This window comes from Ambystoma mexicanum, chromosome 6p (assembly GCF_040938575.1).
Source record: "Ambystoma mexicanum isolate Mex_15411 chromosome 6p, UKY_AmexF1_1, whole genome shotgun sequence".
NCBI lineage: Eukaryota > Metazoa > Chordata > Amphibia > Caudata > Ambystomatidae > Ambystoma > Ambystoma mexicanum.
The window spans coordinates 1,152,688,040-1,153,665,901 of NC_090935.1; the positions used below are offsets into that span (position 1 = coordinate 1,152,688,040).

The window sequence follows — 977,862 nt, forward strand, 5'->3', positions numbered from 1 at the left end:
ACAACTCTCTTCATAAAGGAAACAGCAGTTAATAGCATTTTACATGCTGCAAGCAATCATCCAAGCCACATAACTAAAAATATACCATATGGGGAAATGTTAAGGATTAAACGCAACTGTACAAAGACACAAGATTTTGAAAAACATGTAAGAGAAAGCATTAGAAAATTCCAAAATAGAGGTTACAACTATAAACATCTAATTAAGAGTTACCAGAAAACCAACCTCAAAACAAGAACAGACCTTCTTAGAAACAATCCCAAGAAAACACAAACAGGAGAAACCATAAGATTCATCACAACATACAACAGTAAAAATAAAACTTTGAACAATATTCTCAAGAAGAATTGGAATATACTACAAACCGAAAAAAAACTTGGAAGAACTACTAGACCCGCAACCCAGTATTACTTATCAGAGGGCTAAAAATTTCAAAAACATACTCAGTCCATCTCACTTTGTTTCAGAGAAAACTTATATCATCCCATCACAACAAATGTGGCTAAGCAATCCAATGACAGGACATTACAAGTGTGGATCCTGCAACCAATGCCAATTTTCAGACAACAAGAAAACAGAAATCTCATTGCCCAATGGTCAAACTAAGAAAATAAAACAGTTCATCAACTGTAACAGTAAATTGGTAGTATATGCAATACAATGCATCTGCACAAAACTGTATATTGGAAGCACTAAACGCATGCTCAGGACCAGAATCAGAGAACACATTAGGTCAATAAGAAGTGAAATACCCGAAACACTTCTCGCATACCATTTTAAGCAATATCATTCATTAACTGACATTGGAAAGCTCAAATATTTTGGCATTGAAAAAATTGTAATTCCACCCAGAGGTGGAAATGTTAAAAAAATGCTAAGGAAAGGAGAGGCATTTTGGATTTGTCATCTTGATAAATGCCACACAGGACTCAACAAAGACCAGGAAATGCACCATTTCCTCTGAAGCAACATCAATGAATAAAGCATGCCATTGGGCTAATTAACAACACATATACAAGTATATGACAACATTAGAAGTCTGGCAAGCAAAAAAGACGAAATGTAAGAAAAGTAAGAATCTACTCAATAACATAGAAATAATTGCCTGTAAAAAAGAAAACATAACAGATACAACATTCGCAACAAGGAAATGCCTTTTTTCAAAATTCAAAATTCGAGGTACTAATGAAATGCAAAATTAGAAGGAAAACCACAAGTTCGAATAGAAATAAGGAAGCACTAACAAACGTAATTTCAAAATGTGTAAGATAAGAGAGAATAACATGCCCAAACCAAAATGGCGATCGTCACTAACAAACGTCACATGATCGCAAACCTGAGAGACACGTGATGCGGAACATCGGCATCAAAATGTAACTAACACAGCCGCGAGAATCGAATACGACAAACAGAAGAAACGAAGGCGGACCATCGCACACGGGGGAAGCACGGAGATCACACAAACAATGGTAAGGCAACAAGGATGTTAGAGACTCGGACAGATTAGGACCGCATGATTGTGCTTTATGTGAAAGTAGATGTTAAACATCTCTACGGAGTCAGTTACTACTAAGGGTTAAAACATTACTATTTTCACATTTCCCATGTAGACGTATCGTAAAAACATTGGAATCCAGCGAAGGAGCACATAAATGACGAACAAAACATTTGACATTCCGAAAGAAATAAGAAGGTAATAATAAGTTTGAATTTAAAAACGGATATACAATTGTTTAAACGCTTAATATGTAAATAAGAAAATCGGAGAGACAAAAAGGCTTTTTTCAGAAAACAAGGCATTTTTTAGAAACAGTGGAAACCGAAAATAATTATTTTCTCATATATATTGGATAATAACCATGTTTTCATTTTGGACTAAATGATCAGTATTAGTTTAAACAACAGAGCGACAGAAAGCAAATAAAACAGTGACGCAGGTTTTTCTTTTACAGGCAATTTGAAACACAGACGCAATAGAACAGTTACATATTTCAGTGATTTCCGAACCATCAATACAAGGATAAAAAACCACAGCAAACAAATATCAAACCTAACAAGGAACAAGGAAAGGCAACTGAGTAAAGTAAACTTGAAGCAAAGCAATTGTGTAGAACAGATAAACATAAAGATCCTCCTGAAGAACCGTCAGATAAGTAGACGGGGAAACACGTGTCGAGGACACAATATAAATCAAAAGAGGACAAGTATTAAGAGGACATAAGAGGAATAAGCAAAAAGCAAGCAGATAAAGGACTTAAACAAAGTGTAAATAATGAGCACATCAACAGACTGTAAGACATTTATTACAGTGACAAGAGGACACAAATAATTCAAAAGAAGACAAGTATAAAGAGGACACAAGAGGAACAAGCAAAAAGCAAGAGGATAAAAGACTTAAACAAAGAGAAAATAATGAGCACATCAACAGACTGTAAGACATTTATTACAGTGATAAATTAAGTGCACAACTGCAAGACACTTATTGCAGTAATTAGTAACATGAATGCTTAATAAAAAGGCGCCATTTCAATCAATACAGTACTGTTCTGTTGCCTTTTCCAATCAAAACTCAAGGACGGCTGGAGGTGATGTCCCCGGCCTTCGGCATCTGTCTCCCATGTGAGTCCACCATCCCCAAGTGCGTGGCAGCCGAAGGGGGTCCGGCAGGGTCCCCTCACGGAGTGAAATTGTATAATGCAGGTCAGCCCAGAGCTCCAGGATGGTCAGGGGTGCTGTCCCTGGCGTTGGGTGGCTGTCCCTCGTGTGGTGTGACTGTCCACAAACCCAGCAACGGTTCCAGGGAGCCTCGGCAGGGTCCACGTCCTTCCCAGATTGTGAAGCTGCAAGAAAACCCAGCCAGAGTTCCAGCACGGTTGGGGGTGCTGTTCCTGGTCTTGGGCATTCATTTCCCATTTGGGTCTACTATCCTCAAGCACAGCGGCTATCTCGGGGAGCCCTGGCAGGGTCCCTTTCCTTTCCCAGAGGGAGAAGCTGTAATGCAGGCCACCCAGAGCTCCAGGAAGGTGGGGGTGATGCCCCTGGCCTTGGGTGGCTGTCTCCCATGTGGGTTCACCGTCCCCCAGTCCAGCTGCAGTTCTGGGGAGCCCTGGCAGGGTCTCCATTCCTCCTCGGAGGCGAAGGGTCCCCATTCTTCCCCAGAGGTAAAATCTGTAACACAGCACAGCCAGAGGTGCAGCCTGGGCTTGCGGACAGTCAACCCACATGGGAGACAGCCGCTCCCAGGGAAACACCAATGTTTTGCTGTCATGGTGGGAATTTGTGGCCTGACCCTGCATTTGTGTCCCAGCCCACCAAAATACCTCCCCAGACTGTCCAATTCCATAGAATAAAAAAAACGACTTGCATAACGTTGCAGCTCCTTGCTTAAAGAAACCTGTAAACAAAACAAAAAACATTCATTAGCTATGTTCAGCCCAGCAAAAACAAATCATAACTATCACGCTCCGATCACCGCCCCCCATTCAAGCCATCAACTAGTTCAGGTTCAATTTGAACACATAGATCCATAATTATGCCAACGTCTAAGATATTTCACACGTTGGTCCAATTAAATGGTTATAATAAATCTTGAATATGATAAATATGTAAGAACCATGAACTGATAACTTGAGTAATATAATAAATGAAAATAAGGCCTACTTTAACAATATAAATACTTTCATGGAATATAAATGACTGAAAATATGAAACTGCCAATGAAAAGAATTACATATTGAGTACAACAATGAACTGAGTGACAGTATAAAAAAAGGAGAGAACTGTGACCATGTTTCTAGGTGGACATATGGGAATGGAGCTACAAGACCCTAGGGGTGCCTGTACCTTCAGAAAGATAATAGCCAGTATACAAGGTATTCCCAAGGCGTCTACCCTACCCACTTTATCCTTTGCCAGGTACCAGTCTGTAATTCAAGACCTGGTAGAGTTTTGAAGAATTAACAACTCTGCATTAGAAGGCCAAAAGATCTGTGGGTATCGTCTTTGATCCCACTAAAAGTACATTTGAATACACAGTCTGCAGGATGGACTGTGGGAAAGACCTACTTGAGCTTGGGTATGCAATGAAGTTGGCAGATGAGGAGGTTCAAGGTTGGCAGAGTTATTGTGCAGCTGCCTGCAGGAGGCACCATGGTGGGGTCAGGCAGCTACCATGAGAGCACTGCTTGACTTCAAGTTGGCAGCTGACAATTTATAACTGATACAAATCACTAGATCTGAAGATAGTGAGTTACTCAGAAGAGCCAATCACTTTGTCACGTACACACAAGGAGTTGGGCACATTAATTAACACCCTTCCTTTTCCAGTATCAAAAGGGGCAGGGCTATACAGGGAGGCTTTGGTAGAAGGCCTAGTATGGGAGTTTGGAAACAAGCGTTGCAGTAAAGAGCGGAGTAAAAGAGGAAGAAGGAAGGCAGAGGGAGTTGAAGGAGAGTAAGATTTGAGGTGGATGGGAGAGGAAGGTGAAGATGCATCAAAAGAAGGGAAACTAGCAAGGGGGAAAAGGAGAGATGGAAGGCATACATGCCAACCCCACCGATTTAGGCGTGGAGACTCCGATTTTTGAGTGAAAAATACTGCTATTTTTCACGGTCTCCTGCCTAAAATAATTATTTCCACAATGCATTCCAATGGTGAAATTATTGTCTCCCGATTTCGCTGTAGAAATCGCCCTCTCAGCCGCTTCAGAATGTTGGCATGTATGGGAGGGTGAGATACAAGAGAAAGGAGGAAATTTACTTGGAGAACAGTTTAAAAGGTACAGATAAAATTGCTGTAGGAAGATGAGGGCCAACGATGGAGGAACATTTTTGGAAAGGTACAGAGGAAGAAAAGGAAGGTGGAGGAAGGAAGAAGTGCAGAAGGTGGACCCTGAAAATAAGGTAAATGCTGTGGAAGAAGGCCTGTGTCCATTAAGAAGCATGGTGCCTGGTTGTACATCTTAACCTTATAACTAGCCCACCAAAAGTAAAGAGGGGTATTGGAATGACGAGGAGGAGTGCAGTACCCTGGGTAAACTAGCCCACTCACACTGAAGCAGCTATTTCCCATTAGAGAAACGGCCCACTGACCTGCAGAGGCAGAAAGGTCCTCTCGTCTAATGGGAACTAGCCCATTCACACTGAAGCAGCTATTTCCCATTAGAGAAACGGCCTTCTGACCTGCAGAGGCAGAAAGGTCCTCTCGTCTAATGAGAACTAGCCCACTCACACTGAAGCAGCTATTTCCCATTAGAGAAACGGCCCTCCAACCTGCAGAGACAGAAAGGTCCTCTCGTCTAATATGAACTAGCCCACTTACACTGAAGCAGCTATTTCCCATTAGAGAAATGGCCCTCCGACAGCTATTTCCCATTAGAGAAACGGCCCTCTGACCTGGAAAGGCAGAAAGGTCCTCTCGTCTAATGGGAACTAGCCACTCACACTGAAGCAGCTATTTCCTATTAGAGAAACGGCCCACCGACCTGCAGAGGCAGAAAGGTCCTCTCGTCTAATGGGAACTAGCCCATTCACACTGAAGCAGCTATTTCCCATTAGAGAAACGGCCTTCTGACCTGCAGAGGCAGAAAGGTCCTCTCGTCTAATGAGAACTAGCCCACTCACACTGAAGCAGCTATTTCCCATTAGAGAAACGGCCCTCCGACCCGCAGAGACAGAAAGGTCCTCTCGTCGAATGGGAACTAGCCCACTTATACTGAAGCAGCTATTTCCCATTAGAGAAACGGCCCTCCGACAGCTATTTCCCATTAGAGAAACGGCCCTCTGACCTGGAAAGGCAGAAAGGTCCTCTCGTCTAATGGGAACTAGCCCACTCACACTGAAGCAGCTATTTCCCATTAGAGAAACGGCCCACCGACCTGCAGAGGCAGAAAGGTCCTCTCGTCTAATGGGAACTAGCCCATTCACACTGAAGCAGCTATTTCCCATTAGAGAAACAGCCTTCTGACCTGCAGAGGCAGAAAGGTCCTCTCATCTAATGGGAACTAGCCCACTCACACTGAAGCAGCTATTTCCCATTAGAGAAACGGCCTTCTGACCTGGAAAGGCAGAAAGGTCATCTCGTCTAATGGGAACTAGCCCACTCACACTGAAGCAGCTATTTCCCATTAGAGAGCAAAAAGGGCAATTTTTCTAATGGGAACTAGCCTTCTCAGTTTTATTTTCAAATTTGTTTATTGGCATTTGTTATTTAGTACATTTACAGGACACCAGGCGTGTCCGCGTTTCTAGGATAATGAGCATTTCAGAATAAAACATTTAATATTTAACAAATTAACATTACAACATTCAACTATCTCCCAGTGTTTGCTGTTAAGGTGAAGTTGCTTGGTGGAGCAGGGGGGGGGATCCTGATGGTCTGGAGGGGGGAAAAAGGAGGGGGCCCATGCCTGTGAAAGCCCAGTGGGGTGACAGCATGGTGGTCACAGGCCTTGTTAATTCAGTTCATGGTTCTGTTTCAGTGGGTTCATACCAATTCATGGGGGCTTGTCATCTGAGGGGTAAAACAGGGAGTCTGTGAGTTCTTTCCAGGCCTCAAGGGTCATACTAGAGTCATCTGTGGATCTGGCCACACTGTCCTCCCAAGCCGTTGTTTCTGCTCGTACCCAGCATTTCAGTTCAGAGTGCCAGCTTTTCTGTTGGGGCCCAGTCATTTTCTTCCAAGACATTGCCATGGTCCTCTTTGCTAGTATACACATAATGTCCATTAATCTGGTGAGGTGCTTGAGTTTGGCCAGTCTGGTGTATGTGCCGAGCAGGCATTCCTCCGGGGTCCATTTGTATCTAGTCACCCCCAGATTGTCGTTTGTCTGCTGTATGGCGGTCCACAGGGATTGTGTCTTAATGCACTTCCAGAACACGTGGATCAAGTCCGCATTGCTCTGTCCACACCATGTGCAGTTAGAGGGCAACATATTATTGATTTTTGCCAGCCTGGATGGAGTTAGGTATGTTTGGTGTAGCAGGATGAGTTGTATTTGTCTGAATCTGTGGTTCCTGGAGACAGACTTGGGGAATGTCAAGGCCCTTTCCCATTCTCCATCTGACAGTTCCCGGCCCATGTCCGCTTCCCATTTGCCTCTCAAAGCGGGACCCCGTGGGTTGGGGACGTCGCTCAGGTGGGCATAGATCTGGGACACCGGCTTCCAGCCCTCGCCCAGAGCATAAAGTAGTGTGATCAGGGGGTTTGGTTCCGGTTCTTCCGGCCATGACGACCATTTGGTTCTTGCTGTGGTTCTCATCTTCTGATACCACAGGAACTGGCCCGTATGGACTCCATCTACTTCCTGAAGTGTTTCAAAGTCTTTAAAGGCCCCATCCGCAAACAGGTCCCCCCATGAGTATATCCCGTTCCTTTCCCAGTGCCTGAGGTGGTGCAAATCTGCGACGGAGCCACCTAGGTCCGAGAGTAGTGGTATGTCCGGGCAGTAGTGGGGCTTAGAGCAGGCGAGGGTTACTGTCCTGCGCCATACTTTTTGCCCCAGGATAGCCATGGAAGGGACATTTCGCATTAGGTGGGAGGGGGCCCAGATGAGTTCTTTCATATGCAACGGGGATACTAGGGTCTGCAGGAGGGGGGTCTCGGATGTGGCTTCATCTGCTAGCCATTTAGTGACAAAACTAAGCTGTGCTGCCAGGTAGTACTTTTCGAAGTTCGGGAGTTGGATTCCCCCTTGGGTGTACGGTAGCATCAGGGTGGAAAATGCTATTTTGCGTCTCCCTGACCCCCACAAGAAGTCCCGGGTTATCCTTTCTAGCAGGCGGAAAAAAGGCGCATTAATGTAAAAATGTATGTTCTGGAACCCGTACAAGAATCTGGGAAGGACAATCATTTTAATTATGGCAGCTCTTCCCATCATGGATAGGGGGAGTTTCGCCCAAAATTGCATGAATTTTCTCAAGGCTGGGATCGCAGTCTTCGTGTTGTGTTCATGCATTAATGTAGGGGTATGCATTATGTGTATACCTAAATACTTAAATGAGGTCAGCTCCCAGTGTATTCCTACCGCAGGAAGTTCTGCTATGTCTTTCCTCTTGAGGCCTGCCAGAGGGAAGAGGCAGGACTTTGCCCTACTAATTTGTATACCAGAGAACCTTGCAAAGTTGTCCAGGACGTCTAACATCATGGGCACGTTATTTTGTGGGTCTCTGACGTACAATAGTACGTCGTCTGCGTAAAGAGAAATAATATGGTCAATATCCCCCAGCCGTATCCCGGCATCAAAGAATTGTCTTCGGAAGTATATGGCAATGGGTTCCAGTCCCAGTATGTAAAGCATGGGGGAGAGCGGGCATCCCTGCCTAGTGCCCCTGCGTATGTCCCAGGCTTCTGATATGTGTTTTCCTGTTTTTACTATGGCCGTAGGTCTGTTATAAAGTATCTTGATCCATCTAATGAACCCTGGGCCAAAGCCGAAACCCAGAAGAACCTCCACTAGCCACTCCCAAAATATAGAATTGAACGCCTTAATAGCATCCAGGGACAGCAACGCATATGTCTCCGTATTGGCCTCTGTCTGGGCAATAACCTCTTGCACTCTACGTAGGTTCATGGTCGTGTTCCGGCTTGGCATGAAGCCACACTGATCCTCGTGTACCACGTCCCCTATAATTTTAGCCAGTCTGTCTGCTAATACCGTGGTCAATATTTTCACATCGCAGTTAAGCATGGCTATTGGGCGGTAGGAGTCACATTTGTCGGCGGGCTTATTTGGCTGAATGATTGGAATTAACAAGGTTTCCCTCATACTGTCAGGAAGTATCCCTCTCTCATGTGCCTCCATGTAACAAGGGTGTTAGGGAGGTCTCATATGCCTTATAAAACTCAGTGGGCAGTCCGTCACTCCCGGGGGTCTTAGCATTGGTCAGTGACTTGATTGCCTCTGCTATATCCTCCGCTGTGATATCTGCGTCAAGGGCTTCAGCCTGTTCAGGGGTCAATTTGGGGAGCCCTATTTCCTCCAGGGTGTCTATGATTTGCTCTCGGGGAACCTGATCCCTGTGAGAGTAAAGATGTTCGTAGAAGCCCTTAAAGGTTTCGTTTATATCTTGCTGTGTCTGTACTACCTTACCTTCTTCAGTCTGTATCATGGTGATCGTGTGCTTGGGGTGTTCTTTCCTACACAACCAGGCCAGCATTCTGCTAGGTCTATCGGCTTCTCTGTGTTTTCTGTTTGTTTTGGTGGCATAATCAAACTTGTGTAGTCTTTCCCAAGCCTGGGCACTTTTAACTCTAAGTTCCTTAAGGTTATCTTCTCTTTGGTGAGTATTCACCGGGGTAGATTCGAGCTGCTCAATCTGTCGTTCCCACTTATCTAATTCACCCCTCAATTGTTTCCTGATGCCCCCTGCTTTCGCGATGATTTTCCCCCTCGCCACTACTTTGAGAGTGTCCCACATCGTGCTCAGGCAGGCAACGCTTCCCGTATTCCTCTCAATAAAACTATCTATAAATTCATGCAGTTCTTCCCTGAACACCGGATCACTTAAGGCGTCTATCGGCATTCTCCACATAGGGATAGGGAGTCTGGGGCTAGTTTGATTCCATTCTATCAAGAGCGGTAAGTGGTCTGAAATGGTCCTTCCAAATATTGCGCTTCTTCTATTTGTGACAGGTGTTCTTTGCCTACGAAGATGTAGTCTAACCTCGTGTGAAGATCATGAGGGGAGGAGAAGTATGAGTACCCCTGAGAATCAGGATGGCGCTCTCTCCAGACGTCAGCTAGGTTCAACCTATCTGACAATAAGGACAAGGCTGTGGTTGCCGCTGAGGGCCCTTTCGGGTGGGGCTGGGAACTGTCAAGGCTCGCATCATGGACACAATTAAAGTCTCCCCCCCATAAGAAAATACCATGTCTGTAAGGTGCGATTTTAGCATACATGGAGTTCAAGTGTGCTGGAATGTTAGTATTGGGGAGGTAAGAGTTCACTATGCATATTTCATCCTGTTCCAAGCGGCCCCAGAGAATTACAAACCTGCCCTCAGGGTCTGTCTCAGACCTGGTTAGGTGGAAAGGGAGTTGGGGATGGATCCAAGTGTACACACCTCTTGCGTATTTGGAGTAGGTAGTGCCCACGCCCTGTCCCCCCCAATGTTCTCCCAGTCTAGCCAGGGAGTCCGCCGTGCAGTGCGTCTCCTGCAGCAGCGCTATCTGCACTCTTTTCCTGTTCAAGTAAGACCTGATTCTATTTCGGCGTAAGTAGGTTCCCAGGCCCCTCACATTCCAAGTCATTATCTTTATTTTAGTATTAGATGCCATGTTGAATCAATCGAGTTGTCAGTGAATCAGTCTGGCACCTACCAGTGACTTCCGCGGCATCCCCTGGTCCATGCCGTCTCCCCTCCCGTCCTCCTTCTCCAGCATCGCTCATTTCACTCGTAGGAGATTCAGTAACTTGAGTAACTCACATTGCCTTGAATGGGGAAAAACAAACAAAACAAGATGAACAGTCCCTAGCAGTTGCTCCCAACTTGCAATGCTCAGGGGGTCCCGAGCCTTCCAGGCCACTCCTGGCCTCCCGGATCAGGTTGTGTGTGGGCAGGCTGCTCACACAGTTTTCAGTGGGGTGTGTTGCCTAACTTCACTCGTTTGGTCCTTTGAGCTCTCGTCCGATATAGCTTACTTGTATGGCTTACTTTAACAAAGGCTTGCAATGGATGGTGCTTGGTTGGGGTCAGTCGTTATGTGGGGAGTACCCATTTCCTTCTCTTTCTGGCAGGTTCCCAATCAGCTCCGGTCCGACTTTGAAGGTCCTGTTCCATCATCTGCCAGGTTGTTATGTTCAAGCCACATGTTGGCCGCGGCCGGAGTCTCTAGAAATATCGCTTTTCCATTATAGAGAACCTTGAGGCGTGATGGGTAGAGCAGCATGTACTTTAAATTAAGATTCCTTAGGCGGGCTTTTATTGGGATAAAGGAGTTCCTTGCTCGTTGCACTGCAGGGGTATAGTCGGGGTATATAGCTATTGTTGCATCTTTCCTCTTTATCTCCCCTCCTTCTCTGGAGTATCTCAATATGGTTTCTCGATCTCGGAAATTTAAGATCTTAGCTATAATTGGGCGTGAATGGGATCCGGGTGGAGGACGTTTCTGGAGGGATCTGTGGGCCCTTTCCACGGAGAACCCTTGGGAGAGGTTACCCGGTCCAATTTCCTGTAGCAACAGTGTTTCGATGAAGTCTGTCGGGTCTGGGCCCTCCGAGTCCTCAGGGACCCCTAGTATGCGGATATTGTTTCGGCGGGCCCGCCCTTCGGCTTCCTCGGAGCGGGCCTCCAGCCTGATCACTTTCTGTTCCAGATCCTGGACCGTCCTCTTCAGGACTCGGGTGTCCTCTACGTTTTCCTGGAGGGTAGTCTCTGCTACTGTGACCCTTTCCGTTAGGTTGCGGGCGTCTTGACGCATAAGCTGAATGTCCGATTTCACCTCTTCCAGTCTTCCTTCGAGTGATGTGCGGAGGGCAGCTATTGCTTGGAGGACTTGCGCATGTTTGAAATCCTCTCCTTGTTGGGGCATTTCCTCGACAGGTTCTGGGTCTTGTTGCGACTGTCTCTGGGGTCTAACTGTCGTGAAGGAATCCATGGTGACCAGTTTCAGCTTGCCCTTGGGGGGAGACATTTTTGGGGGGCTGCGGGTTTGTTTCCGCGCACTGTGCAGATCGGCCTAGTAGCCCCCTCTTTCTGGCTGATGTGTTAAAGATATCGAGTAGCCCTTAGCAGCTCCGTATCTGGCGACCACGTTGCGGTTTCGCGAACACCCCTCTCTCGGTTCCAGGGCAGTTGGGTGGGGTGCTGTCGCTGTTCGGACCATCGATACGGCCGGGCGTAGGCCCCGGCTGCCCGCCGGTTTCAGGGTCTCGGGCCGGCTTTGCCACTGTGTCTAGCAAGGAGCTTCCCTAGGGCCGGTCTGCAGACTCTCGGCTCGTGAGTTTCGAATCCAAGATGGCGTTCTCTCAGAAGCTTATTTGGGATTTGGAGGGGCGGCAAGGGTCCACCATCTATGTCGTCGCTGGACTGCCTGCGGGGTTCGGTGTTTCCCGGCCCTCCGTTGCCAGGGGCTTATTGCCCGCTCCTTTTCTAGGAGCTTCGATGGAGGAACCACGGGTCTATCAGGCAGGGCCCGCTCCCTCCTACTCACCTGCTGTGCTCTTCCCGGCTCAGGGCGAATTTCTCTGCTTCTACTGCGATCTCTCCGTAGGCCCGGGGGGTGCAATCCCAGACTTCTCCGCTCTTCCACGCAGTCACCAGGGTAGAGGCGGAGCCGGAGCGCGATCAGTTAGCCCCGGTGGCCTCGGTACCAGCGTACGTCTCGCCCTGCAGTATGTCGCACTTGGTCGCAGCTCTTGTCTTGGCGCGCAACGGGCGCCGCCATCTTGCGGGCCCCAGGGGCTCAAGTTTGGGCTTCCCGTTTTCTGGCTTTGCTTCTCCGATTCGGGCCGGGAGTCAGGGAGAGTGTCGGGAAGTGGTTCTCCTTCCGTTCTGTCCGGTCCGGTCCTGGATTACCGACCCGTTACCACGATATTCTTGTCATATGGAAGGATCACGGACAGAGCTCGGCAGGAGCCTGTCTTCACAGCATGCGCGCAGGCCACGCCCCCGGGAACTAGCCTTCTCAGTGTGGGTTGATACTAGTTCCCATCCGAGAAACGGACCATCGGTTGTTAGGGCCATTTCTCAGATGGGAAATAGCTGCTTCTGTGTGAGTCGGCTAGTTCCCATTAGAGAAATGGCCCTTTTTTGTCCCCTAGTGGCCAAGTCCTGCATAATAATGGGAACTAGCCCACTCACACAGAGAAGGCTAGTTCCCATTAGAGAAATGGCCCTTTTTGCTCCCCTAGTGGCCAGGTCCTGCATAATAATGGGAACTAGCCCACTCATACTGAGAAGGCTAGTTCCAATTAGAGAAATGGCCCTTTTGCCCCTAGTGGCCAAGTCCTGCATAATAATGGGAACTAGCCTGCTCACACTGAGAAGGCTAGTTCCCATTAGAGAAATGGCCCTTTTTGCCCCTAGTGGCCAAGTCCTGCATAATAATGGGAACTAGCCCACTCACACTGAGAAGGCTAGTTCCCATTAGAGAAACTGCCCTCCGAACTGCAGAGGCTGGAAGATCCTCTCGTCTAATGGGAACTAGCCCACTCACACTGAAGCAGCTATTTCCCATTAGAGAAACGGCCCTCCGACCTGGAAAGGTAGAAAGGTCCTCTCATCTAATGGGAACTAGCCCACTCACACTGAAGCAGCTATTTCCCATTAGAGAAACAGCCCTCCGACCTGCAGAGGCAGAAAGGTCCTCTTGTCTAATGGGAACTAGCCCATTCACACTGAGGTAGCTATTTCCCATTAGAGAAACGGCCCTCTGACCTGCAGAAAGGTCCTCTCGTCTAATGGGAACTAGCCCACTCACACTGAAGCAGCTATTTCCCATTAGAGAAACGGCCCTCCGACCTGCTGAGGCAGAAAGGTCCTCTCGTCTAATGGGAACTAGCCCACTCACACTGAAGCAGCTATTTCCCATTAGAGAAACTGCCCTCTGACCTGCAGAGGCAGAAAGGTCCTCTCGTCTAATGGGAACTAGCCCACTTACACTGAAGCAGCTATTTCCCATTAGAGAAATGGCCCTCCGACCCACAGAGGCAGAAAGGTCCTCTCGTCTAATGGGAACTAGCCCACTCACACTGAAGCAGCTATTTCCCATTAGAGAAACGGCCCTCCGACATGGAAAGGCAGAAAGGTCCTCTCGTCTAATGGGAACTAGCCCACTCACACTGAAGCAGCTATTTCCCACTAGAGAAACGGCCCTCTGACCTGGAAAGGCAGAAAGGTCCTCTCGTCTAATGGGAACTAGCCCACTCACACTGAAGCAGCTATTTCCCATTAGAGAGCAAAAAAGGCCATTTGTCTAATGGGAACTAGCCTTCTCAGTGTGGTTTGATACTAGTTCCCATCCGAGAAACGGACCATCGGTTATTAGGGCCATTTCTCAGATGGGAAATAGCTGCTTCTGTGTGAGTCGGCTAGTTCCAATTAGAGAAAGGGCCCTTTTTTGTCCCCTAGTGGCCAAGTCCTGCATAATAATGGGAACTAGCCCAATCACACACAGAAGGCTAGTTCCCATTAGAGAAATGGCCCTTTTTGCTCCCCTAGTGGCCAGGTCCTGCATAATAATGGGAACTAGCCCACTCATACTGAGAAGGCTAGTTCCCATTAGAGAAATGGCCCTTTTGCCCCTAGTGGCCAAGTCCTGCATAATAATGGGAACTAGCCTACTCAACCTGAGAAGGCTAGTTCCCATTAGACAAATGACCATTTTGCTCCCATAGTGGCCAAGTCCTGCATAATAATGGGAACTATCCTGCTCACACTGAGAAGGCTAGTTCCCATTAGAGAAATGGCCCTTTTTGCCCCTAGTGGCCACGTCCTGCATAATAATGGGAACTAGCCCACTCACACTGAGAAGGCTAGTTCCCATTAGACAAATGGCCCTTTTTGCTCCCCTAGTGGCCAAGTCCTGCATAATAATGGGAACTAGCCTGCTCACACTTTGAAGGCTAGTTCCCATTACACAAATGGCCCTTTTTGCTCCCTTAGTGGCCAAGTCCTGCATAATAATGGGAACTAGCCCACTCACACTGAGAAGGCTAGTTCCCATTAGAGAAACGGCCCTCCGAACTGCAGAGGCTGAAAGATCCTCTCGTCTAATGGGAACTAGCCCACTCACACTGAAGCAGCTATTTCCCATTAGAGAAACGGCCCTCCGACCTGGAAAGGCAGAAAGGTCCTCTTGTCTAATGGGAACTAGCCCACTCACACTGAAGTAGCTATTTCCGATTAGAGAAACGGCCCTCTGACCTTCAGAAAGGTCCTCTCGTCTAATGGGAACTAGCCCACTCACACTGAAGCAGCTATTTCCCATTAGAGAAACGGCCCTCCGACCTGCAGAAGCAGAAAGGTCCTCTCGTCTAATGGGAACTAGCCCACTCACACTGAAGCAGCTATTTCCCATTAGAGAAACTGCCCTCCGACCTGCAGAGGCAGAAAGGTCCTCTCGTCTAATGGGAACTAGCCTTCTGAGTATGAGTGGGCTAGTTCCCATTATTATGCAGATCCTGGCCACTAGGGGAGCAAAAAGGGCCATTTCTCTAATGGGAACTAGCCTTCTATGTGTGAGTGGGCTAGTTCCCATTATTATGCAGGACTTGGCCACTAGGGGGCAAAAAAGGGCCATTTCTCTAATGGGAACTAGCCTTCTATGTGTGAGTGGGCTAGTTCCCATTATTACAAAAAGAAGTATCTATCAGAGCACACCTAATTACTCAAAAACGAAATAACTATTTAGAGAAATTTTATTACAATTCTGGGTGCTGGGGAGGAATACACGCCCTGACACTGGAGCATGTGTTAAACATAAAACAAAAAGTGTCTAAACTTAAAGACACTCCCGTCTCCTGCACACCTTACAAGCTGAAATAAATCAGTCAAATTTCATAACATTTGCACTTTTATATATAGAAAGAATTGTCAATTTAGAACATAGGTAACAAAATTGACAATTCTTTCTATATATAAAAGTGCAAATGTTATGAAATTTGACTGATTTGACTGATTTATTTCAGCTTGTAAGGTGTGCAGGGGACGGGAGTGTCTTTAAGTTTAGACACTTTTTGTTTTAGTTCCCATTATTATGCAGGATTTGGCCACTAGGGGGCAAAAAAGGGCCATTTCTCTAATGGGAACTACCCTTCTATGTGTGAGTGGGCTAGTTCCCATTATTATGCAGGACTTGGCCACTAGGGGGCAAAAAAGGGCAAGTTCTCTAATGGGAACTAGCCTTCTCAGTGTGAGTGGTCTAGTTCCCATTAGTATGCAGGACTTGGCCACTAGGGGGCAAAAAAGGGCCATTTCTCTAATGGGAACTAGCCTTCTATGTGTGAGTGGGCTAGTTCCCATTATTATGCAGGACTTGGCCACTAGGGGGCAAAAAAGGGCAAGTTCTCTAATGGGAACTAGCCTTCTCAGTGTGAGTGGGCTAATTCCCATTATTATGCAGGACTTGGCCACTAGGGGGCAAAAAAGGGCCATTTCTCTAATGGGAACTAGCCTTCTATGTGTGAGTGGGCTAGTTCCCATTATTATGCAGGACTTGGCCACTAGGGGGCAAAAAAGGGCCATTTCTCTAATGGGAACTAGCCGACTCACACAGAAGCAGCTATTTCCCATCTGAGAAATGGCCCTAACAACCGATGGTCCGTTTCTCGGATGGGAACTAGTATAAACCCTAGTATCAACCCTCCCACAACGCCTTGCCTTTCCTCTGGTGCAAAAAAGATGACGAAATGAACGTTTAAACCCACGTGATGCAGAGCAGCCCACGTGATGAAGTGGACGTTGAAACCCACGTGATGCAGAGCAGCCCAAATGATGAAGTGGAGGTGGGCTTTGCTTTGGTCAGTTTCTCGAATGGGAACTATAATAGTACCCTTTACGAAACGCGCATTTCCAGTTTCCAGGCAGCATCAGGTGAGTGCATGCGATCCAGCTCTTTTAGTGAATGTTATATGCATTTCTTTTAGCATCTATCAACTTAGACGTCCTCACCCCTTTGTTGTTATATTGTTAGGAGCCCTTTTGCAACCTCTAGGAATGCACGTTGAAGCTGTAATTCCTTGCATTGTACTTATCACGTCGTGTTGAAATTAAATATTGTAAGTACGTGATTTTCTGAACATCTGGTTTTGAAATTACACGGGGCAGCCTGTCGTTGGTATTATAGATGCAATAGCTGCTCCTAAGCTCATTTACGGTACGGTTCAGGCTCTGCAATGCTCGCAGACGCAGTAACTGCCGTGCAGCTACTACACAGACCCTGCTCTGGTGTAAGTTACTATATATATGAAGCTCGCAGACGCAGTAACTGCCGTGCAGCTACTACACAGACCCTGCTCTGGTGTAAGTTACTATATATATGAAGCTCGCAGACGCAGTAACTGCCGTGCAGCTACTACACAGACCCTGCTCTGGTGTAAGTTACTATATATATGAAGCTCGCAGACGCAGTAACTGCCGTGCAGCTACCACACAGACCCTGCTCTGGTGTAAGTGACTACACCAGAGTACAACACTATATAAAAATACCTGTACCGGATAATGGTCGCAGACGCAGTAACTGCTGTGCAGCTACTACACAGACCCTGCTTTGGTGTAAGTGACTACACCAGAGTACAACACTATATAAAAATACCTGTACCGGATAATGCTCGCAGACGCAGTAACTGCTGTGCAGCTACTACACAGACCCTGCTTTGGTGTAAGTGACTACACCAGAGTACAACACTATATAAAAATACCTGTGCCAGCTAATGCTTGCAGAGACAGTAACTGCTGTACAGCTGCTTCACAGACCCTGCTCTGGTGTATGTATATGTATGTATATATATATATATATATCTGTGCCAGCAAATGCTTGCAGAGACAGCAACTGCTGTACAGCTGCTTCACAGACCCTGCTCTGGTGTAAGTGACTACATATATAATTATACCTGTGCAGGATAAGGCCCGCAGAGGCAGTAACTGCTGTGCAGCTACTACACACACCTTGCTCTGGTGTGTCTGTCACAAAGTGTGAAGCAGTAAGAGAGTTCTTTCCGTGAATTGTTTGCCGATTCTTGTGGCGTAGTAGTTTTTTTATTATGAATATATTTTTGTTTGTAATTTTTTTGCTTTGAGGACTGTTGCTTTGTACAGTTTGAGTTATCTTTGGTATTTTATTTAGTCTTATCGGGTGTATTGTTTCCATTTAGTAGGTTTTTTTTATTTATTTTTTGGGGGGGCATTTTTTTCAGTTCTTCTGTGAACCATTTTGCTGCCAGTTTTTTTGGTGTTGCTTTGAATATTTTAGCTGGTGCTAATTGGTCAATGGCCTTGGTGATCCAATTGTTGAGTGTGTCTTCTGTTGTAACTATGTTTGTATCGGTGGGATCTCTTTCACCTATGTTGTCGTGGTGGGTTGATAGCATGGCGGCCTCATACGCTAGTTTTGTTGCAAAGTTGGGGTTGTAAGAAGATGGTTTGTAGATCAGTAGGAATACTATGTTGGATTGGTCGTTGAGTTCTATATTGATTTGGAGGGATTCATAGTCTTCCTTCCGCGTTGGTTGTGGTGATTCGAGATGCTCAGGCGTGTTTTTTTGTGTAGAATTGCGATTCCACCTCCTCTTCGGTTTTCTCTGTTGGCGTATATTAATTTATAATTGTCTGGTATTGCTTCGTTCGCGATGGCCTTATAGTTGTTTGATAACCAGGTTTCAGTAAGGAAGAGCACGTCTGTGCCTCTTTCGCTTAGGTCATTGATTTCTGTTGAGTGGTTTGCCATGGATCTAATGTTGAGGAGGCTGCAGTGTATTTTGCTGGATTTACCTTTTGTGTTGTTGTTAGTATTTTGTTTTGACCGGTGTGTTGTTGGTTGGGTTTCCGTTCCTGGTGGGTTTTTCCCGGTTGAGTCTTTTGGGTGGGGTGGTTCTTTGTTGGCCAGTCACTTTGTCGAGTAGACCGATAAAGGTTTATGGTGGGGTTGGTTCGTTTCCAGCTGGTAAATATACCCCTGTTGTTCCAGCCTTGGTGATATAGGGGGTGTAGAGTGAGTGTAATGGTTTCCAATTTGTTCCTTGTTCTGGTTGGGGTATTGTCCATGGTGGAGACCGCGTTGTGATGGTTTATTAGTTGTCATCCGTTTGTGTCCTGGTTGGGTCTGTATTCGTGAAGCTTGTTGGCTGTCGGTTCCTTGTTGCTGTGCTGTTTTTGTTTACCACATTGTTGTATGTGGACAGGTAGCGAGCATTGTAGTCTGTCTTTGCTCTGTTATTTGTCTCCTTGGTCCATCTCAGATGTTTGTCGAGTTTTTTGGGGTTGTGGGATCATGCTGGTCCGTGCCTTCCCGAGTGGTTTGGGATTTCTTATTTCTGTTGTCTTTTCTGACTTCTTTGTCTTTCTTGTGGCGAGGCATGATGCGTGGGTTGTGTTCCTTAGTGGGAGTCCTCTTTCGATTGGTGTTTTTCATGGTCTTTTGGGTTTAGTCTCTGCTGTTTGTGGTTTGATGTTGCTTGTATTTGGTAGGTTGTGGGTTGTTGAGACCTCGGTATGGGACTTTGTGGTTCCGTTTGTTTGTTGCTTCTTTCTTTTTTGGATCCTTTTCTTCCTTTTTTTAAATTTTTTATCCTGGAGGTACTTTTTGTTATGGTTGTTGATTATTGGATTTTGCGCAAAGCAAACATGAATAATGTGTTGAGTGCATGTGAATACTGCCATATATTGGTGCAGTCGTGTTGGGGAGAATTCTCATTTCTGTGCTAATTTCCTTCAACCTTAGAGACCCCCAGCTCTTTTGCTGGACTGTAGGACTTTTTAATTTTAACCCTGGAGTGAGTGAGACCCTTTTCCCACTGCCTCATGTGTTTTGACCTTTTGGATTATGTGTTTTCACTGTTTTGGGAGTCTGACAAACTCCATATGCCTCTACTACTTTTTGTATGGTGACACACTGCACCTTCAGTGCAGTGTCACTGAGAAATCCTTTAGATTTCTCATAGGTTTTAAAATACCTTGTGTAAACTACCGTTCCCAAGAATAGTAAAGTGAAATTGACTTTACTTACCTTTTCTCTTTGTGGCTCCAGCACACACCATCAAGTAGAGTGCTGGGGGGTTACCTAGTAGCCCCTTATCCTACATTCTCATGTAACATTTGTATGTTTCCCTCCCTACTTTTTAATGGCTAGTGGCAGTGGTTTAATCTTTCCTACCATTGTGTTTTTCTACAGCAGGCTGAACTCTCAGCTGCAGTATAGCACCCAGGGGTTACCATTTTATAAAAACGGCCACTGTCTTCTTTTTTTGCCATTTTCTGTTTGTGAGGTCTTTCTTGGGTTTTACTCTGTGCGTCAAACAGATTGGAGCCCTTTGTTTGTCTTGCCTTTGGCGCACTTCAACCCTGAGGCCCGCCTCTGTTTCCAGTGTGTCTGGAAGGACAGGATGTGAGGGAGGGTCCCGAAACTCCCCTTTCCTTTGTCTCTAGGAATGCCTGAATGCAACCAGTCCTGAATGGCTGGCTGGCTGGCTGTCCGTCCTTTCAGGACAGCGACCCTGATGTGTCATTGACAGCGTAGGCTGTGCATGAATGGGAGAAACCTGCTTAGAATAGCGAGGGTTTTGGGACTAGAGGCAGTCGACCACTGGGAGAAACACCCGATGAAGAAACCGTGAACGAAGCTTGCTGCATCCTCTTGGACCTTTGAGTTGCCTGGTGAAGCCCTGCTGCTGTTCTGAAAATCCCTTTTCAGACAGAGAAGCTTCGGAATGGACGACTTCTCCCCTTGGGTTAGTGGGACCAACTAACCCAGAGACTAACTCCACTGGACCATCTTCCCTGTCTGGCTGTACTTCTTCAGTGTTGCAAGAACCAAGTGCCAGGGGTCGAGTAATCCGTAGTCTAGTGAAACGTCTAAAATCCGGTTTGAAGCTCCAGGAGTCCCCTAAGGACCTTCCAGAAGCCAGACAACCAGAGCTAGAGTCCCCTCACCAGACCCAAGGAGTGAAGGAAGCCCAACCAGTACCAGAGATCCGCAAGTGCCACTGAACCGAAAAAAGCCCGTAGCTGCCAATGGTTACCAGTCATTTGGTCGAAAATAAATGGTCGAATGACAATTTGATCGATGTAAAATGGTCGGAAAACAAAAGTGTTTTTATTTTTTTTTTATTTATGGAGGGGGGTTCCCCTCCAACCCCCCTTTTTCTTCATTAAAAAATATTTTTTAAGCAACCAAACTAAAAAAAATATATATAAATAAATCCGACCTTTTTTTTTTTTTTCGACCATTTTGATTCGATCAAATGGTCATTCGACCATTTATTTTCGACCAAATGACCGGACACCGCTGCCAATGACCTCCGAAGTACTACCGCAGGAGCCCTACAGATGTCCACCCTCTTGTCCCCACAACTGAGGCTCAGGGACACAGGGTCTGTAACGCTGTAGCAGGACAGAAGCCAGCTGGACCACTCTTCTTCAGACCAGAGGTACTGTTTAGAATTGGGGTACTTACCTCACTGTCTTGTAGCCTTGCTTTTCTCAGTTGGCTATTGCAGTGGCTTACTTTTAGAGTTGATTCCAACTCTGTTTTCACAGGTTGTGACCCTACAAGTGATTTTCTAACAAACTCTCTAACTTTGTGCAAGCCTTTTGATTCTAAGAAGTACCTGTGCTCCAAAGACTGTTTCAAATTGACTTTGGCTGTACTTGCTCCCTGCAGACTCTTCTAGTCCGCTGACTTTGATATGGTTTGTCCCTCATAGGTAGTAACTTGTTTTAGACTGTTACTGCTGGGAAAGGCTTGTCTAGATTTCATTGGAAGATTTAGTTGTCCTCGTGTATACTGAGAACCTGTTTGAACTTTTTCCTTCCTTAAACCTTTCCTTTCTGCAGCCTAGTGTGATACATAAATGCCATTACTGTCCTAGTGATTGAAGTCACCCCAAGGTGTAGCAATTGTGTATGAAGCATATCCAAAGATTATCCACTAACTTGCTCTGATTCTGAAAAGTAATTTTAAAGTATATTTACATTGTTACATGAATTGCCTTTCTAAAGAACGCTTATTTAAAAATTGATGCTAATTAAATAAACAACTAGTTATAACTGAAACCTTGAGTGTAAGTGTTACTTGGCTACTTGTATTTACAGATTTCATTTGTATAGCTCTACAGCTCTGTTCTCCCTCTTGAGATAGGCCTGGCTGCTCAGTCACACTGCCAACCTATGAAGTTCAGACCTATACTAAAAGGTGAGCTTACCTAATACCAAGCAGATAAGTGTTGTGTAGTCTCACACAGTGGGACTAAATGTATTGATTGTGAGGTTGCTGGGTTCCTGCTTTTGACTGGGATGGCAAAGGATTGCAACCCAGTGGGTGCATGCTATGTTTAGGCCTCTTTCTTCCCCTTGGGCCCAACATAGTCTCAGGCTTTATCCATGCCACATTGGGGATTGTGAGGGTGATGGGTGCCTGCTTTTGACTGGGATGGCAAAGGATTCTCATGGGTGCATGCTATGTTTAGGCCTCTGGCTTCCACTTTGGCACAACATAGTCTCAAGCTTTACCCTTGCCACGGTGGGGGATCATTCAGCATAAGTGCAACTAAGCAAAAGCAGAATGACTATCTGTATTGGTCCGCATATCATCCTACAAACTCTGATGTTCTGAAGTAATCAGGTCATCCCCAAATCATCAGGGACAAACGTGCAATCTCTTGAAGTGATCAGTAGGTCATCCTCAAAGCATCAGGAACAAAGTGTTTTCTAAAATGGGGATGATGCTAGCATATTCATTAAGTCATCCTAAGCTCGTCCCCAAATCACCCACCATTCTGAGACATTTGCTGATGACTTTAACAGCGTGATGACCTCTGATGTGGGAATGACTTCTAGTGTAGTTTGATGATCATCAGATGACCCAGGATGGTCTCTAAAGTCATCCTTTCAGACCAGGGTGGGTGATCCCAGGGGGCTGCCCAGAGCAGTCTGAAGAGCATGTGTTGTGTGATGGCCCCATGTGGTGGACGGGGCCCTCCTGGAAGAACAGAAGGGGGCCAGGCCCCTTCTGTCATCTATGGGGCAAGGCCCAGTCATCAGTATGATTCCATCAGGGGCAGCCCTGCACCCATTCCTCCAGAGCCGGCCATTCCTCCAGCACCCAGGACCGATCTAGAGGCGTACTTGCCAACATTCCAATGCACCCGGCAGGGAGATTTCTTCAGAGAAATCAGGAGACAACAATTTCCACATCGGAATCAATTGAGAAAATAATTATTTTAGGTGGGAGAAGGTGAAAAATAGCAGTATTTTTCATGGAGTCTCCTGCCTAAATCGGGAGGGCTGGCATGTATGCTAGAGGTACTATGAAGGGGTGGCTCTCTGCAGCAGTCGCCTCATTGTGACATAGTGTTTTTGTGTTGGTATGTATGTATGTATGATATATGTGTGTGTATAGTTATGTATTGCTAAGTAGGTTAAATGTTAAGTTGGGGGGGTAATTAGGGGGAATGTTCAGTAGGGTAACTTTTAAGTAGGAATTGAAAGTTATATAGATGGCCATTAGTTTAAGAAGGGGATAGAGGGGAGGTACCTTGGCGTGGGGTACTGGGGATAAGTTGGCAGCCTGCCCAAGGCTGCCTTGCAAGACCGGACTACCCACAGAGACTATCCTCTGGCCTCACACTCCATGTGGGTGGTACCAGAATTTAGGAAGGGGATTGGTTGCGGCAAGCTCACTCTTAGGGTCTCGGGGACCCCGCTAAAGAAGGGTGAGCTGACATAGCCAGTCCCTGTTAGATGGAGCTCACGCCAGGGGAATCCTAGGGTTAAGGTTTAAAGGCGTTTAATAAAGAGGGGTCCCCGTTGGGATCTAGCGATTTTATTTGACAGGTGCAGCACCCCTCCCTATCCAGATGGAGTGTTGGGTGGGGGTGGTGGTATCCAGGGGAACTGTTCTTGCTTCGGTTAAGAGAAGACTACACCCTTGCACGGACCAGGGTCGGGGAAAAAGGGGCTACACTAGCCCCTAGCTCTCAACCATTTGTGTTGCAAAGGTGGTTGAAAACATCAGATTTTGTTTTTGGCGGGTGAGAGCCCATTAAAATGAATGGGAGTGCAGGAGGCTTGGCGGGTGACCCAGCTCTTTACAAGGCGGGTGACACCCGCCAAAAGCTTGCAACTTGAGAGCTACGACTAGCCCTGTGTTAGTTTTCACTTTGCATTCTGGGACTTGAATCCTGGCTTTATAATGGTGAAAATCCAGGACTACAAGCATAGCTCTCAAACATTTCTGTCCCTAGGATGGGTGAAAACAGAAGATATCCTTTTTGGCAGATGAGGGCCCATTGAATTATATGGGTGGGTTAGGAGGTGGGCAGTTGAGTGAACAAATTGAGAGGTCTGCTATAAGTCCCAGAATGCAAAGTTAAAACCAGGACTAGACTATTGTCTCCTGAATGGAATGGATAATGTTAGCATGACTAATAAAGCTCTGTCCCACTTCTCAAGCGGGAATCCTACAACGGCATATCACCACAGTGGTCTCCATGCCCGTTCTTCAGCCTGGTCTGCCGACCCATTAGATAGCAAGGTGCGACCACATAACAATATTAAGAGTAAATGCAAACATGTCAACCCTCCAGATTTAGGCGGGTGACACCCGGTTTTTATTTTTAAAAGTTGCTAATTTTAACTTTTTTACTTCCTAAATTTAATTCTAACCACAATGCAGTTCAATAGGAAAATGTAATTCTCCCTCTTTCGGTGAGAACATCTCCTTCCCAGGCGCAGCAAAATGGTGGCATGTATGTGAATGGTAAACAAACTGATGTATTTAAAAGTTTGACTTAGAACATTCTACAAAACCGAATACAGAGGCAGGATCTGGGACAATGCAGTGATAAATTATATAAATCTCACATCTGTGGTACTGGGAAAACATTTCAGAACTTCTAAGAATGTCCTCTCTATTACATTTTTTCTCGGCATCATACCCCACAACTTTTACACTTTTGGAGGATGTCATCAACAATTTAATTAATTTCACTCACTAGCCAAGCCACTTACCCGTCAATAGACATAAATGGGCTCCCACCACCAAAAACAAAATCTATTTTCACTCGGCCCTGGTGACTCAAAAGCCTGAGAGGTATGGAATGTGCGGTTATGACCTGTTTGTGAGCATTCGTTTTTCCGGTTCTCTGGGAGCCAATATGGGAGTGAACACAGAAAGCAATCCTACAGAAATGTGTGAAAATTGGGTCTGATGTTACATTTTAAAGGAGTTTATTCTAACTGTATTAGTAAACAGCTATGCACAACCTGTTGCAGCCGTGTGCACTAACGGTCGGCTCTCAAGACCTTTTGATATATGTAGGGGTACCAGGCACGGCTGTCCACTCTCGCCGCTCATATTCGCGATAGCTAAGGAGCCCATGGCTGATTTCCTCTGACAGAAGCACTCCCAAAAGGGAATACGAATATCCAGACCCCCCGAAATTATCTAATTATACATCGACGATGTGCTCCTATACATCAGAAATCTGGAACTTGACCTTGAACCCATCATGCAAGATATCTACTATTTCAGTCAGTTACCTGCCTCTGGGTCAATCGGGCAAAATCTGAACTCTTCCCCCTGACTGATGGTACACCAGTCCCTTCTGACCTCATGGGATTCACCTGGGCCACCACAGGAATAATATACCTCAGGGTCATGGTCACAAGGCACCAAGATCCTCTATACGAACAAAACTACGGTTCCTACTTAAACTTGGGCACAAGTTGCGCACATAGACTAAGTTGCCCATCACCTTAGCCGGTAAGGTGTCTCTGCTTAAGATGATCATATTGCCACAAATGCTATACAGATTTCTGAATGTCCCCTTATGGCCCGGGACTATGCTGTTCACAGAACTTCGATTAACGGTGAACAACGTCTTGTGGCACTCTGATGCTGTAAGACTTAAATGGTCAATACTGGCTAGACCATGTGTTCAGGAAGGCCTACTAGCCCCCGACTTTCAGAAGTACTGGCTCACTGCCCAAGCTCAGTATGCTGCATACTGGTTAGCTGAGGGCCCCCCATTACCGCATGTAAGAATCGAGCGGCATGCTGCGGGTTCCAGGGACCTCTGCTCGCTATAGCCTGGGACAAAATAAGGAGGCAGACCGGAAACTCCTTCTCATTCCACAGGGATTTACCACTGTGAAACACATATCAGGATTCCCCAAGGTGGATAAGACTACGGCTGCCCTGTGGGCCACAGGCGACTACTCTACTCTGGGCGATATGTACGGGATGGGCTCCTTTGTACCGAAGGCCGATCTGCGTGGGGGCCCGGGTGGACTCTCTCCACGTTGGCTACAATACACAGAGCTACGACAAGCGTTCAAACTGTCTTGGCCTTGGTTTCCCTCTCAACCCCCAGATGAGCCACTTATACCTTTTGTTATTGGAAGTACATTACCCTCAGGTGCGGTATCGGGCCTGTACAAGCTACTTCAAGAGAGTATTAATAAACCAGTTACTAAGCTCTGCGAGGCATGGGGTAGGGACCTTATGGTAGACCTAACCGATGAAAGATGGGAGGCCATGTGTATGCAGACCCGTTGGGTCTCAACGCACGATTCCGTTTGATCCCATTTAAGGTACTTCACAGGTTTCATTATACCCCCGCCAGACTCCATATCCTGTCCCATGACCTCTCTCCACAATGCCCCAGATGCCACACTGATTATGCAAACTACCTTCACATGCTCTGGGCCTGCCCCCGAATCACTGCATACTGGGTTAATGTTTGTGCTGCTATATCTGTTCGCTCTAGCATAACAATCGATCCAAATCACATGAATTGCTTATTCTACGAGCTCCCTTCGCTTGCTGGCAGTGCCCGTAAACCTGCCAGTCTGTTTACTCCTAGCAATACGTTGCCTATTACTGCTGTGGCTCAGACCCGCCAGCCCCACCATCAATCAATGGCTATGGGATGTCACTTGGGCATCGGACACGGTGGAACTCTGGATCAGGCTGCACCCAGAGGGCCCCCCTTCCGCGCATATTTACAAACTTTGAATGCTGATCCCGATTCTCCCTCTTCCCTAATATGATGGATAGTTCCTCAGCACTTTTTCATGTTCTCTGTAAGTCTGTCTGCGCCCTAAAGCCTAAGGGTCCATGCGAGCGCATTATATGTTTTTAAAGTAAAGTATAGATGTACCACCGGTGCTGTCTCCTCCTAGTCCCCCACGGCCTCATTAAAACATTAGTTTTAATGTCAGTCATGTTTTTTCGGACTTTTGCTGCACCCTATGAAGGGGCCCGTACTTATTATATAGTACCATGTTTCTGTGGTCTATGCTGCATTGTGTAAGGCCTGTTGGCTGTCTTGTTAACCTGTCAAGCAAACAATAAATAAAGTTTAAAAAAAAAAAATGTTGCCACTGTGCAAATGTCCTAGTTATCACAGTAACAAACCTGGTTACAAATACATTTATTCTCTTTCGAAAATCAATATTGTGGCTTTTCTTATCTATCGTCAGCCCGACAGGTAAGGGTTGTATCAGCCACTTTTACTCCCTAAAATAGGAACATACTTGAAAGACAATAGCAAGTAAAAATACCCCCAACAAAAAATAGGAAAGAGTTGCATAAACGCTGTCCCTGTGATTTCACCCACACAGCTCCATGGATATGTCTGGACCAGTAGTACACATAATACCACAGGAAGAAACTTCTGTTATCACTGCCTGTTCTGAAAAGGTAAAAATAGATATTTTAATGTGCATGGATATATAGGTGCAAATAAATATTTATTTCAAATATCTTACTGATGCATTTCATCAACAACAATATTTCAAGAATTCATTTTTGGGGAGACAGACTTTTCCCACAAGGAACAATGCCTGATCAGAAAGGCGCTGATGGTTGCTGATGGTTGCGAAAGGGGACCTGTTGGCGGGATAGGGTGGTCAGGCAAGCCCGACGATATCGACATGGCGAGAAGGAATGGATTATTGCTGTGAACTCGAATATAGAGTGTACAGAGATGGGGGTTGTCCCCAGAAACAGTCAAATATGGAGCAAATGGCAGGATGCGATCTGAGGGTCGGTCTGTTGGGGGGAGGGGTTAGAGTGATCTCACCGGTCTGGGTAGGGGTCCCGGAGATTGAGGGGTTGGATATGATGGGATATCTATTCAGTGAGTCTGAGGGAATAGTAAAAGAATATGTCAACTCTGCTGTCTGATCAATGTTGCAAGCTATCTCCAATGACTAATTGCAGAAACATCCAGCTGTGATGCAACCCTTTAAGCTGTGAGAAGCAATAGATTAGATGACAGAATTCTTGTATTGGCCATGGAGAGCATGCACAGGACAGAGAATCCATTAAAAATTGGCCTTGCCATAACTACAGATGTACTCCTACTGCGAGAAACGCAGATTGTTATCCCCAAAAAAACCGAGGCAACTGGTGCTGAATACTGCTCATGAGGCCAATCGAAGGATAGTCGCAACCAAAAGCCTCTTGCATAGTCAAGTATGGTTCCCTGACACTGCCAAGCTGGTGGAAGAAACAGTGAAGACATGCATGGCAAGTCACCCACGTGGCGGGTGCCTCCGTGTTGACAACCTCTGGGGACCCAGAGGCCACGTCAGACTTGCACAAGTGTGCATGGCAGAAGGGTTGCCCCTGGCTTTTATGGACCCAGGCAGGAAGGGAGATATCTCCTTGTTTTGATCGAAGAGCACTAGAGATTCCCTGTGGTCAGGGAAGTTGCCTCCACATCATAACTTGCCATTGCAGTCTAACAAGACTAAATCTTTCGGGCAGGGGTCTGCAACCTACGGCTCTATAGATTGTTTCGACTACAACTCCCATGATCCCTCACCATTTACTAAGCTAGTTGGAACTAATGAGAGTTGTAGTCCAAAACATCCGGAGAACCAAATGTTGCAGACCCCTGTTTTAGGGAATGGGGAATATGAGAAGAAGAAAAGTCCAGATATGAGCCCTCGTTCAAACGCCATGAGTTCAAAACATTTGCCCACTACCTCAGATTAAAACACAGATGGATCACGCCCCTTAGGGTGCAGGACAACAGAATGGCAGAGCGATTCATTCTCAATGCTCAAGAAAGCAGTCCAGCAGGCTGCTGCAGGGGAGATGCCAACAAAAATGGCCCTGTACCACGTTCTCAAACATTAGAGGAACACTGCACATAACTATGCAGATGATAACCCTGCAGCCCAGATAGTCGTATGCCAGCTCTGGTCATGACTTGCCAGGAGAGGCCCGGACATCCCAGACGGAGACAAAAGAATCAAGAAGGGAGACGTGGCAAGATCAGGAGGGGAAGCAAAAATGGTGGGACTGACGGCACAAGGCGCGTTGCCCCAAACTTGAGATAGACGTCCACGTCATTGTAAAACAGCGTCAAACAAAAAAGACGGAGCCTCCATTTGGGAAGAGTCCATTAACGACCAGAAAGGTAAAAGGGAAGATGTTAACCATCATCTGACACACCGGGCATGGTGCGGACATTGTAACGTGAAAAACATAATTAATGTGTATTTTTGCTATTTTCATTGTACCCTTTTGTTTGAAAATGTAATAAAAATAGATTATAAAAAAACATGTTTTTGCTGTGTGTATTTTACACCCCGCATCCTAATTTCACTGCATTTGTGCCCTCTCACTGAAAACCAAATTTGGCTGTGTATTTTACTCCCCGCATCCTAATTTCACTGCATTTGTGCCCTCTCACTGAAAACCGAATTTAGCTCTGTGTATTTTACATACCGCACCCTAATTTCACGGCATTTGTGCCTTCTCACTGAAAACCAAATTTGGCTGTGTGTATTTTACATCCTGCACCCTAATTGCACTGCATTGTGCCTCTTCCATCCTGCGTTCACATTTGCATTGCTTTTTGTTCTTCCATTGTTACTACTAAGCCACCTGTGAGATTAGGCCATAACTGTGCAGTGCAGTCCCCCTTCTCCTTTCAACTTCACTCTGCCACCCTAATGGCACTCACCATCTCCCCTCTAATGGCACACACCATCTCCCCTATCTTCTCTAATTGCTACTCTTATCTCCTATCCCCCTCGCTCACTAAGTCTGGAATGAAGAAGCACAAAAAAAGACATCCTGCGTGCAAACCCTGGCCTTCCCACCACAGACACCTATGTCAGCGCAACCTCCAGAGAGGTCTTCACAGATATACTTTTCTCTGTCCTCTCCAGATATTTGGACTCCTCATCTCTACTCTCTCTCCTTTCACTTCCTCTCTCATTAACGGTGGCACCAAGTGGGAAGTCCTCTTGGCTGGCTTCTCATCCTCACATTGCATCGTTAATATCTATCACACTGGCACTATGATATGATGTGGCATTGATAACGCGCCTGTACAGAAGTGTTTCTAGGCGCTACAAGACAAGGAGGGGGAAACAAAGGGAGGATAAAATGACGATTTTACTAGGCCTTGTGTCATTCAGATCGCGCAAGTGCGGGGAAGATGGAAGGGGAGAAGTGCCAGAGAGAGGGGAAGGGAGAAGTGCAGTTAACTCACAAGTGCAGCCAGTGGGTGGCTCATAAGTGCAGAGAGAAGCGACTGTAGGGTTGCAGATACAGACCCTTAAGTGCTGGGTAGCCCGGAGGCAGTGCAAGGGCAACTGGACATACAGGAGCCTTGGCCTGGGTTCAGAGAGTGACCAGCGCACGGAGCAGTCGGGTGTATCAGCAGGGGAGAGGAAGAGCAGCAAAAAGGAAGGTCTTCAGTTGCTTACCGAAGGTGGTTCTGCTCAAGTGTGAGAGAGGCAGGGAGGCTGTTACAGAGGAATGCCCCAGCGGCAGAGATAGATCTACCCCCAACTCTCTGCTTGGAGAAACGTCTGACCCTCAGCGTGTTGGAGGTGGATGAGCAGAGAGCTTGAAAAGGAAGATGTTTTGGAAGAGAACATTGGAGGTAGAGTGGTCCCAGGCCCCAGAAAAGCCTTCTGGACGATGCAGAGGGTCTTGAACTTGATCCTTGCAGTCACCGGTAGCCAATGAAGAGATTTCAGAGCTGGAGAGATACGAACCCTGAGCTTGAGTCTCAGTCCTGTTCTGGATAAGTTGTAAAGGTCGAATGGTAGAGGTAGGGAGATTTAGAAGGAGGCTGTTGCAATAGTCCAGCCTAGAGAGGACCAGAGCTCTGCAGACAGTGAGCTTCTGGGGGAAAGTGAGAAAAGAAAGAATACCTCTGAGGAGGTGCAGCTAATAGTTTCTCTTCTTAGAGATGTCAGAGATGTAAGGAGAGGGTGGAGGCGAAGATGACACTAAGGTTCTTAGTCTCACAGGAAGTGGGCCCAGAGTGGGCAGCGGGTGTCCCAATGAGGAGGATCTCAGTCTTACTGGCATTCAGGCAGAGATCATTGGCGACACACCATTCCTAAATTTGCAGCCAGACAGTCTAATATTAGAGAAGAAGCAGAGGTGGCTGAGGGCAGCCTGAAAGAGAGCTGAGTGTCATCTGCATAACAATGAAAATTGGGGCAGAAGGTAGCGATGCAGTGGGCAAGAGGTGCCAGGTAGTGGTTCAAGAGCCAGGGATAGAGTTTAGACCCCTGGGAAACACCACGAGTAGAAAGAGAGATAGAAGAGAGAAAAGACTCCAGTTGGACCTGAGAAGGTCAGTCTGTGAGAAAGGAGGTCAACCAGGCCAGCGCCTGATCAGTAATAGCAAGGTTGTTACAGAGGCAATTGAGCAGGATGGCATGGTTGACCATGTCAAAAGCAAAGAATAGATCGAGGAGAATGAGAACAGAAGGGAGATTAGAGTCAAGATTGGAGAGCAAGTCTTCACAGGTGTTCAGGAGAGCAGTTTCCGTGCTTCTGGTAGCTCTGAAGCCAGACTGGTGGTCATGGAGGCAACCAACAGATTCAGTATGTAGATTTAGCTGGGAGATTGCCAGCTTTTACAGAGTTTGCCCTGGAAAGGAGTGATGGAGATTGGGGGGATAGTTGGCCAGAGAGGAATGATTGGCTGAGGGCTTCTTTATTAGAATGGGGTGCATAAGGGAGTGCTTAAGCTGGAAGGGGAGTTCCAGTGGCAAAGGAGTGATTGCAGAAATCGGCCAAGGCTGAACCAAGGGTGTCGATGTGCTCCTTGATGGTTCTGGATGAGCAGGGGAGAACCTGCTTTCATAGATCACACTTGTCTAGAAACATTGCCAGGGGTGAACAGGGGAAAGGAGGAGGAGAGATGGCCTCAGACACACCAGGAGTGGTAGAGGAGGAGTTGGAGGATGAGGGAATGGATGTCCTGAGTTTTAGTGGTGAAATGAGAGGCCAAGGCCGTGCAGAGGGCCTTGGAGGGAACAGGAGAGTTAGAGACTGCAGCAGGATTGGCCATCTCCTTGCAGATTTTGAAAAGCTTCGCTGAGTTGTTAGATGCCACAGAGATGCGTTTGGATGTAGGCTCTTTTCTTAGAGAGGGCAGAGAGTCTGTACTGTCTTTGAAGCAGGCGGCAGGACAGTTTGTCAGGGGGTGTGCCCAATGCCCTCTACTTCTCTGCGCCGCCCTACACTTGCGTTTAAGGGCAGCATGGTTGGAATCGGGCAGCGTGGTTGGAATCGTACCAAGAGTTGCACTTGGATTTGGGCTACAAGCGGATCCTCATGGCAGGAGCAAGGACATCCAGAGTGTTAGAGATAGAGAGATGAAGGTTAGAGTGGGCTCTGTCAGGGTGTGAGTCAGCCTAAGATGCACAAGGAGGAGCGAAAGTAGCGGAAAAAGCCTCAACTGACACATGCTTCATGGGTCGGTTGACCGAGAAGGTAGGTGGCCGTGCTGGAGTTGGCTTGACCTGCGGGGAAGAAAGAGAGAGGTGGAAAGATAGGAGAAAGTGATCACTCCAAGGGAGAGGAGCAGTGAGAGGTTTAGAGAAGAGGGGGCCTGAGGAGATCAGAACATCCAGGGTGTGCCCTGCAGAGTGAGTCAGGCCAGAGGGAAGAATAGAGGGAGAGAATAGCAGGTGTTGCGAAAGAGTCCTGAAGGGCTGGTAGCATCCAGGTAGATGTTCTAGTCTCTGAGGAGGAGTAGTTGAGAGGTAGAGGCAAGGAGCGAGGAGGAGAGGTCAGCCCACTCGGAGGAAGAGGCCGCCCTGGCCAGGCGGCTTGTAGATAGTGGCCACAGTGAGAGGCCAGAAGGGATAGAGAGCCTGCAGACCAGGCATTCAAAGGAGGAGTAGTCCTGCATTGGAATGATAGAAGCAGGGATACTCTCCGGGAAAATCAAGGCTACACCCCCACCGGGACGGTTGGTTCTGGGTTCGGAGAGGATCTTGTAGCTATCGGAAAGGAGAGTGTCGAAACTCGTGACGGAGCTGGCCGTGAACCAAGTCTTTTGAGACTGAGTACATCCAAATCAAGCTCTTCCATGAGACGGCAGATGTCAGAGAGTGTTTGACAGCTGAACGAAAGATGAGAGTAGCATTGTGGAGCAGGTTGCCAGATTTGAAGGACTCCGGGGAGGTGCACAGGCCAAAGGTACACCTTGCGGAAGTGTTGGAGGTTCCTGAGGAGGAAGAGAAGGCAGGATAGTCGGAGAGTGCCAGAGGGGTGGCGGAGGAGGGAGGCGTCTGAGGAGCCAGAGATGGGTAAGAAGGGATAGGAGAGGGAACTAAGTTGATGAGGCACGGGAAGCACCTATCAAAGAGGAGGACATTGGCCTGAGGGCCCTGGACCAGGACGGTGCCATTTAAGTAGACATTAATGATGGTCTTAGAGGAATGGAAGGGTGCCAGGAGGGCCTACCACCGGGTGCCAAACTTAATGGGAGAAGAGGAAAAAGGAGAGAGAACAGAGACCATATGGGGCGTCCATAGGCCTGGAGAGGGAACGACAGAGTATGTTGGTAAGGGTCTGTCTGGAGGAAGCACTGGTATAGGTAGCAGCGATAGGGAGGCCTGGGTTGGAGACCAGATGTCACTTTTGAGCTTCTTCCTGTCAGACCTAGTGAGAGGGATAGGATAGTTGATAGAAAAGGAGTTAGAAAAGATAGGCGAGTCAGAGCACCACAGGGGGTGCAGGGAGGAAGGGGGGTAGGGAGAGGGGAGCTGAGGCAGGAGGGGGGGAATGGGAGGTCGCTCAGGGGATGGGGGGCATGCAGGAGGGAGGAACAGGGGTGACCCGAAAAGGAGGGGCACACAACAAAGAACAAGAAGAGACCTACAAATCAGATGCCGTACATAACCATCAGCAAAGAACAAAGCACAACAGGGAACCTAAAAGTAGAGAATCCAGATGTAGTACAGAACCAAAAGCAAAACAGAGGTCAGCAGGGAACCTAGAAGTGAAGAATTCAGGCAATTGCAATGTGATGCCAAGAACCGTAGAGAGCAAACATACAATCAACAAGGCACAGAACACAACAGGAACCTAGAAGAATGCAGGCAATGCAAAGTAATGCCAGAAAAATAGCAGCGCACAAGACAGTGTCATAATAGTACACAATAGATCGAAGAGGGAAAAGCTAAGATGCGAGAGGATGGAAGGGAAACGCAGGAGGGGGGATGGAACAGGATGTGGGGACCTACGATGCAAGGGAGCTCACGCGGCCAAGTTGCGCCGGAGCGCATGCACGCAAACAGGATGTGAGGGAGTGCACACAGCTAGGGAAACAAGGGAGAACACGCGGCCTGAAGTTGCGGGGGAACGCACGCGGCCTCAGTTGAAGGGAGCGTACGAAGAGGGGAGATGCAAGCGCGTGGGAGGATCGGTTGCAGGGGGAGCAACTCGTATGTAAGAGGGAAATGGACGCAAGGTCAGTGGGCTGCGTGGAGTGAAGCGAAGATAACACTCCCCGAACCTTCTTACCTGTGGCCGCAGACAGGAGGCTGAGGTCGTCCGCTCTCACACTCTGCACCACTACCCCATCACAGACAAACTCCTACGCCGCAGAACAACGTGGCCTTGTCCTGAGAGGGCTTTGCCACAGTGTGTGTGAAAACACCTAGATTCGACTTTCCCAGAAGGGGGGGAAAAGACGCGTTTTTGAGCACAGCACAATGCAACACACCCAGATTCGACTTTCCTAGGAGGAGGAAAAAAGCTACGTTTTTGAGCAAAGCCCAATACAACACACCCAGATTCGACTTACCTGATCAGTCGCAGCAGATCAACTGCTGCAGGCTACGTGCTACCACGGTGTACCCCTTCAGACACCAATGGAGCTGTCCTTAGCCTCTGGTCCTTGGCTGAAGGGGCAGCCACGGCAGGGGGTTCCTTGGTTGGCTGATTTAAAGGGCCCGGCAACCAATGGGAGCACGGTGAGAGGGAGGGCCAACAAACAAGAAAGCAACCGGGACAAAGGGAGGGGGGAGCAGGCACACATGCACTGCCGTGCGAGAATAACACTTTTACAAATGCACAACTTACTGTGCCACAAAGCACCTGTCCTCACCCCAGCACCAGAGAAGTTGACGCTGGAGTTGCCTGATGATGGTGGGGATGGGCTGTGAGGACAGAGGGAGAAAACACATGTTGGTTCATGCTTACCTGCTGTCTGAGCTGGGGATCGAGCCTTGGGTCTTCCTGGTCCGAACACGAATTCCCCTTTTCTTCTTCTGAACTTTGCTTCGGATGCCTGGGCAAGAGACTCCCTTGATATCAGAGTTCAGAGCAGAAAGAAAGAGGCAGGGCTAAGAAGGTGGGCGGGGCTTAGACCAGGTGACCTAGATCCACTTGTACCTGTTCACCAACTGCAAAGAAAAAGAGGCTGGAAGGCTGCTTAAGTAGGGGAAAAGAGCAGCAACCAGGAAGGCGCCAACAGTTTAAAGTGATTGACAGGTGGGCGGGGCTAAGGCCAGGTGACCTAGACCCACTTGCACTTGCTGACCAACTGCCTATCCTGGTTCAGGGTCCTCAACCCAACCTTTCTCTTTGACTGGATTTTGCCTTCCCTGATTAAAGGCAGAGACCTCCTCGATCTGACGACTCTTAACGCCTGCTCAGCCAACAAACACTCTACTGACATCTGTCTCCTTCTTCAAGACACTGACCTCCACATTCTCACTCTTACCGAGAATTGGTTGAATGCTTGCTCAGTCACTGCTTTTGACTCGCTTCAATATTATTTCCAAGCCTCGACCTCAATGTGCTGGCTGTGGGGTTGCCTTAATCTATCGTGAGTGGGTTCCTTCTTCCTTCGTACCCAACCAACTCTATTTTTTCTTTGAGAGCCTGGTTTGCAAATTGGACATCTTTTCCTCCTCCATTCTGATCATTGCTACTATCTACCGGCCTCCAGATGCTACCACCCTGTTCCTGTATGAAGGGGCTGTTCGAATGGATTGTGTCCTCCCACGTATTCCTCATCTTTGATATACGTATCTCGGCAGCTTTACTACTTCAGAAAAAAAAACTTCAAGCCAGAGGTCGCTGTGCACAGCGTTGTGGCATTGATGTCCCTCGAGGGCCGCCGCGGAGCGTAGACATCAGTAGTATAAATAGCTTGTGCCGCGCCCGTTGGCTTCAGTTCAGTTTTTCGCTTCGAGCACGAACGGCGCGCTTCAATTTTCTGTAGAAAAATGTCATCATCTTCAACACCTTCGACCACAAAGTTGGGATTTAAAAAATGTTAGTACTGCGAGTCAAAAATGTCAATAACCGACCCTCACTGCCTCTGTGTCTGGGCTCCGGGCACTGTACCGATGACTGCGGATCCTGTCAGTCCTTGACGGAAAAACCTCTCCGGGAGCACATAGGTAAACTGGCGGTGGGGAAGGAAGCTTCGAAATCTTCTTCGAAGAGGGAAAAGAAATCCGGGGAATCTAGAGGTTCCACTAGGCACAATCAGTCGAAGAGGTCTCGGTCGGGAAGCCGATCGAGGCAATCTTCGTCTTCAAAGAAGAAGAGACTTCATAGGTCTCCCTCTTCTTCCTCGGACTCCTCTACGGAGGTTATCGGGTGCCTGAGTAGGTCTGATTCTCCTAGTAAATGGGACGCTTTCAGAGTGGAAATGATGCAGATCTTTGAGAATGTGGCCTCAACTCCTCCCCTCCCCCCTCAAAAGAATCAGCAAGAGCCATGCCCCGGTCGCTCCTTGGGACGACTCTGGGAAGTTGAAGGCTACTTCGGCAAAGCCGAGTAAGCCGGCTATTCGTCGAGAAACTCGACCTGACAAAAAAGCGTCGAAGGTATCGACCCGGGAATAGAGTCCTTCCCCAGTACCATCAAAAAGTTTAAATTGCCGAGACCTTCGATTGTGTCGACGCCATTGGCGCCGAGTGCTTCGAAGTCGAGGGCGATTCCTGGCAAACCGACCCCTTTTTCAAAGCCATCTTCGACACTGTCGACGGAATCTTCCATTTCATCGAAGCCCATACCGGTTCAGGAAAAATTTTTTTAAGCCTGTACCAAATGAATGACTTTTTCAAGTCAATGTCCTCCATATATGAGGAAGAAAGTGCTTCTGATGAGGAGACTGTCATTTGGGGTGCAGTTTGGCACAATAAATGTACCTGAAGAGCTCATTGATTCACAATCAAGGATGAAAGATCTCTGTGACTCCCTGCAGTCTGCTAGCGGACTTGATACTTCTCCAGAATTGGAGTTTGCCAGTCCTGACCCATCAGAGCATGCCGACTCAAGCTACAGAAACCTGATGAACAGAGTCAGAGTATATGGGGTGAAGTAGAGCTTCCCCAGCATATGAGCAGGATGACATGATGGACATCCTGGCTCAGGGACCTCAGAAGGCCCCGATCATACCCTTCCACAAGGCCTTTCAGACAAAGTTTGTGGCCAATTGGGAAGCTCCAGAACATGGATGTGCTGTAAACTGGAACTTCTCTAGGAAGTATAGACCCTCTAGCAGCGATCCAGACTTTCTCACCAAACATCCCACGCCAGAGAGTTTAGTAGTACAGGCTGCTACTTCAACTAAGCAGTCTGCCTATCCTTCTGTTCCCCCCCCCCCACCCCCCGGATAGAGACGACAAAAGTTGATGCATGGGCTCGCAAGTTCTTCTCATCAGGCATCATGGCTTTGAAGAGTCTACTAACGTTACATGTACCTGCTAGATTTTCATATACCCTGTGGGACTGTTGCCATGGGGGCTCATCACATTCCACAAGGCGAGGAAAGGGACGGCTTCCTGAATTTAGTTGAGGATTGTAAGGAGGCTATGGGAGAATGTCTCCAATCGGGGTTGGATACGGCTGATGGCATCAGCAGATCATGGCTGCAAGCACCGTACTGCACAGGTTTGCCTGGTTGAGAAAGTCAGGGTTTGCACCGGATGTGCAGGCCAGACTGCTCAACCTGCTCTCCGACGGCTCGAGGTTGTTCGGCAGCAAGGCGGATGAGAGTCCGGAGAAGCTGCAGACCTCCAAGGTGGCGGCTAAGTCCCTTAGCGCCTCCGTTCGACAGCCTCAACACCCCTACTCGGGCTCATCTTCCTGCAGGGGTCATTCTTTTCACTTCTATTCCTCAGTTGGTAGAGGAAGAGGACAGGCCGGACAAAGGGGGCAAAGAAGATTCCCTCATGGTGGACTAGGAAGGGGTGCTAAATCAGCCCCAGCAGCGCCATCTTTACCCCCAGCTGCTGCTACAGCCGCCTTTAAGCCACTCTGAGGCCTTGACCCACAAGACCCCGGTGGGAGGCAGAATGTCTCAGCATCTGAACGAATGGCGGGCATTACTTCAGATGCTTGGGCACTGGAAACACTAGCCTAAGGTTACTGCCTTCCTTTTCAAAAAAGGCCTCAAGATCATCTACCGGGTACCAACTCTTTCAAAATTACAGATCCGCTCCATGTGCAGGAAATGTTAACCCTGCTAGAGAAAAGTGCAATAGAACATGTACCTGTAGCAGAGAGGAAGAAGGGTTGGTATTCCCCCCTACTTTCTCATTACCAAGCAGGGTGAAGGGTTGAGACCCATGTTGGAGTTAAGAAACTTTAACAATTTCCTCAGGAAGGACAAGTTCAAGACGGTTACCCTTTCTCAGATCCTTCAGGCTCTCCAACTCCAAGACTGGTTGGTATCATTGGACCTTCAGGGTGCTTACTTTCTGCGGTTGTCTGTTCTCATTATCAGTTTTGGGTTCTGCCATTCGAGCTGACCTCCGCCCGAGGGTTTTCACCAAGTTAATGGCGGTAGTGGCAGCGTGTCTCAGGAGATGGGGGCGGGGGATTTCATGTTTCGCCTTACCTGGACAATTGGCTGATCGGGGCTCATTCACCCGAACAAATCCAGGAACATCTTAGTATCACCTGCCACTTCCTCCACAGACTGGGCTTCTCCCTCAATTACAAGGAGTCCCATATCATACCAGTCCAAACGCTCCAATCCATCGGAGCGGTCTTGGATACTTCCTCAGGGAAAGCCTCCCTTCCCGAGGTGAGAGCTCAACACATTCAGCAGATGGTAGCAAAATTCCAGAATGTCCAGCATCTGTCAGCCTTTGATTTTCTGAGGTTGCTCGGCCTTATGGAATCCTGCATTTTTCTGGTGCCAGAGGCCAGATTGAGGATGAGATCCCTTCAATTGGCTCTCAGGACTCAGTGGTCCCAATTCTCAGGGAATATGGCAGACCAACTGCAAGTTCCGAGCAAGATTGCTAAAGGCCTTCTTTGGTGGGCTTGCAAGGACAACCTTCTCAAGGGAGAATCTTTTTGGCAACCATGGCCGGAGATAACGGTAGTGACGGACGCCTCACTCACGGGGTGGGGAGCCCACACCAACGAACTGACTATCGGCAGTCGTCTCCATTAGAGTCCAAACTACACATCAACCTTTTAGAGCTGAGGGCAATCGGATTAGCGCTGAAGGCCTTACTGCCCTCTGTACGGGGAAAGAATGTCCTGATAATGACGGACAACACAGTGGCCATGTACTACCTCAACAAGAGAGGAGGTGTAGGATCACTACCACTGTGAGGCAATGCAGCTCTGGTTCTGGGCAATACAAGAAGGAATCTGTCGGCAGTTCACCTAGCCGGAGAGCAGAACACGGCGGCGGACGCTCTAAGCAGGCAGAGCAAAGTCTCCCACGAGTGGGAACTAGCTCAGGAAGTCCTTCAAGAGATCTTCACCCTTTGGGGAAACCCTCAAGTGGATCTGTTCATGACTGGTGCCAACTGTAAGTGCGACCAGTACTGCTCAATTGAATCTCTTCCAAGAGGAGCTGTATGTGACGCGTTCGTAGTGGACTGGGAATTTTCACTCCTGTACGTGTTTCCTCCAGTCCCCGTGATTCGTTCTCTCCTCCAATATGTCTTCCACAAAGAAAGGTTTTTCTCTTGCAAGAGGAAGGTCGGGTTCTCCATCCAGAGGTCAAGACACTCTGCCTTCACGCATGGTTTCTGATAGGCTGAGATACAAGGATTGGGACCTTCTGGATGACGTAATGGAGATTTTGCTTTCGGCCAGAAGGCCAGCAACCACATCCTTGTACCGGTGTCGTTGGAATAAATTCAGTAACTGGTGCAAGGACAAGAGTGTGGACCCTTTTCAATGTGGCACTCCTATGATGCTTTCTTTCCTGTAACAGCTGGCTAATCTGGGGCTCCAGATTGGAACTATAAAAGGATACCAATGTCAGCGTTTTCCATTTTTAAGCGCTCCCCTGAACGAAGAGGTCTCCTATTTCAAGATATCTTTTAATTGTTCAATTTCTGAAAGGACTTACTAATGTGTGTCCTCCAGTCTCATTTAATGTCCCTGCTTGGAATTTAAATCTTGTGTTAAAGTTTCTAACTTGCTCCCCTTTTGAGTCTTTACATTCCTGCCCGTTAAGGCTCTTAACTCTGAAAAATGCACTACTTGTGGCATTAACATCAGCCCGCAGGGTAAGTGAGTTGCAGGTCCTTTCATGCAAGCCTCCTCATACAACATTTCATAAGTCCTTGGGGTAAAACCATCATTCCTGCCGAAAGTAGTCTCTGACTTCCATCTGTCGCAGAAGATAACACTTCCAACTTTCTATCCTCCCCCTCATTTAGGCAAGCAGGAGGAAAGGCTGCATAGGCTCGATCCAAAAAGAACTCAACTTTTATATTGCAAGAATGGCAGAATTTCACCATGCTGATCCACTATTTGTGGGACACACCGGGCCTAAATTGGGGTTTGCAGTAACTAAACAGACCATATCTGGTGGATTACACTGGCTATTGGTGAATGCTACAGGTTAGCGGGCAAAGACCCGCTTGAAGGGCTTCAAGCTCATTCCACGAGGGTCATGGCAACTTCTGTGGCTCTCCAAAGGGGAGTCCCGATAAGTGATATCTGCTCTGCGGCGACGTGGTCATCCGTACATACAACAAGGAGGTCTTTTTGCTAAGGCAGTTCTTCATTCCATTCATGATCAATTTAAATAGTACTCCCTCCTCCAAATTGTCACTGCTTTGGGAGTCTATCAAAGATGAGGAATACGTGGGAGGACACAATCCATCCGAAGAACAAGTTACTTACCCCTGGTAACATTCTTTCGACTGGATGTTCCTCACACACGTATTCCTCATCGCCCCTCCCAACCTGCCCTACCGTACAATTTACAGGCTTTATTTACACTCTGTGTTACCGGAGAGCTTGTGGTATGGGGTACGCCTGGTTAGTTCCTCGATTTAGGGAATGAAAAAACAGCAATCGACCTGAAGCCAACGGGTGCGGCACAAGCTATTTATACTACTGATGTTGACGCTCCACAGCGGCCCTCGAGGGACATCGACGCCACAACACTGTGCACAGCGCCCTCTGAAGAGATACGTATATCAAAGATGAGGAATATGTGGGAGGAACATCCAGTCAAAAGAACGTTACCCGCGGTAAGTAACATGCTCGTTTCTGCTCCTCCTTAGTTCCAACCTCCTCCTCTTGGGTGACTTCAACATCCAATTGGACTCCCCTTTCTCAGCATCCACTCTTTTCATTGACCTCTGCGCCTCTCGATTCTCTGCTCCGGTCCAACCCAATCGGCTGGACACACCCTGGATGCCATTATCCACTTGGACCGCTCTCTTGCTCCCCCTCTGGTTGGCCCTCTCTTGGTCAGGCCATTCTCTCCTCCCACCTGGGTCCCTTCGGCCCTCCTACCGCACCCTTAAAAGCCTTGCGAACCTCATTCTCGAACATCCGCCCGATGAAACGAGTATCAGCCGCTGCCTTTGCTTCTACCTTTATCCCTCTTTGCCCCACTCTACCACCGACTCTGCTCTCAGCAACCTTCACTCGGCCATCACCAATACTCTTGACATCCTTGTCCCAGTCATGAGGATCCACCTTAAACCCGCCTCTCGTATGACTCAGAACTTGCGGCCCTGAAACAAAAGTGCAGAGCAGCGGAATGGAAGTGGGTAACCTCAGGTTCACCATCTGACAAACTGGCTTGCCACCTGCTCCAAAGGCAATACAGACTCTCTATCCTTGCCAAGAAAAGGGCCCACATTCAGGCACGGGTATCGGGTGAATCGAATAACAGGGCTGAACTTTTTTCAAAATCTGCAGGGAGCTAGCCAACCCTTCCGCACTCTCCTCCTCCCCTCTTTCTTCCCAGGCCATCTGCAATGCACTGGCCAAACACTTTGCCATCAAAACTCAGGACATCCTGAACACCCTTGCTATTCACTTGCCAAACCCATCCCACACCCCCTTGCCTCCCTTGGCGACCACCCTCCTCCTTCCACCTTCTCCTCCTACACCCCTGTCACACCTGAAGAAGTTACCAAAGTTGTCTGCTCTATGAAGGCTTCTTCCAAACCGGTTCGCCCCTGCTCGTCCAGAACCATCAAGGACAACATTGGCTCTCTCGCCCCCGCACTCGCTAATTTCTGCAACCACTCTTTCTCTCCCCTCCTTCCTGAAGCACTCCATTGTGTGCCCGCTCCAGAAAAAACCTTTAGCAGACCCTACCTGTCCATCCAACTTCCGCCCTGTTTCAATCACCCCCTTCTTGGGGAAACTGCTGGAGAAGCTGGCCTTCCCCCAACTCCACTCACGCACTGAACTTATTGGTGGTCTCCATGATCATCAAACTGGTTTCAGAGCATCTAGAGGCACGGAAACTGCTCTTTGCACACATCCCTGACTCCCCAGCTGTCCTCATCCTAATTGATCTCTCCTCTCTCTTTGACACTGTCAACCATTCCATCCTCATACAAAGGTTCCACGATGCCCTTGGTATCTCGGAACGGGCACTGGAATGACTGACTTCTTTCCTAATTGACCGCTCTTCCCATGCCATCTTGGGCCCCTTCTCCTCTGCTACTTCCTTCTCCACCTGTGGTGTCCACCAAGGATCTATCCTCTCCCCCTGGCTCTTTAATATTACCTTCCTCGGCTGGCACTCCTCATCTCCTCCTTGTCCCCCAACTTCCAGTTTTACACAGACGACGCAACTCTTTTTCAGACTTCCTGCTGACTCACTCGCACCTTTCTTCCTCCCTGAATGCCTATGGTGCACTTCCAACGATCTCTGCCTCAATGCCAGAAAAACTGAGATCCTTCCGATTGGGACCCCTGCTCCCATTTTCTTCCCTTCTCTCTGGCCTCCCACTTTGTGCTCTCCCCCTGCTGCTCCTTCTGAAGCCAGAAATCTTGGAGTCCTCTTTGACTCCTCCTCTCTCCTTCCTCCCTCACACTCAGGGCATTACCGAGAAGTGCCACTTTCAACTCTTCCTTCTCAAGGAAATTCTCCCATTTCTCACTTTCCCCTAGATGCCCAATGTTTCCCAAGCCCTGGTTCTCTCAAGGCTTGACTATTGTAACAGCCTCCTCAGTCTACGTTCTTCCACTCTGCGACCCCTTCAGCTAATCCAGAATAGAGCAGCAAGACTTATGCTTGGCCTTAAGCCCTTGGGCATCTCTCCTGCCCAAAAAAGTCTCCACTAGCACCCGGTTGCTGCACGGATCAAATTCACGTATCATCCGCAAGGCTGTCTTGGGCCGGGGACCGCACTATCTGCAACTCTCTCTTACAAAATACTCTCCTTCTAGACCTCTACGTTCCTTTGGCACCAACTCCCTGTGTGTAAAGCGTTTCGCTAAACGGAGAGCAGGAGGTAGTTCACTTTCCTCAGCTGGATCCCTCCTTTGGAACAGCCTCCCCCTCCCTCTGCGTCTTGAGCAGGACCTTCTTAAATTCCGAAAGCACCTCAAGACTCTACTCTTTTCCCCCTCCTTCCCTTCTTCTCTCCTCTGCTATTCTCACAGTTGATGTGATTGGTGTGTTGGACCCTTATGCTTCCTCTGGGCCCTTGACCATGCACACCCAATCTCCCCAGCTTCTGTCTACCTTCAGCACTTGCCTCGGCACACCCTCTGCAATGGGGACTCGCACTTTTCCACCCAACGCGGCTCCTGGCCGCATAGCACTTACCATACCTTACACTTCATCTGTGGCTCACCCTCAAGCACGGACACCCCAGCACGCACACCACTGCCCTCTTCCTTGCTGCACTTGCACGTTCTGACTACTCGCAAGGCATAGTAGGTTCGACCGTCACTTCCCCCACTGTACTTTTGTAATTGTTAATTGTACTGCAATACCATGCTCCCTCCCTGTTGCCCGGTGGGTGCTTTGAAACAGAATGTATTTGCTGTATAAGCGCCTAACATGCAAACAAACAAACAAATACATGTTTGGCACCATTTGCATCATCGAAGCAGTATTTGATGTTCTTCTGATAAGAGAGCTGCTAGCGGCAGTGCTCCTCGTGAAGGAAGCTACTTCAATGATGCAAATGCACCAAACTTAATTCTTGAAATATTGAGCTGTTTGTGAGATTGACTAGAGGGAGGATGGAGAAAAGGGGAGGCGTTAAAAATACATGTGTGCGTTTGTTTGATCTACATAAACAAATTATGGGTGGAAGCCCAAACATGTCTGGCGCTGCTTGTGGTCTCATACAGAAGGGATATGACCAAGCAGTTCAGGCTGGACTGCCCCTTTTGGGGTGGGACCAAGCCTAATTTGCATATAGTATTTCCCCTTTTGTAATAGCTTGGCAGGTGAAGAACAATGGTCTGGAGGGTTGCCCTAGAGCAATGCCAGCGGTTGTGATTAATTCTAAACCTTCCAGCCATCACCTCTTTTGGTGGGAGACAGGAGTGTGGAGATGGAGTGGCAGAAACAGTGGTTAGGTTGTGGGGAGAGAGCTTTAAGAGGGAGAAAGTTAAAACCAGGAAGCAGAGTATAGGGAGAGACCAGTTAGAGAGTGGAGATAGGAGAGGGTAGAGAGATGAGTAAGATCATTGTCAAGAGTGTGGAAAAGGGGGCGGCAGAGATGAGACGGGAGACTCTGGAGTCAACCCCTGACAGAAAAGAGAGATCATCAAGGAAAACCTGTTGGGTCTTTTACAGTCCCCAGAGGGAGAGAGTTAGATAAGGCCACGCTTTAGCTCCCACTCCCTTTAGAGTAAGGGATAGCGCCATACAGTAGTCGTCACCTGGCAAAAGTTTAACAACATGCGAGAGTCAGTGTGGGGGATAGGGAATAATAAATAATAATAATTAGGCATTTATATAGTGCTACGAACCCTCAGGTATCTGAGCGCTGCTTATTATTACCCACGGTGTGTGGTGTGTGAAGCCTGGGGTGGGGAGGTGGGAACCCACTTGGAGGTCGAGCTAAGTTGGAGAGACCATGCCTAATCTGGGAACCCCCAATTGATTTAAAATACCTATTTTTTTTTCTTTTCAAATTAAAAGATACAATTTACGAACTGTCATGCGATTCCTTGCACTTTAAAAACACATTGGAAATAAGCAAACATAAAATATTACAATAATTGTACTTTTCTCTAATTTTACAAATCGAATAATCGTATATCTCCTAGACAACACCCAGGCCGTGTTTGTGTGTTTTATATCTTGTACTTGAGGAAACCAAAACCAACCATCACATAAGTGGGCTCATCAAGTTTCAATTCATGTGCCTTAGCATTAAAATGGTTCTATTTAGCATTACAACTTGTTGAAGGGAGGAAAATCTTGCCAGTAGGATGTGGTTATTTTGGCTCTGGCAGGTCCCTGGATATGTTCATGCACCTTGAGACAAGATGAGGTGGTAGTGTAGGTTTCAGGCTGGGGTAATTATCCCCTGACAGTGTCAAATAGTCAGTGCACATTTTGAGGCCTTTTTCAGGGGATTGAACCAATATTAAGAGGATTTGAAATAACCCACAAGTTATGTATTCATATGGGTTCCATCTATAATGTCGCCTGGGGAAAAAGTCGCCATGTAGGCAACTCTTTTCCTGCACCCATAGAAGCCCTCTCCCACACATTCTAGGACCTGTGTTTTTACTATTATAATACTCCCGTCCTAGAATATGTGGTGTGCTTGAATTTCTTGTTAGTGCACATTTGGGGAAAAGTCCTCCCCCCCCGCCCCCCCCCCTTGCGACCTTTTCCCAGGGAACTTTATCACTGAATACCTTAAATATGTTACATGCAATTGGAAGCTGTCATTTTGATGACATTTCTAACCTGGAAGTCCTTCTCTGCAAAGGAATGTGGTCGTTAGTGTTCTAAAATGGTTGGTGGAAGAGCAGAATCATTTTCATTGTTATGGAGTTTGTCTTAATGTGGAAGAGTTTCGCCAAATGACATGCCCACTGTAGTGTTTATGATGAGGTCGAGTGACTGCTTATGGATGACCAATGAATGCTGATGAATTCTTAGGAATTGAGAGAATGAAACAATCTGTTTTTAATGCATGATCCTTTTGGTATTCTTCAGGCAGTTCTCATACTAGTAATGCACGTGTTTCCATCCATTATAAAAAAGAGAAGTCTGACATGCACAGGGTGAATAAATGACCTTTATGATGCATCAAGGAAGTACATTTGCTAAGTACAGGAACAATGAGAGATTCTGATTTCGAAGTGTTTTCATAAACCTGTATTTAAAGCAATTTTCCCCTTTCAAATGTGGCTATCTATCTATGCACTATTAAGGGAATTGCCCTCGTGATACAACTTCTTTAGACAGTATTTATACATCACTGCAAAGTTAGGGAAAGACACACTTTGCTCCAATAACCGTTGATAATGGGATGCATTAGGCTAAAAGAAGATTCTAACTTCTTTACTGTTTTTATTAGGCTACATATGTTCAGAACGTAGAACAGCGTCCACATACACTACATGGACTTGGTCTCGGAAGAAGCTTGAGAAAAGCAGGAACTTTGAGTACCACAGGGTAAAGTATGCATTTAGAATATCTGAAAATTGTATTTGTTGGTGTTCAGGGATCAAAATGAAGATTCATTGTTGGGGATCTAAAAGCAACTCCTGTGTGTCGGGCTACTTCTGGGGAACGAGGAACTCGTACATATCATGCTGTCAAACTATAACTCTTTTCATATATACATATGACGCAATATGTTTTAAATGTTTTCTAAAGTCTCATGTGGTGATCTATTAACAGTGTCAGACAAAAGCTAAAACGTTTTATATTTCACAGTGGTCGTCAGACGTCCAGAACTGAAGGCTTTTTCTACTTGTTATCCACTGTGTTTGTTCTCTCCCTTTTGGTAATTATACATGATCTAGACTATAAATCCAAGCATGCAATAGTTCTCTATATCTTGTATTTGTATGGTTAGTGAGGAGTTCTTTCAAGTGCAACCTGTATCACTTATTTTCTGACTGGCAATGCCTGGAAGCTTCCAAGTTTCAGGATTCAGCCCTTCTCAGTTCTGTTTGCTTTTCAAGTTCCAGCAGGCAGTGCTTCTCTGGTGTTGGGGACCTTTCCTTCATGTTCCAGGATTCAGTGCTTCTCATTTCAGATTCCCGCACACCTTGTTTTAGGAACTTTACCTCCACGGTTCAGCACTTTGAGTTCTCACTCTTAGGTGGTGCTAGGAACTTTGTCCTCTCGTTACCGAATGCAGCACTTCCCAGGTTAGACTTATTCTCGTGTGTTACTATAAACTTTGCCCCCAAGCTTCAGGATTTAGCACTTCTCAGGTTAATATTCTCCCATTTGGCACTAAGAACGTTTTCTCCAAGTCCCAGGATTCGGCACTTCCCAGGTAAGATTTATTTTCAGATTCCACTCTTAATAGAATACCTGACTCCCTCTTCACTAGCCTCGTGTCAGTGCTGTTGCACTACTGGTTTGAGCTTTGGACTCCAGATCCCCATCCACCAGCCACTTTCTTTGTTTTCTTTCAACAGCTGGCATCTGCAAACCTCCCTGTTCGTGTGTTTGCTTGTCATTCTGTCCCTGACCAACCTTCTGGTTCTTGGCACTTGCTTCTCATTCTTAGTACTTTGTGGCTGCTCCACGTCAGCACTGTGTCTCTCTCTCTACCTCTCAGTGATTCCCCCTGTCAACTGACTTCCGCCTGTTGTGTGGCTCTTGTCCTGCTTGCTATTCCCCATTTCTCCTTGCCTCAGTCTGGCATCTCCTGTTAAAAGGGCTTTCTGGCGTTCTCCAGCACCTTAGCTTGCACAGGACGACTCCTCTCCTCCTGCCCAGTCATTCCTTTTTCTTATTTGTGATGCTGCGGTCTGCAGCTCCTGACAGTGGGAAGGACAAACAGATTGACAACTCAATACCTTTTTCAGTCTCTCTGGGGTCACTTTATCATAGTGCTAATTCCCCTTTATACAAAAAACAAGAGAATTAATGTCACATGGATATGTTTGTTTGGCATTCATTGACCTGAGGAGGTCAAGGTTGCTACTGGTATCTGCGGTTGTCAAGCAAATCAGCCTCTTCTGGGCTACGAGCAGGATGTAAATGGCTGCATCAGTTTAAATCCCTGTATATTTGATTACTCCTGCTTCCCGTCCCCTTTCCTCCATTCCTATGGTTATTTTTTTACAGGGACAGGATCATAGCGAGAAATGGACCCGCAGTTAGAAAATAATAGGTATGGCGTCAGTGCACATGTATCTGCGTGATAACCCCCTTGGCACATGCATCGACCCCAAGCATCAGTCCTTTTCTCAACACCAGAAGGGCTGAAGCTTTGTGGGCCCTCAATGATATGATTTGCTCTGCCATACCTTTTTTCGTCACTTTTTTTCCAGCTTCTGCCATATGAGAGGGTTTTTAGGAGATGCATGTTTTGACAGGCAATTTATTATTATTTTTTTTTAATTTTTTTTTTTCCCTGAATCTCACCAGCAACATCTTTGCCTTCAATGTGTCGGGCCTGACCTTTTTTCTCCCGACTGTGCCATACATGGCGCAATTTCATGGTGGGCACTTTTTGAGGCTGCAACGGTGGAAGGAATTCTTTCACAAGCCCGCACCTCAGGAATCATGGTCTTTACTTGTTTGGGCTTTTTCTTTACTTCCTTTTGATTCTGTTTAGGGAACATCCCAATGTCATGTCTCCATAGCAACTCACAAATCTGGGAGGAGCCTTCTGGGCTCTGTCTTATTCCATATGCTCCACACTCTGGCTCCTGTGGAGGGTTTCCACACCTATATATAGGAGGCTTCCCGATTTGCTGACTCCTCGGGTGAGCTATTCCATTATCTGAGTAATCATGGTCCTTTTGGGGTTTAGTCTGTCTTCAGATAAGCCTGGATGTCTGTTCTGTGGTGTCACAGTGAAGGCCCCCACTATAGGATGGTCCTTTCCACTACATCCTCTTCCCATATATAGATTTGTACGGCATAGGAGGGAGACTTATCTTGGGAGGCTTCAGTATGCTTCATGCCTTCCGTGTCCCCAGGATTTTGCTTTGCCATGACTGCTTGCATGGTGCGGTTGGGAGTGCAGAGTAATTTCAGAAGACCCTATTCTTAGCTCTGTCTCTCTCCTTTGCTCAGGTAGGACATCAAGAGTGGTTGTTTGACCACAAAAGCTGCCAGCATGTCAGACAAACGAAACCAGTCTGCTGATGAGGCCTCTGAGAGGGGAAAGAAGTGTCAGGCTTGCTCCAAGGGCCATTAAACTACATTCACATTGGTGGTTTTGTTAACGGGCACATCACAAGCAAAATCACTGCCGACCTCTCTGGCCCCATCTGGCCAGGCTACATCGATGGATTTGTCATTGACTGGTCTGTGCCTCAAGCACTTGACATTGATCTGCCCTCAGTTTATCATTCTACGTGTCGCAGGATTCCCCCTCCCACAATGTCTCATCCACGTTCTACAAGCATAAACGCTCAATCTTGGTCTCCAGTGCCAATTCCATCAGTGACGCCTCATTCTCCATAACAAGATGACACTCTCCTCCATAAACCCAGGCATGTGTGGATGACCACTGTCGTGAGATATTTGTATGGCTATTAAGGCAATTATGTTGCGACCAGTCTTCCTCATCCAGTGGTACCATTGGTATCGCCACCTGTACTGAGATCCCCTCCTCGGTTGGGACTATTATCGCCTCATCATTCGCTGCTACTGCTACACAGGCCCTCTCTCCTCCAGTGGCCCTAGCTCTGCCTTTGGTCCTAGCTCGGCCTGAGTATTGACACACTCTTCTGGACACTGCTATAGACAATGACCCTGCAGAAGGCGATCAGGAGGTGTCATTTGCAGCTAAGGCGTTCCACAAATGAGTTCTGGGGATTATGGAGTACGTGGACCTGCAAGTACCAGAGCCCTCTCTAGTTGAAACAAGTGTGCTCGCAGCAGTTTTATCCTCCATGCAATCCAAAGCCTGATGTTCCAAAGGAAGCTCGGAAATTAAGTCCCCCTACCAGTAACTCTCACTAATAAAAGATTAGATGCTAACTTACTTGCCTATGAAGAATGTTTGTTAATCATCTCACCTACCATCACAATCTTCGCTGGTCTCAGAGACATTACAGCCTCATCGGGGGACATCCGGCTTCTCCCCTACAAGTACTTCTTTGCCAGCTTGGAAGGCGCTAGACTCCATGGGTAGGAATATTTCCTTGAACGGTTCCTTCATCCTAGGCAGGCCAATGCAGATGTCATTTGCGTATTTCACCTCCTCCTTTTCAGAAAAGAAGAGGGACTAGTTAATATAAGGTGTAGGAGACGCTGGAAAAAGTAGCAGACCATGTGGACACAGCATCAAGGGGCATGGTCTTATGCCAGGCGACCTGCCCCATTCTACAAGGATCACGCTTCTTGCGTGTTGTTGGGCTGATCCATTCCTGCTATTGCGTCTGCCTAGCTACTTTGATTCTTGTTGTGTCCCATAGCACTGTATGCTGTTTAGAACATTGGTGTGTTTTATAACTGAGTAGTAATTAGTTGGCTATTTTTGCCACATTTTTACATATTCACCGAGACATGTAATGGTTTATCCCTTTCAGAGGTGGTATGAGTGATATATATATAATTTTTTTTTTCCCCTCCTCCCCACTTCCAAAACTATGAACAGAGGTCTCCTTGGCATACCAGCCATACCCGTTTTGACCCAACTAGTACCAACCACGGGCCTCCATACCCACAGGTAAACACTGCAACAATTAATTTGGGTCTGCAACACACAGCAATGCACTCAATCCTTTCTCTAACAGGCCAAATACTACTTTCTTTTGTAGGTAGTCCCAAGGGGGGCGGAAAGAGAAATACCGTAGTGGGTGGATGAGCATTTAGGCTAAGTAAGACAGAGCAACCACATAGCGATCAACTTCAAGGACTGCCTTGTGCTCCATTCCAGACACGACTCGACACTTGGGATTCTAGTACCGGCAGGTAAAATAAAGGCTGACTACTTAGAGTTTGAACTCATCCGGTCACTGCTAAATAAATATAGGCACTCATTGAGAGGTTCCTTTTATTGACTGCTCTTTATATATTTCCACACAGGGTCTCCAAACTAACGCCCTGATGAAGGCGGGCCAATTGAGTCTAGTGACTGCCGAAACGTGAAAAGTTTGGTTTGCCATCGAACACCACGTAGGCAAATATATCTTTTACCCAAAGACCCGGATATTGGCTATACATAGCCTTAGGACATAAGAGGAAAACTTGGGAAATCTTCACACGAATAGCGTATTTTTCATACATTGCAATAATCCTGTTTATTGGTTCAAATTCAGGATCCTGCGCTATTTACCTAACAAGAAATTCATTATTGTTGATACCTGTTACACTGAATGACATTTATACCAAATGTATACAATTAAAAACGGAAGTGTTACCTAACTGGTTTTCATTTTGTGTCACAACTTTGTGTATTATTGCATTTGATTTATGATTTAATCTTTTTTTTCATTTTTTGATATTTTTCAGACCTTTATTTTGTGATTCTGTATTGTCATGTCAAACAGTATTCTTTGTTTACAGCACATGTGAATTAAAATACTACACACGTTTTTATCATACATTTGGTCATTTGCCCCTTAGTTTAGGTACACCACAACTGAGTCAGTTTTATATTGAAAATGTTTTCCTCCACCAGCTTCAATTGTCCGTAGAATTTTACAAATAAGGAGTCTGGACCACTTTAGATCGAATTGGACACCCACAAAGAAATAGTGGGTCCGTCTCAGAATTAATTTCATCTCACTTTTGTTCTACGGTAGGGATACATCTATATTAACATATGTGTTTTATAACTGCACCTGGTGCAATTGAAATGATTTCAGGTTTATATTTTGCGCGCCTGCAGAGAGAAAAAGCACTCTCAGGTTAGTTTACTTACCTTGCTAGTAGCTTAGGTCTTTGCGGCCGCTGCCCGCTGGAAACTACAGTTCCCAGCAGCCTCCTCTGCCTCTTAACAAAACGTCAGACGTTTGAGCGCCAGCGCTTCAGAGACTAGTCGGGTCTTCGCCGGTCCACGCTGACCATCACCGCTGCCGCCGCCGTGATCTCTGCAGGATTTGATCCTGCGTTTATTGAGCAAGAACTAGTATCCCTATGGGTGACCCTACATGTGCGCATCACGACCAGTAAGCCTGTGCTGACGTTACCCATCTTTGTCATTCTTGGCCTACTAATGTTTTTCTTCTCGCCGACCACAAAGCGACCATGACTTTGATTGTATAATGCTCTTTGCTTGTGCTTTTTGCACGGACTGCGTCCTATCGCGCCTCTGAGATCTCGGGTCTGTGGATTTGTACGCCCATTCTCTCGGCAGAATGTGCCCCACAGCTCCACCGGTTCGCACCAGAGGACTCATTCATTCACATGATGAAGTAAACGCAATCAACAACACATTCACTCACTATGATCAGCACACTAACGACGCATCCAATCTCAACTTGTCTCTCTCTCTCTCCTCAACACAAGATCACTGCTCAAATATGGAATTATAGTGGCGGACCACCTGTCAAATCTGGCCCTCACTTATTTGTGATTTCTGAAACATGGCTGAACCCTTCCATACCCAGTAGTGCCACATTATCTATACCTACTAACTGTGATTTATTTTTCGAGATGATCGAGTAAACAGTAAAGGGGAGGGATAGCGATAATGTGCAAAAGGCACCTTGATTGTCATGCCATCACTCATACCACCCCCAACGACTGAAACTTTATTGATCAAGATTAAGACCTCAACTAACTCTCCCTTAATGTCCTGACCCTCTACAGGCCCCCAAGAGATATGCCGCATTTTCAGGAACAGCTCTCAGAGCTGCTCGCACATATTACTAAATCAAAAAACCCACTAATTATCATGGGTGACTTAAAACACTGGGCTAATGACCCTCTGGATAAACTGGGCTCCTCACCCACTGTTTCCTTGACATCTATAGGACTCCGACAATGGGTGGAGGAGGCAACACATAAAGGTGGACATACACTTGATTGGTTGGTATCCCAAAACCTTCTTCTCACCTCCCAGGTGTCTCCATGTGCATGGTCCGATCAGTTTCTGATTTTATGCCATGTTAAATCTTCCCACATCTCCATTAAAGGGGAACACTTTACCCGAATCAAAAAACGGACACGCAACCTTCAAAATGTTACTCTGCCAAACTTGCTGCCCTATTATCATCTAGCCTCTAGCCTCAAACACTAACCATCTTCTCTGAGTCCTTGCATCTTGTGGAACATATCACCATATCCATAAAACAGGCCATCTCAGACCTGGCACCACTGAATAGTAAAATAATGAAGCCCCCGGTACACCAGAATACATGGTTTTCAGATTACATCATTTCCACCAGACAGACGAATAGAGCACGAGAGAGATTCTGGCGTAAGAACCCTAATCCTATCACATTACAAGCAAGCGGTGAAGGAATTTAAAGTAGCGATAATCCACCTATTATGGGATCAACACCGCCCGCTCTAAAGTCAGTGAACATTTCAAGAACTTGGCTGATTTTCAAGACCCTTACTCCCTCTCCCCCCCCCCCCCCCTCCTGCCAAGACCTTATAAAGGATTCCATATGGTGCCAGGAAATCCACGATAGCTTGCTGGCAGAGATTGCAACCCATAGGCAGACCATTAGTAATATTCAGACCTCCTCCCAGGGATGCAATACTCATATGAACGTTCCCCCAAGACCCCATCTCCGGAATCCAAAAAATCCCATGCTTCAAATTTTCTCATTAGTCGGAGCAACAAGTCACCAAAATCATTTGCGACCTTAAACCCACCTCCTGCCCTGGTGATTGCTGTCCCACAAATATTTTTAAGAACTCGCACTGGCCCCCTGGATGACCAAACTCATCAATCTTTCTTTTGATGAGGGTGTGGTTCCTTCTTTCCTTAATGAAGCATGGATTACACCATTGCTCAAAAAAGCCAATCTCGACCCACGTGTTTTTGGTAACTATCGACCCATTATAAATTTGCCATTTGTCTTGAAAATCACAGACAAATTGGCATATTTACAATTGCAGAGGCACATCAAAGATCCATGGCCAACGCCAATCGGGCTTCAGAGCTCGGCATGGGACGGAAACCGCTATTCTATAGCTTAAATCCACCTTGGCTGGCATACTAGACAGAGGTCATCCCGCCCTGCTGATGCTCCTGGATCTCTACGCGGCTTTCGACCTAGAGGAGCACTCCCTACTGGTGATCAGGCTGGGGAGATCACATACTGCTCCGATCAAGCCTCCCAGTGGATATCCTCATTTCTCGGCCCTTGGACAGTCCGGGTATCGTTTGGTGAGGAAAGCTCCAATCCCATTCTTCAAACATGTCCCTCAGGGCTTGTGCCTGTCGCCCACGCTGTTCAATATATACATCAGGCCCCTACTGGACTTGTAAAACGTCCTGGGTGTACGGTATACAAATTATGCTGATGACACTCGGGTCGTCATCGAGCTGAGTGGGAAGTATGAGCAGGTCCTGATTGCTGTAAATAAAATGAGCTTCTGATTGTGGTATCCAGAGCCCGCCTCGGAAAACTAGTTCTGGCCTATGCCAACTTTTCCATTGCAGGCAACATCATCCCGTTATCGAAAAAAGTCAAGACCTTAGAGGAGGTTCTGGATGAGGAATTGTCTATGAGACCACATGTTTCTTACATTCAATCCTCCTGTGGCCTCATTACCAAGCAAATAAATTATATTGCCCCATTTCTGACTGCTAAAAACTGTGCGCTGCTCGCTTCTGCGCTAGTAAATTCCAGACTCCACTACTGCAATAGCCTCCTGGCAGGTACTACACAACTAAATACACAAGCTTTGCCGGGCGCACAGAATAATGCAGTTCAGGCCATTCATGGCCTGTCCAAATGTGCACGCGTCTCAGATGCCAGGAGGACATTCCACTGACTGCCCATCCAGCACAGGATCACCCACAAGATCCTGACTCTTTCTTTCAAATGTTGCTCTATTTCCTGCCCAACATATCTCAATGATCGAGTAAAGATCCATTTAGGAGGAAGGCAGCACCGCTCTTCTGCCCATCCCCCACTTACCCAAACTTCGGAGGGACCTCCTTCAATATTCTGGCTCCTATGCAATGGAACTTGCTTCTCGGGCATATTCGCCTGGCTGATAACCTGTCGCTCTTCGAGAAGGAAATAAAAACCTCACCTGTTCAACCTCAACCCAGGCTGAACTTGGTTCTCTTCTCCCGTCTCTTGCTGCCTGATCCTTGGCCCTGTTGTCCCTGTCTGTCCTTTTATGTCTGTCTGTCATTTGATGTCTGCTTTGAGGCCCAAGGGCGTGTGGCGCTTACAAAGATTTAAATAAAAAAAATGAATAAAATGTACGTTATTCAGCGTGGCTTAAGGGCACAAATCTCTTCGATTAAAAATGCTTATTGCACTGCACGTTAGCACCTGCGTACAGGGCCGGTTATCTGCACTGATTCAAAGTGCACACTGCTTGAAACAAGGTTGCCTTTTAGCCCCTCTTCTGTTTAATTTGTTTATTTTAGATATTTCTAGCGTCTTTATTAATACTCCTCCATCCCCGCAGGTCTGGACGGTATCCCCGTGAACTACTTGCTGTATATGGACAACATGGCCTTTATAGACCATACTTCTATAGGTCTGCAGAGGCAACTGGTGGATAAGGAAACTGAAACACAAGAGGGTGTTTCACTGCCCAGACCCCGGGGGTCCCTTACTCAGGTGGCCTGGGCACAGCCATCGCCTTTGGATCCAGACCCTGGGGGTGAACCAGTGTGGGAGGATCACCTGGGCGAGGGGTCCTCCGAGTAGTGGAGAGACCCCTTATGGTGCGATGCGATATCCCCCCTTTCCCAATATCCCTATCCAATCCTATTTTTATGGGATATTCCAACTTCCCAGATCGCCCCCCCTTTCCTACACAAACACTGAGCCGAGGAAGAGGAGGTCGTAGGCTGAAGGGATTACCACCCATGCAATACACTGAACATGTCTCTCTAACAAGATCAGGCAGGGGTCAGACACTTGACTTTAATCACGCACACCTAATACCTATTAGCTCTCCCCACATGGATAAAGGGTGGAACACTGAGACACACTTTGAGCAAGGCGGTGCACGAGAAGGAGTAGTTCCTCCAGGGCTATGGCGAACGACGCGGAGGAGAGCAACAAACCGAGGGGTTGAACCAGAGGGGCAGGAAGCCAGAGACCCCACCAGCGAGAGATCGTTCTTTTCGAAAGCCCGTGTGGATTGCGCACGACAGCCCAGCTGGAAGGGAGAAAGTCTTCTGACTGCTACAAGGTTATCAGCCACCCTCCCGGGTGAACGGTAGAGGTGGGGAGGCGCAGAAGCGGCAGTGGTAACAATCTTGACTTCTACATCAAAGGTGCAAAAAACGGAAAGCATCTTAACACGACTGGTGAGTTGAAGGAAGCAAAGCACAGTCTGTGTTGAAATTAAATGCTTGCAACAGTATCTGATGGATGAAGATTACCCGAGAGCCGATAAACTGCGAGAGAAAGTGAATCCATTGTTAAGTACTGTGAATACAAAATACAGATTAGCAGAGTGGTCCGGTGAAGTGAGATTGCCCAATCGAAAGTCTCTGTGAAATGTTTTAAAGCTGCAGAGGTAGTGGGAAGCGAGAGAAAGTAACCACAAAACCGCATGTAAGGAAAGTTTGAAAGACTTGATCTACGAGCAACAAGTCCTTCGGAGGTGAGAGCAAAAATCCTCCCAGTTTTGAAAGTCTTCGACTGCAAAGTCAAAACACAAATGGTGGCTCGAACCCGACGGAAGAAAACCCATGTGTGGAATGTGAAGGAAGCTTGGGGAATGGAACCCTGCCAAGGAGCAAAGGTTTGAGCCCAATTGAGGGGAACCTATAGTGAACTGCGACCAAATACTACACTTTTTGTTGAAACTTTGTAGAAGCTTGAAGGGTGACCTGAACCTAGGTGGTGGGAACCCGATCGGTTAAACCTGTGAACTTGTGACTCAGACTTGAATGGCCAAGAAGGCACTGAACGACTGAGCCAGCTGCCTAACTCTGCTTGCAAGGAAAAGTGTGTTCATCCATCAAGTGGTCCAGCTAACCCTGTGCTATACAACATGGGGGCGAGAATTAATACTCCCATAAACTGTTGAGTCTACTTTGAAGTCAGTTTCTGGCTTCAAGTCTCAATGGTGCGGGGGAGGCACCATCAATGCTTCAGCAAGTTCCTAAGCAAGGGAATAAAAATTGAAAATTAACAACAAAAAAAAGGGAGCCATGTGGATGCTGTTACTAAAGGGCTCCATTGTACCATTCCTTGCAAAGACCACCTCCGAGGAGGCAACTGAGGTGCATGGCGATTTATCGTTAACCGAGTAGGGTTCGAGTGTTATGGAGGATTGCTTCCAGTCTGAATTATCAGTAAATATGAATACCTCAGACCTTTTGGAGGAAGGCCTGAATATCACACTGTGATTACGGAATTCACCCCCTGGAAGCGGACCTCATGCACCCGGGGCATCACCCCTTCCAAGGTAGGACCCCAGGCTCACCCAGCCTCATTACAGCACTCTGCAGCCAAATCCGTAATTATTGCCTGAAAACAGCTGTTCTGCTGCTTAATTCACCTGGAAAGCGCCTGATGCCAAAAGCAGCTTTCATCTTGGCCAAGCCTGGGTTTTCCGCTACTGCATTGCCATTATCAGGCTGTCCCCCATTGCCTGCCACAAGGATCATGCATTCCAAAATGGCTGCCCAAGATCTTGCCTTCGTTTGGGCTGCCTAACTTCCTCCTTCTGAGAGGAATACAACGTGATTGGCCATCAACCACTACTTTCTAGCCTATCCTAAAGCACACCTCTAAGGCTAGTGCCCTGTCTGGAGCCTGTCAGGAGCTGAAAGAGCGAACGTGGCATGCCTTCACTAACGCTGCCCCCCCACCTCTTCCCCCCCCCCACCCTGCGATGCTGGATACCGGGTAAGACCCCACCATCGCTTGATTGATTACAGGGCACAGCCTTTGTCTACTATATCAATGCCGCACAGCACGCATGGAGGCTGCCACAGCGGTGCTGCCATCACATCTCTACCCTGCCTTTAACTAGGCAGTGGCTACACGAGTACCCCTCCCTATCTTAATGAAGCACCTATCTATGGCTGGCCTCAGCAGGTACTCAACCCTACCTTTTGTTGTTGACATTGTCTATAAAGCGATGCAGCTTAATTTGTGCTTGATGTCTGCTGAATGCCCCCTTAGGCCCTAGCATCTCCATGAGCACCATGTATCATGCGGCACCTCAATTGAACAATCTGCCTACCCCTTCCTGCCTGTATTGACTTACCCACTAGTGATATTAGCTGCCCCCACTGAATGGGCCCTCTATTTTGATCGCCTTTGCCTGATTGCTCCAATATCTATTCTAGATGTCACTACATGATTGTGCCTAACTGATTGGTCGCCTTTGCCTAATTGCACCAATAGTAATTTTAAATGCCTTATCTGAATGTGCCCTCTGTTTTGGTTGCCTTTGCCTGACTGCACCAATATCTATTCTAGATATCACTACGTGATTGTGCCTAACTGCTTGGTTGCCTTTGCCTGATTGAGCCAATATCTACCTCAGATGTCACTACATGATTGTGCCTAACTGCTTGGTTGTCTAAGCCTGATGGCGCCTTAGTAATTCCAGTTACCTCTACTTGAATGCGCCCAATTTACTCTTAGCTGTCTACATGACAACACTTATAGTTAACTCAGCTGCCCCCTCATGAATGCAGCCAATTGCATTCCCCTGACCATATAGGATTGCATGACTCTTTATACATACTGTGACACTGCAAATGTGATATAAATTCTATGTCCTCCTGAATGCATTAGATACCTTATGACGCTAGCCCACTAGCCACAGACTAGCCCTAAGATAAATGGGATTAGCCTAATCGCACGACCACATTTGCACTGTAACTACCAGCCTTGATTGTTCCTAGAACATTGTGACTTCAGCCCATCTGGCACTATTACACTCGTCTATTCGGCGATATTACAACGGCTTAGCCCCACAGAACGATGCACACCATAAAGAGTCAACTGTCTAACACACGACTGACACTCCTCTGTGCCCTTACTACAATGGCCCTCACCACCCTCCTACCTTGCACATTGCAAGAGAGAAACCTGAGACTCCGAGCTAGATTGCCACGGATATACGAACCTAAAACTAACAGTATCAGCTCTACAGACTCCCATATCAGGCCTACCACCCTCGCCACCAACCTTATCCTCACCAGACCAACTTCTCGACCCCCGCAAAAAACGCAGACTCGCATCTCTGCCCACTCTCCGCGCAACCACACCAGAACCAACCACCCTAAACTAAACCCCCCCCCCCCCCTTTGCCAAGGGCGGAATAAAACGACTATCTCAGGAGCCCTCATCAACGCTAGATCCCTTATGGCGCATACTACTGATATTGCAGACCTACTCTCTAGCGACGACTTAGACATTTTGGCTGTTAATGAATCCTGGCTACACGAGGCGACAGGGCCAGCCCTTATGCTAGCTATACCTGACAACTATCACATAATTAGGGTCGACAGGCCTAACTCCAAAGGTGGCGGCCTTGCTATCGTAGCCAAAACTAAACTAGCACTAAGACTAACCACACCTCCTGAAATCAAATCCAGCGAATTGCTCATAGCTAAATCCCTATCTCCAATAACTGTACTCCAACCATCCTTTTACTATACAGACCCCCTGGTCCAATAGGGACTTTTGAGGAAGACCTTTCCAGCCTCTTCTCTAATAACATCAAAAACACCTCATAGCTCCTATTGCTAGGAGACTTTAATTTGGGCTTCAATGACCCTGAGGATAAACAAGCCCATTCTATTGAAAACATCCTGACAGAACATGGCCTGACCCAAAAAGTCCTCGCCCCCACCCACACGAAAGGGCGGATATTAGAATGGGTAGCCAACCTAAATTGCTCTACCACCATTACCAAAATATCCCCTCAACGCTGGACTGATCACTACCTCATTGGTTTCTCGTCCTGTATAGAGCCCCAAAAACCAAAAAAAGTTGATATAGCACCACCATTACCAACCAGAAGTAAAAAAGATATTACCGCTGAAAAATCACTTCCCCACTCCCCCACCCCCTTCCTTGTACCTACCCTCTCTTCTATTACCAATAATTCTGACCCCAACAAATTGGTAGAGACCTTCAACAATACCATGACTAAGGCCCTTGACTCGATTTGTGCCAGTCAAACTACGTAAAAGCAAACCAGTCACACCTCAACACCTGGTTCACACCACAACTAAAAGAATTACGGCTTCAAAAGAGGAAACTCCAAGCCATTTGGTGACACTCCACCACGGTTGTGAACAGAACCTTACTAACCAATCTCGCAAATTTGTACAAGAAAGAAATAATCCTCACTAAAAGGAATACATTCAACGAAAGAATTACTAAGGCCAACTCCAACACTAAGGAGCTTTTCTCCATTTTGCATGAAATGGAAAATCCTATTCCACCCACAGATAATATTCCCAAAAGATAAACAATGGTGCACCAGCATCCAAAATGCTCTAGCTAACAAAATGGCCACCCTGCAGACTAAAATAGCTAACACAAAAGGCTCCATGCGCCCTACTGGGACGCATCCCACCCCACCCACTGCTACTCCAAATAGTGCTACACCTTTCAGATTCCCCAACATCTCCATACTGGAAACTGAAAAGGTTATATTATCACTGAAGCCCACCAACTGCCAGGGCGACAGTTGCCCAGCCCAAATAATTAAGGCTGCAGCTACAGATTTAGCACCCTTCATCTCCAAGCTCATTAATGCTTCCTTCAACTCGTGTACTGTCCCCATCAACCTCAAGGAATCTTGGGTGTTACCACTCCTTAAACAAACCCTAGATCCGGCCATCCCCAATAATTACAGACCCATCACAACGGTCCCATTTCTCCTCAAAATCATTGATAGGGTAGCCTGCGTCCAAATCCAAAGCTACCTTGAGGCCAATCTCCTACTAGGAACACGCCAATCCGGCTTTAGACCACAACACAGGACTGAAACGGCCTTAATTGAAGACTCAAATCGACAAGTTGAAGGACAAAGGTAAAACAGCTATGCTTCTCCTCCTCGACCTTTCAGCAGCCTTTGACTTGGTGGATCATGCAGTGTTATGCAAACACCTAAGGTCAGCGGCACATTTCTCGAGTGATGCCATAGCCTGGGTACAATCCTTCCTAGCTAACCGTACGATTGTGTTCTCAGCCTCAGCAGACCCAACCCAAATCACCTGTGGTGTCCCTCAAGGCTCTTGCGTCTCACCGACAATGTATAATATCTTTACCAAGCCAATCTTTGATAAACTTGACAGGCTGGGCGTCACATATACCAATTATGCCAATGACACCCAGATCATCATACCCTTATCGGGCAACTTTGTTGAAGACACGGCTTTGGTAAACAGGATTTACCTCCTCATTCGGGCATGGATGGCCACACATGGAGAGGCCTGAATGACGATAAAACTGAGTTTCTGATTCTGGGCTCTGACTATAATCTAAAGAAACTTAGCCCCAATTACGCAGCATTTAATATTGATGGCAATGATCTTAAAGTAGTCACTGAGGTAAAAACCCTAGGTTTTTACCTTGACTCTACACTAACACTAAAAAAACAAGTTGGTTCCATGGCCTCATCGACAGCTTACACCTGTAAACTGATTAGGGCCTGTAGACCCTTCCTAATTGAAGCCAGCTGCATTACGCTTGCCAATGCATTAATAATGTCTAAATTAGACTATTGTAATGCCCTTTACGTAGGTGCCAACAAAAAAAATCCTAAACCAAATACAAATACTACAAAATAACGCCCTGAGAGCAGCTCTTAACATACCCCGTAGAGAGCACATATCCAACTTCAGAAGAGACCAGCACTGGCTAAAAATTAGCGATAGGATACTCCTCAAAACGGTATCAGTCGCCTTCAAATGCCTGAACAACACCGCACCTCCCTATCTCTCTGCTAGACTAACCAGAAGAATCTCCTCTCACCAAACCAGATCATCTAACCACAGCTGCCTTGAAATTCCTAGATCTAGACTTGCTAAAGCTGGCGGAGGCAGCTTCCCTGTCAAAGCAGCTCTCTCCTGGAACACACTCCCCACCACCCTCAGAGTGGAACAGCCATATGTCCGATTTAGACGTAACTTACTGAATTGGCTTCGCTCCAAGGACATCTAGAAACTGCCCCACATCCAGGTCATCTAGTAATTGCTAGCCTACTATTCTCTGGCACATCTGACCCTAGGATCCTCCACTTGAATCCATGTGTACTACATTCCTGACTCCATTCGCTGCATTCTACCTGTACTACTCTACTACTACATGCTCAATAATTGTTTTTGCTCCGTACTTACATGCTATGTGGTAACTCAGCTTCAAATACCTTTGTGTAACTCCACGTGTATTACACCCCTGACTTCTTTCGTGCACCGTACTACAACTACCACCATACCGACATTATGCACTACTACTTTATGCACTGTACGCATTGTAATTGCATTCTAATTTGTATTTATCTTTCATGCTGTAAACAAGCTTACAATTGTAACTGTATTACTATACTGCTTTATGCACTACTACTGTATGCAATGTATGCACTGTAATTGCATTACAGTCTGTACTCATCTTTTATGCTGTAACTAAGCTTTGAATATTCTTGTATATGCTGGGCCCAGCTACCTAAGGGTTTGGTGCGCATTAACAAATAAATAAACAAAACAAACACACCAGTGCAAACCTTAAAGGATAGAGAATGGACAGGGCCTATAAAACCTCCTGGTACTCCTTTTAACATTTCTAACTGTCCTGATGGGGGTCTGTATATGACACAAATTCTTGCACAATCTTTCACCATACATGGAACCTTTTCTGATCAGGTTATGAGGCCTGTCCAAGATGTTACGACTCAAAGTCGTGCTCGGACCTCTTTTGATTTACCAACTTCTAAGGTTCCTAGGTGATTCAGTGTTGGAAGAGTTAAAGGGGTATATGGTGTGCTTATCCTAGAATATTTGCTACAGTGTGTTGAATCGGCACAATGTATTGTCCGTTTCATCATTTTCCTTTGCTTAGAAATCTATTTCAAGGGCCTGTCCCAAGTTTAATTTATTACGATCAACGCACCGATCCAGTCTGGATTGTATATCTGCCCTAAACTCATGCAAGAGCTTCTGCTTAATGAACGAGATGTTTTGCTCACTATAGGCTATGATTTATATCAGGTGGATTACTCCCAAAGTGGCACAGGCACCCTCAACTCAGCTGGGAGGGGGGGGGGGGGGGTTGTTGTTGGGTCTAAGGAGGGTAGATTGTATAATGGTGGTAAGAGATCCCTGCTTGCTTTTGGGCAGATCGTACAACCACCGGAATACGATTTGGGGCATAGGAATCAGTGCTAAGCTTGGTTTCATGGGATATGAGGGAGTATTCCCACCTGTTTAGGATGGGAGGGGCTGACCCCTTAGTGATGAGCGTTCAAATTATTAACCTGCAATAAACATGACTGAAAGACTCTCCTATACTCAATGGGTATACCACCTTTGTCCAACCAGCTAGGCAGGATTTAAGGTGAAGGGCCATGGGGGGGCTTTTCACTGCCATTAATAACGACCTGGTAGCAGTGAGCCGTGTGTGGGATAGGTCTCATTCAGGTGTTTTGGCAGTGGCTTTATCTAAAAATTCAGACTGTTTCTTTTGGAAGGCTGATCTTTTGATAATTAATGTATATTGGAATCCCAGCTGAGCACTCGAAGCAGGACCTTCTTAAGCACGTAACGCCTCTACTGGTGGAATGGACAGTGACAGCCGTTCTGGTGAGGTGGTTATAGTCTGAGATCTTAATTGTGACTGCTGACCCTTCTTAAATATACGTCGTGAGGCATTAAGATAGAGCTCTAAATCCAGGATGGCACATGGTCATCGATGGGTTAATTTGATGTCAACCTAAGATTTATATTGCTGAACCGTTTGCCTTCGGGTGGTACCAGCAATAGGATTGGATATACGTTTAAAAGAGGGGCTTCTACCGCAATCATTGATTATATTTTTGCTTCCCAATCCATCTTGGAGGATTACACTGCCTTAAAGATATTTCAATCGGAAGCAGCGACCATTTAATCATTCGGGGCACTTCTGATTCCAAGATGTTGGAAAGGGAAAGGACCTTGGAAAGGGGTGTTGGTCAATAGCACAGGTAATAGAATTAAATGGACCCCTTTTTCATTCAGAAGCATTTAGTTAACCGCTCTTGTGTGTTTGTGAGGATATGGGGTCTGATGAGTGTCTGCGATTTTTCTCCCTGCCTTACCTTGCAGAGTTTTTTCAGGATCTCATTCCCTGGACCGCGTGCTCTGTGGCGCAAAGATATTTTGTCCCTTTAGATAGTTTTGATAAAGGGATTGGTAACATGAAAAGGGAAATAAGAAGGAAGTTGCATGTGCTGAGAGAAATTCAGATGGTGGCGAGGCTATGGTCAAAGCGAAGGCTCTGAAACGGGGGTACCGTAATTCATTGAAACAGCAGAAAAATGTAATTTGTCAAAATGATGGGGAATCTATGTTCTTGACCCTGCCCGGTCTGGCATGGAACTGAATCCTCCCTGGTCTCTATCTGGGATGACCTGAAAAGAACAGACTGAGGGCTCCGCTGCTCTCATCCTCCTTGACCTCTCAGCAGCCTTCAACACGATTAACCACTCATCCTCAAGAAGACTCTTTGGCCTTGGCATAAGGGACCCCATCCTCAGTTGGATCTCCTCTTTTCTCTCCCAAATAGTCTCTCGCTCTCTCTCTCGCTCTCGCTCTCTCCATCCATTCCCCTCTGCCCACCGCCCACTCCCACATGGAGTCCCACAGGTAGCCTCACTCATTCCCCTCCTTTTGAACCTCTACGTTTCGGCCCCCCTCCCCGCCCCCCCGCTCATCCGTTCCCACAATCTCACCTGTTACAACTATGCTGATGACATCCAGATCATCCTCAGGATTCCCAACTCCTCCTCCTCCTCCTCCTCACCTCACCCTGACCTTGCATCCTGCCTCCCAGACATTGACCTCTGGATTACGAACAATCACCTGCTCCTCAACCCCAGAAAAAACAAAATTCTAATCTGTGGGAAAACGGCTCTCCTTCGCCAACCTATCGCTAGGCTGCATTCTTTAGGACCTGCCCCCTCTGCATCCCCCTCAGTCAAAAATCTAGGATGAACTTTTAGCTTCAACCTGACCCTGTCCAATCACATCAATGCAGTCTCCAGATTGTGCATCTTCCACCTCCGCATCCTCTAGCGGATCTCTTACCCCCATACAGTTTCCCCTTCATGGCCATCATCCTCTCGCTTATAGACTATGCTAACTCCCTCTACCTAGGTGCGCCTACATACCGACTGAGAAAGCTCCAACGGGCTCAAAACTCTGCAGCAAGGCTCTTCCTCTCACCATCCTCCAAAGAACACATCTCCCCCGCACTTAGGACACTCCACTGGCTGCCCATCAGCCAACAGGCCTCCATCAGAGCCATGTGCATTACCCACCGCGCAATCCACAGGAAAGACCCGGAATTCCTCCAAAACGAGCTCACTCGCTACCACCCCACCAGAATCCTCCAATCAAACTTTGCACACCTCCTGGTAGACCTTCCTTTCAAATTCTCCAGATTAGGAGATGCCTGTTTCTGTCCTCGCACCCACCTTCTGGTACTCCCTCCGCCTCACGCTTCGCCTCATAGAGGATCACCTGGCCTTCAGGAGATTCCTCAAAACCTGGCTGTCCACCCTCCCCACCACCCCACTTCATGACCCCATTTCCCCCCCCCCGCCTCCAGACCCTGCCTATCGCGAGCAAGTTTCATCCAGAAGTCCTGCCTCCCTTTACTTCGGCACACTAACCCCACCTGCCCATCTGTCAGCTACTAGCCTCTTCTTCTTTCCTTTCAACCGCTTTGCTCTGCCCTCCAACCTTCCTTGTGGGACATCAAGCACACATGGAGGACTCAGGTAGTCACTCCAGTAATTCGCACCTAGAATGAATACCGACAGTGGGCCAGGTGTTGCAACCTTATGGACTTGGAGAGGGACAATGCATTGCACGTAAAATGCAGCTTGGGAAAAACACGCTGATCATCCCGTAGGCGGGCATCCACACACCTCGCAACCCTCGCTCATGTTTTGCATGGCAGGTAACTCTAAAGAAAAGTTTAGGAAGGGGTGTTTTGTGCAGGTCAGGCAACTATGTACGTAAAAATTCCATAGTTTGGAGGGAAAAAGCAGGAAAATGACCAAAAAAAAGGTATGTGGTGGACATGGTTGGCCTGGTACGGCAATGGCTTCTATGGACTTTGAGAAAAACATTGCTCTGCTACATTCCCCTGACTCTTGCAGTTAGGAAATCACAATTTTTTTTTTGTAATGTTTCACAAAACAAGCAATACCACAAGCCAAAAATTGAGCCATGGTACACAGGTTTACGGCCTGAACAGGCGTACTTAGCATGTGTAAATAAGGAAAACAAATGCGGTGAGGAAGGGCAAGCATACATTTTTTGAAAGAGCACACGCAGACCTTTTGAAGGGTAGGTGACGTGTGCAGGTTACTAAAGTGTATATGGCCTAAAGCAGCAACTAACTGTAGGTCACATTTGGGAAATGCAGGGGTTGTGTGACAAAGAGCAGCAGCAAATGGGTCGAAACGTAATGAAAAGCATGCAAACGCAACAAATGCCATACCTTCCCGCATTCCCACAAGTGTCCCGACGAAAACGGTACCTCACATGTGTGGGTGCACCTACATGGGCGCAAAGGGAAAAGGCTAAAACACAGGTAACCCCAAGTCTTTCGGCACAGCATAATTTCAGGAATTTGGCTCATGCGCACAACCTGCAGATTTGGGCGTAGGGTGTTGAAGCCACCAAGGAAAACGGGGAACCCCATGCATTTCCAAAAAGAGGACACCCGAGGGAATCTGCAGAGTTCTGACTTACGCAAATAGGCCCGGAATGTATTACCTAGAACCCAAAGCAAATGTGGTGCAAAAAACACATTTTCTGCACATTTCACTCGGCTCACCCACCGAAACACGCAGCCAACAACACATGATCTACCTTCCCGTGTTCCCACATGTACCGAAAACGGTACCTCAGATGTGTGGGTGCACCTACCAGGGCACAAAGGGAAAAGGCTAAAACACGGGTAACTCCAAGTCTTTCGGCACAGCATATTTTCAGGAACCAATGAAGGTTGGTTAAACAATACTTTTACATTGTTAGCATACATTTTAGTGGGACCTGAGGGGCACCCTAAACCACCGGGGACATATGTAATGTAAAGGGGGGGTGACCATCTCATGCAGCCCTCCCTGGGGTCAGATGCCCCTTCCTAGGAGCAGATAACTGCCCCCAGGGAGGGCTGCATGACATGGCCCCCAGTCCATTTTGGGTGGGGGGGGACACACCCCTTTCCATGAAAAAAAAAAAAAAAAAATCCCTGGTGGTCTAGTGGGAGGGGCACTCCCACAAAACAAACCATGTTTTTTTTTTTGCAATTTTCCTTTTTATTTGGGCCCATCGCTAGGCGCAGATGGGGCCAGATGGGCACCCATCTGCACCAGGGGGCCCTAACCTGCAGGCCCTATCCTTTGGGATGCCTGCCCACACTTTCCTGGTGGCCCATCCCCCTCGTCCCCCCAAATGGATGGGGGGGCCACTTCATGTACTCCTGCATGGGTCCAGAAATCCGCTTCAAGGGAGGGATACAAGGGGTGCCCCCCCTTTCCACTTGGGGTGGGAGAGGGCCACCTGCTTTCATGTTAAAAAAAATAAAAAAATAAAAAACCTGGTGGCTAGCGGCCCCCCACCCACATCTATTTTTTTTATTTATTTTTTTGTGCCCCCTTCCCTGGGGGCAGATGATCACCCATCTGCCCCCAGGGTTCTCCATACATGTGCCCCCATGCTTTGGGGGGAGGGGGTGGTGGGGAGGCTGCTTACTGTAAGCAGCCCCCACTCCCCAAAGTCACAAATGGATCCCTGGTGGTCCAGTGGCATTGCTGGCTGCGGATCGAGCGCTCTACGCCTGATCCGCGACCAGCAATGCTTTAAAAAAAGGTGCTGTTGGAAAGGGGAGTGTCTCCCCTTTCCAGCGACACCTCCCTCGATCTCCGTCTTGAAATACAGCCGGAGGGAGAGGGAGAAGGGCGCTTACCTTCTCTCTTTATTGCGGCAGTCGAAAATGGCTGCCGCAGTGAAAATACTTTGTTATGCACGCCGACGTGAAACTGAAGGTAATCCAACACCCGGGCTGTAAGAGGGGACCTCCCCCTCACATAGCCGGGAGTTGGATTTGTAGGGATCACACACAACACAGTGCCTAAAAGGACAAGATATCTCGTCCTTGGCAACCTGGAGGGAATGCCAAGGACAAGATACCGCGCCCTTGGCACTTAAGAGTTTAAACACAATCCTCCTCCCCCTTTAGCCCATAGTATTCCTCTGCTGCGCCTATACACACTCCATTTTGGCATGGGTGACTACCAGGGTCTTGGCTACCCTCGGATAACTTTAATGGCTGAAATGCACACATGGATAATAGCACCTCCCGAACTCTCCCAAAATGTGGACTTCGGTGCTCCTGAGGGTGTTCAACCAAAAGCATGTTGGAATCATAATTAAAAATGAATGAATGAGGGGGGTGAAAGGGCTCTTGGAAAGGTTGCGATCAATTAACGTGACGAATTTGTTCTGAAACCGGTCCCGACCGAATTCAGCCCTGTTACACCTCTCACCCTTACAGCTGGAGATGTTGCGGTGCAGGAGCTCCGCTGAGCTTCGAGGTTCTGCATGAATGAGGACGTCATTCGTGCTGCAGATTGTTATGGCGAGAGAGAGAGTGTTCTTGTGTCAGTTCCTTTCTTTCCGTTTTATGATCAGCTCCTGTTCCACAGGAGCTCTATGGAGGAGGTCACCCAAGAACAAATAAACGTTTTGCGTAACGTGATGTTACAAGCCTGCGTGAGACAGATCGCTACGTGCTGCCTGCTTGGAGCATAGGTGTGGCGCAGATTCAAGCTGAGGCAGCATGGAGAGAGTTCTTGCTGTGCAGCACGCAAGACGTGCAGCACTTGCGGTGTCACAAAGAAGTGGCAATGACGGTAACGCTCAGTATGCAGGGACTCTGCGCAATTGTCTTGAAATACACCTGACGTGTGATGTTTTGATTGATCTCCATATTCCTGGATATGGGGAAGCTCTCCGAACTGCACATACGGTACAGTGAGTTTGTTGTAATTGATTATGTTCCCTTGCGCGTATCCCCGATTGGTGCGAGTTTCATGGAGAAGAGTAATTTGTCCTCCTACAGTGTGTCACATTCATAAGAAATCCATGGCTATGTAATGGGTTAATGTCTTCTGGTTTTTGGCTTGGCTGGGCAAGCACAGATATTGGGAAGATTCAACTGTTTTTGACATTGTGATGTTGTTTTGAGTGACTGGATCTGGACATTGTTTTATCTGTGGTTACTATTTGTTTGTACAACAGGGTGGTGACAAGTGAGGGAGATTGTTTGGCATATTGGAATGGTTGAGCAAGATCACATTAGTATGTAGGATCAATGTCATATTGACATATTGTAAAGTAATGTAGTGAAACCAGGGTACCAACACTATGATTACAGAATGCAGCCAGACACAAAATTAGGTGCATGAAGAATACATCAAGTGCTTCTAGGTACTTGTGTAATGTAGCCATTGCATATTATCAGGTGTTTGCGGATTGCAGAATGCAGCCAGGCTTGAATCTAGGTGAAGGACGAATACAGACACTGTATTGATTCTATGGACGCATGTAAAGTAGCGTGAGGGGGTCAGCAATGCAAGGCGGACAACTGTTGGATGATTGATTAACATGTCCATTTTATTAAAGAAAAAATTCAAGAGAAATGCCTCACTGTCCCTAATTTGCTGAGGATTTACCTGCCTAACCAAAGCTAAAGTGAAGCACTTTAACACAGCATGCCTAGCCCTCACATTAAACAATAAATGCACAAAGAAAATATATGGCAATTCAAATATCAACAATATTCAGTTTCTTGATAACCTTTCAATAGCGTAGGTGAATTCCCTTCCCAAGGATACAAAGTGAATTCTGCTACAATGTTCAAATAAGGAACTCCTTGAATGTTAGATCATTTCTTGAAGTTTCAATGTCAAAATAAAGTTGTGTTAACCACAGTCCCAACAATAGCACATCTTTTGTCCTTGGTGCAATATGGACTTCCAACTTCCTCAGAACAGCACCAATGGTATTCCCAGCCACAATGCTTTGTCGCCACTTCCAGCAATCCAAGAAGACTTGCCACTGTTCAAAATAAATACAACTTGCATGATTATCACTGAAACATAGTTCTTGGTTAAGTGTCATTTGTTACAAGATTAGGATTCACAGTATGTATATTTCGCGGGATGACTTTCACGGTGCTGCTGCATCTACTTCAACAACTTAACTCCAGTTTACCATGAGAACAATCTCCTTTGTCTCATAGTGCTCCACTTTGTTTAAGCGACTGACTGCTACCACAACTTCAATACCTTGGACTACACAAGACAGTTTTGACCAGATTCACTCTCGTATTTCAACACCTTCAAGTAGGCAAGGCACTCTTCCTCTGAATATCTCTCTTCAAAAGGGGCAGCCTCCTTGCCTCTATTGTCTGTCTGCCACAACAACAACTTCAAATAATGTTCATCAACAAGTTTCGCTTCCCAAACTTTACCTTCACCTCTCTGCCAACTGTTAGCCCAGTAATTACCCAGAAGCCTTAGTCCCACTCTCTTGGCTTTAGGTAATGTTTGCACATGTGTATCTTAGGCAATGTTGAACTGTTATTGGGTTCACAGTAATAGTTAGATTGCTTTACTCACAGTTTCAGCTCCTTCTGATTGCCTGCACCTGAGGGGGCCTTTTATGCATCGCAGGTTCCTTCAGGTATGGGCCATCCGGCTTAATCGCTTGACTACTGTTACTGCATGCTTCTTGAGCCCTCATTCTCGTCCCAGTACTTGTGGGATTATGGGACTCGTAGTGCCCAACAACAAAATTAGTTATTCTAAATCAATTCTGCTCTTTAAGGGTAGGTTGAATCCCCTTATAGTTGTTTAAAGATAAAAAATTTGAATGTGTAGTTACAGAGGAAGACCGTCTTTTTTAGGGCAATACTTTCCATTATACTTTTGGGAGTAAGAAGGGTGTTTATCTTGAAATACTTTAAGGGGTTTTCTGTGGGTAAGCCTTGTTCAGGTTTTATTATACAGATGCCCAGACCCACAGATGTTAAATGTGATTCAGGGACATCATAATGAATACTTGTTTGTTCAATTTGGAAAGATGTTTACAGGACACATACCACATCTCATCCCACGGGAGCACCTCATCACATTGGGCCTTGTGTCCTCCCAGGTGATCCTACCGAAGTACACCACCCCCAAGGTCAGGATCAGGAAGCGTCTGCCTTTCCATGGCCACCTTGGAGGAGACATTAAGCAGGTTTCAGTGAGGGATCCGTAGGATTCTTTACAGTAGCCATCCCTTCATTCCAGATCCTAGCGGAATGCAGCCACTCTATTACTTTCAGGTGAACTCAGAATATAGCCATTGCACTGAATTATTTGAACGCAGAATAGTCCATTATGGAATCTAAGGTCATTGTACCATCTAGCACAGATACAGAAACTAGCCGAAATGAAGAATGTTAGTTAAGCTTGGAATCTTAAAAAATGTGGAACATAGTCCGATATTGAATCTAGAAGAATGCTGATGGTAACCTTGCACTGATCATAGGGGCATGTAGAATTTAGCCTTATATTAAAGTTCTACTAATTCTGTGTCACTGCTTAGAACGTAGACCATGCATAGGGAAACTAGCCGAAGGCACGACCACAGACCTGCACGCATCTGCCACCATACATCACCCGAAGACACTTCGCACATCACCTCTGCCATAAGAATGCAGCTACCGTTCACAACAACAATTCGAAAAGTAGATGCACACAATTTCTATCCCGCTCTTGGCTACCCCCTCTAGACTACTTATCACCCCCCATTCACATTCCAGCTCGACATGGGTGGCTAGCAGGAACTTGGCCATCGCTCATATCTTAAGCATTGTCCATTATATGCACACTCATTTTAGCACCTCCTCGAATTTCATCCCATACCCGGACTCCTTTCCCCTGAGGGTGTTCAACCTACAGTGCGTTGTGACCATACTAATGGTAAAAGGCCCTATACAAATGACGAACTACTACTACCAGAGCATTTTGTAATGTATGCATTAATTAGCTAAAATATGCCTCTCATCAGGGACCAGCATTTTAATGGTTAATCATAACTTGCCAGACACCTGTTTTTAGAAGAGAATGTTTCAGTTTCGAATTGGGTGTTTACATGAATACACTTGGTTGCACATAAAGGTAATTTAGAAGAGAATATTAAAAACAAAGGGCCCAAGTAGCATATATTATTGTTACATTTTGTTTATAATGGGAAACGTGCATTTTTAGGGAATGGTTTTGAAACGGAGAAATGAAGGTGGTCTTTGAATTATTTTATACATGCTTACATGTGAAATGATTCAGTGATGAAGTAGAGAGAACATGCAGAAACCATATCATTTGTAGAACTATATATATATTTATCTGAATACACCATGAGTGTTAAAGGGAATTTGTTGAATACATGTTTTTTTACATAGGCATAATAAATGAATGCATGTGTGTCTCAAATTACACAATAAGTTTCATTTTCCTTAAAGATGGGGAGAATCCACAGGCCTGTAAAGAATACGTTGCTAAGCAAATCTATGCACAGAGAGACTTGCACCAAAATGGAGATAATTGAAATACAGCCAGCAATGCCCAAAGAGGAGTTACTTTGCATCTTTTCCACAGAATAAGACAATCTTACTGTCATATGGTCAACGCCATGAGCTCAGGTGGGCAGCCAGCCCACTTCTGGATCGGGGACTAGACCAGCTACAGTGTTCTGTCTAAAAAGAACATTTGCACCTCAAAATGTGACTCTCAGCCACATATAAAGAGACAGAGTGAGAGATTGCTACAACAGCGTATGATAAGAGTACAGCTTGTGTATGTGTGTGTATATATATATATATATATATATATATATATATATATATATATAAATATAATAGAAAAAACAAGGAAAGGTGCGCACTCCAATTCTCTGCATAACCTACCAGGCCACTGGTGTACTCCTCCGACCGGTTTCTGTGCCAATACACGTCGTCAGGGAGGCTGGGTGGACTTGCAGCTCACCGCAGGTGGTAAAAATCTGCTGCAAGGGCTACTGGTAGATGTAGTCATCTGGTCAGCAGAGAAAACGCTCACCCCCAGTGGCCTGGAAGGTCATGCAGAGAATTGGAGTGCGCACCTTTCCTTGTTTTTTCCATTTTTCGTAGGACCTTGAGGGGTGGAATCCTCAAGACCTGTCAAGGTGCCGCACCAGGGTTATATATGCCCGGCTTTGGAGTGCCTCACTTGAGGCAACACTAACCCCCCCCCCCCCCCTTTCTCCACTGTGGGATTGGGCGTGAGCGTTTTCTCTGCTGACCAGATGACTACATCTACCAGTAGCCCTTGCAGCAGATTCTTATCACCTGCACCTGCGGTGAGTTGCAAGTCCACCCAGCCTCCCTGATATGTATTGGCACAGAATTTTATGGTGAGCGATGTAAAAAATGAAATCGGCACCACGCCCAGTCTGCATTATATACCTAGAGATTTAAACATACCCTTTTATCACAGAAATATGTTCCAGTTCTAAACATCTGTGCTCATTTGTGTTCCCAAAATACTCTTTGATTTTATGTGAAGCAGCCATGAACCCTCATTGGTGCTACTTGTTCCCACCCACTTCCTCACAGGGGTATTTTGCAACACCCTATCACAGGAGTTTATCATACTGTCCATCTTGGAATTCTATCCTCTTTCACCTTCTATGAGAAGATAATTTATATGGCTATTCTAGGTTTTGATCTTGTGCTTTGCTCGTGGAGGCAAGTGTAACATTCTCATAATGTCTATAATGTATACTGAACGTGATCTTTGGAAATTAACATTGACATTTTATAAATAGCCAGTTTGCAATGTTAGAACAAGTTAATCATTGTTTTTATTGCTTCTTTTTGCCACAAATGTAGACCATTTTGTCTGTGTGTCCTTCCTTCTCAGAAAGGGTTGCGCTCAGATTAAAACTAATTATCTGTTTGTTCTGCAATCACCAACACAATGTTTCATGTGTTGCTCTGGCCACTGAGCCCATGCATTTATAACAGCATGAACACACACTAATGCACACTAGTCAAATTTGGGTGTATTTTGCATTTATCTTTGGACAGTGATTGTAGCCTGCTAGCCCAGTGACTTCCTTTCCGCTGTACTTGGATACTTCTCCCTCTGCCTCCTCTCTCCTCTCACCCATGGCCCTTTCTGTTTCTCCCATCTATTCCAACTGCTTCTCTATCAACTATCCTTCCCTTCTCACAAAGTCTGGAAAGAAGTTTAAAAAGCATATCTTGGCCTCCAACCCAGGTCTCCCTATCGCTGATACCTATTCCAGCACCTCTTCCAGACAGACCCTCACTGACATCCTCTCTGTTGTCCCTTCGCCAGATCTGTGGACCCTGCATATAATCACTCTACTCTGTCTTGTATCCTTCTCTCCCATTAATGTTGGCACTCGCTGGGAAGTCCTCATGGATTCCTTCGACTCCTCCAGAGTCATCCTTAAAGTCTACCTAAATGGCACTGTCATGCTCCAAGGTCCTCAGGCCAACATCCTCCTCTTCGATAGGCGGTTCCCCCGCCTCATCAACTTCCTATCATCTCCAACTGTCCCCTCCTCCCACACCTTGGCTACCTTGTCCACACTTCACTCCTCCTCTGCCCCATTTCAGGCTCCCTCCAAACCTCTGCAGAGTGTACCTCTGATTGATTTGTACCCATCCCCGGAAGGTCTTTAAGGCTGGCCACCTTCTTTATCTTGCCACTCTCAACTCTTGCTCTGCTATAAAACACTCCTCTGACATATGCCACTTCCTTGAAGAACTGGACCTTGATGTCCTTGGTCTTATAGAGACATGGTTAACAGCCAGCTCTGTCACAAGCTTTGACACTCTCCTCCCTGATGGCTACAAGATCCTCTCCGCACCCAGATCCACACAGCCCGGAGGGGGTGTAGCCCTGATCTATCCTGAGTGGATTACTGCCACTATCATTCCCACACAGATTTACTCCTCTTTCGAATGCCTCGTATGCAGGCTCTCCATATCTCCTAGCCACTCTCTATCTATTGATACTCTCTACCTGCCCCCTGGTGAATTCACCTCTTTCCTCTCCGAGTGTGCCGACCTTTCCTCCTCCCTCCTGGCCTCAACCACTCAACTCCTCCTCCTTGGTGACCTCAACATTCACCTTGACTCTCCCTGTCCCTAATCCTTGCTCTTTTGCAACCTTTGCGATTCCCTCTCTATCCTCCCCTATGGCCCAACACACTCTGCAGGGCACACACTTCATGTCTTGATCTTCTCTGTCCTCCCCCTCTCTTTCCTGGAGTGACCACTGCCTCCTCTCATCTCTTGCTCTCCCCCCCCCTCTTCCCCCCCCCCCCAAGACAGGCCTACCACTACACTGCTGCCACCTACCTTCTTGGACATCCGTCCCATGAAGCGTGTGTCAGTTGAGGCTTTCACTGCCACCTTCTCTCACAGTCCTGTCTCTATTTCTGATACTCTTGACACTCTTGCCCCGTCACGAGGTTCCTCTTGAAGTTCAAAGCCAAGTGCACTTCCTGGTATGACTCCGACCTAACTACACTTTTTTTTTTTTTAATTTCTTTTATTGATTTTATGCAAATAAAACAATGAAAACCAAACAAGCAGCATAATCATAGTTCAATTACACATCAAGTTATCGTAGTCACTGCTCCCATTATCCCTCCCTCCCCCCGTGAGCCTATTTGTCAATCTCTTTCAATGTTTGGCACATGCGGCCGGGTTTCGTTCTCTTCGGAGTCCGTTGGATTTAATATTACTCCAAACAATTCTGTTATTAGCGTTTTCCAGGCCAATAGGGTGCCCACCTCCCCCTCATCAGCCCGGCTACTCGCATCTTGACATGCCACCGTTTCAGCCTCCGCCCATTTCTGTAAGTCCTTCCACCATACATCCACCTTAGGTTTGTCATCGTGTCACTTTCCGCAATCGATTTGCTAGGACAGCTGTGAGAATCTTGCTGTCTTGATTTAGCATCGACCGAGGCCTGTAGGAACCAGATCTATGCTCCGGTTTATTGGGCTTGGGCAGCGGTATTATACTTGCCTCTCTGAGTGACTCAGGCAACCGTCCTATCTCAAACGCTTCATTCAGCATGTCCAGCATTGGGGGGAGGATTTCCTCTTTGTATACTTTATAAAATTCGCTGGGGAACCCATCTGCCCATGGGGACTTACAGGCAGGCAACTGCTTCACTACCTCTTCTAATTCCTCCAACGTGATTGGCTCATCTAACTCCTCCCTCTCTTCGTCGCTTATCTTGGGCAGCCCTATGTCTTCTAACGTTTCGGTTATCTTGCGCTGGTCGCCTATCTCATCATCACCATACAGCACTCTGTAATATTCCACAAATTCTTTGTTAACCCCCTCTTGCGTGGCCACCTCATCTCCGTCCTCCCTAATAATAGTCCTAATCGGAGGCTTAGGGGTCTCAATTTTGTATAGCCAGGCCAAAAGGCGGCCTGTCTTGTCTCCCCCCGCGTGCTGCCTCTCAACATATTTCTTATAATTGAGATTGCAGAGTCTTTCCCAATGCCCTGCACATTGTTGCTGTAGTTGGAGTACCAGCTCCGTGTCTACGTCATCACTCTTCAACGTTGTTTCTAGCTCATTTTCCGCCCTCTGTAGGTCAGCCAAGACCCCACCCTGTAACCCTCTTGACTTAGCAATGGCCACCCCCCGCATCACCACCTTGAAAGCTTCCCGTAATGTGCCCGCAGAGTCAACACTTCCAGTATTTTCCTCAAAAATGTTAGTAATCTCCTCTCTTATATCTTCTCTAAAGATCTTTGAGCGCCTCCGCTCGGAGGCGCCATGTAGGGATCTTCGCCCTCGGGGGGCAATATTGCCATCCGAGGATCAGGGGCGAATGATCCGAGAGGACCCTGGCCTTGTATTTGATTTGAGTAATCTCAGACATCACATCTGCTGTGACAAAGACTTAATCGAGTCTAGTGTGCAGTTGGTGCGGGGCTGAATAGTGCGAGTATTGCCTCTCAGTGGGATGTTTCATCCTCCACGCATCTGTAAAACCAAAATCAGTTAGCAGCATCCGCAACGCTCTCGCCGCTGGGCTAGGCTTACCCACCCTGTCATCTGACCTGTCCACCACAGGATCCAACACACAATTAAAGTCCCCGCCCCTGATCACCGCGCTCCCTATACACGTACTAAGATTGGTACACAGGGCTCTGAAATATGCTGCTGTGTTTTGGTTGGGGGCATACGTGTTTACTATGCATACCTCCCTGCTCTCCACCAGCCCCTGCAGTATAGCAATCCTTCCATCAGTTTCAACCACCTCTTGTATCAATTTGAACGGGACATGCGGTGCCACCCAGATTAACACCCCCCGGGCATATGCAGAGTATGGCGTGCCCACTACGGTCCCTTTCCACTTTCTCTTGACTAGGTCCAACTTCTCCCGCGTCAAGTACGTTTCCTGTAGTAATGCGATGTCCATTTTCTGCCTTTTCAGATACATCATGATTTTGTTTCTTTTCAGGTAGCTGTTAAGGCCCCTGACGTTCCACGTTATTATCCTGAGGTCCCCCATAGGTCGTTAATAAGCACCCTCCCGATTCTCCGTCGATTGCGCCCCTTCATGCACCGCAAGTATCACAAACTAATTCCTCCAAATAGGCTCGAAACAAGACTTAAACTCCCCATAACCACACACACACTCAACTCCCCATCCCCCAACCTTCTACTCACCCACCCCTCCCCCAACAATACCCTCCCCAACCGTTGCCCAGCTCCATTCCTGGATCTCAGGCACCCCCACATCTAGCCCTGCCTAGCGCAAGCTTCTACTCAGGGCTCAGTAGGATAAAGCCGCCCTAATGGCCGCTGAAACTAATAGAACTAATAGTCTATTGGGGTAGGTCGTCCGCGTTCTGTTGCTCCTTTCAAAAAACATTACGCATCCAATTGCCAAACCGTTACCAATTACAGTTACACTCACTATATTCCAGTCCAAATCGAGCACCAGGCTCAGATTGGGTACAAAGTTCAGTTAGTCACAGCTTCTCTATATAATCAGGGTCCTTCTCCTTACTAAATCTTCATTCGGTATGATCCTGCCGATCCCGATCCGCTTCTTGTTCCGGGCAGCCCTGCAGGTCCAGCCATGTGACAACATTCTCGGGGGTATCGAAAAATAGCGCTTTGTTCTTATGTAGCACTTTCAATCGTGCCGGATACAGAAGCATATATTTGATTCCTGCTGCCCTCAGCCTCCTTTTGACGGCTACGTAACTGTACCTCTGCCTCTGCACCAGTATCGTGTAGTCCGGATATGCTGTGATGTTGCTGGATGCTCTCTCTATCGTGCCGCCCTTACGAAAGTATTCGAGGATCTTTTCTCTATCGCTGTAATTCAGGATCCTCGCGATGATCGGTCTTGGCGGAGCCCCCGCCCGGGGTTTCCTCATCAGGGCGTGGTGCGCCCTCTCCACCGTAAATCCCTGCAAAAGATTACCGGCTCCGATCCCTTGTAGGATCATGTTTTCAACATAGTTTGTGGGATCTTGGCCGCCTTCTCCCTCCGGAAGGCCAACCACGCGAATGTTGTTTCTCCTCGCCCTTCCTTCCGCCTCTTCCACACGATTTTCCAAGTTAGAGACCTGTTTTAAGACATCTCCTTCGCATTGCTCGTGCTAACATCGGTGTTAATCTTCACCCCACTTTCCAGACCGCTGGTCCTTTCTGCAAGTGCCCTAACATCTTGACGTAGCAGGGTGAGTTCTGTACCCACAGCATCGATCTTATTCTCCAAAGCTGTGCGTAGATCCGCCATTGCCAAGTCCCATTTAGCACTAGCCCCGTTATAGCCTCTAGGATCTGGTGCTTATCCCCTTCGGGGGCGTCCTCCGCAGGGGTCTCGCTCGCGCTCTGTACCGATGTTGAGGGGGTCCGTTGCGTTCTCGTGAAGGTCTCCATCGTGGGTTGCTTGGTCTTGACTCTCAACCCTTTCGCCGACATGGCGCGTCCCACTGCTCCTGTACGCCTCCGCTTTAGTGCTGCTGTCGCACTGTCCTCGGTCCGACAATGGTCCGGCTTTCAGGTCACCTAACGCACATTCGAGATGGCACTTCGAATTGTCTTACGGATGGGCTATGGCCTCACACTCCCCATGCAACTTCCGTAGGCCTCGTCCCTCAAGCATCCAATGTCATCTCCTCCTGCGGTGAGATCGCCGAGGCTCCATTCGCGTATGTCAGGCCGGGCGCTCTCATGGATTCGACCACTCCGCCATATCACCCTATTGTATTACTTCTCCAGGCAATTTACCGCAGCCGTGTCCGGCAGGTCCGGGGAATCAGTTTTGTTTCTCCTCGGAGGCCTCTCCTTTGTTAGCCGCCATCTTGGTGTCGAAGCGGCCACACAGTCGCGCCGACAAAATCATGTATATCTCACGATTCTTGGGGACTATGAACTTCATTTAGCGTGCGGCTTCCGACACCTGATCCTCAAAGTTCTAGGTGCTCGTTGCAGTTTCAGCAGGTAAATTTGGCAAAAATAGAGTCGGATCATCAGGAGCTCCTCACGCAGCACGTCCTATTTCATGGCCAGTTAGCCACGCCCCCCGACCTAACAATACTTAAATGTAAGTGTAGGGCGACTGAGACAAAATGAAGGGATTCCTGTTCATCCTCTGACAAACTGGCCTGTCGCCTACTCCAAAGACAATACTGACTCTCTGTCCGTACCAAGATGAGAGTCCACATTCAAGCCGGTGTCTCTGCGGCATCTAACAACTCGGCCGAGCTCTTTAAAATCTGCAAGGAGCTGGCCAACCCTGCTGCACTCGCTACCCCTCCTCTTACCCCCCGGGCTCTTTGCAATGCCCTTCCCCCTCACTTTGTCAAAAACCCAGGACATCCTGTCCACCCTCTCCTCCACTCCCTCTTCCCTTCCCCTCTCCATCTGTACTTGGCGACCCTCCTTCAGCCACCCCCCCACCCTCCTTCTCATCCTTTCCTCTTTTCTCCTCCGATCTATGAAAGCCTCATCAAAACAGGTCCATCCCTGTGCCTCTAAAACTATCAAGGACCACATTGACAACCTCGCTCCAGCCCTTGCCGATTTCTGCAACTACTCCTTTGCCTCGGGATCCTTCCCCTCTCCTCTTAAGTACTCCCTTGTGCATCCTTTTCTCAAGAAACCCACAGCTGATCCTTCTTGTCCGGCAAATTATCGCCCTATTTCCATTACTCCCTTTCTGAGCAAACTCGTGGAAAAGCTGGCCATCTCTCAGCTAAACCTTCATTCCGATTCTGTTGGCTGTCTCCATGACCATCAATCTGGCTTCAGAGCTGGTAGAAGCATGGAAACTGCTCTCCTGAACATCCGTTAGGATTTGCTCTCCAATCTTGACTCTAGCATTCCCTCTGTTGTACTCCTACTCGACCTCTCCTGCTTTTTGACACGGTCAACCATACCATCCTGCTCAATCGTCTCTGTGATAACACTGGTATCACCGATCAGGCTCTGGCCTAGCTGAACTTTTTCCTCTTTGATCGACCTTCCCAGGTCCAACTTGGATCCTACCTCTCATCTATCTTCTCTACCTGTGGTGTTCCCCAGGGGTCTAACCTCTCGCCCTGGCTTTTCAACCACTACCTGACAACTCTTGCTCATTGTATTAGCATTTTCTGCTCAAACTTCCAGTGCTATGCGGACGACACTCAACTCATTTTCAGGCTGCCCTCGACCACTTCCTCTACCTCTCTCATCCCCGATTGCCTAACTGTCATTCAAGATTGGTGTGCCACCAACTCTTTGTCTGAATCCCAGCAAGACTGAGATCCTCCTCATCGCACACAATCACCATCCTTTCCCCTCACTCTCTGGCCGGCCTCCAGTGGCCCCCCTCCTATCCCCACCTCGGAGGCAAAGAACCTCTGGGTCACCTTCGATTCTACACTTTCCCTCTCTGCCCACATCGCTGATTTCTCTAAAAGGTCACACTTCCTACTGCACCACCTCAAAGGTACTCTGCCTTTCGTCTCCTTCCCCCAGAAGCTCACTGTCTCCCAGGCTCTGGTTCTCTCTAGGTTGGGCGATTGCAACAGCCTTTCTAAATCTACCTGCCTCTACTCTCCGCCCTTTGCAACTTATCCAGAACAGGACTGCGAGACTTGTCCTTGGCCTCAAGCCCTGTGATCATCTCTCCAGCTCTAAAATCTCTCCATTGGCTCCCTGTGGATGCAAGGATTAAATTCAAAACCCTCTGCATTGTCCACAAGGCTTTCTGGGGCCAACATACCTTCAGCTATCCCTCCACAAATACCTCCCCTCTCGAGCTCTCTGCTCCTCTACCTCCAACTCCCTCAGGGTCAGTCGTTTTTCAAAGAAACGTGCTGGGGGTAGATCTGTCTTCGGCTGGGGCCTCCCTCTGGATTAGTCTTCCTGCCACCCAAAAACTTGAGGAGAACCATCTCCGGTTCCGGAAGCACCTCAAGACCTTCCTCTTCGCTTCTGCCTTTGACCCCCCCCCACCCATCCACCCTGCTGATCTGTTCTTCCTGTGCACCGTGCACCTGGCCACCCTCTGCCCTCCGGGACCAGGTACCTGGTCACCCTACCACCCTCCCACACTGCCTCCGGGCCTCCCCTGGCACTGAGGTCTGTATCTGTACCCATACAGCCCCCCCCCTCACCTCATTTTTCTTCTTGCACTTATCAGACCTACCCAGTCTGCTACCTTAAACCCAGCACTTGCCACTTGCTGACTGCACTACCATTGTTTGTTGCCTTTATTATTTATTTATTTATTATTATTTATCTCTCTCCTTGCTCTGCACTTTCCTTTTTCTGCCCCCTTCCATGCACTTTTCCCCCTCCTCCTCTCCCATGCACTTGCGTGTTCTCAATGTCACTGGGCCTAGTAAGATTGTTATTTTGTTCTCCCCTGTTCCTCTTCCCTTGTCGTGCTCTGAAACACTTGTGTATGAGCGCGATAGAAATAAAATATGATCTGATATGACATTTATAACGCGCCTATACACAAGTGTTTCAAGGCACGACGAGGCAAGGGAGGGGAAACAGAGGAAAGACAGACAACAATCTTACTAGGTCAGGTGTCATTCAGATCGCGCAAGTGCAGGGGAAAAGAAAAGTGCGGGGGGGATATCAATATCCATAATAATTAACAAAAAATAGAAAATGACAAAAGCAATTGTACACCCTGCAGCCTGGTCCTCTAGTTCCTTGCAAGCTATTTCTGAATCCTGTGTTCCCCTCACATCCTCCTGTATGTACAATGTGCTCTGTTATGACGGCAGTCCTGCAGGACACACGCAATGACAATGTATGTTTCTGCTGTCATTCTACCATTGATCATAAAACACACAAACATATTGTCCTTCAACCTATATGTATTTTATTTTTGCTCACCTAGAATTTGAGGTGTCTCTCGCAAACATACACCCACAATGCACCTCTTGGACATAGAGAGTGGCAGGGATACAGAGGGTTACAGAGAAAGAGAGAGATTAAGTGAGGAGAGAGAGAGAGCAAGAGAGTGTGCTGGATCATCATATAATACACCGGATACAGCTAGAATATACATCTGCATATTGCATTTTAAGGTTTATAGTCATAAAGTCAAAGTCATAAAGTCGGAAAAAAAGTGAAAAAAAATAATTTCGAATTTCTTTTTTACTACGTTTTTTATTCGAAATTTTTTTTTTTGTTACCCCTTTTTGGACCCAAAAAAGACATAAATTAAAAAAAAAACGAAATTCGACTTTTTTTTTCCGACATTTTATTTTCGACATTTTTGTCATTCGACTTTATTGATTTGACTTTGACTGCACACCGCATTTTAAAATGAAGAATAATTACAGTAAGACGGAATTAAAATTTTAGGGGATTGTTGGGACATGTTTTAGGGCCCCTCAACTTTTTAAATGTGTCCCTTTATTCTTTCGGATCACTGACTTATTTTTGGTGACCAAATGAAATTCTCCTGAAGGACCCGGCCATTGCCACCCACTTTGCCTTGCTTAATGTATATGGAGTTGGGTCACCCGTAAGGCACCCAGTCCCAAGGGTGCTCTTAGGCACACCGATTCTGACCTAGAGTAATGATATCACCCTGCATTGGTTGTAGGAAGTAGGTTGGTGGCACTTGTATTTCAGGTTTAGCTTCACCAGGGGTTCAAGCCATTTTACTGCATTGGTAGCCCATTTTACTCTTTTGGTAGCTATTGAGGCACCAATATATTATGTGGAAGCCTGCTCTCCTACATTTAGATGTTTAGTGTTTCCTTTGTTCAGAGCAACCAGGAGGTAGGGTTGCTATGACTGTTCTGACCATGTGGGCACATGGCAGCCTCAATATTGGTTCTAACTAGTTTAGACCAGTGTAGGTACTGGGCTCTCCCTCTCACTTCCTCTGGGGATGGCCTATGCTGCGTGGCAGTCCTACTGAACAGCCACTGTGCTTGATCATCTGACCCTTTACCCCCACCTCCTCTAGTTATTGTTGGGCTGGCCCCTTTTCTGCATTGGCACATATGTCTCTGACCCGTCCCAGATCTCTCTCTTGTTCCCTTGTTATGCAATTTGGAAGAAGCAGGTCTGCTGACCTGCTGAAGCAGTGTTACTGCTGATTCGCATGACCCTACTGCCGAAGTGTAGTGATTTGAGCATATCCCGGTTTGGATTTCCTGCTCCTGCAAGTCCAGTCCAGAATTTGTGAATTCTCCTGCCTCCCTTTATGTGCTGGGTCATCCCTGAAACAATGTTTTGGGCTGTTTACCACTGTTTCTTGCCATTTACTGCATGGGTCTTCCGTCTTGGTGCTACAAGCTGGTGCCGTTGGGATACCAACACCTTGTCTCATCTGCTCCTTGGGATGTCCTAGGATGCCGTCAGCTGTTATCCCATGCTGGCATCACTTTCTGCCGGGCCACCATGCTTTCTGGTTCACCAAGCCAACGGAATTAATCTTCACTAGTTCCCTTGTCTTCCTTGCCATAATTCTTCACTCCTGGCTTGAAGGTCAGCATTGTGGTAAGGCCATGTGTTCTCCTTTTTTGTCCTGGTTTTTTTTTGTTGTCTCAGGATCCAAGACTCTGGATCCTTTAAACCGCTCCTAGGAAAGAAGCATGTACTTACCCTGGTTGCTGGAGTAGTTTTCACCAAAACTGCCACTGTATGTACTTACCTCTATATCCTGGGGGGTGTGATTTATTCAAGATACTGAAGCCTGTGGTTCCCTTTGTTCTGCGGTCCAGATTCCTTGGTGCTGATTCTCAATCACATTTCCCTTTGACTTACATTGGGGGCCCTCCTACCTTCGTACAACATCTTCTGGAGTTTCTGGCTCTGCAACCAACCTCTGGAACTCTTCATTGGGCGGGGGCTCTTCTGGTAATTCCTGGTTTTCTTTGCCACAGAATCACCTAGGAGTAAAAAAGTGTTACCTCTATTTTCCCGATAAAAGCGGATGGCCCATTGATTTGGTCCCATTGACTTCCATGGAAATTTCTACCTGTCATGGAACTCTCCCCAAGTTACTTTAGGGGTACTTAAATGCCCCAGAATATTTTTCCTGTGCCCACACGGGGTTCAGGCAGTTCTTTGCCACGAACTGGATTTTAAGTAGTTACCAGGGATTGTATATAACTATTTTTTTAAGTTATGCTCTACACTCCTCTCATTGTGAATGCATTATTTTTGTTTTTTAATCTCTACAGATTTTTTTACAAAGAAAAATTAGTCTTTGTGGCAAGTAGATTGAAAAAGAAAAAACTGAAAAACCGTAGAACAAACTAAAAGAAAAACAGTTTACTAACACCGAAGAAAAGTCCAGCCATAGTCAAAAAGAAGAAAGAAAGATGAGAAAGTTATGAGGAAATTTAGTTTATTGGTGTACTTGGAGCGATGTTTATGCTCTGAGCTGGAAGCATTACTTTGAAAATGTATTGAAAGGTGTTGACTGTCGCTAGGAGCCATTTCTGTTTGTCGCCTCCGATCGATTTATTCCAACTGTTTTCCTCATCTTGAAGTGTGAAGTTAGATAAACTGTCTTTCAAGTATAAAGATCGAATTTCTCGCGTCGCTGGGCAGTTAATGAGGAGGTGGCGGATTGTTTCCTTTACAGTTGTGGATTTGCAGATTCGGCAGCAGCTGGTTAAAGATAGTTGTCTTGTAGCCAAAACTTCATTCGTTTCCAATAAATTCAGTCGGATTTTTAAGAGGTAGTTACGCGCCGACCTACTTGGGAAAAGCTTTAGGTAGGATTGCAGAGAGTCCAACTTCTTGATAAACGGGGGGAGGTGACTGGAAATGTTGTAGTTGTTTGCAGTTTCAATTGTCTTAATCCAGTCGAGCTCTTTGATTTTTTTGATAACTTTTACTGGGTTGGTTATGAGCTCGTCTGTGTTACTTTCGACTGAATTTAGGACGGACAAGTTCTTGGGTTCCCATCTTGTCAACATTTGGCAAGTGCCAAGCCGGATTTCTTCATTTATCAGGCGGTAGGCGTAAGGCGAGTCTTTCTGAATACATTTCCTGTATAGTAGGACGCTATTGTAGTCTATTGTTGCCAAAGATGAGAGGCTCAGTTCGTGTCTAATCAATGTGATGGGTGTTGATTTTGGGAGACCAAGAATTGATCTCCAGAAAATTGCTTCTAGTTTTGGCCACAAATCTGCAGGAAGGTTCGGCATGGCATCCGCGCCGTAGACCAAGGATGGTATGACCTTCTTTTTATAGAAATCTCTGACTGGTATGATTGAGAATCGGCCAAATTTGATGTCGATGGCTTTCCCTTGGATTGCCAGTTTTGTGGTTTTAGCACGAAGCGCCTCTTGCATCGCTTTTTCTTTAGGTGAGCTGTCCAAAATAACACCAAGGTACTTGAAGTTGATGACTCTCTCGATTGTGGTCATACCTAAGTGGAGGGTGATCTTTTCCTTCTTTTTCGCTGTTTTTTCAATGACCATCATTTTTGTCTTTGCTTCATTAATTTCCAGGTTATTTTCCACCATATACTGCTGTAAGTTGGTGTTGTAAGCCTATTGGAGTGTGATCTAAAAGAATTGGGTCGTCAGCGTAAAGCAGGCGACTGATCTGGTCTCCTCCGAGTTTTGGTGGAAAGGCTCGCACTGATTTTTCGGGTTCCTGGAAATCACCCAGATATGTCCAAAACAAAGCAGGGGCCAATGGGCAACCCTGTTTAACTCCTCTGGCCGTAATTATTTCTCCAGAGAGGGTCCCTTTCTTATTCAATCGGACCCGCATGGACGTGTTGGAGTATAGGGCTTTAATTGGCGCGAGTAGGTCAGGTGGACATTTCCATTGGGTACGTTTCAGCCACAATCTTGAACGATCAACTTAATCGAACGCCTGGGTAAGGTCAACAAAAGTGATGAATAGTCGAGGTCGACCTTCCAGAATTTTGCTTTTAAGCGAGCTCAAGATGAGGATGTTCGCGTTTGTGCCCAAATTCTTTTTAAAGCCAGTTTGCAGTTTATCTTGGCAGGGAGCTTTATTGGCCCAAGAGGTGAAACGTTGTAAGAGAAGAGACCCAAAGAGTTTGCCTATAGGGTTTAGAAGGGCGATAGGGCGATAGTTGGCTGGATCTGCCCTGTTTCCTTTTTTGTAGATCGGCACTACGTTAGCGCATGTCCATGATGGAGGGATGGATTTGGTGGAGAAGCAACGACTAAAGATTAGGCTCAGGAATGATGACCAAGCTTCTGGATGCGATTTCAGGTCTAAATTGGTGATTCCGTCGGGGCCTGGGGTGCGTGATGGTTTGAATTTTTTGATCAGATCTTGAATGTCCTCAATGTTGTCCAAATGGGTCCAGGGAGTATCCTGGTTATCCGTAATCACTTGAGTAGTTTTTGGGCTCTGAAAGAGAGTTTCGAAGTATCCCAAGCTGATTGACCAATTCTGTTAAATTGGCACGGTTGAGCCCCTGGTGTTGAATGAATGAGACCAAAAGTCTCTGCCATGGTTGCCGTTTATAGCCTTAAGAATGTTTTCGGCATCTTGTTGATAGAGTATATGACGATGGCCTCTCAGCCATGATTTGTAGGTTTTTATGGCTGCTTTGATGATGCTTGAAGCCTGCTGGTAGTCAAGTTTTCGTGCTTGCCTTTTTGTTTTCCTGAGAGCTCTTTTTGTCAGTAATCGGTAAGAATGTTTTTGTTCAGTCGTAGATCTTTATAGGACGATGTTAAAGAGGTTATTGCCGTTTCTGTCATCCTGCGTCTGGTTCCTTGCGCTGTTACCTCAATGTTTGCGCTCATTAGTTGGTTGGTCGGAGGGCTCGAGGCCCAAGTTGTTGAGGTTGTGGTCACTTTCGGATGTTCTTACAACTGTGTATGAGGACTGTGTATGAGGTAATTTGCGGTGAAGAGGATCGTGACATGAAGATATGATCAATTGTTGATTTAGAGTTGGCTCTTTCCCAAGTTGGTAATCTGTTTGGGGTCAAAGAAAACTTGATCGAGGTTGGCGAATGATCTGGATTTCATCAGGTTTTGCCATTTGGCTGACCTCTGGTCCGTTGTTTTTTTTGTTGATTTGATCGCAATGTTGTCACTCGGGGGTTGGCTGTTGATGTTAAGATCCCCGCTTATGACTATATGGTCATGGTGGTTTGCTTGGGCCCAATCGATTTCCAGTTCAATCGTGCTGATGAATTTAGCACAGTCTATGGTGGCAGGGTTCCAATAAATTATAATGACATATCTTCGTTGTATGTGTTTTATTTGTTTTTGCAACCCTTGTTAGCCAGTTTAACTTCACCATCAGCATGAAGTGGTTCTCTTTCAGTTTTTGGATTTCAGTTAAACCTCGTCCACTTCGGATTGCAATAAGTAGGCCCGCTGTTGGGCGTCCTGTAGATCCTTATTTGGCCAGGACTGTATGCGTCTCGTAGCCGTCAAGGGAAGGAGGTTTGAGTAGCCATGTCTCTTGAAGGCAGATAATGTCATACTCGCTTAGGTTTATAGAGCCAGTAGTTGTTAGGTGAAGAAAGCCTTGTGTGTTCCATGAACACATTTTTATTTGATCTTGATAGTTTGATATCCAAGTGTCGCTCGAGTTGCTGTAGGTCTTGTTCTTGGATGGCTATTTTTGTCAATTTATCTTTAAGGCTTTCGGCAGCCACGACCACATGGATTGGAATGAGGAGCTTGGAGGAGGTGTAGCCTCGACAGAACAAAGCTCGTTTTGGATTTTTCTTTGGATCTTCTGGTCAACATTTGGATGTGTGGACCTAGGTTGAAAGCCTAGGGTTACTGAGGGGTCATGATGGCTTGGATTTTTGTGGGCCATTATTTACGGTTCGTTTTGAAGGTGTTAATGGTTCAGCTTTCCGATGGGCTTTATTCAGACTTGCCCCAGACCCTGGAGAAGTGCTAGTTTTCGTCAGTGCACTGCGATGTTTTTGGTGTAGTGATCTAGACCGCTCACTTTCTTTTTTTGACTCGTGAGTCTCTTTACATTCCCGGTTTTTACTTGATTTTATTTTTCTTGAGGATTCAGTTAAGTTGTAGCCCATTATTAGCAGGTCTTCTAATGCTGATCTTAGAAGGTTGTTGATGTACGGTGATGCTATGAATAGATGTGAGATCACCTTAGAATGGTAGTGACTTGGATCAACTATCTGAAGGTCAGCAGATGTTATCGAGCGTAGTTTCGGAATAAATCTGAATAGGTCAATGACTGCTCTTCTGTTTAGCGTTACTTCATCGTAGTTCCCAGGGATCTGCTCTAATTTTAGTATCCATCGGGTTTGGGGTTTCATTTGGTATTTATCCGTTTTGGATTTGTATGTGATCTTTGGAGCTGACTTTATATGATCTCTGATTGGAGTTTTTCCTCGTTGGGCATTTACTCTGTGGTCCCTAGAGCTTCTGCATAATTTGTCTTCATGTCCTGTCCTCCACCGATGGGTGTGGTTGTCTCGCTTGTTTCTCTCATGTTTTTGAAGGTTTGATCTGGGCTGAGAGGTTGGTGTAAGCTGCGTAGGTGGAGGCTTTTGTATGACGTTATGCTTCTTGATAACTCTGTCTTCGATTTTCGAGGGTCAAGAATGGAGATTCAGGATTCTCTGGTTCTTCGTTGGTTTTTAAGTATGAGTGGGGAGGCGTTGCGGCAGAATCGGGGTTACCTTGGGGCTCCAAGTGTGGACTTGTTGGTGAGACCATAATATGTTGGGTCATATTCATCATGTCCTCGTTGTTTAAGAAGGCTTCGACCCCTCTTGGGGATTGATTGTCTCAATTACTTGGTTGAGTGACTCTCGGACGTCTTTTACTTTAGTCTTCAATTTCAGAAGGGACTCTGGACGTTTTTGAGGGGGTATCTCTTTGTTCTTATCTGGCACTTGTTGTTGAAAAATAGGTTCAAGAGGAAGGTTTAATTTACGGTTGGGATTGACTTCTGTAGTTTCTTTGAGAGTCCTGCTCTTTTGGGTCGGAGAAGACATTAGGACTGTTAAGTCAATAAATGATGAAGTTTGTGTTCCTTCTGATTTTGTGGGAGGCATAACAGAACCCGTGGATCTCGTATTCCATGCTGTTTCTTGCAAGGAGAAAGTTGGAGGTGAATCTTGGAACAATGTGTTGTCCGCGGAAATTTTCTTTGCTTCTAAGGCCACTATGTAACCTTCGAGAAAAGTTGACATTGTAGCTTGGATAGATGTGTGGTCTTTCAAAGTGTCACCAGTTGTTTCATATAGTTTCATAAATGGAGTAAGTGCTATTGTTAATGCTGACATCAAAGTACACATGTCAGGTTTTTTTGATTGTGGTTCTTTTGGTGTTGTGGAGCTTTGAGAGGATGTTCTACCTCTAACTGGAGAAGGAGGGCGTTTAATTGGAATGCTAGCAGAATACAAGGTTCTAGTTGGTTGGTCCAAGGAGTATCTTCTTTGACTATTATAATTATCTAAGTTTGAGTAGAAAGAGTCTAAAGTTTTCTCAAACTGGAGTCTGTTTTTGGATTTCAAAGGGTACTTGTTTCCTACAAGCGATTTTAAAGCTACGTGGATCTTCTAGGGCTTGGAAAAGGGGATCAAGAACTTTATCTTTGTGATTTTCACTTTCCCCTGTAGAAAGCTTTAGGTCGCAGTTAGATGTCAAGTGTTGAGGCGGAAGAGGAGTTAGCCTGGTTGTATCATTACGTCTGCGTGTTGGTGTACTCAGGCTATTTGGCGGAGTTTGGAACTCCACCACCTCTGTTGCCGCTTGAGGCTGGTTCCGAATTTGCTGATCGGCTTTGGGCTCTTTGAAGTTAAGAGGTTTGTGGTTCTTCTTGGGTGGGTTCCGGAAATTTGGGCTTATCAGTTACTTCAATTGCATTATTACACCACAGTTAATTGGTATCAGGTAATATTATCCCCATAAATAATGTTGCCATACATATAGTTGCCAGGAAATGGCATAGGTGACATTATTTATGTGGACAATATCTGGGGTAAATTGGAGCGGGGGTTGTGGGTGGAGGCCCCCGCTCCATTGAAAAACAATTGGGGGCTGCAGGGGTGTCTCCCGCAGGTTCCATGTGATAATGTCGCCGCAAAAAAAGGCGCCATTCTTGCTTGCCGACATATTTTTGCATGGACATTATCACATGGAAAAAGTTAATTTTTGTGACTGTAAATATTTTTGCCTGACGTGTATTGCAAAGGTAATTGTTTCTAAAATGTATCCTAAATCCTTGGGGGTCCACCCTCTATCACTCTTTTATTGTGATGTGTGTATTCAGATTGTTTTAATATTATGCCCTACAGGATGAGAATTAATCTGGATTTTTGGTGTTGGCCACAGAGCTATTTTGCCTGTGGGTTAAAATGCCTGGTTTGCTTTTCTTTCTACCCCTTGCCTAAATGTGCTGGGTGCTGAACACCTGCTGTAGGACCTGCCATAAATAAAAGGGAAGTGTTTTTGTCTTTAGGGCACTGTACTTAATTGTTCATGTTTAGGCAAGTAGGGGATTTTACCTGCTTTATGTTGTATGGTACCCTTGTTCCGCCCAACACCCGTTAATGTTATATTGAGTGCCCATCTGAGATAATGGACCTCATTATAGGTATGCCGGTCTGGAATGAACATGCCAGTAATACCGCTTACCGGCACGTTTCCGGACAGAACTATTACAAGTTTGCCGGTAGGATGGCCTGAATTACCTCCAGCCAATAGCTTGAGGTAAGTAAGGCACCCCACTGGCAAAAAATAGCCAGTATTACCAGCACTGGTATTACCAGTGCCGGTAATACCAGCATTCCCCCCATGGAGTCCTATGAGACTCCATGGAATGGGTATTTACCTATCCTTACTGGCATCTGTAATCTGCCGATAATTCCGGCAGACCAGGTGCCAGTAACGGTAGGTACTTTTTGGTGGTATCCCACCAGATTTGCTGTCGGGATGCCACCAACCTTATAATGTGGCCAAATTTGTCCAAATAAAGACATTGGGCGAAGAAGAGCCTTAAAAGACATTTACAGTTTTTTTAATATGCTGTGTATTTTTAATACTTTGTACATACGTATTTGACCTGATAGAAATTAATATGTCTAACAAAGTATATATTTTTCAGTATATTGGTATGGTGTATTTTCTAGAGATCTGATATGAGAAGTAATTTATAACGAGCCTGTACATAAGTGTTTTGAGGCACGATAAGTGTGTGGTCTAATTGTGCCTTTGTGTCCACCTGCTACACCTATATGATAATTAAACATTGACACTATGGCCATGTTACCATCCTTTAAAACATGTTTGGCTGCCCTTTCTTGTCAGGTGTTACCTCCCCCCCACCCCCCATTAAGGTCATTTTTGACAGAAGGTTCTACAAACACCATCTTAACAGTAGTACATCAACTGAATGAAACATTTTGAGCCAGCTAGCTTCTCATCAACCTCCAACATTCCACAACATGCTTGTTACTCCCTGCTTCTCTCACACATCCTGTATGTTTGGGATGTGTTCCTCCCTCTCTAGTCTCTTTCAGCTTCTTGGCTCCTCTTCGGACACGTCTTCCTTTTTCATGTCTGCTCTTACTTTCACCTCAAACTTTATTCCAACTTCCTGCTCCTCTGCTCGCCATTTACCACCTCCCTTTCCTGCTTCACTGCTCTACCTTCCACCTGTGATGAATCAAGAGTATTTGCACATTCTCCCCATTGGGATGCCACCCCTTTGTGGCTAGTGAGGTGAGCCCGCTCTGCAAGAGCCTCCATAGGGGCCTGGGCAAATGGGACCTCACTGGGAGTGACTCCCCTCAGGGAACAAGCACTCTCATTCCCACAAGGAACTTCCTATGCAACTCACTTTATCTGCATATGTGAGACTACCGCCAGTAATGAATTACGTGCCCTCCTTTTTTTTGGCTCCAGGCAATGCTGGATCAACCACGACGCCAGAAGGACGAGTGCGATAGAAGAGAGGAGAGAGCCATAAACAGGGTAAGCCCTCTGACGTAGCAACGCCATGGAGCGGCAGACGGAGCAGAGCAGAGTGGAGCTGTGGTGCCCACAGCAATCTGAGAAGCAGAGAACATCAGAGCGAGACACCAGAGACCCGGCAACCCGGACAGCAGAAAAGCTGCTGTCAGGACGGAGCTTGGAGGACCGTTCGTGGTGGCGTGACCACAGAAGCACCATATTGGGCCTGGGGCCCGTCTAATGATGCTGACACCCACAGTAGTGGGAGAGCTGAAACCTCCTGTCGGCAAGCATTCGCGAAGCACTGCGAGCCAAAGAGATGACGAGAATGGAGTGGTTGTGAAGGCCGGAACGCAGAGACGACCAACCAAAGCAGCAGACCAGTGCGAGTGCCATGCCCTGAAATGCCACCCATGACGAACAAAGGTACCCCAGTGGAATGGAGAAGAGGGAGGCCACCAGGGGAACATGCCGTAAGTAAATAAACTTGTGAAAACTACAATATTGATGCTGGAACATTGAAAAAGCATAAATATATAGATCACAAGAAACCAAGTGAGTGGTGATATTAAGCATGAGGCTTTGAGAAAGCGGAAAGAGTATCCTTTGAAGGATGGCAGAAGTTGCCAAAGTTAAATGTTGAAGAGTGAATTCCTTAATGAAAAACTTTGAAAAGCAATCTGAGTCAAGATTACATGTTGCACTAAGGGCTCAGAAAAGAGGCTAATAGACCCCAGGAGTGGTGGTGCCTCACCCATGATAAAGAGATAGCATACCCCAGAAGGGTCAAGTGGAAAGAGAGTGTAATACTGATGGACTGTAAGATACTATCTTAAGAAAACCATTACGGAAAGTGCAGAGAATACTGATAAGCAGTGCACTATCTGAAAGACCAGACCTATGAGTAGTTGGCAGGAGCTCGTACATCAAACACTGAGTACCAGAAGAGACCATTGTAATGCACTTACTTCGAGAAGACATTTTCACATTTTATATATAATATATACCCACCCTGAAGTAAAGCCTTGAGACAAACAGTCGAAAGGAAGCAGCTGGGTGAGAGACATTCTTTTGGCAGACTTTATTAGTATTAGTGCTACAGTCAGGTAGATTAGGTTTTAGGACAGAGGACGTTTTTGAGTTGTACTTCCTGTCAGACAAGCGCCCTTAGCTAGTTTGGTTAGGTAGGAACATCCCATCTCTGTAGCAATAGGGTAACATGGGGCTTTTCTTTATTATTTTGAATAAACATTTTAGAAAGGTCCAATCTGTGCCGGACTCCTTCTTCCGACCCACCACACACCTTAGATCGTATTATCTCTTGTTTGTGCTTTGCTCTTCCTTTCACCTTCTTCTCCTTATGCTGCTTTTCTTGACTCTCGCCTTCTCCTTCATCTGCTCCTCATTTCACCTCTTCCTCCTTCTGCTAAGGTTTCTTTGTTTGTGTGGATGGTATCATGAGTGGCATTTCCTGTGTTCCTCCTGGTTCTCCTTGTAACTGTATGCCACAATCTAGGGATGTTAATGGTGATAAGAACCCGCAGGGCAGGTAATTCCGGTTGGTAACATTGCTAGACAGCCCTTGCTTGAGGGACTCTCATCCGCTTGGGTCTTAACTCGGGCAGCAGGCCGTTACTAATAGACTCATTACAAATAAAGAGGAATCCAAGCTCATAACCCCGTTTTCAAGCAACTCGGACCGACCATCAGATCGAAGGAGACATTTCAATCACTGCAGGTAACTCAAAAACACTCTTGGCTGACATCTCATTCTACTTGCATACAATAATGACTCTAATTGTTTTTACTTTTTGTAATTTTCAAAAACAATTTCAATTCATCAACATTTTACCACCTTATATATGAAAAATAAACTGCAAACAGTTTGTAACGTGACTGCTTATGTTTCACAAATTCATCTAATGTTCACCAAACAGCAGTACAAAAATATCTCATTTGCCAATACTGTACTAATTCAACAACCAGTTATTATACTTTTAATGTAACTCATTCCTGATATATACTTAATAATCGCTTCACACAAAAAAGCCAAGTGAAGTGGCAGAGGTGCATCTTTCGGGTTGATAAGAGATGAACGGTCACGCCTATTTGAGACAAAGGACGTATTACAATCTGGTGTAAATGGAAACCTGAGTGAATGGTGTTTCTCGTGACGCTAGACCAGTACCTCGTTCTGTGTTTGACATGGAGCATTACTGTATTCAAGACTGTTTGTGCGTTGAAAAGTCACTGCACATGTTTGTCCCTGCATCTGTTAAGAATGAAGAAATGGAAAGAGATCAATTTCTCATTAGAAGGTCTCTTCAAGAAAGTTTGGGCTCTCATCTATAAAGACAACCAGGGGAACAGAGCCACCCTGCGAAGGCTCTCAACCGGACACTCAATTTTGTTAAATTCATGTTTGCCAGTGAACCCAGACAACGGGTCCTTTAAGACGAGGTAACAGTACTCTGAGATGGATGGGGATGCAGATCTTACTCGAACATCAATAATCAGACCGACTGAAGAAGTTGGCAAAAGGGTACGCTGTTTTAATAATAAGTCTTTAAAACAGTGAGTACAACGGACGCCGCACAGACTTATCTCTAAGTATTTAATAAAAAAACAACACTTTTATAGTAAAAACTTGTCATGAGTGACGTCAGGATACGTGGCAAAATAAGAAAACTTACTAGGGGTTGTGCTTAGTCAAAGGGGAACATCTACATATACTTTCTATGGGCGACAAGGACGTGATTCGATCTCTAAGATCAGGTGGGCAACTAAGCCCATACCAAGTGCAAGTCATCTTCCGTGTCAGTCTAAAACTTGATTTACTATTGGTTTATCAAATTATAGGGATTCTTAATACATGGCCCTCTGATTGGTTGGCACGCTTGTACCCTTCTAGATGTTTCCACACGCTAGCAGCAAGCAACTGGAACTCCAGGTGCTGGGGGGGGGGGTTGGCTTTATCACACCTCCCCGCCCAATTAGCCCATCATCCATCATCTCTCCTAGGGTCTGCCAGTCAATGAATCCCTTTGAACTTGGCCTTGCAGAGGTTTACTACGCCTGGGAATAAAAGGGAGTGCAGCATGGCCTTCTCTTCTGGTCTCGTTGTAGCTCGACCCAAAGTCTATTCTCATTCGATCACATGACTGGAGACCATGTTTTTGAGCTCTTCGTTGTATTTGAATACCATTAAATGGAGAAATCTTGGCACCCTCCATGATTTGCATTACACCTCAAACAGAAGCTTTGCTTGCTTCTCACGTTTTTGTATCTTCTCAAGTACATGGCAAGGTTCTCGGCGGCCCCAACTCTTGACTCCAGGCCAGACAAGCCTGTCTCGAATCTTCCTAGCTATTATTCTGCTGCACCACACTTCCAATTCTTTCATTCACAGGGTCCAAGTTTTTCGAAGGTACTGTGGAACATCCAGATTCTATATACATTGGTGCATTGCTGCAATCTTTTCATTACATAGGCAGCCTTATGATTACTTTGTCTACTTGCGTTACTGCGTCCGTACGTTTTGACAATGGTTTTGCATTTTCTTTGGTGCTTGTCCGCACAAACAATCATAACTTCTGGGGCGAAATGGTACATACTTCAATACTTCGCCATCAGTTTCTATACGGTCTATATCCTTTCTACATTTATATTTTCTCTGTGCGTCACCTCTACTTCATGTAATTTCAACAGTGCTTTCCTCATTCATTTTCACACTTTTTCTGGAACTTCCTTCAGAAGATCGCCATTTCTTCGTGGATACATGTAGGGTTTTCTCAATGGATATCTTGTTTCGAGGACTTTTCGCGGTATTAGCACTCTTACTGGTATTGCACTCGTCGCAATCTCTGGCTGCCACCATATAGGCAAAATAGGGGCAGAACGTCCGGTAGAGGTACTTGGCTCCTCCTATACACTCCGCCCTCTGGGCGATTCATCGACCACTCTCTCATCAGTCTTCACATTTAGGCATCCTCGTCTGAAGAAATGCTTTTTTGGAGTCCATATCTTTACTACTCCTTTCAAGCATTCTGCTGACTTCACATTCTCATCTGTATTCCAGGTCATAAGGCTGCACTGTCCATTAGGACTGAAGTAAATCCATCTTCCCATATACTACTTGTGGTTTCTTGGATACAGGAATTGTTCCCTCAGGTGCATGAATACTGGCCTTTGCATAGTCTGTGATGTCTTCATCTGTCAGCTGTTTTAATTTAAACCCAGCTTCAACATCTGTCATGATCTTCATTCCTGTCTTTCTACGCAGTCTTTTTGCACTGTGTGATTATAATCCTAACCACACAGAATCCAAACATGATCATCACTAGCAGGGCTCCAAGAAACTTGAAAATGTTTGCGTTCCATTGTGGAACCCATGAGAAGATTGACGCAACCAGTCTTCATCAGTCTTTCCTTGACAATTGAGCTTTCTATTTATTTCCCATCGGATTCCTGCTCCTTTCATGCCTGGCTGTTCATATCTTATCACATGGTCTCTGGTATGTGGTCTCGTTCTTGTCTTTAAATCTTGAACATAGTCCTCTTCTTCTGGTGCTGTCCATTCAGTTGCCCATACCAAAGATGCTGTTCAAACCTGGATTGACCTCTTGTTTGACAGAGTGCAAGGTGAGTCAAACAATGAGTCGTTTGGACATATATCTATGAATATCTTAGACTTTCCCATAGCAGAAGGTAGGAGAGCACAAACATAGCTATCCTCCTCAGGGGTTCTCTTTCCTACCTCTTTCATGTGATGATACCACATGTTATTCCCCAAATGTGCTGTGCTGTCTAAATGATCATTCAACTCGTAACCGTCCTCTCTTGTGCTCCTCTTAGGCCTTTTTCTTGCAAGGTAAGCTCTTATAAGCATCTCATTAAATACAGCAGTATAGATTCTTCCTACAGGGGGAATCATAGGAACACTTGTCAGTGAAATAGGTGACCTTAAATCTGTCACTGGTGTAGGGATGATCACATATGGTCTTGGCTTCCTTGCAACCTCTAACTCTGCATAGGTCACTTGACTGGGGAGAATCAAAGAGACTTCTATCCTTTTAGAACCAACAAGGTATGCAGCATGTAGAAAAGCAATAACGGATGCTGTGCATATATAAATTATACACCAGTACATGAAGCCTCACCAATGATGTCTCTCCATACATCGTCGAGTTTGCTGACTTTCTGGAACCGCATCATGCTCAATAAATCTCATTGTGCCCGTGTATTTATTTCTTTAAGGGAGCAAAAAACCTTTTTAATCAGGCAGCCTTGTTAAGTGCTCTGGTAGCTGCCGAATCTGTTGCCAATAATCGTCTAATCGCCGGGCCATTTTTAAGATCTTGGATAAATGTACATACGTGCTGCGCCCAACAAGAGCAGGGTAAGCTCGGAGTATAAAAATGAAGACGGCGAGAAGTAGTGTGTGAACATCAACATCAGACAATACCGTTTGGGTGTCCAAAAAGAAACTCCATGAGAAACAAATCTGGGAACTGCTCCCTTTTCCAGTCGTCGAAAAGGAAGTCTAAATCGGGCATTTTTCATTTACTTTAGCACTTCCTAAGGTCCACTGTTAACAGATTCCTGTGGCTCAAGAAAAATAACTTTCTCACATCCTGCTAAAATATCTATAAGGAGTGTCCAGGGGAGCCACAGTCCAAATACACACTTGCATTTATTTATTCCACAATCTTTGCGTCCTTCTTCCTTGTCATCGATCGAGTCTGCACGTGCGGAACTACTTCTTGGCTTGCTTCCGAAACTGGTGGGGGTGTTCCAGTATCACCAGCATATGGCTTCACGTCACTCGGGTGAATCCAGGCACGCCTTCCTTGGACTTTCACTGCAGGTGGAGTAACTTTCTCAACTACAAACAGACCACTAAAAGAAGGCTCATGCCACCTCCTTGTAAAATTGCGGATCAATATTAAATCTCCACTAAATAGTTTAGGAACAGGTAGTTCTTGGTGTCCGGTTGTTGAATGGTCTTCATCTGTGTCCTGAGACCGACACCCCTTACGCCCGAGTTGATCTGAAATGAGAGATACTAGCGGTCATACATGTTAAGTACGCATGTAGCTCATTTCCTAACAATTCTGTAGTCATCTGGGTATCACTCCTAGTCCTCGATGGAGGAGTCGGAGGCGTTCTCATTTGCCTCCCTGTTACTAGCTCATGGGGTGTGAGATGGTGGTCTGACCCGGGCTGATTTCTCAATGCATATAATGCAAGGGACAAACAATATGGCCACCCTTTCTTTAGTGTCATTTTCAATTTGGAGATTCTCTCTTTGAGAAGGCTGTTGAGTATCTCACATATTCTTGTTCGCTTGCAGGTGACAAGCAGAAGAAAACTTATGCTTAATACTAAGTAATAGACTAATTTGCTTGAACACCTCATTGACAAAATGGGGTCCATTGTCGATTCTTAACACCTCACATATTCCCTATCTAGGAAATACTTCTCGGACTAAAAACTTCACAGCGCTAGTGGCATCAGGATGTGTGCATGGACCAGCTTCAATCCATCTCAAAAAGGGGCACACTACCATTATCATATACCTATATTCACTACATACCTGCAACATGTCAACATAGTCGTATGTAAAGGGTGAAAAGGACCATTCGGTCAATCATTCCTCTAATTGTTCGCAATGTGTGCCCAGCAGTAAAATTTTGACATATGATGCAGTTTACTACATAAAATGCAACATGTTCTAACAGGTTCGGCACAAACCAGTCCTCTGCAATAGTTGCAGCGAAACTCTCCCTAGTTACACGCGCTCGTTAGTTTATCTGTTCTAACGCTATCCTTAATAAGGCTACAGGCATCACTGCTTTACCAGTGCTGTCCTGTTGCCACAATCCCTCCAGAAGGGGATAAGGAACACCGCCTCTGTATCCACAGCTCCTTCTCTTCCTGTGGAGCACCACCTTGAACTTCCATCAATTGTGTTCTCGATAAATGGCTAAATCCTTCATTTACAATCATAATTAGAACCATGTTTTCTTTCACATCAGGAGTATCAAAACTAGAAATATCAGGAGAATATGCAGCCCTTTTAGCCTTTTCGTCTGCGGCTTGGTCTGCGCATGAAATAAAGTCAGTACTCTTAGTATGTGCCGCGCACTTAACTTTTGTGATGGCTACTGGAATTTGTAGTGCCTTAATAAGCCTGTCCAATAATGCTGCGTGTTGCACTGGAGTGCCGTCCGCTTGGAGGTAGCCCCTCCTTTTCCAACGTCCTAACCCTGCGTGTATGGTTGACGTCACATAGGCAGAGTCACTTTACACTGTCACTTCCTGCCCTGCATGATTCTGGAGTGCGACCATAAGCGCCACCAATTCTGCAGCCTGTGCTGAAAAATTAGACGGTAGCCTTGCACTTGCTACCTCTTCAAATTCCCTGTTAGCTCTGTGCGTTACTACAGCTGAACTGGAGTGTCTTTCTCCATCAATTTGATCCATTTTTTGAAGACCTGTCAATAAAGAGAACCTCTCCTGCTGCTAGAGCATTCTCCTTTACCCTCGGGATTTCATCATGGAACTCCTCATAATTCGAGCAATCATGCACTTGCTCATCCTCTCTCACAGGTTCGGCTACAAACGTGTCGGGGTTCACTATCTTCCACCTTACTATATTGACCGCTGGATTCGATATAACTACTTTGTATGCAGAAGCTCTCTGAGACATTAATGTTTCTCCAAAACAGTAACTAAAGCATGCTCAACAAATAAGGTCATAGAACACCCCATCATGATACTTGCAGACTTCTCAATGGTGAACGCGGCTGCTGCCAGCGATTGTTCGCAAGGGAAGTGTCCTCTCATTACTGGGTCTAAAATTCCACTATAATACAGCAAAGGTTTATACCCAAGTGTGGTTCTCTGAGCAAGCATTGTTGTCATAACTGTTCCATTAGTATGCGAGAATAAAAAGCACTCCTCAGAATAATTGGGAATTCCTAAAACTAGAGCTGTACACATTGCTTTTTTCAACTCCTTAACCCCTTCCTCCAGTTCCTCTGTCCATTCTATTCTCTCATGGTTCGCTTGGGCTTTCTTTAAAGCCTGCAAAAGAGGTTGCGTATGAACTATAATCAAATACCTATGCTCTAACATAGTTACACAATCCCAAAAACTGTTGCATGTGCGTGTGTGGTTTTGATGTTTTCATAATCGCCTCAGCTCTTTCAGGTGTAACCTTTTTTTTCGTCATGTGAAATCACCTGTCCTATGTACAACACCTCTTCCTGGCAATATTTTAGCTTCTTATCTACCTTATATCCTGTGTCTGCCAAAATAGTCATCAATCGAATTGAATCTGGCCTGCACTCATCTTCTGTTGTGCTACAAACTAAAATATCATCTACTTACTGCAGCACAACACTTGGCAAATCAATATTACTTGGGTCCATTTGCAGGACTCTGTTAAAGATCGATGTGGGACTCACAGTATCCCTGTGGTAAACGGGTACTTTTCAGTTTAGTCTGGTGGAAAGTAAATGGCGTGAGGTCTTGAGAATCCTTGTGCATCGGAATTGGGGGGAAAAACGCAATTTTCAAGTCAATTACTGTGAAATATCGTGCCTTTTTAGGAATGCTACATACACTTGTCGCGGGATTCAGAACTTAAGGAAACTCTGCCTCTACAATCTGGTTAATTGACCTCATGTCCCGAATTAAACGCAACAACCCCCTTTCGATTTTTTTCACAGGATACACTGCGTTATTACATGGTGACTCTGTCACCCAAATACCTTGTTCCATCATAGCCGATATAGTCTTAAAAATACCTTCATCTGCATCTCGAGACATTGGATACTGCCTTGCTCGGGGTACAATTGCTCCTGGTTTCAGCTTAATCTTAACTTCTCCCACCCCTTCAATAGGCCTAGGTCATAAGGGCCTGTAGCCCATAAAGAAGTCGGCACCTTTTCCATTTCCTCATCGAAAAATGCGGGGCGTTGCCGTTCAATCACCATTTGCTGGGGGATTTCCATTCTCTCTTTTCTAACACAATATGTAATACTCGTTTCGAATACTACTTCATCATTTGATGGATCATCCCGAAACATGTCCTCATCTGTGATGTGACATCAGTCAATCTATACCCTTCCCCAATGGCAATGACTGTTCGCCATGGCCTGCACTCGTCCTCAAATCCTTCAAGCATGGCTAATTGCCCTCGTACTATGGCTGCCTGAAACTGTAAGGGAGAAATCTGCCCCCCCCCTCTTCGTCCATCGGTATCTATGGCCTGAACAAAAATTCATCAGGTATTCTCATAATCTTGCCCACTAAGCCAGGTAACCATGTTAACAAAATATGTACCCCATATAGAAAAACCTCTGGCTCTAATGGCACCCCTCACAGAGCGATCTGTCCTGTAAATGCCGTGATAAATTCACTCACCTTTTAAATAGTGTATCCCTGGGGTGGAACACACTATTCCCTCATCAGTGAAGGAAGTTGTCATTTAATTTTGTCATTTAAATCTCTGCCCAGAATGTTAACTGGTGTCTGCCTTGAATACAATAAAGGCACAGACTTATCACACTCCCCTATGGAGACTGGTAATTCATCAGTGAAAGGAACGCTACTTGTAACTCCAGAGAAGCCTTGAGCATTCATGGCATTTCCTGATAATGAAAATGTTCCCTCTCGTATAGATAAGCGAGTTGCTCCAGTATCGACTAGAAAAGAAAAATATTTGCCTCCTATGGTAACATCGACTCTTGGTTCCTCTTGAGGATTTGGTGTACCGAACACATCAAGTCACCCTGTGAGCTGTCATATTGCAGGTATATACTTATTCCTGTGCCCGTAAAAAGCTTTCCTCCCGCAACAGTGACGCCCCCCCTACTCTTGGAGTCAATAACTGTCCCATGTTTGCACTCTGCTGTATCTGCATAGGTGCATGCTGTGACTGCCCTTGCACGGATTCCATGGTGCTTGCTGTGGCTGTAAAGCCTGTTGCATCTGCGCCACTTGTGCTTAATACAATGTCTGATCTTGGGCAAACCCGTTGCTACCTTGTGGGCTGTCTACTGGAGGATAAGCTGTCCCCCTTCTTGAGAATTGCCCATTCTGTACATACCCTTGGCTCCCACATGTTCGCCCAATGTGCCCTCTCATACCATAACGTATAGGAGGACATTTTCTCAGTTGCCCTCCCTACACATTTTGATTATCATTCTGCAGATTTTGAAACATGCCTTGGTTATTTTGAAAACCACCCTGATTATTCTGAAAACCCCCTCTTCCTCTAAAGCCTGTACCTCTGCCTCTCGGCACAAACCCATTTCCTCCTTGACCCAACTGGCGTTGATTAGTCGCCTGTTGCACATCTGCTATTTAATGCATGCCCAGCCCCTCTCTGCTTGTCAGTACTGCTCCTTCTATAGTGTACTTTGACAGCTTCTTCTGGACTAACTTAGCTTCTCCAAGTTTCCTAGCATCCTTCCTCCCTCTTATTTTTCTCTTTCAGCAATCGGCAATGATATGCGATAGTCACTGTCTCTCTGCCCATGGCTTTGCTTCCAATCTCACTAGCTTCTTGAGCTGTCTCTGTACCTGTTCTGGCAACCCCTGACACAGAATGTGGTAAAATGCTGGCACAGATTTCCCCCAAGGCTCTCAAGTTTCCAAAGTCCACCGTTCCTAAATTTTTTGAGTATAAGCAAGCGGATCTTCATTTTATTGCATTTTACGTGCCATACCTGCACCCATATCTGACGTGTCAGGATACTGTACTCGGAAGCGCTTTCCAAACAGCCGCCCCACAGTTATTAAACGGTGCTCTGTCATGAGCTGTTTTCTATGCTGCGACACTCGAATAACCTACTCTCGTCCATATTCTTTCCCCCAGAATGGCTGCCAGGAGACCTGTAATGCCCCCTATGGCCAATGTGTTTCCTCCTGTCATCTTTTCAAACTCATAAATCCATTTCCCTGCACCAGCTGTTAAACTGGGTAGTTTACATCTTAAATTGTCATTGTCCATTTGGGGCCAAGGAATATACTGCGGTCTGGCCCCTCCTTTCTCTAGTAGGGGGAATTGCATAAACCCAAGTCCGCAATCCGCTCCGATCGTCTGCCTACTTATGGTGGGAAAAATAGTTCCTGATTGCCTTGTACCGGGCAACGACCTCAACCTGCTCATATATGGTGGCGATTCTCCTCTCTCGCTTTGTCATCGCTCTTTAGGTCGCTCTGGGTACGCAATGGGATCTGGCGTCTATCTTTAGGTTGGTCTAAATCCGACCATCTTACTTCCTTATCCATTTGCAGACATCCCTCAGGACCACATGCAGTCTCCCTCTTCTCCATGGGAGGTTTCTCTTCGTTTGACATGTCTAATCCCCAACTAGTGTGGCTCTCATCCCTTTCATCTCTGTTTAACGTTAGCCTGTCCAAAGACAAGGCTCTGTGCTTGAGACTAAACAGGCTTTCTTCCTTGCCTCGTGACTTGGCACTTATGAGTCGATCTTCCTTTCCCTTACTTCGCAACAAATTTTTCATCCTCCTCTCTTGATAAGCCTTATTGATTCCATCTCCAATACTTCCTATCTCAAAATTCTCATCTAAGCTTACCCTACATGGTCCTGGCACTTCTCTTGCGACGGGAAAATCTCCTCTGTCGCCCCATGATATTACTGGACTCTGTTCCATCAGTCCTTTCTCAGTGCGATCAATATTGCGTGCTCTGTCTCCTTTTTCGTTCTATTTCTTTGTTTAACTCCCTTCGTTTCCTCACTTCCCATCTAACTTTATCTTCTTCCTTCCTTTTCTCTTCCCTTCTTTCGTTTGCTCTACGCACTTCGTCTCTTCGTCTTTGCATTCTTTTATCCCGAAATATATGTTCTTCCTCTCTTCTTTTCTAACCTGTCTCGTTCTTCAATTGCTCTCTGCCTGTTGTCATACTTTCTGTTCTGCCCTTTCTTCCTTTCTGAGTTGTTCCTCTTGCTACATTTGTTCTTATTTTTGTCTGTTCTTTCTTTTATGCTCATCTTCTTTCAATCTTTTCTGTTCCCTGTCTATTCTATCCTGTTCATTTTGATATTCCCCTTGCCTCACTTCCTCGATGCTCTTCCCATCGAGCTTGAGCAATATCTGACCTCCCATCCATTCGTTCTGCACAAGCGTAACCTCATAACTTCTGTATCTTTCTCCTTTCCATCTTTTAATCTCTGGTTCTGTGTCCAAGGATACACTTGGCCGTTCACTCTTCTCCTCTTTATCTTGCAGGACCTTAGCAGTCTCCTCCTTTCCTTTAGCCCTTTCTTTTTCTGGACTCTAATCACTGCTATAAGCGGGTGGTTCAGATATCCTATTACTATATCCTATTGCTGCTTTTAATTCCCTTAATGGGTACAACCAGTCATCTTTCGTACTATCGCAATTTACTTCAGGCACGCTGGGGAGCAGAAGGCTAACTACCCTCTCAATTCTTCAGGAGGCGGATCTTCCCATTCCTCCTGGTACATTTTCCAAGGCTTTATGCTAGCTAACCTTTTTTCCTATTTCTTTCCTGTGTACGCAGAATGCAAGTATGTGGTCATGTTTTGCAAAACCGCTTTTGACAGCGATTTTTATTTTATTTAATTTTTTGTTTTTTTGTTTCCCCTTGTGGCCATGGCATGAACATTTTGTCTGCAGTACCCATAACCCATTCCACACTGTACTGTTTAAGCTTAGGTGCATGCTTTGGCAGCTGCTTACATGTTTTAGTGGCGTATCATCTCCCATTGTGACCAGTCTCAATTGATTGTCACTACTTACCGTTATTTTCCACAAAATACGTTTCAGAAAAATAATAAAATATGAGCGTGCACCAACAATCGCCACTCAAAGCCTCTAGTTCACAATTTTATTCCAATCTACTTATTTCAACCCATGCTGATAATGACCAAAGCAAATATATTATAACATTTTAATCTCTGTCCAACACAACCTGTCCTTGTCGCTCCTCGACACTTCACTTCCTTTGCACATAAAATACACTGACAGACAAACTAGTCGACTCTTTAACACATACTTCCTCAGAGCTCTTGGCTGCTATAACTTGCCTCTAATTTACTCTGATAGGAGTGTGAGTCATCCCCTCTTATAGATCTATCTATATGCAGCCAGGTTTTAATCACTTGGGTTTTGAGATGACTCCTTCTAGACACTTCTTAAGTGTATGGCAGCGGGCTCTATTTCGGGCACTCTTCGTCTCTGACGTTCCTCGTCACATATTTTTAATCAACCCTGTTACTCTTCACTTATCATAATCCCCCATTCTCCCATTTTACTTTTTGCCACATCCTTCAATCCACTCTCCTTTCGGATCTTGACACTTGGGGTCGTCTCCTCCTCCTAACGGGCCACCTTCGCCTTCGGTCCGCTCAGCGCCTGTGGAAACCAGGAGGGATTTTGTAAAAGCGGGACTCGTCCCACCTGTATCTTCTTTACTTGCAAGTTTGTCTGTGTTCGGCAGTTTTCCACAGGAAACCTCGCGTTCTTCCAGCTAGATGGCAGAGGATGCCCGATATTCTGCAGTCTCTAAGGGCTTACTTCGGTCGATGGGTCTGAACCATCCTCTGTCTGCTACAGAGTGAACCTGGAGAACGGGTCCTTTAAGACGAGGTAAAAGTACTGAGATGGATAGGGATGCAGATCTTACTCAAACATCAATAATCGGACCGACTCGAGAAGTTGGCAAAAGGGTAAGCTGTTTTAATAACAAGTCTTTAAAACAGGGAGGACAACGGACGCCACACAGACTTATCTCAAAGTATTTCATAAAAAACAACGCACTCCTAATAAACTCATCATGAGTGATGTCATGATATGTGGCAAAATAAGTAAATTTACTAGGGGTTGTGATAAGTCAAAGGGGAACATCTACATATACTTTCTATGGGTGACAAGGACGTGATTGGATCAGGTGGGCAACTAAGCCCATCCCAAGTGCAAGTAATCTTCCGTGTCGGCCTAAAACTCGACATACTATTGGTTTATCAAACTATAGGGCTTCTTAATAAGTGGCCCTGTATAATTGGTTGGCACGCTTGTACCCTTCTAGAAGGTTCCACATGCTAGCAGTATGCAACTGGCACTCCAGGTGCTGGGGGGTTTGGCTTGATCACGCCTCCCCATCCAATTAGGCCAACAGCCATCATCACTCCTACGGTCTGCCATTCAATTAATCCCTTTGAACTTGGCCTTGCAAAGGCTTACTATGCCTGGGAATGAAAGGGAGTGAAGCATGGCCTTATCTTCTGGTCTCGGTGTAGCTCGACCCAAAGTCTATTCATCCGATCACATGACTGGAGACCATGTTTCTGAGCTCTTTGTTGTATTTTAATACCATTAAATAAAGAAATCTTGCCACCCTCAATGATTTTCATTACACCTCAAACGGAACCTGTGCTAGCTTCTCACGTTTTTTGCATCTTCTCTAGTACATGGCAAGGCTCTCGGCGGCCCCAACTCTTGACTCTGTCATGATGCCTACCCCCGGGCATCCAGACCAAGTCCATCAACCCCGGATGCAGGCATCATGTTACCTAGAGAAAGCCCAGCAACCCTTGTTAGGGGCTATATGGGTACAGTCCTGGCACCTATGGCGCGAGGCTCATATGGGGCATCGGTCCTGGCACCAAGCTCATATGTTAAAACTTACCTGATGCAGATCATGCTGCAAGGTATCCAAGCCCATGTGAGGCCTGGAAGGGACTACTTTACCTTGGGGACTATTTTGTTACTCGGGTGTGGTTGTGGAGGAATACTTACCTGGGACTACTTTGGAGGCTATTTAAACCACGCCCGAAGATCAGCACACTCTTCGCGTTCTTCTGCATCCTGCAGCGTAACGCTCACCGTGCCTGCAGTCAGCATCCAGCCTCCTGCCACGCCCGCCTCGAGTCCAGAGCGCCTAGAAAGAAGGGAAAGAAGAAAGGTTAGGACAAGAACATTACTGGATTTCTTACCTGATTCCGGATTCATCGTACCTTCAAACCAGAAACAGACTTTATTTTAAACGCGTCGCCAGCAGCACCGCCGCGCCATACTCACCGTTCCTCGCAGCATCTCTACGTTCCGGCGCTACGTTCCGGCGCTGTCGCCATCATTACGTTGCCGCATTCCAGCACCTAAGGGGGACAAGAAAACAACAAGGTGAGCCGAGGGAACAAACCAGGACAATCTCTTTGCCACCATATACTTAGCTGATTTTACCACCGGTATTATTCACCAGCACGCCAAATCTTCCTACGCCGCACCTGTAAGAAAAGAGAAAGCAGCGAGTTAAACCTTGGCATCATTTACCGGACAGTGTTGGATAACAGACTCTTACCTGAACGCTTTCAGCTGCCACAAGACTATCTTCTTTTGTGTCTAAGCTGCAAGATAAACAAAGGTTTTGGACAAGAGTGATTATTCAGACATTTTTGAACTCTTGAGAACTATATACTTGCGGTCCTTTGCCCCGGAGGTTTGGAGCCAAGATTTGTCTAGAACTCTTCCAATATCCTCAAGCCAGTGAAGTAACTGGCCATCAATGCGCCCCTGCGTTCCTCGCAGGATGGAGAGCTCATCATTCAAAACTATAAGGTGAGCTTTGTGAAAGGGAATATCAGAGGTGATAAATGGGGATGCAGTGAGGTGCTATTACTCAAATCCACGGGTGGCTAATTCCCTTTCTCCGCCTTTAGGAGACTACTTCTACGGGTCAAGCAGACGAAGCTAGGTGGGCCAGTCCAGTCAGTCATCTCTGCACTACGCATCACGTTGGTGGAGACCGTGGCTGTCCAGTTCCGCTCGACACCCCTGTGGGAACCAGGTGAGCGTAACAGGCTCTGGGCCAGACAAGCCTTTCTGGAATCTTCCCTTGCCGTCAGCTATTATTCTGCTGTGCCACACTTCCAATTCTATCATTCACGGGGTCCAAGTTTGCTAAAGTGCGTTGTAGAACATCCAGATTCAATATATTTTCTAAGTACATTGGCGCATCGCCGCAATCTATTCACTATATAGCCAGCCTTATGATTACTTTGTCTACTTGCGTTACTGCGTCTACATTTGTAAAATGGTTTTGCATTTCTTCTCCGCACAGAAAATCTTCACTTCGGGGCGAAATGGTGCATACTTCATTACTTCGCCATCGGGTTCTATATGGTCTATATCCTTTCTTCATTTATATTGCCTCTGTGTGCGTCACCTCTACTTCATGTGACATCACCAGTGCTTTCCTCATTAATGTTCACACTTTTTCTGGAACTTCCTTCAGAAGATCATTCCTTCGTGGATATATGTAGGGTTTTCTCAATGGATACCGTGTTTCGAGGACTTTTCACAGTATTGGCACTCTTACCGGTATTGCACTTGTTACCGGTATTGCACTTGTCACAATCTCTGGCTGTCAACATATAGGCAAAATAGGCGCAGAACTTCCGGTAGAGTTACTTGGCTCCTCCACGTGTTTCCTGTAACCAGCGCCTTGATGCCAACGGGTTTAGTGCACTTTACAAATGTAAAAATAAATAAATGGAGATTGTTTTATACTTTTTTATACAATGTTCTGACACCTTCACCTGCAATTTGGAAAACTCCATTGGTTTTTCTCAAACCTTGACCATGTAACTAGTAAGATACTCCTGGTGAATGTTCAATATTTAATATGCTAATGAACGGAAACATGTAGAGCAGATTTGTATGTATATTAAGTATGTATCATGAATGAGTTACAGTAGAAGTATGGTATATGGTTGTTGAATTAGTACACTGGGATAGGCAGTATTGGTGAGTGAGATTTTTTTACTGTTGTGAACGTTCAATGAATTGGTGAAACGCGAGGAGTCACGTTATGAACTTGCAGTTTAATATTTCATTTTTAATATATAAGGTTATGAAATAATACTCCCATATAGCTCAGTCTAAAATAATAGTTCATCTAAGAAGCAAAGAGAAAGTCCCCTTGCTACTCAAAAGCCATTAAATCCAATTTCAGAGGCTTTAAAAAGTCGGATGGAAAAAAGGAGGGATTTCACCATTCCCCTCTTGCATGAAAAGTGTGTTCCCATCTGCCTCCTGCTTCTGCTCTGTCTTCCGAAGTCAGCCCTTTTATACAATCTGAGCATAAGCTGTCAACTCCCCCTAATAGCATACTGTCTAACAGAAGCAAAAAGCTGTTTAGATCATCAGCCCATTATTCGTGCCCAGTATCTTTCACATAAGCAAAAAGATGGTTAGATCATCAGTCCATTATCAGTATTCAGCATCTTTCAGAGAAGCAAAAAGCTTGCTTATTATAAAAGCAAGACCAATGCAGATTGCCTAAATCCTTTCACCCATTTTTGCGAGCCGCTGTTTTATGCCCTGGCTACAAGCCTTGCATGAAGTGCTGTAGCAATTACTACTATTTAAGTTATGTTTACTATAACCGAGGCACTTGGAACACTTCTCAGAAAGTCTGAAATGCATCCTAGAAACATTGTTTCCGCAATTCGCTTGCAGTGTTTCATAACAAGATCAGGTCTGGTGTGAAGCCTGGAAATCCAAACCTAACATTATTTTATGCACTTAAATGTGAATCCTACTTATTACCTGAATATATCAAATGCATTGAGCTATGTGCCTATATTAAAGGCTACATGGCTGGGAATTATGCTCAGTCAGCATACCTCAAGCATGGTTAAAACTAAACATACATAACACAGCATGAAATTAAGTATGGCTAGTGAAGCTTCCGAGTGGTCGGTTCTGTGTGAGCTGCATGCTGTGACCCTACCTGATCTCCCACTGGGCAACTACTACCTACCTGATCCACGCTCGTAACTGTCTTGCTGTTTCCGCCCACTGATCCTGCATTCACTCCACACCTCCTTCTGATGTTTGAGGTCATGAGTTCATCCGATACAGTCCCAGACCTCCCTAGGTCCCTATCTCCATGTCGTGTGTTTTGTGGGCAATTGCCAAGAGCTGGAAGGATATGTTTCAGATCACAGGCCTACTCCTGGAGCTATCGTGGCACTCAACACCTCAGACTAGTTCTTACAATTGATCACCCGTGTGCGGTGACATGACCTGCCCTTGCACCTTGGTAATCCCAGGTGAGATCATCCTTGCAGGTATGCCGGCCCACTTATCGAATGTTTGATTCAGGGACAGTGTGCCCCTGGATAAGCACTCAAACTTCTTTTTTTTGGTGGCAGGCTGCTCCCCCAGTTCTATAAAATACACATGACCTCTGAGATCTGAACATTTAGTAACACATTTGACCTGCCAGGACTAAATGCTAACTATTCCATTATTCCTATATGTTTCTACTGTGATCAACAGGATGCAGAGTTACTGATAACGCTAATGATGTTTGGGATTATTTGACATGCGCAATAATCACTGCCTTTCTGCAGATCTTGTTGGTGCTAAAACAAATACTATCACGGTCTAGCCCCCCCTTGGGCATCATTCATCAGTTTTAGACAATCCTAGACAATCTCCTTGGGGGGGGTGTTCATCAATACCCCCCCCTACCCCGCTTTCGTAGCTCAGGGCCTTTGTGCACTGTTACTCCTAGATTACTCCTATTTTACTATCTTACTCATATGAACACAATAACATAAGACACAAAGAAAACACATGAATCGATTCAATTATAACAATAGAATACATTTATTTATGCACAGCAAGGCATGATGCAAACAATTATATATATCTTGCAAATATCGAATTTGCACCTTTTATGCTTTTGGTGCAAATCTACCATGCAATAACTATAAGCCTTACAGGCTTCTAATGCAAGCCTGTGATTCTGATGCAAGCGTCAGCATTCAACATTGCTCTCCAATCCACACCATACTTCACTCTCTCTAAGACAATCCTTGTCTGATTTCCCCTTCTATCATGTCAGCCAAAGCTCTGTTTGAGTGTGCCTGTTCTAATCAATCAGGTTTAGACCATAAACCATACTTCCCATTTTAGCTTTGTGCATCTTTCCCCTCTCCAGCTCTCTTTGCAACCAGCCAGTCAGTGTCAGGCCTCGCTCCCTCTGTCAGATCGATCTCATCAAGGCCTCATCAGAATGCTTTTCTCTCAAGCTCTCGATCTCCCAAAGCCATCGGATTCTGCTGCACCAAGACACCCTCTCTCTCATCGAACTCCATCAACATCCAGCACCATCTAGAACCAGCTCGAACAAACTCCATCAACCTCTCCATCTCCAACAACTAGAGCCAGCATCTCCCCTCTCCCCTGGTTATACTATGCAATGACGTACTCATTCCCCATGGTTACATGTCTCCCATTAAGCTAAAATGCTTCTGTCTGTCAGCAAATTCTAAATATGAACGTGCCTGAAAGTCTGTGTACTTTCACTCTGTGTTCTGTCATCACTGCATGTTCTGTGTCAGTGAAATTTGCCATCTATACCATGGCCTTCTGTCCGCCTGCAATACACCATCTATTCCTCTATTTCATACCACTGTTGGCTTCACAAAGTCCCTCTCTCTCGGAGAACAGGCCATCTCTCCTCGCAAAAGCACACTCTCCCTCTATCCATGTGGCACAGTCCCCACCTTTTCTGTCCCTGCGAACACCAAGCCATGCTGATAAGCCAGGCCCTCTCTCTACTAAGACAAAGGCGACCTCTTATCAACCAAACTGTTTAGGAATTCCTTCTTCACAGTGTACCGTGACAACTTCGCACTCAGCGGCGCAAACAACTTCTGTGTGTCTCCATTCAGTGGAATGGCTTTATAATGCCAGCTAAATGCTTTCTCTATTCTTGAATGTAGTGCCTAACACATTCATACAATACCAAGCACTATACTCCAAGCATAATGCAAATTCATTGCATATTCTACATGCATGTCTCTCTACATGCATACATAATACATAAGTCTCTATATTTCGCTACAAGTATAACAATGTGTCTCTAAAGCAATACATGGCTTTTCAAATATGACAGTGTGTCATTCTAAAGCAAATACACAGGTTACAAAGTGGCAGTTTAACAATGTAATGTGGATAGTATAATGATGCTACTTCAGAATGTACTAATCGGAACTAAACGGGATGCAATCATGGAATGATTCCTAAAGGGGTAATAATGATGCCAAAATGATAACAAATCAGGAGTCTCCAATTATCCGTTTGTACAATCTATGGAGCACCACCAGTGCACTCATTATCTTAATAACGTATTTGACCATGTGTACTCAGGTTTTTAGCACATGCTATTACGAGAGTAACCAACTAATGCAAGAGCGCCATTGGGTTAGCTATGAAGCATACAGGATGCCCGATAACAATAGAAAACGGACTAAATTGGGTTTATACACAAATAAGGTTTCACCCTCGCCTGCTGTCAAAGATCAAGTGAAACAACTGGAATTGAATGCAAAAATGCAACACGATAAAGCCTTGTTGTAAAGGTGGACCCTTCTCAGAACAAAACTGAATAACATTACAGCAGAGTAAGTGATGTTGTAAAATGGTTTAGGGAAACTGAAGCTGCCCTAAATAAACTATCCAGTGTGGTCTCAAATTTGAAAAAAGAACTTTGACAAGTCAAAGTGAAGAATGAAGACTTGGAATTTTGTTCAAGGAGAACTAAGCTGCAATACTAGATCTCCTGGAATTGGCTACTCCATGCTCAATAGAGCTTTTCTTTGAAAAACAGAAAAATTAATTCTGAAAATTTTAGGAAAAACGTGTTCTCTCCCACCAAATCTAAGTGGAACACGCACACTGCTATCTCGTCCAAGACCAGTCAGAGCCCGCTTATTCAATTACAAAGGCCGTGAACCTAGCAGCAAGAGAAAGGGTAGACCTAGACTTTGAGAACACCAAGCTTCTGATGTTTCCGACTTAAACCCTGCTTTCCATTTCGCTAGAAAAACCTTCCTGGAAGTAAAAAGTATACTCTCCGATATTGGCACACAATTCCAAATGCTTTTTCTTGAACAATTGAAAATCTTGCACGATAACAAGTCGTACTTCTTCATCGACCCCATTGAGGCACATGACTTTGTAACTACTAATATTTCTTACCATTGATTGTCTCCAAGTAATCGTAAAATGGGAAATTGCAGTTCCTCATTCTCATTTTATTTTCTAAGACATTTGAATAGCATGCTAGAATTGCAGTGTCTGGTGCAAGGCACCCAGCAAAAGGGTGTTAGTGCTCTGGGTTAATCCTTTGAACCACCCTTTGCGAGACTCATCCATTTGTTTATCTTGCTATTTTAACATATGCCTATAGTGGATGTCGCACTACCACTCTCTTAGTGAGGGGGGCGGGGGGCTGCTTCCTGGAAGCTCTATGGGTTGGGGGTTTTCAGGGCATGGTTGGGCTGATCTTTGCAAATTAAGGGAGGGAGTTGTAAAATGTTAAATTGCATGTGTATCGTGTGTTAAGTGTAGCATTTCCCTTAACTTACAAATGTATAATACCTGACTTTTACTTGTTGGTTACAAGTTTTATTCTATGCTCAATGGACGATGGATACCCTAGTGCAAACGTTTTCATGTGCAACTTGGAATATTAAGTGGTAAAAAAATTGGATAAAATTTAGACAGGTGCTAGCATAGCTTAGCACAGAAGGGGCGCAAATTGCCCTTTTTTACAAAGATTCACTTCATAGGTGATAAATACGTACTAAATAGACATGTTAACCTTGTCAAACTTTATGCACCTATGAAGCCCTAAAATCGTTAGAAATATATTTGAAATATGTACTGACTATATTCATATACATATGACAGTGGGAGATTATAATACTGGCCTAGATATTACCCACTATAGAACCACTCTTACCGATAGCACCCCTTACAGATCGGCAAGTAAATTCCACTTCTCAGATGTGCAAAATTGTGTCAGATTTTGTTCAGATCATTCCCTTGTGAGTCTTACTGTGAACATGCCCAATGTAGATTCAACTCAGAAACCTTACAGGACCCTAATGGACTCCCGCAACAATGACATTTTCACCTTCATTGAACTTTAATGTCAGGTATCCTTGTACTCTATCTGAAACCTTCAGGGGGTTAACAATAAAGATCTGCATCTATGAAGAATGTGGCATCTTGAAAACTGTAAGGCGAGAATTCTCTCTTGTGGAAAGTGTGCTGGAACATTTAGAATCCAAATTTAATATGATGATATTGCCATTTTTAGTATGGCCCAGGACAGAGTACGAGAATTTAAGTGATGAGCAAAGATGGAAGTCAGGTTAATTCCTGCCCGATGTTGGCATGCAGATATGAGGTAGCGGAAAGACCCAGGAGGTCCCTGTCCAGTTTATTAACCATACAACTCCCAGAAACCCTATAGATAACCTCACTGATTGCAAAGGGGCTGCACACACTGACAGTGACGCCATAATTAAGCTGGTGGTGATTATTAAAACAAGTCTACTATCTCATATTAATCCCACATTAACAGTTAAATACGTAGATTGGATAATATTTCACTTACATGGCCAGAGCACGGGCACAGGAACTGGCTTGGCTGACCATTACGGTGGCAGAAATAGAAAAATCAATTGGAGACATTGCTAACGGGTGGACCCCTAGCTCGATGGCCTAACTGCAATGTTTTTGAAATCATACTCTAAGAAACAAACCATTGAACTAGTGTTAGTTTATCAGGCTAGGCTACTTTAGAGGTGGGGTCCCCGACTGGCCACATTGATGAAAGCTATGCTGTTGGTCCTGCCTAAGCCAGGCAAAAATTACTCCTTTTTGGTCATCCTAAAAGCCCCTTTAACTTAATGCAGATTACACCTTTTGTGTCAAGATTCTTGCTAAGAGGCTTATTAACTTGATGCCCTCCATGGTCCAACCAGACAAAGTCGGATGTATTCCCGGTAGAGCCAACTTCCACAATATGAGGTCGTTTTTTGCCCTATATCAAAAGATGACTCTCAAACTTCCAGCAGCCGCTTTCTTCTCTTTGAGGCATTGATTAATGTGTAATATAAACTAGGTCTTGGAGAGTGATGTATATGCATGACTATACAACTTTATAACAGGGGTACCGGAAGAACATGCAGAAATAGGTTACTCTTTGCCCCTGAACCCTCTATCTTTGGTTACTAGGCTGGGGTGTCCTTTGTCCCCTTATTTTTTGGAGTGGTATTGGAACACCTGGATTGTAAATTTAGGGATGCACATGGTGATTACGGTCTGAAATGTTATACCATTGAGACTTTGCTTTCCTTGCATGCAGATGACATGCTGTTATTCATGTATGACACCCATTAGTGATGCAGGAAGTAATAACCTGGAATATTCTCTACAAGTAATGTTTGAACACCTCTAAATCTGAGATATTGCCCTTTACCCCATGCACCGGAGATCTCCAAGAAATGTCGGAGTTGTGATTGAGCCCATGATTTAAGTATGTTGGTGGTGCAACTGCAAACAATTCAAAAGACCTAATTTGCAGGAGTCCTAGCAAATTTCGGGAGTATAAGGAATAAGAAGTTCTTTATACGTGACAGGACAAGGAGGGGGGGGGGGAAAGGGAGGACTAAACAACAATCATACAAGGCCTAGTAAGATCGTTGTTTTGTCCTCCCTTTGTTTGGTTGTCCTTGTCTTGTCGCGCTTAGAAACACTTGTGTACAGGTGCGTCATAAATGCCTTATGTCATACCATATCAAGTTGAAATGTGGATAAAATTGCCAGTATCCATGATGTGTCGGATTTCCATAATTTGTATGGTAATTCTCCCTAACTGTTTATAGCTCTTTAAGCATGTCCTGATTTGTCTGCCTGCATCTTTCTTCTCCAAACTCTATACATTAACTGGAAGGCTGGTATGAGGCAGGTTCAGCACCTCAAATCAGATAGGACACTACGTGTAAACCAATAGGCAAAGAATACCATATTTGGAGCTTTATTACCTTTCTGCACAACACATTTTGTGGATTACTGGCTTTCACCTCAACTTTGCTTCCTTATTTATATTTTGAAACTGCACAGAGACATCCTCACTCCCTTTATGGGTTCACAGTAAGCCCTCTGCTCTGGGGTAGACACGTTGTACACACCTGTTTGGGCCTGTGAATGATTGATTGCACTAATCTTGGTCTCCCCAGGCATTACTGCTCTAATTGTGCCTGGCCAGGAAAGGTTTACCTCTTTTGATCAAACTGAAATGGTAGTCTTGCTAAATTAGAACTAATTAGAATGGAAGACATACTCCTGTAATAGGATTTAGTACCCGGTGAGGGTCAATCAGAATGTAACAAACAATCTGATAGGCCCTCGCCGGGGCATTACCTGACGCAGAATCCCTCGCCTTTGTATCCCCGGCGGGGAGGTGTGGCAGCCGCTCAGCCAATGAGGAGGCTCGGAACAGGGTAATCCCCGCTCTGAGCCACCGCACCTCCCCCCCCCCCCTTCCAAACAATCCCCTCCCCACTCCCCCAACCCCACTTACCTTCTTTGTGCTCCGTTTTTGAGAGCGAATGCGCTGAGAACACTTCTGTCCCAAGCGCGTCTGCTCCCGATGGCCGCCATGGACTCTGTTTTCCCTTCCCCGGCAGCCGTTTATTTTAAAATAATAAGCCCCTTGCCGTGGGGGCATTACTGAGTCCGGTAATTCCCCGGGGCCTTCGTAAAGGCCCTCTCTTCGCTCTGGCCTGTAACTTTGGGGCCGCTGGGCATTATCTGACTCGGTAATGCCCCTACAGCTCGGCTTATTGCTTAATTTCATGTTCTTGGCTAAATATGAAAAAGGGTGACACGTCTCTGGTGTAAATCTAAATTTACAAGAAATTACATAGCACTAATGAGGTCTATTAACCTGAATTGCAGAGCAAGCTCTCTGAGATCACTAGACTATGACCTCTCTATGCCCATAAAAACCACAGGTATATGTATAGTGCACTGCCTATCGGGTAACTGGTGCTAGGGAAAGGGAATTATGGCAAAATTCCCAAATATTTGTAAAAAAACACACAAGGGTGGAGAGTTGTAGCACTACAAAAAACTCCCCAACAACCTGTCAGACACAGTCCCTTGCACACATGACCATACCAGTATCTAGTGAAAAAGTAGTCTTTATTTGGTTTAAAAAGACATGTAACCAACAAAAAAAACAAGTTGGCATTATCAGGGTGGACACAAAGTTACGGGTCTCTCCCCATGGCATGCAGGTCTAAAAAAACTAACCCCCTTAAGGTGGAAGTTCTCCACGCGTTCCACTTGTTCACCAAGCTTCCTCAGGCTGATTAACATACATTCATATATATATAGAACATACCACTTCCCCCGACCTGGTTTTGTCCCCAGGCAACGGTGGGAAAACAATTCAAATTGGAGATCTAAGATGAAACATGTTCACTATTATTGCTACATGAAAAATATCTTCCTGAATTTTCAACACACACCTTTTACAAAACACATTTTAAATTCTGTTCTATTACACATCTCATAAAAATGCAAACTTTGCTCCAGATGCTGTTGACACCTGCTCGAGATGCAATGCGGATAAAGTGGACTTTCTCTACACAGCTTGGGAATGCCTTTCAAAAGCTGCTTTTTAGTATGCAGTCTGATCAAAGGTGCTGATAGTGTATGTCCTCTGCATGCCCAAAAAAACACAGCTATGTTTATTACCCATTTTGGAATCCATTCATAATCCAAGATGATTTGTAGGGATGGCATGCTTGGTGGCAAAGTTGTTAGTGCATAAGAGATGTCCAAAGGGCCCAGCCCCCACAGTTGAAAAGTGGTGTAAGCACTTGGGTGCAATGAGCAGACGACCTTATGGGAGTCGGTGAGATATCCAGCATCCAGACCCATAGATTATTGGTCTTGTTATCCTATACACCTAATTAATCAGACTACGATGATCACAGGGAATAATGATGCAGCCATAGAAGAATGTTTGCCAGTTGCCCATTACATGCTTGGAACCTTTTTTTCTTCATTACCTGTAAGTTATTGTATGATAGTTTTAATTGAATACTGTGATACCTATGTTACTGCTATAGTTTACTTATATGTAACACTATCGAAACATGTTGAAAATCATTTAGTAAAAATATCTTTAAATACATTCTGCTAACAAGTTGGGCACTGTTTGATATGACACCTCTTGCTCTCTTTCTCTCCTTCTCTCTTCTTCTGTCTCATACTCTTGGTCACTCCTTCTCGCTTTTTCTTTGTCTCCTTCACAACAGATCTTACTTACATTAGTCCAAAAAAGGAGGCAAGCTCATGTAACCCAAGATACTTTGGGGGACAATAAAAAAACAAACCAAGAAATTAGAAACCATGGGGTTCCTTCATACAAAATATCTTTGTTTATGTTGAAAAATAATCAATGTTAATAAATACAAGTGTCCTAAATACCTAGTGGGAACCTGCTAATGGAAAGAAATAATTGAAAAGTTTAAACATGGGGAAATTAAACAATTGGAAGAGAACAAAATGAATGAAAAAATAAATCGCAAGTGTTTTATCGTAAAAAAAATCATATATATTTTACACAATCAATCAACTAACATTTACCTAATGAAATGACAAGACCTTGAGTATATCAGACATAACATTCCTACACATGAACAAAGACATTGTCTAGAGAACAGCAACAGACCATTAGAGGCTTATAATCTATTTTTCATAATAACACAACCAACGCCAATTTGTTTCCAATGGCTACTTTTAACAAAGTCTCTATGGCTACACAAAACAATCAAAACTGTTTTGTTACAATAGAAGTAAGGATATGGTGGGCGTTTTTAAAAGTGATGTGTAATAATATCAATTTATAAAATTTTACGTATAAACATTTCAGGTTTCAAGCCATAAAAAGTCCTTTGCCACCTCAATTCTGCACATACGCACAGCACACTATTTCTTACTCTCAGTCTTATCAGTAGCCAATGGCTAGTGGCGAATGCACATTTTGACTTTTGACCTTTCACACCAGCAAACGCATGGTAGTCCCCTTTAATTCTGTGTTCCTACACGCGACTTAATGAACAAATCATTAAAACATTTGGAAGTATATTTAACTACAGGTGTCACCATGAAAGTGCCCTCAAATTTCAATACTTCCATTAGAATATGTGAACTTCAATCAACCCAGACTTAGAAAATATCAAGGATGAAAAGTGAATATGAAATCTAATTAAGAAACATTTTTAAAAAATGAGGACCGTACTAAAATATATCGCACAAAAAAGGAAAAACAGTAAGCTATGACTTACCCCCTGAAAGAGCAGGCAATCAGAAAGCCAAATAAATCCAGATAAAGGGAAGAAACCACAGGCCCTTGAATCTAAAAAAAAAAAAACACAAAAAGCAAACTAAATTGTAAAATCAGTCCTTTTGGAGGAACTAATCCTTCAAAGGTTTGACAAAGATTTAAGCAAATGTTTTACTTGGCTCAAAAGTTTGGTGCACCAAGAGAACATATGTCTGAGCATGCATCGAACAGTCAAAAGGTTGTCCATGCCAATGGCACTCCACTTAGATTCAAAGTAAACCAGGTAGAACTTCCGGTATAACTAGACAAAGCTCACTATTTGTTAAAAAAAACCAACTCAAAACCGTGGCCAAGTTGGAATAATAAACCGCTTGACTGCTGGTGTGGAGTAATTACCCTCCATCTTAAGAGTCCCATTGTTTGGTTTAACTTCCTGTTATTTACCAAATACACCACACACACACACACCATGTGTTACAGACTGTTCAAAATGGCAGCGATATTCGAATGATCAACAACTAGACCAATACATTGGAGAACCTTGCCTCCATCTTGGAAGTCCCAATTTCAAGGCTAAAATTCACTGGGGCCACCATTTATAAAATATAATCAAAACTTAAAGGCGCAACTGTAATACATAATTATGTTTTACTTTTACTGTTGAGCCAATATAAAGCACACAATCTAAAGTGAACCAAATAATGGCACAAATGTCAAGGAATACTGCCATGAAATAATTATATACTATGTTCATAAATCCTACACTGGCAACACTAATTCAAAATGTTTGCCCATTCCAGCTGTTTAATAAATCCTGAAATATATGATCCCAAAATGTAAATGCAGCTCTGCTCCTTACTTGACCACAATGGGCCTCAATACGGGTCCGGCGGTAACCCTGCCGGTACTACCCGCAGGTTGCCACCAGACCTGTAATAATTTACCAGCACCTGACCTCCCGTTGCCACCGGCTCGTTACGAGTCCGGCGGCTAGGAAGTCAGGCGCCGGTATATTTGTTAATCCCAATTCCCATAGAGGAGTGGGGACAAAGGAGCACCGAGGAAGAGTCTACCAACCGTGGCTGCTGCACCCAACATGGTCAGACCTTTCGGGCACTGCAGCCACGGCAGGCAGACTCTTAGTTTGCCGGTCCATAAACAGTGCTGGTGAGCTTACCAGCACCCTGGTTCCTGGACCGGCAAACTTATAATGAAGCTCAATGTCTGAATTGGATCTTTTCTGGTCCACTTAAACTTTCTCTATAACTCACCATTGCATACCATATGCAGAGTGTTTATTCTCCACGAAGTGATGTGCTAATGATGCTGCTAGATTCTCTACACAGTTTTGATTTTTGTTCATTCACTGAAATGCTTTCTGTCCTTTATATCTTACCCACATATACCTTCTGCTGTGAAAAAGAATGTGGAGAAAGTGCAAAAATGTTTCTTCCAACTTTATAATTATTCTCTTTTAATTTGTGTTTAACGTCAAATTTTCAAAAAGTGTTATTTTTTTCTGTTTGGAATAACAGCATGATCAAAATGGGGATTTAGGACACTTGACTTTAATAACCTTGATTGTGTTGATGCGTAAGGAAAACATTTTGTGACAGAATGTCAGTGTTGATTATTTCTTGTTTGGTCAGATAGCAAGATAAGATCCTGTAACCAATCTATTTAGTGGTCGCCCTGTATGATTCTGTACTTTGATTTAGATGGAATACACCATATCTTTAAATGCAGTTGTTTTAAAAGCACAATTCTGGCCACATGATTCAGTACTGGCTTGAATTACATACACCTTTGCTCTATTCACCCCCAAAGCAAGAACTGTTTGGTCTTGAACCCTTATGCACTATATTTTCTTTATACTTATACATTTCATGAATCAAGAAAATAACTGCTGCCACTGTGCTGCTTGGGACCAAGAAATATGCCAAGACCACAGATTCATATTTAAAGCCTTTATCAAGGGAAAGCAATTACAAAAGAGATTCAACTTAAATAGCAACAGCATCTTACCAAACAAAAATGTCAAGGTGGTTCTTGCCCTGGGTTTAACTGATATTCCTAACACCTAGGAGGCCCCCACAGTATCATCCCCAGTCACCCTGGGATCTTGATCTACCCGGCACCTCCAGTGTCCATCCCACTGCTTAGTGTATGAAAGTGCTTCAATGACCCCTCCTCAGTTCCCTAGGTTTTCTGAGCCTGAAGGTTTCCCAAATCAATATTTTGTTTAGTAACTATTGACAGGCTTTCCAGAGTCCTTCATCCGAAGGTGGGCTCCATCATGCATTCTTGCCAATAAGAGTCACCAGCAGTAGCTGACCGGCAGGGCTGGAGAGTTATTCTGTCAGTAATAGCAACTGAAGTTCCCACCACAGGTTCAACCTTTTAGTAACATTCACTTAACATATCAAGCACCCCACACATTTTATAGGCAGTAGTTATCCTTCCCAATTTAGAAACCCACCTGCACATTTTTTTTTAATATACATTTTTTAAAACCATAGATGTAGAACATTGAATTTGCTGCGTCTATTCAAATATAAACTTACATTTTTTACATAATCCTAATCTGAATATACCTAGAAAAACAACCACCAATAAACAAAATTATACAAACCAATAAATAGTGTGACGACTGTAAGGAATCGGGAGTAAGACACGGACACATGGGTGTCGTAGTGGTTGGCAAGACTTTTATTATCCAAAGTAAAAAGAGGGTTGGAGAAAATCCTATCTCGCCCTAATTCTAAGCGGGGTATCCTTGCCTCAACAAAGCTAAATGGTGTCTGTGTCAGAACGTCCAAAGTAAGGTTCTCTGTTCTGTGTCCAATTCCTAACCTGAACCTTAAACGCCAAACTCAATACAAAGTGAAAAGGGAAAGCTGGCCACTCGCAGCTCTTTTCCAAAGTTCCAACATTAAGTTCCAAAGAAAGGTGCTGAAAGCAAAACAAAGTTCCACAAGTCTCAGGATGTGGGCTTCCTTTGCCCCTGAATTTCATGAGTTTTCGTAAAGTTCACACTCTCGAGGGGTGTTGGGGAGAATTCTCTCTTTAGGCTGAATTTCCTAACCTAGTGAGTCCCCCAGCAGCTTTGCTGGATTTCTGGAGTTTTTTTTCTCCTGCCAAGAGTGAGACTCTTTTTCTCCCACTCTTGAACATGATTTATGGTGTTCCTTTGACTGTTTGTGTTTTATGGGCTATGGGGTCCTTTACTCCATAGGGCCTCATGTGTTTTTACTATGTGTTACACAGCACCCTCCGTGCAGTGACACAGGGGTGTCATAGTGACACCCCACCATAGACTTCATACCCTGGGACTGACTACTGTCTCCCAGGGCATGTAAAGTCACCATTGGCTTTACTAGTCCCAGATTATTAACTGAAACCGGTACAAACCATCATATTGTGGACGTACTGGTCGGGGCAATTCGATTGCCCCGGGGTCTGTTAGTCGAGGGGGCACGTCTCCGTCCCCACTGATCGAGTTTTGGCTGGTGGCAGTGGATACTACTTTTTATATTCGACCGCGAATATATCCCTATGGGATTTTCCCATTGTTCGAGGCTACCAACTTTAATTATTTAATTCTAATAGCCTCGAACATACTGCCGGTTTATTTAATATTAATTCGCTGGTTGGTATTTTTTGCCAGGACTCGATTCTAAAATGGCGTGTTTGTTCTCTTCTGTGACTCCAACCCAAATCGAGCCCTTTGTTCCACTTTTTGGCGGGCTTCTCCACAGAAGCCTCCAAACGTGGTGCCACTCTCTCTGGGTACCACAGGGGTTGTGGGAGGGGGGTTTAGGCACCCTGGACTGAGTTACCTTGGTAACTCAAGTCGCACTCTTGTGTGATTGGCCCAAGTGGTGAGCCGGCCTTCTGAATTCTAACTTCACGGTTTTACTTTCCCTTTCTCTCTTGTTGTGTTCTTGTGAAAGTGTTGGGAGCGGTTTCAAATTATACTCTTTTCTCTCCCTTTTTTAAAACGAATTATTAGAGTGACATCTGCGTTAAGCGCTCACCGCTGTCTGAAAATAAGTGGGGCTTTACTTAAGACTTGTCTAATATTCTTTTAAGGGAGTGTATATCTTTTAGTGACCGTGTTTCTGAACTGCTTAACATTAGTGCCTGTGTGTTTTACTAGATGTGGTTTTAAATAAATAATTATATCTCTTTTACACCAAGCTCTGGTCAGTGTTTACTTGTTCTACTATGTTCTTTTGACCTATTGTGAATACTCTGTATACTGCCTAACTCTTCTTGAGGGAAGTCTGACTGCTCAGCCACAGCTACCAAGTGAATCTGTGTGGTACAGACTGCTACCAAGTGGGTTTACTGCCAAACGCCTGTAGTCTTAAATCTTTTGCAGTGGTCCCAGAGGGAACTGCACAGGTTTCTGCCTAACAAGGGGTATGGATCTTCTCTTGACCTTTCCAGGTTTCTACAATTCACAATCTCTAGCAGTTTGACTCTTCCCTTGAGCTTTCCCAGATGTCCACGAGGTTAATAAGCAGCTCCACTTCTCTTAGCCTCATCACAGCACCAGAGGGAAATGATTTTCTGATCCCAATATGTTCCATTTCCAGGGGGATTGACTCTCTTACCCTATATTCCACAATTCAACAAGCGTGCAAGTGAGTCCCAGACCCTCCTCTGTCAGTCTGGCACACTACTGCTTTCAATAATTATGCTTTCAATGATTTGGATCAACGCAATTGGGTGCGGGTCCCAGACTCTAAATCCTTCTGCCTAGTATACTCTCCTGCCAGGACTTTCTTGACTTGCTTATGTGTTTGGTTGCGGGTCCCAGCATCGCAATCCTTATGGTTGGTATACTCTCCTGCCAGGACTTTCTATCTATGAACAGCACTTCTTCTTTTTCCAATGTTAAACAGTTCCAAGATTTGATATTTGCTTCTTATGCTTTTGGTCCTCGACCCGTTCATCTACCTTAGCTTCTCTCAACAAATGCCTCGGCGTCCCAGCTGCCCGTTAGGACTTGTCAAGTTCATAAAATTCTAATGGATTGTGTCCTCCAACATATTCCACATCTTTGACATGTAATATCCACAGCTGTGTACTTCAGAAACATTTTCGGCAGAGGGCGTCTAGTCGATGTCCCTCGACGGCCTCCATCGAGGGCGACATCACCAGATGTTATAAATGGCACAGAGCCCGTAGCCTCAGTTCTGTTTTTTCCACAAACGTGTTTGCTTCGGGCACTCGTCGCTCCTCGTGTATTCCTTGTGAATGCCTTCTTCAACCCCTCCGACTGCGCGGACTGGCTTCAAGACTTGCCAGGACTGCAAGTCGAATGTCAATTACCGACCCGCATCGCATTTGTTTATGGTGCTTGGGCGAGACTCACGACACCGACGACTGTTCCAAATGCCAGTCGCTGACTGCTAAGGCCTTGCGGGAGCGTAAAGGGAAGCTTCAGGTAGGTAGGGGTTCTAAACCCAGTACGTCCTGTAAGTCTAAGTCCAAGGAGATGTCCACCAAGGATTCGAGGGGCGACTCTCCGCGTCGGGACGAGTACCGGGGATCTCGGTCCCGGAGTGGTTCCCGCCATTCGTCCTCCTCGTCTAAGCATTCTAAGAAGTTCTGTCACCGGTCACCTTCCCCGTCCTCCTCGGAGGACGGAGCCGCAGGGAAAGTGGCTTGTCCAACTAAGTCCTCGACTCCGGAGGAATGGGCTGCCTTTAGAGAGCATATGTTGGTGATTTTTCAATCGCAGGGCACAGTTCCGTCCGCGCCTTCTGATGAAGCCGGCAAGGAACGGTCTTGTACCTTGGCTCACACGCCTTCGGGCTCGGGTCCTCGATGCGACTCCTCGGGAACCTTCGAGGACCGATCGGACAGGGCTCGGGATAGTCGCAAGAGACGTGCTTCCAGGTCTTGGTCCTCGTCTCCAGCGAGACCGCAGAACCGTAGTAAGGGCTCAAGGTCAGCGTTGAAGCTTTGCCTTCGTTCTAGACCTCGGCGCCGTTGGCAACATCATAGCCGTCAGCGCTCTTGACGCCGAAGCCTTCGGCGCCCTGGACACCTTTAGGGGCTTTTTGCCCGAAATTTACTGTTGGAGTTCCCTGATGCTGTGGATCCTCCAAGGAAGGCTACTTCTAAGTCTGTCAGGCCTGTGGTGGACTCCAGACCCTCTTCTGTCCCGAGGCAGGGCTCTTACCTCCCTCATGACATATATGAGGAGGAGAAAAGGTCGGACTTTGATATGGACCCTGTGAAGCCTGATGTGGCTCCTGTCTTTTCTGGAGACTGTCAATTGGAAGAGTTGAGGCAAACCAGTGGTTTGGACACTTCTCAGGAAGTGGAATTTGGCAGGCCGGAGCCTCGTGCTGAGTCGTCCTACAGGAGGCTCATGGCTAGGGTCGCAGAGTATCTGGGCTGGTCCAATCCTCCTGAAGCTTTTGTACAAGATGATCTAACCGGCATTTTAGATCAAGGTCCGTCCTCTGACCCGGTGTGACCTTTTCATCTGACATTACAGAAAAGGGTGGCGGCTGCTTGGCAGTCACCGGAATCGTTAACCAAAAAATACCGCCCTTCCGGTAGCGACCCCAGCTACCTATCCACTCACCCCACTCCCAAGAGTTTGGTGGTTCAGGCGGCTACGCCCACCTCGAGGCAGGCGGCGTACCCTACCATCCCTCCTGATAAGGACGTCAAACTGTTGGGCACGCAAGGTGTCTTCTGTGGGGAGTATGCCTTGGCATGATTTTCACACACTCTGTGGAACTGTTTCTCTTGCGGCTGAGCATATTCCGAAAGGGAAGAGAGGGATAGGTTCCTTGCTCTCATGCAAGATGGCAAGGATGCCATGTGTGAATCCCTTCAGTCGGGTTTGGACACGGCCGACAGTGTTAGCCAGTCCATGGCTGCGACCACCGTTATACGCAGATTTGTGTGGTTGCAGGAGTTTTGCCCCGGATGTGCAAGCCTGTCTTTTGAACATGCCCTTTGATGGCGAGCATTTGTTTGGCAGCAAGGCTGACGAGAGCCTTGAGAGGTTGCAGACCTCAAAAGCTTCAGCAAAATCTTTAAGCGCAGCTGTGCGTCAACCTCTCCCTTTTCGTCCTAGGGGACAGCAGTGGAGGGGGGGGGTTCTTTTTGTTACGACGACTCCTTTGGTAGAACGAGAGGAGCCGCCAGTCAAAGGGGTCAGCGTAAAAGTACCCATAGTGGTTGGGGAAATCGAGGTGCCAAAGCCGCTCAGGCAGCTGCCTCTTTGCCTTCAGGCGCTGCCTCAGTCGCTACAAAACAGTCATGAGGCCATGTCTCATGGTTCGCCGGTTGGGGCCAGACTGTCTCAGCATCTCGAAGAATGGCGAGCTATTACTTTGGATGCGTGGGTTCTGGATACCATAGCCCACGGCTACTGCCTTCCCTTCCTAAAGCGGCCACGCGACAATCCACTGGGGAATCTCTTTGAAGCTTCCAGATCCGCTCCTTGTGCAGGTAATCTTGACCCTGCCAGAGAAAGGCGGTATAGAACTGGTGCCTGTAGCGGAGAGGATCAAGGGATGGTATTCCCCTTATTTTATGATTTCAAAGGAAGACTGGGGATTGAGACCCATCCTGGACTTGCGTTGGTCTAACAAACTTCTAGGAAGGACAAGTTCAATATGGTCACTTTCTCAAGTAGTGTCTGAATTTCATTTAAGCCAGAAAGTGGTTCTTCCGTCTATCCTCCTCCTCCTCCTTCTCCTCCTCCTCCTCCTCCTCCTCATCATCCTGGTAAGGAAGAGGAATGACTCCATAGGTTGGATCCTAGGCGAGCTCTGAGCTTTTATATTTCTAGGATGTCCAGGGTCAGAGTGGACGATCAACTCTTTGTGGGATATACTGGACACCGATTGGGCCAGGCTGTTACCAAACAGACCTTGTCCAGGTGGATTATCCTCACCATTACTGAGTGTTACCGATTGGCAGTTAAGGACCCTCCTGAAGGGTTGCAAGCTCATTCCGCTAGGGGTGTGGCTACTTCCACAGCCCTATAACAGGGAGTTCCTATTAGGAATATTTGTGATGCAGTCACATGGGCTTCTATCCACACCTTTGTTAAACATTACTCCCTGGATACGATCCATGGTCAAGATATGGCCTTTGGTAAGGCGGTTCTTTATTCCACCATCTGATTAGGCACTCTAAATTATTTTCCCTCCTCCATTATCTGGTACTGCTTTGGAAGTCTGTCAAAGTTGTGGAATACGTTGGAGGACACAATCCATTCGAAGAACAAGTTACTTACCAACTGGTGACGTTCTTTCGATTGGATGTTCCTCCAACGTATTCCACATCGCCCTGCCAGCCTGCCCCTCTGGAGAATTTCCTATGCGATTGCAGCTTACGTTTCCGCAAGGCTATGTAAAGTCAAGCAGGCATTGGATTGGTGCCACAAGTTATGGTGGGGTGGGTGGGACATAAACTAAGGCTACGGGCGCTGTGTGTCCTATTTATAACATCCGGTGACGTTGCCCTCGATGGAGGCCTTCGAGGGACATCGACCCGACGCTATCGATGCAGGATGCCCTCTGCCGAAAGTTTCCGAAGTACACAGCTATGGACATTACATGTCAAAGATGTGGAATATGTTGGAGGAACATCCAATCGAAAGAACGTTACCAGTTGGTAAGTAACTTGTTCTTCTCTTCTAAGGGGGCGCGATACAGGCCACAAAGTGCCCTGGTGTCCGAGCTTCCCTCTATGGGCTCACCGGCTTCCCTCGGCAGCTTCTGCGTCCTTCGCGGCTCTCGGTTCTCCCAGCGGCTTGCTTCCTTGTCTGACAGGCGTCTTGTCAGCTCTCCCGTTCCCACAATGCCTCAGACTTCAATCGACAGCTTTGTCTGCTTACAGCATTTACATGGCGAACCTCCAACTTCAGAACCTCTTCTAACGGCGCCTCCAGGAGCTTCCTCGTTCCACGCAGCAGCTTGCTTCCATCAGATTTCCTGACTCACCTTGGGAGTAGTGAGACTCCTCTTTTCTGATGCTTGGTGCTTGTGAATTTCCCAGCACCTATGAAATTCTCCAACAAGTAGAGCGCGTCTCTTGCTTCTCAGCCTCAGCAATCTTCATCGCTCTAGTACTCCTCGTCTAAGTATTGTCCAACATTTTCAAATAAGGATATGGACGAACTTAGCAGTTAGTCATGACTGGATGTTCTTGTCTAACATTACAATATGCCATGAGAGATTGAGGAGTTACAATGGTGTTGTCACTTTCCAAGTGGGAAAGGGGGATACCATGTTCCACCTAGCGAGTCCACTCACTCCCATGAGGGTTGTCTTCCCTCATGGGGTCCTCCCTCAAATAGCCACCCCCACGGTAAGGATCAGGTAGCTTCTGCCTTTCACTGGCCGCATGAGGAGAGACTTTCTCCAGAGAGGCAGTGATGGCATACTAGATTAATCACACAACATACTGAAAAATCAGACAAGAGGACAGGAAATGACCTATAACTATCATAACTCATCTAGTCAGTCCAGCACCACACTTCAGTTTGATTGGTAACTCCATTATAAATATCTTTAAACAAATCAACTTACGTTTCTGCCTTAGAGGACCTTAATTATCAGGTAACCTTGTAGTACTGAAGAAGCTGTTCAGTATATTAAGTTACAGTCGAACTAAAATGCACTCCCTACAAAGAAAATTGAATGTCTCGGAATTCTGTTTCAGGTTGTTTGTAAAATATTTGTAAAGCTGAAATCAAGACACCATTTGAGATCAATTGTAGACCAATGATATTCAATGTATGCGTTATTTCAAAAGCGCATTCTGATTCTCATCTGTCTCAGGAATTAACTCACTCTGCGACTTAATAAAATAATGCAGTGGTTTAGTGAAAGTAGATATCCCCTATCCTAAAAACTTTTTGTCTGTCCAGGTAGATGAGGGCCTTACCCAAGATTTAGCAAGGAAAGAGGCTCAGTTCTTGTCATTGGAATGTAAGTAAGGTAACATTTAATTTTCATGGCAGCCACTATCACTTGATGGATGGTGGGAGGTAAATGGCGGGGACTGCTATGAGCAGCATGAAAGCTGCCTAGGTGTTGTCAAAGTTCACCATGCTCAGCAACATATTCGCAGTGAGCATCGATCTTACCTCTGTAGGGTGTCCTCTCTACTTGTTGAATTGATATCCTGCAAAGAATGTGTAGCATCGTTTCACAATCTTGTTGTAGAACGACTAGGCCGTGTTCCATGGTGGTATAAAACGAGCATTTCTCTGCTCCATCTTGAAAGTAAAGATGGTGCCTACTGAGACAAAAGTCGTAAATAGACCAGACCAGAGTATATTCAACATTTATACATACTAAACATTTCGAAATACCATCTTGAACTAAATCAAGTTTGGTGCATGATACCAGTCTTTCAACTCTTGCTATGTGTTTGCTGTTTGCAGTTAAGTGATTGCGGCCCGATAGTATCACGTGGATGCATTGCGGAAGTCAATGGAGAAAATTTGGAAGTATAGATTTTTACATTAGACAGGCAAAATTTGTTGCATATTTTTAATATTGGTTTTGTATTGCAGATCTCTAGATGAAACAGCCTATGAACGGCTGGCAGAACAGACGCTCGATTCTTTGGCAGAGTTTTTTGATGAACTTGCTGATCAGCCATTCACACCAGACGATTACGATGTAACATTTGGGGTAGGTTTTTGTCCAATATACTTTGTAGAAACTCTGTTGAAAATGTCTGTACCTTTGAAATGTGGGTAAAAGAAGAGTTGCAGAGAGTGTGCACAATAAAGTTATCAGGTAGCACACGAGGACATTCGCCAACAAGGTGGGAAATCCTCTCCTGAGAATCAACAAAGGGCAAAAGGCTATTTCTTTGGGCTGCAACCCACTCATAAGACCTCATTCACATTTTAGCTGCCCGTGCCAAATCAGAGGAGAACGTCTATTTGCATCTCAGCCTGGCCCCACCCATATAAAGGCAGTCCAGGCCGAATTGCCAGTTGTCTGAGCAAAAATAACCCAGATAAAATGTCTTGCCTTCTCGGGCCTCATCGGCGAGGTGCAGTTCACAGGGAGGTTATGTGAACTCCTCCAGTGGAGACGGAATAAGTAGGCACAAAAGAGCTGAGTGTTCATGTTCAGCAAAGAGTTGTGGTAAAGATAAGTGAGGTATATATTTTAAAGTGTTCAAGTCCAGTCACCAGGAGATCTCACGTGCAAGAAAACACTCCGGCAAGCATTCAGAAAAATCAGGAACCTAGGTAGAAGGAGACACCTTTTAAAAAGAATCCCTCAGAGTGATTTGGTTATGGAAGAACTAGAGAGACTAAGGTTTAACAATTCACAAAGCCCCATATACGAGCTTAAACCGTAAGAGGGTCCTTTTGTGGAAATTGGTAAATCCTTGTAGAGCTGTGGGTTTAGTGAATTGCTTAAGCTCGGAAAATAGGTGTAAAGATCTGGCCACAACACTGCACAGTCAAATGCGCCAACACAAACATTGGCACCGTTGATTTGTGTATATATATATATATATATATATCTTTTTGTGGCTTAAAACCTTATTTTTGATTGGTTCATCATTGTTTTGCAGAGTTTCCATTACAGCCTGTTATTTTGGACTGCACAATAACATGCCATTACATTTAATTAATACTCTTGTTGGTCTTGAAAATAATGCATCAATTGTGTAGATGTGCTGTGACCTGCGTGTTTGTAAGTCATGCTGTCTGGAACAACGCCCAAAGGCCAACCACATCAGCCAAACTGTTCTGGTCATCCACAAGTTGATTTGATGCTGCCTTTCATATATTCAAATGATTGCCTGGTCGATGGACTGCTCTGACCAGTTCTCCAGATAAGATTTTGAAGTAAAATTATTTTTTGGGAGTAAAAATGCAAGTCCATTTCCCAAAGAGTATTTTATAAGCAAGTAAAAATATGTTTTAACTGGAAAACGTAAATGTTTTGATAATTATTTCATTGCATATATTACACATGCACATCAAAACATACATGTTCACTTCTTTCAATCAGGCAGAATAGCAATTTCTTCCTGTGGTACTACTTACACTACTGGTCCAAACATATCTATGAAGCTTTTTGGGTGAAAGCAGGGGCACATGGTCTTGCGTGTCTGTTTCCTATTTTTTGTTGGGACTATTATTTTCCCTATTCTTTTTTTTTTTTGCGAGTATTTGCCTATTTTTAGGGAGTTAAAGTGGCCGCTACAGCCCTTATCTGTAGGGCTAGCTCTGACCCCTCCTGAGCACATTGGACCCAGGGCTTCTGCAAGGATTTAATCCCTCAAAAGCAGTGTGGCACTTTGGCAACCCTCTACCTTAGAGTAGTGCCACATTTCAAGTTTTTAGGACCAAAATTATATCCCCATTCCTTGATGGCTGTTTGAGGTGGTACCCTCGGCGGGTGCCTTCTTGTTACACTGGCTCTGTTTGGACTAATCACGTGTGAAATTCACTGAAGAAGTTAGTACATTACTAGGTTTACAAATCAGAGGCACTAACATTTTCCCAATGTGTAGTACACATCTGTAGCTGTAGCACTCGAACCACAGTGAGCTTTCCATGCGCCCTGGAAAGAAGGGAAAATGAAGATAAGATGCAGTTTGGAAAGTAGAGTTACTCTTACTCAGTAATCTTACTGCTTCCCTAAAATGTGAAATAGGTTTAGATTTCAATCCAGCTGAATTACTTGACCAAAGGAATTGACTGAGTTTATAATGTAATTAGCAGGTTTGAATTGAGCCCTACGAAAACTGAGGAACTGGGATCATGCAACACAAACTTGGCCTGATAGAGCTCATTATTTCTCCTTCATTTTCTTCCCTAACTCCTAACCTTCTCCCCATACTCTTTCCCCGTCTCTTCTTCCCGTGTTCCCCTTTCCCTGTCTTCCATCTCCGTCCAGTTTGTCGTTCGCCCCATCTCTCCGTTTCCCCCTTCGCTTGCTCTGTCCTCTCTCTCGCCCCTTCTCTCATTCTCTCGCCCCTTCTCTCATTCTCTCGCCCCTTCTCTCATTCTCTCGCCCCTTCTCTCATTCTCTCGCCCCTTCTCACATTCTCTCGCCCCTTCTCACATTCTCTCGCCCCCTTCTCTCATTCTCTCGCCCCCTTCTCTCATTCTCTCGCCCCCTTCTCTCATTCTCTCGCCATCTTCTCTCATTCTCTCGCCCCTTCTCTCATTCTCTCGCCCCCTTCTCTCATTCTCTCGCCCCCTTCTCTCATTCTCTCGCCCCCTTCTCTCATTCTCTCGCCCCCTTCTCTCATTCTCTCGCCCCCTTCTCTCATTCTCTCGCCCCCTTCTCTCATTCTCTCGCCCCCTTCTCTCATTCTCTCGCCCCCTTCTCTCATTCTCTCGCCCCCTTCTCTCTCTCTCTCTCAACAGACAAAACCCCTCATGCACCTCAGTATAAAAAAAATAGAAATAAACTCCTCTATTGTGCCATTCTCAGAAACGGAATTGGGTTAAACATGCTGCTGTTGCTTCCTCTTGATACGGAAACTATACGCGTTGCTGCTTGGTCAGAATGTGTGCCCAAGCCTCAACGGCTTAATGAGGGCCTGCACGTTGAGGGTAAATGCAGGTTGAAAAGTTGTCCCTCATTTTTCAGTCAGTGTAGAGGTGTGGGTGAGGGACAAGATGCCTAGAATAAGGTTAATAGACTATGGGCCTCATTACAAGTCTGGCGGTCTGGAAATAAGGGTGCCGGTAGCAACATATACTGCACCCTTTCTGGACCGCTAGACTGAGGATGCCTGAAGGGCCAGTGCTCCCAGCTGTTCTGACCTGCCGGGAGCACCCACACCTGCAGGCATGGTTTCCACTAAAGCACTGGCACCATTAGCAACGGTGCTGGTGCTTCTGTGTCACGGGAATGGGGACTTACAGTTTCTGCCGCCTGACATCCTGGGCCGACAGGACTTGTAATATCCCTGTGGCACTGGGATATCAGGCGGCGGAAACGTTATTACGAGGTCAGGAGCAGGTTACCAGCGGGTTACCACCAACCTCGTATCAATTAGTACTTTTATTTGCTGTCCAGACATTTGGTCGAAAGACATTTGGTCGAAAGCCAAATGGTCGATGGAATTTGGTTATTTATTTTTAGGTTTTCGTTTAGGAAAAAAAAGGTGTTTTAAGCAAAAAGGGGAAGGGGGGGGGCACCCTACAAAAACAAAAAAATTCGACCATTTGTCTTTCGACCAAATTGTGTTGACCATTTTGTCCTGTCGACTTTTTTTTTTTTTTTCGATCAAATGACTGGTAACCCTTTTATTTGTGTACAGACCCGTGTACACTGGCCAAAGTGAAGGGTTTCATTAACACAGTAGGACCACATTGGTGAATCCTAAGGCAACAGCTCCCTCTAGCCGTGACAACAGACGATGCTACTGCATTGGACAAGCATACATCTGGCCTTTTTATTATATTGTTAGATGCTTGTTGGCAGTGTAGCTGATTTTAGATACTGAATACTTTTATAAAAGTCTTCATTTTATGAATCTTATTACGCTATACATTGAAACGAAAGTAATAATTTCTTAAGCGCATTCTTCTTTTGTGTTTCACAAAGAGCTGAGACTCCAATATTAAAATGTGTGGCATCATCTTGTAGAAAGGGATATTTCTGAACACACTGTTTTGTCAGAAGGGTCGGTGAAATGTAACTAAGTAACAAGTTTGTCTTTGCTGACGTCGTGATTTTTTGTTATTTACATCCAACAGAGTGGCGTGTTGACTGTAAAACTAGGCGGAGATATGGGCACCTACGTCATCAACAGACAGACACCTAACAAACAAATTTGGCTGTCGTCCCCAACCAGGTATAAATATAAACCGTGCTGTATGCTTTTTATCTGCTGTAATAATTCAGAGTTGCCATTTATCTGAGCCAAACCACTGGCCTAGGTTGAAAAAAGAACCTTTCACCCAAAGAGTAGGCTAGGTTTTGGCACAAGCTGATCGGTAAACGCAACATTTCTGATACTGGTGCTTTCTCTAAAACACGAGAATGTGTCCACACATTAAAACTGCAAAGGCTGAAACTATTGTTTCATACTTGGTCACTACATACATTTCAACATGTTATGAACAGGAACCCAAATGTATCCTGTGACGTACTTTTATTTTCCCTTTCAAAAGGGTGCACTTACACTGGTTGATGAATCCTTCCTTTAGAGAAGCTGGTATGAGGTACTTCTCACATGCGTTGGATAATTTAAAAAATGTCAAACTATTTAAATGTAAGCCTTTAGTGATTTAAATGTTAGCTTGTTCAACATTTAAATCGAGTATTTGTTTTTTTCGGCAGTCTCTTACAAGAACAGTTGGCCTTTCGTGTGTGATATACCCGATTTATAATAACAGATAGCTTTATGGAGTTAATTCGTATAGAACAGTTGGCACACCTTTGCAGGCATTATTAAGACCTCAACTTTCACTCTTTTACACACCGAATATGAGGCCTCCTTCTATTTGCCCCCTCCGCCGGCCACATGTTCATGGGTCACCAGTACCTATATTTTATATACTATATAGGGTGATGACTCTCGCATACATTTTGTGTGTTATGGGCATCATCATAACTGTGCTGGTGCGGTAACAACGTGCCGATATTAAAGCACATCGGCATGTTACCACACCGGCAAAGAACACGTTTGTTGGTGGGATGGCCAGAAGAGCTGGAGGGAATTCCGCCACAGTACCAGCAAAAACAGCCTTTATTACCGGCACATTCCCTCACGGAGTCCTCTGGAATGGGGCTTTACCACCCTCACTGCCACTGGTCATCCGGTGGTAATTCTGCCAGACCAAGTGGCGGTACCAGTAATTCCGTTTGTCGGTATCATGACGGATTTACTGCCAGGATACCGGCAAATGTATGAGTCTCGGGGCTGTAATAAAATGAATGTTATTCCCCATGTCACTAGTACTCGTTGTATCGACCTTGGAAGCATGAAAAGCTGTCTTGTGCCAGGATTCAAAGCTGTGAGCTTCAAGGATTCAGTGATTTCTATGGAGGATGCGACAGCCCTCTCGGTCATCTTACTGGCTTTGCTGTTACTGCTAATGAGGATGCTTCGGCCTAGGATGTGCCATTCTTTCAAATAACTTTAAATTAAGAATGTTTTGGGTGCATCGTGAATGAGCACGCTGTCCTCTTTTGCACCGTGGCTCACTTCATCCGATCATCTTTCCACTCCAGCTTCACTTTAGGCTTCCCAAAACATGCCGGGAATAGAACACTGACAGGTTCGATGTTTAGAAGTACCCCGGGTCAGCAGCCTCTGCATTCTCCCTGCTGTCGGCACAGAGGAAACACTGGAGAAGGGATCGGCTTGTGAGCTGTAAAGGATGACTGCTGAGTCCTGGTTGCTGATTATCGGCACCCATCATTTGGCGTATTGGGCATACAGGTGTATGAAGAAGGTTCAGATCTTAAAGGGAGGTCCGTCCCCCAATGGGATGACCAGAGACTGCAGTGCTAGGAGGCCTGAGGAGAATGCACAATGTGCCAAGTCCTAGGATACGATGGCGGAGATGCAGGTTTGAGGCCTAAGGCTGGCATTGTGATGGTTTGATCTGTGGTGTTTCCATTGTGTGAACCCAAAGCTGTAACCACTCTGGTTAAGTTTTGTGTTTACGAGGAACCTGAAGCATGTGCTCTTCGTTGTATGCATAAAGCAGATGCTGGGAAAGTCCTCGTGTTCATGGCCAGCTCCGTTGAAAGCATAGCACAAAGACCTAACCATGGCATTGATGCTCTTCCCAAATCCCCTCACCCACCCTGGGCCACATGCCCGTGAACAGGTATAGAACAGACTGGTATGATTACTACTGCTGGCAGGTATCTACCAGGATGAAGTTCACTGTTAGTGGGCAGAAATAACGTCCCACACTGATCGCTGATTTTGCCACCTTTGCTGTAAGAATGATAAGCCCCGGTGAGCTGTTTTGTAAGGTTTCACGTGTGCATACTGCCTACATAATGTGTGTTGCACTACCCAGTTCCCCTTTCATGAGCATTACTCATCTTAAAGCATTATAGATTCTGGAAGCTTCCTAAAATTAATCCACTGTTGTGGCGGTCATCTACCTTTGCTTGTGAGGATGTTTTAGACCAGCGATTCACATGTTTGACTGAGGCTCCAAAAATACACTTAATAAAAACTGAACAACCAGGCGTGCAATTCTTTTCATAGATGCAGTCCATCCATCTTGCCAAAAATGACGAGCTTTACCACGGAGGGCAGGTGGGGTGGGGGGCGTCTGTCCCCTTTTGTTGGCCTCTGCAGCCAGGCCCTATGGGGGCCTGCTTGAATTAAACTCTTGATTAGTATGCACATTTACACTTTAATTAAAATACGGAAGGGGAAGCAACATTATTGAATACCTTTTAAAGGTAGCCTAGCACTGAATGGGAAAGGGGAATTGCAACCATCTGTTGACTGCTGACGCCCCTCTGTACCCATCTACTTGCTGCATAACGTTCAGTTCTGGCAATTGCCTGGTTTCTGTGGCATTAATGCTTTACCATGTCTTCTGCGTAGTGGTTTATTGCAGTATGTCTGTAGTGCTAAATTGGCACTGGAGCACTGCGCAGCACGTTTATTCCAACCATTAAAAAAACGATTTAACCATAAACTGCAGAAGAAAGAAAATCAGCCAGGATGTCAAAGGTGTCTTTATACAAATTAGCCCCCCTGTTGGAATGTTGCAGATGACTCAGCCAATCAGAATGGTGGAATTACGGCACTAAACTCTAATAGTGACCGGAATTTCACCCTGGCTACGGCAGAGACATTGTAAACATCCCCCGTGAGTGTCCCGGGCAAACTCTAGGACCTCCTGCTTCTCGTCTACATTCCCATGCTTCCTCTGCCTTCCCTGTGGACTGGTTGCACCACCTGTATCTCTTCTTCATATTGGGCTCAGCTACCTACACTGTTTCATCAATGCCCACACTTTCTGCCCTTACTCGTTTCGTCAAGGGTGCTGGGATACTATGTTAATGCTGCATACCTGGAAATACTATTAAGCTTGTCCTGCCCCAGCCCTAAACGCTTAGCACTCCTGCCTGGGGTGGGTATATGGACTGGCTTAGGTGCCATACGCCCTCGTTAACAGCCCTCTCTTCACCTGGGACCAATACAATAGATGTTCAGGCACCTACTACCCCCATTTTACCCCTCGCCAGGGGGCGCTAATGCTTATACATAATATATAACAGCCGCCATGATAATAGGAAAGGATGGATATTATAGCTTTATGGACCTGCAGTGAGGGACATACCGGGCGTTTTGGGCCCTGAAGACCAAGTTAATGGCCTGAGCGAAGTGACGGCCTTTAACGAGGTATGAGGGACCATAACACCCGGTACGGGCCGAGGTGCAGGTCTATAAAGCTAACACCTTCAGTTTTTAAAGTGGAATACATGAGACCTGTTCAATTGAAGTACAAAAAATTGCTAAATGGTAAATAAATGTTGCAGACATTATGGGCCTGATTCATGGAAGTGTTTTTATAATGGCGCAATCCCATAGGAAAACGTTCTACGAATCGGGCCCTAAGTATTTATTTGGAAAGGGGTTACAGGTTGGAAAGTGCAGTTTTCAAAAGAAACTTTTCTATTTAAGGTTTAAGTGTGTGGTGCCATAGAAATTAAGGGTGCAATTGATAAATTGCCCATGGGGAACAAGCACATCAGTTTATATTTGGGGTTGAGGTGGTAGACCGCAAATTATGCCCAGATGATGTGCTTTGTAGTACATCTGGAAACGTTTTTTCAGCCTCTACATTTGTTTTCTGGGACAGTTTAGGATATTTATTATTTTGTTGGCTGCAGGAGTACATATGGCACCACTTACAGTATTGGGCTTTGATGTGCTTGGACGTTCATCTGGTAAAGTTATTGCAGTTGGTTTTTCACAGCTTTCTATTACTGCAGGATATTGTCTTTTTCTGCTTGTTGTAGGTGTATCTGTGTCCGCTTTTGTGGTTAAATACGAAGTTGCTGTTTTGTCGTGTGGTTTTCCTACATTGTGTAGAAGTCCAGACCATTCCCTTCTCTGAGTACTGTGCTGTGGCTAGAGCACTGTGGTATCCTACAGGGGGAGAACATTTCAGATTTTAGTCCATTGGTGAAAGGACTGCACCAAATGGCGTGTTACCTAAATCAAAGATTTGTCTGCGGAAAGATCTTTGCTTCGTTTTGCAACTCGGCCCTTAACCATGACCATAAAAATAACGCTCTACCCGGGGATCAAACTTTTTCTCCTTTATGTTTTCATCTGAACCATTGAACATTGTCTGTGTTGCTATTTATGTTCTGTTTTCATTTTTTCCTATTTGCAATGCTCCTTGAAATTGATTGTTGGTTACTGTGAGCTTTATACATTTTGAGATATTAAATGGAATGCCCCTCATATAAATAGATGTATTGGATGCAAAATAGCATGGTTTTCCTAAGTTTAAAAACTAGTTTGGCATTATTTAAATCAAATTTGGACCTGCCACGTTAGCCGCTGCAGGTCTACTTGTACAAGGTGGAGTGTGATCAAATCTCCCCCTCGTTGTAGAAATAAACGGATTACATTGCATTGAATTCCATTATCTTTGTTTCAGGGTTTCTTTGGCAAATTTAGCATACAAAGGCAAATCTAGATGTATATTAGATTTTTTCATTTGATGGGTCTTCAGACACAGACAAGGATTTCAGGGATCTACTTCCCTAATATGGAAGAGTGCTCATGGATTCCGACTTGTCATGGCCAGCACACCATTTGATCCATTTGCAAGGCTCATATATGCAGCCTTACTACCATAATTAGACACTCACTCTTTAAGTCCCTTGTAACTGTGGTGACAAATCCAGGGAATTCGTTCCTTCTCCCAAGGGGCAGACCTCCCCTTTGGCACTACGGAGGTTAACCCTCTACGCTCAACACAACCTATTGGGAAAGTGCAAGCGGGATCCCACCAGGGGTGACTCACCATTAGAGGACAAGGAATCTACAAGCAGGGTTTTTACTCCATCGCCTTCACATACAGAATCCCATTTGTTTGTTTTCTATAGAAACATTGATCAGGGCAATGATATACAAGGCCCTTTAAGAATGGCTGATGTGGTTTCTGACCCTTTATTGGTGCCATCCTTGCCCGAAGCGCACAGCCAATAAGTCACCCCAACTTGTTGCAGGGAGAAACATAAAGATCCTGTGAAAGCAACATAAGGGGGAAGCAAGAGAGGGAAAGAGACACAGACCTGAGGAGTGATGCAGAGGAGAGAACCTCTCCCTTTGAGTCAGAGCCAGTAAGCAGCACCACGCCGTCGGCATGGGGAGCGGACAAGCGAGAAATCCTGTGGAACGCTACTGCCTTCACCAAGGGCAGGAGTCGGAGGAGCTCAAGCCCGCCGAACGGAGAAGAGGCGCTGCCTCCCCAGAAGTGTTAGACTGGCACCTACCAAGCAGAAGTCCTTTCGTGCACTGACAGGAGGAACTGACGGAAGCAAACCGACTAGAATGACCAGAGGGAAACCAGAGCTGTGGTTCCGCAGCACCTAAGAAGACGGCCTCCCCCATGAACGTCACCAAAGAGCACAGGGTACACAGAGGGCCCTGGAGCAGAGAGGAGGGTGGCAAGGCAAGACAATTACCCAAGAAAGGGTGAAAACCCCACCATCCCAAAAAGGGGTGAGATACAAGATAGTCCAAGAAGGGGTGAGAAACTTTATAGCCCTAGATGAGGTACGGTACTAGACAACCCAAGAAGGGGTGAGAAGCCCACCATCCCAAGAAGGGGTGTTATACAAGCCAACTCAGCAAGGAGTGATAAACCCACCAACCCAAGAAGGTGCAAGACACAAGACAACCCAAGAAGGGTTGAGAAACCTGACATCCCAAGAAGCATCGAGATAACAGATACCCCAAGGATGGGTGAGAAACCAGACCACTCAAATGGTTGGAATCCCAAGAAGGGGCAAGTCGCAAGGTACTCCAAGACGGGGCAAAAGGCAAGAGAGCCCAAGGCAAGGGGAGAGAGAGAGAAGAAACTCTAAAGCGACCTAAGAAGCGGAAGACAAGGGTGTGAGAGATAGAACTCATGGTGCGAGAAGTAGGACCCCAAGGCAAGGTGCAGACAACAATCCTTTCAAGCAGGGAGAAGGAAGGGAAACCCCAAAATGGTGTGGGAGACACCATAGTTCAGGACTGGGTAATTACAGGTTTACCCAAATTAACAAAGACTGTTACACAAGGCAGAAAGAAAGGTTTACTACAGTCATTAATTGAGTCTCAATTCACACTAGCAAATATTTTGTATAATTTAAGTAGAATATCTAACACACTCGGATGGTGCACAGGTCCTCACCCCCCCCCCCCCCTCAATTTAGGTTGTATATATTTGTCTGAAGGGAAAAATAGGATCACCTTATTAGGTCTTATATGTACATCCTAGAGGTAGTCAAATGGATTGTAGGTGAATATTTTACCTATATTTATTCATAAAATGTCTTTATTAAATCAAAAGGTTTAGGTGAAACAGTTTTTGTTAAAAAAAAAGTTTATTCCTTCTACCGTTTAAAGAGATACATAATTTTCATGAAAACTAATGAATGGTAAAACAAGCTGTTGATTTTGTATCACTAATATTAGGAAGTAGAAAGTATTGCCGGAGGGAAACATTAAAATGAATACAAATAAAATTCATGAAGGTCAATTAATGATTGCAGTAAGTAATGTTAAACCCTTTTACCATAAATAAACTTGATTCCAGAATTTACAAAATTATACATGTATTTTTTCTAGTTATAAAAATATTTAGAATGTATATTTCATTATATGTACTTTGAATAGTGGATCAACTTTGCCTAAGAATAGAACATTTGCTATTGTCTACTGTTAATAAAAGGTTTGACCAATACAATAGTACAAAAAAAAGAAACAATCACCAAATGACAGAAAAACACAAGTTGTGATGGCTAAGTGCTGTAAATGAGAGCTCAGAAATGCACGTCTGCTTCAGTGTTGTGTACTAGTTTCAACCTAATGCCCACCAATTCAAGGACCATGTCTTCTTCGGGACAATCTGGCTTGTGTGATATGTAAATATCTGTAACGCTCACCTGATTCCCGTAGAGGCGCCGGTCTTGACTGGGCGTATACCGTATCTTCAAAGGTGATGTGTAACACACGGCTGGCTCTTTGGGCTGGACCTCTGTGCACTGTATGTCTGACTCGAAGGGTAAGATGTCTGCAGATAGAAAATATGGGATTAAGGAACTGGGTTATTGAATGTCTCTCTCTTCTTCCCTTTCTCTTCTCCTGTAGAACCCCAAAGGTTAACGCTCTCACCTTAGGTAAGTGAACACCGTGCTCTCCATCTGCCTCGGGGCAGGTTGCTGTAACCAGTTTCTTCACTGGATAAGGGGAGCAGGCCTCTTGACTTCAGAGGACTGCTGTCTGTCGTTTACTGCACGAACGGGAAGTTTCGAGTAATCCTAATGTCTTTAAAGTCTTTAGTAATGATGTCTCTTGTTTTGCAGGGTTCCGGCGATGGCGGATGACGGGCTGAAGTGAGTTGAAGATAGAGCCCGTTTGATGAATAGAAGCGCCTGGAAGCACGTAAGTAAGCGCTTGTTGCCTGCTTCACGATGCGCTCTAACTGTCTTTTTATTTTGCAGGTACAAGTTCGGAGCGGCTGCAGGGTGCCGGAATACCCACTGGGTTAGATGTGGAAAGGAGTAATGGCACGTGAGTATTAAAGTTCCCCAATGTCTTTAAACGCACCTTGTTTTGTCTTTCAGATGCGGGATGCAGCGCCGAAGGCCTCCGGAGCGTGCGAAGAGTTGGTAAGCCTTTGTCTTTCAGATGCCGGAATGCAGCGCAAGGCGTTGGTGACAGCCGATGGACCAGGTAAGTGAAGAGCTGTCACTGAAGACCGTAATGCTAACCTGTTCTTTCTTGTCCTTATAGGTGTTGCTGAAGACTGGATTCAGGATGGTAAGCCTTTTTCCTTAGGCCCAGGATCAGATGCAGAAGACACGATGAGCGTTCTGCTGCAGAGGATGCAGAATAACGCAAAGCAAGATTCATCCATCGGGTGTGGTTTAAATGGCCTCCTGTAGTGCTTAGGTGTCTCCTTCCACAGCCACGCCTAGGTAAGAAAAGAGTTCCTGCTTTCCAGAAGAGTTCCAGTGTTCTGAATCTAGGGAGTGGCTCCTGCCCCACCCAACAGGAAAAGTAGTTCCAAACAGAAGAGGATCAGAGGCTCAACTGGCAGGCAAGTAAGCAGCATGGTCTGCTTCAGGTAAGTCCACCCAAGCATTATGAGCCCGGCGCTTCCAGCGCTGGGACTGGGCATATTTATGAGCCTGGTGCCACTGGCGCCAGGACTGGGTCCAAAAGGTCCCAATTGGGACTGGTTGGCACTCGGAACCTGGGTTATGGATCTGCTTCCAAGGGAGTTGGGAAAACCCTGACCTTTTGGAAGCAGAGATCATGACAGTACCCCCCCTCAAGGCCCCCTCCCAAACCAGGCTTCTCCGGGGGTTTTGGCTTGTCAGGAAATGTTCGGTGAAATCTTTTGATTAGGCGAGGAGCGTGGACATATTCAGCAGGTTCCCAGGATCTCTCTTGGGGGCCATAGCCTTTCCAGTCAATTAGGTAAAATAGTTTAGATTTGGAGATCTTGGAGTCCAGAATGCTTTTGACTTCAAACTCTAGTTCTCCATGAACTAGGATAGGTTTTGGAGATTTAGTTAGTCGGGTTTGAGGTTGCACGGGTTTTAATAGAGAGATGTGGAAGACCGGATGTATCTTCATGTGCGGGGGCAAGTCCAACTTGACCGCTACTGGGTTTACTATGGTAGTGATGGAATAGGGACCAAGGTATCTTGGGTTGAATGTGCATGGCCATTTTAGAGGTAGATATTTGGTGGATAACCAGACTTGATATTGAGGGGCTTCCTTCCGATGTTGATCTGTTCCTTTCTTGTATTGTTCTTTAGCCCTTTGAAGGTGAGAAACAGCTTCCTTAAAGGCTTGGGTGATTGTAGAATGCAGGTAGTCTACTGCTGGTGTTTCAAGATCTTGGAGGGGATCCAACTCCGAGGTTCGAGGGTGACTGCCGTACAAAAGAAAAAACGGGGTTTTCCCAGTTCCCGAATGGACAGAGTTATTGTAGGCATATTCGGCTATCCAAAGGATGTCTTTCCAAGTTTTTTCCGTTTGTTGCAGCATGCAGCGTAAATACTTTTCCAGAGTTTGATTGGTCCTCTCGGTTTGTCCGTCGGTCTGAGGGTGGTGACTGGTCGATAGTCTCACATCAATTTGAGCCGACCGACAGCAACTTCGCCAAAAATGAGAAATAAATTGACTACCTCGATCTGAAATTAGAACCGAAGGAAAACTGTGCAGTCGGACGATGTTTTCGAGAAATTCTCGGGCCAGAGTTGCTGCTGTTGGCAAGCCTTTGAGCGGAATGAAATGCGCCATCTTGGAGAATAAGTCCACGATTACTAGAATCGTATTGTATCCGGAGCATGGAGGTAGATCGGTGATGAAGTCCATAGAAAGCGTATGCCAAGGGCGAGGTGGGATGTCAATAGGGCGTAAGAGGCCTGCTGGTCTTTCCTTTTGACTCTTGTTTTGGGCTAATACTCCACAGGACATTATAAAGTCTCTGATATCTTTTTTCCAAGACGGCCACCAGAAGTAGCGCTTGATCTTTTCTGAGGTCTTGGACATACCGGGATGTCCTTCCATTAAAGAATCGCGATAACAAGAGATTACTTTTTTCTGTAAATCTGTGCTGGGTGTAGGTATAATCGTTCTTGGAAATACAATAAGTTGTCCTTTACTGCAAAGTCCTTTCCCTGCAGATGCCAATTCTGTATGTCTGCTGGAGTTACAAGTTGCCTGGCTTTATCCTTAACTTCCTCTATGGATTCTGTGGCGATTACACCCAGAATTCTTTGTTCGGGAATGATTGGTACAGGTTTAGGGTTGATCAAGTGTTCTTCCACTCCCATCCGAGAAAGGGCATCAGCTTTACCGTTCTTTGTACCAGGTCGATAGGTAATTATGAAGTCAAACTCGGCAAAGAATAATGCCCAACGGAGTTGTCTAGAGGATTGGGCTTTTGCGGTTTTCAAATATTGCAGGTTTCAGTGATCCGTAATCACAGTAACGGTGTGTCGGGCCCCCAGCAGATAATGCCGCCAAGCCTTAAAGGCAGACTTGATAGCCAGAAGTTCCTTGTCAGTAATCGTGTAATTGATTTCAGGAGGCGAGAATTTGCGGGACCAAAATGCCACGGGATGCAACTGATTGGTTACCGGGTCCTTTTGTGATAGAACTGCCCCCATGGCAAGGCTTGAAGCATCAGTTTCCACGATGTAGGGGAGTTCGGGGCGAGGGTGTTTTAAGATTGGTGCAGAGATAAATTTAGTCTTCAAATCCTGGAAAGCTTGTTCCGCCTCGGTAGACCATTCAAAACGTTTGTTTTTCTTTAACAAGGCAGTGATGGGCTGGACTATTCGAGAGAATTCGGGGATAAACCTGCGGTAAAAGTTAGCGAAGCCTAACATGCTTTGCACACCTTTTACGGAGGATGGTGATGGCCATTTGAGAACTGCATCGACCTTCTTTGAATCCATACGCACTCCGCCAGGTGATAATATGAATCCCAAGAATTCAACTTCAGTCACGTTGAAAACACATTTTCCAACTTAGCGAAAAGTTTGTGTTGACGCAATCTTTCGAGGACCATTTTCACGTGTTTCCGATGTTCAGATTCCGATGAAGAATAAACGAGGATGTCGTCAATGTAAACAACAACACACACATCTATGAGCTCTCTGAGGACATCGTTCATAAAATATTGAAAGGCGGCCGGGGCATTGCAAAGTCCGAAGGGCATGACCTGATATTCAAATAGCCCATACTTGGTGCGGAAGGCCGTCTTCCATTCATCGCCCTCTTTTACTCGTACCAAGTGGTAAGCTCCTCTAAGATCCAGCTTTGTATATATGCATGCTTTTCTGACTTGGTCCAGGAGTTCAGGGATCAAAGGTAACGGATATCTATTCTTAACGGTGATCTGGTTCAGGGAGCGATAATCTATACAAGTTCTAAGGTCTCCTTCCTTTTTTGGAACGAAGAACAAAGCTGAAGAAGCAGGGGACTTGGAAGGACGAATAAACCCATTTGCCAGGTATTGATCCAGGTATTGTCGAAGGTGAAGGTTCTCAGGCTCGGTGAGGGCATAAATTCTACTACAAGGAGGAGTAGATCCAGGTATCGGGTCTATCTGGCAGTCATAAGACCTATGAGGAGGTAGAGAGTTAGCCTGATCCTTCCGGAAAACATCTTGGTATTCTAGGTATTCGGGAGGTAACTGGGGAGTCTCTGAAGAAATTGCTGCCAGTGCAACACCAGGTGGAGGGTGACAAGTAGAGACACATTCTGGAAACTGGACCGTTCTTGCTCGCCAATCGATCAGAGGATTGTGTTTCTCTAACCAAGGTATTCCTAGAATAATCTGAAACTGAGGGGCCTTGATCACATCGAACACGATCTTCTCATGGTGTCCATCTTGACTTACTAGCGTCACCTCTTGAGTGGTATGCGTTACTGGCCCGGAGGCTATCTCCGTACCATCCACCGTAGTAATGACGTCCTTTACAGCCTTGGGACAAAGAGTTAGATTCATCCTCAAAACCATTTCATGATCCACATAATTTCCGATGGCACCGCTGTCGACGTAAGCTTCAATTGCATGTAATCGATCCGGATTATCAGGGCTAATGAGGACCATAGGTATCACGAAATGCGAGGTCACGGAACTGGTTTTCACGCTCGGCAAGAGGACCTCTATTCTTGTTGGGCGAGGTCGTTTCCCTGCTCAGAGTTTGTAACTTTGGTAACTGCAGCTCCTACTGCCTTCTTGGCAGGTTTCACCGGACAGTCTCGAAGAAAGTGCCCCGAGTTTCCGCAATAGAGGCATAATTGCAACTGTTTTCTCCTTTCCCACTCCTTTTGTGTTAGAGGACCTTTCAGACCCCCTATTTGCATGGGTTCCCCGGAGTCTACTCCTTTGGAAGGAGTTGGCGGTTTGGAAAATACTCGAGCATCAAACTTGGAACGATCGGCCTTCCTGTTCTGCAGTCTGTGATCTATTTGAACGACTAAGTCTATATAGTCCGAACAATCTTGTGGGGGATTCACTACTTGGGCTAACACATCTTTGAGCTTTCCATGTAGACCTCTATAAAACAGCGTAATCCTTTTGTCCTCAGGCCATTGAGTTTCCACTATCAGTCTGTTGAAAGACGCAATATAAGCCAAAAGGTCTTGATTACCTTGTCGCAACGAAAGAAGCTCATTGTCCAAGGCCTGCCCCTGTGAATGTCTTGCAAACAGTTTTTCCATACTGAGCTGAAAAGCTTGAAAATCATGGAGGACCGGATCATCTTGATTTACTAGAGGGATCGACCAGTCTGCCGCATTGCCACTAAGGTACGAAAGCACGAAAGCTACTTTAGCTTGATCAGTTGGAAAGGCTGCTGGCCGGCATAAGAAATGCAACCGGCACTGATTGATAAATACTGCAAACCTTTTTGGGTCACCAGAAAATCGTTCGGGCGGAGCCAGAGGTACATTCCCAGGTAGGTTGATCTGCACTGGATTCATAGAGGATGTAGAAGGAAGATTTCCCCCAGATGCGGGTAACGGGGTCTGTCCGGCTTGTGACTGTAGCAATTGTCTAGCGAGATCATCTGTTCGCTCCTTGGAAATAATCAGTTCCCTTCTTAGAGCGTTCGCACTTCTGCCCTTAGTTCCCCAAGTAACTGGGCTAGCTGGTCGGTATCCGAGGTTTCCATAGCACCTGGACCGGAGTTTTGTGGTAGGCTTTGCGTTCTGTAACGCTCACCTGATTCCCGTAGAGGCGCCGGTCTTGACTGGGCATATACCGTATCTTCAAAGGTGATGTGTAACACACGGCTGGCTCTTTGGGCTGGACCTCTGTGCACTGTATGTCTGACTCGAAGGGTAAGATGTCTGCAGATAGAAAATATGGGATTAAGGAACTGGGTTATTGAATGTCTCTCTCTTCTTCCCTTTCTCTTCTCCTGTAGAACCCCAAAGGTTAACGCTCTCACCTTAGGTAAGTGAACACCGTGCTCTCCATCTGCCTCGGGGCAGGGTGCTGTAACCAGTTTCTTCACTGGATAAGGGGAGCAGGCCTCTTGACTTCAGAGGACTGCTGTCTGTCGTTTACTGCACGAACGGGAAGTTTCGAGTAATCCTAATGTCTTTAAAGTCTTTAGTAATGATGTCTCTTGTTTTGCAGGGTTCCGGCGATGGCGGATGACGGGCTGAAGTGAGTTGAAGATGGAGCCCGTGTGATGAATAGAAGCGCCTGGAAGCACGTAAGTAAGCGCTTGTTGCCTGCTTCACGATGCGCTCTAACTGTCTTTTTATTTTGCAGGTACAAGTTCGGAGCGGCTGCAGGGTGCCGAAATACCCACTGGGTTAGATGTGGAAAGGAGTAATGGCACGTGAGTATTAAAGTTCCCCAATGTCTTTAAACGCACCTTGTTTTGTCTTTCAGATGCGGGATGCAGCGCCAAAGGCCTCCGGAGCGTGCGAAGAGTTGGTAAGCTTTTGTCTTTCAGATGCCGGAATGCTGTGTGAAGACCTCCGGAGCGCACGAAGAGTAGGTAAGCCTTTGTCTTTCAGATGCCGGAATGCAGCGCGAGGCGTTGGTGACAGCCGATGGACCAGGTAAGTGAAGAGCTGTCACTGAAGACCGTAATGCTAACCTGTTCTTTCTTGTCTTTATAGGTGTTGCTGAAGACTGGATTCAGGATGGTAAGCCTTTTTCCTTAGGCCCAGGATCAGATGCAGAAGACACGATGAGCGTTCTGCTGCAGAGGATGCAGAATAACGCAAAGCAAGATTCATCCATCGGGTGTGGTTTAAATAGCCTCCTGTAGTGCTTAGGTGTCTCCTTCCACAGCCACGCCTAGGTAAGAAAAGAGTTCCTGCTTTCCAGAAGAGTTCCAGTGTTCTGAATCTAGGGTGTGGCTCCTGCCCCACCCAACAGGAAAAGTAGTTCCAAACAGAAGAGGATCAGAGGCTCAACTGGCAGGCAAGTAAGCAGCATGGTCTGCTGCAGGTAAGTCCACCCAAGCATTATGAGCCCGGCGCTTCCAGCGCTGGGACTGGGCATATTTATGAGCCTGGTGCCACTGGCGCCAGGACGGGGTCCAAAAGGTCCCAATTGGGACTGGTTGGCACTCGGAACCTGGGTTATGGATCTGCTTCCAAGGGAGTTGGGAAAACCCTGACCTTTTGGAAGCGGAGATCATGACAATATCACACCAAACATGCAAATCAGACTGTAGGACTTAAGTCATGCTGATTATTTAAAAAAAATAAAATGTTGCCTATTTTAAAGGGAAAGGTTTCACAAAGAATTATGCAAGGAAACTGCAAATGTTTCTTTGGAGGATCAACGGTATCATTTTGATCAAATCTTTCCCAAAGCACCACAGTTTGTGCTTCATCTTACTTCATGCTGGCAAAAGGGATTTGTTTTACCTAAAGAGGAAGACTAGGATATATGGCAGAAGGAATACATCAACTGCTTATCAGCGCATAAAATACCCATATACACTACCAATTGCCTATATTTCATTTTATTTGGTAATATGTATGCCACTCGCCACCGAAAAAAAGATATCTGATTGCTCTTCCATCCAATGAAAAGGGAAAATAGCCTGATTAGAGATGGTGGGTTCTAGGATTAACTGAGGCCAGTATGAGGAAACCTAAAACAACCATGCCTCCAATTTTTGTCAAAATGATGAGGGTGGGGGGCGCTGTTGAGCAGCCTGCAAGATGGCTGCCTAGCTTTCAAGCTCCGTGCCCGACTGCTGTATATCCACCCGCATCAGCGGTTCCCTGCACCATCCGATGCTGGGAGTTAGTGCATCGTGTTTGCCGTACTCGGAGCGACATATTGATCCATGTCGGGGTGAAAAACGTAACTTTATCACCGAGCAGGACCCTTTTTTCTCCTGACCCTGCCCCCGCTCATTGAGGCCTACCGGGGCCGTGTGTCGTTGCTGCGGGCCTGGCCCCTGTATGCTGCTGTGATTTTGATTTTCTAAACCTAGCGGAGCGGCTGTCTGCCTCTGGTGCCCTGAGGAGCCGCACACTATCGCCGCAGGGTTGGCCCGCCAGAGGCCACTGGAGCGGCGGACTATATTTCCTCCTTGCCTGGCCGCCTGCGCACCTGACCCTCTGCGCGTCGCTCCTGGGATGACGAGGCGATACCACTGCCCCTGAGATAACACGGCCTCCCCCGCCTGTGCCCGGCCCGTCGTACGCCCCCCCCCCCCCCCGCGAGGCGCCTATGGTGCGATGCTGACTGCTGCCAGCAGGTGAGGAGGTGGGGGGGCTGCGGTTGGTGTGTTTAACCCGCGCTGGGCTGGCCTGCAACGTGAGTCCCACTGGATCTGGGGTCCCTATACTTATCAAACTGCTGCGGAACTGTAGGCCCGTGGCGATAAACTGGACTGTGTGGCCCCTCTGGCCTGCGACTTGGCACAACGCCACCCCCCCTCCCCCCCTGCATGACCCTCGACGCCACTGCGGATTCAGCCCTCCTCCTATGGACCCAACGCCCTTGGGGACTGGCCCTGGCCGCCCACACTCTGTGCCTGCCTTGCGGCCTCTGTCTACGCCCTCCTCCTGCCACTACTAACGAGGTCTGTGGTCCCGCTCTGGAACGTTGTTGCCCAGTGAGCAGCTCAGCCCTACCCCTACACCGAATTTGAATTCCTGGTAACGGGAGATTGAGGCACCCCTTCTTGTCTCGATACTACTGTACCCAAGGGGCCCAAGGACCACAGACCTAACACCCTGCAAGGGCTGCCCTGCGGTGCTCCAGTGCACTCCCGTAGCATGCCAAGTAAATCACGCGGGACCAATAAGGCGGGAGCAATGGACAAATACGCTAAGTCACTTCCCAGACAGGAGCGGGGGGAGGGTCACCACTGAACCAGGTCGATTCTGAGACACCCTCGTGCCCCCCCCCCTCCCCCGAGCCTGACCTCACCACCTTGATGGAAACCATGGCGAAAAACTGTGTCATTCCGTGAGAAGCTGGATGACATTAATGCAAGTGTTGCCTCTATGCGGGCCAAACTGGATCAACATGGTACCAGGCTGGTGGAGGCCAAGACATGAATCAGGGCCAATGAGGATGGAGTGCACACTCTCCAAAACACGGTTTCTGAACTGGTGCATGATATGAAGCAGGTTAAGGCAAAATGCGATGATTTGGAGTCCAGGTCCCGTCGGAATAATCTCCGCATCGTGGGGGTCCCGGAATCTGCCCTCAAGGGCAAGATGGAGCAGGCTGTTGAAAATCTGCTGAGAGACCTGGGTAATCCCCAACTCTGCCCGTTCTTCACAATTGAGCGCGCTCATCGAGCGCTGACCCCCGTCGCAAGCCGGGGGACTTCCCCAGGCCGATCATTGCCAAGGTTTTGAGTTTTAGGGACAGAGACCATATACTATGCTTGGCCCGGGAGAAGGGGGAACTGAAATTTGAATCTCAGACTATTATTTCCAGACTTTTCCACCAATGTGCAAATGGAGCACAGGCAATTCAATGGCGTGAAAAAGTTGCTCAGGGAGAGGAAAAGTGAGTATGCCATGCTGTTCCCGGCACGCCTGAAGCTTACTCATCGCAATAAGTTATACTTTTTCACGGTGCCAGAGGAAGCGGTGAAATTCATCGAAGCCCACATCCCGCTTCCCGACTCGGTCAAGGAGCCAATAGTTGATGGCTGAAGAGGCGAACGCTGACCCGCACAGGTAGTCCGCCGTGGGCGCTGCTAACACATGCGACGTCTATATTTCCCTTGTAGTACTTATGAACCTTGCATCCTCTCTCTCCTCTGCTAATTGTAACCTGTTGTTAAGGCTCCCTGTATTGTACTAATTGATACCGCTGCATGACACACGGTGCGCTACACCAATCTCACACTCAAGTTGGGTTAACGGCAACAGCGGCTGCAGCTGCAATGCCGAGTTTGGCATGTTATGACCGTTGTATGCGCCTCAGTTGGGCGTGCAGGCAGGTGTGCCCCTGTTCCGTTGGGCGCGCCTTTGTTGGGTCTTGGGGCGGGTTCTTGTGCACTGCTTTGTTGGGGAGGGCAGTGAGGGTGGGGGGTGGCAAGGTTGAGGGATGTTATCTGAAAAATGGCAAGAAGAGTGTGGCTTGGAGGGTGGAAGGGTGTGTCACTGCATTGATAATCACCACATGGTCAACAATCAAAGCTACGCGATGCTGGGATGTCCCATAAAGTCGTAACATGGCTATTAGGCTAATGTCATGGAATGTTCGGGGGCTCAGTAATTTCACTAAGGCCCGCAGGATGACGGCATACGCCCAGAGGCATGGGGCCAATATTCTCCTTCTACAAGAAACCCACACACTTGCGCATCTCTCCTCCTCTCTGGCGCTGGCATGGGGCGCCAATAAATTCTACACTGCATCTTCCTCTCAGTCCAGGGGCGTTCTAACCTTGATTCACAAATCAGTGGAATTTTCCTTGCGCACTAGCCACATAGATCGAGAGGGTAGATACGTGATCCTCCATTGTCTATTAGCTAACACTGAGTGCCTGCTGATCAACACATACGCCCCGAGCATAGACACCCCAGACTTCTTCGATGATATCAATATCCTACTTCTGAGATGCATCGGGATCCCAGTTATTTGGGGTGGGGGACATGAATCTCATACTAAACACTAAGCTTGACAGATCGGGCACTGCACACAGGACGATGTCCAGAGCCGCTCGTCGGCTCCAGGCACACATGGGCCCAGCTGGCCTAATTGACGCCTGGAGAGCACTCAACCCACTGGCTAGGGAGTACACGTTTTACTCTTCTGCACACGACAGTCATTCCAGAATCGATCTCTTCCTCCTGTCGGCTGGGCTGATGGGGTAGAACCTCAGCATGCAGATATTACCATGCACACTTTCAGACCACTCCCCAGTGACACTCGACATTACCCTGCAGCCGCACTATCTCGGCACTCCAACTGGCGCTTTAAATCTGAGGCACTACATGACCTAGTTTTTAAGGCCGACATCCTTGCAGATATCAATTAGGTTTTTGACAACCATAAACGTCATGACACAACTGATGGGGTCCGGTGGGAGGCTTTCAAGGTGTTCATCGGAGGGATGTGTATCTCTAGGGAAGCAGGGGTCCTGAAAGACATTAGGTACTCTTTACAATGCTCCGAGTCAAAGCTCAAGGAACTAGAGCGTGAATAGGCCTCTGCTCCCTCCCCGTCCAAGTTGGCACAGATACGTGCGGAATTGGAGATCTTTGAGGCGCATGCCCTCAGGGAGATACGATATTACGCATGACCCATTGTGGCTCGTAAGTATGGCGAGGGGGAAAGACCCAGTCGAACCCTGGCCAGGCTGGCCCGGATTGAGGGGGGCAGAACCCGTATTGACAGTATTGGGAGCAAGGACGGTGTCTGACATTGGGCTGACCAACTCATTCTTGAGACCTTTTCGGAATTCTATGCTGCCCTTTATGCCCCGCAGAGTGAGCATAGCCCTCCGGACCTGGATCGTCTCCTTGACAGTATCCCCATGTCCTATATATCCCACGCCACTAAAGAGCAGCTGGACGCTCCCATCTCTCTCAACGAAATCACTGAGGCTATTTCCGCCCTCCCCAAAGGCAAGGCCCCCGGTCCGGATGGCCTGTCCGCTGAATTTTTATCAAGAGCATGTTGCTCTACTGGCCCCGCGCTTGCATGAAGTGTGGGATGAGTCCCTGCGCCTTGGCCACTCTCCCCCAGTCCCTACGCAAGGTGATTATCACTGTACCCCCGAAGCCAGGCAAGCCCCCGGAGGAGTTTGGCTCCTACAGACCCCTTTCTCTTATGAATACAGACACCAACATTTTCGCCAAGATCGCTGCGAACAGGTTCCTCCCCATCATGATGTACCTAATCCACCCGGACCAAAGCGGCTTTGTCCCTGCCCGCTCCACTGCTTTAAATATCCGGCGCCTATTCAATGTCATCTCTAGAATCGACCCTAAAGCTAACGCGGTTGCTGTGACACTAGATGCCCGAAAGGCGTTCGATATGGTTTCATGGCAGTACTTGTGGGCGGTGCTGGAGAAGATGGGAATCGGCCCACGCATGCTCTCCTATATCAAACTGCTTTGCACAAACCCAGTGGCCAGAGTCCTGGTTAATTCTAATCTCTCAGCTCCCTTCACCCTCCACAGAGGGACGTGCCAGGGGTGCCCATTCTCCCCCCTACTATTTGCGATGGCTATCGAGCCAATTGCGGACAGTGTAAGAGACAAACATACTCGTAAGGGGATACGCCTGCGCGACACACTCGAAACTATATCATTGTATGCGGTCGACGTGCTTCTGTATATCAGGGACCCCTCGGTCCACTTAGACCCAATCATCCGTGAGATAATCAAAATAGGTACATTTTCGGCCTTCACTATAAATTAAACCAAATCAGATATCTTCCCTCACACCTGCAACCCCTCAACCATTATGCGAATTCCCACTCAGGTGGGCCCGAGAAGGCATCAAATATCTTGGGGTTCAGGTCTCTGTCTAGGGCCTCCCTATTGGATGACAACTATGGTGCTGCTGCGCAGTACGCGGAAGCTAGAATGAAGAGGTGGAGTAGTCTCCCCCTGTCCCTAGCCGGAAGACTGTCACTAATCAAAATGATTATAGTTCCAAAGCTCCTATACATATTCGCCAACGTCCCACTCTGGCCCAGGAAGCACTATTTCAGACTTACACGCGGGGTTTGCCAGGTTCCTGTGGCACGCCGGGGCCGTCCGCAGGAAATGGCAGCATATGACTTTACCATACGAGAAGGGGGGGGGGTCTCAACGCGCCGGATATAGCTCGATACTGGATTGCTGCACAAGCCCAACACGCAACTCACTGGTATAAACACCAAGACCCACCTCCTCATGTCAAACTCGAGATCCTGGCAACCGAGGAGATAAATGTTATGTCCCTGATCCTCTTCCACTCGTATCATTCTGACGCCCCGTCTGACCCAGTGTCCACCACAATCAGGGCATGGAAACAGATGCTGCAACCCCACTCTAACCTCCGTCCGTACTATAAATGGCTGCCCATATGGTCATTCCCAGCCGTCGCCCACGCAGGATAAACTCCTCATGCGACACTGGCTGGACCTGGGGTATCGGGCGCTTTCTGACCTATTCCCCGAAGGGAAATTCATCACACCGCAGACATGGAGGCCAGGACACTCTGGTTCACCACTGGAGTTACTGCAATACTTTAGACTCAGAGCGGCAGTGCAGGACATGTGGCTCTCATACCCGGACGAACCCCCAGAGTCCACCGAAATCTGCTACATTGCTAACTCTGCAGGGGCATAATATCCGTCCTTTACAAAATATTGATAGAACGTACTGCAGAACCATCCTGTAAGATTCGTGATGCATGGAGCCAGGAACTGGGGTTGGCAATCACTGATGAGATGTGGGCGAAATTTCACACAGACACTTTCCCTCAACTCTAGATTTAGATGTGTGCAATTCAAACTCCTTAATCGCCTGTATTATACTCCTCATGTGGTTGGGAAGTTCGCACGAAATCAACCCCACGTTTGCCAGAGATGCAAATCCAACGAGGCGGATCACGCACGCATGTTCTGGTCCTGTGGGGCGCTGGCCCCGTTCTGGGAGGCTGTGCTCGAGGCCCTCTCGGAGATGGTGGGGTTCCGGATTGATCCTGACCCCCTGGCTGTGGTGTTCGGGCGGTGGGAGGGAGAGGGGGCTAGACGGGTTGCTAAATTTTTGAACGTGGGAGCCATAGTGGCCAATATTATGCATTCTGCAGTGGTGGAAGTGGCGATTTTTTTTCCCCCCCCACGCTAGAAATGTGGCTTAAGGCTCTCACTTGGACACAGGTGTGTGAGGACTATATCAATACACTGCCTGTGAACGCTAGGATTTGAAACCGCTTTTTTAGAAACATTGGTAGCAACGTCAAATTGGTCTGAGTTCTTTTTTCCCTTTCAAAATCAGTCTTGTATGATTGACTCATAACTTTAAGCACATGGTTAACAGATGTCATGGGATTTTCTTCACCATTTTCTTTCTGGCAATCTAATTTGACATTTTAGACTTCTAGGGTGAAGAAAGTACGAAGCATCGCGTTTTTGGGTATTCTTTGCTAAGCATAAATCTTTATATTTTTGCAGGGTATGTTTTATATTTCTGTTTAAGTCCACGTACACAAGCATATGGCTCCTCAGATGGAAGTTGTGCTTCCTGATTCTTGGGACACACTTTCTGTGATGCATGTTCTTCTCCCCATTGTTAATGGTGAAGATGGTGTTTAAGCAGCAGACGGAAGACAGATCAGGTTCTCTAACTTAATGCATTGAATCATCGAATAATTGTTAAATCCCTATATATATATATATATATATATATATATATATATATATATATATATATATATATATATATATATATATATATATATATATATATATATATATATAACCATACTCACGGCCATACTCACAGTATCAAGGAGAGACTTCCTTTGGTGAGGACCAAGAATTTGGCATGGTAGAAGAGCAAACCGGGACGGGCTACTATCGGGATGATGAGGACCAGGAAGAGGAAGACCCTGAAACCTACAGAGTAGATTCCCCGGTAGAGAAGGAAGCCCCGGTTACCGACTCCCCTGTCGATAACCAACCCCTCCTGAAGGAGGTTCTCGCACGAGCAGCAGAACATTTCCATATTGACACCCACGGTGTCCAGGAGGAGAGGGACTTCGCCGAGGAGTTAGTGGGAGAAAGGAGGCCTGTTGCCCAGACCATCCCTATCCTTAAGTCTATTCAGCGAAGAATAGACCCGTCCCTGGTGAACCCGAACCTCACCAGAGCAGTCAATCCCAGAGTTGAAAAACTTTTCAGGGCAGCCCAGTCTGACCCTCTCTATATAAGAGGACATCTGAAGCCAGACTCCCTGGTTGTCACTAACACTCGTAAGAGGGCTGGAACACCCTTGTCGTCGTCCGAAGCTCCTCCAGACAAGGAGAGCAAAAAACTATATGGTTTCGGCAGGAAAGTAGCCTCAACGTCCACCTATCAGGCAAGGATTGCAAACTCCACCACCCTGTTGGCCAGCTACAACTGCCATCCGTGGGAAGAAGTCCCGGCACTCATAGCCTCTGCACCAGAACCCTTAAAGGGCCAGTTAGCACGAATTTCAGCAGAGGGTAGAGCCGTGTCTGGTTGCATTTTAAAAGCAACTTTTGACGCCGCGGACAACGCAGGCAGATTGATAGCAGAAGGTACTGTTATCAAGAGACATGCGTGGTTACGGCAGTCTGGTTTTAAGGCAGAAACCCAGGCATCATTGTTGGACAAACCGGTGGAAGCCGATCTGTTGTTTGGTAAGGCGGTCGAGGACATGCTGAAGAATGCCAAGGACGAATATGAGACACTCAAGTTCCTTGGCCGACTAACCAATAAACCCCCTAACCAGAGAGGGAATGGAAATTTTCGTCGCCCACGCGGCCAAAATTCCCAGAGGATCAAACTATTCCCAGGGGCAGGGTACACAGTGGAACAGCCAACAGTCTACCCAGGGTTACGGCAGGGGTAATAGGAGAGGACGTGGTAAAGGCAGAGGCAGCCCTAGTAGTGGAGGTGGCAAGCCTCCACCTAAACAGTGACGCTCGGTTCAGGGTCCCTTCTCACGCAACCCCAGTAGGGGGACGCATTTCCAACTTCACCCAGGCTTGGGAAGGGATCACATCAGACAGATGGGTGCTGTCAACAGTATCCGCAGGGTACTGTATAGAACTACTGCAGCGTCCCCGGAACCATCCTCCACGACAACAAGTACACTCTTTTTAGAACATCAGAAGATTCTCCTCGAGGAGATCGCCAATCTGCTAGCAAAGGACGCGATAGAACTCGTCCCGGGACACCAGGTAAACAAGGGTATTTATTCAACTTACTTGTGCCAAAAAAAGATTTAACAATGCGCCCAGTATTGGACTTACGGCCTGCCAACAAGTATGTCAAGCCCCAAAAGTTTCGAATGACTACGCTACAAGAGGTAATCCCCCTCCTAAAAAAGGGATTACATGGCAACCTTGGATATGAAAGATGCCTATTTTCATATTTCCATGTTCCCAGCGCACAGAAGGTACTTGCGCTTCAAGGTGGACAGTCGGCACTACCAATTCAAGGTACTGCCCTTCGAGATAGCTTCGGCACCAAGGGTATTCACCAAGGTACTGGCGGTGGCGGCTGCACACCTACGCAGGGAGGCAATCCCGGTGTACCCTTATCTGGACGACTGGCTCATAACGGTGGAAACCCCAGTAATTTGCAGGACAAACATTCAAAGGACTATCGACCTCCTCCACGAATTAGGCTTCTCCATCAACGAGAAAAAGTCGAGCCTGGTGCCAAGCAGCTCCAAACAGTTCCTAGGAGCAATCCTAGATACTCAAGAGGGGTTGACATTTCCTTCAGAGGAAAGAATTCGGAATATACTACTGCAAATTCCGCAATATCAGTCCGGTCACCAAATAACGGTACGCAAAGCAATGCATGATGGCGTCATGTATTTACCTGCCTGCGCATGCGTCCCATGCAGGAATGGTTGGCGAAACAGTGGTCTCAGGCAAGTGGTTAGTGGGACGATCTAGTGGTCGTTTCGCCAACACTGGTACAAAGCCTTCACTGGTGGACAAGAGAGAATCTTGCACAGGGGAAACCCTTTTACGATCCCGAAGTACAGGCAGTAGTCGCTACCGATGCATGCCTGACGGGGTGGGGAGCTCACCATCTCCACCACACAGCTCAGGGTCTCTGGTCTCCCTCAGTGGCCAATAACCACATCAACCTGCTAGAGCTTCTAGCAGTATTCAGAGCGCTTCAAGCGTTCGAGCCCTACCTACTAAACCTGTCAGTGCAAATCCGGACGGACAGCACGACAGCCATGTTCTACCTGAACAAGCAAGGAGGGACTCGTTCGCCAAATCTGTCCAAGCTTGCCCAGAAAATCTGGATATGGGCACTCAGACGGAACATCTTCCTGTCATCACAACATGTTCCAGGGGAGCTCAATTCCCTAGTGGATGCACTGAGAAGAGACTCCCTCCCAGAGGAACACAAATGGGTTCTACACAGGTTTCCCCGCTATAGACTTATTCGCCACAAGCGAAAACAGACAATGCCCAGGATTTGCATCCAGGTTCCCCCAACCAGACTCCCAGGGGAACGCCCTGTGGATGAACTGGTCAGGGATGTTTGCGTACGCTTTTCCACCAACTCCTCTTCAGGAAGGTAGTCAACAAGATGAACAGAGTCGATGACGCTCGTCCTAGTTGCTCCCATGTGGGCAAGACAACCGTGGTCCCACACTTACGCAGGATGGCGGTGTGCGAGCCCATCAAACTTCCGGCCTGGTACAACCTACTGTCCCAGCACCAATGTCGAACAGTGCATCAGCAACCCAACTCCATGAACCTGGCAGCATGGCTCCCGAGGTCATAGAGTTCAGACATCTCAATTTACCACAGAGGTGTATGGACATCCTAAAGGAATCCAGGAAACCAAACACAAGGCACTGCTACTTTGACAAGTGGAAGAGATTCGTTATCTGGTGCCAGAGTAAACAAATCAACCCAGTTGATTGCACTCCTTCCACTATTGTTACATACATGCTCCACCTGCTGGATGCAGGACTGGTTTTTAACTCGCTGAAAGTACACCTGGCAGCCCTGTCGGCATACACCACTTCCCATAACAAGGTCTCGTGGTGGAAAGTACCAGTAGTTAAAGCCTTCATGGAAGGAGTAAAGAGACTTCACCCTCCTATTTCAAACCCACCACCAGGGTGGGACCTTAATGTGGTGCTATCTAAGTTCATAGGCCCCCCTTTCGAACCCATGCATAAAAGCAGTCTCAAACACCTGACTTATAAAACGGCCTTCTTAGTAGCTATTACTTCTATAAGAAGGGTCAGTAAAATTCAGGCTCTGTCAGTGCAGGATCCCTTCTTTACTAAAGACAAACTGGTTTTACGCACACACCCTAGGTTCTCACCTAAGTTTATATCTAAATTCCATGTAAACCAGTCCATCAAGCTTCCGGCTTTCTTCTAGGACCCTCAAAGCTCGGCTGAGGTGATGTGCGTAGGGCGGTCCTCTACTATGTAAATAAAACCAAACCGCTAAAGACCGCTGTTTGTCTCCGTAGCTACAGGCAGAGATAGGGGTCCCGTCTCTAAAGGTGCCATCTCGAAATAGATTATTAACTGTATCCAGCTGTGTTACTCACTCTCTGAAAAGACTCTGCCTTTCACGCCAAGAGCCCACTCTACAAGAGGCATTGGGGCCACTCTGGCTTTCATTGCAAATGTACCCCTTGACACCATTTGCAAAGCAACTACTTGGAGCTCTATTCACACTTTTACTCAGCATTACTGCATTGACACCCATTCCAAGGCAGATACACAAGTGGGACAAGCGGTTCTAAGACACTTATTTGCTTATGACCCTTCTCACATCCCACCTCCTTCTTCAGGTACTGCTCGCTAATCTATGCACAGCATGTGATCTAAGCAGATTCCACAAGCCTCAGAAGGGATACATTACTCACCGTAATCGTATTTCTGATGCTTGTATCTGCTTAGATTCACATGCGACCCACCCTTCCTCCCCTCTGAGAGAAGGCGCATGGTTGCTTGTAGTCTTGGATTACCTGTACTCACGCTTCTCCTCATGCTACCTCATGTCAGAAAAAATACAATCTGAGGATCCTAGACGCGTGAGGGATCTTTGGTACAGTGGACGTCACACTAGGGATAGTATTACTGGCACGCCCTGTGTCGACGCCCATTTTCGAGTTTCGAAAAACAAACTATAATACTCTGCAGCTTCCACTAGATGTCGGCCTATGCACAGCATGTGATCTAAGCAGATTCCACAAGCTACAAAACCATTATATTAAAAAAAGACAGTCACAAGGGGGCATAGGCCGACATCTAGTGGAAGCTGCAGAGTATTATAGTTTGTTTTTCGAAAATGGCCATCGAGCTAGGGCGTGCCAATAATACTATCCCTAGTGTGACGTCCACTGTACCCATGATCCTGCACGCGTGTAGGACCCTCGGGTTGTTTTTCCGCCATACTGGTCGGAAGCATACTCTCGGAGTTCCCTGCCTTTCAGCCAGTTATAATTCATCAAAATGTCCCCGTTCTTTCACTTCCACGTCAAGATCGGAAGATCGACGCCGATCCGAAGAACGAAGAGCCGTCGAGACTGCACGACGGATTTGATTTTGATTTGAGCATTTATAGCACGCACCTGATGAATTTAATCGTATATGGGCGCAGATGTAATCTTTGTAGTTGGCAACGAGTTCAGTTCTAGGCTCTTAACAGAACAAGTAGGTCTTTAACACCCTAAGGAATACCGCGAGATTTGTAATCTCACGGATTTCTCTGGGTAATTCGTTCCATGCTCTTGGGCCGTAAACTCCAAACCTACGGTCCCCTTTACTCAAATACCTAGTACGTGGAATCTGGAGCAGATTGTCTGCTGAACACAGTTGTCGGGTACGGACATACTTCTTAATTTTGTCCGATGGGTATCCTGGGCCAATGCCGTTGACGCATTTAAAAATCAAGCAAAGAACCTTAAATTCAATTCTTTGCTTTATCGGCAGCCAATGTAGGGCTCTCCTTAAATCAGAAATTGGAGCTGATTTTTTTACCCTATATACTAGCCTTACTGCTGCATTTTGAGCCACCTGTAGTCTACGTAACTGATATGCTAGTATACCTGATAATGGTGCATTTCCGTAGTCTAATGTAGAATTGACCAAAGTACCAATGACAACTGCTCTGTCATCCTGTTGCGATGAAAGGTAGAATATGTTCCAGCAAACGAAGTGAATAGAAAGCTGCCTGTACCTTCGCGCTGACCTAAGCTCCACTTCCCATGTTATCCTCCCAAATACATCCTAGATTCTTGATTTTCTTAGAAAACTCAAGCTGTGTCCCCAGGAAGCATGGGGGGGGTATAATTGCTCTCTATATATGTGATGGTTAGATGCAAATAGAACTACTTCAGTTTTACTGGCATTCAGCAGTAGCTGATTGGCACACATCCAGGTCTGAATTTCCTGCAGGCACTGTTCCACTTTTTCATATGTCTCCTGTAAGTTATGTATCCTCATGAATACCTGGCTGTCATCTGCATACGAGTGGAACAGTATGCCATGCTTCCTGAGGATGTCCATAATTAATTTGACATATAAATTAAAAAGCGAAGGGGAGAGGGAGGATCCCTGCGGAACGCCACAGTTCAGTAACGCCGAGTCCTACAGGAAGTCTCCAAGGCGAACTCTGTTCTCTTTTAGAGAGAAACTATTCCAACCATCGCAGGGCTAGCTCCCCCACCCCACCTACTTCTCTCAGCCGTTTAAATAAAATCCCATGGTTCACCGTATCAAATGCGGCGGATAGATCCAACATAACCAGCAGCGACTTGCCCCCCTGGTCCGCCGTCTCCAATAGATCGTCCCAAACTGTTAGCCCAGGCCTCGGAAGGCCTCTGGCCTCGGCCCTACAAGTAGGGAGAGTGGGGGTGGACACACACACACTCACACTCGTTATTTCCTATACATACTCACCCGCTGCCATAAGACAACATATGGAGAGTACTCCTTTTAAATTCTGCCCTAAGTGCAAGCGCAAGTTTCCTTGGGTGGATAAACACAACACGTGTAACCTCTGTCTGCCTAGGGATCACCCCGAGGCTACTTGCAGAGCGTGTAAGCTCTTTAAAGCTAAAACTCTAAAGGACCGCTCCACTAAACGTTGGGCCCACTACGCCAGGCAGCTTGAGCCCATGGAGGCGGTGGGTTCCTTCAGTGACGGCAGCAACGCCGACGTTTCGGACGGCGAGGGCACAGGGGCGTCGAAAGACACCCAAGCGCAAGTCCCCAGCCTCGGAGGACTGTCCAGCGGGGCAGTTATGGGGACTACACCCGGCGACGCTAGTGCTACCCACAGTACTACACCTAAGCACACCAAACCCACCCGGGACTCGACACACATGTCGAATCACCGAAAAAAGGAGGCACGAAGAGTGCGGTCCACAGAATCTGTGTCCTCTGGTCGCTCGAGGTCTAGATCGCCGCATGACGCAAGGCAACTGACCACGATTGCCAAGAGTGCCTCACTCCCCAAAGTTACAGTCGGGAGACTAATCCGACCTCTATCCCCAAGCAGCTCGCCTACAGTCGACTCAGGTAGGCATTCCCTCGTCTACCTCAGAGTCTCGACGCACACATGCTAAGGCTTCAGAAACTAGCCATACCATCCCCCAAATCTCGACGCCAGGCGTCAAAAGATTCCGAGAAGGCCCAAAGATCAGGAAAACATACCTCTACTCAAGGGGAGGGGGGAAAACAGCAGAAAAAATCATCGGCTAAAACTTCTGCACCCCAAGACCAGAAGCATAAATCCTCAGACAAGGACCAATCTAAAACCCCTGACCCTGTCACCAGGCCCAAGATTGTCCCTCCCACTCCACAGGAGATGGCAATAGAGGATGAGCCTCAGCAGGAGGTCCTCATTCCCAGTTCCAGAGAGTGGAGTTCTGAGGACATTGACAGGGTGATGCGTAGAATGTCATTTATGGCAAATTTTTACGAGAAAAACAGACTATTTTCTGAGTTATCAAAATACCTCTGTCACCTCTACTCCTTCAGGATCCAAAGATCCTCAGCCTCCCAGTAAGAGACCTCGGAAAGAAGCTCCAGTTCAACCCTACCATCAGCATACTGAAGATCCAGACATACAAGTACTGGACGACTTAACAGGGGTCAAATATTACGAGGACCAGGATGAGGAAGAGAAGGATGAGGCAGAAGCCTATAACCTAGACTCTCCTATCCACACAGATCCACCGGTCAATGACTCTCCTGTGGATAATCAGCCACTTTTAAATGAGGTCTTGGCGAGGGCAGCAGAGCACTTTCACATAGACACTCAAGGGGCTCAGGAAGAGACTTTGCAGGTGAGATCATGGGGGACAAAAGGTCAGTGGCGCAAGCCATCCCAATTCTCAAGTCATTACCCCTCCCTTCTCACCCGGGCAGTCAACCCCAGAATTGAAAAACTATTCAGGGCCGCCCCCTCCGGCCCTCTTTATATAAGAGGTCAGCTTAAGCCTGACTCTTTGGTAGTTACTACCACCAGAAAGAGAGCTGGGACTCCTTTAGCATCATCTGAAGCTCCCCCAGACAAGGAGAGCAACAAGATATACAGTCTAGGAAGGAAAATGGCTTCCACTTCCGCTTACCAAGCAAGAATTGCAAATTCCACCACTCTGCTGGCAAGTTATAATTGCCACCAATAGGAGCAAGTAGCCGCCCTCATTGCCTCTGCACCAGAACCACTAAAGGGTCAATTAGCCCAGATTGCGTCTGAGGGTAGGTCGGTATCCGGTTGCATTCTGAAAGCGACTTTTGACGCTGCCGACAACGCAGGGCGGCTCATTGCAGAGAGCACTGTCCTAAAGACACACTTGGCTGAGACAGTCAGGGTTCAAACCCGAGACCCAGGCTACTCTTATCGACATGCCGGTTGAACCGAATGTCTTGTTTGGCAAAGCGGTTGAGGAGGCACTCAAAACTGCCAAGGAGGAATATGATAACCTAAAGTCCCTTGGGACAATTGACTAACAAACCCACGAACCAAAGAGGGAATAATTGTTGTTGCTCACACGGACAAAATTCCCAGAGGAGTTCCAATTGCTCACAGGGGCAAGGTACATCGTGGGGTGGCAACCAACAAGGTACCCAAAGTTAAAGTAGAAGTAACAAAAGCGGCTGTGGTAGAGGGAGAGGCAGCCCAGGCAGAGGCGGTACGCCTCCCACAAAACAATGACACTCAGCTCAGGGTCCCTTCCCATGCATCCCCAGTAGGGGGGGCGCGTTTCCAACTTCACCCAAGCATGGGAAGGGATCACCTCGGATAGATGGGTGCTGTCCACAGTGTCCGCGGGATACTGCATCCAACTGCTGGAGCGCCCCCGCAACCACCCTCGCAGACAAGAAATCCACTCCCTGGACCACCAAAGGATCCTCCTCGAGGAAATCGTCAATCCCTTGCAAAGGACGCGATGGAACTCGTCCCGGGCAACCAGGTAAACCAGGGTATTTATTCAACTTACTTCCTTGTGCCAAAAAAAGATTTGACAATGCGCCCAGTATTAGACATACACCCTGCAAACAAGTATGTCAAGCCCCAAAAATTTTGCATGACTACACTCCAAGAGGTAATCCCCCCCCCCCCTCCTAAAAAAGGGAGATTACATGGCAACATTGGACATGAAGGATGCCTATTTTCATATTTCCATGTTCCCAGCGCACAGAAGATTCTTGCGCTTCAAGGTGGACAGTCAGCACTACCAGTTTAAGGTGCTGCCATTCGGTATAGCTTCAGCTCCAAGGGTATTCACCAAGGTACTGGCAGTGGTGGCGGCATACCTACGCAGGGAGGCAATCCCAGTGTACCCTTACCTGGACGACTGGCTCATCACGGGGGAAACCCCAGTAATTTGCACTTCCAACATCCAAAGAACGATGGTCAACCTCTTCGAAATGGGTTTCTCGATCAATGAGAAAATCAAGCCTGGTGCCAAGCACCTCCACAGTTCCTAGGAGCTGTCCTAAACGCTCCAGAGGGGTTGACTTTTCCATCAGAGGAAAGAATTCAGAATCTACTACTGCAAATTCCTCAAGATCAGCCCGGTCGCCAGATAAGGGTGCGCAAAGCGATGTTTTTGCTAGGCATGATGGCGTCATGTATTTACCTGGTTCCCCACGCGCGCTTGCGCATGCGACCCATGCAGGAATGGTTAGCGAAACAGTGGTCTCAGGCAAGTGGTCAGTGGGACTATCTAGTGGTCGTTTCGCCAACAGTGGTACAAAGTCTTCGCTGGTGGACAAGAGAAAATCTCTCAAAGGTGAAGCCCTTTTACGATCCGGCGATACAGGCGGTATTCACTACAGACGCGTCCCTCTCAGGATGGGGAGCACACCTCCATCACACAGAGCAGGGCCTCTGGTCTCACTCAGTGGCCAAGAATCACATCAACCTGCTAGAACTCCTGGCAGTCTTCAGAGCGCTTCAAGCGTTCAAACCCCACCTATCAAACCTGTCAGTGCAGATCCTAACGGACAGCACGACAGCAATGTTTTACATAAACAAACAGGGGGCACTCGGTCGAAAAATCTGTCCAAGCTTGCCCAAAAAATTTGGATACGGGCACTCGGATGGAACATTTTCCTCTCATCTCAACATGTTCCAAGGGATCTCAATTCACTGGCAGATGCTTTGAGCAGAGACCAACTACTGGAAGAAAATGAATGCTGTTTACACGAAGAGGTCGTAGAAGACCTCTTCTCACGATTTGGGTTCCCCACTATAGACCTGTTCGCAACAAGCGACAACAGACAATGCCCAGACTTCGCGTCCAGGTTCCCCCAGCCAGGCTCCAAGGGGAATGCGCTATGGATGAACTGGTCAGGGATGTTTGCCTACGCTTTTCCACCAACTCCCCTGATGAGGAAGGTGGTCAACAAGATACACAGAGTCTATGACGCTCATCCTAGTTGCTCCCATGTGGGCGAGACAACCGTGGTTCCCGCACCTGCACAAACTGGCCGTGTACGAACCCATCAAACTCCGGTTCTGGCACTGTCCCAGCACCAAGGTCAAACAGTGCATCCTCAACCCAACTCAAAGAACTTGGCAGCATGGCTCCTGAAGTCATAGTTTGGACATCTCAATCTACCACAGAGATGCATGGCTAGCCTTAAATAATTAAGGAAACCCAACACAAGACAGTGTTACTTTGATAAATGGAAAAGATTCGTTATTTGGTGCCAGAATAAACAAATCAACCCAGTTGATTGCACTCCTTCCAATATTGTCACCTACATGCTCCACCTGCTGGACGCAGGGTTAGTATTTAATTCTTTCAAGGTACACCTGGCGGCGCTGTCTGCCTACACCACCTCCCCTAACAAGGTGTTGTGGTGGAAAGTACCAGTGGTTAAAGCTTTTATGGAAGGGGTAAAGAGACTCCACCCTCCAATTTCAAACCCTCCACCAGGTTGGGACCTCAATGTGGTGCTTGCTAAACTCATGGGGCCTCCTCTTTGTACCCATGCAAAAAGCTAGTCTCGAACACCTGACTTATAAAACGGCCTTCTTAGTAGCCATTACATCCATAAGAAGGGTCAGTGAAATTCAGGCTCTGTCAGTGCAGGATCCTTTCTTTACTGTTCATAAGGATAAACTGGTTTTACGAACTCACCCTAGGTTCTCACCTAGTTCATCTCTAAATTCCATGTTAACCAGTCCATTGAGCTACCAGCCTTCTTCCAAGAACCCAAAAGCTCTGCTGAGGTGAAACTACACACTTAGATGTGCGAAGAGCGGTCCTCTACTACATAGACGAGACCAGGCCGCTAATAAAGACAGATCAACTGTTCGTCTCCATAGCTACAGGCGGAGAAGGAAATCGCGTCTCTAAGGGTGCCATCTCAAAATGGATAGTCAAATTTATCCAACTGTGCTACTCTCTTTCAAGTATGTGCCTTTTACGCCAAGGGCCCACTCTACAAGAGGCACCGGGCCACTCTGGCTTTCATTGCAAATGTACCCCTTGACACCATTTGCAAAGCAGCTACATGGAGCTCTATTCACACCTTTACTCAGCACTACTGCATTGACACTCGTTCCGAGACAGATACTCAAATGGGACAAGCGGTTCTAAGACATTTGTTCGCTCATGACCCTTCTCACATCCCGCCTCCTTCTAAAACTGCTTGCTAATCTATGCACAGCATGTGATCTAAGCAGATTCAACAAGCCTCAGAAGGGATACATTACTCACTGTAATCGTATTTCTGATGCTTGTATCTGCTTAGATTCACATGCGCCCGCCCTTCCTCCCCTCTGAGAGAAGGCGCATGGATGCTTGTAGTCTTATCTATCTGCTTGGATACTCTGTACTCACGCTACCTCATGTAAAAAAAAAATACAATCTGAGGGTCCTACACGCGTGAGGGATCATGGGTACAGTGGACGTCACACTAGGGATGGTATTGCTGGCACGCCCTAGCTCGACACCCATTTTCGAGTTTCAAAAAACAAACTGTAATACTCTGCAGCTTCCACTAGATGTCGGCCTATGCACAGCATGTGAATCTAAGCAGATACAAGCATCAGAAATACGATTACGGTGAGTCATGTATTATATATATATATATATATATATCTATCACAATCTAATAGGATGCTGCACCGGGATGACACATGCCCTGCTTTGGAGTGCCTCACTGTGGGCCACTCCTCCCCCCACCCCCCCTTTCCCCACTGTGGGGCTGGGTGTGAGCTTGTTCCATGAAAACCTGATTACTACAGCTACCAGAAGTCCTTGTAGCAGAATCATCATCATTGATTGTGAACACCTGCACTTGCTGTGAGCTGCAAGCTAAGACTGCCTCCCTGATGATGTGAAGAGCACAGAAACCGGTAGGGGGAACACCAGCGGCTGAGTAGGTTAACTGTGCAGGGAAATAGAGTGCGCCCCTCTCTCCTGTTCATTATATATATAATTTCTGAGGCTTGTGGAATCTGCTTAGATCACATGCTGTGCATAGGCTGACATCTACTGGAAGCTGCAGAGTATGTTATTGTTTTCAAAACTCGAAAAGGAACGTTGACAGGGCGCGGCAGTAATACTATCCCTAGCGTGACATCCACTGTAACCATGGACCTTCACGCGTCGAGGTCCATCAGATTGTTTTTGTCCGCCATCATTGTCGGACGCTAAACGCAGAGTTCCTTTTCAGCTAACGCCATTTATTAACAAAGCAACTAGAGCTAGTTACGCTCTTCTGTCCTTTTTATATCCGTTCCTCGACAACAACTTCGACTATGGTTTTTGAGGACAAACTTTGTCGATTGCAGAACTTGCCTCGGTGAACCTCCAAACGGCCTTGGAAGGCCGCTCCAGGCCTCGGCCCAGACAATAGGGAGAGTGGGGTTTGGTACATATTTTAGGCTTCTAAGAGAATGCATATTTCACCTTCTTCCCTTTATAATAGTCATGCTGCCCTTCCAATTAAACATGGAAAATGCAACCTTTAAAATGTGTCCCAGTTGTAACAAAATATTTCCCTGGAAGGACTTGCACCAGGTGTGCAACGTCGGTCTTCCGAGGGATCACAACATGGGTCACTGTAAAGCTTGCAAGCTTTTTAAGCCCAAGACCCTAAAGAACCCCGAAAAACAAAGCGCTGGGCCCACCACGCCATGCAGGCCAAGACCACCATAGACGTGGAGGGTGCTTCTAGCGTCTTCTCTGACGCTAAAGGCAAAAGGTTATCTTCGAATTTAAATGTGCAAGCCCCCGACCCCACCATACACGCTGGCAGCGCTTTTATAGGGACGACACCCGGCGGTATCAGCACAGACAAGTCACCCCACACAAAACGCACAACCCAAGGCCACAAGTCGACGATTGCACCGTCTGCATGGCACACACAGCCTTGAGGGGAAAGTTTCACTTTTCTATGTCCTCTGGGCATTCGCATTCACCTCACGGCAGGCCCCCACAGTCGAGAGAGAAATCTGACTCTGATGCTGTGTCCAATACTGCCGCCGAAGACCGAACGTCGAGAGACGCGGCTCCGGATCGCCAAACTGTAAAAATTCGACAAGCTACAGTAAAGTCGAAATCCCCCAAACTACCTCAGACTTTGAAATTGGCCCATCTTGTAAAGAAATATGTCCCTGAAACACTGCTAAAAGAGCAGACTTCGAAACACCATACTTCGAAGAGCCACAAGTCCCATATGGAAAGAGTGTATCCCAGTGTTACCCAGGGGGAGGGTTCTATGTCTGCAACTAAGAAACACAAGAGACAGCCTACAGCTGACCTACCTCCCACCCCTGTAACTATCCCTAGCTTGTTGCAGTGGTCTGCTGATTTATATACAAATTAACAAGGGGGGGGGGGAGGTCCTGGGAGTCCCTCTGCCAGACATTAGTCCTGGTTACGAGAGACTTACCCAGAGTCTTTAGCTAAAGACTCTGGGTAAGTCTCTCGTAACCAGGACTAATGTCTGGCAAAGGGACTCCCAGGACCCCCCTTGTTAATCTGCTGATTACATAGACAGTCATGTCATAAGACGCATGTCCTTTTAAGGCCGATCATTTATTTTTTGGAGAAAACCCCTCAAGCTATAATCTTCAGATCACGCTGCAAGCTAGTGGGGTGACACTGTCTCAACCCCCAGCAAAAAGAGCCCGGCCAGACACCCTTCAAGACACCCCCCAGCAGTCCCTAGAACAGTTCAATCACTACGACCCCAATATGAATTCTGAGGATCAGGAGAACGTAAGGGAGGTAGACCATTATTACGATGACGAGGAAGAAGACGTTTGCGTCTTACCCTCGGCAGATCATGTAGACCCGCCTTGGCAGACTCACTGGTGGATAACCAACTACAATTCAACGACCTACTCCTAAAGGCAGCAGATCGTTTCCAAATTCAGACACAGGAAACAGAGATCGACAAGGATTTTGTCGAAGACCTATTCGGTGACAAAAAAGCTGTAACCCAATTTATCCCCTTATTAAAATCCGTACATAGGAGAATGCAACCGTCTCTAGAAACCACTAACCTTACTTGGTCAGTAAACCCCTGCATTCAGAAAATATTCCGTCATCCCCCTTCCCACCCCCTCTACATCAGGGGTCAATTAACGCCAGACTCCCTGGTCGTTACAACAGCAAGGAAAAGTGCAGGAACACCTCTTGCCTCCTCAGAGGCACCCCGAGATGAGGAGAGCAAAGAAATATACACTTTCGGAAGGAAAGTCACCACCTCTGCAGCATATTAAACATGAATTGCCAACAACACCACTCTGCTGGCCAGTTACAACTGCCACAAGTGGGAGGAAATAGCCACTTTAATGGCCTCGGTCCAAGAGCCATTAAAATCCCAACTGTCCCTCACAGTAGCGGAAGGGAAGGCTGTGTCTAACTGCATCTTAAAAAAATAACTTGCAGGTGATAATGCTGGAAGAATTATCGCAGAGGGCACACTTATAAAGCGACCTGCATGGCTGTGCCAGTCAGGCTTTAAATTCGAGACACAAGCAACCCTCCTGAATATGCCCATCGAACCTAATGTTCTATTCGGCAAGGTAGTAGAGGATGCATTTGAGAGTGCAAAGGAAGAGTATTATACTCTAAAGTCTCTGGGCCAGCTCCCCAACAAGCCATCGCGCCAAAGGGGTGGAAATAATTTTCGTCGCTTCAGGGGACAAAATTCTCAGAGGGGATCTGGATATAACCAGAGTCGGGGTTCAATTTGGGCTTCCATTCAAATACCATCCTCACAGGGCTTCCATGGAGGCCAGCAGAGATCTTGTGGCCATAGCAGATCCTGCTCTTCCAGAGGTGGATCCACTCCCCCAAAGCAATGGCCACCCGTTCCAGGTCCCCTCCCATGTCACTCTAGTAGTATAACGCACTTAACCCATGCATGGGAGGGAATCACCTTGGACAAGTGGGTACTTTCCACCGTGGCAGACGGTTATTGCATAGTTACTAGAGCGACCCTCCAACCATACCCAGCGTCAAAGAACCACCACAAAGGAGGAACCGCGCATACTTCTGGAAGAGGTTGCGGGGCTGCTGTTAAAGGACACTGTCGAAATCGTCCCGGCGAACCAGGTAAACAAGGGTATCTATTCATCGTACTTCCCTGTGCCCAAAAAAGATCTAACAATGCGCCCCGGATTAGATCTGCACCCTGCAAAGACCTATGTCAAGCCACAAAAGTTCTGCATGACAACGCTACAGGAAATAATCCCACTGCTAAAGCAGGGGGGACTACATGGCAACCTTGGATATGAAAGATGCCTATTTTCATATTTAAATGTTCCCAGAGCACAGAAAATTCTTGCGTTTCAGGATCGCAAACCAGCACTACCAATTCAAGGTGCTACCCTTCGTAATAGCATCCGCTCCAAGGGTATTCACCAAGGTACTGGCGGTGGTGGCAGCGCACCTGCACAGGGAGGCAATCCCAGTGTACCCCTACCTGGACGACTGGCTGATCAAGGGGGGAAACTCCCAAAATTTGCAAGCAGAATGCACAAAGAACAATCAACCTTCTTTTCCAATTGGGTTTCTCGATAAACGAGAAATAGTCAAGCCTTATACCAAACAAGACCAAGCAGTTCTTTGGAGCTGTCATAAAGACAGAGCCAAGGCCTAGTTGTTCCATCAAGGAAAGAATACAAAATATACTGCTGCAAATACCTCCGTATCAAGCCGGTCACCAGATAAGCGCACGCAAAGCTATGCGTTGGCTCGGCATGATGGTATCCTGCCTTTTACCTGGTCCCACCCACACGATTGTGCATGCGCCCGATGCAGGTGTGATTGGCGAAACAGTGGTGTCGGGCAAGCGGTCAGTGGAATGATGTAGTGGTTGTTTCGCCAACACATGTACCAGCTCTACGCTGGTGAACAAAGGAGAATCTGTTGAAGGGAAAACCCTTCCACGACCCGCCGGTGCAAGCAGTAGTCGCAACAGATGCATCACTATCCGGGTGGGGGGGCCCCATCACCTTCATCTCACAGCACATGGTCTGCGGACTCCCATCATGGCGCAGAACCACATCAACCTGCTTGAACTTCTACCGGTATTCAAACCTATCCAAGCCTTCGAAGCGCACCTAACAAATCAGTTGGCACAAATTCTCACAGACGGCACCACTGCAGTCTTCTATATCAACAAACAGGGGGGCACACATTCTCCAAATCTGTCCAGGCTAGCAGCAGAAAATATGGAAATGGGCACTCGTAATGGGGGTGTTCCTGACTTCACAACATGTTCCAGGGGAACTCCACACCCTAGTGGACTCGCTAAGCAGAGATCCTCTACCAGAAGGTCACGAGTGGCGCATCGACAAATGTTGTGTATCACATTTTCTCACAGTAGGGTTACCACACGCTAGACTTGTTCGCTACAAGAAAAAAACAATGCCCAGACTTTGCGTCCAGGTTTCCCCAACCAGACTCCAAGGATAGCGCCCTATGGATGAGTTGATCACGGAAATTTGCCTACGCTTTTCCCCCCACTCCGCTAATGAACAACAGGGTGGTGAACTAGATTCACAAAGAACAGATGGTGAAAATCCTAGTTGCTCCCATGTGGGCGAGACAACCTTGGTATCCACATCTTCGCAAACTGACGATGTGCGATCCAATCAAGCTCCCATACCAGACCGACGTGCTTTCCCAGCCTTCGAAGCGCACCTAACAAATCAGTTGGCACAAATTCTCACAGACAGCACCACTGCAGTCTTCTATATCAACAAACAGGGGGGCACACATTCTCCAAATCTGTCCAGGCTAGCAGCAGAAAATATGGAAATGGGCACTCGTAATGGGGGTGTTCCTGACTTCACAACATGTTCCAGGGGAACTCCACACCCTAGTGGACTCGCTAAGCAGAGATCCTCTACCAGAAGGTCACGAGTGGCGCATCGACAAATGTTGTGTCACATTTTCTCACAGTAGGGTTACCACACGCTAGACTTGTTCGCTACAAGAAAAAAACAATGCCCAGACTTTGCGTCCAGGTTTCCCCAACCAGACTCCAAGGAGAGCGCCCTATGGATGAGTTGATCACGGAAATTTGCCTACGCTTTTCCCCCCACTCCGCTAATGAACAACAGGGTGGTGAACTAGATTCACAAAGAACAGATGGCGAAAATCCTAGTTGCTCCCATGTGGGCGAGACAACCTTGGTATCCACATCTTCGCAAACTGACGATGTGCGATCCGATCAAGCTCCCATACCAGACCGACGTGCTTTCCCAGCACGGGGGGACAACATTACACCCTCAACCTGACTCGCTGAACTTGGCAACATGGCTCCTGAGGTCATAGTTTGGACATCATAATTTACCTCAAAGGTGTATGGATATCCTCAAGGAGGCATGTGAACCAAACACCAGACACTGTTATTTTGACAAGTGGAGAAGATTTGTAATTTGGTGCCAGTCATAGAATGTAGTCCATGCTATACTTATTAGACTTTGGTTTAGTCTTTAACGCTATAAAGGTTGACCTGGCGGCTCTGTCCGCATACACCACCTCTCACAGCAAGGCATCTTACTAGAAGGTTCTGGTCATTAAGGCGTTCATGGAGGGAGTAAAGAAACTCCACCCTCCTATTTCAAACCCACCGCCAGGCTGGGACCTCAATGAAGTATTTGCAAAACTCCTGGGAGCCCCCTTTGAGCCTATGCACAAGTCAAGCCTTAAACATCTCGCATATAAAATGGCTTTTTTGGTGGATATCACCTCCATAAGAAGAGTCGGTGAACTTCAAGCACTGTCAGTGCAGGACCCTTTCTTTGTCATCCACAAAGACAAATTGGTTTAAGAACGCACCGAAGGTTTTCACCTAAGTTCATTTCAAAATTCCATGTAAACCAATCCATCGAGCTACCGGCATTCTTTCAGAACCCAACCAGCTCGGCTGAGAAGAAACTCCATACACTAGATGTAAGGAGGGTGGTCCTTTACTATGTAAACAAAACCAGACAGCTCAGAAAGACAGACCAACTGTTTGTCTCCGTAGCAACAGGCAGAGAAAGAGACTGCATTTCCAAAAATGTCATCTCCAGATGGATAGTCGGATGCATACAGCTTTGCTACTCTTAATCAAGCAAAATACTGCCGTTCACACCAATAGCTCACTCCACAATGGGTGCAGGAGCAACTCTGGCCTTTATCGCAAACGTCCCGCTGGACGCCATTTGCAAAGCAGCTACATGGAGCTCAGTACACACTTTCACTCAGTACTACTGCATTGACACACACTCTGAAGTAGATACTCAGGTGGGACAAGCGGTTCTAAAACATCTATTTGCTGCTGGACCTTTTCACAACCCACCACCTTCTCCTAAGACTGCTTGCTAATCTATGCACAGCTTGTGATCTAAGCAGATTCCACAAGCCTCAGAAGGGATACATTACTCACTGTAATCGTATTTCTGATGCTTGTATCTGCTTAGATTCACATGCAAACACCCTTCGCCCACCTCCCCCCCCCTTGGAGTAGAAGGTGCCTAAATGATTTATCTGGGCTTTATCTGATACATATCTGATTTAATACACCTGTACCCATGCTACACTTCATGCAACCTCATGTCGGAAACAAAACAATCTGAGGGGCATCGACGTGTGACGGACCAAGGGTACAGTGGACATCCTACCAGGGATACTATTACTTGCATGCCCTGTCGACGTCTCTTTTCGAGTTTTGAAAACAATAACTGTAATACTCTGCAGCTTCCACTAGATGTCGGCCTATGCACAGCATATAAGCAGATACAAGCATCTGAAATACGATTTAGGTGAGTGATGTATCCCACATATCATTAACTACAGCTAAAATCCACTGAAGAGGAGCGTTTACGGACTTCACTGAGAAAAGGGATTTTTTTCTTCCGCTTAGACTACACTGAAAGCAATGCAATGAAGCGAATACATGATTTCCCTAATATGTTATGACTTCCGTGACTTGAAGTTGTTTCATCCCAGGTAAATTCTATTCCACTGGATAATCGTACTTTTGATAATGCCTTGCGTCAGGAGCATTAATAGATCAACATCTTGGAATAGTTCAACTCTTCTTAAGCCGTGATCTTAATTTTGGGTCTCACTCTGACTGCTCTCAGCAAACGAATAGCATGCCAGGAAATAATCCAGCACATTGATTTTGTTACTCGTTTTCTCATTTTACTCCCATTTGCCTTCAAACCGTGATCAATCTTAAGTTTATTCAGAGCCCACCTTTTGATCCAAGACCATTGCTATAAATTGCCTTAATCTTGGGCCTTACTGGTGATGTCTTGGGCAAAGCAGCTACTTTGAATATAGACAAACTATTCATCAAGCAGCATTTAAACATTGATTCTTACCTATTCGGCACACCACACCTGATCTTACAGACTCTACATCCTTTATATTTTCCCTGATTCCCAATAATATATAGTCCCACTCTGCCCATTGAGAGGTTAACACAAATCATAGGCAGTTGCCCATTTCATGTATAAACGTATTTAAAGAAAGTCATTTCAAAACACGTTATAATTTTCTTTCTTGATGCCTGATATTTCAACTTGCATTTTGGTAATAGTGTTTGTAACAGAAAGGGCAGACTCTGTAGAGTGCAGTGGAATCATTCTGTTTTTCTGGGTCCACCAGTAAGAAGGCTATAACTAACTCATGATCTCCTTGTTGTACAGCTTTGCAAGAAGTCATCCATTATTTTTTGTTGACTTCAAGACCTCAAGTGTGGTATGCAGAAATACTTTGCTTGTGCTCACATTGTGCATGTGCTCTGTTTTAGTGGCCCTAAACGATATGACTGGACTGGAAAGAACTGGATCTATTCTCACGATGGAGTTTCTCTTCATGAGCTGCTGGCTAAAGAACTTTCTAAAGCCTTGAAATGTGATTTGGACCTATCGTCTCTGGTGTATTCGGGTAAAGAGAATACTTGAAGACAGAACATTTTTCTTCATTAAAGAACTGAAAAGATCTTTGCCAATGTTCATTTGTCTAGGCTTCTTGGTGCGCAGCAACACAGCCTCCAACCTAAATAGTAAAATGGCATTGTCAGATTTTGCAATATGTATTTGAAAATGTTTTTCAGACATGACTGTAATCTTATTCTGTTACATAATTTCCACACAATGGCTGATTACTGTTTTTTGTTATTAAAATATTTTGTTTCATGTATGGCCAATGAGTAGCATGTTTATTTGTTGTACAACATATGACTACTAGTACTTCCTACCATAGAATCTTCACACTGTCTCCTTTTCATGTAACAAAGGCCAGTGACCTGTGTTCTGGATTGAATAGTACATAAATGCCTACTGAAACTGTAAATAGTTTTCCCTTGACCCAAGAAATATAGATCTACATCAAAAATGTGACAAATGTATTCATTGCAAACAATGCATATGAAGTGTAGTCTTTTTTTATGCATGTTATGTAAGACTGACATTTTGGCCCATAAACCTGTTTTTCTTTAATCAGCAAGAATAGCCTCTTCATTCTGATAGTCTGGATTTACTCACACATAGCGAGTACATGTTAGGGCACTGCATTTCTTCTCATACATTTCTTTTGGCTGTTAAAATCAGTTTAAATGTGGAGTCCTTTTGCTGAGCTCATTTATCTAAAACCTACTGTTGTGCCCATCCTAACACAAAAGGAATGTGCAGGCCCTCACAGCGATATCCCAAACTATAAACATTACACACAAGAGCACTGAATACATGCATAACGCTATCACAAAAATCGCCTGACTTCACATAATATCCATCCGTACCTCAGCGTCTTACTGCTTCAAGCAACAGCACAACAGACCCAGTCAAAGCCCCCATACAGTTTAAGGTTTTAAATATGGTTAATTTGGAATAGATTTGTCTGCATCATAAGTCATAAAACAGATCTCCCATCACATATTTTTCAGACACCACAGTGCTGAACTAAAATAACACTTCAAAATCCAACATGTAGGAAAGCCTTGATGACATGCAGACAATTTTCTACGACGGATGCTGCCCTGTGGCATGCTTTACACGATTCCTGATTTAACTAAGCAGCGGGACCACATCTTGAGCCCATTCTGCAGCCAAACACCTTTCAATCTGCCAGTTTGATTCCAAATAAGTTTGAATATACTTACCTTTCTGCAACCCTGACCCATTGTCCAACTTAATGTATCTGCATGCAATCAAGTTATCACAAGTGATGTTGCAAGGAATCCCTCCCAGGTTTGTCCATCTTCACGTGCACCTGCACACTAGGGGCATGCAAGAGGCTGAGGTTACCAGACTGTCAAAATCTCAGAGCTTCTAAAATGGAATCACTATTCTGACTCTTAACTAGCCTGTGTTTGCTAACTCCCTGTCCCATAGTCATAGCACTGTCCCTCAAATCCTAACCTCTTCTTCGACGATTTGCGACACTCATTTTAAGTGCGCCCCTCCTTCTCTACCTCCTTTTATTGGCTCTGTCTTCAGCCTCCCTGGTAACCATCCCAATCGCCTCCTGTCTCGTTATAGCTTCAATGTTATTTCCTAATACTTCTTTCATTGTGCTCCCTTCTGTCTGTACACTTGAAACCATCATTGGTGGTCTCTCCTCCCAATTCCTTCCAACTTCCTCTTCACACTTCCTACCAAAAAGTTAAGTCCACTGCGCGCCTCACAACTCCTTGCCACCCACTATCCAAGACTTTTTCCATAACCTTCCTCACAACTCCTGACAATCCTCCTTGTTGTTCCCTCCAACCTTCCTCCTGGTATTCTCCCCTCCTCCTCTCTGCCTCCAATTAGCCTTATTCCTGCACCTCCTTCCTGGTCTATCCCACAGATGCCTTTCTCTTGCGGACACTGAGCCTCTCACCAGCTCCTCAGTCACAATGAAGCCATCGGCTTGTGGCTTTCATTAAGTCTCAGCCCCTCCCCATTGGCAAGGTCACTCGCTAATAAGCTAAAGTGGAGGACACTGATCTTGCATGTCCCTGTTCAGACAAGCATGCCAGTTTATAATTACACAGCCCACAGTGTAACTTTAGCTTCATTTCAATGTAAACAAACCGGATAGTCAGTTGCAACTGATCGCAAAAATGACACTCATCTATTAGTATTGGATTGGCTGGCATGTAAATGGATGGAACAAACTAAGCTGAAGAGGAAGGACTTTTTTCATAGGGAGAATTACAAAATATTTCCCTACAGAACAAGACATACTAAACTGGTTTAGTATGCTTAGTCAGACCTCGATAAGCACCACCCATACACAGTTCAGTGACAAAGGTGAATAACCCGTTTATCTCCAGTACACTTACTAAAGTCAACGGCTATTCCAATCTTCTCCAAAATTATTCTACAATGCACTGATGTCCATTATTTCTTCCAATCTATAAAATCTAAATAAAATCCCAAATTAAACAAACCATACATCAATTCACCAAACTATTACAGTACATTCACTTATCAGAAAAAACTAAACAGTGGGCATAATTGATTGATTATTTTCTTATTTATTCTGTTCTATTTATTTCGACTTGTATAATGCTTTTTCGTTTTATTTGTAGTTTTATTGTTATCATAATTGTTGTTTTGGAATGATATCAATTTCTTTTGATAAATTTTTAAATAAAGTTGTCCAAAAAAAAAACCTAAAAAACACTCAACACTATCATAACTTATCTCCTTCCCTCCCTCAAAACGGAGCAAAAAGTCAACCGGGTCCCCTTAAATCCGTTCATATTCCAATGTAGCTTTTTAACAGCACAGATTACTAATCCAACATATCGCACATTTGTAGGGACTCTGTCGCAGAAATCGGCCCAATGCTCCCCCCACGACTCGTGGGATTTTTCTAATAAAATGTTTGATGTACAATCTTAATCGTGTAGTGACTTGTGCGAAGGGAACGAGTAGGCTCAAGTGTCAACTAGATTGATAACCTGTTCTTTTTTTAATCCCTATATGCTCTTACACCTCGCATCCATTACAAGATGCCGTTTCCATCTTCATAAAAAGAGAAATCACTTGGAGGCCTTAACACCTCCTTTATACAACACCTATTAGTCAAGGTTGAATAAACAAGTACTACTTCTCAAACAACATACAGCCTTAATCATATGGCATCCTGCACTAAAAAAGTGAAATCCATCAACCACTCAATGCTAACTTCCTATCATGTAATGCCTACATGTCCCGTTATGGTAAGGGACCATTCACTGGGACTGCTTATGCCTTTAACAGAAGAGATTACGCTACAGTTCTACCATGGGACACAATCCAACTATTAGCCATTCAATGCAGTTTATATCACTTTCCCATGGATTCCCCACCAACAAAACTGTCAACTTAATTTGATCTTTAAGCCCCTCCATTTTATTCACTTTCTCCTGCTCTCCACCCAGTGTGTTTTGTCCCTGGTTCTCTGCATTCCGTCTGCTTTCATCTGGATTATACCCCAAATGTGGGTTTGTGAATACCTGTTGCAGGTGCTCGCTCATTTCTAGCAATGAGCAACTTTGCCTTGTGTATTGTGGAGCTGTTGGCTAGTAGCCCACATGTATGCTAGTGTATACAATGAGGTGCGTATGGTCTCCTGATTACTTATGCACCTATATGGCTGATCCTGATCCCTGCCTTTTTTTGCAGCTGGAAGGCCTACAAGGATGGCTTTCTCATCTAAATAAAACCTACACTGTTCACCCAATGGGCAAAGCTTCGTATTGAACTTCCGCTAGTCTATGCTACCCTGATCTTGACTGAAGTTTGCGAGGGGAGGATGGAATTTGGAGGATACCCTATGTATGACCTTAAGCAATCCCATCTCATAACAGGTAGCTTCCCTGAGTGTCCCCGTCCTCCACAACAGTTCTATGCTATGTGACTTTGTCAGAAATATACCACGAAAACCAAATGCACAGTTGATGGCAGTCAATAAATTCACTTCACTTCACTTTGTATATGAGCATCGTCATATACAAATAATCAAATTCCAAATTATATTAGGTTTAGTTCCACACTTGTGAAAAAATCCAGGTGAAAGGAAGCAGTTGGAAATGCATATTTTTCATTAGCGTATGCAACCGCAATAGGAATGGTTTGTCAGAAGACCCGGGTCGGACTGGGACAAAAATTGGCCATGGCACCAAATAACATGGCTCATATTCACAACTGCAATGCCTGACCTTTGGCAACAGACTATTCAAGAAGCCCCCATGATGTTTTCTTTGGGAACATTTGTGGGAAAAAACAACCACCCGAGTGATGCGCTATGACCTCAAGCTGGCAAACACTGACAGTCAAGATGGCCCACTCTCACCTTTATGGCCGCCCCTTCGGACATTGTCCTATAGTCCAGTCTGAATCTGCTGGGGATAGGAAGAAAACATTTCACAACTTGCACACTGACCTGGAGCGTTCAGGTTCCTCAATTTCACTAGTTTCATCATAGGGATCTGAGAAGAGCATTGCTCTGGGAGGTTGTGGATTTTCATGAGAGTGGAGCAATATGAACTGTCAACCTATATCCCTTTTGGACTCCCTTTCTAAGCTGTATGCCAGAATCATATCAAGACTGAAGTAGAGGTGTGAAGAATGAAATGTTTTCTCTCCAGCACAGGCTGGATTCACCAAATCCTTTTCAACACTAGACCAGACCTTTAGATTGTCAAAGATGATATTGAAATATGATACCCTGAGGAGAGTTAATCTTAATGTTGCCTACTGTGACGAATCCTAGGATGACGTCACCTCTACCCAGGGGGGAGCCCTTCTTTGTGAGTCTAGAGAGATGGGGCTGCTAACCGATATTGCCCGCTAGAGGTGGTAAAATGCAGGTCCTCAAAGGGAGAGATTCACTTCTGGGGGTAAGGACTCCTGTTTCGTGCAGGAACTTCCTAACACTTTCTTCCGCAACCCACCAAGGTCCATGGCCAACTACTCTAATTTGCCAGAAAGTAATTCAAATTGGTTACCAATATCCTGTATTGTGATGTCCTTACCTGTACACCAGTAGGGTGTAATCACATCTAGGCTGTGAGCAGACAGGGTCACCTTTCAAACCCTCATCAAAGTACGAGAAGAGGAAACCCAGAGGGGGCGTAAAGATTACTCCAACCTCTGCCCAAAGTAATGAGCAGAGGAAGCCCTGAACAAGCATAAAGATTACTCCATGGAAACAAAAAACAGACCAAGACAATTTGAGGGGGCGGAGCCAGCTATCTGGTATAAACTCCAACAAAGGACTTGAATCGGAGACTCCAGCAAGGAAGCTGGAAATCCCGGGTTCAGACCTGGCAAGAGGTGAAGTCATAGTTGCAGGTCTCCAAGAAGCAGTTGGTGGAGCTGAACAGAGAAGCAGTTGTAGGGAGAGTGGCAGTGGCATGACCTCAGCGAGTTGGACCTGGTGGTCCAACAACCATGCCGAAACGGACAGCTCTCAGGCCTACTGGAAGCAGGGTGGAGTGGCGAAGAGCAAACAAAGGCAGCAGCCACTAACAATACCCCAGGAAGAACCAGAGACTGGGCTGCCTCCATGAGAAGGTAACAGAGGCCCCTGGGGACCTGGTAATGGGTTTGGGTTTATAGACAGGGAAACCCCTTTAGAAATAGGCATAGATGGGTTTTTCTTTTATAAAATAAATGTTGATGATCCAATACATGATCCCTCCTTGTCGGTTTCCTTCTTTGTTACCCAAACACTATCTAGATCTGCAGACAGCCTTTGACTTGGTCCCAAGGCACCAGCTCTGAGAAGTATTGTTTCAAGGAGCGGCAGGGGCACTCCTTACACAAAACAGAAACCACACAAATCTAACATGAAGCAGAACATTTCCTTCCCCCCACATTTGCCATATAGCCGAGTCTATACTTGCACTCCGTGGTTCACTGAAGCCACTTGGATTGGACACCGACTCTCCCAAGACTGCCACTCTGCTGTCTGTTCTGCTAGGCGTCCCATGTAAAGCATGCAGGAATTCCCGCCAAAGGCGGCTCTTAACGACATCTTCTCTTTTTCTCCACGTGTGAATTTAGGCGTCTGTTTCTGCTGGTTGCCGCGCAGCCCCTCCGGGCATGCAGCACCATGAGGCGGTTTAATGCCGAAAGGTCTTAGCGACCATCCCTCTGCTACCACTTGTCAAGGAGGCAGCAGGAGCTCTCTAGCAGTCACCCAGATTACCAGCAGAGAGACGCTCTGGCCCATCAAAACCTCCCCACTGCAAGAACTGAAGACACAGCCATAGGGCAAAGTTTACTGTCTTTATTATCCTCAAAAATGACAGTGATCACACCAGAAAAACATAAATTCTCCACAGCTCTCCTCTTCCAAACATGTGTCCCCCGGTTTTAACCGTAAGTGACGTCACAAAGCCAAGTTCCTTCCCCGAAACCTATCGGGTGTGCAGATTGGTCAGCTTAGGCAAACCATATACACATTCTATATGGGTTAATTCTACTATTGGGTGGCCATATCTGGTGGCTTCTCCTGAGACCACCTCTACAAATAACAATTGCAAAGTTGCAGGGCCATGGGGAAGCCATTGGCTCTTGCAACCTATTATGCCTTCACATGAAAGGTGACTGGATGGGACAGAATGTGCCCTCCCAGCCCTGGGACGTGCATTCAGTTGTTAATTTATGAGCAACATTTGTACCTTTCCACCTCTGGTCCGATGGAAACGGCTTCTCTCTGTCTACCTTGATTGAATGGGCATTGTCCTGCTCTGCTAGGTCACATGTGTTGGGACAACGAAATAGAGCTCTCCTGCTTGTAATTATGAGGATTTTAGCCTGAATTTCTTGCAAGTGGCTTATAGTCTTAGTAACTTGAACTTTCCATCTCCACTCGTCCTTGGCTGGGGTGCATCGTGTCTGCCTGCCTCAGGCTGCAGCGATCTTGTCAGCCCTTCCATGTTATTAGAAGCCTGTCTCTCATTCCTCATTCACCTCAGTGTGCCTATAGCTTCCATATTCATCCTCATGGCTTTCCATGTTGGTGGCAATGAAGCATGTACAAGATAGGTATACCTATACTTAGCGTCTTGAGGCTTGTGGAATCTGCTTAGATCACATGCTGTACATATGCCGACATCTAGTGGAAGCTGCAGATTATTACAGTTGTCCCTTTCAGTTTCGTAAATGTCGGCAGGGCCTGCCAGTAATACTATCCCGTGTGACGTCCACTGGACCCATGATTCCTCACGCGTCGAGGTCCCTCAGATTGTTTTTTTCCGCCATGCTAGATAGACGCGTATAGCAGAGTTCCTTTCTGCGCTAAGCCATTCACTTTTCACAATTAACAATAGTATTTTTTTCTATCCTTTCACCGACCTCCGAAACACCACGCCGGTGAAGACCGAAAGACTGCCTATCAGAGACCAATTCGATGGCCCGTTCGGCCTTGGAAGCCTGCCCCAGGCCTCGGCTCAGACAGTAGGGAGAGAGGGGGGAGGCCATTTTAGAATGCATATTCTCCCCTTCCTACACTCTGTTCGCCTAGCTGCCATAACCTGTAATTATGGAAAATACAGTTTAAATTTTGCCCCAAGTGTAACCGAAAATTCCCGTGGTTGAACAAACACTTAGTTTGTAATTTGTGTCTTGCAAGAGACCACGTCGAAACGTCTTGTCGAGTGTGCAGGCTCTTCAAGGCAAAAACGTTAAAGGACCACTCCACAAAACGCTGGACCAACTACACCAGGCAATTTGAGGCCATGGAGGTAGAGGGAACCTTTAGTGATGGCAGCGACAAAGTAGCTTCAGCTACTCAAGCGCAGACCTCCAACCCCGTAGGACAGGCCGGCGGGCCATGTTGTGGGAACTACACCCGGCGGCGGCAGAGCTACAAAAACACACACCACCAAGCATATAAGCCCTAGTCGAGACTCGACAACGTTCGCCACCCAGAGAAAGGTCTGCCGAGTACCGGTCCTCTGGGCAATCTCGATCAAGATAGCTGCACGACAGTCTTCAACTGTCGAAGGACGGCAAGGGTGTCGCTCGAAAAACTCCCTCCGAAGGTCGATGGTCCGCAGACGACGCCTCGGCACCCACATCCGAAATTCGACGCTTGACGTCTGATAAGGTTGCAGGCCCCAAAAAGTCTGTAGAACACTCCTCTGGGCCCCAGGGTGTGGGGAAACATCACAAAACGACCTCTAAGACCCCCCTCATGGGGACAAGAGCCCTCCTAGAGAGAAGACGCCACAAAAGGTAAAGCCTACATTGTCCAAGCCCATAAAAAAACCTAAGAATTCTAGGCCTAAAATAATGTTGCCACCTAGGCTGAGCAGGTGAGTGGAGCGCCACAAAGTTGTATTACTGCTGCCCTCTGGGGCTTTGATTCAGGTGCTGTGCGTTGTTTTGCCTTGTGTATTTGTTCAATCTGTCCTGTTTTCTCCTGACTCCCTTCTGCTCCTCCTTCCTGCCGGCCTCCCAACCCACCCACACTGCCTGATGATTGCCCCCCCTCCCTTATCACTGACCTTCCCTGAGCAGCCTCTGCCCGGCAGCCCCTAGGCAAAGGGCGGCTCCTACTGAGGCGGCTCCAACCAGTGTATGCAGGTGTCCGCAGGGGAAGCCAGTGGCCTGGCGTCTACCTGCAGCAGCTAAGGAGGGTAGGTGTTGGCCCCTTTTACTGAACCTTACTCTACCCTGCAACCTTACAGCAGACTCTTAAGAAAATAATACTGTTTTTTCTCCTCTACTCAAACTGCAGTGCGAAGGTAGTGCTGTCCTGTGGATTGCCTCCTAGCAAGAGCACTCATCCAGTGAATCTTCTGCCACTGTCTTGCGCCTGTCGTCCGGTCCTATTGTCATCCTGTCTCATCCCACGGTCTCGTCTGTGCGCACCCTGCCCTGTGTCCTTCCCTGGTGTTCTCCCCTACTCCCTACCACTCGCTCTCTTCACACCTCTCCCTTCCTTCTCTATGGTGCTCTCTCTCCTATCTTTTCTAATTGCTTCTATATCGATTATCCTGCTCTCCTCACTACATCTGGCAGGAAGATGTTTAAAAAGGACATCCTGGTCTCCAACCCAGGCCTCCCTATCGCTGACACCTATACCAGTGCCTCCTCCAGGCAAACTATCACCGACATCCTCTTTGTTGTTCCCTCGCCAGACCTATGGACTCTACATATGGTCTCTGTGCTCCCTTCGTCTCATCAATGGTAGCACCCGGTGGGAGGCCCTCTTGGCCTCCTTCCACTCCTCTAAGGGCATCATTAATGTCTACTTGAATGGTACAGTCTTGGTCCAAAGCCCTCAGGCCAACCTCCTCTTTGATAGATGCTTCCCGTGCCTCATCAAGTTCCTCTCCTCTCCTGCTGTCCCTTTTCCCTCCAGGGCATCCCCGCCTTCCCCTGCTGTCTCCTCCTCGACTACCTTTCCCTCTCCTTCCATTTCTGCCCCCTCAGGCTTACTCTACACCTCCGCAGGATGTACCTCTGATTTGTAACCCTCCCCGGAAGTCTTTCAAGGGCGGCAACCTTCTCCATATTGCCACTCTTAATTCTTGCTCAGCTGTCAAACACTCCTGACATCTGCCACCTTCTGGAGGAACTTGACCTCGACGTCCTCGGTCTCACCGAGACATGGTTCACAGCCAGCTCTGTCACGAGCTTTGACACTCTCCTCCCTGACGGCTACAAGATCCTCTCTGCGCCCAGACTCAACCTTTCCGGAGGGGGTGTAGCCCTGATCTTCCCAGAGTGGATTCCTGCCTCTGTCATTCCTACGCAGACCTACTCCTCCTTCGAATGCCTCGTCTGCAGGCTCTCTCTTCTAGCCAGTGCCTTACTGTGGCTACTATCTATCGGCCACCTGGTCCGATCTCCTCCTTCCTCTGAGTGGTCGGACCGTTCCTCTTCCCTCCTGGTCTCGACCACTCAACTCCTCCTCCTTGGAGATTTCAACATCTACCTGGATGCTTCCTGCCCTTCCTCTGGACTCTTTCGCGACCTTTGCGACTCTCTCACTCTCCATTCTCCCTTCTGGCCCGACTCACTCTGCAGGGCATACGCTGGATGTTCTCATCTCCTCAGACCTTTCTATCCCTCTAATCACTCCTCTCTCCTGGAGTGAACACTTTCTCCTTTCCTCCCAGGTCACCCTCTCTACCCCTCAGGCCAAGCCAACTCCATCATTGCCAACCACCTTCTCGGCCATCCGACCCATGAAGCGCGTGTCAGTTGAGGCTTTCGTCGCCACTTCCCCCACTCCCCCCTTTGGCTGATTCACACCCTGATTACTGCTCTCCTGTCCCTTCCCAGGCCCTCTGCACGGCACTGACTTCTCATTTCATCTCTAAACCTCAGGACATCCTGTCTTCTCTCTCCCTCTCCCCCTCCTCCCTCTACTCCCTGCTCTTCCTCTGGCCCTTCTGCAGCCACCTGTCCTCCCCCCTTCTCTGCCTTTCCCCTGTTCGCCCCAGATGAGGTTTCAAGACAAGTCCAATCTATGAAAGTCTCATCAAATCAGGTTCACCCCTGTTCCTCCAAAACCATCACGGAAAACATTGTCTCCCTGGCTCCTGCCCTGGCTGATTCCTGCAACCACTCCTTCGCCACCGGAGTCTTCCCCTTACCCCTGAAGTACTCCCTTGTGCACCCTCTTCTTAAGAAACCCACTGCCGACCCTTCCTGCCCGGCTAACTATCACCCAATCTCCATCGCTCCTTTCCTGGGCAAACTCCTGGAAAAGCTGGCCATCTCCCAATTTAATCTTCACACTAAATCTGTTGGTTGTCTCCATGACCATCAGTCTGGCTTCAAAGCTGCCAGAAGCACGGAAAGTGCTCTCCTGAACATCCGTAAAGACCTGCTCTCCAACCTTGATTCCAACACCCCCTGTGTCCTCATCTTACTTGATCCTCTTCTGCCTTCGACACAGTCAACCATGCCATCCTGCTCAACCGTCTCTGTGATAACCTGGGTATCACTGATCAGGCCCTGGCATGGCTGACTTCTTTTCTCTCTGAGCAACCCTCCCAGGTTCAACTCAGGTCCTTCCCCTCCTCCATCTTTAGCTCTACCTGTGGTATTCCCCAGGGGTCTAACTTCTCTCTCTGGCTGTTCACCCATTACCTGGCACTTCTTGCCACTGCATTGCCACGCTCTGCCTCAACTTCCAGTGCTATGCAGATGACACCCAGCTCATTTTCAGGCTACCCTCAGCCACCTCGTCTCCCTCTCTCATCTCTGACTGTCCGCCATCCAGGAGTGGTGTGCCGCCAATGATCTCTGCCTTAATGCCAGCAAGACCATAATTCTCCTCATTGGCACACCCACACCCTCCTTTCCTGTCACTGTCTGGACGGCCTCTCTTGGCCCGCTCCCTGCTCCCAGCTGTGATGCTAAAAACCTTGGGGTCATATTCGACTCCACACTCTCCTTCTCTCCTCACATCTGAGGTTTCTAAGAAATCACACTTCCAGCTGCACCTCTTTGAAGGTATTCTTCCTTTCCTCTCCTTCCCCCCGATGCTCACTGTCTCCAGAGCTCTGGTTCTCTCTAGGCTGGACTATTGCAACAGCCTCTTTCTAAATCTGCCTGCTTCTACTCTCTGCCCTCTGCAACTCATCCAGAACTGGACTGCAAGACTTGTCCTTGGCCTCAAGCTAAGGGATCATATCTCTCCAGGACTGAAATCTCTGCACTGGCTCCCAGTGGCTGCAAGGATTAAGTTCAAAACCCTCTGCATTGTCCACAGGGCCTTCTGGGGCCAGGGGCCTCTATACCTTCAACTCTCTCTTCCTAAATATCTTCCTTCTCCAGCTCTTCGTTCTTCTGCCTCCAACTCCCCCAGAGTCCGTTGCTTGTACAAGCAACGAGTTGGTGGTAGATCACTTTCTTTGGCCAGGGCCTCCCTGGAACAGCCTCCCTGCCCCCCCTGAAACTTGAGGAGAACCATCTCCGGTTCCGGAAGCACCTCAAAACCTTTCTCTTTGCTTCTGCTTTCTCTCCTCTCCCCTGCTGATTCCTGGCTGACATTGCACTGGTTTACCTGCCCACCCTCTGATCCCGTGCCCAGGTCCCCTTCTCCTCCAGTCGCACACCTGCTCTGCCCTCCTGGTTACCCCCGCACTTGGGACTGTTTCAGTATCCCTATAGTCCCACCACCAGCACGTGACACCTGATGCCTGCACTTACCCTTTTTACCGTTGCACTTGCCGCCTGCTGGTCATACTTTTCTATTGTTATTTATTCTATTATCCAATGTACTGCACTGTCCCCTCCCTCTTCCCCCTTGCACGTTCTCCCCTCCCCCTTCTCACACTTGCACGATCTGAATGACACCTGGCCTAGTAGGATCGTTGTCTGTCGTCCCTCTGTTCCCCCTCCCTTGCCTAGTTGCGTCTTGAAGCACTTGTTTATAGGCGCGTTATGAATGCCATATATCATACCTCCCACTAATGAGGACTTAGGACTTACCCCTCAATCTGTGGTGACCCCAAGTTCCAAGGAATGGTCTACCCAAGATATTGACAGAGTAATGTGAAGAATGACCTTTATGGCCAATTTTTATGAAAAAAACCCAGATTACTTTCAGTTTCCACTCCACTCCTCCCACCACAGCCCCTTCTGGCACTCAAGCCTCTGCCTTACCTACTAAACCCCCTTCTATGAGGTCTTGCTCTAATGTGTCCTTACAAACTACAGTTATAGATATCTATGACCCTGAATTAGACCAAGAAGATCTCTCCTTTGTGGAGCATCTGACCCTCAACTTATTGAGGAGGATACAGATGAACCTTATTATGGGGATGACGAGGACCCAGAGGCAGACCAAGAGGCTAACCTGTACTCAATAAACTCCCCTCTTAAACAAGACACTCCAGTTGTAGATTCCCCTGTGGATAATCAACCCCTCCTCAATGAAGTATTAGCCAAGGTGGCAGAACACTTCCAAATTGACACACAGGAGGATAGAGACTTCGCAGAACAAATCCTGTGGGACAAAAAGACAGTGGGCCAGTTTATCCCACTACTAAAATCAGTGCAACGCAGAATACAGCCATCCTTAGAAGCACCCAATCTCACACGGGCCGTTAACCCACGTGTGGAGAAATTATTCAGGCCTGCCCCCTCATACCCTTTATATATTAGAGGCCAACTAAAACCAGACTCCTTAGTTGTCACCACAACTAGAAAGAGAGCGGACACTCCCCTTGCTTCCTCCGAGGCTCCACCTGATAAAGAAAGCAAAAAGATCTATGCCATGGGCAGAAAGGTCGCCTCCTCTGCGGCCTATCAAACCAGGATATCCAACAACGTAACCCTCTTGGCTAGTTGTAATTGCCATAAGTGGGAAGACATTTCTGGTTTACTTTCATCTGCCCCAGAGCCACTCCGAACCTATCTAGCTCAGTTGGCAGCAGATGGAAGGGCCGTATCTACCAGTCTCCTTACTCAAATTTCGATGCGGCGGACAATGCCAGAAGAATCATTGCGGAGGGGACCGTTATAAAAAGGCATGCATGGCTACGCCAGTCAGGCTTTATGCCGGAAGCACAGGCCACTCTAATAAACATGCCAGTGGAAGCTAACATGCTCTTCGGTAAGGCCGTGGAAAATGCACTTAAAACAGCAAAGGACGAGTATGATACTTTAAAAACTTTAGGTCAACTCACTATCAAGCCTACTGGCCGGAGAGGTAACACATTTTTGCTGTTTTCGGGCCCAGAATTCTCAAGGAGTATCCAGCTACAATCGGGGTCAAGGCTCCTCCTAGGGAAGTAATCGAGGACAAGCCTTCCAAGGCTATCCCAGAGGACAACGCAGAGGTTGTGGTCGGGCAGAGGCCCGGCTCGAGGTGGCACTCCACCTCAAAGCAAGTGACATTCCACTCCAGGTGCCCTCCCATGCTTCTCCAGTAGGATGACTCATTTCCAACTTCACCCATGCATGGGAGGGAATCAACTCAGACAGATGGGTGCTGTCCACAGTAGCAGGGGGGTACTGTATAGAACTACTTCAGCGTCCTCCCAATCACTCGACATGACAGAAAACCCACTCAGAAGAACATCACCGGATCCTTCTAGAAGAGAGAACTACACTCCTATTAAAGGACGCCATAGACGTGGTCCCGGCCAACCAGGTAAACGGGGATATTTATTCAACTTACTTCTTTGTGCCAAAGAAAGATCTAACAATGTGCCCTGTATTAGATTTACACCCTGCAAACAAGTATGTCAAGCCACAAAAGTTCTGCATGACTACGCTACAAGAAGTAATCCTGCTACTAAAAAAGGGGAATTACATGGCAACACTGGATATGAAAGATACCTCTTTTCATATTTCAATGTTCCCAGCGCACAGAAGATTCTTGCGTTTCAAGATGGGAGAACAAGCACTACCAATTCAACGAGTTGCCCTTTGGAATAGCCTTGGCTCCAAGGGTATTCACAAAGGTACTGGCGGTGGTGGCAGCGCACCTGCGCAGGGAGGCAATCCCAGTGTACCCTTACCTGGACGACTGACTCATAACTGGGGAATCACCTCTGATTTGCAGACACATCATCCAAAGAACAATCAACCTCCTCTTTCAATTGGGCTTCTCCGTCGAGAAAAAATCAAGCCTAGTGCCAAGCACTTCAAAACAGTTCCTAGGAGCTGTCCTAAACACAGAGGAAGAATTGGTCTTTCCTTCACAGGAAAGAGTAAAAAATTTGTTACTGCAAATACCACATTATCAGGCCGGCCGCTAGATAAGGGTGCGCAAAGCAATGCGTTTAATAGGCATGATGGCATCTTGCATTTACCTGGTTCCTCACACGCACCTGCGCATGTGTCCCATACAAGAGTGGTTGGCGAAACAGTGGTCTCATACAAGCAGTCAGTGGGACGATCTAGTGGTCGTTTCGCCAACACTTGTACAAAATCTTTGCTGGTGGACAAGAGAAAACCTAACGAAAGGAAAACCTTTCTACAACCCAGAGATGCAGGCAATGGTCACAACAGACGCCTCACTGGCAGGGTGGGGGGCTCACTACCTTCACCAAACAGCTCAGGATCTGTGGTCTCACACTGGAGCGCGGAACCACATCAATGTGCTGGAACTTCTGGCAGTTTTCAAAGCCTTTCAGGTATTTGAACCCCATTTAACAAACCTGTCAGTGCAGATCCTAACAAACAGCAATGATTTATATCAACAAGCAGGGGGGTACACGTTCTTCAAATCTGTCCAGACTTGCACAAAAAATCTGGAGATGGGCACTCAGAAAATGTTCCTGTCATCACAACATGTTCCTGGGGAACTCTACGCTCTAGCAGACTCTTTGAGCAGAGATCCCCTACCAGAGGAACACAAGTGGCGTCTACACGAAGGAGTCGTAGAACACCTCTTCTCTCAATGGGGTTTCCCAACTATATACTTATTCGCCACAAGCGAAAACCGTCAAATGCCCAGACTTTGCGTCCAGGTTCCCCCATCCAGGTTCCAAGGGGAAAGCCCTATGGATGAGCTGGTCTGGGAAATTTGCTTACGCTTTTCCCCCAACTCCTCTCATGAGGAAGGTAGTGAACAAGTTACACAAGGAACCGATGACGCTTATCCTAGTTGCTCCTATGTGGGCAAGACAACCATGGTATCCACATCTGCGCAAACTGGCGATGTGCAATCCCATCAAACTCCTGCCAGTACAACCTACTCGCCCAGCACGAGGGATTACAGTGCACCCTCAGCCACACTCTATGACCTTGGCAGCATGGCTCCTGAGGTCATAGAGTTTGGGCATCTCAATCTACCTCAAAGATGCATGGATATCTTGAAAGAATCAAGAAAACCAAACACCAGGCACTGTTACTTTGACAAATGGTGAAGATTCGTAATTTGGTGCCAGACTAAGCAGATCAACCCCATAGAATGTACTCCATCTAACATTCTCACTTATATGCTCCACTTGCTAGATGCGGAGTTAGTGTTTAACTCCCTAAAAGTCCACCTGCTGGCCTTGTCAGCCTACACCACTTCCCATAATAAGGTTTCATGGTGGAAAGTGCCGGTCATGAAAGCATTTATGGAATTTAGGCCATTGGCCATGCACCCAAGACTCTGGGCCCTGGCCACAACCACCGCAGCATATCACACCCATAGATCACACCAATAGAATCAAACATCTATCAAATATTTGCAAAGCTACAGTTGGTGTTGTGTTTGATTTGTATAGTTTGTATGTGATGTTTTGGCTGCTTCATGTTATTAAGATTGTAGAGTTTGGTAACGAGCACTGCAGTATAACATCCATTGAAGTAAACATTTTGTATTGTGGTGTATGGTTAGATGTTTGCTTCAATGGTTGTGTTATGGAGCAGTATTTGAGTTGTATGTATTATACTTACTGTTGATTTTTTTGTGATTGGATATATTGTTTTCATGACGTGGGTAACTGGAGCAGATATTCTTTTTCAATTTATGTGATAAAAGAAAAGATCATGTTAGTGTAGGTAGTTTATAAAGATTTATATAGAATAATAGACATTTCTGCTTTATTTCGACCCTCATAGTACTTTAAAAAACAGTGTACTGTGCAATTTGCTCAGTTTCTGTGTTTGTTGCTTAAATAATTGGGTCTGTGGGGGAAAAAAGAAATCCTTGTTGGAATTAAAAAAAAAAAAACTTTTGTTTTGGTACAGTATATTTTTTTCTTAGTTTTTAGTGTTTACTTGTTGTTCCTGGCTGATTTTCTATCTGTTGGTTGTTGCAGATTGTTAGATACCTGTTGTCGATTGTAACTGATTATAGTTTTTTATTTATATTTTTAACTTGCTAATATACCTGTTGGGTTGTTGCAGATTCTTGGGGCAGTTGGATACCTGTTGGCGTATTCTAACTGTTTATTTTTTGTTATATTTTAGTGGTATTGATGTATCTGTTTGTTGCAAAGTCTTGGGGCAGTTACATACCTGGTGGCTTATTCTGTTTATTTCTTTTTGTAATTTAATGGTATTGATTTATCTGTTTGGTTGTTGCAAAATATTGTGGCAGTTAAATACCTGTTGGCGTATTCTAACTGTTTATTTCTTCTTATTATTTAGTGGTGTTGATTTATCTATTTGGTTGTTGCAGAATTTTGATACCTGTTGGCGTATTGTAACTGTTTATAGTTGTCTAATTGAAGTTTTATTAATGTTTATGCACAGATTAGTTATTAAATTTTGGTTTTAAGAATATTAAATAAGCGTTTATAAGATTTGCTGGTAATCTTTGCTTTAGAGGAATGGTATTATCATTACATTCGAACCATCCACAATTATTTTTTTTATATATGCAGTGTAGTGACCTGCATTGGTTGTGGCTCCTGCCTGGTAGATAATACCTATTGTTGTGAAGGTTTTCTTACCAAGTGATACTTAACCATGTGTGAATCCAGTCAGCTTGCAGTTGTTTTTGGTACCATCTGCATTGTAACGTAAAAGCATTAGTATTACGTATTTACTATGTTTTTATTTGTAAGGTGGAGCGATTATCTGAACTGCAGGTAGTACATAATCTGCCATGGTTTGCATTTTGTAAAAGTTGCTGAAATGGAACGGATTCACAGTTGGAAGATTTCATTTATAGGTATATTTTTGTTTTCCAGTACTTGTAGTAAGTACATTAGAAATTCTTGTGGATCTTCTTGTGAGTTTATAGTGAATTTTACCATTCCAGAACACTAGTGCAATTCTTGTCTTATTCCATAAACACTATATGTGTTGTCAGGATTGTTGGTTGCATTTCTATGAAGGACTAACATTTGCAAACACAGTTGGTCTGTATTGTGTAAGTAAATGTCAATAATTGGTGGCAATTGAAATAGAATATTGCTACATTTGTGTAGCAATTTACACCAGTTACATTTGAAAATGTGAATGGACCAGATAGTTCTGTGTGCTAGTCATTTCTTTGGAGTGTGTTGCTTCTTTGAAGAAGTACCTGATTAACTCTGAGTAGTACATTCTTCTTTGGTTGTAGTAATTGATTAAGGATTAGCTTCTTTTATTCTTTTTTGGAGGATTTGCAGTGAGATCATGTTGCATTTCTGTTTGAAGTAGTTTACTTTTACAACGTTTTGCTTTTTGTTGAACAGGATAGGTTTTTAGATGGGGGTATACAGTGAAAGTAGTCTATTGTATTATAAACTGTATGCAATATCAGCGTTTACTTTACTTGCATCAAAGTTGATTAGAAATATACCATCAAGTGTATGTAAGCGTGATAGTGCTACGTATCTCATGCCTTCTTTAAAGACTGTGTTCCCAATATCTATCAATGCTTTATCTAGGTTAAGACCTTGTGATTTGTGAATGGTGACTGCGTATGCTAGAGTTAGAGAAAATTGCTCTCTGCGTACAAACATGTCTTTGAAAAGAAGGAATCAAGCTGTTGAGCGTCCTATTCTTTTTACTTCTGATAGTTTGTCAAAGAGAATGTTGACAAACTGTGTTACGTGGGTATGTTTGAAAGCCAACAACAGTACCAAGTACTCCATTAACTAGTCCTTGTTCCACGTCAAGCTTACGTTTAAGCATTACTCTACAGTTTAAAGATAATTTTAATATTTTCTCCAAACCAGCTGTGTTTGAGAGAGTTTTCTAAGGTATTTAGTCTTGTTGTGGCTTGTTGACACATGGGTAGTGTCATACCATGTGCGTCCAGTTTGTCTGTGGAGCAAATTTCAATTGGTTGCATTTCTTTTTTTCAACATTGTTACATTGAACTTGGAACAGCTTGCAAGAGTTGGCATCAAGGACATACAAGTGACATTTTGTGTGCTAATTGTTCCATGACATCAGTAGCACATGAGTTATTGCCATAAAGTGCAATGATGTGCTGGGTTTTTAATATTGCTTGTGCTTCTTGAGATAGTACACCAACTCTAATACTTTTTAAAATGTTGGCGTAGGTGAGGTTTGCAGACTGGCGCATGTTTTCTGTTAATTCTCTGTATTGGAAATGTTGCCAAAGGTTAACAATTCCTATGCTGCCAGCAGTTTTACGGGAGAGTTTGTGTCCTAAGGTTTTAAAAATAGGTTCACCTTTCACTGGGATTGGTCAGTAAAGTTTAGTGGGTGTAAACAGATTACCTGGATTTTGGGAGACTCATGGATACATTGGTTGGAGATGCATGCAGAACGCTGTGGAGTATCTGCAGATCCTGGATTCCCTCATGTGGAAGTGCACTGGCATGGCGTGCGTGCAATGAAATGGCTGGACTTGGTACCTCTCTGTGCTAGTTTGGAGACAGAGCATCATACAGACATAATTATAATTCATTGTGGAGGGAACAGTTTAGGACATGTGTCTGGAATTTCATTGCAATTTGCAATGAAAGAAGGATTTGGGAAGGTTATGGATATGTTTCCAAATTCCCAAATAATTGTTTCTCGTATTGCGCAGAGACAAATGTGGCTGCGTTCTTCTTCGTTTGGTCCACAAATGGAGAAAGCGAGGCGCAATGTCAATGGCTTTTTGTGCCTTTCTAAGAGATGTTGGCATGTCGTCTTTTCACAATGAAAATATTATGTTTCGTAGCACATACATTTTTCGCAGAGATGTAGTCCATCTTACTTATGCTGGCAATCAGATTTTTCTGAGAAATGTACAAAATGCATTACGACCTTTTTTGGAATTACAGCCATCGATTTTGCAGTAGGTGTTGACCATTTCAAGTTTTTCAAAACACAAAAAAACACCACCAAAAGGCTATTTTCAGAGCCACCACTTCTTCCCATAGAAAAGTGCAATGGTTATGATAGGGCAGCACCCCAACATTTTATATGTTCGCTAACTGTCCGCGGACTTCTACAAATGCACAGGGCCCTGCTGCATTTATTTACCACTTCTATTTTTAGACTGTGAAAGGCGGCTCTAAAAAGAGCCTTTTTTGGGATTTTTGTTTTCTATTTTTTTTACACACGACACACTAGGAGAGGGCGGGAAAGGAGAGTAAGGAAGGGACACCTACCACGGGGATAAGAAAGGGCAGGTGGAGAGAGAAAGATGTAGGGTGGGCCTTATTTAGGTAGTGGGCAGACCTTCTCATGCTCCTTGACCATAGTCTCGAACGCACTCCGAAGAGACTCTCCCCCCCCCCCCCTGCAGAGTACAGTGCCACAGTACATACACAATATTGTGACCCTCGAAAGTTATGGGTCAACAGCATCGTGAATGGCTTGTGAGGCAGCTGGAGGGGATGCGCTGTCCAACAGGAGTGTCTCTTGTGGTGACAGGAGCGAAAACTGAGGATTTGGTAGAGGAACTCGACCTACTACGTTGATCACAAGGTAACAACCTTGCTAACAGCCCCACCGCGGAACGACCTTAGGTGTCGCTTCATAGATGTCGTACCAAAGCTGTACGAACCAGGCCTCCCACGACTCAGCACCATTTTGCTCTGGTTGCAGGTGACCTTGTTCGTACACGCTTGTGGCACTCCACCCTGAATCGTAAACAGCTGCCACACCCAAGACTCACGGTGAGTGCTGGTAGTAGGGATTTCCACTACCTCATACTCTTCATCCTCCTCTACATCCTCACGCCTGTTCCCCTCTGCAGGCCGTTTGGGAGGTGGAGGTGGTGGTGGAGGTGGAGGTGGAGGTGGAGGTGGTGGTGGTGGTGGTGGTGGTGGTGGCGCTGGCGCTGAGGCAGATGTAGCACCAGGTGGAACAGCAGCAGTCATGGATGCCATCAGGTTTCAGCAAAGGCAGCTAAAGCAGGTAGCCTTCAATAGTAGGAAGACAGAATAAAGATGAGCTCTGAGGTGTGGCCTTTTATAGGGGTGCGGGTGCACGCTCCGCGGACAGCGGTGCTGTCCACGGACAGATCGAACACCCCAAAAAGGCTCAAAAAGTTCCAGAAAGTATGTAGAAAGGCAGGGCCATTGTCTGGGACATGTGCAATGGTGAATAGTTACTGTAAAATACTTTGGATTGTCCAAAAAAGTACTTTTAAAATGTTTGCGGTCCCGAACAGTGTCCGGAATTCAGGACACACACTCAGCGAAGGTGTGGTCACATGACGTTGCGAACACGTCCGCGAAGGGAACGGGTGTCCGCAGGACACCAAATGCACATGAACGGTCGTGCACATGCACGCAGGTGTTCTACGGACAGTGTTCAGGTCCTCAAACTAATTAAAAGTGTGACACAAGTGAGACGGACAGGTGCGATGTTCGTAGGATTTATGGGTGTGGTGCGCATGTGCGTAGATGTTCAACAGACAGTACGGACAGGCAAAGTGTCCTTAGAACACCTCCATTTGGCTTAATTACAAACATTCCGGACACCGAATGTGTTCTAAGAACAGTTCCATGTTGCTGTCGAACAGTGCGGACGGGTATAGTGTCCTTAGGATACCTCCATTTTGGTTAATTCCGGACATTCCGGACACCCGCACTGTCTGCGGACACCCCAACTGCCTTTTTAAAAAAAATAAGACACAAAGGACTAAATTAAAACACACATTAATTTTTTTTATTTTATACAGATATAAAATGTATGAAAGAGACGGGGAAGCAGAAACTGACACAAACACAGGGGAATTAGGGGTTTGGAGATGATGGATGGATGGGAGGGGATGAAGGGATGGATGTCTCATCAAAATGGTTTTCTTGGCGTTGAGGGTTTGGGGATAGTTGAGTGTGACATGGAGAGTGGGAACAGGTGCATGTGGGACAAAGATATTTAATTTTTTCTTTTATGTGGTCCTCCACAAAATGTTTCAAAACATTGAAATTTTCCATAAGCATGTCCATTTTTTGTTCCATGCACTGCAGAGTATTTTCTAATGTCTCTTTTGGTGTATTAATTTCAATGTTTGTATGGTCTGTTAAAAAATATATATACATGTTAAGTACACAAAGTAATGGTTATTAATTTGCTTATATAGAGAAGTGTGTACCATTAGTATCACTGCCTTCAGACATTTCCTCACGTGGGAAATTTTCCTGAAGCCATTCCAAAGTACTGGACATTTCTGTGTAAAAAAAAAATATATTAGTTTTAGTGTACGAAATACAGTAAGTTTAGAAATATATAACAAAAATGAAGTTTACTTACTAGTTTCTGGTAAGTTGTGTTCTTACTGTTGTGTAGGTCTGCTGTTGCTCCTAGCTGTGCAGTTTCTGTCATGTAATTATGTTGGAGGCATAATTTTTTTGTTGTGGTATATTCCATTTTAGTACATATGGTATTTAAATGGATGGTTGATGTGTTCCATATATAGGTTCCATTTATTATTTAATATTACATATAATGTGTTTATGTGCTGCTTTTTGAACTTTTTCAGTGTTTAAATAGCATGATAGAACAGTCTAAGATGCCCCCTGAGTTTTTGGGTAGTATTGATGTTGGCCGCGTCCGTCCGCTGACATTCGCACAGTCCGCGGACATCAAAATCACTAGCAGGGGGTTCAGCATGTTATGTTATATGTATATAAGGTAAGGGAATCCTAGTAAACATCTATCAAATTCACACTATGTATATGTGTATTCAGTAAAAAAAAAACTTTGATAAAGGGACGTTATGGTTAAGTTGCATTACCAAAAAGCTATGAAATTCAGTAAAAAAACTTTGTTAATGGGACGTTATGGTTCCAAGTAAATCCCAAAAAAAACTGAAATTTGCCAGTTATGGTAAGCTAAGCAACCATAACTCGCGCCACCACCGTGCATTGCTAAGACTAACACCCAGGACATCAAAGGTGACATCACAAATGTCATTGATGACATCACATGTGCATTTACTTTTCATGAAAACTCTGTACAAGGGATTCTTATTATAATGTTGCCAGAATAAGTGTCAAGGATCATTGAATAGATATCTTGAGCTATGTAGTGCATTAGGCAATGCATTTATATAAATAGCATTCTATTATTTAGTTCTTTACAGTATACTAAGCTACACATGTATAAATATAAGCATTGTGTGCAGCATACATGATGGAGGTGCAATATTCATAATCTTACCATGTTGAATAGTGAAATGATAAATGCTTTCTTATTAGCGTTTTGTGTACTGTGCAACATGTAGTAAGTAGTTAATAAACCACTTACGACATAATTTCATTATTACATACAAAACAGACACAACAACACATACAAATATGAGTATATATAAAGAAAGTGAAGTACGCAAAAAAGCAGCAGTAGAAGCAGAAAGTGTTCACAACCTAACTGATTATCTTTATGCACAGAAAGGCTTGCTCTGCTTCAAACCTACTACTTCCCTATGTATACACATCACATGATGTGACTGCACCCTAAAGAAAGTAATGCAAATGCAAATATGAGCACATCCAGAGAAAGTACAGTAATAAAAAAAACCAGCAGAACAATAAGAAAGTGTTGGTAACCTTACTGATTGTCTTCATACACAGAAAGCATTGCTATCTTTTAAGTGTGTATACTTCCTATGTATATGTTTCATATGCTGTGAGTGGACCCTAAGTGAATTATTGTAAGAACATATTTGAAGTATAAGTCTGCAAATATAGTACTTTTTGATTTTTTTTTTTTGTTGTTCCTAACTATTGCTGTCTAAGATATATCACTAAAGGAAAAAACAGTGAGTCAGACATGTGATGTCATCAGTGATGTCATCAATGACATTTGTGAGGTCATCTTTGATGTCCTGGGTGTTAGTCTTAGCAATGCATGGTGGTAGCGCGAGTTATGGTTGCTCAGCTTACCATAACTGGCGAATTTCAGGGGGTTTTCGGTTTTACTTAGAACCCTAACGTCCCTTTTAACAACGTTTTTTACTGAATATATATATATATATATATATATATATGTGTGTCAGTCATCTGCCTACGTGAGCCATAAGCATGTGTTTCATGTCTATATGCATTAAACTAATGTATGTTTTTGTAGCTTCATGAGTGGATGCCTGTGTACTTCATGCTTAAGTGCGGCTATATCGTAATGTCTGTGATGACATAACTGATTTCTCGATTTGCAGTCAGTTGATTTGTTCGATTGGTGACATCTCCATCTCCTCCATATCACCGATTGGGTATGGTTTGATGGCTGCCTGAGAGAGTAATGTTTCTCACACCTGCGATACATCGACAATGGCAATGAAGGGCCTAGAAATGATGTGTATCTGTAATTTCCCTGTCTTCGGACTGAGAGTCGTGTGGGGGTCATGATGGCCATACTTGGACCCCCGTCTTGAATTGGCTGATCTGGAAGTCCCCATCAAGTTAATATAGGTCATTTGCCAATTGTTTACTGATAATTATGGTGTGGTTCACTGGGGACATGAAGGAGCAAGTACTTATCCTTTCAAAATCACCAGAGGTGTCATACAGGGATGTGTGATGGCCCTTCTCCTATTCCCTGTATTCATTAATGACCTTGCTGTAGTCTTGAACAGTGTGGAAACGGATGCTCTGACACTAGGGAAAAAGAAGTGTGGAGCCCTCTTCTTTGCCTATGATTCAGAACTATTATGCAACACTCCTACAGGGCTTCAGGCCCAACTAAATGCTTTTTCTAGCAGATTTAAGTAAAAGATTAATATTTCCAAAACCAACATTATGATTTTTAGCCAAAATAGAAGGGCAAAGAATCGTAAATGTTTTTTTACTTGCCTCAGGCATTGCTAGAGGAGGTAGAAATCTATGATTATTTAGGATTGCGAATGAAGAACATGATAAATCGGAAGTGAAATAAAAAAAAAGTGTAACCACTCTGGCCAGGAGAGGCATGACAGTAACCAATTTTTCTAACCATTGTGGAGCCTGGTCTGTCATGCATGCAATGGAGATATATAGGATGTAAGCCATACCAGCTCTATATGTATTAGGTTGAATTGTGGTAGCCCATAGACACTAGCCTACTAGTGAAAGAAGAAAATCGAATTCTGAAACGGCTCCTTAGTCGACCCAATAGTGCACTAAATATACTGATGAAATTAGAATTGGGCTGATATGGCGTTGCAAAATTAACACCGCTCCTCTATTGGCTAAAACTATGGAATGTACCTACGCTGCATGCATATAAAGTACTGCAGAATGTTCTAAAACAAACGGGGTCTGTGAAATTGCAGTGTTCTTATACATTAAAGAAATGTCTAGGAAGTTGATTATACCCCAATTATGGGATAACCCAGAAGAGCATGGCAATCACTACAAAAACGAGTTGAGAAATATATTTTTAACAATTTTATACAGAAGACATCTGGAAATCAAACGCAGATAAGAAATCAGTGATGCATTATCTTGTGGAAAACCCTATCACTGACTAAAAGAAATATTGAAATATACCATGCCACAAATCTGTCATTAATGGTCAAATTACGATTAGCTATTATGCCACTACTATGTTTTAATGCACGTTGGAAATGAGGGCCTTCTAGAAACTAGTAAGTAGTACATACAGCACAGTATGGGAGGAAAATATTGATCATTTTATCTGTATTTGTCCTTTTATACAGCTGTAGAGGCTCCAGATCTCTAACAGCCAATGGCCCGACTCTCCTTGCGCTGTACAGGTTCTCTCAGTGCTGGCCGGCATCATGGTTCCTCCAGTGATTCCCCCCCCACTGCTGCCCCCTTTGTAAAAGGGTCCCCTGCTGGTCTCTTCCCCACAGGTCTCGCTCTCTGTGCTGTCTTCTGGTCCTCTCTTTATACGCCTGCAAACACTTAACAGGTTGCATGTGTAAATCCTCAATTGGGCTTGCCTGACTATGATTGATGGGACATGCTTGACTCTCAGCCTACTCCGCAGGCATCTTTTTCGTCCCAGTACCAAAGTTGTAAAATGAAGGTTTAGCGTTCATTACTCTGTCTCCTCTTCCTTGTCTCAGTACTTTCAGAGTTTCAAGGTGGGGAAATGAGGGGAGAGGTTTTGCAGTAGCCCATAAAGGTTGGGGGAGGGGTAGGTTGGTCAAAAGGAAAGCGGGGCTACCAGGGCCTCATTACAAGTTTGCCGGTCCAGCAGCAACAACGCTGTTACTACCAGACCGGCAAACTACGAGTTCTGCTCGCGGGTGCCTTTGCGGCCGCCAGGTTGGACCTGGCGGCGGTACCAGCACCCGCGAGCAGAGCATGTTGCTTGCACCGGCACCATTTGCGAATGATGCCAGTGTGTCCGGCTTCCCCCTTCCCATTGAGCCCCTATTGGGCTCAATGGGAAGGGGGAAGAATATTTTCCGGCGCCCAGGAATGGGCAAGTAACGGGTCTGGCAAGGCCGCAATGACCCGGGAATTGCCCATTCCTGGGCACCGGAAAAAAGATTATACCGACAGCAGCCATGCCTGTATTACAGGCACGGCTACTGCATGTCTCATAATGAGGCCCCATGTCCAGCCTGTGGTCATCCCACTCCAAACCCCAAGGACCCTCCACCCAGGTGCAGCCACTCGGGACTTAAATTACTGAACTTTTTTGGTATTTCTTGTTTAAATTCATTTAATGATTTGCAATAAAGTTCTTTCTAGGGTCATGGGTTTGGCCCTATTAAGGAGGCACATGGAACTCAGAGATGGTGTAAGGGTATTCAGCGGGTCCTAGTCCCCGGTCTGAATTGAGCAGTGCAGCTCAGGGTTGTGTGTGTCAATTTTAGATCAAGCAAAGGGCCTCCTTGCCCCATAGCACCTTTCAAAACAGAAGAACAAATGTCTTTCTCAAGCACTTTATCTCAGTCTTCATCTGGTTTTCGTATTTTATTGGGAACTGCCTGGTTTCTAAGTCCACACCAGGTATTTTGGGATTTCCCCACCATTAAACTTTGTAATACTCTCTCCAGTGAATTATCCCATGGGTTTTACCCCTCCCTGGAGCCTCTGGTGTCACTCCCCACTTCGGGTTTTGGTTTCTTTTTTCCCCGACTTGGGGTCTCTGCCTCTCTGCCCACCTTGTGATTTCATTGTTCTTTCCTTATCCTGGGGTTCTTGGTTCTTTCCCCATGCAGGGAATTCTCTCTATTTTTCTCCCCACTCTGGCGCTTCTTGTTTTACTCCCCACACTGGGGCTTTTTTCTCTCTCTCTCTCCCCACGTCTTCAGTCTCAGTATGGCTGGGACTTTCCGCCCTCCTCCCAGCTCCCAGGAGTGATGATGTACCTTCTGTCTCTGGGTGGTGGTCCTCTGGGCTGGCCTTCCAGTAGGCCGGTGCAGGTTTTTCTTTGGTCTCCTTCCCAGCATTCTGCATTTTATGGGGCTCACGCTGCCTTTCCACCGTCTTCCGGCAGGGCTTCGGTATCGGTTCCTCATTACGCTGCTTGTTAGACACTTAGGCGTTCTCCACGACTTGGGGTTCTTGTGAATCGGGCTTCTCCGTTCGGTGTCACAGCAAGATTGCGGAGTGTTTCGCAGGCTTGACCACATTTCGATCTACCACATCGAACGTGCAACTGTCTTCTCCTTACCACATATCCCAGGAGGAGCACTCTACACCTCTGCAGGTTTCTTCCCTTTTTCAGTTTAATGTTCATTGGGTCTCTATCTGCCACACAATGAGGGGATGGGCTTGTTTCCCATTCTCCATTTCAAGTTGATGACGCAGCCTGAAGTAGGGTCAGAAACCATACCAGTCATTAGTGTATGACTGTATGTCATTGTACAAATGAACACCCATATAACCAGCAAAACTGTTAACTTTCTGAGACCAGGGAGGATAACAGATATTCCTGTTTAGGGATTGCTGTCCACTAACGGCGGGTGCCCCCCAGTGTGATCCCACTTGCCCTTTCCCCTAGGAGGTATTAAGCTTCGTGGGCTCACCACCAGAGTCCCAAAGGGGGTTGCTCCCCATTAGGGATGGGGTATGAATTCCATGGATTTGTCACAGCATGCACAGCCTCGGTAAATGAGCTGTGCCTGATTTTATCTGTCTTGTAACCTTTCATGAAGTGCAAACTCTATGCATCATTTAATCATAAATTCTGTTTTCCTTCTCTCCGATTATTGTTCGTGGAGTGCAAACAGTGTGATTTTAAACTTGTTCTTTCCTCACTTGGCATTGTTGCTGTGCGGGGTACTGACCACGTTGTGTGGGAGACTCCGCTCCTTCTCCTATGCAGATTTTCACCTAAAGGACCAATAGAAATTCGCATGCACAGGTGATGGTCCCCTACCCATGTGAGGGAGATAAGTGGAAGTGACCAGAGGGCCCCCATACCTCTCCCTGACCCATCGTCCCTCATTGGGCAGGCAGCTGACTGCCTGAGTCACCCATCTTGATTCTTTAGTTACCCATATAGATGTCCCCAAAAACATGCAGTGGATTTTATCACATATCTCCCAGTCTTCTTTTTGGGACCCTTTGGTCTTCCACTGGGTACCTGCTTAAATGCTCTACATGTCTGTAAAAGAGACAGGCTGAAGAGCCAAGAGTCACCTCATCACCGGGTTGGTATCTGCTAATCGGTATAATCAAGTTAGTGGGACATGGTCAGTGGTTAGAGTGAACCCGTGCTTGAGGGCTTCTATGTCGCACCTTATAGCCAGATTCTCAAGTTCAATAGTTAGTGGCCTAGTTCTCACATTGAAGGATCTTTCGGCTGATGAAGGGAATGGGTTTTCCTAACCCATGAGACTTGAGATAGTACTTGCTCTAAAACTACTTGTGATGCATTCATTTGGAGGATAGATGGTTCATTGATATTGGGGCATTCTCAAAAGAGGGTGCAAGGGGAGGTTTGAAACATCCTAAAGGCCTTTTCTGTATTCTTATTCCATTAGATATTACTACACTTTGATCCCTTTACCTGGTCTGTTTAGGGTCCTGCAATAGTTGACTAGTTTGTAATGAAGTGGCAATTGCACCTGAGGAGGCCCAGGAAAGTGTGTAAGTCCTTCTTTGTTTTAGAGGTTAAAGATTTCTGGATGTTCTCAACATTTGCTTCATGTGACTGCACTGATCCCTTTCAGGCTTGAAAACTCAGGTATTTAACAGACGGCAGGGCTAGGTGGCACTTATCTGGGTTGGACTAAAGATATACACCCCTGTGGCTTGTGTAACCAACATCATCCTGATAGGCTCCAGCAAATGCTTGATGGTATTGCATTATGGGATTCATTACTTGTTGGAAGGTTGCTGGGGCCAAATGCAGTCCCAAGCATAGTAGCATAAATTGGGAGCGTCCCATGGATGTTACTAAGGTGGTCTTTTATCTGTCTTCTGGGGCCAAAGGACTATGAAAATATTATCTGGTAAAGTTTATGATGCAAATATATTTTGCTGATCCTATCCTTTCAATCATCTTGGTAATTCTTGACATAGGGTATTCATCAATGTGATAGATTTCACTCATCCTGTGGCATCTGTGTAAAACCACCAACTCCCATTAGATTAAGGGATCAGCACGATCAGGTAGAACCAGCGGCTTTGTGAGTGCTCAATCACCCCCAGGTCCAGCATTTTATTTCCCTTGTCTGCTACTGCTATAGTTTTCCGCTGTGCCTTGGGTAGTTGAAAGGTTCCTAGCCACACTGACTTTCCTGGGGGTTTCATTGTGATGAACAAAGTTTTTAGCCTGTGGTGGGATATCCACAAAGATGTCAGTGAAGTGTAGCAAGTATGGTTGTAGATCTTAGAACTGGTCGGTTGATTATGACGAGATCTTATTCTTCGCTTCCACCTCGAGGTGTGCTAACAGGTGCAGCCCTTCAGATTAGATTCATCTCTCGAGACAGTTTTCTCTGTTATTGCCTACTTTGTAAACCATTTCTGTTCGGAGTGACATTCAGTCCCTGAATAAATACAAATGTGGTATATTTGTGAGTTCTTCTAACTGTCCTCGATAGTTGAGGTCACTGAGAAATTGAGTAGCTTTGTAAGGTGTGTGTCACTTGGTCACTGCGACATGGTCCTGTGGAAATGGTGAAACCTCCCAGACTGGGCTACGAGACTAAGGGTGTATGCCAGAGCCAGTCCGACCCCAGCTGTGGGTTAATGAGTTGGCAGGGCCCCAGTCCCTGAACCCCCTCTATGTGTTGTGGCGACAAGGAATGAAGGGACTGACCAAGTGGTGCTGTGGTGTTTGCCATAAACTTTTATTTGTTTATTAGGGTTGGCAGGATAGCTCAGGGGCAGCATGTTTGTCTTGGAAGCAAGACAATGCAGAGCAACACAGGTTCGAATCCTGGTCTTGTGCTTCTAAACCGTCCTGGTATTTAGCGCATTGTAACAGAAAAATTATAATAATTTATAATAAGATAATTCCAAAGAAAGATAAAGCTATTAACTCTAATAGGATTTACCTGCCTAAACTAAAGTAACTTGGGTGCTCGTCAGGAAGTTCGTGAAAGTCCAAATCAAAAGGCACAATCCCAGTCAAAAAGGCTCCTATGCTATCTCTGTCACTACAATAAACAATAATAAAGTTCAGGCTCTGCTCATGACCCAGGAGACTGGCTCCCTTCTTCTGGATGTAAAGTGTCCGAAAGAAGCCATGTTTTCTCAAAGTAAAAGTTCCATTAATGCTCAGAGCTTTTTGTAAACCACAAACAAAACTTTACAGTTCTACCGGATCCTTGTGGGATTAGAATAATGGCTCCTTTCTCTTAGCGGGTTCCGGAATGTTCCTTATTATTTTTAGCAAAACGTGTAACTCCTTTAAGGTGGTTTCCACACATTTAACTTTCTTTAAGATCTTTATCCTGCCCACTGGGACAACGAAGAAGCTCCCCGAGTCCCTCTCAACTCTCCAGCACCACAGTCTTTTAGAACTGTCCAGGAAATTGTGTTACCAAGTCACTTTCCAAAGGAAGGGCCTTCTTTCAGCTTTTCAAAAGAGAACACAAAAAGACAAAGGCAATGGGTTGTCCCCTTATTTCATAAGGAAGTACGGACACTGTGGATTGAAAGGGCAGGACTCTTGGCAGGAACTGGTGTCAACCAATCACAGGTTTAGAGCAACCTTTTGATAACTCCCCATCAAATAACATTCCTCTGACATCTGCCAACTCCTGGAAGATCTCGATTTGGATGTACTTGGCCTCACCGAGACTTGGTTCACGGCCAGCTCTGTCACGAGTTGTGACACTCTCCTTCCTGATGGCTACAAGATCCTCTCTGCTCCCAAAACAAACCGTCCTGGCGGGGGTATAGCCTTGATCTTCGCTGAGTGGATCTCTGCTTCTGTTATTCTAACACAGGACTACTCCTCCTTTGAATGGCTGGTCTGCAGGCTCCCTATCTCTCCTGGCCTCTCTCTCACTGTGGCCACTATTTATTTATTTTTATTTATTTGGATTTGTATAGCGCACAACAGCTCGGGAGCATTGTGGCACTTGTTACAGTGAGGGTGACAACTTAGTTACATAGATAGCATCACAGAGAGGTCACAACTTAGTTACATAGATAGCAAAAAACACAGCTTAGTTACATAGATGGCAAACAAGGCAAAAATAATGTACTCATTGAAAAACAGATAGTTTGTAGTGCCGCTTGAAAAGGGGAAGAGAGCTGACCCAGAGGGATAAGCAAGAGTTTAATTAAAAAGAGCAGTTTTCAGATTTTTACTAAATGCATGGAGGGAAGTTTCTGCTCTGAGTGCAGTGGGGAGCGCATTCCATAGCTTGGGGGCTAGATATGGGAAGCCTATTCCTCCAGCTTTAGCTCTGTAGATGCGCAGGATGGTGAGTTGGTTGGTGTAGCATGTTCTTGTAGGCCTAGTTGAGGTGGATCTAGATAGCATGTCTGAGAGGTAGGATGGTGCAGTGAGGTTGATGCATTTGTGTGTGGTGGTAAGAATTTTAAATGTGATGCAGTCTTTGACTGGGAGCGAGTGAGCAGATTTTCTTGCTTGAGAGATGTGATCTCTTTTTGGTATGCTTAGGGCTGCTCTTAGTGCGTTATTTTGAGTTGATTTATGTTTTTTGTGGAGGTACCGGCAAGCAGTGCATTACAATAATTAAGCTTTGCCCGTATGGTAGCTCTAGCTATAGACAGTTGTCCTTTGTTAAGAAGGGTTTGATGGTGTTGATGAGTTTGGTGCTTAGAGCGGAGGCCAAGACAGTAGCACTGACTTGCTTGTTCATGGACAGTGTGGCATCTATATGGACCCCTAATGTCTTAACAGATGAAAGCACTGAGATGATGTAGTTGTCGATATTGAAATTGGCGTAGAGATAGTCTAAATTGGCTAGAGTGGATTTTTGGCCAATAATAAGAATCTGTCTTGTCCCCGTTGAGACAGAGGTTATTGGTGGCCATCCAAACTTGTATAGTGGCATAGATTTGTCAAAGGGTAGTAGCATCTTGAGTGTATGAACCGGTTAGAGGAAGGAGCACTTGGGTGTCGGCAGCATAGTTAGTGTATGCAATCCCAAGTGCATCCAGTCTATCAAAAAGAGGCTTAGTGAAAAGATTATACAGCGTGGGAGCAGTACAAGATCCCTGAGGGACGCCACAGTGAATAATGGTGGAAGCTGCATTTGCTGTGTTGGAAGAGACTTTCATCACTCTCCCTTCTAAGAAAGAGGTGATCCAGGTAGCTGCATGCTCAGAGAAGTGTGCACCATGTGTGAGGTGTGTGGTGAGGGTTTTGTAATCCACGAGATGGAACGCTGCTGATAGGTCCAGAAGGAGGAGGAGGGCGGGCTTGCCATTGTCTAGGATTTGTGTTATTTGATTTTGTAGGTCTAACAGGGCGGTTTCTGTTTTGGCCCTTTGCGTAATCCTGACTGCCTTTTTCCTGGGATGGAATCAGTTTCTAGATAAAGTTCGATCTGGATGTAAGCGGCTTTGTCTAGTAGTTTGAGCAGAAATGGGACGGTTGTTATGGGCCGGTAGTTGTTGGGCTGTAAAGGGTCCAGTGTAGGCTTTTTTAAAAGGGGGCGCACCCATGCCTCCTTAAGGCTGTCAGGGACAATGCCTAATTTAAATGAAGAATTGATGAAAGTGGTAAGGAGAGGGGCCAGTGGCTCTGCACAATCCTTAATAATGTTGGGGGGGGGGGGGCATACATCGCCCTTAAATTGCGATGGTTTGAGATGTTTAAGAATGTCTATGACTTCTACTTCAGAGATGTCTTTAAATGCAAATTTGGGGAAGTTGATAGTTTTGCTGTTGGCCAGGGACAGTGCTGGCTGGCTTTTGTTCTGATTCAGAAGGGTTTGGTGATGTTTTAGAATTTTGTTTTGTAGCATGTCTATTTTGTTTAGCATAGCAGCTTGTATGCTGTTACACCATGCTTCATCCTTAATCATTTCGTCCGTGCAGATCGGAGGGTCTATTAGTTCATTAAAGATAGTGAAGCGTTTTTTAGATTGGGAGTTGGCTTGGGATATTCGGCTATTCTAGGCTTCAGATTTAGCCATAAAAATGGCTTCTTTGTACTTTTTGGCGATATTTTTGAAACTTTCTTTAGCTGTGTCACAGGTGTTAGCCTGCCAGCTTTTTAGCGCCTGGCGTTTGTTGTTACGTAGGTGTTGGCGCTCGTCCGTGAAGCAGGAGTTTGTGTAAAGACTTTTTTTCCTTCTTTTCTTCTAGTGGGGCAATGGTGTTGACTGCAAGAGTGATTGTGTCCTTGAAGATATCAGCTAGGACATTTGGGTCTTGCGAGAAGGGAGGTGCTAGGCAGGGGGTGTTGAGATAGGGGCAGAGGTTTTTTGCACTTCTTGCTAGAGTAGCAGGAGCATGCGTGGTGATTTTGGTATTAGGAGCTGTGAAGATGGTGAATTGTATGCAATTATGGTCTGTCCAATGGTAAGCAGTGTTAGAGGTGATGGTGGAGTCCCATTTGTGGTCAACCACCTAACTCTAAGACCAAACCCTACTCTAGCAAATCTCAAAAGTCCACACCTAAAGCTGCCAAACAATCTCAACTAAACAGAACTAATGATGCCCCACAATATTTATGGTGTTTTTAGGAGATAGTGTTTGTTTGGCTGATAGTTTGGCTGATAGTATGTCTGCATTACCCTCCCAGTTGTGGGGTATAAGCCTAAAGGCAAGTGCCTCTTTGAAAATCAGGGCAACCCCACCTCATATTTTAGTGAGTCTGTCCTGTCTAAGGATAGAATCACCTGGGGGGGTAAGGCTAGCGCGATAGTCAGGCCAGATGCCTCGTGTAGCCATGTTTTTGTGATGGCCAATATATCTAGGTCCTGGCTTAAGATAAGGTTGTTGACTTCAATGGCATGTGCGGTAAGAGAGCGGACATTAAGCAGGGCACATTTTATTGTGGGGCATCATTAGTTCTGTTTAGTTGAGATTGTTTGGCAGCTTTAGGTGTGGACTTCTGAGATTTGCTAGAGTAGGGTTTGGTCTTAGAGTTAGGTGGTGGCATAATTCTGAGAATAGTGTTGTGCACGTTTAAGTGGTGAGAGTAGAGTCTGCCAGTGGTGCAAGTTCCTAGTCCAAGGTTTCTAAGTGTAACATGGGTTGGGCTAGTGTTGGTGTGCACGGGTAAAGTGTGAGATCTGAGGAGTCTGGAGTGGCAGTTAGGAGTGTGCGTGAGGGAAGAAGTGGTGCAGTGAGTGGGAATGTTAGGCCTGTGGATGTTAGTCATGGTTTTGCTGTTTAAACTGAGGGGGTTGAAGCGGTTGAAGGGATCCATCAAGGCATAGAGCAGTATGGTGTTAAGGATGAGCAATGTACCTAGCATGCTATGGTAGTGGAGCATAGTATACATGCTAAGTATGGACTATACCGTGGACACTACTATGTCAGAGACAGGCTGCTTCAGGCAGGTGCACTGCAGCAGTCGGGCTGTGTCAAGATATACGTTTAACGTGCGACAATGACTTAGGTCAGACAGCAGGCTATAACAGGATAGGCTGTTTCACTGTGCTAGGAGATGGGCTATATCAAAGTACATTTAGCAAATTACATTGGGCTAGATCAAGCAGCACTCTAGGCTATTTCAGAAAACAATTAACAGAAGCAGTGGGCTAGAACAATCAGCAGGCTAATAAATGATAGGCTATTTCAGAGTACATTTAGAAGATGGCACTGGGCTAGCTCAGCAGCACGATAGGCAATTTCAGAGTACAGCAATTTAGCAAAGGCAGTGGGCTGTATCAAGCAGCACGATAGGCTATTTCAGAATAAAGCAATTTAGCAAAGGAAGTGAGCTAGAACAATCACCAGGTTCATCAATGAAGGCTATTTGCACAGTACATTTGGCTGAAAATTTTACCTGAACACACTAATCTGTATTATATATGCATGATGTAAATGCAAGATCGTTTTGTTACCTATATTTGCTACAAAGCGAATGGTCATACCAGGAAAAGTTAGACATTTGGTAGACGGGCAGGTAATGTGAGCAGTACATATATCGCAGTGAACTTAGAGTGTCTTGTGGATGTTGCAGGCAGTGAAAGTTCCTGTACCAGGATACGCATGTAGCAGACAAGTCCTTCAGCAATTAGCCAGAAGTGGTGGGACCGGGAGGTGCACTGATATGTATGTAATAGTGGGAGCGTGTGTCGGACTCACCAAGTGAAGAGGTGGACTGCAGCTTGGGTCGTGGGTAGGAGGGCTGGCTTGACTGGCGTCACAGCGTCGCCTGCACTCGGTCAGCTCAGTCAGCAGCCTGCCTTGTTGCGTGCCTTAGCGTGGACCGGTGTTCGCCTGCCGGCGATTCCTATTGGTTAAAGGGGAATATTGCAACCAATCAGGATAGCCCATCAATGTAGCTGCCTACAAGCAGATGTTGGAAATGAGGAGCAATGCTGCGGCGGCCATCTTGGCCACTGTGGGTCTAATGCTGGACAGAGGGAAATACAGCGGTGGCAGACCAAGGTGGGTCTGAATCTGGGCAAATCAGTGGAGGTTGATGCTTGCATCCTTCACAAGTGTTTTTTTACAAATAGAAACTGCATATGGGGATATTTTTCCGTCGAGTGCAGCGCTGCCAGTAGAGGCTGCAGGGCTCCTGCTCTGGTGGTCTAGAGTGACTATAAACTATCTATAGGCCACCTGGCCAGGCTGCCCTCTTCCTCTCTGAGTGGGCTGACCTCTCCTCCTCCCTCCCTCCCTGTCTTTACATCTCTACATCTCCTCAGAGACCTGAACATCCACCTGGATGCTACTAACCCCTCTGTGGGGCTCTCTCTCTCTTCTCTCCCTTTTCTCTCTCTCTCTCTCCCCCCCCCCCGATTCCCTCTGCAGGGCACGCCCTGGATGTTCTGTTGTCCTCAGACCTATGTCTCTCTAACCCTCCCACCACTCCTCTCTCTTGGAGTGACCACTTTCTCCTTTCCTCCCACCTCTTGCTTTGCCCCGCAGGCCAAGCCGATCCCGGCACTGCCACCTACCTTCTCGGTCATCCTGCCCATGAAGCGTGTGTCATTTGAGGCTTTTGCCGCTACCTTCTCTCCTCCCCCTACACCTTTGGCCGACTCACACTCTGACACAGCCCTCTCTAATCTTCATCTCTCTAAAACTCTTGACGTCCTTGCCCCTGTCATGAGGATCCGTTTGAAGCCCACAACCAAGTGCAACTCTTGGTTCGATTCCAACCTCGCCAACCTTAAAAGCAAGTGTAGGGTGGCTGAGAGGAAGTGGAGGGCATCAGCCGCACCCTCTGACAAAATGGCCTGCCGCCTGCTCCAAAGTCAGTACCGACTCTGTCCTCTCTAAGAAAAGAGCCTACGTCCAAGCCTGCATCTCTGTGGCATCTAACAACCCGGCCAAACCTTTCAAACTCTGCAAGCAGCTGGCCAATCCTGCTGCAGTCTCTACCTCTCCTGTTCCCTGCCAGGCCTCTGCATGGCCCTGGCTGCTCATTTCACCTCTAAAACTCAGGACATCCTGTGACCCTTTCTTTTTCTACCTCCTTTTCCTCCTCCTCTACCACTCCTTGCCTGTCTGCGGCCACTCCTCCTCCTCTTTTCTCCTCCTTATCCCTGTTCATCCCTGAGGAGGTTTCTAGACAAGTCTGATCTATGAAAATCTTGTCAAAGCAGGTACTCCCTGCTCATCCAGAACCATCCTGCTCATCCAGGACCACATCGACACCCTTGCTCCGGCCATGGCTGATTTCTGCTATCATTCCTTTGCGGCTGGAACCTTCCCCTCCCCCCCTTAAGCACTCACTTGTGCACCCCATCCTAAAGAAGCCATCTGCTGATTTTTCCTCTCCTGCTATCACCTGATATCCATCACCCCTTTCCTGGGCAAACTCTTGGAAAAGCTGGCCATCTCCCAGCTTAATCTGGATACTGAATCTGTTGGTTGTCTGCATGACCATGACCACCTTCAGAACCACCAGAATCACGGAAACTGCTCTCCTGAACACCTGTGAATATTTGCTCGCTATGATTCTAATCTTCCTTCTGTCCTCATTCTCCTCGATCTATCCTCTGCTTTTGACACAGTTAGCCATGCCATTCTGCTCAATTGCCTCCGTGACAACCTGGGTATCACTGGTCAGACCCTGGCCTGGTTGACCTTCTTTCTCACCGACCGACCCTGCCTGGTCCAACTCGGGCCTTTCCTCTCTTCTATCTCACTCTCTACTTGTGGTGTTCCCCAGAAGTCTAACCTTTCTGCCTGGCTTTTCAACCACTACCTGGCACCTCTTGCCCAGTGCATCGCTACATTCTGCTCTAACTTTCAGTGTTATGCGAATGACACCTAGCTCTCCTTCAGGCTCCCCTCAGCCACCTTTGCTCCTTCTCTCTTACCAGACTTTCTGGCTGCAATTCTGGAATGGTGTGCCGCCAGCAATCTCTGCCTTAATGCCAGTAAAATTGCAATCCTCCTCATCAGGACACCTTCTCCCTCCTTTCCTCTCTTTCTCGCTGCCATCCACCCTGGGCCCTCTTCCTACTCCTTCCTTTGAGGCCAAGAACCTTGGTGTCATCTTTGACTCCACTATCTCCTTCTCTCCTCCTTTTCTGACGTCTCTAAGAAGTCACACTCTCAGCTGCACCTCCTCAAAGGTATTCTGCCCTTTCTCACTTTCCTCCAGAAGCGCACTGTATCTAGAGCTCCGGTCCTTTCTAGGCTGGATTACTGCATCAGCCTCTTTCTAAATCTGCCTGTCTTCAGCCTTCGAGCTTTACAACTTACCCAGAACAGGACTGCAAGACTTGTCCTTGGCCTCAAGCCCAACGGATCATACCCTCCAGCTCTGAAATCTCTTCACTGGCTCCCAGTGGCTGCAAGGATTAAGGTCAAGACCCTTTGTATCGTCCATAAGGCTTTCTGGGGCCTGGGACCGCACTACCTCCAACTTTCTCTTCCTAAACATCTTCCTTCTCGAGCTCTCCACTCATCTACCTCCAACTCTCTGAGGGTCAGTCGCCTCTCCAAGCAGAACGTTTGGGGCAGATCTCTTTCCTCAGCTGGGGCCTCCCTCTGGAACAGCCTCCCTGCCTCTCTCAAACTTCAGCAGATCCACCTCTGGTTCTGGAAGCAACTCGCGACCTTCCTTTTCGCTTCTGCTTTCTCTCTTCCTTGCTGATGTCCCTGACTACTCAGTGCACTGGTCACCTGGCCTCCCAATGAACTCGGACCCAGGCTCCTGCATTTTCAGGTGCCCTCGCACTGCCTGAGGCTCCCCCAGCACTTAAGGGCCTGTATCTGTAACCCTACAGTCCCTTCTCTCTCTGCACTTACTTGCTACCCTCTGGCTGCACTTATTGAATACCTACCTGCACCCAACCCATGGCACTTATTGAGCTACCTGCACTTCTCCCTTTTTCACCCCCCCCCTCCTGGAACTTTCGCCCTCCGTTTCCCCTCCACTTGCGCAACCTGAATAACACAAGGACTAGTAAGATTGTCGTTTTGTCCTCCTTCTGCTACCCCCTCCTTGTCCTGTTGCACCTAGAAACACTTGTGTACAGGAGCCTTATGAATGACATATATCATATAGTAGGGGTGATTGGGTTTCGCTCTGAAGACTTGGCCTAGATAATTCTGGGGTGTGTGCATGAGGACTTCTATATCTGATGTGTTTTGGGGTGCTATGTCTTTGTCAATGATGGTTCTCAAAAGTCCCCTCAAGATCTCTGTTCTGACCAATGATGCTCCTGAAGACCCCTGGAGGGTTTCTGTTCCTTTGTCAGTGTTCGAGAAGATAACCCCTTGAATAACGTTTTGGGAAGTTGGCTTTGGAATTTTAAAGACAGTTTTAATTCACAACCGCTGATGTGAGTTTTATCTCTCTGTAAACTAACCTTTCTTTATCCTTCTTGGCTTAGTTCACAATGTTATATACTAGTTTGTTGGTGTCTGTTTTTCAAGGCACTCTTGGCTTTTTCCCAGCTCCCTCTGGGACGTTTAACACCTCCTGTTACCTGCTCTTGGAGTCAGTATGCTTCATGTCATGGCCACAGGCCCCAGGACACAAAAACCACACCATCTAGTGATGGGGGCAATGGGTCACCTGACTCACTTGTGTCCCTTTGGGACTCATAAACACAGGGGCCCTGGCTGAAGTCAGTCCTGGCACCTTTGGCGTCCGGCTCATATAGAGATGTGAACAGGAACACTTTATTTCAGTGCAGGAGTGCTTTCATTTACTTCAGTCCACACTTTATTTCAGTGCAGGCGTGCATTTATTTTACAAGAACTTTCCAGGTGCTGAAAGCCTTTATTCCAGAGAACATCCCCATGTGCTGACTCATCGGGCGTGGCTCCGTAGGCCTGTTCTTCAGGTGCTGACTCATCGGGTGTGGCAGGGCGTGGCAGCAGGCAGGCCAGAGCTACTGGGCGTGGCAAGGAAAAAGACTATATAAACCCACCGACCCCTCAGGCAAACGCTTCACGTTACTTGCACCTCCGTGCAACGTGACGCTCATCGCCGCCTGGACCAGCTACTTACCTTGGGATTCTGCAACAACAGCATCTTTAACTGGACCCTGGCTAGCATCTCACGGCAACGCTCCATCTTCTTGGCAGATCCCAAATCGACGCCGCAGCACCCGCGCTCTCTGTCCCACAAAGCAGAAATCCTGAAACGAGAAAAGAAGACAAGACAAGGTTAGAACTCTCAAACACCCAAGCCAGGGTCGCGCCGCATTTAATACCCAATGCGCACCCTTAAGCACCATTAAAGGTTACTTATCAGCTGTCGGACCATCTCAGCCCCGCTCCTCCATACCGCCGGCACCGCTACACCACCTGCAAGGGGAGAGAGCAGAGAAAAGAGACATTACATATAAAGGACAGAGAGCAAACTTTACAAATACAATTACAACAGTTGGAAGACAAGCAGGCAAGAGGAAACAAGGGAAACACTTACCTACAAGAGAAGTGGACTAGTCACAGCTGGCCTGGACTTCCATGACAAGGGACCAGTGAAGGAACTTGGTTCCCTTCGACAAGTGCCCCTGCCAGAAGCAGCAGGACGGAGAGACCAGGTGAGCGTAACAGAACGTGAAGCCTCCTGCGAATCTCTGCCTGGGCGTTATGGAAACTTCAGAAACTGATCAGTTGGCCTAGTTACTGGGAGAGTTATGGGCTGAAACTCATGCCTCAAGACAGGAAACCAATGCCTTAAGGAGGGACCTTATTGTGAATCGAGAACGCACGGACGATTTAGCAAGGCAGAAGCTCCAAGCACAGGCTGGCCAAGTCCCATTACTGGGGCTGGCCCACCCTATTCCGCCACCACAGTCAACACCAACGCCCGTACGCTTCACTGGTGATCCAAATAAGTATGCCATATTCATGATTCAATGCCGCCTTCATTTCCTGTGCAGACCTGGGGCCTTCCCCAATGATCAAGCTAGGGTGGCATTTGTATTTTCATATTTGGGAGGAAGTGCGGCGGACTGGTCTATATCCTTGGTGAATCAAGACGACCCCTTACTTCGGGACTTTTCAGCACAAAATGGATTAACTATTTGCACGGCATGCCCAAGGTCAGGCTCTGGACAACAAACTATTGTTGCTCGGGCAGGGTAACCAAGATTTATTAACCTACATCACCTCCTTCAACCGTCTTATAGTCCAAACAAATTGGCCAGAGGGAAAAGGAACTATGCTCTTTCACTGTGGATTACGGGGGGAGCTTATGGACCTTCGAGCCCAAGTAGTAAATCCCCTGGGGGGATGTGCTCAATATATTGACCTAACAATCCAACTTGATCATAGATTGCAGTATCGGAAAATGGATAGAGCAAGAGCTGAAGGGCGGTCATTCTATGTGTGACCCCGTGAGAATCAGGCCAAGCCGAATGCACGGTCGGAACCAATGCAGCTCTGGGGCTTGCAGAGCCCCTCTCACCAAGGCGGAAAGAGAAAAAATAGGACAGCAACAGCTCTGCTTATATTGTGGTAAAGCCAGACACTTTCTCAGAGAATGTCTGGTGAAACCACCCAGGAGAACAGTCGGAGCAACTGACAAGAGTGAAGAAGAAGAACTGGACTCAGGAAACTCCAGCGCCGGTAAGCGTAAGGGTCCGCTTGTCGAGCAGTGAAAAGGAACCAATACAGACCTCACACCTAGTCATCCTGGTGCTCTTGGTAGACCACAAACCCCCATCGAAAATGCATGCTTTAGAAGCATATATTGACAGTGGAGCTGTGGGGAATTACATTGACCAAGATTTGGCTAGCTATATAGGCCTTCCTCTCCGAAAGAAGCAGAGATCAGAAAAAGGTAAAGCGTTTGATGGATCTCAGTTATCATCTGGCCCAGTGACGCATTATACCGAAAAAGTTATGCTTCTGTGTCAGGGAGGTCACCAAGAGGACATCACCTTCGATCTCATTGGCGCTCCTCCGTTCCAGATGATATTAGGGATGCCTTGGCTGGAAACCCACAATCCCAAGATCGACTGGCGTAAAAGAGTTCTGATGTTTCCCCCAGACTGTGCTAACACCTGTTTCAACAAAGAATGCTTAGTGAAAGATCACACTAAACCAAGTTCAAAGAAAGGAATCATATTAGGTCTCACCAGTTCTTTACCCTCTGAATACATGGATTACCAAGATGTATTTCAAAAGGAGCAATCGAATACCTTACCCCCGCACAGAACGTACGACTGCCAAATTGATCTTGTACCCGGAGCCCAAATTCCTTTCAGTTGGATTTACGCCCTAACAGAGCAAGAAAACCAACATTTAAAAATATACGTACTCGTCTATATCGACGACATCCTCATTTACTCAACCACCAAGGAAGATCATGTCATACATGTCTGGGCCATTTTAGAAAGACTTCGACAACATCGGCTGTACGCCAAGTTGGAGAAATGCTTCTTTCACGTGATGGAGGTTGAATTCCTCAGGTTTATACTCGCACTGCGAGGGGTACACATGGACATGCACAAAGTAGATACCATCCTCCAATGGCCCTCACCAACTTCCACGAAAGGTGTACAAAGTATACTCGGTTTTGCCAATTTTTATCGTTGGTTCATCCCAGGATTCTCCCAGATTGTTCACCCCATCACATCCCTGCTGCGAAAGAACAAATGATTTCAGTGGACCACAGAAGCAGAAGAAGCCTTCCAGACCCTAAAATGAGTATTCACATCAGCACCCATTTTACGGCACCCCCGACCCGAATTGCCATACGTTGTCGAAACCGATGCTTACAACGTAGCAATGGGAGCGGTTTTGTTTCAGCGAGATCCCAAAACAGGACAATTGCATCCCGTGGCTTTCTGGTCTCGTAAGTTCTCTGCTCCCGAATTGAACTATGCAATCGCAGATAAAGAACTGTTAGCAAAAAAAAGCGTCATTCAAGGCATGGAGGCATTACCTTCTTGGAGCCAAGCCCACAGTCACCGTCATTACGGACCATCGTAACCTACAATATCTAAAAAATGCGAAAGCACAATCATCAAGCCAACTCCGCTGGGCTCTCTTTTTTGTGGAATATGACTTTGTCATTACCTACAGACCTGGAGTACGCAATGGAAAAGCAGACGCCCTATCATGAGTGAGTGAAGATGAAAAGGCTTTCACCACACCAGACCCCGTGGCAATCATTCCTGAAGAATGAATCCTGAACACGATTGCAGCCACTGCCACTTTGGACGATTCGAAAATTGACCTTCAACACTTGAACCAATCAGAACAGCACGAATGGCTGTCAAGAGAAGACCAATACACTATCATGAACAATCTACCGCACTTTCAAGGGAGACTGAAGAAGTTCCGGATAAAGACCTGCAAAACCAAATGAAAGCAAACTATCATGACTCTTTAATAGAAGGACATACAGGAATGGCTAAAACTCAAGCTAAAATAAAGAAAAATTACTGGTGGCCCACTTGGTGAAAGGCTATTGTCCAGTTCATCGCGACCTGTGGTGTTTGCGCTCAGCACAAGTCTCAAAAACAAAGTCCTGCAGGCCTTCTACGTCCTTTGATTGTGCCCCTGGCACCTTGGCATACGCTGTGTATGGGTTTTATGACTGATCTTCTGCTGTGCAACGGATACACCACCTTCCTGGTCATCGTAGATCTGTTTTCTAAGATGGCCCATTTCATTCCTCTAAAAGGGGTCCCTACAGCCTCTACTTTGGCCACCGTCTTTTTGGAACATATTGTCCGACTACACGGATTCCCATCAATATTGATATCGGACCGCAGAACTCAGTTTGTTTCAGCTCTCTGGAGGAGATGTTGCAGAATCACCAAAATCGACCTTTGATTGTCCACAAGTCATCATCGCCAAACTGATGGCCAGACCGAACGGACCAATCAAACTCTAGAGCAGTACTTAAGGTGCATGTTAAAACAAACTGAGGATACCTGGAAGGACATACTCCGGTTGGCCGAATATGCATACAACAATTCCATCCACACCAGTACAGGAAAAACTCAATTTTATACAGTATATGGTCGACATCCATGAACATCTGTCTTTGATTTGCTTGAAGCACTGGAGATGCCAGCGGTAACGACCTTACATGAAACCATCACTCGAGTCCTTAAGCAGGCAGCAGAACATTTGACCAGAGCCAAAGAAAAGCAGAAACAGTTTGCAGACCGACAATGAAAGGAGGCTCCAAATTATCAGGTCGGAGACCAGGTTTGGTTAGCTTCCAAAAACAGTTCTCTGAAGGGGCCACAAGCCTTCTGTCCCAGGTACCTAGGACCCTATTCTATCAAAGCCGTGATCAACCCTGCGGCCATGAAATTAGAATTACCGGCCCACATGCGGATCCACCCGGTGTTTCATGTCTGCCTTCTAAAACCATTGAAACCAGGTACACGGTTCGGTACTCCACCGGATCCCGAAATAGTTGAGGGAGAACCAGAATACGAAATTAAAAGGATCCTAGACTCTAAGATGGTCCAGTCCAAGCTATATTACCTTATAGACTGGAAAGGTTATGGACCCCAAGATCGGACCTGGGAAGCCAGTGAGCATGTCCACGCTCCACGATTAATCAGGCAGTTCCACCGCAATAACCCCACTAAACCAGGACCAGGGGGGAACCACCCTTGAGAGGGGCCTTGAGGGGGAGTGCTGTCATGGCCACAGGCCCCAGGACACAAAAACCACACCATCCTAGTGATGGGGCAATGGGTCACTTGACTCACTTGTGTCCCTTTGGGACTCATAAACACAGGGGCCCTGGCTGGACTCAGTCCTGGGGTATAGAGATGTGAACAGGAACACTTTATTTCAGTGCAGGAGTGCTTTTATTTACTTTAGTGCACACTTTTTCAGTGCAGGAGTGCTTTTATTTTACAAGAACTTTCCAGGTGCTGAAAGCCTTTATTCCAGAGAACATCCCCATGTGCTGACTCATCAGGCGTGGCTCCCTGGGCCTGGTCTTCAGGTGCTGACTCATTGGGTGTGGCAGGGCATGGCAGCAGGCAGGCCAGAGCTACTGGGCGTGGCCCGGAACAAGACTATATAAACCCACCGACCGCTCAGGCAAACGCTTTGCGTTACTTTGCACCTCCGTGCAACGTGACGTTCACCACTGCCTGGACCAGCTACTTACCTCGTGATCCTGCAACAACAGAATCTTTACCTGGACTCTGGCTAGCATCTCACGGCAACGCTCCATCTTCTTGGCAGATCCTGAATCGATGCTGCAGCACCCGCGCTCTCTGTCCCATGAAGCAGAAATCCTGAAACGGGAAAAGAAGACAAGGTTAGAACTCCCGATAACACCCAACCCACGGTTGCGCTGCATTTAAAACCCAACGTGCATCCTTAAGCACCATTAAAGGTTACTTACCAGCTGTCGGACCATCTCAGTCCCGCTCCTCCGTACCGCCGGCTCCGCTTCTTCTCCAACAGCTACCGCTGGCAGCGCTACACCGCCTGTAAGGGGAGAGAGCACAGAAAAAAGACATTACATACAAAGGACAGAGAACTAACTTAACAAATAAAATTACAACAGTCGGAAGACAATCGGGCAAGTGAAAACAAGGGAAACACTTACCTACAAGAGAAGTGGACTAGTTGCAGCTGGTCTGGACTTCCACAACAAGGGACCAGTGAAGGAACTCGGTTCCCTTCGGCAAGCACCCCTGCCAGAAGCGACAGGATGGAGAGCTCATCATCATCATTCAGCAGGAGCCGCACTGCTCATCACCGCAGTTCCCAACGACGACGCAGAGAGAAGAGCAGGCAAGAGGAGTTTAATCCCTGGGAGGGCTGCGACCATGCCCCAATGCCTACGCAGAGGCCAGGTGAGTGTAACACTTCACCCATTTTGCCTAGGATTTTGTGAGGATATATATTTTCTCTCTCGTTGGGCGCTTTATTCCTTGGATCTACACTGCTGGCTGTTCTAATGTTGGTATTGGACTCGACCGTCCCTTCCGTACGACTCGCTCAGCCACCATTACTCTGTATGCTTCTCGATTCTAAACAACAACCGCCAGAGGCATAGGGGAACAACAGTCACAAGCGATCCCTTAATCAGGTTAATAACCTTTAGTTTCCAAACAACCACACGCTTGTGGATAACAACCCCTGTTCATAGAGGAAGATTCATCTAGCAAATCAGGCCAGAAGGGTAAACCAGCCTGTACACAATAGATTCAAAACATTACATATTTTATTGTTATCACATTGTAATTGAAACACATCTTTGAATGGTTTTCTTCAATTCTTATAGTTATAACAGTGCAAAGAACAGATAGTGCATCAGAAGCAAGCAATAGTAAGCTCCAAGAACTCTCAACAAAGTGTCTGATGCTCTGCAAATTCACATAAAGATTGATTATCTCAAATGCTCTCGTCAAGCACACCATTCGTACTGATATCATCCCAATCATACCAATTCATAAAACATACTAAAAACCCAACATGTTTCTTTCCTATATTATTTGATCTTGCTAGTACCAGGAAATTCATCAGGGGCCATCTGTTTCAACACAGAACACTGTTCAACTTTCAATATATAACCCAAATGTCAATTTTGGTTAAGTAAACTGAATCAAACAATTATTATTCAACTCTTGATTCTTCGTTCATCAGTGTCATCTTTTCTTGGCCAGAATGACGAATCTTCCCCTACAACAAAGGGTCTGCCTATACCACTTTGCGAAAGGCTGGGTTCTGCGGTCTCAGCCTAGTTGCCGGAGCATACGGTCCACCCACTACAGGTCACTCCACCACAACCCAATCTTCCGCTTCTATTAGGCCGGTTCCTGGCTGAATGGTAAGAAGCTTTCTGGGCGTCTCACCAATTTCGCTGTGGCATTTTGCAGATTCTTCTCTTTCTCTGTCTTACTCTTACCCACTGGCCAGCAGCTTCTGCTTGTGTACCATTTGGCATTCTGCCTCCATGCGGGATGCCTGTTCCAGTTTCTGCTTCTGCTTCCACTACTACCAAAACCTAGTTGTCCTGCGAGACGTTCTTGTGCGTTCTTCTGAACCACACCCTCCACGTCTCCCCTGCGAGCCTGTCAAATCTTGGTTCGACTTCTACCCCCGCCTTGGCCTTGATACCGCTTTCCAACTCTCTCTCTCTGTCTCCATCTCTTGTTCACAGTTCGTTTGTTTCTGGTGTCTTTACATAGCAGGGTCCGCCCTGATGTAGCATCAGTTCCATTGACAACAGATGGTTGAGCGTTTTTCCCACTTAACTGTAGCATTCTCAGGTTGTTCCTCGTCCCTGTTCTTATCACGTTAACATTGTCTGACTCAGTACAATAATACTTGGTTTCAGATTTAATTCTAGGGAAAAGAGGTTTGGTTGATGTCACTATCTTATAGGGTAGGGAGTTAAAGGGGCTGTGTCCCTGACTCGCGTCCTTGGCTCCAGAAGGGGAGTTATTCTCCATTTGGTCCTCCCGCATGTTACCACCCTTAGGGGGACTATTGGTTAGCGGCTGCACCTCCCCACCCTCATGGAAAGGGTCTCCCCTGCGGAAAGCTGACGCTATCTAAGGGATTGTAACAGTGCCCTGAGTGTTGATCTTTGTATCACAGTCAATCACACAATTATGGCCAGAGTTCTGTTTGTTTAATTTCAAGATCACAAGCACTGTCATGATGTGCAGTGACAGAAACAAGCAGCAAACAGTGGAATAAAGTCCCTGACCTAGATATCAAGAAGGAATCCCCATGTAAACCTTCAGCAGCACAACTTACCACAGTGCCCAGGCAGCGGAAAGCCAAACAATCTCCATTTCAAGCAAACAGACTGAACAAATCGCTGTATGCGGAAAGGGAGCAGGGGTGGCAATGGTTTTTAAAGCTTCACCTTGTAAAGACCCAACCCCAGGGGAAAGTACATCTGTAGATTGTCCTGCCAATGGAAAGGAGAGGTAAGGATAGTTAAAGGAAACCTAGAGTATAAAAGGCTGTTGAAAGAGAGACAGAGGGAAAGGAGACTGGGTGAGGTCAGTAGGTGTGGAGGCAGACTGAGAGACCAGGAGGAGGACGGAAGGCAGAGCAGAGTGCTAAGAAGACTGTGGAGGCAGGTGAGTTATTGTGTGTGAGAGAGAGAAGCACCACCAAGTGGAAAAAATAAAGGTGTGATTATGAGAGCATTTGTGAGAGTTAGTAGTAGTGGTGTGGGTTGTAAGAGATATTAGCATATGGTAGAGACAGTAGAGAGTGTGAGAGCAGGAGAGAAAGAAAAAGCGATAGTAGAGAGAAGGGAGAGGGACTAGTGTGAAGGGGAAGGTTGCAGGTAGTATCAAATGTTGGGTGGTGGAGGGAAGTGGCAGTGATAGGTGGGAGAGGAGGAGTGGGAGACAACCGTATAAGGGGAGGAGGAGTAGAAGGGAAAGGGGTGGGAAGAGGGAGCATAGGGAGTAAGGAGATTGGAGGAAGTAGAGGGGATGAGAGGAGATGGTGGGAGAGACAGGAAGGGGAATAGGAGGAGAGGAGAAAATAAAGAGGTGTCAGCGCAGGGAGAGGAGAGAGAGGGAGCGATAGAAGAGAGAGAAATGAGCATGATTGATTCGAGGATCATCTTGAAAACCTTTGATACATCATTGTGGGAATAGGGAACCCTTAGGAAGTCCTAGGGTGTGTGAGATAGTAAAGGCATTGATCTTTAGGTCTTTCTGGATAGAGGCTAGATTGGATCGTATGAGTTACCAATTTCTAGTATTCCGCATGAACCTTGCATGGCCTGCATTAGGGTGGATGGAGCCCACTGGAGATCAAGGGATCAGTAAAAAAATAATACCGCAGCTTGCCACAACCACAGTCTCAACACCAAAATAAAAATCAAAACTTAAGATTCTGATAGCAAAAGCCCTTGAACCATCTATTGATCTTGGAGAGTTTATGTGAGGCCATCTGTGACACCACCAACCTCTTCTCTGAGTTCAGAGGTATGATCAGGACAAAGCCTCCTCAGTTTGGCTTCTCCTCTCATAATGCCTTCTGCTTCTCTTGTTCAGTTTGTAGATGATGGCCTGTCAGGTTGTGGATCAATAATAGTACCTCGTGGGTGGTTCTCAATTTTTCTGGGTTGACCCTTAAGTCCTCTCATCCTTCCCAACTCTCCTTCAGAAATTAAAAGACATCCCAGGGTTCTCTCAGATAGACCAGTTTGCATTGGAAGATGTCCGCAGAAGCTTGTGGAGTTTTCCATGCTGCAAAAAGGGTTTATCCCAGCTCCTCACATTCTCTGAAAGCAATTTCTGGAGAAGGTTTTGGAGTTGTTATCTGTAACACGATGTGAACATGAATGGGTGCCTCTGGTCTGTGAGAATTGCCTTTGGAAACACCACGTGTGTAAAGTATGGAGCTAAGTGTATTATTTGACCTCATAGGGAAGGCCTTGGGATAAGAGGTGGTGTAATACAACACAACTAGATACATTTTGGTTTACGGACACCATACCATTATGCATGTGGCAAGTGGACTGCATGTTTTTGAATTGAAGTTGTACAGTGAAGATTTTTGGGAAATGCTGTGAACATATTTAGGCCTGGACATTGACTTGACTTCATTATATTTTGAGGGTTGGTAAGCATTGAAATATTATTATATTTCTTTACTTTTTGCCACTCTGCCAAGTACAGATATCAATAACAAATGAACATGAACAATTAGTGGGATTAAGCAATGGGAAATTACAAAATGGGTACAAATTAAATTAAGGATTTGGGAATGCCTAGACAATGAAAAGACTAGTGTATGCTTTTCAAAATTTGATCTAATCGGAAATGTATGAAACATCCAAATAAGGTCATGGTATTACTAGACTTGAAGAACCCTGCGTTGTGCACTGTACCACTGCCTCATCAGTGTGACATTTGAGTCGGCCTAAGTCCAATAAATGTATATTGTCTAGTACGTGTTGGTTAAGTTATATATTCAAATTGTTATCCAGGGATCTGATGACCCTGTGAAATGTAGGTAACAATTCAGGATACATCTTTTGTAATTGTATGTGTTAACTACATTACAATTAATAGCATAGCATTCTGCCTTGTATCAGTTCCTTGATAGTTCTCAGGATTTAGCAAGTAATACAACTATCTATGTCCCCGCCCGGTTGTCTTAGATGGATTTAGGGGGCCTACTGCATCCATCCCATTCCTGGAGATAGGGACCTCTCTATTCACTGTTTGCGCAGCACAAACCTTGTGCGTACAAAGACAGACTTACCTCGCTCAGGGTTGTTGCAGCTTGGGGCACTGACCTTTGCTCGCAGATCTCTGTCCATTCTGACATGAAGATATCCTTAAAGGACCATTAGAAATGGGTGTGCAGAGGGGATGGTCACCACTTGCTCGAGCTAGATAGAGACGACCAGGGGTTCCTCACAATACCTCCCCCATGCCCCTTATTCACTCACTCAGTGACCCCTCTAGATGTGCCCAAAGCCAGGCAGGGCATGTTGTCACAAGGGGCACTTCTTCAAGTGGCAGCCCTTCTGGGTATGGCAAATCCACTTGCTTTGGATCTGGCACACAGGTAAGACAGGTCAGGCAGAAGCATTGTGGTTCATGCGGTTCCACACAGTATGCAAGGGAATCTGTTTGTTCTGAAATACTGACATGTGTGACCGTCCAGAGCAAGATTCAACCCACGCCTATGACGCCAATAACTCGGACATCACCACATGGTGCCTGACACTTTGGTTACTTGGACCAGCCTTAGGAACTATAGCTTGATGCTGTTATATACCATAGCCAGAATTGTTGGTGTTCTGGGAAAGAGGACACATGTAGCTTCTTTTGCTCTCTACAAAACACATGTGCAAAGAAAAGTCACTTATTCACAAATACTATCAAATCTAGAGGAGATGCACATAGCTGCAAACAAGGGGGCTTTTTGATTAATTGGAAGGTTTGTATCCACACCAAAGTGTGTACGTAATCTGGTCATTTCTGGGATTACATGGAGAACGTAGGTTGACTTGAGTTTCTAAGCACAGGGGATGCAATGAGGTCTACTGATTCTAGATAAACACCTTTTTAAAAGACCTTTTCAGTTTTACATCAAATGAAAGAAATCTCTCATAGAATATATACTGATCAGGAGAACAACAGAAGGAGAAAGTCAAGATGTGGACACGATTTCAACAAAGGAGAACGAGGACTACTGAGACCCAAATGCAAAATACAATTATCAAAATTATAATTCTAAACATTAAAATACAGCTACTATGCATAATGACTTTTTAACAAACTGAAGATGAATATACATTTTAGAAAACATGCTTCAAACATAAAAGACCACATGAATAGTTATCTTACAAATGTGCAATAAGAACGTCGCTATGGGATGAAGCACCCCGTTTGTCCGAGTTAGTGGATGGTGACATTGCAAAGCTGGCACTTCGTCATAAGGTAACCGTCACTTCATGCCCTTTTAAGAAAATCAAGGAGCTGCATTCACACGGGGACAGCAGCGCTGGTTCACCTGGCTCTGCTTGCACAGGGACTGAAGCTCCTCCACCATCCATTTAGAGAACCGGATGGAGTTGGGAATTCCAATATGGCGAACATGGTTCTTAAAGCTGCCGTCCAAATCCATCCACACCAACAGAACTACGATTCGCAAACTCCCCCCTACAAAACCGCTACACCTGATCCCCATTCTACCAGAGGGAGAGGCCTCAGTCCTATAAAACCTCAAGGGCTCAGTTAGTAGGTGGTCACAGAAGGAGGAAGGGCGTGTTCTATGCTGGCTGGAGAAAGGAAGAGCAGAAGCTGAGGAAGGAGCTTTAGGCTGAGACTGGGGGAGAGCAGGAGGAAGACGGCTCGAGGAGGCAGGAATCTGCATGGAGGACCTAGAAGGCTGAGTAAAGGCAGGCCCTGGAGGTGGAGGGTCAATAGACCCTGTGGGGTGGAAGGCGCAACACCCAGAAGGCTGGGGAGGAAAGGTCACGGGGTGGGGAAGAGATTGACCCAGGGGAGCAGGAGAAGGAAGTACCACAAGAGTGGAGGGAAGAAGGTACCCAAAGGGGTTTAGAAGAAGGGAGGGATAGTAGGGTACTGCATAATCTGACTTGGTCTAAGGGAGGGGCCTAAAGGAGCAAAGAAAGTACCCAACGGAGTGAAGGAGAAAGCTGTAACAAATTAAGAAAGCCTGGATTGTTCTAGGGAGGTGCTCAAAGGGATGAAGAAGGTGGGGGGGGGAATAGACTGATGATGCAAGAATATAGAGCTGAGAGTTGGACAAGGAAGGAACAGAAAATAGAGGAAAGTGAAGCAAAATGGGTAGAGGAAGTGTTGAAGGAGTGGATAAACTTCTGGAAGCAGAAGGAGGGTTGTCAGAAAGAGGTGAGAGATAAACATCTACAAGAAGGAAATGACGAGGGGAAAATGAAGACTAATGAAGGACTAGGGGAGGAGGAAGCACAGTGAGGTGTAGTGGGGATTTTTGGTGAGGAGAAAGTAGTAGACCTGAAGGCAAAAAGAGCTACCCCAGAAAGTCAGCGAATGAAGAAAACGGTTTTGTTGGAGCAAAGCCTGAGGAGGGACACCGGGAAGAGAAACAGATTGGAGCAAGTGGCTGGAGGAGCTGCACACCGACAGAGAGGAAAGAATGGGGAACATAGTAAGAACCCTGTACCAGCATTGGGGAAGCCTCTTGTCATTCTCTGGCTTCAATACATCCTAGAAGGCCTGCCTCTCTCAATCCCACGTATGGACTCCAACTACAGGCTCCACATAGGCCCCTGAGGGCCAAGGAGGAAAGACATTTAAGACGGTGGAAAGCAGGGTACGAGAACCCTCAAACTCGAGACTGAGAATTCATGGCAAGAGACCTCAAGAGTGGTGGTAAATATGGAGAAGGGACCCCAAGAACAGTGGAAAAAAAGAGTGTGGGAAACCCTTAAAACCAGGCACTGTGAGCTGAGAAGTATTGGGTGGTTTTGCTGGGAGACATCCAGCCCTTAGATGTACTGAGCACTGAAATAATCTTTGTTGCTATAGTTTAACTTTCACAAGAGAAACTTTTTTAGGCCTGGTTTTCATGCCCGCAGTGTGGTGCGTGGCTACTAGGGGGCCATGCCTGCCGAAACTTGGGTCTTAACCGCACCGCCGCAGCCCGGGCTGAAATCCTGCCACATGCACTGCTTATTACTAGGCCACGCTTGTGGATTGGATCACTGCCGTCACCCCGGGCTCATTCATCCATGCAGCCCGGCCTGATCAGCTGTGGCAGGCTGCGCATCCAGAACGCCGTCTCAGCGAGTATTTGGCCTGTTGGGACCACGCTGGATCCGAACCACCTTTGTCGCCAATGTTATGGAGGGAACTCACTCCTCTGTGGCGCAGGTACACTATTATCAGCGTGCCGCAAGGTCTGCAATAACGGGAGGCCCACACGAGGTCAACCGGTCTCAACTCCATCATTTATTAACTACCTCTTCCAGTCTCCCATCACACCCCCCCATCAACCTCCCCCACCCTAACTCCACCTTCCACATAACGATGTGGATTGAATTTAAACATGAACATGACAACCTTCCCCCTTTTTTAAATACTTAGTCAAGAGCTAGCCCATTTCTTCAGTGAGTTTAGTCTTTGCTCTGACTGCGCGGCCTTACCTAGTCGGCTCGGAGCTGCAATGATGGGATCTGTCTGACGCTCCCCTGCCATCATCTCCTGAGGTTTCCCCACCCGAGGCTTCCTCATCCCCCAGAATGAGTCCTCTGAGTCTTCCCTTACCCAGGTGTCATCAAGGTCCTCAGGGTCTTCCCACACGGCTTCCCAAGATGTCACATCACCATGACATTCTTTGAAGTGTGACACGTTTCTTGTGACTTCTCGACCTTCGTCATCTGGTGCAGTGATCATTGTGCCTTTCACTCTTGTTACAATGAGAGGACCAGGTGCAAATCGGGAGTCCTCTTTCCTTCTCTGACTCTGGCATAATATTACTCTGTCTCCTTCCTCAAAGCTGTTCTCTCGAGCTCCTCTCCGCTCATCCGCTGCCATCTTCATTTTGCGCTTTTCTTCATCTCTGGTTCTGATCTCCTCGTCCTCTGATATGGTGTTTCCCTCTGGGGGTCCCTGCGACAGTCGTGTCCGTAGATTGCGGGCGAACAAGAGACCAGCTGGGCACTTGTCAGTGGTGCTGTGGGGAGTGTGGCGGTAATCACGCAAAGGTTGGTGCAAAGTCTATTCGAAAGGTTTGTGGGACAGCTAAGCCACTTGTAGCGACCTTTTGAGATTACCCATGAATCGTTCAACCATGCATTTGGCTTGGGGCCAGAAGGGCGTGATTTTTCAATGTTTAAACTCCATTTATTGGGCAAAATTGACAAAGTCCACACTGGTGAATGGCGGTCCATTGTCGGACTTGATGACCTGGAGGACACCATAGGCCGTAAATATTCAGTCCAGGACCGGGATGACGGCAGTTGCTGCTGTGGACGGCACCATTGTACCTCTCGGTATCTTGAATATTCGATTACAACTAAAGTGTAGTTGCTGTCCCTAAGGGGCCCAAAGAAGTAAATTGCCAGTTCTTCCCATACCCCGCTTGGGAGTGGAGACATCACCAGCGGGTTTGGGTGACGGGGTGGGGCTATCACTCTGCAAATGGTGCACTTCTTTAGGGTTTCTTTTGCCTGTTTGTCCAAACCTGGGAACCAGATTTTCTGTTGCAGTAGCTTCTTCATTGAGACCACCCCCTGGTGTCCCTCATGGGTCCAATTGATGACTTGCTGGCGCAGTGACTTGAGCAGAACAATCCTGTAGCCCTTAATGATGATTTGATGCTCGGTGGTGGTGAGCTCGTCCTAAACTAGTGACATGGCTTTGATGTCGCCCTGCAGCATTTCGTCCAGATGCCTGGCCCTCTCTTTTGCATGTCTCATCTTTCCTTGGCTGATGCACTGCGTGACAATCGCCAGTACTGGGTCAGCCACTGACCCCTGTTGAAGCGTCTTCCACGCTATCGGGAACGGCTTAATTTGATGGATGATATATTGAAGGTATGCATCTGCGATTGAGTGCTCGGGTTGTGGGGGTCCTGTAGGGTGGCGCGAGAGATAATCCGGTTGGGTTTTTGTCCTTTACCAGTCTATAGCAGATGGTGAATTTGTAGTCTTGGAGACAAAGTCCCCATCTTTCAATTCGCGGTGGCATCCAAGCTTGTGGGTTACAATACATGGTGAGACGGGCTTGGTGGTCAGTGACCACTGTTTAGCCTTTCCCAAATAGGAACATGTGGAAATGTTTGCAAGCCCAGACGACCGATAGGCTATCCTTTTCCGCCTGCAAGTATTTCTGCTCGTTGGTGGTCAGACTCTGGCTTGTGTATGACACAACTTTCTTGATGTGTGGGGTCCTGGGTTCATATTGTGCGAGTATCGCACCTAGTCCCACCGGTCTCGCATCCACTGACACTTCTGTGTCTTTGGAAGAGCTGAATTGCACCATGTCAGTAGCTGAAGAAATGTGGGCACAGATCTATGCGAAGGCGGCCTTGCATTCAGTTGTCCAGACAAAGGGCCTCATCACGAGTTGGGCGGTAACGCTGGCGCTATTATCGCTGGTGCTATTAGCCCTATCGCCAACCCCCCAGCGCTATTAGCGCCGGATCACAGGTTTGGCGGAACGGTTAGGGCCCATTCCCCAATGGGCCCATTCGGGAATTCCTCATTTCCCATTGGGCCCAATGGGAAAATTCACGCTATTACCCCCGGCAGATTTCCCACTGGCGGTAATAGCGCCGAAAATCAGCAAATTTGCTGCAGATTTCCCCCCAGTTCAGAGCTGGGGGGAAATCCACCAAGGCCATGATCAGCGGACCCTTAAATGCTGCAGTAATAGCGCTACCGCCACATTTAAGGGTTACCGCCAGACTCATGATGAGGCCCAAAGTCTTGATTGTCTTTGGTCAGCCCTAGGAGCGGAACGCTCATTGTCGCAAAATATTCTAGATAGTAGGAGCAGTAACTTGTGAGTCCCAGGAATGACCTGGGGTCCGACACATTCACTGGTTGGCGGGCCTCTTATAAGGCTTTGACCTTGTCTGGGTCCGGACGCATTCCTTGATCTGAAAATATGGGTCTGTTTACCAAAATCACATTTGTCCTTGTTGAGCGTTACATGGGCCACTTTTAGGGCCATGCAGACCTTGTGTAGGGTGCCGTCATGTTCCTGGCCTGTCTTGCCAAATACTAGAATGTTGTCGCTGTAGTGAGACACCCCAGGATGCTCTTGATTACCTGGTGTATCTCTTCCTGGAAGGTCTTGGCCGCTGAAGATATGCCAAAGTTCAGGCGCTTGTAGCAAAAGAGCCCCATGTGGGTCACAAAGGTGGTGATATATCTAGACTCCAGGGCCAGCTCTAGCTGGTGTTAGCCTTTATTAAGGTCAAGTTTTGAGAAAACAGTTTCTCTATTGTGGAGATGGATCATGTCTGTTATTCTCAGGGCTTGGTGTCGCTGTCGCTGGATGTTCATGTTGGGACGGTGCACATCCACACAAAGACGGATAGATACTTCCGCTGATTTCTTAGGGACTGGTACAATCGGTGAGACACATGGGGTGGGTCCCACCACTGGCTCGATGATGTGTGCTTTTGTATATTTATGGGGATGCTCCTGTAAATGTGGGTGACAGGTTTAGCTTCTGGCTCAATATGAAGCCTTACTTTGCAGTTTTGTAATTTACCCAAACCTTCTAAGAGGTTCAGGAATGTTTTTGTGACTTCCCCTTCTGGGGCCTGGTATTTGTGAGCCATCATGTGGTACAGAATGTGATTGAGTCCCATGTCTATGGCCGTTTTAAAACTTAAGATACATCCACTATTGGCCTCTGTGGAGAGTATGTGTAGCTGGATGCGGGCCGTGTGTGATTTGTGCGAAGATACATCCACAATTGGTCTCTGTGGAGAGTACGTGTAGCTGGATGCGGCCTGTGTGTGATTTGTGCGCACAGATTGTTGTAAAGGTTCCCTTGCATGGCAAAGGTGGATTCGAGCCATAAGGGAAAATGTCCACCTGCGAGGAGAAAGTGTTCTCACTGAAACCATGGTGCCTCTAAGCAAATGAATCATTCCTGAGTAGAGGGGGTGTGTTAATAACCTCCTGATGATTTACATTTTTATTTGTTATGGTTTTAAAAGGCTCCAGCCAGCAAAACAGTTGCTTGCTGGGGACGGGATGGGGGGAAGCTGGGTGGGGACAGAGGGGTTCTGGAGCCTATCTAATCCTTCAAAACCTTGCAACCTCGAGAACAGTTAAATGCGACAGGAGGCGAGGAGGGCAGTACAAGAACAAGAATACTCGTGCCACACACAAACTATGTGCTGACAGCGAGGCTGTGCACCCATGCGCTAGATGCCAGAGTCTTCAGCCGTCCGCAAGAAAGTAAGTGGGTGTCCAGTATGGGAAGATTGATCCACAGACACACACACACAGCCAACTTCTCCTCAGACCAGCTGGTGAGAGAGGGGGAAGGAAGAAGCCGACCGGAGGACTCTGGATGGACAGTGTTTGCTGCTGATGGCAAGAAAATGTAGCTTCCATCAGAAGGGCGCATGCTAACGATTCGCCATCAACTACCGGTCGAATTCCATGCATTTGAGATGGTAATTCTATATATCGTTATTTTCCGCCCTTTTACCGAACTACTGTGTTTTCATTGGTGTCTTTCAGAAATCGTTTGCCTTGCGGAGGAAAGATGTAACTGGGAATGCAGATGAGAATGCATCCGTCAGTTAAATGTATGTTATTATGGGAAGTGTTATTCATTTGAAAGACTAGCCATCCAGTCAGTTGGAATATTTCAAACCATCTTAGCTAACATGTATTACCCATGAGTCCCGGAAGGATAGCTCAGTGGCAACGTGCTCGCCCTGGAAGCAAGACAACACGCAGAACAACAGGTTCGATGCATAGGTCCGCGCTCGCCTTGGAAGCAAGACGACACGAAGAACAACAGGTTCGATCCACAGGTCCGCGCTTAGAAACCGCTGGGTATTTAAGCGCGTTGCATCTAAGACAACAACAAAAAAACAAAAATTCTGTAACAGCGCGGGCTGTGTGAGCGCTTTAAAAAAACTGCAAATGACGAAATGAAAGACTATGAAAATATTTATTTATTTAGCATTCATAAGAGCGCACTTAGCCCTGAGGCATCTAGGTGCTAGTTACAGGCAAGATGCAAAGTACATATATATTTGTATTTTATTGTTTATATAGTGCTTTACTCCTACTACATCGCTGGTTTAGACAATTGATGCTTAATTGAGCAGGTGGGTCTTTAATTGTTTGTGGAAAAGTCTGTAGAAGGGTTCTGTTCTGATGGATGAGGGCAGAGCATTCCAAAGTGTGGCTTATGATACAGAGAAGCTGGAGCCTCCGGCTCTGGATCGTCTGAAACTGGGGCTGGGCAGGTGCCTGCAGCTGGCAGTGCGAGTGCGTTTCGTGGAGGTGGGTTTACAGATTCTTTGGGTCAGGGAGAGGCAGCTGTGTGAAATGGTGAGGATTTTGAACTTCATGCGTTCTCTGACGTGGAGCCGGTGTGTGCGCCTTTCTCCTTGCGGCAGAGATATGGCCATGCTTGTTGAGGCCGAGAGCGGCACGAGCGGCATTGTTCTGTACTGTTTGTAGTTTGTTGATATGTTTTTTCAGAGGTGCCCCTGAGGAGCACATAACAATGGTCCAATGTGGAGCCGATGAGGGATCAGGAATGTTGAGGCAGATCTCGGTGGTTAGGAAGGGTCTACTGGCCGTGCTAAACTTGATGCCGACACGGCATGACATACTCAAGGTGGCATCCAGGTGGAAGCCGAACATTTTAACGTAGGGAGAGATGGCGTGGTTATCAATGTTGAAAGACTGCTATTCTTGGCTTAGGTTTGCAAGGCGGGCTGGGTTGCTGACAAAAAGGAGCTTGGTTTTCTCCTCGTTGAGGCTTAAAAGGCGGGTGGTAATCCAGATTTTGATGGTGTCGTAAATGGAGTTGATTTTCAAGGCGTTATGTCTGTGATTACCAGTAAGTGGGATGAGGATTTGAGTGTCATCTGCATAGTTTGTATATGTGATGCCGAGGGAGTCGAGGTGGTCGAACGGAGGCTTGGCATACACGTTGTAGGAGCCTTGGGGGACACCACACGTGGAGGTGGTAGGGGTTGAAGAGTGGTTGCCAGCGAACACACAGGAAGTGCCGTCAATGAGGAAGGAGGCGATCCAGTTGGCAGTTGTTGATGAAAAGGCAGAGGGTGGTGTGGCCTACAAGGGAGAGAGCTGCAGAAAGAGCGAAGAGCATGGTGAGGGAGAGGTTTCCCGAATCTCGGGCTTCATCTGTCTGTTTTTTAGGTCAAGGAGAGCTGTCTCTGTGCCGTGTCTGGGGCAGTAGCAAGACTCGCGAGGGCTTAGAATGTGGCATAGTTCAGGGTGTTGCTGGATTTGGAGACGTGGCACGGTCAATGCTTTTAGTAGGAAGGGGACTGTGGTGATGAGCCGGTAATTGGTTTGCAGCACCTGTTCGAGAGAAGGCTTCTTGAGGAGAGGCGAGATCCAGGATTTTTTGAGGCAGGTGGGGACAGAGGAGGAAGCGAATGCCGTTTTAATGATGGCTGTGATTTGCAGTACTAGCAGGTTGGTGCATTCCTTGAGAAAGGGTGCAGTGCAGGTATCCCCTCTGCAGCTGGAGGGTTTGAGGCATTTCAGGATGTTAGTGGTATCCGTGTCAGTAAAGCGGTGGAAATGGAAGGTGCGATGTACAAAAGGTGGGGTGCGGAGGGTGAGTGGGGCTGATAGTGGATAGTTTGAGTTGAATTTTTCTTTGCAGCAGGTAGATTTTGCTTATGAGGGCATTCTGGATTTTGTTGCACCAGGAGTAATTTTTGGTTATAGTAGTGGATGGGGGGGAGCGTTGGAGATTCCAATTCTTGTAGTATTTTGAAGAGTTTGTGGGAGTTTGACTTGATTCATAATTTGTGATATGGGTATTATAGTTGGATGCCTTGGCAGCGTAAATGGTTTTCTTGGTTAATCTTAAGGCCTCTGCGAAACAGGATGTATAAGCTGCTGAGGGGTGTCTGCGCCAAGTGTCTTCACAGACGCATTGTTTAGAGCGCAAGGTGAGAAGCTCGGATGTGAACCAGGGGCTGGTGCACTTGGACCGTCTGGGCATGTGTTTTTTGAGAGGGGCAAGTGAGTTGATGGCTGATGCGAGTGAGGTGTTGTATTGGCTGACTAGGTGGTTGACGTTAGTGGTATAAGTGAGGAGGGCATGAGGTCTGCCAAAAGAGGCAGTAGGCGGTCATCTGTGAGGTTGCGCGTGCATCTGGAAATGGTGGGTGGGGAGTGCGCAGGGGTAGGCTCCTTGTGGTGAGGGGCAATGCTAAATGTAATTATGTGGTGGTCTGACCAAGTGCACGGGCGTTAGACAGGATAGCGATATCACAGTTGTGATCAAGTAGGCAGTCAAGCATGCACCCCGTGCACCCCTGTTTAGGGTTGAAAATGTTTTGGGTGTAACATATGGAGGAGGTGGCATTGGCGAGAGAGGAGGCTTCCTTGTTGAGGTGGTCGGCGTAGCCAAGTTTGAGGTCATCCAAGGTGATGACCTTCGAGTTGGGTTTGAGGTTGCGCATGAGGAGCTATGTGAAATGGTTCTCAAGGTGGTAATGGGACCGGGAGGGTGGTAGGTGACATATAATGTGATGGTGGAGGTGGTCGATAGTGCCAGCTTGGCTGAGACAGATTGGCATCTGGGGAAGGGCTTGGGGGTTGAGCTGTGTTTTTGTAGAGGATGGCGACTCCACACCTTTCTGTACGATAAGTCATTATGGAGGATGGTTGGGTGGAATGGCAATGGTGAGGGCTGGGGCGGAAGCATCATGGAGCCAAGTTTCTGTGATGGCTAGAATGTAGATATTGTTGGCTTCGATGAGGTTGAGGATGTCTGGGGCATGTGCGACAAGCGAACCAGCATTCATTAAGGTACATAGGATGGTAGGTGCTGAGAGCAGGGGACTGGAAGGGGCGTTCTTACTGGTGGTTGCATGGGGGTGCTGGACAGGGCTGGCGGTGGCATGGGCCGCTGGACATGGCTGGCGGTGGCATAGGGTGCTGAGCCATGCTGATGGATGGATGGAGGGAAGGGCATGGGGGTTTAGGGGAAGCAATGATGAGAGAGTACAGGCGGAGGTTGTGGGTTAGGTGGAAGGAGGGAGAGAGGGGAGAGGTGGGTGTGTCCATGGCATATGGGCAGAGAGTTGGGAAGTGCGGTTGGGCCTACTGTGGGGTTGAGTGCTTGCGGTGTGGATGTGGTCATGGTTGGTGCAGGTCCCGAGGTAGGAGGCATGTGTGTGGATTTTTAGGTGGTGTGGCTGGTCCAGCCGAGGGCTTTGAGGTGCTTTGGGTGTGGCGTAGTGCTGATAGGGCACAGCAAGGGGTGAATAGCTGGGGATAGCACCAATGCATAACAGGGCGGAGGGGGTGAGCTCCCCACACCCCTCTTGCCACCGTAAGAGCTACACGCAGAAAGTGAGGCCATAAAGATGGTCCCTATAAGTAGAGACCACGCAGGTGGAAGCAGCCTATTTGTTCGGCCGCTCCTCCGGCAGCAAGTACGTTTTTTCCGCCAGCAACACAAGTTCCAGCAAAGTAGTCCCACTGCAGGACAATATAACATTAAGAGGAGCTTTACGTTGGCCAGCGGGGGTCGGGAGCATTGCAGAGGAAGCAAGGATCATCTGGAAGCAGCTTTGACTCCTCCGACGTCCGTGCAAGCTTGCCTCAAGCAAGGGACGTGGGACATGCCTGTCGGGAGGCCTTGAAGGAGCAGCAATGCTGTATCAAACCGGAGTGCCTGTCCAGATCCTCTAAGCGGAACATTGCAGTGGATGGCCGGTGAATGCGCAGTAGGCAGGCGGTGCGAACGGCAACAGCAGAGGGAGCAGAAGCCAGAGGCCATGTGGGCAAGGCATCCATATGCAGGCGGAGTGGGCAGCGGTGAATGCGCATGCCGGGTGAGTGAAGGTGAGGCCCAGCAGGGAGACGGAGCATTGCAGCGAACTCTGGGTGACTAAGCTTGTAAAACATGTGGGTTTAGAGGAAAGGACCTAACACACAGCAGCCATTTTGGGGAAGTAAAAATCAAGGACGGACAAGATAAAACAAGGACACAGTACATGGCGGTCATTTTGGGGGGGGGGCTCGAAAGCAGACCCACCATACAAGGGCAGAAAAAAGAAAAGGACAGTAGTGGGCAGAGAATAAACGGTGTACATCTTGATTGAATAACAAGACAAAGGGATTATACAAGCACGTTCATCTTCCTCGTCACAGTGCTTTGGGGGAAAAGAAAAGATAAGCAATGGATAGAAGCACGATCACAGTCTGAGTAGGTCGATACAGGGGTGGCAGAAAAAAAAGCAGGAACATACATACAAGTTCAAAAAGAATTGCCTGTTAAAGGTTAAGACCGAAGAAAAAGAAAAAAAAGGAATGGAAACCCCAGAGGAGATGGCGGACCTTGTAAGAGAATCAGAGCAGCCACAAAGGACAGAGGGGTGAACTGGCTCATAGCGAAGGTAACGGCAAAGGAGGAGAACGAACAAGAGACATTGCTTTGTTTGTTTGTTTGTTTATTTTATTTATAACGCGCACCTGACCCGAAGGTAATTGGTGGTGTTGGAGGACATTGAGGGCGAGTATTATGTACCAGACACCCCCCCTGGAGAGAGGGCGTGCAGAGCCCAGGGAGACAAAGAGCAAGACAATGGAAGGGTATTCTGAAGCACCAGAGGGAATGGACGCAGTCCTTAAAAGGAAAGGCTTGGAAAAGGAGAATGAACCACCAGCAGCAAAAAGACCACAAAGAGCCAGGAAGGCATTGTGGAAGGTGGCAGAGGCTAGTGGGGAGATGGACGCGCTGAAGCAGAAGCCGCCAGCGAACACTAGGACTAAGACACCACTAGGGGCCTTAACAGCAGCTGCAGCAGACCAGGACCCATTGGGTGAGAGGATCACAAAAATGGTAGAGATGCATGTAGAGGGAGCGCTGAAAAGCTTGCATGACAGCAGGCGGGTCGAGAATGTGAATGCTTGGCAGTATAACTATGGGTTACATGCTGGGGCAAATGTGGGAGGAGGCACGAGTGTAGCGCTGGGGGAGAGTAGCAGGCCCACGGTAGGAGGAGACGATGGAGCCATTGCGGTTGGGGGAGCACGGGCGGGGGTGCACCAGTGCCTGGTTTGTCCATGCAGGTGAGGAGCCCAGCTCCCGAGCTAAGTGGAGGGAAGCTAACAGGAAGGGCAGGAGCAGGTCCCCTCCAAGTGGGTTTTCTGGGGGAAGCATGGGGGATTGAAAAAAGGGGCATCCAAGGATCCGGAAGAATAGCCGACATGGGCGCATCTGCGGTTGGGGGTTAGGACGGCACCAGGGTGTACACCATTGACCACCAGGACTGCAGGCTTAGTGTGGCATGTGCCTTTGGAAATCAAGGAAAAGATTTGAAGCAAGGTCTTCATAGACCTATTCACTCTGCTCGAGCTAGAGCAAGTGGGGCTGGACATAGTAAAGAAGGCCAAGAAAGAGGACGACAGGAGGGATAACAGGAAGAGAGTGAAGAAAGAAAGGAACATCATGAATTGGCTATATGCCTTCAGGAGGTACACCGCCATCATGGCGGAGAAGTTCTGAGGGGACACTGGAGTGCTCATCACATAAGAGCCGCGCATGCATGAGATTCATGAAGAGAATGGGGGTGACTCCTGGCTAGTGTATGATGAAGGGTTCAGGTTGAAGATGCAGATGTTTCCAAGCATGAACTGGGATGATGAGGACATGTCAGGGTACATCCATAAGATGATAGTGAGCAACAGGTGAAAGGTCCTGCCATTGGGAGAGCAGCAGCAACCATGGCTGAGGAAATACCAGAGCTGGCGGGGCAAGTCCTACCAAGGTAGCAATAGAGGAAGACGGCCCTTTCGGGCAGGGGTGGCGCTTGGTCCAAGGGCGGCGGATCGAGAAGGGACACCACCTGCTGGAAGTTTGAGAAAGGGAACTGCATGTGGGGGGCAAACTGCAAGTTCAGGCACACGTGCAGCAAATGCGTCAGAGACCACGCAGCTGCCCGATGCGGTATTAAGGAACAACAGGTCCCCAAGCAGAGAGAGCAGGGTAAGCAGAAGGGAGGGGGTACCTAGTGTGGGGGTAATAGCCCCTAACCCAATCAAGCTTGAGACTTTGCGGCTGGTGCTGAATTCCTATCACGACAGCGTAGACGTCCACCGCACTTTTGAGGGGTTTCTCAGAGGATTTCAGGATACCTAGTAGCAATGTGCACAGTGGAGTGGTCCCAAAAAACCTGAAGTCGGCAGCTATCAAGCCGGGGAGAGTGGAGCTGAAACTTAGCAAAGAGATAAAGTTATAGATGATAGAGGGGCCATTCACAGAGCCCCATTCAATGAATGTGTGGTGTCCCCTCTAGGGGTGGCCCCAAAGGAAGAAGAGGGGCAGTACAGGCTGATACACTATCTCTCCTACCCAAAGAGGGCATCAGTGAACAGTGGGCTTGATCCGGACCAGTGTTTGGTGGATTATACCTCCTTCGATGAGGCACTAGACCTGGTGATGGAGGCAGGCAGAGAGACGCAGCTGGCAAAGGCGGACGTTGAGTCAGCATTCCGGCTGCTGCCGGTCCACCCAGACAGCTTTAGGTTGCTGGGGTTCCAGTTCCAGGACGAGCTCTACTTTGACAAGTGCATGCCAGTGGGCTGCTTTATCTCGTGCCATTATTTTGAGCTTTTCAGCACGTTCCTCGAGTGGGCAGTTACAAATAGGGGCGGTGGGGCAAGAGTGGTGCACTACATGTCTGACTTCCTATTTGTCGGTAGGAGCGGCGAGGAAGGCTGTAGGTTGGAGCTAAGGGCTTTCGAGCAGCTGAGCAAGGAACTGGGGTCCCCCTAGCCGGGGAAACAACTATTAGGCCAATCACAAACCTGACATTCCTGGGTATTGAGATGGACACCCTCGAGGGACTCTGCAGGTTACCAGCAGCCAAAGTAGAGCAGTTCAGGAAGGCTGTCCGAGAATTGGGTAGGAACAACATGGCAACCCCAGTGGAATTGCAGAAGCTGATGGGCCAGCTCAACTTTGCATGCAGGGTGATACCAGCGGGCAAGGTTTTTCCAAGAAGGCTGGCCCTTAAGACTATAGGGCTGGCACAGGGCCACCACTGTGTGCGGCTGGGGGTGGGGTTGAAGAAAGACCTCAGAGTGTGGGAGAGCTTCCTGGATGCTTACAACGGGTTGTCAGTATGGAGGAAGCCATGGCGGCCCAGCCAAGAGATTGAGTTGTTCACAGACGCCTCAGGTGTAGTGGGGATTGGAGCATACTTGGCAGGGAGCTGGTGCGCGAGAGCATGGCCAGGGGCATGGATGGAGGAAGGGCTGACAGCGAACATAACGTTCCTAGAGCTGTTCCCTATCACAGTCGGCTTCCACATATGGCAGGAGAGGTTGGTCAATAAGGAGATCATTTTGTGGTGCGACAATCTGGCAGTGGTGCAGATGGTGAATAGCGGTGCAGCTAGCTGCCCGTTAGTGCTGGCCCTGCTTAGGTTTTTAACAATGACATGGCTGAGACTGAAAACAGAGGTGAGTGCGAGGCATATTCCAGGCGTGCATAACAGCATTGCTGATGCTTTGTCTCTTTTTCAGTGGAAGAGATTCAGACGGCTTGCGCCAGGTGTGGCTCTGGGAGGCAGCAATGAGGTTCTAAGGACACTTGTGGACAATTCGGTGGCCCCAGTTATGTTGCAACAGTACAAGGGGCATTGTAGGAGCTTTCTGGAAATAGCAAAGCCCAGCGGGTCTATTGGGGAGCAGGAGGTACTGAAGTTCATAACAGGTCAGCAGAAGCAGAGCATGGGCAGCCACCACACTAGCAGCAGTGGCTTTCTTTACCAGGACCAGAGGGGAGTCCGACCCCACTAAGAGTGAGGTCATAAATAAACAATTACAATTACATAAAGCAGCCATGAAGGGGTGGGGGAGGATAGAAGGTAGTGAGCCGCACCACAGACGGCCCATCACCTTCCTAGATTTGACGGCCATATGCACAGGATTTTATGAGCCCAGCCTCTTCAGAGCGGCTTTCAGCAAAGGTCAGGCAAAGTCAGGCAATGGACCAGAATCACACACACCTGACAGCCCTTTTCCTTCCCCACCGTGATAAAAGGTGGAGCACGAGAGCACACAAGGAGCAAGGCAGACCACGCAAAGTGACAGCTATCCAAACATGGCAGTTCAAGAGGAGGAAAAAGGTGGTGAGAATCGAAAGGGTGACAAGGAGAGAAGCGACCTTGCCCTTTCCAGCCCAGACCGTGAAGCCTCTGTGGAAGACCGTGAACAATAGCCAGGGTGTGTAGCAGCAGATGTCCTATGCTGATAAGCAGGACAGAGAGAGATGCCTACTACCGTGGTACCGACTTTGTTTTCAGATACAAGAAAAGCCAAGCAGTTCATCACAGCCAGTGAGTCGAGGGGAGAACCAATAGGAATCCGAACTGTGTTGAACGAAAGACGCAAGGTGGCAAGTAAGGAAAGTTCAAAGGGAAAACCAACTGGAGTGGGGTCCGGTACCACGTGGCTGCTCACCTGAGAGACTCTGGTTTATCCCACGTTTGTTAAAACTACTGATACCAGAAGGCCTTAGGAGACCTGCAAGGAAATGGTCAAAGTGGTCATACAGGGGTCCAGCAAAATTCTCGGTACAGTCGAATGCCTTTGACCGACAAACCATTGGAAAGCTAAGGGAGATGAATCCCTGAGAAAGCAAAAGGAGCATTGTGTTGACAGGAGTAAACTCAGCAGGGGGCGGTTCACAGTAAATTGTTTAAAAAGATCTTAACACTTGCGAATGCAACAGTTGAGATCGTTTGGAAAAAGATGTAGTGAACCCGACGGAGGGAGGCTAACGTTTGAGAGGGGTCTGAGCCCGGAAGAGCAGGATCCAGGGGTGGGAAGCCATCACCCAATGACTAGTGAATGCCGTAGTGTCACCGACGGAGGGAGGCAAACATATGAGAACGGTCTGAGCCCAGAAGAGGGGGACACAGGGCTGAAGTCATCACCCAACATACATTGGAAAGGGACTTTTTGTTTGTTATATTTGAACACATCAGGTCCTCGGAGGCAAGAGACTTTTTGTAGAAAAGAGACTTAAACCCCAAAGGTCCTGATACCCAATGTCGGGCATTGTCATGAATGTGCAGGGATTTTCTGGGGCTACAGATTTGGTTCCTTTCACTGACGAACTTCTGATCTCTATAGGAGAACATGACCTTACCACACCATTGTTGGATTCCCGACAGATACAAGTTAGCATAATGGCTAGGGACATGATGAGCCAACTAACCATGGCCATTTTATTCACTGAGCAGGGAATAGTGTACTCAAACCCAGGAATTCACTACATGAATGCAGAAGAGTTTATTCAGGCATTTTGCGGTCAGACTGTACAGAGGGGGTGTGCACTTAGACCCCAAGTTATTTCAATATGGAGTGGAAGTTATATTAGCATGGCTTCCAGGGATACAAAGCAAACTACTTTGTTTACCCAACAAATTTCTGTTTAGACCGGAGATCCCCTTAGATGAGAAGGAGGAACAAGTGTTCCCACTGGAACTAGAGATGGTCATAGTTAGAGACAACAGGATAGTACTGCATGGGACCGATGACATAGGACTGGCGTGTAGAACAGTAATTGCAGTAGGAGAAGGGCACAGACTGACTTGACAGACAAGGATTGTTCTAAGGTGACTATTCAGACCTCAAGACAGTGTTTTATTTTAAAAACAATTTTTATTGATTTTCAACATATAACCATACATAATTATGAACCATTGTTCGCTGTAAACTTACACATGCAGTTATATGCTTTTATTTCCCCCCCCCTCCATCCCCGGTCTACAGCTCTCTGCACCAATCTGTTTCCTCTCGCATCATGCCATATTCACACTCACTCACCATCTCTTGGACTAACTACTAGGCTTGGCCCAATATAGTCAGTGTAGCCACCGGTTGACTCCAAGCCTCCAGTCCCTCCTCCTCAGAATCCTCATTCCTGCCCGTGGCTTCCCGCCACACCACTGTTTCTGCATTCGCCCATCTGGTTAAGTCCTGCCACTATACTTGTGCAGACGGTCTCATTTGCGCTTTCCAGCTCATCGCAATTTGGCGTGTATCCAATATGTACGCTAGGTCCTTTAGCTTGTTTACTTGCTTCGCTCTGCAAGGTCTTGGGAACCCCCCCCAGAAGGCATGCCCAGGGGGTACTCACGTCTAAGTTAATCTCAACTTTAGCCATGATTTGGGCCAACTCTTCCCAGAATCTGCATGTCTTCTGAAAGGACCAGAACATATGCACCAGCCCAGCTTCCACTTCCCCACACGTCGGGCATTCGGGCATTCTTGCAATATTGAACTTTGCTATTTTCCCGCTCTGTGGGTCACATATGGTTGAATCTGTTGCAACCCTGCTTTTCTCGATACCTTTTTGTGATACCCTTGTACTCTGCTCCATAAACCATCCGACACTGGTTCCCCAACCTCCTCCTCCCACCTCAATCTCATTTGGACTATTCCCTTTCCTATCTTAGTCATCAGCAACTCATATATATGGGAAACCTCATGTCCCCCTTCTGATACAGCATAAAACATTTCTATTACTTTATCCGTCTGCAGGGCTAGTTCGGTTTCAGGCAACGTGTTTTTTATACTCTTCAGAAGATGAGAGTATGTGATGTATTGTCCGCGATGCAGTGCCGTATCTTCCACCAACCCTTCAAAATCCCTGGGTTTCCATCTACCCATACATCCCCCACCGTGGCTATCCCCACCGGTTCCCACATTCTCCTGACATTCAGCCTGACCTGTTCATCCACACCTTCCAGCGCCACCAGTAGTATCTCCGGGGAGCACGGGCAGGATTGCTTATAAATTGACACGCCCTATGCCAGATTACCCCTCCCAGTTCAACAACTGGCCCTTTACGGTTTCTCGTTTTTTAGGTAGCAATATTACCTCGTTTAGGAAGTATGGGTTGCTCTCGGCACTCAGCAGCCTAGATTCTGGTGTCTGCTCTTCTGATAGCCATTTCGCCACAAATTGTAGCTGGCTAGCTAAGTAATACACTTCAAAATTAGACAGTTTAATGCCTCCTTGTACTTTCGTGAAAAACCATTTGGGTATTGCGTGTGGGATATTTGCAAAATAGTGTAGCAGTCTGGGCAGCACCACCATCTTCAGCAATGCTGCACGATCCATCATAGACAGTGGTAGTTTGCTTCAGAATGCCACACTGTTTCTCGATTTAGGACAGTGCTTTTTCCATGTTTTGTCTATGTTCCACCTCAGTATCTATACCTAGGTATCTCAACATAGCCGTTTTCCAGTCTATTGGTAGTACTGGCATTCTATGCATGGGCGTCCCTTCGTACACCCCAGGGGGTATATACTTCATTTCTTCGGGTTAACAGTTATACCTGACAATATTGGATAACGTGCCATTACCTCTAGTATATATTGTATCTATATAAGGACTGATCTTCGCGTACAGAGTTCTGAAATAAACTACAGTGTCCTGGTTCGGGGCGTATCAAACCCCCATATTACTACCATCCTACCGTCCTGGTCTATAGTGGACTGCAGTGGTTTGAATGGAACATGAGGCGCTATCCATATCATGACTCCTCTAGCATACGCTGAGTAGGTAGCCCCTAAGGTAATCCCTTTCCATTGCCTGGTGATCATGTCTTGTTTCTCTTTGGTCAGGTGGGTCTCTTGTAGCAGTGCAATGTCTTTTTTTTATCGCCTTAAATGTGTCATCACTCTATTCCGCTTAATGTAGCTATTTAGCCCCCTCACATTCCAATATGCTATCCTGAGTTCGCCTGTTATTCCCGGTTTTCTTCCCCTCTGTCCCACCACAGTTTTGCTTCCCTAGTTTTGTAGTACGTATCTGTAAGCCACCCCCTTATAACTTCCCCATCTGTCCCTCCCTTCCCCCACCCCAAACAATCCCAACAATTGCCCAGCCCCATAACTGAATCTCAGGCATCCCGTTTCTCTCTTTTCCTGGCTTGTTGCCAGTACTATGAAAGCAGCAGGCAGATACTGTGCTACCAGTATCCCAACTAATTAGCCAAATGAGGGGTGAGAGTGATTCTTGCGCCACCCTTTCCTGTGTGGCACGCGTTACTCCTGCATTTCGCTAACATTAGTAGGATTCAAAATATAGTTACATAATAGTCAGAGTGTCTCTATCGCCATAACCCATGACATCTCCTCCCCCCCCTGGAATGAGTATAGTGTACCCGTGGTCGTGTCACTTATCACTTCCTTCTGCGGTCTGGTCACGCTACTCCAACGGCATGTTCTGCTGGTCCATCCATTTGTTCAAGTCTTTTGGGGTCTCGAAGAACAAAGCACAGTCTTTATGCAACACCTTCATCTTCGCTAGATACAGTAACATACACTTGAGGCTTTTCACTGGTCCATAGCTCATCCTTTGTTTCTGTACCAAGAAGGTATAGTCTAGGTATGCTGTGATAGATGCTGACGCTCGACTGATGGTTCCACCTTTACGGAAATGCTCCAAAATCTTCTCTCTATCCTTATAATTCAATATCTTGGCTGTTATCGGTCGTGGTGGGGCGCCGGGCTGCGGTCTTCTCGTCAGGGCTCTGTGCGTCCTCTCCACTGTGAACCCATAGGTAAGCAGTACAGCCCCTATTTTTTGTAGGAGCATGTCCTCGATATAGTTGGTTGGGTTTTGGCCTTCCTCGCCTAACAAATACCAGTAGGAACAAGAACAAGATCCAGGGCAATGGTAACAGATGCAGGGAGAAGGACGAAGACAGTCCGTGAAGCAGTCCGTGGTCGTAGTGCCTAAGTATCCAAGGAAAAACAAAATGCCAAACAGTCATTACAAGAAGCAGCTGAGAAGCACTGCTTTCGTGGCTTCCGATGCTTTTAACTGCTAACTACAGTCACATGATGCATATCAAGGAAGCGTGAGGAAAATCACGTTATAACAGATGATGAATGTGATTGGTAGTAATTCACCTCACGTGACGTGTGAATCTCCGTGTTCCTCGGCGGCGATGCAAAGTATGCAGAAGTTTCCATGGAAGTTCCCACGGCAATGAGGGTCGGAAAACTCCCGGAGTGCCAGTCAGCGCTCTCAATTGTCGGGCGGAATGCCGCTTCTTTGCGCCCTGATGAGAGATGACTGTTGTGCCAGGTAGGTACGGGCTGATCTGTGTAATTGTGGATTGTTTGACAGTGCGTAAACTGGGAGACGTGACGGAGCACCCCCCTAAAGGCCCACGACCCCGTGGGCAGGAAGGATTGTCCCGATGGAAACGAGCAACCAGGCTCGGAGCATGAACATCCCGGGAAGGGACCCACGAGCGCTCCTCATGACCGTAACCCAACCAGTCCACGATGTACTGTAGCCGGCCCCTACTAAAACGAGACCCCAGAATGGCACTGACCTCTAAGACATCAGGAGAGGAGACCGAGACAGGGGCAGGGGATGAGATGACACGAGCAGGGGCAAGGCAAGGCTTGAGCAGGGAGACATGGAAAACAGGGTGTATAAGCCATGCAGAGGGGATCGAGAGGCGTAAGGCCACAGGGTTCAGGACCTTGGCAACCCTGTAAGGGCCAATAAACCAAGGAAGCAACTTGCGGCAGCCAGGGATATGCAAATGGCGAGTCGATAACCAAATGCGGTCACCCACATGATAGTCAGGGGCTGCCACCCGTTTCCTGTCCACTTTCGCCTTCATAGACACTTGGGCCTCACGTAAATGGACAAGGGTTTGGGCATGACCCGAGACAAGGTCGCGGGTGCAGGCATTAGCAGCAGGAGCAGCACAGGAATCGAAATCAGGGAAAGGAAGGGTCCGGGGATGTTGTCCGTATAGTGAAAAGAAAGGGGAGAAGCCTGTGGAAGAATGTCGGGAGTTGTTGTATGCAAACTCAGCAAGATGGAGTAAATTCAGCCAGGTGTCTTGAAACGGAAAGGTCAGGCAACGTAAGTATTGTTCTAGGGCCTAGTTCACCCTCTCCGTCTGCCCATCGCTCTCTGGGTGGTATGCGGAGGAGAAGCGGGCGTCAATACGAAGGATCTTAGTAAGGGCTTGCCAAAAACGTGATGTGAATTGCGAGCCGCAATCTGATACTATGACCTGTGGTAGACCAAAAAGACAAAAAACTGACTTGAAGAACAACCGGGCCAGTGTAGGGGCAGAGGGTATACCCGTTCAGGGTATAAAACGGGCCATCTTGGTGTAAGAGTCAACGACTACCCAGATTGTGTCATAACCCTGTCTGAGGGGTAGATCCGTGACAAGATCCATAGAAACAGTATGCAAAGGTCTGGGAGGAATAGGCAAAGGCTGGAGTAGACCTAGTGGATGGCCCCGGCATGATTTGCACTGGGCACATATAGAGCATGTGTTTACGTAGCCCTCCACGTCGCGCCGCATCAATGGCCACCAGCACCAACGTTTCAATAGCTCCAAGGTGCGTAGCTGTCCAGGGTGTCCATTGATGGCAGCATCATGGGACCAAGCAAGCGCCTGATTGCGTACATCACTCGTGGGGAGAAAGAGTTTTCCTTGAATGAATGGTAGTCCCTCCTGAAGTACCAAGTCCCATTCTGCCAATGAGTGTGGATGTTGTGAAACCCACTGCCTGATGGTGGATAGCATGGGTAGGGATGGAGTGCATATACAAATGACATGGCCTTCACCTAGTAGTGTATCAGGAAACAAAGATAGGGATTCCCCCCCAGGAGAACGAGAAAGCGCATCCGCCTTGCCGTGGGTTGTACCCGGCCTATGCTTCACCACAAAATCATATGCTGCCAAGAAGAGGTGCCAGCGTACCTGTCTGCCATTCACGCATTTAAGGGAGGCCAAGTCTAGTAGGTTCTTGTTGTCTGTATACACCACGGTCTGATGTTTTGCCTCTATAAGATGGTGTCGCCAAGTCTGTAATGCATCTTTAATGGCCAGTAATTCTTTTTCGGTAACCGTGTAATGCGTTTCTGACGATGGGAATTTTCGCGAGTGATACGCTATGGATTGCAGTTGTCCCGTGGCTGAACAAGGTTGAGAAAGCACTGCCTCTAGTGCAAAGGAAGAAGCGTCTGCTTCCAGGACAAACGGGAGTTCCGGATCAGGGTGTTGAAGCACAGGGGCGGTGATGAATCTGGATTTAAGGGCTTCAAAGGCTTTTTGATGCTCCGACGTCCAACAAAATGGGACAAGAGGACTGGTCAGGGCGGTTAGTGGGGACACAAGAGAGGAAAAACCAGCGATAAAACGCTGGTAAAAATTAGCAAAACCAAGAAAAGATTGTAACTGCTTGAGGTTGGTCGGGGCAGGCCACTCTATGATAGCACAGACTTTTGACTGGTTCATGGATAGGCCTCCGGGTGTTATGTGGAAACCCAGAAAATCCACCTCCTTAGTGTGAAACAAGCATTTTTCAGGTTTAGCGAACGAGGCATTTTTCTTGAGGCTTGACAATACTTCTTTAGCATGGACGATATGTTCCTCCAAGGAGGAGGAGAATATCAGGATGTCGTCCAAGTAGACCACTACGTATATATCAAGAACGTCACTGAACGCTTCATTGATGAAGCATTGGAATGTAGCAGGGGCGTTGCATAAGCCGAAAGGCATCACAGTATACTCGAACAGGCCTTGTCTGGTACAGAATGCCATTTTCCACTCGTCTCCACGACGCATGCGGACCCGGTTGTACGCGCCCCGAAGGTGTAATTTGGTAAATATGGATGCAAGTGTCAATCTGTCTAGCAGTGTGGAGATTAGTGGAATGGGATACCTGTTCTTTATGGTAATAGCATTCAGCCGTCTGTAGTCCACACAAGGACGTAAATCTCCTTCTTTTTTCGGCACAAAAAAGATAGGACTAGCAGCCGGACAACAGGAGGGGCGTATATGGCCTAATCGTAAGGCTTGTTGGATGTAATCCTTTAAGGCCTGTTCCTCTGATTGGGATAAGGAATATATCCTGCCCTTGGGTATCACTGCATCAGGGACTAGATCGATGGGGCAGTCGTAGGGTCTATGCGGTGGTAAACCTTCTGCTGTGACCTTGTCAAAAACGGTTAGGAAGTCATGATACACAGTGGTGATACCGGCCATTACAGCCCCCACAGTATGAGTTGTGGTAACAGTTGGGACTGTTTCTTCCAAATGGGAAGAGGCCATGGCCCCAAGAATACTGGCAGGGGAGGAGAGTGTATCAGGTTCCGTCAGGCAGAAATGTTGGCACACCTCTGATTCAAAAGTGACCTGGCCAGTTCCCCAATTGATCAACGAATTATATTGTCTCAACCAAGGAATGCCCAGAATGATACCGAATTGTGGGGTGGTGATAAGATCAAACAACATTATTTCCTTATGGGTGTCCTGGATTACCACCTCCAAAGGAGCAGTTTGATGCATAATGGGGCCAGGAGCAAGGGAGGTGCCATCAACTGCCTGCACCGGTTCTGGGTGTTCCTTCTTAATCAGGGGTAAGTTGAGATTGTGGGCTAACGTAATGTCGATGAAGCAGCCAGTGGCTCCGGAATCAATCACTATGTGTACAGGGTGTGTAAGCTCCCTAGTAGGTCTCAAGGAGGCCTGGACCACAATAGGTCTGATGGGACCGAAGACTGGTTCTGTGGGGTCATGGAAGTGCTCGCCCGTACCCCCGGTCTCAAGGCCGAGCCTACTGAAAACCCGGATTCTTGTTTCTTGGGCGGCGGGGGCATTCTTTCACATAATGCCCATTGATAACACAGTAAAAACAGGCATTATCTGTTCTTCTGCGTTCCCATTCAGCCTCAGTGATGGGACTCCGAATCCCACCGATTTGCATGGGTTCAGGATTAGTGGTCGCCAAAGCTGGGGATAACTGATTGGAAAAACCGGACTCTGCCTTTCGCTCGGATCGGCGAGCATCTACCTGCAGTGTGAGGTCCACTAGATCTGAAAAAACAGAGGGAAGGGCCGGAACTACTGAGAGGGCATCTTTCATAGCATTACATAGACCTCTGTAAAACACAATGGCCTTTTTCTCCTCCGGCCATGAGGTCTCTGCAGCAAGTTGGTTGAAACGAGTTATATATTCGATAAGTGTTTGCCTGCCTTGTGTGAGATCTAATAGTTCCAGGTCTGGAGATTGTGCCTTATACCTAGTATCAAATACCTTAGCCATTTCTGTTGCTAGAAGGTCGAAGTCATATAAAGCCGGATGTTCATTTTCCAATAACGGGTTCGCCCAGATAGCTGCCACACCTGATAAATGGGAAAGAAGAAAAGCAGCCTTGGTGACAGAATCAGGGAAAGCCTGGGGGCGACACAAGAAGTGAAGTTTACACTGATTCAAGAATATGCGGTACTTTCTGGGATCACCCTGAAATCTTTCTGGGGCAGCAAGAGGAAATGAGGTTGGGAGTACCAAAGCAGTCATGGATGGAGCGGGAGGAGGCTGGGCTTGAGGAGTGGTGTCTCCGAACTCGGCATCAGCGGGTAAGGGGTGGCGTGAGCTTTGTAAGGCATCGAGATGGTGGTGGATAGCCGTTGTGGCTGCGGCCATGTCGGTCCTAAAGGCCGCAACTGCCTGCACTAAGGCGGTCACAGGGTCACCGGTAGAGGGATTCATAATCAGAACGACCAGGAAGGCTTCTCAGTCTGTTCTGATCTTGATGGTCGTGCAGATTAATGAATACCTCTGTCCCCAAGTACCACACAGGCAGAATGACCAATCACTGTCTGTGCAATCTTTGAGGCCACAGGTGTAGTGAGCCGTCAATCTGGAACCAGGAACGCCAGAAGGACCCCCTGACCACTGTAAGGAAATAGGTGGTTATCAAACAAGGTGCAATGTGGATAATGCAATATGAACACAAGTTGTAATAAGGCTTACCTAAGTGTAATGTAAACAAGGCTGCAAAGGATGGTATGTAAGCAATGGTAACAGATGCAGGGAGAAGGACGAAGACATTCCGTGAAGCAGGAAAAACAAAACGCCAAACAGTCCTTACAAGAAGCAGCTGGGAAGCACTGCTTTCGTGGCTTCCGATGCTTTTAACTGCTAACTACAGTCACATGATGTGCATCACCGAAGCGTGAGGAAAATCACGTGATAACAGATGATGAATGTGATTGGTAGTAATTCACCTCATGTGACGCGTGAAACTCCGTGTTCCTCAGCGGCGATGCAAAGTATGCGGAAGTTTCCATGGAAGTTGCCACAGCAATGAGGGTCGGAAAGCTCCCGGAGTGCTAGTCAACACTCTCAATTGTCAGGCGGAATGCCGGTTCTTTGCACCCTGATGAGAGGTGACTGTTGTGCCAGGTAAGTACGGGCTGATCTGTGTAATTGTGGATTGTTTGACAGTGTGTAAACTGGGAGACGTGACAGTATCTCCTTCACTGGCTTCCTGAGGTTGTGACTTGGCTCCTTCCAACGTTTGGGTAGGCCTGGCAAACGTGTCTAAGAACGACTGCTTCACTGTTGTTTGCTTGGGCCGCCATTGTTATTGTCGTTTCTCTGGAATTCTTTTTCCTTCCTGGCATTTGTGAGGGATGCACTCTTTCGCTTGTTTACTGGTGCATGTGTTGTGCCTTCCTTATGGTGTCTTCCCCCTCTCCCAGTGGCCGTCCTTCGAGAACTTTATTCTCTAACCGTTGTTTATACAGCTTGGGACTTGTTATTAGTGTCCAGCCCTTGTTATTCTCTCCACTGCGACGTCCTTGTCTTTTATATATATTCCTCCTGCCCAGTCCTGGTAAAGAGCTAAGTATTCTGCAGTGCGTGCAATAGCTCCGCTTATGTCGTTCTCGGTTGATGTTACGTGGCTCCTCCTCCTCAGCAGTCACACGTGCCACGCCGCCAGCACCTCTCACCGCGCTTATAATAGGCCCCCGTAAGTGTTCCTTTCCTGCGAGCTCGCCAAGTTCAAAATGCACAGACTCTCCTTAGTATTCAGCCTTACTGCTTCCTCAGTCATGCTGCATGAGCCATGTGCCCGTTCTCGTGCTCCCCAGTGTACGTGTACCCATGCAGCAGGGCTTCACAAGCTTCCATTTCTCAGGATTGCCACATCGGGGCCTCATATCTGCAGACAGTGCTACCTTGTTGTGTTTGGAGCACATCACGTCAGCACAGAAGTCCCCTTTCTTTGTCTGCCACATTATGGTTGTCCATATAGTAAATGAGCTGCCAGGGTCATTGTCTCTGTTCCTCTTTTTCTTGCCTTCTTATTTGCGTGGGTCCCCCAGTGCTTTAGGGTATTGCTAACCCTACGTGTCTGTTACTTCGCCTCTTTTACTGAAGAGGTCCATCCGACATGTACAAGATGTTTTCCAGGCGCCTGCAAACGGATGTGCCTTGGCACCAGGCCGCTGAGCTGCTCACACAGAGGGCTCCTTATCAGGTCTTCAGCTCTGTTCAGCCCCTGACCATCGTACTCTGTCCCCGCTGTTCAGCGCTGATCTTTGTTGTTTATTCCCGTGCCCTCCATAAAATTCTGTGCTCCTCACCTCCATGTGTGCTAGAGGCTTTCAGACTCTCATGTCTGCCTTCCTGTCCTTTTACACACAGACCATAGGACCCGTTGACGTTTCTCCCCAAATCTCGGTGCTCCCCTATTAGCTTGTGGCCGGCCCCCGTGGGTGTTCCTTGCTTGTGAATACGTCGGGCACTGGAGGTGAAATCCTCATTTAGTTTCTACTTTTATTTACTGACATTGCATACCAGGCTCCACCACCTGAATGTGTGCCCCTCGGCGGATGTGTGCCTCTTCTGCAAGGTTCCATGAGCTTCTGTTCTTCTCAAGTGCTAAAGCGGGGGTTCAGAGTCTGTGTCCCAGCAATGCTCAGTCCGTTTGGGGTCCGCTGTATGGATGCAGTGATCTCCTTCACTCGTCTGCCACGCAATGCTGTCCATGCAGTGCTACCAGCATCGGGGGCTCATGGTCTGTTCCAACGCTTTCTCTGCGCTACAGTGTGTCTCCCAGTTCCCTGCTCTCGTCATCTCAGCTGATCTCCCCCAGTAGACCACTTCCTTTCATAACGTTTCCAGTATTCTTTCGCTTTCACTCTGAGGCTTCAGTTCTGTCTGCGATGAAAGGTGGCACGTCGCTCCGGACCTACGTTGCCACAATGATGCGCCTTCTCTTTTGTTCTTAGTTGGGCGCCATCTTATGTTTGTTGTCTGATGACTCTCTTCAACTTCTACGAATCACAAGTTGCTTGCTTTTGTCCTTTTCACGTCGGATTCTTCACTACTGCAATCGGCCAGCATTCATACTGCAGTGGCTCCAGAGACGCTCTTTACAACCAGCTTAAAGCACTTATTACTATCAGGATCATTGTCGGATCAGCAGGAGCCCCTTGAATTCACGTCTCAGTCCATGGCTTTGTAGCCACACGTCACCCCCCCCCCCCCCCCTCAAGACAGAATGGCCCTATTGGAAAATGCGCCAGCACTATTCCTCGAAGAAGGCCTAACACAAGTGCTGAGTGCTTTATGGACCATCAGCCCGTATGACATGGGCTTGTTGAAGGGAGTAGCAGCAGTGAAAATCAAACTTAAGCCAAGGGCAATCTTACCAAGAGCAAAACAATATCACTTGTGCAGGGAAGCAGAAAAAAAGCATTAGAGACAATCTAGTACAGTAAGGGATTTTGGTACCATCAGAATCACAGTGTAACACTTTTGTATACCCGGTGAAGAAGGCAAGAGGGGGATCATGGCATTTTACTCAGGACTTGCGCCCTCTGAACAAGATTGTTGAAGCAGAATTCCCGCTAGTTCCCAATCTAGTGACAATACTATGTAGCATTCAGCCAGAAGCTACACACTTCACGGTAATAGATTTGAAGAACACTTGCTTCTCTATACCACTCCATGAGGAATCACAGGATCTGACATCCTTTTAATATAGAAATTAAAAGTGGAAGCACACAAGACTTCCACAAGCGTACTGCAAATCACCTTCTATATTCAATAGGGTCCTCCAAATGGACTTGGGGAACATAAATTTGGACAGTACAAGCATTCAGTGCGTAGATGACATTTTGGTTTGTAGCAGGTCGAAAAGAATTAGTACAGTTGTTGACTATGTTAGCAGAAAAGGGTTACAAGGTGGACAAGGCAAACATGCAATATTGCCAAGGTGAGGTTTTATACATTGGACAACTAATATCACAGACAGGTAGGAAGGTAACCCCAGAAAGAGCAGAAGCAATCCTCATAACGCCACTACCATGGAATGTAAGGGAATTACAGCAATTATTAGGCCTCCGTAACTATTGCAGGGCCTGGGTGTTCGATTACAGCACCTACACAAGACCCCTTTTAGGCAGGCAATGAGAGGCACAGAGGGGGGACGGTAACTTGACATGGACACAGGAGATGACTGAAGCCTTTGAGGAACTAAAAGGAGCAATATGCACGGCCCCAGTGTTAGGAATTCTCATTTACAGTGAAGAAGTTTATTTGTTTTCACACTCTGACAGAGCAGTGATGATGGTGGTGCTCACACAGAAAATGACTTTAGGGGATAAACCAATTGCTTACTGTAGTGGGCGTTTAGACCCGGTAATGAGAGGACACTACCCTTGTGAATAAGCACTGGCAGCTGCTGCTTTTGCAATGGAGAAGTCAGCACACAATGGGTTGTAGCACTACACTTTACGTGGAGAATGCCCTTTTAGCTATCCTCGAAAAGCTAAAGAGCACATTGACCCCGCAGAGAGCGTCGGGATACAAGGTGATTATCTCAAATCCAGCAATAAAAGTAGTAAGAAGCAGAATTGTAAGCCCAGCAACGTTTATAGCAGAACCAGTAGAGGAGAGAGACTATCTACATGACTGTACCATGTATACAGAACACTATGATGACAATCCCAGAGCAGGAGAAAAAGCCCTCGCAAGCGGAGTACTCTACATTGATGGATCTTCAATCATAGACCAGACGGCAGGGGAAAGGCATAATGGGATGGCAGTAGTAAAAATAAAACCGAGCAGAACAGTTGAAGTAGTAGTGAGCACAAGACTTTGTGAGAAACCTGATGGTATTCTCCCACCTATTCCTTTGGGATCTTCCATTCAGGTGGCCAGGGAAGGGCCATCACCTTTGGATCCCGACCCTGGGGGTGGAAAAGTGAGGGAGGATCACATGAGTGGAGTGTCATGAGGGATCGGAAGGAGGATGCCCAAGGGCAAGACATGGTGTTCCCCCATTCCCAATCATACACCAACCCACTCTCCCTCAGCTTTCATGGGGTATTTGTAATCTCATCCCATCTCCCCCTCCCCATTTCCAGCAAATACAGAGATGAGGAGGATGCAACTAGGATCAGTGAAGATTACCCATAGAAACAACATGGGGGGAAAAAGGGAAACCTACTATAGGGAAGAACACAAGTTGTCCCACTAATAGAGTCAGGCAGGATCAGGCAGTTGATAATGAACACTCACACCTGACTCCACCTGACTGTTTGTTCAACTATAAAAGGTGTGGTTTTTCACAGACGAACGAGCAAGCTGGGAATGTTGTCCAACCAGAGGGTCCAAGGAGCGGAGAGCAGCAGAACCTGAAACCTGGAGGAGAACGCCATGCTGAGATGCTGGCCCGGTGTTTGTGAGGGACTGCAATAAGCAGGAGCGAGGCATTGTGTGGTTGGTGTTTGGCAAAATGCTTGCTTTTGGGACTGGTGCCTGTCACAAGGGAGTCTGAGGGGCAGGTGGTGAGACCCTGTTCTCAACCCTGTGTATTCAGAGAGACCGCTCATCAACGCAGCACTGCCCAGTGAGTTTGATGTAAGTGAGAGATAAACTCGGGAGCGTGCAGTTGATGGGAGTGAAGCGAGAGAAAGACATTTTGTAAAGCGGCACAGCGAATGTTTATGAAGCAGCACAAAGCAGAAAGTGAGAGGAAGCTTAAGAAAGCTGTTTAAGGACAGCGGAAAGAAGGAGGAGGTGCTAGCATTGCAGAAGGAAAGTGAAAACATTTAAAGTGTGCACAGAAAGGAAAGTGTGTAAAGTATGCAGAGGCACGAGAAGAAAACAAATAGGTGCAAGTGTGCACGTTAAGGACAGGAAAGTGTGTAAAGTGTGCAGAGGTAGAAGAAGAAAATGAACAGATGCAAGTGTGCATGTTAAATAAAGGAAAGTGTGGAAAGTGTGCAAGAGGCACAATACCGATAGAACAAAGCAAAAGAAGGTGCAAGTGTGCACGAGAAAGTAAAAGAAACAAAGGAGAGCACGAAAGGGGTGCAGGAAGCACATGAAGCTGAGAGGTTAAAAAGGAAAGAGAAAGGAATAAAGAGGAATAAAGAGAGGGGATACAGATCAGAGTGGTCACGCCCATAAGCAGCAAAGAACCTGGCGGTTTTGAAAGTCTCTGATTGTACCCCACACAATCAATGTGTATGAAAGAACTGAATATAAGAGGAAAGGTACATCCTGGCAAGCTGAACTTGCCAGGTGTTTGAATCCAAGAGGGGCCTAAGCTTGGGGTCGGGGAAACCCTGAGAGGCCTAACAAAGTGGAACGCCTATTACTTTGTGTCACTGAAGAAATTAAAATTTGGGGAAGGGTACCCTGAGTGGCCTAACCAAGTTGAATACTTATTGGTTTTGATGATAAAGGAGTTAATTCTGGGGGAAGGGAACCATGGAGAGCTTGGAAAGGAACTGTGTATATTTATTTTCTGATTGTGTTTTGGAACTTGGAAGAGCTAAAATTTGAGGAAGGGAATCCCAAGGAACATAACACATTTGAAAGTGTAAGACTGCAACAAGAACTATGGAGAAGGTCTGATGAACAGCCCATTGTTGATTGAACTCATTTTTGTGAAGCTGACCACTCCACACCTGGTGAGAATGTCACCTGAAACCAACCTTGGTTTCCTATTTTCTGTTGAATAACAATGTTTTCCTTTTTAAAGATTTCCTAACACATTTTTGTAAAGATTGAGGGCAAGCATAGGTTTAGACACAGGTGGATTATTGCTTTGGACTCTTAGACATACACAGCCCTTAGAAACATCAGTTATCCCTTTAGAGTTAGGGCCAGCTAGGCATTACACCAACCCAGGAACCTTAATATATAAAGGTTTTTAAAACGAACATCTCTCAGTTAGTGTCTCTCTTGATACCATGCCTGTCTCATATATGGCGGTTAGAAGTGGGATACAACTCAACTGAAACATTTGAAGGGACCATGAAATATGAGAAATTAAGTGATAGAGCATCCAACCCCACAGTGGCTACTAAAGGGTCTGCTGGGTTTGATCTTTGCAGTAGCCGGGCAGAAACCATCCCACCAAAAGAAAGCTTCCTCATCCTTACTGATCTTCCTCTTATTCCACCTCTCAGAACCTGCATCAGGTTGGCATCCAAGTCAGGATTTCCGTGGAAGTTTGGCATCAATGTCCTGGCCGGGGTGATCAACCCTGATTTTAGTGGGGATGTGAAGGTACTACTACATAACCAAGGGGAAAAGGCCTATCAGATCTAGGCAGGGGATCAAATAGCCCAGTGGATACTTGAAAGAATGATGTTGCCGATCCTTAGAGAAGAGGTTGAAAACAAATGTCACTGAAAGAGGTGCTTCAGGCTTTGGGCAAGCTGATGCCCAACCTAGTTCTATTCAAACCCCACCCATCCATGACGAAAACTCTGACATACTTCCCAACTTGGCCTTTGCTCAGCAGACCAATCCATTACTCGCTGAAGCCTTCCTACAGGTTATGCCTGAGTCAGAGGGTCAGAAGGAAGGAGGGCCATTTTTCTTTTTTTTTCTATATAGAGGGGATGTTACTTCAGAAGGTATATCAAGAATAATGCTAGTGGTTCCCCGAAGTCACAAACAGATAATGCATAAGATCGCACACTCACATCTTACAAGAGGACATTTAGGTCAAGCCAAAACTCAGGCTCATGTGGCCAACAAATTCTACTGGCCAGGAATACATGTCGACATGAAACATTTCTTCCAGACTTGTGAAATATGTCAGCGGACCAGTACTCATTTACCACCAACAGTCCCCTTAAATCCATTACCCATCATTGAAGTACCATTTTTGAGGATTGGAATGGACATTTATGGACTACTTGAAAAATCTTAACTAGGGAACAAAGACATGTTAGTGATACTTGTCTATGCCATCCGATACCCAGAGGCATTTCCCCTGCGCAATAATACCACCCAGCAGATACTCAAGCATTTACGTCTCTCAGTGAGCTTCCCTAAGGAAATGTTAATGGACATCGGTGCCACCTTTATGAGTAAGCTCATGGGGGAAGTAAAACAGCTACTTCAAATAACTACCTCAAGGATGTCTGTTTACCATCCCCAAATGGACAGATAAGTTGAATTGTTTAACAAGACCCTTCAGACCATTCTTAAGAAGCTGGTTGACAAGGAATGAACCAACTGGGATCAGATGATTATGTGGGCTTTGTTTGACATAAGAAAAATACCTCAAGCCTCCACTGGTTTCTCACCCTTCGAATTATTGTATGGGCAAGAAGCCAGAGATGTTTTAGATATGCTTCGAGAAACATGGGATTAAAGGGAAGAAACTCCAATACCACTTTCCCAGATAGCCTCTCCATTCAAAGAACATGTGACAGTTGTTTGATCGCTGGTACAAGATCACCTTGGTAGAGCCCAAAGCCAAAAGAAAGCATTGTATTATAAGGTCATTTTCCATCTGGCAAAAAGTCCTTGTACTTCTCCCTACCTCAGATAACAAACTTATTTCTAAATGGCATGGGCCATATGAGGTATTGGACAAGACAGGACTGTGTAAATATAAGATCGCCCAACCAGACCGTTGCCAGAAGACGCAAATCTACCATATAAACATATTAAAAGAGTGGAAGGAGAACACCTCTGAATCGAATGCCACGGTGTTGTCTTGTATGATACTGGAAGAGGTGAATAATAATACTCTTATTCCCTTTTGTCTTGTATGATACTGGAAGAGGTGAATAATAATACTCTTATTCCCTCTGATATTACTGACACTCAACAACAAGGTTTCCTTGAATTGCTAGAACAATTCCCTGATGTGTTCCGTGACGAGCCTGACAGGGTGAAAGATAATGTACCATCACATCCGCACCCCTGCAGGTAAGCTAGTACACCTTAAACCGTATCGACTACCTGAGGCCTGAAGAAATATTGTCAACAAAGATGTAGAGCAAATGCTCCAGGCCAACATAATTGAACCATCTACCAGTCCCTGCTCCTCCCCCCATTGTGCTAGTAGAAAAGCCAGACAAAAGTTGGAGGTTCTGTATAGACTTTCCGAAAGGCCTTGGACGCCTACCCAATGCCTGACGTATTGACGATCTTATCGATAAATTGGGTAGTGCCATCTATTTGCCCCCCCTAGACTTAACCAAAGGGTATTGGCAAGTCCCACTACATGGACCAGATAAAGAAAAGACTGCCTTTGCCACCCTGATAGGTCTATACCAGTTTAAAGTCTTACCCTTCGGGTTGCATGGTGCCCCAGCAACTTTCCAAAGGTTGATGGATAAGATTCTCCAACCTTATTCGGAATTTTGTGGGGCATGAATTGACAACATTGTAATCCACAGTCCAACCTGGGAAGACCATGGACCTCATTACATGGTAGGCGGTAGCCATGGCACTATTAGCGCCATGGCTACCCCCTTACCGCATTCCGGGTCTGTGTTCCCGGAATAGGGACTTACAGGGTCATTCTGACCCTGGAGGAACCGGTAAGTCCCCATTCCGCGAACCATTCCCCATTCCCATTTGAGCCCCCACATTTGAGCCCCCATAGGGCTCAATGGGAATGGGGAAGGAGCTAATAACGGTACCGCAATTTGCGGTACCGTTATTAGCTCTGAAGTCCCTTAGCGGGTCCCTTCCATAACGCCTGGTAAAACCAGGCGTTGGGAGAGGGACTCGCTAAGGGAACTCGTAGTAGGGCGGTAAGGGATTACCGGCACCGGTGCCCTTACCAGTGCCTGTAATCCCTTACTGCCTACCGTGTAATCAGGCCCTATGTGTACTAACTATACACTGTAATAAGAGCCTTACGAAAAGTGGGGTTAACAGCCAACCCCAGAAAGTGCAAGTTAGCTCAATCTGCTGTAAAATACTTAGGGTTCTTTGTCCAAAATGGCAGTGTACAACCTCAAGGGGAAAACGTTAGAGCTGTGTTAGAGTCCCCTATGCCCAAAACTAAAAAGGATTTATGATCTTTCTCATGGTTGATTGGGTATTATCAGAGAATCATGCCTAATTCATACCTAAGTTTTCCGATAAAACTGCTAGGTTGACCGACAAATTACGAAACGCAGAACCCCAAAAACTCCAATGGGATGAGGAAGACGAAGTATGCCATCAGGCTCTCAAATAAATATTATGTTAAAGCTCTATTATCAAGGTAGCAGGCTTTTCTAAGGACTTACAAACTGACGTTTCTTTGACTGGTTTTGGTGCAGTATTATCTCAGAACCATAATGGGCTAGAACATCCCATTCTATATAGTAGTCGAAAACTGTTTCCTAGGCAAAATATCTATTCGGTGATCGAATAAGAAGCTTTAGTGATCAAGTGTGCCATAATACATCTCAAGTATTACTTGTTGGGCCGGAAATGTATAATTAATCACTGACCACTTCCCCCTAATATGGATCAATCAAACGAAATAATCCAACCAGAGGGTTTCGCTGTGGTTCTTGGACTTGCAACCCTATTGCTTCTCAGTGGAACATCGAAAGGGTAAAGAACGAGGAAATGTAAATTTCCTTCGGGATGCCCTTGTGAAGCAATTCAGTTCAAACCGCATAGGGGAAGGGTTTGTGAGAAACCTGATGGTATTCTCCCACCTGCTCCTTCGGGATCTTCCATTCAGGTGGCCAGGGAAGGTCCATCACTTTTGGATCCTGACCCTGGGGGTGGAAAAGCGAGGGAGGATCACCTGAGTGGGGGGTCAAAAGAGATTGGGAGCAGGATACCTAAGGGCAAGACATGGTATTCCCCCTTTCCCAATAATACCCCAACCTGCTCTCCCTCGGCCTACATGGGGTATTTTCAATCTCACCCCATCTCCCCCTCCCCATTTCCAGCAAATACTGAGACGAGGAGGATGCAACTAGGATCAGTGAATATTACCCATAGAAACAACATGGGGGAAATAAGGGAAATCTACTACAGAAAGAACACAAGTTGTCTCACTAATAGAGTCAGGCAGGGTCAGGCATTTGATAATGACCACTCACACCTGACTCCACTTGACTGTTTATTATAAAAGGTGTGGTTTTTCACAGAGGAGCGAGCGAGCTGGGGATGTTGTCCGGACCAGAGAGGCAAAGGAGCAGAGAGCAGCAGGACCTGAAGCCTGGAGGAGAATGGCGTGCCGAGACTCTGGCCTGGTGTTTGTGAGGGGCTGCAGCGTGGCTACGGAGCTGTGCCTCCAAGGAGCCGGAGCGAGACAGCCTGCATCCTGCTGTTGGTGTTCAGCCAAATGCTAATTTCCTTGAGACTGGTGCCTGTGTCAATGGTATCTGAGGGGCAGATGGTAAGACCCTATCCCTCAGCCCTGTGTATCCAAAGAGACTGATCATCGATGTGATGCTGCCCGGTGAGTTTCATGTCAGTGAGAGAGAAACTTGGGAGCGTGCGGTTGATTGGAGCAGAACGGGAGAAAGACACTGTTTGTATAGTGGCACAGCACTTAAAAGAGAGAGAAAGTTTATAAAGCGGTACAAAGTGGAAAGTGAGGGGAAGCTTAAGAAATCAGTTTAAGGAAAGCAGAAAGAAGGAACAGGCGCTAGCGGCGCAGAAGATAAGTAAAGACATTTAAAGTGTGTGCGCGGAAAGGAAAGTGTGTAAAGTATGCAGAGGCATGAGAAGAAAACGAACAGGTGCAAGTGTGCATGTTAAGGAACGGAAAGTGTGTAAAGTGTGCAGAGGCACGAGAAGAAAATGAGCAGGTGCAAGCCTGCATGGTAAAGAAAGGAAAGTGTGGAAAGTGTGCAAGAGGCACAATACACATAGAACAAAGTAAAGGATGGTGAAAGTGTGCATTAGAAGGTAAAAGAAAGAAAAGAGAGCAAGAAAGGGGTGCAGCAAGCACCTAAGGGTGAGAGGTTAAAAAGGAAAGAGCAAGGAAAAAAGAGAGGGGATACAGATCAGAGTGGTCATGCCTATGAGAAGCAAAGAACCTAGCAGTTTTCAAAAATCTCTGATTGCACTCCACACTGAAATGTGTATGAAAGAACTGAATATAAAAGGAAAGGTAGATCCTGACAAGCTGAACTTGTGTTTGAATCCAAGAGGGGCCTAAGCCTGGGGTAGGAAACCCCTGAGATGCCCAAGAAAGTGGAATGCCTATTATTTTGTGACAATGAAGAAATTGAAACTTGGTGAAAGGAACCCTGAGTGGCCTAATGAAGTTGAATACTTATTGGTGTTGATGCTAAAGGAGTTAAAGCTTGGCGAAGGGAATCCCGAGGAGCTTGGAAAGACACTTTGTATATATATTTTTTTTAATTGTGTTTTGGAACTAGGAGGAGCTAAAGCTTGGGGAAGGGAATCCCAAGGAACTTAAGACATTGAAAGTGTAAAACTGCAACAAGAACTATGGAGAAGGTCTGATGAACAGCCCATTTTTGTGAAGCTGACCACCCCACACCTGGTGAGAATGTCACCTGAAACCAACCTTGGTTTCCTATTTTCTGTTGAATAACAATTGTTTTCCTTTTTAAAGACTTCCTAACACATTTTTGTAAAGATTGAGGGGAAGCATAGGTTTAGACACAGATGGATTATTGTTTTGGACTCTTATACATCGACGACCCTTAGAAACATCAGTTAAGGGAACCATCCCTTTAGAGTTAGGGCCAGCTAAGCATTACACCAACCCAGTGACCTTAGTAAATAAAGGTTTTGAAACTAACATCTTTGAGTCTGTGTCTCTCTTGATACCATGCCTGCCTCACAACTGCCTTCACATTTTTCAGCCTAAGTGGCAGAATTAGTAGCTCTTTTAATGTCAGTAGAAGCACATTCGGATGAGGAGATCACTGTGTACTCTGACTCTGCCTATGTGACATCAACAGAACTTTCAGGACTGTCACGTTCGAAAAGGAGGGGCTTTCGACGTGCTGACGACACACCAGTGCAGCACACGCCCCTATTGGCCAGGCGCATAGACGCATTACAACTCCCAAAGGCCATCTTGGTCGTGAAGTGCCAAGCACACATGGGTGGTGCAATCTCCCGCAGCAATGAAGTCTCAGTCACAGAAGCGAAGAGAGCAGCATATCTCACTGAAATAAATTATTTTGACACTCCACCTTACAAACGCAAACACAAGCTTAGTATGATACTGAGAGAATGGGGTCCATTGCCCATTATCCAAATAGTAGAGTTTCAAGGGCAAGCACCAATAGAAGAAAAGGAGTTGTGGGCAAAGAGAGGGTGTTCAATATCCCCTACAGATGCACTGTGGTGACAGGAAAGTATAGGAAAGCTTGTGATTCCCACTGCATTATTGCAGATTGTGCTTACGCAGCTGCACTACCCTACTCACCTTAGTAAGGACGTTCTTGATGTACATATTGGGGAAGAATGGTTCTGTACCAACCTAGCATAGTATATCGCTACTTTTATGGACTCCTGTGTAGTATGTAAAAAATGTTATCCGGGTCCCATGTTGCGCATAGTGTGAGGAGAAATACCACGCCCAAATGGGCCCTTCCAATGCCTCCATGTAGATTATGTGGACATGATCCAAATCTGCCAATGGTATAAATACATGATTGTAGTGGTATGCCCTTTTTCTCAATGGATCAAACCTAGTCCATGTTCACACGCGGATGTCTTCAATATGGCGAAATTACTCATCAGAGAGGTGTTCCCACGATGAGGGGTGTGCGAAGTCTTCCATTCAGACAATGGACCTCACTCCGTAAATGAAGTTTTTGAGCACATCACAGCCCTGCTAGGGATTAAGCATAAGTTTCCCTGCGCTTATCACCCGCAAGCAGATGTGATTTGTGAACGCCTCAATGGCTTGCTCAAAGAAAATATTGCTAAAATAAATGAAACATTAAAGAAGGGTAGCTGCATTGCCTGCCCCTAGTATTGTTCGTATTACAAAATCAATCAGGCTCTGACCACCATTTAACCCCTCATGAGATGGTGACAGGGCGACGCATGCAACTGTCACTTGCTCCTCCCACTAGAGCGTTGACAGACACCCAAAGTACAGCCACTGTCTTAGGTGATGAAATGCGTGAATATCTCGCTTCAATTATGGCTAGTGCTTCTTTTATCTCTCGACAGCTTCAATCATCCCAGCAGGGGAATTTGAAGACGAATGAAGAAGACAACCCACCAGCAAAAGACTCTGAACTGCTTAAGCAACACCTCTTTATCCAGGAGCCAGAGTTCTTCTTTGTAACTGTGTCCTTTCCTGGTAAAGGCCCATGTTCGAAGGTCCCTATTTTGTGGAACAAACAACCAACAAAGCCATTAAGTTAGTGGGAAAAAAGGCATGGAACTATCTTGGAGACGTCAAGCCCTGCAGAGGTGAGACATCCTCTGCACAACACGTAGACGATTTGATGCAAGAAGAAGAACAAGAAGAGGAAACACTGCAGCAAATCCAAACTCGGTCAAGGACTAGAGCTAGGCAAGAGCAAAATAAAAAGTTAGATTAGGCACACTGTTATTTTCTAACACTAGGTAATCATTGTGAACGTTTGGACTGATTTTGGCTAATATTGTTATAACTGCACAAACTCTGTGTAGTCACATTTAGACAGATGGTACCACCTAAGGTGTTCTTTTATGCTTTCCTTCTTTACTTAGCACGTGTTCTTTTATGCTTTCCTTCTTAGCACACACTTACCCAATATAAGCACAAAGTTATACGCCTGTTATTGAATTGCTTAAGAGTGCCAAAGTATGGTTTGCGAGCAAATGTTTCCCAATTCACTGGCTCAGTATTATCGCAGAGGAGCTTGATTAACATAAAGTAATAACAATGCATTTTAAGGACCCTTTCCACCGGTCTCGCAAACTGTATGGACAATATAAAAGACATCCAGCATTACAGAAAACAGAAGCTGCAGCGAGCTCTACTGTGTTGATATTTTCTACTGTCTGTTGTCTCTATCTCTTTACCCTCTCTGCACTACAAAAGTAGTTTTGTCGCATGCACACGCTTTGGTACCAGTTAACACAACCCCTATTCCTGCTCTTACAAAAGCCATATATGGGCAGGTGACCAACACTGCACTATAAGTAGAAAGACTCAGGGGAAGCACATATATAGATTCTGAACATGTAAATGCATATTTGGCTGATTCGGCCCACGTATCTAACAACGTGTGGTATCAGCACATGACCAAGGTAGGGAGGGAGACAATGAGGGAGAGCTGCTATGTGTGCTCTCTCATCCCATATGTCATGAGTACCTCCAAAACATTCATAGCCACAGAAATACCAAAAGACCGGAGCACTGTGCCTTATGCACATGTCCCTCTGCACAACAAGACGCAGTTCCAAGGGAGAGGGGCTACACTAAGATGGATGTCACAGAAGACGTTCCTGTATGAAGATAGCTATATTAAAACTCAAGAAATGATAGATGACTATTGGAGCAAGATAATAGAATATATTCCTGATGGCCCAAACAAAAGAGAAACCAGAAAAGTGACACAAAAAGAGTTACAATGCTCACAGACAGGACAGAGAGAGATATGAGGGATGCCAGGATGCTGGGAAAGACCTCCACTATTAGTATATGGACAAATATTCACAGGAGTAGGATGGAAAGAAGGGATGGTAGGGTGCAGTGCACATGCACTCCTGACAGTAGAAGTGGTACAGAAGGAAAATGACGATTGCCTCAAGCAATGGGCAGCAAGTGCAAAACTGCTCAACTGGTTTGAGAAGGAAGCAGGTCCTATGTCAATCATTTTTATTTATTTATTTATTTATTTTTTTAAACTTTTCTTTATTGGCAAGAAGTAGCAGACAATACAGTGCATATTAAGACATTGACACACATTTCATATTGTAGCATGGATGATGAAGGATAGGTACTACAGAAGGTCAGATACAATCCCAACAGAGGTTTGATACATTAGAGGCGTGTATCACGTGGCGAGATCAGCCCCCAGATCAGGAGAAGGAGGGGATGATAGTAGTTCCAAGTCCACCTTACTGTTCAAGTAACTACAAAATTCTGTCCATATACGTTTAGGGCGAGCATTGCTAGGCAGCATGTTGACGTAGTCTTCTTCGCAGGATTGTGTCCAGGTGAGGGCCTTCAGCCACATCTCCAGGGAGGGGGGGGGACCTGCGCTTCCAGCATTGCAGGATGCATTTCTTGGCCACACTCGCCGCCACATTCAGAAACTTAGCTACCCGTTTCGCTTCAGTCCCCTCCCAGAGCCCAAACAGAAGAGACATGGGTTCAGGGTCTACGGAGAACCCAACAATTTCAGAGAGGGTTTCAAGCACAGCGTTCCAGAACGGGGCCAATGTCCCACAGGACTAGAACATGTGAGCGTGGTCCGCTTCGTTGGATCTGCATCTTTGGCAGGGGTGGGATTGATCCCGGGCAAATTTTCCAATCGCATAGGGGGTGTAATATAGGCGATTGAGCAGCTTGTATTGGATACATCTAATTCTAGAATTGAGAGAGACCTTGCGAGTATGTATGCACATCTTGGACCACATATCATCTGTGATGTCCAGTCCCAGGTCCCGGCTCCAGGCATCACGAGCAGTGTGGGGGGGTTCACTCGCATGAGCCATCAGCATTTTATACAGGGAGGATACAATACCCCTGGCACCAGCAGAATTGGCTATGTAGCAGACCTCGGGGGACTCAGGGGGTTCGTTCGGGTATGAGGGCCACATGTCCTGAACCGCCGCTCTAATGCAGAAGTATTGTAGCAGCTCGAGTGGGGATCTGGAGTGCCCAGGCCTCCACGTATCTGGGGCGATGAATTTCCGTCAGGGAACAGGTCGGAGAATGATCTATATCCCAGGTCCGACCAGTGGCGTATGAGGAGCTTGTCTTGTGTGGGGGTGAGGCCTGGGAAAGACCAGAGGGGAAGCCATTTGTAGTACGGGAGGGAGCGCGAGCCAGGCTGCAGAATCTGCCGCCACGCCTTAATCGTGGAGGCCACTGGGTCGGCTGGAGCTTGCGTTCGGTATGAGTGAAATAGAATCAAGGACATGACATTCACCTCCTCGGTCGCTAGTATTTCAAGTTTGACATGCGGGGGGCGCTCCTGGTGGTGGTACCAATATGTAGTGTGCGGGGCCTGGGCGGCCGTCCAGTACCGGGTGAGGTCAGGTGCACTGAAGCCACCCCTCTCGTAAGGAAGGGTCATGTGCTGCCACTTCCTACGCACCGCCCCCGAGTGCCAAAGAAAACCGGCAAACTCCGAGTGTAGGCCCGCAAAGTATTGTTTCCCGGGCCAAAGAGGAACGTTGGCGAATACGTACAGAAGTTTAGGGACGATAATCATCTTTATTAGGGACAGTCTCCCTGATAGTGAGAGGGGGAGGTTACGCCATCTTTCCATCTTGGTGTGGGCGTATTGTGCGGCAGCCCCGTAGTTACCAGACAATAAAGAGGATTTTGAGAGAGACACCTGAACCCCTAAGTATTTGATACCCTCGGGAGCCCATTTGAGAGGGAATTCACACGCTGGCTGGGAGGTTGCGGGAGTGAGGGGAAAGATTTCTGATTTAGAGTAATTTATGGTGAAGCCCGAGAATGTACCGATTTCGATAATTTCACGCATGATCGGGTCGAGGTGGACCGAGGGGTCTCTGATATATAAAAGCACGTCATCGGCGTACAGTGATATAATTTCGGGAGTATCCCGCAGGCGGATCCCTTTACGAGCGTGGTTGTTTCGCACACTATCAGCCATGGGCTCGATGGCCATAGCGAATAACAAGGGGGAGAAGGGGCACCCCTGTCGCGTCCCTCTGTGGAGGCAGAAGGGAGCCGACAGACGAGAATTAACCAGGACTCTGGCCACTGGGTCAGTGTATAGTAGTTTAATGCAGGACATCATATATGGGCCAACCCCCATCTTTCCCAAGACCGCCCACAGATATTGCCATGAGACCATGTCAAACGCTTTTTGGGCGTCTAATGTCACGGCCACCGCGTTGGCTTGGGGCTCAATTCTAGAGATGACGTTGAATAGCCGCCGGATGTTTAAGGCAGTGGAGCGGGCGGGAACAAATCCGCTCTGGTCCGGGTGAATCAAGTATTTCATGATAGGGAGGAACCTATTTGCTATGATTTTGGCGAAGATCTTGGTGTCGGTATTGATAAGGGATAGAGGTCTGTAAGAGCCGCACTCATCCGGGGGCTTGCCCGGTTTAGGAAGCACAGTGATGACAGCCTCGCGCAGGGACCGGGGGAGGGTGGATAGGCGCAGCGACTCCTCCCAAACCTCGTGAAGGCGCGGGGCAAGCAGAGCAACATGTTCCTGATAGAACTCGGCGGACAGGCCATCTGGGCCGGGGGCTTTCCCCTTAGGGAGGGCCGAAATGACGGCGGTGATCTCTTCAAGGGTGAAGGGAGCGTCTAGTTGTTCTTTAGTGGCCAGGGAAACAAGGGACATTGGGATGCGGTCCAGAAGGTCGTCCAACTTTCGCGGGCTGTGCTCTGGTTGGTGGGCATAGAGGGTTGCATAGAACCCTGCGAAGGTCTCGAGAATGGGCCGGTCAGACCAGTGTCGCACACCGTCGTTGTCGATGACACAATTAATTCGAGCCCTACCACCCTCGGCACGGGCGAGGCGGGCAAGAGTACGGCCCGGTCTCTCTCCCTCACCGTACTTCCGGGCCATAGTGGGGCGGGCAAGGTATCTTATCTCGCTGTGGGCGAAGGCCTCGAACGAGTCCAGTTCAGTTCTAATTAGTGCCAGTATGGACGGAGAGGGAGAGGCCGCATATTCGCGCTCTAGCTCCCCAAGCCTGGACTCAGAACGGCACAGAGAGTTTCTAATATCTTTCAGGACCCCGGCCTCTCTGGAGATGCACATGCCCCTGATGAAAACCTTAAAGGCCTCCCATCTCACCCCGTCTGTTGTGTCATGGCGTTTGTTGCTATCGAAAAACAAGGTGATGTCTGCGAGAATGTCAGCCTTGAAGACTATGTCGTGTAGTGCGTCAGATTTGAACCTCCAGTTAGAGTGCAGAGGGAGAGCCGGGTGTATGGAGATGTCCAACGTGATCGGGGAGTGATCGGAGAGTGTGCGAGGGAGAATCTGTGAGGCAAGTGTTTTGCCCATGAGCCCCGCAGAGAGAAGGAAAAGATCAATCCTGGAGTGACTGTCATGGACGGAGGAGTAAAATGTGAACTCTTTTGACATAGGGTGGAGTGCCCGCCAGGCGTCCGGCAGTGAGCATGTGTGCATGGAGGCGGCGAGCGGCCCTGGACAATGTTCTGGGTGCAACACCGGATCTGTCCAGGTCGGGGTCTAGGATCAGGTTCATGTCTCCCCCCCCATATGATGGGAACCCCAACATAGCCAAGGAGGATATCAAGGATGTGATCAAAAAAATCGGGTGCATCGATGCAAGGGGCGTATGTGTTGACCAGCAGGCACTCTGTATTAGCGAGGGAACAGTGTAGTATCACATATCTACCTTGGGTGTCAATGTGGCTGGTGCGAAGGGAGAACTCCAGGGACTTGTGAATCAAGGTGAGGACACCTCTGGATTGTGAGGAGAACGCAGTGTAATATTTGTTAGGGCCCCATGACGGGGCAAGAGAGGACGATAATTGTGCGAGGGCATGAGTTTCCTGTAAGAAAAGAATCTTGACCCCGTGCCTCTGGACGTAGGCGATGACCCTTCGTGCCTTCGTGTAGTTACTGAGCCCTCTGATATTCCAAGACATTAGCCTAATGGCCATTCCACAGCAGTTTAAGGGGGATCCGAGTAGTGCGTGTCGAACACTGTCGTACGAATGCCGGCCACATGTTCCGTGACCAGATGTATCATGCCCAAAGCCACCACTGTCTCACCATTTTTGTTAATATACCAACCCCCAACAAGACCTCCCCCCTCCCTCACTGCCATCCCCAACATAGCAGTGCCCAGGAACCCACCCAAAGTCTCATGGCTTTTGTGCCAAGCCCAACGGGGCTGGACCAATCCCCAAACCAAACAGGGGAACAGGCAGTGAACTAAACAGGCCAAACTCGGCGTTGCAACTGCAGCGGGGGAAGCTGCTACCGTGAGCCCGATTAAGATAGTTGGACGGTGAAGTACACCAAGTGGCGCACAGCGGTGATTAAGTTAAATTCTAAGAGGAGACAGCATAGTAAGGAGCGGTGAGCCAGGGCTGTAGGGATAGAGAGTCCAGGTATAAGTGCCATAAACCGTGTCCCATACAACTGTGACCCATGTTCTATTTCAGATTTCCACAATGAGTTACGGGAATAGGAGAGTTAACAAAAATGCAGATACATGAAATTACAAGCAAGTTACAAATAACAGGCGTGGTAGTAATACCACCATGATTCAAGTAACAGGTGCATGGTAGGCCGGCTCAATCCTCATCAGTGGGGTCACCCACAGGGCCAGGGACAGGGATATGGGACTCAATAAATTTCACCGCCTCCTCGGGGACAGTGAAAAAGTACAGTTTATTGCGGTGGGTGAGCTTCAGCCTAGCAGGGAATAACATGGCATATTCCACTCCCCTCTCCCTAAGCATTTTTTTCACCCCATTGAATTGCCTGCGCTCCATTTGAACATTGACAGAGAAGTCCGGAAAAATGCGATGACTTGGGACTCAAATCTCAGTTCCCCTTTTTCACGGGCCAGCCGTAGAATGTGGTCCCTGTCTCTGTAGCTGAGAACCTTGGCTATAATCGGTCTGGGGAAGTCGCCTGGCTTGGGGCGAGAGGCCAATGAGCGGTGGGCTTGCTCGATAGTAAAGAAGGGGGAGAGTTAGGGATCCCCCAGGAGGTCTCTCAAAAGGGCCTCGACTGCAACTTCCATTTTGCCCTTAAGGGCTGTCTCAGGAACCCCTACGATGCGGATGTTATTCCTGCGGGACCTGGATTCCAAATCATCGCACTTCGCCTTGACCTGCTTCATATCTCGTACCAAATCAGAGACCGTATTCTGGAGCACATGTACCTCGTCCTCAGTGGCCCCAATTCTGGTCTCGGCCTCACCCAGCCTAGTACCATGCTGATCCAGTTTGGTGCGTAGGGAGGCTACATTGGCATTAATATCATCTAATTTTTCGTGAAATGACGCAAAGTTTTTGGCCATGGTCTCCATAAGTGATGTAAGGTCCGGCTGAGGAGGGCATGAGGAAGCATCAGAGTCGTCATGAAGAGGGGCAGCCCCAGCTTGGTCTTGTTTGGCTAGGGCTTTGGCAAACTTGTCCATTGCTCCAGCCTTGTTGGCCCCCCGTGCCTTGCCGGACATCTTCGGGGGCACCTTGATAAGAACAGGGAATGTTTTCGTGGGCAGGCAACAATGGGGGCTAGGAGGATTAAAGAGGGACTGGGCCTGTAGTCAGCGACGGTACGGCAATTGCCGAGGAGGCAGAGGGAAGAAGCACCTCTGACTGTATCTTGCAGCGCAGGCCTCTGAGCCAGGGGGCCCCAAGCGAAGGAGGTCGGTGGTGGAGGGCGGCTCAGTCAGGAGGCACGGGGTGCGCCCAGGGCGAGGCGGGCAGGTGCTCAGACCAGAGAGAGGAGAATAAGGGACGTTCAGGATGGCACCAGCAACAGAAGATTGGACGCAGGGGAGCCTAGTATGCTTGGGGTAGCTTCCTCCCCGAGGTGGAACAGTCACAGCCCAGGGATGAGGAAAGAGGCAATGTGCAGCGACCAGTTCCCTCGCTCTCCTCACCTTGATACCCCGCAGGCCGCAGAGTGTGTGTCCAGCCGGGATGAAGCAGGCCTCAAGCCCGCAGTAGTGGGTCCAGGCAGAATCGGGTCCTTAATCTTCGGTAGGAACCCGTAGCAGGAAGAGCGAGCCCCAATGTAGCGGTGGACCGATGGTGTCTGTGCGGGGGCCGGTCCAGCAGCCCCCGCCGTATGACAGAGTATCTTGCCCGCAGAGGGCCTCGGGCTCCAGCGCACCACAGCAGGGGGGGGTAGGGTGCGGGTGTCAGCGAAGCCGGCGGCGGAGCCTCGATGTAGCGAGGACTGATGAAGTCTGTGCGGGGGCCGCTCCAGCAGCCCCCGCCATATCACAGAGTATCCTGCCCGCAGAGGGCCCCAGGCTCCGGCGCACCACAGCGGAGAGGGTAGGGTGCGGGTGTCAGCGAGGACCGATGGTGTCTGTGCAGGGGCCGCTCCAGCAGCCCCGCCGTATCCCGGAGTGTCCTAGGATTGTCACCGCTGCAGGAGCGGTCGGCGGGCCAGCCACCTCAGCAGGCCACGGGCCCCGGGGCACCACCGCAGTAGGAGCGGGGCGCGGATGGCAGTTCCGCCGCAGCCGGGAGGGCCAGGCGCCGCCAGCCGCCAAAGCCGTCCCAGGGGACAGGAGGTTTATGCGACGGAGTCGCGAAGCCGATGCGCCCAAGTGGTGTCCGCAGGGGGGCCAATGGCAGGAGCGGCAGCCTCTCGCCGGCAGGTCACGGGCTCCGACGCAACCCAGCCGGGGGAGCGAGGTGCGGATGTCAGCCCCGCTCAGGAGTGGCAGTCCATGCAGGCCAGGGAGGGAGGGCGGAGAGGGGGCAGCGCCTGTGCCCCAGACGGCTGCGCACCAAGCCGCAGGAGACGAACCCTCGCAGGGCAATGAAGGGGGGATGGGCAGAGTCACGCGGCCCAGAGGCCTTCGCCGGCAGAAGAGTGGCTCCGAAGGTCCGTTTTCGCCCAGAAACGGGGCAGGGTGTAGCGGAGGCGATGGGCAGCAGAATGCCTGAGGTCCCAGCTCGTATGTATCACCAGAACCGCTGATTATGGCGGATGTGTAGCTCACGGGCCACAGAGCTTAAACGCTAAGCGGCCATCTGGCTGGCCGCTCAACAGCGCCCCCCAGGTCCTATGTCAATCATAACACTTGAGAATGCTTCCTTGTGCTTCCAGAATGACGTTGCAGTAAAAGTTAGAGAAAATAAAGGATGCAAACTAATATCGAAGATATTGGGCATGAAGGTCAGTACTGCAGTGCTAATGGATCACTACTGGGCCTGCGGGTCAAAAGCATACTTGCAATTACTGCCAAACTGGGGAGGACTATGCTCTCTGGTGCAAATGAACACACCAGCCTTGGTATGTCCTCAAAAAGACATACAAGTAGATGGACTCCCCAAAATGGAAGCAAATCAGAGAAAGAAGAGATCAGTGGAGCTTGTAAGAGCAAAAAGAGGAAACTATGTGTCGACAAGAATGGAAGACGCATTAGATGCAATACCACCAGAGCATAGACTGTTCAGCAGAGCAGAAATGTTCTTTCTGTCAGTTATTCCAGGAGTTCAAGCCAACATGAACACCAAATGGCTCCAGATCACCGGATGCAAATTGTTGCAGACAATAAACTCGACCGTCACAGGGTTTACCACTATCAAGGAAGAGTTGAGAGCTGTCAGACTGATTACCCTGGAGAACAGATACATTCTGGATCTTCTCGAAGCTATGGATGAAGGCGTTTGCACCAGGATTGGGCCTAACTGCTATACATATGTGCCTTCCCATGATGGAGAGAATGGTACATAAACAAAGGCAATCATCCCATTATCATACCTGCATGCTAAAATGGAGGCAGTGACAAACCCAACAGAATAAGATGCAGATTGGATGACATACATTTTTTCCTGGATAGCATCATGGATGGCTAATGGACTGAAAGTGCTGATAGCATCCCCAGTGCTAGTATTATTTGCCTTCTGCATTATTAGAGTAGCTATAGTGCAATGTAAGAAGACTTCTGAAAAGACAATAGGGATGAAAATATTATTGGATGCAGAGACGAAAACGGATGGAGAGACCCAGGCTATTGCGGTATTGCTATCACACCTGAAGCAGTGTCCTTTGTTCCTGTCAAGCACAAGGTTCTTATTTCCCCCAAATCCACGCGACTATTGGGGAAAGTGGGTGTAGTGCAAACCTGATGGAGATTGCTGCTATATGACCTGGAGTTTAGATGAACAAGTGACATGTGTTCGACACTTAGGAGGAGTGCCAAAGGTATGGATCCCAAAGGTGTACTTGAACAGGGAGGATAGTGAAGGAAGTGTGGTCGATGTATCAACCAGAGGGGGATTGAAGAGGTAGACCTACCCATGGCCCTTGTTGCACCAATCCCGCTTTCTGCTCAGTGACAGAGAAATGAGAGATATACATCTTTCATGGGCCCCTCTTCTCCATCAATGATGTATCACAGATATGAGAAATGCTACTTACTCAGACAGCCATTCAGAGCTTACTTATCCTGATGATGTCATAGACGAGACTGGCAAACTATCAATCGAGCAAGTCGACTGACTGTAAACAAAGAGAGCAGATGATGTCATGACTGACATCATGACATAGATGTGTTAGACAAGAAGCACATAGTCATCCATGCACCAAGATACAGAGACATTTAGCTTTATTGCTTGTATACACAAAGAAAATGCTTATGACTAGCATAGAGGACTGACACACTTATACCTTTTGCTACATGGAAACCGTAAGATGCTCAAGAACACATATGCACTGCTTGCTGGCGCTTAAACGCAGCTAACATACGTAGCCATACAACTAAAGATGGAAGCCATAGGTACCCTGGAGCGAATGGGAGCAGCAGATTGAACTGGAGAACACAGAGAAGAGCTGACAGGCTGATTCTGCTGAAGCTTGAAGATCAGGTTTCCAGTGCGGCTATCTGGTACAGCCTTGCCAAGGACACAGAGAGGAAGGTTTCAAGTTAAAAAGATAGGACACCTGCAGGGAACACAAGCCAAGTATCCCCATAATTGCAAGCAAGAGAAGTCCATTCAGAGATGGTAACTTGTTGGGAACATGCAGCACATTCAGGGCCGTTCCCATAACCTTGAGTTGTTGCATTTGGCCTGGTAACTGGTCAAAGCTCTAAGGTCGAGAAGATCCTTTCTGTGCAATCCCTAATCACCATCCACGTTAAGCCTAGACTATGTTGCACTGATCAATCACCTTTCGCTAACCTGTAACTTTGTATTTGCTACATGGTCTCAGGAGGAGCAACCAGATATGGCTTACCCAATGGTTGCACTAATCCCCTATGGAATGTGTATATCTTTCACCTCACTAACCAATCCTTTCCCCGTTAGATTTTTGGATGTAACACCATTTTGTGACATCATACTTTCACAAAACCAGACGACAAGTGCCTGGAGATTGAGAGCGTGTGGAGAATATTGCATTGGTCATGCTGCAATCCCTGTCATTGAATTGCTAATAAAGACAGTGAACTTTGTCCTATGGATGGGTCTTCCATTCTTGTTGCAGGGGATTTCCAGGGCCCATTTCCTCTTGCATGTAGAAGGGGAGACTGATAATAGTTCCCCTGCCGTTCTATTACAAAAGCATGATACTTTGCTTCTGTGTCTCTAATAGAATCATGGCTTTCCTGTGGCATTAAGCACCCGTTTCAGGGGCTTGAACAGGTGTTGACGGCCCGGTGGCCCAAGAAGCCCGAGCAAAGCCTTTTCCAAAATAGCCACCATGGAAAGGGACTGCGGGGCTCTTTGGAGCCCCTCTTCCCTTTCCATACGGCCAGAGTAATGGGGAAGTGGCGGCGGCGGCCTGCGCCACCACAACAAACAGGTAAGTGGGAGTGGGAAAAGGGGAAAAAAGAAAGCAAATGGAGGGTGGGGTGAAGATGGTGGTGGGGGAGACGGACGTCAGGCGGCATGGAAAGCAGGCATGCATCGGCGGTTCAAGCCTGCATTCCTAGCCACCTGATTGGCTGGCTCGTCCCACCTGGGTGCTAATGCACCTTAGTATGGAAAATTTGAACTCTGCAATAATAAACGACCAGTCAGTACTGCAGTAGATACTGGGACTGTTGCCAGATGCAACCAGTAATGGGCATCAGTGACCTGTTCACATGCACCCCAAAGTGCTGATGTTTAAACTTGTGTTGTGACAAAGCATGCACTGCTGCTTTTCAGACCGTAACATTGTAGGCATATACACTTAAAATCCGTGTTATATTTAGCTCAGTAACTCAGTAATTGTTTACTATGACTTGTGAGAAAAATAAATGTAAAAGATATTAGTAATGCCATACAGATTCAACATTCTTGCTGCAACTTTAAGACTTTAATTACATCTAGTAAAACACTTCGGAACTGTGTGTTCCCGAATCCCAAAAAGCAGACCCGGTAGAATAATTTCAGGAATGCGCCACCGTGTTCCTCTTTCCCCAGCAGGCCTTTGATCTCGCTTCCTGAACCAGTTATGTCCAGATTGTCCGAGTCCCGAATTTTATTTTGCAATGTATTATCTAGTAAAGTCGATGGCTGCTGCGATAACGCAGAGGAAATTTAATTCACTTTATCTCATTCGACCTTTGGAGCTGGTAACAGTCGGTGTTCTGACTAAGAGCCGCGTCAGTACTGTAAATAAAGGCAGAGGGTGGGGGAGGGGCCGGCTGTACATTCCACCTGCACACCAGGAAGTGCAAGGCAGCTCCCTACGCCAGCACAGACATGTTTTGGAGATTAACGCAACAGGCTTTTTAACATTCTTTTCAACGTCCCGGCCTAAATGTATTTCAGGGATGTTTGTAAATCCAAGAAAACTGTATGCCAGCGCACATGCACACGTCCGCGTGGAAATTAAAAAGGAAAGGCTCTGACTCTCGACCTCGGTGCCCTGACACTGCTCAGATTACCGCGCGGTAAGGTGTGTCAAGTGAGATGTTATTGGCTGCCGCCTGAGCTTGGCTTCGGTGCCCTGGCTCTGTTTCGCCTAATTCGGCGGGTAGGTGACATTGGAGGACTTGCCCTTGTTTCTCAAAAGAAGCCCATTTCGCGTGGCTTTGCGAAGGAAGAGGAGGCAGGGAAGCCCGCCCTTTTCGGAAGTCTGTCAGGAGAGACAGAGAGAGAGAGAGAGAGGTGGGGCGCTGTCTTGGAGCCCAGGTGTCTGTCTGAGGGCTGGCGCAGCTGCAGCAGGGCTTACCGAGGGTGCCGCCTGTGAACCCCTGGCTACTGCGGGAGTCCCAAGATGGCCCTAAGAGCACAGAACCAGGTGAGAATAAACTGTTCGCCTCTTTTTACCGCTCTATGAGTAACTCCAATCGATTTGTATAATGTGCGGGGGCTGCAGTCAGCAAACCTGGCCACGGATTCTGTGCGGAATTGACAGGTAGAGAGATCGCAACAAACTTGCGGTCTCTTCGCCTCCGCGTGTCTTTGGTTGTACTGAGCATTCAAATAATTGATTTTTGGTAACTTACTTGCAGTGTTAACAACTTGGACTTTGAAGTTCGGGATATTGGAGGTCTCGAAGTGGTAAGGCGCTGTAAAAAGACTCCAAAGTGTGAACACTACACAAATGTTTACATTTTAACTTTTGGAGCTCCCACGCTTTCAGTGAAGCACATATTGAGTACTGCTCGGGGCTCACGTTTTTAATTGCTCTGAGTCTGAAATGTTTACTTTGTGGAAGGAGCACCCCCAGAAAGACGACATCACTCTTGAATGAAATCGTGTAGTTGGGTAACTATCTGAAAGAAAAAGACAGACTCGGAAAGAGCCTCAACGGATACACACCGGCTGAATGGGACGCAAGCTCTTCACGAGCGCGTGCCATGCATGTTCTTGTGTTTCTGGGAGAGGGGTAGGCGCATACATTGCCTGGCACTGTCTACTCGGTTTTGAAATATCACGGCTGACGAATGCATATTTAAAAAGTCTATTTTTCAGAATGCTGGACAGGTTCTGTCATCTATGTTTTATTGAAAGTAAGCCATTTTCTAAACTTCATTTTTACATGAATTAAAAAGGGGAAAGAAGAGTGCGGAATAAAAACACTTAAGATCAACAAAAATAGATACAACTAGGAATAATATATATACAAATAATATTATTGTCTAGTCAAGAATACGTGTTTTATCTGTTTCCACAGAATTATAAACACTTTTAATCATTTTGCAGCTCTAAACGCCGGTCCAAAACACTCGTAGTCGAGAGCCGGTTTAGGAGGAATCTCAATAGGGCAGCTTTTAAACTAGGTTAAGGGAATTTTTAAGTGCATAACGGTAACTCGCCTCTGTTCCTGTGGATGTGAAGAAAACCTTTTGGAGATGTATACTTTTCTGTCTCTGATTTGTTTAATGCCCAGTCATAATTAAATAGTTTCTTCTATGGAAGTTCTCTCTAATTTGAAGCAATTTTTTGAAGCCCTCATTCACGAAAGAGGATACCTCCAATTACTGTGTTGTGGACAAATAGCCCGTTCAGATCCTCATATGAGTTCTTCAAAGTATTCGGTATTTACTCACTAGTTGTAATTTCCTCACCAAGCATACTTTTTAAGTGAAGATAATCCCAAAGAGTTCCTACACAGGAGTAAAGGGGACACAATTTGGTAACCCCAGGGCCGCTTTCCATATGCAGCCTTAATTTCGGTTTAGTTAATTCTAATCCATGAGTTAAAGTTGGCACAACTTTTTATTTTATAAAAATGCATCAATAGGAGAATTTTCAGAAGTTTTTCTCAATTATGAGTTACATTTGTGCTTTTGATTGTTTGCCAATCTGTCCCAAAATATTTTGGCATTCTTTTTTTCACACACTGGGTAGCCTTAACAAGTCAATGTAGAAATGTGTTCCAGTAAACTTTCTCCTATAAACCAGGAGAAAGAAACATTTTGTTGGGCAGACTAGCATTCTTGACTGACAGGCATTTATTTGTAAGTTATTTCTCAGCCTGTATTAGTTTTCTTTGTAACGCAATCTGTATTGAGTCAAACAAGATTGTTATCAGCATATGTCAGATATGAAGTACAAAAAGACTCCAGTTTTGCCTGAAAAAATTGCAGACACCAAGAGCCTCTCTCTCCTAGATTGGATAGGTAAAGATTGAATAGCGTCGGGGGAAGAACACAGCCTTGTCTCAGGCCTATTGTATCTATATTTCTTGAAACCTGCCCCGCCCTTCAGACGTAACATGATCTTCGATTCCTTGTGCAGCAAAATTATCATTTTTAGTAGTACCTAATGGAATTTTCCATCACTTTAGTTTCTGCCAGAGGGTTGGTCTAAGTATGGTGGCAAAAGCCTTGATAAGGTCCAGACAGGCAAGGAACACGGGGGTGTTGTAACTCTTGACTACCCTTTCCTTCAGACTTGATAAAAAGAAGCCATTCCCTCGTTCCTCGTCTGAATCCAGTTAATTTTTAATTCTGTCTGTATCCTTAGCCCACTCTTACAAATGTTGCAAAACCAAAGCTGCCAGAATCTTACGTGACACGTCTAAAAGTGCTATTGAGCGATAGTTAGATGGAACCAGCTTGTAGCCCTTTATATAAACGGGAATTATTTATGCCACAAAGGTGGAATTTTCTGTCTTTATTACGTGCATGAAGAGGTGGTAAAAGATTTCTGACCACAATTTGGGGTTACTTTTCAGCAGGATGTTCGTCAAACCATCAGGCCCATCAGCTCTGGAGTTTGTAGACTTTAATTTATTTATTTTTTTTTTTTTAAATCAAAGCTTCTATATTCGACCTTGAAAATTTCTTATTCCATCTGCAAAATGTTCCTAATTGATATGGCAGTCTGTGTCAATGGTGTCTTCACATTTCCTGCTGAAATAGCCATACCACACTTTCTGTGGGATAGGGTTTAGCATGACTAGATTACTCAGTGTCTCATCATTTTCCACACAATTTCGTATAGTTTGGAGCATCATTTGGCTGTCTTTAATTGACATTTCAGAGTTATTTGTTGTTTTTGTGTACCTTTTTATTATTTTTTTTTGTTGTCAGCCAATTCTTATAGTTTGTTTTATTTATTTTTTTTGATCGACATTCCAGAGTTCACGAGGAGTGTTATCTAGTAATCTAATCTCAGCCCTAACGTTACACTTTTTATGCATTACTTAGCTGTCATAGGAATGAGTGTGGAGGATTTTACCAACCTGTGCTTTTTTCCTTTATAATTAATTTAGCATAAAACATTACATTTATAGAATTGTCAACTTGCCAATTGGGAAAAGGATGGTTGTGATTCTCCATAGCATACATTACCTACTGTTTCATTGATCGTTCTTCATTCATACGGTCCCAGCATTAACCTAATTTGCATGGTTGCTTAGTTCTGAGTACTGAACATTCAAAGACTTAACATCTTCCAAGATCTTCTCGGAGACAAAGATGTTGTATGTGTGCGAGTGTGAACATATATTCTTTGGGGCCATCCATTCAGAGCTTTCCAATGTGTATTGCTGCCATGTGCACTTGGGCTTTGTGGTACAACCTGTGGGATGCAATTTCAGTTGGGTCACACTGCACACTTGTTTTTGGTATTTTCTATGGCAGACATTGGTTGGGGGCACTTTGTCCCTATTTGGTCAATATGGCATGTTATCGTACAGTATTATGTTTATGCATGTCAGCATCCTAGCTAATGTGCTTCATGTATACATGCGTTTTGCAAGTTTACCATTCCAAAATGTCTGCCTGCTTGCTATGTATACCAGTATTGGTCTGTCATTGCCGGGGAATGGTTTGACAGCCCTCTATTTAGAGACTACTCGGCTAACAATTCCATTATGTGAATAAGCACTTTGAGGTGCAAACCATGTCATCTTGGACTGCCTTTCCCTTGTCACTGTACGTCTTTTTGAGAGTAAATTGTCTTGAGTTATCTTTACTTGGCATTTTGAAATTTTGTTCAGTAACTCGTCCACGGAGTGTGGTCCTGCGACTGTATTGTTTGATATATGTATATGTGTGTGTATTTAATTTCCAGTCCCCTCTCCTCCCACTAGGGGCGAGAGGGATTTTTCCCTAGTGTTAAAATGATATATATATTTTTTTTATTCCATTAATCCAGAAACATTGACCAGGTAACTCCCCTACTGCCATGTTTTGTTTCCTTTATACTCCTGATACTCGCACCCACCACCATTTGCAGATACAATATCTGGACAAAAACAATTGAGATCACCACCAATTTGTTTATTTATATAGCACACCTAACCCGCGGATATCTGGGCACATTTCATGGGGTTACAAAATGAGTTACGTAACAATGAAGATACATACAGTAGAGATACAGTATGGTGCATAAGTTAGATACAGATATATTACATACAAAGCAGAGGTATAGCAGTGAAGTCATACACTAATGGAAAAGAAGTGTAAACGGGGAAGCGGTGTGAAGCCTACATTTATCCAGCCTCCTGGGCAAAGAGCACGTGTTTTGAACATTTTTCCTGAAGCAACGGAAGGAGGGTTCTACTCTTAAAGCTGTTGGTAGGGAGTTCCATAGTTTTGTTGCTGAAAACGGGGAAGCTGCTGCCCCCTGATTTCTGTAGCTTGAATCTAGGCACCCTGAGGCAGTGTTATGCGGATCTAGAGGGTCGGACAGATTGGTTTCTAGTGAATTTTCTGGTCAGATATAAAGAGACAGAGTTAGAGAGGCATTTATGTGTGAGTGTTAGGGTTTTGAATGCTGGTCTCTTTGACAGACAACCATTGGGCATTACGTCTTACTGATGAAATGTGTTGATTTCTAAGTATGTTTAGGGCAGTTCTGAGCGCATTATTTTGCAGTGTTTGTAGTTTTGCTTGTTAGTTCCTAGATATAAGCCATTAAAATAAATCTAGTTTAGATAAAATAAGCGCTCTGACTGGGGTGATGCAGCTTGCTGTGGACAAGAAGGGTCTGCAAGCATTTTATTAATTTTCATGTATAAGCTGTGGCACAGGCTGTTGCGTTGACTTGTCTAGTGAGAGTCAAGGATGAGGTGTGATAAACTCCACGTTTTTGACTTCCTTAGACACGGATATGTTGATGCCATCAACGTCGACGGAATTAAACTGATTGTCTAATATATTTATTTTGGATTGGAGCCAATGAGACGTAATTCTGTCGAGGCAGAGGCCCTGTGTGGCCATCCAAGCCTGGATGATGAGATAGATTGTATTCAGTAATTTCATGTCAGTGTTGTAATTCCCGAGATGTTTATGAGAATTTGAGTGTCATCTGCATAGTTAGTGTAGGTGATACCCAAATGATCAAGGTAATTGAAGAGGGGCTTGGTAAAAATATTATGCAGTGTCGGTGACACACAAGATACCTGAGGTACTCCACAGGTGACTGGTGCTGGGTCTGCCGATGGTGCAAAGACTCATCGTTCTGTTGTCAAGGAAGGATTGTATCCAGGCCGTAGCTTCAGCTGAGAAATGAGCAGCTGAAGATAGGCGATTTCACAGAACTGAATGATTGACTAAATCAAATGCAGCTGATAAGTCTAGTAAAAGGAGGAGGTCTATATTGCTGCTGTCTCTTTTGTTGTCCATCTGCGTTTTCAAATCTAGTAGGGCAGTTTCGGTGCCACGTCTAGATCTAAAACCTAATTGACGTAGGCCGAGAACATTGTTCGTTTCCAGATGTGCCTGTATCAAGTAGGCTGCTCTGTCTATGATTTTCTGCAGGAATGGAACTGTGGTAATTGGTTTGTAATTCGTGGGAATGTCTGGCTCAAGACTGTGATTTTTAATAGCGGGAGGACCCAGGCAACTTTCAGGTTGGTTGGGACCGTGTAGGTTTCAAATGAGGAGTTTATACGTGTGGTGATGAAAGGTGCAAGGTCTTTAGCTGCTTCTTTAATAATGGATGCAGGGCAGATGTCCCCCTGGCATCTGGTTCTTTTGAGGCTGGTTATTATGTTTTCTAATTCATTGATGGAGAGGTGGGTGAATCTGAACTGGTTGTAGGGTTTTGCGTAGGAGGGCTGGGTCTCAGATGGATGTGAGTCGAGAGTAATGCTGAGGTGTGTTTTTAGTTAATTACATTTTTTATCCTCTTTAACTTTTAAGAACAGCATAACAACAAAATCATATTTCAGGATAATCGTTACAATGCAATTAGAACAATGAATAGGTAAGCAGCATGGAACTTAATAAAACAAAATTGATTGCATAAACAAAGAAAATATCCACAGGATTTTAGAATGTCAAACAGAACTTTGATAGGATATTGTGAAAGGTACCAATAACACCTAGACCAACACAGGACACAACACTAACCCCACCCCCTCCTCAAATCCCCCCCCCCACCCACTCTTAAAGAATTAAAACACAAGCAACCTAACTCCGGACAAATATTAAACATAAAATTCATTAAAAACACTCCATTGTTCATTATAAGCCTCGTCTCTACACAATTTACCAAATTTGATCTTCTCAAAATGTGAAAGGAGTTGCACATGTACTAGCCACTCTTCAACGCATGGCTTTTTCCTTGTTTTCCAGACACGCAAAATGTGTCTAGTGGCCACCAGAAGAGCTTTAGTGACCCAGCACAACATCACACAATCCAAATGTTGAACACAATTTGGGGATTTCAAAAGTACAGCCAAAGGTGTTCTTGGGAAAGAAATATTCCGCACCATGTCAACCCTATCTAGGACATCATTCCAAAAACCATTCACCTTTTGTACAATTCCACAACATGTAGCATGCTACCCTTTTCCTTCAAACAACCCCAACACTTATCACTATCACTTATGCCAAATCTATACAGTCTTTCTGGAGTCCAATAAAGACGCCCAAACATTCTCTGTTGAATGTAGCATAGATTCAAGTCCACTTTTGCTTTTATTGGGACTCTCATATGTTTTCCCATTCTTTCAAAGATAAATCTACTCCTAACTCATTAGACCATGCTCGTCTCAAGTGATCCCAGGAACCAACTGAATGACTCTCTATCGGAAAGAGTTTAAAAGAAATTTGACACTTTATGGGGAGCGGCCACAATAAAATCACACCTCTCTGGTCTTTGTATAAAAGGAGTGGTCATCATATTTCGTCTTTCAATTAACAATGTTTTTAACAAATTATACCTTCCTTGTTCCCGATTTTGCAGGCCAGACTTCCTTTGTAGGTACTCAAAAGATCGCATCCCCCCATCATCACACCAAATATCTTCCAGCACTAGTATGCCTCTGTTGATCCAACACCTTCAATACAAAATCCTATTATCAATTTGTAAGCCAGGATTCTGCCAGATGGAGGCCTCCCCATACATAAACAATCCCTGTCCACTACTCAATATCAATGAAGTGACGGCTTCCTTAGTGGTTAGTATCGTTTGTAAAGTCACAACTTGTTTGGGCACCCTACCAAAAGAATACAGACTTTTAAGGAGAAACAGTCTCCTTTAGTATTTTTCAATCCGAGCCCTAAGTGGGATCCCCAATTCATTTGTAGGGAAAAAAAAAAGCCAAATTCATTTTTTTTTTGTCAAACACCTTTATAGTAATTGTCAAGAAAAGGATAACTGAACTCCCCATCCTGAATACTTTGTATCATAAGACATCTTGGGATTTTAGGCCTTTTTCCAATACCCCACAAACAATTTTGAAAAACCTTATCTACTCGGCCCAAAACCTTTTTGGTGAATCTTAATGGAAGTGACTGGATTGTGTATAAGACTTTAGGTAAGAGAACCATTTTGATGGCATTAAATTTAGCCCAAATAGATAACAAGAGCCTTCCCTATTTACAGATATCCTGCCAAAGAGTATCTATGACTTCGTCCACATTAAACCTAGCCATGTCTCTTAAGTTTCTAGTGAGATATACTCCTAAATATTTCACACATTCGTTCTCCCATTTGCAGTTCCAGTCCATCAACTGGTTACGCACAGGGGTATTCCGAACTGGAAATACCACTGTTTTCTCCCAGTTTATTTTGTAACCTGAGAGACTACCGACCTCCTCAATCATATCTCTCAAAATAGTACCCCCCTCCTCAGGGTTGCCAAGTACAATTGTAACATCATCTGCATAGGCTAGCTAAATTTCGACCTCCCCCACTCTAAACCTTGAAAGACACAAATCAAAAAAGGCTCCAGAGCTAGATTGAAAAGAGTTTTTTTGCTTGTAGCAGCATGATTTTATCAAGTAGGACTTTTTGAATATTGGTGCACCCGGTCATCTTTGGTATATATTTCTGGTGGTGGTATGGGGGACTCTAACTCTCTGAGGATGGTGAAGAGTTCTTTGGTGCCCGATTTGGCATTGTTGATTCTGTTATTATAGGAGTCACTTTTGGTTTGGTGAATGGCAGATTTGGCTGTTAGGAATAATTATCTGTTTGAGGCTTAGGGGTGTTTTTTCCATGAAGTTTCAGCGCTTCTTTTGTTTCGTAAGGATGTGAGGCTAGGGATGAACCACAAATTGAGGTGAGTGCATGGCTTGGAATTGCGCATTTTCAGTGGTGCTACAGTGTCGATGGCTTTGCGCATCATTTGGTTTTATAATTCCACTAGTGATGAGGGGTCTGTGCTACTAGTGGTGTGGTTGAGGATAGGTTGTAATGGGGCCAGTAGTCTCTCTAGAGTGATATTCCGGCTGCTCTAGTGAGAGGGCATTGCGCAAGTTAGGACAAGTGCAATTCTGTAGGGTGAATGAAATTATGTGATGTGATGGTCTGACGAAGCACAAGGTGTGTTGGAGACGAATTCTCCCGTTGTTGTGTGTGGGCTTGGTAATGCAATGTGTGAAGCCTAGTTCTGTAATAGTGTTGGCTAATGCTGTGGCATTGTTGTCAGTTGGGTCGTGGAGGCCTAAACGTTACCAAGCAATATATGGGACCCTGGTTTATAATTGTCAGAGGAGTTGAGGGATATCTTCGTCGAAGGTGGATATTGGGCCTGTAGTTCTGTATACAAGGTGGAATTTTGCTGTTTGTGTTGCTGAGCGTTGGAGCTTAATGGATAGGAGTTTGCCTGAGGGAAGTGGAAGAAAGGTAGAGCTCTTAAGCGGGAAATGGAAGAGGGGGTAGAGCTCTTAAGCCAAGTTGGGTTTTGGATATAAAGGCGACTCCGCCGCCCCTAGAGGATTCTCTATCTAGTCTAATGATAGTGTAGTTATCTGGTATGGCTAGTGAGAGTGCTGGTCTTGCAGCGGCATGGAGCCAAGTCTTGGTTATGGCTAAGAAGCCAAGGTCATTTGAGATAATGAGGTCGGCGATATCTAGGGCGTGTGCTTTCAAGGATATTGCATTAATGAGTGCGCCCTTGATAGGTGCAGTGATGTTGTGGAGGCTACATGGTGGCAATGGAGCATTGGTTAGGACAGAAGAGTCGCTTTTTACAGTGTTGTTTGTTTATTTTATTTATAAAGCGCGCCTGACGCTTAGGTGAAGATAATGGTTACAGGAAACATATTTATTTATATATATATATATATATATATATATATATAATTTTTTTTTTCTGAGCTTGTGGAATCTGCTTAGATCACATGCTGTGCATAGGCTGACATCTAGTGGAAGCTGCAGAGTATTACAGTTTGTTTTTCGAAAATGGGCGTTGACACAGGGCGTGCCAGTAATACTATCCCTAGTGTGATGTCCACTGTACCCATGATCACTCGCGTGTGTAGGACCCTCAGATTGTTTTTTTCCACCATACTTGTCGGAAGCATTGCACCGAGTTCCCTGGCTTTCAGCCATTTTGCAAAAAAATCAATATTAATTTCCCCGTTCTTTCACTCCCACGTCGAGACATCGAAGATCGACGCCGGTCTGAAAAATAAACAACCGTCGAGAGCTGCACAACGGACTTTGGGCCTTGGAAGGCCTCTGGCCTCGGCCCGGGCCTTGGAAGGCCTCTGGCCTCGGCCCGGGCCTTGGAAGGCCTCTGGCCTCGGCCCTGCAAGTAGGGAGAGTGGGGGGTGGAAACATACTCTACACTCGTGTTATTTCATACACACATCAGCCCGCTGCCATAAGGTGCATATGGAGAGTACTCCATTTAAATTTTGCCCGAAGTGCAACCGCAAGTACCCTTGTGTTACAAACACGCCACCTGTAACCTCTGCTTGCCGAGGGATCACCCCGAGGCTAACTGCAGAGCGTGTAGCCTGTTTAAGGCAAAAACACTAAAGGACTGCTCCACCAAACGTTGGGCCCACCACGCCAGGCAACTCGAAGCCATGGAAGCGGTGGGTGCCTTCAGTGATGGCAGCGACGCCATACTTTTGGTTGGCGAGGGCACAGAGGTGTCGAAAGACGCCCAAGCGCTAGTCCCCAACCTCGGAGGATTATCCGGCAGGGCAGTTATGGGGAACGCACCCGGCAACACGAGCGCTACCCGCACTACTACTACACATAAACACTCTTAAGTCCAACCAATCGACACGCGTGTCGAGTTCTCGGAAAGAGGCACAAAGAGAGCGGTCCACGGAATCGGTGTCCTCTGGGTGTTCCAGGTCGAGATTGCCGCACGACACAAGGCAACCGTCCACAGTTGCCAAGAGTGCCTCGCTCCCCAAAGTCACGGAGGTACGTTTGTCAGAAGACTAATCCGACCTCAACCCCCAGGCTGCACACCTGGTGTCGGCTCCGGCAGCCCTTTCGGCGTCTGCCTCAGAGTCCCGACGTGCACACTCGAAAGAGAGAGTAGCCCCGAACCTCGACGCCAGGCGTCAAAAAGCTCAGAGAAGGTGAACACATCAGGGAAACACTGTTCTACTCAAGGGGAAGGGGGTAAATGCAGAAGAAGTCATCTCACTCTACTTCTGCACCACAGACACATAAGGAAAAAGAGAAGTCTTCAGATAAGTAAAAATCCAAGGCCCCTGTCCCTGAGTCCAAAATTATTCCACCCCCTCCTCACGATATGGGAATAGAAGGGGAAACTTCTCAGGAAGTTGTCATTCCCAGCTCCAGAGAATGGAGCAGTGAAGATATAGACAGGGTAATGAGAAGAATGTCTTCCCTGGCTGATTTCTACTCTAATAACCCAGAACATTTCCTCAGTTATACCACGGACAACGCTACTCCTTCCGGATACAGGGATCCTCAGCCCCCTAGTAAGAAACCTTGGTTTGAGACTACAACTCAGGGCCTGATTTCAGACCCCTTCTACATCCAACCTTACCAACAGTATGGTGAGGATCCACAACAGTATGATGAGGATCCAGACTAAGAAATGTTGGACGACCAAATGGGGGTAGATTATTATGGAGATGACGAGGGCCAGGATGGGGAGGAGGAAGATGTCGCAGAGGTCTACAGGATAGATTCTCCTGTTCGCAAAGATCCTCAGGCTGCCGACTCTCCAGTAGATAACCAGCCCCTTCTAAATGAAGTCTTTGGCTAGAGCTGCAGAGCACTTCCGCATAGACACTCAGGGGGCGCAGGAAGAGAGGGACTTTGCAGAGGAGCTAGTGGGAGACAAAAGACCCATTGCTCAAGCCATTCCAATTCTCAAGTCCATCCAACAGAGAATTGATCCTTCCCTTCACACCCCTAATCTCACCAGGGCTGTAAACCCCAGAATTGAGAAAATGTTCAGGGCCACCCAGTCAGACCCACTTTACATAAGGGGTCAACTTAAGCCCGACTCCTTGGTAATTACAAACACCAGAAAAAGAACGGGGACTCCTCTAACTTCATCTGAGGCTCCCCCAGACAAGGAGAGCAAGAGAATTTATGGGTTAGGAAGGAAGGTGGCCTCCACTTCCGCTTACCAGGCAAGGATCGCCAACACCACCACTCTGTCATTTGGCCCAGATCGTGTTGGAGGGTAGACCTGTGTCCAGTTGCATCCTGAAGACCACCTTTGAGGCCGCCGATAATGCAGGCCGGCTCATAGCAGAGAGCACTGTCATTAAAAGGCACGTTTGGCTAAGACAGTCCGGGTTTAAACCTGAGACGCAGGCAACCCTTATTGACATGCCCGTCTAACCGAATCTCTTGTTTGGCAAAGCAGTAGAGGACGCATTGAAAACTGCCAAAGACGAGTATGATACTCTAAAGTCCCTGGGACAATTGACGAATAAGCCCCCTAATGAAAGAGGGAATAGTAATTTTCGTCGCTCACGCAGCCAAAATTCACAGAGGGGCTCCAATTATGCACAGGGACAGGGTACATCATGGGGTGGCAACCAGCAGACTACCCAAGTTACGGCAGAGCTAACAAAAGGAGCCGTGGTAGAGGTAGGGGCAGCCCCGGCAGAGGCGGTATGCCTCCTGCAAAACAGTGACGTTCCACTCGGGGTCCCTTCCCACGCATCCCCAGCAGGGGGCCGCATTTCCAACTTCACCCAAGCATGGGAAGGGATCACATCAGACAGATGGGTGCTGTCCACAGTGTGCGCAAGATACTGCATCGAACTGTTAGAGCGCCCCCAAAACCACCCTCCACGACAGAAAATACATTCCCTGGACCACCAGAAGATCCTCCTTGAGGAAATCGTCAATCATCTCACAAAGGACGCAATAGAACTCGTCCTGGGCATCCAGGTAAACAAGGGTATCTATTCAACTTACTTCCTTGTGCCAAAAAAAGATTTGACAATGCGCCCAGTATTAGACTTACGCCCTGCAAACAGGTATGTCAAGCCCCAAAAATTTCGCTTGACTACTCTCCAAGAGGTAATCCCACTCCTAAAAAGAGGGGATTACATGGCAACATTGGACATGAAAGATGCCTATTTTCATATTTCCATGTTCCCAGCACACAGAAGATTCTTGCGCTTCAAGGTGGACAGTCAGCACTACCAGTTCAAGGTGTTGCCCTTCGGTATACCCTCGGCTCCAAGGGTATTCCATCAAAGTACTGGCGGTGGCGGGGGCACACCTGTGCAGGGAAGCAATCCCAGTGTACCCTTACCTGGACGACTGGCTCATCATGGGGGAGACCCCAGTAATTTGCAGATCCAACATCCAAAGAACGATCGACCTCCTCCTCGAATTGGGTTTCTCTATCAACGAGAAAAAATCAAGTCTGGTGCCGAGCACCTCCAAACAGTTCCTAGGAGCTGTCCTAAACACTCAAGAGGGGTTGGCCTTTCGATCAGAGGAAAGAATTCGGAATCTACTTCTGCAAATTTCTCAATACCAGTCCGGTCACCAGATAAGGGTGCGCAAAGCAATGCGTTTGCTAGGCATGATGGCGTCATTTATTTACCTGGTCCCCCACGCACGCCTGCGCTTGCGACCCATGCAGGAATGGTTGGCGAAACAATGGTCTCAGGCAAGTGGTCAGTGGGACGATCTAGTGGTCGTTTCGCCAACACTTGTACAAAGTCTTCACTGGTGGACAAGAGAGAACCTGTCAAAGGGGAAACCCTTTTACGATCTGGAGATACAAGCTGTAGTCACTACAGACGCATCCCTGTCGGGGTGGGGAGCACACCTCCTTCACCACACAGCTCAGGGTCTCTAGACTCTCACAGTGGCCAAGAATCATATCCTGCTTCTGGCAGTCTTCAGAGCGCTTTGAGCATTCAAACCCCACCTGTTGAACCTGTCAGTACAGATCTTAACAGACAGTACAACAGCGATGTTTTACATAAACAAACAGGGAGGGACTTGTTCGCCAAATCTGTCCAGACTTGCCCAGAAATTTTGCACATGGGCACTCAGACGGAACATTTACCTGTCATCTCAACATGTTCCAGGGGATCTCAATTCACTAGCAGACGCTTTCAACAGAGATCCCCTCCCAGAATAACACGAATGGTGTCTACACAGAGAAGTCATAGAAGACATCTTCTCACAGTGGGGTTTCCCCATTAAAGACCTATTTGCCACAAGCGAAAACGGGCAATGCCCAGGATTCGCATCCAGGTTCCCCCAGCCAGACTCCAGGAGGAACGCCCTATGGATGAACTGGTCAGGGATGTTTGCCTATGCTTTTCCACCAACCCCTCTCACGAGGAAGGTGGTCAACAAGATGCACCGGGAATCGATGACGCTCATCCTAGTTGCTCCCATGTGGGTGAGGCAACCGTGGTTCCCACACCTAGGCAGACTAGCAGTGTGCGAACCCATCAGACTTCCGTGCTGGCACAACCTACTATCCCAGCACCAAGGTCAAACAGTGCATCCTCAACCGAGCTCAATGAACTTGGCAGCATGGCTCCTGAAGTCATGGAGTTTGGACATCTCAACTTACCACAGAGGTGCATGGATATCCTAAAGGAATCTAGGAAACCAAACACGAGGCACTGTTATTTTGATAAATGGAAGAGATTCGTTATTTGGTGCCAGAATAAGCAAATCAGCCCGGTTGATTGCACTCCTTCCAATATTGTCACCCACATGCTCGACCTGCTGGATGCAGGGTTGGTATTTAATTCACTCGAAGTACACCTGGCGGCGCTGTCAGCCTACACCACCTCCCATAACAAAGTTTTGTGGTGGAAAGTACCAGTGGTTAAAGTCTTCATGGAAGGGGTAAAGAGACTCCACCCTTCAATTTCAAACCCACCACCTGGATGGAATCTTAATGTGGTGCTTGCTAAACTCATGGGCCCACCCTTTGAACCCATGCATAAAGCCAGTCTCAAACACCTGACCTATAAAACTGCCTTCTTAGTAGCCATTACATCCATAAGAAGGGTCAGTGAAATTCAGGCTCTGTCAGTGCAAGATCCTGTCTTTATTGTTTATAAATATAAGTTGGATCTACGTACACACCCTAGGTTCTCACCTAAGTTCAATTCCATGTTAACCAGTCCATTGAGTTTCCGGCCTTCTTCCAAGAACCCAAAAGCTCTGCTGAGGTGAAACTACACACTCTAGATGTGCGAAGAGCGGTCCTCTACTATGTAGACAAGAACAGGCCACTAAGGAAAACAGACCAACTGTTTGTCTCCGTAGCTACAGGCAGAGAGGGAGATTGTGTCTCTAAAGGTGCCATCTCCAAGTGGATAGTCAATTGTATCCAGCTATGTTACTCCCTTTCTGAAAAGACTCTGCCTTTTACGCCATGAGCCCACTCTACAAGAGGCATTGGGGCCACTCTGGCTTTCATTGCAAATGTACCCCTTGACACCATTTGCAAAGCAGCTACATGGAGCTCTATTCACACTTTTACTCAGCACTACTACATTCACACTCATTCCAAGACAGATACTCAGGTGGGACAAGTGGTTCTAAGACACCTGTTTGCTCATGACCCTTCTCACATCCCACATCCTTCTTCAGGTACTGCTCGCTAATCTATGCACAGCATGTGTTCTAAGCAGATTCCACAAGCCTCAGAAGGGATACATTACTCACCGTAATCGTATTTCTGATGCTTGTATCTACTTAGATTCACATGCGCCCGCCCTTCCTCCCCTCTGAGAGAAGGCGCATGGATGCTTGTAGTCTTCTCTATCTATCTGCTGGGATAATCTGTACTCTTGCTACTCCTCATGCTACCTCATGTCAGAAAAAATACAATCTGAGGGTCCTACACGCGTGAGGGATCATGGGTACAGTGGACGTCACACTAGGGATAGTATTACTGGCACACCCTGTTTCGACGCCCATTTTCGAAAAACAAACTGTAATACTCTGCAGCTTCCACTAGATGTCGGCCTATGCGCACAGCATGTGTAGCTAAGCAGATAGAAGCATCAGAAATACGATTACGGTGAGTAATGTGTGTGTGTGTGTGTGTGTGTGTGTGTGTGTATAGATATATCAGATAATAGGTACAAGTAAAATACAGTTTATAGATACATATTGCAAATTTATAGATTCAACAGAACAATAGGGTGCAGGGTAGGTGGGGAGACTATACAATTATGGGATGCAACAATGAGTGATTGTTGTTGACAATTCGTGTTTTTCTTCGGATGGATCAGGGTAAGTGGGCCTGTCGGAATCTAGATCCTAGTCTGAGGTTCCTGATTATAGTAGGACATGGTTGGATGGGTGTGGGCCGGGTGGCGTACCGCTGGATCCATTGGATAGGCGTGAGTGTGTGGGCATCATTTGCTGCTGTCGTAGCAAGTGGTTTTGCATAGTAGGCTGTGACATCCAAGGAGCCAAAAGTTGCGTAGGAGGTATTGTGGCATAGTGAGGGAATACTAAGGACATGGTTGGGGAGATGCTAAGTTTGCTTGGCCTGGAGTGGTGGCCAGCATTAGTAAGCTGCAGGGTGTCCTGCCTCTCATCTGTGGCCACTAGCCTGGTGGATAAGGCATGTGGTAGCATAATGCTCAGTAAGGTAACCCTAAGTGCAAGCAGAAGCAATGCTAACTGCTCAACCATGTGCGTTATTAGTTTGGCTGGTTTAAGCTATACAGTGGGTATAGTTTGGGTCCTTTTATGAATGGTTTGTCTAGAGGTGGTGTCAGGATTGGGGCATTCTGATATAGCAATAGTCAGTGTTGGGAGCAGTAATATAGTTGGGAGGATGTACTGAGCAGGTCTAGCTATGTCTATTCTGGCAGGATAAGATTCGTCATTGCAACAATGTGATAGGGTGCGCAGCATAAGACAGGTTTTGCCTACAATTTTAGCAATACATACAGTTACTATCCTGCAGTTTCTCCATATTTAAATGGTTGAGCTAATCAGCAATTTCGACATGCAGTTTTGGCATTACAGGTAAGTAGGCAATGCAGGTTCATGCAGTCATGTAGTTGAAGTCCAATAATTGAGGCAGACAATGGGCATGTCAGGATCATAACAGACATAAGTGAACAGTACATAATATTGTGGCAGCAGCCAAGGTGGTCATTCTTAGAGCATGTGGCAAGTGAGCGTAGTGTACACTACGACCGATCAATAGATGTGCTGTTATCGTGGCAAGGTGCGTATGCAGTCAGACTACGCGGTACCTGTGGGTAGTACCGAATGGTGTAGCACAGCTATGAATAGAGATTGGGGTATTGGACATGATATGTGGAGCAGTGTTGTCCTGTGAGGAGGGGTACTGGTGTAGTTTGCGCTGTGAGATAGGGGGAAGTGACAGTGGGAAATGCAGTCGGATGCACTGTATGGTGGGGGGGTAGTGATAAGATGCAGATGCAAGCGACGGAGAGGGCCTAGCGAGGGTATTATGAAATCTCCCGCCACATATAGATACAGCGTACTGCGGGCTAGCATTGTAGGAGGCAGCGATACTACGCGCTTACCAGAGTCCAGTGATTGCATTGTTCAAATGACCCTCCACGAACCAGTCTGATAACATATTGTTTAGTTCTTCCGAAATATTATCGTGGGCATACTTGGAAGGGTTCAAGTATACATTTCAGTCCTCACCAGTAGAACCATCAGGTTGATTTTATTTGTATTGCTAGCAAAGCATTTCAGCTGGTTTTAACTTCTGATGCCTGTACCTTCAATGTGTTGGCTAATGCCATTAGGTCACCTGAATGTCTACCTAAGGCACCTTGTGGCGCACGTTTAGTAAATGCTAAGAACCCTTCCATAGTAACTTCTTCAGTTACTCACGTTTTCAGTAATAATCACAATTGGTGAGATATGGAAATATTGTAGTGTGGTGTGCCATAGCATTTTTTAAAAATTCTATAGTTCCATGTTAAAACCTTCAAGCGATTTAGCTAATACGGCCTCGACAGTTGCATGCACCTAGATGCCTGTCCCAGCACCATCTGTAACCATGAACAATTATTTGGTGTTTGTTTTGAGTTTTTTTTTTTTCTTCTTTTAAAAAAAAAATCTGCTGTAGAGGAGATTAATTCGACTGAGCAGAAGTCTGGCTTCCCTTGTGCACAATTAATTATTAAGTGGGGTCTTCTTATTGCCCCACAAGAGTTTCTAGTGATATCTTGCATAGAGGCTGGGGCCAATGATTTGGGGGGGAACAAACACGTCAAAGCCTCTTGATCGATATGCATTTAGGATTACGGATGATACCAACTGTGAGTGTGATGTCCTATAACTGCATTGAGGCATGCCAAATTGAATTCAACCTGATTTGATTTGGGTATTTCTAATGCGCTCAGAACAAACTTCATCGTATAAAGGCACAGTGGATTTAAAAAACAATTACACAGACCAAGTGGAATAAAAGGCAGTGCACACATATACCTGATATAGGTAAAAATGCCCCCCCCCCACCATCTCTATTTAAAGAGGAAGATTAAGGGCTTTCTGAAACTGAAGAAGCGTCTCACATTCCCTGATATCTTTAGGAAGGCTATTGCGTAAAAGGTTTGCAGTCTTCGGCCTCAGACTATCTCGCCCGCACGTACATTTCGACCGAGGAATAATCAACAGCCGCTGGTCTTCAGACCGAAGCCTCTTAGCCGGTTGATATCGGCAGATATTTTCTCTCTGATAATGAGGAGCCAGCCCATTTAAACATTTTGAAAATTAGGCACGCCACTTTAAATGTAATTCTATCTTCCAGTGCAGTGTTCTCCGTGTTCATCCTGGGCTTTTTGAAGCCTAATCATTTGTTTGGCAGGAATGCCCATCAAGAGACTATTACAGTAGTCCAGGTGAGCATTTATAAAAGTCCCACCACCATTGCATGATCCTCATCGGGAACAAACGGTAGAACTTGTCAGAGCATTGGCAACAAATGGAAAACTGCCTGGACTTTAGCGCTAACCTCCGCCTCGCTACCAAGATTGTCTTGCCAATAACGACCCACATTTTTTATCTTCAGAGCGAACATTCATTTTTCACTCAGAATTCTTGGGGTAAAGTTTTCTTTAATAGCCGTGATAAGGTGTTGCGGCCCAAACGGTGCAAGTTCCGTCTTTGAGGCATTCAACTGGAGCTGGTTTTTAGCCATCCACTCCCTTGTATACGTCCTCCAAGCATTGTTGAAGATCTGCTGAGTGAATGAATTTCAAAGCAGGAATTGAAGAAAAGATGTCTAATCACTTCCTTCTGTTTAGTGGTATGATGTCTGCATCTCTGCAAACTGCGTCCAAGCAGAAACTGTTGTCTATAGCTCCAGGTAGCAGCTTTTTAGGAGAAACTGGTTGCTTTAAGTTTACTGATCATGAAGTTGGAGCAGAAAGCTTTATGCTAGATGGACTTGCAATCTGCATAGAGCGATATTGGGTGTTCATTTAGGGTTAAGGCCTTATCCACTTCTCTCGCCCCATTTCTCATTTTCCTGGGCTCCCTTAGGTGATTTCCTTTTTATCCATTTCCGTTAGTATGTTGCCCTCATGAACTGCACTGGAGGTATCAATTGCTTTGTAATTTCTCTTATTTTTCACCCTTTTACGGGATAAAGGCTTTGAGTCCTCGGTCGGAATTATTGCCTGAACCTTTTTTTATTCGATTTTTTTTAATGCATTTATAAAACATTTTTGGGGCTTTTAAAGCTTTTTTAAAAAAAAATACAAATTTCTCTTTGATGGTTTGGGTATTACAACACTAGATGTACTAACCCATTCATCCACTCTTGACAAATTAGTGGTGAAGCTCGGCCTCTCCTTTTGGGTCAGAAATGATCCAGAGAGACCTTGCCACCATGCTTCCACTGTCCATGTCGTTAATCATTAAATCATGCTCATCATTCTGAGATATTTCACTGACGCACAAGTTGTTAATTTTCCGTTCGTCAGATTCTTTTCACGAGCATGACTAATTGTGCATCCATATTTTTTAGGGTGATCGACTAATACCTTGGTCACCACTTTAGCTGGTCATAGAGGGTTTAAAGTGACTCCAAAACCAGTGTCAGCTGGGGAGGAGGTAATATTTAGATCAACACTCTGAGGGTCAACTCCTTGGCAGATTATAATTGGGGGAGCTAAATGGATTCAAATCCCTTCTCCTTTTCCCCCTCCCCACCCCCATCAATTTGCTGCACTCCGCCAAGCTGGGAAGTTTTCTCAGCCCGTTTGCTCCTTCCCAAGTTACAAGGCCTGTGATTTTATTTTCATTTTCTAGGGCATAACAAAAGTTCTAAACTACGAATTCACCATACCTTCTGGACAATTCAAACTTGTTGCAGCTGCTGGTTGTGGCATTTCAATTACAGCAGTGTTTGTAATGTGCAGTATCTGTTGTTGGTAGAGCCTCCTCTATTGCTGTGTCCTCCACGGCATTCTGTTTAGTGAAATAGTTAATTTATATCATGTAGTCATTGACCAGGGGTTTTTGTGAGTGGATTATTTAAACCCACTCCTCTTTCTTTGATTTGAGAGCTACGCGTAAATGGGGTACTTACTGCTCCACTGTTTAAGGGATCAAGTCCTGCAGCAATAATGGGGGTACAGGGAGTAAAGAGCACACACTAAAGAACGGGCCTGTCCAGAGGAGATGAGTGATTTTTGCAATTATATTACGTAGGTTATATACCATAGCCGGGTGCTTGACCGGGCAGTTGGCTGTAGCATAGTAAAGGTTGAGAGGCAATTCTCTACTTCAAAAGTCAGGGGTAAGAGAACAGCATACCTTTTTTTTCAGTTTGGAAACAAACCACCTTCACTGACCTCCTTAATGTGTTTTCTCTGCCATTGACTGCACCCCCACGCTGCAGGGGCATTTTGAACAGTCTTCATGCGCCACAATGAAATGGCTCCTCCAAGGAAAGGTACTGTGCAGTAGACTGCACTCTCGCCGCCACATTCTTTAAATGTGTGTTTGCAGTTGATGCTGTGCCTTGTGCCTTTACCACTATTGTGGCACGCATTGCTTCGAAATTGGTCTAGTCACACTTTAGTGGGAGTCAACTGCATGTGCACTGTGCATTTTACTCCACATGCATGGCATAACGTCTTTTGTAATCTCAGAAGGTTGTCGTTTGACTATTTTGTAAATTTTTGGTTGAATAAAAAAATTGTTTACAATAAACAATTGAAAAAACATTGTTATTGCTAGTTATCTTATACACTACACCTCTTGACCTGCTGCAATCGCACCATTGCTAATGGGTGAAGGTGTTCATAGCAGTGCACCAACATTTGTAATTGTGCTCCAAATTCCATGATGGACTGGCTGTTAATGCAGGTCTCGTTTCATCATAGTGGACCGGTGACGTGTGAGGGTGATCAAGAATGCAGCATGGCACATCTGCAATATCCCAGTTGCTGTCACTAACGGGATGCTCTTGCTTAGGCTTTCGCTGTTCAGGCAGTGGGTACAAGACCACCCCCATTGTTGACGGAATGGACCCCACCAGTTGGAGAACAGTGCAACGTTCCACCTCTTGGCATTTGCAAAATCGGACATAGGATGATAATGAAAATAGGGCTGGCTTTTATAAATATTCCTCCAAACTTCCTACCTTGATACCATCCCAAAGACTGACATGCAGTTCAAAGGATCAAGAAGGTGGCATGTAGCACACCGCAAAACACCCAAATCAATCCTTCATGTAAGCATCACTCTGGGCATCATCAAGAACATTCCCAAACTAGAACTGCAAATGTATGCTGGTGGGTAAAGACAAAACCTAAGATCACCCCAGTACCCTCCTTTTTAAAAAAAAAAAAAAAAAAAGGACAAGGTATCTGTGGCCCAGGTCGAGAAGGAGAGAAAAGGCTGTATCGTACAGATGACCTTCCAGAAGATTCCAGTCCTTGACTCAAATCCAGCCTATCGCGCCACTACAACCAGTGCTATAAACCTCTTAAGTCTGCAGGAACTTTTTTTTAGCATTGCTCCCAGAGGATCCACATAGCTCAAAACCCAACCTCTTTTAAGAATTCCCATAGTACAACCTAGCTTCCCTGCCTGTGGAGCCTGGTCATTTGTGGCTTGCAGAGGTGTTGCTAGGGGGGGGGGGCTAAGGGGGCTATAGCCCCTGGTCTTTTGGTTGTAGCCTCCGATAGAATCTCAGGAGCTACAACCAAAAGGCTAGCTAGCCCCCAGTCCCGGCAGTTCCGACATTAGCATAGCCCCGGGTATTTTCCAGACCTAGCAACACCCATGGTGGCTTGAGGGTAATGTAGAAGTGTTTATTTATAGGTTCTGCTAGGGCAACATACCCGATATCACCCCCCCCCCCCCCGGTATAATGTTCCACCCCACAATTCCAGACAGTAAACAGTGTTTTCTCAAAATTCGAAATTTATTTAAAGGGGATGACACTCCATTTTTTTTTATACAAAGGTGGTCTCCTGCTTTACCCAATGGAAATCGCTGTAATGTTATAGACACAAAAACAAATGGCAAAACGAATTTACTTGCCTACTTGAATTTCACTAATGATAGTCATGCAGGCGTTCACTCTTTTTTTTTTTTCTTCTTTTTTTTATATATATATATATTACTAGGCCTCTGAAGATTGCTTCTTCTAGACACCACAATTGACTTCAATGATAACATTTCAACAGAGGCAAGTAGTTATTACATTAGATTTTGTCCTTAATCAAAACAAGTATGATGGCTGAGAAAGATTCTTGAACACATCCTATTTAAAATACATGTACGCTCAACTTGGTTCCTCCTGAGTGGAGTTGTGAATGTGTTAGCTATGTGTATGTCATTTACATGCAGACAATGGCCATCTTAAATATGACTCGCGCAGGTTGGAATTCTGAAAATAATACTCTCTGGGATACTGACGCTCTGCTCTGAGCATGTGCTAGTCTTCTCAGAATATGCAAGTGCAGTTTTCAATGAATGTGTTTGTAAGTAGCACACTCCCGTTTGCTGAAAGTCAATCTATATACATGTGCAACTATTAATCTATGGAGGCATGAACAGTTTTTAATGTGCCTGCTTGTGTTTTTGGGATGGAGATACTTTTCCCCATTAGCATGTACAATGTTAACACCCCCCCCCCCCGTCCTTCCACATTACAAATGAGTCTGCCTATGCATTCAAAGGTAAGGGACTGAAGGGCTTTAACACTATGCACAATTCTTAGTATAGTAGACCCTATACTCCTTTCTGTTGCGCAAACCTCAAAATTATGGATAGTGTGAGGGGTCAGAAATGTGAGGCGGAGACATTTTAGAGTGTTTTTCAAACCAGGCCATTTTATTAAACTAAAATTATAAACCTATCTGGTCGTACTCTAATGGGGATTTCCTGCCTAAACAAACTAAGCCAAAACCCTCTAACATAACATTTATGTCCCTCACACATATACAACATAAACAAGAAAGTATATGGCATTTGAAAATTAAGCCTTTGTATGTGTAGCACCTTTTTGAATTGGATGGCCGTAACCTGAGTGAATTCCCCCTTCCCCAGGGTTCAACACAAAATAGTAAGTAAAGCCAAGTCTGAAACAAAGTTCCAACGCAGTTCTGGTAAAGTATTTTTGGATTGAATGGAACCTCCAACACTTCAGCCCAGAGAAGATCCCCCCCCCCCCCTCCAGGAAATATAGTTCAGGAAGTTCTTTAAACAAAACATTGTACGTGACGACAAAATAACTTTTTGCCTCAGTCTCACAGTACTTTGTCCTCCACACCATGAAGATCTCCAACCTCCTCAGAAAATGCCATAGTGGTTCCTGTTGGTACCATGCAACGCCACAGCTTACTAGGAATTTGTCTCGGTGCTTGCTTCCTTGCCACAATGAAACACAAGGTTTGCGTGTCAGAGCTTTCCTCTTGGCATCATGGAATAGAACGGTTGCTTCACTGTGAGGTCCTCTTAGCACCATGAAACATAAGACATTTCTCAAAGTGCTTTTCTCTTGGCACCATGAGACACCACAACTCCAGCCTCTTCTCTCAAAGTGCTATTCTCCTTGGCACTTTGAGACAAAGCTCTGTTAACAATGCTTCTCTCCTGGCACCATGAAATACAGCAGCTTCAACTTCCACCGGGGTGATGCTCACCCAGTCTTCTACCTCTGCTTCTGTCTGGTTTACTCTCCTGCCAGACCAAACTACTTCAAGTGTATACAACCCACTCTTCTGCGTTCGAACAAAGCAACTTCTCCCACTTAAAACCACTCTTAATATTTTTGTACAACGTTATACCGAAGACAAGAATTTCACCAATGCCCTTTTTTAGCTCTGCTGGACAAGCGATGTCATTGCCTCAACACCACCTTCCTTCTAGGGCAACTATTTAAACAGTCTTGTCTTTTGTTCAGCCAAAAACCAAGTATCTTCCAATTCGACCTTTCTTGCTTTTGACAATATAAGTCTCTGTCCAGAAGCTGGATCTCCCACACCATAGTCATTCATATAAAAGCTCTACCTTTATTGGTACACAGTGCATAACCAATCGAGAGGGGGGGTATAAAGTATGCTAGAGGTACTACATAACGCCAGAACATCTGAACAAATGCGATCCGGCTTTTCCCCCGGGCTGCTGGAGGGGATGTGTAGCCACTGGCACCCTGTTTCATCTGCTATGAGCCTGCCCAAAAGCAAGCAAATTCTGGCGGGATGTGTTGGAGCAAATTAAATCGATCACAGGATTAACCATCCCATGGGACCAGGGATAATACTGCTGGGGGACAATGGAGCCAGGGCTTATCCACTTGCAGGCCAAATAGCCCGCTTATGCACTCACCTTCTCACGGCAGCCAAAATCGTCATAGCCCGGCTATGGAAGAATCCAGATGGTCCTTCTATACCTATGTGGTGGACAAAATGTTGGGAGACTGTGGTCTCGGCAAAAATCACGGCGATCCGCTCAGGAAACCTTCATGCTTTCCGAAAATACCTGGGCCCCATTTTTGGACTACTCAGAGAAATTCCCAAGACTTCCCGTCATCCACCCATGACCCGCTGGCTCCAGTAATGGAACAATAGGGGACAAAGGGGTACCCAGCATTCAAGGCCTCTACAACAACTGGTGTCAGTAAAGGTCTCTACGGATCAGACTCACAATGAAAGGACTTTGGAACTCTCCTGTGTCTCTGAAATGTAGTATTATAAATGCACTGATGTGATGTTGATGTTATCCAAATTGAAATGCTTAATAAAATGTTGTATTGAGGAATAAAAAGTTATATCGGCCCCTTTTTTTCTGGTAGTAATGATTATTCCCAAAGGAACCATTATTGCAGTCTCTTTTGTCTCAGGGCAATACTTGTTCACTTGACTTAAGGTAATGCTTGTTTGTTCTTCCTAGTTCAGATTTATAGAGGTTTAAAACTTGGATAACAAGATACAACGTTGTCAAGTCTTTACTAAGGCTTGATATTCATTTTAAGCACCCTTATTTATTTACACATGCCTGCTCTTAACCTTGTTATAGCTGTTCTGAAAACATATCGGGTTTAAACTTCCTTCTACATCATATTTGCTTCTACCCGAGTGGTACATTTGTTGCACTTGATTGTCTGACGCTCTCCGGTCAGTTTTTGTTCAGTTTTACTCCTTCGTGAGTGAAAAGCAACTGGTTATATTTGCCCGTCTGCATTGCCTCAAGGCCCGAGAACGCACAGCAACACTCACCAGCTCCTCGGTGTCATCGGTTGCAGGGCTTCTACCACTGGTGTCTTCTTGACCGGGCACGCTCATTTTTGCAAGCTGTCTTCGGTTCCACCCCACAGGCATGGATTTCGGCTCACCCACGACCCCTGTGGAGCACGCCAGCCTCCAGGGACAGTCTGCTGCACGCTTCTCGCTGCAAAAACTCTGCAATTGGGTTCACCTGTGGAAAAGCTTTAAGACCTCACGCTTTCTGCTGCGCAACCTCTGCAATCCAGAGTTTTCAGGGTGGGGGGGAGGGAGCAAAGGACCTACTCGGGATTAGAAGCTGGAATAAGTGGATGGTAAAACCCGGTGTCACTTCTTTCCTCCCACTTCTGTGGATGTTGCCAGCAGTGTGTTTCTTCGGCCACCTCCTTCTGCCACAGCAAGTACTTTTGCTGCTACATCTGCTATTACTTCTCCAACCATGACTGCTTCTCTTGGCTTGCACCTGAGGGAACCTTTTTAAGCCTCCCTCCGGTGTGGGCTGTTAAGCCTAATTGCCTGACCTTCATGCCTGCACAGGTCTCTTCAGCCCTCTTCTTCGTCCCAGTACTCCTGTGATTATGGGATTTAGAGTCCCAATTAGCAAACTCGGTTCTAAGTAGTTTGTTACTAGTTTTCTTTTAAAAGATATTTGTAATTGTTTTGTACAATAAGAGCATGTACAGAAGCACAGTTGGATAACATTGCCAAATTTGCATAGACTGTCTACCACGGGGAAAAGCTAACATGACAACCATATATGAGCAGCAGTCAATGAAGAGTTCAAACCCCCCCCCCCCCCTCCCCTATCCACCCCCCTGTCCACTTCCCCCAGATCTTCTACCATTTGCGCGGGCAGCCCGTTGCATTATATATTGTTTTCTCCAAGGCCATACAGCAGTCCATTTTCCCAACCCACTTCGCCAATCGTGGGCAGTCTGCAGCTGTTGAAACGGGGACGCAGAAAGGCTATAACAGCAAACAGAGGATAACTTAACACAGACAAGTAGGAATAGTGATTACAGAATAGTGAGGAAAACCTAGGCATTCACACGGAGCTGGATACAACAGCACACTATATCTAACAGTCAATCTGGAACAAAGGGAGAAGTGCAAAGGAAAACCAGGAACAGACTCCAGCAGGGAAAAGAACATTACAAGTGCAAAATCTCCCTGCTGCACACCCATGGAAGGTAATTTGGACAAAATGGAACCATCTATAACTGAGAAGTCTAAAGGATCCAGGTTGCACTGCAGAAAAGGGCAACGTCAAAGGAATAAAGAACACAGACAGAATGGGCTGCACAGAAATGGGGAAGCACTAGGAAGTGCTTCTGCAAAACAGAAGAAGGCTCAAAGGGAATCCAGGAAGCAGAAAAAATACTAATCAACACACTAAATTCGAAATACAGGGAGAGTGTAACAAGAAATGAGAAGCTAGGAACTAGATACTAAGATAAGAACCAGGGACATGGGACCGTCACAAACAGGAAACACTGCATCAATGACAAGTGCTGGACTGAAGCAAACTGAGGTTTTTAAAGCTGGCTAACAAGCACATGCATCAGGTTTGCTCCTTGCTAGCACCTGCCAGCCACAGGTGCGGCTTATCCTCCACCCAACCTTGTCTTGCAAGTGTGGAGATGAAGCAGTGCTCCAGGCATTCTGGGAAACATAGTCTTTTGATTAAAACGGCATACTAACTGCCAAACACCTGGAATGGATCCTGAAGGTACCTGTCTTGGAAAATAAGGATTTAGCACTTCCAAATCACTGCAGCATTGTCTCATAAGGCTAGAAAGGAATGTCCAATCTGGAATAAACCCTGAATCGGGCCGCAAGTGGCAGGAAAGGGAGCGAATCGTGACCGTATGCAGCAGAATTTTCATACTACAGAATTTTTAATATTACAAACTCGACCGCCCAGACATACCCAATTATGCAGTAACATACCTATCGGTCACAAGAGCTGTGATGTTGCACTCTTACAATATATTAAAATCCACCTCCTGTGTAACTAGACGGTATCCATGAAACTCTTAATTTGGCCCTTAGTGACCCCTTCAGGGCTCACCATGCTGCCAGTTTTTAATCTAAGGAGTCAATAGCAGTGGAAGTGAGGTCTCAACTGAGAACTTATAAATCAGGGAATTGACAAACTGAGGTCCATTCTCACTTCAGGCTTACAAATGTAGTCTGATGTGGTCATGCCGGTGCTGCACTCCAGTTGCACCTGTCGCCTTTCCTTCCCCCGCTAAACCTGCTCTCCACATTCTGTTTTCTCGCGCAGTCACTTTGCACTTGGATGGATAGATGCCCCTCCCACCCCCACCACCATATCTCTTGGCGATCCCAGAATCGATATCTGGTTGGTGGATAGTAGAGCTTGATCACATCGAATTCAGCCAGACTCCAACTAAATTGGACTGCGGGAGCCCATCGTGCAACCTTTCGCACTCCCTCTAAATACACCTACATTAGGTGGTATTGGGTTACATTAGGTGGACCACCTCCTAGTTTACTATTGGAAGTGTTTTGCTTCGTATTGCATAACTAAAGAACAGGTCTTCTGCGTCTGCAAATGTAGCTTTTATAGCACATCGAACATAGCACAGTATGTTATGGTGGTTGCTTGTACGACGCTTTACACTGCCATTGGGGCATTTCAGAGTTTGAGAGGTGTAACACGAGGTGTGAGACATTGTATCCTTATGTGGATTGCTTGTGTAGCCCTTTACACTGCTGGAAGGCCCCCGGGGGCTGGGAGGGGAGACTAGAGAGGGGAGTGGTGGTGGACTCAGCTCAACAAAGTAGGTAAGCATTGGTGGAAATGTACAGACGCTAATCTAAATAAAACAAAAATCAGCAAGCTGAAATGAAATAAAAAAATGAGCAAGAATCCCATCTGACCTATTAATACATTGTTGCAGTGGATGGGAGTCAATCCCAGGGTAAAAGTCAGAAAAATTATGTGGAAGCACCGGCTTCCAGCAGGCAGTGTGAGTTAGGCTCTTGTTGCTGATCTCTGTGAGTTACTTGCTGGTCACATGATGAATGGAGTTCCATTATGTTGGGTTTAGCACACTAGTAATACTGGAGCAAGAAGCTCTTGATGGCAAACAGTTCGGTGCTTATTGTTGATTATCGTTGGTGTTATCGTTACTGCAATGGAGGTAACGAGACCAAACCTACCTTCACTCCAAATAAAGAACTTGGAAGCTGTCCTCATTTGCAATGGCTTATTGTGGCAAAAAGACCTGCAAGGTTTCATTAAAGAGAATAACCTGAAATTATATTATACAGCATGCTTAATTGAGTATTTCTGACGTTTGGGTGATCGTTTTCAATGAAGTGCAACAAAAGCATACAATCTTGGGGAACCCGTTTTTACATGCTACGCGGCTTGTACAGACGGCACGCGAGGAAACTCTAGGGGGTAGTCCTCCAAAATGTGCATCATCCACAGCAAGTTTGTTTCAACTAAATAACGTGAACTGGACTAATGATCCACATCCTAGTTCTCTGTGATGAGATCACGCACAGCAATTCAACAGAAAAACACCATTTATGAAAATGAGAAGGTGATCACTGCAAGGAAATTAAATGGGTTTACGTTGGAGGAAGGATAATGATATGTAATGGGGTGTCTACGTGACCATCTACCAATTTGAAACTAGCTCAAACATCTTTTGTAATTTTGAGCACTGGGGAAGAGCAAGAGCTCGTAACACGTGTTCGCTCCACAGTACAATTTTAATTTAGCACAGTGTGTTATTAATAAATTAGAACACCATTTAACTATACAGACCTGTGATATGAGAATGGGTTTATTTATTGATCTGAGAAGACACACAAGATGACATTATTTTACCTAGGTTTGGCACAATTTGAACCAAGGAGATGATTTCAAAAGGCTTCCGTTTTACATTAATTTCCGTGTGCTTCGTATTGTGAAGGAAACGCTAATGCCTCCCACCATTCCAATTTAAAATGGTTCACCAATACTACGGAAAGTAGTCGCCACCTAAGATAGATATCAAAATATTTGTTTATAATATAACAGTGATGTCTAGGAGCATCACAGTAATTCCTGGTGGCACACTATGTGAACAAAATATGAAGAAAAGGACGACTTCCTTGGTGCTATGTGTATGAATAACCATATGTCTTTTCATATAATGTCCTGCAAAATATTGACATTAAACTCCTTCATTTAACACATTTGTGGTCGGATATTTTAGTGTAATGATCTTGTGAAAACGTCAGGAAACAGACTGGAGATGTCGCCAATGCATGTCGGGCCAGCAGCCCATCATCTGGCCTTGCCTGGCTACCACAAATAAAGAACACCTGTGCCACTTGCTAAAATGCAGGGGGGGAAAAGATATCATCCAGCTCATATTCTAAGCATAAACGCGTTTACTTGACTCTGAATGCTGTAATGGTTTCCTCACATTTTCACAAGGAGATCACGTTCAAATATCTGACCACGAGTTCACATTACACGAACTAGGCTTGCAAAATCTACCAGCCCACTCACATTGGCAGGTAGATTTGATTTTATAAATGGTGAGGACCATTTCCATGGTACTGTACCTTGCTGGAGAGTGAGGATGTTTGGAACTTTTGACAATTACTGCAATCTAACTTTGTTTGCGATAAATGGCAAATACGTTTCACTGTGCATAGCTGGCCTTTCAGTGACAGCATTCCACCAAATATGAAGTGTGCTTATGGTGACATGCACCATTTTACCAGAAGCGCTGGTAAATATTTTGTCACTCGTCACCATGGGGCAAGTGCATTATCTTCGGTTGAGTATGCAAACTAAGGAACTCAGAACTCACCCTGCAGGTCTAGTGGGATGTTTAAGAATTTGCAAGGCCTGATGGAGTTTCATTTCAATATTTTCCAGGACATTATATGAAAGACTAATTGTTAGTCAGATGAAGCACACAGCACCAACGAAGTGGTGGTCCTTTTCTTCAGTTTAAAATTGATATGAATAGCGAAAAGCTGGCATATTCCTTGGAAATGTTATGGTTCATGCCAGCGTCAAAGTCCGATTCCGTTACTGCATATTTTTGGGCAGACAGCGTGCATGGAGCAGGAGGATAAGGGGAGGGAGGCAGGGAGGGAAGGAGGTAGGGAGTATTCAACACGAACTGCAAAGCAAAACCAGCATTGTTGGAACCTTCTCTTGCCCTTTTTTTCTTCATGATTCGTAATAGTGTTGTTTGGATACAGCTGTTGTAGGTGTGCGTGCATGTAGGTATGCTTGTATGTACGTAGTAAATTAATATTCGTTATCGTTTGGTGTGGAAAGTTGTAGTAAGATGGTATGTTTTTGCGAGTTACTTTGTGCAAGTATGGGTGTCTTTTTATTTTTTATTTATTTTTTGTTTATTTGATTTAATGTGTTTGAGAATTTAACTTTTTTAAATTATTTGAATTTTTTAGAATGTGTTTTATGTATGTTGGAGATTTAGTGCTTTTTGATTATTTGTGAGTAAGTTACGGTTCCAGAAATGTTGTTTGTTATGTTTAGTGTTTAATAATTGATTGAATCTTAATGTTAGTATTTCCAACATTTGAAGAGTTCAACATCTTATAGGTAGAAATGACTTTAATCTTTTCCCCACTGAATTTCCAGCTCTTGAGTCGCAGCCTTGAAAGTACATTATCCTCTGACAAGACAGTTACTTGCTCTGTATAAAGTTCCTTGCGGGTTCTCCTGCGACTCCTGTTCTCCCCCTTACATTATAATTGGTTATTTATGATATGATTGGTTATTTATAACGTGCTTAATACCCAGAAGTTTCTAAGCGCAGACCTGGAGATCGAACCTGTGTTGCTCCCAAGGCAAGCACGTTGCCCCTGAACTATCCTCCCAAGACCTTCAAGGATGCTGGAGAATGGTCTTGGGAGCCCTCTTTCTGGTCTCGTTTTGCCATTGGCAAGTCTCTGTTCTCTGCTTTGGGTTTCCTACCCCCTCACCCCCGTACGTTCTGAATACCTTGCTGAAATGTGCCCCGGGAGGTGTTTGTGAAGGTTTGTGGACCGGCTGTCCACCACATGGTCTGGCCACCACCTTTGATCGGGCTCCTGCCCTTTGGTTCCTCCCCTGTTTCGTTCTACAATGTGAAGCAAGTTTGAAACTTGTGCGCCTCCTGGCCTATGCGCTGCTGCTCTCTTGTTAGGCAAATTGGGGACCTTCCATGGCCTTCTCTTCAGGTGTCTCCCTGCGATTTACGTAGCTTGGGGTCTGCTCTCTCTCTCTCTCTCTCTCTCTCTCTCTCACTGGTCCCAGTGGATTGGATGTTTTGATTCAAAGAGACATGCTTTTCTTCATAACGTCTATTGAGTGTTTCTTCGTCCCTGCCTTGATCTTTAATAGTTTCTAGTATTGTAGGGCATCCTATGTAGAGCTTGGTCTGCACATCTGTAGGGAGTTTTTGACAGGAATGAGAGTCCTTGTCCCCCAGTGGGGCAGTCTGTCCTGATGAGGCTCTTTTTGCCTCGACCCCTAGGGAGGGTGTTGTGGAGATGGCTCGCCTCCCTACAGGTGGGGTGGAGTCCTCCTTGGGGAGAAGGGGCAAAGTCCCTTGATTAACTGCTGCTTATTTTAATGACTCATGAAAGATGGGAGCTACTTTCATGTTCTGCTCATAATGTATTTTGTATTTCAACCTTGTGGGACCCAAGGAGATTGGCAGAGTTGCATCAGAAATGTAATCTGTGGTTTCAGTGTGAAGTGGCTGCCCATCAAGATTCACAGGTTCTTGAATACATGTTATATCTGAGGACAGGTACCTATGTTCTATGTCAAAGGAAGTGCTGTTAGGGATTTTACCTTGGTGCAGCCGATTAGTAACTCAATGTAGGTGGGGGTGCATCAGAGCTTGCTCGTGGCTTGATGGAAGTCTTGGCATCCTGCTGAACTATCCCTTTTTGGAGGGTTGAGTTCCTTTTAATTTGCTGGCTGAGATTTGCCACATGAAAAATGAGTTTTGTATGTATCCAGTGGTTGTTGGACTGCTGATGAGCCTAAGCTTGTTGTTACCAGGGTTGGGCTGTCTACCCTTTTGGTCAAATGAATATGTTCAGTGATGCTGGCTTTGCTGGGAGCGTTTGGCATCCTTTCTTTGCTTAGTTTCCATGTTTTCTTTTGCAAATCGCTGCAGATCATGAAGATTTTGGAGTTCAGAATTGTGGTGATTCCAGCATTGCATAGGTTCTGAGATGGGCTTGGTATGTTTTTGCAAAATTAAATGTATTATATACTGACCACCTCCTTTCTTTGTTTGGGTTTGTTGTATGTAATGGTTTGTTTGCGGGCAGTGGGACTAACTTATGTTTTGGACTGGCCTGGATTTCCCTTTTTGGATCGTTTTGCTTCCTATTTGATTGTTTTTGCCTAGAATCCTTGTGGGACTTGGTCTCAACTTTCTGGTTACCTCTTTGACTACATATCAAGTATTTCTACTGGGCGATCTATTGAGATGGGGCTTAACTAGAACCCATAATCTTGTGGATTACCGGTTTTCCCTTTCTTTTGCTGCATGTGGGAACCACCTGATCTTCCATTCAATCCCATGACTACCTTTGTAGATTCTTTCTTGGGGGTTGTTCATTGCGAGGAAGGTCCCCACCCATGATTCCCAACATTATTAAAAAATATAATCTGACTCATTGTCTCTTTGTATATCTCTCCCCACCTCCCCCATGCCTAGTTTATTCTTATCTGATAATATTTTTAAACCCCACTTAAATTGGTTTGACCTAGCACTGGATTGTCATAATTTCTGAATGTGACTAATTGATGGCCTAAAAACTGCCCTATATTTGTGAAGCCTAGTTTCTAACTACTCATAACTGGACAGGGTTTTGAAACTACAGGGAGCCATTTGCCCCTGCTTGGAGCCTAGACGAGATTGGTAAGCTTAACACCAACAGCTGTTGGGAGCTACTTTTGACTCCCTTCCGCATTTGTTTCCCTAGAAAACTACCTATGCGAAAAAACAAAACTCTGTATTTGGCAATGTGCATATAGGAGCATTAGGACACTTAAAAGATATTTTAAAGCATAATGGGACATATGCTTTCTTACATTTGTATAGTGCCTCCTGCCATTTGTAATGTTGTCGAAGCACTGTAAGATGCATGGCCCTTCAGCCGACCGTAGTATGAAAAGACCAGAGAGGAGCAGCTGGATGCAGAAGAAATTGTAGTTTAGGCACTCGACGGAAAGCAGACTAGTCTAGTGTAGGGACTTAAGAAGCCGAAGAAAGAAAGGAGAAGCGGCAAGGAGTATATTAAAGATGGCCAACTATGCATCAGCTGGACCACATTTTATTCTGGACTTGGCTGTACGCTATGGGGCGCAGAGCTGTACGCTATGGGGTGCAGTGCTAAAAGAGGAATGAGCAGCGCATGAACCTCCAGGGCAACAGTACAGTTGAGGGATCTGCTATACTTTACATTCAGTGTACACGCATTTTGCAAAGATTGACCACTGGACCAAATTTGTGCTACATGCTGTGTGGTGCAGTGCTACATGCAGCGTATGTGCAAAGTCCTATGCAGTGACATGCCATTGAAAATGAGCAGATTTCTTACTCAGCACTGCTGTTGCATCACACCTTACATGGCAGCTATTTAAGGTAACATGCCTTCAAATAAAATGAGCTTCTGAGCTGCATATGAAACCTATATAATGGACAACAAGTTTTAATTTGCTTCTCCTGTGGACGTTAGATTCGCGGCATGGCCTACACCTTTCGGCGGCAGAGCTACTCATTCCCCAAGGCTGCTCCTGCTTACAGGGAAAGCCTGGTGCCCAAAAGATAATTTTAGCTCTAGTCCCGGGAGAGCAATTACTTCATAGACTCCCTGCACCTCTAATTGGCGATGAGCCTCCTTCCTTCGTCCAATTAAAACAATAAGGGAAGTGGTAATGTCCATTTTAATAAGCTCTCGCTCAGCCATTCCCACTGCCCCTTGAAAAAGATTGACGTTCTAGTTCTGTGGGAAGGAAAGATTATATGTATTTCATTTAATAATTAAACTGTGTTCCTAGGCATTGGGGTGTTTTGCTAAAACACGCATGGAATAAATAGCAAACCTTCAAAGTAGTCCTAATAATAAGCCTCTTCACGTATGAATTCAAAAAGGAAAATATGACCCTTTGGGGGTTACAGGCCAGATGGTTGGGCTAACTGCCTGTGGTGTATGACTAAGGGTACCTTTTGACTTGCTGCACAAAAACCCAGACTCGTTTAGAGTGGAAAAGGTCGCTTTAATGTGACCGGTCAAAGCTTACAAATAACCGCTTACCTGGCTCCCTGGCCTTACAAACTATTTTAAACAAACCAATTAATAATTAACACTTTCATTTCCCCAACAATTAAATAATTAAATAAATAACTCCACTTCCTCCCTAACCATCCCTTGGTCCCTACCGTCTCCTTACCAATTCTCAAGGCGTCCTGTTTTCTCCCCGCGGCCATGCCCCTTCAGGCTCAATACCTGTTCCCCCGGGGTAGCCTGTTTGTGCAAACAGCACCACCCCATCCTTTCCCGCGCCATTCCCCCATTGTGCTTCCCTACCCCCACATCTAAAGGGGCCATGCTCCCGGCAACTAAACTACTACCCAGACCCATAAAAAGCTCCCCTCTACACCAGTCTCCTCTTTCCTATGACCTGCAGCCAGTCTGACCTGCCACATCAGCAACAGATATTATACAACACAACCTCAAAACGAGTGCCCCAACCTGTCACACAAAACTACCGAACAATACAATCCTTCAACAGAGACTCAAAAAAACCCAGGAATATTTAAAAGAAAATATAGCCCAGAAGAAACCAAATTAGATGAGCCCCCCCCCCCATAAAATTAAAACCAAGTACCTGGAACAACCCAAAAAAGGGGGTGGGCGGGCGGGTCAATCTCAAGTCCCCAACCGTCGCCTGCTTCCCGAACCTTCCCTGACTCTTAAATACCCCAGAGAGAGGCGCTTTACGCGCAGGCCACCTTGCTGGCCTGTGCAGCGTCAACATAACCCCGGGGGAAACGCTTCGCTTCCCCCCCTCCAATTCCCCCCTTTTTGACTTACTGCACAAAAACCCAGACTCTTTTAGAGTGGAAAAGGTCGCTTTAATGTGACCGGTCAAAGCTTACAAATAACCGCTTACCTGGCTCCCTGGCCTTACACACTAACAAACTATTTTAAACAAACCAATTAATAATGAACACTTTCATTTCCCCAACAGTTAAATAAATAAATAACTCCACTTCCTCCCTAACCATCCCTTGGTTCCTACCGTCTCCTTACCAATTCTCAAGGCGTCCCGTTTTCTTCAATACCTGTTCCCCCGGGGTAGCCCGTTTGTGCAAATAGCACCACCCCCATCCTTTCCCACGCCATTCCACCATTGTGCTTCCCTCCCCCCGCATCTAAAGGGGCCATGCCCCCGGCAACAGAAAAACCCTCCCCCGAGGTGTTCTTTCTGCCCACCCCCCCACTCCTTTCTACTCCCAACTCTTTAACATATCTCACCATCCAGATCAATTCCAACAGATAATAAGTATTTCCCATTGCTGACAAATGGACACCATCCTCTCTAAATATCATGAGTCCTTCATAAACTGTCTTTGTGGTCCCAAACCTGTACTGCCGCAGAGACACAAAATGTTACCATCTCTGTTTATTCCCTTCCTTGCCCGTTATATCGCTCCCTCACTTCTTGCCCCCCTCCAAACTTTCTGTGGCAACAACTTAGTCCAAACTACAGATGCCTGAGGCCACATTTCTCTGACCCTTTTCATTTTCCTAAGAAGAGCCACATCCGTATCCCTTACCAGGTCATTTTCCCCAGCATGAATAATCACCACATCTGGAGGCCCATATCGTTCCCTCAACCCAGCCCACATAGGAAGCAACTGATCCCAGCGCAGTTTCCTCCCCCCCCCTAAACGGGACCATCTTACCAAACATCTTTATAGCTGCAACCCCAGTTGCCTGCCAACAACCCTTTTCTCAGCTTCCTTCCCCGCCCACTTAACCATAGAATGTCCCACAAACCAGATTTGTGACATCTGCCCTGGCCTCCGAGCAGCATCTGAAAAAGAAATTACAAAATCACTTACAAATCAACATCCTACTAAATGCAACACTCTTGCTGACTTCTGAAAAGTTCTTTCAAACAACCCGTTTGCCCAAGTCCCTGACATACCCTTTGTATCTCCCTGACTTCCAGTGCCCCAAACTTTTCACCTTCTCCTCTGAATAGCCCAGCCTGCTACCTTCAGATGCTGCACCCATCCTAAATGAATGAGTTCCAAACTCCTCCGCCTTTTCCCCTACTGCTACCAGAACCTTTCGAAGCTCTCCAGTAGGCCTCTCTAGATGCAGGAGCAAGAGAACCCTCCACCAATGCAAGCGCTCTCAGCTTCCTATTTTCCACAGCTCCTCCGGAATCCGCTGCCCCTCCTGATCTGCATCTCGAGCCAATCCACGGAATCTCTGCCATTGAAAACGAGAGAATGCATCAGCGATGCCATTATCCTTCCCTGGCACATGTGTTGCTTTGAAAACCACATTCCATTCCATGCAACGCAAAACTAACTCATCGGCCTCGCCACCCAGTGATCCCTTGCTGACTGCCGATTCACTTCATGAACCACGCATTTGTTGTAAATATTGAAGTTCACTTACTTGTTTTGCAACTTCTTCCCCCCACAACTCCAATGCAATCAACAAAGGAAAGAATTCCAGCAATGCAATGCTCCTTCCCTCCCTCAACCAAGTGCTGGGCACTTCTCGGTGCACCACTTTCCTCCCCAAAACACTCCAAAATCTCCTGCACCTGCTGCATCTGAAAACAATCTGAACTTCCCAAGACACCGGATCTCCCTGCAACCACATGGACACTCTGTAGAATTTGGCTGCGTTTTTTTGAGAGCTTTAACAATCTTCCCGCACTGCGCCTGTTACTCTTATCCGATGATGTGGGCTCTTTGCTCCTGCCATAGAGTGCGCCATGTTTCTGCAAAAAGTCCGCTCTGGGGCCACCACCTTGCATGCAAAATTCAAATTCCCCACCAAACTCTGCATTTCCACTAGCCTCAATTTCTTGGCCCCCACCGCTTTCTCCAGCAGTCCTACCAATTTGCTCACCTTGTCTTGCGGCAAGCGTGAGGTCATAGCCACTGAATCCAGTTCAATCCCTAGAAATGTCAATACCACTGCCAGCCCTTCTGTTTCGTCTTCCGCTAGAGGTACACCCAGACCCCCCATCAAAGCTTGGAACAACTTTAGCATCTCTTTGCACTCTTTTTTTCTCCTTGCGCCCCGCTAATAAACAGAAAATCATCTAGGTAATGCAGCACACTTTCACAACCGGAACTGTATGAAAAAACCCACTGTAAGAAGGAACTGAAATGCTCAAAGAAGATGCAAGAAATTGCACACCCCATTGGCAAAGCTTTGACGATGTATATCCTGTCCTCAAATTGCAAACCCAACAGCCAGAAATCCTCTGAGTGCACCGGCAACAATCCGAAAGCTGCCTTAATGTCACATTTGGCCATGAAGGCCCCACACCCCGCTTTCCTCACCAAATCCACTGCTTGGTCCACGCTTGCATATACTACCCCGCATTCCTCAGGGGCAATGAAATCATTAACAGACATGCCCTCGGGCCATGACAAATGGTGCATCAATCTGAATTCCCAAGGGGCTTTCTTAGGCACAACACCCAGCGGAGATAGAACTAAATCACCCGGCAGATCATCAAATGGCCCTACTATCCCCCTGCCGCCATTTCCTTGCCCAATTTTTGTCTTACCACCTCCACATTTTCTTCGGCTGACTTCAAATGTTTTGCCCACCGGCGCACCCTTGCTCCCTGATAACCCAGCCTGAAACATGACAAAAAACCCTCACTAAAAATCTTAGACCCTTCCCTGCCGGGATAAAATTCCAACCACTTCTCCAGCACATCCAACTTAACTGGCATAAAAGCCTTTCCCCACAACCCCTCTGCTGGCTCCTCTCCCTCTCCCCCTGTTGGAAACACTGGGTGAGAGAGTGTTTCCCTGCACATTTGCTACATTCATGTCTGAACCTAGAGAAATTCCTTGTGCAGCCGTCCTTGTTAAATGCCCAACATGCTGCTGAGGACTGCCCTCTGCCTCCTCCCCCGAACCCCTCCTGGGCAGGGCGACCAAGAAAGGGCCGGAAAGGCACAGGCAGCCCACCTGCTGTGTGCAACGTCGGGGCAGGCCTCGTTTGTGCCATCCATTGCAACCATAGATCCATGTCTATCTCCCCCCAAACAGCCTGACGGTCCTCAGCCATTCTTGCTCTGAATTCCTCATAACGCACCCACGCAAAGCCCCCGAAACTTGTAAACGCCTTCCTGATAACATTCATCTATTTTAGCAGAGCCACACACCGCTCCGGAAGTTTCTCACAATATACGCTGGCGTAAATAATAAACGCTGACGTCCAGTTTTCAATTGTCACCGGTACTCTTGGGCGTGAGGCCAACTCTCTCTCCTCTTCTTTAGAACCCTCCTTTGCTCTCACTTCCCTATGAAGCAGTTTAAACACCTCCACAAATTCCCCTGCCTGAATCTTATCCTTAGTCGCTGCCATCAAGTGTGCCCCCAAAGGTTTCGTGATGCCCATGTAAGGTAGCTTTTTCTCCTTTCCCTTCAGCTTCTTTCTCTTTTGAAAACTGTACCTCGAGCGCCAATGGCTCAACTACCTTGTCAGTTTGTACCTCCACCAAGCAATTTCCCTTGTCACTCACCATGGCTCCAATAGCCTTTACACCAATCTCTCTCCTTGCCCCTTGCATTTCCTCCCTCCGTTCTCGTGTCCCCCCTCTGCCATGCAGTTGACCAGTCCCTTTCTCGCTCGCCCCTTTCCGACCTGCCATCGCCTGTCTGTGGTCTGGCCTCCACTCCGATGCTCCTCATCTCTTTTCTTACTGGGCTCCTACTGCGGGGACAAAACATGTCAGTAGGCTCACCCAGCCAGTTGTTAACCTGACCTCTTGCCCCCTACTCCTGGCTTTCATGAACCCACCTAGAACCCCTTCTCTCATTCCCTCCTCTCCTTACTGTCCTATAACCTTCATCCTCCCACTGCCCCACATATTCCTCAATGCCAACTTCATCACCCCTGAAATACCATTGCTGATGCGAGCTCATGCTCGGGTCGTGTAGATCCTCTTCTTGTGAGCCCGGGGCCTCTGCCCCGCCACTCCTTTGGTGTCTTTGGCGGGGCTGCAGACACCCCTTCCTGGTCCTCTTCTCTCGGGTGAGGTGTACTCTCCTCCACCCTGTGATCTTCCTCGCTAGGGGCCGTGCTGCGCCCTCTAGACTGTCCTCGCTGCGATCGAGGAGGGGCCGTTCTAAACCCTCTCCATACTCACCCTCAATAAAAGCGGGAGCTGCGCAGCGCCCACCGCCCAACATCCTTTTAGCCGGGGGGGCCGTTCCGCGCCCCTCCCTAACCTCACTAATTGATGGGAACTCTCTCTCCTTCTCCCACCTGCACTCTTCCGCAGGTATTTTCCCCCTTTCTCCTCTGGCCTGATGCCCCACTTTGCACCCCCTCACCCCCACCATCCCGTCCTCCTTGCTGTACCCCTTTTTGGACACTCCTGTCATCCCCCACTTCCTCCCGTTCATTATGTAAACCATCCCTGTCTCCTACCCCACCCAAATGCACTTCTCCCTTAGATGCTCTCCTGTCAATCTCCCTCCTCAACCTCCTGCCTCTGGATTCCCAAACCTCCCCTCTACCAGCCGCTAGGGTGCAAGCCACCACAGCTGGGAGAGCCCCATCTGACGCTGCTCTACGCTGTGGCCTAAGCCCACCAACCTCCCCCTCTCCAATGGCCTCAACCACTGCCCCTTCCAATTGGGCCTTAGATGCCCTACTAATGATCTCTAGAGCTTCCCTCGAAGCCTTTGCATCTACCACAGTCTTCTTACTGGCTCCCCGACCAACCATAATGCGCTCAATAAATTGACAGCGCACTAAAATATATGCACTACTACCCACCTAGCTACCCTATGACTCCCGAGCCAGAACCTACCCAAGGGAACTACCAAAGATAAAAGCACTAAAAAGTTTGGAAGAAGCCCCCAGAATATAGCCCTGGCAGAATTACTATAAACCTAATATAAGCTTATTAAGGCTTATAAGAAGTTATTGAAATATTTTTGTTTAGTTTTTTTTTTTGTTTTTACAAAAAAAAAATTGTTTTTTTACCCTACTTAGTAACACATACAGTGTAGACAAACTAGCCCCAACAAACTCCTATTAGGACCACAAACATCCCTCCCTAAAACGTAGAGAAATCACAGTTCTAAAGAGGCCACTTCCCTCACAGAGCACAGAGAAAAACCCACGCAGCTGTAATATAATCAAAATAACAGTGCAGTCCCTTTAAGGGATCTGCACTGCCTCCTCTGACAGGCACCGGCTACCACGCTGAAGCACAGCGTCGTCGCCCACACAGGAAGGAAAACTCCCTCCCCAGAGACAGAAGGAGCTTCAACGGAGCGTATTAAAATGATGCTTGGCACCCCTACCGGCTAGCGAGTGGGCCCGTGTCCACACCCAACAAACGCACAAGAGCTCGCGCTGGGCAGCGGCTCATATAGCGCCCCCACAAATTACCCGAACGGCTGCACTAAAATTAAATTTAAACAATGTCGAAGCGGACCCGAAGACCCACAACAACAACATCCCTACAAGGCAGAGCCGCCCTGCACAAACGTAAGTGGGGGTACCTTATTTACGGTACCTCCCGACTACCGTTTTTTTTATATATACTATACTAACTTCTAACCCCTCCTCACCTTACGAACAAGAAATCCCCCAACCAGGCCTAAGTCAGGGAGGGCTCGGGAGCAGGCGACCAGGACTGATCAATCTCAAGTCCCCAACCGTCGCCTGCTTCCCGAACCTTCCTTGACCCTTAAATACCCCAGAGAGAGATGCTCTACGTGCAGGCCACCTTGCTGGCCTGTGCAGCGTCAAAATAACCCCAGGGGGAAATGCTTTGCGTTCCCCCCGGGAACCTCCATTTGATAGATTAGGTGGATGGTGGGTTGCGAATAGAATAACTGTCTATACTTTGGCCCCTTAAAGAAAATAGAGCAGCGGAGTTGGCGCAGGGCCGGCAGCGCTGGTTCACTCTGATCCTATCGTCCAGTTGCTGAAGCTGCTTCCGAATCCATGTAAGCCAATAGAGGGCCCTGGCTAGACTGAGATATATCAAAGACAGTCAACCAACTCCAGTAGGGCTGACATTGTTCTCAAAGATGTGGTCCAGATTCATCTAGCCCCACCAAACTACCATTCCCAAGTTCCTCATACAAAACCACCACATCTAATCCCTATTCTACCAGAGTGTGACTGGGAGGAGGGTCAAAGCCCTATATAACCCCTATGGCTCAGCAAGAGGAAGAGCTCCTTTTTACCTGGCTGGAGAGACAAAACAAAGAAGCTGGGAAGCAGCAGGAGACCGAGAAGAGCCTGTGGAGAGCAGAAAGCTCAGGTAAGGAGGAGACCGTAGTCTTCAGGGAGGGCCTAGGAGGCAGGCTAAAGGCAGACCCAAAAAACGGTGACTTAGGAGAGACCCAGTGAGCTGGGAGCCGCAGGATCCAGAATGCTAGGGAAAGGAAGGTTGAGAAAATGGCAGAGTAGGAAGGGATGGAGACCATGAAGTGGCAAACCATTGTGGTTAGGAGGAAACTGGCAAAAGGTGTGAAGTGGCTCATAGTGAGTAGTGAGGCGGGGAGGGCGGGAGAGTTGAAAGACTTGACGTTTCTTGCCTGTTGTGAGAGGGTTCAAAGGGGTACAGCAGAGGAAAATAAACAGCTATTTGTGACACCTCCAAAGTAGTAGCCTGATACCTTAAGGGGTTCTTTTTCAAAATCCCCAGATTGTAAAGCACGGCATAAACTATTTGCGCTTTGCTTTTATAATCTGGGGCTTTTCATGCTATTTGAATGCAGAGTGAAGGCACGGGACAGGAAATACATTTCCGTGGTGCATTCTTACTACGCCTTCAAATGGCACCATGTTTCTTATATGGAATCTGACTCACTGTACCCTGATAAAAGCAGGTGGAGTCTGTATCATGGCAAGGACCTTTTGCGCGTAAGTGCAGACGAACACAGCCCCCCCCCCCCCCTCCATTGCAATGTAGGTGTCTTATGAAATGACCCCCTTAATGTTTACATTCAATGCATATTGACTGTTCTAATAATCTACAGGAAAAAGACTGGATACTCCTCATTTTCCGAGTGGTCTATGACCAGTCCGTCCGCAGTTTTGCTGCAGCACAGTGGTGAGCCCTGCCTCTTGCGCAAACTTCATTAAAGCATTGCACAGAAAAGCAATGGTCTCTCTCTCCAGAGCTGCTGTGCTTTTCTCCCCATCCATTCATTTTTCGAATTCTTTGAACACCTGAAAACTCGCATTCGCCACCTGCTGTCACGTCATTCTCGTTTTATGAACATCTAACTGGGGGGGCACAATTCAATGGAGTTGAGCTGTAAATGGCAACAGTTGTGCTATTTTTCTACTCCTGAAGTGCATCATGCTAGTTTTGCGGATCATGGTTCCATAACCCCTTATATATTGTCTGGTTCATTCATGAGTTCCGATTGTTTCACAGAAAAGTAGAAAAAATATGGGCCGCAATGAAAGGTGGTTGGGTCTCTGAAAAAGATGTTGCATCCTGTCCGGAGGATAAATAATCAGTTAATGTCAATCATTTATTCTCTTCTCTCTTTCTCTTGCTTTCTCTCTTTCCCTCTTTCTCATATTCATATATGTTTAGGTAGAACGGAATCCTCCCATGCTTGCGTGTGATTGTCTCTCTCGTCAGGTGTTGTAGAGTCAGCTTTCTTCAACCTACTCGTCCCAGTGGATTGGACGTTTTCATTTAAAGGGACATGATCTTCTTGATAATGACGTCTTTTGAGCGTTTCTTCGGCCTTGTTTTGATCTTTCATAGTTTGTAGTATTCTAGTGCATCCTATGTAGGCCTTGGTATGCACATCTTTAGGGAATTTCTCACAAGAATGGCAGTCCTTGTCCTCAAAGGGACAGTCTCTCCTGACGAGACCTACACATGGGGGGGGGGGGAGGGGGTGGTTCTAGTCCTCCTTGGGGAGAGGGGACAAATTCCCTTGATTTGTTACATAACCTTCTTATTTTATTGACTCATGATAGACAGGAGCTACTTTTATGTTCTACTTGTAATATATTTTGTATTTCAACCTTGAGGGACCCAAGGAGATTGGCAGCTTTATTTGTAGGAACGTCAGAAAGGACATGTTCAACGTGATTGGTGGTAGAAGCATTCAGCAATGTAATCTGTGCTTTCAGTGTGAAGTGGCTGCCCATCAAGATTCACAGGCTCTTGAATATGTTTTATATCTGAGGACAGGTACCCATGTTCTACGTCAAAGGGAGTGCTGAGATGGATTCTCCACAGTACCAAAATTGTGGGATGCTGGGCAAATCGTTGCTCACTCTCTCACCAAAATTAGATGCGCATAAAACAGTGATCACGAGCCACTAGTTTTGGGCTTTGTGTATGGATTGCAAAGAATGTCTGAAGAATTGGGCAAGAGGCATCGAGGGAAAGGAAGAGGAGTGAGGGAAAGGGGTGGTGATAGCGAGGAAAAGAGTGGAGCTTTCATGATGCTTTTTGCAGATGTGTGGTCAGGGGGATTAAGGGTGGAGCATTGTGGCGAGTTCCCAGCCCCTCAGGCCTGAGGGCGTCACATGGTTTTACCCAGGAACCTCCTAGGGAGGGGGCTGGGCCCAATTCACTGAACATCCACAATGCAGATCCGGGTAAAGTCAGTAAACCAGGGGGAGTTTAGGAAAACGGTACATGCAGGGATTTTCAGTCTACGGGAGAGGTTCCAGCAAGAAGACTGCACATATTAGGAGACCCCCAAACAGTAAGGCTTTGTGTGAAAAGGGTCGCAAGGAGGAACCAGTGGAATAGGTACTGGTATTTATATGGTGAGGGGAGAGAAACATGTGTAAACTTTTAAGGTTTGCATATTAAAATTTATGGACAAGGAAAATAGTAAGTTGGAAGGAACAGGTTTAGATAATAAGGACACTAAAGGAAGTCTTGGAGGGTAGTTAAAGACAAGTATGGTTTATCAAACTCTGAGAGGAAATGAATAGGAGCCTGACTCGAGTGCAAAGAACAATACAGATTAGGAATTTGTTAAAGTTTCATTCAAGTTTATGGGGTGGAGGATTTTGGACAGACCGAATTGGTTAGAAAGATTTAGAGTTGAGATGGGGTAGACAGTTTGACGTGAGGACTTTGAAGCTGGGACAGGAGGGGTACTACCTGTGAGAGGTAAGGGGTTTCAACTGGGAAGAGGTTGAGACCGTTAACCAGGGGAGAGAACATTGTAAGGGAGGCAGGACATGGTTGTTGTGAAGATAAGGATAACAACTGGGGGAGAAACCTGGTTGAGTGTGGATATTATACTAGGGGGCAATGAAAGATAGAAGTGTAGAGACTGGAGACATGGAAACCATTTTGGGAAAGGAGGGGGAGGCTATTGGAGGAGAGTTGTGAGAAGAGGACAACCTGAAGTTGGCAGTTTGAAGACTGAAACGTCGAGGGGCACTGAAGGCTCAATACTCTAGACCGTGTATCGAGGTAATGCATCCCTTCTACCCAAAAGGGAACCCCCACCCCCGAGGCCAGGGAGGTAAGCCTGCTCAGCAACACCATCCATAGGGGTCTAGGCAAGTGGGACCTCACTGAAGGAGACTAAACCCCCCACAACCCCTCACCTTTGGGGACGAGGACCAACATTCCTGTGAGGAACTCCTTTCACCAGTAAGCCTCATGGCATACATTGGACTGTTTAGTCTTGTCGGACATAAAAACTGCGCCGAAGATGATGTTGGAGGATATTATTCATCACACGGAAAATAAAATATCTCTTTAATGATAACTGAACAATCCTAGTAGGAAGGGGAACAAGTATGAAAGGAGGGAGAGCAGTATGTCTCCACTGTGGGCTTTACTTTTATAATACCCGCCTGTGATTAATCCTATTTCCTTTATATGAATTCACCAGCACAGAATATTTTTCAAAAGGCACATAGTTTATCGCTGGCAGCAGAGCAGACGACAGCTGTGAGCTTTGTCTCTCTATGAAGTTCTTTTCAAAATACACATCTTTATAGACATTGCTACACAACTTCATGACGGGTCATTAATTTACAGGTTAAATTTGGGCGCAGGGGAGCATCTCAACTTTCGTTGATGCAGCTGCCAACTTACTATTTCCTACTCCCTGAAGCCTTTTCTAAGTATATATGTGTGCTATTAACCCACATAAGGGTTCTCGTTTTCCTTGCACTGGAAGCAGTTTTCAAACGTGCATACAGTCCGTTAATTAGAATCTATATTTTAAAAGAATACCTACAATATTTATAGACCATTTTCACACGACGCAGGGTAAGTACCCTTCTGACGTAAGCCCAGGAAGAGGCAGTGCCATTGTGGCTTGTGGAACACGTGAAATCCAAACTTGCTGTCAAGCAAATGAACCAACGCTGAACTGTCAGCATACTTGAAGCCTGGAAAGAAAATAAAATCGGTGGGGGCGTGACCCTGGAAGATTCAGGGTGGTCAGCGGCCTCGTGCAACAGCAGCAAGACCATCAGAGAGACACCGCAGCAGACAACGTGGTACCCTGGTGAGAAACTGACGAAAAAAGAAGTGCGCAGATCGCCGGCAGAGGACGCCAAGAACGCTGACTCGCAAGTACAACGAAGAACATTAACTGCTGCCAGACCCAGAAGAGTCCATGACCGTTTCCGAAGAAGAAAGGTTACTGGAAACCGGGGACACACAGGAAGAATGAGGAAAGTGAGACTGAACAAATGACTCGTCCCAGTACAAAAGAAGTTACTGTATGTGAATTGTTATAAAATAAGTGCAATATCCATACCATTCAATGAAGCCTAATGGGATACAAAAGAATTGCCATTGTTAGAAGTGAAGAGTGATAATTTATGTAAAGGAACAAGAGTATTCCCTGAAGGGCAGGAAAGTAAAAAATACAGCAGGTTTACTAAATGTGAACTTTGACAAAATTGAGAAGAAAAGAATAACGTTCCCAGAGTGAGACCCGTATTAAAGAGAAACATGATGCATGTGAACATAAGAGGAGACCAAGATCCTCAAATCGGAATTACTCATGGAATATAGTCTTTTTAAGAAGGCCCAAAAAGTCCCTAATAACCCAGAGGACCTGGAGTCAATCCAAACCGGACTCTTAAGACGAAGTTGATCAAATGCGAGGCAAAATCGCAAAATACAGTCAAATAAAGCAGGGACACCATACAAGCATTAAAATCTCTCCACTTTCAGTGCATCCATTACAAACAAGTAGTAAAACTTTGTCATAAATGACGGCATCACATTTTATCCGTTTATAAAAACCTATTGAGGATTGATTAGTGGTGGTGGCGACATACACTCTATAGGGTTCAAACTTCTAATTGGGGTTATACTTGTCTGATGGGTCCTCATGAGACCACCCCTATATTGATAAAGGTTGAACTATGTCATTTCTATGACAAGGTTGGTTGGCACATACCTTAATGGGCGGCATAACACCAGAGAATCTAATGGGTTGACTTTCTGCTAACCAGCCTTAGACAATTGACAGTTTGTCAAGACATGAGCCAGACGGGATGGTGGGCGGGGGGGGGTTGGGGGGGGGGGGGGGGTACGGGGGGAGGTCCATGGATTGTTTTACTTCCAATTAAAAAAGTTACCATTCCCCCTAGGCCATGAGCCAGCGTGATTTCTCTATGCTTGGCATTGTGTGAAGTCTCGTCTGTGTGTACATGTAGAGAGTACGGCAGGTGTCCTATCTGTATTCACTTGGTGCTCTCCAATGATGGGTCACGTGTGATGGAACCATGCTGGGAACAGATTTATGCTGTATTTATTTAGAATTTAGTTAATATTAATGTGTCAATTCTTTAGGTGGCCACTGGAGACTTTATTTTTCATGTTGTCTTTTGGCTTATAATTTGACTGCACCTGGCTAACACAGACTGGTTGTGCTCTTAATTAATCTGGGAGTATACTGCTTACATCCTGGGAATTGCTATCTCGTACCTCCTCTCTGCTGTTCTATCCTCCCTTATTTCACTGTAAACTTGGCTCAGGCTGTTAACTACTGTCTGAGCTCTGCACAGTCCTGTATTTCTGTGAATTTTGCATTTTGAGTTCTGTAAAAGTCTTGGAGCTTTCGGTTGTTGTAAAGCAGTCTACAGCTTTCATTTTCGAGAAGATGGCTGCCCCATGATACCTGTTTTTCTATGTTGGTGAGCAGTATTCGCTTGACTTTCATGTTGCATTCAGCTTGTACATCGATATTGGTGTTCTTCATGTCTAGTGGATTTTGTTAGTATTCTTAATGTTTAAATGCATATATTACCTATTGTACGTATTCTTTCATGTTGAGTGAAAATGTGTTTCTTGTCTAAATACATGCACATTCAAGATTATGATGTTAGTTTGACTACTTTTGCCATCTTCAGTTTAAATTGTCTCTGTCCTGCTGCACCTGCCTGGGATAAGTGTGGTACGGTTGTCTTACTGAGTAACATTTCTCACCTGTGCGTTATTGGGGGTGGGGGGGGGGGGCTGAGAAGCTATGGATGACCTATTCATCTGCCTCCCAACAGTCCTATTTAAGAAAGAAAGGAAAGCCTGTGAGATACTCGAAGCAGAAGGGTGTGAAATAAAGATAATGGACTATCAAAAGTTAAATGCATACATAGCCTATTACACGAAAGAAATTCAGGACTTGCCGAAGGTGGGATATGAACTCTCTAAAGTGAGAGAGGAGTCGACTTCACTCCTGTTGGCGGCTTCAAATGTTCCACAGAAGCAATTGGGGAGAGGGTCTACACTGGCCTTGGAAAACCATGTCTTTGCCCAATGGATGGGGCCTTTGGGCCACATTTACCCCAACAATTCTCCTGTGTGATCTTCTTCACGATGGTCCTTCACGATGGTCCTCCAAAGAGGATTCAGTTAGAGGGGTGGACTCAGCCACTTATACAGTTACTTTGCCACAGTGGGTTGGTGCATTCCAAGCTTTCTGTAAGGGGCCAGTCCTTGCTTCTGTAACAAGGGTTTTCCTTGTGATTTCTGCTCCCAGAATGCCTTGTCTGCAGGGAATGAAACGGGTGTCTCCGGAAGGAAAGATGTGCGTCGTAAATCTTGTAGTCTTTTATACCAAAAATACATCAGAGGAGATGTCCTACTACGTGACAATAATGAAAAACCTATCAAGGTTCGGGATTGGCTAAGGGGAACACCTAAGTATAGTTTTCTGTAGGGACTAGGATTTCTTGATTGGCTGTCCACTATCAGGCAGACAACTATGCCTACCACTAAAACATGTAATCTTCAGAAACATTAGAGACAGTTTCTCATTTGTCTTCAAACTATACGGCGCTTGTACTAATACAGTTGGTTGACACGCTTGTGCCACGTCTGGAACATTCAGTTCACTTAGCAGCACGTAAGCCCAGACCCCGGTGGAAGGAGATGGGGCATGACACTACCCCACCCCTAAATAGCCCAGCATCTCTCATCACCCATCCCTTCTGCTATGAAGGTTGTCTTTGAACTTGGCCTTGCAAAGTATCCTTGTCTTTTAGAATACACAGGAGTGAGAGTACTCACTATTGAGTTCTGGAACTCCAAGTTGGAACTCTATTTTCATCCTTGTCTCAAGTGACAGGAGACCACGATTTGGTCCATTTTGCAGGTTTTAAATGAATTAAACTTGCCACTCTTGGTGTTCTTTCTTTGCACCTTGACAAGGGATGATTCATTCTCTGCACGTTCGCTCATTTCCAGAATAGATAGCTGACCTTGGCTGCCTCAGTCTTGACTCCAGGCCAGGCAGCCTCGTCTTGCAGTTCCACGATTCTGCTTGTTCTTGGTGCGACCGTTTTCCCTTCCCACTTCATGGGTCCTGGCTTACTAAATTCATGATACAGATTTCCAGCTTCCATATAATGGCGGCGTTGCCTGCGTTCTATTCGCTACGTATAGCCAGCTTCTATGATGACTTGGTCTACCTTGCGTTTCAGCATCTGTACATTTATTGAACAGTTGAATTTCTTAAGCCCTTTGTGCATGTGCAATCATTTTCGTATTAAAAGTTCACTGGATTCTTTAATTCGTCATTTAGTTTCTTTAGGATCTATACATCCTCTTCAGTCAGCATCTCGGGATGTTGTGTATACCTTTTGTGATATCACTAGCTTCTTTTCTTTACTCTCTCATATTCCTTCAGGGAGTGCCTCCCATAGGTTGTCATCACTTTGGGGATACTTTTGGTAGGGTTGTCTCAATGGGTATCTTCTATTGAACATACATTGTGGTATTGGCACAACGGCTGGTGTCAAACACTGCACTGTCTCATGTCCCCAACATATGGGAGGAAGGTGGCAGGGTCTCCTGCAGAGGTATGAAGATGCTCCTCTACATTTCCCCCTCTGATGGAGTCCTCAACCAAATCCTCAAGTGTTTCTGCATCTTGGTATTTTCCAAATCTGCATCACCACCATCGAGGTGCCTACCGATTTGACAGGTGCATCTACATTCCAGGTCATGTTGTTACACTGTCCATTTGAGGTACAATAGACATATCATCCCACGTACCTGTTAGGATTCTTAGGATACAGAAACTTTGTTCCCTCAGGTGCTATGATGCTAGCCTTTATATATTCTCCGACAGCGTCATCAGTCAGCTCCTTGCTGTTTGTCCATCCTTGGCCTCAATCATGATCCTCATTCCTACTACCTTCTTGCTGTTTTCTTGCATTGGGCAATCGCCATCCTGACTATACAGAATCAAAACATTACTAGCACCAATATTACTCCAAGAACCTTAAATAGATTTGCCAACCACAGAGGAATACATGAGAACAAGGAGGTAAACCAACTGTCATCTGCCTCATCTTCCATCTTGGTATGCAGGTCTGTCAACATCGATATGGCCTCTGCCAAGGTCCTATTCTGGCCATCGTGAGAAGGTATAAATAAGCAACATAGTGACCCATTTTTGGCAAAAACTCCACCTCCCATCACAGTGATCCTATCATACATACCTATGATGGAGGGTTCTCTATCGTATGGCCCTCAGCAATTCTTTAATGTTGTTAAATCCCTTTATGGTAGCATTGATTGTCTGCAGAAGCTCCCATCTGGTGATATGCAACCATTTGGTGTTTACCACTGTTTGAATTCCAGGCATAAATATAGCAGTCATTATCATAGCAGTCTTACTTAACAACTTGTGCTCATCAGGAATGGTTTCCTACGCTGTTATTTATTTGGCAGAGAAATTATGTTCTCTTTTCACCCGCCAGAGTTCAAGCGATCTTCTTTTCCTCAAATGGTCATCTACTTTTGGAAAGTCATTTATGTTTGGGTTGCTCTGAGGAATCACTAATGCTGGAACATGGATGAGCACCAGGGAACACATTACACCCCAGTCCTTAGGCAACTTCGTATAGGCTCTAGATCCACAAGCCCAATATCGATCCGTAAAGACTGCTGTCCCTTCTCTCATTCCAGGAACGTCAATTGTGGTTTTACATCCTTTGTTATATCCCATGTGGTTCTTTCCATGGCTTCGGAAACATATTGTCACATTAACCAATGGGATTACAACTACTGGGCCTGATTCATCTTCTACCAATGTCAGTAACTTGGAAGTGCTTGACCCATGACTTTAAGCATCCATCATTCACTCTCTGCGCTTCTTGTACATATTTTGTTTTCAGCAGATGAGCTGCACAGGCCATCATTTCATCTTCCCATCCCTTCTTGGTATGTACTCGTCCATAAACCAATAGCTAGGATCGTTCCCCAACATCCAGGCAATCCCGCTATTTCTGTCACATCCGGACAGTTCATTCTTCAATGATCACCTCTTCCTGTCCTACAGCAGGATACACAAGCATTTTTTCTTTCCATTCAGGCTCCTTCTCCATTCGTATGGTCCTGATATAGCCATCCTGTTATGGAAACGACCATCTTCATCTCCATTGCAAGGTTGTCAGCTTCCTTGTAACTGTCCTCGAGTAGTACATGCTGCAAGATGGCAGAAGCATTTTGCATTGTATGCTCATACCTCCTTTGAAATGAAAGTCCTTAATATATTCATGGCATAGGGGATAAGAGAGCAGACATAGCAATTCTCATCAGATGCTCTTTCCCCCCACTTTTTTTCATGTGCTGATAGCACATGTTATTCCCCAGGTGAGCTTAACTATCTAGTCCCTTTGTTATCTTCCCCTGCGTCTTTTATGTCTCCTATCATACACATAGAGATCAAGAAAATTGTCGTCATGTGTACTCGTAGTGGGGAGAATCTAGGAGCTCTTTCTTCAGTAGAAGCATTAAGATGATCGAGACGGGGAATAAATAAGGAACAAAAAGACAGAACTATCATGCAAATATATACTATGCATAGAAATCTGGACAGCCATTTTTCATGCCATCCCACTGCTTACTGGACTTGTGATCTCTCTATAATCATGTTGTCTTGCTCATTAATCATTTTGAATACAATCATCAAGTTTTTTTTTACCTTTTGTAACTGTACAATTTGTTAAATTATAGCAATGAGTAGTCTTCTTAGTGGACCATTTTTAGTATCCTTTTTAAAAAAAAAAAAAGCGTGAATGTAATGTCTCTTCTAACAAGAGCAGGGTAAGATTGAAGTATGAACGCAAAGACAGCAACCACAAGCTGATGAATGTAACTATTTGTAGGTATCATGTATTTCTATCACCTAAAGCGTATACCACAAAATGAATCTGGATATTTATCTCTCTCAAAATTCCTGTTGGGGAACTGACGTTTAGACATAATTCTGATGCTTTAGTCACAGTTCAAAATATATCGGTTAATTTCGACCACTGGACATTCTCAGCAGGTCCTTGCACTTCCTGCTAAAATATGAAAAGTGTCTATTGAATTCCAGTCCAAATAAAGTATGTTAGTCACTCGTTTTATTGTCCTTCTTAGTCGGCGACCAAGTCTGCGTTTTGCTTCTAGATCAATCGGCAATGGTGGGAGGGAGGCACTCGCCTTCATAAATCACATAGTTCAGATGCAACCGTGCTAGTCTTCCCGAAACATTAACAGCAGAAGGGGAACCTCCACAACAGGGAAGGGGCCATTAAATAGAGGCTCATGCCACTTCTGGGGGAAGTTTGTTAATCAGAATCGGGTGCCCAACATATAACTTAGGTGGTGGTAATCGTTCACTTGGATTGGTTGCCAAATTATCTTCTTAAATGTTCCTAGACCTACTCCCCCTTCCCCCCCCACCCCCCCGATGCTTGACTTTATATGAAATGAATGTAATGCTGGTAGTCCTACATGTCAAATAATTATGCATCTCCTCACCTAGCGTTTTCGCTACAATCTCGGCATCCCACCTGATCCTAGACGGAGGTGTAAGGGGCATTCTCATTCAACGCCCTGTTACTAGCTTGTGCGGGGTGAGGTGGTGGTCCGGTCCTGGCTGATTTGATTACGAAAGGCATACAAAGCCTGGGGTAGGCAATACTGCCGCCCCTTTTTAAAAGTCAATTTAATCTTTGTGATCCTCCCTTTGAGGAGGCCGTTGAGTCTCACGTATCCCGTTCGCTTGTGGGTGATGCGTAGAAGAGAACTTGTGCTTTATACTAAATAAAAGCCCTATTTATTAGAATAGTTCATTAACAAAATATGGCCCGTTATCGGGTCTTGGTACTTCGCACACACCTCACCTCGGGAAAATTTGTGTACTAAAAACCTATCACGACCCTCGCCCAAAACCCCCTCTGGCAAACCCATTGGCCAGGTGGAGTCAGGACTCTGGCGTCTAGAGCCTGGCATCCTCTTCAAAAGCCCTCATGGGGCCACTTTATTATATTGTCAGCCAACATGGAGGCATCATAGCTTGGCTCATAAGAACCAAGCTATGCGGTCTAGTGTTTTGGGTGTGGTAGCCTAGGGACTACTTTACCTGGACTATTTTGTTGGGGCTATTTAAACCACACCCGAGCAAGACAACACGCCTCGCGTTACTTTGCAGCTTGCCACGTGACGCTCACCGTGTCCAGCTATTCCCTCGAACCTCGGAGAAGCAGAACCTGCAAGGAGACAAAAGGAACATCATTAGCAGCAGCATCTTACCTGCAGTCGTTCTTAAACACTCACAGCTAATGAGAACAGCTTCCTCGAACCTGCACGCTTCCCGGACAGAATGACCCGAAAAAGGAAGATGGAGGCAAGATTAAAGAAAGCAGTAGAGACATTTACAAATTACGAGCTGCTCAAAAGGCTTACCTGGCTGGTCGCCTCTCGGCTGGCACCACTCCGGACATTTCACTCGCGCTGAAGAACACCGCTGCCTACAAGGAAGCAAAACACAGGTTAGCAAAGGCAAGACTTCGAAGCGCTGCGCATAGCACTTACTTACCGCATCATAGAGCTCTTAATGCGCCATCATTTACCAGCGGGGCTCAACCAAGCCAGTTCGCCGCGCTGAAGCTCTGCATACCTAAGTGAGAAAAAAAGAGACATTTTAAACAAAGAAAGGCATGCAGGGTAGCAAAAAAACTAAAGAACAGCAATAAGACCTACCTGAACAATATCAAACGGGCCGGCGTCAGTGAAGTAACTGGACCGCACTCACCCATGAAAACAACGCGCCCCTGCAAAGAAGGTAGGACTGAGAGCATGCCTAATTCTACCACAAGGTGAGGAGAGGGCGCCAGAAGGACTGAAAGCATACGGGGTGGAGGGAGGATACTTACCCCAGTCGGTCAGGCTTGAACACAGTCGTCCTGTATTTTCGGGCAGAACCTTCCCCGCTGACCACATCAGGGCAAAGCTGAGAAGCATACCAGCGAGTAACCCGGCTGGGTGGCGTCCCTGTGGATACCAGGTGGGCGTAACAAAACCTTTGGCATCAGGGTGTGCACACAGACCTTCTTTGATCCACCTAGAGAAGGGGCACAGCACCACTAATGGATACCAATATCCATTACATGGTTATAGGTCAGTTTCGAAAACAAAAGGCACAAATGGCTTTTTTATGGGGGAATTCCCCCCCCCCCGACCCCCTGTTTTCTCTTTATAAACAAAGTTTTTTTATACATGCTAAACTTAAAAAATATATAAATAAACATTAAAAAATGTCGATCCTTTTTTTTCGGTTCTTTTGTTTTCGATCAAAAGGTCATTCAACCCTTTGCAGTCAAACCTTTGACCGGACACCCCATTACATGTATGCAGCATATCTACAGTTGATATGTAAATGCTGAAACGTACCATTCAGTTAAGATATTACTCTTCTAATTGTTCTCAGTGTATGCCCAGCAGGAAACGTTTGGCACACAATGCAATTCCCCATTACAGTGCAACGTGTTCCAACAAATTAGGAATGAACCAGTCTTCTGAAATATTGGCAGCACAACTTTCTTTAGTTGCATGTGACTGTTAAACCATAACTTTAAAAAAATTACAGGCATCACTGGCTTTCCAGTCACCATAAAGCTTACGTGGGGAATAAAGAACACCCCCTTCACTTCCACAGTTCTTGCTCTTCCTGTGGTGCGCTTCCCTGAATCTCTATTAATTGGGTTATTGACATGTTAAAACCCTCCTGTACTAACATGGTTGTAGTCGAATTTTCTTTAATGTCCTCCGTATCAAAACTCGAAATGTCTGGAGAATATGCAACACTTTTGGCTTCTATGTCTGCGGCTTCGTTCCCGTGAGAGATAGTCTACTTGTTAAGTATGCACTGCACATTTTATGACCCCTATGGCTACTGGGAGTTGTAGTGCCTTAATGAGCCTATCCAATAAAAATAATCTAACTACTTCTGCACACTACAAAAAGTATGTCTGGCAAAACGCAACTCCTATAATGAACGTATTGCCAAATCTAATTCTAGTATGAAGGAACTATTTACCATACTAAAAGAACTTGAGTCCACGATCTCCACACCTGACGCATGCAACAAAAATAAATCCTGGTGCTCAGATATCCAACAAGCTTTAGCTAATAAAATCAACACTCTCCAAAACAAAATAAATTTAAAGAAAGACTCTCGGAACTTATTACACTCCGCCAATACTATCCCACTTAGCGATACACCAACTGCCCAGACTAACAGGTTCATTTTCACCAAAACATCTGTTCTAGAGGTAGAAAAAACTATTTTATCCCTTAAGCCATCCAATTCTAAAGGAGATATCTGTCCAGCACAGATCATAAAAGACGCCGCTAGAGACCTCTGCCCGTTTATCTCTAAACTGGTCAACACTGCATTCTCCTCTGGCACCATCCCTGCCAACTTAAAACAAGCCTGGGTTCTCCCACTCCTAAAGAAGCAAACCTTAGACCCACTTATTGCAACCAACTACCGCCCTATTATGTCGGTACCATTTCTGCTAAAAATACTTGACAAAATTGCATATACACAGATTCAAAAATATCTTGTCACATAACCTCCTAGGGGTAAGACAATCTGGCTTCCGCCCCCTGCATGGGACAGAAACTGCCTTGATTGACTTGAAAACCCAGATCGATGAGTTGAGTGACAAAGGGAAGACAGCACTGCTCTTACTACTTGATCTCTCAGCTGTATTTGACCTGGTCGACCACAGGGTCCTTTCCAGGCACCTGTACTCAGCAGCCCACTTCTCCACTGAGGCTATCAAATGGATAGAATCCTTCTCGAGTGAGAGAACCATGAGGGTGTTCTCCCCATCAGCAGCGGCAGACCCCTGCCTGATCTTATGTGGTGTACCTCAGGGCTCCTGTGTATCCCCTACTCTATACAATATATTCACCAAACCGTTGTTTGATGATCTGGACCTTCTGGGTATCACCTATACTAACTATGCAGATGATACACAGATTCTCCTCCCGCTTTCTGGGGATTATTGAAAGGACTTTGTGCTGGTGAATAGGGTATACCTCATCGTTCAGGCATGGATGGCCACTCACAGTCTATGCCTGAACGATGACAAGACAGAGCTGATAATTCTAGGTACTCGCTCCAACATCAATAAATTAGGACACAAATATTCTTCATTTACCATTGATGGAAATTTTATTAAGGTATCCAAGGAGGTAAAAACCTTAGGCTTCTACCTGGATTCCACCATGTCCTTTGACAAACAATTGAAATCTCTGACCTCTACCACTGCCTACACCTGTAAGCTTATTAGTATTATCTTGGTTAGAGCATTAATCCTCTCTAGGTTGGATTACTGCAATGCTCTCTACAGTGAGGCCAACAAAGCCATTATTCAGAGACTACAAATTCTGCAAAATAATGCTCTAAGAGCGGCACTAGGCATGAACAAAAGGACTCCTATTAACTCAACTAGACGGCAACACAAGTGGCTCTCCACTCACAATAGAATTCAGTTAAAAATTGTGTCCTTGACTCACAAAGCCTTAAACAATGCTGCACCCAGTTACTTAACAGATAAACGGTTGAGAAGAACCTCTAGAAGGCCTACAAGAACCGGTAATTAACTGCCTGGTGATAAAGAGATTTAGACTTGCCAAGATTGACGGCAACAGCTTTCCTGTAAAGGCTGCCAAACTATGGAACTCCCTGCCACACGAGCTAAGAGCAGACCAACCTTACTCACATTTCAGAAAAAGATATATTACCCACCTCAACTTGACTGTAGGTTAGGTGGCCTTTCTTCACTGCCTAGATTTCACTTCACGTCATTGACGTTGCCTATCCTTGCTAATTGTACTGTATAGTTCTGACTTGTATATAAATTGAGCATTTTATATATCCTTGTGTGTAAATTACTGTATCTATACATGCTTGTCATATTGTGAATTACCTGTAAGCTTTTCATTTTCTTACTGTTGTGCCCTCTTCCCTCCGGGTTTGGTGCGCATTACAAATAAATAAACAAACAAACAATAAGGACGCATGCTGCACTGGAGAGCTGTCTGCACAGAGATGGCTGCTACTTTTCCAACATGCCAACCCTGAGTGTACGGTTGACGTCACAAAGGCAGAGTCACTGTACACCATCAATTCCTCTCCTTCATGTTTCTCAAGTGTGACAATCGGCGCTACTCATTCTGCTGCTTGCACAGAAAAGTGTGACCGTAGTCTTGCACTTGGCACTACTTCAAATTCACCATTTAGTCTGTCTTTCTACTGCAGTGCCTGAATGCCTTTCCCCCAGTAGTCGGATCAATTTTCGAAGAACCATCAATGAAAATTATTTCCACTCCCGCCAATGTATTCTTTCACACTGGGTATATCATATTTGTGAGACTTCACTTTTTTCTATCCTTATCCAGTATGTAATGCTCATGAAGAATGCCACTTTGTCATTGTGTCTGTCGTCCCTGAATATATCACCATCGGTTATATCGGTCAATCTGCATCCTTCCTCAAGAGCTATCGCTGTTCTCCATGATCTACCCTCATCGTCTATTCCTTTGAGCATTGCCATTTCTCTTCATACTATAGCTGCTTCCAACTCAATAGGAATAGTCTGTCCACATTCCTCATCCAAAGGTATTTGTGGTCTAAATAAAAACTCACTTGTCCTGTATTTGCATACTGCTGTGTCTGCATAAGGGCTTGTTGTGACTGCCCTTGTGGTGGAAGCTTTTGCGCTTGTCCCTGCTGTACTTGCGGAGCTTGTTGCATTTGATAAGATGTGGGATCTTGGGCAAAGCCCTCTCTGGCCTGTGTGTTGTATGGCGGAGGATAAGATGCCCCCCCCTCTGGAAAACTGGCCAATTGGAACGTTCCCTCATTTCTTGCATACCCACGCAATATGTCCTGTCATTCCACAATTCCAACATACTCGGGGGGGGGGGGGGGGGAAACCCTTCTGGTAAACCCTTCTGGTAAACCCTCCTTAGTTATATCCTTCCTGAGCACTCTGGTTCTCGTTCTGTGTTGTTAATCCCAACTTGGTTAGTCTGAAATCCACCTTCTCTTTCCCCTATAGCCCATACCTCTGCCTCCTGGCGTAAACCCATACCCACCTTGTCCATCAGGTGCGGCTTATTTGCCTGTAATGTACCCATTGCTTCCTGCATTCCCTTTGTTTCTCCACTTGTCAATACTTCTATGGCACATTTTGATAACTTTTTCTGAACTGACTTGGGTTCCTCAATTTTTCTGTTTTTCTTCTTTCTTTCTGTTTTCCTGTAATAACCGGCAATGGTGCACTATTGTCAACTGTATCTCAGCCTATGGCTTCGCTTCCAGACTTGTTCTGGCAAACCCTGACACAAAATATGGTAAAACAATGCCACTGTCTTTTCCCATGGCTCACAAGTCTCAAGCTGCCATTTCTCCTGAATATCATGAGTATAAGCAATAGAGTCTGCATCTTTCATTTTACGTGTCATAATTGCACTCCTATCCGATGTGTCAGGATATTGTACCCTGAGAGCCCTCCAAACATCTGCCCTACAATTATTGAATGGCGATCCATCATGCGCTGTTTTGTGCAGTCAGACTTGAATATTACGCTCTCCTCCATATGTCCACAGCCCTCTCTCCAAGAATGGCTGCCAGGAGACCTTTTATGTCTATGGCTAGTGTAGTTCCTCATGTCATGTTATCTAATTTGTATATCCATTTCCCAGCCCTCGAAGTCAAACTAGGTTCAATCTACTCAAAGACAATGCTTGATGTTCATCACTAGACAGGTTTCCTTCCTCACTTCGTGCTTAAGGTACTGGGGATCGATCATCGTTCCCTCGAGTTTCATAGTTGCTATCTCCTCTTAATTGCTGATAGACCTTATCGATCCTTTCTCCAATGCTTTCCACATAATCTTTCTTCTTCTAGCGCTACTCTAGATGTTGCTGACGTTACTGTTACTTCCTTTATCGGGAGAATCTCTTCCACTCTGTCCCATTGCATTTCTGGGCTCGGCCTCGTTTGTTCTTTGTGAATAAGACTGGTATCAGAACCTTGCTCTCTCCTTTTTCCTCTATTTTTTTCATCTACTTCACTTCATTTTCTCACATCTCTAAACATGCATCTTCATCCTGCCTTTGTTCTTCCCTCCTTACTCCTTCCCTTCTTTCCTCTTCTTCCTTTTGCCTTTGTAATCTTTTATCCCTCACCCTTTGTGCTTCTTCCACTTCTCCCTTTCCTTTCTGTCCCTCTCTTCTATCGTTCTTTGTCTATTGTCGTACTTTCTTTGTTCCTCTGCTAGTTTTCGTTTTTCTCTTGTTCCTCCCTGTATATCTGTTCTTGTCGGACCCTGCTTTTCCTTCTTTGCTCTTATTTCTTTAATCTTCTCATTCCTCGTCCTTCCTCTCAGGTTCATCCTTATCTTCTCTTTGGCTAACTTCTTTGATACTCTACCATCTATCTTAAGTAATACCTGTCCTCCCGTCCATTCATTCTGTACGAGTGCTACCTCGTTAGATATAGACAGAGAAATCAAGACCTGGAAAGGAGAAAAAGATAAGGCTGTCGATAAAAATTCGACTGCTCGCTTCTTTCTTCCTTGTATGAATTTACAAGTATCTTCCTTTCTTTTATTCTGTTCTGAACTATCATAACTACTATAAGTGGGGGGTTCATATATTAGATTACTATACCCTGTTGCTGAGCTTGATTCCTTTAGAGGATACACTCCTATTTCTTCCGTAGCAACACTCTTTGCTTCAGGCAAGGTAATGGAGCTGAGGGCTCAACACCTCCCCACCGCCCCCCTTTATACTGATTAAGCATCCACTCCTCAGGTGGCTGGTCCTCTTTTTTTTTTTTTACTCTTGATACATCTTCCAAAGTTCTAAAATTGCTCATCTTCGTGCAAATATGTGGTCATGTATTGCAGTACCGCTCTTGAAAGTGATTCCCCCTTGTGGCCATGGTATGAACAATTTATCTGATGTGCCTTTTACCCATTCTGCACTGTAGTGTTTTGAGCTTGGGCACGTGTTTTGGCAGTGTCTTGCATAGGTGCACGAGAGGAGTGTCCCCCATAATGACAAGTCTCAGTTGACTGTCAATACTTACCAGATCGTTAAATAAACGTTTTACCTTTTTATTTAAATCACCACAAAGTGTTAAAACCACAATTATGAGCAAGCGCCATCAACCGCTGCTCAAACCAAGGACTATCTATTCTTTTGATTGTCGCCAATCATTTTTCTACACTTTATCTTTAATCACTATTACTTTTCGAACTCTTCAGTTCTATCGCTCCTCGATACGTTATTCAACAAACAACATTTAGACTAGACACACATTACTCGTTTATATAACACTGTGATCACCTTCCCACTTATTTATTTCCAATGTATAAATATGGGGTACACTTCTCAACTTTATCCTATACAGAGTTTGAGAAATCACCTTGCACAGTCCTGACCTGTGTGTATGTTTTCTATTTCTACTCACATTGGAGTTTGAAATGTCTCCTTCTAATTCCCTTGAATTAGGACTCCTAGGCGGTCTCTTATCTTCACAATATTTCCTGTTACTCAAGATTATCACAATCGCGTCCCCTTTCTCCTTTGGCATCAACTCCTCCTGCCGTCCGACCACTTCACCTTCCGTCTGCAGAGCGCCCATGGAAACTGAGCAGGGATTTCTTCAAAGGGGGACCTGCCCACCGTCTCGGTTCTTCTTGCAAGTTTATTTCTATTCAGCCGCTCTCCACAGGAAACTCTGTGATCTTCCAACTAATGGCAGAGGATGCCTGATCGTCTGAAACAGAAATAGTTTGGATCTTTAAACCATCTGCACCGCTACCGCATGAGCTTTTAGGGCCCTTTAGGAACGTGCATATGTAATGGATGGGATCATAGAGAGTCCAAATAACTGAACCAACTCAGGAAGATGGTAAAGTACTTTTTTATTAACCATTATCTAAAACATGGAGTTCACAATGGACGTATGCTCGGTCTCTCTGCAATCTTTTCATGAAACATAGTCTTTTATACTAAAAATACATCTGAGGTGACGTCCCACTACGTGGCAATAATGAAAAACCTATCAAGGTTAGGGATTGGCTAAGGGGAACATCTAAGAATAGTTTTGTATAGGGACTAGGATTGTGATTGACTGTCCACTATCAAGTGGACAACCTATGCCTACCTCTAAAACATGTAATCTTCAGAAACATTAGTTTCTCATTGGTATTCAAACTATAAGGTCCTTCGTTATATGGATTAATACAATTGGTTGGTACACTTGTGCCAGTTCTGCAACATTTGGTTCCCTTAGCTTAAGCCCAGACCCAGGTGGAAGGAGATGGGGCATGACACTATGCCACCCCCAATTAGCCCAGCATCTCATTGCCAATGCCTTCTGCCATGAAGATTGTGTTGGAACTTGGCCTTGGAACGTATCCTTGTCTTTTAGAATACATAGGAGTGAGAGCACTCGGTATCATGTTCTGGAACTCCAAGTTCAAACTATTTTCATTCTTGGATCATGTGACAGGAGATAACAATTTGGTCCATTTTGCAGGATTTAAATACTCTAAATGCATTAAACTTGGCACTTTTGGTGTTCTTTCTTTGCACCTTGAACTGGGATGATTCATCCTCTGCACGTTCGCTCATTCCCAGAATAGATAGCTGACCTTGGCTGCTAGAGTCTTGACTCCAGGCCAGACAGCCTCGTCTTGCAACTCCACGATTCTGCTTATTCTTGCTGCAGCACAGTTTCCCCTTCCCGATTCATGGGTTCTGGCTTACTAAATGTATGATACAGCTTCTATATAATGGCAGCTTTGCCTGCTTTCTATTCACTATGTATAGCCAGCTTCTATGATGACTTGGTCTACCTTGCGTTTCAGCATATGTACATTTATTGAACGGTTGATTTTCTGCAGCACTTTGTGCACGTATAATCTTCTTTTTCGTATTTTAAAAGTTCACTTGATTCTTTACTTCATTAGTTTCTTTAGGATCTATACATCCTCTTCAGTCAGTATCTCGGGACATTGTGTATGCGTTTTGTGAGGTCACTAGCTTCTTTTCTTTACTCTTTCTCATATTCCTTCAGGGAGTTCCTCCCTTAGGTTGTCATCACTTTGGGGATACATTCGGTAGGGTTGTCTCAACGGGTATCTTGTCTTGAACACACGTTGCGGTATTGGCACAACTGCTAGTGTCAAACGCTGCACGGTCTCATGTCTCCAACATATGGGAGGAAGGGGGTTTGGGTCTCCTGCAGAGGTATGCAGCTGCTCCTCTACACTGTTCTCTTGGGATGGGTGTCCCCGCTTTCCAGCAGAGAACAAATGGCATCATAGGCAAGGCCCACCATACGTTGTGGGTATAATTTCCAGGCTAGACTCAATACACATATGGCCCTGCAATTACACACCCACTGGAAACGAGGTGAACATAATAGTGAGTGAAAACGTTACCAAACAAATTATCCAAAGAAATACTTTCAAGAAAAATACAAATGTTATTTGTGTCTGCTGCCGCCATTTTAAAAGAGAAAGCATTTATTCTGTGCTATTGCTACTAAATACTGCACTATATAACATCACTGTAGCCTAAAATGTGCCATTAAAGACGGCACGCGGACAACCTGTTCAATATCTGAAGCAAATCTAAAATGTACAATCAGTATTTGATCTACAATCAGTATTTGATTTTATCAGCTTAAGGCTCAGTTACTGGTGCAGAGTTTTTTTCATTTTCACATCAAAGAAACTGCTTAACAAGGTTACCATGCATGGAAAAACTCAAGTCAAACTTGAACCATAAAATTTAAGTTGCAATATGAAACGCAGGTCTTTAATATTTTAAGATGCTATACTTACTGACTTTTTCGCCAGTTGCAAATGTATCGGCGACGATTTGGGACTAAGACAGATCTGTCTATTTCTTTGGGGCAAAACCATTTTCAGATGGGCATGTCCATGATTTGCTGCAGTAAAATGCTCCTGTGCACTGTTGGACATCAAGTGTTCCCATATAGAATAAAACCCAGCAGCTTTTGTGACTGAATTACCTCTGCGAGGGTATGCACGCATGAGCATTTTCCTATGGTGTAAGTGGACTCTGCGGAGTGGGCCCTGCTTTCAAAATGCTCCATGCTGAAATATATAGTTCACAAAGTGGCGAAAGTGGAGTGCAAGTGGTGTTTGCCGGTGCTGGAACCTCCCTCTGCTGTCTAAATCAGGAGACTATTGCTTTAACTGCCTGGAGGCGGGACTTTGCTACAAGGAAATACCTCATAAACGCTTCCTGGAGCAAAGGCGAAGTGGGTGCCGGTGTTCACCGGGATTCGCGGGTTGAACAGCTGCTTCAACCCTCTTGGCCTGCGAGTCCTGAAAGATCAACTGGTACGACTGAACTCCGGTAAGACACTTTGTAAAACTGACTGTCCGCTACTAACGCTCCCCCTGCATTACACGATCACACTATAAACATCCACGATAATTGATAACATTCTTCAATGAATATGCGCAAGCTTTGCACAGTAATTCATCACACACCCTACGCTTCTGTTCCTGTACTTGTACGTAGTTGGTCCAAGCTGCTCTTTGAGAGATAATAAACGAGCTCATAACAAAGAAACGCATTCCTCATCGCGTTGTTCGGGTGGACCGCTTTCCTTAAGTACAGCCGTCAATACTGGTGTGGAGACTGTGGGTTTATCCTTTGATCCACCCAGACTCTGCGTTGGGACTGCGGATTATCCCATTGAACTACGGAACTTTAGACAATCAACAGAAACAATATCTCCGCCCTTAGGATAAATCGCTGATATCTGTGTTGAGACTGTGGGTCTAAACCTTTGATCTTCAAAGATATTTATGTAGGGACTGTGAGCTACATACTTGATACACGGACCTTCTTACTGCCGGATAATAGCGGATATCTGAACAAACCGCGGAAAACAGCACTACTTTTCCCAAATTGCAGCCACTGGTATCTGTGTGGAGACTATAGGCCTGCTCCCTTGATCCATACTGACATTTGCGTGCGAACTGCGAGCGAGTCCGGCGAGCCACGGAACTCCTTAGTTCTGCATAACCGTGTGCATAAGTGTACCTCAACAATGGAAACAATACAACATTCTCTACTGATGGGCCCACAAACGAGGTATCGGACGCAATTACAATCCTTAATGGAGACAATCACCCAAGGCGATAATAAAGATAATCCTATTACCGCGGTTATGCCAACAACGATAAGTACAGATTCTTCAGATAAAACTCAACAGTTAAGATCTACTTGTACTGATCGGACTGCAGCAGCACACACTCCATTAATCCATATAGCAGCTGAAGGTGTAGAACAAGAATCCACGCGGAAAGAGCGGGCGAAGGCTGCTAAACTAAAATGGAAAGCACTCCATGATCGCCGTCATAATCCGGAGGCACATCATGAACTTTCCCAACTAGTCTCGGAGGATAAACGCCTTCAGAGACTTTCACTTGATCTGACAGAAATAGAAGCACTAATGGAATTGCAAGAGGCAAAAAAGAAAAAGGTATTAAGAAATCCCACAGAGCATAGTCTAAAGCAGCAAGACCCTCTCATCCGCAATATAACCAAACGCTGAGTATCCTACAACAAGTGCACCTCCTGCTGATAGCTTCTATGATCTACCACCTAATTCTAGCACAGAAAATGGAAACCCTCTCCATAATGCAGCCAAATCCAACCCGCAAGAATCAGTTGCTACAACAATGGTTGACCTGCAGAACATGCTTATTGCCGTATGTACGCAAGCATTAATTCCATACATGAAGATCCAAGAAGCACAAATGGAAGTTGCTAAAGATCAAACTACTATTCTTGCCTCCATATTTTCAAAACAAAGGATACATGAAGTGCTAATGCTAAATCCTGAAACCAGATTGAAAGTAGAAGCTGAAGCAACCCTGATGTGGCAGCAACGCCTTGCAGACATAGCTCGGAAAGATAGGGCAGAAAAAATCCATCTTACAGACGCCCTGATCGACCTTGTGCGGGTAAATGTGAAGAATGCTGAGGGTTTTCAACAGTCTCATTATCCACAGCAAAATATAGAAACTCAATCCACTGTTCCACCAGTTAAAATACCGCCATTTCTGATAAGAAAATAACCACAACAAACAGAATCCGCCAGCGATAATCACAATGCCAACTATTGATCCCACTAGGGAGAGTTGTGCGCCCCATGGAGACCTTGTTCTAACTAATTGTTCCCTGAACGGAAAGACTACGGATCATACAAATTTGGGCCATAATAAACAGAGAAGGGACAAAAGACACATACAGTATATTTGACCCCAATCGCCCGCCACCCAACCCACTGAACCGAAGACAAAAAAAATAAAAAAACAACAAAGAGGCTCAAGAGCTTTTCTCCGAAATCTCACGCTTCCTCCAGCCAAACAGAACATACCACCTAACAAACCAGCTATCAAGAAACGCCTGCCTAATAACAACAACTTAGAAATCACAGAGATTTCTCAAGATGCTGAAACGGAAGCTATAACATTGGATCTGTTAATAAACCTTTCGACATATTCAAATCAAGAACAAAATATAAGTAATCACAAGGAACTTCAATTGAATGAATCTTGACAACTAATAGACTGCTATGACCAAACATGTTCTGAAATCCATCCTTCATCTTCTTTGAAGGAGCTATCCTCCAAAAATGCTGGTCTGGATCAGCATTCATGTGAGGTGATACATTTAGATGGTTCATCGATTTTAGAGACCTCCCTAACAGAAGAATTACTATCACAAAAAGAACTGACCTACCGGAATTCATAGACCCAAGGAAACCTGCTTATCTAAACATACTAAAGCTGGAAAGGTTTTGCGGAAATGAAGAAACACTGGTTCTTAACTGAACAAATGTACTTCGTCTTCTACATGCCATTCCTGGCCTAACTGCTGTAACAACAAAAGATATCGATCTGATTGAATTCATCAGCCCAGACAAGCTAGACTCCATATGGTTACACTGCTGTAGTAACAAGATCCTGCGCATAATTCGTCCGAAATAGACGCTTTACAAACTTTGGGATTCCGGCTTAGAACAATTGAAACTAATCAAAGAGCGCCAAGCCTTGAACACAACATACATGATGATCGATCAACGTATTCACAAATCACGATAACCACCGATTCATCAAACTCAAGTATATCGTTTAATCAAAGGACGTACGCTGACTCTCCAGTTTCTGAACATCGAAGCACGGTCCCTCAAGAACCTCCGACACATCGCTATCCGATTAGGAGGATACTAAATGACTCATATTCCTATGCAGAAACCACTCTCCAGCATCGGCATTAGCAATCAAGTTGCGACGCCAGCACTTTACTAACTGTATGCTCATGGAATACGAGAGGCCATCATAATCTATTTGGCCAAACCAGGCAGGAATTTAAAACAGCAGATGTGATTTGTCTCCAAGAGACATGGCTTGTCCACAAACCGGTATGCAATGGATTCAATATCTATATGAACCCAGCAATCTCCATTCACAAAGGACGACATTCATCCGGTCTATTGATCCTAATTAGTATGGATTCACAGCTAAAAGAAGTTCAACATGAAGTTATCAACTCCTGGATACACACCATAATTCTACAATCTACCCATGAACCTGAAACCATCAATAAATCCGAATGCTTAAATAATCAGAACCAATATAAATGTGTACTAAATACATACTGGAACCCCCAAAGCGTCTCTGATGTATACATAGACAAATTCTTTACCGCAATGGATGAAGCCTCACTCAACTAGCCTGGCATTGAATTTATAGTCTGTGGAGATTTGAATTTGCGTCTCTTTTCTAAAGTGGGCCTAGAACTTGATGCTCATAGTCTCGACTACCGTGCCAGAAGATGGACCAAAGAGATGACGCACAGAAGCATGACACGACTAGATGGGATTGACCAACAAAATAAGCTCCCCACTGCTACATGGGCGAGAGCCCAGAGTCGTGGGATTATTGATTACATATATCGATCTAACTCAATACAGTCCCCCATTCAACATGCGGAAAACCTCTATATTGAAGAAAGTGATCACTACATACTAATAAGAGCATGGCCGAATCCAAAATTCAACCCGACCTACTTAGATCTACCAGACATAGAAATAAACAATGCCAATAACCGACTAAGATTGACTAAAAAGCAAACTACTGGATATACTCCGAAGCACTCAAATGAAAGATTCAAAGAAATTGAATTACGAATGGATCCTACATACTTTTCACCAAAAACCTAATAAGAAAATCACACCTGCCCAGGATCATAAACATGCCTACTACCCCTTAATAGTGGCAAAGAAAAAGGAACTTAAAAAATTGATAAAACAACTCAAAAAAGGGTCAGATTCAACACAGTACCAACAAATTAAAAAAGCTAAACAAAAATTTAAAAATTGGGCCAAAAACAACAAGATGATCATCGAACAAAACGATGCAGAGAACATGTTGCGGTTACTAGGTCCGGGTAATACCCGTGACTTATGGAAGCTACTAAATAGCTCAAAACAGGGGAATAAGTTAATTTTCGAAGTTTCAGAGGCAAAATGGAAGTCACATTTTGAAAAACTATACCAGCAACGCTCTAATGGAAAGCCACCAGAACTAATTTCTCAAAACACCAATTGGATACTGGACTGGGTTCCTACAGACATCAGTGGAACAATCACCAAATTAAATGTATCACAAGCGCCAGGGACAGACGGCCTGCCAAATTACATCATCAAAAAAGATCCGGAGATATGGGCTGTAATGTTTGTACAAATTTTAGCCCTAATTAATAAAATTAAAACTATGCGGCTCATTCCGACCCATCGCGCACGAGCATTACGCCATGGCGGTAATGTCAAGAACGCGATGGCGTAAAAGACCCCAAAACGTCCCCTACCGGCATCGTACGCTGCTCCAGGTGCACTACCCCCACCCATTTTAGCGATCCCCAGAAATAAGCGGAAGTAGCGTCATCGCGGCGGAACGGGAAAGAGTACGGTGGCCATCTTTAAAAACACAATACATTGCCATCCTCCCCAACCATACCACATCGCACCCTGAGACCCATCCAAACCCATCACATACCCAAATACCTAGCTAAAAATGCCCAAAGTCGTTAAGGCATGCGATCGGCAGCGCCAGGAACGCTTCTCCCGTGAGGAACTAAGCATGCTGGCGGAGACACTCCAGGACAATGCGGCGGTGGTGTTGTCCACCGAAATGACCAGGGCAGTGATTGCCAAAAAAAAAAGCCATATGGGCCATGGTGGCACAGCGCGTCAGCGCAGTGGGGACCGTACCCCGCAACCCACAGCAGTACAGGAAGCGGTGGGATGACTTGAGGCTCCGTGTCCGAAGCATCATCTCTGCCAATCGCAACCTGGCCCATGCTACCGGGGGAGGAGCTGACTCCCCAATAAAACTCCAACCGTGGGAGGAAATATGTGCCAGCACAATAGGCATGGAAAGCATCGAAGGCGTAGGAGGGATGGAAAGAGGAGCGCCGACATCAGGCGATGAAGGTAGGTGCCCCAAATCAAGACATGCTATAGTCACTGACGTCCATTAATGTGTAGCACAATGTTGCAACACATCAGCTGGACACTGCCCACAGCCACATGCGACCTCCACCCTGTACACATGTAGCATGCACACCCTAACTGCAGACACCCACATACCTCCATCCATCATCCACACAGAAAGGAGACAACCTGCATGCCCCTGCCTCAAATGTGCTTCATCTAGTAACCAAAATCTGGTGAATCATTGCCATTCCAATGTCCGCAGACCCATCAATAACGCTATCCCTCCTTTGCCCCACCACAGGCTCTGAATCCAACCACGAGGATGAGGACACCCCTGCCTCAAAAGCAGCCAAGAGGGCCAGGACCACCATGCATAGACACTCCACCTCAGCTACAGTGAGGAAGACATCGCAGCAGGCAGAATCATCTGCCAGCACACAGGACGGCCCCCCAACAGGCACCCCAGCAGGCAGCATGCCAGCACGTGCAGCACCACACGTCCCCACAATCTTGGCTACTGAAGGCACCGTTTCTGCAGGGAGCAGCAGCATAGGGGAAACTGCTGCCATAGCAGCATGCTCAGACACTGACACCGATGAGCCCGATGTAGGACGCCCCACTGAGCAGCTTCATTCCCCCTGTCTGTACCGGGGCAGCCCCCATGAGGAGCCCACACAGGGGCAGCCAGGAGAAGGGGACTGGCCTCCCACCCCATGCCCTGCAGAAAGTCTGCAGGAGGTGAGCAGCCCCTTCGCCACACCATCTGGAATGGGCATGGCCCAGCAGAGTGAAATTTCCCTTGAGGAGATTGTTTTACGACAGCAACAACTGTCCACGCTCCTCAATGAGCATGCTTTGGAATGTGGGGGGGCTAGGGCAGCCATAGAACAATCTACGGAGACCCTAAGGGCCGAAATAGAGCGCAGTACGGAGACCCTGAGGGCTGCAATGGAGTCCACCTCAAGGGACATTTGCGGGGAACTTGCCGCCATGCGCCGTGTGCTCACAGAGCTGTCCCACACCCTTCAGGACATGTGTGCGCCCGTGAGCAGCCAGGGAGATCCTTCACTGCAAGTTCTGCCCAGAGCAGCCCTGTCCGACGATCAGGACGGAACCTGCGCTCCACAGGCAGGGGTGCCCCGGGGACCGGGAGAGGGGGCATGTAATAGCGTGTGCCCACTGTCACAGGCATCTTTAGCCACTCACAGGGTGTGTGTTGGGGTGTTCAGGGGAAAGGGGGTGTGTTGGGGTGTTCAGGGGGGAGGGGGGAGGTGGGAGGGAAGGAAGAGGGGATGTTGCACGACAATTTACTATTGAAATACACATTTTCCTTTTTCCCAAATCACGTGTGGACATTTTCATTGCGTATGTGTGCTTTATTGGTGTACAGTCCACAGTGTGCATGTACCAGAGAGACACAGTGCCCCAAATGCCGTCTCCATGTGATGCACACCAGCCGTGTGTGCTACAAGCATTGGTTGATGATATCTTGACGCATTTCACGCCCCTCCTGTGCATCGCCTCCTCCATGAGGTGCGGCCCCATCTGCACCCTCCTCATCCTCATCGTCAGGTGGTTGCATTTCTGCGTCAGGGGGCAGGGGCACATTTCGTCTGATGCACATATTGTGTAGCATGACACATGCCATGACCATCTTTGCCACCTTCTCATGGCGGTACAGGAGTGCACCACCAGACCTGCTGAGGCAGCGAAACCGTGCCTTCAATAGGCCGAATGCCTGCTCAATGACCACACGGGTACGTGTATGTGCACGGTTGAAGTCCTCCTCGTGCTGGTTCTGTGGGTTCCGGACTGGTGTAAGGAGCCACCTTTTCAGGGGATAGCCTGCATCACCTGTATGTGGGTGAGAATGCATGTGTCAGTCATGACGTCTAATTCAGAACATGATGTGCCACCATGGCTTGCATCCAAATGTTACTTTGAACCACTTCTAAATGCACTAATTGATTCACACTATGCGACCCGTATATGCTCATGGCTCTCATGGCCTGTTTTGCATGCCATCAACCAATGTATGCAGAGGGCTTGAGTGCCTTGTGAGTGCCCATCCACTGTGTTCGTTCATGCTGTTTGTTTTGGGGGCCTGGCACGTGTCCTGTGATGTCAATGCTCACATCATTGCAACATTGCTGTCGGCCTCATCATGACCCCAGTGAGCAATACTGATGTTGATGGGGACATTTTGGGCACCCTGCTGTCTGTGTAATGGTGTGTTGATGTTTCTGTCCGTCATGTGCCTACTTCGTGCGCAGTTATGGGGGACAGGCCTTTCGGTTGATGGTGTTTGTTGATGTGCATGTAGGTGCATTTCGTAGAAGCCAATGTGGTCTGAATTGGTACAATGCACTTGCAGATGGTTGTGTCATGGTTGGGACACAACCTCATTCACATGGAAGGGCTGCATACATCAGGTATTGGGTTTACTGGTGTTGGGTGTAGTTTGGGTTGCTTTAGGGTATGATCTGGCTCTGTTGTCTCTGCTACTCACAGGCAGGTGGAGTATGCATCATTTCCCCCCCCCCCCTTTCAGCCAGGTGGAGTATGCATCATTTCCCCTCCACCCCCTTTCAGCCAGGTGGAGCATGCATTATTCCCCCCCCTTTCAGCCAGGTGGAGTATGCATCATTTCCCCCCCCCTTTCAGCCAGGTGGAGTATGCATTGGTACGTCGTTCACCTACCCACTTCACATTCCCATGGTCATGACATTAGACTCACCGAGTAGCCAGGATCGTGGGCCTGCATGTTGCTCCATGTAGCGTGGTATTGTGGAGTTCCTCAGGACCATTGAATCATGGGTTGATCCGGGGAATCGGGCACAACAATGTGTGATGATCTTGTTGGGAGTCACAGACCATTTGCACGTTGATTGAGTGGAATTGTTTCCAGTTGCGGTACGGTACCTCCATGGCACGTGGAACCACCAATTCAACATGGGTGAAGTCGATGGCACCAATGCAACCAGGTATGCCGGCTAGTGCATGGAAACCCACTTTGGTGTTTGCAATCTCCTGGGCAGTCCGTGGTAATGAGATGTGGTCGTCTGTGTGCTTGAGGAGGGCATCGAGCACTTGGATAAGCGTACGTGAGAATAATTAAATGCCATGCAAGTGCCCCACTGTTTGCTGGTAGGTGCCTGTGGCCAGGAAGTGGAGTACAGACACTACCTTCAGTAGGGGTGGGATGGGGGTTGGTGTTTCTATCATGCTGACGATGTCGTTGTGTGTCATGTCTACTATGGCGGTGATGGGGTCCCGGTCCAAACGGTACAGGGTGTGGATCTGCTCAGCAGTGAGGTTGTATGGACTGGCTCTGATGCGTGGGATTGGTGGCTGCCTGCGTGGTGGCACTGGCTGTGCTGGTGGGGCTTGCTGGCCCTGCCTTGCCCTCCTTCTCCTCCTGCGTCTCCTCTGTGCTGCCTGTTGTTGTTGTTGTAGTAGCACTTGCATTGCTATCAGGTCCTCCAGCTCCAACATTGCTAGTCCTATTGGTATCATTGTGGAGTGTGACTGGGTGTGGGAAGAGGTGGGGTGTGCTCTTTTTGTACTACCTGAGTCTGTATTGCCTCCACCTGTGCTGTTCCTGTGCACCTGTGGCAGCTGGATTCACTTTACATGGCCATTTACGGTTGGTTCGCGATGGCGTAATTGGCGCCATGGCGGTAAGGAACTTAACGGGCTGGGTGATGGCGTTAGGTGCATGTCCGCTTGGGTCGGCATTCGCGTGCCTTCCACCATGCCGGTAATTACGGTGTGGGAGGTTGCGTGCACGCGTCCTTGGAGCAGTTAGCAGCAGCGTTAACTACGATGCCGCTAATGGCATCGTAGTTAACAGTCACGGGCCAGGGTCGTAATGAGGCCCAATACCTTGCCCGTGGCAAAAAGCAGTACTTGTCCCTATTTACAAACAAGGCCCTTCTGATGACCCTATAAACTACAGACCCATTGCCCTGTTAGATCCTTTGGGCAAGATTTTTGCAAATATACTACAACAACAACTTACCAGATGGGCAAAAGGGTCACAACGACTGGCAACAAGACAGATGGGCTTTACGAAATACCTTGGCACGACAACCAACTTATTCATTCTCAACTTGCTAAAACATGAATCGTATAGAGCAAAAACCCAGACGTATGCAGCATTCATTGACCTGCATTTAGCGTTCGATAAAATTAACCGAGACCTGCTATGGTTGAAGCTAACAAAATGGGGCTGCCCATCGAACATCTTTGAACCAATAAAACTTCTGTACCCGAACACCGAAATACGGATTAGACTTTCCAAAGGCGGCCTTGTTAACACAACCCATTAAAACCAGGCATGGGCTGAAACAAGGCTGCCCTTTAGCGGCAGCACTCTACAATCTCTTCACTTCAGACCTTGAAGACTCTATAGCTTCTCCTTTGACCAATCCACCAAAATTGAACTCCGCAGTGCTTCCCATAATGTTATACGCAGATGACATTGTGCTATTTCCCAAGACCTCTAAAGGACTGCAACAAGCTCTGAAGAATATTGATACCTATATGACAGCCAATGAACTATTTATTTTTATTTATTTATTCGCATTTGTTTAGCGCACAGGCAGCCCAGAGGGCATCGTGGCGCTTGTTACAGATATGAAAATGACTTGTTGTACATACAGTGAAGTCATTACTTAGTTGCAAGAGAAGAATAGTAGTTACAGGAGAGGAGGAGAAGAGAAGAGAGGAGAGGAGGAGGAGAGAGTAAACGACATGAAGGAAGAGGAGTTAGTTAAACAAGGTGGTTTTAAGTTTTTTTCGGAAGGCAGTTAGAGAGGTTTCTGCTCTGAGCGTGCTAGGTAGTGCGTTCCATAGCTTAGGGGCAATGTAGGGGAAGCTTATTCCACCTGCTCTAGCTCGTTTGATGCGAGGGACCCTAAGTTGGTTGGTGTGGCATTGCCTAGTTGGTCTGGTGGAGTGAGATCTGGCTAGCTTATCAGACAGGTATGAGGGTGCAGACAGGTTGATACATTTGTGTGCGGTGGTAAGTATTTTGAATGTAATGCACTCTTTGACAGGTAGCCAGTGTGCTGCCTTTCTGGCTTGCGCGATGTGGTCCCTTTTTGGTATATTGAGAGCTGCTCTTAGTGCATTATTCTGTGTTGTTTGGAGTTTGAGATTGGAGTTGGAGGTGCCAGCCAATAGCACATTACAATAGTCTAGTTTGGCTCCAATGGTGGCTCTGGCAATAGAAAGGCAATTATCTTTGGTTAGGAAAGGTTTGATGGCATTAATGAGCTTAGTGCTCAGGGCGGAGGCAGAAACAATGGAGTTGACTTGCTTGTCCATGGAGAGTGAGGCGTCAATGTGGACTCCTAGTGTTTTAACAGAAGGTAGAACTGGGATGACACAATTGTCTATGCAGAAGTTGGTGTAGAGTGGGTCGAGGTTCGTGAGAGTGGATTTTTGACCAAGGATGAGAATTTCGGTCTCATCTCCGTTAAGACATAGGCCGTTCGTGGCCATCCATGCCTGGATGGTGGCGTATATATTCTGGAGGGTGGCTGCGTCCTGATGGTAGAGTCCTGTGAGCGGGAGGAGTACTTGGGTATCATCAGCGTAGTTGGTGTATGTGATCCCAAGTGCGTCCAGTTTATCAAAGAGAGGTTTGGTAAAAAGATTATAGAGGGTAGGAGCTGTACATGAGCCCTGAGGGACTCCATACCTGATGGTAGAAGGCTCTGCGTTAGCTATATTGGAAAACACTTTCATCACTCTTCCTTCGAGGAAGGAGGTGATCCAGTTTGTGGCTTGTTTGGAGAAATGTGCGGCCTGAGTGAGATGGTTCGTGAGGATGGCATGATCGACTAAATCAAATGCCGCCGAGAGGTCTAGGAGGAGCAGAAGGGCCGACTTGCCTTTATCTAAAATTAGGGTAATTTGGTTCTTCAGATCTAGTAAAGTGGTTTCAGTGCCATGACCTTTGCGGAATCCGGACTGCCTTTTACCTAGGACAGCGTTGTTTTCCAGGTAGGACTGTATCTGCATGTGTGCAGCTTTATCTAAGATATTTAGAAGAAATGCAACCGTTGTAATGGGACGGTAGTTGTTGGGTTGGGCAGGGTCCAGGGTTGGTTTCTTTAAGAGCGGGCGCACCCACGCCACTTTAAGGCTGTCAGGGACTTTGCCCGTCTTGAATGAGGCATTGATGAATGCTGTGATGATCGGTGTGAGGGGTGCCGCACACTCTTTAATGATGTTGCGGGGGCATATATCGCCTTTACATTGAGATGGTTTGAGCTGTTTGAGGATGTGGAGAGCATCTGATTCGGTGATTGGAGAAAAATTGAATTTGGAGGTGTGCTTATCTTTAGCGGTATTGACGGAGAGGGTCTGTTGGGGGTGCAGAGCCTTGAAGTGTTCTGCTATTTTATTTTGAAGAAGGTCTATTTTGTTTAGCATCGCTGTTTGGTTGCTATTGCACCAGGCTTCATCCTTAACAATCTCATCTGTACAGATTGGGGGGACGGTGAGCTCTTTAAAGATGGTGAAAAGCTCTTTTGAGTGGGAGTTAGCTTCCAAGATACGTTTATTGTAGGTTTCTGACTTCGCCTTAAATATGGCACTTTTGTATTTTTTGGAAATACAAAGAAAGTCTACTTTGGTGGCATCACAGGGATTGGCCTGCCATGTTTTGTGGGCTTGGCGCTTGCATTGGCGTAGATTTAATAAGTCCTCCGTGAACCATGAGTTGGAGTGAAACAATTTTTTTTCTTTTTTGTTTTCAAGAGGATCTGCGGCGTTGATGGCATGGGTGAGGGTGTCTTTGAAGATCTCTGCTAGAATGTTGGGGTCCGAGGAGAAAGGAGGTGCTAGGCAGGGGTTGTTGAGAAAGGGACGTATATTGTCTGCTGTACGTTTTTTGGCACTTCTCGCTAGCTTGGCCGGTGCGGGTATAGGTGGTTTGGAGTATAAGGATATGGGGATGCAGAATTGAAGGCAGTTGTGATCAGACCATGGAAGGGCTATGTTAGAGTTGAGGGTGGAGTCACAGTTGTGATCTGCCACCCATCTAAGATACAGCCTTTATTATGGGTCGGGGCAGTAACTATCTGAGTGAATCCTAGATCTGTGAGGTTTCTGGCAAGAGTGGTAGCTGCTTTGTCGAGTTTATCATTGTATTCAAGGTTTCGGTCTCCTCGAAGCAGTGTTTTGGAAGTTTGTTTGATATTTTTTCCAAGGAGATGGTTGACTATGCCTGTGAAGTTATTGACAGGGCCTGGAAGTCTATATATGACATGAATGTTTACTGTATCTTTAGGGGAGAGGGTGAGTTTGGCTGAAAGGATGTCAGTGGTGTCTTCCCCGGTGGTGGGAGTCTGTCTGTTTTTAAAAATTAGTGCGACCCCCCCCACCTCCCGTTTTAGCTAATCTGTCCTGTCTTAAGATCGAGTAACCTGATGGTACAGCTAGGCTGATAGTAGGGACAGAGGCAGAATGCAACCATGTTTCTGTTATGGCTAACATATCTAAGTCTTGGCTGGTAATAATATCATTGACTTCTAAAGCGTGGGCGTTGAGTGAGCGAACATTTAATAGAGCACATTTAAGGTGTTGGAGCTTTTTTGATTGTGGTGGCTTGAGGTCGGTAATTGGAATGAGCTTTTTGGTAGTGTGAGTAGGCTTATTAGTCATGTGATGTCTGGAAGGAGCGAGCGTCGGAGCCCTGTTTAGGTGCTTGTGGGTAATAGTGTATGGCGGGCGGCAGGTCTTAGCGTGAGTGCGTGAACCTAGGCGTGAGTTCCTAAGTGTTACCTGCATGGGTGTGGAGAGGAATGCTAAAGGGAATGTGTGTGTTCTGAGTCTGTGCTGCCTGAGTATGATCTTTAGGGGGAGTAGCGTGTGTGGTGGTGTGCCTTAGTTCCATGATATGGCTGTTGGGTTGCCCTATGGGCACGAGGTAGGCAATACTACTAGTAAGTAAGATGTAGACTAAACCTATGAGGATGTACAGTGTGTGGGCGGTGTACATATTGAGATAGGACAGCGGGAGCTGGGATGCTATGTGGGTTAGACAACACAATAGCACAGTGGTCTCTAAGCGATCATAAGGCACAACACAATAGCACAGTGGTCTCTAAGCGACCAAAGGCACAACACATAGCGCGAGTAGTGTGGATATCAACTACACATACGGGCTAAATGCAGATATCAAATGGCCAGGCATATAGGTGTTAAATGCAGTTATGGGATGGCAAGGCACATATGGGCTGAATGCAGTTATCGGATGGCAAGGCACATATGGGCTAAATGCAGCTATCAAATGGTAAGGCACATATGGGCTAAATGCAGCTATCAAATGGCAAGGCGCATATGGGCTAAATGCAGTTATTAAATGGCAAGGCACATATGGGCTAAATGCAGTTATTAAATGGCAAGGCACATATGGGCTAAATGCAGTTATTAAATGGCAAGGCACATATGGGCTAAATGCAGTTATTAGATGGCTATGCACGTGTGGGCAAGATGCAATTATCTGGTGGCAAGGTACAGGCACATATATACAAGGGGCACATTAGGCAACTCAGGGCCTGCAAAATAGGCTGGTATACATATGCAGCTCAGGGCAGATACGATATAAGTCAGCTGGGTGGCCAGGCAGGATCAGGGTGAATGGCGCTGGGCAGAAGGTGCAAAGTTAGCAGGTTAGCCAGTACTGACGTACCTGTTGTGTTATGAGTACTTGCCAGGGTCCATACTGGGCTGATGATCCTACAGGCTGGGGAGAGTGCAGAGCTGCAAGGGTTTGATTAGGCAATAATGCTACCGGTGTTGGGGATTTGCGAGGCTCGACCTCGTTGTGCAGCACAATTTGCTACTTTCTTTCGTTGCCTTCTCCCGTGGGTCGGCGCTCACCTGGGCGTAGGCGGCCATCTTGGAGGGGACTGCGCTTCGTGTGTGATCGTTATAACGCAGAGGGGGTTCAACTTCACAGCTCTATTGGTGTAGGCAATCTCCAGTACTTGTGGGCAATAGTTGAATGTGAGCGAGTGAATAGTTAAGGGGATTCAACTCGTACGTATAGCCAGGAGCTTACCTTACAGGCCAGCATAGAGAAGGATGAAAGGATGTTGCTCCTGCTTCAATGGTTTGCTCTGTCGTAGCTACGGCCCCTCTTAGGTGCAGATCAGAGAGTAGAGAATGGAACTTGGCGAGTTTGGACCAGGTCGCGAACCCTACGTGGAACATGCGCTGAACAGGCCTTTGTATGCGCCGCCGGCGGATCCGCCTGCCGGCGGATCTTTTGGTCCAAAAATGCTGGATTTGCGAGGATCAGCTAGAAATCAATATAAAAAAAACAAAGTTATGGCACTTACAACTGGAATAAGCCCTACGAACAAGAGACCGACTTTCTATTTGAAGAATGAAAAACTCATCCAAGTTAAATCCTTCAAGTATCTAGGGATGTGGTTTAATCAGTCGACAAGTGAAGAACCTTGGGCAACTCGCCTTATAACAAAAGCAAAATCAATGGCACGTCAAGCACTAATTATTCACAGAAAATTTGGAAAGTTCTCAATCAAACAGATTATTCTATACTACAAAGAGAAAGCCGATTCTGACTTACGGTGGTGAAACCATGATCAACTTACACGACCACACATGGAATAAAATAGAACAAATCTTTTGGGCAAAGGTCCTCTCCTTACCCAATGTTGTCCCCGCGGCACGTATAAGGTTTGAACTAGGTCTGCAGTCTTTAAACTCTATCATAAAATGAAAGCAACTCTACCTACTAAGGAAAATTCAGAACACCGACTGCATTCCAGCATGGGATATAGTACGTGCAAATTCTACAAACATCAATGCTGCAGCTTTGAACAAGTGGAAAGATTTTGTCCAAACACAAAGGATTGCTAACAACATATCACTCGACACGCTTCTAAATCGACCACAAAAAGCAAAACTGCAGGTAGCAAGATTAGACTGGATGAAGAAATCAGTATAAGTTAACCCTGAACTGCACAAATGACATGAGAGCGCTTAATGAACTTCCACCTTACCTCCAAAATGTTTCCTGACCGGGTTATTAGAGACTTATACCTCCAATTAAGATTTTACCCACACAGGAAATTAACGGGCTCCTAAATCGAACTATCCACTGCGACCAGATATGTAGATTCTGCAAGGAAAAAGGCTCTATAGAATCTATACACCATTTGCCTATGATATGCACTGCACTCGCACCAAAACGTACCAGAATAGTTAGATTATATCTAAAATCTACAAGGATGCTAGACCCTGAAGAACGTTGGTCGTTAATATTAGCAGGAAACAGAAGGATGATTACAGCTGTTATACGATTTTGGCTAGACATACTATTATTGATTTAACTTGATTTTTTATTGAATATAACATGAATGTTTGAGCACTATTTTTACTTGTACTTTTCTCTGATGAAACCTAAATGTAAGGTTTAATTATATAAACCAATGACATTTTTAATAAAAATAAAAAAAAAATAGTTCATGTTTGGTGAGATCTGTCCGGGTGCCAACCTTCTTCTGCACGGTTCCGAATAGTACTTGGGTATTTTTGGCTCTTCTGGATACTTGGCATGTACAGGTCGATTCGGACCTGTTGCTGATCTACAGGTCGGCATTCAGGGCCCCTTCTCATATCCAAAGACCAGTGAGTGCTCGCATCCAGCTGGCCAATGAGGAGATCTGTCCCACTCATGCACGCCAGCAGTGGTCCAATCAGGGACCCTGTGGCTCTTATGTCCTTGTGCACACCAGACCTGGAACCAGTAGTGTGGATTGGGACCAGACAGTCCCAGCCAACTTCCTGGGTACCTACACACATGTCCTGCAGTGGCCAGTGAAAAGCTAGCAAATGCATGCCCAAATAAGAACTCCCCGGTTCACAAAGACCAACAGTAAGGCCAAAGGGGAAGACAAAATACCTTGTGGCACAGCCGTAATGGACACTAGCCACATACATGAGCCAAGCGCAGTATGGCTCGGTAAAGGTTCATAAAAACACATGAAAAAGCTTCTGCTGCCACCGGCCTACTTCTAGGCACATTGTCCAGTTACCAAAAAATCCTTAGTGGATGACTAGGGCTCGATAACACAAGGACCCCATTGCAAGCTAAAGTAATGTACTTTGCGCTATGAAATAGAGTTGCCAAAAGTGGCAACAAAGTCAAAAGACTAGGAGAAACAAAGTTTCTCATTAATGACCGTCTGAAGAAAATGCCAGTTTCCCCATAATCAGCAAAAGCCCAGTGGAGTGCAGCTGAAGGCTGTATTCCACTGACAAAAACAGGAGGCTGCAGCAAAAGGTTTGGGGATCCACAATTGTAGAGGTGAAATTTACCACAGCTGCCGCAGATAGTCCCCATGGCAGCAGAGCCACCCTGAGGTCTGAGGTGGCTGCGACAGCGAGTGTGGTGTCCCCTCAGCCCAAGGGGATACACAGAAGATGGAAAGAAGGGAGTGATGTGGGTGAGCCCCCCTCTTGGGCAAGGGCCCACCCAAGGGAAAAAAAACTAGTGCGGTCTGCGCGGTGAGTGTGGATGGCCCCACGTGGTGGATGGGGCCATCCTTAAGGAAGGGTAGTAGTGGGGACAGGCCCCCAGAGTCACCATGCAACAGGCCTTCATCCGGATCGGAGTGATTTGCCCGCGGCTGAAAGTGCTGCGGGCAAATCATTCGCATGAGAAAGGTGCGAACTACCAAATGTTTGCACCTTTCGACCTAAACCCTTCATCCAGCCTCTAGAGACAACCCTATTAAGATATTGAAGGGTGATATATGACTACAGCAGCACTGCAATTGTGTTTATAATGTTCTAATCCAGTGTTCGTGTTTATGTATATTTATGCACATATAGTCCAATATATATATATATATATATATATATATATATATATATATATATATATATATATATATATATATATATATATATATATATATATATATATATATATATATATATATATATATATATATATATATATATATATATTAAATAGTGCAGAATAGATCTATAAACAGCAGACTTATAATTTATGTTCTTTCTATAAACATTTTCAACAAATATAAGGTTCTCCAGCATGGGGTGTGGCATGGATTCACATGCTCATGAATATTCCCCCGTCGTCAGGCTGGGAATCCTCGGTAAAGAAAAAATCAGTATCAGTTTCGTTTCTGATCTGTCTTTCTTAGTAGTAACCAATCACTGAACTCTGGGTCATACTGCCCCCAGCCAATGACTGCCCTCTCCCTAAGCCCCGCCTATCGCAGCCATCCTCAGATTTCTACCGCACACTCAAGTGTTGGGAGTCCTCGTGCTTTCGCTCTTGAGTTTTTGCTGCGTTTTCATGCTTTTTCATGCTTTTTCAGGAGTTTTCTCATTTTTTCGGTTTAATCGAGCCTCAAGCTCCACCGTTTCTACTTCCAATAACGGGGACCCATTTGGGAATTCTTCTACGCCCCTCAAGGGTGAGGTTTTCGTCGAGTTTATGTTTCTTGGAGGATTCCGGAAGATCTGCGGCCTACCTCAACAGACATGGCCCAGGACAAGGGAAGCTTGACGCCCGGATCCAAACTGTTCAGGTGCTGCCCTGGATGCGGATTACAAAAAGTTTTCAAGGAGGACGAGCATTCGCGATGCTTCTACTGCCTTCATGAGTACAAGACGCACGTGGAGAAGGACTGTGCGTTCTGCAAGAACCTTTCGGAACGGACCAAACAAGATCGTCGTTCCCACCTCGCCGCCTGGCTGGTGAAGGGCACAGCAGGTGAGAAGGCGAAGAAAAAGTCTGAGCGTGCTTCTAAGTCCTGTGAAGGCGCCCCAGCGACGGGGGCCCAACAGAAGGCCAAGCACAGCGAGTCTGCGGGCACCGGGAGCGCCGAAAGGTCGGGCTCTTCGGCTGCCAAGCAGGGCGTGACTTCCCCGGCACGTTCCACCACGAGCCAGCGCTCTGGTTCGGGGAAGAGGAAGTCTGAGAACCCGGGTAAACTGCTTGAGCGGCCCCGGTCGAACTCGAAAGGGGAGCGAGGCGCCGACCCTCCCCCCCCAAGGCAAAGGCCCAGGACGCACCTAAGGTGGTGAGGGCCTTGATCCAGCCGGCAAAGGCCTCTATCGAAGTGGTCGCTGCAACCCTGGCAAAGCCGGCTGAGACTACGCCAGTGCAAACGGCCTCTGGGCCCAGAGTATCCCTGCCACCACGGAGGGAATCCTCTTTCCAGCCCATCGTTAAGACCCCTGTGAAGTTCCCGGCGGAAAAAGAGGTGGGGGGGGGCCGGTGGCCATTACAGACTCTGAATCAGCCTCTGAGGAGGAGCTGGTGGAAACAGAGAAGGGCCTCAACGAAAGGTTCATAGGCCTCAACGAGAGGTTCGAGAAGCTTCGATACCAGGGGGCGGTCCCCGCTGACGTGATCGACGAAGAGGGCCCAGTGGAGCGGCCATCCCGTCCGTTGCAGCCATTACCCGAGCCCCAGGATAGCTCGGCAGCCATTTTGTTGGCGATCCAATCCTTATGTACCGAGATAAGGACGAGATTACCACGGACCCCGATGGAGGATCCAGAACCAGGCCCGTCGGGAAACCCTCAGCCCCCTCGCCGGACCCTAGAGAGGATACGGCGACGGATACAGTAACGGGGACGGACGACGACGGTGGCGATGACGCAGCGGACATCCCGTACCCCCCCGGGCTTCTCCTACCGATGAAATTGGCTCCTTCCACGCCATGATAACCAGGCCATTCCAGCTCTGCCATGAAGAACAAAAAAAGGAAGGGTTTCTTTTCTTTACCAACGACGAGAGGCCAAGAGGAAGACGATCCTGGCAGTGCCTTTGCTCGATGACATCTGGGACGAGGGGCTAACTGTCCTCAAGAACCCTTCCACAACACCCGCCAAGAGGGACAGGTACGAGAAGAAGTACCGAGTCCCCGGTGCCGCCCCCTTGTGCCTCAGGGCCCAGCCCACGCCGGACTCTGTCGTCTCGGCAGCAGCTAAGAAGAAAGCAGCGGGTGCGGCGGCTTCAACTTCCACTTCCCCGCCGGACAGCGAGGGCAAGAAGCTGGACTCCATGGGACGACGAGTCATCTCGGCGGCGATGACGATTAAGGCGGCCAATGCCTTAGTGATCGTGGCCCGCTATGACGGGGAGCTCTGGTTCAATATAGCTCCCCTGCTAGACTTCCTACCTGATGACAAGAGGGCGGAGGCCCTAGAAATTCTGCAGGAAGGCGAGGTGGCGTCGGATCATGCCATAACGGTGGCAACTGGCGTTGCCGATACCGGATTTCACCAACTGGGCAACGACGAGGATGGCTCAAGGCGACAGACTTTCACCAGGACGTCCAGACCAGAGTGTTGGACATGCCGTTCGATGGCAACAACCTTTTTGGTAAGGTGGTGGACGAGTCTCTACAGGCCAAGGCGGCAAGGTCTCCTCCAAGCAAGACTGACCCGGCCGTGTCGTCGGGCCCCCACCGAAGCACCCCGGTGGGAGGCCGGCTGACTAAGTTCGTCAGCGTGTGGGAGTCCATCTCCACCGACCATTGGGTGTTGGGCACCCTGGCCAACGGGCACTCGCTGGAATTCCAAAAGAAGTGCCCTCGCATTCCTCCCGTGGCCAGGAAGGAGAATCGCATCCCTCAACTGCTGTTGGAGGTAAGGGCGATGCTCAAGAAAGGTGCCATCGAGCTTGTCCCCAGGAGGCTCCGGGGCTCTGGAGTGTACTCAAGGTACTTCCTCGTCAGAAAGAAGACAGGCGGTTGGCGCCCCATCCTGGACCTGCGTTGGTTAAACAAATACATCAAGGCACAGAAATTCAGGATGGTCACCCTCCAGCACGTGCTGGGACAGCTGGAGGAAGGCGACTTCCTATCGTCGTTGGACCTGGAGGATGCTTACTTCCACATCCCCATTCTAAAAGGGCACAGGAAGTTTCTCAGGTTCGTGGTTCAGGGACGCCACTACCAATTCAGAGCCCTACCATTCGGATTAAAGTCGGCACCCAGGGTATTCACCAAGTGCCTGGCACCAGTGGCGGCGCGGCTGCGCCTGCAGGGGATCCACGTCTACCCCTACCTGGACGACTGGCTAATCCAGGCAAGGACAAGGGAACTCGCCGTCAAACACACAGCGAGGACCGTCCGGTTGCTCACGGAACTGGGGTTCGCCATCACTACCCCAAATCCCACCTGGTTCCATCGCAAGTGGCACTGTTTCTGGGAGCGAAGCTCGATACAGTGGGGCAATTGGCCTCCCCGTTGGAGGAGAGGACCAAGACCATCCTGGGCAAGGTGCGGCGCCTGTTAGCCACGGACGTGGCCAGGGTGAGGTCCATCAAGTCCCTTCTCGGGATGATGTCCTCATGCATCTATCTTGTACTCCTTTGCAGACTTTGGATGCGTCTGCTACAGGAGTTCCTCGACACCCGCTGGTTTCAGGCGACTGGCTGCTTCGAGGAAAGGATCCCTCTCGACGAGGAGTTCCGTTGGGCGATCCTATGGTGGGGTACCCGTGCTCAACTCCCTACAGGCACGGACTTTCAAACCCCGGCGTTTCAGGAGACGGTGATGACGGACGCCTCTCTGGAGGGTTGGGGGGGCCCACACCAGAGATCTCCACGCAAGATGCCTTTGGCTCCCGGAGGGGAGGTCTCTCCACATCAACATTCTGGAGCTCCAAGCAGTGTTCTGGGCGCTCAAGTCGTTCCTTCCATCCCTCAAGGACAAAGTGGTGAGGATCTTCACTGACAACACCACCACGATGTTCTACATACGGAAGCAAGGGGGCACCAGATCCCCAGCCCTATCCAAGGAGGTCTAGGATCTGTGGCACTGGGCTGTTGCCCAGGGGATGTTTCTGGTTCCCTTTCACTTGGCAGGAATAAAAAACACCATCGCTGACGCACTCAGCACGGAGCTGCGCTCGTGCCACGAGTGGGAACTACACCAGGATCAAGTGGATCGGCTCTTCCAACGATGGGGCAAACCCCAGATCGACCTGTTTGCGACGGCGACGAACTCCAAGTGCCAGAGGTTCACCAGCAGGTTCCCGCAGCCGAGGAGCATGGCCGATGCTTTCTCGTTCCCCTGGGACAGCCTGTTTCTATACGTGTTCCCTCCGTTGCCGTTGCTGCTCCGCCTCATCAACCAACTCAAGAAGTCCAGGTGCAGGATGATCCTCGTCGCACCGGCGTGGCCGAGGCAGATCTGGTTCCCGGACCTTCCGGACTTGTCAACATCCCCACCAGTCAAGCTGCCGGCGGACGCGGATCTTCTCTCCAGAGAAGGAGGCGCCATTCTCCATCATGACCCACAGTCGCTGAACTTGCAGGCCGGGCTCCTGCAGCACTAGAGTTTGGAGGGTACGATATCCCGGCTGACTGCAGAGAGGTTCTTGCAAAAGCCAGGGCGTCCTCAACTCTCAAGTGTTACGATCATAAGTGGAAGAGGTTCTCTGTCTGGTGCCGTGCACAGAAAATTAACCCTCTGTGGATTACGGCCCCTCAAGTACTGCCGTACCTACTGTCGCTGGCCACTTGACTTTTCATGACACGAGGGTGGTGCTGAGGACGCACCCCTCCTTCATGCCCAAGGTGCCGTCGGACTACCACCTCAACGAGCCCTTGGTGTTACCAGTTTTCTTCCCGTCGACGCCAGCCGAGAGGACTTTGCACTCGCTGGATGTAGCTAGAGCGCTGAAGTTCTACGTGGACCGCACGAAGAGTTTTCGGAAGACGTCACAACTATTTGTGAACTTTGGGTCTGTGAATCAAGGGAAGGCTTTCTCGAAGACTTCCATCTCCAGATGGCTCTCCAGCTGCATCATGCACTGTCACCGGTTGGCAAACCGACCGCTGCCCGGCCGTCCGAGAGCCCATTCGACCAGAGCGATCGCTGCTACCACAGTGTTCCTGTCTGGTGTGCCCCTGCTGGACATCTGCAGGGCTGCTACGTGGAGGTCGACGCACACCTTCACAAGATTCTACTGCGTCGATCGGGACTCCAGGGAGGAGTCCAGGGTCGGCCAAGCAGTGCTGCGCAACCTGTTCTCCTAAGGTGAGCCTGGTGAGGAGATAAGAATTGCTTAATGTTGAGTTTTGGATGTCATGCTTAATGTTGAGCCTTTGCCACCTCCCGTGGTTGTGCATGTGTATACTGCTATGTATTCTCTTATTCATGAGCATGTGAATCCATGCCAGACCCCATGCTGGAGAAGGAATAAGTTACTTACCTGTAACTGTTCTCCAGCATGGGTCTGGCATGGATTCACATGCAAACCCTCCCACCTACCGCTCTGCGGCTCTTCACTTGGTCATACTGCCACTTTGCGTGCTACCAAATCTGAGGATGGCTGCCAGGGGCGGGGTTTAGGGAGAGGGCAGTCATTGGCTGGGGGCAGTATGACCCAGAGTTCAGAGATTGGTTACTACTAAGAAAGACAGATCAGAAACGAAACCGATATTGATGTTTTCTTTACTGAGGATTCCCAGCCTGACGACCGGGAATATTCATGAACATGTGAATCCATTCCAGACCCATGCTGGAGAACAACAGTTACAGGTAAGTAACTTGTTCCAACAACACCAAGCGGATACTCCGCAACATGCTGGCAGCTGTGCACGTCTTGAACAAAGACTAAGGGGGCAAATGATCAAGCCCCAAGGCCCACAGTGCCATGAATGTCTCTATGCAGAGTGCATCTGTTAGTCTCTTTCCTGTGTGCTTGTCTGACGTACCTTCCAGGTCAATTTAGACCTATGTTTACCCGCCTGCGTGCAGCCGAGCAGGCAACTACCCAAACTTCTGAACATTCAACCAACAAAACAAATGCATGACAAAACCTCCCACCGCCCCAGTCTTCTCGTTCCCCCGCCAGATCCCTAGTCCTTCATACAAACATACCCTTCAGACTCTCTACTTCAAAGCGCAAGCTTCACAGTGGCATCTCAAAGGGTGCAAACATCTGCTGCATTAGTGCATTCCATGCTGCAACATCAGTGCTGGTTTTCCTCAGGCCCACATACACCGCCTTGTGCCACACCACTGTTTCTGCCTCTGCCCACTTCCAAAGGTCACCCTTCCATGCCTCTATGTGGGCTGCCAACCGTGACTTCCAAGCCAGCGCTATCCTGCACTTTGTCAGGATACAGATAATGTCCTTTATCTTTGCTATATGCGCTTCTGCGGGCCGCCTCAGGAACAGCCCCAGCAAATATGCCTCCGGTGGCCACTTATGCATTGCTATTCTCCCCTTGGAGGCTTTATTTGCGATATCCTGCCAGAACACCCGGATTACTGGGCATGACCAAAACATAGTTAACATATCTGCTGATGTGCCCATGCATATTGGGCAGTTCTGCTCCTCCGGGAACCTTGAAATGGCTCTTGGGGTCAAGTAAGCCCTGTGTGTAATGAATAGCTGCAGCTCTTTGAATATAACATTCCTGTACATCCTACATGCATACAGAAATACCCTGGCCCATTTCCCATCTGTGAAGGTCCGGCCTATTTCTTCCTCCCATTTGGCCTGGCTTGTGAGCTCTGTCCCACAGAGTACGACTTGATAACTGACTCAAAGTCTAGAAATGACGTGGCCACCCTCCGCCAGGTCATATAGGGTGTCCAGCATATTATCCCCCGCTAATCCCTCTCTAATGTCCGGCCATCTAGTCACAATCGCCCTAGTCACCGTGTTGTATGTTAAGAATTGCCCTTGTGGTATACCATTAAGTCTCAGTCCGCTGAGGGAAGCCCCCCATGGCCCCCTCCTTGTATAGGTCCCCTAGAGTAATGACTCCATTCGGCTCCCAATACGTAATGTTGCGGACCACCTCTCGGCTCTCTCCACTGATTGCCGCCAAGACGTATGGGTCTTGCTTGCCTGCCAGTCTCCACAATCTGTCCCACAGTTTCCTGCCCAGCGAGACCAATGCCTACGTTCCCACCCGACCAGCCCCAGTCACCCAAAGCACCTCTCTAAGGAAAAACGGCATAACTTCCCTCCTGTAGCAGCTCAGCGTCCATTGAAACCTCATCAGCCAGCCAGGTTACCACGAAACTCAGTTGTCCGGCCAGGTGGTATGCCTCCAAAGTAAGGCAGCTTAATCCCCCCATCCTTATGGAACCTCCTGAGATCCTCCAACGATATCAGACACCTTATCCCTCCCCAGATAAATCACCTCACTGCTGAGTCAAGCTTGAATCTCAAACAGTATATTCACAAAGTAGTATAACAAACGCTGTAACACAACCATTTTGAGCAGCGCTGTGCGACCCATCGTGGATAATGGAAGCTTCCGCCAGAACCCCATCTATTTCTTGATGCCTCGGCGAGCCCTCAGTTTATTAGCTTTATGTTCCTTTCAAGTGTCCCGATCTATATCCACTCCTAGATATCGTAAAGAGTCCACTGCCAACTGGATCTCCAAGTTCGGTAAGTGCTGCCGATCCAACGTCTCTAGGCCTGTCGGCGGGAACAGCTGTGATTTTGTTCTGCTTATTGTTATGCCAGACAGCCGTGCAAAGCCGTCCAGTACTTCCAGCATGTAAGATGGGTTGGATTCCAGGTCCTGCATGTAGAGCAGCCCGTCATCTGCGTGCAAGGAAACCATGTGCGAATGCCCTTCAATCAGTATGCCTATGTCCCTAAAATCTGCTCTTTGAAAGGCTGCTAGCTGCTTCCAGTGCCATCATGAACAGCATGGGGGAGAGCGGGCACCACGGTCTGGTCCGCTTGCCCAGGTCTCATGCCTCCCAGTTTTTATTGTGCCAGTGGCTTCTCATACAAGAAGTGTACCCATCGCGCAAACCGTGGCCCCACCCCAAAGCACAGTAGCGCTGCATGCAGCCTGTTCCATCATACTGAGTCAAACGCCTTTATGGCTTTGAGCGAGGCCACAGCTTATTTCTCATTCTGCTCCTTAGTCTTATCTATTATGTGATCGTGCCAGTGCAGATCCTAGGACATGCTCCTCCTGGGGACATACCCAGTCTGGTCTGAGTGCATCAAGTTGCTAATTAAGCACCTCAGCCTGTTGGCCAACATAGCCGCCAGAAGTTTGCAATCCTGGTTGATCATTGAGCGCGGGCTGTACGAGCCGCACTCTAGTGGCAGTTTGCCTGGTTTCAATATTGGCACTATGATTCATGGAGGCTGGCTGACTACTGTTGCGTCTCGTATGCCTCCTCCAGCATCCTCAAGAGGGGCGGCGCAAGCTCACATGCAAACTCCCTGTAGAATTCTGCCGGGAGTTCGTCCACACCCGGCATCCTGCCCAAGTGCAGCGTGCGCATAGTGGCCTGCAGCTCCTCTACCGTGAACAGAGCATCCAGCATCTCTGCCTGTTCCTGCTCCAGATGAGGCAAGTCAATCTCCATCCGTACCTCGGTCAAGTCCATTGCATTGTCCCTCTACTCTGCAGTGTATAAGCACTGATAATACAGGCTAAAGACCTCGTTGATGTCACTTTGGGCTTTGCATTCTTCCCCACCCTCGTCTTTTATGGAACATATCATGTGCTTTTTCACCTCTGCACGACCAGCCAGGCACGCAGCCTTCCCGGTTTATCTCCGGTCTCATGGAGTCTCTCCACGTATCTGCCATATTCCTGCTTGCTCAAATGCTCCCAGGCCTCCATGCAGTCCTGCCGGGGTTCGAGCAACTTTTTCTTGCACCCAGCCGCTCGCTCCCCCTTCACCCCCCTCCCCAGCGCCTCCATTTGTTCCTCCACACTAGCAATATCCCGCAGCAGGCCTTTCCGTATTCCCCACCCCATCTTCACAATTGCTTCCCCTCTCACAACCACCTTGAAGGACTTCCACAGCGTACTCGCACTATTAACACTGCCTTCATTGAGAGTAAATAATTAATCTATCCGATTTACCATGTTGGTCCTAAAACTACTTGTCATGCAGTGCCTCTGCTCTAAGCCGCCATGTCAGGATTTGCGGCGTGCCTGCTATCTGCCTTCATGTCACCACAAGGGGTGCTTGGTCTGAAAAATTTTGCCCAGGGTGTCCGTACCCGTAGGCATATAATCGATGCGTGTATGCATCCCGTGCGGACTTGAGTAGAGAGAGTTGTCTTTCTTATCCCTGTGTAACTACCTCCATATATCGCCCACACCCAGCTCCTGCAACAATGCCCCCAGCGCCTTAGCCGGTGGGGCCTGCTTTCCGCGCCTGCCATCTGATCTGTCTAACACTGGGTCCAAGGCGCAGTTAAATCACCCTCCCCAGAGCTACAGGGCTCTGCTATATGGTGCCAGCCTAGGGCCTAAGGATCTAAAGAAACTGGCTGCGTTTTGATTAGGGGCATACGAGTTAATGATGCAGACATACCTTCCTTGGTTCCAAGAACCCCAAGAAGCCATGTACTATAATCAGCCTATCCTCACTGTCTCATTTGTTTATTTATATAGCACTCCAAACCTGGAGGTATCTGGGCGCGTTGCAGGTAATTTTCAGAATATAAGTTGCATATAGGATCATGTACCTAGTGGAATGGTTACAGCAAATTATTACATTACTTACACATGGAGTTTAAAAATGATATACATAATAATTACAAAAGCCAATTTACATAGTTAAAGCAGTATAGTATACTAACAGGTAGTGACCATATCATACTGGTGCTGGTCATGAATCCTTTGCAAGGAGCCAGCTTTTGGTATTTTTCCTAAAGCTAAAGGACTGGTCCGCTCTTAAGGTAGTAGGTAACTAGTTCCAGAGCTGGGAAGCCATAACAGGATCAACACTACCCCCCTGCTTTCTTCAGTTTATATCTGGGGACCTTCAAGCAGAAAGAGTGCACAGTCCTCGTGGGGCGTGTTGAAGTATTTTTTACATGTTTCTCACTTAGATATTTAGGGGCTGCATTAGTTAAGCATTTGAGTGAGGGAAATGGTTTTAAACTTGATCCTATCCTTAACTGAAAGCCAATTATTTTTCTGTCTTGCCTCCGAGATGTGTTGTCTTCTTGGAATACTTAAGGCAGTTCTAAGTGCCTTGTTCTGTAGTATTTGAAGTTTGTTGACAATATATTTGCTTGCGCCTAGGTAGAGTGCGTTGCAATAGTCAGTTTCGAGAGAATTAAAGCGCTCGCTAAGGTAATGCAACTGTCTGTAGATAAGAATGGTTTACAGGCGTGAATTTGCTTACTAGTATAAGCTGTCGCTGAAGCCTTAGCGTTGACTGGCTTGCATAAGTTCAGAACTGGGTCCAAGTAAAAACCAAAGGTTTTTACCTCCTTTGTCACTTTTATGTTAATACCGTCTATGTTAAATGATAGAAAGTGATTGCTGAGTTTGAGACTGGCAGGTGCTCCTAGGAGCAAGAGCTTGTTCTTCTCATCATTTCGACAGAGGCCGTGAGAGGCCATCCAGGCCTGAATGATGAGATAGATTGTGTTGACTAGGGCCAGGTAGGTATCGTAATCACCAGTCATTGGTATGAGGATCTGGGTTTCCTCTGCATAATTAGTTTGGGTACACCGAGATGGTCTAGGTCATCGAACGGTACCTCGGGCATACGACGAGTACGTTGACCTATGCACCCTCCCCCATTTATTGGCAAACATGGCTTGTTTAGCCGCCACAAGGTGCATTTCCTGCAAGAGGGCCACGTGCACCCTTTTGTTTAGCAGATGTGTGTACTATGTTCCGCTTGAAATCGCTATTAAGCCCTTGCACATTCCAGGAGGCAATCCTGATGTTACTCATCCCAGCACTGTCCCTCCCCAGACCCATATCCAGGCGTCCCATTCGCCCCCTCTTAACTCTCCCCACCATCAGCCTTCCATCCTGTATGTCTGATGCAACTCTAAGTCCACAGGTCTCGTCCGCCCACCATTGAGGCTACTGCCAATCCCACCCCCTCCCCAAGTCCCAACCTAGCCACTGTTTCCCCCTCTGTAGCGCGTGGTGCTCCAACATCAATTTACAGGGTGCAGGACAGATCAGCATTCAATTTAACCCAACACATAACCCACCCCCTCCACCCCATAACTCCCAACATTTTACTCAACAACTCCTGGGCCATTCAGGCTCAGCTGCCTTTCACGCTTAACCATTGTCACTCGCCCCTCCCCTCCCACTAGTCTCACATGCAACAGTAGCAGAGTACCCCTACCAGGCACCCCAAGAACAAAATAAGTCAGATGACCAGGGCTAAACACCTGCCCGTGGGACGCCCAGTAGTGACCCTCAGAGGCGGCGTGCAACGGTCCTTCTCTCCATCTGTCTCCTGCCAACTGTACATAATCATGCCTCCCGCTACTGGTACCTTGAGCCAGGCGTGTTCACACCAATGTGGTTCATCGCTGGTCCGCAGCGTGCCCAATCGTGTCCATCCACGCTTCTGCCCTTTCCGTGTTGTCGATGAAATGGGAGGTGTCGTTATGCAAAACCTTTAATTCGGCTGGGTAAATCAGCATATACTTCAGGCCCGCTTGCCGCAGTCTCGCCTTAGTTGGTCCGAAAGCTGCTCTCTACCGCTGCACCTTCAGGGTGTAGTCCAGGTACACTGTGATCTTGGCGGACCCCATTCCGATAAACCCTCCTTGCCTGCAGAAAAGCCAGTATTGCTTCTCTGTCCCTGTAGTTTAGGAGCTTCTCAATCAGTGGTCTCGGGTGGGGGCGGGTGCAGCCATCCATCGGGGTCTCTCTACTGCTCCTTTCATTGCTTGCATAGTTTGTTTAGATTTACCCTTACCGTGTCTTCTCAGGCATGTGTCCAACGTATCCCCCTTCAGGTCGCCTCTCTGGCTGACAAACTTGCGCCCTGTTTGTGTCCCAGGGTCCGGCTATATAGCGGCCCTGGTCCAGAGTTCTCCTTTCCTGGTCAGTCCGTGGAACTGGGGGCAGTGCTCTCTGGTGTGCTTCTCGGGGATAGGAGCGATGCACAGTTCACAGGGTCATCCACTCCACTCTGCGCTGCTCAGCCTCTGCCCTTTCAATCATTCCCTCATTTCAGAGGGGTCCCGGGGCTGCAGTGATACCCAGCAGACCGTGTATACAAGCACACCTAAGACTCCTCTACCCTTGGGGCTGGCTGCTACACCTCCCACCTCGCTCTGTGTGTCTTCCACTCTGGTGCCACCCCTTTTCTGGCTCTGCAACCCTGTGTGGCGAATCCCCAGCAGCTGATCCAGAAGTCAGCCAAAAGCGGATCCCATCCCCCTGCCGCACATGCTGTAAAGAGGGCATGCGGCCAGGTCTCGATACATCAAAGTTATTAATTTTACTACTGTTGTTTGGACTATTCGATCAAAACGCCATCAGCTTACTGTGTTCCAGCAATTGTTGTTTTGGGATGTGCTGAACACCATTGCTTACAAGCAGTGTAGAGCATAATAGGTAGCATGAAAGGATATCTGAACGAGTTGTGTGGTTGTTACACTTCAGGCTTCCCCGCGGGCATCCTTGCGGAATACAACTTCTTTACAGGCTCCTCTATGGTCCAGGTACAAGCTACCATGGCGTCTGTACAAACGTCGACGCACTCCAGGTCACCTGACACGTCTTATACGTGGAAGACGTACAGCAAGCCACGCCCCTCTTAAGACCTTAAAACCACTGTCTTCCAAGGGGCTCGTTGCTGCTAATTAACGTTACTAGCTACACGCGGTTTCGTCCGTTTCCTCTTCGTGTCTCCCTACATGAATCCTTATCTGAACTCCTGGTTTTGACCTTTTGCCTGACTTTTCGATTGCCTCGTCTCCTCCTTTTATTCCTGTCGTGCTCGTCTGGTTGTTGGACTCGGAACGCTACTGGATACGGCTCTCTTCTGTGTCTTGCGGTTCTTTCCTGGTTGCCGCTCTGCACATCAATTTGCTGTCTACTATCCGGATCATCTCAACAGCTACTCAACTATACTCGTGTACTCAGGTACATACCTATTGTCTTCCATGGATATTGTCTTATGTTGGATTCTGGGACATTGAGTGACTTTCCTGTGAGATTGCTCTTAAGTGCATATGAACGCCCTCCTGAACTGCACCAACCCGGCACTAGTGCGTCCCTCGTGCCGTTCGGGGTTACTTTCCTGTACTAACTTCCCTGTTTGTTATTTTCTCCTGTCGTTGTCTGCAGTATCCTGGACTCCTCTTACTCCATTATCTTTATTCAGGTCAGTTGTTATCAATTCTATAGTTATAGTGGGAACCGATACTGATTTAGTTCAATTCCACTCATTTGTGTTATTCTTTGTAGATCATCCTGGGGAAACTCAACTCCACTCCAATATCTATCTAGGTAGTTGTCCAATCATTTCAACTGTTCTAATCACTTGTATAATATCAACACTGTCTAATATTTTGGTATTCTTTTGCAGCATTGGTATTGGCGGTGTGTGTTCTCCCCGCTCTTTTACTCAATTGACATCTCTGTCTGTTCTAACTAAAACAGCAGAGAGGTACATTGTGGAAAAGAGCCCCTCTTTTAGGAAGCCTGAGTCTTATACTCAGGGGAGCTGGGATGGAAGGCTGAATTCGGAATCTTATACCACCAACATCTCCAAGGTCATTTTCTCTGCATCTTCGGCCTATTCGGAGTGGTGAGTAACAGTGGTGCGTCATAATAGTTAAGCAGCATCATTTGCTTTCATTGGCGCAGACACGGTAGATAAAGCTGCAAATATTGCATTAACGTCCTTCTCGCAGTGGTCACTGGTCCTGCACTAACAGCTCTTGAAGGAGCTTGTTATGTAGCAGCTCCAGCCAATGCCGGAGACTTGGACACTGTGTGGTGAGGCCTCCGCCAGCAGCAGTCCGCAATGGTAGCCAGGGTCCCCTCAGGGGTTTCTCAAGCAGAGGGTTGTCCCAAGCGCCTTCACAGTGATGCTCCGCTTCACTGGGGGTGAGGCCTGTGCGACCCACCCCTGTTGTTGGGATATTAACTGAAGTGTGCAAAGAGTACGTGCACACAGGGCAACGCCCTCTGGCGCGCTTAGCTGCCGGCACGCGTTCCCCTCAAACCTTCCTTTGGCCTCCACGCATCCCACAGGGTGCTCACAGGCTGATCTCGGCAGCGGAGTACGGCTCCCCTCGGCGCCGTGCCTGAAAAGCTGACAGACTGGCAGGCATACGTGAGGACCGCAGCCCCTGACAGGGCAATCTTTCCGCAGCCAACAATGCACGACATGTGTGTCCCTGCGCCTCACCAAAGGTTGTCGACTTGGCAGTGATGGTGTTCCCAAGGCATTTCGACGCCAGAATCTTGTCGGGGAATCAGTATAAAATAGCGAAAAACTAATCAATGGATGGATCAGACAGGAGCTCAGAGGTTGATTCCTCACTGCACAGCAGCTAGCCACACCGCCCAGTAATTAAGTAATGTTAAGTAGGTAATGTGTATAGCATATGTATAAGGGAGTAGAGGGGAGGTACTCTGGTGTGAGGTAATGGAAGCAAGCGGCAGCCTAGGAGGGTGGGAGCCCCCACGTAGGCCACCCTCTTGTGTCATGCATCAGTGGATGGTACCTGGAAAAGGGGGCGGGGGAGGGAGTTATTTCATCAGTCTCACCCTATGGCTGCCTGATACTACCCCTGACCTCAACGAAGGATGGGCTGACTGAGTCAGATCCCCATTTAGAGGGAACTCGCACTAAGGGGAATTTAGGAAGGGGATTTGAAATGTTTAAAGGTAAATACGTCTTTTTATAAATTGAGGCGTCACCATTGGGATCCCAATGAAACACACATTTGTGGCTGGAACCTAACGGAAGTGGGGCTAGCCCTATAATGGTCAAAGTGTGCTGGGTACTGATTAGAAAACTTGGGTTATTAGATTGGGAAACTGTTAGATGCAAGAAAGCTGCTGTCAAGGTCACAGTGATGCTATTCCCCCACCTCATGTATCAAAGAGTAGTATGTCTGTACCCGAATTGACTGCGCTAATCCTAGTATTGTTTCAGATTTAAAAAGCAGTCTGCATGAATTCAGTCTAGCTTACATTTTCAGAGTATTAATGTACAAAGTCCTTAAATGTAAATCAATGGTCACAGCCACTTCCAGAGAACAGCCAATGTTATTGTACACATTCCTTAATTGCTGAACAATGTTCACAACCAATTTGCAGCCACAACCAACATGTGTTTCGACCACTGGTCCTTATGAAGGCTCAAAAAGTGGCATAAAACCCAAATCTCTCTCAATCACCCCAGTGAAATAGTGAATCACACATATAATTACATCATTAGGTTGATGGAGGATTGATGAGACAAGAGAAAATTAAAAAGATAGAATAAAGAACACAGGAAAAATCAAAGAAAACAATGTACTTGTATAATAAAATAACTTACTGCACGTTTCTGCAGTGCTCAATTATCAAACGTTGATGGTCTTCAGAATCGCCCCACATTATTGTCTCATGCTTCCCATTAGGTGGGCCTCGAACATCATGCGCCAAGTGTACTGATTTTCATCATTTTAGGCAGATGCATGTTTCGCCTATGCATTTCGGACTGGTAAAGTCCTTCGTCAGGGCATATATTATCCTTTTAGTTAATTCCAAGTTACAACATCATTAGTCACAACATTAGGGCAATAACATTATTGCAAAACAAATGGAAAATGTGTCTTAGTACCATGTTTCGCAAGCCATAAGACATTAGACCAGACACACAATCAGTTGACCTGAAACAAAAAGAAGAGATAAAAAGCAAAATAATATAAATCTCTCCTTTGTAATGTCAGTTGCATTTATATACTTGGTTACATAAGTGTTTTCTTCCATTTGTTACATTCATGTGGTAATTTCATAATATACCTCAAGTGGACCAAATAAGTAGAACTACTAATGAAAATCCGTTAGAAGTCATTGCTATTGTATGATAGTATAGAATATTCTGACCAGTCGGTGGTCTCAATGTTGTGAAAGTAGACGATTGTGTATTAAAAAAGGGAAGTGAAGAGTATTTGTTTCTCTGTCCAAATTCTAACTGTGTCTATACGCTTCGATGTGGTGGTTCGAAGGTGTAATCATGCTTACCGTAAGAGCAACGGCTCTAATCCTCGCTGGTCTTTAATTTCTGACAGCGCCCGCGTGTGCGAGGAAAGCTGCTACAGTGTGTCGGGGAAGCTGATGCAATGAAGCCGACGCGTTCACTTTGGTATTTGTCTCGTGCTTCTGCCGTTGGTGTGTAAAACATACAGATCACAGTAAATGTTACTTCTGCCGTCACGTAAATCCTGAATGGATCAGATAGTGACGGGTCTTTAAAACCTTACCGTGGTTGGAGGGACAGAAATATCTGCTAACATCTGTGTCCATGCGCAAGTGTGTGAATGGGTCCTAACAAGGTAAAAAAACTGTTGCCTAGGTAACTGTAAGGTGCTTCCATTCTGGGAGCGGCCGTCTTTGAATGGCTATGATTTTAAGCTGAGTCTTTGGCTAAAGGTATGATATGTGTCGCATATATGAGCAAGTACTGGTAACACGCAAATAGACTTGGTAATTTCAAACTATAGTGATATCTGAAGCTAACCTAAGGAGAGCCATATGAAACTAACAAACATAACAATAAAGGTTCTGAACCATGTCGAGGTGTGTTTGTGATTGTTGCTATGTAAGAAGGAGGATATAGTTACATCATTTTACCGGGAATATGCTTACTGGCTGTCCCCCAAGGTATCAAGGTGAATCTCTCTACTGAATGTAAGTTTCTAGTATAGGTACAGTTATGTTGCTAAGAATAATGAATTGCATGAGTTAATGAGCCTCATATTGAATGTGTCAATGTGGTTTGGGAGGTAAGATTCAAAGAAAAGGCAAAAAACAAGATCAAAATCTAGATGATTATGGGACACTATGGTTGCAGAGAAATCATTGTTCAAAAAGAGTAACACAATAGTCTATAGTCTCGTATCCCATATGTCGACCTGATCATAAAAAGTAATTTAAGTCCCATTCCTCTTTTCATCCCAAAGGGGGTAAGTGAGTCAAGTCTGTCAATCAAAAAGGCTTCGCGTTGAGCCCTCCTTTTTCCATCTTCTTTTTGACCACTTTCCTGAACAATTTCAAGCACTTGAAATTTGACTTGTGAAACTAAATGACCTTTTTCCACGAAGTGTCTTGCTACAGCTGATGTTGGATTCTTATTCCTGATGCTGCAATTATGCACATTCATCCTGATTCTTACTTTTCTTGCAGTCTCTCCAACATAGTAGATTATGCAAGGGCATTTGTAGGAATAAATTGCATTCTCTGTGGAATGTGTAGGAAACTATGAGTTTCATTTTTTTTCGCCTGTTTTCGGATGGAACACTATTGGTCCTTTGATCACATTTTTGCAATTACTGCAATTTAAGCATGTGTGTGTTCCTTGGTATTTATTCAGACTGTTTTTCTTTGTCATACTTCTTGCGTTCCCTAGCATGTTCCTAAGGGTATTGCTTCCTTTCTGCAAGCAGTCAATGTCTCCCAATTAATTTGCTTGTGGGGAACCACTTGCTGGATAAGTGTTATTAGCAGTGCTGGAAGAGCGATTATTTCTTTGTATAATTCTCCAGTCTTCCCCCTTTTTAGTCGTGCTCTGTTGGTTCTTCCCACTTAGACAGGACCTGAACTGCTTTGCATTCTGCATTGGCGCCATATATCTGCAGGCAGAATGAATGAAAAATCTATACCTCCCAATGTAAGCAGACCTGTTTTTAAGTGCCCAATCTCTCTGGTTATACCACTGTTCTGGATTTTGTCTAATATCTGAATAATTTTTAGTAAAAGACAGTAATGTCATCCGGTTACAAGGGACATAAACCTGGTGCGTCAGATTATCAGTATAAAACCCAGGGACCTCCCTCATTGGAAATGCTTCAGTTACCATAGACTTTAACGGGGCATTTATTTTATGATCCACAATAAAAAAAATGTTCCAAATATTAAGTTGGAATCTAGCTTATACTCTTTGATTGCTTGGTCTATGTTCTCAGTCATTTGGCAGGGGATACACTTCATTGTTCTCATTCACCTTTTTATGTAAAAGCCACATTTGTTTAGCCTTTGTACTATTACAAGCGCATCTCATTGATGGGGAACGTACACTTTAGCCTGTTCTACTCCCTCCAACCCATTTTTGATGCAGGCCAACACTACCTTTTCTGCGGTTTCCATTTTGTGAGCTGTAATCCTGTAGGCATGCGGTGGCAAGAAGACCACCCCATCATTAGGTACCTGATGGGGGAAGAGGTGGTGGCCTTTTTACCATTAAACATTTGAACAATGGATCTGCTTCATCCCCGATCTTTTTTGATTTGGGTGTCGGGGCTGAGAGGTAAGCCTTGGCTACATAGACCACCTTAATCCTCGTATTTTCACGGTCTCCCTCATTCCAATCCTTTTTTTAAATCCCTTTCTGATCATATGCGTGCACTTCATCTCTCAGATTGTGGTTCACGTTTTTTAATCTGGTTTCCTTTCTAGGATAATCTTCCCATTGCAGGCATCTAATGACCTTATCCTTTTCACGCCTGATCTCCCTTAGCGACTAATTTCCCTTAAATATCCTATTTTTAAATATCCTATTTTTTCTAGGTCAAAAGACCCATGCACTGGGAATTGTAAATCGGGGTTGTCTGCAGTGTATTGGTGCCATTTTTGCAAAACCGATACTACACCCAAGCCCCTGATTATTAGTTCCCATCCTGGCGTACCTGCCAGCGGGGACGGGTACATTTTCTAATTCCGGTTGACTTGCAACATTGCAATCCCATTTCTGTCCTCCTTACTTCTGTTTCCTCCTTACTTTGTGATCACAAACCTGCTTTGATAATGTGACACTAAGTGCACTGCGCCCACAATCAATGCAATACATGCTTATGTCATGCTTCATCTCTACCATGGTTTCAACTTGTGTACACCAACTGTATTTCCCTATAATTCATTAACTGTATGATCCCTATAGAAAACACTAAATTACATATATCCAAGTGTGTTTCCTATGGCTCATTAACAATCTGCTTGCACAGGGAACACAGCATTATATAGTGAAGTGCATTTCTCTGTGGTTTGTTTATTATTTATATTGCGCTCCAGGTACCCAAAGGCATAAGGGTGCAGACAACAAGAAACAAACAATACATAACAAATATTACGTGAGACACAAATAGACAGGATATGTCAACAGCAATATACAAAACACACGGCTGCAAAACACAGAGAATAAGGAGACCTCCTTAAACCACAGGAATGATCAAATTACAGCTGGAGGATCCCCTCGGAATGTATCTGCACCGTCTTAGGAATGCAGGTAGGGTACTAGTCCCACTACAACACAATCCTGGTTGCCATGCGGGCTCCAGTCTTTCATATGAAGCCTACAGAGAATTCTAAGATCTGATAGTCTGACCACACCCGGCCCAGTTCTCTGTCTAAGCCAGGCTAAGACCTTAAACCGCAGGGCTTTTTTGGGTTCCTGACCATTAACCTTGCTGATATTCGTAATAATAAAGTTTCTTTGGTCCAAAACAAAATCCTGAGTGCTCATGTCTTCAATTTTGGCCATATAACACTTTCTTATACACAAGTTCTGGGAAGGTCTCGACTTGGGAAGGGCATTCATCTCTATGGAAGGTTGATAAGCCTCCTGGCCCAATCTCTGCACAGATATTGGAATAGGTGCAGATGGTTCCAGGATAGAACTGACATTGTTATACTTGGTGGTTATAATACTCTTGTTAACAGGGAGCCTGCCATATCCCGGAAATTCACTGCTACAATGATCAGATTGTGAGGCCTTGTCCAGCCGCTCTTCTTTTTTTAAAGTTAACTTGACAGGTTTTATCCAAGTTACCTGTCCGGATCCCATCGACTGGACTAAAGGATTTGTTTGTGAGGCCATATTCTTACTCGATGAGCATGGATCCACAACCAATTTCCTTAGTGAATCCACTAAAAGGCCCAGATCGAAAGGGCTTGTGCATAGCAGCAGCTCCTGAGCAATACTGGCCATAAGATTGGGCCATTGATCAAGAACTAGTTGATCTGAGGGGGATGGATAGGAGCTAGTCTCCTCTTGCGGGACACCTATAGATGACTTTGGATGCTCTATATTATTTCCTGTGGGATTCTCACCCCTCCCCCCCTCATAGGCAGTGGAAACGACGGGGTTGATTTAATGGCCTGCTCCATGGTAATGCAGTTACCCAATCCTGAGTCCCTCCCCGGGGCTATAGGGACTGTAGGCAATTCAAATTCAGATTGCACGTTCTGCAATCTTCGTCTTCTCCAGGTACTAAGAGTCGGGACCTCCAGTACCCCATCTCTTGCCGGTGAAGGAAACGAGGTTGCAGGGACTGCCTGTCTCATTTTCATTTCCATCTGACTTGTGGAGGCTTTATCGCCACACCCAGGGGTATACAAAAAACTGCTCCTACTCTCTTGAACGTAGATTGTAGGTACCCCCTTTTTTTTACTGGCCATGGTGGTGTACAGTGGCCATGGGGTGTACTATTCCTTACACTATTCCTTGCACAAATTGCAATTGAACAATGCGCAGGCCGTAAAGGGTCCGGCTAGGTGTGTATGCGGCCCCTCTCTCCAGGGAAAACTATGTCCATATGAGAGACCGCACACCACCACTCTAGCTGACCCGAGCCTTCCCAAGCTAAACAGCCAGAGAGAGGGATAGGCAAAAGAACGGACCACAACAGAAGTATAAAGGTGCTCTGTGTCTTTTCTCCCCCAGCAGCCTGAATATCGTGCCTTACAAGTACTCACCGGCTACCGGTTCAGGGCATTTAAAGGCAGCGCCTACGATATGGCACGGGCAGAGGGAGCTGCAGTGCTGGACACCTTAACCCAGTGCTGTCAATACTGGAGACCGCAATTGCCGCCGCGACCTCTGCAGAGGAGCTGCACAGGATTGAAGCCAACACACCAGCAGGATCATTAACCGTATGCTCCCATAGGAAATAGATTTCATTTTTATAACATCACACCATACAACATTATTCTGCAACAATCTCGCCGCTTTTTTCTGCAGCAGTCTGTGCCAGTGCTTCACAGGGAATTTAAATCCCTTTTCCTGTCACAGACTGGGATCCTCAGTTGCAGAGCTTAGCGTGTTGAAGAGTTCAGCTGGTGAGTGAAGGTGTGGCTGCTGGAAAACTCTTGTCAAAATAACTGCAGTGCGCCCCATGCCCGATTCCCAACCTTTGCCTGCTCTCTGACCCTGACACATTTAGTCCAACTGGAGCTCAACTGCAACGTGAAGTCCCATCTGGTGGGGCCAGTTGTGAGAGAATACTATATAGGGTGCTTGCCTATGTTCAGAAAATAACTTTAAAGCAAAATGAAACACCAGAACAAAATGTTGGTTTACCGAGAGACTGGTTTATTCTGCTGCAGGGTGCTTGGCATGGTTTACAAATGACTTTCTTCTCTTCTCTCTCTTCTCTCTCTTGTCTCTCTTCTCTCTCCTCTCTTTTCTCGTCTTTTTTCTTTTTTCTATTTTCTTGCCTTTTTTCTCTTTTTTTTCTTCTTTTTTTTTTCTCTCCTACCCCCATTGATAAGAGGCACATCTTTATACATTTACAACTCATATAGTATTACAACAGGCCATTGACTCAGGTTAAAATTAAACTGCTGCCATGGTTTCACCTTACTTCACACAGCTGCTCCTAGGCTAATATAACACACTGGGCCTGCTTCGAGTCGATGTGTCAACAGCTGCAGCCTAAAAAATGCATTCTATGTTTTTGCAGGCTAGGGGTTTCTTTAAAAAGAACATGTTTAGTTATCTGTTAAGTCTACAATTTTAATACATATTGCTAACAACGCCTACCAGGAAATCTCCCGAGTTCGCTGTAGGCTAGTCCACTCCTGCATATAAATGCTTTTATAAAGTTCATTGATTTGGTTCCAATGTTTTTGTTTGGAATCCTCATCAGTGTGCTTATAACTGATTTTAGATTAAAACATTTTTTTTTTAAAAAAAAAACATAAGCTATGTGATTTGTTGCAGAGGCAGTTCACAAATATCTGATTCTGCATTCTTTTTGCTTTGCCCTCATCCGGCCACCCGCCGTTTCTTGCTGCTGCTTCTGCCCATTTTGGGTCTGTTACTTCAACTCTCATCAGAAGAAAGATTATGTAGGATCTGTTGTAGGAGGGACATGCTAGAAACTCCTATGCATGTCCTCACTAAGTGTGCAAAGTTTACTGCCTTTATTAACAATTAAAAGGACCGGGATTGCAGCTTGAACAATGCATAATTCAAGAGCACTCGCTCTCCAGGCGCATGTCTTCCCATTTTATCGGCCAGTGACGTCACAAAACCGTTACATCCCAAAAACCTAAGTGGGATAGGGATTGGTTAATTAGGAGAAATATATATGCACTCTATGGGGTTAGTAGGATCATTGAAGCCATATCTGGTGGCTGCTCCTAAAACCACCTCTGTCCTGAATACAAAGTTACAGGTTAGTATAAGGATGATTGGCCGGTGCAACAGTGTACTTTACCGTGGAAGGTGGTTATGGATTGGACCGAGAGGGTCTTCTAAGCCTTGGGACTTTGGACAGTTACCAGACCAAGTGCAACTATTCAAGGTAGTGGGAGTGATTCCAAAGGTGCTGCGTGTTTCCAATAAGTTACCATCTCCTAAGATAAAACATTCGGCTTTGAACCTGTACAACTGTTGTCTTTCTATCTTTGGTTCGATGGGAACAGCTTTCCTCCACTTACCTCGAATGAATAAGCATGGCCGTTCATGTTAATAGCAATTAAGCATAGGCAAGCTGTTTGTACGTATTCTTAGTCTTGCAGTTTCCGTGTAGCAAGATATACATGTGTATCTGTCCTCAAAATATGTGAGTCATAAGCGTTTTCTTCTCGTCTATCGACAGTAAACTAACATCATGATGTCAGTCGTGATGTCATCAGCTTCTTCGCGGTTGCAGTCAGTCACTTGTTTGATCGATGACAGCTGTATCTCTACAATACTGTCATCCGGGTATGGACTGAATGGCTGTCTGAGTGAATAGTGCTTCTCACATCTGTGGCACATCAACGATGGTAAGGAAGGGCCTAGAAGTGCATCTCTCGTTTCTGTCTCCGAGCTGAGCGTGGGGTGGGTGTCACGAAGACCACACTTGGGTCTCCCCCTTCAGTCCTTTTTATATGAAGGAATTTGGGATGCAACTTCACAATTGTGATTCGATTAAAATCTAAATCATTATTATCTTGATTTGTTTTAGTTGTTAACATTACAAGAATTCAAATTAGGTACAGATATAAAACGTTTATTTTTTTAATCCTTGAAAAAATCCTTCAAAAATCTATAAAAACATTCACAAAATCACAAGAACCATGATAATCAATAAAATATTTCCATATGTTTTTCTCCAGTAGATATATTCTGGTCACAAAACATATATGACCAGGGTGAAACTTTCCATTATCCCTCTTCGATGTACAGAAAGTTTTAAGGAAATGTCCCCTTCTCAGATACCTGTTCTTGTCAAAAAAGATATAGACCAGAAATAAAATGTCCATTATCCTGCTTAAGTGTTCCAAATGTTTTAAGGGAATGTCCCATTCAATAAAGTTTAGATCAGCAGAATCGTCTGGGATGGAATTCCAGGTAGGTTAATGATAAACAAAGGGCCAAAGCGCAGTTTCCGAATACAATTTTTTTGATGTAAAATCTCTCTTTTTTTTGGGCTTATTGTTTGAATTCTGATTCTGTTACTGTACATCTAGCCTTATATCTGGTTTGGATAGAAGTAAAAAAAAGATTTTTTTTAACATTTTTCGAAGCTATGGACTGTAATATGAAGGTGATGTTTTATGTTTGTAATATATTGAACGTTTGTCAATTATACAGTATGTGAATGAATTACTGATGGATTTGTTTTACCTTCAGAATTTGAATTGAACACAAAGTGTATTTGTTTTTTTTTTAAAAGCACTTAGGTTTGCCCAGGGCTTCTGGATCCATGGCTAACCGATAACTATTTTAAATTGCACTGCTAGAAGGGGGCTAAAAGTAACAACGTGGCCAAGAAATGAGGCTCTCTGCAACTCTCCATTATTTAATCTAGGCAAGCAGTTACAGAAATGTATCAAGATTACAATAACCTCACAAAAATCATTTTACAGATGCCGTGCGCTCCTGTTCAAATCTTTTGTACGCAGTTAGTAGCCGTTGCTTAAAGCTGCTTCCTTGGCTCGTCTGGTTTTTCAAGCTTGACTGGCTAACACACGCCCAGTTGTTTAGAGTTTCAGGGCTCTGTTTAAAAGCATGACACGTCGCGCCTATATTGCTTTCCTGCAACATACTGTAAAGGGGTGGCTCGCCCTGCATGCGGCCTGCTCCTGGCTGTATCATGAACATTGCTGCCTGGTGCCTTTTTTGTTTGCGACAAAAGGAATAGTTGAAAACGTCATCGAGGTTGTGGGCGTTGGAGAACCCGAGTACTGAGACGCGCGGGCGTAGAGATTGAGGGGAATATTAGGTTATCTTGCATTTGTAGTCCATGGCGTCGACGCGCTTTTTCTTGTCAGATATGCAAAGGGGGAGTATGATTAAACATTCCGTAGTGAGAGGGAGAAGCAGAGGCGGGTAGCTAGTTTGGTTGAGTGCGAGGGATAGATGAGGTGCAATGGAATCGGGTGACGTATTAAAGAATCGGGATGATCTAGTCCTGGGGCGGTTTCACCGTCTTCGTTTCATCACTGTTTTGTTACGGAAGAATACTACGTTCACCAGGGCAAAAGTTCCCCCAAAAAATGTGTGGGTGAGACCGCTCATTAAAATGCGCGACTGGAAGTGACGTCATTAAATTATTGAGCTATTTTATTGTGAACTATGGAAAGTTCCTTTAGTTTGTCTTTCCAAATCGATGAAAGGACACGGGGCAAATGAACATTGCACTTTGAAGGGGGGGTGTTGCATGGCACCCCTGTAAGGGGCCATGGTATCTCCCAGAGTGTTTAGATGTGGTCACATGGTTACCCATGTGACCAACTTAATAAAAGTTCTGAGCCGCTTCCGACTCGGCAGTCTGACCATCACTAGGCTCCGGTGTCGTTCCTGGTGCACCATGCTGGTGCCTCACCCAGTGCTCTGGGCACAGGGACGGGACCCAGCTCTAGGACGGAGCCCCTGCCAGGCAATGCCGTCGGGACTGTGCCCCTGCCGGGCAACGCCAGTCCTGGGTGATCCCAATGCCATGTGACCATGGCTAATGTGGCGACCCCGGCCTGGGTGCCCCAGAGCTGGGGCCGCTGTGTGCCGGGTGCCCCCGGCCACGTGTGGCGCTCCGGTGATCCACCCATGAGTCCGCTGTGTGATCGCCGCACTAGTGTGCCCCGTCGGGTGACCCCGACATGAGTATGGGGGCTGCCCGGTGATCCCCCCCCCCCCACCCCCACAACAAGGGGGGCGGGAGAATCTCCACCTAAAAAATACTTGGATAGAGAAGATGTTCCTATATTTCTGGCAAAACGCATGCACTCGAGAATCTAAAATGAAAGCTCCCTGCAAATAAAACTCCCTATATTAGCCATTCACACGTGATGTGGCAACACTCTCATGTAGTCTCGTGGGTACGATTCGGCACCTTGCGATCTGGGCCCAAGTCGCATATTATATGGATTTTGAGTCACGGCATTAACACAGCCATCACTTGTATCCTTGACCTTTATAAAGACAGTAGCAGCTCTGCTGTTAAAGCCCAGCGAGCTGATATGTTGAGATGAGTGAAGCATGCATGAACTAAAAGGTTCTCCTTTGAAGAGTGGTGTTATATTGCTGCAGACACAACTATGTGTGGGTATTGAGCGGCGTGGATGCTGTTTAGCATGTCCCTTTAGACATGCGAGTGGTGAGCAACTAGAAACGGTAGGGGGAAGGGGGGAGGGGGGCATAAAGCTGCATTCTATCAGGAACAATGACAAAGTACTGGCGATCGATATGCAATTTCTGTCACTGTATTCCTTTCAGTCTTGATAGCTCAGTTGTAAAACGTTATTGTTGGGTGTGGCGTGGAGGAGAAGCAGAATGGCTGGTATGGGCTTTGTGTTGGGGGGGGGGGGGAGCTAGGAGTTTGGGGGATGTAGGGCGCTTTCAAACACATTTTCTTGATGCATACGCGCAGTACAAATGCCACAATAAAATACAATTTAAAAAACAGATTCAGCTGGGAGGGCAGCATAATTGCACTGCTTTTTTGTGTCCACTATTTTATTTATTTATTACATTTGTTATACGCCCAGACCCTGAGGTATCACTGGCGTAGTTGCAGACAGTTCAAGAATTACATTCTTAGCAATTGTGGGCATGGTGCGGCATCAGTTACAGACGGATCTAAACCAGTTGAGATGAAGAGAATTGTGAGCAGATGAAAAGCGCAGCATGGGTGAAGTGGAGATGGTGTCTGTGAAGCAGCAAATCTGGGTCAACCATCAAGTTCAGTGGCCTAACCACTCAATTTACTGCGGATGCCGTGGGAGTGGACCATGAGTTGATGACTCGTGCCTTCACTGTAGAAAAATGTCCCGGAATGTACTCCGCCTTGCTCGCTGTGTAGAGTGAGACTCACTCCGTATCGGGAGTGCATGTCCCAGAATGCAGCAGCTTACTTTTTTAAAGGTAGGTCCAAATGACTGCACTCTTCTTTGCTCTGTTTAGAGGACCCCTTGACACAGGATTACATGTGTTGGAATGCCTGCCGACTCGTCGAGCATAGCGTCACAGCAAGAATACTTCTCTCGGAATGTACTTTGCCACACTTAGAAAAGACCCCCCCCCCCCCCCAGCCTCCTACAAGACCTGCATGTCCCAAAGTGCATAACTCCTTCCTCACGAATCATGGATGTCCCGATGGAATTTGGTTTCACAGTGTGATGTGCCTCACTCCAGTTAGCCCCATCCTTCCCCCAACACTTAACTTCGCTTTTAAAATGCAGTTGCCCACAGAAAGGGATGTGAACCATTGCCACTGGTGTCTTCTCCTCAGCCCTGCTTCTGAATTTACTCCCATTGATGGTGATATTGAATGTAGAGTTCTTGGGGGCAAGATTGAAAATGCTGTGAAGCTGACTGCTCAGGGAAGCTGGGAGAAAGTTACCAATCGTGTATTGTAATGCACTAAAGGCTGCCTTTTGGCATATCCAAGGCACCTGTGGATTCAGGAGAGAAGGTGAAGGCTCAAGAGACTGCCATTCTCCATGCTGTGCTGGGCTTGCACAAGAACCAGCTTGGATCATCCATATGATGCGTGACGAATGTATGGTGAAGTTTGCGGTGGAACAGACACCATTTAGTCCACCCGCCCCCTTCTGGGGAGACAGTGGTCTGGTCCTAAGCGCCAGACTGATGTTCCATGTTAGATGGCTTTGGACGGTGCATCGTGGGACTGAAAAAGGGGCAGGTGGTCATGGTGAGCAAGTAAGCCCAAGGGCCACACACTAGACTTGACATCGGCAGTGCCATCTGGGGTGTATATTCTGTTAAATTGACTTACACAGCGCACTGCTACCGCCCAAGGGCAGTCTCCAGCCGCTCACGTGTCTCTGCAAGAAAGAGGATAGGGTTGGTTAGTGAAGGTAGTGGGATAGGATAGGATAGGGGTAGGATATGATGGGTCCAGAACCAGGAGAAACTGGCATCTGTGTGTGTTGGGTTGCAAATGGGTTGATTGCTTGCACTGACTTGTTGTATCTGTAAGGGTGAGGCCCAATGCTTTAGTTGATTGTTGAATGTGAATGTCTGTTATGTTGGGTGTGTGTTTTATGTGTAAATTAGATGGTGTTTAAGGTTATAGTTGTGCGCACTGGCTTGTTTAAGTAGGGGTAAGGTCCAGTGCCTGAGATTATTGTTGTATGTGAGTTAGTTATGTTAGGTTTTTGTGTAGTTTGGCTAGCCCATGGGTGTGTATAGTGCAAGAGCGGTGTGTAGGAGGGGCGCAAGAGCTGGGTGGTTAGTACATTGAGAGTACCCAATGTTATTCTAGGTGGCATTCTAGGTGGATTCTAGATAGAATCCACAATTCTATCTAAATGTGAGGCAAAGCTAATCTTCATATATCGATCCAAATGAGACGCATTGCTAATCTTCCCAAAATGTCTATTGTAACAGATTTCCTGCCCCCAAAATACAATTGGGGCGCAACACATTTAGTTTCCTGCAAAATGCATCTAAATCCTGCATGGCGTCCGACCCCCAGTGTACATGTAGGTGAAACGCATTTCCTTCCATAATTCAGTACAATGGCTAACTATGAAGCGCATCACAATGGCCGACTATGGAAGGTAGCACAATTCCACTCAGAGGCGAACTGTGTTTAGCAGCGTATAAATAGTAGTAGTAGTGTAAGAGTGGCTGGGTTTCTGGAGAACAGTAATGGTTCTGCTTCCCTCCCGTATCACCTTACGATGGCTAGTTATAGGGCGTGGCAACGTTCAACACAAATTGGCTATCGTGCGGAACACAATGGCTAACTATAGGGCGCAACAGAGTTATATCTCTGAGCATGGGCAGGGGAATATAACAAGGCTATACCAACTGTTCGGATGTGAAGTATGGCTACCATTCGTAATTTAAGCTCCATCTAGAGTATAGCTATATTACAAAACTGTATTAGTCAATGCTTCTTTTTAACAGGACTTGTGTCCAAGGAACCAATGTAAATCATGTGACTGGGCGCACTTGTGAAAGCATTTTATTTACAGCTGCAATTAAACCATGAACTATCAGAAGACTGCTTAGAAATAATATTGGCAGGCCAACGTCTGTCACTGCAGAGCTAGTTTAGAAATCCTGGGAGGGATGTTTTGTAAGGTACGGGACAAGTAGTGGATGGGAATGGCCATGGGGATTAGCATGGCCATGGACAGTCGGTGGGTGGGTGGGTAAATGACCAAACAGCCACAAGCTCTGTCCTTTTTCACATGTCATCTCCCTCCTAGCTGTATCCAATGAAGTAGTTTTGGCTTAAAGGTGGTAGCGTGGTGCTTAAGTGCCACCTAACGGCCAATACTAAAAAGGTCAAAGGTGTACCAGTGAAATGAGACCACGAAAGTAGCCTGAGATGAACTCCTAGAGTCCAGGAGAATGTCTCTGTACAGGAGAATACCATGAGCCACAGGTTACTGCTGGATGGAGGAGTTGCGCCACACTCAAAACCTAAGACTACAGGCAACAGACTAGTGTAGGCTGAGAAGACTACAGAACAGGTAAAACGATTTCAAGGTTGCAGGGTGAAACAAAAGTATATTACTGTAGCAAGGAACTACAGTCAAGGTGGACTGGAGAACTAACATCGAGAAGGGCACAGGCCCAACAGATGATGCCAGAAATAGGAGCACCGGAAATCGAGTGAAAAGGGAAGCAACTAGAGGAAAACTACAGTGAGGCAGAACTTAGAAGATGTGACTAATCAACTTCCCAGGCACCAGTGGTCCAGGGATGAATATCGGTTTCGAAACCATCAATTATCGCCACACCTCTAGTACACCAGAAGGGATCCGAACAGATTGGAAACACAAGCACATTTGAAACCTCCTTGTCCAATTTTGGTATCTTGGGCGGCACGGCAGGCTGATCTCTGAAAGGCCGTGGAATGTTGGTTAGTTGCAACACAGAAAAAATACAGTTCTAGCCAGTGATAGACTGTCCAGTCAAGGTTGCATAAAAATATCTACTTTATTATCATCGCAACAGACATTTCTGGCACATTACCAAACGCAGCCCACCCTGTAACTGAATGCAGAGGACAGACCGTTTCAAAGAAGGAAAAGGGATGCACTCTGGATACTGACAGGAGGGTGGTCTGTATAGTAATTAATTGCAACAGTTCATACATGTTTGCTACACAAAGGGAGCAATTGATCATAAAATGACACACTGGTACTTCGGAGAAGGACCAGGGGGACAGAATCACAATTTACCTTGTGCTGTAGAAGTTCTTGGTGCTTGACAGGGTCAAGTCGGTTTCAGAGAGCTTTGCAGCTTCTGCGACAGAGTTCAAGATGGGAGACGTCTGTGGGTATCGGGCGCCAGCCAGTTTGGCGAGCGAGGCTGGACGGACGGCTTCAGGCTGGCCTACATGGCGGCTGAGGGTCAGGAATCTTTGTCTCCGTGCTGGTCGATGTTTCTGAAGCACTGGCTGAGGCATCTCGGACAGCTTCAGAAACTGCGCTGTAACAAGTCAGTGTTGCAGTCGGTGGCAGCTCGAGGGGCTCGACTGTCTAAAAAAAATTTCCTTTAAAGCAGACGGAGCTAGATGCTAGTCAATGCACTGCTCCTAGCTTCTACGCTGGACTCATGTCGTCCTTTAATGCAGGGGGCGGAGAGTGTTGTAGGCAGCTGCCTTGTCCTTGGTGTGGTTCAGAGACTCTCTGGCACTTCCCACCTAGGAAGCCTGCTGCAGAGCCCTAGCAGGGCATGCTGTGTGCTGGCTGGGTACTGGTTCTGGGGATGCTGGAGGGTCCTCTGGATTTGGTATCTCCCTCTGCTCCCTGGGTGATGTTTAGAGGAGGGATCTTGCTTCCTCTTGGAAGTCGTGGCCTTCCTTCACTGGCGGAAGATCTAAGGCAGACTGTACCTTCAGCCAGGGTCCAATGGTGGGCTCTTCTTGTTACTCCTTGCAAAGTCTTTAGATGATCTGCCCAAAAGAGGGGCTCAGCCCTCTTTGAAAGCCAAATGGACCACAGGGATTGGTGTAGGCTAAGACTACCTTAATGAAGCAATCCTGGGTCCCCTCCAACAATCTCATGTCTACGTGAGGTCATAACCTGAGTGCTTTGCATCATAAAAGGTAAAGAGGTGAATACATGTATTACTAAGCCCCACCCATCTTCCTGTCTGTTGTGGATCAAAGGCTCTGATTATAGGAGCTCTCTGTGTTTCCTTATTTAAGTGGCAGGTCTCCCTTGTGGTTGCAGTGAGACCAGACACTGGCTCTGCCAAGCCACATTTTCATACCTTATGAATGGGATCTCCCTGTGGGAATGACTACTGTAAACGGGCAGTCCCAGACATAACATTTCACTGTCAATCAATACTGAGGGTGGGAGCTGGGTTCAGGATGACACGGTGCATATGAAAGGGTGTTTGGGATTTCCTGTCTCCTTTGTTTTCCTCTGCAGCCAGGCACCATGTGGTCCTGTTTGAATTAAACTCTGATTAGTATGCAAATGCTGCCACCAGCTACAGGGCTCAACAAAAGGTCAGGGCAAATACATAGAGCTTTTGTTAGTTACTTATGCTGCCCATGGTAGGGGGAAGGTTTGGCCCTCCCCCTTCTGGAAATGCATTGTGTGCTTCACCTGTCAGATCCCAACTAAATATGACCGGGGGACTGCGCCTGTAGGTTGTGTCCACCCAGAGTACACAGGTCTATGTGTATGTCATGCAGTGAGCATAGGAAAATGCGTGCAAATAAGCCCCACACATTTTCCGGTGGTTGATCTACCATCATTCAATTTCATTTAAAAATTTTAAAAAGCCCAGGCGAGTGCACCCCCCTCCCCCCATGTGGAAGGTCGATTTCCTCACAAAATGACAGAAACCTAAAGGGGTGCTGGGAGCAAGGGCAGGAGATTGCAGGAACACAGAACATGGATCAGGGCAACAATACTGTCTGAGGCAGTCGAAGAGGACTATAAACTGCATAAGAAAGGCTGGAGGATAATGCAACAAGTCTGCTGTAGAGGAGCAGTTAAATTCCTCTGGAGGAGATCCCGCCACCTACCTCCTATATGTTGGAAGCCTGAGATTGTGCGATGCTTGACACCAGCTGTTGTGACCATACCACAGCGAGTATTAAAAAGAAGGTACCCACTGAGACAACCCTATCGAATGTATACCTGAAGAAACGATAATCTTAGAGAAGAACTCTCTGAAGGAATATAAAAAGGAGCAAAAAGAGAAGCTTGTGACATCAAAAAAAGACTAGCGTGATGACCTGAGGACACTGGCTGAAGAGAATGTTTGGATCTTACAGAAACTGATGACCAAGTTAAGAATCGAGTAAACCTTTATGTGCGAAAAAAAGATTGCACGTATGCGAAGCACTGCAGAAAATGCAAGCCGTTCAATAGCTGTACATATGCTGTAACGCAAGTAGATTACTTAATCTTAGAAGCTGGCCATATGTAGTGAATAGACTGCAGGCAAAGCCACCATTGTATAGAAACTGGACATCAGTGTCATGAATTTTGTGGCTTTCTACATCAGGAATAGTCCCAGACTAGTAACTAATCTATCTACAACCTGCTGGACTTCCTGATTTGTGATCTCCCAACAAATAGATGGGAATTCCGTAAAAACCGTTTCAAACTGAATTCTGAAATAACAATGTTAAAAGATCAGAACAGAAGAAGAATATGGGAATCCGGAAATTTTTGAAGCAAAACCGGAAGAAACAATTGGACGCTACTTTTTCAAACGAAATGAATAGAAGTAGAGAATAGAAACACATCTATTAGCATTGTCCTCCTTTTTTAACATCCTGTGGATAGAGAAATCTAATAAAATCATCTTTTTTCATCTATGAAGCAGCTTTTTAAGAAATTCCAAGTACCTCACTCGAGGGCGAACTTTAAAAACAAAAAAACAATTTTTATTAAAATACTTTTACAGAATTGATCAACCTGAGTCTTCTATTGTGTTAATATATAAGGGTACACTCGGGCCAGAGACCCGTTTCCTGGTCCTTTTTGTGACTATTATGAATTTAATAAGCCAGGACCCATTCAGAGGAAAGGCCCAAACTGTGTTGCAGCAAAAATAAGCTGAGATCGTGGAAACGAATGGCGAGGCTGTCTGGCCTGGTGTCAAAGCCGAAGAAGCCATGGTCTGTTATCTATTCTTGAAGGTAGTGAATGTGAGAAGATGAATCATCCCTTGTTAAGGTGCAAAAAAAGAACACCAAGCGTGTCAAGTTGTATTCATTTAAGACATTTAAATGCTGCAAAATGGACCAAATTGTGGTCTCTTGTCACGTGAGCCAGGGGTGGAAATGGAGTGTGGAGTCCTAGAACAACGATGGTGCGTGCTTGCACTCCCATATATTCCCACATACAAGAATACTTTGCAAGGCCAAATTCAAAGACAAATCTTCATGGGCATGGGTTATGAGAGATGTTGGGCTAATTGTGTGGGGAGGTCAAGTCCACCTCCTGGCACCTGGGTATGAGCTTACGTGTTGCTAAGTGAACAGGATGTTCCAGACATGGCACGAGCGTGCCAACCAGTTATAGAGGGCCGTATAATGAAGGGCCTTATAGTTTTAGAGCCAATAATAAACTGTGTACTTAATAGTGTTGAAGATGACATGTTTTAGAGGTAGGCATAACTTGTCCACCTAACAGATGGCCAATCGCAATCCCAACCCCTATAGGACTGCATAGCACAAGGATGCAGAATTAGCAGCCAAGCAGAGGGGGAATGGTCACGAGTTCCCTCTGCTGGAGATTCGGCAAAAAAAGGCAACAACAAGGAGCTTTGGTTAGTGGTGAAGGCGTTCTCGTGGCAGTGAAATTCTACCTAGACTTCCTCTAGGCCATACGTCCGGTTTTTGCTGAGACTGTCCCGAGAGATTTTATTATATGAAAAACCTCATCCACTTTTTCGGGAGGGGGATGCGTGATCTTGGAGAATTGCGACTGATTTGTGGTGGCAGTTTCCCCCAACAGTTCAATAAAATAGTTATTCCTAATGAATGGAACAATAGACTCCTAATTTCAAATTAAGACTAAAGCCAGCTATCTTGCCATCCCGGGAGGGCCCTGCACCACAAACCTTTTTGTTTATCAGATTGTGCCACAGAGAGTGCGTTGGAAGGGTTTCATAGCCAAACCGGGATTAACAATCCGCGAGCAGGCTCCTTTTCTATCGAACCTGCTTCAGTCTCTGCCAAATGTTCACGATTTATAGCCAGGGAATATCCGGAATCCCTCACTTCCACCCGTTGTCACACTACGGAAGTGTAGTCCTAGCAGCCACTGTCAAATGACAGTCCTGCTTTTACGTTGGTGGCTTGTCCTAGTTTTTTAATTTGACAATCTGGTCACCCCAGATATACCCTCAGAGTAGGAGCATACTGTATGGCAATCAGTCATGAGGCAGGGCGGTGGAAGTGGCTTGCAATGCTGTGAATCCTTCTGGAGAGGAGTGTTTTTGTCAGCAGTGCAAGGCCTCTCGGCGAAGGTGTTCTGTACCCTATGCTAGTGCGTGACCGAATCTGCACCAGGAGATGTGTGTTATTGAAATGCTGCTAGCCTAAAAGCAGCATAAATGCAACTTTCAAAAGGAGGGATCCTGGCCGCATTTAAAACTGTTGACATTGTTTTTCTGAAAGGACATTATTAAAGAAGATCCTTCCAGCACAACATTCGAGCCTCCTTGGGGACATTATACTCCCTAAATATTTCTATATCCTGTCCTGACAGCTAGTCTTTGTATAAACAGTTGCTCTTAAACAAATGAGTTTACCAAGGAACTGGTGCGAGTTCTAGGTTGAACTTTGGGTACGCTGCACATAGGGTGATGAGATGCCTCGTATCGTTTGGGCTGAGACCTTTTCAAGGCTAGTTTTCTCTTCAGTGGTCTGAGATGGAAATATGCATTGGCAGAAACATCCAGGGATCTCCCTGCACAGAAGGGCAGTCATTTCATAAATGGCTCACGGTTTGGACCATCATCAATCGATGTTTAAGACCATCGCTTGTGACAAACCCCTTTTTGATATTTATATAAATGCTACTTTATTTTACTCCGTATAATTTGTATTAAGTTTGAAATATTGTGATGAATGTATGGACACATTATGCAAAAATAAACCTTGTAGACTGAGTAGTTTTGTTAGGAAAGCGTTTATCTTAGTTTAATGGTAGATGATGTGGATTTCCGTTCTTGCCCAGGATCCTGTTAAGGAATCTTCTCTGCAGGTTCCAGAATTCTGTAAGGAGTTTTCTTTTTCTCAATGCTAATTTTGCCACCGAATATAGCCTAGAAACATTCACTGCAGGTCCCAGAATGCAACAAAAAGTCCTTTTCTTCATTGTGCTCACTTACTTGTGTTGCCGACCTGTGAACCTTGAGGTTCCTAAATGCTGTGGCACTTCTTCTCTTTGTCACTGTGTTCGCTTGTTCCTGGGTTGGGCTAGGAGCCATCAGTCTAGGTTCCAGAATGCAGTGCAGGGTTCCTTTTTTGTTTACTTTTTTTTTTTACTGTGGCCAAGATGCCTGGGATCCTTCACTACATATTCCAGAATACAATGTGTTACTTTCCGTGTCTTAAATGATTAACTGTTCTAGGAATTCTTCATCATATTTTCCAGGGTGCAAGGCATTACTTTTCTTTGCTTTCAAGATCAAATGTTACTCGAACTCTGTCAAGTCCCAGGGTTCACAGCATGAATTTTATAGGGCCCTATTCTGGTGGCAGGGACATCTCACTCTTTGCTCTATCTGCTCCCCTCCTGCCAGGTGTTCTGTGGCAACATCAACCCTCCTGTGAGGCCTGTGCTTTTTGCTTCACTCGGGTGGCCTCTGTCAGGTGTTTCTGGTTCTGATAGGTCTCCCTTCCTTGCAGATGGCTCCTCCTTCTGGGCTTTCCTTCTTGTTCAGGTGCCCCTCTTTCCTCAGTGAACCTGGCTCTGTCACTCCTCCATAGGCTCACGCAGCCTGCAATAGACCGTGGCCTGCCTTATGCTTTTCCACCCTCTTGGTTCTCCATTAGCGGATCAGGGAATCTGTGTGATCCTCTCCAGTTGCTGCATCTCCCGTCATGTTCTGCTCCAGCAGTTTCACTCTATTGGTGTCCATTTTTAGTGTGGACTATTATGTGGTGATTAACCACCACCTATAAGCCATAACTATTGCACTGGAGTACCCATAGGCGATAGAGGACATGTGAAGAGGGGCCCACCACTTGTGGGGGCAGTTTTTTTTTTCTTTTTGTTTTTTTTTACCCATGCACTGACTGCCCATGGCCATGATAAACCCTGTGGCCATTCCACCCACTACCCGCCCCTCCCAAAATACATCCCCCTGCGATCCCTCAATCAAGCAGTAACATACATACATTGTTTTTTTCTAAGCAGTCTGTTGATAGCTAATGGCTTAATAGCAGATGCACTTGGCTACTACAGTAATACACATGTTTTAACCAAGTGTGCCTTCAGCCACTTGATTTATATCTCTTCCTTGCACAGTCCTTTTAAAAACAAGAAACACAAAGCCAGCAGTTTTGGCTTGAAGTATTAGATGAGCATTTCCCAGGTACGGTCATTATATGCCCTGGCAAAAAGGGGCCAGATTTAAATTTCTGCTCCTGGTTCACAAATCTATCCACGGAAAAGCACCACTGTCTATCCAACCCTACAAGCTTTGTCATAATCCACGCTCTCCCTCCTTGACTACTCTTGTGGCTCCTTGCCCTCCCTGTGCATCCTCTTGCTTCTGCTCTTTCATCTTGCTCCACTTGCATGGAATTCCCCCAGAAATCCGAGATACAGCCCACAATGATTTGTTCAAAACCAAGCTCAATGCCTACCTCCTCGCTTCTGAGTTACCCTCCTAGCCTACCTCTCATCTGCCTTATAGCTTACATTTTTCCTTCCCCTCTACCCTGTCCCTCACTTTCTACTGCCTGCACTATAGCCCATCATCCATCATGGTCACATCCCTAACACAGCTGGCCGTAACGCCTACCTGCACTTAAACATGTCTAATGTTGTCCTTAATCCATGCATGTTTGTCCACCCGTATATTGGCCCTGTTGACTGTTTTTATCCTCTGCCCCCAGACCTGGTCATATCACTCGAACTCCGCCCCTCCCCCCTTTATAAGAAGCTCACTGCTTCCCATCAAATCTGTATTCTTATCTATTGTTTGTTCTTTTGTGATCAAAAGAGCATTGTTCCTCCAAGTGTAAATAAATTTAATCACTCATTTGTCCAGCAGTTACAATCTTATGGCCAGTGTGAAGGGTCAGAAATGTGAGGCGGACAACTCTGTAAAGGTTTTTCATAAAATGCCATTTTATTAAATTAAAAGGGCTTGATAACGCCTCACTAGCCCTACCCTAAAGAGAATTTCCTTGCCTATCAAAATAAACGAAAGGAAACACTAACAAAAGGAATCTGTTCCTCACACTTATACATACAATAAACATAAGGACATATATGGCAATTCAAAATGGAACAAAATCAGTTACTTCAAACATATAGATTTGATAACCGTTTCTCCTTGTGACCTGGAAAATGTTCCCCTCCCCAGATTCAAAGCAGGAATTTATAGCAACAATGCAAAATAGGAAAGTTCTGTTTTTTTAACAATGTTCCTGCAATAAGAGCCTAAGGGTTGATCCATATTAAGCATAATGTTAAGGTGACCTAAATTGATGCATTGTATGGTTTGTTGTTACAAACGAAAACAATAAAGTGTAACATTTTTAAAAAATGATTCTTCTTGCTCAAACAAGTCTCTCAACGGGACTTTCAGACAGTTCCAAAAGGAATAACAAATCTTGTTTCCTTCACTTGACTTGCAATAAAGAGTTCAAAACAACTTCTTCTTAGGAACCAAAACAACTTTCATAGTTCCTTAATAGCAACAGAAATGGTTTGTCAGGAGGATTCCACAATGTTTCACTAAATCATGTAGTGGCTTTACCACTTCTCCTCAGTCTTTAACCACAACACAGTACTTCAATATATTTTACCTCGGCCACCCACCTGCCAGGTCTACCACTACAAGGTCCTTTGCCCTGGTATACCTGCCTGCCAGAACTAAAAGCTTCTAACTATACTGCAATAACTTCTCTGGTAAAGTTTGTTTCCAACAACTTAGTAAAGTCTTAATTTTAATAATAAACACTTATTCTGCCAAGTCATGAATCCCATTGGTGCTGTTAATGCCGATTATTCTTTTCTCCTCCTGAAGGTTGGCTATCGGGCGGGCAGCTCTTCTGCCTGACTTGCTTTCCCACTTCTACGTCAACCAAATGCTGATAATGGTTATTTATCACGCTTGCTCTTCTTTGGCTTGGGCAATGCTTGTTTGGGTCTTTATTAACTATTGTTTCTTCTCTGTGACAATAGGGTTTGTAATTGGTCTGCTTCTTAATTGCCCTTTTCAGGTTTTGCCAATATTGGTGAGGTCTTTTAATGTTGCCTTCTCTTGGCTTTGGCAATGGTGATTTCTCTTACATTTGCAATTATAATTGCCCCCAATGTTCTTAATATGCCATTTTAACTTAAAAGCATCAGTTTGATATGCAAAGTTATCTTTAGTCTGCTACTTTACATTAGTTCGGCATTCAATATTGCAACACAGGCTAGCGGTCGATTTACAGAGCGGTCTGGTGTCACATACAACTATTGAACTCACTGGGTGCTGCTTATGCACCTGCTCGCTCCACTTCCTTTGTGTCTGCTTCCTCTGCTCCCTGTTACAAGTTAAGAAACTGCTTTCTGGTTCTCGCAGTGCATGCCGGTCGGGAAAGGAGCATTCCTCGCTCCATGAGTAGTCCGATACTCGCCTGCCACCAGAGCACCTGTTTCTTTGGGGAAAGCTTTCCAAATACACTTCCCGCTTCTCAACTTCTGCATGCACAGTCTCGAAGGGCAGATACCCTCATGAAGCCGGCACCTGCTTCACAACCAGCGGTGGCCCAGCGTCTCGGCCTTCCTGCAACTTCTGCTGCCACTTCATGGAGTCTCGACCAGACCTCCACTCTCTGCTTAAACTTCTGCTACTCTCTATGGCCTGCACCTGAGTGAGTCGTTTATATCCACTAATTCCTCTCAGGTGAGGGTCATTAGAGCCACTAGACTGCACATTGCAGTCTAATGCCTCCAGAGAACTCCTCCTCGTCCCAGTACTTATGGCATTGTTGGACTTGTTACAATTAGCTTTTTCTTTCTACACCTTATGTAAATGGATTTATCTCACTTGCTTTATGAAGCATGCTTTCAGGAGGAGATTTAAAAGGAATCCATGATTGTTTTGAAATCAAACGAGTAGTAGCTTTATCAGAACTTAAAATGGTATAGTTGTGATGTCCACATTTAACTTCCCCTTGTTGATTTATAAGAGTTCATCATTATCGACTTGGGCAACTTTGAGGGGGAGCTCTGTCTGATAAATTATTGATTAGGACCAGTTTCACAATCCTGTGAATGAATAGTTTTAGAACTAAAAATCTCACTTTGCCAACAAGCCATTACATATTCTGGCATCACTGGCCAGTCTTTCTCTGAGGAAGACAAATGCTGTGTTTGACCCAACAGAATTCTCGCACTCGCCTGGGGCCCTTCTCCTCCAAAGTGATACTCCCGGCTAACACCACCCCAGGGTTAGGATCAGCTAGCGGCTGCCTTCCATATGCCACCTGGAAGGAGACTTTATGTAGGGTGTTGGTGAGGATTCCGCCGTACCTTGACACCAGTGCCTAGTAAATGCTTATCCCGTAGCTAAACTGTTGGCTTTGCCAATGCTTTTTATATCTACCGCTGTGCCGTGGCTCCACTCGCATGACCATAGACCTGACCAACAGACTTTGAAAGTTACATTTTTGCAGGTTAGAAGGGCACATCATTTAGGTGGCAAGTACTGTGCACTGAAGTGCACATGGTTAAGATGCAGGGGATCAGGCCTTAAGATGGGTGCAAGTTTTGCGAAGTGTGTACTAGATGTTAGCTGCAGCATTGGAAAAGCTAGAATGTCAAACGCATGCAATTGATTTTTTGGCACGTGGCTGAGTAGAAAGTGCCATAGCTATTTGCTGAAGCTTTAGATGCTCACTGGCAAGGGATGCAGGCTCGGCGCCTATCTACAGATTAATTTACAGGTTATTTACTAAATCATGACTGTTTTTGCTTTGCAGAACCAAACCTTGGCTTAGTCATGGCACAGTGTGGTGCGAGTATGCACTTTATAAGCTGTAATGGGAAAATTAATAGTGCGTCTTTATTTCTCCTCTGCTGAAAGCTCTGCATTTTAAATTGAGAATGGTTATTAAAACAGACTTTGATATTATGGTTGTTCGATGCATACATGTAACAAAAAATAGTACCAAAACGCTATTCTTTATCAAATCTCAAATTCTCCTCTTTTTACATATATTACTTTTTTTTTGTTTTTTTTTGTAAGTTTAAGTGACTTTTTCGACAAATGCTGACCAAGGACTAATCCCAGTGGTCGCACATACCGAAGCACATACCTCCACTCCCAGTACTGCGTTGCGGTTAAAAGATGCCAGCCCAACGCTGGCTACTTACACTCTGTACAGTGCTTTAAGTTATGCCCCGGCAGCCTCCAAAATGTGGGGCTGAGGCTGGTGGGTGGGGAAGGGCCGGGGCCCTGTCCTACCCCACCACACCACAGCGGGACACATTATCCCGCCACGGCTGCAGCTGCGACGGGAGATGTGCCTGCCATTTTGAAGTCAGGCAACCTGTGACTGACAGAAGTGCCAGCCACTGCATCGCTCAAATTGGTTGCACTTCTGCCAGTCACTTCAGCTTCGTCTAATGGCCCCTCGTGCGAGGGGTCATGAGAGCAAGTTACAGTCCCTTTGTTTACCTCCCCGTGCCCAAGTCACTGAGATGTCTTTGAACCTCGGCAAACTATGGACACCATGATCTAATCTGCTCTGGAGAGTAAGTTAGATCAGAGCCCCCAGGTTCACTGAGGGTCAAAGAGGCCTCAGGCACAGTGATCTAATCTGCTCGACAGAGCACAGATCACTGATACGCCTTTGTCCGTTGGAAACAATGGCTTGAATTGTGTACTTTTGAAGCCATCTTTTATAAATGTAGAAATATGTAACGCATATCTGTCTATAAGTTAGCTTGAAAAGTACATAATTCAAGGGCATCTTTGATAAAGCTTTGCCGACGGACAATGAAGCCTCAAGCTTTGACTGTTGGCAAATTTTTATAAAAGATGAGATTCAGCTCAAGCCTCCTGAGAGGGCAAGGGAGGTCATTCCAGAGGGAGGCTACTGCAGAGGAGAGATCTACCCCCCACCCTCTGTTTGGAAAAGCGTCTCTTCTGCAGAGAGTTGGCGCTAAAGACCAAAGGGCTCTCGGAGGGAGGAATTTAGGGAGAGTAGGAGGTAGCAGGGTCCTAGGCCCCAGAAAGCCTTGTGGACGATGCATAGGGTCTTTAACTTGATCCTCGCAACAACTGGGAGCCAGTGTAGAGATTTTAAGGCTGGAAAGATGGGGTCCCTGGGCGTGTGGCCTAGGATAATTCTTGCAGTGCTATTCTGGATTAGTTGAAGGGGGCAAAGGGAGGATTTAGGCAGATTGTGGAAGAGGCTGTTGCAGTAGTCCACTTACAGAGGACCAGAGCTCTGGAGAGACTGACTTTCTGGGGGAAGGTGAGGAAAGGGCGAATGCCTCAAAGCAGGCACAGCTGAAAGTGGGCCGCCTTGGCAAAGTCCGCAATGTGAGGAGGGAAGGAGGGAGAGGAGTCGAAGATGACACCAAGGTTTTTTGCCTCACAAATGAGTAGAGGGGCCCATGGAGGGCAGCCAGAGGGTAGACGGGAGCAGGGTTCCCAATCGGAAGGAGCCCAGTCTACTGGCATTAAGACAGAGAACGTTAGCAGCACACCATCCATGCCATGCCTTGTTGGCAGTCAGGAATGACAGGAGTAGAAGAGGAGGAAGTGGAGGGAAGCTTGAAGGAGAGCTGCGTGTCACCTGCAGAACACTGGAAGTGAGGAGAGAAGACATAGATCAGATAAGCTAGAGGGGCGAGGTAGATGTTGAAGGGATGCCGCAAGTGGCGAGTGGGATGGGGGGACAGGAAAGAGGCCAGGTAAACCTGGAAGAACAGTCGGAGAGGAAGGTCAACCAGTCCAGTGCCAGGTCCGTGATGCCATGAGTATCACAGAGCTGCTTTATAAGGGTGGCATGATTGACTGAATTGAAGGCTGAGGAAAGGGCAAGAAGGAGTTGAACGGAAGGAGAGTTGGAATCGAGATTTGAGAGCAAGTCTTCATGGAGTTTCTGTGCCTCTTGCTGCTCTGAAGCCAGACTGGTGGGTGTGGAGACCACCAACAGATTCAGTGCAGTGGATCAGCTGGGAGATGACCAGCTTCTCCAAGAGTTTGCCCAGGAAGGGGGTAACGTAGCTAGGGTGGTAGTTAGCCGGGCAGTTGCAGTCGGCAGAAGGCTTTTTGAGAGTGTGTGTGCAAGGGAGCGCTTGAGAGGTAGCGGGAAGGAGCAGTGGCAAAGCAGTGATTGCAGAAATCAGCCAAGGCTGGAGCAATGAATGCAATATTGTCCTTGGTTGCTCTGGAGGCGCTGGGGCGTACCTGTTTGGAGGAGACTTTCATAGAGGGCACTTGTCTAGAGATCTCATTCGGTGCTATGGGTGAGAAAGAGGAGAGTAGGCGGGAAAGCGAGAGAGGGAGCCCTTAGAGCGGGTGCGGGAGAGGGGACGGGTGAAGAGAGTGAGGATAGGGTGTCCTGACTTTTGGTTAAGAAGTGAGAGGCCAGTGCAGTGCAGAGGGTCTGGATTGGCAGAGGACAGGTGGAGACTGCAGTAGGATATGCGAGTTCCTTGCAGATTTTGAACAGTTCAGCCACGTTAGTGGCCCCAGAGATGCAGGCTTGGATATAGGCCCATTTTTCGAGTGGATGGAGAGTCTGTATAGCATTTGGAGCAGGCGGCAAACCAGTCTGCCAGAGGATGTGCTTGACGCCTGCCACTTCTGCTCAGCAACTCTGCACTTGAGTTTCAGAGAGGCTAGCTCAAAATCATGCCAGGTGTTGAGCTTGGAGGCAGGCTTCATGCAGATCCTCATGACGGGGGCAAGGATGTACAGAGTGTTCGAGATGGAGAGGTGAAGGTTAGCAAGGACTGTGTCAGTGTGAAAGTCAGTGGCCAGAGTGGTAGGGGGAATGAAGCTGGTGACGAAAGAAGCAACAGACTGTCTTTCTGGTTGAAAGACGGAGGAGACTGGTTGTGCGGGCAGAGGTTTAGCCAGGACTCCCAAGAGATCCAAGTGAGAGGACAGGAGGGCAGGGTCAGACCAGTAGAGGGGTTTAGTGAGAGGGTGCTGAGATGATGGCATCCAAGGTGTGTCTGGCTCGGTGCATTGGACCGGAGGGAAGAATGGTGAGGGAAAGAGTCACAGTGGCTGCATCAGGATAGTCTAGGTGAATATTGAAGTCTCCAAGGAAGAGAACTTGGAGGTCAAGGCCAGGAGAGAAGAGGTCGGACCACTCCAAAAGCAAGAGGGAGACAGGACCAGGGGTTCTGTAGATGGTAGCGAGAGGGTTGTTGAGACACCAAGCCTGCAGATAAGGCTATCGAAGTAAGAGTAGGTCTGAATGGGTCCCATTCAGGAAAGATCAGGGCCACTCTGCCCCCAAGCCGGATAGGCCTGTGCTTGGAGAGAATCTTGTTGCACTCCGGGAGGAGGTGACAGAGCTGGCAGTGAAACATGTCTCGGTGAGAGCAGGGATGTCAAGGTAGAAGTCTTCAAGGAGGTGGCAGATGTCAGAAGATTGTTTAACGACCGAGTGAGAGTTGAGAGTAGGTTACTGGAGCTAGTTGCAACCTTTTGAAGGTGTTCTGAGGAGGGGTACAGGAAAGTTGTATACCCATCAGTGTTGGAGAAGGGGAGGCCATAGGGGCGGCCGGAGGGGTTGCCGCAGAAGGGGAGAAGTTGATGAGAGACAGAAGGCGCCTATAAAGGAGGAGGAGATTGGGCTGAGAGCCCTGGGCCATGCGCGTGCCATTCTGGTAGACCTTAATGATGCTCCTAGAGGATGGGAAGTACTTCCCATTGGGTTCCACCATTAATGGGTGAAGAAAAGGAAGGGGCGTGGATGGAGACCAAATGGGGAATCCATAGATCGGGGAAGGGAACCACAAAGAGGATGTCAGTGACAGTCTGCCTAGAAGAAGCGTTGATGTAGGTGTCCAGGATGGGCAGGCCTGTATTGGAGACCAGGAGATCTTTCTTTAACTTTTTCCTTCCAGAAATCAAGAGATATGATAAATGATAGAGTAGCAGTTAGAGTAGATGGGGAGATGGAGAGCAGCATGGAGGTGGAGAGCAGAGAGATGGAAAGGGGAGAAAGAGAGGGACGTGGAAAATGCACAACAAACTCACCAGGTGGCCTAGCAGCAAGACGGGCACAGTCAAATCGGGTGCACAAGAAAGTCCAGACCAGTGATCCAGACCCTGGGGGTGCACCAGTGCAGGAGGATCACCTGGGTGAGTCGCTGTATCCCTATCTTTCATGTAGCACCTTTACCCCTTCCTACCCGATGGGATATTTAGAAACTCAACAACCCCCACCCCCTTTCCTGCATGAACACTTTTACAAGGACATCCCGCTTTGGGAGAAAGCACTCGCACCCCGAGCAGTGTACCTGACATGTCCCAATACTATGGTCAGGCAATTATCGACAATCACTCACACCTGACTTCCATTACACTCCTCCGCCCCCCCCCCCCCCACATGGATAAAAGGCGGCGCATGAGACCACACTCTGAGTGAGGCAAAGCACACAAAGGTATGAACGGTAGAGGAAAAATGGCAAGGCCCGAGAGGTTCATGAGAAGGGCAAACGCCCTTGACCTTTTCGTCAGGAAGATGTTTCTTTCAAGAAACCTTCAAGACAGAAAGCGTAAGACCAGGAATCAGGCTGAAGAATCCTGCATTGTGTGTCGGCGGTATCAAGGGCTGTCCCGCATAACTGACCAAGGTGGGGAGGAGCAGCCGAGGCCTTGGTATCGTCCTCGGCTCCATGAACAAAGTGAGAGAGTGCACAACACAGCCGGTGAGTTGGGGTGGGGGGGCAGATGCCAGACCGGTCTGTGAAGTCAAGGTTGCAACCAGCAACATTGTAAAATGAGCACTGGAACGAACCTTGTTAAACACGTGTGATGAAAGACGCGAGTAAAGCTAAATTTCTGATGAATGTTTGAACTTAAAAAGGAAGGATACGGTACCGTTGACGGAGTGGACCGGCACTGTGAATGTGCTCAATCGAAGTTCTCTGCACGGTATCCTGACACGAGAAACAAAAGTGGAAGATTGATTTGTAATTGTGTAAACTAAATCGAATTGTTCCTGCGACAGTTTAAGCAAAACCCCATCTCGTGTTCGAAAGTCTTTGATTCTGGTATCAAGAGGATCGATCTGAGCCTGGAAGAGGAAATCTGTGGTCTGAGCCCGGATGAGGGAGACCAAATTGTGAACCTTGTCGAAAAGGGATCTGAGCCTGGACGAGGAGGACCCATGGTCCAAACTCCAAGGAGGGAGACCAGTCTTGGACTCGTGAATGTGAAACCCTGACAAAGGAAAGTAACTTTAGTGTTTTGTTTGTTACATCATGCCCTCTGCAATAAGAGACTGTCATTGCGAGAGAGAATTTGGCGGAAGGCCCTGATGCCTATGTGTTGAACTGTAACCTCATGGCCGAGAGTGTGTGCGAAGTCTGCATGTGCCGCTTTACCCCGTGCTCAAAATGTAGGGCTGGGAAGCCAACTGCTCAACTATCCTAACCTATATAATTTCTTGAACAACTTTCATTTGCATACATTATCCCACACTATTATGTATTTAGAAGTAAGGATTGGCAATAGGTTTATTAGTATAGACCCTTTTTATTTTGACAGACTCCACTAGGACTGCATTATTATTATTTGATTATCGTAGCATGCTCCCATCTTTAGGTTTAGATAGGCGTTCTACCAACCCATTGAAGTTAAATAATCGCCCTTGAACTGTGATCACTTGTGTCTGTCTTCACTGTTTGATACCATGCCTTCCTTTAAATAAGTGGCATGTTGTTTTGCCTTCCTTGTGGGCAAATCGGTGAAATACACCACCACGTTTTCCCCAAAGAAGGCAGAACACAAATTTTCAAATTTTAGGTGTACAGTTCAGTGTGGCCCTTTTGCCTCTGTGCGACACCCACCCCCGCAATCAAGTCTCTGGTGATTGCTGGTTGAGGATCAAAATATCATTGGCCAGCAATCTGCTTGTGTGAGAGCTTGTTAACAAGGGGGGGGGGAGGGGGAGTTCCCCTTTCCAATGAGCTCTTGCACAAGAAAATCGGGCTACAACTGCCCAAGCGGCATGCAAAGGTGGCTCTGCTAAATTGGCATGCTGAAGCCAAGATGCTTCAGCATGCCAATTTCATTTCCCTATGACGTCATTATGCCGTTATTTCGTTATTCCGACCCCCAGGCACCGAAGGGGATGCCCTCCCCTTCATTGCCTGGGTGCCTGGAGGATCGGCCCCCTCCCAAAAGGTAAATTATGCAGAGGATGAGCTGCCTGTTCTCCGCGTTGCAGAAGTAATGCAGAGAACGAGCAGTCTCCGCCTCTGCAATTAATTGGTTAAAGACTAGGATATAAAGATTAAAAATCCAGGAAGTCAAGAGAGAAGTGTTGGTGTTGGATAACCTTGCCCTTTGAGGGGATACACATACAAACAAAAGAGAAGATTGTCATCAGGATTAGAAGATTAAACCAAAGCAAGAGAGGATTAGAACGCTATATCAGAACTGTGTGACTTTACAGGAGTAGTTGCCCAGAACTACTTGGGAATAACATATTGAGGTGAATTGGGGAAGAATACCAACCTACATGAAAAGGTAGTCCTTGGTTGCCAGTCAAAGGATCGAATCTAAAGGGTCGACACGTCAAAGGATCGAATTTATTTTATTCATTTTTTTTTCACATATTTTTTTTTTTTTTGGGGGGGTCCGCCCAACCCTCTTTTTTTTTTTTGCTAAAAAACACTTTTTTCCCTAAACGAAAACCTAAAAAATATATATATATATATAATTTAAAAAAAATTTGATCATTTGACCTGTCGACCCTTTGGTGTCGATCCTTTGACCCGTCGACCCTTTAGATTCGATCCTTTGACTAGACACCGTAGTCCTCCTGATTTTTTGTTATTGTAGTGGTAGGGTCACAGCAGCTTAGTTTGGACTGATTCTGAGTTCACAGACGATGGAGAAGCACCATAGCTAGCATTGTTAGGTAGGGATGTCTTCTAGTATAGGGAGGGAATGTTTGGCATTACACTTTTTGTTTAATGCACTTATAAGTGAAATGGCTGACCAGAGTCTGTGTCCTCCTCCTTCTTCTCAGTCGCCACAGTGGCAAAGTATGTTGCTATAAAATTCATGGAAAAATAAGCGAAGGGCAAATCGTGGATGGCATGCACATTCCTGCTCAAAGCACTGAGGGAGTAGTATGGATTCATTTTAAATTCATAAACTGGACAATGAGATGTTCCTGTGCTATGTACCTTATGAGCCCACCTCCCTTAGTTAAATATGTGAACTAATTCCATCGCCGTCGTTTTGGACTACCTGCTAGGAAGTAATGAAACTGGTGAACACCTTCCTGCGGCTAGCCAAGGTGAGAGTGTAGCTTATTCATCATTTCCCCCACCTCATGAATGTTTGGTGCAACAAGACTTTAGTCCCTTACACCAGGCATAGGCAAAACTAGGAGACTGTCGTTCTCGGTGTGGGTCAATCCTCTAAGCCCTCGACATTTCCTGATGCAATATAGAGCCCTAATTGCTCTCGATTTTGATCTCTCAGCAAGTTTGTATATTCAATTGCATATCAGGGAACGGACGATTTCTGGATGCGCTGTCTAACAGGCAGACACATCCCATTAACAATTGCATTGATGCACTTTGGAGATTCATTGCTGAGCATCTAAAAACATGTTGGGTAGTATCTTAATTCCACTGTTGGCCATTCCAGCCTCGTTTATAGGATTAAAGAGTGTTGGATGTGATCGGATTTCCTGGATAGGGATGTCTGACTGCTTACTAAGAAATTATTCCTTGACTCTCCTGTATGTGATGCATTTTGTCTTTATACATAGGCATCCTATTGTGTTTATAGAAAGTAGTATTTTTTTTTTTCTGTATGTATGATGTTTTTAGTTGGGTTTGTATTAATGGTTGAACGAGTAAAACGTTATAAACTGTTTTACACTATATTAGTACCCAGCGCCATAAATCCACGGGTTACACTTCATGTGGATTGGCTCGTTTCCGAGCCATACCACAGTATGGTTACGCTCAGGCCTGTAACTTTGGGCCCCGGGGGCATTACCTTGGGCGGTAATGGTCTGCCAGCTTGGCAGTTATTGCCATAATATAATCATACTCTAATCCATGAAAGAATTTTGCACAAAATAGGCATGCTTTTGAAGCAAAACCTTAAAAGCAAAACAAGCCCCTTTTTTGTCAATCCTTATGGACTCTTTCTACAGCAGCTGTGAACAATTCCAACTAAGGCACTCTGTTCATCTTTCAGAAAAGCACAATGCCAAGTCGCTTACAAAACGAGGGCATAATGGCACAATAATTTATTTTAAAATGTTTTTATTGGTATTTAAACAAACATCTCACCACTTACATTTCCCTCTAGCCTTTCAGTCCCGGAAGCAAAAAGCATGATGCCAACAACATTGTAACAACATAGCAAGAAAACTAGATAAATTAAAAATGACAAGATGACTTCTTCACTTGTGAGGCATACCGCGTTAATATATAGTATTCGGTTGTCACAGGGGTGTGTTCCAAACCTTGAGGGGGAAGTGTTTAGTGCCAGCCAAGGGAGATCTACTGGAGGACATCAAATGCACATTGCCATCGTCAGTGGAATGTTCAATTGGGTGTCTGGTGTGCGTTCATGGGGGTTTATCATCAGACCGATGGAACATGTCCCAGAACAGCGTTCTCCAGGCGTGGTAAGCGACACTAGCGCCGGCATCATTCCCTGATGCCCCTGCACCCCACGCCCTGGTATCTACCTCCACCCAGCGCTCAAATTCTTTGGACCAGCGTCGATATAGCGGGCCCCCTGCTGACTTCCAGGCCATTGCAATGGTTCTTTTGGCCAGTATGCAAGCCATGTCCATAAACCTAACCACATGCTTAATTTTGCTGGACCTCGGTTAGGTGCCTAGCAAACATTCCTTATGTGTCCATTCATACCTCACAATTCCTGCTTCCTTGCAGGCCTGTGCAATTCGTTCCCAGAACTGTTTAACCTTCTTGTATCCCCAAAACATGTGCACTATCCCTGCTTCCCCAACTTTGCACCATGGATATAATGGGCCTGCGTCCCTTTTTAAATTCAGCCACCCTGTGTGGGGTCATGTACGTGTGGTACAGGACGTTGAATTGGACCAGCCAAAACCTGGGATTTCTTGACACTTATCGGGGGTATGCTAGTATCCTCTCCCACTCTTTCTTTGTTTAATTCTGCACCCAGATCCTCCTCCCACTTCTCTTTCAGTGTTGAACTTTTGGGTTGGGTCTATCCACCAGCATCCCATAAAGTCTGGATACTGGCCTCCACCCATCACCCAGGTCGAACATAAGCATCAATACGGGGTTCACTGTTGGTTCTTCTGGCCACTTTTCCCATTTCCCTTTGGCCATGCTCCAAGCCCTCTGCTACCACAGATATTGCCCTTGGGGCAACTCTTCTTTTTCCTGCAGAGATTAGAGTTCCCGAAAGAGGCCCTCCTCAAACATATCCCCCCCCCATGTGTAGATGCCCCACCTCTCCCAGTGCCTCACAACCGCCATATCCGCTCGAATCTTGCACATCCACAGCTATTGGGGGTCTCCTGGGAGTAGGGGTGTCCTAGATTCATCAGTGACCTAGCTCTATATCACACCTTCCTGCCCAATGTCACTATCATGGGGACGTTTCCCAAACAATTCAGTGGTACCCACAATATTTCTTTCAAACGAGTTGGAGCCACTAGTTGCTGGAGCAATTCTGATTCTGATGTTACTTTATCTGAAAGCCATTTGGACACAAGCTAAACTGTGCTGCAAGGTAGTACCTTTCGTGGTCAGGCAGTTGCACTCCGCCCTCCTTATAGGGTAGACATAATGTGGCGAGTGACAATCTGTCGAGCCACCCCCCACAACAATTCAAGCGTGTGGAAGGAGGTCCTGACATAGTAGTGTACATTGTGGAAGTGATACAGGAATATGGGTAGCACAATCATTTTAGTGAAAGCCACCCTTCCTATCAGCGACAGTGGTAACCTAGACCAGAACACCATGGATTTCCTCAGACGTTTCACCACCACCACCACCGCAGCTGTGTTACTTTCGTGCACCTGCGCCGGTGTGTGTAATATGTTCACCTCCATGTACCTGAAGCTGTCAAGCTGCCACTGGAGTCCCACCTCTGGCAATTCCTCCACCCTCTTACCTCCTAGTCCGGCTAGCAGGAATATGCAGGATTTCTTCCTGCTGAAACAGATCCCAGACACCCTAGCATAATTATCTAACGCCTCCAATATCACTGGGACATTCAGGTGTGGGTCATTTTGCACGTCATCCGCATATAACAATACTGTGATGAACCCCTCCTCCCCCCACCCAGATGCCCGCTTCTAGGAACTGCTTCCGAAGGTAGATTGCCATTTGGCTCCAGCCCCAGCACATAAAGCATGGGAGACAGTGGGCATCCCTGTCTAGTGCCCCTTTGTATGTCCCAGATCGAAGATGCCACCCTCCCCGATTTGACCCTTGCAACAGGCTCAGTATATAGAATCTTAACGCATCTAATGAATTGTTTTCCAAACCCAAATTCGCCCCAACATTGAAAGCAGTCAATTCCCAATATATAGAATCAAACGTTTTAATTGCATCTAGTGATAATATTGCATATAGCCCCTGTGTGTCCGCCGTTTGTGCTATGTGTTGTAGAAGTCGCAAGTTCCCGGCCGTGCTGCGGCCTAGTATAAAGTCATTTTGGTCCCTGTGTACTAGGTCCCCAATCACCTTGGGTAGCCTTTTAGCCAATATGGTTGTCAGTATCTTGACGTCATAATTCAGCATCGCCAGTGGGCGATACGAATCACATTCATTAGTAGCTTTCCCCGGTACAATTAGCGTTTCCCCCTCATGCCCTTTGGCAACTTCCCCATTTCATATGCCTCTTTGAACACTTCAAGCAGACCAGAGTTACCGCCGACTCGTATGTCTTGCACAAATCCAGGGGGAGTCTATCAGTCCCAGGAGTCTTGCTAGTGGCCAGTGATCGGATAATCTCACTTATATCCTCAGCTGTTATATCTTGCTCTAGTGCCTCAAATTGTGTTCTATCCAGTTTAGGGAGTCCTAGTTCTTCCAGCGTGGCCTGAATGTCCTCTTGGGGTACCAACGTATCGTGCTTATGCAGTTGGGAATAGATCTCTGCAAATATATTGTACATTTCTTGTTGGGAGTGGGGTAGTGTACCTGCCGCATCTTTGAGTTCTATTGGTGCATAACATTGGTGTTCTCTCTTGCATAGCCATGCCAGGAGCCTGCTTGGCCTGTCTCCTTCTGAGTGCGCGCTGGCTGTTCGCACTGTAATCAAATTTCGGTAACCTCCCCCATGCCTCTTGGCACCTCCGCCTAAGGTCAGCTAACTTCTCTTCCTTTCCTAAGGTTCCCCGTGCGCCCGCTTCCATTTGTCTGATGTCGTCCTCCCACTTCTCAAGGTCCGTTATGAGCATTTTCCTAATGCCCCCCTAACTGGCAATGGTCTCCCCCTTCAACACTACTTTCATCGCCTCCCAGACTGTGCTCCAATCCTGTACACTACCCACATTTCTTTCCATGTATTCTTCTAGTTTATTTTGAAGTTCCGCCCTGTAAGCCTGGTCAGTCAAGGCGCCTGTGGGCATGCGCCACAGTGGTATAGTGGGCTTAGGGCCAATCGCCTTCCATTCAATCAGCAGGGGTGAGTGGTCGACACCGATCTACCCAAGTATTGTACCGATTCCATTTGCTCTAGGTGAGTCTTGCACACAAACAAGTAATCAATTCTAGTGTACAGGTCATGGGGAGAAGAGAAGTACGAATATCCTCTGATGTTGGGGTGCAGTTCCTTCCATACGTCTACCAAATCTAGGCTACCTGTCATTGCATTCAAGGCTGCTGTAGCTGGCTGTTTCAGGGTCAGTGGTGGTCCCTCACACAGTTAAAATCGCCCCCCCCCCAGATGAAAAAGCTCTCCCTGTGAGGTGTTAGTTTAGCGCACAGCGCTTGTAAGTATGCCAGGATACCATGATTTGGGAAATAGGAGTTGACTATACATACATCATTTTGTTCTATGAATCCCCCAAGTATCAGATACCTCCCCTCAGGGTCGGCTTCCATCTGCATCAGTCTGAATGGCACGCTAGCACTTATCCAAGTGTAGCCACTGCAAGCATATTTAGAATATGCTGCACTGTATCCCTCCACCCCCCCCAGTGTTCTTTCACCTTAGTCGTGCCTCCACCATTCAGTGGGTTTCCTGTAATAATGCTATGGACACTTTCTTCCTATTAATGATTTCACACGGTTTCTGCATATGTATGTGCCCATTCCCCGTACGTTCCACGTCAGAACCTTTGCGTTAGCTGAAATAATTGAGGTCTGACTCCTCTAGCTCCCCCACCATGCGCTCACAGCCTCCTCGTCCCTTTTGTGTGTTTGGCTTTGTTCCCCCTGAATCCCATTCTCGTAGGTATCCCTACCAACATTACTGCCTGAACAAGTGAAGTGCTCGAAACATTTTGAACAGTAACCAAAAGAAAACAAAAGCGCCCAGCTGCTGTAGCTCCCTCGCAGTGCTCAGGTGCCCCCACACCACTTCGGCCCGCAACCATTTTTCGGGATCAGCCTATGAGCCCAGACCAGCAGCCTGGTTTCCCTCCCATCAATGGTAAGCTACCAGACTTGTTTGTGGTGTGCGTCAGTTAACATTCAACCATGCATTAATAACCGTTCTAGCACATTCCCTTACTTCTCCCTTGTTCCCGCCACCCTCCCACCCCCTTGGGGCAAGGGTACTTTCATGTGACTGCCTCTTCCCCTTTGGCCAGGTTGTTATGCTCCAGCTACATCGGGCCGCTGCCAGAGTTTCCAGGTAAATAGCCCGACCATTGTAAATCACTTTCAACCTAGAGGGGTACATGGGCATATACTTGAGGTTCAATTTCCTGAGCCTGGCTTTAACTGGGACAACTGAGTTCCTTGGACTGCAGGAGTGTTATCCGGGTACATGGCAATCTTGGCGTTCTCGACATATCTCCCCTCCCTCCCTGGAGTGTTTCAATATGATCTCCCTGTCCTGGAAGTTCAGGATTTTGGTGGTCATCGTGCGTGGGTGTGATCCTGGCGGTGGTTGCTTTTGTAAGGATCTATGAGCCTGCTCGACCGCGAAAGCCTGCGAGAGTTTCCCCACACCAATTTTCTGTTGCAGCAAGGTTTCCACAAATCCCGTGTGGTTGGGGCCTTCCATCCCCTTGGGAATTCCCAGTGAGCGCACATTATTTCGCCCGGCCCGTCCTTCAGCATCTTCCGACCTTGCCTCCAGCGCAGCATTCCTCCTCTCAAAGTCTTTCACCCTCTTCTCGAGGTCCTTCGCGGTCTCTGCGGTTTCATTCAGCCCAGCTTCCGTGACTGTTACTCTTTCTGCCAGGTTGTGCATATTCTGTCGCATCAACTGCATGTCCTCTTTGACCTCTCCGATTTTATGGTCTATGAAAGTTCACAGCGCTGCTATCAGTTCTAATATTAGGCTATCCGTGTCTCCTGACTCTGCCGTCTTCTGAGCACTTTGCAATGCGCCGCTGCCCTGCAAAGTTTCACAGGGTTTGGCTGCATGGAAAGATTCCATGAATGCAGACTTTCTTTTCCCTTTAGACAGGGACATGCTCTGGTTTGTCTGCATAGGGGGTGGGCTATTGGCCGTAGCCTGAAGATTTCTTTTCTGGCCTCAACGTATTCAACTGTTGTCCGTGAGGGTGGAGTACATTCAACGTGTCTGTCCCCTATTGCCCCAGGAACATCTGTCCCCAGGTTGATGCTGCTGCAGTATAAGTTTCTCTCCGTTTGGATATGAGTGGCAGTTATGTACCTATGTCGCAGCCCCGAAGTAGTACCCAATGTTGGGGTCTATGTGTCCAGGCTTGAGCTGCCTCTGGTGATGGCGCATGCCCTTTTGCGTTCCAACCTGGGGAGTCTCTTCGGTCAGCCTCTGTGGTGCGTTCCCCAATCATGGGTGTAGGTCCCTCGGCTCACCTGGTCTCTGCAGGGGTGTGTGAATTCATGCGCACATTGGAGCAGCTATTTGCGCACGTCTATCATAGGCACTGTCCAGGTGACTTGTCAGTTCCTCCCTTGTGCCCTCCCCCCTTTGTTGGGTGCCGTTGCCAGCCCTTTTCTTTGCCCCTCAACCACTCCACCTCAACTACTAGTCTTGTGGGTTATGTGATCAATAACCCCCCTGCTCTGGTTTGCAGCTTGATTATGCGGGGACCTGCAGCACATCCAGTCCCTAGTCTCCCCACTGCCTCTCTGTGGGTGCAGTTAGCATGCCGGGTTCCAGCGGCATCAGGCAGTTCCCTTTCGCCAGGGTTATTGTGCACCCCTCGGCCGCCCTTAATAGGTCACAACTCCCTCCCCATGGCCAAGCCTCCCCCTCACCTCGTCCAGCGGTTAAGGGTTGTTCCAGCCCTTCACTTGTTGCTCGTGAGCCGGACCTTGTGTGGTTGCTGCTAACTTGCACTGTTGGGGTGGACGGCTCCATACTCGTCAATGAGCCCCTATGATGGTGACCCACAGCCTGAGTCACGGGAGCACGATCCGCCTCACACTGTCTTTAGGTGCCTCCGGCTTGGATTCCATCCAGCAGGCACCTGCACCCTCTGTGTCTGCCTCAGGCAGTATCCTTGTTAATAGAATGTGCATTAACCCTTATGTGTGAATCACAACAGCGTGTTATGGGTCTATTAACAAAAGGCCCTCTGCACGGATCCTTGCCACACGCTTCGGTGCTTCAATTGTCCATTCTCTATTCAGCCCCCCCCTTCATCAGACGCCTGGCCGTCAGTATCCGAGCCAGTCAGAGGATGCGGCCCTCTTTTATAGTGCACACTTGACTCCTGTCGCTGCCTCTTGGGAGCCGTGCAGCACCAGCTGTCCCCACTCCTCCATTTGTGATCTTCCTGCTCCAGCAGCAGTGGTTGCCTCTGCCAAGCACTCCCGCCGTCAAGTCTGGCAGCACCGCTCCTGGACCAGGTGGAGCCTCCGCTCACAAGCAATCAGCACCCACAGCGTCCTATGGGTCCCCTCACACCACGACCCGCCAATGCTTCTAGGCTGAGTAGTGTGGGTTCCCTTTGCTTCTCTTACCAGATCCCTACCTAAGTAATAAATTACAGACAATTTATGTGTATGGAAAAGTTGCAGGCCGTAGGCATTTTATTTTCTTACAGAAAATACAACACAACAAAAAAATTACACTGCCATATGCTTTTGGGCACATTGTGTCCAGTTCCGAAGTTGCCCAAGGCTCCTCCTGAGTCCTTGTTATCCCTGAGCCTTCGTTCCTGGGCACATGCCGCCACACCTGAGTGGGTGTTCCTTACGCCCGCTCAGGCCCCCCCCAAAAAGCACCCTACCTACAACCCCGTTCCTGGAGTGCCCTAAAAATGTTGTCGGAAAAAACCCCCATCCCTTCCTTTGATAGGTGCACCCCATCCTGGTGAAACGTGTCCGGATTGTTCCGGTGTAAGCCATGTCTTATGAAATGCAGCCCTGTGCTCTTGCAGTACTTTTCTACTGATTTATTTAGTTTCTTTCTGGCTATCTCAATTGCGTGCCTGTTCTGTGCCCCATACCAGAACCTTCTTGGTATTATCTCTGACATAAAAATCTCGGTTTTCCACCGGCTGCGGGCTATGCTATGCAGTGACTCGCAGATGTTCCTTTGTAATTTACCCCTGTTTGTGCTCACCAGGTTGTTCTCCCCCCCCCCCCCCCCCCCTGAGATGTATAACCAGGTACTGGGGGGTGCGGGAGGGGGGGTGCGGAGTCCCTGAAACCCATCAGGTCCGATAGCCTGTCGTGTATGACCTCCCAGTGCATCCCCGGGAGGCCCCACCATGACGTAATTGTGTTCCTGAAATGTAGTCCTTGCTTCACCTCTTCCAGCCACCTGCCTGCCCGGGTCACAAAAGAGTGCTCCACTATCCATGCCGATTTGTATGGTCCGGCCTCTGTAGAAACGGGGGAGATAAGTGTCATATCAGTTCCTCCCTTATGTATTTCTTAAAACATTGCGACTTCCATCCCCCAATTCGTCTCACCCCCTTTGCTCCCAGGCCCCCCGCCCACGCAGAGGTTGCTGCCCCTATCCTGAAAGAGTGTGTCCCAAATTCGGCTGGATTCCATCCCGCTTTCGCCACCGCCTGTTTTAATACTGCCTGAAACTGGTACCTGCTGAGCGCGCTGCCGTCCCTATGGATCAATAACTGTCCATCGACCTCTGGTCGCAGCTCCAGGAATTCTTGGGTGATGCATCTGGGACAGTGGTCCTTTTCTCTGATGCAATTGAGATCTATTGCTCTCCCCTTCCCCATTTGGTCTGTCTTGATTTCCTTAGCATTATAGACATCCCCTTGATACCCATACTAACGTCTTTTCTTGCCAGGCCGTCTCCTGCCTCCGTATTCCTGGCCACCAGTTCCCCTATTCTGAATGCTCCATAGTATGCTAGCGCAAATGCTGCCCTGAACAGTGCGGTTTCGTCATGCTGCTGCACGTGTCTTGCAGCACTTTTAGCAAAATTATCAATTTCCCAAAATTTACCGGCCTTCTGCTATCTGGTTTTTTCCCCCTCTAACTTTGCCCATCCCCTCATAGCGTATTTTATCTTAGCGCTGTCAGTCGGGTCCGGTATGCCCGCCACTTTTGTGGTATATGCCACCGCCGCCAGGTGCGCTGCTGCCCAGCTTTTCTTTTTCCCTTTGGCAAATGCCCCTTCAAGAAATTCACAAATTTTTTCCGCTGATATTTTTTCCACCTGTTTCCATCAACATATCTTTTACATGCTTTTCGTACTGCTTACCCGTTTTGTATGTCAGGGCATTTCTGGTCAGCTTGTCGATGGCCCTTTCTTTTCTCCGTTCTTCTCCCACTTCTTTTGAGTCGACCTTGAGCCAACCGTGCTTTACTTTCTAGTGCCTCTAACGGGACCCATGCCTTCCGTGGCGTGGGCGTTCTTTCCTTGTTGCCGTCTGGTCTCAGCTCCCTGAATTTCTCCGACTGAAAGCGAGAGATTGCATCAGCCACCGCATTTTCTTCCCCAGCGATATGCCTCGCCTTTATGCATGTATTCATTTTTAGGCTTTCCAGTGTGATTGCCCTCATTAATTCTAATACTATCATGCATGACGCACTTCGTTGAACACGTGCACCACCGCCATGTTATCTGACCATATTGCCACCTCCTTGTTCCCTAGCTCTTCCCTCCATGCACATAACGCGACCCATATCGGGAAGAGCTCCAGCAGCGTTATGTTCTTTGTCCATTCCGCCACTTGCCACGATTTTGGCCACTTGCCTGCACACCATTTTTTCCCCAGTATTGCGCCAAAACCAAAGCCACCGGATGCATCAGTGAACACCCTTTTACCTTCATCGTTCACCGGTGAGCGCCATATTACCGCCCCCTTGAAGTTTTTCAGATATTCTGCCCATACTTCCAGATCTCTCTTGATTCCTCCCCCTGGCCTAACCCTGTGGTGCCCTTTGGTAGCACCTCTCATTTTCAGCTCGATACTTCTCTGGAACACCTTCCCCTGAGGTATGACTCTTCCTGCGAAGTTGTTTTCCTGCCAGCGCTTGCAATTCTCTCACTGTTGCTTTGTTTTTTCCTTGTAGTTCCTTTATTGTCTTCAGCAGCTCCGTCACCTTGTCCTCCGGGATCTGACACCTCCCCTGTCTGTTGGAGTCAATTTCTATACCTAGGAATTAGATAACCTGCGTTGGCCCCCTCGTTTTCTCTTCCGCCAGAGGAAAACCCCACTCGCTCGTTATTTCCACGAATTTGTCCAGGGTTGCCCTGCATCGATCCGCACCTATGGGGCCGACGAATAAGAAATCGTCCAGGTAATGCACCATCATGGACTCCCTCATCTCCTGTGTTACTGCTCATTGTAAGAATTAACTTACCCTCTCGAAATATGCGCATGAGATGGCGCACCACATCAGAAGGCATTTGTCGATGAAGTATTCCCCCCCCCAATGCATGCATAACCATCTTTGTGATCTGCTGTTGACTGGCAACAGGCGAAATGCCGATTTAATGTCTGCTTTCGCCATCCATGCCCCTTCCCCTGCCTTTCTGACCAGTTCCACCGCCTCCTCGAAGTCTGAATATGATACTGTTGCCTCGCTCAGAGCGATGCCGTCGTTCACCGAGGCACCCGGGGGGTTGGACAGATGGTGTATCAGCCTGTATTCCCCTTCGTCTTTTTTCGCCACCAGTCCTAGTGGTGAACATAAAAATTCTTCGAATGGTAGGGCCGTGAATGGGCCCTCCACCCTCCCCAGTTCTACTTCCTTCCTGATCTTACTGGTCACTATCTCCTTGTTTTTGCTTGCAGATTTTAGATTCCTAAGAATGTCATGTGCTCCCTGCCCGGTAAACTGGATGTTAAACCTTCTCTAAAGCCTTGCCTGAGTTGTTCTGCTGCTTCTTGTTCGGGGTATTTCCGGAGCCACCTTTCCATCCTCTCGATTTTTACCAGCGTGGCCCCTTTCCTGCCCCAGTTTTTATTTCCGCGTCTCATCTCTTCTGCCGCTTGGCACCGCGGCCCTTGTGCACTTGGAGCTACTGTGGTCACCCTTGCATCTCTCGTACTTGTGGCTGAATTTGCACTTCCATCCCCAGCTACATGGTACCCCCTTTTCAAAGCTCCTGCATTGACCTGGTTAAGCTCGTGCTGTCCCCGTGCTCCCACTGCCCCCACCCTGTGTTGTCGGGGGCAGGCTGCTCTGCCATCCTCTCTGTGACCCGTAATTTCTGCTCCGAAAACTCTGGTCTCTATTCCTGTCATAGCTGGATTTGTACCTTCTGCCACTCGATCTATAATCCGTTTTGTAATCATTCTGCCAGTACTGCCTTCTCTGCTGTCCCCCTGTGCTCCGCTTCTTGGAATCCCATTTCTCTTTTAGCACGTTAAAAAAAGCAGAGGTTAAAGTTTTCTTCGTCCCAGCCCATATCCGGAAAGCAGTCCATCTCCTTTCTGAACTCATGGTCATACTCCAGCCATGCATCCCCTCCAAATGCGGCGTGGACCTTTAGCACCCTCTGTTGATATGCAACTAATGCTACCCCGTCTTCCGGGAATTTTTGTAATATAATTGTAGACATTATGGTGAAGGCCGACATCCAATTGTCAAAGCTCCTTACTACTGGCCCCTTTCTTAGTAAGCTTTTTTCATCCTCCTTCATGTCCTCTAGGGCCACATTCATCCCCCTCTTTTGACAATCTAACAATGTAAATGTATCGATCTATTCCTTCCTCCAGATTTTTTCCTTTACTTCGTCATTTATGTACCAAGCCATCGCTTTCATTGACCTGCCCTGTGCGTCTTTACCCATGGTTGGCCTGCCATATTTTGTCATGAGTGGCCCCTCATTTTCTGCCGCTGCCACTGTCGGTGCTGCCCCCGGTGGTGTGGCCCCTGCCCCTATTTGGCCCTGCCGGTACACCTTGTGGTGTCGGTAAAATTGGTGCTCCTTGCGGCACCGGGACTACTGGTGCCCCTTGTGGTGCAGGGACCGGGGCTTCCCTGGGCTCAGCTGGTGCCCCCTGTGGTGCCGGGGCCTCTCTGGGTTCTGCCACTGCCCCCCCTACCTGACTCTGCCTTTCCTTGCTCACCACTCCTCTCCATTTAACCCAAGCCTTTAGGTGATCCCTTTCTTCGTCATCACTGCTTGATTCATCTGAACTCCCCTGCCACTCTTCCCTGCTTTTCTTCCCCCGTCTGCTCTTCTTGTCATTGGTTCTGGGCGACTTACCCGAAACTGTGACGCAATTTTTTAAACATTTTTACTATTTTATTCCCCACATTATTATTCACAGTACCTTTCTTTTTATCTTTTTTCTTTCTCTTGGTCGGTGCCTCCGTCTGTTCCTCTGATCTCTTCGACTCCGCTCTTCCCCTTTTCTGTCCTTGCGGTACATCGTCTTCTCCTTCGCTGCTGCTGGGCTCTATGAACAGCAGAGGTGACGTTGCCTTTGCTCTTTCCTCTTTCTGCATTACTTCTAGCACCCATTGTGCCCCATACTACTCCTCTGCCTTTCTTGCCCATTCTGAGAATTCTCGGGCCCTCTTCGCTCTTCCTTCCGCCATCCTTCTCGTCTGAATTCTGTCAGTCGCTCTTCTGTTTGACCACTGCGAAAGTGTCCTTCGTTCGCAGCTGGTACTTCTGGGTCGCTCCTGCTCTGGCACCGTTGTAACCACTGCGATAGTATGAACTTCTAGAGAGGTAGAAAAATGCGTGAGCCCGCAAGAGCAAACGTTTTTCCTTCCCCTTCTCCAGGTACTAAGAGCCTACCCGAGAGAGGTGAGCTCTTACCTGGTTTGTGCCGCCTCTCCTTTTCCAGGCTTACTTATACCCCCCGGCCTTTTGTTCCTTCCTGGGGACGGCCGGGTTACCCCCCTGACCCCTTGCTGTTACATTTCGCACCTTCCCAGGTGCTGTTTCCTGCCCTTCCTGGGCTTTTGTTTCTTGTGGTGCCATTTGGACGCCCCTCCCTACGCTTTCGCACTGTTTTCCCCCACCCCACGCCTAAACTCCCAGACCCTCTCTCGTCCCGCATTTCATGCGGCCCGGGGCCTGGGTCATTCTGGTGGGCACACAGCCCCTTGTTGCTGCCCTCGGTACTTCAATTGCCACTCGGGTCGCATCCAGCCCGCATCAGGAAGGATGACCCTGTGCCCCTCGTGTCCGGGGTCTCCTCTGTGTGTCGCTGCACCTCTCTGCGACAGACCGCCTGGGTGAAAGCAGTTCCTAATGCACTGCGCTCCGGCCACGTTAGTAGGGCTCGCCAGGGAGGGGGCCTTCCAGGTCTCCTGTGGTCGCTGCCAGTTCTCAGAGCTCCTCGCTGTTCGCAGCCCCTCCACCTCCCCCTTCTCCTTGCTGGACCGTGTTGGCCTCTGCCATCTTGCTTGACCCAGGGGTGTCTCCCTCAGACAGAATTTCAGTCTGTGAAGTCAGATTTCAGCCAGCACAGCGTGTCAGAGCTGGGGGACCGCTTCCCGCATTAGATGTGCCCAGGGTCGCTGCTTTCACGGTATATCATCCGCAAACAGGATCTAGGACAGGATCACAACGGGAGCTCTTCCCAGGCACTTCTTACTCCATGGGCTCAGGCTACGCCCCCGGCACAATATTTAAGGCTGATGAGTTTTCATATAGATTTACATCCACCGCCATCTATGATCAGTCCATACTTGCCCACTGGTATATTCCCATAAAAAACATGTCATCCTTCAAAGGCATTCCTTTCTCTTCAGCAGCATACTCGTACTTGTCCAACTATCGCAATAATCTGTATTATCCGAAAATGCCGAATACAAATTGTTGAACTGCCTACTTCGAATATGGGCAGTGCGAAAAAGTAATTACAAAAATGCGGAGTACTCTAGGTTCAATGACTTTCAGTGCTGATTGAGATTGTACTGAAAAGGGGTTGCGGGGGTGTTGCCCATTCCCCATATTCAGACAAATGTAATTAGTTTTACAATAACCTCGGGAAGACTTGCTTGTCGGGCACCATTTCTGTTTCACCAACGGGGCGAACAAAATTAGAGAAAAGGGACTTAGTGCGTTATAACGCACACGGACGCTTTGGACGTGGCGGAACGGGGAATCGCAGCAGCAGTGTTCACCCAATGTAAAGCCGAACCCGAAAGGCGGGAATCTCCATTTTCTAAATGCAAACGTTTCAGCACCGCAATATTGAGACTCCTCTGACTTTTCAGCAACAAACATTTCACGTAGATCGCAATAATCAGTCATTCACACACCTGTGCTCTGATTCATTCATCCGCCCTTACATTCAGGGTCGAGATTACTTTATGATAAGATTTTTGAGATTGTGGCCTACAATGATATTGGAGAAGCCCCACCCTGCAAAGTGAACCTTTAATATTGAACAGAGGATGATCATTTCTACTGAGCACCCTAAGGAAATCCGCAAGTCCCTTTGCTTCAGCACACCATAGGGACGCAAACACGTACTATGGTGTATGTAGACATTCGACTCTGCCAAAAGCAAATGCATTTGAGCGTTGGCTCCATGTCAACTCTTCACTTTACTGACTCGAGTGAACGAAGCTGTAATACACCTGCCAGCTCCGGATATGAAAAGAAAGAAACACTGAGTACAGGCAAAAGAATACAAAAAAGCCAGAACTGCCAATCAACCTGTGTTATTGTAAAATGTTCACTGTGGGGCCTTAAGCGGCATTGAAATGAACACACCCTGCATTTGCACACAGAGGCTTTGCTGATTTGCATTAGGAAGGGCATTGATTATTATAAAAACACAGGGAAAACCAAATGCACGCTTTCCTTAACAATGACATGTAATTAAAAAAGCAAATTTAAAAGTATCTTGTAGTCCACAGTTTCAATGCTTATGCACGTTTGCCCCCAAATATGATTTTTACCTTACAATTGTGCCAGTAAGCAGAGGTGGACTGAGCTATATGCAGCTATAGACATTTCCCGGTAGGTTTTTGCACCCTGGGCCCTTTTTGTGTTGTATTTCCACATTTTTCCCATAGGTAAAGGTTTGGGCTAGCTGAAAATGTGTAATATGGGGCCCATTTGAAAATTATTTCCAGGGCCTCTTTTGGTTCCCAGTCAACCCCTGCCAGTATGAAGCACAACTTTGTTAAAACCGATTAAAAACGGAACACTAGAGCAGCCCCGCCAGAATGCAGAATCGAGCTTTAATCATTGGAAAGCACCACAGTTGACAGGGTTTATAGCCCCATGACACCTGTGTATCTGAACCCACTCTGATGATGGTATGTAGTCCTACCTTCAGACACTGGCTTTAGCGTATTGCAAAGGGTTCCTTACGTAGGCTGGTGACAGTGGAGGCCAGTTTAGAACCCAGGTCATCTGGGGCACTGCCACCAGCTCAGTCCATAAACCACACCTTTTCCCGAGCAGTAGAGAATTACTAGCTTCTAGTACATTCCTCAACAGGTTGCTGCTTCTAAAACATCAGAAGGGCTGTGACGGAGCTCGATTGTTTTTTTTTTTATTTGAATTTACAAAGCACCACACAGAGTAACAAAAAAGCATGTGTAATTAGGCAAAGACCATCATGTTACATTCTTAAAACGAGTGGATACATAGAAGATGAACTTTTGCAGAGCGTTGGAACAAAGCAAACGTGGTGGGCGAGCATAAGGTTCAGTAAGAGCACGCCATGGTTTAGGGGCCAGGAGGGAGAACAATCTAAACTGGACACAGCACGAGGACTGGAAACGGCACCGCAGAGAGGGTGAGGATGTATAAGCATTTTTTTTTTTTTTTGCTAAGAGGCCCTGGGCGTAAATGAGTCCTGGGCAGAGCAAAACCATAGTGTTCCCACAAAGCATTTAATCCAAATAGGATCCGCGAACCGGTTCGCCGAACAGCCTGATACTCGAACAGCGAGGATAGGCCACAGGCGAGCACAACGCAAACTGGGAGTAGGTTCAGACCCCCTGTAACCTCACAAATTCTCTAATTGGCAACCACACACTCCCACTGGACTATATGCCGTTGAACACCTCAGTGAAAGCATCCCTTTCTCCATTTTTCTCTTATCAAAAAGACCTGATTTATGCGATCATGAAAAACAGGATTTTCGATCTGCAGTGCACAGTAATTGCCTGACAAATGCACTGAACGAGTTATTTGTAGAGGATCTAACTAATAAGGTGTAATAGACAGAAAAAGCAATTGTATGTAATCTTGATTGTATTGTTCTGTGCTTCAATTAAATCGAAGTAGTGATGGATCCAATTGATAAGATATGAAATGCATAACAAAAATACTCCTTATTAAGTCCCCCTCCTCGCCCACTCCTTCCTCCTTTCTTCTCCCCGTATACAGAGTGGATTCGGGTGAACATGTGACCTTGTATCTATGCAAAGTCCAAAGCCTTAATGCACAGATGGCTGCGAGTAAGATATGTGCATTTATGCCGAGTATTACTCGGGTAGGGTTGACTATATTAATTGGGTCTCAGTGAATTCAATATTAAATGTGGGTTGTAATGTTTCCTAATTCTGAGATGCACCGCGTTTGTCCTTAGTTTTCAATGGTGCATAATTCCAGTGCAGAGATGAAACGGGCTCGATGAAGGACACAGAGGTTCCAAGAGTACAAATAATATGGAACATCGAGATTATAATCTAAGTAAGGGCACTTCGTACAAGAACTGTGATCTCGCAAACAAACATGTGCAAGGAATTAAAGTTCTGGATGACTATAGAATGTACATGGGCAGAGAATGCAAAGAAAAGTAAACTTGATGTTGGACTTTAAAGTGTATTTTCGGGAATATTGAATAAAATGATAGTGTATAAATTGTTTTGTGAAGGTTGAATAAGGTGCACTAGTAATTATTGTTGCAAAGGAGGAGTCTAAGTTGTGACATGTTAATGGTATTTAAATAATAAGGAAAACGCCCATCTAGCCCTACTACTATGAAGGAAGCTGCCTCGCTATCAAACTAAAAGTAAGGGTTGCTTGTCAAAGTCCAAAAGAAATGGTCCTTCGTAGTAAGGCGAGTTACCCAATAGGATTTGGACTAAAAAGTAAAAAGGAACATAAAAAAGGAGAGGATGGAGTAATAGCTTGTGTCCTTGGCTTCTGCCTGGCCCAATCAGTTTGAGCCCTTTCTTAGGAAGTTTTGATAGTGCATCAATTTCTGTTTGCCAAATCTTAATTTCCATACGGTTCCCTCTTTCCAGGAAGAAATACATGTTCTTGCTTTGTAGGACCAGAACCCTCCAGGTTCTCTTTCTCTCCAGTTCTGCTTGTTACATTTTTTTTCCTGGGGTCCCCAAAGCCCTCTGGTCACCTCACAGGCTTACTTAAGCAGGTCTTCTATGGGGCGTCTCCCTGTTAGGGTTTATCTGGCTCCCGTGACCCTTGTGGTTCGCTTCCCGTCCGCTGCTGAGCAGCTAATGCACTTCTCATGCTGAGGTTTAAATCAGATCCCTCCTCTGCAGTCTGGTCTCTGGATCTGTTATCAGGCCCACAACCACTGCGGCTTCTGTGTGGCCGCACCACCAGATAGACGCCCCTTTACCCTCTGTCTCTATCTCGTTCTTGGTTTCTTGGCCAGTTGGGACACCAGCCTTTTGGCATCTTGCTAGTGTTTAGCTTGCTCTACATGTAACTCTGTGGTCTAGTGTGGCTCCACCCCTGCAGGACGTCCTACTGTCCAAGGCTCTCCTCTGCATAGGGTTCTCTCCCCCATTCCAAGTTCTTCGTGATTTTATGCACGTCATCACGAACAAAAGGGGTGTGTCGTTCCTGTTTGACTGTGGAGTTTAGGAGGGATCCAGCATACCTGAAGCCAAATAGATTGAAGAAATATCCCTATTTGGAGAATCCAAAATAGAGGTAACATCTTTCTGATTCCCATGTTGGCAGACCATGTACCCTGGACACTGAGTTCCTCACCGGAAAGGGAGTCCTTGTCCCCAAGAGGGGAGTCACTCAGTGTAGAGTCACTCAGTGAGGTCCCACTTGCCCAGACCCCTGAGGAGGGTCTTGTTGAGCGGGTTCACCTCCCTAGCAACAAAAGGGGCATCTCTCCCCTGGGAAAGAAGGGATAAATAGTCCAGATTTGTCACAATCCATAAATGAGGGAGAGGTCCAGTACAATCTACCCAGATAGTCCTATTTCAATGCCAGCTGGTTAATGTTTTAATTGGAGGGGCATAGATGTTTCCCCCGAATATTCCAGAGCATAGTGAGGGAGCCTTAACCAACCAAGTGGGATTATGGGTGAGGTTTTCCCCGAGCATTTAAAAAAAAATATATTGGCTTAATATTAAGCATTTTCAGCAAACCATCGGTGTAAAATTGGGTAAAAATATGCAAGTCATCAACCGTGCACAAGAGCATCTTCCAACTTATTTTCATGATGCCTTTGTGTCGAATTTGGAGGCGAAGGCAAGGTGGAGTTGAAATAATACTTTATTCAGTCAGAGACCAGCAACAGGCAACCAGCCTGGTCCAACTCCAACCACCAACTGTTCCAGAACTCCTTGGAGTTAATTACATAAGTTACTGTATGTGTTCTAATGTTGTTCCAGAACTCCTTGGAGTTCTGGAACAACATTAGAACACATACAGTAACTTAAGCAAGATAAAACACAGCAGAGATAAAACACAACATATCTCCCACCCCTCTATAAGGAACACATCAAACAATTCAATCACAAACAAAATCCTTGACTTTAACAGGAGCTTTCCTGATCCTTCCCCTGAATTGTCCACCTGCATTCAATTCATCATTACCCAAATTGGTGTTGGAGCACTTGCCTGAATATGAACTCCCAGACTACTTTGCTCCTCCCGTCCAAGCAAAGGGGCACCTTTCCTAGCCACTAGTATGCCAGCCACAAACTCTCTCCCCTTAGATCTTCTAGGAGAGTATCAAGGATTAGTAAGCTACATCTCACTTTCACCATATCCACAGGGTTGCACATGGGACAGCGTTAGTCTTGCACATCTCTTAGCAGGGTATGCCTGACAGTGTCCTCTGAAACAATTGTCCACAGAGAAGCCAAATTCACTTTCATCGACAATTTAAACCCATCAATTTGGAACTCATCCACTGGGCCATCCACTCCTTGAGATATTGCTGAGATTTCGAATGTGTCGAGGCCTGCTTCCATCAGTCATCGTAGGTGAGGTCTCCTGATCTCCTTGACCTTGTTCAACGACACCGATAGTTGACGCCTTACACATACGTGCAAAATGAACTTTCCTCCTGCACCTAATGCATTCTGCATTCTTCGCAGGACAAAATACACTATTCGCTGCATGTCTGAGACTCCCGCATCTGAGGCATTTATGCCCCCACCATTCCTTCTTTGGCACAGGTGGTCTTCTGACCCTTCACACAGACTTTTTGCCCCCCATGTTTCTCCACCTTAATCTCCTTCATGTACTGGGTTGTTTGTTTGATGCTCCTAGTAAGCTTGCTCAGCGTCATGTCCTTTGCTAGAAGCTTCTCCTGAACCTTGGGCTTGTTGATGCACCTCGCTACTTGCTCTCGGATCAGGAAGTTTGTTAAATCACCAAATTCGCAGGTGTGGCTCAGTGTCCTCAAGGCAGCTCCATAGCCCTCCACTGACTCCGATTCCTGACTCCTCTGGAAAAACTTGTCTCTCGAACGTGACATTCTTCTTTGGCTCTAAATGTTCCTCAGTTCTTTTCATAGCTATAGCAAACTCATCAAGACCCCCTGCTCCAGCCTCTTGTAATTGCGTAAGGCTGTCAAACATACTGCGCCCCTCTGGACCCAAATTATGGAGCTAAAGTGCTCGTTTCCTTGAAGGACTAAAACTATCACCGCCCATAGCTACCAGGTAGGTTTCAAACATTTTTCTCCATCTTTCCCACTTAATCAGCGGAGTGCTAGGTTCTGCTAAGAATGGAGCTGGAGGTGGAATAGCTGCCGCCATGACTAGTCTACTGTTGTCCTGATCCTCTTATCAAAACCTTTTTTTCAAATATTATTTTATTCCAGCTCTTTTCCAATGCTGTCTTGGCAATCCTAATAAAGATTTGGCAATGAAAGCCTAAATCGGAGATGACCGTTTGAATGTTCAATTTGAAACCCTAAGCATGAATTTCCTGCTCCTTCACTTATTGAAACGTTTGGTTCCGTAACAATACACACTCCTGTGCTGAGCCGGCGGCGCTTCTCCTGGTGTGTATCCTAGCAACAAATATGCTTCCTTTCTCTTCTTAAGATTGTGATGCATTGCGTATCCAAGCAACGTGTCAAAATAGGGGATGGTAAGCTCACGGTCCACGCATGCATCGTGCGTGGCCTTGCTGACATAATTCCCTGCAACGTACAGCCTTGAAGCCACGACGCCCGCGCGTGGCTTGATTTTGTTAATATTGGATTAGCGCCCTCGCCCAGCGTGGCGCACCCCCTCTGACCTGAATGTCTGTGCCTCCTCCCGCGCTGCAGTGCCTGTTGCCATGCCTGCTGCACCTCTTGCTCGCCAACCGCGAGTCCGCTCCCTTCACAGTCTCCTTCAGTTCGCTTCAAGCTCCGTCACTCCACACTAATGCTCCCCTGTCACAAGAGGCTTGGACATCCTTGTCGCCACTGTTGAATTTGGAGGCGAAGGCAAGGTGGAGTTGAAATACTACTTTATTCAGTCAGAGACTAGCAACAGGCACCCAGCCTGGCTCAACTCCAACCACCAACCGTTGCAGAACAACGTGGAGTTCTGGAACAACATTAGAACATATACAGTAACATAAGCAAGATAAAACACAGCAGAGATGATCACAACACTTTGCCCACGAAATATGGAATTAAAAAAGTCAACCACGATTTGGCCATACATGTCCATGGAGGCTGTACCAATATATGCCAGTGTGTGTACGGTCATGCAACAGTAAGAATGTATGTCCAGGTTGGCAACACCAATGTAGGCCAATCTACGCAGGTAATATCATATTTGCTTTACCCTTGATGGGTGATGAATGGCATGCCACAGTAAGAAAATATATCAAGACTGGCCACATCAATCTCGGCCAGTAACCGTTGTCATCATTCCCCCATGCTGCATTCAGCCTTGATGTCCAGTAAAAAATACCATGCCACAGCAAAGAAATATGCATAGACCGGCCCCACCAATATGGCTAGTATCGCTTAAGAACACTGATCAAGCTGCCTTCACCATACCACAGTTACAATGTTGTCCTAGCTGCAATCTCTCCCTGCCTTCAGCGCCCCAACAATGTGAGTGTCTCTCTCTCCCTCTCTCTCTCTCTCTCTCCCTCTCTCCCTCTCTCCCTCTCTCCCTCTCTCCCTCTCTCCCTCTCTCCCTCTCTCCCTCTCTCCCTCTCTCCCTCTCTCCCTCTCTCCCTCTCCACTCTTACATTCACACACGCATCTGCATTCGATATTCGTTCACTTATTCACTCAGATGCGCACGCGCGCACAAACGCACCTTTTACTTTCTCACCTGCAGCTCCCTCCATGTTCCATTCGACTCTGATTCACACTGCTATCTTCAATGAAGGCCCTCTGGCTCCTGCACATAATCCAAAAGGAAGCAGAGACAGCTTCCTGGTTCCTTCATATGTACGGTGGAGCCAGAGCGCCTCCATCATGCTGCCCCTCAGCCCCTTGATATGTGGGGAGATGCAAGAGTGCCTCCTCACGCATTCAGCCCTGCAGTACCACTGCCTGCATCCCCAGTGGTCTGCAAGGCTGGGAATGCAAAATATGGCATGGCTCATTGGGTATGCATGCTGGGGTACTACTGAACTGTCAAAGGTTTCCCTTTGAAAGTTCAGCCAAAGCCAGCCGAGGAGAACTCTTCAGCTGCACGCTGCGGCTGTTGGGGGGGGGAGGGGGCGCGCGCGCACTCTGGGTTTTCACTGGGCTTACTTTACTCGTTCATATTGAGTGGGGGATGGGGGGGGGGGCTGATGCCCTGTCACCCATTATGGACAAGCAGCACCTTCCAGTAACCTACAGAATCGAGGGCTGTTCTTTTTAGTATGTGATCGAGCAAAACCATGGCATGTTTGTGAGGATGACTTGGCAAACAAAAGCCATTAGGTGTCAGTGCATTCTAATTGGTTGGTACGTACTCTGAAGCCCACAACGCTTTACAGGTATGACGTTGTCTTCTGCCCAGGTGCAGGCATGCCTGGGGATTCACTAAACATCACCAATGAAGGCTCTGAAGAAGGGCACTAATCATGTTCGAGTGAGATGCTGATTCGGGTAGGTCGGGTGTAATGGGAAGATCGGCTGAAGGCGGTAGTCCGGATCACTTGGTTAAGCAGAGGGAACTGTAGAAGTCTTGCATGGTGCTGTAAACCTATGCCCCCAAGTCTGGGCAATGGGCGGGGGGTATAGGGGGGGTTATTCCGAATGGAGGTTCATTGTTGGTGTAACATACTACATTAAATGTATCGTATTTACTTTTACGTGTGGGGCTCAATGTGTAGAACACTTGGAAATCCTGATTGTTTCTGTTCTCATGGGCAACATTTTTGGGATGGGGGATGCTCTGCCAGTCTCTGCACAGCTGTATGGAAATAAAGCTTGCCTCTAAGGACCAGTCAACAAGGGGAAATATTACACTGAAATCAGAGAAAAGGGAGAGAAAGGCGCAGGGCCATTAATGCAATTGAAAACTATGCAAAGGTTTCAAAACTGAAGACCAACAAGCAAAGAATATTAAAGGAGAGTATTGGAGGATGCAAGTGATGAGAAATGGAGGGAGCAAAAAATAGTGACGTAGAGAGAGAGCGAGAGAGAGAGTGAGTGATTATAGGCATGAAGTCCAAGAGGAGTAGTCCAGATGAGAAAATATCAGTGTTGGACCAAGAGACTTGGAAGGGCAGAAGGTGCGAAAAGGGACAATTGTAAAGCTGCTGGAAAGTTAAAAGCAGCAGGAATGAGCAACTGTAGAAATGAGTGGATACTGTTAGGCATGAAGGGGCCCCAGCTTTGAATGGACAATATGGAAATGCTGTCAGTCTTCACCTAAAAAAGGAGACGACCAGGGATGCCCTTCTAAGCACATATAGCCATATCTAAACAAGCGCGCACCTTACTTGGGTCTTCACATACTATAGGTGGCTTCAACTTTAGTTCCAACAGGACACACTGGGCCATTTCCTGCAAATACATATTGCAAAGTAATGGGGAATAGTGATGCATTAGTTGCACTTCTCAATTGAGCATATGGGAAAGCCCTGGTTCTAAGGCACACTTGGTCTCCTTTTGCCCTGTTTGTGCAACAGGCTGAATGGCAACATAGAAGCATCTCTCAGCATTGCCACTTTGACACAAAAAGGAACTGAGGCAAAGATGTCCCCAGGCAATCAAAATGTCGTCCAGGGTAGGCGCCAGAAATGGCAGTCAGATGACTTGGGACTGCAGTCGCCTGCTTACGTCCTGAAACCAACTCTCCTCTAGAACAGAGTTTGCTGATTTATATGGAAAGAAGACGATTTGCGTCACGTCAGTACCTCCCAGAGATGGTAGGGTGGGGCATAGACCAACACATGCTACCCTGGCATGTCCAAGTGGTCCGGCTCTCCTCTACAATCCAAACAAATGGTGAGAGCAAGCAGAACGCTTTATAGAGTGCCAGAATAGAGCAACATACTGTTTTAATAACTACACTGTGGTCTTTGATTATACACCAAACCAATGCCTGAATGGAACGCACAGAGCAACCCCAAGCATCTCATGATCTCACCAGGAACTGCAAACTAAACAACATGCCTCCTTTAGGTGGCTAAAATGTCTGCCTTGTCTTTATCCATATAATGGCTGCTAAAATCAAAACCCTAGAAGTAGTACACCCCACACAAGCAGACTGACGCCCGGCCACCCACCTGTGACCGTCCGGTGTAATTTCCACACACACTCCTGTCCTCCAATTCTCAAAAGTGATGGCTGGGAGGATGTTGGACCGATCTTCCTGTGTTATGGTCTTTAGCCTGGACTCTTTGAGGACCTCACGTAATGGGGGTGTCAGTAGGATGGTTGGAACTATCTTTGTTGCAGGATCTTGTCTTTTTTGATGTGAGTAGCTTTGTTGGTGGCGTTGCACTTGTTGATGGATTGAGGTACGACTGAGTCTGCGTCGGCGCAGTGTCCAATGGTCTTGCGGCCAGCTTTGTTGCTGTTTGCTCCTACGGCGGTTCACGCCTCATAGGGAGGATCTGCTTCATCGCAGAGTGAAGCATCTATGGTCGAAGTATATAGTTAACTTGAGGATGGGTCAGAACCTCATGCTTCACCATTCATTCATATGCATACACAGTATTTCATTGGGGCCCTATATGGGGCTTTTCTGTTCTATATAGTAGGAATGCTGCAGACCTTGTGCTTACTGCAAGACGCTTTGCACACCTACAAGAGCCTGTGTGCAGGAACCCAAACAAAGCACAGATCCGAAAATGCCCTATGCAAATTGACAGACTCTTAGTTCCTTCGTTAGTTTTGGGAATTTGGTACCCCTATGACCCGAAACGAGTGCACTGGAGTACAGCTAGGAGGGAGATGGTACAAGAGGAGGGACACACAACTTGTAGGTGTCGTTTGGTTAGTTACTGACCCATGTCATGCTAATCCTGATGCCCATTCCCACCCACATCCTGCCCTCTCAAAACTCATCCTTTTTGGATCTCTTTGAGTTAGCTGTATTGAGCAGTAACATTAAACGCTGTGCTCGGAGTGCCTGCAAGTGGTATTTGAAAGCAGGCCCCTTGGAGTGAATGGTTACATTAGAGCTGTAAATGTGCTACTGATGCAACACAACATGTCCTAACCTCGTGTGTCTTCAGCCACTTGATTTAGAATCGCCATGCATGTCCATCACTGTGTTCTTGTTAATAGCAAGCATCGACCAAGCAAATGGTTTGGGCTTGTGGCTAGGTGTTTGCCAGACACTGCTATTCTAAGCCCAGCTACTCGCACCGTATTTCTGGCACCGTTAATGGCCAGGTATTCCTATTAGGGTAGTGCTTGGCAAATGTGTATTCCATGCCTACACAAAAGCCAAAAATGTTGGCATTACCAATGCTTGCTTTTTTTCTTCGTTCTTATTTCTGACCCTGCCTATTGTGCCATCCCTTTTCCTGCCTCAAATATTTTCATCAGAAATGTTACACACAATAATAACTAACTGGCATAACCGCTTAGAAGCCACTCTGATCGCTTAGAAACGAGTTTAATTTGTGGTCTTTTAAATGTGCTGCAGCTGAAATTTCTCATGATCTTTTTGAGCTTCTGTTTAAATATGTGGTTTTGCTGTTCTGAGGTTTCTATTGTTGATGCTACTAGAATGGGAAAGGGCTTTGCAGTGCACCGAGTGCATCGGAGAAACGCATCACCAGTGTGAACAAACATTCAGTGCATTGACTAAGACACAGGAGGTAGCAGAGCTCCAGGAATGCGGGCCGGGCCTGGTGCCCCTGGGAATCTACTTTATCTAATCTGGCCTGAAAGCCCGCCCACCGGGAGCTGCCAAATATCGCATCTGCAACGCCAAGCAATTAGAGGCCTGGACTCACTTTCCACAGTTTTACTGTTAACTTGGTGCAATGAAAAAATCCCCTGCAAAACCCATCGTACTGTGGCGGCGACCCCGAGGCGAAGCAGGAAAAACTGCGTTCTCCGAGTATTTCAAGGGTGAGATTTTGGGGCAGTTGGCATTGGCACTGCAGAATTTCGCCACCGCGTTTACTACAATGAACAAATATAAAAAAAACAGGGGTCACATCCTAAAAATTAAAGTGGGGGGACTCATCAACAAATGCAGTGGGATGTGACGAAATTAGCATATCAAGGTGAAATATGCACATTTCATTAAACTGGCTTTGCATAACCACCCAAATTGCAAAGGACGAATGGCATTTGCCTTTCATAAAATCAGCACACACCAAACCAAGAGAGGATATTTTCTTCTAATAGTGTTTTTGAAAACGTTAAAAGGTGTGCATGTTTTAAACTCCAAGAACCAATACTAATGTTTCCCTGAGACTTGCAGTAGCGCAATGGGACATTTTACCTTTTTAGTTGTTTATTTTTCATCGTGTTATATAGTGCAGTGGTCAAGTGTCCAGCCTACAAACCTCCGTGGTTGGCTTTAATGCATAAATTCAAAGAGGACATTCAATGTTTCTCATTTTAGCTGGGGGGGGACTGAGTCCGCCCTCTGAAAAAAGTGGGTGGACTCCTTTCCCCCGCGTGTATCCTCGACTGGAGCCCTGATTAAAAAAAAAAAAAAAAAAAAAAAAAACAAACAATCTTTAAAATAGTAGTAGTGCATGGAAAGGTCAAATGGTGTAATTAACTATTTATTTGAAGAGAACTACTTTTTTAATTGACCATACAACCTGGCCTACCCGAGACTTGGGCCCCTGTGCTGCCATAAAATGCTCATGTAACAAAGAGTGGTAGGTTTTGATGCGCATACAATTGAGCAATTAAAGTAGCAAAATGCAAAGGTTGCAGCACCCAATAACATTTTCATCCCAGGGTGAGATCTACTATGAGCTTCCACTGTCCTCCATTTCAAAACTTCTCTTGCACATTTTTTCTTTGTGCTACTGGAGTTCCGATATGGGTCTCTTCTGCGAGCTGATCCCCTGGAGACCGCCCTGCCCTACACCCACTGCTCCCCTCTTCCACCTTCCAGGGACCACCCCGGAACTCCTACCACAGCCCCCCTCCCCCAATCCCCCATAACCTATCCTTCCCCTCTCCCTACTTACTCATCTCCGAGCTGCTTTCCATTCTTCTTGGCGTAATGGACGTTTCATTTGGCAAATATCAGCTACCATACTAATGCATCTCAAACTAAAGGAAACCAACAGCAGGCCACCGGCTCGGGCTGGGGCATAAAATTGTCTCGGGCACCAATGAAAAAGTGACCCATCATTGCAAATGGCAATTCATTCCTTTTAGACTAACTAGTACCCAGGAGGGAGGTTTTTGATCAAATGTGATGCAAATTGTGCATTTTGGAAGGAGCATTTCAGCTTGGGTGCATACTAGTTTAATTTGCATGTGCCATATGATGGCGGCGAATGAAAAAGGTTATAAAGAACCTATGAAGTTGTCATTTTCCGGGTAACTAATGGTTAAGACAAGTGGTTAAGTCACATGAAAGTGCACTGTGGCCACACACGCTGTTTGGCTTGTTATGTCAGCCTATAGAAGTAAAATTATACAGAAAACAACCTTTGGTTCCCAGGTTTTGACACGTCGTGCGAGCATGGCTCTGGCGGTTGCAACTGCATTGCCTGGATCGTCCGACACAGATGATGATTTGAGTGCACAATCCTGTTCAAATGTGTTTGGTGGTTTTGTTGATACAGGCAATGCTGTTTTTCACGGTTCATCTCAGTCTATATGAGGGGGGGGGGGGTGGCATTACAGCATTTGATAATATGCCTGTCTGTGATTTAAACTCCAGTCTGATGTTTGACAACACGCCCCCTATTTTTAGCACAGCGGACCATACCTTAATGGGAACTACACAACATCTAGAAACCATTATAGAGGGATGTAAAGGTAGCATCGGATAATGGCCACGCCAGTGTGAATGGGTTGATGTTTATAGAGCTCAAGAAGCAGTCTAGACTGCTGAATGAAATAGTCCTGGCCTTTACGACTCTGCCTGAACTGTGTACTAGAATGATGAATGAATTGGAGGCCAAATGCGTTAGTAAAAGATCTAGTATGGATCCAGCATGTCGGGATATCTGTGTTAATCCATTGGCTGCATGTGACTTGGAGCCTAGAAGTAAACCCATACTGATTTCCGACAATACCATCTTGGCTCAAGAAGAGGTTCAAATGCAATTGCCCAATGCGCATATACATTCAGATTGTAATGAAAATATTGGGAATGGTGCTAGCACCATGAATGGTCCCGAGTTAATAAAATGTCTAAAAAAACAAACTAAAAAAGAAAAAAAGTAAAAAAATCTATCGCTACCCAAGGGCTCTAATAACAGCTTGTGTAAGTTCATGAGAAATCTGGACTTGCGGCCCAGCTCGATCGAGATGATTTTCAAAATGAGAAAGAAGGCTTGCATGGGTCTGGGATAAACAAACTAGCCAGACCGCTAATGGGGGGCCAGATGTCATGTGCAAGAACTCTTTTTATATTCAGAAGCCGGTAATAAAATTGAGAAAGACTACTCCGAGGGAACTAATAGATTAACAGATGCTTTGAAACATAAACAGGTGACAGATAGGATAGATAAAAATCTTAGGTGTATGGAAAGGGGTGTTGCTGGCATATTTGACATCTTCAACAATCCAGAAGCACAGTCACGTGCAAATACACCCTCTTCAGCTGGCCTTATGTCACCTATTGTACCCCCTCACTCAATGGGTGAGTCAGTAGTATGTGTGGATGATCTGCAGCCCCGTATCTTTCCTGTCTCGGACTCTGATCCTGTAGCCAGTGAGATACCAAAGGCACATGAGAGGAGGGGGGAATGATGCTCCTAGGCCAGAGCATGTTAATCTTGCCCCGGAGAAGGATCCCAAGGTTGTTGGCTGTGTTCCTCTGCAAGTAAGTCTTAGAGAGCAAGTTGTTTGTGCTTTGAAAATATTTTAAAAAATCAGAGAATGAATGAATGAAAGTAAGGGTGTATTGCCGAATGTGATGAATGAGCCTTTGCATGTTGGTCACCCTATTGCCGATCTGGAGCAAAATAGCAAGTGAGTTTTTGAAGGCCGACTCAACTTGTAAATGAAGAGTCGAGGTTGAAATATGTGAATTCCATCTCCGCGCCAGAAGTTCATGGTTCAAGCTATGCCCCTGAAGGGGTTACAGAACATACTCTTGGAATCATGATTGATAATATTCTAAAAAAGAATTTGTATACAGGCTGCAATGGGTATGCTCCAGTTGAGCCTAATAAAACTGTATTGATGGGGGGGGGGGGCATTGTGGAGTCTATTCACAGGCCGTAGGTGGTATATGACTCTTTTGGTAGAGTGCCTGTTGCCAATGATGTTCCTGTGAAAACAGGAAGGTGTATTCAGAATGACGCTCCTCCTGGGCACTTGAGGGATCCGGTCTTCCCAAATGGGCATAGTTTAATTTTGTATTACGTATTTAAGGAAGGTGGGCCTAGTGCACTGAACAGACTGTACATATTGAATCTATTTAATTAAATTCCGGAACTCTGTCTGATAACATTGGCAAACATCCAATTGGTTGACTTCATTCATAATCTAAGATATGACTATGTACGCCTGTTTATCAAGCCTCCTCTGATCAGAGCACTACTTTTGAAAGAAGTGGGCTCTCTTCAGAAGAAGGAATTTGACATTATACCATATAATGTTACATCTAATTACTAAACTTCATGGATGAATGACGTGCGTTATGGAATTTCTGCTGTTAGAACAGCTGCACCACCCCTTTTACAAAACGAAGGGATCGAGGTCACAAACGAAGCTAAGTCTTGCTTGAAGAACATGCAAGAATGGCGCTGGCTTGCACGCTCCCTGCGGGAATCTATAGAACAACTGAAATCAGTACCTAAACCCCTTTAGCATAAATAATTGTTTTCAACTTGTCTCATGGAATACGAGAGGTTATAAAGCTCTTTTGCTAGATAGAGAAGAATGCGCGAAACTTAGCAAATTTGATTTTGTGTTGCTACAAGAAACCTGGGTCACCTCAAGATTATATATAGAAGGTTTCAATACTTTGTCTATCAGCAGAAAAAAACGGCAGAGGTAGACCGAGCGGTGGCCTGGTGTTTACAAGGATAAATACTCTCAATTCTGGATGCAGACAGCACTTTTGTGCTGGATTGTTCCATACGAGCTAGTTTTCAATTGTCAACAAATGCTGGAATTGTCCATATTCTGATGTTCAATGTGTATTGGAATACATGTGAAGAGAATGTGTTCCTTACAGGAGTTTCTTTTGTGCCTAAATGAAGAAATCGGTAATTGGCTCGATATCATCCACAAGGATTTATATTACTTGCGGGTGACCTGAATGCAGACTGTTCTCTCACAAGGGACGATCTGTATTTAGTGCGTGCATTTCCACCTAACATTGATAACAAAAAATCTAGAGGTTGCCAATGGTTGGATTTTGGTAGGAGTTGGGTTTGGAGCCGATATACAACATTGCACCTACATGGGTTGCTCGTGGTCCTTGTTCCATAATAGATTACATATTCGCAAGCACCCACAAGAATTTTTACTGTAAAAACCTTGAAGTCTTATTTGATTGCAATAATCATGCAATGTTAGTCTAGAACTCCCATGGGGCAAGGCTCAAAAAGTATGTTTTTTCCAATGCAGATTGAAGCACATAATGATGGGAAGCGTGTAAAATGGAATCGAGGTAAACTGGAACAAGCCAACTATATTATAACACAGGATTTTGCATACTCTCATTTTGAGAAAAAGCTTGTTTGGTATTCTGTTGATGTTTTTGGAGACTACATTGAAAATGTTAGATCGCAGTAATGTACTTATTAGTGGTAGTACAGAAATAAATCATGTGCACACACATACGTTTGCCCAGGCTATAAAAAAAAAGCAAAGGCTAACGTGAGAGAGACTATCCACAGCATAAAGAAAATGGACATGGAGGATCTGGAGGGGAGTCTAAAAATTAGGCGATGTAAACAAACCTACCAAAATTGGATCAAGAGCATCAGAGGAGGACTTGCTCAAAAAGATGGAGAGGCAATGATTGAAGCTATGCGTGGGAATAATAACAACTGCTTCTGGTCTCTAATAAATAAAGATCAGTGTGCACAACACCGGCTTCAAATGAACCTTATTGACTCTGGGGTTTGGGACACATATTTTGGTACCCTACATAGGTACTCTGATATCCATTTGTCCTTAGGAGAACTTGCAGCTGTTGCATGGCATTTGGATACATCTGTATTGAATATCAAAAGTTTAATTAAAAAATCTAAGCCGACTTCCACTCCAGATCCCAATCACTTGTCATTGGCCAATTTAAAAAGCAACATCGATTTGTGGTCTAAACTTATCCACTTATTTGTGGATATTTGCAGTAAACGAAAATACCGAACAATTGGAAAATTTCATATACTGTTATTCAAGAAAGGCAATCGCCTATGTCCCAAAAATTATCGCCCAATCACTCTAATGAATGTTGAGTCGAAAATGTTTGTGGCAATAGTACTCGAAAAACTGACCACATGGATTCATGACAACAGTGTATTAGATTACAGACAGATAGGTTTTCGCAAAGCTATAGGGACTGATGCTGGTGGTCTTTTGGTGGCTCAATTAATGAGTGCAGTCAAACAGAAAGCAATGAAGCATTTATACATTGCATCTATGGATTTAACATCCGCTTTTGATCTTGTGGATAGATCAACACTGTGGAAAACCTTATCCATGTTGGGCATTGATAGTGCTTTACTTGATGTGATTATCCATCTCTATACAGAAACAGCAATCCGAGTTAGGCTCAACAATAAAGGTCTACTGTCCGATACTATACCAACCAGCAATGGGCTCAAACAAGGGTGTAGATTAGCTGCAACACTTTTTAATCTTTGTTTCAAATGCAGGCAAGTCCCTTAATTCGAGCAGGCTTATTGGTCCGAAAATTGGAGGCTTAACCATTAGATGAGCTGCATATGCTGACGATTTTTTATTAATGGACTGCACAAAAATAGGTTTCCAAAGACTAATAAACAATTTTGGTTCTTTCATAGATGAAAGGAAACTGAAAATTAATCCAAGCAAAAACTATAATATTTCAAGTGGGATGCAAAAGTTCTACTCCATTCTTTTCTTGCTGGAGCTGTAATGTTGTTAAAATCAAAAGCCAAGCGGTTTTATGTTAGTTGGGATATGTTTTTGCTAGCAACTCCTGCTTGATGCTAAAAAGCAGCCAGATACAAAAAGCTAAGGTGGCTTTTAATCAAATAAAGGCCATAGAAAGGACATATGGAAAATTTACATTAGCACCATGCATTATATTCTATAGGCTTAAAGTGATTCTAAGGCTAGCATACGGGAGTGAATTCTTCCCTGAAACCATGTGGCCTCTTTTACGTCAACTGGAGGCCATGATATGGCGGAAAATATTATATTTTGTCCCGAAATGTGTTCCATTAAAATTGCTCAGATATGAACTTGGTTTATATTCTCTTACCAGCGTCATGTTTAACAAAAAAACTGGCTCTATTGAGAAAATGTCTGGTTGCTGAAAGCAGTTCAATTTATTCTCATTTGAGTTATGGTACAAATAATTTCATGTACATACTGAAATTGGATTGTGAGAAAAAACTGCATGATCTGGGATTGTCTGTAAAGATACTACTCGGGTTTCCAATGAAGGTTAAGCAGTTAGTTAATGCTTATGATTGGTTGGAAAACAATGTAGTTCTGTTAAATTCTAATCTCTACTCTGAAAGTGTTTCGTATTGGAAATTTCTCCCTTACCCGGAAGAATATCTGAAGAAATATCCCTCAAGGGAATTAAGAAACTCTTTTATGCGTTTCCGGTTTAATGTATTAAGTACAAACGAGATATTTTCTATCTGTGGGTTGAGTATTAGTGTGAATGATGAATGCCGGTTCTGTAAACTAAAGGGTGTTAGCGAATCTTTGAATCACCTACTCTTGGTATGTCCCACGTTATTGGAGAAGAGACTAGAACGTTTTTCATTGTTTGTAATGAACACACCCTGCGTTGGTAGAAGCAAATATGCTTCATGGCTCCTCTAATGCCTTGAAAATGAAAGTGAATGAGTTTTAAAAAAATACCTGTTCTCTAACATGATAATGGCTGCATGTTGTGATATGGCATATGCTTAGCAATGAAGCTTCGCATTTTGTGTGCATTATGTTTGGTGCTTATATAGTCATGAGGATTTGGTCTAACAAACTTGTTAAGCAAATTAGATGTGATGTTAGTGGTTACAACCTTGTTAAATGCTTCAGGCCATTATGTGGGTAGCACAATGTGTGTTCCTTTTTAAAAAGGTTGCAAAAGAGTGTATCTTGCGGCAATGTGGTAACGTTTTGTAAAGTGGAAATCTTTTCCTTTTTCTTTTAGCTTTTCTTCTATGTAAATGCAAATGAAATTTATTGTGGAATTAATGTTTTATTGTAATTTGATTGTTTTTCTTAATGGTATAATATTTTTGTAAAGGTTTGAATAAGCCAAAACAAATGCATTTAAAAAGAAATTGTGCATTTTAAAGAATATTTATTCAGTAACACTAGTCAAAACTACTAGCCGCATGGTGTAGTAACTTATCAAACTGGAGAAAAAAAACTGGCCCACATTAGCATTTCACGTTTTTGGTTCGGGCATTGCCATATTGCCCTATAGGTCAGTCCGAGTCTGGCAGGCCCCAATCGGAAGTCCACTGCTACATGCATGTAAAGGAAACGACTATTTTCTAAATAGTTTTGGAAACAAAGTGTGTGCCTTCTCCCTCTCCTCCCTCTTTCTTTCTCTCCTCTTTCTTTCTCTCCCTCCTCTCTCTCACCCCCCCTCTCTCTCTCTCTCCTCCACCCCCCCCTGTAGAAAGTACACTAACTCTGAGCCGCCGGTCCTAGCCACTTTTGATGCAGTGCTGTCCTTTGTACCTCAAGGAAATGCATCCCCCGATTTGGCCTGCCTACTTCCTAGTCCCATGAGGCCCGTTGTAGCTCACAGTAGAGGCAAGACTCTAGAACTAGTTTACTACTTCTTATTTTTGTGGCTCACCATGCAGCTGAAAGCTGGGGAGCCTTGGCACAGATGCACACATGGCTGCTAAGGAAGGGTCAAAGAAAAGTGTGCATACTATGGGGGGGATGAGAGGCCCCATAACTCTCTGGTACCCCCCCAACCATGGCAGTTTGCTTACTTTAGAGATGCACCCTCTGCTGCTCATATCCCCATAAGCAGTCAGTCAGTCACATGCTTGTATGATTGATTGAAAGAAAGTGTTTCATGTTGTTACTTCTACACTGCCATCAGGAGTAGGAGTTTGGAGAATTAAATGGAAGTTGCTTCTTTTGAATTGAGATTCATCTATTTTCTGTCGTGAACATTCATTTTTTGAGCTTTGTCTCGTTTTCTCAACTGGGGCAACACTGGAATGTCATTGTCGAAGTTGCCATTTTCTCGGGGCTGTGGCATTGGCCGTGAACAATTATGATAACATTTTAAGAAATGCCCTGCTCGCCAACCGCTGTTCACTGTAAAACACATTATCATGCTGGTGGGATGATGTGTTTTACTGGGGCAACACTGGCATTGCTTTGAGACTGGTATCACAATTTTCTAGGGGCAAGTTTAGACACGAGCATGTATTTTATTGTAGCAACAGAGGCGTGCATGGAACCGTTGAAATTGACACGATAATATGGGAATACACGGGGGTAGTTTGAAATTGGCTCAGACATTGGACATTGGCATGGTGATGTTTCAAGTGGCAGGTTGGCACATTAAGCTAGACTTGTAAACTAGCATGTGGTGACCACCCCAGTCCGGCTCTGTTTTGTATGTTTGTGTTCTGGCAGTTCAACTTGTTTAACTGATACAAAGAGTAGTTATGTGCATTAGATAAAAAAATCGACTGGCAAAATATTTAAAGCTGGTGCAATTTCTACTGGTTTTTGATTTGATTGTATGGTAGCAGTACACTGTGGCATGCACTGTTTTAGCGCTCTAACGCACATTTGTGTTTGTTTACTGTCAGTAGTGTATGAGGGCCCCCTCTTTCACGCGCATACAAATATTGACCGGTGGAAATGCCCCCTGCTTCTGGCCGGAGTCCCACCGTTTTTGATGTATATTTTTTTTTATGTGAAGTGAATATATATTTTATATGAACATATCAAAAATATCAATTTGATATAACATGTATATTTTATAACAAGTGAGTATAAAACTGTTAACATGTTTTGATAGGATGTTTTTTGATATAAAGTGAATATACATTTTATATAAAAATGTGTATAAGGGGAGCACTATCTTCTAGAAGAGCATAGCAATTGCTGAGTGAGATACCTGAAGCAACCTCCGTCACCACCTCAGCCAGCGCGGTTTTGTCTAACCTCAGGGGTGGGAGCCTCTTGGTGGATCGAATTAGGGCTAATACTGTCCCTCCTATGCAAACACTCTTGGGGCCGCTCCCCCCCACCCTTGAACAGCCTAATTTCCTCCATGCACAAGACTGGTTCTAGTCCCCCCAACCCCCCTGCATAACTCGCCCGAGAGTGACGTCTTGACCCCCACTTGGCTGGGGATGGCATTCAATAGCTCCCCCACTGAGGCGCTTTTCTATACTTGTGACAGGTATCACATACTTGCTTACCAGATGCTGGTTCCCCCCACACTACCCCCGTCCCTCATTCTGCTTAGGGTGGCTAAGCTGTTTATCTGAGATTGGCACCCAATAAGCCTCCAGCAAGTCCGGGAACATGGCCTCGAATGTTAGCAGGTTGCACTACTCCATTTTATGGTTTTGGAGGGTGGCAAGAGTTTAAAAATGGTTGTCTCATGTTGAGATTCCCCTTCAAAGCTTGAATGCGATTGATCTGTGGGAAAACCCTGCATTTCGACTCAGTCTATGATCAAGAATCTGAAAACCAATGTAAAGCTGAGACCTAGTCACTCACTTACAGTCGATGAAGCTAATCTGAAATTGGATCTGGAATATCTTGATTTTAGGATGCAACCAGGATTTATAACTTATTTGGATGTAGTTTTTCCCCCACTTGAAAAATCACTATACATGCTTATTAGATTAGGTATAATCCCTGTGGCTTCTTTTATTAAAAACTGGAGGGTATCGAACACAAGATTACGTCCATTGTGTGGGACTGGTAATGAGACTATTTTACTGATCTGTAATAAGACTATTTGCCTGAGAAGAATGTATCTTAAACCTTTTTTGAGGGAGACAGAGATTCGTCATTCTGTGTTGGCTGTGAGATTCCTGAGCCAGTGCTCAAATCCCTGGGTAGTTTTCGCAACCGCTCTTATGTCTACAGGGCATGGTTGCTAAGAGCCAAGACTCTGAAACCTATACATCCTTGTGAAGATTGTTGATATAAAGGCTAGGCTGTGAGATTTTCTCTCCTTGCCCTTTATCTTCAAGTGAATTTTAATTGGGCCCATGTGGGTATTGGCATAGATACCTTGCAAACTAGGCCTGGAGAACCGCTTTGTAATCCAGCGTTTTTTAGCACTCGCACTTTGGAACAATGAATTTTTCTTCCTTTGTTGGAGTATTTTTAGTACATTCATATATTTGTCTTGTATGAATGGTTATATCCTAAATATGATGTATCTTATTCCCCCCCCCATTGAATGTGTCCCTTCTATTAGGCTGTGATGTATTTGTTTCAATGTACAATATCATTGGGGTCCCCTTTTCTTAGAATTGTATCAGAGAATGTTATCATGTTAGTACTCTTATGAAGAGAATTTGTATTATGTTAGTATTCTAATGAATTTATTGTTGTCTTTTGTGCCTTTATGGCAAAACTGCCGAAATAAAGCTGAAATGATGATGAATTTCCATCAATACCTAACACATCGTACATAACAAGTCCAACATAATACTGCTGCACTTGCCCCCCAAAATCTACGTTTCCCTTACACACAGAATAGCCGCATTTTGTTTCACTTTGTTCCACTTTGCACGCAATGAAAAATAAATTGTAACACATACTTGTAACTTCAGAATGAATCCAACACAATCTATAACATGAACTGACAGTCATAAAAACCTAAAAGAAGACTGCTTTACTCATTATCCAAATCCTTCTTTAAAAAAATCCAAATATCCATATACATGTAACGCCCCACATTTGGCCCCTAAAAAAAGTCATCCACTCCAGCGCTTTGTGCGAATTAATCTCGGTGACACCATTTGACAAAATCTCAAATCCTAACTTTACATTGCATTGAATACAATCTGAATATTTCACATGATTCAAATATTTTACCAAGGCTATCAGCATTTGTTATTCCTAAAGGTTAATTGTTGCTTTTTTACATTACTGACTTTGTTGCCTCACTCTAGTCTGGCCCTTTGCAGATTCACTGTTTGCTCTTGTTACAAAGTTTGGAAAAATTGTGCAGTATTACAGGTCATTTAGCGCTGCACCATCAAGACCCATCAATAAATATTAAGATTTATTAGCGAGTTAAACCATAAAACATTTTCCAATTTGTACAATGTTTGATGTCATGCGAGCCGCGTTGACCGCTGAAGATTACATTTTGTTCTAAAATGCCATCTCTGCAGGCTGTAGGGTGAGAGACTTGAACGGCCTACATTTGTAGCACTACTTAAATAAACCGATCCAGCCATTTAGTATACTTGGAGAAGTATAGGCTGAAATAATTGTACAGGGGCATTGGGTTGAAATATTACCCCCTCTTAAATTGTGATCTGATACATCCGAAGATTTAATATGGAAGTGCTGTTTGATTGTACGACACCCCGTAAATACTTATAAACACTTCCACACGTTATCCTAGCCAAGATGTAAATCCACAGGACACAGGCTGGTGCCTTTCAGTGTCTTTTAAACACTAAAATATATTCAACTAGCCTACCTCCAAAAAGAGTGCCCTATCAGTGAAATCCAGGATCACACAAGTCTACAAACACCTTTTTAAACAAGTTTTGTCAATCCTTCAATAGTGAAAGCCCACCAAAAAAGTGCATTTTTTTAACGTGTCATTATAATAAAACTTTTTTTTTTTAATGGTCCAAATAAAAGACCAGGCCTGTTTTCAATCGAAAAGCCTTACACGGATCACAGACCTCGGCCCCAGCACCACGATCAAATACAATTAACTTCAGGATTCCTCACTGCATTACAATCAGATGTTCTAGTCCATTAGTCGTGTAGCTGTGAAAACACCAGTCTGGAGCTCTGCCAGAATTCCCAAGTCCAGACAATAGATACACCTGTGCAGACAGAATCCCCCTTTTTAAGAGGTGAAACCACAAATCCTCCCTTAGGTTTTCTTATCAACACATCCAGGTTTCCTGAACTTGTGTATTTTGTGCTTATTTTGCAAACATGGGTATTTGTAACACATTTAAAATGACCTAGCCCCCTCTGGCAAGTCCTAAATAACGATATTGTGTATTGCAGGCCGGTCGAGCTCACCAGGCCTTATCAAGTCCGTCATTTGTGTTTTCTTCAGTGCTTGGCGACAATGCAAAAGTCTTGAGTTTGGCAGATAAAAACTCTGCCCCACCGCAGCCACATGTTTCACAGATGATTAGCGCTGTCATTTCTCTCTGGTACACCCCGCATGTCGCGCCTGCAGCCCTTTTAAACAGAATTCATTAGAAGAGAACCGTGCACTGTGTTCGTTTAGAAAGAAACCGCACATTGACAAAACCAATTGTCAGTGTTTTGGTGTAGGTATGATCAAGTCAAAGTTCAACGCAAAGTGTTATCGATTTATCAACATGGTTCAGCATCTCTGTTAAAATACATTTGTGAATTAAGAAACAAGCATTTAGTTTCACTCTTCATTTAAAAAAGGCAAAACGCATTGTCCAGATCAGCAGACTATTTTGTGTAACTCTAGTGAAGACTTTACTTTTTGGACTTTTGTATAGACTTGTGACACATTCTTTACTTTTATAAAAGTGAACTATTTTCGTTATTGAAAAGAAACTCGTATTGCTAAAGGCAATAGTTTGGTCTTTTGGTCAGGCAACACACCTTGTCCAAAACCAATAGTTTTGCACCATAAACCACACTTTTCCTGTAAAGCGCATTACTTTCATTATTTAAAAGCAACACAACTTGATCAAAAGTAATAGTTTTGGGTCTTTTATATCAGCACTATAAAACCACATTTTGCCTACAAAGAAAAATCACATAGGGCTGTCGTGACAGCCTCTATTTACACTCGATATCATAGCTATTTCCAAGTTTAATGTAACTAGCCGTTGAAGCTATTTTATCCCCCAGAAAATTTAAAATGCACCATTTGGACACATTATATTTATTCAAAAATTCTTTGGGTGTTTAGTCTCTGTGCAAACGCCATGGGTTGGCTCGCGATTGCTCATACCAATTCAGGCAAAAAAGTACGTTCCACCACTTAAAATCTGGCCAACTGCCACTGACTTGAAACATTTACTGATGTATCTATCCAAGAAGGGGAATAAGGCACTGTAGATGCACAATGTAGTCAGTGTGGCTGAGGGAGAACCCCTCACTCGTTAGAATGACATAGGACAGCAGACCAGATTAGGAGGACTTCTTGTTGCAGGATACACCAAATGCAACCAGTTAGTTACACTGCAGAATTAGAAGCATCTCACTTGATCCCTCACCATTGACTTCCTAAAGCTAAGGGGAGCTTCAGACCAAAACATATAGAGGGCCGTAAATTGTCCATTGCTCTAAATAATTCTGCAGTATTTTATTTCCACAAACACATTTTGAAGATTGCTTTTTATCTGAGAGGGCTGTGTAAATACATATGGTTAATCATGAACATACATCTTAAATAATGAGCACTGTGAAGAGGGATGACAAGACTGCCTCTTTCATCCTCATTCAATTTCTCAAATACCATCAAACTGTCTGGAAATTATATGGACTTTATAGTCAATAGTGACTTAATACTTCCATGGTTTATTCAGTGAAATGCTTGAAAGACACTGGATTATAGTGTCTGCATACACACCCTCCGTATAGGTGTTAACCAGAAAAACAGCCCTCCTTCACATTGGGACAAACATAATATGTAGCTTCGGCAGAGGGGGCAGGGTGAGATTAGACTGTATAAACAAGTTGTAAATCCCAGTATGAGAGCATAGGATTTGGTGTCAGTAATATTGTAGCAGGCGATCCATATGTAGTATGCTAAAATAGGTTAATCAAACACAATCCCTATTCTAAATATTCTAAATAACTCATATCACTCCACCAACCACCTCATCACCCAGAACCAACAATCCGCTGATGGCCCGGCACACAAAATCCTGACAAATATAGACAGTGTGCAGTAATTCAAAAAACTTTCATCAAATGTATTTATTCAAATCAATTCAAATATCTAAAACATATAATAGACCCTCACATCACACTGTGAGGCAACAACACTAAAACCCAATCTTAAACAGCATAACCAAAAATGTACAGGACACAAAAGATATCAAATTAAAACATACAACATTCGAGGGGATTGGGTCCTCTGACGTATTCCATATCTATGACAGTAATCAACACAGCTGTGCTGCTTCAGAAAATCTTTCTGCGTCCTGCGTCGATACGCCGCCCTCGAGGACCTCCTCCGACGGCCGACGTCATTGGATGTTATAAGTAGGACGCACAACGCTGTAACCTCAGTTGTAGTTTTTTCCCCAGAATGTGTGGCACCAGTCTTCTGCCAGTCTGACCACACGAAGCCTTGCAGAAACGTAAGCTGCAATCGCATAAGAAATTCTGTAGCGGGGAAGGCAGGGAGGGAGCGATATGGAATACGTTGTCGGACCATCCCATCGAAAGAACGTTACCAGGTAAGAGAGTAACTTGTTCTTCGAGGGGATTGGGTCCTCCGACGTATTCCATATCTATAACAGATTCCCAAAGCAGTACCAATGCAAGGAGGTGGGCAAAGAATTTAGCAAAAGAAATTTAGAATCCCCAATCAAATTGCGGAGCAAAGGACCACCTTGCCAAAGGCCAGATCCTGCCCATGGATGGAATCGAGGGAGTAGCGACGTACAAAAGTATGTACCGAAGCCCAGGTGGCTGGATCACAGATGTTACGAATAGGAACACCCCTCTGTAGGGCAGTAGAGGCAGCCATACCCCTGGTAGAATGGGCCCGCAAGCCCACCAGTGGGTCCTTACCCGCCTAGCGGTAACACTCAGAAATAGCCAGAATAATCCAGCGAGACAAAGTCTGCTTAGTCACAGATTGTCTCAAATGCTGACCAGCGTAACCAATGAAGAGTTGATTGTCCACTCCGACCCGGGACATGCGTGAAATATAAAATCTTAAAGCTCTCCTAGGATCGAGCCTATGGAGCCTCTCCTCTTCCTTACCAGGATGTGGAGGAGGATGAAATGCCGGAAGAACAACCTTCTGGCCTAAATGAAATTCCAACACCACCTTCGGAAGAAAGGAAGGATGAACTCTAAGGACACTGTCCTTATGAAATACAGTGAAGGGCGGCTTAAGTGCCTGTAACTCACTCACTCTGCGAGCGGAAGTGACTGCAACAAAAATACAGTTTTAAGAGTTAACACTCTCAAAGGGCAAGAATGCAAAGGCTCAAACGGAGCACCCATCAGAAACTTGAGGACAAGGTTCAAATCCCAACCGGGCACATTGAAAGGTGACGGAGGGAGCACATTAGTGAGCCCTTTTAGAAACTGAGAAATTAAAGGAATTTTAAAACAAGAACCCTCTTCAGAGGAGCGCTTAAATATGGACACCGCCGCCAGGTAAACTTTAACCATACCCACTTGCAAGCCCATGTGGGCTAAAGAAAGCAAAAAAGACAGAACCACAGGAATGTCGCATGCGAAAGGATCCACATTCTTAACCCTCCACCAGTCGCAGAACATTCGCCAATGGTACAGGGACTTGGTTGCGGGCCTTCTGGCCGAAAGCAACACCTCCATCACGTCTTCAGGGAGGTCCCAATCCTTACACCTCAAGCTTTCAGAAACCAAGTGTGAAGGTTGAGGGATCTGACCTCTGGATGGAGAACATGACCCCCCCCTCCCGTGAGAGCAGATCATCTCGGCAGGGAAGATGACGTGGAGGGCAGATGGACGAGTCGAGAGGGTCCGGGTACCCTGTCCTCTGGGCCCACGCCGGAGCAATGAGGATCATCCGGGAACCGAACATTCGTAACCTCCGCAGCACTTGCGGGATGACAGGGACTGGAGGAAACGCGTACAGCAGTGGGAAAGACCACTCTACCACGAACGTGTCTCCTAAGGCTCCTTTTGGAGGAAATTCCCACGAGCAGAACCTTTCACACTTCCGGTTGACACTGGAGGCGAAGAGATCCACTTGAGGTGTCTCCCAAAGGGTGAAGATCTCCAGGAGAATCTCCTGAGCCAACTCCCACTCGTGGGAGATCACGCTCTGCATGCTCAGAGCGTCCGCCGTCTCGTTTTCGTCTCCAGCCAGATGAACTGTCCGAGATCGAAACTTCCTGCTGGATTGGCCAGAACCAGAGCTGCATCGCCTCCCTGCACAGAGGAAGTGACCCTACCTCCCCCTTTTTGTTGAGGTAGTCCATGGCCACTGTGTTGTCCGTCAGGATCAGGACATTCTTTCCTCGCTCAGTCGGCAGGAAAAAGCCTTCAGGGCAAGCCCGACGGCCCCCGGCTCCAACAGATTGATATGGAGTCTGGACTCCGACGGAGACCAACGACCGCTGACTGTCAGCTCGTTGGCATGAACTCTGCATCCCATGAGGGATGCGTCCGTCACGATCGTCACCTCTGGCCAAGGTAGCCAAAAGGGAGCCCCCTTCATCAGATTGCCTTCGACGGCCCACCACCGAAGATCCTGGGTGACCGAGGACGCCACCTGAACAGAGTCTGACATCCTGCCGGAGTACTGAGACCACTGGAGCTTGAGTGCCCATTGCAAAGATTTCATCCGCAACCTGGCCTCTGGCACCAAAGAATGCAGGATGCAATGAGGCCGAGCAATCTCAAGAACTCGAGCGCAGGGAGACTCTGGGCAAGTTGAAACTTGTGCACCAACTGGTGAATGTGATGAGCCCTCACCTGGGGAGGAAAGCACTGCCCCAGGGACGTGTCGAGCACTGCTCTGATGTACTGGAGCCTCTGAGTTGGCGTCAAATGGGACTTCTTTAAGTTGAGGGAGAAGCCCAGCTTGTAGAGGGAGTGAGAGGTGACTGACAGATGATCCAGGACTTGCTTGGGAGAGCATGCCCTGATCAACCAATCGTCCAGGTAGGGGTAGACGTGAATACCCCCTTTCCTGAAATGCGTTGCCACCACTACCATGAGCTTGGTGAAGACCCTCGGGCAGAGGTCAATCAGAGCGGCAGGACCCGAAAACTGAAAGTGCGAGTCGCCAACCGCGAACCTCAGGTAGTTCTTGTGCTTTGGATGGATCGGCACATGAAAATAAGTGTCCTTGAGGTCGAGAGACACCAACCAGTCCTGAAGTTGAAGGGCCTGGAGGACTTGAGAAAGAGTAACCATCTTGAACTTGTCCTTCCGGAGGAGTTTGTTCAAACCGCGCAAGTCCATGATGGGTCTCAATCCCCCGTCTTTCTTGGAAATCAAAAAATAAGGGGAATACCATCCCTTGTTCCTCTCCGCTACAGGCACCAGTTCTGTGGCGCCTTTCTCCAGCAGGGATTGAATTTCCTGCACAAGGAGCGGATCCGGACACTTCAAAGAGAGATTCCCCGGTGGATTGTCACGAGGCCTCTGCCGGAAAGGAAGACAGTAGCCGTGGGCTATGATCTCCAGAACCCACACATCTGAAATAATGGCACGCCACTCTACAAGATGCTGCGCCAGCCTTCCTCCAACCGGCGAACCATGGGAAATGGCCTCATGACTGAGCTGAAGCGGCTGCAGCGTTGCCTGAGGGCAAAGAGGCAACTGTCCGAGCGGCCTTGGCACCTCGAGTACCTTGTTTTCCACCTCTGGCACTCCTACGCTGGCCTCTTTGACTGACCGCTCCTCTCGCTTTACCAAAGGTTGAGTAATAACGAAAGGAACCTCCCCTCCATTGCTGTCCCCTAGGACGAAAAGGCGGAGGTTGTCGAACTGCAGCGCCCAACGACTTCTCTGCAGCTTTGGAGGTCTGCAACCTCTCAAGGCTCTCGTCAGCCTTGCTGACAAAAAGATGTTCACCGTCAAAGGGCATGTTGAGGAGCCGGGCCTGCAGATCAGGAGCAAACCCCGACTACCGCAACCACGCAAACCTGCATATTACGGTGCTCGCCGCCACGGACCGGCTGACGCAATCTGCCATGTCCAAACCCGACTGAACGGCCTCACACATGGCATCCGTGCCATCCTGAACCATGGCAAGAAAACCATCCCGTTCGTCCCCTTCGGGAATATGTTCAGCCGCTAAGGAAACACCATTCCACAGAGTGTGCGTGAAACGTGACAAGGCACATACGAAGTTGGCCGCCTGAAGCGCCATACCCCCTGAAGAAAACACTTTCTTCGCCCAACCAACAAAACGCTTGTCGTCCCTATCAGGAGGGATGGTAGGATACGAGGCCTGTTTTGCTGGGGCTGTAGCCGCCTGCACCACCAAACTCTCGAGTGGGGTGCTTCGTCAAGCAGCAGGGGTCGCTACTGGCTGGGCGATATTTTCGCTGCAAAGACTTGCCCACTGCCGGGAGACTCTCCGGAGCAGTCCAAGCCGCCGCCACCCTCCTCTTTAGAGCCATATGGAGCGGCAGTACCGGGTCAGTTGGTGGACCTTGGTCGAGGATATCCATAAGGTCATCCTGAAGAAAATCCCCTGGGGGAGCAGCCCACCCCAAGTACTCGGTGACCCTAGACATAACGTGCCGGTACGAGGAGTCGGCATGAGTGCCAGGCTCAGGCCTACAAAACAAGAGGTGTCCAGACCACTGGCGTCGTGCAGGGACTGATCCAGGTCCTCAATTTGGCTATGGCCCGAGAGAATCTCATCTGGCACCGTATCGGGAACCATGCCATCATCAGAGCCCTCAACCACCTCTGAAATGAACTCAAGATGGCGGTAAGATGACACAGAATGGGGAACAAAGCCATGCTTGACCTTGACAGAGCCTTTCTAGGGGGTTCCACCGTGCCCCGGGGTACCCTCGTCGAAACAGCCTCGTAAGGCGTCGAGGGCGTTGAGTTAATCGGCGTCGACACCGAACACGGCTCCGACAGCGTCGACACAGGCCTCGAGGGCAGAGCCCCGAGCGTGTCCCTCGACAGCCTGGGTGCCACAGGCATCGACGACTTCCTCGTAGACACCACAGGTGCGCACACTGTCTCGAGCGCGTCAAGGACCGGGACCTGGAACGGGCATGACGAGAACGATTCCCCTTGTCCGAGCGAGACCTTTCCCACGAATCGTGCCGACCACCCAAGCCCGAAAGCGTGTGAGCGGTGTCTCTCGACCGATCACGACCGACCCCACTCAGAAGTGCGGACGGACCAGTGCCCTGCGATTCGAGAAACGCGAGCATTTTCTTACCGAAGGAAGCCCATTCCTCCAGCGTCGCATGCTTGGTGGGATAAGCGACCCGCCAACGGACCGAGTCCTCGGATGAGGACGGGGAAGGCGACCGATGACGGCGCTTCCGGGAGTGCCTCGAAGAGGCAGAGGAGTGGCGGGACCTACTCTGGGACCGAGACCCACTGGACTTCCAACGACGATGCGGAGAGTAACCCCTCGAATCGTCCGTCGAAAGCCCTGCAGACCTAGACTTCCGTGGCTTGGACACCTTACCTACCGACAGTTTCTTCTTGCGCTCCCGCAAGGCTTTGGACGTAAGCGACTGGCAGTCGACACAATCATCTGTCATTGGCCTCCCCGAGGCACCAGAGGCAGGCATCATGCGAGTCCGTCACCGACCCACAGTCCCCGCACTTCTTAAAGCCCGGACGCGGAGTGGAAGACGAGGTGGACATCACGAAGGATAACTTCACAAACTAACCGGTTCAAAGAACCGAGAAAGAACCGAAACTCCAAAGAGTCGAGGCGCTCCGAGATCTCCGAAGCGAACACGTTCGTGGAAAAAACGGAACTGAGGCTACAGGAGTCGTGCGTCCTAGTTATAACATCCAGTGACGTCTCCCGTCGGAGGAGGTCCTTGAGGGCGGCGTATCGACGTCATTGATGCAGGACGCAGACGCCTAAAGATTTTACGAAGCAGCACAGATGTGGTAATTACTGTCATAGATCTGGAATACGTCGTCGGACCATCAACTCGAAAGAACGTTACCAGGTAAGAGTAACTTGTTCTTCTAAATGTGTCATAAAAACACCAATCCCGACATTTTTCTGTTCATCAAGCCCAACGTAGGGAGAACATTCTTCAGGGGATTATTTGTAAAATGTCTAGATTTCTTCAACACCGTGTTCAGTGGGTCTTTTTAAACATGGACAATAGAGGGCCACTGGGCCTTCAGTGGTATTTCTTTAACAGGCGTCTTCTAATCCGTAATCTCCTTACGCACCACAAATGGAACACACATTTCTAAACGGCGCGTCAATTTGCCTGGGTATTCTAGAGGTCCTCCACAGGAATCTTATGAGACAACCAGGTTCCTCTGGTCACGAAAGATTTATGTGGGTGGCACATTGTGGATTTCTCAATGTCCAGATGACCCACACACGCACCTGTATGCAGAACGATTAAACTTCCTTTTAAAGATGACCAAACTACCTGAAAAACGCAGCATTTGCTTCTATATCCATATGTACCCTACAGTTCGTACCCGCCTTCAATAAATATGTACATTCCAGGGCTAATCGATTACAATGAGAAGTGTGTGCAAACTGCAAAAGTGACAAACCAAGACAAGATGCAAATAAATAGTAATTTTTTAAAATTCTAAAATATACCGAGTCCTAGGAAAAATGAAAGCATTGAAAGTTGACCAGTTTTGGCAACCAAGACAGGAATTATTCATGCACAAACTAAAAACAAGCATTGGCAATGCTAACACTTTTGTCTGGGCAAGGGAAAGGAATTTGGGAGCCACTACAGTAGTGGTATTAACTGGCCATCGATGGCAGCAACTGCAAAATGGTGCAAGTTCCTGGGCATATAATGGCAGAGCCTAACAAATGCCTAATAATTAAAACACGCGCCAAAACCGTAGGCTTTGCCTGTTTGTAACAGGACTTCAGTGATGGGACACAATGTGCTTCTAAAAGAGTGGCTAAAGGCCGTCCTGGTTAAGACATTTTTATTAACACTAATAGCATGTTTACAGTGCCAATAAAGTTATTACCTCTCATACTACTGCTTTGAAAAACACTGGCAGGCACTTCGAGGCCAGAGTTTGATGATGAGGCTTGATGAAACAAGCTCAAAGAGATCCTAGGCGTATGTGTTTCGGGCTGGCAGTGGCAGAGAGTGGGTGGGAATGGCCATAGGGATTAGCACGGCCATGGGCTGTCAATAGGTGGGTAAATGACCAAACCACTGAAAGCTTTGTGTCCCTCATATGCCATTTTCCCCTTGCTGTACTCTTAATGCAATAGTTTCGAATTATAGATGGAGCTTTAATGCCACCTGGTAGTTAAAATGACAAGACTTGTTGTCTTTGTTTTTAGGAAAACCAAAGTTTTCATGTCAACACCCTGCCTCACAGGGCGAAGTGGTTGTGTCCGATAGAATTGCGTTTAGAATAGAGTGCCAAATTATAATATGTTGGTAATGTGTTTTACTGCTGGGGTGCATATGTTCGAGATATGGTGCATTCCTCTTTGAATAACAAAGGTAGGATTAGATTTGTTTCAAGTTAATCATTAAGGGAATTATACTTTGAACCTGACTGGTTGCCCGCGAAGCAGGACTCTTGTTCCTGGTGGCATGGAGAACTCCAATAGAGCATCACATGGCATTATCTGGGCCTACCGCAATTTTCGGAGGTGATTGACTAAAGCTGGGTACGATGTGGCGGTTTAAGAAAAGCAGTAAAGGAGGCCAGTGAGAGAAAGTCTGATGTCTCTAGAGCAGCTGTAATAGCCCTGATGTAGTATGCTAGTTGTACCCCAAGCGGCAACATGAGTTCAGGAAATACCCATGACTGAGGTAGATCGGCATCTGATGTGGCTAAGCACATCTGGATTGGCAGCCAGGCATGGTGGCTGAAGTGGTCTCCTGAATATCTGGGTCACAGTAACAAGCTGAACTTGGTGAAATCCTCTGATATCGGGCAAATACAGCTCGTTGCTGGACCTTTATATGATTCAGTGGGAACCTTATCGCATTGCACTGGCAGGTCTTGGTATGTAGGCAGAGCAATACAATCCAATAAGAACCATGTGTGGCTGGATGCGTTGGAATACATTGAGCTGGTAATTTGACCTTTGTCGGGATGGAGGGTGCATGAGGCATGAGCCCTAATACCTGTGAAGGTGTCGGAGTGAGTATAGACCGGCCTCCTCACAGACCCTCGTTAACTGCAGCATCAGCGGCAAAGCCGCTGTGATGAGCTGCAGCCAGGGTGACCAATGCTGTAGCATTGCAGCATGGGAGGTGGCACTTTCGCCTCAACAAAAGACTGGAGAGGAAGAACAAGACGCCCGGCACAAAAGCAGCCTGTGCAACGCTGCACAAACAGGCGTGTGTATAACCCGTGGTGGGAGGAGGAGGAAGTGCAGAGCTAGCACCAGGAGGGGCGTAGCCGCAGAGTGGTGAGTCAACTCTGCAATGCAAAAAATAAAAGCGCACCTCCAGCCGACAGCGTCTTGTGGCACCCATGCCACCAGGGGCACTAGAGAAGAGCTTGGGTCCCACGACGCAAAACCCACTAAACCACGAGGGATTATTATCTAAAAATAATGGCCTACATGAAGGCCATGAACATTCTACTAGCCCACAAGTATCTCATTGTCTATGTTGCATGCAGAGGCGTTGCTAGGGGGGGGCTAAGGGGGCTATAGCCCCAGCTCTTTTGGTTGTAGCCCCGGATTGAAGCTCAGGGGTTACAACCAAAAAGCTAGCTAGCCCTGAGACCCGACAGTCCCGACATTAGCGTAGCCCTGGATCTTTTCCAGACCTGGCAACACCCCTGGTTGCATGTGTCAGAAACTCAGTAACACTGCATGGAGAAGGGGTGGTGCTTACCGGTCCTTAAGCCCCAATGCTTCCCCAAATCACACGCCCCTCAGACAAGTAAGTGTTTGGTTTGGGAGAGTGGCCAATATTGGGATGGGCTATTTAAAAGATAAGTTGGGAGTAGTCAGTGTAGGTTAGTTGGGTGAGGACAGGAGATGGAGGAGGACGTTCGAGAGACCAGAGGAGGAGAGCGTGGAGGATACAGGAGAGGGGGGGATGCAGTGTTTGTGTGTGGTATTATGGACTAAGCTGTAGTAGGAGAAGAGTAATGAGAGGTAATAGTAGTAGTGGAAAGGTTGTAGTAGTAGTAAGAAGAGGTAGTGGGCTAGGAGTTGTGATAAGAGCACAGCAGTGGTAATAGTGGAGAGATGGTAGTAGCAAGGAGATTTAGTATTAGTAGGAAGAAGGGAGGAGAAAAGAACAGTGTAGTAGAGTGATGGAGGTAGTGGTAGACAGAGTTGAGAAAGGAAGTAACATCAAAGGGTGGAGGTAGGAAGGCTTGTGTAAGATCAGAGGGACATTAGAGTGGTGGCAGGTGAACATTGTGGGATCCACGGTAGCAGATGGTCAGGTTAGATACGGCGAGAGGGTGGAACTGTGTGGAAACAGTTGCCATCCCAAACTCCCGAGAACACTAACCGGGACTAGGAGAGGGACAGTTGGGAGGCCCCATGTGAGTCAGATAGCCAAAGTCTTATGGAAGCCATCAATGGATGAAGTTTGGAAAAGACAGGTAGACGTCATCTGGTGGTAACCCCAAAATCCCTGTTATAAATTCGCCTGGGCTCGGGAGGGGGGAAAACCGGCAGTAACTTGACTGAGACGGACAGCCCTAGAACCAAACTTATCCTAAAAACTCTGGCAGACCCAAAAGATCTCCCACAAGAACTGTAACCATTTGTTGTATTGAAGAAATAAACACACTTGGAATGTTATTTAAGCCACTGGAATGGTTATTTATGGGGAACCCGTCAAACCATCCTGAAGGTGTGCAGGGACTACACATTTGTTATATGTGAACTAGGTTCATGGGGCTGATGCTGGATTCTAGCTTTGTCAAACATTTGCAGCAAAATCTGCTTTGTCTCTGTTTAGTTCAATCATTGGGCTTATTGCATTTACTTATTTAAGTTATGTGCTCGTTCATTATCTGGAATGGTGTCAAACTTATGAATTTTACTTCAATGTTGGTTTTAATAAGCAGGCCATTGTTGTGGTGTTAAATGAGGGTTTCAGCACTGTCAGACTGTAAAATTGTTTTTACTACCTTGCATTTACTCACGATAAACAGCAGTGCTAAATATTTGGTACACTAGTGTCTTCATATACAGTATAGGACTATGTGCCATGGTTCTTTTGGCTCCTTGTGTTTTTTCTCCACCTCCCAGACTCCAGTGTGACCGTCTTTTGGACCTCTCGTCCAGCCTCCTTGGCTCTGGTCTCCCATGTCCTCCAGGTATCTCCTCCACCTTGCTCCAAACCAGCTCCTGCTTCAGCCACTTAAAATCTCAGACTGAACGCTTGGCTTTTTATAGGGCTTTAGCAATGCCTTGCCTCCCAGCCTATCTTTGGTAAAAGGAGACTTTCACCCCCTGTTGTGGGACTTGGGATTGGCTCACTCCACTCACTGGGCTGTCGCCCCACTGCCTGCTGCACCCTGGCCCTACTTCTCGGCCTCTCTTGGGTAAGGGAGATGGGTGTGCAGGACCAATGTAGGGATCTATTTCAAGATGCATAAAAACATGCTTAGAACTGGCAGACCAGTGGGTCCCAGAAGGTATCGGGGAGCACATGTTGAAGGGCAGGCAGCCACCATTACAGGGGTGTTTTCTGCTTGGTTCCCACATGGGCTCGCTTAGATATTTCTTCCATTAAAGTATGGGCAGCATGGTGTGGGAAAGTGCCCATTAGGAGTGGTCTGGACTTCAGCCATTATCCTTGACATTTTTCTTCCTGCATTTTATACTACTGTCTGTGATGAATCACAAGGATGTTGTCACTTCTCCCCAGTGAGGAGCCTTTCCCTGTGAGGCTAGTGAGGTGAGCCCGCTGTGCACTACTCTCCCTAGGGATAGAGGCAAGCGGGACCTCACCGGGAGAGACTCTCCTTCTGGGCACAAGGACTCCCTAAACAACATAACTCTAACTCATCCACAAAGCCAGCCGGTGAAAGTGTGTTCTCGTCAACCAGTCTGATGGTACCTATGAAGAGGCATCTATATGGCACGGAGATGAAGAAAACCACCATTGCAAGGCTAGAGTGAAAGCAGAAAAGCACATTGACACTACGCCGGAGAAGTCCCACGGCTGCGTCATAAATCTTGGAGGCTAAGACTTGGATGAGAGGACAACCCATGAGTTTCAAATCAGCTTGGAGAGAGAGGCTGAGAGAAACTTGGATGCACAGCGTCCAATGGTGGAAAGCCAGAATGCAGCTTTTTAATGCGTGGCACAGGAGAAGATTAGACATGAGACAGAGCTGATGCAAAGCATCCCGAGACTCTGCTAGTAAGAAGTGGTGGCATGACTGTGTCACGGTGGACCTGGGCATCCCTAAACAACACTGATGCTATTTTTGGAAGGGCATCACGAGTGAGCTGAGTGAAGGAAAATCGAAGGAGCGAGAAGCCAACCTGACCTCTAACGAAGAGGGACCTAACCTACCAGAAATCCTGGTGACGTTAACCCCGAGCAAAACACGGGTAACTGGGAGAACGGGAGACTCGGGAGGGGAAAAGAAGATAATTGCTGGAACGTGCATACTAGTCCTAGTAGACAGTGTCGAACATATGAGGTAGGTGAAAATTATTGGAATCGAGATAAGCTGGCAAGTGCACCTAAAGAGGGTGTGAATCATTACTGGAACGTTCATACCCGTCCCAGCCAAAACCAAATGTAAAGAGTACATGACGAGAGTGAAAATCATTACTGGAACGCTCATACTCGTCCCAGTCAAGATAAAGTTGCAAGAGTCAATGTAGAGGGTGAGAATCATTACCGGAACAGTCCTACTTGTCCCAGTCAAGATGTATTATTGAGGGAGAACAAAATGCAAGAGAACTGGTTTTTGAATGTGGAAACACGTGGCAGTCATGATAAAGAGTGGACATTGAGTAAAGAGGAAGTCTTAAGTTTGATTGTAGAGAAAGGAATCGAATGGTCCTGTGGAAGGAAAGGGATCATCCCAAATGGGATCAAACAAGAAGCAAATAGAAAGTAAAGACAGGACAAGAGACTGAAAGAGACAGTTGAGATCTTCCCACCTAGTAATAGCCTAGACAAATGCAGATATATTTTCTTGCAATCCATTGCATTTCTTCTTTGGCATTTTCAATTGTTTTCTGGCCTCTGTAAAGCATGCAAATTAGGTTGAAATGGAGTAAAGGGGCAAGGAGTTTCCTTATGTGCTTTTCAAATTGTAATCATTGTTGTGGTGCCAAAACCAATCATGGAACATTGATGCCCTATTGTGGCTATTTTCAGATTCAGCTTTTTCCTGACGCAATTGCATCAGACACAGAATTTGTGGGAGGAAAAATGGATCTACAAAAAAGCCCTTTAACAAAATGTAGTAACATATTCTTCTGGATGCCCCCTAAGTTGTATCTCCTTTATCATTTCTTGAATTTCTGCTGTTTAGACACTTTTGTAAAACGTATGTCTAATTTTGCCTCAAGGTCGATGCTTTGTCAATTTCCACTGGCTTGCTGAGTGGTTTGGGTTATCCAGGTAGCTTTTTATGGGCAGTGATAAGATGCACCATTTCGAGTTTCGATATCTATGAAAACATTTTTTCTGATTGCCTTGGGATAATCTACTCTGGGGCCCTTTGGGTCGACCAGATCTAGCTGTTATTTTACCAAGAGTCGATTCTGCTCATAGGGGTTTCCATTCATGTTGGCCTTGCCTTTAAAATTGCTCTAATAGCTTGCATTTTGCCATTTTATTAGTTATGTTCCCGTGGGTTGGGGGCATATTATTTACAATAGTAGGACTGTTGGTGACCAATAGTAATCTAATTGAAAACAAGCAGTGTTTTGTACACAATGAATCCATAACATCACATGCAATAAGAATGCTGAAACAAATGAAGGCGATATTTCACACATCTGCCTGTCTGCGTTTACAACCCTCACAAGTTCGACCATCCTAAATGTTTCATAGGCGATGAGCAATAACTGCGTGTTATTCAGAATTGTATTTCTAGCCTTTGTTCATATAGCCTTTATAGAGACTGGGACTGATTATATTGGATGTAAGTGTTTGAATAAAACTTCACTTGGATTTCTCTAGCCGACCCCAACAACCTACATCAAGGTCAGTTTTCTTCATTGGGATGTCTCCACCATCAATAAAAGGTGTTTTTCAGAGGGAATATCCAGATCTCCCTGAATGGTCAGTCAGAATGTAGAATAAAATCTGTCATGCAAGCCTTTTTATTATCTGTTGCCTTCACCTATTTCTCAGTTGGTATTTCTGATTCTCATACTTGGTCGGTAGTAGGCACAGTTACCTGGAGAAGGAGTCCTGCCATTGTGGCTTCGATCAGCTCTTGCCATCAGTTAATGGTGAGGCGCCATGGGCATTGTAGTACAAAACACCTGGGGAGCCACTGATTGCAGACCCCTAATTCATTTTCAAGCTCAGCCAAAGAGTGTGCTCCTGAATGCTACATTTAAGTTGAAAAGAGAAGAACGAAACGCCTGATTCTGTGGTTAAGGCCTTCTTGCATTGTGAATAGGATACATAGTTCGTAATGATTTGAGACTATGTAGACTTGCTTGATTTTATAACCATCCATTTTATTTTTGGTTTTTAGCTTCTTCAGTAATGTTTATTTGTAATATGTACACAATAATTTGCACGGTTCACCAAGTCCATCGAAAGTAGAAGGCTACATATGGAGGGAAGTGGCAGAAATCCTTGTTTTATAACCATGTGCGGCTTAAAACAAAAGGATTTTTCTAAATCCGGGAGGTGCAATGGTTGGCCTTCCAGAAGTTTTGGACTAAAACTCCTTTCAGTTCTAGGCAGCGCAGTCAATGGTGAAGGATTATGGGAGTTGCTGCCCGAAATATTTGGACAGCCACAAGTTCCTCTCCCCTATTGTTATTATTTTGCATTTATATAGCGCCTTATATACCATTGGTATGGTCTGAAGGCGCTGGTAGGTTGAACGCCCTTGGGAACCGAAGTTCAGATCAGTAGAGAGTACAGAGCGTCAAAAGGTGCATGTGAGCACCCGGTATGTGTGCAGCTCGTGCGGTATCCATTTAATAGCTGCTTTCTAGCGGTAGGTGTGATGGTTGAGAGGTCAGGAGTATGTGTTAATTCTGGCAGGATTTATCCAGACCGGATGTGGCTGCGTTAGGCCTGAGGAGAACGCCTGGCTGGGGGGTGTAACCAGCAGTGATTACTTAGAATGATGTGGAGTGAGCGGCGGATGTTGGTATGAGAACAGTTATACCGAATGGTGTCATAGTATCTCTGTGTTCTAGTTGAGTGGTGATGTAAGGAGAGAGTAAGCGTGGTGGTGAGATATGATGGGTTATATGCCCTTTCAGACATTCTCTCCATTCCAAACCATACTATATACGTCATGCAAATTCTATGTGCTCAAGTCCGTTCCATGCACTCCTATCCACTCCATGCATCCCAGTCTGCTCCATACATTCCGGTCCGCTCCATGCATTCATGCATTCCGCCTTGCTGCGTGCGTTCGAGTCCGTTCCGCGCGCTCCAGTTTGTCATGCGTACTCCAGTCGTGGTGGGTTATATGCTCTTTCAAGCGTTCTCTGCATTCCAAACCATACTATATACGTCATGCAATTCTATGCGCTCCCGTCAGTTCCATGCCCTCCTATCCACTCTTGTCTGCCCCACGTGTGCACTCTAGTCTGTCCCATGCATGCACACCTGTCTGCCTCACGTATGCACTCCTGCCTGCCCCATGCTCTACGCATTCGGCAGCTCTACGTATTCATCCATTCTACGAACTCATCAGTATTGGATGCAATCTGTGCTTGTTCCTTCTACGTACTCATCTGCTCTATGCAACACGTCCGTTCACTCTGGGCACTCGTTCGCTCCAGGCACTCATTCGCTCCGGCATTCATCCGCTTTATGCCCTCACATGTACTAAGCATTCACCTGTTTTGCGCACTCCTCCCCACTGTGCACTCCTCCTGTTCATCCATTCCGCTCTACAGACTCATCCACTCAACATGTTCATCCATTCCATACACTCATCCGATCTATATATTCATTCGATTTCCACATTCATTCGAACTATATATTAATTCGATTTCCACATTCATTCGAACTATATAGTTATCTGTTCTAAGTAATTCATCCATGCCATTCACTTCGTTCACTCCGCATGCATTCGGTCCATTTCGGGAGTTTAAATCTTTTTACTGTTTCCGTTTGATTTATTCTTATTAAACATTTCACTGCTTTGATCTACTTTATTCGTTTAATTCTGTTTGTCCTTCTAGTTTATATTAGGGTTTGTTAGCTGTCAGTTTCTCACATCAGGTGGTTTGTAAATCGACAGTCATGCTCTATTACATATCGAACAGATGTCTCTACTGTGTCTTGTGTTCAGAAGAGCTTGGGGCGAGATTGCTAGATTGCGAGGTGGATTTGAGCATGCGGACTATCTGAGACATGTGGTTTAATAGGTTTGATCCTCTAATAAACTTGATCACAGACGAGAGCACATTCTGTTTATCTTGCAACATGATTCTGTGGTTCTGTCACTTAACAAAAGGTTTCCAGGTTTCTGAAGTATTGTTTGATCCTAGATCAACAGATCCCAATAGTTAAATGTGGTCTTACTTTTTCTCTTTTTCACCTTGAAATGAACAGAATACTTAAAATCTCATGAGCCATGTTTCTTTAGTGTTTTGCACTGGCTTTTTCTAATGTGTTCTTTGTTTGTTTTTTAAACAGCCAATGGGCATGGAGGAACTTGTGTGGGAACAGTACACGGTCACTTTACAAAAGGTAAGCATACGTTTACTTTTGAATATGCTATGGACAGGCTTATTTTAGAAAACGTGTCGAGCATAATTTAGCAACAACGCAACTTGAAACTATTGGATTGCAGTGGGGCATGAAGATCTCATCTCTGAAGCAAATCCCTACAACTAGTTGGCCAAACACATTGTACATACATTATTCTGACTGTCCATGCATTTAAGAAACTTATAATCGTTTTTTGTTTACAGAGCCCAAACAAAAATCTTAATTGCCTCTTGGTGAGGTTTGCATCGCTTCCAGGTCAGGTCAGCATGGAGCTAGCTCAGTGACTATAACTGTTGGAGGTGGCTGGTGCAACGTTTATTCAGAGGTTTGGTGTGAAATGATAGCTTGTGTGTGAGAAATATTTGAGAGATGAAAACAAGAACATTGAGCGCAATGTGCTATTAAAGGATTACATAGTTGCTACAGCATAAGAGATTGCTTGTATCTTATGCGGAGGCAGGAAGTTCCAGAGGCATGGCCTGATCACGGTAAAGTCTTTAGCCCCTTTGCTCTTGCAGACAATTACTAAAGACAACATATTCTTCATGATTCAACATATTTTCCAGTGTTGCTGCCAGGGAATTGGATGCTGTAGTCGGGGAAGACTCATTGTTATGAGCTGTTGCAATTCCTTCAGGTTTACATGTTGAAGGCACATGGATGATCTGTATGATGCTTGGTCAGATGCCAAGCATCTCGAATAAATAGGATTTGAGTTGATAAAGAGCTCCTCATAGCCAGGAATAGTTGAGATGCCTCAGAGGGCATCCACGTACACTAGATGTCTGGGCCCTACCGCAGGAAGCATTGGAACCTGCAGGAATGTGGATTAGAACACATTAATAGTTATCTTAAAAGAAGCATAAACACAGTGGACCTGAGAACATACTTTTTTGTGGGGCAAATGGTAAATATGGGGTCTTCTATAGTAGCATTCCCCGCTCGTCATGATCCCGCTCAAATCACAAAGCTTAACCTGGTAAACTCCATGTACAGGCGTGAGGGTATAGTTTTTACTGAACTGAGGGGGGCCATAGCTGTGCAATGTTGATCACCATGGTGAGGTGTCCCTTACACATTGCCTACAGTTGTTACATTTCGAACGCCTTATAACGTTACTACTCAAAATCTAAATCAAGCCCCTTTACCAGGATCTCCAATACCACTCTCAAGGAAGACTTCCTTGGAGAGATTCTGCGTAGATGACCTGGTGATGAGGCCTCGCCCACCCTGCCTGCAAGTCTGCCCAGCTTTCTTCTCTTGCTCTATGTGGGACTTCTGCCAGAGAGACTAAGACCCCTCAGGGGTTATGATCTATTACACAGCTAAATTCTACAATGTAGCACAGATTCTGTGAGAGCCAGTGTACTAGCCACAACATAATTCCCTGATTCCATACCCCCCCCACCCCAACCCCCTAACTAGCCCTCTTGCTATTACCATGGAGGTGTGGGCTATGGAGAGAAATGCTGCCCCCAGACCACCTCCAACCGCAGTGGGTCAGTCCTTTCTCCTGAAGCATATCTTATTTTAATTCATAATTCTCAACCAGGCCATCGTGCCACGTAAATCGGAGGCCAGCACAACACTTGCATGTAATGTTAGGAACAGAACTCTTCTTCCATTGCACGGCAACTGGACCTCTTTTATGGCACTTAAAGGACATGCTTATCCTTAGATTTCCAAGCTGGGACTCTCCATGCCTAGAATCTTAAGCCTGGCGTAGCACTCATAATTCCACAATCTATAGGATACAAGTGTGCATGTTCTACATTGAGTTTCGATTTTGGATCCTGTGCACTGTGATCTAATGGTAATGGAAAGATTTTCTATACATGGGCAAACAAAAATATTACTTAAATTGATGTTTTCCTGTACGGTCTTAGAAACCTTTTGCGATTCAAAGTAATCACTCCACACTACACTGGACAGTTCTTTTAGTTGGTTAAGGCTGTAAAGCTAATCGGACAATTGACCACCCACTCGCTCACACCAGTGCTACTAAAACTCTGGTAAACATTTATGTCAACAGTCTTTTCCTGATGGATGCCTCATTGTATGAGACATTGGTGGATTGTCTTCATTTTAGCCACTAGATTATGAAACCTCCTCGCAATTTCTGTTCATGAGATTGAAGGCCATTAGATTTTCAACAAAAATGAAGACGCCATTCCTGCCCCAGTGTGATGATCTGTGACTGTCCATGCATTATTTGGGTTACTTTAAAGTCCTCTGTTATTTTAAAGGTAAATATGCATTTTTAGACTTATCAGTAATCTATCAAAATGCTAGTAGTGCTTTACCGGTCTTCCGCATCCATTTGGCCTTTCTTTCCCTAGCTAGGATTCTTTGTAGCGAGCAACAAATACCACGGGTTGCTGCCTGGCACTGACCAGCTAAACCATGACACAGAATTGATGTAAACCATTTCTTTGGGGCAAAAAGGTGGATTTTAATTCTCTGCCAAGTGCCAGGAGACAACCCCTCTGATGGGGAGAGAGAGCATGCCATGGGGCTAAACAGTGAATCAGTGCATTTAGAATATTACAGTACATGACAATTAATGTCTTCCCTCTTCTTCTTTTTTTCTTCTCCTCCTGTTCCAAGTTCTGTCTTTTGTTAACAGATTATTTTTATAGTTCTGATATTCTTCCCAATTTGCATAACTGATGATGAGAATGTAGTCTGAGTAGCATTCAAAGACAATGTCCGGCCGACTTCCCGCATCGTTGTGGATTTCCACTGAGTGCTAGTCTCTTCATCATGAACACTGCATTTTTCCAACAGGGGTCCGCCTTGACCAGCTGTTTTGCGGTGTCATTGATAAGTATCAGTATGGGGTTCATTGTCATACTTGCTCTATTCCACCTGACCAACATTGCAAGACTTTGGAACGGTTTAACCACATGTGAATTATATGTGCCTCTAGCTCTAATGCACCTCCACCATTGATCAGAAGCGGGCATGCTGAGCTTGAACACTGTTTTGAGAGCATTCTAAAGGCGATTTATTGTGAGCACAGGTGGTGTTGTACATTAATGTTGACTTTGGGATCCTATTGAGTTCAACAAGTCCACTGTTTAAGCCAGAAGCGCAATCTAGTCGGCATTTGTCAATGTAGCTCATGATATCGCTTCCAATACTTTAGTTGGAACTGAGGTTGAGCGATTGCCAGCTTTTTCATTCATGGTGTCATCAAAGGCCAATTTTCTGTTGTGCTTTGTCACTGTTCGGATGTCAAGATTTCCAACACAAACGAGCATAATGGCACAAACAAAAGGGATATCCCTTGCATGAAAATACAAAACTCATGGCCCACAGGGCACAGTGAAGCGACAAACAATAGGTCAACACAAGTACACAAAACACGTGTCCTCTTCCTGTGGGACACTATGTAATTCTTCCCTAAAACAAATTGAGATAATTCTCTCCTAGCAAATCCATAGTAGCCAGGCGTAATTTATGTCAGTTCTTAGCTTAATGGCGTGTTTCCTATCACGCTCCCAGCAATGTTTGTTCAAGAAATAAGCAGCCAAAAGAACACGTGCTTCATAAGCAATACCAATGGATTAGTGCACTTAACTGACGGTCCGGATGCCTCACGAGGACATCCGGACCCTGAAGTCTGACGCCCAACACAAAGGGAAGGGCCATTTCACCGCCGCGGCCCCGGGTCCTGCTCTTTCCTGATCCAGCTGCTGCTCATTGCCGTTGCCGCCAGGGAGAGGCTCAACAGCCCTTCGGCGTCCCAGAACTGCCTAATCTCTTTGCGTTCTCCGCTGCCGCCGCCCGTGCTGGTAATCTGCAATTACCTGCACTGAGGCACGGGCGGCGGCAGACTTTAAGCAGTTCCTCATCATGACCAGCTGGAGTGCCGCGCAAAATCCTCTGAACTACACACTCCCAAAGAATGCTCAGAATTTTTATTTGCCTATTTAACGTCTTTCTGGGTACAGGAAGCGCCGTTCCATACCCCCAAACCTTATCCCTGACGGTACCTCCTCTCTCAGTGCACTTTCCAAGTTTTGCTTTCTCTGGGTGGTGCAAATGAAATTGTTGCACCAATCGAGGTGCATGAACCACACTAGCCGGTTCCATGAGCAATCCTCTGGTCCATACCCCACCCATTGAATGAGATCCCACGATTGTTTCTGTCTTCATCTTGAGTCCAGTATTTTCTTCACCTCGTATTCCGTCTGCCCATCCTTGGTAATTGCTGGAGGTCTCTGCACTTGCGTCCCCAGAGCTGCGGGTTTAAGCAAAGACACATGGAACACTGGATGTATCTTCAATGTTTGAGGCAACCTCAATTTGACCGCCACCTTAGATATACATTTCACAATCTCATATGGTCCAATAAACTTGGGGGCAAATTTACGTGGTACTTTCAACGGCGAATTGTGAGTAGACGGCCATACCTTATCTCCCACCGTATACTGAGGAACCTCTCTCCTCCTCTTGTCTGCATTTTTTTTATACTGTTCCTTAGCCTGTTCTAAATTGGCTTGTGCCTTCTGTCTGATGTTCAGAAGTAACTGTTTTTGTTTCTGAAGCATAGGAATATTCTCCATATCAGGTAAATGCTCTGGTAACATGTGCTTGACCATACAAACATTCATTCGGAGCCATACCCAATGATGCGTGTTCTGTGTTATTATTCGTGCACTCAGCCAACCATAAGGATTGCACCCAAGATTCTCGACCATCGTTTAAATAACAGCGCACATATTGTTCAAGCGTCTGACTCTCTGTCCATCCGTTTGTGGGTGATAACTGGTGGACAAAGCACAGTCAATTCCTAACATCTGCCAGAAAGCACGCCAAAATTTGGAAGTGAATTGGGGACCTCTATCGGATACAATACTCTGAGGTAGACCATGTAAAATGACCACATGTTGCAAAAACAACTCTGCCAATTTCCCTGCTCCCGAAATACCTTTACAAGGCACAAAGTGGGCTTGTTTAGTTGGATAATCCACCACCACCCAAATCGTATCATACTGATCATCAGGAGGCAAATCAGTAATGAAATCCATCGATATGTGTCCAAACCTTCTCTGGAGTTGGTAGGGGCTGGAGCAACCCTGCTTTTTTGGTATAGTCTGTTTTACTTCGTACACATGTTTCACACTCTTGAATGTATTTAATAGAGTCTTGTCTTAATCCTGGCCACCAGAAATACTTCTCCAGCATACCTTCTCTTTTACTTCCAGAGTGTCCTGCCAAAGGTGAATTGTGACATCAATGCATCGCTTTCTTTTGCAAAGCGAGCGTTTGTAAATACAACTTTCCTGCATAATGGGGAAGGCCATTGCGAAAAGTTTCTAATGGATTCTCCACTCCCCATTTCACCTTTCCCTTCTTTTCATTTCTTGTTTCACCTGTCTCAGCAAGTGAGTAATTACAGCTCCCACTACCTTTTCCACTGGAATGATAGTTTTAACTTCTGTGAACTGCTTTCAAGATTGTGATGCCTAGACAAAGCGTCAGCTTTTCCATTCTTTTTTCCTGGTCTAAAAGTGACCAAAAAATTAAACTTGTTAAAATACTGTGAACACCGTAATTGCCTGGGACTCAACGTATGAGCCATCTTAAAATACTGCAGGTTCTTATGATCAGTGCAGTGACCACCATAAACTGATGTTTGGCCCCCAGCAAATAATGTCGCCATTCCAAAAACGCTGCTATAATTGCCAATAGCTCCTTGTCAGTAAAAGAATAATTTTGTTCACAGCTAGTAATCTTACGAGAGTAGAAAGCTACTGGATGCCACACTCCTTCCTCATCCTTTTGAGACAACACTGCCCCAACCGCCAAATTGGAGGCATCAGTTTCCACTTGGAAAGGTTTTTCCAGATTCGGGTGTCTCAGTACCGGAGCTGACGTGAATGCTTTATTTAACTCTTGAAAAGCTTCTTCTGCCTCAGAGTTCCAACAAAAACTAGTGGCCTTCCTTAATAATTTTGTAATGGGTGCAACAATTTGTGAAAAATTTGAAATAAATCGCCTATAAAAATTAGCAAAACCCAAAAAGGACTGAATATCCTCGATGCATTGAGGCGCTGGCCATTCAGTAACTGCTTGATCCTTTTTCTTGTCCATCACAATACCAGAGGGAGTAAAAATAAAACCAAGGAATTCCACTTGAGTGGTATGAAAGGCACATTTTTCTAGTTTTACATATAACTGATAGTCTTGTAATTTATTCAACACTGCTCTAACATGACCTATATGTTGATCTTCAGAAGATGAATAGATCAAAATGTCATCAATATATACTATAACACACATCTAGGAACTCAATCAACACCTCCTGCATAAAGTGTAACGCTCACATGGTATCCACGGTGACGTCACTCGACCTGTTCTGACCTCTTACGGCCTCAAACCCTTCCCTGTAGTCTACTCGACTGGAGACTGGGCCTGAAACACAGGATTGGTAGAGTTTAACTCCCTATTGTCTGTGTGCTTGAAACCCTTCTTCCCCGGGGTCCAACCCTTCCCTTTGATCCACAGCTCACCTTGTTTTCTTGGAAAGTGTGCTCTCCGTCCTGCTTTCAGCGCAGGGGTGCGTTGATTGATGCAGGCTCGTTGCTGCCTAGTTACTTCACTGGCAAGAGTCCGACAGGTAAGTATAATGAGTCTTTTGAACAGTTCCTTACTTCGTTCCTTTCCTTCCTTAGATGATGGCCGGCTTCCGGGGATGGCGACGTGCTGCTGAGATGAGTAGCACTGAAGGTGAGTGAGAGCGCGATGCGACCCTTTCGTATTTGTGTTGAACTGAGTTATTTTTCTGTGTCTTTTAGGTGCCGCAACGTTTTCAACGTGGATGCCGGTTATGAAGAAGAAATGCGGTGAGTAAGCGCGGTATGCGGCGCCTATAGATGTTTCAACGCTAACCTGGAGTGTCTTTTCCCTCTTGCAGATGGATGAGAAGTACCGGAGACAGAGTTCCCCCAGAGCGGCTGGGATTCAGGTAAGAGTTTGAAGCTCGTACAGTCTTTAAAAATAAGCAAAGATTTGCTGAATGCTTACTAATGCCTTTTTTTCTGTTCTTTTCCCTTTTCCTTAGGAAGCGATGTGCCGGGGTGGGAATGACACCGCCGAAGTTGCCCACAGAATACAAGGAGCGATGAATGATGGGCAGAAGCGCCGCAAGGTAAGGCTGTTCCTAATGGTGTTCTTGTTCTTGCAGGAGCTGAGCACAGAAGAAAGAAGCAGGCCTACTGGAGACTGATCCGAACACAGTGAGTGTCACGCTGCAGGTGCAGAAAACACAAAGCATGTTTCTCCGCCTGGGCGTGGCTTAAATAGTCTCTGGGTATCCCAGGTGTCTCTGGCCTGAACCACACCCAAAAGACTAGACTGCACACGCAGTTCTGGGAAGCGAAATATGTGGGGGCACCCATCTTGTCCCCATCAATGCACTAAAAGTCCAATCCCCAATGTTATCCTATGGGAGTGAGTGAGTCTGGTGCCACAAGCGCCAAGTCTGACTCCAAGTGGGTCTTTGGAGGGATGGAGAGGCCCTTGAGGGCCATGTAGGTGATCGTGGCCTGGGTCTAGCCTGACATCTTGGAGGGCTGGGGACATGAGGGGCAGGAATCATGACAGTATTGAAATGCTGCAGGAGCGTTGCACAATCCAAAAGGCATGACAAGGTATTCGAATAAACCAAACTTAGTCCTGAAGGCCGTCTTCCACTCATTCCCCTCTTTTACACAAATCAAATGATAGGCCCCTCTCAAATCTAGTTTGATGTAAACCACTGCTGTCTTAACTTGGTCCAATAACACCGAAATCAAAGGCAAGGGATACCTGGTTTTCACTGTCACCTTACTTAGAGCCCGATAATCAATACATGTCCTAAGAGGTCCCTCTTTCTTTGGGACAAAGAATAATGGTGACGAAACGGGTGAGGTTGAATGTCTAATAAAACCCTTACTCAACATATCATCCAGGTATTCTCGTAAATGCTGGTTTTCTGTTTCAGTCAAAGTGTAGATTCTACTACAAGGTAACTTAGCTCCTGGTTCCAAATCAATCACGCAATCCATAGGATCTATGGGGTGGTAACCTGTCCGCTCCCCCTTTGTCAAAGACCTTAGACAAATCTTGATACTGGTTTGGAATACTCGCATTGCTCCCACCATCTGAGGTTCTGCCCCTTGCTCTGCCAGAAATCATGCAGGACTCCTCTCCTCCTCCATGTTACCCTTACATTCCAAACCTGCAAAGACCATCTCCCGCGTAACATAATCAATCCTGGGATTGTGTTGAATTAACCAAGGCATGCCCAAAATGAGTCCAAACCGAGGTGCCGCTATTAAATCAAATACAATTTCCTCTATATGTCCGGACCCACACCTCATTTGAATGGGCTGAGTCTGTTGACAAATGGGCCCCGAAACCAAGGGTGATCCATCCACCGATTGCACCCCCTCCACCTGAGATTTTTCCCTTAACGGTAAATGCAACCTTTTGGCCAATCCAATGTCTATGAAATTACCGGTGGCTCCAGAGTCCACCATTGCAGACACTATCTGTTTCGTAAATGCAAAAAATAATCACCAGAATGTACAAATGTGAATTTCTTTTCCCTGTCATTTTGGCTATCCAATTGGGGAACCTAGTCTTTTCTGTGCCTGTCACCTGAGTTCACCCTCAGGTCGGCCCAATCTTTTTCCCGCCTCCACCTTGTTTCTGTCCCTGCCTGCACCTTTCTTTGGAGTATTCGGACAGGTCCTAACATAATGTCTGGGTTGCCCACAATATAGGCACAAGTTATTAGCCTTGCATTGCTCCTTTTCTGCTGTAGACGATGGCCCTCTCACTCCACCAATCTGCATAGGTTCTCCTTCTGTGTTCCTATTTCCCTTACCACGATCCAATCAAGCAAATGGCAAAACTTCTGGTCTTCTCTTATCTCCCTTGCGCTCACTTATACGATGATCCAACCTTAATGCTAAATCAATCATAGCCGTACATGTATTAGGTTGAGGTTCTACCTGAGCGATAGCATCCTTCAATTCTTCCTTTAGCCCGTGGTAAAATAAGTCTGTTTATTCTCAGGCCAATCTGTTTCAATCACTAACCTCTTATATTGAGTAACATATGAAACCAAGTCGCGAGTTCCTTGTCTTAAAGCTAACAATTCTTTGATCACCGGGAAGTTTCCCTGGCTCAAGACAAACAGTCTTCCAAATTCCCCCAGGAAACATCCCAATTATACAATAAAGGATCATCCTTCTGCACCAAAGGCATTGCCCAAGCAGCCGCATCTCCAGTTAAATATGAAATAACGAATGCTGTTCTAGCCTGTATGGTCTTGAAGGCCGTAGGTTTACACAAAAAATGCAGGCGGCACTGTGTCAAAAAGGTCCTATATTTCCTTAGATCTCCTGTGAACCTTTCTGGTGCCGCTAAAGGCACACTACTAGGGGGCTGCACAATCACCGTAGATGTGACTTTACCGGTTTGACCCCCTGTAGATGTTCCAGCCCCCTCCAGAGGGGTGCCTTGTGCTACCAAACCCTGTACCTGGGCTTTCAACATACTTGATTCTTGTCTAGCCTGCACTAATTCCAATTGAATATCTTGCAGTGCTTTTAGCACATCTGCTAAAGGAGGATTCGTATCAATTTGGCCTGGGTGGTTCAATTACTCCGAAATCGGGTGGCAGGTAATTCTGTCAAACTAACAAAGGGAGGATAGGGGACTCGACCTCCTCTCCTGAACCACAGAAGCCGATTAGAACGACCCTCCCACTGTGGTTGGCACGGACGCCTGATAATGAGTAACACAGGAAGCCACGTGGCAGCCAATGAGGGGGAAGACAGAGTTAGGGAAAGGGGTTGGAATGACAGAGGAAAGGAGGGGATAACATAACGAGCAGGTACATAACAATAACTACTGTGTAGGTCAATACTCCTATACCTGTACCCTAAATCATGAACACCTAACCTGACGACCTAAACCTGAGATAAACCTACTGCATACAAGTCTAATAAACAGTAGTGTACCTAGCATAACATACCCTTATTAGTGGTCATATAAAACACCACTTTCCACACACTGAATATGGAGTTAAATACTCAGACATGACGCAATACTGAAGCAAACGTTGGAATATTCCACTTGGCACACAGAAGTTTGCAAACAAGCGGAATGGCACAAACAAAAGGGATATCCCTTGCATGAAAATACAAAACTCATGGCCCACAGGGCACAGTGAAGCGACAAACCATAGGTCAGCACAAGTACACAAAACACGTGTCCTCTTCCTGTGGGACACTATGTAATTATTCCCTAAAACAAATTAACTAGAGATAATTCTCTCCTAGCAAATCCATAATAGCCAGGCGTAATTTTTGTCAGTTCTTAGCTTAATGGCATGTTTTCTATCGCGTTCCCAGCAATGTTTGTTCAAGGAATAAGCAGCTAAAAGCACATGCTTCATAGGCAATACCAATGGATTAGTGCACTTAACTGACGGTCCGGATGCCTCACGAGGACATCCGGACCCTGAAGTCTGACGCCCAACACGAAAGGAAGGGCCGTTTCACTTCTGCGGCCCCGGCTCCTGCTCCTTCCTGATCCAGCTGCTGCTCATCACCGTCGCGGCCAGGGAGCAGCTCAACAGCCCTTTGGCGTCCCAGAACTGCCTAATCTCTTTGCGTTCTCCGCTGCCGCCACCCGTGCTGATAATTTGTAATTACCTGCACTGAGGCACGGGCAGTGGCAGACTTTAAGCAGTTCCTCATCATGACCAGCTGGAGTGCCGCGTGAAATCCTCCGAACTGCACACTCCCAAAGCATGCTGGGAAATTTAGTTTTTTGCCTATTTATCATCTTTTTGGGTACAGGAAGCACCGTCCCTTACCCCAAACCTTATCCCTGACAGTATGCATGTTCCTCTTTCCCATCATTATTACATTAAGGTTTTCCCACAGTTTGATTTTTAATCACACTCCTTGCGAGATGCTAGGAGAAGGTGGTTCTAGATTCAAGGTTATTTTTCTTTGCATGTTTGGGATTGTGAAATGCTGACTTTCAACTCACTCGTGTCCTGAGTTCCAGCACCTGACATGGTAAGCATAGTTGATAGCTTGCGCAATGTATCTTATACACTGACACAGCTCTGCGCATTTCCATTATCTCGTATATGTGATCAGTCTTCCGGTTGTTGCATTAACAGGAGCATGTCATCTGCATTTAATTGAATCCCTTTGAATATCTCACCTGTTCAGACATATGACCAGTGTCTCAAGAAATCGGTCAGATAGCAGTGGAGGCCATGGGAACATTTGTCTTGTGCTGCATCCATTGTGGATTTCCTCTGACATTTATTCACTTTCAGCCTCACATTTGATAGTGCTGGCCTTCTATGGTGTTGTCAGATCTTTGCCCAAAATGGATCACTTCGAGGGATCCATGAAGAGAAACCACATCCTGCTGATTGTTCTCTAAGGCTTGCAAACAAATGACGACACATTTCATCAACAGATGAAATGTGCTGTCATTGTTTGCAGCACATAAAATCACTTTTAAGCTACTAACCCCACTTGTTCATGTCTCTTGATATTTGTACATATGTTTTTTAACCTTGATAAACCTTTAATTTAGAATAAACTTTGTTTTAACAGTGTTCAAATTGTTAGCCTGATCACAAATGGCTGAGAAAAATATACCTTAGTCCCCTGTGGGCCACTACCATTACCTGTCTGTTTAAGGGTGGGGTAACCTTGACTCATTGTTCTCAAATTGTCGCATCCCTCAAGAGTCAAGCACCCCGTTAATAAAAAAGATGGTACCAACCCATTTATTTTTTTGAAATATTATTCATGCCAACATTTTTTTAACGCTCTACTAAAAATTAACAATGCAGCAATTGAAATGTACCATCTGCATATTTAATTCATTTAATTTGGGTACATCTAAATAGAAAACATCACACAGTCGATATGTTTAACTGTTAAGTCAATCTCTATTTGGCGCAAAGGCAGGGCTTATGTAGTTCACATTGGACTTCCCGCAGGTAAGGCACAGAAGCATAAACTGGTTTTCCCAGGATGACGCACTTTATTTAAATTGTGAAGCTAGCATTTGAGACCAGTTCATCACTTATGGACTTAACGTCCTATTTCCTCAGGTCTAATTTGTAGAAAATGTGTTTAATGTGTGGATTTCAAGAATACGTTTTTAAAGAGATTACTTGGAAAGTACACATCACAATAAAGCAAGTTGACAAATCTATGAACCCGTATAGAAATATAGTAAGCAAAGATTTGTGATTCCTTTGCACCATCTTGATTGGAAGACAACCACCAGGATGCAAAGTAACACACGTCATGTAACCTGTTACAGTAACAAAGGACTCAAAACTCCTTAAACCTTGTACCTGGGATATGGCTCATGAGATTAATATTCCTGACTACATTGTACAGGCACAGGTTTGCTTCCATTTATGGGATCCAAGCTTCATAGCTTCATTCTCCCACTCCCTACCCCCAACGCGGATGAATGCGGCAAACCAGAAATCCAAGAGGTCTCCCTCTCTCCCTGCAGGAAGTTTCAAACTGAGTCTCCTGGCCAAACCCCATCTGAATTTGGCTCAGCAGCTGTCTTGGCCTAGACATTTGCCTCTCTGTGGTTCCCACTGCCCATTCCATTGTACTGCCTTTTCACTGGTCAGTGAGTTTAGATCCTTGCTTTCGGAGGGCGTGATTTTTCGAGCAGTTATGATTGTTGGACAAGTGTCCATGTCGATTTAGATACTTACTTTGTTTTCTGCAAATCGGAGCAGAGTTGGCCAAAGATTGTCTCTTGGTTACTTTGGCTCCAGGGCTGTCTTTCGACCATGCCACACGGGTTTAGATTGTCAGTCTTTTCTGTGACCACACCAGCAATGGGACACTTTTTTTTCCCTTTGTGCAAATACTGTTTCAGTTAACAAGTACTGTTAAACCTTCTCAGTGTGAAACTTGTTTATCTCATATTGGATATCCTTTGACCGTTTTCCTTGTTGGTTGTGCGTTTCTATTTTTCATTGTGTTTTCTGTCCAGTTTGTTCAGCCCTCCTTTCTCCTTTCCCATCTCCATCCTGATTTCTTAAGCACTCTATGCCAAATGACTCATGAAGCCTCCACTTGGGTGAGCTGTGTGTCTCCTGTGCAACCTGTCCCTCAGCTGTGCTGGTTACTTGATGTCTAGACCTATGGCTTAATACAGTACTATATTCTTCTGGAATGAGAAATTAAGGTGCCAAAGTGAACCAGCCTTTTCTATAATGGACATCAAGCAGTGGAGAGCATTAAAGTGTATTCAGCCAACCAGTCGTAGTGTTCAGACATTAAGGTACAATAAAAATGGCTAGAGACTGTGGTAAGCATACCCTGAAGTGGCCAGTTCCAAGCATGCATTGGTTGGAGATGAGAAAGAGGGTTGACGGAAATATTAAATTGGTAGTGAAAGCAGTCGAAGGGCCTATTCCGGGCATTTAACCACATAGGTGTGCATTTTCAAGTGAAAAAAGACATCACACCATGGCCACAGGAGATTGAGAGACTACATTTTAGCACCCTCGACAGGTTGGTGGACTCCCAAAGGTAACTCTCTGTTAGGGAGAATTCTCCGTTTAGGCTGAATTTCCTAACTTAGTGAGTCCCCCAGCAGCTTTGCTGGATTTCTGGAGTTTGTTTTTTTCTCCTGCCAAGAGTGAGACTCTTTTTCTCCCACTCTTGGACATGATTTATGGTGTTCCTTTGACTGTTAATGTGTTTTATGGGCTATGGGGCCCTTTACGCCATAGGGTCTCATGTGTTTTTACTATGTGTGTTACACAGCACCCTCCGTGCAGTGACACAGAGGTGTCATAGTGACACCCCACCATAGACTCCATACCCTGGGACTGACTACTGTCTCCCAGGGCATGGAAAGTCACCATTGGCTTTACTAGTCCCAAATTATGAACAGAAACCAGTACAAACCATCATATTGTGGACATACTGGTCGGGGCAATTCGATTGCCCCGGGGTCTGTTAGTCGAGGGGGCACGTCTCTGTCCCCCCTGATCAAGTTTTGGCTGGTGGCAGTGGATACTACTTTTTATATTCGACCGCGAATATATCCCTATGGGATTTTCCCATTGTTCGAGGCTACCAACTTTAATTATTTAATTCTCATAGCCTCGAACATACCGCCGGTTTATTTATTTAATATTAATTCGCCGGTTGGTATTTTTGCCAGGACTCTATTCTAAAATGGTGTTTGTGTTCTCTTCTGTGACTCCAACCCAAGTCGAGCCCTTTGTTCCACTTTTTGGCGGGCTTCTCCACAGAAGCCTCCAAAAGTGGTGCCACTCTGGGTACCACAGGAGGTGTGGGAGGGGGTTTAGGCACCCTGGACTGAGTTACCTTGGTAACTCAAGTCACTCTTGTGTGATTGGCTCAAGTGGTGAGCCGGCCGGCTCACCACTTAGCATGTTTTGATTGACAGCTAGGCTGAGTGAATGGGGGTGTGCTGCATAAAAGCAGGGCTTTGGGGACTGGAACTTCAGAAGTCGCCACAGGACCTGAGAATCCAACGAGGGAGAAGCTGAGCCGACCTGCTACGACGACACCACCGGTGGAGCCCTGCGGAACCGACTCACCACTTCCCGACAACAGAGAAGATCTCCCTGCTGGAGAGTCTTCTTCCCTGACTGGTGAGCACAACCAGTTTACCTTCTTTTCCTCGCATCCCAGGACGTCTCGTGGTCGAATTGCCCGTGCCAAGCACCCCGGCAACCGGATAGCCACTTACCACTGGACCGTGAACAAAAGGACCGCTCCTTTTTAACTGAGAACTCTGCGGCTGGTTTCTTCCCTGGCAGTGCAACGGACTCTTGTCTTCCTCCCCGACGAGATCCTCTCTTCCCCCGGACGAAGCACCGACTTGCATCCGCTGCCAGGAACAACTGCCCCCGCTGGAGTATTCTCACCACTTTAAGGTACTGTGTCCGCCAGGCCTCCCTTTCTAAAGATTGCTACAAGGTAATAATAATCCCTTACCCTTCTGGACTGGGCTGGCCGCCTTGACCATCTAACTGGTCCCTTTCTTTTGGTCCAACTCTTTCTGAACCTTTTCGAGACTGTTGTGCACTTTTCAACCGTGTGACCTTGGACACATTTCGTTCTGATCCTCTTAAAGTGGATCCGGCTTCCTGAACTCTAACTTCACGGTTTGATTCTGCCTTCCTCTCTTGCTGTGTTCTTGTGAAAGTGTTGGGATCTGTTTCAATTTATACTCTGCTTTTCTATCCCTTTTTTAAACCGAATTATTAGAGTGCCATCTGGGTTAAGCGCTCACCGCTGTCTGAAAATAAGTGGGGCTTTACTTAAGACTTGTCTAATATTCTTTTAAGGGAGTTTATATCTTTTAGTGACCGTGTTTTTGAACTGCTTAATATTAGTGCCTTTGTGTTTTATTAGATGTGGTTTTAAATAAATAATTATATCTCTTTTACACCAAGCTCTGGTCAGTGTTTGCTTGTTCTACTGTGTTCTTTTGACCTATTGTGAATACTCTGTATACTGCCTAACTCTTCTTGAGGGAAGTCTGACTGCTCAGCCACAGCTACCAAGTGAATCTGTGTGGTACAGGCTGCTACCAAGTGGGTTTACTGCCAAACACCTGTAGTCTTAAAACTTTTGCAGTGGTCCCAGAGGGAACTGCACAGGTTTCTGCCGAACACCCTCTTTCTCGTCTCTAGTGTGATTGCGAATGCGTGCAGTCCTGTATCATGGTGAGGGTCAATGACTCGTACTGTTTAAAATTATTCATAAATTCCAAAATGAAAAAATGATTGTCCAACTGGATAGTTTTATTTTATGTATAAGCATCAGGATTCCAATCATTTGGGAATCATAACTAACGAGGCTCTTAGGTTCTGAGCGAAATTGAAAAGTGTCATAAGGGGTGCACAGAAAGAAGGCTGTTTGGCTATAATTGATTTGGCTGCAATATGTGCTAGTGATTGACCCATTAAAAAGGAAAGCTACCTCGCTCAGGAAATATTTTGTGCTGCTTGGATTAGTCCTTGTGATCGGTTTGTTGGGCTTCTGAATGGAGTTCTGGTGAACTGTGGTAATGCCAAGCTTTAGCACAATTTCTGCAGTTGAAAGGTTGAGTGGACAAGTTAGTGGGTTTGTCTTAATGGTTTGTTAATGGCCAAATCTTCCAGCGAAAAATTATTTAAATAATACCTTAAAGTTATCATTTACATACTTGTACTTGATTAAGAGGTAGAAAGTATGATTACCTTATTAGCCCATGCCTCCTGCACTTCGGAAAGGAAGACAAGCCACTGCTCCAATAAAGACCTTGTCGCTCGTTGGCCACATGATGGCACCTCTCCCCTCGCTTACTTACACCCCTCCAATCTCATTGTCCTTTCTCTGTACTCTCCCCATTTTTTATCAATGCTACATTGCTTTCGAGCTAGGATTGCACCTACGTTCTGTATTTACATGCCAAGGAGTTCCTTTCAACGTCAAGTCCTTTGTCAAGCAATAACAAGATGCCTTAAGTACATATATACATAAAATCATGGAAATACATATTGCTGTTACAATAAATGTACGTCGTTCCAAATAAGTAACATATACATATTTAAAAATCCTAGTATGAAATACCACAGGAAGTCCTATTCCTAGCACATCTACTATAAAATGTGTTAATCGGTGCCTAAACTATTTCTAATCCTGCCTTACTTTACGTATAATTATTCAGGGCCTAGCTGAGTAGCCTGTCTGACATTAACATATTGTAGTGCTGGCTTATAACGTGTGAATCCTCTTTCTCTTAGGAGAGTAGTTAATATTCTCTACTATAAGACTGATAAGGTAGGCCGAAAAATAATAAATGACACAGGGTCTTTGTCAGAGACACGATTGACAATAGCATGAGCATTCATTCAAACCTGGCCATTCTCTATACATGAATTGATCAGCAGTATATTAAATCTTAGTCTGGTTCAATATAGATGTTGCAACCAAACTCACCACCCTTAATTCCATTCATCCCATTTGGGAGATGTGATTGTAGCATGGGCTGTAGTCTACTATTTAACCATTTCCAGGTCAGTCCTCTTCTTTGCCTCGACTATCGTTTTTACTTGATTGTACCTTCAGGTTTATCAAAGAATTGTCCGTCATTAATCATTGTTTGCTGCTTCTTGACGTACACAATATCGTTAATTACTGCCATTGAAAGCGATGCATGTGGGCTTGCTCAATTTGCAAACCAATGCAGTATTGGGAACATATCCACCCGATCTTCCACAAACCCGAGGGCAAATTCCTGATGCACTACAAAATTAAGGGCAACAGGATACATATGAACTTATTTACAGTTGTCTGAAGTTTTTTGCCGATTCAGTGTGCCGGAGCTAAACAGTGCAGTTTTCACTGCTTTAACTTTGTACACCATAACTATTATATTTACCTGGGGCATCTACTTTTCAGTGTGGGTTATTAAACTCCTTGTGTTCCCACATAAATCAAGCCTCACCCTGCCGAACTCCCAAGTAATGAAAATAAGCGAAATTCACCAATCGTTATTCGCCTTTAAATTATTTTGATTTTTGCCTTTCTTTCCCATGACAAGGACAAATGACTTCTTAAAATTGATTTTTAATTTCCTATCGTTTATAAAACTAGCTGAACTATCTATCAAGCCTAAGGAGCTTTGCGAGTGTGTGCCATAAGCACATCATTATTCAGACAGGCCAATAAAGAACATCTCCTTGTACCACTATTGGGAACGTCAGAAGACTTCACAAGGACGCCTTAGTTCGTTGGTGTACAAACTTTCTTTAAAAAGGGAGGGCGTGTTAATACACAAGCCTGGCATAAATGTTTATTAGTAGAGATGGGAATCATGAATATCCTCCCACTAACTCGTCTTAATGACTAATTCCATATTGGAATGAAGAGTAATTATCGGCTATTGCAGTCTATTTGGGATATCCAGACTTAGTAATATGGACTCGACTGACCTTGTCAAGAGCTGTAGAAAGGTCCATGAATGTGACAATTGATGGCTTCCCCTTTTACTGGCATATATTTAGCAGTTAGGAGCATAAGATTTAAAGCCTGACTAAAGGTTCTGGTGGCTTCTCTAAAACGCAACTGGGTATCTGCAAGTATCTCTTGCCTTGACCCATTGAGTTAAATGTAAGAGTAAACGCAATGCTATTCTCTTTGATGGGCTGTGCAATCGTGAAATTGGAGAATCTGAAACTGGGAGTGCTTTATCCCCCATCTTGTAAATTGGTACACTAACCACCCGATGAGAACATTATGGAACATGTTTCATGTGGGTGATTAAGGCGAGCAGCACTAAGATCCACATTCAACTTTTATATAGCTCTGGTGGAATAAAATCAGGACCCATGCACTTGTTTGACTTTATTTTGGAGATGGCATTGCAAATATCCGACAGTTCTTAAACTTTGAAACTCCCCTGAATTAACATCAACAATATGAGGGAAATAAACCCTGTTGTGCTCTTTTCTAAATATGTTCTCAAAATAATGGACCCACTTTCAGGCCTGACATTGGTTTCAGTATGATGGTTAACTTTGGGTTAGAGTTGACAGCTACGGCTCGAAAAAATAAAATCGTGTTTAAAGAACACAGCTGGAATCAATCTAGCACATGACAAAATATTCTCCCATGCTCCATAGCCCAATCTTTTTTTCTATCATTACAGCATTATATAGTTTCCTCCTTTTTAATGTTTATCAAATCATTATCTCTAGGCTCAAGTTTCAGTGCTTGCCATATGGTTTCCCTAGCTATTTCACACACCTTATTAAATCAACCCATCAGATAATTTCTTCCCTCCCTTTATTTCTTTAGAGATTTCATTGCAGTATGCGAATTTACTTGCTCATATGTTTTAACCTACAATAGTCTCCCTCAGGCATTCCAGTCATAACGGTATGGCATCCTTCATAGCTTCCTCTTCAATATTGTTCATATCTCTGTTACTCCAAATTTTTCAACGGTTAGACATTAACTCCATCCCCATAATGAAGTTATTGCCATGAAGGTCCTTAATAGTGAGGCTAATAGTTAAACTAAGGGGATTATGGTCCCTTTCCTGCTTTCCTGTAATGAAAAAACTATACATTTTGAATCCCCACCAATGTCTCCTAAAAAGTTCTTTACCTGAACTGTCGGAAGGCATTCCTGCACATTCGAATACTTTTTTTTTTTTAAAGAAATGTATAATTAAAGTAATTTCCCCTAGGATCAGCATTATTTTTAAAACATTTTTTACCACCGGTTTTAATTCCCCATGCCAGATCTTTTTAAGTATCAGTAATGGATGCTGAAAGTTACTTTCCCAATTTCATGTTAAACTCTGCAGAAAATGTGTTCAGGTTACAGTCACATAAACCCAGTAATAGAAGTGTGTAATCTAATCACCACATAATTAGATGTTTCAAGACTGCTTTATAAACATTAATAGGGATCATTTGTGGCACTTCATCCTCAACGTAAGGGAAAGAATTTTCCCTATATCACCCATATACACATCTAATACACAGTTGAATAATGTCAACACGTATATGGCATGCCCCCTCAAGTGGCTCCCTGTATTGCTTTTAGTGACTTTTGCTGCATATAAAACAAACCCATCACGATTCTGTGTTTCCAGGCACAAGGTTCCTCAGAATACCAAAATGTTTGACAAACATTGCTAATGTACCTGCACCCTTGAGGGTCATGCCTCCTCCATATGTAAATGTTGTTGTAAATAATTTCTGATTGAAACCGACGTTCCTGTTTTTGAAATAAAAAGACAAATTGTAACCATTCACTGATGTATGTCTTCGAATTCAAACCTGTTAAACCAATGGGCAGTAGCCTACTTTGAAGTATGCCAATAAGTAGTCCCTCTTTTTTCCTTTCTTGGAGCATTTTATTATTCTCAAATGATATTGCATCAATGTTCACAGCATGTGTCTTAACTACAGGGTCTTGCTCATTAATGCCTTACTGAGCTATTTAATTAAAGCCACCTTCAAATGACTGGTTCTCTTTACGGTCCGTACTCTCCAGCGACATATAGGGCAAATGACTGAAATCAATTTGGGGGGTAATTCATAGAATTTAGCGCACAGGTGTTGCACGCGGCTGGCGCACAGTGTGCGCGTGCGAATCCCTGCGCCAGCCGCGTGCTCCAAAACCCATTTCCGCGCACAGCGTATTCATGGATTCCAGCTACCAAAACCAGCCGTGGCGCACAGTGGCGCAGCGACCCTGCAGCAGCGCCAGTTACGCCCCCAAGAACGCCTCTCGCGCAGGGAAAAGCCATCAAAATCCCCAATCCAGCGCAAAGGGCTGCGGTAACCCTGTACCAGTATGGCAAGCGGGCTACGTGTATCACTGGGGTGCGCGGGAAGTACCTCACATCATTTCAGCTGGGTACGTGCATTTCAGGGGTGCGCGGTAAGTTTCACACGCAATTCCATCAGGGTATGTGTATTTCAGGGGTGCGCGGGAAGTTCCACACGCGATTCCATCAGGGTATGTGTATTTCAGGGGTGCGCGGGAAGTTCCACACCCGATTTCAGCAGGGGACGTGTATTTCAGGGGTGCGCGGGAAGTTCCACACGCAATTTCAGCAGGGTATGTGTATTTCAGGGGTGCGCGGGAAGTTCCACACGCGATTTCAGCAGGGTACGTGTATTTCAAGGGTTCTGGGGAGTACTACACGTGAATTGGCCGTGTGGGTCCTCCCAGGTGTTCGCTCTACAACCTCCACGGCCCCTGCAGGCAGCCCACACCACGGGGGACTACCCTGCACCCCTGCTCATGTCCCGCAGGCAGCCCATCCACCATGGGCATGCCCCCCAGCCAAGCCACATGTCACCCTGCACTACTGATCAACAATGCATGTCTCCCAGCACCCCCACCCCCCAGCAGTCAGGGGCACCCTCCACCAGGCCCCCACTCCTGTCTCCCTGCACCCCCACCCCCCACCAGTCAGGGGCACCCTCCACCAGGCCCCCACTCCTGTCTCCCTGCACCCCCACCCCCCACCAGTCAGGGGCACCCTCCACCAGGCCCCACACATGTCTCCCTGCAATCCCACCCCCAGCACTGTGGGGCACCTGCCAGCAGGCCGCCAGTCATGTCCAACTCATGTTCCCCTGCACCCCCACCCTGCAGCACTGTGGGGCACCTGCCAGCAGGCCCCCACTCATGTCCAACTCATGTTCCCCCTGCACCCCCACGCCCCAGCACTGTGGGGCACCTGCCAGCAGGCCCCCAGTCATGTCCAACTCATGTTCCCCAGCCAACATGTCATCACAATCTAGATCCCTGGTCCCTATGGTCAGCCTCCAAATGCAAAACACCCACCCGAGTATTGCATCCACCCACTTAGAAATGGCAATAACATGATAGAACACCAATTGCAAGTTTGGAAACAAACACATGTCCCTCACATACACCCAATGGGTGTCAGTGAATTCCAAAACCCATATCATGATATACATGAAACCAATGAGATGATACTACACATTGAAGTTTGATCAAAAAATATGTATTAAAGGAAACCTGAATTGAATCAAAAATAAACTAACAGAAATGGGAATGTAAAAAAAGTAAAAAGAAGCATGTCCGTGAAAAAATGCAAAACCAAAAATCATAATCCAAAGGAATGGTGTCCAAAGTCAGTCCACAAAAGAAAATCCAATGGGAAATTATAATTGAAAGCCATTGCTCCATGGGTAAATTGTAAAATGAAAAGAAAATCCAACAGTGAACTATGTACAGGTGAACAAGCCAGGGTCCATGATCCCAACAAAAGAAATGAAACCTATCTAACATCACTACCTAATAAAAAAACAACTATATACAAAAATGTGGCCCATTGTCCAAAAGGTCCAAAGAAAATGCAAAAACCAAGGAAACCTAACACTAACCACATCTATTTACAAGGGCAGCGGGCTAGTCCAACGGCTCACTGGATGTTGTCATGGGCCAGGGCACCATCGAACTCCTGTTCAATGGCTTGGAGGCGGGCATGTTCCCTGGCCCCGAGGTCTCACAGGGATAAAGCAGTGTCCAGCTCCAACTCCCTGCGAAGACCCTCGAGGCACTCAGCCCGCCTCAGCGCCCTCTGCATGGAGTTCTCCGCCCTGACCATTGTGAGCCGTTCCTCCTCTGCCCGCTGTCGCTCCGCACCGATCTGCTGGCCCAACCGCTCCCACACGGAAGCCACTCCCATTCCAGGGTTCTCCTGCCCTACGGCCGATGCCTGCACCCCTGATGTTGATGGCCCCGAGCCATGATGCCTCCCACGTCGAGCCTGCCGCTGCCTCCGACGCAACTGCCTGTGCCAGCACGACGGCATCCAGGCTGATGGAATCCACCGACGCCGTTGTGCACGTGCCCTGCCCGATGATGCCGTCGCATCCTCCATCTGCTGGGGTCCAGTTGCTGGTGTGTCCACCCCTGCTGGACCTCCGACTCCCGACTGTGGCAGGGATGGGATCCCCAGAGAGCCGGCTGCATTGGTCGGGGCAGGTCCACAGGGGGCCCTGGTGGCATCTGGGCCGGAAGACGGCATGGAGAACGACTGGTGCTCCACAGAGGAGGAGAGGGTCGCCAGATTGGCCGACACATGTAGGAAACCCCCGACCATGGCCGTTCCCAACTGGGCCACGTCGGCACAGTGCTCTCCGTGATGACGTGCATGCTCCTCCCGGGAAGCACGCACCTCATCATGAATTGCACCTGTGCGCAACGCGACACCAATCGGGACCTTCTCCATACGGCCAGGGGTCCCCTCGTCCGCAGGTGGAGGGGAGTCAGATGACATGGACATCCCTCCTACCTGCGGACGGGCCTGGGATGGGGCATCCCTGCTGGTGCATGGTGGTTTAGTCAGTGTCAGGGACAGTGACATGCACAGGCCCCTCCACGGCGACCTGTGCTGCCTCCTGCCCCTGGACTGCAACACTTGCACCAGCAGGGATGCCCCCACCAGGCCCCATGTGCGCCTCAGTAGCGGCATCCTCCTCCTCTGTGGAAACCACCAACCTGGATGGCTCCACCCCGTCTTCCACCGTTGCAAGCCCCTGTGGGGGCTCACCCACCCCTTCCGCTGCAGCCGTGGGGGCATCCCCGCCGCTTTGATCCACAGAGCCGTCTCCGCCCTCTTCTTCACGTGGCGCTTGTAGAGGGAGACATAGAACACAAGCATCCGGGTACTGTACAATGGTCCCTTAGACAGGAAGCAATAGCAGATGAGTGGCACTGTCAAAGATCACTTCCATCATGTCCCTCCACAACACATGGCTCAGTGCAGGTAAAACACATGCGGTAACAGGCATGGCGCATGCTATGGACATTAGCATACATGTCCAAGTGATTCTTGAAACATACAATGTTGTTTTGGAACTCGCATGCATCATGGGCCATGCCTATCACATGCACACACTTCACCCTAGTTTCATCCATCAGGCCTCGTACACCACAGACACAGTGGATACAAGGATGACTAGGCTGCATCAGTGAACCTGAACATTGCGACAGACATGTGTCATGCATCCCTGGCATTCACAAGTCAGACTCGCAGGTCAGACACACAGCCATGGACAGCATACATGTACATGGCATCAGCACCCATCCCTCACCCCCACCCATGTCCAGGAACAGAGACTGGCATGCTTTCATGTGGCCATTCCGCATAGGGCAACCCATGTTGCATTTGAACACATGCACCAACCGTGTGGTTCACACATTACTGGTCTCACATCCATGACGTCCCTGCACACACACATGCATACATGGCCTATGTCACACATACAGGCAAGTATCAGACAACCAGCACACTGCGACATGCCCTGTCTCACACAGCAATGCTTGGCCACTTACCGCTCAACTCCAGACGGGTCTGCCTCTCAAGGATCTGGGCGTGGAGCGCTGGGCCTACGCGTTCCAGGACCCTCATCTGGATCGTACTCATGCGGCCCCGGCCCCCCTCCACGAGGCGCCGGGCCTTCAAGAGGGTCCTGGACCTGCAGTCACCCCAGCGCTTCTTGACATGTTGGTAGTCGTGGACTGCCACCCCCTCCGCGTTGATGGCAGTCATGATGTCCGTCCAGATCCGAGTCCGTCCTTCCTTGTTGGCGCGCTTACTTCCGAAGAGGGCATCATACTGCCCCAGGACTTGCTCCACCAGGACACCAACTTCGGTGGCAGTGAAGCTGGTGCCCCTCTGCCTCTCTGGCCGGGGGTTGCCAGTGGTGCCAGATGTTGCATTGCCCGACATGGCAACCCCAGAGGCAGGAGTGGGTGGGCAACTGGGTCCTGGGGCTGGGCTGTGGAGCGATGATATCCCAGTCAGGAGTCTTCTGTTCCAGCAGGGGTGGACACAGCAAATGGACCCCTGCAGATGGCTGATGTGCAGGCACCAAATGGCAGGGCACGGTGGCAGCAGGCAGCAGCAGATGGCTCGTGGGAGGCTGCTTGGGGCTCTGGGGGGCAGTAATTCGGCCTTTTGGGCAGGAGCGTGGTCTTCCGTGTGCTTACGCGTGGCCAGCTTGATACGGAGTGATTTGGCACGTGAAAATCTTGCACGTCTGCGTGTAAATCGAGGAAAGGCCCTAAGCGCGTCAGCACGCATACGCGATTTCATTGGACCGAAGGCCCTTGGCGCATAAGCGCGTCAGCACGCATACGTGATTTCATTGGACCAAAGGCCCTTAGCGCATAAGCGCGTCAGCACGCATACGTGATTTCATTGGACCAAAGGCCCTTAGCGCATAAGCGCGTCAGCACGCATACGCAATTTCATTGGACCAAAGGCCCTTAGTGCGTAAGCGCGTCTGTGACGTTTCGCACACGGGTGTTTCCCTGGCAGGGCTTGTAGTTCCCACGTGCCTTTACATTGCTCTGTACGTGCTTTTCGTGGGGTGGGGTGCGGTGCGTGGGTTTTCCAGCCGTTGGGGTTCACACGCTATTACTTCACAGCGGGTGTTGGCTACGCGTTCTTCTACACGCAAGGCAGACGGTGAGTGGTAGCCCGCTCCCCCAGGCCCGATCACGTGAAAAACTTCACGCGAACCCCTGTAATACACGTAGCCCGCTCCCCCAGGCCCGATCGCGTGAAAAACTTCACGCGAATCCCCGTAATACACATAGCCCGCTCCCCCAGGCCCGATCGCGTGAAAAACTTCACGCGAACCCCCGTAATACACGTAGCCCGCTCCCCCAGGCACAATAGCAGTATGGGACATTCATCATTGCTGTATATTGGCGCTTTTGTGATGCGCAGGGACGCTACCGCCTGCCTTCGTGTGGCGGACGTGTTTAGGCCTGTGCGTGTCTTTGGCCGTGCGCGGCTTTGCCCTATTCGATTCCATGAATACGTGTGGTTTGTGTGCGTGTGGGCGTTCCGTCTGCTTCCCAGCAGTACATCCCAGTTACGCCCTTATTTTCGCGCGTTGTTCCCCATTCCGCGCATGACGCCCCGTGATCCGCCCCCTTTTTGGTGTGTGCGCAGAGGTTGTGCGCTTTCACTGTGCGCGTCGCGCACGCCATTTGGGAAGTTTCAGTGACGTGTGCGCCATGCACGGGTTTGGCGCACATCCAGAGGAAAACACGCGCAGGGACTTCCATGAATCGCACGTGTGCGCATGCGCCTGTTTTTTCGCGCTTGCGCCTGCTTGCGCCTGCTTGCGCATAGATTTTCGGCGCACGTTTGTTCCATGAATCGGCCAATAAATGTTCTCATTTCTGTGCAGGTCAATTTATATGATTCAGACCATTTAAAGGCATGAATCTATTCATAACCAGTAAACGGTTGATCCCTGATTTGATGTGTACCTCTTTAGGATGTCTTAGGTCTTACAAATAAATTAGACATATCTGGGGATTGCAAGTTACCAACTATTTGGTTCTGATGAGGAGGCCTATCATATTGTCATCTCTCTCCAGGCCAATAATAGTACCCCTCTCAATGTCTAAAGTTATCTGTCTGGGTCATACCACAAGGGATGGCGATATGTGATGGATAGAAAAATGTTGGACATAACAGATCTATTTTTTGTTTCTACATATCAAGTTGGAGCTTAAACTCCTAGTTCCTGCTTGGTGCAGTGTCGCATTTAAGGAATAATCACCCAATTTGGATTTGTGCTTTAATGTAGACAAGGAGATAGTCTTGCCATGATTATGTCGGCGTGGTCCATCGTTGTTGTGCATTGATCAAATGGGGAGACTTATTTATCAATGAAGCTGTCAACACCCTCTCCTAGGATTTCAAGTCCGGTACCGCAACTAATCCTACGGCGAGAGGTGGTGCCTCTGTTGGTCGACCTAGAATATGCTGAGACTTCATGTGCATCTTCGAGTCCTTGTGTAGAACCCAATGGCTGTTCTCAATAGCCTCCAACCATGTCTGTGTCCTTGCTTACCCCTCCACAAAATCCTGCAAAACCCATTCCTGTCTGGGTTCATCGCTACTTGAAACAACCGGGTTTTGGACAACTAAGCCCTGCCTGCAAATCAAATTCATATACGGAGGAGATTTCACCCCATTTTTCTCCATTTTATTGCACCCTTTCAAGAGCAGGTACACCACCGCTTGTAAGAGTTCATTCTTTAGCATTACCTTGTCCGGGGACTCTTTAATAAATCAATTAGTTTCCATTATTGCAAGTTGATTGGCCCCCGAACTTTCCAGGCACTTAACGTGATCCAAGAGAGGAAGGGTCTCAAATCTGTTTTGGACACGTTTTCTAATATTACCAAGCTTAGTTAGACAGTGTTGCTGCATCATTTAAATGTGTCCCTCTAGGTGACCAAGCATCAGGTAGAGGGTGCGATACTATGTCCATATGTGGTATGATGGAAGGTCCATCCTCCTCCAGTTAGCCCTGACCTAATAGAGATGACAGTTAAAACAGATAACTGGCCCACCGGATACAGTAATCTGACTCAAGGTCTGACTCAAAAATGGCTGTTGGGGGGCACCCAAGATCACTTCTATTCCATTCTGCATTTCCCACATGTTTCTGTGGGAACTAGAAAAGTATGGCCTCGCTCCTCATGAGCTTGTCTTGGTACCTCTGGTAAAGGATTCTTCCTGCTCATCTTTGAAGGGACAAAGCTTCACTTTTGTTCAACTGTCAAAGATAGTCCTTCCTCATTTCTGCGTCAGTGAAGTCATTCAGGGTGGAAGTCCACCACTACAACCTCCACCACTCCATTGCTTGTACAAGGATTACTCAAACTCGTTACCTTCCTCAGCCCTAGGTCCACCACCTGCCTACACATTCCCTTTATCTTTTGATTGCATAAGCGTCCTTGTTTCCCTCTTTCCCTTTCGGTAGCCACATTGTGGCTTTTGACCATCTTCATCTGCGCTCAGCAGTTTATTAGGCTATAAAGAGCTCAACAGTGTGATTAATATAAACCATGTATAAACAGGGTGGACGCCTTGTATGCACAGCATATATATGGGCAGTTTTTTTGTATTACTTTAACTTAGTAATTCTACAATTTATAACAAGTCCTTGGCTCCTTAACTCCTTGGACCATGCCACCCAACCAAATAATATGTTAAAACAAAAGGGACTAAGAAGACTTCCCAACAGGACTGGGGCATACACCATAAAATGAAAGTGCACATGGGTAATTAGTCTGTTGAGGGGTATTGGAGCAGGGAGAGGAGAAAACTGGCAGCTTGGCAGACCATTCCTGTGGTACAATCACAGCCGCCAGAGTCTCCCACTACTCAACACCAGGATACTGCTACTGCTGTAGTGTACTGCTTACTACTTCATTGTCTGCTCCGTTCCACACTTTACGTGCTTCATATTCACCGCTCCCCATTGGCTGGAGTCAGCGCAAGCATTGGGGAGCAAGCAGATCGCAGCCAATGCCACACTCCACACAGCCATGTCCCTACACCACATCATGTACCTCTGCTCAGGCTGCATCCCTCATGCTATGCACAGGCTGCCTCTGAGCCAGATCAGTCAGAAACCTGGGATGCCCTGGCTTCTTTCTTTTGAAAGACTTATGTTAAGTACTTGGAAAATCTTTTTTGATCTGATTCGATCTCAGAAATAAGCACAGTATTCCTTTTGTCAGTTCGGGCCTATGGGTATTGGATATCACAGAACCTGAAATGCATCCCCAGGACCACAAAGGTGCATATTCTCAAAGGTATGCCTGGTAGGGGGCAGCGTGGCGAGATGGAGTAAGGAGGCTGACAAGGTGGTATCTTTTTTGCCTGTAGACTTTTATTAAAATAAAGATAATAACCTACCTGGTCCTATGTGTAGAGGGGTTTTCCCTAGCTCAACACAAAATAACTCTGGTGCTCGTCAGGATGCATGTCAAAAACCAATATTCCGTCCTCTGTCCAAACCACCTACTCTGTCCTTACCACTAAGATATAAACCAAAAGGGATTCAATGACCTAGTTATCAAAGCCACCAGGAGACTGACTCCCTTCTCCTGGTGAAACAATCCAGTATTAGGCTGACTGATTTACCAAATGCACTTGGACCAGGAGAATGACTCCCTTCTCCTTGTCTGTGGCAGAGATTTGAAGACTGTTCCTTGATGGCCCTTTGCACAAATCTTCAGAAGTCTTTCTCACAAGGATTTGTGAACAGAGTTGAGGATTTATCCACTCTTTTTATTGGTGAAACTATGTCAGGACTTTTTATATCTTGACCATTGAGTAGTTTACTCTCTGATAGTAGTTCGTGTCACCACTGTGATGAGGGAGATCACTCCAGTGGAATACATATGATATGATAGTTTATTTATATAGCGCCTATACACAATGAGCCTCATTGCGACCCTGCCGGTCCGGAAAGAATGGTGGCGGTAAAAACACTGCCACCGCTCTTTCCGGACCGGCTGGTTCAGAGTCCTGCAGGTGGGAGGTGTCACTCCCACCAGGTCTGACCTGGCAGGAGTAACACCACCCGCCTGCAGGCACAAATGGAAACACTGGCTCCGTCATAGACAGAACCAGTGTTTCCATTGTCCCCATCCCCATGGAGTCCTATGGGACTCCATGGGAATGGGGACTTGCAAAATTCCGCCTCTGGAATTCCCGTGTCACCGGGGTCATAATGCCCTGGTGATTCCGGGAATCACGGAGGCGGAATGGTAATACAGGTCCGGCAGTAGCCTGCTGGTTTTTCCGGCACGGTTACCGCCGGACTCGTAATGAGGCCCAATGTGTTCCCTGGACCCCACCCAGCTTTCTTTCGAACCCTGTTACCTGTCGCTTCACTGGGAGCACTACTGGTTCTTCCCAGGGTCTTGTGCGTATTCCTGCTTTCTTCACATTTGCTCAATGCGAATCCCCGTAGCTGTTGCTACAGTTGTCTCTGCATATTTTGTGGACCACACAGTCCACCTCAGAGGCCATGCCACCTTTTGGATTCTTCCTGCGTCTTCAGCCAGTCTGGTTTACTCCAGCTTCAGGCAGCACCGGTTTGAATTTCCTGGGCCCTGCAGGACGGACGCCATCTTCCCTTACTGCTCCTTCTCCTAAATTCCTCTAATCCTTCCTTGGTCTTTATATTTGTGGGACTGCCCAAGCGTAGCGTCGCAGCTTGTCGTCAATGCCTCAGAAGATATCATCATGCCTTCTAGTGGCCACCTTGTCACAGTTCTTTGTAATCCCTTTTACAGTTCTGTATGTTACTTTGGTTATTCTTCTGGTCTTGCAGATGAGATAGTAGAGCCGTCACAATAACACATAGTAGTAGTTTCAGCTTGGGAGGGAGAAGGAGTTGAAGTTAAGGAGGAGAAACTGGGCCAGAGAAAATACCCCACATTCAGACATAGTCCAGAAAGGTGACAAATCTTTGTTGCAACAGCGATTCAGAAGCAGGTATTGCATGATTTCCAAAGTTCTCTTGTCACAGTAACAGGCCTGTCGTGGGGGTTTTAAGCCCCAGTGACATCACAAACGGAAGATACATTCTAAACCTTATGGTGAGACGGAATTGGGTGAACAGTATAGATGGACACACCTTCTATAGGGTATCCAGTGATGCTGGAGAATACAATTACAGAGAATGCTATAACTGAGAAACAACGTTGTTTTTAAAATAGATATGAGGATGGTTAGCAGGGGTTAAATGGGGTTGGGGTTGGTTTAAGCACATAGAGAAACAGGGGTTTTTAACTGTTCTAGTTTTTGCTGAAAAAGCATTCTCTGTGATGTGCACTCTGTAATTGCATAGAACCAGTCTGTAGGGGGATAGATGATCTAATTAGTTGGGCCATATCGGGTAACTTCGCCTGGGACCACCTACAAGATGCTGCAAATGCAAGAATGCCAGACTGGCACATGTCTATTGGCCTTTGCAACAAAGTGTGAACTAGCGTGGATGGTGGGTTGGGATTGGTTATTGCAGGCCTTCTCAGCCTGGGAAGCCAACCAGCACATGGGCACAATGGGGCGTGGGGGAGGAGGACCCCAGAGTGCCGTCTTTTCCTAATAATGTTACCACTCTGACTCCTCTGGCCATGAGCAAGGACATTCTGGCCTCCAACGTCATGCTGTATCACTTTTGTATCTTCGGTCTTCAGTATGGTGGGAACAACGGTCTCTGCCTAGCTCGAATAAATGGGCTTTGTTTCCCAGGTTTAGATCACGTGTGTAGGGACTGTAAACTTTAGTTTCTCTGCTTGCATTTATGGAGATTTTTCAGCTTCCTGCCCTTGCAGATATCCTATCATTTCTGTTGACTTGAAACTCTCTCTTGGTGCCCTTGGCAAGGCTGGACACAATAGCTGCACTGCCAGTTTGGTCTGCGTTTCTCAGGATAATCCATGTCTGACCTCTCCCTGTGTTCTTGAGTTTCTTCTCTTACATTCATTTCAATGCAGCTGTGGGTTCCATCTTTATTTACATGGCTATTCATGTTAGTTTCGTTTAAGCGTCAGAAAGCAATTCCTGTGCATTCTTGGGCAGGTTTACCTAAAATTACTGAAAATAAATTACCAAAAGTTTGCACAGCTGAAAATAACGACAACTAGCTACAACCAAATTCAAAAACACCTAGAACTGCACAAACTCTTAGGAGACAGACAATCCGGTTTCCGCCCACTACACGGAACGGGAACCGCCTTAATTGATTTAAAAGCCCAAATTGACGAGCTGAGAGACAAAGGGAAGACAGTACTTCTGCTCCTACTTGATCTCTCAGCCGCATTTGATCTAGTGGACCATAGGGTCCTTTGTGGACACCTTGACTCTGTCGCTCATTTCTCCTCTGAGGCTATCAGATGGATTGAATCCTTCCTGAGCGAGAGAACCATGAGTTTTCTCTCCATCGGCAGCCGCAGACCCTACTCCCATCCTGTGCGGTGTTCCACAAGGCTCTTGTGTCTCTCCAACTCTATACAACATCTTCACCAAACCCTTGTTTGATGATTTGGACCATCTGGGTATCATCTACACCAACAACGCAGATGATACAGAGTCTCCTCCCGCTTTCTGGGGATCACAGTAAGGATACGGAGTTGGTGAACAGGGTATATCTTATCATCCAGGCTTGGATGGCCACTCATGGCCTCTGCTTGAACGATGATAAGACTGAGTTGATAATCATGGGGACACAGGCAAACATCAAAAAACTAGGCCAGGAATTCTCCTCATTCAACATCGACGGGAATACCATCAAAGTCTCTAAGGATATAAAAACCCTTGGCTTCCATCTTGATTCCACACTGTCCTTTGAAAAACAGATAAAATCCCTTGCCTCCACCACGGCCTACACTTGTAAGCTGATAAGAGCAAGCCATTCCTTTCTAACAACTGCCTGATCCCGGCTAGAGAATTAATACTCTATAGAATTGATTATTGTAATGCCCTATATAGTGGTGCTAACAAAACCACTATCCAAAGGCTTCAAAGACTACAAAATAACGCCTTGAGAGCAGCACTTGGCATCAATAAAAGAACTCATATTTCCTCCGTCAGACGCCAACATAAATGGCTATCTACTGGCAATAAAATGCAACTAAAAATGCTATCACTGACCCACAAAGCGCTAAATAACGCTGCCCCTAGCTACCTTACAGATAAACTTCATAGAAGAATCTCTCTGACCAACCAGATCCAGCAATGCGAATTGCCTGGCTGTACCCAGATATAGGCTCACCACTATTGGTGGTAACAGCTTCCCAGTGAAGGCTGCTAAACTATGGAACCTACTGCCACAAGACTTGACCAACCGTACCTACACTTCAGAAAAAATGCCATCAAACATATTATCTTGACTGACCCCTAGTCTCGCACCCTTTAGGATGTTTCCACAGCTGGATCTACCTGCTCTTACTCACACGTTCTTCTCCCCTAATTCTGCGTCACTACTTTTAGGTTTATGTGTAATCTCATCTATTATTGAGATGCAGTGCTATACCTAGTGTAACATTTTGTACTTGTATATTTGTACATTATATATTGTTGTAACCTCATAAGCCTTTATATTGCATATACTGTATATTATGTAACCATGTAAGCCTTGCATTTTCTTATTGCTGCGCCCTTTTACCATCGGGTCTGGTGCGCATAAAAAGTGAATAAAGAAACAAGCAAACAAATGACCAAACGCCCCCTCATCCCCCCTTGTCCATTATGTAAGTGGGATTTATGGGGGTGTCCCCAGCAGCCGCCCACGTAAAGTAAAAAGAAAATAAGAAAAAACCTACGGCGTCGGTTCACGATCACAGACGTGCATGGGAACAGGCATTGCAAGGACGCAGCGAGTCAGCGGCACATAGCAAAGTGTGCCACCGCAAGGTAAGTAAGGTGGGTGGAAGTGAGTAATGTATTTAATTTGGGTTGTTTTACAGTAATGACCAAACCATATTTTCAGCCAAAACCCCTATGGTCTTTTTGGCCCGGTTTGTTCCATTGCAGTAAAACGACCGAAATTCTTCTTGGGCAACTAGCTCAGTGAATCATAAACATGGGCTTCATGTCTATCAGCAATTTAATCTAAAGTGTCGTGTAGCTTCATGCAAGAATGTGTGTGCTTCATGTCTAATGCATCTACGTGTGTGTTCAGCCATGTCGCCTCTTCATAATTGTTTTGTTGTTGTCCTCCGTTTATGGTCTGTGGGGCTGCTTCAGTGAGTGGCATCTGTTCCCTTGGGGATATGCTGGTGGGTTTGGGGGCTGGACGCCCCCACTAAAATCCCCCGTCTGGGTCAAATATGGACCACATATACCTGAAGCCCCTCCCCACTTGAGGGGTGTATTGTTCCACACCTTTGGCACTCCCCTCAGGTCGTTTGAGTGCCTTCTGAGTTTCTGTACTCCGGGTGACCACCTCCTTCACCCTGCTCAGCTTCAGCGACCACTTCTTCTTCCGATGTATGTCCAGTTTGGGGAATCTATCAATTTCGCTGTCCTCCTGGGGCACCATCCATGCTGGTGTATTCTGGGGCACCAGGGTACATACTCCTCCTCTGTTTGGGTCGCATCTGCATGTGTGCTGAAGGCCCAATGGTGGTCCGCAAATGATGTTGCGCCTCCTCTCATGCCATGTACCTTTTGAAATGTGTCTGCAGGCTCATTTCTCTCCAATCTTTACTGAACCTTCATCCTGGTAATCTAGTTATTGTTGAGGGGCATTCTGGACAGAGGCCTGCCTTCTTTTCTACCCATGTGCGCAGCTTGAACTTCCTTGCCCACTCCTTGAGGTATTCATAATTTCCTCTCTGCACCATCTCCACTGGAACTGCCAGGAGCGCTTGTGTTTTTCATCCCGCAGCCCTTCAACACATTCTTCTCCGGCAAACGCCTGTCCATGTACTAGCAGCTGGTGTCTCTTGCAGCATTCAGAAAGTCCTCCTACCTCTATTCTTCCGATCTTACAGTACTGCAATTCCCTTGGTCTTTCACTAAGTATTGTATCGGGTCATCTGCATTTCTATAATCCTCTATCATTGTGCATGTTTTCATGTAACTGTCCTCATGGGGATAATATCTTCTTTGTCATGCATCGTAGTGTAGCCTGTTTCCTCTGGAACTACCACAGAAGTCTTGCTCATGGCCTGGGTAGTGGGAGAGCACATGTGACACCCCACCCCCACATGGGTCATGTGCTGGTACTATATATTGTTTATGGTGTGGGCCAAATTGGGCATACAAGAACTATAGTTTTTTTAAATTGATAATGATATTCCATTTGGAGCTGCTTCATCTCTTTGCAATACTAGCAAGGGATCAGGTAATTACTTCAATAATTCTGGGGATCCATACCATCTGACCCATACTCTTGCATGTGCCTAATGCATGCATTAAAACATTGTTACTTTACATACTAGTAGGAGGGTAAAGGAGTAGAGACCGCAGAATACAGAACAAACATAGATACCATTTTCTCAGCAGTGCAATTAATTATTTCCCTCTTTAATGCACAACGGGTGACCCTCGCCACCATGAGCATTGTGGAGGCCACTTACGCTCCAACATCTTTTAGTAAGACCCTGTTTTATGAAGATGCCACCCCAAAATCCTCCTTCTCCAAAGTTTTCTCTTCTCTCTGTCATCTGCCTAGACACCATGTATATTTTTGTAAGACGCTCCCAGTATAACCTTGCGAGTTGCTCTACGTCCAGGAACCTTTCATCAGTCCAACGCTCTTTATAGTATGATAGTCAGTGCGCCGGGACAACATGATTATTGGAGGGGGCACAGGGTTGGGGGAGCACACAATCAGCTGACTTGTTCTTGTGTCCCAGCTTTGTGACATCTGGGCATTAGGCCGGGTCCCATAGGCCTTCTTGGCGATGGGGCCTTCTTTCTCTGCTCGTGGGCTCGGGTGCTGGGTGTCATTCAATGCCCATACCGCCCTCGGATATTTGGTTAAAAGTGCCTTTGCACCTGAAACAGAAAGAAAATCTGGTGAGTTTCTCAATGTGTATGTACATTTTCTCATCACATCCTATCATTGCCTAAGTACTTGCTACTAATACTTCCTTTTATTTCTCTACTTGCATCTAATTCACATCTCACATGCCCACCACCTAATCCACTTCTGCTTTTTAATGTCATTCATTATGATGTTGAGCGCCTAATTTCTGTGGAGCATTAGCTGACCCATGTTCCTTTAACCGCATGAGAGAGACAAAGACCAAAACAAACGACATTAACGAAACCATTTTTCAGTCCTTGCGCCTTCTGCTCCTCTTCTGGGTGCCTTCGTGAGCTGAATTCCTTTAGACCAAATGGGGACAAAAAGTCATACTAAAGTAATGGGCAGAATGTTACTCCCCTTTTAATGAGGCCCCTTCTCCTGCGTGTGGTGCCTTGGCCTGCGCTGTGTAATTCCTCAATGTGGCTAGCGGGCAATTTTTGTGCTCTGGGCTAATGCGGTGGTAATTGCTTCCATGTGAAAACCAAAAGGTCTCTTGCTTTCAACAATGCTTAACTTGTCCTTCCCTGCTGTGTTTGTTGCCTGGTCTGCATGTGCTTTGTCTTGGCATTTTCCTCTTGTCCACTTACTTTATGCTGTGGTGTTCTTGCAAAACCTAAATACTACCTCCTAACCTTTCTTGATGCTAAAACAAGCACATGTGATTTATGTGTGCATGCAGGTGTGAGATGTGTACACAAGTTTGCCTACCATCTCTAGCACATACATTTCTGTTCCTTCTCCACGGGCACTTGACAATACATTTATCATAAAACATACATTCCTTTCCAAACATAACAAAAAATGTCATAAAATTACAACTCCATGGATCCGCTGAAGCCTTCGGCTGCCATCACTCGCGCAGCCTGCCACTCCGGATCTTCTAGATGTCCCACGGGGAGCTGGCAGGAATGCTGGGGAGATGGCATTTTTGCCAAAGGTGTTAGCGACTATCCTCTTGCTACCAGTTGAAGTCAAGGAGGAGGAACTGGGCCACAGAAAATCCCCTGCACTGAGACACGGAAGAGTACACAAATGTGACAAATCTTTGTAGATTAAAAGCTGTTGCAACAGGGATTGAAAAGCAGGTATTGCATGATTTCCAAAGCTCGCTCTCACAGTAACAGGCCTGTCATGGGGGGTTTTAAGCCTCAGTGACATCACAAACAGAAGATGCATTCTAAACCTTCAGGCGAGATGGGATTGGGTGAACAGTATAGATAGACGCACATTCTATAGAGGATAGATTAATTGGTCTGGCCATATCGGGTAACTCCGCCTGGGACTACCTACAAGATGTTGCAAATGCAAGCATGCCAGGATGGCACATTTCTATTGGCCTTTGCAATAACGTGTGAGCTAGCTTGGATGGTGGTAAGGATTGGTTATTGCAGGCCATCTCAGCCTGGGAAAGCAACCAGCACATGAGCACAATGCGGGCTGGGGAAGAGGATCCCAGAGTGCTGCCTTTTGACAATACTGTTACCACACTCTGACTCCTCTGGCCGTGTGCAGGGACATTCTAGCTTCCAACGTCATGCTGTCTTGCTTTTGTATCATCGGCCTTCAGTTTGGTGGGAACAACAGTCTCTGCCTAACTTGAATAAATGGGCTTTGTTTCCCAGATTCAAATCACGTGTGTAGTGTAAGGAAGGCATGGTATCCACAGTAAGACCGACACAAGTGAACACAGTTCAAGGGTGTTTATTGAACTTCCAAAAGTTTGAAAAACACCCATCTAATCCTAAATCTACAGATGGGAGCAAGCTACAACCATCAGATAATAATGCAGTCCTAGTGGTGCCTTTTCAAAATAAAAGGTCCTATACTAATAATCCTATTGCCAATCCTTACTTCTAACTACAAATAGTGTGGGAAACAGTGTTTACATAAAAGAAAGTGTTTACAAAATATTTCAGGAGTTGCAGGCTGTTGGCTTCCCTTCCCCACGTTTTCAGCACGGGACAAGGCGGTTCACTCGAGCGCAGCAGTCTCTGGCTTCTTTAGCATGAGGATACAGTTCAATCATTAGCATCAGGGACTTAAATGCTCAAGTCTCTATGCTTATCAAAGTCTCTTCACTCAGAGGGCCTGATGCGACCAAAAGTTCTTTTCCTCTTTCAGATTTTCACAAGTACTCAATTTAGGTGATTAGCTATTCACCCCGGGGTAAGATCCCTTTAACACAATGATCATCAACTTGGATCCCCCTCAACTGGGCTCAGATCCTTGTAACACAATGTTTGTAGAATATTATTTTTTAGGTGACTTGCGGTACACCCTGGATCCCCTTCAGCTGAGCTCAGATCCCTTTCAACACAATTAGTCTCCCTCGGCCGGGCTCGGACCAATTTCAATAAACGTCAACTATCTAAGACTTTTGAATGCGCACAGGATTTGGCTTGATCCGTTGCAGGACCACTTAGATTTTACAATTCCTTTTCTTTTAACATTTTCCACCTTGTAGTTGAATACCAACACAGACCTTTGAACGAGCACACACGTGGTACCAGACCACTCTGTCTACAGTATAGTATCTTGGCTTCAAAGATCAGTCACTCATCTGCTGTTTTAATTATATTTGTGTCACTTGCCATATAGGCTTCATACACTGTTCTCTTCTTTTTCTCTATATAATGTTGCCACTTGCAACCTTGGCTTCAACACAGACTGGTCTGGTATCAGTCTCCCCAACTCACTGGCTGTGCTGACTTCACTGGTGCTGCTTTGTTGTAGGAGCCAAGTACAGTTATTCTCCCCGCCTTGACTATCGACGCTGGAGAGCCCCGGGTACCTCTGCCACACAAGCAGGATTCTTCAGATTTGATTCCAGGTCTTAAGTTTCCTATTCTCGAAGGCTCATGAAAGTTACAATCTTTCTGTGAAAAGGTCCAGGGCACTTCCCTCCTTGCAATCCTCTTTGGTCTTGCCGTCTTTCGACTTGTATTAAACTACCATCTTGGTACTGGTGCTTCCTCGTGTCCTTTGCCTTGGAGGGAGGGAGGGAGGGGGGGGGGGAGGGAGGGAGGGAGAGAGATTTTTTTTTTTCCAGTAATTTCCAAACCATTGTATATTGGGACACGTTAGGTATATGGCGCAGGTGTTAGTCTGCTTTCTCTCACAGTAAGCTGTCTGTGAGAAATTGTTGTTGGAAAAGAGGGTCGGATGGTTGAGTTCCTAAGTATCCTACCTGATGGGATGGGGTAAAGGTGTTACAGGAAAGGAGATACTGCTTCTCACCATCCGGTGTCGCACTTCCACTCCCAGAAGACCCCTCATCCAGGTGATCCTCCTGCACTTGTCCACCCCTAGGAACTGGATCCAAAAGCGATGGCTGTGTCCTGGCCACCTGGATGACCAATCCCTGGGGAATAGCGGGTGGGACAGCTTCAGGTTTCTCTGCTTGCATTTATAGAGATTTTCAGCTTCTTGCCTTTGCAGGTGTCCTATCTTTTCTGTTGACTCGAAACTCTCTCGGTGTCCTTGGAAAGGCTGTGCACAATAGCTGCACTGCCAGCCCGGTCTGCGTTTCTCGGGGGAAATCAGTGTGTCAGGCCTTCCCCTGTGTTCTTGAACTTCTCCAGTGTCTTCCATTCATTTCAATGCAGCTGTGGCTTCCATCTTTATTTTCATGGCCGTTCATGTTAGTTGTGTTTTAAGCGTCAGTAAGCAGTTATGTGTATTCTTCTGCAACTAGCTAAGTGAGTTATAAGCATGTGCTTTGTCTATCAGCTATTTAATCTAAAGCGTCTGTGTAGCTTCATGCAGTAATGCGTGTGCTTCATGTCTAACGTGTGTTTGTGTTCAGCCATGTCACCGCTGCATGATTACTTAGGTGATGTCATCTGGTTATGGTCTGTGAGGCTGCTTCAGTGAGTGGCATTTGTCCTCTTGGTGGTATGCTTGTGGGCGGGGACGGGTTGACACCCCCACTACAGAACCGTCACTTGAGTGACTTGGCACAGACGGAGCTGAAAGAAGTGGAGAGAAGAGTCTGGCAAAGTTGACGTGGAACCCCGCTGGAAAGTAGCATAAGTGGCTCCACGATGAGTTGACCCAACAACGCTCCTGCTGGGGAGCACCAACCGAAGATGCCAGGTACATGGAGGCTCCAGTGGAAAGGGAGGTGGTTAAAAGAGAGAAAAGGGAAGCATAGCCCAGAGCAGGAGAGTAAGAAGGGGGCGGGAGGGGGAGCCCCAGAATATAGAGACTGAGAAAGCCCCAGAGTGAGGACTAACAGTAAGAAGAGCTCCAGAGTGGGGAGGGAGAAGAAGCAGAGCATCAAAGTGGGGAATGGCGATTGAGAAACCCAGAGTGAGAAGATGTCAGATTGAAAGAATTCCTGAAGGGAGAAAGACTTAAAAGAATCCCAGAATGGTAAGGGGCAGAGAGAGACCTGGATTGCGACATCTGGACAACCTTTCAGCTCACTAAAAACTGACTTCTTTTTTTGTAACTTAAACCATGGTTGCGTGCCTTTACTTAATAGGAACAGAGTTGCAACCGGAAAGCCAGCAGCCATCCCAGCCAAAGTCTGTTTAGTTGTTTTTGAGTTTTTCTTTTGAGATGGGGAAAGTAATCGGGTTGCAGTAGGATTCCGGCGACAGGACATAGTGTCCCCCTTTTCCTCTCCAGGAGTGTTTCTCCATTCCTCATGTCCTAATGGCTTATTGCCATTATCCCCTTTGACAACTTGACAACTCTGACAGTACTCCTCAATATCAGATGATGAATAAAGTAGCAAAGACTGAGACAAGGAAGAGGCAAGGAGGATTACTCTTAATGAGGACCAACACCAGCAGTCTAGTAGCTGGAGGAATTCAATTGGGCCCACAGAGTTTAAAACCATATTGGGTTAGAGAAGCATGGAGTCCTCCATCCTCTTACCCAGCTGTGGTGAGGGTAGCCGAACAGAGTGGCTGGCAGCAAGGTATAACGAGAAAGCAACCTGGTGAGCGTCATGTCCAGTGAAGCTCAGTGGAGGCTGCAGTGAGGTGAAAGGTAGTCACCAGCGCTTTATTTATTACATTTGTTATACGCCCAGACCCGGAAGTATCACGGCGTAGTTACAGACAGTGGGTAATAACTATCTTTATATTATAAGTGAGAACATAATGAAAACAATAGTGAGGTATAAACATTGTATATACTATTGGTAGGTAGAGGTCTGGTTGGGAAGTTGGTCTGCATACATGCATAGGGGTGGTGGCTCTGTTTAGAATTGGTTGAATAACCAGGTTTTCAGTGATTTAATTTTTATTGTACGAAGGATGTTTCGTTCTTGATGTTGGTACGTAGGGCATTTCAGTGTCTGGGAGAAAGGACTTTGAAGCTACTGCACCCTGCTTTCTCTTCTGTATCGTGGGATTTCGAGGTGCAAGTCATTATTAGATCTGAGGAGTCTAGTATACTTTTTTTCATGACCGTCTTGATTAGGTATTTAGGGGCTTTATTGGCAATGCATTTGTGTGATGCTTAGGGTTTTGAATAGTATCCTAGCTTTGATAGGGAGCCAATGGTTGTCTCTCCTGATGTTGGAGATGTGTTCAGACTTTCTTATGCCTAGTGAAGCTCGGAGGGCTTTGTTCTGCATGAGTTGGAGTTTGGATATGTTGGTGTTGGAGGTGCCTAGGAAGAGGACATTGCAATAGTCGAGCTTGGATAGTATTAGAGCTCTTGCTAATGTAACGCAGTTGTGGGGTGTGAGGAATTTGCGACTTAGGCAAATGAGTTTGGAGGTGGACGAGGAAAGGGCGTTGACTTGCTTTGACATAGATAAGGTGGCGTCTGTAGACACCAAGTGTCTTGACTTGTCTAAGGACTGGGATTGTCGTGCCATTGATGATGAATGAGGTATAGGCGGGCTGTAGAGTCAATTTTGGATGCTGAACTTGATTTGAGTAGCTCTGTTTTATCGTCGTAGATACATAGCCTATTATTGGCCATCCAGTTTTGGATTTGTGAATAGATTTGGGTGATGAGCAGTGAATCTTGCTCATGGTTGCCTGATAGTGGAATGAGGATCTGGGTTTCATCAGCAAAGTTGGTGTGATGACACTAATGGCATCCAGGGCTGTGAATAGCAGCTTAGTGTACGCGTTATAAAGTGTGGGGGGGAAAGGCATGAACCTTGCGGGACACCTATGGGGGCTGGTATGGGGTTGGCTGATTCTTTGCTGATGGAAAATCTCGAGGTCCTGTCTGCTAGGAAGGATTTGATCCAGTCAGTGGCATCCTTGGATAGGTTGAAGTTATCACCTAGTGTGATGCAAAGTTTGTTATGGTCGACCAGGTAAAATGCCGCTGACAGGACCAGTAGCATTAGTAAACAGTTTGCCTGCTTCTCTGATGGCATCCATTTGGATCTTCAGGTCGAGAAGGGCTGTCTCCGTGCTGTCGTTAGGGTGGAATCCTGACTGTCGGTCCCCCAGTAGTTGGTAGTGTTCTATGTGGTTTTGTATTTGGGAGTATGCTATTTTGTCAATTATTTTCAGGAGAAATGGGACCGTTGTAATTGGTCGATGGTTTGTGGGAGTTGAGGGACCTGAGGTTGTGTTTTTTTTTTTTTTTTTTAGTAGGTGGGGGTCACCCAAGCTTTTTTGATGCTGGTGGGGACTGTATTGGTGTTGAAAGAGGCGTTAACACAAATTCGGTAATGATAGGTGATGGGAAGGGGGCACAGAGTTTGACTAGGTTGGATGGGAATTTGGTCTTCTGTGCAGTTGGAGGCTTTGAGTTTGGCTATGGTGTCTAGCACTTCTTTGTGTGAGACCGGTGTGAGTGAAAGGGAGTGCCAGGTGTGGTGTTGGATGGGCTCACTGAGATGGAGGGTAGGGTTTTTCCGCTAGAAGTGATTTCTTGCTATCAATTTTCTTTTGTAGCAGCAGGACTTTAGATGCTAGGGCGTCTTGTATTGTGGTGCACCAGGCTTTACTGGCATTGGTGGGTGCTATAACTTGACAGGGATTCTCTAGCTCTCTGAGGATGGAGAACAATTCTTTGCTATCGGAGGTAGCATTGATGATGTGAAGGTTGAAGGCACTGGCTTTTTGGGTGACTATAGCCAATTTGTAGTTTTTATTGGCTTCTTCAAAGGCTTTTGCTGATTCTGTGGTGTTAATTCTTCTGTGGAGGTGCTCAAGCAGTCTTTTTGTACGTCTCGGGCGACTAGTTCCTCATTGAACCAGAAGCAGGAGCGTTTGTCTTCCTGGATTTAATAGTAATGGGGGCAAGTAGGTCGATAGTGTGGGTGAGGCTTTGTTGATAACATTCTGCTAGGTAGGCCGGGTTGTTAGTGTCTGGGGGTAGTATTAGCTAGGGCTACACTTCGGGCAGTGGCTAGGTTGTCTGCTGAGAGTTTGTTGATATTTCTGGATACAAAGGTTTCAGGTTTTTTGGAGATAGTGTGATCTGTGATGTTGTTTTCCAGTGTAAAGCTGATAACAAAGTGGTCTGACCAATCTACAGGGGGTGATGGAGTCAATAGTCAATAGTCAATAGTGAATTGTGAGTTGAGAGTAAGGACCCAATCCAAGGTTCTGCCTTTGGTGTGGGTGGGTTCATTGATCAACTGCTCGAAATTCATATCTTGCATGGCGGTATGGGAGACGAATGCATAAGGATCTAGTGGATCCTTGAAGCCTAGGTTTATGTCTCCGAGAATGATGCATTTCGTGTTAGGTTTTATAATGGGTGTAAGTAGTAGAGGGATGTCTAAGTTAGGGTGAGTATTTTTGTTTGGTGATCTATACACTACCACGAAGTTGGTGGTGGTTTTGGGATTGGAGGTAAATTTAACTAGTAGGAGTTCATACCCCTGTATTTGTTCTATTGGCCAGGTTCTGATTTGCAATGTAGTTGTGGCTATTAGGTCGACTCCGCCTCCTTTGGTGTTGGTCCCATCTGTCCTAAGGATGCTGAATCCTGGGAGAATAGCAACAGCTAGGAGCGGGCCTGCAGCAGGGTGTAGCCATGTTTCGGTGACTACCAAGATATCAAGTTGTTGATCCACAATGAGGTTGTGAATTTCTATGGCATGTGCTCAGAGGGAGCGTGCATTGATAAGTGCTCCTTTTATGGTGTCTCGAGGCAGTGTGTTGCCTGGGTTGGGTGTGTGAGTGGTGGTTTTGGAGTTTCTTAAGGGTTTGGTTGGTTTTCTGGAGAGATCTTTGTGTTGGAGATTGTTAGAGGTGGTATCTAATTTGGGATGTGTCAGTGATTGTGGCTGGTAGTGGAGCATTGACTTCAAGTGGTTTGGCTGGTAGTTGGGCAAATGCAGCTGAGGAGTGGCAGCAGTTGGGGCAACAGTATTGCAAATGGGCTAGGCTCCCAATCGGGGTAAACCATTTTGCAGTTGGTCTAGAGCGGCTGAGGGGCGGCAGCAGTTGGGGCAACAGTATTGCAGATGGGCTACGGTCACAATCAGGGTAAAAAATATTCCAGGTAAGCTAGTGCAGCAGCAGTTAGGGCAGATATCATTGCAATTGTGCTAGGCTCACAATCTGGGTAAACAACATTGCAGTTAGTCCGGTGCGACTGAGGGGTGGCTACAATCAGGTCAGACCCTATAGTAAGTAAATAGTCTAGATCGATAGTGAGCTTTAAGGTAGTCTTTGATGATCGTGTTGGTATTTGCAGCCACTGGGTAGGAGGCACTAATGTTATCAAAATGCACCTTGTTAGACACGGAAAGATCGATCGATGCTGTGCATTGGAGGATGCATCGTGGGAAAGTTACTTTCTATGGCGCGGTCATAGCTTACTGGATGCATGGTGCGGCCATCTGCGGACAGATGCAGACAGGGCCCTTAGGAAGCGGCCCTTTGGAGACGCGGCTTCCGCCTCTGGTTTTGCTCGTGTAGGTAAAAGGACGTACTGCAACCAATCAGGGTGCAGTGGGCAGCTCTCTGCTACTTGGCCATGTGAAATACATCAGCCATATTGGAATTTCAATTCAATGGGCGAAGGTTTTAAAAGATGCTTCTCCTGAGCAACAGCGCAATTATGGCATCAGCGCTAGTGATAAGAATAGTAACCCTTACTGTAGCGAATGCAGGAATGTGCAAGGGGTCATCCTGGGCTGGTGCTGCACATCCAGATCGGGATGGCCGGCAGACTAGGGGGTGGAGGGCTCCTGACCTTACAAAAGCCATAGCGCCAACGGAGACGCCGGACCCACCGGTGTCCCCCACTGTCCGTAAGGGTGGCAAGCCCTCACTGCCACCGCAGACGCAACTAGCGACTGGGCTACCTGCAGACAAGGACACCACCACCAAAACGCCAGGCGACGCGCCTCGTAAGAGTGCTATCGCGCCGAAAAAGACTCGCCACCACCCAGCACGACGCCAGACGAACCCTTGACGGAGAAATTAAACGTCGAGAGCTTGGCTCGTATAGTTTCCACTGACGGCCAGAAACGGACGGCGAGTAATACCCCGAAGACCACTCACAAGGCCAGTGAAACGCAGAGAATGCCGGAAGGGACCGTTCCCACCGTCGAAAGAAGGCCCTAGCCTATGAGAAGTTTTCTCAGAAGGCGAAGGGACTTTATTCTCGACGTTATGGGACCGATCAAGACGGCTACAGGCAGAAGAGCCTCCTTTTTCGCCTCCAGACCGTTCTGGGTTACCACATTGGACATTTGAGAGATTCCAATCGTGTATGGACAAACTGGATCGATTTATGTCCACTCCTGAACATAAAACACTCAACAGGCCAAGAGAGGTACTTCATGAGGAGCCCAGGGCTAAATATCCTAGACTATTTAACCCCCTTCAAGAGGAAACGTATACTTATGACCTCACTGAAGAAGACCCTCACTTCCAAGAGGACGAGGAATCCTTAGATAGTGAAGACCAACAGAACCTGGAAGAAGGTTTTGAGGAAAACCCTGACATAGGTGGGGGGGGGGGCTTTGAGGAAGACCCAGATGAAGGTGGGTCACAGCCTTGGCAGTCACCAACAGCGTCTACAGACCCTGAGATCCTAAACCTTCCCTCTCCTCAGACCATAGCGGTCAGGAATCCGTCACCAATAGATGACCAACCCACTTTCAACTTGCTACTACGGAAACCAGCAATGCACTTTGAGATTGAAACTGGGGAAATTACTCCCGATACTGATTTTGTAGAAAGAATCATTAAGGAAAAACCTCCCACTAGTCAAACCATTCCCCTCCTCGCCTCAGTTAAGAGACAAATCACCCCATCGCTGTCTACACCTGCGCTGGTCAGAGGGGTCAACCCAAGAATTGAAAAACTGTTTACTCCCTCTCCTTCGGACCCATTATACATTAAGGGTCACTCAATTCCAGACTCCTTGGTGGTAACAACCATAAGGAAAAGAGCAGGGGTTCTGCTATCAACCAGCGAAGCACCCCCAGACAAAGAAGGAAAGAAACTCTACGCCCTGGGTAAAAGAATTACAGCCTCAGCAGCTTTTTCAACCAGAATTGCCAATAATACCTTACTGGCAAGTTATGCTGATGCCCAATGGGGAAAATTACGGCAAGACCTCGAGGAAGTGCCTGAGCCCTTAAGAACTCGCTTATTAACCACAGTAACTGAAGGAACTCTGGTTAACCAGAGCATCATTAAAAACACTCTTGATGCTGCAGAAACGGCTGGCCGTTCTTTAGTCCAGGGAATACTTCTGAAGCGTCATGTCTGGCTCCGCAACTCAGGTTTTAAGCCAGAAACCCAGGCGTCACTCATTAATAAACCAATAGAGGATTCTAACCTCTTTGGGAAAGCAGTGGATGACGCACTGGAGACTGCGAAGAAGGATTTCGACACCCTAAAGTCTTTAGACCAAATCTCAAGGCCTCCCAATAAGGGAGGATTCGGCAACAAAGGCTTTTTTTCGAGGCCAACGTCAACAACAACAGCAGTACACTGCAGGCAACTGGTCCTCTACTCGGGGAACCAGTGGCTAATACACTCAAAGAGGACAACGCCGTGGCAAGGGTAGAGGTCGGGGCCCCACTCCCAGAGGATCCCCGGCTACCAACACCAAATGACCCAAAGGTTCGGGTCCCCTCCCATGCATCGCTGGTCGGGGGCCGGTTAACATCTTTCCTACCAGCATGGAGGGAATAACATCAGACCGCTGGGTATCGTCAACTATAGCCCACGGTTACTGCATAGAATTCAGTCGGTCCCCCAAGTACAGACCCCCAAAGGGACGACGCTTATCCCCGGAGCACCTCGCCATCCTTCTTCAAGAAGTGGAACTGCTGCTACTAAAAGGAGCATAGAGGTCGTGCCTCTATCACAGGTAACGGAAGGTATTTATTCAGTGTACTTCCTTGTACCCAAATAGGACTTAACCATGCACCCTGTACTAGATCTGCGCCCAGCGAACAAATCTGTCAAACCTCAAAAATTTCACATGGCGAGCTTGCAGGAAGTAATCCCCCTACTTTCACAGGAAGATTACATGACAACACTGGACATGAAAGATGCATACTTTCATATTTTAATGTTGCCAGCGCAAAGAAAATACCTTAGGTTCATGATAGATGGCAAACACTACCAGTTCAGAGTGCTACCCTTCGGCATAGCGTCGGCGCCGAGGGTATTCACAAAAGTACTGGCAGTGGCAGCGGCCCACCTGTGCAGGTTGTCCATCCCAGTATACCCTTACCTTGACGATTGGCTCACAACAGGGGATTCTTACGAGACATGCTTCTCAAATACCCAAAAGACTGTAGACCTTTTGTTCCAACTGGGCTTCTCCATCAACGAGAAGAAGTCCAGCCTAGACCCCAGCCAGATTAAACAATTCCGAGGGGCTCTAATTCAAACAAAGGACGGCCTTGTCTTCCCCTCCGAGAGGGTCCAAAATATGCTGTTTCAGATCCCCAATATGTGGCCTGTTGAGAGGTGACGGTACGCAAAGCAATGCGATTGCTAGGTATGATGCCGTCATGTATATATTTGGTACCCCACGCGCGCCTGCGCATGCACCCAATGCAAGAGTGGCTCAACAGCCAGTGGTGTCAGGCCAGCGGACAATGGGATGATCTAGTGGTGGTCTTGCAGGCCTTAGTTCTCTCGCTATGGTGGTGGTCGAAGGAAAACCTGGTAATAAGGAAACCATTTGCCACCCCGCAGTGGAAGCCACTCTAACCACAGACGCATACCTCACAGGATGGGGGGCTCCCCTATCCCATCAGACTGCACATGGAGTTTGGACTCCGGGTGTAGCGTCCAAACACATAAACTTGCTGGAACTGCTAGCGGTCTTCAAGCACTAAAGGTTTTCCAGGCACACCTGCAAGGGAAGACAGTGATGGTCCTCACAGACAGCACCACAGCCATGTACTACCTGACCCTCCTCTTCTACCCGCAAAATTCATTCCCGGGATCCCACTCACCGCCGAGAAAGTGTATCTGATCTGGGCGGACAAGTGCAAAATAAATACACTTGGCGACCTCTTCATACAAGACACCTTCATAACACTCCAGAAGGAGAAGGGTGGCCCATCCTCCCTTGATATCTTTTTGTACTTCAGAGTGCGGTACACATTGCAGGCCCTCATCCCATCATTCCCACAACAACCTCCCACCTGGCAGCTGCTGCATGGAGCCATTCAGGCACAAGGGGAGGGCAAACTGGTCTCATCTATCTACAAAGCCCTGCTCACGGACACTCTTCCCTCGAACCCCGAAACAAAGGCAAGATGGGAAACCACGCTTCAAACCCCCATTCCAGATGAAGACTGGAGCTATATCTTACAACAGACTCAAAAAGTGGCACTCAACTCCCGCTTCAAACAAATCCACTTTAACTTTCTGCACCAAACCTATTATACCCCTAAAAAGAGAAACAGACATCACCCCGGGTCTAATGCATCTTGCGACCGATGCGGGTCCCCGAATGCTGACTTCCTGTACCTAGCGTGGAGCTGCCCACCAGTGTCTAAATTCTGGTCAGATGTGCTCGATGAAACTGACGCAATAATTGGCGAGAGGGTGGGGCACTCCCCACTAGTGGCACTCCTTGGCCTAGCGAGACCCCTGTCCTCACACGTTAGAAAACTGGCGAGCATGCTATTGGTTCTGGCACGTAGAAGAGTGGCCATGGCGTGGGGACGAGGCACACCCCCCACTCTTGCGAATTGGAGGAGAGACATTACATACTGCCAAGAAACGGAAGCAGAATTTATAAAGACATTTCCTCACCACGCAAGATCCCCAGATATTTGGGGCCCGTACATCTCAGACTTTCTCTCCAGCGCAGCACCAACCGAGACAACTGATCAGCCACCACAGACTTCACCTGTGTAAATTCAAATGCGGTAACTGCTTGTTGTGTGATGGAACTGTCGGAGGGTGGGAGGGCGGTTGTGAGGGGGGAAACGGCAGCATGTTAGTAGCCCACTGTTTGGGCTTGTTGGTACACATGTTTACTAAAATGCAAAAAATAAAGTTTTAAAAAAAAGCCATGTACTACCTGAACAAGCAAGGGGGCACGCACTCTCCAGGACTGTCCAATCTCTCCCAGAACATCTGGAAGTGGGCTCTCAAACACATGTTCCTGTTGTCACAACATGTACCAGGGGAACTCAATCTGCTAGCAGACGAACTCAGCAGAACTTCCCTCTGCTCGCAGAGTACGAATGGCGGTTAAGAGAAGACATCGTCTTTTGACGTTTTCACACAATGGGGGTTCCCAGAAATAGATCTGTTTGCAACTCTTGAGAACTACCAATGCCAAGATTACGCCTCCAGAACCGATCCAACGGGAACGGTCTCTGGATAACATGGTCAGGGAAATTTGTTTACGCTCCCCCCGACTCCCCTTCTCAACAAGATAGTGCACAAGATGCACCAGGAACCAGTCACCATGATACTTGTGGCCCCTATGTGGGCCCGACAGCCATGGTTCGCTCACCTGGTGGAGATGTCTGTCTCCACCGGTGAAACTACCCTGCCCGTACAACATGCTATCACAGGACAGGGGCAAGACGATACAACCATGCCCACAGACCATGAACTTAGCAGCCTGGCTCCTGAGGTCATAGAATTTGGACACTTACAGCTCCCTCAAAGATGCATGGACATTCTTAGGGAGGCTAGAAAACCTAACACTCGTTACTGCTATTCTAGCAAATGGAAGAGATTTGTCATCTGGTGTAGAAATAAGAGCATCAACCCCGTTGACTGCTCTCCCACACATATTGTTCTTTACCTGACTCACTCACTAGACTCAGGATTGGTCTTTAACTCTATTAAAGTTCATCTAGCTGCACTTTCCGCATACACCACTTCTCAACTCAGTGTCATGGTGGAAAGTCCCAGTTATTAAAGCCTTCATGGAGGGAGTAAAGAGGATACACCGTCCTATAGACAACCCAGCTTCCGGATGGGACATAAACGTGGTACTTGTCAGGCTTATGGGCTCACCCTTTGAACCCATGCACAAGGCATCCCTTAAGGGCCTCACTCTTAAGACTGCTTTCTTAATAGCTATCACCTCCATTAGGAGAGTGAGTGAACTACAAGCGCTCTCTATACTAGACCCCTTTGTAACATTTCACAAAGATAAGGTGGTTCTACGCACACATCCTAGGTTTGCACCAAAATGTATTTCCAAATTCCATGTCAACCAGTCAATAGAACTACCAACGTTCTTTCAAAACCCTTCAAATTTAGGAGAAAGGAGCCTGCAAACACTAGATGTGCGCAGAGCCGTCATGTTTTATATGGAAAGAACTAGACCTCTGAGAAAGACTAATCAGTTCTTTGTCTCGGTGGCAGCAGGAAGAGAAGGAGATGCAGTTTCAAAATCCACTATATCTAGATGGATTGTCCAATGCATCACTCTCTGTTTCTCTCTTGCTAAGAGAGAACTACCCTTCAAGCCGAGAGCACATTCTACTTGTGGCACTGGGGCTTCCATAGCATTCATTGCAAATGTCCCTCTTGAGTCCGTTTGCAAAGCGGCAACCTGGAGTTCTGTACACACGTTTACAAAACACTACTGTCTAGATGCCCACTCCAGATTTGATTCCCAGGTGGGACAAGCAGTATTAAGACATCTTTTTTCTACTGTTCCTTCTCACAACCCACCTCCATCTCCGGGTACTGCTCACTAGCCTAAGCACAGCATGTGATTCTAAGCAGATTAACAAACATCAGAAGACAATGCATTACTTACCGTAAAAGCATTTCGAGGGGATTGGGTCCTCCGACGTATTCCATATCTATGACATGTAATCACCACAGCTGTGCTGCTTCGGAAACTTTTTTCGGCGTCTGCGTCCTGCGTCGTCGATGTCGATGTGCCGTCGTCGAGGGCCTCGTCCGACGTCATCCGATGTGATAAGTAGGACGCATGACGCCCGTAGCCTCAGTTCCGTTTTTTCCGCGAACGTGTTGCTTCGTGAATCTCGGTTAACGCCTTGACTCTTTGGAGTTCTGTTCTTCTCGGTTCTTCGAACCTGTTCGTTTTGTGAAAATCCTTCGTGTGAAGATGTCTTCTACTTCGTCTTCGACCCCGCGTCCGGGTTTCAAGAAGTGCGGGGAGTGTGGGTCCAAGATGTCGGTGACGGACTCGCACGACGCCTGCCTCTGGTGCCTCGGGGAGGCCCACGACACGGATGACTGTATCGACTGCCAGTCACTCACGTCCAAAGCCTTACACGAACGTAAGAAGTTGTCAGTAGGTCGGGTGTCCAAGCCCAGGAAGTCGAAGTCTGCGGGGCTTTCGACGGATGATTAGAGGGGTGACTCTCCGCGTCATCGTCGGAAGTCTCGTGGGTCTCCTTCTAGGAGTCGGTCTCGCCACTCCTCAGCCTCTTCGAGGCATTCTCGGAAGCGCCGACACCGGTCGTCTTCCAGGTCCTCTTCGGAGGACTCTGCCCGGCACGTCGCTTACCCCACCAGCCGTGCGACGCCGGAGGAATGGGCTTCCTTCGGGAAGAAAATGCTGGCGAGTCGCAGGGTACTAAGCCGTCCGCGCCCCCGAGTGGGGTCGGTCGTGAGAGGTCGAGATCATCAACGAGTCACGGGAGAGGTCCTGTTCGGACAAGGAGACTCGTTCTCGACGTACCCGTTCCAGGTCCCGGTCCTCGACGCGTTCGAGACTGCATGCACCTGTGAGGTCTTCGAGGAAGACATCGACGTCTGAGGCGTCGAGGGCGTCCACAGGCTTTCTCGAGGCTCCGGCTCCGAGGAAGTCGTCGAAGCCGTCGACGCTCAGGTCGTCGAGGGACACGCTCGGGGCTCCGGCTTCGAGGGCTGTGTCGACGCCGCCGATGCTGGAGGCGCTGCATCTGACGTCGACGCCGATTTCCTCGACGCAATCCTCTCGACGCCGGCGCCGATTCGCTCGACGCCATCGACGCCTTTCGTGTCGGAGGTACCCCGTGGCACGGGAGAACCCCCTAGGAAGGTTCTGGTTAAGAGCAAGCACTCTCGGGTGCCTTCTTTTCGCCACCTGGACTATATTTCAGAGGCGGATGAGGATTCTGATGGCCTGGTTCCTAGTCAGGTTCCAGATGAAATTGTCTCGGGCCATAGTCAGTTTGACGATTTGAGACAGTCACTGCATGATGCCAGTGGACTGGACACCTCTCCGGAGGTGGAGTTTTGTAGGCCTGGCCTGGCTCTCATGCCGATTCCTCGTACCGGCACCTTATGGCTAGGGTTTGAGTACTTGGGATGGTCTGCTCCCCCAGGGGAGTTTGTGCAGGATGATCTGACGGACATCCTTGATGTTGTTCCCTTAACTGATCCGGTACTGCCGTTCCATATGGCTTTACAGAGAATGGTGGCGGCGGCTTGGACTGCTCCGGGGAGTCTCCCGGCGGTGGGCAGATCCTTGTCGCGAAAATACCGTCCAGCCAGTAGCGACCCCTGCTACTTGACCAGGCACCCCACTCCGGAGAGTTTGGTGGTGCAGGCGGCCACGGCCCCGGCAGAGCAGGCATCGCACCCTACCATCCCTCCTGATAGGGACGACAAACGTTTTGATGGCTGGGCGAAGAAAGTGTTTTCTTCTGGTGGTATGGCGCTTCAGGCGGCCAACTCCATGACCCATCATGGACTTGCGCGGTTTGAACAAACTCCTCAGGAAGGACAAGTTCAAGATGGTTACTCTCTCTCAAGTCCTCCAGGCCCTTCAGCTTCAGGACTGGTTGGTGTCACTCGACCTCAAGGATGCTTACTTCCATGTGCCGATCCATCCCAAGCACAAGAAGTACCCGAGGTTCGCGGTTGGCGACTCGCACTTTCAGTTTCGGGTCCTGCCGTTCGGATTGACCTCCGCCCCGAGGGTTTTCACCAAGCTCATGGTGGTGGTGGCAGCGCATCTCAGGCAAGGGGGGATTCACGTCTACCCCTACCTGGACGATTGGTTGATCAGGGGGAGCTCTCCCGAGCAAGTCCTGGATCATCTGTCCGTCACCTGCCACTCCCTTCACAGGGTGGGCTTCTCCCTCAATTTGAAGAAGTCCCATTTGACGCCAAGACAGCGGCTCCAGTACACCAGTGCTCGACACTTCCCTGGGGCAGTGTTTTCCTCCCAAGGTGAGGGCTCTTCACGTTCAGCAGATGGTGCACAAGTTTCAGCATGCCCAGACGCTCCCAGCGTTCGAGTTCTTGAGGTTGCTCGGCCTCATGGCATCCTGCATTCTTCTGGTGCCAGAGGCTCGCCTGCGGATGAGATCTTTGCAGTGGGCGCTCAAGATGCAATGGTCGCAGTCCTCCGGCAGGATGTCGGACCCGGTTCAGGTGCCGCCCTCAGTCGCCCGGGACCTTCTGTGGTGGGCCGTCGAAGGCAACTTGATGAAGGGGGCTCCATTTTGGCTTCCCTGGCCGGAGGTGACGATCGTGACGGATGCTTCCCTCACGGGTTGGGAAGCTCATGCCAACGGGCTGACAGTCAGCGGTCGTTGGTCTCCGTCGGAGTCCAGACTCCATATCAATCTGTTGGAGCTGAGGGCCGTCAGGCTAGCCCTAAAGGCTTTTCTGCCGACTGTGCGAGGAAAGAGTGTCCTGATCCTGACGGACAACACAGTGGCCATGCACTACCTCAACAAAAAGGGGGGGGCAGGGTCACTTCCTCTGTACAGGGAGGCGATGCAGCTCGAGTTCTGGGCCATCCAGCAGGAAGTTTCGATCTCGGCAGTTCATCTGGCCGGAGACGAAAACGTGACGGCGGATGCTCTGAGCAGGCAGAGCGCGATCTCTCACGAGTGGGAGTTGGCTCAGAGGATTCTCCTGGAGATCTTCGCCCTTTGGGGGACCCCTCAAGTGGATCTCTTCGCCTCCAGTGTCAACCGGAAGTGCGAAAGGTTTTGCTTGCGGGAATTTCCTCCAAAAGGAGCCTTAGGAGACACGTTCGTGGTGGAGTGGTCATTCCCGCTGCTGTACGCGTTTCCTCCAGTCCCCGTCATCCCGCAAGTGCTGCGGAAGTTACGGAAGTTCGGTTCCCGGATGATCCTCATTGCTCCGGCGTGGGCTCGGAGGATGTGGTACCCGGACCTTCTCGACTTGTCCATCTGCCCTCCGCGTTGTCTTCCCTACCGAGACGATCTGCTCTCACGGGAGGGGGGTCAGGTTCTCCATCCAGAGGTCAGATCCCTCAACCTTCACGCTTGGCTTCTGAAAGGTTGAGGTATAGGGATTGGGACCTCCCTGAAGACGTGATGGAGGTGTTGCTTTCGGCCCGAAGGCCAGCAACAAAGTCTCTGTACCGTTGCCGTTGGCGTAAGATCTGCGACTGGTGCAGAGTTCAGAATGTGGATCCTTTTGCATGTGACATCCCCATGGTTCTGTCCTTTTTACTTTCTTTGGCCCACAGGGGCTTGCAAGTGGGTACCATTGAAGGTTACCTGGCGGCGCTGTCCATCTTTAAGCGCTCGTCTGAAGAGTGTTCTTACTTTAAAATCCCTTTAATTTCACAGTTTCTGAAAGGGCTCACTAATGTGTTCCCTCAGTCACCTTTCCTGGTGCCCGGTTGGGATTTAAACCTTGTTCTTAAGTTTCTTATGGGTGCTCCGTTTGAGCCTTTACATTCTTGCCCTTTGAGGCTGTTAACTCTGAAAACTGTGTTTTTAGTTGCGGTTACTTCCGCTCGCAGAGTGAGTGAGTTACAGGCACTTTCAGTTAAGCCACCCTTCACTGTATTTCACAAGGACAGGGTTGTCCTTAGAGTTCATCCTTCTTTTCTTCCGAAGGTAGTCATGGAATTTCATTTGGCCCTGAAGGTTGTTCTTCCGGCATTCTATCCTCCTCTGCATCCTGGTAAGGAAGAGGAGAGGCTCCATAGGCTTGATCCTAGGAGAGCTTTAAGCTTTTATGTTTCACGTATGTCCCGGGTCAGAGTGGACAATCAACTCTTTATTGGTTACGCTGGAAAGCGTTTGGGGCAAGCTGTGACGAAACAGACTTTGTCTTGCTGGATTATTTTGGCCATCTCCGAGTGCTACCGCTTGGCGGGTAAGGACCCACCGGCTGGCTTGCGGGCCCATTCTACCAGGGGTATGGCTGCGTCTACTGCCCTGCAGAGGGGTGTTCCTATTCCCAACATCTGTGATGCAGCCACCTGGGCTTCAGTACATACATTTGTACGTCACTATTCCCTCGATTCCATCCGAGCACAGGATCTGGCCTTTGGCAAGGCGGTCCTTTGCTCTATTTGATTGGCTATTCTAAATTTTGATTCTAAATTCTTTCCCTCCTCCTTGCTCTGGTACTGCTTTGGGAGTCTGTCATAGATATGGAATACGTCGGAGGACCCAATCCCCTCGAAGAACAAGTTACTTTCTTACCTGGTAACGTTCTTTCGATGGGATGGTCTGACGACTTATTCCATATCGCTCCCGCCCTGCCTTCCCCGCTGCAGAATTTCTTATGCGATTGCAGCTTACGTTCCGCAAGGCTTTGTGTCTGACTGGCAGTTGACTAGTGTCACACGTTTTGGGGGAAAAAACTACAACTGAGGCTACGGGCGTCGTGCGTCCTACTTATCACATCGGATGACGTCGGAGGAGGCCCTCGACGATGGCGCATCGACGTCATGGACGCAGACGCCGAAAAAAGTTTCCGAAGCAGCACAGCTGTGGTGATTACATGTCATAGATATGGAATACGTCATCGGACCATCCCATCGAAAGAACGTTACCAGGTAAGAAAGTAACTTGTTCTTCTGATGGTTGTATCTGCTTAGATTCACATGCGTCCACCCTTCCTCCCCGCTCGGATGGAAGGAACATAGACATCCTTTATCTATCATTCTCTTTTCTATACTCGCTCATGTCTAATAGGCTCCCTCAGGGCAGAAAAAATGCAAACAGAGGGACCTCGACGCATGAGGAATTGTGGGTACAATGCACGTCACTATAGGGATAGTGTTACAGACACGCCTTGTCGACATCCCTTTTTCAACTACCAGAACAAAATGCAATACTCCGCAGTGACCGCTGGATGTCGGACTATGCACAGCATGTGAATCTAAGCAGATACAACCATCAGAAATGCTTTTACGGCAAATAATGCATTGTCATGCTATAGAAAGTCCTGGAAGGAGATTATGCCAGGCAAAGCCAAGTGTGTAAATTGCATAGAGAAAGTCCTGGCATGAGAAAATACCAGGCAAAGCAAAGTGTGTGCAGTGGTCTACAATGAATGTGGAAAGGATCCTGGCAGGAGAGTATACCAGGTGTTGTTTTGTGACTCAGAAGGAACCTCAAGGAAGAATCATGCCCTTTTGGATTTTTGAATTATTTTGAATGTGAAAAGGAGCTGGGGAAGGGAGACCTTTCCCCTGGAATTAATTTCAAAGACGAGAGGAGGGGAGTTATCTTTTTGGACTTTAAGGAACTTGGTCATTCTTTTGAACTTTTATTTTGGCGGAGAGAAACCTGGAAAAGGGAGTAATTCCCTGGAACTGTGAATTCAGTTTTCTTGGATTCATACCTTTTTGTTGAACTTGAATATTTGTGCACTTTTCAAACCAGAAACATCACCCTTAGCAGTTTACGATACGTTTAGAGCGTGAGGGTTTCAGACACAGGATATTTTTGCTTTGGACATCTTTTGGTTGAGGTAGGGAAATAATTCCTAGGTTAGGGCCACTAAGGCATTCCCCAACCCCTTTATTATTTAGTAAATGTTTATGGCAAACACCATGAGTCTTCTGTGTCCGCATCTCATTCCTGGCTCTTCACAACTTTTTGACTTTCTTTTATAGAATAGGGACCAAGGTGGTAGACTTGGGGAAAGATTATTTTGGAATTGACAAAAATAAAAAACTATGCTTCTTTGTCAGAGTCCTAATTCTGACCTGCCACAGACAAGGGGGAGCATGCACAAGTGTTTTTGCTGTTGGAAGATTCAGTTTTAAAAAACTGGTCACTGTGTTTTGGCTTGTTTCTAGGTGGTATGCATCAGCAGGCGTGTGGGTGCTTGTGTTTGTATGGGAGGCCTTGTGTGCCTGTAGAGTAGGGTGCATTAACTGTTTAGCGATTGTGTTAGTTATTGGCAGAGGTGTTCATTTTTGATGATTGGTGACAATGTGGGTGTGGCTTGTTGTTGCAGTGTGAGAATGTCGATGGTCAGTTTGTGGTGTGTTTTCAGTATTATGGAGAGTTGTAGTAGGGTTAGTAGGGGATAAGGGGGCGGTCCTCGTACCAGGGTAAAGGTTTGAATTATTGTTGCATTGGTTGAGTAAACTGAAACCCATTGTGTGGTGCTTACGTATGTTGGGCCTCTTTCACTGGTAGGTCAATCCACTTGGGGCACTTGACCCAGGAATCCCGGGCCAAGACCTGGTACTTTGTGCTGTACCTCTTTGCATTACAGCTGCATGTTTCCTTTTGACCATGGACCGGCGAGTTAGGTTATCAAATTAAAGAGCCATGTTGTTAGTGTTTTCCTGAAGGTCAGGTGTCGCTCAATTGTGAGTGTATTCCCTCTGGGAATGGAGTTCCAGAATCTTGTTTAGATGTTTGAAAAGTCTTATCTGCCATATTTCATTTTTCAATATTGTATGGTTTCAGGACATGTCATTGCTAGACCTGTTCTTATTGGTCTGCAGAAAGGAGATATTTTTCTTGCAGGAATTCTGACCCTTGGCCGTGAATTGCTTCGAGAACAATTCAAAGTGTTTTGAAATCGATCCTTTTCTTGACTGGTAGCCAGTGAAGGGATCTTGGTGATGGTGTGATTTGATCTCTCTTGCTTAGTCTTGCTGCTGCATTCTGGATCCGTTGCAGGTTTTTGGTGTGGTAGCCAAGCATTCCAAGGTAGATACTGATGGAGTAGTCTAGTCGTAGGTAGAAGCATTTATTTACTATTGCGTTGAGTTTTGTGGTTACCGTCTTACGTTGCTGTCCAACACAATTGCATGATTTTTAACTGCTTTGCATGCTTCGGGTCGGGTTCCCATTCAGAATGCTGCAGTATATCTGGTTGTATAGAGAAATTGTTAGGCGTGATCATGATTTCAGTTCTGTACATGTTGGATGAACAGCAGCCTTAAACTCAAGTGTTGATTTGTGAGAGGCGTTGGATGAGGGTTTGGTACATGTCCTCGCTGGTATTGATTCTGTAGATGATTTGAGTATCATCTGCATAGTTGATGCATGTGATTGTGTCCCTTGTTGAAATTCATGAGTGCAGTTACTTAAATATTGAAGCACAGTGGTTAGAGGGATGAGCCTTGTGGAACCCCACCGTGAGTGTGTGATGTTGAGCTGAAGGGCAGTAGTTGGGTGGTTTTCATTCTCTTTCAGGAAGGGTGCCATTCACTGTAATGCTTCGTTGCTGATCCCTGCTTCTTGGAATCTTTTAATGAGGGTTATATGGTTGGCTCTTTTGAAATCCGTGAACGGGTCTAATAGTATCGGAACAGAAATTATGTTGGTGTCAAAGTTCATTTTTAGGTTGTCCCAGATGAGAGAAGAGATGATTCAGTTCCTCCCATAGGCCTCAAGCCAACTTGTGCCTGGTCCAGTAGGTGATTGGTTTCCAGATGTGCCAGAATTGGTACACTTGTATAGGTTTCTAGCAGCTTTGATGGGGTTTTCGGTGTTCCTGAGGGATCTTTGAAAAGTGGTTTAACATAGGCAGCTTTGAAACTCCTAGGTGCTGTTCCTGTTTCTAGCGAATGGTTCATGACATTGCAAAGAATTTTGCATGTGTCTCTTGCTGAGGATGCTCTTGTACATATTTGGTGGTAAAGCATCTACTAGCGATTCAGCTTTATTGCCTACTTTAACTAGTTTAGTGAAGTCTTCTGTTGAGATTGGTGTGAAGTAATTTGGTTTTGTGGTTGCGTCTGGGGTTGAGCTGTGGGTGATATTGTTGCTTATGTCCTTGGGCATAGTGTTGATGACTTGTTGGTTGTTTGACTTTGTTTTTAAAGTGGTTTACAAGGCCATCGGATGGAGTGGGGATGTTATTGCAAGATGTCTGGTTTTGTATCTTATTTATGATGATCATCGTTCTGTGCGTTGCTTGCTTTTGAGATGCGATTCATATATTGAAGTTTCTTTGCTTTTACTATTCCTCCTTTATAGAGGCATAACTGTCTTTGTAATGTTATTTATTTATTTATTTATTTTGTGGTGTTGGTTGTAATGTTTCCTACACGCTTTTTTGAGTTTCTGGTTTATTTTCTTCAGGGCTCTGAGATGGGACGTAAACCATCTGGCAGCCATTTTATTTTGTGACGCGTCAAAGAGTTTCTCGAGTGCTACAGCATAGAGCTTCTGTGATCTATTTTTGGAGTGTCAATTCTTTCTTCTGGTAGTTCATCAGGAGTTGCAGCAGTTGGTTGAATATTTGTGGCGATTTGCTCCAATCTGTTTGATGGGGGCATCAAAACGTTTGGCAAATGTGTATATTCTGCCCTGTTCGTAGCCCAAACGATCACGTTTTAATTTCTGTTTTCTGATTCAAATTTCCCCCTTCATGTCTCAAGATTTTCTTCCACTCTTGATATTCGTTTTTTACCTTCATCTCCATCTTCAGACGAGAAGAGTTGTTCTTCCATTTCTTCTGTGTCCTTGAGGAGCTTGAACCTGTCAAGTTTGGCATACTTGATGAGGCTTTCAATCATTTTAGAGGAACATTGATTGGTGTGTTGTGTCCATTCCTCTATGAGCCTGGGATCTAGATCTTCCAATGTGGGGATCGTTAGAATTCGTAATCCTCTAGGAATACGCTGGCCCAGTAGTTATGGTTACGTTGCTCAGCTCCTAGGAAGAATATATATATATATAAAAATCTGGCTAGCAAAGTATAAAAGGTGCCCACCTTTAAGTCCAACAATGCATAATGAAATATTACAAAGAAAACAAAATCCAAACATGAGACATGCGTTTTAATGGCACATGTGTCCTTGAGGGTAAGTGTTGGCATTGGAAACATGACCACCTGGTGTGAAATCCTAGTAGCTGAACACTTGAGCAAGCAAACTATTTTTTAATGCTGGCTTCAAACATAGAACCGGGGTTGCGTCTACTTGTTGAAAAAAGTGGGTGGACACTGTCCACTCACATGTATCGACTTGTGCCCTGAAAATCAGTACAGGGCCAGAACCAGAGAAAACATCCCCTCCAGTGTCCAAGATGACAACCTCTCTCGTCACATCCTTGGTAAATCATGACTCACTTGCATGCTTCATATAAAATGTGAGGAAAATGTTACATTCTACTTCAACGCTTTTTGGCATGGTAAATATAAATAAACATGTGACAATAAGGTAAATAGCTAAAGGTTTTGTGCAATATGTTTAATTGTGCTGGTGGAAAGCACAGATTTTAGGCAGCTAACTGCTGATTTGCATCTCCTTTCAAAATAAAAATGCACCGTTCCAGTTCTTAACACAACAATGGTCTCTTAAATAGTCCATCAATAGTAAATTGCACCCAGTTTAAACGCTGTGCTTTAAGAAAGTGACGAGCAGTTCTTATGAGCGCCCCAACCCCCGCACCTATTGGGCCGATGGGAGGGAGGGGTGTTTGTTTCTACAGAGTTGCAGCAGGAGGTTGACGGGTGACAAGTTGCCTCACCCGAGAAACAAAAGGGAGCCAAACCTGGGAACAGCCACTTTTGAAAGATATTTCGGCACGCTTCCCCTTCATCATGCAGGCTACAGCGTGTGCCGCACGTGAGCTCGGGGACTCTTGAGCACACGGGCCGCGCAGCAGCCTGCAAGAGGGCGTTGACGGCACCCTTCGTGTGGGGCCCTAGCAGGCGCGGGGCCAAATGCCACCGCACACGCCTTGCGCTGGCATTGATCATTACATTAAAAAAGTACTTATTTGGGGTTACTTATCATAGGGCATGAGGTTGACTGGGGACAAACCTGGTGTGTACCTCCTGTGATAGTTCACCTTGGTGAACGTGTGGTATTATGGCTAAGTGTGCCTGAGCAGATTGCTATGATTAATTACACAAAGTTATCTCCAAATGCTATATTGTCCCCCCATTTCTACAACAGTGACCCGGGAGACTAGGTCATATGTCTTTGGTCATTTTCCTTTTTGCAGCTTTCCCTCCTTTGTCAATGGAAATTCTAGCATATCTGTCTGGTTTTGTACTCTGGCTGCTTTTGCAGTGATTGAGGCTTTTTTAGGCTACCTTACAGCCTCAACTCTTGTCTTGGGGGCACTGGGCAGTTTCTACACTTTTTTTCCCCTTGTATATTTTCCTTTGTTTTTCCTTTGTAACACAAGCTACCGTCAGTGGGGGTGGGGGGGGGGGGCGGCAGGGGGAGGGTTATAGGGAAACTGTGTCCCTTTTTCTATGTGTCTGCCAACATTTTCCATGCCTCTTTAATGTGGCTAGGATAGGCTTGTGGCAGTGAACGCTCATACAACTTTTTACGCTACTTTACTGTGCACCACCTTTTTTTACCGAGATGATGCCATTTTTAAAACTATACACAATGGCTGATTCCAATGCTTTAAGACCTTTTCTTTTGCCATCGTGCTTTTGTCCATTTTCCTGCCCTTTCAGGCTGCAAACTCGCAAATAAGGGCATTCACTTTTTCTGGACCCAGCCTTGGTTTCGTGGTCTTTTTGTGTTCCTGGAACTAGATGAAGCGTATTGGGACTGTCTGGTCTCAATCCACATTCCTCCCAGGGTATGTCATCGTTGTTTGCTAGGCAGATGTAGGGTAGCTGGCTAGCAATGATTGGACGGTCACTTCCTGTTTAAATGGGGCAGATCCTTCCCATTGGTAGACTGGGGTGGCACCCAGTCCGAAGTTTGGATACTAGATGAGTCTAGAGCTCTTCTACAGGTCGCCAATTGGAACCTAGATTCTCAAGAGCGACAAGATCACTGATACGGAACTAGAACCCCACTTATTGCCGAATCATCCATCTAAGAAATGAATATCAGGAGCCAAATGAAAACTCCAAAGATTATCGTGCCGAACCATGGCAGCATGATTAGTTGCTCGACATAATTTTGCATATATAGAGCTCGTGCTAATGATCCTGATTGGGCCAACATTTAATGTATTCTGAACACGGAATTCTCTAGCAAGACTATTTTGATACTATAGCGATCAGTACAGGATCTTCTTTCAATTGAAGATGTATTAATGAAGGTATAACCAAAGCTCTGAACTGATCTGCCAACACGGACAGAACTTAAGCAATGCACTTCTGCAGCAACACTGGGCAGAACTCAGATTTGCTATTCTAGCCTTGACAAAGCAGGTTTGTTGATGTTCATACACAATTATTAATACTTTATCTTTTTCTCCCAATTGAAAAGGTTTTGCTCTAATCTACATTTATATAGGGTTGTAGAAATGTCATATTTATGATTAGGGTGCTAAACATAAGGCATGCTGTGTGCATTTAATTCTTGATGGCATAGGGTGTTTTAGCATGGACACTTTCTTTGTAGCAGCGCGCCTATAATCTTTATATACGTTTTAGATTATCATTGCATTGATATATTCACAATTCAGGCACAGAAATAAAAACTGTCAACACAACGGTAGTTCTAAAATCTGTTTGACTTTGCCACTTCCTTTCAGGATGCCAGGAAAGGGTTTGGGATGGCTATTTCTGGAGGAAGAGATAACCCACACTTTACAAATGGTGAAAATTCCATTGTCATTTCTGAAGTTCTCATGGGTGGTCCAGCAGAAGGATTACTTCAGTAAGTGCTTATGATCTTTGGTACAATTTACCCATGTTTGGTCGGAACTTGTTCTGTTGTAATTCATAATTGTATGAGTTGAAGCCATCTATTACCGAATGAATTCATAGGGGAAGACAACTACGTAGCCTTTCTTTTTCTTAATGTTCTATTTCTTTTTCATTTTGATCTTGGACTCTAGGCTCAGACAGTTAACGTAAACTGAGACCGCAGTAGTTTCCAACTAGAATTCATGGGTGCAAGGTTTGGTGGTGGTGATGAGAGCCTATGTGATATCAAAGAATCATTGCAACACGAAGTTTCTGTTGGAACCCTAATAGGCATTTATTTATTTATTTAACACATGGAACTTATCATAACATCTTATGCAAGGTTTCTGATGTGATTGTTGTTTTCTTTGACTGGGGACTGAACCCCAGTCTATCAAGCCCATTCTTAAGAAAACCACTAGCGCCTGTAAGACCAGTTCAAGAAGCTGTGACCATTGTTTCCAGCAGAAACCTGGCACCCCCGTTCCCACAGGGCTTCAGGGGCAGTTTAAAAAAAGCTGGGTGATAACAAGCCCCTTGCGTGCCCCTCCGTGCATGACAAACCCAGAGAAAAGTATAGAAGATCTTGGCAATATTGGATGACACGCCCCACAGTGCACTGGGCCCACAAGCCCATCACCCGTTCCGATTATTACTTTTACGAACCTCACCAGACTATCAATCAGCAACCTCATTCCTTAGTTGGACCGATGACTCCGTTCCGGGTTGAACAGCACCCTCTTCTTTATAATGTCCCATGCAGCATGTTCCTATTATGGCCTACCCTGCTGATGAAATGTAATAGTTCAGTGTTTAGATTGCAAATTCATTGAAAACGCTGATACACATTTCTGTTCTCCAAAAGTCTCCTTGAATCTGTGATGACCACGTCCACTTAAAGAGCAACATCACTTTTAGTCTTTTCTTTCCCAGGCAGACTACATTGTTACCACCCAAATGCATAAACACCAAATCCGGCCTGGCAACGTTGTCTCAAAATAGAGCCACAGGCACTGCCCCGTTTAGCTTTTCCAGATTCATTCTGCTTATGCAAAACCAGTATGACACCTGTTTGTTTGCGTCCATGTTCCTGAGTCTGACGTGCCCGCTTTGTTTCCAGTGTGCCAGTTAAAGGAATGCCCCTAACCAACATTGTGGGCATTGTATTGCATACTTCAGAGGTCAGAGTAACTGGCAATAAACCTAGCCAGTGGTAGCCATTTTTTCAAGTGAAGGGACATTAATATTTTCCCATGAATTTGTGTGAGCGAGGACGCCATAATAAACATTAATGGGGGTGTTGGAGGTGTGAGGGGAGAGGGTCTCCCACCCAAGAATATTTTAAATGATTGGTTGCAATTGGTCAATTTTACAGCACATTTTTTGCATTGAACAGGTAAACAACCATACATTTTACAATCCGCTTCGTAGGAGAACATACAAATGTCCAATAGATACCAGGTCACCACAACACACAGGCACATTTTACAACACATTTTCATGTCATCTCTGCCCACAATACATACCAAAGCTTCCAGTGTAAAGCACTTTCATGATAGTGCCCACAGTATGTCATAATTGCCACTGTAAAATACTTTCATGAGGCTGGTATCAACACAAACTATGATCATTGCAACTTTAAAACACTTTCAAGATGCCATTAGCTAAACTTTATCATCATTCACATGGTTAATGACTTTCATGACACTGGTGCCAATATGTCAGCATTGCCCTTGTAAAAGGCATTTAGGATGCTGGTATCCAACAGTACTCAAACATGTTCATGATGGCTGTTCTCTTATGCCTGTCAACAATATTTGCCAGCAATCCATTGTAAAACACGTTTTCATGCTGCCTGTGCTCAAGGCGATCATGCCTTGTCAACACAATATTCCAGCACTACACCACTTTCGTGCTGCCAGCCCAGTGCCCAATATATGCAGATTCTGTCCCATAGAACACATTTTCACACTAGCTATTCCGAAAGGTTTGTAATGCCTCTCATAACGGTATTTGCCAGTGTTGCCCTGTAAAACATTTCCATGAATCCATTGCCTCATATAAGCCAAGGTGGCGCATTTGCCAATCAGTAAATGTCAGCATTGCAACACTAAACGTTTCAGCACGAAACAAATGTTGGTAGCATTCCCGTATCAAAAACACATTTTCCTGGTGCCTGTCTTCCTGCTGACAAGCTCACACACCCACGCACTGTGGTGAATCGTGTTGCTGCGATCCCCAGAAGAGACTTACCTAGGGCTGCCTTATTGTGGTAGCAGCACTTCCCGCTGGAGCGGAATTGCGGCAGCAGTGGTGCAGCTCACGACACACGGAGGAACAAAGGGGGTATTCATTACTCAGCATGCCTGTGCTGGAACACTGCGAGCCGGGGTGGTGGCGTGCACTGATCTGAGGTATGGAAGTGGATGAGGGATGTCAGAAAGACACATCAGGAACTCGGAGGATAGGCTCTAGCCTTCTCCTTCGACAGCACAAGGACAAGTCCCAGATTTATGGAACACCATAGAACCCATGTGAGGACCCGGTTTCAAATCCCCATAGAGGAACCTGGGGAAATGCAAGGGGTACTCAAATTAATAAAATAACTTGAGCCCCAAGGACCAGACAAATATTTAAAAGGAACCGTGGATAAAACAAGAATACATAAAAGCAAATAAATAAAGTGACAATAGAACTGAACTAATAGAAGCTGAACTGGCCAATAGAAAGAGCACCTAACCCAGGAGGACCGAGTAGAAACACCAAGCCAGTCAATCGTGTAAACAGGGATTTCCTCCAATTAGCAGCCAACAGGATGAGGAGTCGTCTGGCTATAAAAGCAGAGCCAGCTCACTCCGAACTGGTCTCCGTCAAGCAGGGCAACATTATCTCTGGCAGCACCCCACTACACTCAAAACCAGGGGAGTGGCTAGGTCTGGAAAAGACCCGGGGCTAAGCTGATGTCGGAACTGTTGGGACTGGGGGCTAGCTAATCTTTTGGCTGTAGCTCCTGAGATTCTATCCGGGGCTACAACCAAAAGATCAGGGGCTATACCCCCCTTAGCCCCCCCCTAGCAACGCCCCTGCTCAAAACTCTAAAGACATATACAATTACTATCTGTGCAACTCTAACAATGTATGGAAACGTGACGCCTTGCAATAGATCCGGGCTTGCCGCAATGTACTGCATGGTCTATGCAGCAAAAAGTCAAGTCTTGGCATAATTTGAGAACTCAGGAAAAATGTAGTCAAACAGGGAAAAGGAAAAGATGCTCACAAAGGAAGGTTAACACATAGCCGTATTGAGATGGATTTCATATCCTGTCCCAAAGAGAGAACTTTGCAGATAACGGTTCATTGCCACTGCCAGTGTCCTACGACCCATTGTGACTGCCGACGTGCTCTGCACATCCCTCCATCCCAACAGGCATCCTTTGTGCTGTGAGGCACGGGGGCAACCGCATCTCCATTGTGTTTTGATTTTACCCGCCCAGCCCACCTATCGGCTTCACATATGCTTGTCTTCATGCTCGCAAAAGGGCTGGAGCTCTTACTTGCTTGCCCTCTCTAACTGGCACCTTTGCAAACATAACCTCATCCCATTGCCTCTGGCTTTCATCTAAACTACCACTTAATTTCTCTCATCTTTGCTCTCACATCCTCACACTCGCTTGTACCCTCCCACTTTCTCACTCTTGATCACACCCTTCAAGGCACCCTCTCTCGCTGGCATTCTTCTTTGCCCCTGCCATCATTCCCTGTTCCCGCCCCCCTTTATCCCTTTTCAGAACTTCCTTTTGACCTTTGCGCTCTGTTTGCTTCCTGATGGCAGTAAATGAAAACTGCATTGAACAACGGTGATTGCCAAAACTAGTGGCTTTGCCTTGGTTTGTTGTTGGTGGTGCGCAGTTTAGTGTATTCATAACATTTGTAACAAGCAGCTGCATGCCTGCATCAAACGACTTAGAGAATGTCAAGTCCAATGTCAAGTTTTTGGATGCCAGGTCTGTCCTGGCTTTTTGACTCACCTGACTTTGCATGCTGTACTGGTAGACCTGCCTTTAGAGTGGGAAAACTGCAAAGACAGTATAAAAATACAGAATGGCTTTATATAGTAATCCAGTAGTTCCAGAACATCTAAAGCCTGACGAGGGACAACTTGGGTGCTTTGTTTCTGCAATTTCTTTTTAAAAGTATGTACACGAGTAACACTGTGGGGTGCGGGGAGGGTTGGGTGGGAGGGGGGGTTCTTTACTCCTTGCTCCCAAACTATTGGAAACATTGGGATGTTTGGGACTGACCGCTTCCATAGTAGAGAACATTTCACTCTACAGGATGAAAAGGGGAAGTGCACAGTGGTAAGAATGTCTGTTCAGCCAGAAATTAGGGTGTGGTGGAAAGAGGGTGTCTAAATAAATGGAGACTGAAAAGGGAAAGATTTCATGGGAGAATAAAGGACTAGCAAAAGAGAAACTGCAGACGATACCTATTATTATTATTATTATTATTATTATTATTAGGAATAAACGGCAGGGAAGACACACCCCAGTGCCACTTTATGACTATTATACAAACTGAGAAGTCATGGAAGATGACCTAATGGGGCACATACTCGGAAGGGGAGAGACATTTTGCATGAAAGACCTGCCACATTAAGTACTCATGAGGGAATCACTATCTTGCGCTACCATAATTTTCTTGGTTTTGGTAAAGTGCTATAGAGAGAGCCTCACTCATACATGGTTCAGCACACTGTAGTGTTGCACCGTATGCACATATATTAACCATATGCATATAACTTGCACTGAGCAAGTCTATTTGGTCACTCAATATGAAATTGCACTTATCAGATTCCTACATGGGATTAATTTAATTGAATTGAACAGGACGCAAATATAAGTATTCAAATTATTTTGGCTCTGTTTTTTGGAGTTTTTAGGAGAATTTGTAAATCTGTGAAATGTTATCCTTTTTTTTAACATTTAATGCATTTGAGTGATGTATGTATAATGTATGAATTAAAATGAATGTTTATTTTATTAATTTTTGTCTCTTCTATTGATTGTGTGAAAAATCTTTTGTAAACTGTGTATCACACTTAAATAAAAAAGGAAATGATAAAGCACAACGTTTAATGTCACGTGGATGTACACTTACACAGTGTACTCTTTGGCATCTGTGCTTCAAAAGCAATCATTTTCTACAGAAATTCCGTGGCACCCTGGGAGATGCCATCCACCAATAAGAATGCTCGGAACGCGGGCTGTATTCACCAAGGAAATCCAGCGTTCCGAGCATTCTCATTGGTGTCAGGTGCTTCCCTTCCCTGCTCCCCTTTTACCATTTAGCACCAGTGTAGTTTCCCTACACAGGTGCTAATGGTGTCCTTTTTTCCAAAAGGAAAAGAAAAAGAAAAACGTACCTGTGTGGTGCATCCAGGCTCCAGCAGTACTGCTCTTTGGGAAGTCCGTTGTCCATGTTGATGACTTCACTGTCATCAACATGAAAAATTGACTTCCCTGACAGCACTGCCAGAGTCGATTTGCAATATACACGCAAGTTTACATTTTTTGTGTTTTTATTTTATTAAAACACCATTAGCCCCCTTGTAGGGAAAATGCACGGGTGCTAATGGCGATATTAACCTCGGCGGTGGGATGACCCTGTCAGTAACGGCACTGTCGCCCTGGTTAAGGGACCCTCGCTTTGCTTGGGCCCTTAACTTGGGCGGCGGGCCGTAACCGACAGTCAGCCCACCGCCTCAGTTAATATCGCCTCAATGAAGGTTCCAATATTTCAAAGATACACCAAAGAAAATAGAATGTTCTTTCTCTTCTGTGCATAAGAATGAACCTCGGAATTATCTTCTCCACAAGGCAACAAGAATCGGGATGTTTTGCCACAACTGAATGCTTTCAAAGAAATGTAGCTCCTCCACAGCAGGATTATACAGTTCTTTCTTCTGCACCATAAATGATATAACAATGATTGTCAGGACCACAGTTCAGCACGTCATTAACTGCTATTGAACGAGATTAACCAATCAAACTGCACCAAACATTGGAATTTTTATGCACATTTGTACATATTTTAATTTGAAACATAAACAGCCTGACAAGTGTTTCGAGACTTGGCTCTTCTTCTGAGACAATTACACATCTCTGAATTGTTGAAATTGGAGGTATTTAGTTCTTGCACAATCAATTTTACTGCCTTCTTTGCCTCCCGCTGTTGCGACGTAATTTGTTGCAACTTCATTCTTTCTGCGTTCTGCTGAGTTTCTGGGAGAGCATAAAAGCAAATCTTCAACTGTTACCTGGTCTACTCCCATGCCAGGCCTACTACTTTAAAGGTTTACCATCCGATTATACTTCCCTGCCTGAACAGCTCTGCACAAACAAAACGTGCTTCAGAGGTAACCTTCAACTTGAACAACTTTACAATGTTCCTTGTTTTAGCAGCATTAAACTTCTGTCCGATTTCGCTACTTAATGTAGATTCCAAGATATTCACAAGGGTTTTAATTAATAGATTGGATTGATCTATTAAATCACTCATTTATCCAAAGTGGTATTTATGAGGCAGAGATATGGATACAATGACATTAGAACAATGATGGACATCATGGGTCTACCAGAAGCTGAAATTGAAAATACAGAAAATTGAATACCACCAGCCTGTGGCAACTATGGCGAGTTTCCTTATTATATTTGTGCTTATATTGTTTTGCCTTTGTATGCAGCACATTGTCCCCTAATCACTGCGACTGACCAGTGTTTAGATTAATGCAAATGAAAAGAACACAAAAGACTCTTGGTGCGCTCCAGTTTAGTTATTTCTTGTTTGACATCAGTTGGTAATTAAACAAATATATCTTTTTTTCAGTTGATTATAACACATGTGTCTATACAGTTTTTGATTGCACTCCGTTCTGTATTCGTATTCATACAGTTACTGGTTTCACTTGACTCTATTATTTTCATACAGAGTAATTGCACTGTAATACTTCACAATGTTAGTTGTGCAATCTTGGGTTTCCTTTGGATTATGGTCATACACAGTATTTACTGTTATTCAACATCTGTCAATATAGCTTTGCCAACTTCTGCCAGTATATGAAGTAATTCCCTCTCACTTTATTCCCTCAACACGTGTTTCTCCGTCTTGTCAGACGGTTCTTCAGGAGGTTTTTTTTCTTTTTTTATATTGTTGTCCTGCCTGGTCTGTTCGTGTACTTTTAGGGAACAAGAAAAAGAATACCAAATGGTTTGTATTTTTCTGAGCCCTTTATATATCTGATTGTCATTTCATTCTGTGTATAAAATTGAAAAGACCAATTTCAGATCTAATATACTTACTTATATGTTTGGCTTTCCATCACAGAGTTGAAATTCGGTTACATTATAATTTCTGTTGTTGATTTGGCCCGTTGCTTAGTTTTGCTGCTACTTGTATTTGTCTGGTCTTTCTAGCCGTTGGGCATGCAAGTATAGATTTATTTTCTAAAGTAGAAGGAAAGACAAGGAGAAAAACCCAAATGTGAGGAGGCTCAGGTAATGGGTCCTATTGTATTGTGATCTCCTATTTCTAACCAATTGTACAAAAGATGGGATTCTGTTTGCTTACCGCTTTAGTTTTCTTTCTGATGGAATCTTGTAATGCCTTTCTTGGAAGTCTGATCGTGGTTGCCGATACGGATTGTCCAAGATGGCCGCTTATTTATATGCGTAATTACGTTGTGACGTAATGACGTCATTACGTGCCATTGTGTTTCCACGGCGCTTGCGCAATGACGTCACAATGTCCATTGCACGTATAATTGACAGTAGGGCTTATGTAAATTACGTACTGGGCCCAGTTTGTATTTATCAATTTAAGAATGAACGGAGAGTGTTCCTCATTATTCAATAAACAAAACTTAAGTCTATATGGGCTGTTCTCGTATCTATCCTTTGGCTTTTATGTGAAATTGATTAATATAATTAGTATAATGCAAAGTAGCATATGTGCTGCTTGTCTCTGGCGTAGCATTTATTTTTAGTATCTTGTCATTTTACTACTAGTACAAGGGGACATGTGTAATGCTATGCGCATTAATAATGTCATTTTACCAATTGCTTATTTTTGGGAATAAATATATTATATGCTCTTTATCAGTTGGCCGATGAGCACAGTCTTATGTGTTTCTTATGTCTTACGCTTTGGATGGACAGTACCTGTAACCTGTTTCTTGTTTGTGATACAGCGAAGTGTCACAGAAATGGAGTTTTGCCGCTATGTGGATGATAAAGAGTCTTAAAACATTTTTCATGCAACATATGTTACAAATATAGCATTTAGCAACATTTTAAAGATGAATGCTCTTGAGGTTCCTTTGCAGGGCATTTTTCATAACAAGTGTCCCATTTCTGTGTCAGAGTTCAAACCGATGTTACAGCAGTCTAGGTTACAGATCCAGATTGCTTCTCTCTGACGTAGCATTTTTTCTCTACTACCTCCCCTGGGTGGGGGTCGAACAATTTCAAGTCCAAAGTATCTAATTGAGGGTGCCTTGACGTTCTTTGTATATGATGTTGTTGAAGAGGAAAACATTATTGTTTAGTACGAAGTTTAACATTTAAAATTGAAAATATGTTGATCTTTTTGGATGCTGAAAAATTATTTGATCATGTGAATTGGGCCTTTTTAAATTACACGTTGCTCAAATTGGAGTTTGGCACATTCTTTCTGAATGCTGTTGACGCACTACAGTCTATCACTGCTAGAATTTGGGTGAATGACAAACTATAATCATCCTTCCCGCTATTTAGAGCTAACTCCTTTTCTTTTTAATCTAGCCACTGATAGCCTATATCAGGCAAGAGCCAGACCTTCGGGGTCTATGTGTGGGGGACAAAGAGGCTAAGGTGCTGGCCTATGTGGATGGCATGACTATACATCTGATGAACCCTGAAAAGGGGAGGCTCTTTTGAAACATCTATTTGAGGAGGCGGATCTACTTTTAGGACACACAATCAAGTATGTGGAAAACTGTGGTTTTCCCGATTTAAAGAGGCCACGTAGTGTGAAGGATTGTCTGATTTGGATTTGTCAGTGGGCGAATACAAGTGTAAAATATTTGGGGATCTACCTCATTCGTGACATGAAGAAAATTGTGGACTAAAATGTCAGCAAGTTGATAAGAGGTGCTTCTAAAGCATATCCGCAACGGGAGCGTATGACCGTCAATGTTTGGGCAAAAGTGAATGCTGTTAAAATGATGCTTTTGCCCAAAGTATTTCACGTTATACAGGCCCTCCCTTTCCAAGAAGGTGCTTAAGCAGATAGATAACGTTTTTCAGGAATTCTTTTGGGGCACGGGGAAGAGGCCAAAGATCCCACGTTACATTATGATGCCTAGTGTCCGGCAGGGTGGTTTTGGCTATCCAGTTCTTGAGAATTATCACAGAGGAGTCTTGCTAAAACAAACTGACTGTGTTGACATCGTGGATTCTGGGGTGTGGACATAATTTATGTATTATGGGGCATCAGTTTGGTATAATACGGGTTTACAGATAAATAATAAGTTGCAGAACTGGTGCACCTGGTTCAAAAAAGGGATCTTGAAGATGTCTGGCAGGAATGAAAAATGATACCCTTTGTAAAACATTTGTGAAAATATGGCCTAGGTAAGAGGGAGCTAGGGAAGATACAGGGCTTTGGAGGATCTGTTATCTGAGAGGCAAAGGATGCTAAATGCACCAATGGTAGAAAAGCCCGAGATTTGTTAATTATTTAATATGCTGCCCAGTATGGTCTCCTCCTTTTTTTAAGATGATGCTGGTGCAAGGCTCCTTGACAAATTCTTGGGGAAAAACTGAGGCAAGCATGGGTTGATGAGCTAGGCAGAAATAGATCAGTGAAGGAATGGGCGGGGCTTTGGAAGGTGGCCATAAAGGCCAAGATTGATATAAATGTATGCTATAATCAACAGAGGATTCTAGGTTGCCTCTATTGGACTGCTGTGTGAATGTATGAGTTGGGTATGATGGATACCGAAATGTGCTGGGGCTATGGACGGGGAAGGGGCTCATTGCTGCACATGTTGTCGGGCTGCCCTAGAGTTGTCAATTTCGAGAAGGATGTGCTTGATAGATTGGATACGATCCAGGGTGTGACTTTCCCAAGGACCTAGTCGGCTGTGGTCCTGCTGTCATCCAAGGGTAGATGTGAAGTAGCATGTGATTCGTCATCCTGGATTGATAAAGCACTGCTTGTGGCAACCAAACAAATCCGGAGTGTGGAAAACAAGGAAGAAACCACTTGTGGATGGTTGGTTACTAGACATTTCAAACTTTGAAAAACATATGCTGTTAACACAGAACCAGGAGGAGACTTATCTGGAATTACTTCAATGATATATATGGACATGTGTAAAATAGAGCATCTTATGATTGAATATATGCATGTTAGTCTAGTTGGTGGGGTCTGTTTGTTTTGTGATTTATGTCCTGTTTTGTCTGTAGTTTGTGTATTATATCTTATTGTACAATAGAAGTTGGGTTTATTGTGTATAACCGAATTTAATTGAGTTGCTTGTCATAGAATATGTGATAATTTAGGCAAAATGTGTTCAGGTTATTTTGAAAATAGAAATAATTTTGAAAGCCATGTAATGTTTAAATATTTTTCTTTGTGTGAAAATTTAAATACAAGTTATTTTTTTCTCAACTCTTTATCAACCTTTCATGGAAACAAGATTTACATTGGTGCCCTTTAAGACTACTCTGCAAATTACGCTCCTCTTCCTCTGAGTAAAGTTTTCTAGAAGGGCAGCCTCTTTTTCTCACTGCACAAGTAATTAAATATTGACAAAGATATCGTTTTGTTCTGCTTCTTTCTTGGCTACGACAATGTGTGTTTCTTAGCTGTTATATAGTTCATCAAACATGAATAACAAACTTCACAACCTTTGGGTCTCCCATTACTTCCCTTACACCTTTGGAAATATCTGTTGGACCTAGATTGCTTGGGTTTTAGTTTATCTTGTGTTGCGTAATGGCTGTAGGCATCATCTTTTAACAATGTAGCATCACCGGGTTGTTGGATTTTCGTAAACTCACATGCTTACATTTACAGTTACTTGGTTTCTTAAAATTGCAATTTCGCTGCTTTCTGATAGTTCGGTATTCAAAAGTACTACTAACAATTCTTGCATTCACATGCGAGTGAAACTGCCTGCCTGGAACACGCAAGCAGTCTCGCAGCATCCTGGAGTCACTTTCATGCTGTGAACTGACTAGGTAGGTTGCCCACTTCCGATCCTCTCTGCATTTGCAGGTCTTCTGCTGCAGTGTCTCACTGTGACCCGGCGAACAGTTTCTCTTGATCCACCATTGGCCGCGCCACTCGTTGCTGGATCCTTATTTGCTTCTGGGTGTCCCTGGTGCATTCCAGCCACCGCAGACCTCTCAAGAGGGAAAACATTCCTCGCTGCTTTCGCTTTCCACTGCAGAGCCTCTGTAAAATGAACCTGCAAAGTGCAAGCGTTCCTTAGGCACATTTTCTGCCGCACAACCTATGCACCTGGGACATCTGGAGACCAGCCACTCTTTGGCTTCCCAACGGTCTCAGCGTCTTCCCTCTCCAGTCCCTGCCTCGGCTGTATGCACGGTCTGCATGGCTCCTTCTGCTCGCACTGCTCTCCTTCTTCGACCGTTGCCTCTGCTTCTCCTCTCTCTAATGCCTGCACCTCAGGGGACTTTTCAAGCCTCTCAGTCTCCCTCAGGTGTGGGTCAATTACATTAAATAGTTGATCACTCCTGCATTTTTCCCTCCTGTCCTCTCTTCCTCATCTCAGTACTTGGGGAATTAGAATTATGCGACGTGAAGTCCCTAATAACAAAGTTAGTTTTTCTGTTCATAAAATTTTCTAAAGAGGTGTCACAAGGGTCAGTCATCAGGCTTGATTGATGAGACTTAAAAAGTACTTTAGAATTTATTGTATTTATTTTGTATTTATTTATCTAGCGTGCAAAGCCCTGAGGCATCTGGGCACATTTCTTGCAGTTACATAAAGTAGGTATTTACATTTGCATAGAATATATATTTACAATTACATATAAAACAATATTTACATTTGACATTGAAAAGGCACTTTACAGGGTGTAGTTGACATTACAGCAGATTTGAAACAGGCTTTACAAAGCTTGCTGCCTGAGTTGCTATGTTGGGAGCACATGAAGGGAGTAGATTTGCGCCAGAAGAACTAATTACAAGGGAAGATACTGGAGACTAAGTGCAAGTTGTTAGACTTAATTCTGAATGAGCCATGTTTTTACCTTATTCCTGAATTTGTGGAAGGAAGATTCCGCTCTAAGGGTAGGAGTTAAGGAGTTCCAAATTTTGGCTGCTAGGACCAGGAAACTACTACCTCCTGCGTTTTGGAGCTTAAAACTGGGGATGATAAGGCAGTTAGCTTGTAGAGATCTAGTCGGTCGATTCGAGGAAATTTATCACAGAGGTACATGGGTGCTAGACTATTTAGGCATTTGAAGGTGAGTGATAGAGCTTTGAGTCTAATTCTTTGATTGAGAGCCAATGAACACTGCGTCTCAGCTCTGAGATGTGGAGTGTTCTAGGAAAATTGGTCGCTGATCTAAGCGCTTTGTTCTGGAAAATGCACCTTTTTTTAGGTTGTGTTGCTTAGTACCTCGGTACAGTGCATTGCAATAGTCTAGTTTAGGTAAGACTAGTGCCCTGGCTTGGGTAATGCAGTTATCTGTAGTCAGAAATGGTCTGCAAGCGTTAATAAGATTGAAAGTATAAGCCGCGGTGGAGGCAGTTGCGTTAATTTGTCTTTAGAGTGAAGAGTCAATATAGATACCGAAGGTTTTTACATCTTTAGATACACTGATATTATTGCCATAAATATTGAATACATCAAATTGTTTGTCCAGTCTGTTAAGTCTAGCTTGTGTACTTATAAGGAGTAACTCTGTCTTATCGTTAAGACGGAGTCCATGTTTGGCCATCCATGCTTGAATGAATAAGTAGATGTCATTTAGGCGTTTAGAGTCTATGTTGTAGTCGCCGGTAATGGGGATCAGGATTTGATTGTAGTCAGCATAATTGGTGTAGGAGACACCCAAATGATCTAGGTCACCGAAGAGAGGCTTTGTGAATATATTGTAAAGCGTGGGGGAGACGCAAGAACCCTGGGGGACCCACATGTGACAGGAGCCAGTATAGCAGATGCAGTGGGTGCAAACACTCTTGTGGTTCTATTGTTGAGGAAGGACTGGATCCAGGAGGTAGCATTGTCAGAGAAATGGGCCGCCGATGAGGTGGTTGCATATCGTTTTATTTTCCACTAAGTCAAAGGCAGCTGATAGATCTATTAACAGAAGGAGAGCTAGGTTGCCTTTGTCTCTTATGGTTTACATTTGTGTTACTAGATCTATCAAGGCAGTTTCCGTGTCATGTCTAGGACGGAAGCCGGATTGACAGAGCCCTAGTAGATTTTTGCTCTCCAGGTGTTGCTGAATCTGTAAGCAGGCAGCCCTGTCCAGAATTTTTAGGAGGAAGGACACTGTGGTGGTTGGTCTATAATTTGTCGGGGTATCCAGGTCAAGGGAAGGTTGCTTTAAGAGGTTCAGGACCCAGGTGGTGGTCAAATTGGTAGTTATTATATTGGTTGCAAAAGAGGCATTTATTAATGAAGTGATAAAGGGTACAAGATCCTTTACTGTCTCCTTGATAAGTGCTGGGCAGACATCACCGAGGCATCTGGATAGTTTTAAGCTCAGAATTATGTCCTCTACTTCCTTGGTGACAAGGGGGGAGAATTTGAACAGGTCCTGTTGATCAGGTAGAGGTACTCGAGTTGCAAGTCGGGGTATGTTACTAGCCAGACTTGTTTTTTGGTCTCTATTTTAGTTTGAAGGAGCTCAATTTTGAGAGCTTTCTGAATGTTATTGCACCATGTGAGGTCTTTTTTGCAAGAGACAGGTGGTACGGTAGGGGATTCTAACTCTGAGGATACTGAATAGTTCGTTCTTTCTTTTTTTTTTGTTGTAATTTTTAGTTTATTCAAACTTTTATTACAAACGTTCTTATTACCGAAAAGAACACACAAAAAACACAAAAAAGAACACAGAGCCACGAACAAGAGGAGAGAAGAGATATACATAAGCGGACAGAAAAATAATCACAGAATCCTTCCCATATTGGTGAGTGGTCACGTTGTGAGTTCTTCATAAGGAAGGATCTTTTCTAAAAAGTTAATCACCGCACAGGTTAGATGGACATTTTGACTGGAAAGCGTCCTACACCACCACTCCTCAGAGTTGTCATTTAGAGGAGCATATTTGCCCAAAAACAGAGATCCCGTCTTTACTAGCTTGTCGCATTCAGTTATTATATGTTTCAAAGATTCGTCGTTGGCCAGACAGAATCTACATATAACGTTGGTTGTATTTACATCATGTCGGTTCCATAATATATCTTTTGTTTAAGCGTAGTCTCAAAAATTTATTTCAATGATATCTAGATGGAAATTGGCTTAGATATTTTGGTAATTTATCCAAGCCATTTATCGCAGTACCTAGATCCAGGGAAGTCCTCATGTTCGCACGATTTTCTGCGTTCTGTATCCAACGCAACTGATAAAAAAATGTTTTGGCTAGCTGAGGTAGATCCATCACGGCTTCCCATTTGATGTCAGCAGCGTCAACAATTTGTTTTATTTTGTTGACCCAGCATCTCAGCAGTCCTTCATATGGTCGCTGTGTGGATTCTGTCAAGATTCTGTATGCAGGTATGGGCTCGTTCAAGTGTAATTTCCTTGCTGTTGATATAGATTTCCATAGCACAGTGGTGTATAAGGAGACAAGACCAAGCTCATATCTTATGGCTTTCATTGAGACATAAGACGGGAGACCAAAAACACGTCTCAAGAACTTTGCCTCAAGAATGTCCCAACAGACAAAGCTCAGGTTCCAGCCTGCCTCGGAGCCGAAAGTAATTGCTGGAACGACTTTCTGTTTATAGAATGTCAACACTGGAATTGTTGTGAATTTCACATATTCTGCATATATGCGTGCTCCCTGCACTCCAAAGCCGGCCATCCGATTTTTTTTTTTAGATCTTTCAACCAGTCTGATTCGCTTATTGAATTGTTGAAGAGAATTCCTAAATAGCGAATGGAGGGAACATTTCCTATACTCTCACGACCAATAGACCATTTGAAGGCACGATCTTTCTTTGTTAACACCTTGCTGACAATCAAAATCTTAGTTTTCTTTTCGTTTATTGTTAACTCATTGTCGTTACAATATGCTTGAAATCCAGTTAACAAACTTTGGAGTCCGATTTGTGTGAGATCCACTAACACAATATCATCGGCATAGATTGCCCAACTCAGATGCTGCCCGTTTACCTTTGGTGGGAAGCATGAGACATTGCCAAGTGCTGATGAGATGTCAGAGATGTATAATTTGAATAATAGTTCTGCCAATGGGCAGCCCTGCTTAACACCTCTATGTGTTGGAATTTTGTTTAACTCACCTAGAGCATTCATCCGTACACACGTGGTATTTGAGTGTAAGGCTCTCACCGGATCTAATAGTGATGTTGGACAGTTCCACTTAGCCAACTTCACCCATAATTTGGCTCTATTTATTGAGTCAAATGCTTGTTTCATGTCGATGAATGCTTTCGTATTGGATTTAGCTTTAGTAATCCGTTCGTTGTAGGAGTCACATTTTGCTAGGAAGATTGTTTTATAGGTGGATAAGGCTATTATGAAGTTATCTTTGTTAGATGTTGAAGGGGGGCTTTTCCATAGGGTTTCAGCAGCTCTTTTGTTCTTACGCAGGGTTCTAAGGTGCGGGGTAAACCAGGTTTTCAGGTGTGAACGAGGTTTGGCTTTTCGCATTTTTTGTGGTGCAATCTTGTTGATAGCATTGAGTATTGTGGCATTGTAAAGGTCCACTAGAGAGGTTGGGTCATCATTAGGAGTGGTGGAGTTATTGAGAGGTTGAAGGAGCAGAGTAACTTTTGAGCTGTTATGTTTGGAGAGTCTAAGAGGTGCCAAAGGTTTGTCAAGGTTAGATTGCTGTCCTGTAAGGTTGTTCTCAGGGAGAGGAAATTACTGACGGGCCCATTGGTCAGTACTCAACCCCCAAAGACTTGTAATACAAGATAGCTGCACTGTCTGAGGGCAGGGTGCAGGACTTACATACTCCAGCACAAATCAATACTAGGGACTCAGTAAGTTGGCAAAGGGAAGTCCGTTTAATGATACATACATCAGCTTATGGAAACCAGCAGCATCGCGAACACCTGTCTCGCCCCGACTTCCTCGAACTTCAGTACAACAGCCTCTTTTATGGGCAAACTTTGTCATCACTGACGTACACTTCTATAAAAAATCATCATGCAATATAATTGGTTGGGAAAGGTAACTTAAGTATAGGTGTTATATCTGTATATGAAAATAAGGCATACGGATTGGATAACTTATCGGATGGGCGTCTATGCCCATCCCTCTACACCACACGTGATTGACGTCACTACAAGTACGACGTCTCATTGGTTACAATGTCTATAGGACCCTAGATTACATGGTCCCTTGTGATCGGGCGAGTTACACCCCTAAACATAAATCTCCACTTTTAATTAGCAGCATGCAGAATAGACACCCTGGTGCCTGGTGTCCCAAGATTCACCCTGCCTCCCTTCCATCAATTAGTGGTTTAGGGCTACGTGTCTATTAGTTGGCTGGGTATGGCCTCGGATCTGTAGTCTCTTATCAGGAAAAGTTATGGCACCCTCTGGTTCTGAATGACTTCAGGCGGTGGTACATCTTCGCGCCTGTCTGGTCACGTGTTGGTCCACCGTGAATCTGCTTCAGTTCTCAGTCTTTTCATGCATTTGATTCTGTGTTCGCTTGGCCATCTGCATGGGCCTCTCTTATCTTGACCTTCATGGGCGGGCTGTGTGCTCTGAAGTTGGAGCCTTGTGAGCTCATGCTCACCTCCCCTTCTCTGGTTGACCTCGATTTCCCCAGCTTTCCTCAGCTTGGACCTAGATGTCAAACTCAGCCAGTTGGGCCTGGGCCGCCTGGGCTTTCTTCTGCTCAAACAAGATGGAGTCGCACGTGTACATTGTGCTGTATTGAGGTAGACATATATAGTTGGCGCATGCCGCTCTATTCTTCTACTTAAGCATTGCAGATGGTATTGATTACTTAGCATCTTGCGTTTCAAGCGCATTTACACACGTTCAATAAGGCGGTTGCTTCCCTCTTGTCTCATGGCACCATTCTTATACGTTTTCTCCCCTTCGTCCATTACAATTCTCCTCGCAATTGTCAATACTGTCATGCATAGCTTTCAGTAGCCACTTCAGGTTGTTCTCGGGGCTGCCTAGGCCCTTAGTTTATTTCCATTGGCCTTCCATTAAGGCCTTCGGGGTCTCCTCGTGGACAGTCTGTAAATACTTGTTTCGTACCAATGGCAGTTAGTTGTCTGATTGGGTATCGTGCTGCCCAGGGTTGTCTGGTTATGGGCATTTCAACAAGTATTGATCTTCTAATGTACACAGGGCAGCAGCCCATTGCCACCCTTTGTTGGTTCAGCTGTTCCTCGTACGTCACATACCACGGCGAGTACCTTACTGGCAACTCGCACTAGGGGGCAGGGGTGCAAGTCATAGCTGGGACCTTCTCTACACTCCCACCTCTGTTCGGTTCATCAACCACTCCTACTTCCTCCTTTATATTTAATTTCTTTGATTCCTCAGCTTCTTGCTCATCGTCTCCTGGGTTTACACAAGATGGCGTGTAAGTATGCAGTTTTGGTGTCCATATCTTTATCACCCCTTTCAAGCTTCCTGCTGTTTTCACATGCTCATCTTTGTTCCAGGTCATCAATTGGCATTGTCCATTTGGACTGCAGTAAATCCATTTGCCTTCATACCTTCGTTTCTTGGGATAAGTGAATTTTGTTCCCTCTGGTCCAAATTAACTGGCCTTCACAAAGTCCTTTATTTCCTCATCTGTTAGGTCTCTGGGCTTCCAGCCTGGTTCGACGTCTACCATAATTTTCATCCCAATGGCCTTCTTTGCAGTTTTCTGGCACTGTGTAATGATTCTCTTGATAACACAGAATCCTAGCGGCACCATTGCTAGCAAAGCTCAGAGGAACTTGAATATATCTGCCATCCATTGCGGGACCCATGAGAATAGGTTCCCAAACCAGCTGTCATCTGTTTCCTCAGTCATCTGGTTTTTCAGGGTCGTTAACATGCTTATGGCCTCTGGGGGGGGTTCCATTTTCTTCGTCGTGTGATGGTATAAATGTGCAACATGATTCTCTGATTTTTGCACAAACACCTCCCTCCACTGCTGTGATCATGTCAAGCACATATCTGTTCTGGAGGGTCATCAGTCTAACCGCTCTCAGCTCTTCTTTGATCGCATTGAATCCTTTTATTGTGGTGCTGATGGTCTGCAGTAACTCCCATCTGGTTATCTGCAACCATTTAGCATTCACTCCAATTTGGATTTGTGGCAGGAGCATCGTGGTGAATACTGTTGAAGTGAGGCTGAAGAGCCTGTGTTCGTATGGAATCGCATAGAATGCTTCTTCTGATTTGGCAGAAAAGTAGTTTTCTCTCTTCATTCTGGATATCAGTTCTGCCAATCTCCTCCTTCTCAGAATAGCATCTGTTTTCGGGAAGCTGTCCAGATTCAGATCGTTTTTTTGGAATCACCAGTGCGGGAACATGGACAGTGACCAATGTACATATGCCCCCCCAATTTCTTGGCAGTCTTATGTACGCTTTGGATCCGCACGCCCAATGTTGGGCCATCAGGACTGCGGTTCCTTGTGCCATTTCTGGTGCCTCAAATATTCGTCCACAGTTTTGATTTTCCCCCATTTTCCTTGTACCATTATTTCTGAAGCACAGTTTCAAGTTCTCAAACGGTACTATTTTCAGGGGTCCTCCACTGTCTTCGACCCATGTTAACAGCTTTGCCAATTTTGGCCATAGAGGTTTGCATAACCTCTGTGAGTTTTCTATTGCTTCCTTGCAGGCTTCAAGGGCCATCCAAGCTCGGCAGATTACTACTCCTTCTTCCCATCTGTCTGGGGAAACCACTGACCCCCAGATCTGCATTTGGCCTGTGTTCTTCCAGATTTGAGCCTCTTCTGCAGTTTTTCCTTGGACGTTCAGTCTTGGGTTTATTTCCCATTTAATTCCTGATCCTTTGACATCAGGGTTTTCATATCTAATAACATGATTCTTGGTGTGCGCCCTGTTTGTTGTTTTGATGTCCTGGACAAAACCGTCTTTATCTGGGAAGTCTTTTTGTTGGCCCATATCAGTGAGGCGTCTCTTCCCATAAACTGCCCTCTGGTGTTGCACATTGCTACGTGTGACATGCAGTGTGCCGGGGGGTCGTCAACTTCTACTGCAACAAAGATTTTGGACTTGCCCATGCTATATGGCAGGAGTGCACAGACGAAACATTCTCCTTCTGATTGCCTTCATCCAACTTCCTTCAAGTGCCGGTACCATATGTTGTTTCCAAGATGGGCTGTGCTGTCCAGGTAGTCGTTTAGTTCAGTGTCCGTTTCATATGGGCTTCTCTTTATTCTTAACATTTTTCTGTAGTTGGCCAACACTAGGTCTCTGAATGCGTCTGTACCGCTCTTTTGTTCAGGCAGTCTCTCGGGCGTTATCCTTGTTGGGGAAGGTCTCACTTCCTGCACTGTCATAGTAGAGGAAGGGCTTGCATTTTTTTTCTTTCCCTCGTACACTCTGTTGTAGAACTCTTCCCACCACCATTGGCTCGTTATCTTCCCAACGCGTGGTGGCATTGTAGGCCTGTTGCTTATCTCTGGCGTTGCAGCAGAGGTGCTCGTTATTACAGGTTCTGTGGTTTTCTTGCTCAACTCCTCATGTAGCTTCTTTGCTCTACGTATGAGCGGGAATACATACTTGACTACCGCATGCGTTTTCTCAGTGATTTCTTTTGCGGCTTCCTCGGTTTCATTGAGTGATTGTGCTATCTCACTTCGGTTCGGTTTCTCACTTTGCTCCCTGCTTTCTTGAGCTGCTTGTTCCACCGCGGATTTCTCCCTTTCAGTTAGTTTGGCCTGCGGTTTTGTAGCCATTGACACTTGCCCTTGTTTGTGTGCACTCAGTGTATGGGTGCGTGCCGTGGACAGTGCTATGTTATTCATTCTGTGCTGACCCTGTCTCCAGCCTTTCTCACCATTCATTATTTCAAGTGTGTATGTGTTGCTGCTAATTACATTCATCTGTAAATCGCTTGTTTTATCATCAGTTTTTCTTGGAACAGGGATGGCAATATAAGGTCTGGGTGCTTTTGTGGGCCCCAGATGTTCATTACCTGGTGGAAGCACGGACATTAGGATGCTTCGTGCACCAATAAGAAAGGCAGTTCTGACAGAGACAAAAATACTACAACAATCACTATGCATATACATATGACGCCCTTGAAAGACATCTTACAGCACCTCCTTCCAGGAAACCGGGGGCGCCCCTCCACTGGTGGCACAACTAAATTACTGTTTTGGGCCCCCATGGCGAACAAGTCCATAGTCAATAGTTTATTTATTTTCTTATCTTGATTTTTGTTACTTAAAAGTTCAGCAAACACTAAAATGGTGGGTGCAGTTTAATGTCCCCCCCTCTTGCGAGTGATGACAGAAGTGTCTAGTTATGGAGTACAGATCCTTTGCTAGCCTATGGAAAATGGTTAGACTACCGTTTTTAGCACCACATTCTCCCTGCATTTGTGTATACACCACAATTCCAGGGCCCCTTCCCAATTCGTCTTGGCCCTGAGGACATGCAGGAATTTGTTTGTAGTGACACCATAAAAGGATGGCTTCGCTGCACATCACGCATAGATAAACCATTGAAAAAATAAAAACAAAAATAAAAATAACAGTGAACATATGAGAAGGTAGGAAAAAAATAAGAAGTTGAAAAAGGTAACGCGGCAGTGAAGTTTGTTGCTCTGCTCCTTTTGCTTGGTTCTTCGAGGTCAAGTTGCTGCAAAGTCTCTCTTCTCCCCCCCCCCCCCCATTTACTCCACTGTGGGGATGATGATGATGAAAAACAGAGAAAAATAAGAAAAATAGGAAAAGAAGTTCAGGATGTAGTTATCCCCTTTCAATTCGTTCTACGTTGGAAGCATGAACAACTGTCTTTGTTTCCTTGCTCTGCCCCCGGCTGGGGCTTCTAAAGGGTTTTATCTTGGATCTCTCCTTTCTAAGGCTCTTCTCAGCAGCGGATGTCCATGATTGCTTCTCAGCTGTGATGCAATATCTCTCAGGAGTCTGAGTTGTGCATTTTTTGCTGGATCACAGAGAAACGTGGGCACGTCGACAGTGATGGGTTTACCCACTAGCTCTGGAAAGTTCTCGATGAGGTGAAAGAAGACTGTGAAGGCAATTCTGCTATCTTCAGGTGATAATGACATTTGCTCTGATTCTCTGTCTCTTAGGTCACCTGTCTTTTTTTGTAGTGTGATCAGTCTTTGCCTTCTCGATCTGTCCCTCGCCGACTAATTTCACTGGAATTCTCTCAGAAACTCCCTCTGAAGGCTGGACAGTTCCATTTGTAGCTGTATGCTATAGAAGAGTGTTCCTATCTTTCTCGCGTTGGCAGGGTCTCTGAGGAAGGTGAGGGCGTCAACCTCGGCAGGTCTCCCTACCATTTCCGGAAAGTCATTTACTAAGCCGAAGAGGACAGTGTGGGCTATTAGGCTGTCCTCAGGGGACAGGGACATTTATTAATTTTGCAGTCTCTCAATCACATGCCTCGCTTTTGCTTTGAGCAGTCTTTGCACTTGCCTGCTGCGTGGATGGCTACCACATTTTGTAGTTTACTCCATATCTGGTTTAGAAAATTATTGTTTCGGGGATCTCTGATGAATATCAGTGTATCTGTGGTCCTCCTGACAAGTTCTGGGCACTCCTCAATGATTCGAAAGAATAACGTGTAGGTCATTTCGTCAATGACTGCTTGAGGCGGGAGCATTGGTCTTTGAGTCACTGTGCTCAGGCAACTCGGCGAAGACCTCTGCGATGACAGTCAATAGTTGCCTGATTACCTTCTTATTTTCTGTATCTTGATGAATTCTGTGACACTTGTTTCTCTCCCTATGAGTGATGAATAAGTCAATGTCACTAATTGGAAGTAGGTCAGTACATCCCACTTAAGGCTTCTGCTGGGGTGTACCATAAATTCGTGAACAAAGTCTTTATGCTGGGTCCTTCAGGCTAACAGTTTCAGTTCTCGGGAATATCCGGTTCTGTTGCAGTCTTAGTTCTTTGTCCACTACACTGTGGCTCTACGTGTTTAAGTTATCAGTGTCACTACAGGTTCAAAGTATGCAACATTTTCCTTTGCCCTGCGACTTCAGCTGCACATTGCGTTTGTCTGAAAAGTCTTGTATCTCATTCAGTGGCTAGAGAAAAGTTCAATGTATAGCCACAGTTTTCACAGCAAGCTCTTCAATTTTCTTTCCTGCTTGTGCATCCTTCTTCCTCACCCTAGACCTTGTCTGCACATGCTGTGGTCCTTCCCCGTTGTCTGTAGCTTCCACGGTGGATGCAGTAGGAGCGCCTTCTACTATAAAGGGCTTGACGTCATTCAGGAAGATCCAGGCTCTTCTTCCTTGGAGCTTGACAGCGGACGGGGTGCAGTCCTCTATGATGAAAGGGCCATTAAATCATGGTTCGTCCTATTTCTTCCTCGTAAAGTTCTTCACTAGAACTCTGTCCCCAAGGAAGACGAGGGGTGCGCCTAGGCTGAGAGTTGCGCCTGCATCAGCATTGTCTGTTGTGGTTTGTGCGGTGCTGTCCCCTTTCTGCTGTCGCTGCAGCTGGCCTGAAATGACAGATGTAGTAGAGGTAAGACAGTCAAGGTAATTCTTCATTTCTGCTCCCAGAACCTCCCTAGCGGGCTGGGCATCACATCTAGCTCTATCTCGGGGGGGGGGGGGGGGGGTGGTGGTAAGAGGGGTTCTCATCCTTCTACCAGTGATAATCTCGTGCGGCGTGAGGTGATGGTCGGAGCCTGGCTGTTCCGAAGTGCATATAATGCCAGTGGTAGGCAGTGCAGCCATCCCTTCTTTAATATGAGCTTCAGTTTGGCTATCCTCTCTTTCAACAGGCCGTTGAGGCGTTGACATATGCCATTTCCTTCTAGGTGATACGCCAACGAGAACTTGTGCTTTATACCAAGCAACAAGCTAATCTGCTCAAATACTGAGTTTACGAAATGGGGCCCGTTGTCTGACTTCATAACCTCACACACCCCCCACCTATGGAAAACCTCCCTCACCAGGAACTTTGCAGCACAGGCAGCGTCGGGGTGTGTACAGGGTCCCGCTGCTATCCATCTAGAGAATGGACACACCACGACAATTAAATACCTGTACCCATTACAAACCTGAATCACATCGACATAGTCGATATGCAGGTGCTGGAAAGGCCCTTCAGGTCTTTGAATGATTCCTCTCATCACTTTCAATGTGTGCCCAGAGGTGAATTTCTGGAAAATTATGCAATTGACCATAAAGAATGCAACATGCTCCGCTAAAATCGGCGCGAGCCAGTCTTCTGAGAGTGTTGCAGCAAGATTTTCTTTTGACATATGTAAAGGGTAGTAGAGCTGTTCTAACACTACCTTTAGGAGGGTGACGGGCATTACTGGTTTACCAGTGCTGTCCTGCCGCCATAACCCACCAGAGGGGTTTAAAGAACACCCTCAACGCTTCCATAAATTCTTCTCATCCTGAGGTGCCTCCCCCTGGAGTTCCATTAACTGTGTCTGCCCCATATTGCTATAGGCTTCCGGAGTGGCTCGGGCTATCATCATTCACTCATTGGTATGTGCGACCTCCACGTCCATGATTGTCTCACCCTTGGATGCCATGCGCTTGGCTTCCGTGTCCGTTTCATTGTTTCCACGTGACACGAAATTTGTTCCCTTGGTGTGAGCGGCGCACTTGACGACCGCTATGCACACTGGGAGCTGTAGTGCTTTTATCAGCCTGTCCAACAAGGCTGCATGTTGCACTGGCGTGTCGTTCGCTCTGAGGTAGCCCCTCCTTTTCCATTGTGCCAGGCCTACGTGCACGGTGGACGTCACATAGGCGGAGTGACTGTACAATGTTACTTCCTGGTCTGCGTGATTCTCGATGGCGAGTATCAATGCCACTAGTTATGCAGCCTGTACCGAATAGTGGGATGGTATTCATGCACTGACAAGTACTTGGAACCCTCCATTTGCCATGTGTTTGATCACGGCCACGCCTGTGTATCTTTGCCCGTCTTCTTGGTCAATTCTCGATGACCCGTCAATGAAGACGACTTCTCCGCTTGGCAGAGCATTCTCTTATTCTGGGAATTTCATCATAAAACTCTTCATAATTGGCACAGTCATGCACAGGTTCTCCCTCTGTGACTGGCTCAGCAATAAACATAGCAAGGTTCAGAGTTTTGCATCGCACTATTTTGATCGATGGATTTGAGATAATCACCTCATATGCGGATGCTCTCTGTGACGTCAAGGTGCCCTTTGGCTTCTCCAATATGGCAAATAATGAGTGGTCAACATATAATGTCATGGAGCATCCCATCACAATGGATGCTTTCTCGATGGCAAACGCGGCGGCTGCTAAATTTTGCTCGCATGGGAAGTGGCCCCTCATGACAGGCCCCAAGCTCCCACTGTAATACGCTAGGGGCTTGTACCCCAGGGATGTTCGCTGAGTGAGCACTGCCATCATAAAATTGCCATCGGTATGAGAGAAGAGATAGAATTCCTCTGCATAATTGGGGATCCTGAGAACTGGGGCCTTACAAATTGCACCCTTTAGTTCTGCAAACCCCTTTTCCATTTCTTCTGTCCATTCAATTTTTCCCTCTGTTGCCTGGGCTTTCTTTAAGGCCTGGAGCAAGGGCTTGGTGTATGAGCTGTAATCGAAGACCCAGGCTCTGACATAATTGCATAGGCCTAAGAAGCTCTGCATTTGTTTTACCGTGAGCGGCTTATTCGTGTTCATGATAGCTTCAGCCCTCTATGGTGTTACCTTTTTCCCTTCATGTGAGATTAGTTGCCCTATGTATAACACCTCCTTTTGGCAGTATTGCAACTTGTCCTTGTCCACCTTGTATCCCTTCTCCGCTAATATGGTCAATAGCTGAACAGAGTTGTGTCGGCATTGATTTTCAGTGGTGCTGCAGATCAGAATGTCATCTACATACTGCAAAACAACACTGTCTACCGCAATGTTACTTAGGTCCATTTGCAGGACTCTGTTAAAAATGGACAGAGATTCACAATACCCCTGTGGCAGCCTTGTACTTTTCAGGCGCATTTGTCTGAAAGTAAATGACGTCAGGTATTGTGAATCATGGTGTAATGGGATCGAGAAAAATGCATTCTTCAAATCGATCACCGTTTAATATTTTGCCTCCGTGGGCATGTTGCACAAAATAGTGGATGGATTAGGGACTAGAGGGAACTCGGCTTCTACTATGTCGTTCAATGCTTGTAAATCCTGGATTAAACGCCAAGACCCTCCCTTCGATTTCTTGACAGGATAGATCACTGTTACAAGGTGATTCTGACGTTACCAGAATGCCCTCATCCATCATGGCAGAGATTGTCTTCGCAATCCCCTCGTCTGCTTCTCTGGACATGGGGTATTGTCGCGCTCTTGGTAGAATTGCTCCAGGCTTGAGTTTAATCTTCACCTCTCCTGCCCCCTTCAGGATTCCTAAGTCATAAGGCCCTTTTGTCCATACTGTGACTGGCACCTGGGTCATGTCCTCCTCAAACTATTCTGGTCGTGCCATCACTAGCATCATTCGCTGTGGCACTTCTCATTTGATCATTTTGACACAGAATATGAGACTTACTTCCACCGTGTCTCCTCTAAGTCAGGGTGCTCTTCGAACAGATAATCATCTGTGACGTCAGTCACTCGATACCCTTCTTCAATGGCGATAACTGCGCACCATTGCCTTCCTTCGTCATTGTATCCTTCTACTAAAACCACCTTCCCCTTTACTACGGCAAACTGTATTACCAAAGGAAATATTTGTCCCTCTTTTTCATGCATGGGTATCCTCGGTCTAAAAAGAAACTCGTCAGGGGTCCTCTTAGTTTTGCCTGCGAGGCCCGGCAATCCCGTCATGAGCATTCGCACGCCATATTCGAAGACCTCCGGCTCCAGCGGTAAAGCTCTCATAGCCGTACATCCCGAGTATGCTCTGATCATTTCGCATACGTTGGAATAATGCATTCCTGGCGTGGAGCACACTATGCCATCCTCAGTGAATGAGATTGACATATTCAGCTTTGTCATTGGATCTCGACCCATGATGTTTACTGGGGACTGACGGGAGTACAGTAAAGGCACATTCATTTCATGCTCTCCCACGGAGACCGGGAGAGCGCCTATGAAGGGAACTCTGCTATGAGATCCAGTGAAACTCTGCGTGTCTATTGCCTCGCCGGACAAGGAAAACTTGCCTTCTCTTATGCACGAAAGCGTCGCGCCCGTGTCAACTAAGAAGGAATACTCTTTTCCTCCTATGGTGACAATTACCCTTGGTTCCCTATTAGGGTCTGGTGTCACCGATAGGATAGAGCACATCCGAGTTTCCCGTGAGCTATTTTATGTATAGCTTCGGCCCACTATAAGTTTGCAGAACACCCCCATTGTTCATCCCTTGTGGTACCGGCGGCGGTGTCTGCTGGGGTTGCCCCTGTTTCAAGTTCCCCAAGTTCGACGGTTGAAACCTTTGCTGCAAGCCAGCTGCCTGCTGCTGCACGGTATAGTTTTGTGCATTGCCCTGTTGTGGGGTAGCCGGTTGATTTACTGTGCCTGCCCCCATCCCTTGATTGGTCTGCCACATGCCTTGGCTTCTGCACATGCGTGCCACATGTCCTGTCACTCCACACAGCCAACACACTGGCGGTGGTCGGGCCATCTGTCCATCTGGCATAGCTGGACTGCCCATTGGTGCGCTCTGGATACCACCTTGAACATTTTGAAAACCTCCTTGGGTACCTCTAAAGCCTCCCTGATTACTCTGCCATCCTCTTCCACCAAATCCCCTTCCTCTCGGATAATATTCTGCGTTACCCTGATTGTTCTGCGGCGGGTTAGTGGCACATTGCGCACTCGAATCGGCTGGGCTTGTTAGCATGGCTCCCTTGAGCGCATACTTCGTGAGCTTCCTTTGCACCAGCTTCGCCTCTTCTGCCTTACGCGTTGCCGCTTTCGTTCGATTCTTTTCTTGCAACAGCCTACAATAATGGGCAATTGTCAACTGGATTTTGGCCCACGGTTTAGCTTCTATTCCTACCTATTTTTCTAGTTGTTTTTGCACCGGTTCTGGTAACCCTTGGCACAGTATATGATAGAATACAGGGATAGATTTTGTCCAAGACTCATGTGTTTCAAGTACCCATGCGTCTTGGAAATTCTGGATATAAAGTAACGGATCCTCTGACTCTCATCTTCCGAGTCATAATGACTCCCATGTCTGATGTGTCAGGGTATAGCGTTCGCAGCGCTTTCCACACTGCGGCTCTACAATTATTAAATGCCGCTCCGTCATGAGAGGTGTTAGTTATGGTTACCCTAGGGTAGCCTGCCCTCTTCCACACATCGTCTGCTTTTTCTCTGAGTATAGCAATTAGGAGACCCTTGATGTCCCCTATGGCTAGAGTGACTCCCCCCGTAATTTTTTCTAGCTCATGTATCCACTTCCCGGCTCCCGATGTCAACATTGGAAGCTTATTCTTTAAATTTTCCCGGTCCATGTGTGGCCATGGAATATATTGCGGTCTTACTCTCCCTTTCTCTAGCAGTGGGAATTGGAATGCGCAATCCTCCTTTCCCTTTTCTTTACCTCCTCGGTCTCTTGCTGGGGTGGTGTTCCCGCCTTGCTTTCTACCTGACAACGCCCTTAACCTATCTGTATAGGCAGGTGCCGACGCCCCCCCCTCTGACCGTGGGGTGCTTCTTCATGTCTGCTGGACTGTCCAGCGAACTTTGATGTCCTACTTACGGACTCGCCAGCCTCTGACCATTGTAGCCCTCGGTTCCCTGGGAGCCACCTTTCGCGCGGTCTCCCTTCGTCATACATCGCTTCTTCCGCGTCCCCATCGGAGTCAGACTCCGAATACTCCTAGTTTGCACAACTTCTTGCATCATCTTCATTCTGCCGATCTTCTAGATATACTAGAAGATAGGCAGAATGAAGATATACTATCTTCTAGTATATCTAGGGAACGTCCCCTACCGTCACTACTTTGGGTGACCTCCTCAGTGTCATATAACTGAGTGCTCTCTAAGCGCTCATCCTCCCTTCCCTCTTGGGAGATTCGTTCCAGTCCCATTTCATCATATATTTTATCAATCGCTTCCCCGATGCTTCTGGTTTCGAAGTCATCATCAATAATTGTCCTGCTTGTACCTGGTACTGCATCACTTGCTGGAAAGAACTCTTCTATGTCTTCTCAGTCTACAACAGGATTGGGTTTTTTCACTTCCCGTTGCAAATATTCGAAGTCTCGCACCCTTTGTCTATGTTTACGTTCTATTTCCTCATCTCTTTCCTTGCGGTTCCTTGCGTCCTCTCTAATCTTATCTACTTCCCGCATCCTTTCGTCTCTATGTTCCTTTGCCTTTCTAATCTCTTCCTTCCTTTCATGCACCCTACGTTCTTCCTCTAACTTCAACTTATTCAGTCTGTATTTTTTGTAGGCTGCATACTGGGTGCGACAGCGGTATTTCTTGCTCTTCGCGATAAAGTTGTTCTCGCCTCAGCCTGTCCTTTCTATTTATTTCATCCCTTGTCTCCCTATCCTTTTCCCTTCTCTGCTTTTCGTCAGGCCTTCCTCGTGGCCTTGCATCATCACTCCCCTTTCCATCTAACTTTAACAATATCTGTCCTCCCATCCATTCGTCCTTTGCAAATGTCATCTCATCACTCTCTCTCCGCTTCTTTCCTTCTCTCTCCTTATCGAGAGGTGCACTAGTCTGTACCTGATCCTTTCGTCCATCTCCATGCCTCTCCTTGTCCCTCGGGACGGCGGGGGCTGGAACGGTTTCCCGCTCCTTCTCATTAGTTTCATCACTACTGCATGCAGGTGACTCCTACGCGGGGTTGCTATACCCCGTAGCTGCTTTGAGCTCTCGTAGGGGGTAAAGACCCTCTGACCTGCTTCCCTCGATGACTGGTTCTGGCGGGGCCGGTGGCGCAGTAGGCGTCTCACCCCCCTCTGTACATATGTTTAATATCCAATCTGCAGGTGGTTCTTCTTCCTTTGTTTGTTCAAACATCTTCCATAACTCGAGAACGGCAAGGCGGTTTTTCGAGTTTCTTCCCGCTATATGTGGCATGTAGGAACGTGGTCATGTGCTGTAAGACAGCCTTAGACAAGGACCCATTCTGGGGCCACGGCATAAACATTTTATTTGCGGTGCCCTTAACCCACTCTTGGCTGTATTTCTTCAGCTTTGCTGCATGTTTTGGCAATTGCTTACAGAGGTGCATGAGCGGGGTGACCTCAATCTTTTCACTTCAATACCCACAATGTTTACACAATAACTTAAGTCTCTCCACCAATATGAGTGAGCACCACAACCGCAAGCTCCAATGCACTTTTTCCCGCCAAAATGTATACCATCAATTTACTCAACAGAAACCATCAATTCACTGGCGATCCCCTCTGTTACAGAATCGCAAGAACCAAAATGCATTTCACTCAAGCATCAACACATTTTTCGCATCAATACATTTATGGTGCATTCACATATAGCAAGACACTTATAACAGACGCTTGACAGACTAGACAGACACCAGCTGGTCAACCTATACCTGCCTTCTAATTATTACCCCGTCATGGGATTTGAACTACCCCTTTATGACGTCTTTCGTCATCGTAGCCTAGCGTCCCCCTCCCTGTGGGCTCTGGGTTCAAGTTCCTTCTGACCACTCTTTAAAGCGCAGGAACAAGGCGAATTTACAGTTTTCTCTCGGTATTCCTTACCATTTTTAATCTTGGGTGCCCCCCCGGTATAGTTTTACGTTTTTACCTTTCCCAGTTGCCCCCCTGGTATTCTATTACATTTTAGCTCAGGTGCCCCCCTGGTATTCTATTACGTTTTAGCTCAGGTGCCCCCCTGGAATCCTATTATATATCTTCCTTTTATACTCGAGTCATTAATCCACTATATAAATACCGTCTTCTCTACCTCTAACTAATTTATCTTTCTCCGCCACCCTCCGTTACCTTTCCCCCACTTGCTCTAATGCCTATGAGTAATTTGCCAAGGTAACGCGTTTCGTTGTTTCACTCACCGATTGTCTCTTTTCCTCTCTGGATCTCCGGGATCACCGCCCCTTCCTCTTCCCGCTTTATGGTTTTCGTCCGATCCGCTTCCCATGGGAATGAAAAGGGTAATGCTTGGAAAAGCGGGTTCCTTCAGACCCACTGCAGATTTTTTGGGAGTATATACACTATCACTGTCCACGGGAAGCTTCTCGGCCTACTCAGCCGGAATAGCGAAAGGACTTGCGATGTAACCGAAGATCCAGAGTTACTTCGCGCGTCGGTTTAAAGGTGTCTTGTGACTATATTAATCGATTATCAATAATCGATGGCTGAAACTATCCTCTGCTACCAAGTGTTCTCGGGGAGAGGAAATTACTGATGGGGCCCATTGGTCAGTACTCAACCCCCAAAAACTTGTAATACAAGATAGCTGCAGCCTCCCTTCCATCAATCAGTGGTTTAGGGCTATGTGTCAATATGTTGGCTGGGTATGGCGCAGTTCTGTAGTCTCTTATCAGGAAAAGTTATGGCACCCTCTGGTTCTGAATGACTTCAGGCGGTGGTACATCTTCACGCCTGTCTGGTCACGTGTTGGTCCACCGTGAATCTGCTTCAGTTCTCAGTCTTTTCGTGCATTTGATTCTGTGTTCGCTTGGCCATCTGCATGGGCCTCTCTTATCTTGACCTTCACGGGCAGGCTGCATGCTCTGAAGTTGGAGCCTTGTGAGCTCATGCTCCCCTCCCCTTCTCTGGTTGACCTTGATTTCCCCGGCATGAGCCATCCTTTAAGTTTCAATCCCGCTCTTTTCCTCAGCTTGGACTTAGATGTGAAACTCAGCCAGTTGGGCTTGGGCCGCCTGGGCTTTCTTCTGCTCAAACAAAATGGAGTTGCACGTGTACATTGTGCTGTATTGAGGTAGACATGTATAGTTGGCACATGCCGCTCTATTTTCTACTTAAGCATTGCAGGCGGTATCGATTACTTAGCATCTTGCATTTCAAGCTTATTTATACACGTTCAATAAGGCGGTTGCTTCCGTCTTGTCTCATGGCACCATTCTCATACGTTTTCGCAGTGTCTCTCCCCTTCGTCCATTACATTTCTCCTCGCAATTGTTGATACTGTCATGCATAGCTTTCAGTAGCCACTTCTGGTTGTTCTCGGGGCTGCCTAGGCCCTTAGTCTATTTCCATTGGCCTTCCATTAAGGCCTTCGGGGTCTCCTCGTGGACAGTCTGTAAATACTTGTCGTTTTGTACCAATGGCAGGTACGGTTGTCTGATTGGGTACCGTGCTGCCCAGCGTTGTCTGGTTATGGGCATTTCAACACAAATTGATCTAATGTACACAGGGCCGCGGCCCATTACCGCCCTTTGTTGGTTCAGCTGTTCCTCGTACGTCACATGCCACGGCGAGTACCTTACTGGCAACTCGCACGGGGGGCAGGGGTGCAGGTCATATCTGGGACCTCCTCTACAATGTAAAGAGAACTATATAATGGTCAGACCAAGCGCAAGGCTGGTTGGAGAGAATGTTGATGTTACAGTTGATGTCAGTGATCCAGGCTAATAGTCTGCCTTGATTATGGTTGGGGTGGGATACACGTTGAGAGAAGCCTTGTTCGGAAATATTATTAGTGATAGCTAATTTGTTGGCGTCTTTAGGGTTGTGAAGTCCTAGGTTAAAGTCTCCCAGGAACTTGACTTGTGATCCTGGCTTGGAGTTGGCTGTGAGGAGTAAGGTTGTATCTTCCTCAAAGGAGGATAGTGGGCCGGGCGGGTCTGTACATAAGGTGTACAGTTATGGTTTGCGTGGACTTGATTGATTCTCCAGAGAGGAAGGTTTGGGTGAGGGCAGGTCTAAGGCCTAATGAGGTTTTTGTGATGAAGGCTATACCACAGCCTTTTGCAGACGTTCTATCCTGCCTGATAATGATGTAATTATGTGGGATAGCTAATGAGAGCAGTGGCCCAGATGTAGTTTGGAGCCATGTCTCTGTATTAGCTAAGAAGTCAAGGTCATTAGTGGTTATGAGGTCGTTAATGTCTAGAGCATGGGCTGTTAATGATCTGGCATTAATGAGTCCCCCTTTGATGGAAGAGGTTTTATCCTCAATATCCACTTTAGTTGCCTGGGTATTTTTTCATAGGTAGGCCATTTTTTGGGGTGTTTTGTTACTTGTGCTTGCTTGTTTCTGACCTATTGGTATAGGTTTGATACTGGTTTTATGAGAATTTTTAGTTGATAAGTGGTTACCTATGTTCAATCATCCTAGTCTAGAATGTCTAGTTGTTGTAGGGAAAAGTTGATTAAGCGTGGCTCTGGAAGCATATCGTTTTAGCCATTGGTCATGAGTTGGTAATTGGGTATTATTAGGCGTGGATGAAGTCAGGTTCTCGGGTTTAGTGATAGTTTGGTCTAGTTGAGGTAGAAGGTTAGTAGGCTTGACACTATCTGAACGGGGCAGTTTGGTGGCCATGGATAAGGCGATACTAAGTCCCTTTGGTATAGTTTGGGTATTCAGAGTATTTGGCATAGCCAGATACGGTGGTGCCAACAGCAGGGACTGCCATTGTGCAAAGGGTAGAAGCAATCAAGCTAAATAGTACGCTCGTAATGTTTAACAAAAGTTGGTGCATGACTAGGTTATGGTTGCTGGAGCAAATTAACGGGCCAGGATGTTTTTGCGACAGGGCAGGTGAATAGGCACTGCAGTGCTAGAGCTATGTCTATTAGGCAGCACCGCAACATTGGGCTATGCGAACATGTGATCAACAAAACAGTGTGACCATACAGTATGACTAACAGGAGGGCGTGCAGGTCTAATGCGAGCCATTTGCAGTGGAACACACGGCCAAATAAGATTATCAAGAGGCAGTTTAGAGGTGAGACAGATTGTTATGGTAACATATGCATATGAAGCAATGAGGAGCCAAACTAGGATCGGCAAGTAAGGTAGATATGAATACAGTATATAGCAATCAAAGATTGTCAAAAATAAGTGAGGTGACTGCTAAGAGTCAAGCTTTGTGCAAATACAGGAGTACTATTACAGTAGTGAGATGTTGGAGAGCTATGTTCGCAGGAACGCAGTTTGTTGCGTGGGGATGAGGTAGCAAACTTATGTAGTGATCTATAGGACTGCAATGCACTATTTAAGATACCGACAAGTAACTATGCAGTGGATGGCAAAGCATAACTAGCAAACGAGCAAGAACAGGTAAAGTAACTACTAAACGTCCTTTCAGAAACAGTGAAGAGCATAGGAACGAAAAGCCAGCAGGAGCGCCCCTTTGCGGTGTGCATCGCATACCATGCAATATCAGGCGATGCAGTCGATGTTTTGAGTAGTCGCGGAAGGCATTGATGACACGCACGATAGTGTGGGTAAAAGAGCAACAGTAAGGGTGCTTACCATAAGGGTGATAATGAGTTTCAGAAGGAGGGTCATGAACAGGTTCCTCTGGGGAAGTAGACACCCTTAGCTGATCCAGATGAGATGGGCTGGGTCGGTGAAGAGCATAAGGGTCCTGAAAGGGCCACAGCGTCTTGGACAGGCTCAGACAGTTGCCTTTTTTTGTGGTGCCTTCATTGGGTGCGGGGGGGCAGTTTTCGCCTGCCGGTCCTCCCTTTTGGTTAAAGGCGAATGGGTAGCCAATCAATTCGATGGGCACGGCGATTGAGGCTGGTGATGGCTGGTCGTAGTAGGAAACTAATCAGGCAGCCATCTTTGATAGTTGTTTTCCACGTGTTCCTAGGTTATCAGGAACACAGAAGTGCAGATAAATGTTCCGCTTTTCGTACTGATGCTTGTGAGCACTTCTGAAGGTGCGTCTGGAAGTCGGGTTGGGACTCAATGCAGGAAATGGCGTTGGCGATACTTGTCATGAGATTAGCCTGAAGGGCTTACCTTGATGTTTGCAGCAGGTAGTTGGGGTGAGGGTCTGCTCCTGCGGTGTTGCACAGTTTAGACAGTTATTATTCAGACACTTAATTTAACTATACTTTTGGGAGTTAGTGGAGATTTTAGTTGTACAAGTTCCTCTGGTTTGTGAAGAGTTTTTATTTCTCTTTATGCCAAAGGGTTGCAGACTATTTTTACCCACAGTAAGATGTTCAACTTGTGGAATAGAGCGATTATTATGACAACAAGCCATTATATACTTTGGCATTTTTTATATGACCTCCCTAGAGGAAGACAAATACTGTGTCTCACCCCACAGATTCCTCTCACTCCCCTGGGCCTCTTCTCCTCCCGCAGAACACCACCCTCAAGGTCAGGATCAAGAAGCATCTGCCGTTTTTCCTTTTTGTTTACTCTTTTCAGCAATTTCACTATCACGCTTGGAGTCTAAGTATTGGACTATTTTAGGTGTTTCAAAGAGCCTGAATATCCTATGCTTTTCTCTGTGCAGTTTAGTCTAAATAAATGTCCTGGAAAATGCATCTCTTCAGTCCAATTATTTCCAAATAAATCTTAGAGGGATCCCCTCATTCCCCTCCAAACTCCTAAAAGAGAGGTTGTGCTGCCTCAGTTTGCTCAGTTTCTTGCTTACATATTTGTGTAAGATTTTCTGTCCTTATGAAGAAAACTGGACATTGGCAACTTTATGTGGGAGTCTGAGACCATTCAATGCACTGAGCAGCCCTCCTTCTTTGGGCTTGTGTAGTCGTTGCTCACACGGTTCCCGGAGCTTGGTATCTACTCTCACAAGGCTTTTTTTTACTGTGTCTGTAGTGGCGAGTCAGAAGAAGGCTACAGGCTCATCACGTACATGGTGTATTTTATTTATTATAGAAAAAGGATAAAGCCTATCCTTCCCTTTGCTATGGGTGGTCCCTGCCTAAATTTGAAACTATTTGCTTGTCAGTCGTGGGTCCTCAACAAAGGAATAAGTCAGCTGTCCAAAACTACCCTTTTCTGACCGTACCGCTAGGAAAACAAACTACGATGTGGAGAATGACTCCCTTCTCCTAAGGGTATTTCTGATACCAGTCTTTCAATGCAGGTTTCAAAAGTAGTCGCTTGAGAATTACTCCACTCTTCTCAGGGTACTTTTAGCACCAGTCTTTCAATTTATGATTTGCGAATAGTGTCTTGTAACTTCTGTCAAACTCTTCAATTTCTCAACTGGGTTATTTGGCTTTCCCTTCTCTTGGTTTATCCCTCTTGGAATTCTCTTATTAGTTCTCCTTTCAGGTATGCGATTCTCCTCGTACCCTTTAACTGAGCTTTGTTGGAGCTTACTTAATATGTGGTTCAGTTGCCTGATTTCTTGTGGCTATTTTTCATATGTTTCATCTTTGTTTATTTTGGTTTTGTACAGCATGTCAAACTATCTTCCCCTTCTCCCAGGGTATTCTTATGCATTTTTCTCTTCTCGCAATATTTAGTCTAATAGTTCTTTCTATAAAATGATCACTCTTAAACCTGCCTTGTTTCAAATGTAATTCTAATTCAAATATTGTACTGGGATGAGTTGGATGGGTGATGTCATTCCCTTGGGTCCACCCGGGTCTCCCATTCTCCCCACTACTTTCCTTAAGGTATATGAATGTCTGTGGGAGCTTTCTTCCTTTCAGCCTCATGTTCATTTCATGAACTCTCCTGCTCCAGTGCATCTCTCCTCGTATTCTCCAGTCTTTTCACAGCCTTGTGGTTCCTCTATATCTAACTGCACCAGCTGTGGTCTCCTAATGCTGTCGGTATCAGTGATGTTGTTTGGACGTTCTGTCCACCAAGGATTCAAGTCCCTGGTCCCATCACCACCTTTTGTTGGGCCCTTGCCCTTCCACTTTCTCATGTTCTGGGTTTACTCCTGCTCTGGCATGCTGCTTTGCAACATATGCAAGTTTGAAACTTGCGGCCTTCTGACTCTCTCCCTCATTGTCAGGCTGTACTCTGCTTTGGGGGAATCCCCAACTGATATTGATCGCTCTGTCTCGCGCTCTGTCTCGCGCTCTGTCTCGCGCTCTGTCTCGCGCTCTGTCTCGCGCTCTGTCTCGCGCTCTGTCTCGCGCTCTGTCTCGCGCTCTGTCTCGCGCTCTGTCTCGCGCTCTGTCTCGCGCTCTGTCTCGCGCTCTGTCTCGCGCTCTGTCTCGCGCTCTGTCTCGCGCTCTGTCTCGCGCTCTGTCTCGCGCTCTGTCTCGCGCTCTGTCTCACGCTCTGTCTCGCGCTCTGTCTCGCGCTCTGTCTCGCGCTCTGTCTCTTCCCAGTATTGATAGTTCAGTTTCTGATATTATGGCTTCTTTGTCCAGTTTTGGTTTTACGCAGGATTTGTTCTTACAGCAGCCGCGTTCCGGTCTTGGTGCTTCAGAGTCTGTTGTTGTGAAACATCCCATGTAGGCCATAGTATGTCCCACTTGTTGAGTTCCTCACAGGAACGTGAGTCCTTGTCCCCTCAGGGAAGTCTCTCCCAGTGAGGACCCTCTTGCCTCTACCCCTGGGGAGGGTGCTGCAGAGCAGACTCACCTCACAGGAATGGCTCCCCCTTTGGAGAAGTGACGAATTTCCTCGATTCCTCACTCCACGCACACACATTATTTTTGGTGTCGGCTCACAAGGCGCCAGCTGCATCTTCCAGTGTGACTTTGTTGCACGGGTGAGCATGTTTCCGGCTCTTTGTCTGGGACGGCAGACGCCAGAGTGCCAGCCTGTCTACAGAGGGGTGGAGGGGATGTCTGAGCTCACTTGGTACAGATAGTCGGGTGGGACATGGATGTGCCACTTGGAGCTATGAAAATCGACCTGAACATTCCTAGTTAGTTTCTAGGCGCAGCAAGACAAGGGAGGGAGGACAGGAGGACAACAAAACAACGATCTTACTAGGCCTTGTCATTCAGATAACGCGGTGGTGAGGGGGGCAGGGGGGGCGGTGGCTATCGCCAATACAAGCCTTTCGAAACCTACCTGCATATAAATTCTTGTGTGTAACATTGTGGCTCCTGTGACATTTGGGCACATGGCCCCATTCATCTTAGTGTTTGGACGTCTTAAGGTAGGTTATTGTTTTGTGATCTGGTACCATCATTGACTGCATGTAAAATACTTGCTTTTGCTAACAAAGTTATTTAATGTATATTTGAAAATATGACTACTGTATATATTTGTATCATAGTGTTGTGCAATAATACTACCTGTTAGGTTCATTTTCCTGTGTGTTCATAAGGCCTATAATAGAGTTTAGAACTGAATGTCTAAATTGAATTGTGTGCCATACTGTGTTGACTCATCGTGGACCTCTGACCTCACTCACTCTATTGAGAATAAACCTTGACTGCTCTCCATTACTACATTGATTGGGTTGTGGCTATCCTCAGAGTTCCCTGCTCACTATAACGAGGGTGGCCTCCTAAAATCTGTCCACTTGGCCAGATTTTAGAAATCTATCTCAACAGTCCTCAAAGCCTGCCATTCATCTGCAAATGCAGTATCATGAGTCGACCCACGCAGGCCAAGCTATAGCGGTGTCTTTTTGTATTGTTGTGGGTACCATTATCACAGCGGTCTTATTGGGATGACTCAAGAGCAGTTTACATGTGTTGCATAACTTGTGAAGGTAGCCAACTTTGCAATATCGTTTTGCAGGACACTGCTGTGGATTGAACGTGTTGCACTTTGGTGGTCAATGGTCTTGGCCACAGACATGCTGTTTGGCCAGGCCACACTCCTGTCCTTACAATAATCTACCCCAAATATCCATTGCTACTGCAATTGGAAGGCTTTCTATAAAAGTGGTGTTCCTAATGAGGCCACAATCCACCCAGACTGGATGCTACGACATCATGCAGCCAACTCTTCCTAATGATTAACCCGACTACCGCTCTCCATGTGGCATCTTTGCGGCCATCCAGTCCCTCACCAGAGGCCGCATGTGCCAGAGACACTGAGCACCTTTTGTAATCCACAGAATGTATGCGCATATATGCAAGTCCTCATTTATTTCTGGTAAGCGTCTTGTGGAGTTATTTCTCTTGGATCAGACATTGCACTCATTATAGTGCACGAGAAAGGGTGCTGCATCCAAATGATCGATACCACAAAGTTCAGTTAACGCAAGTTCAGCTTTTTGTCCTTCACACCCGCCTCAATTGTACTGCTGAAAATGTTCCCCTTGTACGTTTCTAAGTAGGATATCCTGCTTCTAGTCCCTGCTAAATATACAAAAAGATGAGCTTTAAAGTGGTTCCCTCGGTCCCTTGTGACAGTTCGGGGGGTTGCCAGGTCCCACATTACTGCTGTAAAGTTCTACATGCTCTATTTCCAAATGCGGGCCTGGCTTTCTCCATTGTAAGAAAGTCCTCTAGGAAATGTATCATCTGGTCCTACCTTGCAACCCCTGTCGCCATCCACATAGGAATCGGCTTGATTTTTCTAAGAGTGAGGAAGATATGGAACCACCCTTCAGCATACATTGGTTAAAAAAGACACTTCCTTTGAAATGGATGCCCAGCAACCTGAAATTACTGGGAGGCGCTGGCAGTAGCTGAAAGGCAGGCTCTCAAATTTGCTTTTACCATCGCCGTGCCCCGGCCTGCGTCTTATAGGTTGTATCGGAATGCAAGCCTTACCAGGCTGCTTAGTAAATAACAAGAAAAAGTTCCAAGACTCATGCGCTTTACTCCTGGTTTTAAGAATATCAATTATTTCGAACTATAGGGTTGTAATCCATTTTCAGTGATTTTGCACTGCACTTTGAGTGACGTTTGCTCAGTTTTCACATTCAAATTCGCTGTTGAACGCCAAAGAAACCAATGTAACCCCAATTGCAGAAAGTGTTGTTCAGTAGCCTATATGGAACCATATATATTCTTGTACTGTGATTGCGTCAAGCGAGTGTACATTTTTCAAACATCTTTTCAAACAGTATTTGTGTAGCAACATAACCCTTTTTTATCTCATTTCAACAATATGATTGTAAAACATTTGGAACCTGAAACAATATCTTTTCAATTTGTTCTCATCGCCACAATATTCTTTACTGGATTCCAGTTGGGTACTAGCTAACCATCTCATTTATCCAATAAACATTTTTCAAACCACTAGATGGCCAACACGTGTTTTGCCTGTAGCAGGCTTTTTCAGGGCCAGGAGTATTGCACTGTGGAAATTAAAAATGTAGTCTTTGTCTTATTTGATGTATAACTGATTGATACCAATGCCCCTAATCTAATCTGCTCGTGATATGAGACTGATCAAACACATTTTTCAATTTGTACATATTTGAGAACATTTATAGTTAAACATGTTGAAATTAATCCTGGGGAAATATTGGAAGGAAGAAAAGGAGAAAAAGGTATTTAAAAACGGATTCGGAATGTTGGTAAGGTGTGGACATAAAACCAAAAATGTTCATTAATTGTGGGCAAAAATAAAGAAAATCATTAAATCTTTCTTCCGCTATTATTCTTGGGAGCTTTACTGTCTCCTGATTGCCATTACTTGATTCTGATTAGGTTGTTTGAGAGCATTTCTGAATCACGTTTGTTAGAGAACTTTTGGAGAGAACAAGAGCTCAGTAAGTCTTCATATGCTTTTCTTTAATTTCTATGGCTCCACATTACACATTTAAATCTAGCTGCAGAACCTGCTCGGGCTGCCCAACTCAGTGCCTACGGGTGATTACATTTTCTGTGTTGTACATACCAACATGTCCCACGTCCAAGAGATACTCGCCCAGACCGGTTTTGCTTTGCATTCTGGGACTCTTGGTCCGAGTTTACAATGGAAAAGGACAGCTACAAGTTGCGAATGCAAAATGAAAACCAGGACTGGATAAGCACCTCATGTATCAAATGGGGCATATTGGCATGTGTGAAATATATACATGTGAAATTGTCAAGAAAATGGGCAAACACTTATCAGAATTTCTAAAAACGCCCTGTTTTCACTTCTGAAAGAGCCACCTCTTCCTTCCGGAGACTATATTCTCCGTGTTCATGCAGAGCTCAGCTGGGAGGCATATGTTGGAAAATTGCAGTCCTCGAACTGGAATAAAACCATCTTTTACAATTTGCTCTGCTGTTGTTGCACATCACTGTTGCCAGAGATTCCTACATTTCTCATATTTTGTTTTAATAAAAGTGCTAATTATTGATTCCGTGAGACTCTTGTCCGCATTGAATGATCTGCAACATCCCCATATAAAGTGTACTGTGATTCAGTAGCGCATGCAAAGGTCCCTGTGCTTTATCATAGTGAGTTGATAGTGAGGCTTCAGAAAGATGCATGTTCCGAATCATGTTGAAGCTGCACCGGCTCCACCACCATGCCGTAATCGGAAATCATGTATCCCAAGTGCTGGGCTAACCAAGAACTGCAATTATTAAATTAGCACCTGTTGGTGATCTTTTGAGACGCAGAGATGAAACTAAGCTTGTACTAATACTCCAGGAAAAAAGGTGTTGATGATAACACCTTTGCTCTACTGGGTAATAAATGTCCACTGGGTTTTGTTGAATACATGGGCCTCTGATCATTGTCAGGTTTTTGATAGGATGATAGGTGGTCTGGTGGTACACTTCATGCCTAAGGGCTGACCCAAGGAAGAGAGGGCATGTGGTTCTGATTACTTGGTCACATCTGGTCCTTGTCAAAGTTGTGGCACCTGCTCTGGTGTAAATAACAGAAGGATTTTGGTTAAGCCGGCCTATACTTACCCAGAGGCAGGATGGTGAGCAGAGCTAAAAAGGAGGTCTTTCAGGAGAAAGGGAACCTGCCTTCATGAGTAAGGACTGTGGGGGAGGAAGCAAAGGAATACATTGTAATGCAGTTTACCGCTAAGTAATCAGAATTTGCTTAACAAAGACAAAAAAGGAGTTTCTGTAATACCTCTGTCTTAGCATGTGTGTATTACTCTTGCTCTTAGGCTGGATGCTTTTCATGCTGATCACTGGTGACTCGTCCATTACACCGTGATAAGAGATTTAAGAGAACCACTTTTGGGTCTTCCTTACATGACGTTTGAAAAAAGATGAAGGAAAGAAAACACCTCGCTATTTATTCAAAAAAAGAGATCTATTAAGGCACGGTTTATGCATAATTAACTTGCATCTTATGTGAAAAAACTCCCTTCGGGGTGTGCTGTTAAAGTTTTTTCATCCAGTTCGCAATGCATTGTAGAGTGGGTACAAGCATACGTCCACCCACACGTGAAGCTGGGGCCCTATTCCTGATGTCACACTTTATGTATATAAACACACAGGCATCACTTGTGACAAAGGCTGTTCTTCCCGCCTCTGAATCTTGTTAAATCTTTGCAGGGAAAATGATCGTCTTGTTATGGTGAACGGCACTCTCCTGGACAACGTCCCCCATTCTTTTGCAGTACAGCAGTTAAGAAAATGTGGCAGAGCAGCCGTCCTGGTGAGTAATGTGTTGCTTACCCACAATAGGAAGTTTTCATTTTCCTGCATTGTGTTATCCCGACTGTAGATTAGCCCAAGGATGACACCGTGTTTAACTCCAAATGCATCTTTGGTGTCAATGTGGGTGAACATAAGTTGCCGAGCCCAACATGTGCTGCCAGCTAGCCTTTACAACGTCCTGTCCTATATCCCTTTTAGGTTAGTCAGCTGTTGTATGCATGTAATTCAACTTCTCACACAACAGGAAACTTAGTTCCTTGGTGTGCGGGGTGGCGGGTATGTGTTCCCATGGTTTTGGCTTCTTATTTTCCTTAAGTTGCATATTATTAGAACGCACAAGTGTGACTTTTTCAGTGCACATGGATCTTGGGTTCTGCTTGCAGAACCGGTCTACCCGCAAGCAATGCAGTGTTGCTTACTAGGTCATATGCTGCATACCACACTGTTTAAGACGGCACAGATAGTTTACAAAACTGTGGCCCGTTAATGGCTGACTTGAAATATATGATGCCCATTTCTCTGCCGCTAACATTGACACTGTATTGCCCATCGCCTCACCGAAACACAGGAAATTCCCCACACCCCTGGCCCAAACCACGCTCACATGTTTGAACCATTGGTCAGTAGCCAAGGGGTGGGGGGTCCCGCCCCCTGTGGTTCTGTTCTGGTGACACATGCCTCAGGTTCCCTTTCTCAACTCGCTTAGAATGCTATTTCTGTATTTTGAAGTTTTATGATGCGCCAAATTACTGAACAAGCACTACAAAAAGCCAAGGATGTGGGGTGTGGCAGCGCACATAAGAGTACGAAAAGGAATATCGTTCTAAAATCAATTGGTGCCTAATTAACTGTCAAACATGGTATCATAAACCACATAGCTACAAAAATAGATCTGGAGGGACTGATATTGTCCCGATCCACTTCCTGAAACCCCACCCCGGCAGGTCCATGGTCCAGGAGGGGTCTCTGCTCGGGCCCCCAACAAGCTTAGGCATCCTTTGCCTAGGCCCTCTTGGGGCCAGTCCTGGCGCCTTTTGCACCAGGCTCATACTTAATGAAGACTTGTGCTTGGGAACTAGTTTATTTCAGTGCCAGTCAACATGGAGGCATCCACATAGCTTGGCTCCTTGGAACCAAGCTATGTGGTATAGTGTTTTGGGTGTGGTAGCCTAGGGACTATTTTCTTGATGCTATTTAAACCACACCCGACTTGGATACCACGCTTCGTGTTACTTTGCAATCCTGCAACGTGACGCTCATCGTGTTCAGCTGCATCTGCGAACCTCGGAAGAACAGCATCTGAAAAACAAAGGACATTGTTAATAGCAGCAGCTTACCTGTTATTCCACCGCTAGCTGCCCTTCGCTCCTGCAAACAGCATCCAAGGAACAGCGAGTCTCCCCGACCGTCGGATCTGCAAAAAGGAGAGAAACAGGACATTAGACCTTTCACAATTGTGCCGGCAGCTTACCTCACGAGTTGCCCATCGACCAGCATCGCCTTGGGACTTCTTGCTCCGGGTGAGCACCGCAATCTGTGGGAACAAAAGACAACCGGTTAACAAAGGCAAGGCATCATAGCGCTGCGCATAGCGCCTACTTATTGCATCAAGGCGCTCTCGAAGCACCATCACCTGCCGGCGAGTCCCAATTCAGCCAACGTTCCACGGCGAACATCCGCGCACCTAAGGAGAAAGAAAAGACATTATTGAAATCCAAGAAAGGCATACAGTAGAACGGTAATAAGACCTACCTGAAAGACTCTAAAGGGCCTGCATCAGTGAAGTAACTAAATCGCACTCGCCCACAAAGGACAACACGCCCCTGCCACGAAGGCAGGACGGAGAGCTTGCCAAAACCCATAACAAGTTGAGGAAAGGTCCGGGGAGGGGCTGCGGGCATACAGGGTGTTGGGAGGCTCTTACCCCAGTTGCCCAGCCTTGAACATTGCGTGCCTGTTTTCCAGGCAGAAGTTCTCTGCTGATTATACCTGGGAGTGGCTGAGAAGGGTACCGGGGTCGCCACAGCTGGTTGGCATCCCCGTGCATACCAGGTGAGCGTAACAGATATGTCTCATCACAATGGCGCTATCAGCCCAACCTTCTCCTTCTGGACAAGCATCTTCCTTCCTTCTGACTTCCACCCCTCTCCTTCATCCGTCCTTCCCTCATAGCTCCCATTTGCTCCCTCCCCAGAGGTAGCACCGCACTCCTGTACCTGCCCCTCGCAAATCTTTTAAAGGGGATCAACAGCTTCACTTAGTCACCCTCAATTCTTGCTCTGCCATTAAACACTCCTGACATCTGTCACCTCCTTGAAGACCTTGATGTCCCCGCCCTCACCGAGACATGGTTCAAGGCCAGCTCTGTCACTGCTTCTAACACTCTTCTTCCTGATGGCAACAAGACGATATCCAACCCCAGACCCTCCCGATCTGGTGGTGGTGCGGCTCTGATCTTCCCTGAGTGGGTTCCTGCCTACATCATCCCCACTCAATCCTAATCTTCCCTTGTAAGCCTAGTCTTCAGGCGGACCGTCTCCCCTTTTTTCTCTGTGACACTTGCTACCATCTACAGATCCCGCTGTCCTTCCTTCCTCTTCCCCTCTGAATGGGCTAACCTCTCCTCCTCTCTTCTTGCCACCTCCCACAAACGTATCTTCCTTGGGGACTTCAACATCCATCTTGACTACCCTGATGTGGCCACCGTTCTCTTCTGTGACTTCCAACACTCTCCCTCACTATCCTCCCTTCTGGCCCAACCCACTCTGCAGGGAATGCCCTGGATGCCCTCATCTCGACAGACATCTCTTTTCAACCACCTCACTACCCCTCTCTCCTGGTCCGACCACTCTCTCCTCTCTTCCTTATTTGACCTCCCCAGTCTCCTTCTCCTGCAGTGCCGGTCTCCTTCTCTGTGTGTGTGTGTGTCAGTCTCTGCCTTTGCTTCCTCCTCCATCCCTACCCCGCCCCCTTCTTTGGGCTCTCCTTCTGACTCTTTCCTAACTAACCTCCATCTCTCTATCACCAATACTCTTGACATTGTTGCCCCTGTCATGTGAGGATCCGCATGAAGCCTGCCTCCAAATGCAACTCTTGGCCTGACTCTGATGTAGCCTTTTTGAAAGAAAAGTGCAGAGCGGAAGTGGTAGACATCAAGCGTATCCCCTGAAAAACTCACTTCAAAGGCAATACCGTCTTTCCATATGCTCCAATAAGAGAGCTTATGTCCAAGCTCGCATCTGTGGAGCCACAAATAACACGGCTGAACTCTTTCAAATCTGCAAGGAACTCGCCAATCCTACTGCAGTTGCCTCTTCTCCTCCTCCCTCCCAGGCCTTATGCTCTGCGCTGACGTCCCACTTTTCCTCCAAAACTCTTGATATCCTGTCATCTTCTCCCCCTGCCCAACCACCCTCCTTTCACCTCTTTGGACCCCCTTCTCCCCGCTTCCCTTATACTCTCCTCCCTCTCTCCAATTGCACCAGATGCGATCTAAAGAGTTGTCCGCTGTATGAAAGTCTCCTCTAAACAGGTGCTACCAAGGACAACATTGACACACTCGTCCCTGCCTTGGCTGACCTCTGCAACCACTCTTTTGCCACAGGCTCTTTCCCCTCAACGCTTCAAGCACTCTTGTGCACCCTCTCCTAGAAAAGCTGTCTGCTGACCGCTCTTGCCCGGCTAACTATCGACCTATCTCTAGCACCCCTTTCTTTAACAAACTCATGGAGAAGCTGGTCATCTCCCAACTGACCCTCCACACTGAAATGACTGGCTGCCTCCATGACCACCAGTGTGGTTTCAGGGCAACCAGAGGCACTGAAACTGCTCTCCTGAATACCCGAGAAGACCTACTCTCTAACCTGGGCTTTACCACTCCTCCTGTACCTGCTCAATCTTTCCTCTGCTTTTGACGGTTTGTCTATTTGACCTAAAACATTTGACCTAATCACATTTGATAGAATTCATTTGACCTTTTCTTTCAGTCTAACATGCAGGGGGGGGAGACCCCCGCAAGCCTCCCAGAATTCGAACAAATATTCTAGGTCAAATGTGTTTAGGTCAATTATGCTAATACCGTTTTGACACTGTCAACCACTCCATCTTCATAAACCATCTCTGTGACACCTTAGGCATCATGGACAGGGCACTAGCGTGGCTTAACTCTTTCCTCTCTAACAGACCCTCTCAAGTTCAAATGGGTCCTTTTCGCTCCTCCACCTCACTCTCTACCTGTGGTATCACTCCGAATCTATCCTATCACCATGGCTTTTAAACATCTACCTGGCCCCTCTCGCCCACCTACTCTCCACCTTCTCCCCTAATTTCCAGTGTTATGCAGACGAGACACAGGTCTATTTTCCAGCTGCCTTCCCCTACCACCTCCTCCGCTTCCTTCCTTATTTCCTGACTGCCATTCAGGCATGGTGGTCTACCAATGATCTCTGCCTTAATGCAAGCAAGCTAGATCCTTCTCATTGGGATGCTTGCTCCTAGTTTTCCCCCTCTCTGGCCAGACTCCTTGGGTCTCCTCCCATCACCCACCTGTGAGGCAAAACACCTTGGGATCACCTTTGACTCCTCTCTCCTCTCCACACATCACGGACCTTGCCAAGAAGTCCAATTTGCAGTTCCATCTCCTCGGGGGCATGCTACCTTTCCTCGCTTCCCCCTTCCCCCAGAAGCCCAAAGTCTCCAGAGCCCTGGTTCTCTCTAGGCTTGACTTCTGCAATAGCCTTTTCCTCAAACCTCCTCTTCCCTCCCCCTCCAACTAATCCAGAATAGGACTGCAAGACTTATCTTTGGCCTCGTCCAGGGACTGCATCTCTCCAGCCATAAAATCTCTCCACTGGCTCCCACTGACTGCAAGGATCAAATTCAAAACCCCATGCATCATCCACAAGGCTGTCCGGGGCCTGGGAAATCTCTACATCCAGCTTTTTCTCCCGAAATACCTCCCAGCCAGAATCCTTCAGTCTTCTGGCTCAAACTCTCTGCAGGTCAAACGTTTCTCCAAGCAGAGAGTGGGAGGTAGATCTCTCTCCCCGGCTGGCACCTCCCTCTGGCACAGCCTTCCTCTCCTTCAGACTTGAGCCATATATTCTTAAGTTCCGGAAACTTCTCAAGACCTTCCTTTTCTCATCTTCCTTCCCTCTCCATGTGCTAAACTCTCCACATGCCTCTGTGAATTTGGGGCCTGGTCCCTTCAGAGTCGTACAGACCTCCCTCCCAGCATCTTTTGCCAGCACTTGCGCTTGGGCTCCCTTTCCCAGACTATCCCAACCCAGTCCTCCTGTCCACTGCACTCTTCCTCCCCTAACCCCTCTTCCCCCTGGCACTTGCCACCTTGGCCTGTCCCGCACTTGCACCCCCATTCCCTCATCTTGTGTTGTGGTGCCTGTAAACACCTGTGTATAGGCGCCATACAAATGTCCAATAAATAAATAAAACGACTGCCATTTTGTACATAGTCCCCAAGTCTCCCATCAGTGAAGAGAGACAAAGGAACATTACAGACATCACAAGAGCCTGGAAAAGTGCAACAGAAAATGTACAGGGGCCAAGAGCTCTGAGACTGTCCTATCGGAACGTGATACATCCCAGGAGGCAATTACACAGGAGAGAAGACCCTGAAGTCCCAGATTTATATTCTATGAATATGCCAGAAGCCCAGAAGGGATCATGTCCTCCAGCAATAGTGAGTGCCATGTTAATAAGAATGGTGATCCCACGAATAAACGCCCTGGATTAAAGGTCTGCTTGAAGAACATGTTTTGAATGCCCTTTTAAACCCATTGTGGTTTAGTGAAGACAATTTCCATGCACGGTTTCTTCCAAGTTCTTGATCCCATTACAGCTAAGGTTCCTTTTTAAGGCTTGGGTGTCCAGTAATTAAGTGTGGCAGCAGGTCTGCGATTTCTTCTGGATGCACGTTTAAATATGCTAATTTTCTCAAATTTAGGCACTCCTCACAAGGACTTTGTGTGAGTGCCTGAAAGGGTATGTGATTGTGCAAGTGCAAGACTCTGAGTGATAGCGTGGTCCCATCCCCTGGTTTCAAGGAAAAGATGATCCTCACATCATTATTCTGCAGTAGTTGAAGGAAATCAACTCGATTTTTACATTTTTTTAAATATTATTTTTATTGAGGCCCAAGTAAGTTAAATAATAGCAGTTTCAGCTTGACCAAACCAGTGTTTGGTTTTCTCTTCACCTTAAGTTGTTAATGAGTTTTCTATGAAACCAGGTTTCTATGCTGGATGAAAGAAAGAACATTTTCAATTCTGATTTCCCCATTTGTAGTTTTCAGGACTGGGCTAGGTTGTGCTCCACGGTGAATAGGTCACGCAAAGAGCAAGGACCAGATGAAATGGAAGATCTGTTTTCTCTGCATTCAAGCTGAGGTTATTTTCTATTGTCCAGTCTTGTATGTTGCTTGTAGGAAGGTGGTGATGGGTGATTTTTTTTGTTGTTAATTATTTTTCTTTTTGCTTACCTGCAAGCAATGGTCAGCAAAAAAACAAAATATTTAGTGTACATTTGGAAGGCAGACATAAAGGATTTGATCATGTCAGCCAACAGTCTAAAGGCAGCATTAATCATCCACAGGGGTCTGATGGATGCCTGCATGATTGCACAGGAAAGGTGATTCAGCAGTGTTTTGGGCTAACCCAGCCCATTCCCCCACAAATGACACAGGCCGGCATTGGCGTGACTCCATTATTTCACTCACTGTTTAACTTCCCTCACTATTGTCCCTCCTCTTCCGCCCCACTCCCGCGTGCCCTCCCCATCACGTGTCCTGCCCTTAAAGGGCCTGCTCATCTCTTTTCTCCATAACCTTTCCCCTTTGCTTATCATGGAACTTCTCGGGCTTACATTTGTTCAATCAGCCGTGTAGGATTTCTGACGATAGTGTGGCCTCCCCCATGACTCTCGTCTCTCCTGGTCCTTCATCCGTCTCTGATTGTCCATGGGTTGATCTCTGGTGCTTTCTTCTGACACATTCTCTCTCATGCGCCTCTGTTCTTCCTCCTCTTCCAGTGGCTCAGTGGTTTCTGTCTCTGGTATATACAGTCAGCGGAAGAATGAGGCGTTCCAAGTTAACTTGCGTCTTGTTTCTTGCTGCAGTAACCAGGGATCCTTTGATCTGTCACTTGAAGTGGCTCTGGATCATATCGCAAATACGTTTTCCTCTGCTGCCTTTGGCATACCAGGACTGACTCCCCAATCAGCAGTTGTGGTTCCTTTGCTCCTCTCCGCTGGTCGGCCTATCTTTTTGCCTTCCTTTTCCTCTGTGCATCTTTCAAGAATCGCTGCATCCTGTTCTTCGGTGTAGTCATCAAGTTGTAGCAGTCGCGTTCAGGGTTTATACCTAATCATCTCCATTGGAGTCTTCCCGGTGGCTTTGTGTGGTGTATTCCTGTAGCTTCTCTGTATTTGGAACACTGCTTGGGGAATGGGTACTTGGTCATTGAGCGCCTTCTGCAGAGTTCGCTTGATGGTGGACATAAATCGCTATTTGCTTGTGGCCTGAGTGGTGCAACTTTCCGATTTTGAAACCCAAGGTGTGCTGCAAGCTTCCGGAATGCTTACCCTTGGAATGATGGTCCCGTTGTCTGTTTTCACAACGTTTTGTAGCCCCATTCACTGAATAATTCATCTGTGACCTCCACCATGTTGTGTAATGCTGTAGACTGCACTAGTTTCACCACTGGGAACCTCAAGTATTCATCCATTGCCACTAGTAGCTGACCCCCTTCTTCCAGAGGTCCAAAGAAGTCCATTGCCACTCACTGCCAGGGTCCTTTGGGTAGTGGTACGATCTTTAGGGGTCATGGGGCCATGGTTGCCGCTGCTCTCTGACAGGCCCGGCAGTGTGTTAGTATATCTTCAATTACTGTGTCCATATACTTGGTTGCTTAGTATCTTGTTTGAGTTTGCTAGTCCTCGATGGCCCTTGTGTGCTGTGTTCACCATTTATTCTCAGGCACTTGGGGACCACCAGTCTATTCCTTCTCAGCAGGATGGCTAGCTCTCCTTGTTTTTTGGCCATTCTCTCTAGCTCCTTGTCCACCACCTCGTTTTCAGACCGTTACTTCCTGTGGTTCCTCCACTTGTTTGTGTTGGTGTGCTGTACTGCTGCCCTAATGGTGTGATCCGCTTTGCTTTTGTTGGCAAACAGTGTGAGGGTGAGCGTGGGGACGGGGGGGGTGCGTCCTCCGACAGGTATCTGATGTAGTGTGTCTCCTCGTTTCCCAGCGTGTCCTTAGATTTCTACTCTGGGTGTCTTGTCAAGTAGTCGGCTAGGTTTGCGTCCCCTCCCGGTTCGAGCCTGATGCCCCATCTCTTATTGCCTGGCGGCATTCTGGTTTTTGGGTTCCCGAACAAGGATAAAAGCACCTGGAGGTCTGTTATGAGGGTGAATTTCCTTCGAATAATAAAACGGTGGAACTTGTCAAATGCCCACACGGCTGACTAGCTCTCCTTTTCGGCTTGGGAGCATGCTCGCTCTTGAACGATGGGGCTCTGCTTGCGTCTTCGATGATATGTCATCCTTGTTGCTGATTTGGGTCATTTTGGGCCAGGATCGCTCCCAGTCCTACAGGGCTGGCATCCACCGTTATTTCTGTGTCCCACTCGGGGCTGAAGTATGCCAGTCTGCGGTTGTTGGTTAGGTCCTCCTTTTTGTCCTGGAAGGCACCTTTGCATGCTTCGCTCCATTCGAACGGGACATCCTTTTTTAGCAGCATTTTAAGGGGGTATGTGAGCGTGGCGCAGTTTGGAAGGTATCGGACACAGTATCCTGCCATGCCTAGGATGGACCTGAGTTCCGTAATCCCTGTCGGGGAAGACAGGTTGATGATCACACTTATCGTTTCTGGTTCCGCCGTTATGCCCTGGTCTGAATAGATGTATATGAAGAATTTCAAACTGGGCTTGTTGTCCCATTTGGCCCTGTTAAGGGTGAGGCCCGCTGTATGTAGAATGTCACAGACCTGAAGAAGTACTTTGTCGTGTTGATTCTGGGATATGGTGAACATCAGGATATCATTGCTGTATTTAAATGTGGCAGGCACTGGTGATATTAGCCTGTGGATGGTTTCCTGGAATAGCTTGGCTGCGGCCGATATTCCAAAGTTAAGCCACTTGTAGCAGAAGAGTCCCTTGTGCGTCGCAATTGTGGTGATGGGGTCGAGTCACGGTGGATGACCAGCTGGTGGTACCGCTGGTTGAGGTCCAGATTGGAGAATCGGGTGACTTGGTTTAGTATGATCATTCTGTCCTCTATGTTCGGGCCGGGGTGTCTCTCTTTGAATGGCAGTGTTCGGAATGCGCATGTCGACGCAGAGGCATAGTCAGCCATTTTCCTTAGGGAACACCACCAATGGTGACACCTATGGTGTCGGAACACTCACCCTTTCAATAATGTCATTATCTCAAAGGAGTTGTAGCTTTCGTGTGACTTGTGCTTGTAAGTGGAAACCAACTCGACGTGGGTGTTGGGGCACTGGGGCGATTTTCGGGTCTATGTGCAGAGTAATTACTGAATCCTTGAGCATGCCCACTGCCTCACATAGTTCCAGCAATTATGTCTTGATCATCTGGCGTGTCAGCCCTTGACAGGTTAGCACTTTCAGTTCCTTTGCCCCTGTCGGGAGTGCCTGGATGATTTCTGATTGATCACAATGCATGTCTATTAGAGCGAGGGTTTGTGCGGTGCAGTAGCTTAGCAAGCATCGTCCTGTTTTGGGACTCGGTATGACATGGATGCTTGTGGACACACTTCAGCCTTTGTGATCCATGTCACATTTATTGTTTTATTTTGCATTTGTAAGGCGCTTATACATCAAGTATATTGTGTTTCAAAGCACCCACATTGAAACTGCCCTTTCGCCTGGAATGGGTCTGCTGCCCCCCAACCTCCCCATTGCAATATGCAAGCCTGGTATGGGCTTAATGGGTAGATGTTCTTTAATGTTTGGTAGAGGTTTTTGTTCATGAAATTTGCGTTTGCTCCTGTGTCTACAATTAATTGGTGGTTTAGTCCTCCTATTTGGACAGTGACTTTCGTGGCCATGCTGTTGTCTGTCTCAGCGCTGATGAGTCACAGGTACTCTTCGCTGTATCGATCCTGGTGGTTATAGGTTCCTGGACCTTGTGCCTCATCCTCTTTCTGCGGGTAGGTTTTCATATGGGACTGTTCTGCAGCCGGTTTCATACCTCTCGGGTGGTAGGCATAAAGTTCAGCGGTGCTTAGTGAGTAGTCGTACTTGTCTCGTGTTGTGGCGATGGTTTCAGCCTGGGTCCTGTTCTTGCTAGTTGCTGTCAAGCTCCTTACCGTCGTCCTTGGGGTTTTCGCACTCTCTCACGGTGCCGCAGCTTTTCCAGATGAAATGCTGCGTGTGTGTGCGCGCGATCGGCTCCTTGGCTCCTCCTGTCGCGCCCCTCCCTGTATCCTTCTCACTTTCTCTGCCCTTTCTCGCATTGTTGCTGCCTCTCCGTATTCCCCATTGAGCTTTCTGTCAGCGCCCTTATTTTTCTATGCCGCGTTATTGCCACGGAGACCCCTCCTTGTTCCGTGATCCTTCTTCCCCTGGCATTGTACATCCGGGCTACAGTCTGCCTCTGCTTCCTTACGAGGCACTTGTGGGGATGCCTTGTCAGCTGTTTTGGGCTAACCTAGCCCTTTTCCCCCCAAATGACACCGGGCCGTCATTGGCGTGACTCTCCTTTTATTTCACTTGCTGTCTAACCTCCCCTCACTATTGTCCCCCCTCTTCCTCCCCACCACGTGTCCTGCCCTTAAAGGAATCATTCATCTTTTATCCACAACAGGCATGGCTGTGAAATCCTCAATCTTGACCCCTGCTTGTCGATCATGGAGGTATTTGTGCTCTAACTAAAAGCCATGCCCTCTAAGCCCATGGCAGAATGAGCTCTATTTATGAGCGAAGCGAAGCAAAGCGTATTGTGTCATATGCTGCCGAGAAGTCCAGCAGGATTAGAGCCACTTAGTTGTTCGCATACACAGCTTCAAGTCTGGTCCGTCTCCTGTAATAGAGACTGGTCTCCATGCTCGTATGGGACAGAATCCCAATTGCTTCTCTTGTAGGAGCCCGTTAGACTCACTGTACTGCATGAGTTTGGTCAAAGTAAAATGTTTCCATTATTTTGCCCAGTAAGGGGATGTTTGAGAAGGAGCAATAATGAACACGTGTCTTACAACACTGACACTGGATGCTTCCAATCTTCACCCAACAGCACATCAGGTTGTGCATCTCTACTCCCGCATCTACCATAGAACTTCAACCCTTCCCTCTTTCGCACAGCACCTAGCGTCAAGTGGCCACCCACACGGCAGATGTAAGCTGTATATGAGCCAGTTGCATTGCTTACCATTTCCATATGAGGAGATGGTCGTGCTTCTATCCTTGTGCATGGTGGAGATACTGCTGCAGGACCATCTCATGTGGGTAATCTAAATGCATGTAATGGCCGCTAGCTCTGGGCCACCTTGCGCCACTAACTTGCCGTTTTTAGTCTGTTTGGAAAACCAAACGATTCATGAGCTCTTTTGTCAAACCTATGTTTAAAAGACAATGGTGGAAAATATATTTCTGTCAAATGTAACCTATATATTTACTGTGGGGGGGGGGGGGAAGTATGAGAGCCCAGTAAAGAAAAAGATATTTAAATTGGGGAAACCTCACCACCCCTACTGAGGTTATCCTCCTGGACATTTTAGGTGGGGCACGATTCCCCTAACCCCCAACTCACCCATCCACCCTACCTCTCATTCCACAACCCCAGTTTGCTCGACATACCCTAGCGCCATTACAACCCTTTACATTTAGATGTCTCCGCTCACCTTCCACATTTCCCACACAAATTACTCTCCTCCTGCAGTTTCTTTTTCATGTCCACGCCACTACCTGCCCAATATTTATCTCAGTCATAAAAAAAGGGACCGCTGCAAAGCCCCACATGTCATTGTGTTTTTAAAAATTTTATTAAAAGGCAGATTAGAAGTTTTTTTTTTTTTTATAAAGATCGCATTTCAAGAGGGAGTCAAGGGACCCCTGTACCCTGTAACTATGCTGGTTTGGGATATGGTCTTTGAGGCTTGGTATGTAAACACCTGGTGCTCATTCAGCATATGACTGATTGGAGACAATCGTTACTCTAGCCGTGACAATTAAGTATTATTTTGTTTAATATACAATTTCAAATGAGTGAACTGTTCAGTTTAAAAGTTCTTGCACATTTCAGTTAATTTGTGATGATGTAAAAGCCAGCATGGTGTTTTCTCGCGGCAAGTAATGACTCGGTGAAGTCCTTTACCAAGTACTGGGATATTTTCCCCCCTTTTCATAATGTTGCGTAGTAAGATAATTGGGGGATACATGTGGTCTTCATAGACTTCTGCTGCAACCTCGATTTTGTATCTGTATAATAAATATGTATTTATTTGGGTGCTTAAAAGGTCTTGCTTTTAGGTTTCCAGATGAAGTAATGTAACATTCAGCTGACTGTCAGCCACCAACACATTTATCCAGCTAGGTGGGTCAGAATTGGCTTGTTTAGTTTTTTGCAAGAACGCTAGTTTTCTAAAATCCTGAGACTCCCAGCTGGATAACTGATTTGTCTCATGGTTTTGCTCTCAAATGACAGGGTAAAAAAGATCATGATTCATGCCGGAGTCCAGCCTCTAAGCGCAGGTCCAGGTATCTGCTTTGTATGGCTTCCAAGGCGAGTGTGTTTGCCCTGATGTAGCCTACACGCCCAGGTTGACTCTGAAAATTGTTAATCATTTGATTGCGATTCTCACACAAAGAGCACAGGACTTAAATTTGGGAAGTCTTCTCCAAATGGAATGTCTGTCCTTCTCTTTTCACAGCAGTTGCATATGGTTGCCCCCGGCTCTGAAGTTTCCCATAGAATGCCACATACTTCTGTTTTTTTTTTTCCATTTGGATTTTGGTTCTTGTAGTTTTTTTAGTTCCCATTTGAAATTTAGGAAACTACAAGTCCCAGAATTCAACGCAAAAACAGGACTTGATGGCCTTCTCGCCCATGACCCGGAAAACATGAGGGCTCTGAGTTACCAGAAAGCCATATTTGCAGAGTGGGTTTTAACATTGCTCTACTAGCTATCTCTGATTATGAAGCATGACCTGCATTGGCCTTGTTTGATATCTGGCTATAGAGGCCAGTAGCTGTGTAGACCATGTATAGCTGTGTGCAAGGAGTCGGCAGGGAAAGGAGACTGAATTGGCAAATAACCTTCTCTGCCTCTATAGCATTAGCCTTAAACGCTCGGAGATGAAATTTCTGCTGATGACCTTGCTTCCACTACAAATGCTTCATATTTTTGGAATTGGAATGCTATTGGCATGTGAAAAAGAAGAGAACATTTAAATTGTGCTGGAAGACTCATTGGGTAAATAGGAAGTTGTCTTCTGGAAGAGCCTTCCATTCCAGCATTAGTCATAAGCTTCGAAAAATCATATTTTAATTTTGGCTAATCAGCAAGTCTCTCTCGGAAACATCTCCAAGCAGCTGGCTTTAGCTCTGGGATGATGCCAATATTAAGGCAGCAAAAGAGAATGTGAATGAGGAGGCGCATCCCTCCCCACTCCATTGCACCTCCAAAGATTCTGTGATACTTTTGAAATCCACATGAGACTCTCTTCCCTGAACTGCCTTGTGAAATAAAGAGCCTGGTTACCCAATGTGTATAGGCCTTCTCTTTGACCCCTACAGCCTTATGATTCAACTAGTGTTATCATGGTTTCCACAGCATCTTTGTCATCTTAAATATTGATGCTGGATACTAAATATTATGGATTTCGTAATTTGCAAGCATAATGGCCTGATTGCATGCTGATAATCTTCATTACACTGAGTCCTGGTTACAGTCTTACATTTTTTAGGCAAAAGCTCCCTGAGACACTCTACCCATTCCAAGTCATTACAATAAAGACCCAGGCCCCTCCTTAGTCTGGTTCTTCTTTTTATTTTATTTTTTATTTTTATTTTGCTGGTCACTAGCATGTGACCTATAAGACCCTTCCACACCCACTCCACATTCTTTTTGATACCAAGCTGATTAAGCACATTGTGGTGGTGGCAGGGAGGGAGGGGGTGGAGTGTGAAAAGATTACAGGTAAGTAAACCGACCATTACCCTCTCATCTGTCTTCATGGTTTGTCCCTACTTGGGTGGGAGTGTGTAGCCTAATGGGACCAAGATGGACAAGCTTTGCTTGACCTCTCCTCTAGAACTCCATGTAGGAGCCCTCTGGAGTGGCACAGGTGTCCTAATGAGTCACTGAGGGGAGAGACCGCATTAACCAGGGAAATGGAGTGAAGCCCTGGCTGGCTTTTAGTGGGGCATGTAGCAGCTACACGCAGTGTTCCAATCCTATCATTGCAGCAGTGTACACAGCCTAGTGGGAATCCAGTGGGAAACCATCGAATGAAGACTCTGATCTCCACCACTTGGGTAGCGCTCCCATTAAACAAGGCAAGAGAAATAAAAAAAATGAATCCATGCCTTCCAGACACAGCACATTTAACATTGATTTTATAGTCTTTTTGTCAATCCATCTAGGATGAGTTGTGATGGATGAAACATGCCATAAAAAAGAGGCACAACCCCAGGAGTGAGTCTTTAAACCATGGTACTGTCCCAGTAAAGGGCAGAGCGGGTGAAGAGGATTCACTGCATCAGCAGGCCAAAGAACAACCCCTTCTTTGTCAGTAAACCCCTACAATCTGACATGAACCTTGAAACTGAGAAAATTATGGCTGCAGTCCAGGGGAGTGAAACAAAGCTAGACAAGCTTTCGGGCGAGGTCATCCGACTGAGTATGGGATTGGTAAGGTGGGGATTGCTGTCCTAGACCAGCGATGGGGAGATTTGGCTTATAATTTTGCTGGTGTGGTGGATTTTGAGCAGAAGTCTGTGGACAGCATTTTACACTTGGAAGCCAAGATTAAGATTTTAGACAACTTGACGGTGTGTGCCCAGTTGTGTCCGGAAAGCGATGCAGATGGATGGTTTGTCGATGAAAATGAGAGCTGTTCTAGCTGAACTGATCAGTGCTGTAGTTTTGGAGAATCAAAAGCTGATGCAAAACTTATTCAGACTTCCCACAAAAGACCAGACTCGTTGTGAAGAGGGTGGTTTAGTGATGGTGGTATGTACAATTTGTTTGAGGGATGAACCGCTAAAAATGGCAATCGAAGGGAAGGAGCTTTTAATAGGGATGTACTACCTACTATTTTCCCCAACATGAGCCCAGAGACTTTGCCAGTAAGGGAGGAGTGCTGGCCGTCAAGAGATCTGAAAAAGAGCTGCAAAGTGGCTGCTTTTGATTGAGTCCATCTCAAGGTTGAACATTTGGGCAAAAATACTGCTCTATGCCAGAAGAGAGCTAGTGCTTTCTTTGAGCGGTTAGAGGTTTCTTTTCTAGTGGGAACTACATCTTGTTGGAGGGGAGGTGGTTCCTTGGCACAATACTGGGTGACTGGAGCATAACTCCTTTGAGGGAGAGTGGGACTGGAATTGTGGAGGCATGCTTTCTGTGCGGGGCTACTGAGATGCAGAACCTTTGTAATGCCAACTTGATATCATTATTTTCCTCGTGTTAGTCTATTTTGTAACCCTGTAATTTGTAGTTTTTTTTGTTTAAATTGGCTTTGATGCAAACGTTTAAATTTGGAGTGAAGACAGGGCACACTGAAGATGGCTATAGAAGCCACAGGAGCACGTATGACAATGTCTAATGCTTTTAGTGAGGTTACAGTAAAAACAACTTGAATCTAAAATCACTTTTCTGCATTTCGCAGCTTTTCTCGAGTTCTAAAATAACCATGGGTTTCCTTTTTGAAATGGAGAAACAAGGATACTTGTAATGCTTCAATCAAGGTGCCTAAATGTAATTTAAGTCCAAGGAATCCATTCCTGTCGCAGGCAAGTCAAAGGTAGTTTATTTTTTCAGCATCTACTTAGTTACAGGTAAGTACCAGTCCACTTGCTTCCCTAACCCACCAGAACTTGCTTCTCAACCAGCCCACTCATCAACTGAAATTCACTCTACCAGGCTCGCAAGCATCAATCACTCAACATGCCACAGCATTATACATGACCTAATCCACAAACTCTCGTACTAGCACTCAGCTACAGATCAAAAATGTCCCCACTCCCCCTAAGGAAATCCCATACACGACCAAGACAATGATAGACCAGGTATACCATAAACTCCTACCCTGCAGTCCTTCCGACCATGGCATTGATGCACAACATCAAAGTACCTACCACTATGTGTCTGCTTACAGTCATTCGCCCACCTATGGTATTGAGCATTCCAAACAATTCCCACAAGCGGTGCACCCAACACAACCCCTTTATTCATGCAAGAACTAATACAAATTTTGCACCCTTGTCTTCCTACCAGTCTGACATATACACATACAATAAACCAACCACTTGCCACCATTATATTGTGATGAATCTGGGAAATTAATCCCTTTTTCCCGAAGGTGAGCCACCCCCTTTCAGGCTAGGGAAGTGAGCCCACTAAGCAACACCCTCCCTTGGGGTGTGGGGAAGCGGGACCTCACTGGAAGTGACTACCTCCCTTTTTTGTCCCCCCCCTCCCCTACCCCCTCCGCCCAGGAGACAAGGACTCCTATTCCCTTGTGGTACGCCCTATAAAAGAAGTAATATCTGCATACATGGGAATTCAAGAAGAAGATATTGCCTTTAATCATGGGACTCAAAACAATCTTGATGGCGGGTAGAGATGTTTGGCTCAAGACAACGCTGGTTACCAGGAGGGCATTTCAGCTGATCCTGTTCAACACGCCCCCTCTTGGTCATGTGATACAAATAAGAAGGCAGTCTGCCTTGGATGCAGGAGAAGAGATTGGCGGAGGCGAGCCCTTGATATACACGCGTCAGGTGGATGTGTGGCTATGCTTCTAAGCAGAACCAGCTGTTACGGAGAGCAGGGTTGGTGAAGGAGACACATGTGGCCAAACAGGCGATTAACTGCAATAACGAGACGGAACCAGGACAGAGAAAACCCATTGGACATGGTGGGCAGGGAGGCCAAGCAATGACGCAGAGCCCATCCCACAATGGAGGAATGACGCCTTTGCTCGCAACAGCGAAGGAGCCAGCAAGGAAGGACATTCTGGGGAAACCTTCCTGAGGATCCCGGATAGTGGAAGGAGAGTAGTCTAGCGAGTGGAAACCACCTCACTGAAGCGAGCCCCAGGTCAGAGAAGAGTGTACCAGACCTCTGCTTTCATCACGTGGGCAGGTTCCCAGCGTCTCCTGAACAGATTTCCCCTACCCGGTGGCGTGGGGGAGCGGCAGTAAGATCCAGCTACCCCGGGAGCACTGCTGACGCTCCTTGACTGACGTTTGGTCCCGCAGCCAGAGGAGTGACCCAGAGGAAAAGCTGGAGGTTTGTTAACCTGGACAAGGGGGAGAACTGGGAGAGGATCTATGTAAGACTGTTTCTGATGCTTGTGAATCTGCTTAGTCACATGCTGTGCATATAGTCCGACATCTAGTGGTAATCGCGCAGTATTGCATCCTGTCTTTCGAGGATCGAAAGGGGACGTCGACATGGGCGTACCTGTAACACTATCCCTAACGTGACATGTAGTGTACCCAAAATCCCTCGCGCGTCGAGGTCCCTCAGATTGTTTTTTACCGCCCAACTAGCTCGTCGCCTTATGCAGAGCTCTTACAAATTGCAAATTAAAATCTTTGTCCATGACCTCCGGTAGCTTATATACATTCGTCCCCTTCATTGACTGCTTATCTGCCACTGTGGAATACAACCCCAGACTTCGACTGCTGGTGCTCCGGTCGATGCTGTCAACCACGTGGCTGGGCCTTCTGGCCAGCCTATACCGTAGGAAGAGTGGTTTCTGGGGGGTTTCTATTTCTTTCAAGAATGTATTCCCTTCTCCCATCTCTTTGCCTCGCTGGTTTTGCCGTCACTATAAACCTGAGCTATGGACAGGACACCTTTTTTAAATTTTGCCCTTCTTGTAAAGGCAAGTACCCTTGGAAGGACACGCACTAGAGGTACAATAAGTGTCTCCCTCGCCATCACCACGAGGCGTCCTGTCGGTCTTGTCAGCTCTAGCGTCCTAAGACGATTAAAGAGCTTAGAGTTAAATGGTGGGTGGCCGATGCCATGATTCGGGCCGAGGGTAGCTCCCCCACTGCCACCGGCGCCGAGAGTGGCGAGGAATTGAGCGAAGTCTGTGGCTCCGATACGGATACCATCGCCATGGCATCAACCTATCATCGGAGCGACCACACTCTGAGCCCTCCGGCCCCGGCAGTCAGGCAGGCAGACAGGCGGCTCTGCTATGGGGAGTGTACATCCTGGCGACCGGAACACACCCACTACACACAAGGCTAAACACACAACCCCCATACCGCCTCGATGGATACATTGGGATAGTCCAAGACGCCAGCGGGTATGCCGATTTCTTCGACGAAAACCGCCGATCCTCAGGGTCGGCAGCCATCCCCACAACCACGTAAGCGGCATGCGTCTGGGCATTCCACTGACAAGGGCATCAGCACCAAAATTCATAAGGCCATCGAGATTCCTCTCAAGAGCATGCTGACGCAAGAAGTTTCGGCAATGTAGAACACCACAGCAAAGCCACTAGAACAGCCGGGTGTATGAATAGGCTTGCAAAATTCGTGGCCTTTTCAGAAAGGTTTACCATGCCTAGAAGGCCTAGTGAGGAGGACCTTTACCCCACAGGTGTTTGATTTGACCGATCAGGAAGAGGTTCCTCAGGACCCCTTTTTACAGGAAGATGATCCCTTTGAGGACCCCACAGACCAGGCACCTGATTGGGGAGGGGATGAGCCACCAGCGGAAAACCCACCATGGTTGTCACCTATCAATACCCCAGCCCCAATATAAATGGATCCTCCCGCATCTCCACCTCTTAGACAGGCATCTCCCATAGATGACCAGATGGCATTTAATGCCATTCTGAAAAAGGGGCCAACATTTCCAAATTGCGACGCAGGAAGCAGTGCAAGACTCGGGCTTCCTGGAGGATATTCTGAAGGAGAAGCTACCTGCCAGTTAGGCTATACCTTTACTGCGCTCCATTAAAAAGCGTATTGCCCCCTCTTTACTGACACCATCACAAACGAGGGCTGTGAACCCACAGGTGGAGAAACCTTTTCGTCCCTCCCCTACAGACCCTCTTACATCCGGGGACAGCCACCCCAGATTCCCTCGTTGTCACTACAATTAGAAAAAGAGCAGGGGTACCCTTGTCCACGGGTGAGGCACCAGCAGACAAGGACTGCAAAAAAACAGTATGCCCTGGGAAAGCGTGTCACTACTGCGTCAGCCTATTCAGGGACGTCATTTCACCAAAATGCCAGGGGTAGCGGAAGTGACATCACACGTCCCTTGACCCCCTGGTGACATCACAGGAAGTGATGTCATTTGACCCCACCCCCAAGTGATATCGCCTGAAGCGATGGAAGACGAGCTTTCACCCGTTGACAAAATAGGAAGTGGCATCACATAGCATTGTACACTACGAAAAATATGGTTACGATATCACTATAATGTGATGTGCATTTCATACAAGAATGGTTCGCCATGTGTATCGTTAAGATCAGTGTGTATAGGCCCATATTACCAAATTACTGTGAATGCAAGCAGACGTCCATGACCAAATGATAATGATGTGTTATTATATAGCACTTACGCTTAAACGCTTTATATAGAAAAAATAGACACCCAATATCACCCATCCTGTGTTGGTACTCATTTATCGACCTCAGAAGGATGAAAGGCTGAGTTGATGAGTTTAAGAACAGACTAAATCAGTGACTCACCCCATGAAGTGTGTCTGAAATAAACCTTTAATGAGTCTAGCAATTATTGTATATAATTCCAGAAAGGCACATTATTTGGTATTCCTATTCTTTCTTATTTAGGGTCAGTGCTGAAAGTGTTAGACATGTGGCACTCCTGTTCTTATTATTCTTCTTTTTTTAAGGAGCCTGAACAATAAAGCCAGCCACTCCAGAAGTAAAGTGCCACATGATGGCCACAGCCCTGGAGGTTGCAATACCAAAAAAATAAAAAATCTTTTTTTTTTTCCTGTTTTTTTTTAGAGATCGCAAGGAAGTACACAGAGGTCGCAGTTGCGACCTCTGGCGACCCCTAAATGACGTCCCTGAGCCTATTTCACCAGAATTGCCAACAATACCACACTGTTGGCCAGCTATTGCGATGTTCAGTGGAACCTGCTACAGGGGGGCCTGCAGGAGGTCCCCGAACCAGTAATTTCATGTTTGCTCGTGGTTGTGCTTGTGTCAGAGGGGAGGCAAGTAAATAATATCCTTAAGAACACCCTAGATGCTACAGAGACAGCAGGTAGGACTCTGGCCCAAGGTACCCTTTGAAGAGGCATGCATGGTTAAAAAACTCTGGGTTCAAGCCAGAAACACAAGCATCTCCTCAACAAACCAGTGGAAGAAGCTAACCTGTTTGGTAAAGCTGTAGATGAGGCGCTAGAAACTGCGAAAAAAGAACATGAGACTTTGAAATCTTTAAACCAGATAACTCAAAGGCCCTTTCAGCAGTGAGGTGGGAGTTCTCGCTGCTCCTTTCGCAGACAATTCTACCCACATTCCCCACGCAACCAATATGCAACGGGTAACACATGGTCCTCAGGACAGGTGTCAGCTGCCTCAAACCAGTACCCACTGCGAGGACAGCGCTGTGGCAAAGGAAGGGGTTGCATTGCCACCGCGGCCTCGAATTGGAAATTACTCGCAGATCCGGGTCCCTTCCCATGCCTCCCCGGTCGGGGGATGTATAACCTCATTCGTACATGTATGGGAGGGGATTACCACAGACCAGTGGGCGCTCAAGACCGTCGGCCATGGTTATTGCACCGAGTTCAGCCGGCCACCTCGATTCAGACCACTAATGTCCAGGCGTCTGACACCGGAACACCTGAAGATCCTGCAGGAAAAGGGCACAATGGAAAGTCATACCCATTCTACATGTAAACAAGAGTATTTATTCAGTGTACTTCCTTGTACCCAAAAAAGATCTCAGCATGCACCCTGTGCTAGACCTGCACCCAGCGAACAAATTTGTCATGCTACAAAAGTTTCAAATGATAACGCTGCAAGAGGTAATCCCTCTACTAACTCAGTGGGATTACATGGCAACATTAGAAATGAAAGATGCATACTTTCATATTTCAATGTTGCCGGCACACAGTATTTGTTCTCCATCATGAACCTTAGGTATTTTCTATCAGTTGAAGGTCCTTCCCTTCAGCATTGTCCCAGCCCCAAGGGTATTTACTAAGGCACTGGCAGTAGCAGAAGCTCACCTGCGCATGCTGTCCATCCCAGTTTATCCTTCCCTCGACGACTGGCTCATAAAATGGGATTCTAACAGAACATGCCTGTCAAACACCCAAAGGACGATAGACCTACTCTTCAGTCTGGGATTCTCCATAAACGAGAAGAAATCCAGCCCAGACCCCAGCCAAGTCAAGCAATTTCTAGGGGCCCTAATTTGGACAGAAGGCGGTCTTGTTGTCCCCTCCAGCAAGAGGTTTCAAAACATGCTGTTTCAAATCCCTCAATATGTAGCCAGCCAAGAGGTGGCCGTACGCAAAGCCAATGCGACTATTAGGAATGAGGGCATCCTGCATTTATTTGGTCCCTCACGCACGTTTGCATATGCGCCCCATGTAAGAGTGCTCAGCAGCCAGTCTTGGCCAGTGGACAATGGGACGATCTAGTGGTTGTTTCAGCAGCCCTCGTTCTCTCTCTGCAGTGGTGGTCGATGGAAAACATCTTGAAGGGGGAAGTACTTCACCACCCCCGCAGCAGAAGCCACTTTCACTACGGACGCATCTCTCACGGGGTGGGGGGCTCACCTCCTTCAGTAGACGGCACACAGCGGTTGGTCCTCAGCAGTAGCATCCAACCACATAAACCTGTTGGAGAGGTTAGCAGTGTTCAAAGCCCTGAAGGCTTTTCAGACACAGTTGCAGGGAAAGACAGTACTGGTCCTCGCGGACAGCACCACGGCCATGTATTACTTGAACAAACAGGGGGGCACTCACTCTCCAGGGCTATCCAAAAAGTCCCAGACATTTGGATGTAGGCCCTCAAACACGATATGTTGTTCCTCCTGTCTCAGCACTTTCCAGGGGAACTCAATCTTCTGGCAGATGTGCTCAGCAGAGACTTCCCTCTACCCACAGAGTACGAATGGCGTCTACACGAAGACATAGTCTCCAACATTTTCGCATGGAAATGGGAAATGGATGGGATTGGAATGGTATTTCCCAGAGAATTACTTGTTCGCAACTCTGGCGAACTCGCAATGCCCAGATTACGCCTCCAGGTACCCTCAGCACCGCTCCAATGGGAACGGTCTCTGGATAACCTGGTCAGGGAAATTTGTTTATGCTACGCCCCCAAACCCCACCTGACTCCCCTACTCAACAAGATGGTGCACAAGATGTGCACCAGGAACCAGTTACCATGATATTGGTGGCCCCGATGTGGGCCGGCCAGCCCTGGCTTTACCGTTTTATGGAGATGTTGATCTCATCTCCACTGAACTGCCTTGCCCATACATCATGCTATCGCAGGACAAGTGGGAAACACTTAATCAATGGCCGCAAACTCTCAACTTGGTGGCCTGGCTCCTGAAGTCATGGAGTTCGGGCACCACCACCTTCCGCAGAGATGCATGGACATACTTGGAGAAGCAAGAAAGCTTAATACCATACACTGCTACTCCAATAAGTGGAAACGCTTCGTCATCTGGTGTACTTCCAAGAGCATACATTCCATGGACTGCTCTCCTACTCATATTGTACTATACCCGACTCACCTTCTGGACTCGGGTCTGGTTTTTAATTAACTGAAAGACCACTTGGCTGCACTTTCAGCCTATACCATGTCCAAACAGAAAGTGTTGTGGTTAAGACTTCATCCCCTCCATTGCAAACCCAGCTCCCGGATTGGACCTAAATGGGGTACTAACCAGACTTCTGGGATCTCCTTTTGAACCAATACTTAATACTTAAGGCTAGCCTTAAAGCCTTCCTGGTGGCAGTCACTTCTATAAGAAGTTAGTGAACTAAAGGCCCTTTCAGTTCTAGACCCATTTGTCACTATCCATAAAGACAAGGTGATTCTGCACACTCACCCATGGTTTGCACCTTCATTTCAAAGATCCATGTGAACCAATCAATAGAACTACCCACTTTTTTCCAGAACCCCACTAACGTGGCAGAAATAAGCCTACACACACTTGATGTGCGGAGGGCAGTCATATATTATCTGGAAAAGACTAGACCACTAAAAGACCAACCAGTTTTTCATCTCCGTGGCAGCTGGTAGAGAAGGGGACCCTGTCTCTAAATCGGCCATCTCTAAGTGGATTGTCAATTGCATCACACTCTGTTACACTCTTGCCAAGACAGATCTGCTCTTCAAACCAAGAGCACACTCTTCTCTGGGCACTGGGGCTTCCATAGCATTCATTGCAAATGTCCCTCTCGGTTCAATTTATAAAGCAGCAACCTAGAGTTCTGTATACACATTTACAAAACACTACTGCCTAGATACTCACTCTAGGTCTGATTCTCAGGTGGGACAAGCGGTATTAAAACATCTCTTCATTACTGTTCCTTCTCACCTCCCTCCTCCAACTCCAGGTACTGCTCGCTAGTCTATGCGCAGCATGTGATTCTAAGCAGATTCACAAGCATCAGAAGACATGCATTACTCACTGTAATAGCATTTCTGATGATTGTATCTGCTTAGATTCACATGCCCCACCCTTCCTCCCCGTTCGGATGGAAGGAAAATGGACATCTTACTACTACTTCTATCTTTCTGTACTCCCTCACGATAGTCCTAAGGCTCCCTCACAGCAGAAAAAATACAATCGGAGGGACCTCGACGTGTGAGGGATTTTGGGTACACTACACATCACGTTAGGGATAGTGTTACAGGCACGCCCATATGGATGTCCCCTTTCGATCCTCGAAAGACAAGAGGCAATACTCTGCGCTTACCACTAGATGTCGGACTATATGCATAGCATGTGAATCTAAGCAGATACAATCATCAGAAATGCTGTTATGGTGATTAATGCATGTCATGCAGGACCTGTACAAGCAATGTCCAACAGTGCAGCCCGGGGGCTGGTGAGTAACTCTTGTGGGCCAAAGGAATCCAACCCCACAGTGGAGATCAGGCAGGTTCGAGTGACACCCCAAACCCCCTGCCCCCCAGTGAAGCCCCTGTGGAACTTAAGCAAAGGAGACAGATTGGCAGACGGCCCAGTGGGTTGCATTCCCCGGTCTCCATGGTGGAGAAGGCCCTAGAGACTGAGTGCAACTGATTGACTTTGGCAATTATTGGTGAGGGGGAGTCGAGTGAAAACCTGCGCTGGGGGAAGAGACTTGTAAAGATGGCAGCTGGCCCTCAATATACATTGGGTTTGGCCAGCAGACCGCCGCTGGTCACGGACAGGCACCATGGTCAAGGGTAAGCCCAAGAATTTGATGACCCAATGTAAGATGGACCAATTTGCCACCAGAAACGTTGCCGGCACCAGTGTCTCCAATACCCCGAACGCACAGGACAGTGGTGCCCCTGACGAGGAGGACATCTCCATCCAAAACTTGATGGCTGCCATCGCAAGCTCCCGGTCCTGGATGGAAGGAAAGATGGACGGGCTCAGTTTGGAGGCGTCATTGCTGCAGCACAACCTACATAAGCTGACCTCTTGCGTGGGGGGGAAGCAGAGAAGCAGATCTTGGTTACTGAAGAGACAGTCGCAGGGATCGACGCCCAACTGAAGACAGTGCTGAAAAAGGTCAGAGCAAGCGAAAGCCGGATAGAGGAAGGAGAAGGGCGCTCCCGGCGAAACATACGCATACTGGGGCTCCCCGAAAAATTTGAAGGACATAGTATGGAGCTTTTCTTAGAACAATGGCTGCTGGACGTAGTGGCTCGCAAAAAGCTGTCAAAATTCTTCTTGTTCGAGAGAGCCTGCAGAATTCCCACTGGTAGACCCGTACCACGGGCTAACCCTCGCAATGTGATTGCAAGACTGTAGAACTACAGGGACCACAACACATTGCTTCAAATGACCCGCGTCATGGGGCCACTCACACATATAATGGGTCCAGAATTGCTCTCTTCCCAGACTACACTAGAGAAGTACAAGGGGGCATACAATCCTTCAATCCACTCAAAAGGAGACTGCAAACTCTGGAAGTCAAGTATGGGCTGCTGTTTCTGGACCAACTAAAAATATACCACAATGGGACTGCCTGACATTGCACAGATCCCAAGGAGGCTTGGGAATGGGTAGAGCTGCACCTACAAGATGCTCAAGATCCCGGACGGAAGAGATGATTTCCCTGGGCAAAGGGAATACCAGAAGATACCTTCTTCCCATCCAGTGGACAATTCGGAGACTGATCCAGATGATGAAGGTGCCCAACCTCTGCAGGAAAAGGGATGAGACCTGAAGAACTACATGGAACAGCCTGGGTGTCCCACCCACTTAACTAAATCCCACCCGGTCACACTACTATATGGCTAGGGCAGGAAGAAGGAAGTCCGGGTGTTAAAGAGGGAGCTTTCCCTCATCTTGATGTTTTGGTTTGACATTTTTTGTGTGGTTAGATCCCATGGTTGGGGCAATGATGTTCCCATGACAGGTACTTCGGGTTGGGGTGGAAGGTGTTGGGGTAAGTTTAGGCTTGGTCACGTCAGATTGGGTTCTCAGAAGGCGATATTTTACGGCTATAACGGACCCTCCCATAGTCAGACACACACATCTTGGGCAGTGATTTCAATGATGTCATGAACACTAAAATAGATTCCTACACAGGGGAGTCATCCGGACTTACACACAAGGCTGGCTACCTTCTCGATGGCCCTGTTTTGTGATGTCTGTCGGGAGCTGCATCCTCGGAGCGCAGTTACTCATTTCACTCTGGGGTCCATGTGTCCCTCTCCCGATCCGACTACTTTTTTCTCTCATGGTTGTGGAGGCTTATAGCATGCAAACCGCATCCTACTTGGCACGGGGGACCTCGGACCACTCACTGTTGGTGATTGACGTACTTGGTAAAGCATTGCTGCCAACCCCGAACTGACAACTGACTAGCAACTATCTAGAGCTTCCAGACTTCGTAGAACATATCCAGGCCAGGTCAACAGCATATTTTGGAATCAATGGGGAGTCAGTGGAGAGCCCTGTAATGCTGTGGGAGGGCTATAAGCAGTACTCTGGGGGGGAATTATTTTGTGGGTGGCAGCCCACAGAAAAGCCCAGCTACAACTGAAAGCTATGAGATGCGAGACTGACTTCCTTGTCTTGAACTCCCCCGCGGGCTCACCAGTCGCTTATAGCGGCCAAGGAGAACTAGACCAGTGGTATTCAAATTGTGGGGCATGCCCCCGCAGGGGACCGGGGCCCTGAGAGGTCCGCATGAAATGTAAAAAAAGACCAATCTTTTTTATTTATTTATTTATTTATTGGAAGAAATGGGCAGGGCCGGCTCACATGGTCGGGCTGAAGCATGAAACGGTATCAGGCACCAATGAAAAAGTGGGCCGCAGTTGTAAATTGATATGCATTCCTTTAGTCACAGACTGTTTGAATAGTACCCAAGGGGGTGCTTTGTGTTAACATTGAAGTATATTATGATATTTATAGAATATTTATTCAGCAACAATGGTCAAAATTACTAACTGCATAGTGAAGTAACTCCTCAAACTGGACCACATTGGCCAAAAAGGTGGCCCATTTTGACTGGCCCACACTAGCATTTTGCATTTTTGGTACAGGCATTGCCCTATAGGCCTGTCCGAGCATGGCGGCTCATCCATAATGGCGAGGGGGCACCCATGCATGGGCCCCCACACCCTTATGGAGGAGCTACGGAGCCAGCCCAGTGAAACAATGAGTACTCCTTCAGCTGCTTTTTCCAGCTAAGGGAGTGCTCCTGGGCTGGCTGAACTGTTAAAGGTACACACTATTTCCCTTTGACAGTTCAGTTTAGTTCCCCAGCCGCACATGCTCACTGAGCCATGCAAGTGCTGGGGCGTTTTGCTTCGCCATCATTACATAGCTCATTGGAAATGCTGGCTGGGGCACTGCATGTTTGTATGTGCGAGGGGGAGCTCCTGCGCCTCCTCGCACATACAGAAAGAGCAGCCTGGAGCAGGGCGTTTCAGCACCCACACGTAGGCCAATGCAGAAGGTACGTTTATGTTCATTTTTTCTTTTTATTTAGACATGTGTATGGATGCGTGTATGCTTGTTTGCTTGCTACCAGTTATGTCATCCCTTTATCCACCCCGACCAATGTGGATTCATGCCTAAAAAATCTACTGGCATGAATATTCGGCGGCTACAATTAGCACTTGAACACACCCCAATGGTGAATGACCCACTGGCGCTCTTAGCGATTGATTTCAAAAAAGGCGTTCGACTAGTTGTGGTGGGATAGCATCTGGGATATAATGGACAGAATGGGTTTTGGGGGTGGCTTCATGGCCTAGGTTTGTCTTTTGTATGAGTCGCCTGTTGCTGAGATCCGAGTGAATGGTAGGGTATCTAGAACCTTCTTGTTGGAACGGGGAATGCAACAAAGGTGCCCGACTATCCCCACTAATGATTGCCATTGCCATAGAACCACTGGTATGGGTCTCCACCGAGATATCACATGGCAGGCCTTCTGCTGGCCACAGGGAGGGGAGGAAAAGGTCTTGTTATACGCAGACTACCTACTACTATGCTTGAGTGCACCAACTCACTCCTGCCCCATAGTGACAAAACGATTACTTTAATATGAAACCTATAGTAGGTTAAAATTGAATTGGAATAAATCTGTTCTCTTTCCGATCCAAGATGTAGAGCACGTGATCCTGGTGGGCTGCACGTATCAAGTAGAAAGACATAGCATCCGTTACTTAGGAATCCAAATCACAACAAACCACGAATCATACCTTAAGGATAACTTGCATCCAGTCACTGACCGATTCCTGAGAGATGTACAACACTGGAAGGGCCTGCTGCTGACCTTGTTCAGGAGGGATGCCCTATTAAAAATGCTGACCCTACTGCGCCTACTATATGTTCTGCAGAATGCCCCCTTGCGTATTCCAGAGGAGGAATTCACAAAGATACTCATTGCAGTAATTATTATGGGGTGGCAAACGGCCACGAATAGCGTTGGCTACATTGTAGCGTTCATGTTGGGAGGGGGGATTGGGCTTCCGAATGTCCGGAGCTATTACTGAGTGAGCCAGATGACCGTGACCAATGACGTGTTACATAGGGACCCTACTTTGCCACACAGCCGAGTGGAGGATAAGGGAATGGAAGGCTGGCCCCCCACTCCAGTATTCATAACAATGTGCTGCAGGGAATGCCTTCTCTCCTATGGCGCGGCACATGATCCAGGTGTGGAGGTCTGCCCCAAGTACATTAGATGGGGAAACAAACTAAAATTGGCCCTACCCATATGGAATAATGACTTGCTGCCTGAACTAGCTGCATTGCCAGTCCTGCCCAAGTGGAGAGACGTGGGGGATTAGAACTATGGGTGACATTGTTAAAAGGGGTGCAATTTCCCCCTTTGCAGAACTACAGCAAGAGTTCGGCCTGCCAGACAGGGAACTCTACCACTATCTTCAAATAGCACATGCACTACGCACGCAAATGGCAAACCATCCCGACATACCACCATGCTCCCCTCTGGCGACAAACCTAGTGATGGAACACACCACCAAGGTTACCTCCACCATGTACCAGGTCCTGACCACATTTGCCGCCCCAGAGCTGACCACCCTTAAGACCAGATGGGAGGGGGAGGTAGGGCCTATTGAGCCGAAGAGTGAATGGAGACCCTGATGTTCCCTACGGAGGTGGCTATATTGTCCAAGCTTCGCTTAGGGCAACTAAACATTCTACACTGGCTATACTACCCCAGAACCTTGACTTTCTGATGGGGTCGCATCCATGGCTCACAATGTCTGTGGTGTGGGGAGGAGGGGGATCTTTCATGCATATCCTCTGGAGCTACCAATGGATTCAGCACTATTGGGTGCAATGTTGTGTTGCCTCAAGCTGTCCAGAGCGTTGAACACAGATTTACCACTAGACCCCAAATTAATGTTAAGTATATGAAGCGAGAACTCGTATAATCCATATGAAAAACTGTTTGTATACATGGCGGTGAGACTGTTGAAACGGAAGATTGCACAATTACGGGGAGCGCCGGAATGCACCGCCGTTGGACGATGGAAGTCTCAAGTTGACATATTTATTGTGTATCCCTTGAACATTGAATTTACACTGCCAGAGGCTGATCTGGCAAGGCGGACAAAATCTGTGGGAGATGGGAAGAAGGTGGCTGATACCGTTTGGGGAGGGGAAAGTGGAACGGGACGTGGTGTACTGTGATGGGCTAGAGGGAAGGTGTGGACCTGGAGGTATATTTCTGTTGTGCACCTGTGCCGACTGGTTGTGACCTAGTTTTTGTTTTCTATTTTATGGCTATAATAATCAATAAAATACCTTATTAAATAAAAAAAAGAATATCAGGCTCTACTCCATAATACATTTCCTTCCCCATTTGGCATTGATAACCCTCAGCCGGGAAACAGCAAAATGCATGATTAGTTACCACATTTCTAAGAACTACCAGAACCCTCAATTTTCCCCCCAGCAATCGAATATTTCTATTAACTATAACACTATTGCCCATGAATAGCAGTAGTCCACTTTCCTCCCATTAGGGAAACCCTGCAGCGTCCAACATTGTTCCTCTACCAATGGCTAATGTGTACCTCTTCTTCCCTTGCATAATGCATAAGCCATAACAATCAATGTTCCATTCCAACAGTTTATTATGTCCATATTATTGTACCCTGTTGCTTTAATTCTTTGTTGAAGGCACTCTGTTGCTTCACAGCGAGATTTGCACTTTATTAAACTCAACACAGGCATACATACAGACAATTCCTGCATTGCAATTCTGTTTAACTTCCATTAAGACTTAGTCAACACTGTGACGATCCTTCAGCTGGTGTCCCTTTTCACTGCAGGGGGAGAGCTTCCCTAGCAGGCATGGGTGGTAAAATGGGGAGGACCTTTATAGGGAGCGACTTCCCACCTCAGGACAAAGATGTTTAGCTGCAAAGGTGTCCTGCATACCCCCTGCCCCCTCACCTCAAGTGAAGATACCTCGAGCCTGGACAACTCCACTGAAGTCCAAAACGGTGGGCTATGTAATATTTCTGAACTAACAGCATTAGCAACAACTGAGATGAAGGAGAACACCCAAACCTGGGAAGCATGAAGCGTGGCCCCACAGCTGATGCAGATGAGATGGACGTTAAGCTGGGGCGGTGCCAGTTCTATAAACTGGTCAGAAACAAACAATGGTGAGACTGAAGGAGATCTTGAAGGAGAAACCGAAGGAAAGGACTAGAGGGTCCAGAGAAGGAGACCGACGTGCAGGGTGGGGTTCGTCAGAACACACAAGTGCATTGTGGATGTTGACAGGGTGTCGGCAGTAGCAGCAGAAAGTGGAGAGAGCATCTTGCATATCTTCAGGACTTCTACAGCAGTAGACGGAGGAAACTGGAGGGTGAGCGAGAGACCGAAGAAAGGTGAAACTGGTCCAGCACCCTACCAGCCTGGGGGAGGTAGACTGGGGACATAACGGGGAACCTATCAAGAAGAGGTTGAGTGAAGTGTGTGTGGGATGCCAGGGAGTATCTCGATCGTGAGCCAGCATAATTGAAACAGTGTGGTGGTGGCGTGACTAGCGGTGGGTGGACTGTGCATTCTGAGAACGGCAACGAAACCTCATGAACTGGCCTACCTGAGAGTCGCATAGGCGATTACATGAGAAACATCCAGAAATGCGAACAATACACTATATGGAAAGGCCTGGGCAGTCTGGTCTGCACAGAGTGCCCAAACTGCCTATAGCCAAGGCCAAACCAAGCGGGCACCAGCGAAAGAAGAGGGAAGAAATGTAACGGCATGGAACAGCCCCAGGCCAAACCAGTGAAATGTCCCTCCCCCCGAAGCAGGTAACTGGAATCGGAGAATGTCCGGGAGGGAGCCACAGGATATGTAAGTGAAAGTCGAATAACGTATGGAGTAGCAAAAAGGCAAGCAGAGTTGCAACTCAGTACAGTGGAAAAGGTTAAATAGAGTGCATAAAAGACTTGCATTAAACCCTTGAGCTGGTGCTCAAATATTTGCCTCCAAAAATCGAGGTCTCAAGCTCCTTTGGAAGTTGTCCCCAAGATCATCAACTCCCAGATCCAGAGGTCTTCAAGAGCATCCTTGGTGAGAACCGTATCCTCCTGGTGTATAGTTCGGAAACTGCCATCCTCCAGGGTCTGTACCTGTGAGCCAGAAGATACCTTTTGAGATACACGACAGTTACGCAAGAGATTGTCTTTTTTTTTTGTCAACACCGGATCCCGCCAAGAGTCTGTGCACTTTGAAACCAATCAGACACCAGTCTTTTCTAAAAGAGGAGGAAGAGAATTCTTTGTTCCAACCCTGTGCTAGAGACACTGTTTTTTTTCTCTCGAAAGACCAAAGGGCAAATGACAAGCCTCTTCTTCGTCCCAGTAGGGGAAAGTTAAAGAAATAGAGAAAGTAGAGGGCGGAAGAAGCCTTTGAAGCAAACTAAAAGATTTGTTAAAGAAGTTGAAAATAAGATAGCCTGGAAGAGGCTTACAGAGAACTGGAGAGCAAGATAGGAGAATGGAGTCGTCCTAATCCCTCATGGATATTGTGGAACTTCGTTTCTTTTAGCTGTGAACCTTGGAACCTCTCCTTTGTTTGGAGAACTTTGAACATTTCCTGAAGGTTTACAGAACGCTGACCTTTGAGAGGCTCATAACCAGGAGAAGGGAATCATTCTCCTTGGCTAGAAATAACTTGTTCTTAGATTAGGATTTGGGTTTAAGTGCAGGGATAGAATAGGAGTTTGGACTAGGCCAGTGGACTTTTGATTTGACTACAAACCTCCTGACTGCCCGGGTTTTACTTTGAGGTAGGGAAACCACCTCTAGTTATGGATGGATGGGTAGGTTTGATTATCACATAAATATGTCTATAGCAAACTCTATGCCAGCATTTGGTCAGACTCCTCATTCTATGCTGCCACAACACCCACCTGGAAATATCAGATTTAGTTTGTTTAGAGTTTCATAAACAAAGAATGGTGATGCACCCTCCATTCAGGAGAACATCAAGTATAGAATAATGTTCATACTAATCATAGTATGCAGATGTGCAAGCAGTCTCTTATCCTTTTACCCGGTGCTACACAGGTCAAATAAACCATATCACTGGACTTTCAATACCTCTGTCCAAATAATATGAAAGTGTTATAAAACATCCCCAATCTTCCAGAGCGCCTTACGGCTACCCAAACCTCTGTCCAGCTGAACCCCCCCCCCATGGCCGTAATTTTAGGGGGGGACGGGGGTGTTTGTCCCCCCCCCCCAACTTTCATGGCACACCATTTTGTCACCATTCATTTGGCTGTGGCAACTTTTCTTCAAATGTCATGTCCCCCCCAACATTTTCAGAAAAGTTACTCCACTCCCCCCTGACCCCCCAACTCCTCCTGAGGATCCCCTAAACCCCAGTCTTCTCTTCCATCAGCCTCTAGTAACATCCAGAACTTATACTATAAAAGCCATACAATCCTAAAAGTGGCTCTGTGAAAACACTATCAAGCAGCACTGGACAACATCCAGCACCTTCTTTTAAAGTTACAATATCCATGCTGGGATGTCCTTCCTCAATATCCATGGCCAAGCAAGCCATCTGTGTCAACAATTTCACTTGTGGTCTAACCTCCCTGGAATCTTTAATTGCACATACCCTGTATGCATGGCAAGGCCGTCATGGATGTGTTCCAAAAAGCAGCATCCACCTTACAACATAATACCTTCCACCAAGGTTTTAGTGTGTTCCTGGGGTTCATTTCATGCCTGTGCTGGTTCCGACCTCTGACACGCCACCATCCACCACAGATCACTTTACCAACTCAGATAAGGCTGCTTTGCACTGCCATCCCCTACATGCCACATTACCAACATGGACAAGGCCACGCTGCACAACTACAGGCATGGATAACTGCTGCATCCAAAGTGGCAGCAGCTCAGGCTCCTTCATTGCTCATACAACACCACCATACCTAGTGGCCAGTCAGCTTTTCCTGTAACCCTTCTCCTTTCAAGCCACCAGTCCTACACTGACTGCAAGCTCAACCCTCACCTTCAGTAGCATCATGTGGGCAATTTGTGCTGGGCATGTGGCTCACATCCCTGCCACATTGCTTCAACCGTCATCACCACTTTCCATTCCCCTGGACGATCTTGGCACCAGTTCAATGGCTGCACCACTCATCACCAGCTCCTCTCCCTGCCAAATGACACAGCAGCACCACTGTTGGCTACCCAATAATACTGGCGGGAAGTACACAGTATCCCACTCTGCCATTTCCAACCAACTCTGTCCAGGCTCTCCTTTCTTGCTGCACCAGGACCACACTGGGGACATTACCAAGAAGTCTGACTATCCGCTCTTTCTACTCAAAGGAATTCTTCCTTTTTCTCACGTTCCCTCAGCTTAATTTGACTCAAGCCCTGCTTCTTGCTAGGCTTCACTACTGGAACAACCTCCTCCTGAATATGCCTTCTTCCACTCTGCAACCCCTTCAACTTATCCAGAATAGGGCAGCGAGTCTTATCCTTGGCCTTAAGCCCAGGGACCACATCTCTGGCTCCCGGTTGCTGCATGGATTAAAGTAAAATACTCTGCGTCATCCGCAAGGCTGTCTGGGCCAGGGGACCACACTATCCTCAACTCTATCTCACCAAGTACTCTTCCCTTGAGACCACTTCGCTCCTCTGGCACCAACTCCTTGTGTGTAAAGCGTTTTGCTAAACCGAGGGCAGGGGGGTCGCTCTTTCCTCTGTGGGCTCCCTCCTTTGGAATAGCCTCTCCCTCTCCCTGAACAGGATCTTCTCAAATTGCGGAAGCTCCTTAAGAGACTCATCCTCCTTCCCTCCTTCTCTCCTCTGCTAATATCACAGGTGCTGTATTGGTGTCCTTGGCCCTTATGCATCTTCGGGGCTTTGACCTCCCATCCCAATTCTCCGTAGCTCCTGCCTATCCACAGCACTTTGCATCTGCACACCCTCTCCCCTGGAGATTTGCACTTACACCTTCCTTTTTCCTTCTGCACTTCCACGTTCTGAATGCTCACAAGGCATAGGTTCGTCCCTCCCCCTTTTCCCCTCTCTGCTCTTAATATTGTGTTGTAATTCCCTCCCTCCCTGTCCTAAGGGCGCTTTGAAACAGTATAATCTTATTGTATAAGCGCCCAACAAGCAAACCTTCAAACAAAGCAGAGTTTTCTCTCTGAGGGGAGGTGGGTTCTCTCATTGCTGTCCACTCCTCCACGTCAAACTGGTATTTTAATCTGTCATAAAATTATAAGATTAACGTCCAAGGAACCGGCTATAGTTACCGGTAAATCAAAGGTAACTTCTTTCTCAACGTCGTCTTAGTTGCTGGCCAGTACTAACTAGTTCATGCCCTTACATAACCCACCAATACATCCTTCCTCAACCAGCTCATGCCGCAGCAGTCCATTCTAGAAATCTTAGCCAATCGTGCACTGATCAGTCACTCAGCATGCTTAACATGTTTAACACTAACACACACCCATTTAGAACTCTGATAACCATACACTTGACTCATGGCTGTGTGTGTATGCTTAAGATTTAAAAGAATGGATTTCTGTATAACACTTTGTCCATCTAGGTTACTTCCTATTGTACTATGAACCACCTACATACCGCAGCCAAATAGAAGTGGCGTTAGCAAAAGCAAGATTTGATCTTCCACTGTGCTCCAGTACCTGAACTTGCTTGATCATGGCACAACCTAATTACAAAATAAATCCATCATTTCTTTCACAGTTTTATGATTCCCCCCCCTCATCCCATAATAACCATTGAGAAACATCTTCAACTGCAGGGATGAGACTCTGTACCTGCTTCGTCCAGCAGCCTGGATCTGGGTAGAGTTATGGTCAATTTCGTTGATCTTCAAAAACAAATTGTTTGTCCATGAAAATATTGCTTCACATTGTGATTTGTATTTTATTTTTCATTATCCTCTTATTGGCCCTTTTTGTGCATAGAATTGGCAGGAACCTCTGCCAGCAGGATGAGGGTGAAGAGCTGTAGGGTCTTCATATTCAACCAAGTGATCTGAGGACAGTGGCCCCTGTGCTGGAAATTTTAGAGTGCAGGCAGCGATGCATTACTGCGAAAGAAACCACTTTACCACTTCAAATAGAACAAAGGACAGGAACGGCAGCAATACATGTCTATTGTGTGTTAGTGAATGTAAAGGAGCCTGAACTGGTGGAATAACAGAGTTCTTATGTTCTTTCACAGTGGCAACTCCGACCATTACCAATGGTCCTGAACAGGGTGAAGGAAATAAACCTATAAAAATAGATGCACCTCAGGGAGGTAATACAGATCCAGGGAAAGCGAGATGAACTTCATACGATGAAAGGAAATCTTATCCAGAAACTCTGCATAACTGAACACTATGTGAGAACATCAAATGGAATGTATTCAGAAAATAAAATGGGGAATATATAACATTTCCTTAAAGAGGAATTTGGTAATTAAAGTATGACAGTATGACACAGAGAAAAGGCCCATGGTTCAACTATGTTAAAATGTGGCATTTCCAGCAAAGCAGAGTTTATATAACAAAAAGCTGCACTTATATTCCAAGCAGCCAAGAAAGATCCCTAACTTTGTTATTTGAATGCATATATAAGTGAGAAGCTGCCATCGCTGTACAGCTCCTCCTGTTCTGATTGGACTGTTTAATGCTCCCCTGGTTCTTAGTGAAGATGGAGAAATCATTCCATTGTCACGGCTTTCCTTTCATTACTGGTTTCCTCTACACCCCTCCCCACATCTCCTCCAGTTATCTTCATTAATTAGAGTATGTTTCTTCTATTTAAGTAATGTAAATAATAGAGATTTTTCGAACAACTAGTCTGATATGAAAAGCGAAACCAAAAATGATATTGTATTCACCTTTTTAACTTTGTGGTTTTCATAATGAAAAAATAAAACCATGAAAGCGATTACATGATATGCCTCTAGTATTGAAATTAAACTATACCGCCTGCCTGACCACTCTTCTCCACCACTTCAGCCTTCCTTTAATGTCCCAGTTCTTTAGTCCCTTTTAGAAGTCTGTTGAAGCCTGGCTGTACCCTTTCAAGAGATGCTCCACTAAGAAAGGAAACTCCTATTCTGCTGTGATATGCTACATTCTGATTGGGCAACACTCTGATGATTCACAATGAAGTGGCGTCATGGGATAATAATAGTACTAGTGGGAGGCTTCAAGGAGGGGGATCATCATGAATCCTCTGGGATGAATATAACCGAAGATGACTTCCCAACCTTATGGAGTTCCTTCTTTTCTTCTTGTGGTTTTGTTGAAATGCCTGCTTGGCAGGGTTACTATGATCTAGTGACCAAAATGTAAAAGATGGTTACTGTAAAAGTCTAGAGTGGAATTTGACAATGATTGTGCTTCTAAGAGTTGTGTTTCAATCTGTCAACAGGTAGTGAAGAGACCACGGAGAGTGCCACTTGCTGTTGTCAGAAAACCGGTCTTGGCTGAACCGATCTTTGATATAATGGATGATGATGCAGAGTTTGACCATAGAAGTGCATCCTTCAGTGAGCGGAGCTGGGCAGGTGGCATTGCAGGACGAAGCCGGGACCCTAGTCCTGACCGGGCCTACAGACGAGAGCCAGAAAGGGGTCGCAACTATGACCGTATGAGGGACGTAGGCTATGGCCATGATGGAAGCCGTGGGCGGAGCATCGAAAGAGGATTAGATGCAGGTTACCCAAGGGATCATGCTCGTGGTCGCAGTCTTGACCGGGGCTTGGATTCTGATTATCCAAGGGATGTCCGTGGCAGGAGCATGGAGCGAGGTCTGGATCATGATTATCGAACTGAACGAACCCGGGGGCGTAGTGTCGACAGGGAGCTGGAGCACGACTATCCAAGAGATCACAGTCGGGGTCGAAGCATTGATAAGGATTTGGAGCCTGTATATGGACGGGATCGCAGTCGTGGCCGAAGTATTGACCGGGATGAGCACTTTGAGCGTGGCTATGCTGATGACTACAGCCCAGAACGCGGGTACAATCGGAAGCCTGCTGGAAATGTAAAATATGAAAAGCAAGTGCAGAGGAGCCGCAGTCATGACAGGCTTGATTCACGCAGTCCTTCCCCTGAATCTCGTCGACCGTATGTGCCAACATCTAAAGTTGAAGGAGATGAGAACACAGTCAGCGTTCTTCTGTCAAAAACCAAATCTAATGAGGGTAAGTAGGAATTACCATATCTATTTTTCATAGGCCGCTTTAGTTACCATGTTGGCACTAACTATGTAAGCAGCAAAGAGTTGCAGTCGGTTACTTAAGGTAAAATGTTGCATCCATGGTCTCAATGTTGTGGCAAGCATTGAATAGGGCTTTTCCCTTTCACAATCCAATGAATAAAAAATATCCTCTGCCCTATTAAGTTCATACTGTGAAATGCCTGCCATGTGCTACATTTGTTCCAAATGTCTATTCTGCAATGACCATTTTGATTGCTTGTGACAAAAAAAGATGTTTTCTTTCGAATTTGGACTGCTGATCAGTCCCCATTGTCCATGCATTCGTAATGCCGGTGCTATATTACCCTTGAATAATTGACACAGAAAATCTCCTGCTTTGACGAAATTTAAAACGCTTGCCAAAAACGTGCAGTTTCTCGAGTGAAGGAAAGCAGATCCTCTGTTTGTGCAGGGAAAGAAAATGAGAACTCCTTTTAGTACAGAAAAAAGTGAAGCTCATTTTATAAAATGGCCAGAATGCTGGAATTAATTAAATGGCACAGTATCAAAGTATATTGTTGGGAGGGTAGTTGTATTGCCCTTCAGGTTGAAGGAAGAAAACCAGAAGCATCTGAAGTAATCTGGGGCATACTAAGTCTGCATTGTGCAGACAGATGTATATAGTGCTAGCAAGCCCCAAAGTATGTACAAATTGTGTGGTCTATTAAAGGGTAAATTTCTTATTCATGTTGAAACACATATATTTTCATTATTTGACATACTGCTGCTGGACATAAAATGTAGCTAGAAGGGATTATATTTAATATGCAAGCTATTATTACTGGTAGACCTAAAAAAGGATAGCATTCATGCCTGTCTAAAAGTGATAATGGGAGCATCATATTGTCAAGAAATGAATATTAGCCCATGTGGTGGGTTATCACATACCTCTGTGCTCTGTAGAATAGAACCTAGCCAAGCCCGCTTCTCTGGCAATGTCTGACTCAACAGAGTTCTATGCAGACCAAGTGTCTGGATGCACTTATTTACAAATCTTTGACTGACAGCGGTGTTTTGAAAGGTGTTTACACAATTGTAGTTCTCTGGCAGGTATATATGTGTATCTCCTTAGTTGGAGGTCAGTGACAAGGGGATAAAAGGGTAACTAAAAGGATTATGCTTCTGCACCACGCCTTCACAATGATAATCATGTTTTCTTTCAAACTCAATGGAAACAATAAAGAGCATAACCTGAAAGCAGCAACACATTCATACACTGGATCAGAACCAATAAGGTAACTAACGGAAAGGGTGGTTGAGCAAACCGATGAAGATCATGAAACCTATGCATAGAATATTGTTAGTAAATTGCTCCCACATGAACATGTTCATCACATCACACTGAGCGCACTCTTTCTTATACGTTACGGCCTTTTCAAATAAATCCTTGGTAGCTGTAATATAGTCAGCCCCTTGAAAATGAAGAAAGCGCAGAACATTCTGATGTGGCAGACCAAATGATGACCAAGACAGGAAATGGAAGAACCACTAATAACAGCTCCTGAAAATAGTTTTCTGGCCACATGTGCTGCTATTTCCAATAAGTGGTCATTAGCGAAACCATTCGTTAAACACATACCCAGTTTCCAATATGTTTGCCTGGAGGCTACCTGAGGGAAAATAAATTTCCCTTCCTTCTGGGGCCAATGGGTCTTAGCCTGTGCTTATTTATTTAATATGTTCATAGTCATTCAAGACTTTACATATATTTAATAACAGAAAAAATAAAAACAACCAGTTAAATTAAAAACAGTACATCTCCAATTATCACACATCTGTATCAATTTTAGATTAAAACATTACATTAAAATCAGTCTCAATATCTCAATTCCGTAAAATTTCTCTATGTAAAATACCATCAGATACATTTTTGAGAGCATTTAAACATACCTCATAAAAATCCATCATATAAAAAAATAAATTAATATTACCCTTGAAGAGATTGATCCACATTTCTTCCATGTTATTCAAATCATACTTATTATGTCTTCACAAATTTCAATCTTAGATTAAGAAGACTTTCACATTGACATATCAAGTGTTCAGCTGATTCAATTATTAAGTCTCCATACAGTCTACACCATCTGTTTATGCGTTATTCCACATTTTGTTCCTAAAACTTCCAGAGTATCTGCTGTATTGAATTTTAATAACCGATCATTTCTTACAGTTTTACTGTCAGGGTTTGCATATTGATACTTGGGCAATTCATTTCTTCCATTACAATATTGGATAAACATTTACTAGTTGCTAAATATATCATATTTCTTTCTTGGCTAACTTCATGTATTGCGTTTTTCAGTAAGTGCTTCATTCGCACAATAGAGTATATTATTCATATATTTTCCTTCTTCTTTATCCTTTTTAGATGGGTATTCCTCAAGTGCATTAAGGTATTCATCACCCATCTTTTCTCTATGGGGTCAAATATTCTCATTACTTCCACAATAAGTGTTGCATTATTAAGTCTATACAGTTTAGCATACAGCATAGCGATTTTGTACTCCAAAATATCAGTTACACACAACAAATCACATTCTAAGTAGATATTTTGCATGGGGAGGCATTTGGGCATTCTCAGAAGTATCTAACATTTTTCCCCTCAAATCTTGCTAATTCACCTACAAATGTTTTCCCCCAAATCTCAGCACCATATAACAAGCAAGTTATCACTTTTGCTTTATATAGCATTAATTTTGTCTTTAGAGAATAGCCACCTTGTCTTCCTATAAAATTATTCAAAGCCATTACCACAGTCGTATATTTACTTTTGGTCTTGGCCCATTGTTGCCAAGTTAGTTTGTGATCAATAATGACCCCTAGGTATCTATATGATTCTACCACTTCAATTTCCTGGTCTGCTATTTGCCATTTCATTTTGTTTTGTTTGGCTCGGCTAGTTTTCACTAGAAATGCAATCGCCTTGTTTTTCCTATATTGATTTTCAAGCCATTATCTGATGCAAATTCGCCTAATGCAGTTAACTTTTGTTGAAGACCCCCTGGTGTATAATCCAATATCAGGAGGTCATCCGCATAACCTAGCCAACTTAATTTAAGTGTTCCAATTTTCACATCATTCGAATCTGTTGCTCCAAATGCTAAAGGTAAGTCTGCCGGATACAAATTAAAAAGTGTTGCAGCTAAATTACAGCCTTGCTTAACTACTCGGTTGGTTGGAATCAGTGTGGAAACTTTGCCTTCAAATTCTAACCTTACTCTACCTGCGGTATTTCAGTATAATAATGTTCTCATAGTCAGTAGTCCTAATGGAATACCCCATTCTTTTAGTTTTCTCCACAACTTCTTTCTAAGTATAGTATCAAACGCCACAGAGAAGTCAATAAAGGCTCCATAAACTGACAACTGTAACCTGTACCATGCTTATTCTATTGCTTATACCAGAATGGTGATCTCATGTGCAGTTGAGGATTTCACTCTAAATCCGTATAGATTGGGAGGGAATATATTGTTTTCTAGTATCCATAGATTGAATTCTTTCAGTAGTACTTTATCAAACACCTTTTCCGGAATGTCTAGCATTGCTAGTAATCTATAGTTAGCTGGATCATTCTAGCATCCTTTTTTATATATCAGCAGTATCGAAATTTCTTGCAATGATTTTGGTACTTCCAGATGTTTTCCAATCCATGTAAACAGTTTATATCAAATGGCATTTATAACGCCACTATACATAAGTGTTTCAGCCCATACACAAGCCTCAGCCCATTTCACCGAAGATAATTTTAGTAGGGCATTACAGGTCCCATCTGGGCCTGTTGCTCGTGAAGTAGGTAGAGTTTGGATCAAGCTTGTCAAATTTGCGACAGATTGTCTGTTTTCCCATTCCCTCTTTTCTTCAGTCTCCTATTTCTCTTCATGACTCCCTAGCATTTATTTTATATGTTCAATCCAATCTTGTTCACATACACTATTTATGGCAGAGTTTTCTTTCTTGTTCCATTAATTACAGACCATATCCCTTGATTATTATTATTTTTCTGGACATTTCTGCTAGCGACTTCCAAATATCATTTATTTCTATTTTATGTCACCATAGCCACTTCTTATGTTATTTTTTCACTTCACTTATTTTTTTAGTAGTATCTTCTTTCATGTTTAAGTTTGTCAATAGTGAGTCTCAATTTTCTTTTTGCTTCATGTATCTTTTTCATCAAACATAGGCTTATAGTTATGATTCATATTCCATCTTTCATATGTTGCTACATATTTCCAATTGAGATATAGCTGCCTTAATTTTACCATTAACTTGTTCGAATGCTTCAATCATTATCAATTAATTTTCATTTATCTTCTCATTAAATATTCTAAGTTCTAATTCTGCTGCATCTTTACCTTTTCCTAATTTTATTGGATTCCATTTAATTTGATTCCCATTGTTATTTATATGTACATCTCCATTCTTTTCATACTCATTTGACGAAAAATAAGTACAATGGGAGATGAACACTTTCTCCTCGGTTTCCAACCGCCTTTTCTAGTATGATGTTTGCACTCTCATTACTAAAGATGTAACCTCTGCTTACCACAATGCTTTTTTGGATCGGACTGTGGATGGAAACAGCAGCTACCTTAACTCTCCTGAATCCGACATGAAAATGGGTGCACCAGACGACATTCTAGCATGGCCATTGAGTATGCACTGAATTTGTTGGCGTTGATGGACCTGTGATGGTATATATGCACTTACTGTACACGTCTTAATGAAAAAGCGTGGCTGCTCTACATTAATTGTTGGACTAGTTCTGATTCATTATGGCTATCAAACGGACAATAGACCTTTTTGGAGAAGCCCATGTAGTATGGCCACAGTCCCAAGTAAAAAACACTCAAGGGGAAAACAAATTATGATTTGGATCAACCTCTATGGGTATAGAGACCTGTCACATTCAATCGCAATATTACACAAAACAGAAACAGGGCTGTGGTTGTTAATAAAAATGTCTTTGGTTGGCAATACTAATCTTGTGTTACCTATTCCGACCCTGGCCAGAAAAACACCCTTACCCTGCAGTGTGTTCTGTCCCTAGTTTTAGAGTGGAGTACTATCTAAAAGAGGATAGATAAGGAGGGAAAACTGACCCTAACCCTACAATGGGTTATTGATCAGTATTGCCAGAGTGTTGTAAGGCTTTCCCAGAAAAAGGCGCCTACAAGAGGCCTAAAAAATGAGATTTTGGGAGAGTATAAAACGGGGGATTTCAGGTGCTTTATTCACCCTCCGTAGTGTGTGCTGTCCCCACCCATCTATGTGCTTGCATAAGGCAAGCGTAAATTACAAGAGTGATAAAAATATCAAATATTCGTTGTATTCCTGATGTCTCGGCTAGATCTATATCGCCATCTTTTTATCGGGAGACATCTTTCGACTTGGTTACAGAGAACATTTCATAAATTTTGATCTATTGAATAGAAAGCCATTATTGCATCATGTAGATCATAGGCATTAAAAGTGGGTTGTTCTTGGCATGTGTCTCCTATGTTTTCGGGACATCCATGAATTCTGAGGTTGACCAGTTTCGATGATGTATATCTTTCAAATTATCTTCTTCAGGACCAATTTCTTATCCTGTGAGTCAGTCTTCTATCTGCCCGATGTGGCGGTAGCCCATATCCCACCTAGGTAATATAAAGACCTATTTCAGGGCCGTGTTCGGAAGGCAATATCATTTTATAGAATTGTCATGTGCAAGTAATGCTAGACACCCATTAAATTGTGCATAGACATTTGTCAATGGTAGCCCTGCACCCATTTGTGTGAAGCATACCCCACACTCACAGTGCCTCTCTCCATGCATTTCATAAATGTGTGGGGGTAGGGTTGTGTGCTGCCCGGGCCCCACAGTGGTGGAGGGAGAGGCGGGGCAAAACCACTATATCCACACACATATACTGTCACGTACCTCCAGACCATAATTTGTTTGGTAAATACCTTAGAGACTTTGGCATTGACTTTCTCTCTATTTAATTTCTTGGTGGTCACAAAAATGTTAATGCAGGCTCAGTTGCTGTCCACAGTGGGCTATAGAGTAGAGAGAAAATAGAAGGAAGAATTATCCTCTTTCGTCTCAGAGTCTGTTTGCATGTTATTGTTTCTGTATACTACAATGGTGTTTTAGACAACCTCCAGATCAAGAGTAGGCATAAACCTTATATAATCTAAACCATTGGACATTTGCAATGCTTGTGTGCTATGCCGTATTGGTTGTTTAAGTGTTCGAAACTGCATGGAGCCCAGTTTCTCCGCTTCCCGTGCTGTAAATATATGGTCATGGAGACAGATGAAATGCTACTTGAAATGCCGCAATGTATAACCTACGGTCCATGCTAGAAAGCCTGTTTTGCTCGTGCTGTGATGTACGGCACGCTAGAGTGTCTCATGGGGGGGTTCTAGGACTTGTAGGCATTTATGACTAATCATTACTACGGGGAGAAATGACATATTTTGAACACGCGAGCAAAATCCTACCTTCTGCCTCATCTCGGTCAGCGCGTCGCAGCGAGGCTCCAATTCGGAATCTCGCGCACACGTTTAAAGCTTCTAAGGCGCTGCTTGTCTTAGCCTGCTTTATTGGAGTGTTTTTCTATGCACTCAAACAAAAGGACTAGCTGGTGGGATGTAATTTCGCATCCGCCATTTTGCAATGGTCTCAATGACATATAGTCCGTAGGACTAATGAATTGTGTTCCTATTATTACAACAGGATGCAAAAGAGTTTGCAAGGAAGTTTCGTTGTTTTATTTAGAATTTAGTATATATTCTGTTTTTTTGGAAGATTCCTGGATGAATTATCAAACCAGACTAGCAAAAAACTAAAAACAAAGGCAGGACTTCCCATTAGAGCCCCTTTTTACGCCAGCCATCAGTCACAAGTAGCCAGTTTTATTATTTGGTTTTGAGTAAAATCTCCCTGGGTGTGATGTCACACGTGGGTCTCAGTAGAGGGGGCTCTTGCATTTTGGCAAAAGCTGGAATGCTTGGGTGTTTAACCCTAACTTAGTAGGGTAATACAGATATGGTCCCTTACTCTGTGCTTGAAGAGACTAAGCAGCACAGCTCCTGGTAAGGGAAACTGAGATACAACCGGATTGTTGGCCTACATGAGGGGGCATCATCCCCTAGAACAGGTTATTTTGCCTTGTTTGTTCCCAGTTGAGGAATTCTCACATGTCTGCCACATACATTTATTGTCCAGCGACTGCAGTGAAAGGTGGGGGTGGTGGGGCCTTGCCATCTGTGTGTTTCTTCTCTAGGAAAATATTCAGATCCAGCCCAAACCCTCCCTTGCTCTTCAGTGAACCCCGGACCTCAAGTAGTGGAACAATAGCAGATGTTTTATCACATACAGGGCTGATAAAGGAGCATATATTACAAGTTCCATAGTCAGTGCTCAGAAAACCAGTGTGCTCCCCAAAAAAAGGGCAGACCACGTTTCCTATCCTGGCCAAACACTGAATGAAAGACCACGACGATGTAATGTGGCAATGGCCTCTTGAAAAAGGGTACTTTGGATGATCTGCATGGCCGCTTTAAGTAAAGAGAAAAGCCTTTTCCATTTTCTTGCTTCAACAGGTGGCCCCTTAAATTCCACGCTCTCATTGCAGTGATGTTAATTGCCCACATTTCGTGCCTCCCAGTAGAGGGACATCTTGGTAAGGGAAGAAGGTTGCTGCAGCCCAATGCGAGGGGGTGGGGGCGTTACTGTACATTGTTTGGACCATTTTGTCTCATGACCATTTCAGAGCACTATGGGATTACACTGTTAGTTGTAGAAGCATTTGTCATATTCTGAATCCAACCACATGAAAGTGAGGCCCCACTATTCAGTTTTACTCACTTGCTAAACTCTGTGCCCCTCAGTAGAAAGTCTGTCGTAGCAGCTCTTTTTTCCAAGACTTTCCACGCATGCAGGTGGTTGAGTTCTGCCCTCAGGATGGGCTAAGCACATTCCAGAGAGTAGTGCTCTGAGCTCCGAAGGATTCTGCCGTCTGCAGTTTGGAGACTTGTTGGTGGATTACAATGGAGTTGGCTGATCATAGTCCTGTCCCAGATGGGATACCACTTTCAGCAGGCATCCATATGATGCTAAGTGGGCCTTGCAAGTAGAGCATTGTATGTTGACTTTAATTCTAGAATACCATGGCAACCAGTAGAGTTCTTTCAAGGCAGGTTCCACATGGTCTAATTTCTGGAAATGTAATGACACTCTGCAGTCTGTTTTGTGGAGTCTGGTGCAGACTCCATTTCAGTAGTCTAGACATGCCAACAGTGGGATTCTGGACACCTACACCCAATGGTTGATTTGAAGGGGTGGTTGGAATTTGATGATCTTGTTAAAATCATGATGTGGGGTATACAGGAATGTCTTCATGCAAAATGGCACCCTGATATTTAACTTTGTGATGTTGCTGGGGGAGCTTTACGACTCATGAGCCAGTCAAGAAGTGTTGTTCCAGGACTGGTGACTCCCAGGATCAGAGATCTGGCACCGTTAATGCACAGGAAGCTCTTTAATACACCAGTGTGCATGGTCCCATATTCTGGGGATGCGATTTCCTACTTTTCGTGCTTCCTAGGAGCTTTTTAGTAGTCTGACTTTTAGCATATTTCATCTGTGTCTTCTTTGGACAGACTTTTCTTTTTACTCCCATGGTACTAACTTTTCATTTTGAGCTCATTCTCATGGAGAGGAAATACTCAGCTGTTCCTGTGTGTTGTTGGATAGTTCTGCTTTGTCGCTTTTTTCACACTACAAACTGTTAGCATCTCTCTGAGCTTTCGCTTGTGTTCACTTGGTGTTTAGGAAGAAGCACTTTTTTACAGTAATGCATTGCTTTTGATTGCTGGACAGTAGTCTTTCTGCATTTCTGTTTACTACTTCAGATTTATTTTGATCTTGCTTCAATACTCTGTCATTGTTTTGATTTTGTAACTCTGTATTCGTACATCTTTAGGTAGCTCTAGATTAAGTGGGAGAACTGTATTGAAGCCTCAGCCTACAGCACCACCAATTTCCATGTTGATGCCAAACCACTTTAAGAAGAAACATTTAACTATAGCTTGTTTATTGAACCAAAAACACTGTACGGGTACCTGTAGCATTCTTCTTTAAATATTCTTGCTTAAGAAGGTTCACACTTTTGTGTATGACTCTAGAATGGATGTGTACCTTGGATACCTCAGGGAATGGCTGACGTTGGGTGTGGATGAGAGCTAGATGGCCATAGACTGTTTTTCAGGGTCACCTCATCATCAGATACTTTATATGTGTCTCCATACTCGCCTTCCCGAGCCCTCCGCTCGTCTTCCTCCAACACTCTGTGGGTGTGCCGCTTCTCCAAACAGCGACTTAGGGGGAGATATCTATCCACTGCAGGTGCCTCCCTCTGCAACAACTTCCCTGCCTCTCTCCGTCTTGAGACGGAGATCCTTAAGTTCCGGAAACTCCTCAAGAATTTCCTCTTCGCCTCTTCCTTCTCTCTCCCCCCTCCCCTGCTAACCACCTCTTTCTGCTCTGTCGCTCTCTCTCTCCTCTACTTCTCAGTTTCTCTGCCTGGTGTACCTTCAAAGCCTCACAGGTCTCAAGCTTTTTCACCAGTCTCCTGCACTTGCCACCAGGCCTTGCGCTTGCCATAGCACTACTGCACTACGGTTACGACCCATGAGAGTGGTATCTCTGTGCACTTAATCAATGTTCTGACGGGACTGAGTGCACTTGGTCCCTATTGGCCCCCACCCCCACGCACTTCCTGTTTCTGTCCACCTGCATAATCTGAATGTACCATGCCTAGTAAGATCATTTGTCTTGTGTTCCCTATGTCTTCCCCTCCCATGCATGGTTGCGCTTTGAAACACTTGAGTATAAGCGCATAGTAAATAATCAATTGGGTGCATCAGTACAGTGCCATCACATTATAGTCTCCATATGAAAGTACAATGTAGGCCCCTGATCAGAGCTGCAAGTGCAGTTTGTACATTGTTAGATTTTTGGCATATACAGTAAATCTGATTAAATCAATGAAAGATACTTGGACTCAGGGATGTGTTTATGGTTAAAGTAAAGGATTTAACAAAAATGAATTTGGGTTTGTATTAGTTATTTGTTTTGATATTTCAGCTGTTTGTAGCCAAGAAAAACATGTGAATGCACCATTGCAGAGCAAAGATGCCCCAAGGACAAATGCAACTGGTAACTAAAAATAAAACATAAGAAGATTAAATTAATTAAATTGTTTTTTAAGGACATTGGCATTAAATGATTTAGAGTGCCATCCTCTTGTTTTCACTTCAGAAGATTATGCATGTGCTTTGCAGTTCAGGAATACCACAAAATTCAGGGCAAATCGGGTCAACCTTGAGAACACTTGCTGCAGGATTGTTCCCGACCAGAAACCTCATGGACCATCTTTATTCAGCCTTAAGTGACGAAGTATAGGGCACATGTTAGATGGGACACGATCTAGGGTATTTTTAATGTTACTATATGCAGGTCTCAAAATTTGCACTTTCCACTAGGTAGCGGTAATTAACTCTTGGCAAGCAATAAGTGGTGTGCAGGTGAAATGAGGGGGAGAGTGACCTTTTATGCCTGGTTAGTAGCTAGCAGCTTATACATTTTACCCCTGATGTATGTAGACTATAGGAAAAGGTTACATAGGGTCTGGAATGATGCAGCCTCACTTTTGTAAAGTGGACAGAAGAGTCCAAATGTCCTCCCACTTAAATGGTAAATGTAATACTCCATGAAATACTGCTAGTATAATGTCCATGAACTAGGCTAAACCTAGGGAGACTCCATAACTGAACACCTACCCATTGTCTCGCTATAAATCTTCCTAATTGGTCAGAGACCCAAGTAACATCTCCCCACATGCAGGCAAGACGAGGGTGTACATGGGTTCTCCCACTGAAAGAATGCTAATCGATTTGGCTTGGAGCATCTACCTTGTGGATGTCCATAGTTTGACGTTTGGGGCATCCTGGCAGTGCATGAGCTGGGTGATAGCCACCACTACAGTCCTGCTGGACTCCACAGCATTCAAAACCTTTTTTGCCTTTTCTTTTGAAGCCATTTTGATGTCCTGTGTGTGGTGCTATGTACATTTCCTAAGAGCACACCACTACCACCATCACACGATGGTACACAGGGTAAAGCCTTCCTTTCCAAATGAGCATAACGTTTAAAAAAAGATACTGATCAACACATCTCATCCATGAGCCAGAACAGCCCCCATCGCAGAGCACAGTGAGGAGATTGATTCCATGTTTTCTCTTTGACCATTGTTTTTCGGCTGCATGCTAGCTTCCGATTGGGTCAACTAGTCGGCTGTCCAATTGTGAATTGTGAGCTGGCTGTGATTGCTAATTGTGAAACGTGTACAAACACAAATACAGAAGTGTGTCCTATCATCTGAGGTAGGTTGGTTCTTATGCCACATGCAGGCATAGTGTATCCTAACCACACATCTTTTAATTTTGACTGTGCCCATTTACTTTTTCTAATTTCACTGTCCCGCTATTCATTCTAGGTACAGTTGATTTATTTCACAATCTGGTACAGTATTTTTTATTTTTAGTACTTTTGGGATCATAAATTATCTATTTTTGAATTTTCATAATTTAACTGCTTGATTTGTGTTTATAGCTTGTCCCTGATCACCTCCAATGGGAAGCATATCCTCTGCCAGCAGCTGAAGTATTTAGCCTCAGATCCAGCCATTTGAGCTCCCGTCTATCAATGCCTGATTTTGGAAGAAGCTATGTGCCTCTGTCCAACCTTTCAAATGGATTGTATTCTCCCACATATTCCTCCTCTTTAGATATTTTCCCTTTCAGCTTCAGCTGCTTTGGGAAAAAATGTGTTGGCATAGGGCGCTGTGAATCTATGCGGTTGACTCGATGTCCCTCGAGGGCCTCCCTGTTGGCTTCAGTTCTGTTTTTCCGTGATGGCTAACTCTCTGAGAATTACGGTGCGCTTTAGTTTCTTCAGAAATTGCGACACATTGAGAAATGCCCTCATCGGCTTAATTGACCCAAAGACCGGATTTAAAAAGTGCCATGACTGCAGCTCCAAGATGTATACTATAGATCCACATTGAGTGTGTCTGTGGTGCTTTTCTGTCAAGCACAAGACGGCAGACTGTGGGTCCTGCCAGTCCATGACAGGTAAGGCATTTGAAGGAGTGTAAGGGGAAATCAGCAGCGGTAGGCCCACTACAAAATCCCCTTCAACGGCACTGTTGAAAAGGCACTCTCTTCGAAGGAAAAGTCCCAACCTCATCTTCATCGAGAAAGATGAAGAAAAGGCACTATAGGTCCAATTCCTCCCCTGCACGGAAAATAGCCTGCCCTGCAAAGTCAGTGATTCCTGTTGAATGGGAGGTGTCCAGCCAAAAAATACTGGAAATCTTTGAGAAAGGAGAACACAAAAAGCCATGCTCCTGTTGTGCTGTCAAAAGCCAACAAGGAAAGGGCTAAGTCCAAATCCTGCACATCCTTGAGCCCGGGAGACAAGCCTGAGAAGCCTTGAACCCAGAGAACGGTCAAGGTCTCAACTCGACAACAGGACCAGTCCTCATCGATTGAAGACTCCATCGAGTCTGAGGTCGAGCCCTTCAAGGGCTCCATCAATGCCAAAACCGTTGAAGCCATCAACGCGATCTGCGTCGGACTCATCAACAACGTAAGTGTTGAAACCTTCGATTCCATCGAAGGAAGTAGAGAAATCCAACAAGCTACTCCCTAGAAAGGATTTTTTTAAAGTCCTCCATGTATGAAGGGCATGAGCCACCCGACCAGGATACCCCTCCTTTTGGATTAGAATTTGGAACACCTAATGTTCCTGAGGCCCTCCTTTCGGAGGAATCCAGAGTAAGGGACCTTTATGAAAATCTACAGTCAGCAAGTGGCATAGATACATCGCCAGTGCTGGAATTTGGCAAGCCAGACCCAGCAGAGTATTCAGATACCTCATATAGACAGCTAATGTCCAGGGTGATTGACTTTTTAGGATGGGGCAGACCTGCTCCTCAGTTTGAACAGGACCACTTTACCAACATTCTGGATAAGGGACCTCAGAAGGACCCTGTACTACAATTTCACACTGCCCTTCAGAAGAGGCTTAAAGCAAAGTGGGAGGCACCGGACACAAGTCCGGCCGTCAACAAGAACCTCACTAAAAAGTACAGGCCCTCAAGTAGTGATCCAGGCTACTTGCCTAGAGACCCAGCACCAGAAAGTGTAGTTGTTCAAGCGACTACTTCCATGTCCAAGCAAACAGGATACCCTACCATACTGCCAGATGGTGACGACGAGCATTTCAACGCAATGGTGGAAAAGGTGTTTTCTGCTGTAAGCATTGCGCTAAAATCAGAAAATGCCACTTACGCACTTGCGGACTGCATCTCGCTGAACACATTCCCGAAGGGGAAGAGAGGCGGCTTCCTGAACATTGTGAGGGATGGAAAGGTTGCGATGTGAGTCTATCCAGTCAGGCTTGCACTCAGCAGATGGCACCAGCGGAGCCATGGCAGCGAGCACAGTGATGCACACGTTTGCGTGGTTGAGGAAGTCTGGATTTGCACTGGACGTGCAGTCCATACTGCTCAACATGCCCCTTTGACAGCACTCAGCTATTTGGCAGCAAGGCTAATGAGAACCTGGAGAAGCTGCAGCCAAATCTCTTGGTGCCGCTATCAGACAGCCACAACTGTCACACCCCAGTGGACCGGCTTTGTGGGGTGGGTCCTTTCGTTACTTCTTTTTATTTATTATTTATTTATTTTTTTAACTTTACTCAGTTAACTAAGCTTTGTCAAATTTTCAGATTATCTTCAGAGTGCTGCCAAACACTAGAAGAACGAAACTCGAAGTCAGAGACTGAAAGTCCAGAACCTCGCCCGACTAGCCTGTCAGGTCAAGAACCTTGAACACCCTTTACTTTCTACTCGCTTCAATCCGCTTCCGGTCCCATAACAGGTTTTCCGTCTGATTTATTACGGTTTATCTGGTCAAAAGCGAGTTCAATAAGTTTTGCCAGAGCTTGGGTCCATCTCGTATTTTCGCCGGAGATCAGTCTCTTCCATAGTTCATCTGGTTAAAAAATCCAAAGATTTTCCCCCAACTGGGTGAGGTAGATGTTTCTATTTTTCTTTGTAATTTCGCAATCAATCACGAGGTGTTTCAGCGTTTCAATGGATGAGTCCATTTCATCCCGTATGATGTTGAAGATGGGTAGTGTGTCTGACATAATTATTCTTCGAAGGGATTGTGTCCTCCGACGTATTCCTTATCTTAGATATCTCCTTCCAGCTCTGCTGGCCTCGGAAATTTTTTCTCTAGAGGACGCTCCGAGTCGATGTCCCTCAACAGCCGCCGTATCGACGTCATCCTGCCTATAAAGGCCGCGCGCAGCGTCCGTTGCTCAGTTCCGTTTTTCCGCGCTTACTCAGTGCCTCGGAATACCGTTGCTCAGTTTTGTCAGGTTAATCCTATTTACCTCGAGTTATTCGATACCGTACTCGATGGCGTCTTCGTCGGAACCGACAACTCCTCGATCCGGCTTCAAAAAATGCCAAGATTGTGGGAAAAAGATGTCGCTGTCTGACCCTCACAGAGTTTGTCTGTGGTGTTTGGGAGCTAAACACCATTGTTCGGAGTGCGAGGACTGTATGTCCATGACAGCTAAGGCCCTGAAGGAGCGTAGGGGGAAGCTTGAGAAAGGTAAGACTTTTAAAGCTTCTTCTTCCTCGACGAAGTCGAGACATTCATCTCCTCGTCACCATTCGCGCTCCAGGTCTCGGAGTGGGTCCCATCACTCCTCGAGATCGTAGCACTCGAAGAGGAGACGTCGAAGATCCCCTTCTCCGTCTTCCTCTTCCTCTGTTTCTCCAAAGAGAATCCCTTGCCCCACGAAACATAGTTCCCTGGCTGAATGGGAAGAATTCCGCAAAAATATGATGAGCGTCTTCGAGAAAGCGGCCTCGACCCCCCTCGAAGACTGCCGAGAGCGATGCTCTGGTCGAAAGACCCGAAGGTCAAAAACGCCACGAGTCGCAGTACCCGGCGAAGGAAACCTCTCAGCGCGTCTTGAACCCTCGAGTAGGACTATGACCTCAAAACCTTCCTCGAAGGTGCCGTCGACGAAGGTTCCGTCGACACCGAGGTCGGTGTCTTCGACGCCGTTGTCGAAGGGACCTTCGACACACGGGTCTGTCGACTCGACGCCAGCTTCGACACTGGCGTCGACGCCAAGAAAAGTCACGGTTACGACACACCCAGTGACTATCCCCAGGTCCTCGATGACGATGGCGTCGAGATTGTCGAGCAGAATCCCAATTCTGTCGAGGTCATCGAGACCTCCGCCTTTGTTTTCGACGCCACGCTCGAAGCCTTCGGCGTCGACGACATCGACGTTTTCAAGGCCGATTATGACAAGTTCGGCACCCTCTGCCTTGGAAATGGGGTTTACACCCTTTATGAGTTCAGAACAATTGAGAACTATGTCCTCAATTATGGAAGAGGGTGAATTGTCTGAACAGGAAGACACATTTGAGTTGCAGGGACATGTAACCCCAATTAGAGAGGAATTTTCCTCTGAAGAACGCAGGTTAAAGGATCTTCATGATTCCTTACATGAGGCAAGTGGGTTAGACACTTCCCCTGAGGTGGGTGGAGTTTGCTAGGCCAGACCCGGGGGAGCATGCTGAAACCCCCTATAGAGCCTTAATGGCCAGGATCACAGAGTTTATGGGGTGGTCTGCACCTTCACAATCTTTCCAACAAGATGACCTCACGGATATTCTTGACAAAGGCCCACAGGAGGATCCTGTGGTGCCTTTTCATAAAGCTCTTCAGAGGAAGATTATGACGAACTGGGAAACCCCAGATGTCGTCCCGGCAGTAAATAAAAAACTGTCTACAAAATACAGGGTATCTTCTACAGACCCAGAGTTTTTGTCAAAACACCCATCCCCAGAAAGTCTGGTGGTACAGGAAGCATCTTCTACTGATGTCAAGACGGCTTATCCTACCGTCCCACAGGACAGGGACGATAAAAACTATGATGCTGTGGCAGAGAAAGTTTTTTTCGGCATGTAGCATGGCGTTAAAATCAGTTAATGCTACTTGCACCCTTGCTAGATTCAGCCATACACTTTGGGAGTGTGCTTCTACAGCGGCTGACTGCATCCCGGAGGGAGAAGAAAGGGAGGCGTTCCTGAATATCATACAGGACGGTAAAGACGCTATGTGCGAATCCCTCCAGACGGGCATTGATTCAGCTGACAGTATCAGCAGAGCAATGGCGGCAAGTACAACAACCAGGAGATTGGCTTGGTTGAGAAAGTCTGGTTTTGCCCCAGATGTGCAAGCCAGGCTCTTGAACATGCCATTCGATGGCTCTTCTTTGTTCGGGAAAAAGGCGGATGACAGTTTAGAGAAACTGCAAACTTCAAAAGCAGCAGCAAAATCCCTAGGCGCTGCAATCCGTCAGACACCTTTTTGTCCCACAGGAACCTCTGCGAGGGGCAAGTCCTTTCGCTTCTACTCCGCATTCGGAAGAGGTAGAGGACGACCGGCTCAAAGGGGACAAAGAACTACTACCCGAGGTGGACGGGGTAGATATTCAAAAGCCGCAGCAACAGCAGGTGCCTCTTTACCATCGGCATCTGCATCAGCCGCCCCAAAACCACTCTGAGGACTTCCCTCACAGGACACCTGTAGGAGGCAGGTTGACTCAACATCTGGCGGAATGGCAGGCTATCACGTCAGATGCTTGGGCATTGGAAACAGTTGCCCAAGGTTACTGCCTGCCTTTCCTACGCATACCTCAGAGTCATCCACCGGGGATCAGCTCTCAGAAAGCTCCAGATCCGCTCCTCTTGCAGGAAATTTTGGACCTGCTAGAGAAAGGTGCCATAGAACCGGTACCTGTAGCGGAGAGGAACAAGGGCTGGTACTCCCCTTACTGTCTCATTCCAAAGAAAGACGGAGGACTGAGACCCATCTTGGACTTGCGAGAATTGAACAAATTCCTCAGGAAAGACAAATTCAAGATGGTCACTCTTTCTCAGATCCTTCAGGCCCTTCAGTTCCAGGACTGGTTGGTATCTCTGGACCTTCAGGACGCTTATTTCCATGTGCATATCCATCTCAAACACAGGAAATACCTGAGGTTCGCAATTGGCAACTCTCATTATCAATTTCGAGTGCTGCCATTTGGGCTGAACTCCGCCCCGAGGGTCTTCACCAAGTTAATGTCGATAGTGGCGGCAAGTCTAAGGAGGGAAGGGATTCACGTCTACCCCTACCTGGACGATTGGTTGATCAGAGCTGTATCTTCGGAACAAGCTCAGATCCAGCTAAATCACGTGTGCCACTCCCTTCACAAACTGGGCTTCTCCCTCAATTTAAAGAAGTCACAAATGATACCATCGCGTAGACTCCAGTTCATAGGAGCGATCCTGGACACTTCCCTGGGAAAAGCCTCGCCACCAGAGGTGAGGGCTCAAGATATTCTACAGATGGTTACCAAGTTCCAAGATGCCCAACGTCTCCCAGCCTTCGACTTTTTGAGGTTGCTAGGCCTCATGGCATCCTGCATTTTCCTAGTGCCAGAGGCTCGCCTGAGAATGAGAGCCCTCCAGTGGACACTGAGGACTCAGTGGTCACAATTCTCAGGGAGAATGACAGATCTTCAGGTTCCCGACAGGGTGGCTTGAGACCTTCAGTGGTGGGCCTGTCAGGAGAACATTCTGAAAGGAGAACAATTTTGGCAACCCTGGCCGGAGATAACAGTAGTCACGGACGCCTCACTCACGGGGTGGGGAGCCCACGCCAACGACTTGACCATCAGTGGTCATTGGTCTCCATCGGAGTCGAGACTACATATCAACCTGTAAGAGCTGAGAGCCATCAGACTTGCGCTGAAGGCGTTCCTGCCAGCTGTACAAGGGAAAAATGTCCTGATAATGACGGACAACACGGTGGCCATGCATTACCTCAACAAAAGAGGAGGCGTAGGATCACTACCCCTGTGCAGAGAGGCGATGCAGCTCTGGTTTTGGGCAATCCAAGAAGGAATCTCTCTATCGGCAGTTCACCTAGCCGGAGAGAAGAACTTGACAGCGGACGCTCTGAGCAGGCAGAGCACAGTCTCCCATGAGTGGGAGCTAGCTCAGGAAGTCCTTCAAGAGATCTTCGCCCTTTGGGGAACCCCTCAGGTGGATCTGTTCGCCACCAGCCTCAACAGGAAATGCGATCTGTTCTGCTCAAGGGAATTTCCCCCGACAGGAGCTCTGGGAGACGCGTTCATAGTGGACTGGGAGTTTCCGCTTCTGTACGCGTTCCCTCCGGTCCCTGTCATTCCTCAAATGATCAGGAGGTTGAGAAGATTCCGGAGAACCATGATCCTAATTGCCCCGGATTGGGCCAGGAGAACGTGGTACCCGGACCTTCTAGACTTGTCCATCTGCCCTCAAATTCGACTTCCACTCAGAGAGAACCTACTCTCACAGAAGGGAGGTCAGGTTCTCCATCCAGACATCAAAACCCTCAACCTTCACGCTTGGCTTCTGAAAGGATGAGGTACAAGGATTGGGACCTCCCTGATGATGATATGGAGGTGTTGCTTTCGGCAAGGAGGCCAGCAACAAAGTCTTTATACCGCTGCCGTTCGAACAGATTTTGCAGCTGGTGTAGAGAACAGAATATCAACCCCTTTTCATGTGGTACACCAATGGTTTTGTCCTTCCTACTATATTTGGCGAATTCAGGCCTTCCAGTTGGCACCATTAAGGGCTATCTCGCAGCGCTATCCATCTTTAAGCGCACTGCGGAAGAACCATCCTATTTCAAGTTACCCTTGTTAATACAGTTTCTAAAGGGGTAAACCAATTTTTATCCCCCAAGACCATTCCAAGTTCCCCTATGGGATTTAAACTTAGTTCTAACTTTCCTGATGGGCACACCTTTCGAACCACTCCATTCTTGTTTGTTAAGATTCCTTACCCTTAAAACTGTTTTATTAATAGCACTTACATCTGCTAGAAGGGTGAGCGAATTACAAGCTTTCTTGTAAACCCCCTCATACAATCTTTCACAAAGACAAAGTTGTCCTGCAAGTGAAGCCTAATTTCCTCCCAAAGGTGGTTTCTGAATTCCATATCACTCAGAAGATTACCCTACCATCTTTCTATCCTCCTCCTCATCCGGGGAAAGAGGAAGAGAGGTTACACAGGCTAGACCCTAGAAGGGCTTTAAGTTTTTACATCAGTAGACTAGCCAGGATAAGATAGGCAGACCAGCTGTTTGTAGGTTACACAGGTCACAAGCTGGGGTTACCAATAACTAAGCAGGCCATTTCCAGATGGATCATTCTAGCCATTATGGAATGTTATAAACTGGCAGGGAAAGAGCCCCCTCAAAACCTTAGGGCTCATTCGACCAGAGGTATTGCAGCTTCATCGGCCCTCAAAAGAGGTGTGCCGGTTAAAGACATCTGTGCGGCCGCTACATGGTCGTCTATCCATACCTTTACACGATTTTACAACTTGGATTCCTCCTCCAGTCAAGAGACTAGGTTTGGAAGGGCTGTACTGCACTCTATTCATCAATAGAAGACAGCGTGAAGTCAGTACTCCCTCCTCCAATGATAGAATACTGCTATGGGAGCCTATCTAAAATAAGGAATACGTCGGAGGACACAATCCCTTCGAAGAACAAGTTACTTCTTACCTTGTAACGTTCTTTCGACGGGATGTTCCTCCGACGTATTCCTGATCGACCCTCCCATCCATCCCCGCAGTTCTACTTCCCTTGTTGTTGCAGCTTACGCTCCTTCAGGGTGATTAGTCTAGTCCAGAAAGAATTATTGTGGGCTACAAAACGGAACTGAGCAACAGACGCTGCGCACGGCCTTTATAGGCAGGATGACGTTGACGTCAATACGGCAGCTGTCGAGGGACATCGACTCGGAGGACGTTGACGCGCAGCGCCCTCTAGAGAAAATTTTCCGAGGCCAGCAGAGCTGGAAGGAGATATCTAAGAAGGAATACGTCGGAGGAACATCCCGTCGAAAGAACGTTACAAGGTAAGAAGTAACTTGTTCTATATAGACGCATCGCACTTTGGTCTATCATAGATGCTAAAGACACAAGCCCTAGCTCTCTCCTGATAGCCGGGATAGGCGATGATTTTGGTAAACTCAGCACTGTTTTCCACACATGCCCTTCGACTTTTGACCAGAAGTTGCGTGGAAAGTATAGCGAAGCCTCTATGCCATATATCAAAGCCGGGATCACTTTGGCTCTATAAAAGGATAATGGCGGTATTAGAGAAAATTTGCCGAACTTGCGGTCAACTGCTCTCATTTCGAAGGTCGGGCGTTTTGTTTTTTCCCATATTTGTTTTTGAAGGCTCCTTTCTGTTCTGGAACTGTCAATTTGTATCCCTAGATAGTTGAAGTTGGTCACTACTTCGATTTTGGTGTTGTCCAGGAAAACTTCTTTGGAAGAGCGAGAGGTCTGGCCAGTCAAAGGGGCCAAAGAAAGTTCCCTCATGGTGGACGGGGGAGAGGTGCCAAGTCTACCCATGCAACGGCTACTTTACTCTCAGCTGCTGCTTCAGCCGCCTCAAAACCTCTTAGGCCTTAACCCACAAATCCCTGGTGGGAGGCAGACTCTCTTAGCATTTGCAAGAATGTCTGGGTATCACTTCAGATGCATTGGCGTTAGAAACAGTAGTTCAGGGTTACTGTCTTCCCTTTATAAGAAGGCCTCGGTATCATGTACCTGGGAGCCACTTGTTCAAAATTCTGTATCCATTCCTCGTGCAGGAAATTTTGAGCGTGCTAGAGAAAGGTGATACAGAACCAGTACCTGTGACACAGGAACAAAGGGTGGTACTCTCCCTATTTCCTAATCCCAAGAAGGATGGAGGATTGAGACACATCTTGGACTTGAGATGCTTGAAAAAGTTCCCCAGGAAGGACAAGTTCAAGATGGTCACTCTTTCTTAGATCCTACCGGCCCTCCAGCTTCAGGATTGGATGGTGTCATTGGACCTTCAGGAAACTTAATTTCATGTGCCTATCCATCACAAGCACAGAGTACCTGAGGTTTGCCAGTGGCGGTTCTAATTATCACTTTTGAGTTCTGCCATTTTGGTCGACCTCACCCCGAGGGTTTTCGCCAAGTTAATTGCGGTGGTGGCTGCAAGTCTCCAGAGAGGGGAGGAGTTCAGGTCTGCCCCTACCGGGATTATTGGCTGATCAGTGCCCGTCCTCTTGAGCAGGTCCTGGAACATCTCTGCATAAACTGCCACTCTCCCCACAGACTGGCCTTCTCCCTCAACTTCAAGAAGTCCCTCATGATACCATCTGAAAGACACCAGTTCATTGGAGCAGTCCTGGATGTGTCCTTGGGGGGGAAAAGCCACGCCACCCTAGGTGAGGGCTCAACACATTCTGCAGATGGTCACCAAAATCCAGAGTGCCTGGCGTCTTCCGGCCTTAGATTGTTTTTTTTTTACGATGCTTGTCCTCATGGCATCCTGCATTTTCCTGGTGCCAAAGGCTCTCCCGAGAATGAGATCCCTCCAATGGTCTCAATTGTCTGGCAAGATGTCAAATCTGCTTCAGGTTCCAAGCAGGGTCGCACAGGATCTTCTGTAGTGGGCCTGCAAAGACAATATTCTGAAGGGAGAACCTTTTTGGCAACCATGGCAGGAGATAACAGTAGTTGCAAATGCCTCACTCACGGGGTGGGGAGCCCGCACCAACCATCTGACAGTCAGCGGTCATTGGTCTCCATCGGAGTCCAAACTACACATCAACCTTTTGGAGCTGAGGGCAATCAGACTTGCACTGAAGGCCTTTCTGCCCTCTGTACGGGGAAGAAATGTTTTGATAATGACGGACAACACAGTGGCCATGTACCTCAACAAGAGGAGGTGCAGGGTCACTACCACTGTCCAGAGAGGCAATGCAAATCTGGTTCTGGGCAATTCAAGAAGGAATCTCTCTATCAGAGGTTCATCTGGCCAGATGGGAGACCACAGCGGTGGACGTTCTCAGCAGGCAGAGTACAGTCTCCCGCTAGTGCAAAATAGCTCAGGAAGTCCTTCAAGAGGACTTCCCCCTTTAGGGAGCCCCTCAAGTGGATCTGTTTGCGACCAGCGTCAACCGGAAATGCGAGCTGTTCTGTTCCAGGTAATTTCCCCCAAGAGGAGCTATAGGGTACGTGTTTGTAGTGGACTGGGAGTTTCCATTCCTGTATGCGTTTCCTTCAGTTCCTGTCATTCCTCAAGTCATCAGGGGGTTGAGAAAGTTCTGGAAATCCATGACCCTAATTGCTACTGATTGGGTCAGGAGGATGTGGTACCTAGACCTTCTGGGCATGTCCCTCTGCCCTCCAATGTATCTTCCACAAAGAGGACCGTCTGGTTCTCCATCCAGAGGTCAGGACGCTCAAACTTCCCGCATTGTTTCTGAGAGGTTGAAATAGAAGGGTTGGGACCTCTTAGATGATTTGATAGTGCTTTCTTCCAGAAGGCCAGCAACCAAGTCCTTGTGTTGCTGTCATTGGAACAAGTTCTGAAACTGGTGCAGGGAAAATAATGTGGATTCTTTTCAGTGCAATACACCTATGGTGTTGTCTTAATAAACCTGACAAATCTAGAGCTCCAGATTGGAACCATGAAAGGGTAAGTGGCTGCGCTTGCGATCTTCAAGCACACGTCGAATGAAGTTTCATATTTCAAAATGCTGCTGGTGCTAAAATTTTCAAAGGGGCTCAGTAATGTGTTCCCAGCTACACCATTCCAGGTACCAGTTTGGGACTTGAATCTTGTACTAAAGTTTGTGTGCTCCATTTGAGCCGCTCCACTCATGTCCATTGAGATTGCTGACTTTTAAGACCATCTTGTTAGTCGCTTTAACATCAGCCTGCAGGGTGAGCGAGTTACAGGCGCTATCCAGTAAACTTCTGTTTGCAACCTTTTATAAGGACAGCCTTCTTTTATGGGCCAAGCCTACATTTCTGCCCAAACCGCACCACGGCACCCAACCCATTCCTAGCCCTAGTCCCCTCTTCGCCCATCCCAGTTTGTCCATCCCCATGCCTACTCCCCTCACCCTCCACCGCCCACCCCTCTGCCCCTACCCACACCAACACATTTCCCCTAATGCCCTCCCCTGGTCACAACCTCCCCCAAACGCCTAAACCGCTGCCCCTGCCCACCCTGACCAACCCCTTTCCCCTAACCCCCTCCCCTGGTCATGTACTCCCGCGGCAACCCCCTCAACTCCCTACTCCACACCCAATCCTCCTACCATTCCCAACCCACCCAGCACTTAGAAGCATACCACACCAACTCTCTTGCACCCTCATCAATGGCAGGTCAATCTGCAAAAACAAATTCCCCATCTTTGACCTCATTACAGAAGAAAATCCAGACATGCTTTTCATTAGAGAACAGGTTTGCGGTCGATTACGGGCACATTGCGCACAAGGCCTTCCCACCCGGGTACAACCTTACTGTTCAGAACAGATTGCGAAGATGTGGAGGACTTGCAATACTACTCAAACACCAATTCCCACTAATAATTAAGAACACATCAGCCAACACCACAGACTACGCATCTCTTCTGGTAAAACTCCAACTCTCACCCTCCACCTCACACAGCTTCCTACTCATCTACAGACCACCTGGCTACAACAAAATCTTTGCAGACACACACTGCGATGCTCTGACAACCAACCTCAACCTCCATCCAACACTTACTATCCTAGGGGATTTCAACATCTAGTTTGACTTGCGCTCAAACCTTATGACCTGATCTCTCACAGACAACCTAGAAGCATTCAACCTGACACAACGCATATCCACACCACCCACACTGGAGGTCACTCACTCGATGCCATCTTCAGTACCACAGACCTATCCACCCTACCCCCATGCACCCTATAATGGATAGAGCACTCAGCAATCTTCTCCATACCACTGACCACCACAGCCCATGCCCAAGGCCACGCCCGACCACCACCAACCCCCAAACCTCTCACTCCACTATGGAGCAAAGTAGTTAACGCCCCATATCTAGCCAACTCCCACCTCAGCTCTCCCTCCCTTTAGGAAGGGCCATCCCCATCAAACTCTTCGACTTCTGGCTCTCGGGCGCCTTTACACCCTCACCTAGATGGTACACCGCCAACCTCAAATCACTAAAAACCCTCAAGAACCATCCCTATGGCCCAGAACAATACCGCCCTAGCAAGACTAACCAGAGCATACAGATTGGAAATCAGAAAAACCAAGAAAGCATTCTATGGGAACAGAATCTCACTCTCGCAACCCGAGCAAGGAACTGCATAGAATAATTTCTGAATTTAACTCCCCGGCCTGCTCTAACCACCCGCCCTACCCCCACCCATCTCCCAATCCCTATGTGACACCTTATCAGAACACTTCCACAATGTAGCTATCGACAGGCACTCCGCCATCATCTCAAAAATGGAGCACATGCCCCCACCTCCGATCCCCGTTGAAACTCCCCTTCGATACAAACCTTCACATCTTTCTCCCCGTTCCTGTTGCCCCAAGCACAAAGCCACCCCCATCAGGCTCCCCTGAGGACCCATTTCTGCCCACCCTCCTCAAAACATCCTTCCCTCAACCTGTGTAGGCAGTATCCTCGCATGCTCAATCCTCAATCACTCCCTAACACTGGGAACCTTTCCCAAAGCCCTAAAAACCTTCTACATCAAACTCCTCCTCAAAAAACCTACACTCTTCCCCACTTTTACCCCAAATCTACTGGCCAATGTCCAACCCCTGCTTCCTGGCCAAACACATGGACTGCACAGCATACAAGCGGCTTGGCCTTTTCAATGAAGCCAACAACCTCCTGGACCCATCGCAATTTGGCTTCAGACCGCTCTGAGGAACAGAATCCTCCCTAGTGTCCGTGTGGGAAGACCTAAAAAGAACAGCTGATGCAGAAGGCTGCACTGTATTCGTCCTTTTTGACCACTCTGCCGCCTTCGATACCATCAAAAACTCTATGCTCCTAGACAGGCTACACTCATTAGGAATCAAAGACACTGCCCTCTCTTGGATCTCCACTTTCAACTCAAATCGCTCACAAATCATACTCCTTTACCTGTTCACCTACATCTCAGGACCAGTAACAAAAAGGGGTCCCACAAGGACCATTCCTATGTCCCCTGCTCTTCAACATCTATCTAAACCCTCTACCCGCACTCCTCTGCTCCCACAACCTTACCTGCTACAACTACACAGACGACACCAGATCATCCTTAAAATCCCCAAATCGCCAGGCTCCAACTGTCCAGATCTGTCATGTGCCTAGGATATTGACTACTGGATGAGGACCAACCACCTCGTCCTCAATCTTGGAAAAACTAAATTTCTAGTCTGCGGGGAAACAGCGCTCCTCCCCCAACCTATTCCCTGTCCTAGGACACCCCCCACCGGCAACCTACACCTTTGTAAAAAAGCTTAGATGCACACTGGACAGATTTATCCCTCTCCCATCATAACAATGTATCCAGAACCTGTTTCTTCCATCTACGCATCCTCAGGCGTATCTTCCCTTACTGTTTCTCTGCCTTCATCCTCTCCCATTCAGACTATGCAGGCTGCCTTTATCTAGGCGCACCAGTGTTTCAGCTAAGGAAACTGCAAAGAATCCAAAACTTAGCCTGCCTGCTCATTAACCTACCACCCTGAGAACACATCAGCCCTACAGTAAGTCCTCCGTTGGCTCCATATTGGTTGACGCACTACCTTTAAGCCCTTAAGTGCCACGACGAGCCAGCTCTTCGGTGGCAAGCACTCCAGGGTGCCACCGACTAGCAGGCTCATCGGTTTAGGGACTCTGTTTTGCTTGCAGGGATCGAGCAAAACTGTAATCCAACCCCCGGGCTATGTGAGAGGGAGGTCATCCCTCACTGCCAGGGGGCTGGATTACCTTCAGTTTCACGTCGGCGTGCGTAGCGCACGTCGGCGTGAAACTGAAAGTAAACTCCCCGCAGCAGCCATTTTCGGCTGCTGTGGGGAAGAGAGAAGGTAAGAGACCTTCTTGTTCCGCCTCGATCGCCCGCTGTATTTCAAGCCGGAGATCGAGGCGGTATCGTTGGAAAGGGGCGATCCTCCCCTTTCCAACGATACCCATTGTGTGGCAATGCCACCGGATCAATACAGATCAGTTTGTGATGCGGGGGGAGAGGGGACCGCTTACTAGGTAAGCGGCTCCCTTCCCTCCGTGGCCCCAAAGCATGGGGCCCACAGCGCCAGAGACCCCTGGGGGCAGATGATCACTGCCCCCAGGGGTGAAAACAAATTAATAAATCGAGGGATGGTGGGAGGGGGTTTGGGGCCATGGGGCCCACTAGACCACCAGGGATATGACAAAAAGTGGTGTCCCTGGAAAGGGGAGGTTCTCCCCTTTCCAAGGACACCACTGATATGACGCATTGCTGGTCACGGATCGGCGCAGAGCGCTGATCCGTGACCAGCAACCCACTGGACCACCATTGATTTGTTTGAGAGTTGGGGGGGGAGGGGGTGCTTCAAGTAAGCAGCCCTTCCCCCCCCACCCCCCAAAGCATGGGGGTACATGCACATGAACCCTGGGGGCAGATGGCTGGGGGGGGGGACACCTCCCAAAAGAGGACACCAGCGGGAATGCGCAGAGGTCTGACTTGCGCGAAGCGGCCCAGAATTTATTACCCAGAACCCCAGACAAAGTGAACACTGTTTTTTCCCCACCAAATATCACACTTTGTCGGGGATTGTGGCTAATAAAAACTGGGGCAATTTGCGCAAGGCAGACCTCTGTGGATTCCCACGGGTGTCCTATTTTGGAAAATGCATGGGGTTCCCTGTTTTCCTTGCTGGCTTCGACACCCTAGGCCCAAATCTGTATGTTGTGCCGGTCGGCAGAGCGTCTCAAATTCCGATCTGAAAACAGACTTGTGGTTACGTGTGTTTTAGGCTTTCCCCTTGGCGGCCAGGTAGGCGCACCCACACATGTGAGGAACCATTTTCATCGGGACACCTGTGGGAATGCGGGACGGTAGGCCATGTGTTTGTGTGGTTTTCATAACTTTTTGACCCATTTGCTGGTGGCCTTTGTCACACAACCCTTTAATTTCCCAAATGTGACCTACATTTAGTCGCTGCTTTAGGCACCATCGCTGCTTTAGGCACCATACACTTTTGTAACCTGCACAAGTCACCTACCCTTGAAAAGGTCTGCCTGTGCTCTTTCAAAAAAATGTATGCTTGTCATTCCTCACCACATTGGTTTTCCCGATTTACACATGCTAAGTGTGTCTGTTCAGGCCGTGAGTGTAAAACTCCTGTGTACCATGGCTCAGTGTTTGGCTTGTGGTATTGCTTGTTTTGTAAAACACTACAAAAAAGTGTGCTCTCCTAACTGCAAGAGTCGGGGGAATGTAGCAGAGCATTGCTTTTCTCAAAATTCATAGAAGCCATTGCCGTACCAAGCTGACCATGTCCAACACATACCTTTTTTTCGGTCATTTTCACGCTTTTCCCCCAATCTATGGCAGTTTCCCTTACCTAGTTGTTGCCTGACCTACGCAAATCACCCCTTCCGAAACTTGGAATTTTGTCTAATTTTCAGAAATACTTGCCTTTCTGTCTTCCAATTCGGCTTTCCTACCCTTTTCTTCCATTCCGTGCATGCATGTCCAATTGGCAAAAATGGCCAAAATCGCCTACCTCTCACAAAACAGTTGATAACCACATCAAAAAAATTTCTTTTCGTTTCCACGCAACCTGTTCTTGAAAGCCAGGAAATTGGGGAATTCAGCACAGCAAACCATTCGTTCCTAGCTCTTACAAGGAAAAAAACACCGGCTTCTTTGTACATCATTTTATTGGAATTTTTTTGAAAAAACCCAACATTTTCGCCCTTTTTGCTTATTTTCTCTCACCCCCCTACAGAAACCTAGGATTCCTGGGTGGCGTTAGGACCGCCTACATGTGGGGAAAAAAAGGAGCCAAATTTGGCCGAGCTACCTCATGTAACAAAAAAGTTACAAGCCATTGAATGGCCACATACCGAAATCACCAAAAAAGGCCCTGGCACTGGGGAGAAATACCCATGGCACTTAAGGGGTTAAAGTCCTGTGCATCACCCACTGGGCCATCCGCCACACCGGCCTGGTATTCCTTCAAGACAGTCGCTCGCTACCACACCTTTAAGGACTCTTGGCTCTCGCACAGGGTCTCTCCTAGTTGTCCCACAGTACAACTCCTCCAGACTAGGCAGATCCTCTTTCTCTGTCGAAGCGCCGACCATCTGGAACTCCCTACTCATGCACATTTGCAATATTGACAATCTCCAGGCATTCAGAAAGGCCCTCAAGACCTGGATAATCCCTTCTTTCTCCTAACCCAAACACAACATTCCTATCCACCTATACCACACGGATGCCGGCCGCGTTCGCAGCGGCGCACCGTAACAAACTATCTTCCTCCCCTCGCTCGCTGCCTGCCCCTCTACCACTGCCCAGACATTCGTTCCAGGGAGACCACGAATAAAGAGACTAGCCAATCACATTGGACCAAGAAAAAACACTGCAGTCTAATTCCATACAAGCGCACGGTACATATACATTACACCACATCTGTGGACACAGGCACAGCCACGCATCCATACACCCTTGAACGGAGGCATGGCTATGCCATTCTGGTCTAGCAGCACACATAGCTGTCCACACTGAAACCCCTGGTGTATCTCAACACCTCTGCCATTAGTATACAGTGACAACCAATGAGAAAATGTGGTCTAGCTGGGCACACAACAAATCTTCAGCACTAGCACTCTGCCCTAATCCACCAACAGCACCCACCCACGTGCCTGACCTCTGGGCTGATTACTGCATCTTAGCCAGCACACCTAAGTCCTAACTTGGCAAAAATGCACAAAGGCACACCTACATCTTTTAATTTAAACTCTTAGGACCTTCTGCACATGGACTGCACTGCGGTCACCGAGGGGGTTCGAACCACAAAGCTCATTGAGGCCATACAAATGGGGAAAGGGCCCTATATAAATGACCAATACAATATGCCAGTGTTACAATATAAGGACTCTCAGGCAGTAAGACACATTATTTGTAACTATATTATAAACATCCTGTTGCTTCCTGCCTATATAAACCCTAAATCGGCATACATTACCCTATTCTAATTGGTTAGTACATTACCCTATTCTGATTGGTTAGTGCAATAACAGGTTACATTTAGATGCATTACCCCGCAGATGACCTTAGCATGCGCAGTCAGTACGAAGAACGAAATAGGCTTGACTCGGCAACAAACTAGATACAAGGCCATTTTATCTTGTGATATCAGATATCTTGGCATCCCATGCTACTCCTGCTCTCCCACGTTAAAGCATGTCCTTGTTACTATTGCATACTTGTCTGCCTAAAACGAGGATGAAAGCATGATTTCATAGTGTGCTCGACTCCCTTGGTAAGTATTTCATGAGAAAGTGTAACAGAGGCCTACCTTTGAGAATAATAGCTAATATTTGTGCTGCCAAACTATCCTGCCACGTATTAGGCAGCCCAAAGGCTCTCTAGGATGCGGTAGAAACGGAATCTAAACTAACAATGGCAGAGACACTCCAATAACATGGCGTAACACTCAGAGGCCTACTTCTTGATACAATGGTTAATGTGTGCTGCTAGCTTACCCTGCCGCTTACTTGCCATTCCATGGACTCTAAGGTGATGCAGAAACGAGGCCTAATTTACTAAAATGGCAAACACAATCATGTTAATGGCAGTCCCTAAGCCCATATTTTCTCTTACGTTTAAGACGTTGCACCCCATATTAACACTCCTTGTCAGGCAGTGTGTCTACACTGATGGTGCAATAATGGGAGGGAGTGGGGTCAGTCTTCCCAAGCCCCACTGCTTTCCATTATTATGATCTGTTGCTGAGCCAAAAGTGCTCCTCCACAAACACAAACAAAATGCATAGCGGGGGCTGCACCGTTACTCAGGCAAGCAGCGCCTATCCCCCATGCAAATACAACACGAGGGACTCCCCTGCCTAACCCCCCCCCGCCCTTAGTGGCGATCTGATCTCCTGCCTGACCCCTGCACCCATAGTGGCGGATCACCACTGATCCAGTCTAAAAATCCAAACGCTCAACGGGTTGATATCTTATATCAGACTATTGGAAAATCATTTGCCAAAATGATATTAATACATAGGCTTTTGAAGTGCCATAAACCTCTTTCGGTGGCTGTAACGCTTTAGTTTGGAAGTCAAGCCCTTGAATCTTATTACAAGTAGAAAAAAAACTTGCATTAAGAGGAGCGAAAGCTATGTGAGGTATAACGCTGGAAAGGCATGCGTCATGCCCATAATACATTATAAAGCAAAACCTTAGAAATCAGTAATGTATAGGCAGTTCTTTCTGAAAACAAGTATTCTTGCTAGCAAGCATTAAAAGGTGGGAGAGAAAAAAAGTTTCAATCTGCAAGTACATTTCTTCACACCAGAGCTAAATTGTGAGCTACAAGGGAAAGTTAAAAACAATGAGTTACTCCATCTGCCAAAATGACAGAACATTTTGACTTAAATGAAAACTATGGTAATCCCTTGTGATAGCCCAGGGGCCAACCTCGTATCCTGATCACTGTTTGCCTGACGGACCGGTCCCTGGTGCTCACCCTAACCAGACTAGTTGACCATCCTAAATGTTATCTGGTGCAAGGAGAACAAAAAATGTATGCACAAGCGGGGCCGTTGGGGAGGCCTTACAGAGTAACCCCAAAGTATAATCCCCGAAGACCCTACCAGAGAGTCTCTCTAAAACCAGGTCCTGGATGTTAGGCAAATCAGCATTTAAGGGGAGAAATGTTTCCTCCCCCCTTCTCAAAGTAACCTTTTCGTTTCACGGGTGGGAACATTTACTTAACGTTGTCCTGTACCTGCTGATGGCATTTCAAGCACCTGACATCTCCAAATGATTTTTCTTGCAAGGAAACATCCAGGAGGCAAGGGAGGAGCACAACTGAAAACCAAGTCCAGCTCTTGCACTGAAGACGAAGTGAAAGAAATCTAAAATGGTGGCAAGCCTTCTAAAGACTTCTTTCCCCTGGCTTAGACTACGAAACCAATCACCAATCAATTTGGCTGGGTCAGACTTTCAGTGTGGGAGCATTGTGAGGTATTTAATTAAAACTGAGGCTTCGAATCACAGACAGTGACTAAGGGCTGAGGAGAGGAGTTAATGAAGCTGACTAGCATCAGAGACAGCGAACCCCTTCAGCCCAGAAGAGGTATGTGCTTCCCAAGTGGGAAGAGGTGAACCCCATAAACCCAAGAATAGGGGTGTGTTCACGTGAGGAAGGGTTGAGCCCCTGGAACCTCGGAAGAGGAGCATTCTTCAGTGAGGGGAGGAGAACCCCTTCAGCCCAGAAGAAAGAGATACCCCAAAGACTCTTGGGAGGGGGGAAATAGTAATGGTGATTCTGTGATAAGAGGGGGGGGGGATCTGTGGCAGAGGAGAAGAGCCCCTTTGAATTCCAGAAGCGGAGTGTGCTCTAGTGAGGGGGAGGAGAACCCTGCAAGCCCAGAAGATTGTTGCTGCAGTGAAGAGGCAAGGGACTATGATCCCCAGAAGAGGGGGTTGTTTAACAGAGAGGGGAAAGCCCTTGATCCCGGAAGAAGGGAGTAAGGAACAGAGAGTAGAGCCGCAGTAAAGGGGGACTTTGGGGGGCACTTGCCAAGGAGGAGGGAGCACCAAAATATCACAAAGGTGGAGAGTGGACATATGGCCCCCAGAAGAAGGGATGCAGTCTGACTGCTAGAACAAATTAAGCTGGGGACCCATCTGCTGGAACTGTTTTTTATATATAATCCTGCGGTCAATGATTACATTTCCCAAGGACAGTCAGTAATTGTGTGTTCCCCTGACACCAGGCCAAAATCAACTGAGAACCTCGCACAAGACATCGCCATGAATAATCCGTCACACTCTTTCAAGATGAACTCCCCTGTGCTGAGTGGTCTGTACGGTCCAAGAGCCAGATCTTCAGTTCCAGCCATCAACTAAATAAAAGCCAACTTCATAGCGAAAGGGAAAGCTATATATAAGCCATTAGGTGCCCAGAAGCCTGACTTAATGTTGCAAGCAAAGCAAGGGCATTAAGGTGAGCTTCCGGCACCTACTCGCAATGAATTCCTGTCCCCTCAATGAAAAGGTGTTTACCAACCATGGTGGCATGGGTGCAGAATAGAAAAAACAGGCCTCATGCAAAGTCCCCTCTGTAACAGGCAGCCATGGTAACATGGCAGTGCTCGGGGACGCTGCCCGAAATGGGCAGGCTGTGTGATGGCAGTGGTGAGCCATAACACGCAGAGAGGAGGCAAAGGGAGCAATGCAGTGGGGGGGTCTGCAGAGTGGAAGTGGGGTGCAGAGGGGGAAAGTGGGTATAGAGGTGCCGGGGCACCAGCACCATGGGCCTCCCAATCAACACAGCTGGTAGGGAGGCAGAATTGTGGGCAACTACCGGCTAATAGTACCCATTATTTCTCTGAAATCCTCTTTTTTTGTTTAGCTGAGCTCATCAGAACTTTCTAATAGTGCTAAAAGATGGCAATGTCTCTAAAATAAAAATTACATTGATAAAAAAACTAGCCAAGAGGTTCGGATGCAGTGCCCAAAGGAAATTCTCATCCTCCCAATGACATCACTTGAAATTTGAAATAAGCATTGACTGCATATGAATGTTTAATATCAGATGTGGAGGGTCAAAGGAGGATGCAACATGGTGATGACATTTCTATTTGTATGTTTATTAAATGATGAGAAAAGGCCTAACTTTCTCTGTGTGTGTTCCCTGTCTGTATAAAGAACTAAGGTGCTTGCTCCTAGTCGGGAAGTCCTAAAACACAAAAAAGGTCAGCTGTCCAAAAACTTAGCCTAACTGACCTTACCACTATTCTAACAAAAATAAAGCCAGGAGAATATCTCCCTTCTCCTGATGGTCTTTTCTCTCAAGATTGTCTTATCTTCAAGCTTCTTATTAGTAGGTTAATTTCAAATAGTCTCTTGTTAGCCTCTGTATACATTCATGTAACTCTTTCACAAGCTCTCTGAGGTTTCTCTCACCTTTAGGGGTTGTTTTCCAGGAATCTCCTTTTGTCTCTCTGTCTCTCGCTCATCTTTTCCTCCACAATGAAATGCCTTTTGTGCTTGATAGTATATACGTATTTAGCTGTGATATGCTTTCTTGATAGTTAAAGTTCCCCCTCTGCTGGGGTGGTTAGGCACGTTTCCCACTGGGGTCTTGGAGATAAAGGGGAAGCCTGATAAGGGCAGGTTGCAGGCTTGGGGTCTTGAATAAAGAGACTATGATGGCTTGCAAGTATGAGGGACCACAGTCGGGTGAAAGAAGGCATTTGTGTTTACCTGTATATAGAGATTTGAGTTTTGGCATTTCGGATGCTTGTGCGTTCAGAAGAAGGCGTTAGATAAACTTAGTTTTCTGTTAATCTCAATGAGAGGAGAATGTTAAGAACACAGATATTTTGGAAGTTACTGTTTCTGATTGGTCAGTGACTTGTGCAGTGGGGGCGTTTCAGTGAAGGGGATGCCATTTGGTCCTGTGAAGGTTAAATGTTCACGCAGGCATTGAGAATGGGCGACTGTGCTTGTGATTAATGTGGGGGTCTCCCAGTTCATTAATTTAAGTCTGGAAAAATGCCTCTTTGTATCTAAATACTAATTGTGTAGTCTTACCTGCAGGTAGTAGGGGAACAGGGGAATTTGAACAACAAGAAGCATGGGGTCTGTAGAGATTCTTCCCATGTTTGCCTATGGGCTGGGGATGGACTCTGGGAGGAAAGTTTCAATCAAACTCTCCTGCTTCCTATTGCATGGGACCAGGAGAAAATCATCTATCGGAGGGCGTAACCATGCAGAAGAACGGCATAAAAAGGTAAGAAACATAACAGTGCATTTTTGCCGGCACCCCCACTAATGCCTTTTGCCCCACCGCCGACATGCACCACTCCCCCATGTACCACTACCTCCAAACGCACAAACATTGCTTACACATTCATGCTCAAACGCACATAAACACACATGCTCATGTTCACAAAGACATCTGTTTTTAATGGAAACCCTGCCATATTTTGAGCACTGATTCCAAGACCATGTGTTGCAAGGCAATGCTATGAATTGGCACAGCTAGCATGAAAACCTCCTTTACAAAGGCAATACTGGCCCTATTGGGTTCTGCCAACATGAGTGTGTTTAGAGTTGCAATAAGGTATAATATGAATGAAGCAAGTGATCTGGTCACAAACTCTGAGAATTCTGCCTCATCGTCCACTGAGCGTGGCACCCAAATTCAGAGCCAATCCTAACCTGATTAAATAACAAAGGGAGGGTGCGGGGGGGTGTTAACTGGTAGGATTATAATGTTAGGAATGGCTTTTGGTACAGTGCCAGATCTGAAAGTCTTTAGTGGGAGGAACCCACATTTTACTATCCCATCCCAGGTGGATTTCAAGAGTACCACAGAGCTTTTTCTCACGGAAAGTGGTGAGGCACAGGCACTGAAGTAAGCCTTCAATCAACAGACGCTCCCTCCTCTACACTATACCTACCACTATACTGGCCTCCTATTCGGGTACCCTTCTTTCACTCACACAATCACTTCACATTCACTCCGTACTCTTTCTCCTAACCACACTTGACACTTTCATGCAAACTCATGACGTATCACTTGCACTAAGCAACACCAGCTTCTCAAGAAATTCATTCCACATTCTGTTGCTCCTTCCATCGTTCTGCTGGCCTCTTGCCTGCCAACTCCACCTCCCCCGAAGAGCCCACAAATTCCTAGTTCCTCCCTTCCTTTTATGCACCCCCCCTCCATTAGACCACTGGCTCTGGCCATTCGGGCCCAGTCTTTCCTGCCCATGAGGTGTGAAACAGGAAGAATCGTGAATAGCTGGTTAAGCTCTGCGTGGGTAGACAGAGGAATCGTGATAGTGGCCCGGAAAGCAGAATGTCCCAGTTCAGGTTAGGGGTCCTTGGTGCGAGCTCCCCTAGGGTAAGTGAGCTTTGTTTGGGGTTTTGTGTCCCGAGGTTCTTTTCCTTTGCTGCCAACTGCGGGTTTTCAACGCTACCGCAGAGGATTGTACTGCAGCTGTCAGGTATGCAATTTGATGCAGAGTCCCTCTATCCTTGCCTCCAGCAAAACTACCCTGATCACGAGGAACGCTGGAAGGTTGTTCTCTCCTGGCTGGTCCGGGCCTTACTTGACATCTCGCACACAGTGTGGGGCTTGGGTGGGTGGTTGTTCTCCTGTTGCTGTTTGTGTTAATTCATCTTGAGCACGCTGACTTTAGAAAAGACAGATACTGGCGATCATTGTATTTGAGGCACATGGCATGAGACAAAACAGTACTGCACAAGTACAGGCTGGCACATGGGTGTTGAGGGGGGACCGTAAACAGGAATTGGGGGTCCTCTCAACTGCCATTGTGCATCTCAGTGGGGGAGGACACTGGCTCTGGATTGCTGTCCGGTAGGCCTCCCACCCCCATCTTAGAGGGGCTCCTGTCCACGCTTGATGAGGTCTGAGCTTATATTTAGAGACTCGGCAGACTTTTTCTGTATACGCCAGATGTTTGGCCTATGTAGAGCGGCCACTGCTATTATCCAGAACCTTCCTAATTGCCAACCATTTATTCCAGGTCTTTTCGTTTGTTGTCTTCTCCCAAACAAGAGTGCACAAGTGGCTACATGAACATACCCTTTTGAACCCAGTCTGACGTCAAGAAAAGTGTGGAACAAATAGCCACACTCTGTATATCCTTTATTTAAGAAGAACACTGATTTAAAACCAAGAATATTACTATAGAGCATGAACCCTTGGTGTTATCCGATTACCCTTCGCTGGCACAACTGTATAAATTCATTAGGACCTGAGGAGTGATTCAAAAGAGACATTTTGCCCTAAATCCGTCCCCTCATGTATTGCATGCAATTGGAAGAAACTCATTGACCTTCACCAAAAGCGGGCTTGTATTAAGGCAGTTACCCATCGTATCCAAAACTCCTGCAATAATGTAAGTTCTGCAAATGTAACTGCAATCATCACAGACTCGCAAAACATATTGATTAATGGAAGGTAAAAAGGAAAGAAAATGCCTACTGTAGATCTCTTGGTGTAAGAAATTCCTATGGGTCGGTCTATAGGCGATGGACAATGAGTTACATGTCCCTGCCCCAACCTGTATGTTACACGTGGCAGATGCACGTTGGACAGCCGCTCTTATGGTATTGGGCAGTTATTTTTTGTGAAAATCTTTATTTTTTGCTTTTGTAAAGGAAAAGGTGATTTTAGTCCAACTTTCTAAAGTCACTATCAAGATGGGGAATAGTTGAAGTCGTTTATTCATTCATTTAACTTTTTACATTGCTCCCTCTGGCCCGCGGGCAGCAGAGCATTGTGCAAAATACATCCACATTTTTTTAAATCAGTACATGTTAAAATTTCTCAATTGGCACATCGAACAAATTACCGTAAGAATATATAAATCGAGCACAAATTTAAACCAAAACAAAGCAAGAGTTGCAACAATGATAAAAGAAGAAATAAGAAAACTAAAATGAGATCACAGAACATCTTTGTCGTTATACTAAGGTAAAGAAATTGGTCTTTCAGAATTTATTCCAGTGAAGTCGTACAAAGTCGGATGAAGACTGGGAAAGATTTACAAGCTTGTGGAGTGGCTACCGAGAATGCTTGGGCAGAGCATAGAGCATGACCAAAATGAGGTATGCAAAGTGTGACAGAGTGCTCAGTAAACTTGCAATAACAGATATTTATCTTCAACTTTTTAATAGATAAATATATATTTGCAAGGCCTTTGGGGTTCACCATCGAACGATGTTCCCTGCAACCTTTCCTCAACCTACAGTGGCCTCCCACCTCCCTAGGCATCCCTCCCTATTCAACCACCATGTTTCTCCAAGATTGGTTAACTGTAGGGAGGGTAACCCTACTCTCTGGTTCTATCCCTCATTTTAGGGATGCCTAAGGGCCTTAGCCTTATCTGATCAACTCCTTTGTGGACTTTCAAAGGTGCCTAACTGGGTTATCTGCTGGTTCTGTCACTTCTCCTGATGGCTGATTAATCACCTTCTCTGAACTCGCCTGTCTCCTCTCTTCTCTGACAATCCCCCCTTGTCTTTCGCACTCCACACTCCCAATCTGGCATTACTGTTCTTTCTTGTCTCCACCCTGTGATTGTTTTCCCTACTCTCCCTGTATGGTTTCCTGGTCTCTCCCTCCTCTCTCTCCCCTTCTCCCCTCACACTCCATCCCCTGGTACTACTGCTCTCTCTCTACTTGATCTATATTAATCTACTCCCTTCTGTTCCCCCCCCTCTCTCCAAACTTGTAACTCCCACTACACATGCCTCTAACCTCCACCCTCTAACTTACCTTTCTCATCCACGTGCACATGCATGTGCACATACCCGCAATGACAGCCTCTCACAAGCTTGCTCCCTTTTTACTCTCAGCCTTGAAGTTAGTCTCTCACTCACATACAACCCAATTGGTACCACCCTTTCAGACCCAACATCTTACCTCTCCCTATAAACCAAGTCTCCTCTCGCTCCTTCTCCACCCTTCCTTGCTGGTCTCTTGGTCAACATCCTTTACTCTTGACCTCACCTGAGCATATGTCATCCCATACTGAAGCATCTGGCTTTGTATAGCCCAGCTCCTCCTGCTCAGGAGTTCCATGTGGCTCCCATTGGCTATGTCAGCTGCTCCCTGGACCAATCTCTACCTGCGCATGTCGCCTGGAGGCTGTAATGTCCCCTGGAAGTCTTTAAGAAACCTTCTAGCCCCCTCCTTTCAGACTCCATTCTCCTGAAAGCAACCATGTGCTCAGATAGGTCATTTGTTCCTTTTATTAAGTTCTAGACGAGTCTCTGTATAAATAAAGGTTGGGTAGTGTTTCTCTGTCTTCCTTGTTGCCCTGCAGTTCTTGGTTTACTGCGCCCCAGCTCTGCAGCAGTCTGTCTGGGGGTTCTTGCAGTAGGTGTTTGGTGCTTCCTTTTAGTTTTGGGTGGTGAAACTCAGTCCATTTTCATTTTGGCACTGGGCCCATTCCTCCCTAGACTGGGTATCAGTTGCACTCGGTTTGTGGTAGTTCGGGTAGCTGGCCTTTTTTCCTGGACCCATGATAGTTTTCATGCTTCCGAGAGCTCAGCTGCTTGGGGCAGTTCATGTGCTCTGAAACAGAAGAAAAAAAGAACTGGCCAGGACCGAGGCTGATGGGTATTGTGACAGTGTTCCCTCTTAACCACCCTGCCCCCCCTTCTCCCCCTTGACAGGGTCCAATCCATGGAACATCTAATCTGTCAGACCACCAAAGTGGCTCGATGCAGAAGATATTGAAAAGAGTGCAGAAGTGAATAAGGAGCTAATTAAAAAGTTGCTATGGCAGTGATGTGGTTAGATTTCCATACGCATGAGATGAGCTTTGGAATAGTGTACATTCTTGAAAAGGTACACTTGGATATGGACAGGCCAATCAAAACAGCATTGCCTGCCTCCATCTAAGCAAGAAATCACAAAGGTCCCACCAACACCCAAAATACATCTGGTGTCATTCAGCACCTGAAGTCCAGCAGTGTTTGAGCTTTATTGGAGACAGAATCCAGACTGATTGTCACTGAGAAGATTGTGAACATTAGTGATGGATAAACAACAATCTTACCAAGAAAAGATAAGGAAATAATTGGATCATAGTTTTCAAAGTATGAAAGATCAGGTCCTTGTCTTTTACATTGTTTAAGCATGGTCATTTTTAAATATTCTGAAAAATACAATGATGGAGAGCATTTACTAGCTGAAGCTATAAGGAATTATTTTGAGATACGTTTGAAGAGTCACCCTTTTAAGATGCGACTTCCAATGATGAAAGAAATTGCAAAAATGTAGGTTTACTACTACCAGTGAAAGAGTCGCAAAGTCGTGATTGTGTTTCAACCAAAGTTTGAAAAGAATTTGGGACTTTGGCTGGGATATGGTCTTGTACAGATAGAATGTTTTCAATAAAACATAAATTAACATAGTTCATGTACTCGGAAGTAAAGAAAAGCATTAGGCTTTGTGTAGGATTGATCAAATGTTTAGCAACCTTAAATAATTCTTTAGGTGAATTTAGTATTTTAGTAATTTGCCAGCCAAGATATTTTGCTTACATTTGAGTCTGGTTTGTCATACGTCAGTAAGTAGGGTTTCATCTCATCTTCTACCCAAGTGTTTTCTCAAGGTGTGAATCTCTGCTTCTTTGAGTTCAACAGAACAGCATGTGGCTGCAATGTGGTACTTTGCTTTTACTGTTTGTAGTGAAACCAGGAGAAGAGCAGCATGCGAAGAAGCAGAAAGATAATCCAATGGTCATAGTTTTACATTTGTATCAATGGATGAGCGAGAATCTTTTGATCATTTTTTTAGAGACAATAAAGTGTGTAAGAGGATTCAATTCAACACTACAGCTAAGTCAATGCCTAGTCTGGGATACTGAATGGAAACCCTTATTGATCTATATTTATGCCCAGTTCATGAGTTCTGGATGACTACCCCTATATAACACCCCTCTCTTAGAATCCCCCTGACTCCACTGAGCCAAGAAGTAGTTCTGTTTTGCAAGTTTAAAAGGTTTATTTGAGAATTTAAACAATATATATATATATATCACACTTTATAATAAATTAATATTCGATAGTACACTTAGACATATGATGTTGATCAACTATGGGTAATCTGGCACTAGCACACCTCTTTACAATCAATGAGGAGTTTGTATAGGATGGATAAAGTAGCAAAAATACTTTTATGGTTTCAAGGGGAAAGCAATGAGGAACAAAATGCAGTACAGAAATACTTGATATGATTTTAGCAAAAGATAAGATAATAACTTTTTTTCTGGCAATTCCCCCCCTCCCCTATGCAATGTAAGAAATGGAAGGAGATGGAAATAACACACACAGTTCTCAGGAATGCAATCAAATACAATACGAAATTCAATTCCCACCCCAGCAAGCTTAGAGGAAACAGGTAGGTGTTTGAAACACAGGCCCAAGTGCTTTGAATGTGGTGGCAATGAAGTGAGAAACATGCTGAAAATGCTTTTAATTCCCTTTAGGAGGTTCGGGGTGAGTGAGAGATACTTGGGATGAGCTCAGGCTCACTTTAGCAATGATTCAGGGATGGTTATTAAGAGGCAAACACATTTTTAGCAGAGGAAAGCAAAAAGCTGCTATCTTTTTACAGATAAAGAAATCCGGCCAAATCGCGGCAAAATTCGTGAGTGCGTGAATCGTGATTACGGCAAAAGTATAAGCAAGTCGGTTCTAGGTTCGTTGGAAAGCTGAGATTCTAAGCTTTCAGAGGAAAATTAAACCAAGTTCCTAGGACAAGCGGTTCCAGAGATATGAACGATTTTGTAAAGGTCGTTTTTTGGATTTAAAGTAAACTCAAAATGACAGGTGACAGTTGTGCAGCTTTAAAAATGACAGATGACACGATTTCTAGGAGGCAGTTCTACTTAGGTTGAAATAGTTTGGATTAGATTGTTTTAACTAAGAGATTGGTTCTGCACAGTTCTGCTAGGTACTCACAAGATATTTTGTGCAGGAATGGGCCTCGCCACGGATCTGGTCAGGTTTTGGACTGGACTCCGGTTCTGGTCTCCGCACTTCACAGCGATCTGGGTCACTGGTTCTGCTCACAGCGGTCTGGGTCACTCTGGATCTCTGGTCTGGTCTCTGGCAATTGTTCTTGGCAAAAGAATTCAAACAGCTTGCCCGTCTGTGGAATAGTTCGCAAATGATTTTAAGGTTGCTGAGGCCTGCTGAGAAGAGTTCTCAGTTTGTGGGTTTAGGCCCTTGCTTTAAGTTCTGAAGTAAAGTTCTGGTCTTTGGAGATTGATGGATTTGAAGTCTGGATCTCTGGATGTGAAGTCGTCGGTCAGCATGCTCCGCAGCAAATGGAATTGAATGTCCCTACCTGTCCCAGCAGTCTCTTTTTATGTGTTTTGAAAATGGGTGTGTGCCTTGGCCTAGCTAAGCCAGCCCCTCTCTACTTGTCATTGGCCCAATTCTCCCCTCCCCCATGATTGGGGGAAGTAAATGGATTGTCAGCATGATGTCTGTTTATGGGTCAGAGGATCCTCCCCTGGTCAGTTTGCCCACAAATCTATATTTGATTCAAATACATCCTTCCCAGATACACAATTTGTTGAAATTACATGTGCACATTATATATTCCTTATGGTCCATGCTTGTCCGCCTCTGATCTTCCTGGGGGCTTGCATTCAAAAATGACAACATTTTGTGCTTTTTAACTGGTTTTGCAATATCGGACATTTACCCAAAATGACACACATGTGCGCAAGGAGTATGGACATTAATTGATGAAGTGTCAGATTTTTAACATGCAGACATTTGGAGTGAGACCCTATTTTCCGCTAGCAACCCCCCAGAATACACCACAGGGTCCTAACACCTCTCAAAATGTTCACAGAAAAATCACAAAAATAATGATTTTACAAGTCAGCACTATGAGTTATCTATCTTTTTAAAATTATGCCCTGGTCAAAAAGGGGTGTGGCTTCCCACATCACAGGGTGGAATAACTGGTTTATCAACTTCCCCCAAGCTCAGCTGCTAGCAGAGGCACTGCCCCTCCCAGTTTCCCGTAAGAGGAAGCCACTTTTACGACGCCCCCAATATAACATTTGCCTGAGTCCAGGAAAAGCCTTTGTTCAACTCCCTGTAGTCCCCAGCTGCCACTCCCCTTTCAATCAACAGGGCCATGTGACCTCAGGATGCAGCCAGGCCTGACAGGGAACACAGCTGTTGATCCAGTTTCAACTCCTGTCGGGGGTAGTTGTCAGGTAGAATCCAGTTTCATTAAGCCAGGTTTCAGCTAAATGTCACTTTTTGTTCCCCGTTTTCTACATTCAAATCAAACTGACAATTTTTACCTATACATTAAATAATTACTTCCTTCAAGTCATTTCAGAATATAGTTTTACATTGTATCCACCTCTTAGCAAGTCTTTCCTTGGTCTGGTTTTGTTTCATTTGTTCAGTTTTACACAAAAGTCTGGTGGTTTTAAAACGCCGGCTTTCTGATAGTGGTGAGTACTGGTAATGCAACCATTTTTGGGATTAAGAAAATGAATTCCCCACAGTTCTGAGTTGCTTTTTTGGCAATCAGCATTGCCATTCCCAATGGTTTCAGGCTACTGTGTGTGTAGCCCACTGGCGGTTTTAGGCAGTGCCCTCCTGTGCTCACAACATAGGCAAAAATGGGTGGCAGCCTATTCTTCATGTTTTCCCTGTGCACTCTCTGGGCAGTTCTGGCCATCATGATGTTTTCCATGCCAGTACTGCACAGTTTTATTGTAGGGCTTGGATGCATGGGTAAAAACATCCCACAAGCCCCCCCTCTTGCGATGGCCATTCTGTCCTTTCACTGATGGAACTCGCAAGATCTGGGATGTTCGCCTCCTCTTCTTCCAATTCCATAGGTGGCACAGTTCAGCATCTTTTCCTCCCTCCAGTCGATCAATCAGTTCTCCTTGCTGGTCCTGATGGGAGGATTGGGCGGTACCCCGGCCCCCTTGGGTCTCTGCTCCCGGTCTCCGGATCGTCCTCCTTGGCCAGTCTCCAGGTTTTCTTTCTCCTAGGACTACAAAGGAAAAGCGGCAATACCTATTTGTAGACATTTTTCCATCACTACTAATGGTGTGGCAGACATATACATTTTATACTTTAACATACCTAACATTTTACTTTTGAGATACAAGTTATCATTCAAAGACAGTGGCTTACAAGAGTATAATATTTTAGAGACTATATGTGGGATATTTTAGGGTTGGAACTGAATTAATCTGGAGCGGTCCCCTCTGGTATTGCAGAGGACTCCTCCAGTTGCTCCAAAGTGTGCCTGGGATGGCAACACTTTAGCTGGTTAATATGGACCCACTTGTCTTCCCCTTCCGCCAGACTGCCTTTGGGGATGCAGATCTTGTAGGCAACAGGGGAGATCTTGTCTATAATTTCAAACGGTCCCTTCCATGTAGGCAAGAATTTTCGCTGTTTGGCCTGGTTCCTTTGGAAATTGTATAGATAGACCCGATCACCCACCTTATATTCCTTTCGGTTAGTTTTTAAATCATAGTGGGTCTTCATGCTCTCGGCTGATCTTTCTAGATTCCGCTGAGCATAGGCAAAAGCATGCTGAAGGTGTTGCCTTAAATTCTCCACATACTCATGAGTTGTGGAGGCATTTATCAACGTTTGCTCTTGGGTTCTGTAGAGCAAATGCTGGGGAAGCACCATCTTGCGTCCAGTCATCAACTCAAATAGTGACATTTTGGTTGCAGATGAAGGGGTAGATCTGATGGCCATTAGGACCAGAGGTAATCGGATATCCCAACTTGGCCCAGAATCTGCCACAAACTTTTTTAAGTTGCTCACAATGGTTCGGTTATATCTCTCCACTGCTCCGGAAGAAGCTGGCCGGTAAGCAATATGCAGCTTTCTTTTGACCCCCCAGTATCTCCCACATCTTTGTCATTACTTCACTGGTGAAGTGGCTACCCCTGTCTGACTCAATCCTTTGAGGTAGACCAAAACGGGAAAAGATGTGGTTAATCATCAGGGCAGCTGCTGTTTCTGCCTTGCAGTTTGGGGCTGGGAGACATTCCACCCACTTGGTAAACAAGCATGTAACGGTCAACATGTACTTGTTTCCTCTAGACGAGCGGATTACAGGGCCTACAAAGTCGATTTGCAAATCTGACCATGGCAGTGTCATCCCCCTCTTTTGGAGAGGCGCATGGTGTGTGAGGGATGATGGCTGAAATTGTGCACACACAAGACACCCCTTCAAGTATTGGTCGAGGTCCTGCCCCATGTGTGGCCAGTATGCAACCTCTCTTAAGATTTCCAGTGTTGTGTGAAACCCCCTATGACCGGTGGTGGCCGCGTCATGGGCGTGACTTAACATCAGGCTTCGGAATGAGGTAGGAACCACCCACTGATCGTGGCCAGCTTTGGATTTCCTTACCAGCAAACCGTCTTGGATCCGGAACATTTTTGGACATTTCATCAACACTTAGGTCCTCTTTCCCAATGTAATCGGTATCCGTCAGGGGAAAGTTCTCAGGGTCCTCAACGTGTTGGTAAAACTTACCAATAATTGAATCCCCCTTCTGAGCTGTAATCAAATCAGCATCAGGGGTCTCCTTGCTCCATTGGGCAGTTGAAAGATCATTGTGAGCATTTGTCTGGGACCTAGTGATCGCAGTGACCTGGATTTCCCCCAACAGGGACTCTATTTCTATTAGATCCCCTTGGATGGCCCCGGTTTTGGCCAGCTGATCAGCTAAGTCATTTCCAGTTTTGTCTGGTCCCTCTACTTTGAAATGACCCTTGATCTTTTTCCAGTAGATGGTCACCCCATTCGATGTGACCAGATCATCAATGTTTTGGATTAACTTCCCATGTTTCAAGGGTTTGTTATTAGCACATAACATGCCTCTGGTTTTCCAATTAACCAGGTGCTCCACGAACCGGTTCTGTACATAATCCGAATCAGGGATTATGACCAGTTTGTGGAGTTGATGTTGGACAGCAGTGAGGATGGCCTGATGCACAGCCATCAACTCTGCCACCTGACTACTTCGGGGACCAATTTTGTATCCAGCGGAGGGTTCTGGAAACTCCTTCACCCAGGCATTCCCTACGCCGGCCACCAGTTCTTTCTCCCCGTTGTCAACATGGTAAGAGCATCCATCCACATAGGCAGTGGGCATTCCCTCACACTTGTCTTCTTCAAAGATTTTGTGTGGGGAATTAAGGTATGCCTCCATGTTGTCCTTGATTTTTAGACTTTCGTCCTCGAGACAGTTTTCTCTGGCACAATCATGCAAGTCAGCCAGACCTTGCGCGAGGGGACTCTTCTTGTTTTGGCCATATCTGACCTCTACAGGAAAGCCTTCCATTGACAGAATCCAGGAAGTAATTCGGGAATTACTCACATTTCCGGCCCAGATTCTGTCACTTTGGAGATATTGCAGAGGCTGGTGTGGAGTCTCCACTATGATGTGTTCCCCCTGGATAAACGGGCGGTAATTCTTCAATGCCCACACCTTTGCCAGGAGTGCCTTCTCACAATCGTTGAATTTTTCCTCCACAGAGGATAAAGTTTTGCTCGCATAGGAGATTACTTTATTGACCTTGTCATGCTTATGGTATAATACTGCCATCAAGCACGTATTAGAGAACCCCGTCTCCAGGAAGAACTCCTTGTTTCTGACAGGGTAAGCTAGGCAAGGCACTTGTGAGAGGCTTCTTTTGAGTTGTCTTACCGCCTCGGATTGTTCTGGACCCCATTCCCACTTGACCCCCCCCTTCAAGAGATGAATCAGGGGTCTAGTGATCTCTGCGTAGCCTTCAATGAACTTTCTGCTGTAATTAGTCAGTCCAAGGAGGCTCCTTAGTTCCCGCAGAGGTGTGGGGTCTTTCAGTTTCTGGAGTGCTTCCACTTTCTTTTCTTGGGGGCAGAGACCCTGAGGAGTAATCTCATGACCCAAGAAATTAACACTGGTTCTACACCACTGTGCTTTCTGGAAGGAAAGTTTTGCTCCTGCGGCCCTCAACTGTGTCAGAACATAACGGATCTCTGCTATGTGTTCCTCCACAGATGAACCTTTGATGAGGACATCTACATAAGCCAGGTTACCCCTCGCACCCAGGTTGGGCATGGCCTTATGTAGGAAAATGTTGAATTCATTGCCGGAGTTGAGGTATCCGAAGGGAGTCCGGGTCCATGTGTACTGCTGGCCCCCAAAGGTAAAAGCCAGTTTGTATTGGTCCTCCCTACTGACAGGCACGGTCCAGTATCCATTGGTCAGGTCTATTGCTGTGAATACCTGTGACCCCTGAATCTGGGCCAGCCCTTGGTCAATGTAGGGCAGAGGCCATCGGGAAGTATGGACCCGTTTGTTGAGCTCCCTAAGGTCGGCGCAGAGTCTCCACTGGCCGTTTGGCTTCAATATTCCCAGCACCGGATTATTGAAGGTGCTGTGTACTGGACGTATAATTCCCCGGGACTCAAGGTACTTAATTATTTCAGTAAGGGACTCCATGGATGCGAGAGGCAAACGATATTGCGTCACAAACACTGGAGTCATTCCAGGATCCCTGGGAATAATTGTTGTGTGGATGTCAGTGCGACCACAGTCATATGAGTCTACCGCAAAGAGATCTTGGAAATCCAAGAAAACTTGTTTCAACTTTTGCTTCTGTTCCAGAGTCACACAGGCATCAGCTAGGTTGACTCTCTCTTCCACCATCTGCCTGAAGCCTGGAAAGACTTCTGGTTTGGCTATCTCAGCGGCCTCCTCCAGCTGGGTGGAGAAGTCCCTGGTCAGAGTGCTGATTTGGACTGGAGGCTTCAGGTGGGAAAGGCAGCCCTCATGGACCTGGAAAATCACCTCATCCCTCCTGAAGTCACAAGTCACATCTTCCTTACCATAAGGGCAAGAAGTGTACTCCAGGAAGTTCCCCCCCACCCCACATGCCGGGTGAAAATCCTGTCTGGTGTTGTATTGTCCTCACTGTCAAAACAGTCCTTGGGGATTGGTCCTAACAGTTCATTTCCTAAATCTATGGAGAAATGTCGGTCATCAACCGCCATTCCAATAATGGTGCCTGTGGCTAGAGTAATACTCTGTAAGTCGCTGTTATCCACCTCTATTGGAATGGTGTCATGTTCTATGTTGACTAATGGTGTTGGGTTTACCCCTAACCCTTGCTGTTGTAGAGAAGCATTTAGATGTATATAAGCATCAGGGTTTTTTGCAATTTTTGTCCTCTTAACTTTCACTTCCAGGGGGAATTGTCGGGTCCTTTCTGGGATGGTGACTTCCTCTTTGATCTGAATTTCAACTGCATAAGGTAGCAATTGAGCTGACCTAAATGCTTTTTCTGGATCATCAAAGCCCATGGGATTATCCGCTAATCGGGACCAAGCTTTGAAGTTTATTAGGTCCAAACTAATGGCAAAGCGATTGAGAATTTCACTGCCTAAGTAAAAGGCGGCAGTGGCGTCTCGCACGACCCAACAATTATGGACTATGCTCTTGTTGCCAATGGAGATTTTGAGCATACACCTTGGCAGGAGATGTTTGGAATTAGCTGCTTCCAGGTCCATTTCCTATTTGTCTATCAGTTTGAATGTGGGAATGGCTGGATCTTTTGGGAGTTGGCGTTACATGGCTTCGCTGATGAAGCTCTTACCGTTGTTCACACACACTCGAGCGAGAACAGAGTCCTTCCCATCATTTAACTCAACAGAGATGAAAAACTGCTCTCCAATTTGCTGAATATCAGCCAGGCTCTGAGCTGATTTCACATCTTTCTGGACTATAGGAGTGGGAGTTTCTGATTGTGGATTGGTGAAGAATTTGAGTGTTTCCTTCCAGTGTGGAATACCACCTTAAACTGGAAGGAAGGTTGATTTTCAGAAATGGAGGACCCCCCCATCACCAGTCGGATGTCCTACTGCTATTACTGTCACGCCTGGAGTTTGGTTGTTCTGGAAGTGAAATTCTACTTGGTCAGATTTTTGTTCAACCATGTGGCAGGTGCCGTTTAAACTAACATGGCTGACACTCTGTTTTAATTTTATTGGTCGGCTAGTCTGGGTCCAGAGGACCTTGTTTACACAATCTATTAGGGGTGACAACCCTCTCAGGAGGTCATTCCCTAGTAAACAAGGGGTGCCCTCTGGAGTCACTACTAGGACCGGGTGTTTCACCTTGTGTCGCCCAATTTTAATGTCCAAGTCTGCGGTCCCCTCAACGGGAATTTCCTTCCCGTCAAAGTTCTGCAGTTGTCCAGGAAGAGAGGTGAGAGGAATTCGGTAAATCTCCCCCCTTCCTGCATTTAGTTCCTCAAAGGCCCTTTTGGACAGAAGGGTAGCTTGGGATCCAGTGTCCATTGTACCCTGCCCCCGTACTTGTACCGGGGCATAGTATCTTCCCTCCTTCTCCTCAAGGGGGCACAGATAATGCACATTTTTGGACAACTGGTGGGCTAACTTTCTGGTTTTGGACATGGCGAGAGAAGAGATTTGGGCACAATTCTGTGGAGAGTCTTGGGAATCGGAAAGAAAAAGTTGGCAACAGGAGATCAGATCCATTGTGCGTTCCCCTGGTTCCGGTTCTGGGTCACTTCCCCCTTTTTGGAGGCAGTCACCAGGATGGGTTTGAACCAGGGGATTTCGGTATTGTGGGTTCTGGGATGAGATGATGGGCGGCGGTAGCTCAGTCTCCACATCTCCCCAGTCTGAATTGGCGTCCCTTGGGACCCATTTTTCCTTGGGAGGAGTTCCCCCATCTCTAAAGGAGAAGATCCTTTCCCCAGGCTCCTCTGAGGATCCCTCTCCCTCAAATTGGAAGATCTGTACCTCCTCCACAAACTGGGTCTGTTTGGGCACTTTGTTTCTCCTACCTCCTCTCTGCTCCTTGGGTGGCAGACTTTCAGGGGTAGGAGATATTGTTTGCGGTTCCTGGTTTTCCAGGGGCTGTTTACAAGTTGGGAAGGAAGCTTCCTCCAAAGCTTTACACACCCCTTCCCCTTGTGCCTCCTCCCTGGGAACCGGTGGGTTATCGGGGTGCTGCCCCTGTCATTGTTCTGGAGCACCAGGTCCAGAGTTTGGGGCATTCTGCGGTGGCATGCTCATCTGAGGGTTCTGTTGAGCCCTCAGTATGTGACCCAGATCCCGTGCCATATTTTGGACCTGGCGCTCAAGTTGTGAAACCCGCTCAGGCTGACACGGGGCTCTATTTTCTCCCCTGGGCTGATCCCGGGAAGGGTAGCTATCCCTTCCCTTCTCTGGTAATACCCAGAATTGGGAAGATTTGGGTACCCCTCCACCCTTGGCCTCCCCTCTCCCGGATTAGGTTGTCTGGGCTCAGGGAATTGGGGAAAGAAGGATGGATGGTTTTGGGGTTGGAAATTGGGTGGATACCTGGGGAAAAAAGTTCTGCCCAGGATTTGGTGAATTTCTGCCCTCCTGGGGGAAGTTAGGAGGGAAGTTCCCCGGGTTAGGCGCTTGGCTGGATCCCCCCCCCTTGGGCTGGAGGAGTCCACACATAACCCAGGATTGGTCGGTTTCCCTTGTAGCGGGGATTTACATAGTCAGGGGAGCGGGGGACCCCATTTGTGGGACTACCTCCTCGACTCCCTGTCTGGTACTGCCCGAGGGCCTTCTGGGCTGTGAATTATTTGGTGCAGGCAGGTTTTTAGGCCCCCCCCATCTCCAAATCTAAAACGGGGGCAACCTTTACCTCTGCCACATTGGCAGCAGCAGGGGTGCTGTTGGTTTTGGGGTTTTTTGGCGCATTATTTTTATTTTCGATGGGCTTCTGCACCTCATAGATCCGGGTAGCCTGTTCAATGACCCAGTCTAAAGATCTTTTCTCATGAAAATCTCTCACGAGCTGGGTCATTATGTGTTTGGGTAAGGCATGGAAAAACGTATTGATAAATTCTCTGCTATCCGTGCGCACCCTTCTGGTGGTCTGCGCAAAAGCACGCTTTAATTCTTGCACAAACTCTTGTGGGGCCTGATCCTCCCCCCATTGCAAATTGTAGGCTGCCTTGCAAGCCTCTTGAGGATTTCTGTGAACAGAAAAATGTTTCAAAATGGCCGCCTTATAGGTGGACCATCTTAAATGATTTTGGTCCTCCAGCCCCGCAAAGAAACTGGAGTATTCTCGGGAGAATGTCCATTTGACGTACTGGATGCAGTTACTGCTGTCCTTCAAATGGAAAGTCTCCATCATTTGCGCATAGAGCTCCAAGTGTTCCCAAACAGAATACTTGGCGTTCTTATGATAAGGAGTGATGACACTCCTTATTGCCTTTTTGTTCCAATGGGTCCTTAAGCAAGGCCCTTTTTTGCCTTATTGGCCTTTTTGGTTCGGGTAACCCCTGGTCCATTCATCCTCTGACTCAGAAGCGCTGCTCCCAGAGGTGCCCGTCTGATCTTCCAGGTTTTCCTGGATTCTGCGAGCCTAGGAATGGCTGGCAGAATGTGGGGACCTGGTCTCCTGTGTCCTGTGATGCTCAGAGGAGTCTTCAGATCCCTCCTTGCTTCCAGGATTTGCTGGGTATCCCCCCCACTGACCTAACTGGGCAGGGGTTTTCAGGATGCCTTTAGTGGGCCTGCTCTCCTGGGGTTCCCCACTAAATTGCACTGTGCTTGGGTGCCCATACCCGGATGCCCGCCCATCCATTCCTGGGAGGTACTGGCCTATGAGCCCCATACTTCTAGCTGGATAGTAATCTGCCATCCCCGTGGCCCTGGGCTCATGTGCGTGAGGGGACATGGGGGTGGCAGAGTCCAGGGATTGGCAGAGATGAAGGCCTCTGGTACTAGGGCTCCTGAGGTTATGCTCAGGAGTTTCTCTTTCCCAGCGAACCTCATCTCTATCCGCCCCTGCTTCCTGTTGCAATGCAAGAGTCTGCGCTTTCAGTTCTTCAGTTAAGGACTTACTAGACTCTATCATTCTCTCCTGCATCGCTACCTGTTGCTGGAGCCTATCATTGTGCTGACAGAGAGCCTCATTTTCTCTCTGTGCCTCCTGATTGGTCCTGGAGTACTGGGCCAGTCTCTGCTGCAGGAGGGTTACCTCCTGAGCTGTGTCCCTATTGGCCTGCTCCTTTCTTGCCAGAGCATCCTCCACCCTCCTGGTGTGCTCTAACAAGTTCTGGTGTTCTTTTTGGAGGTCACCCAGTCCCTGGAGGGCTAGGTGATTTTCTTCCATTTTCCTTTTTAAGTGGCAGACTTCCTGGCCTAAGGTATCCCTTTCCTGACTAAGAGCCTGTATCTGTGCGGCCAGGTCATCCCTTTGCCTTTGGAAGGCACCAGCATTCTGCCGCTCCTGGTCAAACTCTGCCTGGGTATCCAGGTCTTTCAAAATCAGTTTATTGCTCTCTGCCTTCTCCCTATCTAGGTGGCTTTGCAGGGTGACTACCTGCTCGGCACATGCCCTATTGAAATCTAATTGTTGCTCCAGCTTTTTCTGGCTCTGCAGTAGGGAGTCCAAACCTTCTTGGTACTCCTTCTGCAAGGCCAGAAATCTGGTATCCCGGTCTGCCGTTTCCTATTGCAGCACATCCATATCCTCCTTTATTTTAGTGATGTACTGTCTGCGGTCCTTTTCTGACTCCTGAGCAGCCTCTGCTCAGAAGAGTCCAGATCAGATTGGGCTTTCTCCAACGCCATCTGTTGCCTATTTGCCAGATCTTGGCCTTCAGCACATTTGTCCTGTATGGCTCCCATATATAGATACAAATATGCCGCTGTCCTGGCAATCTTATTATGTTCATCTTTGGCTTTAGGGGCCACATGTAGGGGACCCTGATCTCCCCATATATCTGACCCTGTTTCAGTGACCTGTTGCGCGATTGCCTGCAACCAGACTGTTTGGTCCTGATGAGTCCACTCACCTCTCACAAATAGCTTATGTAAGAAGTGCTCTCTGGCTATTTTGATATCTACCAGTGTCGTCATTCTGGAATTTGAGTTCCTTCCTGACTTAGAGAAGTTTGTATTTTATTTTTTTTGCAAAACAGACCTTCTCCTTAGAGCGTTCCTTTGAGGAGTGCTTTACAGCGTAACACAGTGTGGTGATCTGACCGGATGGATGTATCTTGTCAGTTAGCACACTGTATTAATCTGCACAAGTGATAGATCTAATCCGGAATCCCCGGCTACGAGCCCCCAATTTGTAAGAGGATTCAATTCAACACTACACCTAAGTCGATGCCTAGTCTGGGATACTGAATGGGAACCCTTATTGATCTATCTTTATGTCCAGTTCATGAGTTCTGGATGACTACCCCTATATAACACCCCTCTCTTAGAATCCCCCTGACTCCACTGAGCCAAGAAGTAGTTCTGTTTTGCAAGTTTAAAAGGTTTATTTGAGAATTTTTAAACAATATATATATATATCACACTTTATAATAAATTAATATCTGATAGTACACTTAGACATATGATGTTGATCAACAATGGGTAATCTGGCATTAGCACACTTCTTTACAATCAATGAGGAGTTAGTATAGGATGGATAAAGTAGCAAAAATACTTTTATGGTTTCAAGGGAAAAGCAATGAGGAACAAAATGCAGTACAGAAATACTTGATATGATTTTAGCAAAAGATAAGATAATCACTTTTTTTCTGGCAATTCACCCCTCTCTCCTATGCAATGTAAGAAATGGAAGGAGATGGAAATAACACACACAGTTCTCAGGAATGCAATCAAATACAATACGAAATTCAATTCCCACCCCAGCAAGCTTAGAGGAAACAGGTAGGTGTTTGAAACACAGGCCCAAGTGCTTTGAATGTGGTGGCAATGAAGTGAGAAATATGCTGAAAATGCTTTTAATTCCCTTTAGGAGGTTCGGGGTGATACTTGGGATGAGCTCAGGCTCACTTTAGCAATGATTCAGGGATGGTTATTAAGAGGCAAACACATTTTTAGCAGAGGAAAGCAAAAAGCTGCTATCTTTTTACAGATAAAGAAATCCGGCCAAATCGCGGCAAAATTTGCGAGTGCGTGAATCGTGATTACGGCAAAAGTATAAGCAAGTCGGTTCTAGGTTCGTTGGAAAGCTGAGATTCTATGCTTTCTGAGGAAAATTAAACCAAGTTCCTAGGACACGGTTCCAGAGATATGAACGATTTTGTAAAGGTCGTTTTTCGGATTTAAAGTAAACTCAAAATGACAGGTGACAGTTGTGCAGCTTTAAAAATGACAGATGACACGATTTCTAGGAGGCAGTTCTACTTAGGTTAAAATAGTTTGGATTAGATTGTTTTAACTAAGAGATTGGTTCTGCACAGTTCTGCTAGGTACTCACAAGATATTTTGTGCAGGAATGGGCCTCGCCACGGATCTGGTCAGGTTTTGGACTGGACTCCACACTTCACAGCGATCTGGGTCACTGGTTCTGCTCACAGCGATCTGGGTCACTCTGGATCTCTGTCTGGCAATTGTTCTTGGCAAAAGAATTCAAACAGCTCGCCCGGCTGTGGAATAGTTTGCAAATGATTTTAAGGTTGCTGAGGCCTGCTGAGAAGAGTTCTCAGTTTGTGGGTTTAGCAGTCCCAGCAGTCTCTTTTTATGTGTTTTGAAAATGGGTGTGTGCCTGGGCCTAGCTAAGCCTGCCCCTCTCTACTTGTCATTGGCCCAATTCTCCCCTCTCCCATGATTGGGGGAAGGAAATGGATTGTCAGCATGATGAAGTCTGTTTATGGGTCAGATGATCCTCCCCTGGTCAGTTTGCCCACAAATCTATATTTGATTCAAATACATCCTTCCCAGATATACAATTTGTTGAAATTACATGTGCACATTATATATTCCTTATGGTCCATGCTTGTCCGCCTCTGATCTTCCTGGGGGCTTGCATTCAAAAATGACAACATTTTGTGCTTTTTAACTGGTTTTGCAATATCGGACATTTACCCAAAATGACACACATGTGCACAAGGAGTATGGACATTAATTGATGAAGTGTCAGATTTTTAACATGAAGACATTTGGAGTGAGACCCGATTTTCCGCTAGCAACCCCCCAGAATACACCACAGGGTCCTAACGCCTCTCAAAATGTTCACACAAAAATCACAAAAATAATGATATTACTTATATAATTCTGACAAGTCCGCACTATGAGCTATCTACTTTTTTAAAATTATGCCCTGGTCAAAAAGGGGTGTGGCTTCCCACATCACAGGGTGGAATAACTGCTTTATCCACTTCCCCCAAGCTCAGCTGCTAGCAGAGGCACTGCCCCTCCCAGTTTCCCCTAAGAGGAAGCCACTTTTACGACGCCCCCAATATAACATTTGCCTGAGTCCAGGACAGGCCTTTGTTCAACTCCCTGTAGTCCCCAGCTGCCACCCCCTTTCAATCAACAGGGCCATGTGACCTCAGGATGCAGCCAGGCCTGACAGGGAACACAGCTGTTGATCCAGTTTCAACTCCTGTCGGGGGTAGTTGTCAGGCAGAATCCAGTTTCATTAAGCCAGGTTTCAGCTAAATGTCACTTTTTGTTCCCCGTTTTCTACATTCAAATCAAACTGAAAATGTTTACCTATACATTAAATAATTACTTCCTTCAAGTCATTTCAGAATATAGTTTTACATTGTATCCACCTCTTAGCAAGTCTTTCCTTGGTCTGGTTTTGTTTCATTTGTTCAGTTTTACACAAAAGTCTGGTGGTTTTAAAACGCCGGCTTTCTGATAGTGGTGAGTACTGGTAATGCAACCATTTTTGGGATTAAGAAAATGAATTCCCCACAGTTCTGACTTGCTTTTTTGGCAATCAGCATTGCCATTCCCAATGGTTTCAGGCTACTGTGTGTGTAGCCCACTGGCGGTTTTAGGCAGTGCCCTCCTGTGCTCACAACATAGGCAAAAATGGGTGGCAGCCTATTCTTCATGTTTTCCCTGTGCAGTCTCTGGGGAGTTCTGGCCATCATGATGTTTTCCATGCCAGTACTGCACAGTTTTATTGTAGGGCTTGGATGCATGGGTAAAAACATCCCACAAGTGTCAGATAAGACAGTGGAAAAATGTTTTTTAATGAGCGAAGATATATAGTATGAGAAGGGTGAACCATCAGTGATAAAGAAATATTAGAAGAGCAGGAAAAAGGAATAGCTAAATGATCAGACCAGTAGAGAGAGAGTAAAGAATAAATAAGGGTGTACTCCTAACAATACAACCATAGGAATGGTTTGGGGTGAATATTAATTCATGAAGATCAGGGCTTTTTAGAGTATTAACAATTAAAGCTAACCAAAGAAGCGTGTATATCATTCCAGTGCAAATGAATATCACTAAAAGGTTATTGCCGTGTAAAGGAGAAATGAAAGCTATACTATCCCTGTCAACTGCTGATCTAGATACTGGTGGCCAACACTTATCCCTGGACACATTGACTTGGGTTGCTGGGTACTTCTGAACTCCAGCCAGATGGGCAGTAGCTTCAGTGAGGCTAAGTTAATGTACAGAATGGGACTCCTGAACTAGCTCCCCACATAGCTAGCAGGAATGAAAGCTTTAAAATTGTTAGGCTCCGTTATGCTGCAGCAATGTTTTTTTATGGTGCTCCACACAGAGGACCTACATTATTAAGAATATAAGTGTTGCTGAAAGAGGTCTCCTGAAGCAAGCACAAAAGGGGTGTGAGGAATTAAACTAATGACTGAGGCATACATTGTCCCAGTCTACATGTATACACATTAACTTTTGAAAAATAGAAGTTGTCCTGATGAAGGCCATAATATAACTGGAGCAACAAAAGGGCCTGATCATGAGTGATCATGAGTTGGGCAGACCCTTAAATGCGGCGGTAACAGTGTTAGCGCCGCATTTAAGGGTCAGCACAATCTGGAGTCTGGCGTGGGGTAAACCCGCCGGAGAATGGTGTTATTACCGTGTGATAATTGCGTTGAAAATTCCCCATTTGGTTCAATGGGCCCAATGGGGAATGGGAACTAACAGTTAGCGCCCAACCTGTGATCCAGCGGTAATACCACCAGAAGGATGGGTGCTAACACTAATAAAATTGGGGGTTATCCCAGCCAGGATACGCCCAACTCGTGATGACGCCCAAAGTGTTTAGCTCATAGAAGGTTGAAACACTGAGTGTTGATGCGTTTTGCCGAGAATTACTATTCACATTAAATACAATCACTGTGTGACTCACAATTGTTGGAAACTGTACCGCAAAATTGATTGTGGCCTTTTTCGACTGATATGTATCCTTGTACATTTCAATGTGAATCATGAATATTCCTATGTTTTTTAAAATGTGTTGCAGTTTATATATCAATACATTGCCAACAAAATGATTGTGTATGCACCTGGTGGATTCAATCAACCTTTGGTTGGAATTTATTTCGTTGTAAATAATTTGGTGGTTGAGTAGTTCATTAAAAAAAAAGTTTGTCCAGCCTTTGACACTTTGGTTTATTATGGTATCCCTGTTTCCCAGCGCCCCTATTGGAGCCGTGACTTTCCTCCCCGTCTCCCCTCCTATTCAATCTATACGTATCATATTTTTTACAGACCTTTGGCAAACACAATGTCCATTTCCACCAATATGGATAAAACAAGAAAATGTACTTCCAAAACTCATCCCATTCATGACTCCACACCCTCAAAAGCGGTCTCTTATCACCACCTGGATGGCCACCATGCAAGCTATTAGCCAAGCATGAAGTCTCTCACCCCTCAATTCTCCATGTATACACCGCACATGCTTTGAGTCAGTTGTTCCTAGCAAAATGCTAATGCAAACTTAATTTCACCCACCCTTATTTCCGATGTCCCAAGAATCATCACACCTTACAATCACTGCCTCTATAGTCTTTTGATTGCTGGGTTTAGCTTGCAAAGGCTTGTTTGGCCTGGTGGATATTACAAGGATTGCAGCTACAACTTCAAGAATGAATAGACTCTTGTTAGTCAAGGCATAAGCGGAAAAGCGATGGCCGTGTTGCTTCTTGTAGCCAAGATGGCTGCTCTGGTTCCATTGTAGTTATAGAAACATTGTGCCAATATGGTATAGCTTTGAAATGTATCCGGGTCAAAGAAGGCTAAACCCAGTCATCTCATTATAGGGCTGTCCACTGTAGAAACCAGTGCATCACCTTCCTGATTGGCTATTGTGTCCAGCTGTGTTGTCGGGGCGCTGTCTGATTCCTACCCCTTTGTTTCTGCTAATTTCTTTATTGGCTCTCTAGTCCTATGCTCTTGTGTTCCCTATTCACCCAGGATCCAGTTTGCCTTAATAGGTCTGGCCGCCTTCATCTGTCCTACTCCAGGATCCACTCTACCTCTTTAAGAGCCAATTCCATCACCTTCCAGTGAAATTTGAGCAAGCCCTGGACTCCGCGCAGAGGACCACTTTGGCATTGGGCTTTCTCCCGGTCATGTCACTATCAGCTGATGTTATTTTGTGACACCCGCTCATCAGGTGGTGATGGTGTGGGGAGGGAACAGCCTTACCAGCTAGTCCCAAGCAAGCCAAAGGAAGAGAGAAGGGAAAGCCCGCAGTCCACGGGCATATGAAGAAACCAGGGCTCTCCCTGATCTGATAAGTGGAATTGACACAATGTTTTGTTCCTAACATTGGATTTGTAAACTGGATTTAGAATGCTACTTACATTTCTGAATGCCTTTGCCTGGAAGCAAGCAAAAAGTGATGGATCATAATATTGCGATTATATATTCAACTGTTATTCTCTGGGCAGCGTCCGATCCCTACTTTTAGGTCCATCCATGCCACTGGAGGTGGTGAAAAACCTGCATTTTAGGTTCCGGTGTTGCAGTCTAAAGTGTTAAGTCCCATCTTTACTGAATGGAACCACACATGACCCAATACATGTTTCGGGTCCATGGATTAAGTGTAAGGCTACATGGGCCGGGAGGAAAGCTCGGGGGCAACGCGCTCACCTTAGAAGCAAGACGAAGCAGAGCAACACGGGCTCGATCCCAGGGTCCACGCTTGGAAACATCTGGGTATTAAGCATTTTATAAATACCCAATTACAAAAGCCAATTAACTGTAAGTTATGATTGATTCAAAATTTAACATCTATCACTTTTTGGTTGTTTTTCAATTTTACTATTCTTTTCTTGGACCACATTTCTGAATCTTTGCAGTTCACAAGTACCCAGGAATGTGCTAATTTAACCACATGTTCCATGGTTTTATTTCCAGTGTTATACATTCCAACTCCCAGTAAATGTTAAGGCTCAATGGAGGCCTGCATAGTATTGCTAGGCTGCAATTTCAGGAAAGCTGTGATAATTGTTCTGCCTTTATTCATAGGATGAAATGATTGAACCCTGCAAGTAGCATTTGTGTTTTGTGTGGAAAACAATGCGTTATAGGATTATTTCTTTCGATTTTTTTTATTTGATTTGAACTGCTCTATGCGTTTAGCACAAGGAATCTGCTGGACATTGAAAGCAAATATATTGTGCCTTCCTGGCATGTTATTTTAAATTGGTCCAAATCAAAATATCAAAATCTGGATTATTTGAAATGACCTTTTGATGCAGAAATAGTTTCTTTGGATGACAATGTTTTCCCTGGATGGAATTTGAGTTGGATTTTATCTGCTTCCATTTGGGGTCCTGATAAGTGTGAATCAGCCATTAGGTGGGCTGATGCAGTTGATCTTTGAGTTTGTACGGTAGCCAGTTGGACAAGATCGGCCATCACATTTGGGGTACTTCATGGATCACTGAACAACACTTAATGGATTGATGCTGTTGCTCTAGAAGTGAGTAGGAGCTGAGGCAAGAGATGTAACATGCACTGGAGATAGCCATATAGCCTGGCTTGTGATGCACTTCAGGGTCACACGTTCTAAACTACTGATGTAATCCTTTGTAATACAAATCTGATTGGTCAAAGGGAGAGTGAAACATTTTGCTTAATGGATCTGTGCCACATCTGAAAAGGTTTCTCCTGTGTTATAGGATAGTTCTTTTTCTGAGCGGATCCGGTCTGTTTTTGACTATCCAGTTGTTGGGTAAATTCCTCTTGTCGGAGGCTGGCAAATGATATGCCCTTCCATCCTAGACATGCATGCAAAACGAGGAATCGCTAAGCTTTATTGCTGATGCTCAAGACTTGCAGGTTACCTGTCTTGGTTTCAATTTAAGTATGTTATGCTCATACTGAGGCTAACAAAAGGATTAATGATGTCACCAGCGTGGCCACAGCCTTAACCAACTAGGCCAACAAATACCAAGATATGGGGGATTTCACTCACCCGTTATATAAAGTGTTCCTTTACTGAAGAAGGCTAGCCCAGGCCCCAACACCCCCACAAACTACCACCCAGTCATCAACCCTCCTTTTTGTGTAAAAGCATTTAAACAGCAACGCAACAACTCCTGGACTACAGTGATCACTGCAATCTCCTGAAACTCAATTGGTACGGTTTCAGGCCATCCAGAGGAACCGCATCCCCCTTGCTCTATATCAGAGTTTTTTTAAAGAAAGTATTTTGCACGATTCACAAATCCTTCTGGAATCAAGTTCCAGCTTACCTCAGATGCAAGATCTCTAGATACTGTCCAACCAGGCCCTTGAGATCGGTGACTGTGACCAACACCTACAAAGAAGATGCTTGGCAGCAGAACTTTGGCCACAAGTAACTCCCTTTAGAATGATCTTCCATTGCTCTTAAATCATTGGCGATCCATCTTCAAATTGTGGGAGGGGACATTCCCATTTAGAAAATCATTTGGCGGGGGGGCACTGTTGAGCAGCCGAGGAAAATGGCTGCCTAGCCTGAGAGCTCTGCTCCTGCCCACCAGTATCTGCTGAATATCGGCACTAATCCTCAGGATATTGCACCAATACTACCACAATGCTTGTTCGGACACTTTCCCTGGTGTGGTCGAAGTTTGAAGGATTTCGCTGCTTGGAACCGGCATTGCCAACGACTGGGCCCACATCGCCAAGCGGCCTCCCTGCCGTGGCTGGTGGCGCCACCTTTCCCGATCCTCGAGCGCCACTGGCTGTGGGCTCCCTGTGGCGGTTCCTTGGCGAACAATCTGCTCCCCTGCCGGGCCCTGTGGTGCGGGACCCTTCGCCACTGGTCGGCCGTGGCGGGTTGGAGGGGAGCCCCCTGCGCCTACGCATAGAAGCGGCCCCCTCCGATCGTTGAAGCGGGACGGCTCACGCTGCACTACGCGCTGCTTCTGAGATGCCACATGAGGAGTGGCTCTTCCCACCCCCCCCAGCAACAGCTGCTGCTCCTGCTGAAGCAGACCCTCAGCCCCCACCTAGATCCTGCCAACACGGCCCCTGGGCTGGGAGCTGCTGGGCCGCCGCGTGACTCCGCGGTCTGCCGACCGCGGCGCTTGCCCTTCATTGGCCCCGGATCTGGGCCAGGCTCCGGCGGCGGAGCGCAGCCTCCTCGGTAAACATACGGGCCCAGCCGCCCTGGAGGCTGCAAGGTGGGTGTAGTGATCTAAACTTCACCCCTCCACCCAAGGGGGAGGCCCTTGAACTACCCGCGACCCACTCCCCATTTGAAGGAACGACCCCACGGAAGCTTACGTTTGGGAAGAATAGCATCCAGCCTGGCCTCGTCCCATGAGGCTCCGAATATCCATGTGCCGTGATCTGCCTGATTTGAAACTGCGATGTTGTGGGGGCCACCGCCGGGCGAATTCCCCACTCTAGAAAAGTGCACACCAGCGGGTGTACGGCCCCACTCCTGTCTCCCTAACGCCTCATTGTCCTGTACACCCAAGCATACCTCGAAAAGACTTTGATTGCACAGGGCTCACTGAACCCAACGTCCTGCACTCCCCTGGCTCCTCTTCTCCTGCGGCGGCCCCCCAATTGCTGCCGCGCTGCATGCGGTCCTCCCCCCCGCTCTGCCTGGTCAATACTAATCCTACTGAGCTGGAGCTACCTACGGGCTGTGACTTTGTCCGGCCCTCAGAGACCCACTCTCCGGTCATCATTATCCCTGGCGAATCAGTCGCTGTTCCTGCCACAGCAATGCCCAGCAAAGCACGGGCTGTCACTAAAGTAGGCGCTATGGACAGGTCCGCCAGGGCAGCGCCTGGTACTGACCAGGCGTCCTCTTCTGCGACACATGATGATGGGGCCCTACCGGTCCACCAGCAACCGGACCGATCTGTGATGATGGAATCTATGGCGAAAAAATTTGCAGCCGTCCATGAAAAGTTCGACGACATCAATGCGAATGTAGCCTCCCTGAAAGCGAAAATTGACCAGCATGGGGCCAGGATCACCGAGGCGGAGCAAAGAATAGGTACTAATGAAGACTGCGTTCATGCCCTACAAAACAGTCACGAAGCTCGTCCATGACATGAAACAGGTCAAAGCTAAGTGCGACGACCTTGAATCGAGGTCCCGAAGAAATAACATTCACATAGTTGGGGTTCCCGAAGCTGCACTGAAGGGCCGCATGGAGCCGGCAGTCGAACAACTCATCAAAGACCTCCTTGGCAACCCCGAGTTCTCACCATTCTTCACAGTAGAAAGAGCACATCGCTCCCTGGCACCCCGGCCTAAACCAGGAGACTTTCCCAGATCTATAATCGCTAAACTGGACAGGGACCACATACTCCGCTTGGCCAGAGAGAAAGGGGAACTAAGGCTTGACTCATCAGGATTTTCCCGGATTTTTTCGGTGGGTGTACAGATGGAGAGATGCCAATTCGGGGGAGTGAAGAAGATGTTGCGGGACAGGAAAATCGAATACGCAATGCTTTTTCCTGCGTGTCTAAAATTCACCCACCGCAACAAACTCTTATTTACGGTCCCTGATGAGGCGGTTAAGTTCATTGAGGCGCAGATACCACTGGTGGACCCCCCGCAGGAACCGATGGATGACGACTAATGCCAGACGCATGGACTCCTCTCGTGAATCCCCATAAGCTGTGGTGAACTGGCCATTAACTCCCCCATGTGGCTAAAGGTCCCCCCTCATTGTCCCACTGCGAGCCTCCCGTGGCCCTACACTAACATATTGGAAACGCTGCTCGTTGGGGGGTGGGGGAGTGCCGCTAGCTCGCCTGGTAACAATGCCACACATGGGGCCTGTACACTGTATACCGAGCTCTGCCATCATGTACTGGCTCACAGCAGTTCTGGCTATGTCCTTGATACCCTAGATTATGCATATCCTTGCTTTGCAACCTTACTTTCATCAGCCGATCTTCAGATTTATGTTGCTTTTTCGAAACTTGTATCAATACATGTGGGAAGAATGGCAGCAGCAGCCCCCACTGCAGTTGCAATACCCTCTAAGTCTAAATGTTTGTGTTTTAGCCCCGGTTGGGCAATTTCTCAGGCGCTGCCGAGTTGGGGATGGCACGCAGTTGTTTACTTCAAGGGTGGGTTTCTACACACTGCTAGTTTGTGCAGGGCGGTGAAGGAGGGGGGTGAGGAAGCTGGGGTATGTTATATACAAAATGGCGGTAAAGTTTGGACCGGCTCTAAAGGGAGGCACGCTTATGCCACTGCAGCACACATGGCGTTTGTCAAAGACAGATCCTTTGCTAGGGATGTCCCGTGAGCTATCTATATGGCGATTAAAATGATGACATGGCCGTCCACCGTCCCCAACCTGGGATGTAGGATATAGTCACGTTGTACTGTCTTTGAATGATGTTATGTTGCTCGCTTATTGCTATGTAATCTGTGCTGTGCCTGTCTTAACTTTCTGCCAATAAACAAAAGTTTTTAAAAAAAATAATCATTTGGTTTGGTCCGTGGATTTATGATTTATTTATATTGCGCTCATACACAAGTGTTTCAGAGCGCGACAAGGCAAGGGAGGGTAAACGAGGGAGAACAATAACAACGATCTTACTAAGCCCAGTGACATTGAGAATGTGCCAGTGCATGGGAGTGATTTGACCTGGTCACATTTCTACATGCCATATGTTCTGGTTTTCCTTCAGTCAGTGTCTTTGTGTATTAACACTCCTTACTAGTTTGTCAAATCCACTACATGACCCAACATGGAATCCATAATCGGGGAAGATAAGAAAATGGCTTATTCCATGTCATTTTTGGTGCCACTGATGCCTAGGCTGCTGGAAATGTACTGGATAAGTCTGTCATTGCGTGTACTTCTGAACTATGTCATCAACTACAACTGACCTTTCAGAACCACATTGTGCCATTCTCTCAAGTGGCCTAAGAACCCTGGAAACCTCTGCAACAGACATATTTTTTATATCGATATTCTTTTCATTGGGGACCACACCTTTTGTTATCACCATCCTGCCCTGGCATTACTCAACTTCAACCTATTCACCATCATTGATAATGGTTGGAAAGCATTCAGCATCTGTCCTTCGTATTCATGCTGAAATGCATCCAACCAAGCATTGCGAGACCAGCCTCCAACTTTAATAAACGCAACTTGCACATTGGGCCAGTTGCCAAACAAATCCACCTTGAACAGTTTGGTACGTGTGAGAAATTATCCTATTTTTAGATGTGCGCACAAATTGATTTTTGGAATAAGTAGTTATTGGTAGGTATGCGTCAGCAGTGAAGTACAGAAGGGGTAATTTCTCAAAAAACCCTACGTTTTAACGTTAAAGCAAGCTGGGATGTCTTCACTGTTTGCGCTTCCAACTTATATCATGAAGTTGGTTAATGAGAAAATCAAAGGAGACTGAGAAAAAAGGAACTGTAGCATAGTCACTTGTGTTTACCAAAGATTATTATTAGACAGCATGTGTCATAAGGTGTAAACATAAGTATACAAAAGGTAGTATCCACGACTGATTGATAACGGAGTCCACAAATGCATAGATTAGGTTTTTCCAGATCCTTGGGATAGGCAAAAGTATCAACAGAAACAATAAACCAGATCCTTTAGATAGGTAAAAGTTACAACAGAAAAAAAACGCCATCAGGTGTTTCAACCCTAACCGGGTCGTCCTCAGGGCGTATACATCTATAACTGACATTGTCCAAAAGTAAACATTGATAAATTAAATCCAACACCAATAAACCAATATTGTATGTGGTTTCACAGTTGTGCAATTCCAAAAGGAGTCACAGAGGAAAAAAGAGGTAGATGGCAGGTGGGAGGGAAGAGAAGACAAAAACGTGTTCTTATAAAGCATATAAACTCTGCATCATTCATCAAATGTATAGTTCGATGATACTAAGGATGACACTTGGTGAACAAAAACACATGCTATTATAAATTCATGATATCGTTTAATTACTGGATGGTACCTGGTAAATTGTAGACAAGGTACTAGTTGTGCATGATATCTTGCGTTAGTCTATAAGTGTATTTTCCGGGTCTAATGGCGTCCATTGAGTAGTTAATTCTGAAAGCAGACAAACCGCTTTTGTAATGTATGCTATTGAAAAATCACATTTGAACAAAATATATCCAAATAAGGGGCTCAATTTCTTGCCTCCCAATTCACATTTGAGTAGTTAAACAAATAGGATGGATGTGATAGGTTCCATGTTTAAAGTTTCCGAATTACAAAGTAGTTAGTGTTTTCAAAAAGTGAACTAGAATGAAAAATATAATGTTTGACTGATTTTGCATTTGAAACTAAAGTGAATAGCATTGAATAAATAGCATTGAGTGATAGTTTAGACAATCCAACTAGCGCTCCTCAAACAGAGTAAAAACTACTGCAGCATTCTTTGGGGAGGAAACTCACCATATTTCCGCTTTAATGCGAGCACAAAGTAGAGAAGTGCAAGTGTGCCGGCTCCCTAGTCCAGGAATGAGGGTGTTGGCCGGGGGGGAGTTTATAGCAGCCCTAGCATGCAAAATAGTCTCTGGTCATGTGATTGCTCATGTGATCAGGTGTGAGACTCAACTACAACATATCCAATAGTACGGTGTATAATTGTTAATAAGCGCCGTAAGAAACTGACGGTGCCGGTGCAAGTGCAAGGTTACTTCAATATACAAAATATAGTGTGCTCAAGTTTAGGTTCGTGCCTACGTGTTAACAGTATGGGTGTTGTCCCATTGGTCCAGTCGTAACGAAGTATGTTTGCAGATGCTCCGAGGCATTGTTTGGCAACCTGCCCCAGAGCCAGTTGCCAGACGAAACCACATGAAAAATACTAGTTCCCAGTCAATGAGCCCATAGTAATGTTGAATAAATGAAAAAGCCTATATGGTGACAGCTCGTTTGCAATACCAAAGTGAATGTCCTTCAGCATGACGTAAGTCGTAATTAGCTAAATTAAAGCATAGTGGTCAAAATTCATTAGCAGGTCAATTGATACATATTTAATGATATTGATTCATATGTGGAAGTATGCTCATGACAGACTTCGATCAAGTTGTCAATGTTGCGTAATAAACATGGTTAGCTTAGGTATTAAGAATTAACAGCGTAAGTTTAAATGGACTCAACGCATAGCTCAAAGCATGCTTGAATGGCGTATAGTCCTGGCTAAGGCATAGTGGTCAGTGCAAGCCATAAATTAGTCCTGCAAAATTGATTAGCCGAGACTGCTAAATAAAAATATTTTGATTAGCAATTCAACGTATATGATTAGCAAATTTGTATATCCTTACTTTCAATCAGGGCCAATGCAAGACATGTTTCACCTGTACAGCAGCAGGACCTAGAGACCTCGCAGGCTTGTTTAACCACTGGTGCTATAATTAGGATGCCTTTTGTTGGACATGTGACCGGACACCGCTACACTTGCAAATTCAACAGGGCTTCCCACTAGTTCCTCGGAAATGGTCAACAATTCCCAGAGCTGCCTACCCCAACCGCATCACTCCGCCTAAATTCAAGAGGACCAAAACTGGAGGCTCTAGTTTCCCAGCCACAGCTACCAAACACTGGAACCTCCTACCTCCCACCCTACATGTTGAACTCTCCTACTGGACTTTCCGAAGAACTCTAAAAACACTACTGTTTCCCTGAATGCTGGACACAGGCCCTTACCTGGTCTGAACTTCGAAGCTACAGTAACTTTTACTGAATAACTATTACACTGTGCTTATCCCAATGTCTGTACATTTCTGAGTAACTGGTCATGCAACAGTGCCTTGATGCTCATGGGCTTAGTGCACTATACAAATGTAAAAATAAATAAAATAAACACGCACATCTATCGGCAGAGCCTTTAAATGACACGCTCCTTATTAGTGGTGGTTCATTGATGAACCATTGTTTCCGACAAGTGTTCACTTTCCCATCACATGATATGCAGTAAGTAGCAAGCTTGATTCTGTCAAACAATGACTACAAGAAGGTGACCCTATCATACAATACCTTTTGTGTGTGTCTAAGTCTTAAACATACATTTACCAAACTCCTAGGATGTTTTTTAGCTTAAAATTACTTTGTGTTCTTGTAATTTTCCATTCAAGAATTGGTAACAAAAGCTAAGACCATAGTGTTTGTTATCAACATGGATTTATATATTTTTCAGCTTGGATGATGATGATTTCTTTGTAAGTTTCAAAACATCTCTACAAAACGGAGTGTTATTCAAACCAAAGTACTATTTCTACCAACTAAAGCTTGGGAGATATTTGGTTATGGGCCTTATGTTGCAGACTGGTAACGAATTCCGGCTTCAGAATTAACTAATGTGTGTGATCCTTGGTAAATCATTTGATCTCACAGAAGTGCCCACGAGCCATTCAGTTGACATGTGTATGCTACACAAAAAAGCTCACTCAAGGTACTGCTTCATATATAATAATGATAATGACACTTAATCTGCACAGCAAAGTTATTTGTCTCTTGGCTTATATAAAAACATTTGTAATGTTATTTACCATCATCACATTTAATATCCAAGGCTACATATGCGCTCATTTTCTGTCTGTGGTATAGCTTCCAGCGATGTCAATACATATGCAAATTATTGCACAGGCACTTAAATTATAAACCTTGCCACTTTTAATGGAAAGCAAAGTTCATGTTTTTCATGAGTTTAATGCCAACAAGCATATCAAGTTCCCATCACATGGCATGTGTATTAATTAAAAAAAGACCAGTCTACGCTTTGCATGCTTAGCTCGGACAATAGAACCTGGTAATAGATGGGTTAACCATAATCTTATCTTTTGGTGTGGTCATTGAATTAAGATGGTCTCCAAATGATAACATGTACAATACACACAGCAACACATACCATGGCACCGCAGCTTCGCATGAGCAATGCAGACTTTCACATGCACACAGACCTCAGCCTTTCATGTGCACACCTAGCCTTTTATATGCAGCATAGCTTTTCAGGCACAAACTGTAGCCTTTCACATGCATGCACACGAAAAATGCACATGTGCACACGCAGCCTTTCACATCCTTTCAGATGCATGACGAAATAGACTTTTGCATGCGCACATGAAGGCCTATCATGTTTAGGGCCATTGCAGTCTGAGTGGAATATAGAGCTCAGCAAAGGTGGACAGCGAAGAGAGGGGAATTAGACAACTGATTTAGGAAGCAAGATGTGTGAGAAAGAAATAGATGAAAGAAGAGCCTCTCAGAAGTGATGAGGGGAGATGGGCAAGAGAGAAAGTTATAGGTGCAAAGTGAACATAAAAAAAGGGGTAGACCTTTTAAGGGTGCAAAAGTGAGAAAACAAATTATGAAATAGAAAACTGCTGGGGTACAGAGATGGAAGCAATGACAGATCAGAGAGAAAGGGCTAACTTGTTTACTGCCATCTTACTGTCCCTCCCAATATTTACAGTGGAAGACAGACAAGCTCCCACCCAGTCACCCTTATCTGCAGTTTCCATCAGCCAAAGTGCTCATTAAAAGTGAACTTGGGGGTCAGCCTGCAGCCTGGATCTCTGCTTTCCTCTGTATTAGGCCCTGTACTGTCCTGGAGCTTGGTACAAAGAATGATAAACATGCTCACCTTCTCTGAAATTACATCGCAGTTAGTGTGACATGATTTTATAAAATGAAAAGCAATTAATTATTCTTGTCCAGTGAATTGCGATGCAATACCGGTTATTTTATGCCTTGCAGTGATCAGTAGCATACATATTACTTCATGTGACATGAAATATGTTAATGTGTATGTGTGTTAATATGGTAATTCAATTTATGGTCATGTATATGAAAACATGAGACATTTTTGTAAAGAGGATACACATTGTTGCTTTGGTAATAAAAAACAGATAAGTGCTGTTGTCTGGTAAACGGGGGTCCAAAAAGATGAATACTTGCACCTGTATGGATGTGTAATCGCCAAGAGTCATAAGCCTTCCAAATGCATAACATGTAATTGGTGTATGCGTATCTTGCATCTGTAGTTCATAAAGACACCTTAACCCAGACAGTTTATAAAATAAGGGATAATCGCTTATAACTGATACATATATTGAGCTTAAGATAACTTCAAGCATTTTGCCTATCTCTTACAAAAACGTTATAGAAACACATTAAGTTCATGTTCTTGATTCAAACCAGCTGTAAACAACGTAGTTTACAGATCATGCGTGCTTCTTGCAGGCGCAATTTGAGTTGTCTATCACCTCCTCTGATATGAGGCTTGATGTGTTTCAATCCAACCAATTTAATGTCCTGACGATGTGCCTTGGCTGTTAAGATTGGCAAGATGTTCTCTGATCATGATTCTCAATTCTCGGATGGTACTGCCAACATACACTTTCTTGCATACACAGATGATCCTATATATGTTATATTTCGATCGACAGTTGATGAAGTCTGTGATGTTAACCTGTAGATTGCCATTACAGGTAAAGACTTTTGTCGGTGAGAGGGCCAAGGATCTGTATAAACCTAATAATCTATGCATTTGTGGACTCTGTTTTATCAATCAGTTGTGAATACTACCTTTTGTATACTTATGTTTACACCTTACGACACATGCTGTCTAATAATAATCTTTGGTAAACACAAGTGACTATGCTACAGCTCCTTTTTTCTCAGTCTGCTTTGAATTTCTCATTAACCAACTTCATTATATAAATTGGGAGCGCAAATTTTCTCATTTAACCGACTTCATTATATAAGTTGGGAGCGCAAACAGTGAAGACATTCCAGCTTGCTTTAACGTTCCCGTTCCACCTTGAACAGTGCCCATGGAATTTTTGCCTGTCCAGCACTCAAAGGCTGGGATCCTGCTAGTGAAAGGAATTCAGGATTGTTAATTGTCCTAATTAAGTATATTTTTAGTATAATGTTTAAAGCATTTTTTATATAGGTAGACATTGTGCCAGCACTTGGTTAAATTGCATGTAGTATGATCTTTTAAATATTAGATGGGCATTTCTGCCGGATATTCTTAAGTGTTGATGACTCCGTAATTGCAGGAGTTGAGTGGCTTACAGTTGGTTTAAAGTTAGATTACTAACTTTATATTTCTTGCAAACATGTGACCTAAGTAGCCTGTAATTTCATTTGGTAGAAGACAGTTTTGGAACTCCCATTACAGAGACCTACTTTTATGAACGGCAGCCATTTGATATGATCACCTACACTTAAGAATGATTTTTAGCTATCAAATCTAACCCAGGTTCAATTAATCTTAGAATTCTGAATAATAGCATACTTCACAATATACAAAGTGAGCCACAAACAATGTTTAATTGTCATATAAACACGAACAAGGGCTATGCTTGTATGACTCTGATTAATGTCATATCAGCAGTAGCTAAATCCTCTGCCTTATACGATCTGACTGACCATCAACATCTATATTTTTAAATACAGGAGCAGGCGGTCCATGATTGGATTGCTAACCACATTTTACTTGCATGATGGATTTGGACAATATTTTGCAAACAAAATGTTTGTCATGGCTCTCTGTGGCAGGAGTATCAGGCCAAGCTCTTATGTGACTGCGTTCTTTTCTGATGAATCTTCATCAGATGGCTAAATTGGGTAATTTTGTATACTCAAACTTAAATACCCTGTGATATTGCACAGGGTTCCTCAGTCTACCATTCTTTTTAATATGTATATATGCAACCGTTGATGGGGATTCTCTTCTAATTTAATTTGTGTTATTTCTATGCTGGTGACGCCCAGCTATATTTGCGGATAGAGGACCCTGCAAGGTCTTTGGAAAATATATCTTAATGTACTGATGAGATTGCACAGTGGATGACCTTGAATACAATACAACTTAATCCCACAAAGCCAATATAATTTTGTAAAGCCCAAATTGTTTACTAAAAAATTTAAGTGGCTTTCGATTTGAAAACGACAACTTCTATTAACAAGTATCCAGCTCCCTTCCCCAGCTTCATATACAGCATTCCTTTACTGGTTACCGCAAAACCATTGTGCCACTCTCCAGCATTGGTTGTTCTTTGTGCCACTCTTCCAGCATTGGTTGTTCTTGTCCCATTCAATTTAGAGGAATCTTGGGTAACAATATCTTTAACAACTTCCGAACAATGCTGTATAGTTCTTGAGAGAGGAGGATGCACTTTTATAGTGTTTGATCTATAGGCTTGGGTAGTGATTGCTCTGGCTTCAGCTTGAACCTCTTCTACGACTTCTGCTTCTGCCTTCAATGTGTTGTAAGATATATATTTTCTACTGGAAATAAAATAAGGTACACGCAATTTCGTTTCCCTCCCGAACTGCCACACGTTCCCACCTTCCGGTCAGCATACAGCCTCCAAGGTATCGGGGAAACATTGTCTCACGCACATGATTTTAAAGCGTTGCTTGCAACACTTCGGGAAAGTCTGTTTTATTTCAATTAGGCTACCTGCAATGCGCTCTGTGTTAATTGTAGACACGCGACTGCTCGGCCACAAAGTAATACTGATGTTGGGGGAAGAAAGGCTTTTGTTAGCATGCAAGATTCTTATATAAGCGTGTGTTGCTTTCCCCTTAATTAAAAGACTTCCTACTTCTGCGGTCAACTTTTCCTCACTTCGATGAACGCGCAAGTATAATAAAAGCTGGTTAGGTACCGGCAAGGTAATTCTGCTGTTCAGGAGAACAGAGCTTCCTTTTCCAACTCCCAATTACGATGACTGCGGGCTGCTATAGCTTCCTGACTTTGTTTCTTCTCCTGCTACTACTACGGGCACTCTTGGGATCCACACCCCTCTGCTGCACAGGTGTCTCCTAACCGGCTTCATCAAGGTAGAGTCTGCTACTTTCCGGTATCACTCGGCTTGCTTCTGCACACAGGCCTTGGGAACAACTGCAACTTTAGCTCTGCATTCACAGCAGTTAGGCGTACCTGGAAAGACTGCTTCTTGCTTCCAGTCTGTTCCAGTGCTGCCACAGCTATACAGAGTGTGTGAACACAGGACAAAATCTGAGTTTGCAGGTGAAATATGCCGCCTCCTTTACTCTGCCGTCCCTGTTGTGGTCACACTTCCTTGTGAACTGCTGACTAAGTGCTCTGCTGCTTCTGCTACTGCCGACCTTCCAGCTCCTGCTCCAGATTCTTTCTACTGCTCCTTCCTGCTGCAGCCTTTTATGCCTCTCAGGTGGGCTGATTAGGTTCAGGTGAAAGCCCTTGTGATGAATTGCCTGACCTTGTTTGAAGCCTTTTCAGCCCTCTTCTTCACAGTCCCTGAGGGATTCTGGGACTTCTAGTTTATCTTGGGAAAATTCAATTTCTCTAATTCTTTACAAGGTTTTAAGATGGGTTTCCTTCCCCAGATATTAAGATGAGAATTGCAAGATGTAGCCCTTTGGGGAACAGAAGGGGCAGAAAATATCAAATGTTCACTGTTCCTGTTGGAATACTGTTGACATTGTGGGGGACATGGGAACATAAGGGTAGAAAAGATTGGTTTCTTGGGTTTAACATGAATTGGAGACACTCCTTTAGATTGTACCTGTTCATCTTTAATAGATGATTGAGATGTATCAAAATGGCAATAGGCCCATTACTCCACTTTTTCTGGATCTATAGTATTCTTCTCAAAGGAAAAATACTGTGTCTCACCCTGCACAATCTCCCCACTTCCCTGGGCTCGTCTCCGCCCAGGTGATCCTCCCGCAATGCACCATCCCCAGGGTTGGGATCAGGAAGAGTCTGCCCTCTCCTGGCTACCTGGGAGGAGACTCTATGTAGCATATGCTGCGTCCACCACCTGCCGGTCTGCTAACACGGTCTGTGGATCTAAAAAGGCTAAAAAACTAACCGAAATATGCAATTCCACTTGTTATGTTAAGTTAAATCAATGTTTACATCGTTTAAAATGTCAATCAAGAATTTTGATATGGCAATAGAAATTGCCATCTGCCGGTCTATCGGACACTGCTCCCAAAAGTATTCAGTGCTAATCGAATCTATACGATCAACAAATTGTTGCAAATAGATGATCATTTTATCTTTTAAAGATTCACAGGAAATTACCCTGTCTTTAATAAATTCGGGCAAGTCAGCCGACTTTAAAGTCAGCATATACGATCTGTACAAGGCAGTTTCGGACAAAGTCCTACGACCTCTAATGTGGCTAAGAAGTTCAAACAAAAGCACATGAAATGTCTAAAGAATTTGACAGGGAATATACTCCTGTAGGGTGAAGCAGAGCGATATTGTGGTGAAAACCTTAAGATGGTTACTACCTGCACTAGTAGGGTCTACTTAAACAAATGGGTTTTTAAGTTCTTCCTGAATTGTGCTAACAACTGGCAAACTATCTTCATTGGGAGATTATTCCAGAGCTTGGGTCCAAAAACATAAAATCTCCTGTCCCTTCTGGTGACAAATTTGGATCAAGGGACATTCCACAGGAACTTGTCTCCTGAACGCAATGCTCTCACCAGCTGGTATCGGCCAACTTTAGCACTAAGGTACGCTGGGGCAAGCCCATTGACACACTTACAGATTAAGCAAGCTAATTTAAACTTAATTCGGTCCTCAACCGTCAACCAATGCAAGGATTTACAGAGCGATGAGACCTGGTCCCTTTTTCCCAAATGCCCCACCAATCTGACCACTGCATTCTGGGCCTTCTGCAGTCTATGTATCTGCTTTGCTGGTATACCAGCCATTGAACTATTGCAATAGTCCAGGTGAGTGTTCATCATGACTCCTATGACCACTGCGTGATCTTCTGATGGTAGGAAAGGTAGTACATTCCTGAGCATAAGCAGCAAATAATGCACTGATTTGACCTTAGCTGTCATGGGTATCAGGCAGGTAGTTGGGGCAAGCTGGGTGGAGGCTTGGCAGGCCTGGCATAGGCACACAAAGAACCCATAACAAATCCCTCCTTTCATTCCTTCCTAGTGTTTGTAGTAACTTCCTGGTTACCACTTCCTGTTGCCAAACAGGAAGTGCACGATAACTCATGAGCTCTCTAGTGTTTGGGTGTGGCTGGCTATATAAGTGTTACGCTACGGCAGCAGAGAGCTTTCTTACGAAGAACTTCCTCACCATGGAATCCGTTTTGGCATCGTTACAAGTTGCCTTGGAAACTGTTCAGGTCACGTAAACGTGCTAGTCAGTTGATCGGACGTGCTTCGCTTACACAGAAGCCACGCCCCCTTGTTCCTTAAAAGCCTTCAGCCGCGGGAACTTCGTTGTTGCTAATTGTACATTACTATGTGCCTTTTCGTAGCCCGCTTTTCGGCACTCTTTGCCTTCCTTCGGATTACCCTCCGTGAACCTTTGACTCTGAACTCTCGTTACCAGACCTCTGCTTTGTACTCTGTTTCTGCTTATCTGGATTATCCTAAGAACTTGTTAACACGGTAGTTTACCTTTACTACCGTCTAACCGCAGGAGCCTCCCCGCTCAACCTTCAGTTTCTACGGACTCTGCGGTTCTTCATTTCCGCTCAAAACGGAACTCCAGTTCTCAATCATTCTACGATTGCACAAACGTCCTTGTTTTTCCAGCTCTGATTTTCCAAGATCCAATACTGCTTATTAAGGACTTCCTTGTTCCTTTTACTGAAGTGCATTTACGAACGCTTTCCAGGACATGCACCAACCTGGCTCTAGTGCGTCCCTCGTGCAGTTCGGGTTGTCCTCCCTATACTAACCTTCCCATTTATTATTTTTTCCTGTCGTTTTCATCAACCATTTGGATTTTGCTCTCACTATCGAAACTACTCCAGGATTTCCTCTCAAGTCTACTCATCTTCATTATATCTGATATCGGCAGTTCTATTGTGTTTAATAGAATTAATTAAAACTAGACAAGTTAGACATAATACTCAAAACCTCTTCTGTATCTCTTGCAGTATTGGTCTGGTGGTGCGCTCAATCCCGCTCTTTTGCATTATAGATTACTCTCTGTTCTTACATAAAGGGCAGAGTGATACATCGTGAAAAAGAGCCCCTCTCAAAGAGGAAGCCTGATTCTTGAAATCGGGGGAACTGGGTTTTAGATACGTCTACGGCTCATCCTACATCTCGATCCAGGTTGGGGTCACGCACACCTTCCGGCTCGGTGAGTAACAATAAGCCACACCCAAGATTCTTCCAGTTGCTTATTGTGAGCTGTATCAGCAACACACTTGCCGTGCTCTGGATCATCCTGCTTCTGCTTACTGCTCCAGATCATCCTGCTTCTGCTTACCTGCTCCGGATCATCTTGCTTCTGCTTACCTGCTCCGGATCATTCAGCTTCAGCTTACCTGGTTCTTACTCCACGCCGCAGCTATCTCCATTCAAGAGGAGACGTCTACACCGGCACCTGTAAGAACAAAGAAGAACAGCGTTAACACGCGCACATCAGTAACGCTGCGCATACTCAACAAATCTTCCCACAATGCTGGAATCCAGGTTAGTTGCACGAGCGCACAAACCCCTGTAAGAAAGAAGAGACATAATTCATTGCGCTCGCCCCAATAACGCAGACACTTATTTCACTGCACGCGCTCTCTCTCTACGCGGTGCATACTTATCAAAAGCCTCCATGCAAACTTACCTAACCACCAAGTCTCCAGTAGCGCTGAACCCGGACTCGAGGCGCTAATACCACATAATGTCTCCTGCAAGGAAAGGGGCGAGACATTACCATGAGTGCTCGAATTGAAGGCGCTGCGCAAACCTACCAGCAGCTAGCTTCTACACGCAGCGCTACTCACCCACAAAAATACCAGCAAACAAAGACAATATGGACAATTTTGGACACTCAACATTCTCTGCGCAAGGTTCACTTGTGGGAAGGACTTTCTAGCCAGTGAAGAAACTGGCGCATTGAACTATCGGCCTAGCTGTGAAGGCATAAAACAGCGTTTGGCATCTGAACTCAGCCTACAGACATTGGCACCAACCACATGAGTGAATTGCGCCCCTGCAAATGCAGGATGGAGTGCACACCCTACTAAAGATCAAGGTAAGCCCATAGGGGGACATCACAGCACACAGTAAAGAGAAGGGAAGGGCCCAGGGGAATCGGTTGAATTCAGGTCTGAGTGTACACCTTGTATTTGACAGGTATTCCTCCCGGTGAAACAGGGGAAGTGAAGACTCTGGGTCAAGGGGGGCTCGTCCATTGCTCCTGCAGAGACACAGGTGAGTGTGATATTAGCCCCCACCTGGGCTTCACTGGAGAGATTCTCCTGCCAGACACAACCCGGGTTTTACATTTTTGGGGTGATGTGCAGCCCTCCTCAAGTATGTGTGTGAAGCCAGATTGCATCTCGTCTGCAACTCTCCCCCTGTGCCCAAACAGGACAATCTCGGTCTTTGCTGCATGAAGTTGTAGCTGGCTATTGGCCATCCACTTATCAATGTCAACCATAAACTGATTAACTCTCCTGAACGTATCCTCGATGTCATTCATCTCAATATATATCTAAGTGTTGTCGGTGTATGAGCGAAAACTCAGCCCATGCCTCTTCACTATATTGAAGACTGGACGAATATAGACATTGAAAATCAGTGGGGACAGTGATCCCTGAGGGACACCACATCTGAGGGCAATGGCTTCAGATGTAAAGCCTCCGAATAGCACCCGCTGAGCTCTATCCGTCAGGAAAGATCTAAACCAGGTCAGCACCTGTTCTGAGGCCTTTCCCACTCATGTGAGGCGGTCCAACAATATTTTGTGATACACTGTATCGAAGAACGCAGAAAGGTCCAGGATCAACAAAAAGATGATCCGCCACCATCCGCAACCTCCAGTAAATCATCATGTACTTCCAACAGGGCCGCCTCGTCTTATGTTTTAGGTCACAATCCGGATTGGAATTTTTCCAACAGCCCCTCTTTGTTCACAAATGCTTGGAATCGAGAGGTTACAACTTTCTCCCACACTTTCGCTGGCCAAATCGAGTCAGCCACTGGCCCAGAATTTTTTTAAGTCGCGGGGTCTAGATTGGGATTTTTTATAAACGGTTTCAATTGCCTTTTTTAGGGCACCCAGGACCCGGCCTTGGATGAAGGATTTATTCACAAACCTAGTCATAAATGGTGTAATATTTAAGGCTAGCTGCCTAGCCGTACACGCGACCAGCGCAAATGCCAGGCTGTTGGTTGACATAAGTGGAAGAATAAGGGAATGTATCGCTCTCACGGGCTGAAACCTAAAACATTCTTCAAATCCCCCGTTTACCAAGTCTAACTCCTCCACTTGGGGGACAGGTGGTCCCCCCTTACCCTTTGCCCCCAACTTCTGGAGGTCTCAATATTATTCTGTATTGCTGCAATCTTTTCCTTGAAGAAAATATTAAACATTCTTGTTTTGTAAACTAGCTTGATTTGTTCATCAATTCCACAGCATAGGCTTGGATTTCATGTTTTTTATCATTTAATTTGAGCTCTGCTTCGGTAGGGCAAGATTTGATATCAAAATCGAAGTAGTATTTTGTTTGTACCATTTTACTGTTTCTATAGTGCTATTCCATTTTCTTAGAATACAGAATTGATTTGAAGGAAATGTTTTTATGGAATGTATCTATTTTTTTGTATTATGTTTTTCATTATAGTGTTGTATGTTTTTAAAATATTAAATGGCGAAAGGTTTTTTTATAAACCATTTCACTGGGGAAAAAAATAGAAGCCAATCCTTTTGAAAAAAAGAATATAGAACTCTTTTTAAATACTTGTAATCGTGTAAAATGGTGCTTGCTCAAATACCAGGACTGGCAGTAGTTGCTACCGGTGACCAGGTGCCACTTGTGAGCTACGCAATAAGAGATAGGGATAGATGGAGCGGAAAAATAATCCTTGCATATACCTACTGACCAGGTCCCACAGGTAATGAAATGGTGTAGTCATGTTCATGGTCGGACTCGGACATGAAATGAGCTAGGACGCTAATGAGAAAGTTGCCCAGAATTGGAAATGACAATTTGTTACTTTGATGGACAAACTGTTAGAGTCCTGTCTATTAGGGGTGTTTTTGGTTAAAAACAAAAGTTGTTGCAAACAGCACATTTTAAAATACATTTGGTCTCGAATATTGCTAAAAACTGCCATCTGCCCACTGCACTAACTCGATAAACTGGCCGGCTTTGACCTAAAAACTGGCCCATTCTGTTGGGACTACCCTTAAGGTATTGCCCATAGGTTAGTCTGAGCTTGATCATGACGTTGGGGGCTAGTGTTTAGTCCAAGCATGTTGGAAGGAGATGGAGTAATAATGCGGGAGCCTCATACAGGTGTGGCCAAATTGAAAAGCAACGCTTCTTTGTTTCATGGGGATCAGGAGGGGTGGAGGTGGGGGACCGGGTGAGCACCAGCCGAGCACGCCTCTCTGCTGATAGTCGGACTAGACCATATAATAACTGCTGTGTTGTTCATTGATGTCTGTAGCGTTCCACTGCCTGTCTGCCGCACCGGCGCATTGTAGACGAGCCCAGAGTGACCACTGGATGTTGAGGAATTGGACACGGTTAAAAATAGGTAGGCTGCAATCTTAGTCTTTTTTAGTGAGTTGCTGCTTCTTGGGTGGGAAATAACTTGCTGTTATGTTAGTTAGATTTGACAGGGAACAGGTATTTGGGAGGTCAGTAAGAAGAACAAGTTACTTACCAACTGTAACGTTCTTTCAACTGGATGTTCCTCCCACGTATTTCTCATCTATGATATTCGTATCTCGCCAGCTTTGCTGCTTTGGAAAAAAGTGTTCTCGGCAGTGGGCGCTGTGCACAAGGTCGTGGCATCTGTCACCAATAGTACACATAACTTGTGCCGTGCCCATTGGCTTCAGTTCTGTTTTTTCATTGTATAGTTCGAGGAACCATGCAGGAGTGCCCCAGACTGTAAGCTCTTCAGAAACGCAAAGTGTAAATTACATAAATCGTACGGCGGGGTAGGCTGGGAGGACCGATGAGGACTACATGGGAGGAACATCCAGTCAAAGGAATGTTACAGTTGGTAAGTAACTTGTTCTTCGAATGGCTGGTGTCCTCCCACGTATTCTTAATCTATGATAGACTCACAAAGCAGTGAGACTTTAGGAGGCAGGAGTACTATTTAGACTTATCATGGATGGAATGAAGTACTGCCTTTGCGAAAAGGCCTTCCTGGGAAGAAGAGTCTAAGCAGTAATACTTAACAAAGGTATGAATTGACGCCCAAGTTGCAGCTGAGCAGATGTCAATAACGGGAACTCCCCTCTGAAGAGCCGCGGAAGTTGCTGTGCCTCTCGTAAATTGAGCCTGAAGCCCTTCCGGCGGTTCCTTTTCCGCAAGCCTGTAACACTCCCCAATAGTCAGAGTAATCCAGCGGGATATAGTCTGTTTCGTCACTGCCAAACCCAATTTAGGGCTGTATATTCCACGAAAGGTTGGTCATCTTGGCGTAATTTAGCCATTCTCGACATATAAAAACTCTGAGCCCTTTTCGGGTCTAGTCTATGTAACCTCTCCTCCTCTTTACCCAAATGAGGCAGAGGGTAGAAAGTTGTGTTATTTTTTGTGACAAGTGAAAGTCAGAAACTACTTTCGGCAAGAAAGATGGTTTAACTCTAAGGACTATCCTTATGAAAAATTGTATAAGGAGGTTTGCAGGAAAGAGCTTGCAACTCACTTACCCTGCGGGCTGATGTTAGTGACTCCAATGTAGTTAGTGGTTTAACCAATGGTTAGTTTGTACTCCAATGTAGACCAACGACCGCTGATTGTCAGATCGTTGGTATGGGCTCCCCACCCTGTGAGTGAGGCATCCGTCACTACCATTATCTCCAGCCATAGCTGCCAAAAATATTCTCCTTTTGAATATTGTCCTTGCAAGCCCACCATAGAAGGTCTTCAGTAACTCTGCTTGGAACTTGCTCAAGATCTGACATTTTCCCTGAAAACTGGGACCGCTGAGTTCTGAGGGCCCATTGAAGGAACCTCATCCTCAATCAGCCTCTGGCACCAGAAAAATGCAGGATGCAAGGAGGCTGAGCAACCTCAGAAAATCGTAGGCCGGCAGACGCTGGGCATTTTGGAATTTTGTCACCATCTGCAGAATGTGTTGAGCTCTAACCTCGGGAGGCGAGGCTTTCCCTGAGGAAGTGTCCAAGACCGCTCTGATAAACTAGAGTCTTTGGAATGGTATCATATGGGACTTCTTGTAATTGAGGGAGAAGCCCAGTCTGTGTAGGAAGTGGAAGGTGATGCTGAGATGTTCCAGGGCCTGTTCGGGAGAACGTGCCCTAATCAGCCTATCATCTAGGTTGGGGTAGACGTGAATCCCCCTATCATGAGACTCGCTACCACTACAGCCATCAGTTTGGTGAAAAAAAAACCTTGGGCCGGAGGTCAGCCCGAATGGCAGAACCCGAAACTGATAATGAGAACCACGAACGCGAACCTCAGGTACTTTCTGTGCTTGAGATGGATTGGCAAATGAAAGTAAGCATCCTGAAGGTCCAATTATACCAACCAGTCTTTGAGATGGAGAGCCTGAAGGATCTGAGAAAGGGTAACCATCTTGAACGTGTTCTTCCTGAGAAATGTATTCAAATTTCTCAAGTCCAAGATGGCTCTCAATCCTCCATCCTTCTTGGGAATGAGAAAGTAGAGGTAATACCAACCCTTGTTCCTCTCCGCTACAGGTACATGTTCTATTGCACTTTTCTCTAGCAGGGTTAAAATTTCCTGCACAAGGAGCAGATAAGGAATTTTGACAGTTGATTCCCGGTGGATGATCCTGAGGCCTTTTTAGAAAAGGAAGGCAGTAACCTTGAGCTACTGTTTCCAGTACCCAAGCCTCTGAAGTAACGCCCTGCCATTCGTGCAGATGCGGAGCGATTCTGCCTCCCACCGGGGTCTTGTGGGTCAAGGCCTCAGAGTGTCTCAGAGGCTTCAGCAGCAGCGGCTGAGGGGACAGTTGCTGCTGCTGGGGCAGATCTAGCACCCTATCCTCGTCCACCTCTACGAAATGAGGAATAGTAACGAAAAGGACAACCTCTCCAGGAAGATGAGCCTGAATAAGGTTGCTGAGATTGCCGAATGGAGGCGCTAAGGGACTTAGCCGCCTTGGAGGTCTGCAGCTTCTCCAAACTTTCATCCGCCTTGCTGTGGAACAACCGCGAGCTGTTGAAAGGCATGTTGAGAAGCCTGGCCTGCACATCCGGTGCAAACCCTAACTTTCTCAACCACGCAAATCTGCGCAGTACCGTGCTTGCAGCCATGGATCTGCTGATGCTGTCAGTATCCAGCTATGCCTGGGGAGACACTTGCATCGCCTCCTTGACTATATTCCCTTCCGTTTCTTCGCCTTCTAGAATATGTTCAGCTGCCATCTTGACACAGTGCCATAGGGTAGGAGTAAACCTGGCTAGGTTACAGGGGATCGTGGACTTTAGGGCCCTACTGCCCGAGGTAAACACCTTGCGAGCCCAAGCGTCCACTTTTTTTATCCTCTCTAGCTGGAGGAATAGAGGGTTAGGCTGACTGTCTGATGGCAGTTGCCGCCTGGACCACCAAACTCTCCGGCGTAGGGTGTCGGCGTAGGGTGTTTCCTGAGATCATTTGGGTCACGGGTTGATGGCCTATACTTTCTGGTAAAACTCCCATTGACAGCTGACCCAGATTCTGGACTCTCCCAGTTAGCTTCTACTTTCCTTTGGAGAGCCCTATGGAAAGGTAGAACTGGGTCTTTTTGGGGACCCTGATCCAGGATGTCCATCATGTCATCCTGCTCAAAGATTGGTGAGGCCCTACTCCAACCCATGTAGTGAGTGACCCTGTTCATGAGGTTTCTGTACCCTGAATCTGCATTTTCTGAAGGGTCCGGTTTAGCAAACTCCAACTCTGGTGAAATATCATTACCACTGGCAGAGTGGAGGGAGTCGCAAAGATCTTTCATTTTTGACTCTATCGATTAATTCTTCAGGTACTTCTCCTGACTCACAAAGGAAAAATATCGTCCTCTGAGGCACTTTCCTCTTCAAAGATAGAGGACATTGAGCTAAACTTTGGTACTGGTTTGTAAAAAAGATTTCCTGCACCGAAATTTGCCGCGAGGGAATCAATGGTACCACCGAGGACGTCAACGATTTCTTCTATACAGGAGAAACTCTCCCCTTTGACTTCAGCGTCGAATCGATCGGCGTTGATGGAATCGAGTGCTTATGTTTTTTTGCTGGAATCGGGGACCGACTCGAGACTCTGGTCGAAACCTTCGACGCTTTAGTCGGGTCGAGAATGACGAGTCTGCGATTTACTACTTGCCAAAGTAGTTTTCGACCTTCCTGCTCATAAAGGGGAGCGAGCGGGGTCTGACTCTTGCGGGGCTCTTTTTGAGGGGCTCGAGGCCACGTTCTCAAAGATTTGCATCAATTCCACCCTAAAAGCATTCCACTTGCTGGGGGAATCCGACATAGTCGGACATCGTATAACAACTGTGGAGGTGTCTGAGGTAGAAGTGGGAGACCTGTGGCGTCTCTTCTTCGCCTTCTTATTAGAAGAAGAAGATTGTTTCGATCGAGACCTCTTCGAGTGTGTATGGCGTGTAGAGTCTTTGGACTTACTGGATTTGTAATATATCTTCGAAGAGCCCTTCGAAGCTTCCCACCCCACCGCCAATTTACCTTTGCATTCGCGAAGAGCTTTTTCAGTCATGGATTGACCGGATCTGCAGTCGATGGTCGGGGCCCAAACACCAAAGGCAGTCGCAGTGAGGGTCTGTGATGGACATTTTTGACCCACAGTTGTGACATTTCTTAAATCTCGACTTAGGGGTAGAATGGGTCGAAGATGAAGACATTTTTTCTTGAGGGTAAAAACAAAGAGCTCTGTTATCTTGAAGCGAAGCTATTTGAAAAACGGAACTGAAGCCAATGGGCACGGCACACACTATTTGTACTACTGGTGACGTTGACACGCCACGGCAGCCCTCGAGGGACATCGACGTCACAACCTCATGCACAGCGCCCTCTGCCGAGAACATTGTTTCCGAAGCAGCGAAGCTGGCGAGATACAAAAATCATAGATGAGGAATACGTGGGAGGACACAATCCATTTGAGAGGTGTTTGTTAAAGGATTCGGATAGTAGTTTTGGAGTCTAGACAATCGCCACTGCCTTTGTAGTAAACATGAAGTAGTGGGATTTCATTTTTTTTTTTAATCGTCCATGTATACAAGTACAGTGCAGTGGCTGTGCTCACAATACAATTAATTTGGAACGTGTGCCTTGAAGTGATGGAAGCATGATGTTGGTATGGATTTCACTCATGTTAATGTGCGTCTTTCAGTGGTGCATGATGTGTGCTTGCTAGTTCAGTGTACGTGTTATGGCATGAATGAATGCAGACCCACGTGGAGCCTACGGTGTCCCCACTGCTTCCCGTGTGTGCATCTGTGGAGGCTCTAACGTGCAGCTTTGTGCCCAATCTCAGTGAAATGCGGTCATTGCCGTTCATTTCCTCTAGGTCGTTCGGAGACTAGATTTGTTTCCAGGTTTGACTCACAGGGAAATTGCTACTTTAAGTATGTGTTGCTAGCGATTAGAGGAGCTCTGTGGTCGTGGTTGAGTAAGTAGCAACCCCTGGAACTCGCAGTATATTGCTGACCAGATTCTAGGCACAAGCGCCGTATAATGAGCGGCACAAAAAGAGATTTTTTTTCTGTTTCCATCAGGCCGCTGTGAAGTTATTGCCCATCAAATTTGTAAAGATTTGTGATGCCTCGAAGAAAATCCTCTACAGCCGTTTGTAGCCAGATGAGTTGCATTGTCAGGGGAGACATTTTAGCCAATTATGTAGTCTACTTGGGCAATAGGCTTTCTCCTTTTAATGTTTTAAAAAGGCCATGCAAGCCACTGAACGAAAATCGGGTCAGTTTGTGGGTCTGCATCTTCTGCCACTGCAGTGCAGTTGGGCCACCAGTGATGTATGCTGTTTGGCAGTGTGACTTTTATTTTGACATGCTTTACCTTTGTCACAGCCTACTGGCTAGGTCCTTGATAGAAGTTAACTTGTATACATGGGTGTGTCTGCAGAAAGGCCCATTGGCACCCTAGCATGGCATGCTGGCCAGTAAGGATGCGCAGAAGTCGGACTTCATTCACAGTTACAAGCCTGCATTCCCAGCAGCATGAGTGAATCCAGGCATGTGCTCTCCTTGCCTCCTTGCCAGCGGACAGACAAGCCCTTCGCGAAGAGCGCCCCCTTGGTTCTTTTTGGATAAAGAAAATACTCGCTCATCCCTGAAGCTTTGCCGTTCTTCCCTTTTCCTTGATTGACATCTTGGTCCTCAACAAGGAAAAGTGACATTCGAAGTGCAGCAGGGCTTTGTGGATCAAGGATTGAGTATTGTTTTTCTTTTTCTTTAAACCAGCTCTTTGCATCCTTGTGTGTTTTGTGCAGTGCTACCGGCCATCTTCACTTTGGCGACACGCCGAACCTGCTGGTGATAGCAGCACCGCCTGCTTTAAAGGAACCTCTTTGCTTGTGCCCTTTCCTTGGGGAGCGGGCCATTACCGGCCAGGACGGCCCACCTCCTCGGTGAATATCGCCTCAAGAATGGTGTTGACCAGCTTCCCACAATACCCTTTTCAGTGGGTGCCATGTCTAGATTGCCCCAATTGGTTTCCACCACGAAAACAAATTCAGAGGAAAGCTGGCATAATGTCCCAAAGGTGAAGATTGTGATTCCAAAGCCCAGGACACGGCGAGTAAGAACCCCAGTGAGTAAGCCACTGTTGGGCAAGCCAAAGCAAAGTAGTCCTCGGAAAGAAACCCCTTTCCAAACCACAAAAGGCATTTCGCTTTGCCAACTGTAGCATGAAAGAAAATGGTGTCTTTGTGTCCTAGACCCTCAAACCTTCTGAAGAGGCTGTTGGAATTGTCAGAAAGACATTTTATTTAAAAACGCTTTCCCTGCGACATTGTTGCAGATGCATAATCAAGAATCCATAGTTGGGGCATGTGCAATTGAAAATAACATAAAACTGCACAATAAAACATAATTTAATAGTTCATAAGTGAAGGCGTTGCATCCACCACATAAATGTTGCCTGAGGCTTACGTGCAATTGAAAAGCACGCGGCTTTAATTCCGCGTTGTCAAGATCAATTCAACCAGAAAAAATAGTCAGAAAATGTTGGTAACCCCGGGAAAACATCTGAGCCACCAGCCGAGGGGGTGGTGTAGAAGGATAGTAAGCAAATGATTAGGCGGAAGGATAGCCACATCCACTGCACATGATTGAAGAATGGCCAAGTCAACGGACATGCCCGCAAGTTATGAAAGAAGCCAATGGGGTAAATAAATGAAATAGTAAAACGTCATCCGGAGGGCATTAGAGGAAGGGCTGAGAATATTTTCAAAGCGTGTCAAATAACTTTAAACACTAGGATCGCCAAAAACCCAGCCACCACTGAAATGACAACCAGATAAACCGCGACAAGGGATATTAAGAGAATTTTTGTGCTACTTTTTTTCTGGTTTTGGACAGCATTTATGAGCACAGAATGTATTAATGCCATTTCGTAACAATACACTTATGTAAAACAAGTAACCAAAGCTTTGGTAAAGCTTTAAGGAAGAACCAAACCTCCGAAGCAAACCTGTCCATATCATAGACCAGGTCGCCACATTTCTAACAGTAGGTTCCCAGGACCGACTCCTCCATTTCGATCCGATGAGACATCCTTCGAAACGCCTTCAGTCAGATGCAGCATCACAGCAAATACACTCATGAAGAATCTCCTCTTTTCAGGAAAATGCACTCCCCCCCCCCCCCCCCAAAAAAGCACTGACTAACATTCACTTCTGTCGGATTGTGGTGTCTCAGATGTCTGAAGGCTATAATTGTCCTCCTACAAGTTGAAAAGATATAACAGATAAGTGCTAATTACAGTGCAGTACCGATATGGTCCTATGTTCAATCAGGGATTAAACAACATTCCACCAAAAAACAGGATAAAAAATGACCTTAACTTCCTATCCTACACTGAAAGAAACAAAGGTTTATTAACAATTAATCTATTCAACCTACTACTTGGTTGAAAAGAAAGTTTGAACTCCGAGACCCACACTGAAAGTAAGTCATTCAAATAAATTGGTCCAAACACAGCAATTAAAAATGGCAAAAGTACAGGAGGCCATCCAGACTATTTTTGTTTACTGCACAGACTGGGAGTCACACTGTCCATGATCTCAAGTCTCCAAGAATTCCAAGCCAGACAGAGAAATATGTGAAAACCAAGTTATTTGGAACACAATAGCATAACCCTTTGCAGGAGAGATCCAATTATTTTAAGATCCAACTGCCCTTTACCAGATGTCTCATTAATGGTCACTGAGAAAGGTAATGAAACTTTGAATGATGCCCTCATGCTTTTCCCTGGTACCCAGGACCACATGAAGTAACAATTACATGGGCATTACCAGCTTGTAATAGGACAAACCAAGGGAAACTTTTCAAAATGTAGGCACAAAGGGCTATTGGCCGTTAGCACCTTGGGAGGGGTTGCTGGCCAATCGGGAAGCTCTGACTGCAGCCTGTACTGTACGGTGCAAGCCTGCGTTCTGAGCAGCCTGGTTGCTGCTGGCCAGCGCCCCTTTCTCCGCCCCACATTCCCCCTCGACAATTGGCAATAGTGTAGTTACCTACGAGGGTGCTAAGAGTATTTATTTATTTTTTTAACAAAAAGAAACGTACCTTTTCTGCCTGGCGGCGCTCTATCAACATCGAAAATGGACTGTGAAACAGGATGCGCCGCAGAGCTATGCAGAAAAGGAAATGTTTGTTTAAAAAAGAAATAACCACCATTAGCACCTGCGTAGATAACTATATGGGTGCTAATGGCGGGATTTCCTGAGGTGCCGGGCCAACCCTGTTGGTAACGGCATCGCCACCGACAAAGTCAGGCACTGCCTCGGCTAATATCACCTCATTATTGTGCTCTGCCAGTGCATTGTCTGCAATGGTAGTGCCAACATTCCAGTGTTCTAATATGAGATCAATACAAGAGAAGCCGAACTCCCAGTGGTCACAAATTCATGGGACTGGTCGGATCTGGTGGATATAGACACCAGGGTGGTCTGAGACATTGGAAGGTGGGCACTATTAAATGTAGGAGCGTTTACAGTCTTGGACCGTCAAGTCACCATTACAGTAGATGCATCTTAAAGCCGATGGGAATTCTGTTTAGGGTACATCGCCAATACATTGACCATGCACTATGTAGTTGAGCAATAAAACTAGAAGGGGGGACATGCATCTGAGGGGGTTTATGGCTATTGGCACCCCGGTGTGCTTTCTGTGGTGCTAATGTTTTTTTTTTTTGTTTTCTTTTTAAGTTGAGAAACCGCATGGTTGCTGTTTTTCAACTTTAAAAAACTACCCTGGGCATGCAGAGAAGGGGACTACATGTAGTCCTGTCTCCCTTCCATGCTTGCCATTCTTGTGGAGGGGAAGAGAACAGGAGCCACAGGTAAGTGTGGCCTGGGTGGGGGAGGTGAAGAGGATGAGGGGGTGTGGGAAAGGGTGGCGTGCAGGGCGCGTGAAGGCTTACTTGGAGGGAAGATGGCAGCCTCCTGCTTCTCAGGAGACACGAAGTGGGATATACTATTGGTTAAAGACTGCCTTCCAAGCTCCCTGATTGGCTAGAAGGCCCCATGGCGTCTCCTACTTGGTGCAAATAGAAGACACCACACACCAATGTCTTGGTATAGACACACTTTCAGAAGGTTCCAAGAACAAGCATGTGTTGACCAAGACAAAGAACAGGACGACAATCTCTATATGAACTAGCAGGGAGAGAAATCCACTACAGCTGCCAAGAGGCAGAGACCTACACATTGGTCTCTACAAACATTTTGAAAGGATCACATTTCCCAGGAATACCAAAGGAAAATTGCGGACTCATAAAATTGACTGCCGAAGAACAGACCTAAATGGGTAATAAGCACCCTTCAAGCACAAGGTAACCCAGACATTGACTTGTTCACATCAAGAGTAAGAAAATGTCTACAATACACATTCAGGTATGCATAAATGAAGTCCAGGAGCAATGCTGTCTTTTCCACCCACCCAGATGGTGAACAATATGAGAATATCCATGACCTGGGCAACTGACGCTTTGCTTGAACTTGAGCCAGGCAGACCTGGCATTCTCAAGTAATACAGTTGGCTATGGCTCAACACAGGAAACTGAAGCACATCGAACACTCCTGACATACAATCAAGGGAACATCACACGCGTCTTGGATGCATGGAGTCCCATAGAGAAGTGCGGAAACCAGGAAAATCTTGTATGCCAACACAAGGAAAAGATGTGTTCTTTGGTGTAATAAGGACAATTGATTGCTGCAATATTCAGAGAAGGATATTCTTGCCCAATTCGTATTCTTCATAGAATATCCAAATGTTGGTTCCACTACATACCTGTAGCATCAGTGTATGTAAACACCCATCACAATATAAAAAATCATGGTGAATAACACCATTGGGTAAGGTATTCATTCAAGGCATGCTGAAAATAGCGTACCCCCTACCTCAAGGCCAGCGCCATCCTAAGACCTTAATAATGTACTGGACAAGTTAATTTTGTTTTTTTTGGAGCAATTACACAAAACTAATATGAGATGTTTGAACAGCAATTCAGAAGAGGACCTTGAGTGTTAATCAATTAAGTAGAGGAATCGAATTGCATGCACTTTGAGTGGGCGAAGCTTTTCTAATGATGCACAAGAAATAGGAATTTCAGAGAAAACCTCCAATGCCACTGTAGTATGAACTTTCCATATTAATCGAACCATTGGGGATCTGTTTTTTTTAAAACCTTAATATAGAGCAAAAGACGTTTACATAGATTAGCCACCCCCTAAGACAATTAATTTTTGTAACGCACTTAATAAGGGTGACCAGTCTCTAAGCATGAGACTGGTATTCAAACCTCTGTTGCTTTGGGTCGCCCCGAGTTATCCTCCCTAAAAAATCATGTAATATTTTGACACAAGACTTTAAAGGGGGTTTTGTTGCTTATAGAAAACCAGCATAAGAGAAATTAGAAAAGTAAACCGGAACTAGCTAGATGGATTGCACAATGCCTCCAGAACTGTTAAATTAGCAAGAAAACCCTTGCACACACACTATAAATGCACCAGTGACGCACCCAACTTCACCTTGTAGGTCAGTACAGTGTAAGAGGCGTACAAAATAAACAGAGCAGACCCTCTTCTGGTACATCACATTTGTTCTTTAAAAAATGACAAAGTTAATGCCCAATCAAAGTGGTATAGTGGAAAGCTTGTTAACCTCATTGTTGTGTCCCATTACAGACATGCCAATGTCTCTAGAAAATTGTGTGAATAATGCAGATCAGGCTAAATTGTTTCACGCAAGCCAATTTTCTTTCTAAGGCTAGGCTGAACAGCAGCAGCCTCTCTGGTTGTATTTTGTTTGCGAGACTACATTTGATTGTTTTATGTTAATGCAACCATTAATTGAAGGCTACACCCGCGATATGGCCTGTATTACTCCTGGAGAGGAGAACGAGAACTTCCCAGTTTGTTTATTTATTTTATTTATTTATTTTTGGTTTGCTAGTCAAGTTAGTTGAAGCCCCAGAAAGGGAACAAGATCCCTTTTTGCTAAATGGAATGATTTCTCTCTTTACTGAACTAAGTTGGCCCTAAATGGTGTGGATTCCAAAGGCAGCAGCCACTAAGCCGTAAATCAAAAGAGCCGAATAGTGGTAATGCCAATTCTACAGATTGAGCTGCTTAAGTATTTTTGACTCTTGAGGCGATGTCCAATATTGGCATGAAATGTGGCTACACAGATGTTGAACAATAACCACAGAGAAGCCTAAGCTCTTGAAAATGGTGAAGAGTGGTGGTGTTAAGGACTGGGCAGAGACGCCGGTCGGGCCTCAGTGGAAGGGGCCTAACTTCATTCTTTGTAATGTGAAGGATTGGTAGCATGAAAGGACTGTTGGGGTTTGCTTTGGCCCACCAAGGTCTGCCTCTCTCAAGAGTGTCATAATGATGAGATGCCTAGCCTCTGTGTGCCCTCTTCTACTAACCAGAGTACATCATCCAATACTTTGAGGCCTCTGTAGCGTGCTTTGGAGGAATTCTGATTGAATTAATTTGTGGCAGAGGTCAAAACAGGACTACAGTTGTTAGATTAGGGTTTTCCCCACAATCTTGGATATCAGTGGAAGACTGCAACAAATTGATGTGTTACGGGTCACTTTAGGATCTATGATGATTTATTAGCAGTAGGGTTTTGTGTAGCTGCAGTGTGTATATTGGCTACGTCGGGCATCCAATGGAGGAGCATTGCACTGCAGATAGTTCATTCCCATGCCTTTCAATCATACTAACATTTTGCATGTGTGTGGTTCTGTATAATGTATTCTGTGTCTGCTCTCTGTGATTGATTGTAAGCGTATGTGTGTTTGCACCTCTGACATTTGGTGGGGGAATCACCCTTTTCTATTTAATTTCTGTGCAGAAATAGGTCAAGTGCCTGCACTCCGACCTATGCATGGGTTTACCCCCATGGCTGTGGCAATTATGTGTAGTGGAGTTCCAACCCTGTGTGTGTTTTTTCTAAAACCCTCTTGCTCTGTAGATTCTTCCTGGTCTCTGCCGACATACAGCCTGGGGTGGTATATGTAGAGAACAACCAACCCTTTTATGTTAAGCGATAAATCCGTTCAGCTATGCTCATACCCACCATTTACATTTTTTTTTCACCCGGCTCCATAAATCCCTGACCAAAGATCTGCTCATATCCCTCCTTTCCTTCCTTTGACAGCACTCCGAAATTGAAGAGAAGAGCAGAAGTCATCCAAGAGAGAGACCTCCAGTAATTCATCCCAGAAATAAAAACCTTCCCGCCAGAGGCTAGGTGGTAGTCTGAATGTCTCCTCGTCAACACCCGCAGGCCAGATGAAATCTTGTGTGTTCATCCTTCCACATGGGGACCTTGCCACTGCCCCCCTTCCGCCAAAGAGATGCCACTGCGCAGTTATTTTTAATGTTTGTAACTTCAAAAACTGAGGACTAATTATCATTAAAAATACACATTTTCAGCCACATTTGATAAATAAATCTTTTTACAATGTTTCAGTAAAGTCAAGCGATTGTTTTAACGTTACTATACAGACTTTTATGGTAAGAATTATTAAATTGTACCTTAAGTGTAGCTGAAGCTGGGACTTTTCTGTTATTCCATTCTTGAGTAGTCTGGAAAAAAAAATACGTTGATTTTCAGCGATTTTCAGATGTGAACAGAATGTCTCGCTGACATGCCAAAAAGACACAATAAGGGTTTGCATGTTAGGTTGAGACAAATTAGTAGTAAGCAACTGCCTTGAGACGTACTTGGAAGCAAGCAAGGGAAAAGCTTAGATCTTTGCTAAAACCTCACCCATGTAAGAGCAACATAAGTTACATCACAACTAATTAAAAAGTTTGTCAAAATTGAGCAACTGAATCACATACTTCCCGGTACCAAGTGATAAATAGGCTTCACTGTTAGGGTAAACTTTAGACATTCATAATATGCAGCTACCCCGCCCTCTGGCTTGAGCCTGATCTCCTTAAGTTCCGGAGTTCTCCTCTGCCTGCCTGATCTCTCCCTCTACCCTGCTAACCTCTCTCTCCACTCTATCCCTCTCTCCCTCCTTTTCCACACAGCATGCCAACTGGCGCAGGCAGTACCTCAGTCTCACATGTCCCTGACCCCTTCACCAGTCCTCCAGCACTTGCCTCAGGGCCTGCACTTGCCTCATTGCTACTGCACTCTGTGAATTACCGATTGAGAATGGCATCTCCCAGCACTTAAAAGGGAAAAAGCCCTCCTGTCGCGCTTCTCAAAATAGAATAATGACACTAATGATGAATTACAACAAAAAAATTTTTTAATTACAAGTCATTGGATTTAAGCATAGATGGAATGGACAAATCTGGATGTAGAAACAAAATCAAAAAAATAATTTTTTGTACTGGTGCTTGGGCAAAATCCAGTTAGTTTTCAAATTGTGATGTCCTTAGTTGAATGCACTAAGTATTAAATATTGAGGTAAAGATCCTGGTACCAAAAAGTTTCTGGCGTAAAGACTTCAAAAAGAAATGTGCTCATTGGCTGAAACTTGAAGTGTGCTCAGTTATCGTCACTGAGTTCACTGATGCGATGTTGTAGTCCAATTAAATTCCAAATTGTAATATCCTTAGTTGTATTCACTAGGTATTGAAATAAAAGTTCTGGTTTCAGCAGGATGATTTGTAAGAGTGATTGAGGCTCGGAAGGTTGTGGTTTTGGCAGAGCGAAGCTATATGGTTCCTCAATCCAATTAAATTTCCAAGTTTTAGTGTCCTTAGTTATATCCACTAAGTGATGTAGTATGAGTCCTGGTTGAAGCAGTGTAGTTCCACTTGAAAGGTTGTGGTTTAACAGAATGGAAACAATATGGTTCCTCTTGGAGGATTGTGGTTTGAAAAAGCGAAAACAATATGATTCCTCGACACGTGTTTCCCCGCCGCTGATGTGCGGCGGTTCTTCAGGAGGATTGTGGTATAGAACAATTGTGTTCAAATTTATGTATAAGATCAATGGTGTTGGTATAAAGGTTCTCACTCTGTGGTAGAATACGTTGTTTGGTCTGTAGCACAGGGTCTTATCACTGAGTGAACAATGTCCTGCCCGTTTCGGATTCTGCTGCCATCTCCCAGCACTTACCCAGTTTCTGACCAACAGGGCGCATCTGGATTCCCCTCCCCCTCTCCTGTACCGTCTGTGCACTTTTCATCCACCCCCGACACTCACCAGGACCTATGCCCACATAGCCCATAATCAGGCACTCATGCCCAACCAGCCACTCATCCCACTAGGATGGATTTGCAGATTTGCGGCTCCTCCCACACCTTGGAACCCATGCCCAGTGAAGGACAGAAACCTGATACTTGGCTCCCGGTTCAGACCCCACAAGACACCCAACAAAAAACACCCCATCAATCTCATCCTAATCAACCACAAGCTACCCCTATGCAGATCTTGGACAACACCCAAAAAACACCCATCAGCATAGTTGAACACCCGCTGATTAGAGGTGCTCTCATCAATGCTCGGTCGCTGGTCGCCCATGCGCTTACCATTGCAGACCTTATCTCGGCTAACAACCTCCACTTCCTGGCCTTTACTGAGACCTGGTTGCATCAGGCAGCAGGACCAGCCCTGTCCCTCGCCATCCCAGAGGGCTACTCAATACTAAGGAACAACAGAAATTCAGGTAAAGGAGGAGTAGCCTTTATCGCCGAAACATCCCTTGGCCTTAGAGAGACCCCCTCGGCCAGCTTCTGGTCCGCTGAACTTCTGTCAGTTAAGTTCCAACTCTCTGCAGCACAAACTATCCTTGTGCACCTCATTTATAGACCACCAGGCACCATCTCCTCATTTGAGGAAGAGATATCCAACCTCCTAACCACTAATACCAAAACTGGATCTCAAATTTTCCTACTTGCGGATTTAAACCTAGGTCTCGGTGATCCTAATGATGCTAACACGCTATCCCTGGAAAATACTATCTCCCAACTAGGGTTCAAGCACACGGTTAGAGCCCCAACACATAACAAAGGCAGAACCTTGGATTGGTTAGTGGATCACAATTGCTCCACCTCCGTCCTTAAAAATTAACCAATTGCCTGGTCAGACCACCACGTCCTCTCCTTCTCCATCAAAGGGAAGGCGCAGCCGAACACCTCACCGGCTACTATCCCACAAACCCTCTCCAGGAATAATCGTAACATCCCCCTGCAAAGCCTTCGCCCCATAATCCACAATATCCTGACCCCTACAAACTACTTAAACCTAGATGTGGATAAACTTGCCGACCTCTATAATAAAACTTGAATCAGCAGTAGATATCATCGCTCCCATCAAACTCACTAAAGCTAAACCGGCAGCCCACTTGAACAAATGGTTCACTCCTGAGCTTAAAATCCTTCGGAACGCCAAACGTACAGCGGAAGCCACCTGGAGAAAAATGCCCAACCCAGCCAACAAAACTCTATTCACAGAAGAAGCCACCACTTACAAATCATCTATCCTCAGAGCCAAAAAAGAGTCCTATGATAACAGAATCGACCACTCCAAATCTAAACAAAAGAGCTCTTCGTTATCCTCAGGCAACTTGAGTCCCCCGCTCCACCCAAAGAAACCTGCGTGAAAGATGTGGACTGGTGCAAGAGAATCCAAAAAGCTCTGGCAGACAAAATTGCCATGCTACAATCCAGAATCGAACAGAAAGACTAGCCTAGCCAAAAAAGCAAACTCTCCTCTACCAGCCACATCTAAAAATCCTACCTGCCCTCCCTTCTCTTTCGCCCCTGTCACAACGAAAGAAGTGGAAAGCATCAAAGGCCTCAAGCCCTCCAGATGCCAAGGGGACTCCTGCCCAGCCTCCATCATTCAGGAAGGAGCAAACGATCTGGCCCCTTTCATAACCGCCTTAATCAACGCCTCCTTTAAATCAAGCTCAGTCCCTATTAGCTTCAAGGAGGCTTGGGTAATGCCCCTTCTAAAAAAAAAAAACGAACCTAGACCCTAACAACCCCACTAATTATAGGCCAATCACCATGGTACCCTACATCCTAAAGATCATAGACAGTGGCCTACCTACAAATCCAGAAGCACCTGGAAGAGAACAACCTCTTGGGCCTCAAACAATCTGGCTTCAGGCCAAGGCACGGAACAGAGACAGCCCTTCTGGACCTAGAAATTCAGATGGACGAGGCGAAGGACAAGGGCAGGCTAGCCATTCTCCTGCTGCTTGACCTATCAGCAGCCTTCGACCTCGTTGACCACCAGATCCTCACAGAACATCTGACTGCTTCAGCTGCATTCTCCAGTCAGGCGACCGCCTGTGTCCAATCCTTTCTAGCCAATCGAACCACCCAGGTCTTCTCACCGGGGTCTTCAGATCACCCCATCCTCATCCTATGTGGCGTCCCTCAAGGCTTGTGCGTCTCGCCAACCTTATACAATATCTTCACAAAGTAACCTGGGTGTCACAAAGACAAACTATGCTGACGATACCAAGGTTCTCATCACCCTTTCAGGTTTCTATGAAGAAGACTCCATACAGATTAACAACCTCTACCTGGAGATCCTAGCCTGGGTGGCAGAACACGGCCTATGCCTCAATGACGAGAAAACTAAGCTCCTTCTCATCGGCTCGAAACCACGGCTAAACAACCTGGACTCCCGTTACACCTCTGTCAACATAGATGGTAACCTAATTACAGTGGCCAAAGAAATCAAAACCCTAGGGGTTTATCTGGATTCCACACACTCGCTCAAAAAACAAGTAAACGCCACAGCCTTCTCCCCGGCTTATCGAATAAGCTCATCAATGCCTGCAAAGACTTCCTCTCACTGTCCAGCTGCATTACACTAGCTAGAGCGCTTGTGCTCTCAAAAATGGACTACAGCAACACTCTCTTCCTTGGCACATCAGAGCGCAATTTGAATAAATTGCAGGTGCTGCAGAATAATGCCCTCAGAGCGGCTCTGAGCATCCCGAGGCACCCGCACATCTCCAGCTTAGGACAAGATGTCCATTGGCTCCCTGTACGAGATAGAATCACCTTCAGATCTCTCGTCATTGTCCACAAATGCCTCTGACGCCCCCAACTACCTGGCAGACAAGTTCAACACACATCAGCCAGACCAACCAGATCGTTGTATTCCCACTACCTATCCATCCCCAAATTCTACCCAAAAAAAAAGCAGGCAGTTCCAGCTTCCCGGTCCTAGCTGCCAAACTATGGAACGCTATACCACTAACCTCAGAGCAGAACCACCCTTTTGGACCTTCAGAGCTAAAACCAAGTCCTGGCTCGCCAACATGAACGCTCCCACTGTTTGGCACACTAACCAATGTCTCACGTTTTACTTGTTCTTGTGTCTGCCCTTTGACCACCATGTAACCTGGTCCTTTGCACTACTGTTATCTTCTTGTATGCATATACTTTGCTGTAACTTGCTCTAAGTCTCTCCCAGATACCTCAGGGTTTGGCGCGCTGTATAAATAAAGAAACTAAACTTGCACGATCTGAATGTACCATGTCTTGAAGATCGTCTAGCTTTCCCCTAGCTTTCCCTCCCTGTCTCCCCTCCTGCATGGTGTCTCCTATATGCTCTTGGAAAAACTGCAGAATCGTTCAGACCCATTTGTTGTTATCTACACTGTTAATTGTATTAACGGTGGTTATTGTTCAGAAACTCAAAGGCTCTGAATGACTGTTGCTTTATTTCCCCCTGTTCCCCTGTCTCTTTGGGCTCCTTGCAACACTTTCCTTGTATATAGGCGCTTCACACACAAACCTTACCATACCTACATTAGGCCTACAGTACTTGGTAAGCTGGGTTGTTGTCCGGTGTCGAATTTCTCCTTGGTAGGACTTGGACCCATTCTTTATCGTCAAATATCTGAGACTGCCCCAGTAACCTAGGATCCTCACACAGTGGCCTGTTAAGTGATGATGAGCAGTGGCTGGAACTGATTGAATAACTTTGGAGATTGTAGAATTGAAATCAGCGGTTTATGGAGGGCATGGGTACAGTGGAGGCCTGAACCTTGTAGACTAGTTTGTTCGTTTCTTTCAGGGTCTTGCAGGAAAGATGTAGAATGAAGGTGACGGCACACTGGAGATGGTATTGGAGATCTCACGTGCTTAGATACTGTACAGTAGATCACCTGCGCAGTAACATGTCAATCATGCACTCCTCAACAGTGGTCCCTTCTAGAGGGGCATATTGCCCCTGGCAGAACATTAAGTAGCACACACCACCAGACTCTTCATTCATATTTGGTATGGGCCAGGTGGTTTATGCAAAACTCTAACCTCTGGACATCCACAGGTTCGACCAGGTTGAACTTTACAAGTTTGTTTCAAAGGCTCAAAGTAAGAGGTCCAACTGGTTCGACCCACCTATGTATGAAGGCTGGTGACTAGAAACTCTGAACACTCAGTGGTGGGTGTCTGAAGAGGAAAGAGCGGCCCAGGCTTAGCAGGGAAGGTAATTGAAGCTAGGACAGGGTAGGTTAGAGCAGAATAAAATCGATAACCGGGCCTAGGTATTTAGGGAATTTTGCTGGTTGAGATTTGTGCACATGATTTGTGGGTCCATGCGGGTAGTGCACCTCATGTGCGTTTTGGCGCTGTAGGCGTATTCCAAAGCACTGAGAGCCCACATGCATTTTGAAAGTCAAAGCTTGGTTCACGTGCATTATAGAGGAAAAGGCCAAATTACTGAGGACTAAATCTGCATTTTGTAGATGGGATTAGAAGGGAAAAGAACTGAGAATGCGAAGTGCATATTTGCAGAAGTCCAAAGCACTAAGAACTTTGTTACACATTTCTTAGAACTGATTCCAAGATGGCCGCTGAGTTTGAATTGTTCAGGTTGGCAAGTCTAGAGTGCAGCATGGAAGTGAACAGTTGCTGTCGCAAGAGTACACATAAAGACAGGATGCCATGGTATAAATTCCAGTTAACCATTTCCAAACGTTTTCAACTGGATTCAGTTTCTCTTAAAGGTTCTTGTACATCTCTAATATCGCTGTGATGAAAGTTTGAGGAGTGAATTTTGTTCCTCCCTGGACGCTGTACAATCCTCCCACTTTTTCTGTACATGTGCGGTCAGCACCCTGTGAGCGCTGGTTCGTTTTTCCTTCCTGCTCCCCCATTACCTCACCCTATATGTTTTATATATAGCGACAACCAGATGCTGGCTTCTGTGAGATTGTACACATTCAGAATTTCAAAATAATAATGTCCGATCATGAGATATATACGCACACGCAAATTTAGTTGACAGGTGGGTAGGCACACGAAACCTATTGACTTTGCCAGTGCAGGTTTGGTTTTTATGTACCGGCACCCGGAATACACATGACTTGAAACCCAACAGTACTTGCCAAAAGCAATATGGTTTAAAAAATACCCTTTCCTATCAAATGGGTCTCTTTATTTATCAACTTAATGGTTTTCTAAAGTAAGAGTAACCTATCACACTGGTTTTTGGGAGTGATTTAAGAAGCGTAGATAATGTACATTTGACTCACATGGCTGCCGATTTTCAAACGTGAGTGCAGGGACCTGGTGTGATGAATTTCCTGCAATAGGAGTCTTCTACCGTAGTGCTTTGCGCCATTCACAGAAGTACCAGTGTCATGACAACACTTATATGCCTCTAAGAATTAAAAAATTCTCATTGGATGTCGCTTCATTGAAATATAGTGATGAGTAACATTTCCTCTGCCGTGTTGTGGCACAGAAAAAACCCAAAGTCTGATATTTTTAATTTTTTTTTAAAAAAAAATTTAAAATCTTTTTTAAGTACATCTTGTTTTTTTTTATTTTAAATGTAATTTTTTTTGTCAATCTAGGCTGGGATCTAGATTTTAAGTCTAAAAATAAAATCTGGTTTTCAGCATGCAATGAATATCGTGTATAATGGTACCATACTTGCACACGGTTATCATTACACACAATAGACGTTACCTGCTGAAGACCAGATTTCGCATAAAGTGTAATGGCCACAACATACCGTACACGGCCATTGCAAAATTGAAAGTTGACAATAGATGCAAGACTAAAACAAGTACTCCTCAATACAGGAGAGGACATAAGTAAAAATGCCCCACAGATACCTCAGCCAGAACATGACATGAACAATAAAATACTGAATTGCGACCATCACTGAAGGATTGAAACAAGCCTACATCACTGCATTACTAAAAGGCAACTCACAATGCAGGATTAAAACAAACACCTGAACGAGGACAAACCACCTGTATTGAAATATTGAAATGCGTCCTTCAGTCAAGAATGACGCAAGCACACCTTACAGAGGACACCGTCGCTGCAGTACGGAAAGGTAATCCTCAGTAGGACTGACACAAGTGCAATTTATATATAACTACTGCACGGTGACCAGTGCAATATTATAAGTGCCATCAAATGACAGGGGAATGCCACTGCTGCAATAAATAATAGTGATGATGGCTGTGGGTATGGTGTGGAAAAAAAGCACCTCATTTGGGACAGGGCACCATCACTAAACTACTGAACCATGTCTGTTCTTGCAAGAGTGAGACAAGTGTGCCTGACTTAGGGAACAAATGTTTATTAGCCGTGCAGTGAAGGTACCCTTTTGGTATTGAAATGGCAGTGACTTGTCTAATGCTAGGTGCTTTACAGTCGCACGGTGAGTGTGCAGATTCTGAAAGAGTACCACCATTGGAGGTCCAAAACAAGTGAGCCTAAATTAGGAAGCATCCACCCTGACACCTGCAAAGAGATTTGTACACATGTTGCTTCTTCTTTCCTTCTACTGCCTCACATGATGACCCTTGTTCTAGAAAGACTTGTTAATAAGATGTACAGTTTAGGGATGGGCAGTAAGCGTGGTAAACCGGGTTAATTAAAAACAAATCTGTTCTAAAATGCAGCATTTTAACTGATTTGTAAAAATTCCCAGGTGGAGAACCCCCACCCTCCTTAGTTGGTTCGGGCTCCCTCACTACACTCTGTCGCATTAGCATATCTGAGGGAAATATTTATGCCACTCCACTTAAAAAATAGTGCTGGGAGTAGGAGTGGCAGAGCCCTGGGACTTTGGTGGAAGCAGGGTGTGGAGAGGCCAGGGTTTGTGGTGAGGTGGGATGGGGAGAGCCCAGGGACTGGACTAGGATTTGGATGAGGGCGTCCAGAGACTGTGATGGGAGCAGGTGGGGGAGCCCAGGGACTATACTGGGAGCAGGGTGCGGCAAAGGCGCGTGCGATAATTCATAGCCATTTGGACTTACTATCCATTTAGCATTTGTGGGGCGTCCGGCCTGCCCACATTTTGCTCGGGGGGGATTGGGGGCGCCCAGGCCAAAAACGTTTGAAGACCACTGTTAGACGGTGAAGAATTGGTGCCCTTACACAAACGCATACCCATAGCCATCTAAAGCTCTGCTGTTTTCTGACTTTAATGGTCTGCATTTTCTTTAAAATATCAATTTCACCGCTTTCTGTACTCTTAATATGCATTGGATGAATCGGTTTAGCAAGACATGGGTTTGTGCTGCTCTGTAAACCGGTCAGTGAAATATTCTCCTTTTTTTACATTACAGGTAGAGAGAACATTTATATGAGATCACTCGGATAAAGTCATTAACGTCCAGAGAATATGTAAGAAGAATAGAGATTGTGTTTAAAAGAAGAATTTTCTATATTCAAGATCTAATGGAGCAGATTACTGCTTCATACCCAGTGATTCTACAGCAGGTTAAAACAATAGAAATCACTGTCTCTTCAGAGGGAGTTTTCAGAATGTAATGCATACAATTAATAATTCTACTATTGAAAGGCTGCCCGGGTGGCTGTTCTATCCCAAGAGATCACTCTTTGTAAGACATTAATATTTCATATGTTTACATTTCTTAAACGGCACTCTGGGTTTGAACAAAAGCTCCTAGTTCTTAGGGGGGCAGGGGTATCAAACATAGCACACTGGATGATTTGACATGAAGATATGTGAAGTAAAATGCCTAAAGCCATGATATTTTGGCATTGGTCATTTGGTGAGACTTTAGGATCAAAGACAATGGTTTATGAGCCGCCCCTCTGCACTGCACACCACATGGAAGCGGCTAAACCGAGTACAGTACTTCCTTGGATTCTTGCTTCGATGATGTCCACAGTCCTACTTTGGATCCCATCTAACTTTCGAGAAAAGTTCACTTAATCATAGACCGGGCATTAAGACATTGTCTTAGAATTGCTCACCCATTCCACATTCACCTGACATGGGGGCCCGGACTGCGCTCAACAAGATGCAAACCAGCAGTGCCAGATCAGCCCTTTATCTTTCACAAGTCAATACATTGGGTTGCTTTAAATTGAGTAATATCGGCTATTCTTTGAAAAACAAGGGTCGACCCCTAATTTATGTTATAGGAGGGCTGATAATCAAATGGGGTCTTAAATAGTATAAATTGAGATTAGAGTATATTGCTACCCCTCCCTCTTATGTGCAGGTCTCATTGTACCTCTCAAAAAACATTGCAGATGCTTGAATCAATACTGTACTGTGCAACCTTCGGTATAACTCAGAAGACAACTACAAAATACATTAAAACTTAAAACCACTAAAAACAATGTGGCGTTAGTAAAGGTGTGTTCTTATCAGTGGGACTTGTTTAGATGGCTTATACATAGTAGATCTAAGAAGACATGCTTTTGGGAGAGTTCAATGTTCGATACGCTTGTGTTCCAGTGTGTTTGATGCAACTAGATGAAATGTGTTGTACACAAGGAGTTCTTCCAAAGCATTAACCTGCGGGTTGTGCAAAGAATTACTCTATTTCCCGCTTTGGGATGTTATCTATGAAATGTTGTCGACACGTGTTTCAGCCCTTCTCAAGGTGATCCGCACATCCAAGCGATCACCTATTTTAGTATGTTGGGGCCTTCATCAGGACGGAGAGTAATTTTGTTAATGGATCTGGTTCAATAATCTAACCCTTTCACTTTGAGATATCTAAAGATTATTTCAACAAAGGGGGTAACGGTTCAGGCAGTGGGTCCATACCATCCTGATGGACACAAATTCCTAAATTGATCTTTTGCAAAATTATTTTCTGAGCCTTAGACCACTGGTTCAGGCTGAAGGCAGAGGAAGTGAGTTGAATTCACTTTGTCCTTTTAGCTTCTGATGTTCTTCATATGTGTTCGAAATCCTCTGTATTGCAGCATTTAGAATGCTGTGATCAACTGACGCTATTCTTACAGCACTTAGAAGCAGGAGGAAATTGGTAGATTACATTTTTAAATATAATCATATGTGAAGCTATAATCATTCAATTACTTGCCCAAAGTGATTACCTTCCTTTGTTATGTTTTCACCATTTATAGACACACATACACCCACGGGCATCTTGGCGCTAGGAGAGTAACAAACAGGAAACAGCCAGCCTAAAATGTAGAGTTTTTAGAAAGTGCCGGAAGTTGGGAGGATTCTCAATGCTCCGAAGAGCAGCAGGGAGGTCATGCCAAAGCTTTCCGGCCGCAACTGGGAAGGTCTGGCCTCCTCCCAGAGACAGCCAGAGTTTTGGAATGACCACAAGCTTAGCCACTCCCGATCGGAGGGTCCCACTCAGAGTAGAAATCAGAAAAGTGTCCTGTGGAAATTCTGCACCTTGGCCATAGTAGTAGGCGGATCAAACAAAGGGGTTTCATTTAATCCTCTCAGCCACCAGGAGCCAATGTAGGACAGGACTAATATGGGCACCATGGGGCGAGAGTAGCCACCCTGGCCGCCATATTCTGAAGGCGTTGCAGCCGATGAATAAAACCCTTTGGCTGAGCCAAATAAAGGGTATTGCAGTAGTCAATGCGACTGATAATCAAAGAGGAGACTACCTGGGGGCAAAATGCCACTGGTAGGAAGGGCAGGATCTTGCGTATCTTCCTTTATCTAAAGTTAACCCAATAAGTCCATAAAGAGCATTTGGATTTGTCATGTTTAGACTGCTGCTTGAAGATTGCAAACGCTATTTCAGCAATTTCAGACTCTGCATTTTCTGGTGGAAGGAAGTTGCTCAGTATTGTTTTTCTGCACCAGAAAAGCGACAGCTGTTGCCAAGAGTCCCTCTGGTTGTTTCTATTGCCTACTCTACTGTCCCAGCCGCCCTTTGCTGCACTACCGCCAGATATCGGAGTGATCTGAACTGCAGGATACTGGCCACAAATCCAGGTTCAATTATAAAAATTAAAAAAGCCTTGAATGCAACACCACCAAATCTGTGCCTACCTGTCATATGGGAGTTAATCACTCTAACAAGGAGTGAAAATGATTAAGTCATCTTCTGAGCAGAATTTTCTAAAGACCTTGCTGAAAAATGAACTCTTCTTAACTTGTTAACAATGTTAATGAGAAGGAAAATAAGAGGTAGGTTTCCGATTACCAACCACATATTGAAAACGATGAACTTATTTTGGACTGCAAAAGCAATTCTTAAGAAATAACTCAAATGACTTGAAAACAAAAGTCGAATGAAACAACCCTTGCATTAAATGTGTTGAAAAAAGAGAATGTGGCCATTCCATTCAGAGGTTCTTAGATTGTTGTTGAGGATCGCCACAAGAGATTTTGTCATGCAGAGTATTGATAAGGGTGAAACCAATGTAGATTAGATCAATGACCAAGAATTTATTTTAGTTCTAGTTCATATTTTTCTTTTTTAATTAAAATCTTTGTGATCACTCACAATATCAAGCTTCTTGCTTTCGGAGACACAAATGGAAACAGTGTCGCTCATGCCGTCCGCCAAGAAGGATATGCGTTAGGGCCTGATTCTGGCACGTTAAAGCCAAGGGAGGTTTGAAGAAGTTGGGCTTTCCTTCAGAATTCTATTCGGACTGAACAGCACGATTCATTCTTTAAAGAATGTCACGCCTCTAACTGAAGCTCAATTGGTACACATGCAAGCCTGCATGTGCTACATCTAGAAGGAACCGGTTTGGAAAGTGGTTAAGGAAATCTCAATAAATGGCATAGGCTCTTCATAGCATTGAGGGAGCTACATCTTCAATCAACCATGGGTCTTGCCATATAATGTATTCATAAACTCAGTACACTATTACTGCACTACACAAAGCACATCTTTGGGAGCACAAGCTAGGGTATGTGAACATTCCTTAGAAAATGATTCTGAAATGGGCATATAACCTGGTTAAGTGAGAAAGTGACACTACCCAGCTGGATGGTGAAAGGTATGAGGGAATTGGGAATTTAAGAGCATTGCATTGTCTTCTATTTTTGACATCTACTGGGAAGTCATCCAAGGTTTTGCTATGGTGTGTTTTTACACTTGCCCTACAAATCCTATATCTGCAGTACCTCCTTAAAGTCACATCCGGCAAATGACCAACATGCCTCAACTTTTATTATGCCTACTTAATGTTTCCTTTAAGTGAATTGTTTCTCTGTGAGCACAGCATTTATCATATTGCCACAGAGATGGATTGTCTTCAAGTACATGCAAAAGATTACAAGAGTCTTTGACCTAAACAATTCACTCCACAGTATTTGGCAACATCCTTGGCTAAACGGGGTTGGGGGGAGGGGGCAGGGGGATGATCAATACTAATAGATACAAATGTCCTCTTCCTAGTTGAAACATATTAGATGCCATTACAGCAAGGGAAATATAATTGACAAAGGAATATGTATTTGCTGTAATACCACCTTGTGCATCAAGTGGCTGATATTGCAGTGCACTACAGTTGAATATTTTGCCAAAAGGCATTATAAAACATAATTTGTATTACTTTAAGAATATTATCATCTTAGTTCATTATATTTTAAAAATAAAAAAAATATCCTTTTATTAAAATTGCATTGTCCATCCACCCCCATTATAGTGCAAAGTATCCTGCTCCCTTCCTCCTAGGATTCAGTCTATGGATGATCCTCTTCAGAAACATCAATGGAAATGTTGAAGAAAGGGCTTATTGCTTTGCTTCTGATGATCCAGCAGCATTGAGCAGTACCTACTAAGGTACTTTGTACCATGGCGTGCCAGGCATTTCTCGGGGAGCATCACTGTGGAAAGGACATCCCTACGCCACCGACAAGTGCAGTTCTAAGTTAGGCCTAGCTAAGGATTTAGTTGGATTATTCACATGATTTTAATTTTAGCGATAATGCACACCTTGTCCTTTAAGATCACAGTACATTCAAGTGCTTGAAATGTGATCAGACAGACGATAAGGTAAGTGCGACCATCCAAGAGGCATTTGCTTTACAGAAAACAACGAACACGCATATTGGAAATCACCAAGGCTAAAAGGTGACAATGAGCAAAAATTAAATGTGTTCCATAAATGTTGCCAAAAAATGTTGCCAATGGTATGTTTCGTATGCTAGCAAGATACAGATTTCTAAAACTCCTTTTAACATGAAGTCTAACTGACAGGTGTCGTGTTTCTTGTTTGCAATAAGAAGACGCTTTTAATGCCACTTGTAAACTATCTGTGCAACTGTATCTACAGGAGGAAGACTATTCAGCTCATAGCCATTTTGCACTTGAAAACGTGCAGTTTGCCATTTTCAAATGTGCCAACAAATTTCAGAGATTTGTGACAAGATTCTCAGTGTCATGTGGCAATAGAATTAGGTTTTCATTTTTGATTAAAATGTGTATTAAAAAAAAAATACAAGAAAAAGGCAATTGGGGGCTCCAAATCTAGGGGTGGTCCCGGTTTGCTTTTCTCTTGCACTTGAAGGGGGCTCTCGACTCTCTAACCCAGTCATCCCTACTCTCAAAAGGCCTTCACCAAATACTGCTTCACTTAAAGCCATGGTACCCCAACTGTGTCTAAGCGGGCGGACCCTAGTATAGGGGAGCCACAGGGCTGTAGCCTTTTTTAATCTAGCTCCCTCAGGTACTACCTAAGTGACCTAATCAATGATAGTCTGAGTACCCTATTGGATCCTGTTTCTGGTTCTTCTATTTCAATCCATCATTGCCCTCACTTTCTTAATTAACTTAGTCTGCCTCTACTGTTCATTGTTCTTCCTCTTTCTGTCTTTCAACCCTCCTTATGGTCATATTGCATCTCTCACTTCTGTCCCCATCTCCCTTCTGATCTTACTCTTCTCCTCACTACTCCTTCTTTTGTTCTTTGCCACCTTCCTATCTATCTCTCCGCCTCTACTCTCTGCCTCCTCCTTCTTAGCTCACCTATCTCCAACTCTGCTTAACTTTTCTGATCTTGTTTTTCTTTCTTTTCTGATCTTACCCATCTTTCCTTCTTTCCCTCCATCTTATCTTCAATAGTGAAGATAAGATGGAATAGCTCCAAACATGCCAAAGTGGCCTCCATCTGCTGCACACTACTCTCTGGTCTCTTGAATGCTCCTTCTCTTGCGCTGACCTCACCTTAAAACACCTCCCTGCCAGCTGCCTTTGCCGAGTTCTTATTACCCCTCCTCTTCCCCTCCAGAAGCTTCTGTACAATCCCATTGGGAAGTAGAGCCAGGGGCATCCCTGGGCAAATTTGCGTCCAAGCTCTTCCCATCTCCTCCCCTTGTGGGCTGGAATTTCCAGAGGAAGTCTTCACAAGGGCCTTTAGTCCTGTCCCCTTTTCAGTCTGAATTTCCTTTCAGCCATGCTGTCTCTGCCATTGTTTGTTCTCTGGTCCCCGCCTGGCTCAAGTAAGCAATGCCAACATGGGCTTTGAGGAGGGAACCTTGTTCTCTCCTACGGCTGCGTCCTTTTCTGCTGGTTGCTGTTCTGCCGCATGCCTGGGCAGTCCGGTGTAGGTGTTTGTCTCCCATTCAGCTTATGAATGTTGAAAAATAGTTCATTTTCATTTTGGTAACCAGTCTGCTGCTCCTGGTGCAGGCTGGGAATGTCTGTTGGGCCCAGGTGCATTGTGGTTCTTGTAGTCCCTGTGTTCCATGTCTGCGCTAGTCTGCATCCTGGTATCCATGATCGATCTCTGGGATCTAAGGAGTCTGGTGCATTTTGGTAGCTGTCTCATCTCGGGAACCACCTCGCAGAGGAGGGATAGAGACCTGGCCAGGACAGAGAGTGATGTGCATTGAATCGAAAAAAGAGGAACAAAAATGCATCCAGGCATACTGGGGAAATGTGGAACTGCGCTCCCCCTCAATACCTCCCACACCACCTCTGGAGTTGGTTTGGCTCTTGCGTTGCCCTGGTAGGCTGCTTACCCCAGGTTAAAGGGATGCTTGGGCCCCCACCCTTGACAAGGTCAGACATGTTGCCCTGTCACAAATACCACTAAAATGTTGCTGTGCAAAATGTAACATTTTATCTACCTGCATATCATTTTCATTTATCTGAGGAACATATCCATTCAATTTTCATATCCATTCTGGGGAACTTATTGTCATTCAGGAGAGCACAAGAAGTCTAGCCATGATGGGATTTTCAGTATAATATGTGACTAAGTCAGATTTCTGTTTCATAAGGCCGGGACGGGGCTCTACCGCCCAGAAAAGCAAGCATACCAGGACAGTATCGCCAGCGCAGCCTGGAGCTGGTTGGAACTGCAGATCCACCCTTAGAGTGACATGGTAGGAGAGCCAGAATACTCAAAATGCAAGAATTCCCTGTTGCCTCTTGTCAACACTCCATCTTTCCCCACATGCATTTCATGCAAAGTGGTCTAAACTGAAACTATGAACATAGAGGCATCAATCATGTTCCGGGAGCTCTAAGGGTGATGTATTCATTCTATGCAGGGTCCTGGGTGTCCTAGGAACACACATTCTGTATGCCAGAAGAGATCCCTACAGAGACGTGTAAGACCGGCATCTGGTGTGCACACTGACACAAAGAACTAAGCAATTTGCAGCATGCCAACACACGTTCACAGCTGGGCATCTACATCCATGCAAATGTATGCGTGAAGGCCATAGCAGCTTAAATATTTCCAAGTGTCCAGCAATGCAGTGACCAGAGATGCTGAAGTAGACGTGGAGCCACAGGACGGCAGCACGAATGCAGAAAAACACTGTAAATTGGCCTGGATTTAAGATGGCAGTCAGACTTCATTTAAGGAAGCAGTGGACCTTCAGCAGTTGTGGCAAATTGTGCTAGTAGACCATTGAACCAATTTAAGTTCCTCAGGCAATTTGAAACAGAAATGATGTTAGAGAAAGAAAGGGGGAGGCAAGGCCTATAAAAGGCAGAGCGAGGCAAAGACTGGTGTGACGAATCTAGGGAATTCATCCCTTCATCCCAGGGGGGAGCTACCCTCTTTGGGGCTAGGAACGTGAGCCTGCTCAGCAGAACACTCCGTAGGGGTTTTAGAAATCGGGATCGCACTGGCAGTGACTCCCGTCAAGGGGACAAGGACTTTCATTCCTATCAGGAACTCCCTATAAGAAATACCCTGTCTGGGAAAACCTTTAGAGTAGGGATATAGAGGCCTTTTCTTATAATTTGAATAAAAGAAATACTGTGAAATGCCACCACTTGATCCATCCCCTTCTCTTGACCTACCACATGTGGAGAAACCAAGCCGCAGAAAAGACACAACAGGATGCCAACATAAAGAGGTGCAATATCGCAGAGGAGTAGACGGGAGAAACGCTGTTTTACCTGGTGGCATGACCATGCTGAAGCCCTGCTGGACCTGGGCCTTGCTACAAATGCAGAGACTAGGAGAGCAACAGAGCAACAAATGCTCCATTTTCACTGTGAGAACCGAAGAAAGTGCAGAGACGGGCAGAATAAGGAAACCAAACGGTTATTGGACGGCGACACAGAAGATGGTGAAGAGCAGCAGCGTTCCCTCTGAGATGCCACTCCACTGGAGCACACCCAAAGGCGGTGAAGGTTGCCGATGGTGGAGGGACACGAGCCGAACAGAGCAAGATGGGTGAAAGAAAAGCAAGTGGAGTAATACCACATACGGTTCAGTCAGACCCCCTGGAGAGTAAATATCCAGAAAAGTTACAGGAGCTCTAGAAAACTGTGTGTTGGTCATTGGGCAGAAGCCCATGAGACAGGCTCAAGAGCTAAGAAAGGCAGAGGGCCAAAGGGGTCTGGAAAGCCCTATCAAAAGCGTCCAAATTAGTGGAGACGGATTAAGGGAATAATCCCTCCATTTAAAGAACTTACATTTGATTTCTGTAAAGACTTGAACTTTTCCTTGAGAAATGTAAAGATTTGGGGTATTTTTGTTTGATCTACTGTCAAGAACAAACATTGGAAATGTGACCCGGAGACCTGAGTAAGATTTGTCTAAAGAAGCCTGAGCAGAGGGCAAATTACGCTCTTATTTTATGTTTTTCTTAAAGTGGTGGGGCCAGATAGTTGATAGGTTTTGGACTGGGAATATTTTTGTTTTGACTATAGATGAGCACCTTTAGTTTAGGTAATAGGAAGGGAATTCCCTCTTAGCATATGGGCAGATAGTTATTATTCTTTTAAGTTTAATAAACACCCTGAAAGTGATGTCCTAAAGTCTGACTCCATCTTCTGATTTGCCACACTGGGAAGAAGCATTACTCTAGTCCAGCAGCTGAGAAAGGGAGAGTGTCGGATTAGTGCACCATACCAGGAGAGTGTCGGGTGGAAGTACAGATTGGGAAAGCCAGAAATCTTGAGGTCCTAGACCAACTTGGCAGGCTGGGCAAGTTGCTGATGTTTAGAAAGATGAAAGCTTTTAGAAGCTAGAGTCGCAAACCATCCTGAAGGAACCAAGTCATCAGATTGTGTTGTGTTGCCCTTGAGGGAGGGTTTTTTTGTTGCCCCTTTCCAGGCTTCTTTTACCATGCGTTTAGGATAGCCCTTGTGTGTTAGATTGTTGAAGAACCTCTGTGCCTCTACCACAAAGTACTCTCTTCAACTGCTGTTGCGTTTCAAATGTGAAAAGTGTTTTAGGAGGAACCTGCTATAGAATTCTTGCTACGTTTATCTGGGGTAGATGGAAGCTGGCAGCCTGTCAAAACATGATTCGGGTTAATCTTGGAACAGCCATATTCCCCACTGTTCCTGAAAAACACCCACATTTGAACAATCCTGCCAGGTCTCCCAATATTGTCTGGAATAAATTCTTGACGTGAGCTATTTTTACAGACTGGATACCACACATATATAAACAATAGAAGACTGGTAAAAACCCACCACCTTATTGATTTTGACAATCATTGTATAGTAGGATTCCTCAAATAACAACCATCCAGATCATTCTTTATGGTTGATTTGATCACTTCACTGCCACACATTGTTGCATGGAGGAAATTCATAGACTCCATCCTTGGTAAGACAACAAAGGAAGTAGAAATTCCTGACTTGCTTGATAATGTGGAGCCTCAATTAAAGGTTCTACTGTACCATAAAGACATTTCGTTTGGATGATTGAAGTGCAACAAACGGGAAAGAGAGCCCTTTGAGGAAGAGGCACAATTGTTATCGAACAAACCTACACAGAAGGGCTATTATAGATGCAAAGAAGCATGCTCGTAACAGAGAAGCTCTCCTACATGCTAAGCCACCCACATCCTATGAGGATAGACTAGTATGTAGCTGCACTTTCATCAATTTATCATCTAAAATAAAGAGAAGTATCCAAAAGAATTCGGAAGGCCTTGACAGAAGAGACCCTCGCCCCTTTTTGTATTTTTAAAAATAGTTTAAAGTGTTCATAACTTTGTAGTACATACAGACTCCGAGAAGGAGGCTAGCCAAACACAACCAACTTCCACCGAATGGTGGGGCTTGCCCAAAATCATGTGGCACTCCCCTTGAAGAAGTTAATCTTTCTGTAAATCTTGAAACCACATCAGAGGTGGATGTGGATCTCGGTCATCCATGGGAACAAAACACATTGACTAACTGTAACACCCCATTGGTAGTGTACTTTATTACATATCCATGTGGAAAACAACCTAGGTATGAGAACTTGAGCCATCAGCAAACGCATAGTGGAACATAATGACAGCTCCTATAGTGCCACACTACAAATAGAACGAGCTGCTTACCCCTGGTAATGTTCTTTCTGATGGATGTTCCTCAATAACTAATTATTTTCCTCTCCCCAATCCCCACTCTGCTACTGTCTTTGTATGGATTCATACTCCTTTTAGTCTAGTTATATCGCCTCCATCCTCCTCCCAACTGTCCAATGGAGCCTCTATGATACAGCCCATACTTATCCCATAAAATCCAGTAGGCCTCAGTTTTCTACATCAGTGCGTTGTGTTATTATGCAATTAACTTCATTATCAATTTTCTCATCCTTGGTTAGTTTGTTAGTGTGTTCCTGTTTACCATTTACCCTGTCAACATTCAGGTTCAGCATGAAGTTTCCTCTTTTTGTTACTATAGAGTCTAAAAAAGAGTTTTGCCAATGCAGAAGGTGATGAGGACCAACCTGGGGCCCAACATGGGGACAGTCATTCTAAACGCTCTAGAAAGCCAAGTGAACACCCACGTAAAAATGCTGTCCATCCAGTTATTCGGCCGCACCCGACTAACTTCACTCGTCATCCTTTTGTGGAGTGCCAGTAGTTCACTGATGGTTACTTTCAATGTTCCACTTGAGGCTTCTCCATTGGGCAAGACCGTGCAGCAACAGCTCCCAAACTTGGCACACTCCTCCTATAGCAGTAAGAAGGTCCAGTAGATACCTATTTTGCAGATACACTAAACGTTGTGCTCTCAAACACTTCCTTTACGGCATTTAGGCCTTTTGCTGTTGAATTGGCCAGTTGCAGCAACTCATTCCTTGTCAGCTGAAGCCACTTAGCATTGGCTGCAGTTTGCACAGCTGGAAGCAGTAAAGATGTGAAGAAAGTGGTGGCCTTGGAAAATAATTGAAATTCATCCGGAATGGCGGCCACATTTTCAGCATTCTTTTCAGACCAGTAATTATTACTACTTCTCTTCCAGCTTAGTAATATTTGGTCCTTTCTTTGCTGCACCACCTTTTCCTTCAGTTCGATTGACTGCTGTTTTAGTGCAAGCACCATGGCACTATTTCGGTCACCCTTTCTCAAAACTCACGCTGGACTTCCTTTGCATCCTGTACTCATGGTGGCCGTGAATCATGCTGTTCCCATTGTCATGTTGTATCCTGGCTTGCAACATTATGTGTTAATACTGACTTCTGCAATTGTATTCGCTCTCCCCTCTTGCTTCTCCACTCTTTTTGACTGCTTACTCTATTCTCTCCTCCTCGCCCTTTCCCGATCTCCTCCCCTTACTTTCCTCTATGCACTTACTCTATCAGAATTGTCCCTGGACTTAGTGTGATAGCAACCTCGCCTGTCTTCTCCCCCTCCCCTTAATTGTTCCCCCTCCCCTCCAGCATGATCTGAAATGTCGTCAGACCTAGTACGATATTCGCTTGTTTTGTTCCTCCCCTCCCTTTCTGCACCCCTCTCCCGCACCCTTTGTTTTTCTCCGGCTTCACCAAAAATGTCGTCAGGCCTAGTATGGTAGTTGCCTGTCTGTTTCCATTTCCTTCCCCTCCCTCCCTTCCCTATCTATGTCTTAGCTCTTGCACTACTATCTGAAATGTCAGGCCGAGTACGATAGTTAATTTCACATCCTTACTGTTCATGGCCTGTAAGAATGTAATTTTCCCTTGTTCCCTCCCTTGCCTTGAAGCGCTTTGAAACACATTGTGTATAGGCGCTATATAAATAAACTATCAAATATCATATCACATCATATCACCAACAGGGCAGGGCTGTGCAGTGTAACAATCATACAGACCCTACTACAATCAGGTGGGAGCTGGGTGTGTAGGCCTTCGTTCCACATGCCCGCCACAGGTCCATAATGACCGCTGTCTCCTGTGTCAGCGCCGCACTCCTCATCTCCTTGGCACAGCCAGTGTTGGTTCCCAAATGGATGGACCCACTTGACCTGAAACACAAAAGGAATTGTGTAAAGCTCTTGATGTCAACTGGTTGACTTTATCACTAATCCAAGTCCTTGCATGCACATATTTCCTCCCACACTACCTTGCAGCTATTACTTATTTTTGACACCACGTTTTGTTCAAATCCCACCAACCCTTCCACACATTGCATTGTTCCCCGCACCCACTGGCCACCGTACCACACTGCTCCTTTTATTCTCATTAATGGTCTTGTATGACACCAGGCAATGCTGTGCCCCTCTTTGTCTATGCACTGCAGTCGCGTGTGTTATCTTTTTTTCTGCTCCCCTCCTTTATAGCCTTCTGTTATGTATTCTACCATCATCTTTTTTTGTTTCTGTTGCCATCCTGTTAATTTGTTCGTAATTATCTATGTAAGGTCTTTTCCCCTTCATTCACCCACTGAACTGAGACACTCATTCCTTGGAAAAGACCGCTAGTTTTACATGGGGATAGGTGCATTAGGCATCCTGCTTCCTCATGATACAGCCTGAGACAGAAAAAGCTTGGGTGCCCTTATTACGCGTGGGATGAGGGAGCATACGTAACATGTGCTGTTTGCTCTTTCTCTTCCCATGTGTATAATCTGCCCTTTTTCAGTGTCCTGTTGGAATTCCTTTTGTGCACTAGGACCCCGGCCGCCCCACAGAGCTGGGGGTTTACCAATAGCACTTTAAGATGAGCAGCAGCACCTGTGAGATGGATGGGGATGCAGATTAATACTCTTGCATCAAATCAATAATGACAACTCGATAGTTTGGCAAAGGGAGTCTGTTTAATGACAAGTAAAAAAAACAGGGAGTTCATGAATATCAGCAATCGCTCGATCTTCCCTCTCGCTTCAACTCCAACTAATTTCAGAAAAAACACATTTATACCAAAAACTCGTCATCACTGACATGTAACGCTTAAAACTTTGGCATGCAATTCTATTGGTTCTAGGAAGGTAACTTTAATATAGCTACTATATCTGTATATGGTAACAGAGTCGGGATAGGACAAACGCTGTCGGGTGGGGCATCTAAGCCCTTCCTTCAAAGTGGCTACTGTAAACGTCACTAAAAGTATGACGTCTCATTGGGTCTACTAACTATAGGACCCTAGATTACTTGGTCCACTATGATTGGGTTGGCAACAACCCCACTCATACTTTCCACTTGCTTAGCAGCGTGCAGAATAGCCGGCCAGGTGCAGGGAGTTCGTCTGCACCCCCAGCTTCCCTCCAATTATTGCGACAATCAATCATCACCTCACTGGTCATGTGTCAATTATTTCTTTGTGGTTGGCCTCGAGACTGCTTCTTGGTCTGGAAAAGTCAACATCTGTGCATGGCACAAGTCCATACTTAGGTGTGACAGTTTCGTCTGGTCACGTGATTCCGACACCGTGAAATCGTCTTCTGCTTCATGCAATTTGTGTATTTGATTTAATTCTGCCAGCCATCTGCCTTCTGTGGCTTATCTTGACCTTTCTGAACAGGATATTCTGTTCTTCTTTTCATAAATTGTATCCACTGTTGGTCTATTTCAGCCGATACGACCTTGGCTTCTTGGAATGATTTGCCTCCGTCTGAGTTTCTCTCTCTTTAACTCTCGAGTTGTTCGCTGCGTAACTCTCCTCTTGAGACCTTTAGTAACCTTTGGTTGATTCTTCTCTTGTACATAGTGGAAGTATACTTATATAAAGTGTCCCTTTTGAGGTAGATATGTATATGTGGCGCTTGCCGCAATCCATCTTACTACTAAGCATAAGCAAGCCTCACAAATTCTTGCTTCTTGCGGTTCCTTTCATATGTACACGTTTAAACTAACTGAATATCTTCATTGCGCATGTGGCATAATTTCTGATATCTTTGACATAGATCATTTCACTTTAGGCTCAGGATGTCCCTTATCCATGGTGTTTTGTCTCTTTCCATCATTCTCAGGTTGTTATATCTTCTATACGTGAGTCAGTCCGGGTTCTTGTGACGTCACCATTCGTCTTCCTTCAGTATCTTTAGCTTCTTCAGGGATTGCATTCTGACAATCGTCATTCTGTCTCATTGGTCGATATGGCTTTCTCAATGGGTACCTTACTGTCCAGGTTTTCTTAGGTGTCAGTACTTCAACAGGTGCTGTTCTTCTGATTGTACTGGACAGAGCCCAACTGTGGCTCTCTGCTGGTTTATTTGCTCATCATACGTCACATATTTAGACGTGAATGTTCCTGGTACTTCAAAATGAATAGTTGGAGTGTGAATCGAGCGTGGCACCGCCTCTACACTTTCTTTAAATAAAAAGCATCAAAATAGTATTGATCCTATGTTAATATTATCACACTCCAGAAAACAGTTTTTGCCGTCTGTTTAAAAAAAACATTGTCCTGCACATCGCTGTCTCCTCCGTCACTTGTTGGTCTTCTAAAGAACCTTATTGCTGAGAAAAATGTCAATGAAAGCCGATTTATACTCATCACGTTGCGCTCTGCCCCTCTTCTCCGGGGTAGCCAGTGCTCTTGTCCCTGCAGACATCAGTGAGATGAAACCACCCTCGACACCCTTCGATCCTCACTGCAATTGGTGTTGCATATATCATGTTGTGTGAACCCATAAACCTGTCCTACTTCCATTATCTGATGTGGTTTATTATGATTACTCTGTCCCCAGGGTAAAGAGGTGCTGCTTGCGGAAATTCCCTCCCCTGCTCGCTCAGTCCGAACTTTTGGTCTTGCCTGTTGGGATGTATTTGCAAGCGATTTTGTAACTTCTGTGAGATGCATGGGAAATTCCTCCCCCAGTATGTTAGAGGAAGAGTTGGCATCAGAAATTGTACCTGCTGCTGATCTAGGCGCATGCATTCTCCGGCCAGTAACAATCTCACCTGAAGTGAGATGATCTCCTCCAGGCAAATTTTAGAAAGCAGAGTGCAAGAGGTAAGCAGTGCAACCAAGACTTACCAAGCGTCGTTGTGTTATCTTAGCCAATCACTCCTTTAGTAGACCATCCATTCTCTCAGCCAAACTGTTTGCTTGTGGGCGGTAAACACTGCATCATTTGTGCTGTATCCCTGGAAGGGCAGTTATTTCCTTAATCAAATCATTTGCGAAATGCTGACCATTGTCGGAGCGAATTTCATCTGTGATCCCCCACTTTGGGAACACCTCCCTCACTAAGATCCTTGCAGCAGAGCGGGCGTCCTTATTGGCACAGGGACCAGCCTCAAGCCACCATGAAAATCTGCACACCACACTAAGCATGTATCTATTAAGAGGTATGCTTGTTAACCATATCGACATGGTCTATATGCAAGTGCCGCAAGTGCCCCTCCAGTCGCAGTAATGTTCCCCGTACCACTCTCCAAAGAGTGACCGGGCAAAAACCTTTTGACAAATCGCACAATTATGCACAAACTCGCACACATTCCTACATTTTGCGCAAACCAGTCCCCAGTTATCCCTGCAGCCACATGCTCTTTCGATACGTGGGCGGGGTAGTGAAGCTGCACCATGATCACATTCAACAACATTTTGGGCATCACCACTTTGCCTGTGCTGTCATGCTGCCAAATTAAATTGCTTGGCAACAGAGAGCCCCCTTTTTTCATCCACAGCTCTTTTTCATCATTTGGTTTAATTCTATTATTTGCACTATCAGGGTTGCGTTAAAGCTTTCTGGCAGTACATCTTTTTCGTTGTTTGTTTTTATCAATGCTCCAAGTGGTATGTTTTCTTCTTCACCAGGGAACAGCACATGTGTCCCTTCTGGCAGATATGTTGCTTCTTTGTCTGCTCTTTCGTTACCCATTGAAATTAAATCTTATCCCCCTGTATGGGCCCTGCACTTTACATTTGCCAATTCTACTGGAAGTGGCAGCATTTCCAATAATTTACTCAAAAGTGCAGCATATTGCACTGGTGTGCCATCACCTCTCTTGAATACTCTTCCTTCCCATCTTGCTAGTCCTGAATGTACAGTGTTTTTTACGTACGCAGAGTCCAAAAATAGATTAAATGCTTGCCCTTCTGAAATGTTAAGTGCCTCAATTAATGCCACAAATAGTACTTTGGCAGTCGTGTTTGGGAGTAACGATCAACTTTCCTTCCTTATGTATTCCATGTTTGTGTCTGTCCCATTACTGTTGAACCAGTATGTCTTTGGGATGAATATGGGTCGATACATGAGCTCCCGTCAATAAAAATCATGACCCCCTCCCTCCAATTATTTCTTCTTTTACCAGGGGGTTCACTTAATGCCTCTCCATACACGCCACACAGTCATGTGTGTAATCCCCCTCCTCTATTGGTTATGCAATGAATTCTGCTGGGTTTACCATCCTACACCACACCACTTCTATTGTACAGTTTGTTAGTATAATCTCATATCCTGATGCTCTGAGTCATCAATGTTGATTTGGAACTCTCTAGTACTGTGAACAATGCATGTTCCACATACAAAATTGTTGTGCATTCCATCATTGTTGATGCTTTCTCAATTACGAGTGCCTTGTGTCCGTGTCCCTCCTTTTGAGTGAGCATGGCTGTCCTTACCTTGCCGTCTGGATGGGAAAACAAGTGAAACTTCTTGTTATTGGCTACATGCAACTATACTGGTGCATGTGCCAGTTCATTTTGGAGTTGGTCACAATTTGTATTCATTTCAGCTGTCCATCTTATGCTGCTTTTTATGTATGAGCTTCCTTCAGTTGCTGGAGAAGTGGCCTGGTGTAAGTGGAGTAATCAAAAACCCACGCTCTGCAATAATTGCATAGGCCTAGGAACTAAACCACTTCTTTTTCACAATAATGCAATTTCTCTTTGTCCACTTGGTACCCCTTGTCAGCCAGTAACGTTAGTAGTGTCACTGAATCCTTCATGCACTCCTCGTCTATTGTGCTGCAGACTAAAAGGTCATCCACATACAGAATCACTGTACTTGCAACCTGCAGATTGCTCAAATCCGTTTGCATTACCCAGTTGAATATGCTGTCTCCCTCACAGTTCCCTTGCAGCATTCTAGTGTGTTCAAAGCTCATGCTGCGATATGTGAAGTCTGGATGCATGGCAATAGAGAACTCATCCTTCCAATCTACTAGAGTGAAGTAGCTCGCCTCTGCTGGTATGCTGCAGAAAATTGTCGGAGGGTTTGAAACTAGAGGGCATTCTACTTCAATAATGTTATTAAGGGGGCGTACATTTTGTATGAAACACAACGCCCTCCCTTTGATTTTTTTTAAATCTGATAGATTACTGTATTACATGCTGATGTATTCTACCTTGCTGCTCGTATATGCCCTCGTATATGCCCTCGTCTGCTTCTCAGGAGAGGGGATATTGCTTCACTCGTGGTAACAATGCTCCTTCCTTTATCTTATGTGAACCGCCCTGCCCCTTTCACTATTCCCACAAGCTAATTAGCATCAACAAATATTGCAACATTGGGATAGTCCTGTATGTCAAGCTGATTGTCAAAGCCGTATAATTCCCTACAGAAGGCATACGTTATCGTGAAATGATTGGGTCCTGCAAACCTTACCACACTACCCTTGGCACCCTCTGTGACATCCCAGTCCAGCCCACAATTCACTCATCATAGTGCCAAAACATTAAGACATTTGAGATGACCAGTGGATTCATCTGTCGCTGGCCATCTCCATCGTTTCTCATGGGAACACAATCGATCATGACACTACGACAGCCTTGACCTGTTGACCGGTTACCGGCATAATGTTGCATTTTAGGAACTCTTCTCACCACTTCCCAGGCTGAGGTGTGCTAAGGGGCAATTTGAAACCACGATGGGACACTTTGAAAACGTCAGTAAACCAGTTTCATAAACGAATATTCTGAATTGTAAAATGCGTGTGAATTCACTGCCTTCCCCGGCACCAATGAGCTTTGCTTCCTGACCTCAAAAGTATCAAAGGCTGCTCATCTCTCCAACATGATCCTTGGAACGTGTAGTTTGCAATGTGCAGCTGGCTTCTATGGCTGTTTGGCAGGTTAATAAAATGCAAATTCATTTAGAATGAAAGCAAGCTCCAAGGCCCGTTTACAGTGCCAGGGTCTAATGCTAAGCCTTACATATCTACCTATAATTCAAGCTACACTACCTATAGGTTATTTATCTCGAAAATTATTTACTGGGGTCAGCTTAGTACATAGGACTGTGCAGCTACCAACAAAGCCCCCTCTGTTTCCCGCAGCTGATAAGTTTGCTCCTCTTTAGCGCGCTGAACTTGCATTTTTACCACAGATTCCCCATGTTGAACTCCCATAGCAGTCTTGTAGATGTAGTTGGGAGAGCTGGATTTTTGTATCATTTTTTGAGTAGCACGTAATATTGAGTGTCATCACCCGACTGTGTGTCCAAGATAGTAATGGTTTGAAATAGTGTGAAATGAGAACTAAGTTTCAGCATTGCAAATGTACTGCACTGGTGCACCTCTTTGGAGAGCAGAAGTGGTTGCCACACCTCTGGTGGAGTGGGCTCTTAGGTTCTCGGCGACATCTTGACCTGCAATGGAGTAGCACTCCAAAATGCATAGGATGATCCAAAGTAATAACATTTGTTTGGTCACGGCTTTGCCTAACTTGTGGCCAACGTAACCAATAAATAGGTGGTCATCTTCTCTGACATTCTACATTCTAGAAATGTAGAAGTGAAGAGCCCTTTTCGGGGCACGTCTTTGTAACCTCTCCATCGATAGAAGGGTGAGTAGGTGCATATAAATCTGATGGTGTTATTTTGTCTGTCAGATGGAATTCACACACCACCTTGGGAAGGAAGGAAGGAGGGACGAACCCTCAAAGCTACCTTCTCTTTGGAGAGTATAGTAAATGGTGGTTTAAATGACCAGGCTTGTAGCTCACTCACTCTGCGAGCAGAAGTGATGGCCACTAAAAAGATAGTTTTCAAGGTTAATAACCTGAGAGGACCAGAATGGAGCGGTTCAAATGTAGCTCCTATTAAAGTTAGTACCAGGTTCAAATCCCAGGAAGGAACCATTAAAGGAACCAGTGGGAATGTATTTCAGTCCTTTTTAAGAATTGTATGACAGTTGGCATCTTAAAGTAAGACTCTTGTTCTGGCATACATTTAAAAATGGATAGCGCGGCCAAGTATCCCTTAACGGTAGCCACCTGCAGCCCTTAATGAGCTAGGTGCAGTGTAAAAGAAAGCACTGCAGGTCTATTACAAGAGAAAGGATCTATATCGTTAGTTCTACACCAGCTGCCAAATGTGTTGCAATGGCCGCAGTATAGTGCTTGTGTTGCTGGTCTTCTAGCAGAAAGCAACACTTCAATAATGTCTTCTGGGAGGTCCCAATCTTTATATTGTAACCTCACTGAAACCAAGCATGAAGGTTCAGAGTTCTGATTCCTCGGTGAATAAGATGGCCTCCCTCTTGAGAGAGTAGGTCCACTCTCTGGGGAAGATGGAATGGAGGGCAGATGGACATGTCTAGAATGTCTGGGTAACGCATCCTCCTGGCCCAATCTAGAGCAATCCAGATCATGGATTTTCCGAACTTCCTCAACCTCCTGCTAGTAGGAGGAATGACATGGGTGGGAATGCATACAGGACTGGAAATTCCCAGTCCACTTAAAACACGTCACCCAGAGCGCCTCTGTGAGGACATTCCCTGGAGCAGAACAGGTTGCACTTCCTGTTGATACTGGACACAATATCTACTTGAGGGGTTTCCCAAAGGGTGAAGATCTCTAGGACTTCCTGAGCCAAATTCTATTCGTGGGAGATCGGACTCTGCCTGCTCAGAGCATCCGCCATTGTATTCTCTTCTCTGGCTAGGTGAACTGCCAACTGAGAGATCCTGTTTTGTAGCACCAAAATCAGAGCTGCTTTGCATCCCTGCACAGTGGTAGTGAGCCTACACCACCACTTTTGTGGAGGTAATGCTTGGCTACTGTGGTGCTCATCATTATCAGGGCGTTCTTCTTCTCTATGGATGGTAAAAGGGTCATTAGCACCAGTCTGATCCTCCTCAGCTCTAACAGGTTTATGTTTAGTCTTGATTCTGATGGGGAACAATGTCCGCTGATCGTCTGATCGGTCATGTGAGCTCCCCATCCCGTGAGGGAAGCTTCCATGACAACAGTCATCTCCTGCTGGGGTTGCTAGAAAGGTTCCCTTATCCTCACAGTCTCCTCGCAGGCCCACCACAGGAGATCCTGTGCGACGTTGCTCAGGGCCTGAAGGTGGTCTGTCGTCCTGCCTGAGAATTCTGACCAGTAGGATCGGAGGGCCCACTGAAGGGACCTCATCCTTGGGCAGGCCATGAAGCCCATCAACCTTAGAACATGTTGAATGCCAGTAGATATTGGGCATTCTGAAATCTTGTTAACATCTGCAAGATATGTTGAGCCCGCCACTCGGAAGGCAACGCCTTCCCAGAGGAACAGTCCAGGACAACTCCAGTGAATTGCAGCTCTTGAGAAGGTGTTGCCAGGGATGACTTAAAAGTCAGAAATAAGCCCAGTTTGTGTAGTGAGTGGCAGGTGCTACTGATATGTTCCAGAGCCTATTTGGAGTAGTGGACTTACCCTTGGTTCTTGCCCGTGCCTACCCACCCCTAGGCTACTAAACTGTGATTGGCTAGAGCTGATGTCCCCAGTCCTGATATCCGCAATGATTCTCAGCTCACTGTGTACCTCTTCAAGATGATGAGAATGATTGTGTCTGTATTGTAACTTGTGTGTACCACCTTTGCCTTATGGGAATGCTCTCCTGTACGGCGCAACACTTGTTGCATTCTGTTGCAGACTGTGTCTGGCTGCCTAAGACTGGCTCTCCTTTCCCACCGCAGATCACTGCCATTGTGTGCTTCACCTGCATCATGTTTTCAGGGACCACGATCTTGAGCTCTGCAGCTCTGAATTTGGAGTATTTACTAGTATTTTCTGCAGCTGGTCCCTTTGTTGTCTCGGGATTGGAATGTCAACCATATTTCTTGACCTTTGCTCCGGTTCTTGTCTTGCTCTGGCCAGCCTGAAACAACTCAGTCTCTTGCTCAGAGGCCTGAGGCCTGCTGTAATTCTCCTAAAACATATAACGTGTTTTCTACAGTGTCCATGTTATACTATATTTTCATAGGTTAGTCACACTTGGCTCTGTCACGTCTCATAGGTGCTCCTACAGTTCTATAGGGTTATTCTCGTTTAAGCATCTGTAAGCTTTGCTCAGATCTCTTGTGCCTTGCGGTTTCTGCATTGCTGCATTTGGCTAATGGCGAAAATAATGAAAGCAATAACGGTACGTTTATGTAACTGTCCCTTAACTATGGAACTGTACGTTCGTGTTCTTCATGTATTCGAGTATGTGTTTGTGTCCTGAAGTACAGATGGCACGTGTGCTTCATGTCTAACTCTGTCGTGGTGCCTCTAACGACATCAGCAACATGGCTTCTTGGTGCTGTAGTTCAGGCTGTCCATATAGGACTCAAACCATGGCCTGCGGCTCTTCAGCCACACGGGGATAGATCAGTACCACACCTGGTCTGAATGACTGGCTGAGGGGATACCTCTCAACGTATTGGTCCATTAGAGATTCGTCTGAAATAGAATGGATGGTTGGGGTGTTTCCAGGCCTTCTTTCTTGTCATGAATTTAGTAGGTAGGGTGGTGGCAGGATCCAGACCCCCTTCTCAAAAGTGACCAATGCAGATCTGCAAAAAGTCTATGCAGTAAGTAACTTTAACTACTTTTGGATTTTTTATAGACAAAAGTAAAATCGCATAAAATCGGCCCTCCCACGCTGCCCTGGCCCTGCAGCCATGCAAGATAGTCTACCACTGAGACCAGCACTCCCTCTGTGCTGCGACCTGGATGAAAAACCGGACTGCGAGGGGTCAAAGAAGGAGGAACCCTCCAGAAATTGGTTAAGAACCACTAAGGACTCAAAGAGCTTCATCAAGACGGGGAGTAAAGAGATGGGGCTGAAATTGGACAGAACAGAAGAATCCAGAGTGTTTCTTCAAAAAGTGGAATAACCAGAGCCTGCATCGGAGTAGCAGGAATATGGGCAGTACGATTAACCACCTGCGTGGTCAATTTCCTGTGGAGTAAAGACCAAAAAGGACGACCACAGGGAAGATGCTTTGGAAATAAAAAAATAACACGCAGTAGCTCAGCCATCTGTAGCCCAGAAGAATGGACCTTTAAGTACAAATGTTCTACATTTTGTTCTACAAAATGAGGACAAGGAATCTCATAAAGACTCTCGTCCTTAAAGAACTAGATACCTGGGTCACTGCCAATCAGATCCTGAGCTATGCACAGACAGGCTTCAGACCAGGCTTGAGTACAACCCATAACATCAGGGTACTCGACCAGTTAATAAGTAACACCCTTAGCAGCAAAGACTCTACTCTCTATGTAGCCTTTATGGATTTCCATAGCGCCTCCGATCAAGTGGTGCGTGATATACTATGGGACAAACTCAGAGCTATGAACTGCCCAAACTGGATTTTACACATACTAATTGCCCTTCATAGTGACAATCTTACTAAGGTCTGATTAAATAACGAGGGGGGAGTGTCTACTCCTATTCACATCAAGATGGTGGTAAAGCAGGGATGTGTGGCAGCTCCTATGTTTTACAACCTGTACATTTCTGACCTCCCTCGCATGGCATTAAAATCCAACTGTCCAACTATACCCATCTATCCAAGCTAAAGGGATATGAGGCAGTATCGCGTGTCATTCCCCCCCCCCTTGTAGACATGCTCTATGCCGATGATCTGATACTATTTGATCGCACTTCGTCAGGCATAAAGAGCATGCTAAACGAGCTACCAGTCTATGCATCTCAGTTAGGTCTAACCATCAATCTAGACAAGGCTAACATAATAGCTATTGCTAGAAAGAGGGGTCTTAGCCACTCGGGTATTGACACTGCTCTGGGCACGATAGACATCATGGAATCCTACCCTTATTCAGGGTTGGATTTTGACGTTCTGCCCAATTACGATCTTGTAATCAATCATAAAAAACGACAAGCGAAACTACTTACTCTCCAGGCCAGCAAGTTTGTAAGGGGCTCGGCAGGCTATAGCATTGCTGGTATTTTAAAGCTTTATCAACACTGCTTTGTCCCGTCTATCCTTTACGGCCTGGAAGCTTTGGCAATACAGGATCTAAATTGGCTAAATACATTGGAGGGCCATTACTGGCGAACGGTTCTGGGGCTATATCCATCATCATCAATGCAGTATCTGCGCCTGGAGCTGGGCATTATCTCCTTGAGAGGCATGGCCCTGCGCACGAGAGGCTTTCTATTTAAAAGCATGCTCTGCCCCTTCCTGCAAACTGCTAGCTTTGGCTGGTGGCAGCTAGGACCCTGAGAGGCACCCGCAAGGGCTAAACTTGAAACAGCTGAATGACTCCCTCTTTGCAGAAATCGAATGGACTTAAACTAACAAAGATATGCCTCTTATCTTTTCTGGAGCAAACGCTCCACTGAGTCAGCTCTCACCCATGTGTCCGATTTTCTAACCACTGCTCATATCTCACCTGTCTTGCATGTTCATTCTACCTCATCATTCTGCTGCCGGTGACACCATCATTCCTCCCTAGGCTTCAAGGATACTGCAGTGACTTTTTCACCATTTTCTTTCTGACTGCGCTTTCTCATCCCATGGAACTCCACACCTCCTCCGCCACACTTCTACGTGTGTCAACTCCAGAGGATCGGTTCTGGGCCTGCACTGCTTCCCTCTACAACTCTCCCCTGGAGCAAAATCATCTCATCCTTTGACTTTAATTATCACCTCGGCCACTGAAACCCTTCTCCTTTACCTCCTTCACCAGCTTCCTCACAACTGTCAGTCACTGGATGGCCTTATGTGGCCTAATGCTTCACTCTTCAAACACAGAAGTCATCTTTCTCCCTGCCTCACAACCTTGGGGTCCTCTTTGACACTCAGAGGTGTCCCTGTGAATCCTCTGGCCCATCTGTGGTTCAATCCTTACCTACAGATTTAATATTCTTGGTATAGATTGGGCTGCTGCCCACCCTGGGGGTAGGGTTGCTATAATATTTAGTTCCTGGTTTACTGGCCCTCTTTCACAATATTAAAATGGAGGCGCTTTTGGCACATTTTATTCGCTCTCATACTATGTCTGTTCACATTTTACTTATCTGTCGGCCTACTGGTTTTGATTCCAAGTTATGTGACTCTTTTAGAGCTAGTCTTAGACCTTCAGCTCTGTTTTGTCAATTTGTGGGTGCTCTGATTTTAATTTCAAACCGACTGACCTAATTTATTAGCCAGTAGTTTTCTTTCGGCCATGCATGACCTCACTCTTCCTCTGGTGGCTGGACCCACTCATCAGCTAGATAAACACTTTGGATCTTATCTTTGCCCCAGAGTGCTCTACTACTGTGTATACGTTTTTGCCAGTCGATTAGACTGACCATTTTAGAATATCTCAACCTCGATGGCAACTCACTGAGGGCCACTCAATGCCCACCTCCATTGCATTTCCAAAGCTTTTTTAGCATCCAGAGATGATTATGCTCCCCTTAAGACTGCCAAGCACATATTACGCTTGTCAGCACCATGGTTTAATGACCATCTTCGGGCCCTCCGTCTCCAATGGAGGCAAGCCGAGATGAAATGGCAGTCGTCCTATTGCCCCGAGGCTGAGCTGTCTATGTCAAATTTCCTCGCCTAAGTATATAGCTATCTGCAGAGCTAAGTGTGCCCACTTTACTTACCGGTTTGAAGTTTCTTTTAACCCAGAGAATTGTTTAGTCATGTTCGCTCTCTCCCTCTTTTCCCCCCACCCCAGGTACTATGTTGCCTTCTCAGTCTTTATAATAATAATACATTTATTGTGATATAGTCCAAAATGTGAACCTTACACAAAATTAAACATAAAACATAAGAACACAGAAGCATAATAACAAAGCCTAAAATATTGTAAACATAATAAAATACAAAACAAATGTTATTATGGTATACAGTGTCCCTGGCGAGTCAAAAAGTAAGTACAAAAGACAAATGTGGATACGAGTACAAATACAAGTACAAATACAAGTACAAGTGCCAACTATACATAGCTCTCCATGGTTCCATAGCCCTCTAGGTCCTTGGGCACTTGAGTCAGGAAGGAGAGTCTTAACATGTGACCATACACTAAATAGGGCAAGCTGAAATGCCAAGGATTCAGAGTTGAGACATAGATCCCAGAAGGACTCCCTTTTGATAGCCTCATATCTATGTACCCATTTTCTGAACAGGCACATGTACACCGGCCCTAATTTAAAGCATAGGGTTTGGACATGTCTGGTTGATTTCAGAGATCCTGGGCATTCACAGATTTGACAGATCCTGTGTTCCAGTGCCACCCCCAAACGTGGGCCTATGACGGCAAGCACCGGGAGCCGATTTACCCGCAGCCTTAAAATGAACTGCCTCAATTCAGGGGCTGGGCATAGCAGAAGATAGGGTTGAGGCTTTCGAAATCTATATGACACGTGATACTGCCTCATAACAATTTAGCTTGGATAGATGGGTATAGTTCTTGCACCAGCCCCATCTTTTCAATTTATGCTCAAAGGATTTTTTCACATGTTCAACATGTGTTGGTCCTTTCTCTGTTTTAAAGGGGTTGTACTGGTCCCTGCCCAGCGTAGAACCATAATCCTTCTCAATCTCTCTCATGAGCGTTCTTCCTCACTAGCTCAATTCTTAGTCCTAGTATGGTTGGTCACCTTTATTTCTGGTATCTTCTTCTCCGTGTGTTTGTCTGATGGTGAGTTGGTGTGACATTACAATTATAAAGATTGACTTGAGGATGTTTCTTCTGAAGCATTGATGGTGTCAATGGTTCTTCAGAGGGATTTAGGGAGTGCCTTGACGGAACATGAGTCACTGCCCCCAAGAGATGAGTCTTCCTGTGAGGTCCCACTTTCTGCCACCCCTAGGGAGAATGTTGCGTAGCGTTGCTCACTTCCCTATCCTCACATGGAAGAGCTCCCTGCTGGGGAGAAGTGACTAGATCCATGAATCATCACAGTAAACAAGAAGTCACATAGTCGAATGATCTTGATGGAGAAATAAGATAATCTGGTCGGCAGAGAAAGGAGAAATGTGAGTTTTTGGGGGGGGCATAGCTTGAAAGTTTGTAGCATGTTTGTGTGATCATGAATGGAGGGAAGAAACCTGGTCAGCCTAGTAAGAGAATTTTGCAGAGTCGGGAGCTGTAGTAATGGCAAGAGTATTTTTATGCAATAAGAAGCTTAGGAAATTGATGTAGCAGTGGTGACGATGGAGAGACATGGCTGTTTCCAGCTGTTTGGTGGCTGAATATCCATGGTTGAGGGCAAGGGTCTAGATGGGGTGAAGGTGCGATCAGGATACTAACCATCAAAGATGACCGCAAAAGTTAATGAATTTGTTAAAGGCAAGTTCAGTTGAATGGGCACACAGAGGAGAGTGCTTGAAAGGAGGACCTGAGCTAGTTTACGAATCGGTCCATTGGGGAGGGAGGGTGCCATATTTGAACTTGCTTTTGGGGACCCATAAAGCATGGGCGACTGAGGGTGAAGAAGGAACCAAGATGGTGAAGTGAATGTGTGGTCAGAGGGAAAAGGATTGATGGAGACAGTAGAGGAGTTATGGGAGGTTACAGGTGTGGGTGGAAGGCTATTACCACTGACCAGGGATTAGTCAAACTGTTAGTGGTGGCCCTTGGTAATGTAGAGGTTGTGGGGGGCATCTGTAGGGATAGATTCAATTGGAGTTTGTTCGGAGATTAAGGGTGCCAGGTTGGTGGTAGATGAGGATGTGAGAAGATTAGGTGCACAAATTGGAAGAGAAAAGTTCTCCAATGTAGAGCGTAATGGGGAGGGGCATATGGTGTGTCCTTGCTGGTCATGAGGAACACCACCGCTATTTTTTGTATTTCAAGGGGAGTGAGAAAAGGTAGCAGTCAGTATGGAGGGCAGTTAGAGTGGCACTTTCATGGGTGCATCAGGTTTCAGTAACGACCATCACAATGGGACGTGGGTGGAGACAATGTGCTCACGATGAAAGAACATTCGATGCAAAGGGACTGGGCATTCCAAAGGGCCATAATGAGATCAATAGAAGGGACTGGATAAAGAGATGGGTGAAGAAGTAGTTGATGGAAGACTGGTAGTATATAAGGTTGGTATTCTGTGGGAGATGAGCAGCCAGGGTGTCATTTGGAGGGAAAGTGGAGGATGAGGATAGGGAGACAAAAAGAGGGGAATACGGTGTATGTGGGGGCAAGCCAAGACCTAGCGTAAGAGAGAGGAGAGAGACAGGGGACTGAGAAGTAGGGTGAATGGGAGCGTGTGAAATGAGCTGTGGTGTAGCGGAGGTCACCCTCTGACTTAAAAAATAGATCATTTCTTTTTGAAGTCACACTTCATAAAGAAATGAAACGTTACATTAACGGAAATAATTTATTTGACGGAAGAAGGACTTCAAAAAGAAATGGTTTCTTTTTGAAGTCGCAGGGCTCCCCGCACAACGGTCTGTGACATGAAGGCCCTCCAGCTCCAAGATGCATTCTTTTCATTAGGACCCCTGCTCCCGCTTTCCCCCCTTTCCAAAAACCTTGGTCATCTTTGACTCCACTCACTCCTTCTCTCACATTTCTGACATCTCAAAAAAGTCAACTATCAACTACACCTCCTCAGAGGCACTCTACCTTTTCTCACTTTCCACCAGTGGTACACTGTCTCCAGAGCCCTGTTTCTTTCTAGGCTGTACTACTGCAACAACCTCTTCCTCAACCTCCCTGTTTCTGCCCTGCACCCTCTGCAACTCATCCAGAACAGAACTGCAAGACTCATCCTTGGCCTCAAGCCAAGGGACTGCATCTCTCCAGCGCCGAAATCCCTTCACTGGCTCCCGTGGCTGCAAGGATCAAATTAAAGATCCTCTGCATTGGCCACAAGGCTTTCTGGGGCCTGGGACCTACTTACCTTCAACGTTACATTCCTAAATACTGTCCCTCTCGAGCCCTCTGCTCATCTACCTCCATCCTTCTGCGAGTGAGCGGGTTCTCCAAGCAGAGATTTGGAGGGAGATTCCTTTTTCAGAAGGTGCCTCTCTCTGGAACAGCCTCCCTGCCACCCTCTGTCTTGAGCCTGATATTAAGTTCTGGAAATGCCTCATGACCTTCCTCTTCTCCTCCTTCTCTCTCACCCTAACCTGCTAACCTAGCTCTCTGCTCTTCCTTCTCTCCCTCCTTTCCATACAGTTTCCTGACTGGCCACCTGGCGTACCTCAGAATCTCACAGGTCCCAAGCACCCCTGCAAGTCCTGCTCTCTCCTCGGGGCCCTGCACCCCACCCCCTCACTGCACTTGTAATAAATCCTTTAGAGCTTCTCTCTCTCTGCACTACACCAGTCTCTACCGACTGGGTGCACCTGGTCCCCATTTGCTCCCTTGCCTGCACTTGCACGATCTGTATACAGCCCAGCCTGAAGATCCCTCTGTCTGTTCTCCCTTGTCTTCACCCCTTAATGTGCACTTGAAATAACCGCAGAATCGCCGTCGGGCCTATTTGTTGATTCTAAACTGTTAAATGTAACAGTCACTTAATCTTCCTGTGCAGACCATTATCGTCTCAGAAATTCAAGGGCTCTGACCGACTGTTGTTTTTTCCCCGTGTTCCCACCCTCATTGAGCGTTTTGAAACACTTGCCTGTGTGTAGGCGCTACATAAATAAACATTAACAAGACTGGAACAAGCGTTCCTGCTCCATGGAGCTGGAGGTCTCGTTCTATGTCCTGGAGGAACGGATTGAAAGGTAAGAAAATGTGTTTTGTGTAAATTTGTGCATGTGCATGTAAGTGTGTATATGTACATTATGTAATGTGTGTGTATGAGTGCATGATGTATGGGTGGTTGCCTGGGTGTGCGAGTGTATGGTGAAGGAATGCACATGTAAGTGTATGGTGAATGCTCTGTTAACTTACCGGTAATCTTAATTTCTCATCCTACTCTTCTCATCACAGTAATTGTGTATAAGGCACGCTGCCTCACACACAAGTACTGGGACGAGTTTGAGGGCCATTGATGTAATGCCTAGTTTAGTTACCTGTAATCTTCATTACTCATAATCCCACTCTTCCGCGTGCCAGTACTTGCCTATGAAGCAAGCTGCCTCATATGCAAGTACTGGTACGAGGAACCAAGGACATGGAGGTACTTCTGTGTGCTTGTTTTTAATGCCTAGGTTACTTATTGGTAATCTTTATTACTCCTACTCTTCCTCGTCCCATTCCTTGTTTATTGGGCATGTTGCATCATACACAAATACTGGGATGAGGTAGAGGGATGTGGATGTGTAACGCCTGGCTTAGTTACTTGTAATCTTAATTACTCCTAATCCCACCGTTCCTCGTCCTAGTTCTTCTATGAGGCAAGGGGACACACAGGTAAGTACTGGGACGAGGAAGAGGAACGTGGAGGTAATTCTGGGCCGAGGAGCGGATTTTGGCAGTTGGGGTGGTAGTCTAGTGTGGTGCAACCCGTAGTTTGTTCCTGGGGATGTGGAAGGGTTGGGCGTCAGCGAGGCTGGCAGGGGAGACCTCAAATATTGTGCTGCACCAATGGAAATGAGAAGACTAGAATTACGTTGTGGGGGTAAAGCAGTGAATTGGCTGGAGTGCAGAGATATACTTCCCTACTGTAAAATGAAAGGGATAATTCTGACTGGCAATAATTAATATTTGAGATGCTGCAAGGCCAATAGCGAAGTAAAAGTATTAACCTTTTAAGGAGCTGCAAGGCTAGCAACAACCAGCAATGTGTCCCATTTTAAAATGGCGCATTCCATTAGGTCAAACCAGCTCACACACACCTGCTAAATAGAACTCTACAGTAGTAGTCGGTGCTGCCAAAAACTGTTTTTGCATGCAGTAGTAAATGTATATTATGTAATGTCCTTCTCTTGGGGTGCAATATATGGTTTACTGTGTATGCTCACACTACAGTCTGCCAACTCCCAAACAACTGGAAGAACCATAACAACTGCAGTTAGGCACTGTACAACTATCATACAACAAATGCATTCCATAAGCCATGTGTTATGGGGAGCACAGGTGAATATAGGAAAGATTTGAGAGGTAGGACTAAGTGTATAGCAGAAGCGCAGGGTGCATGCCAAGTTGGTCTATATGGAGCAAGATAGTGACAGGAACTGCAGAGGCAGGAGTCTGGCTGTAAGCAAAAGAGACGCAAAGAAATAGGAAAGGCAAGTGAATATAGTGGGTAACAAAGATTGGTCAGAGTAAAGGGTGCACTGGAATATAAACTATCGCCATAGAGATTAGGGGAAGCCTTTAGGATTGCTACCAGCAGATGACTCCTAAAAACAATCCCACAACAGCATCATGGGTTGCATGTGCTGAAGAGATGGTTGTACAAGAAAAGCTCTAGACCACATACTGAGACAGTTAAAACTCCCACGGACTAGACTGAGACAACTGAAGGCTTTCCGTTCTCTGATCTCAACTGAGACCAACCCAAGGTCACACTGCATAACAGTACGCAGCTGAGCCAGAACAGTGGACCAATTCAAAATTAGGGTGTAAAAAAGAGTGAATAGAAATAACCAGGTACAGGACAGAGCTAGAAAACAATGAAACTTGTACAAACAGGAAACGGAGGTTAAATACAGGAGCTTGACAAGTACTAGCGTATAGGGCGCATAGGAGTGCCAGTATGGATATGGATCTTGAACCAGGCAGTAGAACAGATAATATGGACTAGCAAAGGAGCAGGCACATGAATTCTGAATCCTAGTGTGTACTAGGACTATCGGGAATCTCAAAACGCTAGTCGCAAACAAGACATGGGGGTACCTGCCAACTCAGCAAATTCTTGGAATACTTAGAACATGGCTCACTAAAGGCAGAGTGGGGAGAAGCAAAAACATGGGTCGTCTTTGAGGGGAAAAGCTGTTAAATGCAGAAAGGACTGGGCGCTGCACAAAGCAGCCTGCGCAGAACGCACAATCATTGTGGGTTTACAAGGGGAATCACGCAACCTAGAGTCCACCAACATGTAGTGTGTGTTGTCTGTATAGCATGCAGGTACCTGTTAAATTACAGGAAATGATGAACCACATCTAAAAAAGCCTGTGTCCAGTGTGTGTGGAGTTAAATCTAATCAAAACAGTGGTTCAGTGTGCAGGTTAGTTGGCATTCTCTGCTGATTTAAAAACAAAAAAAAGCAATAGGAACAAATGTCCTGCTCTCGAGATGAACATGGTTAAGTTGCACTTCCTACATGCAAAGCACCTTTTCAGGTGCTAATAACTTTGGTGATGCACCACGAGCCTGCACAGAATTGTCCCCCGAAAATATAAATCGAATTACATTTCATTAGAAAGTTTCCTGGTACACGGTTATGCATGGTCTTAAAGTTGTGTGTTTCCCATGCAAACCAAAAAAAGGCACCCTTTGCTCTCATCTACATCATAAACTGCTGAGCAAATTCGTGCAAAAAGTTAAGGCCTCATCTCACTTGTTATCCTTTCTTTCTCTTGTGACAGTCAAGTGTTTATATATTTTTTAATTCACCCAAGTGCCCAAAATCCATTGGAACTGTGAATACTGTGATGATCACGTCACTTCTCCCCATGGGGGAGCCCTTCCCTGTGAAGCTAGTGAGGTGAGGCTGCTCCCAGATATTCCCCCTAGCGGTGATAAAAATCATGAGGACTTCACAGGGAGGGACTTCCCTCATGGGGATGGTGACTCCTGTTCCATGGTGGAACTCCCTAACCCCTCTTACCTTTGAGTCCGTGAAATCCATAAGATCTGTAAGAAAAGCCTTTGACAGTACCACTTTATTTGTACTGATTTGTTTATTTATGTATTTGTAAAGCGCCATAAACCCTTAGGCGAACATGCTGTATGCTATTGTGACACTCCTCCTTTTCTTCCTATAAAACCTAATTCATTGTGTCATGGAAATACTGTGCAAAAGATGATTATGGGAGTTATACAAACTATTCTTTCATGTGATATCCAAAGTACTGGGAAGAAGTTACCCCAAGGCAGCCTGAAGGGTACATCGATACAGACAAGGGACTATAAGATTGGGTATCCGTATAAATGATCGAATAGAAACAATCATAAGGAGAAATGAACAAATTGTTTAACCTATATTTTATAACTTTTTGGTTGTTTTTGTTAAGATATATGGGTGGGCTGGGGTGTGGTGGGGCAGGGTTATTAGTTAAGGTAGGGGGGGGTGATGTTTAGAAAATAAATAATTTGGTAATTTGTCCTACAATTATTTACGTTCGATCATTTCATGGACATCCATAACATTGCGCTGGATAGGACCCAGCTATCGACTGCCTGAAAGGGAACCAGGGAAACTTGAGAGAAGTCAGCGTGAAGACACCTGCCTGGGAAGTTCAAGCACAGCAAACAAGGTGCCGGACGGAGAAGTAAGTCCTTGGTCGAGTGGATGTGGCTGGAAGGTCAGAGGTAGCCTCGAGAGCTAGGATGCCTGACCAATGCAGAAGTGATAATCCGGTTAATGGTGGTGTGACATCTGCAAGATGGACCGGTAGGTCCCTTAATGCTGATACTGGTGAACCGGAGACCCTGCATAACCGAAGCAGGGTAGAGTGAAGCGAGGCAAGAATGGTGACGAGCGACTAACAGAGTGACCCCAACGTCACAGGAAGAACCAGCAATGTGGTCCCACAAAGAAAGAGGTCAATAGAACCACAGTACACCCGTAGGGGCTTGCAGGAAAATAATGAATGCATTGGGAGTGCTCTCCCTTGTCTCGCTAATCGTAGTAAAGCTGAGCAAAGCATCAGGAGGGATCTCCCTTGTCTCAGTAATTGTTGTAAAGCTGATCAAAGCATTGGGAGTAATCTCCTTTGTCTCAGAAATACCAGCAAATCTAATCAAGACATCACAAGTAATCTCCCTCATCTCAATATTTATGGTAAAACAAGTGAGGAAAGCTTCAGGAGGGGTCCCCATCATCCCAATAGTGGTTATAAGAGTAACAAAGATCAACTAAAACTTGGGACTGGTCCCCCTCCTTGCAATGATTCTGGTACAGATAACCAAAGATTCGGGAGCAATCTCCCTTACCACAATATTTATTGTAGCAGTAAGCAAAGTGAAGAATTGGGAACAATTTTCAACAATGTAGAATTTCTTACAAAATTGATCCATACATGGTTGAACACGAAAAGTAGAAGGCAACAGTTACTCTGGAAGAAGCCTTGAGAGAAGTAAAAAGTCTAATAAAGAACTGTTTAGAAACTGTCATCAAAGTGAACCAGGAGAAGGGGCGGTCATTCTTCTGGCCTCCCAAGACAGTTTTGTCGATTCAGACATTAGGGCAACGGTTGCCAAATACATTGTCAAGATGTAGAACCATTGAACCAAGAGGAGGGAGTCCTCTTCCTGGTATTCTACATCCTTGTGGAACATAAACATTTAGTTAAGACTTTTTAAACACGATCACTAAGGTGAATACCAGAGAACCAGGAGAATGGAGAAATTCTCTTGGGTTCTTTGTGTGTGTGTGTGTGTGTACATGTTGTCGGTCATCAACATGGAAAACTGACTTTGCTGACAGCCGCACCACACATGTTTAAAAACACCATTAGCACCCGTGCAGAGAACTAAACAGGTGCTAATGGCGATATTAACCAAAGTGACAGGCCGACCCTGCCAGCAACTGCACCACCCTCTTTGAGGGACCATTGCTTCGCTTGGTTAATCTGTGAAGCTTTTATACATACATATATATTTTGATTTACGAAACATGGTTGAACTGCAACAGTTATAGGGCAGTTCCCTTCCAACTGAAATGTGGAAGGGAGACTCATTGGGGCCCGTGGATAAAGGTCCCTGCTCTTAGGGCATCTGGGTTGTAAATGCTTGCCATGTTGGCACAAAGCTGTGTTTTGGTGAAATTGCCTTATTTTGGCAAATATGCATTTATCTTTTGCTAGCCATTGGGACTGGGAAGGGGAGATGATGGTAGCCCTTTGCACAGAATCTCCCTTTATTTTTTCTGATAAATTGCCCCAGGTGGCCTCTTTACAGGCACCCATAAATTCGACTGCATCTCACATACACTGGTCATGCTTCACTTGCTCTCCCATCAAGGGTCATATTTAAAAGGGCATATGCACAGAGGCATTGCTGGGGGGTAACAGGGTTATAGCCCCTGGTCTTTTGGTTGTAGCCCCGGAATCTCAAGAGCTACAACCAAAAGGCTATCTAGTCCCCAGTTCCGACATTAGCGTAGCGCCATGTCTTTTTCAGACCTAGGAACACCGATTGTCACCTACAAAGCAGTCTCGCACAAACCCCCTCCCACCCACCAAAATACTTGGCAACTAAACCTCACACCTCTGGAAGTTCTCCCGCCTCACTTGGCAAAACGATTAAAAGCTTAGCGTCCAAGCGAGCCCTTAAAGTAATTTTTTTGTTGTCACCTATAATTGATTATTTATAACACGCTTAATACCCCAAGGTTTCTAAGAGCAGACCCGGGCATCGAACCAGTAAAGAAGAGACTTGCAAGCAGTCCTTCGCCTGCCATGCCCCGACCATCTGGAACTCGGTCTCTGCAGAAGCTCAATGCCCCCACCATCCTCCAATTCCGCAAAACACTAAAAACGTGGTACTTTCAAAATCCCTTCTGGCCGAATTAAAAATCCATCCTTCCCTCCAACAGTACTGTGTGACAGCATAAAATGCAAAGCCAATGCTGCCTTTCTCCTGTTATGCGGTCTGCAGCTCTTGAGCTATTTATATCAGACCTACATCTACTGCACATCGTTGAATTAAGAGGATTAGCTGCATACAATCACACACATCCAATCCAATGTGTATGTGTGCGTTTGTAACAGTTTACATAGTGATCAGTCTGATGAACATAGGTAAAAAAGAAATTGAGAGATAAAGCAAAAAGGAAAATATATTTATATTTCCTTTCCATACCATGAGATATACACATCCAGAAAGAAAGCATGTTACGGCACTCAATTGGTCTGGTGAAAAATATGGTTTATTCGGTTAATTTCATAATTAAAAACCACAGAAACGTGGCAGAGTATAAATACTCATGGGAATAATCGCCTCGCGTCCCACCCCAGAGAGAGCTTTGTCAAGCTGGTAATACACCAAGGATCTCCACCGTTCCATTCTTTGAAAAAAGGACTGGTATGCAAGAGCTGACAATTCATAACACAATCTGAGTGCCATCTTGGAAGGGTATTGAATACATATGATTCTCCTATTTTCTATAGATACCACCTCTTCATAATCATACGTTACCAAGTCTGAGTGCAGTGCATACAAACATTAAACAATATATTTTATTATTTACGCTCTGATGTTCAAAATCCTGCATAAAATTTGATCTATAGTCTGCCTCATGAAAACATGGTGCAGACTATATTTAATACCATGAGATTACCATATGAAAAGCAAATGATCACAGCAGAACAGTTCTAGTCATTCTACTCACAATTCCTAGTATGTGAGTTTGGGTACTTAATTATTAAATTCATTAAGTCACAAATGCATATGTTTTGACACAGTACTATGTATGTGCATAGAGAATGATAATCAACAATACGACAATGCTCCAGACTGAAAAGGCAGCACAGAAAAAATAACTACAAGAAATGCAATACCCCAAAGCCATTTGATAAAAATGTGATTATTTAAAGGTAGCAAAAACTGCACAAGTGTATGTACTGAATCCTGCAACTGCTCTCTACACCCGCAAAGTGTCTGCAGATACCAGCTGCTGGAATGCAGATACCAAGAAATTCCAATACAGAGTGAAATACTCTGCAATATGAGTAAGCAAGATAAAATGCACCAAGTAACAATTATTAGCACCAACATTCAAGCACCAATTGAATGACACTCGCGGGGAAATGTGTTGATGAAATTGAAATTAAAACACAAGCACCAGTTCGTGGATATGATTTATGCAGCACTAATACGTAAGCCATAACAACCAACACGTTGAACAAAACCTTGCACTTTCTTTGGAATGGTAAATCCTGTCACAGGTAAACATCTGTGCTAGACACATTGCAATCAATGCATTCCTTCATAATCATATTTTTAGTTTGAATTATTTATTTCCATTGGTTCATAATTCTCAATTATTTCCATGCCCATGTAAACGAATATAGTGAGACAGTATGGCATTGCTAAATTAAGGTGCCTGGCGCATTAAGCGATCATACAGTACAATATGTAAGCTGCCGATGAACGACTAGCGTTCAGAACACATTTTAAGATGGTTGGTAAATTGATGCAGTCCAATTAACGCGAGAATAGTAAAGTGCCTAGTGCATCACAAGATCATGTTCTGTATGGTCTGAGTTGCCAATAAAGGGTCAAATGCTGCATAATACATGCATTGTAATATCGCACTACCCACTTGTAGTGAGACAAAATGAAATTCCTGTATTGCAGTGCCTAGGGCAGTAAACGATCCTACAACACAGTATCCGAACTGCCCGTGATGAAAATAAAGTGCATAACACATTTCTAAAGTGCCTTATAAGTTCATAAAATACAAGGTCTACACTGTGAACATAAGACCGCATTGTGCATCACATGATCTCGTTCTGTATGTTCGAAGTTACTAATAAGAGATCATAAAGTGTATGGTGCAAGAATCTAAGGTGCTGCATGTCTGATACATAAACATTATAAGTTCATAAAGTACATTGAACTGTGTGTGTATATATCTATATATATATATCTATATCTATCTATATCTATATCTATATCTATATCTATATCTCTATATATATATATATATATATATATTTCTGAGGCTTGTAGAATCTGCTTAGATCACATGCTGTGCATAGGCCGACATCTAGTGGAAGCTGCAGAGTATTAGTTTGTTTTTCGAAACTCGAAAATGGACGTCGACGCAGGGTGTGCCAGTAATACTATCCCTAGTGTGACGTCCACTGTACCTATGATCCCTCACGCGTGTAGGACCCTCAAATAGTTTTTTTCCACCATACTTGTCGGAAGCATCCCGCGGAGTTCCCTGGCTTTAGCCATAATTTGCTAAATAATATATATTTCCCTGTTTACTCCAATACCCACGTCGAGTCATTGGAATCAGAAGCTCGATGCTGGACCGGAGAAGAAAACTGCCGTCGAACTACACGACAGACTTTGGGCCTCGGAAGGCCTCTGGCCTCGGCCCTGTACAAGTAGGGAGAGTGGGGGGTGGTACAAACTCTTCATTCACATATGTTTTCATAAATATATTCCTACACACTAGCCCACTGCCACAGGGTGCGTATGGAGGGTACCCCTTTCCAATTTTGCCCCAAGTGCAACCGCAAGTACCCTTGGGTTGACAGACATGCCACCTGTATGTAATCTCTGCCTGGCGAGGGACCACCCCGAGGCAAATTGAAGAGCATGTAGCCGGTTCAAGGCTAAAACTTTAAAGGACCGTTCAATCAAACGTTGGGTCCACCACGCCAGGCAACAAGAGGCCATGGAAGCGGAGGGCGCCTTCAGTGATGGTAGCGATGCCGTCCTATCGACGGCGAGGGCAACGTGGCGTTGAAAGACAGCCAAGCGCAAGTCCCCGACCTCTGAAGGTTGTCCGGCAGGGCAGCTATGGGGAAAACACCCAGCGACGCGAGCGCTACCCACACCACTTCCACTAAGCACTCGAAGTCCAACTGAGACTCGACGCGCACTTCGAGTTCTCGGAAAGAGGCACACAGAACGATCCACCGAATCTGTGTCCTCAGGGCGTTCTCGATCAAGATCGCCGCATGACACCAGGCAACCATCCACTGTTGCCAAGAGTGCTTCACTTACTAAAGTAATGGAGGTTCGATCGTCCGAAGCCGACCTCCATCCCCAGGCCGCACTCCAGGAGTCGGGTCAGCAGACCGCTCGACGCCTACGCCCGTGTCCCGACGTACTCAATCTACGGAAAGAGACTCTACCCCCGAATCTCGATGCCAGACGTCGAAAAGCTTGGAAAAGGTGAAAACCCCAGGGAAACACTGTTCCACTCACAGGAAAGGGGGAAACGGCAGAAGAAGCCTTTTCAACCTTCTACACCACAGATACCCAAGGACAGCTCCAAGTCCTCTGTTAAACATTCTAAGACCCCTGCACAAGCCCATAGGTCCAGTCAGGAGATTGCAGGGAAACACCCCCAAGAGCAGTTAATTCCCAGCTCAAAACAATGGTCCAGTGAGGACATAGACAGCGTTATGTCCAGAATGTCATCCCTTAGCAGACTTCTATGCCAAGAATCCAGAGCACTTCCTCTCGTATACCCCGGACGGGGCTACTCCCTCAGGGTCTAGGGACCCGCAACCCCCTGGTAAAAAACCTTGAGTTGAGACACCAACACAAGGTCGGTCTTCTGACCCTTTTTACGTACAGACATACTCTCAGTATAATGAGGATCCACTACAGGATGAGGAGCCAGAATTGGCAGCGTTGGATGACCCAACTGGGGCGGACTACTATGGGGATGACGAGTACCAAGACGAGGACAAAGATAACCCAGAAGTCTACAGCGTAGACTCCCCAGTAGACAAGGAACCTCCGGTTACCGACTCTCCAGTCGACAACCAACCTCTACTAAATGAGGTTTTATCCAAAGCGGCAGAACACTTCAGCATAGATACTCGGGGAGTACAGGAGGAAAGGGACTTCACCGAGGAATTAGTGGGAGAAGAGAGACCCATTGCCCAGGCCATCCCTATTCTCAAATCTATACAAAGGAGGATTGATCCTTCCCTTCTAAATCCCAACCTCACCAGGGCAGTGAACCCCAGGATCGAAAAGTTGTTCAGGGCAGCCCAGTCAGACCCGCTGTATATAAGGGGGCAACTGAAACCGGACTCCCTGGTAGTGACTAATACCCGAAAGAGGGCGGGAACGCCCCTATCATCATCTGAGGCTCCCCCAGACAAGGAGAGCAAAAAGATCTACGAGTTGGGAAGGAAGGTAGCCTCCACTTCCGCCTACCAGGCAAGGATTGCCAACTCCACCACTCTGCTGGCTAGTTACAACTGCCACCAGTGGGAACAAGTGGCTGCACTCATCGACTCCGCACCGGAACCTTTAAAGGGCCAGTTGGCACAGGCTGCGTCGGAGGGGAGGGCTGTGTCCGGTTGCATCCTTAAGGCAACCTTTGATGCCGCGGATAACGCCGGCAGGCTAATAGCAGAAAGCACTGTTATTAAAAGGCATGCTTGGTTAAGGCAGTCGGGGTTTAAACCCGAGACACAAGCATCCCTAACAGACAAGCCGGTGGAGCCTGATCTACCGTTTGGCAAGTCGGTAGAGGACGCTTTAAAAAATGCCAAGATAAGTATGAGACTCTAAAATCCCTGGGACAGTTGACCAACAAACCCCCTAATCAAAGAGGGAATGGCAATTTTTGTCGCCCACGTGGCCAAAATTCTCAGAGGCTCCAACTATTCTCAGGGGCAGGGCACACCATGGGGTAACAACCAGCAGTCTACCCAAAGTTACAACCCGGGTAACAAAAGGGGTCGTGGTAAGGGTAGAGGCAGCCCCAGCAGAGGCAGCACGCCTCCCGCAAAACAGTGATGCCGAGATCAGGGTCCCTTCCCACGCATCTCCATAGGGGGACGCATTACCAACTTCACCCAAGCTTGGGAAGGGATCACATCAGACAGATGGGTGCTGTCCACAGTGTCCACAGGATGCTGCATAGAACTGCTCGAGTGTCCCCGAAAACACCCTCCGTAACAAAAGGTACATTCCCTAGACCACCAGAAGGTCCTCCTCAAGGAGATCGTCAATCTTCTAGAAAAGGACGCGATCAAACTCGTCCCGGGCAAACAGGTAAACAAGGGTATTTATTCAACTTACTTTCTTGTGCCAAAAAAAAATCTAACAATGCGCCCAGTCTTAGACTTGCGCCCTGCAGACAAGTATGGCAAGCCCCAAAAATTTCGCATGACTACTCTTCAAGAGGTAATCCCCCTCCTAAAAAAGGGGATTACATGGCAACACTGGACATGAAAGATGCCTATTTTCATATTTCCATGTTCCCAGCGCACAGAAGATTCTTGCGCTTCAAGGTGGACAGTCAGCACTACCAGTTCAAGGTGCTGCCCTTCGTTATAGCCTCGGCTCCAAGGGTATTCACCAAGGTTCTGAAGGTGGTGGCGGCACACCTATGCAGGGAGGCAATCCCAGTGTACCCTTACCTGGACGACTGGCTCATCACGGGAGAGACCCCAGCAATTTGCAGGTCAAACATTCAAAGAATGATCGACCTCCTCTTCGAATTGAGTTTCTCCATAAATGAGAAAAAAATCAAGCCTGGTGCCAAGCACCTCCAAACAGTTCCTAGGAGCTGTACTAAACACTCAAGAGGGGTTGGCCTTTCCATCAGAGGAAAGAATTCGGAACATACTACTGCAGATTCCTCAATATCAGTCCAGTCGCCAGATAATGGTACGCAAAGCGATGCGTTTGCTAGGCATGATGGCGTCAACAATACTCCTGGTCCCCCACGTGCGCCTGCACATGCGTCCCATGCAAGAATAGTTGGTGAAACGGTGGCCTCAGGCAAGTGGTCAGTGGGGCGATGTAGTGCTCATTTCGCCAACACTAGTACAAAGTCTTCACTGGTGGACAAGAGAACCTGTCAAGGGGGAAAGCCTTTTACAATCCAGAGGTTCAAGCTGTAGTCACTACAGACGCATCCCTATCAGGGTGGGCAGCAAACCTCCTTCACTACACAGCGCAGGGTCTCTGGTCTCACTCAGTGGCCAAGAATCATATCAATCTGCTAGTGCTTCTGGCAGTATTCAGAGCGCTTCAAGCGTTCGAGCCCCACCTGCTAAACCTGTCAGTGCAGATCCTAACGGACAGCACAACTGCGATGTTCTACCTAAACAAGCAGGGAGGGACTTGTTCGCCAAATCTGTCCAAGCTTGCCCAGAAAATTTGGATATGGGCACTCGGACGGAACATTTACCTGTCATTGCAACATGTTCCAGGGGATCTCGATTCTCTAGCAGACGCCATGAGCAGAGATCCTCCCCCATAAGAACAGGAGTGGTCGCTAAACAGAGAAGTCGTAGAAGACATCTTCTCACGTTGGGGTTTCCCCACTACAGACCTATTCGCCACAAGTGAAAACAAACAATGTCCAGGATTCGCATCCAGGTTCCCACAGCCACACTCCATGGGGAATGCCTTATGGATGGATTGGTCAGGGATGTTTGCCTACAGTTTTCCACCAACCCCCCTTATGAGGAAGGTGGTCAACAAGATGCACAGGGAATCAACGACGCTCATCCTAGTTACTCCCATGTGGGCGAGGCAACCGTGGTTCCCACACCTGCGCAGACTAGCTGTGTGCGAACCCATCAGACTCCCGTGCTGGCACAACCTGCTGTCCCAGCACCAAGGACAAACAGTACACCCACAACCCAACTCAATGAACCTGGCAGCATGGCCCCTGAGGTCATAGAGTATTGTCACCTACATGCTCCACCTGCTGGACGCAGGCCTTATATTCAACTCACTCAAGGTACATCTGGCAGCAATATCTGCCTAAACCACTTCACACAGCAAGGTTTCATGGTGGAAAGTACCAGTGGTGAAGGCCTTCATGGAAGGGGTAAAGAGACTCCACCCTCCAATCTCTAACTCACCATCGGGTTGGGACCTTAATGTGGTGCTTGCTAAGCTCATGGGCCCACCATTTGAACCCATGCATAAAGCCAGTCTCAAACACCTGACCTATAAAACTACCTTCTTAGTAGCCATTGCATCTATAATAAGGGCCAGTGAAATTCAGGCTCTGTCAGTGCAGGATCCTTTCTTTACTGTTCATAAGGATAAACTGGTTCTATGTACACACCCTAGGTTCTCGCCTAAGTTTATTTCAAAATTCCACATGAACCAGTCCATTAAGCTTCCGGCTTTCTTCCAAGAACCCAAAAGCTCTGCTGAGGTGAAACTACACACTCTAGATGTGCAGAGAGCGGTCCTCTACTATGTAAACAAGACCAGACCGCTATGAAAAACAGATCAACTGTTTGTCTCTGTAGCTACAGGCAAAGTGGGAGATCGTGTCTCTAAAGGTGCCATCTCTAAGTGGATTGTAAATTGTATCCAACTGTGTTACTCCCTTTCTGAAAGAACTTTGCCTTTTACGCCTAGAGCCCACTCTACAAGAGGCATTGGGGGCGACTCTAGCTTTCATTGCAAATGTACCCCTTGACACCATTTGCAAAGCAGCTACTTGGAGCTCTATTCACACTTCTACTCAGCACTACTGCATTGACACTCATTCCAAGACAGATACCCAAGTGGGACAAGCGGTTCTAAGACATCTGTTTGCTCAGGACCCGTCTCACATCCCACCTCCTTCTAATACTGCTCGCTAATCTATGCACAGCATGTGATCTAAGCCGATTCCACAAGCCTCAGAAGAGATGCATTACTCACCGTAATCGTATTTCAGATGCTTGAATCTGCTTAGATTCACATGCGACCCACCTTTCCTCCCCTCTGAGAGAAGGCGCATGGATGCTTGTAGTCTTATCTTCCTTCTATCTGCTTTGATAATCTGTACTCGCGCTACTCCTCATGCTACCTGTTGTCAGAATAAATACAATCTGAGGGTCCTACATGCGTGAGGGATCATGGGTACAGTGGACGTCACACTAGGGATAGTATTACTGGCACGCCCTGTGTCGACGCCCATTTTCGAGTTTCAAAAAACAAACTGTAATACTCTGCAGCTTCCACTAGATGTCGGCCTATGCACAGCATGTGAACCTAAGCAGATTCAAGCATCAGAAATACGATTACGGTGAGTAATGCGTCTTATTTATATCTATCTATATATCTATATATATCTCAACCCTTTTCTGAATTTAAAAGATAAAGGTTTGGGTGAAAACATGGGCCGTCTTTGAGGCGTGAACTACTTACACTGAAGTGGAACACATCTGTTAATTTAGTTGAAATAAGCACTAACAATTATGTGCACATTTGGGATAGTAAACTACATGCAAAATTGTTCTGCAACATTTAATTAAATGGAAAGTGTCTGTGGTCTTAACCCAATGCTTAGGTGAAATGCGTTGTGCCAAAAGAAAGTGCAGGCAAAGTGAAAGACCCTTAAACAAGCAATCCTCCTATCACTGCCAGATTCCTAAAATGCGAATTTCACACATTTCAAGATCAATGTATGTAAACCCACGGTTGGTAACAGATTTCACTGGTGGGTTGATGCCATTCGCAGCTATACAGGATGCTCTACTCGTACAGAACCACCATCCGTAGGTTTTTTAAGGAACAGACAATTGCATCTTTTGCTCACAAAAAATAAAACCTAGAAGTACCAATGTACTCTTGTGAACTGACCCTCCTAATCCCCTTATTACAGGAATTCCTATTGTTGAATTTGTCTCTAAGCCAGTAGGCATTGTGTTACAAACATCCTCTTCGGACTCCCTCCTCCTCCAGTATTCCAAGCTCCCTCTACTCATCCCCAACTTCTCCACACAAAATCACAAAGTAGTTCAAGACTAACGGTTTTATAACACAGCACACTCCAGCCAGGGATGACTTCCACTGACAATGAATGTGGCGCACAACAAAAGCGCTTTTTTATCTTGAATCAATTTCGGGTTCTTTCTTTGAGAAGGCCCCAACCCGTCTCTCAACCACATTAACAAATGCCCCATGTCGCAATGGACTACGAACCAGGCTAGTGTGTAACAATGAAATATTTATTAATCTTGTGGTTCAATGAAAATTCAGAGCAAAATCAAATAATTTGGGCAGCAGCCACCAATGTGTGGTAGTACAAATGCAAAAAGCCCACAATACAGTTAATTCAAACTCCTAACATACACAGAAACCTTTAATAGCAAAACATAAGGGAAAGCGTTTTTAAAATCAACAGATGGCACTCAAGTTCAGCACTCCCCCTGCAACACTCATCCCCAAATTCTGCTAACTAAATTCTTGGTGGGTGGAAAGCAATGGCAAGGAGTCAGAATCAAGAGGGGAAAATCAGATTTAGAATTCAGCCCACCACCATAAAATGGGAGGCCATAAATGAAAATGAAAACCTTATTTATAAGAGAAATGGCATAATCGGATTTTACTTTTTACTTGCATATCAGTTTACAATTGCAGTGGGATAGCTAGGACAGAAATTCGTGTGGCTGCACTTAAGAGATAAGTAAGCTTACAGACAACTGAGCAGGGCACCAAAGCAGTGTGAACACAGGTAAGAAAATCGAATTGGAGAAAGACAGAAATGCAAAATAAACACACGCTGCAGAATGGCTATCTTTTCTACACAGGACTCTGGATGACAGCAGCCACTGAAAGGGCTTGGCTGTCGAAATCGAAAATCGGTTTTCAGGGCAAGAAACCAAGGCACATTACAGATAGGATTCTGCTGGAAGGGATTACTCTTAATGGGATTACTGTTTGGGTTTTTCTATGGGACAAATACAAATTGGAATTTATAGGCAAGCACAATACACGGGCAAATTCGGTTTTCATTGCACATGGACTAGTTCTGATGAGATTATATTTTAATGGCTATAATTATTAAAGACACTGCACGCAAGGGGGTTGATTTTGAATTTTAACCAGCTTGCACCGTGAATCTCCTTATAGGGGAATTAATTAATTTACTTCAAAATGGACTTGCACAGATAACTGACAGATTTATAAAAAGAATATGCTAACAGACATAGGCTAACACAGATTATTCTTTGGAGAGGTGAACAGATGATACTTGCAATTTGGGATTTTGAATGGGATTTCAATGGTGTGCAAGGGTCAAAAGAGATGGATATGCAATTTGGTGGCTGGGTGATGTGATACTTACAATGTAAGCTTGGGTTTGGGGTTCTGGAAAGCCAGCGTGGTCTCTGGACAGCTAGGACAAGGGATCTGGTCACTGGACTCTCCTGGATGGGATGCTGGACAGCTAGGGCAAGGTCTGGTCACTGGGCTCTCTTGAATGGGGATCAGCTGTGCAAGGTATCTGATCACTGGGCTCTCCTGAATGGGACCAGCTGCCTCCCCTCCTTTCTCCCTGGATTCTTGTGTGCCTGGATATGGATGGATGGATCTGCTTTCCTGGATCTTTAAGGTGAGTTTCAGTTGATTGTCCCTTGCGTTTCTGTCTCCCCCTTATATAGCCAAAGTGACGACATCGAATTTTACAACCTGGGGGGGGGGGTGGAGTACTCTGGAATTACGCCTGTCCTAGGATAGGCCAGCCTATAGGTCCTCCCACCTCCCCTGGGCTGATTGGTTCAGGGCAAATGACATCATTTATGTGTGTGCATTTATGACCTTTCTTTGTCTCACAAAGCTACTTTTTAACTAAAATGAGTTATAGAGCCAAACTTCACATTTATACTAGTCACCATTATAAGAAGTAGATATACGGATTCCATAAATCACAGGGAATTGGACAGCCCGATCGCCAACTCTGTACGTTGTCACATCACCCTTTGGCACAATTTCGCCATTTCTATGCAAAGCATAATATTTAATAATCTGCCAATGGCTACACATATGCCCAAAATAATGTCACATCTTTCCACTTAGTTTCAGATGTATCCCATTTTTAATTCACCCCAAAATGCATTTTTCATGGCCATTCCCATGAAAAATTGGTATAAATATAAAATTACTGCTTATTCAGGATGCTGGGAAAAATGTCTTAAATACAAATGTTCTTTAAAGTCAATGGGATGGATTTGTCACTGTGTGGGTGGTCCTGCAAACCCCCACAACCAGCTGTCTCTGCCAGTCCTGGCTTGCAACAAAGGATTTTTATGATGCCCTTTGAAGTTCTTACAGTTCCTTCAGTGTGAGTGCTAGAGGAAATCGCACCCTTCGGTCATGCGCCAGCCCTACTAGGTTCTTTGTTCCTTTCTGCAGGGATGGCAACCAGTCTAGCGGGGCAGTGCATTTGCACACTCTTGGGCCATTCAGGTGTCCTTGTGGGCTGGTTTACTCATGGATGCAACTTTTTCTGTGGGGGGCAGGGCATCCTTGAAGTCAGTGCCTGGGCCGAAAACCAGTTCTGCTGGTTTCTGAGTTTTCTTTTCTAAGGAAACCCAGTCTTGTGGGGATAAATATACTGTACATTATATAGCGAAACCTCCACCCACATATTCAATCACATTTCTGTGCGGGCACAAGCTGTCATTTGACATTTCACTTTTAAACGGCATTTTCCTGACTTGCAAGAGAGCAAATTCATACGTATATTCATTTCCTTGAAATGTAGTTTCTGCAGACCAGTTTCATTTTACTTAATCTTCTGCAGGGTTTTGCATATACTGTTGATTTATGGACTCAAAAGAATGCTGGCCAGGATTTTTTTGGTACTGCCAAGAGAAAAAGAAACGCCATGTTATTTCTTTCATTTACTGCAATTTTGAGCGTGATGGTTCACAGTAAAAGAAAACAAAAACTGGGTTAAGTGGAAAAGAGAATTCTTTGCTCCTTAAGTATTTTAGTACAGTAGCTGTTCTTGAAATGTATTGCCTCACTTCTTGGTAATCAGCAGAAGTAAAGCACGCGAGGGTGTTTCTCCATGAAGGGCACAACTTTGTGATGTTTTCATGAAATAAAGAACAATTTGCAAAGCTGTTTTGGATGTCAGGGGCAGCTTTAGTCTTCAAATGACAGAACCACAAAATGTGGTGCCGTTCTGAATGCGAGTCATTTTCTGATGATTTCATTTGAAAGTAAAACAAATGCAAAGCCATTCTTCAGGTGGCAGTGTCCAATGCTCACCACACATGCGCCAGGGAAAGAAACGCACAGCTGTTTTTGTGGCATTCTTTCCAGACAGTTTTTGGTTTGAAGGGGATTTCTGTCATGGGCCTTAAATGTACCCCCACAAGACCTTGAAAAGAGCAGATGCAAACAGAAGTGGTCTACCCACCACCCCAAATTTAGAGAGCCTGGGGAAACCTTTCTTGGCGTAAGAAAGTGCAGGTCCCCTAATGAAACCATGCAAGGCTGAAAAATGATGGGACGTCGGTGGAGCCCATGGGAGGTGTGACAGATTTTCAATGTTGCCTCTTCTCTCCCATGGGGAGAGCCCTCCTCATGAGGCCAGAGAGGTGAGGCCACTAACCAATAGTTCCCCGGGCGGTGGTACTCAGCGGGAGGATCTCACAGGGACTAGGTATGATTATCTGAAAAGAACGCTGTATTTCCACCAATCTGACCCAGGATGACCTTCCTCCAACCGGCCACTGCAAAAAGGAAAGGAACAGAAAATGAGCCTACTCTGCCTACCCCCCTAGACTATGGAACATCCTCCCTGTCACCATCAGACTGGCTCCCATGCTCCTACAATTCAGAAAAGAACTTGAGAACCACCTCTTCAAGGAATCTCTCTGCCACAACACCTAGGCCATCACATCGCCCCTCACACCACCTGACTCGCTAGACGCCGACCACCCCTCTCCTCCTCACCACCTGGTATGGCTGTATCCCTCCTGAGCTCCTCTGTATCCCACTTCTCCACTGTATATCTGTTTTGTTACCTCTGAAAAGTGCTCTGTTATGTATCTGTATTGTTGTAAACTGCTGTAAAGCACTCCATTGCTTCTCTAAGGTAGGTCAATACATTCCATAATATTTGGAACCCTAACAACAATCCCTTCCATAATAGGGTCATAAGTTAGTGTCACCCTACCATTTCCCTACAAAGTCCTGGGATTATGAAGAGCACGACCAACCCAAGGGAGATCAAGGGTAGAAATACTGAGACAGGGAAGAATAGGGAGGAGTTGAAAGATATACTATTGACAACCACTGACACGAGAAGGAAGAACCGAACCATGAAGATTATGCTTGAAGAACCATGATGAGCGGCCTAGCGGTTGCCGGCTACTCATTGGTTCAAGCAGAGTAGAAAAGGAGGAAAGACTCAGGCGGCAGTTGTCTAGTCCTCCCTAGGAGCCAGCACGTTGAAGCATGGTAGCAGGAAGCAGACAAGGACGTCAAGCGGTGAGCTGGGTCGGACCAATAATAACCTAAAAGAGAGAGGCTACACGAAAAAGATCATCAAACGAGCATACAAACGAGCTTCCAATAACCACAGAGAAGCTCTTCTGGAATACCATCACAATAGGAAGAAAAATGAAGAAATTGCATTTGTAAGTACATTTCCAAAACTAATCAAAAAAAAAATATCCAAAAACTGGCATAATCTGTCCCAAGGATCAAATCCAATACAAACACCATTATGTGCATACAGAAGAGGTAAAATCTAAAAGACATGTTAACTTCTAACGCTATCTTCACATGTAATATGAGACAACTATTACAGAACTATGGGGTATGAACAAACATGTGGGACACAGTGCGTGTGGAAGTTGCAGATGCCTTGCGCAAACCAAGTGAACTACTATCTTAAACAAAAAAAGACCCTTGGCACCAATATAGTTTCACAAATTGCAACTCAATGTGGGTAATCTACATAATATGGTGCCTGTGTAAGAAAATAAGAAAATATATATTGGTAAAACAGAACGAAAGGTAAAGCTATGCATAGGTGAGCACAAGAGTTCTATTAAAAACAAGATTCTCACTGCCCCGATGGTTGGTCACTTAATGACAGGCAATCATAAAAGCGAAGAACTTAAATGGTACGTATTAAGAAAAAATAACTTGTCTAACAATAAAGATCTAGATGAAAAGAAATTGAATAGAGAAGAAATGCGATTAATTATTTTGACCAATAGTCACGTGACAGTCAAACGAAAGCGTGGACTGGCATACTGGAAATATGTAAATGGTATACTTGAACACTGTTACTTCCCACGAGTAGCCATGCAGAGCTAATGATTGATGAGCATATGATTTAATGTAACTCTGTATCGAGTTACATAACCTACAACAGTTCATCTATCTATATACGCTGTCATACACATGTATACACCAGCGTTAACATGACTTTACAAGGTGGCCGCCTTATGTAACAGCTTACAGTGTATTATGGAGATAGAAGTAGGACTTGCATATCAACCACCTTAGAAACAACTCGATGCTCATTTGAGATGCAATCTGGCGTAACTCCAGTACGAAAAGAGTAAGAAATACAGCATTGAGGTAAGGGCGGAACGCTTGAGAATATGAACGAATCTAGACAGTTACTAAGTGAATGACATAGCACAGCATCTAACAGTAGTGAACTGATGGCACCAATGTCGCTACTTAACTTCTTATAGAAGTCAAGCACTTCAGGCATCACAGCGATCCCGAATATTTAACTACGAAAGGAATGGGACTCCATGATTGATAAAGGACTACCAAAAGCTTACGTTATCTGCATCGGATTAATGTACTCGGACTACATTTGGTGGACAAGAGAAGCAAGTTGTATTCTTGCTTAGAACCGCAATTAAATTAAAACTAGGCTGCTAAAATTATACCGTGTTAATGAAAAGCAGCAGATTGCATTAGGACTACAGCTGCTACAACATTAAGCGAATTAATTACATCTAGTTCTTAATTGTTTTGATTGTATAACTCTCTTACTCCACTACACGACTCCAGAGGACATTTAATTTCATTTTTCGTGAAACTAATTATGTTGCTAAATGAGTCTACATATAAGATATTCAAATAAAATATGAAGTAAGTGAACAGCTACTTTACGTCCTAGATGGGCACTCTGTATGTGAATATATAGGCACCTTAAAAGCTAGTGATCTTGTATCACTTTTTGTTATCATCCAGGAAGGGAAATATAGAAGAAATGGATCTTCTTCACTACCTAATTCGAGTCGCACTGAGTCAGATAGGTAAGTCTTCAATAGAGAGGGGATGTATAGTTAGAATGTAACTAATTAGCTTATAAATAATGAATAAAATATATATTCATTGGTAACACAATGAACAACGAATTACAAGTGTTCATTTGTATTTCTAAATACAGGCAATCAAAGAACGATAAGGGAGTGATTGACAAACCCCTACTTTGCCATATATACTGAACATCCAATATCTGAACATTCCCCTGAAGAATTTAATTAACTATTTAAGAACAGGTCAGAAGGAAAGAAACATGTTGGGATATATATGACCTTGATCAAAAACACAAGGCTAATCATTTATAAAGAAATGTAATGATGGCATCACTATTTTTGTATTGACATCACTAGAATTGTTATGTATTGAGGTTATGTATTGAGGTTGTGATTGAATGAATTGTCATATTAATGTTTGAGGAATATGGTATATGTAATCTTGCCTGACTAGGTTATTTTATTTGTGAATACACCTAGACATTTTTATAGTTAATGTACAAAGAATGTTTTAAGAATTGTTTACTTTTTTCTACTTTAACAATCTTTTATTGATTCTTATTAATACATTTTCTTACGTGATTTGTAATTATATAAAGAGTGAATTGAATTTTTCACTTCCTCATACTGCGGACATCTGGTTTCCTGTACATTAGAATATATACATTTGGTCTTCATATACCCTTCTTTCTAGCACATAACCAGGATTGACCTCAATGTATGATACCCTGGTGTACCCCTAAATTATCAAACTGGACCAGGGCCAGTCCAGAGTGGAAGACCAGAAGGCGAGCTAGCAGAGAGAAGCTCCCGGTGTTCCTGAAGCCTGGGCAGCACGTGAAGGGAATACTGCGCTGCCCGGAGGAAGACTGAGACTGCAGTGTTCCCAGGCAGACCAGAGCACACTGCAAGGCTCCCTAGAGGAAGGGAGAACCAGGCCTGTCCCGCAACAAGAGAAGCTTAAGGGTATGGGACCTACCAAATGACAAGTCATCTTCCTCATGGTGGTACTCGCGAGGAAAGGGCCCCAAGTCTCCCAAAACAAAGTGGGGCCTGGGAACTACCACTATCTGAGAAGAACACAAGTCAAGCTTCCTTGTGGCGCTACTTGGAAGGAAAGGGCTATAAGTAACTGCACGCAAAGAGGGGTCTGGGACCCACTACAAGAGAACCAAATGAGTCATCTTCCTTGTGGTGATACTTGGGAGAAGAGGGCTCCAAGCACCCAAACAGAGGGGTCCGGGGCCCACTCCCATGAGAAGAAGGGAAACCACAGAGCAATTTACTAAGGACCATACTTGGCAGGGAAGTGAAACAACTTGGCCAAGCAAAAAGAGAGAGAAGCAGGGGTCTGGGACCTATGAGAGATGGTACAACTGGGAAGGAAATCCCAGGGATAGGTAATCATTGTGAACCGGGCATTGTGAACTGTGAGTCATAAACGCCTTGAGAAAAGCCAGGGGAAGGGAGACATTCCCCCTGGCATTGAGAACTCTGTTTTGTAAAGCATACAATCCTGCAGAAAGGTGTAGGAACCATCTTTTTGTGTTAGTTGGAAAAGTGAACTGTGCATTCTGGGACATTAAGTACCTCCACAGACAAATGGCTGACTTCTGAAGGGATTCATTCACGCAAGCTGAGGAGACCCAACCCCCTCCAAAATGTCCAGAAGTAGGGAGTCATTCTTCTGAACCAGCCACCCCCCTTTTCTGTTAGTTTTCTTAAGAATTAGATGTAAGGGACAGAGTGAAGTTTGTACACACATGACATTTGACTTTTAGGACTGCAGACATCCAGACATGAACGTTAGCATTTACTTTGAGGGAGGGAACACCCTCTTGGAGATGGGGATGGGTAGGTTCTTTCTTTTTCTTTCTAAAGCTTAATGCTGATTGTTTTAACATGCCACCTGTATGTCTGTGTCCTCCCTTTGCACCCTTAAACAGTGGATACCATGAAGGTCGAGGACCTGAAGCCTCAGATAATGTCTCCTCCAAAAATGCAGGTGAAAACATGGGCAAAGAGCCCTGGTTTTTGTTTTATGAACAATAATTCCTTTAAGAAATGATGAGGTTGTTCGTAGACATAAGGCAGCTGTTAAAAAGGCTCAAGGCAAGGCACCAACGTTCTGCCACCCTTGTATAAATAGCTCAAAGAGGCACTGATTCCCTAGGTCTTGGCTATACATGTATGATACCCAAGTTTAAAAGAGCACCTTATGACCATTAAATTAAATCGTACCAGACATGCCTCTGCTGAAGGTTAGGAAACACCATGCACCCAAAACCTATACAAGCTCTTAAAATCTATGGGTACGACATGAAGGGGACACAACATAATTTATTATAGTGTGGGGTTTACAGTATAGTTCACACTATTTTAAGGGATTCATCTAAGATGGATGATGGTAAGATGATACGATGAAGCCCATAACACAGTGTGCACGTGCATGAAGTTGAGTCACAATAAGGAATTGTTGCCTGTGTAATTCATGTTGCATGTTTTAATATGTTTTGCCTGTGGAATTGGGCTGTACATCTGGCTTTACTGCCCAAGATGTTCTACCCTGGTATGTAATATCTGGGGCCCCTTTTTTCTTTGTTTCAATTACCTCTGCTGAAACCAAAGTACCAATGGGGCTCTTTTGAGAGTGTTCAAGTAATCGCATGTATTGAACACTTACCTTTAACTATGAGCGCCTAAGGGGAACCTATGCAGCAACACCATATACAGTGGCAGGGGAGGGAGTTGTTGAAAGATTACCTACTGTGGCATTTCCCAAGCCACATACTGGTTAGGTCGGGTCTTTGTGGGCAAGACATTTGACACCCAACCCTATTAACCTAAGAACATGCCACAATACAACATAAAGGGAGATCGCTAGGACTTGCGTCCAAACTGCTCCAATTCATGTCACTAAAACCCAGGTGGCTAGAACACGGAGGTCGGGGGGGGGGTTCCCTCTCCCCACCAAACTACCTTAAAACAAATCACCTGAATGTGAACTATTGCCAGTCCTCTATTCAGCAAAACCATTGACAAGCTGTTCCCGAAACCAGCAAGGGGCACCACTGAAGGCTTATCCTGATCATCATTGTGCCGTGCACTTGCAGAACTTGGGTATCATTAATTCTATATCATGGGGCACCCGCCCCATGGGTAATGTGGAGGGAAGCCCAGGAATTTAGGAAAACTCCTAGTCCTGGGGCATACAGATATCATGCACTTAAAGCATCTGAAGGGCTCCCTCACCTGAAAATCCTCGCTGCGTCTTTACAGATGCATAAACTAAAGACAGACCACACTACCCACTGCAGGGAAGGGCACCTAACCGCAGGGCCAACAGCTGCCCAACAAGAATGACTAATCACGTTGGCACTGCTTGGACGAAAGAAGATTTTCACCCTTCTCTCCCAACATCCCCAACCCACAAGCAGATGCTGGCCAGAGAAATAACCGACTGGAAACCAACAAAAGCAGCCCTTACCCCCAATTTAAATGTTTGTGCGGGTCTAGGGAACAGGCATATCTCTAACTTTTCTCTTTAAAACAACCTAATGTCAATCTTCCACCTTGATTGTTCAGCCACCTGTGATGCTGTCACTTCACCATAATCATAACTTTGCAGACATTGAGGCCCAAGCTCGACAACCTCCTGGCTATACTTCTACATTGGCTTTTCTGTTGCCTGGTAAACTCTGGTTTGAAAAAAAAAATGATATGATGGGTTATTTATACCGTGCTTAATACCCATAGGTTTCTAAGCGCGGACCCGGGGATTGAACCTGTGGTGCTCCGGGTTGTCCATGCTTCTAAGGCGAGCACTTTGCCCCTGAGCTATCCTCCCAAGGTATATAAGTGGTAATGCCATGGTTGTCCCACAGTGATATGTGCTATCTGAGGTCATACAAATGGATGTCCTGGTGGTGTGACTGACAGCCGCCTGCCATGAGTTGGCATCCATAAGCCTCCCACGGTCATCTCTTCTTTACACATGCCCTTTCTCTGACATCTTATTTCTTTCTTTTTACTTCTCTTTTTCAGATGATAGTCGAATACAGGAATATTCTTTGCTTCCATGTAGTGTCATTCCAAGATACGTGACCTAGCACCTCTCTGTAATTCAATACGAAATGGCTACATGCTGCTTAATGGTCAACCCTGCCAAGACATAATAATCCTACGACTGCTCCAAAACCATTCACTCATGTTGCTCAACTGGCTGAACACTCCTCTCCCTCCCAGCAAGCAAACGTGCTGCTCATTGCAACATTGAAAAGAGGCTCGCCACCTTTTCCCCTCTGCTGTAACCTTGCCATTTGCTCAACTCAAAATGGGCTATATTTGTCCCTCTTCACCATCGGCTTTGTTGAGCCCTGGTAAATGTTCTAGAACTCCACAAGCAATGCTACTGCAACATCCTTCCCCTTCTGAATCCCTCCCACTACTAAACATTCCATTACCTGAAACATGTAGTCTTTGGAGAGTATATGCTGTTCACTCCAGTAAACGCAGGGCCACATTGCATCATTGAACTACACAATAGACAAAAGTAAGTCAATACATTGTCATTATGTGTCTACTGTTTTGCAGTTGTAAAACGTGGCTCTGTTTTTACTTTTAGGCAGGATAAACTCAGGCGAGCAATGAGAGGGTTCCAGTCCATGCGTTTTGTTGATATTTTTTAACAGTTGCTGCAGTTTGTCCGATTCATTCTAAAATGGCTCCCAGCAGTAGTGCATTTCAGGTGGCTAATTTACATATTTACATATAGTTAGTAAATTGCTTTATTGGCTGCCATAGCCGGGATCTAAGTAAGGATTTGATTAGCAAGAGCTGCGAGCAGCTCCTGTGTATCCGGCAGGAGTTACATCTGGAAATGGGCTATTGTTATGACATGCTACAAATTGAATTCCCACATGGGCTGCAAACTAACTTTTTGTCAATTCTGTATATGACCCATTAGGATTTAAATGTCTTCTGGGTGTGTCCCAATGCTCATTAATACACATTTCTAAATGCACAGGGTTAATGTCATATGGATATGTTTGTATTGCACCAGTTGGCCCGTGGAACCAAATGTAGCTCCTGGTAGCTGTTGGTTTCACGCCAACCAGGGTTTCCTAGGATATAACCAGGAGTTAAATGGCTCCCAGCTATTTCAATCCCTGCTAAGGTTTACCAAGTTCAAGACCATTCAGTCTATTGCTCTTCTTCAAGGTGCCACTGATGATTACTTGAACATTTTAAAACTATAGACAACACCACCTTTATATCCCAGAGACGAATACATTTACTTCAAGGTACTCCTAAAACTCAACTCTGATTCATACAACCTGCATGCTAGAGAACCTCCGGGCACCTATTTTTTTACTTGATCACTGAATCTTAAATGCGTTTGCCTACCTTGTGGACATATCCTGGAACACGAAAAGGAGGTGATGGTAAGGTGTGTATTCTTTTTAACAAATCTGACTTCTTGGAATCCTTCATGACAACTGAGTAAAAATTCCATGAATCTGGTTGCCTTGGAAATTCTCTTTATGATGCAATCATAGGTGGAAAAAATGCTCACAGGCATGAAACAGCTAATCTTTGCCAATAAAGCATGTACATGTGTGTCCCCTTGCTCGAATGTAGCCAGAAGGTTATGGGGTTATGAGTTACCACCTACAAAAGTAAACACGCACGCATCTCTTTGTTAAATTGAATGTGGGTGTATGTTTTGTCATGGTGACTAGTTGAACAAGCCCACTTGTTGAGGCTGTTGCTCTCGTTTTTACCGTTTTACAATTGGGTTAACTGAATTGTTCAAGACACAGCTCAACCATGGCATCCTTTCTGCTGGGACATTGACAGCTGGGGATAATGGGCTGGTTATTCATGGATGGGGCCCGGAGGAGCGATGAAGTTGATAAAAAAAATGTGGGAGGTGTAGTGGGAAAGCACCCTATGGGACCGCTGCCTCCAGCGTCCCCGCACAGGGCTTGAGGGCCTATCCTGCAACCCCTTCATGGCCTTGGAGTTGCTGGTATGAGGCCTGGTGATGGGCCCCGTTTCCTACTCCAGGTGACAGTCGGTGTTACTTCAGAGATCAGCGAGGGAGTGCCCCAGGAAGCAGAGCCCACTGGAGTAGGTACCATTGTCCGCCTTCAGCTTCTCCTGCGACAGGCCCCCCAGGAAAGGATGTGCACCTGCACTGGAGCTCAATGAGTGCAGCTTGGGTGTAATGTACTGTAAAATCGAAGGATTCTGGGAGTGACTACCTCTAAGGCTCCACCAAGGCAGAGGACTGCCCATCGGGTCATGAGTCCTCCCAGGGATAGCTTAGGATTGGTCCAGGTGTGGCTTTGGGACACAGCTCATTCTTCCTGCCCACACGCCAGCACCTGCTGGTGAAGCGCCCTCACAGATGCCGCCAGCGGCTGAGTGGTTGCATGAAGACCCAGGGCAAATATATCAAGCAGGTTGTGGGACTATGTAGCAGGAGGGGGTGTCTGAACAGGCATGGTAGTATTGTTCTTGTGTGGCCCCAGGAGTCGCACTGAGTAGAATACACTGGCTGGCTGCAACTGTCCGTGGGCAGGTATCCGATGATTTGGAAAGAATAAATTCAGTTGTATAGTTGCTGATGTAGTGGGATTATACAAAGTATTACACCTCTCATTTTGTCCGACCCAGGTGTCTTTGTGTTGGACATGATGGATGTTGCATCTGCTTGGGACAACATTTCTAGTAATGTATACCCTGCGTCAGTGAAACATGTTAAAATGTTGTGTGGTCTTGACAATAGGCCCCCCAACAGTGGTCACACTTATCGGCTCGCCGTTATCTTTTTCTGAAGAAAAAATCACAGGATCCCCGCGCCCTATGAAGTGAGCTTTGGTGTGAAACTTCATTCATTCCTAACTTTTGTGTGACTATCCTATGCTGATGGGTTGCTCTGTCTTTATGCCGGGCACTCGGGACCACTCACCATACTGGGCTCTAGCAGCCCATCTCCTGTGTTTACCTTGATTTCCGGTTGTCCTAGGTTTCCCCAGTCAAGGACATCTGGTCTGGAAATGTTTGGGGGGTGTAGTGTTTCCCCTATCCTAGCAGATGGCAAAGGCCAGTCACATGGGAGCAGGGACATCCTCCTAGACTGTCCTAATGCATTTCCTCTGTGCCAATGAAGCATTTCCATTGTTTTTAACCGTCAACCAAGTGTTACAAATGCATCCTCCACAGTCATTGGTCTAGAGGGAAAATCTTGTTGAGTGTAATGAATTTTCAAGCATTCTGTAACGGTTTGAGAAGCCACCCTCCACACAGGGATTTCCTTCCTTCCCCACTCAAGTTGTGACTCAAAAGCTGCTTAAAAGATTCTTTTCTTCAGCCCTACTTCAGACACATATCATGCCCCTTGGGTCCTTCCCCCAGAGCTAACAATGAGCCAAGCACCAGACCGGTGTACATAAAATATATTGGTATTTATTTAAATTAAAAGTAATAGAAAGGTGCACGAAAATGTCAAACACCACTTTATCCGTGGCTCACCATTAGCTTCTTGTTACTCAAATCAATTACACACAAATCACAATTCTTTACTTTCTACCAATTTCACTTAAAGAAATAATTAAGCTGATGAGTGCCCCTTTGTGGGGTGTTAATGTCTTCTGTTATTCGAGCGCTCGGAGACCTATGGGTGTGTAGCGCTATATAAGAAATGGATCTTAAATTGAATTTATTATCAATAGTAAGGAAATTATAAATGTGGTGTTCGAGTTAGATTTTCCTGCAGGCTTAAAAGGTTAGCTGTAGGATTTCAAGATTGGTACAAATGCATATGGCAATTATGATTTTGCCTACACTTTTTTGGTTTAAAATAAACGGAGTAATTTAGTGGTTGGTTCTTCAGCCCTCCCCCTCCCCTACTTTGGTCTGTGTTGGGGACATTGGACAGAAAAATTGGAATGATTTGGTGAAGTTTGGATTTCAGACCCTCCTCCACTGAAAGGCCTGTGTTGTGGAAGTCTGATAAAAAGGCTTGCCTGAGACACCGCTCTTCCTAGTCTGGGTCAGCAGGACAAAAGGATTACCCAATTAAATGATATGCTATAAGTGAGCTTTGTTAATTTCGAATTTTAACAAAATTCACCTCCTAGTGTTCTGCCAAATGGGGAATTAATTAAATTAATATTTTTTAGTCAAATAGGCTAAGGATCTACACAGCTTCCGCCCTCCCCCCTGCCCACTAAAAAGGGAGAGAATTCAAGGCAAGCAGACCCCCCCCACCCACCTTTTGGTTTCCCAGGGCTCAGTTCTACGTACTGTGAGAAACCTGAAGCTGTCTCACCCACTAGTCCCTGGGGATCTGTCACCCAGGTGGCCAGCATCACATAACAGGGTACTGCTGCAGATAAATGAAAATGTACTCGACACCAGGCCCAGTGTGCTGAATTAGCGGAGTACTTTTCAATAACTGAGGTTCTCTTGTATCAAATCTCACCCCTAGTATTGACCATATTCATTCATGGTAGGTGTAAAAGATAACCACATATACCACAACATTTTCAGTATACAGATAATACTATTTTAATGCTATAAAAGTTGCAAACAAGGATTACAAAAATGTTAAATGGCGAATTTGAACCAAAACCAAATCATAAACATGTGAGAAGGTAATGAAACAATTATTTGCATCATTCATCAATCATATGGTTACACATAACCAAAATGAATGGATAGCGAAAAGTGAATGAAAAGGTGAGAAAGCAGGCACCCTATGTGCAAAAGAAGGGGAGAGGAACAGGGGAAGATATCCTCTAATTAGAAAAGGAAAACAAAAAAAAATAAATAAATGAAACAATTTCATGGTAGCAGTTGCATATATTCAAATTGTGGAAGAATCTGAATGATTCAAACGGAGGTTAAGAATTCCTCGATTCGTTAATGTCTGCTGCTAAATATTTACATACAATTAGTTCTAAATGAGTCCTAGGGTTATATAGTTGTTTTTTGAAAATCTTTTTTGCAGGACTCTTGTGGGAAACCCCCACTGGGTTTGCCACTGTGGGTCGCGTAACTAGTTAGCATGGAGGAGTCTCGTTCGTTATCGGAATTAACCAGACAAATCGCTCCACCAACTGCACCAGTTTATCATTCAGATTCATTCAGCAAGGTTGAAACTGGCAACATTGTATAAAGAGAAGTGTGAGGCGTTTGGGATGAGTGACGCAAATAAATTTGAAAGCCAAAGGAAATAGTGGAACTTTATAATTGAACTTTGGGAGGCCAAGAAAAGATACCATACACAGAGTGGTCCGGCACCATGTCAGTGCTCATTCGGAGGTCTGTTAGGTATCCAACTGATGATGAGTGTGAGAAAAAGCAATATTGAGATCGAAGTGGTCATGCAACGGGTCAAGCTAAACCCTGTGCACATTTGAAAGTCTTCGATAGTTTAATGTACGTCACAATTGGTCCGAGCCCGGCTGAGGGAGACTAATCGACCAAACGAAAGGGATCTGAGTGCAGAAGAGGGGGATCCAGGGTGACCACCCAAAGTAAATACTAGAAAAAGGAAAAGAACATTCGCCTGTTTTCGGTACAGCAGGCCCTCTGCGTCAAGAAACTTGCAAGAAGTAAAGAGACTTTGACACAGAAGGTCCTAAACTGGCAAAATGGAACTGTATCCTCGTATGTGCCGCAGAAGCCAGAGTGTGTGCTTTGCTCGAGTGACACCGCCTTTCCCCATGCTGAAAACGTGGGGAAGGAAGGCCAACGATCCTAGCATCCTGACATATTATTTTGTGAACACTTCTTTCTCTTTTATGAAAATTAACCCACATTATTTGTAAATTAGTGTAAGGATTGGCAAAAGTTTTTTTTGTATAGGCTTTTTATTTTGACAAGACTCCAATAGGACTGCATTATTATTATTTGATGGTCTTGGCTTGCTCCTATGTGTATATATAGGTTTAGGTAGGCGTTTATCACACCCTTGTGCAAGTTCAATAAACACCCTTGAACTGTGGTAACCTGTCTGTCTGACTGTTGATACCATCCCTTCCTTACATTACATAGAAAGCCTCTGTTTTAAAAGTTCAGGAAAGCCAGCTGCTTCTCAGGACATGCTGGAAAGATAGGGCAGGGAGTCTGGTCACTCCACTCTCAAAATGGCCTCCCACTCTCCACCATAGGACCCAGTCAGCTTTGAGGCCTTCCTTGAAATAGACCGCTCCACCCAGATGCACTCTCTGCAATCTCTGGTGTTTTCGTACAGCTGTCGGATGGTAAGTATCAGCAGCCCTCTGTCTGTCACCTGTTCCTGTGTGTGTCTGTCCCTTCCTCCTAGTGCAGTCACCTTTATATGGCAGCAATGACACCACCAGTTTGACAATCTTGGGGGAGGTATCCTGAAATAATTCCTGCAACTAGGATTGGACAGTTACGCTTCTCTCTCCTCCCAAGCCCAGCCTCCAAGTGAGGATTGGTTTAGGGATCTGGAGCAACATATGGCAATTCCCATATGTAATCACCATTTGTTCTCCTTTCAGGTTTTTGGCAAAACAAGTTATTTATCACAACTTCATAATTTTACTAGCAACTGCCATAATATACATTTTTTTCTGATTCAGTTAATCACAGGGAAATGGATAAGCCAACCACCAGGTCCGTACCCTATAGTCCGGCCATGTGGCACCTTTCTGCCATTTCTAAGAAAAGCATAACAGTTATGAATAGGTACGTTATTACTTATAGCCCTCATTTTATTCTCCACCTGCTTACAAATTCTCACATTTGGAACATGTTCAGATGCGCTAGAAACCTAGCTTAACTGGCCATTACAGTTCCCTGAGTCGCAGGTGGAGGAATTTTATATCACTACAATCGCCTGGAAACAACATAATAAATGGTACATAAATGAAATCAGTACGGCTTATGGTTGCTAACAAAAAGGCCTAAATGATGATAGTCCTTTAAGATTAATTGTGAATCTTCATGTGCGACAAATGGCCATCCTCCTGCCTTCCGGCCATTTATTTTCACTGGCTCAGTCTTTACCCAGAGCTTTTTTTTGTCTTTGTGTTGGAAGCTTGCTCTTTGAAGTTTCTGCCCCCATTTTCACACATATTGGTCATGCTCCAGCCAAGGGGAACTTCTCCTGCAGTCAATGCCCTCAGAGCCAGCAGGTCTGGAGAACACTGAATTTCGACACCTTTAGCAGGCCACTTTATTGCAGTTGGTAATTAGATGGGCGATGTGACATCCAGACTGGCAGTTGGGGATTTCTTTGTGAAGTGTCCCACAGCCAGCAAAAATGTTTGTGTTGGGCTGACATTTTTCCATGAAAACAAACTGGCTTATCAAATGTCGCTGGTGTTTTTGTATGTGAAGCATAATATACATTGCTTTTCGTTAACCCGCACATCATGTCTTTTCCCTGACATTTGTCTGTGAGCAGTGATCCATTTTCACATTTTAACTGCTTTTACTTGCACACTCCTATGCAAACTGTTTTTGTCACTTTTTAAAAATCCTGTTTTCCATGTGAAAGAGCTTTGTTACCTCCTTTTGTGAATTAAAATGCTGATTTTCCTTTGATAATGGCAGATAGGCCACTTTTCTACATGCCTTTTCAGTTTTACTTGAGGAAAACACAGGCCAAGCCGTTTATGTTTGTGTTTAAATACAATCCTACTGTTCATGTGAAAGGGACTTCTGTTTGGGGCCTTTGAATGCACCCCACAATTCACAACTTTGTTCCTCTAGCTTATGCAACGTTCCTGTGCTTTCAGTCAAGAGCATGAATCATTTTTGGTTGCATCCCCGCAAATGTTTGGATATGGCTAACCACATGCATGCGTGAGCCACCCTTGGTTTATAGTACATGCAATTTCCTTGCTTCTGATCTCCTGTATAAAGGTTTCACATTGCCCTTGTCAACTGGTTTTCCCTTGAACTGTTTCCACCAATGATCACACAATTTCAATAATTTAAGACTTTCATTTTCTATTTTTTTGGCAGAATATGGTCTACGGCTTGGCAGTCAGATATATGTCAAAGGAATGTCAAATAGCGGTTTGGCGGCAAAAGATGGTAATTTGCACGACGGTGACCTGATTTTAAAGGTGAGACCTTTTTGTGTTGCTTTTTGTGTGCTTTTAATTTACTTTTTTGAATGAAGCGTACATTTGTGTTAATCAGTTACAATTTGAAAACAAGCCTACACTCATTGCGCAAAAGTCACTTTAGGAATTTATTGACGTGACATGAGGTCATTTTTCTCCTGATGTTCCACCTTTATTGCAACCAATTTACTAAAGGTATATGACATAACCAAATCCTAGATCACCCCGGCCTCAGTAATTAAAGCCATATTACTCTCTCACCACATCACAATCGAAGATGTTGTGACCAGTCCAATTTCTCTGCCATTGGAAGACTCTTGCGTAAAAAAAACATTCTTGATCCCATTCACTCTAAGAACAAGCCCAATGCTGGCTTGCCATTTACCAGTGATGTCCAAAATAATGAAGAAAGCAGTAAAAGCACAACTCTTGCTAAAATGTCCATGCTGTGAGACAGTAAGGTCTAAGCTTTAGCTAGATACAAGGTCCCTGAATTGTTGAATGTTTTCCTCCTTTGGTACACAGATGCTTCCCCGATGAGGCCTCATTGGGGCCACTGCTGAAAATGTCTCTGGAAGATTTTAAACTGTGAAGGTTTAGGGAACTCAAGAGGTGCCCGGTTCCATGTTTGAGTATCCTTATTTAGGCGTTTGACCTTTAGTGCCTGGTTGCAGCTTTTATTTATGATAGAGGGGTACAGTCTGCTCTACCCAGGTTTTGAAATTCTCCCCTGTCCCTATGTTTCAGGTCCAACATCCTGCTACAATTGGTGGAGTTCAGATGTTGCCATATATGGTCATAGCCTCTGCCCGCCTCAGAGTGCAGACTGCAGGTGTCAGAAATCAGTATCGTAGGATGCTTGTATTCTGGGATTCGACCTTGAATCCACATCTGCACAAAAGTGTAGAAAGAAGTCTGGAAAAGATCAAATGTGGCGACATCCCGTCATTAGGTAGACCCCAAATATTCAAATGTATGTAAGCCTGCAATTAGGAGCTCAGATAATGTGGTGCATAGCATAGGTCCTTGTAAATAACAGGCTTCTTTCCAAGGACTTTGTCAACATTCCTGTATTTTGTAATCTTAATGGGGAAAATGAAAAAGGGGTTGTAGGAAGGAAGCAGTGGGGAGCACGGTGTTGCTTGGTTCGTCTTCCGCAGCTCGGCTGCCTCATTCACCTCTGATGTGTCTTTACCTCCATGCATGCGTGAAAGCTGCTGTGATCTGTGTGTGCACTTGTGACGGGGACATGCAGCAGTCTTGGAGGGAACAGGGATGCTAGAGCTAAATACATTTTCAACATCTGAGTTTATATCGATCCTGAGGGACTGCACTCCTACAACCCATGTGATTCCTAACTCCTGGTGATGAATCCCCAAATAATGAAGCCACCTGAAGAAAACATATATAGGACTCCTTCTGGACCACATCCTTTCCCTACTGCTGACGGCAAGGCTTAGTCATTATTTGTGAACACCAGACTGTTTGATTAGAGCAAGACCCTGCCCTCCATCCAGTTGGCACAGCTGAGTTGCCGGCTGCAGGAACCTTTGCTCCTCTACAGCTTACCTGCACATCCCTGTACTGATTTGTCATAAAGCAGAGGCATTGCACCCAAAAGCATTGATGGCCAGAAGGGCCTCTGGTTATTTATTTGATTTATTGTATTGTTTAAAGCGCAGACTTAGCTCGAGAGCAGTGGGGCTCCGTACAGTGTGTGGGTAGCCATATTTGGGCTGCCATCTTTTAACAGTAGCACAGTGCTGTGAGGCTGGTATGTGCAGCCATTGGAATAGGTCTGTGGTTGCTAAAAAAAAACGGAACCCGAGTGGGTTGCCTTGGACTTGGTATCTGCAAGAACCTCACTTGCCTAAGTCACTAAGATTGGCCTTGAGGTAAAGGCTTGCGTGCACCTAAACTAGAGAGCACTCAATAATGACGGATTCTGTGGACAACATTCAAACACTCATCTGCAGTAGGGCCAGTGAGTGGACAATGCGTGCATTCATATATCTCCAGTTGGAACATATTTCACTCTCCAGCAAGTCACCTACTCTGGCCTTCAGATAACTGTAACCAGTTGGCTAATGTGCAAACAGCCCTCCAAGACTTTTCATATTCCTCTTGTGTTGTCTCTGTATTCACTCTACCGTTTTTTCTGCAACACGTAGACTGAATATGCTTTAGATCATCTATGTGTACACTCCTTAATTTTAAGGAAATTGTGTTACACGGTAGCTGTCAGCCCGAAACCCCTCCTATGACTTGACTAAGTATGAGTGCAGCCCCTCAAGATAAATAGGAAAGACTACCCTTGTTCGTCATTTACCATCCAGCACTAATACAACTGAATAGAATTGCTAAGGACCCACCATCAATATTTAACAGGGATGAGGAGCTGAGGGACATCTTCAAGGAACCCTCTTTAAAGGATACAAACAACCAAAAAATCTAGCAGGACCCCTCACCAGGAGCACAATTCTACCAAACCAAGAACAAATAAGACCAGGAACATCCCAGTGCAATGTTAGGTGATGCAAACCCTGCCAACACATCTGCACTGAATCGGCTGCAACAACTCCATAGAACCAAACATTACAGATTAAATCAGTATATAATTGCAAATCGTCCAATGTGGACTACCTCATCCAATGCAAGAAATGACCACAAGGAAAGTATATTGGTGAGATTGCAAGACACTACTTGAAAGAATGAACCTGCATAGACGCACCATCTTGAACTACAAAACAGAACCACCAGTTGGTCAACACTTCACGCAGGGTGGTCAGACACTGCAGAACCTGTCAGAGATGGTACACTCAAAGGTGGCCTCTCAAATACCACCCATAAAAACAAGGTAGCTCAAGTACTCAAAGATTCTCAGCCTGAAAAATAGTGGTCTGAACACAGACGCAGGATTTATGGCACACTTTGGCCTACTTTGAGCCAGGGACCTTTATGGCAACCACGTTGACAGTGCCTGAAGATGACCTGCCATTACCTTCACATATGAATGTTGGGTACAATGTTTCAGACCCATGAATGTGCAAGTGCACAGGCATCATGTGTGGTGATTTTAGATATTGGAGGACAAATGATTGGTACCCATTAGCAAACCAGAGACATGCCCAGCCAGCAGTGGAATGTTCTCCATTCGAACAGTGTTGACGTATGTTTATATTTGCCTCTTTGTATGCGAGTCAATATGTCACTGTCAAACATGCGGCAGAACTAGGATAGTTTCGGACATGGCACATTGCTTTTTTAGGGAATATTTCTAGATTGGTTCCACCATAGGCCTGCAAGCAGGTCTAAGTTACTCTGGTTGACCTACTGCACAACCCTAGCATGGGGGCTTGGGAAATGCATGGTAGCCTCTGACCGTGTGTTAGCCTAAAAACACTGGTGCAGGTTGCTTTTCTTAGTCTGGTTGAGCGTTATGACTACAACCAATTATTTTGCCGTGCCAGGAAGATGCTAATACACATTATGGTTGGAAAAATGGAGGCTGGTTGAAACATTGGAATTGTAAGTCTACTGTACATGTGAAAAACCTTAGTATGCATGGAATTTGTGAAAAAGAATATCCTTTCTCAAATGGTGTGCCTTTGAATCTAACATTTAGTAATTTCAGAAGCATCAGTGTTTTATTGTTATACTGAGTTTAAACTCGTGCTTAAGTGTTTAGACACATTACACACAGTCGAATAACGTGACTCTGCTTGAATTACTGAGTGATAAGAAAGGTGTCTCAGTGTTGAGTATGTGTCTGCTTCCTTCTAATTTCATATGAAGGGCCATGCAGGACTGAATTCCTTGCCACTTCCTCCTGCAGCTGAGTCTAAAGTCCCCTGTCTGCGAATTCAATGTGGGTGATGTTGTTTGTTACTCATGTGACCACCATCTGACAAAGTTGTCTCTGGCAAGCTAATGGAACTACCATCTCTGCATAATATTTTCAGCTAGTCCAATAAAAGGTATTACATTTTGGATTTTGTTTGATTTTAAAATTGAATTAACATGGCGCCCATCATTTTCCCCGCCACCTTTTTGTTATTTTTGGTCAGGCTGCTCGATAGCTTGTCGACATCTGCAGACAGCTGTGTGGAGCAGTGGCGTGTCTGGGAGTGTCCTGTGGTGGCACGTGCTGCTTCATGCCACCCCTGCATATGTCAGTGCCCCACTTGGGCCAGCCCAGTCAAGAGTGTGGACATGCCACTGGTGAGGAGCCTGCAAGTTGGTATTCAGGCACAGAAGATGTTCCTTTGCATCCAACTTTGGACAGCATTGTGATTACAGTGGAGTAATGAGGACATTTGATTTACGGCCCTGATAAGCTGCCAAAAGATTGTCATGGGGTTGAAATTTAACCATTTTGAAATGTTCACTATGGTCTGTTCTTTGCGCAGTGAGATTTCCGAAAGATCTCTCTCCTGCTCATCCCCCGGTCTTCTTGCTCAATTTCTGGAGGACACTCATAGAACCCCTGTCTCCCTTCCTCAATCCACACCAACACCCTCCCCCCCTCGGCTTTCCTCCTCCATTACCAGGGGGCACCCCCAGAACTACTGACACTCCTTCCTTCCCCCTCAAACCTACACCCTCGGTCCAGCCTCTCCACTGCTAAGGACGTTTTGCCCCTTCCCAGGCCCTCCCAACTCCGCACTTACAGATCCTCCCCGACCACGATTTCCTTTCTTCATTGCGACATCTAGAAAGCGATGAGGCAACGGGACCTGTAGAAAGGTTATTCACTATTGAATTATTTTCTGTTTAACATGGGTAGCATCTTGGGATAGTCTGTGACCTTGCCTGGAAGGTGTGGACGGGGACACTCTGTCCTCATACGCTGTCTCATGTCCTTGTCTAGTGCCTTCCTAAGTCTAGGAGTCGTGTATTTTGACACTCTGGGTGATGGTTGCCAGTCTGATGATCTGGGGTTCCTGATGTTCTCAGGCTTAAACATGTGCGATATTTCTTCACCTTCACTCTCCAGGTGTTTCTCTTTCCGGGCCCTTTTGCCCCTGCAAGGCTTTGGCCAATCCTCCTCCGGTTTGTCTCCTTCCACCTGTGAGGATGTTGTGGCCTCCGGTGACTCTTCTTCTGAGTCCCCGTCTGCATCTCCCATATCATCCCCTGTGGGGGGTGGAGGGTCATGACACAGCTGATTTCTGCAGGAAAGCGTTTCTTACCGTCAGCATCCTCTGGGGCCTCTTTGTTTGCCCCGTAGGTACGACCCGGGGGTCAGTAGAGGATTTCCTCTTGCAAGTCCTTGTACACCCCATAAGGCCTCTTTATGGGATCAGGCAATAATGTCCCCATACATAATAAAACCAGGAAAAGCCATTTGCAACATTATATATGGGGATGGGTTGCGGGGATGACCCCTGCTCCCATTTAAAAATATATATATATGTGTGTATATATATATATATTTTATTTTTTTTAAATTGAAAAACAGGGGTTGCGGGGCTGTCCCCTGCATGTTCAATGTAATAATTTCTCTGCAAAAAACAGCTACTTTTGCACGCCCAATGCTGCATTGTGCTGGATGATCTTAAATAGTTGCTTCTTTTTTTGTATCTTTCTTTTTATGTGGCTAGCACCTCTTTCCCAGTGTTATGTATCTAGTGGGTGCTATTTTACCCCTGCGAGGAGCTTGTCCTCTTACTGTCTATTAGTGCCTCTGTGTGCTGGGCTACCAGCAGAAGGCTTCCAATCCTTTGTGCGTGAGCCCTCACGCTTTCGTTACGGACTGCTGGGCTTCTCTCGCCATTCACACTACGCATTCAATGTAAGTACTAAGCACTGCTGCAAACGGGTTCGTTCAAACTCCTAGTGTGTGGTCGCTGTCTCTGGGGCTTTGTCGCTCCTGTGATGTGCTCCTCTCAGGTCCCGCTCCCACCAGGAAGGGGGCCTGTGCACTACTCTGCTTGCTGCCGCCTACGCCCCGCCTGCGTGAGGGAGAGAGCATGCGCACTCCTTCTCTCAGGAAGGGAAAGAGGCCCCCGGCTGTGCCGTTAGTACAACACCGATCCTGTTTCCCCTTCCCCTGCTGGCTCTGTATGCCGCACCGCTCGGATCCCTATTGCCTGCTCTTAAATTTCGGTGCCTGCTGCGCGCTGGCTGCTAGTGAACACGCTGCATTCCTTCTTATGTAAACAACACTAAAGAACATTTGCGTTCTAATCTAGTCCATGCTGTACGCTTTTATACTATTGTTATAACCATGAAAAGAATTCACTAATGCACAATAAATAAGTCCACTCATTCTGTAGTAAGAAAAGTACACTTATCTTGCTGAAGAGCAGGAAAAGAAGAGTTGTTGTTGATGGATAGGAAGTGACATGTAGACAGGGCAAAGACTGCCATGGACTAAAGATATGCATAGAACAGAAGGAGATGTAGTTTTAAGAGCAAGAAAAAAGAATGAGTAGTTGAGATCATTTTCAGTGTTTTTTCTGTTATTTTGTTGAAACTACTGAAGAGTTGTATTAAAAAAGTTGAAGCATAATGCTCGCCTCCACACGTCACCTGCATCCAAAAGTGGTTAGATGTTTTTTAGTTGGGCACAGAATTAACAGTAACATGTTCTTGACTCTATTACATATACCCTGGTTGAACCCCTTAAACAGTGTCTTTCATGTAGAACTCCGTTGGGGCGCTGTCAGAGTTTCAGGCCTTCTCTAGGATCCCTGCAGCAGTGCTGGGACACACATGCCACGTGCCTGAACCTCCCCAACTCCTGATGTATGCATCTGCGCATATGAACATGAGATGAGTGGCTGGGGAGAGCGCGGCATTAGGAAATAGTAAACTTGAGTGCAAAGATTCATTCATTCACCGTGGCATTCATATAGTGTGACAAGAAATGACGGCTGCACAGGCGTAGCCAGGATGGTCTAACAAGAGGGCCCAGAAGCTAATGTAGTTGCCCCCCCCCCCCCCCCCCCAGTGACATTAACACCTGTAGATGCCCACACAGGTGCAGAGAGCAAAAAGCTTGTGCTGCAAACTCTCATCTCAGAACCGGTTATCATGCCATGTTCTCTCTGGAGAGGAGCGCCTGCTACCTTTTTTTTAAAATATTTGCAAGGAACCTGGGGTTGGTCACCCTAGGTTACCTGGGGGCAACCAGACGTGGACTCCCTGCTCACTGTGCTCAGAGAGGCGCAGCTTCACCTCACTGATGAGGCCCAAAAAGGCTGAAACACATATATGGTGTTGCTGTTGGTACTCTTGTTCAGAGAGGAATTGCCATAGCATTTCGGTGCTGGACTTCCCATGTGGGTGGGACAAAGACTGATATGTAAATGGATATTTCCCATCTGTGAAAGGTACAGTGAGCAAAAAGCGTGTGCTGCAAACTCTCATCTCAGAACATGTTATCATGCCATGTTCTTTCTGGAGAGGAGCGCCTGCTACCTTTTATAAATGCCCACACAGCACTGCCGAATGGCCCTTATAGATTTCTGGTTGGCCTTGCCTTCTCAGGCCCTGCCCGGTCCAAGACTTTGGGCGGCCAGCTGTCTGTCAGGAGCGTTACTTCCTGTGTCAGACATGCGAACTATGAAAAGCCACATTAAGGCGCTGCTCAAACAGGTCTACTAAATGTCGCAGAATATTACTGTGGTTGTATAGTCCTGTGTTACAAATCTTGACCCTGTATTTTATTTGAGTATGAATGTGTATGATATTATTGTTATTTATATGGTAGTTTCCGAAGTAAACCAATGCTGAGGAGAACTCGGAGAGAAAGGGGCCTACCCGTTGCCGTTGGAAGGCCGGACAGCTGCGCCCTGAGGTAAAGGGCCCCGCAACACCCTGTCGCAGGGAGTGAAGCCGTTGATTAACACTGGAAAACATGTTCTGGCGCGCTCCCCGCTGCTGCGAAATCTGCTGAAGGCTATAGATTAGAATTAATTGCTGCTGGGCCGACGCATTCTCAGCACGTGGAGGAGTGGGCAACCTGGCACGGCAGCGACCAGCCCTCCTGCACTTTGAGAGCCCGGGGGAGGCTGAGCTTTGAGACACTGCATCTGTACAGGAGTAACACTTCCAGGCTTGGACGGGCACAGGGGGTGATTCGTGTTCGTGTCAGCACTTCCCAACATTCCCCCGTGATTATTTTAAGGACCGTGCGTTAGTGCACTGCTGGCTCAGCTCCCCTGCCCTCCCCCTGTTTTCTTTGTTTTAAAGAAGATGCCATTAACTATCGTGCAATATTGGACTGCAAGACAAACCACCAGGTCAGTACTTAAGCAGGAGTCATGACCAAATAATCAGCAATGCTAGACTCAAGGTATCCATTAGTAACCATTGCTCGGATTGCCCCCACAGTTGCCCAGTTAAGCAAATCTCTCAAAACATGGCTCTTTCAACGCTTGACCCACTGAACGCACATACCTGGCACAGACCTCGCAGTACTGCTCTACTTTTATAAGATGCCAGCCCAAATGCCGCTACGCACACACTGTACAAGCCCTCCACTGCTCTAAAGCTAGGTCCGCGCTTTAAACAATTACTAAATAAATAACTGTTGCCAAATGTCACTCGAGCAGGATCGAGTGTATGCGGGGAACCCACCAGCCATAGGCTGCTTGTGCCTGCACTGGTCGCCATCTGCCTTTACTGGGATTAACATGAGTGAGACTTGGAATTTGGGCGAGCTTTTCAGCTGGTAGCTTGCGTCATTCCTTTTCCGCCAATGTTTGGTAATATACATATCTGAATAAACTCTGCGGCCTGTTTATGCCAGAGAAATGAATGGAGTGGAGTCTATTATGTGCCCAGTTTATGATGTTGTTGACCTTTTTTATCACATGTCTGGAAGGTTTCAATATCTGAAGAGTGGGCAAGTGCCAGCAGGCGTTGGTTCATCTAAAGCTCTCTGTATGGCATGGCTTCCTGGTGAGAGGGTACAGACGACGGTGAAGTTACCATGGACAGGAATGCATGACATTCATACTATACGTGAATGCACTGCTTCCTGGCCAGTTGTCTGGTTGAGGGGCGGCATAGACTCACCAGGGGATGTAGGCCGTCCACTCGGACTAGCAGTCCCAGTCGGAGTTAAGTGGCTTCCAAGTAGTGGCAACGGGCACGTCGCAATACTCATTGTAAACAATAATAAAGGGACCAGCTCAAGGTAGCTCATTCGGGGGAGAGTTTCGGATCGTACCGGATTGAGCTATTTATTTAGTCCTGTGTACACCATGTGGTTCCGTTAGTAGGAAACATGCCCCATGATAGCTTCTAATCCATGCTAATGCTCATTTAGCTGCAACATCAGGGCATGACAATACAAAGTGAATATGTCAGAGGGTGACCTATACTTGTATTCAACTGCGTTTGCTAATCCAGGCCCCAATGACAGTTGGAAGAGCACAAGGAGGAGGGGGCACATTCATAGCAAACTCCTTTTGTTATATATAACAAGGTGTCGTCATTTGCCACAGCAAGTCTCCCATTAAAACAGCAAGCCGAATAAAGTATGGATAGTGACCGTAAGACCATCCATCATTGAGTATAAGGTTATTTACAATATGTTCGCTCTGATCATGAGTGGCCCAGGGGTTTAGGAGACACATAAAACCTGGGGGGGAGAGGGGATATCTTGGGGACTTTGCTTTTATTTATTTATTTATTTATTTATTTATTTAATTATTTATTGTGTTTTAATCAAAGAACTTGACTTTTCACAAAATTAGAATTAAAATAGCAGTACGTATTAAATTACAAATGTCACTATATAAAACAAAAGAAGAAAAGAAAACAGAAGAAAATTAAAGGATGCAGCAGCAAAGAACATGTCTTTGTATGTTGCATTTCTGGATTTTTCATCTGACTATGAGCTCATGGTAAGGGAGAGGAAACAATTACTTCCAGTGGGCAACAGCTAGGACGCCAGCTTGTTAAGAGGCAGATCTGTAAGTGGACTCCTGCCAAATAAAGGAGTTGAAGCCTTTTCTACCAACTGCAAGTTGCTACTTTTTTGTGTTGGGCAAGGGGACGTGTGTCTCTCTTGGAATGGAAGGATGGGGGTTTCAAAGAAAGAGGAAATCTTGTTTGTACCTCTGAGTAAGCCCTGTAATGGGAATAGAGGGACCATGTGTGTGATGTTGCTGCTTTCACTGTCCTTGGGACGGGGGGGCGGTGGGGGAGAGGGTGGAGGGTGGGGGGAGTACAGCAAACAAGGAGGATGAGCGATCACAAGCCCATCCCCTTATAAGCACTTCCCAGGTATGTCGGACCCGGGGGATGCTTTGTAGGTGGGGTGTATGTGGACCCAGGGGGGTGGCCAGTGGGCTGCCCCTCTAGCGCCCCTGCGAGGGCCGGGCCAGCCTCTCGCGATCAGTCTGGTCCCTCTTATTCCATCTCATGCTGGCTTCAGAGCCTAGCCTTTCTTTGCCTTTGTTATTCTGAATGCAGAGCTGGACTCTGTTCCTTTCTCGTTTAACATTTGCTGCAAAGCCTGATCTATTTGATTTCCTCATATGTTAGCCTCTGGCCTTTCTTTGCCTCTCCCTTGTCTCACTGCTTGAACACTCAACATATTCTCCCTAACACAGCAATGGCAGCTGCAGTCTGTCTTAACTTCTATTTGTTCCGTGTCTTGAATTGGCCTCTTATTTCCGCTTTCCTGTCTGCAAGGGGAAAGGCATTTGCCAGTCACTGCCATGATGGTTCTACCTGGCCATAAGAGGTCAACAGCTAGCCAATATTGGAAGAACATGGGCATATTATGCCAGAGGCTGGCAACTGCCTTCCTAATGCCTACACAAGAGACACAACTCTTGCCTTTGTTTCTAACAGTAATCCAGTGGATGAAGAAACGCGAGAACACGCATTTTGCTTATAAATGAAGGGGATGATGTCACACTTGGTCAAGACATTTGATCACGGCAGGATCTAATTTACAGCTGCAATTAAGCGACTACCTTTTAGACTTCTGGCTTTAAATAACGTTAGTATCACCTGGAAAGCACAGAGGTTGCTCAACAGGGTTCCGGGAGCAAGAGGGGTACCCTACTCGTGGGCATGGATGATTGGAGGGCATTCTTGCCCTGGTTTGGAGCCTGGCCCCTACAACCATGATGAGGGAAGGGGGCCTATTACTTTTGGTTGTACGTACCCTTTGAGGGAGGGCAGACATTGCCTCCTGCTATAGCCCACTAACTGCTCTGCTTTACAACTTTATCACACGTACCTGTCAGGTGGCATGTAACTCAGTGCTACTAATGTTATCAGCCTCAGAAGTCTGGAATTCTTTGCCACATCGACTAGGGGGACGGTCCCATTTCTGAGTCGGCATCTGTCGCCCTGTGGGGAAGACACGCACAGAAAGGGCAGGGCACAGAGCGCTTGTGGGTTTTTCACACTTCTTCGTCGGGGTGGGCACAATTCACTCCGCAGAGAAAGTGGCACATGCTGGCCAACATTCTCCCACTTTGACAATATCACTCAAAGAGCGAAATTGGCCATTTGAAATGCCTCTGTCGACTTATTATTGCGCAATCCACACTGATGGGTTTAAGCACCTGCTTAACGCGAAATGACAATTAAGGGCATTTGCCAACACACTCAAGAAGCACAGGACGTCCTCTTACCAGCAGCATGCCATGCTCAATCATTCTGATCACAAATTGCCATTTATCTGGGGTCATGTTAAATGTATTTATTTATAACATGTGGAGAATCACGCAAAACCCCCAAGCATCAAGGCGCAAAGTAAACTGCATGGAGTGGACCACTTCCATTGGCGCACATTTTTACTTTTCCTCCACAAAATGGAAGATTTTAGCGCATGAGGCAGTTGAAATCGCATTGCTTTTCCACTTTGGAAGAGTGTAAATACATCGCGCTATTAGCGATTGCTGGCGGAATTGACAATGGCTTCCTCTGGACTCCGCCCGCTTTTACCAGGTTTCATTTCCAAGCAGATCCCAGAGGAATCCCTTTCCTTATTTCCAGCATGAGAATCCATGCTGGCAGTAAGGCCGCATTTGTCTGGTGGAGCGGTAAATACAGGGGGTCCTGGTGTGTCCACTCGGCTCCCGAACTCCACCCAGAAAATGCACGAAAATCTGGCCAATTAGAAAAAGCGACCGTAATGGTGTTTTCCACCACTTTTTCTGAACCAATTGATCTGGAAAATGCTGTGTTGCATCGGAAGCTGAATGCATTCACTCTGCCTTTTATCCCACCGGAAGATCAAGCCAGGTGCTGAACACAGATGTTACATATTCCATTGCACAATCTGCATTTGGCCCATTAACTGAGCTACCGTACAAATGATAGCTCCTCTGCAGCTTTACTGTCTTAACCCCTTAACTGCCATGGGTATTTTCCCCCAGTGCCAAGGCCTTTTTTGGTGATTTCGGTATGTCGCCATTCAATTCCTTGTAACTTTGTTACATGAGATATAACTCGGCCAAAGTTGGCCCCTTTTTTCCCTACATGTAGGCAGCCGTAACGCCACCCAGGCATCCTAGTTTGCTGTAGTGGGTGAGAGAAAATAACCAAAAAGGAGAACATTTGTTTTTTTTTCAGAAAATGCCAATAAAATGTTGTACAAAGAAGCCTGAGGTGTTTTCCTTGTAAGAGCTAGGAACAAATGGTTTGCTATGCTGGATTCGCCATTTTCCAGGCTTTCAAGAACAGATTGAGTGGAAACCAAAATAACATATTTTGATGCATACATTTCGGAAAAGTAGACCATATTCCAAGTTTAGGCATTTTTCCCTTTGCGCCCAGGTAGGTGCACCCACACATGTGAGGTACTGTTTACGTTGGGACACCTGTGGGAACGTGGGATGGTAGGACATGTGGTGTTGGCGGCGTGTTTCGATGGGAGGCAAGAGGGAAATGTCTGAAAATTGTAATTTTTTCACCAAATTTCAGAATTTGCCAGGGATTGTGGGTAATACATTCTGGGACGATTCACGCAAGTCAGACCTCTGTGGATTCCCACAGGTGTCCTCTTTTTGGAAATGCATGGGATTCTCTGTTTTCCTTGGTGGCTTCGACACCCTAGGCCCAAATCTGTATGTTGTCCACATGAGCAAAATCTGCTCTGCCGAAAGGCTTGGGGTATTAATGTCTGAAAATTTCAGAGACATTTCCCTCTGCCCACCCACCGAAACAGGCCGCCAACAGATGTCCTATCGTCCCGCGTTCCCACAGGTGTCCCGACGAAAACGGTACCTCACATGTGTGGATGCACCTACCTCGGCGCAAAAGGGAAAAGTCTAACCCAGTGATAACCCCAAGCCTTTTGGCAAAGCAGATTTTGCTCATGTGGACAACCTACAGATTTGGGCCTAGGGTGTCGAAGCCACCAAGGAAAATAGAGAACCCCATGCATTTCCGAAAAGAAGACACCCGTTGGCACCCCCCTTTGCACTAAAAACATACATGGTGGTTTAGTGACCCCCACACTCAACCAAAACAAGTTATTTATTTTTATTTTTGTTTTTGTTTTGCCTCTTTCTTAGGGACAGATTGTGCTAGCAATCTGCCCCCAGGGAGGGCTACATGAGATGTCCCCATCCATTTGGGGTGGGAGGAAGAGGGTCACCCCCCTTTCCACTAAAACATCCATGGTGGTTCAGTGGCACCCTACACCCACCCCAAAACAAGTTATAATTTGTTTTATTTTCGTTTTGCCCCTTTCCTAGGGGCAGATGGGCACATGTGTGTGGCCATCTGCCTCCGGGGGGGGGGGGGGGGTCAAAACGTACTGCCCCAGGCTTGGGAGGTGTGGCTCTGCCAATATTTGCAGTCCCCCCCACCCCAAATGGATGGGGGTATCTCATGTACCCCTTCCTAGGGGCAGAAATCTGCCCCCAGGGAGGGCTACATAAGGTACCCCATCCACTTAGGGCCCACTAGCCACCAGGGATTTTTGAAAGGGGGTGGGGGGAGAGGGCCACCCCCTTGCAAAAATCCCTGGTGGCTAGTGGTTCCACCCACCCCACCCAAAACTGTTTAAAAAAAAAAAAAATCTTTTTTTTTGTTGTTAGCCCTCCTTCCCTGGGGGCAGATGATCACCCATCTGCCCCCAGGGTATTGCCCCCATGCTTTGGGGGCCAGGGGAGAGAGGGCAGCTTACATAGTAAGCATCCCCTCCCCGCACTTCAAAAACAGATCCCTGCACGATACACCAAACCCATAATCTGGGGGGGATAAATGACATTACATCCCCCCACTTAAAATTGTGGGGGATTTGTCCCCCCCCCCCATGTCCTACGCCCATGGAGTGACCCATGCAGCAACTGTCTCCCCCAAGTACATTGCTTTCTAGCCCAATTGAGCGAGGCACCCTGCACCAGATGGGGGTGTGACGCACACAATATTTTGCCTTTGTAGAATTGTGATGTCTTGTTGAATCTGGAATGGGTTCATGGCTCTATGTTCAGTGTTTCATGTAACTCGCCTTGCTGTCCTGTGTGAAACCGTGATTCTTACCATGTGTATTTCCAGATCAATGGAACGTCCACCGAGAACATGTCCTTGGCTGAAGCCCAGAAGCTCATTGAGAAATCCCGGGGGAAGCTTCAGCTCGTGGTCCTGAGGGACAGCAAGCAAACGCTGATCAATATCCCTTCCTTGGAAGACAGCGACTCCGACATGGAAGGTGAGATCCTGCGTGCTGTTGGTTCACACTGGCGGATTAGAAGGTAGATTGCTTTAGCAATGGAATGAAGACGTTGGCCAGTAATCGGCTCAACCGAGCAGGCCGTTTCTATAATATATGATTGTGTATAGGCGCTATATAAATAAAGTGTTTCAAAGCGCTTCAAGGGAAAATACAATGACATTCTTACAGGCCATGGACAGTAAGGATGTGAAGGAAGGAAGGGAGGGGGAGATTGGAAAGGAAATGGAAACAGACATGCGACTACCGTACTAGGCCAGACAACATTTCTGGTAGAGCCAGAGAAAACAAAAGGTGAGGGAGAGGGGTGCAAAAAGGGATGGGATGAACAAACAAGCGGCTGTCGTACTAAGCCTGATGACATTTCTGGTAGAGCCAGAAAAAACAAAAGGTGAGGGAGAGGGGTGCAGAAATGAAGGGGAGGAACAAAATGAGTGACTATCGTCCTAGGCCTGATGACATTTCAGATAGTGCTGGGGGGGTGGGGGAATCCAGTAAGGGGAGGAGGTTGATCTCATACTAGGTTCAGGGACAATTCTGATAGAGTAAGTGCATAGAAGAAAGGGGTGGATGGGAGGAAATGGGAAAAGGTGAAAAAGGGAGGAGAGTTGTGCTTGCACACCTCTATAGCATCTTATGAGAATTCCATTGGCTCTCCTGGGAAGGCATCACACACTTTTCCCTGTATGATGTGCCATACATGCTTATGACTCGGTGCGCAACCATTCCTAGTGCACAAAGCACAACAATATGGCTGGGATGTTCCTCACACAACCAGTCTTCTACTGCTACACACCTCGCTCGCTAACAAGGCCAGCACTGAAGCCCAAAGCTTCTGTCGTTCTGGGGGATAAATGGTCCCTCTACACCCACTTGCAAACTATTATATCGTTATTTGTCATCAGGAAACAGCTGAAGACCTTCAAGAAATTCTATTTGCCAAAGCACAGATGCCACTCGCACTCCACCGAAGCCCTGCCCACCCATGCAGTGATTTGTGAACTGCTCCGCAAAACATGCCATCCACCCTACCACCCTCCTAAAGAGCAATCAAAGCAGAGTACGCCACAAATATTCCATTGGTGTACAGATGGGAGAGTGGGCGGGACGGGCAGAGGGGCACACAGCCTGGGAGGATGTTTGGTTTTTTTACCCACTCGCTTACTTACCATGGCCATATTAATCGCTATGGCCATTCTACCTACCCCTCCCAAAACACATCCTCCTGGGATCTCTTTGAGGTAGCCCGATCGCACAGTAACCTCAAACTGTATGCTCTATAAGGCCTGCCAGTGTTAGTCTAAGCAGTCTTCTGCAAGTTAATGGCTCAATTGCGGTTGCACCCTTGGTGTAATAAAAATGTCTTAACCAAGTGTGCCTTCAACCATTTATTTATAAGCAAGGTGCCGATCTCTGCATCTGATTTTGCACTGAAGTTCTGTTAAAACAAGCTTTTGCAAAACCAACAGTTTTGGCTTGTGTATAGGTATTCCACACCCCCACCTTTTCTTTTTGCTGTTGCCAGACAGACATCATTCTTGGATTGCCTTCCGGCACCTTTGATTATTGGTGGAGGGGTTGCCAGGCAGACAACATTCTTGGGTTGCCTTCCGGCACCTTTGATTACTGGTGTAGGGGTTGCCAGGCAGACCACATTCTTGGGTTGCCGTCCGGCACCTTTGATTACTGGTGGAGGGATTGCCAGGCAGACAACATTCTTGCTTTGCCTTCCAGCACCTTTGATTACTAGTGGAGGGGTTGCCAGGCAGACAACATTCTTGGGTTGCCGTCCGGCACCTTTGATGACTGGTGGAGGGATTGCCAGGCAGACAACATTCTTGCTTTGCTTTCCGGCACCTTTGATTACTAGTGGAGGGGTTGCCAGGCAGATAACATTCTTGGGTTTGCATTTGTATTTCTTTATTTGTATAGCGCACCTGGCCCAAAGGCATCTGGGTGCTTAGCATGAGGGTACAATGCAGCACATTTACAGGTACAGTCAGGACATGTCGGGAGAATACAGAATAAATACAATACAATTTACATATTAGTCCAAAATGCAAATTACACAATATTCAGGATGAGTCAGGAAAGACAGAAAAATGCACCTAAAATACAGAATGTATACAGTACATATAATGATACACAAGAGAAACTGGATAAAATACAATAAGAGTTAGGAGTAAACAGGTATGTACAGTGCTGATGCAAAGGCCCAGACAGTAACTCAAACCGAAAGAGGGAGTTCTGAAGTGGTGAGCCAGAGTTTGGTTTTGCGTTTGAAGCAATGGTAGGAGGGTTCCGATCTAAGCAGGTTGGGAAGAGTATTCCAGAGTTTGGTGGCTTATACTGGGAAACTAGACCGTAGACTGGGAAACTGTCTGCAGTTTGAATCTGGGGAGGACTAGGCAATTCGTTTGAGCTGATCTTAAGGGTCGGGAGGCTGTGTGGAGAGTAAAGCAACTTGCCAGATAATTGGGTGCCAGGTTAGCTATGCACATGTGGGTGAGGGCTAACATTTTCAAGGAGATTCTTTGTGCAAATGAGAGCCAGCATAGGTTACGTCTGGTATCAGAGATACGCTGCCCCCTAGGAAAGTTGAGGGCTGCCCTAATAGCATTGTTCTGTGTAATCTGAAGTTTTTTTGTTTGCTCGTCTCCAGGTACAGGGCATTACAGTAGCCAACATTTGACATGAGAGTTCTAACCAGTATGGTACAGTTGGCAGTAGATAGTAAAGGCTGGGATGCAGTAATGAGTTGGCATACATAAGCGGACGCTGAACTGACAGCATTGGTTTGACTAGTCAGTGATAGGGTAGAGGCAAGTTAAATGCCTAATGTTTTGGTATTGTCTGATACCTTGCTAGTATCACCGTCTACGGGGAACGACTTGAATGCTGGGTCCAATTTGTTTAGCCAGTATTGGGAGCCCAAAATGAGGAGCTCAGTTTTGTCATCGTTGAGGCACAACTCATGTTGTGCCATCCACGCCTGAATGACCAGGTAGACATCGATCAAGGATTTAGTGTCAACTGTGTGGTCTCCTGTGATAGGGATGAGTATCTCGGTGTCATCAGCATAATTGGTGTAGGTGACACCCAGATAGTCAAGAATATCGAAGAGGGGTTTAGTAAACACATTATTAAGTGTCGGCGAGACACAGGATCCTTGAGGGACACCACATAGGACAGGTGAGGGTTCAGCGGAGGTTGTAGGGGAGAAGACACAGACCTATTGTCAAGGAAGGATCTAATCCAGGATGTTGCCGGGTCTGAGAAGTGGGCAGCGGATTTGAGATGCTGGCAGAGAATTTGGTGATTGATCAGATCGAAGGCTGCTGATAAGTCTAATAACAGTAGGAGCGCTAACTTCCCCTGGTCTTTCAAGGCTTCAATTTGGGTTTTGAAATCGATGAGGGCGGTTTCGGTGCCGTGCCTGGGGCGGAAGCCTGATTGCCTGTGGCCGAGTAGATTGTTAGTTTCCAAATACTCCTGAATTTGAAGGTAGGAGGCATGGTCAAGTATCTTGAGCAGGAATGGTACCATAGTAATGGGCCTGTAGTTAGTGGGACTGCTCGGGTCAAGGGTGGCTTTTTTGAGGGGGGTGACCGAGGCGTCCTTGAGATTGTCTGGGACAATGCCTGTTTTGAAGGAAGAATTTATGAAGGTAGTGAAGGGGGCTAGCTTGTGTGTAGCCTCCTTAATGATGGGGGCTGGGCAGGTGTCCCCTTGGCAGTTAGAGGGTTTGAGTTTGTTAATGATGTTTTCAACTTCCGAGATAGTAAGTGGTGAGAAGACAAAAGGTGAGAGAGTATTTGGAGTGGGGATGGTGGTGCTTGAAGAGGCGTTAGGCAAGTGGTCAGATTGAAGACTGTTTTGTTTGATATTAATGTTTGCTTGAAGTGTGACGATTTTGCCTAGGAGTGCGTCTTGAGTGCTGGAGCACCAAGTGCTGTCTTTGGTGCAGGTGTCCGAAGGGGATGCTGGGGATTGGAGCTCTTTCAGGATCTTAAAAAGCTCCCTACTGTTGGACTCAGCTTGCAGGATCCGATTATTGTAGGTATCTTCTTTAGCAAGGAAGATGGCCTCTTTATAGTTCAGGGACGCTATAGAGAGGCTGTCCTTGTTGAGAGCAGAAGGAAGACTTTTCCAACGGGCTTCAGTGGTAAGTTTTGCTTTGTGCAGTGCTCTCAACTGTGGTGTGAACCATGAATTGAGGTGAGAACGTGGTTTAGGTTTCCTCAACTTAAGAGGGGCACGTTTGATTACTGGTGGAGGGCATGGGCTTGGGCCCGCAGTTCCCACTTGGTTCAGCTATGGCTCTGCACCTTCTGCCTGTTCCCTCATGAAATTAGTGTTCCACAGGGATGGAACCTTTTCACGGAATTACCAAGGCTGCACTGGTTATTCTTCTGCCTTTGTTTTATTGTTCTTCAATCTTACTTTTAATAGGCAAGTGTGAGGGAACAAGTGCCTTCTCCGGGATGCTCTTTTCTTCTGCCTCTGGGAGCTTAGGAGAACTGATGTCTCATTCAGGATTTCAGTTCCTTAGCTTGTAGCTCTGTGCTGCCTTCTTTCCGGTTGGTGACTTCTCAGATTCCTCTGCGGCACAGATTTCCTCCATGCAGCACCCTTCGCTGGGTCTCGTCCTTCAGCTTTCTCCCCATGTATCAAGGATACTTTAGCAGCTAGGTCTGCTTCTGCTGGCGACAAGACTCTGATTGGTCCATCCCAGCCCTTTTTATACATTTATGCATGGACATTAGCACTTGTCCAGGATCCATTAAGCCCGTAGACTGAGGTCCAGATCACTGCAGGATGAGAATGGCACAATCACCCAGGGAAATTGTTGACCCCTGCCCACAAATTAACAGCAGGACAATATTGTGGCTTTCATCTCCGCTCTGTGGAGCGAACATGGCCTTTAACGGCCCCCAGCCTGAGCCTAGGTAGGCCCAAGAGTGGGCTGGGGACCATTAAAGGCTGTTTCTGCTCCCCCACAGACCCCCCCCGCCCCACAGAGGGTGAAAGACATTCACACCCCAAGGTTTAACCGCTGTGTGGATATTTTTTTCGCCCTTGGGAGATTCACAGCCAATCTCCCGGGAGAAAAAAATTGAAAATGATGGCCGCCGCCATAGGAAAAAGGACAAAGTTCCTTTTCCATGTCTATGGTGGCAGCTAGGAGACGGGAGGGGCGCCAGAACCAGAGCACAAAGCTTCGGTCCAGCAGGTAAGTGGAGAGGGAGGTGGTGGGAAAGGTGTTGGGGTTGTTTTGGGAAGTGGGGGAGGCAACAGAGAGAGGCTCCCTGTTGCCTCCCCACATTAAAAAAAAAAAAAAAAGATGGCGCCACCGGGGGCTGGGCCTCAAGTGGCGGGAAGAGCGGGCAGAGAATGTGTATTCTCGCCTGCTGTTCCAACCACCTGATTGGCTAATGGCCCTTCTGCAGGTGCGAATAGATGTTATCCCCAGCCTGCCTTTGTAGCTTGAAGTGATCATGATGCATGGGGTTATCAGCGACTTCCGTTTCATGTGTTAGGCTAGATAAAGGAAAAACAAAAAGATCAAATGTTACAAATCTCATATTGTGTCTAGTGAGAGTTCCACCTCTTTAGAGAGGGGATCTTGGGGTGAAGAGGAAAATGGAGTGCTTACGTGGCAGGGATGCTTCAATCAAGTGGGCATCTTTATCCCTTGTGATTGCATGGAGAGGGCTGCCTCTTGGGAAGGAGTCGATGTCCCCGTGATAGTAGCAGGTACAACATCTGACAAATAGCTTAGTTCCCAATCTCAACAATGAGGTCCAGAAGTCTACTTGACTGTTCCTACATCTGTAAATAACTGCATTCTGGCTCTTAGGGTCCCCGCTACGCAGCTGTTGCAAAGACACCACACGCCCCTTCCAGTGGGTGTCCCTTTTGCTGGGGGCCCATGGGGTTCTCAACTATGCTTACTGTTCCGAACAGATTGGATTGGCTCCTTTTTCTACATCCAAGATCCTTATAAACAGTCCCCTTTTTGATTTTAAGTGCCCACATCACATTTCATTAGCTGGGGTTTCATATCGGTTGATTAGCTGAGGATCTGCATTTGGGGTAGCGCACGGTTTTGTAGGTGTTTGTGGCAGACGGTGCCATCTTGGAATCATTATTCGGACAAGCCACGGTTCTGCTGCGTTCCATGTGCTCTGCTGAAGTTCAGTGTCTTGGGGCATTCATGCTGGAGCGTGACACCGCTGGTGGTCTCCTTTCCTGACGTGTTCTCGGTAAACCTGAGGAGCGTCTTCCCAAAACAATATATGCACCGCACTCTTGATTGCAACAATGCACCCCTCCTCCCTTCTTGGTCTCTCCGGTCCACAGACCATTTCGCCTCTTGACCAGGCATGCTGGTAGTTGCAGTTAGCTAGTTTCTTGGTGCTGGGGAATCGGGGAGTTGCCATACTCCTTGGGGTTAACAGACCTGCAGGATCCCGTTTCATTCACTCTAAAGGAGACACATCAGGTTGTGGCGGGGACCACTCTATCTGTAGCAGCCTGCTCTCCCACCTCTGTAAGAGTGGGGGAGTTCATGAAACTCACCACGTGCCACCTCTGGATATTGTTTTTATTGGCGTTGATTTGTACCATGTGCTTGGATAAGCTCCTCAGTAAATGAATACGTGTGTGCTTTGTTTTGTTTGTTGCATATATGGAAGGGGCAAAACAATTGGCTGGAGTTTTTTGTGTGGATAGTGAAGTGGTTCTGCCTCACTGGCGTGATCCGATGCACCAGCATTTCTGGGCTGCAGCCCGAGGAGCTTTTCATTTGTGGCTCCAGGCCCTCCGCTGCGCCCTTCCCAGTGAGTACCTGATCCGCCGCCACCTCTCGTCTGACGGTGTCACATGCTACTTACTGTCTCACCCTTATTTTGTACCACTTGTTGGCATCCTCGCCTTAGGTGTCTTCATCAAAGGGTGGCCCATCTCACAGCCTTTTCCTTCACTGTTTTCCCAAGTTCATGCCTTCTCGCACATTTCATCTCCACTTCCTTTAATTTTCCAAATTGTCTGTATTTCCCCTTCGCTTCTACCCCTCTCCTTTGGTGGCCACGCCATGGGTCTCTATCTACTCTTAGAGGCCTGCTCCTTTTGCAAAACCATGTCTTCTCCAATTCCAGTCCTCTGTTCGCCTGGAATTTATGCACACTCTCCCATTCGCTCGTGTAATTTTCTCTATCATGCCGTTTTCTCTTTTCCTCTTGTTTCTTATAGTTGGATTGTGAAACGCTCATTCTGCTGTTTGCGATAAATCTCATTCTATTTGTGATCTCTTCTTTCGGCTTTACCTGGATTCCTGCATTTTATTTTCCACCTCCTCTATTTTTAGGCCAGCTGGCCCTTCCCACTTTTAATGATCCTCTGGTGTCCTCTTTCCTCCCTCCTATCTGTTCTTCTTTCTTCTTGCCAACTTTAAATTACACCTCAGTACTACTAATTCTTCTTTTCTTCTTCTCTTCCTCACCTTAAACAAAACCCTTCCTCCTTCCCATGTTTTAGGTTCAACTCTTGATGATCTGATCTTCTCCCTACCTTCTCATGCCCTACTGCACACCCTGTATATTCCTCTGATCACGTTCTCCTCATGTTTCTCCTTCACTTGCTTCTCCTGCCTCCTCTTTAGCGTCCCCCGTTTTTTTTCTCATCCCGATCTATGTCATTTTCAACTTTCTTTCTTGCCTTTCTTTCTCTTGACCTTTTTTCTTAACTCTCTCCTTGGCCCAGGCAACTTCTTCGCGGCAGATTAGTCTACTCTCTGCTCTTGATGCACTCCACCCTGCTTACCCATTTTCTCCCTCTCGTAGACCCCCAGCGCCCCCACAACCTTAGTCTGTCCCCTTCCTTCCTTTCTCTGGGATGCTCTCTTCGTAAAGTGAAACACTGCTGGAAGAAGACGCAGTCTCCCATTGGTCTTTCCTCACTCTCTGCCCTCCGTTCTTCCTAAAATTCATCTCTTCTTGATGCTAAAAAACGTTGCTTCTCTTGCGGTTTCTCTCATCCTCATTGCTTGTTCCAATTAACAAAATGTTGTCCATGTCCCCCTGACCCTTCTGTGTCCTCCCTCCTTTCTTATACTGATTTTGCTGACGATTTCAATTCTAAAGTCTCAACTCTGCACTCCTCTTGCCCGCTCCTTTGCCTTGCTCACTGCCCTATACTAACAACATTACTTCCCTTACTTCCCTTCTGAACCGATCTACTTCTTCCTTTTCCTCTTCTTTTAAACATGCAACTATCTTCCCTCTCATTTCTAAGTTTCATCCCATCTCCCTTTGCCGCTTTCTCTCTAAACAACTTGAAAGGGTTGTTTACTCGCAACTCTGTTCCTTTCTGAACTCACGCCCTTTTCCCCCCCTCTGTCCAGTCCGGCTTTCGTCCCCCTCACTCTACTGAGACCGCTCCTACATGTGTGTAACTCTTCTCTCTGCCCATCATCACACACTCATTGAGTCTTATTCTCTTGCAACTCTCCGCTTCTTTTGCTACTGTAGATCACCCCATTTTACTAACTCATGGCCCTTTCATTTTGGTGTTCCTCGAGGTTCTGTATGTGTCCCTTTGCTGTTCTCACTTTGCACTATTCCGCTTTTAGAGCTTAGATTCATTATGCATTTCCTGTGACTTCTATGCAGGCGGCTCGCTAATCTTTCTTTCTCTGTCGCTCTCTTCTATGGCTCTGCTTGTATCTCGACCACCCAATCTTGGATGTTCGCTCACTTTCTACATCTCAAGCCCCTCCAAGACAGAAATTCTGTTTACCTTCTTCCCATCTGCCACCTCACCACCCTCTGATCATTATTTTCTTCCATCCTTCCTCCCTTTTTCATCCTCTGCGCGCAACCTTGCGGTCATATCTGACTCTTCTTTCTTTATCTCCTTGCATCTCTAATCCTACCCAAATCTGGCATTTCCATTTTTATAATCTTCGGCTTTTCCAACGTTTTCTGTCATTTCACGCCGCCATATTTCTGAATTGCTTGCTAATTTTCTCCCGTCTTGACAATTGTCTCCCGCCTGAACGTCCTTTTTCGAGCTTTTCTAACGTCACCGAGTTTCACAGGGCTGTGCTTCCACCTAGCGGCAGTGTTGATGAACTGATTCTCCTAGTTAATGTAGACTATTGCCGTTTGTGATGCCTTTGTAACTTCTGTTTTTTTGTTTTATCTACAGATTACCCGCAGCGAGTACCAAAAAAGAAAAACCCCAGATCTAAGGAGCAGTGAGTTGGAACGGTACGCATTGTTGGCTCCTTAGCACACCGGGACATTCGATGCGCCAGGCTTCTGTGTGCTACTCGCGCAATCTCCCCGTGCCACACTGCCAGTACGTGTTAATTGTAAAGCCCAAATAAGGTCTGCATCGGTATTGTACAGTACATCCCTTCTATATTCAGAGCAGCAGCATAATGTATGGATGGAAAATGGAATCATAACCATCTAAAAAAAAGAGAAAACTGGAAAGAAAATGTTTAAAAGATCCTTCTCTATATAAGAAGCGAAAATTGAAAGAATTGGAGAATCGCTATAAAGAGAAATCGGTTGAGGCAAAGAAACCTTTTTAATGACCACATTTCTGCAGCCTCCAACTCCATGGGTTTGCTTTTTCAGATCCTAAAATCAGTTGAAAAACCTTCTTTCTTATCACCCCCTTCCAACATTCACAGGAAGGTTGTGAGAAGGTCCAACTTGCATTCCATAAGAAAATCCAAGAAGCTTGTGTGGCTATAGGTTCTTGCAATCAGACCCCATTTTTTTTAAATGGGGGGCGGGGAACGTAAGTTCAACCCCCTCTCCTTAGAGGATATGAAGATGCATCTTTCCTCTATTAATCAGACAGCCTGTTCAGAGAACATTTTGCCCCCTAAACTCATTCTGGAAAATACTGATCCATCCACCACATTTTTTGTCAGAATGGTTAATGCCTCATTCAGAGATAAGGTTTCAGCAGCAGCCAAGGTGGTCACTGTCACCCCGTTAGTCAAAAAACCAGGACTCGATCAGCACGATCCATCTAACCTCTGCCCGATAACCAACTGCAATTTCTTATTAAAGATCCTAGATAAAGCAGCAACTAAATGGCTCCAAGCGTTAGTGTATGATAACAACTTGCCCCATTCACAACAATATGGCTTTAGAGAATAGCACAGAAACCGCTTTGCTCGATCTCCAGACCAGAATGCTGAACATCTTGGACAAAGGAAAGGCGGGTATGTTGGTACTTTTAGACCTATCGGCAGCCTTTGAATTGCTAGATCATCAGAAACTCAAGAGGCATTAGAAAAATCAAGCAGTTGTTCGCAGGATGCTATAGATTGAGTGTCTTCTTTCCTTGTGGAGCGGGCTCCAAAATACACAGGGGAGGCTAGTTCTCTAAGCCTCGTTCCATCAACTATGGTGTACCCCAGGGGGCAAGTTTATCCCCCCTTCTATTTAACTTGTACTTACGATGTCTCTGCACCCTCCTTACCAATTTAGGTGTGCTTTTCACCAAGTTCGCTGATGACACCCAGTTAGTAATTGCACTAAGTGGGTGTCATTCCTCCGATAACACGAAGGTTGCCAATATCTATAACACAATCGAGACCTGGATGAAGGCAAACTGGCTCTGCTTAAATTGAAGCAAGAGAGGGCTCATGATATTTAGCTCGCCCCAGGCTAGGACTAAATTTAACTCAGGCTATGCCTCCTTTAGTAATAAGGACTCGTATTTTTCGGTCTCTGACCAGGTTAAAACCATAGGTGTTTACCTGGAGTCATCCCTCGGTGTGGACGCACATGTAGCGTACCTGGAAAAAAACTTGCCAGTATTACCAGAGACTACTCAGACACATTAGACCCATCCTGAGCGATAAAAATTGTACCACCATTGCTAGAGCCACAAGCCTCTCTAGGCTGGATTATGGCAACACCCTACTGCTTGGAGCCAATAAAGGCTGTAGTGCCCAATGCCAGACCATCCAAAATAACGTGCTGAGAGCCATTAGAATGAAAACCAAAAGAGATCACATCACTGCAGACAGAAAATCTCTCCCTTGGCTAGCCATAAACAATCGTATTACTTTTTAAAGCAATCTCGATCGTACACCACTGCCTCTATGGCTCCACTCCAGCTCATCTGAAAGAGCAAATCACCTTATATGAACCAGGTCGTCGTCCTCTGAGATCTGAAGCTCAAGGAATGGTGAAAACCACACGTGGTAAGAAAGGCAATGGACTAGGGCGCTCGTTCTCAGCTAAAGCAGCAACAACGTGGAATGAACTCCTTTGCTCGCTAAGATTAGAACCTAACTATTAGATTTTCAGGAAGAAACTGAAAACGCTCCTATTCAAATAAATGATCAGCCTATTGCAATGATAAATCTGCTGTCCCGTCTTCTTTGTCTGCTCTCTGTCCGAGCCCTGATGCCTGCGTGCTGCGGCGTACTACCAAAAAAAAAAATCCTGACTGTGCAACACCTGATTGGTCAATGTGTTGGAATAGCCTGCAGCAGCAATGCCTTTATTTGTGACCACTGCTACTACCCCCTTACACTATGTGTAGGGTTCTAATTCATTATAGACATTGTGTTGCTTAGTTTCTGTTTTTTTGTTTTACAGACTTATGCCAAGAAAAAAGGAAATACAAGTACATCTGGACCAATGTTCATCTCTTATTTTAACTAAACAATATTGTCAATGTGTTTTTCTACTATATATTTCAGTTTTTCTACTATATATTTCAAATTAAGTCTGCAATATAGTGTAATTGTTCATTTACATTAATAAATACGTATACATTGCTTGCCATTGAGCGATGGGATGCTGTGCAGAATGGTCGTTTTGCAGCTCTTCTCAAGCATCCAGGGCACCACCCAGAAGCGCCAAGAAGCTCCAAGCCATAGAACCCGGCGCATGTTACAGCATCCAGTGGCAAAGCTCCATCATGGAATCATCCTGCTCCTTTGCCGCAGCCGCCATCTATTTGGAGTTGCAAAACTTTGGTTTTTCATATTGTAGTAAATGTCTATTTTTTTAAATGTCATATTAAGGAAATAAACACATTTTAATTTATTGGGATAACCTTCAGTTTCACGATCGTAGAACGCTATATTTCTCCATTTTGGAGCTCTTTAGCTGATCTCTCACCCACAGTGTGATCACCGTAGGCAGTTTTTCTACTGCAGCTGCTTGAGGGGCTATGGTCATCCATCTCTGCAGTAGTCCACTCCAGGGTGCTTTTCGTAGTGACCAAAAACATGCACGTGACCTCCACGAACATTCGCCAGATGGACCTTTTTTTGAATGCATAGTCATTGTGTATATCTCGAAAGCCTGCCTACATGTTACTGCTTCGTGGATATTGGAGGCCATTACCAAAGAGCGCGTGCCAGGTAACGCCAGACTTCTTCCGACAGTAACAGACCACATATTTACATGTTGCAAATTAACCACGTCTTGTGCGGTGTTCTGCTGCTATGGGTTGTTTGTTTTTTGTTTCGCTGTTGATGCTTTTTTTTTCTTACAGAAATGGTTTGTCTTTGGTCACGTGGCCCCGTAAGCACAGACCCAGAATGCACTTTTGGGCCACTCCCTGTCAGCCACCTGCTACAGGTGAACCCTTTTCCTTGATGAGGGGTTGCAGCGGGACATTAACTCATCAAGATGCCACATTAATAGATTGTATGTTTAGGGGGGAGTTTTCTAAGAGGGCAAGTATTTGGAGGCTGTTGCAATACAGGTTAAAAGCAATTGGCCACCTTCTTTGTATTAAATCATGGCTGTCATTGCTCTGTTTTTCTGGGGTCACTGTTCTTGTTTCTGCACAGTATTTTGTAAGACAATAAATGAAATACCTTTTCGACATGCTGTTCAGTTATTTCTCAGTTTTGAATGTGCTCATACTTTGAGGAATCCTTGAAAGTGTGATTTGGCTGTGAAAGCGTTGACAGGACGTTGGTCTCAGGACGCAATGGGACTAAACATTCTATGGATGACTGTTCCTGACTTCTACCCCAAGATACCCTTTGAATGCCTCCCTCTTTTACAGCACCTTAATGGTTCCACCAGCCGACTCCCAAAATGTCCCTCCTTGTTTCCTTCATGAGTCTTCATCTCCAAAAATGGGGCCACATGAAAACTGACTGCGTCCATCATTTACCCCGCATGTAGGGCAGATCCTAAACGCCTTTTGCCCTGATCGCCCCACCATTCCCTCTGTCTTTATCTCTGTAACGCCCCCCTCACCCCATCCTCCAAATAGAGGGCAGTACTAAAGCTGGCGCCTGCTCTCCAGGACTGTGTGTCCCTGGACTCTGCGGAAGTGGATTTCTGGGCACTCGCACATGCGCACTGTCACTTTGAGATAGACAAAACACTGCCGCAGGTACAGGTAAACTCCATGGAAAGACATTAAAGGCGCATCTGCACTACAGGGCTGCTTTGGGCTGAAAGGAAAATATTTATGTAAAATGCTGTTTGAAATTGCGCCGATTCCCCTGGACAGCCATAATCTCCTATGGACCCCCAATCTGGTCTATGCACTGCAGTAACTTAAATGGGCGGGCATTTTCCCGTGCACCAGCCAGCCCCCCAGATCCCATTACCAGACTTCAGTGTGTGACAGTTGGCAAATGTTACATTGTTTTTTCCACTCTCCCTATTCTCATAATGAAGGAATATTCCAGGCCTCCTCCTCCCCTCAGGAAGAGAGAGCTGTGTGTGACTATTTGCAGGATGTCGGACATTTCTGGAACCTGCATTCGTTTATTCAATTGTGTGATTTCATTAAATGTTCACTTTATTGTATCCTTTTATTATTGGGGCTGTTGTTGTAATGCATGTTAAGTTGACTCTTTATTTTCGTGTTTTATGTGTAGATCTGATGTCGCTGTATTGTCCCGGCAGGCCCATGCCACCACGGTCACTTGGACGGTCCCTTTAGTTGTTTTAGCCCATGCCCCTGGGCTTGGGTGTGGCTTTTCCACTGGACGCCTTCTGGGCATCTCTGTGAGCCTGTTTGCTGTCCGACCCACCTGAGGCCTTCCCCCGGCTGCTGCCAGACCTGCCTGGGGTCTCTTCTCCGTGCTGCTGGAGGTCTTTTCCCCCCGACAGGCCCTGAGATGGCCTATGTGCTGCCTTGCTACTCTTCACCCTGCCATTGCCTGGAACATGGAAGGTCTGGTGGTCACTGGACTTTGTGAGCACCCCAGCTATATGTAAGCTTCCTGCAAAATATATACAGGTTTATCCCAGTTCCTGTCAGCTGCCTTGCCTGGTGTACGTACCCCCTTGCATTTTCCCACTTCTTCCATGTGCTTATGCCTATACTTTGTGTTGCATGCTTTGCTCAACCTCAACATCGAAGCAATAACTTCAGCCATTAGAAGGTGGCAGTGCACTCACTTTTCCATTGACTTCCAATGTGTCATCATTTCTGAGATTTAGAGCAGTACCTCAAACAATCTAGAGATCCCTCCCTTTTGCCATTGAATTCATGCATACTCCTGTTTCTAATGTCCATTAAAAAAAAATAAACCTGGATTGATTTACACCAGATTTATGCTTTCGGGACCAAGCCGCCCCTCCTAACTCAAATTTGGTGAAAATCTGTGCAGCGGTGTGGGATGTAGGCGCAAGCAAATATTGTGACCACTCCTAAAGGTTGCCCCTCCCCCCCCGGATGAAACCGCACCAAACCTAGCAAAACCGTTCTGAGGGGGCCATATGCTTTTTTTGCAAAGTTTGAGGAGGCTTTGGCGACTGGCGCCAAAGTTATAAGCTGGCCAAAAAGTGTTTTTTCTATGAGTTGAGCAACTTAACCATTACAAGAGGGCCGCTAACGCAGGCCCTGTAAAATATATATCCACAACTCTGCGCCATAAGTCATGCTTCTGTCAGGCTCTGGAAGTCGTTCCAGGAATATTCTCAGGAGTCTTTAGGAGACAATGCAACTCACACCCAGGAGGAACCCACCCACAGGTAAACAGAGTGATACACTGTGGCAAAAGGTCCCCCCAGGTGGGAGTGCTACTTGACAGACCCCCTAGTTCTTGATATCTGGACAGGAGCTGTAGCAAGGTTACAAAAAGGAATGATTTAATTAACATATCATACACCAGAGATATCAATACTAGGGCTCGCTTAATTTAACAAACCCCCAACAGTTCCTGTGTAAAGGCTGCTGTCCTCCTTTAGCCTAACATCCAAGAAATTAACAGAATGGCAGGTAACCTAACTGAACTCCACTAAATACTTAATTCCCTAACACTAACCTGCTGGCTGAATCCATGGAATCAACCGTTGCAAGAACGCTGGTGTTCTGACGTTTGTCGCCTAATATATGCTCATCTTGGTGATGGCAGGCAAGGCAGGAGTGCAACCTTGCGGATTAGAGTAAAGCACCCCACCGCATGGTCGCCTGGACTGGCCCACCGGGAAACAATGAGTTTCCCCACTAGGCCTCTGCACCCTGGGCCTCTTTTCCATGCAGCATTGGAGGGTAGTGGAGTACTTTAGTTGATTCGTTTTATTTTTTAGTTAAATCGCGCATTTGTACAGGGGTTTCAGGTCTGAACTCTTTCGTTCGGTATTGGGCAGCCAGCACATGAGTTTCTGCAAAAGCTGTTGCTTAGTAACTCAGCAGTCCGAGCCAGACACACACATTGTATCATTGTTTGCCCGGGCACGCGCATGTCACACGTGCATTGGTAGTGAGGCTTCATTCAGTTTGAACTTGAGCTGGGGTGTGGTGAGTGTGGTGGAAACAAGCAGGGACACAATGGAGTATGATCATGTAAACCTTTACAAACATAATGCAGTCCCCCTTCTTTCAAGAGAGCCTGTGTCTCATCGTAGATCTATGATGCTACCAGTCCGCAACTTCCCTCCTGGGTGTTGCTAAAGGAGGCAAAACTCGTATTTTACTGGCCCAGTGACCAAGGTCCTGGCTGCACATCTTTGTGATCTGTTGGCTTGTGGGAGGTCACAGCTCCTCTGAATACATGTTTCTAGGCGCTGCCTGTTGCCTTTCTTAGCACTCCTGGGGAACTTGAAATGACCCCAGTGGCAACCTTTCTCTCTCCAACAAGGTGCTTTAAAACTGTGCCTTCCCCACACCTAGCTTTGAAGTTCTACAGAAACCAACAGCTGTGCTGCTGGCTGACTTTTCCCCAACCCACCCAGCTTGGTGAGGATACTGGCTCATTTGGTGGGCTTTGTTTTTGCAGGTTTTCTCTACCTCTTGCTTTCCTAGAAGGTATTTCTGTAAATGTTAACCCACGTTTCAATGCGGATGACCATTTTACCATTATCCCGGGATAGAGGCAGGTCATTAGGTGCAGTGGAAAAGTAAATGCATGTCAAACGTTTTACACCCTTTTTACCGCCCACATCTGTTCAATGCAATGGCTGACATAAATGGGCTTTTAATTTATTTCCCTGGGCAGTGCTTATGAACAGGTTTGGGTCTGAATAAAGTAATGAGGAACTTTTCTTAATATGTCCTGTTACCTTGTGATTTTTCGTGTGTTGGTGAACCCCCCTGCACCCCTAGGTTCAAGGCCCCCACCAGCTCAGCCTCCCACCCCCAGAGAACATTTCTGGAACGAACCAGGACAGTTTTTTGCAAGTGCGTGAAAGTGAGGAGTTGGTGGGGGAAATTGGCTGAGTTGCAAGAGGGTGGATGAGTGAGGGGCGGAGCAGAAGAGGATCGAGATAGAATTATGGGAGTTTTACAGAATCTTCCAAAGTGAAGGGGGTCTCTGATGGATCCGTGAGGCAAGAGTTTGAGGGGTTTCATCAAACCCTAGAGATCTTTTGGGGGGGGGGGGAGTTGGCGCGGAATGCAGGGGAGAGGTAGGATAGAAATGGTGGAAGGCCGGATGAGAAGGGAGAGATATTCAGACCTTTCCGTTATACGAATGCTTGTTTAGTGTACTGAAGACGATAGCAACACTATTGATGTGTAGATGAAAGGAGTTCCCCAAAGTTTAACCCTTTATCCACTGCATTCCAAAAAACATACGCAGGTTTTTGGTAACAAAGTAAATTTTACAGCCTGCTATAAACAGATTGTGCAAACGTAGTGAAAAGCACTTCTTAAAATACCTCCCACAACCCCTCTCGCTCCCCACCACCACGAGCTGCAATCAGCTTCTAAGTGGAACATGGCCTCATACTGCCCGGCTGGTCCCTTTATAAACTTTTGCTGGTCAACAAAGCCACATAAAGGTGCAAATATCGGCTGTGTTTACTACCCAACATCCATGGGTATAGTTTGAAACACCACAGATCCCCTCAAATCTGGGTAAATAACTTCCCACTGGCCTTGTGAAGAGCCACAATATGCAGCTGTTTTTTACCAGCGCCATTCAAGTCGCAACAAACAGCACAGCAAAAAACCTTGGTCCCTTTTTTCATTCAAAGTGAAATGTTGCGAATTCCCCACACACGATGTCAAAGCATTGGTGTAGTTGGCATTCTTTTAAGGGCGTTTTAGGGCAGGATACAAAAGTCCAGCCCTGGGCTCTGTCAGATAACGTCTGTACATTTAATGCTGTAGACTCAGGTCAGGAAAAAAAAACACCTCTCCTCTATGAAAAGTGCAGTTCCCCGTTTTCCTGCCAGCACCGGTACTTAAAGGCCTTAGAACTATTTCCATAACCAATTTTTTCCTTTTCATGTATCATTGCCGTGAACCAGTTTGATGGGGCCACACGTTCTTCCCCACCACCCACTAGCTTCTCCTCAGGTGTAATGCGTTCAGGAACATTTTGGAGGTTGGGAGATCTTCATCATGATGAGTGTTGGGTAGAGTGGCAAATTGCCGACAATTGTTAATGGGCATATCGGTGATTTATAGGGAGCATGTATTGTAGCTAAGTATTTTGGGCGCATCTTCATGAAAGATATTTACAGTGTCAATTCTGGCTTATATTGTATTGAAAGTGATCTACTGTGTCACTGCAGGCATAGATTGTGGACAGAGGCATAATGAAACAAGCATTTACAATGCCAACAAATTGGGCTTTTGCGTGGGCATAGGAAAGGCACTTACCAGGGCCTGCCATAGTGGAATTAACTCACCATTGATGGTAGCAGGTGCAAAATGGTGCAAGTACCTGGGCATTTAATATCAGTACGGCAAAAGCCTAATACGTATACACAAGCCAAAATGGTTGGCATTGCCAATGCTTGTTTTTAAAAGACTTCAGTGAAGGACACGCATAGTGCTTATAAATATAGTGGCTGAAGGCAGTCGTGGTAAGACATTGTTATTACAGCAGTAGCATGTTTGCAGCTCCAATGAAATCATTAACTTTCAGAAAACTGTTGGGGGAAAAAACACTGGCAGGCACTCTGAGTGCAAAGTTTGGTGAGGCTTGAGAAAGCGAGCTAAAAACGTTCTCACGATGAGATGTTGTGGGAGAGCAGGTAACTGGCAGAAACTGGGTGGGAATGGCTATAGGGATTAGCATGGCTATGGCCAGTCAGTGGCTGGGCAAATAACCAAACACCTAAAAGCTTTGTGTCACTCTTATGTCATTTCTCCCTATCTGTACTCTAATGCAATAATTTCGGTTTATGGTTGGTGCTTTAGCGCCACCTAATAGACGAAACTAAAAATTCTCCTGTGTATTGTTGGCGACAGGGCATCTTTTAAATTTTTTCGTTTGTTACTCAAGAGATCCAATTGTAAACGTCATGTCTTTTATCCCCTTTTTGTCAAAATGTGTGCAGTAAAATGCAGCATTTCATCCCATTGATGCTCTCGGTTGCTTGCCTTAATTTGAGGGAGATGTTGATGACTCCACTAAAATTATTCACCAGTCACCACTATCTTCATTTAGAATGCCAGTGTCCTTCCAGGAACCACCTGCCCAATGACACCAAAATTCTCTTTTTGCCTCTAGCTGGGACACATGGGAAATTCTAAACTACATTCTAGCAGCCCGCTGCACACGGCACAACTAGGCTCAGAGGAAGGGCAGAGTTGACGGGTCCTTCAAGACCAATCCCGGCCATATTTAAGAACATCAATTCTGGACTGCAGAGTGCAAGGCCGAAGGATAGATTGGGATTTCAAGGACTGAGGGAGGTTGTCTGGACATTTCCGTTTATTTTCTGAAACTCTACATGGACACACTGGGCATCAGTGACCTATTTCTCAGCTAGAACTGAGAAGATATGTGGTCTGGGGTCAAAACCCAGATACAACTCAACCATATTGTGTGATCCGTGACTAATTATTTGATCTGTGCCATATCTGTCTAAATTGCCATGTCGGGTTTGGGCGTAATGTGTGGGATTATGGTGGGGAGCCAATACTTAGTATGAACAAATGTACATGAAAGAGCGCTCTTTAGCTATTCTATTAATGGTTTATGGCGGTGTGGGTTGGGCTACTTTGCTGCGCTCACTGGATGCGAAATAGGGGCCACTTTGAAAATAATTTCCAAGGCCACTTTTGGTACCCAGTCTAGCACTGGTGGTTATGCTCTGTGACTCCATTTCCATTGAACAGGAAATGAAGGTTGCAAGTCGTCATCTCTGCTTGTAACCATGGTGACCCCCAGACGCTGTCATGTGCCGGGGAGGTGGGGTGGGCCACGAAAGCCTCTAGGAATGGGTTTGCCATGTGTGCAGCGCCCACATTCTAACAGTCTACAATGCAGTGGTGAGCTACTGTGTAACCCTTTAGAACAATCTAGAGAAAAGAAAACAAATAGCAAATAACATAATTCTTCCATCAGTGTCCAGTTAAGTAGTTCCAGAGTAGGATCAAGGAGAGGATGGGGTTGTATTTCTATTCTAGGATGTAGACAGGGTCGGGATAAGTCTTTGTCAACACTAGGATAGTGATGGCTATTTCCATCTCAGGGTGGTTTGTCATTATCTCTAGCTAGGTTTTAGAGCGCCTCCTCCCACTGATTAATGTGTCTTGCTTGGTGCGTTCATTTCTCGGTGTGTTTTCCCTAATTACAGCCACTTCCACCCTTGTCCGCTGCTGAAGGTCTGATGCCCATGTTGTGACTGAAGGCGGCTTCCTATCCTCCTGACTGCCAGTATATTGGCAAGATTTGCATGCATCTTTCACCAGGTCTTTCTACAATGTTCACTTTCCTTCCAAGTATAATACAGTTACACTTCTTCACTGCTTATACCTCATTGACTTCAGGTATTACTCGTTCCAACTTCCCCCACATTGATATCCTATACATGGGGGTTTGTTCAAGTTCTGTCAGGAAACTTCTTTCATAATATCTCTTGCCTTTTGATGATGCTTGTTCCAATTTTCCCCAAATTGACATTTCATATAAGGAGATGTTTAGCCTTTCAATTTCCTCATTAATGTCTCTTGGCAGTGCTTGTTCCAAGTTTCCACAAATTGATATCTCGTATGGAGAATTTCATAATGTTTGCCCTTTAACTTCATTAGTGTCTCTTGGCAATGCGTGTTCCAAGTTTCTCCAAATTGACATCTCATATAAGGAGAGTTGTTCCACTTTCGCCTCTTTAATTTTACTTGGTTGGTGTTCAGAATGATTACCCAAGTGTTAACAAATTTGTTGGCATGTCCCAGGGCCCCCAATTCCTATGGGTCGACTAACCAGTGTAACATGCAGCTGCGTTGAAGGTTCAACGTTGACAGGCTTCCTCCATCAGGCATACTCTCGTTCAGATCCTGCGTTGGCTTTTCTCCAACTCGACGATGGAACTAAGGCAACCGCACAGGACTGTGTCCTCTACGGTCTTGCAGCAGCTGTCTTTCCAGGCCACTCGCTGTGAGTTTACCAGAGTATCGCTCCTCCGGTAAGGCACACCTGCAGGGAGTTGCTCGCACGCGCCTGGATCTTCCAACACGGCTCACTGCTGTCTACCTGCTTCTGCCTTTGGGTCTGCTTCCCACTTCGCTTCCTCTGCAGCTCTCCTCCACTCTCTCAGGAGGGGATCTTCAGGTTTAAATGTCCCTTGCAGCTGTTTGTAAGCCTGACAACTAGGCCACACATTAAACTTGATGTCACTTTCGATCCACATTGACTCTTTACTCCTGTTCTTCATCTCAGTACTTGAGGTTTTCTGGGACTTGGTGTCCAAAGGAATTTTAAACAATTTTGAGTTAGATTATTGGACATCTTTGATTAAATAACAACCATCATAAACAGCAGATGTTAAATGTGCTTTAGGGGTGTTATGTACACATGAAGAGCGAACAGCACTCTGTCTGGAATGTTTGACAAAAGGGCACTTCAGAGTCTTACAACTAAATGGTTCTGAATAATGAGAACAGGTCATTAGGCACTCTGCAGTTAGAGGGTCTTCTTTACAGAAAAGAGAAGAATACTGCATCTCTCATGTTGGAGTTACCACTTCTCCCCGATAGCCTTCTCCTCCCATGTGAGCCACTCTCATAATACCACCCCCCAGGGTCAGGATCAGGTAGTGGCTGCCTTACCCTGGCCACACTGGAGGAGACTTTAGGTTGGGGATCAGTGATGACTCCGTAGGATTCATCACAGAAGTGAATTGGCAAAGTCAAACCGCAGATTGTGAAGCCTGAAAGAAGGGAATGAACCTTGGGAAGAAGCATACACCCCCACCTCTTTTGTCCTTAACAGGTGTTTTGCTAGTCTGGGACCTACACCCAAGTTGAGATATCTTGAAAACAGAATCCCAAGGAAGATTTGTGCCCTTACGATTGCATTAAATGTGGAGTGAATTACAACACCAAGAGAGAGGGGAGGAGTTTGGGGGGGGGGGGTGGTTATCCTCTTGGACTACAAAGAACTTGATTACTCTTTGGAACTGTGAACATTATCTATTTGGAACTTTTGTTTGGAGATGTACCTTTTGTTGACCTTGAACATTTGTGCACTTTCCAAGCCCAAGACAATGCCCTTAACACCTTAGAATGAATTTAAGAATGAGAGGGCTAGGATAGGATTTCGGACACAGTGCATTTTTGCTTTGGACATTTTTTTTTGTTGTTTTTTTTGACAGAGGTTTACAACAAACACACATGTCGGAGCATAACATACAATCAGTACACTCATAGGGCACATTGCACCTGCTGAAGGGATGGTATATCAAAGAGGGGGAGACAGTCAATAGTGGAATACTATGGCATTCGAGATCATCCCTGTGGGGGAATGTGAGTCACTTTCGGATGCACTTTCAGCCTGACTGATAAGGTAACTGTTGAATGCAGACCATATGTTCTTGGAGCGAGAGTGCACACGGAGCATAGTGAGGTATTCTTCACAAGTCTGGGACCAGGTAATTTGAGCCACTTCTGAAAGGTTGGGGGCGAGGGGCTCTTCCAACACTGAAGTACACATTTCTTGGCTACCATACAGTTTATATTTAGGAATTTAGCCATCCGTCTAGTATCAGTATTCCACACCCCAAACAAGACTCCCAGCGGACTAGGGTCGATCACCGTGCCGCTGATATCAGTGAGAGACTTCAAGATCCCATCCCATCCCAGAAATCACCCAGTATGTGACATGTCCAGAACATGTGTAGATGGTGTGCACCCTCCGCCTTGCAGCGAGCGCAGGTATATGCGACAGTGCAAGCAAACTTAGAGATTTTGAGAGGAGTGTAGTATAACCTGTTCAGTAATTTAAACTGCATGACTCGGTAACGGAAATTGAGGGATACTCTATTGGTGTGCGAGCACATCTTTTCCATAGATGGTCAGAGACCTCAAGGCCCAGTTCATCCGCCCATTCGGTGCGTGCCGTTGGAAGGCTGGATTGGGTCCTCAACAAAAGCATTTTATATAAAGAGGAGATGACGACACAGGTGCCACTCAAGTTAGCAATATAGGCAACCTCGTGGGTGTCGGGAGGCTCATCAGGAAAGGTGGACCACCTGGCGCAGAAAGCAGCACAAAGCCTATAATACTGTAACATCTCAAGTTCAGACCTAGAGTGGCCCTGCTTCCATGTCTGTGAATCAATGAACTTTCCTTCGGGAAGGAAATCAGTCAATGACTGATAACCCAAGGCACCCCAGCGCCGGGCCAACGCTGTATAGTGTGTAGGCTCCAGCCCGGGGAACCCCCAGATGGGGAGCCATTTATAATAGGGGTCGGATTCCGAAGTCACGTTCAGGAGATGACCCCAGGCAAGCAGGGTAGTCGCTACAGAATCAAAAGGGGAGTCTGACACATAATTGCGATAAAATATTAGGGTCATAACATTAACCGCAGCCGCTGCCAGGGTTACCAGCTTGACATGTGGGCGACTCAGAGAACTCTGGTACCAATGAGTGGCATATTGTGTCTGTGCGGCTATCCAGTACAATGTTAGGTCCGGAACTGTGAATCCGCCCCCCCCCCCCTTCTCATACGGGAGCGTCATGTCTAACCATTTCTTGCAAACCGCACCTGAATGCCATAAGAACTGTGCACATGATTTATGTAATCTCGTGAAGTATTGTTTCCTGGGTCAGATGGGTATGTTACTAAAGATGTAAAGCAACTTGGGGACCAGAACCATCTTAACGAGGGAGAGCTTCCCGGCGATCAACAATGGGATAGAGCGCCACTGTACCATTTTTAACTTGGCAAGTTGTGCTACGGCCAAGTAGTTATCTGCTAGCAGGGTGGGCTTGGACAGGGACATACGGACTCCCAAATACCTGATTCCGCTGGGGGACCAGCAGAGTGGCTACTCCGAGGCAGGTTGTTGGGTGGCGTTGGTAAGTGGAAGAATCTCGGACTTGGAGTAGTTAATTGTAAAACCCGAGAAGGTGCCCATGCGTCTGATATCCCGCAAAACAGGGTCAAGGTGGGTAGCGGGGTCTCTGATGTATAACAACACATCATCGGCATATAATTATATTATTTCGGGGGTGTCTTTCAATCATACCCCTCTACGTGTTTGGTTGTCTGACCTGGTCCGCCATTGGCTCTATCACTAGTGCGAAGAGAATCGGGGAGAACTGGCAACCTTGTCGGGTACCTCTGAAGAGCGTAAATAATGTAGATGTTAGGGAATTGACCCGGACCCTCGCCATTGGGGTAGTGTATAGCAATTTAATGTATCCAATCATGTTGGGGCCAATCCCCATTGTCTGCTTTGGACATCTTGACATAGGACAGACCCTTAATTTTGGTTGAAGTAGGGAAATGCTGCCTAGAATTGTGGACAGTGAGGCATTTCCCACCCCCTTTATTATTTAATAAAAGTTTATACCAATCAGCATGAGTCCTGTGTCTGTGTCTCATTCCTAGTTCCTCACAACGCCAAGAATTCAATGCGTGTATGCTATACCTGCTTTATTTTGATGATAATAAAGCTGGGTTTTACCTTGCACTTTGTCTATTTCTGTTATTGAGTCTGGTTTGAACTGGTTCCAGAACCGTGGTGTAATTTGGGACTTCTCAAGCCATTTTAACATACCCATGTTCACATCCCGTTACGAGGTGGTCGATACGAGTATGTGTTGTGGGGGTGAGAGTGGAAGGAATATGTGCGACTGTCAGGTTGAAATGTCCGTAAGGTCTAGGGTAGTCCTTATACGGTGCAGAGGTGGGTTGTACATGTGTCAGCAGCAATCTGTTTTTGGAGGGGTCTAGGGTTCAATTAAATTCACCTCCCCATATCCAGATTGCTTCTGTCCAGGTGAACCTTGTTTACTGTCTCTGTGTGTGACTGGCTCCCAGTCTCCAGGGAAGTTCATAAGTGCCTAGAATGGATGGGAGAGTCAGTGCACTTTGGCGAAGCGGGACACCCGGTGAGCGGGTCCTAATATCACACTACCTACCAAGACCCTGCCTCCCTCCATACAGAAGATCCACCACAGGAGAACCAGGTCTATCGGGAGGATTACGGTGCAACTTAGCCAGAAGCCTGGGTGCATACACGGCCTTAACAGGGATCCAGGATCCATGTTCCACCCCATAGCCTTTCAAGTTTATTAAATACTGCAGTTGGCATCAATATAAGCAGGAATAGACTATATGATGAACCTTGTATTTTTACTGGGGACCAACCGTGGGAAGATTAGAGGCAATGGGGCGAGGGAAGACAGAGAACCATAGAATAGGCTTCAGAAGGGACACATGTAATACAGGATGTATCTTGAAATGGGTCGGGAGCTAAAGTTCCATGGGTACCACATTAATTATACGTTTGATTTTAAATAGACCAATATACTTCAGTTTTAATTTCTTGTTACAAAACGGTATTCTAATAATCTTTGTGGACAACCATACTTCATCATGAACCATATCATTTGGTGCAGGCCGGTTTCTTGCTGGCGAATTGACAAGCCTGTCTTTGGCCTTCGAGCAGGTTTTCTCTGTCGCCCTTGAAACCAGTCTGAATAAGAGAAACATAATCTTGAACTGCTGGTACTGAACTGTACATCGGAAGATATATCAGAAGAGACAGGATGGATGCCTGAGGCTACATGAAAAGGGGTGTCCTGAATGGAACTATGAAATGAATCGTTGTAGGTGAATTCAGCAAGGGCCAATAACCAGGTCCAATCTTTTTCATAATCCGTTACCAAACACCTGAGGTATTGAGCCACGGTTTGATTCTCTCTTTCACTTTGACCGTAGCTCTGGGGATGGTAGGCAAAGGAGTAGTGTAGATGGATACCCATCTCTTTACTAGGAGCCTTCCAGAATACCATTACAAATTGAGTTCCTCTATCAGTTATGATATTGTGACATACTCCATGTAGTCCGTTAATATTCTCAAGAAAACATTGAGTCAGTGTAGGAGCTATGGGATGTCTTTTAATGCAACAAAGTGAGCCATCTTGGTGAAGGAATCTATCTTGCTCAAGATGGCGGTGCATCCGTTTTCTTTGGGTAGATCGGTTATAAAATCCATAGTGCAGGTCTGCCAAGGTTTTTCAGGAATCAGTAAGGGATGAAGTGACACCATAGATTTGTTCTTAACTGTTTTGACATGGGCACAGACCCCAGTCCCCTGAACCTAATCTAAGGTATCTTTTTTTTTTTTTTTTTTTTAATGGTTTTCCACCAAACATAGCTCTGGACCTTTTCAGGGTTTTTCAGAGTTCCAAAATGACCTGAAGCAGGGAGATCTTGGCACCAGTATAATAATGTATGTTGACAGGCTCGGGTGGGTAACCATAACTATTGTTTATGAAAAAATAAACCTTTGTTCTTCGGTATTGGACCGGTCTTGTTGGAGAAACTATTGTTTTGATTCTAGAGTGTAGGTTTTTCTTAAAACATCTTCATTTGTCTGCATTGAAGAACGGGCCACTGAGATAATTTTATCAGGTGAAACAAAAGGTATCCCGTGGATTTCATCTTCAAACTCTTTCTATGCATGTGAAAGAACATCAGCGTTGGTATTTTGAGTGTCTGGTTTGAAATTAATGAGAAAATTGAAACGGGAAAAAAATGTATCCATCTGTTTTGTCGTTGGTTGGTGGATTGAGCTACCTTTAGGAAACCTATGTTTCGGTGATCTGTGTACACTGTGATGACATGGCAGGCTCCTTCAAGGAGATGTCTCCAGTTTAAGAACAAATCCTTCATAGCCAGTAACTCTTTTTCGAAGATGCAGTAGTTCTTTGCAGCGTAATTCAATGTATGGGAGGAATAAGCAATAGGATGTACCTGTTTAGACGTGGGGTCCTTTTGTAGCCGTAGGGCTTCCACGGCATGGATAGAAGCGTCTGTTTCTAGAATGTATGGTAGTTCGGGATCTGGCAACCGGAGCTGATGTGAAATGTGTTTTCAATATGATGAAAGTGACTTCAGTTTCATTGGGTCCAGGTATATGGAACATTTTTCTTCAGTAGTCGAGTTATGGGAAGTAGGATTCGGAATAGACCGGAATGAATCACCTTTAGAAGTTGGCAAATCGAATGAAACATTGAAGTTCTTTGATGGATGTAGGTTGAGGCCATTCTATTATGGCTGAAATCTTTTGCGGATCAATTTCTATTCCTCTAGGAGTGAGGACGTATCCTAGATAAGTGATACTAGTTTGGTGGAATTTGCATTTAGATATCTTGGAGTACAAATGACGTTTCCTCAGGTGGTTCAGGACTTCCTGGATATGGAGTACATGTTTTTCGTAGGAAGAGGCGAACATGAGAATGTTGTCCAAGTATATTACTATGAATACATCTAGGATGTCGTGATAGATGTAATTGAGAAAACATTGCAACACGACTGGAGCATTGAATAATCGAAAGGGCATTACACTGTATTCAAAATGGCCATATGGAGTCCAAACAGCAGTTTTCCACTCTTCGCCCTCCTCCATTCTCACCAGACTATAGGCACCTTTTGAGATCAAGCTTTGTATAGCACTTGCTATCCCTGACTTGGTCTACTAACACCTGGTTGAGTGGTAATGGATAGCGGTTCTTAAGTGTGATGGAATTGAGTTGACAATAGTCAACACATGGTCTTAGTTCTGGCTCAGTGAGCGGGACCTAACGCATGTCTACTTTTACCTCCTCCCACCATGTTCTCAAGGGAGGCACACAGGGCAGCTATTGCCAGCAACACCTGATTTGTGTCCTTGTCACCAGCATCAGTATGTGGTGTTGAGGAGTTGCGTGCCGGCCTGTGGGCGAAGCTGTCCATTTTTGTTTGCTTTGTTCACAATGCAAGATGGTGTTCATTGTTTGCATGTCAGGATAGAGTGCGCACCACTCTCTGCACTGTGCGAAGATGGGTCAGAGTGGCAACTTGAAGTCTTTTGTCACAGGCCTGGGGTTGCAATCTCACAACCATCTGGAAGGAGGGGCACGATGAGTAGAAATGCTTTTACTGATATTCTTATGTCTGGATCGCAGTGTCCAACCCTCGAGCAGGGCATAGCAAGGATTGCGGCTTACAGCATATCTGGTCCCCTCTCTACGCAGACTAACCCCAGCACATCTGGGGTGGAATTTAGCTTACCAGTGGCATAATAATGATTTCGCCCTTCTGCTCCCCGTGTGGAGAAACGCCAGCCATTCCCCGGTTGGGTTCAGGATGGGAGTAAGAGTGTCACTGGTGGCCGCTCTTCAGGGTGGATCTATCATTGCTGTTGCCACACAAGCATGGGGGCAGCTAGCCCATCACCTTAACTGAAGCCCATGCACGCTCCACAGGGTGGGCAATCGTTGCAGGTGCTTCACAAGCACAAGGGGGTAGAGAGCCTGTCACCTCCACTGATGTGTGCCACGCCAGCTGGGCTGGCCATTGGCCTCACCGTCTGATCACCAGGGGCCGAGAGTCCATTGCTTTTGCAAACGCCTCCGTTGGTGCACCAGAACTGTTCTGTCCCCTGCTCACTCTCCTGTCTAGTCTCGAGCCATTCCCTCACACTCGCTAAGCCCTCTTGGAGTCAGAGCCAGTGTGCATAGCGGTAGAACGCCAAATGTTCCTCTGTACTGGGCGCCAAGCAAAGGGAAGGCACTGTTGTTGCTCCGCTTGAGTACAGTGAGCGCGGCATGCCAGGAGTAATCTTTCCCGGTGTGTTCTCTGCTTCCTATGCGTAGAATGGCGTGCACACAGTCGCATGCAGTGCTGAGACTCTCTGAAGATGCACCAGTTCAGCAGCAGTGACTCTCGCTAGTCTTTTCCAGCACCATCCAAATCTGTATGCGTTACTGCAGCCTGTGCAAGCCATTTCAATCCCCGTACAATGGATTATGAAGTAGAATTAAGCAGATTTCACGCACTTAGCGCAGAGCTGGAGAGAGTCTCATCCGTCCCATTTGGCTGCTAGCCATGCCCCTCCTCAGACATCCTAAGTTAAATATTACTATGGTGGAACAAGAGACCTAAGAGAGAGCCACCAGTGTTTGCGGAGTCCCAGTGTTATAAAGGTGGGAGACGGAGAAGGATCTTGTTGCATAATCCTTGAGGGTTTTGGACATTTGAAATAAAGTGGGAAGAAGAAAACTTAAGCTACTATTTTCTTTGCCAAGGGGAGAGTGAACCCCTTACTGAAGATATTTTTAATTTGCACCAAGAAAGCCTATGAGGAGATTGTAAAGGCTAGATTATTGTGTTCTAAAGGAACTGAGTGACTAAGAAGAAGTCCACTTCAAGTCGGGCTAGACAGTAGCCCATTCTGAGGTTGGTGTGCAAGCCTCCACTGTTTCTTCTTTTATTTAGGTATTTTCTAAAATGGTAGGGCCAGTTAGTTGTTTAGGATTCGGAAAGAAGACTTATTTTGGACTTGACATGCACCCTTACCTTTAGTTTTGCTAGGTAAAGAACGTCCCTCATAGGGATGGGGCTAGTTAGCAGTTTTTTCTTTAGATTTAAATAAACCTCTTTTAAATATTAGTCCTTCTTCTGGTTCACCATATAGGCCAGGGAATTGTTTAATGTGGGAGCTGGTAGGAAGTCATCTGAGTAAGTAGTGGGTTTGAGTGAAGCAAGTGCACCTGAGATATCCTTAGAGGGACGGATTAAGTCTGTTCAGGAAGGCAGTGTCTGGGGGGCAGGGGGGTGGATAGGCTGGATAGCATTGCTGTCTGGTTTTAAGGCATTGATGTGACCTGATTTTATCAATTTTGTTAATAAAGATGTTTATTGCATTTCTTTTGTAAAGCCGGCACCTCTGAGGTGGGTTTGTAGAAGTGCTCGACTACTTTGAATAAGGCTTTGCTCCTGTTAGAGGCTGCCTCAATGGTGGAAGTGTAGCAAGCTGATTTAGCCTCAGAGATCATCTGTGTGGGGTATGCAGGGATTGGAGGGATGAGAGATCCTCTTGGCTGTGGTCCTTTCACCACCCATACCCATTTTCAAGGCATTTGACAGAGCATTTGCTTTCAGGGAGCTTGGGTGTGTACCAAGGTGCAGATGCTTTGGCTTTGGTGTGCTTAGGCTTTGGTTGCGTGGGCATCTACCAATTCTTTAGCAAGATGGTTACATCTATCCAGAAGGGTGGAGGCATTTCCTGTGGGTATGATGCAGAGGGACAGAGGTGGCAGAAGGGAGATTTGACGATTGGTTAGAGATCAGATGTGGTCTGAGTGCAGAGTGGGAGAGACTAGGGCAGAAGCAGAGTTAGGAGACTAAAATGATCAAGGAGGGAGGAAAGCAAAGGTAGAGAGTCTGTGAGATATTGATGGCAGGAGCGAGAGAGTGAAGCAAATCTGTGAAGCCAGCCATCAGACAGAGTTGAAAAATCCCTTAAAAAGTCCCAGAGCGAGTTGGAGAAGGCCACAGTTTTTAGGATATTCGCATCAGTTAAGCAAGACATTGATTGCATGGGTTATTGTTCCGTAGTAGAGCATCAGGGAACATTGTGAGGTTGGGGACACCTGGGCTATGGTGGTGTAAACCTTTTGGGAAAGTAGCTCTGCCAACCCAAATCTTCTCAATATTCTTGCCGTTTGGAATCAAATAGACCTACAAATCCACTTTTCTAGTCTGTACGGTCATCTGTGATAGGTAGGATATCCCAGGTAACCCATTTATCGTATTCCCCACAACTAAATTGGTGGAGGGATGCTATTATCATTATCCTCAAACTCTCCGATGGCCTTTGCAGTGGAGTTCACTGCTGAGATTTGTATTCTTCCAGCCTGGTGGGTTTGTCCGTGCATCAAAGGAATCTGTTTTGTGTATCTGAGTGGCAGCACATTTCCCTGTCCACATTGCATTTTTTGTATAAATTCTATGACGAATCCAGGGAATTCCTCCCCTCTCCCCAAGGGGAGCCACCGTAGGTAAAGTAGGTTGTGTGTGAAAGGTCCACTGTTCTAGAGAAAAGGAGAAATTGAGGCCTCTCAAATGGACGTGGTGTGCAGTCAACAGATGCTGCTAGGAGCCAAGACACTGATGCTCTTCCAGCTGAGGCTGGGATACACTCCTGGTGCCACCATCCTACCAGGAGTTACTCTGAGGCACACACTCTTGAGGTTTAGGAAGAGCTTGTGGACTCCGGGACTCATACCTTACAAGAGTGGTAACCAAGCCTGTTAAGCCTCCCACGGACTGCAAACAGCAAATGGCATAGCTTTAGTGAACCATTCAACACCTACACGCCCAAATTGATGCCTCCACCTCAGTGCTGCGCAGCTCTGCCCGCATCCTTCTTCCACCACCCAAGGAAGGACAAGACACCCATACAACCATTGCCGGTGCCTGAGCCAAGAGCTCCTCATCAACAAGCAAGGCCCATCATGCCCCGGCTGTTTTTCCACTGATGTGGAGGAGAGGGGCACACTTTCTGAGCTTACTACAATGTTGGGGACTTTAGTAAAGTGGCAAAGCGGTTCGTGCCACTCAGAACTGCCCCCCCACAGCCAGTCGAGTAGCAGCAGCAAGGTGCTGCCAGTGAGGCAACCAGCACCTCAGTAACAGCCAGCTCCACTGGCAAGCCTGCTGCCTTGTCTATATCCTCAGCCGCTCGTGTTATGCTGGCAATTGGGGCAATGCCCAAGACTGGTTCTGCCTCGTCCATGGTGTTGCCTGTGACATCTCCAGAAACATTGCAGGAGATGGTTGCTGTTTCTGCTGACTCTCACAGGCGTTCTACTACCAGCACCCCTTCTAACATTCTAGAGGATCCAAAGACTGTGCCACGTGTGACAAATGTCACAGTGCCAGCATCACATCCAGCCCCCTGTCTACCTCAGTAGGACTGTCTGGGTCATCCCTGAAATATTCCCAAACCCCCTAATTGAGCAAGTACTTGGGAAATAACAAGGCCCAAATAAGCAGGGTATTAGGGATTGCATCTCCTAAAATGCATCTGGTTTTGAAATCCCAAACCCTCAGCAGATTGTCTTCCAGAGATTCCGTAAATTATATTCCGTGGGGAAACTCGGGCGCATCCAGAGTGACCCCTTAGTCAACAGTTGTGGATCCTCCAAGGCAAAAAAAGCACTTATTCCCAACTCTTCACCCTCGCACCCTACCAGCAGTGCTTGTGAATGAGAACGTTCTCCCTGCCCCCCATTCCCCTGCAGCATTTAAGTAGAGAAATACTTCCTTCCCCCTCCCCCAAATCAAAAAAGATTTTGCACAAGTGGGAATTTACTTGATGTTTTCTGGTTCGCTATGATGGCCTTTTAAACACCAGAAACCCATGAGACAAACTGCTTTGCAGAGATACAGCCAGGAATCGAGGCAGGAGCAGAGCAGCCGACAAACGGATCCTACGTGGGAAACTAACTGAAAGAAATTTTAAATGGAGACAAGCCTTTAAAGTCATTCCCTCTGCTAGCTTGGAATAGGAAACTAATTAACCAATCAACTTGAAAGGTTTCCTCAGCCAAAGGGAGAATGCAGAGGTTTTTAAAAATGAGTCTAAGTCGGCTGCAAGCTGAGGAGAGCCGTGTGTTCAGAAAGCTGGAGAGCAACAGAAATGGTAACCCCTTGAGCCGAGAAGAGGGTTGGGGCCCAATGAGGGGGATGAGAAGTGCACTTGAGTTTGAGAGGAAGGGTATGCTCCAGGGCGGGGAAAAACAACTCCCTGAACCCTAATAGAGGGCTGGGGGTACTTCTATGAGAAGAGGTGAGCCTCTGGCTCTCCAGAAGAAGGGTGTGCCCCAGTGAGGGGAGGAGAGCCTGGCGAGGCCAGAAGAAAGAAACCCTGACCCAAGAAAGAAACCCTGCCCAAAGATAGGGGCGGGGGCAGTAAGAGAGGGAGTGACTGATCACCAGAAGAGGTGATGTGCAACAGAAGAGGAGAGCCCTTTTACCCCAGAAGAGGGGAAGAGTTAACAAGGTAACAGAGAACCACAGTCTCTATCAAGGGGAGGACATTTGAGACACTTGGCAAAGGGAGGAATCCCTATTTCCAAGAGAGGCAGAGAGGTCATGTGGTCCCCAGGGTATCCGGTAATATTATCCCCACCAAAGATATTGCTGTATATATGGTCGTCGGGAACGGCCATAGGCAATATCTTTAGTGGGGATAATATTAGGGTTTTTTGGGATTGGGGGTGTCCCCCGCGCCTTTTAAAATACTGGGGTTGCAGGGGTGTCCCCTGCAGGTTCCATGCCTTAATATCGCCGCAAAAATATGGCAATATTTTGGTGGGGATATTAACACATGGAACCGTCCCCAGAAGGAGGGATAAGTACTGAGATCTAGACTGTATGTCTTCCTTGTTGCTGGCCTTTGTAAATAATACTTTTAGCATTTTAAAAGTGCGTTTAAGAACCTTTGTTACAGCCTTACCAAAACATTTTCCATGCAATAGTCTTCTGTTTTATTTTTGCTTGATAAAAACCTTGAACTTAATTCTGGTGCCAGTAGTTCTCTATTTCCTCTGCCATGTGACATTGGGGGTGATCTGTGAGATCACAGAACCTGACACAACATTTGGCCCATACCCCAAAAGCTCATGGGCCCCCCTTTCGAACCCATGCATAAAAGTAGTCTCAAACACCTGACTTATAAAACGGCATTCTTAGTAGCCATTACCTCCATAAGAAGGGTCAGTGAAATTCAGGCTCTGTCAGTGCAAGATCCTTTCTTTACTATCCACAAGGACAAACTGGTTTTACGCACACACCCTAGGTTCTCACCAAAATTCATATCCAAGTTCCATGTAAACCAGTCCATCGAGCTTCCGGCTTTCTTCCAAAACCCACAAAGCTCGGCTGAGGTGAAACTACACACCCTAGATGTGCGTAGTGCGGTCTTATACTATGTAAATAAAACCAGACCGCTAAGGAAAACAGATCAACTGTTTGTCTCCGTAGCTACAGGCAGAGAGGGGGATCGCGTCTCTAAGGGCGCTATCTCTAAGTGGATTATCAACTGTATACAGCTGTGTTACTCTCTTTCTAAAAAGACTCTGCCGTTTACACCAAGGGCCCACTCTACTAGAGGCATTGGGGCCACTCTGGCTTTCATTGCAAATGTTCCCCTCGACACCATTTGCAAAGCAGCTACTTGGAGCTCTATTCACACTTTTACTCCGCATTACTGCATTGACACTCATTCCAAGACAGATACACAAGTGGGACAAGCGGTTCTAAGACACCTGTTTGCTCATGACCCTTCTCACATCCCACCTCCTGCTTCTGGTACTGCTCGCTAATCTATGCACAGCATGTGATCTAAGCAGATTCCACAAGCCTCAGAAGGGATACATTACTCACCGTAATCGTATTTCTGATGCTTGTATCTGCTTAGATTCACATGCGACCCACCCTTCCTCCCCTCCGAGAGAAGGCGCATGGTTGCTTGTAGTTCTTACCTTTCTGTCTATCTGCTTGGACTATCTGTACTCACGCTACTCCTCATGCTACCTCATGTCAGGAAAAACACAATCTGGGGATCCTAGACGCGTGAGGGATCATGGGTACAGTGGACGTCACACTAGGGATAGTATTACTGGCACGCCCTGTGTCGACGCCCTTTTTCGATTTTCGAAAAACTAACTGTAATACTCCGCAGCTTCCACTAGATGTCGGCCTATGCACAGCATGTGAATCTAAGCAGATACAAGCATCAGAAATACGATTACGGTGAGTAATGTATCCCATATATATATATACATATATATATATATACACACATATATATATATACACACATATATATATACACACACTACTAAAAAAAACCTAACCTATGAAATTCAATGGAAAAATGTTGCTACAGGGACGTTATGGTTACTGGTAACCCCACAAATTCGCAAGTTATGGTGTGGTACGCAACCATAACTCGCGCTATCACTGTGCACTGCAAGGACTAACACCCATGACATCAAAGATGACATCACACATGTCATTGATGACATCACTGATGACATCACAGGTCTGGATCCCTCCTTTTTCTGTTTAGTGACATATGTACACTAGGTGCTTTTCTTCACTAACAATAAGGAACTTCAAAGTGAAAAGGTGCTATATTTGTACACCTTACCCTTCTCATATGTTCTTACACTGCTTTTCTTAGGGTTCAGTCACATCACATGGTACATATACATATGGGAAAAAGGCAAGCCTTAAATACAGCAATCATTTCTGTGCAAGAAGATAATCAGTTAGGTTATTAACACTTTCTGGCCATACTGCTACTATTTTGCTTACTTTACATTCTTTGTATATGCTGCTATTGGTATGCGTTGTGTCTTTTAGTTTTGTGTGCAGTAGTACATTTATGTTGCAAGTGAGTGATTTGTAGGTAATTATTACATGTTTAACAGTCCACAAAAGTCTAAAAGGAAAGCATTCATAATATGACTATGTAACATGCGAATTTGTGGGGTTTTTACCTGTAACCATAACGTCCCTGTAGCAATGTTTTTCCATTGAATTTCATAGGTTTTTAGTAGTGCAACTTAACCATAACGTCCCTTTAACAAGGTGTTTTGTTAGTGTATTTGATAGGTTTTTAGTAGGGTACTTTAACCATAATGTTGTTTTAGGCTATTCTTTTGCAATAAAGGGGGAATGTTTTTAGTAGCGCAACTTAACTATAACGTCCCTTTTGACAATGTTTTTTGTCAGTGAATTTCGTTGGTTTTTAGCAAGATACCCTTAGTTCGTAAGGAAGAACTGTGCAACATAGGCAAACTGCTGGCACCATGTTAATATGACCAGCAGTTGCAGACTGTGCTTCTGTTTGCAGATATTGTGTGGCATCCATCCTGCTGAGGAAGGCAGGTGCTCTCTTACATCGTGGTACCAATCACCAAATGCAAAGACCATATACAAACTGCACCATGTGCAAGAATTGCAAGTGAAAAAAGAGTAGGTTTTCCAAATTGTGTACTTGTGAAGCAAACAGGACAAAGGCATAGGCAGTACACCATAATGGAATGCATGAACAACAGAAGTGGCGTCCGCCTTCAACAATGTACTGCACTGCTACAGTAAATGGGAACAAAGAACAAAGTGCCACAGTAACGACTGGAAAGTGCTAAGACCTCAACGGCACTACAATGTAGTATGGACCCTAAACTTTATGTACTAATTACACAGCTGCTGCAGTATGCAATAGAACATAACCATAACGTGTTTTTGTGTAACACAGCTATAGCAAGCACCTTAGAGTGGCAGGACGAAAATGTCTCTCATGATACAGTTTCTATAGTAACCCCATTGGTACGCACAGTACAGTGAACCGTAAATGATGTAATATATATTGCTGAATGTACACCAAACACATTCTCTTTCAGCAAGAGAACATATTGCAAAGGAAAGCAAGGCAGTACAAGCAGCAATCCTTGCACAACAGCATACGGGCATAGGAAAGGAAAGAAACTCTGTGGATAGGGAAATGGACAGCCTGGAGGTGAAAGTGGAAAAAGTGGTGAACAAATGTACCACCGTAAAGTTTGCGTACAAGGATATATTTTGAACAAAATAAAACAGCAGTGGCACACCTGCACGTGTATGCCTTCCCCATGTCATAGGCCACCATCCCCTCAAAAACCATGTCATGGGTGATCTTACGGTAATATATCAAGCTCTTCCTCCCCTCACAACCAAGTTCTGCAAATCCCCATTTTGCCACAATAAGTAGCCACTTCTGCTACCCCTTCCCCAATAATGCGTATGAATGTGTACAAGTAAACTGTAATATTGTAAAAGTTGCCGAGGGGTTTGTGTCATATTTTTTTTTTCCTTCCTGAAATGGGGTTCTGACTCAGCGGCACACAGTCCTCGTTGCAAAAACCGCAATTAATAAAAAGGTAGGTGTCCTATGGGCACTGCAGCTGTCCGGCCTATCCACGGTCACAATGGAGGCATCTGTACGCCGCCAGCAAGGTCTGCATGTTGTCTGCCACCTATCGATGCGTGTGGGAGTGGCTGTTTGTGTGTAGTGCAAGTACGAGCATGTGTATGTGTTCCTGTGTGTCCTAGTAACAGCGCCACTCTGCTGCATATGTGATTGAACTTTAATGTGCTTGAAGCTCCCACCCACTTCCTATAAGTAGCTATACACATGAACATTCCATCTACTATGCACTATAAACATCCAGCGTCTCCGAAAATGGTTGGCGCACGCGTATTGCACTATTATTCAGTAGACAAGTGGCAGCGGTGTGCACAGGACACTTCTCCTTATGCGCACAGCGTATTCCGGCCAAAATGCATCCTGCGGACAGCCGTCCCAAAGAAGAACAGTGGCGACGGCAGCATACGACCGCACCAATGCTGGGCGTAGGCCCTTATTTCAGGAACACCATCTGGACCCTCGGACAGTGGAAAAGTGCAGTGTTTTGCAATGTTGTTTGGAAAGTACACGCTTACAAACACACCACAATGTGCCGTTGCATATACATGTATCTTTTTAAAAAATGAAGGCCTGTTTGCCGAGTGCAAGTTCTCCACAGCAGTCCTACAAAAGTGCACGCCGCAAAGTTCCACCACAATTTCTTTGTAGCTTCCCAAAACACAGTAAGAGGCCACAGTACTGTGCCCTGTAAGTGAGGTTGGACTGAGTCTGCTGTGCTGCATTTTCTTTGCAATTAATGCCTGCCCAGCTCAGCACGTACAGTAATTAGGAAAAGTATTAACTGCCCTTCCTGTAACCCACACCCTAAGTTGCAATAGCCCCCTGCAGTGGCCTATCAATGATCACACCAGACGTGAAGGTTAATTTCCTGTGCTTTTATTAACTCTTCACAAATAACTTTTAGTCACCTTGCATCATACATTTCAGCATCTACTTATGCAAATGTTATTGTCTTGCTGATGGTCCCTGTATTTAGGTGAGCCGAAGTCTGTGGCGGAAGGTTTTAGAGGAGATCGTATGACCGCCTACTACTGCCTGTCTTGCCAGGCTGACAATGTGCTCAGCGGTAGCTGGCACACATGATCTCACAGGTTCTCCCATGTAACTTCTGCCGGTACCTGCCTAATGTCCTTTACTGTGCAACCCCATTATGCCATTCCATAGGTAGAATGCTGCAAGCGGTTTTATGTGCCACGTGCGTTTCTTCAACTACGGTGAATGCCGTACCCCAGTGAAGCACAAACATTCCTTCCCCCCCGTTCCTCTTCCTTCTTTGTAACACGCCAGCAGTGGTTACTGTTAGAATGTTCCACACACATCTACCAATCACATTGAAAAGGTCTCCATTGAACTATATTAGTTTTGTACACCAATCATCTGCGTATATACCACACCCAGAAGCGGTATTGGGCAATTCCTCAGCCTGCACAGTCCCGTTTCCATGGCCATCCTCAAAATCCCCAGATGGGGATTTCGTGCTGCGTGCGGCCGTAACTTAATAAAGTACAACCAAAGTGGGGGAGGTCACTTGTGCGGACAGCTCTGAATATTGCACATTTTGTTTAAGTTGTATTGTAGATGCTTCTACTAAACACCCTTTCTTTCAGGTTTCAATTGCTTTTGTGTTTGCTTGTGCTCACATGTCACACTAAAGTCTTCAACGCATCCTGTAGGCGAGCAAACAAAACGACATTACCAATGGTGTGCAACGAAATACCTTCTGCTTGCAAAGACTCTGCATTTGCACAACGAATGGGTTCATTGTTGCTGAGAAATAGCCCACCAGCGGACAAAAAAATGTACATGCTTCTGTTCAAAAGACACTTTCCAACCTCTGGCTCAGAACAACTTACATGACCATTGTCCCACACTCCTATTACTATTATGCACCAGAAAAGCACCTTGGTAGTGCGACAAATCATCTGAATGACATTTAGCAACCTCTTCAGTGGACGGAGGATGCGTAAACAAGACAGGTAACCCATATACATGTCGTCGTGCTTCATGACGATAACATCGCCATTATTAAAAGGGGCCATGTCTGGCCAAAGGGCATGCATATCGGCAATTCGGTCGTCCTACACAGCGCACCACAATGCGTGCGCTCCTTCCAAATCTCAGTGGCCATCAAAGTGTCTTTCCTGGGCATACTTGTGGATATGTAGCACAAATGCGTCACCCAAAGGCAACTCAAGGCGTTTCGCCATGTCAAACAGCCTCACTACGCAGAGCAATATACAACAGTATGACCAGGCCTTTGTGTGAACCACACCCACAGTACCAGATTTCATATTCCCCACAGTTCCATTTCCATTGGCCCGCATGGTGAGACGCACAGATTATAGCACGTGCGCATCCGAAAATATGGCGAAGGCTGCACCACAGTGAAACAGGAGAAGTCCCTTTCCCTATGGCCGCCCTTGCCTGTGACACACACCCTGCACACCTCATTGGACAACGCCCACAGTCCCATTTCCATTGGACACCATGGTGAGAATAGCTGAATATGGCACGTGCGCTTTCCCAAATATTGCTGCTGGTGCGGCCCACTGAAGCATCAACAATTCTTCTTCCCTTTCTACATCTTTCCTTCTTGCACGCCGTCGTTATGTTCTCTTACAATGTTGCACACGCATCCACCAATTACATTAAAGAGCTCTCCATGTAACAGAATGAGTTTTCAACACCAGTCCTCGGCGTACACACCACGCCCAAAAACGGAATTGCGCAATACTTCAGCCTGCACAGTCCTATTTCCATGGCCACCGTGAAAATCCCTGGATGAGGTTTTCGTGCTGCGTGCCGCCAAGGACAGATAGATTTCAATTTAGTTTTTAAGGGAGGCTGTCCAAAGGCTTTGTTTTTTTCAATTTCTCATTTTAGATGCTTGTAGCGAGACACCTTTTTTTCCGTTTTTCATTATTTTTCTGTGTTCTTGCAGTCACAATATTACTGAAAACTCTTCACTGCATACTGTAGATTGGCAAACCAAACCGCATGGCCAATGGGCGACAGGGAAAGGCCATTTCCATCAAAAAACTCTGCATTTCCACAACTAATGAGGTCATTGTTGCAGAAGAGCATCCCACGCGAGTGCACACAATCTGACAGGCTTCTGTTGATGAGACACCTCTCAGCATCTGGCTCGGAACATCATTCAGCAGCATTCACCCATACTCTTCTTGTTAGTATAGATGAAAATAGCACCTGGGCAGTTGGAAAAAGGTGCCTCACTGCATTCAGCAACTTTCTGATTTGACGGAACAAACCTAAACAAGGCATGTAACCCATATGCATACCGCCGTAGTGAAGGACGGCGACATCCACAGTCCCAAAGGTTGCCAAGTCTCTGCAAAGTGCATGCATATAGGCGAAACTGCACTCATAGACACCGTTCCACAAGGCGTGCACTCCTTCCAAACCAAAATTGTCATCAAAGTGTCTTTCCGAAGCATACTTGTGTAGATCGAACACAAACGCTTCACCAAAAATAAACACAATGTGTTTCGCCATCTCAGCCACCCTCACTACGCACATTAATGCAACACTGTATGATCGCCCCTTTCACTGAACCACACCCTCAATACCTGACTGGATAATCTCCACAATCCTATTTCTATTGGGGCGTATGGTGAGAAGCACACAATGTGGCATGTGCAGTTCCCAAATTGCACGCAGGGCCGCGCCCCAGTACAGTAGCAGTCTTTCCTCCCTTTCCACTATTTCTTTCTCTACCAGTACCTGATTGACTACGTGTAAACAGTCACACACGCATCCACCAATGGCATTCAAGACCTTAGCATGTAACACTGTGGGATCTACACAACACTTCAAAAGTACTGTTACTAAATCAGCCTGCAAGTATCCAGTCATTGGAAAACACTTGTAGTAGAAAGTTATATGAAAGAGTGCAAACCTTTAGCATCCACGTTCACCCACATGAGCACCCAGCAAGACAAAATGTAGGTATGCTAACTTCTCCCACAGTATGTATAAAACTCTGTTAAGGAACACCTCTGCGCACAGTATCTGCCATTACCTTCTTTACAAGCAAACTGGATGCTTTCCCTACCCCTACCATTAAGTAGCACTTCAGCGATATGTGCTTGCAACATTCTTATTTGCCCACATCATACATTTTAATATCGAAACAGGAACTCATTGCTTTCCTTCCGACAATTCTACGAAATGTATTACCCACTAACCCACCTCCTACATAAATCATAAAAAAATATCACCAATAGCAGCATTGAATGTATCGCACTAGGCGAAAGGAGCTTTCCCAAACATCACTATGTGCTATGTCTAGGCACCACTATTGCCACAGTCTTCTTTTAAATCTGCCCCCTTCTACTGGCGGCCCTCTGGAATGCATCCAGAAGAGAAGTATGCGATTTAGGATGCTACATGGCCTGCACTGAAATATCACCAATAACTCCCAGTGGCTGCTAAAAATAAAGTGAGAAGACTACATTATGCAAAAGACCTTCTGGGCCCTGGGACCTCAATACCTCCAACTGTGACTGCCTATATATTTGCATGCACAAGCGCTTCCCTCATCCGCCTCCAACTCCCTCAGGGCCACACACTTCTACAAATACCCAGTTTGTGGTAGGTGTGCTTCTTCGCCTGTATCCTCCCTCTGTAACAACTTCCCTGGCTCCCTGACACTTGAGGGGTATCATCGGCAGTTCAAAAAGCACCTCAAACCCTTTCTCTTAGCGTCTGCTGTTTATTCCCCTCTCGCTGGCAAACTGCCTGACGTACACTCATTCTGCACTAGTAACCGCGCAACTCTGTTATGTCGGCCCCATAACACCTACCCCCACGACGCGAACCACTGCACTGGCTTTCAATCACGCCCCGCACTTAAGGACTGTTTTCTGTATGCCTCACAGTTCATCCACCACCTGTTCTGTACACATATCTATTCACTTGTCACAATTGGGCCATATTGTTAATTACAGTCCTTTGTTCTTCTTCCCATATACTGTACCTTCCCCTGCCTCCACCCATGCCCTTCGGCTACGTAAGTCACACCTGACCTACTAGCGTAGTTGTCTCTATCGCCCCTCTGTTTACCTTCCCTTGGCTCAGTCCGCTTTCCTAGACGTGTGTGTGTAGGGGCATGACAAATGCCACAGCATACAATTGCACAACATGTGATATCATACACAGAGTGCATGTACAACAGTACAATGGCTGCCACGTATCCCATACACTGCAAAGTTTGTTTTCTGCAATACCCCACTTACGTCACACTTTTGAAAAAATAATGTGCACACGTGGCACATCTTCCATGTTACTAACTTCAAACAAATGCATACATTGCATTCATACACCCAAATTGCTTACCCCTTACCTTGCCCACTTCCACCATACCTTCTGAATTTCTTTCTCCAAAGAAACCTTCGGGGACAGTGTTTCCGTACACACCAGAACCACCAGGCTTATAGAGCAGTCTCTTTTGCTCCACAGTTTCATTTTCATACCACACATCGAAAAAAAAAAGTCTGCATGTGGCACATGCAAGTATGCAAGTACACCTTAATCTGCTGAGTTATTGTGCTAGGGAAGGAGGGGGGTGGGCAGGAGGGGAACTGTAAAACAGGATAGGGGTTTGGGTGTGTACAACTGTCTCAAAAAACACGTTTTCTGTGTGTGTCCTGGTTCTGTTATGCAAGTGCTTTCATACAATTTTTTTTCTTCTGTCAATACATTTGTTTCCTTATTCTCCTCACATTTGTACGTACTAAATGTCAACACCTCTCTTACAGTTCTACAAGATTGTCTGCAAATCTTAGTGCAGAATTGCAAACCAAACAGCATTGCCAATGGAGGTCCAAAAAATAACATTTCTTTGTGATCACTGACAATCTTGCTTGTTAATGCTGTCATAGTCGGTGCAGAACATCCCAGCACTGCACATAAAGTCACACAAGCCTCAACAGCTCCCAAACTCTGGCTGTAGGCAACTTAGACCAGCATGGTTCCAAGCACCTTTTGGTCATTTGGAGAAGAAAATATGGAGGACAAATGTGCATAACTGCAGACCGCCACTTCTTGAGGTGACGTAGCAAACGGGAGCACGACATCTAGGCCAAATGTAGTGCTGCATAATGCACTACCACGACATCCACTGTACCGACAGATCTCACACATGTACAAAGGATAACCATAGCACCGAAACCCCACTCATAGTCTGTGCCCCAAAAACCCTCCACTCCTCCCAACTAAAAGTTAGTACCAAAGCCTCTTCCCACAGCATACATGTGCACATCTTGCACAAAGGTATCACCCACGATAATAACTCTGCATCTCTCCTTCTCAGTCAACCACACTGCAGCAACATTTGGAGACATCTACCACCGCCCCTTCTTGTCAACCACACCTCATTTGATAATCCCCACAGTTCCATTTGCAAAGGCATCATGGTCAGAAGGGCACATTGTACCATGTGTGCCTTCCCACCTACAGCGAGGGGCACACCCCATTAAAGTTGAGGCAATCCTTCTTCTGTTTCCACTATTTTATATATACAGCACTCCCGCATTACGTACTATTTAATAGGCACAGACGCATTTAGCATTCACATCCAAGCCCTTTGCATCAAACACTTTCATTTCTGCACTACACTGCAGACATACCTTTACACACTCATAGTGCAGGTCTGGTGTCATGTGAAACCACCTGCACGTAACAGCTCTCCTAAGTGATCCATGTTGTCATCATCCACATTCACCCACACCAATACCCAACACCACCAACGGCACGTACCAGAATTTTATTTTCCTCCCAACACTCCACCAACTGCAAAGATACAGTACTTCCAAGAGCAGTACAGTGTTTACTAATCTGCGCAATGCACACTACTGAAGCACATGCACTATACAGTTCAACCCTATGCAAGGCAACACACACACTTTCTCAACACAGCACTCAGTGGACACACTGCATAACTGTACACTCCATAAGCTCCTGCCATACACTGCTAAATGTACCATGTGTGAACAATGAACACACCCATGGAATCAACAATGCATGCACAACTCACAAACCGCACACAAAAGGCAGCATTTTAAGGACTACTTACAGGCAACCCACACACGTCTTTGTGCAAGGCTTCCAGCCATGCATCAAAGATGCTAAGGCTTTCCCACACACCGAACACCCTAGTACACCTTATGTTGTACTCCTCATGTCATGTGTTATGGATTCCCCATCTGCAAATGCGCCTGGCACCCTTCACCCAGGGCACATTTTTGCATGCAGGCCACCATGACGTTGCGTTGGCTCTGCTAAACAGTGTGTCAGTAGCTCTGTACATTGTCCATTATGCAACTCTGTGATGGTAAGCACTTCCTTTCATAGTGCAATATGATAACGCACTTCCTCAATCAATGGTCATGTAAAGGGAATCCCATTATAAAATCGCATGCTGACATATGCCTCCCTAAAATGCAACACGTGCAATTGCCTACACCATGTGCTCGTCAAGTGTCAAATGCTCTCTGCACACATTATTTAAAGGTCACCATCCTCCGAGAGATACCAAGGCAACTCGGCAGGGCTGCATTATGGTATGGTGGCTGCCGTCAAGGGATGAGCTCTTGAGTGCATAGCTTACGGCCTTTGGCCATGTACCCAATAGTCTAGTCCTTACCCACACCCACCACAACAAAACTCTCTCATTAAGGGGAACATTTGCCACATACCACAATCCACAAATGTAACATACAATGGGTACTTGAAAAGGCAACTGATGACAAACTGTAATAGCGCCATGAGGCTCCCTAATGTCAACAGTGGTGCAATAATGTACACCATATAGAATTGCACGCATTTGAGGTCACTGGTGCTGTTCTACCACATCTACAAGCTCCTGCACAACCATTTATTGAACGTCACCACCATTTGACACATACATACTTAAAACTAGATGTCTGCGTTATGGTGGCATTCTATAGTGCATGCCTAGGCTCTTTGAGTCCTCACCTACACCCTGTGGCCTTTTGCCATACACCCAACAGTATACACTTGGGCCACACCCAACACTACATAACAGTCATGCAAGTGAACAAGTGGCCAGGTACATGCATGTCACCCCTAGTCACTTCTAATCATCCAGTACTTAACCACTGCACACACAGGACACACTACACAAGTTGTCACTCCATGAGGTCCAAGCATCCAGTATGCAGTGTAAAAATTGCAACCAATCCCCATACCCAGTAATCCAACATATTATGCAATAATCACAAAGCGCACATCAAAGGCAACAATGTGAAACCTAATTCACCCCAGGGCACATATTTTGCAGTGCATTGTACCCACCCATTCATCAAAGGAGCTACGGGCATAGCACACGCAACATGCCGTACTACAGTGTAAGTTTCAATGTTCATGTTGTCTTCATTATACTCCCCTTCTACCATTGCTCTACCGGCACTGACCGATTGGCCCTCACCACACACAACACACTCTACTGCAACCCATCTTCTACTCCTCATGTCATGTGTAATGCACTCCCCATCTCCAATAGTGCCTGCCAACTTCCACATCTTCACATGTATGCATCCATGACATTGTGTTGCCTGTGCTAAAGGGTATGTATGTAGCTATATACATTATCCATATTGCACATTTGTAATCCAGAAGCCTTCCTTCCACAGCACAATTTGTTCCAACACTTCCTCAAGCAAAGGTCGTACTAGGGCCCAACCAAAGCAAACTCAAAAGGTGACGTGTGCCTCCCTGTTGTGCAACAGGGACACTAATAAACACCATATGCTGATATACGCATAGCACCTCACTTCTGCTGCTCTATCAAGTGTACAATATTGTCCACAACCATTGTATGCTACTCACCAACTTCAAACGCATGCAGAGTCACAACTGCATCACTGCATTATGTTCTGGTGGCTGTCATGCAGGCCTAGCCTGTTGGGTGCATGGCCTTCGGCCTTGTACCCAACAGTCTAGGCCTACGCCACCCACACCACAACGGAGCCATACTGGCGACCATGTATGCATATACCAGACATCAGAAAGATAACATGCGCACCAGCACTTCCAGCCACCAGCCACACCATAAAGCAGGGATGCAGGCACCCATGTTTCACTTACCTAAATACAGACACATATCGCTGTGCTTGACACCGCTACCCACTTCCTATCACAAAGCATTATAAGCATACCAACCAAAGAATACAATCTTCACAACATTGGGCCTACTCCCAACACTCTACTACGTGCACAACATAACACAGCCATGCAGGCGAACACGTAGCCATATACCATACATCAGAAAGGCAACATACGTACCAGCACTTCCACCCAACCACCACACCATAAATCAGCAAGGCATACACACTTGTTGCACTTACCATAATGCAGAAACATATCACTATGTTTGGCACCGGGACCCACTTCTGATCGCAAAGCATTATAAACATACCAACCAAACAAGACACTCTTCACAAAATTTACCCTGCTCCCAACACTCTACTAGGTGCATACAAGCAATGCTGCGTAGGGCACTGCTACACTCACTAATCTGGGCAATACACACTACACAAGCACATACAAGAACCAGGTGCAACGTCACCTCTTACGGCTCTATGCCATTGTGTTGCCTGTGCAGAACGGTATGCGAGTGGCTGGGTAGATTCTCCATATAGCAAATTTCTCATGCTGAAGACTTCCTTGCATGGCGCAATGTGTAACACCACTTCCTACAGCAAGGGTCTTACAAGAGCCTAACCAAAGGAAACACAAATGGTCACATTTCCCCCCTATTGTGCAACAAGGCCCATCATTAACACCATACGCTAATGTACGCATACCAACTCACTTCTGCTGTTCTACCAATTCTACAATGTCCTCCTCAAACATTGTGTAATACCCACCAACTTGAAAGGAATGCAGAGTAACAACTGCATCCACAACATAACAGAGCCATGCAGTCGAACATGTAGTCATATACCAGACATCAGAAATGCAATATACTCACCACCACCTGCACCCATCTGCCACACCATAAAGCAAGGGGGGGCAGGCACATGTGTTCCACTTATCGTAATGCAGACACAGATCGCTGTGTTTGGCACCGCTACCCACTTCCTATCACCAAGCACTATAAACATCCCAACCATAGAATACAATTGTCACTACATTTGACCTGCTCCCAACACTGTACTTCGTACTTACAACCAATGATTCGTAGTGCACTGCGACATTTGCTAATCTTGGCACTACCCACTAGCAAGCACATATAAGAACCAGGTGCACCGTGACCTCTTTCATATGTACACCATTCCGTTACTGCAGCCATGCAACACACTACATGACTCGTCACTGCTGCATGTCCACCCATACACCGACAACTGTAGACTACTCTACCAATCACCACACCCATGCTACCAACATTATGTGCACTGCAGCCAAAGCACACACACACAAAGTCACAATGTAGCACCTACTTCCAACCAGTGGACACACTTGTCAGTGCTAGGGCTGCAGCCCTGCATCGAAAGGGCTACAGACTTACCCTACAGAGCACACTATCCTGCGCACTATGTTTACATCAGTAAGTCTCCTGCAATGGGTTTATGGTCATTGCATCAAATTCTTTGCATCTAAATGCATTTGCATCGCATTTTTTTCCATCTAAAAAATGTGCATCAAATGCATTTTCTTTCCCAAACCCCTGTTTTCTACCCTTTAAAATCCTCCTGAACAAATATTAACCCTTTACCCCCCAACAACATGCATTCAATGCACATTTTTTTTAGAAGGAACAAATTCGATGGAATGGCGTTAGATGCAATGGCATTAGATGCAATGACCAGATGACCAGCAGTGCATTGCCCTTCTGCAAATGTGCCTGCCACCACTCATCACAGAAACATATTTACTCTACAGCTGCCATGACATTACGAACGCTGCCTGCAATGACCACGCAACAGTGTTGTCTGTTCACGTAACCGCACATTGGCGGAGTATGAACTAATACCGCTGGCATGGCAGCGTCTTCTTCAAACGAGGTATATCACATGAACCATTTCTCACTCCCGCACCTTTTCCACCCCTTCTTTCCACCACCAAATAATGTCCATTATGTTTCTCAGTTTCTTTCGCCACTGCATTGTCCTCCCATACAACATGCCTCATTGAACACTTTTAACACACATCCCGTGACCGCACACTGCAGTGCACTCACATTTTTCACAGCTCAGCGAACAGGTAAATGGGACGCCGAAGCGCAGCCTTATCAGACTACTTTGAGTGTGCACACCAATACTTAAAACACTCCCAGCCATGCGCACAATGCCTTACAGTCTTGCCACACACACCACAACACTATCTTCCGATACACCATGGCGGCGTGTCCCGAAAACGTTGACACACAGCACGCTTCCCTCCAGCCAACCACCGGCCACATCCAGTTTTCGCAGACATTACGGTGTGCCGCACGCCAATCAGACTGTGGTCCGGGTCCGCGGAGTGAACAGGGAAATGGGTCTGCGGCGCGGACTCAGATATCACTCATTTTTTGGGACCTACATTTCAGTAATTTGCAACAAAAGTACTGGTTGGATTTCCACCAAACACACAAAAGCACTTGAATGTAGAACTCCCCTCCAGTGCTATGGATACCTCATGCCTTCAAATTCTTCCACTCTTGATAATAGTTGTAAAGTATCAATTACATTGCTTGAATATTTTGTAGAAACCTATTTAGCTGTTGCCACTATCAATTTTTCCTCCACCCAAACGAAGTCTAAGAAGGGAGATATCCTCTCCCAATTCCACTGTGACAGTCTGGAATACAAAGCACTTCCAAGAGCTGAACTTAGAGCAAAGTAGAGAAGAAATGGGAATGAAAAACACTTCCCTGCAGTAGGTCTCCAACCAGAAGAGATTCAGTGTGGTCCCCAACTCTGATGGCAAAGAAAAGGGAAGATTCCAGTCAACCTGCCAGAGAAGTCATCCTAGGAAATGCAACATTTCTGGAATATCCACCATGGTTAGAGGAACAAGTGATCTACCCAGTGAGCTAGACCAACTGTGTCCAGGTGTTGAAAAAGGATATTGGACGATATCTGCTTTCAGAAGAGAAAGCACAGGAGCTGATGAAACCTCTTAAGTGTTAAGACTTGATGGTCATGTAGATGATGAATCCTCCGTCCCCAAGTACTACACGGGCAAGAATAGTATTATAACTGCCCGTGCAGTCTTTGAGGCCACAGTTGTGGAGTACCGTCAGCCTGGAACCAGGAACGCCGGAAGAAAACCTCCTGACCACTGTAAGGCGAGGTTAGGGAAAGGAAGGCAAGACAGTGAATGGTTGAAAAGGACAAATCACACTTAATCTTACCCCAATGCCAGTGGTCAGATACCCTGGGTGTAGTACTGGGCAGGGTTCTACAATGGTCGATGGTGGCAGGCATCAGATGGTGATATGGTGGCGCTCTTGATGGAGATTAATACCTGATTTCAGCCAAGAAACGTGAGCAAAGTACTGTGATTGGGAAATCCGTAATCCGTCCAAGGTACAGTCCGTGGTCGGAAGCCAGCTGGTAACGTCAACAACAAGGGATGATCCAAAGCAAGTCCAGGTGAAAGCCAAGTTTGTTGTTTTTTCCGGAAGTGATTGACAAAGCAGAGGTACCAAGGAGAATCAAGAGCGGGTCCGTGAAGCAGTCTGTGATGAAGGATTCCAAGAAGCAGAAACAAGGTAAACGCTCAACGAAACTTGTCGTAAGCAGCTGTGAAGCGATGTGCGAGCGTTCGCTCGATTCTTTTGAAGGCAGGAATGGTCATATGAGCACGTCACGTGAGTTACGCTCCGTGTCACATTGTTTGAAGGGAGATGCGTGCTCCTCGTCTCGCGTACCCATTCGAGCACGTTACTTACTGATCACGTGTCGCTTAACGCAGCGAGGCCCCAGACTAAGCCGATGACCATGATGTGACGTGGAAAGTCGCCATGGTAACCGCCACTGAAGGTAAGGAGTTCGTACCGGACATGAGTTTCTCTTGAGTTTGCTGTGCCGCCAATAGCTGTAGCCCAACCGCCGTCAGGAGTTACATGAAGACATGTGGGAATGTGGGGAAAAACTGATGGCAGAGAGGTGTGTGACCGGGGATGTGACATTAAGGAAGACCCTCATAAACTAGAACATCAGGCCAACAACACAATAGACATCTGAAAGCAACTGATAGTGCAGAGGATCAGCCTTTAGTACCCTTTGGAGAGATGCTGGACAACATTCTGCCCAAAGTCCAAGGTGATGGACAGAGAATAGCAGTGTATTACACTAATCACCAACCCAACGAATGTCCTGTTCTGATAATGCAGACCAAACAGTATTCTAAAGAACATGAGGAGAGGTGGTCTACCAATGGGGAAATATATTTGAAGTATGAAAGGGATTCAAGCTGAGAAGATCTCATGGAAATCTTTGAACAAGCAGGGGACTGTCATGACCATGTCCAAGAGCCCAATATTGAGCCAGGGTTATATCAATGTTCTGGGCGGTATTAAGATATTGAAATCAAAGCACACAGAACTCAAAGCTTTCAACAATACAGAACTTCATATAACAATGATCTAAGCAGAGGAGGATCACAGCAGGTCTGGGTCTTCATCCAGTGAAGGAACTGAAAGGAAAACTGCATCAGCGCTCCAAAGCTGTATTAATGGTGAGCCGATATTGGGGAATGTAGGTTTTGGGCATTAGTGTCCTCTAGGGGTGTCGAAAGGGGGTGGGGGCTAAGACACTTACTATACAGTATCTATTTCCCACAGAAGCCTCTACGCTGGTGCCTTTCCAGGAACAGCGCTTCAAGGAGAGGCCATCCCATAACACCACTACAAAACATCCTACCTCTTTTGTCGCAAACGTGTGCAGCACCTCTTGAGCACTGCACGTGCTTGTTTCAAGGAGAGGTGTGGATATAGTCATCTCTTCTCCTGCTGATTCATCATCCGTCCCTGCAACACACCAGGTAACCGTTAGAGAACGCGAAGCCCATGTTTTTTGTCTTGCCTGGGTGAGATTGAAACCTCAGAAATAGACCAAATGCCTGCCGTTCTGGGAGAACTCAGGGCAGAAGTATACACGGCTCACTCTGCAACTATTGCACTTCACCGGGAATTAGCTGTTAAGGGAGAAAACAGAGAGCTGGCCCAACAATGAACCTAGACACAAGCAGGGGAAGTCCTGTGACCTGGCCCTTTCGGTCCCCAGTCTTCCAGCACCAGTTCCATTAGTGCCACCTGAGCGTTTCACAGGAGAGCCACAAAAAATAGTCATCTTCATGAATCAGTGTAAATTACACTTTCTCTGCATAGCAGGGTCCTTTCCAAACAACCAAACTAAGGACGTGTTTGTGCTATCATATCTAGGGGGCCATGCAGCAAATTGGTCCATACTTCTTGTGGAGAGAGATGGCCCTATTCTTTGTGATTTTAGGGGGTTTCAGGGAGAACTGGAGAAGTTATTTGCAAGAAAAGCACAGACCTTGGACAATGAATTAAATTACTATCCCTACGGCAGGGATCACAGGATCTCTTGGCATACATTACTACCATTTACCAATTAATAGCAGAAACTAACTGCCCAGAAGATAAGCAGGTGGCCTTGCTTCACAGAGGACTTAGTGGAGAACTAAAAGACGTACTGGCTGAGGTAGTGAATCATCTGAGCCTCTACTCAGAATTTATCAAGTTAATTGTGCAACTAGACCACCATTTGCAAGAAAGAAAAGCAGATTGCTCTCAGTCAGAGTTGCTTCCAGTGTATGTTCGGCCAAAGGAAAATACTCCTTGCCACACAGAACCACCCCCTGAACCCATGCAGTTGGGTAGTGGCCGGGGTCCACTGACGAAAGTCAAAGAAGACAAATGCAGTTATGCTCATACTGTGGCAAATTGGGCCACTTCCTGCGGGAGTGCCCAGTCAAACTTTAGTGGAAGGTGCAGTAGACTCGACCAGGGCAGAACATCAACCTGAGTCGGAAAACTAGAAAGCCCAGCAGGTGTTGAGACCCGGCTGCTGAGCGTAGAACGAGATCCATGGGTCTCTCATTTTGCTATCCCCGTCATATTGGTTAGCCCACAAAACCCCCAAAAACTATGTGCCTTAGAAGCATAACTGGATTGCAGGGCAGTCAGTAATTAAATGGACTACAACCTGGTAACTGGTTATAAACAACCAATTATAACCCAAAATAATGTGCTCACTCAAACAAAGGATGCTGTAGAAAATGGGGTAGCCGTGGACGGCGCACCATTGTCTTCCGGCCCAGTAACAATGCACACTGAGACCCTAGGTTTGTTGTGCCATGATGGACATCAAGAACACATTTTTTTCAATCTCATCAATGCTCTGCAGATGCAAGTCATTTTGGGTCTACCATGGCTGGAGAACCATAATCCACACATTGCCTAGAGAGCAAAACAACTAACCTTTCCTTATGAGTGTTTACAGACAAGTTTTGTCCAGTCACCACAAGCCGGCACCCTTTTGCCTGCAGCCGTACCACATCTCATGTAGTGGGTTTTGGGACTCAATGGAGAAATCCCTTCCATGTATGAGAAATATGAAGATGCATTCAGGAAGGAACAAGCCGACACCTTACCTCCCCACAGACAATACAACTGCCAAATAGATTTGATAGCCAGAGCCCAAGTACCTTGCAGCCGTATTTATTCCCTCACCGAACAAGAGAACGAACATGGATCAATACCTGGCCAATGGATTTATCCACCCATCGAAGTCTTTTGCTGCCTCCCCCCAATTCTTCGTTCCCAAGAAGGAGGGGGATCTACGGACCTATATTGATTACCAGACATTAAATGTTACAGTAAACAGATACACTCTGCTGCTAATACCAGTTCTTTTGGATCACATCAGAGGGGCAGCTGTGTACACCAAACTAGATCTTCGGGGGGCCTACCATCTTGTATGTGTGAAAGGGTGCGATGAATGGAAGATGGTTTTTTGCACCAAATACGGCCTCTTCGAATATCAAGTGAGGCACTTTGGCCTATGCAATGCCCTGGCAGCGTTCCAGTATTTTATTAATTATAGCCTGCGTGAATTACTGGATATTTGCGCCATTGTTTACATCGATGACATCTTGGTGTACTCAACAAACCTGGCTGATCATGTGACGCATGTCAAGATGATGTTAGAACAACTCCGACACCATCGCCTGTTTGCAAAAACTGAAACATGTTCATTCCATGTAACTGATGTCGAGTTCTAGGAGTTCATTCTGTCCCCACAGGGCATACGTATGGGTAACCGGAAAGTGGAAGCAATACTACAATATCCATCTCCTGCGTCTGTAAAAACAGTTCAAAGTTTCATAGGATTTGCATATTTCTACAGATGCTTCATCCCAGAATGATCTGCTATAATCCATCCCATTAATTCATTGTTATGTAAAAACATGACCTTCCTTGGAATACAGAGGCGGATCAAGCTTTCCAAACCCTGAAAAAGAGATTCACAGCATTGCCAATCCTTCAGCATCCTAATCCAGATGTCCCATACATTGTGGAGACAGACAACTCAAACGTCGCAGTGGGTGCTGCACTGTACCAACGAGATCTGAGGCTGCGGCGACTACATCCCATTGCTTTCTGGTCAAAGAAATTCACTACACCAGAAAATAAATACGCCATTGTGGACAAAGAATTTCTGGAAATTAAAGCAGCATTAAAAGAGTGGAAAACTACCTGCTATGAGCTAAACATCAACCCAGTAGTCACTGACCATCAAAATCTTTAGTACCTAAAGTCATCATGGGCACAATTAGCCAGACAGTTACATTGGGCACTTTTCTTCATCAAATACAATGTTGCTGTTTCTTGCCGACCAGGGGCACAGAATGGAAAGGTGGATGCCTTATCAAGGCTGGGGTGTGATAAAGACGAAGAAGACCAAGCATTCGCATCCCCAGAAGATTGTTGGAACTCTTGATACAACCACCGTAGTTATAGGAAGTAGTCAAGTCTTCTCTGACCCCCAAAGAACTGCAAGCCTGGGCTGAAGAACACTCAGAATGACAAAACATAAAGGGCTTGCCATATCACCAAGGCATATGTTTATTCCGACCTTGGCAGCTCCTAGTAAGATGATGCACAGCTATCATGACACATTGCTTGAAGCCCACCCGGGAATAACCAAAACATACAACAGCATTAAATTGCATTACTGGTGGCCTACACTGCAACAGGATGTAGTCCATCATGTGAACACCTGTGACATTTGTACTCAACAAAAAAACATTGCAAAAGAAACCCCAAGGACTACTGCAACCCATGTCTACACCACCGGCCCCCTGCACAGAATTTCCCTTGATTTTATAACTGATTTACCCACTAACCAAGGATCAAAAACCATTTTATTCATGGTAGATTTACTTTCTAAAATGGCTCCTTTGATTGCACTACAAGGAATACCAATGGCTAGTGCATTAGACCAGTTGTTTTTACATCACATTGTCTGTCTACATGGTTTCCCCTCAGTTGTCATGTCAGATCAGGGGAGTCAGTTTATTTCCCGGTTCTGGAAGAGGTGTTGTGCTTTAGCACAAATTGATGTCTGTCTGTCCACAAGCCATCACCCACAAACCGATGGGCAAACCAAGCGGACTAACCAAACTCTTGAGAAGTATTTACGTGGCATCTTACCTTACACAGATCAAGAGTGGGTAGATCTTCTGTGGGTGGATGCATGCCTACAACAATACCACACATAGTTCCACAGAATTCATACCACACTACTTTCTAAATGGCATGCACCCACACACTTCAGTTTATGATACTCAAGAAGCCTTAGAAATGCCTGCTGTACAGAATTGTCATAGAAACATACACCACACACTACAAATGGCTAAGGCCCACCTGCAACAAGCTAAAGACAAGTATAAGAAACAGCGTGACAGAAAGAGGATCAGAGCCCACCTACCAAGTTGGGGATCTGGTCTGGTTGGCCACACGTCACATCCGGTTAAAAGGCCCAAGAAATGTCCATCCACGCTACATAGGGCCTTATTCTGTTACTACTATTATTAATCCATTTGCTATCAAGTTAGATCTGCCCCAGACACTACAATCCATCCAGTGTTTCACATCACATTACTAAAGCTTGTACACCCAGACACTCGTACCACCTTAACAAGACTGCCCCAGTTATCGTAGACCAGGATGGATAAACCCTAATATGAAGTCAAAAAGATTTTAGATTCAAAATGGGTTAGGAATACCTTTTTATTACCTCATTGACTGTAAGGGCTATGGGACAGTAGACAAATCATGGGAACCCGAAACCAACATTCATGCCCAAAGACTAGTGGCCCGCTTCCACAAAGACCACCCAAGCAAGCCAAAACCCTGACATGCCACCATGGGTAGAGCCTTGAGGGGGAGTGCTGTCATGACGACGTCCAAGGGCCCAATATCCAGCCAAGGTTCAGTGCCCCATGGTCCAATGTCCAATCGGTATTATATCACTGTTCTGGGCAGAAGGGAACTTTGATGCTCCCTTTATGGTCAACCATGATGCACTTTTACCATTCCAAGATGACCGCTGGCTTACATAGGCAAAACAGCAACAAGATGGCCACCGAATCAGACACTGTGAGCAAAGACAAGAAGCAGTGCAGTTTCTCGTAGACCCAAGGCTATAAAAACCCCATCCTGGGTTGCGCCCTTGCTGATTGGCCTGGGATTTCCGAACTACCTGGTGAAGAAGATTGCAAGCTACCTGGGAGGCCGCACCTTCCATGTCGCCATGCGGTCTGAGATGTCCTCATCACATCCCATCCGAGCAGGCGTGCCACAAGCAATCGAACCTCGGACCCTTCCTGTTCAACCTCTTCAACAATGACATCCTGACAGATCTCCACAAGACCGACCTGGTGCTGTATGCAGACGATGTTGCAGTAATCTCCCAGTCATTCAGCGAAAAGGAAGTGGCGAAGAACCTGCAAGCTTCATTGGATACCATTGCGATGTGGTACAGCGACTGGCAGATAGAACTCAACACCAGCAAGACAACTGCAATGCTGTTCACAAGGAAGAAGATCAAGGAGCACCCACACATCAGCCGCAACGGGGAGACCATCAAATGGAAGAGCAGCAGCCACTACCTCGGTGTGCCCCTGGACAGCAAACTCAACTGGGAAAGCCACACGGAAAATACTCAGCAGATGGCAACAGGAAAGATGGCAGCGCTGTACCCACTCCTGAAGACCAAGTCCATGCGCCTCCGGACAAAGATCGTCTACAAGGCGATCATCAGAACAACCCTGACGTATGCCTCCCCAGCATGAATGACCTGCCATGAGCGACACCGGAAGACTCTTCAGATAGTCCAGAACAAGGCCCTGCGGATATCGTCTGGAGCTCCAATCTTCACAAGGATAGCAGACCTTCAAAGAGACCTGGACATCGAGATGTTGGATGAACATCTAGCAGAGCTGAGTAAGAACTTCTGCAAGGATTGGATCAGAACCCGAACCCGATGGATCAGAAGACTCACTGCCACCACTGCAAACCCCTTCGACCGCTACCCGCGGCCCATCACTGCGAAGACCCTATGAAACCAGCCCTACTGTGACATGACCACACAGACCAAGTAGAATACTAACCCACGACTACATACTCAACCCGAGAAGATGGAGTAATGAGGCTCAAGCCTCGGTATCCAAAAATCACAGCTGATGGATACAAATCTATCAGTAAGAAGAAGAAGAAGAAGAAGAGGAAGCGCCCTTGCTTTGCATTGCCTTGTAAGCACTAAAAGCTTGTCCAATGCTTACCGAAGTTGGGATCTTTTGTCCGCCAGCTCCTGCTTCCTATGAAACATCTGCCGTCTGGTCACTCCGGTTTCCTGCAAGAAAGAAAAGAAGTTAATGCGCACTCCGGCAATGAACACTATTAATGCAAAACCGCATACAGCGAAGCGGAAAACACGTGAAGGTAACGCGCTTCCAAACATTGCACTCACACGGACAGAGTAAAGCCTGTGACTCTAACACGCTTTACAACGTGCGCACAGATGGAAATAATACGCCTGTGAACGTAACGCATTTTGTAAACGCGGCGTGCACTGGAGAGAAGAATTGCATCTAAGCAACGAAAAGCAGACAGACACACGCTGTGCTGGGAATTACTAACCTAAATTAGCAGAGGCTCAGCTAGAGTTTAGAATCTGTCAATCTTCGTTTCCTGGGTGATTTGTTCAACCTGGCAAAAAGGATCAAGGGACTAAAGACATTGAAATCAAAGCACACAGAACTTTGAACAACACAGAACTTCACATCCGCAAGACCTACTAGATTTTATTACTATCATTGCCTTATCACACCTAGGTTCAAGCAATTTAGAGCAGCTGTAGCCAGCTTCCTGGTCCATACACCGTCACTCTGGAACAAGCTACCTACTCACCTACAAGGCAAACCGTCCGACAATGCATTCAGAAAACCGCTCCAGACCTATCTGTTCAATTGACATTGCCCCCCTCACCCTGTCCTTTGCAATCACACTGGTTTGGTTCTAGCGGCTAGATGCCCATGGGCTGTATGTGCTGTTACACATGTACAAATAAATAAATAAATGAAAGTGATCCAGGCAGAAGATATTCACAGCAGGTCTGGGTCTCCATCCAGTGAAGGAACCGGAAAGAAAACTGCATCAGTGCTCTAAAGCTGTATGAATGGTGAGCCGATATTGGGGCATAGATGCTTTGGGCGTTAGTTTTCTCTAGGGGTGTGGAATGGGGCTAAAACATTTTCCATACAGTATCTAAATCCCACTCTGTTTCCCACAGAAACCTTTATGCTGGTGCCATTCTAGTAACAGCGCTTCAAGGATAGTCCATCCCATAACACCACTACAAAACATCCTACCTCTTTTGTTGCAAACGTGTGCAAGCACCTCTTGAGCGCTGCACGTGCCCGTTTCAAGAAGAGCTGTGGATATAGCCACCTCTTCTCCTGCTGCGTCATCATCCATCCCTGCAGGACACCAGGTAAGCGTAACAGAGTTTGCACCACATCACTGCCTGAATGTCCTTTCCTGTTCTCTACCGTTCTGTCGGAAGGCAAAAAGAGCTCTCCGATGAGTGGGTTAGGCTATGTTATTGTGATTTATACCATGCACCGCTGCCATTTTCATGCTCTCCAGGCAGCTAGGTGGATCTGAAAAGGAAGTGGGGTTGGGATGGGATAGTTCATGCGATTGTGAGGGAAAAGCACAATAGAGCTTTGATGTGCTGTGGGTGGCTTCAGTTGGGGAAAAAAAACAGTCACTGTGTGCTGGTATGTTTTTGGTTGATAGATGTTGTGTGATGTTTGGTGGGTGGTTGCATGTGCGTGTTTTATGTGCGTCTAGGGTGTTGTGGAGAGTCAGTAGAGTGCTTGTAGTTGCAGTGTTTTTGTTTTTCTGGTTGAAGGTATGCCACCCATAGAATAGTGGGGAATCTATCAAAAACACCAAAGATGTTTGAAAAGTGGAACCCATGACTCTCACAAAATGATACCAGACCTCAACAAGGGTCCCAAGAAGAAAAGGTAAACAGGCTGAACATACTCATCAAGTTAGACTCAGGAAGCCAAGAAAATGTGGTTCACCCAGAAATTCTTATCACCTGCAGAAAACCAATGTACCAACCATCAGCATTCAGGGATGTGGGAATGTTACTACAAGACCAAGGTGTTAGTAGAGAAGGGAAAAAGATCAGGAGAGGTAAAGTGGAGGGTAATCCTGCAGTTACAATAAGAACTGCTCTTAGGAACCAACTTTCCTGAATTCAACCAGTGGTTTACTTGTGCCAGAAGAAAAGGGGATAAGACCCTGACAATATATAAACCAATGTTCTGAGGAAAACTGTATAGTGCAGGAAGAACAGGCAGCTTCTGAACCTACTTGGAAATTAAGAAAAGGTGCACCCTGTATGCCTATTAAAATAGAGTGGCAGTCTTCTAGGGCCCGAAAAGGTAGGGGGAGGCAGAACAAGATGGCGGGGATATGTGACAGTCACATATGTTAACATCCCATCCAGCCTAGTGTCCACCTGAGAGTAGAGCTGACAGGACTAACCCTGAACTATTGCCGAGCCCCATGAGAAAACAAATGGTTGCAAATTGCCAGGTCACAAAGTAACAGGTATTCGTGACTCCATCTCTCAAGATGCATCCGTTTTAGAAACCCAAAACCCAGAACCGATTCCCAAATGTCTTACAGGGATTCAGGAAAAGATACGGTATGGGGAAACTAGCACATTCAGAGAGACCCCTTCAATAACCGGTGTGGTTCCTCAAAGGAAAAACCTTACTTATTCCAACCCCCACCAATCCCATGAGCAGACCTTGTGAAGAACCCTTTTCTCTCTCTCCTGCAGAATTTTAAGGCGAGATATACTTTCAAGCCACTCCACAAAGGATAAACAATTTTGCATAGGTGGGAAATTACTGGGGCGATATGCTCCGAGGGGGCGGGCCGAACCTGTCGGTAATAGACCGCTGCCCAAATTAACTTAGTCCCTTAATGAGGGTGGCAGTGCCGTTACTGACAGGGTCGGCCTGCTGCCGAGGGGCATATCGCCATTAACACTGGTTAGGTAGCTACACAGGTGGTAATGATGTCTTTTTTTAAAAAAAATGAAAAAGTAAAAAAGAAACTTACATTTGCTGCATGGCCTGGTGACGTGCAGTGCTGTCCCTGAATTCACTTTTGAGTGTTAATGACTGTAACACCATCAACATTGAAAATGGACTTCAGGGATAGCACTGAGCAGTGCTGGGCCGCACAGCAAAGGTACCTTTTTTAAAATTGTTCTTTTTAAACGCACTCTTAAGTCATGTGGGAAACTACATGGGTGCTAAGATGTGAGGTGGAATAGAGAGCAGGCAAGGGGTTGCTGGCTACCCAGGCTGCTCAGAATGCAGGCTTGTACCATGCAGTAAAGCCTGTGTTCTGAGCATCCCGAATGGCCAGCGCCCACTTACAGGGTGCTAGTAGAGGTTTTCCTGTTCCTTGTGGTGGCCCTTTAAACACCAGAACCCCACAAAATGAACTTCTGTGCAGGGGGGCATTTATTAGGTTAGGCAGAAGCAGAGCAGCAGACAAACACCAGCTCCTGCATGTTAAAGAAATCCAAAATGGTGGCAAACCTTTCAAATACTTCCCTCCCCTGGCTTTGAATAGGAATCCAATTAACCAATCATTTTGAAAGTTTGCTTCAGCCAATGGGAGGATGCACACAGGGCTTTAGAACAGAGGCTATGAATCACAGACAGTGTCTCTGGGCTGGGAGGCGAGGAGAGGAGTTTGTTGAGAAGGCTGCAGAGCCCAGTGAAAGGGAATGTGAAGGCATCATGAAGCAAGACACAGACAACAGATTCAAATGATTTATAAAATCAATGTTAGGATGATAGAAGGCCTAACTTGCCCTATGCTAAAGTGGGATTTCACTACCTGAATGAAAATAAGGAGAGTCTGAGTCAAAGACTTCCATTTAAGCCTGTCTGTGTTTAAAAACAATGTGTAGGGATGTCAATAATAAATGAAATGGTGATTAAGACAAAGTTCTGAACTTCCAGCTCCTAGCTTCCTTTTCAGCTCCTCTTTCCCAAGTTTCATAAAGGTTTCAAGATTAGCTTTCTCAAGTTCAAGGCAATACAGTTCCACACAATCCTCTGGGTTCCCTTCCCCAAGTTCCAAGCAACATAGTTCAAAAGAAAAGTGTCTTGAGGCTTCCTTCTGAAGACAACACTTGTAGTTCCTCAAGTCTCAGGTTCCCTTCCACAAGACTTCAACTCAGCCACTTGAACTCTAGGTCAACCTGACCCTCCTTCTGGATTGCATCAGCAGTTCTCTTAAAGTGCTTCTCCTTGGTTTGTTTCACAATGTCTTTGGTTTTCACAATTTAGGGCTCACTGGTCTAGACTCAGTTGTCAGACTACATGGTCTACCCATCACAGGTCACGCCACCAGGATCCCTATCTAGGCTCTTCAGCCCACACAGGTTAGTCTGTACTTGCCGCTGTGTACAGAGCCACATTCACTTAGTTCCTCTTTGTCAACCTCTAGGCTTTATATGCAGTTTTACACTCTCCTGGTTTCTCCTGTTTAGCCCCTTGGCTTTGCCATAATGTGTCACACACCTCTTGACAGTCTTTGGCCTTGCTGCACTGCATCCATTCATAAGGTTCACTTTCTGGTGGTCTTGTTCATGCCCCACCTTTCTATGGCACTCTTTCACACTTGCACTCTTTGCCGTAGGTTGCTTTCACAAGGGCTCTTTCCCTTTGGCTGTCATCTGCTATTTGCTTAGCCCTTAAAGTTTTATTCAATTCATTATTCAATATGCTTAATTTCAAGTTTTCATTCATTTCGGTACTTTGTTAGCTATGTGCAGTCCGCTAGCACCACCCCAGTTTCTGAGTGGCTTTCCCCAACACACACTGGTCCTTTGCGTTCCTCCCCGCCGGCTCCTCCTGCTTCCTTCTGCATCTCAGGTCGGTGGGCCAGCCTCTGCGAGCCCCGCTCGCATGCCGGGTGCAGTATTGCACACGCCGGCAACCCCACTGTCTCTGCATGGACGGCGTCCTCTCTTCTGTCCTGCTCGATCGCAGTTCCAGCTGCTTGTTCTCACACACAGAGGCTCCCACACCCGTGGCAGCCTAACGGCCCAACTCGCCTTGGGCTCCACAGGCCATCTGGGATGTCAGCCTGTGTTCTGGCTCCTTCTCAGGTCCCACCACGGCTGCTTCTTCTCAAAAAGGGCCCCCTGCTGGTATCTCCCACACAGACCTCCCGGTTGCTCTCTCTGCTGTTCTCTGTCTTTCCCTTTATACCCCTGAAACCACTTGACAGGTTGCAGGTGTGGATTCTTAATTGGGCTTGCCTGACTATAATTAAAGGAACATGCCTGACCCTCGCAGTACCCTGCAGGCATCTTCCTCATCCCAGTACTAAAGTGGTGGAATTGGTTTTTAGTGCTCATTACTGTCAGAGATGAAATGTAGTAAAATGAGGGGAGCTGGCTTACCTTAGACTATAAAGGCTGGGGGAGGGTTAGGTTGGTCTTCAATAGGGAAAGGGGAATACCATGTTTCTCTTGTGGGTACCCCACCCCCAATGAACCTCCACCCAGGTCATCCTCCTTCGCTTTGCCACCTCCAGGGACAGGATCCAAAGATGATGGGCATTCGCTCGACACCTGAGAAGAGGATCCAGGGGAGCATAAGTGAGGATATTCTCGAGTTTCTCACAGGGATCCACTTGAGAGAGTTATGCTCCAGTGATGGGGAGGAGAGCCCCTTGGGCCCTACGGATCTATGAAGTTTGTTTGACTAGTTGGGTTGAATCCCAGCACATTTTGCCACAAAATGATGGGTAATACCCCCCACACACCTCCCTCATCTATCCCCCTTTCTATATGCCTAACCCCTACCCACATCTTGTATGTGGTAAATAAAGTTGTAATAAAATGTGGCAAAATGTAATACAACCAGCTCAAAGTGTGGAATACCTACCACAGAAGGGGGTGTGCTCCAGTGATGGGAGAGAAGAGCCTCCTGAACCACAGAAGAGGGGTGTGCTCATGTGAGGAAGAGGTGAGCCCCAGTGACCCCAGACAACAGGAGTGTTTCATTGAGGAGGAGGAGATCCCAGTGTCTCCAGAAGGGGGTGGTTATGCTCCGGTGAGGGGGCAGAGAGCACCTTGAGACTAGAAGAAAGAGACTTCCCAACCCAACAAAGGGGGTAATGAAAAGTAGTGAGAGTATGTGACGTGTATCCCTGTTAGAGGAGATATGTAACAGAAGAGGAGTGCACCTTGAATCACAGAGGATGGATGTGCAACAGCGAGGATGAGGGGCCCAAGGGTATGCTTTGGTGAAGGGAGGGGGAGAGACTTTGATCCCTGGAAGAAGGTGATGTGTATCTGAGGGGAGGGACCCTTTCCCTAGAAGAGGGGAATGAGTAACAAAGAGAAGGGGAGGACTTTTGGAACACTTGGCAAAGGGAGGAAGTCTTAAATCCAAGAGGGGCATTGTGGTCCGCAGAGGAAGGGATAAGGACTGAGATCTATTCTGTATGCCTTCATATATTATCCTGCTTTCAAAAAACGTTTCCCCAAGAATCTTTGTACAACCATCCTGCAACAATGTCCATGCAGTAGACTTATGTTTTATTTTTGCTTAATACAACCCTTTAACTCTATTCTGTTGTCAGTAGTTGTGTGTTCGCTCTGCCATTAGACACACTACAAAGCCTGTCACCTCAGCTGCCCGCAATGCTGCTGTGACTGAGAGACTGGTACAGACAAGCGACTCTGGGCCACCAGTGTCCACAGGCACAACAGGGACTGGCTCGATATGCAAGGCACTGGCCTGGGCACTTCAGTGCCAATTGACACCATCATGAAAGCTGATGAGGCATCCCAGGCCAGTCTGTCCTGATGACAGTCGGTGGCCCGAACAAGGACATATGCAGAGGCAGCCAAAAAATCTAAGGCCACCAGTGCAGAGACTGCTCCTGCTTCAGCAGCTCCTGCTGCCACCGCTGGGGTTGACTTGTAGCCACAAAGCAAAGACTGTGCTACATCAGTTAACCTCAACATCACAGTAGCTGAGCAAGCTGTGAGAATTGGAGGCTGTGTCGCCAGTCACTCCTGACACTGCAGTGATTGGAGCTGTCGGCCACTCCCTTGTCGGGGCAACTCCATGCTACCCACCATCTCGAGAGCTGAGACAGTGTCTCAGACCAGCATTACAGAGAGCTGGGTGTCTTCAACAAACACCTACGCGGAAGCATGCTAAACATCCAGGGACACCAACACAGAGGCTGATCTTGTCCCTCACTCGAGTCTACACCCACTGCATCACCAGCTACTGGCACTGCTTTTTGAGCTAAACGACTTTGGAAGGGCACCAACACCAAGAGCTACTCTGTCATCGGGTCAGTGCCCTCCCTCCCTCTTTACTCCAGCCACTGCTACATCAGAGCAGATACATTGCCAAAACCCAAACTTGACCATCCACCAGTATCATAGCCAGCTTGGACCGGTAATAGAGACTGCATCCAACCTCCATGATGAGTCCCTCCTGCTCCCAAATTCACAGCCTCACCTGCCAGCCAAGTGCCTTCATTCAAACACAGCTCAAAGGAAGGGCCAGTGTCGCCCGCACATATTCTGAGGTGCTGATAAGCCCACAAGCCACTATGCCTGTGACTCTGGATGGGAACACAACCAGAATTCGGCTGGACAGCCTGTCTCGGGTGACCATAATCTACGAGCCCTACCACGTGAGACACCTGTGCCACATACCACTGGAACGGTATCCAGTGATTTTACCTAATAAATATTGAAAGACATTTTAATGAATAGAAAATGGCACATTTAAAAAAAAAGATATGTGGGACTGGGGTAAGGGGTTACATCTGGTGGGGAGGGGATTGGGATGGGGTACTAAACATGGGGAAACGGGGGGCTTTCTTTGGTATTTTGGGTTCATTAAAAATTCATTCTCTATTTCTGGGTTCGATAAAATCACATAGATCCCACTGGAACCACTAACAGAACTGAGCCTAGTTGGCCTAGATGTGTGAGGGCCAGAACTCAGAGTACTTTCCCATATGAGTTAGACAGCCACAAGACATTGTTGGTGTGGAGACTTCCCTGGACATGCTGGCCCTAGTCTGAAAACATTGCAGCCGAAATGCAGACCCACTGATGGCCCTTGGCATGAATTCCTCCATGTTCTTATCCCTGGCATCACTGTGTCGCATCTGACCAGGCTAATCTACACCAGTCACCTGCCCATGCACCCACTGTGTAAGGAGACCTACAACCATAAAGTACTGCTGTCACTGTCCCGCTTGATGGCCAAGTGCGGGAGGTACACACCCTATCCTATGGACAGAGGGTGCCCTTTGGCATCACTGCCATGGTACCTGGGCATTTTCAGCTTACCCCCCATTGGCTTGTGATGGAGGCCCCTGAGAGTCACTTCCAGGAGAACTCCTGATCTAGTGCACCATCACCAGCCAATCGGACACAGACATGAGTAACTTAAAGGTACCTGTCACCAACATCTTGGTCAATCAACATTCCTGCTTTCACGGTCATAACCCATTTCCATCTAGTAGCCGCCACAGCTGAGGCTAGCACCACCCAGCAAGCTACGCCAGCAGGTGACCTCCAGAAGATAGTCTTTAGACACTCGCCACTTGCTGACCATGATGAACAGTTGTGGGATCGGTTGGGCAGAGAGTTGATGTGTTCTCCACCTGCAATTGGGATCTTGGAAAGGACTAAGGCATACAGCACTGAATCTGGCTAAGGCCACAACACACCTTTTCGAGAAAGGCCACAACACACCTTTTCGAGAAAGGCCACGCAGTCTGGCTCCGGGGGACATTAAAGATGTCAGTGTCCACCTCAATGAATTATCACAGGCAGGGATCATCCAGGAGTCTGTGTCGTACACCATGTAGATATACATCTAGGTCCTTTGCCAAAGCTGAAACTGCAAGATGCCAATTGTACGTATACCTAGCTTGATTGCCACTAATATGGAAAACCAGAAGGATGAATATGGAAGCTATAAGCACACTGAGGAGAATGAGGAAGGGGAGATAGGCTTCGAATGCATGGAAGTGCTGACAACATCGCTGCAGCCAGAGGCAGGCAGGCAGACACGATGCACTACTGTCAAGGACGAGTGGAGATGGAAAGTTCCCAGTTACCAAGAAGATCAGCCACCTGCAAGAATTTCAGGCTAAAATCCTCATAATTACAAGCAGGAGAGCTCCATTCCGTGGTCTCACCACACATGACCAAATAGAGCAAAACAAGGCCCATTCAATCAAGGTAGTAGAGAAGCTGTTCCCATCGAACCAGAGGTGGAAAGATACACGTGTTGCTCATAAATTAATAACTGAATGCACTGTCTCAGGCTTAGGTGATCAAAGATGGCAACATTAGGGAACACACAGCACCTCCATGTTCATTCCCACTGCCTTGGGAAGGTACTTCCAACCTGGTAACCGTCCAGCATCCCAGGGCTGGGAAGACACACTCTGCCCAATCCAGAGTCACCCTTCACGGAAAGACATAATATTCTGCAGGAGCCAATAGTTTCCACACAACCCTGCAACTTTGCATTCGTTATATGTAGAGTGGAATCTCAGGAGGAGCAACCAGATATGGCTCCCTACTAGCAGAATTATCCTGTATGGAATGTGTATATGTTTCTCCTTAACTGACCAATCTGTACGCCCGATAGGTTTCGGGGAGGGAAATTGGTTTTGTGGGGTCACTCTCAGATAAATCCGGGTGACACACATTTGGGAGACGAGAGCTCTGGAGAATGTATGTTTTCCTGGTGTGATCCCTGTAATTTGTGGGATAATAAAGACAGTACACTTTGTTCTATGGCTGTGTCTTCCGTTCTTGCAGTGGCGAATATTTGATGAACCCGAGTGTCTCTCTGCTGGTAATCGGGGTGACTGGTAACGAGCTCCTGCCACTCCTTTACACTTGGATCAAAGCCATCTGCCGGATGGTGAGCAACAGGTACCCTGACAAATTCCACAGCAGTGACTGTCAGGGGGCCACAGTAGAAGTTTCCCCCCGATGTTCTGCAATATGGTCAGCTTAGAGGCTTTCAAGTTGACCCATGAGGAATTGAGAGCCACCCAAGGGACCAATCCTGGAATTGGGCCATTCCTTCAGGACGAAACAGAAGAGTGTGGTGAACTAGGCAATCTCAGAGGAGATCAGAAGGATGTCATCCTGCTCCTGGAGTGGAAGGCCTTTGTACTAAATGGAGGAGGCATGTTGTACGGTTATAGGTGAACGGATCGAATCAAAAGGATCGAATGACAAAAGGGTCGAATCAAAAGGAGCGAAAAAAATATATATATTTATTTTTTACATTTTTTTTTTGGGCGGATGGGTCCCCCCCAACCCCTTTTTTTGTGGTACAAAACACTTTTTTTACCTATACGGAAACCCAAAAAAATATATATAATTTTTAAAAAAATCGACCCTTTTGTTTTTGGTCCTATTGTGTCGACCCTATTGCATTCGATCCTTTTGTATTCGAAACTTTAACCGGACACCATGTTGTACTAAGAAAGGTACACCAAAACCATGTTCTCTATCACCTGATCCTGCCCTGAACGTTTTGACCTGCTGCACTATTTGTCCTGCACAACCAGCATGGGCACCAGGGCAGCGAATAGATGTTTGAGCTCATATGAGCTCTGCCTGTTTCTCTTGGCAGCAGAAGTCAAACTATTGCCAACACTGCTCTGACTGCCTGGTCAGAAAAACACCAGCTCAGTCCACCATGTATATGTTATTTGGCATTTATATAGCGCTCTATACAACATTGGTATGACCTCAAGGAGCTTGTGGGTTGAACGCCCTCAGGGACAGTAGTCCAGGTCAGTTGAGAGAGTAGGGTATCATAGGGGCACTCAATATGTGAACAGCTGATGCGATTGCCTGATGGTAGCTGCATCCTAACATTAGGTGTGGTGGTATTGAGAGATCAGTTGAATGTGTGCAGTATGGAGGTTGGTCTGCGAGACTGCACTCTGGCGACATTAGGCCTGTGTAGGACGCTTATGCGTGCAGGTAGGTCGATATTTTCTGGGGGATAGCTGCGTTCTAGCAGGATGTTGAAGTGTTCATGGAGTATTGTTCGTATGGGAGCAGCTAGGCCGAAATTGATTGAGGGTTGTAGCTGCGCTCTATTGTGTGTTGGTGTAGAGTAGAGAGCGAGCATAGTGATAGGAGAGGTGAGTGTCTGAAGTGGATGTTTTATTATTACGAGCCCACTGTTCCGGAATAACATTTACGCAATACGTGACAGCTGCGCTCAGAGGGAGAAGGCAGAGGTGGCCGCTAGGCATGTGTAGTAGACTCAGGAATCGGATAGTCAGCAGTCCCATATCTAGCTCCTTCAAGACCCGAAGGTTGTCATCTATGGTAACCGGTTCCTGATTCTGTCTTGGTGACTTATTAATCGCTTTTAGTAGTGTCATTACTTGGTGTCTCCTCGCACATTTGTCCGCAGGTTGTGATTACTTTCCAATGTGATGTCATTGAAGTCGTGGTCCACGGTGTTACAGGGTGTCAGCGGCCCTAGATGGTTTTAGTCAGGTTTATGGAAAGAGACAGGTTTTTGAGCTTTGTGGAAGGCCATGTAGTCTTTGGTGTGTCGAATGTGTGGGGGTGGGGGTGAGTTTCACAGAGTTGGAGCCAAGGTTGCAAAGGCAGATCCTCCAATCCTGGCTGAATTGGAGGTTGGAATCACTAGGGCACATACACCACACAATGAGACAGGAACACAGCCACTGGCACCTGAAGCAAAGGCACTGAGGCATGGAACAAGGGCAATGAGGATCAGGATGGGGCACAAAAGCCACACAATGGGACAGGAACACAGCCACTGGCACCTGGAGCAAAGGCACAGAGGCATGGAACAAGGGCACTGAGAATCAGGATAGGACACATAAGCCACACGAGACAGGAACACAGCCACTGGCACCTGGAGCATAGGCACTGAGGCATGGAATAAGGGCACTGAGGAGCAGGATAGGGCACTTAAGCCACACAGTGAGAAAGGAACACAGCCACTGGCCCCTGCAGCAAAGACCCTTAGGATCAGGATAGGGCACATACGACATAACGAGACAGGGACGCACACACTGGCACCTGGAGAAAAGGTACTGAGGCATGGAACAAGGGCATTGAGGATCAGGATAGAGCACAAAATGAGACAGGAAAACGGCCACTGGTACCTGGTGCAAAGGCACTTGGGCATGGAACAATGGCACCCACAATCAGTTTAGGGCACATAAGCCACACAACGAGACAGGAACACAGACACTGGCACCTGGAGCAAAGGAACTGAGGCATGGACCAAGGGCACTGAGGATCAGGATAGGGCACATAAGACACCCAACGAGACACAAACGCAGACACTGGCACCTGGAGCGAAGGCACTGAGGCATGGAACAAGGGCACTGAGAATCAGGATAGGACACATAAGCCACACAATGAGACAGGAACGCAGCCACTGGAACCTGGAGCAAAGACACTGAGGCATGGAACAAGGGCACTGAGGAGCAGGATAGGGCACATAAACCACACGACGAGACAGAAACACAATCACTGGTACCTGGAGCAAAGGCACTGAGGCATGGAACAAGGGCACTGAGGAGCAGGATAGGGCACGTAATCCACACAATGAGACAGGAACGCAGGCACTGAGGCATGGAACAAGGGCAGTGAGGATCAGGATTGGGCACACAAACCACAAAATGTGACAGGAAAACAGCCACTGGCATCTGGAGCAAAGGCACTTGGGCATGGAACAAGGGCACTCACAATCAGATTAGGGCACATAAACCACACAACAAAACAAGAACACAGCCACTAGCACCTGGAGCAAAGGCACTGAGGCATGGAACAAGGGCACTGAGAATCAGGATAGGACAAATAAGCCACACAACGAGACAGGAACGCAGCCACTGACACCTGAAACAAACACACTGATGCATGGAAAAAGGACACTGAGGAGCAGGATAGGGCATGTAAGCCACACAATGAGACAGGAACACAGCCACTTGCACCTGGAGCAAAGGCACTGAGGCATGGAAGAAGGGCACTGAGGATCAGGATAGGGCACTTACGACACAACGAGACAGGAACGCACACACTGGCACCGGCAGCAAAGGCACTGAGCCATGAAACAAGGGCACTGAGGATCAGGATAGAGCACAAGCCACACAATGAGACAGGTAAACGGCCACTGGTGCCTGGAGTGAAGGCAATTGGGCATGGACCAATGGCACTCACAATCAGATTAGGGCACACAAGCCACACAACGAGACAGGAACACAGACACTGGCACCTGGAGCAAAGACACCTGGGCATGGAACAAGGGCACTCACAATCAGATTAGGGCACATAAACCACACAACGAAACAGGAACACAGTCACTGGCACCTGGAGCAAAGGCACTGAAGCATGGATCAAGGGCAGTGAGGATCAGGATAGGGCACATAAGACACCCAACAAGACAGGAACGCAGACACTGGCACATGGAGCAAAGGCACTGAGGCATGGAACAAGGGCACTGAGAATCAGGATAAGGCACATAAGCTACACAATGAGACAGGAATGCAGACACACCTGTCGCAAAGGCAATTAGGCATCAAACAAGGGCACTGAGAATCAGGATAGGGCACATAAGCCACACAACGAGACAGGAACACAGACACTGGTACCTGGAGCAAAGGCACTGAGGCATGGAACAAGGGCACTGAAGAGCAGGATAGGGCAGGTAATCCACACCATGAGACAGGAACGCAGGCACTGAGGCATGGAACAAGGGCACTGAGGATATGGCACATAAGCCCCAAAATGAGACAGGAAAACAGCCACTGGCACCTGGAGCAAAGACACCTGGGCATGGAACAAGGGCACTCACAATCAGATTAGGGCACATAAACCACACAACGAAACAGGAACACAGCCACTGGCACCTGGAGCAAAGGCACTGAGGCATGGAACAAGGACACTGAGAATCAGGATAGGACACATAAGCCACACAACGAGACAGGAACGCAGCCACTGACACCTGGAACAAACGCACTGATGCATGGAACAAGGACACTGAGGAGCAGGATGGGGCATGTAAGCCACGCAATGAGACAGGAACACAGCCACTGGCACCTGGAGCAAAGGCACTGAGTGTTACGCTCACCTGGTTCCCACAGGGGCGTCGATCGGACCCGGACAGCTGCGGTCTCCACCAACGTGATGCGTAGTGAAAAGATGACAGTCTGGACTGGCCCGCCTAATCTTGTCTGCTGGACTCGTAGAAGTATTCTCCTGCAAGTGGAGAAAGGGATTTAGCCACCCGTGGACTTTAGTGATGCGCCCCCCAACTGTTCTCGTTCTCCCCACTAATCCCCTCCGATATCCCCTCTTGGTAACCTCACCTTATGTTTTTAAATTATGAGCTCTCCATCCTGCATGGCATGCAGGGGCGCGTAGATACCAGTTACTTCATTGGTTTGAAGGTACTGGAGGAGTTCCGGAGGAATATTGGCTCCAGTGTCTATAAAGTTCTAAGAGTTCAATATGTCCGATGTTCACTCTTGTTCCATTCCCTCGTTAGGTTGCAGCTGGGTCCAAAAGAATATTGCCTGGAGGCAGCTGATGGCGTTCAGGTAAGAGTCTGTATTACCAAACACTGTCCGGTAAAAGTTGCATGAGTTTAACTTGCTGTTTTCTCTCCCTTTATAGGTGCGGCATAGAAAGATGCGGCGAATTAAAGGATAATACCTGCGGTGGTAAAGCAGGTAAGCCTATGGTGGCAAATAGATTTTCTTTGTCGGTTTTCTAGGCTCACCTTGTTATTCCTTTTGTTTTTCCCCCAGGTGCTGGGTTTCGACGAAGAAAATGATGAAGGCAGCGCCGAGTTGAAAGATGCGGTGGACTGGTGAGTATAACGCGGCGCTGCTGCTGGCGAAGCGACGCATGCTGAAATAATGTCCTTTCCAGGCTCAGAGATGTGCTGGGTCCGGAATCAGGTAAGGAATCAAATAATGACCGTGATCTAACCTCTTCTCCTTTCTTTTCCTTTTGTCTAGGAGCTCTGGATTCGAGGCGGGCGTGGCAGAAGACTGGATGCTGACTTGCAGACACGGTGACCGTTACGCTGCTGGATGCAGAATAACACGAAGCATGAGGTGCTGTTCGGGTGTGGTTTAAATAGCCTGCAAAGTAGTCCCAGGTAAGAAGTTCCCCAGAACCACACTCGAGTAAAAAATAGTCCCTGTAATAAAATAGTCCCATCCAGGCCTCACTTTGGCTTGGACTCATTTGCAGCATGGTCTGCATAAGGTAAGTAAAGTCTATGAGCATGGCGCCTATGGCGCCAGGACTGATTTCTATGATGAGCCTGGCGCCTAAGGCGCCAGGACTGAATCAGAACAGCCCCCAGCCGGGGCTGTCGGGGTTTTAATGAGTATCTGGATGCCTGCTCCTGGGGCTGATGGACTCGATCCGGATGCCTGGGGGTAGGCATCATGACACTGAGGCATGGAAGAAGGGCACTGAGGATCAGGATAGAGCACACAAGCCACACAATGAGACAGGAAAACGGCCACTGGTACATGGAGCAAAGGCATGGAACAATGGCACTCACAATCAGATTAGGGCACAAAAGCCACACAATGAGACAGGAACAAAGACACTGGCACCTGGAGCAAAGGCACTGAAGCATGGATGAAGGGCACTAAGGATCAGGATAGGGCACATAAGACACCCAACAAGACAGGAACGCAGACACTGGCACCTGGAGCAAAGGCACTGAGGCATGGAACAAGGGCACTGAGGAGCAGGATAGGGCACATAAGCCACGCAACGAGACAGGTACACAGACACTGGTACCTGGAGCAAAGGCACTGAGGCATGGAACAAGGGCACTGAGGAGCAGGATAGGGCAGGTAATTCACACAATGAGACAGGAACGCAGGAACTGAGGCATGGTACAAGGGCACTGAAGATCAGGATAGGGCACATAAGCCCCAAAATGAGACAGGAAATCGGCCACTGGCACCTGGAGCAAAGGCACTTGGGCGTGGAACAAGGGCACTCACAATCAGATTAGGCACAAAAACCACACAACGAAACAGGAACACAGCCACTGGCACCTGGAGCAAAGGCACTGAGGCATGGAACAAGGGAACTGAGAATCAGTATAGGACACATAAGCCACACAACGAGACAGGAACGCAGCCACTGGAACCTGGAGCAAAGGCACTGAGGCATGGAACAAGGGCACTGAGGAGCAGGATAGGGCATGCAAGCCACACAACAAGACAGGAATGCAGACACACCTGGAGCAAAGGCACTTAGGCATCAAACAAGGGCACTGAAGATCAGGATAGGGCACATAAGCCACACAACGAGACAGGAACACAGACACTGGCACCTGGAGCAAAGGAACTGAGGCATGGACCAAGGGCACTGAGGATCAGGATAGGGCACATAAGACACCCAACGAGACACGAACGCAGACACTGGCACCTGGAGCGAAGGCACTGAGGCATGGAACAAGGGCACTGAGAATCAGGATAGGACACATAAGCCACACAATGAGACAGGAACGCAGCCACTGGAACCTGGAGCAAAGACACTGAGGCATGGAACAAGGGCACTGAGGAGCAGGATAGGGCACATAAACCACACAACGAGACAGAAACACAATCACTGGTACCTGGAGCAAAGGCACTGAGGCATGGAACAAGGGCACTGAGGAGCAGGATAGGGCACGTAATCCACACAATGAGACAGGAACGCAGGCACTGAGGCATGGAACAAGGGCAGTGAGGATCAGGATTGGGCACATAAACCACAAAATGTGACAGGAAAACAGCCACTGGCATCTGGAGCAAAGGCACTTGGGCATGGAACAAGGGCACTCACAATCAGATTAGGGCACATAAACCACACAACGAAACAAGAACACAGCCACTAGCACCTGGAGCAAAGGCACTGAGGCATGGAACAAGGGCACTGAGAATCAGGATAGGACAAATAAGCCACACAACGAGACAGGAACGCAGCCACTGACACCTGAAACAAACGCACTGATGCATGGAACAAGGACACTGAGGAGCAGGATAGGGCATGTAAGCCACACAATGAGACAGGAACACAGCCACTTGCACCTGGAGCAAAGGCACTGAGGCATGGAAGAAGGGCACTGAGGATCAGGATAGGGCACTTACGACACAACGAGACAGGAACGCACACACTGGCACCGGCAGCAAAGGCACTGAGCCATGAAACAAGGGCACTGAGGATCAGGATAGAGCACAAGCCACACAATGAGACAGGTAAACGGCCACTGGTGCCTGGAGTGAAGGCAATTGGGCATGGACCAATGGCACTCACAATCAGATTAGGGCACATAAGCCACACAACGAGACAGGAACACAGACACTGGCACCTGGAGCAAAGACACCTGGGCATGGAACAAGGGCACTCACAATCAGATTAGGGCACATAAACCACACAACGAAACAGGAACACAGCCACTGGCACCTGGAGCAAAGGCACTGAGGCATGGAACAAGGACACTGAGAATCAGGATAGGACACATAAGCCACACAACGAGACAGGATTGCAGCCACTGACACCTGGAACAAACGCACTGATGCATGGAACAAGGACACTGAGGAGCAGGATAGGGCATGTAAGCCACGCAATGAGACAGGAACACAGCCACTGGCACCTGGAGCAAAGGCACTGAGTGTTTCGCTCACCTGGTTCCCACAGGGGCGTCGATCAGACCCGGACAGCTGCGGTCTCCACCAACGTGATGCGTAGTGAAAAGATGACAGTCTGGACTGGCCCGCCTAATCTTGTCTGCTGGACTCGTAGAAGTATTCTCCTGCAAGTGGAGAAAGGGATTTAGCCACCCGTGGACTTTAGTGATGCCCCCCCCAACTGTTCTCGTTCTCCCCACTAATCCCCTCCGATATCCCCTCTTGGTAACCTCACCTTATGTTTTTAAATTATGAGCTCTCCATCCTGCATGGCATGCAGGGGCGCGTAGATACCAGTTACTTCATTGGTTTGAAGGTACTGGAGGAGTTCCGGAGGAATATTGGCTCCAGTGTCTATAAAGTTCTAAGAGTTCAATATGTCCGATGTTCACTCTTGTTCCATTCCCTCGTTAGGTTGCAGCTGGGTCCAAAAGAATATTGCCTGGAGGCAGCTGATGGCGTTCAGGTAAGAGTCTGTATTACCAAACACTGTCCGGTAAAAGTTGCATGAGTTTAACTTGCTGTTTTCTCTCCCTTTATAGGTGCGGCATAGAAAGATGCGGCGAATTAAAGGATAATACCTGCGGTGGTAAAGCAGGTAAGCCTATGGTGGCAAATAGATTTTCTTTGTCGGTTTTCTAGGCTCACCTTGTTATTCCTTTTGTTTTTCCCCCAGGTGCTGGGTTTCGACGAAGAAAATGATGAAGGCAGCGCCGAGTTGAAAGATGCGGTGGACTGGTGAGTATAACGCGGCGCTGCTGCTGGCGAAGCGACGCATGCTGAAATAATGTCCTTTCCAGGCTCAGAGATGTGCTGGGTCCGGAATCAGGTAAGGAATCAAATAATGACCGTGATCTAACCTCTTCTCCTTTCTTTTCCTTTTGTCTAGGAGCTCTGGATTCGAGGCGGGCGTGGCAGAAGACTGGATGCTGACTTGCAGACACGGTGACCGTTACGCTGCTGGATGCAGAATAACACGAAGCATGAGGTGCTGTTCGGGTGTGGTTTAAATAGCCTGCAAAGTAGTCCCAGGTAAGAAGTTCCCCAGAACCACACTCGAGTAAAAAATAGTCCCTGTAATAAAATAGTCCCATCCAGGCCTCACTTTGGCTTGGACTCATTTGCAGCATGGTCTGCATAAGGTAAGTAAAGTCTATGAGCATGGCGCCTATGGCGCCAGGACTGATTTCTATGATGAGCCTGGCGCCTAAGGCGCCAGGACTGAATCAGAACAGCCCCCAGCCGGGGCTGTCGGGGTTTTAATGAGTATCTGGATGCCTGCTCCTGGGGCTGATGGACTCGATCCGGATGCCTGGGGGTAGGCATCATGACACTGAGGCATGGAAGAAGGGCACTGATGATCAGGATAGGGCACTTACGACACAACGAGACAGGAACACACACACTGGCACCAGCAGCAAAGGCACTGAGGCATGAAACAAGGGCACTGAGGATCAGGATAGAGCACACAAGCCACACAATGAGACAGGAAAACGGCCACTGGTACATGGAGCAAAGGCATGGAACAATATCACTCACAATCAGATTAGGGCACAAAAGCCACACAACGAGACAGGAACAAAGACACTGGCACCTGGAGCAAAGGCACTGAAGCATGGATGAAGGGCACTACGGATCAGGATAGGGCACATAAGACACCCAACAAGACAGGAACGCAGACACTGGCACCTGGAGCAAAGGCACTGAGGCATGGAACAAGGGCACTGAGGAGCAGGATAGGGCACATAAGCCACGCAACGAGACAGGTACACAGACACTGGTACCTGGAGCAAAGGCACTGAGGCATGGAACAAGGGCACTGAGGAGCAGGATAGGGCAGGTAATTCACACAATGAGACAGGAACGCAGGAACTGAGGCATGGTACAAGGGCACTGAAGATCAGGATAGGGCACATAAGCCCCAAAATGAGACAGGAAATCGGCCACTGGCACCTGGAGCAAAGGCACTTGGGCGTGGAACAAGGGCACTCACAATCAGATTAGGCACAAAAACCACACAACGAAACAGGAACACAGCCACTGGCACCTGGAGCAAAGGCACTGAGGCATGGAACAAGGGAACTGAGAATCAGTATAGGACACATAAGCCACACAACGAGACAGGAACGCAGCCACTGGAACCTGGAGCAAAGGCACTGAGGCATGGAACAAGGGCACTGAGGAGCAGGATAGGGCATGCAAGCCACACAACAAGACAGGAATGCAGACACACCTGGAGCAAAGGCACTTAGGCATCAAACAAGGGCACTGAAGATCAGGATAGGGCACATAAGCCACACAACGAGACAGGAACACAGACACTGGTACCTGGAGCAAAGGCACTGAGGCATGGAACAAGGGAATGAGGAGCAGGATAGGGCATGTAATCCACACAGTGAAACAGGAACACAGGCACTGAGGCATGGAACAAGGGCACTGAGGATCAGGATAGGGCACATAAGCCACAAAATGAGACAGGAAAACGGCCACTGGCACCTGGAACAAAGGCACTGAGGCATGGAACAAGGGCACTGAGAATTAGGATAGGACACATACGCCACACAATGAGACAGGAACGCAGCCACTGGCACCTGGAGCAAACGCACTTATGCATGGAACAAGGGCGCTGAGGAGCAGGATAGGGTATGTAAGCCACACAATGAGACAGGAACACAGCCACTGGCACCTGGAGCAAAGGCGCTGAGGCATGGAAGAAGGGCACTGAGGATCAGGATAGGGCACTTACGACACAACAAGACAGGAACACATACACTGGCACCGGCAGCAAAGGCACTGAGGCATGAAACAAGGGCACTGAGGTTCAGGATAGAGCACACAAGCCACACAATGAGACAGGAAAACGGCCACTGGTACCTGGAGCAAAGGCACTTGGGCATGGAACAATGGCACTCATAATCAGATTAGGGCACATAAGCCACACAACAAGACAGGAACACAGACACTGGCACCTGGAGCAAAGGCACTGAAGCATGGATGAAGGGCACTGAGGATCAGGATAGAGCACATAAGACACCCAACAAGACAGGAACGCAGACGCCGGCACCTGGAACAAAGACACTGAGGCATGGAACAAGGGCACTGAGAATCAGAATAGGGTACATAAGCTACACAACGAGACAGAAATGCAGACACACCTGGAGCAAAGGAGCAAAGGCACTTAGGCATCAAACAAGGGCACTGAGGATCAGGATAGGGCACAACAACCACACAACGAGACAGGAACACAGACACTGCTACCTGGAGCAAAGGCACTGAGGCAAGGAACAAGGGCACTGAGGATCAGGATAGGGCACATACGCCACAAAATGAGACAGGAAAACGACCACTGGCACCTGGAGCAAAGGCACTTGGGCATGGAACAAGGGCACTCACAATCAGATTAGGGCACATAAACCACACAACGAAACAGGAACACAGACACTGGCACCTAGAGCAAAGGCACTGAGGCATGGAACAAGGACACTGAGAATCAGGGTAGGGCACATACGCCACACAACGAGACAGGAACATAGACACTGGTACCTGGAGCAAAGGCACTGTGGCATGGAACAAGGGCACTGAGAATTAGGATAGTGTACACAAGCTACATAACGAGACAGGAAGAACACAGACACTGGGGCCTGGAATGAGAGCAATAGGGCACAGAACAATAGCACCAAAGATGAGAAGGCATGAAATGGAAACAGGAAAATGGGTATAGTCACATGGAAGAAGGCACAGAACACAGGCTTCCATGAACCGACATCAGGAGCATAAACACTGAGACCTGGGAAGGGCTGGTATGGCTGGCAGGGAATGGAAACAGGAACATGGGCACAGCCACATGGAACATGCACCTGAGACATCTGGAGCACACACACTGAGGTCTGGTATAGGGCAGCATGGCACCTAATAGAAACACAGGAACATGGAACAAGGCACCAACGCACAGAACACAGGCTTGCCTGGACCAACATCTGGTGCCCAAAGAGTGAGGCCTGAAAAGGAACAGCATGGCACCTGTGAGGCATTCGACCATCCGCACGGGGAACGTGCGCTCGCCTGGGCCCTCTCTAAATCTTGTAAGAAAATGGGCTCTGGGCCTATGGTTTTAACACAAAATAGGGCAATAGCCAGCTATCAATTATTTAGTTATAGCTCAAGAAAATCCAAAGGCCTGTGTGGGCAAGGACCGGTGTACAACCCCCCAAAGAGGGGGTGTATGTACTACATGGCTGTGGCAGGAGGATAGAAAAGGATAGAGCGAGTATCTAACTAACCCTGTCTCAGTCCAATGCCTCCACTAAGTTACGGTGCGGTACCGCTTACAAACAGAGGATAGGGAAAGAGGTAAACTAACCACTTCTAAATGTGTAATGCTTTCAGCCTTGTTGGTCCTATTCCACTCTCTTCCGCTATGTGCATGTGTATATTGGAAGAGAATAACTAAATTAATAGCTTAAAATGGTGTACCGATGGTCAACCGAAAAGGCATCTGGTGGGGTATCAACCAGTTTATTAACCACCAGATTGTCTATCTGGCCATGGTGGACTCAAATCTAAAAACGACACACAAGCAATGACAGACATTGTTCAACATAACATTCAACAGAGAAGACACCAAATCCCATACTCGGTCTAGGAGTAGTGTTTGTGTAACGGCTAGTGGAAGTTTGGTAAAAGGTATGCTCAGACTACAAGGTAGGCCCAGTTTATGCCTCTTGTGCGTAGCAACCACCGTCGACCGGTTTCAGTGGCAAACGTATAGGTGAGGCCACTTTCTTCAGGACTGTCTTCTACTCCCATCAAACGGTTGGCCCACGGCCACCAAAATGCGTTTGCGGTCACAAAGTAGAGGTATCCATATTTCTAGACTGACACCATCAAACGGTACAGTCAAGAAATGTAGTACTGACCATCTTGAAAGAGTATAGGGACGACATATTGGAAGTATGAATACATTACTCCCAAGTCGTTAGTGTTCTAGCGCACCGCAGTGGATTAAGTACGTGTGGCAGTGCTCAAGTCGAGGTTACACGCGGGGGGACGGAGTCCACCCACTTTTTTCAGACAGGGGACTCAGTCCCCCCCCAGCTAAAATGAGAAACATTGAATGTCTTATTTGAATGTATGCATTAAAGCCAAGCCATCCACGGGGATCGAACCACAGTCTGGGATCTACCACAATCGTCAAGTTTGTAGGCCAGGACACTTAACCACTGCACTACATAACCTGATGAAAAATAACACACAACTAAAGGTAAAATGTCCCATTTCAGTACTGCAAGTCCCAGGGAAAACATTTGTATTGGTTCTTGGAGTTTAAAACATGCACATTTTTTAACGTTTTCAAAAACACTATAAGAAGAAAATATCCTCTCTGGGTTTTGTGTTTGTTTTGTTTTTATGAAAGGCAAATGCCATTCGTCCTGTGCAATTTGAGTGGTTATGCAAAGCCAATTTAATGAAATGTACATACTTCCCCTTGATATGCTAATTTCTGGCGACATCCCATTACATTTGTTGATGAGTCCGCCCACTTTAATTTTTAGGACTTGACCTCTGACGTGTGGTGCACAAGCAACTCTGTGGATTAGTACAACGTTATGGTACAATTGTCTATACCTTCTACACCCTCTTACCTACACACACCCTCTGGATCAAATTGGCTGGGCCAGATACCCTCGTTACCTCCAAACTCGCATCTATCTGGATGGCGGACGTCAGCATTAATATGATGACAGAGTCGAACTATCTGGCATTTGCCGAAGACTTGGTTGAAACCATTCTAGCTGCCCCGTCACTAATAGGAGGTGTCCCGATACCTCAAGTATTAACGGACAATGACACAAGGAACGAACTAGAAGGATTGAAGAAGAAATTGATCAGGACAGAACTACAAGACTCATAATGACCGAATACCTCCATGCACAGGCAGCACCCGATGGTCTAATCATCCGGATAGAGCCCAGAATATTCTTAGATGAAATACAGTTTTTCAAGGACTGGAGCTACATAGCCAATAAATGCACCAGAGATTGGTTGATTTTAATAATAAATACGGCTAAAACTGTCTCCATGAAATTGATGAATGAGATCGAACAGCAAATCGATTCACTTAAGTCCACGGAAGTCCTAGAAAACTTTAAGAAAAAACTGGAAGAACTAGACATACTGATCAATGAATTCAAAGAATTTAACCTGAATAAGAAAATTCAGAAATTAAAAAAGGCCTTTCTGTGTGTTCATGTCACCTAATGATTAACCCTCTATTGCTTGATCCAACTACATGCCAGCCCGCCTCACGAGAAAACATGCTTTTCTTTTAATAGTACACCTGGGGCTTGGATCTATGTGATCCACAGAAATGTGGATACACTGCATTCTCTGCAATTGACATTGCATACAGGGACCACCTTATTTAAGGTATGTGGATTCAGCAGGCATACTATCCTGTGATGTGTATTTTGTGGCTATCTTTCTGCAACTAGGGCTTGACTTCACCAACTCGATTTTTGGGACAACATGTGGTCACCACCCTGCTTAACAACTGGTGTACCTTTCAGAGGGGATCCAGCTCTGTGGGCGCCGCACTGTACGAACAATGGCTTCCCTGTGTTACTGACTTAATTAATTGAACTATGTAGATGTAGGTGTGTGTGTGCTTTTTACCCACTACTCTATGATGGTGTAGACAAACAATGAGTACCTATTTTCTCCACCGAATGAAAGATTAGTATTAGCAGCGTTGCAATTGTGAATGACATCCAATTACGTGTGATTCATATTCAATTCATTTGAAGTTATTAGCTCAGAGGTGAATATGGCTACAAAAAATTCCTTTTGTCTCCCATAGGTTCCCTCTCAAATTGATCCAGCCTCACGGCACTAACGACTTGGGGGTAATGTATTCATACTTCCAATATGTTGTCCCTATACTCGCTCAAGATGGTCAGTACTACATTTCTTGACTGTACCGTTTGATGGTGTCAGTCTAGAAATATGGATACCTCTACTTTGTGACCGCAAATGCATTTTGGTGGCCGTGGGCCAACCGTCTCATGCACGATATGACAAAATATAGGTTTTCGAGTTTGCCAATGAACGGCCATTTTGATGTAACAAGAATCGCCATTTTGCTTTCTAACCATTGCTCATTGCTTTCTGTTCCTATTGCTTAGCAGTATATTTTCCGCTTACACTGCTTGACTGTGAAACATTGTTGTCTGTATGTGAAAAGGACAAGGCCGCAGGGCCGAGAGGATAACAAGAGTTCGCTGAAACACAAACGTAGGCAGTGCCAGGAAGAATGCCCAGCTCCCTCCCGAATGTAGCCTTGAAGCAGAGCTGCAGGGCATTTAATCATTTCACAGCTGCCAGCCAATCTCGTTATATGGTAGAATACGTTAGAATAATACCGCTAAAGGCTTGAATTATGCTTTTCTTACGGCCCCCCTTCGCTGAGCCTGCTAGAGCGTGTCGGCTCCCAGGACGCGAATAGCACCTGATAGATAGCAAGGTCCGGAATGCAACTCTTCCTCCCCCGTATGTAGCTCGCTTCCAAGAACAGAAGCGCTGTGTTCTATTCAACAACTGAAAGATGCCTTCGCACTCACAAATTGCAAATTGTTACTAGAATAGATGTTTGAAGGTGTCATAGTAGTCGGAGATGTCCATCATCACACCAAGTTCAAAGAAACCCAATAAAGTGGGGTGTTAAACATGTCATAGCTGATTGTTTGATATGCATTTTGTATATATGTAATTGATGTATGTAATTCACCCTCTTGCATCCCTCGAGGTCTAGAGATACACGTCGCGGGGCGTGAGACCAAGTTGGCCAACGGAGACTTTTGCTTTGTAATAAACCCTAGCTTTGGGAATACAACCTCGTGTCTGGCTTATCTATCATGTGTGGTGACTCGCCTTGTTTCCATAGACGTCAGGGTCCCCTAGGGGCCCCTTTAAAGATGGCACCCAAATAGGGACCCTCCCCCACTTGTTCCATCGCATAACGTTGTAATTGAGTAAGGCAGAGAACGCCGAGGACGGGACGATCGAGCTGGGATCAAGAGGTGTTCGGGGCGTCCTGTAAAAGTGATGAGAGACTCCTTTGCAGATCTGCACACATCTGATCCCTGATCAACATGCCTGGCTAGAGAACAAGGAGGCGAGAGTCCCGAAACGAGGCGGAAGCCAAAAAAACGCAGACATGACGTCCTTTGGTGCATCAGTATACAGACGACTTGATTTATCAGTTGAGTCATTCCCCGATTCAAAGTATCCTGATATTGGTTGAGAGTTGACTTTGCAAAATCAAAAGGCCCTAGGTAAGGTTGATTAACCAGGGGGAATGTTGAAACATGCCTGGGGTATTGCCCACCTTAGCGGGGTTTTTCCGCTGGGGTAGACAATCTTTGGAAGATGGCCAAATTGTACCACCTGGGGGAACGCCGGCGTATGAGATGTATGTGAAGTATGGAGTGGGTGCGATAATATTCTGTGAGACTTGGCATAGGCAAACCAGAAAGCAGCAAGACCATCAGTGGCCGATTAATGGTAGTTTTGAGATAGCGAGGATAGACAACCTGGAAAGGGTGTTGATAAGAAAGAAAGCGCGTCCTGCAGCATTTGAGACTATTAAAGACTGGAGAAAGGAAGCAATGCTCCGATTTGAAAGCAGAGCAAAGCATCCGTGCAGGCATAAATCGAAAGGTGAAGTAGCGGAAGAGAAAGAAGAGGAGGAGTGGACTCAGAGTCTAAGAAGGGCAGGTAGGCGTGACCAGTTGAATATAGAAAAGATATACCCACAACGAGAATTACACATAGATGAATTGATAGAAAATATATTGACCCATACAAAACAAGGCCCAAGATCAGAAGTAAGACCAGACACGTCAGTAGCTATTGCCCAGACCCCGCCCGTAGCTCAAGCTCCCCCTCCGGTAGCTCAAGCCCTCCCGCAGCCACAGACTGCGCGCATAGCACTTCCTATTAGCCAATCAGGCCCACAACAGACACTCCCTGTTCCCATTGTTCCATCCGCACCTCCCGCCTCAGGCACAGACTCGGTACCATCCGTTCCTCCCGGGGTTGAAGTTGAAACCACGGGGGCAAGAGGCAGGATTGACCAACGGGGATGCACGAGGGTAACTCGCAGTGCAATCAGCAAAGAAAGGAAGGGGGAATTGCAGCAACAGGCAGAGATGTATATAGATGGGAATGATGGGACGGCAGCAGTGGCTTCGATATATGACTTCCGTAGAAGCAACGAAAGACAGGTAGTGTTGGAATGCATGGGTGAATATTTGGTGGAGAAATGGAAACAGCTAATTGGGAAATTACCACCGCAGCGATTGTAAGATTTGAATGCATTAGCACGCTGTAGGGAGAGGGATGAAGAAGTGAGAGAACATGTATATAGACTTTTTGAGCTTAGAGATGAATTAGATAATGATTATGTCGAAATGTTTACTGCACCTGTCAAAGTGTTTACTACACCTGCGTACAGGAGTAGGGATATCGGGAGACCTGGGAAGGGGGAAAAGGGGTCGCATAATGAATGGCAGCAATTACCATCGCCGGGGCAGAAGGAGATGGTGAATGAATTATCGTTGCTAAAACAGGTGGGGGCAGACTTGAAAGAATGTCTAATAAGAACACAGGTACTATTGCAGCAAGTAACAGGACATAATATAGGGCGAGGGAACGCACAAGGAAGGAGTAATTTGAATATGCATGGGGGAACAGTGGGACCGAATCAGTGTGCATATTGTAAGGAGGAAGGACATTGGTGAGCGCAATGTCCGCATCTACAGAATAGAAATGGGTCTGGTCAGAGGAGACAGCATAGAGGACACCCAGGAGCGAATGGACCAAATAGGAATAGTATGCAGCAGCATCACAATAACGGAGGTAATCAAAACCAAGGCCAAAACCAAAATGCCCCAAACCAGAGTCAGGGACAGCAAAATCAACAATATAGAAACCAGAGTGGGGGAAATAGAGGGAAGAGTGGGAATGTTTTCGATACACAGCCAAAGACGTATTACAGTAATAGTAATGATTACACATCGGATGAGGTTATTTCCCCAATAGGACAGCCCAGGACAGGGGTCGGAACCAGTGTCTATTCCCGTGAATCAGAGAGGACCCTACGTAGAAATGAGAGTCGGGAATGAGGAGCACCGCTTTCTTGTAGATACAGGAGCACAGAAGTGTTCAATAGACCATTATTTGGTTCCGGATATACCACTGTCAGGGCAAAAGAATATTTCCGTAGGGTTCGCAGGTACACCAGTCATAAACCCAGTGTCCAAACCAGTCCCAGTTACCATAGGACCATTTACTGAACATTGTCCTTTCCTTTTAACAGAAAATTGTGGGGAGAATTTCTTGGGATTAAACTTGTTGAAAAAACTAGGTTCTGTTATACATTGCACAGCAGACGGAGTGTTTCTAACGATATGGCCACACGATGCCCCTGTGTCAGAATTTATGTCCGGAGCGTTACCAGGGGAACTAAGTAAAGTACCAACCTGTATATTGGCAATGCATGACAATGATGTAGGATGTTTAAAGATAGAGCCAGTAAAGATCATTTTGAAAAAAAGTGTTACCCTACCGCGAATACCCCAATACAAAATTTCGGTTGAAGGTGAGAAAGGATTGAAGAGTATTGTTACAGATTTGTTGAAATTAGGGGTAATCGAGGAAATTACAGGCAGCACAGGTAACAGCTCGATTCTTCCGGTTTATAAAAAAGGAGGTAATGAGGTACCATACCGTTTCATAATTGATCTACGCGCATTGAATAAGGTAGTAGATCCACAATTTCCTCTAGTGCCAGACGTCACTACAATATTGACAATGATACCTGTTTCAGCAGAATATTTTAGTGTAGTAGATTTGAAAAACGCATTCTTCAGTATTCCAGAGGACAAGGACAGCAGGTATTTGTTCGCGTTCACATTAGGAGGACGATCATTTACATTTACGCAGATTCTGCAAGGTTACACGGAAAGTCCAAGTATTTACAGTAGAGCATTAAAAGAGCAGCTAGACATGCTGGAATTACCCGTGGGTTGTGTACTTTTGCAATACATAGACAATCTATTGCTAGCTGCAGACACAGAGGAGATTTGTAAAGAAAGCACTGTATTACTACTGTCACACCTAGCGGCACATGGCCATAAAGCTAGTTTGAAGAAATGTCAGTATAATCGAAAGGAGGGGGCCTATTTGGGCTACCTACTTTCGAAAGGAGGGAGAAGACTAACGCCAGAATGCATAGAAAGTATTTCTTGTATGCCTATTCCAAAGACACAAAAAGGAGTCAGAGCCATAATAGGCATGGCTTCATATTGCCGACAATGGATTGGTAATTTTGCGTTAATTGTGAAACCGTTGTTGAATTTAATTAGAAAGGATGCAGTTATGCCTTTGCAGTGGGATGAGGAATGTCAGAAAGCATTTGATGGATTGAAAACTGCATTATGCTTGGCTCCAGTTTTGGGTACGCCGAACTATGAGAACATTTTTAGACTATTTGTGTGTGAAAGTGAAGGATGGGCATTGGCGGTTTTGACACAGGAACAAGGTGGAAGAAATAGGCTGTGCGGCTATTTTTCTTCTGCGCTGGACCCTGTAGCGCGTGCCATACCACGATGTTTGCGATCTGTCGTGGCGGCTGCTGCGTCAGTGAAACAAACGGAAGGGATGGTATTGGGGCACACTTTAATTTTGATGGTGCCACATGCCATAGACGTTCTATTAAATAGGACACAGACGCAATACCTCACCTCTGCTAGATTAACAAGATATGAGATTATCTTGTTCGCGCCCCATATCCAAATTATGAGGTGTAGCGCTTTGAATCCTGCAGAATTAATTCCACCAACCATAAAAGAAATTGGGAAGAATGAATCACCCCCCCCCACGATTGCTTAATGGTCACTGAGGAAGAAACCAAGGGAAGAGTTGATTTAAGTGATATCCCACAGAAAGAGCCAGATGGAGAGTTATTTTGTGACGGCTCACGTTTTAAATTACCAGATGGCACGACAACTGCCGCATATGCTATCACTACCCTAGAGAGCGTTGTAGAAAGCAAAAGAATTCCCTATAATTCAGCACAAGCCGCGGAAATAATAGCATTAACCAGAGCCTGCGAGATTTCTGAAAATTTGAATGTGAACATACATACTGATAGTCAGTATGCTTTTGGAGTGGTTCATAATTTTGGTCGACTCTGGGCTGAGAGAAGGTTTCTGACATCACATGGCGCCAGAATTCAACATGGCCCTTTGATTGTACGAGTGCTGTCTGCACTCACGTTTCCAAAGCGCCTAGCAATAGTGAAATGCGAGGCACATAAAAAAGTAACATGCAAAGTAGGAGAGGGAAACGCATTTGCAGACAGAATTGCGAAACAAACTGCCACTGATTTGAATACCAAAATGATGACGTTCGGACAGAGGAAGTACCCTGTATGATAGAAGATGGAGTTGCCACTGTCAAAGAAATGCAGGCCGAGGCTACGGCCGATGAAATACAGGGGGGGGGCAGAGGGATCTGCTGAGTTGGATCTGGAGGGTTGTTGGGTGGACAAGGGAACTAGAAACTGGATGTTGCCAAATTCGTACGTGACTGCAATGGTCACAATGGCCCACAGCCCTACGCACATCTGTGCGAAGAAAATAATACAGCACCTTTCTACAGTCTGGCAGAATGTAAACATAAAAAAGAATGCAGAGAGGTTGGTGCAGAACTGTATCACGTGTTTGCAACACAATGTAGGGAAGGGAACAGTGACTCCAACAGGCAGTTTTGGCCCGCCCTCCATGCCATTTGAGGTAATTCATTTTGATTTCACAGAGATGGAGAGGTGCCAAAACTTAAAATATGTCTTGGTGGTGATCTGTGCATGCAGTAAGTGGGTGGAGGCATATCCTTTGAAGGACTGCACAGCAATGAGCACGGCAAAAGTAATGTTGAAGGAGTACTTTTGCAGATTTGGCTTGCCCCGAGTCCTATGGTCTGATAATGGACCACATTTTGTGGGTGCAGTGGTATTACAGATATGTGTTGGTCTTCAGATTGATAAGAGATTCCATAGTTCAAGGCATCCGAGTTCTGCCGGTCTTGTGGAGAGGCACAACGGGATTCTTAAATCAAAGATTAGCAAGATTTGTGCGGGAAGCAAGTTGAGTTGGGTGGATGCATTACCAATAGCACTATTATGCATGCGTACGTCTGTACAGGCTAAAACTGGGCTCTCCCCGTACGAAATCGTAATGGGGAGGCCGGCAAATGTTTGGTGCACACCTCAGCCAAAACGACTTAGTGAGATAGAACATCCTATGCTTAGTACTTATTGTGGCCTTTTAATGCAGAAATTGCGTTTGATTCATCAGCAGGTGCAGGAGGCATTACCAGTCCGGGGCACGCGCGGGAGCCAGGAGACTGGGTGCTGCTAAAAAACTTTGAAAGAAAGTCATCATTAGCACCCAGGTGGCGCGGGCCCTATCAAGTACTTTTGGCAACGCAGACGGCAATACGGGTGGATGGAAGGAAGTCGTGGATCCATGCCACCCATGCCAAGAAGATTCCAACTGCACTGAAAGACTTGCCTGACACTGATGACCGGAAAGAGACAGCGGTCCCAGAAAGGAAAGAAACTGTTGCCAGTAAGCAGCCACCTAATCTGCCAAAACGAGAAGTGGAACTCGAAACAAAGCCCGAGACGATTGCCAAAGAGGGGGAAGGGCAAAGAGTCCCCCAACGTTGCCCAGCAGAATCGACATCACTGCTGACCGACGCGAAATCTGCCTTGCAAATATCACCAAAAACAAATTGTGTACCCCTTTGGCGCCCACCAACACTTGCCAACACGCCAAAAAACGGATCTGCATCATTGGCGCGGCGTACACCAGCACCTGCAGTAGCGCCACAGGCCGACTTTGAGCCTGTATCTGGAAGTGCACTGGCACTGTTCACGGATCATACGATACCAGGAGCAAGGCGATACAACCTGCGGCCTTGGAAGACAAAGTGATCCGCAGTTCTTTTTGGTGTTTATGTCAACCTTTGGTTCAGCTCATGGACGGAGAAGGAACCAGAGGTGTAGAGGAGAGATGCGTGAGAATTGTGCAAGTCGGACAATTCAAGACTCGCGGCTCCTCGGTGCGATCATAAAAAGTACATGTGTCCGGAACCAGAGAGGACAAGCTGGGCGCACATGGTACTATGGCAAGTGAGATAACTGATTAACAGTACATGTGTCCGGAACCAGAGCGGACAAGCTGGGCGCACATGATACTAAGGCGATAAGATAACTGATCAAAGGTCCTCTGAGCAGTATAAGAAAGGACAAGTGATCTCGCCTAAAAACTAATAATCAAATCCAGGCTAAAAAGGACAGGCAGAACTTAACTGTGACAATTCCATTGAACTTATTAACATCAGAGCAAGCGCGACGAAGAGAGATATCCACAACGAACTGTGATAAGAAAGAAGAAGGACGACGAGAAACATGCCGGGACCGGTTGCAGCCTCCTCCTGCACCACCACCGCTGAAAATTAGTCAATTATAAAGACTGTAAGCTTAAGAAAAACGCATGGTAAAACAAATTGTATGCTGGTACTGACGATAATAATGTGCTTTATGATCGTGGTAGCACCAATATCGACAGCCCTAATATTATGGTGGGTAGAAACAATACACCCATTAGAAATGTTTTTACCAATAATTAATATAACCACTACTGAAAGCCCGGTTCAGGTGATCACTTATACCCTACCCCCAATGGAAGAAAAACACAGGGAAGGTTTTGGAAATAACACTTTACTGTTGATCATGAACATGACACATGCAATCCTGAAGAAAACAAATTGCTGGGTATGTGCCCATTTACCACAGCATGCTGGGAAAGGAATAGGGTGGTATGTGCAGCCATTACCGTTTGTTCTGCATGTAGTGCATCATTAGGTGCAATGTTCTATGGGAAATGGAATGAGAGTAATATGGATCAATTAGACAGAACCAACATGAATGAGTTTGAGGAGATAATAATGAAGCCTGTGGGTTGTTCCATTTTCCATAAAGCACAAGTAATAGCCCCAGAGCCCACGAGGAAAAGAACACAAAAGATAACACGACAAAATAGACAAGATAGATTGTCCCCACCAGAAAAACATCTGTAATGACATTTCTCCAGCATTGGATCTTTCATGGATTCACATGCTTAGAATATTCCCCGTCGTCAGGCTGGGAATCCCCGGTACATTATATATAGACCCTTTCCCGTAGGAAAACTTTTTCGACGCTTATGCGTCCTATCCACCTCGTTTTGTATCATGCGTGCCCGCACCGTCAGGACGTCATGATATAAATACAGGACCCGCCCCCGCGCTCCCTCAGATTTCAACCGTCTTTCAAAGTAGTGGGATCCTCGTGATTACTGCTAGTGGAAACTAGGTTGTTTTTTCTGTTTCGCTTCGGCTACGTTCAAATTCTGGAGAATTATGTCTGGAAAAGCGTTATTTCGCCCTTGTGCGACATGTGGCCTCAAAAAAGTTTATGAAGAAGATGCCCACATGGATTGTATCTACTGTCTCCACCCGCACCACACGGCGGATACATGTGAGATATGCCAGGGTTTCTCCCAAAAAACCCTTAAGGACCGTAAAAGAAGGCTGGTCGACTGGCTTAATGACGGAGCGGGTGCCTACCCGGCTTCGGAAGTTGGCTCCACGGCCTCCAGGAGCAAGTCGGAACCTCCATCGAAAAAGGTACGGCCAGCAGAAAACCGCGCTGAGGACAAGCATAAGGGGAAGCATGCTGGGTCTTCCTCATCACATAAAAAGCCCTCCTCCTCCTCATCTAAGACGGAGAGGCAAGCGCTGTCAATATCCTCCTCAGGGGACCGTCCCAGGTCTTCCGTGAGTCGAGACGCTTCAGCCGGGAAGTCGGCATCGAAATCGGCGACGAAGTCTAAGGGCTCGACGATGACTACTTGCTCGTCGACCTCGGTGTCATTGACGATGCCTATTACCGTTCAGGCAGCAGCGGTTGGGATTCCTTCGTCGACGGAGACTCAGTCTATGGCTTGGCTGCCAGAGGTCTATGACCCGATCCCCCCTGAGGTCTTACTGCAGCCAGACACGGCCTGCTCGGTGGAAGGAGAAGGTGGCACGGTTCTGCAGCCATCGGATTTAGGCTTACGGCCTTCCACGTCGGCGACGACGACGAGTGCGAGTGGGGGTATGGTACCTATATCATCAACGTTATTGAACCCCCAGACAGTTTTGTCTCTGGATGTGCTTAATACTCTTCAGAAGCTCCTGCAGCGGCTGGATACGCAGATCCCTCAACCTGGGACTTCGTCGTCACCTTTTTCTGTACCTCCTGTCGACGAGCAAACTTGTGCGGCTCGCTCGACGACTAAAAACCCATCGACTCCTCAGGCGGTAAAAGATCGTCCTCGAGCGCAGGAGGAGGGTGAGTTGTCGGAGTCCGATTCTATACTAGGTGACTCAGGGTCAGACATCTCCCTGTCACCTTCGAGGGACCCAACATGGAATTCGGATGTAGAGGTAGAGTCTACGAGGAGCCAGTCACAGCCATCTCCTCTGGATGATGTGGGAGCCTTCCATGCAATGATGGGAAAAGCTTGTTCCGAGTTCGGCTTGATTCCTGAGGAGCAGAAGAAAGACTGTTTCCTTTTTGACCATATGGGTCAAAGGAGGAAATCGTTATTTGCCATCCCAATTCTGGACCACGTGTGGCAGGAAGGTCTCAAGACGATGCGCCATCCGTTCTCGGAGCCAGCTATAAAGGGGCGGATTGAGAAAAAGTTTAAAGCTCCGGAGTCCACTCCAAAATGTCTAACATCACAACCTCTGTCTGACTCGGTGGTGTCGGCGGCAGCGGCTAGGAAGGCCAGGGTACAGCAAAAATGTTCAACTCCACCAGAAAGCGAGGCTAGGAGGCAAGACGCCTTTGGAAAAAAGGTGCTCTCGGTCGGTGCGACGACGGTAAGAGCAGCCAATTCCTTAGCGATCGTGTCACGATACGATAGAGAAATGTGGCACAAACTAGCCCCTATCCTAGAACACCTGCCAGACGAACACCGGAAAGCAGCCATGTTACTGTTGCGGGAGGGCGAAGAGGCCTCGAACCACGCAATTAATATTGCAGTTGACCTAGCAGAGTCTGGATTCAAACAAATCAACCATGGCGTAGTACTTCGTCGACAAGCGTGGCTCAAATGTACTACTTCCCGTCCTGAAGTCCAGTACAAAGTCCTTGACATGCCATGTGAAGGGGAACACCTGTTTGGCGAAAAGGTTGATGAAGCGTTGAAGGGGATGAAGGAAGACACGGATACTGCTAGGTCCCTCGGCGCCCTCCAAACGGGTAGAAACTTTCGCTCTTTTCGCCCCTTTAGGGGTGCTTCTGGAAACTCCCGCTTTGGAGCCTCGAGGGACCGTGGATTTAACAGGGCCTCGTACTCTTCACAAGGGTTCAGACGAGCGTCCCAATCGGCACGTAGAAGCAGAGACTATCAAGCTTCCAGGCGGCGAGGCTCGGGTCCCTCGTCGACGAAGAACAAGCAAACCAACAACCAATGACGGCCTTCGGAACGTCCTGGGGGGACGAGTCTCTCATCACTTCGACCAATGGAAATGCATCACCACAGATCGATGGGTTCTAGACACGATTTGCATGGGTCATGCGCTACAATTTAAAGACAAGCCTCCACGTCTTCCGCCTGTATTTTCGACCCAGCCCCACCTCCGAATCCTACGACAAGAGGCGGCGCTTATGTTGCGAAAAGGAGCGGTAGAGAGAGTTCCTGTGGCACAGGAAGGACACGGAGTTTATTCCCGGTTCTTCATTGTCAAGAAGCCGTTCGGGCTCAAGTCCTCCCCCAGGACGTTCACCAAGTGCTTGGCCCCTATAGCGGCCCATTTAAGGAAGGATGGCCACCATGTCTATCCATATCTGGACGACTGGCTGGTCAGAGGTTCGTCCAGGGAACAAACACGAAACAGTCTAAGGGCCACAATGTCCCTCTTACAGGAACTGGGCTTCGCAATAAACTTCAACAAGTCCTCCGTAGAGCCTTTGAGGACCTTGGTCTTTCTAGGAGTGGAGTTTCATACACACACAAGCCTGGTGAGACCATCCAGCGAAAGAATTCAGAAACTGAAAAGCAGGGCGTCGGAATGGAGATGCGGTACCAAGGTGTCGGTGCGCACATACATGTCCCTGCTAGGGACCATGTCGTCCTGCATTCCGTTGATAAGCAACTGCCGTCTGTTTATGAGGCCTTGCCAGGAATTTCTAGCGGAGCAGAGGTCGCTGGTCCGACAGACTGGTCGTCGACAAACAACTAGTACAAGCACTCTGCTGGTGGAGAGTGTCTACTCATCTAACGAAAGGAATGCCTCTACTGGAACCGGAGTTCCAAAAGACGGTGGTGACGGATGCATCTCTGAGCGGATGGGGAGCTCATCTGGATACGTTACAGGTACAAGGCCAGTGGTCGTTGCAGGAGTCCTCCCTGCATATCAACCTGCTAGAACTGAGAGCAGTGAGATGGGCTCTGAAATCTTTTCTTCCTCAACTGAGGAACTCGGTGGTGCGTGTCATGACGGACAACACCACTACGATGTTCTACTTGAGGAAACAAGGAGGGAAACGTTCCAGGTCCCTATCGACGGAGGCACAGAAAATCTGGCATTGGGCCCTACAACACAACATGCAAATCTTGGCGTTCCACCTGCCAGGCGTGAGAAATGTGGAAGCCGATGCCCTCAGCAGAGAAATGAACGAAGTTCACGAATGGGTGCTGAACGACCAACAACTACAGCAAGTATTCAAGAAATGGGGACATCCTTCCATAGATTTGTTCGTGACGAAGAACAACAGGAAATGCCATCAGTATGCAAGCAGATGGCCTCAGCAGGGCTCACTGGGGGATGCGTTCTCCTTCCCATGGTCGAACAAATTCCTGTACGCATTCCCGCCATTTCCCCTTGTCCGGAGGACGTTGCAATGGATCCTCAGGTACCCATGTCGAGTAATTCTGGTGGCCCCGTACTGGGCCAAACAGGTGTGGTTTTCAGACCTGCTACACTTAGCTGTGGCAGAACCGATGAGATTCCAGAAGACCCCCGACCTTCTGTCTCGACAGGAGGGTGTAGTTTGGCATCACGACCCGGACAGCCTCAAGTTGACGGCCTGGCTCCTGACTTCGCCGAATTCGGTCGGCTAACGATTCCGGAGGACTGTCGGCGTATCCTGCAAGCGGCAAGAGCGCCTTCCACAAACGCCTCATACACGTACAAATGTAGAAGTTTCTGTCAGTGGTGTGAGGATCAACCAGGGTTGGCCCCGCAATCGATTAAGCCGGAACAGCCCCTTCCATACTTGCTGTTCTTAGCTCAAAAGGGCCTATCGGTATCATCAATAAAAGTACACCTGGCCGCCATTTCCAGGTTTACTCGTCGACGGCATTCGGCACCATTGTTCAGCGACCGCCTGATTAAGCACTTCCTTAAAGGCCTCTTTCGGAGTTTCCCTCCAGAGAAGAAATTTCCGCCGGAGTGGAGCCTCAATCTGGTCTTAACGTCTCTTATGAAGCCTCCTTTTGAGCCAATGTCATCATCGTCTCTAAAGTTTTTGTCGTGGAAATTGGCCTTCCTGGTGGCCATCACTTCAGCCCGCCGTATTTCAGAAGTTCAGGCTCTAATGGTGGACCCACCATACTTACGATTTTTCAAGAACAAGGTAGCCCTTGCCACTAACCCACAGTTCATACCGAAAGCTCCTTCGGTGTTCCATAAACACTCCTCTATTATGTTGCCTACGTTCTTTCCGGAGCCATGCTCGGTAGCGGAGCGCACGTTACACACATTGGATGTAAAAAGGGCTCTCAAGTTTTATCTTCATCGTACGCAACCATTCAGAGAAACGAGACAACTGTTCGTGGCCTATGGTTTGGGTGCTAGAGGAAAAGCCATTTCTAAGCAAGGACTGTCAAGATGGGTGTCATCTACCATTTTGTACTGCCATTCCAGGGCAGGGAAGCCTCTTCTACGACGGCCAAGAGCTCATTCAACTAGAGCAGCGGCATCGTCGACGGCACTGTGGGCCGGAGTCCCTCTGGGGGACATCTGCATGGCGGCTACCTGGGCGGCTACACACACCTTTACCCGCCATTACTGCCTGTCGCAGCAACATGCCGAAGATACCAGGATGGGACAGGCGGTGCTCCGACACCTATTCCAATAAGGTAAGCCCCGACTGAGGGGTTGCATCCTGTGGAATTTATGACTGTATGTGGTTCGTTTTCCTATGTTAACGATTACTAATGTATACATGATCATAGGGAACGGGCTTTGCGAAGAAAGTATATGGGTTTGCATGCACGCCTCCTCTCTTGGGGGTGTACTGCTATGTAATCTATTCTAAGCATGTGAATCCATGAAAGATCCAATGCTGGAGAAGGGAATAGTTTCTTACCTGTAACTCCATTTCTCCAGCATTGGTATCTTTCATGGATTCACATGCGCCCACCTGCCTCCCCCTGAACATGCAAACCGGTTCCCCCACTACTTTGGGGGCCGAAATCTGAGGGAGCGCGGGGGCGGGTCCTGTATTTATATCATGACGTCCTGACGGTGCGGGCACGCATGATACAAAACGAGGTGGATAGGACGCATAAGCGTCGAAAAAGTTTTCCTACGGGAAAGGGTCTATATATAATGTACCGGGGATTCCCAGCCTGACGACGGGGAATATTCTAAGCATGTGAATCCAATGAAAGATACTAATGCTGGAGAAATGGAGTTACAGGTAAGAAACTATTCCCTTCGTGTAAGAACAGAAGGGGACAAAGATGCAATTCCCCCATCTTACACGGTGAATTATAGCCCAAGAACTGTCCCTTTTTGTCTAAAAAAGAAAGGCTCTTTTTTAGTCAGAACATATACTGGTTGTATGAATACAGTGGTTTTAAAATGGGAAATAGAACCAGTATACGTAGGTGATCCAGTTTATTTTATATGTGGAGAGAAAGCATACCCTTGGTTGCCCAGAAACTGGGGAGGTACATGTTACCTGGGGTTACTGTTCCCAGGAGTATTCCTCTCAGAAACAGCAGCCATGGCCAGATTATCCAGAACTAGAGTCAAGAGGACTGACAAAGGTGTTTTAATAGCAACTGACGTAGCGAAATCATTCATTCCATTCTTAGGGCAGATAGTGAACTCCTATAATATAAGGCAACTGTCCAGAATCCTAAAGAATACAATAAACACAACAACAGATGTATTATTTAACATGACGTTGGAAGAAAGAGGAATCAGGTTAATGACGCTGCAAAATAGAATGGCTCTCGATGTGATCCTGGGTGATCGTGGGGGAATTTGCAAAATAGTGGGATCAGCATGTTGTGTTTATGTCGATGACTATTTCCCCACGATCTTTGAAGCAATAAAGAAAATGCACGTCCTAAGCTCTGAACTCCCTACTGGAGAAGGGAGCTGGGGAATAGGATCTTGGTTTTGGGGAATACTACGTTCTTGGGGATGGAAGTTGATCTCAATATTAGTAGTGGTGTTTGGAATATTCCTAACGTGCTGTTGTTGTATACATTGTTTACCTATAGTTTGCGCTGAGGTAACTGAGGGATGTACGGAAGGATGTATGCATATGATGACAAAGAAAAAACAACCTCATGATCGAACTGACCCAGACCCAAATGAGATGAGAGCAGTAAAAGAGTTGATGGCAATAGATATTGATGAAGACAATGATGTCCACGATAGCATGCTAAATTCAGACATAAGTATTTCAGATTCATCATCACTAGAGGAGGTTTCAATAAATAGATGAGACGTTTGGCAGACGGCCAAAGGAGGGTTTGTCAGTCTAGAAATATGGATACCTCTACTTTGTGACCGCAAACGCATTTTGGTGGCCATGGGCCAACCGTCTCATGCACGATATGACAAAATATAGGTTTTCGAGTTTGCCAATGAACGGCCATTTTGATGTAACAGGAATCGCCATTTTGCTTTCTAACCATTGCTCATTGCTTTCTGTTCCTATTGCTTCGCAGTATATTTTCCGCTTACACTGCTCCACTGTGAAACATTGTTGTCTGTATGTGAAAAGGACAAGGCCGCAGGGCCAGGAGGATAACAAGTGTTCGCTGAAACACAAACGTAGGCAGCGCCAGGAAGAATGCCCGGCTCCCTCCCGAATGTAGCCTTGAAGCAGAGCTGCAGGGCATTTAATCATTTCACAGCTGCCAGCCAGTCTCGTTATATGGTAGAATACGTAGAATAATACCGCTAAAGGCTTGAATTATGCTTTTCTTACGGCCCCCCCTTTGCTGAGCCCGCTAGAGCGTGTCGGCACCCAGGACGCGAATAGCACCTGATAGATAGCAAGGTCCGGAATGCAACTCACCCCCCCCCGTATGTAGCTCGCTTCCAAGAACAGAAGCGCTGTGTTCTATTCAACAACTGAAAGATGCCTTCGCACTCACAAATTGCAAATTGTTACTAGAATAGCTGTTTGAAGGTTTTCATAGTAGTCGGAGATGTCCATCATCACACCAAGTTCAAAGAAACCCAATAAAGGGGGGTGTTAAACATGTCACAGCTGATTGTTTGATATGCATTTTGTATATATGTAACTGATGTACGTAATTCACTCTCTTGCGTCCCTCAAGGTCTAGAGATACGCGTCGCGGGGCGTGAGACCGAGTTGGCCAACTGAGACTTTTGCTTTGCAATAAACCTTAGCTTTGGGAATCCAACCTCGTGTCTGGCGTATCTATCGTGTGTAGTGACTCGCCTTGTTTCCATAGACGTCAGGGTCCCCTAGGGGCCCCTTTCAATGGGAGTAAAAGACTGTCCTGAAGAAAATGGCTTCACCTATACGTTTGTCACTGAAACCGGTCGATGGTGGTTGCTACACACAAGAGGCATAAACTGTGCCTACCTTGTAGTCTGAGCATACCTTTTACCAAACTCCCAATACCTGTTACACTAACACTACTCCTAGACAGAGTATGGGTTTTGGTGTCTTCTTTGTTGAATGTTATGTTGAACATTGTCTGTCATTGTTTGTGTGTTGTTTTTAGATTTGAGTCCACCATGGCCAGATAGACAATCTGGTGGTTAATAAACTGGTTGATACCCCACCAGATGCCTTTTCGGTTGACCATTGGTACACCATTTAAAGCTATTCATTTAGTTATTCTCTTCCAATATACACTTGCACATAGTGGAAGAGAGTGGAATAGGACCAACAAGGCTGAAAGCATTACACATTTAGAAGTGGTTAGTTTACCTCTTTTCCTATCCGCTGTTTGTAAGCGGCACAGCACCGTAACCTAGTGGAGGCATTGGACTGAGGCAGGGCTAGTTAGATACTCGCTCTATCCTTTCCTGTCCTCCTGCCACAGCCTTGTAGTACATACACCCCCTCTTTGGGGGGTTGTACACCGGTCCTTGCCCACACAGGCCTTTGGATTTTCTTGAGCTACAACTAAATAATTGACAGTTGGTTATTGTCCTATTTTGTGTTAAAACTAGTCAAGAGTAAGGGCAATACCCTGATAACTCTCTCTTCCGCCCCCTTGTTTTCTCTGGGCCTATGGACCTGGTTTATCTTGTCTTTCGGTAGACCGTAGTGGGACTCGGAACATGCTGGTGGTAACTGACCCCTTCACCAGCTATTTCCACAAAAGATCAAAAGTTGGTGTCTGTGGCAAAGCTTCTGTGGGAAATGTTCTCGGCACACTATGGCTGGCTGGTGCGGATACACTCTGATCAGATCCCAAACTTTGAATCACACCTGATCAGGCAAATGTTAGAGCTGGTGGGTGTCAAAAAGACCAGGAACTTCCCCATGCCACCTGCAGGTAAATGCGCAGTCAGAGTGTTTTAAAAGGATGCCACTTGACATGTTTGCCACACTAAAGCCCGTGCAGAATTCCACTGGGCACAGTACTCACTGATTCATGCATACTGTTGCACTCACAACTTGTTACTGCCCCTATTTCCTCATGTCTGGCAGGGAAGCCCAGCTAATAGCGGACCTGTGCTTCAGGGTAACCCCCGGTGTCACTGGGTCAGACAACCACCTGAGATATGTCTAGCAGCTCCAACAACAATTGGAACAGGGCCATGACCTTGCAGAGCTTCTGTGAACCAGAATGCCGGAAGGAACAAAAGCAGGTCTGATGCCCAGATGCATATTAAAATCTCCCTCCCGGTGGCCATGTCCTCATGTGTGCAATAGGCCACCAAGGGGAAAATGAGACGGGGGACGTTTGGGAGTCACAGCCCTATCTGGTCGAATATCAGTTAAAAGATCTGCCTTGTATTGATTGAGGGAAGACGGCCAGCCAAGCAATTATCGGACACTTCATCCAAACCAAATCCTCCTGTTGGGGGATGAGGTGGATCTGATTGGTCAGGTGCCAGAACAACTGTCACCGGTGAGGAGACCTGCCACCAGGAGGTGCTCCAATCCCGGACTCCAGTCCCGCCTCTGCTTGCAAGTTTGTTCCCAACTATGGGCATGATGCAAATCGTTCCCCCCTCCACCTCCTTCCCCCCTTTTTCATTACCAGCTGACTGCAGAAGAAGCGGCTTTGCCTAGAAGGAAAGAATATCCAGGAGGCTGACCCAGAGGGAAGGGAAGGGAAAGGCCTAGGCGTGGTGATCTTCACCCAATCCTGACTACCCTTTGCACCCATTGTCACACTGGAAGACGACCTGTCTGTCCATACCAGGCTGACCTTACCCTGTTTTGTCAAAAACTCAGGTAGGGGATCTCAGGTGACTCATTTATCGCTTTCCCCGCCGCTGTGTTTATAGAGGCATGCCATTATCATATCCCTGAACTCACCAGTGGCCGTTGAATCTCTCTTGACTCAATGATAAAATGCTCCTAACGAGCGCAAGGGAAGCCCTGGAAGCTAAGGGTGTACGGTAGAGCACACTACATGACGAGCTGGTGAGGAAGAGGGCATCAAGCTATAGGAATGAGTGGCAAGGGGGCAGCGCAGTGTAAGCTGGGAAGGGAGCGTTGAACGTGGGCTCAGATTGTAGCGATCAGCACACTCTGCTTGTGGTGGGAAAGATGGCGCACCACAGGATGGGTTGAGAGGAGGGAGTGGCACAATGAGACACTGAGACCAGCAGTCGGAGAGAAGGTAGTGTACTGATTTAAGGTAGGAAGAGGGGTGCAGAGCACCATGAGCTGGTAGACTAGAGAGCATCCTAGTTAGCTGGGAAGAGTTGTGGCAGCACAACACATCTGAAATCCATAGGACAATACCTTGTAAAGAGTGTGTGGCTGAGGTTGTGGGAGAGGTGCCAGTCTCGGCTTTCCTATGATCCACCAATCATTCTCAGAGCGCATCACAGGGATTCACCCATTATTAGCTGTGATCACACTAGGGTAACTCTGGGTGAGGTTGTTGGTGTTGGCTCATCACCGGTGGTCCTTATTTGTTAACTCTTTTACCTTCAACAGTGATGTGGGGATACATGAGAAGGCCAGCACAGTTCCCCAGAAAATGACAAGCAGGATCATGGCAGCATGCCTTGTTACTGTGCTTTTTTAAATTTGTTTTAAACGGTGAAATCGTGTGGCTCGTTTATAGGGGGAGCCGACTCCTGCCTGCCCGTTCTGCAGAGGAATAAGAGGATTAAACGAGAAAAGAGGGAATTGTGGGACCGTCGGGATAATTAACATATTAAACAAATGGAACTGAACAAAGCCAGGGACCACATTCCGCAATCAACAAAGATCTAACCATTCACCAAAAAGGAAACCAACAGAAGCAGGTAGGGGGCGCGACAGGGGGCTTAGAACTCAGTGACTGGTTTAAGTGATCTGGGGGCACCCATCTAATGATAATTGGATCCTGTAGGCACATCCGGTCCCATAAATATTGCAGTGGCTGATTTTGCTGCCACTGCAATATCCCGTTTCATGGATATTTTCCAAGCAGGATGCCCTCTCCTTTCCCAGGTGGCACCTACAGCGGATGCGGGTATCGTTACCAACATCTTCCAAGGTGATAGATAACCTCTACCCCTTAAAGAGATTGCTATAATAAATAACATGTCCTTTACCTTATTTATATTTGTGTCTGAGGCTTGCGAATCTGTTTAAGTTTGCATATGCCCCCATCTAGTGGTTGGTACAAAGTATTACAGGTTACATTAATGTAAAATGGCGTCTTATATGGGCGTAAGCCATTGTAACCCACGAGGCACATTGTTTCTTTTTCACTTATGGTCGTGGGAGTTACAGCTGAAGCTCGACTTCATTGGATTTGATGCCAACATAATCTGGTCAGACTTCAAAGTGGTGCAAAGAACCAGCGTCACTGCAGGTGCACAGAAGGGGCAGAGTTTTTTTTTTTTTAACACTAGCTAAAAATGACTTCCTTTAGTCCCCTTTCCCTCATCTTCCAAGCATCTACTACACGTATAGATAACACCAATTCTATGCCGCTTGTAATGCCAAGACTGAGGTGCAACAGCCATCAGCCAATAACAAATATTTGCCCCGAGATCGCTACGATGAAAGCGTAAGCCAAAAGCACTCAAGGCTGAGGAGAGAAATGGTGGGCAGCAGATCATGCAATGGAGACACACGCTTCAGACCAACCATGGGCCTTGAGTGAAGAAGAGGCGGTCTGTATTAATCCAGGAAAAGGGGATTCTTCAGATCCTGAAAAGTCACAACACCCACTCTGACGGGGCCCAAAAATCACGCCCAGTAGATGGCACATGGCGATCATGAGGCTGCTCCCTGGAAACTACTGAATCCCACCCTAAAAGTGCAGAGCATGCCAAGGCCTCAAAGCTAGAACAACGCCCATAGAGCACGGCACCAGAGGGTGTGTCCATGAACATGACTCCAGATCTTTGAAATCTGTGTTGAATGATAACACCAAAATGCAAAGCAGATCTTCCAAACATGGCTCCAATGCAATGCATTGTGCCAAAAGTATTCCTCATGTAACGCCTTTTCTGAGGCAATAGGAGTCTTCAAACGTATAGGTCAAAAAACACCCAAGTAGTTGCCAGAGACAGGGCCTGGGAAAGCATTCACCTCCGAGCAACATTCAAATGAACATGGTGCCAAGGAAACCTCGAGAAGGTCGACTCCACCAGTTCGGATGCCAGTAGGCAATGAGAGCACCCCTAAACCCTCCTCTATGCCCAAAGTGGACGAAGCAGAGTCTTTATCGACAATTAATACAGTTTACACTTTTTGAATCTGCCAACACCTATTGCACAGACTCTTTGAAAGAAGACCTGGTCATTAAGGGTCAAGAAACAGAAGAGGGAGATTAATAACTAGGAAGGGTAAGTCAACCTGGGCCCAGCACTCCTATTTCAAGACATTATCTCAAGAGACAGCAGAGAAAATTAATACTTTCCTTCATGAAAGGAGGGAAAAATAATTACCTAAAAAGAAGAAAAGAATGTCATTTCAGAAAGAGCCCACTTAAAATTGGCCAATGTGGATTTTATGGTTGTATGTGGTATAATCGCTGGAAATAACATCGAGGGTGACTCGATATTTTTTTTAAAGGCACGGATCACCCTCCGAAACATATTTTTGGATTGCTGCAATTCAATAAACAAACTCCAGTCCTAGAATATTTGGGGAAAGTGTTGGATAGTGCCTTTGCAAAACAATATCGAGTCACCCTTGATGTTATTTCCTGCGATGATATCACTGGATACCGATTTTATTCACCCAAGTGACATAGAGGAGGATTTTGAAGAGAACAAAGAGGGTGATGAAATTTGGGAGAAGGGGAAGCATCGATAGATTTCCCTCTAGGGGCCAGAACCCCCAGTTTCCAACTTCACTACTGATGATCAGCGCAAAACAATGCTATGTACTGAGAAGGGCTGCTGCGATATTTAGCATTATGACCGATCCAAGTAGAAACTGCAAAAATAGCCCATTGCTCTTTGCATCCCAATTTTGAAATCAGTTAAGGAACCGATCAATTTAACTGCGCAAAAACCAATCACAAGCCACTCCATCAATGTTCATATTTAAAAACATAAGTACCATCCCTCGCCAGATGACCCAAATTATATTAAAGCACTTCCATTGTCTTTAGTGGGCACCTGAGCAATGAAAATGTGTGGTGCACCAACTTCTGAAACATCTCCTGATAAAGAAATTGAGAAGGTATATGACATAGCTCGGAAGATGGCGAGTACGCTGGCATACATCCTACGAATTGGAAATTTAATAGGTCTACTGGCCCCGCTACATTAGGGCCCATTGGAACCAGCCGGACACAGTGGTAAAAGACATGCCCCAAGCAATCAAAACTCGAATACAGGCTATTGTCAGGAAAGGACAATTGGAATCCAATATGCTCATAAAGGGGTTCATAGACGCAGCTGAAAACATGGGCAGTCACCAAAAGGCATGCATGGCTGTAATATGCCAGGTTTAACATTGTAATGCAGACTAACCAGCTCAACAAACCTCTAGAAGACGGTCTATTCAGTAAATAGATAGATGAAACTCTTGACAAATCAAAGAAAATGTTTGACACTTTAAAATACTTGGGCCAACTACCAAGCTGCCCCTATTTCTGATGCACAAAAGTCCAGAGTGATTGCAATTGTTTTGTAGGGTAACACCAATCCAAAAATCCAATTCATGCAAGTCACCAACAGTGCACAGGACCATTAATGCTTTAATTAATATAATGCTTTGCTATTTAAAATGCCATGCCACAATGAAAACATGCCCAACTGGCTGCACAATGCAGACCAGTCTAGACACGAAATAACATATTACAGTAAAGTATGCCAGGCCACATTTAGACATACCTAGACTGGATGCACCAAAATGCCAGTCGAAGCAATAACATCATGGTTATTTTATCGCAGATGCCCATGAAAATATAAAATGCTGCAGTAAGAAATGGCTGGGCTGGCAGCACCAAAACGCCAGTTTAGCCAGGTAATTACACTTAGCAGGACTGCTTTATCAGAGATGCCCAGTTAAATAAAGGTCAAGCCAAAATAAGAAATGACTAGGCTGGCTGCACCAAAATGCCTCTCTAGCCACTAATGCCACATATAATGCCTGCTTAGCCTGGACATGGATGACCATTTCGATTTATCGCACAACCCCATCCCACCCAAACCCTCCAAACATCCTCTCTCCCTCCCACCCCGTGTCCCCATCCCCAAAATCATCTTCTGATCCCAGAATTACCTGCACATCCCTTTTCCTTGTCCCAGTGCTCACATATTAGGCTCCTTGCCTCATAGGTAAGTACTGGATGAGGAAAGTCGGCAGAGTGAAGCAGAACGTATGCCCAGGATGACATGCCTTGTGCACAGGCCCTCTCCTCCTTGTGGTTGCTCGCTTCTGTACGTCCACATCTCTGGCACTTTCTTGAACCAGGATGCTTTTCTGGTGTCTGTTTGCTGTCCTTTACTTGCCGTCACCATCGACCCTTCAGACCTTATTACCTTCCATTGTTAGTGGTCATACCTCGACTATAGTTTCGACTTTGTGGGGTTGCGCAACACCAACACAGTGTCATTTCGACTTTGTGGGGTTGTGCAACACCAACACAGTGTCACCCACTTTGTGTCTGGCTTCCCTGGTGTTTCTTTGCAGCTCATGTACTTAATGGCTGCAACTCGTTTTTTTGTGAGTCCATCCACCATCAATGTCATCCACATCCTTGCTCGGGTGATGGTGTATGGACGTGTTTACAATTGTTCCGTACATGAGGTCTGCTGGTGGTACATTGGTGGAGCTATGAGGTGTCACTCAGTAGTTCCGTAAGAACCGGTATAGGTCCATCCGCCAGTGGCTGTTTTGACTTTTGGAGATGCATAGCACCTTATTGATTGTCCTCATAAATCTCTCCACGTCCCCATTAGCCAGCAGGGGCTTATGTGGTGGTGTTGGATATGGAGCTCTTCCATGTATTTCTTTGTATGTGCCCTGAAAAGGTGGTCTGTTGTCGCTCTTGACACGTCATGGTAGACCTTGTGTCGCGACTATTTTCTCCAGTGCAGGGATGACCATGTCAACTGAGGTTGAGTTAATGATCTCCACTTCGGGGTACCGTGAGTGGTCGTCAATTGCTACTAGGAGATAGATGCCCTCCTGTACAGTACAAAAATCGATACTGATGGCGTCCCACCTTGAGGATCCACATTCTGCCGATTGGATTGGTTCAGGGTTCAGGGGTGCACCTGTGATTTGGCATGGGAGGCAGGCCCTGACGATGTCCTCTATCTTTGTGTCTAGGTGAGGAAACCACACCCAGTGTTTTATCCCGGCCTTCCCTTGGTGTCCCTCGTGTGCAAGGAAGACAATCCTGTCTTGTATGATGCAGGGAATCACTATCCGGGTGCCTCTTAGGATCAGACCCTCGCTGGTGATGGACAGTTCCTGCCGCACCGGGAACATCCCCGTCAGGAATTCTCTGGCCGCCGGCGTGCAGTTGTGAACATTTTAAAGGAAGGAGTTCCAATCTCCTGCTATGATCGTGTTTTTGATGCTGTTGCAGCACGATTCATGTTGTGTGGCCTTGACGATGTCTATGATGCTGACTGCTTTGGGCTTAGTTGCGCTGATTACTTGGCAGATGTATTCCACTGTCTTTGCCTTGTCTACTTCTCCTCGTGTCACTGGGCATAAGTGCTTGGATAGGAAGTCTGCATGGCTGTCCGCCCCTACCTGGTACATCAACTTGAACTCGTACTGCTGCTCCACTTTCCTATCCTGGCCCGGAGGTTATGCTAATGACCCTGTGAAGTTCAGGAGTAGTGGTTTGTGTTCAGTAAATGCTCTGAATCTCTGTAAAGATAGATGTGGAAGTGTCGACATCCCCACAGGACCGCTATGGCTTCTTTCTCAATGTGGGAATACCTCTGTTCAGTCATGTGAGATCTCTGGATGCGTATGCAATCGGTCGGGTTTCCCCTGTCTGTGACTTCAGCACCAGGATTGCCCTGACTCCGACTGGGCTTGCGTCGACATATAGCTCCGTGGCCAGACCTGGATCATAGTAGGCCATCATTGTGTCAGCCGACAATGATTTCTTGATGCACTCGAATGCTTCCATGCATTGTGGGTTCCATTCCCATCTGACATTCTGCCCGGTGAGCTCTCGGAGCGGCTCTGACATGGTGGCCAGATGGGGGATAAATCTGCCACAGTACGTGGCCATGCTCAGGAAGCTGCACACTTCCGTGGGTGTGGTTGGAGGGGAGGCTTCTTTTATATCTGTTAACTTCTGGGGGTCAACTGATACCTCTTGTTTGTTGAACACAAAGCCAAAAAAGTGATCTTGTCCTTCAGGAACTCGCATTTGTCCCTGTGGATCGTGAGTCCTACTTTCTCCAACCTGTCGAGGACTGTTTCTAGACGACGCAGATGTTCCTCCCTGTTTTTAGCATAGATGAGGATATCATCACTGACGTTAAGTACGCTGGAGATGCCCTAGATTACTTCCTGGATGGCCTGTTGGATTACCACAATGCCAAGGATATCCCAAAGCGCTTAGCCTCTTGTAATGCTGCAGGCCCAGGTGGGTCGAAAAAGTAATGGTCCTCGAGTCCCGGTGTAATTTGAGCTGGTGATAGCCGGCATTGAGGTCTATTTTGGAGAAAATCTTCAACCCTGTGAGGTTTGTGATGAACTCGTCCAATGTCGGGGTGATGCGTCTCTCCCTCTTCATGGCGGCATTGGGTAGGCACATATCTATGCATATCCATACCTTCCCGGGTTGTTTGGCCTTTTTTGTGACAACCATTGGGGAGACCCAAGGGGTTGGGCCGGTCACTTGCTCGATGATGCCAGCCTTTTCAAGTTCATGCAGTTCTTTAGCTACAATGTCCCTCATCTGTGGCGGACTGCCCTTGGTTGCACTGTTTGATCAATGTGGGGCTTGATCAGTTTCATCCAGTGCCCTGTAGAATGCTCAGGTGTTTGGCTAGTAGACTGGTGATCTCAGTGGAGTCGGTTACGTCACAAATTAATTAGATGAGTCCCAGGTTTTCTGCAGCCTTCCAACTGAGTAGAAACTCTAAGCCAGCGTTGACCACGTATATTTTGTAGTTGTTTGTGTCAGCCCTACTCGATGTGGTTCGGAATAGACCCACCACTGGGAGCACTTTCTTGCTGCCATAGGCGAACAGTTGGGTGTCCATGTGCTTGAGTGTGGGCTGCGGGCACAGTAGCCGGAACATGCTTGTCGGCATTACGTTCACCGATACCCCTGTGTCGATGGTCATCAACTTCTCTTGTACCTGTATGTTTACAAGGCACTTTGGCCTTTTCCTTTTCTTCTTTTGGGTGTCGTTGCCTTGATTAAGTGCCGAGATGAGGTGGACCTTGCCTTTTTTCTTCACTTGTCCTGCTGCGATAGCTGTCGCCACTTCCTCGTCTTCATCCCCTGATTCGTCCTTCGATGAATTCTTTTCTGTTGCTACCAAGCATGTCTTCACCTGTTTCTTCTTCTTTGTAGGGTGTTTCGTGGGCGGCGGCTGCGGGTGTTGGTTCTGGCCTGCCGATGTCCTGCAGACACGTGCATAATGGTCTCTTCACACGTGGCCCGTTGTGCTGGGCAGTTCCTTTTTCTGTGAAGTGCTCCTCCGCACCAACCACACACTGTTGGACCAGGGATTCTCGGCTGCCATTGTGGTGAGTTGTGTCTCGCTGTTGTCATCCCCTTGTGATGGCTGGTTCGTTACCTGCGCTATGGTTGCTGTTGTTGGTGCCACTTGCAGTTTCTGGAGGGTGGTGCCCATTTAGGCTGCCTTTGCGTGTGACAGCTCCCTCTGGCATCCGTACTCAAGTATTCTTGCCAATGTGATCCCTTTCTCACTCAACACCACTCTGCGCAGTTTTCTCGGTCAACATACCATTTATTATTTGGTGCCTTATCTCTTTTTTGTTGTCGTCAAACTCGCAGGACAGTGCTAACCTCCTCAACCGTATGTGGTATGCATCCAGGGTCTATTCTTCTGATTGCACTGTGGTGGAGAAGTTGAAAGTCTGTATTGAGTTGTGGCATGAAATGTGTGATTAGACCATCTCTGGCTAGCTCATCTGCGCCGTCTACTATCGCCAGCGAGTTGAATGGTGAGTGATTTCATCTTCCTTGGTGTGGTGATGTCCTTGCCGTCCATGGCCATTTCAAACTTCTGGATCCAGATTGAACAGCGAGGCCCCACAGATGATGAGTTAGTGTAAGGGTCGAATGCTGCTGTTATGCTCCCTTGGTGACAGGGGCGTGGTGTCTGCAGTGACAGTGTTGCTGCCAGCCTTACCGGTGTGTTGGCTCTGGGTGTGGAAAACCCTGTGGCCATGTTGCTGCGTGTGAGGGGTGTCCACTTCTGTGTTGGGTGGGGATGGGCAGGACTGCTTTCCTCCTCACCTGTGGTATGTGTCCTGTGTGCTGATCCACTCTTGCCTGATATTGGTTTCTTATTTTTCTGTTTCGTCCATGAAGAAAAAGGCAAAAGAAAAAGATAAACATTGCACGTGTTCTGTAGTGAATGTGTGCCGGCGAGTGCGCCTCCTCGGCGGCTCCATAACAATGTTTTTCTTCAGCGGGAACGATGGCGATTGATTCGCCACGTTACAGCTGATGTGCGTGAGGCGTACTGACTCCTCGTTGCCAGTGTTAAATCCCAGCAAAGGTGGCGCTGGCAGGAAATGGAATGCTTGCAGGCCACGCCGGAGTGTCAGCACGGGTGCGGAACGGGGGCCATATAAGGCACGTCATGCTGGGCATTCGTTCTGCTCCGCTCTTCTGGCTAATGCGATGACATGAGGTGGCTACAACAGGCTCTAGTTCCAATTGCCAAAACACTGTTGGCCTCGAAGAATACCCTAATGCTATCTGAGCATATCCCTGCAAATTGACAAATAAACACCCTTGAAGTGCACTTTCTGCATCAGAGTGGTCTTTCTAAGTGGCGCTCCGTCACAATGCTTCATGATATTTTCTTTGATTTGAAAGTGCTTAGTTGCCCTCTCCACTGCTTCATCCTACCTGTCATTAATCTGTGATCCATGCAGGTTCAATTTTGATGTCAGAATGTTGCATTCTCTATGACCCGCTGTCCCTAGGGTATTTATCAAAAGGCTGCTCTTCAGCCTGCTAAATTATTTTCGGCTCATAGTACTTCGATGTATGTCGGAATTATTTGTTTCCACTGTGCGTATGGAATTGCCGGTGCCCCTGGGTTTGCATGAAAGTTGATGGCCTTGTGCAATGACTGTTTCCATCTGCCTCCTTCCCTCTGGATTCCTGTTCATTAGTTTCCTCGTCTTTGCATCTCACCTTGTTGCCACTTGTTGTATGGATGATTGCATGTTGTGGAGGGAGTCTATACAAGCACCCATTGAATAAAGATGATCACTAAAAGATGAATAGTGTATGCATGCCTTTTAATTCATTTGGTATTCATTATTTCACCTTCATCTGTTACCTGCAAGCGAATCCACTCTCTTTTGTGTGCTCCTCTCGTGCCTGTCTGCATGCTGCTAGTGTCTTCCTTGTTGTTCTTGCATCCCCTCTCTCTCAGGGCATCCTGCTCTGGAGATCAAGCCCAGGACACATTATCAATAGACAAATGCAAAAGCGAATAATTTCATATTTATGAGAAGTTTCTTGATGACATCCTAACTCTGGAAGGAATGTCCTTCCATAACTATGCAAGTGATAACCAACTTATGTTTCCACTTCAGGGCTCCCCAGACGAGAATCTGAATGGTGTGACAAATCCTTAGATGTGGTCACTTCTCCCAAAGGGGAGTCCCTTCCCATGAGTCCAGGGAGGTGAGGCTGCTTCTGGGGGTGTTACTCAGCTGGAGTATCTCATGGGGAGAGACTCCCCCTCCAGGGACAGGGACGACCATCTAAGGGAAATGCAGTATAATATCCCTCACCCAACATGCCTCCCCAGTCTGCAAACCCCAACCACATACCTAACCAACCTAGGTACCTGCATATAATTAAATGCTACTGAGACGAGAAAGAGCTTGGACTAACCCACAGAGGTTGATGGCAGATGTATTGATTAGAAGGCGCAGAGAATAAAGATTGAAAGATTAAAGACATTGAAGAGTCCTAATGCCAACCATTGCCAACCAACTGCTATAACAATAAACAAAGGATTCCAAGAAGGGAGCCAGCCAACAAGCACAAAATGCAGTCCAATCCAGGAAGTTCAAGGAGAGGACACCAAGGAAGCTGTGAGCTACCCAATTCCCAAGGCCAGAAGGTGGAGAGGGGAATCCTTGACCCGGTGGAGTGTGCAGGCCCGAGGCAGAGCTGGAAGCTGGAGAGCGGTGGCGTGACCAGAAGCGGATGGACCGAATGGCCACAGAACAACGCAGTGACTGCAAGCAACAACCTGCAGCAGAGCCGCACACCACGCAGGAAGAGGTAGCGCCAACCCAGAACTGCAACCCTGTCCAGAACCAGCAAAGAGCTCCCGGAAAACAGGTAACAGGAGTAAGAGGAAGTCCAGGTGCGCACCGGGTGTGAAAGTTAAATACAATAAAGAGTGCCTATAGAATCTTCTTCTTTGGCACAATGGTTGGCCATAAACCACTGTTGAAGCAGGCAGTAAGAGAAAGTATAGTGAGAGTCTGTTTTATCGTGGCAGTACCTGGCAGGAGAGTGAACCAGGCCTGCCAGAACCAAAACACAGAGAAGTACGGGTCTAGGACCCACACCCACAAGAATGGGAGATGGCAAAGCATCCCCTCCATCGTAGTGCTCGGCAGGAGAGTGCACCAGGTACTCCTGGGTAAAGAGGAGAAACCAGGGTCTGGGACCCTCATCACAATTGGATCTTTGCTTTGAGAGACAGGCCAGGAGAAGGGAGTCATTCTCCCTGATGTTGGGAACTGTGAAATAAGGTCGGAGAAAGGCCAGGGGAAGGGAGTCATTCCCCCTGCTGTTTTGAACTGTGAAAAAGGAGAGATGTGAGAAACCAAAGGGTGTCTCACTATCTAAACCCCGGGGATCTCCTGCTCATGTGGCCAGGGCACGGCCATCGTCTTTGGATCCAGACCCTGGGGTGGACAAGTGCGGGAAGATCACCTGGGAGAGGGGTTCTCTGGGAGGGGGGGTAAGACAACTGATGGCAAGATGCGGTATCCCCCTCTTCACAACACACTCCTAGCCAACACTTCCTCCACCTTTGTAAGTCTTGTCCCATTGCCCCCTCCCCAATTCCAACAGGTACCCACACCACAGGGAGGCATAGGAGAACAAACACAACACCCGATATATCTCACAACAACAAAATTGTTTCCCTTCTTCTAACGATATTTTTACCTCCTCTCGAAAAAATGACAACTCCCACAATTCCTACCTTCCCTCTAGAAATCCCATTTACCAAACCACTCGGACGAAGAAGAGGTGAAAGGGAGCTATGAAGAGTTTCCATAGATACCAATGCACCAGGGAATCCGATGGGCAGTCGCCATTTTGTCCCGTTAATGAGGCCAGGCAAGGTCAGGCCTCCATTTTCAATCATTCCACCCTGAAACCTGTTAAGCCTCCCAGTAAGTATAAAAGGTGGAGCACATAGACACACTTTGAGTGAGCTGGGGATGCTGGATGGTGTACAGAGGCAAAGAGGAGAGAATTTGAGCTAGAGAGACCCTGGAAGGCCTGGAGGAAGGATGACTGCCTAATTGCTGGACCTGCGAGTACAGAGGAGGCTACAGTGTGGTGAGGGAGTTCTAACTCCAGGGAGCCAAGCCAGGGGCAGCTGGGGGTTACCTGGCAGTGCCCACAACACGGCTCCTCCACTGGGCAAAACAGGAAAGCCCAGGCCTTTGAGGGGCAGGTGGAAAGGCCCTGGCCTCAACATGTTATCTCTTTTACTTCATGCAGCTCCCAAAGCCCTGGAATGCTGTATAGGGGAGCTGACGAAGTGGGAGCGAAATAAGAAAAGTGCATTGTGGGACATGAAGTCCAAAGACTTTAAAACTCTGCAAAGCAAGAGGGGTCTGAGCCTGACTGAGGGAGACCCATGTGAGAAACTTTGAGGAGTCTGGGCAGGCTGAGGGAGACCCCTGAGAGGAAAGAGCAAAAGAGAACAGTGCCTCCAACATTGCATTTGAAAGATACCAGCAGCCTTCCCGGGTGAACGGCCGAGTTGGGGAGGTGAAGCCGCAGCTGTGGTGTCGTCCTTGTCTCCCAAATCAAGGATTCAAACAAAGAAACCAACGCAGCCAGTTAGTTGAAGCGAGCAAGTGATGAATAACAGCGATACAGTATAACAGAGTAGTCCGGCATATCGACAGTGCCCAGTTGAAAGTCTCTGTTGAGCGAATACTGATGTGAGCCTAAAGAATATGAATTGTGTTTGGTTTCAAGGCAAGCGAAGCCTAAGGAAAGTGAATCACATTGAGTTGCAAAGTGAGTGGTCCAAGCCTGACTGAGGGAGACCTGTGATGAACTGTGAGTGATTGAGAAGTCCGAGCCCGGCAAAGGGAGACCTGTAGTGAACTTTGAGTAGGGACGTATATAGTAAAAGCGTTGCACATTAGAAAGTCTTCGACATCAGTAAAAGGTCTGAGCCCGACTGAGGGAGAACCGAAGGGTGATAAGTAAGGGGAAGGGAACCCCTAACGAAGGTGAATTAAGCTTGACGAAGCAAACCCCTGCAAGTGCTGTGATTGTGAGGTCCGAGCCCGGATGAGGGAGATCTGCGTTAAATCAGGTACTTGTTGTTTGAGAGGTCCACGCCTGGCTGAGGGAGACTTGTGTGAAATCTTAAAGCTTTGAGAGGTCCGAGTCTGACAAAGGGAGACCTACCTGAACATTTTGTTGAACTGTGAACTTTTTGTTGAACTGTGAAAGAACATTTGGAACGCTGAAACAGTGACTTTAACGTGGAAGGTCAGGCAGGCCTCGATCCACGTTTTGAACTGCCTTTATTTTGAGAACCTGAGCCAGAGTGTGTCATCCTGTTTACGGCGGCCGCCTTACTCCATGCTGTCCAACGTGGGGAGGAGAGCTGACTCGGCCATCTTTATCTTTTATGTTATAACACTGATTTTCCTTTCCATACATCATTTTCCATACATCCATTTATTGTAATAGCGTAATGGCAGGACAATTGGTTATTTAGTATAGGCCACTTTATTTTGACAGACATGACTAGGACTGTGTTATTCATTATTTAATGGTAGACCGTGCAGATGGGAGTTTTTCCAATCCTTGTTGTTCAATACACACCCTTGAACCTTGCATCTCTTGTGTCTGTCTTCACTTGTGATACCATGCCTCCCTTACAGAGAGGCCATAGAAAGGGATTCATTCCCCTTGGTATTTGAACTGTGAAATAAGGTCTGAGAAAGACCAGAGGAAGGGAGACATTCCTTCTGGTGTTGTGAACTGTGAATTTAAGCCTGAGAAAAGCCAGAGGAAGGGAGGCATTCCCTCTGGTGTTGTGTGCTGACAAAGCTAAAGAAGGCCGGTAGAAGGGAGTCATTCTCCTGGCAATCAAATTTACAAGGAGGATCAAACCAGTGATCCAGAGGAAGAGAGTCATTCCCCCTGGGATACAAAGTATTGAACTTTCTGACGCATAGTGTTAGGCGATCTGCAAACTTTTTCTTTGTGGAATACTAGACTCAGGTGAAGAGCGTCATTCCTATGTTTGAGAACTTTCAACCAGAACTGTGCCAGTCAGTCCAGGATGAAGGAGTCATTCTCCTGGACCATTAACTTTGATACAACTGTTTAGTTTAGTTACAAGTGTAAGGGACAGAGATTGGGACATTTTGACACATGACAGTAGACTCTTTAAGTTACTAAGAGATCCTAACAGACCCATTAGCATTTTAGTTGAGGCAGGGGAGCCCCTCTTCGAGTTAGTGAAAGTTAGGTTTTCTCTTTATGTTCATCTCAAATAAATGCCTATAGTCCCAAACATGCCACCCGTGTGTCAGTCTCCTCCTTTGCATATGGTGTCAAGAGAGGGATCTGAACTAGTTGACAGAAACCTGGGAACCCTAATATTCACTAAATGAAGTATCCAAGCCTCTAACCCAGCTGTCACCACTACAGAAACTATAGTGTTTGACCTCTCCAGCAGCCATGATATAGCTATAGAACCTGGGGTGAGACAACTCATTCCCACTGACCTAGTCTTGGCATCCCCCAAGGGTACATACATCCGGTTTGTCTCAAAGTCTGGGCTCGCTTGGAAGCATGAGCTGGATGTAATGGCCGTGGTGGTGGACCCAGACTATAGACATTAAGATCTTACGCCAAAATAATGGCAAACATGCTTATCATGGAAAGACCAAAGGAGAAGATTGCTCAGGGAATTCTCGAGAATGCACTGTTCCCCAAACTACTAGAAGTATTAGAGTTAGACTCCACTGAGAGAGGGTCTTAAGGCATTGGGGAAACTGACCTAGAACCAAACCCAAATCTAGAGCTACCCAAACCAATTATTGAGGAAGGGGAAACTGAGATAATACCAGATTTGGTGTTTGCCCAATGCAATGACCCTGTTTTGGCTGAAGCCTTCCTCTGAGTCATCTCTGAAGACGAGGGCAGACATAAAATTGGTCCATTGTTTCTCTTGAGACAGGGCTTACTATATAGAGGACACACCACCAACGACGGTACCCCTCAATCCCAAATAGTAGTCCCCAAAAACCACTGCAGGGTTGTGTTTGAAATCGCCCATGCTGACCTCACCTCTGGACTGTTGGGAACTCCAAAAACCCAGGGACAGGTGCTGCACCAGTTCTATTGGCCAGGGATATACACAGACATAAAAAACATTGTCCTGCCAAGTTCTTTGTGTCAAAGGACGGCTCCACATAACCCTCCTTCAGCCCTGTTACAACCCATACCCATTATAGATGTCCCCCTCTCCGGAATAGGGATGGATATTGCAGAAGATAAAGATCTACCCCCAATTCTCTGTTTGGAAAAACAGCTCACCCGCAAAGAGTTGGAGGAGAATGAATGCAGGGCTCTAGAGGGAGAGTATTTAGGAAGAGAGTGTTGTAGATAGTGCAGACCCAAGCCCCAGAAAGCCTTGTGGGCTATGCAGAGGATCTTGAACTTGATCCTTGTAGCCATGGGGAGCCAATGGAGGGATTTCAGCATCGGAGAGATGCAGTCCCTGGGCTTGAGGCCAAGGATAAGTCTTGCGGTTCTGTTCTGGATAAATTGTACAAGATGGAGAGTAGAAGTAGGAAGATTGAGAAAGAGGCTGTTGAAGTAGTCCAGCCTAGAGAGAACCAGGGCTCTGGAGATGGTGAGCCTCTGGGGGAAAGTGAGAAATGGTAGTATACATCTGAGGAGGTGCAGCTGGTAGTGGGACTTTTTAGCAATGTCTGAGATGTGAGAAGAAAATGAGAGAGTGAAGTCGAAGATAAGGCCTCGATTTTTGGCCTCATTAGTAGGCGAGGATGCAGGGCCAAGGCAGGCCAGCCCGAGTAAAAGAGGGAAAGCAGGAGCAGGGCTCCCAATGAGGATGATCTCTGTCTTACTGGCATTCAGGAAGACATTGTCAGCAGCACACCAAGCCTGAATTGCGGACAGTGTAAGAAAGGCATGGTATAAAAGTAAGACAGACACAAGTGATCACAGTTCAAGGGTATTATTAAACTGTAAAATGGGTGAGGAAAATGCCTAATCTAAACCTAAATCTAAGATGGGAGCAAGCTACGACCATCAAATAATAATAATAATGCATCCTAGTGGAGTCTAGTAAATAAAAAGGGCCTATACTAAAAAGAAACTGTTGCCAATCCTTACTGCTATGCTACAAAATAGTGTGGAATAATGTTCACAAGAAAAGAAAGAAGTGTTCACAAAAGGATAAATCAGGATTTTATGGCTGGGGTCTCCCTTCCCCACATTTTTAGCATGGGACAAGGCGGGACTCTTGAGTACAGCACACTCCTGGGCTTCTCTGGCACGAGCTAACAGTTCCTTTTCTCTATATCAGGGCCTTCTGCACCCAAGTCTCTTCTCATGCAAATTCTCTTGCTTTAGAGGGCCTGATATGCCTAAAACAACAAAACAAAAGTTCCTTCTGCTAACCTTCAAATCGGGCTATCACACTTCACCCTAGGATCCCCCCAGCCGGGCTCCGATCCTCCTTTCAGCGACAGCCTCCCAAAGCACTTGCCAAATTAAACAGAGACTCCCGAAAGGGCGATCTTGTCTCACTGTTAGCCTATGGCAAGTGTGGGCTTCACCAAAACTCACAGTTTGCACGGTGTGCCCCTCAGCCGGGCAAAAACGCCTGTTTCACAAATCCCTCAGTCGGGTTCACAATTTCACAATCATCAAAACTTATGCAATATGTCAAGGACTTTCGATTGTACAAGGGATTTGGCTTGACCCTTGTATGACCGCCTTGACACCTCATGTCGGCCTTCCCTAGGGCCTCTTGGTTCTTGTAGTTTCAATACCTTTGTAATTCCACATTCTCTTTGTTCAGGAGAGGGGTACCAGCTAGAGACCTTCGAATGAGCACCCACGTGGCGCCAGACCACCCTATGTCTGGTACCAAGTTCATTCACAAAGAGATCTCTGTCTATTAATCTTATTAATGTTCCCGCTGCAACCTTGAGCCTGATACAGTCTGGTCCACTATCAGGTTCTTCCAACTCACCACCTGTGCTGAACTCGTTGGCATTTCTTTTGCCACTGGAGTCAAGGACGATACCATGATGGTAACCACGTCTGCCTGCCCTGGATATTAGGGCGGGAGGGTTCCATGTACCGCTGACATCCGTCACACCATTCGCCAGCTGCGATTCCCAGTCTTATGTTTCTTTTGTTGGAGGCTTTGCGGATCTGGGTTGAAAAAGGCGAGGGCAACTCAGTCCTTGACGTCGTTTTAGGTCTCGCTGCCTTTCTCCTCCGTTTGAACTGCTGTCCTGGAATATCTGCTTCCTCATGCGTTCGGCCTTGCTCAGAGTATACTCTCGTGCTCCGCCTTTTATCCCTATGGGGAAGGGAAAGGGCAGTCCGGTGTGTGTAGTTGTCAGCAATTGCCTGACTCTGCCTGACCCTTGTGTTGGGGCATGTCAGGTAAACAGCTCTGGTATTAGTCCGTTGTTGCTCACGGTATGAGAGAGTTTTTGTGATGGAAAGGGGGAGGGGTAGAGTTTCTAAATATCCTATTGGGTAGGATGGGGAAAAGGTGTCATAAGGAAGAGGATACCGCGTCTCACCTTTCAGTGTCCCACTTCTACTCCCTGAAGACCCCCCATTCAGGTGATCCTCCCGCACTGGTCCACCCCCAAGAACTGGATCCAATAGCGATGGCCGTGTCCTGGCCACCTGGATGACAGATCTCCTGGGACTAGTGGGTGAGACACCTTCAAGTTTCTCACAACAGACAGTCAGGGATGAGCGAAGAGGAGGAGGAGGAGGCTGAGGGTAGCCCAAAGGAGAGTTGCGTGTCATCCGTATAACACTGAAAGTTAGAGGTAAAGGAAGATATGCTGTGGGCCAAGGGGGCCATATACACATTGAAGAACCATGGGGATAGGTTACATCCCTGGGGGACACCACAAGTAGAGAGAGTGATAGAGGAGAGAAAGGACCCAAGTTCCACCTGGAAAGTAAAGTCAGAGAGAAAAGAGATGAGCCACGCCAGGACCTGATCTGTGATGCCCAGGGTATCATGGAGACGAGAGATCAGGATGTTGTGGTTTACCGTATCGAAAGGAGACGAGGTCAAGAGGAATGAGGACAGAAGGAGAGTTAGAGTCAAGGTTTACGAGCAGATCTTCACGGGTGTTCAGAAGAGCAGTTTCTGTGCCTCTGGATGCTCTAAAGCCAGACTGATGGTCATGGAGACAACCAACAGATTCAGTGTGGAGGGTAAGCTGAGTGATAGCCAACTTCTCCGGCAGTTTGCCCAGGAAAGGTGTATTGGAGATCGGGCGATAGTTTGCCGGAATAGAGCGGTCGGCAGAGGGCTTTTTGAGCAGAGGGTGCACAAGAGTCCTTGAGAGGATTGGGGAAAACTCCAGTGGCGAAGGAGAGGTTGCAGAGGTCGGCCAAGGCTGAAGTGAGAGTGTCAATGTTGTCCTTGATGGTTTTGGAGGGGCAGGGGTCCACTTATTTGGAAGAGGCTTTCATAGACCAGACTTCTCTAGAGACCTCCTCAAGTGTGACAGGGGAGAGGGAGGAGAGAAAAAGAGGGGGAGCAGCGGGGCAGCCAAGGGGGGATCAAGAGATGTTGATGCAGGATGGGGTGTAGAAGAGAGAAAGGACAGGATGTCCTGTGTTTTTGCGGTGAAGTGTGCAGCCAGGGGCGACCAAAGGGCCTGGGTGGGTGCTGTAGAGGATGCGGCTGCAGTAGGGTTGGCCAGTTCCCTGCAAACTTTGAAAAGTTCAGCCTTGTTGTTGGATGCCGTCGAGATGCAGACTTGAATATAGACTCTTTTCTTGGAGTGGATGCAGCATATATGTTGCCTTTGAAGAAGGCAGCAGGCCAGTTTGTCTGAGGGTGCACCTGAAGATCCCCATTTCTGTTCAGCTGCTCTGCACTTGCGTTTAAGGGCAGCCAAATCAGAGTCGTACCAAGTGTTGCACTTTTTGGCAGGCTACAGTGATAGGGGCAAGAAGGTCAAGAGTGTTGGAGATGGAACAGTGAAAAAGAGGGCTGTGTCCAGGTGGGAGTCAGCCGCAGGAGTAGAAGGAGGAGAGTAGGAGGAGGCAAAGGCAGCCAAAGGCACTCTTTTCATGGGTCGGATGGCCTTGAAGGCTGCAGGCCGTGCAGGATGTGCCAGTGCTAAAAGAGAAGAGAGCTTGAAGTGAGAACAGAGAAGAGAATGATTAGTCCAGGAGAGTGAGGTAGGAATAGAGAGCGGGATGTCTGTGGAAATGAGAGCATCCAAGGTGTGGCCAGTGGTGTGCGTTGGGCCAGAAGGTAGAATGGAAAAAGAAAGGGAGTCGCACAGGCTGCAGAAAGGAAGAGTGGACCTGAGTGGGAATGATGGAAACGGGTATCCACTCAGGAAAGATCAGGGCTACTCCACCTCCTGGCCTGTTGGGCCTGGGCTCAGAGAGGATCTTGTAGCCTTCTGGGAGAGGTATGTCAAAACTTGTAACAGAGCTGTCCTTAAACCAAGTCTCAGTAAGAGCAAGAACATCAAGGTCCAGGAGTTCAAGGAGGTGGCAGATGTCAGAGGAGTGCTTGACAGAAGAGCGAGAGCTTAGCGTGGCAACGTGGAGCAGATTGCCACTTCTGAAGGATTTATGAGGGAGGTGTAGGGGACAGAGGTCCCCCCGTAAGCGGCGAGAGTGGCTGACAGATGGAAGTAGGAGGAGATAGAGGAGGCAAGGATGACAAAGATGTCGGTGAGGAGGGTGTTGGCAAGGGAGCCAGGACAGTGGAAGATGGCAAGGGAGCCAGTGTGGGAGGGGCTGCAGCACGCAAGGGAGCCCCAGATGCAGCAGCAGTGGGTGGCCAGGGCACCAGAGTGGAAAAGGCTGATGATGTTGTCAGTGCAGTGGGAGTAGGCAAGGGAACCAGTACAGTTGAACGCGACAAGGGAGCAGTTGTGAGAGAGGCAGTGAGGTTGGTATGAGGCAAAGTAGCCAAGTTGGGCATAGCAGGCAAGGTTGTCTGGCCAGCCGTAGAAACAGGTGGCAATGGAGCCCGGGAGGAGGAAAGAGGAAAGTTGATAAGGCAAGGAAGAAGCCTATGAAAAAGTAAGAGGTTGGGTTGAGGTCCGTACACCAGGATGGTAGCATTTCGATAGACATTTATGATGATCCTGGAGGTGGATAAGAAGGCCAGAAGGACCTTCCAGCGGGTGCCACCATTTACGTGTGAGGAAGAGTATGGAGAGAGCGGGGCAACCATATTGGAGAGTCCATACGTCGGGAGAAGGAACGACAAAGAAGATGTCGGTGAGAGTCTCTCTGGCAGATGCACTGACGCAGGTGTCAGTGATAGGTGGGCCTGTGTTGGAGCACAGGGTGTCCTTGTTGAGTTTCTTCCTGCTAGGCTTAGTGAGAGGTGAAGGATAGGAAATGGAGAAGCAATTAGAGAAGATAGGAGAGATAGAGAGCACCATAGCGAGGGGCACAGAGTTTGGTACACTTAACAAGGCAGAGTAGCAGAGGTACGTGGGAGGAAAAGGCAAGGAGGGAGCAGGTGCACAGGGAGAAACAAACAGGACTGGGGAAAAACAATGGGAACTGAAGAGGGTGAGAGAGCAGATAACAGAACAGAACAGAGGGCAAAGGGAGTAACCAGTCAATGCATTCCCATGAAAGGCATGATGTGCACACACCTAAATACGCCTTTCTACTAGCAACAAATCAATGCAGGATGTACACATACCTAAATACGTTTTTCTTTTTACTAGCAACAAAAAAATGCAGGATGTGCACACACCTAAATACGATTTTTTACCAGCAACAAAACAATGCATGATGTGCACACACAAATACTATTTTTTTTTTACTAGCAACAAAACAATGCAGGATGTGCACACACCTAAATATGATTTTTTTACTAGCAACAAAACAATGCAGGATGTGCACACACCTAAATACGATATTTATTTTTTTACTACCAACAAAGCAATTTAGGATGTGCACACACCTAAATACATTTTTTTACTGGCAACAAAACAATGCAGGATGTGCACACACCTAAATAAGATTTTCTTTTACTAGCAACAAAACAATGCAGGATGTGCACACGCCTAAATACGATTTTTTACTAGCAACAAAACAATGCAGGATGTGCACACACCTAAATACGATTTTTTACTAGCAACAAAACAAAGCAGGATGTGCACACACCTAAATAAAAAATGTTTGTGGACAACAGGCATTTCAGCATAGGAGTACAGAGGTGTAGGCAGTGGAAGTGTGAGCACAGGGAGATAGAAAAAGTTAGTGTTTATGACCAGGTACTTTGAAAAGATGCCTTCTGAGATAGATTAGAGTGAATGTCAGGAGTGGCACACACAAGGTGTCAGGAAGATGCTGCAAGCAAACAGAAGCAACAGTTCACACTTACTTGATAGCAGAGGGGGAGGGGGGTCCCATAGGCCAAGGGAACATGGATGAGAAACCCAGCCTCAAGATGCATATTGCTGGTTGTCGGATTAAAGAGGGCCCAGAGAGCCTAGCCAGGCCAAGACAGGCACAAACGGGGGCCTTAGATGTGGGCCTTTGTTGGGGGGCTGGCTTCCACCTCCCGGTGCTCCCGATTGGCTAGAGTAGATTGCAGGCAGCCAATGGGAAGGCCAGGTGTGCTAGTATGGGAAGGCCCAAATGCCCTCGACCAGGGCGCCCATCTTGAAGAATGCACTGTCCATCAGGGCGATGCAGAAAACAATGATAAATGCCCTGAAAAGCATCCAAAACAAGCAAGGATGCGGATGTCTGCTGAGCGATTTGATGGAAAAATTGTTGAAAATAAATCAGGCAAATTAGCACAAGTTGCATACTCCACTGCAAATACTGCAAAAAAATGCAGTTGTCAATATTGTATTTTAGGAGCAGATGGGGGATTGCCGGATGAATTCTAGAGCCCAAATAGGCTTACCTTCTGGAAGATGGTTGATTGAAAGTGGCTGCTGTTGGGGGGAGGGGACTGATCATAGCACAAAGCTCCTTCTTTTGCAGGGTGAGTCTGCACTTGTATTTTCTGGTCTCTGAGTCCTGTCATGTAGGTTGACTGACTTGGTAACAAAATACATGAACGCTATCTAGAGAAGGATGTAAGAAAGGCATGGTATCAAAGTAAGACAGACCACAGGTCAAGGGTGTTTATTGAACTTTATCAAGGGTGTGATAAATGCCTATCTAAACCTAAATCTAAGATGGGAGCAAGCTACTACCATCAAATAATAATAATGCAGACCTAGTGGAGTCTGATCAAAATAAAAGGGCCTATAAATGCTAATTTACAAATAGTGTGGGGTAATGTTCATGAAAAAGAAAGAAGTGACACAAAATGATAAGTCAGGATGTTCAGGAAGTTGGCCTCCCTTCCCCACGTTTTCAGCATGGGACAAGACGGTTCACTTGAGCATAGCGCACTCTTGGACTTCTTCGGCACGTGGACACAGTTCCATTACCAACATCAGGGCCCCTTCTGTGCAAATGTCTCTTAAGGTATCAAAGTCTCTTGATTCAGAGGTCCTGGTGTACCAAAACAACGAAAAAGTTCCTTTACAAATATTCAAGTCGGGCGATTCACTGTTCTCACTGCATCCCCCTCAGCCGGCCTCAGATTGCTTTTCTACCACAATCTTTAGTTTGGATCCCTCTCTTCCAGGATCAAATCCTCTTCTTCACTGTTTATAGAATATATTTTCTCGGGTAACTCACAGTTTACCACAGATCCCCCTCAGTCGGGCTCAGATCCCTTTTCACAATTAGCCTCTTTCAGCCAGGCTCGGACCAATTACAGTATGTATTAGCTATCCAAGACTTTAGAATGTGAATGGGGTTGGGCTTGACCCGTTGCAGGACCACTTCGATTTCACAGTTCACAATTTTACACTCTCAGTTGGATACCTTTAGAGAGACCTTTGAATGAGCACCCACGTGGCACCAGACGACTCTGTATATGGCATCTACGTTGGTTTCAAAAGTTCAGTCAATCCTTGGATATTCAATTATATTTGTGTCGCTCATCACATACACCTTGCTCTCTGTGCTTTGCAGATTTCTTCATACAATGTTGCCACTTGCAACCTTAGTTCTAAAACAGCCTGGCCTGCTATCAGTCTACCCGACTCACTTGCTTTGCCGACTTTACTGGAGCAGCTTTGTTGTAGGAGCCAAGGACAGTATCACGGTAGCAATCGCTCCACTCCACCTCGGCTACTGATGCGGGAGAGCCCCAGGTACCTTCAATACACAATGCACCTTTCTTCAGGTTTAATTCCTGGTCTTATGTTTCTTATTCTCGAGTACTCGTGAAAGTAGCAGTTTTCTTCCTTTGAAAAGGCCAAGGGGAGCTACCTCCTTGCAACCCTTTCTGGTCTCGCCATCTTTCTCCTCGTATTAAACTACCATCTCGGAACTGCTGCTTCCTCATGTGTTTTGCCTTGCTCAGAGTGTGTTTTCGTGCTCCGGCTTTTATCCATGTGGGGAAGTGTGATGGAAGTCAGGTGTGCGTAATTATCAGTAATTACCTGACTCTGCCTGACCCTCGTGTAAGGACATGTCAGGTATACGGCTTGGGTTTTAGCCCGTTTTCTCTCACATTGAGCTGTCTGTGAAAAAGGGTTTGTGTTGGAAAAGGGGGGAGGAGTTTGAGTTCTTAGGTATCGTACCTGGTAGGATGGGGGAAAATATGTTACAAGGAAGGGGATACCGTTTCTCACCCTCCGGTGTCCCACTTCCATTCCCGAGGACCCCTCATCCAGGTGATCCTCCCGCACAGGTCCATCCCCAGGAACTGGATCCAAAATTGATGGCTGTGTCCTGGCCACCTGGATGACAGATCCCCGGGATTGGCGGGTGAGACACCTTCAGGTTCTTCATAGGGGGAAGGAGGGTTTAGGGTTGAAGAAAGGGTTGCGTGTATGAAGCGGGGTTATACCGTGTTCTCTGATGATGGTCGTCCCAAATCCCTCAGAGGGATATCTCACCCATGTCATCCTCCCTCGGTACACCACTCCCAGGGGGGACTACTGTACTGTGGATGCACCACCATGACCCCATGAGAAAGGTCTCTCCCTAGGGAAGAGGGGACATCATCCTCAGATTAGTCACAGCCAGATCACATGCCCCAGGTAACCCTTGACATGGTATGAACCATGCCATTTTTGTGAATAAATCCATTACTACCAGTATGGTAGTAAGGTTATTAATAGGTGGCATTTCACCTATGAAATTCATTGGAACTATAACCCATGGTTTATGAGGTATGAGCATAGCCTGCGGCAAACCTATTATACTTCCTGCGGTAGTCTTGCAGTGCGTGCATATAGCACATTTTGCGATGAAGTTAATCACATCCCTTTTCATGTTAGGCCACCAGCACTACCTGCGTAACAATTTGAGGGTTTTATGTTGGCGTGGATGGGCAGTTAGTTTCCCATCATGAGGCCACTCTAGGGCCAACAGGTGAGCGGTTTCAGTGGGAACAATCAAGCGTTCCTGGATATATGGTAGGCCTTCGATAATGGTTGCATTGAGCAGTCCGTGATGCTTCTTCCACAACAGCTGACTCCATTTCCAAATGGATGTCGGGTTTTAAAGTTCCTGCCACCATAATGAGTCCAGAAAAGACTACACCGCTCACCATCAGAACAGTAGTCCTGCCTTACTCGTGCTTTGCACCTCCTCGTCGCATTACACAGTTGATGCTGATATGTGTTTCTATTAACAAAATGAGACTGATATGTGTCTGTATTAATAAAATGAGGATGTGTCTTTCTAGTTGGTCTCTTCCTCATCCCAGAGATGATCTTTCTTGGAGAATATTTTAAGGGAAGAACAGTGAAGGGGTTAATAATAGCCTACAAAGGCTTGAGGAACAAAAGGTTAATTCTGAAAGGGAAATGGGGGATACCATGGCTCACCTAAGGATGTCCTCTCCCCACTCCCCAAGTCTCCTCCACCCAGGTGATCATCTCTCGCATATCCACCCTCAGGGTCAGGATCCAAAAGTGATGGCCTTTTCCTGGTCACCTAAGCGGAGGATACAGGGGGAAAAGAAGTGAGGATACCCTAAGGTTACTCACATAAGCTACAGGATGAAGTACATGAGTGAGCAGACATTTTTTTAGATAATATGGCACCACATGCCACTGCGGACACATCAGCCTCCACTATGAATGGTAAGGGGGGGTCTGGGTGCTGTAGTATCAATGTTGTGGTAAAGGCCTGTTTCAGGGTTTGAAACACATTCTGTGCCTGGTTCAAGGGGGTATGATAGTAGGAAAGGCGCTTATGAATCGCCTGTACAAATTAGAAAAGCCTAAAAATATCTACAGTGCCTTGACCATGGTAGGAATGTGCCATTCTAGCACTGCTTTTACTTTTGCATCACTCATCTGTATCCCACTGGATGTTAACATAAAACCAATTATTTCCAATTCAGCAGCAAGTAAAATACACTTTGCTGCTTTAGCAAAAAGGGCTTTTTCCCGTCAGCGTTGTATAACCTGTCGGACATGTTGGATATGTTTGGAGGATTCTGAAAATATAAAGATGTCATCAAGATCGACAGCCACAAACTGATCCAACATATCCCTGAAAATGCCATTGGTGAAATACTGAAAAGTGACTGGGGCTTTACAAAGCCCAAAGGGCATAAGCCAATATTCATATAATCCATAACGGGTGTTGAATGTTGCTTTCCACGCATTGCCTTCGCGTAGCTGAACCAGTTCATATGCCCCTCTAAGATCTAACCTAGTAAACAGAGCTGAGGACTGTAATTGATCCAACAATCCAGAGATCAACGGGAGAGGGCATTGATATTTTTTTATAGTTACTGTGTTCAATGCTCTGTAGTCCAAACATGGGCGGAAGTCCCCTTCCTTCTTAGGGACGAAAAAGAGGGGTGAGGTGGCGGGAGAATAAGACTGACGAATATGGTCTATCCTGAGTGCTTCATGAACAGTAAGAGAATACATCGGCCATGAGGTATGGTAGCTCCAGGTTCAAGATTGATAGGGCGCTCGAATGCACTATGTGGGAGCAGTTGTTCAGCTTGTTTTTTTATCAAATACATCAAGGTATTCTAGGTTCTCTTCAGGAATGCTATGCTCTGACTCCCCTGCTATAGCTTCTTTGCTTGGAAGCCCAAAAAGGAGAGCCAAACAGGGTGAAGAAATCGTGGTCATGTCCAATATTCCCTCTAATTATTTTTCTCTATGTGCGGAACCGGTTGGCTGTTGTGCGCACATTACTTTCCATATGCGCAACTGACTAATGAGGTAAGCCACTTTGTGAGCTACCGTCGTCGAAGAGTGTTTGGAAAGGAATCTCCTCTTCCCAGCCACTGCAATTCTTTAAAAATCCTAAAACACTTTTTCCAAACACATAGGCTAAAATAAAATATTTCATATGTGATTATACCGAAAACTCATCAACCAATTCAAGACTTTGCTATCTGCCATAGAACCTTGCAAATGTACTTCTGTACAGAGAAAAATGTCGGCCTCATTACGGGTTTGGTGGTAAGTGGTAAAGTTGGTGGTAACTCCATTACCGCTAACTTTACCACTATGCCAAATTACGATTTCGGGCCTGGAGTAGAGGATTTGCCTCCAGGAAAATCCTGGAGGTAAATCCTACAACTCAAAGCTGAAATCATCGGAATTTCCGCTGCGGTAATTCTGCCAAAAAAGCCACATTGAGTCGAATGGACTCAATATTAATGGGGAATTACGCTGCCACCACCAGTTGTAATCCGGTGGAAATTCCTCTGGATCAAGGGGCGGTAACGGTAATTCGTTTGGGCGCTATTCTAGCAAATTTACGCCGGGATACCACCCCAAGTCGTAATTTATTTTATTTATTTATTTTTGCATTTTTAAAGTGCTCACACAGCCTGCAGGCATCGAGGCGCTGTTACAGGAATTGTTTTTGTTTTTTAATTGCGTAATTGTTTTTCTTTTTTTGTCTTAGTTGCGTATTTATAACGCGCTTAAATACACAGAGGTTTCTAAGCGCGGACCCGGGGATCGAACCTCTGTCGTGTCGTCTTGCTTCCAAGGCAAACACGTTGCCACTGAGCTATCCTCCTGGGACGTAATGAGTGCCTGTATGTTTTATGCCACTGGAAAATCACTAATTCGTATTACAAAACACAAATATCTCTTGTCATAACTGATGCGGCTGTCAAGAAACTAAGACAGAATACATTTGCCGATGGATTAATGGCAATTAAAAGCAATGTGTCAAAAACATGCTGAAAGGAGTTCAAAGGACCGCTTTAATGAAGTAATTCAAGGGCCAGGAGAACTTGCTTCTAATAATTTGTGTAAGGATGATAATTGCATCAGAATAACTGCGCCTTAGAATATGATGATCCAAAATTCCTGTGCCTCTGCTTACTATCCAAATTACGTTCTCCTGTGGGTAGTGATAACACCAGCTTTAGAGCTAAGAGACATATGCACCATGCATTTTTAATCCCTAAAAAAGAAAAATGTGCCTAATGAGAAATAATCAACATATCATTGCTTCAACCCACAAAGCTCCACTGATATTTTTACGAATTAGTGACCAGTAGAGCAGTGGCATAGGAAGGAACTCTAATTCTGGGAGGATATCTCAGATGCAACGTGCTCGCCTTGGAAGCAAGACGACACGAAGCAACACAGGTTCGATCCCCGGGTCCGCGCTTAGAAACCTCTGGGTATTTAAGCTCATTATGCATACGCAACTAAGACAAAAAATCAATTATGCAACAAAAAAAATCAAAACATTTTTTTTAAAAAATCCTGTAACAGCGCCTCGATGACCGCAGGCTGTGTGAGCGCTTTAAAAAAAAGCAAAATCAAATAATAATATTAATGCCCGATCTTAAAAGGAATTGTATGGGGAAAGAACATCTTTTAATAAGCAGAAAGTATCCCTATTGGCAAAGCTAATTACTTTTTAACTCCCAGAAAAATAATTTGACTGCAAGTAGGGAGGACAATCTGATTAGAGCCCTGCTTGTACCCCCGATTTAGGAAGTGAAATGACAGGGCACATATTAAAGTGTATAGTTTTGCCCACCCTTCCATATCACAGCCTAGATCAAATTAAACAAGAGCCTTACTGAGGTTTATTATGGAGCCCTCTTGAAGAAAATCACACATATTTGCCTTTTAAGTTAATTGCATCAATTCATCAGAGATACAACTGTTTGAGTGCCTTCTTCTGTAACTATCAATCCCTCTTCTGTAATTCTTTGTAATCAGTTAAATAAGATGCAGGGAGATGTGTCACAACGAACCTCTGCGATGCCTATGGGTACCTCCGTCCCCCAGCACCAGCGAAGGAGAGAATAACTCCCCCGCCAGTTATTGAGGCCACCGGCGATAAAAGGGTCGGGAACACGGGCACCAGGTGCTGCAAAGGAAAAGCAGGTGAGTGTAAATACAAGGCAATAAATTTCGGAGTAATCAATACTCTAGATAATGGAGTGGGACCTACCGAACCGGGAGGACAACCAGGCCGGGAAGACAGCCGGGGAAGTTGGTGTTCAGGACCCCCACCCTTAGGGGCTGGACGTGATGCTGAGCCGAAGTCCAAACCAAACCCCCTTGAGCCAGGGAGTTTCAGAAGCAGGTCCAAGAAATGTCCAGAGCAAAAAGGGGTCCAAGATCCGAGGGAGATAATACTTGAAAGTTCCAAAAGCCAAGTCCGAAATCCGTAAGAAGCAGGTCCAATGATGCAAGCCAGAAAGTCCCAAGTTCCGTTTAGACAGTAGTTCAGGCAACCAAATCCAAGGAGCAGGCAAAAGCAGTCCAGATAAATCAGAAGCCAGAGTTCAAAAAGCCGGAGGTTCAAGATCCAAGAAAACACAACGCCACTCGAAATTGCTGAGAACAGCTGAGAAGCGCGGAGACTCAGCTTCCGTGTTCTTTTGAACCGGTGATCGGGTCACGTGATTGCTTCTTCACTGGGTCACGTGAGCGATGCAGCGTATCACGTGACCCTCGCAGCCGGGGAGCAGCAACATGATTGGATGAGCGGGCCGCTCCTACGGCAACACGTGGGCGTTGCCTATGTGACCAGGACGCCGGGGTGGTGAGGCTCAACCCACCCCAGCGCCATCGCGGCCACAGTCTCCAAGCTGTCGTGCGCCGCCTCCCTCTTCCGGGAAGCCCGGCACCATGGCCTCTGAAGGGGAGCGCCGGCCAAGGCCACCGCCGCAGGCAAGATGTCTCTGGGAGGTGGGCGGTGTTGCGCGGCGCTGGGAGGTGGGCGGTGTTGCGCGGCGCTGGGAGGTGGGCGGTATTGCGCTGCGCTGGGAGTTGGATGGTGCTGCGCGGATCGTAACAGAACCCCCACCCAAAGGCCCACGTCCACGTGGGCAAGACGGGTGCTCCGGGTGGAATCGAGACACTAACAGGGGGGCATGAACATGAGACGCGGGCTCCCAAGATCTCTCTTCCGGGCCGAAGCCGGCCCAATCAATCAGGTAGTACAAGATCCCTTTACGAAGGCACGAACCCAATATGTCCTTCACCTCATATTCATCGGAGGACCCTTGCACCAGAGGAGCCGGCGGCAGCAGTGGTCTCGTGAGGGGCCGGCAGGGTTTCAACAGGGAAGTATGAAACACGGGGTGTATGCGCCAAGAGGAAGGAATGGTCAGGCGAAAGGCCACTTGGTTAATGACCCTCGAAATTCGGTACGGGCCAACAAAACGGGGAAGGAGCTTACGGCAACCAGGTATCCGTAGGTGGCTGGTGGACAACCACACCTTATCCCCAACCGAGTAACAAGGGCTCGGGACACAATGTCTATTGGCCGCACGGCACATGGCAGTCTGGGCGTCCTTTAAATGCACCAAGGTCTGAGCATGTACGTTTTTCAGATCCCTAATGCAGACAGCTGCCGCAGGAGTTAATGTAGCGGAGAAGTCAGGAATGGGAAAAACTCTGGGATGTTGCCCATACATAGAATAAAATGGAGAGAAACCGGTGGCAGAATGAGGTGCGTTGTTATATGCAAATTCTGCAAGGTGCAAAACTTGGAACCAGGTATATTGATGTTGAAGTGAAAGACAGCGAAGATACTGTTCTAGTGTCTGATTACAGCGTTCGGTCTGGCCGTCAGTCTCGGGGTGGTATGAAGACGAGAACCGAGCATCAATGCCCAAGAGGCGAGTGAGGGAACGCCAAAACTTAGAGGTGAATTGGCAGCCCCTATCGGAAATGACTACTGAAGGCAATCCGAAGAGACAGAATATCGATTGAAAAAACAATCTGGCTAATGTCGGTGCTGAAGGGATGCCGGTGCATGGGACGAAGCATGCCATCTTGGTGAATACATCCACCACAACCCATATGGTATCATGACCCTGGATCTTCGGCAAATCAGTTATAAAATCCATGGTTACAGTATGCCAGGGACGAGGAGGAATGGGCAATGGTTGAAGCAGACCCAACGGGCGTCCTCTGGTATTTTTACATTGGGCACAGATTGGGCAGTTTAGAACATAGTTAGTTACATCTCGACGCATGGACGGCCACCAGCACCATCTCTTTAATAATGTGAGGGTTTTTTGTTGTCCTGGATGCCCGTTGACTGGGGCGTCATGAGACCACTCAAGAGCCTGAATGCGTGTGTCCGTAGTGGGGAGAAACAAGAGGCCTTGCATGAAGGGTAACCCTCCATGATACGCTAAATCCCATTCACTCATTTCATCGGAATGCGTAGAAGCCCAAGTGCGAATGGCACTGACTAGGTCGGTTGAAGGGGTGCATAGACAGATGACATGATTCTTTTCTAAAATGTGTTCAGGGAACACAGGAAGAGACTCTCCACCTTGTAGGCGTGAGAGAGCATCTGCTTTACCATGACCGATGCCAGGACGGTGTCGTATGACAAAGTCATAGGCGGAGAAAAACAGGTGCCAACGGACTTGTTGACTGTTTACGCATTTCAGGTTCGCCAGATCTTGCAGGTTGCGGTGGTCAGAATAAACAACAATTTGGTTTTTTGCTCCCAACAGGTGGTGTCTCCAAACCTGAAATGCGTCCTTGACAGCGAGCAACTCTTTTTCGGTTACAGTATAATGTAGTTCTGTAGTGGTGAACTTGCGGGAGTGATAGGCGACGGGGTGTAGTAACCCCGAGATGGGACAATGTTGCGACAACACCGCACCTAATGCGAATGACGAGGCGTCTGCCTCCACTATAAAAGGTAGCTCCGGGTTTGGGTGTTGCAGAATGGGAGCGGAAGTGAAGGCTGCCTTTAGGGTCTCGAAGGCCAGATCCTGTGCTTTCGTCCAAGTGTAGGACTCTCGGGGACTGGTCAGGCGGGTAAGTGGTGCAGCTATGGAGGAAAACCCTGCAATAAATCTCCTATTGTTAGGCGATCCTCAGCACATCAGGCCTCCCCGCATCAGAACACTGCTCACATTCCCCAAACATCTCCACCCCAGCTTCGAGGCTCAAGGGATTCGGTGAACCCACAGAACCGAAAACACCGTACCTTCTTTGGTGTACGGGCTCGTTTACAGCCTTTCCTGCATTGGCAACTGCCTTGGAGGATGTATCGCAGAAGGGACGGCGTTACGTCATCACGTCGGTCACGTGATACAGTGTGGCGTTCCTCACGTGATCTTGGTGGACGTCACATGGCCCAGAGACGTCACATGACCCAGGGACATACAGTATAAAGAGCTGAGAGGCAGGACAATCATTGCTTCTCAGCTGGCTTCGGACCCTGTTTGGCGTTATTACTTGCTCCTTGCTACCTCGACCACGGAACTCTATCTTGGACTCTCTTGGACACCCCTTTGTACCTTTGCTTGGAACTGTTTACCTGTTGCCGGATTATTGGACTGCATATCGACTTGTCTCTGGATCATCCCTGAATATCTTGCTGTACTTCTACGCCCAAGTCAAGCCCTATCTTACAGGTGGCCTACCTGCATCCACGCTTACCACTCCAGGGACCGCTGTATCTTTTTGAGCCTCGAACCTCCCTACTAGGTTACCTGGGTCTCCCTTACACCAGATAGGTAAGACTCTTTAGATTCTTTTGTTTACCTGCCTGTATTGTGATTGCCTGGTGCTTAACCTCATTCCTTCTTGACAGCAGCATCGGTGTTCCAGAGGCTCCGTGGATCTGGGAAGACATCTCTCACCTGTGGCCTCAAGGGTCGCACAGCGGGTTTCTATTTTGTTCCCCTGTGCGTCACTTGGGGACGGAGGTCTCATCGGTCTACACAACACTCAAGTCAGAACACCTATAAAAATTTGCAAACCCGAGAAATGATTGCAACGCCTTAATTGTCGTGGGTGCAGGCCAGTTCAAAACAACATCAACCTTGGTAGCATTCATGGACAGACCTTTAGGAGTGATGTGAAACCCCAAGAAATCCACCTCTGTGACATGAAAGAGGCATTTTTCAGGCTTGGCAAATAAGGCGTTTGTCCTGAGTCTCTGGAGTACTTCTTTAACGTGAGTTACGTGTAAAGAGAAAGAAGAGGAGTATATCAGGATGTCGTCTAGATAAACTATGACGAATATATCTAGGATGTCATGGAAGGTGTCATTTATGAATCTCTGAAATGTCGCAGGGGCATTGCAGAGTCCGAAAGGCATGACGGTATATTCGAATAGTCCGTGTCGGGTACAAAAGGCGGTTTTCCACTCATCCCCTTTTCTTATTCGGATAAGATTGTAGGCCCCCCTGAGATCGAGCTTGGTAAACAGTACAGCGTGAGTAAGATTGTCTAGAAGTTGGTTTATTAAAGGAATCGGGTATCGATTCTTAATGGTGATTTGGTTGAGACGGCGGTAGTCTACACATGGACGTAGGTCCCCTTCCCTCTTGGGAACGAAAAAGATGGGACTGGCAGCAGGGGACTGTGATGGGCGAATGTGGCCTATTCTTAAGGCGGTCTGTAAGTAGTCCTTGAGAGCCTGATCTTCCGTGGGTGACAAGGAATAGATTCGACCACAGGGAATTACGGCATCCGGGACGAGGTCGATGGGGCAATCATAAGGTCTGTGTGGCGGGAGTTCTTCAGCTTTTCCTTTGTCAAAAACATCCAGGTAATCCCTGTATTCCGCAGGTATGCCAGAAGCGGCGACTCCTATGACATGGTTAGGAGGATCTGACTCCATATCCTTCTCATCCGTGAGCTGCAACTGGGCCAAAGCACCCAACACTTGGGAAGGGGAGGTCACCGATTCAGGGCATACCAAACAATGATCTTGACAGTATGGGGATTCAAATAACACATTACTCTGGGTCCAATCAATGATTGGGTTGTGGGTTCGTAACCATGGAAGACCCAAGATGAGACCGAACTGTGGTGTCGTGATAAGATCAAATGACAGGGTTTCTTTGTGTTTGTCGTGAATGACCAGGGTCAATGGAGCTGTCTGTTGCTTGATGGGGCCCGAGACGAGCGATGAGCCATCAACCGCTTGCACAGGCTCCGGTCGTCGTTTGTTCAGGACGGGTAAGTTAAGCGAGGCAGCGAGGGCGATATCGATGTAGTTCCCCGTGGCTCCTGAATCGATCGCCAAACGCACCTGATGTGGAGTGTTGCCGGGGAAAAAGAGAAGGGCCTGAATATGCATGGGTCCCGCAAACGTTGCAGGTGAGGAGGAAGAAAAGGGAGGACCCGTCCAAACCCCCTCATTTAGGGACGGGCTTTCCGAAAAACCTCCGCCTTAGGTTTAGGACGTCGAGGGCACTCCCGGACATAATGGCCGTTCAACCCGCAGTAAAAACATGCGTTGGAGGTTCGATGGCGTTCCCTTTCGGTAGCCGTGATGGGACTACGTACCCCACCGATTTGCATAGGCTCAGGAGGGGAATCGCTGGTACTGGGATTTGAAAAGGGAACGGTTCTTTTAGCTTCAACTCTTCTCTCAGCCCTTCGGGCATCGACCTGTAGTGCCAGATCCACGAGTTCGGGATATTGAGCTGGCAGTGAAGGAACTACTGCTAGTGCATCTTTCATTGCCTCATTTAGGCCGCGATAAAACACCACAGCCTTTTTATTCTCTGGCCATGCTGTCTCTACTGATAGTTGATTAAAGCGAGTAATGTAATCCACTAGTGGACTCTTACCCTGAACCAATTCTAACAATTCTAGATCCCGGGTCTGTGCTTTGTGTCTAGTATCAAACACTCTTGTCATTTCCGTGATTAACAAATCGAAATCATATAATACGGGACTGTTTGTTTCTAACAGTGGGTTGGCCCAGGCGGCTGCTATGCCTCCCAGGTGTGAGAGTGTGAGAGTGTGAATGCCGCCTTCGTTGTGGAATCGGGAAAGGCATAAAAAATGGAGTTTACATTGATTATTAAATGTACGGAATTTACTGGGGTCTCCATGAAACTTTTCAGGGGGGGCCAAGGGAAACGGTGTGGGAACATAGACTGGGGTAGGAGTCGGAGCAGGGGCTGGTGGGCTCATCTGGGGAATGCTATCCCCAAATTCCGGATCAGGAGGGAGTGCATCACGTTCGCTTTGTATGGTGTCAAGCCGCTGATGAATAGCGGCCGTAGCGGCAGACATGTCGGCTCTGAGAACCGTAATAGCCTGTACCAGAGCAGCTACCTGGTCCCCGGCGGTGGCATCCATAGCCAAGGCAGAGATGGCTTCTCAGTCTGTCACAACGAACCTCTGCGATGCCTATGGGTACCTCCGTCCCCCAGCACCAGCGAAGGAGAGAATAACTCCCCCGCCAGTTATTGAGGCCACCGGCGATAAAAGGGTCGGGAACACGGGCACCAGGTGCTGCAAAGGAAAAGCAGGTGAGTGTAAATACAAGGCAATAAATTTCGGAGTAATCAATACTCTAGATAATGGAGTGGGACCTACCGAACCGGGAGGACAACCAGGCCGGGAAGACAGCCGGGGAAGTTGGTGTTCAGGACCCCCACCCTTAGGGGCTGGACGTGATGCTGAGCCGAAGTCCAAACCAAACCCCCTTGAGCCAGGGAGTTTCAGAAGCAGGTCCAAGAAATGTCCAGAGCAAAAAGGGGTCCAAGATCCGAGGGAGATAATACTTGAAAGTTCCAAAAGCCAAGTCCGAAATCCGTAAGAAGCAGGTCCAATGATGCAAGCCAGAAAGTCCCAAGTTCCGTTTAGACAGTAGTTCAGGCAACCAAATCCAAGGAGCAGGCAAAAGCAGTCCAGATAAATCAGAAGCCAGAGTTCAAAAAGCCGGAGGTTCAAGATCCAAGAAAACACAATGCCACTCGAAATTGCTGAGAACAGCTGAGAAGCGCGAAGACTCAGCTTCCGTGTTCTTTTGAACCGGTGATCGGGTCACGTGATTGCTTCTTCACTGGGTCACGTGAGCGACGCAGCGTATCACGTGACCCTCGCAGCCGGGGAGCAGCAACATGATTGGATGAGCGGGCCGCTCCTACGGCAACACGTGGGCGTTGCCTATGTGACCAGGACGCCGGGGTGGTGAGGCTCAACCCACCCCAGCGCCATCGCGGCCACAGTCTCCAAGCTGTCGTGCGCCGCCTCCCTCTTCCGGGAAGCCCGGCACCATGGCCTCTGAAAGAGCGCCCGGCCAAGGCCACCGCCGCAGGCAAGATGTCTCTGGGAGGTGGGCGGTGTTGCGCGGCGCTGGGAGGTGGGCGGTACTGCGCTGCGCTGGGAGTTGGATGGTGCTGCGCGGATCATAACAAGATGCTAGACCCTGCACACACAGAACACATGGTTATATTGAAAAGCCCTCAGAAGTTGAGCATAGAAAGAAAAGGAAGGTGCTGTTGTCTAGATGGGTACTAGAATGTCCTATCCTTTAGCAAACATGCAACACAATTCCTTCAGTGTACTGCCGAAATGACTGACTTGGTCATTGAAATTTGCTGCTTTGTTCATCACCCGCAAGGAGTGATGCTTCCACCCATACCGTTCCCCGGCCCCTGTGCTTGTCTCCAATACTAGTTGATAGAACACTGTAAAAAGTGAGGGATTGTAGTAGTAAACACTCACTGGGATATTTGCAGACCCACAATACTTTGCAAGCAAGGCATATTTAAATGCCTCCATATATGATGTGCATTTTAAGAATATTATGACTCTGCATGCACACAATTCCTTTGCAGTGCATACAAGATTGTTTGCAACATGCACCGCCCTTATATCGTTGTGTAGGATTACACATTTGCTCAGTGAAACTGTTTTTGTATAGAAGCGAGTTACCATATAATGTGTGAAGGTCTATGTCCAAAGGAACTCTAAACACTTGGAAACGATGCAGATTGTGTGAAAAGCATTCTCCTGTCTGAATATCCGGTGCTATGATACTATGGACGAGTAATCCCAGGCATAGTTCAGACCCATTATCCCTTGTAGGCTAAGTAAATGATATTGCAATGTTGCTCTCCACTTATAGGGTAATGTTAGTAATGCTTACGTGGGAGACGCTGAGCATCACATTTGTCTTTTCAAAATCTTTAGAGTGCAAATTAATGTTTGAGTTTTATAATGCATTAGCTTACAAGGGGCCGCTTAAAAAGCACATGGGTGACATATGTACAAAGAAGAGGAAGTATGGGATTTGGTTACACATCCAAGTAGCCTGCTTACTTACAGTCAGTATCCGATATTTGAGCTGGTAATTCGATCATATAGTGTGGGTGACGCTTTTGGTAAGGCACAATGAGTAACAGAAATTCTGGTACGTGAACTTTATTCATGTTACAACAAACATAAAACAAGTGGATGTAGGTACACGTCTGCTAACCTTTCGCAGAGCCAAGAGAAGAAGAGTCAAGGTTGTCCAGTAGAATCTTCATGTACTCTGGGGCAGAAGTTAAAGTCATAAGGTAAAAGTGTGATAGAGTCAGGTTTAGGAGTCATGGGTGGGGAGGGAACATCTTGGTTAGATTCTTATGTTCATGGAGCCAGTTTTCATATTAGTTTGTAACCTCTTGTGTTGTATTTTGCTGTTAGGGATTTTAGGTGCATAGTAGTGTAATGCAAATTAGCACAATATGAAGACTAGTTGCTTATTTTAAGAGAAAGAAAAGTTCAGGTAATTGCTGTGGCTTGTGCCTTATTACATCTTTATGAATAGGTGAGAATTGTCTGTCTGCGCTGCTGAAAATCTTCTGAGCAGCACCCAGAAGGAAGCTGGGCAAGCGCATATGCGCACAGCTTAGAGGGAACATTGTCATGTCTGAACTGAAACAATGTTCTTTACAAAATGAGGATGAAAAGACAACAGTTTGGTTTATCCAATCAATAATTGGGTTATGAGCTCAGAGCCACGGTATTCCAAGAATTACACTAAACTGAGGGGCACAGATAAGATCAAAGGACAGCTCCTCCCTATGCCCTTGATAGGTCCTCATTATAATGTTATCAGTTTGCTCTGTTACACGCCCTGACGCAAGAAGAGTACCATCTACTGCACATAACGATTCTGGTGTCTATGGGATTTCCATTAGCCCCTGAATCGATCATATTAGGAACAGTGTGAGGAGTCAAACATGGGAGACAGACACATAAATGGAGTTTTCTTACGAATCACCATTTATTAAATAATAAAGGGTGGGTGGGACAAGCGCCTTACTTTCCCTAACCCAACAAAACAAGACTAAGGAAAATGGCCTAGTACCCGAAACATCTCTGTCCCTCACACTAATGCAAACAACAAAACTCATACAGGAAATATATGGTGGTTTCAACTTAATAAAATAACATGGAAATTCAACCATAAAGAAAACAGAAATCCTTGTGCACAGGGATGGATCACCTTCCCCTGGATCAATTCATGATGTTTCATCCCAGAGTTCAATTGTAGAAAAGCTACTTTCCCCAGCCATGTTCCACTACAAGTAGAATACACAGTTCTTTTCATCCAGTATGTCATTCACTTGGCAAAGTGACTACTAAGGTTTCTTACTCTTATGACAATTGTTAGTTTTCACAGCCTTCTGCTCGGTGAACCACAAAAACTCCATAGATCAAGTTGAAAAGGCAATGTAAAAAGTTAATTTCTCAAAGACCAATCACTTTCTATCACAATGTCTTTCTTCTTCATAAGGAACACTTTAATCAGGATGCTTCATTCAGAAAGCTATACTTCAGTCAGGATGGTTATACAACAGTTCATCAAAACAGAATAGTGGAATTGCCACCTCTTTTCCACCACAAGCTTCACAACCTTCTACCACAGTTACAGTACTTCAAATCTTCTTCTTCCTGGTCCACTTGCCTGCCAGGACTAACTACTATTTGTGGACAGTAGTTAGGGTTCTCACCTGCCAGGATAAAGCTCCTACTACTACGATTAGTACTCTGTGGTGAGGTTTGTTCCAAACTTTCCGCACTTAACTCTTCAATGCAGAACGTTGAACCAACAACAGGTTCTTGGGTAAGCCTTTTGACTTCAAGCCCAACTGGACATCTTTCACACACATGCTGTATAAAAGGACAACGATCCTCACATTGCTCTATTTGCCTTAGGCAATGCAGGTCACAGTTCTCTCACCTTTGATTCTCTCTACAAGGAGGGCTTTTCTCCAGCCGTCTTCGATTTCGTCTGCACAACCTACTGGCTGCTGGCAATATATGTTACAACTTTCTTCCACAGGGTATCTGTGACTGCTACATTCAAATTGCCTAGGCGTTACTTTCAGCTTTCTTTGATGCAGGTTATACAGGCCCTTTATTGGATGACCCTCTTTTGAAAAGTGGTATTCACTGTACTTGTGTATTATCCCCTTTTGACTTGGACAAAATGGGTTAATATTTCCTCTGATTCAAAATCAGAAAAGAACGTTTCACCGGAGTGCAAGGCAGGACACAGAGAGCTCCTCTCTCCTATTGGACAGCCGGTCTTCACACCGCTTTCTGCTGGGCTTCCTCTGCATTGGCCTGGACCTCTGACCTCCACCATTTTCCTCACAAAGCATAGCATCCAGAAAATGGTAATGCAGCGGCTCCAGCCACTGCTACGTCCTGCTGCTGCTGCTTCTTCCATTGTATTCTTCTTGGCCTTCACCTGACAGGCATTTAAAAATGTAAAGGTCCCACTCAGGTGTGGGTCATTTGAACAATTAAACCGTTCACTATGGTTTAGTGACTGTGTCCCTCGTCCTCGTCTCAGTACTAAGAGCATTATGGCACTCGAAATCCATAATGTTCTTAGTTGTTTTAGAATCCTTTCATGCACTCTGTTGAAATGGTTTATAAGATATATTTTTAAGGGAAGGTTTTAAAGGGGCTACTGGTTTTCTCTTAGGTTTGTCCAAACCTGAAGTAGAATTATAACCACTAAAAGTAGCTGCATTAGCTCCCTGTTCCCTATAAACATCATGTTCATATTTACAAAAATGGATCTCGCACTTCTCACCTTGAGCAAAACCAGGAGGCGAGACCAACCGCCCTACGGTGGCAACATACCATCAAATAGTCAGGAATTAGGAGACCCTCATCCACAGAAGAGGGCAAATACTGTGTCTCTCCTGATGGAGTGACCACATTCCCGTAATAGCCTTCTCCTCCCTTGTGATCCTTCACCCTGACACCACCCCCAGGGTTAGGATCAGGTAGGGTCTGCCTTCCTCTGGCCACATAGGAGGAGACTTTAGGCTGGGATTCTGTGATGACTCCACAGGATTCATCACAACAGCCAAATCATGAGCATTAGGTGACCTAAAGACCATCTGGATGTATTAATGCAACAAGGAGGAGGACAATTGTAAGCATAACGCGACAGGACTCATCCAGATGGCTCTATTTACGGACGAGGCTTGGTGTTTCCTGATTTTTTTAACAGGGCACTTAGGGCAGACACGTCTAAAGTGTCTTGTTTGACTGCAATATAGGCACAGACTATGTGACCATCACCTTTCCCATTCTTCTTTCGTAAATGCACTGCGTATAGCCCCTATTTGCATGGGTTCAGGATTCCCAGAAGCTGAAGGAGGGCATGAATCGGATTCGCCTAAACGTAATTCAGGGAGTATCCGTTCTCCTCATCTTTCCATGTGATGTGCATCAACCTGAAGCACCAAATCCAAGAGATCCGGAAAGGAAGAAGGGAGCGATGGTACTACGTTTAACGCGTCTTTTAATTCTTCTGACAGTCCCTGGTAAAACCCTGCCGCTTTCTTTTGCTCTGGCCAAGTCGTTTCAGCAGAAAGGCTAGATAAGACAACAAGGGAGACTTGCCCTGTGTTAAAGCCAAAAACTCCAGATCGGAGGCTTGTGCCTTCTACCTGGCATCAAAGACCTAATTCATGGCTCTTAACAAAGCATCACAGTCATAAAGAGTAGGGTTGTTTGCTTCAAGAAGGGGATTGGCCCATGATGCTGCTGTACCCCCTAAATGGGATAGAACGAAAGCACCTTTGGTAGTGGCATCAGAAAATGCTGAAGGGCGACAAAGAAAATGCAATTTACATTGAATGATAAACATGCAATAAAGCCTAGGGTGACCTAGGAAGCATTCTGGGGTTAGGGGAGAGGGGCAGTGGTAAAGGAGCAGTTAGTACTAAAGGAGGATTGCCTGGATTCGGGAGAAGAGACCTGGGAGGAGCAGGACCGGCTGCAGCACCCCCAAATTTCTCATCTGGGGGAAGCGGTTATACCAGACTCTGGATAGCATCAATACGCTAATAGAGAGAGGCATGCGCTGCTGCCATATTGGTCCAGAGGTCAGAAAAAGCCTGTAATAAGGCAGCCATGGGGTCAGCAGATGCATCCATTATATAGTCTGTTATAAGGCTCCTTAATCTGTTGCGAGCCTGTCACTCCGTACGACAGTTAACGAGTAGCGAGTCTCCTATAGAATGGAGACTTTTCTCCTGAGAGTGCAGCCTGCAGTTTGATATAAGAAGCACTAGGGTAGGGGCACAGGTGAAAAGGCAGGAGGACTCACATGAGAGCAGCTCGCCAGGCAGCCTGCCGGTCCATCTGGGCCAGAAGTAAGATTATCCCTGTTCCTCTTGTTTCGTTTCTGTTGCGCTCCGAGCGCGTGTTTGGTGTGTTCTCCCTCCCCTTGCAGCCTCTTCCTGGTGTCCTCCTCCAGCCCGCCTCCCTGCCCGCCACCCCCCCTTATCTACTGTCCCTCCTGGGCAGCCCCACTGCCCGGCAGCCCCCATGGCTAAGGGCCCCTCAGGCAAAGGGCGGCTCCTACAGCTGCGGCTCCCACTGTGTCTGCAGGTGTCCGCAGGGGACGCAAGGTGCAAGGTCAATTTGCTATCTCCTCCTTCTCCTGGCCCCCCTCCTACACCTGGCCACTGCATTCGCATGGTGTCTTCACCTCACTTTGTTCAACAGCTATGGTAAACTAGGGTTTTTTCTCCCCTCGCAGGATTCTCAAACTTAGGTGGCCTTCCACTGTGCACCTAATACACATTACTGTTGTTGTTCTGAAATGTGGTAAACTAGGGTTTTTTCTCCCCTCGCAGGATTCTCAAACTTAGGTGGCCTTCCACTGTGCACCTAATACGCATTACTGTTGTTGTTCTGAAATGTGGTAAACTTGTGCTTGCCGCTCTCTTCCTGTCTGCGTGCTCTCGCATCGTCTGTCTTCCCCCCCCCCACTCCCTCCAACTCCATGGTGCTCTCTATCTCGCCTATCTTCTCTAACTGCTTCTCTATTGACTATCCTGCTCTCCTCACTAAATCTGATAGGAAAAAGTTTAAAAAGGACATCCTGGTCTCCAACCCAGGCCTCCCTACCGCTGACACCTACACTAGTGCCTGCTCTAAGGAAAATCTCACTGACATCCTCTTTTTCGTGCCTTTGCCTGACCTATGGACCCTTCATATGGTCTCTGTGCTCTCTCCTTTTTCCTCTTCTCCCATTAATGGTGGCACCCGTTGGGATGTCCTCTTGGCCCCCTTCCGCTCCTCTAAGGCCATCATTAATGTCTATGCTAATGGGACCGTCTTGGTCTAAGGCCCTCAGGCCAACCTTCACCTCTATGATAGACGCTTCCCACGCCTCATCAACTTCCTTTCCTCTCCTGCTGTCCCCCCTCTTCTGTCCTCGGCTACCTTGCCTCTACCCTCCCTCCCTGCCCACTCTCGTGCTCCTTCTTCACCTCCTTCTTCTACACCTCCGCAGGGCGTACCTCTAATCTGTACCCCTCCCCGGAAGTCCTTCAAGGATGGCAACCTTCTCCACATTGCCACTCTTAACTCTCGCTCTGCCATCAAGCATTCCTCTGACATCTGTCACCTTCTTGAGGAACTGGACCTTGACGTCCTCGGTCTCACTGAGACATGGTTCATGGCCAGCTCTGTCACCAGCTTTGACACACTCCTATCTGACGGTTACAAGATCCTCTCCGTGCCCAGGCCCAACCGTGCAGGGGGGGTGTTGCCCTTATCTTCCCTGAGTGGATTCCTGCCACTGTCACTCCTACGCAGACCTACTCCTCTTTTGAATGTCTTGTCTGCCGACTCTCTCTCTCTCCTAGCCATTCCCTTACCGTGGCTACTATCTATCGGCCACCTGGTCAAATTTCCTCCTTCCTCTCTGAGTGGGCTGACCTCTCCTCCTCACTCCTGTCCTCTACCACTCAACTCCTCCTTCTTGGTGACTTCAACATCCACCTGGATGCCTCCTGTCCCCCGACTGGACTCTTTCGTGACCTCTGCGACTCTCTCTCACTCTCTATTCTCCCGTCTGGGCCTACTCATTCTGCAGGGCACACTCTTAATGCTCTGATCTCTTCTGACCTTCCCCTCTCCGTCCCTCTCTCCACTCCTCTCTCCTGGAGTGATCACTTTCTCCTATCCGCCCACCTCACCCTCCCTACCCCACAGGCAAAGCCACCCTCATCACTGCCACCCACCTTCTCGGTCATCCGACCCATGAAGCGCGTGTTAGTTGAGGCTTTCGCTGCCACCTTCTCGCCCCCCCCCCCCCTTCGGCTGACTCCCACCCTGACACAGCTCTCTCCATGCTCCACTCTGCTATATCTGATACTCTTGATATCCTTGCCCCTGTCATGAGAATCCGCCTGAAGCCCAAAGCCAAATGTAACTCCTGGTATGACTGGGATCTCGTCACCCTAAAACGCAAGTGCAGGGTGGCAGAGATGAAATGGCGTGCTTCATGTTCATCCTCTGACAAACTGGCCTGCCGCCTGCTCCAAAGGCAATACCGTCTCTCCGTTCTCACCAAGAAGAGAGCCCTTATCCAAGCCCGCATCTCTGCGGCATCTAACAACTCGGCTGAACTCTTTAAAATCTGCAAGGAGCTTGCCAACCCTGCTGCAGTCTCTACCTCTCCTGTCCCCTCCCAGGCCCTCTGCACTGCACTGGCCTCTCACTTCATCTCTAAAACTCAGGACATCCTGTCCTCACTCTCCTCCTATCACCTCCCTCCCTCTATTCCCGGCTCTTCCTCTGGCCCTTCTGCAGCCACCCCGCCTCCCTCCTTCTCTGCCTTTCCCCTTTTTTCTGCTGACGAGGTTTCCAGACAAGTCCGATCTATGAAGGTCTCGTCTAAACAGGTTCACCCCTGTTCCTCCAAAACTATCAAGGACCACATTGACTCCCTGGCTCCTGCCCTGGCTGACTTTTGCAACCACTCATTCGCCTCTGGAGTCTTCCCATCCCCCCTCAAGCACTCCCTTGTGCACCCTCTTCTCAAGAAACCCTCTTCCGACCCCTCCTGCCTGGCTAACTATCGCCCAATCTGCATCACTCCCTTCCTGGGCAAGCTCCTGGAGAAACTGGCCATCTCCCAGCTTATCCTCCATGCTGAATCTGTTGGTAGTCTTCATGACCATCAATCTGGCTTCAGAGCGGCCAGAAGCACGGAAACTGCTCTCCTGAACATCCGTGAGGACCTGCTCTTGAACCTCGACTCCAACACTCCGTGTGTTCTCATTCTGCTCGATCTCTCTTCTGCCTTTGACACTGTCAACCATGCCATCCTGCTCAACCGTCTCCGTGATAACCTGGGTATCACTGGTCAGGCTCTGGCGTGGCTGACCTCTTTCCTTTCCAATCGACCCTCCCAGGTCAAACTTGAGTCCTTCCTCTCTGACATCTTTTTCTCCACCTGTGGTGTTCCCCAGGGATCTAATCTCTCTCCCTGGCTGTTCAAACAGTATCTGGCACTCCTTGCCCACCGCATCGCCGGCCTCTGCCCCAACTTTCAGTGCTATGCGGACGATACCCAGCTCATTTTCAGGCTACCCTCGGCCTCCTCCTCTCCTTCCCTCCTCTCTGGCCAGCCTCTCTTGGCCCTCTTCCTGCTCCTACCTGCAAGGCAAAAAACCTTGGGGTCATCTTCGACTCCACACTCTCCTTCTCTCCTCACATATCTGACGTCTCTAAGAAGTCACACTACCAGCTGCACCTCCTCAGAGGTATTCTTCCCTTTCTCTCCTTCCCCCAGAAGCTCACTGTCTCCCGAGCCCTGGTTCTCTCGAAGCTGGACTACTGTAACAGCCTCTATCTTAAACTGCCTGCCTCCACTCTCCGCCCTCTGCAACTCATCCAGAACAGAACTGCAAGACTTGTCCTTGGCCTCAAGCCCAGGGACCGTATCTCTCCAGGACTGAAATCTCTAAACTGGCTCCGAGTGGCTGCGAGGATTAAGTTCAAAACCCTCTGCATTGTCCACAAGGCCTTCTGGGGCCTGGGGCCTAAATACCTTCAACTCTCTCTTCCTAAATATCTTCCTTCCCGAGCCCTTCGCTCATCCGTCTCCAACTCCCTCAGGGTCAGCCGCTTCTCGAAACAACGAGCTGGGGTAGATCTCTCTCCGCGGCAGGGGCCTCCCTCTGGAACAGCCTTCCTGCCTCCCTGAAACTTGAGGAGAACCATCTCCGGTTCCGGAAGCACCTCAAAACCTTCCTCTTTGCTTCTGCTTTCTCTCTCCCTCTCCCCTGCTAAATTCTTCACTGAAACTGCACTGAATCTGCAACTGGGCCACCCTCACCGACCTCGGTCATGGGCCCAGCCACTCTCCACTTGCACTGCCTCCCTGGCAACCAATGCACTGCGGGAACTGTCTCTGTATCCCTACATCCCCCCCTTCCCAGCACTTGTCTGCACTTACCTTGCACTTGCCACCAGCTGGCCCTATTTATTTATTTTTTATTCTACTTACTTTGTACTGCACTTCCCCCTCCCCTTCCCCTTGCACTTTTTCCCTTCCCCCTACCCCTGCACTTGCGCGGTCTGAATGACACCTGGCCTAGTAGGATCGTTGTCTGTCTTCCCCTTGTTCCCCCTCCCTGCCTCGTAGCGCCTTGAAACACTTGCCAATGCCATATCATATCATATCATATCATGCAAGCTGCATAGAAAAACTGGCAAAGAACTATGTTATTGTTCATGGACACGGTATACATCTCTTGTCTCCCTTCCAACTCCCCAATTCCATATATACTACCTGTATAACATGATCAGATGACTCAGAACCTATATATGAAATTAACACAGCCCTTCACCAGGTGCCCGGGTATGCAGAAGTCCAGTTACCTAACCCTGAATAGCACGAGGGCAGAACTACAGGAAGTAATCCAAGGAACGCAAGGACCTAAACCCGAATGGCACGAGGGCGCAGCTACAGAAGGGGAGAACAAGGTCCAATGACTCACAATTCCTGTTGATCCAAGGGCAGAGAGGAAATTCAATTCTAAGGCGTAGCTTCCACAAAAAAGGAGAAATCCAGAGAAAATACACAAAAACAGGCAAAGATTCAATAACTAGATGATCAATCCAGAGGCAACCAAAGCATGCCAGGTAAGTGCACTCGAGCAATGCAGGAAACATATCAGGAGGTCGGCAACAAGTTATCAAGAAAATAATACCAAAAACACAGAACAATAACCATAAAGCTAATTACTACCATAAAGCAGTTAAGGGGCACTGGTCTCAGGAAGCGTTCTGCTTTATGTGCAGGGAGTGCAAATTGCAGCGGTTCCGGGTTGCGTCAGCTTGATGAGACGTTGCGAAGTCATGCGCCTTGCTTAAACATATTCCATGTGTATGGGAAGTGTAGTTCTGGCGGCTTGCTGTACAAGCCAAAAGGGAAGATGCCAGGCACTAGGGGAGACGTACTTCTTGGATCTAGCTACTTTCTCCCTGCCCCATCGTTATTCCAAGTGTGGCTTCTGACCTCTATGAGCTCTGAATAGGGGTGCATCTTGCCCACAAGATATCAGAGCTGCACAGTGGCGCTCCAGAAAGCCTAGCCATCCAACCCCCACCCTCTCCATCCAACCCCCACCCTCTCCATTGCATAGCCTAACCCTAATCCTCACACGCCCCCTCCAACACTGAGTTATATGCTCCACCTCCCCCATGTCCAAACCCTCACTTCCCATCCAACCTCAACATGGATCTCGCTCCTCCCAAGCCAGAGCTGCATGCTGGTGAGCTACAGTTGAAAACAACAAACCCCTCAGCATCTCCATCCTCTCACCTGCCCCGCCCCTCCAGCCCATCTAATCCCACAACCCACTGCCAATTTGCCTCTGCTCCCTCGTCCCACATCCCCCAAACGGCCTTCCCCTCACTCCTCCAACTCACACTTCCCTTCGCTAAATGTGCAGCAAGAGCAGTCCGGGCCAACATCCCGATCTCAACAGAACCCCCTCTCACCCACACCCTGCCGACCACATGAAAGACAAGAAAAGGCCATGGTCTTAGCCGCCTCAGGCCGCACCTAGCATCACCCATGCTCCACCCAGATCCCAGTCCTTGGCCCCTCACTATAGCATCCAAATCTCCTCTCCCAACCCAGTCCTAGCTCTATTCCCCTCCTCCGCTCACTCCATTTGTCCACAAACCGCCAATGCCCTCCACTGGCCAACCCTTCCTTCTCCCTGCTTCCACCACTCTCCCCTCCACCCGCACTCTACAGCACTCTACAACAATCCTCCCTGTGACCTTTGTATGCCAGGCCTTCCAGCTCACCCTTCATCTCCTACAACACACACTACGACCCCCTGTGCTATCAGGACCCCCCAGCCCCCAAATTCCAATCTGGCCTCTTGCATTCTCATCAACGAGATCTGGTTTGAACACAAGGCATTTCCCCCAGGATACAACCTGGTTGTTCTGAACTGACCCAAAATAGGTGGGGGTCTAGCCATCCTACGCAAACACCAGATTCCAGGGTTCCATGTATTAATATCCCCTCAAAAATATTGCCATACAAGAATGGCGCCATATTTTTGCGGCAATATTAACCCATGAAACCTGCGGGGGACACCCCCTTAATCCGCATATTATTTTAAAGGGAGAGAGGGACACCCCCGCAACCCCCATTCCCATTTACCCCAAAACGCATCCCCACTAATAATATCGCCTATGGCCATTCCCGACGACCATATATATGGCGATATTATTGGTGGGGATAATATTACCTGATACCGATTGCTGTCCTTCTCAAAAACACCTTAGCCAGCCGCACAGATCGTGAATCCCTACTGTAAAATTCCAACTCTCCCCCACTCCCTCCCACCACTTTCTATTCATATGCAGACCATCTGGCTCCAACAGGGACTTCGCAGACTCTCTCAGTGATGCTCTGTCAACTACCTTCAACCAACATCCTGCGCTCGCCATACTAGGACGCTTCACCACCTGATTTGACTCCCCCTCAAGCTCCATGATCCGCTCTCTCACAGATAACCTATAAGCTTTTAACCTGACACAACTCATTTCACTCCCCACCCACACCGCAGGCCACACCCTTGATTCCATTTTCAGCAACAAAAACATATCCACTCTACCTCCACGCCCCTAATCTGGACAGATAACTCCACAATCGTTTTCTCCTTACCAACCTCACCCCCTCCGATAGCCAGGACCGCCCTTTGCCAACCTCTGTTCCCCTCTCCCCTCTCTGGAATAAAGTCATTATCCCCCTGGACCCAGCCAATTCCCTCCTCAATTCACTCCCAATGCGCTCTCTCCAGGAAGGCCCTCCCTCCATCAAGCTCATTGATCATTGGTTCTCAAGCACCCTCACACCCCATAATCCAACATAACCGTATCTCTCAGTGATCAGGTACCACCCCCAATGGTACACCACCCACCTCAAATCTATCAAAACTCTCAAGCAATGACTGGAACGGACCTGGAGAACCCACGACCCCCCCCCCCAAAACAAAACCTCCCTGGCAAGAGTAACAAGGGCTTACAGGTCGGAAATTACAAAAGCCCAAAAAAGCTTCTTGGGAAGAGAATATTGAACGCTTGCAACCCAAACAAGGAATTGCACAGAATCCTCTCTGAATTCAAGTCGCCATGTTGCGCAACACCTCCCACACTTAACTCCCAATCCCTATGCAATGCCTTGGCTGAACATTTTCATAACTTCGCTATCGATAGACAAAGTGCCATCCTCTCTAAAATAGAAATGATGCCCCTGCCTCAATTCCCTCCTAATGCAAACATTTTCCTCTTTCTCCCCGATCTCACACCAGGAGTTCCATATGCGCGTAGCACAAAGCCGCCCATCAGGCTCCCCTGGAGACACATGCCCGCCCACACTCAAGAACATCCTAACTAGGCAGCACTGCCCGGTCAATCCTGCCCAATCCCTTACCTCAGGAATTGTCCCGGAATCCATCAAAACCACCTATATCAAACCCCTCATAAAAAAAACACACTCGGCCCTCTCATTCCCCGGAGCTACCGGCCCATTTCAACACCTACTTCATAGCCAAACTCATGGACTGCACAGCAAACAAGCAGCTCTGCAGCTTTACTGAAGTCAACAATCTTCTTGACCCAGCCCAATCAGGCTTCAGACCCTTCCGAGGAACTGAGTCCTCCCTGGTGTCCTTTCGGGATGACCTAAAAAGAACAGCGGACGCAGAAGGATTTGCTCTGCTCATTCTTCTTGACCTCACAGCCGCTTTCGATACCATTGACCCCACCATACTCCTAGACAGGCTACACCCAGTGGTCGAAGTGAGCGGGAGCGGTCGGGAGCGGTGCTCCTCTACTTTTTTAAATTGCGTTTTACAGCTCCTATACTTTTATTTTAAAAAGAAACCGTTACGGAATGGTTTTGTTTTAAAATAAAAGTGTAGGAAGACGTTGCAGCTTGCACTTTCAGTGCACTGCACTGAATGTTCCCTTACACAGCAGGTGAAGGTGTTTGGGGGTTTGTATTGTGTGTGGGAGGGGGCGTGGTGATGGGTTTGTGGGGAGCAGGGGCAGGCCAGCAGGGAACATAGCTCCACTACTTCTTTTCATACACTTCGACCACTGGCTACACCCCTTAGAAATCAAAGTCACTGCTCTCGCATGGACCTCCTCCTTCATCTCTAATAACTTGCAAATAATGCTCCTCCCAACTTTCATCACCACCACTCGCACAGTGTCGAAAGGGGTTCCACAAGGAGCATCCCTATCTCCCCTCCTCTTCAATATATATCTTAGCCCACTCCCTGCAATCATCCGCTCCGACAACCTCATCTGTTACAACTGCTCATATGACACTCAGATCATCCTCAAATCCTGAAATGACCATGCACCACCCATACAGATCTTTCATCATGCCTCTCTGATATGGACCACTGGATGATGACCAACCACCTCCTCCACAACCCTGGAAAAACAGAAATCCTAGTATGCGATAAAACTGCTCTCCTTCCCCAACCTATCCCCTGGCCTCACTCTCTAGCACCCTCAACCACTCCCTCCCCGACAACATCCACTTTGGTGAAAAAATGTGGATGCACGCTGGACTCGAATCTATCCCTCTCCCAACATATCAACTGCGTATCCAGAACCTGCTTTTTCTACCTGCGCCTCCTCAGGCAAATCTTCACGTACCTCACCTACCCACACTGAATCTCAGCCATCCTCATCATCGTCCTCTCCCACTTCAATTATGCAAACTGCCTTTATCTAGGTGCACCAGTGTTCCAACTTAGGAAACTCTAAAGAATCCAAAACGCTGCAACCTGTCTGCTCCTTAGCCTCCCACCTAGACAACACATCAGCCCTGCACTGAGAGTCCTACACTGGCTCCCTATTGGCCGACAGACTACCTATAAAGCAATGCACATTATTCACTGTGCCATCCACAACCCAGTGTCATGCACCCGAGTCATTGGCGGTTGTGGCCACGTTGGCGGTTTCTCCACTATTGATTTTTCCATCACGTTCTTTGACTTTGGGGAAGTAGCGCTCCAGTCATTTCCATCATGGCCGCTGCTGGGAGGTACATAGCCCTTGTACTCCCAGCAGAGGGCACGTTGCAACCGTTAGGCTGCTTTCCTCTGCTTCGATTAACACGCTCTCCAGTTACTTCCTCTCTGCTTCCACATCGAAGCATTCCTCTCTCCTCTTCTTCCCTTCCAGCTTGCCCGCGTCCCTTTCTGATTTTGCGGCTCGCCTGTCTCTCCCCCTCTTTTGCTCGGTTTGCTTTTCTCGCGCACCGGCTCTTTTGCTTTCCTTTCTTTGCTTCGCTTATTCGCTGCTTCCTTTCTATTTGTCCTGTTTTCCGTTTGCCTTTCCGCATCGGCACCTTGCTGTTCTCCTTCTGTGGCTCTGTTTGGCATTTCGGGAGTACTTTTGCAATACAAGCTCGATCGTCATTCCAGAAGTTGCTGGCTTTGAATTTACCATTTAACTGACCATAGCATCTTCTGTGCGGACGCTACTTTAAGGGATCTTTGGAGACTTGCTACCTGATTCTTTGTCAAGCCGGCAACTAGGAGCATCACACCGCACTCAATCAACGTCTACTAACGGACAGGGTTTGTTCAGCCCTTTGGGCTTTTTCCCCGCATTCATAGCCTTCTCCCGGGATAGGAGCTACAGGGCTGCAGCCTACAGGCGGCCACTGTGGCTTCTACTTGAGGTAGGCAGATACCTCGAAAAAAAGAAAAGGATTACCTTTCTCAAAGACACCTGCTTCAAAACAGCTCAGAGTAAAGTTCCTCAGGTGAGGAGGGAGCTGAAGGGAGTGGGTCAGGTCGGGGGAGGATCAACAGAGATTGGACACCCAGTCCCAAATTCCTCCAAGATAAACTCATATGGTACCAACCCTCCAGGACCCTGACATCTAGCGGACCACTATTATCCCCCATTGTAACTCCACCAGTCTGGGAGGTTCCTGCTTCTCCATTTAAGCTAAATAGATGGTTCAGCCTGATCAGCGGTTACTGGCGCCCATACATTTGTTATAATTGTTATTTGTTTGGAAAAAGTTGAGCTATTAAGTATGGGCTACTAATTCAAAATTACAGTTCACTCTAAGGCTGACCAGGGTATGTTAAACAAAAAAGAAAAAAAAACTGCTGTAATATTTTGAATTGCGCCTTTATTTTTATTGAAAAACAGAAATTGAAATAAAGAAAGTAAACTTGACTTATGTTTCAACGTTCTCAAAATTCCAAAGTTGAAATTGAGTATTTGTTCTTGACATATACATTCGATTGGTTCGCTTAGCGTCCTTCGAGTTCTGCTCCAGATTGCTCTTTATATACACGTTTCTTGCCTCTGGTTTTTATTCCTTTGGTATGGATGCAAAATATTCACTGAATTATCGTTTTCATTTAGTATAATGCTAATTTTCCTCCAAATTGCTCTCCTTTAGTATTGCTGCAACGTATTCACTGAATTGCTTTAAAGGGATGGTCTAGTAAAATTTTGTATTTAAAAAATAGATAGGCAACATAAAAAAAAAATACTAGCATTCTCCGTTTTAAAACTTCCTATGTAAAATTTTGAGATATTCAAGCTCAAAATTCGCAAAAGCAAGCACATGGGCGCATCCATTTTGTGAAATGGAGGCCCTCCTGTGCTGGCTTTTGCTTTTGCGGCACTAATGAAGGAAAAGCCAGCCAGCTGTAGTAAACAAAGGCTACCGCTGGGTGGCTTTCCCTTCATTAGTGCTGTAGGCAGAGGACGGGGACCGGAGACCAGAGCAGTAAAGCTGCAGCTGAATCTCGGTAAGTGCTATTTATTTTTATTTTTAAAAATAAGCACTAGCTGTGGTTTTTTTTCTAAGTTTTCCGGGCTGGAGGAGCCCGGAAAACTTAGAAATAAAACCGCAGCTTTAAAAACGTTGTATTTATGTTTGCGGTCGCTTTAAGCGACCGCAAACATAAATACAACGTTATTGTGTTGGAAAACGCTGCAGTTTTTCTTTCCAAGTTTCTCAGGCTCCTCAGGCTCGGAGGAGCCTGAGAAACTTGGAAAGAAAAACCGCAGCATTTTCCAACAGAACCGCGTGTGTTTCTGCCCGCTGTGGCTATCACTTTGGGTCTCCGGTGCTCACAGGGGAGCACCGGAGACCCAAAGTGAAAGCCACAGCAGGCAGAAACACACACGGTTATGTTTACATGCCGCGTAGTGTTTCTACCTGCAGCTGATTTCCCATTTGGGAAATGCTAAATGCTGCGTTGTCTACCTAAATCTGCTTTCCCATTTGGGGCTCTCGGGCTCCGGAGCCCGTGAGCCCCAAATGGGAAAGCAGATTCAGGCAGAAACAACGCGGTTTTTTTCCGCAATGCCGCGTTGTTTCTGCCTGAATCTGCTTTTTCAAAGCAGATTCACGCAGAAACAACGCGGTTGTGTTGGAAAACGCTGTGGTTTTTCTTTCTGAGTTTCTCAGGCTCCTCCGAGGAGCCTGAGAAACTCGGAAAGAAAAACCGCAGCGTTTTCCAACACAATAACGTTGTATTTATGTTTGCGGTCGCTTCAAAAGCGACCGCAAACATAAATACAACGTTTTTAAAGCTGCGGTTTTATTTCTAAGTTTTCCGGGCTCCTCCAACCTGGAAAACTTAGAAAAAAAAACGCAGCTAGTGCTTATTTAAAAAAAAAAAATAAATAGCACTTACCGAGATTCAGCTGCAGCTTTCCTGCTCTGGTCTCCGGTCCCCGTCCTTCGCCTACAGCACTAATGAAGGGAAAGCCACCCAGCGGTAGCCTTTGTTTACTACAGCTGGCTGGCTTTTCCTTCATTAGTGCCGCAAAAGCAAAAGCCAGCACAGGAGGGCCTCCATTTCACAAAATGGATGCGCCCATGTGCTTGCTTTTGCGAATTTTGAGCTTGAATAGCTCAAAATTTTACATAAGAAGTTTTAAAACGGAGAATGCTAGTATTTTATTTTTTATGTTGCCTATCTATTTTTTAAATAAAATTTTTTACTAGACCATCCCTTTAAGCTCCCACCATCTGGAACTCATTTCCTCTCCACCTCCACCACATTGACAACCACCTCACATTCAGAAAGGCCCTCAGAACTTGGTTATCCTCTTCCTCTTCCTGAATCCCAGTGTCCACATTATCCTTGACTGCTCCTCACACACAAACACTGGCCCAGGCCCACCAAAACACCAACAGTTCACGTTACGGTAGATGATGGCTGCTCTTGCATCGGCCCACTGTGATAAACTCACCTCCCATTCCACCCCTGCAGACGATCACCCCTCGCCCCCTGAACCTCCAACATGCTAACTGGTGCACTCTGGTTACCGACAACACCTTCAAATCTAATAGTACCTTGAACGTTGCCACAGAATAAAGTGTCTGGACAGCAGATGAGGCCTGAATAATGCACCATGGCAGCATCCAAATTCCCACCTCGGCCGAATACCTAGAGGCCCTGCATCGGCAGACACTCCCCTATCTAATATCAAAGGGGACTTGCCATAAAGAGACAGAATGCTCAATTAGATGGATCACTAGAGGTAGCAATTGTAGTGCGCCTAGTTTGATTTGGGGACAGGACATGTTACGCACTTAGATCATCCAGATGCGGACCCATTGCTCACTGTGCTCAGAGAGGCACAGCTCCACCTCACTGACGAGGCCCAACAAGGCTGAAACATGTGTATGGGGTTGCTGTTGGTACTCTTGTTCAGAAGGGAATTGCCATAGCATTTTGGTGCTGGACTACCCATGTGGGTGGGACAAAGACTGATATGCAAATGGATATTTCCCATCTGTGAAAGGTACAGTGAGCTATAGTGTGGCTGCGGACTCTCGAGTGGGTACCTTCCCAACGAACAGGTCAATGGGCCGTGTTCGTTCTCGCAGAGGGGCGCCTATGGAGTATTTTTTCATTAATTATCAAAGGGGCTTGCCCAAGCACTCAGAACGTGCGATTCATAGGTTCACTGAAGGTCTAGAGGAAGTGCGCCAGTTTGTTTTTTTTACTTTAATTTATATTTGCCTTTTACCAATCAATAACACAGTGTTTCTTACAGTCTTATTCAACAACATTAGCTCCCAATTCCCCCGCTCCCTCCCCAATTCCTGATCAGTACATTCAGGGGTCAAAAGTTCAGTCAACAGTAACACCACTCAGGGATAGGTGTTCAATACTCTAAGGCCCTTGGAGTAAATCGGAAAGTCTTGGATTGGTTCCCCTCCACAGGACCACCGTGGCGAACCCCCACCGCCTCCTCGTCATTCCCCTGCGCATCCAACTTGGACATCAATGGCCCCCATTCCTCCAAAAATGACTCCCTGTAATCATTTACTATGGCAGTCAATCTTTCCATGACTATAATATTACACAATTTGCATTCCCACTCCAGTCTTAAGGGCACCCTTCCTGTCTTCCAATGTGGAGTCACCGCCCGTCGACCCACCCGCAGCATCACCTCACACATCCTGGGCAATCAGTATTCATCACGGTCCTTGCTGGGATTCCCGGCAATATCTAGAGCGGGTTGAGGCTCAGCTGGATCCCCATGATGCCCTTAATCCAACTAAGGAGCTCCTGCCAAAAGACGCAGATCTTGGAGCATTGCCACCACATATGTGCAAGGGACCCCACCATCCTACAATCCTTAGGGCAGAGGGGGGACACCCCTGCAAACATTTTTGAGATCTTCAGCGGGTCCCTATGCCACCCTTGGAGCATCTTGAAATTGTGTTCTATGGTGGAGGTGAATATGTTGCCATGAAACGTCACCCGAAAGATTCTGGCCCAGTCCTCATCTGTGATTTCACCCCTGCTAATTATGCCCAATATCTCTTAAAGGTATACCTCCCCACCTCGGGGTCAAGACCAGCATTTTATATATGCTAGAGAGATCCCCCTTCCGGGTGGCGGTCCCATCGAGCCATCTTTCAAACTGGGTGAGGTTCCTGGAGAGTCAGGTGTGCCACATCGAATCAGTAAGCAAGCCATTCAACCTCAAGTATTCAGAAATTGAGATCCTGTCCTGACCCAACACCTCCTGCACTTCCCCATAGTCCCGAAAGCGGGACTCCCCGAATAGCTGTCCCACCGTTTCCAGGCCATCATCCGACCATCGCTGGGCATATGTCATCCCCTGGTTTGTCAAGTTAAAGGTGGGCCCCCACACCAATGCCATTGGATAGGACCACGTTGAGAGGGATCTATTTGCACTGTTGTTCTTCCACAGGTCCCACAGGACCCCCAAGGTGGGGTGCTCTCTCGCTGTCCTGGGGATGTCTTTCGATGGATCCCGTAGGAAGTCCCTCACCTTCAGTGGGTGCACTACCAAGTCCTCTAGGTAGGACAAATAGGTTCTGAGGTTTTCCCTTAAGTGTTCTAGTATCACTCTCAGCTGGGCTGCTTTGTAATATAAATACGGGTCTTGGAAACCAAAGCCTTCCTGATCTTGTGGGAGCGTCAAGGTAGCCCACTTGACTTGCAGTGTCCTGTTCTGCGAGATAAATCTGGATATTGCCCTCTACAAATCCCCAAAGAACACCTCAGGGAGTTTAAGCGGGAGGACGGTAAACAGGCAGAGCAACCTGGGGAGGATATTCAGTTTGACCGATACCATCTGTCCATACCACAAGAGCGTTAAGGGGCCTCCTGTCACGCCTTCCCCCTCGAGAATGCAGGATGCTCTCACCCCTGGACAGTTTACTCTCGGCTGCCATGCCAATGGACACGCCCCCGCAGTCTCCTACCCAGCCGTATGTTCTGGGGGACATGGTTCTCGGCCACACAGAACCGGACCCTTGTGGCACCAGCTGCGGTCCCGATGGCGGTTGCCCTGGCCTGGCAAATGCAGGATGCACAGAGATTGCCTGCAGCCGCTCGCAGGCTTCATGGGATATCACTTGACTCGTGGCAGCGTGTTTTGTCACGTGATTCGTTATCGCAGCAACCTGCATAAAGGAACCCGGGACACAACATACGCCGCTTCTCAGCTGTGTTCGTGGACCAGTTGTTGCGGTGTTCTGACCTGCTCCTGATCGCCTACGTTTGGATATCCTGGTTTATTTTTTGTCTTTGTCTTCCTGGACTGTTTTTTGGATTGCGCTTGGTTTATCTAGCTTTGGAGCCGCACTGGTACTTGACTTCGGATCGTGTATGGACTGCTACCGGATTGCCCCCTCTTGTGCCACTCTTCCTGGATTTGTGTATCTTGAATCTGCTCTGCACCATAGGAAGAACTCTCTGTTTGGGACTCAAAACACCTGGCGAATGGTGATTTCCTTGCGCTTCACTGTGCCTGAGCCCTGCAGGTGCCTGGAACCCTGTTACAGCACGCAGCTCTGGGTGAGGAAGCACCTCGTTTCCTCCGGGAGATAGACATCCTTCGCAACTTCCACACATACCACAGCCCTCCTTTAGGTAGGTTAGCAGATTGATTGCCTTTGTTTGTTGTACTCCTTCCTGAACTGTTCCTTACCTGTTCTGCTTTCCCTTTTTAGACATCCAGAGGTACCGCGCTGCGGTTCCGGTTACCTGTGGCCTCAATGAACGGCTAGTGAGTGGGCCTTTACTCTCTCTGGCTGGTACTTGGGGACGGAGGTGTTCCTTTACCTACACTACAACCTTGATTCTTGACACCTCCATCTCTGGAGATCCTCTTTAATCTGGAGTAATATCGGGTCACAGTTCGCCCTAGGAAGACCCAGTGAGGTCCCTCGTGCAAGTCACCCCCAGGTACTTGGTTTGTGCTTGTTCGACTCTCATAGGCGAGTATCGGTGCGTTCGTCTAAATTTGGGCAGTCTGTCCCCACTGGCATAATGGTGGATTTATCCACGTTGATCATTAACCCCGAGAGATGCACATACCTCTCTATTTGTTCTAAGAAATTAGGCAGCAAGGAGTTTACCTCAGTGAGATAGACCAGAATATCATCCGCAAAGAGGGACAGTTTGAACTCCACCTCTCCACATCTTATGCCCCTGATCCCCTGGTTGGCCCTGATCGCGATTGCCAGCGGTTCCATCATGAGAGCATACAGGAATAGCAAAAGGGTGCACCCCTGCCTCATCCCCTGTGTCAGGTGGAATACCTCAGATGCAATACCGTTGACCCGCACTCGAGCCGTCAGCTGTGTATACATCACCTCTACCCACTTAAAGAAGCCTTGCCCGAGACCCATTCTCCTCAGAACCGACATCATGAAAGGCCACGCCACCCTGTCGAGGGCCTTTTCAGAGTCAACGGATACCAGGCACTTGTCACTCCCCTTGGCTCGGGCTTGGTACAGTAAGTTGATTGTTTTCCGGATGTTGTCAGCGCCCTGTCTTCCCTTTACGAAACCTACCTGGTCCCCATGAATCAGGGACAGCATCAGCCCCTCCAGCCTGGTACCCAAGATCCTGGCCAGGATCTTCACATCATTGTTTAGCAGGGATATCGGGCAGTAGGAGGTGCAGCTCTCTGGGTCACGGCCCTCTTTATAGATCTTCACTATCACTGCTTCCAGAATTGAGCTCGGCAGGGCATTGTATACTCGCGTCATATATGGGACCAATGTAGATCTAAACCACTTGTAAAATTGCGCTGACAATCCATCACTCCCTGGTGCTGTACCAGACTTCAGCCCTTTAATGGACTGGACTAACTCCTCCTCAGATATAGGTTCTCCCAAGCGCAGTGCATCCCCTGTTGTACCCCCGTTAGGGCAAGAGAATCCAAAAACTGAGCTATTTGTCCCTTGTAACCCTCAAATTCTGTCGCATAGAGCCCTTCATAGACTTTTGCAAATTCCCTGCCCACCTACACTGGGTCATGCACTGCCACCCCATTATCACCCCTAATGGTCCCAATTGTCTTCTTTTTCCTCTCATCCCTCAGTTTCCAAGCTAGAATTGTATATGCTTTTTCCCCTCGCTTGTGGTATTTCTGTTTCAAGAACAATAATTTCTTCTCCGTGTCCTGGACTAGGATCGCCTTAAGTTTAGCCTTGTAGAGTCGCAACTTTGCCGCACTAGACGGCATGAGATACGTCCCCACTTGCATGCCCAGCTGCAGGTCACGGATACTGCCCTTCAACTCCTCATCCTCTTTCCCCCTTTCTTTCTTTTTTTGGGAGCCTTTCCTAATGAGAACCCCTCTCAATTTAGCCTTAAAGCCCTCCCAGAGAGTTTACACCACCACCTCTCCATTATCATTGAAGAAAAAATAGTCTGTTATCTCAGACAATACGGACTGGGCGACCTCCCTATCCATCAAGAGGAAGTCATTGCAATGCCACCCTCCCAAAATCCTTGACCCAGTGGGACGTCCCATTGAACACACCATCAAATCGTGATCTGACCATGGGACTGGGGTCACCTTCATGTCCCTCACCTGGGCTTTTAGCTCCGTATCCACTAGAATCAGGTTGATGCGAGAATAGGAGTTGTGAACTGCCGAGCAGAATGTATAAGGGCGATCTTCCCCCTGCCCCTCCAACAGAGAGTCAACCAGGCCCAGGTCTTGATTAATGTGTGCAAATGCTCTACCCATGGTGTCCCCCGCTCCCACCCCCAATCTTTTACAGTCCCTACTAGGGTCCAGGACCATATTGAAGACGCCCCCTACCAGCAGGCGGCCCTCGACAAACATAATCAATTCTGTGTTGACCATCTCCCAAATGTCTGCCTGCCCTGTGTTGGGTGTGTAGATTGAGCACAAGGTGATCCTTTCACCTTTCAGGCTACCCTTGATGAATATGTACCTCCCTCCTGGGTCTCTCCCAGCCTCATCCACCACCAGTCCCATGTGAGCCGATACAATGATCGCCACCCCACCTTTCGTTTCCATGCCTGAGGCTGTGAAAACCTCCCCCACCAACCGCGGACTGAGCCATAGCTCCCTGCCCCTTTGCCAGTGGGTCTCCTGCACCATAAAGCCCTCTGTCTCATTCATTGTGCTATTCACAACGCTGGGGCGGAGTTTATGCAATCTGAACTGGTACTTTATAGTTCCTGCAGAGCTCTCTGCTTGGCTAATCTCTCACTACTTTGTATTCCTCGATTCCTACGGACTAGTGCCAGAGGAAGATCTTTCGCTGTTCTAGGTCTGACTCTGGAATGCTCTTTCTGCTGAGCTTCGCAATAGCCCTCAATTTCTCCCGTTCCATAAACGTCTAAAAACCTTTTTGTTCTAGTATCCCTGGAAACATCCCTCTTCTCTTCTACTTAGCGCCTTGATGCCTTTACTGGTCATGTTCGCACTTTATTAAGTTTCAGTACAATACAATAGGAAGATCTAATTTGGCCTACTTGAACTTCTAGAGAGTCATTGACCGCTTGGCAGGTGAGTTCAGCCCTTTAACATTAAGGGAGCCAATCACCAGTTCATCATCCATAGGCATATCCTTCATTCCAGACCTCCCGTTTGAGCCATAGCTTCCCTAAAAAGACCATACCACTATGAAATAAAATGTGTGCCCTCCGTGGCGCTGTCCCCTGATGCACTGAAATCAAGTGTAACCTTATGAACTCCCCTCGTGTGGGCCTGTTTTGCTCTCCAAATGTGCACGGACACTTCATCACCAGTACATGTGTAGAGCAAAGAAAAATAATTTGAACGCAGGTAGGCGAAGCAATAACTCACAGCCAAATACGCAGTTAGTGAAATATTGAGCACTTATACGGCTATTTATTCATAGCTTGGAAGCAACAAGTGATATCACAGAAATAAATCACAGAAAAGACAGAGAATTCAAAAGAAAATACATCACCGTGGGCGTAACTGAATCCCTCATCTCGCCAGAAGCGGCTGGAAGACCCCGGTAACAGCCAGGCCGAGAGCACAACAGCCCACAGGTATGTCGGACAAAGGCATCCCCCTTCCGACTGAGGTCTTTGTGCTTATCTCGTCTGACCACTGAGGGGTTCCGCATATATGCACTCCTCAAATAGGGGTGGCAATTTCTCAAACCTTCTAGCAATGCGCTTGCGCATTGATAAGTGACCGTTGGTTGCCAGCTGGGTCAACCGACAGTAACCTCAAGGAGCAAAGCGTTTCCCTCCTATCCTAAGAACAAACGCCATGGAAAACAGTTCCATAACTCATAGCAAGACATAACGAACCCAGCTTTTCCAGCAGAATGTCCTTGACTGGCTGCATACCAGGTTTGAAAAGCATGTTTTTTCAGCAAAGCAAATTCAGCTCTCAGCAAAGAAAGTACAGCTTTTCACTGAGGCATGGAATAAATATCCATTATGGCTCTGAGTGCCCCCAGAATGCACTGCGCATCAGCGCCATGTCTTAGCTCAAGCATAACAGGGCCTCAGACTGCCCCCCCCCCCTCAACCCCTTGGCATCCAACCCCAACACGAGCACTGTCACCGTTGCGGGCCAGGACCGGGTCACCAGAAGATACCGAGTCAACTGGACTCTCCCGAACAACCCCTTATCTAAACTGAACGCCCATTTGCCACCACTCACATTCCACTCACATTCCTACAAAGCCAACATCACCCCTCTCCACTGAGGAAAGACATCGTCTAGGTCTAAAACACTCCCTTTCACAGTGAGGCCCTCCCCCGTCATCTCCCCTCGTAGGGCCAGGTCACGGACCCGAAGAGCCCCTGAGGGGAGTATTGAGCTTTTTATGCATGCGGTCCCCCGTCATTTTACATCTGTTTCTGGCGCTTGCACACTGCGCACCCGATCTATCGGTCTCTTCCGGGGCTGGCGCCCGGAGCCGTGAATCCCCCATGAGTTCATCTGACACTCTACTTATGTCGCCCCCCATTGCCAGGCGGTAGCCTTGGCCAACATATTGAGAGATGATGGAAAAAGGAAAGCCCCAGCAGTATCACATCCTTTGACATCCGTTTGGTGAGTCGGCCACACATCCATCTCCTTGCGAGGGTAAGCACCGAGAGGTCCTGGAAGATGGTCACTTGGGCTTCACCGTAGTTGATAGGGCCCATCCTCCTGGCACGTTCACGGATTTTTGTCCTCTGTTAGTAGTATTGGAAGCGAGCCAGCACAGAGCGTGGACCCCTTCCACTTCCTCCGGCTCTGTGGGCCCAGTCAATGGTGGGTTCATCCATGGCATCCTCCCCAAAGAGGATGCAAATAACTTCCCTGATGGCTCTCCTAATGTCGCTCTCCGTCTCCCCATCTTTTAAGGGGGAATCCAAAAAAGCATACGTTGTTATGATGTTCCCTGTTCTCTACGTCGTCCAGTTTGAGCATGGTCTCCGCCTCCCTCCTTGCCAATTCTGCCAACCTCACACCCGTCTGGATCTCCATAGTGTCCACTGAAGTTTGGTTTGCCTTCAGGCCCTGTATCCTATCCTCCACTGTGAGGATCCTCTGGTCCATCTTGTCTAGTCTCTGGTCCAGGGATGATCTAATGCCGCTAATTTCCTCCATGAGGGCCACTATATCGGACTTTGTGGCTGCTGGGTCCCCTTCTATAACGGCGTCTGGGGTGGGCAGGCTTGTGCCCCCTCTCGCTCCGCCCTCAAACTGAAAACTCTGCAGTGAGATTCTTTAGTTCATGGGCTGGCGCGGCACATCCCGGCGACCAAGGCCTTGTGGGGTATCACCAGACAGTCTCGCGATCCGCGTCCCTGTGCTCCGGGACTGAACCACCTGGGGCACCGGGGGGGTCATGAGCCCTCCCAGCTCCCCTACTGTGTGACACCAATCTCCTCCTCCAATATGGCTGGGGGATGCGCGACCTTCAGGCCCAGCACCAGCTAATGACTTGGGGGGAGGTCGATCCGGGCAACCCTGGGTCTCCACCTAAGGCCAGGGGTGATCTTTGCTTCTCCACTGTGGCTCCTTTACGGGGTGGGGCCGGCCGCTCTCCCTCAGGGGTCTGGGTGACCTACACATGGATTGGTGCCTCCTCCCAGGGCCTCTTCCTCAAGCCCACGTGGCAGGGCTCTGTCCTCCCACTCTGGTTCTCCCTTCTCTGGGGCCCCCTAGTCTTCTGGGGGTGGGGGGCAAGTCAGGGTCTCATTGCCTATCCAGGGTGCCTCTCCACTTCTCCGGGCCGCTCACCATTTTGCTAGTCGTTGCCCGGGGGCCCCCTTGTTCGCTTTGGGCCTAGGGTGCTGGGCCTGCCCTGTGTGCTGGATTCGGGTTTATGACTCTGCTCCTAGCCCACCTCTTGTATAGTGCCCCAATGCATGGCCTAGCCCACCTTCTGGCTCTGCCTGCTCGTGCTCCCAATGATCTTGGCCCCTGGTGGGTGGGCTTTTATTGTTATTGCTGAGGGCATCCAAGGCCCTCTCTACCTCCTGCCTGCAGGTGCCAGGCCTCGCGTTGCCGTTTTCGCCGTCACTGCCACACCCCGTGCTCCTCTGTCCCTCCCGGCTCCACTGTAGCTGCGGCTATCTCTGCTGTCTGGGGGCAGTTCTCCCCCAAACTTAGAGTGAGTGCACTTGAGTTGCTCCATTCTGGGGGGGCAACTGCCGGTTTTATCTTCTGGGTGGGCAAAGGGGGGCTCAGGTCCCCTTTATCTCTGTTGGGCTCAGAGCACGCAGAGAGCTTAACTCCTTCATGGGCCCTCCCCCGGTGGTCTCCGAAGTGCGCCAGTTTAACTTGGGCTATAGGACATGGTATGCACTTAGATGGATTTGGGGGTAGGAATGGTGATGCACTAAGATGCTGAGGGGCATAAAACATGACACACTTAGACGGTTGTTTCTTTTGGGGAAGGAAAATAATATCATAGGTCATAGGTGAGGCCCATACAACACTGGCAAAGGCATGCCATAGTGTTGGAGCTATATATGTGGGTGGTGGCACTGCATCTAACTTACACATGTGATTCCACTCAAAGCATTACCCCTACAAGGATTCAGCCCACCCATGATGCTCCAATTTACTTGCTAGCCACCCTCTGCACCTATAACCGCTCAAGCTAGCCGTGGAAATGACCAGTGGCTACATGCAAGTATCCCCTGCCATTACGCTTATTAGCGTACTTGGTTAATCGTCTTAGTATGTGGAAGACACGCAGTAGCAATGTCTATTTGAATTGATTTGCATATTGCACTCAAAGGATCCCACTAGCCAGGTCCGATGCGGTATCCCCTTCCTTGTAACAGCTTTCCCCTTTCCTACCCTGTAGGATATTTTGAAGGACTACCCCCCCTTTCCAACACAAACACTTTCTTACACTGTAACAGACAACGGACTAACACCAGAGCCGTTTACCTGACATGTCCCTACACATGGGTCAGGTAGAGTCAGGCATTTGACAATAACCAGGCACACCTGACAGCCCTTTACCTTCACCACTTGGATAAAAGGCAGAGCATGAAAGCACACTTCGAGCAAGGCCGAAGGCATGAGAAGACAGCTAAACCAAACAGGTAGTACAAAGGGAGGAGAAAAGCGGCATCCTGGAAGGGCGAGGAAGGGGGAATTGCCATTGCCCTTTTCAACTCAGACCCGCAAAGCCTCCAAAAGGGAAATCATAAGACTGGGAGTTACAGCTGGCGTGCGAAGCAGAAGATATCAATGGTATACAGGCCTCCCACATTGATAACGCAGGGAGAGAGGCAAGCTGGCTACTGTGGTACTTTCCTTGACTCCAGAGAACAAAGAAATCAACAGGTTCAGCACAGCCAGTGAGTCAGAGGAAACTGTTAGAAAACCGAACTGTGTTGAGACCAAGGTTGAAAATAGCAAAATTTGTGTGTGTGTGTTTGAACTTAAAAGAAAGCCCAGTTGAAGTCCAGGTGCAGAGGGGTCCGGTGCCACATGGGCGCTCATTCGAAAGACTCTGACCGGGACCTGTTTTGAAACTACAAGACCCAGAAGGCCCTAGGAAAGGGTGGTGTGAGGTATCAGAGTGGTCCTACAAGGGTCACGTCAAATTCCTTGTACAATCGAAAGTCTCTGACCGATTGCCAGAGGAAAGCTAGGGGAAGGGAACCCCGCTTTCCACTACGATTATGAAATGTGATAATTGGCAAGTGTGAACCCGACAGAGGGTTGCCGAAAGAAAGCTAGGAGATGGAAATACTGCTATATGATGAAAATGAGCAATACAGGAACTGTATTGGGAATACATGAACTGTGTTAAAGAAAGGCAGTAGTGAACCCAAAAGAGGGAGGCCCAAGTTGTAAGGAGGATCAGAACCCGGTGGAGGGAGATCCTAGGGGCGAAGAGCAATTGTCCTAAGTGCAAGGCTACGAAAGAAGAATCTGTGTGAGACTTTTGCAGGAAAGAGACTTAGCCTCTGAAGGCTTTGATATCGTTGAACTGGAGGTGTGAACCTGACGAGGCCCAGGAGTGTGCGCTGTGTGGAGAAGGGAGATCCAGCCAAACCATCCTAACTTATCATTTTGTGAACACTTCTTTCTTTTCTGGTGAAAATTATCCCACACTCTTGTTTGTAACTTAGAAGTAAGGATTGGCAATATTTTAGTATAGGCCCTTTTTTTATCCAGACGCCACTAGGAATGCCCTATTATTATTTGATGATCGTAGCTTGCTCCCATCTTAGATTTCGGTTTAGATTAGGCATTTATCTCACCCATTATAAGGTTCAATAAACACCCTTGAACTGTGATCACTTGTGTCTGTCTTTACTGTTGCCATCATGAATTTCTTACATAGCATTCTACTCCCACTAGACGATGCGCTCGGACGACCAGCCTATCGTCTTGGGAGATGTAGGGGGTAACCAGACCACAGAACTAGAAATAAATCTTACAAAGCGACATCGAAGATAAACTTTGTCAGAGTTTAATTTATGTATAAACTCACCACGTCTGTGAACACCTGCCACAGGCTCGGCTCTCCATCCATACATTCTAGTATGCATCTACGGATGTGTCAAATTCGGTCTAGTTGCTCACATAACTTATCGCAACTGAAACCCCTGACGTGCCTCAACACCTCTGCCATTAGTATACAACTACAACCTACGACAAGTTTGGTCTAGCTCTTAAGATCCCGAGAATCCTCTCTTCAGGTGGCCAGGGGAGGGCCATCGCTCCTGGAACCCAACTTTGGGGGTGGATGAGCGAGGGAGGATCACCTTGGTAGGGGAGTCTAGGGTTGCCTTTATGGGAATACCCCAGCGAGATGCAGTATTCTGACCTGGCAATAGAAGAGGAGGAGGAAGTCCCAGCGGTACGACGTCCTTTCATCGCCAGGCATTTGAAAGCCTGCAATTTAAACATGCACAAAAGTTCATAGAACTTTTTTTTGGTGGGTGGGAAAGGGCAGATAAGTGGTTGGGGGGGGGTCGGGTATAGGTAAAAATAGGTGCAGGAAGGGGTATTTTGGGGGGACCCCCAAAAAAGAAAATAATTCGATGAACTTTCATACACATTTAAATTGCAGGCTTTGAAATGTCTGACGATGAAAGGACATAGAACCATCCCAGGATGTCTCATTTTCCCTAATCCCAATCCCGCCATCTATGACCCTAAGGTGATGAAGGAGTCAATTGCCTAAGGTGGATAAGGAAGAAAAACCAACATAAAAAGACAGAAGTCTGATATTAATATCCAGTCACCCTCTACCAATCTAGATCACAGGGAATACCATCAAGACTCATGTGTGTTTAATCAACCATCAGGAATGTGGAGGAGCAACCACCCCCTTAAAGGAAAACCAGGCTAGAGGATTTCCCTATGTCCATTGTCGATTCTCTGATAGAGTAAAAGGAAATAAATCCATCCTCCAAAACCCTTCCATCACCTCCCCCTAAACATTTCTATCCAATACTGGGGCGAGGAAGAGACAACCGGGAGCAGTGAAGATTACCTATAGAAACAACATGGGAAAAGTAAGGGAAGCCTACTATAGCAAGAACTCAAGGTGTCCAACTACTAGAGTCAGGCAGGGTCAGGCATTTAATAATGACCGCTCACACCTGGGAGAACCCTGAAGGTTTCTCACTTACTAGTCCCCGGGGATCTGTCATCCAAGTGGCCAGGACACAGCCATCGCTATTGGATCCAGTTCCTGGGGGTGGACCAGTGCGAGAGGATCACCTGTATGGGGGGTCCTCGGGGAGTGGAGGTGGGACACCGATGGGTGAGACGCGGGTGTGCCTTCTTATAACACCTTTTCCCCATCCTACCCTGTACGATACTCACTCTACGCCCGCCAATGCCCCCTTTTTTCCGACACAAACACTTTCGCACATGACGAAAGATGAGGGACAAACTCCAGAGCCGTTTACCCAACATGTCCCACCACAAGGGTAAGGTAAAGTCAGGGAATTGACCAGAATCTCACACACCTGACGGCCCTTTCCCTTCCCCGCAGGGATAAAAGGTAGAGCACGAGAGCACAGTATGGACAAGGCAGACAGCACAACGAGAGAGCTAACTCAGCACGGCAGTTCAAGAGAAGGAGAAAGACGGCGCGAATCGAGAGGGTGACAAAGAGAGAAGCGACCTTGCCTTTTCCGACCAAATCTCTGCAGAAAGAATCGTAAGACCGCGAACAAGAACCAGCGAGTGCTGCAGCAGATGTCAACGGTACAAGGAACACTCCTCCGCTAGTAACCAAGCTGGGGAGAGACGCACACCACTGTGGTACTGACCTTGACTTCAGAGACAAGCAAATCCAAGCGGTTCATCACAGCCGGTGAGTCGAGGGGAGAGCCTTTAAGAAACCAAACTGTGTTGAATAAAAGTAGCAAACAGCTAATTGAGGAGAGTACAAAGAACTGTTTATGTGAGAGCGGAAAACCAGCTACACAGGAGTCAGGCACCACGTGGCTGCTTACTCGGGAGATGCAGGGCAACTACCCTATTGTTGAAACTACTGTTACCAGAAGGCCTTGGGAACGGGGTGAGAAAGGGGTCAAAGTAGCCATACAGAGGTCTAGTAAAATGCTCTGTACAGTCGAAAGTCTTTGACTGGCAGATAATTATGAAGCTAAGGGAAGTGAATCCCACATAGTAGGAACTGTTCAAGGAATTGTTTAAATTGGCGAAGTTGCCAAGAGTGAACCCAGTGGAGGGATGCTGATAAAAGGGGGCGAAGCCAGAAGTCCCAATGAATAGTGTGTTGACAAGAGGGAACCCGGCAGAGGGATGTCCACAGTGTAAAGACTGGTGGGGGGTTATCTGTACTCCTGCTCTATATATGGTAGAGTTGAAGCACAGAACGCCCCAGACAAGATTCTCTATTGTTGGTAGCTATGGATGAGCAATCAAGGCTTAGCTCTCAGGAGGTGATGCGGGCTGGTTCTTAAATACAGTGTTGTCCCCAAGCACCGACAAAGGAATGTCCACACACTATGTTAGTGAAAACACAGTTCTTTATATAAATAGGCTCAAGTTATGTACACAATCACAATAACACACTTTGTGCTCAAGATAATCTAAAATGGTGAATATATACAGTAGTTATGTGGTATCACAATTACTCTTTCATTCCATTAAAATGCATCAACTGTATTCAGTTCAAATGTCATACAAATCAGTTAATAAAGTGAAACAACAATAGACATAGGAGGAAAGCAGGTTGGTTAAAACAATAGGCAGAATAATGGCTGTGTTACCTAGACACAGGTCTGTGTGAGGATCCCCCACATGGGCAATCTGTAAATAAAGATACAACACAAGCCCAGTCCATATATTGTCTATTAGAGTCTTATTTCCCTCTAGAAATGTTCTACCACTCCAGTGTACCTGGAATAGCAGAGTTCAAAGTTGGGTCGTTGACGGATCCTTCTTTAAGGCAGGAGCCACGGATCATCGACATCGCACGAGGAAATGGTGAACAAAGGCGTTGAGGCAGCAGCTTCGGTCCTGGTGGTGCTCGTTGACGATCAGCCGTGGACGTCCTGCAAAGATGAGGCGTGCGGTGCACCTCAACTACGATAGTTTGTTGCTGCAAAGAGTTACTGAAGAACTTTGGCCCAGCAAGGGCGTCGAGTCGTTGGCGTCTCTGTGGTGTTCGGGTGGCGGGAAACCCACTGGCGGATTCTCCTCTGCACGTCGACGGACTTGACTTTCTCCGGCGAGACAAAGCGCTCATCGGTGATGAGCGAAGGAGTCTTTCCTTCAAAGTGTTCTCAGGCAAAGGAGCACTGTGGCTCCGATCAGCGACCGCGGTTGTCGACAGTGATGGACTTCAATGTCTGGGCGCTTCGCTTTGTGATTCTGCGGCGGTCCAAGTCCCCGGTCGGCATGCCTTTCGAGGACTGACTTCCAGAGGGCTTCGGCGAAGGTCAGCTGGTGCACGATGGTCCCTTGTAGCTCGGGGAGAGGTCTACTAGCCAGGTCCTCTCTTGGATCAGTTCCTTGAAGGCACAGCAGTTTTCAGATTTGCGAAGGACAGCAGCAGCAATTCTTCTTCTTCCAGTGCGCTTCAAGGTTAAGCACCAAGTATCAACTTCAGCTTCTGAACGATTTCCATCAGTGAGAGGTCCCCAGATATACTGTTTGGTCTCTCATTCACTCTGCTGGGTCATACTCAGGCAACCAATCATTCAGAAGGGCATTCATGCAGGCAGGCAGCCAATCAGGCTCACAGTGCATTCAGTCCATTCTTCTACCTCAAGACACTCACAATAAGTAATATGCATTGGGACAAGTACCCAGCCATTTAGCACTCCACACTGCATTCATACGAGTTTCGGGCAGGGCTGTCTCAGTCTTTGTGTCACATACCAGAAACCAGACACCCATAACAAGAAGTGCATATTGGTCACACACTCCATTCACCCAGGCACCACCCCAAGGGTGTACCCACAACATACAGTCACTGTGAAGGCTCCAGCCAGTCTGGCCTAGACTTCCCCACAATACCATATATGGAACTTCCACCCAACAGCCAGTCAGGGGGACGGGAAAGAGTCAGGGCTTCCCAGGACTTTGGGAAAAACAAGGTAACAGGCAATAGGAAGCAAGAGGCCACAGGGGCCATCTTGTCTCCTATCAGGAATCAACTGATTCCAATGGCAGGGCCTGGGTATCCCAAAATGGAGGATACTCAGAGCACCTGTCACATTCAGCATGGAGTTTCCACCAGCCCATACCCTGCTCTGTGGGCCACACACATGTGCCCAAAAACATACACTAGGGGCACAGGGTTGTACCCCCAACCATGGGTGCCATACGGGTATCCCAAGGGTTTGTACATCAAATCAAAAAGAGGAAGAGCTGCACTGCCAGGAGTCCCACATGGACTCCTGGGCAGAAAACAATACAGAACACACATGAAGAAGTACTACAGAACAAGGAATCTCTGTCCCTCGAATGCATTTCCAGCATCACAGTTGCCCCCCCCCCAGACTGATGTTAGGGCGTCTAATCTCCCACGAGATTGACACCCTCATTCAGACGGTCAACATACCTTCTGGAAAGGCCATCTGCATTATCATGACTCTTCCCTGGTCTATTCTCAATGGTGAAGTCTAGCCCTTGCAGGCTAATGGACCACCTGAGCAGTTTTGGGTTTTTATCCTTCATCCGCATAAGCCACTTCAGGGGCTTATCGTCTGTTTGGACCTTGAAGGTAGACCTCGTAAGGTAGGGGCTAAAACGCCTAAGGCTCCAAACTATACTGAAACATTCCTTTTCAACAGTAGCCCACCTAATTTCTCTACCCTTGAGTTGTCTATGTCATGGTCATGAAGTCAGGGGCACAGGCATGCAGGGGGTTGCATGCACAGGAGACCTGGGTGTACACTGTCCTGGCGCCTTTGGCACCAGGCTCATGAACAAAAGTAAACAAGAACATCCATTTAACACCAAAAAGCTTTTATTATGGACATAGCACTTCAGATGCATTAACCTTGAACATTCCATCCAATAAGCAGGATGCATTAACCTTGAACATTCTATCCATTAAGCAGCCCCAAGTGTATTCTTGGGTGTGGCTGCTAATGGATTGCCTTCGCACGTGCTCACTCTCTAGGAGTGGCAGGGTGTGGCTGGTAAGCCGGCCCTAATGGGCGTGCCCACGATCTCAGCTATATAAACTGCCCCGATCCTCAAGACAGATACTTCGCGTTATTCTGCACTTACAAGCAGCGTAGCGCTCACCGTCGCCTGAGGTCAGACTTACCTTTGAAGATCCTGCTTCCTGGACATCCTGCTTCCTGCCAGCATACTTACCAACTGGGGGAAGCTGTTCTTACCTGTACATCTCTGGCGAACCAAGTATTCATCTTTACACTTTCTGGAATGCCGAAGCTTCATCTTGGCACCGCAGCACGACACACTCCATCGTCGACAGCAGCGCCTGCAAGGAAAAACAGAAGACAAGGTTAGACATCAAAAAAACAGTCAGTTTAAGGTTGCGCTTCGTCATACTTCGCGCTTTCCTTAAACCATCACTTACCTGCTGTCGAACATTGCGGTAGCATCCATCTTCCATCCGGCCTCATCTCGCGTCTCACAGCTGCACTGAGGCTGCATTTCCATGTAAGGGAAGAAAACAGAAGAGAGACTTTATTGCGGGAATAAATTGGAGCAACATATAAAGACATTAAACAGAACAAACAGCATCCCAGAGCTCAAGGAAGACTTACCAATCATAAGGAGAAGCATAGTTGCAGCTGAACGGGACTAATACTTATCAGGGATCAGTGAAGGAACTAGATCCCATTCGAAGCGCCTCTGCCAGAAGTAGCAGGACGGAGAGCTTATCTTCCATAATTCACAGGAGCAGTATCACCATGTACCACCGCTCACAGCTTTTCTACTGAGGGAGAGGCCTGAAGAGGGTGATTCAAGTTCAGGGAGGGCTGCAACCGTGCCCCAACACCTCAGCAGAGACCAGGTGAGCGTAACAGTCTACTGATGAATATGATCAGATGTTCCCTCCCTTTGTCATCTAACTGGGACAAGACAGCTCTAATTCCGGTGTCGCAGGCATCAGTCTGGACAATAAAGGGTTTGCTGTCATCAGGCACACACAACACAGGTGCCCTAGACAGACTTTCCTTCAAGCCAACAAAGGCCCTTTGACAGTCTTCGGTCCAATTAACCTTCCTTGGTTGTTTGGGCGAAGTCAGAGCTGTCAGAGGGGCAGCTATGGTTCCATAGTCCGCCATGAAGTTGTGATAATACCCAGTGAGGCACAAACAGTCTCTCACCTGGGTTCGAGTAGAGGGAGTCTCCCAGTCAGGTACATCCTGTACCTTACTGGGATGAGGTTGGATTTGACCCCCTCCTACCTCATGACCAAGATAAGTGACTTTCCCCTGAGCTACCTGGCACTTGGTGGCCTTGATAGTGAGGTGAGCCCTTTTCAAGGCCTGCAACACCTTATCCAGATGAGCCAAATGCTCTTCCCAGGTCGAACTGTAGACAGAAATGTCATCTAGGTAGGCCACACAAAAGACCTTCAGCCCACTGAGCGCATGATTGACCAATCTCTGGAAGGTGGCAGGTGCATTTTTCAACCCAAAAGGCATTACTCTAAACTGGTAGAGCCCCTCAGGTGTTGAGAATAAAGTCTTTTCCTTGGCTTGGTCCGTCAGAGCTATTTGCTGATAGCTTGAGGTAAGGTCAAAGGTGCTCACAAATTTGACAGCACCTACGGTGTCCACGAGCTCATCAGCCCTGGGCAATGGGTGCGCACCAGTTTTGGTGACGGCATTGACCCCTCTGTAGTCCACACAGAACCGCCAATCCTTGGTACCTGCCTGGGAACTTGCCTTGGGGACAAGGACCACTGGACTGGACCAGGCACTGGTTGAGGGTTGAATTACACCCAGATACAACATCTTGGCAACCTCAGCCTGGATGTGGTTCTTCACAGTGTCTGACATCCTTTAGCATCTGCTTTTGACAGGTACGCTGTCACCAGTGTCAATTTTGTGCCTGTACCATGGAGTGAGTCCTGGTGTCAGCGAGAACAGAGGCACATACTGCTGGAGCAAAGCCCTGCAGGCCCTCTGCTGCTCTGATGTCAGATCTGGAGAGACATGCACTCCCTCCACTGAGCCAGCCTGAGGGTTGCTATGCAGAAAATCAGGAAGGGGCTCAATCTCATCCTCTTATTGCTCTGAAGCAAGCAAGAGACATGAGACTTCTGCTCGCCTATGGAAAGGCTTGAGCCTGTTGACATGGAATACCTTAGGGGCTACCCCAGGGACTCCCATGTCAACCAGATAATTGACTTTGCCCATCTTGGAGATTATCCTGAAGGGTCCAGTCCACTTATCTGCCAAAGCTCTAGGCTTGGTAGGTTCCATCACAAGGATCTCCTGTCCTGGAATCCAATTCACTTGTGATGCTTTAAGGTCATGCCACTATTTGTTCAATTCCTGGCTTGCCTTAAAGTTTGCTGTCACTTGACCCATCATCTGTGTCATCCTCCATATGAGGCCGAGCACATAGTCCCCCACTTGCTTGGCAGGACCTGGAGGGGTGGCTTCCAAACCTTCTCTGATCAAGGCAAGCAGAGCCCCCTCACGGGATGTCCAAAGAGTAACTCAAAGGGGCTGAAACCAACACCCTCTTGAGGTACCTCTATGCAAGCGAACAGCAGGCATGGCAGGAGGAGATCCCATTTCCTCCTTAGGGGCTCTTCCAACGCACCCAGCATGCCTTTGAGAGTTTAGTTGAATCTTTCAACTAGACCATTGGGCTGGGGATGGTAGGAGGTGGAGAACTTGTAGGTTACCCCATACTCTTTCCACATCGTTTTCATGTGACTCGACATGAAGTTAGATCCTCTGTCAGAGACAACCTCCTTAGGGAATCCAACCCTGGTAAAAATGCCCAGGAGACCCAAGGCGACCACCTTGGCACTAACAGTCCGAAGGTGTATAGCCTCAGGGTACCTGGTTGCATGATCTACCAAGACCAGGATGAACCGATGTCCACCTGAAGTGGGAGGGTCAATGTCATGATGCCTACCTCCAAGGAGCCAGGTCCTACCCAGCAACCCCAGAGGCAGGCATCATTTCCCCCAGGGAAGTGCCAGCGGGCCCAAGCTGGGGCCCTTTGGACAAAGTCCTGGCGCCTTAGGCGCCAGGCTCATGTTGGACCCCTGTCCTGGCGCCTTAGGCGCCAGGCTCATAAAGCTAGACATGTGTTCAAGTGTTTTAAGGTGCACTTACCTGATGCAGACCATGCTGCTACATCCAGGCCCTCTTGAGGCCTGAATGGAACTACTTTACCTGTGGAACTACTTTCCCCTGGGTGTGGTCGGGGAAGGGTACATACCTGATCGGTGGAAGGATACATACCTGGAACTTCTTCCAAAGCTATTTAAACCACACCCGATCAGCAACTCACGCTTCGCGTTGTTCTGCTCCTCGCAGCTGGACGCTCACCGTGTCAGCTCCTGCTTCTGGACTTCAGCCACGCCTGTCAGCATCCTGGGTCACCTGCTAAGAGAGAATTGGAGAGAAAGAAGACCTTACCTGCTAAAGCTGCATCACAGAGACTTCACACCGACGATCCTGAAAGGGAAGACATCATTTTAAAAGCATTTCGCTTCGATCGCTGCAGCGCTGCATTTCACTCACCTTTCCTGGGCACCTCCATCTTCAGCAGCGATCATCCGGATCCGCAGCCACATCCCAGAGCCTAGAGAGAAAAAGACAAGAACACAAGGTGAGAGAAGGAAGGGAATAGGAAAAGCTCAGTTTCCTTCTAAGAATTACCTGTTGGGTCATTCCCATTTCATTTCGGGTCCTGCCGCTTCCTGGCATTCCGGACCCCGGCCCCTATGGGGAAAAAAGACAAAGACATTGAATGAACGAATGCAAAGACATTACCCGAACACTCATCCAGAACTTACCTGTCATTTACTGGAACTGCACGTTTCACTTCGGGTCCGCGCCATATCTCCGGCATTCCGAACCCCGGCCCCTAAGGGGAAAAAGACATAAGCGTTAGCGCTTGCTGCAATAAGACAATGAACATTATTATTAAGCTTGAACTTTTGAACTTGCTACAGAACTCTTACAGCGCCTTACCTGAATAGTCAAGCTTATTTGAACTCCCATCAAACCTCAATCCAGTGAAGTAACTGGGTTTCAACGCGCCCCTGCATCAGAAGCAGGATGGAGAACTCATCCTTCCAGACCCTAAGGCAGTGGTCTTCAAACGTTTTTGGCTCGGGCCCCCCCTGAGCCAAGTTCGGGCAGGCCGGGCCCCCCTAAAAGTGCCGGATGGACAGTATGTAGAAATCGCTATGAACTTTTTGCGTGCCGTCACCGCACCCTTCTCCCAATACAGACCCTGGGCTCTCCCCCACCATACTCCCACCACTTTCCCAGTGCTGCCGCCCATCCTGCTCCAACCAGAGTCCCATAACACAAGCATACACACATCCATACACATTTAAATAAAAAATAAATCGCCGTGAACTTACCTTCTGCAGGGGCCTGCGCATGGTTGCTACAATGCCCCGCTCCAGGTTGCTCTGCCCGTATGTGCGAGGAGGCGCAGGAGCACCCCCTCGCACATACATACATGCAGTGCCCCATCCAGCATTTCCAATGAGCTATGCAAGGCTGGCGAAGCAAAATGCCCCCAACGTTGCATGGCTCAGTGATCATGTGTGGCTGGGGAAATGAACTGTCAAAGGCAAACAGTGTTTCCCTTTGACAGTTCAGCCAGCCCAGGAGCACTCACTCAGCTGGAAAAAGCAGCTGAGGGAGTGCTCAGTGTTTCACTGGGCTGGCTCCTCGGTTCCTCCATAATGGGTGAGGTGGCCAGTGGGTGGACGCCCCCTCACCCATTATGGATCAGTCGGCAGACTTGGGCTGGCCTATAGGGCAACAGGGCGATGACTGTACCAAAAATGCAAAATGCTAGTGTAGGCCAATCAAAATGGGCCACTTCTTTGGCCAATGTGGGCCAGTTTGAGGAGTTGCTTCACTATGCAGCTAGTAGTTTTGACCATTGTTGTTGAATAAATATTCTTTAAATATCACAATTTGTTTACATTTGAATGAAAAACAACCCCTTGGGTACTATTCAAACAGTCTGTGACTAAAGGACTGAATATCCATTTGCAACTGCTGCCCATGTTTTCATTGGTGCCTAAGACAGTTTTATGGTCCAGTCTGACTATGTGAGCTGCCCCCTCCCATTTCCTCCAATCTAAAAAAAAAAAAAAAAAAAGAATTTTTTTTTTTTTTTACATTTCATGCTGGGCTCTGGCGCCCCCCCTAGGACGCGGCCGCGCCCCCCCGGGGGGGCGCGCCCCACAGTTTGAAGACCTCTGCCCTAAGGTGAGACTTCACAGGGAATCGAGGAAGGGTATCGTGGAGGGTTGGAAGGGAGTGGGAGGCTTGAGCATCATTCCGTCAGTAGGTAATACTCCCTTTTCACGCACAGGGGAATATTCCTGCGAGCCAGTGAGTCCATCTTCAGAGTCCTGCGCTTCACCATAGAAGAAGCATCAGCACTCGAAACCAGACCTGCGCCTCCGTGGGAATCAGGTGAGCATGACAGTCAAGGAGACCGACAATGTTGATGCCCACCCTCTCAAATGGTGTGCCAACCACTTGTAACGGCTGTAGTGGGGCAATGCCACTGCCTGCAGTCTTGCCAGACAACTGACAAGTTGGGCAGGTCCTGCAGTGGGACTCCACTTCTACTCCCATCCAGGGCCAGTAGAAATGGACAGAGAGTCTTTGCTTTGTCTTCTTGGTCCCAGGATGACCAGCCAAGGGCACCTCATGTGCCAACTGCCGTAGGAAGGTCCTGTAAACCTGGGGTACCACCAACGTCTTGAGGGCACCAGGTTCAGGCTTAGTGGGCTCACTAACAAGGAGCTCACCCTCCCAATATATCCAGAATGACCTAGGCACTTCTCCTTGTGCCTGGGCCAGGGCCTGTTTCCTCAGACCCACGAGAGAGTGAAACTCCCTCTGTCCCCTACAGAAGTCTCCCCTAGAGGGCCCCCCGTCAGCCAGCAGTCATAGATGGTTAGGGTGATCCTCTGGGTTGAGCACCTCTCCTGCAGGAGGGTCTTCTGCCTCTTCTCCCTCAGGAGTTGAGTTTGGGTTCACCACTGGACCCAGCCTGTCTGGAGCATGAATCCCAGTGGGTGCTGCTGAAGCAGCAGGAAGAGAAGGAGCCCCCTTCACAGATGTGGCCTTCTTGCTCTTCCTTCTTCTCGCCTTGGGTCGCCCCTTTGGCTCGGGTACCTGACCGGCAGTCAGACCCGGAGGTACCTGTGACCTAGTGACTGCAGCAGCAATCAGGGGAAGACCATCAGAGATCAACCCCAACTCCACTAGATCATTGCCAAACAAAATGTTAACAGGTACGTTGTCCTGAACCAAGACAGGAAGCTTTGCTGTCTTGTTTCCAATCATAATGTTGACTAAGGCTACAGTCGATAATTTGGGAGGCCCACCAGCTAACCTGGTGGTTCTCAGAGGAGCACCTACATAGTCCTCTGACTTGAGCAGGGTCCTGTCCACCATTGTCATGCTTGCCCCAGTGTCTCTCAAACCAGTAGACTGGCCATTCAGGAGGACACTTCTCAAAAACCTACGAGTGTTCTGTGGGATTGTAGCCAGTACTTCTGCGTACTGGTCCCAGGCCCCAAGGGACACTAGGGATATCTCTACAGGAGCACCAAATGTGATTCCTGTAGAGGAGGTGAGGACAGTGGCCTCCACCTCAGGCATGGGGTAAGGGTAGGTCAGGCTGACAGCCTGAACTCCAAGGGCCTTACCTTTACACTTGGGGTCACCCTTCTTGTGGTCCAGAGCCTCACAGTCCCAACAAGTGCCAGGAATGCAGGGTACGGTACTGGAACCACTGGGAGCTTGCTTTGCAGCAGGTGGACCACTACTCTTACTCCCACCCACATAGGACTTATCCCCACTAGATTTTTGGTTCTTAGGAGAGGAAGGTTTTGGTTTACCCGATTGTGATTGCTTCTGGGACTCCTCAGTCTTCTGAGAGGTCCCCTTTTCTTTGTCCTTGTCCTTCCAACTGGAGTCTTTAGGGGACACCCGGTCAGAGACCCACTTGTCCGCTAGCCTGGCCAGCTTAAAGGGATCTAAAATGTTCTGGTCAGCAACATACTGATGCAGCGCTGGTGAACAGGCTTCAGAAAAATGCTCAAAAAACAAAGGTGGGACAATTCAACAAAAGTTTTTACCTTGTAACCATCAATCCCCCCCATCATGTTCATATGTGCAGCACTCACCCAGTCAATCCAAGACACATTCTCTCTTTTCTTAAATTCCCTGAACCTTTTAAGGTATTGGGTAGGTGTCTTGCCAAACTTGGCAATCAAAGCAGACTTCATGCACTCATACTGACCCCTCCACACTCAGTTTCAGAATACAGTCACATCCAGTCTGAGGCACTCTGCTTAACAAACACTCTTATCAACATCATGCCATCTCAAATGCTTCATTCCATTCAGAACCCTCCGCATACACAGCAACGAAATCTTTCATAAACTTGGTGGCAGGGGACCTGACACTCCCAACTGGTTTCGCTGAAGTCTCCACTCTAGCTCACTCCAGCTGAATTTTCTGGTGCTCGGTGTCCCTATCTTTGAGTATCATCTGTTGTGCCAACTCCTCTTTCTTCAATTCAGCTTCTGTTGAAAACCTTTTGTATTGAAATGCTAACTGTTCCTGTTGTAGCTCCAATTTTAAAAGTTCAATCTTCAGGGCTTCCACCTGAAGAGCAGTGCTGGGGTTCAGAACAGAGGCAGCAGGGATGGTGGCGTTCCCAGAATCAGATTCAATAACAGCCCCAGGGGCAGGGTCCTCATTGGTTGCATCCTCCCTTCAAGAGCTTCACAATCAGTCTGGTAGTCCACCAGGGCAGCTATCAGTTCAGCCCTAGACTTATCCTCAAAGTCTAACTCCCTGGCTTCCCAAGCACCCTGGAGAGCCTCCAAGCTCATCCTAGTCAATGTATAATTTGCAATATATTCCATTGATTGTGATGTAGTTATCTAGTACACAATTAAATCTCAGTATATCAAAGTGTAGATATTTTGTAAGTGGCAAGGTTACACACTGATTCTTAAAACCATTTGCATCTCATCGCTGACACCAGTTTAAACACTGGAGGGGGGGGGGGGTTATCTGTACTCCTGCTCTATACATGGCAGAGTCGAAGCACAAAGCACCCAAGCCAAGATTCTTCATTGTTGGTAGCAATGGACGAGCAATCAAGGCTTAGCTCTCAAGGTGATGCAGGCTGGTTCTTAAGTACAGTGTAGTCCCCAAGCACGCACAAACGAATGTCCACACACTATGTTAGTGAAAACACAGTTCTTTATATAAATAGACTCAACTTATGTACACAATCACAGTAACACACGTTGTGCTCAACATAATCTAAAATGGTAAATATATACAGTTTCTATGTGGTACCTCAGTTACTCTTTGATTCCATTAAAATGCATCAACTGTACTCAGTTCAAATGTCATACAAATCAGTTAATAAAGTGAACCAACAATAGACATAGGAGGAAAGCAGGTTGGTTAAAACAATAGGCAGAATACTGGCTCTGTTACCTAGACACAGTTCTGTGTGAGGATCCCCCACCTGGGTAACCTGTAAACAAAGATATAACACAAGCCTAGTCCATATATTGTCTATTAGAGTTTTTTTTCCGTCTAGAAAGGTTCTACCACCCCGATGTACCTGGAATAACAGAGTTTGACGTTGGGTCATCGACGTATCCTTCTTGAGCAGCTCCATTTAAGGCAGGAGCCATGGATCATCGACATGCCACAAGGAAATGGTGAACAAAGGCGTTGAGGCAGCAGCTTCGGTTCTGGCGGTGCTCATCGACGATTGGCCGTGGACATCCTGCGAAGAAGAGGCGTGCAGTGCACATCCACGATGATAGTTTGTTGGCACAAAGAGTTACTGAAGAACTTTGGCCCAGCAAGGGCGTCGAGTCGTGGGCGTCTCTGTGGTCTTCGGGTGGCGGGAAACCCACCGGTGGATTCTCCTCGGCGCATCAACGGCCTTGACTTTCTCCGGCGGGACAAAGCGGTCATCGATGATGAGCGAGGGAGTCCTTCGTTCAAAGTGTTCTTAGGCAAAGGAGCACTGCGGGTCGTCGACAGTGATGGACTTCAACGTGCGGGCGCTTCGCTTCGTGATTCCGCGGCGGTCCCCGTCTCTGGTCGGCAGCCTTTCGAGGACTGACTTCCAGGGCACTTCGGCGAAGATCAGCTGGTGCACGATGGTCCCTCGTAGCTCGGGGAGAGGTCTCCTAGCCAGGTCCTCTCATGGATCAGTTCCTTGAAGGCAAAGCAGCTTTCAGATTGGTGAAGGACAGCAGCAGCAATTCTTCTTCTTGCTGTGGGCTTCAAGGTTAAGCATCAAGTATCAACTTCAGCTTCTGAACGATTTCCATCAGTGAGAGGTCCCCAGATACTGTTTGCTCTCTCATTCACTCTGCTGGGTCACACTCCGGCAACCAATCATTCAGATGGACATTCATGCAGACAGCCAGCCAATCAGGCTCACAGTGTATTCAGGCCCTTCTCCTCCCTGCAGACACTCACAACAAGTAATGTGTATTGGGATAAGTACCCAGCCATTCAGCACTCCACACTCCATTCATACAAGGTTCGGGCAGGGCTGTCTCAGTCTTTGTGTCACGTACCAGAAACCAGACACCCATAACAAGAAGTGTGTATTGGTCACACACTCCATTCACCCAGGTCCCACCCCAAGGGTGTACCCACAACATACAGTCACTGGGAAGGCTCCAACTAGTCTGACATGGACTTCCCCACAATACCATATAAGGAACTTCCACCCAACAGCCAGTCAGGGGGAAGGGACAGAGTCAGGGCTTCCCAGGACTTTGGGAAAAACAAGGTAACAGGCAATAGGAAGCAAGAGGCCACAGGGGCCATCTTGTCTCCTATCAGGAATCAACTGATTCCAATGGCAGGGCCTGGGTATCCCAAAATGGAGGATACTCAGAGCACCTGTCACATTCAGCATGGAGTTTCCACCAGCCCATACCCTGCTCTGTGGGCCACACACATGTGCCCAAAAACATACACTAGGGGCACAGGGTTGTACCCCCAACCATGGGTGCCATAAGGGTATCCCAAGGGTTTGTACATCAAATCAAAAAGAGGAAGAGCTGCACTGCCAGGAGTCCCACATGGACTCCTGGGCAGAAAACAATACAGAACACACATGAAGAAGTACTACAGAACAAGGAATCTCTGTCCCTCGAATGCATTTCCAGCATCACAGTTGCCCCCCCCCAGACTGATGTTAGGGCGTCTAATCTCCCACGAGATTGACACCCTCATTCAGACGGTCAACATACCTTCTGGAAAGGCCATCTGCATTATCATGACTCTTCCCTGGTCTATTCTCAATGGTGAAGTCTAGCCCTTGCAGGCTAATGGACCACCTGAGCAGTTTTGGGTTTTTATCCTTCATCCGCATAAGCCACTTCAGGGGCTTATCGTCTGTTTGGACCTTGAAGGTAGACCTCGTAAGGTAGGGGCTAAAACGCCTAAGGCTCCAAACTATACTGAAACATTCCTTTTCAACAGTAGCCCACCTAATTTCTCTACCCTTGAGTTGTCTATGTCATGGTCATGAAGTCAGGGGCACAGGCATGCAGGGGGTTGCATGCACAGGAGACCTGGGTGTACACTGTCCTGGCGCCTTTGGCACCAGGCTCATGAACAAAAGTAAACAAGAACATCCATTTAACACCAAAAAGCTTTTATTATGGACATAGCACTTCAGATGCATTAACCTTGAACATTCCATCCAATAAGCAGGATGCATTAACCTTGAACATTCTATCCATTAAGCAGCCCCAAGTGTATTCTTGGGTGTGGCTGCTAATGGATTGCCTTCGCACGTGCTCACTCTCTAGGAGTGGCAGGGTGTGGCTGGTAAGCCGGCCCTAATGGGCGTGCCCACGATCTCAGCTATATAAACTGCCCCGATCCTCAAGACAGATACTTCGCGTTATTCTGCACTTACAAGCAGCGTAGCGCTCACCGTCGCCTGAGGTCAGACTTACCTTTGAAGATCCTGCTTCCTGGACATCCTGCTTCCTGCCAGCATACTTACCAACTGGGGGAAGCTGTTCTTACCTGTACATCTCTGGCGAACCAAGTATTCATCTTTACACTTTCTGGAATGCCGAAGCTTCATCTTGGCACCGCAGCACGACACACTCCATCGTCGACAGCAGCGCCTGCAAGGAAAAACAGAAGACAAGGTTAGACATCAAAAAAACAGTCAGTTTAAGGTTGCGCTTCGTCATACTTCGCGCTTTCCTTAAACCATCACTTACCTGCTGTCGAACATTGCGGTAGCATCCATCTTCCATCCGGCCTCATCTCGCGTCTCACAGCTGCACTGAGGCTGCATTTCCATGTAAGGGAAGAAAACAGAAGAGAGACTTTACTGCGGGAATAAATTGGAGCAACATATAAAGACATTAAACAGAACAAACAGCATCCCAGAGCTCAAGGAAGACTTACCAATCATAAGGAGAAGCATAGTTGCAGCTGAACGGGACTAATACTTATCAGGGATCAGTGAAGGAACTAGATCCCATTCGAAGCGCCTCTGCCAGAAGTAGCAGGACGGAGAGCTTATCTTCCATAATTCACAGGAGCAGTATCACCATGTACCACCGCTCACAGCTTTTCTACTGAGGGAGAGGCCTGAAGAGGGTGATTCAAGTTCAGGGAGGGCTGCAACCGTGCCCCAACACCTCAGCAGAGACCAGGTGAGCGTAACAGTCTACTGATGAATATGATCAGATGTTCCCTCCCTTTGTCATCTAACTGGGACAAGACAGCTCTAATTCCGGTGTCGCAGGCATCAGTCTGGACAATAAAGGGTTTGCTGTCATCAGGCACACACAACACAGGTGCCCTAGACAGACTTTCCTTCAAGCCAACAAAGGCCCTTTGACAGTCTTCGGTCCAATTAACCTTCCTTGGTTGTTTGGGCGAAGTCAGAGCTGTCAGAGGGGCAGCTATGGTTCCATAGTCCGCCATGAAGTTGTGACAATACCCAGTGAGGCACAAACAGTCTCTCACCTGGGTTCGAGTAGAGGGAGTCTCCCAGTCAGGTACATCCTGTACCTTACTGGGAAGAGGTTGGATTTGACCCCCTCCTACCTCATGACCAAGATAAGTGACTTTCCCCTGAGCTACCTGGCACTTGGTGGCCTTGATAGTGAGGTGAGCCCTTTTCAAGGCCTGCAACACCTTATCCAGATGAGCCAAATGCTCTTCCCAGGTCGAACTGTAGACAGAAATGTCATCTAGGTAGGCCACACAAAAGACCTTCAGCCCACTGAGCGCATGATTGACCAATCTCTGGAAGGTGGCAGGTGCATTTTTCAACCCAAAAGGCATTACTCTAAACTGGTAGAGCCCCTCAGGTGTTGAGAATAAAGTCTTTTCCTTGGCTTGGTCCGTCAGAGCTATTTGCTGATAGCTTGAGGTAAGGTCAAAGGTGCTCACAAATTTGACAGCACCTACGGTGTCCACGAGCTCATCAGCCCTGGGCAATGGGTGCGCACCAGTTTTGGTGACGGCATTGACCCCTCTGTAGTCCACACAGAACCGCCAATCCTTGGTACCTGCCTGGGAACTTGCCTTGGGGACAAGGACCACTGGACTGGACCAGGCACTGGTTGAGGGTTGAATTACACCCAGATACAACATCTTGGCAACCTCAGCCTGGATGTGGTTCTTCACAGTGTCTGACATCCTTTAGCATCTGCTTTTGACAGGTACGCTGTCACCAGTGTCAATTTTGTGCCTGTACCATGGAGTGAGTCCTGGTGTCAGCGAGAACAGAGGCACATACTGCTGGAGCAAAGCCCTGCAGGCCCTCTGCTGCTCTGATGTCAGATCTGGAGAGACATGCACTCCCTCCACTGAGCCAGCCTGAGGGTTGCTATGCAGAAAATCAGGAAGGGGCTCAATCTCATCCTCTTATTGCTCTGAAGCAAGCAAGAGACATGAGACTTCTGCTCGCCTATGGAAAGGCTTGAGCCTGTTGACATGGAATACCTTAGGGGCTACCCCAGGGACTCCCATGTCAACCAGATAATTGACTTTGCCCATCTTGGAGATTATCCTGAAGGGTCCAGTCCACTTATCTGCCAAAGCTCTAGGCTTGGTAGGTTCCATCACAAGGATCTCCTGTCCTGGAATCCAATTCACTTGTGATGCTTTAAGGTCATGCCACTATTTGTTCAATTCCTGGCTTGCCTTAAAGTTTGCTGTCACTTGACCCATCATCTGTGTCATCCTCCATATGAGGCCGAGCACATAGTCCCCCACTTGCTTGGCAGGACCTGGAGGGGTGGCTTCCAAACCTTCTCTGATCAAGGCAAGCAGAGCCCCCTCACGGGATGTCCAAAGAGTAACTCAAAGGGGCTGAAACCAACACCCTCTTGAGGTACCTCTATGCAAGCGAACAGCAGGCATGGCAGGAGGAGATCCCATTTCCTCCTTAGGGGCTCTTCCAACGCACCCAGCATGCCTTTGAGAGTTTAGTTGAATCTTTCAACTAGACCATTGGGCTGGGGATGGTAGGAGGTGGAGAACTTGTAGGTTACCCCATACTCTTTCCACATCGTTTTCATGTGACTCGACATGAAGTTAGATCCTCTGTCAGAGACAACCTCCTTAGGGAATCCAACCCTGGTAAAAATGCCCAGGAGACCCAAGGCGACCACCTTGGCACTAACAGTCCGAAGGTGTATAGCCTCAGGGTACCTGGTTGCATGATCTACCAAGACCAGGATGAACCGATGTCCACCTGAAGTGGGAGGGTCAATGTCATGATGCCTACCTCCAAGGAGCCAGGTCCTACCCAGCAACCCCAGAGGCAGGCATCATTTCCCCCAGGGAAGTGCCAGCGGGCCCAAGCTGGGGCCCTTTGGACAAAGTCCTGGCGCCTTAGGCGCCAGGCTCATGTTGGACCCCTGTCCTGGCGCCTTAGGCGCCAGGCTCATAAAGCTAGACATGTGTTCAAGTGTTTTAAGGTGCACTTACCTGATGCAGACCATGCTGCTACATCCAGGCCCTCTTGAGGCCTGAATGGAACTACTTTACCTGTGGAACTACTTTCCCCTGGGTGTGGTCGGGGAAGGGTACATACCTGATCGGTGGAAGGATACATACCTGGAACTTCTTCCAAAGCTATTTAAACCACACCCGATCAGCAACTCACGCTTCGCGTTGTTCTGCTCCTCGCAGCTGGACGCTCACCGTGTCAGCTCCTGCTTCTGGACTTCAGCCACGCCTGTCAGCATCCTGGGTCACCTGCTAAGAGAGAATTGGAGAGAAAGAAGACCTTACCTGCTAAAGCTGCATCACAGAGACTTCACACCGACGATCCTGAAAGGGAAGACATCATTTTAAAAGCATTTCGCTTCGATCGCTGCAGCGCTGCATTTCACTCACCTTTCCTGGGCACCTCCATCTTCAGCAGCGATCATCCGGATACGCAGCCACATCCCAGAGCCTAGAGAGAAAAGGACAAGAACACAAGGTGAGAGAAGGAAGGGAATAGGAAAAGCTCAGTTTCCTTCTAAGAATTACCTGTTGGGTCATTCCCATTTCATTTCGGGTCCTGCCGCTTCCTGGCATTCCGGACCCCGGCCCCTATGGGGAAAAAAGACAAAGACATTGAATGAACGAATGCAAAGACATTACCCGAACACTCATCCAGAACTTACCTGTCATTTACTGGAACTGCACGTTTCACTTCGGGTCCGCGCCATATCTCCGGCATTCCGAACCCCGGCCCCTAAGGGGAAAAAGACATAAGCGTTAGCGCTTGCTGCAATAAGACAATGAACATTATTATTAAGCTTGAACTTTTGAACTTGCTACAGAACTCTTACAGCGCCTTACCTGAATAGTCAAGCTTATTTGAACTCCCATCAAACCTCAATCCAGTGAAGTAACTGGGTTTCAACGCGCCCCTGCATCAGAAGCAGGATGGAGAACTCATCCTTCCAGGCCCTAAGGCAGTGGTCTTCAAACGTTTTTGGCTCGGGCCCCCCCTGAGCCAAGTTCGGGCAGGCCGGGCCCCCCTAAAAGTGCCGGATGGACAGTATGTAGAAATCGCTATGAACTTTTTGCGTGCCGTCACCGCACCCTTCTCCCAATACAGACCCTGGGCTCTCCCCCACCATACTCCCACCACTTTCCCAGTGCTGCCGCCCATCCTGCTCCAACCAGAGTCCCATAACACAAGCATACACACATCCATACACATTTAAATAAAAAATAAATCGCCGTGAACTTACCTTCTGCAGGGGCCTGCGCATGGTTGCTACAATGCCCCGCTCCAGGTTGCTCTGCCCGTATGTGCGAGGAGGCGCAGGAGCACCCCCTCGCACATACATACATGCAGTGCCCCATCCAGCATTTCCAATGAGCTATGCAAGGCTGGCGAAGCAAAATGCCCCCAACGTTGCATGGCTCAGTGATCATGTGTGGCTGGGGAAATGAACTGTCAAAGGCAAACAGTGTTTCCCTTTGACAGTTCAGCCAGCCCAGGAGCACTCACTCAGCTGGAAAAAGCAGCTGAGGGAGTGCTCAGTGTTTCACTGGGCTGGCTCCTCGGTTCCTCCATAATGGGTGAGGTGGCCAGTGGGTGGACGCCCCCTCACCCATTATGGATCAGTCGGCAGACTTGGGCTGGCCTATAGGGCAACAGGGCGATGACTGTACCAAAAATGCAAAATGCTAGTGTAGGCCAATCAAAATGGGCCACTTCTTTGGCCAATGTGGGCCAGTTTGAGGAGTTGCTTCACTATGCAGCTAGTAGTTTTGACCATTGTTGTTGAATAAATATTCTTTAAATATCACAATTTGTTTACATTTGAATGAAAAACAACCCCTTGGGTACTATTCAAACAGTCTGTGACTAAAGGACTGAATATCCATTTGCAACTGCTGCCCCTGTTTTCATTGGTGCCTAAGACAGTTTTATGGTCCAGTCTGACTATGTGAGCTGCCCCCTCCCATTTCCTCCAATCTAAAAAAAAAAAAAAAAAAAGATTTTTTTTTTTTTTTTACATTTCATGCTGGGCTCTGGCGCCCCCCCTAGGACGCGGCCGCGCCCCCCCGGGGGGGCGCGCCCCACAGTTTGAAGACCTCTGCCCTAAGGTGAGACTTCACAGGGAATCGAGGAAGGGTATCGTGGAGGGTTGGAAGGGAGTGGGAGGCTTGAGCATCATTCCGTCAGTAGGTAATACTCCCTTTTCACGCACAGGGGAATATTCCTGCGAGCCAGTGAGTCCATCTTCAGAGTCCTGCGCTTCGCCATAGAAGAAGCATCAGCACTCGAAGCCAGACCTGCGCCTCCGTGGGAATCAGGTGAGCATGACAGTCAAGGAGACCGACAATGTTGATGCCCACCCTCTCAAATGGTGTGCCAACCACTTGTAACGGCTGTAGTGGGGCAATGCCACTGCCTGCAGTCTTGCCAGACAACTGACAAGTTGGGCAGGTCCTGCAGTGGGACTCCACTTCTACTCCCATCCAGGGCCAGTAGAAATGGACAGAGAGTCTTTGCTTTGTCTTCTTGGTCCCAGGATGACCAGCCAAGGGCACCTCATGTGCCAACTGCCGTAGGTAGGTCCTGTAAACCTGGGGTACCACCAACGTCTTGAGGGCACCAGGTTCAGGCTTAGTGGGCTCACTAACAAGGAGCTCACCCTCCCAATATATCCAGAATGACCTAGGCACTTCTCCTTGTGCCTGGGCCAGGGCCTGTTTCCTCAGACCCACGAGAGAGTGAAACTCCCTCTGTCCCCTACAGAAGTCTCCCCTAGAGGGCCCCCCGTCAGCCAGCAGTCATAGATGGTTAGGGTGATCCTCTGGGTTGAGCACCTCTCCTGCAGGAGGGTCTTCTGCCTCTTCTCCCTCAGGAGTTGAGTTTGGGTTCACCACTGGACCCAGCCTGTCTGGAGCATGAATCCCAGTGGGTGCTGCTGAAGCAGCAGGAAGAGAAGGAGCCCCCTTCACAGATGTGGCCTTCTTGCTCTTCCTTCTTCTCGCCTTGGGTCGCCCCTTTGGCTCGGGTACCTGACCGGCAGTCAGACCCGGAGGTACCTGTGACCTAGTGACTGCAGCAGCAATCAGGGGAAGACCATCAGAGATCAACCCCAACTCCACTAGATCATTGCCAAACAAAATGTTAACAGGTACGTTGTCCTGAACCAAGACAGGAAGCTTTGCTGTCTTGTTTCCAATCATAATGTTGACTAAGGCTACAGTCGATAATTTGGGAGGCCCACCAGCTAACCTGGTGGTTCTCAGAGGAGCACCTACATAGTCCTCTGACTTGAGCAGGGTCCTGTCCACCATTGTCATGCTTGCCCCAGTGTCTCTCAAACCAGTAGACTGGCCATTCAGGAGGACACTTCTCAAAAACCTACGAGTGTTCTGTGGGATTGTAGCCAGTACTTCTGCGTACTGGTCCCAGGCCCCAAGGGACACTAGGGATATCTCTACAGGAGCACCAAATGTGATTCCTGTAGAGGAGGTGAGGACAGTGGCCTCCACCTCAGGCATGGGGTAAGGGTAGGTCAGGCTGACAGCCTGAACTCCAAGGGCCTTACCTTTACACTTGGGGTCACCCTTCTTGTGGTCCAGAGCCTCACAGTCCCAACAAGTGCCAGGAATGCAGGGTACGGTACTGGAACCACTGGGAGCTTGCTTTGCAGCAGGTGGACCACTACTCTTACTCCCAGCCACATAGGACTTATCCCCACTAGATTTTTGGTTCTTAGGAGAGGAAGGTTTTGGTTTACCCGATTGTGATTGCTTCTGGGACTCCTCAGTCTTCTGAGAGGTCCCCTTTTCTTTGTCCTTGTCCTTCCAACTGGAGTCTTTAGGGGACACCCGGTCAGAGACCCACTTGTCCGCTAGCCTGGCCAGCTTAAAGGGATCTAAAATGTTCTGGTCAGCAACATACTGATGCAGCGCTGGTGAACAGGCTTCAGAAAAATGCTCAAAAAACAAAGGTGGGACAATTCAACAAAAGTTTTTACCTTGTAACCATCAATCCCCCCCATCATGTTCATATGTGCAGCACTCACCCAGTCAATCCAAGACACATTCTCTCTTTTCTTAAATTCCCTGAACCTTTTAAGGTATTGGGTAGGTGTCTTGCCAAACTTGGCAATCAAAGCAGACTTCATGCACTCATACTGACCCCTCCACACTCAGTTTCAGAATACAGTCACATCCAGTCTGAGGCACTCTGCTTAACAAACACTCTTATCAACATCATGCCATCTCAAATGCTTCATTCCATTCAGAACCCTCCGCATACACAGCAACGAAATCTTTCATAAACTTGGTGGCAGGGGACCTGACACTCCCAACTGGTTTCGCTGAAGTCTCCACTCTAGCTCACTCCAGCTGAATTTTCTGGTGCTCGGTGTCCCTATCTTTGAGTATCATCTGTTGTGCCAACTCCTCTTTCTTCAATTCAGCTTCTGTTGAAAACCTTTTGTATTGAAATGCTAACTGTTCCTGTTGTAGCTCCAATTTTAAAAGTTCAATCTTCAGGGCTTCCACCTGAAGAGCAGTGCTGGGGTTCAGAACAGAGGCAGCAGGGATGGTGGCGTTCCCAGAATCAGATTCAATAACAGCCCCAGGGGCAGGGTCCTCATTGGTTGCATCCTCCCTTCAAGAGCTTCACAATCAGTCTGGTAGTCCACCAGGGCAGCTATCAGTTCAGCCCTAGACTTATCCTCAAAGTCTAACTCCCTGGCTTCCCAAGCACCCTGGAGAGCCTCCAAGCTCATCCTAGTCAATGTATAATTTGCAATATATTCCATTGATTGTGATGTAGTTATCTAGTACACAATTAAATCTCAGTATATCAAAGTGTAGATATTTTGTAAGTGGCAAGGTTACACACTGATTCTTAAAACCATTTGCATCTCATCGCTGACACCAGTTTAAACACTGGAGGGGGGGGGGGTTATCTGTACTCCTGCTCTATACATGGCAGAGTCGAAGCACAAAGCACCCAAGCCAAGATTCTTCATTGTTGGTAGCAATGGACGAGCAATCAAGGCTTAGCTCTCAAGGTGATGCAGGCTGGTTCTTAAGTACAGTGTAGTCCCCAAGCACGCACAAACGAATGTCCACACACTATGTTAGTGAAAACACAGTTCTTTATATAAATAGGCTCAACTTATGTACACAATCACAGTAACACACGTTGTGCTCAACATAATCTAAAATGGTAAATATATACAGTTTCTATGTGGTACCTCAGTTACTCTTTGATTCCATTAAAATGCATCAACTGTACTCAGTTCAAATGTCATACAAATCAGTTAATAAAGTGAACCAACAATAGACATAGGAGGAAAGCAGGTTGGTTAAAACAATAGGCAGAATACTGGCTCTGTTACCTAGACACAGTTCTGTGTGAGGATCCCCCACCTGGGTAACCTGTAAACAAAGATATAACACAAGCCTAGTCCATATATTGTCTATTAGAGTTTTTTTCCGTCTAGAAAGGTTCTACCACCCCGATGTACCTGGAATAACAGAGTTTGACGTTGGGTCATCGACGTATCCTTCTTGAGCAGCTCCATTTAAGGCAGGAGCCATGGATCATCGACATGCCACAAGGAAATGGTGAACAAAGGCGTTGAGGCAGCAGCTTCGGTTCTGGCGGTGCTCATCGACGATTGGCCGTGGACATCCTGCGAAGAAGAGGCGTGCAGTGCACATCCACGATGATAGTTTGTTGGCACAAAGAGTTACTGAAGAACTTTGGCCCAGCAAGGGCGTCGAGTCGTGGGCGTCTCTGTGGTCTTCGGGTGGCGGGAAACCCACCGGTGGATTCTCCTCGGCGCATCAACGGCCTTGACTTTCTCCGGCGGGACAAAGCGGTCATCGATGATGAGCGAGGGAGTCCTTCGTTCAAAGTGTTCTTAGGCAAAGGAGCACTGCGGGTCGTCGACAGTGATGGACTTCAACGTGCGGGCGCTTCGCTTCGTGATTCTGCGGCGGTCCCCGTCTCTGGTCGGCAGCCTTTCGAGGACTGACTTCCAGGGCACTTCGGCGAAGATCAGCTGGTGCACGATGGTCCCTCGTAGCTCGGGGAGAGGTCTCCTAGCCAGGTCCTCTCATGGATCAGTTCCTTGAAGGCAAAGCAGCTTTCAGATTGGTGAAGGACAGCAGCAGCAATTCTTCTTCTTGCTGTGGGCTTCAAGGTTAAGCATCAAGTATCAACTTCAGCTTCTGAACGATTTCCATCAGTGAGAGGTCCCCAGATACTGTTTGCTCTCTCATTCACTCTGCTGGGTCACACTCCGGCAACCAATCATTCAGATGGACATTCATGCAGACAGCCAGCCAATCAGGCTCACAGTGTATTCAGGCCCTTCTCCTCCCTGCAGACACTCACAACAAGTAATGTGTATTGGGATAAGTACCCAGCCATTCAGCACTCCACACTCCATTCATACAAGGTTCGGGCAGGGCTGTCTCAGTCTTTGTGTCACGTACCAGAAACCAGACACCCATAACAAGAAGTGTGTATTGGTCACACACTCCATTCACCCAGGTCCCACCCCAAGGGTGTACCCACAACATACAGTCACTGGGAAGGCTCCAACTAGTCTGACATGGACTTCCCCACAATACCATATAAGGAACTTCCACCCAACAGCCAGTCAGGGGGAAGGGACAGAGTCAGGGATTCCCAGGACTTTGGGAAAAACAAGGTAACAGGCAATAGGAAGCAAGAGGCCACAGGGGCCATCTTGTCTCCTATCAGGAATCAACTGATTCCAATGGCAGGGCCTGGGTATCCCAAAATGGAGGATACTCAGAGCACCTGTCACATTCAGCATGGAGTTTCCACCAGCCCATACCCTGCTCTGTGGGCCACACACAGGTGCCCATCATACAGCGTTTTACCCCCACCCATGGGTGCCATAAGGGTATCTCAAGAGTTTGTACACAAAATCTAAAAGAGGAAGAGCTTCACTACCAGGAGTCCCAAATTAGACTTCTGGGCAGAAAACAATACAGAACACAAATGAAAAGGTACTACAGAACAAGGGCAGGGAGGCCATGTCCCTCCAATGCATTTGCAGCATCACACACAGTGAACTGTTTAAAAGGACATTAAGATTTGTGAATGTCACAGATGAGATTGTATTGAAAGCTGTAGTGAACCCGACGGAGGGAGGCTAGCAGTCGAGAAGGGTCTGAGCCCGGAAGAGGGGGATCCAAGGGTAAAAAGCCATCACCCAACAATCCGTCAATGCAATAGAGAAAAGTGCAACAAAGAACGTCTTTTGAATACATGCCAGAGGGAGGCTGATATTAGAGAGGCGCCTGAGCCCGGAAGAGGGGGACACAGGGGTGAAGAGCTATCACCCAGGTACAATCAGAGACAATCAGAGAAGAACTTTGGAACTTCTGTTAACCTTTTGTGTATTATTTTGAGCCCATCAGATCATCGGAAGCAAGAAGCTTATATACCGAAGGACCTGACATTGCTAAGAACATTTTGTGGATCTGAGCCTGGAATAGGGGGATCCAGGGGTGAAAAGCATCCCCCAATGTGCAAGCAGAAAGGAGCTTTTGTTTGTTATTTTTGGAACACATCAGGTCCTCGGAGGCAAGAACCTTTTTGTAGAAAAGAGACTTAACCACTGAAGGCTCTGATAACTGAGAGCGGAACTGTTGGCTCGTGCTGGGAAAGCTCGAGCGTGTTCTGTGCATCAGAGTCCCGCCTTGTCCCATGCTCAAAACGTGGGGAAGGGAGATCCCGCCTACCGCATCTGGACTTATTATTTGTGAATTAGAGAAAAACGTGGGGTATTTAAGAAAATCACTCAGCGCCTTGGACACTTGGACTAATTGTTGCCTGTTGTTACCAGGAAGGATTAACCCCTCCTTCATACAGAAATATTAAGTACCTTGGTACTCTTCAAGTTGCGCCAGGACAATCAACACGAGATTGAATCGGCAAATAATCTTTTTCATTTAACCTGCACATTTATTAAAATATGCATGTGTTGTTCTGCATAACGAAAGTGTATCCTTTGGTTGAATATGTCCTTAGGTTAACAGGTGTTTTGGCCTTGAGCCTTTTTCAAAACTGGACAATAGTTCAATCATTCTAGGTACATTGATAATGTGTGACTAGTGGACAGAAAAGTAGGGGTTGGCAAAAGGTAGGATTTGAGGGTGGTTTAAAAATTGGTAAGGCAGGTGCTCTGTTACCAGTCATTAGCTTCTCCTCCAAACGCACGTTTTCATGACTCCATCAATCTTCAGGGAGGCTGAGTTTCTTTGCTGTTTCAGGCGTGTCTTCATTTCTTTTTCAGGTGTGGCAAGTTAATTGACTCTGAGGATTCTGGTACTTGTATTTATTTTTCGCACTTGATTTTACTGACAGGTGACTGGAAACAACTCCCTCCATAGCACACATTTTCCCCTTGATGTGGTGAGGGGGAAAGCCAAGGTTGTGGCTCTCCACTGTAAGGCATGATGGCCCTGCTGCTGCTGCCTTTGAGCCCGGGACTCCTGGAACAATGTTTAAAAATTGGTAAGGCAGGTGCTCTGTTACCAGTCATTAGCTTCTCTTCCAAACGCACGTTTTCATGACCCCATCAATCTTCAGGGAGGCTGAGTTTCTTTGCTGTTTCAGGCGTGTCTTCATTTCTTTTTCAGGTTTGGCAAGTTAATTGACTCTGAGGATTCTGGTACTTGTATTTTTCGCACTTGATTTTACTGGCATTTTTGCTGGCAGGATTCGAGGGTGGACAGAAGATAATCATTTGGTACTTGCTTAGATAATTCCTCATCAGATTAATCAATCGTTCATTTATATTGTATAAGTTATGTCTTACCCTATTCACTTTACTTTCATATCACACGAATTTGATGAATTTTTAGAACATTCCCAATCTCGGGTTAATCCCCTGTTTCTACAATGAAAACAGTGTTAATTATGATTTCAATAAAGTTCCCTACCGACTCATCATAATATTCTTTTCAATTTAGGATGTTTACCCACTCCATGCATTAGGTTGAACTCCTTCTACGTACATTAGTTAATTGAATCAATATAATATCGTTTCTGCTTTCTGGTTAATTTGACGCAACTTTCTCTATAAGTTCATAAGTCACACTGCTTCCTGTTTCTATAGGTTGTGAGGTATAGTTCATCAATATGCCCCAAATTATTGGGCTGGTTGATGCGCATCACATGTTATCCATGATCAATTCATAGTTCAATTATACATGTCTTAAACCTATAAAAATTATCATTCAAGAGTCTTAGGGTCTGCCCCATCTACTTTAAGAACCCGTGATTTCGAACATTACTCCTCGCACATTAAGCATAGCATGACTAGGTTCAACACTCCACCAATCAGTAGAGCCCATAATGGACATCAGCAAAGTTATATTCACCTGCCTTGAGTCCTGGAGTTAGATCTCCTCGCTGTCGCATCTCATGTCTAGAGCCGCAGCCGCTATTTTGGACATCTTTAAATACAGGCGCGTGGGAATCACCACGCCCACCGCATTACTCACTGTTTTACCTGCATTCAACTCTTTAAGTGTATACCTGAGATGTACCTTCTTCCCTGTCACAGCCTAGTACCTATGTTTCTCCTGCCATGATTCATAAATCAAAAGCCTACATTTACCACATTTCTATTTTGTTTATTTTGTTCCTAGTTTATATTTTATAGTTCCTGCAGAATTGTATGAAATAGATATTTGAGGGTTGTGTGTCAGGAAATTATCCCAAAATAAAAATAAATATAAAAAATGAGGAAAAAGATTTTTTATATGATACTCACCCATGTACCATTATTATGTCAAACCGCACTCATTTATTAAGTCAATCTAACAGCCCCCATGCTAGGATCGTTTTGAGTGTGGCTAAGTCCTTTAACCATTATTGATGCTAATTACACTCCAAAGGGAAAGATCACTTTGTAATATGCCACGTTTAAACTAGCCAGACTATTCTTGGATACCTTATAATACATATGAGTCAATTGATGTCTCTGATAAATTAATTGGTACCTTCTGTTTATATTGTGGTGTATCCCCCAAATTTGTTCGATCACGTATTGTGTACCAGCTTATTTAAGAAGTTAAATTATCAAATGCCTCTTCCTTCTAAAAAATTATCTCATCTCATTGTCTATGTTTAAACCAAGCTCCGTAGCACAAAACTGACATATAGTTCTTGCCTTGGTTTGCCTCAATAGGCGTTCCTTGTTTCCCCTCCTTTTACTTAGTGTTATTTTCTTCAAACCTATAAATAGTATTGCATGCTTATTGTGCATCTGATGGTCCCTTTGTCAGTGCTGAGCCAGGGGCAGTCTAGGGTCTTGGCTGTTAATAGAGGACATATGTTCCCTAATTCTGGTTTTTAATGGCCTAATCGTGCTACCAATATATACCTTCTTGCAGATACATACTAGTGCATACACAACAAAAAGCATTTTGCAATTAATATAATCCTTGATATATGTACTGTTGTTCCACTCAGATCTACAAACACATCTGTGTTCTCATGTGCAAATCTGCACATCGTACATGTGCCACATCTGTGAAAGCCTTGTCTCAACGGCGCAGCCAGGTCATTGTCCTTACAGTAATAGTACCTGGTAGAAAATAAGGACTCTGTTTTTCAGCGTCTCTCCTTGTTTGCAAATAACCGTAGGTTTCTCATCCAAATGTTTCACTAGATCTTTGTCCAATAATAAAAGATGATAGTGCTTTTTTTTAAAACTTTATTTATTGATTGTTATACACAACACTGCAACAACACAATATTCCATACATATCTATAACTGAGATGTCTAGTTCAGGTTTATAACATGACATTTAGTATTTACAGGACTGGCGCATTTCTGGGCCCTGTCGGGCTGTTACTGGCCGAACCCAACTTCTTCGGGACTGACATTACATACTGTTCTTCGCACTCATTAACATACATTAGTTCTTCGAGGAAGTGATTTATGTGTGGCGCATGTACACTCTTCCAGTTCTGTAGTATACACTTCTACCACTGCACACGTGATATTGAAAAGCCTTCTGGTCACCTCAGATCTCTTCCCTATATCCCTGAACAGGTATTTTTGTGGTTTGAGGTCTGCTGGGACCTGCGTGACCTCTTCCAGCATTTTCGCCACCTCCCCCCAGAACCCACAAGATGCTAGTGCTTTTTAAAGATATCCTGGATACTATAGTGGTTCTGGCAATATTTAGTGATAAACTTGACTTTAGTTGTCGCTGCGTCTATGTTCTTGTCTTTCGATTTCAATGCTTCTGTTCTGTCTGTTAGTTTAGCCTTTGTCTGTGCTGCCTTTATAGTAGCGTGAGGATAGCCCCTCTTGCGAAATCTTTTCTGTAGCAGTTCACACTCCTGCTCAAAAATGGTTTGGTCCTCACAATTTCTTCTTGCCCTTATGAATTCGCCACCAGGTATGTTGCATATGACTGAGTTGTGATGACAGCTTGTCACATATAAAGTTGAATTGTCTTCCGTTGGTTTTCTGCAAGTATGGGTTAGTAGTTTTTTCCCTGATACATAGATCTTCAAGTATAAGAAGTCAATCTCTTTCTCATCGTGGGCTCCAGTATATGTTATTCCAAAAGTATTAGTATTGAGTTCCCCTATAAACTCCTCCAATTGACAAGGACTTCCCTTACAGATTAGTAGGATGTCATCTATATACCTACTCCACATCGATACATGTTCTCTGTAGTTATGATTTGTGTGAACTACAGTATCTTCAAATAAGCCCATGAATAGGTTTGTCAAAGCTGGCGCATATTCGGTGCCCATGACCACTCCCTTCGTTTGTTGGTAATATACCTCATCAAAAATGCATTTGTTATGTTGCAGCGTTGCTTCCAAAATTTCCATGAGCATGTTTCTATGATGGGAGTGCGAAGCAGAGCTGTCCTTGAAGGTATATTCTATTGTCTTGAGAGCTAAGTCATGTCGGATCGAAGTATATAAGGCCCGAACATCCAGTGTGACCAATAAACAGTTAGGGTCCCAAATTATTGTGTTAAGAATATTTAGTAGACTAGTTGTATCTTTGAGGTAAACCGGTAGTTTGCTCACATCCGGTCTGATCACGGTATCAATGTACTCTGAAATCGGCTCAGTTGCCCACCCTATTCCACTTAAGATGGATATTGCCTCTGGTATTAGTTCAAAGGCTTTGTGTATTTTCGGGAGGGAATACATGGTTGGTAGTACTGATTCCTTTATACTCAGGAGATCTCAACTACCGCATCCTAACTTATTATTTGTGAACACTTTTTTTCCTGTGAATCATATCTCATACTCTTTGTTTGTATTTAGCGTAAGCATTGGCAAAAGGTGTTTCTTAGTATAGGCCCTTTTATTTGACAAGATACCACTAGGACTGCCTTATTATTATTTGATGGTTGTAGCTTGCTAACATCTTAGATTTAGATTAGGCGTTTTTCCAACCTGCATATACAGTTTAATAAACACCCTTGAACTGTGATCACTTGTTTCTGTCTTTACTGTTCCCACCATGAGTTCCTTACACACTTGACTGCACTTGACTGTTTGTTCAACTATAAAAGGTGTGGTTTTTCACAAAGAAGAAAGCGAGCTGTGGATGCTGTCTGTATCGGAGAAGCCAGGCAGCAGAGAGCAGCAGGAGTAGAAGCAAGGAGGAGAATGGCATGCCAAGACGCTTGCCTGTGATTCTGAGGGGCTGCAGCTTGGGTAGGGAGCTTTTTTATTTCTGTAATTCCGGTCAAAAGCTGGGTTTTTGGCCTGGGCGAATCTTTTAAGTGTTCACAATTTCCAGTTGTCTGCACACTTGGACACCTAGATTGCGACCAAAACAATCCTCATAAATACTTTTTTGCCCAACTGCATCCTATGGGTGTGCACTAACTGCGTACTGTTAGTAGAAAAAACAAACTTTCTCAATTTACTGTCCAAATGTTTATTTTAATATTTTTGGTCACATTACTTGATGTCATCCAACTTTTGCTACAATGTTTTATCTTTCTCTCAACACGTGTTTCCCCATGGTCTATACCCATGGTTCTTCAGGAGAGACTTCTATCTTCATCTTAGATTCCTCTCTCACTGTAGATTAAATGATTCCTCTTGTTTAATTTGTGAGTGTGACCTGTTTCTATTCTCCTAGTGGATATGATTGTCCTTACTCCATACTTCCCACCTCACAAGATGTGTAAACGATTATTAAGTGTAAGTAAGAGAAGTAATGGTAAGGGTAGAGTTGGATTACAAAATATGTGAAGCAAACCAGAAAAGATGACTTCGCTGGAAGGTCTGCCACGCCCAACAGAGTGTTGGTAATGCAGCGGTTTACAAACAGATACGGCAGCAAGCAGGTTTGTCACATCAGGCAACGCCAAAACAGAATTGGTCTGGGCAAACAATGTTTTAAGTAGGGCGCGCAGGCTGGATCCCCCTCTCCCTATGGCAAGATTTTGCAGGGGAGAGGGGTGCTCTGGCTGGCGTAACAAGGAGGGGCAAAGGGGTATCCAAGATAGGGCAGGGAACAGCGCAGAGTGTTAGTGGGCTGGAAAAGGGAACAATAGGGGTGTGGGGGTATAGGGGAGCATGTTAAACAATGATAGAAGGAAGCAGTGGCTTCCCAGCAAGATTTTATGTAAAGGTGATGAGGGTTAAAACGTAAGAGGAATGTAAGATGAAAAGTATCAACAGTATCAACACGAACAGGAGCAGGAAACAAAGAGGCCGCCCCTATGTGCTGGCGCCCTTTTATAGGGGTGCTCCCAGGTGACGGCTCACTCCCTGTTGCCCCCTAATGACGTCCCTCTCCCCTGGGCGGTGACTTGCG

At 46.3% G+C, this 977,862-nt stretch overlaps 2 protein-coding genes and 1 long non-coding RNA gene across 5 annotated transcripts; all 3 read left to right on the forward strand.

Moving 5' to 3' along the window:
- Positions 1–16,382: 16,382 nt before the first annotated feature.
- On the forward strand, positions 16,383–177,431 carry FXN (frataxin). 2 transcript variants are annotated; one of them, XM_069625770.1, is made up of 6 exons: positions 16,636–16,719; positions 46,691–46,788; positions 93,089–93,609; positions 130,936–131,056; positions 135,112–135,209; positions 177,033–177,431. In XM_069625770.1, exons 3-6 carry the CDS (start codon positions 93,605–93,607, stop codon positions 177,184–177,186), a joined length of 378 nt encoding a protein of 125 aa, XP_069481871.1. In that variant the 5' UTR covers positions 16,636–16,719; positions 46,691–46,788; positions 93,089–93,604; the 3' UTR covers positions 177,187–177,431. The 2 variants fall into 2 exon arrangements, with proteins under 2 accessions (XP_069481870.1, XP_069481871.1); XM_069625769.1 differs by lacking the exons at positions 16,636–16,719; positions 93,089–93,609 and adding an exon at positions 16,383–16,534.
- A 101,207-nt stretch (positions 177,432–278,638) lies between these two features.
- On the forward strand, positions 278,639–794,003 carry LOC138510252 (tight junction protein ZO-2-like). 2 transcript variants are annotated; one of them, XM_069625772.1, is made up of 9 exons: positions 278,639–279,233; positions 463,316–463,369; positions 525,379–525,503; positions 567,185–567,287; positions 604,105–604,879; positions 766,362–766,465; positions 780,950–781,103; positions 790,335–790,396; positions 792,761–794,003. In XM_069625772.1, exons 1-8 carry the CDS (start codon positions 279,210–279,212, stop codon positions 790,385–790,387), a joined length of 1,392 nt encoding a protein of 463 aa, XP_069481873.1. In that variant the 5' UTR covers positions 278,639–279,209; the 3' UTR covers positions 790,388–790,396; positions 792,761–794,003. The 2 variants fall into 2 exon arrangements, with proteins under 2 accessions (XP_069481873.1, XP_069481872.1); XM_069625771.1 differs by lacking the exons at positions 790,335–790,396; positions 792,761–794,003 and adding an exon at positions 787,823–788,430 and having other exon boundaries at positions 279,003–279,233.
- On the forward strand, positions 682,402–695,120 carry LOC138510253 (uncharacterized). The gene is made up of 2 exons (XR_011280351.1): positions 682,402–682,492; positions 694,802–695,120. It is a non-coding gene; the product is annotated as an uncharacterized lncRNA (long non-coding RNA).
- Positions 794,004–977,862: the final 183,859 nt, after the last annotated feature.

Excerpts from the sequence above, each read along its gene's own strand:
- FXN (XM_069625769.1), top strand. The coding sequence starts at position 16,433 with ATGATGAAGTGGAGGTGGGCTTTGCTTTGGTCAGTTTCTCGAATGGGA. Across the intron at positions 16,535-46,690 it reads CAGTTTCCAGGCAGCATCAG|GCTACATATGTTCAGAACGT; the intron begins GTGAGTGCATGC and ends TGTTTTTATTAG. Across the intron at positions 46,789-130,935 it reads GGAACTTTGAGTACCACAGG|ATCTCTAGATGAAACAGCCT; the intron begins GTAAAGTATGCA and ends TTTGTATTGCAG.
- LOC138510252 (XM_069625771.1), top strand. The coding sequence starts at position 279,210 with ATGGCCCTAAGAGCACAGAACCAG. Across the intron at positions 604,880-766,361 it reads AAAAACCAAATCTAATGAGG|AATATGGTCTACGGCTTGGC; the intron begins GTAAGTAGGAAT and ends TTTTTTTGGCAG. Across the intron at positions 781,104-787,822 it reads CAGCGACTCCGACATGGAAG|GGGCAAAACAATTGGCTGGA; the intron begins GTGAGATCCTGC and ends CATATATGGAAG.